Source organism: Rhinatrema bivittatum, chromosome 2 (assembly GCF_901001135.1).
Source record: "Rhinatrema bivittatum chromosome 2, aRhiBiv1.1, whole genome shotgun sequence".
NCBI lineage: Eukaryota > Metazoa > Chordata > Amphibia > Gymnophiona > Rhinatrematidae > Rhinatrema > Rhinatrema bivittatum.
Window position 1 is genome coordinate 775,355,259 of NC_042616.1, and position 1,153,433 is coordinate 776,508,691.

The 1,153,433-nt window shown below is 42.6% G+C and overlaps 2 protein-coding genes across 3 annotated transcripts; one reads left to right on the forward strand and one right to left on the reverse strand.

The window, feature by feature from the left end:
- Positions 1-35,734: 35,734 nt before the first annotated feature.
- EFR3A (EFR3 homolog A) lies at positions 35,735-684,560 on the forward strand. Of its 2 annotated transcripts, XM_029592042.1 has the most exons (24): positions 35,736-36,045; positions 36,208-36,266; positions 194,252-194,328; positions 226,052-226,179; positions 246,203-246,353; positions 278,316-278,437; positions 337,439-337,588; positions 412,103-412,240; positions 468,413-468,491; positions 503,998-504,133; positions 514,772-514,936; positions 522,412-522,526; positions 554,499-554,550; positions 578,562-578,734; positions 599,193-599,268; positions 604,540-604,701; positions 606,807-606,938; positions 622,359-622,426; positions 627,140-627,267; positions 652,394-652,482; positions 671,258-671,306; positions 673,167-673,270; positions 682,652-682,701; positions 683,776-684,560. In XM_029592042.1, the coding sequence occupies exons 2-24, from the start codon at positions 36,257-36,259 to the stop codon at positions 683,879-683,881; spliced, it is 2,460 nt and encodes an 819-aa protein (XP_029447902.1). In that variant the 5' UTR covers positions 35,736-36,045; positions 36,208-36,256; the 3' UTR covers positions 683,882-684,560. The 2 variants fall into 2 exon arrangements, with proteins under 2 accessions (XP_029447904.1, XP_029447902.1); XM_029592044.1 differs by lacking the exon at positions 194,252-194,328 and having other exon boundaries at positions 35,735-36,045.
- A 28,786-nt stretch (positions 684,561-713,346) lies between these two features.
- OC90 (otoconin 90) lies at positions 713,347-874,937 on the reverse strand. Its single transcript, XM_029587207.1, has 11 exons — positions 874,914-874,937; positions 872,066-872,096; positions 868,998-869,178; positions 847,221-847,333; positions 826,507-826,635; positions 818,502-818,552; positions 802,279-802,329; positions 750,089-750,175; positions 733,379-733,553; positions 730,025-730,131; positions 713,347-713,681 (listed from the first exon to the last, which is right to left on the reverse strand). The coding sequence occupies exons 1-11, from the start codon at positions 874,935-874,937 to the stop codon at positions 713,347-713,349; spliced, it is 1,284 nt and encodes a 427-aa protein (XP_029443067.1).
- Between the last annotated feature and the right edge of the window lie 278,496 nt (positions 874,938-1,153,433).

The window sequence follows — 1,153,433 nt, forward strand, 5'->3', positions numbered from 1 at the left end:
TCCATCCCCTTTATCATTTTGGTCACCTTTCTCTGTATCTTCTCCAACACAACTATATCTTTTTTGAGAAGCGGCAACCAGAATTGTACACATTATTCAAGGTGCAGTCTCACCATGGAGCGATACAGAGGCATTATGACATTTTCCTTTTTATTTATTATTCCCTTCCTAATAAATCCTAACATTCTGTTTGCATGTATAATAGGTGGGGGTGAGCATGATTCTAGAACCCCAATCCCAAGCATTGCTGGTGGGAGGCCAGATGAAGGGAAGTGGTCCAAGATGAGGGGGGTGTATGTGATGGAGTGACCCTATTTTCCTCTTTAAACCTGTGCAGGACCAGACATTTAGCCTGGTCCACCTTAAATCCCATAGAGGGAGTGTTATGGTGGGGGACCCTTGAACCGAGGGGGAGTTGTAGGGAGGAGCTGATGGAACACATAGGTCCAGCTGGAGTTTCACCACTACCAGCCCACATTCCCCTTAGGTTGAGCCTTTGGGTGCCAGGGTCAGCTGGGCTTAGGTGGGCCCTCTGCTGCAATGGAAGTCCTGATGAAGAAATGAAGTTGGTACTAGGCCAAGGTCAGGAACAGGCCATGAAGCTCGAGGTCAAGGTCCAGGCAACAGTGATACAGGTGGCGACGGTCGTGGTCAATGTCCAGGCAACAGTCAAAGCAGGTGGCAAAGCTTGTGGTCAAGGTCCAGGCAATGGTCGAGGCAGGAAGCAAAGTTCGTAGTCAGGGTCCATGCAATGGTTGAGGCAGGCGGTGAAGCTCATGATCAAGGTCCAGTCCGAAGTCAAAGCCGAAATCAGTCTGAAGGAATGAAGAAGGAAGGTGAGGAACACAGAAGGAACTCAGGAACGACAATCCACTGCTCTGGAAAGAGAAGACCTATTGCCAAGGCACCAGTTGAAGGCAGGGACTTTCCTTACCTAGTCCCTGGGAGATGAATTCATTGAGAAGTGCCGCAGAGCTTTTCCTGCCATAGGCCCTTTAAATCCTACAGAGAGGGGCATGCACACACCTAGGAGGTCAGTTGCACTCAGGGCCGTGAAGATGAGGCGCAGAGTTGGTGGAGGTTCCCTGCTGCTACGAGGGACCCTGGGAGTGCACAGGCTGCGGCGGCACGATGTTGGGTGACAAAAGCCAGCAGCAAAGCTCTGCAGCCGGTAAGCATAACAGGGAGAGAGCTTAAGAGGTGAGACCCTGTTGGGCAGGAAGAGCTCTATTGGTGGACCCTGCTGGGTTGTTAAGAAGCAAAGCCCAGCTAGGATCAAGAGGCCCTGCGTGTCCAGGAGCATCTCTGAAGTTGTTTTGTGTATATACTGTCGTGAGGAAAGGCACTCTACTGTGATACTGTTTTGCTGTTATAGTAATAGAACTTGGAATTGCACTAGAAAATGCTGGAGCCAATGTGGTTTTCTGTTTCAGCCCAGAAGACTTTCTTGGTTGAAACCCCTATGAATTTGATTTCTTTTATGCCCAGATTCATCCTAGGGAATTCAGGCCAATGTTGGTGTTTGGAAGAAGACAGGAAGTACGTGCATCAAGACTTACACACGTAACCCCAAATTTTGCATAACTTTATTGCTGTTCTTGGTGAGGAGCAAGGTTCTGGCTCAGTTGTGGGGCTTACAGGATGAGGAAGCAGAGGGGTCCTGAATGAAGGAGAGAGAGAGAGAAAGAGAGAGAGAGACAATATGACACAATATATCTCCCAGTGTAAGGGGGTACTTTCAACTCAGGGTGGGTATTTTCTTTGGGGGGGAGGTGTTATATTGGTCTGCCTAGGGCGCAGGGGTCTGTAGACCCTAATAACACCACCACTCCCAAAACCCACCCTTAGCTGAAAATGCCCCTCTTACAGTGGAAGATATATATAGTATCATATTGTCTCTCTAACAGAGTCTCTCTCTCTCTAGCAGTTTTGCAAGCATGTTATTAAAATATGCACGTAAAGGCTGCACACATACCCACGGCCAGGATATTTTAAATGATATGCGTGTACTTGCACGCATGAAACAAAATTAAGTGTATCTTTGCATGTGCACTCCTTTTAAAATTTACCTGTAAGTGCACAGAGGCTTGGTTCTTGCTACAAAGCCGACAGATTGTACTTCCAAAATCTACTTAACAACAGATCAGGGCCCCAAACCACCAAACCCCACATCTGTCCCATCGCAAACCACACTCCTAGCCCACCACCAAAGCCATGCCCCTGCCTGCCCCAAATCACGCCCTCTATGATGCCATCAGAAATGGCCCCAGCCACTTTTTATGTCACAATTCATGGCCCCTGATCGCTTTTCATGACATCACTGAAAGCCCAATTGAACCATATCCCCTAACTGTCCCAAACATGACCCTTTACACTATCATCAGAAATGTTGCTTTTGATGACAGCAGAACAGTGGCATAGCAAAAACTGTTTTTTGGGGGTCTCAGGGTTAACATGGGTGGACAATAAGGCATAAAAAATCTCTGCCCTACTAATTGTACTCTTATCAATAAATAATGTCTTAGCATGCACCTGACAATGGATTTCTAAAATGTCTATAGCAGCCATCATGCATCATGACCCATATTAAAAGTGTTTCAATTTTAATTTTATATTTATTGCAGTTTGTTTACTTTGTGTATGATCCTGGGTATTAATAAAGAATACTTAACTGATACATCAGATCCAATCATGTAATAAAACAAATATCAATGTATTATTTTATGAATCCTCTTTCCAAAAATGCAGAGAATAACATAACTATAATAAAACAGCATTGATGAAAATAATCATAAGAACTTAAAATTTGCAACGGGTGCAGAACAGAACAAGGACATTTCACATTACAATCCAACATGCAAAAACATATATTCACGTTCTGGTAAGAGCCAAACATACTCCCTCCACTGCCAAGCACTTTGCGATGTACCACAAACCCCTGCAAAAAAAAAAAAAAAAAAACCCACCTAGAATCTTGCCATACTATAATAACAACACTAATTCTCAGAACTCAAATAGCAGCAACCTTATCTATGAGAAGGCAGTAATGCAAATATTTCACCAGGCCCTAGAATACTAATACACTACCTACAGGGCAAACAACAAATCAGATTGCTATAAATCTCTACAGACTAGCAGACATACTGTACCTCTGTCACTCATGCAGAACACAGACAGACCCTTACCTAATGCAGAATAAAGGACTATAAATTAAAAAAGAAACATGTAGAAAAAACTGAAATGGAAAGCTCGAGAAACCAAACTCTGTGAACAGTGGAATACTGAAGAGAAAGCAAAATACAAGTACATAAGAAATGCACTTTCCAAAAGATGGCATATTCCAATAGCTAAAAGTCAAAATAATTGTTTGGGTTTTTTTAACTTTATTGTCTGATCTTACTTTTCTAAGCAGTTGGTCCTGGTGTCTCTTCCACTTTCTCCTTGTCTGTATTTTCCTAATTCCTTTTTCAGGGTTCCTTTATTCTTTCTATTTCTTCTCTTTCCTCCTGTCTTCTTTCCTTCCTCCCTCAAAAACACACACAGGATCTCTCTCTCACACACACACACGGCTGTCCCACACAAGCTCTCTCACACACAGGCTCCATCTTGCATGCTCTTTCTCTCACATGCAGGCTCTCACTCTCACTGTTGCGTCCGTCGGTCACAGACGGCTGCGACTGCTCTGCCTTACCTCTTTTTCTCCCCTTTCTCTCTCTTTTGGCAAGATGGCTGTCTCCGGTGTCGAGTGCCGAGGGCCTCGGTGTTTTCAGACCAGCGTCCCCATCCGCCATGCTCACTCCCATGGCCTCCTAGGGCGCGAGGGGGAACATCTCCGACGCTCAAATACACATCATGGCGGGAACCTCAGGGGCAGCCCCACTGCATGATGTCAGTACTTTCGGGTATATCTAACCTCCGTTTCCGCTAACATTTTGAGTTAGCAAAGACTTCACTTCGCTACTCTACCTGCTCTAAGCTGTTCACTTAGACGCCACTTTCACGCTAAGGGCCTCGCTCCAGCAGAAACTCTAGACACGAGCTCCTCGGGGGTCTCTAACTTCCAACTTCCCTTCGGGGTCCTCACTAACCAAGACAACCGCTCCTCAGGGGTCTTTTCTCTCTATTCATTTCCAGGATATTGGACCACTCGGTACTCACTCCTCGAGGGCCTATCTACTTCATATCCTGCACCACGGACCTCCAGTCCCTCCATTCTACCATTAGGAAGATGCCTTCACTCTGTGAGTACCTCTACGATCCAGCGCTCCAACTCCACCCACCAGCCGCGGCATTACCTGCACTGCGGACTCCTGCCTATCATGAACATATGGGTGAGATTATACTTCTGAGCCTGTTGAGCGTATTGGCACTTCGTGAATCAGTGCCTTACCTTCCTGCTTCACCACTACAGCAGTACAATAAAGACTCTATCCATTCTGTGTCTGCTATCTGTATCAGCCTATCACAGTGGTTCCCCATGGAGCTCCTCCCTGTGGGAGGAGTCATCTCCATTGTGACCAAGGGTCCACAATGCCTCAAACACAACAGATTGCTAACTCCATGGACTCGTCTCAGCTTGCAGCCCTGCAGGCCATCCCTGGCCTAGCTCAGCGGATTACAGAACAACAAAAGTCTTTGGAGAACCTAGCTACTGCCTTCAATCAGTTACATGCTCAACTGAACTCATCAGCTCCTCCTGTGAAGGAATTTCTGCCTCCAGTGATAACCCTCAATACCACTGTGCCTTTATCTACACCTACCCGATTCACGGGTGAAGCCAAGATGTACAGAGGGTTCAACCTACCCTCTTTCCCACTGAGGCTTCAAAGACCACCTACATCCTGTCATTCCTTGAAGGACGAGCCCTGGCCTGGGCTTTACCGCTAAGGGAACGTGAAGATCCTTTCCTGAATGACCTACCAGGATTTCTACAACTTTTTAAATCTGTGTTTGATGACCCGGCTCGCCAGACCATCGCTGGATCCGCCTTGCTCCACCTTCAGTAAGGTAACAAGCCACTTACAGACTTTGCTATTGAATTTAAGACTAGCATCCGAACTGCATTGGGATACTGGATGTTTACGTGCCATATTCATGGAGGGTCTCAACTCTCGCATAAAGGACGAATTAGTGACTCGTGATTTGTCTGATTCCCTTGAGTCCCTGATGGAACTAACAGGGAGAATTGATCGCTGTATCCGCGATCGTCCACAAAAGTCTACAGTGGGGGCTAACCATCCTAAACCTGTGCCTATTATTTCCAGCTTACTGGCTGTACCCCTAGAGGAGGAAGAGCCTATGCAACTAGGCTGAAGCCACTTGACCTCTAAGGAGAGACGTTATCGCAAGTGCATGGGGTTGTGCATTTACTGTGGCCAATCGGGTCATGCAGTCCAAACCTGTCCCATTTGTCTGGGAAACTGATGGGCCTAGGATCTGTGGGAGGACTTCTCCTGGGCTTCACCTCTCCTACTCCTCCATTATCTTTACCTAGTTTGTGAAGGTCTCGAACTTCAGACTCTCGCTTTCATTGACTCTGGTGCCGGAGGTAATTTTATTCTGAAGCGCTTGGTCGAACATCTGAGGATTCCTACCACAACAATAGCTAAGCCTCTGCTATTGTCATCCATCCATGGAGAACCACTTCCTGGAGAAGTTTCATTGACCACCCAGGCCATTGGCCTGCGCACTGGAGCCCTACACTCAGAATCAATTTCCTTTCTAGTGTTGGAAAAAGCCATGCATCCAGTGGTGTTGGGCCTGCCTTGGCTTCAAGACCATATGCCACAATTTAATTGGGCTACCTTAGAACTGTCCCGGTAGGGACCAGACTGTCATGGTCGGTGTCTTGCTGAAGTTTCACTGCTCATCTGCATGCCTACCACTCCATCATTACCTGGCTTACCTCCACAATACGCTTCCTTTCAGGATTTTTTTCTCTAAGCAAGCAGCTGATGTGCTTCCGCCTCACAGAGAGCTCGATTGTGCCATAAATCTGAAGCCAAATTCTGAACCTCCCAAAGGAAAAGTCTACCCTCTTTCTGTAGCTGAGACCAAAGCTATGTCTACCTACATACAGGAAAATCTACAAAAGGGATTTATCAGACCTTCCAAATCCCCTGCTGGTGCAGGCTTCTTTTTTGTAGGGAAAAAAATGGCACCTTACGCCCCTGCATCGACTACAGGGGTCAGAATGAGATTACCGTCAAGGACAGATACCCCCTAACCTTAATATATGAACTGTTTGATAGACTCCAAGGGGCCAAAATATTCTCCAAATTGGACCTAAAAGGAGCTTGCAACTTGGTGCGTATTCGAGAAGGAGATGAATGGAAGACTGCTTTTAACACCCATGATGGACACTTTGAATACCTCGTCATGCCCTTCAGTTTAAGTAACGCACCTGCAGTTTTTCAAAATATGATGAACGACATCTTACGGGACTCACTGTATCAATGCGTAGTAGTATATCTTGATGATATACTGATCTTTTCTCAGGATCTGCAAAGTCATCCGGAGGATATTTAAAAAGTCCTAAGATGCCTGCATGAGTACCAACTTTATGCAAAGCTTGAGAAGTGTGAATTTCACAAAGAAGCTGTACCCTTCCTGGGATATATCGTTTCGAAGAATGGTTTTCAAATGGACCCCAAGAAACTTGAGAGTATCCAGGACTGGCCTCAACCCACAGGCCTGAAGGCATTGCATCGCTTTTTGGGATTCACCAATTACTACCGATCCTTTATTAAAAACTACTCATCATTGACAGTCCCTCTAACTGCTATGACCAAGAAGGGAGCCAACCCTGCCAATTGGTCTCCTGACGCCATCTCAGCCTTCATGACGCTCAAGGAGGCTTTTCAAAAGAAGCCGTGTCTCCGCTATCCTGACCCACACCATCCTTTCATTGAGGAGGTTGACACATCCGACGTTGGTGTGGGGGCAGTTCTAAGTCAGTACAGTGAATCACAGGGAAGGCTTCATGGTGGTCTTGCGGCAGGGCCACCTCTTCTTGGGACACCACGGGATAGGCTCCATGGTAGTCCTGTGGCAGGGCCTCTTCTTGGACTGCTGTGGAATGAGATCTGTGACAGCTCTGCAGCAGGGCTACTTCTTTTTAGGCCACTGAAGGATGCGCTCTACAGCAGGGCCTCCTCTTCTCGGGCCACCAAGCAATGCTTGTTGGATGGGCCTGAACTCAACATGGGTGAGACACAGCCCACCTAAGCCCAACTGTGGCTATGCCATTGCAACAGAATTAATGGATCCTGTCCGCTTTTTCATGATATTACCAGTAGCCACACAGCTGCTACCGGGTTGCTGTCACAGCCAGAAGCAGAGGTTCTTAGTTACTGCTACAGGGTGATCTGTGATGTAGCAGGAAGCTCTCTCACTCTGTACACGGTGACTAGGAGAAATGTCCCTTTCCCTCCTCCCCCTTTCTCTGATCAGAGGCTTCAGTGAAAAATATGCATGTCTTTCAGGCATTCAAAGTGATATTTGGGCAGATCCATTGTAGTACATAAAAAGAATGATTAATATTTATGGGGGTGGGCCTAAAATACAAACAAGTAAAGTGAATAAAACAAGCCTGGAGTTTTAAAATACAGACCACTGTGTTTACAGCCCGCACATAACAACCATCCATGATGAGCTGTTAAAGAAAATTAATTATGTCCCAGGTGCAATAAGAAGTTTTGGTGGGATAAATCTCTTTTTCGGGCTTCTAAAAAATGTAATGAAAAAGTAAATAGAAAACAAGTAACCAAGATGCTTACTTTTTTCACAAATCTTCTAGGACACATTTTAAAAGTTATAAAATGATCATGTCAGATGTCGATGCACAATGGCAGGCTGATTTAATAAACATGTCTGCCTGGTCCAGTTATAACAGCAGCTACAAATACATATGTAGCACTTACACAATATAAAAAAGATTTTAACATTCAGAGATATAAACAGATTGGGTCGCTGTGTTGACAACAAACCACGTAGCTCATATAGACAACCTGGACAGATACCACCGAATGTAACCTAACACGTGATATCAGTTCTCCGAGAGCACATCCACATAGAAATGCAGTAACTGCTCATGGAGGCTTTAGCTTTGTGATTCTAACAATAATAATGGATTTGTATGAAACCCTAAAAGGAAGGAGCTAGAAAGAAAGCAGCAGCCAGCACTAAAGAGAGACTTTTAAACATTGCTTCTTTCTTGCAGACCTTGATGATGAATCAGACCCCTTTGCTACAAATGCATTGAGTGAACAATAGTAGCAAAAGATAAGCAGAGGAAATGACAGACACAGAGATTGAGGAGTTCCCGCTGGGACACAACTGTTTGATTCACAGGATTCAGCCTTTGACATCAATGTTAGTGATAATGTGGGGGGTTCTCAAGATCTGGAGCTGTGGCAGATAATTTGCTGAAAAAACGAGAAGCAACAAAGGCAAGAAAAAAAACATGTCTTTCATTGAGATTAAGCATTTTAAGGTGGAGGATTGTAATAATAGAGGTTGCATTTAGAAAAGGTTGTTAATTTCCTGTCAACATTTAATAGGTAAGTGATGCATTTTCATGGTTAGGAGAATATAGGGACATACCAGCTATCAACCTACCCTGTCTGTGTTGTTTATGACCATGCATCATGGAACCATCAGACACCGAAGGTAATCAGAAATACAATCAAAAGTCCAGATCAGAAGATGTTCACAATTTCTGCTGGTGGATGGGTACAGGTGTGCCCAAGCCCCCACTGCTACACAGTCTTTTGCGAAAAAGCACATTAATATCAATCATACGTGTGGCCATACACAGCAGTCTTACAAACTACTTGGAGGGCATTCATCATGATGACTGTTTTGGATGTTTTTAGTTGACCAAAGTCAAAAACATCACAAATGTCTCTTGTGGAATCCCCATGACATACAAGAAAAATTTGAAACAGATTTTACTAAGTTGTTCCTGGAAAATGTTTTACATTTTATGTTATTAGTGGAGTATAAAAGAGGTGTATTAAGTCTAAATGATGATTTGAATCTATATAGAGTGTGAAGGCTCACCGCCCGTGCTGCCTTGGGTGCCGCTCCGCTGCCTCCAGCTCAGGCCCCTCGCGAGTCCTGGATATCCCTGGAGTCCCTCAGTCTCACAGGACTCCCTGAGTTCAGGTCTCCGCCGGCCCTGGTTTTGCGGGGCTTCTGGGTTCTCTTTGAATGGAGTGGGGTTGAAGCAGTCCCCCAACCCCCAAAGATAACACAGAGAGAGAGAGAGGTTCCTCAAAGCAATTTTATAAAGCAGAGTAGCTGAATCTGTTACATTGGCTCCGTCCCCTCAGGAGCTGAACAAATGACCCTGCCCCCGCTCTCCAGCAGTCTAACCCCTTGACACAGGTGCTGGAGCAAAGGCACTGTTTGAGCCCCCCCGGCTCTCCAGTTCACCAGCAAACCCCCTTAACACATGTGCTGGATTAAAGGTACTGTTTGAGCCCCCCCGGCTCTCCAGTCCACCCGCAAACACACCTGCCCTAACTTCCCTTAGGGTACAGGTTCTCTGTTTCCCTTTCCAGGCTAGGCTGTGCCCCTGAGACAGCTGGAGGATTCCTCTCCCCCGGAACCTACCTCCATTTCCTTCCCTTTGCTTCCTGGCACTGGCTTTTTCTGGCCACTGCCGCTACCTAGGCACGCCCCCTTCCTCTAGCTCCCCAGGCTCACCTGTGTGACTCATTAGTGTCAGAGTCTGCCACCTGCTTGCCTCCAGGCTCTCCCTACAGGTCAGGTGGTGGTTCTAGGAACCTGGGATTTGTAGTTCTCGCCTTCACCTGCTCCGCCTGCTGGCTGGCTCTAGTATTACCAGCCGCCTTATGGAATCTTATCCATTCCTGCCTCCGGCAGCGCTGCACTCCATCACAAGAGCATAAAAAAAGTACTCAAAATCCTGCAGAAAAACCAGACAGACTGCCTAGGTCTACAGATAAGGTCCTGATGGCGAAGTATATAAATGCCATCATCTCTGGAAGAAAACACCATATAGTGATAAAACTGATGTGTATTTTCTGCATTTTCAGAAATAAGTATTGAACATGAAATGCCATGTGAAGAGGAAAAAAGTAACATAGTAAATTATGGCACAAAAAGACCCAAGTGGTCCATCCAGTCTGCCCAGCAAGCTTTTTTTAATTTTTTTTTTTTTTGAGTAGTGACTGCCACTTAATGCAGTTTACCCCCCATGCTTTCTGTTAAGGATACTAACTGCAGCTCCAAGCAGGTTACCCCATGCCATCATACAGAGCTGTTTACAGTAAAGCATTATTTTTGGATACTAATTCAGTGGCCCCAGTGTTTTTCTTGAGCACACAGTGAATCAGAATTCACCTAACCCGGGGAATTCCAGAGGGAAAATCAGTTACCCTGCCCTGGGACCTGAGAGAACTCCTTTCTCCTCCAGTCAAAAGAATCCACTCCTAGGGAGGTAAGGGAGACAGAAGAGATAGCTAGGGTCCCTGCCCTGAAGAGTTATAAATTCTTTTATCGCTTCACCCATGCTGGACTTGCACACCAGAGTGGGGTTACAGATAGAAGGTAAACTTTGTCTATTTGTGGATGATACTAAGATCTGCAACAGAGTGGACATGCCTGAAGGAGTAGAGAGAAAGAAACTTGATTTAAGAAAGCTTGAAGAGTGGTTGAATATTTAGCAGTTGGAATTCAATACTAAGAAGTACAGAGTCATGCATCTGGGGTGCAAGAATCGAAGAGTTGTATGTTAAGGGGTGAAAGACAAATGTGCATAGACTAGAAAAGGGACCTTGGAGTAATAGTGTCTGGCGATCTGAAGGCAGCGAAGCAATGTGACAAGTTGATAACTAAAGACAGAAGAATGCTGGGCTGCATAGAGAGAGGAATAACCTAACCAGTAAGATAAAGGAGGTGATGACAGGTCCTTCGTGAGGCCTCACCTGGAGTAGTGTGTTCAGTTCTGGAGCCCGTATCTCAAAAGGGACACAGAGGTGGTCCAGAGAAGAACAAAGAAAATGGTGTGAGGTCTATAATAGAAGACTTATGAGGACAAGCTGAAGTATCTGAATATGTACACCCTGGAAGAGAGGAGGTGCAGAGGAGATGTGATACAGACCTTCAGATACCTGAAGGGTTTTAATGATGCACGAACTTTGAATCTTTTCCGTTGGAAAGGAAACAGTAGAACTAGGGGTCATGAAATGAAAATCCAAGGGGGATGACTCAGAACCAACATGGTTTGAGTCTTTTTTGAAGGGACGTAAGCAGAGTTCAGTTGGGTGTTACTTTTTCTGGATGGTGATTGTTATGTTTGGAAGTACCTCAGGGTTCAGCCCTCTCATGAATGTTATTCAACCTGTATTTGGCATCAGTTGAGATTTTATTAAAGTAATTAAGTGGGCCGTACTATATTTTTGCTAATGACATCCAGCTTTTTTTTCCCTAGTGATAAGGATAGTTTTCCGCTTTCTTTTTTGTATCAATCCCTGAGTAGCATTCGTTTATGGTTTGCGGAGAGATATCTCTCGTTGAATGTGGCTAAAACTAAATTTTTGTGGGTAGGAAGAAAACCCCCACCTAATGGTTTAAACATAAGTTATGATGGCATGTAGTATCCCATTCTAACAGAGATTCATGGCTTGGATTCCAAATTAACCATGGTGAATCATGTGAAGATTAAGAATGTAGCTCAAGTGGCATTCTATAAGCTTTGGATGATAAAATCACTCAAACTTTGCTACCCCAGCATCTGTTCAGATCAGTGGTACAGGCCTTAGTTCTGAGCCATGTTGATTATTGTAATGAGCTATTTGTGGTTTTACTGAAGAAGGTCTTTCGAGTTTTGCCTGGAATGCATTTCCGGAACAAGTAGTGAGGATGAAAATAGTAAATAAATTAAAAAAGGCATGGGATAAACACTGTGGATCCCTAAAGGCTAGAAGCTGGAATTGAAGAAAAGGGTACATGGGGGTAACAAGAATGAAGTGGCAGTACCTACCCTTAGCAGAGGGCGAGGGTATTACCATATTTAACCAAATAGCCTTCATTCTTTTGACGCAACTGCAGCATTGCTCTGCGCTTCAGCAAGGTCGGGGGAAAAATGGAAAAAGGGGAATTGGATTCAGTCACCAGGCATCGCTGGGTCCTGACTTTTATGGTCCGGTGTACTGGTACATGGACATTAGGAAAAAATGCAGGACTGCTTCTATGACCAAGTCCATAAACAAAGTGCATTCAAGAAGCATTGTCTGAATTATCAAGAAGGCTGCTCACCCCATAAAATGTTGCCTGCAGTAATTTTATTATGGGTTGACAGTTGCTTGTTTTTAATTGTAAATATTGCTACTCTTAACATAAGACTAGGGATAACCTGCGCAGAGCGGCAGTTAATATTACTACCTTTAACAGAAACATGGGGGTAACCTACATGGGGCAGGAGTTACTACCATAAGAAATTTGCTGGGCAGACTGGATGGACCATTTTTTCTTTTTCTGCCGTCATTACTGATTGCTTATATAAAACATTGTGGAGGTAATTTTCAAAGGAGTTACGCGTGTAAATGTAACTACTATGGTAGCAATTTTCAAAAGACATTTACTCGAGTGAAGTGCACTTATGTGAGTACATCCCAAGGATAATTCAATAGCATATATTGCAGCAATTTTCAAAAGCCCAATTACGTAAGTAATGTACATTTACGCAAGTAAATCACAGATTACATGTGTAAATGCTTTTTTAAAATCAGGCCCCGTGTGAGAAATATGAAGAATATGTGGACGAGGAGCATAAATGAAGGGGGCTGACAATGTAAACTGTGCTGTGAACTCTTAACCAACAGTGACAAACATTTGTGTTTTATGGCTCCCATTGGTCAAACTCAGCCATCTGAAAAATATATCTTTGAACCATTTCTTATGCATGCAGAAAACAGGCTAGCATGTTCCCAATTATATAGGTGCAACAGACTTAAACAAAAGAAAATGGGAATTCAAAAGTCTCAAGTATCTTTTTGTGTTTGTTGAGTCTTCTTGTGACGAAAAGTTCAAAGAATTCATGTTCTTAGCGCACAAATTCTAAAAACTATGAAGGTTCCTTTGTAGTTAGTGAACTGTTGAAGGAAAAGATGAATACTCTATAGGATTCCTGTCTCAGGGTGGTAAACGTTTACAAATCACAATCGAAGCCCTGGGTATACAGTTTATAGACGCTTTAAATTTACCAAGTGCCAGGGAGGCAGTCTTTATTATTGATTTCTTGTAGACAGGTAGTAGATACACCCCCCCCTGGAGGCAGCCACTGACAGAGGAAGGTGCAATGCCGCTGGAGGGGATGTGACTGCACCTGAAACCACAGCAACATGTGTCCCATCAGGTGGTTACATCTGAATGCATCAACTGAAGAAGCAAATGTAAACAGGAAAATGTATTAAGAGGAGCTTTCTTTGTCTCACCACATTCATTAATACTAGTTTTGAAGAACTAAATGTCTTTTAATTAATGAGCTATTGCTTTCTTGGACCAGATTCAGCTTTTATTCTGTCTTTTCCATTAGCTGTTTGGATGATACAATTTCTTTCTTTTTTTTAGTTCAAATATGTTTATTAGTGCATTTTAAACAAACAAGAAAAACCAAAGTAAACAATTAACAGAAAGATACTGAGAATACAAGGCAAAGGAAAACACAAAGAAACATAAAGAAAGCGATTAATACATATTGCATCACAGTGTAAGAGGTTGGCAAGGTCAAACTTATTATGAATAAAACAACATATTCATGTTCTGACAGGTGGAAAAGTTATAGATTCAAAGTAAACATCCAAAGGTTTCCACACCGCAAGCCAAGAAGCCAAATGATTACATTTAGCAGCAACTGCTCTTTCATATTTACAGTTCATGCAAATTGTGGTCTACCAGTAATATTCATTGAATAAATGACTATTCTTCCAGAATGACAAACTTAAATTAAGTGGGACCACAAGGAAAAAATCCAGGAGCTTCCTGTGTGAGATGGGAAAGTAAATAGGGAAGGCTGCCGCTCGAAAGATAACTGTGATATGTAAGCATACAGTCCAAACTTAGAATTCGGGAAATAATTTTTCAGATTGTCATTCAGAAAAACAACATACCGGTATATGTCAAAGTGGCCCTATGTATGAAGCAGCTAAACCCGCTCTAAAGAGTTTCCAAGGGGTCCACACATAGCTAAAAAAGAGGACTGAGTTAGACTGGAAGATAGTGAAATACGCAATGATATATTCCAAAAGTAAACACAATCAACATCAGCCTTGGAACATTTGGTTTTGGCAAGCCACATGTTCTGTAGGTTTTTAAGGATTGGAAATTTCCTTGCCTTAAGGGATTTATAGAGCCTGGATGCTAAATGACCTAATGGACCGCATTATCAGCCAGGGGAGGGATTGAAAATTGAAATGAGAGACGCGATCAGGACCCAGGCATTCATGAAGCTGCAGTCAAGAATAGAACTTGGATTTTGGTAATTGGTAACAAGACATTATATCGTTAAAAAGCAGCATTTTGTTCAAATTTTGTAATGTTGCCAAGAACAAAACACCACAGGTGTTAGAATCCAGCTGTCTTCTCAAAATCCCTGGCTTCAGATGCCTAAGGCTTGTAGATGTGGTCTGAATTTCCAAAAAGGCCTTCCATTTTGCAGCAGTAGTTTTCGCAAGGTCTGCAAAGAATGTCTATTAAATGTATTGGGAGCCTTAGTATGGGCCACAGAGAGAATTTCTAGCATCTGAAGATAGTGGAGCAACTTAAAAATGATTGGTCTTGGGTACAGGGCATTTTTAAGAGGCCACGAAGGAATCTGATGTGCTCTTTCGATCTCTAGTGGCAAGGTAAACTGAATGTTAAGACAAGCTGGGATAATGTCGGTAAGAAAGGTGACCATGTCTGAACCTTCCAGACCATCAGGAACTCCTAATATGTGAATATTATTCTGTTGATTCCAATTTGCAATGTCCTCTAGGTCATGCTGAAGTTGTTCTATCTTGCAGGGCATCTGGGGTATAGATTCTGTCGCCACCGCGAGTGACATAGTTTTTTGTTCAACCGTTTCCAGCTGTTCCTGGTAGGATGTCAGCCACTGCAAAAGCAGTAATACTTCGCTGTGTATGGTAGCTGTATTATCCATGTTGACCTGGAGCTTGCCCTTCATTTGCATAAGCTCCTCCAGCACTAATTCTGTCGATTCCATGTTCTTCAACCGGGGCGATTTCTCTGGGGTCGGGGATCTTGCTTTGATCACTTGGTGCCAGCCACTGCCACAAAAGCAGCTTTTATCTTCCCCAATTTATCCCTGACATCATGAGTTTGCTAGATATCACAAAAAATGAGAGGGGGTGATGAAAGTAGATTCTATAAGGGAGTAGGAGAGCTAAGGATTCAGGCAGCCATCTTGTAACTGCACTAGAGCAACCCCCTGGATGTTATAATTTCTATATCCTGCTTTTTGGAAGATTCCTATAGCTGTTTGGAAAATTGGGCTATCTGGCCAGAAAGCCAAGCTATTGTCGTCCAAATATTTTCCAAATTAATCACTTTAGGTTTAACTAGTACGAACCTGAGAATTTTCTGCTGGTGTTCTTGTAGAGATGTTCTGAGAGTGCTTGCTCAGATGAAAATTCACTTCCTGATGCAGCCAGCAATTCCACAGGACCTCAATCTGAATCCTGACAAATCGACTCCTTTTATCGAAGACTGATGAGTGTGTGTGTCCCCCCCATCTTCATACTTTCCTTGGGGAACTCTGTCAGTATCTCCACCACTAACAGGCTTCCATGGCTTCAGAGATGTTGACATCATCCACCAGCACCTGGAATGATTCAGGTTCCTGCTATCCTCTTTTGGGGGTGGTGGGGTTGGTTATGCACCTCTCAAGGCTGAAGGTCTGCATCAATATATGGGGTTAGGGTCAGTTCACATTTCCCCACTCAAACCCCAATGACTATTCTCTGAGGCAAGGTGAATCCACTGGTGCTGCAACAGAAAGGATGTGAGAGTCCATCAGCCTGACCCTTAATGACTGGGCAGACTTGGCAGGGTTGGCACGACTCTTTCTCTTACATTTCCCCCTATGAAAAAGGTGAAAGAGGGAAACTTCAGTAAAAGAAATGTAACTCCAACTTATATGAATTTCAAGGAATCACTGGGCTCACACTCAATATGGGGGCAAAGTCTCTTTCAATACTGTTCAATTTCTTTTTGCCTCAATTGTTGGATTCTCCAGAGGAGGGACGGATACACCTACAAGGTCCTGGGCTTATGTATAGTCTTTTCTTCTGAGTGCCAATAAATAAGCGAGACACTGTAGTGGTGTTCCATCATAAACTTTACTGAGTAAAATGGTTTCAACATGAAAAACATGGCACTTGATGGAAGTCTCTCAGATAATTTCCAAAAGAAATTGCAAGTGGTAAATCTGTGTTATGAACATTGCCCGCGGGTTCCCCCGCGAGCAGGCTCACTTACCACGCTGTGCTTTTCTTCGCCGATGCGGCAGGACGCCGCCGTCGGCTTGCCCACGTGGCCCAGAGGCCGCCCTGCATCATCCTGTCTTCCGCGGCCGGAGCCGCGGCCTTCTTCGGGGCTGGGACCGCCCCCTATGCTGAATTCTTCTTCGCGGCAGGAGGCCGCAAAAGCCCCGAGCTGGAGTAGCGGCTGGAGCCGCCCCCGGGACCTCCTGCAGCGGCTGGAGCCGCTGCCGACTTCGGGCCTGAGTCCCAGGACAGCCCTGCCTCTTCTGACGTTGTACATCTGTGCAGGCTGCTTTCTGCAGTCCTGCACAGCTTCCTGCTCTCTCCTAGGCCCGCGGCCGCGTCGTCCTTCAACATTTAAAGGGCCAGACACAGGAAGTGTCTTGGCCCCACCTTGGTGACTGTTTCCTGTACCAGCCCTATAAAGGGCTGCTCCGTCAGTTGTTCCTGGCCTTGCATCGTGGTGTCTTCGCTCTGGAGGCTCATGCCTGCCAGAGCCTGTGTAAGGTCTTCTTGTCTTGTGGAGCTCCTCATCTTGTGATTGTTACGCTTGGGCTCCGGTCAGGAGTCGTGAACACCACCCAGCAGGGTGGCTCCAGGTGGAGAGAGACAGGAAGCTAGAAACAGTGTCAGGTTCCAGGCTGGGTCAGGGCAGGCAGCAAGTATCAGAGTCTGGGTTCAGGCTGGGTTAGGGCAGGCGGCAAGTAGCAGTGTCTAAGTACAGGCTGGGTCAGGGCAGGCAGCAGTAGCAGTGTCTAAGTACAGGCTGGGTCAGGGCAGGCGGCAGTCAGCAGTGTCTGGGTCCAGGCTGGGTCAGGGCACAGTAAGCAGGGCAAGGCAGGTCAGAAGGCCTGTAGGCCACACACACACACACACAGAAGGCCCGTAGGCCACACACCAATAGCGGGGCAAGGCAGGTCAGAAGGCCCGTAGGCCACACACACACAGAAGGCCCGTAGGCCACACACCATAAGCGGGGCAAGGCAGGTCAGAAGGCCCGTAGGCCACACACATACACACAGAAGGCCCGTAGGCCACACACCGTAAGCAGAGCAGGCAGGTCAGAAGGCCCGTAGGCCACACATACACAGAAGGCCCGTAGGCCACACACCGTAGTCAGGGCAAGCAGGTCAGAAGGCCCGTAGGCCACACATACACAGAAGGCCCGTAGGCCACACACCGTAGTCAGGGCAAGCAGGTCAGAAGGCCCGTAGGCCACACATACACAGAAGGCCCGTAGGCCACACACCGTAAAGCAGAGCAGGCAGGTCAGAAGGCCCGTAGGCCAGGTAAGAAAAGCGAGGAAGAAGGCCCGAAGGCCACGCAAGGCAAGGAAAGGCCCGAAGGCCGCGCAGGGCAAGGCAAGGAAAGGCCCGAAGGCCGCGCAGGGCTAGAGCAGGGAGCCCAGGTGAGCTCGATGCCGAAGCACCGAGGGAACTGTCAGGCAGGGTTATAAGGGCCAACCCAGAACATAGAGTGGACAGGGGAGATGGCCTGGGCCTGTCAGGAGAGCCAGCACTAGAGGGACCCCTGGTGGTGAGGCGGTTGCACTGCAGCCAAAACTGTAACAGTACCCCCTCCGCAAGGCCTCCCCCTCCTCCTGGGTCCCATCTTAGCAGGGGGTACTCAAAAATGAAATCAGACCCCTCCGAGGGCAGCAACAGCTGGAGCAATTCAACAGGCTCAGATGGCTGAGTCAGAAAGTCTGTTAGTGGTACCGGTTTGAGCCCCTCCGGGGGTGGCAGCAGGACCGGTTTGGCAGGCTCGTCTCGGGGTAGTGCAGCAGGCTCGGGCCCCTCTCGGGATGAAACAGCAGGCTGGAACACCTCTCCGGGCATTGTAGCAGGTTCGGACCCCTCTCGGGGCGATGAAGCAGGCTCGGACCCTTCTCGGGGCGATGAAGCAGGCTCGGACCCCTCTCGGGGTGATGTAGCAGGCTCGGCCCCCTCTTGGGGTGATGCAGCAGGCTTGGATCCTCCTCGGAGCGATGCAGCAGGCTCGGCCCCCTCTTGGGGCGATGCAGCAGCCTCGGCCCCCTCTTGGGGCGATGCAGCAGGCTCGGCCCCCTCTTGGGGCGATGCAGCAGGCTTGGCCCCCTCTTGGGGTGATGTAGCAAGCTCGGCCCCCTCTTGGGGTGATGTAGCAGGCTCGGCCCCCTCTTGGGGTGATGCAGCAGGCTTGGATCCCTCTTGGGGCGATGCAGCAGGCTCAGCCCCCTCTTGGGGCGATGCAGCAGGCTCGGCCCCCTCTTGGGGTGATGCAGCAGGCTTGGATCCTCCCCGGGGCGATGCAGCAGGCTTGGCCCCCTCTTGGGGTGATGCAGCAGGCTTGGCCCCCTCTTGGAGCGACGCAGCAGGCTTGGCCCCCTCTTGGGGTGATGAAACAGGCTCAGATGGCAGAGCAGCAAGGTTAGAAGCAGTGCACATAGAAGACACAGATTGCACTGCTGTGGGCTTGATACCCCGAGCCAAACTCTGAGGCTCCTTATTTTGTTTCTGGAGGAGCAGTTTAGAGAAGGCACAGGCAGTTCTAGGACGTCTAGGGAATGTGCTTGTTAGTGTCTCAACAGCAGCTGTGGGAAGCAGAGCCCTGCTAGAGTTACTCAACTCTCTCCGTTTGAGAGAAACCTGTTCCTGAGGCTCTAGCACTGGTGTCACAGAAACCTTCTTGGCCAGGTAAGTCCTGGGTTTTTCTATCCACAAACTGCCAGCTAAAATGTCTGTTTTAGTGGAGCCAGAAGCAGAATACCGGTTAGGAGAGCTGATTGTTTTTTCTAATGGAACAGCTGATCCTAAAGCAGAACAACAGGGGCAGGGTTTGCCTGGTGGTAACAGACACGGAAGACAGGAGCATTTCCACCACCCTGGTTTAGGATTTAAACAATTTAAACATTCCTGATAGACTGAGACGTTCCTCTTATGACAACCACTGCATACCCAGTGTTCTTGGTCTGAGAGTTGACATGCAAGACAGTTCTTGTAACTGAGATAGTTCAAAGTCTGGCAACAAGCACAGACATAAAAACTTGGAGGCTGAGGCATAATGTGAGTAGAGGTAAAAGAAAAATTGGCTCACCGGTAGTACCAAGACCTATCTCTTCCCCTGGAAAATTGATGGCTTCGGCATACTGTTACGCTTGGGCTCCGGTCAGGAGTCGTGAACACCACCCAGCAGGGTGGCTCCAGGTGGAGAGAGACAGGAAGCTAGAAACAGTGTCAGGTTCCAGGCTGGGTCAGGGCAGGCAGCAAGTATCAGAGTCTGGGTTCAGGCTGGGTTAGGGCAGGCGGCAAGTAGCAGTGTCTAAGTACAGGCTGGGTCAGGGCAGGCAGCAGTAGCAGTGTCTAAGTACAGGCTGGGTCAGGGCAGGCGGCAGTCAGCAGTGTCTGGGTCCAGGCTGGGTCAGGGCACAGTAAGCAGGGCAAGGCAGGTCAGAAGGCCTGTAGGTCACACACACACACACACACAGAAGGCCCGTAGGCCACACACCAATAGCGGGGCAAGGCAGGTCAGAAGGCCCGTAGGCCACACACACACAGAAGGCCAGTAGGCCACACACCATAAGCGGGGCAAGGCAGGTCAGAAGGCCCGTAGGCCACACACATACACACAGAAGGCCCGTAGGCCACACACCGTAAGCAGAGCAGGCAGGTCAGAAGGCCCGTAGGCCACACATACACAGAAGGCCCGTAGACCACACACCGTAGTCAGGGCAAGCAGGTCAGAAGGCCCGTAGGCCACACATACACAGAAGGCCCGTAGGCCACACACCGTAAGCAGAGCAGGCAGGTCAGAAGGCCCGTAGGCCAGGTAAGAAAAGAAAGGAAGAAGGCCCGAAGGCCACGCAAGGCAAGGAAAGGCCCGAAGGCCGCGCAGGGCTAGAGCAGGGAGCCCAGGTGAGCTCGATGCCGAAGCACCGAGGGAACTGTCAGGCAGGGTTATAAGGGCCAACCCAGAACATAGAGTGGACAGGGGAGATGGCCTGGGCCTGTCAGGAGAGCCAGCACTAGAGGGACCCCTGGTGGTGAGGCGGTTGCACTGCAGCCAAAACTGTAACAGTGATGTCTTCTCGTCATGCCATGTCATGTCTTCGTGCCTGAGGTCTTCGTCCAGGTGTCCTAGTGTCTTGATCTTCTACGTCCTGGTGTTCCTGTCTTCCTCAATGTTCATTCCTACGTCCCGTCTTCGCTCTCGAGCCTTCTGGTCCGGTAGGCCGGGGGTCCCTCAGATGAAGTACTCCTGAGTGGACTAGCCTGCTGGTAGACAGTTGTCCTGTGCTCCTGAGCCGTCATGTCCTGATTGTTTGTTCCTGCGCTGTCCCATTCTCCTCGTGGTCCGTGACCAGTCTACAAGAGCTGTGTAGGGCGCGCAGTGGGACAGGGTGGTCTGCGACTCAGTCCCGCGGGTGGCCTGAGTAGGGCGCCCTGAGAGACAGTGCCAATGTCCGCCTTCCTTGCTTCTTGTCTCGTCTGGATTCCAAGTTCCTGGTTGTGTTTGCACTTCAGCGTCATGTTTCTGATGTCGTTGCATCGCCCCTGGTCCGGGATGCCGTCGCATCGACCACTGGTCCGTGATGTCTTCGCATCAGCCTTGGTGTCAAGTCTCGTCTGTGATGCCGTTGCATCGATCCTGGTGTCACGTCTTCATAGTCCTGGTGTCATGTCTTCAGCCCAAGTCTTCGTGCCATGTGATGCCGTCACATCAACCCAAGTCTTCGTGCCATGTGATGCCATTGCATCAATCTTCTTGTCTTCGTGTCAAGATCCGTCTGCCCTCAACCTTAGGCCAGGCCTGCTGCTCCATGCTGCTCGCAGCAGGTCCGAAAGGGCTCGGAATGGTCAGAGGACCATTCAACTTCCAACATCCTCAGATGTTGGCCATGGGAGCTTGCCGGCCTGGCAGAGAGTAGACCGTCAGCCATGCGGAGCCACCGTCAACCCTTGACTCGGCCTGGAAGGTCTGGGTCGGGCTGAGGCCCATCGGCACACTAAACCACCACCGTACAACAGAATGCAAGGCCATGTGCCCAGCGGTGGTGCCCCGCCGATGGATCCACCTTGTTCCTTGAGTCTTGTTTGTGTCCTGGACTGTTATGGGACCGGAAATATATTTTCAGGATTTTATGTGTAACGACCCACTGGAGGCGCCAGTTTTGCCGTAGTCACGACCTGCTGGAGGCGCCAGCTGTCTGGATTTCTTTTGGTGACAACCTGCAGGAGGCGCCTGCATCCAGACCTTTTTTGTCATCTTGTTGCCAGGTTGGGGTTTTACGACCTGCAGGAGGCGCCTGCACCCCTACTGGTTCTGCTGGTTTTCTTTTGCCCTCCCTGGGATCCCTCCCCCAGGTCTTCTTGGTGTTTCTGGGTGCTTCTGGTTGGTTCTTGCCTGTTGCTCGTTTGTCTGTATTGCCTGTGCTGTCTGTTTCGTATTGTCTGGGCTGTGTGTGTTGCTTGTTTGTTTGTTTTCCCTTTGTTTTCTTTCCCGTTTGTTGGGTCCCGTTTGTGTGTTCCCCGTCCTCATTCCCGCATTCCCGTTCCCTCGTGTCCCTTCCTCGCTTTTCGCTCTTTCGCCCCTTCGCTTTCTGCTCTCTCGCTCTTGGCTCCTTCGTTCTTCGAGCTCCTTTGCTCTCCGCTCCCTTGCTCTCTGCTCCTTCGCTCTCTGTTCCCTCGCTCCCTCGCTCTCTGCTCCCTTGCTCTCCGCTCCCTCGCCCTCTGTTCCCTTGTTCTCCGCTCCCTCGCTCTCCGTACCCTTGCTCCCTCTTTTGTGTTTTTTGGTTTGTCGGTCGTGCGGTCACCATTCTCTCGCTCGCTCGGTCGCTGCTCGGCGGTCACCGCTCGCTCTGTCGCTGCTCGCGCGGTCACCGCTCGCTCGGTCACTGCTCCCTCGGTCCCGTGTTCGCTTGGTCCCGTGTTCCCTCGGTCTCGTCTGCTTTCGGTCTCGTGCTCTTGGTCTCTCATCGTGTCTCTTGTGTTTGTGTGGTGTGTTCTGTTTTTTTTGTCTGGTTTCCTGTGGTTTGTCTTTTGTGTTTCTGCTGCTTTGCCTTGTTCTGTTCATGCTGTCCCCGGAGTTACCAGCTTCCATTTTTTGGGTCCCTTGAATACCTCCATCCGGTATGGACTGATACCCTTATCCTTGAGCTGTTGACAGGAGGCTGGAGGAAGGGGGGCTTTGAGGAGGGGGTACTGTTATGAACACTGCCCGCGGGTTCCCCCGCGAGCAGGCTCACTTATCACGCTGTGCTTTTCTTCGCCGACGCAGCAGGATGCCGCTGTCGGTTTGCCCACACGGCCCGGAAGCCGCCCTGCATCGTCCTGTCTTCCGCGGCCGGAGCCGCGGCCTTCTTCAGGGCTGGGACCGCCCCCTACGCTGACTTCTTCTTCACGGCTGGAGGCCGCAAAAGCCCCGGGCTGGAGTAGTGGCTGGAGCCGCCCCCGGGGCCTCCTGCAGTGGCTGGAGCCGCTGCTGACGTCGGGCCTGCGTCCCAGGCCAGCCCTGCCTCTTCTGACGTTGCACGTCTGTGCAGGCCACTGTCCGCGGTCCTGCACAGCTTCCTGCTCTCTCCTAGGCCCGCGGCCGTGTCTTCCTTCAACATTTAAAGGGTCAGACACAGGAAGTGTCTTGGCTCCACCTTGGTGACTGTTTCCTGTACCAGCCCTATAAAGGGCTGCTCCGTCAGTGTTCCTGGCCTTGCATCGTGGTGTCTTCGCTCTGGAGGCTCCTGCCTGCCTGAGCCTGTGTAAGGTCTTCTTGTCTTGTGGAGCTCCTCATCTTGTGATGTCTTCTCGTCATGCCATGTCATGTCTTCGTGCCTGAGGTCCTCGTCCAGGTGTCCTGGTGTCTTGATCTTCTACGTCCTGGTGTTCCTGCCTTCCTCGATGTTCATTCCTACGTCCCGTCTTCACTCTCGAGCCTTCTGGTCCGGTAGGCCAGGGGTCCCTCAGATGAAGTACTCCTGAGTGGACTAGCCTGCTGGTGGACGGTTGTCCTGTGCTCCTGAGCCGTCATGTCCTGGTTGTTTGTTCCTGCGCTGTCCCGTTCTCCTCGTGGTCCGTGACCAGTCTACAAGGGCTGTGTAGGGCGCGCAGTGGGACAGGGTGGCCCGCGACTCAGTCCCGTGGGTGGCCTGAGTAGGGCACCCTGAGAGACAGTGCCAATGTCATAAGAACATAAGAAAATGCCATACTGGGTCAGACCAAGGGTCCATCAACCCCAGCATCCTGTTTCCAACAGTGGCCAATCCAGGCCATAAGAACCTGGCAAGTACCCAAAAACTAAGTCTATTCCATGTTACCATTGCTAATAGCAGTGGCCATTCTCTAAGTGAACTTAATAACATGCTTAATAGCATGTCCTCCTTCCTTGCTTCTTGTCTCGTCTGGATTCCAAGTTCCTCGTTGTGTTTGCACTTCAGCGTCATGTTTCTGATGTCGTTGCATCGACCCTGGTCCAGGATGCCGTCGCATCGACCACTGGTCCGTGATGTCTTCGCATCAGCCTTGGTGTCAAGACTCATCTGCAATGCCGTTGCATCGATCCTGGTGTCACGTCTTCATAGTCCTGGTGTCATGTCTTCAGCCCAAGTCTTCGTGCCATGTGATGTCGTCGCATCAACCCAAGTCTTCGTGGCATGTGATGCCGTCACATCAACCCAAGTCTTCGTGCCATGTGATGCCATTGCATCAATCTTCTTGTCTTCGTATCAAGGTCCATCTGCCCTCAACCTCAGGCCAAGCCTGCTGCTCCATGCTGATCGCAGCAGGTCCGAAAGGGCTCGGAATGGTTGGAGGAACATTCAACTTCCAACATCCTCGGATGTTGGCCATGGGAGCTTGCCGGCCTGGCAGAGGGTAGACCGTCAGCCATGCGGAGCCACCGTCAACCCTTGACTCGGCCTGGAAGGTCCGGGTTGGGCTGAGGCCCATGGGCACACTAAACCACCACAGTACAACAATCTGTGAACTTGTGGTCCTTTAATCTGTCCCTCAAGGTCCATTTGTTCTCCTTAGATGGAATATGAAGCTGCCCTGGGAAATCTGAAAAAAATCTTCTATTGGAATCTTCTATTCGAATTTGATTTCCCCTTCACCATCAGTAGATCCACAAAAACCGGGAAACCACCATTTGATTCTGAAACCTCAAATTTTCTCCCCTCTTTCTCTGTTGTACTCTGTGGGTACCTCCTTATCCTGATCCCTAGGATGCACTGTGGCAACATGCATGGAGAATCAGCTACAATTTAAACAGAAGGTGCAGGGGCAACAGAAAAATCTTGCTGGGCAGACTGGATGGACAATTTGTGTCTTTTTCTGTTATCATTATGTTACTATGTTTGCAGTTTGTGAACACCAGAGTGGTAGCTCTGCTGGACTGGCAAAGGAATCCCTCTGATTGAGAGTCACCTGAATGACTTGAAAATAAAAACATATCTTCACTCCTCTTTCTTGGGTAGGAAGAGTGGATAAAAACTTCCTCCCAACAAAATCACACAAAGAAAACAATTCAAAAAGTGAGATAAACTATCCAACATTGAAAGTGAGGAGGGGGGATGTGATAGAGGTGTTTAAAATCATGAGAGGTCTAGAACGGGTAGATGTGAATCGGTTACTTACTCTTTCGGATAATAGAAGGACTAGGGAGCAATCCATGAAGTTAGCATGTGGAACATTTATAACTAATCGGAGAACGTTCGTTTTTACTCAACACACAATTAAACTCTGGAATTTGTTGCCAGAAGATGTGGTTAGTGCAGTTAGTATAGCTGTGTTTTAAAAAAGGATTGGATAAGTTCTTGGAGGAGAAGTCCATTACCTGCTATTAAGTTGACTTAGAAAATAGCCACTGCTATTACTAGCAACGGTATCATGGAATAGACTTAGTTTTTGGGTACTTGCCAGGTTCTTATGGCCTGGATTGGCCACTGTTGGAAACAGGATGCTGGGCTTGATGGACCCTTGGTCTGACCCAGTATGGCATGTTCTTATGTTCTTATGAAATAAATCAGATTGCTTACTATGACTCATCAACCAAGGGTTTGAGCCTGTACTATAAAAGCTTAAAGTAAAAGGAAACTGGACATGACTTATAACACTCACCACATTATATTTTTTATGAAACTATGTTACAGTAAATTAACGGCACCTGTTTAAGAATTTAGAATTCCAGATACTGGATCTAATACATAGTTTTTGTGCCATATTGTAAACCGTTGTGATGGCACCGCTTAACGACGGTATAGAAAAGACTTTAAATAAATAAATAAATAAATAAATAAATAAATAAAGGGAACAGAAAGAAACTACTTCTACTTTCTCAAATGCAAACTAAAAAATCAACACAGACATTAAGGGTCGCTTATATGCAATTAGGAATAAACCATTGCAGCAGCCTCCAGTGGGGCTGCTGTGGCAAAGATAATGTGATGGCATACTGCTAGAGTTATGACTACATAGAAACATAGAAATGATGGCAGAAAAAGGCCAATCGGCCCATCCAGTCTGCCCAGCAAGCTCCCACACTTATTTTCCCATAATTATCTGTTTCATTATTTTCCCATACTTATCTGTTTCATCAACCACCAAGTTCATGGCCCTTGTTGGTAACTGTTTGATTCAAATTTCCTGCCATTCCCTGTCATTGATGCAGAGAGTAATGTTGGAGTTGCATCAAAAATGAGCATAAGGTTTAATGGTTAAGGATAGTAACCGTCGCATCAAGCAAGTTACCCCGATGCTTGGTTACCCAGACTACACAAATCAATGCCTTGTTGGATGTTGTCTGAATGTAAAACCTGTTTTCCACATTTCCCCCTACCGTTGAAGCAAAGAGCAGTGCTGTATATGTATTCAAAGTGATGTATCAGGCTTAATTGGTTTAGGGTAGTAACCACCGTAATAAGCAAGCTACCCCCAGGCTTATTTGTTTACCCAGATTGTGAAGTTCAGTCCTTGTTGGTGGTTGTCTGAATGCAAATCGTGTTTTCCACATTTGCCCCTGCCGTAGAAGCAGAGAGCGACTCTATATGCATTCAAAGTGATGTATCAGGCCTAATTGGTTTAGGATAGTAACCGCCGTAATAAGCAAGCTACCCCCATGCTTCTTTGTTTACCCAGATTGTGAAGTTCAGTCCTTATTGGTTGTTATCTGAATGCAAATCCTCTTTTCCACATTTCCCCTTGCCGTTGAAGCAGAGAGCAATGTTGGAGTTGCGAAGGCTTATTGAGTAAGGGTAGTAATCATCAGGTAGTAGCCTCCAGTCCAGTACTCCACCCCCATGTCTCTTTTCATTCCCATCCTCTAGCTTTTATGGATCCACAGTGTTTATCCCATGCCCCTTTGAAATCCTTCACAGTTTTAGTCTTCAACATGTCCTCCGGAAGGGCATTCCAGGCATCCACCACCCTCTCCATGAAGAAATACTTCCTGACATTGGTTCTGAGTCTTCCTCCCTGGAGCTTCAAATCGTGTCCCCTTGTTCTACCTATTTTTTTCTAATGGAAAAGGTTTGTTGTTGACCATGGATCATTAAAACCTTTCAAGTATCTGAAAGTCTGCATCATATCACCCCTGCTCCTTCTCTCCTCCAGGGTGTACATATTTAGGTTTTTCAATCTCTCCTCATAAGTCATTTTATGAAGACCATCTACCTTTTTGGTCGCCCTTCTCTGGACTGCCTCCATCCTGTTTCGGTCCCTTTGGAGATACGGTCTCCAGAACTGAACATAGTACTCTAGGTGAGGCCTCACCAAGGCCCTGTACAAGGGGTTCATCACTTCCTTTCTCTTACTAGATATTCCTCTCTCTATGCAGCCCAGCATTCTTCTGGCTTTAGCTATCGCCTTGTCACATTGTTTCGCCGACTTCAGATCATTAGACAATATCACCCCAAGGTCTCTCTCCTGCTCTGTGCACATCAGCCCTTCACCCCTATCAAATACAGTTCTTTTCGATTTCCACATCCCATATGCATGACTCTGCTCTTCTTGGCATTGAATCTCAGCTGCCATATCTTTGCCCACTCTTCCAGCTTCCTTAAATCCCGTCTCATTCTCTCCACTCCTCCCGGGGTGTCCACTTTGTTGCAGATCTTAGTATCATCCGCAAAAATACAGACCTTACCTTCTATCCCGTCCGCAATGTCGCTCACAAAGATATTGAACGGGACCAGTCCCAACACCGATCCTTGCAGCACTCCGCTTAACACCGCTCTCTCTTCAGAGTAAGTTCCATTTACCATCACACATTGTCTTCTGTCCATCAACCAGTTTGCAATCCAGGCCACCACCTCAGCACGCACTCCTAAATTCATTTTATTCACAAGCCTCCTGTGCGGGACCGTATCAAAAGCTTTGCTGAAATCCAAGTAGATGACATCGAGCGCTCTTCCTCGATCTAATTCCCGAGTCACCCAATCAAAAAAGTCAATCAGATTTGTCTAACAGGAACTTACCATGGTGAATCCATGCTGCCTCTGGTCCAGCAATTCTTCCGACTGTAGAAGGTTCACCTTTCTTTCAGCAGCGACTCCATTACTTTTCCTACCACCGAGGTGAGGCTAACAGGCCTATAGTTTCCAGCCTCCTCTCTGATCCCACTCTTGTGAATCGGGACCACCACCGCTCTTCTCCAATCGCTCGGCAACACTCCCGTTTCTAGGGATCTATTGAACAGGTCACGCAGCGGACCCGCCAGCACATCTCTGAGCTCCCTCAGTATCCTGGGATGAACCTCATCAGGCCCCATGGCTTTGTCCACTTTTAGTTTTCTTAGCTCTTCCCATACATTCTCTTCTGTAGACAGAGTTACATCTACTCCCCTCCCCTCCAGTTTCTTGTTAACAAGCGATGGTCCTTCTCCAGGGTCCTCTTTAGTGAACACCAAACTGAAGTATTCATTTAACATTTCTGCCATTTCTTCATCTGTCTCCACCCATTGATCCTTTTCACCTTTCAATTTCACTATACAACTTTGGACTTTTCTCCTTTCTCTGATGTATCTGAAAAATGTTTTGTCACCTCGCTTTACCTCTTTGGCAAGCCTTTCTTCTGCTTGACTTTTTTCCATCTTGATTACTTTCTTTGTCTCCCTCAGATCCACCAGATATTCTTCCTTTGCTCCTCCCTTTGGGATCCTTTATATTTCTTGAACGCTGTTCTTTTAGCTTTTATTTTGTCAGCCACCTCGTTTGAGAGCCAGATAGGTTTCATTTTTCTTTTGTTTTTCTTCACTTTTCTAACATATAGATCAGGGGTCGGGAACCCATGGCTCGCGAGCCAGATATGGCTCTTTTGAGGACTGCATCTGGCTTGCAGACAAGTGTCGCCATACTTCGCGGTTCCCCGCTGACCCAGCTGCTCCCCGGTCCTCCGCCGCCCGGGCTTAAAATGCTGTCAGCCCGGGCGGAACGCGGCAGGACAGCTGGAGTCAGCGGCACCGGCGTGCTCTCTTCTCCTCCCCCCCCCCCGCGGCCCGGAAGAGGAAGTGGAGAGCATCGGGTGCCTGCGCGGGAAGAAGAGACCACACTAGCGTGGTCTCTTCTTCCGCGCAGGCACCCGATGCTCACCACTTCCTCTTCCGGGCCGCGGGGGGGGAGGAGAAGAGAGCACGCCGACTGGAGTCATCCGGGTGCCTGCGCGGGAGTCATCGGGTGCCTGCGCGGGTCTTCCCGCGCAGGCACCCGATGCTCTCCACTTCCTCTTCCGGGCCGCGGGAAGAAGAGAGCACGCCGGTGCTCTCTTCTTCCCGCGGCCCGGAAGAGGAAGTGGAGAGCATCGGGTGCCTGCGCGGGAAGACCCGCGCAGGCACGCTAGTGTCCGACGGGAAGAAGACTGCAGCGCGGCTCGGAGGAAAATGAAAATCTTCAACCGCGGCCGATGGGACTCCGCCTTCGCCTCCGCGAGGGCTGAAAATGAAGGAGGTTAGCGTTGGGAGGTGGCTGCTGCTGCCGCGAGTTCCCGGGGGGGGGGGGGGGGGGGGAGAGAGAGTGAATGAGCGAGCAAGCATGTGTGTTTGAGATCCTGTGTGTGTGAGTGAGAGATTGCATGTATGTGAATGATTGAGAGCCTGTATATGTGAAAGAGAGTATGTCTGTGATTGAGAGCCTGCCTGTGAGAGAGAGAGCATGAATGTAAGTTTACAATTGGGAACCTGTATGTGTAAGTTTGTAATTGAAAACCTGTTTGTTTGAAAGAGTATGTGTGTATGATTGAGATCCTTTGTGTGTGAGAGAGATCATGTGTATGTATGATTAAGAGCCTGTGTGTATAAGTAAGAAAGAGATCATGTGTGTCTGTGTCTGATTGACAGCTGGTTTAGGTGATGGAGCATGTGAGTATGTGATTGAGAGCCTGTGTTTAAATGAGAGAGAGAGACCATGTGTGTCTGTGTGATTGAGAGCTGATTTAGGTGAGGGAGCATGTGAGTATGTGATTGAGAGCCTGTGTTTAAATGAGAGAGAGAGACCATGTGTGTCTGTGTGTGATTGAGAGTTGATTTAGGTGAGGGAGCATGTGAGTATGTGATTGAGAGCCTGTGTGTAAATGAGAGAAAGAGAGGACATGTTTGTAAGCATGTGAATGAGAGTCTGTGTGTGAGAGAAAAAGACAGCATGTATTTATGTGATTGAAAGCCTGTGTGTGTGTAAGCGTGAAAAGATAGACAGCATGTGTGTAAATGTGTAATTAAGAGCCTATATAAGTGAGAGAGAAAAAACATTTGTATATGTGAGTGACTGAGAGCATGTGTGTATAGGTGTGTCATTGAGAGCCAGTGTGAGAGAGAGCGCTGGTATGTGACTGAGAGAGGAGAAAGTTCCAAGCAAACCACCCCACCTCCTGCTAATTCAGAACAATCTCAGGACACCTGGATATCAAACGTTCCCAGGTATGCAGAGCAAAAAATTTTTGTATCCTTATTATTTTTCATTACTGGATCTTTGTGTCTGCTATTTTGAAATATTTTGTTGGTATCTGGAAATGTTTTATATGAGTTTTTAATTATTGGATATTCCACTCATCAGCTGTTTCGAAATATGTTCTTTTTGTTAGTACAGTTTTACTGCTGATGATTTTATATTTCTTGATTTGTTTTATAAGGATGGGTGATGTTTCTTTTTTCCTTTGTTACACTGCATACAGAAACTCTGGCTTGTTGCAGTTTCCAATTCAGTTTTTGTCTGCATGCTTCTTGTTATGCGTTTTGGTCTCTTTATTCTATGTTAGGTGAGGGACAGCACGTGATTCAGGTGAGGTTTTCTGCTGGCGTGTAGTTTCTGTGTAGGACTCTATAGCAGCCTGACTTGGTCCGTTTTCCTAATAGGAGATGTATTGGTGTCTTAAGGCCTGGTGTAATATTTTCAGAGACTTATTGTACTTTAAAAGTGTGATCTTACATAAAATGCACACATTTACTTGTATTTAGTTTTAAACATATTGTATGGCTCTCATGGAATTACATTTTAAAATATGTGGCGTTTATGGCTCTCTCAGCCAAAAAGGTTCCTGACCCCTGATATAGATTAATTGCCTTGGTAATTGCTCCTTTTAGTTTGGTCCATTGTTGTTCCACATCTCTCTTGTTTGCCCAGCCTTTTAATTCTTCCTCCAGATACATCCCCATTTCATCAAAGTCCGTGTTTTTGAACTGCAAAACTCGGGTCTTCGTACTTCTTCTCCATATCCTATTTGTGATATGAAACCATACCGTTTGATGATCACTGGTGCTGAGGTGGGCACCCACCTGGACATTAGAGACATTATCTCCATTGGTGAGCACTAAATCGAGTATAGCTCCCTCCCTCGTGGGTTCCATTATCATTTGTTTGAAAAGAGCCCCTTGCTGGGCATCCACTATCTCTCTACTTTTGTTAGATTCTACAGAAGGGATTCTCCAGTCTACATCCGGCAGATTAAAATCTCCAACAATCACCTCTTCTCCCTTTTTTCCCATCTTTTAGATGTCTTCAACCAGATCTCTGTCAAGCTCTTCCATTTGATTTGGAGGCCTGTAAACCACTCCAAAAGTAGGAGTGGGCTGGAAACAGAAGAGACAGGCTTAAACATGAATAGGAAGAAGGAATCTTTGGCCTGTATCATCTACCTTCTCTTTGAGCCTTTAGGTGCCGGTGGCCAGCCAAACTTGGACAACAGACGGGTGCTGCAGGAACATGAAGTTAGCGAGTAGTACTTTTAAAACAAATTGGAGAAAATGATTTTCCACTCATCGCACAATTAAGCTCTGGAATTAATTGGCAGAGGATTTGGTTAATGCAGTTAGTGTAGATGGGTTTAAAAAAAGTTCAGATAAGTTCCTAGAGGAGAAGACAATAAACTGCTATTAATCAATAGAGAATAACCACTGCTTGTTGCCAGCATTAGTAGCACACATCAACAAAACAACCAAAGACTGCTTCTATAAACTCCAGGTCTTGAAAAGGATAAGACCTCTCTTCCATGCTCAAGACTTCAGAACGATCATCCAGGCAGTCATTTTTTCAAAATTAGACTATTGCAATTCCCTATTGCTAGGTCTGCCTTCTTCCTATTCCAAACCATTACAGATGGTGCAAAATTCAGCAGCCCGACTACTAACAGGCACAAGAAAAAGAGACCACATATCTCCCATCCTGAAAGAGCTACATTGGCTACCCGTATACTTCCGTATCATGTACAAAACCATATGTATCATTTTCAAAACTATACATCAATGCACTTCCCTCGATCTTCAATTTCCTCTCCAAGTATACAACTCGACAAGACCTACCAGAGATGTTTATAGAGGCACACTCCAAGTTCCCCCTGCAAAAACGACTAGACACATTACCCTAAGAGTTCGCGCCACCTCCACAGCTGGCCCCCTTCTGTGGAATTCATTGCCCACAGATCTCAGACTGGAACCTTGCCTCCCAACTTTTAGGAAAAGACTTAAGACTTGGTTATTCAAGCAAGCTTTCCAAGACACAATTTAATGACACAATCCAAGGACACAACCCAAGGACTCCTCAAAACATTCAGCCATTAATCATGCCATTTGTACATAACTTGTAATGTGACTTGTATATCGTTTAACCATTTATTCTTTCCTTTTTCTTCCTCTTCACCAAGTTCTGCCACCCTTGTTAATTGTAACTGTACTTTCGGTCACCTGAGTTCTAGTTTGATGTATTTAATGCACTCCCGTTTCATGTAAACCAGCAAGATATGTTCTCATGATTGCCGGTATATAAAAACCTTAAATAAATAAATAAGATAAATTTAATGTTTGGGTACTTGCCAGGTACTTGTGACTTGGACTGGCTTCTGCTGGAAACAGGATATTAATGGACCCTTGGTCTGATCCAGTATGGCATATCTTATGTTATGTTCTTATGTACAACTTTTCAGAAAAGGCTGTGTTGGACTTTCTTTATTAAACTGAGAAATGTCAATGGTGCTTGGTATATTTAATCTGGCACTGTCACTGCTGATGGTAGCCTGGGAGCTTTCAATGACTCCTGTATAGGTTGCACTTTGACTTTCACGGCCTTTTTTATTATTATCGTCACTCATATTTGGTCACAGATTTCTGATTCACTACCTGATGACTTGCCTTCTCCTGTAGTCCAGCACTGCTTTGATAACCTGTGCAAAATTAATCCTGATTTACTGTACCTTCAACAGTTTTTCCCATTTTTCTTGATTTCTGAAATAAAAATCTAATGGCCTGCTATTGCAAGTTTCTACTTAGGAAATCTTTTGGAGAGTAAATATTAACACAAGCACTGAAGTATAATATACTGTGCTAATCATGAAACTTAACAAGATAGGCTTGGGTGGGTGGGCAGTGCAATACTATGAGAAGTTGAACAGACTGGATAATCAGGCAGCTAGCCAGGGCACATGCGAGAGTTTTCAGCACCCTAGGCAAACCTTTGATCATGCACCACCCTCCCCCAACTTACCTACTGGAAGTAATATCTCTGGCACAGCACCTGTCTGGTCCTTGCACTGGCAGGAATTTTCCATCCTAAAACTTTGGCACTCTAGGCAACTGCTTAGTTTCCCTTCTGGAATAACCAGCCCTGCAGCTAGGCTACTAACTAGACTCTTGCTTTTCTTTTCTATTTCCCAAATACTGCCATAGAAGCTTTCTTGGGCACCATTGAACTATGAGAACAACTGGACAGAGAAAAAGGTGAAGAGCACGCAAGAGCAGGCCCAGTGCAACCAGGTGTGCACATTGTACATTTGCATGGGGTGGCATACCTGGGAGGGCAGCAGCAACAGCTCAGAGTTTTCCGGCTCCCTCTCCCCCTTTGCAGAAAGGCTGGGGGGGGGGGGGGCAAAGGAAAGATTAGCCCATGGGGCTGTGGTGGAGCTCGTCTCACCACGGCCCAAAGTGGAGGACGGAGGTGACCATGGTGGAGTCCATCACACCGTGGCCTGGAAGAAAGAAGCCCTGTGTGTGTGTAAGAACCTGTGTGCATGTGTCTGTGTGAGAGCTTGAGTGTGTATTTGTCAGAGCTTACGTGCATGTGTGTGATTGTGGGAGCTTGTGTGTATGTATCTTGTGAGAGCTTGAGTGTGTGCCTGTGTCAGAGCTTATCTTCATGTAGTTGTGTCTATGTCAGAGCGTGTGTATGCATCAGAGCTTGTGTTCATGTGTATGTTTGTGTGTCTATGTGAGAGCTTGAGTGCATGTCTGTATCAGAGCTTGTGTTCATATGTGTGTCTGTGTAAGAACCTGTGTGCGTCTGTGTGAGCCTGTGTGCAAGTACCTGTGTGCCTGTGATTGCCTACGTGTCACATATAGCTTCTCACAGGCATACTCACTCACACATAATGTGTCTGTGAGGGAGAGAGAGCAAGAATGTGTGAGAGCATAGCCATGTATAATAAGAGATAGAGTGTGAGAATGTGTGTCTGTATCTATGTATGTATTGTGTCTGTATGTGTCTGTATGTGTGTCTGTATCTATGTATGTATTGTGAACATTGTGAACCGAGGTGATGTTTTGCAAACGTGCCTCGGTATATAAAAAACCCGTAAATAAATAAATAAATAAATATGTGTATGTGTGTGTGTGTGTGTGTGTGTGAAGATAAAATTTGTGAGGGCCTACCTCCCCAATCCACAACAATCTCAAGGTGAATGAAAATCAAAAGTTATGGAGAGCAGATTTTTAAAATCCTTATTAGTTGTAATTTTTGGTTGTATTTTGAGGTTTCTACTATTTTGGAATATTTTATTGCTTTTTTGGGAAACATTATAACAAATTTTAATTATTAGATTTTTTTTTTATTCTTCAGATGTTCTGAAATATTTTATTGGTGTTTGGGAAATTTTGGATATTCTATTTGCTAATTGGTTTGTGTTTTCCGCATGCGAAAATGCCATAACGTGAGTTGGAAAATGACCCTAATAGATTGCTGGAGGGAGCTCGGCTTTTTTTTTGATGGGTGCAGGACAGAGACTGAATGAGGGGGAAGGGATGGGGGTGATCACAGTAATTGTTCGCACAGGGCAGCAAAAAACCTAGAACCTGCCCTGTGCAAGAATAAAACTTCCCTGCTCTGCCTAATTGTCACTACCTGTCCAGCTTCAAAACAAATGTGAGCAATTTACCTCCCCCTTCACTAGTGATGGAAGCTATTAGGGCAGTTAATGTGAAGGGGAAGATGAATAGTTCAGGCTTGCTCTGAAGCTGGACCGGTAGAGCAGGAGAAAATTTCAGCTCTTGCATACTCTTCACTTATTTCTCTGTTCTCATAGGGGCCGACGCAATGCAGTGCGCTCAGGCATGGAAGCCTCTCTGGCAGTAGTTGGGAGGTAGGAAAAAAACAATTCACTGATCCCAGATTCTGATTCTGGAAACTTTATTGGCATGTAATACAGAAAATGGTTGAAATAAAAGGAAAACCAGAGAAAAAAAATTGTATCATACTGATAACGGTAAAATAAAATTACAGGGTGCGGAAAGGACAGTAACAAGGCCAGTTTCCAGGTTCTGGTAGACACTGTCAGTTAAACAGACACCTCAGGTCATAGTTGACAAAACATTGCCATGCACAGTGATCACGTCCTTTACACAGCACCCCCAATAGACAGACACATGGTCCACTTGGTATGACAACACAGCCCCGAGTTTTACATCCCCCTGGCTCCGCCCCACTCCTGCCCCTCTGACAAGCACGGGCAGCATCAACATGACTGGAAGTCCTTGCAGCTCTCACGTGCCCCCCCCCGCCCCCTTCCCGCCGTAGCCCACTAGCGCAGAGTGAGTACGCTCATTCCTTCAGCGACGCGCTCGCTCCGCGCCTCCGGCAGGAAGTGGTGACGTGCGCGTGTTGGTGACGAGAGCGTGTGCGACTGCGTCTGTGCGTTCTCACGCCCGTGTTGCGCTGGCCCTGTACCGGCGCAAGTGCGACGCGGCCGAGACCTGCGAAGATTGCGGCGCAGTCAGTGCCAGAGCGGCCGGTCCTGCTGTCTGCGCTCGCAGTGACTGGGCAGACGGGAGTGGAGAAAGAGGAGGGGACGGCGGAGAGGTAGCAGCCGCGGTAAAAGTAAGCTTGATTCTGGCCGGGGTGATAACCAATTTTGCGGGAGGGCAGTTGTTTCCCCTTGCCCCCCCCTCCTGTAAGCATAGTACCGGGCAGAGCAGTGACATCTTTCTGAAGAGAAGGGATTTATTTTTGAGTTTAATATATGGACTTTTTACATTGTAGGTTATCTTCCATTTTTTGCCATATAGAACCCAGGAAGCCATAGTCTATCATGCCTGCTGGTAAGTCTGAAGATATTTCACTAATATGCAGCTCTGCAACATAAGTGAACAGTGCGCACAATATAGAGTACATTTGATACATTTTCAAAGTTGCCCCGTGTGAACGTACATTTTAATGTATCAAGGGCTGGTGAAGAGGTAGAATTGGGGAAACCTGGAAGCAGTGCGGCTCGTTAGCATGTTGTAAATCATTGTTTAGCTCTCCAGCAGCCTTTCCATATCTATACTTTTATACATTTACTGTTGGTTAATTTTAACACAAGTGTTTTTCGTTGGTGTTCTTTGAATGTTCATACTTCCCATTTTCTCTATGTGTTTAGGTGAATTAGTCCTGCAAAAGTTAGGAGTCACTGCTGTTTTTCAATTATAATTTCTGTGGCCTGTTTTGAGCCTTGCAAAGAGTGAGTGTCACTCAAATGAGAAAAGGGCCTGAACTAGGATGCAAGGTCAAGAGGGCAAAGTGGTGGAAGTGAAGTGAGAAGAAATCACTTTTCAATGAATGCTCCAAATAATGCTTTCTAGTTTGCTGAGAGATGCGAGGTTGAGTGTGGTTTTATTTAATATCTTGCTTTGCCACCTTATGCTGTGTAGATTTTCATTATGAAATTTGAGTTTTGTGTATATAAAGCAGTGGTGGACCCCAACATTGACTTGTTGAAATGTTTTAATGAAATTGTCGTATTTATAATTCCAAGAGGTAACGTAGTATAAGTCAGCAGGTAAGGGTAAATTAACCCTTCCAGTCTTCCTGGTTTTTCCCTGTGTACCCTGCTCTAACTAAGGATATTGCTCAGTTGTAATTTGTATGAGCTTAACTGCCCTGTGCTAAGGACATCTGTCAGCTGTACAAGCTTGACCACTGGTGGGATTTTGCATCTTATCTAAGTCAGTTTTGTTGTCTCTTCTCTTTTGGCCTTTACCAGTCTGGTTATATGTTATCTTACACTATACTTCTGTACAGGCCGATGCAATATCCTTGTGAGAAAAATGGGTGCTCACTTTCCTAATACGCACCCACCCACTTCTCTCTGGCGTGCAATGCAGTAGGCTAATGAGCTTCTACTTAAAAAGGAGGTGCTAAGGGAAATTGTGCATCATTAGTGCCGCCTCAGCATCGGGTGCCCATGAGAAGTGGCTGGGCGCAGATTAGGAAAATGGACACTTGTAAATTGAGAGTCCGTTTTCCTAACCTCACCATTGTCAAGATATATTTTTATACTTTAAAAACATTTTTTTTTCATGTTTCTTTCTGTGGTTCCTTTGACTTAATATTGTCATGATATTAAGTCTGAGCTCTTCAAGACTTAACTCTTAAAGACTTAACACCAGCTCTGGGGCTGGCATTAATTTTTGAGAGTTAAAATGCGCACTGTTATTTCTACATTGAGGTACTAGCTAAAAGCGCTCATCAACATGGCATTTATATATGATGAGCGCTATTAGCTATGCCCTGGTTTGGATATGTGATTTGGATGCGCTGATCCCCTTATTGAATCAGAGGTTATGCACAGGTTAACACATGTCCACTAGCCTGAATGCACAGTACTGCATTGGCCTGATAGTGACTTAGTATAAGTTTTCATATTTTTGTTATTTTCTCTGTTCTTGTACTGGCACACACGTAAGTCTGTTCCACTTTTGGCAGTGTTGTGCCATCCTATTACCTACTTGTCAATAGAGGTTTTAAAGTCAGTGTATATTGGCATGTTTACAGAGGTATGTTTTGTTATGTGAATACTCATTTTTTTTTTTTAATATGACTGAATACATTTTTGTTAATGCTATGCGTGCTGCTCCTGTAGTATGAAAGTTTGTCAATTTCCTCTTCAGGTTGCTTTAATGTGGTACATTTTCTGCCTTCTCAATTGCTTGGCTTCCAGTATTGAATGGCTATGGCTCTACCCTTTTCACAAAATACACTGTACTGGGAATGTTACATGACGTTTTGATGGAAATATTTTATTCAGTGTTCATGTTCTTCAGTGATCTCTTGCAGTCAAGGGTGATTCTCTTCCCTGATTATCCTATTTTGTGGGTCTGTAGATAGAGGACCACCACATCTTACACCCAAACCAATTCGGATTCAGAAAAAAAATCACTCTACCGAGACTTTACTCATATCCTTAACGGACCCCATATTACGGGGATTTAACTATGATGAATCTTATTTCCTGGTGTTAATTGACCACGTGACAGCTTTCGACACTGTTGACCATACCCTTCTATGTCACCAGCTGAGAAAAATTGGAATTGATGGCGATGTAATGAAGTGGTTCACCTCCTTCTTATCAAACAGGACATTCCAAGTCAAACTGAGCAACCGTATGTCTGATATCTTCCCCCATAGACGCTGTTGTCCCCCCAGGGTTCTGCACTATCCGCAACTCTATTCAACATCTGCATGCTCCCACTCTGTAAATTACTATCCGATCTAGGAATTGCTTTCTGCCTATACGCCGATGACATTCAGTTCTACATACTATGCATAATTGCTGTTGAAAAGTCAGTACTGACGCTGGCATCACACATGAAGGCTATTAGCATGAACTATCCAATCTCAAAATATCTCTAAACACTAAAAAATTGAAATCATTCTGTTTAAGAAGAAATCCTCCTGCAACATCCCCGCGAACACTTGATCTGGGTATCTTCAATGTTACACCCTCAGACCAAGTGTGGGACTTAGGAATACCGATTGACAAGAACATAACAATGGAAAAACACGTAAACAAATAAATCAGGCTTTGCTAAACTGTGATTGCTACTTAGACTGAAACTATTGCTGACTCGTGTAGACTTCCACATGGTACTACAAACCCTCATTTTATCTATATATATATCTATAAATACAATTACTACAAAATGCCACAGCTAGACTCCTAACAGGAACCATGAAATTCAGTCACATCTCACAATCACTGATAGCTCTGCACTGGCTTCCGATACAATCCCGAAACCATTATAAAGTGTTAACATTAATACATTCCTTCCACCATTCAGACAACACTGGCCTGGTAGGGATGCTGCTGCTACCATACAAGCCACAGAGATCACTAAGATCTCATAATAAAGGATTACTAGCTGTGTCATCATTACAGAATACACATCGGACAAAAATAAGAGGCCCTATATTTTGGAACACCACGTTACTTTCCAGCCCAGTCTAGATAAATATAGCTGAAACATCTCCTCTCAACCCCTAACTTTTTATCCCTCCGGTACCTTACGCTAAAAGTTTTACCTCATCCCTGTATATCTCACTACCTTATTCAATGTATGTGTCTATCGCTAAAATGTATGATGCATGTGTCCATTGGTAAAATATGATATATGAACACATCAAGTGAATGTAATTGGCTACCTGTAATCTTGTCATGATGTAAACCGTTGAGATCTTCTTTTGGAACGACGGTATATAAAATGGCAAAAGAAATAAACAATTCAGGAAGAACTTTCAAAGCAACCTCCCTTGGCTTATGCTTCAGTTTTTGTTGGTTAGTGTGCTGTCAGACACTATTCTGTACCCTCTAGATAACTTTAAAGAAAGCTTTACAATATCAGGCTGGTGAAAAACAGCAGCCATGGGACCAGCAGTAATTGGTTTCCTCTTTCTCCTCCACACTCTATGGTACTGAAGCTGCAGTAGCCAATGGCTATGGGAACTAGTCTCCCTTCTGATTTTTCTGATCACAAGAATGAACACCACCTGCAGAACCTCCAGCTACTCCAGCAGGAGCAGGCTACCAGTAGCAGTAGCTACTGGGGACAGTAGGAGATAACACTCCTCCTCTTTCCCATGCTCTGGGAGTTAGAACTGTCTGTAGCAGCACCAACAGGACTGGCAGGAGCCTTGTTCCCACATTCTTCTCCACTGCTTTGTGAGAGCAAGCATCAAATGCTCTAGCGCAGGGGTCGGGAACCCATGGCTCGCGAGCCAGATATGGCTCTTTTGAGGGCTGCATCTGGCTCGCAGACAAGTGTCACCATACTTCGCGGTTCCCCGCTGACCCAGCTGCTCCCCGGTCCTCCGCCGCCCGGGCTTAAAATGCTGTCAGCCCGGGCGGAACGCGGCAGGACAGCTGGAGTCAGCGGCACCGGCGTGCTCTCTTCTCCCCCCCCCCCCCCCCCGCGGCCCGGAAGAGGAAGTGGAGAGCATCGGGTGCCTGCGCGGGAAGAAGAGACCACACTAGCGTGGTCTCTTCTTCCGCGCAGGCACCCGATGCTCACCACTTCCTCTTCCGGGCCGCGGGGGGGAGGAGAAGAGAGCACGCCGACTGGAGTCATCCGGGTGCCTGCGCGGGAGTCATCGGGTGTCAGCCGGGTGCCAGCGCTGGAGTCATCGGGTGCCTGCGCGGGAAGACCCGCGCAGGCACGCTAGTGTCCGACGGGAAGAAGACTGCAGCGCGGCTCGGAGGAAAATGAAAATCTTCAACCGCGGCCGATGGGACTCCGCCTTCGCCTCCGCGAGGGCTGAAAATGAAGGAGGTTAGCGTTGGGAGGTGGCTGCTGCTGCCGCGAGTTCCCGGGGGGGGGGGGGAAGGGGGAGAGAGAGAGTGAATGAATGAGCGAGCAAGCATGTGTGTTTGAGATCCTGTGTGTGTGAGTGAGAGATTGCATGTATGTGAATGATTGAGAGCCTGTATATGTGAAAGAGAGTATGTCTGTGATTGAGATCCTGCCTGTGAGAGAGAGAGCATGAATGTAAGTTTACCATTGGGAACCTGTATGTGTAAGTTTGTAATTGAAAACCTGTTTGTTTGAAAGAGTATGTGTGTATGATTGAGATCCTTTGTGTGTGAGAGAGATCATGTGTATGTATGATTAAGAGCCTGTGTGTATAAGTAAGAGAGAGATCATGTGTGTCTGTGTCTGATTGACAGCTGGTTTAGGTGATGGAGCATGTGAGTATGTGATTGAGAGCCTGTGTTTAAATGAGAGAGAGAGACCATGTGTGTCTGTGTGATTGAGAGCTGATTTAGGTGAGGGAGCATGTGAGTATGTGATTGAGAGCCTGTGTTTAAATGAGAGAGAGAGACCATGTGTGTATGTGTGTGATTGAGAGCTGATTTAGGTGAGGGAGCATGTGAGTATGTGATTGAGAGCCTGTGTGTAAATGAGAGAAAGAGAGGACATGTTTGTAAGCATGTGAATGAGAGTCTGTGTGTGAGAGAAAAAGACAGCATGTATTTATGTGATTGAAAGCCTGTGTGTGTGTAAGCGTGAAAAGATAGACAGCATGTGTGTAAATGTGTAATTAAGAGCCTATATAAGTGAGAGAGAAAAAACATTTGTATATGTGAGTGACTGAGAGCATGTGTGTATAGGTGTGTCATTGAGAGCCAGTGTGAGAGAGAGTGCTGGTATGTGACTGAGAGAGGAGAAAGTTCCAAGCAAACCACCCCACCTCCTGCTAATTCAGAACAATCTCAGGACACCTGGATATCAAACGTTCCCAGGTATGCAGAGCAAAAAAATTTTTGTATCCTTATTTTTCATTACTGGATCTTTGTGTCTGCTATTTTGAAATATTTTGTTGGTATCTGGAAATGTTTTATATGAGTTTTTAATTATTGGATATTCCACTCATCAGCTGTTTCGAAATATGTTCTTTTTGTTAGTACAGTTTTACTGCTGATGATTTTATATTTCTTGATTTGTTTTATAAGGATGTGTGATGTTTCTTTTTTTCCTTTGTTACACTGCATACAGAGACTCTGGCTTGTTGCAGTTTCCAATTCAGTTTTTGTCTGCATGCTTCTTGTTATGCGTTTTGGTCTCTTTATTCTATGTTAGGTGAGGGACAGCACGTGATTCAGGTGAGGTTTTCTGCTGGCGTGTAGTTTCTGTGTAGGACTCTATAGCAGCCTGACTTGGTCCGTTTTCCTAATAGGAGATGTATTGGTGTCTTAAGGCCTGGTGTAATATTTTCAGAGACTTATTGTACTTTAAAAGTGTGATCTTACATAAAATGCACACATTTACTTGTATTTAGTTTTAAACATATTGTATGGCTCTCATGGAATTACATTTTAAAATATGTGGCGTTTATGGCTCTCTCAGCCAAAAAGGTTCCTGACCCCTGCTCTAGCGGCTATAGGAGTTTGTGGGTTTGAAGATTCCTCAGATTTAGCCCAATTCCATACCTATGCTGAGGGTTGTGGTGTGAGCACTTGCAGTCTCTAATGTGTCTGCTTATGAGACCTGATGATGCATTCATCTACCCTCCCCCCTTTTTCCTTCCTGTTTCTATAAAAATAGCAATAATACTCAGAGAGGGTAATGATATAGAAAAGGTAACTATATTTCTTTTAGCATTAGTAAGATAGATTACAAAAGAACATTACATAAATGGTAAAGTGTATAAAAAGCTAATATGTACAAATGGTGGCAGTTTACTTCCCTGAGGAATCTCTGAATTGACTGTCCGGTCAGGCAGCTAAGAGTCACTGCTCAAGGAATGGGGTTTTGTGGGCAGTGCTGGGGAAGGCTTTCATGAACAAGCCTGTGTTCCGCTTGATGGCTTGCTAGCTCTTTAGTTTGCAGGTCTTTGTCTCAGCCTTTTATGCTGGCTGGGTGTGTTAGTCTGTCCCTAGTATTGCATCCTTCACTTCTCAAAGCTCTTCATGTTCTTTCCCTGCGTCTTACTCTTTCATTGGTGTGACACACAATTACATGCCCTTGTTTTCCTGACTGGTGGTTTCCGTCCCACTTCCTGGTTTCACCATTTTGCCCTTTTCCGGTGTAGTTACTGATCTTTTCTATTTCTAGCAATATAGACAATTATAGAATTATAAAAGATACATTCTTACTCTCCTGCTCATTTGCTCATATTAATGAGAAAGCATTTAAAAGCAGTGCGGTGCCTGTATTTGTTTATGCTGTTTCAAGCCATGTGGTTTTACAGAGTTTCAAAGCAGCAGGAAGTGCTAATCATTGGGAGCAAGCACAATGATTCACAGCTTCAAACATGGAGAGGCTTAGATAGTCAGCAGTAAACTGGCAACACAGGGAAACTGGCAGAAGTTAGCACTCCTTAATCTTCCTGTGTTCTGCAAGAAGCAGAAACTGCGGTAGCCACCAGCAATATACCATTACAGCCACAGTGGGCTTTCAGGAATCCTCCAGCAATCTGTCAGTTGATTTAGTGACAACAGCAGAAAAAAAGCAAAAGTACAGAGTAGGAGTTGATAGCAAATTCCCTTCATTCTCCTGGTTGAGTGAGAGTTGAGAGTACATAAGAACATGCCATACTGGGTCAGATCAAGGGTCCATCAAGCCCAGCATTCTGTTTCCAACAGTGGCCAATCCAGGCCATAAGAAGCTGACAAGTACCCAAAAACTAAGTCTATTCCATGTTACCGTTGCTAGTAATAGCAGTGGCTATTTTCTAAGTCAACTTAATAGCAGGTAATGGACTTCTCCAAGAACTTATCCAATCCTTTTTTAAACACAGCTATACTAACTGAACTAACCACGTCCTCTGGCAACAAATTTCAGAGTTTAATTGTGCATTGAGTGAAGAAGAACTTTCTCCGATTAGTTTTAAATGTGCCACATGCTAACTTCATGGAGTGCCCCCTAGTTTTTCTATTATCTGAAAGACTAAATAACTGATTCACATCTACCCGTTCTAGAACTCTCATGATTTTAAACACCTCTAATATATCCCCCCACAGCCATCTCTTCTCCAAGCTGAAAAGTCCTAACCTCTTTAGTCTTTCCTCATAGGGGAGCTGTTCCATTCCCCTTATCATTTTGGTCGCCCTTCTCTGCACCTTCTCCATCCCAATTATATCTTTTTTGAGATGCAGTGACCAGAATTGTACACAGTATTCAAGGTGCGGTGTCATCATGGAGCGATACAGAGGCATTATGACATTTTCCGTTTTATTCACCATTCCCTTCTTAATAATTCCCAACATTCTGTTTGCTTTTTTGACTGCCGCAGCACACTGAACCGACTATTTCAATGTGTTATCCACTATGACGCCTAGATCTTTCTTGGGTGGTAGCACCTAATATGGAACCTAACATTGTGTAACTATAGCATGGGTTATTTTTCCCTAAATGCATCACTTTGCACTTATCCACATTAAATTTCATCTGCCATTTCGATGCCCAATTTTCCAGCCTCACAAGCAGGCCGATACAGTAAAGTGCGGCAGTGGTTACCCTGCTTCTAACCCGTTTTCTACTCACAATTTAGCCGTGTTAGTCCAACTCGCGATTCACTATCCCTTTTAACCCATCCTTACTGCTTCTTTAAATCAACGGGAAACCCTTTCCGCTTGCGGCATGTATATGAGATGTAAACGATCGGATTAGCTATTCCCTCCCATTCAGTAACGTGCGCTCCGATTATCGCTTTTTTAACCTGCAGTTTTGCCGCGTGTTTAACCTGCTAACTTACCGCCTACCCTTACCCCTGCGTTAGTGTGGAGCGTCAGGTCAGAGAGACGAAATTTCACGGGCAAACGACCCCCTCACCCCCCCCCCCTCCGGGACAAGAGCCAGGATCGGGCAAACTTTCCCCCAGCCCCTGCTCACCTGCCCTGGTCGAGTCCATGGTGCCGGTCTCCCGTGCGGGCGCACTGACAGCTCCAGAGCAGGAAGGAAGGACCTGTTTCCAAGCATAACCTAAACTCTTGCCTGCCCAACCTAAAATCCAATGCGCTGGGAAAGCCAGATCACGACTAATCCCATCCCCCAGCCCCCGCTCACCTGCCCTGGCCGCATCCATGGGTGCCGGTCTCCGGGGCAGCCCCAGTCCTCTCTCCCATCCTCCCGGGGGCAGCCGGCGGCGAGAGCAGCCCGGGGTGGATTGTGAGGCGGCTTCCAGCAGCTCCCGCCGGCGATGGTGCATGAACGCACGCCGTGACCTGTGCGGCCGGCTGGACGTCAGAGGTCACGGCTTGCGCCCATTCACCATCGACTACTTTTCTTATAATTGGAACCTCACTGTCGGGATGCCCTAATTCTAATGCATCATTAGTATCCTTTGAAGATATCTCTCTCCGAACCATGCGCTGCTGAGCGACTGTCTGCTTTCCCCTTTGTTCTAGTTTAAAAGCTGCTCTGTCTCCTTTTTAAAAGTTAGCGCCAGCAGTCTGGTTTCACCCTGGTTAAGGTGGAGCCCATCCCTTCGGAAGAGACTTCTCCCCTTCCCCGGTAGATTCCCCAGTTCCTAACAAAACTGAATCCCTCTTCCTTGCACCGTCTTATCCACGCATTGAGACTCTGGAGCTCTGCCTGTCTCTGGTGACCTGCGCGTGGAACAGGGAGCATTTCAGAGAAAGCTACCCTGGAGGTTCTGGATTTAAGCTTTCTACCTAAGAGCCTAAATTTGGCTTCCAGAACCGCCCTCCCACATTTTCCTATGTTGTTGGTTCCCCCATGTACCACGACAGCTGGCTCCTCCTCAGCACTGTCTAAAATCCTATCTAGGTGACGAGTGAGGTCCGCCACCTTCGCACCAGGTAGGCATGTTACCAGGCGAGCCTCACGCCACCCAGCTGTCTTCATTCCTAATAATCGAATCACCAACTATGATGGCCGATCTAACTCTTCATTCCTGGGCAGTAGGCCTTGGGGGAGATATCCTCGGTGCGAAAGGACAATGCATCACTTGGAGAGCAGGTCCTTGCTACAGGATCCTTTCCTGCTGCATCAGGTTGATGCTCTCCCATCATGAGACCTTCTTCCTCCAAGGCAGCACCAGGGCTGCCAGTCTGAAGTTTGGACTTGGCTACTATGTCCCTGAAGGTCTCAACTATATACCTCTCTGTCTGCCTCAGCTCCTCCAGGTCTGCCACTCTAGCCTCCAGAGATCAGATTCGTTCTCTGAGAGTCAGGAGCTCTTTGCATCGCATGCACATGTACAACTTCTCACCGGTGGGTAAAAAATCGTACATGTGACACTCGATGCAAAAGGCTGGGAAGCCCCCCCCTCTTGCTGCTGGACTGCAGCCTTTCCTGATTCTCCAGACAATTACTAGTTGCCTTTCACTCCTACCCGGTCTGGCAATCATTTGCACGAAATGGACTCTGAGACTTTCAGGTCAAAGCACTGTTTTAAGCTGTTAACTCGTACGCTCTATGGTAACACTACTTATTTATTACCGGCCTTTCTTCTTTCCAGCTTGTTGTAAGCTTCCAAGTTCTCTCTCCCTGTTGATTGTAACTTATTCCTACCATTGTTATCTTTCATTTTACTTGAATTGCTACTCCAGTTATTCCCTTGTTATATTGTAAACCGATCCGATATGGTTATTTACTATGAAGGTCGGTATAAAAACTTAAATAAATAAATAAATAAATCTCAAATTTGTTAAGTTCCTGCTTAAGTTTTAGGTTGCTATGGGAATAAGAATGTGTCTAATGTCTTTTAAATGTATAACAGCCTGAGATTTGGTAAGAAATGAGGAAAACTCTTGCTATACAAGAAGTAATGAATAACCTGATGCCAAGGAGTTGAATCAGCTTGATAGAAGGATGCACATTTCAAATGTTTACAAACTCATGAGGGTTTCCGAGGTGAAATAACGTGGGGACAATTCCTAAGGTAGTTTCTGGAAATAGAAAATGTGTATCATGCTACAAAACATTTCTGAACTGAAGTTTTCCTTAAGATGTTTCTGATGGTGATTAAGCTTTAGTTTCACGTTGTCATATAACAATTGAAATTTTGTGTTGATTGTCTTGTCTTCCATGAAAAGCGGGTACACATTTATTTATTTATTTTTTAAAATGGACTAAAGCCTAGCTTTGTTCAAGTGATAATTCCTGTGTTTTATTACATTTCTTAGTTATATATGATGGGTACTAAGGTATTCCTTCCTATCTGAATAGAATGCGTTTAGTAAGTCCTAGATGTTCAGACTGGTATAGGAGAATAACATGAGAGGGAGAAATGTTGGCTTGCCTTTTGTAATTTCATTTCCATTAGTTCACTATTCCAGTCTAGTGGCACCTACCCAATGTTGTCTTTTAAATCCACCCTCTCCTTTAATTTGCATTGCAGGTAGTGGAGGAGTTAGTAACATCTATTTTCTTTGCTTTTATATCGTAGTAACTGGAGCATTGGGTATCTTGACTGGAGAGTGACCAAGGGAAGGTTGATTTTTTTTTTTTTTTTAAATTTATGCATTTCAATGTTTACATACAAGAATTAACTTGTAAAAAAAAAAATAGGAATGAAATATTTCTACTGTAACAATGTTAACAAAACATTTTATACAATCCTTTAGAGTAGACCATAATCAGGAAAAGGGGGGGGGGGGGGTGGAAACACAACTGTCAACAGGGAGTAAATAAGAAACAGAATAAAAAGAAAAGGTATTAACATGCTGTGTAGTCAAAATACGGCTTTAAATGACACTTTTAAACAGCCTGAATATCGATGAAGAATATTGAATTCTTTTGATGAAGAAAAAGGTTTAACTGTTAGGGGAAAAAAATTGTCTAGTTCCAGCATATGCAATTATACATTTACAGAGATACCTAAATAGAAAACTGCCCCCCCCCCCCTCCCGACCAGTGTCTCCTGACGCATTACAAGAAATAACATCTTTGTTCTCCTGAGTAGATTTCACAACATCTGGATAAATGCACATTCTCTTCCTATAGTACAGGGTCTGAACTTTACAAAAATAAATATCATATTTAAATTCTGTTCAAAAACAGAAGTAACTAGGAGGATAGCTTTTTTTTTTTTCTACCTCTGATAAGGAACTCTGAAGTAAAGCCAAAACCTGTATATTGAGCCGAGGAGCCCAGTAAGGGTCCAGTAGAGTTCCTATTTCTTCTCCATGAAGATAACAAGAAGGCTTTGCCAATGGGAGGGTAACCTTCCGCAGGTAAACCCAAAACCTTAGTAAAATACTTCTTTAAAGAGTCTCTGATCAAAGTTCCAGGTATTTTGGAAAGCTCAGAAATCGTAGGTTCAAATGCTTAGCAAACTTTTTAAGCTGTTCAGTTTTCCTGTATCCTAGGCTTTTATTTTCAATCTGGACTTCTTGGACCTTCTTTTCCATTAAAGTCACCTTATTTTCAAGTTCTTGAAATTTTTGTAATTGTTTCACAAAGATCAGAGCGAACTTAGAAATAGCATTATCAACCCAGCCAATACAGAGTATAAGGTGTGTAACCACCTCCGCTGGTCTAGTCAAACGATCCAGAGGCTTACTCAGGACATATGAAGCAATCTCTCCAGGATTGCTGTCCTGCACAGTAGCATTGCTGGTAGGCTGTTCCTCCTCACCTCCACCGATGGAATCTGGCCACAACATCTTTTTCCGAGCAGCGGTCCCTCCCGCTGGAATCAGATTCACATCATCTGTGACTGATCCCGAGTTGCACTTTCAGGCAGTCCCGGCTGCTTCAGAGGCTGGTGTTCGGGGGGGGGGGGAGGCTTTAAGGTAACATCCAGCAGGTCTGACGCTCCCCCTAACAAACCCACAAAAGAATTTGCACCCCTAGGCAAATCTGATGACCAGCTCAATATGGAATCCAAGTAAGACAGAGAATTTGGAGGGGAATTGCCTCAATCTATGTTTCCTCTTAGAAAAGGAAAAATGCACAGGGAGGTCAGCACACCACCATGTTGACTCCACCCCTAAGGGAAGTCTTTGATTGGTCTGTTAACCAGTGAGCAGAGCCTGCCAGAAACCTGGCAGAGTAAATTATAGGAATCCAGATTGGTGTAGAAAACTAGCAGAAATGGAATTGATGCAGGTAATCAAAAGGAAAAGGTTATCAATTGTTATCAGAGATCCATCATGTAAATAGAATAGTAAATACAAAAATATTTTATTGAACATATACATTTCTTAACTAGATCTTTTACAATGAATTTTGTAAGCACTTGAAAAATCCATCACATACCATTCAACAAATTCTCTCTACACAAACAGTATTTAGAGGACTAAAGTTTTTTTTTGTTTTATTCCTAGAGGAGGGTTGAAAATTTCTTTCATTCTGTCGCATATTTGCTGCTTTCTTTTGCTCCATGTTGGATTTGTCTCAAGGATATTTCCACCATAAATTCACAATTAAGTCAAACATCCATTTAAAAAAAAAATTATTAAAATATTTGATACTTTAAAGAAGTTTTTCAGTTATATATTTACCTTTATACAGTTTACTTGTTTGGGAGAGCTCCAGTCTCTTTTCATATGACATTTTCTAAACAATTTTTTTGAAAAGAATTCGTCAAACTTTCAAAAATTTCTCGGCAAATTAGTCAAAAACATTTTTCAAGATTAACAAGCCACATATAACATATATACGGTAGTTTATTAAAAAGTCCCATAATTGCCTAATTTATAGGTACAAATATTGATGCTTCTGTACAAATCCCAGAAATTGGGCATCCAAGTTGGCGTCAGTGTGAAGCATTAGGGTAGCCTTCAGATATTCTCTGAATCCAGAGCATTGATGGTCACTGGCCCTATTTGATCACTATTTAATTCAGTTGGATAGCCAAGTTGAGCACTTCAGTGAGATGCCATTAGAAATACTGAGGTAGACATGCAGACCCTTGAATTTCCTGGACACTGAGAATTTGAGTCCTGAGGAAAGGCACCTCAGGTGGAGCCAGTGATCTAAATCCTGGCTGTCAGCTATTTCCCTGATGCCTATGGATGGTGGCAGTGAATTCAGCGCAGTCTGAGGGAGTGAGAGAAGTGCTGACATTCAAGGTGCTGATATCTCCTAGCTCCAGTAAGAAATGTTGCTGGCTCCATGGAAGTTTCTCATGGTAGGGGGATCATTTAGGCCACAAGCCACAGTTTCTGGGAACAGAGTACCAATTCTTATGACATTGGGTTTGGTCATGAAGGAGCCTTCCTTTGCAAATGTAACTTTATTACAGCATCCCAGCAAGTAAGTCTGGAGAACATTTGGGAGGCTGTTGTGGCTTTGGGCCAGTCTTTAACTGTTCAACTGCAAGACCTTTCATCCATAATGGAACAAGTATTGGTAACAGTGGAAGGACATGAGTCTGAGACTAAAATGATTACAATTTGACTGGAATAAATTGAGAATAAAATTTTGGAACACAAATATAGATTGCTTTGATAAAAGATAATTTGGTAATATCAAGGAAAATGGAAATATTAGAAAATCATTCTAGGTATTGTAATTTCCTGAAGATGTCTATTCTGTCTCATATTGAAATGTTTAAAAGATTTCTTAGGGAGTATACCCCGTTATTACCTCTGGGACTATATAAGGGCTTCCAATCTCTACCTGAAGTTGGTGGGGTTTTTTTTTTTTTTTTTAATATTTCTTTATTGCTTTTTTAAAGTTACAAACACAAGTGGAACAGAACCAGGGACACAACGTGAACAGTGGTCAAACATATAGCCATACATCATACTAACCAAGATGTGTACAAAGCCTGTTCCACCCAACCTACCAAGTCCCAGAACCCAACAACCCCCCCCTCCCCTCCCCAGGTCAAGCGGTCTCAGTTTATATCCAAAGACTGGTCGCAGTAGGTAGGTAAGTAAACATTAAATGGTGAGCAGTACAAGGATGTGTCTAGTGGAATCACACGGCACCTAGTGGTTTCAGCAACTGGTGGCAGTCCGACGGGATCTGTGGGCTCCAGTATACTTCGTCTCCAATAAGCTCTCGATAGAGTCTCTTAAAGTTGTGGGTAATTGTCGCCAATAATGCTGCCAAATCCTCTGGCAGTTTGCTTGTGCAGTGTCCGATTTACTAGCTGCGGTCATATATTCAAATTGAAGTACCTTGGTCAAACGGTTCCTCCAATGCATAACCTGCGGTTTATCAGCTGATATCCACTCCGCCAGTATGGTCTGGGTGCCCGTCAACAATGCCTTGTCTAGGAACTGTTGGTCAAACTCCGAAAGAGAAGCTACGTCATCCAAAAGTCTGAGAAGACATATCTTAGGATCCTTAGGAATAGGTGTCTTCAATACCTGCTCCAAAGCAGATAAGAGTTCCGACCAGAAATCTTGTATAACTGCACATTCCCATAAACTGTAAAAGAAAGTGCCCCTGTTTCCCCGACACTTTAAACATAAGTCAGAATCACATAGTTTAGCCGCAAACATCCATACTCGGGACATGTACATACAATGTAAGATTTTATAGCCTGCTTCTCGCATGTTAATATTTTCTGATACTTGCTGACACCCTTCCAGAGCTCTAATAATCTCTGCCTTGGTGAGCGAGATGTTCGCCTGTTTAACCCACTTATCTTGTATCATTGTTATAACCCTCACATCGGGTAGAGTGCGCAAGACTTTTGAAAAAGTGGCGCAGGAATTAGCCTTATGTCCCATCTGCTGGAAAAAATCCAGTAAGTGCTCTACCTTCTGGACTTCCAATTTCCCCACCACCACTGATTGGACATAATGTCTGGCCTGTAAGTACCCATAAAAGTCCTTAACATTAATATTATATTGTTCGCTGAGCTCTTGAAAACTTTTAATGGAGTTGGTACCAGCAACTCCATTAAAAGTTGCTGGTACCAACTCCAACAGTATGGACTCTATTCAGCAGTTGCTGAATAGAGTCCATACCTTGCGCCGCCCATCGTTTAAAGATAGGGGTGTGTAAGCCACCCGGGAAATGTGGATTGCCTACCAGGGTCAGCAGAGGGGATAGAGTGGTTCTCATCCCCAGCTTGGTCAAGCATAAATATCTCCACGCCTCCCTCCCCGAGGTTACCAGGATACTATTAAGAAGCTGCCGAGGTAAATGTGACTTTGGAATTTGAATCAGGTTACCGGGGCAGTAAGGCTTAAGCCATTCTCTAATATACGGAGTTGGGGAACAGGCACTGGTGTTATTCACCCAATCGTATATGTGCCGTAAAATACAGGATAGATTATAATCTCTCCAATTGGGGCATGCCCATCCACCCTGCACCCGAGGTTTCATCAGCGTAGTCAGCGGCAATCTAGCTTTATGGGATCCCCAGAGATACCTGCGCACCACCTTATTAATCTCCAAAATTTCTTCTTTAGTTAACCAAATCGGTAGTTGCTGCAAGACATAGACCCAACGGGGCAACTCCATCATTTTTAATAAAAATATCCTCCCCGACAGAGATAGCGGAAGCTTGGACCACATCTGCAGCTTCTGGCTCATATTCCTTAAAAGGGGCACAATGTTAGCTTTATGTAGTTTCGCCACATCATTTGTCAATTTGACCCCTAAATACCGCATATCAGAGTCAACCCATTTCAATGGAAAGGAACCTTCCCAATTTTCCCGGATCCCCGGACCTAACGCCATAGCCTCTGATTTGTCAACGTTAATTTTCAATCCAGCAAACACGCCGAATTGTTGTTGTAACTGCAGCACCCGAGGCAGAGATTCTTGCGGCCGAGTCAGAAAGACAAGGACATCATCTGCAAAAGCAGAGACTTTAAACCCCTGCTGACCCATCTGAAAGCCATGAATTTGTGGATCTTCCTCAATTCTCCGGAGGAGAGGATCAATGGACAAGATATACAATAAAGGGGATAGGGGACATCCCTGCCTCGTTCCTCGAAACAGACTGAAGTCCTCGGAAACCTGCCCATTTGCCAGTATCGCGGACCGGGGATTGTGATATAACATGGCAATGTTCTTAATGATATCTCCCTTCAAGCCATAGCGACCCAGGACGGAGAATAAATAAGGCCAGGACACCCTATCGAATGCCTTTTCTGAGTCAAATCCCACAATCATCGCCCCTTGTTTCCTCCTTTGGCATTCCTCCATAGCAATTAAAAGCTTACTCAGATTAGCGCTAATGGTCCGCCCCTTGACAAAGCCTGCCTGTTGCGCCATGATGAGAGAAGGGAACACCACACTCATTCTGTCAGCCAGAATCTTAGCAAAAAGTTTGGCTTCGAAATTTAACAGAGAGATTGGCCGATATGCTCCTGGAGAGGAGAGGTCCTTGCCTGGTTTTTCTAACACTGTAATGTACGCTTTCGTTACCCCATCTTGGAATTGTCCCCGCTGTTGAGCCTCCTGAAAGTACCTCAAAAGATCCCCTGAGGCTTGGTGTAACAGAATCTTATAATACTCAGCACTCATGCCATCAGGCCCTGGAGTCTTATTACGTTTACTCCCCTTAATAGCCGCCATTAATTCCTCAACCCGGATGGGGGCGTTTAATTGACTCAAATGTGCCTCGGAGACCTGCGGCAGCTGTAGATTTGCAAAGAACTCTCCCGCCTCCTGACTGCCCCCCGTCCTGTCTTCCGTATAAAGCTGCTCATAAAACTGCTTGAACCTGGCACACACTGCTAAACTAGATGTGATAGGAGTGCCTCTGTCATCCGTCAGTTTAGCAATAAACGTCTTCCCCCTATGGAGGCGCACTAAGTTCGCCAATAATTTCCCCGCTTTGTTTCCATATCGGAACAGCTTGTGTGTTCCTGTATTCAGATACCTGAGTGCCCTTTCATGGAGTAGAGTGTTTAAGGAGTGGAGAATCGTATGATACTCTTGCTGGTGACTACTGGTGGGAGTCTGAGCTAGTGTCTGCTTAGCCTGTTTGAGTTTCAGCTCCAACAATAGAATGTTCTTGTGCATTGCCTTTGATTTTGCAATTAGGTAGGATGTGATTTCCCCCCTCATCACCGCTTTACCAGATTCCCAGTATAAACTGGGATTCTCCTTGTGCCCCTGGTTGTGCTGTTCATACACTCTCCACCTTTCCCTAAGATATTCCTGGAACCCACAGTCCTCCGCTAAGTGACTAGGGAAGCGCCACAGCCGTGGTCGGGGCTCACCCCGCCATCTCGTACATCCGCCCAGACAATAGCATGATCAGAAACGGCAATATCTGCAATGTGAGTTTTGGTACACCTAGGAAATACTGACTCTGATATCAGAACATAGTCTATGCGGGATAGGGTACCATGCGCCCGGGAGACATGGATATAATCCCTCTCCGTGGGGTTTAGGGTGCGCCAGATGTCCAAGAGATGCAGTTCACGACACAAGTATGTTATCCCTGTGGTCCTTCCTGGCCTCAAGGTTTGCGCTGGGTGTGACCTATCCAAACTACCATCATGTACACAATTAGTCCCCTAGTACAATCAGAGGACCTTTCTGCACTGGTAACACCATTCCCACTATTTTTTGGAAAAACGGATGGGAGTAGGCATTAGGAGCATAAGCCGCGCAAATAGTAATATCTTGCCCTTGTAACTTCCCTTGAAGAATTAATATCCTGCCGTCCTCATCAGAAATTTGCCTATGCAAATCAAAGTGGAGTCTCTTGTTGATCAAGATCGCCAACCCTGCTTTCCGATTGACCGCAGGAGCATAATAGCACTGTCCGACCCACCCCCTCTTAAGTTTTTTACTTTCTGACTCTGATAAGTGTGTTTCCTGTATCCCCACTATATCTATTTTTTGGCGATTTAAAGCACTCAAGACTTTCTGGCGTTTGATCGGAGTGCCCAACCCCCCCACATTCCAGGAGCTAAAGCGAAAACTACCCATCCTCTATATAATAGATACCCTTGTCTGAAAAGCTCTGAATTCCATTCTCGCTGTAGAGTCCCCCAGCCTGGACTCCCAGCTGCCCTGAAGCCCTGTCGTGATCCCCAACATGAAAAGCATTCACACATCCCACTGAGACCGAATCGGTCCTGAACCCTAAGTCACCACCATACATACCCCGCTTGACCTGACATCCATGCCCCCTCCCTTCCCCCTCCCATGTGTGCTTCAGCACTATTCCTCCCCCCATCAAAACCATATACAGGAATATAACACTGAACTCCATTCTTCCTTAAACACCCAGAAAATAGAAAAGGAAAACCCCCAAAAATGGGGTTAGAGGACCGTTTATAAATGCGCTCGGGCACTACTCCCCCACTCACTCTGAAACTGGAACCCCATAGCTGGGATCCATTTTGTGCAGCTATAGACTGCCATCACCCCGCTACGTACTTTAGAATAACCACAACCTGGTAAGAATTTCAAATGTAAAAACGTAAAACTGTGCTGTGTTCACCAGCAAACCTGCTTCATGTCCCACCGGCTCTGTAGCCACAACCATATACCTCTGAAGAGCACTTCAGAATGTCTATAAGTCAATGTTCAAGTCTGAACCACACTTGTTTTAAGCCACTCCGCTGCCTTGTCCGTATCGTCAAACAAGACTGCGCTGTCATCCTTCCAAATGCGCAACGTTGCAGGGAATTGAAGATTAAATCGGATGTTTTTGTTAACCAGAGTGGTACAAGTTGGAGAAAAACGCTTCCGTTTCGCAGCCACCGCAGCTGAAAAGTCCTGGAAGATGATAATTTTGTTGTCTTTATATTGAAGGTCTTCTCTGCTTCTTAAAGGCTGTCAGCACCATCGTTTTTTGGGTCCAATCCAAGAATCTCGCTATTACCAAACGAGGCTTCCTGTCCGAGTCTCTTTTCGGACCTAGGCTGTGCGCTCTTTCAACAATCAATTTGTTCTCCAACGCAGGCAAGCTGAGCGCTGTCGGCAGCCAGTCCTCCAAGATCATTTTAAGTTCACCATCGCTGATTATTTCTGGCAGCCCGAGGAATTTTAAGTTGTTTCATCGCGCTCTATTTTCCAGCTCTTCCAGTTTGGTTTCTGCTGTTTGTATCGCAGTCTCGAGCGCCGATACCCTCGTGGCCACCGCCGTCGCATCTTCTTCTATCACCGCGATTCGTCCTTCTGCTACATCAATGAGTTTCCCAATGTCCCCTAAAGTGTCTTTTAGAACCTGGAAGTTTTCATTGATACTCAAGAATTTTGACTCAAGCCCCTGCACGACTGATTCGGTAAGTCGGGATACAGTTCTCTCATCTAGGCCCAGGCCCTCTGGCCCGCCGCGCTGGTCGGCCATCTTGGTTTCTGTGCCCGGGCTTTTGAATTTATCTTTCCTAATCGTCCTTGTAGTCATACCTTCTCATAAGTCCCGTCGTTGCAGCGTATAATCTTTGTGCCTATAATAGCAGATGTGGTTAGTGCTCTTCGAGTGGTCAAGTAGCTAGTGAAGTCACTTTTCGGGGGAGCAGTGCCCGGAGCCGATACGAGTGCGACTCGTTTGGCTCACCGCATCACGTGACCTCCTTGGTGGTTTTTTAAGCAATGGATCCAAAGGAGGGATATGGTCCTGTGGCCACCTGATTGAGCATTCCTTAGTGCTGCCGTTTTGAAGACGTACTATTGCAATTTGGCTTATCTTCTTCTGAGCAATTTACATATATACGATTGAAACATTGTTTGCTTAGCCCATATTTATGGAAGCATATATCTTGTGATAGAACTTTTGAAGATATGTGCTTTCAACAAACAATGCCAAGGGTCTGATTTCCAATATTTATATATGGCTCTCACTGAAACAATTATCTCACTTTAAGCATCTGGTGGGCTGGATTAGGGTTATAAATGGTCAGAGACTCAATGACTGGGTTGCTTTAAGTTGTAGAGACTAATTATAAAAGTTTGTATTGATGGTACATTACACCGACCAGTTTGCACAAGATTTTCCCTAAAACAGTCAAATCAATACTGGTGAAAGTGTAACTTGGAAGGTACATTTTATCATGTATGATGGTCTTGTCCGAAAATTGTTTCCTATTGGAGATGGATAGCAACAGCGATCTTGGAGATGACAGATTTAAATATTCCTTTTGTATCCAAGATATTTCTCCTCTCTCAATATCCATATGACTGGTCCAGAGATATAAGATCTTTAATTAATCATATCTTGTGTGGGGCATGACAAGAATTGGCTGCTTATTGGAAAAGTGACCCACTTCCTACAAAAGAATCACCTCTTCGACATCTGTGGCAGGCTCATTAGTGGCCATACTTCACTGCCACTCAGAGAGAGACTGTGGCTGTCCATGTCCGGGTATGGGAACCGTTTTTGTGTTGGTAGAAACTATAAGTTAAAATTGATTAATAATGGCTGTCGCCGAGGATGATATTTTCCCTGGTTTAATCTGGTTATATTCCTCTACATTATCATGGATTCTTGTGTTCAAGTGTTATCACTCCTATTTCTATTCACTCACTCACACCATATCTTAGACCTGAGAGGGGTTTACTTATTGGGGGGCTAGAAGGGAAATAGCTAATGTTAGCACCTTCAGTTATCAGTGTTGTGGTCATACTATGGTTTATGTATGTGATGAAGAACCTATGCTACCCAACGGTTATTGTACTCTGTTTGAATATCCTGCTAACATTAATAAAATGTAAGTACTAAAAAAAAAAAAGATTTCTTAGGGAGTGTGTTAAAATATCAGATAATACACTCTCAAAACAGTTCTTACATGCCTCAATTCAAGCAAGAACCTGTGAAAGATCAACAGTTGGAAATACAACAGAATATGGATTTAAATCTGACTTGCAAATTAGCTGTGGATACAGATAAGGGGATGGTTATTGCAAATTTTCCTTAATATTAAGTGTTTTTCTTCAATTGAAATGTAAGAATGTTTCTGGATGTTGCTAGATGTACTCGGAAGAAAAGTATGCATTTTCTTTTGACAAGACCAGCCGTGTTGCAATGTGGGCTCTTTTTTTTTTTTTTTCCCCCTTAATTAACCATGTAAATGCATAATTGAATATCAGTCTAAATAAGTATGTCTTTTTTGATCCAGCTCTTGGCTTTTGGAGTGCCAAAGAAGAGTTGAAATCTCCTCTGTCTGAATCTGGTTTAGACTTTGATGCTGTAGGCCCTTTTTTAAGAATAGTCTTGGCTAGGGTGCTTCCTTTCTTTTGATTATTGATGTTTGTTTTTGCAGGTTTTTTTTGATATGGATCCTCATAACTGTGGACTAGGAAAAACAGAGTTTAGAAATATTATTTTTGTGTCTTTTATAAGTATTTGGTGTTTGCCTTGCCTGTTTGTTTCTCTTTCATATGTATTTCTTGATATTTACTGGTTGTAAAATGTAAAGATAAAATAATAAAAAAAAGAAGAACAAAGCAAAAAAGGCAGAAAAAGAACACTAAAAAAGGTAAACCATATAAAGTCTTAAATACTAGACTGCTCACAATGATGGTCTCACATCATTGACAATCTGTCGACACAAAATTCCTGCTTTCCATAGGGAGAAACACATTTTTGATCCTTATAGATTGAATGTATATTAAATTTTAAAAATATTTATTTATTAAATTTATATACAGTCTATCAACATTGCTAAGCAGTTTATAGAAAAGTCATTTTTCAATTACGTGGAACAGATGATATAAAAACAAAACTAAATCAGAAAGCAAGCAGACAAAAATAAAAGCAATGAAGACTAAAAAGACCCATATAAATAAAATCAACATAACTAAAAGAAACCAAACAAACCCATTATCACATTGACCTCTACTTAAAAAACACATTGTCACATTATCATAAAATCCCATCACCCTCTGCTTACAATTTAGAATTAAATATTGCTCTAATAAAAAGTTTGCATCTACATTTTAGCTAGGACTTCTAGATATTGCTGTTCAGTTATTGTAGCCTGCCAGACTGACTAGGACTTGTAACATTTCATAACATCCACTTTACCATTTCCTTCTTGCAACCCCTCATTTATTGAATTATTTGGTAGAGCACATTGAGGGTAATTTTCAAACTGATTTACATTCTTAAAACTGGGTTTTACGTGTGTAAATGCACTTTACATATGTAAGTGGGCTTTTGAAAACTGATACAGTATATGCCATTGACTTGTCAATAGGTTTTACACCTTTAAGCACGCAAGTGGGCTTTTGAAAACTGATACTGTGTTACGTTTACATGCGTAACTCCTTTGAAAACTGTTTCCTAAATGCGTGCTGCTGGTTTGCTTCTTCTGCCTCTTACTTTTTATTTTTCATTTTTTGCAACTAAGGGTCCTCTGTGCTAGTTCTATGCATTATTGAAGTCTATTACTTGCTCTAGAAGAGTGCCCCCTACATGCACCGTGTTTTTTTTCCTGAGAAAATATTTCCCGACACTGTTCCTGAGTCTACCATCTTACAGCATCATATCATGACCCCAGCTCTGGTTCTCTAGGACTGCATACTTGTCATGTTTCCAGGATAACCCTAATGCATATGGATAAGATAGTTGCAAGCACATTATCCCATTTGATTTCAGATTTATATCATGCATAGGCATTGGGGTGATCCTGAAAATCAGATTTGTTTGCACTTGAGGACCGAAGTTAGAAAGGGATTTTTTTTGTGCAGTATTAACAGCTTTTCAGATATTAGAATTTATTTCATATCTCCCATATCTCTCCTTTGCTGTACTTTATTTTCTACCCTTATGCCTCTTCTTTCTCTTGAATCTCTTAAAATATTTATTACCTGCCCTTCCTACATTTCAGGGCGCGATAGAAGAAAACACATAATAAAATTACATAAGAATCAATCAACAATGACAAAAATCAAGCAAAATCACAGACATTGACAGCGCTGATAGATCCAAGTATTGTCAGTATAGATTACTTTATAGTGCTGAGATGGAAAATGCCTTTTGAAATAGGTTTTAAGAGCTTTCTGCTATTTTGCTTTGTCATTATGGGATATGTAACAAAATGTGGAAAAAGCGAAGGGGGTCTGAATACTTTCTGAATGCTTTGTATGTAGATTACAACTGAAAGGAACTTAAGGAAAAGGATTTTAAAAAAATCGCATCCCTTAATTTTAATTTTTATAATAAAAACTCTGTCGGTGAAAAGTTGGTTTGAAAACAGCAGTCCCTGCCTACCAACACAAGAACGCAAGTATTGCATATTAGACCAAGCAAGATGTGATGTGATTTCTTAAATGAAAGTGTGCACATTTTATTAAAAAGATCTGTAAAAATATATATAAAATATGCAACAAGAGAGATCTAGAAATGAGAGCCGTAGAGGAAGCGGTGGAGCGGAAAAATGGGAGACTTGATGTGAATATATAAACGATTTTGTAGGCTGTGAGTGGCTATTGCTCACAGCTGTGGCTGGCCCCAGCTTTCAGTGTTGACTACTTCTGGTTTCCCTCTGGTGCTGTTCCAAGAATTTATTATGGAAGACTAATGCCTGTGGAAATGTTCTTGAGGCACTGGTAGTCTTAATTTATAAATCTCATGTAGCTAGTTGATAAATCTCAACTTACATCCTGCTGGTGCCCTAAAGCTCTCAGTTAATTTGAAAATCATTCGTGATTCCATTGCTGTGAACTTAAAATATTCTTAATAGAATTTTGATTTCCTAGATTTGATAAAGAGTTGTAAAAGTGGCACTCCTGTATCATTTCTCTCCCTTGTCATTTGCTCTCTTCTTTTGAAAAGGAGAGCCAAGCTTTTCCCCCTTGAAAATAATTTTATTGGACTGATTCTACAGGCGAGGGATTAAAAACTGGGGGGAGGGGGATGTTTGGGAAGTCTTGTGGCATTTTACTTGCTTGTCTTGCTTTCATGCTGAATTTTTCAAGTTTGTTTACAAGGAGTTTGACATACAAAAACCCTGCTTGCGTTATTAGGCGATTCCCACCTCCCCTGCCTCCATAGAGCATCAGCAGAGAATTAGTCCCTGATGCAATGGGGCAGCTGAGTTCTGTCGGGGGAGGGGGAAGGTCCTTTTTAAATCATTTGGTCTTCCAAATTAAGAGCCTGCTTACCAAAGGGTTTCTCCTATTCTGGGCCTATGGGAAATATGCTTAGTTAATAAAGCCCTAAAATAGATAACTTGTTGTTTTTAAATATACAGGGGCGCAGGATTAGTGCAGTAGATATTTGTTTACAGCAATGTTTCAATAGCAAACATATGCAGATTAAGTCAATACTGAATCAGCGGCAGCTCCTCGTGTATTGGGGCCAAGTCTATTGATTCAGTTGGCAAATCGTTGCACCATAGACTGCAGTGAAATTAGAACTCTGGACTAAATCAGAGGAATAAATCAATGCTTATTTTTGTTGGAAGATACAGAAAAATTGAATTTAACTTTTTCACTGTCGATGGTGTTTGTACCTTAACAGCATAAAACATTTTTACACTGAGTTTTTTTCTTCTTGTGCACTTATATGGTTTTTCTATCATTTTTCAGCTTAAAAAAGTGTTTTAGCTTGATTCCAAGCTTACAAAGAGATGCTTTCTTTAATTTACTGATCATTTCTCTCAAATGGTGAACATTTGTGGAAGTAGTGGTTGTGTTTTCAGTATTCTCCAGTGTAAGGTGGGTTATTGTTAACCTCCCAAAGCAAGCTAAAGAAATCCTTATTTTGCTTAGTTTCAGAAAAAATAAGTTTCTGGCAGGATGCCTGCCTTTGCAGACGTTTTTCCTAGAAAAATTAGGCAGTGGGCAGCCTTGATGCATTTTGTCATCCACATTCTTGTTTATTTGTCAGCAGTGTTTTAAGAAATAAAGTATTCAAGCACAGTTTATAATTTTGAAATTACATAAATTGATTTCCAATGCCATACTCTCACCCCCCCTCCCCCCAACTATAATTTCTTTTAGCTGTGCCTCTAGCTTCCTGCAATTTTGTAACTGTGGGAGAAAAGGCATAATTAGCTTGTTGCTGCATAATTGACAACCTGGCCAGAATCAACATACTCTAATCTTTCCCACCTCTTAATTCAATCTTTAGAAGAAGCTGCAAGGTGTCTGCCTGACTTCAGTGGCTGCTCTCTCTCTCTGCAACTGCTGAGCCTCCTCCCCTGGTGAAACAGCCTGTAGGGAACAGGAGTGGGGATAAGACTGAAGATGGAGCAGATGAAAGCCTCTCCCTCATCTCTAAGCAGTTTCTTGCACTTGCATATATAGCCAGTCCTATACCATTTACAAAAGACCTGCTGTGTTCTTGGAAGTCCTCAACTGCTGGTGTTGCAACTGGCAGAGAGGGCATTCATTTAAATTCATAAAAGGCTTGATTAATTCAATCCGTTTTTGTTTCTGCTTCCATATGCCATGTTATATGTGTGTGTGTGTGTGTGTGTGTGTGTGTGTGTGTATATATATATATATATATATATATATATATATAAAAATAATATACCTTTCTGTGTAACTGACAGTATGACAAACTGAGGGCATTTTTAGTATACTTGGACGACAAGAACTTTTCTCAAGAGAAAACAAAAGTGACATTTCACAGTTAAGTTTGTAACTTACATGCCTGAGCTTGATATGTTTGATTTTTGTATTTGGCAATTTGTTATGTATATGGAGTTTAAATATTGGATGAGTAGTCTAGTAGTTAGAGCGGTAGACCGCGAGCCAGGGAAGCAGGAGTTCAAATCCTGATGCTGCTCCTTTGTGGCCTGTGGCAGCTCACTTCACCCTCCTTTGCCTCAGCTGCAAACTTAGGCCCTGATTTACTAAGGTTTTTCTCCCATTTTGTCTCTATGGGAAGAATGCTTAGTAAATGAGGCTCTCAGATGTAAGCCTTCTGGGGAGAGAGAATTATCTATAATACCTGAATGTAATCCGCTTTGAGGCAGAGTTTAAATAGAAAAATAATAAACCCAGACACAATCTGAATGCATTTCAATAAAAAATTGACTCTTCTTGCATAGTCAGAGGTGTGAATCTATGTATAAAATTATGCAAATTTGCTGCTTGCCGCTGAATTTTGAAAAATCTGACACACAAAACTGCAGGCTCTGCTTTTATTAGGCATAAACAGAAATATAGCTCCTTTTCACTTACTGTTAAAGAGAAAATAATTGTCTGATATTTCTGAAATCCTCTCTTGGTTTAGCTTCAGGAAACCTGGGATGGAGGATGTCTTATTTTGCAAGCACTATTTTCATAGAAGAAAGATTGAAATGGGGGGGGGGTGGGGGTTGGATTGTCACAGAAGACCAGGATCGAGGTTATGAACTAACTTCCCTTTGCTATAGATAAAAGAACAAGCTATTATAGCACAGCTCTCTTGTCCTTGTAGATGGGTAGCTGAGCTTACTGCAGGTTTTTTTTGGTTTTTTCTTTACTCAGAATTTTACCAAGAGGTAGGTCATTTGCATGTTACCATAAATTCACTGGTCAAGGTGGAACCCTCCTCATCTACATCTTTCAGCAGTTGTCTCATTGTCGGTGTTTCTCCCTTGTGCCTTTATTTTTGTCAATGACTGTTAACAAATACTGAGTTATATTAGGGAAACCACTGATTACTGGGAGAGGGGCTGGTGGAAGCTGGGGTGTTACACTCCCCCCCCCCCAATCCCCCAACAGACAGGTTAAGTAGAGAGAGAGAGAGAAAATGTGACTCTGCTAAAGCTACCTGTAAATTATTGTTCATACCTAATATATTGTCTTATCCAAGTAGCACTCCGAGTGGATTATAAAACAAGTACATCAGTACAGTGTATGTAGGGACCTTCAGTTTTTATTTTGTTTTTTCCTGGGAATTTATCAATGTTTTCTTACAACAAGAACAAAAATGTTATTTATCTGGAAAAATTACAACTCATTTTTTTTCCCCCTGCTGAATTCTCCTGTTTTTGTTCTTGTTGTAATAATCGCTGCGATTCCCAGAAAAATAAAATAAAATAAAAACTGAAAATGAAGGACTTTAAGCACACACAATAAATAATTGGGATAATAGGGAAATAGGGTATGAGGATATACAGAGGAGAAAATAAGGGAAGGCATAAATGTGGAAGGCAGTGGGCATAAAATGTTCAGACTTGCCAGCCCTAAAGGCAGAAGCAGATTAAGATAATATTTCTGAAACAGAGATGCAATTCAGTTAATTCCTTGACTGGGATATAGCTGTACTAGGCTACAGCCTTTTCAAGAAGAAAAGGGTAGGCAAAAGAGCAGGAGCACCAGCAACTTATGAAAAAAAAATATTAAGGGGTAGGTTTTAAAAAGCCTACGCAGGCCGGGCTTATTTTAGAAAGGTTCGGCGACGCGCGTATGTCCCGGGGCTTCGAAAAAGGGGAGGGGGTGGGGCGGTCCGTGGGGTGGGGCGGGGCCAGAAGCCTCAAGGCACAGCGGCCATTTGCTGCTGTGTTGGAGGATCGCGTGCCAGCAGGCTGCCGGCGTGCACAACTTGCGCCTGCCCAAAGTCAGGCGTAACAGGTAAAATAAAGGTCAGGGGGTGTTTAGGATAGGGCTAAGGGCGGGAGGATTAGGGGAAGGGAGGTTAGGTTAGGGGGTCGGGAAGTTCCCTCCGAAATTGGAGCGGCCTGGGAGGGAACGGGTGTCGGCGCTCACAAGTTGCACAATTGGGCACCCCCCTTGCGTGCGCCGACCCCCAATTTTATAACATGCGCACGTTATAAAATCGGGCATCCATGTGTGCGCGCGCGTAGCTTCTTAAAATTTACCCCTAAAGCAGCAAATGCAGGGCACGCGGAAAAACGGAAGAACAGTAGGTTGCCTTAGAAAAAAGAAATGGCTCTTTTATTTACCACTATGTAATCTACAGGCCTCTAGCACAGGCAGGAGAGTTGGGGAGAGATTTAATTGAATACATACATAAAACAGCAGTGAAGGAGGAGGTGTTTGGTGCGGGAAGATGTTGATTAGAGCGTTGTATTTGCAGAAAGAGAAGAAGCAACATCCTGTACACCCATAAAGGAGTTCTCAGGCAGGGGGGCAATCTTGGACCTGGTATTTCCAAAAGGGGTAGGTGTCAATAATATCCAAGTAGATGGATCATCCATGCTCCAGCGATGATGTGGTTTAATATAAGAGCAAAAGCAGAGATGGGTCACAGAGGTCCAGGGCCTTGAAATTAGAGTACTAACTTTAAGATATGGGAGTACCTAAAGCACTGGGAGGGTAGGAAGATCTTTGAAGTAGAATCTTTGGGGCCGTTGGCAATACCATGTGCAGCGGCTAGGGCACTGCTTAACATGAGCTTGGGTGCGCGTCTCTAACCCCCGATGCAATATGGGGATTAGTTTGTCTAAAACGCATGTCCAAATCACTGCAAAGCTAATAGCGCTCATCACATGTAAATTCCATGTGGATGAGGCTATTAGCTAATCCCCACGATGCAAAAAATGTCCCACATGACCAATGTGCTCATTGCAACACGGAAAAATTTTACGCCAGCCCGGACACGTTGGGGGGGGGGGGGGGGGGGGGGAAGAAAAATCCTGCTTTCTGTAATTCCTCCTAATAGTATCGTTGTGATACTATTTAGGAGGAACCAAAGAAAGCAGATTTAAGTACATAAGAACATAAGAAAATGCCATACTGGGTCAGACCAAGGGTCCATCAAGCCCAGCATCCTGTTTCCAACAGTGGCCAATCCAGGCCATAAGAACCTGGCAAGTACCCAAAAACTAAGTCTATTCCATGTAACCATTGCTAAATAATTTCTGGATGCCCAATATACAAGTACAAGATACACTGCCCAGGCTGTGCACTGCATCAGTTTTCTCCCGCTACTGGAATATACACACACAAGATACACTGCCCAGGCTGTGCATTTTGTGTGTGTATATGCCAGTAGCGGGAGAAAACCGATGCTTGTCGATAGTGCGGGCTGGGAAAACAGACAGCTCTCCTGTGCACCTGAAACCGAGGAGGCACTAGGTATGCACAGTTTTCCCTAGCACCTCCTTTTTAGTGTGACTCCTGATTTAAATTTTACAGTGCATGCCCAGGAGAGGTGGCTGGGCGCGATAGGAAAATGGGCACTCAACACCGAGCGCCCGTTTAGTGCGCAGAAATATTGCATTGGCCCCTTTGTTAGCAAAGTAAAGAAAAAGAGACCAGTTTGGTTTCAAAGAAGATGGCGGAAAAGGTAGGGGTAAAAAAGATCTGAGGACAGGGAAGCATATCTGGAAAAGGGGAGTAATGAACAATCAATCAAGGTGGGAGCAGAGGAAAAAAATAAGAGAAAGGAGAACCAGGTAGAAACATAAGAACATAAATTGCCATACTGGGTCAGGCCAAGTGTCCATCAAGCCCAGCATCCTGTTTCCAACAGTGGCCAATCCAGGCTGCAAGTACCCAAACACTAAGTATATCCCATGCTTCTGATGCTAGTAATAGTGGCTATTTTCTAAGTCAGCTTGATTAATAGAAAGTAATGTACTTCTCCAAGAACTTATCCAAATATTTGTAAAACCCAGCTTCACTAACTGCTTTACATAGCTTCACTAACTGCTTTACATAGAACTACAGTTCTATGTAAAGCCCCCATCCGCTGTTGGGCAGTTCATCGTTTTATGTAAACCGGAGTGATTTGTAATTCCCACAAGAACTTCGGTATATAAAAATTAAAAATAAATAAATAAATAAATAAATAAACCACATCCCCTGGCAACAAATTCCATTCCCTGTTTACCCTTTCCACTCCACTTGTAATTTTATAAACCTCTATTGTTTCTCCTCTCAGCCATCTCTTCTACGGTCTGAAGGGCCTCGCCTCATAGGGGAGCCATTCCATTGCTGCGATTATATCTCTCTCTTTTTTTTTTTTTTAAGATGAGGTGATCAGAACTGCACACAATGCTCAAGGATTGATATAGTGGCATTATATCCTTTATTTTCCTTTCCTATGATACTTAACATTGTTTGCTTTTTTGATTGCCTCCGTGCATTGGGTTGAGGATTTCAAATTATTATCTACAGTGATTCCTTTTTTTGGATGGTGATACTTGATATGGAACACCCTATTGTGAACCTATAGTTTGGATTATTATTCATTATGTGCATCTTTGTACGTATGCACAGTAAATTTCATCTCTTTAGATTCCCAATCCCCTAGACTCGCAAGGTGATTTTGAAGTTCCTCACAATTGGCTTGTGATCTGCCAACTTTGAACAATTCCGATCATCTCACTCATCATCATTCCCCTTTACAGATCATTTATAAATATATAGAAATGCACCAGGCCCACTCAGATCTCTGGGGTGCTCCGCTGAGAAACATGACCATGCAGTCCTCCTGTTTTCTATCCTTTAGCCAGTTTCTAATCCATAATAGGAGATTGCGTTCTATCCCATGACTCTTTAATACCTAATTAATCTCATGAGAGACTTTGTTAAAAGCCTTCCAAAATACAAAAATAACGGTCAACCCAGTCACCTTTGTCCATATGTTTAACCACTTCAAAAAATCTATGTAATAGCTTTTTAAGACTTCCCTTTGCTAAATCCATGTTGGTTCCGCCCCATTAATCCGTGCCTATCCAAGAGGTTGGTAATGTCTCTTTTGCAGAATAGCATGTATGGTAATGAAGTGAAGCCTGTTCCTCAACATCTAAGGAAGTAGGTTTGAATAATTTGCAGAATCGCCTACCAACAAAACTCTCATATTGAAATTGAAACGTAAGATTAAGCCAGCATCCTAGCCTTTTAGTTTTTAGTTTGGCAAGCAGTGAACCTCAAGAGTCCATTGTTAGTTTATTTTATTATTTTTTTTTTTTTTTGTGGGGGGAAGGGGAAGTTGTTTCTTCATTCTATGCTTATGGACAAAGTAGAGCAGATGCTGTTAGTCCAGTTCCAATATATAGAAATAGTTATAAAGAAAAATTGTAGGCAATACCTTTTTATTGGTCTAACCAAATATATTGCTGATTAATTTTCCAGCAGTGTTTGATAAATAAGTTTTGATAGTGATGTGAATATCTGATTCTAAGTGGGCATAGAATTAAGAATCTTCAGTATATATTTGTTTATTTTTCAGACTTCATTGAAATAAGACTAGAATTTTTCTTTTCTTTCAGAGAAATGTTTAATGGGTATCTTGCAGCAGTGAACATTTTCTGTTGGTGCTTCATAGCAAGAAACTATTCTGTGCTATTTTTGCTACAAAAATTAAGGTTTGCATAGCAGGTTAAAACGACTCAATTCTGTTGCTAGCTAACACACCCAGTTATGTGAGTGAAATATTTTAAGACTAGGGTAGGAAGGGGATCAGTTTGTTTCCTAAGTTAATTTGCCATTAAAGTGATATTTCATGTTAAATTGCGTTTAAGATCCCTGGTATGTCAGTATGTACTATATTGAAAAATGAAATGCAGGTGGCAAAATACATTGCCTTCAGTTGCAGGAAACATGACAATCATTTTTGAATTCAAAATAATTGGAGCCACCAGTGAATGGTTCCTGGATCCTCCTTTCAGCCCTTAAAAAATAAATAAATAACCTGCCCAAGCTAGCTAGCCCAATGAGCAGAAGTGGGAGGAAGCTAGGACTGCATTAGCAGCCGGCAGAGGCATCCCAGGAGATGGCAAGTAGCAGCTGTGCTGTTTGTTGCTTGGGGGAGGGAAGTCTATTGCTGGAAACATTTTTTTCAGCCACAGTGTTGATAATTGAGAACATTCTAAGTTTGCCACAGCACTGCTGAGAGAAGACAGATGCAAGATTTGCTCATTTATTGTGAAGGAGAGGAAGTATACTCACCGCAGGGTTTGTTTTCTCTTCTGTGGGCTCCCTGGGGTTTTGCAGCTATGCATAAATGGAGGACGTGTGCAATGTGTGGGGCCAAGAAGGTCCCAAGTGTTGTAGGCTCCTTCTTCCCAGATAGAAAGATGCAGGAAGATAACAGAAGCTCGGCCCCTCAGCCAAGGGAAGAGTGATTGAGAGCAAATTCCCTGATAGAGCCAGGATAGCTGCATGTGAAGCAAGGCAGCCTTAGTCCTTTAGGGATAGGGTTGGGGTGAACCTTCCTTCCTTTTAAGCCATATTGGGTGGTAGCCCCAGTGTGGGATATTTAGAGGTGGAGGGAGCTTGGCCCTTTGAAGAGCCCAAGGGAGCTTTAGGGACCCCAGCAGCAAACCTTTTTTTCTACAGACTTTATGGCCATGCATAAAGCATATATGATCATGCACAAAGGACACCTTTTGCCCCCTAGCGGCAACGGTACATGCATCTCTGGATGAAGGCCAAGCATCCCCTGTTACTTACAGTGAGGATGAGGAACCCTATGGCCCCTGGGGGAATGATGCTTCAGAGTCCTCCAAGGGCTCTGAGGGTCTCCCTTCTTCTCCAGAGAAGTGAAGGAAGTCTCCACCTGAGGACTTGACCTTTGCAGAGTTTGTGAGGGTGATGGCAGAAGCCATCCCATTTCTGTTAACTGAGAATGCCAGACAAAAAAGGCTTGAGATCCTCCTGTTTGTGGAGCCTCCTAAGGAGGTTGTGGTGGTCCCAGTGCATGAGATCCTTAAGGGGCTGCTGCTGAAGATATGGAACAACCCTCACGGTGCCTTCCATTAATGAGAAGACGGATGGGTCTACCTCGTCCAGAAGGCTGCTGGATTCGATAAGTGTCAGCTGCCCCACCAGTTGTGGTCAAATCCACCCTTAAGAGAGCCAAGTGCTCTCAGACTTATTCTTCGGTGGCCCGGCCCTCCCCCCCCCCCCAGGGAAGGATTCTTGGACGCTTCTTGGGAAGAATGTATTTCAAGGCACCATGCTCATTGCCTGCATTGCTGCCTACCAGCTCTACATGAGCCAGTACTTGCAGGACATCTGGAAGCAGATGCAGGAGGTGGCTGAGCAGCTGCATCAATAGCAGCAGGACATGTTTCTGGTGCATAAGAGCCTGGAGTGTGGAAAACACAAGGTCTGAGTGACCTACAATGTTTTCAAGATGGCATAGAGAGGATCTGCAGCAGGAATCTGAGTCCGCAGAATGGCATGGCTACAGGCCTCTGATCTCCAACCAGAGGTACAGGAATGACTCGTTGAAGTGCCGTGTATTCAGGAAAATCTCTTCGGAGATAGGTGAGGGACCACCATGAAACCGTCCAACAGCTCTCTGACAGCGTTCTAGACTAATCTTCCTCTTTTAGGAGGCCAGTGAGACAGGCGACCAGGAAGTCTTTCTTTCTCCAAAGGAACTACTATCCTCTGCCACCTTGCTCCCATCCACACCTTCAGGGCTCCCATGGCTGTCCCAGGCAACAGAGAGCCCCAAAACCTCACGTGGCTCCTCAGTTAACACCAGGGACAGAATTTTGTCTAGGTCGTAGGAAGCATAGGCCAGTCGCCCATACCCGGGACATTGGACCCTCTGGTCGGGGTCAGGCTGTGGTTCCTTGTGAACCAGTGGCCCAGTATAACTTTGGACCAGTGGGTTCTTCCCATCGTCTGTCAAGGGAACCAATCTATTGGGTGTTCTGCTAAATTGCCCTCTCTGCCTGTTTTGAGGGCTGGTAGCGCATCAGGAGGTACTACTAGCAGTGCTCTCCACCCTCTTAACAGCCAGGGCAGTTGAGCCTGTACCACCAGGCTAAAGAGGGTGGGGATTCTACTCCAGGTGTTTCCTGATTACAAAGAGAACAGGACAACTCCGTCCCATCCTAGACCTGAGGGCCTTGAACAAGTTTCTAAAAAAAAAGAAAAGTTCAAGATGGTTTCCTTGGGCACCTTGATCCTCCTTTTACAAAAAGGGCTCTGGCTGTGCTCCCTTGAACTAAAGGATGCAAGCACTCAGAGCCTCCAGGATTGCATCTGAGTCACCCCATCTCTCCGGGACTCGTTCTGGTGGTGGGTACTTTCAGATCTGAAATACAGGATTTCTTTTTGAAGTCTTCCTTCCTAAATTGTCCTTGCCATGGATGCATCCACCCTGGGGTGGGGAGCTTATGTGGATGGGATCAGGATCCAGGGTCTCTGGTCCGCTCAGAAACACTCTTGTCAAATTAGTTTCCTGGAGCTTCGGGCAATCAGGTACGTGCTATGGGCTTTCAGAGATCAGCTGTCCAACAAATTTGTCCTGATCCAAACTGACAACCAGTTAGCCATGTGGTATGTCGTCAAGCAGGGAGCATGGGATCGCACCTCCTGTGTCAAGAAGCGATCCAGATCTGGTCGTGGGCACTATCTTATAGGATAGTGCTCAGGGCTATGTACCTGACTGGGATGGAGAATGTGGTAGTGGACAGACTGAGTCGAGCCTTCAGATACCATGAGTGGTCCCTAGACCAGGGGTAGCGAATCTGATATTCTGCTTCTGGGGGAGCCCATATGTAGATCTGTTTGCATTCCCTTGTAACAGGAAGGTGCCTCTGTCTGCTCTCTTTACAGGTCAGACAATAAACCAGCCTCAGACACCTTTCCCGTCATTGGGGCAAGGGTCTCCCATACGTGTATCCTCTGATTTCCTTAGTGGCGACTATGCTTTTGAAGCTTTGCGAAGACAGGGGGACTATGATCTTTATAGCCCCTCCATTGGCCAAGACAGGTCTAGTTTCCACTCCTATGAGAGTTGTCCATCTAGAGACCGATCAGTCTGGGGACTTCCCTAGATTTCATCGTGCAATATGAAGGCAGACTGTGGCATCCCAACCTGCAGGCCCTGTCGCTTTATGGCCTGAGTGTTGAGAGGCTAATCTTACAGCCACTTGAACTTTCAGAGGATGTCTTAAGGTCATAGTGGCTTCTGGAAAAGCCCTCCACTTGAAAGTCCTATGGTTCGAAGTGGAGGAGGTTTTCTGTGTGGTGTGAGCAGAAGGCCCTAGATCAGTTCTCATGCCCCCCCCCCCCAAAAAAAAACAAAACTGCTTGATTTCCTTCTACACCTATTAGAGGCTGGCTTAATGACCAATGCCATTAGAGTTCATCTCAGTGCATGTGGCACATACCACCAAGCTGTAAATGGTATGCCCATCTCTGTACAGCCTGTAGTTGGCGATTCATGTGGGGCCTGCTTCAATTGAAGCATCCCCTAAGGCCTGCCACTGTGTCTTGGGACCTCAGTGTGGTGTTATCTCAGCTGATGAACACTCCTTTTGAGCTGCTATGCACCTGTGATGTGAAGTACCTGACTTGGAAGGTCATATTTTTGGTGGCTTTCAGCGAGCTCCAAGCCTTAGTGACTTATCTACCTTACACTAAGTTTTTTATCATGACAGGATGGTCTTACATACACACCCTAAGTGCCTGCCTAAGGTGGTGACAGACTTTCATCTTAAACAGTCCATCGTCCTGCCAACATTCTTTCCCAGGCCCCAATTGCTCCAAGGCAAGCAAGCACTGCACAGTTTGGATTGCAAGTGAGCCTTAGCCTTCTACCTGGAGTAGACAGAAGCCCATAGACAGTCCACCCAACTTTTTATTTCTTTTGATAGGAATAGTTTGGGCGTTGCTTTTGCCAAACACACTATCCATTTGGCTATCAGATTCCATCTCCTTCTGTTATGCCCTGGTGTGACTGCATCTTGGGTGCTATATCAAGGCTGATTCTGTTAGAGCCATGGCAGCGTCAATGGCCCACTTGCAAGTAGTTCTGTGGAGGAGATCTGCAAATCTGTGACATGGCGTTCTTTCCACTCATTCACATATCACTATTGTTTGGATAGGGATGGCCGATGCGACAGTAGGTTCGACCAGTCTGTCTTTTGGAACCTGTTTGAGGTGTACAACCCAACTCTTTCCGCCTAGGATCGTTGTTTGGGATTAGATTATTACTAACAGCACAGTTGTTGTGTCCATTGCCACCTGGTTAGGTGTATGTAGGTCCCCTTTTGTATTAGGGAGCAGCCTGTACCTAGGGATTCACCCATGTTTGAGGACTACCTTCCTGCTTGTCTTTGGAGAAAGCAGAGTTGCTTGCCTGTAACTGGTGTTCTCCAAGGACAGCAGGATGTTAGTCCTCACAAAGCCCACCTGGGTTTTTCCTATTTTTTATTTTGATTATAATTCTGTGATACAAGACTGCATGGACACGTGGTATAGGGTATGCTGAATATACCTAGTGAAAGCTCTAGAAACTTTGACGCAAGTTTTCTGCATTGGGGCACCATTTCATGATGTCACCCACGTATGGGGACTAACAGCCAGCTGTCCTCGGAGAACACCTATTACAGGTATGCAATTCTGCTTTCCTCAGCTGCTATAGCCCCTGGGCCACACAGCAACCCAATATGAGAGAGCCTCGAATGCAGCAGTAAACATTCACACCCTGTTCATGTACCAAAGGGCAAAATGCAGTATTTAATAGCCAGGAAGGCACATAGAAACATAGAAACGACGGCAGAAGAAGACCAATCGGCCCATCCAGTCTGCCCAGCAAGCCCCACACCCCTTTTTTCCTCATACTTATCTGTTTCTCTTGGCTCCTAGTAACCTTTGGTTCCATTTCCCTTTCACCCCCACCATTAATGCAGAGAGCAGTGATGGAGCTGCATCCAAGTGAAATATCAAGCTTGATTAGCCAGGGGTAGCAACCGCCACAACAAGCAAGCCACACCCATGCCCACCTGTTTTACCCAGACTATGTTATTCAGCCCTTATTGGTTGTTTTTCTTCTCCCCTGCCGTTGAAGCAGAGAGCTATGGATATGCGTGACGTATTAGTTTTACTTCTCCCCTGCCGTTGAAGCAGAGAGCTATGCTGGATATGAGTGAAGTATTAGTTTTTCTTCTCCCCTGCCGTTGAAGCAGAGAGCTATGCTGGATATGCGTGAAGTATTAATTTTACTTCTCCCCTGCCGTTGAAGCAGAGAGCTATGCTGGATATGAGTGAAGTATTAGTTTTTCTTCTCCCCTGCCGTTGAAGCAGAGAGCTATGCTGGATATGTGTGAAGTATTAGTTTTTCTTCTCCCCTGCTGTTGAAGCAGAGAGCTATGTTGGATGTGTATTGAAAGTGAAGTAGCCACATTATCTATCAACAAATATTGAATAAGCCTAATAATTGGTAATACCTATAGCTTATGAACTCTTCGTTAATTTTACATACTCTTGCCCACTCCTGGTTTTTTTTTGTTTTTTTTTTAAATATGGAGATGGCAGGCCTCCATCCTTCCGCTCCGTGAAGGTGGAACACCAACCACTGGCCAGTGGCATCCCGCTCCGTGAATGCCTCTGTGGCTACTGCCGCTCCGTGCAGTGTTTTGCTGCCTCCTCTTTATACACTTCCTCTAGACCTGATGGATCCACAGTGTTTATCCCACGCCCCTTTGAAGTCCTTCACAGTTTTGGACTTCACCACTTCCTCCGGAAGGGCATTCCAGGCACCCACCACTCTCTCCGTGAAGAAATATTTCCTGACATTGGTTCTTAGTCTTCCTCCCTGGAGCCTCAGCTCGTGACCTCTGGTTCTGCTGATTTTTTTCTGACGGAAAAGGTTTGTCGTTGTCTTTGGATCGTTAAAGTTTTTCAAGTATCTGAAGGTCTGAATCATATCACCCCTGTTTCTCCTTTCCTCCAGGGTGTACATATTTAGAGTCTTCAATCTCTCTTCGTATGACATCCGATGAAGACCCTCCACCTTTTTGGTCGCTCTTCTCTGTACTGCTTCCATCTTGTCTCTGTCTCTTTGTAGATACGGTCTCCAGAACTGAACACAGCTGTAACATTTAAACATACATATGGTAACATTTAGATGTATACAAAAATTTCCAAAACTTAATTTTATAATGCTAATTGTATTAGGATTTTTCATTTTTAACATTCATAAATATGAATTCAAAGCACCTTACATCAGAGCCGACAAAATTCAATAATCAGTTAATACAGTAACATTGTAAATTTTATATTGGTAATAAAGTGTAGTAATACAGTAAAATGACTTAATGTAAAGAAAGCCCATACCCCCACCCTCACTAGGGTAGAGCCTCAACTGTTTCATGATTTTTAGTAAATTTAATATTCCACCATTTACAACTGGCATCTAGGTGGACTACAATAAAATCAGAAAAAATGTACAGCATTAAAACAATTACCTTATTTTACAAATTAAACATACCAAAACATATATTCTAAAATCTTACATGCATTCCAAATTCTCCCTCCTTGACTCTGGTGACAATTGGGACACTTGAATTCCAAGTCCATTGAAGAGGAAGTCTGTTGATCTACAAAAGAAGTAAATGAATATGAGCACTATATAGTGTGACAGTGCCTTTTAGAACAATACAGCTAGTTTTCTTATTCAAACAAAAATGCTGTTACATTTATTAAACAACTCATTTCCAACTTACTGGTTAATATCTGTAAAACAGTTTTCTATAGATACAAAGAAAAGAGCTGTCTGTTAAAGAAAACAGCCCTGAGTAACATGGATAAAACAATATAGTTGGCACTAGAATCTAGTCAGTACAGAAGAAAGAATAACACAGAATAGTACCTGACATGGCTCCAATTCATTTGCACTATAGCCCTATTCAGTATTTGCAGTGCTGTACAAACACATAAGACATACTTTTCTCAATAGAGCTTATATTCTAATTACGACAAATGTACAGGGTAAAAGAGAATTTGGGATTTTCATTTATTGAGTATGGTTAAAATCATGGAGGCTGTGAGCGGGATGTATATCAGGGGTTAATATTTAAAAGCTGCTTCAAAATGGTGAGTTCTTTTTAACTGTGTTTGAATAAGGCCAGACAGTAAGTATGATTTCAATTCAGGAAGACTATTCCAAGCATACGGTGCAGCAAGGTGGGAAGCAGATTTTGGAGTTGGCAGTGGAGAAGGATATAGATAAGAGTGACTTGCGATGACCAGTGTAGGGATAGAGAGTGAGGTGTTGCTGACTGAAGGCTCATGCAGGTGAGTAAGAGGAACTTGAACTGTGTGCAGAATTTAATCCAGTAAACTGTAACTAAATCCAGTGCTGTTCTTGGTGAGCAAGTAAATATCACCTCCTCGCCAATACATTCTGTTAGTAATAAAATATCAGATATCTTCTGCTTAGAAAACTACATATGGCTGATGAAAAACCATGGGATTCCGGATCCAGGTACAAGTTCCATGATCCTAGTGTTTACGAGCTGTTTAGAATAGTTTGCACGATTTTTCCCTCCACTGAGTCACTCACACACTGCTCTCTAGTTTCCCAGATAACTCCTGGAACCCTTTTTAAATATCTGGGTTACGTTGGCCACATTCCAGTCTACAGGTACAGTGGACGATTTTAATGCTAGGTTACAAATTACTTGTAATAGATATGAAATTTCGCCTGGGATGTATACCATTTGGTCCAAGTGATTTGCTACTCTTCGGTTTGTCAATTTGGCCTACTACATCTTCCAGGTTCACTGATTTTGATTCAGTTCATCTGAATCATCACCCCTTAAACTGTCTCTGGAACTGTCTCCCCAACATCCTTATTAGTAAACAGTGAAGCAAAGAATTGTCTTATCTTCCCTGAATGCCCCGTTAACTTCTCGATCAGCTAAGATTTCAACTGACTCCCTTGCAGGTTTTCTGCTTTGGATATATTTGTAAAGGTTTTTATTATAAGTTTTTGCTTCTACGGCCAACTTCTTTTCAAATTCTCTCTTAGCCTGTCTTATCAGAGTTTCACATTTAACTTGATTATGCTTTTTTCTTATTTTCTTCAGATGAATCCTTTTTCTAGTTTTTGAAGGAAACTATTTTGGCTAAAATAGCCTCTTTCATGTTGCCGTTTGACCATGCTGGCAATCATTTGGCCTTCCTTCCACCTTACTTAATACATGGAATACATATGAATTGCTCTTCTGAGGTGGTATTTTTAAACAGTGGCCATGCCTTTTGTACACTCTTAACTTTTGTAACTGCTCATTCTAGTTTTTTTCTATTTTCCTCATTTTATCAAAGTTTTCCTTTTGAAATTAGATCATGTTATGATCACTATTGGAAAGTGATAAAATCTAAAATAGTTCCCTCTCTTATTGGTTCCTGAACAAATTGCTCCATGAAGCAGTCTATCCAGGAATTTTACCTCTCTAGCATGTCCTGATGCCATATCTACCCAGTCAGTATTAGGGTAATTGAAATCTCCCATTATTACTGCACTGCCAAATTGGTTAGCTTCCCTAATTACTCTTAACATTTTATTGCCCGTCTTATTTTGGCCATTTGGATAGTGCTATCCTCCTATCACTATACTCGTCCCAAACACACAAGGGGAATGCTTAACTGCAGAAACGCTTATGATATGCCAAGATCCCAGCACTCTTAACTGTTTTATAGTTCTAGGCAAAGTATATGAAACCCAAACAATCCCTCATTCTTCTTTTGCTAAATGTTAAGGAGGTAATTCTCAAAAGGTTTTCATGCATAAAAGAAGTTTTGAAAATTTCTACTTTTACACATGTAACTCCTTTGAAAATTCTGGAAGATGTCCTGTAAATTATGGGCCTGATTTAGTAAGCTTTTTTTCTCCCATAGGAGTCAATGCAATTCAGTGTGCTCAGCCGAGTGCACAGTATAACCTGCAGTTGGATGCGGGTTAAATAGGCGCTAATCAACCCCTTAATGCAATAAGGGAATTAGCGTCTATTTAACATGCGTCTGACGCGGAGTGAATGAGTTAGCGCTCATCACATGCAAATGCATGTGAATGAGGCTATTACTCATTCACTCTAAATGCAAAAAAATAAATGTGCATCTCAGACGCACAATTATCACTCAGCTATTAACACCTGCCTGGAACCGGTTTTCATAACCGGCGGACTGCAGTTATGAAAATCGACGCTGAGTTCATCGGCGTCAGTGTTCATAACCGGCAGATCGCCGGTAACCGCGGGGTCGCGTTAGCAAGGAGTCGCTAAGGTCGGGTGACCCCCTAATTTGTTTATTGCATGGCGCCCCCCTTAAGAAAGCGGGCGTTGAAAAGTCAGTGCCCGCTTTCCGCATTTAATAATGCATTGGCCCCATAGACAGAATGGGGGAAAGCCTTATCAATTCAGGCTGTATAGTAGCTACCAATGTTGCTTGTTCACTGAAAGATAAGTCACGAGTCATAGTAACATAGGTTCTCTTCATAGCCTGCCTGACAGATCTGGCTACACGAGTACTTGTGTTGCCAGTAGCAATTCTAGTGGAAACGGAGGCACTTGTGTAGCCAGGTGCACTATTCATTTATCCAAATCTCTTTGAAGGCTGCAACAACAAATACAAATTTGCATTGTGTGCTTTTAAAAAGCTTTTGCAATCTTTGATAGCCTTTCTGAATAAATTAATCTTTAAATTCTGATATGGTGGTACAAAGTTTAGGAAGACATAGACATAGTCTGGTAGGAGCATTCACTTTCACAAGACGGGGATGACAGCTATCATGTCTAAGGAATTCTTATGTGTTTCCTAAAGATTTTTCAAAGCCAATAAACTTTTTTTTTTTTTTTAAGTTAAACTATACAGAAAAGAGATTTGATGAAAATCTGCATAGAATGTAAAACTGAGATTCAAATTTCTGGTGTTTACAATTTAAAGAAAAATTCTTTCAAATTACCATAACAGAATGAAACTGTCAGTAATGAATCTTTTAGCTTTTAATTTGGGGCTAATAAGATGAAGTATAAACTCAGATTTCCTCGAATTGAGCTACAGAAAAGCAAGCTAAATCAGGTACTATTTCAGTTCCCATAATTGTGATATATCCACTAACGTGATTACCAGGGAACATGTATGGGATATAGACACAGGGATCAACCAGTGGTACTCTAATTAAAACCTATGGTAGGGCAAATGAGGTAAAAATTAAGAGAAAAATACTCTCCATTGAGGGAGTCTGCATGGATGCCCATGAGTTCCTGACTGCACTGGGAGCAGTTGCTTGGTTTGGAGCTATGACCTTATTTATTTTTTTAATTAAAGGAAGAAGGGAGCAGGCTGGTAGAAAGCCGTTATTGCCCATAGAAGTAGCAGGACGGCGGTGCTAGGGAGCAGCCTGAGAAAAAGAGCACTGTTGTGCTTCTGTTGAGGAAAGCACTACTGAAGATACAGAATGGGACTGAGAGTGAAGGGGGGGGGGGGTGCTGTTTTTCTGGCTTACTCCCACAATGCCTAAGCAAAAAACAAAAGAGGCCTCTTTATGGGGAGCCATTGCTGGCTGCTGCCTGGCAGCATGAGAAGAGAGCCATGGGGAGCTCCTTCCTCTATAGTTAAACTGAAAAGAGCCTCTGAGGGATTGGAGGCAGCAATGTGAGAGCCTTGGAGAAGCTTTGCTGCAGCTTTTGAATCAGCCCCGGCTAGCGATGACGACGTCACTGATGCAGGGCGCAGATGTAAGCCCTGGGTCTCGTTAATGAAATCTCTGCTGTGGGATGTGAAATAAAGAAGTCAGAGAGCTTTGGGCAAGCCCCTGACATAATTTTAACATCAAAATGAAAGTTCTTAAAGGCTATAAAAAATAGTATCACAAAATGTATGTCTGTGAAAAGGGGGGAACAAGGCACCAGGTAGAGGTTGCACATGCCATTTGGTTCCTTGCACCAGGCTAATTTGCCACGCGGGAGAGCCTCATGCAGCATAAAAGAACGGTTTATTCTATGATGATTTGGAGGATATTAGGGGAGTGAGGTGACCTTCCTTATTTCAATTTTAGAAACTTCCTAAATTTAAATTAATTAGTGGTATTTAATCTGCAGATACCACCCTAGGTTGGGAAGGTTAGTGGGATAATTCCTAGTGGGCTTTAAAAAGGGGGGTTCGAAGGTTCAGAGGAACTGTGTTTATACAGTGATGTTATAGAGCAGTGGCCTTACTGTAAAGGAGCTGGTAGTCCATTGTTGGTAATGGTTGATGAAAAGAGGAGAGAAGAAGCAAGAGGCTTTGGTCTGTCCAATTCGAGAGAGGTGAATAAAACACCTCAAAAACAAAAAAATGAGAACAGAATGAGTGATATTTTGAGAAATTCTTGAAAACTTGAGTAAAGGTAAGAATAAAAAGACAGTTAATAAAATAGAGAACAAGAATGCATAAATATTTACCTATTCTTTGACTGTGACAAGTTTAACTGAAAGTGAATGGGAATTTATTTGGATTTCAGTTGAGGGTTTAACGGTACCAGACCCAGATCCACGCTAAGCAACAGGGAAAAAGTACATCCACGTAGGTAATACATTCCCTATCCATTTTTCTCAGTTCATAAGCAGATTGGCCAGTTACCTTAAGCTAATTTTTAAATCTGTCTAGGTGTACACTAACTCTGAGCCAAAGAATTAAAACCCATTGTTAAAAGGGGAGGGTAATTGTGCAAATCACTTTATCAGTTTTTTAAAAAACTATCAGAGAGAGTAGTAAATGCCAAAGTAATTAGAATGAGTATTACTCCCTATTGGAGAGCAAAACCCCTGAGCATTAGGTTCAGATCAGCCATTTCATGTCTGATGATAAATAACAGGAGATAAAAATACAGCTAACAGCTGAAAAATGATAATGGGAAACACTCCTTCACTGCTGAAGGAGTTTGAAATCCCAGAGCAAACTTATTTTAGAAGTGAAAGCTTCAAGCATAAGAAAAGTGAGAATTCTGTGTTAAAGAATATCTGTTCCCATTTAACTAAAGAGAATTCAGCTAGGTATTATTAATTATCCTTTAATTTCTTAAGATATATAAAAAAAAAACAGTACACTAAAAGGTAGGTTTTAAGACTCATGCGCAGGTATCCATGTGCGCACACGGACACACTGATTTTATATCGGTGCGTGCATTTGCGCGTGAATCCCGTTTCATATAAGGGAGGGGATTTTAGTAGATGCGGCGACGCAATAGGCCCTTTTCTCTGTTCCTCCCCCCCCCAGTCCGCTCCAGTAAAGAAGCGGACTCCCTAAACCCCCTACCTAACCTGCCTCCCTTTTGCCCCGCCCCCTAAAACCCTGCTGACCTCCTTTTTGTTTGTTTTGTGTTTTTACTTACCTGCATGTCGGAGCAGCAGCAAGTTCCGCATGTGTGTCATTGGCAGTGCCACTTCAGCGGGACTGTGCCTTAATTGTGCTGTTTCCCCCCCCCCCCCCCCCCCCCCGGCCTGCTCCTTTTAGCAAAAATCTTTCCAGTGCGCGTGACTGCGGGCCTGTGAACATCCATGTGGCCCAATCAAGCGCGTATCTCCCTGCTTTGGCGTGCGTAGGCCTTTTAAAATCGGCCTCTAAGGTTCCACTAGAACACACACAGAACATATTAGATTTGGAAGATAAATTCTCTTATCAATTATCATTGGAGGAGTAGGTGAGAAGAGAAAAGACAACCAGATCCAAATAGAGGACATCAAACTCCAGGTCCAGGAGATAAGTGCACAGCAACAAACATCAGAGGTAATTTTCCAAAAATACACACATAAAAATAGTATATATCATAGCAATTTTCAGAATCCCATCTTTGTATGTAAAATATTTGGAAAATTACTTCCCAAGCTTCTGGTGAGTACAAGTACACTAGAAAGAAAGAGAGCGAGGACAAAGAAACACACAGAAAAAGAAGAGAGAGAGAGAGAGAATTAAACTCAAAGGAAAAAAAACAAAAGAGAAAGTAAACTTACCAGACACGATTAGCTTCACTGCATTCCTGAGAAACACAAAGTTAACACACACAGCAATTCTTGGAACAAGACACTGAGAAATGGTTCATGTAAATTTCATAGAGAAAAATCTAAAGCCGTGACACTTATCTGATCTGAAGCGGTGTAGCTTTCAATTCCTGCTGAAAGAAGAGAAAATGACATACGAAACGTTAAAAGCATTAAAAGTGGGTTTTAGCTTTTTTAACTTTAAAGTCCACTTTAAAAACGCCAGTTGCAGCAGTTTTTCTGTTAAATTATTTATCAGAAATGCCATCTGAGTTTATTTATTGAAACTCATTTTAAAATATAATAAAGAATCATTCTAGTTCTCTTGTATCATCCTTGATTTTGATGTAATCCCTTCTTTCCTTCCCATTCTCTGGCAGCAACATTGATAGGGTGGATGGTGTAGCCCATTCATATAAATTACTTGATGGGCAAAAAGGGAATCTGATTTTCACTCCTCTTGTGAAACAATTGGGCCTGACTCTCTCTGATTAATATCAGAAGCCCATAACCATGACAGCATAAGCTGGCAAGTAACAGGTTGAAAAGAACATAGTAAGCCAGTTCCACAAAGAAACTTCTTTCTGAGCCTGGGAGTCCTCACATCCAAGCCAGCTGATTCCTTAATTTGGCCAGAAGCAAAGGAAACAGGATGCTGGTGTCCGGTCCAGTCAGACTTCAGTTGCTCGTACTGCTGTACTCTGTGTTGTGTTTCTCATACGCACATCATCACAGCCCTCTGGCTGCACTCTGCATGTATACTAAGCCAGAGTTGTTGTGTTGTTTTTTTTTTCTTCTTTCCATTTAACAGTAAAAAGACCCTTTCATCTGTGAGCTGATGCAGGAATTTATTTTCTTCTGTGGAAAAGTAACTGTGGTCACGATGCCATCCAGAAGGGTTTCTGAGTACTGGCACAAAGATGGAAAGAAACTTACAACCCTTATTCTAACTCGCTAGGTCTAATTGCTAATGCTCGTGTCTGCCCCGGTACTTGTACTAACCCTAACAGTTGTACCTTTAATTTGTTGAAAGAAATCCCCTTCAAAAGAAAAATAAAATTGTAATTCACATCCAAACTCAGATGGAACTGTCAGATTTTATGTTGATCTCTTCTGCAGCATTTCACGTATTGCTTCTCCTTGTGGTAGATTTGAATATAAAGACCCTATATCCATAGCAACAAGAAAACAAATCTCAAGAGAAACTGAGCATCCATTCACTAAGGATGCTGATCATTTCAACAGAATTTTGTACATAAGGAGAGATTTGTGGAATAAATGGTAGGAAAAATGTATCAAAAAATGGATAAAGGTTCTAAGAGAGAATCTGGAACAGGTTCTGTCAGGTGATCCAGAAGATCATAGATTTGTGAATTGTGAGCAATATATGATAAACTGGAAACATCTGTTTCTTGTATAGGAAATCAGATTTCGTTAATGTCAGCAAACTTTAGGTTCTGCCAGATTGCAAAAGCTCCAGAATCATATTTTGGATAATAAGTTAACGCGTCCTGAAGTGTCTTTTTAATAATCTGTATCAGAAGTTATCTTGGTACTGCTGTTTCATATTTAGACTAAGTATACTGCCCCATTTTGTCTGCAGGTTTAATCGCAATATTTGTATCTTAATGTAGTAGGGTTTTTTTTTTTTCAAGTCTAGATAAATATTTAAAGTTTTATTAGGATAAGATTCCATATGAATAGATTTACAGAAACTGGTTTCTGAAAAGTAAAAAATATACTGTATCGTTAGGACCAGTTGCAATCCATGGTGATGAACAAGAAATTACCGATGAGTTCAAATAGCTCTTATGAACTATCAAAACACAATTTAATCCTGAGGAATCTAAAGAATTTATATAATTGAACACAGGTCTGAAGTGGGTTATAAGATATAGTTGGAACAAAGGATAAATCCTTGTTGAATGCATCAATCTCATAAGCTACCTCTCTTTTGGAAATATTCACAATTGAGGTCATGTTATTTCAGACTTTGCCATTGGATAGGACCTGAACTGGCTGCATCCACCATGTTCCCCACAGTTTCTCATATTGCATTGTGTCCTCGAAATTAGTTGTTCCTGGGAAAAAGAAAAAGCCTGATTTTAATGAGTGACTTGCACTTTATTAGTTAATGGCAAGGGTTTAATCTATCACACAAAAAATGTGGGCCATTCTAAACTGGAGAAAAATGTTGGTCTTTCTTTTAACTCTAATTGTTTCCCCTGAATATCATACAGAGTTAATTTGGCTGCTATTGTGTGTGTTTTAATAGTCAAAAAAACTATTTGGGAGGGCTCCAAGAAAGAGATTCAGAGCAAACAGGAGGTGAATTAGCCTCACTAGAACAGATATCAGTCAATTATCTTATTGTTTGTATCTCATAGAAAGAAATTGGCAGAAAAAGGCCACACAGCCTCTGTAGTCTGCCCATCTACACCAACTATGATTTATAATAGAACAAAACTGGAGATGTGAGGTAAAAACATGTTTCCACTGTTTGTTTTCTGTGGAAAAATTTCCATTTCTAGAACTTCATTGTTTTATAAAATTCATTGGTACCAGTGCAATATTAGACAAGCTTGGCAATTTTAAAATTGTAATTGTCTGTGAAGGGTGGGCAGGATAACATGGGTGCCTCAGGGAGGGAGGGGGGGGGGGCTGAGGAATGGTATCCTGTCAGATTTGTGTAGCTGTTAGGGTTTGGATGAATAACAGGAAATGTTATATATCTGGTTAGATTTGGTAGGCTGATTTGGCTAAGGGGCACTAGGATTCAAGGGAAAAAGGAGTTTGGGGGGAGTCGGTGGGCAGGAGGCACAATAGAGTCACTTGCCTGCTTTCTTTCCATCTGTGAGCTGCATCTCTCCCACCTACCCTTGGTTATGTTTGTGGAGTTTTGTTGTTGCAGCAGGGGTGGTGGGTGGTTGCCTGAGCCTGATTAAGGTGTCTGTGATATGCTGAAGGGTTTGCTGACTTAATGGTATGGTCAGGTCAGGAAACTCCTGGGCCGGAGCAATTAGGTTCAGTTGTTCCAGGGATGACTCCTTGCTGAGCTGTGGCGGGGGCTTGGAGCTGCCAGTAGCCTGCAGGCTGAGTGGCCTGGGGGGTGTGTGTTAATCTTGATTGGGGCATTGGCGGATGACCCCCAGGGCTTGCTGTTTGGTGTTGCTATTTGGATCGTGGTGGTTCATATTATGTTGGGTAATAAAGCTGCAGCCTATTTGATTCCCAAGCCAGGTGTCTTGGGTATTTATTGTGTTTTGGGTGATTATCGTAAAAGGGCCAGATGCAGGCAGAGGTCATAGTCCTGGTTATCTGTGTTTTTTAAGTGATTTCCTCTAGGAAGCGTGGGAGTGCATTTTTTTTTAATTGATTTGTAAACGGGAGGGGGATACTCGCATGATAATCCCAAACCAAAATTCAAGTTTAGAAGTCACCTTACTGGCTATATAGCTCAAACCAACTGGGCAAGAAGTTGAGCAGCAGAGTAGTTTTTTTTTTTTTTTTCTTTTTCTGGTAGGGAGTTGAGAAAAGCTCCATAACACTTTTGATGGATGAGGCCAGACAACAAAAGGCTAAAATAGTTTCCTTTTTATTCAGGAACTTGGGTAACTTAAGAGAAAAGCTTGCAAAATATGGCAAATAAAAATATTGAGCTGACAGGTCTGGGGAAAGAAGAAGCAGGATCCTTGCTTTAAAGATCACTGTCACCACAATTCCATCTTGAGTAAAAGATCAAGAAAAGCAGATGATGCAAATATGGCTCAGGCCGATGTAAGTGGTACAACTCTTTTTCATAACTGAAAATCTGTTTTGGAGGGAACATTTTACAAGTTATTTTGCCAAGCCTATCTTACTGTTGCATTATTGCTTATTCATTTTCTCTTAGAGTATGACAGAGTTCAGTGTTTTAGTCAAGCAGAGTCACTGACTCTGATGCTGATATTCAGGGAAATCTTTGGGCATTGCAACACCTGAACCAATATTCCTAAAAGCAATTGCTATCCAATCTTCTCATCACACAAGTGAATACATAGCCAAGTTACTGATTGACAAGATTGAAAGTACAAGTCCCTCAAAGGTATAAGCCTTTGAAACTGATTTATGCAGATGACATGAAAGCTGCATGACAAATATTAAAGGGAAAGTATTCTCTTTTAATAGTTTTTTGCTATCTTGCTTATGGGTTGCATTTTCTGGCAAAGGATTTTGTAAATGCAAACTGCAATTCAATTTTGAAGATATTCAGCAATCATGTTGCTAATAATTAAACTTAAAATAAATTACAGAAAGAGCCTCAGGGACTGGAAAATTTGCTTTTTGCCAGGGGAAAGTAGATGGGACTCAGCTACAAATCGTTAACATAGTTTGCTGTGCACAAAGCACCCTTTGTAGTGTACCTCAGATAACATGGTATACCGGTTATTCCTGTAAATATTTTGATGCAAATTCTTGACAATAATATGTTCTAAGTTTGAGTTAAAGGAACATTCAGTTTACTACTTCATTTCAAGAAACCTGAAGAGGATACACCAGGCTTTTAAAATATTAGAGAGATTCAGACAACTGAATACAAATCTAATTGAGATTTTGCCACTGGAGAATCGGAAGCACAATTAGTGAAGAAGATGCAGTGTGATAAGTTACCATTGCCTATAGATTTGATGGGGAAGCCATTATGCAGTAGAAGAGAATGTGGTTCAGATAGTACTGCCAGTGATTCTGCAGATAGTGACTCTTTTTTTTTTTTTTTTTTTTATATACCGACATTCAGTCTGAGAGATCACCTCGGTTTACATTCAGGTACTGTAGGTATTTCCCTATCCCCAGAGGGCTTACAATCTAAGGTTGTACCTGAGGAAATGGAGGGTAAAGTGACTTGCCTAAGGTCACAAGGAGTGACAGCAGGACTCGAACCCTAGTCTCCTGCTTCGTAGCCCACTGCTTTAACCACTAGGCTATTCCTCCTTCCTCAGGAGGTACCACCTTGACGTATGTGAAGAAGGTAAAACTGTTGAAGTGAGTGAATAGACAATTAAGGCATATCTTTGGATGTGTTCCAAGGAGTGTCAGCAGTATTCTGTACTTTCATTTTTTCCCCCTTAAATTTAAACAATGTTGTTATGTATTTACAATTTACAGTTAAGTGTGAAGAAAAAAAAAAGTCTTGCCATGAAAGATTTTGAACTTGTTTCAGTATCACATTTAAACCACTGAGGGCAATATTCAAAGCCATTTCTGAAGGTAAACAAACATTTTATCTGTGGGAATCGGGGCTTTGAATATTGCTTATCCTGTTTGTGAGTAAAAGTTTGCATGATGTTCAACAGCATACTTTTATCGGTGGACGGGGGAGCGGGAGGTGAAAGGTGAACAGCAAGTGTAGATTTGATTATTCAGACCTACTCAGGTTATTTTGTCTGAAAAACTACTTGCAAAGAAAGCAGGCACAAAACTCTCTGTGGGGAAACTTCATTGGATAATAAAGAATAAATACCAGTGTACTTTTTGATTATGGTGCAAACTCATCAGGTAAAAAGTTCCTGCAAACAAGCTCCCTAGTACTTTGGCTGGATGAGGCCAAACTACAAAAGGCTAAAATAAAGTTTTTCCTTTTTATGCAGGATCTTGGTAACTTAAGAGAAAAGCTTATTTGCAAAATATAGAAAATAAAAATGTTGAACTGCCAGGTCTGGGGAAAGAAGAGGCAGGAGCCTTGCCTTAAAGATCACTGTTACCACAAAGTATCTGCAGAGTTTGCATAAGTGTCTGGTTTTTATATTTTACCTTGTTTGTTTATATATATTTTGGGTTTTCCAGAAGCAGCAAAAACTGTTTTATCAGCGGGCAGTAAGGTTCCCTCCAGCTGGAGGGGGGCACTAGTCTCCTTGCGTAGCTCCTGTGTGTCCCTATCCAAGCAAGAGTGGGGGAGGGGCATCCTAACCCTCCAGCAATGGAGGACTCCACACCAAAGCAAGAGAAACTCTGAACAGGGGAGGTTGAGAGCTAGCTTCCTCTCACATGGGCAGAGCAATGTGTTGCAGCTCCTTGGTCCAAAACCAAAGGTTTTCCCATGGCCACATGACCGAGAAACAGAGACCCACTTTGGTATTACAGATTGAGTAGAAAGAGCCAGCAATGCTGGATATATGGCGGGTGCTGTAAACAACAACCTTGCGGCTGTGGTTCATGTCGGCAAAGAAATTATATGTAGCTACAGTACAGCAAGCCTCTTCCCACCCCTTTCCTTTTGCACTTACTCCATCCATAGCGCCGAAGGAATCTGCACTAAGAATAGACTGCTCTGCCTTCTCAATTTTTTTTTCTTTTTAAGAGCAGGCAAGAAACAGGAAAGATGTGGAGGAGTATGGTTGAGGTTCTTCTCTGATCTATAATATGACCACCCCCGTGGACTCGATCAGACCAAGTCCTGGGAGGTGCCTACTGGGGTGATCCACTAGGATCCTCAGGAAATGTGGGATCAACTGAGGCCTTGCTCCACCAGGGGGAACCCCTGGGAGCCACATTCAGTGTAAGGGAAATCCAGACCCTAGATGGCCTGTTGCCCAAGGAGCAGATCACTGAGCTCAACCAGGTGCAGGCCTAACCAAGGCTTTGGGAGGAGTTCCTACTGCACCGTCCAAAATGTCCAACTGCTGGAGACAGAGGAAATACTGATGAGGGCCTAGACTGCACCTCTAATGTAGCCAGTGATGAAGTCACAGAAAATGATGTCTCTTCTGTTTTCACCAGCTGGTAGAGAAGAAAGCCTGTGTGTCTGGATGATAAGAAATAGGCAATTTCAAATACCCAATACGGAATGCCACATCAGGACAAGCTAGGGAGGTGAAGTTTCTAGGTGAAATAAATTATTGCTTTATGAAGCACCTGGCCCAGGAAGCAACGAGAGCTAATCCTTAGTGGAAAGCAGGCCTTGGTGCAAGAGGTAGTGGTAGGTGGATCCACTTGGCAATAGTGATCATAATGAGATAAAATAGAGGAAAAGGAAAACTACTGCACTAACATTTAACTTTCATAAAGGAGACTATGATAAAATGAGGAAAACAGAAAAAATAACTGATGCAGCTACAAAGGTTAAGAGTTTACATCAGGCATGGACAATGCTTAAAAATATCTTGGAAGCCCAGATGGGATGTTTCCTTACGTTAAAAAAAAGGCAGAAGGAAAACCAAACGACTGCCAGCATGGTTAAAAGTTGAGGTGAAAGAGGCTATTCTAGCCAATAAAACATCTTTCAAAAATGGAAAGAAGATCCAAATGAAGAAAAATCAGAAAAAGTATAAGCCCTGGCAAGTTAGATGCAAAACGCTGATAATGGCAGCAAAATATTTAAAAAGAAGCTATGCATAGAAGTAAAAACTCATTTAAAAAAACTACAACACCCCCCCCAAAAAAAAACCCCCCAACAAAAAACCCTTTTCAAATACATCTGAAACAGTAAACCTGTGAGGGAGTTGGATGGCCCATTAGATGATTGTGGAATAAAAGGGGCATGTAGGGAAAACAAGGCCACAGTGGCAAGACTAAATTAATTTTTAACCAAGAGATACCCATGCTGGAAATGGTATGGAATGATGGTTTGGAAGAACTGAAATTAATCATGATAAACCTAGATGATGTAATAGAGCAGATTTAGTTGGTGAGACTTAGGAAAATTCAAAATACACAAGTTCAGCCTTCTCTTCTGCTGATTATGAATGTATTTTTAGCTGTAAGTCGCCTAGGTTTGCATTTTTGTTTGTTTAGGTGGTACAGAAAAACGTTTAAATAAATAAAATAGAATAATTCTCCATATTCTGTTTTATGATGGAAAAGTTCATTATCTTTAATCAGAAAAGTTACTTTTTTGCAATAATATCTTGCTTCTCAGTTTTCACTATTTTCTCTCCATGATCTTGAATTAATTGAGAATAGGAACTCACCTGCAAATTCAGCACTTACAATGCTGATGATGTCTTATCAGTATCTGATGCTAAATAATTTTCAAGCCTCTTAATGGCTGAACACAGATTCTCTACAACAGTGGTTCTCAAACTTTTTCCCATCGTGACACACCTGACAGACCATGCTCACATGTGTGACATACTGCTCATTACAATTCACGGCGGAAATTAAAAAAAAATAAAAATAAAGGCCCGGTATTATTTTTATTGTTAAGAATGACACAAGGGAAAGATACGTATTCTGTCTGAACAGAAATTGCATAAATAGTAAACAGCCCACACCAAAACAGCACCAATTTCCAGCATTTAAACAGTAACCACCTTACCTAAGAAAAGGCAACACTGAAAATATTACACCAGGCCTTAAGACACTGCTATAGAGCCCTGTACAGAAGACACTGCTATAGAGCCCTGTACAGAAACTACATGCCAGCAAAAAACCTCACTGAATCACATGTGCTGATCCTCACCAACAAAGGGGCCGATGCAATACAATGCACTCATACGAGCACACTGTTTAACCTGCTGTCGGACGCAGGTTAAATAGGCGCTAATCCACCCCAATGCATAGGTGGATTAGTGCCTATTTAACGCACGTCTGACGCGGAGTGAATGAGTTAGCGTCTTAGACGCACATTTATCGCTCAGATATTAACACCTGCCTGGAGCAGGTGTTAATAGCTGAATGCACGTAGAAGTAGTACAGAAAAACAGAAAAAACAGTTTTTTGGTGGTACTTAAATACCCCCCCCCCCCCAAAAAAAAACAACCCAAACCTTGGCAGACCGCCGCGTTATGAAGACCGACGCCGGTAAACTCGGTGTCAGTTTTCATAACCGGCAGCTGCCGTGGGGGTCGCGTTAGTAAGGAGGCACTAAGGTCTTGCAAGCCTCCCTAGCGCCTACTTGCTAGCGCGACCCCCCCCAATTTGCATATTGCATGGCACTCCCCTTGAAAAGTCAGTGCCCGCTTTCCGCAAAATTTATTGCATAGACTCCAAAGAATAAAGACACCAAAACGTATAACTAGAAGCATGCAGACAAAAACTGAATTGAAAACCGCAACAAGCCAGAGTCTCTGTATGCAGTGTAACAAAGGAAAAAAAGAAACATTACCAGTCCGTATAAAACAAATCAAGAAATATAAAATCAATAGCAGTAAAAACCATACTAACAAAAAGAACAGATTATTTCAAAACAGCTGATGAATGGAATATCCAATAATTAAAAACTCATATCAAAAATTTCTAGATACCGATAAAATATTTCAAAATAGCAGACACAAAGACCCAGTAATGAAAAATGATACAAAAAAATGTTTGCATACCTGGAAACGTTTGATATCCAGGTGCCCTGAGATTATTTTGAATTAGCAGGAGGGAGGAATGGTTTGCTTGCAACTTTCTCCTTTCTCTCTCTCACACTGGCTCTCAATCACTCACATATACACATGCTTTTTCTCTCTCACTTATATAGGCTCATCGCACATTTATACACATGCTGTCTGACTTTTCAGGCTTACACACACAGGCTTTAATCACACACAGGAACCGATCCAGTTGGCCGTTCCGGACCCCCAGGAATTAATATATTTCTGTACGTGATTTTGTGACAGTGTACATGTGACAGCAGCCCAGCAGGCATTGTTTAAATCCTGCCAATTGAATTGCCCCTGAGGCAGCTCTACGAGCGAAACTCGGCCAGAGTCGGGCACATAATAAAGGGCTTCGTGTGATCATCCGATTCCTATTGTTTTTACTTTAATCACACACATACATGCTGTCTCTTTCTCTCACACAGACTCTCATTCACATGCCTACAAATATGCTCTCTCTTTCTCTCATTTACACACAGGCTCTCAATCACATACTCACATGCTCCCTCACCTAAACCAGCTCTGTCACACACACACACACACACATGCTTTCTCTTATTTATACACACAGGCTCTTAATCATACATACACATGATCTCTCACATACAAAGGATCTCAATCACACACACATACTTTTTCACACAAACATGTTTTCAATCACAAACTTACATTCATGCTATCTCTCACACACAGGCTGTCAATCACAGACATACTCTTTCACATATACAGACTCTGTCATTCACATACATGCTGTCTCACTCGCGCGCATACACACACACACACACATGATCTGAAATACACATGCTTGCTCATTCACTCACTCCCTCCTCCCCTCCCCCGAACTAGCGGCAGCAGTAACCTCCTTCATGTTCAGCCCTTGCGGAGAAAGGAGTCCCATCGGCCGTGGGGGTTGACATTGTTCTTCGTTTTACTCCGAGCTGCGCTGCTCATTCTTCAGGCTGCGCCTCTTTTTTTTTTTTTTTTCTTCGGGCTGATGCTGCCCGCACTAGCATGGTGTCTTCTTCCCACGCACGCACCTGCTGCTCACCACTTCCTCTTCCGGGGTGTGGGAAGAAGAGAGCATGCTGGTGCCGCTGACTCCAGCTCTCCTGCCGCGTTCCGCCCGGGCTTATCAGTATTTTAAGCCCAGTGGAGGACCTATTTCGCTTGAATAGGGGGAGCAGCTGGGTCAGCGGAGGACTGGGAAGTGTTGCAACACACACTGGTGTGTCGCAACACACTGAGAACCGCTGCTCTACAATTATAAGGGATGGTTTAATCACTTGCCAAGGATCAAAACAGAATGATTTTCATATCCAGCTCTTGCAATCAACACAGAAAAATTTCCAATACCAGGTAAGGGACAAGAACCTTCTTCTAGTGCCAGGCCCTCTTCAGAAAGTTCAGTAGGAGTCCCTGTGAGTGGAAGCCAGGTGTTGGGGGCTAAACAAAACAGAGGCTTCACTAAGGGCTGAAGTCAAAGCTTCAAATCCATTACACCCTGACATATTACCTTAAGCAGATGAAAAATTGAAGGAAGGGGGAGGGCAGCAACCTTGGTTGGGAGAGTTTGAATCCCCTTCCTCTTATTGCCCATATGTCAAGTAGAAAACAAAATACTCTCCTCTTGATGTGTTCATGGTGTCTCTCTGCCAGTCTCCGCAGAAGAAGCAGATGGTGGAGGGTAAATTAGCAAGGCTCCTCAGTTTGAGGGCTGTGGTTCCTGTGGCCATGTCTCAGGAAAATATGGGGCGATATTTCATTTTTTTTGTTATGCCTAAGGAGGAGGGCCCCTTTTGTCCCATCCTGGACCTCAAAAGGGGTCAACTGTCATTTGCGGGTGACTCATTTTCGCATGGAAACTTTATGCTCATTGATAATGGCCGTGCAGTTGGGGGAATTTCTGATCTCTCTGGACCTGTCTGAGGCGTATCTTCTCATTTCCATCCAACTAGAGCATCAACAGTTTATGTGTTTCACAGTTCTGGATCACCATTATCAGGTTTGGGCTCTGCCTTTTGGTCTGGCCACTGCTCCCAGGACCTTTTCCAAGATAATGGTAGTGGTTGTGGCAGAGCTGAGAGAGGATGGAATCCTAGTACACCCATATTTGGACTGGCTGATTCGAGCCAAGTTGCTGAAAGAGAGCTGCCTGGTGACCCGCAATGTGATTTCCCTGTTGCAGGAGCTCGGTTGGGTGGGGAACCTGGCCAAGCGCAGTCTTCGGCCTGCTCAGTCATTGGAATATCACAGCCCTAAAAAATCTCAGGGTTCAGTTTGACACGAACAAGGGCAAGGTTTTCCTGCCGGAAGCTTGTATTCAGAAGTTGATGGCACAGCTCAGTCTGTTGAACACTTTGTGCCCGACTGTATGGCCCTACCTACAAGTGATTGTTTTAATGGCGGTAACCCTGGAAGTGATGCCATGGGTGAGGGCCCATATGTTTCCTCTTCCATACTCCCTGCTGTTTCTGTGGAGTCCGCAGTCTCAGGACTGTTTGGTTTGGCTCCACCTGCTGTTGGAGGTCTCCTCCCAACTGCAGTGGTGGATACAAGCAGATTATCTAAGGCAGGAAGTTTCCCTAGCATCTCCGGACTGGCTAGTACTCATGATATACGCGAGCCTATTTGGTTGGGGAGCCTACTATCAGGAACTGATAGTGCAAGGGCACTGGAATGCAGAAGATTCTCTCTGGAACATCAATTGGCTGAAAGCTAGGGCGGTTTGGTTGGCATATTTACAGTTCGGTGGTAGGTTACAGGGTCGCGTGGTCCGGATAATGTTGGATAATGCGACAATGGTGACTTACTCAATTGTCAGGGAAGGAACCAAGAGCCACTAAGTGTCGCAGGAAGTAGATCAACTTATGGAATGGGCCGAGGTGCATCTCCAGATGATCTCAGCTTCGCACATTGCAGGAAGAGACAATGTAAGAGCAGACTTTCAGCAGGGGAGAGTCTGGACCCAGGAGAATGGGCATTGTCAGACGAAGCATTTCAGCTAATTCTGGATTGTTGAGGTCTTCAGTTTCTAGCCCTGCTGGCGACGTCTCTCAATGCGAAAATTCCTCGATACTTCAGTCACAGGAGAGATCCAAAGTCATTGGGAATCGATATTCTTGTGCAGGAGTGGCTGGAAGGCAAGCTACTTGTATACCTTCCCTCCGTGACCCATGTTGGGCAGGTTGATTCGGAGGGTCAAGTGCCACAGAGGGATGGTGCTCTTGGTTGCTTCAGATTGGTCCAGCAGACTATGGTATGTGGATCTGCGACGACTCCTGATGGACTCGCCCCTTTGACTCCCCTGTACTCAAGAATCTGTTGCAGCAGGGACCTGTTCTTCATGAAGATCCGATTTGATTTTGTTTTACTGTATAGCCCTTGAAAGGGCTAGCTTGTTGAAACATGGATACTCTGGGACAGTGATTTCCACTTTGCTGAGAGCTAGAAAGTTTTCCACTTGCTTAGCTTATGTGCGGATTTGGCGAGTATTTGAGGCCTGGTGTGAAGATAGAGGTGCTCTTCCTTGTGTGGTCAATATCCCGCTCATTTTGGAATTTTTGCAGGATTCCTTGAATAAAGGATTGGCCCTCAATTACTTAAAGGTGCATGTAGCAGCTCTCGCCTGTTTCAGGGGACAGGTGAATGGTGGATCCTTGTTGGCTCATCTAGATATGGCTTGTTTCCTGGAAGGAGTGAAACATCTTTGTCCTCCCTTGTGGTTTCCAATACCCTTGTGGAGTCTTAATCTGGTGTTGGATTTCTTAGCGGGCCATAAGATTTAGACTGATGCGTAGGCTTTCCTTGCAGTTACTGACCTTGAAAACTGTTTCTTGTGGCGATTTGTTCTGTGTGTAGAATTTCCAAGCTGCAGGCCTTGTCTTGCTGGGAGCCATTCCTCCAGGTGTCTTCAGGGGTGGTACAGCTGCGTTCTGTTCTTTCTTTTTTTACTGAAAGTGGTCTCAGATTTTCACTTGAATCAGTCCATCTCCCTGCCGTTTCTGGACAGGGAAAGTGATGTATAGGAGTATTGTCTGTTGGATGTCGAGAGTCATATTGTCAGGTATCTGGAGGTTACTAAGCCTTTATGGAAGATGGATCGCCTGTTTGTCCTTCATGGTGGTAGTAAACAGGGAGAGCCAGTTTCGTGGACTACAATAGTTCGCTGGATTAAGGAGGTAGTCATGGCCGTGTAAGTGGATGCTGAAAAGCAGTTTCCTAGTCAGGTTAGGGTTCAGGCAGTGTCATGGGCGGAAGTTAGATTGTTGTCTCCCATCAACATTTGCCGGGTTGCGACATGGCCCTCCTTACACACCTTTTCCAGGTATTATCATCTGGATGTGCAGGCTCGGGAGGACACAGCCTTTGCACGTGTGGTTTTTATAGCAGCCACAGGCAGTCTCCCGCCCTATTTGGGAGTAGCTTGGGTATATCCCACTCGTCTTGGATTCATCTGACCAGATGCTAAGAAATGAGAAACTATTACTTACCTGATAATTTTCTTTTCTTTAGGATGGTCAGATGAATCCAGCTTCCCGACTTTTGCTCCCGAATGATTGTGTTGTGGTCCTCCTGCAGGTCTATGTGTTACAGGAATTACTGGTAGTCTAGTGTTAATACATTTCTTGTCTGAGCTGAGACTTTCCTGTTGTCTGAGTTTTGAAATGGTTAACTGTTTTTAATCAAGTTTTTTGGTAGTCTGTCCACACTTTGCTTTTGAAGAGAATACTGGCAGGATGATGTCACTGCAGGGGTATATATACTGTGATGTCAGTTTGCTCTGTCTCCATCTGCTGGTAGAGGTGCATAACCCACTGTTCCTTGATTCATCTGACCATCCTAAAGAAATGGAAATTATCAGGTATAAGTAGTTTCTCAATATGAACAAAATAACCTAAGCGGAAAATTTATCACAGGTTCCCAAGGGCCTGAGCAAAGAAAAAAGCCTTAAGGATCTTTGTTTGATTTCACTGATAGCTTGGACCTTAAATTAGATTACAAAGTATTATAAATTGTTGGGCCTGCTACCAAAAAAGTCTATTCATGTGGGTCATGAAGATGTAAAGAACGAAAAGAGGGTACCTCGAGAAAATTCTGCCCTGCAGACCTTGAGGCATGTAGTGGAGCCATATATCTTTTAAATAGCTGCAATGCAAAAAGGGCCATTACCATTCAGAGCTTTAAGTAAGAGTCCAGCTTTTAAATTTAATGCACCAAAGGACAGAAAGCCAATGTAGAGACAACAGTATAAGTGATATATGTTCATAGTGCTGTATGCCAGCATTATCTTCCACATTCTGTAATGCAGCCAAGGTGGAAGCAGATAGATCCATATGTAATACATTGCAATTAGTGGAAAATTTTCTGATCAACAACAAATGTTATCTTTTGCAGCATGCATAATTTTTAAAAGGAATTCTTTACAATAGCTTTTATCTGAGGTTGGAAGGTGAGAGAAGTGTCAAATATCACACCTAAGTTGTGGATATATTTGGAGATGGTAATATTCCAGTCTTCAACCTGCAATGACAAAGAAAATAGCATCCCTTACTGACATGGCCAGAATAATCAACTCAGTTTTCTCAGTGTTCAACATTAATCTATTAGCAATTATTGATTGTTTTATAGCTAGAATACAAATTGCTACATCAGATAAAGAATAGGAGAGGAAGCCATGGGATTGAGCACTGTATATCATTGGCGTAAAGGTGGTATGTATGTTTGAATATGGTAATCAAAAATGGTCTAAGCTATGTGTTTTGGTGATGAATTGTGACAGTAGATATGCTTTCTTTTTATCTTATGCTGTCATATTTTTAATCAGGTTTGCAAAAGGGGAATTAAGAAACCATAGTGAATGAAAACTCACATTCGGGCCAATACAGTAAAATTCTTAGGAGAGCTGGTGCTCAGAGGTGAGCGCCTGCTCTCCCAACGCGCACCCAGGTCACTGTCCTGGGCGCGCAATCGAGTATGCAAATGAGGGCCTGCGGTAAAAGGAGGCGCTAGGGACACTAGCGGGTTTGATAGCCGACGCTCAATTTTACCGGCGTCTGTTCTTAAACCCAATGACATGGGTTCGGAAAATGGACACCAGCATAATTGAGGGTCCGTCTTCTGACCCGCGGGCCGCCGGCAGATTTAAAATTTTTTTTTTTTTAATTTTGGGGCCTCCGACTTAATATCACTATGATATTAAGTCGGAGGGTGTACAGAAAAGCAGTTTTTTCTGCTTTTCTGTACACTTTCCTGGTGCCGGCAGACGTTAATTTCTGAAAGTAAAATGTGCGGCTTGATTGCAGATTTTACTTTCTGTATCGCGCGGGATTAACTAATAGGACCATCAACATGCATTTGTATGTTACGGGTGCTATTAGTTTTGGGGGGTTGGCCATGCGTCTTCAATGCCAAGCCTGGCCATACACTTCCAAACCACCCAGAGAACACTCCACTCAACCAACACCGGACTCATCTCAAATCCATCACCAAAAGCAGCCCACCTAACCTCAACAAGGAACTGAACCCTAACCTTAGCAGGTCCAACACTCTGGAACAGCTTACCACCCCAACTCAGACTCAACCGCACAACCCAATCATTTAAAAAGGATCTAAAAACATGGCTCTTCAAAAAAACATATCCCACATATCTCATTGCGGTCATCCCCAACAATTAAAACCTTCTAATTAGACCGCATACGTAGTTCCATCCACCCCCTACATTTCACAGAACGACACTCCACAGACCAATCATCAGACAACTACAAAGATGCTATCCTAAAGGACATAAAAAGGCACTGTATAAAAGATACTAACGTCTCTGTAAAAAGTTACTATTCTCAATGTAAAAAGCTACTAACTAATCTCAATGTAAGAAGTTACTAACCTCATTGTAAAAAGTCACTTATCTCATTGCAAAAAGCTACCTAACTTACTGTACAGTGTATAACTACATAATGTTGCAAAGCGCAATAAGCTCGCGAAGCTCCAATGTAAAATAGGAAGTCTACATCGATAGAGGGGTCTATCTCCATGTAAACTGGTGTGATATGTATGATGAACATCGGTATAGAAAAACATATAAAAATAAATAAATACATTACCCCTTATTGTATAAGGGGTAAAAATAGCGCGTCAAAAACGCGCGGCCAATCGGCCTGATTGATAGTACCTTCTCTTGTGATAGAACACTGTCTTTGTTTTTATGTGACTCATAATGCCAAATCGCACTGTACATTTTCTAGCATTCCTGGCATTTTCATATGTTGTTTTAAAACCTTTGTGCCCTTTTCTTTTACATAGAATTGCTGTAATCAAGTGATGTCTTTAAATACCACTACCTGTAACCCTGCAGCTAAATCTTAAAATTTAGTGACATTATACACTAACTTCTCTGAAACATCAGCTGGGTCTGCTAGAGAAAGTTTACAATTTTTTAAATTAATTTTCAAACATTACAAGGTTATTTAGTTGTACAGTATTTGTTCTAGACTAATACATGCCAATACATCCTGTCATGTTACAGTTTACAAATATATATATATATATATATATATATATGGATTTATTTTATTTTTTTTTGTTTGGGGGTGTGTGATTGGGATGTTGTGGTGGTTAAAATTTTTATTATTGCTCTGGAATTGGTATAGTGCTATAAGATGGTGCTATAAGATGGATCTTTAGAGAAAATCAGTTTTTGTCTTTAGTCAATAACATGAGAGAGCACTGAAAAGCAAAACAGCTACACAAGGCATTAATGCAATATAGAAAACATATGTATCATAACTGCTCTGTGGTTGTCTATTGGATGTATGGCTTACAAGAGAGGCTCCCATAATAAATTCATGACTTTGCTACTTTTCAAATAGCAATACATTTTCTCTTAAGATGAGTACAAATTAAATGCTTCCTAGCATCCAGACAGATGGATTAAGGACTAGTGGGTTATGCACCTCTACCAGCAGATGGAGACGGAATAAACTGACGTCACAGTATATATACTCCTGCAGTGACTTCAGCCTGTCAGTATTCTTGGTCTCCAGCATATGGTAGACATGCATTTTCCTAATGAGGATTTCTTCAGAATTGAGGAGAATTAATTGAAGATTTGAGTTGGCCCGCTCTCCTGAGGTTCCCAAGGTGATTTCCGTCCAATAGCTGGTTCTTCAGCCGGTTTGTACTTAGCTGAATTAAGCAGCTGAAAGGCAGCGGGTGCAGGAAGCAGAGTGAGGCGGTGACTGTATATGCCCTCTCCCCTCACAGTTGGAGACCTTCTCTGTTCTCGGCTGGGAAGGCTGAGCTCAGGTAAGTGTTAACAACAAAAAGTCAGAATAGTGGGGTTGTTGTAGCACTTCTTCTGGTCTCCGTGCTTGGCATGCCGTTCCAACGTTCATTCCCGCTCCCGTGGGGGTTAAGGGAACTGGGCAGCCTGGTGGGTTGAGCAGCCCGAGTGGGCTAGGCCTTACTGTTAGGTTTCTTTCTGTGCACTGTGTGGTAGCTTGCAGCGGCTTTTTCGCATGCTTTTTTCTGCATGTTTGGCTGCCTTCTACCAGACTGTTAGGGTGCACAAGTGTATCCAGCTGTGCGCCCAATTCCTTTTGGGTGCACTGCATGTGCATACATTCTGGCACATATCAGTTGTGTGCCCAGATTTGGTGTGGTGACAGGGCACTTACTTTTGCGTGCACATGAGTCTTGGGACGCCTAAATTTTGTATGCATAAATTTTGTGCCCCTAAATTTTTTCAGCGTAAACTTGGCAGGACGCATATTTTCAGTCGCCTGTTAAGCGTGCTGATGGACAAATGGTGCCAGTGGCTAAGAAACCTAAGTGCCTTTCCCTCCATGCTGCCTGTCATATTTGGGCATCTCAGCCTGGAGTGCCCTCTAACTTGTTCCAGCGCTACTTGGAGGATTATCTTCCTCTGATTTTTACTAAGCCTGGTTCTTTCCAGCCTGATGATAGCCTGGTTAAGGATATGTCAGGAGGGACGCCTGTCCTTGGAACTCCCATGACTGTTTTCTTAGCAGGGGACGACTGCTCGGTGGGCGCCACATAAGTGCCTTCTGGTTTTGGCATGGATCCTTCTGCCTTTTCTTGAGTAGAATTTTTTCAAGGATTGCAATCCTTTCTTCAGGCACTGTCCTCTGCTTCGTCCAATCCTGTCAGATCCTCAGGCGGTGACCTCTCTCTCTCTTCTGGTACTACGTTTAAGTGCTGAAGTACACCTTGATTAGTTGCAGGTATTCTCTACAGGAATCTGGGTGGCACTGATGATGAGGCAGATCCTGACTCTCTGGAGGAAGGGAAATTGCTCCGGGAATGGAACCATATAGGACTATGTTGCAGTTCCTTCATAGAAATGAACTCCGGCCCTGATTTCCCAGATGTTTAAGATGCTGGGAGTATCTGAGGTAGATTCCATGTCTGAGCCAAAGAAAAATCCCACTGTGGTTTCTTGTTTTTTTCCCTGTTATGGAGGCCTTTCAAGAATTGATTGATCTTGAGAAGGATGACCCGGAGGCAAATTTCAAAAGAGGTCAATCTTGGAAGGCTTGTACCCCCTGGATCCAGAGGTGAGAGAACATCTGCATTCCGAAAGTGGGTGTGTGCTGTCTGTGAAGTCTCTAAATGGATGACTATCTCCATGAAGGGAGGAGTGGCCTTGAAGGTCGTGTATGAGAGGAGGATTGAAGCCATCCTTAAGCAAGCATTTGAAGCAGTGGCAATGACTTTGCAGATAGCTTCCTGTTGTTCCCTGGTGGCTCTCTTTTGTTTGCTTCTCTCCTAGGAGGTTGATGACTCTGGGGTGAATCCTAGGGCAGATATGGAACTTGCCACCGCCTTTTTAGCAGATGTGGGCTGCGATTTGGACCGTACCTTGGCCAGATTGGTGGCTTCGGTAATAAAGGCCAGGCGTCATTTATGGCTGCAAAATTCTTTAGCCGATGTGACATCCAAAGCTGATCTTATGAAATTGTATTTTAAAGGCTCGCTCTTGTTTAGGAGCAATAAATAGAGCAAGTTGGAGAAAACTGGTCAGTAAGAGGGGTGAATCTCTGGTTCCTCGGTTGCTGGAGGATAAGAAGCAGTTGCCGCGCCCCTTTTGGTATGAGGTGTTATCTCAGGGGTTCCAAGTGGTTTCATCCCTACAGAGGCATGACCTTTCAGAGGATTCTGCCTTTCCCCAGGTCTCAGTTCTTTCATCCCAGACAGCCTGAGCGAGGCTCTGGCTCGGATAGTGGAACCTCATGAGTCTCCCAATGAAGGTTTGCCGACCCAGACCTGGGAACAGGAGATGGGGGGCGCCTCTCACTCTTTTATCAGAGGTGGGTCGAGATCACATCAGATCAGTAGTTCTGGTACCCACTTCTCAAGAAAATACAGGTCAATATTCCATTTATTTTGTTGTACTCAAGGAGGGCTCCTTTCGTCCATCCTGGATCTCAAAGGAGTCAACCATCATTTGTGGATGACTCATTTTCGCATGGAAATATTGCGCTCAGTGATAAAGTCCATGTATTCGGGGGAATTTCTGACCTCCTTGGATCTGTGCGAGGCATGGCTCCATGTTACCATCCAATTGGAGCACAGTTTTCTGTGTTTTGCAGTGTTGGGGTGTCATCAGTTTCGGGCGCTGCCTTTTGGTCTGACCTCTATTCCCAGAAATTTTTCCAAGGTTATGGTATGGTGGCAGCAGCGTTGAGAGGAGGGGATCGAAGTACACTTGTATTTGGATGGCTGGCTGATTCGGGTCAAGTCTCTGGAAGAGAGCCCCATGGTGACCCGCAAAGTGCACTCCCTGTTTAGGAGCTCGGTTGGGTGGTGAACCTAGCCAAGAGCAGTCGTCTGCCATCTCAGTCATTGTTTGACACAAGGCAGGGCGATGTTTTTCTGCCAGAAGCTTGCATTCTCTTAGGACCACACTGTCGTGCGTATAGTATACACTATCTACAGGTATTGGGTTTGATGGTGACAACCCTGGAAGTTGCACCATGGGTGAAGGTGCATATTCTTTCCATTCAGCACTCCTTGCTGTCTCACTGCAACCCACAGTCTCAGGATTATTCGATTCGGCTCCACTTGCCAAAGGAAGTCTGCTCTCACCTCCAGTGGTGGTTGCAAGCGGATTATCTGAGAAAGGGTCTTTCACTGACATTGCTGGACTGGTTTGGTATTCAAGACAGATGCGAGCCTCTAGGGTTGGGGAGCTCATTATCAGGAACTAATGGCACAAGGGCACTGGAATACAGAAGAGTCTCTCTGGAGCAACAATCGGCTGGAAGCCAGGGCGGTCCGGTTGGTGTGCTTGCAGTTCAGCGGCAGGCTGCAAGGTTGAGCGGTCCGAGTAATGTCTGACAACGCAACAGCAGTGGCTTACATCAATTGGCAGGGAGGAACCAAGAGCTAGCAAGTGTCGCAGGAGATAGACCAACTTATGGAATGGACAGAAGTGCATTTTCAGGAAATCTCAGCCTTACACATTGCAGGAAAAGACAATGTAAGAGCAGACTGTCACAGCAGAGAGAGTCTGGGCAAGAGAATTTGGTATTGTCAGGTGAGGTGTTTCAGCTGACAGTGGATTGCTGGGGCCTTCCATTTCTAGACCTGCTGGTGACTTCTCGCAGTGCAAAGGTTCCTTGATTCTTCAGTCGCAGAGGAGATCCGAAGTTCTTGGGTATTGATGCTTTCGTGCAGGGCTTGCCGGAAGACTAGCTGCTGTATGCCTTTCTTCCATGGCGTATGTTGGGCGGAATAGTTCGGAGGGTCAAAGTCCACAGGGGGATGGTGCTTTTGTGGCATTGGATTGGCCCAGGAGACCATGCTAATCAGATCTGTAAAGTCTCCTGGTAGACTCCCCCCTCCATCTTCCGGCACACAGGAATCTGTTGCAGCAGGGACCTGTCCTTCATGAAAATCCAATTCTTTTGTCTCATGGTATGGCCCTTGAGAGTGCTCACTTGTTGAAGTGTGGAGATTCTACTGTGGTGATTTTTACCTTGCTATGAGCATGAAAGTTCTCCACTTCCTTAGCCTATGTGCGGGTTTGGTGACTGTTTGAGGCTTGGTGTGAAGATTGAGGAGTGCTTCCTTATTCAGTTAGGATCTTGCTCATTTTGGAATTTTTGCAGAATGGGTTGAATAAAGGGTTGGCTCTTAATTCCTTGAAGGTACAGGTAGTGGCTCTTGCCTGTTTCAGAGGCCAGGTGAATGGTGAATCATTATAGTCTTATCCTGATGTAGCCCGTTTCTTGAGGGGAGAGATACATCTTCATCCTCTCTTACGGTTACCGATACCCTTGTGGAATCTTAATCTGGTGTTGGATTTCTTGGAGGGCCCTACTATTCGACTGTTGCGTAGCCTTTCATTGCAGTTACTGATTTTGAAAATGTTTTTTCTGATTGCGATATGTTCTGCATATCGAATTTCTGAGCTGCAGGCCTTGTCTTGCCGGGAGCTATACCTTCGGGTGACTCCAGGAGTGTTATAGCTGCGTACCATTCCTTCTTTCTTGCCTAAAGTGGTCTCAGATTTTCACTTGAATCATTCCATTTCCTTGCTGTCTCTGGAAAAGGAAAGAGATGTGGAGGAATATCGCCTGTTGCATCCCTTGGATATCAAGAAACATGTCATGAGGTATCTGGAGGTTTCTAAATGGATCATCTGTCTGTCCTTTATGGTGGAGGTAAACAGGGTGAACCAGTTTCACGGGCTACAATAGCTTTCTGGATTAAGGAGGTAGTCACGACCGCGTATGTTGCCACTGAAAAGCTGTTCCTACTCTGTGCTTTGCCATGTGATGTCTACATAGGTTTGTAAGGTGGATTAACAGCGCTGTTCCAGTTTACATTCTTACCATTATAAATCAGTCATAGAAGCTTTTATAAAATCATAAGGGTGGAAGGGAATTGAAAAGGTCATGTAACCAGGATTCAGTGCACTGAAAAGCCATCTCTCGTGCTTGCCTCATCTTTAGCAGGTGACTAGATAATTCCTTAGATGTATGAAGAGGGTTAAAGTGAGAATGGTAAGTTCTCCCATTACTGAGAAGGGACAAAGGTATTGTGTTTTTTTTGTTGCAACAGGAGATGTAGTTTAATTATCAAGGTGGAACTTCCTAATTGTAAAGAGACCCAAGTTATGGGCAAGTTACCTTGATGTAACAATCTTCCTTATTGGAGGATTTTTAGAGCAAGTTGGACAAACATTTGTCTGGGATCCTATCTGGAGGCAAAGGGCTGGACTGAATGACTTCTTGAGGACTCTTCTATGCCCAGCCCTATGGTTCTAATTAGAACAGAATGCCTATATTAACGAACTGAAAAACCTTTGCTGCAATTTACTTCTAACAATCCCCAAAAGTCGGATTTTAGAAGAAAAGCAGTTACTCTTAAATTAACCTCTAATTAACGTATTGGCTGATGGACTTGGTTTCTGTCTTCCCTTCCTCTTTTTGAAATGCTGCCATCTATTAATGTAATGCTTTAGAAGTAGATAAAATGTATAATTTGTGAAGCATGGACTGGTAATTTATAGTACTTTTTTTTTTTTTTTTTTACATCATTTGTTTAAGACAGGCCAGATTTACTGTGAGCATATTGCTTTTAATATTAAAAACATTGTGTTAATATCAAATTTACAAGATATTGCAAAATATGGTTAAGTACTTGTAATGCTGAGTTTGTAGAATGTAAATGGAGCAATGCAACTTTTTCTGAGCTTAGTGAGCGGAGGCATGTGATGTCTTTTGTTGAAAGAGCATTAGTACTTTATCAGTGGTGCTATTTGAAAACATTTCTGAAGTTCCCTTACTAGTATCGATAATCCCCCTAGAAAGACTTGAATGAATGAAAGGTTGGCAAAAAATATTTTCAAAAGAAAGGGTTAAACATTCTATTAATATTAGCTGAATATTTTACCAGTGGAATATTATAATAGATAGGGATTGAAAGGCCTATGTTTAAATAATAAACGTAAGTCATTTTAAGTTTTTTGTAAATATAAGGTGAATAGATTAAGGCAAATTATCATCCAGCTCTTTAATAAATCTAACTTTAGGCAGACTAGATGGCCCTTATGGATCTTAACTGCCTGTCATTTTCTGTTTCTCTGACTTGAATGTTTGCAAAACAGACTTCTGGGCTTATTCTTGTCCTGCTATTTATAAGAAAAAAGAAACGGTTCATATTAGAGATACTTTTATGCCCTCTTCTGGTCTCAGCTTTCCAGGCTGCCTTCTACTTTTTTTTTTTTTTTCTATCTCAGAAGCAGACTGCGTCATAGCTTCCATGTCTCTCAGTGAGAAGAACCAGAGGAAGAAACAGAAAAGCAACAATTTGTAATATGTTGACCTGATAGGCTCATTCTATGCCACCTTCTTGCATTTCTGAGTGATAAAATTTAGAATTTGGTTAGCCACAATGCTTCTAACATGATTCAGCTTTCCAGGTTCAAAGTAGATATCAATATTTACAAAGTTATAAGTATATTCTACAATTTTTTTGTTGACGTTTATTTCTGCGTATCAAGTGAACTAACATGGTCACCATACTATTATTATTCAGGGTGAAAGTGAACTTGAGTGGAATTAAATCTCTAAGCCCCTGTTTTAAATCCATTCTGAAAATGAATTGTGCATTATATTTGGACTAAAAATATTGTTAAAAATACTTAAGCATATTTATTACTAAGCCAGCTCTTTTGTATTATATTTCAGACTAATTCTTGTGTATTTGCTCAACTGGAAAGAAAGGGCCTATGATAAGGGAGCATATATGCTCCCTTTTCATAGGCCAAATGAAAAGGCCTATGAAAAGGGAGCATATATGCTCCCTTTTCATAGGCCAAATGAAAAGGCCTATGAAAAGGGAGCATATATGCTCCCTTTTCATAGGCCAAATAAACATGAACATGATTTTCCTTCCTAGGCTTTTTAAATTTTTCTAACTTTGCCCCATTTTATTTTAGTTTTGTAGAACAAAATTTCCTAGTTCGGTTCAGAAATCCATTAAAAGTAGCCAAGGCAGTCTTATATGAATTAAGATTTGTGGGTGAATTAAGGAGCTGATAATCCTAGTGCTGGCCCTAGTAGTGAAAGATACACTTTTCTTCTAGATTTTTAATTGACAACCAGGTCTACAGTATAGTGTAGCATTTTAGAAGTGGCAAACAGCTTCTCTGGTTCAGAATTTCCTATTCCTCTCCTGGAGCAACACCTATAAAGGTGGGTTTTTCAGGATGTCCAAAAGAATATGCATATAAGAGATTTGCATGCATGCATCAGGAGGGCTGGGAAACACTGCTCTTGTTTGACAGTTGGCTTTCCAGGATGCATAGTAAATAACTTTTCTATGGATGCAGCACAAATTGGTTTCCATTCTTCATTACCAAAACTCTGCTGCAGCAGCAACAACCATTCAGTCAGCATATAGGTTTTCTTTTTTTTCCTGTTGAACCGTAGAGTGGGCTTTCTTGTAGCAAAGTTTATATGAAGAGAAAATAAAAATACCCTCTCAAAATCTCAGTCTTTTGCATTCCCCTGCCTGACTCCCTGCCTGACTCCCATTAAACCCCATGCATGTATAACAACTGGTGACTTCATCAGTGTTTTATACAGTATATTTCGGTATTCTCATTCAAGCAAACTGTTATTTCACTGCCAGCTGAAAAGGCCAGTGATATTGAGGTAGAACCCTTGTCCATAGTCGTCAGTATAGGAGTTAGGCAAGAGCTGCACTTGTAAACTGATAAGGGGAGACACCAGACGTGACAGGGAGAAAGATAGTAAATATCTACTGAAATGTTGTTGATCTTAATACTCGGATTACCTCTCCTGACATGGACATACAGTTTTAAGTTTGAGGAAGACAGAAAAGGCAGAGAGACAGAAAAGTTTTGTTTGCTTTTACACAAATCTAATGTTTCAAGTTTTGGCATGACACAGTCTTTGCACTTATACTGCACTTTTTCAACATCAAATGTTGCTGTTTAATACTGTGTAAACTTACTGTGAACAGCTTTTCTCCTGTTGCATTTTGCAGATTTCGAATGCTTATTTAATGCATTCTTTCTGGTTCCAGAAGATCAAATATCACTTTCTCAATAGCAAAATTAACAATGCTTAAACTCTGGGCTTTTTCATATTAGATGCAATGCTATGCTGGTTTAGTTATTTGCATAGTTTAAAAAGCTAAGTGATGAGCAGCTTTGGTTTTTAAGTGATTTCATTTGAAGTGTTGGTTAACTAATTTGCAGATTTTAAGATGTGTCACTTTCAATTATGGTGGTAATTAGATGCATACCAGATCCAATGATATTTTGCAAGAATTCTGCAGACTGAATGTGTGCAAACCACACCTATCAAAACTGATTAATTTGTTTTACATTTTGCTTTTCAAAACTGATTGCACATGTCTTGTGATTCCACCTTGTTCAATACTTTTTTTGTAATGCTTTCCAAAAATAACAATGTGTAGTGTGTGTATGAGAGAGAGAGCGTTCCTCATTGTTTTTCAGGCAACATGACTGGAAAAAAGTATAACTGCTATCACTTAATTTGCATTATACAGAACCTTAGATCATTAACAAATTGGTCCACAGCACTTCAATATTAACTAATAACTAATGGCAAAAACTGTTTATAAGAGTGTAATGATTTTTATAAGCTTCTATAATTTGTTATACTATATAATGCATTACCTTTACAGAGCATATAGGAGACTAAGGTAACAGTGTTGATATTTCAGAGCAAATCTTATTGGTGCTATGTCAAACATGGTGTTATCATTTTCTGATTGGTGTCTTAAATTCATATAAAACATAGAGCATTTTTCAGTGCACTATTTTACTATAAGAAGGTGACCAAGAAGAATGGTTACAGTTGGAAGACACAGGCAGCATTTTCATTTTTCAAAGTGCTTTCCAGCATGTTTTAATTCCTGCCATTGTAGAAAAGAAAAACAGTAGTCCAGGAGTGGCCAACTCTGGTTCTCTAGAGCCACAAACAAGCCTTTTTTTTCAGGATGTTGATAATGAATATGCATGAAAGAGATTTGCATGAGAGGCCTGTTTTGTGACACTTGAGACTCAGTTGTCCACTCCTGCAATAGTCCTTAACTTCAGGAACTCGGACTTCCTTAGAGAAAAAAGCCAGCCCTCACCCATGCATTAGTAACTACTGAGACGTATGAGATCCCTGTCTTAGCAGGAAATCCTGGTTCAAAGTCATCTGCTTCCAGTGAGCAGTTTTTATCCTTTTCCATGACCAGAGACTATGAAAGTAGCTGAGGGGTATCCTGCATGGAGCGACAATTGATACTATGCAGAAAAGTCTTGCTGGGCAGATGATAGGACTGTATTGGTCTTTATCAGTCATAATTCACTATGTTACTATGTTAAGTATAATCAAACTTGTACCTTCAGCAAGGGTTTAGAAATCAAGCTAATTTTCCTTTTTCAGAAGCACAGTTAGTGGCTTGTGTAGTGAGATGTACAGCATGCAGTCTTTCTTTTACTCTCCCTGAGCAGTGAATTAAAAGCACCTATAAAATATGCCAGGGGAGAGCTCCACCCAGGCTCTTTCTGGAAGTCTTCCTTGGGAAGACATGGTTGACTTCTTTGACTGCATAGATAGTAAATAACTGCTCTACAAGGCTGTTTTCTGTCTGAATCTTCCTTATCTCTGTTTGGCTGCTGTCACTTAACTGCCTGCTGCCATATTGGTGAAGTCACCACATTTTTACTGCTTTGAAGTGCAGTAGTGATTGTATGCCCACTCTGCTACAAGTGCTGTTATGCTAACTTCACTAGGGCAATTGAGCTGGCACGAGGGTTCCTGTTCATATTCATACTTTCACCAGTAGTGATGCTGCCAATCCCAATTTTAGTCCTGTTTTATACATAGCTGCTTGGCTTCATCTTAAGACTTCATCTTAACCTATCCATTGACCTGCCAAAATTTTTTCCCAGGCCCCATTTGCACCAAGGTGAACAAACCCTGCACAGTTCTATAAGAGAGCCTTAGCCTCCACAGTTCTGCCAAGAGAGCCTTAGCCTTGTATCTGGAGTGGAGAGAAGCCAATAGGCAGTCCATGCAGCTTTTTGTTTCTTTTGATAAGAACAGGCCGGGGATTGCCGTTGTCAAGCACACATTTTCTGATCGGCTAGCAGACCACATCTACTTCTGTTAGGCCCAGGCCAGATTGCATCTTGGGGATCATGTCAAGGTTCAGTCTGTTCAAGCTATGACAGCGTCTGTGACCCACTTCGAGCAGTCCCATGGAGGAGTTTTTTTGTTTTTTTTTTAAATTAACATTTTTTATTGCTGTTAATTACAACAAAGAAAATATACATAACAAGTAACCAGAACTAAACAGCACAATGTGTCATGGTTTCCTCCCTCCCCCCCTTTCATACTACACAACATCATGGTGAAGTATGATCAAAAGTCTATCGTGATAAGCAGGAGCCAAAAGAAGTGTCCATGGTTGAATATTCCCTATGTTGTGTTCGTTGATGGAGGTTGAGCATCTCCAAGTGGTATACGGTGCCCAGATTAGGTCAAATTTGCTCAACTTGATGGCCATCAGGCAGAAGAGTGAGCACATCCTATCAATACGAGTCAGCAGCTCAAACGAAGTCGGTGGATGGGGTCTTTTCCAGGTCGCGGCAATTTCCAGCTTGGTAGCAGTGCAGATTTGATGTATAAAGATTTGCATATGCTGCGATAAGGAGTCATCCGGTATATGAAGAAGCGCATGTTCTCTGGTGAGTCGGAGGGGAACCTTCAGAATTTCCTGAAGAATTTCTGAGATATATTACCAGACATTTTGAATATATACACAGTCCCACCACATGTGTAAGTAAGTTCCTGATTGGTTGTAGTTTTGCCAACACAGAGGACTGTTATGAGAATATCTATGCAATCGGGCAGGTGTAATATGCCATCTGAAAAGAACTTTGTAATTAGCTTCCATAAGCCTCGTTGACACACTATCTGAAGCATGCTTAGAAAAAATCAATAGCCATTCATCATCTGAAAAACATTTACCAAGGACTAGTTCCCAAACTTTAACATGAGTGGGTTTATGAGGTAAGCGGACATTTAGTAGTTTATAGATTTTAGATATCAATCCCCTTGGGGTATGGGGGTTAGAACAGTAGCCTTCAAATAGGGAGCACTGCATGGATAATAAATCTTGGTGATTGATCTCATGGAGGAAATGCCTTGTTTGCATATAGGCCATATATTCAGTATAAGGAAGATTATAAGTGATATGTAATGCAGTGAATGTGGGAATAGATCCCTGTGAAATAATGTGAGTTATCTGGGTTATACCCTTTGCTTTCCACATAGTAAAAGCAGACTTGGGAGCACTTGGTGGTAAGGATACATTATAGAATAACGATGTCTGAAGAAAGTAAGAAGTGTCCCCCACCAATGTACGCTTCCAAATCTGCCAGACATTTAAAGTATGTCTAGTATAGGGTGACATAAGGGGACATGGACGCCATGTGTATCTCGGTTGCCACACTAGGGTTGAGATCGGCATCTCTGTTAACCAGACCTGCTCGAGCTGAACCCATTGTTTAACTTCATTAACATTATACCAATCTATAATGGGCTGGAGCTGGGCAGCAGTATAATACCACTGAAGGTTAGGAAGGCTAAAACCTCCATGCTCCTTTGCTTGATAAAGCACTGCCTGTGCCACTCGTGCGGGCCTGTGACGCCACAGAAAGCGGAGCAATTTGCGCTGCCAGATTTTCAATAGTGTGTTGCTAACAAGGATGGGTAGGGTTTGAAAAAGATATAGAAATCGGGGCAATATATTCATTTTAATTGTAGCTAGGCGGCCAAGCCAGGTCAAGGGAAGTCGGTCCCACTTAGCCAGGTCCCTATCATTATTTTGTATCAGAGGGATATATTTCAGTTGGAATAGTTGAGAATTACATTTACCGATATGGACTCCCAAATATTTGAGCTTAGAAGTGGCCCATTTAAAAGTGTGACGCTCCTGAAGGTATGTTGCCTCATCGGGAGAGCACGAGACATTTAGGATCTCCGACTTATCCCAATTAATTTTAAATACGAAGACTGGCAGCTGAGATTCAATACCAAGAAGTGCAAAGTCATGCATATGGGGAGTGGAAATCCGAATGAACTGTATTCAATGGGGGGGAGGGGGGGAAGGCTGATGTGCACGGAGCAGGAGAGAGACCTTGGGGTTATAGTGTCTAATGATATGAAGTCTGCGAAACAATGCGACAAGGCGATAGCTGTCATTTCTATGTTTCTATATGTTTCTATGACTGCACTAAATTTAGCAAGTTCCAGTTTGATCTCTGTTAGGGAAGTAGTAGGGTGGCTCACAGTAAATAGGATGTCATCTGCGAATAATGACATTTTGTACTGTTGCGAATTTAGGGAAAAACCCTCAATGCTGGCATTGGATCGTATTTGAATAGCCAATGGTTCTGAAAAGATGGCAAAAAGAATAGGATTAAGCGGGCAGCCCTGTCTCGTGTCTTGCCGTACAGGGAAGGGATCAGAGTATTTACCGTTCATTTTTAGGCGTGCCGTAGGAGAATTGTAAAGGGCCTGAAGCCAATTGTGAAAAAAACTGCCAAACTTCATAGCTGCGAGCATTTGAAAAAGAAAAGGCCGGTGGACGATATCGAAGGCCTTTTCTGCGTCAATGGCCAAAAGGAGATCGGAAGATTGCTGTTAGTTCCCCATAGAATATTAATAATCTTCCGCATATATCTTCTTGGGATAAATTCAGCTTGATCCAAATGAATAAGCTTTGCTTTGAAAGAGTTTAGTCTATCTGCTAAAATTTTGGCTAATAGTTTATGATCAAGATTGATGAGAGATATGGGTCTGTAGGAGGCACAGAGCACAGGATCTCTACCCAGTTTAGCTATGATGGTGATACCAGCCATATTGGAGTCAGATAGCAAGGTGTCCCCCAGTCGTAGAAAATTAAAATGGGCTTGCAGGTGGGTCACTAAATAGGGTCCGAATGTCTTATAAAATTTGGCTGTAAGACCGGGTCCCGGAGCTTTACCTGCCTTGAGATTTTTTATCAAGAACAGAGGAGCAACTGTATAATATATGATGTATATAATAATATTCAATACAAACAGAACATCATACCTAATCGCTGTTGGATAGATTGTGATACCTCATAACGTACAGAGCCTCTCTATGTTTGTCAGAGGGTGCTCTCTTAAAGAACAAGTCACATTTCAAGCGTTCACCACAATACAGGGAGTTGGTTTTACGCTAAAGAGACTTATATTATTGTTGTAATCATAGGTATCAACAATCCTAATAACTTTAAAGAATGCTTAACATTTTTTAGATTTTTCAATTTTTAAATGTTTCAAATTTTAGTAAAATAGGATGTGAACAGATTACTTATCATTGTACGCTTAGCGTGCAGTGGTGACAGCTTTTCTGAAACACCGGACACGTCCGTGTTTCGTGGACTTCTTCAGGGGTTTTAATTTTTACCACGGTGTATTATTCGAAGCCTGTCCCATCACATAAACGCCATTCTGCGTGATCACAGCTTAAAAAAGCAGGATGTGATCACAGCTTAAAAAAGCAGTATTGAGATTTTTTATAGCATTTAATATCTCAGGAGTGGTGATTTCGGAATTAAGAAGATCACGCATATCTTGGGAAAGATGTGGGAGCGCAGGTATTCATATATAGCCGAATTTTGGATGTGAAATTAAGCCGCATAGAGGGTTTGGTAAAATTTGAGAAATTGGCGAGTGATTGCGGAGTTTGTCGATTCAGTTTGGCCCTGGTTGTTTTTAATTTTAAGAATATGATTTTGATATGTGGCTTTTTTTAACTGATGAGCCAGTAGTTTTCCGGCTTTGTTTCCCCCTTCAAAGTATGCTTGACGGGTGATAGCTAAAGAGTGAGCTATATGATCCAACTCCAGCTTGTGTAAGTCCTCTCGTGCCTTGACTAAACGGGATAGTGTATGCTGGGAACCCGTACTAGTATGCTGCCTAGTCAATGAGGAGATTTGATCTTTAAGGAGAGAGCAGGCTGTTTCCCTTTGCTTTTTTAAATAAGAGGCTCGGGAGATAAAATGCTCTCTGATAAAAGATTTAAAGCTATCCCAGACCACTATTGGTGAGGTCACAGAGTCCGTGTTGATAGAAAAGAAATCCATAATGGGCCTGTGTGGTAGTTTTGATGTAGGGGATATTGTGTAGGAGAGAGTCACTGAGCCTCCAAAATCTGCAACCATGCTCTCCTCCTTTGAATTGGAGGTCCAGAATTATGGTTGCATGGTCTGACCAAGTGATTTTCCCTATCTCCGACCTTTGCATCAGGTGATATAGGTCTTTCTCTATCAGTAAGTAGTCAATCCTGGAGTAAGAGTCATGTGTGCTTTATAATAGGAGTAGGAACATGAATGTGGGTAGCGAACCCGCCAGGCATCAACTAAGTGAAACTCCATCATCAGTTCCTTAAGGGCTCGAGTATGGGACGAAGTAACTGAAGACTGGCCTTTAGACGTATCCAAGGTCGGGGAGATAGTGATGTTTAGATCACCTCCCATAATGATCTTACCGACCTGGTGGTGTTCTAGAATTGAGTGAAGCTCCTTATAGAAAGCAGCCTGCTCTCTTTTGGGAGCATAAAGATTTAGGAGCTTATACTCTGTCTCATTAATCGTAACACACAGTAGGAGGTAGCGTCCCTTAATATCCTTGAGACATTTAGTACATTCAAATATAAGAGTGGAAGCAAATAAGATTCCAACACGCACATACTTGGCTGTTTTGTTATTAGCTGAGTAAAATTGATGGGTGTATTTAAAGGATTTCATGAGGGATTCATTTCTCTCTGAGAGATGAGTTTCCTGTAGGAAAGTGATGTCTGGTGCGGACGCTGCTAATTAATTATACAAGAGTAACTGCTTTTGCGGGGAGTTCAGCCCCTTGGTATTTATAGAGAGGATCCTTAAATTTGCCATATATTTAGAAATAAGATTGAAACCCTCATAAAACGTTGAAGCACAACTTTCAAAATGAGATGGACAGGATAGACATGAACACACTAAGTGAATAAGAACCATAGTCACATCAGTAAAACAGGAGTTAGTGCTGAAATATTGGGTGAGAAACTAAAATGGAGAAAAAGAGCCAGAAACACCCAAGACATCCTGAAAGAGATTATGATCATAAAAGCATAATATACAGTATGAGTAGCATGAACCCTCTGAGGGCACCTTGTACCCCCGACCCTTTTTAATGCCTTTTTTAACCTCCAAGCAGGCTGTCTTCATCTTGTGTTCCGGGGGGAGTATGCGTCACCAACAGAGGGGAGGTCCTGTCCCCCGTCTCCCAAACTGACCAATCAGGACATATGAGAACGCAACAAAACATGCAATCCGCAATTGAGTCTAGAAATGAGAAAAGAGAATGAAGTAGATCACACTTATAAACAGTTGGATCTCTCCCAGGGCCCAAAAATACAACTAGAAGGCTTAGTCAATGGGTAATCATGTACAGGAGCAGAAGAGTGTTCAAGATGGCGCTTGGTTGTTCGAAAGGCCCCCAGATTGGTGACGTAGCCTGCTAAGCTTGCTAGTTCTCTGCCAAGCCGGGTATGGCATTCGCGGTGCTTGAGAGCTATTTGCTTTGGTAGTCTGCTGAGTGCTGATGAAGCCCTGCAGAGTTTAAATCGGGGATGCATCATCAGGAGCTATAATTTTATGTGAAATCCCGTCTTGTGAGAAAAGCAGTCCAAACGGGTGTAGCTAGTGGTATTTTATATTTTTGCCCCCGAAAAATGTGGTGATTTCTCTCAGCAATTGCCTATTTTGAAAGGTGGCTGCAGACATGTCAGGATAGTCAGAGACTTCATGGCCTACCCAGGGCCAGGAGGTTTGTGATCTGGCAGCATTAGCAATTTGCTCCTTGAACAAGAAATCCTTAAAGCAAACTATGATGTCCCTGCTTTTATTTGATTGGGGGGCTCGGAGTGCTCTATGAGCATGATCTAGCTTAATTTCTGGAGGAGAAATATCAGGAGCAGAAGTGTCGCAGCGAGCAAATGAAGGCAGAACTTAGAAAGGAGACCGTGGCAGTCCTCAGGGCCTGCAGACTCAGATATGCCGTGGAATCTCAGGTTACTTCTTTGTTTTCCAGGTCTGCAACTTTGTCCTTTAATTGCTGGGCTTGTGAGAAATTGTAAAATTTCACAGTCAACTTTATTTTTTGAGAGTTCCTGTTGACAGTCAAGACGCACATCTAATTCGTTGATGCGGTGCCCCATTGATGTTATCTCCTCCCTCATTTCCTCTACGTGATCTAAAAGCTCCTGCTGGTATGTTTTAATGTTGGCCCTGAAACTAGCGAACCAGTCCCAGAACTCTGCGCGGGTAGGGTGGTCGGACTCAGGCAGGCAGTCGGATACGTCGGGTTGAGAGACAGATTCGGGGCTTCGAGAGCGCGAAGGGGCACCATCTTGGGTCTCAGGCTCACCTTCATGCAGACCCTTGATCGTGCATCTGCCATCCTTGCTGAAGGAAAAACACTGGAAATCCAAATTTTTCTTTTTGGCTGCCATGTCTGTGTTCTCTGCTTCACCTCCGGACCGTTGAGAAACGTGATTGTGGCGCGGAAGACACGGATGCGATCAGATAAATTGAGAGATGATGGGAGCTCTGGAGTTATGTCTGTAACATCACTCCCCCCCCCCCCCCCCCCATGGAGGAGTTCTATCCACTCATTCACATCTCATTACTGTTTGGATAGGGATGGCTGACGCGACAGCAGGTTTGGCCAGTCTGTCTTTTGGAACTTGTTTGAGGTTTAGAACCCAACTCTGTTCCAGCCTAGTGCCCATTCTTTCTGTTCAGGCTACCCCCTCCTGTTACCAACAAAACATTGTTGCTGTTGTGCTTGTTGGTCCCCTTTTTTGTTGGGGGGTGGGGGGGCTGCCTGTAGCTAGGGATTCACCTATGTGTGAAGACTGCCATCCTGTATGTCCTCGGAGAAAGCAGAGTTACTTACCTATAACAGCTGTTCTCTGAGGACAGCAAGAATGTTGGTCCTCACAAGACCTGCCCGCCTCCCTGTGGAGTTGGGTCTTAAATTTATAGGTTTTATTCTTTTATTTTCTTCTTGAATTCTATATTATAAGACTAAGTGGACCCAGCATAGATGTATGGTATATTGCATACCAGAGCAGCTCAGAAAGGCTCAGTTCTAGAAACTTTGACACAAGTTTTCTGTGCTGGGCTCCATCGGATGATGTCACCTATGTGTGAGAACTGACATCCTGCTGTCCTTGGAGAATACCTGTTACAGGTAAGCAACTCTGTTTTTTGTTTGCTAAGAATTTAATATGTTTAATTACAGTCCTTCATACGTTTCTTAGAAAAAACCCCGTTGTCAGATGGCAGATGATTGACAAAAAATATTTATTCTAGAACAGTGGGGGAGGAAGTAAAATATGACTTGTAAATTCATGTTCTGACAGCTGTGAGATCCACACACTGATCTGTGATACATATGGTGGTTTCTGTCTGGTCAAATACATAAAGCAGTATCTTTTTGCCTACATATGATAAATTATTTCAAGCTGATTCAGTTGAAGGTGAGAACATCAGGTCTTTGAAGTTCATTTACCTTTTTTGGTTGGAATATTTATTAATTTTTTAAATCCTGAAGATAATAATCTTTAACTTCAGTTTAACTTCAAGGCTCCTGTAAATGGCAAAACTATAAGCAGGAGTGGAGAAATATTTAGAAAACTCATGCACAGGCTAACATTTTAGAAGCAAAGGAAAAAAATGTCCCATTTTAATACTTTACCTTCTTTTCTCTTCCCCTCAGCCTCTTCCCTCACCAGCATATGGGTATTTTGGAACTTTAACCTGAAATTTGTGCGTAAATATTTGCACGATCCAGCATGCACCAAGCCCCCCCTGCTGAATAACTTTACTTCTGCTTTGGATGGCGTGCAAGTCAAAAAAAAAAAAAAAGCCATTTCAGAGGGGTTTAAAGGGTCTGGAGTAATTGGGCTATCAAAATGGTGGGGTTGGAGGATCTATTTGGTAATTGTGCAAACTCTGAACGAATCGGTAAAACTGGCAAATCTGTCGGCACGCTTCTCTTTTAAAATTCCTCTACATACGCAGTAGAAGTGGGATGAAGGCAGCTATAAATATTGGGCATTTATATTAGTCTGGTTATAAACGCAGCCATGGAAAGAAGATTAATGGCTAGTGAAAGGTGCACGGGAGCCCGAAGAAAATGTTTACTAATGGAAAATCAGAGGTTTCCTAGAGAAACCTCTATATAAATGGACAAAGAGAAATGGCAAAGACAGAAGGTGGTGATATTCACCACCTAGTGTTTAATTATTCAATTGGAATTTTAAAATTGATTGCCTAAATTATAAACTTAGTTAAGAAAAACTCTATAGGTCAGGTCTTGTAAGATTATAAAACTGCGGTTGCCCAGTAGCAGCAAACTATTATTAAACATTTCTATCCAGTGTTCAGAGAAAAGCCATAAATCCCCAAAGGGAAGAATAGCAGAGCAAAATTGTTTTTACATAGCAACATAGTAATGACGGCAGAAAAACACTAAAGATCCAGCCAGTCTGCCCAGCAAGTTTCTTATGGTAGTAATTGCCGCTTCATGCAGGTTCCCCCCATGTTTCTGTTAAGGATAATATGCTGCTGTGTGCGGGTTATCCGCAAGCCTTATGGTAAAGATAGTAATAAACTCATAACAAAATTACTGTTAGCAACTGTTTTACAGGGTGAGCAGCCTTTTAGATAATTGACAATGCTGCTTGCTTTGTTATGGTCTTGGCCATAGAAGCAGTCCTGTGCTTTTTCCCTAATGTCTATATATTATTACCCTAGAGTGTAAACGTCAGGACCCAGCGTTGGCGGTCATGTGAATCTGATTCCCCTTTATTCCCTCCATTCACACCCCACCGTCGAAGTGGAAAGAGATGTTGTAGTTGCATCAAAATCATGAAAGCTAACTGGTTAAGGGTGGTAATCCCTGTGCCTTCTGTTACTCTTTTCTTCATTTCTACCCTTTGGGATCCACAGTTTTTACCCCATGCCCTCTCCATGAAGAAATATTTCCTGATGTTGGTTATGAGTCATTGTTCCTGGAGGTTGATTTTGTTACGTTTAGTTCTACTGTTTGCGTTCCAGTGAAAAAGGTTTTGAGGATCGTGCATCGTTAAAACCTTTCGGGTATCTGAAGGTCTGAATCATATCTCTCCTGCACTTTCTCTCTTCCAGGGTGTACATATTTAGATCCTTGAGCCTCTCCTCACAACACTTCCAATACAAACCCCGCACTATTTTGGTTGCCCTTCTCTTGATTGCCTTTGTCCTGCCTTTATCCCTTTTTGAGTTATGGTCTCAAGAACTGAATACAGTACTCTTAGGGGCCAATGCAATACCGTGCGCTGTGGCAAGTGCACGGCTTAACTTGATTGGATGAGCGTTTTGAATGTGCATCCATAACCCCCGATACAATACGGGGATTAGCGCATCCAAAGCGTGCGTCCACACTGCCGAGTAGCTAATAGCTCTCATCACATGTAAATTCCATGTAGAAAGGCTATTAGCTAATTAATACCCACGATGCAAAAACTTTCCCGCACAGCCAATGCGCCTTTTGCAATGCGGCAAATTTTACTTCCGCCTGGGGCTGGCGTAAAAGTGTGCTGCACTCAAGGGCTCATTGGTAAAAACAAAAAATCCTGCTTTTTGTGATTTCTCCTATTAGTATCATTGTGGTACTAACTAGGAGGAACCACAGAAAGATTCCGGTAAAAACAAGAAAAAAGTCTCTGGCAAAAAAAAAAAAAAAGAATTCTGGGTGCCCAGTATAAAGGCACAAGCTACTACCTCCTTTTTAGCGTGACCCCTCATTTAAAAATTGCATCATTTGCCCAGGAGAGATGGCTGGGTGCGCATTAGGAAAAACGGGCACTCAACATTGAGCGCCTGTTTTCTATACACAAATTTCGCATTCCATGAGGTCTTTTCAAAGACCTTTTCAAGGGCATTAACACCTTCTTTTTCTTACTGGCAGCTGGTGCCAAATTTATTCTGCTTGCTGCATCGTCCATAAACACAAAGCAATGCTGTTTGATATGTAATCTATCTTGGGCTTTATTGGAAAGGGTAAAAATTAGAGCAAAATAAATATGTAATCCATAAATTTTAGATTTTTTGAAAATGAAAGCAATATGGGTGAGTTTTATATTTGGAGGTGTCTACTTTATAGTGCTATTGAAAGCTATAATCTATAGTACGTTTAAATACATTTTACTGTTACACCCATGAGTTCGTACCCATGTACGCATTTTGCATATCTCTACGTATGATTTTCCTTTTTTAGGATAATGAATTCTGATTTGCCATCCAGACACAAGATGCTGTGGTAGGTTTACTTAAAGCCATTATCGCGTTTGTGGTTCAGTAATTGTTTTGCAGCATGATTCTTTAAGCTAGTAGTAATTAGCGATGATATACAGTTTTACATGAATTTGATAAATACATTTTTAGTAAACCTAAAACTTCATCTATCCCAAAATACTCTGGGGTGGGGAAGTGTTATGAAATTAAGGATTGCACTTTTCACTGTTTTTTAGATCTGAAAGACACTGAAATCTGCCTCTTCATATCCTAAAACACATTTCTCTGTGGTGTGATCCCAGTTCAAATCTGTTGGGTCAAAGCACATTTCTCATCAGCTGTATCATCATGTTAGGGTTATGTCTTGATTTGTATGTCAAACTGCAAACGCCACATCATAGACATGTTCTTAGAATACCTCATCTTCTGATTCCTGTCTGACAGGACCTTTTCTCTTAGGCTTCTGCTGATCACGATTTAATTAAAATCCCACCCTTTCAACTTCATCTGTCTCGCAAAATGTCAGTTGCTGCAGTCTTTTTAAAATTAAATGGCTATATTGCCTTTGAATACAACTGATGATGCTTAAAATCTCAAAAATGTTTGCTTTTCTTCCCTATTTTCTTAGGCTGTATAGCATGGCATCATTTACTCATTTTACACAGTAGCTATCACATTTTATTTAGCTAATTCACCTCACAAAGCAAGTAGAAGCAATATTATTCTTCAGGTTTGCTTAGATTCATTTTCCATTCTTGAGGAAATACTTTTTATACTTTCTTTTTCTTACTTGGTAGTTTTCTCCTGCTTTTTGAGCTTCTAGCTCAGTGAAAACTACCCAGGGTGGTTTCCCATTTTATACGTCATTTCTTTTTCTCTAGCCCAGCCATCTCAGTGATCAGCCTTTAATCGGAGGCAACATAGTTCAACTCTTTTTTTCAAGTTAAGGGATCTTATATGCTAATTATTAATCATTTGCATAGTAGCTACCAGATGTATGCAGCACTGTCCAGAATGATAGACCTCAGAGGATAGAAATGATGTAATTAGCCTGTAGGTGATTAATTTGTACCACTGACAGCTGGGATATATCCATAGCTTGAGCAGTTGAGATGGGAACAACTGGGCAGCAGGTTAGGTCACTTGGTTCTTATTTGCCTTCATCTGCTATGTTACTATAGTACAGTAGTGTACCTCTAATCTAGATTCCCGTTATTTGTAAACTGCATGTATGTTTAAAAATCTGTGTCTCAATTCTTTTTTTAATCTGCTGTTCACAGTGTCAGATCTGTTTGCATTGCATGATTCTGCACAATTCAAAGAGCTGATCTGATACTGTGAACTCCTTTGGTGACAGGAGAACGAAGTTACACAAGAGTTGGGATGGGGAGTGTTACATAGTAACATAGTAATGATGACAGAAAGACCAAATGGTCCAACCAGTCTACCCAGCGAGTTTCTTATGATAGTAACTGCCACCTCATGCAAACTACCTCCATGTTTCCACTGAGGGTAGCAATTTAGACAGTGCTGCTTGAATGTGCTTTACATTTGGACTTGGCTGTGGAAGCAGTACTGTGTTTTATCTCTGTCTGTATATCAGTATCCTGAACTGTAAAAGTCGGGGTCCAGTGTTGGCTATTGTCTGAATCCAGTTCCCTTTTTCTTGCTTTTTTTCTGCCATCGAAGCAGAGAGCGATGTTGCTGTTGCTTCACAAATATCAAAGCTAAATGGTTAAGGGTAGTAATCCCCATTCCTTCTGTTAAGAGTAGTAATTGGCAGGCTACACCGCATGAACCTTTTTCTTCACTTCCAGTCTCTAGACTTTAGGGATCCACAGTGTTTATCTCATGCCCTTTTGATTTTGTTCACTGGAATGCCCTTCCAGAAGAGTGTTCCGGGTCCACCACCCTCTCAATGAAGAAATATTTCCTGATGTTGGTTCTGAGTTGTCCCTCCTGGAGTTCATTTCATGACCACCTAGTTCTACAGTTTCATTTCCAATGGAAAAGATTTGAAGATCGTGTATCATTAAAATCGTTCAGATATCTAAAGTCTGTATCTTATTTCCCCTGCACCACCTCTCTTCTAGGTATATACATATAAATCCTTCAGCCTCTCCTCATAAGTCTTCTGATACAGACCCCTCACACCATTTTTGTCGCCTTTCTCTGGACTGCCTCCGTCTTGTCTTTATCCTTTTTTGACATATGGGCTCCAGAATTGAACTCCAGATTTGAACTCTAGGTGAGGCCTCACCAAGGACTTGTACAAGGGCATTATCAACTCCTTTTTGCTGCTAGTTATTCCTCTCTCTATGCAGCCCAGCATTCTTCTGGCTTTAGCTATCGCCTTGTCACATTGCTTTGCCTTCGGATCGCCAGACACTATTAGCCCAAGGTCTCTATCCCAGTCCCAGCACATTAGCTGTTCACCTCCCATCGCATGCAGCTCTTTTGGATTACTGAACCCCAGATGTATGACTGCACTTTTTGGCATTGAATTCCAGCTGCCAAATCTTCAACCATGCTTCAGGCTTTCTTAAATCAGTTTTCATTCTCTCTGCACCTTCAGGAGTGTCTGCTCTTTTACAGATCTTAGTATCATCCGCAAATATTTACAAATGAGCCAATCTCGCCCACTTCTGCTCCTTCCTGTACACCCATCCCATGGTCAGATCACTCAATGATAGAAGCTGAACTATCCTTAAAGAAAAAACCGACCACCAACATCCCTATATCCTCAATCCAATTCAGAAAACCATGTTCCATGGAAGTCCTCAACAACACCCTTACCAAGGACCTATCTAACCTGGACCTCACAAATCCGGACAATGCTCTGAACTCTTGGCTAACTATCACCCGTGCAGCAGCGGATAAATCTTCCAAAGAGATCAACCCTGCCCATACCAACAAAAAACCCTGGTTTTCCACAGAATTAAGAAAACTCAAGCAAGACCTTCAACACAAAGAACAATGCTGGATGAAGGACCCCTCGCCCACCACACAGGCCTCCTACAGAATGGCAATGACATATTATATTATAGAGCCACCATTCCGCACAAAAAGGGACTTCTACGCCAAAAAAATACACTGATTTCTATACGACCCTAAAATATTCTCATATGTGGCAACACTCACCACCTCTATTCCTCCTACCATCCCAGAAGAAGAGGCCCAAAACAAATCTACTGAGCTGGCAATTTTCTTTAATAACAAAATCAAAAATTTACTTATCCCATCATCAACCTCCAATTCCACTTTAAACTACCAGCCGCCACCTTACCAAAACCACTCCTCAATGATGCACAAACAGCCCCTAGAATCTTTTGATCCTACATCACCCTTGGAAATTTTATTTATTTATTTATTTAACAGTTTTTTATACCGACCTTCATGGTAAATAACCATATCGGATCGGTTTACATTTAACAAGGGTAAACTGAGGTAACAATTCTGGTAAACAATAGATAACAATGGGAAAAGGAATAAGTCAAAGTTACAATCAACAAGGAATAGAATAAACTTGGAAGCTTAAAACAAGCTGGAAGGAAGATGAAGGCAGGTAGAATAAATATAAAGTGATAGATTAATTTAACGGGTTAAAGCTTATGCTTTAACCTGGAAATGCTAGTGTCCATTTTCAGGAGGAAGAGTGCCAAGGACCTTGTAAGAAGTGAGGCTCAAACTAGTGATTGTCTGGTGGATCCGGGAAGGCTTGGTGAAAGAGCCACGTCTTGAGTCTTTTTCTGAAAGTTAAGAGGCAGGGTTCCAATCTGAGATTTGATGGGATGTTATTCCAGATAGATGGGCCTGCTATTGAAAAAGCTCTGTCTTTGGTCATAGAGAGGCATGTGGCTTTAGTAGGGGGAAATTTCAGAGTGCCTTTGTGAATATCTCTAGTTGGTCTGTTAGAGGAGTGGAGTTTGAATGGGATTTCCAGGTCGAGTTGGAGTTGCTGATGGATGGTTTTGTGTATTAGGGTAATAGATTTGTACAGGATTCTAAAATTCACTGGTAACCAATGTAGGTTTCTGAGGATGGGGGAGATGTGTTCACCGCGGCTGGTGCTAGTCAACAGTCTCGCTGCCGCATTTTGTAACATCTGCAGTGGTTTGGTGGTAGATTTGGGGAGGCCTAGGAAGAGGGCACTGCAGTAGTCTATTTTGGCGAACAGTAGCGCTTGGAGGACTGTCCTGAAGTCTTGGAAAAATAAGAGTGGTCTAAGTCGTTTCAAAACCTGTAGTCTGTAGAAGCAGTCTTTAGCAGTTGTGTTGACCATTTTTTTAAGGTTTAGTCGATTGTCTAATATTGCCCCAAGGTCTCTAACGTGCGTACAGGTGATGTGAGAATTGTGTGGTGAAGGTGGAGGAAAATTGTTTTCATTTGAGGAGATGAGGAGAAGCTCCGTCTTTGAGGCAGTGAGGACCAAGTTTAAGCTGTTGAGAAGATTAGTAATGGATAGGAGGCAGTTATTCCAATAGGTGAGAGCTTTTGAGATGGATTCTGTTATAGGGATTAAAATCTGTACGTCGTCTGCGTACAGATAGTGGATTAGGTTGAGGTCTGTAAGCAGTTGGCAGAGGGGGAGGAGGTATATATTAAAGAGGGTTGGAGATTAGGAGGATCCTTGTGGTACGCCAAGGGTAGATTTTGTTAGAGGTGACTCCTTGTTATTGATTTTGACTTTGAAAGTCCTATTGCTGAGGAAGGACTTGAACCAGTTGTGGACTGATCCGGAGATGCCGATATCCTCTAGGCGATCCAGAAGGATGGCGTGGTTGACGGTGTCAAAAGCCGCCGAAATGTCTAACAAAACTAATAAAAAGGAGTGTCCTTTGTCTAACCCCATTATAATATGGTCTGTAAGCGAAATGAGAAGGGTTTCCGTGTTGCGTGATTTCCGGAAACCATATTGCGAAGGGTATAGGATCTTATGGTCCTCTAGATATTCTGTCAGCTGGGTGTTTACCAGTTTCTCTGTAAGTTTGGCAACGAATGGTAGATTGGAGATGGGTCTGAAGTTGGCTTGTACATTTGGGTCTAGATTGTGTTTCTTGAGGAGGGGCTTGAGTGAGGCAGTTTTTAGGCTGTCTGGGTAGCTTCCTTGAGTTAGAAGGCTGATAATACTTGTTAGAGGTCCTGAGATCGTGTTTGGGATGAGAAGCAGGAGTTTCGATGGGATATTATCAGCCGGATGGCTATATGGTTTCTGTCTTTTTAGAAGGGATTCAATCTCTTTGGTGGAGATTGATTCGAAGCCGTCAAACTTGGGTTTAAAGGAATTGAAATTCTCGCCTGACTTGAGAGGTGTTGTATTTGGAGGAAGGAGGGCGAGAGTATTTAGAATCTTCAGTTGAAAAAATGAGGCGAGCTCATTAGCCTTGGATAGAGCTTGTTCATTTGGAATAGGTGGCGGGGTTGATTTAGTGATTTGTGTGAAATTGAATCTATCATCAAGAAAATGAAGCCCTCGTCGCACCCAATAGTCCAAATCCCGACCAAACTCCTTCTCACAATCCCAAACACCATCGCCAAACCACTGGCCGACAACATAAACTGCTCGCTCACCCATGGAACAGTCCCGAACGCTTTAAAAACAGCCTCCCTGATACCACTACTAAAAAAAAAACCCAACTTGGACCCATCCAACCCTATAAACTTCCGCCCAATTGCCAACGTACCTTTTATAGCCAAGATAATGGAAAAACTGGTCAACTCTAGTCTCACAGACTTCCTGGACTCACACAACATTCTACACCCATCACAATTCGGATTCAGGAAATACAGAAACACAGAATCTCTCCTTCTCTCATTAACGGACAACATCCTGATGGGCCTCGACAAAGGTCAATCATACCTGCTAGCCCTTCTAGACATCTCCGCTGCGTTTGACACAATTAACCACACAATCCTCATCAACCACTTGATAGAAATAGGCATCTCAGGATCTGCACTCCGCTGGTTAAAATGTTTTCTAAGCGACAGGTATTTCAAAGTAAAAATAATCAACAAAGAATCTTCCCCCATAGCGTCCAAGCAAGGAGTACCCCAGGGTTCCTTGCTCTCCCCGACCCTATTCAACATCTATCTTCTCCCTTTATGCCAACTACTCAAAAACCTCAATCTCACCTACTTTATTTATGCGGACGACGTGCGGATCATTATCCCCATCAAGGATCGCATCTCCGACACTTTAAACTATTGGAACAGCTGCCTCCACGCTATTAACATCCTTCTCACGAGCCTCAGCCTGTTCTCAATACATCCAAAACCGAACTTCTGGTCATCTCCTCCAACGATAGTAACCCACCTGCCAGCACCACAAACATACCATCAGTAAGTCCAGTGAGAGACCTTGGAGCCACCCTAGACTCCAGAATGAACCTTAAAAAATTCATTAACACCACAAAAGAGGGCTTTTATAAACTTCAGGTCCTAAAACAATAAGACCTCTCCTTCACTTCCATGACTACAGATCTGTCCTTCAAGCCATACTATTCTCAAAAATTGACTATTGCAATGCTCTCCTGCTTGGTCTCCCGGCCTCCTCCCGGCCTTCAGATGCTGCAAAACGCAGCAGCCAGGATCCTTACTAACAAACGCAGGATGGACCACATCACACCGATACTAAAAATACTACATTGGCTTCCCATATACTTCAGAATACTCTTCAAAATTCTGACCATCATTCACAAATCCATATATCATCAATCCTATCCGCAACTCACCATACCCCTCAAATTACACTCCTCATCAAGGCCAACCAGATCTGCATACAGAGGCTCCCTCCAGGTTCCTCCTAGCAGATCCACGAAACATAACTCCATCAAAAAACGAGTGCTATCCACTGCAGGACCACATCACTGGAACTCTCTCCCACCAGACCTACGCCAGGAACATTGCCATCTCACATTCAGAAAAAAATTGAAAACTTGGCTCTTCGCCCGAGCTTATCGCTGTAGAAACCCATGGTATCCGCAAGGACCGCCACCCCTCGGTTACGTCCTCTTCCAACTTCACTAAGGATCTGCTATTCTAGAACCGCTCGCGTATATTAACTTTTCAATTGAATCTCCACTATGTAAATTTGTATTTAAGTTTACCAGAGAAGCAACCGCTCCTTGCTTAGCGGCTCTTCCATACATTTAGAATAGAAATTGTTAATCTATCCCTTTTTCTTCAAACAACCATATTCGACTTCCCTGTTTTAATGTAACTTTCGCTTCCTGTGTTAACTGGTTTCCCCCTCTTGTTTATTGTAAACCGGTACGATAAGACTTCGTCTTGAGCATCGGTATATTAAAAGAACTTAAATAAATAAATAAACAAGTGGAGTATGACACGGGATCTGTTCTGTTTAATATCTTTATGAGCGTCATTGCGGAAGGGCTAGAAGGTAAAATTTAACATTTTCTCTCCAGAATAGGATCCACACTGTCTCCTGTCAATCAACTAGTTTGTAATCCACTCCATCATCTTGGTGCCACTCCCTAGCTTCTCATTTTATTCCTGAGCCTCCTATGTGGGACTATATCAAAGAGCTTGCTGAAATTGAAGTAAATTACATCGAGCGCTTTGCCTCAATCCATTTCTCTATTTGCCTAATTAAAAAATATTAATCAGATTTGTCTGACAGGACCTTCCTGTGGTGAATCCATGCTGCCTCAGGTCCAGTAACCCACTGGATTGTAGATGATTCACTATCATTCCCTACAGCAGAGTCTACATTTTAAGGTGAGGCTATTCCAATCTGTAGTTCCCAGCCTCTCCTCTGCTACCACTCTTGTGAATCAGTGTCACTCCTGTTTCCAGGGATCTATTGAACAGGTCTTTCAACGAACTTACAAGCACATCTCTGAGCTTCCTCATATTCTGGGATGTACCTCATCTGACCCCCATGGCCTTGTTCACTTTGTTTTCCTAGTTCTTCTCATGCATTCTCTTTTGTAGACGGGATCACATCTACCCCAATATCATCCATGGTTTTGTCAACCAGCAATGGTTCATCTCCAGAGTCGTTGCAGTAACACAAACTTCGAATTTTTCTGAAATTTCAGAACAATTCCGTTCATTTTTTGGCACCCCGAACCATGATGAATTAGACAATTTTATTGAAATTATCTAATTCATTAAAAACGAATGCACATCTCTAGTCTTTAGTGATCATGGAACTGAAGTATTTGTGTAGTATTCTGCTATTTCATAATCTTTCTCCACACATTGCTCTTGGTCAACTTTCAATGTCACTATACCACCTTGTACTGTCCTCCTTCCTTTGATATATCTAAAAATGTTTTGTCATCTTGCTTTATCTCTTTAACAGTCCTTTCTTCCACCTGACTTTTTGCTTTCTTTTCGTCTTTTCCTTTACTAAGTATTCTTCCCTATCTTCCTGTTTTTGGGATCCTTTCTCCTTGAATGCTGTTCTTTTTTTCCTTTATTTTTTAAGCTACTTTGAGAACCAGATCGCTTTATTTTTCCTCTTACTCTTGTTTACTTTTCCAACATAGAGATGTATGGGCTTTGTAAGAGCTCCTTTTAATTTGGACCATTGTTGTTCCACCTCAGCCATTTTCTCCCGGACATTTTGTTGTTCTTCCAGGTATGCTCCAATTGTGATATATTTTTGAAATTCAAAACTCGGATCTTCGTGCAACTTCTCTGTATCCTGTTAACTATATTAAACCATACTGTCTGACCTTACTGTCCTACCTGGACATTAGAAACATTCCCATTTGTGAGCACCAGGTCAAGTATCACACCTTCCCTCGTGGGTTCCATTACCATTTGTTTGCGCAGAGCCCTTTGAAGAGCATCCATGTTCTCTCTCTTTCTTGTAGATTCCTCAGAAGGGACACTCCAATCCACATCTGGTCGATTAAAATCACCAACAAGCAACACTTCATCCTTCTTTTTCACTTTTTTGATGTCTTCAGTCAGATTACTGTCCAGTTCATCTATTTGTTTGATCCTAGTCTTTTATGTTGTAATGTGGTGTATTAGGTTTAGATTGACTTGTCATCCCTCCTCCAGCCATTACATTTTATGTATTGTAACTGCTACAAATGAAAAACTATTGTAACATGTTTTGTCCTCCTTTAAATCAATTGGTACCCTTGTCAGTAACTACTGTTTGTTGTAGTCTGTATTGCCTGATTATTTTGACATTTTGTGATCTCTGTAACCTAATTGTTGTAGCAATTACATTACACAGAACAACTTTAGAACATATTGTTACACACTTTGAACTCTCTAGTTGGAAAAGTGTCTCATAAATAAATAATGATGAAGTATAAACTTGGCTAGGTATTTTTAAAAAGCATGTGTGCAATTATATTATGGTACTCTGATTGTACAAGATGTTAAAAACAGAGATATATATATATGCACATGAGAGCCTCTGGTTAGAAAGTTCTAGTACAATTTTTTAACCAATATTATCTCCGATAAAGTGATCTCTAACCAGAAAAAGTTCTTTGATTTAGGCCTCTTTAATAGGTGCTAGCAGCATATTATTAAGGTCTACATCTTTTGGGGCATTCTGGTGATATGATGGAAGTATCTTTTTTTTTTTCATAATTACAATTATGGCATTATGTGGAATTATTGAGCAAATAGGGATTGAATCAGAATTTGATTATTGAACTGAAGTGATTTCTTAGATTGGAGGAGAGAAGAGATGGACTGTTTCTGACTTGCATAAGGCTCTTCAGGAGCAGACTGCCAATATCTCCTATGCAGATTTAGCAATAAAGTGGAATAGAGAATTGGATATTAATTTAATAAAAAATAAACTGGAGGAAAGCTTTATTAAAAAAACAAATAAACAAAAAACTTAGGGAGAATATGGCCATACTGGAGATGCAATAAAATTTAATTTGTAGGGCTTATATTTCTCAGGATAGGGCCTATAAAGATGTTGAATTTGGAAAGATGTGTTTGTGTTAGTCAAAATGCATGAGCTGTTTATATCTTGTTCTTCAGTGTGGATCTTTAGGCTGAAGATAACTACATTTTAGACTAAGGTCATGGGCCAAAATGCCCAAAATGACTAAAGCTAGTTTGTATCACAACATAAGAAATTGCCATGCTGGGTCAGACCAAGGGTCCATCAAGCCCAGCATCCTGCTTCCAACAGGGGCCAAACCAGGCCACAAGAACCTGGCAAGTACCCAAACACTAAGAAGATTCCATGCTACTGATGCCAGTAATAGCAGAAGCCATTCCCTAATTCAACTTGAATTCACAACGTATTTAATTTAATACCCTCGTAAGGCTTCTCTTTTTCCAGCTGATCCAGCTTCCAAGTTCAAGGTCCTTGTTATTATGTAACTTTTGGCTTCTCTGCTTTGTCTCCGCTAATTATAAAAAAGTTGTTCTTTATGTTACGTTATGTTATACTGATCTACCCCTGTTCGATGTAAACCGACCTGATAGGGTATTCAACCTTGAAGGCCGGTATAGAAAATGTTAAATAAATAAAATAAATAATAGCAGTTAATGGACTTCTCCTCCAAGAACTTATCCAAACCTTTTTTTAAACCCAGCTACACTAACTGCACTAACCACATCCTCTGGCAACAAATTCCAGACCTTAATTGTGCGTTGAGTGAAAAAGAATTTTCTCCAGTTAGTCTTAAATGTGCTACTTGCTAACTTCATGGATTGCCCCTAGTCCTTTTATTATCCGAAAGTGTAAATAATCGATTCACATCTACTTATTCAAGACCTTTCATTATTTTGAAGACCTCTATCATATCCCCCCCTCAGCCATCTCTTCTCAAGCTGAACAGCCCTAACCTCTTCATTCTTTCCTCATAGGGGATTTGTTCCATCCCCTTTATCATTTTGGTTGCCCTTCTCTATACCTTCTCTATCGCAGCTATATTTTTTTTGAAATGCGGCGTCCAGAATTGTACACAGTATTCAAGGTGTGGTCTCACCATGGAGCGATACAGAGACATTATGACATTTTTCATTTTGTTAACCATTCCCTTCTTAATAATTCCTAACATTGTGTTTGCTTTTTTTGACTGCTGCAGCACACTGAGCCATCGATTTTAAAGTATTATCCACTATGATGCCTAGATCTTTTTACTGGGTGGTAGGTCCTAATATGGAACCTAACATCGTGTAACTACAGCAAGGGTTATTTTTCCCTATATGCAACACCTTGCACTTGTCCACAGTCAGCCCAGCAAGTTTCTTATGGGTAGTAATTGCTGCTCCTTGCAGGTTATCCCCATGCTTGCTAATGATGTGCAGATATTTACGAGGAAGGCTTTCTTGATAGGGAAGAAGGTAATCTCTGCAGTGTACAAGGGATGTGGTCATGCCATCTTATTGGCATTTGCAAAATATTTATATCTGCATCATAATATGCAGATGGAAAAAATTTGCAGCCAGGGATGTTTTTGTTCAGGAAGTAACTTCTAGAAGCTTGGGAACCAAAGGCACAAAATGTTTTCAGCTACTCATAATAGAAATGATAAAAGAGGATATAGAATATGGGAAAGGAACTGGGAGAGTACTGTGTTAGAGAAGTTTGATTGTGCATTCTGGGAGAACATGGAAAATTATAGCTATTTGTGTGCTTTGTGCTTGGTGTGAATAAGAATCCAATGTATGCCATGTTTGTACTTTATTCAATACAAAGCTTAAAAATTAAAAAGATGTTGAGACTGGTTTTGGAATTTGACTAAAATATCATTCCTTCTTTGCAGATAGAATAGTCTGAATGTAGGCTTACAAATGTTCCATACAAGCTAGCATATTTAATTCATTCATCTTTCTGCCATGTACTTTCTAACCTCCTGTTCTGTCTTTTCACCTCTCTAAGATGGTCCACAAATCCCTTTTGGCTATGAAACATAAGAAACATCTAGTCTTGGAAGAGACTGCTTGAACCAAAGCCTTGGCTAATTCTTGGTGTCCTGCTTCTGCTAGACTAGCTAAACAGGATTTAAGATAGTTTGCGGTGATTTGCAGATTATTTGATGGTTTTAGTTGCTGGTATAAATATTTTATAAGAAAAAATGGAGATTAAAATCATTATGGGTGTAATCTTGTAACTGCCTGCAGTGGTATAAGTCTGCAAGTATGTTTTACCTGAAAGCTTTACACTGGGTTTGAAAGGAAAAGTACATGTGCACTTTGCTTTTTGAAAATGATCCCACCAAATCTATCTGGAATTTGTTGCCAGAGGATGTGGTTAGTGCAGTTAGTGTAGCTGGGTTCAAAAAAGGTTTGGATAAGTTCTTGGAGGAGAAGTCCATTAACGGCTATTAATCAAGTTTACTTAGGGAATACCCATTGCTATTAATTGCATCAGTAGCATGGTTTCTTCTTAGTGTTTGGGTAATTGTCAGGTTCTTGTGGCCTGGTTTTGGCCTCTGTTGGAAACAGGATGCTGGGCTTGATGGACCCTTGGTCTGACCCAGCATGGCAATTTCTTATGTTCTTATGTTCTTATCTGCATGCATTTACACTTGCTAATTTGTACATTATAGATTTTCTGGGGGACAATGCATATAGTTGTAAAAAATTCAAAAGCTTGTGTGTAAGTGCAAACCCCTTCAAAGCCCCCGACCCCAGGAATGCCTCCATCACTGTGAGTAAAAGTACATGCATACAGGTCATACGGGCTTACTTTTACCTATGTATTGGGCGGGCAAATTTGTAAAAGCTCATTTCCTTGGGTAAAGCACTGTTTTATCAGCAAAAATGGCTTTGAAAATTACCTTTCCTGTGGTCAGTCTATGAGACTGATTTAATGTGCAAATCATTTGTTTCTAATATCAAAAGTTCTGTTGATGAAAAGAAAATCAGATTAAGGATATGCCCTGCCTGATAGGAATGTGTATTAAGAACATAAGAAGTTGCCTTACTGGGTCAGACCAAGGGTCCTTCAAGCCCAGCATCCTGTTTCCAACAGTGACCAGTCCAGGTTTCAAGTACCTGGAAGTGCCCAAACAATAAATAGATCTCATGCTACTGATGCCGGTAATAAGCAGTGGCTATTCCTTAAGTCAACTTGATTAATAGCAGTTTATGGACTTATTTTCCAGGATCTTATCCAAACCTTTTTTAAACCCACTTGTACTATCTACCTTAACCATATCCTCTGGCAATGAATTCCTCAGCTTAATTGTATGTTGAGTGAAAAAGAATTTTCTCCGATTTGTTTTAGATGTGCTACTTGCTAACTTGCCCCCTAGTCCTTCTGTTATCTGAAAGAGTAAATAATCAATTCACATTTACCCATTCAAGTCCTTACATGATTTTATAGACCTCTATCATATCCCCCCTCAGCCGTCTCTTCTCCAAGCTGGTCAGCCCTAGCCTTTCCACATAGGGGAGCCATTCCACGCTGTTTATCATTTTAGGTTGCCCTTCTCTGTAACTCCTCTATATCTTTTTTGAGATGCGGCGACCAGAATTCATGGTGTGGTCTTACATGGAGCGATACAAAGGCATTATGACAATCTCCATTTTATTCACCATTCCCTTCCTAATAATTTCTTACATTCTGTTTGTTTTTTTTGACCGCACTGGCACACTGAGCCAATGATTTCAATGTATTTTCCACTATGATGCCTAGATCTCTTTCCTTAGTGGTAACTCCTAACATGGAACCTAACTGGTAGATTTAAAAAATGTGCGCGTAAAAAACGGGGGTTACACGTGTGGCTGGGCCTTGTGTGTGCCGCACGCATTTTCAAAGCGGCGGTCCGAGGGGCGGGGCTGGAGGCGGCTGGTACAGCCGCCATTTGCTGCTGTGCCGGGGAAGAGCATGCCGGCATGTGGCCAGCTTGCACAAGTTGCTTCTGCACCAACGGAGCAGTAAGCAACAAGACAACAACAAAAAGAAAGGTATGAGACAGGGTTTAGGGGGCTGGGGAGGAGAGGGGAAGAGGGAGGGAGTATGGGTGGGGGGGGGGGGGGTAGGTAAGTTCCCTTGCAGTTCGCTCCTTAATTGGAGTGGACTGGGAGAGGCCTGATCTCATCGGCGAATGTACTTTTATAAAATTAGGCCCCCCTGCGAGCCCCACCCGCACAAGCATGGCCCACGGATTTTATAATATGTGCGTGCTGGCGCGAGTGTTACAAAATCAGTGTGTCCATGTGCGTGCGCCGGGAAGTGCGTTCACCTTTTAAAATCTACCTCTATTTATGTAACTACAGCATGGATTATTTTTCCCCATATGTATCACCTTGCATTTGTCTACATTAAATTTCATATGCCATGTAGACACCTAATCTTCCAGGCTTGCAAGGTCCTCCTGCAATTTATCACAATCCACTTGTGATTTAACAACTCTAAATAATTGTGTGCCATCTGCAAATTTGATCATCTCATTGTCATACCCCTTTCCAGATCATTTATAAATATATTTAAAAGTACCAGTCCAAATACAGATCCCAGAGGCACCAGTTTACCTTTTTACACTGAGAAAATTGACCATTTAATCCTACTCTCTGTTTCCTGTCTTTTAACCAGTTTGCAATCCACAAAAGGACATCTCTTCCTATCCAACTAATTTTGTTTTCTTAGAAGCCTTTCATGAGGGACTTAGTCAAACGCCTTCTGACAATCCAGTTACCCCACAGCTATCTGTTCACCTTTATCCACATATTTATTAACCCCTTCAAAAAAAAAAATGAAGCAGATCTATGAGGCAAGACTTTCCTTCAGTAAATCCATACTGGCTGGATCCCGCTAAACCATGTCTGGCTGTCCTGTGATTTTTTTTTTTTTTAAGAATAGTTTCCATGATGTTTCCCGGCATTGAAGTCACCCCTGGAGTGCTTTTTAAATACTGAGGTTATATGAAAAAATGCAGGTTAAAATCATCCATTGTACCTTTTAGTCTTTGGGTACAATGGATGATTTTAATGATAGGTTACATATTACTAGTAACAGGTCTAAAATTTCATTTTGAGCTCTTTCAGAACCCTGGTGTGTTTACCATCCTGTCCAGGTAATTTCCTACAGTTTGTCCATCTGGTCTTCTATATGTTAGAACATAAGAAATTGCCATGCTGGGTCAGACCAAGGGTCCATCAAGCCCAGCATCCTGTTTCCAACAGAGGCCAAACCAGACCACAAGAACCTGGCAATTACCCAAACACTAAGAAGATCCCATGCTACTGATGCAATTAATAGCAGTGGCTATTCCTTAAGTAAACTTGATTAAATAGCCGTTAATGGACTTCTCCTCCAAGAACTTATCCAAACCTTTTTTGAACCCAGCTACACTAACTGCACTAACCACATCCTCCGAACTTTATTGTGCGTTGAGTGAAAAAGAATTGTCTCCAATTAGTCTTAAAGTGCTACTTGCTAACTTCATGAAATGCCCCCGAGTCCTTCTATTATTCGAAAGTATAAATAACCGAGTCACATCTACTCGTTCAAGACCTCTCCTGATCTTAAAGACCTCTATCATATACCCCCTTAGCTGTCTCTTCTCCAAGCTGAACAGCCCTAACCTCTTCACTTTCAACCCATATCCAGCATAGCTCTCTGCTTCAACGGCAGGTGAGAAGAAAAACGGATACTTCACTCATATCCAGCATAGCGCTCTGCTTCAACGGCAGGGGAGAAGAAAAACTGATACTTCACGCATATCCAGCATAGCTCCCTGCTTCAACGGCAGGGGAGAAGAAAAACTGATACTTCATGCATATCCAGCATAGCTCCCTGCTTCAACGGCAGGGGAGAAGAAAAACGGATACTTCACGCATATCCAGCATAGCTCCCTGCTTCAACGGCAGGGGAGAAGAAAAACTGATACTTCTCACATATCCAGCATAGCTCTCTGCTTCAACAGCAGGGGAGAAGAAAAAAGGATTCACACTCACAAAGCGGGGGAGTAGCTGGCTTGTTACGGCGGTTCCTACCCCAAACCAAATAAGCCTGATACTTCACTTTCAATGCATTTCCAGCATAGCTCTCTGCTTTAACGGCAGGGGAGAAGAAAAACTGATACTACACGCATATCCAGCATAGCTCCCTGCTTCAACGGCAGGGGAGAAGAAAAACAACCAATAAGGGCTGCATAACATAGTCTGGGTAAAACAAATAAGCATGGGTGTAGCTTGCTTATTGCGGCAGTTACTTCCCCTACTACCCCTAACTAATCAAACTTGATATTTCACTTGGATGCAGCTCCATCACTGCTCTCTACATTAATGGTGGGGGTGGAAGGGAAATAGAACCAAAGAGCTAAGAGAAACAGATAAGTATGAGAAAAAATGTGTGAAGCTTGCTGGGCAGACTGGATGGGCCGTTTGGTCGTCTTCTGCCGTCATTTCTATGTTTCTATGTTTCATAGGGGAGCTGTTCCATCCCCGTTATCATTTTGGTTGCCCTTCTCTGTACCTTCTCCATCGCAACTATATCTTTTTTGAGATGCGGCAACCAGAATTGTACACAGTATTCAAGGTGCAGTCTCACCATGGAGCAATAAGGAGGCATTATGACATTTTCAGTTTTATTAACCATTCCCTTTATAATAATTCCTAACATTCTGTTTGCTTTTTTGACTGCTGCAGCACACTGAGCCAACGATTTTAAAGTATTATCCACTATGATGCCTAGATCTTTTTCCTGGGTGGTAGCTCCTAATATAGAACCTAACATCGGGTAACTACAGCAAGGGTTATTTTTCCCTATATGCAACCCCTTGCACTTGTCCACATTAAATTTCATCTGCCATTTGGATGCCCAATCTTCCAGTCTTGCAAGGTCCTCCTGTAATATATCACAATTCGCTTGTGATTTAACTACTCTGAATAATTTTGTATCATCCGCAAATTTGATAACCTCACTCATCGTATTTCTTTCCAGATCATTTATATATATATATATTGAAAAGCACCGGTCCTGAGGCATTCTATTGTTTACCCTTTTCCAATTGACCATTTAATCCTACTCGCTGTTTCCTGTCTTTTAATCAGTTTGTAATCCACGAAAGGATTGTTCACCGTGATTTGTTTCAGTTTATCTGAATCATCACCCTTGAAAGCAATTTCCAGAAGGGTTATCTCCCTAACATCCTCAAAAATAAACACCGAAATGAAGAATTAATTTAGCAGTTCCGCAATGGCATTATTTTCTCTTTAACCCCTTGTTTATCTAACCGATCCTACTGACTTCCTCGTGGGCTTCCTGCTTCTGATAGAGTTTAAAAAGTTGAATTTTTGCTTCTACAGCCAACTTCTTTTCAAATTTTCTTAACCTGTCTTATCAATATTTTACATTTAACTTGCCAATGCTCTTGCTTTTTCTTATTTTCTTCAGATGCAATTTATGAAGGATAATCTTTTTGCTAAAATAGCCTCTTTCACCCTGCCTTTTAACTATGGTGGCTATCGTTTGGAAGGCCTTATAGCTTTTTTAATGCATGGACTACATCTGGACTGTGCTTCTAAGATTGTTATTTTTAAACAATGTCCACGCCCATTATACACTCTTAACCTTTGTAGCCACACTTTTTCATTTTTTCTATTTTCTTCATTTTATCAGTTTCCCTTCTGAAAGTTTAGTACTAGATTTGTAAATTATAGTCCCCCTTCCAGTCATTAATTTAAATTTGATCTTATTATGATCACTATTACCAAGTCGCCCCATCACCTTTACCTCTCACCAAATCATATGATCCACTAAGAATTAGATCTAAAATAGCTCCCTCTCTGATCACTTGCTGAACAAATTGCTCCATGAAGCAGTCATTTATTCCATCCAGTAACTTGATCTCTCTAGCATGTCCTGATGTTTCACTTACCCAGTCAATATTGGGGTAACTGAAAGATCCCATTATTAGTAAACTGCCAAATTGGTTAGTTTCTCTATCAGCATTTCATCATCCTTCTTATCTGATTGGCCAGTTGGACAGTAGTATACTCCTATTGCTATACTCTTCCCCAACACACATGGAATTTTTGTTTGTAGAAATCCCATTGTGCATTTAGGGGCAGATTTTCAAAGGGGTACGCGCGTACCCCCTGAAAACCTGCCCCAACCCCCCCCTGCGCGCGCCGAGCCTATGTTGAATAGGCTCGCGGTATGCGCAAGCCCCTGGGATTTGCTAGGGGGCGTATTGGGGGGGAGGGTGCGATGTTCGGGGGTATTCTGCCGGCCCAGGGGTGTGGCCGCGGCCTCTGGACCAGCCCCCGGATGGGAAAATGGTGCGCCGGCAGCCGGCCCGGTGTGCGCAAGTTACGCCTGCCTTGGGCAGGCATAACTTTATCAACAAAGGTGTGTGTGTGTGTGGGGGGGGGTTAGGTAGGGGAAGGGAGGGGAAGGTGCGGGGGGGTTGGAAGGAAAGTTCCCTCCGAGGCTTCTCCGATTTCGGAGCGGCCTCGGAGGGAACGAAGGCAGGCTGCGCAGCTCGGCGCGTGTAGACTGCCGATTTTGCACAGCCTTGTGCGCGCTGACCCCGGATTTTAAAGGATACGTGCGGCTACGTGCGTATCTATTAAAATCCGGTGTACTCTTGTTTGCGCGGGCGTACTTTATTAAAATCTACCCCTTAGTCTCTTGTAGGATCTTTATCCTGTTGGACTGTATGCCATCCTAGACATTCAGCACTATTGCCCCCCCCCCCCCCCCACTAAGTTGATTCTCCCTGTTCTTGTGATATAATGTTTACCCTGGGATAGCAGGGTATAGCAGTGTCCCATTGATTGTTCTCCTCCTATCAGGTCTCAGAGATGCTAATTAAGTATTTCATCATTCACTGCTATACACTCTGACTGTACCATCTTACTTCTTAGACTTCTGATATTGGCATGTAGACATTTCACAGTGTGTGTTTCTTTGTGTTAACCTGCTTTTCAGTTGACAGGGATAGTATTGAACCTTTTAGCTCAAGTAATTATTTACACTTAGGCTCATGGATTACTTTTGCTTTTCTTGGAATCTCTCTGTTGGGATGCCCTAACTCTTCTGTTTCACTAGTATCCTTCGAAGATACCTCCTTCTGAGCTATGTGCTGCTGAGCGAGTATCTGTTTTCTTCCTTATTCTCAATTAAAATCGGCTCTACCTCCTTTTTAAAGAATAGCACCAGCAGCCTGAGTCTACCCTGGTTAAGGGGACGTTAGTAAAAGACTCCTCTTTCTCCAAAGGTTTGCCAAGTTCCTTACAAAACTGAATCCCTCTTCCCTGCACCATTGTCTCATCCACACATTGAAACTCTGGAGCTCAGCCTCTCTTGTGATCTGCGCGTAGAATGGGGAACATTTCAGAGAATGGTATCCTGAAGGTTCTGGATTTCAACTTTCTTAAAAGCCTAAATATAGCTTTCAGAACCTTCTTCACACATTGTCCTATGTTGTTGGTGTTCAAATATACCACGACAGCCAGCTCCTTCCCAGCACTATCTAAAATCCTAAGTAGGTGCAGCGTGAAATCTGCCACCTTCGTACCAGGCAGGCAAGTTACCAGGCAATCCTCATGTCCAGCAGCCATTCAGCTACCTACATTCCTAATAATGAAATCATCAACTATGATGGTTGACCTAACCCTTCCCTCCTGGAAGATTCATCCACTTTGCAGGAGGATAATGCATCACCTGGAGAGCAGGTCCTTGCTATAAGATCACTTCCTGCTACACCAGGTTGATGCTCTCCAAGGCAGCACGAGGCCTGCCAGATTGGCGTTAGGACTTGCCTACTATGTCCCTGAAGATCTCCTCTATATACCTCCTCATTCTGAATCTGCTCCTCAAGGACTGCCATTCTGGCCTCCAGAAATCGGACTTGTTCTCTGAGAGCTGGGAGCTCTTGCCCCGGGTGCATACATACTACGTCTCACTGGCAGGTAAAAAATGCAGAAGACTGGAAGGGTCTCCTCTTATTGCTGTATAGTTGCCTTTTTCTTAATTTTGTTGTGTTCTTAGTTAAGTTTAGGTTGCTAAAGGAGTAGGAATGCTTAAATTAGAGTCCTTTAAATTTATTGGTGTATTCGCTATTAATTTGGTAGTGACCTGCAAGGGGATAATTGAACTCTTGATATGGGCTGGGGCAATCCTGTGTTGTAGATAAAAACCTGTTTGAGTTTTACTGTTAGTGTCTCTTGCCTATAAAGCAAAGGATGAGCTAGGGGTTGGGGGACTGAGGGAAAGACACACACTAGCTATGTTTTGGCTTGCTTATGTTATCAGATATACACACAAACTCTAAACTATTACTCACTTTATCTGATTTAGACCCATTCCATGTATTGATTATTTAAAAAAAAAAAAAAAAAAAAAAAAAAAAAGGCAAAATAAAATGTACTTCCTGACCTGGGCATTCTGATTCTATATGCCAATTGAAATTTCTAAGAATTATCAAATTGGGACATTTCAGGGCAATGGTAGCAATAATCTTCAATAATTCTGTAAGTGGTATACTCTTCTCCCTGGAAGCACTATAGTAGTCTAAAGTGATTTTAAACAAGAGGCGTTTTTGAGTTTTGTACTTGAAATACAAGTTTTGAGACCACCAGGCTTTCTTGGAAGATAACAAATACTCCTCCACCCATACCTTTCAGTCTTGGGAACATGACACACAAACCTTGAAGACCACAGGAGTTAGACAATCCTCATTTCAGTATTCAGCCAAGACTCAGTTATACAAGGGAAATCAGTCTATCTGCTACTAGATCAATCAACTATAGCAGCTTACCTTTGTGCTCATTAATCTTGCTTGCTTAGAATTTCATATAGAGAGATGCTTGTCAAGCATATCAGGTAAATAGATCAAATTTGATTTCTTGCTACCTATTTTGACTCTCCAGTTAGCAGCAGCAAAGTCTGATGCACTTATACATATTCTCATGCTTAAATTTGCTCCTGCCCATTACTAGTTGTATTTGTTGTCCTAGGCAAAAGATTTATTGTATGCTACAAACTGAAGATAGAAACTAACATACAAAAATTTGACTGCTGAGTGCTGTTTGTCATAGGACACAGTTGCTTATTTGAAACAAATGTTCTCAGTGAGCAACAAGATAATCAGCTACAAATGCCCATTCACCTCCCCATTTTTAGACCTGGCTTGCTTTAATGAGTGGGGCTTGGATGGGATGGAAGGTCCTGTGTGACAGCAGCTGGGTGAAAGGTCCTGCACATTCCTGAAAAAATGTAGGCTTTTCCAGAGTTCTCTACAAAATGCCTTGCATTGGATGACATCCTGAATTGTGTTGCTATGATCCTGATGATATAGAGAACACATTGCAGGTAAGCAACTTTGTTATATTGAGGACTATAAAACTATTTTTGCAGGTTGTTTAATTTTAGTACAACCATTTTTCCAACCAATGGGTATGTGTTAAGTTTTATTTGTTTCATCATCGTTTTTTTTCTTATATGTATTGACATTTTTAAATTACATTACAAGAAACAAATCTTGATTGGAAAAGGTTCAACATTTACAATTATAACAAATGAATACACAAATTGTAGATAGGGATCTTCATTTTCAGTCCCCCCCCCCCCCCCCCACCATGGAATTTCAATGTATTAGCCAAAAAATTTTTTTTGGTTATAGCATTGAAGTAAAATAAAAAAACCTAAAAACTACTTAATTATTGAAAACTAAACTTCAGTCCACAAAAAAGATGAAATCTAATTTACCATATCCGCAAGAGACAGAAATAAGGAAAATATGTACAGAAAAAAAACAAAACAAAATGCAGGCTATCTACTAGATAAATGAAGCTTGACAGATGTGCCGCAAATGTGCAGTAGAGAGCAACTCTACCGCCCATGCGCGGGCAGCACGTCTGTCAGAGCTTGTAACTTTAGAGGAATTGACAAATATTCATATTTCAATGAAAGATCAGTATTGGAGATAAAGTTTCCAAAAATGACCACTTTAATAAATCACAAGGTCCGCTTCTGAACCAAGTTTTCTCCCAGGACAAGCAGGATGGTAGTCCTCATATATGAGTGACATCATCAGATGGAGCCCTGTCACGGAACACTTTTGTCAACGTTTCTAGAAATTTGACTGACACACTGAGCATTACCGGCATGCCACTAATCCTGCAGCCACCAGCGGTCCCGTGCAGCAGTTGCCTCATGGTTTAGGAGCTCTGAGAAATTTCTCACAACTTTCCTCACGGAACTATTTGAAGAATATCTTCTCAAAAAATCCCTCACCGGAGTCCCCCATTGCGCTCCGTTCCCTTTGACGCTCGGTAAGTGTTTTTTCTGGTACTTACGGTCTGTTCCCGGCGGCTTACCGCTTCGGTGCCTGACAGGCCCCGACCATGCGCCCACCAAATTTTAACATGGCGACCGGGTTTAGGAAATGCTTCGAGTGTCCAAGAACCATGTCCATAATGGACCCGCATGAAGTATGTGTTTTGTGCTTAGACCCTTCACACAATGTTCGTCGATGCTCTAGTTATGCACAAATGACCCCCAAAGGCTGTCGCGCTCGCCTGGACAAAATAGAGCAGTTGTTTGCTTCAAAACATACTGCTCCATTGATGCCAGTTCAAGCTCCATTGACCTCGGAGATGATTCGCCAGAAGCATCGTGGACAGGGTGACCATCTTTCACAGACTCCATCGAGGACATCGGCGTCATCGTCCTCGGTGCCGGGGAAAGACTGGACCGAGCACCTAGGGAAACATAGAACCGGCACCTGTCGTCCCCGACTTGTACTGGCACCGATACTGCAGCGGCATAGACTTCCATTGAGCCACCTGCAAAGAGGGCCCAGGGAGAGGAGCCCCCATCCTCTTCTGGACATGGGACCCTTAGGCGTTCCATACCAGTGCCAGGCACCCGAGCCTCCATGGGCCCCTGTGGAGGCTCCGGTTATGCCTAGCCTGCCTCCTACCCCAATCGCTGAGTCACCCATGCCGGCTTCCCATGAGGAATTGAACCGTATGGTCCAAGAGGCAGTGCTAAAAGCCTTATGAGGCTTCCAGTTGCCGCCGGCGCCGGCTCACATACTGGTCCCGGAACTGGCTTCCTCTGATGGCACCGCTCCTCGAGCACCTCAATACGCTCATTGGTGCCTTATCGACTCCTCTTCCACAGGACACGTTGGCATCGAGTCGTCTATCGAGGCCTCCGTAGGTCCCGATTCCAGTACCGGGTTCCTCAGGAGGAAGGATCGATTCCCGGCCATGTCCCTCAATGGGAACAGTCGATGCTGGAGCTCATGCCAGGGCCATCAGGGCTACCGGTACCCAAGCGCACCTTATCTGCCCCGATGCCCTTGATGCTGGCACAGATTCCATTGATGCCTTCCCACTCTCTCAGCTTTGGCATGCTTCCTTCATCGGGAGCTCCACTGGGAGAAGTAGAAAGTCCTTATAATCCATGGGACGAAGCATCCTCAGATGATTCATCACGGACATCCGAGGACTTGCTCTCAGAGCCTTCACCACCGGAGGAAAGGGGAAGATCTTCTGCAGAAGACCTCTCCTTTACCAGTTTTGTCAAAGAGATGTTTGATACTATACCTTTTTCATTGTTTACAGAGGAAGATGCTCACCCTAAGATGTTGGAGGTCTTACAATTTGTAGATGCTCCAAAAGAAATAATGGCAATACCGGTGCATGAAGTTCTTTTGGACCTCATGCAACGCCTGTGGGAACATCCAGGTATGGTACCCCCAGTCAATAGAAAGACAGATGCTACTTACCTGGTCCAACAAACCTCAGGTTTTCAAAAAAGTCAGCTGCCCCACCACTCTGTAGTCATGGAATTAGTCAGAAAAAGGCTAAACGATCGTGTCCATATTCCTCTGCTCTTCCCGGTAAGGAACAGAAGGCGTTGGAGCATTGGGTCAAAGAATTTTCCAAGGGTCCATGTTGATATCGCGAATTGCAGCATATTAATTATACATGACCCAATATACCAGAAATCTCTGGAAACAAGTCCAGGAAGTTGCGGAGATGTTGACCCAACAACAAAAAGCTTTATCCTCCATCCTACAAAAAGGAATGGAAGCAGGTAAACATGAAGTCAGAACTGCCTACGATTCTTTTGAAACAGTATCCAGAGTCTCTGCAGCGGGCACCAGTGCTAGACGCTGGGCCTGGCTTAAGGCCTCAGACCTACGCCCGGAAGTGCAGGACAAACTGGCAGATCTACCCTGTTCTGGAGATAAACTGTTCGGGGATAAGATCCAGGACACAGTGGTCCCAGTTAAAGGACCATTATGAGATCCTGCGCCAGTTGTCAACTGTCTCCCTTGATGTTCCCTCCATAGCCCGCAGGGTCATGTGTAGAGAACCCAAGAAACAATTCTACAGGCCATGCAGATATTACCCTCCTGCATCCCGTGCACGACCGGCTCGGGCACCTCAGAGGGGACATGTGCGCCAAGCTAGAACATCTAGACCACAGCCAGCTCCAAAAGCTGGCCCCGCATCTGGATTTTGACTTTTTCCCAGAGAGCAGCAGCCATATTCCATTGGGGGAGGCTGCCTGTACCACTTTGCAACAAATTGGCGTCCAATCACTACAGACCAGTGGGCATTCTCCATCGTAACCCACGGTTGCCGTCTAAAGTTTTCAAAAATACCCCTGGTCTTCCCACCCAATTCATCCTGGAGTTGGGACGACCACACGGGAAAACTCGAGTCAGAGCTCTCAACCCTTCTGATGATCAGAGCCGTGGAACCAGTTCCACCGAATCAGCGGGGAAAAGGGTTCTACTCCAGATATGTCCTAATTCCAAAAAAGACCGGCGGCCTCCGGCCTATTTTGGACGTCCATGCCTTGAATACATTTCTTTGCAAGGAACAGTTCAGGATGGTATCCCTGGGCACCATGCTTCCTCTACTTCAACAAGGGGATTGGCTCTGCTCTCTGTACCTTCAAGACGCATACGCCCTTATTGCAATCTCCCTGCCTCATCGCAAATATCCGTGATTCGTGGTGGGTCATAATCACTACCAATACAAGGTACTGCCATTTGGCCTAGCCTCGGCGCCTCGAGTCTTTACGAAGTGCCTGGCAGTCGTGGCTACGCAGTTCCATTGCAGTGTGGCGTATACATTTTTCCATACCTGGACGACTGGCTCATAAAAAGCCAGTCAAAACAAGGAGCTCTCGACTATCTGTCTCACCATAAGGCTTCTAAACTCATTGGGATTTCTAATAAATTACCCCAAATCCCAGTTGACACAGTCTCATCTTTTCCTTTATAGGAGCAGACCTAGACATGACACTGTCCAGAGCATTCTTACCCAACGATCGTGCAATTACATTGTCCAACCTTGCCAGCTTTATCCGCCGTTGGGAAAAAAGCCTCAGCTGGCCAGCTACTCAGGTTGCTTGGCCACATGGCATCAACAGTTTGTCACCCCTATGGCACGCCTTGCCATGAGAGTGACCCATTGGACTCTAAAACCCCAGTGGCGACAAGTTACTCAACTACTGTCATCCTTTGTACACATAACCAGCCAGCTTCGTCTGTTCCTTGCCTGGTAGACACACAAAGCCAACTTACAAGTGGGTCTTCCTTTCCAGCAACTGGCTCCTCAGGTGACCTTAACTATGGACGCCTTCAACCTTGGACGTGGGCTCCCCAACCAGGTTGGGGAGCCCACGTCCAAGGCCTTCAAACTCAAGGGACTTGGCCAACAGCCGAAGCAACCCATCAAATCAACTTTCTGGAGCTTCGAGCGTTGCGGTATGCTCTTTATGTATTTCCAACATTTATGCCTCTCCAACAAAGTTGTCCTGATTCAAACAAACAACCAAGTTGCAGTGTGATACCTGAACAAACAAGGGGGCACAGGCTCTTATCTGCTCTGCCAGGAGGTGGCTCAGATTTGGGCCTGGGCCCTGTTGTATTCCATTCTTCTGCGAGCCACTTATCTAGAGGGCACTCAAAATGCACTGGCAGACAGCCTCAGACGACATTTCCAGCCCCACGAATGGTCTCTGCATCCCTCTGTTGTGAGCAGAATCTTCCACCTGTGGGGTCATCCGACCATCGACCTCTTTGCGTCCAGTCAGAACCACAAAGTGGAATGCTTCTGCTCCCTGGCAAGGGACCAGCATGCACCAGCCAGGGATGCCTTCGCCCGTCCCTGGAACAAAGGCCTGCTTTATGCGTATCCTCTAATTCCGCTAATAAGCAAGACTCTCATGAAGCTACAACAGGACTGGGGCTTAATGATTCTCATAGGCCCGTATTGACCGCGCCAAATTTGGTTTCCCATAATTCTCGACTTTTCTGTCCAGGACCCCATTTGCTGGACACGTTGCCCAACCTCATAACATAGACTCACGGCAAGTTACGTCACCCGAACCTCCAGGCCCTCTCTCTGATGGCCTGGATGTTGAAAGGATGATACGTCTCTTGAAAGTTTGAGTGGTTGTAGTATCTCAAGTCCTAGTAGCTTCATTGAAGCCTTCCACACAGAAATACTACCGCTCTAAATGGAAGAGATTTACCTTGTGGTGCATACAGAAGGGCTTGGATCCCTTTTCTTGCCCCACATCGAGTCTGTTAGATTAACTCTGGCACCTCTCGGAATCTGGTCTCCAGACATCATCTATCTGAGTGCACCTTAGTGCCATCTCTGCTTACCATCAAGTGATAGGGGATGCCCCGATAATGGCTCAACCCCTGGTGAGTCGCTTCATGAGAGGCTTATTACAGCTTAAGCCTCTTCTACGGCCACCGGTTGTGGCTTGGGACCTCAATGTCGTACTTGCACGGCTCATGCACACTCCTTTTGAGCCCTTGCACTCCTGCAAACTCAGATACCTTACATGGAAAGTACTTTTGCTAGTAGCCATCTGCTTGCAGGGTAAGTGAGTTACAGGCCCTTGTGACTTATTCACCTTACAACAAGGTTCCTCCATGACCAGGTGGTTATATGCACTCACCCTAAATTCCTTCCTAAGATTTCCATTTAAATCAATCCATAGTCTTGCCCACTTTCTTTCCAAGACCTTGCGCTCACCCGGATGAGCGAGCTCTGCACACCTTGGACTGTAAGCGCGCTCTTGCATTTTACTTAGACCGCACTACAGCCCACAGGAAGTCCACCCAACTCTTTGTATCTTTTGATAAGAAAAAACTTGGGAATGTGGTGGGCAAACTAATGCTGTCAAACTGGTTGACAGACTGCATTGCATTCTGTTACCAGCAAGCAAGCCTTCCATTACAGGGACGAGTGAAGGCACACTCAGTCAGAGCAATGGCAACGTCAGTAGCACACTACCGTTCAGTACCGATTGCCGACATCTACAGGGCTGCGGAATGGAGCTCTCTCCACACCTTCGTAGCTCACTACTGCCTGGACAAGGCTGGATTATAGGATTCCGTCTTTGGCCAGTCTGTCTTAAGAAATTTGTTTCCAGTGTAGGAACCCAACATGTCCTACCTCGACCCACTGTGAATTTCAGGCCGCCTCATCCTTGCCAACCTCACCCCAGTTGTTGTGCCTGTTGCACATGTTCGGTGCTGCTTGGCCTCATATGTATGACTCAGCCTGTAGCTTGCTATTCACCCATATGTGAGGACTATAGCATCCTGCTTTTCCTGGGAGAAAGCAGAGTTGCTTACCTGTAACAGGTGTTCTCCCAGGACAGCAGGGTGTTAGTCCTCATGAAACCCGTCTGCCACCCCACAGAGTTGGGTTCGCTTACGTTTTATTTTATTTTTCGCTCATACCTTTGCTACAGAAGAGACTGAAGGGGGACCCCTGGTGGCTGCAGAGTAAGTGGCATGCCGGGCATGCTCAGTGTGCCAGTCAAAGTTCTAGAAACTTTGACAAAAGTGTTCCGTGACAGGGCTCCATCTGATGATGTGACCCATATGTAAGGACTAATATCCCGCTGTCCTGGGAGAACACCTGTTACAGGTAAGCAACTCTGCTTTCCAAACTTTCCAATGTTCTGTGAAGAATGACATTGTCTTTCATAATAGCACTTCTGGAATCTTCCATCTTTTTGCAACTTAATTCAGTTTTGCCAGTTTGAGGCTTAAGTTCTTTTATGTCCTTTTGAAAACCATCTTCTTTGATCTTAATATCTTGTATCTGATCTTTCAGTTGAGCAATCTGAAAAGAAAGTTGTTTCCCCATATTAGAAATAGCCATCCTGGGTATCCCCTGATGGCTGCTCCAACTCAAGTTTACCATTTAAAAAACAAATTTGGAAATGTACATAGATTGTAGTGTTCATACTCCCCACCCCACTCACTCCAAAGTTCTGTGTGACTTGTAGAATACTAGTCTTGAATCCCACCAACACATTATTCCACTGGAAGCACCCAGTTGCCATCGCTGTCCTGCCCTTTACCGATCCTGGGACATCAAGCTAAGTACCATCACTGTGAAATCTTTCGACTCGCTTAATCACTGGTTGAAGGGTGAGTGTTGTGACACCCTACCCCCTCCCCTCCCTCTGGAGACCAGCAAAGCCTCAAACTCCAATGATGAACTGTCTTCAGGTGTTCCGAATAATCCTCTCATCTTGGCAACACAACTACAGATACCTGGGGAGCAGATGCCTGCATCCTTGCTGAAGGCAGGAAGGTGTCAGTCAGATGAGAGATTGCTGCTGGCACAGGTCCAAATGAGGAAACCTGCAACTCCCACTTTCCTTTTTGCATCCCATAAAGATCAGGAATACCAATGAAAAAAAATGTAAGGTATTTAATAGGAGCAGCAGCCATGGTGGACTACTGTGCGTGCTTATCTTGGATTTCTTCAGAGACATGTTTTTAATATCCTGGGGCATTTTATCATTCTTACAACCTGCCTTTGTAGCCCATTTGTAATGCCTCTGGCTGCCTCAACCTATGTCTGGTATTCGACTCAGCATGCACGCCACCTGCCCTGACTTCGGCCTGGTATCTGACTTCACCTATTCACTATCTGTCCTGACCATTAGCTTGTACCTGGACTTCCTTTGCTCATTGAGACCTTTCCTAAGTCCTGCCGGCCCCCTAACCCAAGGATTTAACCTGTGTTGAAAGGTGTTGATAAAGGTAAAACTCAGACCTGGGCCCTGAGCATGTCTGCCTGCTGACAGGGTGGGCCTAGTGAGTTTGCCTGCTAGGCTGCATCAATCATGCCTCAGTCTCAAGGGCTCACCGGCCATGACACCATTAAGGCTGTCCAAAGCAATGAACAATAAAATTTTATTATGTCATCAACATAAAAACAATGTCTCTATCAATATGTTTCCCCTATCTTTCCTTTCCATAGAGCAGAGGTTCCCAAACCTGTCCTGGAGGACTCCCAGCCAGTCAGTTTGGAAACCTCTGCCCTAGAGCAAAGGCGAGATGGAGAGATGATAGAGACATTTAAATATCTCTGAGGTTTTCATGCATAGAAGGTGGCCTCTTTCAACAGAAAGGAGACTAGAACGAGAGGTCATGGGATGAGCGTGAAAGAAGATAAACACGGGTGTAATCTTAGGAAATATTTTTTACAGAGAGGGTAATGGATGCACGCACCAGTTTCACAGTAAAGATGGTGTAGGCAAAAATGGTATCAAATCAATAAAGCATGGGATAAATAAAGGATCTCTGAGAGAGCGATGATATTTGTAAAGCTAAATTAGTTGGTGGCTGGGCAGACTAAATAGGTCATACAGTCTTTTTCTGCTGTCATGTTTCTATATAAATAATACAACTCAAACATGGACAACAAAAGAAAAAAAATTAAAATTGAAAAAAATGTACCTCACAATACAATAAGAGCTGTTCTATTTGATCTTAAATTTTAAAATTATTATAAAAATTTTACTCTGTCATAGATTTGTATAAATTTTGTCCATGTAAGAAGCCAGTAATATCAGATGAATCTTGTTTAGCATAGATTTAGTTTTGTACCTCAAAGATCCATTCTTATCTTTATGCAAAGCCACTTTGTACGGTGCTGTGAAGCTTAATTTCAATGTGCGACTCAGATAAGGGGGTGTTTGGGATTGTCTCTAGATTAATAAGCATTAAAATAGATTAACACTTGATTTTATTTCACTTATTTGGGGATGTGATTACTTGTCATAACATTATGACATTATCCTCTTCAGGCAAGTGAAAATAAACTTCATATACACAGCTCATCAAATGCATGTTGGAATAATATTGCAGTACTTTGTTAGTCCTTAATTTTCATTTCTTGGTTAAACTCTAGAATACTGTTTTCAGTGCTCTGTGTATATCTTTAAACTCAGATTTTAATAATGGCAATGTATAGTAAAAGCAATATAAAAGACTTTTTCAATATCTGTATTAACCGAAGTAAAAAACTTCTACCTATTCATTGTGTGGATTGGTGCAATGAACATTTTTTTAGGGGAAAATTGTATCATGGGAGATTCATAACATTTTGCACATTATATATCCACCTGAATTACAGAATCTTCTTTTCATCTTTTGGATGTTATAAAAGCTAGACCTTGTGGGAGTCCTCCAGGGCCAATTTTAGTTTCATTGCTGTAAAACATTAAGGGGTCGATTTTCAAAGGTGAACGGTTGCGTCCACGCACATGCAGATCCCAGCACATGCCGATTTTATAAAATGCGTGCATGTTATAAAATACGTTTACTACACACACATGCGTGCTGGATTTTCATGTCCATTCGGGCAGGTGGCCTGCTCCACGCGCATGTGGGGGGGGGGGGGGGGAGATTTTAGAATAATACAAGTTGCGATGCGAGTAGGACTTCCCCAGTTCCCTCCCAGTCCGCTCCAAGAAAGCGGACTGGGAGGGAACTTTCTTACCTCTAACCCTATCCTTCCTCCCTCATCCCCTCTCTTCCTCAACCCCTAAACTAACCCTATCTACACCCATTTTTTTTATTTTTGTACTTGCTGCTCTTCTGGAGCAGAACTAAACTCTGTGCACCATCTGGCTGCCGGCGTGTGCTTCCACAGGACTGTGGCTAATGGCGCTGTCCCCAGCCCACCTCCTGACCCACTCCTTTCAGCAGGCCTGGCACTTGTGCGCAATTTGGGGGTATGTGCGTGGTCGAGCCAGTTCTAAAATGTGTGCAGTGTGCGCAAGGCCCGGCCATACTTGTAACTCCCGATTTTTACACGCGTGGGCCTTTTAAAATTTGGGCGCAACTGAAAAGCAGTTCCATAAAAGAGAACTGTTCCACTTGATGAGCCCTAGATAGCATAAGAACGTAAGAAATTGCCATGCTGGGTCAGAACAAGGATCCATCAAGCTCAGCATCGTGTTTCCAATAGAGGCCAAACCAGGCCACAAGAACCTGGCAAGTACCCATACACCAAGAAGATCTCATGGTACTGATGCCAATAATAGCAGAGGCCATTCCCTAAGTCTACTTGATTAATAGCAGTTAATGGACTTCTCCTCCAAGAACTTATCCAAACCTTTTTTGAACCCAGCTATACTAACTGCCCTAACCACATCCTCTGGCAACAAATTCCAGAGCTTAATTGTGCATTGAGTGAAAAAGAATTTTCTCCGATTAGTCTTAAATGTGCTACTTGCTAACTTCATGGAGTGCTCCCTAGTCCTTCTATTTTCCGAAAGTGTAAATAACCGATTCACATCTACTCGTTCAAGATCTTTCATTATTTTAAAGACCTCTATCATATCCCCCCTCAACCGTCTCTTCTCCAAGCTGAACAGCCCTAACCTCTTCAGCCTTTCCTCATAGGGGAATTGTTCCATCCCCTTTATCATTTTGGTTGCCCTTCTCTATACCTTCTCCATCGCAACTATATTTTTTTTTAGATGCGGCGACCAGAATTATACACAGTATTCAAGGTGCGGTCTCACTATGGATGATACAGAGGCATTATGACATTTTCCATTTTATTAACCATTCCCTTCCTAATAATTCCTAACATTATTTGTTTTTTTGACTGCTGCAGCACACTGAGCTGACTATGTCAAAGTATTATCCATAATTTCAAAATATTATCCACTATGATGCCTAGATATTTTTCCTGGGTGGTAGCTCCTAATATAGTCACTATATCTCAAGAAGGAATAAGCAGAATTGTTTGTTTGTTTATTTATTTGTTTTTATATATACCGTTGTTCGATCTGGCATATCACAACGGTTTACAGTGTAACGCAGTTCCAGTAAGAATAATACTACTTACTTTACATTGTAACTTTGTATCAATTTTTAACATTTTAACATGGAGTAATTGGTAACATATTACTAACATATTTTCACTAACATGAGTAACATTTACTGATATTTAACTAGCTGTTTCATTTGGTGTCATTAGTAACATTTAACATTCTGACTTAGTGTCGTTAGTAACGTTTTACATTCTAACGTTTTGTATTCTGACATGTTAACTTGGGGTTGTTAATAGCATTTTACATTGAGATTTCAAGTCATTTAACGTTGTAACTTCGAGTCATTTGTAACAATGTAAATTAGGAGGACTTATGAGAGACTATGAGATGGGGTCAAACTGTGTAACAATGTGACATTTATTTAGTAAAATAGAGTATAATGATATAACTAAGTAGTGCAGAGTACAATAGGATGGTATCGAGAAGGGTGACCAAGATGATAAAGGGGATGGAATGATTCCCCTATGAAGAAAGACTAAAGAGGTGTTAGGACTCTTCAGCATGGAGAAGAGACGGCTCAGGGGAAATATGATAGAGATCTATAAAATGAGTGGAATGGAACGAGTAAACGTTAAATCAGTTGTTTACTCTTTCAAAAAATACAAAGACTCAATGAAGTTACTGGGTAATACATTTAAAACTAAGAGAAAATATTTTTTTACTCAACGCATAATTAAGCTCTGGAATTCTTTGTCAGAGGATCTGGTGAAAGATATTAGTATAGCTGCATTGCATTTAAAAAATGTTTTGGACAAGTTCCTGGAGGAAAGTCCATTAAGAATTATTGAGAGTGTTGCAGAAATCCACTGCTTATTCTTGGGATAAGAATCTACCCCGTGGGATCCTGCCAGGTACTTGTGACCTGGCTTGGCCACTGTTGGAAACAGGATACTGGGCTTGATGGACCCTTGGTCTTTCCCAGTATGGCAAGCCTTATATTCTTATGGCTCTGCACCCAGGGACTGTAGTCGGCTCAGGAAGAATATATCAGATATATTTCCTAGAACTTATGTCAATTCAGTATACTCTAGAGGCTTTCAGAGATCGTATCTCCTGTGTCAGGAGGCCATCCAGCTATATGGCTGGGCCATATCTAAGGGGTTCTGTTCAAGATAATGAACCTGGTAGGCATAATCTCCTCGTGGACTGAGTTGAATTGGTCCTTGAAACCTCCTGAGTAGTCCCTGGGGGTCCAGCGGGGGTCCGGGAGCGATCTCCTGCACTCATGACGTCGGGTGACAGGAACCAAAATGGCGCCGGCGCTACCTTTGCCCTGTCATATGGTAAGGGCAAAGGGCCACCGGCGCCATTTCTATTAACACAGCCGTGGCCCGAGAGCGGGAGATCGCGCCGGGACCCCCCCACTGGACCCCAGGTAATTTAAAACATTTTGGGGGGGTTCGGGAGGGTGGGGGATTTGTTTTAAAGGGTCGGGGTGGGTTTTAGGGTTGTTTTGGTGTGCCGGTTTTCCCGCCCTCCCCCGATTTATGATTTTTTTACAAAAAAAACCAATGACTATCAGATTTCCCTCCCCCTCCAGCCAAAATCGATCGTTAAGACGATCGATCACACGATTCACATCCCTACTCCTTAGTATAGCTGGTGCCTACCATCATCATGTAGAAGGTAAGCCCATCTCTGTGCAGCCTTTAGTTGTCTTGTTTATGCGGGGCTTGTTCCATTTGAAGCCTCTTATCAGGCCTTCTGCTGTGTTTTGGAATCTCAATATTGTTCTGTCCCAGATGAAGAAAGCTCCCTTTTAAGCCACTTCATTCCTGCGGCCCAAAGTACTTGACCTGGAAGGTCATGTTTTTGGTGGCTGTCACTTTGGCACACAGGGTCAGTGAGCTCCAGGATCTAAAAACATATCTACCTCATACCAGATTTTATCATGATAGGGTGGCCTTGCATGCCCATCCTAAGTTTCTGCCTAAGATGTTGTTGGTGGTGGTCTATTCTATCCAGTCACTCATTCTTCCACCATTTATTCCCAGGGTGAACAAGCACTGCATAGTTTGGACTGCAAGAGAGTCTTGGCTTTCTACCTGTTGCGGTAGAAAGCCCACCTAGCTTTTTGTTTCTTTTGATACAAACTGGGGATTGTTGTTGCAAAACAGACTATATTTATTTGGCTAGCATATTGCATCCCCTGTTATGCCCAGGTGGGGTTGAATCTGGCGGGACATCTGAAGTCTCACTGTTCGAGCCACAGTAGCATCGGTGGCTCTTCTTTGATTAGTCTCCATGGAGGAGATCTGCAAGGTTGCAAAGAGGAATTCTCGCCACTCGTTCACATCTCAATACTGTTTGGATAGGAATGGGCCATCATGATAGTTGGTTTAGCAAGTATATCCTCTGGAAGTTGTTTGAGGTGTAGAACCCAACATGTTTTCCTCCTAGGGCCTATTATTTTTCTTCCAGGCTGCCCCTCATAGGTTAAGTATAAAAATGGAAAAAAGGCTGCTTGCTGTAAAAAATATTGTGCTAATTGGTACTACTTGTTGTTTTCCCCATTTTTCATTGGGGGCAGCTTATAACTTGGAGATTTCCAATGTGTGAGGACTGTCGTTATCCTTGTCTTTTCAGAAAGCAGTGTTGCTTACCTATAATAGGTGTTCTCAGAGGACAGTAGGATGTCAGACCTCACAAATTCCATCTACTTCCCCTTGGAGTTGGTTTCATTGGTTTTTTTTTTGTTTTAATTGCTAAAAACAAGATTCAAGGGACCCCCGCATGGGCATGTCTGGTAGTCTCCATGCCGGGCTCCATTGGACAACGTTGTCATAATACATTTGAGGACTGACATCCTGCTGTCCGTGGAGAATACCTGTTACAGGTAAGCAATTCTGATATTGTTGGGCATTAAAGTATAAACAGTGAAGGTACCATTTTACATTTTAAATCCCTTCCCCCCTCCTAAAAAAAAATTCTCCCAGGAGGCACAGTGTAGTTGCAGATCAAATCAGACCTCTACCTCAAGAAAATAGTGACCCTGTTTTCAGCCAATGCAGTAGAGCCTGTTCCAATACAGGAAAGGAACATAGGTTTCTACTTTATGGCCTTTCTCATATGCCATCTGTTTGCATGTAAATATCTAAAAGTAAAAAAAAAATAAAAAATTTTAGTACATATTGGTAAAATGTTTATATAATTTTGAGGAAAAAAATTGAACTTGGAAAAACTACTGTTACTCTTCAGGGAATATTTTACTGGAAAACTGTGTATAGAAGTCACTGCTTCACAAAGAATTTTGCATAGCAATGAATCAAAACGTGTGTAGCAAATTCTACATTAAAACAATTTCTAACCTTTTTCTTAGTTTTCTTTTTTACTCCTTATATTCCAGTGCCTCTTTCTTCATCAGTTTTGCATTTTCATTCTTTTTATCAGAAGGTATTGGATCTCGTTTATCTGTGTATGCTCACCCCTTTCTTCTGCTATCTTTCCTGTCATAACTTTGGAAATGGCTAGAGGTAGGTGAATTAAATTTTGTTTATCTTTCTGCTAGACCAGTCTCTACTAATAGGATATCTCTGCTCCACAGGCTGCCCAAGACAGAGGGGACACCCTCATTCTTTTCCTTCCCTTGATGTCACCCTTGGGTATAAAAGTTATGTGTCTTGAGGCTGTTGCCAGTAGTTGTTGTCTTCAGTAGTCATAAACATGAGAATGACATCCATTTCCAGACCCAGGGCAGGTAAAGCTAAAAAGATTTTGGCTCCTGGAGAACAGCTTTGTGGAGCTGATTTATCCAGGACCAGCCTGCCTCACAGGTAAAAAAAAAATCTATCTATATAGCTAGCTGGCTAGCTAGATATACATAAACCTGGTTGAACATTACTGGGAGCCTGGATCCTTGTGCACTGATGAGGCGGGTTCACCCAGGTCCAGGGGGGTGGGGTTGAGGGGTCTTTTGGCTTAAAGCCCTAATTTAGCCAATTCAGAGCAACCTGTGTTCTGCCTCACAGCATGCTCTAGTGTCGTCCTCTCCCTAGTCTTCCCTCCCTTCCTGCATGTTTTTCCCTATCTCAAAGAGAAGGCTGCACAGCAGCATTGTGAGCTGACAGCAGGCCGGTGGTAATCTTCCCAGAGGTAGCGAGTCATTTGTGGGACTTGGAGGGAGGTTGTCTGCAAGGGTAAGTTGATCCATGGGTGGGGGAGAAATGAGGGCAGCAGCCACTGCATAGATTTTCTTGGTTTCCTCTTCCTCTGTTTTTCTTTCAGTTGACTAATATATATAAAAAAAAATAAATGGAGAGAAAAGCAGCATCATGTGGGGTTGCAGATATGCTGCCTGCAGCACTAAATACCGACCTAGTGTCGTGGGCTCTTTCTACTCAGTGTGACTGCTATCTTGGGCTATGGATGCTAGGGAGCTTTAAGGCCTCCCCTCACCCTGACCATATGGAGCAAAGGGGAGCCTGCTGTCAGATGCCAGAGAACTTGCACTGGCTGAGAAACAGGAAAGCATAAGGAACTGTCCTGAATGTTCAGGCAGGCCCCCAGAATAATGGGGGAGGAGGCCCAGTCCCCAAAAATAGAGATGCCCATGGGCCCTCAAGGTTTTCTTTGGAGTTTGTGGTGCTAATGCACAAACCTTTCTGCACAATGCAGAAATCAGAACCCCATGTTTTTATCAGTGCCCACAACTTTCTATGTAAATTAGGGGAGCCAGCCCTAAAGAAGGCAAGAACTACCCCTAGGGCCTCAGATTGTTTGGAGTTATTGGCCTCCCCTGAATCCAGAGAGGCCTCCTTATCAGCAGAGGATTCTGTCCGTAACAGGCTAAGTCCCAGGAAGAAGGTAAATATTCTTCAGATGAAAAGGTCTGTTGTCATCAGGTTGTTTAGAAAGGCCCTCATTTCAGAGATTTTGGGCTCAATAAAAATCTCAAGGTGGAGAACTTGGTAGAGGGTGACCCCATTTTTTCTGGGGGTTTGCAGACCGCACACAGCTTTTCCTCTTTATCAGGCACTTAATGGTCCTTGGAGTGGAATTCTCCTCTAGATGGCCTTAAAGGGGGGAGATTTCTTGGCAAAGTATATCCCCTACCATCAGAGGATACAAAGAATATATTTGCTATCTGTGTCCTAGTCTCGGCGGTTGCCAACAAGACAACTATACTGGTGAAAGTGGTTCGTCTCTCAAGGACTCCCAAGATAGGAAAACTGAGGCTAGTTTGAAGCAAGCCTTCACCACCAGTATGTTGTCAATTCAAGCCTTGATCTGTGATGAGCATGTGGCTTGGGTAGTGATATATTGGTTACAGCAGTTGCCAGAGTGCCTGGCGATGGAATGCCTGAAGTCAGGCATAGTGTTCTTTGCTGATACTTTATATGACCTGTCAAGATGTTCTCCAGGGCAGTGGCATCAGAGGAGGCAGCCAGGAGACTGCTTTGGCTCAGTAATTAGTCGATGGATTCCACTTCCAAAGCCTGTATCTCTGACCCCCTTCTAAAGAGGCTTATTACTTGGGGATACTTGATCCTCCCCAAGTATTTTATTAAGAAGATAAGAAATTGCCATACTGGGTCAAGCCCAGCATCCTGTTTCCAACAGTGGCCAATCCAGGCTACAAGTACCTGGCAAGTACCCAAACACTATGGGGTAGATTTTAAAAAGCATTTACTCGAGCAAAACTGGTTTTTGCTCGAGTAAATACACTTTACTCAAGTAAGTGGGCTTTTCAAAATTGCTACAATATATGCCATTGAATTGTCCATAGGATTTACTCAAGTAAGTGCACTTTACTCGAGTAAATAGCTTTTGAAAATTGCTACGATAGTATGTCACATTTACATGCGTAACTCCTTTGAAAATGACCCCCTAAGTAGATCCCATGCTACTGATCCTAAGTCAACTTGATTAATAGCAGTTAATGGACTTCTCCTCCAAGAACTTATCCAAACCTTTTTTAAACCCGGCTACGCTAACTGCAGTAACCACATCCTTTGGCAACAAATTCCAGAACTTAATTGTGCGTTGTGAAAAAGAATTTTCTCCAATTAGTTTTAAATGAGTTAAAAAAAAATTTCCTCCATTTATGTGTCCTGGGCAAGCACTTTCAATTCCAGGCATTACCATTTGGACTGGTGACCACACCAAGAATTTTCATCAAAGTTATGGTGGTAGTTGTGGCAGCAATATGCAAGAAGGGGGTGAATGGCACATTCTCATTTAGGTTAGTCGCTCATCAGAGCCAAGTCCCTTCATGAGAGTCAGCGGGCAACAGCCACAGTGCTATGCTTTCTCGAGTACTTAGGCTGGGTAGTATAGTACACCGAGCAATCTATCTCCCTTGTAAGCTCTAGAGTTTCTGGGAGCCTTATTCAATACCAAAAAAGGCTTAGTAATCCTAACCCTTGAGTCTTAACTTATAGAGTACATTCAGGCCTTCTAAGGAAATTTGTCCCCAGAAATTGAGAATACCTGTAGCTTTTAGGTTTCATGACGTCCACTCTGGACTTAGTCCCCTGGGTAAGAGTACACATGCACCCATTGCAACAGCTCCTCCTGTTCTTATGGTCCCCCAGGAGGAGCCTGAGTTGGTGAGAAAATCTGAGATATCTCCTGAAAAGATTTGAACTTGAGCGATCCAACTGGATTACTGTGACCACAGATGCAAGTATGGTTGGATGAGGCACCCATTCTTAGGAGCAGGCAACTCAAGATTGGTGAATGAAGGAGGAGGTCCTTAAACGCTTTGGAGTTGAGGGCCATCAGACTAGCGCTGCTACACTTCTTCCCTCGTGTGGAAAGTTGATGAGGGTGCTAACGAACAATGCAACTGCAGTGGCCTATGTGAACAAACAAGAGGGCATTTGCATCCCCATGTTGGCAAAGGAGGCCAGCAGCCTTTTCAAATGAGTGGAACAAAATATCCAGAACCTATTGGCAGCTCATATTGCAGGAAGTGAAAACACTTGAGTGGCCTTCTTCAGCAGGCATAGATTGCACCTAGGGGAGTGATAACTCAGCAGTGAAGCATTGCAAAAGATAGTAGACTAGTTGAATCTTCCAGTGCTGGATCTGATGGTACCCAGGTCAAAAGCCAAAGCAGAAAATATTTTCAGCAGGTGAAAGGAAATAGATTTTAGTGGGATAGACCATCTCAAGCCCTGGCCAAAGGGCGGACTGCTATGTGCCTTTCCCCAACGGCCTTTGATAGCCATCTAACGATAGTGACTTTAGTGGCACCAGATTGGCCAAGTGTCCTTGGTATGCGGACCTGCTAAGACTCATCTCAGTGTTCCCTCTGTCTCCACAAAGAAGAAGGTCTCCTGCAGGGCCTAGTGGCAATAGAAGACCTGTCTATTTTGTCTTATGGCCTGGGCCTTGAAAAGTCATGACTAAAAAGGAAGGGCTGCACTCCAGAAGTCATATCAATTGTGTTGAAGGTATGGAAGGTATCTGCTTCCTTAGCCTATGTACAGTTGATGCCTATTAGAGAGGTTCTCCATGGAACAAGAGACCTTGCCCTTGAAAGCAGAAGTTTCATCTATTTTAGATTTTCTATAGACAAGGACTTAGCTCTTAACTCTTTGAAGGTGCAGATAGCCATGTGTCTGCTATAGGGGTACAGTTAAGGGGTGTCACGTCTCTTCTCACCCAGATGTACTATTTTACTTGAGAGGGATTAAGTGAGTCTGTCTTCCATTCAGGTTGCTTGTTCCTCAGTGGAACCTTAATTTGGTCCTTAATGCCCTAGCAAGGGTCACCATTTGAGCCTCTGAAGAAATCCTTGAAGGTCCTCTCCCTCAAGGTGGTCTTCCTTGTGGCAATCTGCTTGGCCCAATATATTTTGGGGCTGTAATCACTGTCCTGTAGAGATCTGTATGTCCCTGGACTTAGTTACCTCCGTTCCCTCCTTCATTGCAAAGGTAGTGTTTCCCCTGCCACCTAAATCAAATGATTTCTCTCCCGGCATTTTGACACATGGAAAATGTTGAGGGAGACAGGAAGCTTCACCTCTTGGATGTGAGACGTGTTGTTAAAATATGCGAATATCACCAGCCCCTTTTGAAAGATGGATATGCTATTTGTTTTGAAGAAAAAGAGAAACAACTTCCCAAGGCCTCATTAGCCAGATGGATTAGGGAGCCTGTTGCATTGGCCTATCTCCTTAAGGGAGGCAGCATCATGGACAGTGGCATCAGCAATGTCTCCGGATGAGATTTGTAGAGCAACCATCTAGTTATTCTTGCACTCATCTACAAAGTCCTATAGATTGAATTTCAGAGCCAAGACACTTAGCCTTTGGCATGGGATTCCTGAAGGCAGCTCTGTCGTCTTCCTGCCTGTTACAGGTACAGCTTTTGTACCTCCCATTGGTAGGTCTTACCTGATAATTTCCTTTCCTTGACTCCTGCTAGAGAAGTTCACATTTTGCCCAGGAAGACAGCAGCAGATAGGCAATATATTGCTTTTCTTTTCATTTGTTATTCTTCCTCCTTTTTTCTGATTTCCCTTCTCCCTTATATATCAGGGAGAGTTTCAGTACCCCCTAAAAAACCCCCCAAAAAACCAAAAACATAGCCCGAGGAGGCAGCAGGGCAAATATAATGGGGAGTTTCTTTCCCTATTTCTGTTGCAGCAAAAAAAAAAAAAAAAGGATAGATAGAAAGTAAATTTGATTGAGTTAAGTGAATAGGAAGCTAATCTTTTGTTAAAGTCCTGCTGCTAGGCTCAGTGCTAAGATAGGGTACTTGCCACTGCCTCAGGACACACCTCTCTTCTACCCAAGGGTGACATCAGGGGAAGCAAAAGCTCTGGTAGTTGTGGAACGGAGATATCCCATTGGTAGAGACTAGTCTAGCAGAACTCAAGGAAAGGAAATTATGTAAGACCTAATTTCACATTTATGACAGCTAAGTACTAGGAAGAGGGTATCTGACTTCTGCAGTTTTCAAACTTTGGAAGTAATTAGTAGAGATTAGTAGTGAAGAAATGCACTGAATTAGTAAACACGAGTCAAAAGGGGGAAGATGAAGAGAGGATTTGATCAGTTGCATAAATATAAGTGCTCACAGTATAGGCACCTAATTTAGGGTGAGATTCATTAAGGCTTTTCTCCCATTTTGTGTCTGTGGGAAAAACCCTTAGTGAATCGGTTACTTAGCTACAAGTGAATTGAAATAGAATTGAGGTTCTTTGAATGTGTTAACTTTTACTAGTTTTCTTTTTCAAAGGTTTTCTTTGTCCTTGTTCTCTTTCCTACCATCTCAGCCTTTTTACACTCTTCGTCCCTAAATCACCCATCCTCTGTTTCCCTGATTCTCATATCTTTCCTCCCGCTCAAGCAAGTTTCCTAGTTTCCTTCATCACCCCGCCCAACATTCTCATTCACTCTTTGCAGCTTTCTTAAATTGTCAGTGAAAATCTGCAAGAAGAGAAACAGTGTATGAATGGCATGATAGTTAATTCAAGAACTATTGCATCTACATTCTAAAATTACTGTGTAAGCAAATATATATATATATATATATATATATATATATGAGTAGATTAACAATTTAATTTGAGAAGGTAAAATATTGCATGAAGAATTTATTAAATATTACTTTGAAGCCAGATTACATAAACCATTCACCTGTGATATACCAAACTAAGTGACATTTTAGCTGCCTTTGTTAAATCATAGAAATGAGAATACAGACATTGTACACAGACCACACCTACTTAAATACACCTCTACTGTTAGGAAGTGATAAAGTTATTTCCTTGTAAAGAAGGGACCTGTATATTTCTCAAAAAGCTTATAAACTGCATTATATTTGTTGGGTCTTTTAAAAGGTATTGCAGCTTGCTAAGACTCTAGTGTCATCAAAATACAAGATGTGCCTGTTCATGCACACCATACTGCAGTGCTATTCGCTATAGAAGAGTTGATTTATTTTTTCAGGCAGTGTTTTTTCAGCACAAGTGAATAGAGCCTGATTAGGGAAGAGAAAATTGATACTGTTGGCACTACCCTGTAGCCTTACTTAATAGAGAGATTCTTCTACAGTCCAATTATCTCTTAGGAGACATCTTGTTATTTCTTTCATTTTGTCTATTAAAAGAGAGCTCCTGTATCAAAATAAATGTTAATTGTCTAGATAGATGAAAGTGTTTGCCTGGCTGGACAGAGTTTTACAATTAGTTGGGGGGTTCCCATTGTTTCTAGTATTCATTTTGTGCCAGTAGCAGCAGAGTAATACTGTTGAATTAATCCCATTGCTTGGGAGGAGTAGGTGATGCACTAACTGGCAGCACAAGTTGCTCTACTGTTAATATAGAATGATGAATATCAGATACCTTGAATTATAGTTTCTTAGCGTCCAGTCAGATGAATCCAGAACAAGTGGGTTATGCACCTCAACCAGCAGATGGAGACGGAGCAAACTGGCGTCACAGTATAAATAATCCTGTGGTGACAGCCTGCTAGTATTCTCTGTTTCCAGCAGATGGTGGACGTGCATCTCCCTACTGGGGATTGCTTCAATTTGAAAAAAGGAGAAATAAATTCACCCTGCTTTCCTGCGGAGATACCAGAAAATCTCCCCCAGTTGAGAATTCCTGAGGTGATTTCCGTGGACCCTCAGATGAGTGCCTTGGTCCGGTTGCTGGTTTTTCAGCTGAGCATTGCGGTGTTGGCATGCGCCAAACATCAATTGTTTGGAAGCCAAGGCTGTCCAGCTGGCAGGTTTGCAGTTTGGCAACAGGCTGCAGTGTTGAGCGGTCTGGATAATGTTGGACGACGCAACAACTGTGGCTTACATAAATCAGCAGGGAGGAACCAAGAACCAACAAATGTTGCAAGAGCTAGATCAACTTATGGAATGGACCAAACAACATCTCCAGATGATCTCAGCCTTGCATATAGCAGGAAAAGACAATATAAATGCAGATGTTCTCAGCAGGGAAAGTCTGGACCCAGGAGCATGGACGCTATTAACAAAGCATTTCAGATTCTAGATCACTGGGGTCTCCCATTTCTAGATCTGCTGGAAACTTCTCGCAATTAGAATGTTCTGTGATTCTTCATTCGCAGGAGGGATCCGAAGTCGTAGAGGATAGTTGCCTTGGTGCAGGAGTGGCCAGAAGACAAGTTGCTCTATGCCTTTGCTTCATGGCCCATGTTGGGCATATTAATCCGAGGGATCGTGCGCCACAGAGTGATGGTGCTCTTGGATGCTCTAGATTGGTCCAGGAGACCATGGTATGCGGATCTGTGACGGCTTCTGGAGGAATCGCCAACGGACAGGACCAGCAACTGCAAATGCGCATTCATGAGTCATGTGTAGACATGCGGCTTTAGGAGAATGAACATCTAGCAAGTCGTGCTGGGAAGAACGTAAAGTTCTAGAAGGTTGGTAAAACTTTAATGTGGCGTTGGCCGATGGACAGGTCTGGCTGCTGTTTAGTTTAAAGATTGTTATTCCAAGAAGGGGTGGAGTCAAGATGGCGAACTAAGCAGACGCACTGCGCTTCTGATCCGGCGTTTTTTTCCTTTTTGAAATAATTTTCTAACAACCAATGCCTCCAAAACGTAAGGGGAGACTCAGGGCTTTCCCTTCTACCTTGGCAATCCCATCTGTACAGAGGACGATTGCGCAATGTGTCGCTAATTCCGGGGCAATGGTGCTCAGTGGTCCAGCTGTCGGGTCACAGAGGGGAGCTTGTGACCTGACCTCAGAAGAGGTTTGCCTCAGCCCACTGGACAACAGATATCCACCGGCTGAGCGAGCAACTTCGACGCTGCGACTGCCTGAGAGCCCTGAAGTGTTAGCTCTCGAAGGGCAGCTTGAAGGGGTGACGTCGGTGGGAGCGCAAACGCGGATCTCCATGGAATATGGAGAGACCTTCTTGGGTGAGGATGAACTGGGAAGGAGAGGAGAACAGCAGAACCCTGGAGGTGAGATTTGGGGGCAAAGCTCCCTTCCCCACACCATAAGAGATTTAACTTTGGAAAAACCATAAGTAGCCACGTTAGACTGCTTATAGAATTTGTATCTGCAATGGCAAAGTCTATACCAGAGTGCTCGGCTAAAATCAACTCTGTTTCCTGCCAGCTAGATACTTTGAATAATAACTTTGGATATAAATTGGAAGCTTCTGAGAAAATTTCTAATTTGGAGACAGGACTGAAACAAATTAAAGTAGTACAGTAAAGAAGTGATTTTGCCCCTGTATAAGGCCCTGGTGAGACTTCATTTGGAATATGGTTCTAGAAACAGCACCTTTAAAAGGATATAAACTGGTTGGAATCGATCCAGAGTGGCTACTAAAATGGTCAGTGGTCTTTTTGTTCTTAAGCATATGGGGATAGACGTAAAGTTCTAAATGTGGATACACTAGAGGAAAGGCGGGTTAGGGTAGTTATGATAAACACATTTAAAAACCTCCAAATTTTCCATGTACAGGAGATGGGCCTCTTTCAGCAGAAAGCATGGGTTGAGGGTGAAAATGGGTAGACTCAGAAGTAATTGAAGGACATATTTCTTTACAGAGAGGGTAGAGAATGCATGGAACAGCTTCCCCATGGTAGAGACAAGGACAGTATCAGTTCAAGAAAGTGTGGGATAGTCACAGAGGATCTTTGAGGGAATGGCAGGGATTGTATAGCTGAATAGTTGATGTAGATGGGCAGACTAGATAGGCCCTATGGTGTTTTTCTTCTGCCAAGTTTCTATAAGATCTTTAGCGGTCTCTTATCTCAAAAACTAGTTTGCAGGTGTATCTCAGTAAGAGACTTATCAATTGTCATACCGGTGAGGATCCTTATGAAGCACTAGGTTTTACTGTGTAGGTGCTATATTTTCATAACCCAGATTTAAAAAAAAAAAAAAAAAAAGATTTCAGTGCAAGAAAATGACCTACAGCACTCCACAAAATAAAAAATAGAAAAATAGAAATGAATGCTCATGACAATGGCTATACATTCAAATATGTTCTGTCCATCTAATGTATCACATACAAATACAGGAATTTCAGCCTTACATAAAGAATTTATCCATGAAGAATAATCTCATACCAAATTTAGCATGTTGGTTTATATCATGATATGCACTGGGGCATTTCTCAAATGTGGAAAGGAATTTTATTTATATAAAATAGCCATACAGCCCCTTGCTATCCTGTCAAGTCTGATCCTGTGGTATCTGTTGGAATGTAGATGTGTTGACATAGTGTCACCACATTGAAGTTTTCTATCCCTATAATTTCTCACTAAAAATTTTACCTTAAATATTCTCTTTAAAGTGGTTTTTATGCTATAAAGATTTCTGCTATATGCTTCTCAACACCCTAAGGCAGTGGTGCTCAACCTTTTTTTCTATTGGGACACACCTGTCAGATAATGCTTACAGGCGAGACAATGAACACTTGACCATCACCGGGCTAAATGTAAACATATACTCTACATTCACAGGAACTTTCCCCAGTCTCCAAAATGCAGAGCAGAACTTGGATATTTCAAATACAATTCACTTTATAAAAAATAAATTCTGATTCTGGTGCTACCTCATAACAGAAACACAAACTCCCTTACTACTAGGAGCATTGTAAAATATAAAACCTGGAAAAAAAAACAAAAAACCAAACAAGTCAGCACATGTGTAGCAAACCTTCTATACCATTGCAAAACTAATTCCAAGAACTCAAACAGCAATAGCCCTTCCTATGAAAAGGCAACAGTGCAGCACCAATGCTGGCCTACTGAGAATGAAAAAACGCAACAAAGAAGATTGATACAAAACCCTACCTACTAGTAAAATACCTCACCTCATTTAAACATACAGATCCGACGTTCACCAAATACAGAATAAAAGACCACAAATTACAAATGTGGAGACAAAAACTGGAATGGAAACATCAAAAAGCCACTCTGCATGCAGTGCAAAACCAGAGAGCTAGAAACAAATACATATCCTCCTACACTAAGCAAAGTACAAAGATAGAAGAAATGCACATTCTCAAAACTGACATCATATGGCTCTTGCACGCACTCCCCTTCCACACCTCCATCCTTCACTTTTCCCAATTACTCCCTTTGAAACATCCACTCACACTCACATCCCTGCCTAGCATTCCTGACCTCCCACATCCTCTTCCTACTTGACTCTCCCTACTTCCTTTATCCCATCTCTCTGCCTGTCCAGCAATCTTCCCTCTAATTTCTGACATGCTATGTGCACAAAATGTTTGTTGTGTGCAACTTTTCTGAAACTTAATTTAATGTTGTGCGTCCAAACTTAAAACTCAGCCTACTGGAGTTAAAAAAAGAAGTGAAGACCAAGTGAAATGTTAACATGATTATATACTTCTTAACTAAAGAGGCTACTAAGGTATAGCAAGTAGAAAGCATAACAGTTTGTTTTATACCATATATACTGGGCGACTGCACCTCCTAACCCAATTCACAACTTCATAGTCCATAAAATTTACATTTTTTCCCTGCGGTCTTTGACATTTGTCCATTCATTATAGATTCTGTCAAGATCTATATTTCTGCCATCTAGTTGATTTTTCTTCATACGCATGATCATATCCAAATGCTCCGTCTGTAACCGATTCCGCGATTTGGTTTTTGTAGCATTCATTAAACTGAAGCCACGCTTACAGTCTACACTGGATGCCATGAATGTTCCTCAATATCCATCAACACAGCGAGGTCTTTGAATTGTTCATTTTGAGTTACAAACGACAATGTAGATGACAAATTTGAAACAACTTTGTCTTTGATTTTCTCAGCAACAACGAATTTGAAGTCATTGTATTGATCAACTACTGTTAACTCCTCAGGCAGAAACTCTTTATATTGAGTACAAAGTGATTTTATGTTATCAATTCCGAAATCGAAGTCACAATTGACAAGTGACCCAATATCAAATGCAGCCCATGCCTGTACTTCCTCTTCTGGAAACCTTTCATCCAGATGGACACACAAGAGATTGATAAATATGATCAGCGAGCTTGTGTTGACTGCACAATTGGTTGGTACCTGTAATAGTACTTTAACACTTTGACTCCACTGAAGTGAGCTTGTTAGATATTGATTTCTGATCTTGTTCTGTTTGCCTCGAGCTAGATAGTGAGCTGCTAGAGATGTTAAACACTTCTTCTGAAGAAGAGACAATGAAGCCAAATCTGATAGAACATTCTTCAAAATTTCCAGAGCTACTCTAAACTCAGAAGTGCTCAGCTTCTTGAAACAGATTTGGCAATTGGGTCTTTTCCCCGCTCTTCCTCGAAATATTGTAACAAAACAGCATAGTTTCGAACTATAGCTTGCACAGCAAAATGCCTCGATAGACATCGCACTTCATTTAAAGGTCTGAATGCCACTGAATCATGCTCTGAGGCGTCAGCGATTTCTTGAAATTTAACTCTTTTTGAAATAGATCTACTAAACATCGAGTACACAGTTCTGATAAGAGTTTCAATGTCTTGCATCAGTTTGACTTATTTCCATGTATCAGTTATTCCTAAATCTTCACGATGTGCTACACAGTGTTGCTGAGTTAGGTGTGGGATTTCTTTTTTCAACTGTGCTGCTACTCCATTTTTTCTTCCTAACATAACAGAGGCTCCGTCCGATGTAAACATAACCATCTTCTTTAAATCAAGCTAGTTTGATGGCAGATATGATTAAAGCAGCATTGCAATGTTCTAATCGCAAAATGCCACAAAATGATACTTTGTAATCCAAAGCATTTCTAGGCTGATACTTAAAAGTAAAGTATTAAGCATTTGGTCAAAGATGTCAGTGCTTTCATCAACGGTTAAAGTGTGGAACAATGCCAAATAAATTTCTTGCATTATATCATTTTGAACAACGCTGTTGATGACTTCAAGAAATTCAAATGTGCAATTTTTACTTCTCCAACTATCTGGCAGCTTTACAAATTTGGCCATGTGTTCCTTTATATCTGTAACAGCTAGCATAGAGGAGTTCAATTTGATGCCTAGCAAGATGCTGTCAATCAGGACCTTTATCTCATCTGGATTCGAACGCTTCTGTTCTACAATGATTTGCCTCCTTTGCTTTTCTTCTGGAGTTTCTAGTAACAGGTTCTTCAACCCACTGCGAAATAGTGGATTCATATTTTTCAATTTTGTTACACTGTCAATGTGAGATTTACTTACTAGATGTCTTTTGAGGAAATACAGTTTCCAGACCTCGTTCCTACTTTTACCCATAGAAAACTCTCCTACAGCTTTCGCTTCAGCGCAGATCAGACAAATGACTCCTTTATTTTCATCATATGAAAAAATTTTCAGTGGGGCTACACAAGTTAGGCCATGTGACTTCGCGGTATTAGTTTCAAGAGTCTCATCTAGCCATTCAGATTTAAGTGATGTAGCTGTTCTCTTGCATTTAACACCTTTACTCATTTCTGTTTTTATGCGTTCAAATCTTATTATCTTAATTGTAATTAACTTAAATATTATCAACTTATTTAAACTTAACCAGTTGACACTATCTTTTTTTAAGTGTTATTTATAAATGATTTATATTACCACATGGCGTCGTATACACAGTCATCTGGCTGATGATGCAGAGCATAGATTCTTATACGCGTGTGTATTGTGTTGCCTAGCAATGCTAGCATCCCTCCCATCCACACTGTGTCGCTGTACCCTGAACCGCTGCAGCTATGCCATTGGAAGTTGGTAGTATGAACTCTCCCTGACCTCATCCCATTAATGACCTAGCAGACCAGCAGTCAGTTCTAAGTAACAGGTGGCATCCTGGCCTCTGTCAGAGAGCTGCATCAGTGTGTGCACTTAGGCCTAAATTCACTGGGGTTACAGAAACTTTGGAGCAAGTGTTTAAACCAATACTATGGACTGTGTAGAGATGAGGCAGAGATCTCTTAATCTACAGCGTGGCACAGATATTATGTATCACACGTTAGGTGTCTCCCATCATTGCTGTGCAAGTATAATGATTTTATGCCTAATAATTTGCCGAGTTTTTGGAAAAACTCTAGGATTAAAACTCTGTGCGCTAAACTTTTTACCATGTACGTGGCCTTCAAGGGCCGTGTGCACGCGCACAGCTTAGAGGGAACACTGCTGTCCAGCTACCCCGACTCTCCCTCCTCCCCCGTTTCCCTCTCTTCCTTGCTTAGCAGCCCCCACACTCCCTCTCCATTCCACCTTCATCTTCCCAGCATCCCCATCCTTCTTTCCCCCACCCCCACAGGGTGAAGAGATCATCAGCAGCATCAATCCCAGACTCAGTAGGGGAAGATAAAGTTTGCAACCCATCAGGCCCAGAACAGGAGGAGCTGGCAATGTCTCACTCTGATCTGGGTGAAGGAAGAAACAGCCTCCTACTGGGCCAGAAAGAAGAGAAGGAAGTGAGAGTAACCTCCCCATCAGGCCCAATGTAAAAAGTGAACCAACTCCCACCCGGGCTGATAAGGAGGCAGCCGTCCACTGGCCTCACGACACACCAGGGTTTCCCGACACACCTGTTGAGAACCACTGCCTTAAGGCAACCTTGTAAGTCTGGCTGAGATATGGAAGGTTTTTTAGTAATAAGTGATCTTATTGTGAAGCGGAAAGACACCTTTCAGTGGACCAAACTTTTAAATGTTAATAGCACTTGGTAAAACTCATTCTGTACAATGCCTGTAAATTATGCTTAGGTTATACTTCTTCATCTAATTAGTCTTTTCCATGATCCTGAGCAAAAATGAATGTACCCATTATCTGTGGGGTAGTAATTTCTTGTTTTCTTAGTGTAGACAGTCTCATTTTTACGTTTTCTGCATCTTTCAGTTATATTTAATAACTTCTAATTCATTTGATTCCTTCAAATTTCAGGGTATCAGAAGTAGGGTCACAATTCTAGAATTCTACTTTTTATTTTGGAAAAAAAATACGAATGCTAGGAATGTGTAAACAGGTTTTAAATTTTATACTCATAAATGACCCTGTGTAACTTGATAGTAGTCTCTTGTATGTGCATAGAATTTGTTTTAGAATGTTTTGATAGAGACCAAGATGGCTGCCGAGCAGTAAGGGCGTGAAGGCTGGTCTCTCCTGGTTGCGTTTGAAATTTCTTTCGAGCTTACTATTTTCCTTTGAGACTTCCCTGGAGAAAAGAACATGCCACACACTAAAAGAAAAGCTCGCATACGGGAAATTACCTCTACCCCGGAGTGGGATTCTAGTCAACCAAGGATCGACGAAGCCCAGATGCTGACATCGCTGGAGCCGGTAAGGAGCAGCTACCGAGCTCCCTGACCCTGGAAATATCATTAAGCCCGGGCGCATCAATAATACTGGAACCACCGCGGGGATACACCGAGGATATGCCTAACGTGGACAGACCGCGAGAGTCGTGGGAAATTCTTGTCGACAACTTCTTAACGACAGCGGGTGACCAGAGAAGAACTGAAAGTTGTTCCGATTCTTCGAAGAACCATGGGAAACCAGGTTCCAGGAGCCTAGATAACCGGGAGAAACAACCAACCCCAGAACAACATAGAAGTGGTGAAGGCCTTATTGAGTCAGGAACTGTGAGTAATAACAATATTACATTATTTACCACTGCTCCAGCTCTCACGCCCTCCTTAGAAGAAATAAGAAATATCTTGATATCAATGCAGAAGTCGATTAATACCTTAACTGTTACGGTTCAAGAAGCCATTACCAAAGTGCAGGTAATGGATGGAAAAGTAGTAACAATGGGAAAACAACTAAAAATGACTGATGGGAAGTAAGAGATTGAAGATATCCAATTTAATTTGATAAAATCTGAAAAAATGATGGAAAATAAGATGGAAATTCTTGAAAACCAGTCTAAGAGGGCAAATTTGAGGATTCTAAATTTTCCTAAAACCAAGTTATCTCCAATGGAGTTATTTAAAAGTTATCTTTTGAATATCTTGAAATTTTCATCAAGCTCACTACCAGTAATAACCATGATGTATTATTTACCTGTGAGACAGCCCTTGGAGAATGGTACATCGCAACAGGAAAAGAAAGAAGACACAGATTTGGACTTGACTGAGTTTTTGGAAAAATCTTTTGAGGCGGATATAAAATCAAGAGCTACACTATTGGTGCAATTTCCGTATATATCTGAAAGGGATAATGTGTTAAGACATTTCAGGTTTCAAAAGTTAAAATTTCATGGGCAAGCAATCCAAATTTTCCCTGATATTGCGAGGATAACCCAAATAAAGAGGAAGAAATTCTTGGCGATGAGAGGGGAGGTGGTAGATAGAGGGGTAAAATATGTTTTACCTTTTCCGTGTCGCTGCATTTTGTTTTGCGGAGATACCAAATATATATTTTAATGACCCAGAACAACTTAGGTCATATTTAAATGATAAATCTAGTTCTTGAATTTCTCTTTAAGGTATTGGTAATAAGGAGAGTAAGACATGCCCTTATAGCTACAACATATTTAGTAACTGTATTTCCTTTAAGTATCTGCTTATGTTTCTATTCTTGGTCTCCACCTTTTCCTTACTTAAATTCAATGTGTATCACAATCAGATTATATATTTTGAAGTGGGATTCTTAAGAAATGTATGTTTCTGAAATGTTATTTTTCCAATCTGTATTGTGTACATTTCACATTTTAACATTACCATTATAAATGAAAAAATGCAATAAAATATAAATTAAAAAAAAAAAAAAAGAATGTTTGGAGAGAGCACTGTTTTATGAGAAGGATGTTTTGTAAATAAGCTAAAAATATTTTCCTCTGGATAGTATTTTGTTCCAGGGAAATTGCTAAGTCATAGGCATTCATGTTGACTGTCAGCACATATTGTATCATATTTATTTATGGCACTTGATATTGTTGTGAGGATCTGACACTTTTGCATTTCCAGGTGTTCAATAGCTTTGTCTAGATGTCACATGCTAATTAGATCAGTTACAGTCATTCAGTACTGTCACTGCTAGCATTTTAATTAGCCTCTGATAAACTGATCTGGAAGGCATCCTACAAAAACTATTGTAAAGAGTCAAATAAGACAGAAAGATACCGCCTGAATAGCATCATGAGACTGTATGCCCAGGTACCAACAGAGGAGACTGAAAGAAGCTATGACTTTAATCCTGCTTGGGAACCTAGTCCTTTTATGTGTTTAGGTAGGTCAAAATATTTTATTTCCTGTTGTAAGCAGTTGTATGTTCAAGCAACATCTTTTGCCTTGATATGCTTAATTTTGTTTTGACCTGATGAAAGGACTATAACTCCAAAAAACTAGTCAAGAACTGTATTAAGTTAATTCAGGGATAAAGGGATCATCTGCTATTTTTTTTTTAAACTTTTATTTCCATGCATTTCCTTTTGTTTAAATGCAATAAGTATAACTGGTCTAAAGTTTCTCATTAAGCCCTGGCTGAAATATTTCCACTCACCTGGTTGTAAATGTGTGTTCTCTTCCCTTGTTCTGCGCGTGCAGAGCACAATGTAAAACATCTGTGTGAATAAACAGTATTCTCTTTGTATGATCTTTGGATGAAAATAGCAAATGGTATTTATAAATGAAGCACAAGTCAGTCTGTTTCTGTGTTCAATCCTCTTTCCTTTGCTGAGCTAGAAAACAGTTCCATAACAAGTCAAGGTACTGCAGGATGGGGCAAACTAGCAAAACAAGTTCCATTTTAACTCTTGGTCTAAGGCGGTCTTCCTGCATTTATAATCCATTTGTTGTGCTCTTTACCTCAGATATTTTACCAAAATTGCCACTAATTTGTTTTGCTGTCCGGTAATATTCTTCCGCTGAGTTTGCATTATGTTTTTCCTCTCTTGGTATGCTTTAGGATCTAAAGATTTCCATTAATTCAAGAGACACACTGACAACTTTATGGAAATTACATGGTTCACGTCTTAAATTTTAATTCTTTGTTTTCCTATGATATGCTTCAGAATGGTTTGGTAGTTTGTCTACTGAAAGTAACAAGATGTCTTGGTAGACTCATGGGAACGAGGTCTGTCCTAGAGGGAAGAACTGTCACTGAATGGAGGATGGAAAAAATATGACCAGACAGATTGTAACTTGTTTATGATCACAGTGAAATAAACAAGTGTGACTAAATTACAGAAAATGTATGTATGAAAGAACATGTACAATGTTTGAACTCTAGATATACAAAAGAACATTTTATGTATTGTGATATGCATAAAGTACTAAAACATTAAATGAATAAATTGCAGTTGAATAATATTCTCTGAAAGTAGAGGCCAAGGGTTCAGCAGCACCCTTTACCTTTCCCATATACAAAGTATGCAATTGGCTAATCTGCCTAATCATTTTGTTTTCATCATTGGACAGACTGTGCTTCTAGCCTTAGGACATGTTCTGCTTCTGTTAATTTGTTTTGCTAGCATAATTGTAGAGTGAAATCAGTTTTTACTCTTATTGATTCTTGTACCTTGTCTTTTTAACTCTCTATATTGTACAGAAAACAGAATTGAGCAACATCATAATAGCTATTGACAATCTTAACTGGCTGGTATTTCAGATGTTCTGGTCTAAATTCTATCTAATTCTATCACAAATATGCTAATAGAATTTTACATACATTTGAGTAAAATTCTAATTTTAAAATATGGTATTTTCAGTAAGGCTAAACTAAGCTAGGGCATACAATTAAAGTGCAGACTTCTGAATTCCAAAGGAAGGGGAAGATATTGACTAAAGTATGCTGACAAAGCCTAGTAAATCCACAGTTCACAATTTCTGTGCTAGACTTATATTAAAAATGTATATCTCTGAAACCATAATTTTCCAAACAATTTTTCTTCTTAACTCATTAAAGAGAAACATGAGAAATATTTAATTCTTATATATTTTTTAATTCTTTATTTATTGCTTTCACATTATTACAGTAAACATAATATACTGAAACATCATCTAGACAGCTGTTAATTATAAACTAACCAAGAATTGCCATCATTGATTACATTTTTCTTATTAAACCTCTGCCGTAAATGATTGAAAAAGGAAATATTAGCAAATCCTCACATTACAAACGGAAAGATAAAGGTAATAATAAACTTTAGGTATATTATACATTCCCTGTACATACCAGGATCATTCCAGACTGTGGGTTATGTTCCATGTCCAGCAGATGGAGTCAGAACACAAAATTCCCAGGGGAGGACCCATATAACCACGCCTCCCCTGTAACAGCTCTCAGTAACGTTCTGACTCCAGCAGATGTGAGCAGGGGACTTGTGGTCCCCAGCTTGTTAGCTTAGGGCTACCTCCTCAGGGGGATCAAGTTTAAAAAAAAAAAAAAAAAAGGAAGTTTTAAATTTACAGTTTAGGTCACTTTGCTAAGGCTCCTCTTACAGCAGGGGGAAAGCTCTCCGCTGGTGCTGGCTCATCGCTCTCTAGCCTGGTGACTTGCTGACAGGCTGTTGCCTGTTTTCTTTCTTTCTTTTCTCATTTTCCTCACTGAGGGCTCAGTTGGGGTAAGTGTATTTTTGTTTCATCTTCTTTTTCAGCAGAAGACTGCAATTTTTTGGACTCCATTCGGCTCTCTGATGTAAAAGTCTGTAGCGCCGGCCTCTCCCTCCTGACCCAGGTTTTCCCCCCTCCCTTTTGCGGAGCGACCGACATCCCGACCTGCGGCCCCGTGAAGCACCATTCCCCGGGGCCGCCTGCTGTTGGGAGGGTAATTCCCCGTCAGTTCTTCTTCGGGTCGGTGGGGAACCGCGGCAAGCGTCCGTTGCCGGGTCGGTGCTCATTTTAGGCGCGAGCCACCTGTAGAGCCTCCCCCCCCTCTCTCTCTCCCTGCAGCGATGCAGTCCGCGGCGCCTGTGAGGGCTCCGACAGGGCCAGATTATTTTCTGAAGAGGGTCTGTGCTCAGGCTGTTTCCCCGAAGGGGAATGTGCGCCAGCTACTAACAAGGACGTTCGAGCTGCAGACCGCGTGGGAAGGAAGCGCCAGGCCCCGTTCCCTCTCAACGCGGGAACGGCGGCCATTTTGTTGCAAGATTCTGATGCCGCGCTTTCTGAGGAGGACATGGATAATCCGTTCCCCACTTCTAGGCCCGTTTTGGACCCTTACTCCGAGTCTAATCCTGGTAGGCAGAGGGGGGATCCCCCGGGGGGTGACCCCTCAGGATGCCAGGCCTTTTCTCCTGAATTCATAGTCCTGATGCACAGGGCTTTTCTTCAGAGCAGAGACATGACCTTCGGGACCTGGGGACCCTCTCCCCCCAAGATACCATGTCCTACCCCCCTCCTGGGTGGGACCCTCCCTCAGGCTCGCCCCCCTTTAGTAGGCGGGGGAGCGGGGACATCTCGTGGCCCTACCGGGACACCATCGAAATTACAGACTTCGGGGGAAGGACAATCCCAGGACCCTGACGTGGACGACCCCACCTTGGCGGCCCAAGTGAAGGGCGACGACCCTAGGGTCCTCCGCATCTTCCAAGCGGCGGAGTTAGATGACCTCATTCCTTACATCCTTCAGGAAATGGATATTGATCCTCCTCCGGAACCGGTGGGGCCTGACCCGGCTCTCAAGAAGGGGGACCCCCTCCTAGCAGGACTGCGGCCTCTAGCCAAGTCTTTTCCCATTCATTACAAGATCTTGCAGTTGATCACCCGGGAATGGGATTCCCCGGAGGCCAACCTTAGGGTCGGTAGAGCCATGGAAAAATTGTATCCCTTGCCGGCCGATTTTTTTGGAAATTCTCAAAGTTCCCACCGTAGATTCTGCGGTATCAGCGGTCACAAAGCATACCACTATTCCTGTCACTGGAGGGACGGCTTTGAAGGATATGCAGGATCGGAAGCTGGAGGTTTACCTCAAGTGTATCTTTGAGGTCTCGGCCTTAGGGATGCGGGCGGCTATCTGCAGTTCCCTCGCACAGCGAGCGGGTCTTCGGTGGGTGCAGCAGCTTCTCACCTCCCAGGCCTTACCAGACGCTGAGGCTCACCAGGCGGACAGACTGGAAGCCGTGGTTGCCTATGGAGCGGATGCTTTATATGATCTTTTAAGGGTCCTAGCCCGAACCATGGTGGCGGTGGTCTCAGCGCATCTGCTCCTTTAGCTTCGCAATTGGTCGGCTGATGTCTCTTCCAAGACACGTTTGGGGTCCCTTCCTTTTAAGGGTAGGTATCTTTTTGGTGAAGACTTGGATCAGATCATCAAGTCCCTTAATGAGAACGCGGTGCACAAGTTGCCCGAAGATCGATCCCGTTCGTCAAGATCATATAATTACTCCAGAAACCGTTATCGTAACCAGCGGAGAGCGCATCCTCAGAGGCAACAGCCACCTCGGGCTCCCTCTTCTCGTTCGCACTCCTGGAACCGGCCCTTTCGTGGGCGCTGCCAGGGTAAGGAAGCGCAGGGTGCTGGTACATCCGCTAAATCTACCCAATGATGCCAAACGGACCCGCGAGGTGGTCCCTTGACTGGGGAGTCGCCTTGCTCTCTTCTACGAAGAATGGGTCCAAATCACGTCGGATCAATGGGTTCTGGATATTCTAAGACGCAGTTACGCTTTGGATTTTGTTTGCGCTCCTTGGGACCGGTTCCTGTTTTCCCCTTGCGAGTCCTTAATCAAACAGGGAGCCGTGCGGCAGACCCTCGATCGTCTCCTTCAATTGGGGGCCATAGTGCCGGTGCCAGCCGCCGAACTGGGCCGGGGGCATTATTCAATTTACTTTATGGTTCCCAAGAAGGAAGGTACTTTTCGTCCTATCCTGGACCTCAAGCAGGTCAACCGGTCCCTCAGAGTCCCTTGTTTCCGCATGGAGACACTCCTTTCAGTGTTAGCGGCAGTTCATCCGGGAGAATTCTTGGCTGCTTTGGATCTCACGGAGGCGTATCTCCACATACCAATTTGTCAAGCTCATCAGCATTACCTACGCTTCAAAATTTTGGGTCAACACTTCCAATTTCGCGCTCTTCCCTTTGGCCTGGCCACAGCTCCACGGGTTTTCACGAAGATCATGGTGGTAGTGGCGGCAACCTTGCGCAAGGAAGGCATCCTTGTGCATCCTTACCTAGACGATTGGCTCATTCGTGCAAAGTCACGAGCGCAATGTATCCTCGCAGTCGACAAAGTGGTACAATTTCTCCAGTCTCTGGGATGGATTGTCAACTTCACCAAGAGCAGCCTGGTCCCGTCCCAGTCGTTGGATTTTCTGGGAGCTCACTTCGACACCAAGAATGCCAGGGGTTTTCTGCATCCGGACAGAGCTCATTCTCTGCGTCAGCAGATTCAAGGATTTATGGCGCTCGAGACGCCCACTGCCTGGGACTACCTGCAGGTACTGGGGACCATGGCCTCGACCATCAATCTGGTTCCTTGGGCATTTGCGCATCTGAGGCCTCTGCAGAGATCCCTACTCTCCCGGTGGCAGCCAGTGTCGAGATTTCCAGGCAATCCTTCCGATTCCGAGAGGAACCTTCATCAGTCTCTCTTGGTGGCTGGAACCGCGGCACCTAGCTCAGGGGGTGTCGCTGGAGGACCCGGATTGGGTGATTATCACCACGGACGCCAGCCTCACAGGCTGGGGAGCGGTCTGTCGGGACAGCTCAATCCAGGGTCGATGGACGGAGGAACAGTCGAAGTGGCCCATCAACCACTTGGAGACCAGGGCGGTCCGTCTGGCATTACAGGGTTTCTTCCCCATAGTACGCCATCAAGCAGACAGGGTGCTATCGGACAATGCGACTACAGTGGCGTACATCAATCACCAGGGAGGCACAAGAAGTCGGTTGGTCTCTCTGGAAACCGACAAATTGATGGTGTGGGCAGAGCTTCACCTCCAATGACTAGCGGCCTCACATATAGCGGGAGTGGACAACGTACAGGCGGACTTTCTCAGCCGACAAAACTTGTGGGAGCTCTCGCAGCAGGCGATGCGGATAATAGTACGGCGATGGGGGACACCGCACATAGACCTAATGGCAACCGCCGGAAATGCAAAGGCCGCCCGCTTCTTCAGTCGCAGGCGGGAGCGCGGCGCCGAGGGCGTGGACGCGCTGGTCCTGCCCTGGCCGCGCCACTGTCTCCTATATGTTTTCCCACTGTGGCCCCTCGTGTGCAAGGTCATCCGCAGGATAGAGGCACACTAAGGGCCGGTGATCCTTGTGGCGCCAGAGTGGCCCTGATGACCATGGTTCGCGGATCTGCGCAATTTGACGGTGGAGGGTCCCCTTCGTCTCGGTCAGCTGCTACGTCTTCTATGCCAGGGACCAATATTTTTCAAGAAGGCAGATTGCTTCTGTCTTGCGGCCTGGCTTTTGAGAGGCGTCAGTTGAGGAGGCACGGTTATCCGGAGCCGGTTACATCAACGCTACTGAAAGCACGTAAGATGTCCACCTCTGTTACCTATGTTCGAGTCTGGAAGGTCTTTGAGGATTGGTGTGGAGCGAATGACATTCTTCCCATGCAGGCCTCAGTGCCTCATGCAAATTATATACATCGCTGCTCAACATCCTCCTGATTCCTCCCCCTACCTTGCCTTTCCCTTCCCCCTCTTGATTCCCCCGTTTCCCTACCCGTATTATTCCCATTTGCATGTTATGAGCACTAATAGTTTTGAGGTGTATTTGACGCACGTTGTGGAGGCTCTAATCCCCTTTTAGCAGTAGGGGCTATGGACGCGCCTATAAAACGCACATTCAACCACAGGTTAAACAATGTGCGTGGCTGCGTGCATTGTTTTGTATCGGCCCCTCTATATATTAGGTTTTTTTAAAAAATAGATTGTATAATGGTGTTTTTATGTTGATATATTTATAATTGCTATATTGAGGTGGTATATATTTTTTTAATCGTCTGGGATTTGCCTTGCACAGGTGTGTACTAAAAAAGATAGTGTAAACCTGTAGATTAAACTTCAAAACCTATTAAAGTTGAGTTACATTTTCAGTTTCATTAAGGGAGGAATACCTACCATGTACCAAGTGGTTTGGCAGGGAAACTGGATCTTCCTTTAGTAGTATATTGATGAATTTTGCAAACAATTGCAATCTGACCTAGTGATTTAAATAACACATCTATGTTTTGTGATGGAAATTCTTAATTATGCTGCTATAGGACTGTCTAATTTATGGTATTCCTTTTCTAATCAAGTTTAGTAAGAGACGTCTTATAGCTAGGTAGTTATCTTATAGCTAGGTAGTTATCTTATACTTTGTCTACATAGTACTATTGCTTTAACTAGATATCTATCTACCTTGCTTAAAGTGTTTGCATTTATTTGTCTTTTTACTTCCTCTTTGTGTCTTATACAAATATGAGCTAATAATCCATTAGCTAAGGTGCTGTTATACTGATCCTTGTCAGACACACACATAAGCTTTTCAATGATGCACACAAACTGTAGAACATGAATATAGAGCAAACAGTTGGAGAGGGGGGGGTCTCATTTAAAAAAAAAAAAAAAAAAAGGAAGTTTAGCCATAATACAAAAAGTATAAAACAAAATATTCCTATATTTCCTTTTATCCCAGGACAAGCAGGATGCTAGTCCTCACATATGGGTGACATCAGTAATGGAGCCCTATGTACGGAAAACTTCTTTAAAAGTTTCTATGAAACTTTTGACTGGCACCAGAGTGCCTACTGAGCATGCCCAGCATGGCATGATAGTCCCTGCCACAGGGGTCTCCCTTCAGTCTTCTTTTTTCCGCAAAGCAGTTAGCCTCGCGGTCCCTAGGAGTCCTGTGGAAAATCTCCACAACTTTAACTTTAACAAAAAGTTTAGAAAACTTCAGCCGCAAAGGGTCTCCCCTTAGTACACCATACGCGGTAAGTTTTTTGAATTTTCTCACGGTTCCGTTCCATTTTGACAACTTTTGTTGTCTCTGGTCATTGGTCGTCGACGGCTGTCCGGCCCAAAATGGCTTCAGGTTTCAAAAAGTGCCCCAAGTGCACCAGGAACATGTCCATTACCGACCCTCACCAGGATTGTGTCCTCTGTCTTGGTGAAACCCACGATGTTAGGGCTTGTCCCTTATGTGCCACCATGACATCGAAGGGCCGGCGTCTCCGGCTGGAGAAAATGGAACAATTGTTTAAAATACAGCTTTTGTCAGCACCGTCTACTTCAACACAATCGTCTCCAGCTGGGTCGATTCGAAAAGTCATGTTGAAAAAGCGTCTACCAGGTGAGTCGGGGGATGCTCCTCTTTCCTCCCCCTCTCCATCGTCCAGGGCATCGACATCGGGTAGTGAAAAAGCCCGCGAAAAGGAGAAGCATCGCCATCGCAGGCCGTATCCGGCGTCTACTGTCTCGATTCCCGGCGAGCCATCGACGGAAAGCGGTGTAACATCTAAGAAACCTCGGCTTCAGGATCAGGCTTCGGAGCCGTCGACAGGGCGATCCCCGCTGATTCTGGCGCAGGGAACCGTGCCTCCTCAGGGCTCTGAGGAGGTACCGGCATCGCCATTACCGCCTCCCCCCATGGGTGCTCTGTTTTCACCATCCATGCGGGCGGAACTTGATCTATATATACGTCAAGCGGTCAAAGACGCATTCATCGAGGCGATGCCGCGACCTCGGCCTTCTATGCCAGCGATGCCATCGACACCGCTTCAGGTACCGACATGCATATCGTCCCCAATACTCATGACATCGACCGTTCCGGCACCGGTGCCTTCGATGCCGATTCCAGCTATTCCACCGCCATCGCCAGCGATGCAGTCTATGCCGATTCCGGCTATTCCAGTGCATGGACCGCCAATGCCGTTGATGCCAATCCCGGTACCGTCACCGATAAAACCATCGATGCCAGGCCAAGAAACCTCCATTTTCCAACCATTAATGGATAAATTAGGCACCTTAATCCAGGTTTTCTCCACCTCATGGTTTGGATCCAGATACAATTCCAGAACCGGTACCTGGTCCATCTGGTGTTATCCCACCTATGAGACCACATACACCACAATCTGAGGTTCCTTTCAAGCCTCTTAGACCGTCAGGTCACCCACTGGACACTGGTAATGACTCGGGGGAAGATATCTCATCTGATGAAGATATTTTATCTCAACCTTCACCACCAGAAGACAGAAGGAAATCACCCCCTGAAGATCTTTCCTTCTCTAACTTCATTAAAGAGATGTCAGACACTATACCATTCTCTCTTCTTTCTGAACTAGATACTAGGCAGAAGACCTTGGAGGTGCTTCAGTTTGTTGATCCTCCTAAAGAGATATTAGCTATTCCAGTACACGAAGTCCTGCAAGAGCTTATGTACCGGATGTGGAACACCCTGGCTCAGTGGCTGCAGTTAACAAACGAGCAGATGCCACATATCTCGTCCAACCCATACCCGGTTTTCAAAAATCTCAGCTGCCACACCAGTCTGTAGTGGTTGAATCAGCCCAGAAAAAAGCTAAACACATGCTTCTACGCCTCCAGGCAAGGACAGTCGTTTCTTAGACAGTTTAGGAAGAAAGATTTTTCAAGGAGCAATGCTGGTCTCAAGGATAAACTCCTATCAATTATTCATGAACCAGTATCAGCGTGACCTGTGGAAACAGATAGAAGGTCTTGCTCAGGAACTTCCAGACCAATTTCAAGAGGGTTTCTTCCGTCTCGTGCATAAGGGCCTAGAAGCAGGCAAGCACGAGGTGAGAGCCACGTATGATAGCTTCGCGACGGCTTCCCGTTTATCAGCCTCCGGTATTACGGCTCGGAGATGGGCCTGGCTAAAATCCTCTGAACTAAGGCCAGAAGTGCAAGAAAGGTTGGCAGACATACCTTGTCTAGGTGAAAACCTTTTTGGAGACAAGGTCAGAGGCAGTGGCGACCATAAAAGACCACACAGAAACCCTGAAACAACTGTCTCAACTTCCTCAGGAGACACATCAAACTTCTAGGAGGCCTCCTAGAAGAGACGTAAGGAAACCTTACTATCGTCCTCGATGTTACTACCCTCCTGTTAGCCGACCGAGACAACCACGCCCCACTCAGCGTTCTCAGGTTTGACAGAGGCCTACTAGGCCCCAGCCGCCTGTTCCAACTACATCCACATCAGGCTTTTGAAAACCAGCCAGAGAGCAGAAGCCATTATCAAAATCCTCTTCCACACTTACCGGTCGGAGGTCGAATAACGTATTATCATCACACTTGGACCTCCATCACAACAGACCAATGGGTACTCTCAATTACAGCTCAAGGGTACCAAACGAAAATCCTCCTCTTTCATCGTGGACAGTGAATCATCACTCCACAATACTACAAGCAGAATTATCCACCCTTCTGAGAGCCAGGGCCATAGAACCAGTTCCCAGGCCCCAGAGGAGCAGAGGATTCTACTTCCGATATTTCCTCATTCCAAAGAAAACCGGGGGCCTACGTCCTATCCTGGATCTCAGGAATCTCAACAAATTTCTAAAAAAAGAAAAATTCAGGATGGTATCGTTAGACACCATGCTACCTCTTCTTCAAAAAGGGGATTGGCTCTGCTCTCTGGATCTTCAAGACGCCTACACTCACATTCCCATCTTTCCTCCTCATCGACAGTACCTGCGATTTCTGCTCGAAGGGCAACACTTTCAGTGCCGAGTGCTACCATTCGGTCTAGCCTTAGCACCTCGAGTGTTCACAAAGTGCCTTGCAGTAGCGGTGGTACATCTTCACAAACAAAGAGTGCATGTATTTCCTTACTTGGACGACTGGCTCATCAGGAGTCAAACGCAAAGCGGAGCTCTCAATTCCCTCCATCTCACAATAAATTTGCTTCACTCCTTGGGATTTCTCATCAATTACGAAAAATCCCATCTTACACCATCTCACCAGTTGCAGTTCATAGGTGCAGATCTCAACACCATCACAGCAAAAGCTTTTCTTCCAAGAAACCGTGCTCAGACACTCGTTCTCCTGACGCACTCTATTCGCAGTCAGTCTCGAGTTGCAGCTCATCAGTGCCTCACCCTACTCGGACACATGGCCTCAACAGTTCACGTCACTCCCATGGCCAGACTGACCATGCGATTAATGCAATGGACACTCAAAAATCAGTGGATTCAAGCCATTCAACCATTGTCCACTCCCATTCAGATAACACAAGATCTGAGTTCTTCCCTTCTCTGGTGGACATCAACGATCAACTTGCTCAAAGGCCTACCTTTCCAGCAACCAGTTCCACAAGTGACTTTAACTACAGATGCATCCACCTTAGGTTGGGGAGCACACATTGGTCATCTAAAGACACAAGGCACGTGGACAAAACACGAAGCCTCCTTTCAAATAAACTTCCTGGAGCTTCGAGCTATATGCTATGCGCTGCATGCGTTCAAGGACTGCCTTTCACACAAGACTGTTCTGATCCAAACGGACAACACAGTAGCCATGTGGTACATCAACAAACAAGGGGGAACAGGTTCCTACCTCCTTTGCCAAGAAGCAGCTCAGATTTGGGACTGGGCCCTAGCACACTCAATTCTTCTATGGGCCACCTACCTAGCAGGCATCCACAACACAGTAGCAGATCGCCTAAGTCGTCAGTTCCAACCACACGAGTGGTCTTTGGATCCAACGATAGCAACCAAGATCTTCCAACGCTGGGGTCAGCCAACACTAGATCTTTTTGCATCCCCTCTGAACTACAAAGTGGACAATTACTGCTCTCTGCTTCCGCAGCTGAACAGCCTACCGAGGGACGCCTTTGCTTGCCATTGGAATTCAGGCCTGTTATATGCGTATCCACCGATACCTCTCATAACCAAAACTCTAGTGAAACTGCAACAGGACAAGGGGTCCATGATACTCATAGCCCCATACTGGCCTCGACAAGTATGGTTTCCCACACTTCTAGATCTCTCAGTCAGGGATCCAATTCGCCTGGGAATAGCTCCCAATCTCATAACTCAGGAACAGAGTCAGTTGCGCCATCCCAACCTTCAATCCCTGTCCCTGACAGCATGGATGTTGAAAGCTTGATCATACAACCGCTCAACCTTCCAACCACCTTATCTCAAGTGCTGATAGCATCACGTAAACCTTCCACTAGAAAGAATTATTCCTACAAATGGAAACTGTTTACTTTGTGGTGCACTCAGAAAGCATTAGATCCTTTCACTTGCCCCACTACCTCACTACTAGATTACCTATACCATCTCTCAGACTCTGGTCTTAAGACTTCATCTGTAAGAGTACACTTGAGTTCAATCTCAGCTTATAACAAGCTGGGAGACACACCTATCTCTACACAGCCTCTCGTCAGTAAATTCATGAGAGGCCTAACTCACATTAAACCTTCAGTTCATTCCCCAAGCATACAATGGGAGCTGAACGTAGACTTAACCAGGCTTATGCGTTCTCCATTTGAACCCATAGATACCTGTGACCTTAAATATCTTACATGGAAAACTGTATTCCTCATAGCCATTACATCAGCTAGAAGGGTCAGTGAACTACAAGCTCTAGTCACATACGAACCTTTTACAAAGTTCCTACCTGACAGGGTGGTCCTCCATACTCATCCTAAATGCCTTCCAAAAGTAGTCACGGAATTCCACCTCAATCTATAGTTTTACCAACATTCTTTCCAAGGCCTCACTCTCTCACCAGGGAGAAAGAGCCTTACATACCTTGGACTGTAAACGTGCGCTATCTTCTACTTAAACCCCACTACAGTCCAAAGGAAATCCAGTCAACTATTTGTATCCTATGATCCAAACAAACCAGGAAAACCAGTGGGTAAACCTACTTTGTCAAATTGGCTAGCAGATTGCATACAATTTTGTTATGACAAAGCAGGCCTTACTCTTCAAGGGCGAGTAAAAGCTCATTCAGTCAGAGCGATGCCAACCTCAGTCGCGCACCTTCACTCTGTACCTATTCTGGACATTTGTAAAGCAGCAACATGGAGTTCTCTTCATACTTTTGCAGCTCACTACTGTTTAGACAAAGAAGGAAGACACGATTCAGCCTATGGACAATCTGTCTTAAAGAACTTGTTTCCAGTTTAAACCCAACTCCTTCTACATCCAACCTGCTGTGATCTTCGGCTGATTCATTTCCACAACAATACTTCACTGTTGCCTCAATCCCAAATGACTCAGCCTCTAGCTTGCTAATCACCCATATGTGAGGACTAGCATCCTGCTTGTCCTGGGATAAAGCAAAATTGCTTACCTTGTAATAGGTGTTATCCCAGGACAGCAGGTTGTAGTCCTCACGAAACCCACCCGCCACCCCGCGGAATTGGGTCCGATATGTTTTATTTTATTTTTGGCTAACGCTACTTGCTACAAAACAAGACTGAAGGGAGACCCCTGTGGCAGGGAATATCATGGCATGCTGGGCATGCTCAGTAGGCACTCTGGTGCCAGTCAAAAGTTTCAGAGAAACTTTTAAAGAAGTTTTCCGTACATAGGGTTCCATTACTGATGTCACCCATATGTGAGGACTACATCCTGCTGTCCTGGGATAACACCTATTACAAGGTAAGCAATTTTGCTTTATTTATGTTTTATGGGTTCACACTTGTTTGTATTGTGCCCAAACTTCCCATTTAAAAAAAAAAAAAAAAAGCACCCTCCCCACCCCCCCCCCCCCCCACCACACACACTTCAACTGTTTGCTCTACCTTCATGTTCTACAATCATTGAGAAGCCCATACATGGGTCTAGTAAGGATCATACAAACCACCTTAGTTAACTTGGAATCATGGTGAGAATAAGTTGGAAAAGTTTTTATAAACTTTAAAGACTTACCTTTTCACGGTGAAATGAAAAGCTAAACAGAAAGAGGGATCTTAATTCACCTGACATTTAGAAGAAACTTGTCTGTTTTATTTATTTTTACTAGCATTTCTGCTTTAATGAGCTCTTCCACGGTTGACAGCTTAGTTGGCAAGCTGTATTGCTGAATAATTAATTGGCTATTAGGTCTCATACCACTCTTATTACTTACTAGAGTTAAGGATGTGAAAAGATAGAAGTAGAGAGGTAGCTGCCTTGTTTGACTAAAACAAGTTAACGGAGGAATCCAGTATAAATGTATGGTCTTATTTCTTTGGACACTTATTTTCATTTTTTACAGCTACATACAAATTTTATGGTACATTTTATTTCTAATTGTTTTGAGATTTTTTTAAATTTTGGAACAAGCGAAATAATTTTTCCTGCATATTCTGTATACATTTTCTTTAGCAAAAAAAAAAAAAAAATGGTGCTGTTCTTACAGTTTGCACCATAGCCTTCTCCCCAGCAGATGGGGGACAAACTACCTTTTTAATAGTTTTACACTACTTCATGATTTGATCCTCAATTCTTAGTTTGTCTCTTGCAACCTCTGATTCCGTCGAGTGAAGGATCTCAAATATCCTTGGGAGAACAGCACTAAGACTCAGAGGAGGATGTGACCAAGGAAAGACCTTAGTTATTCACAGATGCAAAGATGGCATCGGTTTTTGTTTTTGGAAGCTAAGTAGCCTGAGGACAGAAGACCGGTCCCATTCTTTGGATGGCTTTTAGATCCAAGATGCTATCTGTTCAGTGTTTGGTATTACTGTTTGAATGTAAGCATTTGTTTCATATCTGGATCGGATTGCAAAAGATTTGGTGTAGAATAAAGACAGTTCTTGTTATAGGAAAGACAGCCTCTACACTCCTTTCCAAATATGCTCTTTGAGTGGGACAGAATAATTTTCCTTCCTGCCCAAGTCAGTTTTTTGCTTTAAAGTCCCAAGAGACCAAAGGAAGCCCTAAGGGAAACAAAGCAACTCTTAGTCATAGGAGCAGTGATTCTTGTACTAGTAGTAGAGTGGTTGCCATATATCTTTCCAGCATATTTCATGGTAGCAAAGAAGTCAGGGAAGAGGGCTTACAATCTAAGTTTATACCTTAAGAGACTGAAATAATTTGTAGTACGGAAGCCTTTTCATATGGATTCCCTGTGTTCCATCATTCAAGCAAACAGATAAAATAGCCTTGCCTCTACAGGACATAGATTTCCACATTTCTTTTGCTGAATGTCACCAGAAGTATCTTTGCTTTGTGGTAAATGATCAGCATTTTCAGGTCAGCATCCTTCCATTTAACCTGGTATTAGCTGTAGGGTTGTCCATAATGGTGCTAGGTACCGTAATAGTAATGGTTCTGGAAGAAGGATTTTTTTTGTGTATCTTACCTACCTGATAATAGCCATAGGTATGTTTTTTTTTTTTTGTTATGTTCTTCCCATTATGGAAGTAGCAAGTTAATATTTTGATCCAGATTGCAGAACAGTGCAAACATTGCCCGATTCAAAATAAAGTTTGAAAGTACAAAGAAAAGGATTTTTTTTTTCTTAGATTCTACCAACCAGTTCTAAGCTCTATGCAACATTTTCACTAATGCTGTAGTTCACTTGGGTAATCAAAATTGTTCTCCTGGATAGTTTACCTTCACCCTGCTTAATCTTCATTTCTTGAAAGGAAATAATGGCTACTTTGTAGTCAGGCAATAGAAATATGTAAGATTTTCAGTGGCAGTGATACCGGGGAGACTTGGGTTTAATTTCTAAGCCCAGCTTCTGTTTCTTGGGCTGGCAATGCTGCTTTTCAAGAAAATACGGAGGTTCTCAGGAGAGACAGCTTAATTAAAAAGAAAATTTGTTAAAAGAACCTGTGTAGCTCTCTGCTGATTCTCATACTATGTAACATTATTTCCATAAAGAAGCTTGTTTGTTGATGCCATGTATATATTCTTTGCACAAGTACTTTTGGAATGTTATACAATATGATCGTGATATAGTGTTTCTTTAAATGATAGTAAAATGTATTCTCCATGGACAAGCAGGAGGAATAAGCCAGTCATGGGTGACGACATCTGATGGCATCAGATGGAGTGCTTACTAGCTAGAAAGAACTAAGTTATTTTTTTTTGGTCATGTTCAGCTGACACCATAGAGCCTTGTGTTTCAAGGCCCTCATGTTTATCCACGGAATGAGATGGATGAGTTTTCATGGTGAGAAACTTTTTTTTTTTCTTTACTGCAGTTGCAAGACTCCCTCAGCAGTTTTTCTATTTTTTTTTCTTTTAACTTTTCTATTTCCAGTACCTCAGCCTTGACTACAAGAGTTCTGAAATCATTTGATGTTGAAACCTCCACAATTGTACTTTTAACTAGCTGGCTCTGTTCTCCCCACAATGGCTAACCAAAAATATAAGAGTAAAATGTATAACAGAAAAGAGGATAAAAGTATTATACCGTCCAGAAAACAAATGTGTAAAACTGTATCATTCAATGACACACAATATAAGCCATAGCATCAGACTTCAGGTGCATGAAATGCAATAACCTGTCTCCTGCCTCGTAATGGGCTGTAGACAGTGTCAGAACCGCACCAATGAATCAATCATCTGCTAATTGGCTCTACCTGTGTTTATTCTATTAGAAAAATATTTTTACTTATCTGAATGTGGGTAACTTCTCATCAATTTAGAAAAAATCCTTCACATCCGACTAAAACTCAAAAAAAGTCCGCGCTATGTGCTCCATTCACTGCTTTTACAAACCAGGACCCAAAATACGACACAGGCCAGTGTTTCAGCAGCTACCATTGCCTGTTTCAGGGTGAGACATATGCATTGAGAGTTGAGTCACATTCAGATAAATATAGGTAGAGCTGATTAGCAGGCAGGAGATGGGCTCTTTTAAGCTATATATTGGATAACCATAGACGACAGCTCTGCTTTCTTGATTTAGAGTAAAATTAACATCCCACACCATGGTACATATGACAAAATGCAACAAAATTCAAAACCTCAATCACAAAATCATGTTGTCAAAATATCTAAAATATACTGTAACTAACTAATAAAAACATCAGATAAAATAGCTTCTTATCACACAAACATAATTATATAATAGAAATAAAATGCAGAAATCAGAGTAAATAGTAACTAACACTGTCTATCACAGATTGCTATACAATGTGTATGCATTGTCTAGAACAGTGCTTCTCAACCTAGTCCTCGAGGCACACCTAACCAGTCATGTTTTCAGGCTATCCACAAGGAGTATGCATGAGATACGTTTGCTATATGCTTATCAGAAGATTACTACAAGCCAAATAAGTGCTATTTTTAATTGCATAGAATATTTTAAAAATGGCTTATTTGGACAATATTTTGATCTGACCTATGATTAAACATACGCCTTCATTTGCTTATCTGCTGGTAGTGCCTAGTATGATGGTCATATTTTTTTCTCTGCATATTCAGGTTTAAGTTTAAACAAGATATAGTTCTAATAGAGGATCTTTTTCTTATGAAGTACATTTATTCCTCTGATTCTGACACTATTTGGAGGGGGTTGATGCACAAAATTCTGCCATAAGTAGTTTTGCATGCACTTTCTGAAATTTCTCCCCAAAATAATCTCTGCTTTCCCTTTGAATGAGTCTGAGGTTCCAACCTTCTTTCCCAAACTTGCATAACTTAGATCAGTGGTTCTCAACCTTTTTTCTGTCAGGACACACCTGACAGATGGTTCTCACATGCGTGAAACACTGAACATGTGACCATCACGGGGCTAAATGTAAACAAACACTCTGCATTCCACAGGACCCCCCTTGACCCCCAACAATGGGTTCAGAGCAGAACTAAGACATTCCCCGTTCAATTTACCATACAAAAAAAGATATTTCTGGTGACATCTCAATAACAGCAACATAAGCACTCTCTCCTACCAGGTGCAATAGCCCTCCTTATGAAAAAACAGTAATTTACCACCAATGCATTTTCTGTTGAGAAAACACAACAAACAATATTGATACAAATGCCTATTTGCTAGTAAAATATTTCATCTCGGTCACACACATAGAATCAACCATCGCCAAGTACAGAAAGACCATAAATTACAAATATGGAAACAGAAACTGGAATGGAAATCCAAAAAAGCCACTCTGCATTCTGTGCAAAACAAAAATATAGCACTTGTCAGACTTCCAGTGTCTGCAATAATGTACACAAACTAATGTGCACAAAGTTACACCTGCATTATGGAACTCATGAAAAGGCAGCACTGCAAAAATTACACCGGCCCTAAACACCAATACACTTCCTATTAGGAAAACAGAACAAGCCAAGCTGCTGTAGATCCCTACCAAGAAACGACAAGCTTGCAGAACACCCTTAGCTGGGTCACACACGCAGAACACAGACAGACACTCACCAAAAACAGAATAAAGTGACCATAAAGCTAATGTTTTTGTTTCTGCATTTTTACTGCATACAGAGTTTGGCTTCTTGCTGTTTCCAGTTCAGTTTTTGTCTCCACATTTCTATTTATACATTCCCCGAGAAATATAAAATAATTCTAAACTAGAATATAATAAAGTTTCAAAACAACTGATAAATGGAACATCCAATCATTAAAAAATTTCAAAATTATTAAAAATTCTCCAAACACCAATAAAATATTTCTAACAGCAGACACATCACATATTACCTAATAATTAAAATGGCAGTTAATCAAGAAAGTTAAACTTAAAAAGCCACCTTTACTTACCCTCTCCAGTAACTCTCCTACTGCTTTCCCTTTAGGCCAATAGAACTCACCAGAAGCAGCAAGGGCTGCTGAAGCTCTGTCCTCACGCTCTTCTTCCATAAGGCCCATGAGGAGTCTATTTCACACACACGCACCAGTCACCTGCCTGGCCAATCTCTCTCTCTCACACACACGCACCAGTCACCTGCCTGGCCAATCTCTCTCTCTCACACACTCGCACCAGTCACCTGCCTGGCCAATCTCTCTCACATTTCTCTTACTTACACACACATTCTCTCATACACTTGCACACATGCTGGCCCAATCTGTCTCACTCACCCCCACCCACAGCACACATAGCAGCTATAGCACAAGGTAGCCGTTATGCCTCTATTAAAAGCAGAGTTCTGACAGACTGGAAACTGCAGCAGGAGCGACCTCCCCAGCCCCACAGCGCTATGAAGGCAGCACTCAGCTGTTTGCTTGTGCTGCGATCGATCGTGGCACAGAGCAAACAGCTGAGAATATAATTCTATGCTTTTCTCCCCACCCCAGCCTTCTTTTTTTTTTTTTGCAGTTTGATGATTATTATTCATTTTATATTTTCTTGCTGGTGTTGTGCTGTTGAGAGAAGGGAAGGTCGGGGGGGGGGGGGGGGGGGGGCGCAGTGGCGCAGAACTCCTGCAGGCCCTGGCAAAGTGACCAGCTAGCATCAAATGTGATTTCTGCAGCAGCAGCATGTATGCATGGACTTTTCTTCTTCCCGCGTGCCCGGTAAACATCAACGGGCGACAGGTGGGAAGAAGAAAAGGTCACGTTCCTGTTGCCGGCTTCCACAAACACTGCTGCTATTTCCCTCGGGGCTTGAATGTGCTGATAGCCCGGGCAGGAACGGCAGCTGTATTCGTCTTGCTAAGGTGAAAGCGGGGGAAGAGCAGCGGGTGCGCGACACACCTGCCGGTGCGTCGCAACACACCGGTTGAGAACCACTGCCTTAGATAAGCCCTTTAGGGCTGCCAGCAGTTTGGGTTTTCAGGATATCCCTAATGAATATGGATGCAATAGATTTGTATGCATACTGCCTCCATTATATGAAAACCTATCTCGTTCATATTTATTAGGGATGGCCTGAAAACCCAACCTGTTGGCAGCCCTTGAGGGCTGGGAGTGAATATCTTAGTGAATAAATACTATTTTTCAACATTGACAGAACTATGAGGTTAGAAAATCCACCCAGCTCTTAGTCTGTTATGACCACGACTGACTTTAGAAGGGTGCAGGACCCGAGGCAAATCAACCACAGTGGTGCCCTGGAACGCTGTTCTACATGGCTGCACCCTCAAAATGACAGGAAATCATAATGTTAGGGATAGGCTAACATGGCATTATGGGTCCCAGATTCCCTATTCATCTCTCTTCCCCAGAACAGCCCTGCTTATGACTGTAACAGACTTAGACTATTAATCATGAAAAGTACAGTTGCAAAGTGGATCTCTCATTAGAGAGCCATATAAAAGTACACACTGTAAGAACAATGGCTGCTTCAATAACATACCTTTGCTTAGCTTTCATTCAAGAAATAAGTAAAGCTGCTACATGCAGTTCAGTGCATACATTTACCTCTTACTACTGGTTAAACACTGACTCTTTGCAAGACAATAATTGTGTGTTGTCAGTTATGAGAAGTCTTTTTAATAATTGACTGAAAATTTTGTCCATCTCCCTAGTGCCATGTACCCATTTGTCTGAGTTATTTTAGATTTGGAATTGCTACATGTACATTGTCTATTGAGCAAGCAAAGTTGCCTACCTGTAATTGGTCTTCTCCATGGTCAACGGGATAAATCAGTCACACTACTTCTGTTTTGGATTTCACACCACATATTTGAAGAAAGGACCTGTGTACTCTTGAAAGTTCATATATTACCTCATCTTTTTTTTTTTTTGTCATAAGCTCTGATATGACTAGGTGGGCCTTGCAGTGCATAACTAGGCAGAAAACCTCTAGTTTTTTTCTGGTTCTAGCTTGTAAACATTCCATCCTTAGTGCTGTTGACATTGCCTATATGTGTGACTGATATATCCTGCTATCCACAGAGATCACCAGTTAGTAAAATAAAACTCTGAAGCTTCCACTTTTCAGTGCAGAGTCCTTTTTGTTAACTTTGATTGGTGACCTGCGAATAAGTTCAGATAGAGATTCAGACTCCATGTTTGTTTCATTAGATCTATCAACCACCTTCAACTCCATGGACCTTGACAAGCTTATTCATCAGTTGAGGGTCGTGGGAGTTGAGGGCCCTTTCTGAATCAAAGATCCCAGCAGGTGGAAATTGATCACGATTTCAGAATCCTGGGACTTGAAAGTGACTGGCTCCCAAGGTTCAATATTTGCCCATTGTTTAATGTGTATATTCAGCTAAGAGGAGGAATAAGAAGTAGCATGGGTTCCAGATTGCTATCCTATGCTGAGGACATTCAGAACTGGGTGCAGATCATAATAGGAGGTTATCTGATCTTGAAGAGTGGTTAGAAGCAATTTCCCTTTGGATACATCAGAACTGGCTTTTGCTTAATCCTTAAAACTGGGGTGCTTTATCAAGAAGCTTGCAATGAAGTTTATGCCACCACAGTTATTTTGAAAGGGACAACTATCCTGGTTAATTCAGTGGATAATATTCTGGGGAGATAATCATTGGTTGAGAGTTAAGAATGCAACCACATATTAACAATGTTTGCCCAGTTATGTTTTCTAGGGAAAATTTACCAACAGTGATCCATCAGGGTGATGGGATTGCTGTAATTCTCTCTACATAGGCTTAGATTTAAAGAAAAAAAAAAAGTACGCAGATTACAATGTATACAAAATATAGCTGTACATGTTCTACTGGGCTTAAAGTACATAATCATGTTTTTCTTATTCTTGACCAATTGTATTGGCTACTTGTTGCTTGCACTTTTTGGTTGATCTTCAAAGCCTTATTTAAACCTGGACCAAAGTACTTCTAGACTGGCTTGAATAGCATACTCCTTCTCCAGGGCACAGGATGCCCTGTTTGTGTTCTGATCCATCTGAAATGAAAACCACAAGAAGGGCTAGTTCCTGGTTTGGCTTCATATCATGGAACTCAATTCTTAGGTAATTAAGATCTTCAGAGCCTTAGGTAATTAAAGTTCTGTAGAGATTCATGTTTTTAGGGAACTTGCTAAAAGCCGACTTCATAGCTCATCTGAAAATGCATCTGATTTAGGAAAGATTTTTTTTCTGAAATTGTTTATTAAACTAAATATACTGTCTAAATTAATTAGGTTGTACACAAATATTTAAAAACTTAGAGAAACTAATGTGCAAGAGAAATATCCCCCAAAACCTACCCACATCAATATACAACGCATAAAATAAGTCCCCCAGGCATCCAACCCATATCACTTTATCAGTTGTATACAATGTGGAAATTCAGTAGAATTGTTTGAAATTTATTAGTTACATTTTACGTTTGTGAAACAGATGAAGAAATATTCAAAACTTTGCCTACTGTGATACAGGATCAGCCTGTTGTGCATGGGATTCATCCATTTGAAGGCAAGAAAGTTTATTAATAAATTAGCGTGAAAGCTTTATCTTACGTTTCACGGTTTCCTTGGTTTTCAGTTCTTATTATGTTTTATATAATATGATTATGCAACTGTCTTATACTGCATTGTTGCATATTTTTATGTATAATTTAGATGTTCTATTTGCACTGTTGTGCGCTGCTTAGCATCCCCTCAAATTAGGCAACTTATAATATAGGTTAAAAAACTTAGAAGTAAAATTTAAGACCTGCGTGTGAGTGTTTGCCGGTGCATGCACATGGACGTATCAATTTTATAACATGCGTATATGCGCGCGTGTTATAAAATTCGCTATCTGCGAGTACGCGCATGCACGGTTTCATATTAACACGAATGCCATCTTGAGCGCATAAGTGGGAGGAATTTTAGTAGGTATGCTATGGCGACGCAATAGGCCTTTTTCCTAGTTAGCTCCTAGTTCGCCCCAGTAAAGGAGAGGCCTTCCTGAGCCCCCTAGCTAACTTGCCTCCCTTTCACCCTATTACCCCGACCCTTAAAACCCCGCTAACTGTATTTTTTTTGTTACATGACTTACACGCCGTCCACAACAGAAGTAAGGTAATGCGATAGGGGACCCCGGTGTGCGCTTGTGCACTTAAATACTTATGTGTTGGATTCATGCTACAGACCTGGCCCACCCATGTCTCGCCCAGACCACGCCCACATCCCCATCCCTTTTGGTGAGAATTTTTATGTGCATGCTGGGAGTTATGTGCGTGCTCATGCTGGTTTTAAAATTTGTGCGGCGTGCACCAGGCCGAGTCACTTGCGTATCTCCTGGTTTTGCCACGCGCAAGCCTTTGAAAATCGACCATTTAGCTTTTCATGTATCATCTTTTTGGGTATTTGGATTCGTATGTTTTTTCACTTGGTTGGGCCAATAACCGTTGAAGAAATTTTCAGTGCCTTTGAAGTATTCTAAAAGAATGAAAAGTTTACTTTTTTAAAATTCTGTCCTTTAGTTCAGATATTGTTACATTGTATTTTCCAGGAGTATGTGGTTGCTGTGGTGCTTTGCGACCCCGTTACAAACGTTTGGTGGATAACATATTTCCTGAAGATCCCAAGGTAAGTAGATTATTCATTCATTCTAATGTGAGTAAAATGATTATGTGAAACGGAGTACTTTATCATAAGTCCTCAAAGATTATCGTGCCTGATGTCCACAATGGTGGGTCATGCGAACTATTACACTTCAAGCTGAAGCGTTTCTCCCAAGTTCTGCATCTCTTCTTGGACATTCCATCTAGGAAAGCACAGACCTATGAAATATTGTCCTCCCAGTGATAAAGTCAAAATTAGGCACTGGTGCCCCTTTATCTCTATTTCCATCCAGCTGCTGTGTAAAGGAATGTATATCAGGACCTCCTTAAGACCATGATCAGGTATTTAGCCTGGTCCACTTAAGGTATAGTCCAGAAGGGAATTCTGGTCACCCCTGAGCAGGGGAATGAGAGAGAAGGCCCAGGAGGGAACAGGAAGGTGCTGTGGATGAGAAGGCAGCTCCTATGACAAGACTATCTATTACTGTAACCTTTTTGATTTAGAACTGAAATAAGCAGACCTTTTTGCCTGTTTTCTGTTATGCTGTAAATAATAAAGCTAATTCTGTGGAGAACCAGCCAGAGTCCAGACTATTTTGTCTTCCAGCACTCTTATAAAGCCAAAGACTGCTCTCATGTTATCACAGATGGTAGGAGTGAAATGTCTGTTTGGGCGATTTCAGGTCTTTCTACTCCCAGCCGTCTGAGCAGAGAATCATGTTAAAAAGAAACTTTTCTCTGGGAACTGGCTGCAGCGGGCCTAGGGTCTAGCTCTGCTTGGATAGTGAGGGACATAGTGAGTCAGAGCCAGCCAAGCTAGGGTCTTTTATTATTCTTCTCTCCCTTTTTTTTTCCTTGTTTTGTGCTTTGCTCTTGAGCAGGGCGGTGGTTCTTTCAGAGCCGAAAAGCCTAGGATACAGCAGAGCACATGCTAAATCAGCATGGAAGGTTTACTGCAGGCCCTTGCAGAGGATTAAAACAAGTACCAGGCTTTTTTGGTACAGATTACAGAAGTCTTATAAACTGTATAGCCTGCAGTTACTCCTCTTACTCCTATATTACCTAAGATGGGCCTGAGAAGACCTAGATAAGGAGGTGTATGACAACGATGAGGTTGAGGAGAATAATGCTAGAAATGACAAGACATCATGAGAGGATTACTGTGAATGTTACACGAGAAAGAAAGCAAATTGTGCACACTGAAGTCATAAGACCCAGAGAAAAAATGGCCACAGAACTTAGGGCCACAAGCATGCTTTTATTGTGGAGAGGCCATGTTGCCAAAGTAGTCCTGGGATTTAAGAAGAAGCTATGAGTGCCAGCCTCATGACATACCATTGTTATAGCTTTGAGGATACTTCTTACCCTGGCCCTTGGTGCTTTTGTGGTCCTGGTTGAGCCAAATAGGGTCCCTTCATGGGTTCTATTTGATTCTGGAAGTGGAAAAACCCTCATTCGGAGGAAGCTAGTTAAGTGATTCTACATTGATTGTGAATCTCAAGTGACTGTAGTATACACTTATGAAGACAGGGCCTTGCTACACAGCTCTCACTGGGAACATCATCTAGACAGGACAGCTTTGAGGTTGTCCCAGAATGCGATTTCCTGGATTTTGAGATTTTGTGCCCACTTTAATATGGGGTCAACCAGTTAGAAAGAAGAGTCCCTACTAGAGATCTTTCCCTTGGGAAAGTCCAGAATAATTCTCCTGAAAAATTGACCCTTAAGAGTATCTAACAGCTCTACAAAAATGTGAAGAGAGACTCCAACTCAGATACATTTTGCGACTTGTATACGACAACCCATGTACGGGTGGTTGTTCTCCTAAATACAAGGGGAAAATTGAGTGCTTAACTGGTAAGATGTATGCCAGGGAACAATATATGAAGAATGCGAAGACAAAGGAGTAAATAACCCTTAAATGATTCCTCAGAAAGGATCGGGGAGGGTAACCTTGGAAAAGTTAAATGAGCCCCACTCGAAATTGGTTCCCTTGAGTTTGGTCAGGGCACATTCAGGTGGTAGAGGAGAAGGTACTCTCGGGCTTTTGGATCCCCACCTTGATCCTACCCTTTGTTGGAAAAAGAAATGGACAGTCCCAGTTCAGGGCAGGAAAGGAAAATAAGAATGGCAATTCACTTTCCCGGGAGGTAGCCCAGGATGGAGCAGGCACTCAACCTGGGAAGTTCAACCTGAGAGGGAGGGTATGTAAAGGAGTGTATATCAGGATCATCCTTAAAAGACCTAGGACTAGGTAATTAGCCTGGTCTACCTTAAGGCACAGCCCAGAAGGAAATTCTGTTCCCAGGGTGAATAAGAGAATAGGCTCAGGAGAGAATGGGAAGGCCCTGGGGATAAGGAGAAGGCAGTTCCTGTGAAAAGACTGTCTATTGCTGTAACTTTTGATTTAGAACTGCTGACATCAGCAGACCTTTCTACCTGTTTTCTGTTATGCTGTAAATAAAGCTGACTTCTGTGGAGAACAGACTGCTCTAGACTATTCTGTCCTCCGGCACTCTTACACAGTCAAAGACTGCTTTCCCGTTATCACATGCTGTTTTTTCTTATGTCTCTAGCAAGCGTTATTTGCATTATGGTTTGCTTGAAAGCTTGCCTGTTTCAAAGCTTATATATTTCTCATTTAGCACAAGTTGAAATGCTTATTTAATCTATGTAAAAGGCAGAGTATAAATATGTAGAGCACCTGGCACAGAATTGTTAGTTTTGCATAGGGTCAGGTATAAGTAGCCAAGCAGTTAAGATCGTTTTCCCTCTTTTAAGTGAATTACCAAATCAATTCTTGTACCAGGGAGAGAAAAAAAGAAAGGATTGTCTAAAACAAATCTATAGAGAACATGCAGCTTATTAATTCCAATATGACTCCAAAGATAAGAGAAATTAGATATAATTCCACAATAACAATTTGTTTCACATAACAGCAATACAGATTATTTACAGTAAAGGGCAATTAATTATCACACATTAGTCATATATCATTAAATATACCAAGCATATATGTACCATATCATGACATATGAAATGAATAATATACTCTACATTTAAGTATCATATATCTATATCTATGTGATATAGGTATGCTATCATACTATTAAATCAATGTAGCATTTACTTTGGTACCAGGTTAATATTATACCTCTGTAGTAAATGTCTCATATTTTGAGTGACAATGTATATATTGAACTTAGCTCTGTTCTTCGAGGCTAGTGGCAGTGGCTGGCTATCGATAGTAACTCTAGAAATGGCTGGAGCTCTCTCTACATTTACAAATTGTTTCTGTTCTCTCTTGTCTCGTGGTTTTATTTTACCTACTATCCTCACTTAATAATAAATCAATAAGAGAAACCTATCTCCCTACTTAAATTCTTCGTCTCAGTTTACTATGTCTTGCTACGTGTATGTAATCAGGAACTTAGTGTGCTGAGATCCTATCTATTATAAAATAAAAAGCTAAATTGTGTTGTTGTTGAAGATCTTCTTATCGAACAGGATCATCAGAATACCTGGAACCCACTCACTCAAAACACATACATGACATCCCTACTATTATAAAGGGTATCATATATTTACTGGTACTCCAAGGACACAAATTAAAAACTCCAGTTGTTGGACAAAGGTACAAATTTATGTACATTAGATTTATCCTTTCCCTTGACATCTGAGAAACTGATTTATCTACACCAGAATTATTTCTCAAAATTATGAATTATCATTTAACATTTTTCTCAATCTTTGTGTTTCATTTTAAAATTATTCTTATATTCATTCATTCAGCCAGCAAACATCCTCTATCAAGACTCTCAAAAGTCACCCACGGGTCAGTCAATTTAAAATTTTGTTTCACTCAATCTTCCTACCTTCCAGGTGTTAAATATATCTCACACTCACACAAACATTCTTTGTTTTCCTAACTATCTTTTCCTAAATTGTGTTTTACTAGGCCTCAAAATAAACAGCAGCCGCTGCGCAGGTCCTCTCTTGGGCTGTCCGGTCAGGAATCCCCCCACTGTTCTAAACTGTAATTACTATATTGAGTTTAAAAGATAATTACTCTTAATGAGATTATCAAATAAAATAGTTCCTAACTCTCCATTTAGAATAAATAACATGTAACTACTAGTCAACCATTCTATTAATAAACAGTAAAGCCAAGAAAATTTTCAATTTACTTTTTCTCTCGTTTATCTTTACAAATAAAAATATTTTAAAAGTGCTTGGACTTAAGAATAGTAACATTACTCTGCATCCATCTCCTCTGCCTTAGCTGTTCCAAGATTTGAGTTAATGGAATCCAACCTCCCCAAGTAATAGAGTTCAAATTTATAAATAAAATTAAAATCTGTAGTCTCCAAATTTTTATCTTCCCCAAAACACAAGACAAACACATAAGAAGAACACAAGAACATGCCATACTGGATCAGACCAAGGGTCCATCAAGCCCAGCATCCTGTTTCCAACAGTGGCCAATCCAGGCCATAAGAACCTAGCAAGTACCCAAAAACTGTCTATTCCATATTACTGTTGCTAGTAATAGCAGTGGCTATTTTCTAAGTCAATTAATAGCAGGTAATGAACTTCTCCTCCAAGAACTTATCCAATCCTTTTTTAAACACAGCTACACTAACTGCACTAAACACGTCCTTTGGCAACCAATTCCAGAGTTTAATTGTGCGTTGAGTGAAAAAGAACTTTATCCGATTAATTTTAAATGTGCCACATGCTAACTTCATGGCGTGCCCCCTAGTCTTTCTATTATCTGAAAGAGTAAATAACCGATTCACATTTACCCGTTCTAAACCTCTCATGATTTTAAACACCTCTATCATATCCCTCCTCAACCATCTCTTTTCCAAGCTGAAACGTCCTAACCTCTTTAGTCTTTCCTCATAGGGGAGCTGTTCCATCCCTTTTATCATTTTGGTCGCCCTTCTCTGTACCTTCTCCATCGCAACTACATCATTTTTGAGATGCGGCGACCAGAATTGTACACAGTATTCAAGGTGCGGTCTCACCATGGAGGGATACTGAAGCAATATGACATTTTCCATTTTATTCACCATTCCCTTTCTATTAATTCCCAACATTGTTTGCTTTTTTGACTCCTCAGCACACTGAACCGATGATTTCAATGTGTTATCCACTATGACGCCTAGATCTCTTTCTTGGGTGGTAACTCCTAATATGGAACCTAACATTGTGTAACTATAGCATGGATTATTTTTCCCTATATGCATCACCTTGCACTTATGCACATTAAATTTCATCTGCCATTTGGATGCCCAATTTTCCAGTCTCACAAGATCTTCCTGCAATTTATCACAATCTGCTTGTGATTTAACTACTCTGAACAATTTTGTATCATTTGCAAATTTGATTACCTCACTCGTATTTCTTTCCAGATCATTTATAAATATATTGAAAATTACAGGTCCCAATACAGATCCCTGAGGCACTCCACTGCCCACTCCCTTCCACTGAGAAAAAATTGTCTATTTAATCCTACTCTCTGTTTCCTGTCTTTTAGCTAGTTTCTAATTCATGAAAGGACATCGCCACCTATCCCATGACCTTTTACTTTTCCTTGAAGCCTCTCATGAGGAACTTTGTCAAACGCTTTCTGAAATTGTCATTCAGGCCTACCACATCTTCTAGGTTCACCGAGATTTGGTTCAGTCCATCTGAATCATTACCCATGAAAACCTTCTCCGGTATGGGTATCTCCCCAACATCCACTTCAGTAAACAGCGAAACAAAGAAATCGTTTAATCTTTCCGCAATGGCCTTATCTTCTCTAAGTGTCCCTTTAATCCCTCTATCATCTAACGGTCCAACTGACTCCCTCACAAGCTTCCTGCTTTGGATATATTTTAAAAAGTTTTTACTGTGAGTTTTTGCCTCTACGGCCAACTTCTTTTCAAATTCTCTCTTAGCCTGTCTTATCAATGTCTTACAATTAAATTGTCAACGCTTATGCATTATCCTATTTTCTTCTGTTGGATCCTTCTTCCAATTTTTGAATGAAGATCTTTTGGCTAAAATAGCTTCTTTCACCTTCCCTTTTAACCATGCAGGTAATTGTTTTGCCTTCCTTCTACCTTTCTTAATGTGTGGAGTTCATATGGACTGTGCTTCTAAGATGGTATTTTTTAACAATGACCACACCTCTTGCACACTTTTTACCTTTGTAGCTTCTCCTTTCAGTTTTTTTCTAACTATTTCTCATTTTTTTTTTTCAAAAGTTTTCTTTTTGGATGTTTAGCACGAGAGCCGTGGATTTCCTTACTGTCCCCCTTCCAGTCATAAATTCAAATTTGATTATATCATGATCACTATTGCCAAGCGGCCCCATCACTGTTACCTCTCACCAAATCCTGTGCTCCACTGAGAGTTAGATCTAAAATTGCTCCTCTCTCATCGGTTCCTGAACCAATTGCTCCATGAAACTGACATTTATTCAATGCAGGAACTTTATCCCTGGGTAAATGTATCCCGATGATACATTTACCCAGTCAATATTGGGGTAATTGAGATCTACAAAAACACTGGTGCGGGATAAAGTTATTGCTTCCACACAAATAAGTATAAGTCAATGAATATTTATTCGATAACAGAAGTTCATTTATGGCAACTCCATCAGTTGTACCAAAATACTCTTGAAGTCCCCTGACACGGTCCCGTGTTTCGCACTCGCTGCATCGGGAGGGACCAGTATATAGTGACAAATCTAGAATATGAACAATACAAACTAAATCAATGGTGGAAGCAGAGAAACTACGGTACATTTTACTACGCAAGCTAACACATACCTTGTACATTGGAATCTGGAGCGCAAGCGTCCTCAAGCGTTTGACAGCCATTTAAACATTAAAAAAACACAGAAAAGGCGCGAAAACTAACTTCTCGCGGGAGTAGGTGGAGCTCTACTCTCAATAGAACAGGTGCCATTCTATGTCCCTATTTAGACCTTTCGGAGCAACAGTGTCGAGGGTGAAGATCCATCGCTGCTCCCTCCGTCCCAAAATGCTAGAGTAGTCCCCACCCCGGGTGGGGCGGGGAACCACATCCAGCACTAGAAAGGAGAGAGCAGAGATAGAATGGCCAAGTGATGTCCAGTGGGTAACTAAGGGTTCATCCATTCTGAGAGACCGAATATTTGAACAATGTTCGATCATTCGGGTCTTAAGCATCCGGGAGGTTTTTCCTACGTAGAGAAGATCACAGGGGCATCTGATAACATAAATGACCCCTCTTGTGGTACAGTCAGACGAGGAAAAAAGTTTAAACACACGTCCAGTAGTTGGGTGTATGAATTCTGACGCAGTCTCAGTGTGGCTGCACATTGTACAGCGTCCGCAGGGTCTATGTGTCCCGCGTGCATGATGGCTATCAGCTGAGCTACAGACAGTCGTATGGACAAGACGGTCTCGCAGATTTTTACCCCTTTTAAAGGTGAAACGCAATGGCCCTTGAAGTAGATCTGATAAGGAGAGGGCAGACCAATGGCGCCTGATCATTTTTATAAGTGTACTACCTGCCACCGAAAATGGGAGGATACAATTGTTCACTGCCTCATCTGAAACAGAGGGAGCCGTGAACAACCAGTCACGGTGTGAATACAGGGCGCGTTTAAAGGCTTTTTTGATAACACGAGCCGGATATCCCCGGTCTAGAAAGCGAACAGACATAGTCTGTGCTTGTAGAATAAAATCAGCTGACCTAACCCTTCCCTCCTGGGTAGTAGGCCTTGGAGACACATCCTCGGTGCGAAAGGACATTGCACCACCTGGAGAGCAGGTCCTTGCTACAGGATCCTTTCCTGCTGCATCAGGTTGATGCTCTCCGATCATGAGACCTTCTTCCTCCAAGGCAGCACCAGGGCTGCCAGTCTGAAGCTGGGACTTGACTACTATGTTCCTGAAGGTTTCATCTATATACCTCTCATTGCTTACAACATAATTATAATATTCATTCACCCAAAATCCCATGAAATGCCCTCAGTGTAACATCTGAGCTAAAATTGCTTTTTAAAACAATTTTAAAAGCAGACAAAAACTTTCCTTGAACATTTCTTAGGTGATATCAATACAGAACCAATTTTCATCAAAAATATTGTATTTTAAATAGCTGCCTGCTCCAGTCCCGACGTGAACCCAGTCCTTCACACACACACGCCACTTCTACTTCAAAGAACACAGCCACTGCCGCCTCCACTTTAAATGTGGCTCAGGCCGCTGAAATTCTTCTCACTCGCAGCTCCCCTGCGCTCACAAAAACAACGCGGCCTTTCACACCATTCACAAGATCTGCTCATCTGGCGGCTCCTGCCCCCTCTAAAATGCGGCGCCTCAGCTATTGAAACACATTTCTGTCTCTTTCTTTCAATCTGTGGCCACACATTTTTTCATGGGGCTCTTCCCTTAAAAAAAAAAAAATCAGGACAGAGCACCCTCACAGCATGGATCAACCCTAGCCCTGCAAACAGATATTTTTTATTAAATTTTTATTTCTTTCACTTATCTACAAATATACTTCCATTCACTTAATATGCGTGGATCAGAAATGGCTGAGCAGTATGCAGGCTGAAACATGTTAGAAATTGATATATGAATGGATGAACAGGTTTGAGGTGGAGTGATTGTCTAGGGATAGAGGCTGGTATAGAAGCACTTTAAGTGGGTGGGAGGATTATTTATTTATTTATTTATTTATTTAACATTTCTTTTATACCGATGACCGTTCGCACATCGCATCGGTTTACAGCGAACACAAACCATTGGGCAGAGCCCTTACATAAAACAGAATATAGTGAGCTAGGTAACATATAACTAATGTTTGAGAGGAGCCCTTACATAAAACACACATCCACGGTTAGAAGCCATGGGTATATGCTAAGTACTTGAACTATAACAATAACTATATACACAGTTGGTGCGCAGTACCAACTGTGTATATAGTTATAACTGTGTGGATTAGAGGCTAAACTCAAATAGAAGGTAGGAAGAATCATATATTGCTACTGATTCTGCCGCAGTCCTCCATGCGTTACTGTCGGCTAATGTTTCTATTACAGCAGACTAGTACCTGAGCCAGTCACTAGTCTCTTCAGATTTTCTTGATTGTACATTATTATACTATAACTTATTCTCAATCACTATTCTGTATTTGATGTACCTTTATTGCATATTGTGATGATGCAGTCCTGCACAATGAAAAATTATTTTTAAAAAATTGCTGCAGGAAACCAGGGGCTCATATAAAATACCCAGTGTAATATAAAGACAAAAATGATGGGAAGAATTTTTATGAGTCTCTTAAGAAAAATCTACCGCCCCCGGTAATCAGGAACAACTCCAATTTTGAGTGCTGATGGTACAGTACTTCTCACTGACAAAAGATACTTCAGAGGTGGGCAGAGTATTTTAACAACATCCTTATTTAACAAACAGTTATTAGTGAGGAGGCAACTGATTGCGACAAGGAGATTTCACTATGTTACTTGCTGATTTTTAACCTTGACTGAATCTGTGAAAGCTTTTGACCTGCTGGCAGGTGGCAAAGCTCCTGGGATAGACAGAAGACATACATGTATGACAATGAAATTTGATATTGAGTTATTATAATCAGTATGGACTTGAGGAAAGGTACCTCAAAAATAGAAAAGATGTATCCATTATTAACTAACTTGTACAATTGGAAAGGCAACAGACAATCTTGTAGTAATTATTGGATCATTTCTTTAATGTCAACAACTGAAAAACTCTTTATCAGGTTCCTGCTAAATCATCCCATATAACGCAATGAACACTGAGCACACTGCCTGAGTATCCATGGAGCTTCTGGAAAGGACTTGTGACCATAAGCATGGTGTTTTCTGCTCGTTTACTTCAGAAGACATGTAGGGAAAAGATTTCCAATCTGTATATGACTTTTATTGACCCAACCAAAGTATTTGATGCAATCAGTTGTGAGGGTCTTTGATCAAGAGAAAACTTTGACTGTGCCTTATATGTGAAGTTTGTATGAATGAGCTATTAATCTTTTGTTTGTTTTTCCTGTGGAATGGAGAGGGGGCATGTGTACATAATGCAGCTTCTTATTTTTACTAAAGGAGGATGCAGCACTTGACACCTAACTTGGGCTTTGGGGTTTTTTTTCTTCCCCCTTTTCAGGTAAAAAAAAAAAAAAAAATAGGGATCTTATTCACAGGCATCTGGGTTAATAGGGAGAATGAATGGACTTCTTAAACATCAACTCAGAATTGTAACTCATTCCTTAACCTTACAGGCAGAAGTGTTAGGCATATAAGAAAATGGGCTTTCATACACTTTTGCTCTGTAGAGAGAGTCCTGATAAAGAAACTTCTTTTTAAAAATGTACTTACAGGTAATAATTTAGAAACTTCCATGTAAATAATAATTATACTTGATTCCCAAGATTTCAGTGCTTTCCCAGAATAAATGAATGACAAATTGCACGTACTTGCTAAACAATTTGGATACAAAACAGCAGAGGGATTAGGTCTGCAGTTTCATGATGGAATGCTTGGGTCTGATGTGGATATTGGTGCATTACCAGTGCCAAGCAAGACTGTGTGTGTGTTGCAACTCTCTTTAGTGTAATGTTCTTCGCCATTTTTACAAATGTCTTTTTTTTGGCTGTGATATTGAGATTGCATCTCATATTGGGACTGATGGTAAAAACAGTTACAGGATTGATTTTCTGTTTGCTGAAGTGACTATTCTCTAAATGCCAAACTGTGTACAGTATAGATCTTTTCTCTTGAAATAGTTTTGGTATCAGAGTCAACATCAAGAAAACAGAAATGTTGCACCATCCTGAAATTCTTAAGGCTGTGGGCAAGTTTAGCTATCTCAGAGGTACACAGTCACATGGAGTACATATTAATGATGAACTCCAATGCCAGAATTGCTAAAGTGAGTATGGCCTTTGCCAGACTGTGCAAATATGTGGCAAAACAGAGGTGTATCGGTCAAGAAACAAAATTGAAGATGTACAAAGCATTTGTTTTTCCAATCCTGCTGTATATATCTTATATCTGGATTGTTTTTAAATGCCATATTATGAAGTTGAACCACTTTAACTAGAGTTGTCTAAGGAAAGTGATGAGGGTAAGGATGGCAAATTACAATCTGATTCTGAGATTTTCATTTAGACTGCCATTCCAAAAATCCCCACTCTGATAATGTTACAGCTAAAATGGGCAGGTCATGTCACCAGTATCTTAGATGAGTGATTGCCAAAGAAAATCTATAATGAGCTAAAGGATGGGAAGTGCTGTCAGAGTGGCCAGAAACATTTTAAGCTCAACAGCTCAGGCTCCTCTCTAGCAAGTATGAAAATGAAGATTCCACAATGAGTAACCAAATCTTATTATAGAGTCTCCACAAGCCCCCCCACAGCTGTCATTACCCTGTGATGCTGGTTATGTATTTCTTAACAATGCTCTTATCCCTGTCTGTGATTTATGCCACCTGAAGTTGAATTGCCTGAAATGACTCTGTGCCATTGCAAAACTAGGGCCGGGGTGGGTCTCTGTTTATCAGACACCCCAGAAGGGCCCTATATGCCACTGATATTCCCCATCTAGGAATATTCTTGTGGAGGTACACTTTCTCCAAAGGGGTTAAAGCTCAGGGGTTCCAACTTCTGCCCCAATGTCCTTGAATAGTTTGATACGCTACAGAGTCTTCCCTGATCATGAAAGGATTTGAAGGCAAAGCCATCATCATATAGGAGCTGACCAACAAATTTTAGGCCCTGTTTCCACCAGAGAAAGAGAGGAGAGTGAGCTCAAGGGAATCCCTGCCCCCCTCCAACCCAGCTTCCAAATCTTCATCATGTGAGAGATGATGAGACGAGTATGTCATGCCCTTTGGGCCTGCATAACAAGTTCAACTCTAACAAAAATTGAAATAGCTCAGTGTCTTTAGCCAGAGCTTTGTCCAAGAAATACCAGGGAGCTGCTATGTCTCTATATAACCAGACCAGCGTTTCCTGCAGCCAAGCTGCCCAATAGTAAGCCTGTAAATTAGGTAGAGCTATGCCTCCCATTTCCTTGGGCTTCCATAAAGTATGCAGTTTGATATGGGGCTGCTTACTTTACCAAATATACCTGGATATTATCCCATTAATATTAATGAAAGACTTATCAGGCAGGAAACACAGGACATGCATGAATAAGTACAATAACTGAGGTAAGATTATTCATTTTTAAAGCCCCTATCCTGCCTGCCCAGGACAGAAAATGTCCATCCCAATCTGACATGTCGTGCTAGAATTTTCTAACAACTGTGTCAAAGTTGAGACTGTAGAGATCTATAATTCTTCTAGAACAAGCAGGATGGTAGTCCTCACACACAGGTGACATCATCCGATGGAACCCAGCATGGAAAATGTATGTCAAAGTTTCTAGAACTTTGACTAGGCACACTGAGCATGCCCAGCATGTCCTAATCCATGCGGCCATTCACGGTTCTTCTTCAGTCTCTTTTTTTTTTCCCATGGAGCTTTCGCATGTGAACTCTGGTTTTACTAAAAAAGTGACAGTGAAAAAACTCTGCACCAATTCCTAGTTCTTTTTCATGGGTTTCTCGATTCGAGTCCCTCTTCGGTTCCCCTTGCTTCCCAGTCAGGTTTTTCACCAGTTCGGTAAGCTTCTTTTTGCTATGTTCCCCTGTGTTGGTGATGCCTCAATGTCGTTTTTTGCCCCTCTTGGTTCGTATCATCATGACCTATTCGGATTTCGACGATGCCCCCAGTGCCGAGGACTGCCCATCACGGACCTGTGCAAAGTGTGCGCACTCTGCCTAGGGGCTGCTGCGTTCGTGGCTGCTCTATGCCCTCACTCCACCCTCTCTACCTCTGTGGCGACTCCCTCCGGGTCTGATGGATGGCTTGCTGCCGCGGTGTCTCCATGCCGCCTCTCTCCGGCGTACCCGGACTGGCTCGACGCTGCGGATCCGCCATGTTCATGATGATGTAGGGCGCGTGCTCCGAAGTATGTACCAGCAAGGGCGCGAACCTCAGGGGCGTCCCCCTGTATTGACGTCATCCGCTTCCAACATAAAAGGTCTTCACTTTCGCTTACGATTTGAGTTAGCAAGGATGGATGTACGGACTACGAATTGGATACAGATTCATCCAAGCTACTCTGCCTCCTCAGACTTACCAGAGGTACCCGTTCCTTGGGGGCCTCGCTCTCTTTTCTCTATTCCAGATTGCAGATAGGAACTGGTACTCGCTCCTCGAGGGCCCATGTTCCTGAATACTCTGAAGATTCTCTACTGCCTGAAGCTATCGCAGGTACAGACATTTGTGAGTTACCATCGCTCTCTTAGAGCTTTCCCTGGAACCAGGTACTCGCTCCTCGAGGGCCTAACTTTCCAGCTACTGAGCCTCCTTAAAGAACCTATTTGAGATTGTCATCTATTACTGGCTATGAATACAGCATACCCTGTCTACTCACTATCTATAGTCTTTCTACAGCTCAGCAACCCTGGGATCGCAGTTCCAGTATCTGAGGGTTTTCAGCCCTCCTGGGCATATCGGCTCACTACTGCCACCTCTGGTGGTTCTACTAACCTGTCTAATAAAAGAACTATCTGTGTCTGTCTCCATACCCAAGCCTAGCCGGTGGTCCCTCTCAGGATATTCTCCTGGGGGTGCTGTCGTCTGCCTTCGGCCCAAGGATTCACCTATTTACATTCCTTTCCAGCTGAGTACCCTCTCTAGCACTCCGCTGGTACAGATTGCCAACTCAGCAGTCTATATCTTAACAAGATTACTAGTTCCGCCTACGGAGCATATCAGATTGCTAAACTCCTCCTTCCACGGGAGCCAGTTCCTAACAGATTGCAACTCTGCACGGTGACTCATAACAGATTGCTAACTCTTCTCACTACAGGAATATCCAGCAGCAGATTTCAATAGATTGCTAACTCCTCCCCTCTGGAGGAGCAAAACCTAACAGGGGCATAGTTCGTGAGTGCCGCTTCTGTGCCCAAATGACTCCAAAGGGACATTGAGTTTGCCTCGATAAGGTGGAGAAGCTGGCAGAGAAGCTCTTCGCAGTAAGTCCGAGCCATTGGCATCGGTGGCATTGACTCTGAAAGACCGAGGAGCCGCACCGATGGACACCGAGCCCTCAACACAGGTGGGGCTCTCCGTTCTGTCAGTGCTGCTGGTGGATAGGGGCACTGGGGACAGACCGTTGTCAGTCTCCTTCAGGTTGAGGACATCAGGTTTGTCGTCATCGACCTCAGCACCGGGGAAAGCCAAGGAAGCATTGGCACCGGTTACCTTCAGTGTATGGTGCCAGGCTCAGGTTGGCGCCGGGGGCTTGCCGTGATGCCCCCGAACTGACCCCCATTGCGAGAAGTGCCAATCCTCCATTGATGCCGGGGGTCTGCGATGGTCTCCGCCAATCCACCTTGAGGCTTCTAGGAAGATCTGGCTGAATCTCCTACCTCCCAGTCCGTTTTGGCATCGGCAACCTTCAAGGAGGTGTTAGAGCGCTTAGTCCAGCTAGCGGTTGATTGAGTGCTCCAGGGCATCGAGCTGGTGGCGCAGGCGGTATTGGTGCCTGGGCTCTCTTTGCTGGAACTGCTGCTGGAACGCCTTAATTTTTCTTATTGGTGTCTTACTAACCTAGCTGGTGTCTGTTCCCAGGCAGCCATTGGGACCCGGTAGGGCACCGCTGCTTTCACCAACCGATGCAGTGGTCATTTCCAGTTCCTCCTGTGAGGAGGCCCCATCTATGCCAGTGGCGTTAAGGGGGCCTGCAGCTCCCTATCCAGCTTTTCCGGAGCCGGCACCGATAAACTCAGTGCCCATGCTCCTGGGCAAAGGCCGAGCACCTAGGGCCCCATCTCCTGTAGAATACAGTGAGGACGAGGCCCCTTATGATCCCTGGGGAGATGACACTACGGATTCCTCCTCTGAAGACTCTGAGGGTCTCCCCTCAGAACTTTCTTCTCCAAAAGAGCAAAGAAAATCTCCCCTCTGAGGATCTGACCTTCGCAAGTTTTGTGCAGGCGATGTCGGAAGCCACCCATTTTAGTTAATGACTAAGGAGCATGCCTGGCACAAGCTGCTGGATAATCCTCCAGTTTGTGGAGGCTCCTAAAGAGATTGTGGCGATCCCAGTACACAAAATCTGTGAGATGCTGTTGAGGATTTTAGAGCACCCCTTCATGGTTCCTTCTGTTAACAGGAAGGTGGGCGGAGTTTACCTCATCCAACAGGCTACCAGATTTGAGAAGCATCAGCTGGCACACCAATTGGTGGTCGATTCCACTCTCAGATACATGCCTCGGCACCTCTGGGATAAGATCATGGAGCGCTGGATGCCCTTGGGAGGAAAGCTTTTCAGGGGGCTATACTCATTGCCTGCATTGCCTCCTACCAGCTCTACACGAGCCAATACTCTCGCAACCTCTGGAAGCAGGTGCAGGAGGTGGCTGAGCGACTGCCTCAAAAGCAGCAAGACATCTTTATGTTGCTGGTGTATCATGGCCTGGAGTGCAGGAAATACAAGGTGTGCTCCACCTACGATGTTTTCAAGGGGGCAGCGGCATTGCAGGCATTAAAAATGATATCAAAGGATAAGGCACACTTCTTAGCTGTCTGCAGTCTGAAGTTTCTGCCTCAGTATTTGCAATGAAGAAATTGTTGCCGTTATGCAGGATAGAGTAAGGTATATGGAATGCGGTGATGGCAAAGTTCCTTTTCAGCATCATCAAAACTGTTGCTGCTTTTGGAGGTTGGTGGAGAAATCTTGAAAAAAATAGATCCGCTTATTTTGAAAAAGAATCTCCTTTTTTCGACTAGCCTCTAGGATTTTGTTTTTGTCAACGTGATCAAGCTAGAGGGAGAGGCAAGATGGCTGCATAGTGAGGCTGTGTAGTGTCTGCTGCCTTATTTTTACATTGTTTCCTGCTTGAGATGCCTTCCAAACATAAGGGGAAGGTTAGGGTCTTCCCTCCGGACCCTCCTCCCCCATCTGGCCAACAATGGTCTGTCACTTGCTTTATGTCCTCGCCAGTGGTCGTGTGCGGCATGGTGTGGGAGAACCGCGACCGCCTTCTGAAGAGGCATCCTTTAGCCCAGATTTTTGCCAGCCTCTGGCACATAGAATCCTTCAGGAGTGCGCCTCCATGGTGCTTTGCAATGATTTGCTGTCTGCGCCCGCGGTGGAGGGGGCGTCCCTCCGAGATTCGCCGCCTGGATCGGTTCCATCTCTCCTGCCCAATTGCAATGGGGCTTCCTTTGAGCGTGCTGTTAAAGCAATCCCGATGTTGGGAGCGCCCGGGCTTGGGACCATCCCTGCTCTCTTCTCCCTGGGAAGCTGCGATCATTAAAGGCGGTGAGCTCTTTGTTCCATCTCACCCCGAGGTGGTGACCTTTGAGGCTTTGTGGGACTTAGTAGCTGGCTTCAGGAGTTCTCTTAAGCAACTTAATACTAAGATGGATATTTTCTCTTCTAATTATCACCAAAAAATATCTGACTTGCAGGACCAAGTTAATTCCACAGTTTCTAGAGTTTCCAAAGTTGAAGATACTTTAAATTCTATACTGATTTAATGTAGCTACTGTGAAAGATCGTATGGCTCTTTCGAAACGTATTGAATTTTTTGAAAATAATGCGAAACATTTTAATTTGAGTTTTCTAAATTTCCCCAAAGTTGTCGGGGAGATTCCTTTTTCAACGCTGAAGAGGTTTCTTCAGGATATTTTGGGTTTTTCGTCTAAGAATATAGCATCTATTAATTCATGCTATTTTCTTCCTGAAAAGAAAATTCCTGGACTGGCAGCTAATACTGAATTTCATGATAACTTGTCTATCTTTCTTGAAAATTCCTCTTTGAAAGTTTTGGTTCAGAACTCTTTATTAGTTTCCTTTATTTTGTCTCTGGAGCTAAACAGTGTTATGTGAAAATATTTTAGGAAATTTCATGTTTTATGTTTTGCTCAACCTGTAAGGTTTTTTCTGATCTTGCCTCTGCAACTCAGGTTGAAAGAAAGGGTTTCCTATCTTTTCAGCAGGAAGTTATTTCCCTTGGGTTTTCTTTTGTTCTTCGTTTTCCTTGTAAATGTGTTATTAATAAAAGCGGATTAATGTTTTATTTTTTTTCCTGCTTGAGCATTTTAAATCCTTTATAGAGTACCCATAGCCCGCTTACTTCTTCCCCTGTATCTGTCTTTTTGAGCTATATATATATTATACCACTGGCTAATACTATGCTTATGCACTTTTTGATAATGGTTACTTTCAATATACTCCCTTAGATATTTCTTCTCTCTCCTCTAAATTTTCTGCTTTGAAGTGGATATTTTCATTGTAATTTGCAATATTTTATTGAATTTTGATTTCTATTGTTAGAATTCTCATATTTCTATCAAGCAATTTGTTTTGTTTGTAACTTAAACAATCACAAAACGCGGGTGGCCATTTTCCATGAGGCTGGGGCTAAGGCTTTTGTGCCCTGTCAATTTAAACACCCCATTCTTGCCATCCAAATTCAACTTTTCAGGTATCCATTTAGACAAGAACCCTTTGGAGTCTCACCCTTCTGATTTCTTTGGCAGTCCCATACTTTGAAGGCTACAGCACCTACTTATATTTTCTAGATCCTCGCTTATCGGCCATCTGTTTGTGCACCTTCTCCAGCACTTAAAGCCTGTGTCTGGTGGAGGTCAGTGACATTTCCAGCTCCTCCACTCACTCAGTAACATTGTCTATACAATCGTTCGCTTCTCCTATGGTGGAGACTAGCTGAGCAACTCTTTCTATCACAGATTCTAGTTTTGCATCATATAGTTGTTGCATCACTGCTTTGACCGCATTCACCATCTCTGCTGGCCATGAGGTTTCTGGGAGACCTTCAAACTCCGATGCTTTATCTTTGGGCAATGCTTTTTCTGCTGCATGCTTATGGCTAGATCTCTTTGGTCAAACCGCCTAATCCCCCCCAAAATATTGGAATCTATTTCTTGACATCTTTATCTGCCATGTCAAGCTTCAGGTAAGCTGTGTGTGTTGGGTTTAAAATGTAGTTAAATCAACAAAGGGGAGTGGGAACCATCTGACCAGGCAACCCCAGCTATAGTGACATAATGTGACTCCCTGCCTCCAGAAAAACTCTTAAGACTCCAAGTTCTTGGACAAGCTGGTCAAGGCAATAGAAGCCAATGTTTATAAGAATAAAGACCCCAATGCTGAGGTCTTTGGGCTACTTTGGATTCTGTAAAAGACTTCAAAACTGCCATGATCCCAGTTCATTCAATTCTGCTGGATTTTCAGACAAGAAAGTGGATTATTGTGGACTCCTCTTCCCAAGTAGCCAGGAAATTGGACCTGAAATAATGGAACAAGTTATGGAGTTTAGAGTAGTCCAGCTATCACATGCTGAGCCAACTGTGACACATTGGGGGTTTTGCTATCCAGGTATCCAAGGATAAAACAAAACAGACACAAATGAAGGCACCAATCCAATCCACCCCACCTGTATTTTTTAAAAATTTTATATCATTCATAGTGCAAACTTGTTGAGGCAGAGTGTTCCAAAGGGTGAAGCCAGCAAGAGAGAATTCTCTCTCACTTGTCACTGAGAATCTAGCGGAACGGAGAGAAGGAACTTCTTGGAGAGATTGAGAAGCAGATCTAAATGTTTGAACAGGTGTGAGAATGTAAGGGAGCTACAAACCCAAGGGGAAGTGAAGATGTACAGCAGATTGTTATGGTGGCTATTGTATAATGAATATGATATTGAATAGGCAGTCAGTGTAAGGATTGCAAAATTGGGTAATATTTTCACATCTGTACCATTACAGAGCCAAGCAGTCATATTCTGAGCAATCTGTAATGGTCTGAGTGTGGTGCAAGGGAATCTAGAATATAATGCGTTATAGAAATCCAATGAAGAAATAATGAGTGATTGCAAGATGATTCTGAAAGTATTTAGATCTAATAGGGGCTTGAGGTGATGGAGGAGGTTTAGTTTGAAAAAATGAGTACTTGATAATGCCTTCATATGATCATGCATTGAAAGAATGGGATCTTTACGAATGGTTTTAACAATTGGTATAAGTTGACCACCAAAGTTTAATGATGATGGAATTGAGGAAATCTCCAATGATTATTAGATCTTTGGTTCTTCTCCTATCTCAGATGAAAAACATCACACCCAAATTAACTGCAATTAATATTACAGTTTATTGGTTATACCAAGAGAATCTCTGACATGAACCAAACGAAAAACATAGGAACAGCATTTCTCTTATACCGAAAAAGTTAGCATGAATTACATATCTCATCATTCTTAGGTTTTCTTGACCTGTAATTTTCATTTCTTCTTTTTTCTTTCTGTAAGTATACATAATTACTTCTGGCATATTTTATTTGCATTGCTAAGCATGTCAGAACATCTTTCCTCTGTAACCTTTAACCTTGGTCTCGCCAGAAGTGAGAGATGATTTGACAGTTTTTCAGACTTTCAGTGAGCCTCCGTGCAATGGTTTTCAGAAGGCCTGCAAAGCATGAATTGAGGGGAAAGTTTGAAGAGTTCATAGAGGAAATGATTTGGAAAACCGCTAGTGAGGAGGTAAATTCAAATTCAGACCAAAGGGTGGGTTGGGGATGATAAGGGCATGGTTGGCAGGAAAATTGGCACATAGGTCTACAATTTTTGTATGAAAATGATGTGGAAAAAATTCTGAAATAGACATACTATGTTGGGCAGAAGGTTAGGCAGTCAGTGTTATGGGGCGGGAAGCAAGACATTTGTTAATAGAAAATAGTTCTTTGGGCTTAATAGATGCTTTGATCTGCTTGGTGAAGTTGGATGTGTTTTGTTCTGTTAGTGGTGGTTCTGTATTGGTCGAGAATAGTATGATAGTTTTGTAGGTCAGTGGTGGTCTGGGTTTCTCGCCATTTGGCTTTGCTCGAGGAAGAGCACATTTCAATTGGAGCAAAGCGTATGAGAATTAAGGTTCATAATTTGAGCGCATAAGGGTTTTGTGGCGTATAAGTAAAACTTGGTTAAGTGCCATGAGTATTGCAGAATGCCAGGAATTTACCATATTCTTTATAGAATCGACCTGAGAGGATGACATGGCAGGGGCCAGTTCATCTAGTAGAGCTGGTAATTCAATGAGGCCTTTTAGAAATTGTCATATTCAGGAGGAGATTTATCAGAAGTGGGTTCAAAGGACAACGATGTGGATATCAAGTAGTGATCTGACCAGGAGATCGGAACAATCTTCATATTATTATAAGAACATAAGAAAATGCCATACTGGGTCAGACCAAGGGTCCATCAAGCCCAGCATCCTGTTTCCAACAGTGGCCAATCCAGGCCATAAGAACCTGGCAAGTACCCAAAAACTAAGTCTATTCCATGTAACCATTGCTAATGGCAGTGGCTATTCTCTAAGTGAACTTAATAGCAGGTAATGGACTTCTCCTCCAAGAACTTATCCAATCCTTTTTTAAACACAGCTATACTAACTGCACGAACCACATTCTCTGGCAACAAATTCCAGAGTTTAATTGTGCGTTGAGTAAAAAAGAACTTTCTCCGATTAGTTTTAAATGTGCCCCATGCTAACTTCATGGAGTGTCCCCTAGTCCTTCTACTATCCGAAAGAGTAAATAACCGATTCACATCTACCCGTTCTAGACCTCTCATGATTTTAAACACCTCTATCATATCCCCCCTCAGTCGTCTCTTCTCCAAGCTGAAAAGTCCTAACCTCTTTAGTCTTTCCTCATAGGGGAGTTGTTCCATTCCCCTTATCATTTTGGTAGCCCTTCTCTGTACCTTTTCCATCGCAATTATATCTTTTTTGAGATGCGGCGACCAGAATTGTACACAGTATTCAAGGTGCGGTCTCACCATGGAGCGATACAGAGGCATTATGACATTTTCCGTTTTATTCATCATTCCTTTTCTAATAATTCCCAACATTCTGTTTGCTTTTTTGACTGCCGCAGCACACTGAACCGACGATTTCAATGTGTTATCCACTATGACACCTAGATCTCTTTCTTGGGTTGTAGCACCTAATATGAAACCCAACATCGTGTAATTATAGCATGGGTTATTTTTCCCTATATGCATCACCTTGCACTTATCCACATTAAATTTCATCTGCCATTTGGATGCCCAATTTTCCAGTCTCACAAGGTCTTCCTGCAATTTATCACAATCTGCTTGTGATTTAACTACTCTGCACAATTTTGTGTCATCTGCAAATTTGATTATCTCACTCGTCGTATTTCTTTCCAGATCATTTATAAATATATTGAACAGTAAGGGTCCCAATACAGATCCCTGAGGCACTCCACTGTCCACTCCCTTCCACTGAGAAAATTGCCCATTTAATCCTACTCTCTGTTTCCTGTCTTTTAGCCAGTTTGCAATCCACGAAAGGACATCGCCACCTATCCCATGACTTTTTACTTTTCCTAGAAGCCTCTCATGAGGAACTTTGTCAAACGCCTTCTGAAAATCCAAGTATATTATATCTACCGGTTCACCTTTATCCACATGTTTATTAACTCCTTCAAAAAAGTGAAGCAGATTTGTGAGGCAAGACTTGCCCTGGGTAAAGCCATGCTGACTTTGTTCCATTAAACCATGTCTTTCTATATGTTCTGTGATTTTGATGTTTAGAACACTTTCCACTATTTTTCCTGGCACTGAAGTCAGGCTAAACCGGTCTGTAGTTTCCCGGATCGCCCCTGGAGCCCTTTTTAAATATTGGGGTTACATTTGCTATCCTCCAGTCTTCAGGTACAATGGATGATTTTAATGATAAGTTACAAATTTTTACTAATAGGTCTGAAATCTCATTTTTTAGTTCCTTCAGAACTCTGGGGTGTATACCATCCGGTCCAGGTGATTTACTTTTCTTCAGTTTGTCAATCAGGCCTACCACATCTTCTAGGTTCACCGTGATTTGATTCAGTCCATCTGAATCATTACCCATGAAAACCTTCTCCATTACGGGTACCTCCCCAACATCCTCTTCAGTAAACACCGAAGCAAAGAAATCATTTAATCTTTCCGCGATGGCCTTATCTTCTCTAAGTGCCCCTTTAACCCCTCGACCATCTAACGGTCCAACTGACTCCCTCACAGGCTTTCTGCTTCGGATATATTTAAAAAAGTTTTTACTGTGAGTTTTTGCCTCTACAGCCAACTTCTTTTCACATTCTCTCTTAGCCTGTCTTATCAATGTCTTACATTTAACTTGCCAATGTTTATGCTTTATCCTATTTTCTTCTGTTGGATCCTTCTTCCAATTTTTGAATGAAGATCTTTTGGCTAAAATAGCTTCTTTCACCTCCCCTTATAACCATGCCGGTAATCGTTTTGCCTTCTTTCCACCTTTCTTAATGTGTGGAATACATCTGGACTGTGCTTCTAGAATGGTATTTTTTAACAATGACCACGCCTCTTGGACATTTTTTACTTTTGTAGCTGCTCCTTTCAGTTTTTTTCTAACAATTTTTCTCATTTTATCAAAGTTTCCCTTTTGAAAGTTTAGCACGAGAGCCTTGGATTTGCACACTGTTCCTTTTCCAGTCATTAAATCAAATTTGATCATATTATGATCACTATTGCCAAGTGGCCCCACCACCGTTACCTCTCTCACCAAGTCCTGTGCTCCACTGAGAATTAGATCTAAAATTGCTCCCTCTCTCGTCGGTTCCTGAACCAATTGCTGCATAAAGCTATCATTTATTCCATCCAGGAACGTTATCTCTCTAGCGTGTCCCGATGATACATTTACCCAGTCAATATTGGGGTAATTGAAGTCTCCCATTATTACTGCACTACCAATTTGGTTAGCTTCCCTAATTTCTCTTAGCATTTCACTGTCCATCTCACCATCTTGACCAGGTGGACGGTAGTATACCCCTATCACTGTAGTCTTCCCTGATACACAAGGGATTTCTACCCATAAAGATTCAATTTTGTATTTAGTCTCATGCAGGATGTTTATCCTGTTGGACTCTATGCCATCCCGGACATAAAGCGCCACACCTCCTCCCGACTGCTCCTCTCTGTCATTGCGATATAATTTGTACCCCGGTATAGCACTGTCCCATTGGTTATCCTCTTTCCACCATGTCTCTGAGATGCCAATTAAGTCTATGTCATCATTTACTGCTATACATTCTAATTCTCCCATCTTACTTCTTAGACTTCTGGCATTAGCATACAAACATTTCAAAGTTTGTTTTTTGATTGTATTTTTATTCTGCTTTTTAATTGATAGGGATAAGTTAGAATTTTTTAGCTCAGGTGAGTTTTTAGTTACAGGCACTTGGACTACTTTTCTAATTATTGGAACCTCACTGTCGGGATGCCCTAATTCTAATGCATCATTAGTATCCTTTAAAGATACATCTCTCCGAACCATGCGCTGCTGAGCGACTGTCGGCTTTCCCCTGGTTATATGAGAAAAAAATTAATGGTTTATGAAAATCAGATCTAGTGTATGACCTGCTCTGTGTGGTGATTGTAACAATTAGTTCAAGGTTACAAGCAGTCAAAATATCAAGGAAGTCTTCACATGAGAATGCCAATGGAATTTGATCTATATGTAAGTTAAAGGCCCCTAAAAGAATTTTGTCAAGTCAAAACTTTGTCTATTGTCAGAAATTTAAAAAATGGAGAACTATGATGGTGTAACAGTCCCGGAGGGCAATACACAAGGCAGATGTTAAACAGTTTGTGTGAGGACCATTGCCTCATAGGGAGACTATAGAATAACTTGCAAAGGAGAAAAGTTCAGATACTACTTGTAAACGTTTTTACCCCCACAAGTTTCCTCTAGACCCAAAGAGTAGCAGGCAGTTTGTTTGACTTATGGGGTCACCTGTCAATCAGCTTGTTTGCGTTGGAGGATGAGATAACTGAAAAATTTTGCTTCATTCTTCAAACCAAGTTTAGATCTGTTCCAGACACTTTTCTGCTCAAGTGGGATGCAGATTTGCTATATTCCTTTCCTTCACTTCTGCTGACAGCGAGTATGGTGCAGAAGGTACTCAGACTAAGTGCGTCTTATCTTCATTGCTCCAGTCTGGCCCAGGCAAGTGTGGTTCTCTTTCCTCATAAGGTTATCCACCCTTTGATCCCCCTGAGATCCGATCCAACTGTTTACTTGTGGAGAGTCCTCTGTTTTCTGAACCTTTTCTCTCAACTTGATAGCATGAATATTGTGCGCTCATTAATCTTATCACTGTCCAAGGAAGTTCAGGATATTATTTTGACCAGGAAGCCATCTACCAGGAGAGCATAAAATTTTAAATAGAAACTGTTTTCACCTTGGTGACATGCAGGCTTCCTGAACCAGTTTGCCTGTGCTCCATAGGATCTACTCAAGTACCCATTCTCTCTCTCCTCATGGGGCCTCAGTACATCAGTTTAAGGTGCATCTCAATGCCAATGCCCATTTATCAAGTGAAAGGTAAGCCAATCTCTATATATCCTCATTAAATGCTTGTCAAGAAATCTCTAGTTGCCAGGCCACCAGTGCCATAACATCTCAATATCATCTTGGCAAAACTGATGAAGCTGCTTTATGAACCATTTAGTCATCTTACTTAAAGTTGGCTAGAATTGTCAGTGAAGTATCATTGGTTCATTGTTCCTTCATGCTTGCAGTTTTTCCAACAGTTTTGGCTTTTCATCTGAAACAGGCCCTCCGTTCACTGGACTGAAAAAGGGCCATGATATATTAGTTAAAAACAACTCATCCACATCTTCAGGCTTCTCAGCTTGTCTCCAACAGTCCTAACAAATTGGAAATAGCTGTTGCCAAGTGCTGTTCAACCGGCTTGTAGAGTGTATTGCGCTTTGCTACGCTCTGTCTGGCCTCCAGATACCAGACTCTTTAAGGTTTGGCAAGTAAGAGTCATGGCTCCCTCAATGGCTTACCTTAGAGTTGTGTCCATTGAAGATATCTGCAAAGCTGCAGTTTGTCGTTGGTTCACACCTTTAGATCCCATTACTGTCCAGACAGTCTCTCCAGAAGTGATAGTAACTTTGGACAAGTAGCCTGTTCACCCTGTAGTCTATACTCCATGGGTGTGTGTGTGTGGGGGGGGTCTGGGTTGCTTTTTTAGTAAAATACTGCATGATGCAACCCTCAGCTTGGGACTCCCCATGTGTCATGGCTAATTCAGCACTACTTGTTGAGGGATAAAACACATTTTCCTAATAGGTTCTAGTTAGCAGGATGAATTGGCTATGCTTAATATCCACATGCCTCCCTAGAGAGTTGTCTGTCTAGCTAAAGCTAAGCTCTAGAATCAGTTGTAGAACAGCAGACGTGGGAACTTACAGGCACGCTCAAGAAAGTAAAAGCTCTAATAAGCTCAGAGAGATGGGTCAATTGAGTGCTGTCAGATGTCACCCACATGTCATGGCTAATTCATTCTCCTGTTTATGAAGAACCTTGTTTATGGTAAGCAAACTTTTCCCTACAGCCGGTTTTCTGGCGTACTGCTCAGCTTACATGTTTGTGTGTGAAACCTAAAATTAATCTTCTACTGTAATGGGCATTATATTCCTTTGGTGAATACAAAAAAGGTGGGCTGTAAGGATATCCAGTATGTAAAAGAAATCAGAATAGGTGGTGAAGGCCCAGGGGCTCAGAAGGGGGAGGAACTACCCAGGCTTTGTCCTGTCGAGAGGACGAGAGAGCCCAAGTGTGGTGGGAGAAGGGAGAGAGCTTATCTGAAGAATGGGCAGGGCAGGAACAGGAAGGAGCTCTGCTATAACCAGATGAAGAGACAAAAGTGATGAAGGTGGAGGTGTTGAGCAGCTCTGAGGACAAGCCAGAGCCAGTGGTTTTGGGAGACAAGTGGTGGAGACCCCTCCAGAAGAGGACATACTCATGGAGACTGCAAGTGAAGAGCTTTAAGTGAACACTACCATGGGGTGGATGTAGTTGCAGCCATAGTGAAAGGGGAAGTGAAAATCCCAGCTGCAGACTACGGTGGGAGGTGGCAGTAGGGCCTGGTTCCCTAGAGGGCAGCCAAGCTTAAGCTGTGCAGGAAGCAACTGTGAGCAGCGTGCAAGAGGATTAAAGTGAGAGTTGCTTTCTTATCTTATGAGTTTGAGACTGATGTGTTTTAATAAAATAAAGCTATAGAGACGTTAAACTGCCGGGATAACCTGGTGCTGTGTAAGCTTAAGCACAGCTAACCAATTGGGGTGCAAGGAGCGGGGTAAAGTATAGGCAGTAGAGACTGAAGTACCTGTCCCTGGGGAGCCTCAGAGGGTGGAACTGGGGAAGCTGCAAGGAGGAGTCAGGTAGCGGGACCGTGGAAAAGCACAACTCAGAGGCTTACCTAGTTTAGTTTTTTATATAACTGGAGAATTCCAGCCAGATTATGACTGGCAGTGTGGCTGGTGGCACGAACCTGTGAAACTACACAAACATCTGTATGTTGGCAAAAGGCAAAAACTGTCTATCAAAAGGTCTAGGGCTAAGAAGCCTATGATCTGCAGTTTCAGGGCCTGCATCTGTGGGAGTTGGATGTCCGTTACAGACGTTACCCTACTGCTCGAGTCTGGTCTATGAATGCTGGAGCTGCTAAAGTTGTAGATGGATGGCCTTACTCTTGGAGGAATTCTGCGCAATAAAACATACAATTCTGCAAACTTTATATTGGTCAAAATGCACAATTTACATGACAGTCCTTAAGTAATTACATTTTAAATTAATACAGAAAAAGTTATTACTTAGAGATGCAGAATTTCCCTAGAAATTCACTTTAAGAATATCCCTTCCTCTTGCTCTCCCTACTCCCCTGGCCACTTTGCCATCTCAGGCCCCAACTCCTCCACCTGCCAGTATTTCTCCCCTCCACCTCTAGGCTCAACCCCTTCCACTCTATCGCCAGTCCTATTCTCAATACTGCCTCTAACACAGGCTCCCTCTCCCTCTCTCACACACATTCTCCCTCTTTTCTGGTGCACATACACACACCCTTATACAGGCTCCCTCACTCTCTCGCACACACACATCCCCTCATACAGGGTCCCTCTCTCTTGCATACACACCCACACAAGCTCCCTTTCTCTCTCACACATATATCCTCACACAGGCTACCTATGTCTCTTATGCACCTCTTCACACAGGCTCTACAATCCCGTCTCACACATATACAATCCCGTCTCACACATACACAATCCCGTCTCACACATACACAATCCCGTCTCACACATACACAATCCCGTCACACAGGCTAGCACCCTCACATATATACACATGATCCCTTTTTCATACACATGAGCTCCCAATCTCTCTCACACACATACACACACTCAATCTCCTCACATAGGGCTCTCCCTCTCTCTGGCACCCACAGTCAAGCATCCTCCCCCCGCTCTCTCACCTCCCATGCTCTGTCTCACCCCCTACTGGCTACCTATATTCTTCCCATGATGACATGTGCTTGGAGGAGAGTGGGCTTTTCACTCCTTGCACTGTAAGAGAACCTTATCATGTTACCTAATGTGGACCTAGCCTCACCATCAAGCTTCTCAACTGTTACTATCCTTTGATTCCAGTTGATTGGGAAGGGCAGTTGCCGAACTCTGTCCAGTTGTTTGATGTACTGTATAGTGCACTTTTATGCAGTGGCTGGCTTAAAAGATTTCAGACTGTCAAAGCTCATCAAGTGAGAGCTGTGGCGATTTCAGTGGTTCATTTCAAAGCCACTTGCATTGAAAATGTATGCACAGTGGCTGCTTGGTTGGTTGTTCACATTTTCCCATCATAGTACATTTTGTCATGCTTACTGAAGTGCTGGCTGTTAAGTCCGAGCATTTACAGGCCTCTTGCAATTGTGCGTTTTCTGTAATTGGTCCTGTTTTGTGGCATGAACTATCTCTTGAGGTTCATTCAGTTTCTGACTGTGTATCATTCTGAAAAAGGTTAAAAGCAAATTTTTTTCTGGATTGCATTTCCTTGATTGATAGTTTTTTTTATTCTAAATTTTGTAAATGTCTGTTTTTATCTCATGCATAATTTTCATTGTTTCACTGAACACCACTTAATATGGCAGTCCTTCATAGGCGGAAAAAAACCCCAGCTTTTAAATAAATAGTGATCTGCCAATTGACATACAGAAAGGACGAAGACCTCTAATTCTTATAAAATTGTTGTTGAAATCAAAATTTGATGTGACTTAGCTTTAGAACTGTTACTACTTTTTTTTTGTGCACATTTTAATATTTCAATTGTAAAATGCTTTTAAAATGAGTAACTGAATTCTTTTCAGATTTCAGAGATACAAAGGCACAGACTGATGTTTTTAAAATATTGTTGAAGGTGTCTTAAAATAAATTCTGATACCTCAACTAACATTAGTGTGCCTTTTAGGAAAGCTGTTTTCTCTAATAGCTTTTTGTTACAGATCTTGAAGCGCTAGCAGAAGGCACAGCAGTAGTGACACAATGTGTGTATTGTGTGCTTCCAGTAGTATACTGATACAGTAGCATAGACTATACTAAATATATCCTTCAATAAATTGCTGCTATACAGGCATCCATTATCACTACTATTGAAAACTCTCAAAAAAACCTCCTTGGTATTAATCTCTGGGGGTGCATCTTGGGTAAGTTCAGAAACATGCTTTGGATGACCTTTAGCTGTGATGGATGCTGTTGATTTCACTCTGCGGGATTGCAACCTGTCAGATTTATAAGGAAGCTCACCTCTGGTTTATTGCATTCACATGCGCTGCTGTGACTTCAAATGAATTTAATATCATAGTGAATGTAATATCAATGGGCTTCACTATTCTTTAAGCAGGGGTCTCTTTGGATTTAATGGGACAACAGCAGCAGCACTGGGGTGGGGGTGAGGGGAGGTGATGGGGAAGAGTCCCTGTCTAGTGTCGAGCTGATCAACCTGCGTTCTTACACAAATCCACATCCTCTCTCCCACTTAGTGGCAGCCTCTCAACTTAACAGCAACCGGGGTAAATTTCTCCCCCCTCGCTTTCCTTATCTTTCCCAGAATTCCCCCTTCCTTGCCCAGTAGCTCCCATTTCTCTCCAACATAAGTGGTTTCTCTGTTCTACCTCCCATCTCACCCCCAAGATACACAGAAACACAGACACATTCTCCCATTTAGAACCCAGTGCTCAAAGCGGCTTCCAGTTCCAGTGCTCTCACATCATTTTCTTCACTTCAGTCTTTCGCCAGCATGTTGTCTTCCATTCCTGACTGACCTCAGTCATCGGCCCCTCAGTACCTACTTGGCAACAATGATTTTTTTTCCTTTTTTCCAAATGGCTGTCAACCGAGATATTTGTCATAACTCCATTTTTTTAAATCATAATCTAGCCTTGCAACAGCGGCAGTGTGGGTGCACCTCAGCACCCCTTTCAGCTTACCATCACCTGGTTAACACTGGATCTGTTTCTGTGCATCTGCTCATTTCCAGGTTCCATGAAAGACCTCTTACAAACACGTCCTCTGGTTTGCCAACTTCTGATACCCTGGGACCTCAACGTAGTTCTCACCTTCCTAATTCAATCTATGTTTGAGACTCTTGAATCAGCACCTCTAAAGTTTCTCACCTGCAAGGTTATTTTCCTGGTAGCAGTCACTTCCACACATCGTTTTAGCAAACTTCAAGCTCTGCTGATTTATCCACCATACATTCAGTTTTTCAATGATAAAGTGGTACTCCTCACACACTCCAACTTCTTGCCAAAGGTAGTGTCTGCTTTCCACATAAACCAGTCAGTTGCATTGCCCACTTTCTTTCCTCAACCTCATGTTCATGAAAGAGAAGGCTCTTACCATGTTGGACTGCAAAATGGCTCTTACTTATTATAAGTGTTGTACTCAACTCCACAGGAAAATGTCACAGCTTTTATATCTTACGATCCAAATAGACTTGGCATAGCTATAACTAAAGGGACCTTGTCTAACTGGATTATGAACTGATTCCAACATTGCTCTGCTGCAGCTGATCTTGATCTCTCCAACCCAGTTCAAGCTCATCAGGTCAGAGCAACTGCTTCCTCCATTGTGCATCTCCGAGAGTTGCCCATTGAAGATATTTGTAAAGCTGCTACCTAGTCCTTTGTGCGTACTTTCACATCACATTATTGTCTAGATAGCATAAGTGCTTCAGACAGTGCAGTTGGGCAGGCAGTTCTGCACCATGTACTCCGCAAATAAGCTGCTCTCTATGGAAAAACCCCATTTATGTTAAATAAACTTGTTATTCCTGGTGGTAGGAAGCAAGCAAAGTTTGTGTTTTGAAACATTAGCCCCAGATAAAATAGCTTGAGTGGTTAAAAAAACCCCAAAAACATCTAACCATCTTTATTGCATATCGTATTAATTTTTAAAATTTCATAACTATAGTGCGCCATGGTGTAAATGTGTGCTCCGTGCTGCTGAAATGTTGTTGGAGTGGGATGGGGCAGGCTGGAGAAACTGATGTCTGTCAGAGATGGAAAGCCCGAGGTGCTGGCGTTGGACTGGAATGCAGAAGATGCTGTGAAAGGAGTGGGATCAGAAGCTGCTCTGAGCACTAGATCCAGGAGTTGCAAGTCGAAAGAGTGTGTCAGAGTGTGTGTGTGAGAAATTCTGGGAGAAGGACAGGAGAGAGAGACTGTTAATGTTGGGGAGAAATTGGGACTTCTGAGCAAGTAAAAGGAGACCATAGGAGAGAAAAGGTGGAGGAGGGAGGGAATGTTGGGGAAACACCAGGAGATACAAAGCTAAACCATGCCATTGCAAAGGGGGACCCACTAGGTATGACATTGAGAGGTAATTCTTTGGTCAGTTGTGATACTGGAGGGGGATTTCCTCCCCCATCATCCCCTTCTCCGACCCGGCTCCATTCCAACCCCATTGAATCTTAAAAAAAAAATATTGAAGACCACGGAGTTAGGAGAATTGGAATCATAGTGATGGATGAAGCCCTCTGATACTTTGTGTGGATTAAATGAAGTCTAGTTTTATGGGCTAGAGTAAAGTATTTATTACCCAGACTTTTTATTTGCAGGTTAATGTACATTTTATTGGACCAACTTAAGATTTATCCACAGATAATATTCAGTGTGTTTCAGATCATAGAAGTTCTTTCTTTAGAAATTTAATTTGGGAGTGATGCTACCTGCTTATTTGAAAAAAAAGGCACGTTAGACTGAAAGTTGGATAAGATTAAGGACTTTTCCTGGATTTTATGAAGTCCTGTTTCAATAAGGCCCTAAGTATGTTTTGATGTTTTTTTTTTTTTAATTCTGTTAACCATGTCAAGTGTTACATAGAGACAAGTGCAGCATAAATGAATACAATTGAACTGTATTTTTTATTTGTAGAAGTTAAGACTGTTCATGTTGACCTGTTAACTAGCACAGCACATTACATTTGTGCTTCTACCAGTGGTGGTCAACTAGTAAGTTGAAAGGTTAAAAGTTGGCTTCACAGTTCAGCAAAGAGATTGGCCTATATGCTGCGGGTAGGGATAAGTCCTTGCCTGGTTTTTCTAATACAGTTATAAAGGCTTTGGTGACCCCATCTGGAAATTTGCGCTTTAGCTGGGCATCATGAAAGAAAGATAGCAAAGCCTCTGAAGCAGAGTCAATTAGTATTGACTGATATTTGATTTCTTTGTTTTGTTAATACCTATATTTTTTATTTTATTTTATTTTTTAGGATGGTCTTGTTAAAGCTGATATGGAAAAGCTGACTTTTTATGCAGTTTCTGCACCAGAAAAACTGGATCGGATTGGTGCTTATCTAGCTGAGAGATTGAGCAGAGATGTTGTTAGACATCGCTATGGGTAAGCAACATTGTGGCAAGAAATAATATTTAGAATTAATAGGACTGAATTATATCTTTTACTTTCTGGTCTCAATAGGTGCCCTTGTAGAAGAATTATTGTGCAGAATGTTTCTGTAGAATTTCAACATACTATGATAGGCATATCTTTTAAGGGGAATACATTTTCATCTCAATTTAGTATTACTTTTTTAGATTGAGTATTTGCAATTTTTTTTTTAATTGCTCATTTCTGGGTTTACATAATAGGGGATGCTCAAATGGGGTATGCCTCCCCAATGGGGGCTTGAATGATACTGAAGGGAGGGGGGAGATGCTCTGACTGGCTGATTGAAGAAGCAAAAATATGGTATGCTCTCCATACTAGGTGCCGCAGAGGCACTGAAACCTCAGGAGGGAGGAAGCATAGTGATGTGACATTTTATTTAAAAGCTTTTGTTTTGATTAGTATGATTTATTGTTGCTTTATTATTTGTTTATTGAGTTGTGTGCTGATTTGTTTAAATTTGTTGTATACCGTACCGACCAGGAATTCCCTGAATGAGTGGTTAATAAGAATGAATAAATAACCCATAGCATGCTATTGCTTAGCACACATCTCTTTGTGTGCCTAGGAAAAGAGCCACTATCACTGTGGTGGGCCTACACATGGGAGGAGCCACTGTAGGTATTCCAGAACCTTGGAAGAGCTGCCACTTTCAGGCCCCAGTGCAGGAGGAGCTCTGCTGTTGGCAAGTCCATATCCAAGGAGCTAAATCGTAGCCCATCCAGGGGAAGAGAAGTGGTGAGAGATGTGAGGGGAATGGGCAGAGAAGCCAGAGAGAGGGAGGAGATGGAGGGGAGAAAAGCATGAGATGAGGAAAAAGTGTTAGAGAAGAAAGGCAAATGTGTGTAAAAAAAATAAAATTAAATAAACAAAACATGACAAAAAAGATGTGCAGATGAAGAAAAAGGTCAAAAATAAGAAACGAGAACTATTAGTGAAAATGATAAAAATACACAAAAAATGTTGGGCAGGATGGGATGGAGTTTTTCCCCCTAAGCATTTTGGCTAGGAAGTGAATTTTTTGAAAATGTTCCGCCCCTTACCATTTGTCTATGGTGTAGTGTGTGTATTTGCCTGGTCTTAGTCTGGTGTGCTATAGTCTGTCTGCCGGTATCTTATCTGGGTGTAGTGTGACTGTCTGCCTCCCTCTTTGCTCATGTTTGTGTTTGTTTGTGCAACTTGAAGAAACAAAATGGGCTTTCAGTCACTGGTTAGTAGCGTGGCTTCCTAGTAACTTGACAACCGGATCAAGAGCTGATTGGTTAGCAAGAGAATTTGACCCCAGCCCAGGAATCCAGGAAACTCTTCGTGTATATCTATATGTATGTGTTGTTGAGACTTTAAAAATCAGCTTCAAGGTGCTGCCCCAAGAACACAGAGGTCCATTTAGTAGGAACAAATTTAAGTTTATTATTTAATATTAAAAGTCAATCATATGAGACCTCTAGGAGATAGAGTAGCAGTTCCATCTTTATTAAACTGCTCCTGTATATCTCCCCGTGCATTAGTACATTTCTCTCTTTTATAGGTAAGTCTTCATTTCCGAAGTGCTTGATTCTATGGGAGGATCACATACCATGCGTCTTGTGTCCCAATAAGACAGGCTAAATCTGAGTTTCCCTGGTCCCCCTCCTACCTTAAGATCCAATTAAGCCTAGATAAGACCCACATGTCTGCTGAGTACTGTCAATCTTCTGTTAGTTCTTTGTCCTGTCAGTCTTTCATTCTCTTGATCAGACTGTTAATCTCAGGGGGAACTCCAGTTACACTGGGCCCCTCAGTCGAGACGGAATTCTTGTAGGAAGTGGCCTAGTCCATATGTACTTTGTGACCTCATGACCCTCCATCATATTGGCAAAGCTCTTAATTCATTCCAGATGTTTTCCCAAAGCCTATTCAAGCTCTGGTCAGTCTGAGTTCCTTCATAACCAGAGTCTGTTTCCCAGAATCCTCTTGGCTTACGCCAAGCTGCAATCTCTGTGTTGATTTCAGACTTCAGGCACTCACAACTCATTTCCCTCTTGTGCAACTTTCAAATGGCAAAAGTGGCACACCAAAGCATCAGAGACTATGACAGGTTTAAGGAGACAGTCTAGGGCAAATAGGCCTGTAGGTGTATTCTAGCAACTAACCTTTGGTTTGTATCGGGTGTGTCAAGCATGTGTCCCTCTAGATCCCTGAATTAGGTACGTGATACTCACAGAAATTCAAGCAGTCTTCAGATAGCAAATAGCAACATTAAGGCTAAAGTTACAATGAAAGTCAGTCAGCTCTGTCTTGAACTGCAAGTATAACTAGATTATCATAACATTAGTCTTAAGCTTTAGTTTATATTACATAAGCAACTAAACAACTGACAGAAGAAAGAAATCATTCTTAAAGGATACATAGAGAATAATAAGAGGCAGTCCGTTGTAGAGGACAAGGAAGAAAAGGAAAAATATAAAAAAAACCCCCATAAGACATGTTCTGGTCATAGGTAGGAATAGGAATAGTTGCATATCCCTATGATAGTAATCCTCATTTAGAATGGGTGAATCTCTGCAAGGAGATCAATCTCATAATAAACACAAAGGCCACACTACCAGGAAACATTTGTGAGAGGGTGTAAACAAACTCTAGGTAAAATCTAATAGGTAGTGTTACAGGAGGAGATGTTCAAAAAGGGTTACAGGGAAATCAGAGTAGGAAGGGAATAGGATATTGAGATATTAAAGACCAGCAAAGTGATTACCATAAGTGCAGGCTGCAGAAGAAAGAATAAGGCAAAAGAAAACTTGTGCAGAGGCACCAACAGTAAGGCAAGCGAGAGAATGCTAGAAATAGCAAATAGAACAGCATGTATTTAACATATGCTGGTGTGGCAGAAATATATATATATATATCCCTCTTGAACCTTGAATTATCACTGAAACTACAAAATTCACAATAAGGAAGGAAAGATCCAGAGAAAAAAAAAAGATAGTCAAAGAATAAGAAATTAAAAAAACCTGTTGATCCACACAGAGACATATCACACTCTAAAAGGGCAAGCAGTGGGACAGGGTAATTAGTGTGATCAAACCAGCTTTCATAGGTAAAGAAAAAACATGTTACATAATCATGTAGCTAATTCAGCAAAGAACTGCATAAAAGTATTAGAAGTTATAAGACTGGAAAATGCTACAAAACTTGGAATGTACAAACTAATAAAAATGGTATCACTTCAGACAATGTCATTAACTTAAGAACCTAAGCAATGGCAGTGGCAGATAAATACATAACCAGATATTAACTAGGCATATCATAAAGAATTTTGTGGCAATCAGTTATCACATGTCAGAAGCCTCGGAGAACAAGATTCTAGGTAAAGCCACTCCCATAGAACAAGAAAAAACATAACAATCAGGTATAAATCATAAGCATTTCAGTCCATATAATGCAGGATGACTTCTGTGGAAAAGGATAATTTCTGAAATCCGTGCGTATACAGTTCTCTCAGTAGGGTTCCGTGCTGACATCGGAGCAGAATCTTTCAACTCCTTATTTGGTTAGATGCATATTTACGAATTAGAGCCTAGATAAGAGTACAACAAATCAAACTAATCAATAAGAAAATTCTATCATTTCATGAACTCCCCGCATCTAATCTGCATAACATTCCCACATTATTTCAAAGCAGCATGAAATGGTCCAAAACCACAAACAACTTTATATACTCAGACATTACATAAAAACATATTTCATAGAACTGACTACATAAATGCATGCATTCATTCATTTTTCATTTGCAATGATCCACAAATAACACATAACAGACAACAGTTGACAGACATTTGCGCTCAAACATTAGACCAAAAAAAGTACTTGGAAAAGTTTAAAAATAATTGGATCGATTCAAAAATAAAACAAAAATCAGAATTAGAATAGATCTATTTAAAGATGATCTTCAAGTTGTACATCTCCCATGGGACAGAGAAGGATTTGCTTTGTTTGTTCACCCTGGAAAGAAATCTAGCATAGACACAATTAATGTAATGATAAAATTAAATTTAAAAGTGTCATTACAGTTTCCTTAAAACTCAGCATTCATTCAGCAAACACTAGTCATACAGCTACTTTCCTGTCTCTATCGTTATGAGCTGCTTCCATTTACAGATCTAAAACCTCCTTTTTTTTTCCCATCCTTGTACTATGAACTCCTAACTCAATTCCTAAAAGTGAAACCTGGAACAGTGATGGTCCTGCCACTGCAGGAAGTGCTAAAGAAGAGGTGGAGAATACAGCTGCAGTGAATTGGGGATGGGGAGGCGTGGAAAATGAAAGTGCCAGGAATTGGAGGCAGTCAGCAGACAACCTACATCATATGGGGTGATGGAGACAGGGAGAGTGAAACCTACAACGGTGTGGTGAGGCATGAAGAGAACAATACAGGGTGGTGGTGAGGGAACAGAAAACTGCATGGATGGGGGTCTGAAGGAGGGAGGAGTTGAGATGTGGTCATAAAGTAAGAGAGAGGATTCAGGAGGAGGAGGATAAGAAGGGAGACACACAGACAGAGGGCCACAGAGAGATGGAGAGAACACTGGGATTAGTACAACAAAGGAAGAGAGGACTACATTTAAGAAGAGGGAAGACAGAGTATACAAGGGATCAGCGATGAAGCAGACCAAATCTGTTCTTGATAGGGACAAGCATAAGCAGCACAAAGTCTTCTCTAAGGGAAAAAAAAATGTTTTCTTGCACCTCCTTGAGCTGGAATAGAAATGGCAGCAGTGAGGGTCTGAAGCATGGCACAGTGGTCATTTGTCAGATCCACCACCTCTAATCTCTCAAAAGATGCTCTTACTTGTGCATGACACATCTGCAAGCCTATCATGTACATCAGGGCTTCCCAAACCTGTTCTAGGGGACCCTACAGCCCAGTCGGGTTTTCAAGATATCAGCAATGAATATGCATGAGATAAATTTGCATATACTGATTCTCCATTATATGCAAATGTATCTAATGCATTTTCATTGTGGAAATCCTGAAAACCCGACTGGGCTGTGGGGTCCCCAGGACAGGTTGAGGAAGCCCTGATCTTCATGAAGGCATGAGGTTCACAACCAAGAAAGTTTGCGAGGCCTAAGATCTATGGCTGATGCTTTCATTGCCCTCTCAAAAGCATCATAGGTCAAAAAAAGACCAAATGCTTTTCATATTTCTCTCCTTTTCCCACCAAGCAAACAAATTTATCATTTACCTCTTAAGGGAGAAATGTGGTGAATTCCAATCTCCTGCAGATTTGAATCATGTAATAAACCATGTAGATTTGGTGAGAAGTTATGCAGAAATCAAGCATAGCATTCTAAAATACTGTCTTGCCAAAGAGGTCCAATGTACTAGGATCACAGATGAGGGATGCCAAGAAATGCGCTTATATTTCTTGGCTTTTTGTTTTTTAGGGCATATTCAACCACCACAAAGTAGTGTACTAGCAAGGATTTCCTGAATCCTGGAACCTCTTGGACAAACTATTTTGGAGCCTCCTCCTTTGAGACAAGAAGTACAGCGAGCATGGACATTCTCACATCTACATCTGCTCTATAAATCTGTTGGACTGGCATTCCCATTAGTTCCTGTGGGGCATCCAGATACTTCAGGAGGCCAAACATGGGTGACCTTGGTTCCTCTTCTGCCTGTAACTTAAATGGAATGATCTCCGCTCTCGCCTTCAAAAAAAGCAGAACTTCTGGAAGGGTTCTGCTCTTAGTCTGTGGCAGGCAAGGATCTAACAGGAAGCAAGAAGAATCTTACTGTTCAGAGTCAAATTCATCAGATTTATATGGCAGATCCCAAGATTACTCAGATTCAAATTCTGATATAACCAGTGTTCCTGAGATAGTCTTAGGGTTTACCTCCCAAAACTATTCTTGCCTCAAAGGTAGTTTCTGTCTCAGATGCCAATCAACAAACTTTGCATAGACCGAATCAGCACCACAGAGAGGCACTCCTGGCACCAAAGGAAACTCCGTGCCACAGTATGGATCTCAAGGACTGGTTTATTAGCACCAACTTTCATTTGATTTTTATGGCTCTTAATATAAAAAAACTTAAGAAACATTGCACAGAAATTGCATATCCAAAATTCTAAAGCTCTAGGGATGTCTCTGAAACCTGGCAATGTAAAGTAATGGGGTATATGAGGAATGTCCCTGATTTTTAGCAATATTTGACTCCACTAAATTGGTACTGCCTAATACTGAATTAAGTATATATTTTGAATTGAATTATAAAACTTTAATAAATGTTCATTATAGCTTTAAAATATACACAGCACCATAAAAACAAACCAGCTATGGTAAGATAGGAAGGCACAATTTTATGTTATTGGTTACTAATTTATATTTATACTCTGTATCGCTCCATGGTGAGATCGCACCTTGAATACTGTGTACAATTCTGGTCGCCGCATCTCAAAAAAGATATAATTGCGATGGAGAAGGTACAGAGAAGGGCTACCAGAATGATAAGGGGAATGGAACAGCTCCCCTATGAGGAAATGGAACAGCTCCCCTATGAGGAAAGACTTAAAGAGGTTAGGACTTTTCAGCTTGGAGAAGAGAAGACTGAGGGGGGATATGATAGAGGTGTTTAAAATCATGAGAGGTCTAGAACGGGTAGATGTGAATCGGTATTTACTCTTTCGGATAGTAGAAAGACTAGGGGGCACTCCATGAAGTTAGCATGGGGCACATTTAAAACTAATCGGAGAAAGTTCTTTTTTACTCAACGTACAATTAAACTCTGGAATTTGTTGCCAGAGGATGTTGTTAGTGCAGTTAGTATAGCTGTGTTTAAAAAAGGATTGGATAAGTTCTTGGAGGAGAAGTCCATTACCTGCTATTAAGTTCACTTAGAGAATAGCCACTGCCATTAGCAATGGTAACATGGAATAGACTTAGTTTTTGGGTACTTGCCAGGTTCTTATGGCCTGGATTGGCCACTGTTGGAAACAGGATGCTGGGCTTGATGGACCCTTGGTCTGACCCAGTATGGCATTTTCTTATGTTCTTATGTTCTTACTATTATGCATAACAATTTTGTTATGCAAAGATCTTCACATTATTGAACAGAGAATAGAATGGAGAGAAATGTGTTGTAATACAACATTTTCCATCTTTGTCTTTGACTACAGATATTGAAATCTTGCGCAAAACACAAAGTCAGAGCAGGAAAAAGGCCCTAATGTCGAACAGTAAGATAAATTATTCAAGTAAATAACTATAGTACTTTCGTCAATCTATTTTTTTTCCCTTCATCTCTCAGTTTCCTCCTGTTGGACCATGGTGCTATGGGCTTTCATTTGCAACCACCCAGTGGGAATTTCCATATTTTATATTCCCAGTTCCCCACCCCATTCTACAAACTCAGCTTGGCCATTGTAGTAATAGTCATGGACAGGGGGGCCTCAAAACATGACTCTCTATAACACTCAGCTAACACAGACCCTAAGTTTGGGCACTAGATGTCACCACCATGAAATAATTAAGGCTTCCTCCTCCCATTCCCAGGGAGTGTGAATGCTACCTCTGCAGCATTGCCGGCTGAACAGATTACCTAACCCTGGAAACAAACCAATGTGCTCCACATGCTCTGCAACACTACCACTGAGTGACTAGGCCAACCCCTCTTCAATGTATCTTAACACCTTGATTTCCAGAAAGCAAGTAGAATGCTATTTAAATTTCTGCTCAAAGTAGTATTCAGATGATTCTTTAAATTCTTCAGAAGTACATGCTGGTTGCCTGTGAATCACATTCTGAATTAACTACAATTTACTACAGCAGAGGCATCTTGATATTCACTACTCCAATACATTATAGACTAAATATCAAAAAGGCAGAAAGGGCAACTCGTTGCACTGGTAGCAAATCATTATCAATTCTGGCAGTCATAGTAAAAACATTAATCATGATGAAGTCTCCTTTTTGTGTTGAGGATCTAATGTGCAATTTTACAGGTATTTCTTCCAATTCTGTATTAATATCCAGTTACTGCAAAAGGTTACCACCTTGTGTAAATCTGCTTAAATTATCAACAAATCCATTTAACAATAAAATTTTGCTTCTAAGGGAAATCACTATAAAAGGAAGCTGAAAAAATAGTATAGCTAAACTGGTTTAACACAGATGCACATACAAATAATTACTATGAGTGTAATCATTGTCAAACATAATGGTTGATTTATGGAATAAACATACTATGAATTAATCTCGACAGTATCCTAGTTTAACATACTCTGTTTTTGAACAACATTAAGTCTATTTCCATCTGAACACTTTTCATAAAATACTATAGCCTCATAGTAGGAACAGGTATATGACGCACAAGATGTCATTGCATTATATGATAATTTGCTATGGGAATCAAAATGTCCTGCTGTCAACTCTTCTGCTCCTTTGAATCCAGCCAGTAAGCTATAAATAAACTCAGGTGTTGGTATTTGCACGAAAAAATAAAAAGTTAATATTTTCAAAGATGTACAATTTTGCTGAATAACAGTCAAGCTATGTTGAAAAGGCTCCCTGTGAGCGCAATTCACTTGAAATCTTTGACATCTGAACAGCAGGGAAAAATAAAAATAGGAACTGTTGTAAAAGCAGAGATGAGGGTGATATAAAAATCAGTCTAAAAAAAAAAAAGATACTTGGAGTGTGGAAGAACTGCCATCATTTATGCTCCTGCTCACAGGCATATATACACAAACATCTATTCACTCCAAATATATGTAACTTTTTATTTATCTTCAGAAGCCCTCAGATACTAACATTTATTCCTGTTTCAGGGTGATGTAAATCCAGAGCAAAGCACCTGACACAGCTCCTATTAGTCCCTATGAGAGCATTTTGACACATTTACAACTTTTATTTGTTAGGAAAAATAGGAACACTAGCATGAACAAATGCTTTTCTTCTTTTCTATCAGTTAATCTAAAAAATAGGCAGCAACTGCCCCCTATTTTAAAAGGCTGGCTGAAGCTTCCCATGCAAAAGCCACTCTTAAAGGGCCAGTGCTGCTTTCTCTGTTAGTGTTCAAGGCAGTCACCGTTTAAAAAACCACTTTGAGTTACCCTATAAGATACACTAACCTTTATAATATGGGTGCCATCTAGGTTAATCTATTTTGAGTCTAATTCTACCTGCATTCAGAGCAGTTTTTAGGCTAGAACAGGACCTAGTATGATAATAAATGCAGACCCAGAGCTTAAATTGTAAATTTAAGCTCTGGGTTGTAAATTATGGGGAGTGGGGATTGTCATAGAAAGGGAAATGATGGAAGAGAGGGGAAGGAATGAAAGAGGAGAGACAGAGTACAGTTTATATATCTGTGTTTAGTTGGGTAGAGACAGAGGAGGACATGATAGAAGATGGTGGCGACCCCACCTAGATCAAACTAAATAGCATGATTCAGTCTGGGTTATGCTCCACCGCATACATAAAAATGTTGTCCTACATTATGGAATTCAGAATTACAACTGTATGCATGTAAAAACAAAACCAGGACTGGCATAGATCATTTGGGTTAAGCTGGAAGAGGTAGCACCCCTAAGGGGGGGGGGGGGGGGAGGGAGACACACAGCCGTGGAATGAACATTTCAAGTTCAAATTAAAAACACACTATCCGACAAGATTACCTTGAAAACTGGAGTCCCACAAGGGTCAGCACTATCTGCTACGCTATTTAACATATATCTTCTGCCACTATGCCATCTCCTCGCTGGACTTGGAATCATACACTACATCTATGCTGATGACATCCAGTTAATCTTACCAATCGATGAAACTATTGAAAAAACAATAGGCCTAGCCATGATGTATCTCGAAATAATAAAACAACTTCTAAACCAAATGGAGCTAATAACATTGATAAAACCGAATTTATACACTTAGAAAGGAAAAGCATGAACATTACACAAACCCCAATATTTCTCAATAACAACCAACAAATTGACTTGGCAAAGAAAGTTCGCAATCTCGGAGTAATAATTGACAATGAACTAAGCCTCAAACAACACATATCAATAAAGGTTAAGGAAGGATATGCTAAACTCATGATACTAAGAAAACTCAAACCATTACTATCATTACCACATTTCCTTACTGTGCTTCAATCGCTGATTTTCGCCAGCACAGACTATTGTAATGCCTTGCTACTAGGCCTACCTAACACTACAGTAAGACCTCTACAGATTTTACAAAATGCTGCTGCAAGAATCCTCACTGGAAAAAACAAAAGAGATCACATAACAGATACGCTCGCCACCCTACATTGGTTTCCCATAGAACAAAGAATACAGTTCAAAGCACTGTGCCTAATACACAAACTTATCCACGACGATAAAGCAGAATGGCTGAACACAGCACTTAGAGTACATGTCCCACACAGAAATCTAAGGTCAGCAATCAGAGCACTCCTTCCCATTCCTTCTGTGAGACTTACCCAAGTAAGGGAGCGAGCTCTGTCTCTAGCCGGTCCCATATTATGGAACCCCATGCCCCTTGACCTTAGACTCCAGAGCAATCACAAACTTTTCAAAACACAGCTCAAAACCTGGCTTTACATACAAGCCTTCAAGAAAGAAAACTGATGCGGGCAATGAAGTAAAAGTTATGCGGCATAAAGCACCGAATGACTAATTTTATAAATCCTTACTGAATTATTTCAACATTTTTTTTAACTGTAGGCAACCTTCAGGACATATTGCTATGATACACTTAATCCCCCTAATAAACGCCTTATTGTTACCAAATACTATTGACACCACCTATGTAATGTACGACCCATATTTTTTACTGGTGCCCTATTGTAAACCGTTGTGATGGTGAATAACTTAATGACGGTATATAAAAACTCTTAAATAAATAAAGGGAGGGAGAGAGACAATGGACAAGGGGAGAGATCCCCCTTCTTTCTCTCTTACCTTCCACCTTCCCCATTTCTCTCCCTCCCTTCACTCACTACACTGATTTCTCTTGCCACAGTACATGCACTAGGATTGCCAACTCAGGGTCTCCCACCCAAAAGAAAATAGCCAGACAATACCTACCCCTTCCACTTCTTCTTTCATACCACCTAAAGTAATCTACTCCATTCCCCATATGGGTCTTCAGTTCTTCTACCACACTTCACTCACCTCGTCTTTTACATGGAGAAGGTGCTGTGTCCAGATCATTGGTCCAGCTGCTGGGACAGGGTGGCAAAAGTTATAGTAACAGTAGCAAGTTGTGGGTGAGTGTGAAGCTCATGTTTCACCATGTGCTCAGTCTCCACAGTAGCCCTGCCCTCCACTATAGTTTTCTTTACCAAACAGGCAGGATCACCTGAGAAAGGTGTTAGTAGATAATTAACTCACTAGTCTGTTATTTCACCCCAAACTGTACGAGCTGGCCCCTCCAGTTCAAACAGCTCCCTGCCAGTCTGCTCTTCCCGGGGTGCATCTTAATGCGAAAGTTGGCGGCACTCCAGGAACAGCAGACCGGCAGGGAGCTGTTTGAACTGGAGGGGCCTCTGTAGTGCACGCGGTTCAAACAGCTTTGTTTGACCTGCGCCATGCTGACCTTTACTGTAAAATGTACAGCAGACCGGCAGGGAGCTCAAGCTCTGCCGGCAGAAGACGATACATGGCATCAAAGTTTATGGTTAGTACAAGCCATTTTTTTCTCATTTGTTTAGATATATTAGAAAATCATGAGGGTAATATACTGCCTGGGATAGAGGACACATGATACAAACCTTTACTTTTTTAGTTCATGGTATAGTTCAGTGATTTATGTTTCTTGCATATGAAGCAATGTGGATTTTCAGAACTGATTAGCAGTTTTTGACAGCTGAAATTAATGAAAAGCAAATAGAATTACTGCCTGTGCTGATTAAGTGGCTACCTGTTGAAATATTAGGAGCAAATTGCTCTCCTAATCAATGTAATATAGCCCTGACTATTTATTATTGAACTTTGGAGCAGTCATGAAAGTTTAAAATAACTGGTGTGAGAGAGCTGTGTGTATGAGGGAGAGAGTCTGAGTGTGTGATTGTCTGTGGGTATATGTGAGGGAGAGCCAGTGAGTGTGTGGGGGTGGGGGAGAAGAGCTTGTATGTACGAGATCCTGTGGGGGAGAGAGCTAGTGAGTGTGAAAGCCTGTGTGTGAATGTGGGCAGGGGAAAGAGTCTATGTATATATGTGAGGGAGAGAAACCCAGTGAATGTGAGTACCTGTGTGGATGTTCTCTGCCTTACTATAAAAAACAAAACCGAAAAAATATCCCACTGATGGCCAAAAGGAGGAAGCTCCGTACAAAGCCCGTCATGTGAACAGAAATTTTTTTTCTTATTTTCCTCCTCTAAATCCTAGGTGTGTCTTATGGCCAGCTGCGTCTTATAGTGCAAAAAATACGGTAAATAGGGCTGTTTGCATGAGCTAGTGAGGCCTTTATGATGATTCTTTTTATGAAAATTTGATTGTATATTTTGTGTTTCTACTGAATTATTTGTATTTTATCTTCAGGACTAGGATATTTTTATGTTGTATTTATATGAATTTGAAGTTTTTGTTTTATGTGATTTTATTTATATGTATGATGTGAACAGTTATGTTTATCAGAATATCAGTACACAAAATAATATAAATAAATAAATGCTTCTTTGTTTCTCCCAGGACAAGCAGGATGGTAGTTCTCACTTGTGGGTGACGTCACTGGATGGAGCCCTATCACAGAAAACATTTCTGTCAAAGTTTCTAGAACTTTTGACTGGCACACTGAGCATGCCCAGCATGCCATGATCCCTGCAGCCACAGGGGTCTCCCTTCAGTCTCTTTTTTTTCACACTGCAGTTTGCCTTGCGGTTAGGAGCTCTGTGAGAATTCTCACACAAATTTCCTCATGGAAAAATCTTAATGTACTTCAGAAAAAGATTCCCTCATAGAGGTCTCCCATCAGGATATTTTTTCCATTAGTCGGTGAGTAAAAATCACTATTCCGGTCAATTCCCGCTCTCACCTTTTTTGGTGTCCGCAGGCCGTCGACTGTTTTCGGGGCCTCAACCTCTGTCATTATGGCAACAGGTTTCAGAAAATGTCCGGAGTGCCCCTGAACCACGTTGACCACCGACCCATATGATGTCTGTGTTTGCTCATCACACAACGTGTCTAACTGCCCAAGTTGTGCCCAGATGACCCCGAAGGGTGGGCGGGCTCGCCTCGACAAGATGGAGACTCTGTTTAAAATCAAGCTGACTCCATTGACTTCAACCTAATCGTTACTTGCAGGAGTATCGAAAAAATTAGTTATCAAACCTCGTCGTGAGCACCAGGGCAGTGGTGATCATCCGATACCGACTCAGTCTATGGCATCGACATCATCTACTACTGTGCTGGAGAAAGCCCGGACCGAGCACAGAGGAAAACGCCAGCACCTACGGGAGTCGACTCCCGGTGCCGGCACCGACCCCACATCGGCTTCGATGGCTATCAAGCCGATTGCGAAGAGGACACAGGTAGAGGAGCCTTCAACTCCCCCTCTACCCAAGAAACCAAGGCGATCCCCACCGATATCAGTGCCGGGTACTGAGCCCCCACAAGTTCCTGTGGAGGTGCCAGTAAGGCTTAGCCTGCCACCCCCTGTAGTTGCAATATCTACACCAGCTTTCAGGGAGGAACTGGATGGTTTCATCCACCAGGCAGTTCTCAATGCTGTCCGAGACAGCCATCGATGCCGGCCCCCATACCGACACAGACACCAGAACCATCGATATTTGTACCCTTGCTAACCAGACTGGATACGCTCATCTGTGCCCTTCCAACACAACCCAGGCCATCGATGCCAAAGCAACCTGCAAAACCTCTGAAATCCCCGATTCCCATTTCGGGGTCCTCAGACGACGAAGGCATGGATTCCAGTCCTCTGTCACCGATGCCTGGACCATCAGGGCTCTCGGGTCCAAGAGGCCCTCATTTTCCATCGATGCCTCCAGTGCCACCGAAGCCCGCATCGGTGCCACCACTTATTCCATTGAGGCCATCGAAGGATCCATCGGTGCCAACCCATCGTCCTCTACCAGTCTTCTTCCCTCTTTCAGATCTCGACAGGAGACCTTTTCTGACACATGGGAAAATGTTGACACCGACACATCTACGGAGGATATCTTATCAGAACCATCTCCTCCAGAGGAAAGGAGAAAATCTCCTCAAAAGATCTCTCCTTTGCCAGTTTGTTAGGGAAATGTCAGAGACAATTCCCTTTGAACTTATTACAGAGGAGGGCACACGCCAGAAACATTAGAGGTTCTCCAATTTGTGGATGCACCGAAACAAGTAATGGCTGTCCCAGTACACGAAGTGCTAGTAGATAGGCAACATCGTCTCTGGGAGCATCCTTGTGCTGTGCAGCCTGTGAATAAGAGGACAGATTCCACTTATCTTGTCCAACATATTCCTAAATTCCAAAAACCACAACTGCCCCATCAATCGGTGGTAGTTGAATCTGCACAAAAGAAGGCCAGAAGACTGTGACAACACTCTCCAACACCTCCTGACAAGGACCAAAGATTCCTTGATATTACAGTCCAGGGCCGTGCACCGGGACCTCCACTCACCTCGCGGCCCGGCCTGGACGTGGGAATCCCTCTTTGGTCATCCAGGCCCGAAACATGGCCTGCTGTGGCGTTTTCCCTGCGAGGGAGACGCTGTTGATTATCCCCTGCTGGCCCCACCCCCTAGGTGCGCGCACGCGCCGGGGCTCTAGATTTAAAGGGGCTAGCACGGGAAACGGAGGACAGCCTCCTTGCTGACCTCAGACGCCGGGATATTTAAACCCCGCAGCCACAGCTGAGCCTCGCCTTGCAACGAGGTTCACTCTTCAGAGTAGCTAGTTGTGCTTCCTGCTTCCTGGTTCCTGTTTGTTCCCGACGTCTGACTTTTGGCTCCTGACCTTGCTTCGTTCTTCGACTCTGGCTTCAGCTTCCATCCCTGGCTTTGGCTTCTGACATCTGACTTGTGGCTTCTGACCTTGCTTCGTTCTTCAACTCCGGCTTCAGCTTCCATCCCTGGCTTTGGCTTCCGACATCTGACTTGTGGCTCCTGACCTTGCTTCGTTCATCGATTCCGGCTTCAGCTTCCGTTCCTGGTTTTGGCTTAGACTTCTGGCTCCCAACCTTGGCTTTTTCCTGGACTCTGGCTTCATCTCTCTCCGCCTCCGCAGGTATCTGGTTCTTCTCCCGCCCGGAGATTTCTCCTAAGTCCCAGCGGCTCGGGTCCTCAGGGGCTCCTCCTGGGGGAACCGCGGGCTTCCAAGGGTGAAGTCTCTTCCGACCTCCTGGGCACCATCTCACCGTCTGACTACCTCGGCAGGCTGCTCTTCTGATCCTTGGTCGCAGAAGATCCACCTAAGACCAAGAGGCCCGGGTCCCTACGGGCTCCTCCTGGGGGGACCTCGGGCTTCTTCGGAGTACCTCTTCAGCGCCGCCTCCTGGCAGCGACGTCCACTGTGTGTCTCCACGGTGCAACACCATCAGTCTCAGCCAGCCCAAAGGTCCACCTCCCTAACACTTGACATTTTGAGTCGCAAGATGTTTCAAGGTTCTATGCTAGTGTCACGCATAGCTGCATACCAACTTTACATGACACAGTATCAAAGAAATCTCTGGAAGCAGGTTCAAGAAATAACTGATTCTCTTCCCCAACAGCAGCAAGATAGTCTCAATGCCATACTACATAAAGTCCATGAGGCTGATAAACATGAGGTTTGTGCTGCGTATGACTCCTTTGAAACAGCTTCTCGTATGTCAGCGACAGGAGTCTGCGCCAGGAGGTAGGCCTGGCTAAAATCCTCTGATATGAGACCTGAAGTCCAAGACAAACTCGCTGATTTACCATGTGCCGGTGAAAACCTATTCAGCGACAAGATGCAGTAGCTCAATTAAAAGACTATAATGAGACACTGCGGCAATTATCAACAGTGACTACCAAGGCCCCTTCTTCTGTAAGAAGATTCAGTAGAAGGGACCCTAGAAAACAATTTTATCGCCCACGCAGATACTACCCACCTGCATCTCGTGTGAGACCTACTAGGCCGTCTCAGAGAACAAATCCTCGACAGCCCAAACATCCAGGCCTCAGCCACCACCACCACAAACAGGCCAGGCCTCTGATTTTTGAAACGTACTCAGAGAACAGCAGTCAATCTACAAATCTAAAACCAGATATGCCAGTAGGAGGTCGAATTTGCCACTTCATAACCAACTAGCTCAACATTACAACAGACCAATGGGTTATATCCATCATAACCCAGGGATACCATCTAAACTTTCTCATCTAATCGGAGAAAATTCTTTTTCACTCAATACACAATAAAGCTCTGGAATTTGTTGCCAGAGTATGTGGTTAGTGTAGCTAGGTTCATAAAAAGGTTTGGATAAGTTCTTGGAGGGAAAAGTCCATTAACTGCTATTAATCAAGTTTACTTGGGGAATAGCCACTGCTATTAATTGCATCAGTAGCATGGGATCTTCTTAGTGTTTGGGTATTTGCCAGGTTCTTGTGGCCTGGTTTGGCCTCTGTTGGAAACAGGATGCTGGGCTTGATGGACCCTTGGTCTGACCCAGCATGGCAATTTCTTATGTTTTTATGGTAGCCCCGGACTTACCACCCAATCCTCTGTGGATGCAAAGAGATCACACAAGTCTTCTAGTCAGAGCTGTCCACCCTTCTGGGTGCCAGGGCTGTGGAACCTGTTACCCAGGCAGAGCAGGGCAGAGGGTTCTACTCCCGCTATTTCCTCATTCCAAAGAAAACAGACTGCCTCTGCACTCTCAACAAATTTCTATGAAAAAAAAAATTCAGGATGGTGTCCTTGAGCACCATGCTTCCCCTTCTGCAAAAAGGAGATTGGCTCTGTTCTCTGGATCCTCAAGATGCTTACGCTCACATTTCAATATTCCCACCTTACCGCAAGTACTTGCACTTCCTAGTGGGGCATCAACACTTTCAGTACCGGGTCCTGCCTTTCGGACTTGGCTCGGCACCCCGTGTATTTACAAAGTGCCTAGCAATAGCTGCGGCCCATCTACGCAAGAAAAGCATACACGTCTTTCCTTACCTGGATGACTGGCTCATCAAGAGCCAATCCAAGCAAGGAGCTCTCGATGACCTGAAGCTCACTATCAATCTACTGCACTCGTTGGGATTTCTCATCAACTACCAAAAATCCCACCTGACTCCATCTCACCTCCTGACTTTCATCGGAGCAGATCTGGACACCACAGTGGCGAAGGCCTTCCTGCCCAATGACTGCGCAGACATACTCGGCTGACTAGCTGTATCTCTGCGCACAAAGAAAACAACCTCAGCCCATCAGTTCTTAAAATTGCTGGGCCACATGGCTTCCACGGTCCACATCACTCCTATGACCAGGCTGGCCATGAGAATAACTCAATGGACTTTGAAATCTCAGTGGGTTCAAGCCACTCAACCGCTCTCATCCCAGATCCACCAGTTACATTTATCGCTTCTCTGGTGGACGAACAAAGACAACTTGCTAACAGGTCTGCCTTTTCAGCAACCAGTTCCACAGATAACTTTGACCACAGACGCATCCACCTTTGGTTGGGGAGCTCATGTGAACAATCTGAAAACTAAAGGTACTTGGACACAACTCAACACAACGTTTCAGATCAACTTCCTATAGCTTCGAGCTGTACGTTATGCTCTCTAAGCGTTCAAGGAATGCCTTTCACACAAGACTGTTCTCATTCAAACAGACAGCACAGTTGCAATGTGGTACTTGAACAAGCAGGGCGGCACAGGCTCTTATCTCCTCTGCCAAGAAGCCGCGCAGATATGGGACTGGGCCCTTGCACACTCCATGTATATATGGGCTACTTATCTGGCAGGCATGCAGAACATGGTAGCAGATCGCCTCAGCCGACAGTTCCATCCCCACGAGTGGTCTCTGGATCCTATGGTAACGACCAGAATCTTTCAACGCTGGGGTCAACCAACAATAGACCTCTTTGCATCCGAACTGAATCACAAAGTGGACAGATTCTGCTCCCTATACAGACAACCAAACATGTTAGCCATGGATGCCTTCGCTCACCCCTAAAACACAAGCCTCTTATACGCGTATCCCCCGATACCGCTGATAGCCAAAACCCTCGTGAACCCACAACAAGACAAAGGGTCAATGAAACTCATAGCCCCATATTGGCCTCGACAAGTATGGTTTCCCATGTTTCTCGACCTCTCGATCAGACAACCTATTCACCTGGGCACAGCGCCCAATCTCATAACTCAGAACCAAGGCATGTTACACCATCCGAACCTTCAGACCCTATCCCTCACAGCCTGGATGTTGAAAACTTGATCCTGCAACCACTCAACCTTTCAACTGATGTCTCTCAAGTGCTTGTAGCCTCACGAAAGCCTTCCACATGAAAATCCTATCGTTCTAAGTGGAATAGATTTACTATATGGTGCACTCAAAAAGGTATTGACCCTTTTTTTCCTGTCCTACTCCATCTCTATTAGACTATCTTTGGCACCTTTCAGATTCTGGTCTCCAGACTTCTTCGGTGAGAGTACACCTGAGTGCCATCTCAGCATACCACAAAGGAGTTGGGGATGCCCGGTAACAGCGCAACCCCTTGTGAGTAGGTTCATGAGGGGCCTATGACAACTTAAACCCCCTCTATGGCCACCAGTCACTGAATGGGACCTAAATATAGTACTTACAAAGCTCTTGTGCCCCCCGTTTGAGCCTTTGCACTCCTGCAATGTTAAATTTCTTACTTGGAAAGTTATTTTCCTAGTAGGCATTACATCTGCATGAAAGGTTAGTGAGTTACAAGCACTTGTCACATACTCACCCTATACCTTGTTCCTACATGATAGTGTCCTCCATACTCACCCTAAATTCCTTCCCAGGGTGGTTAACGGACTTCCACTTGAATCAGTCTATAGTCTTGCCCACCATTTTCCCAAGGCCTCACTCTCACCAGGGCGAGAGAGTTTTACACACCTTGGATTGTAAACGTGCACTTGCATTTTACCTAGATTGCACTGCAGTCCAGAGGAAATCCACCCAACTCTTTGTTTCTTTTGACAAGAACAAACTGGGAGTCACAGTGGGCAAACAAAGTCTATCCAATTGGCTAGCAGACTATCGAATTCTGCTATGAAAAAGCAGGCCTTCTTCTCCAGGGACGAGTGAAGGCGCACTCAGTAAGAGCCATGGCAACCTCAGTAGCACACTACCGTTCAGTACTGAATCCTGGGATCTGCAAAGCTGCAACATGGAGTTCTCTTCACACATTTGCAGCACATTACTACCTAGACAAGGAAGGACGTCAGGACTCTGCCTTTGGCCAATCCATCTTGAACCTATTTCCAGTATAATCCCAACTCCTTCCACAACCATTTACTGTGATTTTAAGGCTGCCTCATTTTTCCCAACAGTACACCAGTTGTTGTGCCTGTTGCACAAGTTGTACACCGTTGGTCCAAACAAATATGAGTCAGCCTGTAGCTTGCTAATCACCCACATGTGAGGACTGCCATGCTCCTCGTCCTGGGAGAAAGCAGAGTTGCTTACATGTAACAGGTGTTCTCCCAGGACAGCAGGATGTAGTCCTTACGAAACCCACCCGCCACCCCGCGGAGTTGGGTATGAAATGTTTTATTATTTTATTTTTCGCTCGCACCTTTTGCACAAACAAGACCTGAAGGGAGACCCCTGTGGCTGCAGGGATCATGGCATGCTGGGCATGCTCAGTGTGCCAGTCAAAAGTTCTAGAAACTTTGACAGAAATGTTTTCCGTGAAGGGCTCTGTCCAATGACGTCACCCACTTGTGAGAACTACATCCTGTTGTCCTGGGAGAACACTTGTTACAGGTAAGCAACTCTGCTTTCTACTATGTATGTGATAAAATGTGTTTTGACTGGTTACTACTTTGATTTGCAGGAATGTTTTCATTGCTATGGAGGCATTGGATCAACTTCTGATGGCTTGCCATTCTCAGAGCATTAAACCATTTGTGGAAAGCTTTCTTCACATGGTGGCCAAGCTGCTCGAGTCAGGTGAACCAAAGCTGCAAGTTTTTGGAACCAATTCTGTGAGTAAACTCTGTTTTACTATGTTTTTAAATTCTAATGATCATAATGCTTCGAGTCATCATCCTCCTAGATTGATTCTGCAAAGTTTATTTTCAATAAGGCAAAATAACTGTTCTAAATGAGATATAATCATCCCCATGCTGAAAAATGTTTTGAAGTGTGCGCCTTCCCTCAACAGAATGTTGGTTAGATTTGAAGTTAAAACCACAGAATGAGGAAGCCCATAATGCTGAATGATTTTGTATCTTGTTTAATGTTTTTTCCATGGAAGAAAGAAAGAACAGGTATTGTCAGAGGACAAGTAGGATGGCAGTTTTCATATATGGGTGAAATCATCTGATGGAGCTCAGCCTGGAAAATCTATGTCAGTGTTTCTAGAACTTTGACTGTGCCTCACCAAGCATACCACACGTCCACATGGAGACTCTTCAGTTTTTCTTTTTCCACGGAGCTCATAGGTTGCTAGCTTACTCTATGTATGTAGAGTAAGCTAGCCAAGTAAAATTTAGGCTGGAAACATATGCCACGCCAGCCTTCTTTCTTAAAAATTCCAGTTTTATCTTCAGCAGTATTCACAACATTCACTTTAGGACAGGAGATATGGGGCTTGTCTTTTTCCAGCTGGACTTGCACCCTTAGTTCTGCTCAGCAGGGTCCCACTCACAGAACTCCCTCTGGTCTGGTTTTTAAGATGGACCAGGCTAGATGCCTGGTCCCTCACAGGTTAAGGAGGGTTTCCAGGGCCACTCCATCACATACCCTGCCCCTCGTCCCTGTTGGGACAAGTTCTCCTACTTACATTGTATCCCTTCCAGGGAAGTAACTTTTCTTACCCATGTTCCCCTTCCAGCCTCTTGCCAGTTAAACTTAGGGTAGTAGCTGTAGGGTCATGCTCTCCCTCTCTTATTAGAGTTATCCTTAACCAACCCTTGATTACCACAACCACGCACTGCACCCTTTGCCCAGTGCTTTATATGAGTCCATGTACTGCTCTTAGTTCCGATCCTCCTCCACAGGACTTTCTTGTCTCCATTTGGGTGCTCCAGTTATGGCTTCTCTTCCACTTGCATTTCTTTCCACCTGCATTTCTTCAGCTCTCACTGTGAACAGACTTTATCTCTCTTCCAATTTTTTCCAATGTGCTTCTGACTCCTCAGGCCACTCTGCAGCATCTTCATTTGGCTTCTCCATGCTGCCTTCCTTAGGCAGTCTGTGCAGTCTACTTCAGGGCAGTCTGTGCAGTCTACCTCAGGGCAGTCTGTAAAGCTCCACCATGAGGTTCCTTGCACATAAACCATAGTCACTGCAAGTTCATTCACCAAGCTTTCATTCTCTTGTATTCAGCTGTGCCTGTTCTTGCAACTCTGGCCCTTCAGATTTTCATGTAGCACTGTCCACAGGTTCTTCTCTGGCCCCAGCACATTTGTTATTATCTTCATCTGAACTTTTTGTTACTCTGTAGGATAAAGTACCAGTCTGGTGATGCACATAGCTGCTGCACTTCCTCTCCTTCCAGCTGCATTGAGCTCTTCCCTGGCCTTACTTCTGGCAGGCTGGCAGTTTGGAGTTCACAGATTGCTTCCTGTTCTTTCAAGGCACATGCCCAGGCAGTTTGTAACTTTACAAGGTTGTCTTGCATTTGCCTCTGGCCTTCCAAATAGATTTAAAGCCAAACATCTATTTCTTATTTAGTCATGCTTTCCATAGCCAAAGCTGACTTCCTTGAGCTCTATTTATTTATTTACTTAAAAGTATTTATATCCCGCCCCTCCAAAGGTCAGGACAGGTTAGAGGGCAACATACATAATATTATTTAAATAAACACAAAATTAATAGTAAAAACAATTAACATACACAATAATAAGGGATAAAATAATTAAGTTAACTTAAAATCTCCTAACCTAAAAACATGAGATAAATACTGCATGAACTAAAGAGTGAAACTAAGTAAAGTGTTAAGACTTACATAAGTTGGGATATGCTTCAAGGAAGAGATAATGTTTGATGGCTTTGTAAATGTGATTTTATCTTGGATTAATCACATTTTGGATGGAATTGAGTTCCAGAATATGGGTCCGGCAATAGAAAATGCACACGCCCTGGTGGAAACTAATCTGGTAGTTTTTGGCGATGGGACTTGGAGTAATAGTTTGTTTTTGGAACTAAGATTCCTGCATGGGGTGTAAATATGTAATGAAGCAGAGAGCCAGGAAGTGTTGTTGTAAATGAGTGTAGAGGATCAGGAAGCCAGTGAAGCTTGTGAAGGACTGGAGAAATGTGGTCATGGAATTCGACATTGTGTAGAAGCTGCACTGCTGGGTTTTTTAATAATTGTAATGGACGGGTGGAGGTTTGTGGTAGACCTAGAAACAAAGAATTACAGTAATCAATACTGGAAAGAATTAACTATTAGACCACTGTGTGAAAGTGAGCTGGATCGAGAGAGGGCTTGAAGAGAGATTTTTTTTTTTATAAGTGTTTTGATGTGTAAATTTAGGTTTAGCTTTGTATCAAGGATAATTCCTAGATTGCGTACCTGTTTAACTATGTTAATTGTGTAGTTGTCATGTTGAATGGAAGATGGAATGTTCTTGAATCGGGCTGGCTTCTAGAGGCCACACACTCTGTTCAAACACACACTGCACAAACTGTTCCCTTTTTTCTCTCAGACAGGAAAAGGCAACCCCCCCCCCCCCCCCCCCCCCCCCCCCAAAAAAAAAATCCTGCTTATCCAGCAATGATGCACTTTACAGACCATGTCTACCTAGGCAAAGCTATTCTCCTTACCTGCAATAATGCTTTTTAAAGCTACTATGCCTTCAGGCCCCAGGATACAGCTCTTTTTATTAAACAAAAACTTTTTCAGCTGCTTGGCTTCCAAGCTCTCCCTGAGCCACAGTCTTTAATCTTCTCAGTGCTCTGTGCACTGCCAGCAGCACTGCTTCAATGGGCAGGATTCAAACAACAAACTTTTATTTTTCTGCTCTAGTCTTTTTTCCTCATCTGGAGACTTGGGTTTCTATCTGTGCAGTAGTGTAGTGCAGAAATATTTTTGACAACATATGTGGGATAGCCAAGTAAACATTAGGCTGGAGACACATGCCACACTGACTCCAGCCTTTTTTCTTAAATATTCCAGCTTTATTATAACATAAATCAGCATAGACTATGCTTACCTTCAGCACTATTACTCACAGCGTTCACCTGTATCAGAAGCTGCCTTCTCCTGAAGACATGGACCGTGCCTGTTCCCAGTACCCTTATTCATCAGGGCCCTGTCCACAGAGCTCACTAGCTCACTCTCTAGCTTTTAGGGTGGAAAGGCTAGATGCCTGGTCCCGCACTGGTTGAGGGTTTCTAAGGACATGCCTTCACAGTAGGCCTTTGGGATTTTTTGACTGTAGGATTGTTCATTGCGTGGCCCTGCATTTGTCTTTCACAGAAATTCCCTAAATAGGTTTCCAAATGTTTTTGTAAGTTTGTTTCATCTTTGTTCAATGACAGTGTAATTATCTGTACCAGGCAGACATCTGTCTAAGCTATTTAGTTTGATTTTGATTTGTTTCTTTTTTGGTTGAACATGTCATGTGGGTTCCAGTGATGCCCTAATGCGGCAGGACTCTGTCAGAGACCCCTATGATAGATGCACCCTGTGCCTCATGATATTCACGAGTGTCGCAGATTTGCAACCATGACCAAGAAGGGATGCCGGTCCCATTTGAAACTAATTGAAAAACAAATCAGACTTCTGAAGACCAATTATCCGGCATTTGCTTTGGAGGCATTGACATTGAGGGAACTCATAGCTACTTTGGTGGAGGTAGTGTCATTTGCATTAGGGTGACTGTCTTTTCCCTTGGTGTCAGTGGCTGTCAGGGAATCTGGAGACAAGCCATTGTCTGGCTCTTCCCCCTTGAAGAAAAATACAGGTTCTACCACTTGGACAGTGGCATTGGGAGAAGCCAAAGAAGCATTTGTTTCCATCTATGCTTGAAGCGGGGGCAGTCTAGCATCTGCTGAGAAACACCCTCCCCCCACCCAAAGTAGTCCACTGGTGAGGAGAGCTCATCCTCCTAGACATTTCAAGACTGGGAAATTTCAAGACAGTCTTAGTGTGAGCCGCCAATGCCCATCTTGGATCCAAGGAGGATGTGGCCAGCCCTTCTTGCCTCCCTGTTGATGTTGGCATTAGCTGTTTTTGAGGAGGAATTTGAAAAGAAGATCAGCAGGCCTTGGTGAAAGCATTGCAGGGCCTCTGAGCCAGGGCAAGAGGGCATGGCTTTTTTTAGCCACTGCTTGATTCATTTTGGTTGCCCAGTGGCAAGGCACTGGCATCCATACCATTGCCAGTTCCTGAAAGAGAATTGGTGTTGATGGTCTCCGGCTCCTGTAAGTATGAAGCTTTCCCAGGCCATTAACTCTTCAGGATCCAGGCCTGGGCACTTTTCAAGGTGACCTTGGTTGAGGATCGGGCCCTCAGGAGTCCTCTCCTCCAGCAGACCATGGGGAGTTGGTCTCTGAATACTCATGAGGATATGGCTATGATTCCAGGGACCAAGAAGAGAAGTTGACAGATCTCTCCTCCACTAGAGAGAAGGAAGCCCCTGCTGAGGTTCTATCCTTCACAAGATTTTTCCGGAGAATGGTAGCGTTCATTCCATTTACTTTATAGACCGAGGATGAGGCCAGAAACAAAATTCTGGACGTTCTTGGTTTTGTGGAGCTCCATAACGAGGTTGTGGCAGTCCCAATTCACAAAATTCTTCAGGATTTACAGACAAGCATATGGGGATCCTCATCTCTGTGGTTCCTGTCAACAAGGATGTGGGCATGATTCATCTCTTCCAGAAGGCTCCCAGATTTAACAAGAGATAGCTGCCGCATCAATCTGTGGTATTTTAATCCTCTCTTAGGAAGGCCAAGAGGACTAGGATTCATTTCTTTGTACCCCTGGGGAAGGAGTCCAGAGTCCTAGACACTCTTGGGAGGAAGGTATTCCAGGAAGCTATGCTCAGTGCCTGGATAGCACCCCAACCAGCTCTTCATGGGCCAAATACCTGCGGGACCTGCTGAAGCAGATGCACGGGATGGCCAAGCAGCTTCCTCAAAAGCAGCAATATGCCTTCCAATCAGTGGTGGACAAGAGTATGGAGTGTAGAAAACATATGGTCCACTCAACCTTCAATGTTTTTGAGATGACATCGAGAATCTTTGCCATGGGGATGTGAGCCTGAGATCACTGTCCAGAAATCAGGATTAACATGCTGATGGGTTGTGTACATGAGAGAATGTCTTTGGAGATACAGGAGGGAGACGGTCTCTGTCCTAGCCTAGTCTTCACCCCTGTGGGAGAGAGACATCCTTCACTTAATGGCAATTCACATTCTAAAGTATTTTAAATGCAAAAATAAGAAAATGTCTAAAATACATATATGAGACCAATGATTATAAAAGTCAGGTATTTATCATCTTTTGTGGTTAAGAGAAGAAATTTGTGCTTCTCTAGCCATAGGTAAGTGATTTACTTCAAAGCCTTGTTATGAAGGTCTCAGAAAAGATGGCAATCGTTATTACCAAATTGAAATCAGGTTTTTGTGATTGTATAGTCCAGTGTAACTTCAGTCACATGGGTTCTTAGCATTATCAGAAGAAGGTACATATTAAATCTATTAGGTATCTTGCCAAATCATCCACCTGAACCCAGTTGCAGTTTATTTGGCTCATCAGGAACTGCTACAAAAGGAGCTCTTCTCCCTTTTACAGGCCAATACTGTTGAGCCTATTCCAACAGAAGAAAGAGGGTAGAGATTCTACACCAAGTATTTCCTGATTCCAAAGGAAACAGGTGGACTCTGTCCCATCCTACATCTCAGGGTCTTAAACAAGTTTATCAAAAGAGAAAAGTTCAAGATGGTTTCCCTGGATATTGTTATAATGTTGCTGTCATGTATAATGTTTTACTCTATTTTTAAATGTTGATTTTTAGCATATGATGTCTGTACTCTGTTTTCTATCTTTTAACCAGTTGTCAATCCACAAGAGAAAACTGCTCCCTATCCCGTGACTTTTTAATTTCCTAAAAAGTCTCCCATGAGGGACTTTGTCAAATGCTTGCTAGAAATCATATATCAACTGGCTCTCCTTTATCCATATGTTTATTCATGCCCTCAAAAAAAAAAAGTAGCAGATTTGTGAAGCAAGACTGCCCTTGGCTAAATCCATGTTGGCTTTGTCCCATTAAACTATATTTTTCTATGTGTTCAGCAGTTTTGTTCTTTACGATAGTTTCTACCATTTTGCCTGGCACTGATATCAGACTCACTGGTCTTTAGTTTCCCAGATTGCCCCTTGATCCCTTCTAAAAATTGGCATTACATTGGCAACCCTCCAGTCTTCAGGTACTATAGATTATGATATTCATAGTTTACAAATTTCTAAGAGCAGGTCTGCAAATTCCTTTCTCAGTTTTCAGCACTCTGGGACGTATATCATCTGGTCCCAGTGATTTGCTACTCTTTAGTTTGTCAGCTTGTACTAGTACATCTTCCACGTTCAACTGAGATGCTTCAGTTCCTTTGAATATCATTTCTGGCATGGGTATATAGACATAGAAACATAGAAATGACGGCAGAAGAAGACCAAACGGCCCATCCAGTCTGCCCAGCAAGCTTCACGCATTTTTTTCTCATACTTATCTGTTTCTCTTAGCTCTTTGGTTCTATTTCCCTTCCACCCCCACCATCAATGTAGAGAGCAGTGATGGAGCTGCGTCCAAGTGAAATATCAGGCTTGATTAGTTAGGGGTAGTAGGGGTAGTAACCGCCGCAATAAGCAAGCTACACCCATGCTTATTTGTTTTACCCAGACTATGTTATTCAGCCCTTATTGGTTGTTTTTCTTTTATATCTTTTATATATTTTATATCTTCCCGAAGCAAAGAATTCATTTAGTCTCTCTGCTATGACTTTGTCATCCCTAGTTACCCCTTTTACCCCTTGATCATCTAATGGTCCAATTGACTTCCTCACAGTGAATTTACTTCAAATGTATCTGAAAAAGGTTTTTGAATGTTTGCTTCCTCGGCAAGCTTCTTTTCAAATTTCTCTTTGTCTTCCTTATCAAAGCTTTGCATCTGACTTGCCAGTGCTTATGCTGTTTCCTGTTTTCTCCATTCGGATCCCTTTTCCAATTCTTGAAAAATGTTCTTTTAGATTTTATTGCACCTCTCACCTCACCTTTCAACTATGCCATATTTTCTGATGTGTGGAATATCTGGTCTGGGCTTCCAGGATGGTATTTTTAAATAACATCCATGCTTGAGCTAAACTCTTAACCTCTGCAGTTGCTCCTTTCAGTTTTTCCCTAACCATTTTCCTCCTTTTATCATAGGAAAACAAAAACACAATAGATGCCTCAGTCTTATTTCAGTATTTATTAGAACAGAGATGTGCTCAATAAATGCCCGACTCAGGCCGAGTTTCGCAGCTCCTTTTATCATAGCCACCTTTTTGAAAGTAAAATGCTGCTGATGTAGTAGATTTTTTTTTTCCACTCCTTCCAGTTAAGTCATCAAATTTGATAATATTGTAATCACTATTGCCAAGTGGCTCCAAGACTATTACCTCTCCTACCAAATCCTGTGTTCCACTAAGTACTAGGTCTAAAATATTTTCTTCTCTTGTTGGCTCTTGTACTAATTGCCTCATGAAATAGTCAGTTATTTCATCTTGGAACTTTACTTCTCTAGAATGTCCTGATGTAACAGTCACCCAATCAATGTTGGGATAATTGAAACCACCCATTATTACTGTGCTGCTGATTTTGTTGGCTTCCCTAATTTTTTTTAGCATTTCATTGTCTATTAGTTCATTCTGGCTAGGTGGACGGCAATATATCCTAATTAATATTTTGCTGTGTTTGTGGCATTGTGGACCCTTGGTCGCAATGGAGATGACTCCGCCCATGGGGAGGGGCCCATGGCGAACCACTGCGATAGGCTGAACTCAGATAGCAGACACAGTATGGATAGAGGCTTTATTGTACTGCTTGTAGATAGATGGTAAAGCAGGAAGGTAAGGCACTGATCCCAGAAGTGCCAAGTACGTTCAACAGGCTCAGAAGTGAAGTCTCACCCAGATGTCCAACATTGTCCATTTCACCAGGCAGCTTAATCTCTCACTGGCTTGGTGGATCCAAGAGTCCAACCTGCTCAGAGGGCTACCTTTCCAAGCTCCAGAACCTCAAATAATTCTGACAACAGATGCTTCCACTCTATGTTGGGGAGCACATGTCAACAACCTGCAAACTCAGGGAACGTGGTCTGCAGCAGAAGCACAACATCAGATAAATTTTCTGGAGCTCAGGGCGATCAGATATGCCCTTCTAGCATTCAAAGATTGTTTATCCAACAAGACAATCCTAATCCAAATGGACAATCAAGTAGCGATGTGGTATATCAACAAACAGGGTGGAACCAGCTCCTACCTGCTGAGTCCGGAGGTAGCACAAATCTGGGCTCTAGCTCTATTTCATTCCATGCTACTGAGAGCAACTTACCTGGCAGGCGTGGACAATGTACTAGCGGACAAACTCAGTCACACATTTCAGCCCCACAAGTGGTCACTGAGCTCAGCAGTGGTGGAGCGCATATTCCAAAAGTGGGGGTATCAGACGATAGATCTCTTTGCGTCCATCCACAGCCACAAAGTGAAGAACTTCTGCTCCCTACGTCGCAGTTCCAGGACTCCACCGAGGGATGCTTTCGCCCTCTCTTGGACAACAGGTCTCCTGTATGCCTATCCCCCGCTTCCACTTATAAGCAAGACTCTCGTGAAGCTACATTGAGAAAAGGGTCTCATGATTCTCATAGCCCCATACTGGCCGCGACAGGTGTGGTTTCCCATCCTTCGCGACCTCTCAATCTGCCTGCAAATTCACCTGGGCGCAGATCTGTCCCTGATCTTTCAGAACGCCAGGCGCCTGTGGCATCTGAAACTCCAGGCTCTGGCGCTGACAGCTTGGATGTTGAAAGGCTAATTTTACGGCCTCTCAACCTTTCGGACTCTGTATCCCAGGTTCTAGTAGCTTCATGAAAGCCTTCTACTAGAAGATCTTATCATTCTAAATGGAAACAGTTTTCATTATGGTGCACTTCAAAGGACTTAGATCCCTTTACCTGCCCCACAACAAAGTTTCTAGACTACTTCTGGCACCTCTCGGAGTCGGGTCTCCAAACTTCTTCCATTAGAATACATGTCAGTGCAGTAGCTGCCTTCCATAAAGGTATAAGGGATGTTCTATTTCGACACGACCCTTGGTAGTGCGCTTTATGAAAGGCTTGCTGCACCTCAAGCCCCCTCTCCGTGCCCCTGCTTGGGACCTTAATGTGGTATTAGAACATAAGAAGAACATAAGAACATGCCATACTGGGTCAGACCAAGGGTCCATCAAGCCCAGCATCCTGTTTCTAACAGTGGCCAATCCAGGCCATAAGAACCTGGCAAGTACCCAAAAACTAAGTTTATTCCATGTTACCGTTGCTATTAATAGCAGTGGCTATTTTTTAAGTCAACTTAATTAATAGCAGGTAATGGACTTCTCCAAGAACTTATCCAATCCTTTTTTAAACACAGCTATACTAACTGCACTAACCACATCCTCTGGCAACAAATTCCAGAGTTTAATTGTGCGTTGAGTAAAAAAGAACTTTCTCCAATTAGTTTTAAATGTGCCACATGCTAACTTCATGGAGTGCCCCCTAGTCTTTCTATTATCCGAAAAAGTAAATAACTGATTCATATCTACCCATTCTAGATCTCTCATGATTTTAAACACCTCTATCATATCCCCCCTCAGCCGTCTCTTCTCCAAGCTTAAAAGTCCTAACCTCTTTAGTCTTTCCTCATAGGGGAGCTGTTCCATTCCCCTTATCATTTTGGTAGCCCTTCTCTGTACCTTCTCCATCGCAATTATATCTTTTTTGAGATGCGGCGACCAGAATTGTACACAGTATTCAAGGTGTGGTCTCACCATGGAGCGATACAGAGACATGACATTTTCCGTTTTATTCACCATTCCCTTTCTAATAAGTCCCAACATTCTGTTTGCTTTTTTGACTGCCGCAGCACACTGAACTGATGATTTCAATGTGTTATCCACTATGACGCCTAGATCTCTTTCTTGGGTTGTAGCACCTAATATGGAACCTAACATTGTGTACTATAGCATGGGTTATTTTTCCCTATATGCATCACCTTGCACTTTCCACATTAAATTTCATCTGCCATTTTGATGCCCAATTTTCCAGTCTCACAAGGTCTTCCTGCAATTTATCACAATCTGCTTGTGATTTAACTACTCTGAATAGTTTTGTATCATCTGCAAATTTGATTATCTCACTCGTTGTATTTCTTTCCAGATCATTTATAAATATATTGAAAAGTAAGGGTCCCAAAACAGATCCCTGAGGCGCTCCATTGCCCACTCCCTTCCACTGAGAAAATTGTCCATTTAATCCTACTCTCTGTCTCCTGTCTTTTAGACAGTATGCAATCCACGAAAGGACATCACCACCTATCCCATGACTTTTTACTTTTCGTAGAAGCCTCTCATGGGGAACTTTGTCAAACGCCTTCTGAAAATCCAAGTATACTACATCTACCGGTTCACCTTTATCCACATGTTTATTAACTCCTTCAAAAAAGTGAAGCAGATTTGTGAGGCAAGACTTGCCTTGGGTAAAGCCATGCTGACTTTCTATATGTTCTGTGATTTTGATGTTTAGAACACTTTCCACGCAACTCATGAAACCTCCGTTTGGAGACCCGACTCCGAGAGGTGCCAGAGGTAGTCTAGAAACTTCGTTGTGGGGCAGTTAAAGGGATCTAAGTCCTTTGAAGTGCACCATAATGAAAACCGTTTCCATTTAGAATGATAACCTCCGTTTGAGCCTCTGCACTCTTGTGAGTTGCGGCATCTCACTTGGAAGGTGCTCTTCCTTCTTGCCTTGTCATCTGCTCGCAGGATCAGTGAGCTACAGGCGCTGGTTACTTACCCCCCTACACAAAATTCCTTCATGATCGGGTGGTCCTGCGCACTCATCCAAAATTTTTACCAAAAGTAGTCTGAGTTCCATTTAAATCAATCCATAGTTTTGCCTACTTTCTTTCCAAAACCCCACTCACATCCAGGTGAGCGGGCACTGCATTCCTTGGACTGCAAGCTTGCGCTAGCCTTTTATTTGGAACGCACTACAGGCCATAGGAAGTCCACCCAGCTATTTGTCTCTTTTCATGCAATTAAATTGTAAATCCTGGTGGGCAAGCAGACGCTATCCTCCTGTCTGGCGGACTGTATTTCTTTCTGCTACCAGCAAGCAGGCTTTCTGCTCCAGGGAAGCGTTAATGTGCACTCAATTAGAGCAATGGCAACGTCGGTAGCACACCTTCGTTCTGTACCTCTTGCTGACATCTTCTGTACCTCTTGCTGGACAAGGCTGGCAGACAAGATTCTTTCTTGTCACTAAAGAGGACCCTGGAGAAGGACCATCGCTAGTTAACAAGAAACTGGATGGGAGTGGAGTAGATGTAACTCCATTTACAGTAGAGAATGTATGGGAAAAGCTGGGGAAATTGAAAGTGGAGATAGCCATGGGGCCTGATGAGGTTCATCCCAGGATACTGAGGGAGCTCAGAGATGTGCTGGCGGGTCCGCTGTGTGACCTGTTCAATAGATCCCTAGAAACAGGAGCGGTGCCGAGTGATTGGAGAAGAGCGGTGGTGGTCCCGCTTTCCAAGAGTGGGAACAGAGAAGAGGCTGGTAACTACAGACCAGTTGGCCTCACTTCGGTGGTGGGAAAAGTAATGGAGTCACTGTTGAAAGAGAGAATAGTGAACTATCTGCAGTCGGGAGAATTGCTGGACCAGAGGCAGCATGGATTCACCAGGGGAAGATCCTGTCAGACAAACCTGATTGACTTTTTTGACTGGGTAACCAAGGAATTGGATCAAGGAAGAACACTCTATGTCATCTACTTGGATTTCAGCAAAGCTTTTGATACAGTCCCGCATAGGAGACTAGTGAATAAAATGAGAAGCTTAGGAGTGAGTGCCGAGGTGGTGGCCTGGATTGCAAACTGGTTGACGGACAGAAGACAATGTGTGATGGTAAATGGAACTCTCTGTGAAGAGAGAGCAGTTTTAAGTGGTGTACCACAAGGATCAGTGTTGGAACCAGTCCTGTCCAATATCTTTGTGAGCGACATTGCGGATGGGATAGAAGGTAAGGTTTGTCTTTTTATGGATGACACTAAGATCTGCAACAGAGTGGACATGCCGGAAGGAGCGGAGAGAATGAGACGAGATTTAAGGAAGCTGGAAGAGTGGTTGAAGATATGGCAGCTGAGATTCAGTGCCAAGAAGTGCAGAGTCATGCATATGGGGAGTGTAAATCCGAATGAACTGTATTCGATGGGGGGAGAAAGGCTGATGTGCACGGAGCAGGAGAGAGACCTTGGGGTGATAGAGTCTAATGATCTGAAGTCGGCAAAACAATGTGACAAAGCGATAGCTAAAGCCAGAAGAATGCTGGGCTGCATAGAGAGAGGAATATCGAGTAAGAAAAGGGAAGTGATTATCCCCTTGTACAGGTCTTTGGTGAGGCCTCACCTGGAGTACTGTGTTCAGTTCTGGAGATCGTATCTCCAAAGAGACAGAGACCAGATGGAGGCGGTCCAGAGAAGTGCGACCAAAAAGGTGGAGTGCTTCATCAAATGACTTATGAGGAGAGATTGAAGAATCTAAATATGTACACCCTGGAGGAAAGGAGGAGCAGAGGTGATATGATACAGACTTTCAGATACTTGATAGGTATTAATGATCCAAAGACAACGACAAAGGTTTTACGTCGGAAAAAAATCAACAGAACCAGAGGTCACGATTTGAAGCTCAAGGGAGGAAGACTCAGAACCAATGTCAGGAAGTATTTCTTCACGGAGAGGGTGGTGGATGCCTGGAATGCCCTTCCGGAGGAAGTGGTGAAGACCAGAACTATGAAGGACTGTGGATAAACTCTGTGGATCCATAAAGTCTAGAGGACATCAATGAAGAGTGGGTGGCTTATGGGAATGACGGCTACTACCTGGAGATGATACCCTTATTCAATAAACATACACACGGTTAATGCAACTCCAGTATTGCTCTGAATCCAACATTGCTCTAAGCTTCAATGGCAAGAGGAAATGTGGAAAAAAGGATTTGCATTCACAAAAAAGCGGGGAGTAGCTTGCTTGTTACGGCGGTTACTACCCCAAACCAAATAAGCCTAATACTTCACTTTCAATGCATATCCAGCATAGCTCTCTGCTTCAACGGCAGGGGAGAAAGACCGATACTTCACGCATATCCAGCATAGCTCTCTGCTTCAACGGCAGGGGAGAAAGTCCGATACTTCACGCATATCCAGCACAGCTCTCTGCTTCAACGGCAGGGGGAATGAATAAAAGTGGATCTATATACAGACAACAACCAACAAGGACTGAATTACATAGTCTGGGTAAACAAATAAGCATGGGTGTAACTTGCTTATTGCGGCGGTTACTACCCCTAACTAATTAAGCTAGATATTTCACTTAGATGCAGTTCCAACACTGCTCTTTACATTAATGGTGGGGGTGGAAGGGAAATAGAATCAAAAGGTTACTAAGAGCCAAGAGAAACAGATAAGTATGAGAAAAAAAAAAGTGCGAAGCTTGCTGGGCAGACTGGATGGGCCGTTTGGTCTTCTTCTGCCGTCATTTCTATGTTTCTTTCTTTGGCCAGTCTGTCCAGCACAATTTGTTCTCAGCTTAATACCCAACTTCCTTCCAACAGCCTGCTGGAAATTTCAGGCTGCCCTCTTGTCCATAATCACCCCTGTTGTTGTGCCTGTTGTACGTCTTTGGGTGCTTTTGGTACATTGCTCGGGCATCCTCAGCTCGCTGTTCACCCATATGTGAGGATTTCCATCCTGCTTGTCCTGTGAGAAAGCAGAGTTGCTTACCTGTAACAGGTGTTCTAATAGGACAGCAGGATGTTAGTCCTCACGAAACCCACCTGCCCCCTTGCGGAGTTGGTACACTTGCGATTTGTTATTTTATTTTTCACACGTTATGTTTACTATAAACGAGCCTGAAGAGGGACCCCTGCTGGGTATGGTCAGTGGTGCCAGTCAAAGTTCTAGAAACTTTGACAAAAGTGTTCCGTGATTGGGCTCCATCCTGATGATGTCACCCATATGTGAGGACTAACTTCCTGCTGTCCTGTGAGAACACCTGTTACAGGTAAGCAACTCTGCTGTCGTAAAAATTTTGATAATTTCTTGCCTCTAATTCAAAAATGCACAAAATATTTCATAATTCATTGTACATTGCTATCCAGAACTTGCTGCCCATAAGGCAGTACAGATGCAAAATTAAGTACTTTACATTTAAGTTAAATGCAGTTTCCCATTCCTATTAGGGAGAGCAAGAATGTATGATGAATAGGCATGCTCTTAAGTATTAGCATAGTACCTTAATTTTATTTACAATCTGCCCTTTGTGGTAGTTCAAAGGAGATTACATTCAGGTACTGTAGGCTTTCTCCTTATCCCCCAGAGGGCATACAGTCTAAAGTCCTGCTTAACTGAGGCTTTTCTCCCATTCTGTGTCTATGGGAGAAAGGCTTCAAGTTTGTAAACTAAAATAACAGGCTACCACACCAATGTCATAAATAGCAACGGTGTAAAACATGCAATATCATTTCTAATTGCAGGCCAATTGCTGTATTAAACAAGTTTATTTTTAAATAGGCATCAATAATTCAGTATGGGCATGCTCTCTCCTTTGGGGTATTTATTCCCTAGAGTAGCCCACGTTAACCTTTCTTAAAAATCATTTTTTAAGTGTGTTTTTTGAAGAATGAAGGTGGGTATCGTAAGTAAGACTGGAAAAGAAAGGTTGATATAATAGAAATATTACAGTATTTAATAGGCTTCAGTAAAGTATGTGGCTGCATTTTCTATTTAAAAAAAATCTAAATAGGGACAGCATGCAGAGCATGGCTTAGGGAATACTTTCCGATATAGATATGTACAAGTGCTGCCTTAGTGCTCCTAGAATTTGGCAGTCAGTCCATTCCAGAACAGACCCTCCCTCCTTATCTCACAGCCTGATTTGTGACCTCAAGACACATTGGGGGTCAGGGGGATGGGGGAAATGTAAAACTCCATTCAAGTTCCCTAATCCCAGTCTCTTCGGAATGCAGGAGGTGGTCATCCTACATCCTTCTCCTTCTCTCAGAGTTCAGTGCTACACTGAGCCACGGTTTAACTTGGAAAGCATTTCTGCATGTTTTTTCAGTATTTTCATTTAATGTTCCTAGTTGATTACTCAGAAGAAACATTTGAATGCTGACAGGAGATTGCATGGGGAAATCTCATATATTGTATCATGTAATTTCTGTTGCTAACTTATAAATGCCTCTGCATTAGGGATGTGCCTCTCATTATTTAAACAAACACAAGTTAAGGGATATAAAAGACAACTGCAGTGTGAAGGGGTGAGAGATGTGTATAGTGAGGGTTTCGAGGGAGGTGGAGGTAAGGTATGGAGTATTGAGTATGTGTGGGGGTGATTTATGTAAGGATCTGGAAGAATGGAAGAGTGGTAGTGTGTTTATGGGGATATTTGTGGGGGCAAGGGTTTTGGTGGCACCTGAGTAGTGGGTATATAGTGTGTGTGGAGGGCATAGGGTTGTGTGAATGTGTTTATCTAAGTTTGTGTACGCGGTGTGAATGGGGCATGTATGTGAGGTGTATGTAAGGGCTTGCATCTAGGTGATAGCGTGCGTGTGATTATGGGCTTGGGGGTGTATGGTGGAGAGGATTATGTGCGTGTGTGGGATGTTTGCTGTGTGGATGTTTGGGATTGGTGTGTGTGTGATATGTGATATGTGATATTTGGGGGATGTTGATGTGTATATGTGTGTGTGAATGTGTGGCATTCTAAGTGCTACCATTTTCTTTATCTATTTTGCTGTGTGCCAAAGTGCTAGAAAAGCAAGGGGAAGCTGTTTGAGAGGAGCACTCATCAAATTTCTGCATCCTGTACTTGGATATTTGTTTTGAGGCTCAGTTCTCCAAAGATACTGGCCTAATGTTTCTAGTTTTCAATGTTAACTGATATTAATATTTTTTTGCATGATGAATTTGGTGAATTTCCATCTCTTTTTGGCGAGTTATGGTATCTAGAGACACCAATCTTTCTTCTACATAATTCTTTCTTAGTTGGAAAGCATAAAAAGGCAAAGCTTACTTGCACAGAGTTTGACTTGATACAGCTGTGCTGAATGCCCAAGAAAAGAAGTCAAGGTCAACCAACCTGAATGGCGGCAGTTATGTTCTCAAATATAATTGGATGGAGGTAGCAAATTTCCTTGCATCCATTTTATATTCCATTATTTTCATAAGTTCAACATTGATTACATTCTTTACATACACAAAATGGAGAATAAAACAGTATAAAAATCACATAAAAGACAAGATAAAATAAACACTGCTGTATATACAAAAAAATGTTAGAAATAAAATCAATTAGCAAACTAAAATAATGAAACATAAAATTATGCAATTACTCAATTACAGGCATCCTACAGTAACTATCATGAATATGCCTGTCTAAAAAGTGTCAACTTTTTTTTCTAAAACTTAAGAATATAAGAATATAAGAAATTGCCATGCTGGGTCAAACCTCTGAAGGCAATGAATTCCGTAGTTGTCATATGTCCAAGGAGAAAGCACGTTGCCTAGTTATTTGTAATCGGAATTCAGAAGCAGAAGGAAGATTGTCTATGTTGACATGACAAGCGCATACTGCGTGAAGATACATAATTTAATCGATCTGAGAGAGAGTATGCCTCTGAATAAATTGTGTTGTGTGCCATGGGATGCACATTGACCTGATTACAATTCCCAGCTAAGGTCATAAGGAGAAGGAACAATATATTCTGAAGGTTGTCATGACTGGCATCTAGGAGATTTGTTGGTGCAGTGGGTGGGAGGAAGGGTAAGGAAAGGTGATGGCCATAACTAGAGTGGTATTGGGAATCAGGAATGCATGGCTACAGCTGAGCGATATCCTTAGCTAGCGTAATGTAGATAGGGATAACCAGACAGGTTGGGTGGTTCAAAAGGTTTTTTTTCCTGCTGTTATCTATTGTGCTACTGTATTACAAAGAGACATGTGCAGAAAGGAGGCATAATATATCTTGTACTGAAGCATTCAAAGTCTTCAGATTGTAATATGTAAATTGGTTGCTAGCTAATTTCCATTTAAGTATTTCCTTTGAGGGAGCCATGGATATTTAATTTTCTTCTATTCTTTTGATATTGTAACCTTTTTAGAAGGTTGGACTGATGAGCACTTATGCAGCAAGGAGTATATTCAATAATGAAGAAAACATTGATATCCTTGGAATTGTTGCCTGTTGTATTTAGTAGCAGATGCTTCATATGTTACCATAGCAACCAATCTTGCAAATGTGAATGCAGACACATTTTTGCATTATTCTAAATAACAGGAGTTTTGTTTAATTTGATAACAAGCAAACTTTACAACCCATACTAAGATTTAATGAGGTTACATATTTATTAATTGTAGTTTCTCTTATTCAACCTTTAATTTTGGATTACATTTTTCAAATTTTGATCATGTGGAACAAAATTCCTGTACCATTAATACTTGACACAAATCATGGGATTGGAGTTTGCCAGACTTCTTTGAATTAGCTTTCTCCGTCGACAAGCAGGACTAAAGAAGCCATAACACATGGGTAATATCCGATGACACCAAATGGACCCTTCTCTCTTAGCTCACAGAGCTTTTGCTCTGAGCATGTGTGGGAATTGCTTTGGAAGTCCCTTAGTCTTTTTTCGTTTGAGCTTCAGCACAGATGTGTACTTTATCTCTGTTTTTTTCTCTAGTGATATCACTTGATATTTTTTCTAATTCTGTGTTGCGTTGCTTCCTGAGGAACCCCCCTTAATCAGCACTTTTCAGTGTTTTTAAATTAAATAAAAGTTCTTCACAGAAAAGTTCTGGCTTTAAGAAACCCACTATCAGTGACTTCAAGGATTGCATGTGCAGTAACATGTCTATCGCTAATGGCCTCAACATTTGTTACTGATGTCTACGGCCTGACTACGACCAATCTAACTGTAGTCACTGCAGCCGGATGTCACTGTGATCTCAGAAATGCAGGGCCTGGAGAGTGGAGGAGCCATGTAAGTCTCTAAAGAGCCACAGTTGTTCCTCCTCCTAAAGCAGACACTCTTCTAGCTCCCCAGGTGCCGAATTGAGTAGAAGCTCCTTGAGTAGACCTCCACCTTCTTTGGAGCAGGCCTGAGGCCTCTCTCTCTTGTTGGGGGTCAAGTAAACAGTGATAGCATTGTTCTCAAGCATCTGCAAGCCCCTCACAGGCACCATAGAGCTTGGAGTAGGGTAAGAAAAAGAAGCGTCATTCCTTGGAGCCAGTTGTATGATCTGCACCAAAAAGCAGCATTGAGCCTTGGTGGTGTTGACATAGTTGACTCATGAAGCACAACGCCGATGAAGCATTGAGCCCCTGATACTGTCAACACATCAAGCCTCTACTTCGATGATGCTTCCTCTCTTAGCACCATTGTCACATCGTACTCTGAATCCCTTGATGTCTGGGAACACAGATTGGTGCTGTTGACTTACTGAGTCTCTGGTACCAAAACAACTATTCCTCAAATTGCCAGTCCCTTTGACACATTCAGGTAGGATGGGTGGTGTGAAGAGAAATATGCTGCATTTACCACCTCCTATCACAAGGTCTTTTTCTCCATTGAGAGTTCTTGAGCGAAGTCTTGGCTAGAAACACCAGATCCCATCTGTTTGGTGGTGCCCTTATTTTCTAGCCACCCACCGGGACAAATAATGCAAAATTGTCTTTTTCCCACCCTTTTTCTACCATTATTACCAAGCTGCTGTTCCTATTGGCTCCTATGGCACAGCAAAGCAATCCTCGCTTTGCTGTGCCATAAGTTTTTTGTTGACAAGCTGTGATCACTTGTTTTGTGCTTTCAAGTTTTTTGAGAATAAGGTTATGGGTGACATCGTTCACAAATAATGAAATGGACAGCGTTCCCCTGAAAGAAAGCCCAGAAGGCTTTTCCAGATGGATTTCCTTCTTGGCAGGGGCCTTTTCCTTTTTTTGTCTGCAGACTGCATTGTGTGCTATTTTTCTCATGTGAAAGAAAAACTCCTTTAATGTGATTTTACCTCTTCAGTTCCTTTTTTTTTCTTCTACCTTTACCTAACTGCCTGTAAAATTTGGCCGGCCGTGGTATCGGCTGCACTCACCCCAATGCTGCTGCAGCATCTTCGTGACAGGAATGCCCCACCTCTGGCCTGCTTTCATCCACATTAGACATGCATGCTGGCCTATGAAGGCCCCATGACAGGAAACTCCAGCGGTGGCGCTCCATGATGATGTCATGTGACTGAGTATTTAAACTCTAGCCGCACTAAGTTGATGCCTCCCTTGCCATGCAGTATGTGTTGCTCTGTGTTTCTGCTTCCTTTGTCCCTGTTGTTTCTTCTTGCCTGTTCTGGTTCCTGCCTTCCTGATCCCCTTGCCTTGTTCCAGTCCATGCCCCCTTGCCTTGTTCCAGTCTCTGTCTGTGTATTGTTCATCCCCTGCCTGACTCCCAGTTCTGACTTTGCTTCTTGATATCTGCCTGCCGTGACCTTGACCTGGACTTGACCGCCATTTTTTTGCTGCCTGCCCCCACCTTGGCCTGTCACCGGACTCTGCCTGACCTCTCTCTATGGGACCCTCACCTAAGCCTTGCTGGCCTCTGGAACCCAAGAGCTTAACCTGCTTGGAATGGGGCTGGTATAGTTGAAGCTCAGGCTTCCTCCACTTAAGCATGTCGTCCTGCTGTCGTGTGGGCCTAGTGGGTTCATCTACCAGGCTGCGTCAACTACGTCACAGCCCAGAGCTCATACCTCGTGACACTACCTTAGTCCATTTTTGACTGTTGTTGTTTTTTTTTTTTAATCATTTGCTATGTCCAGAGCTTCTTAGTTGACCTCCTACTTTTTGCCATTTTGGACTTTAATTTTACTCCATCTGTTTTTCTCACAATTGTCAAGAAGAAAGCCAGTGTCTTTTTGAAATGCCTTTTCTGTAATCGCAAGATGTCCATTGTAACATCTCATTGACTGCCTGCACTGTTTGGGCTTAGAGCATGATGTCCCTGACTTTGGCATCTTTTCAAAGATTTTGCTCAGAGACATTAAACTTTGGAGATTGTGCTTTTTGGACATCATCGGGAATTTGGTGCACCATCATTGGCATCAAAGGCTTTCATATCGAAGGATTAAGATGCTGTACTGACCGCAGATTATTCTTCAATATTGAGGAAAAAGTTGTTGTTCTCCTTTGATTTAGGGTCTAAAAAAGAGCCCATTCAGCTCATGAGAAGGATTCCTAGAGGCTGAATTCAGATTCGAGGATAGTTGACACTGTGCATTGTATAAAGATATAAAAATCTCATCTTCAATCTCCATCAGTGCAAGGATCCTAGAGCAGTGTAGCTACTGAACTATTTGGTGGCTGGATCCAATGGTCCTTGAGGTAGGTACCCCTCTTTGAATTCTATCTCATCAGATAATGGCAGTGGATGCATCCAACATGGGATGAAGCAGACACACTGAATTTTTCTGAATTCAGGGGAACCTCATGGGCAGTGGAATGTCTATTTCAGATCTTCCTCTTGCTGCTGGGAGCCACTTGATAAACATTGAATATTTTTGCAGTTCCTTCAGGGAAAGAGTATTCTGATCCAAACTGACAACCAAGTGGCAATATTTTGTGTGAACAAACAAAGGGGGCTTAAGGTCCTGTTACCCTCTGCCAGGAATATCTGAAAATTTGGAAGTGGGCTCACAGTCGCAGAGATTTTGTGTAAGCAACTTACTTTTCTGGAATCTTCAGCATGTTAGTGGATTGCCTCTGCAGAGTGATTTTTATCCCCATAAGTGGTCTCTGGACCAGGATGTGGTATATATGTTATTCCACCTTTGGATCGTCCATTATTTGACTTGTCTGAAAAAAAAAAACACAACAGGAAAGTCTTCAAATTCTGCTTCATTCTTCAAAGCAAGTTGAGATTCGATCCAGATGCTTTTCTGCTCAAGTGGGATTCAAATTTGTGTTATGCCTTTCTTTCACTTCTATTGGTGATGAGGATGGTGCAGAAGGTAGCCAGAAGATCATCTTCAGTATCTGTTTTCCCTTTCCTCATTGGGTTTCATTATTTCATTAAAGTGCATCTTAGTGCCATTGCTGCTTACCACCCTCTGGTATCAAAATTCATGAATGGCTTGTGACATACGAAGTCTCTATTTAAGAAGACACCAGCACCATAGGATCTCAATGTTATGTTAGCACAACTGATGAAACCTGTCTGCGAGCTGTTGGAGTCTGCTTCCTTGAAGTTGCTTACATGGAGATTTATTCTTTATCTCCATCACTTTAGCTTGAAGAATTAGTGGGTAAGAGGTAGTTTCAGTGTTTCATTTGAACGAAGCTATTGTGCCCATGTTCTTAACAAGGCCACAAGTACACAAAAGAGAGAGAACCTTCCTTTTGCTTAACTGTAAATGTGCCCTGTGAGGACAACTCACCCTTACTGTCAAGCTTTTCAGCTGTTCATTTGTTGTGTTTTCAACAGATTGGGCACAGCTGTGGCCAAGTATTCTTTGTCCTACTGGCTAGTGAACTGTATTGCACATGGTTATGCATTGACTGGCCTTCAGATCACAGATTCTGTCAAGGCTCATTAAGCTGCTTTTGGTGGGTCATCTAATAGCTGTCTCCATTGAAGACTTATGCAAAACTGTAATTAGGTCATCAGTTCACACCTTCATGTCTCACTACTGTCTGGACACACACTCCAGAAATGACAGTAATTTTGGACCTGCAGCAGTTTTGCGCAGCCTGCTCACCTATTAGTCTTCTCTCCCTGAGGTTGCTTATTCAGTAGGTGCTCTGCTCTGCCGTCCTCAGCTTGGGACTCCCCACTTGTCATGGCTGTTACAGCCTTGTTGATGGGGAAAGCAAGATTGCTTAGCATAAATGGGGCTTTCCGTAGACTTCATGATGAATTCGCTACATTTAACATCCACCCACCAGCCTGGAGTGTCAACCTTTCTGTAGTTAAACTAAACAATTATTAACTGAGGGGCTCATGAGGCAGTATGCACATGGGAACTTCTGTGTATGCTCGGTGGAAAAAGTTTACTGAGCTAGAGAGATGGGTCCATTCGGTATCATCAGATGACGTCACCCACATGTCATGGCTAATTCATCCTTCTGTCTATGGAGAGCCCCATTTGCAGTAAGCAAACTTGTTTTTTCTCAAATGATGAACCAAACAAAATAATAATTTTCTTTGTAAGCACTCCGGCTGATGTATAGGGTGTTAATGCCAAAGAAGTATTCCATTTTTTGTATGGGACATTATTATTCTGCTTTTCAAGATGACATGCAAAATAATTAACCAAATTTGTCTTAAAAAAAAAAAAAAAAAAAAAGAAATCCTTGCTTTTCAGGCATTAATTACTATGGATGATTATTGCTTAATTGTTTGTGCTAATAAAGTCCATGGCTACAGCATTAAGAACTGAAGGATTTTCTTAGTTCTATGAACCATGCTACATGACAGCTTAATTCTTATATTATGCAAGCTGCTGGCAATTAAAAGGGTGTGATACAGTTGATTTTAATGTGCTTTTATTACCCAGGCCACAATAAATTTATCATATATGCTAACTCTTAAGTGCTTATCTGCTAATGCAGGGGAGAACATGTTCTGTAGACCATGTGGGCACTTTACATTTGAACATGCCCCACCTACTGCTAAACATTTAAATAGCATATCAATAACCTTATTCTTCATTATCCTTGCTGAAAACTAAGGTCTCTATGCCTGAAAGTATATTTAATATGCACCTCTAATTTGCAAAGTTTTACTTCTTTCCAGGGCCAGTAGTAAATTATATGCTAGCAGTTTACAAATGGGGAGAAGGCCATGTTCTGGGCCTTCCCCTTTATAATAGAGCAGCTGAACAAGATTAAACTAGCTGTGATGTACCATTGTAATTTTTTTAAATGGTTTAGTTTTGTGGTCCATGCTTGAGAATCCCATTATAATTTTGGATGCTAATCATGTGAGAAAGTGTTGACACAAATTGCATTATAGAAAAATATATAATGGGAAGTTCATTAAATAGTAGTGTCGAGTATGAATCGCTAGGACTGAAAATGTGCACAAGTTTTTAAATCATATTTCTCAAGTCATCAGTCAATTGACTTTTTTCTGTTTCTAATTTTTATGCAAAGAAAATAATCTTTAGATGCTATCACCAAGAGATTTAGTAGTCGGCATTGAATTAATAGTATATGTTCATCATCATGGCATAGGCAACTAGAGAACATGCTATCTTATATTAAATCTCTTAAAAATGTATAACAAAGGGATACTTCTCTGTTTCTCAGCATTAGCATAAAAACAAATCAAGTGACTCAGATGATGGTGGGTCTGGTGCTCAGAAGGTACACAAATACCCGATGCAGGCTAGTATTCTGAAAGTATCTGCACTGGGTAAAAAAATCAAGTTTCTGCTTTCCATTATAAACATCATGCTATGAAGCCTGCGTCGTAATTTGTAATAAACAAAAAAAAAAAAAAGACACCATTTGCAGGAAAACCTAACCCCCCCCCCCCCCTCTCAAAACCCCAAAAAACCACAACAACCAATCAAAAAACAAACACTAAATTGTTTAGGGTGACATCCCTGAGAGATTAACAAGGGTGAATGTACATGGTTATTTTGCTGATGCATCTAGCCATATCTCTTTGGGAAGAGTCCTTTCTTATGCATTCAGAATAACTAAAATGTAACTAAATGTAATTGAATGCTTACCTTCTCCAGTGATTTTTCAATTTTGGATGTTTACATGTGGTCTTAATTTCACACTGTTTTGTTATTAGGTGTCCTCTCTTTTAATATTTATCTTAATTTGTCCAAGGGAAAGAAGAATAAGTTCTCATCAGTGAGTAACTTCATCTGGCAGAGCCTGGAGGAGATTTCCATAAATCTTCTAGAAGAGTTTGCCATACTTGACTTAACATGTGCAGCTCAATTTCCATCAAGCGTGGCCACCTAGTCTTCATTTTTCCATAGAACATCATGGTCATGGTTCTTGTTTATCTGACTTAATATACCGCCCATATAAAGATTTGGGTGGTTTAGAATTAAAAACAAAAAACCAAAAAACATACAAGTTTAATTAAAAAAAAAAAAATGACAGGATAACAGAAGTTATTGCTAAACAGAAAACCATGATATTAAGATTTCCTTCCTTATACAAAATTGCTGGAAGCTAATTTTATGGTTCATAAAATACATAGACTAAAATAATAATTCTAAGAAAAAAATGAATTAAAGTAAAACCTTTTTAATTAACAGAACCCTTCATTAAACATAAAAATACAAATAAAAGTATTATATTCTTCTTTAGAATTGAAGACAGCAATTTTCTAGCCAAATCATCCAGAGTTCATAGTACCGGTAGTAATAGCCATTAAAACAGTTTTCTTGCTGAATGTCTGAGAATATATCCAGGACTTAAAATTTTTTTCTAAATTTCAATTAGGTCACTTCAGATTGAGTATCTAGCATTCCAGAGCTAAGGAGCTTGATAACTAAATGTTAATTGGTGTGTATGTTCCAACCTTATTTCTTCTTTTCTCATTCTTTATTTGAGAAAATGTTCTTGAATCGTGTTTTCTCTCATTGTCCTACTCATTCTTTGTTTTACCCCCCTGAACTGTGAATTTTTAAGCTGGCATAAATGCGTATCCATCCAATTTTATAAAGCAGAAGGATGTGCATATAAGTGCCAATGCGTGAATATCTCGCATTGGAGAAAAAGGGTGTGGTGTGGGTGTGGCGTAGGTATTCCAGGGTGAGGCCAAGAGATGTGCAAACAAGTACCTAAGTGCCTGGGTGCGCACTCAGATCCAATGCCATGTAAGTTTACTTCTGTTATGGAGAAAGTGTAAGTTAAAAAAAAAAGTACAGGCATCTGTGAGGGGTTTGAAGGGTCTGGGGCAACTGGGGAGATGTAGGCTAAAGACCCAGGGCGGGTTGGGAGGACATGGGAGAACACTGGGCAAATTGGTGGGCTACCTGGATCTTCCCAGGATATATAAGAATATAAGTTTTTTGCCATGTTAGGTCAGACCAAAGGTCTATCATGCCCAGCATCCTATTTCCAACAGTGGCCAATCCAGATCACAAGTTCCTGGCATGATTCCAAAGTTCAATAGATTCCATGCTGCATATCCCCGGGACAAACAGTGGATTTCCCCAAGTCCACCTTAATAATGATTTATGGACTTTTTTTTCCAGGAACTTGTCCAAACTTTTTTTAAACCCAGTTACACTAACCACTTTTATCACATCCTCTGGCAACAAAATACAGAGTTTAATTATGTGTTAAAAAATGTATTTTCTCCTATTTGTCTTAAATGTATCACCTAGTAACTTCATTGCAAGTCCTCTAGTTTTTTGTACTTTTTTGAAAGCAGAAACATTTTATAGATCTCTATCATATCTCCTCTGTCATTTCTTCTCTAAGCTAAAGAGCCCTAACTTCTTTAGCCATTCCTCACAGGGGAATCGTTCCATCCTCTTTATCATTTTGGTTGCCTTTCTCCATGTCTTTTCTAATTCTGCTATTTCTTTTATGAGAAGTGGTGAACAGACCTGCATATAGTATTCAAGGAGCAATCACATCATGGAGCGATAGAAACATTATGATATTCTCTGTTTTATGCTCCATTCCTTTCCTAATAATTTCCTAGTATTCTATTTTTTTTCTTGGCCACTGCCACACACTGAACAGAAGATTTCATATTTTCAGGCCAATGCAATATGGACATGCTGAAAATGTGCATCCAAACTGCGTGTTGTTTTTAAAATACAGGCTGTTGTGTGTGTCCGTAAGGCCACTTATGCTGCTGGATAAGAACATAAGAAAATGCCATACTGGGTCAGACCAAGGGTCCATCAAGCCCAGCATCCTGCTTCCAACAGTGGCCAATCCAGGCCACAAGAACCTGGCAAGTACCCAAAAGCTTGTGCAGAAGCTTAAAGTTAGGGGCACAGATACGTGAGCCTAGGCTATTTTAGAACATGTGTGTGCATGTTATAAAATTGCCTCATCTCTGTGCCTGCACGCCAGTTTGAAAGCTACCATCCCTGTCTCACTAGGCATGTTTTTGGATTGATTAAGTTATCTTAATTTTTCATCATTCTCCAGGCACGTTGACACACTGCCATTAGTGCATTTAGTGGCTTTCTTGGGGTTTTGGTTAAAATCAAGCCTTTGATTTTAGCTTCTTACCTTTTGGACCAATGTCCCAGAAAATGATAGCATCAGTAAATGCCTCTGGTGTGAGCGCATCATATCTACTACAGATTGACATGATAATTGTGTGCTTTGCCTGGGGGAGGACTACAATGTCATGGATTTGTTGATATCATGCTTATGCTCTTTGAAACCTTGCAGTGTGTAAGAAGGATGTGATGTCACAATTTTTGATGCTGGATATGAGGGATCTTTAATATACATCACAGTTACTTTTCATTACTGATTGGGTGATATCGTGCTTATGCTCTTGAAAATCTTGCAGACAATTACTGATTTTTTTTCTGCGTAGAATGCTATTGTATACAACATACTGCAGCATTCTCCGTGGCGGATGAAAAGACTGTTTGAGTGCATACTTCCAAAATTACAAATTGTGTCCGAGTATGTACTCTAGTAACTATCCATTTTCAAGTGCACCTGATGCAGCCGTAAGGGCAAAACTTGGCCAGAGTTGGGTGGGTATTGTACTATTGAATAAATCTCCTTTCCAAGAGGTCAGTCTTCTTTCCTGTCATCTTCTGACAATGCATCAACATTGAGAAAGCATCAGTCTCCTTTTATTTTGAACACCACTAACGACCAGGAAGATAGATTATCCGCTCATTTGACCCAAAGAAAGCAAAGGGTTCTGCTGCTTCAGTTATGCATTGAGAAGTTCTGGTGATGTGCATCAAGCGAACGCCAAGAAGCATCAGTCTCTGTTGGTGTAAGATGCAGGGATAGTCTGACTGTGCCCTTGAATCCCTCAGAGTGGTCCCAAAAGAGAGCAACTCATTCTTGCGTTTTTCTTGAGAATTTAACAGCCATCAAGGGTCCAGATGCCAGACACTGGTCTTCCTCAAGTGACTAATAAGATGTGGCCTTTGCTTCTACTTTCCATGTAGTATTGTCAGTTTTTAAGGAGGAACTGGACAGAACAATCCATGAGTCCTTGATCTGAAAGAGGTCTATCCCCTACTGAAGACTTCTTAAGAGAATCAGGTAGAGGTGCCCTGATGTCATTTCCTAAAGAGCCATCAACATTGGATATCACCACACTGATGTTTATTTTTGGTGCAACAAGTAAGGAATTTTCTCTGATTTGCAGAAAGTCATCGGGGTCTAGACATCAATAAACTAATGTTGTCCATACTGGGGCCTTGTCTGCTAATGGGATGCAGGCTCAGGCCACATGCCAATCCGCCATTCTGGCTTGGGCTTTGAGTATTCATGGCAGTATGGTTATGTATCTGGGGACTCTTCTGATCAGGCCTCCCCTTTTGACCCTTTCCTCAACAGGCCAAGGAGAAGATCTCTTTCAGAGGATATCTCCTTTGCCTACTTTCAGGCTGATGCAGTATCGTCGCGTGTTAAATGGGCGCTGGCAATTGAGTGCCTGCTCCCTTAATGCGCCCCAATCTGCCTCTCCCGGATGCCTGATTTAATATTTAAATCGTGTGTCACGGTAGAGGCGCTAGGGGAAATTGTGCGCCCTTAGCGTCTTCTTGGCAGCAGGCGCCTGAGAATACATTTGCATGTGATTAGTGCTATTACCTTCTCAGATGGTTGGATGTGCATTTTGGATGTGCTAATCCCCTTATAGCATAAGGGGGTTGTGGACACGCGTCCAACCACAGGCTAAACAGTGCGCTTGGCTTGCACTGGCCTGTTTGTGAAGAGAATAGTTGAGGTAATTTCATTTGATTTCCAGGAGGAGAAAGTGTCTAGAACAAAAATGCTTGATATCTTCCAGAATATGGATCCCCCAAGGAAATCGCTGAAGAGCCCATCTCCTTTAGGAGACCACACATGTTGTACAAAAATCCCCCCTCTGTTTTTTCCAGTGAATTTGAAGGCCAAAATAATATATCATGTCCAGAAGACTCCCAGATTTGAGAAGAAACTGAGTCGTCTGTGGTCGAATCAGCTTTCAAAAAGGCGAAAAGGTCTAGAACCTACTCTCCTTATTGGGAGAAAGGTTTACCAGAGGGCTATGCTCAATGGCTCATAAAGAATAGATAAGCTATGCAGGCAGTATATGTAAAACACCCTGAAAGGCATAAAGGGTTGTCAGAGTATCTCCCTCATGAGCAACTTGATGCCCTGAAGTCACTAGTTGACAATAGGATGGAGTGTGAAAAACACATGGTCTGGTTGACTTTTGTATTCGAGACAGCATTGACAGCACCTACAGTGGGTACTGGTGCCTGCAGACTTGCATGGCTGTGGCCTCAAAGTTATGGCAGGATTTCCATGATAAGACTCGCTATGCTTCAGGCCCACTCCTCAACTCAGAAGTATTCAGGTGGGGCATTGAGGAGATGTTATTCTTCATTGACTCATCCCTGTGAACTGCAGAGGCTTTCGCTCTCTTCCCAGACAGCAGAGGGTAACCAAGCAATTGTTAGCATCCCTGGTGTTTTGATTGGACTGAGGAAGACAAAGCCAGGATCCCGTTATCTGTGCTGGAGGACCTTCATGTCAGGGGAAGGCTGAAGTTTTTTATATAAACCACTGGCTTAGAGTCTCATTGGATACATGGGTTCTCAGCACAATCAAGAATATAATTGTATTGCGTCTATTGGAAAACCTGTCAAGTTGCCTACCAAGAAGCTCTTTGTCTGTTTATCAGTATTAGGAATTGCTATAGAAGGTACTTTCCTCTCTCTTAAAAGCCATTACCAGGGGAAAGAAGGAGCATTTTTACTCCAAATACTTCTTGATTCCAAAGAGAATATGGGGCTATGTCTCATCTTAGACTTGAGGGCTTTGAACAAATTTCTGCTAAAGGAAAAATTCAGGATGGTTTCCCTGATTGCATTGATCCTTTTTTCTAGTGAAAGAGGTCTGGATATGCTTACTGGATCGCAAAAGGTAAGTTGATGATTTGGGGGGGGGGGGTAGGATAGGGGGAGGGCAGGATAGGGGAAGGGAGGTCAAGCTAGGGGGGTTGGGAAGTTCCTTCCCAGTTCGCTCCTTAATTGGAGTCATGTTTTAAAATCTACCCCTTAATGTACAATTGGCTTATCGAGCACATTTCAGGGGGATGTATCAATGAGCAAACGACCTGGGTGTTGGGAGTTTCCAGGGTTAATCATAAAAGACCCCATTTTTTAAAAATCTTTTTATTTATTGAATTTAAATAATAATCAGATATACACATAGGATAAAAAGAAGTGGATGTATCGGCAACATAGTAGAAAAAAACAAAAGAAAACAGCCCCACATCACAATTAAAGAAAACAAAAACACGATATATAGACTTCATGAAAGACTACAATATGGGGAAGAATCCAGCTTAAGTGGGCTATTTGGACAAAAAACAAAATAAATCCATAATATTAGGCAACCTCATCTAAATCATATTTGCAACTCACTCTTGCTAAAGTTAACTAAAAGTTGGTGTGTTAGAATCTAAGAAATGGTCTCAAAAAAACAATAAGGAAGATGGTTTATCGAAGTCGTTGAGGAAACAAAAAAAGGGATAACACCGAATGTCCTTTAAAATATTTATTAAGAATTTGCCTAACTCAAGGCCTGAGATTTGCCATTTTATAATAGGGCTGCTTCAGGGGCTTCTTAATAAAATACAGATATACTTTATCCCACTTTCGTCTAGTTAAAAATATCAAACATCTGGTGATATGTAGTGATCCATGTTGTTGTTCTCTTTTGTTCAGTGAACAAACTAACTTATTGAATTTCTTATAACATCAGTGCAGTGTAACCACATTTATGACTTCTTGGAAGATATAATCCTATTCTTTATCCATATTTTGCCCATTGATAACGTTTATCTGGTCATTGTCTCTGTTTTTTTGTTGTGGGCAGTTTATAGTTAAATCTTCACCAGTGAGGAATTTATCATCCTGCTTGCCCTTGGAAAAAGCAAGAATTGGTTCCCTGTTACAGGTGCTCTCTGATGACAGGATACAAGTCCTCACAAAATACACCTGCCTTCCTTTTAGAATTGGTTCTTCATGTTCATGTTAACAGCTATGAAAGAACTGATTTGGCCCTGCTGAGCTAGTGATACAGGTTGTGCTACAAATGGTCAGTTGAGCATGCCAAAAGCTTCTTGACACTTTTGTGTAGGTCTTTTGCTCTGGGCTCCTTTGCATGATGGCACCCACTGGTGAGTACTTATATATTCTGTGGTCCTTGGAGAGCCCCTGTTACAGGTAACCAAATCTTGCTTTCTTGTATTTTGCTGTGTGAGAAGCAGCTTGCCATATATGATTCTTGAATCTTTGTTCTGCCCTTGTTCTTTCGATTTTGCATATTTGTTTTTAGAGATCTTTCATTATGGGAACTATTTTTAAAATCCCCATGATGCTTGTAGGCACATGGGTACATTATATGCATGGACTGAAAATATGGAGGCCAGGTGAACTGTGGGTATTTTTGCAGATGTAAAGTCAGTTCTGTAAAGCTTGCAAGGGTATTTCAAAATGAAATCTCTGTGCATTTCTTGCTGTCCTGCCTTCCCCTTGCACCTTTGCAAAATGAGTAAAAGTACCCATATTTTGTAATACCATGGTACTTTTATCCACTGAGGGGAAGGGCAGTTTTTGTGGCCACTTTTAGCTAGATAACTGCTTAGTTACCTGAGTAAAATTGTTCTCTCTGTATCTTATGGTATAGGGAAGCAAAATAAAAAAGTTATAGTGGACGATACTGAAATCCGTGACAAAGGCTACCATTTTCAACAGACAAGTTGTCTCCAAAATGTATGTGAAAGGACTGTAATTGACAGTTGGGTTTCTGATGACTTTTCAAACCATTTGACTGTATTTTTAATCATGTAATCAGCACACTTGAATGTGAATTGTATACCTAAGTGGAGCTGTCCCATTATTATATAGTAATATTTCTCAGTTTCTATAATATGAGTCTTTTTTGAACCTTTAACTCATCACAATCGGTTAAGGAGAGCTGAAAACAGAGAAAACCTTTTTTTTTCTGGTCTGCAAACTTTATTTGTTTTTGTTCCCTTGTGCTTTTATTTAAAATCTTATCAATAGTTTCTTGTGAGCTACTCTTACTAGCTCATAGCACATCTCAGTCCAGCTTTGATGTCATAAAAATATGCAAGACTTGATTTGTGCATTTAACTGAGTCGTCGGTGCACATATTGAGCATTTCAATCAGTGTCTAGCTGGCACACTTACATCTCTTCATGAGTTTTATTGTCCTTGCTTAATAGACTCCATAAGCTTTGATTAATAGGCCTTTAATTTATTTATCTATTTATTTATTTATTTAAGGGAAGTGCATGAATTACAAATGTGTGTTTTTTTTTTTTTAACTTTTTCATTCATTCAATCTGTAGTCTGTTCTACCTTCCACCTCCAGTTTTCGATTAACATGCATTACCTACATTGAAAATGTTAAATGTTTCTAATGCAACTGCTCATCTTTCTTGTTCCATAGTTTGTCAAATTTGCAAATATTGAAGAGGACACGCCTTCATACCACAGACGCTATGACTTTTTTGTTTCCCGATTCAGTGCAATGTGCCATTCCTGCCATAATGATCCAGAAATAAGAACAGAGTAAGTATGTTATTAAATGTACTTTTAACCATTTTCTGTAGTGAAGTGAGGGTTTTGGCGCATATACTGAAAAGAACATCCATAGCCAGTCTAATGAAGTACAGATAGGAAATAAGTAAGCTCAAAATATATATATAGTGTGTGTGATAGATTGCAAAACCCCCTTTTTTTTTCAGATTGTTTTGAGTTCTCTTTTTGGATTGGTTATCTGCTTAATCATTTGACAAGTGGTAGTCATGAAGGGATGGACTGGTGTGGTTATGAATGAATGAGTGCGGTAGTGAACATTACAATGGGAGTTACAATTGTGTAGAAAGGTACTCCTTACTAATAAGGTCTGGTATATTTATTGAGTGCTATATGCTGCAGAGACAGAAGAGAGGGACTGGAGCATGGAGCAGAGGGTTTTCTCTGCTCATTCCTATTCTACTCTCCTCCATCCCCTCACCCCCACCAGCTGCAGAGGAAGACAGGAGGGGAAGGGAAAGGGGGTGAGGCTGGAGCTGACATGGACATTAAAGAGCCAATCAGCTTCCTGTTCCAGCTGCTGCCAAGAATGGAAGGCTCTTCTCTGTACTACTGCAGTCTGGAGGGGAGGCCCAGGAGTTTACTATGCTCCCAAGATTTGAGATTCAGCTGATAACAGAGCAGAGGAAGAAGTCATCAGGCCAGAATAATTTGTGGCAAGAGAAATTATTCAGATCAAACCTCCTTTTTTTGTAAAAATATTATTTTTAGCCTTATTTTGATTTAATTCAAATGTGTTTATTTGCTATTTTAGTGTTTTACTAATGTAACTATTTCAATATTTTATTACCGTTTATGAATTGTATCTTTTAGCACTCTTAAACCTGTAAACCGTTGTGATGGTTCGGTCGAATGATGGGATATAAAATCATTACATAAATAAATAAATAAGGGGGTGAATGTAGTTGATGAATATTTTGGGGAGCACTGCATGAAGTGAATGTTGGGGGAAGAGAGGGGCGTGAATGAATGAAGAAATGGTGCAGGAGCATAGTCAGCTGCTGGGCCTGGGGCTCTGTACCCTCCAGTCCTTCCCCTTCAGGCAGCAGATGGACTGTGTGTGTTTTTTGGGGGGGAGGTGGCTTTTGTAGCTGGAAGCAGAGAATATGTTCTGTGGTAGCAACAAGCGTTTTTATGGTGACAACAGAGATATAAATCTCCAATGAGTATTAATATATGTTGTGGTGTTAACTTACAGCTTTTTACAACTGTGTCAATGAGGCGTTTTTTTTTTTTTTTTTTGAAACATTAATTGTATAACAGATATTTTTGTGAAGATTTTCCTTTGCTTAGACATCTGAGTAGAACAACTCTTTTAGAAAACTACCGAAAACGAAGCTTTTTAAAGAAGCATTTGTTTCACAATTGTGACATGAGCACCTTATTATGAACCAACCCTTGTTCTTGATTACTACATTCAGAAATGAGCCGTACTTGGATATATGTTAAAGCCAGCTAAAGAAACCAAGCTTTATCGCAGATGTATATCCCTTCACTATATATCACCCTATGCGCACAGTTCATGTGTAGCTCTTCTGTATACTTGCTTGCTTAGTGGACTCCTGTATTACACTGTTTATGGACTTTTGTATCGCTGTCCTTTATAGCATTTCTTTCTAATACCTCATAGTATTTACTTGAACTTTTTCTCTAGAATAGTCTTTAACCTATTGCAGCAATATGCTCTGTACTACTCTATTTATATACTGTAATGTTTGTCTGTTTATTTTGTGTATGTTATATTTATTTAAAAATATTTCCTTTGCCCTCCAAGGTCCAAGGGTACAACAAAACATAAAATTTTAACATTAAAAACGTGTTGTAATACACTGTGAATGCTTTTGTTAAAGTGTTAAAGCATGATATAAATGAACAGTGATCATGATGATGATGCCAATAAATGGGAACTCAACTCAGATTTTTGAATTGATTTAGGCCTAGTGGATCCCACCCATTGTGGATCTGATGTCATAAAGCCACACTACAAAATTACCTAGATTCTTTAGTTGCTCACCAAGAACAGGAAAACTATTTCTATGTATTTTTTTCTCAGTGGGTCCCGCAGCTTCAGGTGCTTGCAGAGGTAAGATCTTGCAAGACCAAAGTAATACTAGTAGCACCCCTTAGACTGAGAAAGTAATGGTTTTCAGAGTTCCCTGAAGGTGGAAGAACCTTTTAGATTAGTGTTTAAAAAAAACAAAACAAAAAAGAGATTTGCCCAAGGTCACAAGGAGTGTCAGGGGGATTTGAATCCTGGCTTCCTTGGTTCGTAGCCCACTTCTCTAACCACTGGGCTACAAGAAATACTAGATATCATAAATCAAGGTGCCATGTTTCATCCCAATCTGCAATGTCTGAAAATGGATTGCCTTTCAGAGTGATTTTTAAACAATGAGAGGTAGATTTTTAAAAACCTCTAAATGGATAACTTATCCGGCTAAAATTAGCCAGATAAGTTATCTGGATATTCAATAGTTAAATATCCTGCTGAATATCCCAGACTAATATTATTTGGCTAATTTTCAACCTAACTGGCTATCTTTGAATATCTCTGGTTAGGTGTAAAGTTATGTGGGTATTTATATGTGGATAACTTTAATTTAAGCAGTGATTTTCAGAGAATATTACCATTAAATCAGTTATCTTTTTTAAAAAAAAAAAAAAAAAAAAAGGGAAGAAATAGAAAACCAACAAGTTTGCTTGGCATGTTGATCCCCAACCTCCACACCTACTAGAAGAAGACTGGCTCTGCTGTATCTCCGCAGTTGGGGCAGTGCCACTGGGTCCTCAGGTTGTGTAGCTATAGTTTGTGCTTCTCTTGCACCTCAAGTTTTCTCACTATTCAGTCCTCAATCCTTATTTCACACAGCTCAGCTATGCCTGAAGGTGGAATTTCTGCTTCACCAACGGGCGATAGAGCCAGTCTCACTATAGGTTCCTGGCCAGGAGTTCTCCTGATACTTCCTTAACCCCAAAAAGTCATAAAGCCTGAGGCCAATCTTGGATTTGTGGAAGTTGAACGAGAGCATTCTACAAGAGAAGTTCAAGATGAATGCCCTCCTCTTCATCCAGCAGGAGTAACGGGATTCAGTGTATGCCCTGATCCATCAGAACCATTGAAAGCATCTTCATTTTGTGGTGATGGTTCCTATTAGTTGTACAAAGTTCTCATGTTCGGCCTCTCATGAGCCCCCAAGAGTCTTCACAAAATCCTTAGTGATGATAGCAGCGTTCCTCTGCCACCAAAGGATTTGCGCCTGGACAATTGACTTGTGATGGGCCTCAACTCCTGGGACAAGACCACCAAACTCCACCAGTTTCTCATCAACTACCCCAAATCCAATCTTGTTCCAGCTCAACGGATCAAATTCATAGGAGCATGGATTGATTCCTTGATGGAGACAGCATTCTTGCCATCTGAGAGGGCTTTCATGCTTTGATCTTTGACCTCCAAATTATCACTATATTCGTTAGCCACAGCCTGTGCTGTCCTTGTGATAAGATACACATGGCTGCTGCAGTTTTCTTGGTCCATATTGTTTAGCTCAATATCAGATTTCTACAGTGGGGCCTCCATCTACAGTGGGATGAGTTGACTAAACCCCTCTTGAGGGTGTTCATCATAAACCAAACAATGAAGTTGCATCTCTGGTGGTCGTTGAGTCCAGGTATTCTGGAGATGGGGTACTTGCTAAGTCCTTTTCCATATCAGGTGCAAGTGAGCACCAATGTGGTTCACCAAGGAATGAATAGCACACGCTGGAATGATGTCCACTCAAGGCACGTGGTCCATGGTGAAGAATCAGCTCCATATCAATTTGTTTCAATTGCGAGCCATTGGGAATGCTATCAGGGTATTCTTAAGGTCTCTTCACAGAATGAGAATTCTGATTCAAACAATCAAGTGGTCATGTTTTATATCAATAAGCAAGGGAGCACGGGATCCTGGGCCCTTTTTCAGGAAACCCAGCTGATTGAGTAATGGGCGATCAACCATGGCACTTAGTTACAAACAGCCTACCTTTTGGGGACTGTGAATATGCTCACACATTGCCTCTGTTGCATTTTCCTGCCTCACGAGTGGTCACTGAGCCACTTTGTAGCAAATGAACCTCTGGGGGAATTGACCTTTTCACAACGGAAGGGAACAAAGTAATGGAATTTTGTTCCATTCATCTGTGACCTTCGACTTGTCCAAGGTCACCTTTCTGATTCCTTGGAATATGGGGCTCATCTACACCTTCCTACCTCTTCCGTTGGTGGCAAGAATAGTTTAGAATATGCTCAAAGACCAGGCCCATCTCATCTTCATCGCACTGGCCTGGCCCAGACAGCCATGGCTCTCTTATCTCATCAAGTTATTTCAACCACCTATCCATTTGGGAGCAGAATTGTCATTGCTAACTCAGGAGGGTGGTCACCTGCTCCTCTTGAATCTACTAGCCCTCAACATGATAGCATAGATGTTGAATGCTCCATAGTATCCTCACTGACACTCTCCAGGGAGATATTGAGATGTACTCATCTAAACCATCTACCAGAAAGTCATACAGCTGCAAGTAGAAATTTCTCTTCTTGTGCAGGACATCTTCCCTAGATCCGTTCTCTTGCGAACCCAAGGATCTGCTCAAATATTTATTACACTTGTCATTTTGGGGTCTCAGTTCTTCTAATTGAAAATCAATTTCAGTGATATCATTGTCTTATCTACAGATGGAAAACAGGACTGTTTCTAAATCCATGAAGAACCTGCATATTAAGCCACCTGTTTCAAAACCTGCCATTTCATGGAATCTCATTGTGGTTCTGTTGTAGCTCATGAATTCTTTATTGGGCCTTTGGAGTTGTCCTCATTGAAGTTCCTGACTGGAAGGTGGTTTTCCTGGTAGCCACTACATAGGCGAAATAGGTTAGTGAACATCAGGCACTGATTTCTTATTTTCCATACCTTCCTTTTTTTTTTTTTTTTTACACAGAGTGGTGCTCTGTACCCTTCCTATGTTGCTCTTTACAGTGGTTTCTGCTTTTCATATAAACCAATCAATTATCTTGCCTACCTACTTTTCACGGCCTCATGCACATAAGGGAGAAAAGACCCGTCACATCTTGGACTGCAAAAAGGCCTTGACCTATTATCTGAAGAGGACACAGCATCATTGTCAAGCTTCTTAGTTGTTCGTGTCTTATGATCTTAATAGATTCGGTGTAACCGTTTCTAAGTGTACCATTTCCAACTGGCTGGTGTTGCTATGCACTAGCTGGCTTTCAGATAACTGATACCATCAAGTATTATAAAGTCAGAGCCTCGGCTACTTCAGTTGCTCATTTGAGAGAGTTTCTATCAAACATATCTGCAAAGCTGCAACTGGGTCATCCATTTACTATCTGAACAACCTCCCAAAGGTTTGCAGTAATTTTGGACAAGCAGTTTTGTGTAACCTGTTTGTAGCGTAGTCCGTCTGCTATGGGGGAGCAGAGTTGTTTGTTTCAGCAAGTGCTCTACAGTGCAACACTCAGCTTGGGACTCTCTACATGTCATGGCTATTTCAGCTTTGCTTGTTGATGAAGAAAAGCATGTTTGCTTAACATAAATGTTCTTCTTTGTAGACAGGAGGATGAATTAACTATGCTTAATACCCACCCACATCCCTAGATTTTTGACTACCTGACTAAAGCTAAGCTATTAATGAACTGAGGCGGCTTATAAGGCTGTGCTCATGTATGAACTCCCATATAGAGCCAAAACTCTACTGGGCTAAATCCATTCGGAGTCGTCAGATGACATTACCCAAGTGTCATGGTTAATTCATACTGTTGTCTATGGAGAACATTGTTTACAATATGCAAACATGCTTTTCTCTCTTACGGTCCGATACAGTACAGTGTGCTCCGCTGGAGCGCACTGTTACCCTGCGATTGGACGCGTGTTTTGGATACGCTAGCTTTACTCCTTATTCAGTAAGGGGTAATAGCGCGTCCAAATGCGCGTCCAACCCCCCCCCCCCCAAATCTAATAGCGCCCGCAACATGCAAATGTATATTGATGGCCCTATTAGGTATTTCCGCGCGATACAGAAAGTAAAATGTGCAGCCAAGCCCAAAGGTAGGCGCTAATTTCTACGGGCACCGGGAAAGTGCATAGAAAAGCAGTAAAAACTGCTTTTCTGTGCACCCTCCAACTTAATATCATGGCGATATTAAGTCGGAGGTCCCGAAAGTTAAAAAAAAAAAATTTTGAAATAGGCTCGCGGGTTGAAAACCGGACCCTCAATTTTGCTGGTGTCCGTTTCCAAACCCGTTGCTGTCAGTGGGCTCGAGAACAGACGCCGGCAAAATTGAGTGTTGGCTGTCAAACCCTCCAACTTAATATCATGGCTTCTGTCAAAAAAGAGGCGCTAGGGACGTGCTAGTGTCCCTAGCGCCTCTTTTTACCGCCAGCCCTAATTAAAATAATTTAAAATACTGAATTGTGCGCACAGGAGAGTGGCCCACTTTTTTACTGTATCAGCCCGTTTATTGGGGTACACGTTTTTTTGTATTCATATGCTCCAGTTCCACTGGTCGTGCAAACCTGGATTAAGATCAGAAGATATCAAGGGACACTGAACCTCATAGCCTCTTATTGGCTGACACATTTGACTTGCACTCCTTTGGGGATCTCTAAACCAACTCTTTTAGAGTACACTTCAGTGCAATTGGTACTTATGACCAGTAAGTAGAATGATACCTCATCTCTGTACAGCCCTTAGTTTGCATATTTTTATGGGGCTTGTTTTAATTAAATCCACTGATTAAACTGCCTGCTGTGTCACAAGACCTCAGTGTGCTTTTGACTCATCTGATGAAAGCATCTATTTTGTGTCTGAACTCTTGTGAGACAAATTTTTGATGGTGATCATTTCAGCCGACAGAGTCAATATGCTGTAGTTCTTATGACTTAGCCAACTTACATTAAATTTCATCATAACAAGGTGGGTAGTGTCTGCTTATCCCTAGTTCGTATCTAAGGTTATAGCTGATATCCTCCTTAACCAGTCAATTGTTCCACCAGCATTTCTCTCCAGACCAGTTTATTTATTAAGGTGAATAAGCCCTACATGATTTCAATTGCAAGAGTCCTTAACTTCTACCAGGATTGGCCCATAGAAGCTCTGTTCAACTTTTTGTTTCTTTTGACTGCAACAGGCTTGGGGTTTCTTTAACCAAAGAGATAATTACTGGAAGATTGCATATCCTTTTGTCATGCCCAGGCATGCCAAGGCTCATGATGTTTGAGCCAGGGAAGTGTTGATGGCCCTTCTAACGCTGGCCTTTATTGAGCAAATTTGCAAAGCTGATACAAGGTGTCAAACCCATACATTTTCTTCCTATTACTGGAGTCTCTTCAAGGACCAGAATCTAACTCCATGCTTTATATTTCAGGTTGTCTTTCTGGAAAAAAAAATTAAAGAAATATTAATTATAAGATGGGTTTCGCTGTTGAGTAGCTCTTGAGAGGTCTGGATAAATACGTATTAGGCCTCCCATAAAGTAAACATTTAAATTCTTAAAATAATGTTTCATTAACAGACTCATGTCGTACTCAGAGAAAAAGGTAACAGACTACTGCACGCTCAGTGACCTCTATATTAGAATTTTCAAGATATTCAGTAAGATTAGCAAAATCACCCCGATCACTAGCAACTAATGACTGGGTAGGACTCTTTCTTTGTGGTAGAAACAAAATTTTCTTAACAGCTGGAACTGATTCCATAGGAATTTTAAGTTTCTGTCATAAATCTTTTAAAGGTCAGTAAGGGCAATTCACCCAAAACTTTTGGGAAGTTTAGCATTCTCACATTTAAATGTCTCATATAGTTCTCCATGCACTCCAATCTTCTTAAAGAGGATATTTGATCACTCATGATGGATTTTTTTTTTTTATTTAAAGTTTATTGAATTTCATAACATTTACAATGAAAAGAAATTAGGAATTTAAGGGTTACATATCAATTTGCCAAAGAAAAAATACAAAAGTAAACATATGTTATCCATAATATTTTTAGTCCACTTTATCTGGGAAGCAACATAAGTAATTAATAAAGGTAATATGTCTAATCATAGAACATATGAGTGAGATCCTTATTTGACCAATTAATTAATTAACCCATCATGTAGGCTGTTCATGAACCCCAAGTCCCTCCTTATCTGATGGATTTATTGGAATCTTGTAAGCTTTTAACATCATCAGACAATACTTGTATGGAATTAGAGTGCTCCTGCAATAACAGTAAATGTTCCTTTTTGACTGCGTCTATTTTCTTCTCTGATCCGTCCAGGCATCGGGCTTGCTCTCTGAATATTTGGGTCATACCTGCTATTAAGTCCCATAAGGACTCCAATGTGATCACCGCCGGTTTAATAATCTCCATGGGGGTCACTTTCCTCCTCCAAACGCGCTCCTTCCCCCGTTGCCTCCAGGGGGCTGACTCCTGCACTCAATTCTCCTTTCTCAGGAACCCCCGGTCGAGCTGTTTGGAGGGGAGAGGACGTCCCAGCTGCACTAGCTTTGGCAAGTCCACCCAGCTGGGCTTGCCCTGCGATGTCTCCATCCGGGAACCCTGCCCCGCCAGCTTCACGCAAGGGAGAAGATTGCGGCAGTTCTTGGGGATCAGGTGGGCTCAGCATCAGTTCCCCCAGCAAAAACGGGGCTCCTCTTCCAGTCTTGCTAGCGGGGTTAGAAGCCCTCAATTCGGAGATGGGGACCGCATACTGGGATATAAACCGCTGCCCCACGGGGCTAGCTGACTCCGGTGGATAGACCCGAACTTTCCCCTTCCTTTTATGTGGCATTTTCTTTTGATTAGAAAGAGAAAAAACTTTTTTAGGAAACAAGGAGGCAGAGCAGCGTCAGTAGCGTTTTCTCAAGCAGCCATCTTGGATTTTCAGGTGCAAGCTTCCTTTTACGCTACACGTGCAAACACGTAATAACATTTTCTGGAAATACTTATATTTTTTTTATGCCAGAGCAGTTGAGGATGTTCCTGAATGGGAAGGCATAGATCTGCAATATGGGAAGGGATCTGCAATTATTATGACGGAGTATCAAGCAGTATTGTTAAAATTTGATTTCTTATGTCTCCTCTGATTTCCTTCAGATATTTCCCCCAGATATTTCTTTTGAAATTAAAAAGAGGTAAATTGCTGTTTCTATGTTTAGTAGACATATATAATGATTTATATGTAATGTGTAACACGTATTAGAGATTTCTTCTCTTGGTTACATTGTAAAGAATTTCTTTGTAAATTGTATGAAAAAGCTGATAAATTTAAAAAAAAAAGTCAATTTTTGCGAAATGAAACCCTATCAGTGACCTAGTTGATGTCGTTATCCCCCTTTTGTTGGAAAGCAACTCTTAGCTAAGGATTCCCACTGGCGTGGCTGAAAAATCTTGCTAATCTTCATGGAAAACAAAATTGCTAACCTGGAATGGATGTTTTCTGTGGACAGCAGTAATAATCAGCCACACATACCCTCCTCTCTTTATTAAGTTGGTTTGCTTGGGGGCTCATGCAATGGTGGCTGGACAGCAAGTGTTGAGTTTTCCAGAAGAAGCCTTATAGGCTTTTTTAATGCTTTCTATGAAATGCTCCACATAGGGTACCGTTGGATGATATGACACACCACTTGCGTCTGATTTTCCTATTGCCCATGGAGAACGCTTATTTCATTATTTCTCTGGCATTCTAATAAAATGCTCAGACTGAGTAGGAATAATTATTGTGAGAAGGAGTTGGGTTCAAGGGTTGCATGACAATGGTTACATTTTTTATGTTTGGCTCTGTTATGCTCCCACCCAATAAGAACTCACTGCTCTTGTCTGCTGCAGGAGTTGATACAAGGAAAATTTCCACTGGTTTTATTATGCTTGAAATTTTTTATCAGTGTGATTATAAAGGAGTCTCTGAGGATCCCAATATTTCCATTTGACCTTTCCCAATTGTAAACAGAAAACAGAAATGTAAATTAGGATACATTTATGCATGATGAATTGACTTTCATAGTGTTTAAAATGTATCCCTTCGATTTAATGGCTTTATGCTGTCTGGTGCTTGGAATAGTCATCCAGTCCTTTTAACTTGACCTGAGGATGGTCTGGTAGAAATGTCCCGTTGCCAGGGTTGGGAAATGTGATGATATATTCATGTGTATATTCATACTTGTAGACCTCCTTCCCAGCCCCAGATTTGTCCATGGCGGTTTACAACATAGCATACCATACCACAATCTGATGTAAACAGTTGAGAGTAGGTTCATAATTGTTTCTACTGCTAAGAAGTCATGTGTAAAGCGTATTCCACTAGAATGCTGGGCAGCTTCATTTTTTTCTCTTGTGAGATCTACAGTATATCCAGATGTTTCTGGGCAGCTAAAGGAAAATGTAAATATATTATTGTCACTCTGACCATTAGCTATTCCATCAATAACTGGAGCGTTGGGAGAGTGTAATATTCAAAGACATTTCCAGCATAAAACAGCATTTTACTTCTGTAAATGGGAAGTTTAAAAATTGCCCCGTCCTCCTCACTGTGGGTAAAAGTATCCATGCTGGTTACAGCTCCAGCAGTCTCTTGCTTCATAAAAGTGACAAAGTTGGATGAGGGAGAGTATGCACAGGCTTTGTGTTTAATCTAGCACTTGCTTCAAGGTAGACACCAAAAAAATGTGGCTACAAAGAACTTGTGTCCTGCAGCTGCCTGAATTTTCAAAGGGAAACTCCCAAGGACAGTTTCACTTGAGTTTCCCCTTGAAACATTTCTTGCAGGCTCACAGATACAATGCATCTCCATAGGCAGGTTGATTATTGCCTTCATAATGTTGAAAAGCTGCGTTTCTCAGTCAGTGTGCCTTAGGAAAATCCTTCTTGTGCGGCAGTGCTAGCAGTGAAAACTTGATCGTTATCCTTGAGTTCATGCTCCTACTGTTTTGGACGGCCCCAAATCTTCTGTTTGCTCCCCCAGTCCCTTCCTCATGTTCTGACAGCTAGAGATCAGCACTGTGGAAGAAGAGAGGAAGGACAGGAACCAGGGAATACCAGTTCTTATCAAATTACTTTTTTTTTTTAAACCTAACTTTTAAAACCATGGAGGAAAAGACCTCAGAAAATTGAGCCAGGCTATCAGTAGATCTGTAAAATATTGTCTATTGTCAATCATAGGTCTATATTGTCTATTGTCAATCATAGATCTAAAAAATCTTAAATGTTTCTGTATTTTTAAATGTTATGAGGGTGTATGCCATGGAAAAATCTTTTATGCCGTAGTGCAGGAATTCCAAATATATAAAAAAGCCTTGAAACAGCAAGCATGTGAAACTTTGTTAACATCGGTGTTTCAACATATTTTGCAGTACGAAATTGACACTTTCCTTGTAGCTAAGCAGAAAGCTTATTAAACACATGAGAAAGATAATTTTATTTCATTTTGTGGCATATAATTGATATTCTTGTAGCTAAACAAAACTTGAACACATGGTGCTGTAGAAGAGATACGTTCATTATACTCTGAGGTCAATAGATGCAAAAATAGTTATGCAAAAATTGTTCTGACATTTATATTTTGAAATGTATATTTTTCTAATAGCAGGAAGTTTGTACAAACAGCTTCAGAAGAGTTCTTTATTTCATTTTGCAGTAGAAGACATTCAAATGAGCTTTTGTTGTGCATTTTTATGTATAAAAGTAATGTAGGACAAAATGGTTGTTCACATTTTGCACTTTATTTAGTTCACGTAAACAGTCTCTAAAAATATAGGAAAATGGAAGGTTTTTAAGACCTATGATTGACCTTAGAGTTTTACAAGTTTGACAGCTTGGCTCAATTTTCTGAGATCTTTTCCACCATGATTTAAAAAAATTAAGTAAATAAAAAGGAGTTATTTAGTTAGAATTGTAATTTTTATCACTTGTACCTTCTAGTTAGATTGTGTGGAAGCTAATCATTGTTCCCTGTACGTACCCGGATCAGTCCAGACTCCTGGGTTATGCCCCCCCTCTAGCAGATGGAGACAGAAGTTTACAAACAAAACTCCGCCTTATCTAGGCTGGTGCCACCTACAGTCTGGCAGTCTTCTTCTGTCTCCTAGCAGGTGGAGAGGGTGCAAAACCTGCAGTCTGAGCTGAGGCCTAGTTTTAAAAAAAAAAAAAGGGAAAGAAAAAGGTTTGAGTTTACTTTCTTAGTTGTTTTTTGACTGGTAGAAGATTGTGAGGCTCGGACCGCAGTTGATTGCCTGCAGGTCCGAACTTGTCTCCTCCCGGGGTGGGGTGAGGTCCCGCGGGGGCCATCCCTCCTGGGAGTTGAGCTCGCTGAGGGTGGGCTGAGGGCCCTTGCCAGCGTTCCTAGCCTGGGGGTGAAACCGGGGAGCTCGGGTCACTCTCCCCAGGTGGTCCCGGAGCCGGTGGCAAACGGTTAAAAAAAAAAAAAAAAAAAAAAGAGAATTTATTTACTTGGTTTGTTTCTGTGCTGTCTCTCTTGCTTTCCCTCTTCTCTCCTGCTCGTTGGTTCGCGGGGGGGAACGGGAGCGGCGCCGCGGGTAGCTGTTGTTGTTGTTTTTTGCTCTGCTTTGGGGAGCATGCCGCGGCGGCCGGTCTGCAGGGCCTGCGGGGCGGCCCGTCGCCTATCCCGGGACAGCCTTTGTTCGGGCTGCGGCGAGGACGTTTCGACGGGCACTAGCGCAGAGAGGCAGCGGCAGCCGGAGGCTTCGGGACGTAGATCGGGGGCGGTAGCAGGTCCGTTCCCGCGAAGCATGGGAACGGGCGCCATTTTGGCAGCGGCGATTTCAGCGGCGGGAAAACCCGCCATTTTGGGCTCAGCAGGGCCAGGTTGCGAGGCGCCCCCGTCGCCGGGGGGACCGGAGGACGTTCCTCCCGCTCTGTCCCCACAGCGGAGGGTCTCCCGGGGGGATCAGACTCCTGCTCTTAGCGATCCGGAGGAGGACCCGGATCGTAGCTCCTCTGACTCTTTCTCGTCGGAATTTGTGCTGGTAATGCATAAGGCCTTTAAGGCTAGCAGGCAGGCCAGGAAAAGATCGCGGGGAGCGCCGGATTTGGGTCGGGGGCCGGACCCTAAGAGGCGCGCCCGGTCCCTCCCGGTCTCGGATCCCCCGGGGGGAGCACGCCCGCTCCGTTTGGGGGCTCCGCGGGGGGATGCCGAGACGGAGTCCGAATCCGGGGATCCGGAGGAACTGGATCCGGATCCGCAGTTACAGCCGCGAGGCATTGACGAAGAAGGGGATCAGGGAGCCAATGGGCCGAGTGGTCTCCACGCCACGGAGGGGGATGACCCCAAGGTGGTGCGTCTATTTCGGCGCGATGAATTGGCGCCATTGATTCCGGCGATCCTCGAGGAATTGGCGATAGATTTGCCACGACCGGAATCTCGCTTAGGGCGTACAGACCCCGTGGTGTTGGGGCTGAGGGGACCGCCGACGGCTTTTCCATTACATTTTTCGGTGTCCGACTTACTTTTTAAGGAGTGGGACACTCCTGATCTGGGGTTGAAGGTGGCCAAGGCCATGGATAAGCTTTATCCCCTGACAGAGGACGCGCTTGAGCTGTTTAAGATCCCAAAACTAGATTCGGCGGTGGCGGCGGTCACCAAAAGGACCACCATCCCGGTAACGGGAGGGACAGCTCTCAAGGATTTGCAGGATCGTAAGCTGGAAGTGCAGCTTAAGAAAATTTTTGAAGTCTCCGCGCTCGGTGTAAGGGCGGCGATCTGTAGCGGTTTCTCTCTCCGTGCAGGGCTCAGGTGGGCCCAGCAGCTTTCTGCTAACGAAGGTCTGTCGCCGGAGGAAGCGCGGCAGGCGACTCGTCTGGAGGCGGTGATTGCCTATAGCGCGGATGCCTTTCATGACTTGCTTCGTTCTTCGGCATGGGCGATGGTCTCTGCGGTGTCGGCTCGGCGTTTGTTGTGGCTCCGCCATTGGGCGGCGGACGTTTCGTCGAAGGCTCGGTTAGGTTCGTTGCCATTTAAGGGGAAGTTACTTTTTGGTAAGGAACTGGAGGATTTGATTGAGTCTTTGGGCGAGAACAAGATACATCGGCTGCCGGAGGAAAGGCCGCGATCGCGGGGGACGCCGTCCACGCGAGGTAGATTCCGTGGGGGTCGTCGGCCCCGTAATGCGCGAGGGTTGGTCTCCTCTTTTCGCCACAATGCGGCTAGGCAGCAGTCGTACACGCAGTCCTTTCGTGGCCGCCGGTTTGGCAGACCCGGGACCGGGTCCGGAACCCCGGGCGGGAAGCTGCCACAATGATGGGCGGCCGGCCCACTCTCTGGTGCCGGTGATCGGCGGCAGGTTGATGCAGTTTGCCGGGGAGTGGGCCAAGATCACGTTGGATCAGTGGGTGCTGGATGTGATAAGTCACGGCTACGCGTTAGATTTTGCACAGCGGCCCCTTCCCTGTTTCATGGTGTCGCCATGCGGGTTCTCAGAGAAGCGTCAGACGTTACGGGACACAATCCGGCATCTGTTAGCCCTAGGCGCGATCGTTCCGGTGCCGTTCCGCGAGCTACGCGGCGGCAGGTATTTCATTTACTTCCTGGTGCCAAAGAAAGAGGGCACGTTTCGTCCGATCCTCGACCTCAAGGGCGTCAACAGGTGCTTGCGGGTCCCAAGGTTTCGCATGGAGACGCTAAGATCGGTCATCGCGTCCGTGAGACAAGGAGAGTTTCTCGCGTCTCTGGATCTCACGGAGGGGTATCTGCACGTCGGAATCTGTGCGGATCACCAACGCTACCTTCGGTTCGCAGTGTTGGGGCAGCATTTCCAGTTCCAAGCGCTGTCATTCGGGCTGGCGACAGCCCCGCGAACCTTTACAAAGATCATGGTGGTGGTAGCGGCTCATCTTCGCAAGGAAGGGTGTCTGGTGCATCCGTATCTGGACGATTGGTTGATTCGGGCGAAGTCCGAGCGTCTCTGTCGGTTGGCGGTACAGCGTGTAGTCTATTTGTTGCAGCGCCTCGGCTGGGTAATCAATCGGGCCAAGAGTCAGCTGGAACCGTCGCAATCCCTGGAGTTTTTGGGAGCGTTGTTTGACACTCGGCGGGGCATGGTATATCTGACGCAGGAGCGCAGAGTCAAATTGCAGTGCCAAGCCAGGCAGTTGTTGGCCAAGCCCATGCCGGTCGTCTGGGACTACCTACAAATGGTAGGGTCCATGACGTCCACGCGGGAATTGGTTCCTTGGGCATTCGCGCATATGCGGCCTTTGCAATTGGCCTTACTCTCCCGCTGGAATCCGGTGTCGGAGCAGTTCCATCTTCCGTTGCCGCTGCCGCATTCGGCCCGTTCCAGCATGGCCTGGTGGCTCTGTACCGGCAACTTGACCAAGGGCATATCGCTGACACTGCCCTCGTGGACGGTGGTCACCACGGATGCCAGTCTGTACGGCTGGGGCGCGGTGTGTCTCCGGAGTTCGGTGCAGGGCACCTGGTCCCCGACGGAGGCGACGTGGTTCATCAATCGGTTGGAGACCAGGGCAGTGAGGTTAGCCCTGCGGGAGTTCTTGTCATTGGTACGAGGCCAGGCGGTCAGGATTCTATCGGACAATGCGACCACGGTGGCGTACATCAACCGGCAAGGCGGCACCAGAAGTCTACCAGTGGCCGCCGAGGCGCGACAGTTGATGGCATGGGCCGAACGGCATCTGCAATGCATAGCGGCGTCGCACATTGCGGGCGTGGAAAACGCTCAGGCGGATTTCCTGAGTCGCAATCGGCTAGATCCCGGCGAATGGGAACTTGCGGACGTAGCGTTTCGGAAAATTTGCGCCAGGTGGGGAACACCTGTTCTGGATCTGATGGCGACGTACAAAAATGCCAAAGCTCCACGATTTTTTGCTCGCCGCCGGGAAACGGGGGCGGAGGGGGTCGATGCCCTCGCGTTGCCTTGGCCGACAGGGGTGCTCCTCTATGTCTTCCCTCCGTGGCCCCTCATCGGTCGGACGCTGAGGCGCATAGAACTTCATCCGTCGCCCGTGATTCTAGTCGCTCCCGAATGGCCGCGGCGACCTTGGTTCGCGGATCTTCAGAACTTGGCGCTGGAGCCTCCTCTTCGGTTTCCTTATGTGCCGGACCTGCTACATCAGGGTCCCGTTTGTTTCGACCAGGTCGAATGCTTTTGTCTAGCGGCATGGCTTTTGAGAGGCGTAGGTTGAAGAAGCGGGGTTACTCTGATGCGGTGGTCACAACTTTGCTACGGTCACGCAAGCCTTCCACTTCCCTGGCGTACGTGCGGGTGTGGACGGTCTTTGAGACATGGTGCCTGGCACAGGATATTCGGCCCACGCAGGCTTCGGTGCCGGAGGTGTTGCATTTCCTCCAAGATGGCTTGGCGAAGGGCTTGTCTTCCAGTTCGCTTAGAGTGCAAGTCGCGGCCCTTGCCTTGCTGCGTGGACAGGTCCACGGGATGACATTGTCTGCGCACCCGGACGTCGTGCGTTTCCTCCGAGGGGCTAAGCAATTGCGGCCTCCGTTCCGTTCTCCGTGTCCTTCGTGGAGTTTGAATTTGGTTCTGAAGGCCTTATGCTCCGTTCCCTTCGATCCCATTCGCGCAGCTACTGTGAAGGACTTGACGCTGAAGGTAGTTTTTCTGGTGGCAGTCGCGTCAGCGAGGAGGGTGTCGGAGCTCCAAGCCTTGTCTTGTCGGAAGCCTTTTTTGAGGATTACGGATTCGGGAGTGTCGCTTCGTACGGTGCCTTCCTTCTTGCCTAAGGTGGTGTCTGCTTTTCATCTCAACCAGACGGTGGATTTGCCTTCGTTTTCTGAGTCTGATAAGTCGCTTCCGAATTATCGGGACTTGCGGCGGCTGGACGTGAGGAGAGCCCTGTTATGTTATCTGGAGGTGACGAACCCCTTTCGGAGGTCGGATCATCTTTTTGTCTTGTGGGGCGGTCCTCTGCGTGGGCAGGCGGCTTCCAAGACTACTATTGCCCGTTGGTTGAAGGAAGCCATTGGTTCCGCATATTTGCTGCACGGCAAATCGGTCCCGGTGGGGCTCCAGGCTCATTCTACGCGTTCTCAAGCGGCTTCCTGGGCGGAGTGCAGTCAGGTTTCTGCGGAAGATATTTGTAAGGCGGCGGCCTGGAAGTCGTTGCATACCTTTGCTCGTCATTATCGCCTGGATGTTCATGCACCAGGTAGCGGCGGTTTCGGGGCAGGGGTGCTCAGAGCGGGACTCTCCGGATCCCACCCTAATTAAGGTAGCTCTGGTACATCCCAGGAGTCTGGACTGATCCGGGTACGTACAGGGAAAAGAAAATTAGGTCTTACCTTAGTTAATTTTCATTCCTGTAGTACCACGGATCAGTCCAGAGTCCCGCCCGTCGAGTCTGCTGTTCTGACGGAGAGTCTGGAGGGGACGGTTTGGTTTCTTTCTGTCCATTCTATCTCTGTTTTCTCTTTCTCTGTTATCGATGGCTCTGGTTCTGGTCCCATTTGGGGGATAGTTGAGCCGTTAGTTTGGTTGGTAGGTTCCTGTATATAGTTCATTTGTGTTAATTCTGGAGGGCTTCATCTGCTTTGACATTAAGTAAGACTGCCAGACTGTAGGTGGCACCAGCCTAGATAAGGCGGAGTTTTGTTTGTAAACTTCTGTCTCCATCTGCTAGAGGGGGGGCATAACCCAGGAGTCTGGACTGATCCATGGTGCTACAGGAACGAAAATTAACTAAGGTAAGACCTAATTTTCTTTTTGTGTAGATGTTGTTTAGCTTTATACCCCAGATTTTTGTGAGAACCAGGGAAGCTAGGGCTCAAATCTTGCTGTCACTCCTAGTGACCTTGGGCAAGTCACTTCATCCTCTGTTGCCTCTGGTACAAAATTAGAGCCTGATTTATTAAGGTTGTTCTCCCATTCCTTGTCTATAGGAAAAATACTTAATAAATAAGGACATTAGATTGTAATTTTCCTTGAGCTAGCATTGATGAGGTGTAAGCTAAATAAAAAAAAAAAAGGCAGTGAATGGCAGCAGAGAGCCTCTATTCCCTGCTCCTGCTGCTCCTCTTCTGTCTGCTCCTCATCTGCTGCCTAGAATTAAAGGATTTTTCTCTGCTCTGTTCTGTTTGCTGGGTGAGTTGAAGAGGCTGTACTGCAGGGACGGAGCTCAACTGAGAGTACTGTGAAAGAGGAGAGCATCATCTGAAGTCACTTTACCCTCTGTTGCCTCAGGTACAAACTTAGATTGTGAGCCCTCTGGGGACAGGGAAATAACTACAGTATTTGAAGTGCTGAAAAGCGGAATATAAAAAAAAAATCTAGTCAGGCGAGAATTATTTATGAGGTGGGAAGAAAAGTTAATGCCGTGTGGGGGGATGAAGAGAGAGCAGTGCGAAAGGTGAGGAATGTTTGAAGAGGGGGACAGTGCAAAAGGTAGTGAATGTTGGGAGAAAAGTGAGGAGGGGTATGAATGTTTGGAAGTGGAAGGGGAACACAGGATGCTGCTCCTGCAGGCTGGGGATGGGGAGAGGATTGGGAGGACAAATGGAACCATATTCATGGGAGAGGAATATGTGGGGATTGAACATACAGGAATGTCAGAAGAGGAGACTAAACATAGGGATAGGGAGCAGGGAGGGAGAGAGGTGATTGAGAATGAGGAAGAAGGGGAAAGAAAGCAAGAAGAGGTAGGAGAAGAGAGAGGATTTAAGGGAGTCATGAGTTGCGAGGGAGAGGGAAAAGGGAAAAAGGACACTGGGTAAGGAGCAGGGTGATGGAGAGGAAAAGAGGACCAGTGGTGCAATGGATAATGCACCTGGCTGGTTTGAGTTTTCCTTGTCTTCTACAAGGTTGCTTTTTCAGACATAAAGGAAAAATCACAGGACTGCTTCTATGGCCAAGTCCATAAGCAAAGCATGTCAAGTAGCACTGTCTGAATTTTCAAGAAAGCTCATCACCCAGTAAAAAAATGTTGCTAACAGAAATTTTTATGGGTTATCATAAGGCTTGGGGATAACTGCACAGAGTGGCAGTTACTGCCCTTAATAGAAACATGGGAGTGGCCTGTACTGCCTTAAGAAACTTGCTGGGCAGACTGGATCGACCATTTGGTGTTTTTCTGCTGTCATTACTATGTTAAGACACAGGATAGAGAAAGAGGGGACTGGATATTGGGAAGAGGGAGATGGAGAAATGATTTGGTAATAGGAGGAGAGATCTGGGCATGGGGAAGCAGAGAGAGAGAAAGAAGTGTGGGTTAGAACACTGGAATAGAGGAGATGGGGGAGGAACCAGGATGGAGGGAGAAGGCACAAGGACTTAATATTGGATGTACAGAGGGAGAAAATCTGTGGTGTGTGAGGGAGAGAGAACTGGAGGAGAGGGCCGGTGATGAGAGGATGAGAGAGGGGGAGGACCCTGGAAAAGTGGGAGTTACCTTGGGAGATGGAGAAGAAAAATGGGGCGGAATGGAGAAAGGAGAGCAAGGCAGGAAGAAGAACCAAGGATGAAGAGAAGAAAGAGAATCAAAAGGAAGAGAGCAGAAACAACAAAGGGAGTATCCCCTCTGAAGTAAAGAGACATAGAAAATGTGACAGAGAGAGAGAGGGAAAGAAAAGAAAAGGAACAAAGACCAAAGAACGAGAGGAATATTGAGCTTGAAAAGCAAACCAGGTACACCAAAGGTTGGAAACTGTTATTGCCTGATAGAGAATATTAATGACTTGTCAGTTTAAAATATATTGGACCCAGTTCAAAGTGTCTGACCTGCATGTGTCTCCCACATTTATGAATTTATGAGGGCTATATTCAGAATCAGTCTGGATAGCAAAGTTTGCTGGATAAACTTATCTGGCTAACTTTGGCAGTATATTCAATAGTGCAGCCTCACTATTGAATATAGCCAGTTATCTTTAGGACAGCTGTTTGAATCAAGCAGACTTAGCCAACTAAGTTATCTGGCTAACTCTGAATATTGGAGTTAGCCATTTAATTTGGCTGGCTAACTCAACTCCTCCCAGTTATGCCTCTGGACCACCCCTAACTTATCTAGCTAAATTCTAGCCGCCTAACATTAGCCAGCTAGAATTTAACTGGATAAAGGTTGGATATAGCTGGGTAAGCCATTTAGATGAATAACTATTACATTATCCGTCTAAATGGTTTTGAATATGAACCTCTATATGATGGGAATAGTTGGATTTTGTTGGCTAATTTACTTTCTATAGCATATAACTAAATCTGTTGTATGCAGGACCATACCCACCAGCACTGAGTTTTTTCACGTAGATAAGCAGCTGAATTAGCCATGCTGTCTGGGTACGTCTTCCATGCCACTAGGTGGCGGAGCTTTCTAAGTCTAGTAAAGTCTTTCAGCTAGGTGCTCCCTCTTGTGTCTTCCCTCATTTGCCTGAGGCTCCTCAGTGTGTTTTTTTTTCCGCGCGACTGATCACATGTGGAGCTCTGTCTCTCCAGACCTTTTTTGAGTTTGTGAGGTAAAAGAAGAAAAAAAACTTTTTCACCACAGGAAAGGCTTATTTTTCTAACATGCCTCGCCTAGGACTTAAATTCTGCGCCTGTGGCAAAATAATGTCAGTGACTGATGGCCATCAGTCATGCTACATCTGCCTGGGACCTGATCAGGAAAGTTGCAGGGACTGAGGTCATATGTCTCCAAGAGTGCAATGTCAGCAAGCAGCTCGAATCCAGTAACTTAAGGCAGCACCATCGGGCTCTTATGCCCCTTCAGAGGCCTCTACCAGATCATCTCCGGGCCCAGAACGTAAAAAGAAGACAACATCTCACAGAAGGGCTTCCTCTGTGGACCCCCCCCCCCCCCCCCCGCCCAGGGTAAAATACCCATAGCCGATGCCCCTTCAAGAACCGGTGCACGGCACTCGGGATGCTTTGACGGCGTCGCAGCCGCACGCTCTATCAACGCATCACAGACGCATCTGACACATGTCAACGCAGGATCTCAGAGATCGAAGCAGCCGGGGCCAAAGAAACAAACATCTGGCCATAAAAGACCTGGGGAGCCTTCTCCACTCCTTGTGGTCAACTCTGACCAAGACATATCTCCACCACGTCTCTCAAACAGCCAATCATTCTCTCCTGGATGGAGATTGGATCCATCACCAGGCAAACAGCATCATAGGGTTGTGCCACCTCCACCAATCCCGATACAACCAAAAATCCCATTGACCATGGCACCTCCTACTGCTCCATCGCTGCCTTCCATACCCTCAACCTCTGGGTTAGCTTCGCAAGCTATGACCCAGATAACAAACATCCTATAGCAATTTTTGAAATCGATAGAACAGCATCTAAACCCGCCCCCACCGCTTACTCCAGTGGAGGCTCCATCTATGCCAGAAGACCCCTCTATTCCAAGACCATCACTGAAGGTCCAGCCACAGAGGCCACCAATACCCTTGGAAGAGTTTATACTTACATCATCCTCTGATGATTCATCAATGGGATACCCTTCAGATCCAGCTGAGGTCCCGCCTGAATCAGCATCTCTTCCTGAAGACTTAAACGTATTCATAGTTTCTAGAAAAAGTAGGTCTACTCCTAAATGTAGAGACCAGAAAACTTTACGATCCCCGTCAGGAGATGATGGGCATCTTAAAAGTATTTGACACTCCTAGCGAACCAGTAGCACTGCCTCAACACCAAGTGCTAAATGCCCTCATGGAGAAGGCTTGGGACCACCCCTCAATGCTCTATCCACTTCACGTAAAACTGATATCAAATACCGTATTCTACGGTGCAGCTACACCATCAATCGGTTGTCGTAGAATCTGCAGTGCAAAAAGATACCATCTAGAGACACAAAATTACTGGACAACTTTGCGAAGCGCTCTTATCAGTCGAGCATCTTTAACACAAAAATTCAAAACCATCAGTTTTTTATTGCCCAGTACCTGTTCTAGATCTTGCAGACTCTGAAACCATATCTGACGCAGGGATCCTCAGACTCTACACTGCCTGCGGAATTCCAACACATTGAAGAACAAGACATCTTCTACATTCTATATATGAAGGCTTCGAGGTTTCCTCCAAAACTTCAGCAAATTCTATAGCTGCAAGACGATTGGCATGGCTCTGGTGAAGCGCCATCAGGGACGATGTCCATGATAAGCTGGCTAACCTTCCATGCCAACCGGATAATCTATTTGGTGACAAATTCACCAAAACAGTCACAAAACTAAAGGAACAGAAAACAGCTGTATTGTCCCTGACGTCCCCACATCAGCCTGTATCTTTCAAACGACAATACCCATTATATAAGAAGCCCACTTACCAAAGGACCTACAGGCCATACTCTTATTATAGGCCTGAACCTTACCAGCCGACTTGCAACAACCTTACCAACCACAAGGACAACCTAGGACAAGAGCCCCTCGACAGGCCTGTCCACCAGTGGAATCCCAGCCATCAAAACACAAGGTTTTTTAAGATAATTCAGCCACCGGCTCAGACATAGGCAGTAGGAGGAAGATTACCCAAATTCCTCCCAGCATGGTCCAATATCACATCTGATCAATGGGTCCTCACAATAATAAAAGAAGGTTATTCCCTCCATTTACATCCGTCCCAATCATGCCATGCTTAGTTCCCCAGAAACATCGAGCAGCACACAAGGGCCCTCTCCTTCAGGAAATCAAAACTCTCCTTCAGCAAAATTGCATTCGGGAACTATCTTCCCAGACACCTCACCTCAGTTTCTATTCACAATACTTCCTCATTCCCAAGAAATCCGGAGGCCTACGTCCAATCCTGGACCTACGTGCGTTCAACAAATACATCTACAAGGAGAAATTCAAGATGACTTCTCTCAAGTCCATCCTTCCCTTCCTTCAGCCCAATGATTGGATGTGTTCACTGGACTTGAAGGATGCATATGCCCACATCCAATACATCCCAATTCCTGGTATTACCTCTGCTTCCAGATGGACAATAGACATTTCCAATACAAAGTACTACCATTTAGCCTCTACTCTGCCCCCAGACTTTTCACCAAATGTCTAGCAGTAGCGGTGGCACACCTCTGTCATCAGGGGGTGGACAATTGGCTTCTAGTAGCACTCAACCAGTCTCTCCTACAAAAGAATCTACTTCACACCATTTCTTGTCTCGACAATCTGGATTTTCTGATCAACTACGAGAAATCAAACCTTCAGCCAACACAAACCTTGCAGTTCATCGGGGCCTGTATGGATACCATTCAAGATAAAGCATTCCTACCACACCTGCGAGCACTTGCTATTCACACACTGTCTTCAACCCTTCTACACACCACGACTGTCCCAGCCCGCCAAATCATGAACATCCTGGAACACATGGCAGCATCTGTGTGATCCCACACACTCGTTTACACATATGTCGCCTCCAGTGGGGCCTCAAACATCAGTGGACTCAGTTCCTACATCCACTATCGACCCCTACCACATAACATTCAGCATGAATAAAGACCTAGAATGGTGGCTACTTGCATCCACACTAATGATGGGATCACCTCTGTGACCTCCCCGACATTAGGTAATACCACAGATGCCTCTCCCAAGGGATGGGGAGCTCATCTACACCATCTTCAGACTCAAGGACTATGGTCCCTGTCAGAGCGCAACCAACACATAAACCCTCTAGAACTACGAGCGGTACGAAACGCCCTTTGAGCCTTCGAACAATCCTTGCAAGGGCGAACAGTAATGATTCACACAGAAAACCAGGTCACAATGTTTTACATAAACAAGAAGAGAGGGTCAGGTTCTTGGAACCTCTGCAGGGAAACAATCCAGATCCTAGAATGGGCTCACAGCAGGTCCATCGGCCTACAAACAACGTACTTACCTGGAGTCAACAATTCCAGAGCAGAAATATTTCATCCCCACGAATGGGAACTACATCACGAGACAGCCCATCACATATTCTCCACTTGGGGTCTTCCCAGCATCGATCTGTTCGCGACAGAACGCAACAGGAAAATCGACGCGTTTTGCTCAGTGTACCCAAGTCGGCACCGGTTAGCTCAGTACGCTTTCCTCATAAACTGGTCTTGGGGTCTACTATATGCATTCCCTCCGATACCACTCATCTCTTGCACGGTCCAGATGCATCAAGGAACAAGAGGATTTGATTCTCATAGCACCAGCTTGGAAAGACAACCCTGGTATAGCTATCTTATACAACTATCAATACGCGACCCTGTTCCTCTGGGCAACAGCTTATAGCTGCTTACCCAGGAAAACGGAGCACTACTTCACCCACTACATTCCTCCCTACTCCTCATGGCATGGAGATTGAAAGGCTTGCTTTCCAAAATATGAACATTGCTCCTCCACGCCAAGACATATTAGTCTCCTCTAGGAAGCCATCCATTAGACTCAACTACCAAAGAAATTGGTCACACTACACTTCCTGGTGCTCAACTTCAGGCATGGACCCACTTACCTGTCCACCAGAATGCCTTCTCTCCTACCTTCATCTACTCTATACTGAAGCCTAGCAACGGCTTCTCTATGAGTACATTTAAGTGCCTTAGCAGCTTATCATACGCCTCTAAATGGAGAACCCATATCGTGTCACTCTCGTGTCCAGATTCATGAAAGGGGTTTTGCGCATACGCCCCCCGACAAGAAAACCACCAGTGCCCTGGGACATCAACATAGACCTCGAGCAACTCATGCTACCACCCTTCGAACCATTGGACACTTGTCACCTGAGATACCTTTCCTGGAAAGTACTTTTCTTGACTGCACTAACATCAGCTAGACGGGTTAGTGAGCTTCAAGCCTTGGTTCACTACCCTCCCTACTTAGTTTTACCATGACAAAGTGACACTTCGCACTCACCCAAGTTTTCTACAAAGGTGGTTTCCACTTTTCACGTAAACCAAACCATCACTTTACCCACTTTATATCCAATACCTCACGCCAATGACAATGAGCAGAAACGTCACACTCTTGACCGTAAACGTGCACTTGCCTATTACAAGCAGTGCACCCACTGGCCTAACAGACCATTACAACTCTTCCTCGCCTTTAACCCAAACGCACCGGGATGTCCCGTGACAAAGAGAACTTTATCTTCATGGATATCCAACTGCATACAGTTCTGTTATCAAAAGCGTTCAGAACATCTCTCCACAACACCTAAGGCACATCAAGTTCGTGCAATGGCCGCATCGGTCGCCCACCTCCATGAAGTGCCTCTCATAGATATCTGTAAAGCGGCAACATGGTCATCTTTGCATACTTTCACATCCCATTACTGCTTAGACAAACAAGCTGCAGATGATGCACACATGAGGCGGACTATACTACGGAAGAGCACGTGTTCTGCACATAAAACGCCTTCATAAGAACTGTCCGCCTATAATTCACGTATTGAGCACAATAGTAAACAGACTATACTCACTTCAACCTGCTCAATACAACAGCTGGGGACTCAGACAGCATGGCTATTCAGCTGCTTATCTACCTGAAAAAAGCAAGTTTTGTTTTCCGTAGATAGCAGATGAATTAGCCATGCTGACCCGCCCGCCTCCCCAGACAGTTCCGACATGGCATGCTTACTTGCTTTGATACGGACTGAGGAGCCTCAGGCAAACGCGGGAAGATACAAGAGGGAGCACCTGGCTGAAAGACTTTACTAGACTTAGAGAGCTCTGCCACCTAGTGGCAAGGAAGACGTACCCAGACAGTATGGTTAATTTATCTGCTATCTATGGAAAACACAGTTTACGGTAAGCAAACTTGCTTTTGTGGTAGCACAACTTAAAGAATGTGCTTCTTGGTATATTTTGAGAGTAGATTACAATTTTCTATGAAGACAGTTCACCATACTTCACCCTCCCACCAAAATAAACTGCTCTGTCACTACAGGGAAAAAGTGTCACAGATTTCACCCATCAGTAATCTGGTAACCTTACCCTCTCTCCCCTCCCCCCTCCTTTCCTGCATGTGCAGCCTCTGCTGGCTTTAATCTGATGTTTCATTGTGTGGAGCCTTTTAATCTCGCAGGACTCACTGGTCCTGTGCATTCAGACACCAGACTGAAACCGTTCAGACTGAGGTAAAAGTGGTGGTCCACCCGGTGGGGGCATTGAGAATCAGAGTTTTGTTTGCTACAAGGACCGAGCACGCTTAAAAGTGTGCTACGAAATAATAAAGGTTGAGAAGCATTTTTTTTTAAAGAAGGGGAAGCTCCTAAATTAAGCATTGCAACTTTAGTCAGAATTTCTCAGATGCCTAAGCAATCGAAAGAGGGCAGAATGAGTTAAAAATGCTAGCCTTGTCTATGATTTTAATATCTGTGATGGCACTTACATTGGAGTGACGCAGGCAGTAACCAAGCAAAGCAGAATAGAAAATAGGTTAAGAAAATGTCACCTGCAGCAGAAATAAAAACAATAAAAGAAAATCAAAAAGTAATGACCAGTAAATGATTTTGTTAGAGTGAGGAAACTATAAACATTACTTGCAAAGAGTGCATACATATATGCCAACTGACCCTAGGTAAAATGACTGTCCATAGATTAACATAAGGCACAAAAATGCAAGTCTGTTTTTTGGTTGCAGTGCATCTTTTAGTAAACCTTGGCGTTTTGTTAAATAACTAGCTATCCTTGGTCTGGAAAATATTATTAACCTTGTTTTTCACTGGAGGCTAAAGCTTGAATCTTGCAAGCAGAAATTCATTTTAACAAAAAAAAAAAAAAAAATTGAGCAAGTCCTGATATACTGACACTGAATATAATAGTCTTAAAAGACATCATTTAGATTGTGAAGGGAGGGAAACTAAGATAACTAAGTATGATATGATGTTTTCCTAGATGCAAGTCTCTCACAGAAGAGCTTTAGAGGCTTGTCGTGTATTCCTAGAGTCCTAGCATCTTGCATGAAAAGTATGAGCTTTAAGATTCAAATTACAAAATTATTACCTTTTGGCGAGCAGTGCTGCTGGAATCCTACATAATTCTGGCATTGTATTATTATGATGAATTTTATCATCCCTTTCTTTGTTTCTGGGGATTTCTACTTTTCTCCATGTTTTCCTGCTTCCATTTCAGGAATAGAAAATTCCCATGCATCAAGTTGCACATGTATCTTTGGAGTCTAGCATGGTCCCGGGCCCAGGAGGAACTCCTGTGGTGGACTGGGATCTGATGAGAGTAACTGTGAGATGGGACTTTGTTTTTTCTATCATACAAATATATATACCGTATTTTTCATTCCATAAGACACACCTAGGATTCAGAGCTGGAAAATTAAAAAAAAAAAAAATATATATATAATAATAATAATGGTGTGCTAAACTGGCTCTGTTCCTGGGCGTCTGTGCATCTTATGGAGCAAATTAGGGGAGGGCATAACATTTTTTTTGGTCCCCATTTCATTTTTGGGTCTGGGGAGGGCCATTTCTGTCCACTGCCCGGATCAGAAAACGTTTATCGTTCTCTTTGTTGGGGAAAAACAAAACAAAACAAAAAGCCCCATCCTAACCCTTTAAAGTTAATTAACTACAACTCCCCACCCTCCTGACCCCCCCCTCCCCCCGACGGTCCGAGTGCAGGAGATCACTCCAGCACCCCCGCTGGACCACCAGGGACCTTTGGCAAGTTTTGGGGGGGTCCAGGAGGGTGGGGGGTTGTAGTTAATTAACTTTAAAGGGTTGGGATGGGGGTTTTTGTTGGTTTTTTTTTTTTTTTAATTCGCTCCATAAGACGCACAGACATTTTCCCCCCACTTTTGGGGGAAAAAAAGTGTGTCTTATGGAGCAAAAAATACAGTATGTAAACAAATGACTGTTATTTTAGTACAGTGGATTCTTACTATAGCAAACTGACTAACATCTTAAGGTATTTTATACTATAGTTCTAACTTTTTAGGATATACAGAAAGGTTGGATGTAATATTCTTGGATTTCAGTAAAGCCTTTGATACTGTTTTACGTAGAAGGCTTATAAATAGACCTTTGTTTTCAGTTGCTATTTTATTTTCTCTGGGATTTTGTGTGTTGTTATAACCACAATTTTCTGCCGTCATTTCTGTGTTTCTATAAGTTTCTATATGTTCTGTGCCATCTCAAAGCGAACAACTATTCCCATTGAGGGAGGGGCTGCATTGAAGGATACCCAGGATAGACGATTGAAATCCATTCTTAAGCAGGCCTTCACGGCTGCAATGACACTGCAAATTGCTTCCTGCTGTGCACTGGTGGCACATTCCTGCTTGTTCCTCTCGAGAGAGGGAAATAACTCCGGAATGTATACCGGTGAGATGATGGAACCTGCAGCAGACTTCCTGATGGACACAAGCTCAGAGGAGTAGCCTTGGTAGTGGCAGCCAGAAGACAACTATGGCTGCGGAATTGGTCTGCTAACGCAACCTCTAAAGCGAATCTCACAAGAATGCCCTTTAAAGGATCTCTCTGGTTCGGAAGTGAATTGGAGAAGTTAGCCAGCAAATGGGGTGAATCCCCATTTGCTTGGCTAACTTGGCTACCGGAAGACAGGAGTAAAAGATCTCAGCACCCTTCCCCCAGAAAAACCAAGGGCAGAGGTTCGCAACGCTTTACACCCTACAGGAATTCGCAGTTCCAGGCACCTTATCCCCCGGAAGGTCCCAGCCCTTTCGGAACCGACAGACCAAGAGAGGAACAGGCTTGGGGGCAGGCTCCAGCCGTGCTTCCCAATGAGAATGGGCCGACCCATTCACAGGAAGAGGAGATAGGGTGTCGACTTGCCCTCTTCTACCAAAGATGGGTCGAGATCACGTCGGACAAATGGGTACTAAACATCATTCGAGAAGGTTACTCTCTGGAGTTCCGCAGCATCCTTGAGACAAATTTATGATGTCACCCTGCCACTCCCACACCAAGAGACTGGCAGTGGAAGCCACTCTGACAAGACTACTCAGTCTGAAGGCAATAACTCTGGTCCTTACGCCCCAACAAAATATGGGTGCTATGCCATCTATTTTATCTTTCCCAAGAAGGAAGGATCATTCCGACCCACCTGGGATCTCGAATGTCAACCATCATCTGCGGATACTACATTTCCGCGTCAAGACTCTTCACTCCATAATGTTAGTACAACTAGGAGAGTTTCTAATCTCCCTGGACCTATCCAAAGCCTACCTTCACATTCCAGTCCATCAAGATCACCAGCGTTTTCTACGCTTCACGATAGTGGGTCACCATTACCAGTTCCGATTGCTACCTTTTGGCCTAGCAACCGCCCCCAGAACATTCTCCAAAATTATGGTGGTTGTGGCAGCAACACTGAAGAAGGAAGGGATCCTGGTATACTCTTACCTGGACGACTGGATGATCAGGGCAAAGTCTTCGGAAGAGAGCCGGCAGGTGACCAGCAGAGTCAAGAACCTACTGCAGGAACTCAGCTGGGTCGTGAACAAGGGCAAGAGCAGTCTGCAGCCCTCTCAATCTCTAGAGTCCCTGGGAGCCTGCTTCGGCACCATCAGAACAAAGTCTTCCTCCCTCCCCCGAGGAGAAGGAAACTGATGAAACAATTACGATGATTGATGACCAGTGCATGCCCCAAGGTATGGGACTATCTTCAAGTCCTCGGCTTCATGGCATCAACCCTTGAGGTCGTCCCGAGGGCAAGGGCTCACATGCGACCGCTCCAGCGCTCCTTACTGTCACGATGGAACCCATTGTGCCAGGACTACTCAATTCGCCTCCAAATACCAGCAGAGGTATGTTCTCAGCTTCAGTGGTGCCTACAGGAAGACCACCTAAGCAGAGGGGTAAGGCTAACCCCACCGAACTGGATCTTGGTCACCACAGATGCGAGCCTGTGAGGGTGGGGAGCCCACTGTCACGAACTGACGGCCCAGGGACAATCGAACATGGAAGAGGCAGAATGGAACATAAACTGCCTGGAAGCTTGAGCAGTCAGACTAGTGTGCCTGCGATTCAGCCACAGACTCCGAGGCAAAGTGATTCGAGTAATGTCTGACAACGTTACAACGGTTGCTTAAATCAACCACCAGGGAGGAACCAGGAGCCAGCAGGTGTCTCTGGTGATAGACCCTCTCATGGCATGCGCGGAGATAAGCCCTCAAGGGATCTTGGCCTCCCACATCTCAGGAAAAGACAATGTTTCAGCAGACTTCCTCAGCAGAGAGAGCCTGGACCGCACCTTGAATTCTGTGTGCAATTCTGGTCGCCACATCTCAAAAAAGATATAGTTGCGATAGAGAAAGTTCAGAGAAGGGCAACCAAAATGATAAAGGGGATGGAACAGCTCCCCTATGAGGAACGGCTGAAGAGATTAGGGCTGTTCAGCTTGGAGAAGAGATGGCTGAGGGGGGATATGATAGAGGTCTTTAAGATCATGAGAGGTCTTGAACGAGTAGATGTGAATCAGTTATTTACACTTTAGAATAATAGACTAGGGGGCATTCCATGAAGTTAGCAAGTAGCACATTTAAGACTAATCGGAGAAAATTCTTTTTCACTCAATGCACAATAAAACTCTGGAATTTGTTGCCAGAGGACGTGGTTAGTGCAGTTAGTGTAGCTGGGTTCAAAAAAGGTTTGGATAAGTTCTTGGTGGAGAAGTCCATTAACTGCTATTAATCAAGTTTACTTAGGGAATAGCCATTGCTATTAATTGCATCAGTAGCATAGGATCTTCTTAGTGTTTGGGTAATTGCCAGGTACTTGTGGCCTGGTTTGGCCTCTGTAGGAAACAAGATGCTGGGCTTGTTGGACCCTTGGTCTGACCCAGCATGGCAATTTCTTATGTTTTTTATGTTCTTATAAATACATAATAACATCAGAGAAATACAGTTTTCGTTCCCTTGCACAAACATTATGGTAGCAAACAACCGGAGTAAATACTGTATTTTTATACAATTTAGTATTTCAATTGTATACATTATGTTTATATCCCCTGTATGTACTGCACACATGTTTTATGATTCCCCCGCATGAAGTTGGCCCCCCATTCCTTACCTTCCCCCCTTTCCCCCTGCTATTTCTAGGCTTGTATAGGGTTGGCCTGCGATAATAGTAGACAGAATTTCGTTTTTCGGTTGCCCCTCTATATACAATTTGCAAATTTACTTTGTAGTCTTTTTGACAGTCTCCGCCTATGAAATAATCTTATTTTTCTGAAACTTGTGTATAGTGTTGTGTTTATGAGCTGAGATTTGTGTTGTTAAATATATTGACTCTACCCTTTGTTGTATCTCTTTGGTTCTTGGTGCGGTTGAAGATGTCCATTTTTTAGCTATTTCACATTTCGTAGCAGTGCACACATATCTAATCAGCCTATTGTCACTTTTTGTAACTCTTGGAACTGGGAGACCTAGTAGCGTTTGTTTTGGTGTTAACTGGCTTTGCCCCAACCCAAGTTCTTTAATCCATACCACGATAGTATCCCACAGTTTGTGAATGACTGGACATTCCCACTACATGTGAAGATATGTTCCTATTGCTTCACAATCCTTCCAGCATAGGGGCTATATGTCCGGGCTATTATATGTAATCTTTTTGGGTATAAATGCCAGCGGTAGAGAAGTTTGAAGTCATTTTCCATTAAACTTGCTGCTATAAATCCTCTGCCCATTAATCGGTAAATCGGTAAATCCTCTGCCCATTAATCGGTAAATTGTCTTCCATTCTCTGGGAACTAGCTCCTGCCCTAGATCAGTTTCCCACGCTGTGAGATGTGCAGCCTTAGGTGATGCCTTTTGCCCCAACATGTTATAAATGATGGATACTACTTTAGTGGCCCGATCAGCTTTCGTACAAAGTTTTTCAAAATTGGCTTCCCCTTGCTGTAGGTGCCCGCCTATAAGGGAGTGAGAAGTAAAATGGCTAACTTGACAATAAGGGAATATGGCCGTGTTGGGAAGCTCATACTCTAACTGAAAAGTCGTAATCCCACTCGAACCCCACAATTGTCCCCACATCCTCATCCCTTTTGCCCGCCATATATGAAAAGCTGAGTTCTCGTACCCAGGTGTGAACATCTTATTAGCATAAATGTAAGTATTATGGAAATATTCTCTATCTCCCATAAGACAGACCCCTTTCTGTAGCCATAAATCTTATATGGTTTATGGATGGTGGCAACACTAACCTAGATTCTACTAGCCAAGTCTTCTTGGGTTACCAAATTATGCTGTCAATAGGTACTTGTCCCAAAAGTTCCTGGCTAAACAATACCCAGGGCTTGTGTGTTTGTCGCCTGTGCCAATCGACTATATTTTTAAATTGTGCTGCTATGTAGTATCTGTTCAGTTCAGGAACATTTAATCCTCTATGTCCTCTAGCCAAATATAGTACTCGTCTCGCCACTCTCAGTCAGTTTCCCCCCCAGATATAGCTCATGATCTTTTACTGCCACATCGCTATCTGCTTGGTTGTGATCCTTATCGGTAAGGTTTGAAATAAGTACAATAATTTAGGCAACACTGTCATCTTGATCGCCGCTATATGTCCCCACCAGGATATTTGGTAGCGACCCCATTCCTCGAGATTTTTGGCTAGTTTATGCCAGATTGTACGATAATTCAAGGAATATATATCTTGAGCTGCGCTGATGAATATATTTATTTATTTATTTATTTAGCATTTTTCTATACCGACTTTCCAATAACAGAATTACTGATCAATTCGGTTTACATTTTAAACAATAACAACAATGACAAGTAAATGTCTTACAATGAACAGGTCGAATTAACTTGGATTAAGATATATGGGGGTAATAACATAATTAACATGTACGGAGCCTAATATAGGCTAGAGGTTGGGTTTTGATAATAGACTGCCAAAGATCATGTGATTTCTAGAGAAGATCTATATAGTTCTCTAGCGTGTTACCACTGAGGGGATATTGGCAGGGATATTTCGCAGGTTGATGTTATGGGAAGGCTTGGTTGAATAACCAAGTCTTGGGTCTTTTTTTAAATGTAGTGGAGCATTGCACTGATCTGAGCTCTGATGGGAGAGTGTTCCAGAGTTTAGGCCCAGCTGTGGAGAAAGCTCTTTTACTTAATGCTGACTTCATCGGTGGAATTTGAAGGTTGTTTTTGTAGGCTTGTCTCACTGGTCTGGAAGATGTGTGGAGTTGGAGAGGGAATGTGAGCTCGAGTGGTGCCAGGTTGTGTATTGCCTTGTGGGTTACTGAGAGCACTTTGAATAGTATTCTGAATTTGACGGGAAGCCAGTGTAGGCTTTTTAAGATGGGTGAGATGTGGTCTCGTTTGTTGGACTTGGTTAAGATCCTCGCTGCAGCATTCTGCAGCATCTGTAGCGGTTTTATGGCGTTGGCAGGGAGACCCAGTAGAAGTGAGTTGCAGTAATCTATTTTCGTGAGAATGATTGCTTGTAGAACTAATCGGAAGTCTTTGAAATGTAGGAGTGGTCTCAGTATTTTTAAGACTTGTAATTTGAAGAATCCATCCTTTACGATGTTATTTATGAGTGATCTGTAATTCATTTGATTATCAAGTATAACTCCTAGATTTCTGACTTGTGGGGTTATTGTTAATTGAGTTGACAAGATGGTACTTGGAAGTGTGTAGGTTCCGTTTTGGGAAATGAGAATATACCCAGATACTTGATTTTATTTCTTACCCATTTGAACTGGAGCTCACCCCTTAATTGCCTCTCCCCTGATGCTCTAACACCGATATTAAGAATTTTGGACTTTTCCCAATTTATACGAAACTCCAACACTGCCAAAGTCCTCCATCTCCCTAGTCAGAGCCTGTAGAGAGGTATATGGGTCGGCAATCATAATCCGTATGTCATCCGCAAACAGTGACAACTTCGTAGTATAGTGGCCCACTGATATCCCCCTAATGTCTACATTATGTCTGACCCGTGTAATGAAGGGCTCTAAAAATAGGGGAAATAATAGCAGAGATAGAGGATAGCCCTGCCGCATTCCCCTCCCTAATGTGAATGTAGGCAAGTAACCCCCATTTACCTTAATACATGCCCTAGCTGTGAATTATACAACTGGCCTAGCCATTGGAGAAAATACATTCCAAAGCCCATGCCCTCCAATGTCTGGAACAGATAGGGCCAATGCACCATATCAAAGGCTTTCTCAGCATCCACTGAGAGGGCTAAGGCTGGAATAGCTTGTTTTTTTGACATACCAAATAGTATCTATAATTTTATGGTCATTATCCGCTGCCATGCGGCCAGGTATGAAACCCGCTTGGTCTGGATGGACTAGTTGTGCAATAAAGCAATTCAGTCTGTTTGCCAAGATTTTTGCTAGGAGTTTTATATCTATATTACTTAGGGAAATGGGTCTATAAGACCCACATAGTTTCTGGTCTCTGCCCGGTTTTACCAATATGGTGATGCAGGCGGTATTGGCCTGTGGGGAAAGCGAGTTACCCTCTCTCAGGGAATTGTAAAACCTCCAAAGTAAAGGGTTGAGTTGTGGAGCAAATATCTTATAAAATTGCGATGTATATCCATCTATTCCCGGTGATTTGCCAGCCTTAAGTGACTTTATTACTTCTTCTATTTCCCCCTCTCTTGTTTCTTTATCTAGAAACGATCGTTGTGATGCGGTCAAACCTGGTAGAGGCGTCCTCTGTAATTATTTAGCTATACTCTTTGCCTGAATTTGCAGGTCGGTGCTGTACAAATTAGAGTAAAACTGGTGAAATCTCTGTCTGATTGCTTTGTTATCCGTGAGTATCCCCCCATCATGGCTTTTAACCTTCTCTATTGTTGCCCGCGCCTGTCTTCTCTTCAGTGTGCGGGCCAGAAGTTTCCCTGCCTTATTTCCACCCTCAAAATACTGATGTTTTACCAACTTCATTTGATGAGCAATGACCTCAGAATCTAATTTGATTATTTGATTCCGCACTGCTTGAAGCTGAAGCTTTATTTGGGGAGCCATACCCCTGATGTGTGTTGGCTTTCTAGTTGTTTAAGGGTGGCCAGTAATTTAGTCCATTACCTGCTATTAAGTTCACTTAGAGAATAGCCACTGACATTAGCAATGGTAACATGGAATAGACTTAGTTTTTGGGTATTTGCCAGGTTCTTATGGCCTAGATTGGCCACTGTTGGAAACAGGATGCTAGGCTTGATGGACCCTTGGTCTGACACAGTATGGCATTTTCTTATGTTCTTATGTTCTTATCCCGTTCCCCCTCCCTCATCTTTTTAAGGTAGGAGGTTCTAGCGATAAATGTGCCTCTTAAAACCACCTTGAGGCATTCCCATAGCACCCCTGGCGCATGTCAGCTGCATCATTCCACCTCAAGTATTCTCTAATTTCCTCCTTCACTTGGATCACAACATTTTTTTCACCAAGTAAGGAGTCATTCTCCAGTATCTTTGTCTGTGGTCAAAATCCTCACACTTCAGTTTAAATCATACAGGTGCATGATCCGACCAAACTATGGGTTCAATGTCTGTGACACTCACTGCATTGAGTAGACTCTTGCTGATTATAAACATGTCCAGCCTAGAGTGACTATTATGAGGGTTAGAGAAAATATAGGTTCTTGATTTAGGGTATCTAGCCCTCCAGATATCAACTAACACTTCCTGGTCTAAAAAGTGTTTTAATGCCGCTCTCGTTTGCTTGGAGTAAGCACTATGTCCAGCGGAAGTGTCTAGATATGGGTTCAATGTTAGATTAAAGTCCCCCCCCCTACCACCAAATTGCCATCCGCTCTTTCAGCTGAGGCCCTGCTTAAGAATTTATAGAATTCTTCTAGGTGGGTCGTGGGACCGTAAACATTGAAAAGAGTCCACTTATTCTCCCCCATTTTCACTGTTACCCAAATAAAGTGCCCTTTGTCATCAGCATCCACCTGTATCAACTCAAAGTGGAAATCTTTGTGTAACAAGATTTCCACTGTCGCTGCTGCCCAAAATTGGTGAGGGTATTTGTCAGATCTCATCAGGCTTTCATATCTTTTCCTCACATGGGTTTCTTGCAGAAATACGACATCAGCCTGTAGTCTATCAAGTTCCTTAAAGAGAAGTCTCCTCTTGCGTGGAGAATTTAGGCCTTTCTCATTGAGTGTTACAAATTTGAACTCAGCCATGTAGTCGCTCTGTCAAATATACCAAACCAATCGTCTGGGCCACCGGAACGTTACTTTGGTTTCTTTCCATCCCTGTAACTTCCCCATATGATATTTTCTTTCCCTTGCCCCCCCCCCCCCCCACTCCTAGGATTTTGCCCCTCTTCTGGGATATTGTTCTCTTCTTGGTCTTAATGAATCAGTGGTTCTCCCCAGTGCTGCCTCCTTCCCCCTGTACCTGGGAAATTACCTCCATTTCCCAGTTGATGTGGGAGGATGTCACCATGCCAGCTGACCAGTTTCTCCCCGACACTGGCCCTACATCTTTTTGCATCTTAACATTTAACCTTAAAATGGTAAAAACTTTGTAACCAAACCATATTCTTGTCAGCTATGTCTCTGTCCCAATAGAGCAGTTTATCTGTGCCAATAGAAGCAGTCCCTCCTCAGTTCTTTATGTAGACCTCGCAGCTCGTAGAACCAAAGCCATTCAAGTGAGTATTTGCGGAGGTCCACAGCTTTGCGCTTTCCATCCATGAAGTGGGGGTTTCCCGCGGGTGTTCCTGCCCTGCTCTAGCTTTTTTCACGGTTTAAGCCAGTGTGGCAGAGAGCTCCGGTTTTAGGCTGCTGGCATGGGAAGTGACGTCGCTTCCTCCCCACTGAAATCAGTTTTAATCAAGTTATTTAAGCAAGATATATCCACACTGGCTTTTTGAAGAGAATACTGAAGAGCTGAGGTTACTGCAGAGGTATATCTAGAGTGACATCAGCTTTGAAATCTGACTCCGTATCCCATCTGCTAGCAGAAGAGCACATAACCCACTGGTCCTGAGTCCATCTGTCTACGCTAAGGAAAACGAAATTATCAGGTAAGTAATTTCTTCATTTCTTTTGCTTTTGTCGGTTATAATAAACACACAAATTTGTGGGGGAACGTAACATAAAAACAGAAAAGAAGGTCTTTACTCATAAATAAGCTGAGCAGCCTAGGAATGAGTCTTAATGTAGAAAATTGTTATAAACTGATCAATTGCTAGGAAATAGAGGGTGGTAGTTAATAGCGTTTAAGGTATTCAGTTGCTTGCAATGCTTCAGCTCTATGTAAATCTCTCTCCTGTATGTTTATTGTGGATGTACTGAATACCCGACTGGTTACAGGTCCAATCCCCACTGTCTTAAGGAAAGGGAGGTTATCTGTTGAGTGCCTCAGAGATCTGTCCCGGGTCCATTTTTGTTTGACAAAGAGGTTCTCTGACAACGAGCAGATTCACCGGTTACATGACTGTGTGGCAGCAAGTGGAACCAATTTTATAGAACCTTTGGTCCTTTTCTTTGTCTTTTTTCTGAATTCAGGAGGGCCCATTATATTATTGTGGATTGTCTTTCATGTAATGAAATGTAAAAAAAAAAAAAAAGAACAAATTAAATGGGCTTTGCCCGTAAATAATATTCCCTGTCCATGGATGGTGGTGATGAGTTTTTATCCTCTCTCTACCCCCCCTACCACAATTTTTTTTTTTAGACACAACCATGAGCTAGGGAATCCCATTTCTGTAACTTTGGTGAACTGCTTGTCTTCAAAGAAAGCAAATATGCTTGCTTGTAAAAGAGGTGTTTACCGAAGACAGCAATTCACCTCTTCTTTTGAGTTGTTCTCCTCTAGTCAGAGTTCTGTTGCTGCATCTTAGTGGAGTCTCAGGGCCGTGACTAGCATGGCAACTCCCACGCTTGTGCAGTAAAGGCCATTTAGACTTTTCCAGAAAGTTCTAGATGTATATTTGCTGCCATGTGTCGTCATGTTTACCCAGTTGTGAGTGAACCTCTGTCTTCAAGGATCACTTTTTCTCCTTTATTCCCAAAATACCTTCATTCAACACTACCATATTTGATCCATTGTCAAAAAGATCACCTCCTCTCTGGTGTTCTCTGCTGAGCAAAGGATATGGAGGGTATAGCTTTTTTTTTTTTTTTTTTTTTAAGCATTGGATGGGAGAAAGCTTCCCATTATGTAGCCTATGAGGCTTGTTTTCCCTTTGTGTGGACCCTAAAATGCATAGAAATTAACTATTTATTAGGGCAGAAATATGAAGTTGCCATTAGAATATGCTTTTGCATTTACATCAAATTCTCTTTTAGTATGGAGTGCCCTCTAGTGAAATGCAGGTATAGTCTTCAGCTGTTTAAAAAAAAAAATCTGAAGCAATGCCACTAGATTAGTCTTAACACATGATATTTTGAATATCATCTGCCAGGAACAAAAACAGTGAAAAACAATACTTCATTTTAGGCATTCATTCTGTCAAATCATGAAAACAATTCTTACTATATGTTGCAAATGAGGTATAAAATATTGCAAAAGGAAAAACATTACAATTTTGCGGTACAAGAGCTTTCAAAGTACTAGCTTTAAGAATGCAAAAGGAAAAGAAAATGTTGTAAAGTTTGATTTCAGAATAGAAAATGGCATCTGTAAATGTTGTGTCTGAATACCAATCTGTAGTGTTTCTGTGTTTCACAGGTTTTCTCCTGTCTGATGCCTTGGGGAGAACCTGTGAAAAAGCAGGCTTATTGGATCAGTTTCTTTTGTACCTGAGTCTAAACGTGAATAAAATGTTTACTCTTCTTAAAGGATTTGAATTTTTTAGTGAATTTTATTCTTGATTTAAGGAAAAACAAAATTTGTAGCGCAGTTGCAACTCTGGCCCATTCAAACCCCTAAAGTACTGATCTTGAAAAGCCAGTGTTCTTGTTGGAACATATAGTATTCAGGATGTACAGTGCCATTACTTGGCAATATTAATACAGAAACTAATTAATTACATAAAAAGCAGTTTTGATCCTGTAGAGGAGATGAGATCTTGCTGAGTGCTGCTGGTACTACTGGCATCTATTACTAGCAAATGGGAAATAGCTGAAATTTTCATTTGTTTGACAGTACATCAAAGCTTTTACTGTAGTGTACTTAAATGTATAGACTGTCCTGAGTCTTGCTCAGTGCTCATCTTAATAAGGACTTCTTATCTTCACTCAGCCAAAATTGAATAATAGTAGTAATTGTTCCTTTGTAGGTTTTTACTTTTGGAAGGTGTAGTGCATTCTGGGAGCCAGAAATATGCTGGCAGGTTGTTGTTTTTTTAAATTTTACACCAGAAATGATTGCATAAGTATTTCTGAAGTTTAACATATGGATAGAAGCTATAATAAATACATTTATTGATCTATTTCATTGCCAGTACTTTTGAAAAAAATATTTTGCTCAAAATGATTGGTTTGTGGTAACTACTGGAACAGTCTCCAGTATCTCAATACATAAGGTTTGTAGATTTCCATTTTAAAATGTCCTTGGGAATCTCTTCAAACATGATGTCTTTTTGAGTCTTTAATCCTGAGGATTCTTTGCTTATTCTCGTTATGGAAAATTGTTCTGACCATAAATGTTGAGTTGTAATTTCCACTGTATATTTTTATTTTAATTACTCTGCTCTAATTTAAGATACCTTATTAACAGTAGTGAGCCATTGTTCCAGTACCATGGATGTTATAGCAGTGGCTGCTTTACGTATATATTTCCTCTCCTAGTGTTGTGTAACCTAATACATCTATGTAAAACCATGACATTCCAATTAATTTACATGTGGTGGCAACACAGATCTGCAGAACTACTTGAAAGATGGTGCTTCAGGCTAATTTCACTCCTTGAGAGTCAAATTAAAGACAAAAGAAAATTATACTGCTATAATTTCACGATAATTGCAAACTGAAATGCTTCATCCCTTGTGTCTCTTGTTAGAATAGGAGTAATTTTATTTTCTCCCTTTTAGTAGTTGCTTCTTAAGCTCCCCTTTCTGTTTTCCTTCTAATGTCTACTGTTTTGAACTGGGTGCAATAAAAACTGCAAGCTTTACATATCAGATGTATTCAGGGATTTGGATTTCAGATTTCAGTACTCGTTTTTTCCAAATCTGAGTTGAAGATGAGTTAGAATTCAGACACTGTAGTTACCTCCATGCCCAAAAGGATTTACCATCGACGTTGTACATGAGGAAATGGAGAATGAAGTTGCCCACGGTCACAATGAGCATCTGTTGTACATTTTATTTTTATTTTATTTATTTACGATTTTTATATACTGATGTTCATTTCAAAAAGAGATATCACATCGGTTTACAATAAGGTACAATAGGTAATTCACTATCCCCTAAAAGGGCTTACAATCTAAAATTTTTGTACCTGAGGCTAAGAGATTACAAAAATAAAACCATCAAAATCAAAGTTCTTAACAATTAAGCAAAAGGTATAACAAGGAGCATATACATGATCTGCATAGGCAAAATGTACTCATTTACCATTACAGATTACTTCATGACTGTAGCCAGAGTATTTTGTTTTGGAAGATACTTTGAATAGGCCCAGGTATACATTAGTACTTCAGAAAACCCTTTCACCTCTCCTCCTCGTTTTCCTTGGCTCTGGTTTCAGTTGGTGTCAGCTTAAAAATGTTGCTGCTGCCATGTTATGATTTATGTTTTTCTCCTGAAAGGCCTTGAGTTCTCTGTGATGTTTTTAGAACTTTAGTTCCCATACCTAGTATCTGCACTGGAAACACTGGATAAGAACCAAACAATATTAGAATAAGAGTAATAGATTTGTAAAGGGATGGCTTAAGAAAATGAATGATTATGTTCAGGAAACCTTTAAGAATTTATACCAGGAGAATTGATTTGATGGTGAGTATAACAAAGGTTTGCATATTCTGTTTCCCCCGGATTACATCAGTTATTGCCAAAATGTTTTAAATTACAGTTATGTAAATTAAGATGATAACCGTTATCAGTTACATTTACAGTCAGACCATATTTTTGCTTTTGTTTCACTTTATTGCCAAAATGTATTAAGTTGTATCTGTAAACCGGAATGAAGGCAGCTAGCTAAATTTCTGTATATAAATACAATTAAAAAACAATTAAATAAATAAATAAAATATGACTGGTGAAGGACAAGGTTTAGCAAGATCTGGGTGAGAAGTGCTTAAGAAATAGCAAGTTTTCCTGTTGAAGTAGGTGTAAAGCAAGTGTCAGTCCTGTTTCTGTTCCTCCTCTTATTCATACTGGATATGCTGATGAAGGATATTGAGAAGGAGCCTCTGTGCTGTTTGTTTGATAACATTGGGCTAAGTGCTGTTAGTAGAGAAGTAGAGGAAGTCCTGGAAAAAATGAGGACTGAAGATACAGAATGGTGGCACAATTCAGTGATGAAAACAATAAGATAGAATGCTTACAAATTGGAGAGAAGAAATTGTAGAGAATCTAGGCCTTCAGATACTTACAAACAGCAATAAATACAAGAAGATTGCTTGCTGGAGAGATCAGAAAAAAGATCATGGGTAGATTGCTTAAAGTGGGAAGAAATGAATAGTGCTACCTTGGCCTCTTTAAAAGGAAAGCTGTATAAGGTGATAAGACCAGTGTAGTAATTCATGGAGCAGAATGCTGGAGTATGACAGAGAAGAACAAGAAATGGATGAAACTGAAATGTGGCTGCTTCGTTGGATGCTTTGGGAGGAGGCGGGAGGGCCAAGGGGCAAAGGGTCCGATATTGAAAGTCAGTTTAGTGCTCGATAGCCAGATAATAGTGAAGATGAGAATTGAGAGGGAAGGTTGCCATCGGGATGATATCGCGAGAGAGCGAGAGAGACCACGCCCCCTCCCACGACGTCACTAAGAGGTTCGCCGGCGGTTGAGGGGCGCCTCTCTGCCAGGCGCCGGCGGGCGGGGAGGCCTGTTCCCACCTTGGGCCCCCGCTATAGCCTGATTTCCATCATTAAAAGTGGGCAAAGATGAGAATTGAGAGGGAAGGTGGCCATCGGGATGACATCGTGAGAGAGCGAGAGAGACCACGCCCCCTCCCACGACGTCACTGAGGTTCGCCGGCGGTTCAAAAACACCTCATTGCTGGGCGCCGTGCGACAAAGGGGTTCCCCCCTTTGTGCTCCCCTTCGTGCTAACCTTTGTGCTCCTTTGTAACATAATTTTGTTTATGTTTTATTTGTAAAGGTAATCTTTATCAATGTTGTTTAGCTTTATACATTTTTTAAGTAATTTCATTATAGATGTTCTATGTATTAGACTAAGGAATTCCATTTCCTGCTTATACGGTTTCACTGTAAACCGGTTTGATTTGCATTTGATGCAAGAAAATCATTATATAAAAATTAAAAATAAATAAATAAATAACTTATCCAGCTAAGTAGCGCCTTGACCATGGATATTCAGCCGCATAGCTATGCGGCTGAATATCCCTTGTATCCCTTAGCCAGATATGACTTATCTGGCTAAGTTAGTTACCCGGCCAGTGCTGAATATTAGGTCCAAAGAAACTTGGAAGAGGTTGGCTGTAACTGAGTTCACAGAGAAGATAGGGGAAAAAAGGCTGATGTGGTTTGGACATGGACAAAGAACAGACAAAAGTTACATCAACTTTAAGGTACTAGAAATGCAGATGGAGGAGGGAAAGTTCCAGTGTTTAATTGACATGTGACTTGATACCATTCACCAGAACACTGAGACCTTTAACTCAAGTAAGAGAACTTCGCTTCACAGGGTATCATGTCTGAGGGTAGCTAGGATCATGGATCTCAAGAGTGAGGAACAACGGTAGGAGAAGAAGATTGTCTTGACAGGATTAGGGGATTTAGAATGTACAGAGAAACTATTGGAAGCAATAAAGAGAAGTATTGAAATGGTAGTGCATCTTTATGCCAGACATGTTACCTAGGGTGAAAAGAATAGAGTACTGTGGTTCACCAAAGAAAAGTAAAAGTAAAATAAGTATTCAGAAACCATAGATGAAAGGAAACATGAATCAACAAAATTACCAGAAGAAACATGACATAATCTACGATTCTGTGAATCAGTAGAGAGGAGATGGAAGAATAATTAATATTAAAGTCCATGGAATAGTGAAATCATGGATATAGACTGCACTTATATCTCTCAATGTTATTACTTGTCCAAGTATAATGTATGTTATAATCTGGGATACTAGTGCTTTGGCTATTCATGAATGGACAGTGATTTGAACTATTTTGCCTCCTTGCTGTTTTATTATGGAAAATGTTTGTGGTGTTTGCATTTGTACTTGTTAACTAAACCCATTTCAATAAGCATATTTCTCTTGTAATATTGCTCAGATTGTGTTATATGTTGTCAAGCCATAATGTTATGAGTACTGTCATCCAACAATACGGACACAGACCCAACCCTCTGTGTTCAGTAAAGACTTTACTGAGCATATATGGGAGTTCCCGTGTTTGCACACTGTCTTCTTAGCCTGTCAGTGTTTTTTCATCTCTGTTCAGTTTCAATGATCAGTCTCTCTTCACTTGCTCAGTTTTTTGTTTTTTTGGCCTTAGTGTCCTTTTACTGCCTCGTTGCTTCTTCAAAATATTTTGCTACTGCCTTTGAAGTCCCTTAAAAAAAAAGATGTGTATGAAGAAGGCCAAGACGTCCATGGTCAGCGGCTTCAAGGCCTACATCTTCAGGTGTATGTTGAGTCTGGTCCCAGACTTGTTGCCAAAAGGCAAGATACAAACATCTTGCCTTTTGGTGACCTGGAAGCTGTACTTGGTTTTGGGGTGACCCAACATCCTCACCACTCTGTGGTGGTAGAATCGCATTGAAATGTGCTAAGCACATTCTGAATTTCTCCAATACACCTTCCTGGAAGGGTCTGAAAATGTTGGACGCATTTGAGAAAAAGGTCTTCCATGGCTCCATGCTGAGTGCCCAGGTTGTGGCTCACCAGCTTTACATGATGCAGTATTTGCCTGCAAAATCTAAGGGATGGTCCAAGAAAACAAACCGGTAGCCGATCCAAGATGGCTGTTAGCAATAAAACACGTAGATGGATCGGTGAAATCAAGATTTTATTGAAGCTTGCCCAAAGCTTCAATAAAATCTTGATTTCACCGATCCAACTACGTGTTTTATTGCTGACTGCAAAATCTAAGGCCATTGAGAGAATATCAGAATCAAGGCAGGTAGACTTCTGTTGAGTAGTAGAGGACTCTCAGGAATTCAACATACACCTCCTTCCATTTATGAAACTTTCCAGAACTGCCAGGATTTTTCCCGTTTCCATTGAAGCTTGAAGAATGCATGATTATGAGCGAGTGGCCTCTGAGAAGACATGCATGATCATCTCACAGATTTTTCTGCACAGTGGACAACTTATTCAGCAACAGAGTTTGAGTGTGCAGCTTTGATTATGGTGCATCAATCTAAGTGGCTTCTTCCTGACAGCTGTATTTTTCCTATATGCATCTATTCTTCCAAACATGTCCCTTCCACTCTTTTCAGTGTCATCAAGCTTCTCTAACTCTAACAGCCTGCTTGAGGTTGATAGAGAGAAAGGCATCAGGCAAAGGCTCAGCAGCAGATGCAACAAGTCTGGGACCAGTTTTTGACTACTTTGAGACCCACCTTCTTCGATAGGGTGAGAGAGTACAATCCTTCCTCTTGGAGTTACATTGTATCAACAGGTCTTAAAAATTGTGGAGTATAGCTACTGCTTATGCTTCTCTTTCCCTTTTCACACCCAGTGGATTTCAGTCATAGTAACAGAGTAAATGTCAGCTGAAAAAGACCCAAGTAATGCTTCCAGTCTTCCAAACAATCAAAATATATATATATATATATATATATATATATATATATATATATATATATATATATATATATACACACATATATATATAAAATTAATTATTTTATTCTTAGGGTAATTGTTGCTTTGTGTAGGTTACTCCATTCAACATGGGTTTTCCTTTTTTTCATCTCTATCATTTAGCCACTTGGAATCGTCTGTGTTTGTTCTGTGCTCTTTTAAATTCCATTACCGTCTTTATCCTCACTGCCTCCTCTGGGAGAGCATTCTGTGCCTTTCTGAGAAGAAATACTTTCTGACATTGGTCCATACTCAATCCCCTTGGAGCTTCATATTATGACCCCTTGTCTGCAGTTTGCTATCCATTGAAAAAGGTCTGATTTCTGTGCATTACTACCTTGCAAATATTTAAAAGTCTCTCTCATATCATCCCTGCCTTTCCTTTTCTATAGTATATACACATATCTAGATTCTTCAGTCTTATCTCGTAACTCTTTTGGTACAGACCTCATACCATTTTAGTTGCCTTTTTCTGGACCGCTTCCATTCTCTCTATCCTTTTGGAGATGCAGTCTTCAGAACGGAACCCAGTATTTCAGATGAGGCCTCACCAATGACCTGTACAAGGGCATTATCACATTCTTGTTTTTGTGCTGCTAATACCTCTTTCTCTGTAGTCCAGTATCCCTCTGGCCTTAGTTATCGCCTTGTCACACTTTTTTGCTTCCTTCAGACTGTCAGATACTATCACCCTGAGGTCTCTCAGTCCATGCACATTAGATGTTTGCCCCTCATCATGTACAGTTCCTTTGGATTCCTACATCCCAAATGCATGACTTTGTACTTCTTGGCATTTTATCCTAATTGCCAAACCTTCAATCACTCCTCAGATTTTCTTAGACCATGTTTCATTGTCTCTATTCTTTTAGATATGATAGTGAGTCCTTTGGGGATAGGGACTTACTTACAGTACCTGAATGTAATCCTCTTTGAAGTGTCTGAAAGATGGAATATAAATCGCTTAAATAAATACTCTGTTCTTAGCATCCAGACAGATGAATTCAGAACCAGTGGGTTATGTACCTCTACCAGCAGAGGGAGAAGGAGCAAAGCTCACATAAAAGACAAAAATAGTGCCAAATCTAAATATTTATTAAATACTTCCAAAAACTGAAAAAAGTTTATATGAAAAAACTTCACATCATATCACACTAAAATCAACCCTCCCAATTATCACAAACAAACAAACGCTTCTCCTCCAAATATTACAAGCAATCTCATCCCTACTAGGACCCTAGTTTCGACGACAAATAATAGTCTTCTTCAGAAGTAATGATGTTAGTGTTGTCTATTTGGATGGTGTTGAGTGTGTTAGTTATTGGAGTTTTCCTTTGGAGGAGAATGCATTCTGTTTTGCTCATTTTGAGGCAGAGTTTCAATTGATTTAGAAGATTCTTAATGTTGTTTAGGTATGAGGCTGCGAGGTTGTGTGTTCTCGATTGTCTGTTATTGGTAAGATGAGTTGTATGTCATCGGCAAATATAAACTATGTGATGCCAAAGCTGGATAGGAGTTGGCATAATGGGAGAAGGTAGATGTTGAATAGAATGGCAGATAGTGATGATCCTTGTGATACTCCTGTTTCTAGGGGTGTTAGATCTGATTTGGAATTGTTAATTTTAACCTGGAATGTTCGGTTGTGGAGGAAGGATCTGAACCAGTTTAGAGTTGTCGCGGTTAATCCGATTTCTTCTAGTCTGCATGTTAGGCATTTATGGTTGACTGTGTCGAAGGCCGCCGATAGGTCAAGTAGTATGAGTAGGTAGCTCTGGCAGTTTTCGAAGCCTCTTAAGACTGTGTCGGCCAAGTTAAGCAGTAGTGTCTCTGTGCTGTAGTGCTTCCTGAAGCCGTGTTGGGTTGGGTAGAGAATGTTATTCAATTCCAGGTGTTTGTTGAGTTGTTCTAGTACTGCTTTTTCGGTTAGTTTGGCAATGAGAGATAGATTGGATATTGGTCGGTAGTTATTAGTATCTGTGGGGTCTAAATTCTTTTTCTTTAGTATGGGTTTTATTATGGCGATTTTCAGGCAGTCTGGTAAGGCTCCTACTTCTAATGATTTGTTTATGATGTTGGTGATTACTGGTATGATGGTGTGGGATATTTCTTTAAGGGTGAGTATTCATATTTTATCGAGGTCATGGTTTGCTGGGTTTAGGGATTTAATCACTTTTTCTGTTTCTGTGGTTGATACATATTCGAAGGTGGTCCATGGGGTTATATTTTTTTCTGATTAACAGGCCGATACAGTACAGTGCGCATCGAAAATGCGTGCCCAACCCCAGCAAACCTAATAGCGCCTGCAACATGCAAATGCATGTTGATGGCCCTATTAGGTATTCCCGCGCGATTCAGAAAGCAAAATGTGCAGCCAAGCCGCACATTTTACTTTCCCGGTGCCTGGAGAAATTGCACAGAAAAGCAGTAAAAACTGCTTTTCTGTGCACCCTCTGACTTAATATCATGGCGATATTAAGTCGGAGGTCCCGAAAGTTAAAAAAAATAAATAAATTGAAATCGGCCCGCAGCTCGCGTGTTGAAAACCGGATGCTCAATTTTGCCGGGGTACAGTTTCCGAACCCGTGGCTGTCAGTGGGTTTGAGAACCGACGCCAGCAAAATTGAGAGTTGGCTGTCAAACCCACTGACAGCCGCCGCTCCAGTCCAAAAAGAGGCGCTACGGATGTGCTAGTGTTCCTAGTGCCTCTTTTTGCCATGAGCCCTCATTTGAATACAGAATCGCGTGCAGACTTTTACTGTATCGGCCCATAAGATTGTGTTTTGAGGTGGGATTTTGTTCATGGAGTCTGTTATTTTCTGGATTTTGTTTTTGAAGAATGTGGTTAGATCTTGGCATAGATTTGGGTTTGTGTGGGTGGTTGTTGTGTTCGTGTCAGCGATTAGATTGCTCACAAAGTTGAAGAGGGTCTTTGGGTTGCAGGAGCAGTTTTTGTTTTTTTTGTTTTTTTGCTGTAATATTCTTTTTTGGTTGTGTTAATTAGGTTTTTGTAGTAGGCTAAATGGTTGCGGTAGTATGTTAAGGTTGGTGTGGATTTATCCTTGCGCCAGGCTTTTTCTTTTTTAAGAACATAAGAAAATGCCATACTGGGTCAGACCAAGGGTCCATCAAGCCCAGCATCCTGTCTCCAACAGTGGCCAAACCTGGCAAGTACCCAAAAACCAAGACCATTCCATGTTACCATTGCTAATGGCAGTGGCTATTCTCTAAGTGAACTTAATAGCAGGTAATGGAGTTCTCCTCCAAGAACTTATCCAATCCTTTTTTAAACACAGCTATACTAACTGCACTAACCACATCCTCTGGCACCAAATTCCAGAGTTTAATTGTGCGTTGAGTAAAAAAGAACTTTCTCCGATTAGTTTTAAATGTGCCCCATGCTAACTTCATGGAGTGCTCCCTAGTCTTTCTATTATCCGAAAGAGTAAATAACCGATTCACATCTACCTGTTCTAGACCTCTCATAATTTTAAACATCTCTATCATATCCCCCCTCAGCCGTCTCTTCTCCAAGCTGAAAAGTCCTAACTTCTTTAGTCTTTCCTCATAGGGGAGCTGTTCCATTCCCCTTATCATTTTGGTAGCCCTTCTCTGTACCTTCTCCATCGCAATTATATCTTTTTTGAGATGCGGCGACCAGAATTGTACACAGTATTCAAAGTGCGGTCTCACCATGGAGCTATACAGAGGCATTATTACATTTTCCGTTTTATTCACCATTCCCTTTCTAATAATTCCCAACATTCTCTTTGCTTTTTTGACTGCCACAGCACACTGAACCGACAATTTCAATGTGTTATCCACTATGACGTCTAGATCTCTTTCTTGGGCTGTAGCACCTAATATGGAACCCAACATTGTGTAATTATAGCATAGGTTATTTTTCCCTATATGTATCACCTTGCACTTATCCACATTAAATTTCATCTGCCATTTGGATGCCCAATTTTCCAGTCTCACAAGGTCTTCCTGCAATTTATCACAATCTGCTTGTGATTTAACTACTCTGAACAATTTTGTGTCATCTGCAAATTTGATTATCTCACTCATATTTCTTTCCAGATCATTTATAAATATATTGAAAAGTAAGGGTCCCAATACAGATCCCTGAGGCACTCCACTGTCCACTCCCTTCCACTGAGAAAATTGTCCATTTAATCCTACTCTCTGTTTCCTGTCTTTTAGCCAGTTTGCAATCCACGAAAGGACATCGTTGCCTATCCCATGACTTTTTACTTTTCCTAGAAGCCTCTCATGAGGAACTTTGTCAAACACCTTCTGAAAATCCAAGTATACTACATCTACCGGTTCACCTTTATCCACATGTTTATTAACTCCTTCAAAAAAGTGAAGCAGATTTGTGAGGCAAGACTTGCTCTGGATAAAGCCATGCTGACTTTGTTCCATTAAACCATGTCTTTCTATATGTTCTGTGATTTTGATGTTTAGAACACTTTCCACTATTTTTCCTGACACTGAAGTCAGGCTAAATGCTCTGTAGTTTCCCGGATTGCCCCTGGAGCCCTTTTTAAATATCGGGGTTACATTTGTTATCTTCCAGTCTTCAGGTACAATGGATGATTTTAATGATAGGTTACAAATTTTTACTAATAGGTTTGAAATTTCATTTTTTAGTTCCTTCAGAACTCTGGGGTGTATACCATCCGGTCCAGGTGATTTACTACTCTTCAGTTTGTCAATCAGGCCTACCACATCTTCTAGGTTCACCGTGATTTGATTCAGTCCATCTGAATCATTACCCATGAAAACCTTCTCCATTACGGGTACCTCCCCAACATCCTCTTCAGTAAACACCGAAGCAAAGAAATCATTTAATCTTTCCGCGATGGCCTTATCTTCTCTAAGTGCCCCTTTAACCCCTCAATCATCTAACGGTCCAACTGACTCCCTCACAAGCTTTCTGCTTCAGATATATTTTAAAAAGTTTTTACTGTGAGTTTTTGCCTCTACAGCCAACTTCTTTTCAAATTCTCTCTTAGCCTGTCTTATCAATGTCCTACATTTAACTTGCCAACGTTTATGCTTTATCCCATTTTCTTCTGTTGGTTCCTTCTTCCAATTTTTGAATGAAGATCTTTTGGCTAAAATAGCTTCTTTCACCTCCCCTTTTAACCATGCCGGTAATCGTTTTGCCTTCTTTCCACCTTTCTTAATGTGTGGAATACATCTAGACTGCTTCTAGAATGGTATTTTTTTTTAACAATGACCACGCCTCTTGGACATTTTTTACTTTGTAGCTGCTCCTTTCAGTTTTTTTCTAACAATTTTTCTCATTTTGTCAAAGTTTCCCTTTTGAAAGTTTAGCACGAGAGCCTTGGATTTGCACACTGTTCCTCTTACAGTCATTAAATCAAATTTGATGATATTATGATCACTATTGCCAAGCGGCCCCACCACCTTTACCTCTCTCACCAAGTCCTGTGCTCCACTGAGAATTAGATCTAAAATTGCTCTCTCTCGTCGGTTCCTGAACCAATTGCTTCATAAAGCTTTCATTTATTCCATCCAGGAACGTTATCTCTCCAGCGTGTCTCGATGATACATTTACCTAGTCAATATTGGGGTAATTGAAGTCTTCTCTAAAGAGACGTCATGTAAATATAATTTTACTTAATGTGCTAATTACTTACAGAGCCATCATAACACCTGCAGGCATACCAGCGTTTTTTGCTTTGAGGTCTTGCCACTTCAGGTCACATTTAATCATTGGCTCTAGTCCTTTATTCTATGACGTATTTTTTAAGTTTTTGCATTTTTCATAAAATTCTGTATCGGGGTTGAATCTTCCTTGAAGTGACTCAAAATGTCAAAATCACAAATCAGTCCGAAGCGTGTTTCGCATCGCTGCATCAGGGACTGAAACACACTCCGCTTCAATTTTTTACGAATTGCCCCGTTTTGCTCAAATTACTTGCTTGACTATTAATTTTCTGCGAAGGACAAACAACTTGTAGTTACTTAATGGAGCACATTGTAGTAATGTAAAATAATTTGGCACATACCTTGGGGGTGCTGAATAGAAGCAACAGTAAACTCACCCAACCTTGCCGCCATTTCCTCTTGCCGGCGTCTGAGCAAAGTTGCCGCGAGAAGTCCACTGAATTTAAATGATTTTTCAGCTGTATGAAATCAATCCAATTCAGCTGTGCGTGAAATCAGTACAATTCAGCTGCGGAGATGACGTTTACATAAAATGGACCCACTCAATTTCTTTATTGAGTCCATGAGGATGCACTGTATTTAATATGTAAATCCATCGTTGCTCACATTGGCGAAGACGCTGTTCTCTGTCACCCCGTCTCCTATGTTGAGATATAATTTCCAAAACAGTCCATTTTATCTCTGTGAATACATGTTTATGTTCCAAAAAGTGTGTGACCAGTGGCTCTTCGATTCTTCCCGTTTTTAAACAGCACTTATGTTCTGTTAAGCGAGTACGAACGGGGCGCTTTGTCATGCCCACATAGATTAAAGGACAAGGGCAGAAAATGGCATAGACAACATGTGATGTTCTACACGAAAATTGAGGTAACTGCATGGTACGTCCTGTTGCAGTGCAAATTGTGGTCTGAGATGATTTTAGAGTGCACAACGTGCAACCAGCACAAGTAGTTTCTGTGGTGTGAGAAATTGATGGTTCGCATAGACTTGAATGCACCACTTGATCCTTAATGTTCATGCCTCTGGAGTAGGCTATTCGTATGGGTTCATTAAACATGGGATGAAGATCTTGCAAGATGGACCAATGTGTTCTAATGGCTCTGCTGATAGAGGGAGACGCCAATGAATGCCTCATAACTAAGGTCTGCGGGTTCGAATCTGACAACCTCCTTGGAAGGAACAAATAGTCTCGATTGGAGTACAGAGCGCGTCGATATGCCTTCTTCACGCAAGACACCGGGTACCCCCTTTGCAGAAATCGTTTTGCTAAATGTTCAGCCTGCAATTTGAATTCTTCCTCTTCAGTACATAAACGTCGAATGCGCATAAATTGTCCCACAGGAAGGTTGGATTTGAAGGTATGCGGGTGGAAGCTATCAAATTTTAAGAAATTGTTGCGCTCGTTCTGCTTCCGATAGAGAGTAGTGATAACGGTGTCTGCCCTTCTGGTTATGAGGATATCCAGAAAAGCTATTTGATGTTGGTGATAATTGATGGTGAATTTTAAACATGAATTCAAATTATTTAACCACGAATGAAACTCTAGTAGGGTTTCAACAGAGCCTTGCCAAATTATGAACACATCGTCTATATATCGTTTCCAATGCTTAATCTGAGCGACCCACTGATTCTGGTATATGTGCTGTTTCTCGAATGCAGTGACAAATAAATTAGCCACATCCGGCGCCATGGCTGCACCCATGGCGGTGCCACAAATTTGCAAATAAAATTTATCTTGAAACATAAAGTAGTTCTTGCTTAATGCTAAATGTAACAGCTCAATCGCAAATGATGTGGGAATGCATTGTGGAGGCATACGATTATTCAATACTGTGGAGATTAGTCAACAGCTCATCTTGTGGTATAACTATATAAAGAGATTCTATGTCCATGGTGACGAGGATGCTATCATGTGTCAATATGACTGTGGAAAGAAATTGCAACATTTCAGACGTGTCTTTAATATATGAGTCTGCTTGAGAGACATGAGGCTGTAACAATTTATCTAAAAAAATTGAAATTGGTTCCAACACTGATTGTTTGGCGGAAACAATGGGTCTACCGGGGGGTTTTTCTACATTTTTGTGAATTTTGGGAACGATGTATATTACTGGAATGGTAGGTTGTTTGTTGATAAGGAAGTCTCGCTCACTGCTGGTCAGAAATTTTGAGTCATGTCCCCTGTTGACCACTTGAATAACTTCTGCAAGTATTTCATCAGTGGGATCTGATTGCAACTCCTGATAAAATGATGTATTTGAAAGTTGCCTCTGTATTTCCTCAATATATGAGGTGTGACTCATGATAACCACTGCGCCCCCCCTTGTCCGCCGGTTTAATGACGATGTCCTGTCGGTCACGAAGATGTTGAAGTGCCTGATGTTCTTCTTTGGTCAAATTGTAATAACTATGTTTACTTGTTTTTTCAATTTGTTCTACTTCATGCATGACGAGTTGTTGGAACGTGGTGATGACCGCGTCCCCGGGAGGTGGTGGACTCCACTTTGATTTGTTTTTGACAATGGATGTAATAGATGTAGGGGGGGTCTCGAAGGGACTGATTGACAGGTAGACTTTGCGCTGTAATTGCCTGATGAACTTAAAAAAATCGCAACGGAACTGAAAAGGATCGTGACGTTGAGTTGGTACAAAATTTAGCCCTTTATTTAAGACACTCTCTTCAATGGCTGTAATGGAGCATCCTGATATATTGATGACAGCAGATCTTATTTCCATCCTTTTTGGGTCACCACGGGAGGATTGTTTGATTGGTACTGGGACCTTGTTTTTGGGCGATTCCAATCTGTGTTGTGGTAATTCCGGGACCCCCGTCTTCTGCCTCTGCCCGTTTGTCCACGTTGGGGTGCTTGTTTGTAGCCGTCCCCCGATAATGCCTCTTCTTCACTACCTGAGGACTGGTCAGATGTATTAAAAGTGACTTGTCTTGGCTTTGCGGTACGGTTGAGCCACGGGTAGATGGGACCTTCTTTATAATCGCCCTCATCTCGTTGAAATTTGCTGATCTTGGCTAACTTAGCATCAGATTTAAATTTTTCCATGTTGCGTTTGAACTCCTGATGGGCATTATCAAAAGCCTCTAAGGCTGCATCTTGCTTCAGGGATTCCAACATGGCCGTCGATTGATCTTGCAATTCCTGCATGATCGTATGGGTTTGCTTAACGATTAGCAACATTAAATGTGACCTGAAGTGGCAAGACCTCAAAGCAAAAAACGCTGGTATGCCTGCAGGTGTTATGATGGCTCTGTAAGTAATTAGCACATTAAGTAAAATTATATTTACATGACGTCTCTTTAGAGAAGATTTGTATTCGTTGTGTTTCATCATAACTGTTTCTAGTGTGTGGTAATTGAAGTCTCCCATTATTATTGCACTACCAATTTGGTTAGCTTTCCTAATTTCTCTTACCATTTCACTGTCCGTCTCACCATCTTGACCAGGTGGATGGTAGTATACCCCTATCACTAGAGTCTTCCCCGACACACAAGGGATTTCTACCCATAAAGATTCAGTTTTGCATTTAGTTTCATGCAGGATGTTTATCCTGTTGGACTCTATGCCATCCCGGACATAAAGCGCCACACCTCCTCCCGGGTGCTCATCTCTGTCATTGCGATATAATTTGTACCCCGGTATAGCACTGTCCCATTGGTTATCCTCTTTCCACCATGTCTCTGAGATGCCACTTAAGTCTGTCATCATTCACTGCTATACATTCTAATTCTCCCATCTTACTTCTTAGACTTCTTTCCTGAGGGTGGTTTTGGTTTCTTTCAGTTGTTTGTTGTACCATGGGTTGGCATGTTTTGTTTTTGATTTGTTAATGGTTTTGTTTTTTTCGGGGTTGATGGTGTTGGCAATTTTTTCTCTGATTTGTACCACGACTGGGTTGCGTTATTGATATTGTTAAGGTTTATGTTTGTTAATTGTTGTGTGTGTTCTTGTTGTAGCGATTCTAGGAGAAAAGATGGTCTGAAGTTGAAGCAGGTTTTGATGTTTTTTTTGAAATAGATCTTAATTGAAGAGCTGTTTGACCTTGTAATAGGTAGTGGTCAGACCAGGGAATTGGTAGGCAGGATATGGAGCAGTTCGGGAAATTTTCATTTGTGAAAATCAGGTGCAATGGTTGGCCTGCTTTGTGGGTTGGTTCTTTAACTTTTTGTGAGAAGTTGAGGGCAGTTAGTGCATCTAGGAGGGTTTGTGATGCGTGAGATATGGGAGTCTTGTCAGTGTGGAGATTGAAGTCTCCTAGGATTATTATGGGTTTTTTATGGTTGAGGTTGGTTGTGAAGAATTCTATTAAGGGTGATAAATTCTGGACTAGAAGGCCTGGGGGGCAGTAAACTAGGCAGATCTGGAATCCGGGGAATTCGAATAGGGTCACTTCATATTGTGGTGGGAGAGAGTGAGGAATTAGTTTCATTGCAAAGTTTTTTTTTGTTTTTTTTATGATTAGCATTAAATCTTCTCCCCTGCGTTTTGTCCTGGGGAGAAGAGGTCATATAGGCTGTGTGCGATTTGGTTGGTTATGACCTGATTGGTATTTTTTAACCAGGTTTCTGACACGGCTATAAAGTCTGGTTGTTTTTCTTGTAGGATGTCTGCGATTAACATGAATATTTTTGTGGTTGACTGTACATTGATGAATATGAACACAAGGAAAATCATGTTTTTTACTGTGTCTTTGGTGTGTAGGTTGATCAGTCGTCGGGGTATCTCGGGGTGGGGTTTAGATGTTGTCTTTTGCAGTTTGGGGTGAGGCATGTTGCGAGATCCTGATAGCATTATGAGAGTTGAGTGGTGGTTTTCGTTTTTGTAGTTTGAGGTGCTCAAAGTTGCTGCTCTAAGGGGTGCTCTAAGGGGCAGGCCCCTTTAGCGCTCCTTCAGCGCGCGACACCCACAGTAAGGGATGCTGTTTAAATCCCCTTACCCGGCAGCCTTGATGACATCCTCGGGGGGCGGTCCTCTGGGCGGGCGTTGTGATAGGCCTCGATTGCAGTCTGCGGTGGGTCGCGTCTGGGGCCTCCTCTGACCTTGGAGGGTCCTTGTCGCTCGCGGTGGGGCAGGAGAGGGCCGGTGCTGAACAGGGCTCGCCATGGTAAGGGATGCTGTTTAAATCCCCTTACCTGGCAGCCTTGATGACATCCTCGGGGGGGGGGGGGGGGGGGGGGGGGGCGGGCCTCTGGGTGGTCGTCGTGGTAGAGAACCGTATTGGTTTCCGTTTTCTCTTACTTTTATTTGCCTAACATCAAGATTTGCTGCCTTTGTTATAGCTCCTTTTAATTTAGCCCACTGATATTCCACGTCTCCCATTTCCTCCTAGCCTTCTAACTTCTTCTTAAGGTATGTCCCTATTTTAACAAAGTCTGTATTTCTGAAATCCATGACCTTGATCTTTGTTTGACTTCTCTCTGTCTTAGCTGTTATATGCAACCATACAGTCTGATGATCACTGGTGCTCAGGTGTGCAGCTAAGCGGACATTAGAGAACCTATCTTCATTTGTGAGCACCAGGTTCAGTAATGCTCCTCTTCACCTCTTGTGGATTCTATCACCATTTGTCTAAGCAGCAGGACCCCTGTAAAGGTATCCTTACTCCTTACAGATTCCACAGCAAAGGGGTACTCCAATTAACATCCAGAAGATTAAAATCTCCAACAAGCAACACTTCTCCCTTCTTTCCCACCTTTTGGATGTCTTTGACCAAATCTTTGTCAAGTTCTGTCTCATTTGGAGGCCTATAGACCACACCACTATATATGAAAGTTCCATCATATATTTTCTTAGGACAGCCCATAGCTCTGCTTCCTTTTCTTATATCTCCTACATTTCTGTTACTGAGATAACATTTTTCAGATACAGAGCTGCTACGCCTCCTTTTTTGCCCCTTCTTTCTTTCCTCAACAGGCTATAACCTGGGATAGTCATATCCCATTCATGAGACTCACTTAACCATTTCTTCAGCTCCTTCTCAATCTACCCAACTGCAACTGAGGTAGAGGTACTCCTTTAGCAAGAGGCGGCCAAACCTGTACCATCTCAGGAGCATGGCCAGGATTTCTATTCCTAATATTTCCTAAACCTCAAGAAGACTGTCATAGTCGTTCTGGCCAGTTTGAGGGTACTTCCTAAGCAGTGGTATGTGGGGTTCAAGTGCAGGTAGGTCAGTCATGAGGTCTTTTGCAGGGGTCAGGAGCAATCAGTAGAGGTATAGGTTTTCTGCCTAACCAGCAACCTTCCTTTTGGGTTGGGCCCTCTAGTGCTGGTAGGTATGGAAGGTGGTGCGCAGGGTTTGGGACAGGGCACCCACTAGAACTGGTAGGCAGTGAGAAGCAAGGGATGGGAAGGTTCCCTGGTCACACTGAACACAGGTATAAACACCGACAGGGACTGACAAATAAGCCCAAGGCAGTCAGGTGTAGAGACCAGATAAGGAACCAGACAGAATATGATACAACAACAGATAGCACAAGGGAAACATTTGGATAGGGGGCCACTGGAATGCCTAACACAGGACAGACCAAAGTTAAGAGCACGCAGACAAGAAAGGCCACCAGGAGGCCATATACAGGGTAGAGCAAAGCTAGGAACACAGGCAAGAAAGGCCACTTGAATGCCTAAACAGAACAAGGAAACCCAGAACAGGGACACTAGGCAAGGAATACAAGAGCAAGAGGCCACATGCAGAGAAGACACTCCATGCAGAGATGGGGAGTAGCCTGTGAGGGAAGGTTTTATAAGGAGGACTTTGGATATTGTAGTCTTCAAGGCAGGGGCTAAAACGGGTCCAAGCATGGCCTAGTCAGGGGGCTGCCTAGCAATCAGTATTGTTATAAAGTCAAGGGGGATTGAGGTCTATACTGGACTTGTGGAGATTGAACAAGTTGTTTGTTTGAGAGAGGTTCAAGATGAACTCCATCCAGATAATCCTTTGGCTGAATGAAAGGAAGAATCATGTGCTCTGGATCACATGAAAGCTTATGTACACATCCCCAAATACCTAAAAAGTACCTTAATGTAATCTGCTTTGAACCTCTAGAGTTGGTGGACTTGAAAGTTTCTCACCTGGAGAGTGTTTCTCATGTCTCTCACTTTGGCATAAATAATAAGTGAAGTGCAAGCTCTGGTTTCATATTAATCATACCTTCTTTTCTGTGTGCTCACCCCAAGTTCCTTCCAGAAGTGGTGGTTATATTCCACATTGATCTGGCTATTATGCTACTTAAATTTTTCCAGAACCACATGCGCACAAAGGAGAATGGGCTCTTGACTCCTCATCTACAAAAGAGCTCTGACATATTACCTAAAGAGGACTAAACCTCACTGTTGAGCTTCTCAACTATTCTTGTCTTTGATCCCGAAAGATTGGGAAGGACAGTTAACAACCCAATTCTGTCCAGTTGGCTAGTGGACTGTATAGTGATATACGCTGATTAGGTTACAGATTTCAGATTGTCAAGGACATCAAGTGAAGAGCCATTATGATTTCACTGGCTTATCTCGGGGCCATTCCTATTGAAGAAATTTGCAAAGTTGTTACTTGATCGTCTGCTCACACTTATTTATTCAGCATGTCCCAAGGAGACAGTAACTTTAGACAAGCAGTTCTGCTCAGCCTGTTAACCCAGTAGTCCACTCTCCATCTGGTGTTGCCAATTTGACTTAAGTGTTTGCTCTGCAATTCAGCTCTCATCTTGGGACTCCTCCATGCATGCCTGATTGCCTACTGGGAAAGCTAGTTTGTTTACTTGTAAACAGGATTCCCGAGAGAAGGCACAGTGAATTAGCCATATTTAATTCCTACCTATTTCCCTGAAGAATAGACTACTTCACTAAAGCTTAAGCTCTGAAAGAGACTGAGGGGCTCACAACGCCACATGTATGCACATGGAAACTCCCATACATGCTCAGTAAAATCCTTACTGAGTTGAGAGCTGAGTCCATATCATCACCCATGCATTATGGCTAATTCATGCTGCTGTCTATGGACAATCCAGTTTACGGATAAGCAAGCTTGCTATTACTTTGTGATCATTGCCTAAGAGATATCCTAACTTCTTAATGTCTAGTTCCATTTTTTTCTGACTAGCTTCTGATTTGGCTGTTCATAAATAAAGAATTCAGGTTTTGCAAAAATTCATCTTCGTCACACTCCAGACTTGCAAGTAGTCCCACTCAACTGAGTATGGGGCTTCCACTAAGTGCAGTAAGTCCAATAGTGCAAAATGCATAAGTGACACATGTTGTTTCCACCATTCTCTTAGAACTTGCTTTAAATTGACCTCTTGTATCGGAAGGTCTGCGACTTCCTTGTGAAATTATTGGATACCATATTTCCCATCAATTTTAAATTAAAAAAAAATGTGAACTGCAAATGTATCTGTTATAATATGGAGACTTCTGTCGTGCCACTTTTCATTGCTTCATTGGACTATTTTCTGCTGCATCCCTTTATGTGGCTTATTTCTTTATCTAGAATACATTTTTCCACTCTGTTTTGTAGGATTCGAATTGCAGGAATCCGAGGAATTCAAGGAGTTGTTCGAAAAACAGTCAATGATGAGCTCCGAGCAACCATATGGGAACCACAGCACATGGACAAAATTGTTCCTTCTCTGTTATTTAATATGCAGAAGATAGAAGACTCAGACAGGTTTGTGTCATTGAGTTTTATTGGGTTTTTTTTCTTCCATCAATTGAGAACACATTCTACCTTTGTGTTTAACTTGTCAGCTCCAGTAATATCTGCTGTTACTATGGAAACAGGAAAGTCTTGTTTTATAATTGGAAAAACTGAACAGTATCCGTAGTAGATTTGAAAAGTGAATATCAGACTAAAAGAAAGAAAGAAGAAAAAATAATTTTTCTGAAACTAATTAATCCAAAAGACAGTCTAAAGAAACACATAGCAAAGCCTCATTCTGGCTTAGCAAACAACTTAAATCATAAATACTCATAATTCTGATACACTCCTTGATAGTTGCTTCTAGGATTCAAAACCAGAGTGAAAGTCAAACTTTCAAAAAAAAATATTGTTTTTATTTTTCTTTCCATTCCTTCTGAAGATAAAGCATTTCCCCAAAATATGTAAATTGGATTCTTATGACCTGTGAGGATTCAAAGCTGAACTTTTGTGGGACCCCAGACCAAACAGTAGTGTGCAGGGAGATCTGGGCTTGATATCTTTAGGAACAGGAGACCAGTCTGTCAGGCAAAAGCTAAGGATGCTGTGAAGCTACTACTCAGGGAGTTGAGCCAGCATTCAGTCAAGAGAAGAAGCATGTTGTGGGTGACTCAGGAGCGAATTTGCTTCAATGACTGGTCTAGACAAGAGGGTAAAATTGAGAAAAAGTTGTGAATGTCAGGCTGTGGTGCTACAGCAACCATTAGTGCATTTTCTGATAGAGCTAGAAGGCCCAAAGGGTGAGAGAGAAACCGCCTGGAATTTAAAAAAACAAAAAAAAGCCTGAATAAAAACAAGATATTTTGTGAAAGGCTGAGGTCTGTTGTAGTTTTAAAGCCTGGAAATTGCTGATAAGAATGTGCAGTAGAACTATAAATAAGATTTTTTCTAATTATCCCAATATTTAAATGAGCACTGGAATGCACTACTTAATCTGTTGACTGTTATTTTGTAGTTTGTGTACAAATCCAATGTTAAAAAGCATTCACTATCCCTTTGGGCAGTTTTACGCACTTTGCTGCACTCTATTCCATGATAATTGATTTACTAAAGCCAAAGCAATGTAAATTTGAATTGTAATAAAATAATTTCCAGAATAATTTGCCATAAATTAAATGACTTATCTGCTATCTCTTTGCATGGTACAGCTTTTAATTTAAAACAAGTTAGTGAAACTGAAAATGTATGCCAATACCATGGCTTAATTTTGAACATTCTGTGACATCAGTTGGGAGGCCTAGAATGACTTACCTGCTCAAGATTCTGCTCCTAGGTGCAAAGCAATGCTGCTGAATAGTTCACAGCCTCTAATGGAAGGCAATGCAGATACTGCTTGTATGGTGACACCATTAAAAGTGACTCTAAAGAGGACAATGTCCTACATAGTTGCAGGAGGAGGGATGTGCGAACTGTTTAAGGCTTAACTTGAACCAGATTATCAACCCGATGCAGGTAAATTGGAAAACATAGATTGACCCCATGATCTTTCAGATACTCCCTTGTAGATATCATGGTGATGCAAAGGGAATTTGAGGAACATAAGAAGTTGGCATACTGGGTCAGACTGAGGGTCCATCAAGCCCAGCATCCTGTTTCCAACAGTGGCCAATCCAGGTTGCAAGTACCCAAACATTAAGTAGATCCCATGCTGCTATCCATTTCTAATTTGTTGTGACTATTTTAAGTTTTTGCTGCAAATGAACTTTTGATTTAAAATACTTTTGAGCCAGTTTGACAAGTTTTTTTAATGGATCTGTTGAATCAGGTGGCATGCCCTGTTGTCCATACCCTCCTTAGCAGGAATCCCCCTCCAGTCCAAAGAATCTTTTCAAAGCCTAGAGATGCAACTTGATCCTAATCTCACGATGGAATCCCACATCTCTAAGTTAGTGAGAGCCTCCTTTATGATTTGCCAACTACACAACTACCTCGACCAGCACAACCTTTCATCGGTTAGCATACAGTAATCTAATTGATTAGTGCAACTCTCTACTAAATGGTGTCTTCCTAATCTTCTTGAAATGACTACAACTCATGCAAAACATGGCAGTCAGAATCTTGGTAGGGGCATATATTTCAGCCCACATAAAGCCCATCCTTTACAGACTTCAGTGGCTACTGATTGAAACCAGAATTAAATTCAAAACTATCTGCTTCGTTTTCAAATGTGTGAACAAACAGGCCCCAGAGTTTTTTTTGTTGTTTTTTTTTTTAAGTGAGCTCTGATCCTTACCAAAAGGCCTTTCTTTCCTCTCTACCCTTGACTTCCGCCAAACTGAATTGCACAAGACTGAAGGACTTCAACAGCTATGCCCCCACAATCTGGATGAGGTTCCGCTGTCCATTTGCCTGGAGCCTAGCTATCTCACTTTCTGTAAAATGCAAAGACATGTGGACCTTCCTGCATTAGCAAGAACAAAGCTTTCCTACCCCTGTACTTTATTTTATTAAAATGGCATTCATTGCTAACCAGAATTTCTATTACTGTACTTGTTAATTCTTAACTTGATTGTAATCCACTTTAAGACCATCCCTGGCAAAAAAGCAGACTATCAAACATTTTTAAATAAATAAGCCATATTTAAAAAGATTTGTACATCCTTAAGTACTGCAGGAGTTCACTGTAGAACATGTTTATATCTATAAGAAAGTATGTGAAGTTAAGTAAGAAAATATTAGAGGAGATTCTTGCCCAGAATTGGAAGAGGCCTTGCAGAAAAAGTTGAAACCTCTTTACCCTCACAAGAAAAAAGTCTGAGAATATCATGTCTTAAAAGTTGAATACTTGTGCTTTTTCTCCCAAACTTGATAAAGTGAGAAGGAATGACTAGTCAATTTCCACATAGCATACTACGTCTGTATAATATAAAGTGATTACATCTAATTAGCGTATCCATCTCCGTACACAAACACATGATTTATTGTTCTGTTAGTATTAAATGAAGATGCTGACAGAGACTTTTTCCCTCTTGTTTTATAAAACTTAATATTATGCATTATACCAAATTTAGGAGAAAAGTGGAAAAGAGCATCTTGAAGAGTGGGTGTAAGAAACATATTGCATTGACAGATGGATTCAAACTGCTATGTGGGATAAAGCAGACTCTTTCAAAAAATTGTGTTGAAAAGTACAAGTATAATAACTTAATGAAGAATTATTTTCTCCAAAGACAAGCAGGATGGCAGTGCTCACACACGGATGACATCATCTGATTGAGCCCAGCATGGAAAACTTCTGTCAAAGTTTCTAGAACTTGATTGACCCTCATTGAACATGCCCATGGCATGCATTATACCATGTGTCCACGCAAGGTTCCTTCAGGTTTCCCCCCATGGAGTCTGATGATTGCAGCTGGAGATTCAGTGAAGTTTTGCATTTTTTGGATTTTTTGCAGTTTACAGTTGCTTTTTTTTCTCTTTGCTTCCTGATAATATCCCTAAGTAAGATTTCAAGATTTCTTTACATAGTAACATAGTATTGTTGGAGAAAAAGACCAAATGGTCCATCCAGTCTGCCCAACAAGCATCCCATCACAGCAACTGCCGCTCCGTGCAGGGTATCCCCATGAGTCTGTTAAGGTTAGTAACTGCCGCTCCATGTAGGTTACCCCCGTGCCTTATGTTAAGGATAGTAATATTTACAAGCAAAACCAAACAATTGTCAAACCTATAACAAAATTACTGCAACATTTTTATGTGGTGAGCAGTCTTTTCCCTTTCGGGTGGTGGTGCTGTCAGTGTTCACTGGCCATTGGCTTACTGCCACCATCAAGTTCAACTTTGTGTCTCTCTTGTTTCGTGATGCCATGTCTTCATGATTCTAGTAGAGCCCACGATGCAAGAAGACTTTGTCTGGCATGGATCCTCATGATAGATGTGTCCTCTGCCTGGGGGCATCGCATGATGTCCGGGATTGTCACAAGTGCACAGAAATGACCCTCAAAGGATGCCGGACCCACTTGGGTTTGATAGGGCACTGGAAGTCTGATCCATCAGCATCAGAAGCATTGACTTAGAAGGACCACAGATCCACACCAATGGAAATTGAGTCATCAGCACTGAGCACCACTATGTAGATGAGCATTGCACCCAGGGTTCTTGATCTGCCCAGGATCATCAGTACCAGATAAACATTCTGGAGCTCAGGTGATTCTATATTCTGTATAGGCATTCAGAGATCAGCTGTCCAACAAAGTTGTCCTAGTCCAGACGGACAGCAGGGAGGTATGGGCTTGTACCTGCTGTGTCACGAGGCAGTCCAGTGTGGGCCTGGCCATATCTCGAGGGGGGGTGATGCTCAGGACTACCTCTGGCTGGTATGGAGAACGGATTGGCAGACATAGTCCTTAAGATATCATAAATGGTCCCTGGACCAAGGAATAGCAATTCAGATTTTCTGCCTCTGGGGGATCCTGGAGGTGGTCCTGTTTGAGGCTGCTTGAAACAGAAGGTCCCTCTCTTCTGCTGCATACACAGGGCACACAACAAGCTAGCCTTAGAGGCTTTCACTCTTCAATGGGGCCAAAGACTTCTGTGCATATATCCTCCAATTCAGTTGGTAGCAAAGATTTTGTTGAAGCTGAGGGAGGACAGGAGGACCATGCATCCCCTAGCCCTCCATTGGTCAAGACAGATCTGGTTTCTACTTCTATGGGAGATGTCAGTTCAGGAACTGTTCAGACTAAGGGTTTACTCAGATCTCATCACTGAGGCTTAGGGCAGGTTGCACTATCCCAACCTCCAGTCCCTTTCGCTCACTGCTTGGATGTTGACAGGCTAATTTTTCAACCCCTTGGCCATTCGGAGGATGTCTCTTATTTACTCTTGGCTTCTAGAAAGCCTTCCACGAGAAAGTCCTATAGACTGAAGTGTAGGAGGTTTGTTATATAGTGTAAGTGCAAGGCCCTAGATCCCGTCTCCTGGTCCACACAATTATTGCTTGACTACCTTTTGCATCTCTCTGAAGCTCACCTTAAGACCAATTCTGTCAGGGTGTATCTTAGTGCAATTGGTGCATATTATCACCATGTAGAAGGTAAGTCTTATCTCTGCACTGCCTTTATTTGTACGTTTCATGTGGGGTCTGCTTCATTTGAAACCTCCCATCGGACCACCTGCTGTGGTATGGGCCAGCTGATGAAAGCTCCCTTTGAGCCTTTGCATTCCTGTGACCTGAAGTACCTGTCCTGGAAGGTCGTATTTTTGGTGGCTGTAACTTCAGCATGCAGGGTCAATGAGCTTTAGGCCATAGTGACTTATCCACCTTCGCTAAGTATTTCCATGATAGGTGGTCTTACGTACCCACCCTAAGTTCCTGCCTAAGATGGTGTCAGAATTCCATCTTATCCAATCAGTTGTCCTTCCAGCATTTTTCCCAGGGCCTCATTCTCACCAAGGTGAACAAGCCCTGCACAGTTTGGATTACAAGAGAGCCTTGGCCTTCTATCTGCCCATAGAAAGTTCACCTAGCTTTTTGTTTCCTTTGATCAGAACAAGTTGAGGATTGCCATTGCCAGACGGACACTCTCCAATCAGCTTGCAGATTGCATCTTTTTGTTATGACTGGGCGGGCTGGGCTGTGATGGGCCATGTCAAGGCTCACTCTGTCTGAGCCATAACAGCATCTATAGCTCACTTGTGATCGATCAGTCATAGAAGAGTTCTGCAAGGCTGCTACTTGGAGTTCTCGCCACTGATTCACATCACACTACTGTTTGAACAGAGATGGCCAACAGGATAGGTTTAGCCAGTCTGATTTCTGGAATTTGTGTGAGGTGCAGAACCCAACTCTCTTCCTGCCTAGGGCCCATTTCTGTTTCAGGCTGCCCCCCCCCCTCCCCCTTTAGGGTATATACATACATAAAAGGCCTGTTGCCCGCAAAAATATTTTTCTGGTTGTGCCCATTAGCACTGTTTTTGTTATCCCCCTTTTTTTGTTGGGAGCTGCCTGTAGCTAGAGATTCACCCATGTTTGTGGACTGCCATCCTGCTGGTTTTCAGAGAAAGAGTTGCTTACCTGTAACAGGTGTTCTCCCAAGACAGGAGGATGTCACTCCTCATGAGACCTGCCCACCTCCCCGTGGACTTGGGTCTCCACTTCATGTGTTTTCATTAGCTAAATTATTAGACTGAAGGGACCCCGCATGGACGCATGGTATAATGCATGTTGTGGACATGCTCAATGAGGCTCAGCCAAAGTTCTATAAAATTTGACCCAAGTTTTCTGTGCCAGGCTCCATTGCATGATGTCAGCCATGCTGTCCTCAGAGAGCACCTGTTACAGGTAAGCAACTCTGCTTTCTTCTGACACTGGAAGTAAAAAAGAAGATGCACATCTAAGTATTATAAGTTAACAACTGCCACTCCTTCTTAGGAAACGTTTTGTGGTGATTTTTAAAAAATGGACTGTGTAATCCTAAATTAAATCTAATCAGTTATATACCCACCATGGTGCAAAAAATGATTTTTAGCCAGGTTTTACAGTAGAATACAGCATTGGCAGGGCTCTATACAAGCAAGAATAACCTGTATGGATTATGTATCCAGAATCTTTACTCAAGACTATAGCATCATCACTTGAATTATTAAAAGACTGGAAAATAATAAAAATGTAATTGACTGGAAAATGTATGAATAGTCTGACTAATGTACATTAGATTTGTGAAAAGTAGAAATATAGCAACATAGAACATGACAACAGATAAAGACCATACAGCCTATCCAGTCTGCTAATCCACTTCTCCTGCTCAGCTTTATAGACCCCTCCTCTCCCTCAAAGATTCTTTGTACAGGTTCAGTTCTTGTCTCCATAGGGAGGCTGTGCCAAGAGTTCTCTAACCTTTCTGTAAAGAAATATTTCCATAGATTACTCCTGATCCCTACCCTCTTTCATCCTCATTCCCTGATTCCTTCCTCATTCCAGAGCCACTCTTCTGTTGTGTCCCACTTCTTCATTTATTCCTTGGAGGTATTTAAATGCATCTCTCATATCTTCCCTTTCCTTCTTTTTCTCTCGGGTATACATATTTATATCTTTCTGTCCCTATATGATTTATGATGAAGACTGTTGACCATTTTATTAGCTACCCTATTTTATTTGGTTTTCACCTTTTGATGGTGAGGTTTCCAGAATTGTACACAATATTCCAAATGAGGTCTCACCAGAGATGTATATAGAGGCAGAGAATTGGTGTAAAGCTGAAAATCTGATTTAATTCTCTGTTCAATCTGTGATCATATAGACATAGTCAATACATAGTGTAAGACACAAAGCAATAATGCAAGAAATGGCAAATCAATTGATTCTACTTGTTCTTGAAATGACTTTCTACTCTGAACAGATAATTTTGGCACTTTGTACAATGATTTGGATTTCTCATGAATAATTGCCTGATTTAATCACAATTTCTTGACCTATCAACAGAAAACAGAAGGATCATTATTTCAAAGTAACAGTCCAACATAACTGTCAATATATTCATTTTGTATACAATGGTGCTAAGCACACTTTATATGTTAAACATGATTTTTGTCCCATCCATAACAGATTAATATTTCCTTGTCAATAACTGCAGGTAAAATGGGTGAAGCTAATTAATAACTGTGGTTTTAAGCAAGTCAAAACTATTTGGAAGGATAGAAATACAGGGTGCAATGGCCTGGCTTCACTCTAAAGAATATTGATAGTTTATTAAATGTTTACAGCAAACTGTACCTTTTTACATACAGTATGACATTTCAGAAGTGTACATGTCAATAATAAGACCCATCCTGCATCAGTTAATTATTATTCTAATTTAATTAGTTTATATGGTGCTAGCAACTTTCTAGGGTTCTCTTGAGTTCCTGTTTCTGTGCTGGAAATGACCTTTCAAACCCTGGATCACTGTGGTCCATATACCTTGCACCATCATAAACAGCTTGGGATATACTGCATAGAGAGATCCTGTTCCATTCTGTGTGGATTATAATAGGTTACATTCTTTCAGACATAGCTTCTCTCAGAAATACACAGTAGCAGATGAAAGCATTTCCAAATGAGCAATACAATGTTAATTGGCAAAGGGTAAATATCACTTTATCTATTTATTTATTTATTTATTTATTTAGCTGTTTTATATACCATCGTTCCAAATAAAAGATCACAACGGTTTACATATGGGGCGTACATGATTGACATGTACATTGCCCGGAAAAGTTCAGAAACATATAATTTAAATGACTTTGTCCTTTTCTGACTGTGCTGCAGCAGTCAAAAAAGCAATTTTAGGAATTATTAGGGAGGGAATGGTGAATAAAACAGAAAATGTCATAATGCCTCTGGTATCACCTCATGGTGAGACTGCACCTTGAGTTCTGTGTACAATTCTGGTCGCTGCATCTCAAAGATATAATTGCACTGCGGAAGGTACAGAGAAGGGTGACTAAAATGATAGAGAATGGAACAGCTCCCATATGAGGAAAGACTAAAGAGGTTAGGACTTTTCAGCTTGGAGAAGAGATGGCTGAGGGAGGATATGATAGAGGTGTTTAAAAGTATGAGAGATCTAGAACGGATGAATCAGTTATTTACTCTTTCAGATAATAGAAGGACTAGGGGGCACTCCATGAAGTTAGCAAGTAGCACATTTAAAACTAATTGTAGAAAATTCTTCTTCACTCAATTAGGCTCTGGAATTTGTTGTTAGAGGATGTGGTTAGTGCAGTTAGTATAGCTGTGTTAAAAAAAGGTTTGGAGAAGTTCACTAACTGCTATTAATCAAGTTGACTTAGGGAATAGCCACTGCTACTACTGGCATCAGAAGCATGGGATCTACTTAGTTTTGTGTACTTGCTAGGTACTTGTAGCCTGTGGATTGGCCACTGTTGGAAACAGGATGCTGGGCTTGATGGACCCTTGGTCTGACCAAGTATGCCAATTTCTTATGTTCTTATGAGGGTGCATGCTCTGAGTTCAAATGATTTTAAATTAGGTTATAGGCATTTGAAATGACCATGTTTTTTTTCTTGTGTCTGGAGTCCATCGTAGATATTCAGGCAGAGAGTTCCATAATTTTGGGCCTGCTATTGAGAACACATGGTTTCTTATTTTAGTTACCTCGTAAACTTCTAAAATATTGGCATGCACAGAGGTACAGCTTTCTTTCATGGCTTCCTTTAATTAGAGGTAGAAACAGTGAGCAAAATCAGTTAAGTCCTACATTATTGGAGTACATTTTTTGGTAGTGGTTCTACAGTAATGACTTTTCTGAAAAATAGGACATGAATATTCGTCCTTTAAAAAAGGTGTAGAGTGGTAAGTGTTAGTATTTGTCATTTACTAAAAATATACCAGACAAGTATAGAATTGCAGTGTTGAACTTATGTATTAACTGATGACCAATTTGAATTGAAAGTTTTCAGAGCAGGCAATGATTTATAGGTTAATTGTGTTGCTGTGCTCAACTTGTGAGCATCCTTCCTCTATGGTTGCAGCCAGTTGGTACTGGCATATTGCTGTGGGCATTGATGCTAAATATTTCAGAAAAAAAGAATGGCATAACAAGGAGGTTGTGGCAGTGTAGTGCAAATATACATTTAAAAAATGTCAGCTTTAGTCGAGCATCTCTTCTGATAAATAGTGGTGAGCCTTGTTAGAAAACAGAATCAGGAATACTTGGCATGGAAAATGTCACAATACTTAGCCTTAAACCTCCCTCCCCCCCCCCCTTTTTTTTTTTTTTTTTAGTAATTATAGATTTGTAGTACTGTCTACAGGGTAACTCAAGTTGTAAATATTATGCAGTATATTGGAGACATTTTAATATAGCTGGGAAATGGGATATATATAACAAAAATGTTCAACATTGTTGGGTGTATCCTGAGCTACATTTTCAGCTATACTAAACAGTCAAATATGAGCTCCAGGCTTGGGAGGTCACCTATGGATGCCTTTCGCCACTGCTTCTGCCCTGTCCTGAATATTGATGCTCGTTCCAGCCTGTCGGGTTTCCTACTACTGCTTCTGTTCCAAGCTGTGGTACTGGCACATCCATACCTACACAAACATACGCACTTGTACCCTCAGAGTACATTTAGCAACCCTATAGAAATTAGGAGTAGTACTAGTAAACTAAATGTATCCTTCCTTAGAGTTCGGGCTGGTCAATCCCAACAAGTGGGTTATGCACCTCTGCCTGCAGATGGAGCAGAGCAAAAGCTGACATCACTGCCATATAGTCCAGCCCTGACATCAGCCCACCAATATTCTCCATCTCCAGCAGATGGACTGTGCAGTCTCTCCCTCAGTAGAGTGCCCTCAGTCTAGTAGTTTTGACTGGCATGGGCCAAATATTTCACTAGTGGTTGCAGGCCAAGAGATGCTTGACCGTGAAGGCTTTAGCCATCTCACCTTGTAGCCGGGATCCATTCCTGCTCTCAGCAAGGGAGGACTGAGTTCAGGTAAAAGTTTTTTACTTTGCCAAAAAAAGAGAGGAAAGCTGGAGAAATGAGTCTGTTACCTTGGCATTCGACTGCCCTGCTCACATATCTGGGGAGTTCGGTGAAGTGAGGAGGTAGTGCAGGCATGGCGGGTTGAGCAGCTGTTTGTCTAGGCCCTGCTTCTAGGCTTCTTTCCTTTTGGCATGTGGAAGGCCTCAAGGTGATTTAGCACTTTTTTCGCTGCAGACCATCGGCGCGCTCTTGTGCATCCAGTTGTGTGTCCAACTTCGTCTTTTTTGGAAACATCTACATAGCACCACTTTCCTCCTAAGGTCCCTCCCTCAGTAGAGTGCCGCAGTCTGGTAGCCTTGAGTGGCGTGGACCTAAAATTCTCTTAGTGGTTGCGGGCCAAGAGAGGCTCAATAGTGAAGGCTTTAGCCCTCTCCACCTTTATCTAGGACCTGTTCCTCCTCTCAGCCAGAAAGGGTTGAGCTCAGGTAAAACGTTTTTTTTTTTTTTACTTCAAAAAATATATAAATAAGAGAAAAACAGCACAGAGAAGAATGTAAGCAGGACAAAGGTGTCTGTTACCTCGGCATTTGGCTGTCCTGCTCATGTTTCTGGGGAGTTCCATGAGGTGAGGAGGCAGTGCATGCATGGCAGGTTGAGCAGCCATTTGTCTATAACCCGCTCACAGGCTTCTCACTTTTTGGGCGCATAGTAGACCAAGAGGTGTTTTTGGGCGTTTTGTGCAGTGGGCCATCGACTTGAGCCCATTTGTGTCTCCTGCTTAGACTGGGCACCTAGTTGGATGTGTGTCCTAGGTGTGTATACTTGCATGCCCATTTTTATGTGCGCAGCTTTTGTGTCCATTTTGGATGTGGGTTTAGGCACGCATATTCTAGGCGTGAGCTTTTACCATTCTGCTTGCTTATGACTATGGTGCCCGTGGCAAAAAAGCCCAAGTGGTTATCTATTTTTGTTGCATGCCACATCAGGGCCATTAAGCTGGAGCTTTCTTTAAGCCTGTGTTAGCGCTGCCTGAATGCTCGGGGAGATTTATCCCCTTCTGATTTTGCTGGCAGTTGTCCATCTCTTCAGTCTGAGGGGAATGTGCCGAAGGAGGCACGATTGGAGTGTCCTGTCCCTTGATTGATCCATGGGCCAAGTCATCACGAGCCGCTGGCTCTCAGAACAATAGGTTCGGGCATATGGCACCTGGACTGGACCCGTCCTCCTTTTCCTGAGTTGAATTTTTCCAAGGATTGCAGCTGTTTCTACAGGGCCAGTCTTCTAAATCAGCACTGCCTACTAAGGTTGGTCATGTTGGTCATGTGCTCCAAGTGCTCCTCCATCTGTCTCAGCAGTCAAGCCCCATTTCGCAATGCAGCCTGAATAAGCTCAAATGCAGGTGGATCAGGATGATACCACTGATGGTGGGGAACATTCCCCCAGATTTGGAGCCAATTTACATTCTTCTCCATTTCTTTCATAGAGATGAGTTGTCTGGTTTAATCTCTCAGACCTTGAAGACCTTTGAAGTTTTATCCATAGCTTTGCTTTTCCAGAGAATACTGGAGGGCTGATGTCACAGCCATATGGTTCTTCCCTGACGTCAGTATTTGCTCTGTTTCCATTTGCTGGCAGAGGTGCATAACCCATTCATTCCTTGGGTATGCAGAAGAAGGTTCCTATTTTGATCACCCTATGCAAGGCTTCTTATTTCTTTCACCTCTTGGATGCAATCCAGGAGTTTTTTTTGATCTGGAATGGAGTGTGCCAGAGGTGTCTTTTTAAAGGAGGACACATCTTGGTGGGTTTATACTCCTTGGATCCGCAGGCAGGGGTATAACAGTTGTGTTTCCCTAAGATGGCTACCTTGGTGTGCTCTGACCCGTGAGAGGGAGGGTTCAGCACTAAAGAATGCTCAGTAAAGGAGGATTGAGGCTATCCTGAAGCAAAACCTTTGAGATGTTTTTGACCTTGTAGGGGAGGTTCTTCCCAGAGGTCCTGTTCCTTCTGCAGGTTTCAGTCCTTTTGCCCCCAAGGACCTCAAAAGGATATGGACCAGAGGTGGAGCTCCTCGCTCTTCCCATTGAAGGTTTTCTGGCTCATCTGTTGGTTCAAGAGATAGGTGGTGTCTATCCCGTTTTCATCCCAGGTGGATCTAGATTACTTTGGATCAATGTATTCTCGAAGTTATTTGGGACGGGTGTGCTCTAGAATTTAACATTCCTCTGGATGCCTTCATGGTCTCGCCATATAAATGCCCTCAGAAATGAGAAGAAGTGGAAGTGTCATTACAAGGGCTGTTAAACCTGAAAGCGGTGAGTCCAGTTCCTGAATCGCAGGCTGTTATTCCATTTATTTTGTCATTCCCAAGAAGGAAGGGTTTTTTTTTGGCCTATACTGAATCTCAAGGGTGCCTGTTGAAATTTGAGTCACACATTCCAGGGTGGAAATGGTGCTCTTTGTCATGGTTGGCAGTTCATGCAGGGGAGTACCTCATGTCTTTGGATCTGATGGAGGCATATCCGTTCCTACGACTTGCTCTTCTAGATAGTCATTACCAATTTCAGGCCTTGCCTTTTGTACTAGCTGCGGCGCCCTGGACCTTTTTCCTAGCTCATGGTGGTGATAGCACTAGCTTTCCGCAAGGAGGGCATTATAGTTCACCCCTATCTAGACGACTGGTTGATTTGAGCCAAGATTGTGGAAGAGTCTTTGTTTCCCACAGGGTAGTTTCTTTGCTAAAGGAGCTAGGCTCGGTGTGGTGTATCTGATCTAAGAACAGTTTTCAGCAATTTCTCCTAGGAGTACCTTGAGGTTTGATTTGCTACAAGGTGGGGCAGAGTATTTCTGCTGGAGACTCGGATCCACACATTGCTGCAAATTCGATCCCTGCTGAATTCTGTATGACCATAAGGTCTTATCTGCAGGTCCTGGGGTTGAGGGCTGCCACATTAGAAATGGTTCCCGGGGTGAGGGCACATATGCGCCCTCTTCAGTGCACATGTTGCTCTCCTGATGAAGTCCACAGTCAAAGAACTATGCGGTGAGGCTGTTCCTCCCGTTAGAAGTGAGATCCCAGTTGGACTAGTGGTTACAGGCGGATTATCTCAGGAAAGGAATTTCCCTGATTGGTTGGTGCGGCAGATGTGTGTCTCCGGGACTGGGAAGGGGGCTCACTGTCAGAGTTGGTGGTGCAAGGGTGCCAACAAATAGAAAAAAACAACCATGGTACACACCTGAGCTGAAAACCATGAAAAATAATCTTAGAAAGCTAGAAAAAAAACTGGCATTTAAGGACCCTTCACCCACTCAGTTGGCTAATGTTAGATCCTACCTCCACACCTATCATGAAGCTATTGACAAAACTAAAAGGGATTTCTATGCACAAAGAATCCACCATTTCCAATTCAATGCCTGAGCCCTATTTGAATTTGTAACAAACATAACAAAAACCAACCCCACCACCACACCAGATACAGATGACAAGGCCAAATGTGAGGACCTTGCCCTGTTTTTCCACAAAAAAATAGACAAACTTATGGCACGCTTCCCCTCCCCATCCACTCCTACGAAAACCCAATCCAGCAACACCACTGCTAGACTTAATGCACTCAAGACCATCTCATCATTAGAAATAGAATCTATCCTAAAGAAAATTAAACCCTCTTTACACCCCTCCGACAGCATCCCCACTAAAGCCCTCCTCACCATCCCCAACATCATATCCAAACCCTTATCGAGCATCATTAACAGGTCCATCTCTCTTGGCAATGTCCCAAACCAACTCAAACAAGCCATAGTAAAAACCCATTCTAAAAAAAACCACCCTCGACCCCTCCAATGTGGCCAACTTTCGCCCCATATCAAACCTACCCTTTATTGCTAAAATATTAGAAAAAACAATTAATCGACAACTCAGACTATCTGGAAGAACAGAACATTTTCCTCTCTTCACAATATGGTTTTCGCAAACACCACAGCACTGAAACCCTACTCATATCCCTTACCAACCACATACTTAAAGGCATCGACAAAGGCCAATCACACATCTTGGTTCTTCTAGACATTTCTTCTGCATTCGATACAGTCAACCACAACATTTTAATAGAAAGCCTTAAAGAAATTGGCATTTCCAGCACCGCACTCCGCTGGTTTCAATCTTACCTCTGCGATAGACAATACAGAGTACAAATCGGTAATTGCATATCGAAACCAACTAATCTAACACAAGGAGTACCACAAGGCTCATCTCTGTCCTCTACACTATTCAATATTTACCTCTTCTCTCTATGCCATCTCCTTGCTGAGCTAGGTTTTGCACATTTCATATATGCTGACGACGTTCAGATCCTGATACCTATTACTTACACACTACAAGAAGCCATTAAGACCTGGGAAACCGCCCTCTGTGCTATCAGCACCTTGCTCTCAAACAACATCCTTGCCCTCAACACTGCTAAAACTGAGCTACTCCTCATCTCACCCCACAACATTAACCTTAACCCCCTATTGCTCAACACACCACCCTCTATCACAATTTCACAACATGTTCGTAACCTCGGCATCACCCTCTACAATCAAGTCAACCTCAAAAAAATTCAACAACGCCACATTAAAAAACGGTTTCTTCAAACTACACACCTTAAAAAAACTTAAACCCCTTCTACACCTCAATGACTTTCGCACTATACTCCAAGCCTTCATTCTATCAAAAATTGATTACTGTAATTCCATTCTACCAGGCCTCTCCAAAAATGCAATACAACCCCTACAACTGCTCCAAAATGCTGCTGCCCGCATCCTCACCAATGCCCACAGAAATGATCATATCACCCCCGTCCTCAAGCATTTGCATTGGCTACCTATCACATTCCGGATCATATACAAATCGCTACTCTTATCCAGAAAGCACTTTACAAACCATAATATGCAATGGTTCAGAGAACGCCTAACTTTTCGCACCCCCATCAAACCCACTAGAAACCAATACCTCGCAACAATACTCACACTTTTGCCCAAACTATCTAAACTTACCTCCACCAAATCCCGTGCCTTTTCCATAGCAGGTCCCACTCTATGGAATAAATTGCCATCCTATCTTCGCCAAGAATCATGCCCAAAAAAATTCAAACACAACCTCAAGACATGGCTATTCAAACAGGCCTACACCTGAGCTACCGCGCTGCCCCCCCCCCCCCCTCCCTTCTTTGGGATCTGTAGAAGATATCTCTCTTCTCCTAATATAGACTCCTATTCTCACATTTGCCTTTTCGTCTTCCCCACCGATACCACTGGCAACCTCTTCTCTCTTACCGTAAGCGATACACATTATATGTGTAGCGATACATGTTATATGTTTCCAGATTTTAATTTTAATGTATTTACGCTACTTCTTATATTGATTATTCTTCAGATCTTAAGTTAGTTCTTATATTAATTATTTCTCAGATCTTCCTCTTGCCTTCTTATATTTGTAAATTTTGTATCAAGCTTTAAGAACATAAGAATATGCCATACTGGGTCAGACCAAGGGCCCATCAAGCCCAGCATCCTGTTTCCAACAGTGGCCAATCCAGGCCATAAGAACCTGGCAAGTACCCAAAAACTAAGTCTATTCGATGTTACTGTTGCTAGTAATAGCAGTGGCTATTTTCTAAGTCAACTTAATAGGTAATGGACTTCTCCTCCAAGAACTTATCCAATCCTTTTTTAAACACAGCTATACTAACTGCACTAACCACATCCTCTGGCAACAAATTCCAGAGTTTAATTGTGCGTTGAGTGAAAAAGAGCTTTCTCCGATTAGTTTTAAATGTACCACATGCTAACTTCATGGAGTGCCCCCTAGTCTTTCTATTATTCAAAGAGTAAAAAAATGATTCACATCTACCCGTTCTAGACCTCTCATGATTTTAAACACCTCTATCATATCCCCCCTCAGCCGTCTCTTCTCCAAGCTGAAAATTCCTAACCTCTTTAGTCTTTGCTCATAGGGGAGCTGTTTCCATTCCCTTTATCATTTTGGTAGCCCTTCTCTGTACCTTCTCCATCGCAATTATATCTTTTTTAAGATGCGGCGACCAGAATTGTACACAATATTCAAGGTGCGGTCTCACCATGGAGCGATACAGAGGCATTATGACATTTTCCGTTTTATTCACCATTCCCTTTCTAATAATTCCCAACATTCTGTTTGCTTTTTTGACTGCTGCAGCACACTGAACAGACGCCTATCCACTATGACGCCTAGATCTCTTTCTTGGGTAGTGGCACTTAATATGGAACCTAACATTGTGTAACTATAGCATGGGTTATTTTTTCCTATATGCATCACCTTGCACTTGTCCACATTAAATTTCATCTGCCATTTAGATGCCCAATTTTCCAATCTCAGAAGGTCTTCCTGCAATTTATCACAATCTGCTTGTGATTTAACTACTCTGAACAATTTTGTATCATCTGCAAATCTGATTACCTCACTTGTTGTATTTCTTTCCAGATCATTTATAAATATATTGAAAAGTAAGGGTCCCAGTACAGATCCCTGAGGCACTCCACTGCCCACTCCCTTCCACTGAGAAAATTGTCCATTTAATCCTACTCTCTGTTTCCTGTCTTTAGCCAGCTTGCAATCACGAAAGGACATTGCCACCTATCCCATGACTTTTTACTTTTCCTAGAAGCCTCTCATGAGGAACTTTCTCAAATGCCTTCTGAAAATCCAGTACACTACATCTACCGGTTCATCTTTATCCACATGTTTATTAACTCCTTCAAAAAGTGAAGCAGATTTATGAGGCAAGACTTGCCTTGGGTAAAGCCATGCTGATTTTGTTCCATTAAACCATGTCTTTCTATTTGTTCTGTGATTTTGATGTTTAGAACACTTTCCACTATTTTTCCTGGCACTGAAGTCAGGCTAACTGGTCTGTAATTTCCCGGATCTCCCCTGGAGCCCTTTTTAAATATGGGGGTTATATTAGCTCTCCTCCAGTCTTCAGGTACAATGGATGATTTTAATGAGAGGTTACAAATTTTTACTCATAGGTCTGAAATTTCATTTTTTAGTTCCTTCAGAACTCTGGGGTGTATACCATCTGGTCCAGGTGATTTACTACTCTTCAGTTTATCAATCAGGTCTACCACATCTTCTAGGTTCACCGTGATTTGGTTCAGTCCATCTGAATCATTACCCATGAAAACCTTCTCCATTATGGGTACCTCCCCAACATCTTCTTCAGTAAACACTGAAGAAAAAATATCATTTAATCTTTCTGTGATTGCCTTATCTTCTCTAAGTGCCCCTTTAACCCCTCGATCATCTAACGGTCCAACTGATTCCCTCACAGGCTATCTGCTTCGGATTTATTTACAAACAGTCTAACTTCAGTTAGTCAGCAAGAGTGACTCACTGCTCTCTTGATTAACAAATGTTAGTACCTATTCAAACCAAGTCACACTACCTCAACACCTTTCAAAGGTGAGTAACTGGACTGAACTTTTCAACCTTCTTACTTAGGTATACACTGGCTCCTAGCTACTTTTTTTTTTTTTTTTTTTTTGTTTTTTTTAATTCAGACACTCAGTTCTGCTTACTAGCTGCCTTACAGACTTTTAAAAAACACTACCTACTGCTTTCTAGCTGCCTTATTGACTGACTATTTAAAAATACAGTCTAACTTGTTTATTCACTGTCTTACTGACTATTAAAAGCACAAACACACACACACTAAATAATATTCCCAAATAGTTAACTTTGCCCCAATACTATTAAGAAAGAGAATGTCCCAAGCAAAAACTTACTGATTCCTTTCAGTCACCAGCAAGGTGATCCTCTCCTCTCATTGTTCCCACTATCCATCTGCCCCTTAAACCTTAAGTTTGCTGTATAAGCTTGCTATATTCCCTGCTCAAGCTTGTTATTACCTCTACATAAGCTTTTATACCCTCTGTATAAGCCTGTTATGTTCTCTGTATAAGCTTGTTATGACTGCCCTTATGCTCCCCTCTCCCTCTTGTATTTGCCTCCCATTCCCCCTGTATAAGCTGGTTACATACCCTATATACTCCCTTTTCCCCCTATTTAGCTTTTAGTCCCTTTACACTGTAGTTTCTATTTCACATGTGCAAGTTACTAGTTCATTGTAAAGCCTGTTGCTGCATTCTGTTAACTGATGAGATGTTCACAACGACTGTTGGAATATAAAATTTCTAAATATAATATAAATATATAAATATAAACATGTTGGAGGCATGAACAGTTTGATTGGCATGCCTGCGGTTCACCAAACATCTAGAGCAGCATTACCTAAGCATATCTGCCTTTCACATTCTTGGAAAGGACAATATCAGACCCAGTTTCCTCAGCAGGAGGGAGAAACTTGGACCCAGGAGAATGGTTGCTGGCGGATGAGGCACTTCAGCTCCTGGAGAACCGCTGGAGGCTACTGGATTCTAGACCTGATGATGACCTTCAGCAACGCAGAATTTCCATACTTCTTAAATCGCAGATGGTGGTACATTGATCTCCAGAGCCTTCTGGTGTGTAGTCCCCTCAGGCTACCATCTCAGACAGATCTGTTATGTCAGGGGGGACCATTCGACACGAGAATACAGGTCGTTTCTGTCTTGTGGTGTGGCCGTTGAAGGGGGGGTTTCCCCTGCAATAATTTCCTTTCTTCTTCGGGCCTGGAAATTTTTCTACTTCTCTAGCCTATGTTAGTGATAGGAGGATCTTTGAGGCCTGGTGCTTGCTTAAGGGTTTGGCCCTTATCACCTTGAAGGTTCAAGTTGCAGCCCTGGCTTGTTTTAGGGGAGAAATCAATGGAGGGAACTTGTCTTCCCATCTGGACGTTTCCCCAGTTTCTGGCAGGGAATTAAGAATCTTCCCCCCCCCCCCCCCCCCCCCTCTGTTGCTGCTTCTAGTGCTGTGGTGGACCTTAACTTGGTCCTCGAGTTTTGTCAGGTCCAACTTTTGACTGCTGCATACTCTTTCCTTGCCAAGTCTTACCTTGAATACAGTTTTTTCTGCTAGCAATCTGTTCGGCACGTTGGGTCTCTGAGCTGCAGGCTCCTTCAGCCATAGCTTTTTTTCTCCATTTGTCTGAGTGCGGTTCAAACTTCGGACTGTGCCCTCCTTTTTTGCCCAAAATGATATTGGAGTTTCATTTGAATCAGTCCATTTCTTCCCGCCTTGGACAAGGGACAGAGATGAACCGGATTACTGTCTTCTGTGTTTCTTGGATGTCAGACGCCATTTACTATGGCACTGGAGATGACTAAAGCTGTTTGGAAGTGTGATTGCCTGGTTGTGCTTTATGGTGGAGGTAAGCAGGGCACTGGCGATGCGGGAAACAATTGCCTGTTTGCTTAAGGAAGTCATTACAGTAGCCATTGCAGCTGCTGAGGTAGCCTTACCAAAGCAGGTTGGACTGCATTCCATGAGGGCTCAGGCAGTATTGTGGGGAGAATTTCGTTTGTTGTCACCTGTTGAAATTTGCCAAGCAGCGACATGGTCATCTTTGCATGCATTCTCCAAGCATTATCGCTTGGATTTTAGGGCTAGAGAGGATGCTGCATTTGTGTGGGCGGTATTGACTGGGACTGCTGGCAGCCTCTTGCTCTTTCGAGATTAGATTAGGTACATCCCATTCATTGGGATTGACTTTTCTGAATGTTAAGGAAGGAGAAATTATTTCTTACCTGATAATTTCCTTTCCTTTAGTAAGGGCAGGTCAATCCCAGACCTACCCTTGGCTGCCGGTGTTTGAATTTGTGGCTAGTCTTTCTTCGGGTGAGCTGTACAGAATGAACATAAGATATGCCATACTGGGTCAGACGAAGGGTCCATCAAGCCCACATCCTGTTTCCAACAGTGGCCAATCCAAGTCACAAGTACCTAGCAAATACCCAAATATTAAATAGATCTCAAGCTACTATTGCTTATTAATTAATAGCAGTTTATAGATTTTTCCTCTAGGAACTTACTCAAACCTTTTTTAAACCTACTTATACTAACTTCCATAACCACATCCTCTGGCAATGAATTCCAGAGCTTAACTATGTGCTGAGTGTAAATTAGTTTTCTTTGATTTGTTTTAAATGAGCTATTTGCTAACTTCATGGAATGCCTCTTCGTTCTTCTATTATTTGAGAGAGTAACTGATTTAGATTAACCTGTTCAAGTATTTTCATGATTTTTTAGACCTCTATCTTATCCCTTCCCCCCTCAGTCATCTCTTCTCCAAACTGAACAACTCTAACTTCTTTAACCTTTCCTCATAGGGGTGCTGTTGAATGCCCCTTATCATTTTGGTCGCCCTTCTCTGCACTTTCTCCAGTATAACTATATCGTTTTTGAGATGCGGCAACCAGAATTGCACACAGTATTCAAAGATTGTTCTCACCATGGAGCAATACAGAGGCATTATAACATCCACCGTTTTATTTGCCATTCCCTTCCTAATAATTCCTAACATATAGAAACATAGAAATGACGGCAGAAGAAGACCGAATGGCCCATCCAGTCTGCCCAGCAAGCTACGCACTTTATCCTTTTTTAAAATCTTTTTCTATCACCCACCCGTTACTATTGACTTCCAGTACCCTCCAGCCCCAATTCCCTTCCACCCCACCACCAATGTAGAGAGCAGCGCCGGATCTGCATCCAAGTGAACATCCAGCTCAATTAGGGGTAGCAACCACTGCAACAAGCAGGCCACACCCCTGCCCCATACTCTTACCCACCCCTTGGGTTGGCAGCCCTCCATCCTTCCGCTCCGTGAAGGTGGAACACCAACCACTGGCATCCCGCTCCGTGAATGCCTCTGTGGCTACTGCCGCTCCGTGCAGTGTTTTGCTGCCTTTTTATTCACGTCCTCTAGACTTGATGGATCCACAGTGTTTATCCCACGCCCCTTTGAAGTCCTTCACAGTTTTAGACTTCACCATTTCCGGAAGGGCATTCCAGGCATCCACCACCCTTTCCTTGAAGAAATACTTCCTGACATTGGTTCTTAGTCTTCCCCCCTGGAGCCTCAGCTCGTGACCTCTGGTTCTGCTGATTTTTTTTGATGGAAAAGTTTTGTCGTAGTCTTGGATCATTAAAGTTTTTCAAGTATCTGAAAGCCTGAGTCATATCACCCCTGCTCCTCCTCTTCCTCCAGGGAGTACATATTTAGATTCTTCAATCTCTTCTCATATGTCATCCGATGAAGACCCTCCACCTTCCTGGTCGCTCTTCTCTGTACCCGCTTCCATCTTGTCTTTGTCTCTTTGTAGATACGGTCTCCAGAACTGAACACAGTACTCCAGGTGAGGCCTCACCAAGGACCTGTACAAGGGGGATAATCACTTCCCTTTTCTTACTCGATATTCCTCTCTCTATGCAGCCCAGCATTCTTCTGGCTTTGCTATCGCCTTGTCGCATTGTTTCGCAGACTTCATATCATTAGACACTATCACTCCAAGGTCTCTCTCCTGCTCTGTGCACATCAGCCTTTCTCCCCCCCCCCCCCTCGAATACAGTTCATTCGGATTTCCACTCTCCATATGCATGACTTTGTACTTCTTGGCATTGAATCTCAGCTGCTATATCTTCGACCACTCTTCCAGTTTCCTTAAATCCCGTCTCATTCTCTCCACTCCTTCCGGCGTGTCCACTCTGTTGCAGATCTTAGTGTCGTCCGCAAAAAGACAAACCTTACCTTCTATCCCGTCCGCAATGTCACTCACAAAGATATTGAACAGGACCGGTCCCAACACCGATCCTTGCGGTACACCACTTAAAACCCCTCTCTCTTCAGAGAAAGTTCCATTTACCATCACACATTGTCTTCTGTCTGTCAACCAGTTTGCAATCCAGGTCACCACCTCGGCACTCACTCCTAAGCTTCTCGTTTTATTCACCAGTCTCCTGTGCGGAACCGTATCAAAAGCTTTGCTCAAATCCAAGTAGATGACATCGAGCGCTCTTCCTTGATCCAATTCCTTGATTACCCAGTCAAAAAAGTCAATCAGATTTGTCTGACAGGATCTTCCCCTGGTGAATCCATGTTGCCTCTGGTCCATCAATTCTTCCGACTGTAGATAGTTCACTATTCTCTCTCTCTCAACCATGACTCCATTACTTTTCCCACCACCGAAGTGAGGCTAACCGGTCTGTAGTTACCAGCCTCCTCTCTGTTCCCACTCTTGTGAAGCGGGACCACCACCGCTCTTCTCCAATCACTCTGCACCACTCCCGTTTCTAGGGATCTATTGAACAGGTCACACAGCGGACCCGCAAGCACATCTCTGAGCTCCCTCAGTATCCTTGGATGAATCCCATCAGGTCCCATGGCTTTGTCCACTTTCAGATTCTTTATCTCTTCCCATACATTTTCTACTGTAAAAGGATTTTCATCTATACCACTTCCCTCCAGTTTCTTGTTGTGTAGAGATGGTCCTTCTCCAGGATCTTCTTTAGTGAACACAGAGCTGAAGTATTCGTTTAATATTTCTGCCATTTCTTCGTCTCTCTCCACACATTGATCATTTCCACCTTTCAATTTCACTATACCACTTTGGACTTTTCTCTTTTCGCTGATGTATCTGAAAAATGTTTTGTCACCGTTTTTTATCTCCTTGGCAATCCTCTCTTCCACTTGAATTTTTGCCGACTTGATTAATTTCTTCGTCTCCCTCTGTTGAATCAAATTCTTTTTTGTGTTCCTCCCTTTGGGATCTTTTATATTTCTTGAATGCTGTTCTTTTAGCTTTAATTTTGTCAGCCACCTCCTTTGAGAACCAGATAGGTTTCAATTTTCTTTTGCTTTTCTTTACATTTCTAACATATAGAGTAGTTGCCTTAGTAACTAACAAGTTAGTAACATTGTTTGCTTTTTTGATGCCACAGCATACTAAGCTCCGATGATTTCAATGTATTATCAACTATGAAGCCTAGATCTCTTTCCTGGGTAACTTCTAAGAAGGAGCCTAACATTTTGTAACAAAGCAAGGGTTATTTTTCCCTATATGCATCACCTTGCACTTCTCCACATTAAATTTCATCTGCCATTTCGAAGCACAGTCTTCCAGTCTCACAAGGTCCTCCTGCAATTTATCACAATCTTCCTGAGATTTAACAACTCTGCATATTTTGTGTCATCCACAAATTTGATCACCTCACTTGTCCATACCCCTTTCTAGATCATTTATAAATACATTAAAAAGTACAGGTCCAAATACAGAACCTGAAGTGCTCCTGTTTACCTTTTCCACTATGAAATCAACCATATAATCCTACTCTGTTTCCTGTCTTTTAACCAGTTTGTAATCTACAAAAGGACATCACCTCCTATCCCATGTCTTTTAGTTTTCTTTGAAGCCTCTAATGTGGGACTTTGTTGAACACTTTCTGAAAATCCAAATACACTTCTGGAGCCCTTTTTAAATATCGGGATTAGTTTGGAGCCCTTTAATATCGGGATTACATTGGCCACCTTTCTTTCTTCAGGTTCAACGTGATTTTAATAGAGGTTACAAATGAATTGAAATAGGTCTAAAATTTCATTTTTTCTTTGAGCCCTGGGGTGTATACCACCCGTTCTAGGTGATTGCTACTCTTCATTTTGTCAGTCTGGCCTACTGCATCTTCCAGGTTCACTGTGATTTGGTTTAGTTCTTCCGATTCGTCTCCCTTGAAAACCATCTCCGGAATGGGTATTTCCCCAATATCCTCTTCAGTGAACACCGAAGCAAAGAATTTGTTTAGTCTTTCCACAGTGGCCTTTTCCTCCCTAAGTACCCCTTTAACTCTTCGATTATCTAATGGTCCAACCGACTCTCTCACAGGCTTCTTTCTTCAGATGTATTTTAAAAAGTTTTTATGATTTTTTTCCTCTATGGCAAACTTCTTTTCAAATTCTCTCTTAGACTGTCTTATCAGTGTGTTACATTTAACTTACCAGTTCTTAGCTTTATCTTGTTTTTCTTCTGATTAATCCTTCTTCCAATTTTTGAATGAAGATCTTTTGGCTAAAATAGCCTCTTCCTCTCACTTTTAGCCATACCGGCCATAGTTTAACCTTCCACTTTTCTTAATGCATGGAATACATCTGGACTGCTGTTCCAAGATAGTATTTTTTAACAATGTCCACACCTGTTGCATACTCTTAACCTTTGTAGTTGCACCTTTCAGTTTTTTTGTTTTTTTTTACTATTTTTCTCATTTTATCAAAGTTTCGCTTATGAACGATTCCTGTTCTTCGTTGAAAACTGTTAAGTGGTTTTCTCCAGCCCTTAGTTTGCTAGATATTTCCTCTTTTGGCTAAGTTCAGGGTTCCTGTTGGTTGAGAACATGAATGGTTGACTGTTGATGATGATGTTAAATATAATCAGTTTTATCCACAGTTTGGCTTTTCCCGAGAATACTGGTGGGCTGGTGTGACAGCCATATAGTCCTGCCCTGGCGTCAGCATTTGCTCCTTCTCCATTTGCTGGCAGAGGTGCATGTCCCATTCATTGGGATTGACCTGCCCTTACTAAAGGAAAGGAAATTATCATGTAAGTAGTAATTTCTCTATTCTCTACTCCTCAGTCTCCCCCAAGAAAAGAAAATACATAAAGTTCTGTCATGATCAGTGAAGCAAAGAAAAAGTAACCACAGAATTCACTTTTGAGATGCTTTCATCCTGGTAATGTTCCAAACCTAAGTTGTATTCAAACTATCCACAGTAAAATGACAAGTCTCTGATCCATCAAGTTGTGCTTCTAATCTCCCTGCTGCTGGCAATAAATACAGAGCACACAGAGGGAAAGCTCCTTGGAATTAAGTTCTACAAAATTGCACTGAAGCATGTTCAAAGGCAGAACATTCAGCAGCTTGGAAAATTGGTGAACTTAAATTATTCTTTCTTACAGGATTATCCATCATCTCCATTTTATTATGTAATACAGCTGAATCTTTAAGAAAAGAATTATCAAATGATATCAATGGAGAAACTTGAGATTCCAAAAGTTTAATGCTGGATATAGCGTGCTACAGTGTAATCCCTTAATAACTGAACTGAATTCACTTTTTAGTAATCATATAAGATGAACTATATGGCCTGATAATGAGGATTTCCAGGCTCTGAATTGCATTCCAGACTTCCTACAGGGCTTATCAAACACACTTCTAGGGACCATAGATGTTATATCTCCAAGCCATGTTGGGCTGGGTCCACTCTAACCCATTATCTCTGCACCATCAGTCTCTGAGGACATCCTCACTGCTCTGCTAATCAGCAGCACTTCAAACCTCACACATTTTGCTGAAGTTCCATCTTGGTTACCACCGGCCTTTCTACTGCTGCAGTGTCGACCAATGGTATTTGCAAAGTTTCATACAGTTCTTGTGATACTTTGAACATTACCAAGTGGTTTGTAGTCCAATAATAGAGAAGAAAAAGTTTCCCAAGAGATGCACTGCAGTATTTGTTTGCTCATTGGCATTGCAGAGATCAATGGAAGTAGAAGTATGCATCGGGTTAAAGGTGTTCTGCCTTAGTAGTTCCAGCACATCGTTTAAGTAAAATTTGTGCAATTACTAATTAGTTATGGTGAAGTTCCTGAAAATTGTGCAGTATGCATTTACAATATTATTATCCAAATGTGAGATAGTAGTAACAAATGTTTTGTCCAAAGTATGTTGAAAAAAATGCATTTCCATATTTGAATGTCATCTCACACATGTGTATTGCAAGGTTATTTACATTGCTGTCATTGAGCTCCACTCACCCTTTCCCACCTGAACCTGAGAAGGTTACATATTTCATATTCTGATTGCTATCTTTCCTTTTTATGCTGCTTGCATTATGCTGCTTGTGCTTTTAAGAAAAATGACTATACTATATAAATTTAAGTATAATGTAATATATTGCATTTAGAAAGCTTTTAACATTGCCTTCCATTTGCTGTATATTTTTGCATAGAAAAGGGAGATGAGAAGAAAAAAATAGAAACAGAGTATGAATCAAATGTGTAAATTTATCACATATATATCTACTGTTTCGTTGACTCCCCCCTCCTCCAAGTTGCTGCTCTCCCCATGTATCTGCGGTATGTTCTATGTAAACCGATTATGATGTATCTACGAATACCGGTATATAAAAGCTGTTAAATAAATAAATAAATCTACCGAAGATTTGTCTTGCCTGTACTTCAAAAGGCGGCCAAGACTATTTATTTCTTATAGTGAGACTTTGCTGACAGGAGTGCTATATTATTAGGAGTCATCAACATCTAATTAGTTATTATGATAAACAATATATCCAAGGAATAAAGGAGACTTTATATTTTCAGTCTCAAAATACAAACCAGGAACACTTAATAGGAGAGAGATGTCTCATTTTTAAGAAATCTATAGCACCATGAAATAAATATAATCAGAACTTTGAAATCCTGTAGATTAGCATTACTACAGTTCTCTTGAATGCCCAAGGAGCATTTCTTACTCTATGCTATTTCTTTCATTTATGAGATTTGCTGTTGCGAGTGCAGCCTTCTGGAGCCGATGGCGTGGGCTCAGCACGCATCACTAGCTCATAGGAGAGCAGGAGCCCTTGGGCCACGTAACGATTAGAGACAGGACACAAGCCGCGCCCCATGGTGAAGTGTGTATGCAGGAATGGGCAGAACAGGAACAGAGCTGGATGGAGCGGGAACACAGGGCTTGGAACATAAGCCTCAGATGAGGACTTGGAGCGTGGAACATATGAAAGTCCAAAGAGAGCTTGGAGCATAGAGAGTCAAGGAAGAGCTTGGAACTTGGGGAATCTGGAGACTCCGGCGTGGAGCTTGGGGACTCTGGAGACTTGGGACGTAGACGTGGACACAGAGGGAACGAGCAAGACCCTCAGGCGCCCTGTTCACCCCGGAGGCTAGTCCGGACTACGCTGTCCCCTACTTGCCCTACACAGCTGGGCAGCTGGTCGTGGACCACGAGGGGAGCAGGTCATGCTTAGGATGTCTCACAGCACAGGTGCGAAGTAACCCTTCGGATCCTCCGGAGTCTGAACATGCAAAGATAAAGCTTAGAACTTGGATTAAAAGCAAAGAACCTCCTGAGGCACGGGTTTTTCGGGACCTGGAGCATCAGGACTGGATACATAAGGCTGGGAACCTCTCGTAACTTGGAACATGGAACATTTTGGGACTTGGACTCCTGGAGCATCTCAGGACTTGGACTCACGGAACCTGGAACATCTAGACAAGGAAACCTGGAACACTGGAAGAGGAACCAACGAAGGAATGAGGAACAGGCATCTGGGCTGAAGAGAACTCAGGAACATCCAGGCAGATACGAAGACACTGGAGGAATGGAGCGAGGTCCTTAAATATGGCTGACACAGGAAGTAGGCAGAGACTGGACATCGGTGGGGCCGCGGCCACTTCCTGCTGCTGGCCCTTAAAAAGGGATGAAGAGGCGCAGCCTCGTGCCTAAAGAAGATCAGAAGCAAGTCAAGAACAGCACCCTGCGGCGGCACAGGCCGCAAGGAGGAGAACCCAGAGGAAGGCGTCGTCAGCGGCGTTCCTGCGGGGTCGAAGGGCAGGGCCTGAAGGCAGCACCCAGCCGCGAGGCTGAGTTTTGTCGGCGGCCTTGCAGGGCTGCGAGGGAAGTGGCGTCCAGCAGCGTATCCAACCACAAGAAGAGGGGCAAGACCCTGGCATCCTCCCTGCCATGAAGGCAAGGCAGCAGCGGCTCTGAGCCACGGGGGGGGGGGGCAGCGGCATACGGAAGCAGGACAGGCTCAATGGTAACCCAGGCAGCGGAGGTAAGGCCCTGTCCGCGGGATTCACGGGCAGCAACAGCCCCACCCAAGCCCTTTCCTCAGCCTCCTTTTCATAGGTGAGGATGGAAAGTTAACAGCTGGAAACTTGAGGATCCAAACACCAGATCTTTAAGGCTGGGGCCTGAAATGATAGAAAGAAATAACTTGCTATTAACATGTTGTAGATACAATTTGGGAAGACATGACCCAGATGGAATGGGAGGCACAGATGTATTAAGGAGTAGTTTAATCCAGTTCTAATTGACCCCAGAGATAGATGAGCCAATTCACTGCATCTTCTTATGCAGCCTTTGAGATGGGCTGGCCAGTCTCTGTCGTTCTTGCGGAATAATCTGTATATGGAGCAGTGGTACCAGGTGACTCCTCAGAAAGTTGGAATGGAGTCTACAGTCTACAGTTGGCTATGGATGGTCCAGGATGAGCATCAGGTAAGAAACGTGTACGCTGGATTAAAGCTGGCGAAACAGAGCCGGTCCTGGGGTGCAGGCGCCTCCTGCTGGTCGTTAGACCCAGGACCTGGGAGGCTGGAAGGGACTCAAATTTCAGTTCTTCAAGTTTACGGGCAATAGGTAAGAGCCAGGTCAGGTAGCGATAACATAGAATCCTGGGCGCAGGCGCCTCCTGCAGGTCGATGGAATCCAAGGGGTGAAATCACCTCTCTGTGGAGAGCAGAGAAGGTTTTGGAACAATGCAGGCACCTCCTGTTGGTCAAAAGAAACTCCGGAACTTAAACTGGTTGGTAGCAACAGTAACATGGAATAGACTTAGTTTTTGGGTTCTTCCCAGGTTCTTATGGCCTGGATTGGCCACTGTTGGAAACAGGATGCTGGGCTTGATGGTACCTTGGTCTGACCCAGTATGGCATGTTCTTAGAATTGGATTGCAGGTGCCTCCTGCTGGTCGAAAGAGACTCAGAGTCTTGAACTGGTTGGTGGAGGATCGGATTGCAGATGCCTCCTTCAGGTCATTGGAATATCTGAATCTCTACTACAGATCCAGAGGAGCACCAGAATGGACTAACTTGAAGATTCTAGATGCAGGTCTTAAGGGTTGGAATCTGGACATGCTGAAGAAGGCAAGCGAGCAAAAACCTTTTTGTGGAAAACAGAGTATTTAATGCCAAGGCAGGCCATAGGAAGTCCAGGAACTAGGAACAGGAAATAGACACTTGGAAACATCCAGGAAATTTGAAAGAAAATTTTAGGCCAGACTAGTTAGTCAAAACAAATGTCCAACACTCCGAGCCCGGCACAACACCAAGCTCTGGTCTTGCATTCTGTTGCGAGCACAGCCTTCTGGAGCCGATGGTGTGGGCTTGGCAAGCGTCACTAGCTCATAGGAGAGCAGGAGGCCTTGGGCTATGGAATGGCTCAAGACAGGATATGAGCTGCGCCCCGTGGTGAGTGTGTGTGCAGGAATGGGCAGAACAGGAACAGAGTTGGACGGAGCGGGAACAACAGGTCTTGAACGTAAGCCTCAGACAAGGACTTGGAGCGGGAACATGTGAAAGACCAAAGAGAGTTAGAGCACAGAGAGTCAAGGAAGAGCTTGGAACTTGGGGACTCTGGAGACTCCAGCATGGACACTTGGAGACTTGGAGTAGACGTGGACACAGAGGGAACAAGCAAGACCCTCAGGTAGACCACGACGGGAGCGGGACATGCTCAGGAGCGAAGTAACCCCTCGGATCCTCCGGAGTTGGAACAGGTGAAAATAAAACTTGGAACTTGGATTAAAAGCAAGGGACCTCCGGAGGCATGGGTTATTCAGGACCTGGAGCATCAGGACTGGATACATATGGCTGGGAACCTCTCAGAACATGGAGTATCTCGGGACTTGGACTCACGGAACATCTAGACAAGGATACCTGGAACATAGAGACAACAGAACACTGGAACAGGAACCCAACGAAGGAATCATGACAGGCATCTGAAGGGAACTCCTCAGGAACATCCAGGCAGATACGAAGACACTGGCGGAATGGAGCGAGACCCTTAAATAGGGTATGACCCAGGAAGTAGGCAGAGACTGGAACATCGGTGGGGCCTCAGCCACTTCCTGCCACTGGCCCTTTAAAAGGGATTAAGAGGCGAGGCCTCGCGCCTAGGAAGGCCAGAAGCAAGGCAGGAACAGCACCCTGGAGAGTGGCTTCCTTGCCACGGTGGAAGGCCTGATGGTGGCACAGGCCGCAAGGAGGAGGGCCCAGAGGCAGGCAACGTCAGCAGTTTTCCTGCCGGGTTGAAGTGCAGGGCCTGAAGGCGGCAACCGAACCATGAGGCCGAGTTTCGTCGGCGGCCTTGCAGGGCCTCGAGGAAGCAGCATCCGGCAGCGGTTCCAGCCGCACGAAGAGGGGCAAGACCCCGGCATCCTCCCTGCTGCGAAGGCAAGGCAGCGGCGGCTCCAAGCCGTGGGGGGCGTCGGCATCCAGAAGCAGGACAGGCCCAGAGGGTAACCTGAGCAGTGGAGGTAAGGCCCTGTCCGTGGGATTCGCGGGCAGGGGCGCAACACTTGCCATGTATGACTTTCAGCCTTTTCTCCATTTTTTCCATATGCAGTGGAACACACTAATAAGATAATTGTGTGGCATAAAAAATATGAAATCCATGAAGGGATTTATTGTAATTTTACAAAGCATTTATGCCACCTGATATATTTAAATTTTTTCAATCATGAGATACTGTACATGTGTATATTTTTGTATCACCTTATAACTCAGTGGATTATGAAAAGTGAATTTATGCATTTGCAATAAATAGAATAGAGTGGGGAGGAATATGGAGGTGGATGGCAGGCTAAGGAATGCGGAAAGTAAAACAGATGTGATGTAAGGGATATGTGGTGTTTGGGGGGGGGGTTTGCAAAACAGGAGCTGGGGAAGGTGAAGGTTGCGTGAATGAGGAGATGCTGGCATGAGTGGAAGAGGGACTGGTGAGACGAAGAGGTGTTTGTGTATATTGACATTTTGGGGGGAAAGAGGTATTGGGTATCTGAGATAGAAAGAAGGGAGAAAAAAAAAGGAATTGGAAAAGGTTAAGAGGAGAAAGAAGGGAGAGTTATGAGGGAGAGCAGGCCTAGTGCTTAGGAGGTGGGACCTCCATCTCCCCACTTTGGATTCCCATTCCTCAAAATTTCAGAGCCTCCATTTTTCCCCACTGGATCCTATGTTCTAAGAACCTTCCTTCCTCATCCCCTTCGCTGATCGTTCTTTCTCCTTCCCTCACCACATTTCCTATATTCCTCCTCTTCCTTCTCAATCTTCTCTCCTTCTATTCTCAATCCCATTCCCGATCCTCTTCCCTTGTCCTCTCCTTCCCTTTCCAGATCTCCTTTTCTCTGCCCATCACTGCTCCTTGTTCTTTTCCCCAACCCAGCTCTTCCTTCCTCCTCCTCTGCAGTCCCAATCTTCCCTCTAATATCTTTCCATGAGATTTCATCTTCTGTATCTCTTCCAAGTCAGTACCTGAGAAATTTATATAATGTGCCTCAGAATCGCCAGTTTTGGATAAAGACATTTTCTGTTACTCTACTTGAATGTATGCAGATAAAGGTCAATAAATAATAATAATAAAAAAAAACCCTGATGCCTTTTAATTGAACTAACTTAATGCATTTCTTGACTAATTTGAATGTCCTTTCCTCAGCTCCAAACAGAATGAGCAGGTCAGAGCAAACATGCACCCTGATTGGACAGGCATACTGGAAAAAAATCCGTCAATACTTACGGAATACATTACAAAACACATAGACATCAACTTGCCAGCCATCATACTGGGTGATCTTAACCTCCATTTTGACCGGTCCCTCCTCACACCTGCATGTGATGCCACACTTGCGACACTCAATGCAATCAGATTTAAGCAAAATTGTTTCAACCCCCAACACACAAGGCCGGCCACACGCTAGACGTTATCTTTACGAACTCTCTCATACAACCTGATATTCCACAATGCACACCTATACCTTGGTCAGACCACTACCGAGTAGACACGCACTGCACCATTAACTGCAACCCCCAAACAACACAATCAAAGAAAAGAACTATTGAATTCAGAAAAAAATGCCAAATAGACGATATCATAGAAGCTATAACAGATGATATTAATAAACTAGACCTCACTGATGCCAATACTGCTTGTACCTCTTGGCATCAACTCACCAGCAACATTTCTAATCGACTCTGCCCTCTACAAACAAAAGAAATCAGCTCTGATAAAAATGATAAAAAACCATGGTACAATTTGGATCTTAGAATTATGAAGCGCGAACTCCGCAAACTAGAAAAGAGATGGCGTAGAAATCAAAATCCAACACATCTACAAAAATTCAAATCACTCCTCCATAAGTATCATAAAACAACAGAAGAAGCAAAGAAAAACTACTACACAGCAAAAATTCATCAGTACCAGTTCAACCCGCATGCATTATTTCAATATGTGGTAATATTATTACCCCACCATCAAACAGTAAACCAGAAATTGACAATAAAAACAAATGTGAGAAGCTGGCGACCTATTTTTATAACAAAGTATCGAATATCATGGCGCGATTTTCTACATATTCTCCACCGGCATCCCTACCACCTACAAGCACCATGATCACCTCTTCATCAATCAATAATTTTGAAAACACGTCTACTTCAGAAATTGAAGCAATTCTAAAAAGATAAACCTGCATTGCACCCCATAGATATCATGCCTTCAAAAACTCTCCTCTCCATCCCTACTAGGATTGCTCCACACATCTCCAAAATCATCAACAAATCTATATCGACAGGTGTCTTTCCTATGCAACTAAAGCATGCAATTATAAAGCCTACGCTCAAAAAACCAGACCTGGATCCATCTGAACCAGCTAATTATCGTCCTGTATCGAACCTTCCATTCTTGTCAAAAATCATAGAAAAAGTAATAAACAAACAATTCACTGACTATCTAGACGATAACCGATTACTATTCCAGTCACAATATGGTTTCCGTAAGAACCATAGTACTGAAACCCTGCTAGTTTCCCTTTCAGACTCTATTATAAAGACACTAGACTCTGGCCATTCTTACATTCTTGCCCTTCTTGACATATCTTCGGCATTTGACACGGTCAATCATAATATCCTACTAACCCTCCTCTCTCAAATTGGCATAACTGGCACTGCCTTAAACTGGATCCAATCTTTCCTGAAAGACAGGACATACAGTGTCAAGTTGGGATCACAAATATCAAAACCAAGAAATCTTCTACAAGGTGTACCACAAGGCTCATCGCTTTCATCAACTCTGTTCAACATTTACTTATCTCCACTCTGTCGACTCCTAGCAAAAATGAATCTCCGTCACTTCATATATGCTGATGACGTACAGATTCTCATCCCTATCAATGATTCCCTTTCTAATGCCCTGAAAACCTGGGAATCAGCCCTGGCTGAAATAAGAGAGCTTCTAACTGAAAACTTCCTAGCAATAAACACATCCAAAACTGAACTCATCCTCATAACGCCACACAATAACATCTCATCCAATACCTCCCAGCTCTCTACTTCAGTAATCCCCCAACTACAGCAAATCCGCAGTCTAGGTGTAATAATCGACAACCATTTTTCATTAAAGAAATTCATATCAGCCACAATAAAAAATGGTTTCTTCAAACTTCACACTCTAAAAAGAATTAAACCCCTACTACATCCACAAGATTTTCGGACAGTATTGCAAGCTACTATACTACCAAAAATTGACTACTGTAACGCATTACTAATAGGTCTCCCTAAAAACGCAATTCAACCTTTACAGATGTTACAGAATGCAGCAGCTCGACTAATCACCAATACCCGCTATCATGAGCATATTACACCAGCGCTCATGTACTTACATTGGCTTCCGGTAGCATCTAGAATTAGCTTTAAAGTACTCTCACTTATTCATAAGTTGGTCTATAACCAAGAGATGCAATGGTTCTCAGAGCAGTTTGTTTTCCGCAACTCTAAGAGACCAATAAGAAGTATCCATCAAGCTAAATTTGCAACTGCCCCAACTAAACATTTCAAACACGTGACAACAAGAGACCGCGCATTCTCCATAGCTGGAATAAATTTATGGAACAAGATGCCCACTGATCTGCGAATGGAACCTTGCCATAAGAAATTCAAACATGACCTCAAAACATGGCTATTTGAACTAGCTTTCACACTATGATATACAATTAAACTGATATGACACTCTAGTTACCTCACCAAGATAACTCCCAGCTCCATGTCCCTTCTACCCACATTCTCTCTCCTTATTCTTCCGCCCCCTTACGCCTACCTTTTTCCTTGAACATGATATATTGTATTGTGTTATCTTCAATTCAATTTAGAACTTGTATTATCCCACAGCACCGTTATGGTATTATATTCTAGTTTGTTATATTGTTGTTTCGTAAATGATAATATTACTACAATATCATTATTGTATGTTAAACATTCTCCTTATGGATGGTCCACGATCGATACAGCCTGTTTGCTGTTAATCCTGTTATATGTAATTAATATTTATTAATTCTGTTATTTGTAAAGCCTTGTTGCTAATTTATTGTTAATTGTAAACCGCGGTGATGTATATTATACGTACTGCGGTATATAAAAACCTCTAAATAAATAAATAAATAAATGAAAAGGGATATACCACTCCAATTTACCTCTCTCGCAAACTGGGGCTTCATTTCCCAAAGATAGAAAAGTAAAGCATAGCAACTTGAAATGAGCACACAATTTGATAGGGAATTGATGAAGGAGAGTAAAGCTGTTTATCTTGCATTCCAAAAATTGTTCTGGCTGCTGCATTTTGGACTGGCTGCATGTGGAGTCTCTGAGAGAAGCCCACATACAGGCTGTTTTATGAATTATTTTAATTTATTTTGTTTGTTTTATGTATGTTTTGTTAGCCACCTAGAGCTGTGTATGGGCAGCATATACATTTCTTTCACATAAATACAGTAATCAAGTTGAGAAATACCAATATCACCACCACCACCATGCTAAACAGATGATGATCTGTTTAGTGGTGAGGTGTATATGGGGGCTCTTATGTCATCTTGTATCTTTGAGTTGGTCTCTTGTTGAATTTTCAGTCTGTAAGGTCCCCAAGTTTAGCTAAAGTTTTTTTTGTTTTTTGTTGGGGGGGGGGGGAGGGTGGAGGGGCAAGTGGGGTAAAGAATTTACCTTGCTGTTCAGAAACTAGAAGGGTTTATGCTCTTCCTCCCCCATAAAACTCCTTTCAGTCCTTAGTGGAGAAGGCTACAGAAGCAGACAGAAAAATAAATATATTGACTGACAGTGCCCTAAATGTGCTATAAATCATACATTCAGGAGCAATTTAATGATGAATATGTTCATAGTTTCCAGTTTTATGCACAGTTTAGCTTTGTCTCAGGCTCTACCACTTTAAAAAAATATATGAATAGAATGTTTGCTTTATTTTAAAGAATGGCAGATTCAGTTTTGTTTCATTTTTTTTTCTTTTTAACTGACTGCTGGGAATTATAAACATCCAATTAATTGGACATGCTAGTACATGTTACACATTGTAAACAAGAGAGTTTTCTAAATTGCACCTGCTGTTGTCAACTTTGGGATCTGATTGTTGCATATATTGTACTGGTTGTAAGAAGGAAAAATTGCTGATTGTAATGATGATGTACATGTCTTTAATTTATATATCTACTTTATTTAAAAGATATATATGCCTTACCATCCATTGTTCTAGGTAGCTTTTAATAAGAACATATATAATTGAAATAGGTTACAAACAAACAAAACACAGTATAAGCCTAAGAAGGTTTGTACAGATGATGCATAAACTTTAGATGGCTAAAATCTATACTTAATAAGCAAGAAGAGACACTGTAGTACTTAATGATGAATATGTTCATAGTTTCCAGTGTTATGCACAGTTTAGCTTTGTCTCAGGCTTAACCAGAGTGGAACCAAGTTGCTGGCACTAACTTTCAAAAAGGAGATAGAGCAGCTTTTAAACTAGAACAAGGGGGAAAGCCGACAGTCACTCAGCAGTGCATGGTTCGGAGAAATGTATCCTTGAAGGATACTAATGAAACAGGAGAGTTAGGGGATCCCAACAGAGAGGTTCCATTAAATGCAAACATAGTTCATATGCCTATATGTAAAAAATCACCAAAGCTAATGAGTTTCGAATTATCCCAAACAACTGAAAAGCAGGTTGTTAAAACAAGCAAAAACCACACTTTGAAATGTCTGTATGCCAATGCCAGAAGTCTAAGAAGTAAGATAGGAGAGTTAGAGTGTATAGCAGCAAATGATGAGATTGACATAATTGGCATCACAGAGGCTTGGTGGAAGGAGGATAACCAATAGGACAGTGCTATATCAGGGAACAAATTATATCGCAATGATAGGGAGGAACAACTTGGTGGGGGTGTGGCACTTTATGTCCAGGAGGGTATAGAGTCCAACAGGTTAAAGATCATACAAGAGACTAAATGCTCAGTAGAATCTCTATGGGTAGAAATCCCATGTGTTGGGTAAGAGTATAGTGATAGGAGTTAGGGATGTGAATCGGGCTTCGGACGATTGAAAATATTGTCGATATTTTCAAAATCGTCAGAAATTGGGGGCTTCCCCAAAACAATAGGAAAACCCCACGATATTGATCGTGGCGGTTCTCTTATCATTTTGGGGGGAGGGCGGGAAAAACGGCACACAAAAATAACCCCTAAACCCACCCTGACCCTTTAAAACTAATCCCTTTGCTTCCCCCACCCTCCCGACCCCCCCAAAAAACATTTTACAGGTATCTGGTGGTCCATTGGGGGTCCCGGGAGCGATCTCCCGCTCCCGGGCCGTCTGCTGCCACTAATAAAAATGGCGCCGATGGCCCTTTGCCCTTACCATGTGACAGGGTATCCGTGCCATTGGCCGGCCCCTGTCACATGGTAGGAGTACTGGATGGCCCACGCCATTTTTAAAGATAGTGCCAGCTATCCAGTGCTCCCTCCATGTGACAGGGGCCAGTAAATGGCACAGATACCCTGTCACATGGTAAGGGCAAAGGCCATCGGCGCCATTTTTATTAGTGGCAGCCGACGGCCCGAGAGCGGGAGATCGCTCCCGGGACCCCCACTGGACCACCAGGTACCTGTAAAATGTTTTTGGGGGGTTGGGAGGGTGGAGGACGCAAAGGGATTAGTTTTAAAGGGTCGGGTGGGTTTTTTGTTTATCGGCTCGGGTGCAGCCGATAAAACTGCGATTGAGCCCAATGGAAAAAACCCCACATGTGAATCGGAACCGGAATCCGAACCAATTTCGGTTCCGATTCATATCTCTAATAGGAGTATACTACCGTCCACCTGGACAAAATGGTCAGACAGATGATGAAATGCTAAGAGAAATCAGGGAAGCAAACCAATTTGGCAGTGCAATAATAATGGGAGATTTCAATTACCCAAATATTGACTGGGTAAATGTAACATCAGGACTTGCTAGAGACATAAAGTTCCTGGATGTAATAAATGATTGCTTCATGGAGGAATTGGTTCAGGAACCAACAAGAGAGGGAGCTATTTTAGATTTAATTCTTAGTGGAACGCAAGATTTGGTGAGAGAAGTAACGGTGGTCGGGCCACTTGGCAACAGTGATCATAACATGATCAAATTTTAAACTAATAACTGGAAGGGGGGACAATAAGTAAATCTGCAGCTCTAACACTAAATTTTAAAAAGGGAAACTTTGATAAAATGAGGAAAATAGAAAAAAACTGAAATGTGCAGCTGCAAAGGTTAAAAGTGTTCCACAGGCATGGACATTGTTTAAAAATACAATCCTAGAGGCGCAGTCCATATGTATTCCGCGCATTAAGAAAGGTGGAAGGAAGGCAAAATGGTTACCGTCATGTTTAAAAGGTGAGGTGAAAGAGGCTATTTTAGCCAAAAAAAACATCCTTCAAAAATTGGAAGAAGGATCCATCTGAAGAAAATAGGATAAAACATAAGCACATGGCTATAGAGGCAAAAACTCATAATAAAAACTTTTTTGAATATATCCAAAGCAAGAAACCTGTGAGGGAGTTGGTTGGACCATTAGATGACAGAGGGGTTAAAGGGGCTCTTAGGTAAGATAAGGCCATTGCAGAAAGACTAGAATTCTTTGCCTCCGTGTTTACTAATGAGGATGTTGGGGAGATACCAGTTCCAGAGATGGTTTTCAGGGATGATGAGTCAGACGAACTGAACGAATTCACTGTGAACCTGGAAGATGAAGTAGGCCAGATTGACAAACTAAAGAGTAGCAAATCACCTGGACCAGATGGTATGCATCCTAGGGTTCTGAAGGAACTAAAAAATGAAATTTCTGATCTATTAGTTAAAATTTGTAACTTATCATTAAAATCATCCATTGTACCTGAAGACTGGAGGGTGGCCAATGTAGCCCCAATATTTAAAAAAGGCTCCAGGGGTGATCCGGGTAACTATAGACCAGTGAGCCTGACTTCAGTGCTGGGAAAAATAGTGGAAACTATTTTCAAGATCAAAATCGTACAGCATATAGAAAGACATGATTTAATGGAACATAGTCAATATGAATTTACCCAAGGGAAGTCTTGCCTAACAAATCTGCTTCATATTTTTGAAGGGGTTAATAAACATGTGGATAAAGGTGAACCAGTAGATGTAGTGTATTTGGATTTTCAGAAGGCGTTTGACAAAGTCCCTCATGAGAGGCTTCTACGAAAACTAAAAATGTGGACAAGTGCAAGGTGTTGCATATAGGGAAAAATAACCATTGCTGTAGTTACACAATGTTAGGTTCCATATTAGGAGCTACCACCCAGGAAAACGATCTAGGCATCATAGTGGGTAATACTTTAAAATTGTCGGCTCAGTGTGCTGCAGCAGTCAAAAAAGCAAATAGAATGTTAGGAATTATTAAGGGGGGAATGGTTAATAGAATGGAAAATGTCATAATGCCTCTATATCGCTCCATGGTGAGACCACACTTTGAATACTGTGTACAATTCTGGTCGCCGCATCTCAAAAAAGATATAGTTGCGATGGAGAAGGTACAGAGAAGGGCAACCAAAATGATAAAGGGGATGGAACAGCTTCCCTATGAGGAAAGGCTGAAGAGGTTAGGGCTGTTCAGCTTGGAGAAGAGACTGCTGAGGGGGGGGATATGATAGAGGTCTTTAAGATCATGAGAGATCTTGAACAAGTAGATGTGTCTCGGTTATTTTCACTTTTGAATAATAGAAGGACTAGGGGGCATTCCATGAAGTTAGCAAGTAGCACATTTAAGACTAATCGGAGAAAATTCTTTTTCACTCAACACACAATAAAGCTCTGGAATTTGTTGCCAGAGGATGTGGTTAGTGCAGTTAGTGTAGCTGAATTCAAAAAAGGTATGGATAAGTTCTTGGAGGAGAAGTCCATTTATGGCTATTAATCAAGTTTACTTAGGGAATAGCCACTGCTATTAATTGCATCAGTAGCATGGGATCTTCTTAGTGTTTGGGTATTTGCCAGGTTCTTGTGGCCTGGTTTTGGCCTCTGTTGGAAACAGGATGCTGGGCTTGGTCTGACCCAGCATGGCAATTTCTTATGTTCTTATGTTCTTAAATGATACTCCAGACTGAGGGATAACAGTGAGCAGCAAAACTATTGCATATTAAAAGATTCTTTAAAATTAAATCTTTTCACATGTGTTTTGAAAGTATTAAAGCATACTTTCTTCTGAAGTGCTTCAGGCAAAGCATTCTATGACAAGGAGCTAGTGACTGAAAAAGTATGTTTGCAGACTTCTGAGAACCAAATGGAACATCAGTCAGACAATGGCTAGTGGATCTTAGAGCCAAAGCACAAGACTCTTTGCCAAGCATCAAGTATGATGATTACATTGGCATTATTGTGAGGCGAACTTGTGGTCTTAGTGTAAAACAAAAAAAAAAGAAATCCCAGCTCCTTCCCTCCCATTTGATTCCATGAACAGCAGTTTTTCCATTAATCTTAAAAATTTGGGAAAAAATCAACAGGATTCTTTGCAGATTGGGATACCTTTTATTAGAGTAACATAAAAATGATCCAGGTATGAGAATGTGCATGAACTTTCAAAATGGAGAGTCCCTTTATCAGATGTGGCCTGTCCTCTTATGGTGACATACAAAATGTTTTCTTGGATAAGTCATATGTTCTAATTAAAGGTATTACCAGAGCCCCTGGCTTTCTGCATTCATTTTTCAAGATTCTATGGCAAGAGTAATCAAATTCTGTTGCAAATGTCCTTACTTTTGCAATTATTTGCAATTTAAATATTGCATTTTTTATTTACTTTAGAAAAATAATTTTCTGACATGTCTATGTCCAGTAAATTTATTTGATTCTTTATTAGAGGAAACGGGATCGTATTTATTAGGGTTTCAGAAAAAGTAGTGGAAGTGTTCTGAGAATCAGGAGAGAAGCGATCTCAGAGGGGGGAATGAAGCAAAATTAGTAAGGGTTATGGGTAAGAATTGGAGGAGGATAGAGATGCGGGCGGAGAAGATGGGGAGTCAGGGTGGATGAGAGAATTGATTGGAAGTGGAGAGATGAGAGATGGAGGGGAGCATCGGGGATGGGGAGGTGGGAAGAAGAGCGTGAAAAGTGGAACAGAGAGAGGGAAGATCGGGATAAAGAAAAGGAAGATAAATGGAGAAATAAGGATGTAGTAGAGGGGAGGGAGGGAAGATTGGGGTGCGGGTGAAGGCTTGGTTCTTATAAGTGCCGGTATGAAACTTAGCTTATAACTTGCTGGTTGCTCTCATACTGGCACTTATGGAGGACCAAGCTGGTTTCATTAGGTTGATATCTTTGCGAATGAAATAACCTCTGTGAAAGGACAGTCATACTATTGCTCTAAGAAACCGAAACACTGAAACAGTGCTGGCAGTGTCGGGTGGCTCTCCTTTAAGAACAAGAGGAGTTTTAAGTTAAGTTCTCATACTTTGTATTCTTCTTAAAAGATTGCATACAAAAATTCTTTAAAACAAACACAATTGTATGATCAATGATAATAACTTAAGACAAGGTCTGGAAAAGATGACTTTTCTACTAATAAGTAGATATAACCATCTTTTATATGATCATATTTGATTATTCCCTTCATACTGCTGGGTCTATGAAGTATTGGTGAATTTTGAATTTCGCTGCTATTAAAATTATTCTCAAAGATTACGAGCCAGGCATAATTTTCTGCTTGCCTCTTTATGAATGGCAGCAACGGTCCCTTTGTACTTCTTCACCTGAGGCAGACTCACTGACAACTGAAATAACCAGCATCTTCAACAATTATCACACAAAGTGAAAATATCCAACACTTATCAACTCTCTGACATGGTATTTGGATAATGCAAATCTTCTAAAAGGTTAATTGTTTGTATCGACTACAATTTCAGGAAACTCCACTCCTAAGGAACCTGGTCACTTAGAAAAGTTGTTTTATATAAACCTTTTGGAATTGAGAGCAATATCCAGTGCTCTAAAATTAATTTTATGGTTGAAGAACAATCTGGTGTTAATCCAGACAACCAGATAGCAATATTCTAGATCAGCAAACAAGGAAGAACAGGCTCTTGCAATCTTTGTCTAGAGGCTACAAGGATTTGGTCCTTTATCTCAAGGAATCTTTCTTCTAGCTGTCTTCCATTTGGGAAACTAGAATCAGATAGCATTGTCACCAATTGCAACCATGAACACAGAGTGCAGGATCTTCTACAATTTTGGGGCACTCCACAGCATTCCTGAAAAACACAAATTTCCTGCATACTGCTCCAGAAGACCAAGAAAGTCAGTGGCTCTGCATGCACTCTCATTTCCATGGAATTGAGGGCTGCTTTCTGTGTTTTCCCCTAATTCCACTTGTATCCAGAACAATTCATAAGTTCTTAAGAAGAATGGAGAGACAGATGATTTTGATAGCTTGTTTTTTGGCCGAGTCAAATTTAGGTTTCAGTGGCTTCATCACCTGACAGTTCAACAACTGATAAGATTGTGGGCATTCTCATCACACAATACAATAAGAATTCTTTACATCCCAGACTTCAGTCTTTGGCTTGTCAATGTTCCCTCAAAGGACTGACTAGGTGGGTGCACATTTTTTTCATGTGAGCAACAGTTTTTTTTAAACCAACAATTTTTGAACCCCGGTATTAGCGTTTCGATTCTGTATATAGCACAAAGAAAATTTATATGTGGCCATGTAAAACTTGTGAGCAACACTCTGCTTAGCTTAAAGGGAACTATGGCTGTGAATGTGCATATGTTGAAAGCCAACTGGTATAATCTGTGCAATTAATATCAACTGATGTAAAGCAAGTTACAACTTTACATGAACAAAGGTGTACTATCTTGTGCACACGTTTTGGTCAGGACCTCTTTAACTATCCTGTCCCTTTCAGTATCTACTAAACCTCTGACTTCAGCTTGAAAATTAACTCTAACAGTTTCTTAGTTCTGTATTGATGTACCATGATAGTAACATAGTATTTGTCAGCAGAAAAAGACCACCTGGTCCATCTAGTCTGCCCAGCAAGTTTCTTATGGTAGTAACGTGCTGTGGGACAGTATCAAAAACTTTGCTCGTCTAAGTGAATCACATTCATCTCTTTTCCTTGATTCAATTCTCTAATTACCCAATCAAAAAAAAAAGCAATTAAATTTGTTTGACAGGACCTTCCCCTGGAAAATCCATGCTGCTTCGGGTACAGCAATCTGCTGGATTTTAGATAGCTCACTATCCTTTTCTTCAGCAAAGTCTCCATTAATTTTCCCACCACCGAGGTGAGTCTAACCAGGCTGTAGTTGCAGTCTCTTCTCTGCTACCACTCTTGTGAAGAGAGACCACAACCATTCTTCTCCAAACTTGCAGTACTGCTGCTGTTTCCAGGAATCTATTGAACGGGTTTTTCAGTGGACCCGCCAGCTCATCTCTAAGCACCTCATTCAGCCCTATGACCTTGTCCACTTTGTTTTCCTAGCTCTTCCCTTACATCTACCCCACCTCATCTATGGTCTTGTAGTCCAGCAACGGTCCTTCTCCAGGGTTTTTTTTTTTTTTTTAAATGACTAGACGTATTTGTTTAATATTTCTGCCATTTCTTTGTCTCTCCCTACACATTGCTCCTTGTCACCTTTCAATTTTTCTATACCTCTTTGGGCTTTCCTTTTTTCTCTGATATATCTGAAAAATGTTTTGTTACCTCCCTTCACAACTTTGTCAATCCTTTCTTCTGCTTGACATTTTCCTTTCCTGATTTCTTTCTTAATCTCCCTCACTTTCACCAGGAATTCTTCCCTGTGTGCTTCTTTTTTGGGTTTCTTTATACTTCTTGAATGCTGTTCTTTTTGCCTTTATGTTTTTAGCCACCTCCTATGAGGACCAGGTTCTTTTTGTTCTCTAACTTTTGTTTACTTTTCTAAGATATAGATTTGTTACATTTGTAATATCTCCTTTTAATTTGGCCCACTGTTGTTCTACCTCACCTATTTTCTCCCAGTCTTTTAATTCTTCCTCCAGGTATGTTTCCATTTTGACAGTCTGTATTTTTGAAATTCAAAACTTGGGTCTTCGTGTGATTTGCGATCTCAAACCATACGATATGATGATCACTGGTACTAAGGTGGGCACCTACCCAGACAGAGACATTATCCCATTAGTGATCACTAGGTTGAATATCACACCTTCCCTCATGAGCTCCATTACCATTTGTTTGAGCAGAGCTCTTGAAGGGTATCCACTATCTGCTGTAGCTGATTTTAATTATAGTTTACAGATTACTAAAGGTAGGTGCACGATTTTAGTTTTTAAATTCTTTCAGCAGTTTGATGTATACCATCTTGTCCAGATGAATTGATACTCTTTAGTTTGTCAGTTTGCTCTTTTACATCTTCCAGGGTTACTGAGATTTGTTTCAAATATTCCCCTTATCTTTTATCCCTTGTTAACAATTTCTTCTTTATAATTTTTACATTTCTGACAAAGGTAATGTATGCTTTTTAGTATAATTTGTTGATTGTTCTATGTAACGCTTACAGGCGAAGTTATGTTTTATTGTAAACCGGTGTGATTTGTATTTTGTACAGGAATGTTGGTATACAAAAGTTAAAAATAAATAAATAACCTTTAATATCATTTCTGGCAAGGGTATCTGCCTTACATCATCCTCAGTAAAGTCCAAAGCAAATAATTAATTTAATCTCTCTGCTATGACCTTGTCCTCCCTTAGTGTCACTTTCAACTCTTGATTATCTAATGGACCAAGTAACCACCTCACAGGCTTTTAACTTGGAGTGTACCTGGATGAGGCTTTATTTTGAATTTATTATTCTTTTTTCAAATTTTGTCTTTGCCTTCTTTATTAATGTTTTGCATCTAACTTGCCAGTCTTTATGCTATTTCCTGTTTTCTTCATTCGGATCCCTTTTCCATTTACTGAAAAATATTCTTTTGGTTAGAATAGTCTCTCATGTCATCTTTTAACCATACAAGCAGTCATTTAGCCTTCCTTCCACCTTTTTTAATGTGTGGAATACATCTGTTCTGGGCTTCCATGATGGTATTTTTAAACAGTGACCAACTCTGATGTAAACTTTTAACCTTGCAGTTGTTCCTTTTAGTTTTTTTCTTAACCATTTTCTTCATTTTTATCATAGTCTCCCTTTTGAAAGTTAAATGCTATCACAGTAGATTTCCTTACAGTCCTTCCCCACCTTAGGGATCAAGTCAAATTTGATCATATTATGATCACTATTGACAAGTTTTCCCAACACTGTTATCTCTTGAATCAAATCATGTGTTTCACTATTGTTTTGGTCTAAAATACCTCTCTCTCGTGTTGGTTCTTGTACCAGCTGCTCCATGTAGCAGTCATTTATTTCATCTAGAAACTTTACGTCCTTCGCATATCCTGATGTGACATTTACCAAATCAATATTGGAATAATTGAAATCACCCCTTATTATTGTGTTGCTAATAGATTGCTGTTAGCATTTCATCATCTGTCTGTTCATTCTGGCCGGGTGGATGGTAGTATACCCTCACTGGTATTGTATCCCTCTTTTCACATGGAATTTCTACTCAAAGATATTACAGTGTATTTTGTTTCCTGCAGAACTTTTATTTCATTTGACTCTATGCCCTCTTTAACATATAGTGCCACCTGTCCACCGATTTGATCCTTCCTACCATTGTGATTTAATATATGATTTATATACTATCACACTGTTCCATTGGCTATCCTTCTTTACATGCTGCCTGGAGATGTGTTCAGGCGACATATACATTTCTCTTAAATGGCAATTATATCTACTCTTTATTGATTCCTATACATTCTATCTCCCATCTTATTTTTTAGACTTTTGGCATTTATATGCAGACATTTTGAAATATGTTTTTTGTTTGTATTAACAACCTGCATATCAGTTGACAGGGGAAATTTGGAACCTTTCTGCTCTGTCTGCTCTTTACTTTAAGGCACCTGGTCTACTTTAGCATTTATTGTTTCCTCCATAAATTCCCTGTGTTTTTTAGTATCCTTCAAAGATACATCATTTCGAACCATGTGCTTCTGAGCGACTTTTAGCTGTTTGTATATCGAACTGTAAAATAATTTTACTCTTATATTTGGAAAGAAAAATCTCACATGAAATCCTCATGCTATTCGTTTGTTAACCAAGTTAAGGTTTTTCAGTTACAAAGATGACTCTTTCTATAGATCTCTGATTGCATCTCATATTACTACAGTCAGTCAGGATTGCAGCTTCAAAGTAAGTTGAAACTGAACAGGTTATGGCAACGGCAGCTTCCTTGGCACTTCTTCACTCTGCTTCCATAGAAAATACCTACAAGTCTGCTGCTTGGTCTTCCATCCATATTTTCTGCCTAGAAAATGCTTTGCATCAAGGCAGCTTTGGACAAGCAGTTCTTTGAAGCTTATTTAATTCCTTCAGCTCTTTCCTCCACCTTCACGTAATCAGTATGGGTTGCTATGACCTACTGAAATGCAGAAATAATCTATAATGTGCAGCCCTCAGCTTAGGACTCCCCATTTGTGTGATTGAACTTTATCCTGCTTGTCCAGGGAAGCTATGCTGCTTACCCTTAACATCTATTCTTCATAGTCTGCAGTGTAAATTTGCAATGCTATTCCTCCTACCTCCCCTTTAGAATAGCTTGCTTGTAAGGTCTGAGAAGTTTCACACAACAGGAGGGCACACAGGGAAGTTCTGCGTATGCTTTGGTTTTCTGAGGTCTGTGAGAGCTTTTTGTTTTCTGACGTGTATTAAAGGAGTGCCTTTTTTGTCTTGAATATTGAAGACACATCGTTGAGTGAGGCAAAAGCTAGTTAATGTCCCACAGAAATATTTGAAATTAATATCAAAAGCTTCACAAATATGCAGGATGACAATAAAATGTTGACATATAAATATAGTTTTCATTGTTATAGCCATTGATAAGCACAGACACTTTTGAAGGTCTTATGATTAATTGGGGAAGTTTGTTGCCTGGAGTGAGGGCAAAGCCCTAGATCCTTTTTTTCCTGCCCCACACAACTGCTTGACTACCTTCATTTCTTAAAGATTGGATTTAGGATCAATTTTGTTTGAGTTCACTTAAGTGCAACTGGCACACACCAACATGTAAAAAAAAAAAAAAGCCTATTTCTTTATTAGTTGTAAGGTTTATATTGGACTTGCTTCAGGGAAGCCAATGTGGTATTAACATAGCTGATGAAAAGCCCTTTTGAGCCTCTGGCTCCCTATGGACTAAAGTATCTGATCTATAAGGCCACTTTTTTTGGTGGTGACTTCTTCAGTAAGCTTTCAGTTCTTAGTATTTATTTATTTATACACATGCATTTGTATTCTTATTATTAGTAACTTATTCCCTTCATATTAAATGTTGTCATAACAGTGTGGTACTTTGCACATATCCTAAGTTCCTACCTAGGAATGTGATGGATATCCACCTTAATTTCCTTCCCATATTTTTTTTGAAGTCTACTTTCCTGTAAAGGTGAACAAGCCCTACATGTTTTAGATTGTGTAAGAGCCATTACCGTCAATCTGGAGCATACTAAACACCATAGAATGTCCACCAAACTTTGTGTTTCTTTTTGCACAAAAGGGCCTGGGATTGCAGTAATAAAAAATAATATGATCTGATTGAATAACAGACTGCATAGTCATCTTTTATTCCCAAGCATGTTTGACCTGAGATGGCTATGTCAGAACCATGGCTATCTTTGTAGCCCAGCTAAAGTCAACCTATATAGAAGAGATTTGCAGGTCTGTGACCTGGAGTTCATTCTATGCATTCACATCCCATTACTTCCAGGATAAGGAAGTACCTTATCCTTATGACATTGTTCTTATGACCTTGTTCTTATGACATTATAGTTCACTTGTTGTTTGTTCCTATGCTTCTCTGCTCTCCTTATGGTTTTTTGTACCCCTTACCCTTCCCCTGTTACTTGTAATTTCCGTTGCTTTTGTTCCATGTAAACCGAGGTGATGTTTCGACTAACATCGGTATAAAAGACGTTTAAATAAATAAATAAATACGGAGACTGCAGGTTTATGCAGTCCGTTCTTCAGAGTTTGAGAGTTAGAACTCAACCCCAGCTCCCCCATGGTCCATTATTCTGTTTTAGGGTTATCTTTCTATTTACAACTTAAAGCTTGATTCTGCCAAAAAGTGTTCATCACCCTAACTGGATTTTTTGTCAATCCCCCTCTTTTTATTGAAGACATTAGCTTGGGAGTCCACATATGTGATAAGTGATTCCTTGACTTCATAGAAAGTGAAGTTGCTTGCTTGAGACACGTGTTTACTGAAATCAGAGAATCACCTTTCCTTATGGCATTGACCTTATTAGCTTAATTATGGATGAACAGGAACTGTTTTACATGCCCAGAACTTTCTTTTCAAGAAATTCCTGCAAAGCTCTGGACAAAGTCTCCAAGCAACAATGATACTAATGTATGTATGTGATGGGTGATTTGACTTCAGAGACTTCTTGCTATAAGTACACAATTCTGCTATATTGTGGATGCTGTTGCGAGAGACTCATGTTATAGATCAAACAGATTGTAAACTGCATAAAGAACATGACAATAGGCGTGTGGCTTTGACAGAGGTTTTGGGAAATTGTAGTCTATAACGAAATTAGACTGCCACCCATCCCGGAACAGAGATTGAGATGCAGTTGGACTACCTAGGAGCAGAGGATATTGCAAGAAACGAAAGGAAAAATAGAAAGGAAGTAATGTTATGGTGGTAGCTTGATGGGTAATGTAGTTCTATGGGCATAAGAGCCATGGATACCAGTGTGGTAACAACCTGCTGGTTTGTTTGGATTTAGCTCATACCTTATCATTGGATAAGGAATTGGATCAAGGAAGAGCGCTCGATGGCATCTACTTAGATTTCAGCAAAGCTTTTGATACAGTTCCGCACAGGAGACTGGTGAATAAAACGAGAAGCTTAGGAGTGAGTGCCGAGTTGGTGACCTGGATAGCAAACTGGTTGACGGACAGAAGACAATGTGTGATGGTAAATGGAACTTTCGCTGAAGAGAGAGTGGTCGAAAATATGGCAGCTGAGATTCAATGCCAAGAAGTACAAAGTCATGCATATGGGGAGTGGAAATCCGAATGAACTGTATTCGATGGGGGGGGGGGGGGGGGAGGAAGGCTGTTGTGCCGGAGCAGGAGAGAGACCTTGGGGTTATAGTGTCTAATGATATGAAGTCTGCGAAACAATGCGACAAGGCGATAGCAAAAGCCAGAAGAATGCTGGGCTGCATAGAGAGAGGAATATAGAGTAAGAAAAGGGAAGTGATTATCCCCTTGTACAGGTCCTTTGTGAGGCCTCACTTGGAGTACTGTGTTCAGTTCTGGAGACCGTATCTACAAAGAGATAGAGACAAGATGGAAGCGGTATAGAGAAGGGTGACCAGAAAGGTGGAGGGTTTTCATTGGATGTCATACGAGGAGAGATTGAAGAATCTAAATATGTACACCCTGGAGGAAAGGAGGAGCAGGGGTGATATGATTCAGACCTTCAGATACTTGAAAAACTTTAACGATCCAAAGACAACGGCAAACCTTTTCCGTCAGAAAAAAATCAGCAGAACCAGAGGTCACGAGCTGAGGCTCCAGGGAGGAAGACTAAGAACCAATGTCAGGAAGTATTTCTTCACAGAGAGAGTGGTGGATGCCTAGAATGCCCTTCCGGAGGAAGTGGTGAAATCCAAAACTGTGAAGGACTTCAAAGGGGCATGGGATAAATACTGTGGATCCATCAGGTCTAGCGGACATGTATAAAGAGGAGGCAGCAAAACACTGCACGGAGCAGCAGTAGCCACAGAGGCATTCACGGAGCGGGATGCCAGTGGCCAGCGGTTTGGTGTTCCACCTTCACGGAGCAGAAGGATGGAGGGCTGCCATCTCCAAATTAAAAAAAAAAAAGCCAGGGGTGGGTAAGAGTATGTAAAATTAATGGTGAGTTCATAGGCTATAGGTATTACCAATTATTAGGCTTATTCAATATTTGTTGATAGTTAATGTGGCTTTCAATGCATATCCAGCATAGGTCTCTGCTTCAACGGCAGGGGAGAAGAAAAACTAATACTTCACGCATATCCAGCATAGCTCTCTGCTTCAACGGCAGGGGAGAAGAAAAACAACCAATAAGGGCTGAATAACATAGTCTGGGTAAACAAATAAGTATGGGTGTAGCTTGCTTATTGCGGTGGTTACTACCCCTAACTAATCAAGCTAGATATTTCACTTGGATGCAGCTCCATCACTGCTCTCTACATTAATGGTGGGGGTGAAAGGGAAATAGAACCAAAGGTTACTAAGAGCCAAGAGAAACAGATAAGTATGAGAAAAAAGAAGTGTGAAGCTTGCTGGGCAGACTGGATGGGCCGTTTGGTCTTCTTCTGCCGTCATTTCTATGTTTCATTGGTAGCCTAAAGTGAATTATATTTAGGTACTGTAGCTAGAAGAAAAGTCTTTGGAAATATTTAAAAGGGGCAGCCAACAAGTAGAAGGCTGAGGTACTGCCTGCAAGTGTTTGCTAGAAAAAGACCATGATAAACCAAGGGTCCATCAAGCCCAGCATCCTGTTTCCAACAGTGGCCAATCCAGGCCATAAGAACCTGGCACGTATCCAAAAACTAAGTCTGTTCATATTACTGTTGCTAGTAATAGCAGTGGCTATTTTCTAAGTCAACTTAATTAATAGTTAATGGACTTCTCCTCCAAGAACTTATCCAATCCTTTTTTAAACACAGCTACACTAACTGCACTAACCACATCCTCTGGCAACAAATTCCAGAGTTTAATTGTGCATTGCGTGAAAAAGAACTTGCTTAGATTAGTTTTAAATGTGCCACATGCTAACTTCATGGAGTGCCCCCTAGTCTTTCTATTATCCGAAAGAGTAAATAACCGATTCACATTTATCCATTCTAGACGTCTCATGATTTTAAACATCTGAATTATATCCCCCCTCAGCCAGCTCTTCTCCAAGCTGAAAAGTCCTAACCTCTTTTGTCTTTCCTCTTAGGGGAGTTGTTCCATCCCCTTTATCATTTTGGTTGCCCTTCTCTGTACCTTCTCCATTGAAATTATATCTTTTTTGAGATGCGGCGACCAGAATTGTACACAGTATTCAAGGTGCGGTCTCACCATGGAGCGATACAGAGGCATTATGATATTTTCCGTTTTATTCACCATTCCCTTTTTAATAATTCCCAACAACCTAGAGCTGCCACTCAGTCCAGTAGAGAAGCGTGGGGAGTCTGCAGCTAAAGGCTTGACTTAGAAAGTGTTAGGATACCGATTTAGGGAGTAATTTTCAAAATCATTTACATCAGTAAAATCCAGTTTTTTGTGCATACATGATTGTTGTAATATTGACCAAGGCTCGGTGCATATAAAAGGATATGTGCTACACAGTTTTGTGTGTATAGTGAGGAGAGTAGTTCCAGTGGGGAGTGGTGCAACTTATGCTCAGGGAGGATAACTTTAAAACGCATTTGCATTACTGAATTTGCACATAAATGGACGCACAGAGATTTTTTAAAATGTGCAGCGGGTTCATAGTTCAGCTATGAAAGTACATATGTATGTTTCAGTATGCAGGAACATTTGAAATGCAGTGAAAGCGCTTAGTTTTTCTACCTGTTGTACATGCACACCTATGTGCATATTTTACAGGTAAAATATGCACATAGGTGTGCATATTTTACCTGTAAAAAAAAACCCAAAATATACATGTAAGACCCTGATTTATATGTGGAGGCGGGTATATTTTCAAATATGCAAATGTAATTAGAATGACCAGTTTATCTCCTCTGCCAGTTCACCCAGTCTACCTCCAGTTCATCTAGATTCTCTAGTGCTCCACCCTAAGCTTCCCCCAATTTATCCAGACCTCCCACCCAAAATAGATAATAGACAAGTCCAATATCACCTGGCCAAATTATTTATAAGGAAAAAAATTGTGCAAATAAGTTGGCTAATGATTTACGTAAATCTTATAAAATAGCAACTTTTACATGACCTCCCACCAGACTGCCCGTTTTTTGTGCTGGTAAATGTGCTTGTGAAACCAGAAACATGCGTGTACTTTTGACTTTTATAAAATAAGATATATGCGAATACATATATGCTAGTTTTCCTTGTATAACCCCTTTGGAAATTTACTCATTACTTTTTAATTTTAAAAAGTATGCACCTAGGTTGCCCTGCACAAGTTATGTCCTGCTTTGAACAGTTACTTGACCAGTTACCCGAGGATTTTCTAAGGGAACTTATGCGCATAAATTTGCTATGATTATACTCAATAAAGTCTTTGTTTCCTATGTACATGCTCTCTTTTTACTACCATGTGTACTGTTATCTAATTACCCTCTTAATACAGATTTTAAACTGTTGCAAGAAGCTTTCTGCCTACCTGTGTATTTCATTTCATTATACTTTGTTTTGTTTATCAAAGGTACTCTGGGTAGGTGTAACAAAATACAGTGAAGCAAAAGAATATACTAATCAATTAAACACAAAAATAGGATTAAAATACATACTTCAAAAACATATTGGCACAGATACAATTATGATAGTGCAGAAATTCATACACATAGTGATCTCAAAATAAAGCATTCAATCAACAAACATCAATAAATAAAAGCCCTTGTTTAAAAAAAAAATAAAGTTTACATGAGCTTCCTAAACACCAAATAATCTTGTAAGTCAGCCGCCATCAAGAGCAGATTAAGTCCAAAAGAATCCACACAGCTATATATATGATGCCTAGTGCCAGACCTCCTGAGACATTTTTCACATAAGTTATTTATGTGTATACGGTTCACTGCTTTGTCAACATAGGAACTGTGGTATGATGTTTGAAGAAACCCACTGTGCTTAGAAGAAGAATAAAATATACTGTTTCTGCAATTTCTTTAGTCACTTGGATGTTTTGGGGCTAGCTGGCATGTTTCAGAAATGGATGCAAACCCTGTCTTGAACAGCTGTGTGTTGCTTAAAATCATTGTTAAGCATGACAGAAGTGAATATGAATACTATATTAATTTTATCATATATTCATTATAGAATATTACAGGTTAAATTTGCTTCATGTTTATGGCATCCAGTTGTGATGTAGTTATGTGGGCAGTAATGTTCTAATTAGTTTTCTCAGAGACACTTTTTTTTTTTTACCCACAAGCCATCTGCTCCTTCCAACTTATTGGATATTTAATTTCACTTTCGCCTACTTATTAAGATTTGAACAGTGGGTGCATGATGGAGATCATTAGTCACTCAGTTAAAGGTTTTGCTTACATTTTTCCACAGAAGTTGTTTTTCATTCTACCAGAAAATATTTTTTAGTATTAATACATTATAATTCAACTCTTTACAAAAAATGTTTTAAAAAGTGGTTAATACCAAGTTGAAGGTCTTCATTTAGCGTAAGGTGAGGGGTTGATTGAAGCTGGCACTGTTGAAGTAACCAACAGTTTCACTAGGTTAATTTTTAGCCAAGTACAAATTTTGTTCTTATACCTCTTGATTTAGTCAGAGGGCAACATTGGCCTTGATCCTTGTTTTGTATTACATTCTCCAACAGTTAGTACCAGTAGCTCTCTGATCCTCTTTTCCTGCTACATCTGGTCTTACCTGACAGTCTTTCAGCAGATCTTTGCAGGGAAAAAGTATTGCAGAAGCTGTCTTCTGGCTGAGTCTGGAAAGAACAAGCACTTAACTACAAAATTAAATAAATAAATAATTGCACTTTGCTACTCCTATGGGTGAGCTTAAAGTGATCAGCAGCCTAAAGCTGCCTTGAGTACACTTATGCATCCATTTTTATTAACTGGCAGACTGTGCAGAGCCCCCATAGCTGCATTTTGGTTTATGTAGTCTGTTTGGTCCAAATGATCCACAAAGACATTTTGGATTGGATCAACAACTTTCTTGAGTAAGCAATTATGAATAAAGTGTCAAATCCCCTCAAAAAACAAATCTTTTTAAAGTTGTTCCCCATATGAATCCAGCTCAATAGTGCTTTTTTCCTAGTTGAAGACAAACCCCTTGCTACTCTATCTTCACAACACTGAAGTGAATGTGACCAATCTTTCATTTAGAGACAACTATAGGCTTTTGACCTAGTCCAGTTGGGGGGTTGGGGCTGATTGAATTCAATTGCAATAAGACCATTGTGCTGAAGCAGGGAAAAAAAGTCGTTTTCTCCTCAGGTATTCCTGCACTCAGAAGGCTTCTAAAACAGCTAAGTAAACATTTTGTTTAAATTATCTTAACACCAAGTATAGGCGTTGTCTATAATTGCATTATTGTGTGCTTTGGTTTTTGAAGGGGTCAGATTGAATTTAACAAAAAAAAAAAGTGTGTAATTTTACAAAAATACAAAAGCAAGGAAACTCCCCTAATTTTCAGTGGAGTGATAAATTCACAGTAAATTCTTGTTATAGAAGATTTTGTTTACTCATAATCTCAGCTGTTAAAGCCCACCCACCCCAGAACTTGCTCTTCTTTTATAGTTTTGCTGGGTATATAATTGCAGTAATTGGTAACAAGATACATTTTTTTTAATTTAATTTTTATTTTATATTCTACTTTTCACTGTGCTTCAAAGTGGATTACATTCAGGTACTGTAGTTGCTAATCTTCATCAGATTAAAGAAGTTTTCTATGTTTTGAGCATGAGCCCCTCTTGCCATGGTGCAAATGACACATCCTCGGGAGCAGGGTCCTATGGTTTGCATCGATTGGGGGCGAACAAGTCTTTGCATGGTCCAGTCTAGGAGAAAGTCCAGAAATCTGCAATTATGGAGAAAACTGAAGGGCAGGCTGAAGACAGACAGACTGGCAGAAGATAAAGAAGGCTTTGTCTGAAGGCTGGAGCTGAAGACAGATGTGTAACAAAGCTGAAGCCGAAGACTGTGGTAGGCTGAGGCCAAAGATGAGGACTGTGACAGAGGCTGAGGCCAAGAATAATACTGGGGAGGCCCTTTTATAAGGTGAAGTTTCACAATGTCTTTTAAGGGCGCCATGATCTTTTTCTGCCATGGGCCCTTTAAAAGAATGAACTTCGGGTGCGTGCCTAGGGGAAGTCCAGAGGCAGCAATCCTGGCAGCATTGCGCTGTATCACCCGATGGCATCCTGCTGCAGCGAAGCCCGCTGGTGCCGGGGTGACTACAGCTGCTTGTGGGGCCGTCCCACAAGTATAGGAGTTGTATAGGCCATCCTGCAAATAGTGAAACATAACATTCTATGATATCAAATGATCAAAATGATTATTATTAAATGTAACAATTGTGTAGCTTTTCTCTTGAGGGAAACCATCTGGAAGCTTAGTGTGTGTTCTGCTTGTTCACAACTCTACAATAAAGTAATTAGAAACAACCACGGAAGCCTTACCCACTTTAGAGCATTCAGGAAACTTTCTCCCATTACCACTAAATATTCAAAAATCCAGACAAGTGGTTTACAGTAGGCTCAGGTAGGATAAGACCTGTGACCTAAAGACATCCACTCTTCCCCATTGTGTAGCTCAGATGCTCTCCCCCACTTGTACAGAGCATCCAGAAACCCAAGAATAAATGGATTACAGTGGGCTGTGGTAGGATAAGATCTGTGATGCAGGCACACCCTTTCTCTCAAATGACACAAGTACAAAATGCCTGCTCTGTATTGGAAAATGAAGAAGCTGTAGCAATGGAGACTGAAATTTTTGGAAAGGAAAGAAGAAACCTAATGCACACAAATCACATAACACAACCAAAATCCATCAGCTCCTTTTGCTGGGAGACTGTTATCAGAGGTACTAATTTGAGAATTCTTTTTGAAGGGAACACTATTGTTAAATGCCTTGCAGGATCATCAGCTGGTAGAAATGCAAATCAGATAATCAATTCAATCAAAGAAGAAAGTAAGGACTCAGAAGTTGACATTATCATCCATCAGGGAACCAACAACCTTGCTAGAAATAGCATCCAAGTGTTACAGAAAGATAATCAGGCTTTGGGAAAGCAGATTGGGCACATGGTGAAGACAGTTGCCTTTTCAGAACTGTTACCTGTGCATGGTTCAAAATCTGGTATAAGGAAGAAAGTTTTGGTTATATTGGGCTGGGGCCATGTATGGAACAGTAAAGGGTTCTATGTCAAAGATGGCTTACATCTTTCAGTGGTAGGAAAAAGAATTCTAAGTGAAAAATTCAAAACATATGCATAAGGCATTCAAACTAGAGGATGGAGTGGTAGAAGAAGTAGTGAAAAAAGTAATACAAATCAGTTTAATAGGGCAGAAAAGATGTACAACAAAATCAGCAAGCTGAGGGAGAGAAGCTGGAAAGCTATGAGCATTAATGCTCATAATCTGCAAGCCCAAGTGGTGGAGGCGGATTTGGATATTGTTGCTATTATGGAAATATGGTTTACTTATTCTCCTGATCTGGATATGTCCAACCCGGTCTGTAACTTAAGGAGGGACAGAGAGGACATGAAAGGGGAGGAGTAGCTCTTTATGTCAAAAACAATATCCAAGCAATTGAAAAGTAAAGGACATGGGGTAGGGATGAAGATTTATGGGCTGTCCTAACCCCCCCCCCCCCCAAAAGAAAAAAGAACAACCTAACAAAAATGGTGCTACCATTTATATCAGTGTGGTCTAAAGGCCTCCAATTCAGACAAAAGAGCTGGATAGAGATCTAGTCGGACATCCAGAAGGTGGGAAAGAAGGGAGAAGTGTTGCTTGTTGGATATTTTAATCTGCCAGTTGTTAATTGGAGTATCCCTTTTGTGGATTCTATAGGAAGTGGAGAGAGAGTGGATGTTCTTCAAGGGGCTCTTCTCAAATGGTAAAGGTAATGGTGTTATATTAGACCTAGTGCTCACAAATGAGGATTGCATCGACAGCAGCAGGACGCTTGGATGGAGTTTTATAGCTGTGGATCTCTTTGTTTTAATTGTAATTTACCTTGATCAAGTTCTGTAGAGGCTAGTATAAAAAAATTAATAAATCAAATCTCTGAATAAGCGGGTGGACAGTGTAGTTTATTCCTGAAAACATCTGGGAAGCACAGTGAGTATTTCAACTGGTCTAGAACAACTCTGTAAATTGGAGATGTCCCCAGGGACAATTAAATTGGAGCCTGAGGTAGATTCTCCTACATCTAGGGAATTTCTTATTCCTGAGAGGTTTCTCAGCCATTATGGAGAGGCATTTTGGTGAAGTCTGAAGTGATCAGTTATGGCTAACATGGAACATATATAGACTTTCTCTAGGACAACAACAGACCATAGCTCTAAGTTATAAACTTATCAATTTGTTCCTTTTGAACCTCTCAGTTAAAACAGGTGAATTACTGTAAAAGATGCCATGCCGCTAATGTCTAGAACAGGGGTCAGGAACCTTTTTGGCTGAGAGAGCCATAAACGTCACATATTTTAAAATGTAATTCCATGAGAGCCATACAATATGTTTAAAACTAAATACATGTAAATGTGTGCATTTTATGTAAGATCACACTTTTAAAGTACAATAAGTCTCTGAAAATATTACACCAGGCCTTAAGACACCAATACATCTCCTATTAGGAAAACGGACCAAGTCAGGCTGCTATAGAGTCCTACACAGAAACTACACGCCAGCAGAAAACCTCACCTGAATCACGTGCTGTCCCTCACCTAACATAGAATAAAGAGACCAAAACGCATAACAAGAAGCATGCAGAAAAAACTGAATTGGAAACTGCAACAAGCCAGAGTCTCTGTATGCAGTGTAACAAAGGAAAAAAGAAACATCACCCATCCTTATAAAACAAATCAAGAAATATAAAATCATCAGTAGTAAAACTGTACTAACAAAAAGAACATATTTCAAAACAGCTGATGAGTGGAATATCCAATAATTAAAAACTCATATAAAACATTTCCAGATACCAACAAAATATTTCAAAATAGCAGACACAAAGGCCCAGTAATGAAAAATAATGATACAAACATTTTTTTGCTCTGCATACCTGGGAACGTTTGATATCCAGGTGTCCTGAGATTGTTCTGAATTAGCAGGAAGTGGGGTGGTTTGCTTGGAACTTTCTCCCCTCTCAGTCACATACCAGCGCTCTCTCACACTGGCTCTCAATGACACACCTATACACACATGCTCTCAGTACTCACATATACACATGCTTTTTCTCTTTCACTTATATAGGCTCTTAATTACACATTTACACACATGCTGTCTATCTTTTCACGCTTACACACACACAGGCTTTCAATCACATAAATACATGCTGTCTTTTTCTCTCACACACAGACTCTCATTCACATGCTTACAAACATGTCCTCTCTTTCTCTCATTTACACACAGGCTCTCAATCACATACTCACATGCTCCCTCACCTAAATCAGCTCTCAATCACACACAGACACACATGGTCTCTCTCTCTCATTTAAACACAGGCTCTCAATCACATACTCACATGCTCCATCACCTAAACCAGCTCTCAATCACACACAGACACACATGATCTCTCTCTTACTTATACACACAGGCTCTTAATCATACATACACATGATTTCTCTCACACACAAAGGATCTCAATCATAAACACAAACTCTTTCACACAAACAGGTTTTCAATCACAAACTTACACATGCAGGTTCCCAATGGTAAACTTACATTCATGCTCTCTCTCTCACAGGCAGGCTCTCAATCACAGACATACTCTCTTTCACATGTACAGGCTCTCAATCATTCACATACATGCAATTTCTCACTCACTCACACACACACACAGCCCCCCCGCGGCCCGGAAGAGGAAGTGGAGAGTATCGGGTGCCTGTGCGGCAAGAAGAGGCCGCGTTAGTGCGCTCGGCATCGGCCCGAAGAAAAGAAGACTGCAGCACGGCTCGGAGGAAAATGAAGAGCTTCAACCGCGGCCGATGGGACTCCGCCTCCGCGAGGGCTGAAAATGAAGCGGTTAGCGTTGGGAGGAGGCTGCTGCTGCTGCTGCGAGTTCCCGGGGTGGGGGAGAGAGAGAGTGAATGAGCAAGCAAACACAGCTTGCTCGCTCATTCACTCTCTCTCTCCCCCACCCCCACCCCGGGAACTCGCGGCAGCAGCCGCCTCCCCCCCACGCTAACCCCTTCATTTTCAGCCCTCGCGGAGGCGGAGTCCCATCGGCCGCGGTTGAAGCTCTTCATTTTCCTCCGAGCCGCGCTGCAGTCTTCTTTTCTTTGGGCCGATGCCGAGCGCACTAACGCGGCCTCTTCTTGCCGCGCAGACATCCGATACTCTCCACTTCCTCTTCCGGGCCGCGGGGAGGCGGGAAGAAGAGAGCACGCCGGTGCCGCTGACTCCAGCTGTCCTGCCGTGTTCCACCCGGGCTGACAGCATTTTAAGCCCGGGCGGAGGAGGACCGGGGAGCAGCCGTGTCAGCGGGAAAGTGTGGCGAAACTTGTCTGCGAGCCAGATGCAGCCCTCAAAAGAGCCATATCTGGCTCGCGAGCCATGGGTTCCCGACCCCTGGTCTAGAAGATACCTGCCAACTAAGAGAAATTTAAGGAGGAAAAACCCTTACTAAGATAGCTTAATTGTATCCTTGAGATCAGTAGGGACTGGAGACTTGGACTGTATTTTTGCTAAAGAGAAGAATTGTTTCTCTGTTAGAGGATATGGATTTCTCTGAGGACAAGCATCAGAGTACACCATTCATATGGTGATATAATTTGGCACCAAGTTGGAGCCTGTTCTCTGCAAGCTCAGAAAGAAGAAGAAAACCTTTCAGAGCATGCCAGGTGTTCCTATGCTGCCATTACCATGCACCTCCTTCAGTTCAGTCTGTTTTTGTCTGTTTCATAAACAGTTGCAGTCTTGACTTTCTCCATAGTTGCTGCATATTTATTGGCTATTTTGCCATAAAGCTATACTTTTTGTATGTTTTCTTGTTTTTTTTCCCTCATAGTTTAGCTTTCCTATGTGAGAAGGTATTATTTACTTTTGGATTTCATCTTAGCCAGTGATGTCGTAAAAATTGGAGAAGAGCAGTAAATCTTTTAAATTAAGTGCAAAATGCTTCAACAAAATGGTGAGCCCAAACGTCCGTGACATCTGCATGAGGTACCTGGGCTCCAATCATGACATATCCACCTGTAGCCCTGGTGGAAAGATGTCCCATAGAGCCCACTTATAGAGGGACATGAAATTAAAATAAATGTCATTCTTATGGGAAAAAGAAGAATCAGGCTCAAAAATGCCAACTACGAAGTAAAAAAGAGTGAAAAATGATCTATTCCCTGAAAAAGACAGGCAAAAACATACTGTCAATGGTACAATGACAGTGCTAAAGAGGCAAAAAGATGCCTCTGTGCGAGAAAATATGGGGCTGATAAGCATTATCGTGTCAGAATAACATTGATGCCATGTCTTACGGTATGATTGCATGATGCATTGAAAATAGTGCAGAGAGTTATTGGTACCATATATCAGAAATCACTAAATATTCTGGTGACAGATTCCTTTTTGAGCAACACACAGATTCACATACCACTTCTTCCTCTACCAGAGTGCTACTCCTCTGTGCAGAGATTATAGTCTGACTTTGTAAAGTCCTATATGACTGAAAAAATTCAACATCGCAGGAATATAGTAATTAGACCATACTGGGGAAATTAGCAATGCACCTGCAATTTCCAACTCCTGAAATACCATAGCAAAGATGAAAATCAGTAACATCTCCCATTTCAGTTTTGTTGAACAGCGAAGCTTCTCTAAAGGAAGCACCATTTGTATTTTCTCAGAGGATTCCCAAATCTAAGTGCCATGATTCACTTTCCTGAATTGACATCAGATCCATCACCTGAAACAATAAGTGCTATGCCACCTGAGGACAACATCTATTGTAGAGGATCGCTACCCCGGAGAGCCGGTCCTTCACTCCTCGAACTCCCGGCTACCTCTGTGACTCGCATAAGGCCTCCTTCAAAATGTCCAGCTGCCTTAAGGTCCCAGGCATATCCCCTGGCTTCCACTGCACCAGCCTGGCTTATGCACAGCTTTAAGCGTGGCGGGGAACAAGAACCGCCACGCTCCCAAAAATAACACATACAAAAAGAAGGCAGATTACATAAGCAGTCTGTTCTGAAGTATAATAGTTCATTTGCTTCACCTCTCCCAGTTAACACCTGGGTTTTTTTTCTTTTTCTCAATAAAAACCTCTCCAGCTCTCTGAAGCACAAAAACACTGGTTAAGCTTTTAGCCAGCCACTACCGTTTCCTTCTGGGAGACAATGCACAACTCTCTCCTGTGTTGTGCTACGGACAGCAGCCTTCCCAAATCAAACAAACATATAACTTGCTGCAACTTTAAGAGAAAAACCAGGCTTTCAGCATTTAACACAGCCCTGCCTGCACTCTACCAAGTTACTCACTTTATCTCCATATCTGAGTCAGAGGATTCCTCGATCAGGGAGTCTACCTCCATATCATCCAGCTCCTGTTCTGAGGAGCTGGGTTTTTCAGCTCATTTCCACCAGCCCGGCCATGAACTCAGCTGTGTCAGATTCACTTTCACTTGATTCAAACAGCTGTTCCTCTTTCTTGCAGGCCCTTAGGTCAGTTGTTGCCTCTAAAAACCTGGGAGTTGTAGTTCTCCTTGTCCCTTTCAGCGCCTTCTGCTGTTTATACGGGTTCTAGGTTACCTTTTTTTTTCATATAACCCCACTGTTTCTGCCTCTGGCTAGGTGGTGCTTTGTCACACTATCCAGCCTTTTTATAAAACATGTCTGAATCAGTCCCGTTTAACTTGTAAGAAGATGTTTCACAACAGAATATCAGGGCATGCTAAAATATATTCAACACAGAAGCAAATCAAGGCTATTCTAATTCACAAGGGATTGCTGGAGATCCAAAATAAGATGAGGAAACAACATTTTCAATCAAACTTGTTGCAAAGAACATAGATCTGAAATATAGAGTGCAAAGTTGTTCAGGCCACACTAAGGCACAGTTGCCTAATGATTACTTAATAGTCAAATCTGGAGTGAAAAAAGACAAAAAAAAATCCAAAACGTTTTGAATGGTCCTCTAGGGAAGGATTTCAGATGGTTAGACAGCACAGGTAAAAATGTATTTCAAGCGGCAACATTACAATCCAGAATTAGAGCTCACCAGTTAGAAATGGTACAATACCTATATAATGCGCTGCAAAAGATGAACATTTCCCAGCAATCAGACTTTACAAACCAATCAGATTTCAGCACATTACTTCAAAATGCAAAGCACTGTACAAAACATATAACGAGGTCAATATATGACTCCTTGAGTTATCAAGAACATCAGCCATTACTATTGCAACAAGAAGATTGGCATGGCTCAAAGCATTTAGGTTACAAGAGTATATATATGAAAAATTGGCCAATGCTTCGTGTACCAGAGAAAGTTTATTTTGTGAAAAAGTGAAAGAAGCAGTAAAGAAGAGCAGAATACAGCACTTCAGGCTCTTGCCACATTTCAAATTGATCAGTCTACCTAAAGGTTTTCTCATCAACCCTTTCAAAGGCATTATGAATATTATCCATAAAGAAGTTTCAATCCATATCAATATGACAGACAGCATACATTGTCAATGCAAAAGCAACAAGCAAGGTCTTGTACTAGAGCTAAAACTCAGCAGAGGGAATTACAACAGCCTCCTCAAAGGCCTACTCCTAGTTTTTAATTCAAAATCAAACATCACAAATATCCATCCTGTGGGAGGAAGACTTCAGTTTTTCCAATCCAGTTGTAATCTCATTACCACAGATTAAATGGGTGCTCAAATCATATCCAATTACTGCAGAATCCTCAGTGTTTTCAACACCAAACTTTCCATCTGCTGACTCTACCCAGATGAGCTGGAAGATCTTCTATGATCAGGATTGGTAGAGCAAGTTCCCTGCTCAGAAAGAGGAAAAGGTTTCTACTCAAGATATTTCCTAATCCCAAAGTAAACAGACCTACATCCAATATTGAACCTGAGAGATTTAAACACCTTTCTCAAAACGTATAGTTTCAAAATGTATTCTTTAGGCGCAATCCTTTCTTTCTTAGAGATTGAAGATTGGCTAACAGCATTGGACTTCAAGAATGCTTATGCACATATACCAATAAGTAAAACCCCACAGGAAATGTGTGAGATTCAGGATAGAGGATCAATATTTCGAGTACAAAGTCCTTCCATTTGGATTAGCAGTTACATACAGTGTATTCTCAAAAATGTTCAGTAACGGTGGCTGCGTATTTAAGGAAAAGCAAGATTTTTGTCTCTCCTTATTTAGACTACTGGCTAATATCGAGCATAAATTTAGAAAATTCAGCAACAATTCTCATTTTTAAAATCTTCAAAATCTGGGATTCTTTAGAAATTTTTGAAAAGTCTCAAACAAATCCCACTCATAGATTGGAGTTCATAAAAGAAGTTCTTGACAGCCAAAAAGGAAAAACTTTCCTTCTGGTTTAAAGTCACCACCCTAGCTTTTATTATAAACTCTAGAGTAGATTTTAAAAGGAGTGCACACGCGCGGTTCCTAGCGCGCGCACATGGACCCACCAATTTTATAACCGCGAGCATGTTATAAAATCTGTTGACCATACACGCATATGTGGGCAGCACGCTCAGGGGGATGAATTTTAGTACATTACGTGCGGTAATGCAATCGGGCCTCCCCCAGTTCCCTACCTCCCCCCCCCCACCTAAACTTCCTTCCCTTTCCTCTCTCAACCCCTAACTAGCTACCCGAAAATGTTTTATTTTTCTACTTACTGCTTCTCTCGAGCAGAAGTAGTTCCATGCGCCGGCCAGCTGCTGGCATGCGCTTCCCCTGGACAGCAGCTAATGGCCGCTGTCCTTGCTCACCCCTTTTTCAGGGCCTGGCACTTGTGTGCATATTGGGACTTGCGCATGTGGCCAGTGTCTTTTGAAAATGCACGCAGTGTGTGCAGGGCCCAGCCTTTAAAAATTCATCCTTTACTGTGTAATAAAAAATGAATGTCTGAGAAATCTTTCATGAGGATGCTGGACCACATGGCATCTATGATACATGTCATCCCTTTAATTTGGCTAAATATGAGAAAAGCCCATTGGTATTTCAGACACTGATAGAATCAACACCTTCAACCTTTGACATTCAAGATAAGTATTTCTCATCATCTCATTTCATCCTTACAATGGCAGACAAAAAAGGAAAGCCTTCTGTGTGGTCAGTTTTCATTCTTCTCACATTTGTCAAATTCTGCTGAAGAATGCTTGCTTCAAGATTGGGGGGTAGCACATCTCAGTGCACTATATACACAAGGAGAGTGATCTCCTCAAGAAACTAATCTTTATATCTTCTTTCTGGTGAAAGAGCCATATTCAAAGCTCTTCAAGTATTAGAGCCATGGTTGACCACAGACAATCCAGTAGCAATGTTTTACATAAACCAACAAGGATAGGTTTAGTACAACTTTGCAAAGAAGCATTAAAGATATGGATCTGGGAAGTAATAAGAAAATTCAACTGCCAGCAGTTTATCTATCACGAAAGGACAATGTCTTCGTGGACACTGAGTCGTCATATTCAGCCTCACAAATTGTTCCTGCCCATGACTGCGGTTCAATATCGGTTTCAACAATGGGGGAGCGCCATAGAAATGTAGCTTGTTAAGAAATACTGGAATGCCTAATACATTCAAGACTAATATAAGCCAGAGCCAGAAGATCTTCCTGAGACAAATCTAGTAGCCTTGGTGTTTGATAACTTACCAAAATAATAGTTAAGTACTGCGGCTGACTCCTCTGAAGTGCTTTAAAAACAAGACTTCATATTTTAAATTTACTGTTACATAAAATGGGAAGCATTCTGCAAAGCGACTCTCATGGCTGGCTGTCCTCTGCCCCACATATCAATAAAAGTCAGAAAAACCCCTTTGTCTTCATAGTGACCTATGCTCTTAGGGATGGTAACTTTTAAATAGGCGCACGTGTGTGCGTTTGTCGGCCAATGCCCAGGGACACGGGCATAGTTTAACATATGCGCACATGTGCGTGTAATTTTAAGGTGACACATGCTTGTGCACACAATCCTGCTTCTGCCACATAAGTGGGGGAATTTAAAAAAACCAATTGTGATGTCATTGCCTAGTTAGTTCCCAGTTTGCCCAGTTAAGGGATAGGACTTCCAAACCCCCCTAGTTTAATAACCCTCCTTCCTCTGTTAGCCCTGAGCCTTAACACCTTGCTGATCTGTTTAGTTTTTTTTTGTTTTATGACTTCCACGCCATCCATAAAAGAAGTAAAGTTACGCAGCAGGGGACAATGGTGTGCACCTGTGCAAATAAATATTTATATGCAGAATTCAGTAGGAAATCCAGGACCGCCCAGACTAGGGCCCCACCTGCCCCTTCTTTTGAACTTTGCATTTGTGCATGAAGCGGCAAGTACGCATGTAGGCGGGTGGCTTTTAAAATCTGCTTGGTGCGTCCCTTCCCGACTTGTGTGTGTATCTCCCAGTTTTGGTGTGCGCCAAGCTTTTCAAATTCACCTTTATGCTACTGCATGGCCATGTTAAGAACATAAGAAACATAAGAAAATGCCATACTGGGTCAGACCAAGGGTCCATCAAGCCCAGCATCCTGTTTCCAACAGTGGCCAATCCAGGCCATAAGAACCTGGCAAGTACCCAAAAACTAAGTCTATTCCATGTAACCATTGCTAATGGCAGTGGCTATTCTCTAAGTGAACTTAATAGCAGGTAATGGACTTCTCCTCCAAGAACTTATCCAATCCTTTTTTAAACACAGCTATACTAACTGCACGAACCACATCCTCTGGCAACAAATTCCAGAGTTTAATTGTGCGTTGAGTAAAAAAGAACTTTCTCCAATTAGTTTTAAATGTGCCCCATGCTAACTTCATGGAGTGCCCCCTAGTCTTTCTACTATCCGAAAGAGTAAATAACCGATTCACATCTACCCGTTCTAGACCTCTCATGTTTGCTGGCAGAGGAAACCACATTGTTCATTCGCCATGGGGAGGATTTCTCGGGACATGTGGCGGACTCGCTGGATCATGGAGGAGGCCCGCACAGGAAAGGGTCATGCTGGACACATGGTGAAAATGGCAAACAGAGGGGGGGGGGGGGGCAGGCATGCCATTGGTCAGCCTGTCATGGAACAATCATATAGAATCATACATATGTCTGTGTGACAAAAGGGCTAGGAGGAACACAGGTCTTGACTTGGTCAATTATTTTTTAACCTGAATATATTTAACTGCTATGTCATAGTAACTAAACATCTCATGATGATAATGGAAAGTCCTAATTATAACACATTACAGTTATCAAGTCTCAAGAGAGCAAATATTTACGGTTTCTGCAGTTCATGAGTATATAATGTCTTAACGAATATAACATAGGTAATAAAGTCAATCTTGATTTCCATAGAAGACCAGATTCCTTCAATCCACAGGGCATCTGATTTTTATGGACTAACTTTTAATTTATGATTGAAAAGCCACTTGGCAATTTGGTCCAGCAGATAGCTTATAGCCTTCCCTACTGCCATCTCCATAGAGTATCATTTGGATTTCATCTGCATAAAAAAATATCTATAACCCAGATCCTGAATTAAGGTTGCAAGAGGCGCCAAGTACAATTTAAAAAGCAGTGGAGCTAGCACAGAGCCTTGAGGGACCCCCACACAACAGAGGTCTAAATTCAAAAAGCCTGGTTCCCCGCTTTGAGCAGCTTGTTAAAAGTAATGCAAACTAAGAAAACACTGTATCAGCAAAGTCTAAATCTGGTAAATACTGTAATAGCAGTTTGTAATCTACTACATGAGACCCCCACAGACATATCTGTAAAAACAGCTAAAGCATTGTTGCCAACATCTGAGTCTGATTTCATTAAACAGAGATGTGAGCCCTTTCAGTATTTTGGTTGGATCAAAACTCCAGGTGTCTGCAACTGAATTTGAATAACTTTTCTAACAACCTTTCTAAAAGGGGTAAGTTATAAACAGAATAATAATGTATCATTTCTGATGGATCCAGAGAGGTGTTTATAAGAAGTAGCCTGACCCTTGCTTAAATGGCTCTGGAAGTTTGCTTCTTCAACAGACTAGAATTAACAATCATTCTTGTTTCTTATATGAGACCTAATCCTGGGTAAGAAACTAGAGCTCATCAGAAATAGTTTCTTTTCCAAGCCAATAGATATGATGGGCTTAAAGGAAGAAAATTTACTTAACGGGGTTAGACATGAAGATGAGCCAGAGGGTTCAACAGGAACTACAACTCTGGTTTCCAAATGGAAGGAAATTCCTTCCATGCACTTTGAATGTATCATCAAAAAATATAAGAAATCTCTTGACATTTGTCAGAAAATAGTTGCTTTGGTCAGTTTTTAACTGCTCTTGATAAGAAATGTTTTTTTGTTTTGATTTCTTGTGTGATAACCTGTAAATAAATAATTATGCTAACCTTGCAATGTGATCTAGTTTGCGCACTTGTTACTCTATTTATGCTGTAAGTGTAGCTGCCTATTTAGCATCCTAAGCCAGGCATTGATACCAGGGCAAGGAAGGCATGATTTTCTTAGATCACTGAAATGAAGGAAACAGACATTAAAGGCAGTCTCCAAACAGAATTCAAAGTGGATGTTATACAGATCTGCATGTGAAAAAAAATCATTGTGTCAGCTAACTGAATGATAACTTCTATAGAAAAACATGGTACCTGTCATAATCTTCACTCTCACCTTAATATTCTTTAACCGAGAGATTATAAAAATGATTAGACCAGGTAGAGAGAGGAAATACAATGAAATATTTATCATATCAAGATGTTGAGAGTTGAAAATCAAATCTAACATTTCACCAGCAGAATGGGTAGCCCTTAAACCCCTAATCTACCATAGTCATCATGACATTATCTGAGGATCTTATTAGCTTGTCCCATGGATGTTAAAATCCCAAGTATTAAAAGCTGATCATCGTTAACTCTCTCTCATTAATTGTCTATTTTTTCAGCTAATAAGGGTTTAGAAATATCAGGTGGATTATACATCAATAACATATTCTAACTGCAATGGTTAATAAAATATCAGGGTACAAATACAAGCAAATTTTTAATTCTTTATCTTTAAATTTCTTGGAGATTGATTGCTACTCCACCTCCTGATCTAAATTCCCCTATATTTATAGAAAAAATAAAATTTGGCAGACAGGCTTTTGCTATGCAGAGGAAATTGCCTTCTTTGTGTGAAGCCTCAGTAATTCATTGTATTTGCAAATTATGAGCAAGGATAAGATCATATATCAGAGTATTTCAGTATCATGGAATGGCCATTAAGGAGCAGTTAAGCATACCCTCAGGTAAAGAACTCCTTCCTAATTTAAGACCCGTTGCGGATTTAATCAAGTTGCTAGGACATAATTTGGCATGATGTTTGGACAAACCATAATTCCTACCACATCGTCCTAGTTCCAAGATAATTCCAACTAATTGAATATCGCTGTCCTTAGAGTTTATAATGTACATCTTGTCTTCCAAATAAATCATGTTGGTGAGAATTATGAGAGCACTCAGCTACAAGAAGGAACAAACTAAAGGACAGTCCCTGTTCAAAACATAGGTTCAACTTTTATTGTTCACAAGAACAATTCTGATACTATTTTACGTTACTATTCTTTATTATATATCATTCAAAGCATGTACATGAGCAAATTGAAATGGATTTACAGTAAGCTACAGAAATTACTACATACTTACATAATGGATATAGCTAGCACATCTCTCGCGCAGGAACATCCTTTTTTTCTATCTAACTGGCTTCATATCAGTTCTGCTTATATAGGTTAAAAAACAGTCAGCAAGCCATCTGGTTTCTGCTTGCATGTTTTCACACCACAAATTTTATTGCCTTGTTTTGCTTTGTCTCCCCCTTATCTCTCCCTTGCATTCCTTAAAACAGATTGCCTGCTTCGTACCCTTCAAAGCCGTCTCCTGCTTCATCCTGTGTCTCACTGATTCTTCTGTTATCTATGAAGTCCTGCAAGATTTGTTTATAACTCTTCCTGCAAAGTCTGGCATTCAAGGTTTCTGGTGTTTTTTCCTTTAGCAGAAATACCATCAGTATATTCAGCAATGGTTGAGAAGCCGGGGATGGAACCCGGGCATAATCATCAATCCTCCCTTGAGCCAGAAGGGCTGCTGGCTCACACTGGCATTCAATTCTTCACACAGGGGACTAGCAAAGAGGTGAGGGCCGTTCTTCACAATCTGGGGAAGAATCTTTCCTTGACACCTCCCTTTTAACTACTCTCACTTTCCTCAGCCCTTCTATCTCCTACATGATTTGTGGTATGCACTATGCGAACAGTGTCCAGGTTAATATTGCTATAGGCTATCATATTGTTCTTGATAAACTTAGGTCGAAACCATCTCTGTACAGAAAAAATCAAACTAGGTATACATTGTACAAAACAGCCTACGCTAACCAGAATGATCAGAAAGGTTAAGATATATTGACAAGCTGTTCTAATCCATCCAATCGGGAATATGGACCATATATTGTCCCACATATTGGACCAAGAATGAATTTTGATATCTTGTGCATACTTATGTAATTGGACAATTTGATTTTCAATGGCCCACGAGTTATCAGTAATATTAAAACAACACATGTCAGGCATAATCTCACAACCGAATCGATGCTGCAATAATAAAAAATCAATAGCACCACGATTGCTAATGATAGCGTTTCGGAGGGTAGCTTGCTCTTGGTTTAATAATGCTAGAGCCTTAGATGTATTATTAATAGATTTTGCCAATGTACAGGCGAGTTTTGTGACTTCTATGTCGGCATGCATAGCCAAAGCAGGTACACTAATCAAAGTTAATGCTAATGCTAGTGATTCTTGCTTACTAAATAATGAAACATTTCCATCACATGTGGGTTCTAATGAAGACAAGTCACGTGCCTGACGATGCCTGGAATCCAATTTTTCGGGTTTCTGGGGCAATACAGGTACAAGTCTACTGAGACAACAATCCTCCCTCTATCATATTTGTCTTTACAGATTCTGGTCGTTTCTAAATTTTACAAGTCAAACCACAATTCCACATATTTAATGCAATGCTACTGAATAGAGTTATCAATAATGGATGAGGAAGCCACTTTAAATATTTGCAGCTGAGGGTGATTTTTCAGTGAGAATATCCCACCAATGATGGGATAGGTCATCTTTTCCCAGACCAAATCTCAGTGCTGCAGCTGATGCTGCAGTTTCCCTAATATTCCACCCCTGAATAATCAGGTCCTGCAATCCACAGTAGTGGAAGAGGCTATAGTAGGAGGGTGTGGTCAATTTAATTGGTGAACACAATGGGTCAACACAGGAGACAAATACACATGACAAGTATGATAGGATGTAGGAGCCAATTTAACATAGCGGAGCGACCGGTCATCAATGAATGCGTGACTCAAAGAATGAAGATGTTCAGCTACAAATAACATGTGCTGTAATTAATGAGAGGCAGTGTGCTAATCTATATTTACATAGGTCAAAACAATATGTATAAACATGTATTAAACACTGGTCCTTTTAGGACTAGCAAACATAGAAAAACAAGGGCAAACAATCAGATTGGCAAGAAAAAGCTCCTGATGAGTAATGGGTCAGAATATCCTTATCAATACCTGAGCCCCATCTAAACTGCATGGCCCTGGAGTTTAACTGACACAGAGATCTGCCCAATTTAAAATAGTAGCAAGGCGTGCCTGTGGCCTGCCAGGAGTGTCCACAGTGATTGGTCTCAGTATCTTGAATCTTCGTCATCCATTGCGATCTCCATTCTTCTTGTTGTATGTGGTTGGCCTCTCTGACTTCTGGGGGACACCCAGCTCATCAGGATATATATATATAGGCCACCTTTCATTGATTATCCAGCATCAGGCCTACTGCGCTCAGTATAGCCTGCGTCCACATGTGCAGGTATTTGGGTGCCTCTCCACTCCTCGATGAAATATGGTCTTAGGTCCTTGCTCAACAGCATCTCCCACTGGCAGCATGCAGCCTGCTAGTCTCATTATCCTTTAGGTATCTGGAACAATTAAACTCAGGTGTAATACATACTCCCCCACCCCCTGGTGGTGCCATAAAAACAACAACAAAAATGACTGTTTCAACAATCTAGTCTAGGTCATTCTAAAATAGAAAAAAGTATTGTCTGAACCATTAACACAGAGACGAGCAACTACAGAGCAATAAGACTGCATCAACTCAAACAGTATCATTAATGTGAGAATCAAAATAATAACAATTGCAAGTAACAGTGTGACTAGGTACCTTCATGGCCTTCATGGCCCTTCAGCATAGAACTGCCTGTGGGCCTGACCCCTGTTTAAAGGGGATTGCTATCAGGTCACATGATCACAAAGGAGCATGGCTTTGGAAGCATTGCAGCCCCTGGTATACAGCCTCAGCAACAATAGAAAAGCCAGAGGAGATGGAGGTTATATCACAGAGGATGAAAACAAAACCCTGATCTTCCTTCAGATAGTACGAAGTACGAGCAGCAGGATGTTGACTCCCGGATAAAGGCGCAGAAGCCTGTGGTACTGGGAGATGTCAGGAAAAGCACCTAAATATCATGGGTGATACCCCTCCCCCCCCCCACAATATCCCCATCAAAGCTAAAGAGAAGATCAGCACAGGGCTGAAGATCAGCACCTCATCGACATAGGTATTCTCTTTATTCTTGGCATGCAAGATTCCCATGGCACCGAGCCATCTGTTTTACCCAGATCTGAGAGTGACCGAGGTCTTTTGGCTTTAATTGCCTCTTTCACCTCACTATTAATTCATGCCAGCAATCATTTGGTTTCCTTTTGACCTTTTTAATTCACAGAACGCATTCTGTCTGGGCCTCCGAGATGGTAATTTTAAACAGCTTCCATGTGTCTTACAAGTTTTTAACCTTGTGGATTGTACCTTTCAGTTTTTTTCTAACAAATTTCCTCAGTTTATCATAATTTCCCTTGTTGTAGTTAAATTCTACTGCAGTAGTTTTCCTTAGTATTTTCTCTCCAATGCTTGTCAAAATTTATTACATTATGATCACTATTGCCAAGTGGATCCACCACCTTTATCTGTTGCACCACTGAGAACTAGATCTATTATAGTTCTCCCCCCCCCCCCCCTTAGTCGGTTCCATGACCAACTATTGCATGAAGCAGAAATTGATAGCATTTAGGAACTTTACCTCCCTTGCTTGTCCTGATGTGACATTTTACCAACTCATTTCTCAGGAAACTGAAGTCTCCCGTTATTATTGTGTTGCCCGTTTTGCTAGCCAGTCTAATATCTTTTAGCATTTTGCAGTCTGTTTCCTCAACCTGGCCAGGTGGGCATTAACATATCCCTACTAGTATACACTTCCCTTTTACCCTTGGAATTTCTATCTGTATGAATTCAAGTATAGTTTGTTCCTTTTAGAACTTTTATCCTACTTGATTGTAGGATAAAAGGATCCCTCCACCGATTTTATCTGCCCTGTCATGTTGATATAATTTGTATCCTGGTATGACAGTGTCTCACTGGTAATCCTACTTCCACCAGGTCACTGCCTATTATGTCTATATCGTCCTATAGGGCTAAACATTCTGAGGTTCCAGTCTTATTTTTCAGACTTTGGCATTCACGTACAGATATTATTAAATAGTTTGTTTTATATTTCCATTTTATGTACCCACATTGTGCTGCTTATCAGATGATACAAGCATTTTGGAGTCCTTTATATCTGTGCACGCTGTATTCAAGTACATCAGGATTTTTTTTCAGTTTTTACAACCACCTCTCTATCAGGACATTCTCACTCACATGGATAGCTAGTATCCTTTGAAGATACTTCCGTCACTCATGCGCTGCTGAGTGACTGTCTGCATTCCCCAATGTTCTAGTTTAAAGACTGCTCTATCTTCTTTTTAAAATTTAGTGTCAACAGCTTGGTTCACCTTTGGTTTTTTTTTTTTTTTGTTCATTTCTTTATTGAAATTTTTCCAGTATTCAGCAACCAGAACAATAAACATAAGCCATCATAAGCAGGCAATAACAAGAAATCATAAGACAAGGAAAACACCAACCGCACCCCAGAGAACCCCTCCCCCCCAACCCCCAACTGTTTTCAGCAGGAGGATCAAGGCTTTCCAAGTCCATTTATCCAGACATGGCGCGTTCGGCAGAAGTCCGGTATTTGTAATTTAGTACTCCAAGGAATAAGTCTCTCCGGGAACCCGGGAGGGACCACCAGAATTTGTGCCATAACGCGAGACGATGCAACCGTAGTTCCTGCGGTTAAGGTGGAACCTCTACCATCGAAATAGGTTCCCCCTTCCCCAGAACGTTCCCTAGTTTCCCCACAAACCTAAACTGACTTCCCTGCAGCATCGTCTCATCCATGCATTAAAACTCTGGAGCTCAGTCTGCCTCTAGAGTCCTGCATGTGGAACGGGAAGCATTCTGAGAATGCAACTCTGGAGGTTCTGGATTTCAATTTCCACCTTAAGAGCCTACATTTAGCCTCTCAGAACCACCTCCCACACCTTCCTATATCACAACAGCCCTCTCCTACCCAGCACTCTCTAAAATTTTATCTAGGTAGCCCTGAGATGAATCACTGAAGCTGCTATTTGCAAAGCTGCTTTATGGTCATTTCTGTATAACTTCATATTGCACTGCTGTCTGATCATTCCTGAAGAGACGATAACTTTGGATGAGCAGTTCAGTGCAGCCTGTTATCCAGTAGTCCACTCTCCACTGGGTTTGTTCTGAGTTGTCAAGTATTGCTCTGTAATTCACCCCTCAGCTTGGGACTTGCTACAACGTTCTGTCTAATTCATGCTAAAGCTTAAGATCTGGAAGAGACTGAAGGCTCACAAGGTGTCAAGCAGGAACTCCCACGCTCGAATAGTAATGTCTTTTTGAGTTCTGAGAACTGGGTCCATGTCAGTGCTGTGGGATGATGTTATGCTTAGTTCACCCAACTTTCTACAAAGAATCTGCTTTACAGGAAAGCAAATTTCCTTTTGTTCTATTTGAATAATTGTTTTGAACAATAACAATCAATATGTTTCTATCCTTAAGTGCTTTTTATTTTGTATACTAAAAAAGAAGCAATGATGTCTTTGTAAAGATTGGTGGTGCAATTGTGTTTTTAATTAAATAGGATTTAAAAAATATCAATTTGAGTATATAGCCAAAAACATTTGAACAAGGAAATGTGATATTTTTTTTCCTTGAAAGAAAACAATTGTCAGTTTATTTTTTGTGGGAAAAATTTGAAGCATTCACAATAAAAAGCTCTGAAAAGTCTTGACAGTGCTGTGGTGGGTTCTGTGGTTTTGTGAGCAGTGTTGACCTGGTGAAGGGTGAGAACACTGGCCAACAGGAGAAAAATGAAGAAAACCAAGGGTTTGTTTAATATTGTGCTTAAAAAAAAAATCAGGAATATATTTCTTCCAGTTAGGTTATTCTATATATCTGAAATGCTGAAACGTTTCCAGCAAATAAAATAAGTTGGAATGACAGAAGAAGCAGACATTTGTCATGATATTAAGAAAAGACTAAAACTGAATTCTGTTCCCCTTTCAGTCAAATAGGTCCTCCGTCTTCCCCTTCAGCAGGCGATAAAGAGGAGAACCCATCTGTGTTGGCTGAAAATTGCTTTAGAGAATTACTTGGACGAGCAGCTTACGGAAACATGAACAATGCTGTCAGACCAGTGTTTGCGTAAGTGTGAAACCTAATTTTGTATAATCAAAAAATCAGACGTTTTTAAATATTTATTTTAAATTATTTATCTACCGCATACTACAAAAATCGTGACAATCTACAATATTAAAACATGCATAAAATCCAGGAATCACAATAAAATAGTTGAAGACAGTAGCATTACATGAGAGCTAGTCTCACATTATATCTCTAGGGGACGATGGAACACAAATTTTCCTCTGCTGAGTAATTTAATTGTTCCTACAGTGATTCATTGCTTCCAGAGGCTTGATTGAATAGCCATGTTTTTAAGGCTTTTTAAAAAAAGCTTTGGAATCCAACATGATTGAGCTGCTTGGGCATAGTATTCCACATTATTGGGCAAGCCACAGAGATCGTGTAATCTCTACCTCTCTGAAGTGTGCCCTGATGATTGTTGGGACCACCCAAACACTTTTATTTGCTAACCTCTGAGTTTGTTGGGAGTGTGTATATATATATAGAGTGTTGCCCCCATCCATAATATATTGGTGTTAGTGATTGTTTTATGTATTAAGATAATAGCTGTATATTGCAATCTGAATTGAACAGGCAGCCAATGAAGCATTGACAGAATGGGTATAATATGGTCGTAAACAGCATAATCGGTTAGAACCTAAGCAACCGAATGTTGATAGTATTTGCATTTCTATTGCATAAATATACTGCTGGTAATTCCCTCCTTTTCTGTATTCATTAAAGGGAAACCCTATATTCCAAATAGGGAGGGCAAGTGAAAATACTCTCACTTGTTGAATAATTTAGACCCAACAAATTGTGGTGTTTGTCACTCAAATGGCCAAAGGAATTGTTTTCCTTTCAATAGCATTATGAGAGAAGACATCCATTATTACGTACACATTTTGTGCAGTTTCAGAAAATATATTTCTAATACATTTGAAATATTTTTCTGATCTAAAGATTTCTTGCTTATACACTCTCATGAATAGTGTTGATCTGCAGTGTTCTTAAGTATCTTTTTGGAAGATATTTATGGGTGGGTTAGAAACTCTCAGCAGATGAAAGATTTTTCATCTATTCATTTATTTAAGTAATTTATATTCTATCAATCCCACAGATCTTGGTGGATTACAAGAAAAGGTGCATAATCAATAATTTTCAGGTATTAAAAAAAACAAACCCAAAAAACAATACACAGAACACACACTAAAATGACCCAGGTTTTATATCTAGGGCATAAAACTAAAATAACACATTCAATACCTCAAGCATAAAAACATCCTGCCTGACAATGGTAGGCTTCAAGATTACCCTTCATGTCTCTGGAGTGATTTAAGGGGGGAATGCCATATGGAAAAAATAGGTTTTGTCACAGCCAGCAGCTCATGGGATAGCCCAGTAAGCCCACCTCACTTACCTCCAATGCAGCACCAACAACTCCATGGCTGGCACGCTGCCTCCTGTAACTGAGGCTGCTTTGCATGGCTCGCACGTAGCTGCTGCATCTGGATGCCGCCATCCTACAGCTTCTCCGGGCCCTTCCCTTAGGGGCATGTGCAAGGTGATTCCCTATATTTAAAGGTCCTTTGGTGGGAAAGGCACCACGGAGCCCAGTAATGATGTCAGCAGGACTTCCCTACTTAAGCACTGCCCTCTCTCCTTGTCATTGCCTCAGCAATGGGTCTCCTGCCTAGTAGCAGTGCATGTTGCCACATAGTACCATTGTTCCTGATTCCTTGCCTCATCCAGCCTTGTCTTGTCCACTGTTGTCTCTCCAACCTTGCCTCATCCACCCTTGTCTCTCCACCTTGCTTGTCCTGTCTGTCTTGTCCCGAGTCGTCTTTGTGTCTTCATTCACCCTTGGCCTGATTGTCCAGATCTTGACTTCTTGCTTGGACCTAACCATGATTCCCTGCCACCTGAACCTGACCACTTGCCTGAACCTGACCACTTGAATGAACCTGACCACGATTGTCTGAATTTGATCTCTTGCCTAGATCTGACCATCTATGTTAGCTGCCTTCCCCAATCTTGGCCTGTCTCCAACTCTATTAGTCTGCTGCCTGCCCTGACCTTTGTGTGCCTTTGGACTCTGACTTTCTTCACCAACCTGGGAACCCACCTAAGTCCTGCTGACTGCTAGAACCCAAGGGCTCATCCTGGTATAGGTAGCTGGTATAGGTGAAGCTCCAGACTATCTTACTATCAGGCTGGTTCACAAGCAGCTGGTGTAGGCCTTCTAGGTTCATCTACGCCACATCAACTACACTGCAACACAAAGGGCTCACACCCCTGCTACCCATCACAGGTTTTTAGACTTTTCCCGAAGAGAAGTAGATCTTGCCGCTGTGCCGGGGAATCGCGTGCCTCGGGGCAAGCGCAAAAGGTAAGACAAAAGTCGGGTGGGGGGGGTGTTCTAGGTTAGGGTTAGGGGGCAGGTAGGATGTTAGCGAAGTAGGTTGGGAAATTCCCTCCCAGGCCGTGGCCGGGGTGTCAACAGGGGAAGGCAGTGGGCATCGGCTCATGCCAGTTGCACTAATGTGCAACCGCTTGCATGCGCCGACCCCCGATTTTTTAACATGCGTTCACTTCTTTGAAAATCTTCCCCATTGTGTTTCTAGATGATTTGCAAACACTGCTGTCGGAGTCCCCACCTCTCCCCACCATTTCCTTCCAACACCTCTTTGACATATTTAAGGCTAGTTTATGTTCAGTAAGTCATCTAATTGAAGTTAATAGATGGACTTTCAAAGATGTTGGATCTGTTATTATTATTTAGGATTTTTATATACCGTTATTCCATGTGAGAATCACTAGATCACAACAGTGTATAAGGTTAAACATAATAAACAACGGAAGAGTTAAAAGGAAGGCATATAAACAGGAAGACAATCAAAGGATATATTATGGATTTAAATGGAAAACTTTTAGTTACTGAGCTAACAAGAAGGCATTGTTGAAGAGCTAGGATTTCAGATCGTGTTTAAATTTCTTGGTGTCTGTAGATATTTGAAGGTTTTCTGGTAAGGAGTTCCAGAGCATAGGGCCTGGTGTTGATATAGCTCTGTCTCTTGTTTGTTTTAGGTGGTAGTTTTTTTATAGTTGGGATTTCAAGTAATCCTTTGTTATAAGATCTTAGTGATCGTGTAGGAGTACAAGGATTACTTTTTATTCCTAGATGGGCCACTGCTCCATCCCTGGAAGCCCACCCGATGACATCCTGGTGCTGCTCCACTGAAAAACATCCTCACCATTATGGTAGCCCAGCGCCACCCTTCAATACCTGACCACACACTCAAACAAAGCCGGCAAATGACCTTCACCCCATTTTTTTTTTTTTATTTTGCAAGGCGCCTAAACAAGCCATCCACCCATGCCACAGTGCTCGCGCCGCAACTCCTGGCTGGAAGAAGCATATTACAAGTCCACATCTCTAAGTCCCCGGCACAGAAATCCTCAGTTTACCAAGGGCTTCACTCTGCAGTGGCCACTGGAGGCAACCAGAGCTAGGACAATAGGCCCATAGCACAGTGTGGGGGAAGAGGAGAACAAGCACAGAGCCAAGAGGTAAACAAAAAAAACTACCTAAAGAAGAAGCTGGTGAGCACCCTGGCCCTCACTTATATTGCGGTCACCAGCCTGCCTCCCCAGTCTCTAACCTCTCTCCCTGTGTCACCCCTGGAATCTGGAGGCAGAGCACAGCCCCAGTTGTGACCTAGCCCATCCCATGTGAGAATGAGTCACTCTTCTACTTTTATTAATAAGGTAAAATAGAACTGTAAGCAGCCAGCAACCCATACAGAGCAGTAGAAAAAGTCCAGTAGCTTAAAACAGTTCAGTATTTGTTAACAAGATATAGTCTAGCAAAGGGTTTCTCAAACCAGGCCTCGGGACGTGCCTAGCCGGTCTGGTTTTCACTATATCCAAAATGATAATTAATGAAATAAATTTGCATACAATGCAGGCAGTACATGCACTTCTTTCTAGTGCTTGCTTATCATGGCTATACTGAAAACCTAACTGGCTAGTTGTGTCCCAAGTACTGGATTGAGAACCCCTGATCTAACACAATGACATGACACTTTTGCCACCATTTTGGAAATGTTTTTGTGTTTTTTTTAATATTAAATTGAAATTGTATATTTTTCTCCTCCCCACTCCTAAGTTTGTACCTGAAAAAATAGAGGGTTAAGAGACTTATCCAAGTTGGGACTTGAACCCTGGTCTCCCTGGTTCGTAACCCACTGCTCTAGCCACTAAGTGGCTACTCCACTATGACTTTGGACAGAAACTTATATAGGTTATAAATAAAACTTCATTATGCCTATAAAGTTCTAAAGTGGTGTTCTCTCTCTCTTTCTCTCTTAACCCTCTATTTTCTCAGGTAGAAACTTAGGAGTGGGGAGGAGAAAAATATACAATTTCAATTAATGATTTGTCTAAAGTCATAGTGGAGTAGCCACCTAGTGGTTAGAGCAGTGGGTTACGAACCAGGAGACCAGGGTTCAATCCCCAACTTGGATACGTCTCTTAACCCTCTATTTTCTCAGGTACAAACTTAGGAGTGGGGAGGAGAAAAATATACAATTTCTATTTAATATACCAAAGTAATAATCATGTTAGGTGATATCAGTTTGGGAGGAGTTCATTTTCCTTCAAAAGGAACGCTAGATAGTATTGACAACTATAATTCCACAATTGACTTGTTGCTCAGCTATTGTATTTATTCTGTGTTAGAGTCCTGTTTATTTTATTGTGAATGTTTTATTGTAAGCTGCATAGGATTTTGAATATAATGGCCTTTAGCTTTTTAAATTAAATAGAGGTGTCTGACCTATTATTATATCTGTATTAGGATGCAGTCAGAGAATAACAAAACTGCAGGTACAAAATGATTCCATCTATATGTCTTATCAAACCTAAGTAATTTTACATAACGCATCATTCACAATAATTTATACAGTCCTGATGGGGCCTACTGCAAACATGGTGATGTAGGTCAAGTGTCATTAAATGTGTCCTTGCCTGTGGCAAGAATTCTTTGCCTGTTCATCTACAGTATGATTAATGGCACACTGAATGGTAAATCCTCATTTTTAGTTTTAAAGAAATTAATAAATCAAATTAACTCTGACAGCTGAACGTGTTATGAAAAAAATACTGAGAGGGAAAGAGCTTAACACACAAAATAAGATCTGCTTAAATGTCTTTTCCTATATTGTTTCTGTATTGTTACTCACTATAGTAATAACAGAGCTATATCACATGGTTAATGATGTCTTGAGCTTATATATTTGTTTTCATTAACTGCCCCAGGTGTTTTTCATTTGATATATTGGTTGTGTTGGCTACTCCTTCTGTGTTCAGACTATAAAATCTATTGTTTAATGCACTACTTAAAAATAATTTAAAAAATATTTAAAAGAACATTAGTTAGTTTTTAGAATGGATTAGATTTTCCCAGCCCATGAGAATAGGGCTGTATGTGGGAAAAACATTTTTAGTTTTGGTGGATTATTTCGGTTCATTTTAGCATCCACAATTTTTTTTTTTTTTGCTTCAAAAGAAAGTTATTTTTATTTATTTTTTTGTCATTCTTTCATTTGTTTTTCCATTAAAAGTAAATGAGGGTACAGTGGCATTCTATCTTGGGCTAAAATGATAGGATTTCCTATCAGGTTGGGGGCGCTCTAGTGCAGCTACAAGATGGCCCCCTAATCGCTCAGCTCTCCAAGAACCACTGAAGAATCTGGAAATATCACCTGATTTCTTTGTCTTTTTTATTCACCTTTTGGCAGTTTTATACAGCGCAATGTCTAGGTCTAAAACAGGGAAAATTGAGGCTGCCTTTGCCATCGCTGCGGGTACAAAATGGACTAAGCAGAACCACCTCGATCCTGGAGAAAGTGACGTAAGCCAAAGTTGAGCAGTCTAAGCTCAAAGTTGAGCAGTCTAAGCCAAAGTTGAGCAGTCTAAGCTCAAAGAAATATTCCAATCTAACTTCGACAACATCGCGATGATTCACCCTGAGGGTATAGTCTCTTTCACAGTGCGTCTGTCTTTCAAGACCATTTGGAAGCACTGGAACCAAAAACTGTCACTAACTGACAGTGGAACCTCTCCAAATTTCAACACGTAAAACTGAGCAGTTCTAACAGGACTTAGAAGATATGGCAAATTGGAATCGCCGCACTAATATCCTCATATTTCGGTGTCCTTGAAAGTATGGAAAGCCAAGATATCATCTTGTTTCTTACTTCCATAATACCTGCCTACCTCGCAGTGCAATTTTTGATACCGTTTGAAATTGAAAAGCCCATCGGGTTCCTTCGCAGTCTCCGCAGAACTTGAAATATCCAAAAACAATCATCAAGTTGCTGCAATACCTGCAAGTATTCGAGATTTTGTCAGTAGCCCGTACTAAGGCCTCAGTGACATATAAAGGTCATTACTTGCTTTTTGTTCCAGATCTCGCTAAAATGACTGCGGCAAAGAGGAAGGTCTTTATGGCTTTAAGGCCAAGTCTGCAGACTCTGTGTGCTTGATATAGTCCTCTCTATCTGGCTAGAATGCAGGTCACCTGCCACATTAAGACGCAGCCTTTTGATTCTCCAGCTGACCTGACTACTTTCCTCTCCGACTGGGAATGCTCTCAGGAGATGGTTGCTTGAACTGGCTGGTACTATGGACCATGATCTTGATTTGTGAGCTGATCTTGTGGAGTCCTGTGGGAATTTCTACCTCTTCTCGTTTTTCTTTGTTGGTTGCTTTTTCTATTGCAATGACTGCTGTTCCCTGGTTTATACTGCCACCTGTTCAGATTATTAAGCTGTTTGGGTGGTAGTACTGGGAGCTGGTTCTTGGACAGTTATGCTTCCTGCCTTGAGGCCCATGTTTTGCGGGCTTTGCCTAATCCCACAGTTGTGGGCTTCACTTTATTCTCCTTCCATTTATTTATTTATTTATTTATTTATTTATTTGTTTGTTTGTTTACTTATTTATTAATTTTTTGCGGCGTCTGCCTTATTGCTTTTTTCTTTTTCTACTGGAGGGATGACAAGTTTTTTCTCCTGCCCAAACGGTTTCTGGTCTTTTGATTTTTCCTGCTATTTTTGAATGGACTCATCATGTACTTTGTTGTTACAAATATGCCATCTATTTCTGAAATTGTTTTAGTCTCATTGAATGTTAATTATTTTTCATTCCATCAAGCATAAAAAGGTATTGAGGTATCTAAAGTCTCTGAAATCTGATGTGGTAATGTTGTAGGAGACACACCTCTTTTCCAAGAATCTCTCAAACTCAAGCATGATTGGGGTTGAGGGGGTGGGGGTGATTTATTCCTTGGACATAAAGAAAACAATTATTTTTCTTAAAGTGTGGATGTTCAAATTTTAAATCAGGCTGCAGATGTGGAAGGGAGAGATGAGTCTCTGCTCTAGTTAACTAGGAGGGGCATAGTTTTCACTTTTTAATGTATATGCTCCTAACAACGGATGACCCTGCCTTTTTCAAATACTCTCTTCTCATATCATGGGGGATGTGTCTGCTAAACTAATAATTGGAGGGGACTTTAATCAGATTTAGATCAAATTCTAGATAAACAATCTTGCTCTAGAGTTACTTATTTCAAATAGCAGAAGTTTATTTCTGGCTTCATGAGTTCCCAAGGTCTTCTGATCCTTGTAGGCTGTTGTACCCCATGAACAAGGCTTATACCTTTTTTTTTCTTCTGCTCATTCTTTCTACTCTGGAATAGATTATTTTTTAGTTTACGGGGAGTTATTACTGGATGTCATCTCTGCTAAAATTCATCCTATTTTGGTTTCTGATTATGCGGCAGTGACGCTATTTCTCAAGCATCAGTAAAGGACTATGTAAAAAACTTAATGCAAGCCTTTTAGAGAATCCTGCTTTTTCAAGGGAAGTTGGAAGATAGTATTGATCATAACATCACTCCAGATGTTTTTCCCTATTGTTTGGGTAGCATTCAAGGCTACTATTTGGGGTGAAATAATTTGTTATAGTATTGCATCCTGTAAAAGGCTTAGGAGTGAATTACATTTGGAAACTGATTGTATGGAAAATCACATATCTCTAGCACTTATTATTTGTGCTTCAAAAAGCTAAATACCAATATAATAAACTTGAGTACACAAGCTGGAAAATCCTTGTTTGTCCAAAAAGCTCTATTATTCTGAAGATAGTCAAAAGACAACCACATTTATTATCTCAAGAAAAAGAGGGAAAAGAAGCACATACATGCCATCTGCTCTTCGTATGCTCATTTGATCACTACGGATCTGGATATTTAGCAACAATTCTGAGATTATTATGGTAATTTATATAAAGCAGAAACTCAAGATTCAGTTCCTTCTGCTAATTTTCTGTCTCAGATAATTAACCCATCTCTCACCCCTGACCAAGAGTGTAAGCTGGAAAGACCTCAAATTGTTAATAAGATCTCTACTGATCTTTCATCCCTGCAGGTTGGAAAAGCACCTGGTCCTGTGGAAGTTTCAGTAGAATTCTACAAAACCTGTAGTTAATCTCTTATTCCGAGACTTCAAATTTATTTTGCTAATTTTATATCTTCTGCTTTAGATCCTTTTTTTTTTTCTTTTTTCAGAAGCCATCATAGTATAGTGGTCCTACCCAAACCATGTAGCGATCCTACTTCACTTTCTAATTATAGGCCTATTTCCTTTCTTAACACTGACTATAAAATTTTTGCCGAAACTTTGGCTTTTCGCTTAACGGACGTTTATGGATGATTTGGTCTGTAAGGACCTGTCTGGTTTTATTAAAGGCTGCTATATCTCTAACAATTCCATCTTTTTTTTTTTTTACATTTACTTAATTTTCCTAAGTCTTACCCTTCCCCATTGATTGCTTTCTTTGTGGATGCTGAAAAGGCTTTTGATAGAGTCGAATGGGATTACCTTTTAGCTGTTTTGTGCTGGTTTGGTTTTGGGAATACTTTTATTGCTGGAATATGACTTCTGTACCACAAACTACTAGTAAGGCTTTATGTTAATAATAGACTGTCACCTAAATTTGAACTTTCCCCGTTTATTTTTAATTTGGCATTGGAACTTCTGTTGCTGGCGATCAGGCAACATCCCAACATTCTGGGAATGACCGTAGGAGATAATATCTATAAGCTGTCTGCATATGCAGGCGATGTTCTTTGTATATTAAAGAACCTGCTTATTCTCCCCTTATTCTTTTCATTTATTTACAGATTCCTCTGTGTGTTCAGGATACAGAGTGAATTGGTAAAAGATGAGCTCCTGCCATGAATTTCCTTGGCAGACGTGGACATTACCGATTTACCCTTTTCAAAGGGTGAGGGAAGGGCTTAAATATTAGGGATATATTTTTTTGATTCAGTCCTTCAAACTATTACTCATTGTAAAACATCCCTTTTTTCAAATGCTTTGTGAATCTTTTTACGATGGTTCCCTCTTTATCTTGCATGGTGGGGATGTTTAGACAAAATTAAGATGGTAATTGCCCCTAGATTGTTTTGTGTTCTCCATGATTCTTGGTTTTTTTTTTCTCAGGATTTCTAGAAACAAGTGGATTGTTTTTTGCTAAGGGTTTTATGGCAAAACAAACCGAGAATCACACTCTCTAAATTGAAAGCAGACAAATTGTGGTGGAGTAAATTTTCCTGATTTTTTACTGTTTCCATCAAGCCTATATTTTTCAACAAAGATATTAATTGATATCTGAATTTTGCAGATCCTAGATACTCCTTAATGGTTAAACTTTGAATGACATCTTATCCTCGTTTTCCCATTTGAGGCAGGTCCCTAGCATGACCCTCCCTCTTTTTCGGATAACTATAGACCAGTGAGCCTAACTTCAGTGCCAGGAAAAATAGTGGAAACTATCCTCAAGATCAAAATTGTAGAGCATATAGAAAGACATGATTTAATGGGACAACAGTCAACATGGATTTACCCAAGGGAAGTCTTGCCTAACAAACCTGCTTCATTTTTTGAAGGGGTTAATAAACATGTGGATAAAGGTGAACCGGTAGATGTAGTGTATTTGGATTTTCAGAAGGCATTTGACAAAGTCCTCATGAGAGGCTTCTATGAAAACTAAAAGTCATGGGATAGGAGGCAATGTCCTTTCGTGGATTACAAACTGGTTAAAAGACAGGAAACAGAGAGTAGGACTAAATGGTCAATTTTCTCAGTGGAAAAGGGTAAACAGTGGAGTGCCTCAGGGATCTGTACTTGGACCGGTGCTTTTCAATATATATATCAATGATCTGGAAAGGAATACAACGAGTGACGTTATCAAATTTGCGGATGATACAAAATTGTTCAGAGTAGTTAAATCACAAGCAGACTGTGATACATTACAGGAGGACCTTGCAAGACTGGAAGATTGGGCATCCAAATGGCAGATGAAATTTAATGTGGACAAGTGCAAGGTGTTGCATATAGGGAAAAATAACCCTTGCTGTAGTTACACGATGTTAGGTTCCATATTAGGAGCTACCACCCAAGAAAGAGATCTAGGCGTCATAGTAGATAATACATTGAAATCGTCGGCTCAGTGTGCTGCAGCAGTCAAAAAAGCAAATAGAATGTTAGGAATTATTAGGAAGGGAATGGTTAATAAAACGTAAAATGTCATAATGCCTCTATATCGCTCCATGGTGAGACCACACCTTGAATACTGTGTACAATTCTGGTCGCCGTATCTCAAAAAAGATATAGTTGCAATGGAGAAGGTATAGAGAAGGGCAACCAAAATGATAAAGGGGATGGAACAGCTCCCCTATGAGGAAAGGCTGAAGAGGTTAGGGCTTTTCAGCTTGGAGAAGAGATGGCTGAGAGGGGATATAATAGAGTTCTTTAAGATCATGAGAGGTCTTGAACGAGTAGATGTGACTCGGTTATTTACACTTTCGAATAATAGAAGGACTAGGGCACATTCCATGAAGTTAGCAAGTAGCACATTTAAGACTAATCGGAGAAAATTCTTTTTCACTCAACGCACAATAAATCTCTGGAATTTGTTGCCAGAAGATGTGGTTAGTGCAGTTAGTGTAGCTGGGTTCAAAAAAGGTTTGGATAAGTTCCTGGAAGAGAAGTCCATTAACTGCTATTAATCAAGTTTACTTAGGGAATAGCCACTGCTATTAATTGCATCAGTGCATCAGTAGCATAGGATCTTCTAGGTGTTTGGGTAATTGCCAGGTTCTTGTGGCCTGGTTTGGCCTCTGTTGGAAACAGGATGCTGGGCTTGATGGACCCTTGGTCTGACCCAGCATGGCAATTTCTTATGTTCTTATGTTCTGAATTCTCCATACTCTGAATTTAACTGGATGCAAGCTTCCTTCTCTCCTAAATGGAAATTCCGTTTGCCTCTCCTCCTTGGTACCACGCTCATATTAAAATTGCAGGTAGATGCTTGAACTTGAAAATGTGGCAATCGCATGGGATTTGATCCAGAAAGATGCTAAACTCCTATCTTTTGATAACTTAATTGCTCAGCTTCATTTACCTGTCTTTCAATTTATCCTTGGACACAGATTTGGGACTATATTGGTTTTGACTTCTCCTCAAAATTCTCTCTACATAGTCTTCCAAGATTAGTAAATATCTATCATGATTATGGCCCATTAGGGCATCTTGCTTCTCGGATATATAAACTGCTGAAAATGTCAGCATTTCTATTTTGGAGGGTTTTCAGAATGTGTGGCTTACTGATCTAGATTGTACTGATGATGATGTGACTTGGACTTATTTCTGGAACACATCGTTATGTATTTCACTTTCTTCAGCATAACTCAATCTTTATTTTTTCTTATGCATATTGCAGTTTGGATGCCATGGAAACTGTTCAGGGCTAATTTGATCGCTAATCATTGTTGTTGGTCTTGCTTTTCCCCTAAACTCACTTTATCCAATATTTAATTTTTTTGTCCTATAATTCATCAGTTTTGGACTAAGGTTCAGTTTATTATATCTAAAATATTAGACCTCCATTGTCCAATATCATACTGCATAGTAATACTAAGAGCTGCAGCATTTCCCTCACGTCTTTCCATTCCACATAGGAAGCTCTTAGATTTTCTCTTAGCAGTTACTTTAAAGCTGATATTGTCATTCTGGAAGAATAGTGATTTATTTAATGAACATTTTTGGTGGAATTCAGTTTGTATGTATAGTAAATATGAGCAAACCATTGCTGTTAAATTTTGTCACCTATTCACCTGGGTGGTGGTGTGGAAACCTTTGGATGAATATTTTGTTGCTCTACCCTCTGGCAGCACCTGACAGCAATTTCTGTCTGTAGTAACCATATTGCTCCCTCATGTGTTTTCCCTTTGTTTTTCATTTACTTTGAATATTGATTCTGATAATGCTTCTGTGTATCATATCTTTTGATTAATTCTTTTCTGCAGTTCTTTTGTTGTACTTGTTTTATTTATTTATTTATTTTACTTTTATATACGACATTCTTGCATTAAATGCAAATCATGCTGGTTTACAGTGAAACAGAAAAAGCAGGAAAAAATTCCTTAGTTGAATACAATGAAACAGCTTAGTTAACAAAGGAAACATAAATATAAATTTTTACATATACACAAAGGTTTGCACGAAGGGGTACACAAAGGGGAGAGCCCCTTTGTCGCTCCCCTTCGGTGTGCGACGCCCGGCGGGCGACGCCTGGTGTTGAGGCTGTCTTAACTGTCCGATGTTAGTGACGTCATGGGGGGGCGGGTCTAATGATCGCAACACTTACATCGCTGCTTCTTTCCAGTTCCAGGTGAAGATCAAGCTGTTTCCTTCACTTCCCCTCCCATGACTGTGGGGTGAGAAGCGCTGCAGGGTGCCCCTTGATGTTATCTGGCTTCCCACACGCGACGCCTGGTGTTGAGGCTGTCTTAACTAAACTTCAATAAAAAGATCTGAATTTAAAAAAAAAAAAAAATTCCTGTCCAATTTTAATTGAAACTTACAGGTGAGCAGCAACAGCAGCTGAGGAGCAGCACCCTAAGACACCGAGTGGCATCAATAGCCCAAGGCACCATCGCATAGGAAAAGCAGAATGAACAGGGTCATGAACAGAGCAAGGCACCTTGAAAGGGCAAAGCAGACCAACAGACGAAAACATCCCAGGGTACCAAATAGAGTGGTCAAGGGCACAAACAACATTAGCAAGAACACCCCAAGGCACTAAAAAGGGAAAAAGGCACCAACAACAGTGATATGAGCACCGCATTGCACCAAAAGAGGTGCAGATTGTTACCAATAGTGACATAAATAGCCCAAAGCAAGGTGGGAAATGCTGCAAGTTTGGAAAGTATCAGATATGGTAATTGCTGTAAGAGAACTTGAAAAAAAAAAAAAAAACTTTGACGTCAGCAGGAGCAGATGCAAAAACACCTAAAGGCAACAAGAGAGGCACAAAGCAGCAGTATTAGCATTAAAACCCCAAACTATAGTTCAAAGCAAAACAGCAAGAAGAATGGCATCAATATCCCAAGACAGTGTGCGCAGAACAGCAGGAAGCACAATAGCATCAGCACCCCCTGAGACACTGAGTGAGGCGTAAGGAAGGAGTTGCATCAAGACCCCAAGTTATGTAGTGCACAATGAGGCACCAGTAACGGAGGTATCAACTATCCAAGGCGCAGAGTGAGAGGACAGCAAGGAGAGTGCCACCAACACCCCAGTACTTACAGTGAGGGTTATGGCAGCAAGCTAGGGGTTTTTAGTATTACAATACACCCAGTAGTGTGGACTCGTACACATAGCAGACAAGTCTTTATTTATTTATTTTTTGTCAAGGGAAAAAAGTATATAGTGGTATCAACACACCCAAGATGATGAGAGAGGAATAAGGCAGAATGCACAGTGGTCATAACTCCAAGTTATAACACGATGGCTAAGGCAGTTAAGAGTGGTAGTAACACCTCAAGACATCATAATCTGTACAGGACCCTGTCAACAGTGGTATGAACACCCCAAGGCACCTTGAGAGGAACAGGAGCAGATTGGGCAGTAACAGTGCAAGGTGGTGAATCAGGTGAGAGACAGAGTAGCAGAAGCAGGATGGGCAGCAGCAGAAACAAGGCTTCAGGACCCTAAGACATCCAGAGGGGAATCTGTTTTTTTTAAGGCCAAGAGAGAGGCAGGGAGGAGGAATAAGTCACGTAGCAACTGGTAACAACACAGCAAATGCTGAGGGCAAAAACTGTGGGCATTGGTTCACTATAGTTGTGTACTCATCTCCTGCCATTGAAAATAACCATTCTCTAGGTATGCTGGATGGAGAACAGGAAAGGAAATGTTGGGTCACCTGGGCTTTGTGTGTTCAGTATGTCAATGGGTCTATGGCCATGTCCTCCGTGGACTGTGCAAAATAGTGCATTAATGAAGTTGGTGTAGGGGTCTGTATGCATGGGGTATAAATGGCCTCTGCTGCCAATTGCTGTAGATATGATGTGTTAAGAAATAAATGTTCTGTGGTGGCCTCGGAGGTGATGGAGGAAGTGGCAGCTAACATGCTGCCTTATACTGTATGAGGTACCACCTCCTTTTCTGTGCTGCATACCTAGTAGCCCTCTCCTTCTGACCCTCCCACACTTGCACCTTTACCACCAGTTTCTCCTTCCAGTAAGTCAGTGTTGGACTGTAGTGCAATGCTCCTTTTGAGTCAGCTTAGCTAGAATGGAAAGATCCAGCTGTGTAAAGGGTTTTATCCTTTTTTCCTCTTGCCTCTACAAGGATGCCACAAGCACCAACGCATGTGGTACAAGTCCCAGTTTCTGCCAGAAACCCTCCAACTTCTTTTGCAGGATATTGACTATGAGCATAATGAACTCCAGTTGAACTGAGGTTCTCTGTAGTATTCTTGAATTGCTTCATGACTTACAGCATCTGTATCATGTTTAAATAGTTTTGATGCCCAGGAGAATTGTTATGCATTTGTTGGTTTCCCAAGACAACTCATGATGATCTGTTTGTTGGTTTGCTAACCTCTGGAGCATCAGATAGGTGAAATTCAATGTGATGCCTACATCATGAATTAAGCCAGTGAAAAGGCACCCCTACTGTTTCCTGATTTTCATGGAGCTGCTGCCCAGCATTAACGCTGCAGTGAAAATGCTCTGCTATTTTATGCATTTCTTTATCAGTTTCTTCAGGACTCTACTGCTTTCACATTCCTTGTTCATAACCGTAGGGCATCCCTTACTGTCAATTATTGGTATTAGATAACCCCTATTTTTCACTGCTTTGTCATGTTTTTGCCAACATCTGTAACAAAAAGAAAATAGATCCAAGAGTGCTATCTCTCTAGCCTAGCTACCAGCTCTTCATCATCCTATTTATAGCCACTAAGATATCGTCTGTGGTGCGATTGTTGTACATCATCTGGTTGTGCAGTATAGCCCAACTAGAGCTTCTGCTTGGCCCTGCCTCGTCCAGCAGCTAACAGTGAGTCATGAAGGAGAGATATGTGTAGTATTCTGGCTGCTTTGCATGTCACTTGTGAAATGGATGGTGATACTTTTTATCTTGGCCAGCTGCATTAGAATGTGCAACTGACTGTACAGGGTAGGAATCGCCTGCCTAGTGAATATTGTCTGGGAGGGCTCTTTGTAACTGGGGTCTAAGAGTTGTAGTAGCCATTTAAATCCCACATTCTGTACAATCTGAGGGTACTGGTCATCCAGGGTAATCATTTCCCCAGTGCATTGTGTCAACACCTTAAAAGCTGCCTACCTCTTACCCTGGGCAGTGTTTGGAATGCCACGCCATCTGCTCTATGGTGGACCGCCAGCTCAGTCAGGGAAGAGGCAGTGTGTCAACTTGAGGAATGGACTTCCCCCTTTTCGGTGGCTTTTCTGTTCCTCCTTTCAGTGAAAGATGGGGTTCCCAGACTAGTACTGGCAGCCTCACCTGAAACCAGTGCTAATGGCTGTTGTCTTTCTAAATGATAATGCATCCCTCTGTCTGTAAGATGGTCCAGTGCCTTAGTGCTACTGATGTGATTCTGAGAGTGAGTGTGTTCTGCAAAATGATGGTGCTCCACAACTATAAAGTGCCTCTTGAACTCTATTTTGTGGGATCTCCTCTCCCTCTCTGGAATCTTGGGTGCTTTTCCTTGAGGCTATTGTTAAGGCCACAGATATATCAGGAGATAGAAGGCCAGGAACATCTGTCATACTCGCTGCTCCCTGCTCTTCCTAAGGGGTGTTCTTAGCCCCAGTTTTATCACTTGCCGCCTCCTGCAGTTGCTTATTGGATAGCATACTAGTAATTATACTTTCCAAACTGTCTTCAGTTATTAGCTGTTAAATATCCTCTGACTCTGCAAATCCCTCCCATAATTCATTTGAATCCTAGTTTCTCTCAATACCTCAGCAGAAAACAGGAGATCTTTCTGTATTAGCTTTGGCTTTTGCACTATTACTGAACGATGACATCACTGCTGGTACCGCTCTCCACTGTCTCTACCTTCTGCGCCTGCATCATAGAAGCAGTGAAAATAGGAGCATTCAGTTTTTGTTTCTGTAGCTGTTTTCCCCCTTCCTAAATCAACCGCTGTGTAATTTAGTCAGTGGACTCTTTGTCCTATCACTAAAGTGGTTAAAAGAGAAAAAAAAAAGTAGGGCTTCTAATGGAAAAAGGTGAATAGTGGAGTGCCCCAGGGATCTGTTCTGGGACCACTGCTTTTTAATATATTTATAAATGACCTGGAAATGAAAACAAGTGAGGCGATCATATTTGCAGATGACATAAAATTATTCAAAGTTGTTAAATCACAAAAGGGTTGTGAGAAATTGCAAGAGGACCTTGCAAAACTGGGAGACAGGTATGCAAATGGAAAATGAAATTTAATGTGGACAAGTGCAAAGTGATGCACTTAAGGAAGAGTTACCCAAATTATAGCTACACAATGCAAGGCTCCACATTAGAAGTCACCATTCAGGAAAAGGATCTAGGCGGCATCATTGATAATACGTTGAAATCTTTTGCTCAGTGTGCAGCAGCAGCCAAGAAAGAAAATAGAATGCTAGAGATTATTAGGAAAGGAATGGAGAATAAAGAGAGAATATCATATTTCCTCTGTATCACTCCATGCTGCGACCTCATTTTGAGTCTTGTATGCAGTACTGGTCACCACATGTCAGAAAAGATATATTAGAATTAGAAAAGGTATAGAGAAGGCAACCAAAATGATAAAGGGGGTGGAACGATTCCCCTATGAATAAAGTCTAAAGAGGTTAGGACTCTTCAGCTTGGAGAAAAGACTGTTGAAGGGGAGATAGGATATAGGTTTATAAAATGTGGATTGCAACGAGTAAACAATTAGTTTACGCTTTCAAAAAGAACAAAGACTAGGGGGCACACAATGAAGCTACTAGATAATACATTTAAACATAGGAGAATTTTTTTTTTTTTTTACTCAGTGTATAATGAAGCTCTGGAATACCTTGCCAGAGCTTCATAAGGGGCGGATTTTAAAAGGCCCGAGCGCGTAAATTCCAGGGTTTATGCGTGTGGCTGGGCCTTGCACACGAAGTGCAAATTTTCCAAGGGGCCCTGCCATAGATGTAAACCCTGAAATGCGCACGAGTGCCAGGCCTCATCAAAGGGGCGGGATGGAGGCCGGCTGGGACAACGGCCATTAGCCGCTGTCCCGGGGAAGCGCATGCCGGCAGCCGGCTGGTGCACATAAATTATTTCTGCTCCCGAGGAGCAGCAAATAATAAAATTAAAAAAAAATCTGGCAAGGTAGGTTAGCTATAGGGGAAGGGGAAGGAAGGGTTAAGCAGAGTGTTAGGGAAGTTCCCTTCCAATCTGCTCCTTAAATGGAGTGGACTGGAAGGAACTGGAGAAGCCGGATTGTGTCACCGTGCGGAAATTACAAAAGTTCTCCACCCCCCTTGTGCCAGTGCGCATGTTATAAAATCAGTGCATCCATGTGCATGTGCCAGGAATTGTGCACACATGGACGTGCACTTTTATAAAATCTACCCCTTGGTGTAGCTGTGTTTAAAAACAGTTTTGACAAGTTCCTGGAGGAAAAGCCCATAAACTATTATTAAGGTGGAGTTGCAGATATCCTCTGCTTATTCTTGGGATAAACAGCTTGGAATCTTATCTACCTCTTGGGATCCTGCCAGGTACTTGTAATCTGGATTGGCCATTGATGGAAACAGGATACTGGGTTTGATGGACCCTTGTTCTGACCCAGTATGGCAGATCTTATGTTCTTAAGATGACACCTCCCAATCCTGGATCCTTTTACTGAGTGCAAAATAATGAATAAATAACAATTAATAGTGGCTTATTCTAAAAGGCTTTCACCCCTCTTTGCTCTTACACTAGTGTAGTTAGTTCTATATTCCTAAACACGGATACTGGCTTCTCCTAGGTCTTATCTAAGAGTTCATTTGCCAAGAAAATCTATGGCCAACTGATTTTTAGCAGGGCGGGCCTCTAGAAATACATTTTTCCCCCCTCTCTGGTATCCTTAGCTCTGTGTTTTTTGTCATCCTGATATGATCTGGATCTTTTCATTTTTTGGCATTTCCATCTTATACCCTCAGGCACATAGTCCCACTAAACAATGTGAGAGACTTTGCTTGCTTGCTTATTTATTTTAAAGTATTTATCATCTGCTCTTCCTAAAAGGTTCGGGGTGGGGTACAATAAAACATAGATAATTAATAAAACAAAATAACACAAACATATAAAACTGATCTCTATATAAGATGGCATAATGTAGACATTCCTAATGACACATTCTTGTTGCGGGAGCAGCTAAATTGCGGAAATACATAATGCTGGTGATATACAAAGGTGCACCTGCAAAGAGGTAAGTTATCAGGAAATGCAAACAGACTCGTTGTCAAGCCTTATGATTGGCTGGTGTCTTAGATAAATTTGTTAGGCTGCAGCTGACCAGAGGGACACTCTGCTTATCTCAACAAGTTCATTATCATGAGTCCATTATCACCTTCAGAAAGGTCAATTTTGTTTTCTACTTGTCTGCTTTTTGTGACTCAGGCTTCTGTTCTTGTCACCGTATACCTTTTGATAATTGCTCATATATCTTATGACCAATGATAATCTTTAGCTGGTCTCTGCTACTACCCTTGCTGTGTTAGCTTCTAAAGCTTCTCCCCTCCTTTAGCCTATATAATGCATGCAGTATAATGTAGGTGCTAGGCCAAGAAACAGGAAACATTTCTGGGGAAAGAAGAATATTGGTGCTAAAGAAAACGGAAAGGAAACCCATGAATGTTATAAAAAAAAAAAAAAAAGTATGCTTCTCTAGACTATTATTTTTTTAAGGGGGCTTGCCTTATGCTTGAAAAGAAAATACATGAATAAGATCAATACACTCCATTAAAATCATACTGAATATTTATACAGTGCTTGTACTGGCACTAGATCTCTGTACAGTTGTCGGCTGTAATTAACTATAATGTCTTTACTGTTATGGACAATAGTATTTTAAGAAGATTATAGGAAGGCGTGGATGGAAAAATTTTTGTAGAATCGATGTATTTAAAATATGTATATTCTGCCTATAAATTCAGGTTATTTTTAAGTGGCTCAAATTTCATAACACTGACAATCTTAACAGACAGACAAAACAATAGGCAGTTTAATTTTAGCTAAACAGGCAACACAAAGTTACTAAAATCATTATAAGAATCTACATACAGATAAGAAAACATGATGCTAAACTGATACAAAAAGACTGATACAAAAAGAAAAAATTACACTACTGGAAAGTGTTATGAAAAAATAGGTTTTTACTTTCTTCCTGAAAATTTTCAGATCAACTTCTTCCTTAATGTAATGATTTGGCATGCTGGGTCAGATCAAAGTCCATCGAGCCTAGCATCATTTCTCAGATAGTGGCCAATCCAGGCTGCAAGTACCTGGCAGATCCCAAAGAGTATATCAATTTCTTTGAAGACAAGCAGGATAGCGGTCCTCATGTAGGGACGGGGGCGTGCAGACTTGCCTGCCTGTGGGTTTCAGATTTCCGCTTGGAGGTGGCAGGAAAGGTTTTCTGACATGCTGTGTACTAGAGAGAATCTTTTTGGAAATAGTCAAGGATGTTTTGGCAAAGATTCATGATTGTTGTGCAATGCTGCAGCAGCTCTCTACAGCCACTCCACACCCAGCTTCCTCATCCAAGAAGTACGCAAGAACATAGCAGAGGAGACATTTCTTCCATCTGGGAAGCATTATCCTCTGCTCCCTCATGGTCACAGCAGTTTCCTTATGCCATTCCAAGGCAGCAGAGGGCTCCTAAGCCCCAGACGGTTTGGGATGGGGTTTGGCTGGATTGCAGAGCATGGCTAGGATTCTAGTACTCATGCCACAGGATCTCCTGATTGGGAGAAAGCTGGGGTTTATATAAGCTGCTGGCCCAGTATAACCTCAGACATGAGGATCATCAGCATTATCTGAAAAGAATACAAATAAAACCTATTGGATCTCCTGCCAAATTGGCCCCCAAACCCTCTTGAGATAAATTGCTACAACAGGAAGTGCTGCTTCAGGAGCTCTTCTCCCTCTTCCAGGCCAAATCAGTAAAGCCTGTTCTAGTAAGGCAAAGACAGTAGGGATTCAACTCCAAGCATTGCCCGATTCCAAAGAAAGCAGAGGGATTCTGTCCCATCCTAGACCTAAGGACCTTGAACAAAATAATCAAAAGGGAAAAGTTCAAGATGCTTTCCCTGCACACCTTGATCCCTTTTCTGCAAAAAGAGGACTGGATATGTTTTCTTGATCTAAGGCATGCCTGCACTCACAAGAGGGTTATCCCTTAATTTTCGGACTATATCCCCTCAAGGTCCTTCACTGTCCCAGATCACTTCTCTGCAGTGGTTGAAAATTCTGCAGTCAGAAATGCAAACTCTTCTAGCAGCCAAAGAGATGCAACCAGTACCAGACTTGAGTTTTTATTCCAGATAAATTTCTCATTCCGAAGAAAAGTAAGAGGCCTACATCCTATTTTAGACCTCAGGAAATTAAACAATCTCTTGATAATAGAAAAATTCAGAATGGCCTCACTGGGACCATTTTTATCTTTTGTAGGTCAATGATTGGTTAACTAGTCTAGATCTGAAAACTGCCTACATCTACATCTCCTTTCACGACTTTCAGGTTAAGGGTAGGAGAAGAGCATTGGCAATATTGTATATTCTCCTTTGGCCTGACAGAGTATTCACCAAATGCCTGGACATCCTGGCTGCACACACAAGTAAAAGCAATATTCTAGTATTCCTGTTTTTGGATGCGCGGCTTATCTCAACACTCACAAGAGGTAAGGGCAGCCACTGCTTTCATTCTTCAAACTCTCCAATCAGTATAAACATCCAAAAAACAATCCTTCAACCAACCCAGTAGTTGGAACTTAGGAAGCATCCTTACATATTACGGCAGGGAAAGCTTTCCTTAAAGCTTTCCAGTTTCTTAAGGGAAACTTGGAGATTAAAATGTTCTTCAGTGGATTTTTGGATGTAGACAATTTTGGGGCAGATTCATAAACCTACACGTGTGGCCTACATTTGTGTGCGCTACCCGATGTGCACTAGTGCACATCGGGTAGTGCACCCCCTTGTGCACTAGTGTGCACAAGGGGGTGCACACTAGTGCACCTTGCGGTCGCCGAGCCCTAGGGGTGCCCCGATGGCTTTTCCCGTTCCCTCCGAGGCCACTCTGAAATCGGAGCGGCCTCGGAGGGAACTTTCCTTCGCCCCCCCCCCACCTTCCCCTCCCTTCCCCTATCTAACCCATTCCTCAGCCCTACCTAAATTCCCCCCACCTTTATTTTGTAAATTACACCTGCCTCTGGCAGGCGTAACTTGCGCGTGCTGGCCAGCTGCCGGCACGCGATCCCCCAGCATGGCCGCTGTGCCGGAAGCCTCTGTCCCTCCCCACACTTTTCACAAAGCCCCGGGACATACGTGCATTGCCGGGCCTATGCAAAATAGGCTTGGCGCTCACAAGAGCTGTTACGCGCGTAAATCCTGAGGATTTGTGTGCGTAACCCTTTTAAAATCCGCCCCTTTATGGCAGATTTGTGTCCAGTCTTTTTCTGTAGGGACTGACATGTTTACCTTTTGTACATCGTTGGCAGAACAATATAGGGAGAAGAGCATGTGAATGACCTCTAAATGTTATAATGTAGCACGTGCTTTCATGCAGACCATTCAGCTGCATGTCTCACTCGCACAAACACCAGGCCAGTTGGTAACGTCAGGATTTTATGATCTTTTTATCGGGTCATAAGTCAGAAGAATCTTCACTTAAAAATCTGACTGCAAATTTATAAAATAAAATAAGCAGTAGAATATATAGTGCTCCCCCCCCCCCCTAAATATAGAGTAGCAGCACAATTAGAGAAAAACAAACTGCAATACATTTCTCCTACTAATCAGGGATGAAGAATGCAGCCCGTTAAACTGCAGCATCCTGTGCTGCCTCAGTTATTTCCCATAGAGCCAAAGCTAAATGTGAAGAGGCAGGTTGGAGAAAATCTCCTTTTCTAGAGTTCTTAATACTTAAGAAAACCATAAAAATGTAATCAACATACCTTGCCTGATCAGAAGAAACTTACTTGAAGAGGAAGAGAGGGAGGGGGAAGAAACGGATGGGATGGGGGAGAAAACGTCCCACACAAATTATGCATAATCAAAATTGACTTAAAACAATCAAATAATTTTATGCTACTATTATTACAACCTTCTTAGCATGAAAGAGAAAGTCCAAACTAAGGACTTTGGTTGCTCATGGAAATACAGTCACAATGCCCTAAATCCCCGACAGTTTTTACAGTTGGAAAGGTCTAAGGCAGCTTAAGAGAGCACTCAAAGAAAATTTACTCAGTTAGAAACTAAGAAAAATTCCAGCCTAATGCAGTCAGAGAAATATTTCTTGTATTTAGCGGTTTATGTTATCTAGGCATGTTGTAGAGTCTGGTCCCTGTGTTGTGTTGCTCTTATGTGGTTTGTGATTGCTGCTTAGTATATATTTTAGATGTAAGAGTAGCTGGGAATCTCCAGTTGTATTAACTACAGTGTTTGAATTAATGATTACTCAAACTACAGGTGTTTCAAAAAGATGGACCCATCGTGAAATAGATTGCTTTGAAATTGGGGTCATCATTTTATATTATCAATGCAAATTCATTATAATTAGATCAAAGATACATTAAGGTTTTCTAAAGTTATAAATTTTAATTAGAGTTTTTAATCCATTAAACATAACAGATTAATATAGCATTTGCTTAAAGAGAATATATAGATAGATATATTCATGCGTTTCACAATATTTATCTTTTATATCTCTTATGGAGTGGGCAGGAATATTTGGTCTGTGTCTCTCTGAGATCAATATCTGTTGCATTCAGGAAAACAGGCAGCTTCTCTCTCTGTCTCTCACTTCGAGGTTAGGTGGAAGTTAGGTTCCTCCAGTAAGGTGTGGAGCAGGAATGCAGAAATGGTCAGGAGTTCTTTATTTAGCTAAGAAGGCAGCAGACTTGTGCAGTTCAGCAAGATGGTCAGTCACAGCAAGTAGTTCCAGCCTTAGGACACATCCTCTGGCCCTTGTTTGCCTCATTTTAAAGGCCTTACTTTGCATTATTCAGCTTCATCACTGCAAATTATTGGGCTGATTTCAGATGTATTTGTTTTAGCTCCTTGCGCTATCTGTCCCTCTCAGAGGGGTTGGAACCGATGCATATGAATTACAGGTCTTGGCTATAGGCAGTGGACCTTATGGTAGCTGATAGAAATGTGTTAGTCAATGAGTTTCCAGTGTAAGTTGGATTTTGTGTGTGTACCGGTAGTTGCATCCTGGTTTCCAGAAAATGAACCTGAGAAGACTGTTTTAAGCTTAGTTTAATGGCAGGTTGGAGATTGTTGAAGTTCTGGTGCAGTTTCTCCTAGGATTCATCTCCAGATGATGATGATATGATCAGTCTGTCACAGGTAAAATAGGAGCTTCTGGATGAAGAAGTTGAAGCATATTTCTAAGTCGGCCATGAAAACATTGCCATTCTGTGAGGCCATGTGGTTACCAATGGCAGTGCCATTTACCTGAAGATATATGTATGTTTCTATGTATCTTATTTATACGGAAAGAAAGTTATCTAACTTCCCATTCCAATAGCTTACTGGTATTTTCCTTAAGTCTGTCAAAGCTGTCTCATGGCACAGCCACTACTCTTTTTTTGACTAGCCCGCAAAAAAATGACATCTGCTATAAGGTATCTTTTCTTTTTATTAACTTATATTCCTCCTCCTTCCCCCAGGAGCACATATTCAGTATGCACAAATTTCTTCCTGTAGAGTCTAGTCTGCCTGATAAGCCCCTGGAGATAGCAGTTGACACTGTTAAAATTTTTAACCTGTCTGACAAAATTTGTAAATCACACATTGACCTTTTAAGTGTAATGTTTTCCTTATGCTAATGCCTTAGCAAGTTGAGCTACAGTGTTCCATTTCCTTCTAGATTACAATTTTAAATCCATTTGTCTGTTTTTTGAATATTATTAACCAGTAATAACATGTCTTTCTCTCTTGTTGTTTTTTAGCATTCAAACATATTCCTTTATAATCTGGTGTTTTTCTTTTAATGAAAAAAGGGTGGGAGAGAGAATGGCACTAAAGCTTTATAATAAGGAGGAAGCTATGCGATGCCTGGGGTATACTGTATATTGTCAATGAAGCAAAGATGTAATTAAATATTTTGATTATATTGCAGAATTGGATAGGTTCCAGGTTTTGGCATCAGCAAATTAATGACACAGATGTCAGTTTCCTGCTTCATTATTTTTTTTTATACAGGAAGATAGACCAAAAGCAGTGTGATATGGGATTATGTATTTGTTTTTTGGGGCAATGTTAGCTTTCAAGTACTGCCTTCTGACTATGCACACACATCACAATTACTATCCAATAAAATATGATATTGAATCCAATAAGGACCCTATTCAAATATATATATTGGATGAGTGAGAGTAGACCCTAAGGACAGGCCTGCAAATTTTCTCTTGCTTTGAAAATTAAAACCTTGTGAAACTAGCTGTGGTTGCCTTTAACTAAATATATTTCAGTAATAGTTAAATGATTTTGCAGATTGCTTAGCAGAATGTTTAGGGAAATATATTTTTTTCTGTCTAGAAAAGTTATGTTCTAGGATAGCATGCACACTTGGTGACTGCATAGTTCAGTTGTTAGTATCTCCCTATGTTCTGTTGCTTATTAACAGAAGCGTAGTGGCTGTGATAAAAATTGTGCTTTTTGAATATGCTTGTAGCTTTAATTCTTTTATGACTGGATCCTTGATAATAGCTTTAAGATGGTATTGTAAAAAGTTGGATGAAAGTGGAATGGTATTACCAGAAACACAATAAAATTACTGTAAGTATGGAACTGGCAGTTCAGGATAAAACTGAATTGTTTGCTGCTTTTTGAAATGTGACATTACTAGTTGTTTGCAACTCTACCTTCTGGCCAGCATTATCATGGTTTTATGTTTCTAGTTAATTTTCAGATGAAAAACAGCAACAATGAGACATACCTGTAACTTATATCTGGGATGCCATAGCTTACAGATATGTCTATTGGGAGAAAAGGAAACTGGTTGGATTCCTGTTGCTGTCATTTTTCATCTGTGTTGAGAATGCTGGGCCTTGTAACTGCCACAGTATGTATTACTTCCATGACAAGTTTTCACATGATACAAGCAAACCTTACTCTCAGTAGTCTCAGACCGCTCATAGACTTCAGGATCATATCCACTTTATGGAAGAGCCCGAATTGGTGACTCTCTTTTTTCTAGACTTTAAACTTCCCTTCCAAATTCCCAAACCTCAAATTTGGTGACTACTGATGTATCCAAGCTGGGCTGGATGTGGGAGGGTCCTCATCTATCGTTGCTCCTGACCTGGGGTCTCCTGATTCCGCCAAGAAAAGAGATATCACATCAACCTCTTATATAACAGGGTTGTGCTGCTGGATACTCAGTGCTATTCATGAATTTATGAGGACCACCAATTTCAGGTACCCCCACTGCTCGAAAATTGGCCCTTGAGCAGAATCCAACAGCCAAGCTTTGGCATGGTGCACCTATTGTACCAACTAATTGTTGTGGAATCTGCTATAAAGAAAGCAAACCAGCATTCATTTCAGTTCCCCTCTCTGGGTAAAGATCATTAACTTCTGGACAATTTTAGCAAAATAATTTTTCAGAATGCTGATTTCTGCTGGCATAACTATGCACTACCTCAATCTTTTTGGGATGTAGAAGAAGCTGGCTGACAACTGCTCTGTTTGTATGATGGCTGAGAGGCAGTTCATTCTGTGAGGAAGGCCACATAAATTTGACAGACCTCCCATACTTTGGAAACCATTCTTTGGAGAAAAACCTCGATCAGCAGTCTCCCAGATAAAAAACCAGAATGTGTCAATGTAGTCTGTCTCAAGCCACTGCACCATAGTATCCGTATTATCCATACAAGAGTCCTTATTTTCATAGATTAATTTACCGGGCTTTTCAGCAATAGCAGCTTCCACCACTTCCAGCCCAGTGACGATGGAAGCTTCTGGCCAGATCTAGACATCACAAGTCGTCAGTTGAAAACTGCTGAGCTGGCCCAGCCTAAACCAGGGCCTAGTTTTTTATCCCAACGACCAAACCTCTCTCTTCTCTTCTGGTATCAGGTTGAATCCAATGTTTTATGGAGGAATAGCATCAAATAACCAAGAACTTCTGGATCCTCAAGATTAAGCAGTTATGGGTATGGGCTGCATTTCTCCCAAACCCCATCCCTTCTATTCTGTTTACCTCCCTGCTGGATCCAGTTCAACTCCCTGAGATCTAACTGGTAGTGTGATCGCCTCTCAAACATCAGGCAGTGAAGCTAATCCCTTCAGTGCAATACATGCAGGGTTTCTACCTCCAGATTCTTCCTCATCTCCAAGAAGTCAGAGAGATTGCAACCAATCCTGGACTCTTGAGGCTTCTCAACAAACATTTCCTCTGGGAGAACTTCAAAATAAATTCACGCAGCACAATTCTCCCATTTATTCAACAGAGTGAATGGATGTGTGCCCTTATTTCCAATTTCAACAAGACCATCTTGTTTCCCTCTTGATCCATGGGAGTTTGGTACAACATCAGGAAAGGCTAGGTCCAGTTGCAGAACCTAGTGCATGGTTTGAGGATTCAAAGATCCATGGCGTGGATTTATCTTCAGGTACTGTGTTCCATGGCAGCTGCCTTGGGCTCTGAAACACTTGCAGAGCGACTTGTGCTCAAAGTGGTCTCCTCAGTCTCAAGTGTATTTTATTTATTTTATTTATTTATTAATTTCTATACCGGCTTTCACGACCAAAGGTTGCATCAAGTCGGTATTTCATTAGAATCTCTCTGATGATGCACATCATAGAGAATTTTGCTATGGTAATTAGTATTTAAGACCCTGACAGTGGGAGTGGATCTTGAATCTTCCGTTTCAATAATGTGCCCTTGAATGCTAGTCTCTTGGGCCAGGGTACTCACTCTATAATGACTCCAGGCACTTGCAATCTAGAAGAAGCCACGTGATCCATCAATCATTTGGAATCCAGAGCCATATGGAAGTCACTCCTTTTAGTATTTTAGTGTACTTCAGGGTCAGGCAATCACTGTCTTGTCAGCCAATGGCTACATTGGTGACATATGTGATTCCCCAAAGTGGGATCAGGCATGTGGTTGGTTTGGGCAGAGAAGCATAAAAGGGCTCTCCACCACTCTTACTGTGAGAGCAGAGAGTGTACAAGCAGACTTCTTTGGTTTCAACAGGGTAGACCTTGGAGGATAGAGTTTGCCTGAGGAGGTATTCTCCCAGATTGTGGCCAAATGGGGAGAACCAGTGATGGATTTGCTGGCAGTAAACAGAAATGTATAAGTGTGAAGATTTTTCTAGGCATCAGGGGTTACTGATATTGAAAGCTTCCAATTGGACAAGGTGTCCTTAGTAAATAGATCTAGTGAGGATGCTGGTTGGGATCCACTATTGTTGCTTCAGGACAAGGGCCTACTGTTCAGGGGCCGGTGGTTCACAAGGATTCATCTCTGTTTTGTCTTTCAAGCTTGGCCCTTGAGAGGGCTTATCTGTCAGAGAAGGGATAATCTAAGAAGGTTGTAAACACCCTTTAGTGGTCCAAGAAAGTTTTTACATCCTTGGCGTATGTAAGAGTCTGGAAGCTTGAAGATTGGTGCTTGATTAGGAAGATCTCAGCTAGAGGAGCATTGGTGCCAGTTATTTAAGAATCCCTGCAGGGGGGGATTGGATAAAGGTTGGACCTTAACTCCCTAAGTTGCAGGTAGTGGCTGTTGCCTGTTAAAGGCCAGTTGATGGGCATACCTCTTTCATCCCATCCTAATATGTCTTCTTTTCTTAAGGCAGTGAAGTATATTTGGTCTTTAGTAAGAGAATCAGTACCTGCCTGGAATCAGAATTTGGTGGTGGTGTAGCTGATTGGACATTCATTTGAGCTGCTAAGAGAGGCATCACTTAAGCTGCCTTTTGTTAAGGTGGTGGTTTCTGGTACCAATCTGTACTTCCAGAGGAATTTCAGAGCTGGAACTTTATTGTGTAAAGATCCCTTTTTGCTCCTTCCTAAGATGGTTTTGCATTTTTTCCATCTTAACCAGATGGTGCAGCTAGGTTCAAAAAAGGTTTGGATAAGTTCTTGGAGGACTGCTATTAATCAAATTTACTTAGGGAATAGCCACTGCTATTAATTGCATTAGCAGCATGGGATCTTCTTAGTGTTTGGGTAATTGCCAGGTTATTGTGGCCTGGTTTGGCCTCTGTTGGAAACAGGATGCTGGGCTTGATGGACCCTTGGTCTGACCCAGCATGGCAATTTCTTATGTTCTTATCGTATGTCTCCCTTTCTTTCAAAGGAACTCGGATGGAGAAAATTATACTCAGTTTCATCATTTAGCTTTATCTTTCATCTTAATTTGTGAATCGCCTATACTTAACACATTAGGCAGTGTACAAAGATACATGCATAAAATTCTAAACAGAATTATATAAAACAAAAAGAAAATACTATCAATGCCATGTGAATTGCCTCAAAAAATTGTCACATTACTCAGAAGTAAGCCATTTAGGTGTTAAGAGTGTTCTGCTGTAATTAAAGTTCATTAATAGTTTCATATCCTCAGGATATCATTTGTTTGGTTTAGTGGTTCTAGAAGGCTTAGAACAGCTTTGACGGTGTCGATAGTTTGTTGGAGTAAGGATGTCATACATACTTAAAGCATTGCTGCTTTCAAAGAAATTGAGGACATACTCTGCCAGGGTGCAAGTAGCTTTGTGGGTAGAGCTTTGTCTGGTGACTTGATCTTCCTTGATTACTTATTCGACTTTCAAGCCAAGGCAGAGGTTTCCTTTGATTCAGAAATCTTGAGAATGGGCTTGGCAGCATCTCAGGCAGTAGAGGGATAGCTTGGGTACATCCTGTGTATCTGGACTGATCTGGCTGGATGAAAAGGAAGCAAAAATTAGTTTCCTTTCCTTTAGCTCTGCCAGTCCAGTCCAAGACCCTCCCTGTTCTGCCAAGCGTATTATTCTCCTGATTCGTTCTCAGATTACCGGTAACTGATTGTGTGAACTAATTGGTTCACTGGATGCTAAAGTAATAAACTTTATCAAGTAATGCAGGTTATATTTGTTCCATTTCTTATTTTGTTTTTCTCCCTTGGAAGCATCCTGGTTTCTGCTTGAGGCTAAGGGAAAGTTGAGAATTGAAAATTTGTGTTAGCTTATTACATAGAATAACTAGCCAGGCAGAAGTCAGCAAGGGAGCCCATAAGGGGTAATGTTAGTAAACCTGTTAGTCTGGTTGTGAGTCATGTCTGGACTGGTTTGGCTGAACTCAAGGAAAGGAAGTTATCAGGTAAAAACTAATTTATTCTTAGGTATTAGGAAAGGGATGGAAAATAAAACACAGGATATCATTCCTCTGCACCTTGAGAATTGTGCGCAATTCTGGTTGTCTCATCTCCAAAAAGAGATGGAAGAACTTGAAAAAGTACAGAGAACAGCCAAAATGATAAAGGGGATGAAATGGCTCCCTTATGAGTAAAGGCTAAACAGGGCTATTTAGAATATGTGGATTTAGACAAGTTCCTGGAGTAAAAATCCATATCCATATAGACTGGAGAAAGCCACTACATATCCCTGGTTATGAGCAAGAAGAATTGGATCTATCTTTTGGGACTGTGCCTGGTAAGTGTGACCTGGATTGGCTACAGTCTGACACAGAACCACTGGGCTTGATGGACCTTTGGTCTGACCCAGTATGCCATTTGTTTCTGATTTATTTGGTTTATTATCTTACTGCCTTGGTATCTCATGTCTGTTTCTTAAATTCCTTAGGCACAGCAACAGCTCTAACATATTTAAACCTGAGACTTGCAGGGCTTCTCAACAGAGTGTTTTGCCTCTGTGCTTCAGTTTACACTGTATAACAATGTTCATAACACATGCAATGTAGAAATAAAAAAAAAATGTAGAATTTCTGCTACATGTTTTGAAGGGGTGAATAAACATGTGGACAAAGATGTATTTGGTGGTGTATTTTGATTTTCAGAAAGCATTTGACAGTCATTCATGAGAGGCTTCTAAGAAAACTAAAAAGTCATGGGATAGGAGGTGATGTCCTTTTATGGATTTCAAACTGTTTGAAAGACAGGAAGTAAAGACTAGTAATAAATTTTCTGTTTTCACAGTAGAAAAAGAAACGGTGGAGTGCTCAGAGATCTGTACTTGGACCGGTGCTTTTTAATATATTTTTAAATGATCTGGAAAGAGGTATGATGAGTGAGGTGATCAGATTTGCAGATGACACAAAATTATTCAGAGTAGTTAAATCACAAGCGATTGTGATAAATTACAGGAGGACCTTGCAAGTCTGGAAGATTGGGTGTACATACAGCAGATGAAATATAATGTGGACATGTGCAGGATGACGTATATAGGGAAAAATAACCCATGCTGTAGCTACACGATGTTAGGTTCCATTTTAGGAGTTACCACCCAGAAAAAGGAACTGGGCATCATAGTTGATACTACATTGAAATCTTCTCACTGTACTGTGGCGGTCAAACAAGCAAAGTTAGGAATTATTAGGAAAAGAATGGCAAATAAAACAGAGGATGTCATAATGCCTCTATATCACTCAAATGTTAGACCGCACCTTGCATAGTCTGTGCAATTCTGGTCGACACATCTCAAACAAGATATAGTTGCACTGAAGAAAGTACAGAGAAGGGCGACCAAAATGATAAAGGGCATGAAAAGCCTAAAGAACTTAGGGCTGTTCAGCTCGGAGAAGAGGCAAGTGATATGATAGAATTCTACAAAATCATGAAAGGACTTAAATGGGTAAATTGTTTCTGTTATTTACTCTTTCAGATCATACAAAGACTAGGGGGAAATACATGAAGTTATCAAGTAGCACATTTATAACAAAATGAAGAAAATTCTTTTTCACTCAACGCAAAATTAATTAAGCTCTGGAATTCATTGCCAGAGGATGTGGATAAGGCAGTTAGTGTAGCTGAGTTTAAAAAAAGATTTGGATAAGTTCCTGAGGACAACTGCTATTAATTAATAGATAATAGCCACTGCTTGTTGCTGGCATTAGTAGCATGGGATCTATTTAATATTTGGGCACGTGCCATGTACTTTTGAGTTGGATTGGCGTTGGAGACAGGATACTGGGCTTGATGGACCTTTGGTCTGATCCAGTATGGCATATCTTATGCCATACTGGATCAGTAATTTCAAGTAAACCCAGTAATTTCAAGATTTAACCAAACAAAATCATATAAACTCGATCACACCATAGAGTTATCTACACTAAAATAGATTCTGTGAATCTGTTTCAATATCTAAATATAGATTATGTGAATATTTTATATATCATCTCAAAGTGACCATCATATACCTCAGGTGGTTTATCAATTCTGAATATAACACACCCGATATTAAGCTTGAAGGTTTATAATCATCAGTCACTTATTTGAGATGTACTTTTGTTATTTTTTGTTGGTATTTATATCTTAATCAACAATCATTTAACTTCAAGGTGTTGTATTGTCTGCAACTTCCTCATAACACTGATTTCTTTGCTTCTCCATGCACGTCGTTAAGTTCTAGTATCTTGAACCAGTGTCTCGGAAAATTATTCCTTCATCAAGGATTGACACCTTGAACGTGCTGGTTCTGTACAAAGCTGTCTTAGCTTGAGACTGTATAATGATTCTGCAAAACAATATCACAAACGTTGTATTATTTTGCGATAAACCTCTAAGTCAACGGCTCCACTTTTCAACATATTGCCCACTTACTTTACATGAGATGCCTGCGATGCTTAAAGCCTTCTCTTGCTTCGCTTCACTGTGTTTAGAAAAAACGCTGTCTCGCCTCTTTTTAACAAGCACATATTCACATAATCTATATTTAGATATTGAAACAAAGATTCACAGTCTATTTTAGTGTTGATAACTCTATCGTGTGATCAAGATTATATGATTTTGTGATCTAGACAGTGACACATAAATAACCATGTCCTTGCTAAACACATATCTTTCATGAGTTCCAACACAACATGGTCACTCTTTTGCAGCTTGTATCTTGCTTTGTAGTTATTTCGATGATTTTACTTCTACATCACTCTCAGTGCTTCTTCTCTACTTCATTATTAAGCATTTTTTGCCTTGTGTAATGCAGACACACATTCTGCCATTTTCAATTATTTTTTTCTATTTCTGATTTAAGCTCTTACATGAATTTCAACCCTGATGTCCAGAGACATTCTGTTTTAGGGTTTCTTGTTATGGCTCAGTTGGGGAATATCTCACATGAGATTCTTTGTGCTTTTCAACGTTTTATATTTTCATCGTTTTATATTTACTTTGCTTAAGTAATCCTCCCATTTTTCCCAGAGGTTGTTTTTAGAAACTTCATAATTTCAGAGTGCACAATTCAGTTCTCAGCAGGATCCATTTTGCTTCAAGATATATTTTTTCAAGATTTTTTGCTTTTGTTAGAATCAGCCTTTAAACGCATAATCTTCATCACTGTGAATCCATAAAAATATTAAACCTTGCAGAAGGTGTGTGTACCAAAGATGATGAATTTTCAAAATATTAATGGATGCATAAAACTCACCCACCTGTCCTGTGCGAGCTGTGTACTGTTATCACTAGATATAGCCTTATCTAGGCTCACCCCTAGAAATTATGCTAAGTATTATGTGACTGACAGAGTATCTCTTCTCAGAAGAGCAATTATTTAAACTGAAAACCAATTTTGGCATCATGTATTTTTGTGTAACCATAATTTTTATTTTTTTAGCACATAATTCCCTGGGGTATACCTACGTAGAGAATTAAATGATTAGGGTTGGTTTGAAGTTGGTTTGAAGTAACAAGTTTTAGAACTCTCAACTTGTAAAACTGCTCATGCTAAAACACAAGCCTGCATTACTATCAGTGGTAATGCACACATACTCTTAGGGGAACCCAATTATCGTAAGAAATGACACATTATTTTGCCATAGTGCCATATACACTTGCAGGGTGCTTTAATGAAGCTGAAATTTTGAGGGACTATATTGCATTTTACAGAACATTATTAATTTTATGTGACATCTGGCCCAATCATGAAAGTAATGAATGTTCTTAGGAAAAAAAAGGCTATTATTTGAAGCACATTTTTCTTTATAATACAAGTAAAATTAATATAGCAGCGTCTTTATATCTTAGAGATTTTTTTTTCCTTTTGTCAGTGGAAAACCAAGATCAAAGACCTGCCTTTTATGCCTCTGTTATCCTTATTGAAGTAATTTTATCTCTGTGAAGTGCTAATTCCCTTATTTAAGTTGCTCCCAGATTAAAAACAGGAAATGGTGACATAATTTCTTTTCACTTTAACTCATGACTATTATTGTTCCTCTTCTGCTGAAATAAGATGGTTTTAATTAAAAAAAAAAAAAATCAACTAAAGTTAAATTGTATTGCTTACTGAATAATATCTTTTTTTATTTCTAAATAACCTCAGCATGTCTGGATATATAGAAGAGAAAATGTGGTATTTGAGTTTACTGATCAGATGTTAAGTTATCCAGGGATCTCCAGACTATGAGCTGGATTCCGCCTGCAGAGTTCATTTGCCTGGCCCTTCATGCTTTTCCTTCACTTGGCTGGATTCAGCCCGCAGAGGAATATTTTTTTTATCCCACGTTGGCAGGATCAGCAGAAAGCTTGTAGGGGGTTCCCAGACCCCCCACCAGTGAGACGAGCTGCCCAGATCTGCCACAATAGAAGACACTGCTGGCGGGGAGACCAGACCTCGCCATTAGGAAGAGAGCTGTTGAATACCCCACCCTTTCTCGTCATGGGAAGGCACCACTGGCAGGGAGATTCAGCCTTGCTAGCAGGACAAGAACTTTCCGGACCTTTCATGCTGGAAGATGCCATTGGCAGGAAGACCAGACTTCACTATATAGGAAGATGCCACTGTTAGGGAAACCAGGCATCAGGGCAAGGGCTGCCCACTTCTCCTTGCTCTGGAAAGCACCAATGGCCCTGCCAGCGGGACAAGAGGTGCTCAGATGTGCTGTGATGGAGGCCAGGCTCTGCCAGTGTAAGGGAGGTACCTGTGTGAGAAAGGAAGGGAACGAGAGGTGTGAGAGAGGAGATTGGGGTGCCTGAGAAGGAAATGGGATTAGGATGAGAGGGGTGTGAATGAAATAGGAGGAGAGAGAGAGAGGGTAGGGAATAAATGAGAGGGGGTGAGAGGGAGGGAAGCAAGGGAATAGGTTGAGAGGAGAGTGGACTGGGTGAGAAGAAGTGGGATGAGAGGGAAGGAAGTGAATACGGTGGGAAGGAAAGGATGGGAATAGGGTGAGAGGTGGAGTTAGTGAGAAGAAATCGAATAAATGAGGAAATGAAAGGGAGTAGGGTGAAGAGTGGGTGAGAGGGAAGCCATTGAATGACAGGTGAGGGAAGGGGAGTAGGCTGAGAGAAGGAGAGGGTGAGTGAAAAAGGAAGGAAATGAATGCAAGTGATGAGTGAAGGGGAGTGGATGAAAAAAAAGAGGGAATGAAGAAGAATGAATGAGAAGGAAGTGAAGGGATAGGTGAGAGAGGGATGGGAAAAGTAGAGAGGGAATTGAGTGAATGAAAGGGGTGAGGAAAGAGGGTACACCACATACACACTTTCCTATCCCTCAGAAGGGGAAACCAGGGGAGGGAGCTGGGTTCTTGGGGTTGTGGCAGGGGTGTCATCTTCTGAGAAATCTAGAAATATTAACAGCCTGTTACCTGCTGTACCCCTGGGGAACAGTTTCCTCCCTTTCTCAGCATTTCAAATTCCCCCCACCACCCCTATTCACCAGACTCCGAAGTGGACTGCCTACCCCAACCCCACTCATAAACTCCAAGAGGGACCTTCCCTCCTTGGTTCCCTTGATGATTTGAAATTTCTTATGTGATTCTTCTTATGTGACTCGTATGTATCTTATTTATACGGAAAGAAAGTTATCTAACTTCTCATTCCAATAGCTTACTGGTATTAAGTGTATTTTCCTTCAGTCTGTCAAAGCTGTCTGATGGCACAGCCACTACTCTTTTTTTGACTAGCCCGCAAAAACATGACATCTGCTATAAGGAATCTTTTCTTTTTATTAACTTATATTCCTCTTCCTTCCCCCAGGAGCACATATACAGTATACACAAATTTCTTCATCTGTAGAGTCTAGTCTGCCTGATACGCCCTTGTTGATAGCAGTTGACACTGTTAAAATTAACCTGTCTGACAAAATTTGTAAATCACATATTGACCTTTTAAGTGTAATGTTAAAACGTTTGGAGACTCCTGAGTTAGTCAGCTGAAGACGACATTAGACAATGCGGCGAGTGATGCTTTTGAAGACATGTAGTCCTGCAATATTTTGATGGTATTTCTGTGTGCCTAGGTAAGTGTGACGTTGTCTTTCATAATGCACCGTTATGGATATTACCATGGTGCATAATGACAATATTTTTGGTAGCAATCACTGCTACACAAAGATATTGCGTAGGAAATTTTAAAATGATGGAGAAGGTTCAAATCCATTTTCTCTTAACTTTTCTTTATCATTATTTCCTTTGCACTTTGTCTTCTGTTTCTCTATTTTGTTGTCTTTTCACTCTTGTTTCTATCGAAACCATTATATTTGTCCTTGTTTTACTATTTCTATTTCTTCCTTTACTATTTTTCATCTATTTTTTGCAGACCCCGAAGTCTCCATTTTTCTTCCTTTTTCCACCACCTTTCCCTTCCCAAACCTCTGCCAATCTTTGTGCTCTGTCTCCCACAACATTCTCGTTTCCTTTTGTGCATCTTTCCTTCCCTACCCCTATCTTCCACAGCCCTCTTTCCCCTGGCTCCTCCCTCCATGGGCTTCTTTCCCTCCTGTGAAATATCTCTCCCTTTTCTTAATCTCTCATTTTCATATCATGGCCTCACCTCTTGTTTCCCTCACCCTGTCTATTTTTCCCTCTCTTCATCTTCCTATGGCCTTGATCTCTCACTTCCCTTTCCCTGCAACTTCCTGCCCCTCCCACCAGAGCCCCTTGCTGCCATTCTTACCCTCTCCTCCAGCTGCTAAGTCTGTGCCCTTCTCCTTCAGTGTTTTCCACCCTTCCCATTGTGGCCTCACTGTCTTTTCACTCCCCTCCCAATGTAGCTTCTCATTATTTTCATATCCTCGCTTCCAAGTTGGAGCAGCAGGACCTGCTCTCTAAGCACGTCTTCTGTTTTCTTCCCAGTAAATGGTCTGCCTTAACAGATTTCATTTTTCAAACTGTGCAGGCACTTTTGAGTACTGTGGAAGCTTTGAAAGTGGAAACCAAGAAGCCACAGCACATCTATTAGAATAGCCAGAAGAGAGGGTCAGAGCAGCTCCTGCTGTTCCAACTTGGAATGGAGGCAGAGGTACAATGCAAAGAGAGCTGTCCAGGGTGGGAAAGAAATCAGAGGAGAGGAAAGAGACGGAAGAAAATGATAAAGATGCTGGGAGCTGTGGCATTTAATTCAAACAGGAGGGAGCACAGGTGGTCTTTGGGTGGCTAAGGGTTGTGCAGATGTTTCCTGTGCCATCTATTGCTTTTAGGAAAATTTTGTATCACAATTGTTTGGTATGTCTTCTTCATATTTCATTGTTTATTTTTTGTAAATGGTACTGGGAATTTACATTCAGGACATCACGTACAGTATATATTACTATGATGTATATATTTTTAAAAAGGTTTCCTGCTAATTGATGCTCTTTTGTTCCTTTTTTTTTAATTTTAAAGTAAAATAATATAGAAAAGTCTTCCATATCACACAGTGTGAGAAATTATTTTATTAAATGAGGCAGTAGTTTGTTTCCAGTCTATTTGTATTCTCCTGCTTGAGGCAGCATTATTCACAGTAGAAAGTATTACCCAATGTAGTGATCTCATTGATGGAATACTCCCTGGAGCTTTGCAGTGAAATTTCGCAGTCTAAAAACACATATTAAAACCTTTGAATTTTGTCTGCAGCTTGTTTTACATAAAAGGTGAAGTGGTTTCAATTGCATCTTTGTTCATTATTGGTTCAGGCTGATGCCATACTGAAAAACTTATCTGCTATTCCTTGGGGAGCAGAATTTTACATAGTCTGTGAAACAACACTCTTGTAATTTATGTAAAATTTTCTCTATTTTATTTATAAAATTGTGTTAATCGCTTTCCATTCTTTACAATAATTTCCAAAGCGTTCTACAAACCGTTATAGATGTTAATATATTATTACACCACATATATTTAATGGATACATGCTTGTTTCTTGCGTTTTTGTGCCCATTTTATTTCCTTGCTTATGTTCACATGGATGAGGACAGTAAAAAAAAATGCTCAGACACATGAACATATTAAAAAGTAATCACCAAGAAAAATTAAGTGGGATACAAAAATACATTAAAAATATGAATGAAAAAAGTGATAACATGATTTATAAAGTGGAAATCCATGTTCAAAGAACAGTTTCAGTTTTGACAAAAAATAAATGTAAGCAACAATTAATGAGGAACACAAGATCAATGTATACGGTTATGTGCAAAGGTTTGATCAAATTTGAAAAGCCAGTGAATATATAAGTGAACAGAAGATGATACAACCTCTACACGGTACATAATTAAACACAACAGCTTTTTACAATATTTAATGCTAAATTGCTATCTCCTATTTTTATCAGTTTTTAAATAATAAAAAAAAGAGTAAGGCATGTCCAAAAATTTGGACACCCTTCTAGTTGATTCATTACTGTCTTTTCTTTAAATTGTTAATAAGGCCCAAAACACTGATTAACTTATTAGGCCTTCATTATTCAGGTGAAAACAATTCTTCAGTTGAACAAATACTCTTGACTGTGATTGTTTTGTTTACTTTCAACAGCTATATGCTCCTCTAAGCATCTGTCTGAGCATTTGAAAATGAAGATAATTTATTCATATAAAGCAAGGGAAAGCTTTTAAAATCTGCCTAAATGCTTCCAGCTTGCAATTTCAACTGTCAAAAACATTGTTAAGAAATGGAAGTTACATGGAACTGTTGAGGTTAGGGCAAAATTTGGAAAAACAATAAAAATGTCTGATAGAACTGCTGAAAACTGGCTAAATTTGCAAAACAGAACCCACAAATAACTTCAAACAACCTGCTGAAAATTTTAGCTGTCACTGGAATAGTTGTACATAGTACAGCATTACTTCAATGGTAATGATCTGCATGGGAGATCTGTCAGAAGAAAACCTTTTCTACCACCTTATCACAAAAGTCATCACCTAGGGCCTCATTTTCCAATATCGCATTGGTATCGCATGCGATACCAAAAAGAGGTGTACCTTATGCTAATAAGCATGGGTATCGCAAATTGCGATATCAGCTATGCAAAAGGCTGTTATCGCAAGTTGCACTATTAGTGCAATTTGGGCTACATAGCCAGTATATATCGCGGTTTACGATGTTACCGGACAGGCCTGTAGAGAGAGAGAGAGACTTGCTATAGTGCCTCCTCCCTAGACAGGTATTTGTATCCCTATGGGAGGCCCACCTAGTAACTAGAGGTGAGGGTTAAGTATTAGTGTAGGGGGGTAGGGGCCACTTTGACATTCAACGTGAGACGTACGAACAGAACAGTGGTCTCTTGTGAAGATTTGCTGGGCTTTGGAGTGAGGAAACTCACTCCAAGATGAGATTTGGGCAATGTTCTCTCCACCTAGCTAGGTGGAGAGAACATTGCCCAAATGTTCTCTCCACCCAAGCTAGGTGGAGAGAACATTGCCCAAATCTCATCTTGGAGTGAGTTTCCTCACTCCGAAGCCCAGCAAATCTTCACAAGAGACCACTGTTCTGTTCGTACGTCTCACGTTGAATGTCAAAGTGGCCCCCAAACCCCTACACTCATACCTAAACCCCACCTCGAGTTACTAGGTATCCCATAGGGATACAAATACCTGTCTAGGGAGGAGGCACTATAGCAAGTCTCTCTCTCTCTCTCTCTCTCAACAGGCCTGTCCGGTATCATCGTGAACCGCGATAAACCTTTACTTGCCTCTAGCGCACAACGTAACGCAAATGAAAGAGGTGTAGTTATTGGCCGCATTAGGAGCCGCGCTAACACTGCGGCTGTTTCGCGGCACACGATAACTCCTTCCTACTTTACATTTGCTCCGCCCCAACTCCGCCCCCTGAATACAAAAGTAAACATTTGCATTCGCAAATCTCGTTAACGGCTGTTAGCGCGATTTGCGGAATTATCACCCGCAGTAACTCCTTGGAAAATGACCCCCCTAGTTTGCAAAGCAAAACTTTAATAAGCCCCAATCTTTTTGGAACAAAGTGTTTTAGTCTGGAAAAATTTTAAATTGAACTATCCATCCACAACCACACACAGGGGTATACCTAAAGTATTTAGAACCCCCTCTCCCCAAGGTTCACTTTTCCCTCTCTCCCCCCCCCCCACACACACACACACAGGCTCCCTCTCTCTCTTGCACACACTCTCACACAACCTTGTACAAAGACTCCCTCAATTTGTCTCTCCCTCACACAAACATCTTCCTTCACTACATCAACTCCACTTCACTGTAAAATGTTTTGCAACATTCTAAATAATTTGCTCTTAGTTAATCTCCTTCTTCTTTACTTTCTTCTGCTCCCAGTTGTACACTTCCCTGTTTTATTGTAACTGCAATTTTCTTACCATGCACTTGTTAGAATTCTTTAGTTATATGTTTATATCACATCCTGTTAAATGTAAACCGACATGATGTGACTCCTGTCATGAATGCCGGTATAATAAAAACACTAAATAAATAAATGTATGCTTTCACACAGGCTCCCTCTCACACAAAAACACGCACCCTCATTCCCATACACACAGTCACTCTCTCCCAGTCTTTTACTTGCATACATACATGCACACAGGCTCTCAGTCTCTTACTCACATACATGCATATACACATACCTGCACACCCCTTCCTCTCTTAATCACATTGGCTCACGAGCCGATATTCTGGCCCTTTCCCTTTTCAGCTGCGTGCGGCTATCGGGCCGCTCTTTTCACTATCTTCCACCGCTTGCAGCCTGCCGGCCTTCCTCTTCTGCTCCGAATGGTATGAGTTCCACTCATGACCTCTATTCTACTGCCAGTAGCGGGATGGGCTCCACTCGTGGGCGGCAGCATTCCTCCTCTTCTGCAGTGAGCAGGATGGACTCCATTTGTGGCCCAGCAGCCTTCCTCTTCTTTCGTGAGTGGGATGTGGTCCATTTGCAGCCACCAACCTTCCTCTCGTTGCACCCCCCTGCTGGCTGTCACCAGCTGGCTGAACAAGTTATGATGATGTCTTTTGAACACTCACAGAACTGCCCTGCTGTAATACTAACTGCCAATAGCTAAGATAATGGCTCATGGAAGAGCAACTGGGGGCCTGTCCCAGAACATACCTACAGAGAGAGATGTACGGTCTTGAACAGGTAGAATGCTATTGACAACGAGACAAGAAAGGCTAGTATTTTACTGTCCTCATTCATAGGAGTACCTGCACATCCCTGAGGTATCACATCTTAGAAGATGTGATAAGCAATGTAGCCAATCAGATTTATGTCACTGCAAAAGAGTCATATGGGCACCTGAAAGAACAATGCCCCAGGTACAATAAATAACGTACAGATAAAAGTTGACAGTAATTTCAGAACATTTCAGTGCATTGGGACCTGATATGTATGTGCTGTCTGAGACCGAAAGTGATGAGGGCCTGGATGCCATAATTGACCTGCTAAAAGAAGAGCAAAGAATGGCACTCTGGAAATACTGACAAGCAAGTACTGGGGGTGACAGAGCTGACCACTGCCTTCGGAGGATTGTCTCAGGTCCTTCAAATTATGAAACTGATACACTGCCTACCGTGTTAAAAAATGTTCTGGGACTGCATTACTGGAGTGGAATGGAACAGTAAATATTTCAACGTCTTACCACTTTTGGCTGCCATGTGAGAGTAAGAAAATTGAGTTTGCTGTCCTCTGCTGCCCAGGCACATGTCTGCTCGGGCATGCCTGAGTAGTCTTTATGCAGATGGATGAGACTTATTCAACTACAGCATGCAAATAAAATTGTCCGCAATAGCCTAAATATGACTCATTAAATTTTACAGGCAGTTTTTTTAAGTAGGGAGAGGATGCATATATAATAGAAATGAAGCTACTTAATATGTTTGCAAGCCAATGCCAAAAATATGCAAATCAGGCTATACATGAAATAAGACTACCTACAAATGCAGGAGAAGGTGGGAAGCCATAGTGGTGCTGGTGGATAGTTCTGTTATTACCTTGGCTACTGCATATGGCTGCCATAGCTCAAATACATCTCACACTTCCCCTGCTTACCCTCCCTGGTCTCCCTCACCCCTGCTCTCTCTCACACACCTGCTCCATTCACACACCTCTCTACATACATTCACTCTCATTGGAGCCTTCCTCGTCACCTCAAGCGGAGCACGGCACTCGGGCCTTCCCATTCGCCGTGAATGGCGCGTGCTCAGTTCTCAGCTTGCCAGGGCCTTCCTCTTCACCGTGAGTGTGCATCCCATGGCGGCCTTCCTCTTGGCCGCAAACGTTCATGGTGCAGCAGGGCCTTCCTCTTCGCCGCTAGTGGCATGCCAGGGTCTCCTCTACCATTTTCTGCACAGAATTTGGCACTTCTGCACAGGAGGGGAATTCTGCGCTCCGCAGTAGCGCAGAATTCCCCCAGGACTAATACTTGGGCAGGGCACATACTTTGTTCTTTTCTTTTATTGTCCTGCTTATACTTACCATCTCTCTCCCCTCCACTCTGCCTACCAAGCCATAAAAGTAGCTCATATTCTTTGTGCAAGAATAGTAAAGATCCCTAAATCTCACTGCTGTTTTTTACAAGGCTGCCTGCATTTGCCCCTTTAAATACAATTTTTTTTTTTTTTTAAGAAACCGGAACAGCAAGCAAACATGTTCCACGTGGGAACCAGGCCTTCCAGGAGCCTCAGCACAGGGATTCAAACTCATTTTCCTGTGCAGCAGAGCTGCATAAAACCAACCATTCTTCTTTTATTTGTTTATTGTTTGTTTGTCAGCTGTCCTGCATGCTAAAAAAAACATGCTGCTCTGCTCCAGGCTCCTCACACATACCGATTGCCTTCAACAATGGAGTGAGAACCTACCCCCGGCATCACCTAACAGCAAGATGCTTCAAAACCCTATACCAGCACTAGAACACAGAAAACAGCAAAAAGGAGAGGAAGAGCTTGCTGCTAAGAATACCTGCAGTAGAAGGAGCTAAGCCCGGCCATGCTCCCATGAACTTCATTAGCCCTTCCCCCAAGCTAGCTATCTGCTGACAGGATATCCACCTGCTAAAAGATCACAGTGCACCAGGAAACCAGGTAAAGCCAAAAAGAGCTGCAGCTTAACTGACCTACTAACACACAGTTTATGAATCAGCAAACAGGCACCAGGGCCTGCCTGGCCTACCTCTCAGCTAGAAAACTTCCAAAAGAAGAGGCTGGTGGGAGGTGTGTTCCTGGCTTGAATTGAACTCATCAGCCCTCCCAGCAGCCTCTGTACGTCTCCCTGGAGGTGAAGCACCTCCACTGTTGTGGGCCCCCCCCCCATCCTGGAATGGGGGGTTGGCTTCTTTAGATTTGGCCATGGAAGCTGACCAGCAATATGCAATTTTTATGCCCAAAAAAGCAAGAGACCAGCACCCCCATCCCTTAAAAGTCCGGGGACCATTGTGAAGCATAGTCACTCATATTCCCCCACCATTAAAGTGGTGAGCATTGTACAGTTGTGCCAAACCCTCAGCTGCTCAGGTTGACACTATGCTGCAGTCTCTTAACTGCTTCTCCATAGCTGCTAAACAGCTGGGATGCTCAAAATCTGCCTGCACTAGCCACACCAACATCACAGCCCCCTGATAATACCACTTTATCAGAGAGCTTTCCCCAAACTAGATGCTATGGCATTGCTATGTCAACAACAACTCTAGAACATCTTTCAAATCACTAGAATACATTGAGGCAAACATCTGACAAATGTGCTCCATCTGTATGATGGGCAAAATCTACATATCCATTTATTCAATTTTTTCTAGTTTTCTCCAAGGTCTAATGCAACCATTTACCATGCAGGACCAGACAATGCATGATTTGAGGAGTAGATATGCAATCACAATGCAATCTTTTTGCACTTTATGCACATGTTCCACACTCTGCATTACCGCTATATCATAGCTGCCAAAATGAAGAAATCTCATCCCAGGAGGAGCATGTGCCATATGCATATGCCATATGAAGGGCATTAGCTGTTCTCACTTCATCCTGTGCCATCCCATCCAGGTTAATGAGATCCAGTGAACCTGGAAGATATAGTAAGCCAGATTGACAAACTGAAGAGTAGCAAATCACTTGGACTGGATGGTATTCACCCCACAGTTCTGAAAGAACTAAAAAATGAAATTTCAGACCTATTACAATTAATTTGTAACCTATCATTAAAATCATCTGCTGTACCTGAAGACTAGAAGGTGGCCAATGTAACGCTATCTAAAATAGGGCTCCAGATGTGATCTGGAGCCCAATACTAAAGTCAGGCTCATACCGGTGAGCCTGACTTTAGTATTGGGAAAAATCGTGGAAACTGTTATAAAGAATAAAATCATAAAACATTTAGATAGACATGGTTTAATGGGACACAGCCAGCATGGATTTACCCAAGGGAAGTCTTGCCTCACAAATCTCCTACATTGTTTTGAAGGGATAAATAAACAAATGGACAAAAGTGAACCAGTAGATGTGGTGTATTTGGATTTTCCGAAGGTGTTCGACAAAGTACCTCATGAGAGGCTTCTAAGAAAACTAAAAAGAGGCAATGTCCTTTTGTGGATTGCAAACTGGTTAAAAGATAGGAAACAGAGTATGATTTAATGGTCTGTTTTCACAGTGGAAAAAGGTAAACAATGGAGTGTTTCAGGAATCTGTACTTGAACTAGTGCTTTTTACTATATTTATAAATGATATTTATAAATGATCTGGAAAGGGGTACGATGAATGAGGTGATCATATTTGTGGATGACACAAAATTATGCAGAATAGTTAAATCACAAGTAGATTGTGATAAACTGCAGGAGGACATTGTGAGGCTAAAAGTCTGGGTGTCCAAATGACAAATGAATTTTAATATGGACAAGTGCAAGTTGATACACATAGGAAAAAATAACCCTTGCTATAGTTACATGATGTTAGGTTCCATATTAGGAGTTACCACCCAGTAAAGAGATCTAGGCATTATAGTGGATTACAATGAAATCATTGGCTCAGTGTGCTGTGGTGGTCAGAAAAGCAAACAATGTTAGAAATTATTAGGAAAGGAATGGCGAATAAATCTGTGGATGACAATGCTTCTGTATCGCTCCATGGTGACACTGCATCTTGAATACTGTATGCAATTCTGATCGCTGCATCTCAGAAAAGATATAGTGCACTGGAGAAAGTACAGAGGTTGATCAAAATGATAAAGGACATGGAACGGCTCCCCTATGAAGAAAGGCTAAAGAGGCTATTCAGCTTGCAGAAGAGACTTGAACAGATAAATGAAAATCAGTTATTTAGTTTCTCAGACAATAGAAGGACTAGGAGGCACTCCATGAAGTCAGCAAGTATCTCATTTAAAACAAATCGGAAAAAAAATCTTTTTCACTCAATGTATTTTTAAGCTCTGGAGGCTAGAGTGGCAGACCTGGAGGAGCTGAGGCAGACAGAGAGGTATATAGATGAGACCTTCAGGGACATAGTAGCCAAGTCTCAACTTCAGATTGGCAGCCTTGGAGCAAGAAGGTCTCATGATCGGAGTGCATCAACCTGGTGTGGAGGAAAGGATCCTGTAGCAAGGACCTGCTCTCCAGGTGGTGCATTGTCTTTTTGCACCGAGGATATGACTCCCAGGGCTACTGCCCAGGATGCAAGGGTTAGGTCAGCTGTCATAGTTGGTGATTCGATTATTAGGAATGTAGACAGTGGGTGGCTGGTGGGCGTAAGGATCGCCTGGTAACATGCCTACCTGGTGCGAAGGTAGCGGACCTCATGCATAACCTAGATAGGATTTTACACAGTGCTAGAAAGGAGCCGGCTGTCGTGGTACATATGGGCACCAATGACATAGGAAAATGTGGGAGGGAGGTTCTAAAAGCCAAGTTTAGGCTCTTAGGTAGAAAGCTGAAATCCATAACCCTCCAGGGCAGCATTCTCTGAAATGCTCCCTGTTCAACACACAGGTCCCCAGGGGCAAGCAGAGCTCCGGAGTCTCAAAGCGTGGATGAGACAATGATGCAAGGAAGAGGGATTCAGTTTTGTAAGGAACTGGGGAACCTTTTGGGGAAGGGGGGAATCTTTTCTGAAGGGGTGGGCTCCACCTTATCCAGGGTGGAACCAGACTACTGGCGCTAACCTTTAAAAAGGAGATAGAGCAGCTTTTAAACTAGAACAAAAGGGAAAGCCGACAGTCACTTAGCAGCGCATGCTTCGGAGGGAGGTATCATCAAAGGATGATTCTAATGATACATTAGACTTAGGGCATTCCAACAGTGAGGTTCCAATAAAAAGAAAAGTAGTCCAAGTGCCTGTAATTAAAAACTCACCTGAGCTAAAAAAAAATTCCAATTTATCCCTATCAACTAAAAAGCAGAATGAAAATACAAACAAAAAACACACTTTGAAATGTTTGTATGCTAATGTCAGAATTCTAAAAAGTAAGGTGGGAGAATTAGAATGTATAGCAGTGAATGATTACTTAGACTTAATTGGCATCTCAGAGACTTGGTGGAAGGAGGATAACCAATGGGACAGTGCTATACTGGGGTACAAATTATATTGCAATGACAGAGAGGAGCATCTAGGAGGCAAGGTGGTGCTTTATGTGTGGGATGGCATAGAGTGCAACAGGATAAATATCCTGCATGAGAATAAATGCACAATTGAATCTTTATGGGTAGAAATCCCTTGTGTGTTGGGGAAGAGAATAGTGATAGGAGTATACTACCTCCTCCTGCCAAGATGGTAGACAGTGAAATGCTAAGAGAAATTGGGGAAGCTAAACAATTTGGTTAATGCAATAATAATAGGAGACCTCAATTACCCCAATATTGACTGGGTAAATGTAACATCGGGACATGCTAGAGAGATAAAGTTCCTGGATGGAATAAATGACAGTTTTATGGAACTATTGGTTCAGGAACCGATGAGAGAGGAAGCAATTTTAGATCTAATTCTCAGTGGAGCACAGGATTTGGTGAGATAGGTAACGGTGGTGGGACCACTTGACAATAGTGATCATAATATGATCAAAGTTGAATTAATGACTGGAAGGGGGGACAGTAAGAAAATCCACAGCTCTAGTGCTAAACTTTCAAAAGGGAAACTTTGATTAAAATAGAAAAAAAAAACTGAAAGGAGCAACTACAAAGGTAAAAAGTGTGCAAGATGTGTGGACATTGTTAAAAAAAAAAACAAAAAAAACCCCATCCTATAAAGCACAGTCCAGATGTATTCCACACATTAAGAAAGGTGGAATGAAGGAAAAACGATTACCAGCATGGTTAAAAGGGGAGGTGAAAGACGCTATTTTAGCCAAAAGATCTTCATTCAAAAATTGGAAAAAGGATCCAATAGGATAAAGCATAAGTGTTGGCAAGTTAAATGTAAGACATTGATAAGACAGGCTAAGAGAGAACTTGAAAAGAAGTTGGCCATTGAGGCAAAAATAGTAAAAACTTTTAAAAATATATCCGAAGCGGAAAGCCTGCGAGGGTATCAGTTGGACCGTTAGATGATCGAGAGGTTAAAGTGGCACTTAGAGAAGATAAGGCCATCGCGGAAAGATTAAACAATTTCTTTGCTTTGATGTATTCTGAAGAGGATGTTCTGGAGATACCTGTTCCGGAGAAGGTTTTCATGGGTAATGATTCAGATGTGGACATCTGGAAAACCAGGACCTTCTGCTTTAAGTTCTTTATTCTTAGACCATATCAGCAAAAGATTGTTCCTGGAGCGTTGCTTTCTAATGTCAGCAGTGTTTTGCTCAATATCTGCTTGTTAAAGAAAAATGTTTTAAAAATGGAGTCTATTGACTTGGGGTTTGATTATTTTTTTGTTTGTTTGTTTTATTTTAAGCATTTTCTGATTTTTGACTGGCTCTTCAGTGCCCAGAGTTATGAATCCATAGCATTCTGAGCATGCCGGCTTAGATGTGGCATTGATGGGTTTGCTTTTATTCTTACTGGTATGATTATCCAAGATGAAATGAGAAAAGGGTTCAAGATTAGAAAACTAAAATTCTACTCATGATTCCTTTTGATGTTAGCCCGGTCACTCTACACAGCAGATCCATACTGTTTGCTTAATTTCCCATAGTACCCATATGAATAAGGCTCCACTATTTAAGGATTTTATCATCTCATAGTAGGACATTTCAGTTTGGACTTGTCCGTCTTTTAAATGTATATGTAAAATGCACTTAACCTGATAATAATCAACTTGTCACATTTTTTCTGCATTTTAGTTGCAGATGTTAAAACTAAATGAGAACCAATGTGTGGTTTTCAAAATGCACTCATATTACTAACTTGTAGAGCTGCTGTGGCCAGTGCTCTGTATAGTATAACATTCATATAATTTAGATTAAACATAATATGTAAAAAAAAAAAAAAAAAGTTTTAATGAAAAACACATCAATCTTGGAGATTGAGAGCATTGTAAGTGAGACACATTTGGCCATTTGCTAAGTACTCTCTTGTAAATATCAAGTGCTATATTTTACTAAATTCAGAGCACTTGGATTCTTTTAATTTCCCTGTGGTCATGGTCTGCTGCTTGCATTGAACAGCGCTGTAGTAGCCAGAAAGAACCCACTCAGACAATGACTTTGAAATTTCATGATCATCATCATTATCAATGTTTGTTTATAATATGCCTTTCCAGCAGCAAGAGTTCAAAGCAAGTTGTATAAAATTAGCTCATCAAAGTATAATTCCAATAGAGGAGTCTCGATGGCCTATTTATTTACTTCTACTTCTGTTCTATCACAAGTAAAAGTCTAGTTCAATTCCCCTTTGGCACCAGGGGCTTATTCTTAGAGCAGATTCTATACAATTCTGCCTTCTGCAGCATATTCTTCTCGTCCACAAAGCCTAGCTGTGGTTCACTCTGGCCCCCTCAGGTATAATCTTTACCAGTATATCTGCTCTTGAGTCACAGGTCCTCTGACAACAAACTGGCATCCCTACCTTCATGATGATCTCCAGGCCTCTGCCCCTTGCAGCAACTCCTGGGTCCCCTGAATCAGATCCCTTCCCCCTGACAACTCCTGGGTCCCCTGAATCAGATCCCTTCCCCCTGACAACTCCTGGGTCCCCTGACTCAGATCCCTTCCCCCTGACAACTCCTGGGTCCCCTGAATCAGATCCCTTCCCCCTGACAACTCCTGGGTCCCCTGAATCAGATCCCTTCCCCCTGACAACTCCTGGGTCCCCTGAATCAGATCCCTTCCCCCTGACATTCTCAACTGCTTGGCAGTTTTGGAAGACTGCTTAATTGATAGTTTCTGAAAAAGAGGGGAAGCTATCTGAGATCTTCTGTGTTTAATAAAGCAATGCTTAGTCTCACCTACTCCTGTCAATCAATAGAAAAAAAAAATAAAAAAATAGAATAAATAAAAAAATAGAATGTGCAAAAGAGATCTTTTTTGTTCATCTTTATTTTTGAGCATTCAAGTAGACTAACTTGGCAACCACACTACTTTTTTATTCAGTGTAAAACTGTTGATTGACACAACTGTAATTGCAATGTCTAATTATAAATTGGATTGTAATATGCCTTGAGACTTACCTAGGAAAAGGCAGCATATCAACTGTTTATAAATAAATGCTTTTTACTTCTGTATGATATTGCATTTCCTGCCAGGTATTAGGCCAAAACCTTCTGGCACTATAGCTCCCAGCATTCTCTTCCCTTCAGCGACTTCTCTTTCTTTCTGACTTTGTCTCTATGCTGTGGACTTTGTCACAGCTACTTCTGCCTCTCTGGTGGGTGAAGTCCTCCATCTCTCTATAGATTTCTAGGTGTAACCCCAATGCCATAACATCCATCTTACAAATATGGTTGACAATAATGGCTGGAGCTCAAATCATACAGGCTCTACAGAGGATAAAAACTGCTGCTGACTGATTTATTGCTTTCATTTCTACCGCTGCCATACAGCAAATAAATAAAATGCTCAGAAATCCGTCATTTCATCATGTTCTGCTTGCTTTGCAGCACATTGGTGCATGATAAGCTAAAAAACACTGATTTACCAGAATGCTATCTACCCACTTTTGTTTAGGGCACTGTATTTCACATTTGTAGTTTTTAAATGTCATTTATCTCCAAGCCTAAATATAAGAACATTAAGGTGAATTTTAAGAGCCTGACGTGCGCGTTAATTAGAGGATGCGTGAATATGTCGGGCTTGTGCTCACCCAGCAGATTTTAAAAGCTGTTGAGATACGCGCTTATCTCCCGGAGTTCTCACATCTTGGAAGTTTTCAGAAAGTGGCAGGGTGTGAGCATGGGCGTTTTGGAGCGTGAATCTGAGATGTGCGTAAATATGTATGCGATCCAGCACACGCCGAGGCCCCTTGCATGTAACTTTACTTCTGCTATGAATGATGTGTAGGTTAAAAATAAAGAAAACTAGGCATATCTGCGGGATTTTAAGGATCGGGGATAACCAGAGGGAGTGAAGGCTATTAAACTAGGGGGTTTACAGGACCTATCTCTTAACTGAGTGAACTGGGGATGAGCTGGTAAGATTGGGAATTGCGTTCGCGCACACCCCTTTTAAAATCATCTGATTTACGTGTTAGACGCGGCATTTGCATGGACATGCACGTGCTCACCTAAAATTTGGCGCACATGCCCTCAGCCAGGCTATTTTATAATGTGCATATATATGCCTGCATGCTATAAAATAGCCACATTCCTGGCCACGGGTCAATGCACGTGTGCACATATCGCCTATGTGCTGGTTTGAAAGTTTCTGTTCCTGTCTTCACGTATTTCTTCTAACAAATGATTTGCATTGCCATAGTTCTTACTGCTGCATGATGAATGAAAATAAATCTTAACTCATCAAAGTAAAATTCCAGTAGAGGAGTCTTGATGGACAAGTTATAGTAGCATGTTTCTACTGGAATTTACCTGAACTGCAAGAAGTTTTGGCAGGCTGCATTCAGACAAGTTTTATATGTTTATTTATTTCAGTCTTTAGTAAGTAATAGTTAAAAAAAAGTTGTGGAAGAAAAGGATGCAATACTAATGAATAGTGCTTTGTACAAGTTAAATGCCTTTCCAGACAGGCACAATAATTGATGTAATATTAGCAAGTTGATTAAATATCTTTCATGATGGAGATTTAACAATGTATAAATAAAGTGAAACCATATTAGTCCTTGTACATATTGTAAAATGAAAGATCTTCAAACTATCAGTTTTTGTTCAGTTTTATGAGCTAGTGCAGATGTCTGTCCTGAATGTATATACTGTGTTTCATCAGTTGCTCATAATAATGTTTCTGAGCTAATGGTGCATGTATTGAGACATCCCCAGGTATAGCAAAAATCAAATATCTGAAATAAGTGTTTGACCATGAGGGTCCAAGTTTGAAGAGGTGCAGTATGACTTGAAATTAATTGAATTAATATCTTCATCATTTTGAATTAAATGTTACCTTTTCATGAAAGCAATTATTTTTTATGCAGAATATTCTGAAACAATAGTTTGGACAACCATATGAAATAGGTAATATCTCCTATAGTCATAACAGCCAGCAAGCTGTTTCTCACACTACTAATAATCTTCACTGTAAGTGAAACCTGTAGAACTAAAGCATATGAGGAAATGGTCTTTTGACATTAGTGAACAGAATAAAGAAATTGGACTAGAATAATGACTTTTATCTCAATTTTGGTGACATTGAGTATCCTTGGCAAAGTAGATATAATATGAACATATACAGTTGTATGCAAAATATTAGGCACCCCTGGTCAAATTGTATCTTTCAATAAACAGTTGACTAGAAGCTGATGTGAACTGTACATCATGCAACCTTAGACATGACATCTTTCTGCAAATATTAATGCAAAATTACTATTTATTTGCTGATTTTTAACAAATTGAAATTAAAACAAGTAGGATGGGACAATACTGTGAAGTCTAAGAAGTGCATATTTGAAATGTGTAGTAGTAGAGTGGCAGGCTGAGTTCTAGTGCACTGTGTGATAGTAGAGAGGGGATTGGACAGTTCAGAGGGAAAGAAAGGGGCAGAACTCAATTTCCATAGTAGTAGACAGTGAATTGGACAATACTGAAAAGAGAGAGTGAGGTAGAGCTGTAGAGTACAGGGAGAGAGAGAAGAGCAGAGCTCTGTTTCCGTACAGAGAGAGAGAGTGGGACAGAGCTAGATAGTACAGGGAAAGAGGGAGAAGACAGAGCTCAATTTGCATACCAGTGATGCAGGTGCGGGGCAACTTTCTTCTTTATTATAATTAGAATAATATGACTTGAGCTAAAGTTCAGAAATGCTTCCAGCTGAGATATTACTACTTATCTTAAAAAGGCGATGGTAAGGCACAAAAAATTTGTAGACTCTTTAGGCCTTCAATTAGGTGAAGACAATTCCATGGTTGAACAAATACTCTAACCCTACTAACCTCCCAAGCATTTCAAAATGAAGATAATTTCAAAGCAAGGGAAGGCTATGAAAAAAAAATCTTTGAATGCTTTCTGCTATCAAATTCAGTTGCAGAAACATTAAGAAATGGAAGTTACAAGGAAATGTTGAAGTCAAGACAAGATCTGGAAGACCAAGAAAAATATTTGATAGAATGCCCGAAAACTGGTCAAATCTGCAAAACAGAACCCATAAATCAGTGCAAATGACTGAGGACAATTTTAGCTAACACTGGAGTAAATGTCCAAAGTACAGTATTGCTTAAACAATAATGATCTGCATGGGAGAGTTGTCGGAAGGAAACCTTTATTATGATCTGATCACAAAAATCATTGCCTAAAGTATGCAAAACAAAACCTTGATAGGCTTGAAACTATTTTGGAACAAAGTGCTTTTCTCTGATGAAACGAAAATTGAACTTTTGACCACAACCACACAAGATACTGTAACTTCTGTGAGGACAAGCAAAGATGGCAGTCCTCACCCATGGGAGACGACATCCAATGGCGCCCACCACAGAACTTTGATCTCAAAGATTCTAGAGCTTTTAGCTTGCTCCACTGAACATGTGCAATTGTAATCATCACCTTGCCCCGTAGGCAAAGCCGTGTGGTCACGGTGTTCAGCTTACTCTCTCCCTTACAGCTACTGCTGTGATTTTGTTCTGGTACTGCAGCTGTCTCTTCTAACCGAGCCTTTCTGTTTATGGGGGTTTTTTTCATACCCTTGCCTTACACTATTTTCTCCCTTTTTTTCCCTCTTAGTAAAGCTCTCTGCATGGTGGGCCTAGTGCACTGTGCAACCTGGCAGAGCCTGATTTCTTTTCCTAATAGATAATGCTGCATCTGCAACTTGCTTCTATGCCCTCTCCTTAATCTGCCTGTTTTTGTGCCTTCATCAGGTGTTGGTGGGACTGGCATCATGTGTGTCGTACGTGTAGGCCTCTGGACCTGGGGACTTACCTGAGTTTCTATCAGCAGAAGTTCCATTTAGTTTCATCTGACTGTTGGGCATTGATGGAGGCTCAGGCAGTGAAGGAATCGAGGAATGTACCGTTCCTCTGGGAAGGAGATCTCATCCTCCCCACAAACCTATGAACTGATATTCACGGGACCTCTGGTGCCCTGGTCGATGTAGCCTCCGCTCCTGCTTGTCTGCTCTGGCAGAGAGGGTGAGCATGAACCTGGGCAATCAGCTGCTACACCATGCCCAAAATCAGTTAGACATGCACATCCGTGCCAGAGCACTATTGGTCTGATGTGTTGGGTGCCATGGAAGTTGCTGAGTGCCAGTGGACACTGTCAGTGCCATCAAGGCACCATGGACACTATTGATTACGAGTGCCATTGAGGGCTGTGGGTGCCGACTCAAGACATTAAGACAGTGGAGCATGACAAGCATGGTTGACACCGGTGGGAAATCTATGCCTCCAGGCGCCATGGGCACCACCTGACAGTATCATCGCTGTGCCAGGATGCCATGGATGGCATTATCGTCATCATAGCCACGGATCCTGTCAATATTTTTCCTGTAAGGTAGGTGTCCTCATGTGTCTGGCACCGATGGGAAGGGCGCCATCACACATTTTTTGATAGTTTGCTCTTTTGCAATGCACAGCTGCAAAACCAGTTGTGGCGTGAAGCTATGCTATAGGCACTGCAATGTTGAGTCATACATGCCTCTGTTTGCTTGACAGCATACCGCTGCACAAGGCACTGCAACTACAAGTTGGGGGTTAGGAACAGAGACACTACTCTTGTAGTTGCCCTCCAGTGTGTTTTTCCTCTTGGCCTGTATAACATGTTATGCACCACAGTCACCTATGTGCTGGAATATCTTCGCTGCAAATGTGCTCTTAGTCGCTCCATTTTTGGGGTGCATGCCGGGTAGATAGTGTCAGGATTCTTCCCCCCACGGGTAAGGCCTTTTAGGTCCCCTACCATATTGGCTTATGCTCGAATCCCCTTCATGGAGAAGGTTTGTTGCTTGGGCTGGAGGCTCAATTCTCATGAATTAGTATAATTTCTTGCAGGTCCCTTAGGTGACGTTAGGGGTGGCAGCAGGGGTCGACAGGATCGATTTTGCTGGTGTCCTTTTACTTAGTTTGTGGTGGCCTTCCCTGACTTGCTAGGGGGCCACCAGCGACTGGTTTTGTCATCAATTGAACCTCCTCGGTCAGTGACTGTACCCTTCTTGTACGGAGAGTGAGGGTTTTCAGGATTTATCACATGCTTTCCTACTCCTTCAGGGAGGGGCGATATGGCTGTTGGATTTCCAGAGGTGACCCTTATGGGTTCCCTCTCATGTGCCTTATTTTCAACCTTGGGAAGGAGGAGTTCTTGCTCCGCATTCTCCAGTTGGGTTTTGTTTCTGACTGATAGCAATTCTCTCTAATCCTTCTGGATCTAAAGGGAATCTGCTCCCCAGTGACAAATAGGGATTTTTTCCACATGGGAGTACCTCTTCTGATACCTGCTGTGCGCAACATGCATATTTTTGCTTTGTGACCACTCTTGCCAGTCTGTCTCACATATGAGCCCTATCTCTGGGAGGAGGGGTCTAGCCCATCTGCATCCCAAGCAGCAGGGATGCCTTCAGACAGCTTTTCATATTCGTGGCTGCATGTATTAGGGGATGGAGGATCTCGCAACAGAGGTCCTGCACTCTTGTTGCAGTGACTTGAGGATTGTCATGACCTCTTTCAGTTATAATAACCTTGTCAGTGAGAACGTTCATAGTTGGACAAGGCAGTCCTTGCAAACATTGTTCCACTTCATATGCCGCGAGGTTATTAGGTGGAAGTATGAGTTATCTAAGCAGTAGCTTTTTGACACTTATGCCAGATTGGTGAGCAGTCTGTTCTGCTGATCAGAATGAACCTTATCTGGTACCCTCTGGATTTCCAGGTTGGTGAGGAAGTCCTGTTTCTACATGAGCTGGCTCTTGCAGCATCCCTGTTTTTGTTTCTCAGCAGAGAGGTTCCAGACTTCTTCCTCATGAGGTTCACTCCTTCAGCGCCAGCTCCCTGCTGGGAACAGCAGAGGGTAGTATTGTTGGGATGTTGCCTCACCATTGATATCTACAGCCCAGCGGTTTCTAATCTTTTCCCTGCAACCCGAAGAACCTAAGTTGCCATACTGAGTCAGACTAAAGGTCGTTCGAGCTCAGCATCCTATTTCCAACAGTGGCCAATCCAGGTTACAGGTACCTGCCACATACCCGGACATTATGGCCACTGGGAGGTGATGTTGTAAATTGTTCTTCTATAAAGAAATATTATATTGTTACTCTTAAGAGTATACCGTTTCAGCCTCATTGCCATGATCCCTTTTCCTAGAAAATATTTTCCAATGAAAAATGATTGCTTCTTATAGGTTTGTAACTTACTTATTTCTCCTTTCCACCAATATGTTTTATCTAAAAGCACATCCAATTTTTTTAATGTAAATACAATGTAATAGCCATCTTAATTTGGTTTATTACATTTTATATTTAGTATTCATGTTCTTAATTTACTAAAATTGTACTGTAGGTACTTAGAAGCCAAAAATGAAGTTAATGTTAATAGTGCTGCTTAAGGACAGATGAAAGCATTTTTAGGCTTAGATATAGGGCTTCTGTGCCTAGAGAATGCACTACAATGGGTATTTTTTGTATCATGTGACAAACTATGGTTAATTTAAAAAAAAAAAAAAAAAAAGATTCACATTCTACAAATACAATCCTCCTTTTCATTACAGACATTTGGACCATCACAAGCTATGGGAATCCAATGAATTTGCTGTCTCCTGCTTCAAAATCATAATGTATTCCATACAGGTAGGTTTAATCCCTTGTGAAATGCATTAATTATTGAATTGAATTGGTATGTTTGGGTTACAGCTACCACAAAGAAAAAAAAAAGGTATTTCTAGAATTGCAATCCATCCATAGACAGAACAGTGGTTATTGTAAAATGTATATTCTCTGAAGATAAGCAGTCACCTTAGTTGCATACACACATACAGTGGATTGCAAAAGTATTTGACCCCCTAAAAAGTCAGCAGATTGGTGTGGATTACAAATAACACAGAAAATGTTCCAGACAGTGGGGCTGATGTAATGAGCTGCGGTAGACCTGCTGCCGGTTTGTGCGTATGGTATTACATGGGATTTTCCGTGCTAATCTTGCGCGTGTATGTCGTGTGGTTAGTGCGGAAAAATACGTGCAAAAAGCCACAGCTGGTTTAGTGCGAGTCTATTCTAATGCCATACAAAGGAGGCAATTAACTACGCTGAGAGCCATACTAGCATTAGTGCAAGATTTTTTTAAGTGGGTTTTTTAGCACCTGTGTTGGGGAAGGAGTTACGTTTAAGCGCCTGTGTGGAGATCAAAAAATTAAGTGGCGGAAGCCAGAAGAGAGGTCAGAGGGGGAACAGGCACATGTCAGAAATGCTGAATGCTTTAGTAGACCCTTCCAAATCTCTGCTGCATGTCCCCCACTCACTGGCATCTGCCATTATAACTCCCACATGGCCGGTGACGGATCATGAAGGGGTTAGACATTTCTCTACCCATCTTCAGTCCCACTCTAGGACCACTAGTTTACTGCTGTCTTAGACTTTCAACCCAGAATCAATCACAGGTCACCACATTAATGCAGGTTTATGTGCATTTTATTGCGTAGAGCCTTCCATGCGGATATTTGTTTTCAATGGATTTCCTGTGCATTTCTCATTTGTATGCTGTCCCCTTATTATAACCTGTGGAGGTGCCTGCTTTTGCTGTGCACAGTAAATTAAAAAAAAAAAAAAAAAAGTGTTGACAACTAATGCCGATTTTACTACTGATCTTATTACATCGGCCCCAGTATGTTGATTACAAACCAGTATGCTCGTAAGTAAATTTTCAAAGTCTCAATTCATTATTTATCTGCATATTTTGTAAAATAAAATTAAAAACTGAAACATGCTATAGGCATAAGTATTCAAACCCTGTGTTGAGGAAGCTCAAAGTTTGCATGGATGAAAGGTATTGGCCTAATAACTGGTTTACAATTGGCCTCTACCTGTGAATCATTAAAAAAAAAAAGTAATCTTTTCTGAATAAAAAGAACCTCTAATTCCAGTACCATTGGTCAGTCTGTGAATCTGAAGGAAAGCTGTGAAAATGAAGGCCAGTCAGCATTCTAAGGAAATTAAAGATAAAGCTATAGGCACAAGATAGGAAAAGGCTAAAAATAATATCCAAATGCCTCCTATTCAGCCAGTTTCTAACCCAGTCAGTATTCTAGGATCCATATCAAGGGCGCTCAATTTATTTATAAGTCTTCCGTGCGGAACTATGTCAAAGGCCTTGCTGAAATCCAAGTACACTCTTTCTAGCGCTCTCCATTGATCCATCTCTCTTATCACCCAATCAAAGAAAATGATCAGGTTTGTCTGACAAGATTTATCTGTGGTAAACCATGTTGCCTTGTGTCTTGCAATCCATTGGATTCCAAAAATTGCACTGTCCTCTGTTTTAGGAGAGATTCCATTAGTTCACCACAGAGGTCAGACTAACCAGTCTGTAGTTCCCAGCTTCCTCCTTGATTCCACTTTATGGATAGGAACCACATCCACCCTTTTTCAGTGCACTGGGATTACTCTAAATAAGCATTGAAATGGTCAGCCAGTGAAGCTGCCTAAGTTGAAGGACCTAAATTCCCTTAATAACTTCAGATGAATCACATCCAGTGCCATCGTCTTATCTAATTTTAATTAGCTCCTCACATCCACACCGTTCTGAAAATCGATAGAGGTTTACCGGTCTTATTTGTGTTTGTTTTATGTGGTCCTGCTCTAGGCCCTTCCACAATGACCACTGAACAGAAATATTTAAGCAATTTTGCTTTTTCCTCATCAGCCTCTACATATTCACCTTTGAGTCTCACATTGCCACTTTTGCACTTCTATCACTAACATATCTTTAAAAAAAAAAAGTCATGTCCCTCTGAATTACTATATTTACTATTTTTTCTTCTAATTGAATTTTTGCATTCCTGACTACTTTTCCAGCTTCTTTTAATTTTCTAGTTATTGTCTCCTATGTTCCTCTTTCTGCAATCTCTTGTTTATGAACGATAACCTTTTCTCCCTTATCTTTTCAGCTACTTTTTTTATAAAACCATAATGGCCTCTTTTTTACCTGGAGGTAGAACTAGAAGACTGGAAGAAAATGGGAGAGGTGGAACAACAATGGGCCAAACTAAAAGGAGCAATTACAAAAGCATCAAATCTATAGGTTAGAAAAGTAAATAAAAGTAAGAGAAATAAATCTGGTTCTCAAAGCAGGTGGCTGACATAAAAGTAAAAAAAAAAAGCGTTTAAGAAATTTAAAGGATCCCAAAAAGAGGAGCACAGGGAAGAATATCTGGTGAAATTGAGGGAGACGAAGAAAGTAATCAAAGCAAAATGTCAGATAGAAGAAAGGATTGCCAAAGAGGTAAATCAAGGTGACACACATTTTTCAGATACATCAGAGAAAGGAGACAGGTCCGAAGAGGTATAATGAAATTGAAAGGTGGCAAGGATCAATGTGTGGAGAGAAACAAAGAAATGGTGGAAATATTAAACAAATACTTCAGTTCAGTGTTCACTAAAGAAGAACTGTTGCTAGTTAACAAGACTGTGGATGGGGGTGGAGTAGACAAAACTCCGTTTACAGAAGAGAATGTATGGGAAGAGCTAAGAAAGCTGAAAGTGGACAAAGCCATGGGGCCTGATGAGGTTTATCTCAGGATACTGAGGGAGCACAGAGATGTGCTGGCAGGTTCGCAGCGTGACTTGTTCAATAGATTCCTGGAAACAGGAGTGGTGCCGAGTGATTTGGAGAAGAGCGGTGGTGGTCCTGCTTCACAAGAGTAGGGGCAGAGAGAAGACTGGGAACTACAGGCCGGTTAGCCTCACCTCCGTGGTGGGAAAGGATTGTGAACTATCTACAATCCGGTGGGTTGCTCTATCCGAGGCAGCATGGATTCACTAGGGGAAGGTCCCGTCAGACAAATCTAATTGATTTTGTTTGATTGGTTGACTAGATAATTGGATCAGGGAAGAGTGCTTAATGCGATTTACTTGGATTTTAGTAAAACCTTTGATACGGTCCCACATAAGAAGACTCATGAATAAAATGAGAAGCTTAGGAGTGAGCACCAAGTTGGTGGAGTGGATAAGAAGCTGTTTGGATAGAAGACTGTGCGTGATGGTAAATGGAACCTACTCTGAAGAGAGAACGGTGTTAAGTGGAGTGTCACAGGGATCGGTGTTGGGATCGATTCTGTTCAATATCTTTGTGAGCAACATTGCAGAGGGGATAGAAGGTAAAGTTTTTCTATTTGTGGATGATACTAAGATCTGCAACAGAGTGGACATGCCGGTAGGAGTAGAGAAAATGAGATGTGATTTAAGGAAACTTGGTGGTCGAAGATGTGGCAGCTGGGATTCAGTGCCAGGAAGCTCAGAGTCATGCATCTGCGGTGTGATAATCCTAAAAAGCTGTATGTGATTGGAGGGGGGGGGGGGGGGGGGGAGGGTGAAGGGTTGTTGTACACAGAGCAAGTGAGGGACCTTGGAGTAATAATGTATAGCGATCTGAAGCCAGAGAAGCAAAGTAATAGCTAAACCAGAAGAATGCTGGGCTGCTTAGAGAAATAACCAGTAAGAAAAAGAAGGTTATAATCCCCTTGTACAGATCCTTGGTGAGGCCTCATCTGGAGTACTGTGTTCAGTTATTGAGACCGTATCTCAAAAAGGACAGAGACAGGATGGAAACGCGCCAGAGAAGGGCGACCAAAATGGTGGGTGGTCTCCATCAAATGATTTATGAGGAGAGATTGAAGGACCTAAATAAACTGGAGGAGAGGAGGTGCAGGGGAGATATGATACAGACCTTCAGATATCTGAAAAGTTTTAATGATGCACAATTCACAAACCTTCTCCATTGGAAAGAAATCAGTAGAGCTAGGCGTCACGTAATGAAATGCCAGGGAGGAAGACTCAGAACCAATGTCAGGAAATATTTCTTCACAGAAAGGTGGATGCCTGGAATGCCCTTCTGGATAAGATGGTGAAGACAAAAACAGTAAAGGATTTCTAAGAGGCTTGGTATAAACACTGTGGATCCCTAAAGGCTAGATGATGGGAATGAAGAAAAGAGTGCATGGGGTAACTTGCCGGTGTAGTGGTTATTACCCTTAACCAATAAGGCTTCATACTGTTGATGCAGCACCATCATTGCTTTCTCATTCAACAGAAGGGGGAAAAGGGGAATTAGATTTAGACAGCAACCAACAAGGACATTGAATTGTATAGTCTGGGAAAATAAGCATGGGGGTAACTTGTTGATGCAGCAGTCACTACCCTTAATCAATAAGCATGATATTTTTTATGCAACTCCAACATTGCTCTCTGCTTCAACAGCAAGAGGTAATGGTGAATAGGTATAGGAGTGACTTGAATGGTACAGTAGATACTACCATAAGCTTGCTGGGCAGACTGGATGGACCGTTTGGTCCTTTTCTGCCATCATTTCTATATTTCTGTATTTCTATATTTCCTCTTCCCTTTATTTGCGTTCCTAACAAAAAGATTAGTGGCCCTTATAATATCTCCTTTTTCTTTTACCAACTGCCCTTCTACTTCCCCTAGATTTTCCCATCCCACCTTGAGGTAGTTCCCATTTTAAGATATTTAGTTTTCTTGAAGTCTAGGACCCTCGCCTTAGAATGAAACTTCATCTCTTTGCATACTAATATTGAGCCACACCATCTGGTGGTCACTGGATCCCAGATGATTATCCACTACAACATCAGAAATACTGTGCCAGTTGATAAGCACCATGTTCAGTATCTTTCCCTCCCGTTTCGTTTCCATTACCAGTTCACAGAACAGTTTTCTCCTTGCATAAAATTCAGAATCTCTCTGCTTCAAGAAGGTACTGTAATTATTGGGATGTTCCAAACAATCTCTGGCAGATTGAAATCCCCTAGCAGCAGCATCTCTTCCCCCCCCCCCCCCCCCTCCTGAATATCCTCCATTAAATCTTTATCCATCTCTGGGGACATCTTCCTGCCAATTTGCCCATGTTTCCCGAAGTGCAGTAGGCGCTGAAGAAGCATTGCGCTGGGCATGTATGGATGACATCACTTCCTGGGAAAATCCCTTTAAGAGCGGCTGTGTGCTTGGGGCATTATCTGCTGATGTGCTCACGTTTTCTGGCATGCAGGAGACTCTGAGGAGGCACTCGTGCTGGGCGCTTGTGGACAACATCACTGCCTGGGGACCCACATAAGAACTGTGGCAGTTCAGCGCACTGAAGACGTATGCCTCTTAGGACCTTTTCTCCTGCATATCATGGGAAAAGAAAGGGGAAAGTTTTTTCATCCTTGATGGCATCAGTCCCAGTAAGGGGTTCCTATGGACTCACATTATTCCTTTAAATTCTTCTTCTATCTTGGTCTTACCTGAGTCATCCAAGACCTCTTTAAGCCCAGACTTTTGCCCCCTCCTGGACTCATCCAGTGTTATTTATTAGATGCTGGAAATTTTGGCTCTGAGAGAGGCCCCAGGTTCATCAGTTAGAATCTCCTGGAATTCTGGCTCTTGGAACTATTGATAATGTCACTCCTTCTGGAGTACCCTCTTCTGGCATATCTACAAATGGGGGTCATTTTGCGGCACCTATTTCAGCTGAAGTTCAGGCAACGAATCTGGACTCTCTACCTGTTCCAGTTACCCTTTTTTTTTTTTTTTTTAAGGAGACCCTGCTTAAAGAGCCAGTAGAATGCTCCTCTGGACATCTCCTTATGTGACATATGGAGGGCGATATCTCTCTTTGAATCAACTTTATTGAAACCTGTAGCACAGTTATGTACTTACTTATCTGAGGCTTCTTCTGACTTAGATTTGAGATTAAATAATGTTGAGTCTTTACTTTGTCATATTCAACTGTTATTAATTCAGTGCAATCAATGTGGCTGCAGTGATTAACAACCGTTTCAATTTACATTTCCATCTGGAACTAATTGAAAATAAGCTGAGATTTAAAAACCTGTGCTTTTTGAAATTTCCTCAATCACTGTTTCTGTCTGGAATTGAGTTTTTAAAAATACATATGATTAAGATTTTGCAATGACAATGGTTAAAAAGTAAAGAAAGTTAGCTAACAAAACTAAAAGCAGACAATCAGGCATAAGATTTAAAAGTGGTTTCAAAAAAGTGGGTCTTTAGAAGGGATTTAAACATGGCAAGATAGGGAGCATGATGCACCAGTTCAGGAAGACTATTCCAAATGTGAAGTGTTGTTTTAGGGGAATGAGTGGTTTTTTTTTTCCTTGATCCTTTGCATCTGGAGACCTTTTTAGCAGATATGAATCTTGGTGATTAAGTTTGGGCAGTTATTTGCAGGATTTTTAAAATTTTATCTTTATTTTTCCTTTGTCCCCCATTATATATGGACGTGATGAATTGCTTATTTTATGATAATTTGTAATCATGGTTTACCTTACTTGCATCTTTTCTTTGATATATCTCTATGGCAATGATATAAAACCTTATAAATAATAAAAATAAATAAATAAAACTACCATCTTCTCTGTCTCTGATGGAGGTCTGTATTTACATCTATATAAATAGAAGTTTCACTCCCTCTTTCCAGATTAACCCACAGTGCCGCCTCCTTACCTCGTAAACCCAGCAATGTTGTTGCTTTAATATTGTTCTTTATATATAATGCCATGCCTTCCTTCTTACCTGGTCCTTCCTGAATAAATTGTAGCTGGGTAAAAATATATCACAGTCATGGTTTTCCGTCTACCAGGTTTACATGACAGCTACTGTATATAAATCAGCTTCTTTCGGGACTTTATTCCCCATACTATGAACATTAGTGCACATAGCTTTACTAAGTTGCGTTCTTTTCCTTTATTTCCCATTTCTATCAGATGTATATCATGTTTTACTTGCCTTAGGGTTTTGTTCACGCCATCGCCCTGCTCCATAGGTTTGCCATTCTGTGTTGAAAGACACTGTGCCCCTTCTTCGACAAGTGGATCCCATCTCTGCTCAGTAACCCAGGAAGCCAAAACGCTCACATTGATGCCACCTACACAGCCATTCAGTTATCTCCAGAAAGCGCGCTTCACTGCCTGGGCCCTTATCCTTAACTGGGGATTTTCACCCATAAAGATTCTACTGTGCAGGATCTTTATCCTGTTATATTCTGTACCATCTCTAAGATAAAGCGCCACTCCCCACTAATTTGATTCACCCTATCATTGTGATATTTGTACCATAATATAGCACTGTCTAATTGGTCATCCTCCTTCCACCAGGTCTTTGAGATGCCAATTATATCTCCCTTTTCATTCAGTGCTCTATATTCTAACTCTCTATCTTAATTATTTTACTTCTGGCATTAGCATATAGACATTTCAAAGTATATTTATTTTATTTGTATTAACAATCTGCTTATCTGTTTACAGGAGTAATTTGGACTATTTTAACTCATATGGTTCTTTATTAATAGGCACATGGGCTACTTTTGCTTTTATTGGAACCTCTTCATTGAGGTGCCCTGTCATTTTTGAATCCTTTGACAATACATCCCTCTGAACCATGTGCTACTAGTTTAAAAGTTGTTCTGTATCCTTTGTGAAAGTTAACACTTGCAGCCTTTTTTCACCCTTTCAGAATAGGCTCCCCCCTTCCCCAAAGTGTTGCTCAGTTCCTAACAAAACTAAAGCTCTCTTCCCTACACCATTGTCTCATCCACACATTGAGACTGGAACTCTATCTGCTGCCGGGGCCCTGTGCATGGAGCATTTCAGGGAATGCTCTCCTGGAATTTCTGGATATTAACTTTATACCTAAACCTAAATTTGGCTTTGAGAGCCTCCTTCCTATGTCGGTGCCCACATATGCTATGACAGCTGTCTCTTCCCCAGGACTTTCTAAAATCCTATCTAGCTGACACACAAGGTCTGCCACCTTCACCCAAGCAGGCAAGTTAGTCAGCGATCTTCATGTCTACCAGCCACTCAGCTATCTACATTCCTAATTTTCAAATCACCAGCTATGACTGCCTACCTAACCCTTCCCTCCAGGGCACTAGCCCTTCAAGATTCATCCTCAGTGTGAAGATCCCTTATATCATCAAGGTCTGCTACTCTGGCCTCCAGAGATCGGACTTGTTCTCTGAGGCCCAGGAGCTCTTTGCAACGGGCGCACCAACTAGTAGATAATCATACATGTGCCACTTGGTGCAAAAGGCTGGAAGGCCCCATCTCACTGCTGGACTGCTGTCCACATCTTAATATGGTTGAATTCTTAGTATATTTAGGTTGCTATGGGAGTAGGGATGTGTAAATCGGAGTCCTTTAATCTAACTGTTAAGGGCTAGGTCACTCCCTAGTTTTAGATAAATCCATGATTTATTTTTAATTTGAAAATGTCCTCTTATTTGCAATAATATAAATCATAGAATGATCTTAAGGGGCTAGTGAGAGTTGGGTTGGATGAGGGGGAAGAAAGACACTAAAAGAAATTACCTACCTTTCCTTAATCAAGGCGCACACACAAACCAAAAGACATCACTCACCTTTCCTAGTTTTCCTTCTAATCAAGGTGCATACATAAACCAAAAGAATTTTTTTAAAAAGACTGGGAAAGGCAGGCCACCTCCTCCAGAAGGTGTGTGTACCCCAGTCATAACAAAAACAAAAACCAAAACAGGAAAGGCATGCAGCCTCCTCCAGGCTGTGTGTGCCCTGCCTTTCCTCTATGGTCCCTTTCTAAGTGCTGCACTTCCCCCCTCCTCCATAACCTTTTCCTAAGTGAATTCCAAGCTTAACTCCTCCCACCATTGAGCCTTCCCACCTGTCCTTTTCTGCTAGTAGTCCCTTCCCTAGTCTTCTCTCTCCTACTATGGCCCCATCCCAAATGTTCTTCTTCCGCCCTTTTCCCTCCTGTTAAGGCCCCTATCTGTGTGCTTTCACTCTTGCCCTCTCCTCCCTGTGGCCCCCTTCTGTCCTGCCTTCTTCTCTCCCACTTCACTCCCCACCATGACTCTACTATTCACGCAGTGCAACTCTTTTTCCCTCACTGTTTAGGCCAGCAGGACAGCTAGAACACATGTAGCGGGTGCCAGAAATGTTCATCAGATTATTACCCTGCCTCCTCTGGTCCTGTGGAGCAGAGGCTGTTGAAAATGCTGGTGGTAGTGCACTTCCTTATTCCTCATGATAGCGATCAGCTGCATTCTTCCACACCTCCTCTCCATGCTGGTTTTGGCATTTTGAAGCTGCAATCTTCTCAGTTCAGCACAGAATCAACCAGCAGCAGTATTAGAGGAGAGTTCCTCAGAGGTGAGGTCAGCCTGCTATTTTTCTCAACAGTTGTACTATAGTTTCTTCCCTTCTGATGGTCCCATTGATTCCTTAGAGTCCATGGATCCCAGGTTGGAACTATAGCAGCCAGAAACAGAGAAAATTATGGCAGAAAAAGACCAAACGGTCCATCCAGTCTGCCCAGCAAGCTTATGGTAACCCTACAAGTCACCCCCTTACTTGTTTCCCAAACTGTCAAAGTCAGGGCCCTTGTTGGTTGCTGTCTGAATCAAATTCCCCTTTTCCTCTTTTCCCCCGACGTAAAAGTAGAAAGCAATATGAAGTTGTATCAAGAGTATGAAGGCTTATTTGTTAAGGGTAATAACTGCCACACCAGCAAGTTACCCCCATGCACTCTTTTCATTTCCATCTCTGAGACCTTGGCCTTTAGGGAGCCATAGTGTTTATCCCATGCCCCTTTGAAATCTTTCACTGTTTTTGTATTCATCACCTCCACCAGAAGGGAATTCCAGGCATCCACCACCCTCTCCGTGAAGAAATATTTCCTGACTATTCTGAGTCGTCCTCCCTGGAGTTTCATTACATGACCCCTAGTTCTACTGATTTCTTTCTAGCGGAAACGGTTTGTTGATTGTGCATCATAAAACCTTTCAGGTATCTGAAAGTCTGTATCATATCTCCCCTGCACCTCCTCTCCTCCAGGTTATACATATTTAGGTCCTTCAACCTCCCCTAAGTCATTTGATGGAGACCCCCCAACCATTTTAGTTGCCCTTCTCTGGAGCGCCTCCATCTTGTCTCTGTCCCTTTTGAGATACGGTCTCCAGAACTGAACACAATACTCCAGGTGAAGCCTTCCGAAGGACCATGTACAAGGGGGGGACTATCACTTCCTTTTACTTATTGGTTATTCCTCTCTATGCAGTTCAGCATTCTTCTGGCTTTCACTATCGCCTTGTCACATTGCTTCCCCATCTTTGGGTTGCTAGACACTATCACCCCAAGGTCCCTCTCTTGCTCCCTGCACAACAGCCCTTCATCCCCCAAGTTGGATTATCACTCCAGATGCATGATTCTGCATTTCTTGGCATTAAATCCCAGCAGCATCTCCGTTAATTTTTCCACACCAAGGTGAGGTTAACAGGCCTGTAGTTTCCAGCTACCTCTCTACTCCCATTCTTGTGAAGCAGGACTATCACCGCTCTTCTCCAATCACTTGGCACCTCTCCCGTTTTCAAGGATCTGTTGATTACTTTCTTCGTCTCCCTCAGTTTCACCAGATATTCTTCCTTCTGCCCTTCCCTTTAGGATCCTTTATATTTCTTGAACGCTGTTCTTTTTTATTTTATTTTATCTGCCACCTCCTTTGAGAACCAGATAGGTTTCTTATTTCTCTTGCTTTTGTTTATTTTTCTAACATATAGTTGCCTTTATAATTGCTCCTTTTAGATGGGCCCACTGTTGTTCCACCTCTCTCATTTTCTCCCAATCTTCTAGTTCTCCCTCCAGGTACTACCCCATTTCCAAAAAGTCCGTATTTTTGAAATGCAAAACTCTGTTTGCGTGACTTCTCCATATCCTATTTGCGAATTCAAATCATAACGTTTGATGATCACCAGTGCTGAGGTGGGCACCTTCCTGAACATTAGAGTCATTATCTACTTCTGTTAGATTCTGTAGAAGGGATTCTCCAGTCTACGTACGGCAGATTAAAATCTTCAACAATCACCACTTCTCCCTTCTTTCCTACCTTTTGTATGTCTGGCTAGATATCTGCCTAGTTCTTCCATGTGATTCAGAGGCCTGTAAACCAAGCCAGTAAAAATAGATTCATCAACTTTTTATTTTATTTTTTTTAGGATGGCCTATAATGCTTCTTCTTTTCCCCCATCTTCCTTGCAGCTCAGTTGCTTGGATATTGTTTTTGACATAAAGAGCTTTTTGACACTACACTACTCTACTCTACACTACTCTAGAAGGCCATATATTTTTAATTTTAGAAAGTTTGCTATGTGGTGTGAAGCCAGGGTCTTAAATCCTTTCTCTTGGTCATGTTTTCTGTGCTCTCTTTTATGTCCATGTTCTTATGTATTTTGCTAATCATAGAAAGGAGTCAGGTATTCTCTGTAACTATAAATAAAATGTGAAGAAGTTCTACAAATACGGTTGGAGTTCTTCCATGACCTACTGCAACTGTAGTGCTCAACCTATCACAAGTACAGTACAACAAGAAAGGGAGACATAATAGGAAGTAATAGGGCATAGGTATGCAGCATGTTTTTGCCTAGATCCTATGCAATACTGTATTGGAACACACTTTTTATTAGTACTGCTTTACATTTTCAGTTTGGTTTTTTTATTTGTTTATACTTTTGTCATATTTTCCTTTAAGCTTTTGAGGAGTTTGACCTAGTTACAAGTGATTATCTAATATAGCAACATCTTGATTAAGCATAGTTAACACAAACCATGTAAAAACCATTCACAGCTGACAACAGGACAATAATCATCTAATTAAGTGACAGAGAGAATAGGATAAGGTCACAGGCAAACTTGTCAAAAGAGCAATTAATAAGGACATACTTCATTTTGGTAAACAGTTGAGTACATCTTCATTTTGTCATTTATGAATCTAAGCTTTAATTAAGAAATTCATTACCCATTGCTTTCCACTTGACTTGAAGACAGCTGAATTAGTCTTAGAACAGAAATGATATAGATTTTTATATTTTACATCCATGTTTATGGGGGATAAGTCTTTTTGCATACAGTAGCTACAATCAAATATTATAAATTTCATTCTATATTTCATGTAAGAGTTGCCACAGTATAAGATTCAACACAGCCAAAGGCATTGTATCTTATGAAAGGAATATCAGTTGCAGTTCTTTTGTTAGTGTAGTGCACCAAAGGGAAGTATTTAGCATATTTAGGGTCCTTCATTTACAGTTTAAACCGATGTTCACCAATAAATTCAGACATTTTTCCAAATGTGACAATCAGTTTAAACTGATGTTCACCCTAATTTTAGACTGATTAATAAGCTGCTGCGTCCCAAAGCCCATGCTGTTGCAAGTCCCAACCTCCACCAGTGAAAGCGCTCACCCTCTAGTGCCACCCATCCCATGTTTCAAGTCCTGCCTGCTCACCCCCCAAGCAGTCAAAGTGCCTGCTGTCTGGTGCTATGAATGCATTTCAAGCAGCCCTGTCCACCAGAAGCACTTTACGGCAGACTCTGCTAGCCCTGCAGAAAAGCCACCACTTGTAAGAATGAAGTCTGTTGCAATGTGTGTATGTGTGTGGGAGGGGAACAGATTCTCCATAGGTTGGGAGGAGAGAGAGAGGAGCATGTTAGGCAGGGGTTGGGGGTAGAGATGTGGATGTTGCTGGGTGGAAAATCTGATAATGGCTTCTGTCCACTAAAACAAACTGTATTTACCCAGAAAAATGAGACATTTTTTCAGATGATTTTCTCCTGTTTTGATTATCATAATAAACCCTGATAAATTGATGGGAAAAATAAAGAACGATGAAAACAGAAAATGAAGAGCCATATGCATATTACATTGCAAGTTTATGCAGTATACTACTATAGCTATTTCATAAACCAATCTGAATGTGTGCAGATTGCTTTGCTGTTTGGAGCCAGGACCATATTTTGAAATATTCAATGTATAACTCCAAATTTACTGTTTGTGCCTTCTAAAGTATAAAGGAGAGTAAAAAGATTTGTTGAAACTCCCTAGTGAACATTTCCCAGTTTTTTTCTTACAGTGTTGCTGTGCACATGTCTGAGGATTAAAGAAAAGTATTTCTTATCACGTAGACCTCTTTTAAGTTTCCAGACACAGAACTCCAAGTTTAGAGCAGTAGAAATGTCATTCTGCAAAGCATTGATTCCCTTAGTGAAAGCACACATATGGACATTAAAGTTAGTCTCTAATTAATACATTTTTAAATTAATTCCATGACTACTGTTCTACTGTGCTTCTGTGATTATTATTATTTTTTTTTTACTGGAGGCCCCTTGTTCACTTTGTATTTCTGTTTTTGTTGATTTCTTCCTATGAATATTGTGATATTTTGTGGTTTTTTCATTACTGCCTTGTAGACTTTTCTATTTTTATTTTTATGATGCTTTGTTTTTATGATCATGATCATATACCCCTCCCTGTACTGTTGAAGAGTGGGTAATTAGAATAAATAGTAGCACCTGTTTTCCTGTGATATTGTGGCATGGATTAGAAAATCTGGCCCTTGTAGCAGAATTGACTATTGGAATTGTAGGAAACTGGAGCTGGGGCAGTCATTTTACTGTAACTGAGAGGATATACCCTATCTTTCTCCTCCAGGATCAATTCTACCACTCACCCCACTTCCCCCTCCACCTGCTGATTCACCCACTCATTGGCAGGCAGTAAGAGAAAAACAGTAGGGACAGACTGTGTCACCTTCTTTGCTTCCCAAGGCAAAGCTAACAGTTTGAAACACACAGAACACTATAGAGAAATTTCTAGAGTCCTGTGTGGTTCAAACCTCGTTTGGCTGTTGGCAGCAAAGGAAGACTGTGCAATGAGGTGCAACAATACTCCTCCTACTTTTGTAAAGCTAAGCAGGATGGGGAGGTGGTATGAGAGAGGACTGGCACCCAGGAATGGGGGGAGGGGGTGTTGAGAGAGGGAATTTTGTTTGTGTGAAAGAGAACAAACTAAATTCTCCCAGTTAAAGCAGGATGGTTGTCCTCACATATGGGTGGCATCATCGGATGCAACCCTATCACGGAACACTTTTGTCAAAGTTTCTAGAATTTTGACTGGCACACTGAGCATACCCAGCTTGCCACTAATCCTGCATCCAGCAGGGGTCCCCCTTCAGTCTCTTTTTTTTTCTGTGCAGCAGTTGCCTCGCGGTTCTTAAGAGCTCTGTGAGAATTTCTCACAACTTTTATCTCACAGAACTTTTCTCATATTTTTCAAAATTTTTCTGCGTCCTGGGGTTTCCCATCGACCGCCGTCCTCCGATAATGCTGGTAATTTTTTACCACGTTCTTTGCAGTTGATTCCCGGCGGTGCTTCCATCGGTGCCCGACGACCACCGACTGCGCGCCACCTCCTATTTTCTCAAAATGGCAACCGGTTTTTGGAAGTACCCCGACTGCTCGAGGACTATGTCCATTACGGACCCTCATAACATCTGGGTCTTATGCTTGGGGCCTTCCCACGACGATCAACAGTGCACCAGTTGTGCCCAAATGACCCAAAAGGCCGCAGGGTCCGCTTAGAAAAGATGGAACACCTGTTCAAATCTAAGTGCTTGTCTCCGTCTACTCCGGCCAAGAGTGCACAGAGTCGGAAGCCGTCTTCTTCATGGACTCCGTCTGCATCGACGTTTCAACACCATCGAGACACCGGTGACCGGCTGTCACTTGCATCTTCACGCTCAAAGGCATCAACATCCTCGACGCTGGAGAAGGACTGGGCCGAACATCAAGAAAAGCACCATCATTGACACAGACGTGAGCCTTCATCCGATACCGGCACAGGCAAGCCATAGACATCGACTGAGCCGCCGTCCAAGAAGTCCCGAGGAGAGGAGCCCCCATCCTTCTCTGGACCGGGGACACCAAGGCGTTCCCCCACCTGCACCGGTGCCGGGAGCCGAGACTTCACAAATTCCTGTGGAACCTCCAGCAAAGCATATTCAGCTCCAAACCTAGCTGCTGTGTTGCCAACACCAGCCTTTCGGGAGGAATTGGACCAGATGGTCCAAGAGGCAGTCCAAGCACTTCGTGGATTCCAATCACCACCGGCGCAGACTCCCATGCCGACGCCTAATCCGGTGCCTACTATGCTGGCTCCACTCCTCGAACGATTGGACACCCTGATCGGTGCACTTCCATCAGTGCCCGTTCCTTCCAGACTAGCGGCACCTCCAAGACCATCGATTCCTCCACCGGCTTCGATCCCAATTCCTTTGTCTTCGAACAAGGAAGAACCTCCACCGATGCTGGAGCCGATTCCAGGACCGTCGGGTGCTCTTACTTCCTGACGACGGTTACGGCGGTTACTACCCCAAACCAAATGTGCCTGATACTTCACTTTCGATGCACATCCAGCATAGCTCTCTGCTCCAACGGCAGGGGAGAAGAAAAACTGATACTTCACGCATACCCAGCATAGCTTCAATGGCAGGGGAGAAGAAAAAAGGATTCACACTCACAAAGCGGGGAGTAGCTGGCTTGTTACGGCGGTTACTACCCCAAACCAAATGTGCCTGATACTTCACTTTAGATGCATATCCAGCATAGCTCTCTGCTTCAACGGCAGGGGAGAAGAAAAACAACCAATAAGGGCTGTATAACATAGTCTGGGTTAAAACAAATAAGCATGGGTGTAGCTTGCTTATTGCGGCGGTTACTACCCCTACTACCCCCTAACTAATCAAGCTAGATATTTCACTTGAATGCAGCTCCATCACTGCTCTCTACATTAATGGTGGGGGAGGAAGGGAAATAGAACCAAGAGCTAAAAGAAACAGATAAGTATGAGAGAAAAAATGTGTGAAGCTTGCTGGGCAGACTGGATGGGCCGTTTGGTCTTCTTCTGCCGTCATTTCTATGTTTCTATGTTTCTATGAAAACACCAATAGCATCAGTGCCACCGACGTCCTCTGTGCCGCCTCCCCCTGTCTGTGCCGCCATCTTTTCCATCGGTGCTACCTCCAGATCCGGCTGGATTTGGACCTTTGCCTCCATCTGAAGGCCCGCAGGGTGGAGGAGATCCATCATATGACCCTTGGGGGTGATGATTCCTCTGACTCTCAGGACTCCAAAGACCTTCTGTCAGAGCCTTCACTCCCAGAAGAACGCTGCTGCTCCCCTCCAGAAGACCTCACATTTGCTAACTACATAAAAGAGATTTGAAACCATCCCTTTTAAACTGCAAACTTAGGAGGATGTCAGGCATAAAATGCCAGAGGTACTTCAATTTGTGGATGCCCCAAGGAGGTGATAGCAGTTCTAGTCCACGAAGTCCTGCTTGACCTGTTACACCGTATTTGGGAACATCCTGGTATAGTCCCACCAGTGACCAGGAAAACTGACGCCACATACCTGGTTCAGTCAGTTCCAGTTTTCAAAAAAGCCAGCTACCCCACCACTCTGTGGTGGTTGAGTCCGCCAAGAAGAAGGCTAAGAGGTCCTGGCCTCATTAATCTGCCCCTCCTGGCAAAGAGCAAAAGTCCTTGGACGCCTTCGGCCGAAGAGTGTTCCAGGGATCTATGCTTATGGCACGCACAGCAGCCTATATTCAAGGAATCTCTGGAAACAAGTCCAAGACTTCTCCGAGACCCTGCCAGAAGAATTTCAGGAGGGACTGACTGCTATCCTCTAGAAAGGTGGGATGCTGGGAAACACGAGGTCAGAGCAATGTATGACATCTTCAAGACTGCCTTCAGAGTCTCAGCAGCGGGAATAAGCGCCAGGCGCTGGGCATTGCTCAAATCTTCTGACTTATGCTAAGAAGTCCAGGACAGGTTGGCAGATCTTCCATGCACAGGGGACAATCTGTTTGGCGAGAAAGTTCAGGAGGCAGTGGCGCAACTCAAAGATCACCAGAGACCTTGCGCCAACTGTCCACTGTTCCCTCAGACTTCTTATCTATCGCCAAGCCATTTAAACGAGAACCTAGGAGGCTATCCTATGAACCACATAGGTTTTACCCTCCTCCATCTCACACTCGACCATCCATTCCCTCTCAAAGAGGTCAGCCTCGTCAGCATAGACCCCCGAAAGCCCAACCAGCTCCTCAGACTGGTTCTGATTCGGGGTTTTGACTCCCTTCTAGAGAGCAGTAGTCAACCTCCCTGTCCAACTATCTTTCCTGTGGGAGGCCGCCTGTGCCAATTTGCCAACAAATGGCACACAATCACTACCGACCGCTGGGTCCTTTCCATAGTAACCCACGATTACCATCTAAATTTCCTTACACTACCACTGGACTCTCCACCATGTCCGGCTTGGAGTCTAACAGACCACACTCCACTCCTCGAGGAAAAACTCTCCATCCTCCTGCAGTCCAATGCCTTGCAACCGGTTCCACGATTGCAGCGAGGAAAAGGGTTCTACTCTCGATATTTTCTGATTCCGAAAACGTCTGGTGGCATACATCCTATACTGGACCTTCGTGCCCTAAACAAACATCTCCACAAGGACAAGTTCAGTATGGTTACCTTGGGCCCCATCCTCCCTCTCCTACAAGGAGGAGATTGGCTCTGCTCTCTAGATCTCCAGGAGGCGTATGCCCATATAGCCATATCCCCTCCTCATCGAAAATAGATTCATAGTAGGTCACAGGCATTTTCAATACAGAGTTCTGCTGTTTGGCCTAGCATCAGCACCCTGAGTATTTATGAAATGCCTGGCAGTAGTAGCAGCTTACCTAAGGCAACACAGTATCCACGTCTATCCGTATCTAGACAAGTGGCTGCTCAGAGGTCCATCCTAGGAGGTAGTACTTCAGTCCCTCCGTCTTACCATACAGCTGCTACAGTCCTTGAGGTTTCTCATAAACCATCTCAAATCACATCTGACTCCGTCACGGACCCTCTTGTTCATCGGAGCAGATCTAAACATCATTCAAGCCAGAGCGTTCCTCCCAAATGACCGAGCACACATGCTCACCTGCACTCAACGGATGTAACCTTCCTTAACCCAACCAATTTTGCTGAATTCTGTAAATATGTAATTTTATGCCTCTCGCTGCATTCTGTAAATAGTTGTGTTTCCATTAGTTTTTACCTTTCGTTCCTTTGTACCACTCTTTTAATCTCACTTCTGCCTTTACTTTAATCTCCTTTATTGTTTTGTCCTGTTACCCTTTTCCCCTGTTCATTGTAACTTCCATTTCCATCTCTTTCTTTGTTATAATGTAAACCGATATGATGTGCATTTTAATGTCTGTATAAAAAAAAAAATCTGTTAAATAAATAAATAAATGTTGTCAACCTTAGCCAAAGCAGTACATACTCACCACACTACTACAGCTCGTCACCTGCTAGCCTTACTAGGTCACATGGCTTCTACAGTTCACGTTACCCCAATGGCTTGACTAGCAATGAGAGCAACACAATGAACTTTAAAATTCCAGTGGTCCCAATCACACCAACCCTTGTCCCACATTGTCCATGTCACCAGCCAGCTTCGACTCTCACTAGCTTGGTGGATACAGGAGTCCAATCTTCAGATAGGACTACCTTGTCAACCTCCAGATCCTCAGATTAACCACATGCCTCCATCCTGGGTTGGGGAGCCCATGTCAACAAACTACAAACCCAGGGAACCTGGACCACAGCAGAAGCAAAGCACCAGATAAATTTTCTGGAGCTCAGGGCGATACACTATGCCCTATTCGCATTTCAAGATTGCCTGTCTAACAAGGTAGCCCTAATTCAAACAGCAACCAGGTAGCGATGTGGTACCTCAACAAGCAAGGGAGTAGAGGCTCTTACCTGCAATGCCAGGAGGCGGCGCAGATCTGGGCCTGGGCTTTCTCCCATTCCATGATATTGAGAGCAACCTACTTGGCAGGTGTGGACAATGTGATGGCGGACAATCTCAGCCAGACCTTTCATCCCCACGAATGGTCCCTAGATCCCACTGTAGTGAACACAATTTTCCACCAGTGGGGCGCCCGCAGATAGACCACTTTGCGTCACTTCACAACCACAAAGTAGACCAATTCTACTCTCTATACCACAGCCGCAAGACACCTACAAGGGATGCCTTCGCCCACTCATGAGCAACGGATCTTCTATACATATACCCTCCGATTGCACTCATCAGCAAGAGTCTCGTGAAGTTGACGACAAGACCGGGGCACAAAGAGTCTCATAGCCCCATATTAGCCACGGCAGGTTTGGTTGCCCATCCTAAGCGACCTCTTAGTCCAGTAACCAATTCGCCTGGGCACAGATCCAACTGTAATAACCCAGAACAACGGACTGTTGCATCTTCCGAACCTCCATGCCCTGTCTCTGAAAGGTTGATTCTACAATCCTTTAACCTTTCTACAAACAAGACTGAAGGGGGACCCCTGCTGGTTGCAGGGTTAGTGGCATGCTGGGCATTCTCAGTGTGCCTGTCAAAGTTCTAGAAACTTTGACAAAAGTGTTCGTGATAGGGCTCCATCCGATGATGTCACCCATATGTGAGGACTAACATCCTGCTGTCCTGGGAGAATACCTGTTACAGGTAAGCAATTCTGCTTTATTTTAATACTCATGCAAGACTGGAAAACTACAGTATTTCTATAATGTTTAGCAAAATGTACATTGTATAATATGCAAAGAATTCTAGAACCTTTTCTGCAGAATTTTTTTACTGCAGAATTTACACCAAGCTTTCAGTACATACGTGCATGAAAATGCATAACATATGTTAGTGATTTGCCATTTAAACTTGCTAATTTTGTTTGATATGTAAACATTCTGATTTAGCTTGCTGGATCTTAACATCCATCTTAAATTTCAAAATAAATAATTACCTGAGGCTAACTGCAGCCTTTGAATGTGCCGTCAGTGATTTAAAACAGGAATAGGGATAGCCAACTCCAGTCCTCAAGAGCTACAAACAGGCCAGGTTTTCAGAATATCCACAATAAATATGCATGAGCTAGATTTGCATGTGCTGCTTCTATTCTGTGCATATCTAGCTCATGCATATTCATTGTGGATATCCTGAATACCCAGCCTGTTTGTGGCTCTCAGGGACCTGAGTTGGACACCCCTGATTTTAGAATGTTTGTGAAGACATAAAAGTAACATCCCTAAATGAGGACAGAGTTTTCCATTGTAAAGTTTCAGTAGAACAAAAGAACTAAGGTAAATTTTTAATTACAGGACAAGAGAGTAAGATCTCTAGATGGTTATTAGCATTGTTTCATGACAGAGTAGCAAAGTGCTTACCAAGATGCTTCTATAAATTATAACATAGCAGTAAACTGAATCTACTATGTTGGGTATTAATTACCATGCCTTGCATTTTTATTTTCCTCTACAATCTGCTTCAAAGGAAAATATCTTCTGATTGCAGTATTCATTTATAGTAAGCTATGATAATAATCCTGCACTTTAATATCCATAGAGTCCCTGGGATGATGGCACTAAATGATGAAATACTCTACCCACTCGGCACAACCCCTCGGTTGTCCTGTTGCATAAAGTCTTGAAGCTGCTTGAAAAATATTCTGTAGTATATTGGACTCTCTATTCAGCTGCAGCAGAACAGGCTCCCAGCTTTCTCCTGTAGTGTTACCCAGCCAGTGGCTTTGCTGGGGTTCTGAGTGCATGTAGTTAATTACTAAATTCTTCCTATTGCAGTTTTCCAGATTCTGTAAAATGATTACAGGTCAACAGGCTCCAGAATTCCTTCTTTGACAATACAATGTTTGCAGATCTGGAGGAGTTTCAGCACATCTGGATCAGTTCTCTCTCTTACCTATAGTATCAGCTCAGTTGATCTCAAGGCAATTCCTATTACACTGTATTGTCCCAGCAGTAATTCAGATACAAAAAATGATCAGACTTTTCTACACAGTGAAATCTGGAGTTATTCCCTCCTTTGTGATCTTAGTGTCTACAAAAGATGGTTCCAGTTTTACATCCTCCATTATTATATAGTGCTGTTAGCAATTTTCAGTAGAAAACAGTTGGATGGCCACCAGACCCAAACCACAAGTGAGCCAAAACAGGGAAAACATAAATCTTTAATTAGTGCTGTATCATCCATTGGGATTAGCCTACTGGTCACAGAAAAATCAAATAGTAGTGCTAAAACTGTGGCACCCAAAATTAAACAAACCAAACTATTTTCCATTATTTCAGATATAAACCAAATACAAATCCATCTTTCAAAGTTGGACAGCTAAGTCCTGCCCTGACTCTTCATGTCAAAATGTTTCTCAGACTATGAATTTTTATCTTGAATTCAGATGAAGTCATAAAATTAAGCTTGATTTAAAGTTTATTATTAGGTATCTTGTTTTGCTCTTTGTTTTCCTACCAGAGTGAATACGTTAATACTTTGATCTGTATTTTTCTCTACTATGACTCCGAAACTTCACACTCTGAGCAACACACTTATCAGATTTAAAAAAAAAACAAAACTATAAAGACTGGAAAAAAAAATCAGACAAATTTGTAAATGCTCAACTTCTCTTTACAATGCCCAAGAATATCTTAAGCTACCAATGATGAACCATTCTGAGCTTTTCTTCTGAGGTTAATTAGACTTAACAGAGATTTAAAAAATAAAGCCTACAAAGATATAGCTGAGGTTTCCATACCATCTCAGGTATGCACCACTAAGTTCATGATAAAAGTTGCAATGGTGCTACACACTGAGAATCTTAAAGAATTTTCTTCCTACCAAATGAAAACTGATTGCTGAATGTATGAATGAATGTTTACAATTTTCTCTCTTCACTTTTAAGTGGAACGTCAAAGATTAGAATATATACAGTGTAGATATATATATGCATGCATATATATAAATATATATATTTTCCATTTTATTTTTTCAGAAGCACAAAGCCTGTTTTTCTTCTTCCCAGCTCTCTGTTTGGAAACTGTTGGTGCAGCAGTACACTATAGTAGGGATGTGAATCAGGCTTCGGACGATTGAAAATATCGTCGATATTTTCAAAATTGTCAGAAATCGGGGGCTCTCCCAAAACAATAGGAAAACCCCACGATATTGATCGTGGGGTTCCCCTTATCATTTTGGGGGAGGGCGGGAAAAACGGCACACAAAAATAACCCCTAAACCCACACCGACTCTTTAAAAGTAACCCCTTAGCTTCCCCCACCCTTCCGACCCCCCCCCCCCAAAAACCTTTTTACAGGTACCTGGTGGTCCAGTGGGGGTCCCGGGAGCGATCTCCCGCTCCGGGCCGTCCTCCGGCTACCGGGCCGTCCTTTGCCCTTACCTTGTGACAGGGTATCCGTGCCATTGGCCGGATCCTGTCACATGGTAGGAACACTGGATGGCCGGCGCCATCTTGTGCTCCTACCATGTGACAGGGGCTGACCAATGGCACCTGTAGGCCCTGTGACATAGTAAGGGCAAGGCTATCGGCACCATTTTGGTTCCTGGCACCCGACGGCACGAGTGCAGGAGATCGCTCCCGGACCCCCGCTGGACCCCCAGGGACTTTTGGCCAGCTTGGGGGGGCCTCCTGACCCCCACAAGACTTGCCAAAAGTCCAGCGGGGGTCCGGGAGCGACCTCCTGCACTCGGGCCGTATTGCCAGTATTCAAAATGGCGCCGGTGCTAGCCTTTGCCCTCATATGTCACATAGTGACATATGAGGGCGCCGGCCATCCAGTGCTCCTACCATGTGACAGGATCCGGCCAATGGCACGGATTCCCTGTCACAAGGTAAGGGCAAAGGACGGTCCGGTAGCCGGAGGACGGCCCTGAGTGGGAGATCGCGGAAGATCGCTCCCGGGACCCCCACTGGACCACCAGGTACCTGTAAAAAGGTTTTGGGGGGGTCGGGAGGGTGGGGGAAGCTAAGGGGTTACTTTTAAAGAGTCGGGGTCAGTTTTTTGTTTATCGGCTGGGCAGCCGATAAACAAAACGCGATCGGGCCCGATGGGAAAAAACCCACATGTGAATCTGAACCGGAATCTGAACCGATTCCGGTTCCGATTCACATCTCTACACTATAGTACAGTGTGCAGCCAGTAACACTATAGAAATGATTAGTAGTAGTTCATGAAACAGTTAACTGCATGGCATTCTGGGAAGAGTTCTTTTCTGTTAGTCTTTCCAGCAATTTGTTTGCAAGTTTAAAATGGATTCTATTTTTACCTTTTTTATTTTTAATTCTTGGACATATTTTCCCAGTCTTTTCTCTGTAAAGGTAGAAGTTTCTTTAAGGAGAAGAGAGACATTTTAACAAACGAACAGAGAAACATAGAAGATATCAGCAGAAAAAAAAAATCACTTAAAAACATAAGAAATGTCATACTGGGTCAGATGAGTGGGCCATTGAGGCCAGCCTTCTGTCTTCAACAATGGCCAAACCAGACCTTTTGGAATAAATATTCAGCATATCCATTCACATTTTATCCCCATTTCTTGGTTGTCAGAGGTTGCCTTCCCCAAGATTAATGATTGTTAATGGACCTGTCCTCTAGAAACTTGTTCTACCTTTTTATACCCAGATATTCTATCCACAGCTTAATTATGTGCAGACTGGAAAAAAATAGTTTTAAATCTACTATCAATTATTACCATTCTTTCTTTACTACTTCCATACCATTTGGACAGTGACATTTTATGCCTGCCTGTTGTGCTGTTACAGGTCTTGTTACTATACTTTAGGACAGACTGCATCCTTAGTTCTGCTCAAATGCACTCCCTATTTTTTATTTAATATCAGTCTCTTTCCATAACCTGAACCTGATGTTTATTTATTGGGTTAGTTCCAGTCTCTTTCACACTCAGGGATTTGCAGGGTAATCATTATGAAATTAGATGGGTGATTTCAAGGAGTCATGTGGACATTTTCTTCTGAGGTGAAAAACACACACATTTTTTTTTTTTTTAAATCAGAAAGCTCATTTGGAGAAATGTCATATTTTCCTCTAGGAAGAGCTAGAATACTTCCTATTTGTAGCACAAGTTCATGTATGTCTTTCTTAGATAAGAGGTACTGTGTGTATCCTGACGCTCTTAACCAATTACTCATGAATGCATTTCTTTTAGCCAAATAATGATAGGTTTTTATCATACCTGTACTTCTGTATTAGGTATCCTGTTTATCTGTCTCAGTGTTTTCTAAATTGATGGTCTCTTGGACCATTAAGTTAGGTTTTTTTTTCTATTATGATTGGTCATCTTATTGCACTTTAACAGATTTTGTCGGGGAGAGGGAGCCAAAACATGGCAACAGATGAGTATTGACGGTTCCTCTCGTATCTCTTGATACCTTTGTGCTATGAACAGCGGTGATTTAATGCCTATCATCGATTATTTTGCTTGACATTTTAAGAAAAAAGAAAAAAAGTAAAAAAGAAATAATTGCAAAAATTTAAAGATGTTACAATTAAAGCAAGGTGGCCCCATACCTAATTAGGAGTCTGTATGACTTTGACAGACCCTTTGAGTGAGGGGCCTACATATATTTGGCGAGATTGATTCATATGAATTAATTACCAGCGTTACAATTGTTTTTGGATTTGTGTGTTCACAAGTAAGGTACGCTGGAATACGGTGTGTGAGTGGGTAGAGGTTTGTGACTGCTACAAACAGAACCATTCTGAATAGTACCACTCATGGAAGATCTTGTCTGCCATGTTCTAATCCAAGGGCTAACTGCGTGGGTCTAACAGATGAGAACTGTATCAGGAAGATGGCCCTTCATGTTTTTCCATAAGATATAACCCCATCCCATATTTTGACTGCTTCCTGCTACAGGAGACTGGATTCCATTGCTACTACTTTTTAGGTTCATTGAGGAAGAAACAGGAGTGGGACCACAGAAAATCCACATGGATAAGGATTGGAAGTGAGCTAATCCTCAAACACTTTTTAGAAAAGTGTGTCTGTGAGGAACTATCTAAACTTAAAGTAGGTAAAGCAATGGTGTTGAGGGTTTTAAAAGAACTTAGCAAAGTTCTGGCAACTTCTCTGGCTGAATTTTCAATTCTTCTTTTGAATCAGGAATAGTTCCAGAAGACTAGAGACAGGTGGATATAGTTCCTATTCGCAAAATTGGAAGTCAGGAGGAGTCTGGAAACTATAGGCTGTTAGTCTGATTTCTGTAGGGAGTAAATTAGTGGAATTGCTACAGTGAAGGATTGTGATGCTTCTGGAATCCAGTGGATTACAGGATCGGAGGCAGCATGGTTTTAACAGAGATAATTCTTTCCAGTCAAATTTGATCAATTTCTTTGATTGGGTGACCGGAAAGTTGGATGAGGAGAAAACATTAAGATGTAGTGAATTTGAATTTCAGTAAAGCCTTTGGTATGTTTACAAATAGGTGACTTATAAATAAACTGAGCACCTTTGGTGTAGGTCTTTAAGTGATTGATTGGGTTAAAAACTGATTGAATGGGAGGCAACAAAGGATAGTGGTAAATGGAGCTCACTCCGAGGAAAGAGAATTACCAATGTACTGCAGGGATTTGCTCTTGGACCAGTTTTTTTCAACATTTTAGTAAATGATATTGCAGAAGGACTTTCGAGAGAGGTTTGTCTTTTTGTAGATATCAAAATCTGCAACAGGGTGGACGCCCAGAAAGGTGTGGACAACATGAGAAGGATTCCAGGGAAGCTTAAGGATTGGTCTAGAATCTGGCAGCTAAGATATAATGATAAAAAAAATGCAGTGTCATGCATTTTAGGCTGCAAAACCCAAGGGGGAGATCCAGTCTTGAGGGTTACATTTTTCTATATAAAAAATAAGAGCAGGATCTGGGGGTGATTGTATCTCAAGACCTCAAGGTGGCCAGATGGCTAAAACCAGAAAGATGCTTGGGTGCATTGGAAGAGGACTGGTTAGTAGAGATGTGAATCGTGTCCTCGATCGTCTTAACGATCGATTTCGGCTGGGAGGGGGAGGGAATCGTATTGTTGCCGTTTGGGTTTTAAAAATATCGTGAAAAATCGTTAAAATCGTGAGCCAACCCCCTAAAACCCACCCCCGACCCTTTAAATTAAATCCCCCACCCTCCCGAACCCCCCCCCCCCCAAATGCTTTAAATTACCTGGTGGTCCAGAACGGCGGCGGTCCAGAACGGCCCCCTCAATTGAATCCTTTTCTCTTCAGCCGGCGCCATTTTGCAAAATGGCCGCCGCAAAATGGCGGCGGCCATAGACAAAAACGATTCGACGCAGGAGGTCGTTCCGGACCCCCGCTGGACTTTTGGCAAGTCTTGTGGGGGTCAGGAGGCCCCCCCAAGCTGGCCAGAAGTTTCTGGGAGTCCAGCAGGGTTCAGGAGGCGATTTCTTGCCGCGAATCGTTTTCCGTACGGAAAATGGCGCCGGCAGGAGATCGACTGCAGGAGGTCGTTCAGCGGCGGTCCGGAACCCCCGCTGAACGACCTCCTGCAGTCGATCTCCTGCCGGCGCCATTTTCCGTACGGAAAACGATTTGCGGCAAGAAATCGCTTCCTGAACCCCGCTGGACTCCCAGAAACTTTTGGCCAGCTTGGGGGGGGCCTCCTGACCCCCACAAGACTTGCCAAAAGTCCAGCGGGGGTCCGGAACGACCTCCTGCGTCGAATCGTTTTTGTCTATGGCCGCCGCCATTTTGCGGCAGCCATTTTGCAAAATGGCGCCGGCTGAAGACAAAAGGATTCAATTGAGGGGGCCGTTCCGGACCGCCGCCGTTCTGGACCACCGCTGGATCCCCAGGTAATTTAAAGCATTTGGGGGGGGTTCGGGAGGGTGGGGGATTTAATTTAAAGGGTCGGGGGTGGGTTTTAGGGGGTTTTAGTGTGCAGGTTTTCCTGCCCTCCCCCTTCCCCCGATTTACGATTTTATAACAATAAATCGGGGGAATTGGTGTTGTATCGTGGCCCTAACGATTTTTGACGATTTAAAATATATCGGACGATATTTTAAATCGTCAAAAAACGATTCACATCCCTACTGGTTAGCAGAAACAGGAAGTGATGATGCCTCTGTTTAAGTCCCTGAGATGTCATTTGGAATACTGTGTACAGTTCTGGGGACTCCATCTTCAAAAGAATATAAACAGGATGGTGTCTGTCCAGAGGGTGGCTCCTAAAATGGTCAGTGATCTTCATTGTAAAGCATATGGGGATATGCATACCCTAAAGAAAAAGCGAGATAGGGGAGATAATGATAGAGGCATTTAAATACCTCAGAAGTATGAATGCATAGAAGATGGGTTTCTTTCAATGGAAGGGAGACTGGAGAGGATCATGGGAGAAAAGGGCAAGGGAGTAGACTGAGGCATAATTTAAGGAAGTATTTCTTTACGAAAGTGGTGATGAATGCATAGAACAGCCTCCCAGTGAAGGTGATGGAGGCAAGGTCAATATCTGAATTCAAGAAAGCACGGGGGATCTCTGCGGGAGTGGTAGGGATTATAGAGTTGAGTAGGTGTTCATATGGTCTCTTTCTGCCATCATATATGTTTCTCATCTTCCTAAGACCCATTTTGTTTGTTTTTTAGGTTCTTTTTTATGTCTGCTCATTACATGTTAAATTGCATAGCACAAAAATATATAAAAGTCCCCATCACAAAAAAAAACAAACTCTTGACTGGACAAATTTCTCCCAATATCCATGTATTTTAGAGAATTTTAGACTAATAGCAAATATCCTTTTTTGGGTAAAGTGGTGGAGGAAGGGAATACCAGACAAATTAAATCATTAAATCAAGAAAGTGATTTGCCTGATGCCTTCCAGTCGGGATACATACAGGATTTCTGAATTGAAATAGATGAGATAAAAAGAGATCTAGACAAGGATGTAATGCCACTTACCTCGTGAGCACCTCCAGCATAGCATCTTGCACCGTGCTGCATCCAAACATCCTGGCTAGGACTTCCTATATAGGTTCTGCACCAGGGACCTCCTGGGGCGCCGACTGATATTACATCATGACTAGTATATAAAGGAGCTCTGAGTATCCAGCCGGTGCCTCAGCAACAAGTCCTCCTGCACTAGTTGTCTGTGCTATGTTGCTTCTGGTCCTTCCATGCCTTGTCCAGCCTAGTCTCACTGTGCTCCTCCTCTACACAGCGCTGTCTCTCCACCTAGCCTTGTTTCCTTGTCCTGCTTTGCTTTGCCTTGCCTCCCCGTCAACCTTCCTTGGACTGATCTTTTATTGCTGACCTGAACTGACTTCTGCCTATGCTGTGCCATTTCACTGCCTACCTTGAGCTATGCCTGGACTCAGTCTCTGTTCGATCTCTGCTGCTGAACCCTGCCTGAACACCAACCTTGCTTGTTCTCTGTCTATCCTGACCATCACCTGGATTCTGCATCTTATCTGTGCACTACCAGCCCAGATTCCTGTCTAGTCTCTTTTTCTCTCTCTCCTTGCCCGGAGGTGTATGAGTTGCTGCCTGATATGGTCTGATCCATGCTTGCAATCACCAGGCTGCATCAACCTGGCAGCAGCCCAAGGCTCCAACCCCCAAAGCGTGATAAGGTTATAAAATTGCTTTTAGCAATGCTTACTCTGTCCATGGCCTATGACATAGTCAATCATAGATTCTTTATGAAATGACTATTAGAGAAGTAGGAAGCTCAATATATAGATACTTTACTTCATTTTTAGAGGAAAGAGCTCAGAAAATTGTTACTGGTAATTGTCTGTATTGTCTCCAGTTTAATATTTATTTAAAACCCTTAGGGAAGTTATTTTATGAGCTGGACATATACTGCCTTTTATATGCAGATAATATTTAGCTACAGATGCTGCTACTCCCTAATTGGAATGAGCTGAATCTGAATTTAACAGAGATAGATTGGATGAGAATAAACAAATTGATGTTTAACTTACAAAACTAGAGGTGTTGTGAATTAAGAAAGCTGTGTCTCCCCCACCTACTTGAACTTAGCTCTTAGATCCATAATTTAGGTATAATTATGAACAGTTCTTTAATCATGGACTTTCAGATAGCTGCTGTGACTAAACAGCCTTTTTTTCAATTATAGTGTGTCAGCTTAGGTCTTTTTTTCTTATATGTTAAACTTATCTTCATGTTGTATGCACTAATACTAAACAAACTGGACTACTTCAGTTCTTTTTAATAGGCTTGACCAGTTGTAGCACATGAAAACTGTTGATGGCTCAAAACTCTTATGCTTGGTACATCAGTGGATGTTCGGTAAGAGATTATATATTAAACCCACACCGGAGAAACTGTACTGGTTCCCCAAATATCAAAGGGCCCTTTTAAAAATCTTAATACTGACTTTTAAAGGTGTACCTGACCTTAGAGCAGAATTCCTGTCATGGGCTTGGAAGAGTGGACCTCGGGACTGCTGACTGACAGGGCCAAGGCATGGTACAGAAATCATGAGGCAGAGACATAGGCAGGCAAGGTCAAGGCAAGCGGAGTCCATTCAGAAGCAGGAGATTGCAGAAACCTGAGACCTTGGCTTCTCTATCTGTTGGCCCCATGCAGGCTGCCAGAATTCTGTGTTGAAATTTCACCACACCGTTGCCTATGTTCTTTGTGCAAAGTTTACAGAAGCCATGTGTACCCACATGATTCTGTGTTGGTGTTCATCAGTGTGTTTAATTAATTTTTTATGTGCCATTAGCTGTTTCAATAATACACAGAGGTCCAACTTTAATCCAAACCAATTTAAGTTTATTTACTATTAAAAGCCAATTGTATTAGACCCCTGGGAGACACAGAGTGGGAACCCATTGTTTAAGGGCTCTCCCTGCATGTCTCAACATTTGTTAGTCAGGGCTAAGTTTTTATAGATAAAAAACATCCAGACACTGTATAAAGTATCAGGTACCACTTGTGCCTATCCAATCAGGCAAACTGTATCTATGCTTCCCTGATACCACCTCCCACGTTAAGATCCAATTAGGCCTAAGAAGGGCCCACGTGTCTATTGAGTACTGTCAATCTTCTGTTAGTTCGTCCTGTCAATATATCAATCATTGTAGTAGGTCTGTGTTCTGTCGCTTGTTCCAGGCCTTTGATCAGAGTCTTGACCTCAGGGAATCTTCAGTTTAACTGTCCTCTTTCAGTCGAGATAGGAATCTGTGAGAACAAAGCTTGGAATGTGGCCTCAGCCATTTGCCATCGATAACCTCATGACCTTTCATCATATCTGGTTAGGTCTGAATTCATTCCAGATGGCTCTCAGTAGCCATTCACGCACAGGTCAGCTTAAGTTCAGTTCAGTGTCTGCCAGCAGTTTCAGTTAAGTCCGACAGCAAAGGACTCTGGGATAAGCTGAGTGAGCCGAAGGCCTGAACCAAAGTCTTCATGTTAGCTGCTCATACATCAAGTGCCAGATCCACCTTGGCCCATGGAAAGAAGTAACGGTATGTATGATGCAGGCAGCTGAAGCATAAAAGAAAATGGGCTTTAATGATGCCCATACCTGCACAAAGATGTCCGGCAGTAACACACGGGTTCAGCATGTGCGCATAAAGTATCTCCTTGCAGCCACTGGTACTGTGAGATGTGGTTTCTGGTACTCATTTATTTTATTTATTCACAGGTCTTTTTATACTGCCTATAACAGAAAATTGTGCTAAGCGGTTAACAGTAAAAACACATAAGTGATACAGTATCATGCCACATGTGCAACAACACAATAGGCAAAATAAAATAGAACGCATGTCCATCTAAAAAAATAAAAATGAATTAGACTTCAGGAAAAGCCAATCACCCCTCTGCCTTCTATCAGATTTGAGCAGAGGTCCAGGGAAATTACCCGCAGACAAAGGCATCAGTGATGCCTTTGTCTGCGGGTCTGCATCGGTAGTAGTTGGATGTCTTCCTCCTCTCCACCAACCTGATCTTGTTCAGTATCTTGAGCAGTTTCTCCGCGATGGTGTTCTTTTGGTTAGTAAAGCTTTGGTATCCTGATCCCAAGAAGGCAACCTTCATTGCCAGATGTCTCCTGCGGTGGGCACCAAAGTTGAAGGAATGCTTCTGGTATTTCTGGCCTCTCTTGCCAGCCATGCTAATTCCTTCGGCCATAGGATGCTCCCTCTACCTTCACTTGAGACTCTTCACCTCCCTCTGTATAAGTCTCTCGCTCTTCAGAATCTCATCATTTGCCATTATCTGCAGCACTTGCCTCCACTGATTGAGATCAGTTGTTAATTGGATCTCCAGGGATCTTTTCTGGAATTTGTCACATTTGGGAATTGAGATGCTGAAAGTTGCACTTTCTCCCAGATGCTGTACACATACTGCTTTCACTTGTCTTTTCAAGTTGACTTCATTCAAGGACATGTTTCCTTCTCCTGAGAATTCCTCCTCCTCCTCTCAATGCTGCTAAAGTTACATGTGTTGTGGAACAATACTTTGTCACATTGAGGAAGAACAATTTTCAGACAGTTGATTAATTGGGAAAACATTTGAAAATTGTCCTTCCTGGGGCCAATATCAAAAAATGTAGCACATGAGTTGTCAAGACCATTCAGGTCCTTTCTGCCATGCTAAAAGAAGGAATCTGTTTAGATATATAAACGATTAAAAAAGGGTTAAAAACCATAAGAAGAACATGATAGTGAAGGTGATGAACATAGGGAAAAATAACCCTTGCTGTAGTTCCACGATGTTAGGCTCCACATTTGGAGTTACCACACAGGAAAGAGGGATATAAGCATCATAATGGATAATACATTGAAATTGTCGACTCCGTGTGCTGCAGCAGTCAAAAAGTAAACAGACTGTTAGGAATTATTAGGATGGGAATGGTGAATAAAAAAGATAATGTCATAATATCTCTGTTTCGCTCCATGGTGAGACTGCACCTTCAATACTGTGTACATTTCTGGTCACTGCATCTCAAGAAAGATATAATGGCACTGGAGAAGGTATAGAGAAGCGTGACCAAAATGATAAAGGGGATGGACCATCTCCCCTATGAGAGAGGCTAAAGAGGTTAGGGCTGTTCAGCTTGGAGAAGAGATGGCTGAGGGGGGATATGATAGAGGTCTTTAAAATCTTGAGAGGTCTAGAATGGCTAAATGTGAATCAGTTATTTACTCTTTTGGATAATAGGACTAAAGGGCATTCCATGAAGTTAGCAAGTAGCACAATTAAAACTCATCGGAGAAAATTATTTCACTCAACGTACAATTAAGCTCTGGAATTTGTTGCCAGAGGATGTGGTTAATGCAGTTAGTGTAGCTGGGTTTAAAAAAGGTTTGGATAAGTTCTTGGAGGAGAAGTCCATTATCTGCTATTAAGTTAATTTAGAAAATATAGCCTTTGCTATTACTGGCATCAGTAGCATAGAATCTACTTAGTGTTTGGCTACTTGCCAGGTACTTGTAGCCTAGATTGGCCACTGTGGAAACAGGATGCTGGGCTTAATGGACCCTTGGTGTGAGCCAGTATGGCAATTTATGTTCTTTTGTTGTTAACCAATGCCTGTAAGAATTGGGATCTGTATACTAAAATGTGTTTGCATTAACACATTAAACGTATGATATTATAATTATTAGCAAATCGCCATGTACAATACACAATAACTGTATGCGTGTTAGTTATCGCCAGTTCCCTGGAAGGGAATGCTATTGCACATGAAAATTATCTCAATGCCTATTAGGTAATGTGCTATCAGGTTTTAATACCATGAGACTTAATGTAGCCTACCTAGTGCAGCAAAGTTTACACCTCTGAAGATGTATCTAACATTCTTAGTAAACCACTTTAACTGAGGTTTTTAAGGTTCTGAACTGTCCCTGAAACCAAAATATAGGGCTTCCAACACCTTCCTCCCCAAAAAAACATTTTTGATAAACCTTCCAGGCCATGCATATCCCTCTTCCTCCCCCCACTGCATCTTTGGCACTCGTGTTAAAGTGTCAGCAATGTCATTTTGATTTATGTAATCCTTTTTATATTCCACAATTTCCTTTACTCGTTAAATGATAGAAAAAGACCATCTAACTCATTCTGTCTGGCAAATTATTCTAAACAAATTTGTAGCTATACATTTCAGCTGCCAGCCACAGAACGTGGAAAATTAGCAAGGTTTTTCTAATCCAGGATAAACTTTTTTTTTTGTCCTCCTCCTGTGTATTTCGCTATCTGGGCAGATGAGCATACACGATCACTGTTTAGTAAGGATGTGCATTCATTTGAAACAAATATGCAAACAGCAACAAAATAACCCATCTTTTGATTTGTTTCAAACAATTAAAAAAAACATAAAATTTTCATTTAAATTCACTTTCAGAAATGATTTTGATTTTAAACTTAAAAACAAATTTTGAAAACCCCAAAATGAAAAACTTATTAAAAAAAAAAAAAAGAAAATCTGGCGCCCCTTTACCCTAGTGATTGAACACACACACAGGTTGGGGGCCCGAAGAACTAAAGATTCCAGATCACGGCTTGTTATTGCTCGCTTTCTAAACTACAAACACAAACACAGCCGTTGAAATATAAAAACTTTTCTTTAAAGATCTTTCAAGATTTCTCCACTAAAGTATCAGCAAAACAGAATTTACGTCTGTGTGTTCTCAATTGGTGATTAGGCAGGTACGCTTTGCTCTATTATACCCAGCAAGGCTCCGGATTTAGCATGATGGGAGTCATGTCTGACTCTCCTTCCGATGCAAAACAATTTGTGGAGCAAATGGAGTTCACCTGGGGTGAGGGAAGGTATGGGGGGGGGAGATGGGGGGGGTCATGTGCCAGTATTGTTATTTGGGTTAAGTAGTAAAGCTGTATTGTAAACTGCATTGTGAATTGTGGGTGATTCTTTTTTTTACTACTTTAGTAAACATATTTCAAACAAAGAACTGTCCCATTCTTACAGTGGTGAGTGATTTGTTTGGGGATTTTATACGGCGATGTAGATAGCACCAGTTAAAAATGAGCTTTGTACCCCACGTAACACTTGTATGGTCATTATTTAACCATAAGGCTGATATTCAGCGCTACTTAGTGAGTTAAGTTTGGATTTATTAGGCTAAGTGGCAGCATTTCAAAATTCAGTGGCCAGCATTTAAAAATGTATTAGGATAAGCGAGGAGTATGATGGGACATTCTGGGGCAGAGCTACTTATTCAGCTAACTTGTAGCTAGATTCATCATTCTGCTGTATTTTTAGCAGAATGATGAGCCATGCTAAAAAAAAAAAAAAAAAAAAAAAGGGATGGGGGTGAAATCGTGCAGCCGCCTGCATTGCAGGCAGGCCACACACTTTTCGCACCCATAGTGCCACGGGAAAAGGTGTAGTTATTTCCCACGGTGCTGCCAGCAATAATGTGGAAAACATCGCCCACAGCACTGCCAGGCCATAACCCCGCCCATACTCCTCCCTTCCCCTCATTTAAATAATATTGCCATAATATGGCTGTTATCGCATGCGGTAGGGCATTATCGCATGGAGTAAGGCCACATAGCATTTTGATAAATGAGTCTAATGGCCAGATAAGTGCCGATATTGAGCCGTTTTCGGCTACGTTACCTGGATAAGTTAGACCTGCTAAGGTAAGGCTTACAAAGCCCATCTGATCTAATTTTCTCTGCTCATTTTATATTCCTGTTGCAATACTGCAGATTCCACTTGATCATCATCTTCACCCTCCCTTCTCCAAAAGAAGGAATCCTATGTGCTTGTCCTATAATTTCTTGAAGTTCAATAGTAATTTTGCCTCCACTATCTGTACTGGGAGACTTTTTCATGCATTTCACTCTTTCTATGAAGAAAATGGTAACTTTCCTCTGGATTGTATCTAATTTGTCTTTTTTTTTTTTTAGGGGGTTAATCTCCAGAATAGCACATAATTGCATACTACACGAAGAATTCTCATTAGGTAGACATTATATATATATATATAATTAGGTAGACAATGAGAATAATCTTTGCAAGCATTTTCAGTTTTCATCATCATACTTGTCATACATGCTTTAATATATATATTTACCCTGTTTACTGTCTTTCTATAAGATGACATGGGAGATAGCATGTATGACAAGTATGATGATGAAAACTGAAAATGCTTGCAAAGATTATGGAAGTCTGATAAATTCTGAAATAGGCAGACTGGATAGGCCATATGGTAGTTTTTTGCCATCGTGTTTCTGTTTCTAAATAAGATAAAAGTTGGAAGTAAAATTGTACAGTATTAGTCACTATGTCCAGTAATATCCTGAGGAGGAGGAATAATGAACGTTCAGTATGTCAAAATGTCAAATTTGCAAGTTCATTATATTTACAGTTAAAAAGTAATTTTTTTTGTTTTCAGGCTCAATACTCACATCATGTGATACAGCAGATTCTAGGACATCTAGATGCACACAAAAAAGACTCCCCTCGCCTTCGAGCAGGCATTGTGCAGGTTCTTTTGGAAGCAGTTGCAATTGCTGCTAAAGGATCTATAGGTAAGCTTATATTAACTAATTATACATTTTTTCATTGCAGAATAATGAATATAGAGTATCTAGAATCTTATTGAAAAAAAATCTATAATATCTTGGAAAACTTGAGTGTTGTATACATCATAAAATAATTTGCCTGAAGATTGCTTCTGTGATGAATAGGCTAGAGAATAGGAGAGTTGATAAGAGCACCTAAAAAAAAAAGGAAAGAAAAGAGCAACTATCAAGCTTGATAGTTGCCTACTTAAATTGTAAGCTCTTTGGGGTAGGCTCTATGATCATGGCTCATGACAGCCTGCTTCCTCTTTCTAGCTCTTATTCATAAAAGTGATACAATGTTTGCTCTTCAGTCCCACAGAACTACTTCCATGTCCAGAAGTCTATCAAACATATCTTTCAGTGGACCTGCCATAACCTCTGTGCTCCCTTAATATCTTTGGCTATAGATAAGGTTCCACAAACACATGTTTCTATAAATGGTATGGCACCTATCCCACTGCCATATACTGTTTTCCCTTGCCAGCAAAAGGCAGTCATCATCCAATTCCTTCTTCAGTGAATACTGAGTAGAAATTGTCATTTCCTATTACCAAAATGGGCCCTTTTTAAGGGCAAAGGTCCTCGGTACCAATTCCTCCAGGAGAACGAATAATGGTTATGGGCTATGTCCATTAAAGTAAATTAAAAGAAAAATTTCACATCAGACCACAACCCTTTTTCTTATTTTATCGTGAAAGATATCAAAAGAGAACCAATCCAATCTCCAAAGCTGTTCTAGATCTCCAAGCACGTACAATCAGTTATATAAATCGTATATTTTATTTAATATATATCAAAAACCAATCAACATGCAATTTCTTTATTTCCTTGCATCATATTCTAATGTTGAGTTGCTATGCCCCTAACCATTCCCAACCCAATTATCTATTTATTTTCCAATTTACATCATTAATTCGTAACATGCCTCACTACCAATCACCTTAGATCTTAAGGCCATGTATTATCAGCCATCTTAGGCCTCAAGGTCATGTGTCCCTTATGTCTCCATTTTGTAGAGGGTATCATGTGATGTTTTTCTTCATCTCAACTTAAAAACATGTTTTTCATTCCTCAAAAATAGGAAGCTTTGCAGTTTTGTTCTAGCTAGGCTCCAGATGCAAATCTAAAATTTCCCTAGATTCCAGACAGCATGATTGCAACATTATAATCATACGACAGCATGTACAAAAAGCATTCTTAGCCTAACTTAATCATTTTTTCCACTGTGACACTCATCTAGTTGGCCTAATTAGAGATCCAAGAATCTCTGAGATCCCAAATTCAGGATCTCTTAGATCTCTAATTCCACAAAATAACCATGTAGCATTTATTTCTATTTTCTCAGTGTCCTTTTTCACACATTTCTCCTCATTGCCTCTCAACCTTACAGTCTCCCTTCCAGCCTTCCGCCTTTCACTGACATAATTCAAAAAAAGTCTCATCGCTTCACTTTAGCTATCAGACTGTAAGCTGCCACTATAAATCTTCATTTTGGAAGGATAATTTTTTATTAGATATTGTTGCTTTTGACTTTTTTTCCTTATAGTGTTTCCTTCAATATTGTCTTGATTTGTATATTGTGGAAATCTATAAATCTCCTTTTGAATCACTTTTGAGCTATCATCCAAACCTTCCCCCAAAGATCAAGAGGTCAGGCAAGCAACATTTAGCAATAAAAAGAAGAAGCAAGAGCAGGTACCTCAAACAGAGCATCTTCCTACAGATCGCATATTGCCCCCCTTCATGTTATTTTCTTAAAAATATATTTTTCATTTTCATACAAGAAAACACATGATTCTATATAATTGGGAAGATGTTTCTTAGAGCTTCATCATATGTTCAAACTCGTGGTCCATTTAGGGTCCAAAACAGTACTCTGGAAACCAGTTCATCTCATTTTCTTCAGTTTATCCATTCCTGTTATTACTATGTTTCCACTTCTGAGAATAAATGTCATGTTTATACTCCACTTCCCTTGGGGAATGAATTATCTTCACAAAACATACATGGATAATATATATTTTAGGAGGTCTCTCATTCTGATTCTCCAAGTTGGACATACTTCCCAAGCCAGCATCAGCCTTTTGTAGCCTCTTCATATTATATTATTAAAATTAATGTATTTTTCCACGTGTCATTGTCAACTTATATCTTTGCACCATTGCTCAGCACTTATGTAATTAATTCATCAAGGTCATGTGACATATTGGGCCTTCTTTTGCTGGAAAATTCTGAATCAGCAAATCAGAATGACTTATAAACAGCTATGTAAAATGTTGAAATGAAGTCCATATTTTTCTATAAAAGAGCAAAGTTTTGTTAATCCTAAAATGCTTTTACATAATAATTGCTTTCATTACAGTTTTTCAAAGCTTAAGTAATTTTCCTTAAGAGAAGTTGGCTCTTATCTAAATATTTATCAACTTTTGGTAATCAAGAAGTTAGCTGTGTCAAATTAATAAACATCTGCTTGAAAGAGGATAAAATAAGAACTCTGTGATTTAATCATTGTTTTCTTTCTGTTGCCACAGTTCCCATCTTAGTTTTAATTTTGAGCCCCTCTAGAAGGATTACAATGAGCATTGCTGATAGCTCAGTTGCTTACCTGTAACAGGTTTTCTCCTAGGTCAGCAGGATGTTAATCCTCACATCTGGGTGACATCAACTGATGGACCCCGGCATGGAAAATTTTTGTCAATGTTTCTAGAAGCTTTGACCAGCACACTGAGCATGCCCAGCATGCCGCTATCCACGCATCCACTCCAGGTCCCCCTTCAGTCTCGTAACATAGATAAAAATGAGTGAAAATAAAACAACGAACCGGAAGGAGAACCCAACTTCGTGGGGAGGCGGGCAGGATTCCTGAGGTCTAAAATCCTGCTGCTCTAGAAGAACACCTGTTACAGTTAAGCAACTGTATTTTCCCCTAGGACAAGCAGGATGGTAGTCCTCACATGTGGGTGAGTACCAAGTTCCAGACTGTTCTTGTCAGCAGGGGAGACTAAAAGCAACCGAACAAAGCACCAATAGGCACAACAATAACTGTGCACTGTTGGTCAATTGAGTGCTGTCTGGTTCCCAAAAGAGGTACAAACAGGAGAGTCTGGTTCAGGTCTGAAACAGGTTGCGTAGGATGGACTGACCGAGAGCGCTGTCCTGATGCCCATCCTTGACTGGCCAGTAATTTATTTATTTATTTAATGCTTTTATATACTGAAGTTCTTATGTACATCATATCGGTTTACATAGAATGGATAGAGAGGAGGCAAAGAGAAAGGGTAGAAGTTACATTAAACAAAATAACTGGTTGAACAGAATGGCAATAAGTTGAAGGTTGTCATCATAGAGATTAAAGGATAGTGGAGGAAGGATAGGCAAAGAAGGGGGAGAACAGTAGTAACAATGTAACTGAATAAACATAATGAAAATAACTCAGAAAGGAATTATATACAGGTGATTTGGGTTGCATGTTAGCAAAAGGGAGTGGGGAGGAGTTAAGTAAAGGCCTGCTGAAAAAGCCAAGTCTTTAATTTTTTTTTTAATGTCTGAGTGCAGGGCTCAAGTCGTATGTCAGGCGGCACTGAGTTCCAGTGGAGGGGCCAGCAATGGATAATGCTCTGTCTTTGGTGGAGATGAGGTATGTGAGTTTAGTAGGGGGAATATATAAGGTGCCAGTGTAAGCTGAGCTGGTATGTCTGGTGGAGTATGGAAGTATAGAGAATTGTTTAGCCAATGCATGCTTGGATTGTGAAGGGTTTTGTGAATTATAGTGAGGGTCTTAAATAGTATTCTGAAGGAGATGGGGAGCCAATGGAGGTCTTTTAAGATGGGGGTGATGTGATCGCATTTGCGGGAGTTTGTGTGAATTCTGGCTGTGGTATTTTGAAGCATTTGAAAGGGTTTGAGGGAAGCAGTAGGGAGGCCAAGGAGAAGGGAGTTGCAGTAATCAAATTTGGAGAAGATTACTGCTTGGAGGACAGTGCGGAAATCATTAAGGTGAAGGAGAGGTTGGCGTTTTTTTGAGGACATGTAACAATCTTTCATAGTTGTGCTAATAAATTTTTTGAAGTTAAGATTGCAGTCGAGAGTTATGCCACGGTCTCTTACCTGATGTAGGATATGGAGAGATGGGGAATTGGGGATGGGATCAGTGGGAGGACCGGAGGGTTGGTTATGAGAGATGAGAAGGAGTTCAGTTTTAGAGGTGTGGAAGGCAAGGTTTAAATTTGATAGGAGAAGATTAATTGAGGAGAGGCAGTTTTGACAGGTTTGGAGGGATTTGGGGATGAATTTGATGATGGGAATGATAATTTGGACGTTGCCCGCGTAAATGAAGTGGGTGAGACCAAAATCAAATAGGAGTCGGCAGAGAGGCAACATATAGTTATTGAAAAGGGTAGATGAGAGGGAGGAACCTTGGGGGACACCACAGGTTAGTTTGGTGGGAAGGGATTAGTTGTTTCCGATTTTAACTTTGTAGAATCTATTGTCAAGGTAAGATATGAACCAATTGAGAGCAGAGCCAGTAAAGCCAATTTCGGTTAGCCTGCTTAGGAGGATTTTGTGGCTAATGGTATCAAACGCTGAGGAAATGTCAAGTAAGGCAAGGATGTAATGAGCTGCAAACGTGTGAAGAGAACTCCAGGTTGCAATTCGACAAATTTCGGCAACAGGGACTTGCACCCAAATTGTTTCTTCATACCCAATCAGCCACTGGCTGAGAAATGTATCGTCCAGCATGAATGACATCGAGCAGCGATTTCCCAAGATACCAGAAAAGGCGAGACGCAAAGGCAGGCCTTTGCCAAAGGGCCCACCAAAGGGTCTGACCCTTTTGGGCTCCTGAGAGGGCATGAAATTCTGACCAACATTTGTCTGCTTGATTATAGTTCAGGTTGTATGCCAGTTTAAGAATGATTTGTTGTGGTGCTTGTTTGATGATTTGGTTTTTTTTAAATCAGCGTATGTCTCCCCATGGCTAGTGCAAGCACTGATTTATCATATAACAACACTATCTGTCTTATCATGGGGAATGGTGTATATGGTCATCTGTGGAAAGTTGTACACAAAACACAGGTGTGCAGCAATGTTTGCTTGTATCAAATTTGTGCAAAAATTTAAGTACCTAAAATTCTGACATGATGTATTCTCTGCAGCTCTCATTTGCTTGTATTAATGCCCAATCCTTAAAGAAAAAGGACATAGAGCTTGCAGATGAATCCAGAACCAAGTGGGTTATGCATCTACCAGCAGATGGAGATGGAGCAAACAGACGTCACAGTATATATATACCCTTGCAGTGACATCAGCCTGCCAGTATTCTCCGTCTCCATTTTAAGAAAGGAGAATTAAGGGAATAATTTTGCCCTGCTCTCTAGCGGTGATACTAAATGGTCCCTCTCCAATTTGAGAATTCCCGAGGTGACTTCTGTGATCCCTCATCTTTGATCCGACGTGGACTTACTTGCTTAAGCAGCTGAAAGGCAGCAGGTGCTGGAAGCAGAGCATACCAGTGACGGCACTTGCCCTCTCTCCCCCGCAGCCGGAGACCATCTCTGTACTCGGCCAGGTAAGGCTGAGCTCCGGTAAGTTTAAAAAAAAAATAATAATAATATACAAAGACTTAGGAGGCTTTTGTTGCAAAGAGCTTCCTACTTCCCCTGCTCTCCATGCTTGATGCTCCGTTCTGACATTCTTCCCTCTCTCTAAGTTCAAGGGACGTGGGCAGCCTGGTGGGTTGAGCAGCTTCCTTAGGCTAGGCCCTGCTCCGAGGCTTTTTCGCTCCATGCCACGTGGTAGACTGCAACGGCATTTCATGTGCTTTCTCAGGCTGCTCTCTACAGGATTGTCGGTTCGGTGTGTGCAACTAGCAGTGTGTCCAGGTTGTGCGCTCAGTTTTTGGACCCACAGTTGGGCCTTATAGTCTGTGCGTCCAAGTTATATGGCGCCTTCGTGGTTGCACGCTTACCTGTGCGCACAAGTTGTACTGTGTGCTTAAGTTTTTTAGGACGCTTATCTTTGGGACGCCGAGTTAGAAGTGAGGGTGTGGGTCGCCCAAGTGTTGGATGCCAAATTTTTGGGTGCCTAAGTTGGAAGTATATATTTAAAAAAATTTAAGAAAAACCTGCTAGACGCATGCCTTCTGCCGCTGCTAGGCGCACTGTTAGCCATAGTGGTGCCTATGCCTAAGAAGTCTAAGCGCCTTTCTCTGCACTGCCTGAAATATTAGGGCATCTCAGCCAGGATTGCCCATTAACTTGTGCCAGCACTGTTTGGAGGCTGAGGGAGAATTATCTTCCTCTGATTTCATTAAACCTGCTTCTTCCATCTGGATGTAGGTCTAGGAAAAGACTCAGTTGGGGCACCTGAAGTTGGACCCTCCGCTAACTGACAGTGAGCCCTCCAACCAAGGAGACTCAACCATTGTCAGTACTAGCCAGTCCGGTGGGGTTAAGGAAATTCCCTTCCACTGATTACTGAAGCTGAGATATATTGTGAGATTTCTGGCAGATACTTTGGCGCAGACATTAATTAGGATACAGGGTACTCTGATTCAAACTAGTACACTTATTTTTAAACATTCTTTGGCACATGGTGCATTACATAGTTGGTCTGAATTTAAACTCATGAAAGATAATGATGTTTCTAAAACAGCATAATTAGTCACCGGGTTTTCCAATGGATCCTGAACCATTTTGGCTGCTTACTAAAATAGCTCCTGATATGTATTTGATTATTGCACAAATATAAATAAATCTTTGACTTCACGCTATGTGCTAGAGATGTTTAAAATGGCTATTATTCGGCTCATTATTCGGCTCATTATGAAAGACCATAAGCTTTATTGAATTATCGTCCAGCTTCTAATTTGTTTGCTTTCTCTAAAATTTTAGAAAATTGTTTTATGGCAGTTGGAACAGCTTTTGGAGGAAAATAATTTATTGGACCCAAATCATAAGAGGTTTAGATGGTATTGCGGTACAGAAAACATTTTCTGTATTTGATTTATTGCTTCAATTGGATAAAGGCAACTCAGTATTACTGCAACTGGATATAGCAGGTGTTTTTGATTCTGTGGATCATCAATTACTTTTAGCCCGGTTGCAAGCATTTCATTTTACTTTCTTGGAATCATCCTGGTTTGCACCTATTTTTTTTAAATCAGGACACAAGCAACAAATTGCCATGGGTAATAAGTCTTCCACATGCATAATATGTCTTCAAGTGTCCTTCAAGGGAGTTTACTTCTCCTTTATTGGGCCTGTTTCCTCCTTCAGATGAGAGTGAGATATTTCCAACTCCTGCTCTCCTGGGCCTCACAGGACCCCAACTTTATCTCCCCTCCCCCCACCCCCCCCCCCCCCGGGTCTGGAAGTGATGCTGTTGACGTGGGTGGGGGGGGGGGGTGAGAAAGGAGCTTGGGGATGCAGGGCAAAGAAGAGGTGGAAGAGAGGGAAGTGTGGGTAATTCTAAGAAGGAAGGGATGGGAAAGAGGTGTTTGGGGGTTAACTGAGCAGGGAGGGGGAGGAAGGAGGCAGGGAGAGTCGAGGAGAAGGAAGAGGTTGCAGGGAAATAGAGAATGCTGGGCAGGAGTATAAATGTGAGGGGATGATTAAAAGGGAGTAATTGGGAGACATGAGAAATAATAAGGGTATGAAGGGGGATTGACTGTGTACAAGATCCATAATTAGTCAGTTGTGGGAATGTGCATTTCTTCTATCTTTGTACTTTGCTTAGTGTAGGAGGACATATATTTCTGTTTCTAGTTCTCCAGTTTTACACTGCATGTAGAGCGGCTTTTTGGTGTTTCCATTCTAGTTCTTCTCTCTACATTTGTAATTTGTGGACTTTTGTTCTGTATTTGGTGAAGGTTGGTTCTATGTGTGTGACTTAAGGTGAGAGAGGTATTTTACTAGCATGCAGGCATTTGTATCAGTCTTATTTATTTTGATTTCCCAATAGGACATGCATTGTTGCTTCACTGCTACATTTTCATAGATAGGGCTATTCCTGTTTGAGTCCTCAGAGTTAGTGCTGCTGTGGTATGGTAGGTTTGAACACATGTGAGTATTTTTGTTTTCAGGTTTTATATTTTATAGTGCGCCTAATAGTAGAGGGAGTTTGTGTTTCTGTTACTGAGATGACACCAGAACCAGAGTATCTGTTTTGTATGGTGAGTCGTACGTAAAAATATCCTAGTTCTACGCTGTACCCATTGTTGTGGGGGGAGGGGAGATCCTGTGGATGCAACTTACATTTAGCCCTATGATGGTCATGTGTTCAGTATGTCATGCATGTATGCATCATCTGTCAGGTATGTCCCAACAGAAAACAGTTTGGGAACCATTGCCTTGGAGGAGAGAAAAGACAGAGGATATGATATATAGACATTTAAAAACCTAAAAGGTTTTAATAATGCACAAGAATCAAACCTTTTCCAGTGGAAAAGAAACTGTAGAACTAGGGGTTATGGCATGAAACGCCAAGGATGTAGATTCAGGAACAACATCAGGAAATATTTCTGCACAGGAAGGTGGTAGATGTATGAAATCCTCTCCCGGAAGAAGTGCTAAACACAATAACTATAATGGAATTCATCAAGACAGGGAATAAACACAGAGCATCCCTAGTGACTAAAAGATGGAAATGAAAAAACAGGGTACTGTGGGTACCTAATATTATTGCATGGGGGTAACTTCCATGGAGTAGCAGTTACAACCCTACGCAGAAGTAGATTTTAAAAAGTGTGTGCAAAAAAAGACCGCGCGTACATGTAAAAGATCGTACCCTTGACTAAATTATATTGTAAAATCTACTTTTGTGCATAACAATGTACCGTGAGTAATTTTGCATGTAGAAATAGAGGCAGAGCAAGGAAAGGACATTCCGGGGAGGGGACCAAAATATGCACATGTAAGTTGCTGTGAAGGTAATGCATGTCGGTCTTTTACCTGTGTATATTTTCTGCTCATTTTCAGACGTAAGTGATCGTAAACATCGTAAAAGTAAAAAATAAATGACTAGGTGAGGGATCTAGTTAACTGAGGGGAGTGCAGGCTTAAGAACCAGAGAGGTCTGGATGAACTGGAGAGACTGGGCAAACAGGTGGACAAATTGGTAAAACTCATAATGTCCTTCACTTGTGCATGTTTTGAAATTGTTTTCACTTGCATGTGTAGAAGCTGACAAGTCTTAAAGTAAATTCGCGAGTAATATTTCCTCTTGTAACTACTTAAAATTAGGAACACACATACATGTGCTAGGCATATTTTAAATAATGCGCACAGATCATATAAAATTCAAGTGTATGTGTGCTCGCACCCATATATGCACATCTGTTGGTGCCTGTGCACTTGTTTTTAAAGTTACCATCCCGGGGAGTAACCTGCATGGAGTGTCTGTATACAAGACTAAACACCTTGCTGGGCAGACTGGCTGGACCATTTGGGTCTTTATCTGCTGTTCTTTATTACTACTGTGTTACTAACACTTCCTGCAACTTACTGCAGAACATTAAGAGGGTTTTGAAATAACTCTGTGTTATGTTGGAAACCCAGACTTACGTTGGAATTGGAGGAAATTCAGCATACACTTGTAATGCTATTCCAGGTCACATACATACAGCCACATGCTCTAGTAAACCATGCCACAGCACAAGTTCCCTGATCCATTTCCCATCCAGTGGAAACAACTAAAATAATATACAATCAAACAGTCTTAAACAGGATGGAGGAAAACTCCACTCCCAGTGAATTATTTTTGTTTTGAGAAAACCAGGAAGATCATATGAACATCCTTACCTTATCAGAAGAAACAACAAACTTACATGACTTTCCTCACACAAATACTCTTAACTCAGAATTGACTTAATGAAAAACAAAATATGCCTCCCCATCCTAAGAGAGAACTGCCTACAGAATGTCATTAACCCAGCCCTCCTACATTTTCTACAATGGAAGAGTCTGGAAGCCTTCACAGTTCATGCTAGACTGCAAGTTAATTATATGCAGTGCTTAAAGGGGAAATTCAACCAAATTAAAAACAAGAACATTTTCAGCACAATCCTTCAGTAGTATGCAATTCTTTTCTTTTCTTTTTTTTTTTATCTATCACACTGGCAAAAGTGCAAGTGGAAGAAGAGCTAGATAAAATGAGATGACCTTATTTCAAGTATTTAGTTTAGTATTAAATTTGATGATTCACTTCTGATAAGCATCTCAAAGCAATCAAAATCAATCATAATTCCATATAAACTATATAAAATCTATTAATTAGAAGCAAATGTCATAACAGTGCAGTACAAACCATATAAAATCATAACAATACAATAAAAATACAGAATCTAACAGCCAAGAGTTAAGGAATATGTATTGTACCTTGGCTCCTAATGGATCATTTAAATAGTCTGTAGAGATGTGCTGTTGTAATCAAGGCCATGACTGTGATTGACAGGTCACTTTGTCCTTGAAGTCAGAGTATAATCTAAAATCCAGAATTTCTTATGAGATATGTTTGTTATATAGCTGGATTTTGTATTTTACCAGATGTGTAGCCCTAGAAAATTAGATCCATTATTATATCTGACAGATTTTTTTCTTACAGGTCCCACGGTTCTTGAGGTATTTAATACCCTACTGAAGCATTTGCGCCTAAGTGTGGATTTTGAATTGGGTGACAGACGTGACTCTGTCAACAGTATGAATTTCAATACGTGCTCCAAAGAAAGTGATGAAAGAATTGTCCAGAATGCCATCATCCAGACAATTGGTGAGTAAACTTTTTTTTCGTATTCACCCTAACTTGCTAATGTATATGCTGCATGTATTTGTATGTACAGATAGGTAAGCAGTGATTTCATGAAATCGTAAATGGCTGTCCTGCATGAATCGCAAATCCACAAGTCTGGTTTAGTCATTGATGGTAAAATAAACAAGATCTGTATAATGCTTAAAATAATTTTCAATTATCACATTTAAGAGTTATGGTTTATTAATTAAATAAGGCTTGACCCTTATCACATAAGGATAGTTAAATATGTCTTGTTAAATACCCATAGAAAATGTACTTACTTGAAAAAATGATTAAAATCAGAGGCATGTAAACATGAATTTGAGGGACTGTCCACAGTCCAAAAGGTGCATTAATTGATTTAATACAAACAAAATGTGCTTTAAAAGTTCAACAAAACAAAGTCCCCAGTCTCCCAACATGGATCATGTTTTACTAGGGTTGCATCAGTAGGGCATAGATTTTCAAAATGAAAAATAAATTTATAAAGACAAATCCAAAATACGGGGAGGGCATACTGATGAAAAATATCAGCAATATTCCTCAATTAAAGCACTGTGCAATTAAAGGTGTGCAATGTTCAGTCACGAATAAATGGAGAACCAAAGGAAAATGCTATGTATCCTGCCAGTGTGCAACTAGGGCAGCTTCTAGATGTGATAGGCAAATATAGAGGCAATGTTAATTAAAAGAAAATAAAATAAAGAAGGCTTTGAGGGCATGGATAATCTTGCCCACATATAGCAGTGGACACGGACAAAGAATGTCATAAATTGCCCCCAACAATAGGCATTTCACCCTGTTTATTTGGTCACACTTGATATCAAAGCCTTGTATTCCATGGATTCAGGACCAGTGGATTATGCACCTCTACCAGCAGATGGAGACAGAGCAAACTGACATCATAGTATATATAGTCCTGCAGTGACAGCCTGCCAGTATTCTCCATCTCCAGCAGATGGTGGGACGTGCATCTCCCTACTGGGGATTGCTTCAGATTTTGGAAGGAGAATTTTAAAAAGAAAAGGACCCACTTTCCTGCATTGATACCAAATGGTCCTTCCCCCAGTTGAGAATTCCTGAGGTGATTTCCATGGTCCCTCAGGATGTGTGCCTTGGTCCGGTAGCTGGTTTTTCAGCCGGCGTGGACTTAGCTGATTGTACTGCTTAAAGGCAGCAGGTGCAGGAAGCGAAATGTGGTGGTGACGGCAGATACCCTCTCCCCCACAGCTGGAGACTGTCTCTGTACTCAGCCGGGAAGGGCTGAGCTCAGGTATGCTTAAAAAAATGTACCTTACAGAGACAGTGAAGGAAGGTTATTCGGGGATTCCCCTTTCCTGGTCTCTGAGCTCGGCGTGCCATTCTAACATTCGCCCTGATCCGAGGGAGGTTCAGAGGTAGCTTGGTGGGTTGAGGGGCCTCTTTTGGCTAGGTTGCACTCCGAGGCTTTTTCATTGCATGCCACATGGTAGGCCGGACAGTGTTTTCGCACGCTTTTGCCTACACGTTTGGCTGTCCTCTTTAGGACATCAGTTCAGCCATGCATCTTGGTGTGCATCCAGGTTTTGGATGCTTAGAGAGTCGGCTGGGGCGTCCAGGTTAAGCGGCATCTGGCTTGGATGCATGCTAATCTTGAGTGCACAAATTGAGCATATGTTTGTGTGTGCTTAAGTTGAGATAACTAGCCTTGCGGCGCCTAGTTTGGGACACCTGGCTTTTTGGACACCTAACTCTTGGACGTATTAAAAAAAAAAAAAATATATATATATATATATATATATTATCAATTTATATAAATCTATATATAGATATACAGTCAAAAGAAAAATGGGACTTTGCTCTAAACCGTGGAATGGGACAGAAATAATTTAGATAAGAATGCAAAAAAGCCCCAAAACCCTTCTTACACTAATATACAATTCATACACAAATATAAACAGATTCAAAAAGACATTTTTGTAGTTGCAAAAGCTTTAATTAAACAACATATTTGTTTCTTTAAAATATCATTGAAATCCCAGTTACCTAAAACCAACCCACATAAGCACTCACACACGCACAGATACACCCTCCAAGAACTATTTAGAAACTGAGCCCTACAATACAGCAACAATGTATCTCTTGTACTAGTGAAACAAAGTATCTCATTCTTAATGGCCCAAAATCTATACCTAAAACAAAAACATAGTAACAGTCTATAAACTTAGATACAGTTTGGAAGGCACATAAATAATACAAAATCTTTTGGCTGAAGGAAAAAAATCTTTCTAAAGCTCAGCATGGAGTCTCTGGACTCAGAAGAATGGATATTGTTGGACAAGGCATTCCTGCTGTTTGTGGATTGCTGGAGCCTTTTGTTTGTAGACCTCATAGCGACTTCTCACAGTGCAAAAGTTCCTTGATTCTTCAGTTGCAAGAGAGAGCCGAAGTCCTTGGGTATCGATGCTCTTGTGCAGATCTGGCCAGAAGACAAGCTGCTGTATGCCTTTCCCCCATGGCCCATGTTGGGCAGAATAGTTCAAAGGATTGAAGGCCACAGGGGGATGGTGCTTCTAGTGGCACCAGTTTGGTCTAGAAGACCATGGTATACTGATATGCGAAGGCTCCTGATAGAGACCCACTTTGTCTTCCTCTGCTCAGGAATCTGTTGCTGTAGGGGCCTGTCCTTCATGAAGATCCGAATTCGTTTTCTTTTACAGTGTGGCCTTTGAGAGGGCTTGCATATTGAAGCATGGGTATCCTTCTGCAGTGATTGCCACCTTACTACGAGCTCGGAAGTTCTCCATTTCCTTTAGCCTATGTGCAGGTATGGCGAGTGTTTGAGGCTTTGTGTGAGGATCGAGGTGTTCTACCTTGTTCAGTTAAGATCCAGCTCATTTTGGAATTTTTTGGTTAAATAAAGAATTGGCCCTTAATTCCTTGAAGATACAGGTAGCAGCTCTTCCTTGTTTCAAGGGCCAGGTGAATAGTGAATACTTATTGTCTTATCCTGCTGTGGCCCGCTCCTTCAGGGTAGTGAAACATCTTTGTCCTCCCTTGCAGTTACCGGTTCCTTTGTGGAGTCTTAACCTGGTGTTGGATTTCTTGGCGGATCCTACATTTCGACCTCTACATAGCCTTTCCTTGCAGTTGACTTTGGTAATTTGTCTGCGGATTGAATTTCTGAGTTGATAAAAAAAAAAACATACCTTACTTCACAAACTATCCATATTATGAAGTGATAATGTTTCAAGACTGAGGGCTTAAAAAAGTTTCAGATTTGAACACCAGCAATTTATCTAGGCATGAGCAGATGCACATTCCCCACTGCTACCGGCACTCCTAACAAACTCTTTTGAGCATTCATCCAATTCAGTGCTATGAAAAACATGTTGTACTGGACCGAGAGGTGTTCATATTCACCTTCTGGGAAACACCCTGAACAGCCTTTGTAAAATGGGAACAGAAGTCAAGTGCTCTGTATCCTTAAAGATGAGAAAGATAGCAGGAATAGAACCACAAGGGAAGCTTTTTGAGAGGAACAAGCTCTAATAATTATTGGCGAAGGAACAACTTCCCCTTGAGAAGTGATCACGGCATACAAGTTGGTCCGAATGGGAGACCAAACAATGATGATGCGCTAGAGGATGAAAGAAGTGTTGTCAAGGTTTTCTTTCATTGAGTAGTAAAAGTTTTAAGATTTTGGTTGCAACATTTTCTGCTACGATTTTGGTGAAAAACAGAGACCTTCGGAGAAATTCAATATGAGTGTGGTGCACAATACTTATATAAAAGGGCTGCAGTTGCTGGCTTGTATATTTGAAGTGATTGTGACTAGGACCACCACCTTTTAGGTAAGATACTTCAAGAGGCCAACTCTAACAGCTCGACCAGGAGGTTGCATAAAACGGGAGGTCACAAAACTGGAGGCCAGCAAAACCTTCATAAATTGTGATATCCAAGAATAAATTGAAAGCTTAATTTCCTGTTCTTTGAAGAAATAAGCCACGGTGGCAGTAAGGCGCCAGCCTCACTGATGAAGTAAGTGAAGGGAAACAGAGGACCTGCCTGGTATCTGGATGAAAATATTTGCCCTCTAAATCCATATTTTTCTTTGGGGTATGGCGTTTTCATCAAACAGAAGATACTTTGGACCTCTTTGAGCAGTGAAATTGAGCGCTGAACTCCCATGCTATCAGGTTGAGTGAGGGATGGTTCATAAGGTATAGATGACCTTTTCCCTGCAGTGTTACTTTTTTTGAGCCACATAATGGCAGCAGGGCTTGTAGTCCCCTTATACTGCTAAACTTAAGAGCTCTCCTTTAGCTCTCTCTGAATTTAGTCATGTTACATTTTATATTGATGATGAACATGTCCCTTCAGGCATGGCTAAACATGTTGGTCTAGGGTATTCTCCCCTCTTTGGATTTATCCCATATCTGGTGTCACTGGTTCCTTCCCTTCAGGGACCGTAGTCTGTGTCCATTTTCTCTAAATAAACCTCTTGGAGCTGTGAACCATTCTGGTTTGCCCTAGAGGTACTGTCCCATCTCATAACAGGAATAGGATGGTTGATCCAAACCAATAGTCAAATGATAATCTATGAAAGCAAGTAGAGAGGCACAGGGTCCATGACCCTCTGCCAAGAATCACAGCAGATTAAGTATGAGCTCTTGGTTGTAAGACCTCCCTTTTCAGAACAGACCTTCCCAGAGTCTCCAATTCATTAATGGTTAACCTTCATAGGGTCTTCTAACCTCACAGACCAGCCATCCTTTTGGACCCTGATCCTTAATCCTTTTTGCATTGAAAAACATCAAAAAGACTGAATTGTTGATTCTATCCTACAGAGTGAATACAGATCAACTCCATCCCCCTTTTTGGCAGTTAGTGGCAAGAACCCTTCAAAAGGTTCTTTAGGTTTGGGCTAACTTTTCTGCATTGTCCTAGCATGACCCACTCAGGATATGGTTTTTATCATATCTCATTCAGTAGTCCATCCTTCTGATTCCTCTGAGAGACCACTGCTTTTTAACATATTTATAGATGACCTAGAGATGGGAACAACCAGTGAGGTGATCAGATTTGCTGCTGATACAAAATTATTCAAAATTGTTAAATCTCAAGAGGATTGTAAGAAATTGCAGGAGGATGTTGTGAGACTAGGAGACCAGGCAGATTACATTTAATGTGGACAAGTGCAAAGGGATAAAGAAGAGCATCCCAAATTATAGCTGCACAACGCAAGGTGTCACATTAGGAGTCACCACCCAGTAAAGGATCTAGGCATCATCGTGGATAATATGATAAAATCCTCTGCCCAGTGTGCAGCAGTGACCAAGAAAGCAAATAGAATGCTAGGGATTATTAGGAAAGGAAAAGAGAAGAAAACAGAATATCATCATTCTTCTGTATCACACCATGGTGTGACTACATCTTGAATATTGTATGCAATTTTGGTTACCACATCCCCAAAAAGACAGTGGAATTAGAAACGGTGAATAGAAAGATGACCAAAATGAGAAAGGGGATGGAAAGATTCCCTTATGAAAATAGGGATCTTCAGCTTGGAGAAAAGATGACTGTATAAATTAATGAATGTAGTGGAATGGGTAAATGCAAATTGGTTGTTTACTCTTTTAAACAGTACAAAAACTAGGGGGGACACAATGAAGTTACTAGCTAATATGGTTAAAACAAATAGGAACAAATATTTCTATACTCCACGCATAATTAAACTCTGAAATTCATTGCCAGAGGATGTGATGAAAGCTCTTAGTGTAGCTTGGTTTAAAAAGCACTGGGACAAGATCCTGGAAGAAAAGTTCATAAACCATTATTAAGGTGGACTTGAGAATCCCTGAGATGAGCAGAATGGAATCTATCAATCTTTCAGGATCCTGCCAGCTACTTTTGCCCTGGATTGGCCACTATTGGAAGCTGGATTCTGGGCTTGATGGACCCATGGTCTAATCTAGTATGGCAAACCTTATGTTCTTATGATTCCAATAAGTTGCCAAAGAATTCTAATTGGCTAGCTTGGGCTGACTAACAAATTAAAGACTGTGTCAAAACATATTAAGTGAGAGCTGTGGTGACTTCTCTGGCTAAATTTGGAGCCACTTCCATTGAAGACATTTGCAAAGCTGCTTCCTGGTCATCAATTCACATCTTTATATCCCAGTGCTGTCTAGACAACATGTCTCAAAGACATAGTAACTTTGTATAAGTGGTTCTATACAGCCTATTCTCCAGTAGGCTGCTGTCCACTGGTGGGATTTCAGTTGTCTGTTTATTAGTTGCTCTAGAATGCAACCCTCAGTTTTGGATTCCTAACAATTATGGATCATTCATGCCCAGTTGTCAATAAAGAAAGTTTGCCATAGCAGCAGAATTAATCTGCCATATTAATGGCACAGTGGAGGGTTAACTACCTCTCTAAAGCTTAAGCTCTGGATGAGACTGAGGAGCTTACGGTGCAGCATATGTGCACGGGAACTCTCATGCATATTTAGTAAGACACTGAGTTCTGAGAGCTGGATCCGTGTCAGTGCCGTCAGATGATGTTGCCATGCGTTATGGCTAATTCATCCTTCTGTCTGCAGGTTAGCAATCTTGCTTTCACAGTACATGTTGATTATAAATCTAAAAACTGTTATAGCTGTTGCTGAACATTAGAGGCATATGAATCTACCATTTTTCACGTCTCTATATTCTCTTTTCTACATTTTTATATTTTGTGATAGTGTTAATATTTATTTAGACCAGAGGTTCTCAACCCTGTTCTTGGGCACATCCAGCCAATCAGGTTTTTAGGATGTCTACCATGAATAGGCATGAGATAGATTTGCATACAATGAAGGCAATTCATGTAAATCTATCTCATGCATATTCATTGTGCATATCCTAAAAACCTGATTGGCTAGGTATGCCCTAAGGACTGGGTTGAGAACCACTGATTTAGACTTTTGGTCAAATTCTTTTATGGATTATTGGATAATTATGAGTTTGGACCCTTTTTTTGTGATTATGTCATTACAGTTATATGTTTTGTGTTTCATGACATACATTTTGATACATATTCAGTCATTGCTTAAGAATGGAATAAGGTGTAAGAAATTAATTTCCTTCAAACTGAGAACATTTTCAGTTCTTGAATACTCTTGTTAACTTGTAATTTGAGTCAAATGAGCTGGTTTTAAGTAGTGTAATTACTCAGGAGAAATGAGAATAGAAAGTGTTTACATGGGAAAAAATGAGATAGTCGTGACTAGCATGGGGCAAACTAATGAGCAGAGCTGATGACTGTGACTCAGATATATCCTGCAGCTGTAACCCTGTAATTTTTTTTATAGGAACTCAGGTATTTATAGTTAGCTAAATTGTTAACTTCCAAATTACCTGCATTGAAGAAGAAATAATTTAATATTGTACTTTGCTGTTACGATTTCCTATTTCTTTATTTGTTCTTGCAGGGTTCTTTGGAAGCAATCTCCCAGATTATCAGAGATCAGAAATCATGATGTTCATTATGGGAAAAGTACCTGTTTTTGGAACCTCGTCTCATGTATTGGATACCAGCCAGTTGGGGTTTGTTGCTTTTATGTTAAACCTTTTTCTTTAAAAATTACAGAAAGGTATAAAGAAAACAGTAGCCATGGAGATAAATATTCTGGGTTGCTTCAGGGTGGGTCCAAGGTGGTTAACTGGATTAACACTGTTTGAACTATAAACAAAGGGAAGTGGTAAATGGAGTTCACTCAGAGGAGGGTAATAAGTAGAGTGCCTCAAAGATGTATCCTTAGGTCAGTTCTGTTTAATATCTTTCTGAATTAAAGGTTAGACGGAAAAGTTTCTCTCTCAAGATGACACTAAGACCTGTAATAGAGTGGATACCACTGAGAGAAGTAATCAGAATGTGGAGCAATTTAATGTAACCACTTGGCTAATATTCCATCCCAGGACCCGAAGAACCACATCTCAGGTAGAGCTTAAGCTCTCCTGATGTTAAGCCTCTCTGAAAGTCCGATTTCCTGTTCCCTGTACGTACCGGATCAGTCCAGACTCCTGGGTTATGCCTCCGCACCAGCAGATGGAGACAGAGCAAAACTTGACAGGCTCTGCCATAAATACCAGGGTGCCACTCACAGCCTTCCAGCCTTCCAGTATTACTCTGTCTCCAGCAGATGGTTCGGGTGCATCTCCCACAGTCTGATTTGATTTAAAAAAAAAAAAAAAAAAGGGGAGAAAAGAGGTTTGTTAGTGTGAATCGTTCATTTGATTAAGTTTAAAAAAAAAATCTTCACTTCAGGAGAAGCCGTTGATACAGCCAGTCCTTTGCTCCCAGGGGGTTGTCAGGTCCTGAGGGGACCATCCCCCCTGGTCGAGCAGTTGCTGGGTCTAAGGGCTGAGGACCCTGTGGTAGTGTTTAGCCCAGCCAGGGTGATACCAGGGAGTCCGGCTCACTCACCCCAGCGGACCACTTCAGGACCTGACAAGGGACAGCTCGAGGTACAAAAAAAAAAAAGGACGGAGCGTTTTTTTTATTTTAGTCAGGCAGCGGCTCTCTCTCTCTTCTCAGTGCGGCTGCGGCGATCGTTCTCTGCGTCCCTTTCCCCCCCTCTCCCCTTTGTCGCCATGGTTTAGGTGCGAGCGCTTTTCCTGGTGCCGAGCATGCCACGCGGTGTGGCCTGCTCGGCTTGTGGCGCGGACGGGGCGTGCCTCTCCCAGGACAGGTTCTGCTCAGCCTGCATCCTGGGAGGCGAGGGGACCTCTGTTTCACTTCGGGGGGTGGCCGTGCGGCGGCAGTCGTTTGCGATCGTCGTCGGGGAGCCCCCCCCAGTTTAAAAAAAATCGCGGGAAAGTCGGCCATTATGTCAGCGGCTCCTTTCACGGCCCCGCTGACATCGGATCCCAGGGATTTTCCACCCTCGCTCTCCCCACAGTGACCGCCCCAACGGCCTGTCTCGCCAGCGGGGGCATCGAGAGGAGGGCAGGGGGGGCACTGACACGGAGTCGGACGGATCCGATACTTCCTATTCTTCTGGATTTATACTGGCCATGCATAGGGCTTTTAAGGCCCGCAAGGCCCTCCAGAGACACTCATCCCAGGCGGGGGGGCCCTGAGGGGCCACTCCCCGTGGACAAGCCTCGCCCTCGGTCAGGGAGCTCGGAGGGGCAGTCCAAGTCTAAACGCCTGTTGAGAGTCCTCCCGCCCAGAGTGGACACGGAGTCCTCCCCCAACTCCTCGGATCAGGAACTTCCTGAGGAGCCCTCCCTGCCCCTGAGGGAGGCCGAGGGAGATGGCACGGCACCGCAGGGAACGGCAAGGCAGAGCCAGGCCTCGGAGGGGGATGATCCAAGGGTAATTCGCCTTTTTAGAAGGGATGAGCTGACTCCACTGATCCCAGCCATCCTGGAGGAGTTAGGGATCGCATAGCAGGAAGAAATTAACTCCTCTTCAGTCTGCTTGGACATTGAAGGAGACAGACAAGTCCCTCTCCTTGGGCACAGCTAAGGAATTTAAACTTTATTTCATCCTTATTATAGAAATTTACTGTTTTTGGGTAGTGCTAATATTATCTGTATATTTTTCTAGTTATATTTTTCTAGTTATATGTTATTGCTGTTTTAAAGTGCTGTTTGTCTAATCAAAAAAGAAAACTACAAAGAAAGGGGAGTGGTTAACAGCTATTGGCAACAGACTTAGTGCATAGGAGGAGGAAATTAACCCCTCTTCAGTCTGCTTGGACATTGAAGGAGACAGACAGAAGTCCATCTTCTTAGGGATAACCAGAGGAAGAGCTTACATTAGTTAGCCTTACCTGGGGGAAGGTCTGTTCAAAAGCAGCAGATACAGTGTCCAGGGATCAGCCCTGGCCAAAAGTTAACTGTTTAACTCCCTCCCACCCCTAGGTTTGTATTTCTGATATAGTCTTCCTAATTACATAATTGGCAACAAGATAAATTAGTAAATTGGTATTACCTCAGGTGTTAACTACCAAATTACTAAAATGAGGACTATACAATGTAACTATTGTGGAGCCTTTATTCTGAGGGAAATCATCTGGAAACTTGGGGCTTGCCCCATTTGTTCAGAACTCTCTTCCTTGAAAAAGGAGCTGGCTGAAGTTAAAGCTGAATTAGCTTCAATGAAGAAAGGCTCATCCTCTTTATAATTTTCAGCAATTCCCCATTACCACAGAAAAACCAAAAGTCAAGGATAAAGAGATTTACAGTGGGCTCAGGTAGGATAAGACCTGTGACCCACAGGCACCCATTCTTGATAACTGTGCAGCCCACAAGTCTACTACCCCCACACTCACACAGGGCATTAATGAACTCAAACAACAAGATTACAGTGGGCTCTGGTAGAATTGAACCTGTGATGCAGAGACACACACTGTATCAGGTGCAACAAGTACAAAAATCCCTCTCTGTAGTAAATACTAAAGAAGCTCTTGAGAAAGTGATTGAAGTGATATCTGAAAAGAAAGAAGAAACCCAATGCATAAAGAAATTCCAGATCCGTAACCAAAGGAAAAAGGTCATTGTGCTGGATGAATCTGTCATCAAAGGCACTAATCCTTTCGTTTGCACAAATGCAAAGGGGAAGGGTGAAGAGGACAACAAAACTCAACTAAATTCACAAAAGGAGTCCAGGAACAGCAGTAACCTGAAGAAGGAAAGCTGGAAAGCTATGAGCACAAATGCTCGTAGTTTGGGCAATAAAATCCCAGATCTGCAAGCCCTAATGATAGAGGCAGCCTTAGACATTGTTGCTGTCATGGAGACATGGTTCACAGAATCTCATGATTGGGATATGGCAATACCAGGCTATAATTTGTTAAGGAAGGACAGAGAGGATAAGAAAGGGAGAGGAGTGGCTCTTTATAACAGAAGCAATATCCAAGCAACTAAGCTGCAAGGAAGATGGGGCAATGAAGAAGCACTATGGGCTGACCTAAAAAAAGATGGGACATCCATTTTTATCGGAGTGGTTTACAGGCCTCCAAACAAAAAGGAAGAGCTGGACAGAGATCTGGTTGAAGACATCCAAAAGATAGGAAAGAAGGGAGAAGTGGTGATCGTTGGAGACTTTAATATGCCAGATGTAGACTGGAGAATCCCATCTGCAGAATCTAATAATAGTAGAGAAATAGTGGATGCCCTGCAAGTAGCTTTGTTCAAACAAATGGTAATGGAACCCACAAGAGAAGGAGCTATACTCGACTTAGTGCTCACTAATGGAGATAATGTCTCTGATGTCCAGGTGGGCGCCCACCTCAGCACCAGTGATCATCAAACGGTATGGTTTAATATCACAAAAAGGATACGGAAAAGAAGCACAAAGACCCGAGTTTTGCAGTTCAAAAACACGGACTTTGATGAAATGGGGAAGTACCTGGAGGAAGAATTAAAAGGCTTGGAGAACGAGAGAGATGTGGATCAACAATGGACCAATCTAAAAGGAGCAATTACCAAGGCTATATGTTAGAAAAGTAAAGAAAAGCAAAAGAAAAATGAAACCTATCTGGTTCTCAAAGGAGGTGACTGACAAAATAAAGTCTAAAAGAACAGCGTTCAAGAAATATAAAAGATCCCAAAGGGAGGAGCACAAAGAAGAATATCTGGTAAAACTGAGGGAGACGAAGAAATTAATCAAGACGGCAAAAGGTCAAGCGGAAGAGAGGATTGCCAAGGAGGTAAAGAGGGGTGACAAAACATTTTTCAGATATATCAGTGAAAAGAGAAAAGTTCAAAGTGGTATAGAGAAATTGAAAGATGGAAAGGATCAATGTGTGGAGAGAGACGAAGAAATGGCAGAAATATTAAACAAATACTTCAGTTCTGTGTTCACTAAAGAGGACCCTGGAGAAGGACTGTCGCTAGTTAACAAGAAACTGGAGGGGAGTAGAGTAGATGTAACTCCATTTACAGTAGAAAATGTATGGGAATTGCTGGAGAAACTGAAAGTGGACTAAGCCATGGGGCCTGATGAAGTTCATCCCAGGATACTGAGGGAGCTCAGAGATGTGCTGGCGGGTCCGCTGTGTGACATGTTCAATAGATCCCTAGAAACAGGAGTGGTGCCGAGTGATTGGAGAAGAGCGTTGGTGGTCCCGCTTCACAAGAGTGGGAACAGAGAAGAGGCTGGTAACTACAGACCAGTTAGCCTCACTTCAGTGGTGGGAAAAGTAATGGAGTCAATGTTGAAAGAGAGAATAGTGAACTATCTACAGTCGGGAGAATTGATGGACCAGAGGCAGCATGGATTCACCAGGGGAAGATCCTGTAAGACAAATCTGATAGACTTTTTTGACTGGGTAACCAAGGAATTGGATCAAGGAAGAGCACTTGATGTCATCTACTTGGATTTCAGCAAAGCTTCTGATACGGTCCCGCACAGGAGACTAGTGAATAAAATGAGAAGCTTAGGAATGAGTGCCGAGGTGGTGGCCTGGATTGCAAACTGGTTGACGGACAGAACACAATGTGTGATGGTAAATGGAACTCTCTCTGAAGAGAGAGCGGTTTTAAGCGGTGTACCGCAAGGATCCGTGTTGGGACCGGTCCTATCTTTGTGAGTGACATTACGGACGGGATAGAAGGTAAGGTTTGTCTTTTTGCGGATGACACTAAGATCTGCAACAGAGTGGACACGCCGGAAGGAGTGGAAAGAATGAGATGGGATTTAAGGAAGCTGGAAGAGTGGTCGTAGATATGGCAGCTGAGATTCAATGCCAAGAAGTGCAGAGTCATGCATATGGGGAGTGGAAATCCAAATGAACTGTATTCAATGGGGGGAGAAAGGCTGATGTGCACGGAGCAGGAGAGAGACCTTGGGGTGATGGTGTCTAATGATCTGAAGTCAGCGAAACAATGTGACAAAGCGATAGCTAAAGCCAGAGGAATGCTGGGCTGCATAGAGAGAGGGATATTGAGTAAGAAAAGGGAAGTGATTATCCCCTTGTACAGGTCCTTGATGAGGCCTCACCTGGAGTACTGTGTTCAGTTCTGGAGACTGTATCTCCGAAGAGACAGAGACAAGATGGAGGCGGTCCAGAGAAGGGCGACCAAAAGGGTGAATGGTCTTCATCGAATGACTTATGAGGAGAGATTGAAGAATCTAAATATGTACACCTGGAGGAAAGGAGGAGCAGAGGTGACATGATACATACTTTCAGATACTTGAAAGGTTTTAATGATCCAAAGACAATGACAAACCTTTTCCGTCGGAAAAAAATCAGCAGAACCAGAGGTCAAGATTTGAAGCTCCAGGGAGGAAGACTCAGAACCAATGTCAGGAAGTATTTCGTCATGGAGAGGGTGGTGGATGCCTGGAATGCTCTTCCGGAAGAAGTGGTGAAGACCAGATCTGTGAAGGACTTCAAAGGGGCATGGGAATAAACACTGTGGATCCATAAAGTCTAGAGGACGTGAATGAAGAGTGGGTGGCTCGCGGGAATGACAGCTACTGTCTGGAGATAATACCCTTATTCAATAAACATACACACGGTTAATGCAACTCCAACATTGCTCTAAGCTTCAACAGCAAGAGGAAACGTGGAAAAATATTTGCATTCACAAAAAAAGCGGAGAGTAGCTTGCTTGTTCCGGCGGTTACTACCCCAAACCAAATAAGCCTGGTACTTCACTTTCAATGCATATCCAGCATAGCTCTCTGCTTCAACGGCAGGGGAGAAAGACTGATACATCACGAGTATCCAGCATAGCTCTCTGCTTCAACGGCAGGGGAGAAAGTCTCGTAGTTCACTTTCAATGCATATCCAGCATAACTCTCTGCTTCTTCGGCAGGGGAGAAAGACTGATACTTCACACATATCTAACATAGCTCTCTGCTTCAACGGCAGGGGAGAAAGTCAGATACTTCACGAGTATCCAGCATAGCTCTCTGCTTCAACGGCAGGGGAGAAAGTCTCATAGTTCACTTTCAATGCATATCCAGCATAACTCTCTGCTTCTTCGGCAGGGGAGAAAGACTGATACTTCACACATATCTAACATAGCTCTCTGCTTCAACGGCAGGGGAGAAAGTCAGATACTTCACTTTCAATGCATATTGCTATTAGGTTCACTTAGAGAATAGCCACTGCCATTAGCAATGGTTACATGGAATAGACTTAGTTTTTGGGTACTTGCCAGGTTCTTATGGCCTGGATTGGCCACTGTTGGAAACAGGATGCTGGGCTTGATGGACCCTTGGTCTGACCCAGTATGGCATTTTCTTATGTTCTTATGTTCTTATATCCAGCATAACTCTCTGCTTCAGCGGCAGGGGGAATGAAGAAAAGTAGATCTATCTACAGACAACAACCAACAAGGTCTGAATTATTTAGTCTGGGTAAACAAATAAGCATGGGTATAGCTTGCTTATTGCGGCGGTTACTACCCCTAACTAATTAAACTAGATATTTCACTTAGAGGCAGTTCCAACACTGCTCTCTACATTAATGGTGGGGGTGGAATGGAAATAGAATCAAAAGGTTACTAAGAGCCAAGAGTAACAGATAAGAATGAGAAAAAAAAGTGCAAAACTTGCTGGGCAGACTGGATGGGCAGTTTGGTCTTCTTCTGCCGTCGTTTCTATGTTTCTACGCCACCCGAGGAGTCTCGGCTTGGATACATGGATCCGGTGTTGTTAGGGCTGAGTGGACCTCCCACCACATTCCCTTTTCACTTCTCGGTGACGGATCTTCTCTTTCGAGAATGGGATACTCCAGATCTGGGGCTGAAGGTCACGAAGGCAATGGATAAGCTCTATCCCTTGCCAAAGGATGCTCTGGATGTCCTGCAGGTCCCAAAGGTGGACGCCGCAGTCTCGGCGGTCACAAAAAAGACGACCATCCCGGTCACGGGAACCACGGCCTTGAAGGACCTGCAGGATCGCAAGTTGGAGATTCAGCTGAAGAAGATTTTCGAGGTCTCCGCCCTGGGGGCTCGAGCGGCCATTTGCAGTAATTTTGAGTTACGAGCTGGTCTTCGTTGGGTGCAGCAACTGCTTGCCAACGAGGGTGTGTCCGAAGAAGAAGCTAGGCAGGCGGGTTGCCTCGAGACGGTCGTGGCTTATAGTGCGGATGCACTGTATGACCTTCTTAGGACTTCGGCCCGCTCCATGGTTTCGGCTGTTTCAGCCAAACGGCTCTTGTGGTTACGGAACTGGTCTGTGGACGGGGCCTCCAAGTCGCGTCTAGGTTCCTTGCCCTTTAAGGGTAAGCTGCTCTTTGGGAAGGAATTGGAAGACCTGATACAATTGCTGGGCAAAAATAAAGGGTACAGACTCCTGGAGGACAGGCCGCGTTCCATGGGGGCCTTCTCCTCCAGATCCAGGTTTCAGGGAAACTGTAAGGCTCGTGTTCCTCGGCCGAGTACCCATGCCATCCTCCTTTCGTTCCGGAGGGGGTAGGCAGCAGTCCCAGTCCTTTCGAGGGAGATGTTTTGTAGGTCTGCGTCTAACCCCTCGTCTTCTGGCTGTAAGTTGGCACAATGATGTCCAGCCGGTCCATCCCTCCATACCGAAAGTTGGGGACTGGCTGGCTCTCTTTTACGAGGTATGGACCACAATTACGACAGACGAGTGGGTTCTCTCAGTGATAAAACACGGCTACGCTTTAGATTTTGCTTTCCTTCCCAGTCTGAGATGTTTCCCTTCCCCGTGCAGTCACGTGGAGAAGCGGAAGGTGGTTCAGCAGACTTTGCTCCGATTGTCGCATCTGGGGGCAATTGTTCCAGTTTCCAACTTGGAACAATGAAGAGGACACTACTCCATATACTTAAGCGTTCCAAAGAAAGACGGGGCCTTCCAGCCCATACTAGATCTCAAGGACGTCAACAAATGTCTCCGGATACCGTGCTTTCACATGGAAACCTTGAGGGCTGTGATTGCCTCAGTGAGACCGGGGGAGTTCCTTGCTTCGCTGGATCTCACGGAAGTGTACTTGCACGTCGGAATCCGGGAGGACCATCAGAGGTACCTCAGATTCTATGTGATGGGACAGCACTATCAGTTTCAAGCGTTACTGTTTGGTCTCATGACGGCCCCCAGAACATTCACCAAGATCATGGTGGTGGTCGCAGCGCAGTTACGCCGGGAGGGGCTGTTAGTCCATCTGTATCTGGACGACTGGTTGATACAAGCGAAGTCCGAAGCGCTCTGTCGTTCAGCGATACAGAGGGTGCTGCAACTGTTGCGCTCCCTTGGCTGGGTAGTCAATACAGCCAAGAGTCACCTCGAGCCATCTCAGTCTCTAGAAGTTTTGGGAGCTTTATTCGACACACAACAAGGCAAGGTTTTTCTCTCTGTCGAACGTAGTCACAAGCTACAACACCAGGTCAGGGCTTTACTGCAGAATCAGTCTCCCACGGTTTGGGACTATTTGTAATTGATAGGTTCCATGGCATCAACACTGGAATTGGTACCGTGGGCTTTCGCGCACATGCGGCCAATACAATCGGTGTTGCTTTCCCGTTGGAGCCCGGTTTCCAAGCAGTTCCACCTGCCGTTACCCCTAACGAAGGTGGCTCGGTCCAGTCTGGGATGGTGGTTGCGTTCGGACAATCTCCTCCGGGGGGTCTAGCTTGTGGCACCAGACTGGACAGTAGTCACCACGGATGTGAGCCTTTCCGGCTGGGGAGCAGTCTGTCTGCGGAAGTCCGTACAGGGCCTCTGGTCTCTCGAATCTCGCTGGTCAATCAATCGCTTTTAGACCAGGGCGGTACGTCTGGCACTTCGAGCTTTTCTGCCCCTGATCCAGGGAAAATCAGTCAGAGTATTGTCTGACAATGCAACGACAGTAGCCTATATCAATTGTCAGGGAGAGTCTCTGAGTTGCCCGGTGGCGTTAGAGGCTCGACTCTTGATCCAGTGGGCAGAGCGGCACCTTCTCAGCATTGCCACGTCTCACATAGCAGGGGTAGACAACGTTCACGCAGATTTTTAGAGTCGGCATCAGCTCGATCCCGTAGAATGGGAACTTGCCGACAGGGCGTTCCAACTAAAATGCAACAGGTGGGGACAACCGGCCATGGATCTAATGGTGACCTTTCAGAATGCCAAGGCTCCACGCTTCCTCGCCCGCTGCAGGGAACTGGGGACGGAGAGGGTGGACACCTTGGCGTTACCCTGGCCAAGGTCGGTCCTTCTGTATGTTTTTCCCCCCTGGCCTCTAATTGGCAAGGTCCTTCATCGGATAGAGAGTCACCCCGCGGAGGTGATTCTGGTGGCCCCAGAGTGGCCGCGGCGACCTTGGTTTGCAGACCTTCTCAATCTGGCAGTGGAGGGACCACTGCGTCTTCCGGCGTTACCGAATCTTCTTCATCAGGGGCCTGTATGTTTCGATCAGGTAGATCGCTTCTGTCTAGTGGCCTGGCGTTTGAGAGGCGCCGTTTAAGAGGTAAAGGTTATGCAGTGGTCTCCACCCTCCTGCAGTCGTGCAAGACCTCGACTTCCTTATCATATGTGCGGGTTTGGAAGGTTTTCGAATCTTGGTGTTTACTTTGGGCAATCCGGCCCACTCGGGCATCCATTTCTGAGATTTTAGCTTTTTTTCAAGACGGTTTGGCCAAGGGCTTGTCCTGTAGTTCATTGAGAGTACAAGTGGCTGCCCTAGGCTGCTAACGTGGTTCGGTGGACGGTGGGACACTGGCATCACATCCAGATGTTGCATGATTTCTCAAGGGGGCAAGGCATTTACGTCCTCCACTGCTTGTTCCCTGTCCTTCCTGGAACTTAAACGTGGTGTTAAGGGCTTTGTGTGGACCACCGTTCGAACCACTGAAAAGGGCAAGGCTGAAGGACCTCACGTTGAAGGTCGTTTTTTTGGTGGTGATCACTTCGGCTAGGCGTGTGTCGGAGCTTCAAGCGTTGTCTTTTAGGGAACCTTTCTTGCGGATCTCTGAATCCGGAATTAGTTTCCGGACTGTTCCCTCCTTTCTGCCGAAAGTAGTTTCGTCTTTTCATTTGAACCAGTCGGCGGAGCTTCCAGCGTTTGCGCAGCTCGACAGGTCGGATCCTTCTTCCAAGGTCTTAGTGAAACTGGATGTGTGTAGGGCTCTTCTGCGCTTTCTAGAGGTTATTAATGAGTTCCGGGTTTCGGATCATCTATTTGTCCTCTGGAAGGGTCCCAAAAAGGGTAATATGGCGTCTAAGGCCTCCATTTCGCGTTGGTTGAAGGAGGCCATTAACTCCGCATACCTTTTGACTGGTCGGCCTTTGCCCTTGAGTCTGAAGGCGCATTCTACGTGTTCTCAGGCGGCCTCCTGGGCGGAGTGTCATCAGATTTCTCCACAGGAGATCTGCAGAACAGCGACTTGGAAGTCGTTGCATACATTTGCACGTCATTATTGGCTGGATGTTCAGGCACCCAGGGAGGGAAATTTCTGAGCAGTTGTGCTACGATCGGGCCTCTCCGGGTCCCATCCCAAGTAGTAGGAGCTCTGGTACATCCCAGGAGTCTGGACTGATCCGGTACGTATAGGGAAAAGAAAATTAGGTCTTACCTTCGATAATTTTCGTTCCTGTAGTACCAAGGATCAGTCCAGAGTGCCGCCCACTTCTGCATTGAGTTGGAGAGTCCGCTGTGCCTACATTTTGCCCAAAATTTCCTCTTGGGCCTGGACGATTATTATTCCTGTCTGTTTTCGGGTCAGGTTCCTTGTTGGGGATAGTGATTCGAGGGTTCCCGGTTGAACTTCATGTATATAATTAGTTTGCAGCTGGGGATTAATCTGCTTTGACATTACGTAATACTGGCAGGCTGTGGGTGGCACCCTCGTATTTATGGCAGAACCTGTCAAGTTTTGCTCTATCTCCATCTCCTGGTGCGGAGGCATAACCCAGGAGTCTGAACTGATCTTTGGTACTACAGGAACAAAAATTATCGAAAGTAAGACCTAATTTTCTTTTGGTCAAAGATTAATTCCAAGCCCTGAGCATCATTCAGTATTAAAGTCTCTTGCATAATCATGCTGGAAGCTGAGTTGGTTTCTGACTTAACTTTTACTGATCAAGCATGGAAAGTTGATGAAATGATCCATTTACAGTTCTTGTTATTTACTAATCCTTTTTACAGCTTTAGGTATTTTAATAAATTTGTGACTTTAAGCTTACACTGAATTTATTCTGTTAATGTCAACTGTTTTTCTTATTCAAATAGAATTGTTTTTAGGCTTCCTCCCAGAATTTGATGGATAAGAAAATAATCCAATTTAGATGTACTACTACAAAGTCCCATTTCTCATATCTTTACTCCTGTTATCTTAAGCTTTACTTTTTTCCTCTTTATTCCCTTCTTTGATACCTGGATGGTATCCTCCTTTTTTCAGCATCCTGATGATGTCTATGTGGTCAACTACCGGATGGATGCCACAGATCTTCTTCACTGCTCCTTATCCCCAAACACAAATTCAGATTCATTCTTCCACAGGACTGACAATGATCCACATGTTCTCTCTGCATGAGAGACATCATTCCTTTTAGATGGAACACACTGAGCCCTTGGGCTGTAGAGTACTCATGTGTTGAAAAATAAAAGAAGATAAAAAATGGAGAAAGGAAGGGAGAAAAAAGTTCTTGTCAGCAAAGCAATCAGTACCAAAAGACATCCAAAGGTTAGCTTAAAGGCACCCTTCTCATCTATACCAAAGTACTAAGCATAAAATTGCCAGTTGGCATCAAAAGCATGTGACACAAATAAGGATGATCATACTGCAAACTCACTAAAACCAAATGAGATGTAATGATGGAATAAGCATCTGTCTTCCAGAATCTGGTGGAATCAGGACTCAATGTATCAAGTGAACATTACACAAACAAAGTACAAAGTTTCCACTGAATAGACTGTCTCAGGGGAATGTGAAGACGAAAATATACTAATTGTGATTCTTTATCTACAAATACACACAGTGCCAGATATGTTTCTCCCAGGACAAGGAGGATGGTAGTCCTCACATATGGGTGACATCACTGGACGGAGCCCTATCACGGAAAACTTTCTGCAAAGTTTCTAGAAAGATTTGACTGGCACACTGAGTGCACTGAGCATGCCCAGCATGCCATTATACCTGTGTCTTAGGGGTCTCCCTTCAGTCTTCTTTTTTCCGCGCTGCAGTTAGCATCGCTTTCAGGAGCTCTGAAACACTTGAAGGTTTACTTCACGGAAACACTTGAAGGTTTACTTCACAAATAATTTTTCCCTACACTGGTTTCCCTTCGCGTACATTTAATCAGTGCTCGGTGAGTACTATGCCCTGTTTTTCGGCCGGTTCCTGTCACCTCACTAACTGTTTTCCCTGGCTTACCAACTGAATTGTGGCCTCCCTTCTCCCTATGTTTTCATCCTCAGTTAGCCCCACGAAGCCTGTGAGTGTCCTTCTGCGATCCTCCACCGGGTTATTGGGGCTAGAGGGATAGGGACGTCCACGATTACCGTTGGCGCCAGAGCCACTGTCAAGGCCATCGATGCTCTCATTCCATCCATGTCTCCATCAATTCCCTCGGTGCCTTTGTTGCGGTCGATGCCGCTATCGTTGCCGTCGGTGCATCTATCCATGTTGTCCTGCCTCCATCATTGCCCCCATCGATGCCATCGATGCCGACATCGATGATACTGATCCCTCCATGAATTCCATCGATGTTGTCAGCGCCCGCTTCGACGCCGACGTAGATTCCGCCGATGCCATTGTTGCCACATTGATCCCTTCGATGATACCCTCGATGCCACCTTCAATGCTGCCATTGATACCATCAATACTACTGGAGCACCTAAACGCAATACTCTTGACTAAACAAAACGCTCCATACTTCGGGTTCTTAACCAAAGCCGCATATAATCCTAGTGCACTAGACCAGTGGTTCTCAACCTTTTTCCCATCGTGACACACCTGACAGACCACGCTCACATGTGTGACACACTGCTCATTACAATTTACAACGGAAATAAAAAATAAAGGTCCAGTATTATTTTTATTGTTAAGAATGACACAAGAAAAAGAAACATATTCTGTCTGAACAGAAATTGCATAAACAGTAAACATTAGAGATGTGCATTCGTTTATCACGAATTAGGCAATTTCGACGAAATTGCCTAATTCGGGGGACCTGAACCACGAAACAGATTTTCCCTGAACTTCGGGGAACATTCGTTTTTGGGTTAGTGCGGGGGGGGGGGGAGGGGCACATTTATTAAAAAAACAAAACAAAAAACCACCCCAACCCTTCACATTTACTGTATTACAACCCCATCCCCCCCCCCCCCACCATCCCAATCCCTCCCCAAGACTTAGTAAATGCCCTGGTGGTCCAGCGGAGTCCCGCGAGCGATCTCTCCCTCCGTGCCATCGGGCTGTTGGGCTTGCTACGAATCAAAATGGCGCCAATGGCCCTTTGCCCTTACAACGTCACAGGGGCTACTGGTGCCATTGGTCAGCCCCTGTCACATGGTAGGAGCAATGGACGACCGGCGCCATCTTGTGCTTTTACCATGTGACAAGGGCCGAACAATGGCACCGGTAGCCCCTGTAAAGGGTTATCGGCGCGATTTTGAATACTGGCAGCTGACGGCCCGAGTGCAGAAGATCGCTCCCAGACCCCCGCTGAACCACCAGGGACTTTTGGCAAGTGTCCCCCCCCCCACAAGGGACATCGTAAGGGCAAAGGGCCATCGGCGCCATTTTGATTCGTAGCAGGCCCGACAGCCCGATGGCACGGAGGGAGAGATCGCTTGCGGGACCCCGCTGGATCACCAGGGCTTTTAGTAAGTCTTGGGGAGGGATCGGGATGGTGGGGGGGGGGGGTTGTAAGAAAGTACAATTAAAGGGTTGGGGTGGGTTTTTTTCCCGATTCGTCTTTTTTTTTTAATTTGTTTTTACAGTTTCGGGTTTGGGTTCCAGCTTCGTTTTTTCTGGAAAACGATCCGTGGGAAAACTTGTTTTCCCACGAACCGCCCAAACTGAAACCCGACCCGAACCAGAAAAACAAAGCTCATCTCTAGTAAACATCCCACACCAATTTCCGGCACTTAACAGTAACCACCCTACCTACTAACAAAAAGAACAGCGGATGAGTGAAATAACCAATAATTAAAAACTAATATAAAAAATTTCTAGATACCAATAAAATATTTCAAAGTAGCAGACACAAAGACCCAGTAATGAAAAATGATACAAACAATTTTTTGCTCTGCATACCTGGGAATGTTTGATATCCAGGTGCCCTGAAATTGTTTTGAATTAGCAAGAGGAGGGATGGTTTGCTTGTAACTTTCTCCTCTCTCTCTCTCACACTGGCTCTCAATCGCTCACATATACACGTGCTTTTTCTCTCTCACTTATATAGGCTCTTAATTGCACATTTACACACATGCTGTCTATCTTTTCAGGCTTACACACACAGGCTTTCAATCACACACATACATGCTGTCTTTTTCTCTCACACACAGACTTTCATTCACATGCTTACAAACATGCTCTCTCTGTCTCTCATTTACAGACAGGCTCTCAATCACATACTCACATGCTCCCTCACCTAAACCAGCTCTCATTCACACACATACTCTTTCACATGTACAGGCTCTCTCACTCACATACACACACACAGGATCTCAGACACATGCTTGCTCATTCACTCACTCTCCCCTCTCCCCCAAACTAGCGGCAGCAGCAGCCTCCTCCACTTCTAACCCTAAAGGCAACAGCAACCTACTTCATTTTCAACCCTCACTGAGAAAGGAGTCCCATCGGCCGCAAGGGTTGACGACGTTCTTTGTTTTTTTCCAGGCCGCGCAGCTCATTCCTCAGGCTGCGCCTCTCTTCTTTTCTTCGGGCCGACGCTGCCTGCACTAGCATGGTCTCTTCTTCCCACGCACGCACCCACTGCTCACCACTTCCTCTTCTGGGCCACGGGGGGGGGGTGGAGGCGGGAAGAAGAGAGCATGCTGGTGCCGCTAACTCCAGCTGTGTCCTGACGCGTTCTGTCCAGCATCTTAGCCCAGGCGGAGGACCTATTTTGCTTGGGAGGGGGAGCAGCTGGGTCAGTGGGGGAACAGGGGAAGTGAGGCAACACACCTGCGGTGTTCTTGGCGACACACTGGTTGAGAGCCACTGCACTAGACAGTGCCAGGAGCAGTGCAGGCATGGTGACAGTCTGTCACCACTCGCCATCTGAGACAGCGAAGGTATCCACCTCGGCGGTGGGGAAAGACCAGGCCGAGCACCGTGACAATCATTGTCACCGGCACGATGATTGTCCGCCACCGAGGCAATCCAGGAGATCATTGGCATCTTACTCGGTGCTAGAGCATGACCGGGCTGAGCGCCGAGGGAGACTTCGCTACTGCCACCGACACTGTTCTGCACATCGGTGGCAGTTCCTCAGTGCTGGAGAATGACCGGGCCGAGCTCCGAGGGATACTTATTCCACGCTGGCATCAATGTCCATTGAGCCAGTTGCAAAGTGGGCCCGGGTTCATGAGTCCTGTGCTCCTCTGCGCCAAGGCGTTCCCCACCAACACCGGCGCCGGGTACTGAGCCACCACAAAATAATATGGAAGCGCCAGTAATGCCTAGCCTGTCTCCTCTGTAGCTGCGCAACCATACCAGCTTACAGAGTTCAGCCGGATGTTTGTTTCCCTCAGGCTGTCCTCAATGCTTCCGAAATCCATGGAGCCATCAAGATTCACCGACTCGTCCTTCTGCGATCCACCACGAAGGATGTAATTACTCTAATCCCACTTCAGCAACAATCCCATCGAGACCTGGTCGCTAAATCTGGCCATATGGTTTCGGAAGGTTCTAGGTCGTATTCTCCTCCAAGAACCAAATTCGTGTCACATATCGCTATTGCCAGGTATGTTTGACACAACACCAAGAGAACTTCTCTACCAATAATTTGGGATTGCATCGAGATGTCCTCCCATTGCTAGCAACGGGACTCCATACTCGATAATACTCTGGCTTCTGATTCCTAGTTATGGCCTGAAGTCCCAGATAAATTAGCTGATCTGCCAGACACAAAATCCAGCAGACACTGCCTCAATTGCAAGCCCACCTCAAGACCCGGCGACAGCTCTCGACGTTTGCTTGCACAGCAGTCAGAGATGCATGTAAGACTTTTACAGCTCCCGCGGGAGACCAGCTGATATCCAGATTACATTAGCTCCGCCAGTTGGACAGCCTCCTGGTCTCTCAACCTTGCCAGATATCAGAGCGCCATCCCACTTAGTACCAGGGCTTTGGGGTTCAGTCCCCCGGACGCTACAAAGCGGGGTGGAGGGGGTTAATCCCACTATTCCTTTCTTCAGAAGGGACAGGTAAAATGGGTCTCTCGTCAATCGTGCTTCCCTTACCGCAGTAAGTGGGTTGCCTCTCTCCTCTAGTCTTTCTACGTGCTTCATAGTGAGTCAATAACATTCCAATGCCGTTCTGCCATTCACACTAGCTTCGACAACTTGTGTATTTCACCAAATGCCTAGCTGTTTCTCTACGGAGCAAAACATCATTCACGCTTTTCCTTGCATGGACAACTGCCTGATAGGAGTCAATCCAAGCAAGGAGCTCTAAATTCTCCAAGACTCACTATAAATCTACTACATTTCCCTGGGATTTCTGTTAACTACTATAAATTCCATATGGAGCAGTTCTGGACACTACAGTCACAACGAACTTCCTGCCCTACAACTGTACATACATCCTGTCAAACTCCTACACATCTCTGCATACATGCAACATATCCTCAGCCCCTCAATTCTTTCATTGATGGGCCACGGGTTTTTTTTCACTATCCACTTCACTCATATGCCCAGACTGGCTATGGGTAAGATTCAAATATGGATTTTCAAATATCAGTGGCTCTAAGCTGTTCAACCGCTTTAGTCCCTGATCCATATTATCAATCCAGAACCAAATCCTCAGATGGTCCTGGTCGCGGTCTCATTTACTTAGGGTTGAAGAGTTTGAATCCACATCTTCCCAACCCAATATGCATCTATTCCACTTCATGCAGAGTTTCACATCAACTTCCTGGAGTTTCGAGCCATGAGTTATGCCTTTTATGCCTTAAAATACTGCCTCTGCAACAAACCTTTGTGCATACAGACAGACAGCATATGGTATTCCATATGGTATTCCAACATAGAAGCACACAAAACCTCTTAGCTGCTCTGCCAGGAAGCTGCGCAGTTCTAGCCTTCAGTCCTTGCACACTCCATGCATTCCCGGGCCACTTATCTAACAGACTTACCGAACGCACTAGCAGACCTTCTGCATAGATGTTTCCATCCTCTCGAATGGTCTCTGACTACATGAGTAGCAAGCAAAATTTTCTAGCACTGAGGTCAACCGACCTTGCCGTCTGCGTCCGAATTGAACCATACAATGGACAGGTTCTACTCCCTACACATGTATCGGAATGCATTCCCATGGACGCCTTGGCTCGCTCTGCAACAAAGGACCTTTATATGTGTCTCTTTTGACGCCTCTCATAGCCAAAACTCTCATTATGCTACAACAGGACGGGGTTCACGGTTTCTCAGACCCATGTGCTGACCGCGACAAGTATGCTTTCCCATACTTCTTAACCTGTCTCTCCTGTAACCAATTCGCCTGCTCACAGGTAAGTCTCATATCACAGACTCACTGATGTTCTTAGGTACTGGTAGCGTGGCATCAGCCTTCCACAGGTAAATCTTATCATTTGAAATGGAATGATTAGAACATAAGAAATTACCATGCTGGGTCAGACCAAGGGTCCATCAAGCCCAGCATCCTGTTTCCAACAGAGGCCAAAACCAGGCCACAAGAACCTGGCAATTACCCAAACACTAAGAAGAACCCATGCTACTGATGCAATTAATAGCAGTGGCTATTCCCTAAGTAAACTTGATTAATAGCAGTTAATGGACTTCTCCAAGAACTTATCCAAACCTTTTTTGAACACAGCTACACTAACTGCACTAACTACATCCTCTGGCAACAAATTCCAGAGCTTTATTGTGCGTTGAGTGAAAAAGAATTTTCTCCGATTAGTCTTAAATGTGCTACTTGCTAACTTCATGGAATGCCCCCTAGTCCTTCTATTATCCGAAAGTGCAAATAACCGATTCACATCTACTCGTTCAAGACCTCTCATGATCTTAAAGACCTCTATCATATCCCCCTCAGCCGTCTCTTCTCCAAGCTGAACAGCCCTAACCTCTTCAGCCTTTCCTTATAGAGGAGCTGTTCCATCCCCTTTATCATTTTGTTTGCCCTTCTCTGTACCTTCTCCATCGCAACTATATCTTTTTTGAGATACGGCGACCAGAATTGTACACAGTATTCAAGGTGCGGTCTCACCATGGAGCGATATACAGAGCCATTATGACATTTTCTGTTTTATTAACCATTCCCTTCCTAATAATTCCTAACATACTGTTTGCTTTTTTGACTGCTGCAGCACACTGAGCAGACGATTTTAAAGTGTTATCCTCTATGATGCCTAGATCTTTTTCCTGGGTGGTAGTTCCTAACATGGAACCTAACATCGGGTAACTACAGCAAGGGTTATTTTTCCCTATGTGCAACACCTTGCACTTGTACACATTAAATTTCATCTGCCATTTGGATGCCCAATCTTCCAAGATCCTCCTGTATTGTATCACAATCCGCTTGTGATTTAACTACTCTGAATAATTTTGTATCGTCCTCAAATTTGATAACCTCACTCGTCGTATTCCTTTCCAGTTCATTTATATATATATATATATTGAAAAGCACCGGTCCAAGTACAGATACCTGAGGCACTCCACTGGTTACCCTTTTCCACTGAGAAAATTGACCATTTAATCCTACTCTCTGTTTCCTGTCTTTTAACCAGTTTGTAATCCACGAAAGGACATCACCTCCTATCCCATGACTTTTTTTAGTTTTCTTAGAAGCCTCTCCTGAGGGACTTTGTCAAATGCCTTCTGAAAATCCAAATACACTACATCTACCAGTTCACCTTTATCCACGTTTATTAACCTCTTAAAAAAAATGAAGCAGATTTGTTAGGCAAGACCTCCCTTAGGTAAATCCATGTTGACTGTGTTCCATTAAACCATGTCTTTCTATATGCTCTACAATTTTGATCTTTAGAATAGTTTCCACTATTTTTCCCGGCACTGAAGTCAGGTTCACTGGTCTATAGTTACCCGGATCACCCCTGGTGCCCTTATAAATATTGGGGTTACATCTTTTCCCCAGTTCCTTACAAAACTGAATCCCTCTTCCCTGCACCATCGTCTCATCCACGCAATGAAACTCTTGAGCTCTGCCTGCCTCTGGGGGACCTGCACGTGGAACAGGATGCATTTCAGAGAATGCTACCCTGGAGGTTCTGGATTTCAGCTTTCTACCTAAAATCCTAAATTTGGCTTCCAGAACCTCTCTCCCACATTTTCCTATGTCGTTGGTGCCCACATGTACCACGACTGCTGGCTCCTCCACAGCACTGTCTATAATCCTATCTAGGTGATGCGTGAGGTCTGCCACCTTCGCACTAGGCAGGCAAGTTACTAGGGGTTCCTCATGTCCACCAGCCACCCTGCTATCTACATTTCTAATAATTGAATCACCAACTGTGATGGCCAGCCTAACCCTTCCCTCCTGGGCATGGTTACAAAAGGGTATTAGCCCCTTTTTCTACACCACTCCTATTCTCTTTCGCTTTCTAATATACCCTCGGTTTCTGGACCCCAGACATCCTCCGCATGGGTACACCTCAGTTCCAATTTGGCGTACCACTTGGGAGTGGGGATGCCCGATTAACGGTTCAACCCGTAACCAATGAGCCTCTAGGTTCACTGGTTACGGAATGGGGCCTGCATTTAGTACTTACAAGACTCATACATTCCCCATTCGAGCCTTTACATTCCTATAACTTAACAGTCTGGCATGGGGAACTTCTTTTCCTTGTAGCCATCACTTCTGCCAACAGGGTCTGTGAGTTACACACCCTTGTTGCATACTCACCCGACCCTGCGTTCCTCCATGACCAAGTGGTCCTATGTACTCATCCTCATATTCTTCTTAAGGTAGACGCAGCCTCTCACCTTACTCTGAATATACTCTGCCCACTTTTTCCCAGTGCCTCTCTCTCACCAGGGCAAGAGGGTTTTCCACTCCTTGGACTGTGAGTGCCCTTGCATTCTATCTAGACCGCACTACACTCCATAGGAATTACACCTAAATCTTTCCTTCTTTTACAAAAGACAAGCTGTGAGTTCAAGTGGGCAAACAGACTCTCTCCATCTGACTAGCAGACTGTATTGAATTCTGCTATGACACACCAGGCCTTCCTTTCTAGGCGTGAGTACAGGCACATTCTATAACGGCCATATCAACATCGGTACCACACTATCGTTCAGTACCAATGGCTGCTATTTTCTAGGCTGCAACTTGTAGCTATCTTCACACATTCGAAGCCCCCCTTCTACTTATCAATGAAAGTCTGTCAAGACTCTGACTTTGGCCAACCTGTCTTGAAAAGCTTTCTTCCACGATAATCCCCAACTCCTTCCACAACCACCTGCTGTGATGTCAGGCTGCCTCATCTTCACCAATAGCACCCCAATTATTGTGCCTCCGCATGAGTTGTCTGCTATTGGCCTGTTGTAATTTGAGTCAGCCTGTAGCTTGCTAATCACCCTTATGAGAGGACTACCATCCTGCTTGTCCTGGGATAAAGCAGAGTTGCTTACCTGTAACAGGTGTTCTCCCAGGACAGCAGGATGTAGTCCTCATGGAACCCACCCACCACCCAGTGGAGTTGGGTCTGCTAACATTTATTTATTTTATTTTTCACTCACTCTTTTGCTACAAACGAGACTGAAGTGAGACCTCTGTGGACACAGGGATAATGGCATGCTGGGCATGCTCAGTGCACTCAGTGTGCCAGTAAAAGCTTTCTAGAAACTTCGACAGAAAGTTTTCCATGATAGGGCTCCGTCCAGTGATGTCACCCATATATAAGGACTACATCCTGCTTTATCTTGATTGCAGTGTTTTGCTGTTCTGCTATTGAACCTTGTACTCCATCACTAGAGCTTGCTTTCCTCCCTTCTGCCACTCCCTCTTTAACCCTCTGTTACTCTTCTGTCATCTTCCCTCCCCTCTTACCCCAGTCTCCATCACTACAGCTTTCCTCTTATTATTCCCACCTCTCAGAAATACCTTTCATTCCCACCTTCTAAAAATACCTTATGCTCCTCTTTTTTTTTTCCTGTTGCTCTTGTTCCTTTCTTCCCTATCACACCCATTAACTGCCTGTCTTACGCCTCTATTTACTAACTTTGAGACATATGGCACTGGTAGTACCTAAAACATTCTTGCAGAGTCTGGGATGGGAGTGGATACCACAGTTTTCCAGTGCTATGCTTATTTTTTAGTTTAAATCTGATTTACTAATTTTCACAACACCTCAATTAAGAACATAAGAAATTGTTGTGCTGGGTTAGACCAAGGGTCCATCAAGCCCAGCATCCTCTTTCCAACAGAGGCCAAACCAGGCCACAAGAACTTGATACATTGTACATGTACAATGTATCAGTATAGCAAACATACATACATCTTCCAATGAACAGTAACAAAATTTGACAAAAACAGAACCTACCAATTCCCAGCCCTCTCCTCTCAATCTCATCCCCCCACACACACACACACACCTTTCCCCCTCTGTAAGTTATCCATACCAAAATTATGTAGAGCAATTAAAGGAAAGACCTCTAGTGAAATATAACAAATATAGAGATTATACACTTATTGACCTTTTAAAAATTGTTCAGAATCTAACTCTGAGCTCTATATAGAAGCTTTAAGATATATGGAAGCCATATATCCAGAATCATGTTTTTCTTCCTGGGATGTTCTGATTTACAAGACATCTGCTCCATAATTAATAAATAATGGATTTTATTCCTCCAAAAGATAAATGAAGGAATTACTGGTTGTCTCCAGAAATGCAGTATAGTGTGTGTGTGTCTAATAAGAGGACTTTTCATATCCAAGATCAGTAAGATGAATGAACATCACCAAACAGTGCAGAGGGGGTATCAAAGACCAGAGACTGTAAAGTATCCATTCCATATAAGAGTATACCCTCCTCCAAAAAAGCTTGTATTTTAGAACAGAGCCAGAAATATTGGCCAAGTTGACCCATTTCAACAATACATTTGATACATGTATCTGAATCTGTTTGCACCATAAAAGCTTGTCTCTGTGAAATAAATGCTCTATTTAAAATTTAAATTGTTTCTTGTAACTGTACATTGTTCGAAATGTTAGATTATAGAAGCAAAACAGTTATGAAAACCTTTTGTGAGGAATTGTATTTGTATCTCCTCTGACCATTTATTCTATAATGAGGAGGGGTCCCATTTATCTTCTGAAAGAATTAAGGCATTATAAAGTTAGTGAACCTTCCCAGATCTTCAATATCAAACCATTCTTGTAAAGCTTCCCTTTTATCTTTGGTTAGCTCAGAATGATCTAGGGACCCAACATAATGATGAGACTGGAGATAGTTGAAATGTTTTCCCATAAAAGCAAAAGACTCCTATGATTATGCAAATGGCCTTATTTCCCCATGATCTCCCATTTGTCCCACTAGGATCAATCCCTGACATTTCCAACCAGAAATTATCCAGCAAAAATTTTCCATTGACTTCCAGGGGTACCAGTGAGATTCTTGGGTTTAAGTGTAATTTATGAGTCAGCCAACACTGTCTTTTGCAATGGGACAAGCAAACAATGATTTTTCAAATGTGCAGATAATTGTCCATTGGTAATATGAAGAATATATGATAAAGAAAAAGGAGCTATCAGCGCTGCTTCAAAATTAAGGGATGTATAAAAATTAGTCCCCTGGAGCTAGTCTCCTATGATACGTGATTAGCTGCCATGTTATACGGTTTCAGGTTTGGCAGTTTCAAACCCCCTTTATCCAAGGTTTCATAAGTTTAGAAATTGAGATGCAAGGTTTTGTCTCTCTCCAGATATATTTCCTCACCTCTCTATAGAAAAATGCCAAGGAATGTTTATCCAGATAGAGTAGAAGTAGTCCAAAAGCATAAAGCCATCTGGGTAATACAACCATTTTAAGTAAATATATACATCCAAATGAAAGATTTAGCGGTGACCAGGCTCTCAAGGTGATTTTTGTAGCATCTAACAATCATGTAAGATTTATATCTCACGATAATAATATTCCCAAATATTTTATCATCTGATCAGCCCATTTAAGAGGGAAGTTTCCCACCTAATTATGTGTTTGCCAATCCCCAATTGGAAGCACTTCAGATTTAATTTGAATCTCGCTAAAGATCCATAATGCTGAAATTCCCCAGTCAGTGCTCCTAAAGAAGTCACAGGTTCTGATACATGTACTAGTAGATCTGCAAAAACAGAGTTTTAATGTTTGAAAATGCACATTGATCCATTGTATGTGAGGATTATGCATTATATGTAATAATAAGGGATCCAGGGATATCACAAATAGAAGTGGGGAGAGGGGACATCCCTGTCTTGTTCTTTTGCATAAAATGATTTCAGGGGATAAATTTCCATTAACCAATATTTTGGCTCTTAGATTATTTTATAATATGTTAGGAACTTCAGTAAAGGGCCGTCAAAACCACGAAACTTCAAGGACGTAAATAAAAATGTCCAATCTACTCTATTGAATGCCTTTTCAGTGTCAAAACTGATAAGTAATGGAGTGTAATTTCTGTCTTGGAACTTGATCCATAATGGCTAATATTTTCCATACCTTCCATCACTGAAATCATCCATTTGACAAAATCCACTTGTTCTTTTATTACTAAGGAATCTATAAAAGGAGCTAAATGATCTGCCATTATTTTAGCAAATAGCTTCACATCATAGTTTTTAACAATAAAGTGGGATGGTATGATACAGGAAAGGTGAGGTTCCAACCTGGCTTAGGGAGGACTATAATGGTTGCTTTGTTTGACTCAAATGATCAAATGACTTTTAAAAGGGCCGCAAAAACTTTCTCCAAAGGATTGCTTATTTCATTTATTAGCAGTTTATAAAATTCTCCTGATAGGCCATCCGGGCCGAGAGATTTGAAAAGTGATATTTTGATAGCCCCCCAAATTTCTTGGGGGGCATTTAATGCTGATACTCGATTAAGCAGCAACTTTGGTAAGAAGGAGGCTTCCAAGTATGTATATATATATCCCTGTTTCATCACCTTTCTCAACTCTATAAAGATCTTTATAGTATTGACTAAATATCCTGCTATTTCCTAGCACCCAGACAGATGAATTCAAACCAATGGGTTATGCACCTGTACCAGCAGATGGAGATGGAACAAAGTGATGTCAGAGTATATATACTTCTGCAGTATTCTCCGTCTCCAGCAGATGGTGGACGCGCATCTCCCTTTTGGGGATTGCTTCAAATTTTAGAAGGAGAAATAAAAGCAGATTTAATTCACCCTGCTCTCCTGCAGTGATACCAAATGGTCCATTCCCCAGTTGAGGTGATTTCTGTGGTCTTTCAGATGAGTGCCTTGTTCCAGTAGCTAGTTTTCTCAACCAGCATGGACTTATCTGTTTAAAACAGCTGAAAGAGCAGGTGCAGGAAGCGCAGCGGAGATGGTTTATGCCCAGCCAGAGATCTTCTTTGTACTCAGCTGAGCTCAGGTAAGGTTTAAAAAAAAAAAAAAAACAGAGGAAGACAGAGCAGAGTAGAAGGGTTGTCTGTAAGGCTTTCCCCTTCCTCTGGTCTCTGTGCTCAGTGTGCCGTTCCGACATTCGTTCCCACTCCCGAGGGAGATTAAGGGGCTTGGGCAGCTTGGTGTGTCTTTTGATGTACAATATACACCCGACGGTGTGGTCCTATCTATATGTACTCTGTTTGATGGCAGCAACCCTGGAAATGGTGTCATGGGTGAGAGCACATATGTGTCCTCTTCATCGATCCTTACTGTCTCGTTGGAGTCCACAGGACTATTCGATTTGACTCCACCTGCTGATGGAGTTTGGCTTTCAACTACGGTGGTGGTTATAAGCAGATCATCTAAGAAAGGGAGTTTCCCTGAATTTTCTGAATTGATTAGTACTCATGATGAATGCGAGCCTCCAGGGTTTGGGGGGGCTCACTGTCAGAAACTAACAGCACAAGGGCACAAGAGTGTTGAAGAGTCTCTCTGGAACAATAATCGGCTGGAAGCCTGGGCGGTCCGGTAGGCATGCTTGCAGTTCAGTGGCAGTTGGCAGGTTCGAGCGGTCCAGATAATGTCGGACAATATAACGGCAGGGAGAAGCCAAGAGCCAGCAAGTGTAACAGGAAATAGACCAACATATGTAATGGGCAGAAGTGCATCTTCAGGAAATCTCAGCCTCGCATGTTGCAAGAAAAGACAGAAAGAGCAGACTTTCTCAGCAGGGAGAATCTGGACCCAGGAGAATGGGTATTGTCGGATGAGGCATTTCAGCTGATAGCAGGTCGCTGGGGACATCCTTTTCTAGACCTGTTGGTGACTTATCGCAATGCGTAGGTTCCTCGATTCTTCAGTTGCAGGAGAGATCCGAAGTCCTTGGGTATCACTACTCTCATGCAGGACTGGCTGGAGGACAAAGCTGCAAGGGTCTCAGAGGGCTCATGTTTTTGGTGGCACAAGATTGACTCAGGAGACCATGGTATGCAACGGCTCCTGGTAGACTCCCCCCCCCCCCCCCCCCCCCCCCTCTGGTTTCCAATGCAGAAGAATCTGTTGTGGCAGGGACCTGTTCGTCACAAAGATCCAACTCTTTTATCTTATGGTATGGCCCTTGAGAGGTCTCGCTTGCTGAAGTGTGGCTGTTCTGCTGAAATGATTATACCTTGATATGAGCAAGTAAGTTCTCCACTTCCTTAGCCTATGTGCAGGTTTGGCGAGTGTTTGAGAATTGGTGTGAAGATTGAGGGGTGCTTCCTCTTTCAGTTAAGATTCCGCTCATTTTGGAATTTTTGCAGGATGGATTGAATAAAGGGTTGGCCCTTAATTCCTTGAAGGTACGGGTAGGGGTTCTTGCTTGCTTCAGGGGTCAAGTGAATGGTGAATCCTTATTGTCTCATCCAGATGTGGCTTGTTTCTTGAAAGGAGGTAACCATCTTTGTTCTCTCTTGTGGTTACTAGTACCCTTGTGGAGTCTTAATCTGATCTTAGATTTATTTACGGGCCCTTCGTTTCGACCAATGCGTAGCCTTTCCTTGAGGTTACTGACCTTGAAGACGATGTTTTTTGTGGTGATTTGTTCTGAACATCAAATATCTGAGCTACAGGCCTTGTCTTGCCAGGAGCCATTCCATCTGTGTACTATTCCTTCCTTTTTGCTGATGTTGCTGCAGGAGTATATATACTGTGACATCAGTTTGCTGCATCTCCATCTGCTAAAAGAGGTGCATAACCCATTGGTCCTGAATTCATTGTCTGGTCTAAGGAAAAGGAAATTATCAGGTAAGTAGTAATTTCTCAATCTTTTTAGATGCGTTTACCATGCATTATGCATTCCTGAGAGCTATGATATGAGGGTACCTGTCTATGTCTCATTATGCATTCCTGAGAGCTATGATATTAGGGTACCTGTCTATGTCTCATTAAAGACAATTTTTAGTTCTCTGAAATATGAGTATTCAGCTTCACCTGCATTGCCAAATATTGTTTTATTATCCGTCGTCGAATTTCTATGAATTGATTGCTTGTTCCCCTGCAATTGACATTCCACTCACAAAATCTCCATGATCATCAGTTGTTTTGTACATGCTGTATATGCTATTTTATCTCCTCTAAGCACAGCCTTAGCTGTCTCCCAAAAAAGCAAGGGGTCTCATTGATGCTACTTGTTGAAGTTATCAAAATCTCTCCATTTTTCTATTAAATATTCCCCAAATTGTTTATCTTTATACAAATATATGGGAAACTTCCATAATTAAGAAGAATATTGGGGGTGTAAATCCCTCTAAATCTATCCATGATGGGGTTCGATCTGAATTTTCCAGGGGACAAATTTCTGACCCTAACACTTGTGAGAAACTGGGAATAGATAGCAAAATATAATCAACTTGAGATTGAGAATTATGTGCCTTTGATATGTATGTATGAATAATCACGCTCAATTAGGTATAGACTTCTCCAAATGTCTTGTAAGTTCAGAGAATTATAAAGGTAAGGGATGCCTCTATTCTGAGAGAAAGATACTTGAGAATTTGTTGGGAATTTATTCATTCCTGGATCTTATTCATTTATTCATTCCTGGATCTTATGTAATATTTAAATCTCCCCCAATATAATAGGTATATGAGAATATTGTGCAAGGAAATTGATCAACTTCACAAAAAAAATAGTGTGTGTAAGAGTTTGGGGCAAATATATTCCCCAAAATTTTAGACCTCCCAAATAATTGACCCTCTAAAATAATATATCACCCATCATGATCTCAATATACATATTTCATCTGAAAGGAAATGGAATGAAGTAGCAAAATTGCTATGCCCACTGTCCGATGCCCAGAGGATACAAAGAAAACTTGCCCCACCCAAGCTTGCTGTAATTTGTGTTCTTCCTCAGTTAACTTTGTTTCTTGTAAAAAGGGCTATATCAGTTTTAAAACATTACATAGCCTCAGAAATTTATATCTTTTGATCACAGATCCTATACCTTATACATTCCATGTTAAAATTCTTATCAATTGTATCATGTATTGCTAGAATCGAGATATAGTAAGCAGTTTTATATTTAAATGTATATTTAAATATACATTTAAATATACATTTGAACCCACTACCACCCTGGAGATTCAAACTCTATTAAAGAAAATGAAACCTTCTACCCATCCCTATGACCAAATCCCAACAAAACTACTCCTGCTAGTACTTGACCCCATTTCCAAACCTCTAGCTGATAACATAAACTGCTCGTTATCACAAGGAATCTTCCCAGACGCCCTAAAACTCGCCTCTTAAACCTCTTCTAAAAAAACCGAACTTGGATCCAAAGGAACCCAACAACTACCGACCTATCTCAAATCTACCTTTTGTAGCCAAGATTATTGAAAAACTAGTCAACTCTCAACTTTCAGATTATCTCGAAGATCACAAAATTCTGCACCCAACCCAATACGGGTTCCGTAAGGAACTAAGCACAGAAACCCTACTCATCTCTCTGACTGATCACCTCATCATGGGTTTGGACAAAGGACAATCCTTTTTACTAATTCTCCTTGATCTCTCGGTAGCTTTTGACACCATAAACCACTCCATCCTCCTCAACCGACTATCTGACATCGGAATTACAGGAATTGCCTTTACTTGGTTCAAATCTTTCCTCAGTAACAGAGGCTATAAAGTCAGAACCAACAATAAAGAGTCCCCTCACTTCAGTTCATCACTAGGAGTTCCTCAGGGTTCCTCCCTGACCCCACTTTCTTCAACATATACCTCCTTCCCCTGTGCCAGCTGCTAACTAACCTTAAACTAAAACACTTCCTATACACCGACGATATGCAAATCTTGATCCCCATTACGGAATCCATTACAAAAACACTCAAGCACTGGGAAAATTGTCTCCGAGAGATCAACCTCCTCCTCTCTAACCTAAACCTGATACTCAATTCAGCTAAGACAGAACTCCTCCTCATTTCCTCAGATGACAGTGATACTCCTCAAAGGTCACTCACCAATACCTTTGTCACTCAAGCAAGAGACCTGGGAGTATTAATAGACAACCTTCTGAATTTAAAAACTTTCGTTTAAAAACTTTCGCGCTCAGCTATTAACGCCTGCCTGGAGTAGGCGTTAATAGCTGAGCGGGTTGAAAAGAAGTATAGAAAAGCAGAAAATGTTCTGTACTTGTTTTTTTTAAGGTAAAAAATAAATAAATAACTCAGCAGATCACCGACTTATGAAGACTGACGCCGGTAAGCTCTGCATCAGTTTTCATTACTGGCAGACAGGCAGGTTATGAAAACCGAGGCCGAGTTTACCGGCGTCGGTCTTCATAAGCAGCAGCTGTGGCAGGTCGCGTTAGCAAGGAGGCGCTAAGTTCGTGCAAGCGCCCCTAGCGCCTCCTTCCTAGTGCAACCCCCTAATTTACGTATTGCATGGTGCCCCCCTTGCGGGCGCCATGTGTGCATTAAGAAAGCGGGCACTGAAAAGTCAGCGCCCGCTTTCCACGAAGATTATTGCATTGGCCCCTCTGCCAAGCCAAAGACTGCTCACACCCTGATGGAGAAAGATAAACTTGGGACTTATGCTCACGATGAATTATGTTCAGCCATGGCAGTTATAATAAATCCCCAGGCCCTTTCTTTACTATTTTATTTTATTGCATAGCAGCATTTTTTGTCAGCTTTTCCTTTTAGATTCAATACATTTATTCAAAGAACTTTTTTGAATTTTCTATTCCATGCAGCAAGGTTGAGTGGTGCAAGACCATGCAGCATGAGAGAGCCTAAGGAGAAAAGCTTGTGACAACCATTCTATACCATGAGTATGATTTAGATTTTGCAGGATGCCCATAGAAGTAGAGAGATTCATTTCTATTAAGTACCATAAGTTAGACCTGAGAGAATCTAGTAGTGTGACCTAGCTAGTGAGATAAAGATACCACTGGTGCCCTACCTCTTTTTATTTTGTTTTGTGAACCAAGAGATAGAAAAATAATTCTTAAAGCATGTTGAATGGAAATAAAAGATTCCAAACCTAAAAGAGAGTTTATCCAAGCTGTTCTAGTCATTCAAGAAATTCCAGAGTAGGCTTGTAAAATCAGTTTCAAAAGTAATCACCGTAGAAAGTGATGAGATTGAAAACTGGCCATTTTAAAATCAGTCCTCCATATTTTGTAGTTCATCACATTCTGCTAGTATTTGATTTGAATAGTGCTGCCACAGTTGAAGCACCATATATGGAAGTGCAATGATCTCTGCAGAAATTCCTTGTCAGCAGTACCATTATTCTCCATCAATAAGCAAGATGAAATCAAGAACACAAGCTGCCACCATCATTTGAGATGGATTGGCTCTCCAGAGCCCAGGAAAAACTTAAAAGATTTTTCTGAAAATTCACAGCTTTCACACACATCCGCTCCTTAGGGAATTCCCTTTGTCTTTTTTTTTTATCCCTAATTAATCAGACATGAATCAGGCTTCCTCAACAATTTTTGGCCACTATCTTTCTCTACTTCATTATTTGTTTTCCCTTCTCTAGTTCTTAGTTTTTTTTATTTTTTCCTTATGCAAATTTCCTAAAAAAAATAAAAAAATTGTAGTATAGTGGTACCCTGCCCTCCTTTCCATTTCTTCTTCAGCATTTGAATTTGATTTTGCATCTACTGCCTTCCAAGCAGTGTGCAGGAAGATATTAAGTAGTTTTAAGTGGTGCCTGATATGCAACAAGATGTCTCATCATGGACTATCATGAGATTTGTGTTCATTGCATGGACCCTTCTCACAATATTATAAATACTTGTGCACAGAAAGAAATATGTGGCACCATCCTTATCAAAGGTCCCATAATGCCAAACAGTGCATGGTACCATTCCCTCTTGGTCATGACGCCAAATACACCAGCATCACACCATAAGCACCTTGTCAATGCTACAGTTCGTTGAACTGCCCTGAAAATAGACTAAAAAAATAGAAGTGTTCATCCATCCCTTTCACCAGCTAGAAAATCTGACTTTCTTTCGAAATCAAAGGAAATCTCCAGGGTGTAGATTCTAGTATCAGAGGTTGGTGACTTTTGTCATGCAGTTTACAATGACAATAGTCACCAACCTCATCAAGGATCAGAGCAGGAAAGGGAATATCAGTTCAAGAAAATATGTAAAGAATTAATGAATGGTTATTTCAAGAACTTGCTTAAGGTTGCGCCTCCTCTTCCACAATGAGTTGACAGTTTTGGAGTTCTATAAATTTCCTGAAGCTCTTTCAGCTCTGCAACTAGACTGAGATAATGCAAAAATTAAAGCCTGTCTGTCAGAGTGCTGCCTAAACATTAAGGTTATTTGTTATTTGTTATTTGGTTAAATATTATTATTACTTTCTATGTTCCTTGTAATAATGTTCAATGGTTGATTGTTATTGTTTCAATGTTCTATGTAAAAAAAACCCCGGTCTAACCTCCCAGACCAGGGCAACCTTCTCGTTACATGTAAACCGGATTGATTTGTATTGCATACAAGAATTCCGGTATATAAAAATTAAAAATAAATAAATACATAATCTTTTCTCGCAACTTCTAGGGCCAGTCCTCCATAACCCCCTTTACCTCTAAAGGCTTTGAGGATTGCCATGGTCCTCTCTCTCCTATTTCTTCTGCTGTGAACTATTATTTTTCCTTAGCCTCTTCTGATTGTTTTCCTAAAACTAATGTAGTTCTGTGTGAAAGCTGTCATCAGTATGGTAGTTCTTGCCCCTCCCCAATAAACATATTAACCATTTGGTTTCTGTTGAGGACAGTTTTTGAGATTGCCTTATTAACTCTTTTTGAAACTAATTTTTAGATGATTTGTTTCTTTTTGTAGGGATTTAGGAACCAAAAGGATTCAGATTATGCTGCTACGATCTTTACTTATGGTAAGTCAAGTGTATTTTCCAGTTATCTACTTCAAATAACTTAAATGGAAAGTATTTTAATCTCAAAGTAGAAGCACTCTCTTGTGGTCACAGGATACGTTTGTGATGCAAGGCAGGAACAATGCTGAAAATCCATAATCACATTATTTACAAAATAAATTTATTTTAAAATATGGTTTTAAACCATAAGGGAAATGGAAGTTTTTTCTGAATTTTTCCTGATGAAGTTCATGAAAATTGCATTGAGATTTATCATATTCTGTTGGGGGGGTTTACCCCTCATGATTTTTAAATATTGTAAGCTAAATAATGATTAAAGTAGATTGTAAATGGAATTATATTTTTGAATCATTAATTTAAAATAGCACTTAAAATAGGAACATTTGAATTATCCCAGGACAAGCAGGATGCTAGTCCTCACATATGGGTGACGTCACTGAACGGAGCCCAGGCGGGAAAACCTTCTGTCAAAGTTTCTAGAAACTTTTGACTGGCCCAGTGAGGCCACTGAGCATGCCCAGCATGCCATGATATTCTCTGCCACAGGTGTCTCTCTTCAGTCTTCGTTTTTCCACGCTGCAGTTAGCATCGCGGGTCCGGAGCCGTTGAGTTTCTCAACTGTTTTTCTCTTGACAATAGTCTTGAGTTTGATATTCTCTCTCACAGAAAATCTCTCGGGGTTTTCCTTGCCGGCCGGTAAGTAACCCAGTCTTAAATTTTCTGTTTCGAGGAGTAAAAGATTCTCCTCAGTCGAATCGATGGCCGTCGATTTTTCACAATGTCAACAGGGTTCAAAAAATGCCCTGTATGTACAAGAAAAATGTCTCTTACAGACCCACACACCGAATGTGTGATATGTCTGGGAGATAAACATGATGTTCATAACTGTCCACAATGCACGGAGATGACGCCAAAAACCCGAAAAACCAGGCTCGAAAAAATGGAGCATTTATTCAGCCTGCAACTTATACCTTCTCCATCACAGTCATCAAAGTCGTCTCCGGCTGGAGCGACTAAGCGCATAGTCCTTAAAAAAAACCTCGCCCGGGACCGTCGGGGGATCATTCATCCCTTTCATCATCTTCGACGTCGACAAAATCGACAGAAAAATCGGTCGAAACATCGACACCGGCATCGAAGCCCCTCGTTGTCCGACCCTGCTTCCCAGGAAGCCTCGACAGCGAAGCGGCCTAGACTTCAGGAGACATCGGAGTTGTCAACACCTCGACATCGGAGTTGTCAACACCTCGACTCCATTGCCGACACCAGATCCAACACAAGGTACGTCTCAGGAACTTGTGCTTCAGCCTACGCCACCGCCCTCAACCGCTCTGATCCCAACGGTTGCGCGGCCGGAATTGTCAGATATAATCCGACAAGCGATTTCACAGGCTCTGAAGGAACAACTTGCAGTACCGACTTCGTTGTTGATGCCGATGATTACTACATCAATGCCGGCAAACTTGCCGATGCCGGTGGTAACACCGATGCCGGGGTCATTCTTGACTCCGACGGTACAGAGGGATTCGACGTCGACACCAAAGATTATTACGTCATCGATGTCGATATATGCTCAAATCCCATCTTTTTCATCGATACCGATGACTTTGATGATACTGCCATAGACAGTATCGACACCGGGAGGACCACCCTCGACAACGATGTTGAGGCCACCTATCATTTCATCGATGGCAACAGTCCCAGATGATAGTGACCCTCAGGAGTTAGCACTTTTTCAACGTCTGTTACAGAAATATCAAAAAGTCATCGACACAACTCCTCAGAAAACCATTGAAAACATTCCTCCAATGATTTCTATCGATGAACCTTTACCTGGACCATCAGGTGTTTCCACTAACTTAAGAAAAACCCCAAGAACTCCCTACCAAGAACCAGATGAAGAAGATTCTTGGGATGATCAAAGACCTCTTCTGAGGAGTTCATGTCCGAACCCTCACCTCCTGAAGTAAGGAAAAGATCCCCACCAGAGGACTTATCCTTTTCCAGTTTTGTCCAAGATATGGCAGATAGAATACCGTTCAAGCTTTCATCAGAAGAAGATTCAAGGCAACATACCCTAGAGGTACTACAGTTTGTGGACCCACCAAAACAGGTCTTAGCAATTCCTATCCACGAAGTCCTGTTGGACCTACAACAACGAGTGTGGGAACACCCATGCACGGTTCCAGCAGTTAACAAACGTGTAGATACTACCTACCTAATGCAGCAAGCACCAGGTTTTCAAAAGACACAGCTACCACATCAATCTGTGGTAGTAGAATCTGCCCAGAAAAAATCTAAAAGGGTACGTCCACATTCTTCAGCTCCTCCAGGGAAGGATCATCGTTTTCTAGACTCCCTTGGCAGAAAAGTGTACCAAGGTGCACTTCTATCTTCCAGAATCTCCGCCTATCAACTGTATATGACACAGTATCAATGGGATCTCTGGAAGCAAATGGAACACTTTACGAATTCTCTCCCAGAACAATTCCAAGAATCAGCACAAACCATCATTACCAAGGGCCTGGAGGCTGGGAAACATGAGGTAAGGGCTGCTTATGACAATTTTGACACAGCCTCAAGAACAGCAGCAGCTGGCATTACAGCACGAAGATGGGCCTGGTTGAAAGCATCAGACCTCAGGCCTGAAGTGCAAGACAAGCTTGTAGATCTGCCATGTCGTGGAGATAATTTGTTTGGGGAAAAAGTACAGGATGCTGTCCAACAACTTAAGGATCACACAGAGACCTTAAGACAGCTGTCCCAATTACCACAAGAACCAACAACTCAGGCCCCTAGGTGTTTTCCTCGTCGAGAACCTAGACGACCATACTACAGACCAAGAAGGTACTACAATCAGCCTACCAGGGCTAGACCTTCTAGGCCTACCCAGCACTCTCAAGCCAGGCAACCAAGAACAGCCCGTACCCAGCCTCCTTCACAGACTGGTCCAGCTACGGGTTTTTGAACAACAGTCCAGAGAATAGGCCCTCCCTCCTAAACCCCAAACAACACATACCAGTGGGAGGAAGAATTTCCTATTTCCACTCAAATTGGGAAAAGATAACAACAGACCAATGGGTACTTTCCATTGTAGCTCACGGCTACAAACTAAATTTTCTCTCAATTCCTCCAGAATTCCCACCAACTTCCTACCCACAACACAATTCCCAAATAATTCAATTACAAATAGAATTATCCACCCTCCTGACAGCCAGGGCTATTCAACCAGTGCCCAGGTCTCAGCAGGGCAGGGGATTCTACTCCAGATATTTCCTCATTCCAAAGAAAACTGGAGGCCTACGTCCCATCCTCAACCTCAGAAATCTCAACAAATTTCTAAAGAAAGAAAAGTTCAGGATGGTTTCCCTAGGCACAATGCTCCCACTTCTTCAAGCAGGAGATTGGCTCTGTTCTCTGGATCTTCAAGATGCTTACGCCCATATACCAATATACCCTCCTCATCGCAAGTATCTGCGCTTCATGGTGGGCCTTCAACATTTCCAATACAGAGTGCTACCATTCGGACTAGCTTCTGCTCCCAGAGTGTTCACCAAATGTCTGGCAGTAATAACTGCACAACTACACAAAGAAGGTGTACATGTTTTCCCATATCTGGACGATTGGCTCATCAGAAGCCAATCTCAACAAGGAGCAATACAGTCTCTCAACCAAACTATTGCTCTACTGCACTCCATGGGATTTCTCATCAATTATCCAAAATCACATCTAACTCCAAACCATCTCCTACAATTCATAGGAGCAGATTTGAACACCAACCTCTCAAAGGCATTTCTACCAGAAGATCGAGCAAACACATTGTCTCTACTGGCAAACTCGATTCACTCCAAGAAACAAGCAACAGCTCATCAGTTTCTAACATTACTAGGCCTCATGGCATCCACAGTTCATGTCACTCCTATGGCAAGACTAGCCATGAGGATAACTCAATGGACTTTAAGATCACAATGGATCCAAGCCATTCAACCACTTTATTCTCCAATTCAAGTAACCCACCAACTACGTTCTTCTCTACTGTGGTGGGTGAACAAGGACAATTTGTGCAAAGGCCTACCTTTTCAACAACCAGTCCCACAAATAACTCTGACTACAGATGCATCCACCTTGGGTTGGGGAGCTCACATAGGGAATCTCCAAACACAAGGAACATGGACAAAGCTCGAAGCAACATTTCAAATCAATTTCCTGGAACTTCGAGCTATACGTTATGCTCTGCATGCCTTCAAGGACTGCCTTACAAACAAGACTGTGCTGATCCAAACAGACAACACAGTAGCCATGTGGTACATCAACAAGCAAGGAGGGACAGGTTCATACCTCCTTTGTCAAGAGGCAGCTCAGATATGGGGTTGGGCCTTGAACAACTCCATGTTTCTCAAGGCCACTTACCTAGCAGGCATTCACAATGTAGTGGCGGACAGACTCAGTCGTCAATTCCAACCACACGAATGGTCCCTGGATCCCACAGTAGTGACCAGGATATTTCAACGTTGGGGACAACCAACAGTAGACCTCTTTGCATCACATCTGAATCACAAAGTGGACCATTATTGTTGCCTATACAACCTGAACAACAGGCCATCCAAGGACGCCTTTGCTCGCCCTTGGAACTCAGGCCTGATATATGCGTATCCTCCGATACCACTCATAACTAAAACTCTAGTGAAGCTACAACAGGACAAGGGGACCATGATTCTCATAGCCCCATATTGGCCTCGACAAGTATGGTTTCCCACACTTCTAGACCTCGCAGTCAAGGATCCCATTCGCCTGGGAGTAGCTCCCACTCTCATAACTCAGGATCAGGGTCGGTTGCGACATCCCAACCTTCAATCCCTATCACTGACAGCTTGGATGTTGAAAGCTTGATCTTGCAACCACTCAATCTTTCATCCAATATATCCCAAATTCTTATAGCTTCACGTAAACCTTCCACAAGAAAGAACTATGCTTCCAAATGGAAGAGATACACTTTGTGGTGCAAGCAAAACGACATCAATCCTTTCACTTGCCCTACAAAGTCTTTACTAGACTACTTGTACCACCTTTCAGAATCTGGTCTACAGACTTCATCTGTGAGAGTACATTTAAGTGCAATTTCAGCTTATCATAATCAGATAGCAGATGCACCTATCTCTACACAACCTCTTGTCAGCAGGTTTATGAGAGGTTTAATTCACCTAAAACCACCAATTAGACACCCAGTCACACAATGGGATCTAAATTTGGTTTTAACTAGACTCATGCGTTCTCCTTTTGAACCCATTGATTCCAGTGACCTAAAATTTCTTACATGGAAAACTATCTTCCTCATAGCCATTACATCAGCTAGAAGAGTTAGTGAGTTATAGAAACATAGAACGTAGAAATGACGGCAGAAGAAGACCAAATGGCCCATCCAGTCTGCCCAGCAAGCTTCACACACTTTTTTCTCTCATACTTATCTGTTTCTCTTAGCTCTTGGTTCTATTTCCTTTCCACCCCCACCATTAATGTAGAAAGCAGTGATGGAGCTGCATCCAAGTGAATATCTAGCTGATAAGTTAGGGGTAGTAGGGGTAGTAACCGCCGCAATAAGCAAGCTACACCCATGCTTATTTGTTCTACTCAGACTATGTTATACAGCCCTTATTGGTTGTTTATCTTCTCTCCTGCCGTTGAAGCAGGGAGCTATGCTGGATATGCTTGAGGTATCAGTTTATTCTTCTCCCATGCTGTTGAAGCAGAGAGCCATGCTGGATATGCATCGAAAGTGAAGTATCAGGCACATTTGGTTTGGGGTAGTAACCGCCGTAACAAGCCAGCTACTCCCCGCTTTGTGAGTGTGAACCCTTTTTTCTTCTCCCCTGCCGTTGAAGCAGGGAGCTATGCTGGATATGCGTGAAGTATCAGTTTTTTCTTCTCCCCTGCCGTTGAAGCAGAGAACTATGCTGTATATGCATAGAAATAGAAGTAACAGGCTTATTTGGTTTGGGGTAGTAACCGCCGTAACAAGCCAGCTACTCCCCCCTTTGTGAGCGCAGATCCTTTATTCCACATTTCCTCTTGCTGTTGAAGCTAGAACGATGTTGGAGTCACAGTAAGCATGTGTATGTTTATTGAATAAGGGTATTGTCTCCAGGCAGTAGCCATCATTCTGGTGAGTCACCCACTCTTCATTGGCGGCCTCTTGACTTTATGGATCCACAGTGTTTATCCCACGCCCCTTTGAAGTCCTTCACAGTTCTGGTTACAAGCACTTGTCACATATGAACCCTACACTAAGTTCTTACATGACAGAGTGGTTCTCCGTACTCATCCTAAATTCCTCCCTAAGGTAGTTACGGAATTCCACTTAAACCAATCTATAGTTTTACCCACATTCTTTCCAAGGCCTCACTCTCACCAAGGAGAGAGAGCCTTACACACCTTAGATTGCAAGCGTACTCTGTCTTTCTACTTAAACCGCACTGCAGTCCACAGAAAAACTAATCAACTATTTGTTTCCTATGACCCAAACAAACCAGGCAAAGCAGTGGGTAAACATACTCTATCCAATTGGTTAGCAGATTGTATACAGTTTTGTTACGAACAAGCAGGCCTTCCTCTCCAAGGGCGAGTAAAAGCACATGCAGTAAGAGCAATGTCAACTTCAGTAGCACACTATCGTTCAGTGCCAATACTTGACATATGTAAAGCAGCAACATGGAGTTCACTTCACACTTTTGCAGCTCATTACTGTTTGGACAAGCAAGGAAGACAAGATTCAGCCTATGGACAATCTGTCTTAAAGAACTTGTTTCCAGCTTAAACCCAACTCCTTCTACATCCAATGTTCTGTGATCCTCGGCTGACTCATTTCAACAACAACATTCCATTACAAAATGGCTCAGCCTCTAGCTTGCTAATCACCCATATGTGAGGACTAGCATCCTGCTTGTCCTGGGATAAAGCAAAATTGCTTACCTTGTAATAGGTGTTATCCCAGGACAGCAGGATGTAGTCCTCACAGAACCCACCCGCCACCCTGCGGAGTTGGGCCTTCTATTTTTATTATTCTTTTTTGCTAATGCTTTTGCTACACACTAGACTGAAGAGAGACACCTGTGGCAGAGAATATCATGGCATGCTGGGCATGCTCAGTGGCCTTACTGGGCCAGTCAAAAGTTTCTAGAAACTTTGACAGAAAGTTTTCCCGCCTGGGCTCCGTTCAGTGACGTCACCCATATGTGAGGACTACATCCTGCTGTCCTGGGATAACACCTATTACAAGGTAAGCAATTTTGCTATACTTGATATGTCCTTTGTAAGTAGTTTATTCTTATTATACAAGGGTATGCAATAGTTTATTTTATATATCCTTTCTTGCTTTAAAAAAAAAAAAGGAAGGAAACTACCCAAACTCCATCTGCAATGGTTTCCTGATGAGAACTAAGAATACGATAAAGGCTAAGCCTAGGAGGCCAAACTATATTTATCCATTCAAATTGAGTGGTCCCAGGAACTGGTTGGGTCAGGAGAGGTTACTTGGCTAGTACAAAAAGTTTAGCACTAGCCAGCTAAGTTACCTGGCTGTTAGTGTCCACAGAGAGGTAGCTGGCTGAAATTGAGCCAGCTATGTTTTAGCTGGTTAGTTTAAGCATCATTTTCAGTCATAACCAACCCCACTAGGTTGTGACTGAAAATCTACTCTTGTCAATATGTAGCTGTTTGATGGATATGTATTTGTGAAAAAAAATAAAAATCAAATAGTCCTTTTGTACTTCAGATATGTTAAGACTTCAGTAATGAGGGATCAGAATCGGCAGCAATGCACAGTCAGGTTGTGAGATACCATTTAAACAGTTCTACTGAGCTGTGATAGATGACATCATTGACATTATGTATACGGCAGTGATAGCATAAAAGGTTGGAAAAGGAAAATAAATGTCACTACTTGTCCTGAGAGAAAAGGGAGATAAATTGTTATTCTACATACTAACCTTTAAATTAAGTTAGCCTCTGTCATCTAATCAGGATCTTCACATGCTTTATAATTAGGCTTAAGAAAAATGACTGGTCACTTGACTGGTTGCCCCCTAGACTGTTAAATCTGGTTAGCATTTTGTTGTAAAGGTTTAGAAAATCAAGGAGAAATCTGAGCTGCTAAGCTCTATGGTAAAATGCTTGTTTTAAGTAAGTTTCTCATAGCAAAACAATCTGTTTCCCAGTGGGAGGACATCTATCCACCTTTACAAAAGGCCAAGCACTGAGTCAGAAATGTGATGCTCCTTTTATTAGTGTGAAAAAGTGGTATTATTCATTGCCAAGAAATCCTTTAATAAAAGGAGTTTCACTTTTCCAGTTTTATGAATGACATAGAGAAAAATAAAATGGATGGATTTTTTTCTTTTTACAAGCATGATTGAAGCAAAGATGAGCGAAAATCATCATTAATTAATTCAACATTTTAATGATTTGTGGATGCAGTAATATTAATTTTTTAATGCTTTTATTTAACAGTTTATAGCATTTAGTAACTACCATGAAAATGACTACATTTTTCAGCAAGATTTTTTTTAGGAGAAAAACCATGAATTTTTGTATAATATACATGCTTCCATTTTAAGGCCTTGGACCACATGAAAATAAACTTTTCTGGCTGTAGAAAGCTTATAATAACATGCTATGTTCATAAAAATGGCTTTAAGATAGGTCTATATTTTGATGGATAAATTCATTTTTTCAGATTAATTACAATTCCAAAAATAGTGATCTTTTTATTTGAAATGAGGTCTGTTTCCATATTACTTAGATATTTTAATCTATTGCATTTAACAGATTAAGATATCTAAGTAAGATGGAAAAAAAATATATACACACACAAAACTATACTTATCTGGCATTAATAGTCTCAAAATTGTACTATAATGCCATATATATGAGTTTACCTCAGAAATCTTAAAACAAAAAAAAAAGCCTTGAGTTTATACAAAACAAGGATTTTCACTAACGTTAAATGTAGGGATCAAATTTCTCCAGTCTGATTGCATTTTTGTTAGCTTTCCATATCTTTCGGAATATAATATAAAACTAGCCGTTAAGCCCGTAACAACGGCCTACATTAAAAAAAAAAATTTCGGTCCATTTCCTTCCCCCTCATTCTCCCTCCCCCTCATTCTCCCTTCCACCTCCCCCTCATTCTCCCTTCCACCTCCCCCTCATTCTCCCTCCCCCTCTCCCTCATTCTCCCTTCCACCTCATTCTCCCTCCCCCCTCCTCCTCATTCTCCCTCCCCCTCCTCTCCCTTCCACCCAAAATGCGTCGACTCTGCTCCATGAAAAGTCTCAGATCAACTTCCTGGAACCTCAAGCCATGCGTTATGCCCTTTATGCCTCAAACACTGCCTCTCACACAAACCTTTGTGGATACATACAGACAACATAGTGGCAATGTGGTACTAGAACAAACAGGGATGCACAGGCTCTTATCTGCTCTGCCAGGAAGGCACGCAGTTCTGGGCCTGGGCCCTTGGACATTCCATGCATCTCCAGGCCACTTATTTAACAGGCATACCAAACATACTAACAGACCATCTCAGTCGATGTCTCCATCCCCACAAGTGGTCTCTGAATCCATGTGTAGCGAGCAAAATCTTCTAGCGCTGAGGTCAACCAACCATTGACCCCTTGCGCCCAAATTGAACCACAGAGTGGACAGATTCTGCTCCCTAGACAGGCATCGAAATGCGTTAGCCATGGGCGCCTTTGCTCGCCCCTGCAACAAAGGCCTCCTATGTGCATCTCTTCCAATACCGCTCATAGCCAAAACATCTCTTGAACCTACAGCAGGACAGGTTTTCAATGATTCTCATAACACCGTACTTGCCTCAACAAGTATGCTTCCCCATACTTCTCAACCTATCACTCCAGGAACCAATTTGCCTGCCCATAGGTCAATCTCATAACACAGACTCGCTGATATTCTCAGGTACTTGTACCTTCACGATAATCTTCCACACATAAATCTTACCATGCGAAATGGGCAAGATTTACCAAATGGTTTGCACAAAAAGGTATTGGCCCCTTTTTCCTGCCCCACTCCATCTCTATTAGGCTATCTAGGATACCTTTCGGATTCTGGTCCCCAGACCATCCTCCGCACAGATACACCTCGGTTCCATCTCAGGGAGTAGAGGATGCCCTGTTAACAGCTCAACCCCTTGTGAGTCGGCGTATCATGGGTTTTCTACAACTTAAACCTCCTCTACAATCACAGGTTACGGAATGGGGCCTAAATGGTAGTGCTTACAAGGCTCATGCATTCCCCGTTCGAGCCTTTGCATTCCTATAACATTAAAATTGTAACATGGAAAATTATTTTCCTCGTAGCCATCACCTCTAAAAGGGTCAGTGAGTTACTACAAGCCCTTGTTGCATACTCACCCGACACTAGATTCCTCCGTGTCCGAGTGGTCCTCCGTACTCACCCTAAATTTTTTCTTAAGGTGGACACAGCCTCTCACCTTACTCAGTCTATAGTCTGCCCACTCTTTCCCAAGGCCTCTCTCTCACCAGGGCGAGAGGGTTTTGCATACCTTGGACTGTAAGCGTACACTTGCATTCTATCTAGACCGCACCGCACTCCATAGGAAATCCATCCAACTCTTTGCTTCTTTGACAAAGACAAGCTGCGAGTTCCAGTGGGCAAACAAACTCTCTCCAACTGGGTAGCAAACTGTATCGAATTCTACTATGAGGAAGCAGGCCTTCCTCTCCAGGGGTGAGTTCAGGCACATTTTGTAAGGGCCATGGCAACATCGGTAGCACACTATTCAGTACTAATTGCCGAAATTTGCTAGGCTGCGATATGGAGCACACATTTGCAGCCCTCTACTGCTTAGATAAGTCCGTCAAGACACTGCCTTTGGCCAATCTGTCTTGAAAAACTTTGTTCTAGTATAATCCCCAACTCCTTCCACAACCATCTGCTGTGATTCCAGGCCTCATCATTGCCAATAGCACCCCAGTTATTGTGCCTGCTGCACGTGTTGTCTGCTATTGGCCTGTTGTGTAATATGAGTCAGCCTGTGGCTTGTTAATCACCCACATGTGAGGACTACCATCCTGCTTGTCCTGGGAGAAAGCATAGTTGCTTACCAGGACAGCAGGATCTAGTCCTCATGAAACCCATCCGCCATCCCGTAGAGTTGGGTCTAAACGTTTTATTATTTTATTTTTTCACTCACACTTTTTGCTACAAACGAGACTGAAGGGAGACCCTGTGGACACAGGGATCATGGCATGCTCGGTGTGCTCAGTATGCCAGTCAAAAGTTCTAGAAACTTTGACAGAAAAACTTTCCGTGATAGGGCTCCGTCGAGTGACGTCACCCACATGTGAGGACTACATCCTGCTGTCCTGGAAGAACACCTGTTACAGGTAAGTAACTCTGCTTTCCGTGTGTTCCAGGCTCACCCCCTCCCTTTTCTTCCCTGAAGGCTGCCTGGAGAATAGGGGCTGGAGAACACCATGCTTGCTGTTCTGCCTAAAAATAAATGCCAGAACTGTGTTCCTCGCAAAATCCAAATTCTTGGCAAGCCAGATGGTATGGGCTGCATTGGATGGTTGTGTTAGAGATTTTGGATAGTATTAAATACTTGGGGGTGGGGGGGGGGTCATGTTAGACTCCAACTTATCTTTGGTACTGTACATTTCTCAGATGGTTAGGCATGTCTACTTGCAATTAGGTCTTCAGCTGCCTAACCAATTTTATTTGGAGATTTTGCTTTCCAGACAGTGGTTTCATCTTTAATTGTTAGGATGTTAGATTGTAATATTTTGTTGATAATGATGCTGATTTTTATGTTCAAGAAGCTCCAACTTATTCTAAATAATGTGGCTAGGTTAATTTGCAGTAAGAAGAGAAATGAGAGTGTTACTTCATTGTTAGTTTACCTCCATTAATTGGTGAAAATAGTGTAAATTGCTAACTGTAGTTTTTCACTGTTTGCAGAGTAATGGTCCAAAGTATTTATTTGTATGATAAGTTGGAATGGTATGTTCTAGATCACGCCTTGCGGTTTTAGTGGGACATGGATTTCAGTTTACAGCATTTTCGTAAAAGCTTTTACTAGCATAGCTCCACAATTATGGAATGTATTGCCAATTTCAGTGTGGTCAGAACTAACTATCAGAAATTCCAGAAATATGTTAAGGCTTTCCTCTTCTCTGGTGATTGAGTTGAGGAGGTAAAGGGTTTAGCAGTGAAAATGATGATTGGTTTTTTTTTTTGTTTATTTTTATTTTTTATGATTGTTTTTATTGTAAATTGCTCTAATATTTTTAGTTGTAGGACAGTATATACATTTTTAAATAAATAACTCAACCACCTCCAGTGCAGCCACCTCCTCTCGCCTATCTTATAATTATCCCCGCCCTACTTCCATGCTGTCATATTTGTAAAGAAAGAAATGTTCAGTCCATTATTACGCTATCCACCACAACAACTCTGACTGCCCCGAATCCCTAATCCAAACTCACCAATCCCAACGATGCACTAGATCAACCAACAAATCTCAACTCGAAATCCCACCAATCAGCGCAGCCAAATTAACCACCACCAGAAACAGAGCATTCTCTATAGCCGGACCCCACCTCTGGAACTCCCTCCCATCCAACATCCGGACACAAAACAACACATCTTTGTTCAAAAAATTACTCAAAACATGGCTCTTCAAACGAGCATATAAAGATGGGATTGGATAAACCACAACACCTCCCCCACCGCCCTCTCCTTCTCTCCCTCACCTCCATGTATAACCTTCATTCTCCTCCTCCTGTTCCCTTCCAGCCCACCCCTACACCCCTGCCGACCCTCCGACATCACCTTACTCTCCAACTCAACCCTTTGCATATTAAAATGTCTATACTCGTCTAACTACTCCCGCAGACGCTACCTGTAGATACACCTGATCAATATTATATGTTAATGTTAACATCTGATTGTCTTAGTTAAAGTTATACGTTAAAGTTATCATTTGATTGTTTCTTGTATCTCGTTGTTTAAAATGTAAACCGGAGTGAAGGCCTTCCCCAATACTTCGGTATATAAAAAAAACCTATAAATAAATAAATAAATAAAAATTATTGGAAAGAAGATCTTTATTGGAAGGATATGGCCGCAGCATAGATCATTGCATACAACAATTAAATTACAAAGCAATTACTAATGTTCATTCAATTACAAAACATCAATTACTAATATATTCTCAATCCCCGGGGTGACCACTCCTTCACTTGCTGAATTTTAATTAATTAAATGCTCTATAGGATTCTGCTAGGATCCTGCTACTGCAGTGTAGCACCGTTGTAGATGCAGGGCCATCGAAGCCATGTTCCAATTCTACAAGTGATCTATAGTATCATGCTAAGCAATGTAGCCCTGTTGGTGGGGACACAGCCCTCAAAGCCTTGGTCCCTCAGGTCATCTCTGCAGTGCAATGAAGTCCTGCTCTGTAAAAGAGCAGGTGTCTCTCATTAAGGATGCCAACACAATTTGGGAGATGCACAGGCCAATCCCGGCCGTCAAAGCTGAAGACTTGCCAGAGGATGTGGTTACAGCAGTTAGTGTAACAAGGTTTAAAAAAGGTTTGAATAAGATCCTAATCCATAAACTGCTATGACAGTAATTAATAAGCAATAGTAGCTTGTGATCTATCTAATGTTTGGGTACTTGCCAGATACTTGTCACTTGGATTAGCCACTGTTAGAAACAGGGTACCGGGCTTGATAGACCCTTGGTCTGACCCTGTATGGCATATCTTATGTTCTTATCTTATGACAGTCAGCTCCTCTCGCTGTCACCCACCGATGCAGCATAGGAGCAGAAATACCATGCTATTTGGTATTCTCTACCCAGTTAGCTTTCAAGAATTGCACATGCCATGCACCCTGGATCGTGGTCAACCCCCCACCACAAGCCCATGGTAGTGATACATCATTTGCTGTGGGCACCTCACCAACGCAGCTGTGGCCATATCTTGCAAGCACTGATGCTGCCTAATGCTTTAACAACTCTTAATGCTCTTATTCAGTATCTTGCCCCAAAAATACATACCGCTTGAGGGATAGCATCATCCCTCCAAAATCCACAGAAGGATCCTGCATATTGACCCCCATGCCATATCTTACAATCCATTGATGCCACCTAGAGCTTTAATAACTCTTGATGCTCTTGTTCAATATCATACCTGAAATGTATACTGCTCTGGAGATAACACCATCCCTCCAATATCCATAGGAGGATTCTGCATATTGTCACCTCTATCCTGAAACCTATGGGGTTTATTGTGTGGGATGCGCTGTATGCAGTAATAATTGAATGGGCATATGGTAGTCCTGAATCACCCCAACTGCCAGGGGTCCACTAAGCACATTTTTAGAGCATAGATGAATAGCACTAAATTGTCTAGTGTTTTGGCCTGCAGAACTTGCTGTAATGGTTGTAACTATTGTATAGTGCAAGGTTGCAAGAGATGGAAGATCAAACAGAAGAACTTATAACCAATAAACTTAGCAAATGTATTAGCGAACACTGGACGATTACCAGCCTATAATATTTCAGGGTTACTTTTCCAGGGTCCTACAAACGCTATTGTGCATATGCTAGAGACTAGATTATAGGCATGCATAAATCACCCTTCCATTCAGTTGTAGTAATGAGGAAATTAACTTCGAGTAACTCTAGTGCTGTGCAAGCTATAATGCCACCTCTGAACATTAGATGAAATACCTTACTGTGACTTCTCTGAACTGTGCCTCTTCATCCCGCTCCTCGGGGTGCCTCACAGTATATCTCAGTGCACGTACCTGAGATCACGTGGCAGTGATGCAGGACGTTCTCACATTACTGAACTACAGTCGTGTTCCCTGCTGCAGCTGACCTCCCCTCCCGATATCATTCGCAGGGGCAGCTCCTCCTGGAAGGAAAGAAAACCCGACATGTATGGGCAACTATTGCTATACGTTGTCACAAATTCACCTTATAAAAGTGTGCTAATATGCTCTGATACTGGAAAATGCTTAGAAGGCATTTGGGGATAGTGAGTATCCCTTAAACCAATCTATTCAGATCGAGCCTATATTGATGCAGGGATGCTGAGCAATGTATCTGACTGCAGCAGCATGACTATCCAAATCAAGAAGATGACAGATTATTTATAATCTGTATTAAATTATCGGAGTGACAGTATTATCTGCCATAACTCTGGCCATGGCCCCACCTTTTTAAAGGGAGGGGGGGCCACACGCTGATGACAGCAAACAACTTCCATACTGACATATGTATAAAGATCTTGCTGCATGCAAAAAACCTGCAATGTACTCGCAAAGGCAATGCGATAAGAGCCCCACAACCAAGAGAATGCTGACACAGAAAACAGTATCTGGTTGTCACAAGAGATTTGGAGAACAAGGTAAATGGACAGCCCTAACTATATTGTCCAATTGCGCTGTTAAAAATGGTCAAGCCACAGTTGAACCAATGCCAGGGCCTGCTGTATATAACTTTCCAAGTACATTTCCTGCAGACCCAAGGTTGTTCTGAGGGAGACCAATTAAGCAGCATTGCCAAGCACGCTATGATATGTTTGTACACATTATAACAGAAGGACACATTAATAAGGACATCGGATAGCGGGAAAAGGCGGCCAACAGCTGGATGCTCATACCACCATTAGCATGGTAACTTGCAAGATTGTAGCACAAGCAAAGTCCATAAACAAAGCATGTTCAATCAGCCTTGTCTCACTTATCAGTAAGGCTGCTCACCCCCAAATACTGCTAGCAGTAATTTTGTTTTGAGATTATACAGCTGCTCGGTTTTGAATGTAAAATATTATTTCCCTTAACATGAGGCTTGGAGGGTAAACTGCACGGGGCAGCAGCTACCACCCCTACCGAAGCATGGGCATAACTTGCACAGAGTGGCAGCTACCACCCTAAGAACTTGTTGGGCCAACTGGCTGAACCAGAAGGTCCCCTTTCTGCCATCATTACTATCTGACCCCTCTATTCACCGGAGCTAGCCACCCTAATAGCAAGCAAATGGGGACTGTCCTAACCTGACAATCCTACCTGAAATTGCCCACCAGGACAATAATGGAAGGAGAATGCAACCATCGACCCGGTAGCACTGCCACCACTCGAGCCACTGCACGTTGACGAGCTGAGGCACAAGGTGCAGAAATGTCGAGTCTGGCAGCTGCTGGCTGTAGCCTGAGAGACACAGCTGACCTGTCAACAAGAACTACATTCCGTGATGCAGAAACAATGGCCCATCAGGGTCATTGCTGGGTCTTATCAGGCGAACCAAGCATCATATCTGAGCAAGTCGCCACCTGACCGTGACCCAATGAACAAGACAGAGCCACTGACCATCTCCGCCACCCCAACAGCACAGTTTGAATGGCAGAGCATGACAAGGCAAAAGGATGATCCAGCATTTCATGAAGACGAGAGCACTCCTAGAGCCAGCAGTAAGCCATTGCATTTAATTGCTGCCCAGATGTCCTGAGGATTTGCAGGACAAAAACGAAGATGACCTGCAGCAAAATGTAAATGCCAAGGTGCCATAGAATGACCTGATATGGAAAGAGAAAGGAAGACACAGAGATGACATCCTGCAAGAACTCTAGCGCCAAGACAGTTTACCCCATATAGCCACTGCCGGGTTGTTGAAAGGATGTACAGGATGAAGTTATACCTCAGACAAGCGAAAAGATGCCACATAGAAAATGCTGCTATGCTAGTGCTGGTGGAGTGGCCATTGGCACTACCCGATCCAGATGTCACAAGAGTCCCCTGGATGCAGCTCCAATAGGGATACACACTGAACCCCTCTATGTATTGCTCTAAGTAAGCCAAAAGGTAGGTGACTGGCCTGACTGAGGCACTCCCTGGAGTTGGCAGAACCTAGGATGGCAGCTGACATACTCAGCATAGTGTAAGCATACCTTTTACTATGCTCTCAGCCATTCTTTTCTTGCACATGTCCTATACCCACTCGGTCATTTCTGAGGTGGCCTGATTAAGAAGAATTGTTATGCCTGCTGTGATATGTTTGTACACTTTACCTCATATGAACTAACCTTATGGATTGAAGCAAAAGGAAGTCTAAAGGCAAAGTATGTTCAAGCAGCATTTTCTGAATTATCAAGACATGTCGTTAGCAGTAAATATTTGCTTGTTTGAATGTACCCATTACTACCCATAATTTAAGGCTTATGGGTAACCGGCATAGAGGAGCAACTACTACACTTAATTAAAACATGGAGGGGAAAACTGCATAGAGCAGCAGTGCTACCATAAGAGACTTGCTGGCGAAAGCTCATTCTATTCTCTGGAATACCTCTATTCACTAAATTTATTATAAGTCCTCTTTGAAACACAGTAGAAAAGGTGGGTTATGAAAATGCTCATAAATAATTTGATGTTATTGCTAAATAATAACCTGTAGAAGGGAGGAGAAAGGAGTTAGAGGGCATAAAGCGAAGTAACTGAGCAGCACAAGCTGGGACATCACACATCCACATTGGCCTGCCCTCATGGGAGTGGCACTGGAGAAGGCAGGCACAGCCTTGGCCTTGCAGTTGCCACACCTCGCTGGATCTGCCATGCGCCTATGGCCTAGCTGGGCATTGCCTCCCTGCCTTCGAAACCCCTCCACCAACGCAGCACCTGGGCGATCCCATCCACTAAAGATGCCAACGCTCATTCCCGGCCTATGCAAAGGAAACATCTGCATGCCTGGGTTCTTGTATACCTCAGGGCTTACCGGGCAAAATGCCTGCCACCAGGAGGCCTACTTTTCTTTTAAAACACTGGGAATCTAAGGAGAAGATGCATGCAAACGGTACCTCGGAGACTCGCCAACACTGTGACCCTCATGACCTGAACAAAGCAGACATCAATCCCTCGGTTGCACCAGTGAGACCAATCATAACCTTCCCATATCCCAATTGCTTTTAAAACCTTCATTCAACAACCACCACTCGTAACTCATGAAGGTAGGTGTGTGTGGGGGGGGGGGGGGGGGGAGGGAAGCAGTGGCAGGCACTTGCACTCCATTGCTTCCGTCTCTACTGGATGCCAACCCCCCCAATCACTCATTTCCCTGGAGGCCCTGCAGCAACAAGAAGATGGTACCCCCTTCCTTTCCCTTCCTTAAATTCTATGCCTTAGCATGCAGGGTGCACGAGCTGCCTCAGCCAGGCCGAGTATGTAAACTGCCACCAAGGGCTGCCACCTGGGACCTCCTCCCATTGTAGCTGCAATGAATGCCTCTGGCTGAGTGAGCCTCCCATCCGCAACCTGCCTGATGCACACCTCACCACAGTGCGACACAATCCGAGTCACCTCTACCATTCGGAGGGAGCAAGAGCAGTTCAGAGGGGCCAGTGTCAAGGCAACAAGCCCCTGCTCGCTGCCAAAGGGAACTACACTGCATGAAAATGGCCACAAGGCATCTCGGACAGTGGCACACACTTGATTTTCCCCTTAACACGGTCACCAGGGAAAGAAGGGTCTGACTCATCTCTGCATCCATAAAGCTGCATATAGGGAGGACCCAACCACCGCAAGCTGCATATAGGGCCCAGGGCTGCCCCAGAATGGCCTTTCCAAAAACTTCTGGCATTCGCTTGAGCAAACTCACGTTGCCAGGCAGAATTCCTCCAGTCTGCCTCCATGCCTCCTGGATCTCGATGCGGGAAAAACCAACGCGGCGATAAAAGGAATAACGCAGCCGCCACCGCGCTCAGCACCGGAAGCGCAAAGGACTGCTGTGCGCAACAAAACTACTGCCTGCTTGCCAGAGCTGCACCCCATCCATCTGGCCAGAGCCACCGCCCATGCCGACCATGAAAGGGAAAGCCGGCAAAGCTCCCAGCACGGATCTGGCTCATGCTCACAGCTGGCGAGGAAAAAAGTGTCATTAAGAGTAGTAGCTCCCCCCATGCAAGCCTCAAAGAGACAGAAGCTGGAAAGAAAACGAGGATAGGACGACAGGGCAAGCAGCAGTGCTAGCAGAGGTGAGTACTCTCAAAACCACTGAAAGAAGAGGCTGGAGAGCAGGCCGACTCACCCTTAAATTCTGTTTGCTGGCCCAACCCCCCCAGCCTTCGCTCCCTCCCTTGCTCCAGAGGCAAGGCACTTCACTGGTTATGACCTCCCTGCCTCAACTGGGTGCGGGTTGGCTAAATATATATACCCCTTAGTCTAACTTCAGTAGAGGGCAAATCCATGGAAATGATACAAAAGAAAAATATAGTTTCTGGAAACAAGCATGTCATCCATCTCACATGTATCTGATGATATTGCTGATTGGACATTTCAAGAGCCATCCAGGAATTTCTGGAAAAGTATCTTGAAGATGTATCTCATTCACAGTAGAGATTAGTAATACATGTTGTTCCAATGACCAAAGCTGACAATAAGGAACATATTTCTTTATCAGAAACTGGAACCTTCATCATTAACATTTTTGTGAACATAATTAGCTTAAAATGTATCTTATAAATTATAGGTAACCAAAACAGGCCTTGTAGTATAAGAACATAAGAAAATGCCATACTGGGTCAGACCAAGGGTCCATCAAGCCCAGCATCCTGTTTCCAACAGTGGCCAATCCAGGCCATAAGAACCTGGCAAGTACCCCAAAACTAAGTCTATTCCATGTTACCATTGCTAATGGCAGTGGCTATTCTCTAAGTGAACTTAATAGCAGGTAATGGACTTCTCCTCCAAGAACTTATCCAATCCTTTTTTAAACACAGCTATACTAACTGCACTAACCACATCCTCTGGCAACAAATTCCAGAGTTTAATTGTGCGTTGAGTAAAAAAGAACTTTCTCTGATTAGTTTTAAATGTGCCCCATGCTAACTTCATAGAGTGCCCCCTAGTCTTTCTACTATCCGAAAGAGTAAATAACCGATTCTCATCTACCCGTTCTAGACCTCTCATGATTTTAAACATCTCTATCATATCCCCCCTCAGTCGTCTCTTCTCCAAGCTGAAAAGTCCTAACCTCTTTAGTCTTTCCTCATAGGGGAGTTGTTCCATTCCCCTTATCATTTTGGTAGCCCTTCTCTGTACCTTCTCCATCGCAATTATATCTTTTTTGAGATGCGGCGACCAGAATTGTACACAGTAATTGTACACAGTATGGACAAAATATGTTCTCTATTAAGACAATTAGTTATTAAGTGTGACACAGCATTCTGTAGCAACTTCATGGATAGTAGTATATATTTAGGAAGTCACATATAAATAGATATAAAGCATTACAATAATTTATCTCACCTTAGCTTGATGGTACCCTGTTATAAAGTCCATCAAGGTAGGATGAGAGAACATACCGGTAGTAGAAATTTCATCTTTGTGAGACTTTCCTCACTCCAAATGATGTCATCTCTTCACCAAGGTGTACTCTGCTGTTCGTATGTCTCACTCTACATGCGAAACTGGCCCCTAAACCAACACCTCACCTTGATCAATTAGATGGCCCTCCTATAGAAATATAAATACTTCACTACTATGGTATGAGGGCCTCTCTCTCTCTCTCTCTCTCTCTCCAAATAACCTCTGTTTGTAAGCTTCTGTTTCTAATAGACTCAATAGACCACATATACACACATAGCCCTCCCCCCCCCATTACACAGGTAGCCACAACCCTCTACACACCACATCTCACCTTCATACCCCTACACACACATCTCCTCACACATATAGCCCCTACTCACAACCTCCCAACACACAATGATCCATTGAGCCCTGCATTCTGTCTCTGACAATGCCACGGAACACTTTGTTGAAGATGGAGAGAAGGTACCAGACCTGGGCAGCAGCATATCTTAAAAAGGTTGGATTTCTGGAGCCTGTCTTCTATTTTCTGAAGCAGTCGCCAATCCTTGCAGGTTGGGCTTTTGGGTGCATGTGGCTGTCAGGACTTGCCAGGTAGAGGCTGGAACCGAAACTGGAGCAGGACCAGGAGCGCAACTAAAGATCAAAATTAGAGCCAAGGAACTGAATAGGAGACAGGAACCAGGAACATGCAGGAAAAAGACCAGGCAATAGCAGGATGACTGATCAAACTTTAGGAGGACTATTGGACCAGCAAAGATGTGCCAGTCTAGGGCTCCTTATAGCCAGCTCTAAATCTGGGACACATCTAATACTGGTCCAGTAGGGAGCTCTGGGGTGTGGGTTTCCTTAACGCCATTTTAGCTTCATAGTTTCAACAGGATTCTTGCTGAGCCAGAGTCCCTGTGGCTCTACTACCAGATCCCCTAGCCTTGAACACCTGGGCTGCAGGTTTGATCCCTGCTGCCCCTTAAAATAGTGCCTAATCCGGATCATCTGAAAGCATCTGGCAGATCCCAGATGTAATTGGTAGTGACTCCCATGCCTGCCTGAGTAATAAGTAATGGATCTTCTTTGTGCCATGCTTATGGTATGGCAAAAGAGAAAGTGGAGAAGGGTAGATGGCAAGGAGAAAGGGTAGATTTTGAAATGGAGACCTTACAAACATTCTGTAGTATTTGACTACCTCCCTTAAATTACCACAGTCTTACACATATATTCACAATCCCCTCCCCTATCACACACACTTTCCCCTACATACATTTCCCATGCATATCCCCAGATGTTCAATACCTTCAAACACCAACACCCCTTCACACACTATACTCACACCCTCATACACACCTCTGTCACACCACACACTTACATAAACAATGCACACACTTCCCCACTTACACACACATCCTCCCAACTCATGCACTATGTACACACCCCATATACCCACCTCTCAGACACATACATCTCAAAATCTTTTCAAAAGCAAACCCATGCACAAGCAACACACACCACCTCTCCCCTCACCTATGCATGCACGCAGACACATCTGAAAATTATCACTATTGTGTGTCTACGTGCCTGTTTTTGTCTGTGTATGTTGCCCACTCTTCCTTGCTAGTTTTTAAAGTTTAAATTTATACCAGAATTTTTGGAGATAACTGACATAATTAGGGTACTGCTTCAGTTTTTCTCAGATTCCAGAAAACAGCAAGGAAAACTATCTTTTAAAGCCAGGAAGCAGATGAAACAAAATGTAGTCATCTTAAATGCAGGGATGTTTTTATTGGGGGAACAATAGCTGTACGGGTTAAAACATAGACTGCCCAAAGAGCCCGACTCTGGCCGAGTTTCGGCCAAGATTAGGCCTGCATCAGGGCTACAAAAAACAATTATTATAATCAATATATTAAAACAGATACAGAATCATGTAAATTCCATACATTAGAAAACTGTTGGCATAGGAAACAATTTCTATAAAACCACAAATCAAACAACTAAATTGATTAAACATCAATGATTCTTAAAAAAAATTAACATATGAATCAAAATAGAAAATTAAAACTGATTAAACATAAAGAATATATTGATATTTTTAATAGAAACTAAATAACATAGATATGGACGCGTGTGTGTGTGTATATATATATATATATATATATATATATATATATATATATATATATTCATTCATTTTTATGGCGCAGAATAAATCTGAGGGAAAATAGATATGCAGGAAAATAGGAACCAATTGCATGCATGCATTGTAGAAATAATAAAACAGTGAATATCCTACGCATGATGCACCTGGTTTAATATATTGATTATAATTGTTTATTGTAGCCCCTGATACAGCCCTAATCTTGGGCGAAACTCGGCCAGAGCCCGGACTCTTTGGGCACTCTGTTTTATCCCATGCAACTATTTTTTCCCCAATAAAAACATCCCTGCAACTAAAATGACTGGTCTACATTTTGTTTCAGCTGCTTCCTGGTTCAGAAAAGGCCCACTAAAATAGTGCAAGGCCTGAAATATTAAATCTACAAAAAGAGGCTTAAGACACTCAAAATTGTTTGTTGCAGGAAAGAATGGGAAAAGAGTATATGACATAAATATTTCATATATTTCACAAACAACAAGAAAGTACAGGAAGGTGAATTTTTCTCTGTAATATGAAATTCAGGGACAAGAGTTCATGATCTGCAGGGAAGAAGGTACAGAGGAAATGTGATAAAATACTTCTTTATTGAGATGTTGGTAGACATCTGGAATAATCTACCAGCAGAAGTAGTAGCTACAAAAACGATGACATAATTTAAGCATGCTTTGGACAAGAATAGAAGACCATGGTGGGAATAAGATTAGAAGGATATATTATCTATACTCGAGCAGATTAAAGGGGAGAGAGAAAACAAGGCACAGATAAAGGAAGCGTAAGCTGGTAACGCTGTAGGCCACTGTAGTTGGGAAATAGGCTTCAGTTTATCAGAAACCAACCAAGTGAATGCCAGCAGGTTAGTGATGGTGGCCGCAGCAAAGCCACTAGGGCATTGGCAGTCAGATGTTAGGGCAACCACTTCATTAGTTTTGGTAGCCATTTAAGGGGCCTCATTTACTAAGTGTTTTTCTCATAGAAACAGAATGGGAGAAAAGCCTTAATTAGCTCTAAATTAGTATATAACTTGGTGGTTAGACATTGGAAATGTGAGGGCTAATGTATTGGAATAAGTTTGGGGACTTGTATGCTCATCTACCCAGGATGATAGGGAACCCAAGAGGAAGGCAACAAAAATTGACTTACATAAGGTGCAATGTCGTAAAAGTGGTCAAGCTTCTGCGGCTGCCAGATGAGAAATATCCTCACCAATGTAGACCAGTGAAACTGGGCAGTTTTGCTGAATGGTCTTTATTTGCTGCCATCTACTATCTTACTTTATTAATATGCCTAAAGACAAGAAAAAACAGAGTCTATACTATAGTAGTAATAGTCTTTACAAAATAGATATCCTAATTGTAAAATTTGAAATATAGTGTATATTTTGGAATGAGCTTTACCTTCATGTGAAAAGTATAGTATATATTCAGACATCTAATTTTTCTCTTAAATAAATGCAGGTAACCTCAGGATACAAAGCGAAGACCATTGCTGCGGCTCTTCCTTCACCTTTTCTAGACCCTTTATTATCTCTGTCACTCATGGAAGACTCTGAGCTAAGACAACTGGTTTTGGAAATATTGCACAATCTTATTGATCGCCATGATAACAGAGCAAAACTTAGAGGAATAAGGTGAGATTTTGTTTTACATTTTATTTTACAGTACAAAACCATGGTGCCGCATCTCAAAAAAGATATAGTTGCGATGGAGAAGGTACAGAGAAGGGCAACCAAAATGATAAAGGGGATGGAACAGCTCCCCTATGAGGAAAGGCTGAAGAGGTTAGGGCTGTTCAGCTTGGAGAAGAGGCAGCTGAGGGGGGATATGATAGAGGTCTTTAAGATCATGAGAGGTCTTGAACGAGTAGATGTGACTCGATTATTTACACCTTCGAATAATAGAAGGACTAGGGGGCATTCCATGAAGTTAGCAAGTAGCACATTTAAGACTAATCGGAGAAAATTCTTTTTCACTCAGCGCACAATAAAGCTCTGGAATTTGTTGCCAGAGGATGTGGCAGCTAGTGTAGCTGGGTTCAAAAAAGGTTTGGATAAGTTCTTGGAGGAGAAGTCCATTAACGGCTATTAATCAAGTTTACTTAGGGAATAGCCTCTGCTATTAATTGCATCAGTAGCATGGGATCTTCTTAGTGTTTGGGTAATTGCCAGGTTCTTGTGGCCTGGTTTGGTCTCTGTTGGAAACAGGATGCTGGGCTTGATGGACCCTTGGTCTGACCCAGCATGGCAATTTCTTATGTTCTTAATACAAAACGAAAAAGCAGATGGCTGAACACAGCCCTTCGCGTACATATCCCTCACAGAAACTTGAGGTCAAACAAAAGCACTCCTAACAATTCCCTCAGTCAAACAGCGAGACTAACCCAAGTGAGAGAAAGGGCGCTGTCATTACCAGGACCCATACTTTGGAACACCATGCCTCTAGAAATCAGATTACAAAGAGACATCAAAACCTTTAGAAAAAGTTTAAAAACATGGTTCTTTAAACAGGCTTATCACAAAGAGAATGAAGAGTAGAATCCAGGAAAGTACAGGGTGCGGACACTAGAACAACCACACACTTCTCCTTAATCAATATGTGTGTCTATATTTTTATTGTTTTCTCTCTCCACTAAAGGAAAAGATTCAGTTATTAAGCTATGCTTGTTTTCAGAATGGATATAGATTTGGACATGATTTATCACATTTACCAAATTATAATTATTATAAAACCATGTTACCGAACCTCTATGGCACCTATTTAATGGATATAATTTGATATAATTACTAATAATGTATGTACCCTTTTGTAAACCGTTGTGACGGTACCTACCTTAATGACGGTATAGAAAAGATTTTTAAATTACATTAAATTGTCTTAACGGAAACAGTTATGTTGCTTAACATTTAAATGGCAAAGTAGTGCACGTTCTTTGTTCAGTTTGTCCAAAAACAAATATATCCTGTGTATAAAGCTCTTTTCCCTATTCATCTTTTGTGAGATATGGTTCAGTAAACATGAAATAAAATACCTAAAGTACCGGAAGTGCCAACTCTTCCTCCTGAAATATAAATCAAATAAATAAATACATAAAATAGGTGTGTCAATACATTCTACTAACCTTTCTCACAGGACAAGCAAGGATATTAGTCCTCACATATGGGTGACATCATCAGGATGGAGCCCAATCACGGAAAACTTCTATCAAAGTTTCCAGAACTTTGACTGGCTCCTTCTGGGCATGCCCAGCATGGCACTAACCCTGCAGCCAGCAGGGGTCCCCCCGCGCAGCAGTAGCCTCGCGGTATAGGAGCTCTGAAGAGATTCCTGACAGGAATTTTCCTCACGGAGTTAACTAAACTTAAATTGCCCCACAGGGGTCCCTCCTCGAACTTTTCTCAGGCCGCGGTACTCCGGTAAGTTTTTTGACCGTCTTCAGTCGATTACCGTCAAGTTTGGCCCTTGCGGCCTACTGGCCATCGACCGTACCGCGGCTCGATTTTTTTCTATGGCCATGGCGTCGGGGTTTCATCTGTGCCCGGACTGTACTCACACCATTTCTATCACAGACCCTCATGGAGTCTGTGTAATGTGTTTAGGCCATGAGCATGATGTCCTGACTTGCACCAAATGTGCCCTCATGACACTAAAAGGTCGCAAAGCCAGAATGGAGAAGATGGGACTCCTCTTCCGTGCTCACACCCCGACGCCGTCCATCGCATCGACGTCATCGGAACCGGCACCGTCGAAGTCGCACCAGCATCGACAACCATCCGGTGACCGTCCGCCATTGATGTCTTCACGGCCATCGACTCCTGTTACTCCCCCTCAAGATCGAGGGGATCGTAGGGAGAAACATCGCCATCGGCATCGTAAGTCTCGGACCGTCGAGGGAGCGAAATCATCGACCGAGCCACCGTCCGAGCCACCATCAAAGAAGCCCCGTCCAGGAATGGCACCGACCATTCCTGTGACCGGGACATCGAGACCACCCTCACCCGATCGGGGTTTGGGAGTCGCGATTCCGCCTGTAAAGGTGGTCCCTCCGACTGTGCCTCCACCTCCCTCTTCCGTCACAGAGCCAGGGCTGCTTGCTCCAGGTCTCCGGGAAGAACTGGACCGGCTGGTCCAGGAGGCCATCAACAAGGCGATGCAAGGGCTCCAGGTTCCACCGGCAACGGCACGGACACCGGCACAAACAGTGGAACCGGTCACTGACCCGATTGCAACAGCGCTGGCACCGCTGCTATCCCGGATGGAGGCACTCACGACGGCCCTTCCACCGCTGATTCCCGGGTCTCCGATGGCGCCGGTACACTCCCCGTTGACAGCTTCATCGGGAGGAGAAACACCGTTCCGCATTCCTCCTTCGGGAGTATTGCCTCAGCCATCGATGCTACTTCATCCCTCGCCACTGATTCATTCATCGGGGGCGATACGCACATCGGCGCCTTCAATACCGGCACCGATGCCTTCCAGGCCGTCCACGGTGCCCCCGGCGATTCCTTCAATTTTCTCGGAGCCTCAGCCGGGGCCTTCGGGTATCCAACCCCCTTCTCATCCTATAGTTCAGTCTGCTGATCCTTATGACACCTGGGGTGATGATACTTCCACGGACACTGATGACCTACCTTCACCTCCCTCTCCTACTGAAAGTAGAAAGTGTTCTCCTCCAGAGGACCTTTCTTTCATTAATTTTGTGAAGGAAATGTCTGAGTTGGTCCCTTTTCAGCTTCAGACGGAGCAGGATGATAGGCACCAGATGATGGAGCTACTCCAATTCCTGGATGCCTCTAAAGTGATCACTTCTATTCCCATTCATCAAGTTCTTCTTGACCTCCTCAAAAAGAACTGGGAAAACCCTGGATCCATTGCCCCAGTCCATAGAAAAGCTGACACTACCTATTTAGTACAGTCAGCCCTCGGCTTTCAAAAATCTCAGCTCGACCACCACTCAGTTGTGGTAGAATCGGCTTAAAAGAAAGCAAAAAGGATGAAGCCTCACACATCTACCCCTCCTGTTAAGGAACACAAGTTCCTAGACAATATCCGTCGACAGGTGTTCCAAAGGGCCATGCTCATCTCCAGAATTGCTGCTTACCAGCTGTATATGACCCAATACAATAGGGTCATTTTCAAGCAGATACAGGACTTCTCTGAAACCCTACCTGAACAATTCCAAGAACAGCTTCAAATCCTTGTCAGCAAGGAGTTTGAGGCAGGAAAGCATGAGATAAGAACAGCTTACGATATCTTCGACACCTCTACTAGAGTGTCTGCAGCTGCCATTTTGGCAAGACGATGGGCCTGGCTCAAATCTTCTGACCTTCGCCCAGAAGTACAAGACAGGCTATCTGACCTACCATGTGTAGGAGACAATCTGTTCGGTGAACTGATCCAGCAAATAGTGGCTGAATTAAAGGACCATCATGAGACTCTTAAGCAGCTCTCATCGATACCTTCCGACTTCCCCTCAAGACAGCCCTTTAGGAAGGACTCTAAGAAGTCATTCTTCTGTCCAAGGAAGTACTATCCTCCACCAGCAAGGTCCCGAACTATGAGGCCTTTTCAAAAACCTCAGCCTCGCCAGGCCCGAAAGCAAAAGCCGCAAGTAGCTCCCCAGCCAGGGCCTGCTTCAGGTTTTTGACTTTCACTTGGAGAGCAGCAGCCTGATTCTTCTGCCAAGCATACCAGTGGGAGGTCGATTGTGCCACTTTCACGGCATGTGGCAATCAATCACAACCGATCAATGAGTGCTAGCAATCATTGCTCAGGGTTACCACCTAAACTTTCTTGCTCTTCCACCGGACTCACCACCTCTGCAAGCGTGGAGAGTATCCGACCACTCTGTCCTTCTGGAGCAGGAAGTTTCCCTTCTTCTCCAGCTAAGAGCAATAGAACCTGTCCCACTCTTGCAGCAAGGCCTAGGGTTCTATTCCTGGTACTTTTTGATCCCCAAAAAATCCGGGGGAGTTCGTCCAATTCTGGACCTACGTGCTCTCAACAAGTACCTCCAGCGGGAAAAGTTCAAAATGGTATCCTTGGGCTCGCTTCTACCTCTTCTGCAAAGAGGAGACTGGCTCTGCTCTCTGGACCTTCAGGACTCATACACACACATTGCGATAACTCCAGCTCATCGCAAGTATCTCAGGTTTTTAGTAGGCCCAAAGCACTATCAATACCGCGTGCTTCCGTTTGGCCTAGCATTGGCACCACGAGTCTTTACCAAATGTCTCATGGTTGTTGCAGCTTTTCTCAGTAAAGAAGGTGTTCACGTCTACCCCTATCTGGACGACTGGTTAATCAGGGCTCCAACCCAGCAAGCCGCTCTGTCGTCCCTCGATTTGACCCTACACACTCTTAATTTCTCTAGGATTTCTCGTCAATTACGAGAAATCCTACATAGTCCCATCTCAAACCTTGTCGTTCATTGGGGCAGACTTGGACACCTCGCAGGCAAAAGCCTTTCTACCTCAACAACGAGCGCTAACCCTCATGTCTCTCGCTCACCAGTTGCAGTCTCAGCATACAGCAACAACTCGCCAATTCTTCATCCTTCTAGGACACATGGCGTCCTCAGTCCATGCCATGAGGCTCATGCATTGGACTCTGAGGTCACAATGGATTCAAGCTGATCAGCCTCTGTCGACATCACCAACTCACTCCGTCTGTCTCTCGCCTGGTGGAAAGATCAGAACAATCTCCTCCATGGACTGCCCTTTCAAGTGCCAGATCCTCAACTCATTCTCACCACCGACGCTTCCAACCTTGGGTGGGGAGCCCACGTGGACAATCTACAGACACAAGGGTCTTGGTCTCCAGAGGAAGCCAAACATCAAATAAACTTCCTAGAACTTCGAGCAATGCGATATGCTCTCAGGGCTTTTCAGGAACGCCTATCAAATCACATCATCCTGATTCAGACGGACAACCAGGTGGCCATGTGGTACATCAACAAGCAGGGAGGCACAGGCTCCTTCCTTCTGTGTCAGGAAGCTGTGCAGATTGGGCGGAAGCGCTCTCCCATTCGATGTACCTCAGGGCCACCTACTTGCCGGGAGTGGACAATGTCTTGGCAGACAAACTGAGTCGTGTCTTTCAACCGCACGAGTGGTCTCTCAACACCTCGGTAGTGAACTTCATCTTCCAACAATGGGGTTATCCCCAGACAGACCTCTTTGCGTCCCCTCAGAGCCACAAAGTCGACAATTTCTGCTCCCTCATTCGGAGCGAGCGCTCTTCGCCCAGAGATGCATTCTCCCTCTCGTGGGCAACCGGTCTGCTCTATGCATTCCCTCCACTTTCTCTTCTCTCGAAGACTCTCGTGAAGTTACGTCAGGACAAGGGAACCATGATCCTGATAGCACCTCACTGGCCATGCCAAGTGTGGTTTCCAGTACTTCAGGATCTCTCCATCCGCAGGCACATTCCCTTGGGTACGGACCCGCATCTGATCACTCAAAACAACGGATGCCTACGCCATCCCAATCTTCAGGCCTTGTCTCTAACGGCATGGATGTTGAAAAGTTAATCCTTCAACCACTTAACCTTTCAGATTCGGTTTCTCATGTCCTAATTGCTTCACGGAAGCCTTCCACAAGAAAATCTTATTCCTATAAATGGAAAAGTTACACATCATGGTGCACCTCGCAGTCCCTTGATCCCTTTTCCTGTCCAATCCCAAGGTTTTTGTACTCTCTCTGGCATTTGTCGGAATCAGGTCTAAAGACCTCTTCCATCAGAATGCATGTCAGTGCGGTAGCTGCCTTCCATAAAGGTGTCGGGGATGTTCCTATATCACGCTTTTTAAAGGGCTTACTCCATATCAAGCCACTTTTACGTCTTCCGGCCCCTTCTTGGGACCTTAATCTGGTTCTCGGTCGGCTCATGAAACCACCATTCGAGCCTCTTCACTCCTGTGACCTAAAATATCCCACATGGAAAGTGATTTTCCTTTTGGCTATCACCTCAGCTCGCAGGGTTAGTGAGTCACAGGCCCTAGTTACCTATCCGCCTTACACTAAACTCCTGCAGGACCGGGCGGTGCTCCGCACTCACCCTAAGTTCTTACCTAAGGTAGTTTCGGAGTTTCACATTAATCAATCCATCATACTACCTACCTTCTTTCCCAGGCCCCATTCCAATCCAGGGGAACAGGCTCTGCATACCCTTGACTGTAAACGGGCTCTAGCATTCTACCTAGACCGTACAGTTGCCCACAGGAAGAGCACTCAGTTATTCGTCTCTTTCCATCCCAACAAGTTAGGGCAACCTGTGGGTAAGCAGACTCTCTCCTCCTGGTTGGCGGACTGCATATCTTTTTGCTATCAGCAAGCAGGCATTCCTTTTCAGGACCGTGTTAAAGCACACTCTGTAAGGGCCATGGCGACTTCAGTAGCACACCTACGATCGGTGTCGCTACCTGACATTTGCAGGGCTGCAACCTGGAGCTCTCTCCATACCTTCGCAGCCCACTATTGCTTGGACAAAGCCGGAAGACAAGATTCCATCTTCTGCCAGTCTGTCCTGCGTAACCTGTTTCCAATGTGAAGTACCAACACCCTTCCGCCTGCCCGGTGGGGTTCAGGATGCCCTCTACCAAATTCCACCCCAGTTGTTGTGCCTGTTGCACGCCGTTGGGTACATTTGGTGTATGTTCAGACATCCTTAGCTCGGTACTCACCCATATGTGAGGACTACCATCCTGCTTGTCCTGTGCGAAAGCAAGTGTTGCTTACCTGTATCAGGTGTTCTCACAGGACAGCAGGATGTTAGTCCTCACGAAACCCGCCCGCATCCCCGCGGTGTTGGGTTCGCAACGTTTTGTTGTTTTTTCGGCACTGCCTGTAGCTATCAAATAAGACTGAAGGGGGACCCCTGCTGGCTGCAGGGTTAGTGCCATGCTGGGCATGCCCAGTAGAGGCCAGTCAAATTTCTGGAAACTTTGATAGAAGTTTTCTGTGATTGGGCTCCATCCTGATGATGTCACCCATATGTGAGGACTAACATCCTGCTGTCCTGTGAGAACACCTGTTACAGGTAAGCAACACTTGCTTTCTTTGCTTGAATTTAGGCATAAATGAAAGTTTGTTTGTTAAAGAGAAGATTGCTCAGTATCCAGTTGCCTGCACATTGCTTTGATTTTCAAAGTGCTTTACACACACACACATCCCTGTTTTATTCACAGACATCATGCTTTGAAAATCAGCCAGGAGGAGGAGGAAGAGATGTGCAAGTAAAAGTATACACGAAACCCGATTTTGCACATGCTTGCAAGAGGCATACTGGGAGATAGAATTGGATGGAGAAAAAATGTACATATACAATTCAGATTTTCCAAACTATGTGCCTAAATGTATATGCAGAATGTTATCCCTGATCCAAACAGGGTGTAGCTTTCTGCACATACATGCATACCTAAACCACTTGCAAATTTTCAAAACAGATTTATGCCTTTACAAAGTACCTGCACACGTTAATCCTACATGAGCCATTTGTAAATTACGTTCTAGAAGAAGATCATTCTGAACATTTTTTGATTTTGCTGTGCAATCTAATAAGTTATTCTTCACAAATTGCACTGTTGCAGTTATAATAGATACTTATCCCAGGACAAGCAGGATGATAGTCCTCACATATGGGTGAAGTCACTGGACGGAACCCTAACACGGAAAACTTTCTGTCAAAGTTTCTAAAAAGCTTGGACTGGCTCACTGAGTGCACTGAGCATGCCCAGCATGCCATGATCCCTGTGTCCACAGGGGTCTCCCTTTAGTCTCTTTTTTTTCCGCGCTGCAGTTAGCATCACTTCAGGAGCTCTGTGAGAAATTTCTCACAACTTTTCCACACGGAAACACTTGAAGTTTTACTTCATAAATAATTTTTCCCTTCACGGGTCTCCCTTCACGTACATTTAATCGATCGGTGAGTACTGTGCCCGGTTTTTCGGTCGGTTCCTGTCACCTCACTAACGGTCTCCCCGGCTTTCCAACCAATTGCGGCCTCCCTCCTCCCTATGTTTTCATCCTCAGCCCCACAAAGCCTGCGAGTGTCCTTATGCGATCCTCCACCGGGTTATTGGGGCTAGAGGGATAGGGACAACCACGATTACCGTTGCCGCCAGGGCCGCTGTCGAGGCCATCGATGCTCTCATCCCATCCATGCCTCCATCGATTCCCTCAGTGCCTTCGTTGCAGTCGATGCCGCTATCGATGCCGTCGGTGCCTCTATCCATGTTGTCCTGCCTCCGTCAATGCACCCATCGATGCCGCCATCGATGACACTGATCCCTCCATGAATCCCATCGATGCCCACATCGATTCCGTCGATGCTGTCAGCGCCCGCGTCGACACAGACGTAGATTCCACCGATTCCATCGTTGCCACATTGATGCCTTCGACGATACCCTCGATGCCACCTTCAATGCTGCCATTGATACCATCAATACTACTGGAGCACCTAAACGCAATGCCCTCGACTAAACAAAATGCTCCATACTTCGGGTTCTTAACCAAAGCCCGAATCATCTTTGGGCACTAGACAGTGCCAGGAGCAGTGCAGGCATGCTGACAATCCGTCACCACTCGCCATCCAAGACAATGAGGGCATCCACCTCAGCGCTGGGGAAAGACCAGGCCGAGCACCGTGGCAATCATAGTCACTGGCATGGTGACCGTCCGCCACCGACGCAATCCAGGACATCGGTGCTATCTTACTCGGTGCTGGAGAATGATGGGCCGAGCTCCAAGGGATACCTATTCCGCACCAGTGTCAATGTACATTGAGCCAGTTGCGAAGTGGGCCTGGGGTCATGAGTCATGTGCTCCTCTGCACCCGAGGTGCCGAGGCATTCCCCACCGACACTGGTGCGGGGTTCTGAGCCACCACAAAATAATGTGGAAGCGCCAGACACGCCTAGCCTGTCTCCTCTGTAGCTGTGCTACCATACCAGATTATAGAGTAGAGCCGGATGTTTACATCCCTCAGGCTGTCCTAGATGCTTCCCGAAATCCATGGAACCATCGAGATTCACCAACTTGTCCTTCTGCGATCCACCCCGAAGGACGATAAGTAATCCCACTTCAGCAACAATCCCATCAAGACCTGATCACTAAATCAGGCCACATGGTTTCGGAAGTTTCTAGGTCATGTTATCTTCCAAGAATCGTATTAGTGTCACATATCACTATTGCCAGCTGTGTTTGACACAACGCCAAGAGAACCTCTCTATCAATAATTTAGATTTGCAGAGAGACATCCTCCCATTGTCAGCAATGGGACTCCGTACTCGATAATACTCTGACTTCTGATTCCTAATTAAGGCCCGAAGACCTAGATGCATTAGCTGATCTGCTAGACACAAAATCCAAAGAACACTGCCTCAGTTGCAAGCCCACCTCGAGACCTGGTGACAGCTCTTGACGTTTTCTTGCACAGCAGACAGATGCGGGGAAGACCTTTATCGCTCCCACTCCCGCGGGAGATAGCTGATATCCAGAATACATCAGCTCTGCCAGTTGGACACCTCCTGGTCTCTCAACTTGCCAGTTATCAGAGCGGCCACCCCACTTAGTACCAGGGTTCAGGGTACAGTCCCCCGGACGCTACAAAGCACGGGGGGTGGGGGAGTTTTTAATCTCACTATTCTTTCTTTCAACAGAAAGCAGATGCTCTCCGCCCATCCTGGACCTCAGAAATGTCAACTTTCTTCAAAAGGGACAGGTAAAATGGTGTCTCTCGTCACCATACTTCCCTTACCGGAGTAAGTGGGTTGCCTCTCTCCTCTAGTCTTTCTATGTGCTTCATAGTGAGTCAACAATAATACAATCCCAAGTTCTGCCGGTTGCACTAGCTTCGACAACTTGGGTATTTCACCAAAATCAATAGCAGTGACTACTGTTTCTCTACGGAATAAAATATCATTCATGATTTTCCTTGGATGGACAACTGCCTAACAGTAGTCAATCCAAGCAAGGAGCTCTATCTTCTCCATGATTCATTATAAATCTACTCCCTGGGATTGCTGTTCAACTACCATAAATCCCATATGGAATAGTTCTGGACACTACAGTCGCAACAAACGTCCTGTCCAACAACCGCGCAGGCATTCTGACAAATTCCTACACATCTCTGCGTGCATGCAACATAACCTCAGCCCCTCAATTTTTTCATTGATGGGCCACGGATTTTTTCACTATCCACTTTACTCAAAAGTCCAGATTAGCTATGAGTAATATTCAGTGGAATTTTCAGTTATCAGTGGATCTAAGCTGTTCAACCACTTTCGTCCCTGATCCATATTACCGATCTAGAACCAAATCCTCAGCTGGTCCTGCTCACGGTCGCATTGACTTAGGGTTGAAGAGTTCGAATCCACATCTTCCCAACCAAATATGTATCTATTCCGCTCCAGTCAGAGTTTCACATCAACCTCCTGGAGCTTTGAACCATGAGTTTATGCCTTTTATGCCTTAAATACTACCTCTGCAACAAATCTTTGTGTGCATACAGACAGACAGCATAGTGGCAATGTGGTATTCCAACACACAAGCATAACCTCTTAGCTGCTTGGTTAGGAAGCTGCGCAGCTCTAGCCTTTGGCCCTTGCACACCCCATGTATCCCTGGGCCACTTATCTAACAGACTTACTGAACACACTAGCAGACCTTATTTATTTATTTATTGAATTTTATATACAGTCGTACGGTTTCGCCATCACAACGGTTTACAAAAGGATCGAATTATACAATCATACATTAGATAACATGGCTTTTTTAGTCATTCTGGTATATACTCTTTCATATGGACATTCTGGTATGGTCTGGTCTATCCTGGTATAGGCAGAGAGTCATTAGGCGTTTTAAGTAGGCTTTTGTAAACATCCAAGTTTTTAACTCTTTTTTGAAGGTTTTTAAGTTTTGCTGTGTTCTCAGTTCCGTTGGGAGTGAGTTCCAAAGTTCAGGGTTTCCTAGGGATATGGCTCTCTTCCGAGTTGTGGTGAGTTTGTGACGGGTTGGTGTGATTTTTAGGAGGCCTTTATTCGCTGAATGAAGATTTCTATTTGGTGAGTGGAGTTTTATGGATGCGCTGAGCCAGTATGTTTGTTTTTCATATATCATTTTGTGAATTATGGATAGTATTTTGTAGTCAATTCTGTATTTTATTGGAAGCCAGTGTAGTGAAATGAGGGTTGGAGTGATATGATCAAATTTTCTTGTTCCTGGTGGCTGTATTTTGTAAGATTTAGAGAGGTCGGATGGTGGTAATAGGTAAGTTGAACAGCAGAGAGTTGCAGTAATCTAAGTTGGAGAAGATGAGTAGTTGGAGTACTGTTCTGAAATCATTGGTTGACGGGAATGGTTTTAGGTGTCGTAGTGTTAGGAGTTTGTGATATCCGTCTGATTTTTGCGGAGATGTGGTTCTTGAAGGATAGTTCCTTGTCAATTATGACTCCCAAGGTTGCATGCATGGGTGACTGGGGTGATTGCTATGTTATAATTCATTATGTTGAGAGGTAGCATGTGCGTAGGATTGTTTTTTCTATCCAGTATGATTATTTCGGTCTTATCAATGTTTATTTATTTATTTATTTTAAAGTGTTTACATACCGCTTTATAAAAAATAAATTTTTGTCAAAACGGTTTACATTAATTAAAATAAACATTTTTAAAAAGATCAATCAAGTTAAATTAAATTAAAATATACATAAAATTAATTAATAGCTAGAAAAAGTTCTGGCTTGAAAATAAATCAAATTAATAACTCAAAATAAATAAAGGATTTGTTGCCATGGGACTTACTATTGCAGGGAAATGGGAGGAAGGGGAGGGAGGGGCATGAGAAGAAAATTGATGACGTAACTAATCGAAAAGGAATAAAAAAGTGGTGGAGGGAATGGAGGGGGAGAGAGTGGAATGAGTAAGGTGAGTGAGGCAATAGAATGAGATGAGTATTATGTTTGATCTTGAGTAAGTGTTTGAAATGCGAGTTGGAACAAATGGGTTTTGAGTGATTTTTTGAAATGAGAAGGATTTGTTATTGACCGGAGAGGGTTTGGAAGTGAATTCCATAGGATAGGACCGGCTACCGAGAAAGCTCTCTTTCTGGTAACATCTAGTCTGGCTTGTTTGGGTGAGGGAATATCTAGGAGATTTTGAGTAAGTGATCTTAAATGTCGTGTAGGTTTGTAGATCCGTAATAATGAACAGAGCCAAGTGGAAGTTGGATTGTGAATTAAACCATGGATAATGGAAAGAATTTTGTATTTTATCCTAAACTTTATGGGGAGCCAGTGTAATGAATGGAGAATTGGAGTGATATGGTAGTGTAAAGGAGTCCTAGTTAGTATTCGGGCTGCACTATTTTGGATTAGTTGAAGAGGGTATAGTGAGGAATCTGGAAGTCCTAGATAAAAGAGTATTGCAATAATTGAGTCCGGAAAAGACTAGGGATTGAAGAATAGTTCTGTAATCACGGTAGAAAAGTAATGGTCGAAGATGTTTTAAAAGCCGTAGTTTGTAAAATGATTTTTTAGTGAGGGAGGAGATATGTTGTTTCATGGAAAGAACGGAATTTATGATTATTCCTAGGTTTGTGGCTTGACGTGTTATGGGTATAGTGGTGTTGTTTATAGACAGATGTGGTGGTGGACCTATTGAAGAATCTGAGATAGAGGATAAATGTATAATTTCAGTTTTTGAAGAGTTTAATTTTAGCCGGTTATGGGAAAGCCAGGAGTTTATAGTGGATAAGTAGAGAGAGACCAAGGATAGTGTTGCTGACCAAGATGTTTTATATGGGACGTAGAACTGGATATCGTCTGCGTAGATTTTGAATTGTAGATTGAGAGAAGATAGAATATTACATAACGGAAGGAGGTATATATTAAACAGAATGGCGGATAATGATGAACCTTGAGGGACGCCGGAATTAATGTTTAGGATGAGTCTCATATTATTTAGTAATTGCTTTATTTTTATGAAGTGGTTGGCTGTTTTTTTTGTAGGTTTCTTCCAGAGAGTTTTGTATTGGGATAAGTATTTGGATGTCATCAGCGTATATGAAGTGGTTCAGTTTAAGGTTTGAGAGGCAAATCGGTAGAAGATAAATGTTGAAAAGTGTTGCAGATAGTGTGGATCCTTGGGGAACTCCTGTGTCAAGGTTTATTTTCTTTGATAGGGTGTCGTTGATTGATACTTGATATGTCCGTTGTGAGAGATATGATGAGAACCATTGCAGTGTATTTTCCTTTAATCCAATTTCGGCGAGGCGGTCAATCAGTATTGAATGGTTAACTGTGTCGAAGGCTGCTGATAAGTCTAGTAGAATTAGGAAATAGCTGTGTCCATTATCAAAACCCTTGAGGACGGTGTTATTTAGTGATAGGAGAAATGATTCGGTGTTTAGTTCTTTCCTGAAGCCGAATTGCGTGGGATGTAGGATGTTGTTCATTTCTAGGTGGTCACTGAGCTGTGAGTGGACGATTTTTTCAATGATTTTGGCAGTGAATGCTAGATTTGATATTGGACGGTAGTTTAGTGGGTTTTCAGGATCAAGATTGGTCTTTTTTAAGATGGGTTTGATTATTGCTGATTGTAGGCAGTCTGGGTAGCTTCCTTCTGTGAGAGATAGGTTCACGATGTCTGCTAAAGTTTTGGTAATTGATGGTTCAATTGCTTTGATCGTCTGTATGGGTATGCTGTCAATGAGGTGCTTGGCTGGGTTCATTTTTTTATGATGTTTTGGACTTCCAGTGATGAAGTTGGGTCAAAGTTGGGCCAACTTGATGTTTGATTGATTAGTATTTTTGGGTCTTGTGTGTTGTTGAGGTTGTTGTTAATGAGGTTTTTTATTTTATCATTAAAGAAGTCTGCAAGGGCATTGCTTGATAGTTTGGAGTTTTCTGTTCATTGGAGGATTTGGTTAGGCTATGTAGGATATTGAATAACATTCTTGGGTTATGTTGGAAATCGTTTATTTTTTTTGTGTAGAAATCTTTTTTTGCATTATAGATAATTTTTTGTAGTGTGCTAATTGTGCTCTGTATGCATTCAGTTGTGTAGATGTTTTGTTGATCCTCCAGGTTTTTTCTTTTTTTCTGAGTTCGCGTTTGGCTGATCTGATGTTTTCATTGTACCACTGGTCCTGGTGCTTTGGGTTTCTTATAGTTGTCTTTATTGTGGGGTTTATCTTATCCGCTATTTTTAGTAATGTTGAGCCAAGATGAGGTGGCATTTTCTGCATTAGATAGGTCTATGTTTATTAGTTCTGTTTGTAGATTTTCTTGAAGAGTCTCTATGTTGAACGGTGGTCTGTAGGAGAAAGACTTAGGTGGGTTTTTTCCTGATGTAGATATACAGTTGGAAGACAGGCTGGTGTGTATTAGCGAGTGGTCTGACCATGGTATATTAGTGGTATTTGTGTTGTAGTGGGTCCATATGTCAGTGGTGATGAAAACGAGGTCTAGGGTGTGCCCTGCTTTGTGCTTTGGACCTTTGATGATTTGGTTAAGACCAAGTGTTGATAGAGCATCTATTATCATTTTGCAAGTAGGGGAGTAGGGAATTGTGTCAGCGTGTATGTTAAAGTCTCCTAAGATGATGCTGGGTTTATTGATAGTAAGCTTGGATAAGAAGAATTCTATTACTGGAGAACAATTCCAATCCAGAGAATTGGGGGAGCAGTATACAAGGCATATCTGTAGTTGTGGTGAGTCGAATAATGCAATTTCCAATGGAAGGTTGATGTTGGTTTGGAGTAGTTTTATCTGTAGGTTGTTTTTTTTGTAATTAGCATTAGACCTCCTCCTTTCTTTTTTGGTCAGGGGATTCCGAATGTTCTGTAGTTGGGGTTATTTACTTGGTTGATTAAGACTGTGTCGGTGTTTTTTATCCATGTTTCCGTTATGGCTATGAAATCTGGTTTATGATCGTCAAGTAGGTTGGATATGATTGGTATTTTCTTTACAATGGATTGTGCATTGAATAAAATGAATGATAGTGCTATGTAGCTGCTGTAGGTCTTGGTGTTGATTCGGGTGGTGTTATCTTGTTGGTACTTGAAGTTTTTCTTTTGTTCCTTTTTTTGTGTTTTGTTTTTGTTTTTCGGTAGTTTTTTTCTTGATTCCTTTTGTTGATCATCATTGCTTTGATTCTTTCTGAGAAGCTCGAGTTTGAAATTTTTTGCTGATTGTGTGCTTGCCATTTCTTTTTGCAGTTTGAAATTTTATTTGTTACCTGTTCTTGGGAAGTTGCAACAAGGCCGTAATGAGGTGCACGAAGGGTGTACCAAGGGGCCTGCCCCTTTGGTCGCGCTCCTTTGTGCGCATGACGCCGCAGCGGAGAGCCCTCATTTAAAGGGCTCTCCGGTCGCCTGATGGTGACATCTGTGCACTGTCGGGTCGCAGGTCTCCTTGCGCGATGAGAGGTTTTTGTGCAAGGGGGCTCCTGCCCCGAAAATTGCTGCGAGGCTCCTTCCTTGACTTCCAAATGGGCCCCGGGATTTTCTCCATAGATGTTTCCATCCTCTCGAATGGTCTCTGACTACATGTGTAATGAGCAAACTCTTCTAGCGCTGAGGTCAACCAACCTTGCCCTCTGCATCCGAAACATACTCTAAGATGGACAGATTCTACTCCCTACACATGTCTCGGAATGTGTTCCCATGGATGCCTTTGCTCGTTCTGCAACAAAGGCCTCTTATATCTGTCTCTTTCAACGTCTCTCATAGCCAGGATTCTCATTATGCTGCACCAGGACGGGGTTCACTGTTTCTCAGACCCACGTCCTGACCGCAACAAGTATGTTTTCCCATACTTCTCAATCTCTCACACCAGTAACCAATTCGTCTTCCCACAGGTCAGTCTCATATCATGGTCTCACTGATGTTCTCTGGTACTGGTAGCATCACAACATAAATCTTACCATTCGAAATGGCATGATTTACCACATTTATTTTATTTTATTTATTTATAGATTCTTTTATACCGCGGTACATATAGACATACATCACCTCGGTTTACAGTGAAACAAATTAGCAACAGGCTTTACATGTAACAGTTTAAAAAAAAAAACAGTAAAACATTTAACAGCAACAGGCTTTACAGAAACAAGGGTTTTAAAGATAATATGCGCACATGGCGCATACAAAAGTGTATTAGCCCTTTTTTCTACACCACTCCTTTTCTCTTACTTCCTCGGATTCTGCTCCCCAGACATCCTCCGTTGGTACACCTCGGTTCCAAATTGGCATACCACTTGGGAGTGGGAATGCCTGATTAACGGTTCAACCCCTTCTGAGTCAGCTTACCATGGGTTATTCACTGATTAAGCCGCCTCTATGTTCACTGGTTACGGAATGGGGCCTACATTTAGTACTTACAAGACTCATACGTTCCCCGTTCGAGCCTTTACATTCCTATCGCTTAACAGTCTGGCATAGGAACTTCTTTCACTCGTAGTCATCATGTCTGCCAACAGGGTCAGTGAGTTACACACCTTGTTGCATACTCACCCAACCCTGAGTTCCACCATGACAGACTGGTCCTATATACTCACTCTCATATTCTTCTTACTCAGAATATATTCTGCCAGGGGACAAAATGGCGCCGACAAGAGAGGACGCGTTTAGTTGAGCTCCTGACTAGTCTTTGTTTTTTCATTGCAAAAAAACTTAGATGCCTCATACTAAAAGAAAGGGGAGGTTAAAGGAGGGAACCTCGACCCCACTTAAACCTACCCCAGTGCAAACGAAGATTCGGGAGTTCTTCTCCGCAGCAGATGAGTCGCCAGGAGGGTCGGCTGTAGCACGAGAGGGGGAGCAAACCTCTGTGCTTTACGACGAAACATCTTTAAGTCTTGGAGCACCGGAGACTCCTTCCCCACCAGCCCATGTCAGAATGCACGAGCCGGTGGAACCCCCAGTGCCGATGTTGCACAGTGTGGAGGAAGCAATCAAGGTGGGCTTCGTTGCAGGCGCGACAGGGCAAACCCAAGGTGATGGGTCCTTAATCGCCTTGAGGGAGATGAACATCGGGATAATGAGCGGTGTGGGCAGTTCCCTGCCGGCAGTGACCGCTCGTGAAAGGAGCCAAACGGAGCAGAGAGTCCTGGAAAGTACTTCGCAGAGTATATCGGTAAAATTACCTGATTCAAAACTTTTAAAAACGCCTGAAAAAGTAACTCTAGAAGCCTTATGGAATGGATTATCTACTTTAGAAAATGCAATTATTACCTTGACTGCAGCCATAATGGTCTCTCAAGAACAATTTAATTTGGTAAATCCGGTAGTCCTTGCAAATACTACCAAAATTCAGGAAATGGATACTCAAATACATCAAATTAAAGAAATACAAACGGGCTTGATTCAGGGGGATTCTAGATTGGAAAAGAGAGTGGAAAACCTGGAAAATAATCTCAGATATAACAATCTGAGAATAATTAATTTTCCTAAATGCAAATTGATATCCCCCAAGGAACAGCTTAAAAATATTTCCAGGAGATATTAAACTTTTCCAGTGGTGAACTGCCTACGATTCAGCATGCTTATTTCTTATCCGGGCCAGAATGGAGAAGTGGAGGAGAGATGAGGTTATTGAAAATCAGAGGGAGAATCCAGAATTATTATCCCCACTTGAAAATCTGACTGGATTTCTTGAGACTACCCAAGAGGAGCAAATTGAAAAGAGAGGTGTCCTGCTGGTTAAATTTTTGATATCCGCTGAAAGAGATATGGTGTTAAAGAGTTTCTTTCATAATAGAGTTAAGCTTTACTTAGGGGGAAAAATTTGGATCTACCCGGACATTGTTAGAAGAACGCAACTGCATAGGAAAAAATTTCTCTCTTTATGTACTAGAGCTCGCCAATTAGGAGCTAAAATAATGATAAAGTATCCATGTAAATGTATTCTAAATATGGGTAATGATAGGTTTGTATTTACTGAGCCTGATCAACTTTTATTTTTCCTGAATTCAAGAACTCAAAATCATGATGAAACTGAAACATAGAAACATAGAAATGACGGCAGAAGAAGACCGAATGGCCCATCCAGTCTGCCCAGCAAGCCTCACACATTTTTTCTCTCATTCTTATCTGTTTCTCTTAGCTCCTTGTTCTATTCCCCTTCCACCCCCACCATTAATGTAGAGAGCAGTGATGGAGCTGCATCCAAGTGAAATATCTAGCTTGATTAGTTAGGGGTAGTAGGGGCAGTAACCGCTGCGATAAGCAAGTTACACCCATGCTTATTTGTTTTACCTAGACTATGTTGTACAGCCCTTGTTGGTTTTTTTTTCTTCTCCCCTGCCGTTGAAGCAGAGAGCCATGCTGGATATGCATTGAAAGTGAAGTATCAGGCACATTTGGTTTGGGGTAGTAACCGCCGTAACAAGCCAGCTACTCCTCGCTTTGTGATTGCGAATCCTTTTTTTCTTCACCCCTGTCGTTGAAGCTATGCAGGATATGCGTGAAGCATCAGTTTTTTGTTTTTGTTTTGTTTTTTTTCCCTGCTGTTGAAGCAGAGAGCTATGCTGGAAATGCGTGATGTATCAGTCTTTCTCCCATGCCGATGAAGCAGAGAACCATGCTGGATATGCATGGAAAGTGAAGTATCAGGCACATTTGGTTTGGGGTAGTAACTGCTCCGGTTATTAACACTGGCGTAGTTTAAATATCTTGCTACTCTCTTTTTCTTGTTAATATTTAAGAGTATAGAGAATACCTCCTAACTTTAAGTTTTGTTCCCCCAATTGCATAGTAAATAGGCAAGGAAATCTGAGAATTGTTATTGCTCTTAATGAAGTATGAATAATTTGGTGAATTGTGGTTTGCATATATAATAGTTTGATTTATTGTGGTTTGGGAAAATTTGTAAGTCCTGCCTAATTCAAGGTGTGTAATAATGCTTTGTTTAATTCAAAAATTAATAAAGAGTACATTTTAAAAAAAGAATATATTCTGCCCACTTTTTCCCAATGCCTCTCTCTCACCAGGGCGAGAGGGTTTTCCACTCCTTGCACTGTAAGAGTGCACTTGCATTCTATCTAGACCGCACTACACTCCATAGGAATTACACCTAACTTTTTCCTTCTTTGACAAAAGACAAGCTGCGAGTTCAAGTGGACAAACACACTCTCTACAACTGACTGGTAGACTGTATCAAATTCTTCTATGACACACCAGGCTTTCCTCTCTAGGGGTGAGTGCAGGCACATTCTATAACGGCCATGACCACATCAGTACCTCACTATCGTTTAGTACCAATTGCCGATATCTGCTAGGCTGCGACATGGAGCCCTCTTCACACATTCGCAGCCTCCTACTACGTCTGTCAAGACTCTGCCTTTGGCCAACCTGTCTTGAAAAGCTTTCTTCCACTATAATCCCCAACTCTTTCCACAACCACCTGCTGTGATGTCAGGCTGCCTCATCATTGCCAATGGCACCCCAATTATTGTGCCTCCGCACGAGTTGTCTGCTATTGGCCTGTTGTAATATGAGTCAGCTTGTAGCTTGCTAATCACCTATATGTGAGGATTATCATCCTGCTTGTCCTGGGATAAAGCAAAATTCCTTACTTGTAATAGGTGTTATCCCAGGACAGCAGGATGTAGTCCTCACGAAACCCACCCACCACCTTGCGGAGTTGGGTCTGCAAACATTTCTTATTTTGTTTTATTTTTCGCTTGCACTTTTTGCTACAAATGAGACTGAAGGGATACCCCTGTGAACACAGGTATCATGGCATGCTGGGCATGCTCAGTGCACTCAGTGTGCCAGTCAAAGCTTTCTAGAAACTTTGACAGAAAGTTTTCCATGTTAGGGCTCCATCCACTGACGTCACCCATATGTGAGGACTACATCCCGCTGTCCTGGGATAGCACCTATTACAGGTAAGCAATTTTTCTTTCAATTCCTTCGTTTTGAATTATAAACCAAATGTCATCATTAAACATTATTACAAGTAAAATAGAAATTTATTTAAGAATATTTTTGAGTAGCTAAGGCAGGAATGTCAAGATCTACTTTACTATGTGGTCATAGTAATTGTGACCAAAAGGTATTTAATTTGAGATCTGTTGTCAATTGTCATTGTAGAATTATACCTGAAGTATCTGACTTAAAGATAAAACGAGAAAAAATATCAAAGCAAGATGTCAGTTTCATGAAAAAGGTAAGAGAAAATTCTTGTGGATTTTAGGTTCATAGTTTATGTTTGTAAAGCTTTCTGGCAATGTCCCTGCTGTCTGTTCTGATAAAATCAGTGGAGCTGCAATAGTCATGGAACCACTGTAGATTGCCAGTGCTAGAACTTGGCACCATATGCTTTCTTGTTCATCCAAACTTAACACATTATATAGTATATTTGATAAAGCTTTAGCATTACCAACCTTGTACTCCTTGCACTGGCTGCCAGTCCAGTGGAGAATAGTATATAAAATATTATCCACGATACATAATTTATTTATTTGTTTGTTTTTATATACCGATATTCACCCGAGAGTATCATATCAGTTTACATGAAATTTAGAGAGATATTGTGATTTCAGGTCATACTATCTTTACATTGAGGCATTATAAAACTACAGCGAAGTATACAATGAAGTATAGTTCTGTGAAGGATAGGATTTAAGATTGTAATAAATATTGTAAAGGATAGGATTATAACATTGTGATACAACGGCTTATTTCCATGACACTATAATAGCTTGACAATTGGTTTAATTATTAAGAGTACTCATTGTAGGATGTGTGGGGTTGGAGATCTGTTTGGTATCGGTGGTTGGGGATGTCGTGAAGTTGGCTGGGTAGGCTTTTTGGAATAGCCATGTTTTTAGTGATTTCTTGAATATTTGAGATGAGGGTTCCATTCTGAGATTTGCTAGTAGTTTGTTCCATAGTGTGGGTCCTGCTATTGAAATTGCTCATTGACATGTTGAGGTGCGTTGTGCCTGTTTATTGGAGGGAATGGAAAGTAAATCAGAGTTGTTGGATCGTAGGTTTCTTTGGGAGGAGTATGATGAAGGGTGTCCTTTAGCCAGTCTGTTTTTTTTTTATGTAAAGGGATTTGTGCATTAGGGAAAGGGCTTTGTATTGAATTCTGTGGGTTATGGGGAGCCAGTGGAGGTCTTTTAGTAGGGGGGTATTGTGTGTGGAGCACTTGCTGTTTGTGAGGGATCTGGCTGCCGCATTTTGGAGTAGTTGGAGTGGCTTGAGGGTGGAGGTTGGGAGCCCAAGGAGGATGGAATTACAGTAGTCAAGTTTGGAAAAAATGAAGGCTTGGAGTACAGAACGATAATCTTGACTGAGTAGTAGGGGTTTGATTTTTTTTGTGGACTTGTAATTTGAAATAGCATTCTTTTATTATAGTGTTGATGTATGTTTTCAGGTTGAGTTCGGAGTCTAAGGTGACGCCTAAGTTTCTTGCAGTTGTGACGAGATGGTTTGTGCTTTGTGTGGCTGTGCTGTCTTGAATATTCCATGCTGGTGGTTTGTTAGAGATGTGTAAGATTTCAGTTTTTGTGTGATTGAGGGTGAGTGCTATTTGGGATAGGAGTTTTTATATTTGGGCTAGGATGGAGCTCCATTGTAGCAGGGTGTTCTGTATATTTTCTTTCATGAGGATGAGGATCTGGACATCATCGGCATATATGAAGTATTGGAGGCCCAGTTCAGTAAATAGATTGTAAAGTGGGAGCATGTAGATGTTGAAAAGGGTGGAGGAGAGTGATGAACCTTGAGGGACACCGTGCGAAAGGGGGACTTGATTTGATTCCTTGTTGTTGAAGGTTACTTTGTAGGTTCTGTTCACTAGGTAGGATCTGAACCATTTGATTGTGGTGCCATCTTGTCCAATTTCACTTAGTCTGGTTAGGAGGGAGTTGTGGTTGACGGTGTCAAATGCGGCGGATATGTCCAATAGTATAAGAAGTTAGGATTGTCCGGCATCTAGACCTCTGAGTACTGTGTCGGCAAGGATAAGTAAGAGTGTTTCCGTGCTGAGTGTTTTTCTGAATCAGTGTTGGGATGGGTATAGTCTTTTCTGGTTTCCAGGTGTTCGGAGAGTTGATGGTTTACTGTTTTTTTTAAGGATCTTTGAGATAAAAGAGAGGTTTGATATGGGTCTGAAATTGGTAGGGTCAGTGGCATCAAAGTGTGTCTTTTTTAGTATAGGTTTGATGATGGCGCATTTAAGGTCTTCGGGGAAGTTTCCATATTCTACTGATACGTTAATGAGGTCAGCTATAGGTTTGGCTATGACATCAGGGATTAGTTTCAAGGTTTTGATACATAATATCAGTAGTCCTTGATTACATGCAATTCTTCATTTTAGTTTCCTCTCACAAAGTTTAGAATCAAGAAACCAATTCTTGCTTGAAGTGCCCTCTCCAAGACTCACTAGATTGGCAGTAACTCGTGATCGGTTCTACTTTATGGAATGCCATCCCGCCTCACTTAAGATCCTTACACAATGCTAAAGCTTTGAAATGCCATCTATTCAGTCAGGCATCTCAGTAAGTCCTAAACCACTCCTCAGGCCTATTTAGCGCTTGACAGTCCATTATTTGTTTGAGAACCCTGCCTTGATTAAGCTGCTCCTATAACCAAGGCCTTGCTCAGGTTCTGATGCCTTTCACAGCTGTTTGTTTTATTCTGTTTTGTTTATATATATTTATTGATTTTATTCTGAATGTTTTAACTGTAACCCCCCACCCACATTTTGGAGGCATGGGCAGCAAGTCCTTTTTAAATAGATAAATTACCTAAAAATCTGTTAAAAATTGTCATTCATCAAGGTAAGTTACTTGCATTCGCTACTTTTTGCATCAGTATATTGAAAAAGATGTTTTAATTAAATCATAAAAACTGGGGTTTATTTAATCTTTGTACAATATATGATATATATATGGTATTATTGCTAAGGTGTACTGTTCAGATTTGGGAATTATCTGGATTCCCTAATCTTGCTAATTATAGCATAATTTAAAAGTGCACACAACTGCTCGTGTACATTTTGCTGTGTAGTAAACTATGCTGGTAATAAATAGCACTGTGGGGGGTGCCTGTTGTATATGATGTCATTAATGAGTCACTTGCCAAACTGGAGAATATCAATAGAACTGTTTTAAAAAGTGTCAAAAAATGTTTGATTTAATTCATGTGAATATTACTAGTCCCTGAGGTATAACACAAAACTAGAGGTATATAATAATATATATACAGAAAGGAACTGTGTGTTAAATCAAAATACAATTTATCAACATATTAAATTTTATTATAAACAAATGTACCACTGGTGTACAACATATGAATACTTCAAAAATCCATACAAAATTACATTACAAAAATAATTATATGATTATCAAAAAATTACACATACTCATACATACTATTCATCACATTAACAATAAAAATACCCTAGAAAACCCTATTCATGAGAATAAGAAAAAGCACAGGTGTCCCACTTTAAAGGTACTAATATGAAATGTATCCTTGATGTATCTCCTAATATGAAATATTTCCTCAGTGTCTCCTGTATATAATTAACTAATTTTAACTGACAAGTATGCTTGCCTACCTATTCAAAAATTACATCTACCAATCATTTTGTAAAGAGTGGATATAAAACATCAATGATGTCACAAAAATGGCTCTTCCATATATGTAAACCAACAGTTAGAGTAGCTGGGTTCAAAAAAGGTTTGGATACGTTCTTGGAGGAAAAGTCCATTAACTGCTATTAATCAAGTTGACTTAGGGCCAGATTTTCAAAGGATTACGTGCGTAAGATACCCCAGTGTTAAACCCCCCCCCCCCCCCCCCGAAAACCTGCCAGAAGTTCCCCCTGCGCACGCCGAGCCTATGTTGAGTAGGTTCGGCAGCACGCACAAGCCCCAGGACGCGCGTTGCGGCAGCGCGTCATTTGGGGGCGGGGCCACGGGCGTGGTTCCGGCCCAGGGGCATATCGGGGGTGTAGCCGAGGCCTCAGAAACGGCTCCCGGGCCGGGGAATCACGCAGCCGGCGAGCGTGAGTTACGCCTGATTTGATCTGGCATAACTTCTGGAATAAGGGGAGGGAGGGGTTAGATAGGGCTGGGGGGGTGGGTTAGGTAGGGGAAGGGAGGGGAAGGTGGGGGGAGGCGGAAGGAAAGTTCCCTCCGAGGCCGCTCTGATTTCGGCGCGGCCTCGGAGGAAACGGAGGCCGGCTGTGCGGCTCGGCACGCGCAGGCTGCCAATTTTGCTCAGCCTTGCGCGCCCCGATCCCGGATTTTAACAGATACGCACGGCTGCGTGCATATCTATTAAAATCACGCATACTCTTGTTTGCGCCTGGTGCGCGAACAAAAGTACACGTGTGCGTAACTTTGTAAAATCTACCCCTATGGGAATAGCCATTACTATTAATTGCATCAGTAGCATGGGATCTTCTTAGTGTTTGGGTAATTGCCAGGTTCTTGTGGCCTGGTTTGGCCTCTGTTGGAAACAGGATGCTGGGCTTGATGGACCCTTGGTCTGACCCAGCATGGCAATTTCTTAATTTCTTATTGCAAAAAAACCCCACATAATATATTAACCAAAAATTACAGCTAAACTCCTGTTAAATAATCTAAAAAACATATTGTACCAACCTTACACGGCATAGTTTCCATTTTCTTTATGCTGCTTCATCAACGCGGACTGCCTGCCGGCAATTACACAATCACTAACTTCATGCCCCTTTTTCTGCCCCTCTCCTCCTTCCATCTCTCCATCTGTTTTTCACCCTCCATTTGCCTCATTTTCCCACAGTTCTCTGTGTTTATATCTACCTCTGTTACCCCACCCTTATCCTAACTTGTTCAGACCAGTTTTTCATTATTTAATTTCAACCTGCTGCCTCCCCTCTCTTTCATTCACATATTTAAGCTATTCTGCTTTTGCTTAGCTCAAACTCCTGCCTAGACTCTCCATCTGTCTCCCTCTTCCTTCTTGTCTCATCTCTGTCCCTTCTTCATATCTTTTCCTTCAGCTTGTCCTCCTTTCCTTTCTATTCCTCTTCCACTTTATACTGTTTTGTCCCCCTCTTTCAAAACTTTCCCACTTTTCACATTTCCCATGGCTTTCTTTATCCCCTATCCTTCCACCTCTCACCCTCTATTCCCAATCCTTCATGTGATTAATGTTTATAGCTTTAAACATTTTTATTTGTAATTGTGCTAAAAAGTGATAAATAGGAAAATATCACAATCTGAGGATTGGTACCTGCACAGAGAGAACAAAAAAAGTGTACTTCTAGGTTAATAATATTTCAAATAAGATACTTTGATGAAAGATAAAATTTTTCTTGAAACATTTGCAACATAGTCGCCAAATGTTTCCTACTGCATTATATTTGTCTAGCTGACTGTCAAATATTGTTTAGATAATCTGACAGTAAATAAATTCCCTTTCTCCTTGTTTTAAGCACGGGCAGCAGCTATACAGACATATCTACTTAGGTTGTAAAGAAGAAGACAATGTCCAAAAGAATTTTGAGTTACTCTATACTGCTTTGGCTCTTTTAACCATTGAATTGGCTAATGAAGAAGTGGTTATTGACCTCATTCGGCTTGCCATTGCTTTGCAGGTATGTTACTTTATAATTGCCATGTAAGTTTGTATTGTTAAATTGGAATTCTCTTTGCTTCTTGTGTAATGAAAAATTGTTTTTTTTTTATTTACAATTTTCTTGAATTACAGATATCCCAGTTTCAGAACTGCATTTTCTTTTTGTGTGGCTAAAAGTTAAATTCTACTAATTTTCTCTCTTGTCATTTTAAAATCTTCCATACATTCAGTACTCCCCACTATGTTTCAGTGGGGAGTATGGATGTATTGAACATTTCTTTATGTAAAAAAAATAACATGGAATTCCTAATCTATCTTGAACTGCCTATTTTTCTTATAACTGGGACAGAAATTTTGTGGTATCACATTGCAAAACAAAAAGAGACCAACCTCATATTTTGCAGTCCTGTATAGGATAAATGTCATTAGTTTTTTTTTTTTGTTTTTAATTCTGTCTGAGTGTTCCGCTGACAGAAAGTATAGTCTTCTTGCCTGAAAATGTCATATTTGAGGGAAAAATACCTCTCTCGCCCAACTCACTATCTCCCTTCCTTCTGTACAATTTGTCACACCTTTCCACCTCTCCCTGTAGTGTCACCCAACTTTCTTCTCCCTTGCAGCCTGTTCCCACCCCCAGTCCTGACTTGGACCTGCAGGTTCTGCTGGTGTTACTATTTCAAATGTTCAACTGCGAAGCCAAAAACATCTTGCACAAGAAAAATTGAGTGACATGTCGAGTGCAGCATGGATGGACTCCTGCACTCCAAATGGGGAAGAGTTTGAGGAAAAGGAAAGAAGCTTGAGAGTAAAGGAAAATTGTGGAGGGAAGGTGGTACAGAGAGAGAGAGAAATTATGTATTAGGGAGATGTTGGCAAGACTATAGAGGGAAGGGGTTTCCTTGCAACCTTCTCACCCTCCACAGATTTGTGAAGGGTGAAAAGTTTGCAAGGAAAAGAAAAATAGAAGATCGTGGGGAGGAGTGATGAAGGGATGGGAAAGAGGAGGCACATCGGGCATGATTCATCAAAGTCTTTTCTGGGTGACAGAATGGGAAATGGCCTTAATGAATCGGATCTTTTAAAGGATTGTGGGGGAAATAAAGGTGGTTGCCATCAGAGGGAGAAAGTAGAGGAAGAGTTTAGGTTTGGGGGAAGGAGAGGAAAAACATAGTCAAGGAGATGGACAATATCAGAAGCATAGCAAGGGCAAAGATTGACAAAAAATAAAGAGGAGGAACATGACACACAAGTTTGAAAAACATTCATTTTGTCATTCTCAATTATTTTAAATTTGCTATGCACTTTTGATTCATTACTATGCAAAAATCTAGCTGCAAAATATTCCCAGTTGATGTCAAAATTGAAACCAACTCAAGTATATTAAATATATTATTTATTTATTTATTTATTTATTTAACATTTTTTATATACCGAGGTTCTGGTAACAATGTTACCAATCACCTCAGTTTACATATAACATTAGAATGACTAAACATATGAGTCTTACATAGAACAGGAGAGTGAACCTGGAAAAAATGAATTAAAATAAGGGATAATAATCCAACAAATAAGGCATAATAATACAACAAATGAATAACAACAATCTTATAGACAGGCAATTAGAATGAGTTAATCGAGTATCTAGTATTTGTAACTTGTCTAGATGGATAAGCCATTGGTTATAGTATTATTGAATCATGTGGTATGAAATGAACTTGACCCGGAAAAGGGTCAAGTTCATTTCATATTAGGAAAGTACCAGTGAAAGTACCAGTAAAGTTCATTTCATATTAGGAAAGTACCAGTGAAAAGAGACAAAATGAAATTATTTTTCTAACTATATCCATACCTGTTTAAGTGCTTCAAGTTTTGGATTATGTTCTTTTCCCTAGCCTTTTTTTTTTCTTTTCTTCATTTTGTAATTTAGTTTCTTTTTGTACTTTTCTATAAAACACATTGTCATGGTAAGAAATGTCTGGGATCTGCTCTTTTTGATGTATTTTTGTGTCAATTGCTTATTATAATAAATTCCAAAACAAAATCAGATAAAAAAAAATCAGTATTATCAGTGCAAATCCTTTTAAGTTAATTTTGACTTCTTGTTTTCCTCTCTGACGATTCAAGGACATAGCCATCATTAATGAAGATAACCTGCCAATGTTTAATCGCTGTGGTATAATGGCACTGGTTGCAGCTTACCTAAACTTTCTGAGTCAGATGATTGCAGTTCCTGCCTTCTGCCAGCATGTCAGCAAGGTACAGCATTATAAGTAATTAACTTGCTGCATGTGGTTTTATTCTTGTAAGTAAAATCATTATGTCAGATGGACTCAATAACCCTTGGATCCTGCTTACTAGACAAGTCTGTCAGAAAAAATGCTTATGGACCTGAATGGAAGGAGACTTATAAAATGTACTTGTACCAGATTCTAGAGAACAGGGATCTATATTTCTCAGAGGACAAGCAGGATGTACAATCCTAACATGTGAGTGATATCCAATATGAAGCCCAATGTGGAAGGATTACTTAAAAACATCTAGAAGCTTATGGCACACTCAACTGAGCATTTTTTTATTTTAAAATCTTCCAGGAAAAGTTCCATCCAATATGAATTACAAAGTAGCATTTACAGTAAAATACATATAAAACAAGGAATAAAACAAAATATTATTAAAACCCACAAAACTACAACATAAACAATGTCCAAACTCATTGCACAGGGCCCCCTCAGTTCTTATTTTTCTTTAGAGCCCTACAGTTATGGTCCTCTTTCTTCAGAGATTTTTTTTTTCAGTTTTCTTGAATTTTTCGCATAGGGTATCACGGTTCTGATCTCATGCTCTCATTTTCATTAGATAGTTTTTTTGCAATTGGTTTCGAGTTTTCTTAATGTTTTATTGACCGCCATGTGCACCAGCATCTAGTGGTATCACTTGGGTTTTTGGTAATCTATTTGATTTTGCCTTGTTTATTTTTTGACAAGTGTCCCAGAAAGTGAAGAAGGCTAGCAGCTTCAATAGGTTCCCTTGGTGCAAATGCATAATGTCTGTCATGGATCCCCATGATAGATGCATGCTTTGCCTTACCAGGACCATGATGTTTTGAAGTGTTCCACTTGTGGAAAAATAAGCTGCAGAGAATTGCATTCCTACTGGGAACTGATGGAAATGCTTTTTGGAAGCATTAAGTCCAGTCCATCAGCATCAAAGGATCTGAGAACTGCACCAAATATTGGTAGTGCATTGACACTGAGAGGGCATCGCTCTCCCTCTGCATTGAGCACTCGTAGAGGCCAAGAAGATAGGGCATTGTCCAGCTGCTCCCATTTGCAGAAAATGAAAGGTTCCTCTTTATCAGTTATTTATTTTATTTATTTAAAGTCTCTTCTATACCGATAACCGTTCGCACATCGCATCGGTTTACATCAAACAATTAACTTTTGGGCGTGGCCCTTACAAGTAACAGTCGAATAACTGAGTAAATATAAATACATGGAACTATAACAACATGACTACAATGTACAGTATATATAATAATAAGATAATATACAGTATATATAATACTCTAACAATGTACAGTATATTTACGGCATTCATAATCATATTCGGCGGAAGGGTACAGAATATTTACGGAATTCTTAATCATATTCGGCGGAAGGGTAACAGTTCAGTTTTGCCAAGTTCCAATAAAATGCACAGAGTGAAGGCCAAGTAGTATCAGCAGTGGTCTCCATTGGTGTAGAGTGCTGGAAGTGGGAAAATTCTGGCTGCTGCCATAAATTCTCCAAAGCATTCCCGTAGAGAGGGCAGCTCATCCATGCATCACTCTTGGGATTCACAACAGATGCAAAGAGTCCAGATGCCAGTAATCAATCTTCAAGTAACCCAGGAAGACATGACGTCTCTTCTTGCTATCCATGCTGTATTGGCATTTGCAGATTTTGAGGAAAAGGAGCTGGACAAATGGATACAAGAGGCATTGGACTGTAAGACATTAACCATCTGTGTGCTGGCGTCAAAATCATGAGTGAGCTTGCAAATGTAGGTCCAACCTCTGCTGGAAACTCTGAGCATTCTGTGGAGGGTCCTCAATGTCTTTTCATGAAGGGATATCATTATCAGGTACCAATGCACAAATTTTAATTTCTAGTGCATCAGAAGAGGAAGCTTCTCCAAGGTACAGAAGTTCATAGGGGTCTATAGCCCAACAGACAAGAGCTGCCCTCACTGTGACCTTTTCTGCTAACCAGATGCAAGCTCAGATCACACTGCTCACATAAGATTCTGGTTCAGACTCTTTCCTTGTATTTGAAGACTTCTCTGATCAGGAGGGGTCAACTTCTCTTCTCCCACGGAAAGGAGATGGTCACCTTCCAAAGACCTTTACATTGACTTTTCGAAGAAAATGGCAGATGCCATTCCATTGGCTTTGCAGAAGAAGGAAGAGTCCAGGTTAAAAATGCTTGACATCCTCCAGTTTGTGGATCTTCCCAAGGAAACCATTGATGTGCCTATCCATAATATTCTTCAGGAGACATAGATGATTCTGTGGAAGAGCCTTCTCTGTATGTATCCAGAATAAAGTGGAAACAAAATATCGTGTCCAGAACGCTCTGAGATTTGAGTAGCAGGAGCTGCCTCATCAGTCAGTTGTTTTCAGATCGGTCAAAAAGGCCAAGAGGTTTCTAACCCCACTCTTCAGTGACCCTGGAAAAGGATTGTCTTACTTTAATTTATTGGGAGGAAGGTTTACCAGAGAGCCATCAACTCTTACCCTATCAATTCTTTATGAGCCAGAACATATGTAACATTCTGAAGGATATGAAGGGCTTTTCTGAGCATCTCCCTGAAGAGCAGCATGACGACATAGTCACTAGTGGACAAGAGATACAGTTTGGAAAACACATGCTCCATTCAGCAGCTAGAACCATGCTCTCATCCCGATCAGCAGAGAGTCCCAAAGGCACAGTCAGCAGCCCAGTCATATTGCCCACTGAGGAGCTCTTAGTCTGGTTCTTAACCCATTGTGTACCAGTGTCCTAGTTAGAGCTCAGCTTCTAAAAAATACGGGGCATAATAGGTTAACATTAGGAGTTACTACAAAAGGATTTATCCTCCTCCTTAGAGGTTAATGTGGCTGAACCTGTTCCACTAGGGAAAAAAAGGGCAGAGATTTAATTCCATCCCATCCTACACCTAAGGGCTCTAAACAAATAGCTGGTAAATGAAAAGTTCAAGATTTTTATAGGCACCTTAATCCCATTTCTGGATTTAAAGAATGCTTACACCCACATAGGCACCTTAATCCCATCTCTGGATTTAAAGGATGCTTACACCCACATAGAGAAAGGTCACAGGAAAAATCTTGGATTTGAAGTAATGAAAAATATCTCCAATATTGTGTAAGGCGTTCAGCCTGGTGTCAGCATCATGAGTGTTCACAAAATGCCTTGCTATGATAGCAGTTCAACTTTCTGTACATATTGAGGGTACATGTATTTTTCTACCTGGATGACTGGTTGGTCAACAGCACATCTGAAGAAGGTGCCATAGAATCAGTGAGCAAAACCATTCAGATATTGGAGTTTTCAGGGTTCGTCATAAATTACCCCAAGTTCTTTTTGAGCCAGTTATCTCAATTGTAATTTATAAGAGCTCTGCTAGACATGACTCAGTAAAACCTTTTTTTCTGCAAGAAAAGATAGTCATGTTGATGTCCCCAGTGGAGAAGAGAACAAAATCATAGACATCAGCATGGGACATGTTGAGCTTGAGCTTCATGGCATCAACAGTACACATCCCCTGGCATGTTTTTTTATGAAACAAACTCAGTGGACCCAAATGATTCAGGATCTCCAAGATAGCATCTGCATTATTCAGCAGCTCATGGACTGAGCCTTGGTGGCTGATTCAGTCAAAACTGGCCAAAGGTTTCCCCTTTCAAATTTCCTTAATTCAAATTATCCTAAGCACAAATTAAATCAACCTGGGTTGGGGAACTCATGTAGAGGAGCTTCATACCCAAGGCATCTATTTTTCTCAGGAAAATCTTCATCAGATAAATTTCCTAGAGCTAAGAGCAACACAATACACTCTAAAGGCTTTCAGAATTGGTTGCCCAATAAAGCTGTCCTTATTTAGATAATCAGATAGTGTTGTTCTACGTGAACAAGCAGGAAGGAAAAGTCTCCTGTGTCAAAAAAACTGTTCAAATGTTGGTCTATGCCATTTCTCAAAGAATGGTCATAAGGGCTGCATATCTGGCTGGCAAGGAAAATATTTATTTATTTTTGTTATTTTAAAAGTTTCTTCTATACTGCTGCTCATTACATCATAGTGGTTTGTAAATGCACCATACATATTAAAAATAACTAAGTGTACACAAAATAGCATATAAAATAAAATACAACAAAACATATAAAAAAAAAATCCTTGCAGACAGATTCTTCAGTCCTGGAACCTCACCAATGGTCCCTGGACAGGAGAATAACAAACCAGATATTCCATCAGTGGGGTACATCCATGATAGGTATGTTTATATTTTCTCTGAACAGAAAGTTCCTGAATTTCTGTCCCAGAAGGATAGAAGGCAAACTAGCCTCAGATACCTTTTCTCTAAATTAGGGACATGGTATGCTTATCCTTTAATTCCTCTGGTGACAAAATCCCTACCAATGCTGGAAAAGACAAGAGGACTATGATCCTCATTGCCCCTATTGAACGAGATAATTTTTGTTTCTACTCCAGTCGGTTTGGGGAATTCCCCAACACTCATCACTCAGAATCAAAGAATGCTATGTCATCCCAACATCGGATCCCTAGCATTCACAGCCTAGATATTAAGAGGGTAGTGTTGCATTCCCTTAACCTATTTAACGATGTATCTTGCATTCTTCTGGCTAGGAAGGATTCCACAAGGAGATTTTATAATTTTAAATGGAAGAGGTTTGCCTTATGGTGTGAAAGAAAAGCACAGAACCTTTCTCTTGTTCCACACAAAAACTGTTTGAATAACTTTTATATCTTTTAGGGTTTTGTCTGAACACTAACTTCATTAGCGTTCATCTCAGTACAGTTGGCACTTCTTAGCTGATTGTTTTATGCATGGTTTACTTCAATTGAAGCCTACTATTGTAACATACTAGAGAAGAAACTGTGAATTGTCTTAAATCCATCCCCAAATCTATTACCCTCCGTTAATCTGGTGTAAGACTACCCTAATAAACATCATAATAGTAGACAAGATATATCATTTCACATCTTTATGACAAATTTTCAGTAATTCCAGTGATTTAAAACCTGGCCACAGCAATTCACAATAATAATCTCAGCGACTCCCAGTTTAAAATCAAACATATCCCTGAAAAATACAAGGTAAATTTGGTATTCTGTTACCTGAAACTTGTGACTGCCTTTTAAATGTGTGATCAACTCTGTTTTACAATAGGAAAATAGCATTTACAAATACCACCTTTCATGGAAATTTCTCACCCACAAGCTGGAAACTAGGGATTGCCAGCAGCTGTCTGTGTCTTCCCAAATGTCCTGAACTCCTCTCACGTGGGTCTCTCTCTATCTGCGCTGCTATTCCAGATACTGTAGCATTACTCTTAGTCTTTCATTAATGCTAGTATTACAGTAACTTATTACCTCAGTTATGCATAGCTGGTGGTGTGTAAGTGAATTGGTTAGTAAATAAAACATTCTTTCAGGAATAAGTGTTCAAAGTGAGTTCTGTCAATTATGAGTTCTGCTAGCAACTGTCTCCTAGTTGCTAATACTTTTCCAAATCAATCAGCAGAAATCTTGCCATGACATCTTACCAGTATTGTTCATGCAAGAATAGATTTAGTTAACCTCCAGACGGGGGTTCCTCAGGGATTTTCCTTGTCACCAACACTTTTTAATGTATATATGGCCCCTTTGTGTAGGTTCTTAGCTGGATTAGGGTTGGTACATTTTTTATTCGCAGATGTCTAAATTTTATTACCCATTAACGATTCACTTCAATCTACATTGAAGGTATGGGAAGTATATTTTAAATCTATAAACAACTTCTTTCACATGTGTCCCTATCAGTAAATAACTCAAAAACAGTAATGTTATATATGTGTAATAAAATAACAGAGAAGGTAGAATCAGAAATAAAGTCACTTATGCCATCTTATAGTATTAAATATGATGCAAGAGACTTAAGCCCTATTCTTGACTCAGAGCTGAATATGAAAACATCAATAAAAGCCATAACTAAAGATGGCTTTTATAAACTACAATTATTAAGAAAATTGAAACATTTTTTTACATATAAAGGACTTTCGTACCGTCATGCAGATACTTATTTCACCCAAACTTGACTATTGTAATGCCTTATTATTGGGAGTACCAATTTCAACTGTCCATCCTTTGCAGTTGCCTCAAAATGCGGTGGCCCGCTTACTGATCAACACGAAGAAATATGATCATATTTCCCCTGTTTTAAGAGAATTACATTGGTTACTAATTCAGTCGCAAATCCAATACAAATGTTTACTGTTAATTCATAAAACAGTCTATGGCAAAAACACTGGCTAAATGCCTCCCTCCGTATTCATACGCCAGTACGAAACTTAAGATCTCTGTGAAAAGCATTGTTGACGATACCATCACCGGAAATAGCATATTTGAGTACAGTCAGAGAAAGGACATTATCCCTGGCCGGTCCAAAAATCTGGAATTCTTTGCCTCTTGACATCAGAACAGAACCTAGCATACAGAGATCAAAAAATTGATAAAGACCTGGTTATTTGAACAGGAGTTTAATGAAACAAATGGTACTAGCAACTGACCCCACTCAAAATCAATGGGGTTAACCTTAGAAGAGGACCATCTTAAAAATTTGACGTAAGATTAATTGTGGGAATTATTAATAATTTCAAGAATATGAGTCAGTATAGGAAATAGTGCTTTTGTAGCCTAGATTAAGGATTTTAGGTCAGGAAATTATATATATACATTTAAGCAACTAATTATTACCGAGGATTTAGGAATTTTAGGCTCAAGAAGTTACCTTAGTGCCAGGTTGAGGAGGGACTTATGTTGAATGGAAGAATTGTTCATTTTAGTATTTAAACTCGAGAAATACGAAACGTTTAATGGTTTTATGTATTAATTCTATTGTTCTATGCATATTTTATTGTACTGTTAATTGAGAGGTATTTGTTGCACTGTTAACCGACTTGATATCTTTGAGGAAGGTCGGTATATAAAAACATGAAAAATAAATAAAATATTGAAAAATGTTCCCAATTCTTCAGAGGTTATGTGCCATCTGATTCCAATGTCCAGGATTTGAAACAATGTCCACTTAACAAAAATCATATATTCAGCACTTTGTAAGACCAACAGTTATTTTTGCGGTTTCTAATGTCCATGTCTGAGTTGATGACCACTGAGTGTACTTCTCACAATTTCCCAGCCTTTGGCTAATTAACAGTTCAGCTTGTGATTACTATCACAATCCACCATCTGCCTTAAGCAATCTGGTCTTTCCCTTTATCTTACAGAACAGAAAATTAACAGGAAACTTAAGATAATAGACAAGGTGAAAAGTTAGCTGGAGAGAGGAAACCAGGACTTCTGCTAGAAGTCAGCAGAATTCAAAAAGATTACATAATCTGTCTAAAAAATAATTAACTACACTACTAATGTCTATATAAAAAAAGGAATATATAAAAATTTGGCCACAAGGAAATATATGTGGGCCTTTAACTTACGCCATCATGTCTCCTGCTGTGTCATGATTCAGTGTGGTGTTATCACAGCTGATGAAAGCTCCCTTTCAGCCATTGAACTTTTGTGAGCAGTACCTGACCTGGAAGGTCACATTTTTGGTGGCAGTCTGTGAACTCCAATCCCTAGTGACTTATCCAGTTTATACTGTTTGTTTTATTTTTTATTTTTTTACAACAAGGTGCCTCTGTGCATGCATCCTAATTCCTGTCTACAGTAATGTCGGACTTCCACTTTAACAAGTCTGTTGTCCTTCCAACATTTTTTTCCAGGCCACATGTCATAAGAGCATAACATAAGAAGTTTCCTTACTGGGTCAAACCAAGGATCCATCAGTCCCAGCATCCTGTTTCCAACAGTGGCCAATCCAGGTTTATAGGTACCTGGCAAGTACCCAAAATTTAAATGGATCCCATGCTACTGATGCTGGTAGTAGGCAATGGCTATTCCCTAAGGGTACTTGATTAGTAGTTTATGGACTTCTCCCCCAGGAAACATGACTTCACATGACTTAGGTCTGGTCCCCAGACTTTGCACCATCACATGATGGGGCAAGATCAGACAGATGTCATTTTCAAAAATGACATCGGCCAGGCCCTGAACAAGGGAGCGCTCCAGGTCCCCATTAGCCACCACCGATCTTTTAGAAAGGAAGGGATGGAAGTGAAAGTCAGTCTGCCCCCACCTAGACCACCAGGTATTTTTGTGTGGCTGGGAGATGGGAGGACACTAGACCACTGGAATGGTTGACTATTCAGAACTGGGAGGGAGGGGGAAGGAGCAGGGTGGGTTGCCAGGGTTTTTTGTTTTTTTAAAGGGGGGTTTGAAGTCATTGGTCAGTACTTTATTGGTACCAGAAGAGAGGTTGGAGAATGAGGCGGTTCTTTGCCACGTGGTTTAAACAATATTTTTTATTCTGCTTGGGGTCACCGCTGCTTCTACAGGCGGTGGGAGGTGGGTAAGCATGGATCTCTATAGACCCCTGGCATGATTTGGGAGGGGTAGTGTTTTGGGTTGCTTGGCCATTTATATTTTCCCACTGGGACAATAAGGGACTCTTACTCCCCCAGGAAAATAACTACACCTCAATCAAATGCAGTAAAATAATGGGGCTTTTTTTTTCTAAATCATGTTATTTTATTTACATTGAATTGCCTATGCATAAGTAGCTTTACACACATTAGGCAATTTTATGCATGCAAATGCATGCAAAGCAGCATATTTCCATAGCTGGAAGAATATATTGAAGATATTGTGAAATATGTACAGAGTATTTATTTATTTATATTAATTTATATTACGCATATTTCCAGGGTCTCTTCTAAAAGAATTTCAAATGATATAGACATTAATTCATAACACACAGCGAATAAAATAAACAGAATATAACAGTAAATCAATGAAAAAATGCAATTAAAAATTGCTGATAATTGAAAGTCGTATGCATCGTACTTCCAAGAAAAACAAATCAATCACAGCCTGCAAACGCCTCACTAATTAGATATTTTATTTTATTTTATTTATTTTACATGTTTTGTATACCGTCATTCGTTTTCGCCATCATAACAGTTATGTTTTTAACTGTTTGCTGAAGGCTTTAAGGATAACCTCTTGACACAACACTAAGGGCAGACTGTTCCATAAACTAGGGGCAGTTCTAGAAAAAGCATGAGTACAAATCTCCTTTAATCGAAACGTATTTATTTATTTAGTTTTCTATACCGGTATTTGAAAAACATCATATCAGTTTACACAGAAAACATATAATAAAAACCATCAGTATAAAATAAAATAGAACATATATATCATACATAAAAATATATAAAACAATGTTCATGGAAAATTCAATAAAATACAAATAAAAGACTCAAAATATTAAAAACTATTTAATACTAGGAGTTTCTAATAAAAATAGATTTTCTGATCACAACGCCCTAGAGGGGCAATGCCATTTCAAATAATCTTTCAGATAAAGAGCGTCACCTTCATATAAAACCTTAAAGGTTGTGGTCAAGATCTTAAATTTTATCCTGCGCTTAATAGGAAGCCAATGCAGTGATTTTAGCACTTGCATAATATGATCATGTAGGGCACAATCGGAAATCAAACATGCTGCATTCAAAAGGAGATGTAAAGCTGACAAGTGGCACTTAGGGAAACCTGCATACAAGGCATTAAAGGAATGCACAAAATATTTACAAAATCTGCACACTATTTTAATAATCTACAAAATTCAACAGACTATTTGTTCAAATAAACCAATATAATCGCTGTCTTTAAGTAGTAGTAGTATATTGCAATACAGAAAAGTTAATCAGATGCAGGATTTTTTCTAATCTCACTATCCAGTGACTATGATCTCCATTTATTCTGTGAAGCGTAAAAAGCAGTTTTGAGGGGAGAAATCATTTATTTTGCCAGTTATAAAAAAACAGCAGTTTTTGAAAAGACAAAAGGATTTGTTAGATGAGATGGAAATTATAGAACAGAAACATAAGATGGACTATGCCTCAAACACCTATAAAGCATTACAGCTAGTAAGGAATGAACTTGCAAAATTGCAAACTCAAAAGATTAGGAAGTCACTTTGCTTTAGTAAACAAAAATATTATGAAATTGGAAACAAACCAGGCACACTGTAGCCCATCTGATTAGTGTTCAAAAATCCTCTTTTACCTCAGGAGTCCTTGTTCATTCTACAAATCAAATTTTAGCTAATTTCAGAGAACCTATTGAACATTTGTACAGGGAATATGCACAGGATGAGATCCTTCACTTTTTAAGTTCCATGCAACTTCCTCAAATGGCAAAGGCCAAAGAATCATTAATTTCTCCTACATGAGCTCCCCAAAGCAGAGAGGATGCATCCATCGTTAGGACAATTTGGGTGGGGAGACATTGAAACAAGATCATCCATTCCAGATTTGAAATTACCTGCCACCAGGACAAGGAGTCCTGGAGGGGCGCTGTAATTTGGATGCGATCCTAGAGGCTCTGTGTGGCCTCAAGCCATTGCAACCTCAGGGTCCATTGGGCCCTTTGCATGTAGAAGTGTGCCAAGGGAGTGACGTGAACTGTCGCAGCCATGTGGCCCAACAATGTCAACATGTACCAAGCTGACATCTGCTAGCACTGTTTAACTTCTGCCATGATGGTCATCAGAATGGTGGCCCTTTGTCAAGGCAAAAAGGCCTTGGCCTGAGCCATATCTGGCAGGGATTTTATGAAGTCCAGTTGAGGTAATGGGCTGAGACTTTGGGTATTTGATGACGAACCCTAGTGACTCCAATATCCAAAAGGTCAAGCACATTGACCTGACAGCCCCTGCCCAAGAGGCACTCCTGACCAGCTAATCATCCAGCTGGTAGGAATCTATGTGGTAATGAGCATAGCCCCCTGAAAAACTTTCCTTCCAAGAGCGTCCATCACGCTCTGATCCTTCCCCAGGGGTGCCAAGGAATGGGTCCTGGAATGCTTGGCTCTATTGTGAGCAGATTTGACCTCCACCAATTGTGGGGCAGCTATCGCTTGTCGAACCCGGAAGCCTTCTGGATGAGATAGACCACGTCCGCCTTTTTGTTCATGGGAGGTACTGTGAGGGGCTGTTCCCACATCCTCAACAGTAGATCCTTAAGGATCTTGTGCACTGAGCTGCCACAATTTCCTTAGGAGGCCCACGAAATGAAGGATTTTCAAGCATTTTGTGCCTGGCATCTTCCTCAGTCAACAACTGAAAGGGGATGGCTAAGTCGTCATTCTAACAACCTGTGTAGGGGAGGTCCTCAGGTAGGGACTTCCTTCGTTTTTCTGGATGAAATGGGACTGAGGGGAGACCATCGAAGGCATCATCGGATCCGTCCATTGAGTCATCCTCCCAGGGGTCATAAGTACCCTAATCCTCGCTTCATCCAGCAGCACAGGCCCTGATGGAACTGAATGGGGGGGTAATCTGATACCGCACTCCGGAGCTAATTCATGCACTCAGCAACCAAAGTTCAATGAACATAAATGCAGACAGGTTTTTGCTTGTCCAATTTATAATGATTCTTTTTTATTGTAAAAACGGCAACTCCACATTAACACTGGATTCATAGCCGGTCCCCCGACATGGACCATGTTTCGCCTGTCCGGCTGCCTTGGGGGGGGGGGGGGGCAATTTCAACAAAAGAATATCTGTAATAACACCAAAGTATACAATGACCAAGCTGATATAAGGAAATAGGGCACCTAAGCAAACATTTCTATTATTAATAGTGTCAAAGTCTACACATACCTTTATCAGTCAGGTGAACATTTATACAGGAGCGCCTCAGACATACAAGATACATTGCCATTTAAACCCACCATTTTGGTGCCAAACAGGTGCCCTGAAGTCTGATGGGACCTCTTGGCCAATCACAGTACAGCACCTCCATGACGTATGATCCGTCAAAGAAAGTAATTCCATTCCAGCTCGGCGTTTAAGCAGGCTGGGGAAACAGTGTCTAATGTAAAAATCCATTTTTGTTCCCTTCTAATTAAAACCGTCACTAGATCTCCTCCCCTTACTGTCGGCACAACTACATCGATTACAAAGAACCGTAAATCTGATACTGTATGTGAGAACTGAGTCCAATGCGGTACACTAATGGCGCCTTTTCCTTACCTGTCTTGATAGAAGATTTGTGTTCAATGATGCGGGTTTTAATTTTTCTAGATGTTTTACCCACATATAATTTCTGACATGGACACATAATTATGTACACTACCCTGATGGAATTACAATCTGTATCATTACATAATTTGTACATTTTCTTAGTAGTAGGATGTGTAAATTCACTTATTGTATATGTATGTTCACAAATTGAACATTGACCACATGGTCTATGTGTCCCAGATGTGGATCTAATGGTCAAATCCGAATATACTGAGTGGACTAAAGTGTCTCGTATATTTTTTCCTCTACGATACGTGAACCTAAGTCCACAGTTGAAATAATCTTCCAAAGCTAACACTGTCCAATGTTTCCTAATAATGTTGGATACTATGTGACTCCTAGTAGAGAATGGCAAAATACAATTTACTTGTGTGCTAGTGTCTCTATTTTGTTGCAAAAATAGTAAATCTCTGTTAACATACAAAGCTCTTTTAAAAGCTTGTCTCAAAATCTTTCTGGGGTACCCTCTTGCTTGGAACCGAGCCTGCATCTGCTGAGCTTGATACACATATTCCTGCTTTGTGGTGCACAACCGTCTCAGTCTCAGGAATTGCCCTGTGGGGATATTGACCTTAAGATTTCGTGGTGAAAACTGTCATATGCCAACAGTGTATTGCGATCTGTGGCTTTTCGAAAAATCGAGGTCTGAAAATTCATATCTTTATACATTATAAGTACATCCAAAAATGCTATTTGGTTAATGTGAATCGTATAACTGAATTGCAAATTCGGATTACCCTGATTTAACCATTCAAAAAAATTGTGGAACTGGGATTCCATACCTGTCCAAATCATCAAAATATCATCTATGTATCTCAACCATTGATGTATAAACTGTTGCCATTCTGATACATAAATGTTCCGCTCCTCAAAGTCGTACCTTTTATCTGTTGATAAAATTTCCCTTGAAACAAAAAATAATTGCGAGTTAAGGCTATCCTAGCTAGGTCCATCAAAAAACTTGTAGGTACCCTTCTATGCTCTGTACGTAGTTCTAAAGTATGTTCAATCACTAACAATGCTTCTTCCTGTGGTATACTTGTGTATAATGATGTGATATCTAGCGTAACTAAAAAACATGGCTCACTAGGGGGGGTCACAATCACTTAATATCGTAATCAAATGAGATGAATCCCTTACATATGATCTACTAAGTGCCACAAAAGGTTTCAAAAACAAGTCCACAAATTTTGACAGTGGTTCCAGAACCGAACCTATCCCTGCTACTATAGGTCATCCAGGTGGGTTGTATAAAGTCTTATGTATCTTTGGAACCGTGTAAAAAACTGGAACTATTGGATGTTCAGTTATCAAAAATTGTGATTCCCGCTGAGTAGTGTATTTACGCTCCGCTGCTTCTACTACTATATCTTTAATAAGATTGCTCAATTCCTCAGTAGGATCATACATGAGAGGTTTATATGATGTAGTGTCACTTAATTGTCGCCTGTTTTCAGTTAGATAATTCACACTATCCATTAAGACAATCCCCTCTCCCTTATCTGCAGGTTTTATTACAATACTCACATCCTGTGCCAAGGCTTTTAAAGCTACATTTTCATCCTTACTCAGATTTTTAATGTACATATTGCTTATTGTTGTTTAGCCCTTTAATCTCAGTTCGTACTAATCACTCAAAACACCTGTAATGTAGGATCATGTGGTCCTGGCGGGACCCATCGTGACTTTGGAAAAACTAAAGAGTGATCCTGAATTGAAGGTAACTCCATAAAAAATGCCTTAATTTTTAATGACCTGAAAAATCGATAAAGGTGAACTTGAATATCAAACTGATCCGGCAAAACTATAGGAACAAATGATAAACCTTTTCTAAGAATACTAAATTCCACAGTAGAAAGAGTCCTAGAAGAAAGATTAAATACTGAGTCCTGGTTAATCATTGCCAAGGGTCCCTGTGGATAAGGCAGGGGGGATTGTCTTGGACTATAAACGTGCACTTGCATTCTATCTAGACCGCACTGCAGTCCATAGTAAATCCACCCAACTCTTTGTTTCTTTTGACAAAAACAAGCTGGGAGTTGCAGTGGGCAAACAAACTCTCTCCAACTGGCTAGCAGACTGTATCGAATTCTGCTTTGAGGAAGCAGGCCTTCCTCTCCAGGGGTGAGTGAAAGCACATTTTGTAAGGGCCATGGCAACGTTGCTAGCACGCTATTGTTCAGTACTAATTGCCGACATCTGCTAGGCTGCGACATGGAGCTCTCTTCACACATTCACAGCCCTCTACTGCTTAGATAAGGAAGGCCATCAAGACTCTGCCTTTGGACAATGTCTTGAAAAATTTTTTCCAGTATAATCCCCAACTCCTTCCACAACCAACTGCTGTGATTTCAGGCTTGCCTCATCATTACCAATAGCACCCCAATTATTGTGCCTGTCGCATGAGTTGTTTGCTATTGGCCTGCTGTAATATGAGTCGGCCTGTAGCTTGCTAATCACCCATATGTGAGGACTACCATCCTGCTTGTCCTGGGAGAAAGCAGAGTTGCTTACCTGTAACAAGTGTTCTCCCAGGGCAGCAGGATGGTAGTCCTCACAAAACCTACCCGCCACCCCGCAGAGTTGGGTCCGCTTACGTTTTGTTGTTTTATTTTTCGCTCGCACTTTTTTGCTACAAACGAGACTGAAGGGAGACCCCTGTGGACCAGGGATCATGGCATGCTGGGCATGCTCAGTGTGCCAGTCAAAGTTTCTAGAAACTTTGACAAATGTGTTCCGTAATAGGGCTCTGCCTAATGACATCACCCATATGTGAGGACTGCATCCTGCTGTCCTGGGAGAACACCTGTTACAGGTAAGCAACTCTGCTTTATGCGCAGAAAGCAGGCGCTGAACAGTCAGCACCTGCTTTCTTAACGTGCCTCCAGGTGCGCCTTCTGTGTTTGTTATTCTCTGATGTGACTTTACCAGTAATAACCATTTAATGTAGTAATCTGGTTTTTTTTGTATCTTCTTGGATCTCCCAGGTTATAGGCTTTTCTTTTTATGTATTGAGATGCATTATTTTATGTCTGCTATTGATTTTCCTTTTCTCTATTTTATTTTTGAAAAGCTTAATAAACAGAACTTACAATTCTGTATGTAATGTGGAGTGTGTGCTTATATCAGTTTAAACTAAATGTCAGATAATTTTTACAACCCCTTTTATTTTTCTGCAGAGAATCTGAAGTAAATATTGTTTTGTTCTTTAGGTAATTGAAACTAGAAATGTAGAAGCCCCTTATTTTCTGCCTGAAGTCATTTTCCGAGACAAGTGCAGGTATGTTGCTTAAAATTGCTTTTGTAACCAGAATGTGTGTTTTCCTCTCTTTTTAAAGCAAAGGTCAAACTACCTGCAAATCATACAAATAATAATCTGTAACCCCCTTTGTTTTAGGGGTTGTCAAGTATTTTTATAAATATCTGATATCTTTCAGTAATATTAAAGAGCAAAGAAATGCTGACGAGAGAGTTTATTCTTCTACTAAAAATGTTAAGACACACAGAAAATATGACAGCTACCTACAGGTTCAGAATAAAGTACTAGATGATTACTTTTCATACAAACAAGAAATCAAGGAAAGGAATAGCATTCCAAACAGAAATGAACTAAGCACATCACATATATAACTGGGCTGGTAGGGGAAGGAGCTGTTTTTAGATGAGTTTGTTCGAAAAGATTTTTCATCTCCTGCTTATTTGTCTTCACAAATTAAATTAAAACATTGGGTAGAAAGAAATGACACCTGCATTGAGATTTTGATGAAGATTAACCTAGTAGTTCCTCAAATTTTTTAGATTTTTAATAGTGTAAATAAATAACTAGGAGGAGCTTTTAAAAAAACCTTTAAATGCTTGTCTTCCCAAGAATGAGATAAATTTCAGAACTAGAAAAAGAGGCTGTTAATAGTATTAATAGCCAATTATCTAAAATAGTACTTGTTTTATACTGTCACTTTAAAAAGATTTACAATGTATTCAGCTCAGTGTTTAGATTCATAGAATCAAACAACAGCAAAAGTGAAGTGCTGCACTGCTGTGGTAAGAACATATGAAATTGACATACTGGGTCAGACCAAGGGTCCATCAAGCCCAGCATCCTGTTTCCAACAGTGGCCAATCCAGGCTACAAGTACCTGGCAATTACCCAAACATTACCGTAGATCCCATGCTACTGATGCCAATAATAGCAGTAGCTATTCTCTAAGTCAGCTTGATTAATAGCAGTTAATGGACTTCTCCTCCAAGAACTTATCCAAACCTTTTTTAACCCCAGCTACACTAACTGCACTATCCACATCCTCTGGCAACAAACTCCAAAGCTTAAATATGCATTGAGTGAAAAAGAATTTTCTCCAATTAGTTTTAAATATGCTACTTGCTAACTTCAGGAGTGCTCCCTAGTCCTTCTATTATCTAAAAGAGTTAATAACCAATTCACATTTACCCATTCTAGACCTCTCATGATTTTAACGACTTCCATCATATCCCTCCCCTTCCTCAGTTGTCTCTTCTCCAAGCTGAACAGCCCTATCCTCTTTAGCCTTTCCTCATAGGGGAGAGGTTCATCCCCTTTTATCATTTTGGTCACCCTTCTATGTACCTTCTCTATTGCAACTATATCTTTTTTGAGATGCGGTGACCAAAATTGTACACAGTATTCAAGATGCGGTCTCACCATGAGCGATAGAGACATTATGACATTTTATGTTTTATTCACCATTCCCTTCCTAATAATTACAAAAATTCTGTTTGCTTTTTTTTTTTTTTTTTTTACTGCCGCAGCACACTGAACCAACAATTTCAATATGTTATCCACTATGATGCTTAGATCCCTTTCTTGGGTGGTAGCACCTAATATGGAACCTAACATTGTGTAACTATAGCATGGGTGATTTTTCCCTACATGCATCATCTTGCACTTATCCACATTAAATTTCATCTGCCATTTTGATGCCCAATTTTCCAGTCTCACAAGTTCTTCCTGCAATTTATCACAATCTGCTTGAGATTTAACTACTCTGAACAATTTTGTATCATCTGCAAATTTGATTACCTCACTCGTCGTATTTCTTTCCAGATCATTTATAAATATCTTGAAAAGTAAGGGTCCCAATACAGATCCCTGAGGCACTCCACTGCCCACTTTCTTTCACTGAAAAAATTGTCCATTTAATCCTACTCTCTGTTTCCTGTCTTTTAACCAGTTTGTAATCCACGAAAGGACATCACCACCTATCCCATGACTTTTTACTTTTCCTAGAAGCCTCTCATGAGGAACTTTGTCAAACGCCTTCTGAAAATCCAAGTACACTACATCTACCGGTTCACCTTTATCCACATGTTTATTAACTCCTTAAAAAAGTGAAACAGATTTGTGAGGCAAGACTTGCCTTGGGTAAAGCCATGCTGACTTTGTTCCATTAAACCATGTCTTTCTATATATTCTATGATTTTGATGCTTAGAACACTTTCCACTATTTATCCTGGCACTGAAATCAGGCTAACCGGTCTGTAGTTTCCTGGATTGCCCCTGGAGCCCTTTTTAAATATTGGGGTTACATTATCTATCCTCCAGTCTTCAGGTACAATGGATGATTTTGATTGGTTATAAATTTTTACTAATAGGTCTGAAATTTCATTTTTTAGTTCCTTCAGAACCCTGGTGTGTATACCATCCGGTCCAGGTGATTTACTACTCTTCAGTTTATCAATCAGGCCTACCACTTCTAGGTTCACCGTGATTTGGTTCAGTCCATCTGAATCATGACCCATGAAAACCTTCTCCGGAACGGGTATCTCCCCAACATCCTCTTTAGTAAACACCAAAGCAAAGAAATAATTTAATCTTTCCGCGATGGCCTTATCTTCTCTAAGTGCCCCTTTAACCCCTCGATCATCTAACGGTCCAACTGACTCCCTCACAGGCATTCTGCTTCAGATATATTTAAAAATGTTTTTACTGTGAGTTTTTGCCTCTACGGCCAACTTCTTTTCAAATTCTCTCTTAGCTTGTCTTATCAATGTCTTACATTTAACTTGCCAATGCTTATGCATTATCCTATTTTCTTCTGTTGGATCCTTCTTCCAATTTTTGAATGAAGATCTTTTGGCTAAAATAGCTTCTTTCACCTCCCCTTTTAACCATGCCGGTAATCGTTTTGCCTTCTTTCCACCTTTTTTAATGTGTGGAATACATCTGGACTGTGCTTGTAGGATGGTATTTTTTAACAATGACCACGCCTCTTGCATACTTTTTACCTTTTTAGCTGCTCCTTTCAGTTTTTTTCTAACAATTTTTCTCATTTTATCAAAGTTTCCCTTTTGAAAGTTTAGCACCAGAGCCATGGATTTGCTTACTGTCCCCCTTCCAGTCATTAATTCAAATGCGATCATATTATGATCACTGTTGCCAAGCGGTCCCACCACCGTTATCTCTCTCACCAAATCCTGTGCTCCACTGAGAATTAGATCTAAAATTGCTCCCTTTCTTGTCGGTTCCTGAACACAATTGCTCCATAAAAATGTAATTTATTCCATCCAGGAACTTTATATCTCTAGCATGTACCGATGATACATTTACCCAGTCAATATTGGGGTAATTGAAGTCTCCCATTATTACCGCACTACCAATTTAGTTAGCTTCCCTAATTTCTTTTAGCATTTCACTATCAGTCTCACCATCTTGACCAGGTGGACGGTAATATATTCCTATCACTATAGTCTTCCCCGACACACAAGGGATTTCTACCCATAAAGATTCAATTGTGCATTTAGTCTCATGCAGGATGTTTATCCTGTTGGACTGTATGCCATCCTGGACATAAAGCGCCACACCGCCTCCCGGATGCTCCTCTCTGTCATTGTGATATAATTTGTACCCCGGTATAGCACTGTCCCATTGGTTGTCCTCCTCCTACCATGTCTCTGAGATGCCAATTAAGTCTATGTCATCATTCACTGCTATACACTCTAATTTTCCCATCTTACTTTTTAGACTTCTGGCATTAGCATACAAACATTTCAAAGTTTGTTTTTTGTTTGTATTTTCATTCTGCTTTTTAATTGATAGGGATAAGTTAGAATATTTTAGCTCAGCTGAGTTTTTAGTTACAGGCACTTGGACTACTTTTCTTATGATTGGAACCTCACTGTCGGGATGCCCTAATTCTAATGCATCATTAGTATCCTTTGAAGATACCTCTCTCCGAACCATGCGCTGCTGAGCGACTGTCGGCTTTCCCCTTTGTTCTAGTTTAAAAGCTGCTCTATCTCCTTTTTAAAGGTTAGCGCCAGCAGTCTGGTTCCACCCTGGTTAAGGTGGAGCCCATCCCTTCAGAAGAGACTCCCCCTTCCCCAAAAGGTTCCCCAGTTCCTAACAAAACTGAATCCCTCTTCTTTGCACCATCGTCTCATCCACGCATTGAGACTCCGGAGCTCTGCCTGCCTCTGGTGACCTGCGCGTGGAACAGAGAGCATTTCAGAGAATGCTACCCTGGAGGTTCTGGATTTAAGCTTTCTGTAGTAAGGTAACCCTGGAGTAAGGTAACCCTGTAAGAATTTTTACCAAGCACACAGTTTGGTTTGCACTAGGAGGAGGATGCAAAACATGAGTAACACTAATGTATAGGTGGAGCAAAAACATATAAGAATTAATGCACACATGGATGATGCATTGTATGCAAGGATGCACACTATGCTGAAAGCAAATGATGAAGGCATCTCATTCATAAAGTGTTTTAAACAATTCTAATGTAATGAATTTATGAATATTACTTTTTATCTTTTAATTCAACTGGAGCTTTTATTTTCTACCCTTTCAGTCCTCAGATGGTTGTCTGATATCAGAGTATCACTAGAAAACACTTGTAAAAGTGACAAAGTAACTAAACAGAGAAAATATTGAAGTGATGATTTAAGTAATAATTCTGGGACTGTTTTTTATTTCCCATTATGCAAGTCTTTCTAGAATAAATTTTTGTGTTTTTAACAGTCTCCCAAAATCTTTGGACAAGCATGAAAAAGATTTGTTTTTCTTGACTAACAAGATTGCAGAATCATTGGGCGGCAGTGGATACAGTGTGGAAAGGCTATCAGTGCCATATGTTCCCCAAGTGACAGGTAAGTGTTTGATTGCCCGTATCTGACAGTAGCAACTGTTTCGAATTAAAATTGTTATATTTCACATCTGCCAATAGGAGGTGGAGATGATGAGCAGTATACACTAGTGGTGAATAACCATCAACAGAAATGGTATAGTGCTAGAACTTCACAGATCATTGTGGTGAGTTGATCCAAGAAGTGAAGAAGCAAGCGTCTCCACCTTTTGTTCAAGAATACTTAGAATGAGGTTTTGGTCCCCCGACCCGGACCATGTTCGCCACATGGGCAGCATTGGGAGGGACAGAGGCCCGGAAAAACTGTCAGCAAAAGCAAAGAAATAAATAAATAAAAGTATAACCAAGGATCCACAATACATAACAGGAAAAAAGGACGCTTTTTTCCCAAGCTCCAATGCCTCATCTCCCTACGTTTGGACTCCTAAGGATGCTTCTGCTGCCTCCGCCCACTCCTGAGACCCCCAAAAATGCTCCTGGTGCCTTTCCCTCTCCTGGCCTCCAAGGATGCTTTTACCACCCTCCTGCCTCCACCACTGGGACCCCAGGGACACTTTATCTGTCTCTTAGTGAATGGAATATCTCACTAGCATTAATCTGGGTTTAGTAGGTGAGCAAATTTTTTAAACTTGTATATATCCACATTCTACTTTTTGTTTTTAAATTTTAACCATGATGTCACAAAAATGGAGAGATTTGTGCTTTGAGACATGTCACTCACTGACATTTTTCTTTAGAGGGAGATCTGCGTTAGTTTATAATAATAAAAATGGCACAGAGACTAGTGCCACTTTATAAACTAATAGATTTACTGAGATACAAGCTTTTGAGGACAAAAGTGGCAGAGTGGACTCATGTTCTCAAAAGCTTATGCCTCAGTAAATCTGTAAGGTGCCAACAAGATCTGTATCATTTTAGATATTTTTTTAAACATCTTCACTCCTTAACACAGAATGAAAATTGTCATAGCTGTGGTCGATATGAAAAGATTATTTCTCTCCCAAAAAAGGTGCTTGTAGGAGTTTCATAAATAGAGTTCCATCAAATTATTCAAGAAAGAAAAAAATGATTTTCTGTTTATTTTATATTATATACTATGTTATCCTTTATGATAGTTTCCTTTAGAACAAATGTAAATACATTTTAAATTCAAAATTGACTGCTAGTTCTGTAAGTATCAGTTGAGTGCCGTCTTCACTGTATTATAAAGTTACGATTTTTTGTTAGAGTTTAGCGACTTGAAAAATGTTTGTCCTTTTTTCTGTGCTGTAAAATATATGGTTTTATTGTTCATTTTATCTACATATTACCTTTTTTAAACCAATATTAAACATGTAAGTGCATTGAGGCATAGATTAGAAGATCATCAGATGAGTTAGTTTTAGGTTTGGCACTTGGCATAGTTAAAGATGTCTGAACTTGTAGTCTGGTTGTGGTGGTCCCACTTCAGACTGTAAAACTGTGCATCAAAAATGGAGGTGCCTGTCTTTAAAGTAGCTGTACAAATCCATTTCTGTCAGGTGCATACTACACTTAACAGAAGTTATAGTATTTCTTACTATGCAGAACTTGATTTATGTATCTGCCATATACCAGACCTTAGCTTCTGTTTTTTGTTGAATATCCCCCAAGTTTGAGAGTCAGTCTCATAAAATATATTTTAATTGATTTTTGCATCAGTTTGAGAGTGTGTCAGGAAACATTTCTTGAACATAAGGAGTATATTGGTCATGTGTTTGATTTCTTATTACTCACAACCTGTACTACTGATGTCAACTTGGAGTTTGTACTCACTTTCTCCAGCAAAATAAACAAAAAATTGTTTTTGTATTTAAAAGATTTAATTACTTCCCCTATTACAGGAGCGCCCTTGTTCTAGGAGTCAAAAACTAGAATATGCGCTTTGTCTTGATTTCACCATGTCCTGTCCTGGCCTGCCGTTCCCCCCCCCCCCCCCCCCCTCCCCATACACACACACATATACCCAAAGACCCATAAGATAGGCCAATCTATGACTAGTGCACTGAGAGTGCTGTGGTGCTTTTAAGTTTACTGTTTCGCAAATTTTTCACGGACCCCCAATAATCTGCTCATACCAACTCTCAAATGAACTAAGAACTATAATTTACTATCTAACTCATTTCCCTCCTCTTCCAACATTACATTACTTCCTAGAATTGTTATTCTATGTTTTGCTGTAATGTTCACTAGGTTATAATAATATTTCAAATATTTCCTTGGATATATTTGTTCACCATGTAAACCGTTATGATGACTTTTCCGAATAACGGTATATAAAACTCTTCAAATAAATAAATAAATAAATAAATAAATAAATATCTCCTTTCTCTTTTTTGCACTGTAATAGCTTTGCTAGGGCCATATGAGAAAACTGTAATACCTTGAACTGGTGATCAGTTAATTCTTGCAAGCAAATAACTCCTCCCCACTTTGCTGCTTTGCATGTGTACCTGGTAGCATCTAACTTTATTTGAATAGTCCTTGAGTGTATCATCACATGAGCTCAGTTTAACTTGAACTTGTTTTGAAATGAATACAGTTTCAGCAAAACATATGGTTATATATTTCTCCAAAAGTTCAGTGTCGATAAATTCTAATATAACAATTTTCGGTCTTAACCAGACTACTTATTATGTAAACGTGTTTGGTCTACACCAAAAGCAAGGACTCCATCTGCTGTACTCTGGTGCTACCAGATAACAAAATCCCCAGATGATGATCCTGAAATCTGCAGCTTACCTGCCGCAGTGCTTTCCAGGATCTCTCCCATTCTTGTGGTCTCTAGTTTGAGAAAGCTCTTGCACAGATTAAGACCACAATCCACAACCCCTACAGGGGTAGATGATATTTCTGGAGAAACTTCACCGCCTACACTTGCTTCTAGCTGTTGCAAAGCAGGTATATCTGCAGAGTAGGAAGCTGGCCACAGGGACTTAACAATATCTCTTACATCAGTGGGAGTGAAACAGTTCCCACTCAGGATACTTCTATGGTTTAAGCAGACTGAACCACAGCTGTTCTCTAGTGCCAGTAAGAGGAAGAGAAAGCTTTGAGACTTATATCTCTCCCTTTCCCTTTCTTTTAACTATCTCATAAACCAGAGAACTCATCACAATGAAATTATTGCACCAAGGTAAGAATTCAGAGTTGCAATCCTGAGGCTGCACTTTTGGTTCCCATCCAAGCCATATTTTTCTATAGTAAAGTGTGCACAGCAGTGTAGGGCTTTTATCTTGCTCCATTTTCACACATGTATCAAAGGAAAAGTACTTTTGCATTTTATTAATACAGTTTCCTCTGACATTTTTTGTTTCTCACATTTGTTCTTTATACCTAAAGATTATTTACTTTTTATTTTTATTCCTGTGAATTTGCCTTTCCATCAGGCAAAAGATCTTGTAAATCCAGATACAAGTTAAAAGGTAAACCCTCATAGCTTTACTTATGCCTAGCTCATGTTTGTGTATACCCAAAATATGTGATGTGCTTCTAGAAGAAAACATAGAAAAAGGATACCAATGTTATATATTGTGTTTGCTGTATGTAGTGTTAAGTTGCCTATTTTCTAGATAGAGCTATAGTTGTAGAAAGTTTGTTTTTGGATTTTTATTTTTATAACTTCGGGAGTCTAGATCTGCACTTGCTCTTAACATCCCTCCCAATAAAACATAACATTTTCTTGGCTTTATAAAAGGGCTCAATTTATTAACATACCCGAGCACGAACAATATAAAGATCATGCTGACACCATGTGTTGCGTCAGTCGGTCTCAGACGGCTTCGACCCTTGTGCCTCACCTTTTTCTCTGCTCTCCCCGCTAGCCTTGGGAAGATGGCCACCGCCGCATCTGCAAGCCGCTCTCTCCGGCATCCCCGGAACGGCTATGGCATTGCCTCCCGTCATGTTCCTCCCAAGGGCCTCCTAGGATGCGCGCGCGTTACCCACGTCTTTATTCCAGCTATGGCGCGAACCTCGGGGGCGTCCCCCTCGAGTGACGTCACAACATCCGGGTATTTAGCCTTCGCTTGTTTGCCTACTCGTTGAGTTAGCAAGGATTGGATTCGTCCAGTCTATGCTACTCTGCCGCTTCCTGCTGCCGCTGGAAGCTCTACCTTACCCTTCGGGGAATTCTGTAACCTGGGTACCCGCTCCTCGGGGGCCCTTTGCTTTCCTTTCAGGTGCCTTCCTGGGATCAGGTACTCGCTCCTCGAGGGCCTGCTCTCCCTGCATCTGTGCCTGTTACCATCTATTTCAGCCTGGTGGAATTGCCAACCTTACAGCTACCATCTAGTGAGTAATCTCATTCTCAGTCTATCTCACCCACAGCTTTGCTGTGCTGGGAAACCTACACCAGAATCTCCCTATACCAACTTGGTGAGACGGGTTCCCTCTGCCGAAGGTCCCTGGACTGCGACCTCTGGATCACCTCACTACTGCCACCTCTGGTGGTATACTGCAAGCTGTATAATAAAAGATCTCACTCTGTGTTTGTGCATCCCGAGTCTAGCCCAGTACTGTGGCTCCCCACGGGGATCCTCCCCGTGGGCGCGGTCATCTGCCACAGTACCCAGGAATCCACCCAAACACCGTTAAACAATATACCATGTCAGATGAAGCATTGGTTTCCCCCCCCCCCCCCTCTTTATGCTCTAGCTCCCACCACGTCCCAGTGGTAAGCTAATTACCTCCCTCGTTGTCTTACCCTGCACGTCCCAGCGAGGGTAAGACTTGGCCTTCAGCTTTAGCCCCCTAGCTCATTCCGGCCTTCTCGTGCAGCAGCCCCCCCAGCTGCAGGAGACTCGCCCCTCCCCCCCCCCCCCGTGTCCTTTAAACATTCAATATATTAACAACATTCAACTTGGGCTCGGGTTTCCGCCACAAACAAGAAATCTATGCTTCCTTGTTCCCCCACTGTGGCCCCTTATATACCTTCAATTGCTGCCTCCAATCCTTCTTGCAATGCATTGTTAAATAAGTCTATCCCCATCAGATAAGTGCACCCCGTCTCCTCTTTAAAAAAAAACCCTTCCAAGATTTCCCAAGCCCAGCCGTGCCTAATCCAGAACCCGCCTTTCTGAACTACCCAACGCCCCATCTGCCTATTTACTTTTTTAACTCCTCTCTTCCAAATTGGCTCATCCTTGCATTTAAAACAAACTATAATGTCAGACCACCCCAATTTAATCTCTGGCCATCTCCTCATAATCATCGCGAGGGCCTTCCGCATATCTGCAATCAAGTTTCTGCAAGAATCCCATCCTATGTCATTCCCGCCCAGATGCACCAATAACAGTTGGGGGACCCAAATAAATTAACCTGCTCTTGCAAGAAGGATAACAGCTCATTCCATCTCATGCCCTTCTTCCTTTCCAGCACATCCTCCAATTCATCCTCCAAACATCCTCCAATTCATCTCCAATTGCAGATTCTCTCCATACGGCCATATGGTCTGTTCATTCCTTTCTTTTCCACAGAGCTATCGTCTGGCGGAGGTGGAGTTTGTGCTCTTTGGTCGGAAAACTTGTGTTTTCTTTGCAAAAATTTTTTCTTTTTCACATACTTTTTCTTGCGCTGGGTCTCTCTTTGGTCCCCTTGGATTCTTCTTGGTCGATTAGTACTTTTCGCTTCTCGCATATCCACAGGTTGTCGTGCCCTTGTGGTCTCTGTGCACCTCATGGCTCCTCGGGCTTTCGCCGATGCCCCCAGTGCTCCCGGACTATGTCCCTAATGGTTCAACATGAAGTGTGTATTCTCTGCCTGGGGGCGTTGCATGATGTCCACAGCTGCGATTTTATGTGCCCAGATGACCCCAAAGGGCAGTCAGGCCAAGCTGGACAAAATGGAGATGTTGTTTGACTAGGGAAAATCTGAGCCCTCGACGCCTAGGGACCAAGGGGAACCGATTGCCCTCAATCCCTTGGTCACCACCCCTCCCCTGAAGCTCTCATGGCAGGGGAGCTCTGGAAATCAGCCGGTCTCAGTGTCCTCAAAGTCCCAGATTTCCAGATCATCTTCATCGTCCTTAGCGCTGTGGAAAGACCAGGCCGAGCACCATGGGAGATCCCGCAAACATCGGCACCGGTCCCTGTCTGCACATGTGACTGGACAAGTGAGAACCATGGCGCTTGTCGCCCTGCCACCTAAGTGGCCTCGACACGAGGAGGCCCCATCCTCCCTCGATGTCTGAGGTCCAGGGCCGTCCGGTGCCAGATAGTAACCCTCCTCGGGCCTCCAAGGAGGAGGTTGAGCTCAGCCCTCCCCTCTCAGCCTCCCCTCTCGTCAGAGGCCTTCGAGGCAGAGTTGGCGGGTCGGGTGCGCCTGGTGGTGAAAATTGACGATTTAATCCTACTCACTGTTTCCTGTCTTTTAACCAACTTGCAATCTACAAAAGACATCACCTCCTATCCCTTGACTTTTTAGTTTTTTTAGAAGCCTCTCATGTGGAACTTTGTCGAATGCCTTCTGAAAATCCAAATACACTACATCTACCAGCTCATCTTTGTCCACATGTTTATTAACCCCTTCAAAAAAAGTGTAGATTTGTGAGGCAATACTTTTCTTGGGTAAACCCCTGCTGGGTTGTGTCCCATTATACCATATCTATCTAAATATTTTGTGATTCTTTTCTTTTTTTTTTTTTATTCTTTATTTTCAAAGATTTTTCACTTTACATAGTCAAATCTTGACATTCATGAAATACCGAACATTTAATAAAGAAATAACACAAACAGTAATTACTGTTATACAAGAAGATAATAGAAGCAATAGTTCTAATGAGACCTCTATTAGGGGGGACTGCATAACAATTGAAATTTACAAAAGGAAATATGACCAGAAAAAAAAAAGCATTATGATACCACTATTTCATGAACACTGTTACCAATATTAAGTGGAAATAGATATGGGACCTTCCTTATTTTGCAGAAACTCCTCTAACTGGTCGGGTTCAAAGAAAATATACGTATTGGTGACCATTTTAACTAAACATTTATGTGAAATGTGGCTCCAATATTTAACACTCGCGGTCTTTTTTGCAAAAAAAACTTTCCATCTCATCTGAGTAGTTTTTGCTAAGTCAGGAAACATGGCTAGCTATTGGCCACAGAACCTTTTATCTGGGATTCGAAAAAACATTTTCATAGTCCAAATTCTGTCAGACTCCAAAGCAAATACTACCAAAAGTGTGGCACAGCCCTCAATATCAATCTATAAATCATTAAGTAAAACTGTTAAATTTTCTAATGCATTGGATTGTATAGGAGGATTACATAAGGGTTCATTACCCAAAGGTTCAACAGGTCTAGAGGAAATATAAAATGCCTTGGTAATAAGGGGAATAGTATCCTGTGGGAACAAATACCTCCACATAAAATTTCCTGAGCATCTCCATTGATGAAATAATAGAGGACTTAGGAAAATTTAATATCCTCAAATTGAAACTCCTTGAATTATTCTCTAGCGCTTCTAACCTACACTGATTTAATTCTTGCCCTTTAATCAACGCTATATCACATTTTCCTAATGTATCACATTGCTTTTCCAATTTTATAATACGTTCCATATTATTCTTAATGGGGCAGATTTTTAAAAAATATGCGAGTGCGTACTTTTGTTCGCGCACCAGGCGCGAACAAAAAGTACGCTGGATTTTATAAGATACACGCGTAGCCTATAAAATCCGGGGTCGGCGCACGCAAGAGGGTGCACATTTGTGCAACCTGCGCGCGCCGAGCCCGCGCGGCCTGCCTGTTCCCTTCGAGGCCGCTCCGATTTCGGAGCAGCCTCGGAGGGAACTTTTCTTCGCCCTCCCCCCACCTTCCCCTCCCTTCCCCTACCTAACCCACCCCCCCTACCTTTGTCGGCAAAGTTACGCCTGTCGGCCGGCAGCCCCGCTCCGTCCTCCGGTCCCGGGGGCTGGTCCGGAGGCCTCGACCACGCCCCCGGGCCGGTGCCACGCCGCGGCACGCCCCCAAAACGCCACGTAGTTTCGGGAACACCCCCGGACACGCCCCCTCCCTCCCCTTTTCGAAAGCCCCGGGACTTACGCGCACTGACGGCCTATGCAAAATAGGCGTGCCGGCGTGCGAGGGCCCTGCACGCGTAAATCTGGAAGGATTTGCACGCGAGGGCCTTTTAAAATCTGCCCCAATATTTTCATCATGACCCACAACCTGAGGTTGAACTAACTATTACTAACAGCCTTAGTAATAGTTCAAATTTTAGTCCCAAGAGATATTTCTAAACCCTTTATAGCAGTCCACAATGTTTCCAGAGTAATCTGCGTTGGTGTCTCCGGCAGACTAGAAAGCATTCCAGAGGAGAAGGTATCACTAGAGCGTTGAATATTTGTGTCCTTGCCGAGGATTCCAAAAGAACAGGTTCCACCACCACAGGAAGAGCCTGTGCAACACTATTAGGTTGCATTTGGTTCTCCTATGAACCTGTTGGGTACACAGATTCCATCTTGGGTGGTAACCAAATATCAGGGCTAAGGGAGGTGGAATTCCCTGATATGGAGGGCCCCACGGCCCCCAAGCCTACATGAGGCGTCCCTGTAGGAGTACTGGTCCCCATTGGCTGTAAAAACCCGTCAATCATCGACTGGGATACGGAGGAGGGAGGAACTGTTGGAGGGGAATACTCAAACAGTCCCTTTCCTCTTCTTCCCCATGCGAAAAAAAGGTTAAAGCCCCAAAGAAATAAAGAGGAGAGAGAGGACTTACTTATAGGAGGCACTGAGTCCGCTGCCACAGCAATCAGGTGTTAGTCTTGTTCCAACTCGAACAAAGCTACGCCACCCCTTTAGTGCGTGTGTCTTCGGTGACGTGCCGGCAGTGGCTGCACGCTGCTGCAGGGCCGATTTAAGAAGGCCCCTCTGAGGTCCCCGGCTGATGACGTCAGGGGTGGGTTCAGGCTGCCTGTGGCTGGGGCTCCGTTGGAGCCCGTTCCAATTTGCTCCCGGTTGGGAGTCAAGACCTCCATTCGCCTCTCTCTCTCTCTCCCCCAGCCTCCATGATTTTATTCTTTATAACAGTTTTCACGATTTTTCCCGGCACTGAAGTCAGGCTCACCAGTCTGTAGTTTTGCCAGTCACCCCTGGATCCTTTTTTAAATATAGGGGTTACATTGGATATCTTCCAATCTTTCAGGTACATCGGATGATTTTAATCATAGGTTACAAATTTTTACTAATAGATCTGAATTGTATTTATTTAGTTCTTTCAGAACAGTGGGGTGTATACCATCTGGTCCAGGTGATTTACCACTCTTCAGTTTGACAATCAGGCCTACCACATCTTCCAGGTTCACCGTAATTTGGTTCAGTTGATCTGAATCATCACCCATGAAAACCTTCTACGGAATGGGTCTCTCTCCAATATCATCTTCAGTAAACACTGAAGGAAAGAAAACATGTAATCTTTCTGCGATGGCCTTATCTTCTCTAAGTGCCCCTTTAACTCCTTGATCATCTAACTGTCCAACCGACTCCCTTTTAGGCTTTCTGCTTCAGACATATTTTAAAAAGTTTTTATTGTGAGTTTTTGACTCTATGGCCAACTTCTTTTCAAATTTTCTCTTAGCCTGTCTTATCAATGTCTTACATTTAACTTGCCAATGCTTATGCTTTATCCTATTTTCTTCAGATGGATCCTTCTTCAATTTTTTAATGAAGAACTTTTGGCTAAAATAGCCTCTTTCACCTCACCTTTTAACCATGCTGGTAATCGTTTTGCCTTCCTTCCACCTTTCTTAATGCATGGAATACATCTGGTCTGTGCTTCTAGATTGGTATTTTTTAACAATGTCCACACCTGTTGCACACTTTTTATCCTTGTAGCTGCACTTTTCACTTTTTTTCTAACTATTTTTCTCATTTTGTCAAAGTTTCCCTTTTGAAAGTTTAGCGCTAGAGTTGGGGATTTACATACTGTCCCCCTTCCAGTCATTAATTCAAATTTGATCATATTATGACATCCTCAGTTTTATTTTCCATTCCCCCCTTAATAATTCCTAACATAACGTTAGCAGCCACCACTTGTTCAATCTGTATTGGCGTTCCTTTGTCGCCAACCCCGTTTCCCATCTTGTACTCCCCATTAACACACCCGTGATCGAAGTAAACACGCTACAACTGTTATTTGGTGTAAACAAAAGGCCGCAGCTTTATTCCTTAATACATTTGAATAAAATTTCCTGGTATACCCGAGCCGATGTTCTTCCTCTAACTGCCCGCCGTACCTAGCCGGGCGTCTTTTAGCCAGGTCCGCTGGTGGTCCCGCCATGTGTTCTTTGCGGCCCCACCGCCTTATCCGCGCCTCCCTGGCGCTGACGACTATGACGCCGTCCAATGATGCCTCCGGCATCCCTTACCATATAGCCAACCGGCCCGGGTAACCGCCTTCACCAAAGCTGCGACAATACCCTCCCTTTTCTTCCTTGCCTTATGAAATTGACTAACCTCAATTCTTCATTTAAGCCTCTTGTAGGGTGGGTGGGTGGGCTTTCGCCTGGCTCCCGGCTCTCGTCTGAAAAGGGGTGATCGCCGTTCCGCGATCACCTTTTAAGGGGGCCGTTGCGTCATCATCTGGCGCCGTGGGCGCCCGATGATGACGCCCTATTCTTTCTCCCCTCGTCCCGCCCACCAGCTCCTTCGGACCGCCGCCCGACATGGGGTGGCGCGTCCGTTATTGTTGTGGGCTCGGCGATCCCGCCTGGGCCCACCTATTAACGTTAGCAGCCACCACTTGTTCAATCTGTATTGGCGTTCCTTTGTCGCCAACCCCGTTTCCCATCTTGTACTCCCCATTAACACACCCGTGATCGAAGTAAACACGCTACAACTGTTATTTGGTGTAAACAAAAGGCCGCAGCTTTATTCCTTAATACATTTGAATAAAATTTCCTGGTATACCCGAGCCGATGTTCTTCCTCTAACTGCCCGCCGTACCTAGCCGGGCGTCTTTTAGCCAGGTCCGCTGGTGGTCCCGCCATGTGTTCTTTGCGGCCCCACCGCCTTATCCGCGCCTCCCTGGCGCTGACGACTATGACGCCGTCCAATGATGCCTCCGGCATCCCTTACCATATAGCCAACCGGCCCGGGTAACCGCCATAACATGAGGTAGGTGTAACCTTGCCTCGCGTTCCCCATTTTAATTACTTAGCTGCGGCCTTTTCTAACTGTATGCCCTCTGCTTCTATGGCCCCTTGTAGGCTTCTATGGCCTCTTGTAACATATTGTTAAATATGTCATATCCTATGTCAGATAAGTGTATCCCGTCTTTTCTGTACAAACCCTGGCACCCATCTTCTGCCCATTGGTGCCTAATCTGTTGCCACCCTTTTTTGTGCGTCCACGTTTCCATCTGCTTGTTAACCTTCTTTCGGCCTCTGTTCCATAATTTAGAGTCCCTCCATTTTGGCCTCTGAATGATTTCTGACCAGACCAATGCGGTGTTCGGGAATAATTCCGATATTGTGACCAGGTCTCTCTGTACCATTTGTATCAAAGTTTTGCATGTCGTTGAATTCAGGTCATTGCCCCCCAGGTGCATGATTATCACGTCTGGAGCCGCCTTTTCTTCCTTTAGGCGCCGTAACCAGGGCAATAGTTGCTTCCAATGCATGCCCGACTTTCCTAACCAGATGATGTTCCACCCGTGTGATGCTAAACCGAGATGTCGCCCGTACGGTCTTCTGCTCGCTCTCTTGGCCGCCCATCTCACATATGAGTGGCCAATGATCCAGGCTGACCGCTGTACCCGCTGTTCTGTAAAATAGAATCAAGAGGTTGATTAGTTCAGTGGGATATAACCTTGTCCAGTCGTACATAAGTATCGACGGCGTTCGACCTCCATCTTCCGATCCTTTTAATTGTCTCTTTGTCTAAACCTGCCATCGCCGCACTTGTTGCCGCACCGATTCGGAACGAATGGGAGCTAAACTTCCTGATATCCCACTCCAGTTTGTTAGCCGCTGATTTTAGTACTGCTACCAGCTGGAATCTTGTCAGTGGTGATCCGTCGTGATGTATCAGTAGATGCTTTCCTCGATCTGGGCGGGCGGCTAGATATTCCTGTGAATTAAAGATTGGGCATGTCCTACAACCTGCTATTCTATTGAGATGTAGTATAGCGCCTTTTCCTTGCTGATCGGTCTTTGATCTGTTTATAGTAATGCTGAGGGTTTCCGATGAGCACTGTACGTTCTTCCGCAGTAGCCCGCTCCCTCCCTCGTCTTTCTTGTTGCGGGCTACTAATTCGCTTATTCTGAGCGCACCGAAGAATGCCAAGGTGAAGGCAAGCCTGAATAACTTGATCTCGTACTTAGATGAGCAGATGTCCGCTAGTGCTACCCATAACGCTTTCAGCATGTTGTGTGTAATGGGGTGCCTTCTGTCTTTGTTTGGGCCGATCTTCCTTGCCCAACCTGACAACATTTTTTTTATCAGGAATGATTTCGTGGGGTCGCCCCAACCGAATGCTTTGAAAAAGAATGCTGTTCCGGCGAGGTGCTTGATGACTGTGTCCTGGATACACCGTTGTCTTTTTCATAGGCGATGAATTTAATGAGAAGCTCGTTTTTTGCCGGTCCCTGTCTCCATCCGTTTTTCCGAAGGAAACTGGATACTACTTCGTAGCTCTTGCAGTACGAGGTCCATGTTGTTGATGCTACTGATCTTCGTAGCAGGTCTTTTGTTGTATCCGACCAATTTGCCATAACCGTTCCGGCATTGCTGTTGGTGATTCGTCTGCTGTAGGGACCTGCTTATGAAATAAATTCCATTTAGCCCGGGATAAAGCGTCGGCTGCGCCGTTTAACGCCCCCGGCACGTGTCTAGCTCTTACGGTTATGTTGCATTTTAGCGCCTGCAAGACTATTTCCCTCAGTAGGTTCACCACTATTGCGCATTTTGCGGATTGCGTGTTCAAGACGTGCACTACCGCCTGGTTGTCACACCAGAAGATGATGTGGCGGTTGCTTAGCTTTTCGCTCCACAGCACCAGCGTTACCCATATTGGGAAAAGTTCTAAGAATGTGATGTTTTTTGTTATGCCCCTCTCTTTCCAATCTTCCGGCCAAGGTTCCGCGCACCATTCCCCTTGGCATAGGGCACCGAATCCCCAACTGCCCGATGCATCTGTTTGAATGTCCAGGTCCCGATTGGATAAAGGAGCGTCCTGAACGACTGACACCCCGTTGTAGCTATCGAGAAAAGAGCTCCATACTCTGAAGTCGTCTCTAATTTCTTTTGAAATCCTGAGGAAATGATGCGGCTTCTTTATCCCTATGGTTGCTGCCGCTAGTCTTCTCATAAACGCTCTTCCCATGGGGATCACCCGGCATGCGAAGTTCAGGGTTCCCAATATGGCTTGCGCCTCTCGTAGTGTTATCTTCTTAGCGGATCCCGATTGCCGTATCATGTCGCGCAGCTTTACTACCTTTTCTACGGGTAGCCTCGCTATCATTCTTGTGGAGTCTAATTCTATTCCTAGGAATGATATGGTAGTTGCTGGGCCTTCCGTCTTGTTGTGTGCTAATGGAACGCCTAATTCGGCGGCGATGAACTGAAACTGTGCTAGCAGTCTTCCACAAGCTTTGGAGTCTTGCGGGCCGACGAATAGAAAGTCGTCAAGGTAATGTATGATATTGCTTGAATCCGTTTTCTTTGCTACGACCCAGTGTAGGAAGGTGCTGAAAAGCTCAAAGTATGCGCATGATATGGAGCACCCCATGGGCATACATTTGTCAAAGTAAAATTGATTATTGAAAGTGAAACCAAGTAGTGGGAAGCTATCAGGGTGCACTGGGAGCAGCCTGAAGGCGGATTCTATGTCCGCCTTCGCCATCATGGCTCCTTTTCCACACGTCCGCAGCAGGGCCAGTGCTGAATCGAAGGATGTGTATTGTACCGAACAGTCCTCTTGCGCAAGGTGGTCGTTTACTGACCTTCCCGGCGGGGATGATAAGTTTAAGATGAGTCGGTACTTTCCTTTTTCCTTCTTCGGGATAACGGCTAAAGGCGATAGGAACATGTGGTGGAATGGTTGCCGCTTGAATGGACCTGCGATTCTTCCTAATGCTAATTCCGTTTGAAGCTTCTCTAGTACGATGTCCCTGTGTTTCATTGCCGAAGGAGAGTTGTTGGTGTTTTCTCCTTGTAATTGTCCCTGGAATGGGATCACGAATCCTTCTTTGAATCCTTGCCATATTTTATTTGCCTTGTCCTTGTTTGGGTATAACTGGAGCCAAGGTTTCAATGCTTCCAGTTGTATGGGTGAAGGTGCCTTCTCGTATTGTATCGGTCGTAAGGGTGAAGGTGCATTCTCGCATTGTATCCTCTTATGAATTGACCTTACTCCCCGGCGAAGCTTTCTTGTTGCACTTTATCATGGGGTGTGGAGCGCCGCAGATTGTGCACACATGCTTGAACTTGCAGTCCTGAAATGTACATACGGCTTTGTTGTACTTCCAACATGTGTTATCCTGGGCGTGTAACGGCTTAGTTGCGAATCTGTACGGGGAAGTTCTTCTTGGGCCCCTGGGTCTCGCTCCTTGCTCCGTGGTCTTGCATGTCATATGTTGTATCCAAAGGCTGACGTCTTGAGTTCCCCAGGTCATATATCTGTTCTCCTCCATCTTATCCCGAAACTGTTCATCGTAATTCAGCCATGACCATCCGCCATGCTGCTGATAGGCTCTGGTGATATTGACTGCGTACGCCAGCATCGGTCCGTATTGTGAAGGATCCTTCCTACCGACTACGCTGGCCATGTAATGGAATGCCGTGATCCAGTTAACTATGGTCTTCGGTATTCTCCTCTCCTTTTCTTTGTTGTATGTTGTCTTCGATTTTTTGCGCCCCTCGGCTTTCCTTCTCCCTAACAATATGCTAAATATATTGATGTATTTCTTCTTCTGTATCTTCTTTCTTAATCGCCTGGGCACGTCCTCCCATAGCTCAGATAACGTCGTTAGTGCGGGAGGACCTCTTGAGTCTTTGTTGCCTCCTTTCTTATGTTCCTGTTGGTCGTTGCTAGATTCGGAGGATGATGAACTAAGAGAGCTAGAAGAGCTGGAGGAGTTGCTTGAGCTGGTGCTGTCCCTGCGCTTGCGCTTTACTTTATGGCTCTTTTTCCCCGAACTGGAGCTATTCCGTGACCCTGTACACTCTGCCCCGTCCGGCGGAGCATTGAGCCCCATATCCCCGTCTTTACTCGAACACTCACCCTCTCCGCCTTGCCTTGCTCGACTTGTGGATGGTTGTTCGTCCTGGTCGCGTTTGCTGCCATGCGATCCTCCTTGTTCACCTTGCGATGTTGTACCTCCACTTCTGGCGAGAGTCGCAGTCCTCTGTATCCTGTCGAACTCTTCCAGTGCCGTGTTGTACGTATTTGGTCCTGATTGCATGTCGTGGGAAGTAGGGCGTGTGTACTGCCACGATGCGCTTGGGCCCCACTCTGAGCCCTGATGTTGTTGTGCACGTCGGGGGGTTTGTGCCAGATCCCACTCGTCGGGATGACCTTGTTGTTCGTAGGTGTTTTCTGGAATGTGTTGGTAGTGAGGTCTCGTGATGTGGTTCCTACTTGAGTAGGTCATTTGATTTGTCTCAGTTCGCCAACCTCGTCCTTTGTTCCAATTTGACGCTCCTCCATGGATCTCTCTTGCGCTGCCGCGAAACGTCTGGGGATAACCATCCTGATCGCTGTACGCGCATTGGTTGTGGGACTCGCGTTCCCGGTAATAGTTAAACCGTGGCGAGGTACTCTGCCATTCTTCACCAGTCCATCTGTCGTAGTTCGGGGAGCGGGTACTCTGCCAGTGTTCATCTGTCCTACCGTCGTAGTTCGGAGATCGGTCTCCATGACGTGGTTGAGTGATGTCTGGCTGTCTTGCCGCGTCCTGCTCCCTGTCGTTTACGTATTCTTTCTCCGCTGCCTCTACCGCTACTTCTTCGGTATTAACTTCTATATCTGGTTCGCCCGTTGGGGGTGTCTCGATGATTGGATCTCTGCCGTCACTTCTTCCGCTCCTTCCGCGCTCGGCTCTTGTTCTCTTCCTGCCCCGGGTCTTTTGTGTCCTTGGTGGCTGGGGGGTCTTTGCTCTTCCTGCGTTTTCACCCTTATTTGCCGCCTTGGATCTCGTCACTCTTTGGGGCTGCTCTACGTTCTTAGACCTCGATGGCCGACCTGTATTTTTGCGGGGTGGCATTCTTTGTCTACGAATGCTGTAAGAAATTGCGCTGTGTTAGTATTGATTTAGTAACTATTCATACCTGAGCCCGGCTCTTCTCAATGTTTTACAATCCCCTTTCCTACAATCTTATATATAGGCTGGCATTGATCCTTGCCCTCTCCCTCCACTGTCCTCTGCTCCCCTGCCAGAGTTATCTGCGCCGTCCTTGTTGCCCCTCCCGTGTTTAAAGCCCGTACGCGTCACGTCCGCCCCTTTTGCGGAGTCCTTCATAGCACTACTGTCCCGCCCTGGAATCTGTATTCCTGGCATCAGAATTCCGGGAACGCTCCTCGTTACCCCGTGGGGCCTCAATGCTGCCTCTTCTGCTCCCTTGAATCCTTTGCCGCACTCTGCCCTACTCTACTCTTACATCGATGGTCCCCTGTGCTCCCGGCCTCCTTCCGTCCCCCTGCTATCGCTTCCCGTCCCCCTCATTGCTTTTTTTTTTTTTTTTTTTTGGCGCGTGCATGTGACACTTACCTTCGCCCCCCCCCCATCAGCGCTCGTGTCATCCTCTTCCCTCTGGTTGGGGGGGGGGTGATGGGGCACCACGGAATGCCGTGACAAGCAGGGTCTCGCAACAAATGCAATGCGGGGACCTCGCAAAGTTGTTGGCATATTCACACACAATTCACTCACAATTTATCCATTTATTAGCATTACGCCTCTTCTTCCTTCTTCTGCAAGTCTGCTCGAGTTTCACAAAAAACCCCCATCATCGTTAAATATCATTATTATTATTAATATTTATTTATTTATTTATTTTTTTTTAAAACGCCTGTATCCACCATCACCAAATCTTAATGTAGTATTATTTTTTTTTTATTTATTTATTTTTTTTTTTGCAGGCGTTTGGGGGGGGGGGGCAGTTTCATGGGCACTTCCCGCGTGGTCCTCCTGCCCGGCGCCCCTTGGCTGGGGTATCCCCCGGGGGTCCCCAGGTGCTCTGCTGGGGGGGGGGGGGGGGGCCAGGCACAGCCCCGGGGCTTGCTGGGTGCGGTGCGCGAAAGGCGGTGCGGCGCGAGCATGAGCTGTGTGCGCGCGCTGCCCGGCTCCAGCTGGATGCCGGGAGGGGGGGGGGTTGGGGCCCCGCAGGTCAGCGAAATGCTGCACGTCCGGCGGGGAGCGAGCGGGGGCGGCTGCTCAACAACAGCGGCCAGGCCGGCCGGGGCGCGTGCAGGCCGCGGCCATGCTGGGTCTACGGATGCGGCAGTGCCGGTTCGCCATACTTGCCAGGTGCTGGCGGGGGTCGGCGGCCGCATGGGCCCGGCGCGACCGTCCGGAAAGGGTTGTCTGGCCGGGGGGGGGGGGGGGCATTACGCTTCGGGAGCGGGTTGGGAGCATGGGGCGGGACGCCTGTGTGGCGCTCGGTCGGGTATCGGCGGCTGGCCTGGGGGTCCGACATCGGGGGGGGGGGGGGGGGCGGCCGCGTGGGCCCGGCGAGGGGCGAACGGGGGCGGCTGCTCAACCACAGCGGCCAGGCCGGCCGGGGCGCGTGCAGGCCGCCGCCATGCTGGGTATGCGAATGCGGCGGTGCCGGTTCGCCATGCTTGCCAGGTGCTAGCGGGGGTCGGCGGCCGCGTGGACCCGGCGCGTCCGTCCAAAAGGAGGCTGTCTGGCCGGGGAGGGGGGGGGCATTACGCTTCGGAGGCGAGTTAGGGGCGTGGGACAGGGCGCCTGTGTGGCGCTCGGTCGGGTATCGGCGGCTGGCCTGGGAAGTCCGACATCGAAGGGGGAAGCGGCGTCCGTCGCGGAGGGTGCGCAGGGATATGATTTTGCGGAGGGGGATAAGCCAGCGGCCCTTGCAGCCGGATCAGGGCGGGAGGAGCCCTCTCCGCCGTTTTGGGGCCTTATATCTACGGGTGGAATCGTTTATTTTTTTTTTTGGCATCCGTATCTGGCTTACCCTTCTGTTGTGTCGCTAGCCTGCTGCACGCTGTTTGCTGCTCTCAGCTCGCCTTTCGCCTGGCTCCCGGCTCTCGTCTGAAAAGGGGTGATCGCCGTTCCGCGATCACCTTTTAAGGGGGCCGTTGCGTCATCATCTGGCGCCGTGGGCGCCCGATGATGACGCCCTATTCTTTCTCCCCTCGTCCCGCCCACCAGCTCCTTCGGACCGCCGCCCGACATGGGGTGGCGCGTCCGTTATTGTTGTGGGCTCGGCGATCCCGCCTGGGCCCACCTATTTCTGTTTGCTTTTTTGATCACCACAGCACACTGGGCTGATGATTTCAATATATTATCCACTATGATGTCTAGATCTCTTTCCTGGGTGATAACTCCTAAGATAACCCTTGCTGTAGTTACACAATGTTAGGTTCTATTTTTCTCTATATGCATCACTTTACACTTGTCCATGTTAAATTTCATCTGCCATTTGGATGCCTAGTCTTAGTTCCTCACAAATATACTTTTCTGAAAATTGATTGAGGTTTACCTTACTTCTTCTTTGTTTTTTATTTTGTTTATTTATAAAATTCTTATATTCCGTCGTTCAGATAGGCCATCACAACAGTTTCCAAACATAGAATACAAATAAAAGTACAGTTTAAATTCATATAAAACACATCTACTAAATTATTATAAAAATAAAATAAACACAAACACATGTTTATGTGGACCTTTTCCTGGTTCTTCCATAGTGAACAGAAATATTTGTTAAGCTATTTCACTTTTTCCTTGTCATTCTCTACATATTCCTCCCATTCACCTCCAGGTGTCACAATTCCTCCTATCGCTAACACATCTGAAAAAAGTTTTTCTGTTTTGCCATATTTTATATTTTTAATTCCATTTGATCCTTTGCTTTACTGACTACTTTCCCAGCTTTTCTTAGCTTATCCAAATATTGTCACCTTCCTCTTTCTGCGATCTCTTGTAATTTATGAACAGAAACCTTTTTTCCCTTATCTTTTCAGGTATCTCTTTAGAAAACCTTAGTGGCCTCTTTTTCCTCTTTCTTTTATTTACTTTCCCAACAAAATGGCTTGTTGCCCTTATAATATCAGCTTTTAGTTTTACCCATTGCTCTTCTAATTCCCCTAAATTTTCCCAACCAGCTAGCATCTCCTTGAGGTGTTCCCCCATTTTAACAAAGTTAAGTTTTCCTGAAACCTAGGACTCTCCCCTTTGAATGAAACATCATCTCCTGCACTCTGATACAGAGCTACATAATCCAATGATCACTGGATCATTCACTACTACATCAGAAACACTGTCCCCCATCAAGCATCGGATCCAATATTTCCTCCTGTGTGAGTTCTGTTATTAGTTGACAGAACAGTTCTCCCTGCAGAGAATTCAGGATCTCCCTACATCTAGAACACACCATAGCAGGAATGGTCCCTATCCACATCTGGCATAGCAATTTTGTGAATATCCTCTATTAAATCTTCTGTCTCTCATAGAGACAGGGGTGTAGGGGGACTGCTGAAATTGGAAGTGCATCAGAAAATTTGCTGCTGCCAAGTGCCCTAGAACATAATCCACCCTCCTACAATGCCTTGTGAGCACTACGTTCTTTGCAAAAAGCCTATCAATGTTATGGTCACAGCAACCCATCCTTAGAGGGAAAATGAGCTAAGTCCATCCTTTAAAATAATTGCCTAATCTACTAACTGCAGTTACAAAAAAAAATGTGAATGAAAACAATATTTTCTGCAAGAACATTAAAACCATTTTCTGCATGCAAATGAAATTAATCAAGAGCAAACTTCTGTTTAAAATAGAAATGAGGACGAAAGGACCATAATGCCATACAAGCCAGCGATTAAGTATGATAATTTTCAGAGCAAGAATTTGTTACACAAGAACTGGGCCTTTAAAATACAGACAAACCTTTGCCAAATACAAAATAGAAATGTGCCAGCAAAAACTATATTGGAAACCAGAAGCCCAACTGTATTATTATTCCTCACAAAACATCAAGCAATAAAATCAAGAGATTTAAAACATCATTCATAATATTAAAGCCATGCTAATAAAAAAAAAAAAAAAAAAGGTCAACACAGCCACGAATATACAATAATTTTAAAAAACTTGCACAAATGTATTCTAATATTTCACAAACAACAATAAAATATTTCAAAACATCTGATTAATAAAACATCCAATAATTAAAAAATGTTCTTTATATTTCCTAAAAAAAAAAAAAAAAAAAAGACCAATAAAATGTTTCGAAACAATAGAAACTTCAAATTACACCCAATAATTTTAAAAAAAATCTACTCCTCTCCATACCTGGGACCTTTTGATTTCCACTCACACTGAGATTATCTTAGATCGAGAGAGGTAGATCTCTCTCATTCATGCTCACATATAACACATCGATTTTTTCACACATACTCTCTCATCTATATGCAGTGCTCTCACACACATTCCCTAAAACACTAATTCACGACCTACTGGGCGAACAGAACAAGCCAGACTGCTACAAATCCCTACAGAGAAACTACATGGTAGTCAAAATACTGCACCTTTGTCGCACATGCACATCACAGATAGACCCTTATCTAATAAAGAATAAGAAACTACAAATTAGAAATAGAAAGATGCAGGCAAAACTGAAATGGAAAGCCAGAGAAACCAGACTCTGTGAACTTGAATACTGAAGAAAAGCAAAATACAAATATATAGGAAATGCACATTCCCAAAGATGGCATATTCCAATTGCTGAAAGATAATTTTTTTTTTACCTTTGTTGTCTGATCTTATTTTTCTAATTAATTGGACCCAGTCTTTTTCCCCTTGTCTCTTTTCCTTATTCCTTTTTCAGGGTCTTATTCTTTCTGTTTTTCCTCTCTCCTCCTGTCTTCTTTCCTTCCTTCATATATACACACACTCTCTCTCTCTCTCTCTCTCTCTCTCACATGCGCTCTCTCACATGCAAGTTTTCTCTCACACAGGATCCCACTCTTGCATGCTCTCTCACATACAGGCTCCCACTTTCATAAGCTTACTCTCGCTCTCACATGCTCTCTCTCATACGCAAGCTCCCGTACATGCTCTCATTCTTGCACAAGCTCTTACTCCCACATACACATAGGCTCTCACTCACTTTCAGGTTCCCCCCCCCTCCCCGAGACACACATTCTCACTCAGCTTCATGTTGCCATACAAACACTCAGTCTCTCAATGCTCTCTCACATGCAGACTCCTACTCCCATACATTCGTACACACACAGGCTCTCATTCTCAAACGCAGGCTCCCACTCCTACACACCCATAAATTCCCTCGCACGAGATCTCACTCCCATATGCTCCCTATCTCTCTCACACACACTCAGGCAGGCTCCCATTTACTCACACACTACCAGATAGGGTACCATTCACACTGCACATACCCACACATTCAAGCACTTACCATTCTCTCTCTCTCACACACCTAGGCAATATACCATTCACTCACATACACAAATAGAAAGCAGGCAGTCTTCCAATCAGGTCCAGAAGGCCACCGGCAGACCAATCCTGCCCGTGGCCAAAAATAAAGGGACTCATTCTCCTGCTGCTTCTAGTGTGTCTGCCTACGTTATTCAAAACTGACAGGGCTAGCATGTCCTCTATGCTGATATCGCAATGCACAAGATCAACATAGGGCACATTTTGACCACACATAGATTGAATACCAGCACACAGAGAAGCGGGAGAATGAGCTTCTTCCTCTTCTTGGCCATCGGTAGCCTTCCGGGCCTTTTCTTTCTTCAGCCGCCGGCGAGATGGGGGTATGCTGGCGGCCTCCCGGGCTTGTTTCTCTTCTCAGCCGCCGGCGACATGTGGGCCATCAGCAGCCTCCCATCCTGCTCCTTTTCTCAGCCACCGGTGAGATGGAATCCACCGTTGGCTGCGGGCCTCTTCCTTTCACAGTTGGTGGTATATGGCAGACCCCATTTTAAAGTTGGTTGTGTCTGTACACCACTGTGCACTATGAATGCTACGCCCATGCATAGAGGTCTGTATATTACACCAATATAAATAGATGTTCCATTCCCTCTTTCCAGATTAATCCACAGTTCCTCCACCTTACCCTGTAAGACCTCCAATTCTGTTTCTTTAATATTTTTTATATATATTGACATGCCTTCTCCCTTTCTTCCCACCTGGTCCTGCTTGAATAGATTGTAACCTGGTATAACTATACCCCAGTCATGGTATTCCATATTCCATGTCTCTGTGACAACTTCTTCCATGTCTACCTCTAGATACGGGACTTTATTTTCCATACTACGAGCAGTAGTGTACATAGCTTTCCAGATTTTTCCCATTTCTATACAGATATATAATGTGTTACCCATTCCCGATGATCTTAGTTTGTTTAAATCTATTTTATTAATCATTTGCGGACCTCAGTAGTGCAGTGGATTCTTGAATACATGCAAGTAAGGGTAAAGCCTGAGATCAGATAGGCTCTGTGATATTGTATAAGAAATAGAAAGACTAGATAGGCTTTGAGGTTCTTATCTGTTTCTTTTAAACTATCAGCGAGTGAAAATTGCGGTTTATCATTGAAGTATTGTTAGATTCCAAATTAGATTTGCACTACTGCAGTATCATTCTACTAACTGGCATTTTTTTTGCTTTGTTCCTCAAAAGGACAAAAATATCAGCAAATAAATTGCACAGTCACCTAATTCTTAAAAAATTCAAATTTAAAGTGATGTGCCAAACATTCAATGTAATATACATTTACAAAACACACATTTTACAAATATCTAAAACATAAATTATATATACATAATCAGTTTAACCAATAAAATATGAAAACTCTATATTAGAAAACAATCATTTAAGTCACATGTAACATCACTTAAATCCCCCCCACCTTTAAAAATATTCCCAAATAATGAAAAATTGGGAATCCCAATGTCAGTCCACTGAAGACAGCAACTATAAAACTCAAAAAATAACTCAGAAATAAACCTCTGGAGAGGGGGATTGGTTTCAATTTTTTTCTGAATTATAGTTTGATTATACGTTTACAGTATTGATATGTTTTATTTTAGTTAAAACATGGTGAGAGCCATATTCCTAAAGTAGAATAATTGTGGAAATTTATGGAAGCGAGTGTTCCTTGAGAAAGACCATGAGGGCAGAAATAAGTTCATAGCCAGAATTAGCCCCTTTGGAAGCCTGTGATGGTGAAACATGGGCATAGAATACCAGTTTTTAGGTTTTACAAGCACATCTGTTCCCTACTTATAAGAAAGGCATTATGAGAGTGGACAGACATGATTTCTAGGGATGTGAATCGTGTCCTCGATCGTCTTAACGATCGATTTCGGCTGGGAGGGGGAGGGAATCGTATTGTTGCCGTTTGGGGGGGTAAAATATCGTGAAAAATCGTGAAAAATCGAAAAATCGCAAAACCGGCACATTAAAACCCCCTAAAACCCACCCCCGACCCTTTAAATTAAATCCCCCACCCTCCCGAACCCCCCCCAAATGACTTAAATAACCTGCGGGTCCAGCGGCGGTCCGGAACGGCAGCGGTCCGGAACGGGCTCCTGCTCCTCAATCTTGTTGTCTTCAGCCGGCGCCATTTTCCAAAATGGCGGCGAAAAATGGCGGCGGCCATAGACGAACACGATTGGACGGCAGGAGGTCCTTCCGGACCCCCGCTGGACTTTTGGCAAGTCTCGTGGGGGTCAGGAGGCCCCCCACAAGCTGGCCAAAAGTTCCTGGAGGTCCAGCGGGGGTCAGGGAGCGATTTCCCGCCGCGAATCGTTTTCGTACGGAAAATGGCGCCGGCAGGAGATCGACTGCAGGAGGTCGTTCAGCGAGGGTTCCGGCGCCTCGCTGAACGACCTCCTGCAGTCGATCTCCTGCCGGCGCCATTTTCCGTACGAAAACGATTCGCGGCGGGAAATCGCTCCCTGACCCCCGCTGGACCTCCAGGAACTTTTGGCCAGCTTGTGGGGGGCCTCCTGACCCCCACGAGACTTGCCAAAAGTCCAGCGGGGGTCCAGAAGGACCTCCTGCCGTCCAATCGTGTTCGTCTATGGCCGCCGCCATTTTTCGCCGCCATTTTGGAAAATGGCGCCGGCTGAAGACAACAAGATTGAGGAGCAGGAGCCCGTTCCGGACCGCTGCCGTTCCGGACCGCCGCTGGACCCGCAGGTTATTTAACTCATTTGGGGGGGGGTTCGGGAGGGTGGGGGATTTAATTTAAAGGGTCGGGGGTGGGTTTTAGGGGGTTTTAGTGTGCCGGCTCACGATTCTAACGATTTATAACGATAAATCGTTAGAATCTCTATTGTATTGTGTTCCATAACGGTTTAAGACGATATTAAAATTATCGGACGATAATTTTAATCGTCCTAAAACGATTCACATCCCTAATGATTTCAGTGAACTTTATTTCATGAAAAATACGAGCTTGGATTATATAAAGGTGGACCTATAGTTTGCATATTTACTCTTTTATGATATATATTCTCAATTGACTTTATTTCATGGAAGACACATTGTTATTGAACATATAAAGCTTGATTTAGTTTGTCACATGGTTATTTTCTGTTTGGAAGAAATAGCCTCAAATTAATTTTACAAGAGCTGTATATTTGCTATGCAAATACATTGGGGTTCTCAATTTTTTGCTTATTTGGGATTTTGAATTTTTGGGGAATATTTTTAAAGAGTAGGGTATTGTTTGATGTGATATTTATAGGGACACTTTTAGATGATGATTTTTCTTTTAATGATTATTTTGTAATCACTTTAACCAATAAAATATGTGGATGTAATTTATGTATTTTGTATATTTTTTTTGTTTTATGCCATGACAGCACATGACATATTTGATGATATATTCTTAAAGCAAACACATTGTTATATATTTGGGACATTATTTCTGTTTAAAGTTTCTGATTCTTTTCTGTTAGATGAAGACAGACTTTCCAGAAGGAAGAGCATTGTGGACACAGTATCTATTCAAGTAGATATTTTGACTGGCAGCAACACAGAAGATAAGGTATATAACAAATTTTGGTGTTTCTGTAATCATCCCTTCTGCAGGCAGGAATATAATCTCCAGTCTTCCTTCTCTGCTACATATTAAAAGAGCTGCCATCAATTTATCTGTGGACAAGCAGGACAATAATCAGCCACACAAATGGGGAATGCCATCAAATGGCGCCGCAATAGAAAAGCAGTCTGAGCTCACCAAATTGGAGTTTTTCTAAGCACATATGGTGTTATTGCACAACAGTCTTCATCTTTTTTTTATTCCACTTATGTGTTTTTTGCTGTCTTTCCTTCAGCTGTTCATCAGATTTTTGCCTTCAGGTTTCTTCAATATTTTATTCTTTCCTACTTTGTTCAAAGTATTTTACATTTCTTTACTTTGTGTGAGTTTCCAATAAAAAGTATTTTCAAAATTAAATTCAACCTAGCCTTAATTCTCTTCATGATTGTGGGCAGTAAACCAGGCTTCAAAAGATGCCGCTGCTGGTCCTAAAATATAAAGTGTCTTCAAAGGTTGAATAAAAATAGGCATTTTTTATTTATTTATAATTTTTTCTTACCTGATCAGTGCAACCGTACTGTCACTTGATGTACCTAATTACATAAAAAGTAACATAGTAATGACGGCAGAAAAAGACCAGATGGTCCATCCAGTCTGCCCAGAAAGTTTCTTATAGTAGTATCTGCTGCTCCATGCAGTTAAACCCAAGCTTTATGATAAAGACAGTAATATTTATAATCACAATCAAGCAACTATCAGACCTATAACAAATTACTGTTAACATTTTTACTGGGCATTCAGACAATGCAACCTGACCACCTTTGCTTTGTGTTGCGTGTGCCAGCCACGGCAGGCCCGTGGCCATGCCCTCTTACCCTCTGCTGCCTAATCCAGCGTCTGGCTCCACTTCCCTCCTGGTTGTAGGCCACCAGCTCCATCCCCGGGCCATCCCCGCCGCTCCTGGTTCTACAACGGACTCCTGTGCTCCGCGGAGAGACGCCGCCATCCAGCACCACGCCCCTCCCTAGGCGCGCATGCACATCTCTGCTTCCTTTAAAGGGCCCACAGCGGGAACTTGGCCACGGCCCCAGATGATGACATCGTTGAAGCTCTGGTATATAAGGCCGGGCTCAGCTCATTTTGGTTGCCTTTACAACAGGTCTCCACACTGGTAGTGTACTTCGTTGCCTCCTGGTGATTCCTCCGTGTTCCTGGTTCCTGATCCCTCTGAGTTCCTGTTTCATGGTTTGTCTTCTGCGTTCCTGTGTTCGTGCTACCTAAGCTTTCCTTACAGACTGATCTCCTGGACCCAACCTCTTTTTTGCCTGACTATGCCATTGATCTTCTCCTAGACCCGACCTCTGCTTTGCCTCACTACGCCATTGATCTTCTCCTGGACCAGACTACTGCTTTTCCTGGCTACACTATTGACCTTCTCCTGGACCCACCACTGCTTTACCTAACCATGCTACTGATCATCTCCTAGACCAGACTTCAGCTTCGCCTAACCATGCTACTAATCATCTCCTAGTCCAGACCTCTGCTTCACTTGACCACGCCATTGCTTCTCTCTTGGACTTGACTTCAGCCTTGCCTTGCCACTAGTCCTTGATTGCTTCCTGCCCTGACTTCAGCTTGTTACATAAGAATATGCCATACTGGGTCAGACCAAGGGTCCATCAAGCCCAGTATCCTGTTTCCAATAGTGGCCAATCCAGGCCATAAGAACCTGGCAAGGTCCCAAAAACTAAGTCTATTCCATGTTACCTTTGCTAGTAATAGCAATGGTTATTTTCTAAGTCAACTCAATAGTAGGTAATGGACTTCCCCTCCAAGAACTTATCCAATCCTTTTTTAAACACAGCTATACTAACTGCACTAACCACATCCTCTGGCAACAAATTCCAGAGTTTAATTGTGCATTGAGTGAAAAAGAGCTTTCTCTGATTAGTTTTAAATGTGCCACATGCTAACTTCATGGAGTGCCCCCTAGTCTTTCTATTGTCTGAAAGAGTAAATAACCGATTCACATCTACCTGTTCTAGACCTCTCATGATTTTAAACATCTCTATCATATCCCCCCTCAGCCGTCTCTTCTCCAAGCTGAAAAATCCTAACCTCTTTAGTCTTTCCTCATAGGGGAGCTGTTCCATTCCCCTTATCATTTTGGTCGCCCTTCTCTGTACCTTCTCCATCGCAATTATATCTTTTTTGAGATGCGGCGACCAGAATTGTACGCCGTATTCAAGGTGTGGTCTCACCATGGAGCGATACGGAGACGACATAAAATTTTTTGTTTTATTCACCTTTCCCTTTCTAATAATTCCCAACATTCTGTTTGCTTTTTCGACTGCCGCAGCACACTGAACTGACGATTTCAGTGTGTTATCCACTATGATGCCTAGATCTCTTTCTTGGGTGGTAGCACCCTAATATGGAACCTAACATTGTATAACTATAGCATGGGTTATTTTTCCCTATATGCATCACCTTGCACTTATCCACATTAAATTTCATCTGCTATTTCGATACCCAATTTTCCAGTCTCACAAGGTCTTCCTGCAATTTATCACAGTCTGCTTGTGATTTAAGTACTCTGAACAATTTTGTATCATCTGCAAATTTGATTACTTCACTTGTCGTATTTCTTTCCAGATCATTTATAAATATATTGAAAAGTAATGGTCCCAATACAAATCCCTGAGGCATTCCACTGCCCACTCCCTTCCACTGAGAAAATTGTCCATTTAATCTTACTCTGTTTCCTGTCTTTTAACCAGTTTGTAATCCATGAAAGGACATCGCCACCTAACCCATGACTTTTTACTTTTCCTAGAAGCCTCTCATGAGGAACTTTGTCAAACGCCTTCTGAAAATCCAAGTACACTACATCTCCGGTTCACCTTTATCCACATGTTTATTAACGCCTCCATTGTTTTTGTCCTGGACTTGGCCTCTCAGGCTTCGGCCTATTCTTGCTCGGGTGCTTGTGTCAGAATTTGGTTCCTATTGGCACCCGGGTCTCCGGTACCCTGCCTCGTCCAGTACAGACACTTTTGTTTCGCTGTTGCTGCCTCTGGGCTGACCTCTCCATCTTCTCATCGATGACGACACACGGAGGCCCACCTAACTCCAGCCGACCCCGGTACCCAAAGGCTCAACCCGCGGGGAACGAGGGCTGGTATTGGCGAAGCTCCAGTGGCCTCCGTCAATCAGCCCACTCCACCTGCCGATGGTGGGGATCCATAGAATCCCTCCTACAGATAGTGTCAACCCCATCTCAGTCCAAGGGTCCACCTCCTGCGCAACACTTTGGGACTTGCCCATAGACGCTGTCCTATGTTTTTTCCATTATGTCTGCGTTTCAGTAACCCAGACCATAAAAATCAGGGCCCATGTTAGTTGCTGTCTGTATCCAATTCCACTTTTTATCCCCCTCCCTCCCCCCGCCAAAGCAAGAAATGATATTGCAGTTGCATCAAAAGCATCAAGGCTATTGGTTGAGGATAGTAATCCCCATGCCTTATGTTAAATGTAGTAACTACTGCACCATGCAGGTTACCCCACCTCTTCTTTGTTTCTGTCCTTTAGCAATCCACAGTGTTTATCCCATGCCTCTTTGAATTCATCAATTGTTTTCTTCTACATCACCTCCTCTAGAAGGCAATCCAAGCATCCACCACTCTGAAGAAATAATTCCTGATGCTGGTTCTGAGTCGTGCATCATTTAAATCTTTCAAATATCTGAAGGCCTGTATCATATCTCCCCTGCACCTCCTCTTTTCCAGGATATACATATTTAGATCCTTCATCCTTTCCTCATAAGTCTTCCAATACAGATTAGTTGCCTGTCTCCCAGGGCCAGACTATCAGGAAGCTATATTGTGAGAAAATTGTTTTTTTGAAGCTTCTGTTTCAGTATAGAGGGGACCATCACTTAAACCAAAAAAGACAGAGCTTCTCATACTAGGCCCCATGACCAAGAGAGTTCTTGCCACGGTGCCATTTCCCCCTCCAACAAAGAGGGAGCAAAATTGCGCTCTCTTGGCACTGGAATATAAATGAGCCAAGGCAGACCTGTTAGTGCCAATAGCACATAGGATGACATCTTAGGCACCATCACTGTTCAGGGCAAATATTTTGCTCATGCTGTCAACAAGTAAAGGCATCACGTCCTTTTCTGGTCCGAGATACAAAAGTTAGCATCTGACAAAAAGGTAGTTCATTCTAATTCTACTACTGCAAAACAATCTTTACCGATTCTACTTCCAGAATCTGATAGTTATACTGGGATTACACCACTCCAACTGAAGCATCATTCTTTCATGAGAAAAATGTGACTTGATTTCATCAAAAGACTATTTTACTAATATACTAGATTTCTTACTTCCTCCATCCCAACTAGAACAAATATCTCCATTTCTGGCATCCATGACCCCTATATCTGAAACTCAATCTACTATGCTGCCTTATCAATCTAGGGAAGAAATTATGCAACTGAGTCACAATCCGATCTCATGGTTCTCCTTCATCTAAAGAAAGGGCAACCTTAGAAGATTTACCTATAGTATTATCTGACTCACAACCAGGATCACAATCAGCATTAACCTCTATCATAAATTCTGATGCTGACAAGTCCTTATCTTGCTACTGACCCCTCTCTACAGCCCTTAAGTAGTACACCTCCACCAAAGGGTATTTCATATCCTGCTTTTGTCCAAAAAATAACAAAAAGCAATTCAATTTACTTTACAGGAGGAATCAGAACCAAGGGAAGATTTATTTGGTGTACTTGTATTCAAGCCCCAAAACAAGTAGTAGCTGTTACGGTTCAGAGAGTACTACAGGAACTCCAAACAAGAATGTGGCAGACACCCTTGTCTACATTAGCAGTAGCAAGGAAGTTAAATCTGAAATACAAAGTTCAACCTTTTCTCCCAGGACAAGTAGGATGGTAGTCCTCACATATGGGTGACATCATCAGGATGGAGCTCAATCACGGAACACTTTTGTCAAAGTTTCTAGAACTTTGGCACACTGAGCATGCCCAGCATGCCACTAACCCTGCATCCAGCAGGGGTCCCCCTTCAGTCTCGTTTTTTCCGCGCAGCAGTTAACATTGCGGTTCTCAGGAGTTCTGTGAGAATTCCTCACAATTTTTCCTCACAGAACTTTTCTAAAAATTTCAAAACTTTTTCCCGTCCCAGGGTCCCCCATCGACCAACGACCTCCACCGATGTTGGTAAGATTTTACCTCATTCTTCTCGGTCTGTTCCCAGCAGTGCTTCCATCGGTGCCCAACGACCACCAACCGCGAGCCACCCTTCTTTTTGAAAAATGGTAATCTGTTTTTGAAAGTGCCCTGAGTGTCCGAGGACTATGTCCATTATGAACCCTCATGACGTTTGTGTCTTATGCTTGGGGCCTTCCCACAACATCCAACAATGCACTAGTTGTGCTCAGATGACGCCGAAAGGCTGCCAGGCCCACTTAGATAAGTTGGAACACCTATTCAAATTGAAGCGTGTGTCCCCGTCCACTCCAACCAAGAGTACACCGGGTTGAAAACCCTCATCTTCATCGACTCAGTCACCATCGACGTCTCAATGCCATCGAGACACCGGTGACCGGCCATCACCGGCATCTTCACGCTCGAAGGCATCAACATCTTCTTCCTCTGTGCCGGAGAAGAACTAGACCGAGCATCGAGAAAAGCACCGTCATCGGCATCAACGTGAGCCTTCTTCCAATGTCGGCACTGACAAGCCATCGGCATCGACAGAGCCACTGGCCAAGAAGTCCCGGGGAGAGGAGCCCCCATCCTCCTCTGCACCTGGGACACTGAGGTGTTCCCCCACCTGCACCGCTGCCAGGAGCCGAGACTCCACAAATTCATGTGGACCCTCCGGCGATGCCTACTCAGCCTCCAACCCCAGCCGCTGTGTTACCAACACCAGCCTTCCGGGAGGAATTGGTCTGGATGGTCCAAGAGGCAGTACTTCAGGCACTTCAAGGATTCCAATAACCACCGGCGCTGACTCCCATAATGATGCCTGATCCGGTGCCTACCATGCTGGCTCCACTCCTCGAGTGATTGATTAACCTGATCGTGCACTTCCATCAGTGCCCGTTCCATCGATGCCATTGGCTCCTCCGAAGCCACCGATTCCAATTCCCTTGTCCTCGGACGAGGAACAACTTTTACCGATGCTGGAGCCGGTTCCAGGACCATCGGGTTTGCTACCACCTCGATGTCCATTGAAAATGCCGATGCCATTGATGCCATCACCATCCTCGATGCCGGTTCTTCCTGTTTCTGTGGCTCCATCCTTCCCATTGGGTGCCACCTCCAGATCCTGCTGGAGGTGGCATCTGAAGGCTCGCAGGGTGAAGGAGATCCACCTTATGATCTCTGAGGTGATGATTTCTCTGACACTCAGGACGAGAACCTTCTGTCAGAGCCTTCACCCCCACAAGAAGGCCGCCGCTCCCCTCCTGAAGACATTTGCCGACTTCATTAAAGAGATGTCTGAATCCATCCCTTTTAAGTTACAAATGGAGGAGGATGCCAGGCAAATAATGCCTGGCATCCTCTAAGGAAGTGATGGCAATTCCAGTGCACGAAGTGTTCCTTGACTTGTTACATCGTACCTGGGAACACCCTGGTACACTTCCACCAGTGAACAAGAAAACTGACGCAATGTACCTTGTTCAGTCAGCTCCAGGGTTTCAGAAAAGCTGGCTGCCACACCACTCTGTAGTTGTTGTCCACCAGAAGAAAGCCAAGCGATCCCGGCCTCATTCTTCTGCCCCTCCAGGTAAAGAGCAGAAGTCCTTGGATGCCTTCGGCCAAAGAGTATTCCAGGGATCTATGCTAATGGAATGTATAGCAGCCTTCACAACCATTAAGAGAAAAGTGCAAAACTTTATTATTACAACTTTCAAAAGTGTTTTAGAAATGTGTCCATACAATATAAAATCACACATACACTCATTCACACCTTAAAAACAACAGAATATACACAAGTGCCAGTATATAAGGCTCCACTGAGCCTATATAATTATACAATACCTTTTTGATGTAACATGTGTTTAAATGCCCTGTGGATATATCCACTTACAATCTTTATATTTCTAACTTCCACCTCTGTTATCCAATTCTAATAAACATGATATATCAAATTAACACATTAATAATATATATTATTGACAATACTGGCCACTGGTGTGAAATTCTGATTCTTGGAATGTCAGTTTTCAACTTCGGATATAAATTCTCATGGTCTGACCCCAACAAGCGGCCCCTGTTTCACATGCATTTGCTTCCTCAGGGGGACTGCAACCACTGAGAAAACCAAATTTAAATTTTAAGAACAGGATCATAGGACACATTTACTACCCAACTTATTAAACCAATTTTTTACCTCAAAGTCGTTTAAATTCAAAATTTTTTCACCAGGCTGCATAGATATGCATTTTTTCCAACCTTCCTCAGAACTTGAATACTCGACACTCTCAAGAACTATTCTTATCAGCTCGCTGCGAGCTGATAAGAGGTCCATCCAAGTAGGTAGTTCTTCACTCCCTCCATTTTACCATCAGCCTACTTCAATCCTTGGGTTTACTCATAAACTATCCCAAGTCACGTCTGACTCCATCACACACCCTCTTGTTCATCAGAGCAGATCTAAACACCATTCAAGCCAAGGCGTTCCACCCAAAGGACCGAGCACGCACATTGTCAACCTTAGCCAAAGCAGTACAGACTCACTGAACCACCACAGCTCGTCACCTGTTAACCCTGCTAGGCCACATGGCGTCCACAGTTCACCCCCAATGGCTCGACTAGCCATGAGAGTGACTCAGTGGACTTTAAAGTCCCAGTGGTTCCAATCACATCAAGATCTATCCCACATTGTTCACGTCACCAACCAGCTCCAACTCTCACTAGCTTTATGGATACAGGAGTCCAATCTTCTGATAGGACTACTTTTTCAATCTCCAGAACCTCAGATTACCCTAACAGATGCCTCTAACCTGGGTTGGGGAGCCCATGTCAATGACCTGCAAATCCAGGGAACTTGGACCACAGCGGAAGCACAGCACCAAATAAATTTTCTGGAGATCAGGACGATACGATACGCCCTCTTCGCTTTTCAGGATTGCCTATCCAACAAGGTAATCCTAGTCCAAACAGATAACCAGGTAGCAATGTGGTACCTAAACAAACAAGGCGGCACAGGCTCTTACCTGCTATGCCAGGAGTCGGCGCAGATATGGGCCTGGGCTCTCTCCCATTCCATGCTACTGAGAGCAACCTACCTGGCAGGTGTGGACAATGTGATGGCGGATAATCTCAGCCGGACCTTTCATCCCTATGAATGGTCCCTAAATCCCACTGTAGCAAACCAAATTTTCCACCAATGGGGCCACCCGCACAAAGACCTCTTTGCGTCAGTCCACAACCGCAAAGTAGACAATTTCTACCCTCTACACCGCAGCCACAATACACAACCACGAGATGCCTTCACCCACTCTTGGATAACGGGTCTTCTATATGCCTACCCTCCACTTCCACTCATCAGCAAGGCTCTTGTGAAGTTACGGCAGGACCGGGGCACAATGATCCTTGTAGCCCCTCACTGGCCGCGACAGGTTTGGTTTCCCATCCTATGCGACCTCTCAGTCCAGCAACCAATTCTCCTGGTCACAAATCCAACTCTAATAATGCAGAACAGCGGGCTGTTATGTGATCCGAACCTTCACTCCCTGTCTCTGACAGATTGGATGTTGAAAGGTTGATACTACAATCCCTTAACCTTTCTGACAATGTGTATCCCAGGTCCTCGTAGCTTCACGAAAGCCTTCTACTAGGAAATCTTATCGTTCCAAATGGAAAAGATTTTCCTTATGCTGCATGACAAAGAAAATAGATCCCTTTTCCTGCCCCACACAAGGTTCCTGGACTACCTCTGGTACCTTTCGGAGTCTGGTCTAAAAAGTTCTCCATCCAAGTGCATCTCAGCACCATAGCCACTTACCACAAAGGCATAGGAGATGCCCCGATCTTGGTGCAACCCCTTGTAGGGTGCTTTATGAGAGGCTTATTACAACTTAAGCCTCCACTGCATCCTCTGGCATGGAACCTCAATGTGGTACTAGCACAGCTCATGTGACCTCTGTTCGAGTCCCTGCACTCCTGCGAGCTACATCATCTCACTTGGAAAGTGCTCTTTCTACTTGCTTTGACATCAGCTCGCAGAATCAGTGAGTTACAGGCTTTGGTAACATACCCACCGTACACAAAATTACTCCACGATCGTGTGGTACTCCACACTCACCCTAAACCTTTGCCAAAGGTAGTGTTTGATTTCCACAAATCAATCCATAATCCTACCCACATTTTTTCCGAAACCTCACTCACACTCAGGTGAGCGGACCCTGCGTTCCTTGGACTGTAAACGTGCGCTCGCCTTTTATTTGGACTGCACTGCGGCCCATAGGAAGTCCACCCAACTGTTTATCTCCTTCGACAAAACCAAACTGGGAGTTCCGGTGGGCAAGCAGACCCTATCCACCTGGCTGGCGGACTATATTACCTTCTGCTACTAACAAGCAGACCTTCCACTACAGGGATGCGTGAAAGCGCATTCAGTAAGTAGCGCACCTCCGTTCTGTACTTCTTGCGGATATCTGCAGAGCTGCCACTTGGAGCTCTCTCCACACCTTTGCAGCTCATTATTGTCTTGACAAGGCTGGCAGGCAAGATTCCATCTTTGGCCAGTCTGTCTTGCGTAATTTGTTTACAGTTTAATAACCCAACGTCCTTCCTGCGACCCACTGTGAAACTCAGGCTGCCCTCCTACCCAAAACCACACCTGTTGTTGTGCCTGTTGTACTTCATTGGGTGCTTTTGGTTCACTTACTCAGGCATCCTGTAGCTTGCTATTCACACACATGTGAGGACTACCATCCTGCTTGTCCTGGGAGAAAGCAGAGTTGCTTACCTATAACAGGTGTTCTCCCAGGACAGCAGGATGTTAGTCCTCACGAAACCCGCCCGCCACCCTGCAGAGTTGGGTTCGCTTACGTTTTATTGTTTTATTTTTCGCTCATTCTTTTTGCTACAAACAAGACTTAAGGGGGGGGGGACCCCTGCTGGATGTAGGGTTAGTGGCATGCTGGGCATTCTCAGTGTGCCCGTCAAAGTTCTAGAAACTTTGACAAAAGTGTTCCGTGATTGGGCTCCATCCTGATAATGTCACCCATATGTGAGGACTAACATCCTGGTCTCCTGGGAGAACACCTGTTACAGGTAAGCAACTCTGCTTTTCCTGTCATCAAAATGTGCAATTCTCTCATGAATCTGTAGCAGTGAAATCGACTTTGAAAAGAGCAAAGCATTCCAAAATTATACATATATAACTCTTTACTAAAGCTTCCTTCAGACTCTGTTGTTCGTTTCACTGCTATACTCCAAGAAGCAGAAGACTGCTTGGGAAACATAAAATTAATCAGCTTATGATGCATAAAATACCTGTTCCATGACATCTGCAGTAGCCATTGGAGCCAGAAAGTTTACATGGCTGTGGGCTTCAGATCTTTGTCCTGATGTGCACAAAAAAACTTCTTGATGCCCCATGCACAGGGTATAATCTCTGTGGAGACAAATAAACAGTGGTTCTGATTAAAGACCACTGTTCCACTCTCCTTACCCTTTCGGCAGCTACAACTGAGCTGCTATCTACATCCAGGAAAAGTCAACCTCGGCATTGCAAGAAACAGTACTACTATTCAAGAAGAGAGTACCAGACTTACTCTTTTCAGTGGCTTTGCCCTCTACAACAGCAGGAGAGTAGGCCATATGCTAAGGCATAGGATCACCCAAATCTTTCCAGCAAGCACAATAAAATCAAATCCTATTAACTACTATATTAAAAATTATTCCCCATTAGATTTAAATAATCTTCCAGTGAGAGAAAGGCCCAAAATTTCAGCCCACTGTGATGTTTAATAACATACCATTGAATATTAAAGATCAAACCCTAGATATGCCTTATGAATTTTGAATTTTCTCCTCTGAACAATTGTTCAAAGAATCATTTCATAAATGTAGAGCATCTCCTATTCCTCCAACAAGATTTATCAGTCTATTCCACTGCAAATATGTTAGAAAATGTCCTAATGCCATAACACAACACAGAGCTGTACTACAAATATTTCCTCAATCCAAAGAAAAAAAGATGGTCTCCATCCCATCTTGGACCTAAGAGATCTCAACCAACACTGAAGAAAGAAACGTTCTGAATGAACATTCTAGGGACCATCCTCCCTGAATTAGAGATCAAAGACTGGCTAACCACGCTAGATCTCCAAGATTCCTACACATTCCTTTTCACAAAGCTCACAGGAAATTTCTATGATTCACTATAGTCATCGATTACAGTTGTGCTCATAAGTTTACATACCCCTGGTGGAATTTATAAGATGGTGTAGCATTTTAAGAAAACGATTGATCAAACATGTCTGTTATTTGTAATGTTTTTCATATTAAACTATGATGCATCACAGAATAGACAATCATTAAACAATAGTAATAAGGGAAATAAGAAAATGATCCTGTTCAAAAGTTTGCATACCCTTCATTCTTAATATCGTGTATTGACCCCTTTTTGCATCAATGACAGCTTGCAGGCTTTTGTGATAGCTGTGAATTGAGCCCCTTTATTGTCTCATGTGATAAAGCTGCCCATTCCTCTTGGCAAAAAGCCTCCAGATCCTGTAAATTCTTTGGTTATCTAACATGAACTGCATGTTTGAGTTCTCCCCAAAGTGGCTTAATGATGTTGCGGTTAGAAAATTGTGATGGCCACTGCAGAACTTCTGCTGCAGCCACTGAAGGGTCAACTTGGCCTTATATATTGGCTCATTGTCATATTGGAAAGTCCAAGTGCGCCCCATGTGCAGCTTCCTGATTGATTAATGCAAATTCTCCTCCAATATTTTCTGATAAGATGCTGCATTCATCCTGCCATCAGATTTGACTAAATTCCCTGTGTTGCACTAGCGCGCACCCCTCCAAAACTTTCACCTCCATGCTTCACGGAAGGGATGGTGTGGTTCTCCTCATAACGTTATTCGTTTTGATCATTAAGTTCAATTTTGGTCTCATCAAATTATTTTGTTCCAGAGGTTTTGAGGCTTCTCTAGGTGCTGTTTGGCATATTGTAAGCAAGCTGTTTTGTTGTGTTGGTGCAACAATGGCTTTTTTTCTGGCAACTCTACCATGTGGCCCATTTTTGTTCAAGTATTTCCTTATTGTGCATGCTGAATTACCCACACCACTTTGTTTCAGAGAAGCCTTTATTTCAGTAGAAGTTGGTTGTGGGTTTTTCTTTGCATCTTGACAAACTTTCATGGCAGTTGTGTCTGAAATCTTTCTTGGTGTACCTTGGTATTAATAGAACCCTTAATTTTCCACTTCTTGACCAGAGTTTGAACAGTACTGATTGGCATTTTCAAATCTTTGGATACCTTTTTATATCCTTTTCCTGATTTATAAAGGTGAACTACTTTGTCTCGCAGATTGTTTGACAGTCTTTTGCTTTCCACATGCTTCAGTAACCATCAAAGTCAGTGCATGCCTGGATGAAATGCACAAGGGTTTCTCAAGAGCTAAGAAACTCTGTGATCATATATATAGACACACTAATTACACTAATTACAATCAAATTACAATCAAACAAGGCACAGGTATGATACCTACCCTTCATTGCCATCTCAACTTGAATGTATATTATCAGCCCAAACATTTAAGAGTATGTAAACTTTTGAACAAGACCATTTTATTATTTCCATTATTGTTATGGTTTAATACTTATGCTATTCTGTGATGCATAATGGTTTTCATTTGAAACGCATTAAAAATATTAGACATGTTTTGTCTGATCACTCATGTTTTCTTAAAATGCTACATATCTTACAAATTCTGCTATGAGCACAATTGTATTACCAGCTTGATTTTCTCCTTTTTGGCCTTTCCATGGAACCTAGGGTATTCACAAAATCTCTCTGTTGTTGCTGCTTAACTAAGAAAGACCAGTATATTTGTGTTTCCATATTTAGATGATTGGCTAATATTGATTCATACCCTTCAAGAAGCTCATTCCTCCACTGTCCATACAATGAACACCCTTCAATCCTTGGGATTCATCATCCGTTCCCAAACATCCAACTCATATAATAGACTTCTTAGGATCCTGCCTGGATACTACACAAGGGAGAGTACTCCTCCCTCAGCAGAAGATACATGAATTCACCAAAATAATACTAACTATCAACAGGTCCTTGGTGAAGCCTCACCTGGAATACTGTGTTCAGTTCTGGAGACCGTATCTCCGAAGAGACAGAGACAAGATGGAGGCGGTCCAGAGAAGGACGACCAAAAAGGGGGAAGGTCTTCATCGAATGACTTATGAGGAGCGATTGAAGAATCTAAATATGTACACCCTGGAGGAAAGGAGGAGCAGAGGTGATATGATACAGACTTTCAGATACTTGAAAGGCTTTAATGATCCAAAGACAACGACAAACCTTTTCTGTCGGAAAAAAATCAGCAGAACCAGGGGTCACGATTTGAAGCTCCAGGGAAGAAGACTCAGAACCAATGTCAGGAAGTATTTCTTCACGGAGAGGGTGGTGGATGCCTGGGATGCCCTTCCGGAGGAAGTGGTGAAGACCAGAAGTGTGAAAGACTTCAAAGGGGTGTGGGATAAACACTGTGGATCCATAAAGTCTAGAAGACGTGAATGAATGTGGGAAAAAAAGATTTGCATTCACAAAAAAGCGGGGAGTAGCTTGCTTTTTACGGCAGTTACTACCCCAAACCAAATAAGCCTGATACTTCACTTTCAATGCATATCCAGCATAGCTCTCTGCTTCAACGGCAGGGGAGAAAGACTGATACTTCTCGCATATCCAGCATAGCTGTCTGCTTCAACGGCAGGGGAGAAAGTCTGATATTTCACGCATATCCAGCATAGCTGTCTGCTTCAATGGCAGGGGAGAAAGACTGATACTTCACTTTCAATGCATATCCAGCATAACTCTCTGATTCAACGGCAGGGGGAATGAAGAAAAGTGGATCTATATACAGACAACCAACAAGGACTGAATTACATAATCTGGGTAAACAAATAAGCATGGGTGTAGCTTGCTTATTGCGGCGGTTACTACCCCTAACTAATTAGGCTAGATATTTCACTTAGATGCAGCTCCAACACTGCTCTCTACATTAATGGTGGGGGTGGAAGGGAAATAGAACCAAAAGTTTACTAAGAGCCAAGAGTAACAGATAAGTATGAGAAATAAAGTGTGAAACTTGCTGGGCAGACTGGATGGGCCATTTGATCTTCTTCTGCCTTCATTTCTATGTTTCTATGAAACAAGTTTATGCCCGTTTCGTCAAGGAAATTTTGGGCCACATTGCAATATTCCATGTTACCCCCCTATGCATATCACAACATGAAAAAGGCTTAGTGGCAATGTTTCAATGCAATCAGCACCTACAACCACTATTGTCCAAAGTGAATGTATCCAACACTTTCATCCATTCTCTGGCTGGTTCCTTCAGATCTGTTGAGGGGTCAGTTTTTTCACCAATCGCAGTTTCAAATTATGATATTCTCAAATGGAGATATCATCTGAACAGTCTGTGTTTTCAAGGAGCTTGATTTCTACTCCACATAAATCATCTAGAGCTAACAGTGATCTTCAGTGTACTAGACGTATTCAATCCTTGTATAATCCTCAGACTGGGGTCCCTTCTAGAAGTCCACAGGTCACACACTCATATTCCAACTTTTCATCTCCTCTCCCTCCTTGTTGTACCATTTAGGTACCTTCTTGATTCTCCTCTGCACACTGAATAAATATATTCTGTGGTTAAACACAGGCTAGATACCACTTCTCCTCTCTCCTTCTCCCTCTTATACACTGGATACTAGATGAATGTCCTACATCTCCAATCTGCCTATCTACTGCCTATCTAGCAATCTGATTGCTAGATAGGCAGTAGAGTCCCTCAGAGAGAGAGAGATACCAAGATCTCTTAGGAACTCTTGTTCCGCTCTGCCCTTGGTGGGGGCAAGAAGAATGGCTGAATCTTCCTCCCAAATAAAAATCTTTCATGACAGTTAATAGCAAAATTCATTAGAGATACTTCCAACAACCACTAGATGTGAATTGGAAGTTTCTTTCTTATTTTCTAAGGCTCCTCCAGGCCTACACTCTGGAAAAAATTGAGAACTGAAAGGAAACATTCCTTCTCATGAGGCAAACTAAAAATCCACAATCACTAGAGAACACTTGTTTTTAAGAAAGCAGGAACAAACCAGCATTGCAGTCTCTGAAAGGGGGGGTCGATGTGACAGTTAGTACAATCTTCTACGCCACACTTCCCTGACTAATAGGCCATGCTCCTTTAGTAGGCATCTCAATGGGACTGTACACTTGGTTAAAGGAAAAGTGGTGTTGATTGAAACAAATAACCAAATAATGATGTTCTGTATCAACAAACAAGGAGGAACAGACTTTAAATCTGTCAAGAGACCTGCAAGATATGGAAATGGACAATTGCCCCAAAAATATATCTGATAGCTATCTTCCTGGAAATTAAACTCACACAGCAGTTGCGTTAAGTTGCCAACTATAACCACACAAGTTAATCACTGGATAATCATATAGCAGGGGAGTTTTTTTTCAGTGTAGGGGCACTTTGCAAATAGATTTCTTTGCAATGCCATTCAGTAAAAAAAAATCTCTACCTACTGCTCTAGGAGACCAGAAAGGAACAGTCTAGTGACAGATACTTTTCAAGACCATGGAATTAAGGGCTTCTCTATATGTTCCCCTGATTCCATTTATATGCAAGACAATTCAAAAATTAAAAAGAGAAAAAAGTCTAATGATTTTGATAGCCCCTTTTTGTCCACATCAAATTTGGTTTCTATAGGTTCAACACCTATTACAGAATCCAATAAGATTGTGAATCTTCCTATCCCTGATCACTCCACGCAATGGGAATCTTCTTAATCCCAACCTTCAGTCTTTGGCTCTGAATGTTGAAAGTCAACTAGTCTATACATTTGCCTACTGAAGTAAATAAGGTTATTCTAGCATCAAGAAAATTCTCTACCAGAAAATCTTTCAAACTTAAAAAGAAGAGATTTTCTGTGTGATGTTCACTGGTTAGTCAGGACCCCTTTGTTTCCTTTCCCTCTGTTGCTTCAGTACCTTCTTAGCCCATATGACTCAGTGTGGATTCGTTGTAGTGCTATAGTAGCATACCATGAGAATAACCTATAATTGACAGATTCTTGAAAGGCCAACTCATCTTAAATGTCCAGTTAATATTCTCCTTTAGAATCTGGCTCAGTTCAAGAAATCACCATTTGAGCCTCTAGCAATAGCAGAACTAAATTTGCTTTCTTGAAGATTTTCTTTTTAATAAATGCAACTTCTGTTCAGAGAGTGAGTTATAAACCCTATGCTCATACTCTCCTTATACCCACATTTTCCACAACATACTAGTCTTAAAAATTCATCCTAAATTTCAACCAAAAATGGACTTTCAGTTGTCTTGCCAACATTTTTTCCATGACCATACTCCAGGGCAAGCAAGAGCTTTATTCTCTTTAGAGAGAACAAAGTCATACAGAAAGTCTTCTGAATTATTCTCCTCCTTCATCCCAATTGAGATTTGTGAGTTACAAAAAGAACTGTCCATATGGATTTCTGATTGCATCTCTTATTGTATGTAATCAGGGAAAACAGCTTTAAAGTAAGGTGAAAGCCCATCATGTCAGAGCTATAGCATCTTCCTTAGCCCATCTCTGATCTGCTTCCATCAAAGATATTTGCAAAGTTGCCATCTAGTCTTCTGTCCATACTTTCACTGCTCATTACAGCCTAGGAAATGCTTCATGTCAGACAGCAAGTTTAACCAAAAAGTTCTCAAAAGCTTATTTAATTAATTCCTTTAACTCTCCCTCCGACCTCTAGCAACATATGGGTATCATGTTCTATTAATGAATTAAAAACACAACCAATATTTCCATGCAGCCCTCAGCTTGGGAGTCCCTACTTGGGTGGCAGATTATGGTCCTGCTTGTGCACTGAGAAAGTTACGTTGCTTACCTGTAACAGGTGTTCTCTGTAGACAGCTGGACAAATCAGCCACACAGTCCCACCCTTTTCACTTACGGGTAGATTTTATAAAATTGCGCGAGCGCGTACTTTTGTTCGCGCACCAGGCGCGAACAAAAGTACGCTGGAATTTATGATACGCGCGTAGCCGCGCGTATCTTATAAAATCCGGGGTCGGCACGCGCAAGCGGGTGCACATTTGCGCAACTTGCGCGTGCCGAGCCCAGCGCGCGCTGCCCGTTCCCTCCGAGGCCGCTCCGAAATCGGAGCGGCCTCGGAGGGAACTTTCTTTCCACCCCCCCCACCCCCCCCCCACCCCGGCACCTTCCCCTCCCTTCCCCTACCTAACCCACCCCCTTGGCCCTATCTAAACCCCCCCCCCTACCTTTGTTGGCAGCGCGCCATCACCAGACCCGGGGGCTGGTCCGGAGGCCTCGACCACGCCCCCAGTCCCACCCTGAACCGCCCCTGACCCCGGACAAGCCCCAGACACTCCCCCTCCCCGCCCCTTTTACGAAGCCCCGTGACTTACGCGCCTCCCGGCGCTGTGTGCGTGCCGGCGGCCTATGCAAAATAGGCGCGCGTAAATCCAGCTGGATTTACGCGCGCAGGGCTTTTAAAATCCGGCCCTTACAGTTGTAGGCTAGCTTCCTATAAAGACAGAAGAGACTTGCACAGCAACAGTTACACAAGAACCCCTGCACATTGTCAGAAAAATATCTTCTGTGCCATCGGGTGACATCACCTACTTGGGTGTCTGATTTGTCCTACTGTCTGTGGAGAACACCTGTGTGTTCATCTAAACCCAAAAGGTTTTAGATGAGCTAGCATTTAAGGGATCAAATTATTATTTATATCCATATGTAGCTTTTTAACCAATCGGCTATACTGTAGAAATAGGTAAATACTGTATTTATTGGTCCATAAAACAAATTTTAAAATACAAAATGGCCTAAAATTGGCTCGTGGCTTATCATTTGATAGTTCTTCCTCCTCCCACAGTGCAGCTGTTGGAGCCCATCCTGCCAGATATTGAAAGGTAGAAGAGAGAGCCCCAGGAAACAAACAATGAAGGGGAAAGGGAGCATATGGGAGATGGGTTGGAAGGGAAAACAAATAATTGAATGGAGTGAGGAGAATATGAGAGGGAATAATTATGGGAGAAACACAACTCTGGAGGCTGTAAGATGCACCAAGAGAAATGGCTCCTTAGTGCCATTCAATATTCAAGGAAATATTCTTTTGTTTTTTGGGTTTTTTTATATCATGATAGTCACTATGGAATGTTGGTCATTGCTAGTTTTTCAGTGCAAAGATACCTGAAATATTAAATTACACTGTTAAGTTCTTGTTTAGATGAAAGGTACTCGGTGAAATCCAATTTAGTGTGCTGATTACTTTTATTGTTATTTGCTAAGGCTAAGAACTTTGTAACTAATCAGTTGAGAAAATGAAGGAGAAGCCTTGCAGATATAGCGTGAAAAAAAAAAAAAATAAAGCTGAAATTCACATGTCCCATGAAAACATATTATATTGTCTTCATTTTCAAATGTGTTAATTGTCCTAATTTTTTCAGATCAATAGTGCTGAAGAAATCACCTTTGAAGCACTGAAGAAAGCCATTGGTGAGATTACTGCAGTTTTGTTTCTTAGGCCTCCACAAGTACTCTTGCAGTTCCACTTCAGAACATTCCTTGTGTATTAATGTTTCCCAAGACTGATCAGAGGCAGAATGGCTCACCGTTACTTCAGAAAATGTATTCATACTTTCAGTATGACACTACTTCCACTCATGTGCTCTTTCTTCCAGCATATCATAGTGAACCAGCATTTCTTTTACCTAAACCTGTGTGTAGAGCACTGAAAAAGAGACATCAGCAAATCTAATTACTTGTGTTATAACTTAGATACATTGAGCAGTTTTGTTAACTACTCAATATCCTAACTTTTAAGTTTTAAACTATAAGTAAGCTGGGTACAACGCTGAATGCATTTTAAGGCTCATTTCATAACATGTAAAAGGCCCTTAGCTGTGAGTAGTTTGACTGTCTCTGTATCAGTCCACAGCCATATTTATGCCACTGGGCCGGATTTTAAAAGGGGTACGAGCGTAACCCTTTTAAGACGCCCCTGCGCGCACCGAGCCTATATTGCATAGGCTTCCGGCGTGCGCAAAGCCCCGGGACGCGCGTAAGTCCCAGGGCTTTCTTGGGATGGGCGTGTCGGGGGGCGTGACGCGGTCGGCGCGTCATCCGGGGGCAGTGTTGGGGGCGTGGTTTCGGCCCGTGGGTGTTCGGGGGGCATGGCCACGGCCTCTGGACCAGCCCCCGGACCAACTTGTGCGACAGAGGTGGGGGGGGGGGGTTTAGATAGGGCCGGGGGGGAGGGTTAGGTCGGGGAAGGTGGGGGGAGGCGGAAGGAAAGTTCCCTCCGAGGCCGCTCCGATTTCGGAGCGGCCTCGGAGGGAACGGGCAGCGCGTTCAGGGCTTGGCGCACACAAGTTGCACAAATGTGCACCCCTTTGCGCGCACGACCCCGGATTTTATAAAATACGCGCGGCTACGCACGTATCTTATAAAATCCATCATACTTTTGTTCGCGCGAGCGCTGTGTTTTAAAATGTACCCCCTGTGTTCTTCAATGGATTTGCACCAGTTTTTGTAAGATAAACTGTTAAGAACATGAGAAACCAAAATGAGCCCATTCATGTTTGGAAAATAGATGTTAAAAGATTACTTTCCTGTTTCTGTTTTGCTTACATACAGTGGTAGTGCATATAGTGGTCCTTGTAGTCTCACTGCTGCTCAGGACTGCTGATGTTCTGCTAATGTCACAATACTATCCCCTCTCATCAGGCCAAGGTCCCCATCCATACCATATGCTCAGTTGTTTGAGTTTTCTGAAGGATCAGTATAACTGAAACATAAGAAGACTAGGAAATGCGCCTATTTTGAGTTATGCTTGAAGCATATAAACCTGCAAATTGTTTCAGGACAGAAATGAGTTTTGTGAAATGATTATAACATTTCTGCATTTATGTTATTGGTAGGAAACCTCCATTTTTCTGAGTGCGTGAAGGCATCCACAACACATCCATGGCATTCAGTTATTACTTTATGTATCCTATGATATTACTGTATTAATCACTTTGATTTAAAACTTTTAAAAAGCTATCACATTTTTCCTGCATAACACTGTCCAGATAAGTAATGTTTCAAATGTGTATGAATATTTATAACTAGTTTCTATTTAAAAGCATAACAATATGTTTATTGCATTTGTTCTACGCCTTCAAATGGCTCCTTGAAGTTAAGTAAAGGAGCAGTGTATTTCTGAGGGCATAATAATTAAGATAAATTATATATAAACTCATAATATCTGAAACTCATGTGTCCTTGAATTACATCCACTATTCACAGTGAATATTTTTAGGTCACGTCTTGCTAGCCAAACCAACTATTTTTCAATTTTTCATTTTTCAAAAGATAATACTGGCCTAGAAGAACAGGAAAAGGAAAAGAGGCGCCTTGTGATTGAAAAGTTCCAGAAAGCTCCGTTTGAAGAAATTGCTGCGCAGTGTGAATCCAAAGTGAGTGTTTCTTAAAAATGCTGTTGGAAGTTGTATAGTGTTTCAGTGGAACATTCCAAAAAAAATTGTTTCCCTACCTTAATTAAACTGTCCTCAGTTTTCGTCAAATTTGAGAAACTCGTGCAGTAATCTTCTGTCCCTCTATCAAGTGGGTCATTAAGAAGACCCCAGCAGTTCCTAATGGGAATGTCCATTCCCTATTCCTCATTCCCAGAGGTATGAAATGGAGACACCCAAGTTTGTCTGGCTAATATTTGTTTATGAACCTGGCCTAACAAATTTCATAGTTTAATTGTTCATTGACCTTTTAAATTTGGTTTTAAATATGCTACTAGTTTCATGGAATGTCCTCTGTCCCAGTATTGTTTGGTAGAATAAATATTGATTATGTCTTAACTTGTTCTACAATGTCAAAAAAGGAAATCACAACAGAATGTCTTCTCCACAAATGCCCAGCATTGCATTATTTGTACTGTCGTTTCTTGTATGTTTATAGCAATATTAATTTTATATACTTTTTGTATTGTTTAATTTTTAATTTTAAATTAATACCGCATCAGCAAGCTTGTCAGCATGTCTCAATCAATATTTAGAGACCGCCTGGACTAAGCAATCATTTGTGGTATTTTTTGCTGTCAAAATGCCTCCCCAGATGGGTGTCTCTTCAGGATCTCACTTGCTCATATATCCCAACAGTTCATTTATCAAAAGGTGGCTCACTTGCTCATATATCCCGACAAAAAAAAGTACCGTATTTTTTGCTCCATAAGACGCACCTAGGATTCAGAGGGGGAATATAAAAAAAAAAAAAATTTGTGCTAAACCGGCTCTGCGTCAGGGCGTCTTATGGAGCAAATTAGGGGAGTGCATAGCTTTTTTTTTTTTCTCCCCATTTTGTTTTCGGGTCTGGGGAAGGGCCATTTCGGTCCACTCCCCAGATCAGAAAACTTTTCTTTCTCTGGGAACCCCTCCCCCCCCCAAAAAAAAAACCCCATCCCAACCCTTTAAATTAATTAACAACCCCCACCCTCCTGACCCACCTCCAAGACCTGCCGACTTAATTTACTACAACCCCCCACCCTCCCCCAAGACCTGCCAAACGTCCCTGGTGGTCCTGCGGGGGTCCAGGAGCGGTCCGGGAACGATCTCCTCGGCTTCGGCCGTCGGCTGCCAGTAAACAAAATGGCGCTGATGGCCCTTTGCCCTCTCCATGTCACTGAGACCGACCAATAGCAGCGGTCGGTCCCAGTGACATAGTGAGGGCAAAGGGCCGTCGGCGCCATTTTGATTACTGGCAGCCGACGGCCCTTTGCCCTTACTATGTCACAGGGACTACCGCTGCCATTGGTCGGTCCCAGTGACATAGTGAGGGCAAAGGACCATCGGTGCCATTTTGATTATTGGCAGCCGACAGCCCAAGCCCAGGAGATCGCTCCCGGACCGCTCCTGGACCCCCGCTGGACCACCAGGGACGTTTGGCAGGTCTTGGGGGAGTCAGGAGGGTGGGGGGGATTTGTTAGATTTTTAGTTTTTTTTTTTATATTCGCTCCATCAGACGCACATACATTTTCCCCCCACTTTTGGGGGAAAAAAAGTGCGTCTTATGGAGCGAAAAATACGGTAAATGCACTATTTACGTGGATAGCAGATTGCATATCCTTCACTTATGCCTATGTTGGTCTGACCTTGGAGAAACATGTCAAGGCCCATAATTTCAGGGCCATGGCTGCAACATTAGCTCTTCTTTTGATCTCTATAAAAGAGATAAGTAAGGCTGAAAAGACATAGAAACATAGAAATGACGGCAGAAGAAGACCAAACGGCCCATCCAGTCTGCCCAGCAAGCTACGCACTTTATCCATTTTTATTTCCCTTTTTCTCTCTCCCACCTGTTACTATTGGCTTCCAGTACCCTCCAGCCCTAATTCCCCTCCACCCCACCACCAATTTATAGAGCAGCGCCACATCTGCATCCAAGTGACATCCAGCTCAATTAGGGGTAGCAACTGCTGTAACAAGCAGGCCACACCCTTGCCCCATACTCTTACCCACCCCTGTTATTTTTTGTTTGTTTTTTTTATTTTTTTGGAGATAGCAGCCCTCCATCCTTCCGCTCCGTGAAGGTGGAACAATAACTACTGGCCACTGGCATCCCGCTCCGTGAATGCCTCTGTGGCTACTGCCGCTCCGTGCAGTGTTTGAATGCCTCTGTGGCTACTGCCGCTCCGTGCAGTGTTTTGCTTCCTCCACTTTATTCACGCCCTCTAGACTTGATGGATCCACAGTGTTTATCCCACGCCCCTTTGAAGTCCGGTTAATCTGTAAGGTGCCGTCAACGGCACCTTACAGATTAACCAGTTTTATTGAGGCATGAGCTTTTGAGGACAAGAGTCCACTTCATCAGATGCATGAAGTGTAGTAGTGGAGCTGGGTATATGCATGTGGAGAGGATACAAAGAAGACATTAAGGAGTACAGAGTAGACTGTGAAAAGGAGAGTTTAGTTAAGCTAATAAAAAATATTGACTTGATAATCTGAGCATAGTTAGATGAATTCACACCTGTACTAGGCCATGAAACCATCATCCCTGTTAAGACCTAGGTTGATGCTTCTTGAGTTTCAAGTTGGAATGTCCCTTTGAAATTTCTTTAGAGGAGTATGGCAAGCTCAAGGTCAGTTAGGGAGTTTTCTGGAAGATTTGATTTTTGAATATTGCGATTTCTAATATCAGTTTTGTGCCCATATATTCTTTTTCATAGGGCGTGACCATTTCTTCTATGTAGACAGCAGAAAGACATTGCTGGCAGATATTGGCATATATTGTGTTAGAAGAAGAGAAGGTGAATGAGCTCTGAAAGTTGTCATCTATGTTGAGTCCTTAAATAGTATTGCCTGGTCTATATGTGGACAGAGTTGGTATGTGGTAAGGTCTGGTTCAAAAATTGGTGTTGCCATGTGATTTGTGGTAGTTTGTGAGTATCCATTTGAGGTTTGGGGACTGTCGGTAAGCCAGAACAGGGCTACTGCCCCAGGCCTGAGAGAGGGAAGCGGCATTATCCATGATGGTTTGTAGATCCTTGATGACACATTTTAGTAGATTTAGCTGGGAGCTATAGATAAAAAACAGAGGTGTTCTGTTAATATGCTTTTTGGGATGATCTGCAGTAGGTTGTTCCTAGGTATTTGTCTGGTCCAGTCATCCGTTTTCTTACCTTTGCTGAGTAGGTATTATAGTCTCAGGAATTTTTGTTGAACCTACCTTAAAATGAAAGTCCTTTTTTGGAAAGATTGGAACAAATATGGTTGTATCACAGGGCTTGGTTGTAGGCAATAGGCCTTGTGATAAGTGAGACTGAGATATGTTCTTCTGTCCACACTTTCACATTCTTTTATTATTTAGATATAAACTTTCAATGCAGGTATGGGCAGTCCTTTATTCAGGTTTTGTTGAAGGTTAGAGCCCAATTCCAACACCTAGGACCCATTTTCTTTATTTAGGATAGTTTTCACACAAAAAAAATAATTAAAACACTGTGGTGAATAGAGGCATCCCCTTGTAAAAGAAAATAAAAGGATACTAGCAATTACCATTAGCGTTAACTAAAAAAAACAGTATACCTGATCCAGGTTAGTGTCTGTTCTCAGTGCATATGAGTACTCATATGTAGATGTCTCCTGAAAGAGATCACTGCTCACTGACACAGAGTAGGTAGCAAATGGGACTGCAACCCCACCACACTTAGCCACTGTAAGAAATGACCACAACAGATTGCTTTCAGAAAATAGTAGTTGATTTATTAAGAAACTCGTTTATTCTTCTGAAAGTAATATCAGAGAATAATGGTAACAATACCCCAATAAGCAGTAGTTACAATGATTCATGCATATAGCAAAGCTTACATTCCTTACTGTTGTAGAAAGGAATCCATATAGCACTGTCACTTCTGAAAATACAGGATAGCAATTCTTTTGACAAGTGCAACTCTAATCGTTTTATATAGTTCTGTGATGCTCTTGAAGTTAGTAATAACCCATCAGTAGGTTGGGTGCTGTTCCCTCGAAGCTTGGCTCAGCTGTACCACTACTGGCCTAATTTTGTTGGCTGTTGTAGGCCAAGATGCATCTGTTGGTACTTCCTCTTTCCTTGGAGCTGCTGATTCCCCTAGAAGTTCCTCTGTCTGTTTTTGCGAGCATTAGTAAATAAATCTTCTGATCTGGGGTCAGACCGTTTCTGCTGAGGCCTGCCAGCATAGATTATTCAATTTATCTGAGTTTGGCCAGAACTCAGGTCAACCCATTACTATATCATATTCCAAATATCACAAGGAATTTTTTGATTTACAGTCATGTCATTTGGATTGTATTGGGCCACACCTATGTTCACCAGTTAGTCAACATGATACTCTGTGTATATGAAAGTTTTACCATGGCCTACAACAGTCATATTGTCATTTATAGCCTTTTCTGGGAGGAACACTTTCAAGCCATGTTTCAACAATTAAATTTAGCTGGGCTAGCAATAAAAATGACAAAATGTGTGTAGGCTTGAACTGAAGTAGCCTATTTAAAATATGTGGTGGGAAATACTATCAAACCACAAATAAGACAAATTGATGCCAGTTTAAAATTAATCCAACCTCATACCATGAAAGATGTATCAAATTTCCTGGGAGTCGTAGGTTTGTATTTATTTCTCTCAGAATTTTGAGAAATCATATTGCCCCAAAGAAAAATCTAAGAGAATGGAAAAACTATTGAAAAAAAGCATTTCAGATATTGAAACAAAAGCTCATTCAAGCACTAATTTTAGTTAGTGCTTGAATGAGTTAGTAATACCTTTCTTTCTGGAAATCAGCACTAACACTTGTGCCACACAGATTAATTGTAATGATGGAAAAGATGATTGAACCACTGTTAATTTATTCATCCAACAATAATTACTAATCCAATCTTAACACCTAGATTACAAACTGACTTCCAAATTGGAATCTGAGCCCAGTCCAAAAGTCTTACATAGAAACATAGAAATGACAGCAGACAAAAACTAATCGGCCCATCCAATCTGCCCAGCAAGCTCCCACACTTATTTTCCCATACGTATCTGTTTCACCAACCACCAAGTTCAGGGCCCTTGTTGATAACTGTTTGATTCAAATTTCCTGCCACCCCCTGCCAATTGATGCAGAGAGTAATGTTGGAATTGCATCAAAGGTGAGCTTAAGGCTTAATGGTTACGGGTAGTAGTCTGGGTAAACAAGCAAGTTATACCGATGCTTGTTTACCCAGACTGCACAGATCCATGCCTTGTTGGTTGTTGTCTAAATGCAAATCCTCTTTTCCACATTTCCCCCTGCCGTTGAAGCAGAGAGCAACGCTGTATATGCATTCAAAGTGATGTATCAGGCTTAATTGGTTTAGGGTAGTAACTACTGCAATAAGCAAACTACCCTCACACTTATTTGTTTACCCAGACTGTAGTTCAGTCTTTGTTGGTTGTTGTCTGAATGCATATCCTCTTTTCCACATTTCCCCTTGCTGTTGAAGCAGAGAGCAATGCTGGAGTTGCATTAACCATATGAAGGCTTATTGAGTAAGGGTAGTAATCACCGGGTAGTAATCACCAGGTAGTAGCCTCCATTCCAGCAAGCCACCCCCATGGCTCTTCTCTTCATTCCCATCTTCTAGCCTTTAAGGATCCACAGTGTTTATCCCATGCCCCTTTGAAATCCTTCACTATTTTAGTCTTCAACCCTTCCTCCGGAAGGGCAACCCAGGCATCCACCACCCTCTCCGTGAAGAAATACTTCCTAACATTGGTTCTGAGTCTTCCTCCCTGGAGTTTCAAATGGTGACCCCTAGTTCTACTGATTTTTTTCCAATGGAAAAGGTTTGCTGTTGACCATGGATCATTAAAACCTTTCAAGTATTTGAAAGTCTGTATCATATCAACCCTGCTCCTCCTCTCCTCCAGGGTGTACATATTTAGGTTCTTCATTCTCTCCTCATAAGTCATTTTATGAAGACCATCCTCCTTTTTGGTTGCCCTTCTCTGGACTGCCTCCATCCTGTCTCTGTCCCTTGGGAGATACGGTCTCCAGAACTGAACATAGTACTCCAGGAGAAGCCTCACTAAGGCCCTGTATGTTTCTATGTTCTATGTTTGTCTTTATGTGGTTCCAAATTTCCTGGCTTAATAGCCTTCAGATTTTTTTATTGTATTTTTTTTTTACATTTAATTTTTGTCTGTTCTGTAAAAACTACTATGCTATTGACTGTAGTGTCAAATGTATCTTGGGCATCTCATCCAAACCATTATTTCTCATAGGAAAATACATTTTCATGTTCGCTTAGCTCGATCCTCCCTCCTTAATCATACCATATACTGGTGTCAAATAGTAAAGAAATAAGAAGACAGGACTGAGCCCTTCAGCAAGCTACAACTCATGCCCAAAGAGGGACTAAGCTGTTTGAGAGGATAAGGGGAAGTCCTGGGGATCGGGAGCGAAATTGTTTTATTTTAATAATCCTGGGGAAATCTGTCCCCTTCCTTTCTTTTTTTCATTTTGTGGTAGATAAAAGATCCAAAGTAAATATCAAATGAAAAATGAATAAAAAAACAAACAAAAAATATTTACATGTAATGACTAGTTCCTTATGGGACCCTGCAATCATGGGCCTTAAAATTAGCAACTATATGCCACTGCAGCCTAGTGACTGTTACTTCTTCAGTCCAGGAGCTCTGAATACTGCCTCTGCAGCATCCTAGCAGAAGAGCTCGCCAAGGTCCTCTGCATGACAGCATACGTCACTGCCACTGAGACATTGGGCAGGCTGCACGCTAACCTGTTTGAGTTTTAATTCTGCTATTATTTTATAGGAAACAATTTTGTGTTTTGGTTTTTTTTAAACCATTATAAAAAAAAAAAAAGTAAAGTATAAAAGTGGAAAGAAAAGTATATAAAATAAACAGTTCTGCAGACAATGGCTTACAATTTTTAGGCACTTTGAGTCAACTGGAAATACTCTGAGAATAACTATCAAAAAAACTGTTTTCGTGTGCCCATATACACAAGGTAATTTACTACTACAAATGATATGCATAAGTAATAAAATACAAGTACATATGCATGCACATATGCTCGTGTATATAAAAACATTCTGACTTATCCAGTAGTGGTACTTATCTGGATAAGTTCCAATTTATGCAGCTAAGTAGTGACACTTAGCTGGATAAGTCTGAAAAGCACTACGTGTCCATCTAAATAGCACTTTTCAGACTTATCTGGACATGTAAGGTAGCCAGATAATAGTTTAAACAAACAAAAAAAAAGGCTATTTAAACAGATAAGTTCAAATTTGTCCAACTAAGTCTTTATTTAGCTGGCTAACATGATCATTGATCAAAATGCATTATGGCATTATTGCCCGTGATAACACCATAACCTACACGAAGGTCACAGTAGCGCATGGCGCAAATGTACATTTTTCAAAGGAGCAGGCTTGGGGAGGGTTTTCAGTGGGACAAATGAAAATGAGGGGTATTATTGCACATTTTTAATGCCAGAAATAACTACACCTTTTTTCTTGGCGTTAAGCTGTGCGATATGCCTGAAACGGCCATAAAGCAATTCGCAATAAAGATTGCAACTTGCATTTCGGCCATTTCTGGGATTAGGGAGAGGGAGAGGAATGGGATGGGGTGAAGTGTAGAGAGAGAGAGAGCACCTCTGGGTAGGCCGTCACAGTATTCAACTATTTATATCACTTTAGGAGGGCCAGCTAATAACTTGAGGTGAGGTTTTGGTGGTTTAGGGTTGTGGGGCCAGTTTTACATGCAGAGTGAGAGGTACAAACAATACAGTATATATCAATGAAGATTTGATGTCATTTGGAGTGAGGAAAGTCTCACAAAGATGAGATTTCTACCATGTTCTCACACCCTAGCTTGATAGTACCCTGGTATAGAGTCCATCAAGCTAACATGCACATGGCAATGAAATAACCAGTTTTACCAATTAGTCTTCTTTGCCCACGCCATTTCCATTTCCATCTCCTGGCCCTTTAGTCTGAAGTCCCTCCATGTCACCCAGACCTTCCACCTAGTCATTTCTTTCACCAGATATTGAGCAGGAATAAATATATGCAAGTAAAAGATTTAGCTGCTTCACTTTGGCAGGTTGTGAAATAGACTACTTGTGTAACTGTTGGCCCCTCCCCAGAATAACCCTGGCCAGCCTCTTTTTCACATGTGCAAATTTACCCAGTCTCCAATGTACACACATGGGGGCGGATTTTAAGAGCCCTGCTCGCGTAAATCCGCCTGGATTTACGCGAGCAGGGCCCTGCGCGCCGGTGCGCCTATTTTACATAGGCCTACCGGCGCGCGCAGAGCCCCGGGACTCGCGTAAGTCCCGGGGTTCTCCGAGGGGGGCGTGTCAGGGGGCGGTCCCGGTCGTCGCGGCGTTTTCGGGGCGTGTCGGCAGCGTTTTGGGGGCGGGTACAGGGGCGTGGCTACGGCCCAGGGCGGTCCAGGGGCGTAGCCACGCCCTCCGTACCCACCCCCAGGTCGCGGCCCGGCGTGCAAGAGGCCCGCTGGCGCGCGGGGATTTACGCCTCCCTCCGGGAGGCGTAAATCCCCCGAGAAAGGTAAGGTGGGGGCTTAGACAGGGCCGGGTGGGTGGGTTAGGTAGGGGAAGGGAGGGGAAGGTGAGGGGAGGGCAAAAGGAAGTTCCCTCCGAGGCCGCTCCGATTTCGGAGCGGCCTCTGAGGGAACGGGGGTAGGCTGCGCGGCTCGGCGCGCGCCGGCTATACAAAATCGATAGCCTTGCACGCGCCGATCCAGCGTACTTTTGTTTGCGCCTGGAGCGCAAACAAAAGTAGGCCTATTCGCGGAGTATGAAAATCCGACCCATGGTTTCTAAAGTAGCATATACTCATCTATATGCCATTTTAAGCATGCACATGCTTTTTTTTTTTTTTTTTACATGCGCATCTTTTGAAAATTGACCTCTAAGAGTTTTACATTAGTCAGAGGTTCTAGGTAAATAGTAACATCTTTGTATAAAAGAACCAGCTCATTAATCTATAAGTAACACTTTCAGTGAACATCAGTACCAACAAAAGGATGTTTGCTTCATCAGCCAACCCTTTAAAATGTTCCTCTTTTCCAGAAAGCCCCACTTTTTAGCCTAGGCCTAAACTCAGCATGAGAAAGTTGGGGCATTTAAAAAAATAGTCTTAAAGAATAAAAAGAAAAATGTTTGGATGAATGTTGACATTATAATGCTGTATTTTCATTAGAAGGGTGACTTTTCATGTCCTTTTGAACTGCAACTTCACTTTATTGTCCCTAACATTAATTAATATTATTTATTTGCACAGGCAAACATGCTTCATGATAAGCTGGCACAGATTCTGGAGCTTACTATAAGGTATGGCATTTCTTTTTTTTATTTTGTGATGTGGTGTCACTCTTTAGATTTTTATTTTTTTCTGTTTCTTAGTATTCACAGTTGTCTTGTTTAGCATGACTTGTGTTTTTAAGAAACATCATTGTTCCGATCTGCTGTGCATGCATTGAATTTCTCTGTATTTTCTTTCACTTCTCAGCCTTCAATCATTCATACTAAATGAATGAATAATAAAATCACACTTCTGAATTTCTTTACCAAATAAAAGGGAAATTCTTTATAATTCTTCACAGTAGGAAAAAAAAAACACTGACCACGAAAAGTTATATTAAATAAAATAGTATTCTTCTGCAAAGAGCTGCTTGGGAATGTTATTTTACAGCGACCTAGGAATGTTCGTTTATTTCTGCTAAATATTCAGGCTTTCCCTATTACTTTTAACAGCCAAAAATCATTTACTACCTCCAGAAACTCTCTATTTCACTCATCATTTTCAGAAATCTAGGATGGGGGGAGGGGATTGTTAAAATAATTCTTAAACAGAAGTACAGTGTACATTTTAAAATTCACTGGATAGTTGGGAACAGTTGTTTATTGCCTTAACCAGCTGTTTTGTGCGGAGAACTTGCTTTTATTTTTGTGTCTTATCTTGTTGAATTCCAGTCTGAGGAAAAGAAAAATCTAATACGGTGTCAAGATTAAAGTCGGATCATTCCCTGTCAGCACTTTTATTCTAAAACCTCATTTTGTTTTGAGACCAAAGTTAACTTCAAAAGCCTGTCCTCCAGCAAAAAAGCAAATCCTTTCAAATGTTCCTCTTTTCCAGAAAAGCCCCCCTTTTTCCTGGAAAACAAAGGCTAAAGGTGCTCACAAAGACAACTAAAAGGACTATAGAAAATGACTTCATAACACACTTGTTGTTTCTGGCATTATACAAACACAGTGGGAGGCAGAGCTCTTCACTGAATGCACACCAGGCCTTTGTCTCACCTTCATTTTTTTAAAGAAAACAAGTACACCTTTGTGGGAGAGAAGTACTTGAAAAATACTTACAAATATTCATCTGATTTTACTTCTTCACGTTTTCATTTACAGACCACCTCCCAGCCCCTCGGGAACAATGGCCTTCACAGCTGGACATACCCAGTACCAATCTGTTCCAGTCTACGAAATGAAGTTTCCTGATCTGTGTGTGTATTAAGTGTTAGGGGTTTTACAGGACAGAATCTAAAGCAGGGAGTGCATCAAGGGCATGCTGGTTTCACTGAGTTATTTTTAAATGATTTTATTTTTCTTATCTGATTAACTCAGAATAAAATATTTTACAACAGCAATGATGGACTTTAGCCAAGTGTCTGCTGACTTATGTGGCCCAAATAACTAATGATATAGATGCATTGCATTATGCTGTTAAAATATTTGAAGAGACAACTTAAAATTCATGCCTCCTGTTATATTCCCATTTTCTTGTTTCATTTAAATTGCCTTTTTTTTTATTAGTAACCTAGAACTGCCACTATATGATTACTATTCTTTTGAAGCTCTTTTTCAGAAATATTAGGTATCCTATGATAATCATTGCCACCATTTCAACAAAGAAAAAGAAGCAAAGCAATTATCTTAGTGTCTGAAAGAAGATGCCCTGAATTACTTGACTTATTTCCATACCTATAGATCCCCACAGTGGGACTGAATGTTTTATAGCTTGTGCATTCTTCCCTTATTTTACAGCAGAGCAATAGCTGAACTGCTTACCACCTATATAAAACTGATCATAGTGCATATTCTAGTATTTCTAAGCAAGTTGACAAATGTACTTTTACTTGGTTGACTGCAGTAAAAAAAAAAAAAAAAGGTAAATCCTGCTACACAATTTACACTTTTGAAATCTGCATATTAATGTTTTCTGCTGAAAGCTAAATTTCTTTGCTTTCAAGAGCTTATGGAAGAGTGCAATATTTTTTATGGCCTATATATTTAATAAATACATATATATTTGGAAATGTACTTTTTTGATGTGGGAAAGAAGGGCTGGGAAGACATGATAGAAACCTTTAAATATTTGACAGGCTTCATTAAGTATGGGGCGGTGAAGTTTTCCTTAGAAAAGGAAATTCAGGGACAAAGGGGCTCTAGCATGAAATTGCAGGAAAGAAGGTATCCAAAGATATGGAGATGGCGGTGGATGCCTTGAATAGCCTACCCACAGAGGTAGAGGCACTCAAAATTATGACAATTTAAATATGACGGAGACAGACTCAGAGCACAGTGGTAAGTGTAGGTGGGGGCAACAGATAGAAGACATGGAGGAGGGGCTTGGATATTTTCTCAGGCATCTGGAATTTCAGGTTACCAAAGAAGGTAAAATATAAGCCAATGAGCTGAGACTGAAGGTATGACTGCATCAGGCCTAGTAATAACTCTAAAAGCAACAGTATGGCTGCATTAGGCAGCCATGGTTAAAACACCAACAGCCCCGTAGTTACCTGCAAGGAACGGCAGTCATAAGGAGGCTGCTCAGAGCAGTGTTTACAACCCTAACAGCAGTGGTACAGCTGCATCAGGCTTCCAAGAAGGTTGGGGTAATGCATGTTTAAATCCAAACATCAATAATTATGCACAATAGACTTGCATACTTTGATGATTGTGTGAATTGTTATACAACTTTGAGATGAAACGAAGGAGAATCTGGATGTTCAATTAGGTATTGACCTTGTAAAAAGAAAAGGATAATGCCTGAAATAGTCTACCAGTTGAGGTGGTGCAGGCTAACACTGTAACTGAATTTGAGTATACTGGGAACAGATATGGAAGGCTGTGTTAGAAACCTGGTTGGGAGGTAAAGTAAAAGAAGTGGGGGTGAGCTAGTGTTGGTTTATCTACCAAAAATAATAAAGAGATAGAAGGAATATACACTGGGCAGACTGGTGGACAACTGGTCTTTATCTGCCATCATTTATTGTGCTACTGACTTCATTAACCGCCGAATTTTAAATTGGCCACGCGCACGCCGTGTGCATTTTCAAAAGGACCATGCGCGTAAGTGATGATATGCGCACAATTGCCCAGCCCTGAAAAGGGGGCAGGCGGGGAGCATGGTCTGGGCGGGACGAAGGCTAATGGTCACTGTCCCAGGGAAGGGCGCACCAGCAGTCAGCTGGCATGCGCAAACTACTTCTGCTCCAGGGGAGCAGTAAGTAGTGAAACAAAAAAAATGTAAGTTTCTGGGACGGGTTAAGGGGTTGGGGAAGAGAGGGGACGAGTGAGGGGGTTTGAGTAGGGAAGTTCCTTCCCAGTCTACTCCTTAATTGGAACAGACTGGGAGGGAACCGGGGGAAGGCCCAATTTTGTCGTCGTTCATAATCTACTAAAATCCCCCCATCTGCACGTGGTTTTTAAAATCTGGCGCGCACATGTTATAAAATCGGTTTATCCATGTCCACATGCTGGGAACAGCACGCACATGAATGCATGCACACAACCTTTTAAAATCTATCCCTATGCTAATTACACCATTACATTTATTTGATAAAGCAGCTAAGAAATAAAGTTTTACATACATATCTAAATGAATTTTAAATGCAAATATTAGGATTAATGGTATGCACTGTTTTCCATGTAGATTACCAAACTAATATTAGGCAATACCCCTAAAGAGCATCAGAAAGTGCTTTTTAAACGTTTTTGTGCATTGATAAACCCATTAATAGTAGGATTAGGTGTTCTGCTGAAAAACATTTTTTAAATGTACCCTGGTTTCCTACTGTTGGGTCCTAAAATCTATTTACAGCTAAGTAGTTAAACAAGAAGCCAAATTGTCACGCACCAGATTACAGGTTATAGAGCAAATTATGCCATGATAGAACTGTGATTAATACTCTACTTGCCAAAGTGCTTTGATAAAGTGATCATTTAATGTACATCTCACACTGTTTCTAGAGGACTGAAGATGTCAAAATGCAGGGACAGATCATAGTGCTCCAGCATTAAAGCATTCTGGATATTATATGTCTGTTTTATCATGAATTTAAGACACTTCAGTTTATCTGTTTTGTGACCTATCAGTATGCAGTCTTGTCACTAGTACTAAAGATTTGCTTAGGGGTGGGGTGAGGAGGGCCATTCACTTATTACAGGGAGAATTTACAAACTGTGAAGATAATTTTCAAAGGGGTTTTGCACGTAAAAATAGCATATACATGTGTTAGTAGCATGTCCAAGTATATATTCTATTTTATATATGGTGTAAGTGCATGTGTATTTTCAGTTTCATGCAAACATTTTACAAGGGGGAGAAAAAGGGCGGTCTTGGGCTGATCCAGGACAAGGTTCTGAAATATACTGCTATTTTGTAAGACAGATACATATATATACATTACCAAACTTGATGGTACACTTTTATGCCTTCTAATTGGCTCACAGAAGTGAAATTGTGTCTGCTGTTTTGGGTGGGAATTCAGGGTGAAGTGGAGAAGGTCTGGGTGTACCGGTGGAGGTATCTGAACTGATGTTTCCAAGTACTCACGCACACTTTATAAAATACCTGCCTCCACATTTAATTCTGGGTGTTTATTCACACAGTGTCACAATTATTTTGCACGTAAAATATATGCGAGTATGTTTATAAAATGGGTAGAGAAGGTATGTTTTCTTGCATTGAAATATGCATGCCTACTGAAGCATACCCGTGTATTTTTTTTTTTAGCAGAAATATGCTGTGTTCTCCCAGGACAAGAAGGATGATAGTCCTCACATGTGGGTGACATCATCAGGATGGAGCCCAATCACGGAACACTTTTGTCAAAGTTTTTCTAGAACTTTGACTGGCACACTGAGCATGCCCTGCATGCCACCAACCCTGCATCCAGCAAGGGTCCCCTTCAGTCTCTTTTTTTTTTTTTTTTTCCATGCAGCAGTAGCCTCGCGGATTTCTGGAGCTCTGTGAATTCCTCACGGAAACTTATTTCAAAAATTAAAAATGTTTCCCCATCCCGGGGTCCCCCTTCGACCTCCGTTAATGCCAGCAAGTTTACCTCACCCTTTGCGGTCAGTTCCCGGCAGTGCTTTCTTCGGTTCTCGAAGGCCACCGACCGTGCGCCGCCTTTATTTTTTTTTAAAAATGGCAACCGGGTTCCGAAACTGCCCCGAGTGCTCGAGGACCATGTCCATTACGGACCCTCATGATGTATGTGTCTTGTGCTTGGGGCCCGCTCACAACATCCAACAGTGCATTAGCTGTGCCCAGATGACGCCAAAAGGCTGCACGGCCCACTTGGTAAAGATAAAACACCTTTTTAAGAGAGTGTCTCTGTCTACCCCAACCAAGGCCACACCGAGTCGAAAGCCTTCCTATTCAATGACTCCGTTGCCATCGAAGTCTCAACGCCATCGTGACACTGGTGTGACTATCCTTCACCAGCCTCTTCACATTTGAAGGCATCGACATCTTCCTCCTCTGTGCCGGAGAAGGACTGGACCGAGCAACGGGAGAAACACAGTCACAGTCATCGACGTGACCTGTTTTTCGATGCTGCCATCGGCATCGACAGAACCACCGGCCAAGAAGTCCCAGGGGAAGAAGGGCCCCCATCCCCCTCTGGACCCGGGACACCGAGGCATTCCCCACTGGTGCTGGGAGCCGAGACTCGACTAATACATGTGGACCCTCCGGCAACGCCTTCTGAGCCTCCAACCTCGGTGGCTGTGCTGCCAATGCCAGCCTTAAGGGAGAAATTGGACTAGATGGTCCAAGAGGCAGTACTCAAGGCACTTTGGGGATTCCAATCTCCACCGGCACGGCTCCCATGCCGATACCCGACCCGGTGCCTACTATGCTGACTCCGCTTCTCAAACGCCTGGATACCTTAATCGGTGCATTGCCATCGGTGCCTGTTCCTTCCATACCATCGGCACCTCCAAAACAACAGACACCGATACCTATTCCATAGTCCTCGGATGAGGAACAAAATTTAGCCGGTTCCAGGCCCATCAAGTCTGTTGCCACCCCGATGTCCATAAAAAGCACCGATTCCATCGATGCCATCACTGTCCTCGGTGCCCGCATCAGTGCCACCTCCAGATCCAGCTGGATTTGGACCCTTACCTCCAGCTGAAGGCCCATATGGTGCTGGAGATGCACCATATTATCCTTGGGGTGATGATTCTTCTGACACTCAGGACTCTGATGAATTCCTGTCAGAGCCTTCACCCCCAGAAGAATGCCGCCGCTCCCCTCCTGAAGACCACATTTGCCAACTTCATTAAAGAGATGTCTGAAACCATCCCTTTTAAGCTACAGACGAAGGAGGATGCCAGGCATAAAATGCTTAAGGTATTAAAATTCGTTGATGCCCCTGATGGCAGTTCCAGTACATGAAGTGCTCCTTGATTTGTTACAACGCACCTGGGAGCACCCTGGTACAGTTCCACCAGTGAACAGAAAAACTGATGCCACCTATCTGGTCCAGTCAGCTCCGGGGTTTCAAAAAAGCCAACTGCCCCATCAGTCTGGTCATTGAGTCTGCCCAGAAGAAAGCCAAGAGATCCTGGCCTCATTCTTCTGCCCCTCCAGGTAAAGAACATAAATCCTTGGACGCCTTCAGACGGAGAGTCTTCCACGGTTCTATGCCGATGGCACGTATAGCAGCTTATCAGCTATACATGTTTCAGTACTCAAGAAATCTTTGGAAGAAGGTCCAAGAATTCTCTGAAACATTACCAGATGAATATCAAGAATAACTTACCACAATTCTTCATAAAGGACTAGATGCTGGAAAGCACGAAGGGAGGGGCAGCATATGACATCTTTGAAACTGCCCAAGAGTATCGGCAGCAGGAATAAGTGTAAAATGCTGGGCATCGTTCAAGTCTTCTGACCTGCGCCAGGAAGTCCAAGAAAGATTGGCAGACCTTCCATGTACAGGGGACAGCTTATTTGGCGACAAAATTCATAAAACAGTAGCACAACTAAAAGATCATCATGACACCTTGCGCCAGCTGTCCACTCTCCCCCTCAGACTTCCCATCTACCACCAAGAGGTCTTTTTGACGGGATCCTAGGAGGCTATCCTACAAGCCACGTAAGTATTACCCACCTACATCCCATACTCGACAACCTAGACCTTCCCAAAGAGGCCAACCTCGACAACCTAGGGCCCCAAAAGCCCAACCAGCCTCGCAGACTAGTCCAGCATCAGGGTTTTGACTCCTTACTAGAGGGTAGAAATCAACCCCTGCCTACCACACTGATTCCAGTAGGAGGCCGCTTGTGCCACTTTGCCAACATATGGCACACAATTACAACAGACCAATGGGTCATTTCTGTGGTCACCCACGGTTGCCATCTGAACTTCCTCACGCTACCACCGAAACTTTCACCATGTTCAGCATAGGGTCTAACCAAACACACTTCACTTCTCGAGACAGAGCTCTCGACTCTCCTGCAGTCCAATGTCATTGAACCGGTACCTCGGCTGCAGTCGGGTCAAGGGTTCTACTCCTGGTATTTTCTAATTCTAAAAGAATCAGGCGGCATTCGTCCTATTTTGGACCTACGCGCCCTAAGCAAACATCTCCACAGAGAAAACTTCAGAAAGGTAACCTTGGGCACCATGCTCCCTCTACTGCAGCAGGGAGATTGGCTCTGCTCTCTAGATCTTCAGGAGGCTTATGCCCACATTGCCATATACCCTCCTTATTGAAAATACCTCAGGTTTGTAGTACGCCACAATCATTTCCAATACCAAGTATTGCCATTCGGCCTAGTATCAGCACCCCGTGTATTCACGAAATGCCTGGCAGTAGTCGCAGCTCACTTGTGACACAACAACATCCACGTTTTTTGGGGGGTTTTTATTTGTATTTTTAAATTTTCACAAATATTCAATCTTACAATTGAATCAATTAACAGAAAAGAAGGTGAATAACCATCTGGTCATTTTTAACATTTTAACTTAAGAAAAGAAAAACAAGATAATAAACCTTCTGATCTGACATTACCAAACTACTATAGTAAGGGAGTCCGGTATATGAGCAGTAAAATGAAATATAACAACATAGTTGCATTAATTTGTCACTGGTGAGGATAGGCAGAAGAAAAACATTTTACTTATGCCATGTATAAGAAATAGATTCTATTTTACACCCTGGTTTCGTTGTGCTTCCAAGAATCTCTCCAATTGTTCAGGCTCATAGTATACATATCTTTCACCCCCAGTATACATTATGCATTTGCAAGGGAATCTAAATTTAATTTGTATCCCAAACGTCCTGGCCTGATTTACTAAAGTCAAAAATTTTTTCCTTCTTAATTGGGTATCTTTGGATAAATCTGGGTATATCCACACTTTCTGTCCCAAGTATAGAGAAGCTCTCTTTACTAAAAACATTTTCAGAATTTTATCTCTATCAGACATCTGTTTAAATTTAACCAACAGAGTGCCTCTCTTCTGTACTTGGGAACTGAAAGAAGTTTCTATTAGTTCTGTAACATTAAGTGATGTTTCTGCTCCATTAGATTTTCGTTTTTCCAACTGATAAAGTAGGCATTATAAATCGAAGGAAAATCTTCCACTGACATTGATAATGTTTCTAAACAATAATTTTTTAATTGCTCACAAGGAGAAATTAATTTACACTTTGGGAAAGTTACAATTCTCAGGTTGGTATACTTAATAGAATTCTCTATACCCTCAATTCTCTTCAATAACTGATTTTCACCTTGAATGATTGCTGTTTGTACTGATCTTATCTGTTTTATTTCTTCTTCTATTTTGTTCGTTTTCTCAGCCTGACTTGTCACTGTTGGATTTATATTAAGTAAAACAGTTTGCATGTCTTTAATATTACTGCTTAAACTTATAATATTCTTTTGCAAAACAATTATGGCATGCCAAATTGTATCCATTGTTATATTTGATGGACTACCTGCAAACACACCTGGTACTGGGTTATCCAATTTGAATATGGGTGATTCTGGTCTATCACTACCCTCCTTGGGTAGATTAGAATCTTTCCTGCTAGTAGGTGTACTAACTCTACTAGGACCCTCCCCCGGAGTAGGGAGTATAGAATCTCCCTGCTCAACATGCTCTGACTCTCCTACGACCACGAACTCCCTAATCGGACTCTGTCCCCCTAGCGGATCTCGCAAGGAGGGTGAGCCAAGTTCATGGTCGGATGCAGAGCTACGGGGGGGGAAAGGTGGTAATGGCGCCCCGGGACTTAGGCTTACTTCTCCCGGAAGGAGAGATGGCTGCTCACCACCTCCCCCTTCAATGGGATACTCCGAGGCTATCATTTCTGTCATTGGGTAATATCCTGTAATTGCTGTTTGAATAGAGGTTGGTCTTACAGGGTTTAAGGCTTCCTGTCTGACCTTTCCTTTACGTTTAGAATGAGGCATATCGTAACAAGGTAATAAGACAAACAAACAGCTTATACAAGATAAAACTTATCCTCACTTTACCCCAAGAAAATTTATACCAAAGAAGAGTTTCCAGCTGAAGAGAGTCCTCCTCGTGCCCCACTTCAAAGGGACCCGGCAACCTTCAGCCTTCGCCGGCCTAAGCCGGACCAAGCCACGCGCCCCTTACGGAGCACGCAGCTTAGGTAGCGCGCCGACGGCGGTAGTGCGCCGTCTGTCGCCCGAACTTATAGCTCCAGGCACTTCCTGATGATGTCACTCAGGCTCCGCCTCTCCGCTACGCCCGCGGCAGGCTCGTGGGATGTTCCGGGGTCTCTCACCTCCTAGAAGCGCCGAGGTAGGCCTCTCAGAGTGTTGGTACGAGTTTGGAAAGTCTCTCCCTCTTTCTCCTCTCCTCGGACTCCCCACAACATCCACGTTTATCCATATCTAGACGATTGGCTCCTCGGAGATCCATCCCAAGAGAAAAAGTGCTCCACTCACTCCATTTCACCATCAGCCTACTGCAATCCTTGGAGTTTCTAATAAACTATCCCAAGTCACATCTGACTCCATCACGCACTCTCACTTTTATCGGAGCAGATCTAAACACTGCCCAAGCCAAAGCAGTGCAGACTCGTTATCAACCCTGGCCAAAGCAGTGCAGACTCACCAAACCACTACAGCTCATCTACTTACCTTGTTAGGTCACATGGCGTTCATGGTTCATGTAACCCCAATGGCTCAACTAGCCATGAAAATAACACAATGGACTTTAAAGTCCCAGAGGTCCCAATCAAATCAACACATGTCCCACATTGTCTATATTGTCTCTCACTAGCTTGGTGGATACAGGATTCCATTCTTCAGATAGGACTTCCCTTCCAGCCTCCACAACCTCAAATTACTCTGACAACAGATGCATCCAACCTGGCTTGGGGGGCCCATGTCAACAACCTCCAAACCCAGGGATCCTGGACCATAGTGGAATCAAGGCACCAGATAAATTTCCTGGAGCTCCGGGCAATCCAGTAAGGCCTCTTTGCTTTTCGAGACTGCCTCTCCAGCAAGGTAATCCTAATTCAAACAGACAACCAAGTAGCAATGTGCTACCTCAACCAGCAAGGGGGCACAGCCTTTTATCTGCTATGCCAGGAGGCGGCGCAGATTTGGACCTGGGCTCTCTCCCATTCCATGCTACTGAGAGCGACCTACCTGGCAGGTGTGGACAATGTGATGGCGGACAACCTCAGCCAGACCTTTCATCCCCACGAATGATCCCTAGATCCCACTGTAGCGAAAAACAAATGTCACCATTGGGGCTGCCCACACATAGACTTCTTTGCATCAATTCACAACTGCAAAGTGTACAACTTCTGCTCTCTACACTGCAGCCACGACACACCGCCATGAGATGCCTTTGCCCACTCATGGGCAAGGGGTCTTCTATATGCCTACCCTCCACTTCCACTCATCAGCAAGACTCTTGTGAAGTTACGGCAGGACAGGGGCACAATGATCCTCATAGCCCCTCACTGGCTGTGTCAGGCTTGGTTTCCCATCCTTTGTGACCTCTCAGTCCAGCAACCAATTCACCTGGGCACGGATCCAACTCTGATAATGCAGAACAATGGACTGTTGCGTCATTCGAACCTTCACTCCCTGTCTCTGACAGCTTGGATATTGAAAGGGTTCATACTACAATCCCTTAATCTCTCTGACAGCGTGTCCCAGGTCCTCATAGCTTCACGAAAGCCTTCTACTAAAAGATCTTATCGTTCCAAATGGAAAAGATTCTCCTCATGGTGCACCACAAAAGAAATAGATCCATTTTCCTGTCCCACAACAAGGTTCCTGGACTATCTGTAGTACCTTTCCGAGTCTGGTCTGCAGACTTCTTACATTCGAGACCATGTCAGCACCATAAGGTATAGGAGATGCCCCGATCTCGGTGCAACCCCTGGTAGGATGCTTTATGAGAGACTTGCTCCAGCTAAAGCCTCCACTGTGTCCTCCGGTCCCGGCATGGAACCTCAATTTTGTCTAGCATGGCTCATGCGACCTCCGTTTGAACCTCTACACACCTGCGAGCTTCGACATCACACTTGTAAAATGATCTTTCTAGTTGCTATAATATCAGCTCGCAGAGTCAGTGAGCTACAGGCACTGGTAACATACCCACCATACACCAAATTTCTGCATGATCATGTGGTACTACGCACTCACCCTAAATTCTTGCCAAAGGTAGTCTCTGATTTCCATTTAAATCAGTCCATAATACTTCCTACCTTTTTTCCAAGGCCTCACTCACAACCAGGTGAGCGGGCTCTGCATTCCTTGGACTGTAAACGTGCGCTTGTCTTTTATCTGGACCGCATTGCAGCCCATAGGAAGTCCACACAACTGTTTGTCTCCTTTGATAAAACCAAATTGGCTGGCAGACTGCATTCCGTTCTGCTACCGACAAGCAGGCCTTCACTACAGGGATGTGTAAAAGCACATTCATTAAGAGCCATGGCAACGTCAGTAGCGCACCTCCATTCTGTACCTGTGGCTGACATGTGCAGAGCTGCCACATGGAGCTCTCTCTATACATTTGCAGCTCATTATTTTCTTGACAAGGCTGGCCGGCAAGATTCCATCTTTGGCCAGTCTGTCCTTCGTAATTTCTTTCCAGTTTAAATAACCCAACTCCCTCCTACGACCCACTGAGAAACTCCGGCTGCCCTCATACCCAAAACCACCCCAGTTGTTGTGCCTGTTGCATGTTGTTGGGTGTTTTTGGTTCATTCTATTCGGGCATCCTGTAGCTCGCTATTCACCCACATGTGAGGACTACCATCCTGCTTGTCCTGGGAGAAAGCAGAGTTGCTTACCTGTAACAGTGTTCTCCCAGGACAGCAGGATGTTAGTCCTCACAAAACCCACCCGTAACCCCGCAGAGTTGGGTTTGCTTACGTTTTATTATTTTATTTTTCACTCATACTTTTGCTACAAACGAGACTGTAGGGGGACCCCTGCTGAATGCAGGGTTGGTGGCATGCTGGGCATGCTCAGTGTGCCAGTCAAAGTTCTAGAAACTTTGACAAAAGTATTCCGTGATTGGGCTCCATCCTGATGATTTCACCCACATGGGAGGTCTAACATCCTGCTGTCCTGGGAGAACACCTGTTACAGGTAAGCAACTCTGCTTTTTATAAACTGCACAGCTCCTACTGCGCAGTTTATAAAATACCAGCCTTAATCCCTGCAAATCTACTTAGTCACGTAAATATTGTACCGCAGATAGCTTTGAAAGTTGGGCTCCCTGTACCTTTAAAAGTATTTGTCAGCAAATATATAATGGGTTTTGTTTTCAAAATATTTTTCTATATACCCAGGCTGTATGAGAAGTTTCTGATAAGTGTTCTCTATTTCTACAAACAATTACAAACAACTACAAGGTAGTTAGTGGTATTCCTGTTCTACCACTACAAAATAAAATTTAAAAATATGCTGCTGTTGATCTACATAAATATGTACGTTAATAGGTGGAGCTATGTATGATGTCTTCTGAAAACCTGCCCTTGGATCCTGCAATCCTTCTGCAGGCAGTTTGTTGGCATTTGGTAGTAATTAAAAAGTAGTTTCTGACCTCCGTAATAAATTTCTGTCTAGTCTGAAAGCCAAGAGGGGCCAGCCCTACTAGGAGCTGAACTTTGTAGCTCATTATCATTGTCAATCTCTCTTGGTGGCAACATGATCATAAAAATGTAAAGGTATATCATCTGATTTTTATCACTGGAATGGAAAATAAGCAAATATTAATTCTAGTACTGCTGAACTTTAACTTATTCTATAAAGAAATATTTTATGACCAAAGGTTGACACTTCCATACCCATGGTACTACCTGATTGCTATTGGAGCCTGCAGCTAGCATCTACCTTGGTTTCAAAAATAGTTAAGCAGATTAGCTGCTAAGGTTGTGAAAGCTTCACATTCCAACATAAGAGAAGCAAATATTGGCATAAAATATTTTTAATCCAGAAAATAAATTCTCTGGGCCAAATTTTAAGAGGTGCGTGCGGGCGTAGATTTGTTCGCACAACCCAGTGTGAACAAATCTACGCCCTATTTTATAAAATATGTGCGCGCTGCCGCGCACACATTTTATAAAATCCAGGGTCGGCGCGCGAAGGGGGGTGCACAATTGTGCAACTTGCGTGCGCCAGGCCACGCAGCCTTCCTCCCTTCCCTCGGAGGGAACTTTCCTTCCGCCTCCCCCCACCTTCCCCTCCCTTCCCCTACCTAACCCGCCCCCCAGCCCTACCTAGAACCCCCCCTCCCCTTATCTTTGTCAGATAAGTTGCGCCGTCCGACTGGCCCGCGATCCCGGCCATGCCCCCGCCCTGCCCCCTGGACCGCCCGTGCCCCACCCCTTTTTGTAAGCCCTGGGATGTACGCGCGTCCCGGGGCTTGCGAGCATCACTGAGCCTATGCAAAATAGGCTCGGCATGCGCAGAAAGGGTTTTAAAGGGTTACACGTGTAACCCTTTTAAAATCTGCCCCTATGGGAATCAACTTCTTATTAGATTTGTAAAACTGTTAGGGCAGTTGGATGTGTTAATGGTCATGCTGCCTGTGAGTTTATTTTTATTTTTGTGGTGAAGTGAGATTGATTGGTGTTAAATCTCCTTTGCTGTTTCCAAGCCTGATGAAAAGTTAGACTTTTTAAAAGTTTAAGCTAAGCCATTTGATTTAAAATGAAAAAGAATCAAGCAGCATTAAGATGGCACATCAAATATTTTTCAGAAACATAAAAAGAGGAAGGTAGGTCTTTGATAGCCTGACATTGCTATCAAAATTCTTGGTACTGTACATTGAGACATCTGTTTACAGCATATTTACTTTTGATGTTGCCTCAGCAGCATAGCATCCTGATTAAACTGAAGCCAGTGCTCTTAACGAGGAGCCAGTTATATTCCTGTACTTTTCAAACATGTACCATGAAACTAGCACTGAGGCAGGGAAGGCATTTGTCTTGGCAATAATTGATTGATCCCAATCTTGATCAAGTTAAAGATTCCACCACTAAACTCATGCATGCCTGAAAACTAGTCTCTAATTAGGCACACGGATGTGCTCTAGTAAAAGTAGAATTTTAGTGTCAAAAGAAATAAAGAATGTACTTTCATTTGCACTCATGCTATACAGTCTAGCTTATAACCCTGTTTTTTTCAGTATAATTAAATTCTGGTGCATGTATTTCAGGTAGAAGAAAATAAAAGCTCTCAACATTTATTAGTTGGATCAATAGATCCTCTCTGTTAATCTGTGTGGTTACTGACATATTTTGGTGTAGAAAAATGTACTATGGATACAGTTTTAATGTTCATTGTCATTTTATATCCTATGCTGCTGTTTGTACTTGAAAAAAGAATATAGAGTTCAAAGTGTGTGCATTATACCAACGTAGGTCAGCTTCAGTAATGTCTGACTGTTTGTGCTTCAATATTCAGACAGCTTTTGTCTTCCAGCTCTTTGCTCATAAGATATATATTTTTGTTTTGTTTTGTTTTACGATGGTGTGTGTTTTAAAGATTAGAATGTGCTGGTGACAGTTCTTTTAAAGAGAATGAGAGAATTTGTGATAGCAGAGGTTATACTGGTTTGTCTTTTTCAATTTTATCGATGGTTTATGTAGTATCTGTTTACAATATGCTATTGGAACCAATTTCATCACACTTAAAAACACTGTGCAATCAACATTTAAGCAATAAAATAAACCAAAATGTGAAAGCTACAAGATTTGTTTTATTTTTATAACACTGAAGATATGCACAGTTCTGTACTGCAGCATTTACAGTGTAGGCATTAGTATTAAACAGAGAACAAAAAAAATATCCTATGCAAGACCAGAATGCCAAACAGGGTACGAAAAGGTCAGGATGTTACCTCCAGAAATAAAGGTGGAGGAATGGTGGTTAATTATGGGACATGGAAATCACAAGGTGTCACATAGAAAAATGGAGGCTCGGAGCATAATGAGAGAGAACATTTAATGGCGTATGTGTGTTTTGAGACCAGCTCATGAAAAAACAATGTCCCAGGACCTTGTGAATTGTGAGGGTAAGAGAGATAGTTTTGAGCACGAGGAAAGGATGTGGATAGAGCCAAGTCCAAGCAATATAGGTGAGCAATGAGAGAGGAGTGTTGAGCAGAGGGAAAAAATAAAAATTAAGATGTAATTTAGGATGAGACCAGACATGTGGGGAAAGCTAAAGAGAGAAGTTCTTTGTATATGTGAACAACTTGTCTTCCAGGTCTACCAAAACCTATATCTGCCCACATTAAAGCATGTTTAGCCGTATATTTTATATTGTTTTTAGCAATCGCTTCCACCATTTTACTAGGAACTAATGACGGGGTCATCACTCTTTAGTTAAGTCACCCCACAGCCTTTTTTTTTTTTTTTTTACTTAATGTTATATTGGCTGCCCTCTAGTCCTCAGGTGCAGAGGCAATTTGGAAAGATAAGTTACAGATTACTGCCAGCAGCTCTGCAATTTTGAATTTAAGTTCCTTTACATCACAGGGGTGAAAACAATCAGGTCCTATTAATTTGTTACTAGTTGCCAACTTCCTCTAGCACCTCTTCACATTGATTTGTTTAGGTTCTTCCATATTATCACTTACAAGGAATGGTTCTGGTGTGGGTAGTTCCCCCAACAATCTCCGCAGTAGAGGCTGAAGCGAAGAATTAATTTAAAGGTGAATTTTAAAAGTTCAGCATGCACAGTAACTGGGAGATCCACGCACACATTGGGCCAGTGCACGCCGAGCAGATTTTAAAAGCCGCTCAGATATGCGCATACTTGCGCGCATTAATGAATAAAAAAAAAAAGATGTAGGGCGTGGGCTGGGCAGGGCATGGGTATTCCTGTATTTTGACTTGAAATTAGTGCATAAATACTTATACGCATAGCTGCACACCGGGGTCCCCGGCTGTATAACTTTACTTCTAGTACGGATGATGAATAAGTTGTAAAAGAAATAAAATTCTAGTTAGATCAGTGGAGTTTTAAAGATTGGGCCTAACAGGAGAGAAGGGAGGATAGTAAACTAAGGGGGTTTGAAAGTCCTATTCTTTACCTGGGCAAACTGGGAATGGCATCGGCGTGCATGATTTTTAAAATCATCCCACTTAAGCAGTTGAAGAAACATTTGTGTGCATAGACGTGCATCCTCTTAAAATTGCGAGCACATTTTATTTATTTATTTATTTATTTATTGGGGCTTTTATATACCGACTTTCTTGATACAAATCAAATCAACTCGGTTTACAATGAACTAAGCAGAATATAAAATTAACCAATCAACAAGAGATACGGAGCATACAGTGACAGTATAACAAGGAAGCCTTAACTTGGAGTAGGAAAATAAAGAAGGGGTGAACGGAGCAATAAATATATAAAGTGAAATAAATAGAATAAATACTATATACAGAAGAGGGGGCAAGAGGGCCAACCTCTTTAATGGATATTATGCATGAAAAAAAACATGTGCATGCGGTCAGGCTATTTTATAACATACAAGCATGTATGTTAAACTTGCCATGGCCCTGGGTGCAGGCTTATGAACTCGCACACGTGCACCTGTGCACCAGTGTAAAAGCTACCATCATCTTTTTTTTTTTTGTACTATGGCCTTCTCCTCCTCCATTTCCCTTTTTTACACTTGGTTATCTAATAGCCCAACTGATTCCCCCTCAGGTTTCATATTTTTAATGTACTTGGAAAAGTTTTAATGATCTGTTTTTACCTCTAAGGCAAATCTCTCCTCAAATTTTCTCATGGCCTGTTTTATTATTTATTTATTTATTTAATTATTTTTCTATACCGACATTCCTGTACAAAAATACAAATCATATCGGTTAACAATGAAACTTCAATTTCGCTCGAAGGTGGTACATGGAACAATGTTGCCAGTTAAACAGTTGAAAACATGTCAGAACTCGTCTAAACCTAACCTGAAAACTCATGAAACTCATCTCAACATGAGAGAATTAAATACAACAAATAGATCATATCGGGAAACGGAATAAACTGGAGGGATGGTCGGAGGGGCAGAGAATGGAAGTGAGGAGTGGAATTGGGTTGACTGGTTGGAAAGTTCGTTTGGGGGGAGTTAGGTTAAAGGAAAACAGCGATTAGGTGTCCTGAAAGGCTTGGTTAAAAAGCCATGTTGTTAGTCTCTTTTTGAAGACAGAAGGGCAAGATTCTCGTCTGAGGTCGGGGGGGTAAGGCATTCCATTGGTGTGGACCAGCAGTCAAAATGGCCCGTTTTCTGATTGGGGAGCGTACAAGGTGTCTTGGTAGGCACCTTGTACGCTCCCCAAGCCAAAACCTCTTGGTTTTGGCTTGGGGAGCGTACAAGGCACTTATTAGTGTTTTATATCTAACTTGCCAGTGCTTATATACTTTCCTATTTTCCTTATGTCCTCCTTTCTATTTTCTAAAGGATGCCTTTTTGTTTTTAATAGCCTCTTTTACAGCTCCAGTTAGCTATTGTGGGAGACTCTTTTTCTTCTTTTGATATTTTTAATTTTTTAATTACATGAAATTCAATTCATCTGGGCTTCCAAGATGTTAAGAACATAAGAAATTGCCATGCTGGGACAGACCAAAGGTCCATCAAGCCCAGCATCCTGTTTCCAACAGAGGCCAAAAACCAGGCCACAAGAATGTTACTTTTATATAGTCCCTTTGCCTCACACAGACTTAATTCTTGTAACTGCTTTTAACTTGTAACTAGTCTCCTTATTTGATAGTAGTCACCATTATTAAAGTTAAATGTTACTGCAGTTTTATTTGTTATTTCCCCTTCAGTGATTATCTCAAATTTAATCGCATTATGGTCATTAATTCAAGTGGCTCCATCACCTTCAACCTTTGCACCGAATTCTGCATGCCACTGAGAACTACATCTAAAGTCGCACTCTTTCTCATTGGTTCTAGGAAGCAGTCATTTATGGCATCTATGAACATAGCATTCTCTGAAATGACCCAATGAGCGTTTCACCCAATCTATATTAAAATAATTGAAATCTCCCATTATTGTGTTTCCACATTTGTTAACTTATCTAATATTTAATAGTGTTTCATAATATATTTCACCATCCTGGTCAGAGGACAATGGTAAACACCCCTGCTATATTCCTCTCCACCACGCATGGAATTTTTATCCATAGAGATTTCAGGGAGCAATTTTTTTTCCTGCAGAACTTGTATGCTCTCAACTCTATGGAATCCTTAACAGAGAAATCCATGTCACCACCATCAAATAATTTAAAGATGATGCCACAAGTTTCAGCCATAGCGATACTTAACGAATCCAACGAATATATATATGTTTGAAATTTTCATTTACACTTGAAAGCAGGCTCACTATCACTTTTTGCTTAAAAAAAGAAAAAATCCAGGCAAATGAGGAGATGGGGTAGAGTTTTTACTAAAAAAAAAAAAAAAAAATAGCTTGTTGCAGTGAAGCTCCATGTTTGATGCCATCTAAAAAAATTTTTTTTAAATTTTTCAAATATTTATTTACTTTATTTCCACATTTGATTCTTTTGTATAATCAATATGTGGTGCATTGGCTCCTTATCATACAGACACCAAAGTAATATATACATATCTTTCTATATATAGTGAGCAGTAAAATAAATATACATATGTATGTGTGTGTGTATATATATATATATATATACACACACACATAATGGGGTAGATTTTCAAAAATATGCACGGGTGTACATGTGCGCGTGCTACCCAGTGCGGACACGCGTATGCCCGATTTTATAACATGCATGGGCAAGTGTGCGCATGTTATAAAGTTGGGGGTCGGCACACGCAAAGGGGTGCACAATTGTGCACCCTGTGCGCGCCGACACCCACAGGCTTCACCTGTTCCCTTCCCCCTAATCTGACCTTCCCACCCCTTCCCCTAACCTATCCCCCCATCCCTATCCTAAACTCCCCCCCCCCCCCAAATTTTTATTTTACCTGCTGGCACGCGATCCTCCGACACAGCGGCAAATGGCCGCTGTGCCAGAGACCTCTGGTTCTGCCCCTGCCCCCGGACCTCCCCTTTTGTAAAGCCCCGGGATTTAGACGCATCCCTGGGCTTTACGCGCGTTGCCAGGCCTTTATAAAATAGGCCCAGCACAAGTAACCCCCCCCCCCCTATGCGCGGAAGGCTTTTAAAATCAGCCCCAATATGCACACAATATAGAGACTGTAATTGTCTTTGTAATCTTTTAAAAAGAAAATTCCTTTATTTAAGATGTATATTAATATAATAAAGCATTTTGAAAGATAAGGAGAACAGTAATATTTTTAAATAGTACTTTAACTGCTTTTTTTCAGAGGACACATTTTAGTTAACCTTTTCAAAATTTCCATCCTGGCTTCATTTAAAAAAACAAACTTTTTATAAACCATCACATCACAGACTCACATACACACACTATAGCAAGATATGAGAGAAAACTACACAATGCTGATCGCTTTTGCCCTCTGAGTTACATGGGTTATGCAGGGCCATTGCTGTATACTAGAAGGAAAAAATAGGTTTAACATAAATAGCTGCTCTATAAAGTCTGCACTCCACAATGCACATCATGGGCCTAACTTACTAAATCGTTTTACTCATAGTCACTTAAGTCAAACCCTGTGTTCACCAAGCAAAGATCAATGGAGTTCAAATGGCAATCAGGAAATGGATAAAAAAAATGTATGTCCTGTTAGCATAGGAGTCCCAGTGTATTCAATAAGGTAATGGGTAATAAACTTTAACCTTAATCATTAAAGTCCAACTGGTTTGTATGTATCTTGAAATTAGGTGTCTTCTAGTATTTTAAGGATTAAATGATCAATAGGTTGGGGTGGTCCACATTGGTAAATACTGAAAGTGCCATCCAGACATACAAATCATGTAAACTCCTGGTCAGGTGCTATTAGGTGGGTAGCAAATCAGAATGCAGACACCTGCCAATGAAACCAAGGGTGGAGCAGTACAGAGAGGAGTTCAACAATCAACAGTTGACTGTAACTGAATGAAATTCTCATGAATCATTTTCAGATTTAGTCAAACCCCTTCTATAACTCTTCAGTAGAAATTTCAACTTGAGTGCTTGTCAAGATAAAAATATAAAAAAAAAAAAAAAAATCCCCCAAAAAAGACAGGAAACAGAGAGTAGGATTAGTCAATTTTCTCAGTGGAAAAGGGTAAAAAGTGGAGTGCCTCAGGGACCTGTACTTGGACCAGTGCTTTTCAATATATTTATAAATGGTCTGGAAAGGAATACGATGAGTGAGGTTATCAAATTTGCAGATGATACAAAATTATTCAGAGTAGTTAAATCACAAGCGGATTGTGATACATTGCAGGAGGACTTTGTGAGACTGGAAGATCGGGCATCCAAATGGCAGATGAAATTTAATATGGACAAGTGCAAGGTGTTGCATATAGGGAAAAATAACCTTTGCTGTAGTTACACAATGTTATTTTCCATATTAGGAGCTACCACCTAGGAAAAAGATCTAGGCATCATAGTTGCTAATACTTTTAAATCATTGGCTCAGTGTGCTGCAGCAGTCAAAAAAGCAAACAATGTTAAGCATTATTAGAAGGGGAGTGGTTAACAAAACGGAAAATGTCATAATGCCTCTGCATCACTCCATGGTGAGACTGTACCTTGAATACTGTGTACAATTCTGGTCACCGCATCTCAATGGAGAAGGTACAGAGAAGGCAACCAAAATGATAAAGGGGATGGAACAGCTCCCCTATGAGGAAAGGCTGAAGATGTTAAGCTTGGAGAAGAGATGGCTGAGGGGGGTTATGATAGAGGTCTTTAAAATCATGAGAGGTCTTGAATGAGTAGATGTGAAATGGTTATTTACACTTTCGGATAATAGAAGGACTAGGGGGCACTCGAAGAAGTTAGCAAGTAGCACATTTAAAACTACTCAGAGAAACTTATTTTTCACTCAAGGCACAATTAAGCTCTGGAATTTGCTGCCAGAAGATGTGGTTAGTGCAGTTAATATAGCTGGGTTTAAAAAAGGTTTGGATAAGTTCTTGGAGGAGAAGTCCATTAACTGCTATTAATTGCATCAGTAGCATGGGATCTTCTTAGTGTTTGGGTAATTGCCAGGTTCTTGTGGCCTGGATTGGCCTCTGTTGGAAACAGGATGCTGGGCTTGATGGACCCTTGGTCTGACCCAGCATGGCAATTTCTTATGTACTTAAGCTCCTCTTTCTTACCTACAAATGCCCTCATTCTGCAGCCCTCATTACCTCTTATCTCTCTACATCCCTCCTCATGAACTCCGCTCATTGGACAAGTCACTCTTATCTGTGCCCTCCTCTATCAATAATTCCCCGACTCTGTGCTGCACAGTGCTCTTGGAATAGTCTTCCTGAACTGATGCATCAAGTTCCCTCTCACCGTGTTTTAATCCTATCAGAAGACCCACCTTTTATTAAGCTGCTTTTAAATCTTAGGCCTGTGGTGATTCCCACAGGCTTGGAGGTAAGAACATAAGAAAATGCCATACTGGGTCAGACCAAGGGTCCATCAAGCCCAGCATCCTGTTTCCAACAGTGGCCAATCCAGGCCATAAGAACCTGGCAAGTACCCAAAAACAAAGTCTATTCCATGTAACCATTGCTAATGGCAGTGGCTATTCTCTAAGTGAACTTAATAGCAGGTAATGGACTTCTCCTCCAAGAACTTATCCAATCCTTTTTTAAACACAGCTATACTAACTGCACGAACCACATTCTCTGGCAACAAATTCCAGAGTTTAATTGTGCGTTGAGTAAAAAAGAACTTTCTCCGATTAGTTTTAAATGTGCCCCATGCTAACTTCATGGAGTGTCCCCTAGTCTTTCTACTATCCGAAAGAGTAAATAACCGATTCACATCTACCTGTTCTAGACCTCTCATGATTTTAAACACCTCTATCATATCCCCCCTCATTCGTCTCTTCTCCAAGCTAAAAAGTCCTAACCTCTTTAGTCTTTCCTCATAGGGGAGTTGTTCCATTCCCCTTATCATTTTGGTAGCCCTTCTCTGTACCTTCTCCATCGCAATTATATCTTTTTTGAGATGCGGCGACCAGAATTGTACACAGTATTCAAGGTGCGGTCTCACCATGGAGCGATACAGAGGCATTATGACATTTTGCGTTTTATTCATCATTCCTTTTCTAATAATTCCCAACATTCTGTTTGCTTTTTGACTGCCGCAGCACACTGAACCGACGATTTCAATGTGTTATCCACTATGACACCTAGATCTCTTTCTTGGGTTGTAGCACCTAATATGGAACCCAACATCGTGTAATTATAGCATGGGTTATTTTTCCCTATATGCATCACCTTGCACTTATCCACATTAAATTTCATCTGCCATTTGGATGCCCAATTTTCCAGTCTCACAAGGTCTTCCTGCAATTTATCACAATCTGCTTGTGATTTAACTACTCTGAACAATTTTGTGTCATCTGCAAATTTGATTATCTCACTCGTCGTATTTCTTTCCAGATCATTTATAAATATATTGAACAGTAAGGGTCCCAATACAGATCCCTGAGGCACTCCACTGTCCACTCCCTTCCACTGAGAAAATTGCCCATTTAATCCTACTCTCTGTTTCCTGTCTTTTAGCCAGTTTGCAATCCACGAAAGGACATCGCCACCTATCCCATGACTTTTTACTTTTCCTAGAAGCCTCTCATGAGGAACTTTGTCAAACGCCTTCTGAAAATCCAAGTATACTATATCTACCGGTTCACCTTTATCCACATGTTTATTAACTCCTTCAAAAAAGTGAAGCAGATTTGTGAGGCAAGACTTGCCCTGGGTAAAGCCATGCTGACTTTGCTCCATTAAACCATGTCTTTCTATATGTTCTGTGATTTTGATGTTTAGAACACTTTCCACTATTTTTCCTGGCACTGAAGTCAGGCTAACCGGTCTGTAGTTTCCCGGATCGCCCCTGGAGCCCTTTTTAAATATTGGGGTTACATTTGCTATCCTCCAGTCTTCAGGTACAATGGATGATTTTAATGATAAGTTACAAATTTTTACTAATAGGTCTGAAATTTCATTTTTTAGTTCCTTCAGAACTCTGGGGTGTATACCATCCGGTCCAGGTGATTTACTACTCTTCAGTTTGTCAATCAGGCCTACCACATCTTCTAGTTCGACTCCAGCCTTTCTTAAAACATATTCTTTATTCACAGCTTCATTCATATAGCAACAGCAGACTGACTTTACCTTCAGACAGTGTACTCTCTCTCTCTACTCTCAGTTGTGCTGCTTTGTCTTAGTTCAATGCTTGGACAGTGTTATGCACAGGAGCTGCCTTCCTCCCGGAGACCTGGGTCTGGTCTGGTTATCCCTACCTGGATCCCAGCTCTTATTTCCCAGTTTCTGGTTATGCCCTCTGAGCCCCACCTTCCCCTGCAGGATCCTGCCCATACAGCATACTCTCCTTAAGGCATTTAAGGTGGATCCTGTACAGATAAATAGGGGAACACTAGGGGCACAGCCGGATTGTCTGCTTTTAGGCTTATTAACTAACTTTCTTTTCTTTCTTTCTTTTTTAACCATCGTCTTGCTTTATGCAATAACCCAAGTCTCTTGGCCTGTAAGTTTGTCTTATTAGATTGTAAGCTCTGTCATGTAAAGTTTAGTAGTATGGGTGATGAGACTTTTATCAGCTGCATCAGTGAAAAAAGGAAGGCCAGAGGTGGAATTCTAAGGTTGAGATGAAACAAGAAATGATAGGTGGAGAGAGAAAAGGAAAAAGCTGTACTGCTTAAAAAAAAAAAAAAACATTCTGTTCAGTATTCACTGAAGAATAGTTTTGAAAATGCCCATTGATTGTTGGCAAGAGTATTGGCACTATCGCTTATTTATATAAGACAACAAATGTCAGACCTTTTTTGGGATCCGAAGCTCCTTGCTCCTTCCCATCATTTTGGGTCTCCTGCAGTGCCAAAAACTGTTTTGATTTTATCATTACAAGTCTCTCAGTTGAGCCAAGTGACTCAGTGATCAGAGACCCTACTAACGACCTGGGAGGATTCCCAGCTGTGAGTCTTTAAAAATGCTATTGCACCAACATGAGAAAAGCGTACAGAGCCAGAAATGAAGCACACTTGTGTTTGAGGTTGCTGCTCCTATATTCTGTGGCCTATTGGCTCTTCTGCATTCCTGCTGAGTATGCAGAGCCAACCAATTACAGGAGGTGAGGGCTTCCTACTTGACCCTACTGGAACTCTCTCAGATCCGCTGGTGCTCGAGCCTTATTGATCTTGCTTCTTAGCTTGCACGAACAGAAGAAAAAGCTGACAGAGTAATATGAGAGAGCAAAGGCTAGAATAAGAACAAGGGGAAAAGGGCAGAGAGAGAGATATCTAATAGGGGAGAAGCAAAAGTGAAGAAAGAATGGACAAGAAGGAATAGAGAGTGGGAAAGAAGCAGAGAGGAAGGTGAAACAGCAAATTGTGATGAAGAGAGCAAAGCAGGATTAGAAGGTTAGAGAACAAAAATGGGGAGGAGTACAAATGGGGAAGGGGTACAGTTAATGGCCTCTACCTCTCTATAATGAGGAGAGAGTAGCAGGTGAGAGATCATTGTGTGTGTGTGTGTGAGAGGATAGTGGCTGCCAAGAGCATGAGGTATGGTTAGGAGTGTATTAGTGGAACATGCTTGAATGTGAGTAAGGGAGATGTGATAGCTGAGAACAAGAGAGACTTGTATATGATTGTAGGGAATAGGTTTGAATGTGAAAGGAGAAGAAAGACAGCACTGATTTAACAGGAGAAGGTCCTGTCAGCCATGACTAAGAATTGAATCGAGGAAGAGCACTCGATGTGATCTACTTGGATTTCAGCAAAACTTTTGATATAGTCTGGCTTAGGAGGCTTGTGAATAAAATAAGAAGCTTGGAGCACCAAGATGGTGCCATGGATTACAAACTAGTTGACCAATAGGTACCTACGCTGAAGAGATAACCTTGTTAACAGAAGTGCCAAAGTGATTGGTATTGGGACCAGTTCTGTTCAATATCTTTGTGAGCAACATTGCGGAAGGGATAGAAGGTAAAGTTAGTCTATTTGCAGATGCTACTAAAATCAACAACAGATTGGACATGCCTGAAGAGAAGAGAAAATAAAAAGTGATTTAAAAAAGCTTGAAGAGTGGTCAAAGATTTGGCAGCTGGGATTCAGTGCCAAAACGTGAGTAGTCATGCATCTGGGATGCAGTAATCTAAAAAAGCTGTGTGTGATGGGGGTGAAAGATTGATGTGCACGGACCAAAAGAGGGATCGTGGGGTAAAAGTGTCTGGCGATCTGAAGATAGTGAAGCAATGTGACAAGATGACTGTAAAAGAGAAGAATGCTTGGCTCCATAGAGAGGAATAATCAGTAAGAACTAGGGGTCATGAAATGAAACTCCAGAGAGGACGACTCAGAACCAACGTCAGGAAATATTTCTTCACAAGTGAGGGTGGTGGATGCCTGGAATGCCTTTCCAAAGGAGGTGGTGAAGACAAAAGAGTCAGAATTCAAAGGGGCATGGGATAAACACTATAAATCCCCTAAAGGCTAGAGTATGGAAATGAAGAAAAGGGTGCATGGGGATAACTTGCTGGTGTGGCAGTTACTACCCTTAATCGATAAGCCTTGAAGCTTTTGCTGTAATTGCAACATTGTTCTCAGCTTCAATGGCAGAGGAAAAAGGGGAGTTGGATTTAGACAACAACCAATGAGAGCCTCGACTTTTATGGTCTGGGGAACTGATAAGTATGGGGATAATCTGCATGGAGCCGCAGTTACTACCCATAACAGAAAGCATGGGATTACTACTCTTAACCAATAAGCCTTGATGCTTTCAACACAATTGCAACATCACTCTATGCTATGACAGTGCTGAGGAGGTGGACCTCTGACTTTTGTGGATTGGAGTACTGATACGCAGACAGGATTGCTGCTGTGGCCAAATCTATAAGCAAAGAATGTTTCAGCAGCACTGTCTGAATTTTCAAAAAGGCTCATCACTCAGGAAAAATATTGCTAGTAGTAAATTTTTTTAAGGGTTATCATATGGCTTGGTGATTGCACAGCGTGGCAGTCGCTACCCTTAAGAGAAACATGGGGGTAACCTGCATGGAGCAGCACATGCTGCCATAAGATGCTTGCTGGGCAGACTGGATGGAGCATTTAGTCCTTTTCTGCCATCATTACTATATTAGATGGGTGGTAATTCATGAGTAAATACATGGGGTGAGTTTTATTTACCTCCTTAACCAAGGAAAGTGAAGCGTTCCAGGGTGGGCTGAAGATGAAGGAATTAGAGCAGAAGAAATAGAAAGGTAATAAAAAAAAGGAACTGAGATGAAAAGATGAGAAAAATGGGAAAGGTAAAATAAATTGTGAAGAGAGAGAAGAGGTATGGCTTTTTATTTAGCTAAATGTCAATCTTTTGTTAAAAATCATATTTGTATCCATTTGTCATGGGTTAGGAAGGGTGGATGGATGTTTCCTCTTTTTTCTGCTTCCCTACATATTGAATGTTGGAAAGAATTATGTGTACTGGCCTAGGCATTTGCTGTCTGGTTTGAAAATACAGCCTGTACCCCAGCTGTGTAGGTATCAGATCAACTCAGTTCTTAGCAAACCATTTATTTGAATGAAGAACAGTTCAGCACTCACAGTAGATGAGAAATCTAAGAGTAGCTGAACAGGTTGGTAAGACTGATACAGCTGTAATTTTCTCTGAATGTTGACCGTGGCTGTAATAGTAAATAAGAATAATAAGAGATAAAAAATATGATGCCTCTCAAGTTTTTAGTCTGCCAAGAGCCCATTTCCAACTGAACATCTCTGCAGGTAATAAACTCTCCCTAAGATTCCTTGGGTGACAGGACCAATAGGAAGAGGAGAAAGCATAGAGGGAGAAAATACAGCAAACAGGAATAGACCCAATGTAAAGTTCAGAAATACTCAAACATCAAACAATCGGGGTAGGGAGCTTTAAACCCCGCAGAGAATCTAAGCTGTGCAATATCATAAGATGACACTGGGTGGCAGCATTATAAACAAACATATACGTACACTGCAGAGGCCGAATATTACGTAAGAGGGATCTGGTTGTAAGTTGAGCTACTCTCCAAAAAAAAAAAAAAAAAGGCATTGTAATTCACCAAATTTGGTATACAGGAAGAAAATGGAAATACCTTGACAGGTTTGAAAACTAGAAACATTGGGTCTGTCTTGTTAAATGACTGAACCTCCAAAGAACAATCCCCATTACTTTCTATGGGAAATTGTCAAAATGCTGACTCGCACTGCATTCCTAAATTCCTTGTTGCACTTGGGCACCCAGCATTACCAGCAGACAACCCCCAATGTCCCCACACATCCACATACCCATTTACACCACACACACTCTCCTTATCCTGTAGTATTACAACCCCTTCTCATACACATACCTGCACCACCCACATTCAACACACTTTTCCATCTCCATGCATGCCTACACACTGCCACCCACCCCCTCACATAACAGATCAATACGGCCATCCTGACTTCCCATACACCCCCACTCATACTCTCCATGCAACCCACCTGCCCCCTCTTTCCCACACACCCATGAATGCTCAAAAGCCCTACACCTCACACATTCCTACAGCCACATGTATCATGCATACAACCATACACTTCAATCTCAATCTGACACTTTCAGCTCCACTTATATCTCCTGCAAACCTTTACACACCCTAACCCTTCCCTCCCTTCCCTGCACCTCCAGATCCTTTCTAAATATCTGTTGGAAAGCATTCCCAAAGCCATGAGACTGCGTATTTAACCTACTTGTTATGCTTTCCAACATATACAGACTGTTGGAAATAATTACATAAAAAGGGATCAATTTCTGTAGACAAAATAACGCTCCAAAACAGGGACAGAAATTCACTAAATTGGTATGCAGGAAGAAAGTGTGAATATCACAGATATATTTGAAAATCAGAAACATAATTATTTTCAGAGAATCGAGCTTCCAAAAAGTATATTGCCATTGTTTTGTATGGTAAGCTGTTAGAAATTTAGAATCTTGAACACGTCTTCCCATCCCCTTTCCCAGTATCTTGCTCCATCGCAACATAGACAGAAATAGGGAAAAATTACTGGTGAAGGATCACACCAAAGGTGTATTCAAATAAACTTGTACAACCACACACACACCCAATGCATATAGCTCCTCGTGCATACAAACATGACATCTACCCCCAGCACACACACACACTCACCCCTAAGCCTAAGCCATTCTCTGACAGGGAGAATAACTGATACCCCTATAGATGTGAATCAGTTATTTACTCTTTCGGATAATAGAAAGACTAGGGGGCACTCCATGAAGTTAGCATGGGGCACATTTAAAACTAATTGGAGAAAGTTCTTTTTTACTCAACGCACAATTAAACTCTGGAATTTGTTGCCAGAGGATGTGGTTAGTGTGGTTAGTACAGCTGTGTGTAAAAAAGAATTGGATAGTTCTTGGAGGAGAAGTCCATTACTTGCTATTAAGTTCACTTAGAGAATAGCCATTGCCATTAGCAATGGTTACATGGAATAGACTTAGTTTTTGGGTACTTGCCAGGTTCTTATAGCCTGGATTGGCCACTGTTGGAAGCAGGATGCTGGGCTTGATGGACCCTTGGTCTGACCCAGTGTGGCATTTTCTTATGTTCTTATATGCAACAGGAACCTGCCCCAACTACTCATCCGCAACCCTGTAATTACACCCTCACCTCCACACATATACATATCCCCTAAAACACCCCCTTACACATACAATCCTATCACACGTTATCCCTCAAAATACATATAAGCCCACAACACCACTTGTATCTTCCTAACATATACACACGGACACACACACAACCCCATATAGACGACACCTGCAGCCAGCACTCCACATATACCCTCTCATGACCACCCACTATCTACCTAAAAACGCACCTCAAATCCATCCTGCCCAGATAACACCCTCACAGTCCACACAACCCTATAACCCTTGTATGCACACCCTTTAACTTCAAATATGCCACCACATTCACCTAACCCACAAACAGTCCTGCCATAGACCCCACCTATGTGAACCTATACTCTACAGTTTCCCCAAAGACAGCCCCCAACCATATCCCCTCTCCTCCTCTTCATCTCCACACACATATGCCATACCCGTGCATGCATGCTTTCTCTGTTTTGCTGGATTTTCCAAAGTTGCCTGGTATGCTGTTTAAATGATGGTACTTGTTGTCTGTGGAGAGGGAGTAGAAACCGAGGAGCTTTTGCTGTGTCCAATAGTGGCACATTCTCTAAGTGCCTAGAAGTAGCCTCATCCATGAAACAGCAGCTTCTGTGTCCTCATGTCTTAACAAAGATCACAGGACTTGCCACTGAAAGGAAACAGTATCCAACGTAAGACATAAAAGCACATGATATGAAGAACGGTAAGTTAGGAATGGAAGTCAAGAGAAGATGGTTAATGAGATAGAGGGAGGAGAAGAGAAAAGGGGAGTATAGAGGAAACTAATGATGTGAGGGAGTAGAAGGAATTAATGAGGGAGGCTAATGAATGACAGGAAATCACAAAAGGGATCCAGAGAGCGAAGGAGAGTTAATTCAAATAGAAAGAGAAGAATGTAAGAAAGGCCAAGGAAGAGATCCCCAGTGAAGATTTGTTGCATGCTCACACAACGTGAGTTGAGACTCCAGCCCTGCCAGTTCTATAGTTCACAATCTGGATGATACTTATTCTTTAGGTGCACAGAATTTCATGCAAAATGTCTCCTAGCAAATACGAATTATAGCAATACAATAAAGTTGACTGATCATATCATAGATGGTGTCACTACCAGCTGAGTCATACAAAAGAAAGAATTCTAGTTTAATTACGAGGGGAGCCTATGGACTTATTGGATTAAGCATTTTTTGTATAGAAAATGGGGAAAAATAGTTTTAGTGCATCTGACTCTATGACTCCTAATATTTCTTTTCTGCTGCCTAGGTTTCCTATTTTTTGCAAAAACAAATGACACATTCCTAACACGACTTTAAAACAGAAACAACCTAAAAGCACTGGAAATCATTGCGTTCTAAGATACAGGCTGAGAACCACGATGTGGGGACTTTTCCTGTTACTTTCCAAGCGAAGGTGACCCCGCCTGCCGCCGCCTCTGCACTGCTGATCCAGGGCTGATCAGCAGGTGCGCCTCAGCTCCTGTCTCGGCATCCCTTAGGGGGCTTGGCTCTTCACTGCTTTCTTCAGAGCTAGAGCTCTCGGGGCCTGCAGCGATGGATCCGAAGGGCCTTTGTGGCAGCCCCCCGAGTCTGCACAGGGCCTTTTCCACTTGTTGGCAGTGCCGCCTGCTCTGCAAGCGAACCGTCTCATTGAAAGGGGCCGCGGCCATGCATTCAGCTGCTGCCTTATTGCAGGAGCACAGCAACTTGTCACAAATAGTCACTCCCGTGCCTGCAGGAAAAGAAAAAGATTTACAATATTAAAAAAGGTCTTTTAAAAAAAAAAATGCCCCTTAACATGTGGAGTGTGTCTGAACTATAACTGTTTTTAAATATTCATGCAGTGTGACTGAGGACCACCAAAGCTAATGTTTCACTTATATTTGTCCAGAAGTTCCTGGGAAATTCATGTTTTTTCTTGCTTTTGAGAGCCATTTTCTTACACATAGAAATGAAATGCAGAGAAAGCACATCCAGTCTGCCCCTTTTCCCAACTTACTGCAGACCCTACTCGATCTCTGGATTTACTTTGCTTTCCCTAGCACTAGAGAGGGCCATTTGTTCTGGTGGTTAATATTATTTAATCCACGTTACTTCTTCCAGGAGACTATTTCAACATCTACAATCTTTCTCTGTGAAGAAATTCTTCGCCACCTTGTGTCTCTATCCACTTCCTGCTTCAGCTCAGGACCATTTGTTCTAGAAACTTCCTTTCCACTCAAAAAAAAAATAGTTTGCTTCTTGTGCATCAGTTTTAATTTATATTTGAACATCTTTATTATATCATCTCTCTTCTCTCTGGTCCCCTGCTACCATTAAACACACATCCACACTTTCCTCCAAATAAGGTTGACAACTTTTTCCACAGACCATAACTGGATTACCTTCCCTCCAAACTCTGTGCCTGAAGGAAAGGGGGTTTTGTTTCCTGCCAGTGCCCCAAGTACTTTCTGACTGCTGTGGATGAAGTCTTGCACCTTTAAGGTTCAGCACGGCTGAAAATTTGCAGTAAACCGTATAACAGAATTGGGCACAGGCCCTATGGGTTTCTGTCTAACAACACATCTGCTTTTCTCTCTTGAAATCTTTCTAGAGCTAGCGGAAGCACTAGCCAAAAAAAAGGCGGCTGCCTAGAGTGCCACCATTTTGGGGGAAGCAATAGCAGGACATTGTCCCTGGAGCAGGAAACTAGAAGCAGCCAAGGATTTCTGCATGATTGATGCTAACCTATCTCTGTGGCCACCCCTCCCCCCCCACTATGTCAAGACTGTGCTTAAGTGCACAGATGTAGGAAAAGAGACATAGGAGAGGACCATAAGCTTTGTGCTGCTTGTGCACGTGGCAGGACAGGAGAGACACAGGGCAGTGAAGTGCAAGGAGGAAGCCTGCTGCAGCCCGGGTGGAACAGATTGGTTCACTCACTCTGCCCATATGCTAGAAACCCTGCGGTAGCTTTCTTGGTCCAGACCTGGGCCGTCTGGCTGAGTACTGCAGTTTTGTTGGCTTTGCCCTCTTCAGCCTCCACGTGCCTTACTGGTTCCGGAGAAGGACACAAAACTAGACTGGTATAGGTTGCAGATTGTCCATCCCAGCGCTTCTCTTCCTTGCTTGTTGCTGCAAGTTGTGGGCCGAGTGTGCGTGTGCATGGTTAATAGCCTTCAATTAACCTTGAGTCTTTCTTACCCATTCCAGGATCTCTTTCCCTTCCTCCTCTGTGCCTACCAGATAATGCACAGTCCCCCTCTTCCTCCTCATCCCTGATCCTATTTTACCTCTCCATTCTCCTATTCTACCCTTTCCACTCCAGCCCTGTTCCCCCTCTCCTCTTGTTTTGTTTTTTTTTTATCTTGATCTCATCATTCCTTTTGATCTTTCTATTGGATTTTAGATTTAATTTCTCACATTTCCAAACCTGAGCTCAAGGTGAATTAGAAATTCAGGTGCAGTTGGTAGGTCTCTTCTTCAGAGGACTTACAATCCTAAGGTTCCTATTTACTAAACATTTTCCCATAGCACAAAGAGAAGAAAACATCTAGTAAATAATCCCCTAAATCTATACCCAATTATCCTGCCCATGGTCACAGTAAGTATCTGTGGAAGAGGCTGGATTTAAACTCTGGATTCCCTGCTGCTTTAACCACTAAGCAATTCCTCCACTTCTTCCCTACCACTTTTCTGACATCTGTTTCTCTCCTACAGTGATCCTTGTCTCCATCCCTTTCACCTCTGACATTGTTCTATCATTCCCCAATCCCATCTTGTCCTCACTTGCCTGCTTGTCTCTCCCCCCTCCCCACACACACACTCACACCCACACACATGTTCTGAGTCTACACTTCCTCGCCCAGTATTCCTTATCATGGGGATCTGCCCCTACCCGCACATGAGTCACTGAGTCCATGATTCTCCCCCAACACAATCTTCTTCTCTCTCTCTCACGCGATAGATTGAATACCAGCAAGTCTCTCTCGCTCTCTCTCTAGTCTCTCCCTCCTCCATCCAAATTACGTAGTCACATTGTAAATGACAGCAGTGAAAAGACACAAGTAGTCCATTCAATCTGCATAGCAATTTTTCTTTTAATGTTTAGGGTACTAGCTGCTACTTCATGCAGGTTATCCCCATGCCTTCTGTTAAGGATAGTAACTACTGCTCTATCCAGATTACACCCAAAAGAAGGTGACTGAAATGGTGTGGGGTCTGCATCAAAAGTCAAATGAGATGTGGCTTGAAGGAACTGAATATGTATACCCTGTAGGAAAAGAGAGACACGATACAGACCTTCAAATACTTGAAAAGAATTAATGATGCACACCAATAACTAAAGCAATGTCCTCATCACGAATTTCCAGCCATTCTTGGGGCCATCATAATAGGCACTTCCAGCAGAAAACCACCTTCATTTGTCTTACATTTAATCATAGGCCAATCACTCCTTTTTTTTAAAAATTTTTATAATGCAGATCTGTTTTCCATTTTTAAAGAAGAAGCAGGCTCCCTTACACAGGACCATGTTTCGAGCATCTGCATCAGGGAGATTGTTTCATGTTGACCTTTGCTATCTATTATGTAAAAGAAGCAGCTCTTTACTGCTATCACAGTTATATTTTTTTCGGCACCAAAGTGAAACTCCAGGAGAGATGACTCAGAACCAACATCAGGAAATATTTCTTCACAGAAAGGATGATGGAGGCATGGAATGCCCTCCTGGAATAGTTGGTGAAGATGAGAACGGTAAAGGAATTCAAAAAGCCTTGGGCTAAACATTGAGGATCCTTACAGGCTAGAGGGTGGAAATGAAAAATGGGATAAATTATGTCAGTTTCTACGTGAGGGTAACCTGCATAGAGTAGCAGTTACTATCATTAAAAGAATGTGAAGGGGGTAATCTGCATAGAGCAGCAACTCCTACTACCCTTAACAGAAGGCAATGGGTAACCTGGACAAAGCACCAGTTCTACCCTTAACAAAAAGCAAGGGGGTAACCTGCAGGGAGCAGCAGTTACTAGGGATGTGAATCGTTTTTGAACGATTAAAATTATCATCAGATAATTTTAAAATCGTCCAAAATAGTTAGAGTGCACGATACAATACAAATGCCCCCGATTTATCGTCAGGGGCATTTGTATTGTATCGTTAAATAGGGCGCAGGAAAACCGGCACACCAAAACAACCCTAAAACCCACCCCGAACCTTTAAAACAAATCCCCCACCCTCCCGAACCCCCCCCCCCCCCCAAAAAATGTTTTCAATTACCTGGGGTCCAGTGGGGGGGGTCCCGGCGCGATCTCCAGCTCTCTGGCCACGGCTGAGAAATGGCGCCGGTGGCCCTTTGCCCTTATCATGTGACAGGGCAAAGGTAGCGCTGGCGCCATTTTGGTTCCTGGCTCCCGACGTCACGTGTGCAGGAGATCGCTCCCGGACCCCCATGGACTTTTGGCCAGCTTGGGGGGGCCTCCTGACCCCCACAAGACTTGCCAAAAGTCCAGCAGGGGTCCGGGAGCGACCTCCTGCACGCGGGCTGTATTGCCAATATTCAAAATGGTACCGGCGCTACCTTTGCCCTGTCACATGATAAGGGCAAAGGGCCACCGGCGCCATTTCTCAACGCAGCCGTGGCCAGAGAGCTGGAGATTGCGCCGGGACCCCCCCCCCCCCAACTGGACCCCAGGTAATTTAAAACATTTTGGGGGGGGGGGGTTCGGGAGGGTGGGGGATTTGTTTTAAAGGTTCGGGGTGGGTTTTAGGGTTGTTTTGGTGTGCCGGTTTTCCTGCCCTCCCCCGATTTACGATTTTTAACGATTTAAAAAAAAAAAAACAAAACATGACGATCAGATTCCCTCCCCCCCCCCCCCCCAGCCAAAATCGATCGTTAAGACGATCGATCACACGATTCACACCCCTAGCAGTTACTATCAAAAGCAACTTGCTGAGCAGACTGGATGGGCGTTTGGTCTTTATCCACAGTCCTTTACTATGTTCGGGCACTTGCCAGGTACTTGTAACCTGGTTTTGGCCTCTGTTAGAAACAGGATGCTGGGCTTGATGGACCCTTGGTCTGACCCAGTATGGCAACTTTTATGTTTTTATTATGCTTCTGTTAATGGTGGTAATGGCTGCTTCATGCAGGTTTCCCCAGTTAACACAGAGTATCCCTTTTCTTCATTTCTATCCTTTAGCCACTAGGAATTCTCTGTTTTTTCCCTCACCCCTTTAAATTCCATTACTGTTCTTGTCTTCTAGAGGGCATTTCCATGCATCTACCATCCTTTCTATAAAGAAATATTTCCTGACGTTCCTGAGTTTACCCCCCTTGGAATTTCATATCATGACCCCCAGTTCTATAGCTTCCTTTCCATTGGAAAAATGTGATTCTGGTGAATCATTAAATAAATTTTAGATATCTGTCTGTACCATATCTCCCCTATTGCTCCTCTCCTCCACATATTTAGGTTTTCGGTCTAATTGTGCAAGTCTTCCGATGGGAAAAGCCGACAGTTGTTCTGGAGCACATGGTTTGGAATGATGTATCTTTGAAGGATACTCAAATAAACAAAGGTGAAATAAGGACAAGCTGACTAAGGAATGAACAACAAAAGTCCATTTTATAAATATTAAGCCATCAACAGTGGCCAATCATAATAGACACTTCCGGTAACAATTATACCTTATTTTTGCCTTTTGCTGACAGAACATTTGTATATATTTTTTTCTTTTTAGAATGCAAGTAAAATGCACTTATCTTATCTTGTGCATTTCCAGAAAGCAATTGACATGAGAGACTTCTGAAGAAGTTAAAAAGGCTAAATGGTCAGTTTCTTCAATGGAAAAAGGTGAATAGTTCAGTACTCTAGTGATCTGATTTGGAACTACTTCTTTCTAATATATTTATAAATGACATGGAAATGGGAACAGGTGATCAAATTTGCCGAAGACACAAAATTATTGAAAGTTGTTAATTTGAAAGATGATTGTGAGAAATTGCAAGAGGACCTTGCAAGACTGGGAGATTGGGTACACAAATGACAGAAGACATTTAATGTGGATAAGGGCAAAGTGATGCACTTAGGGAAGAGCAAGCTAAAATATAGCCACACAATACATGGTTCCACATTAGAAGTCATCACTCAGGAAAACGTTCTAGGTGTCATTGTCAATATGTTGAAATCTTCTGCTTCAGCAACAGCCAAGAAATCAAATCGAATGCTAAGAATTGTTAGGAAGGAAATGGAGCGTAAAACAGAGAATATCATAATGCCTCTGTGTCGCTCCATGGTGCAACCACATCCTGAGCATTGTCTGCAATTTTGGTTACTGCATCTCAAAAATGATTTGGCAGAAATAGAAAAGATTCAAAGTAGGGTGAACAAAATGATAAAAGGGATGGAATGTGGGGAGTAGCTTGTTGGTTACGGCGGTTACTACTCCTAACCAAATAAGCCTGATACTTCACTTTCAATGCCTATCCAGCATAGCTCTCTGCTTCAACGGCAAGGGAGAAAGTCTGATACTTCATGCATATCCAGCACAGCTCTGCTTTGATGGCAAGGGATAAAGTCTGATACTTCACGCATATCCAGCACAGCTCTGCTTCAACAGCAAGGGAGAAAGTCTGATACTTCACGCATATCCAGCACAGCTCTGCTTCGACGGCAGGGGAGAAAGTCTGATACTTCACTTTCAATGCAAGTTAGCTCTCTGCTTCAACGGCAAGGGAGGAAGACTGATACTTCATGCATATCCAGCATAGCTCTCTGCTTCAATGGCAGGGGGGAAATGAAGTAAAGTCTTGAGGATGTGAATGAAATGAAGAGAAGAGGCAATGGGGGTTGCTTGCGGGAATGATGGCTACTACCCTTAAAAAACATACACATGGTTAATGTGACTCCAACATCGCTCTATGCTTCAACGGCAAGAGGAAATGTGGGGAAAAGGATCTGCATTCACAAATAAGCATGGGAGTAGCTTGCTTGTTGCGGCAGTTACTACCCCAACCCAAATTAGCCTGATACTTCACTTTCAATGCATATCCAAGCAGCTCTCTGCTTCAATGGCAGAGGGGAATAAAGAAAAGAGGATTTATTTTCAAACAACCAACAAGGGCTAAACTGCCCAGGCTGGAAAAACAAATAAGCAAGGGAGTAGCTTGCTTGTTGCGGTAGCTACTACCCTGAACCAATCATGCCTGACACTTCACTTTGAATACATATACAGAGTAGCTCACTGCATCAATGGCAGGAGGGAATGAAGAAAAGAGGATTTATATTCAGACAACAACCAACAAGGACTGAATTGCAAAGGCTGGGTAAACAAGCGTGGGAGTAGCTTACTTATTGTGGTGGTTACTACTACCACCCCTAACCAATTAGGCTTGATACTTCACATTGTTGCAGCTCCAGCACTGCTCTCTACATCAATGGTGGGGGTGGAAGGAAATTAGAACCTAAAAATTACCAATAAGGGCCCTGACCTCAGTAGTCAGAGTAACAGATAAGTATAAGAAAAATAAGTATGAACCTTGCTGGGCAGACTAGATGGGTCATTGGTCTTCTGCTGTCATTTCTATGTTTCTATGAATGATCTCCCTATCAGGAAACATTAATGCATTTAGGGCTATTCAGCTTGGAGAATAGATAGATGCTAGAGGTCTATAAAATAATGAGCGGAATGGAACGGGTGAACACAAATCAGTTGTTTACTCTTTCAAAAAGTACAAAGACTAGGTGACATGCAATGAAATTACTAAGTAGTATATTTAATACAAATAGGAGAAAATATTGTTTTACTCAATGCATAATTAAGCTCTGGAATTCATTGCCAGAGGGCATGGTGAAAGCTGTTAGTATAGCTGGGTAAAAAAGGTTTGGATGAGTTCATGGAGTAATTTTCCTAAGTTCACCATTAAAGTGAACTTGGGAAAATCCATTGCTTATCCCTCGGTTAAGCCCATGGAGTCTATTTACCTTTTGGGATCCTACCAGCTACTTGTGACCTGAATTGGGTATTGGAAACAGGATACTGGACTTGATGGACCTTTGTTCTGACTCAATATGGCAAATCTTATGTTCTTATGGTATCAGTGTGGTTGCCTTTCTCTGGACCACTTCCATCTGGTCTCTATTCTTTCTGAGATATGGTCTCCAGAACTGAACACTGGTGATGCCTCACCACAGACCTGTACATAATCATCTCTTCTTTTTCCTGCTGGTTATGCTTCTTTCTATGCAGTCCAGCATCCCTCTGGTGTTAGTCACTGCCTTGCTATATTGCTTTGCTGCCTTCAGATCATCAGATACCTTTCAAGGTCTGTCAGGCTGGAATCAAGGAGCACCCCCACAGAAGAGGTACAGGATCGCAGGACTGGAGCTGATCTTCTGCCTAACCATCCCCTTCCCCTGCAGGTTGAGGCCTTGGGTTCTGAGGGCTGGAAGGACTTGTCTTTTACAGAACATCATAGCTGGAGACAGGCACAGGTAGGGAGCTCGGTCCAGATACTGGCTGGAAACTGGTTATAGGTACTGATTGGGAGCTAGATTCAGGCACTGGCATTAAGGCTGGTAAAGAGGACAGGCAAGGAATAGATACAGGCAGGGCTGAACCAAGGGCAAGGCCTAGGAAATAGAAAGGGACTGAACTGGACTGGGCAGGGCAAGGACTAGAGAGGAAATAAAGTCCAACAGGGCACAAGACTGGACAAGGTAATCCTAGTAGGTCCAGAGGCTGCACGGCAGGAAAGGTGGGCCCAGAAGTAAGGAAGGGGAGCCTAGAAGGCCACAGAATAAGACAAGGAAGTCTGAAAGGCTAAAGAGCAAACAGGGAGCCAAGGTAGCCTACAGAACACAACAGGAGCCCAGGTAGGCCACAAGGCAAAAGAGGAGGCCTGGATAGGCCACTAGACAAGGCAGAAGGCCTGGATAGGCCACAAGGCAAGGTGTATAGCAAGACCTGGCTGGCCAGCTCAAAGAGCAGAGGTGACTCAGTGAAGAGGTACTGAGGGACTGGACAGGCTGACTTAAGTAGGGCTGGGGCTGAGGCATCGGGTGATCAGTAAGGAAGTAACTTGCACAGCTGGGAGCAGTGCTTACTGAGAACACCTGGTGGAGAGAAGGCTGTGCGTCAGGTGAAACTGTAACACCATCACCCCGAAATCTCTTTCCTAGCCCATACACATCAGTCTTTCACCTTCCATCACATCCAGTTCCTTTGGATTTTTACACCCAAATGCCATGACTCTGTACTTTCTCTCATTGAATCCCAGCTGTCATCCCTTCAACCACTTCTCAAGCTTTCTTAGATTTGTTTTTCTTAAGTTTACTTACATCTTCTTATGAAAATGGGCTTTAGGGGTAGCACTTAAGCAAGTTAGTTTGGGATTTAAAGTTCACTTACTATTTAAGCCCTCCCACCCTACTCCTGACCTTATTTTGCTTATAAAGTCCTAGGGCACATGTACAAGACTAATCAAACTTGACTGGTAAACAAGGTATTGAGAAACTCCTTATTACAATGCAGGTCTTCTATATTAAAACAAATTAACACAATGACTTATTCTTCAGTTTAACAACTGTTGTGCCTTAGTCTTCAGGTAAACCATCTGAAAGCTCAGGGATTGTACCATTTGCCTTCAACCGTCTGCAATAAATAAGGAGCTGACAGGGAATGAAAGAGGAATTGTCTGTGATTAAAGAAAGCTCCCTAACTGTGCAGGATCCCAAAATATCCACCCCCATTCTCACGGAGACTTGGTAGCAGGACTAAATGGATTACAGTCAGCTCTGGAAGGGAATACCTGTGAAACATCTTCCTCTCTTTCAAACGATACTGTGCAAAAAGCCTTTTCTGCATTGGAAAATAAGTCTGCTCAAGGAAGGAAATCTGAAAGGAAAAATACCCAGTACACACACAAACCCCCCAAATAAAAAAAAAAAAAAAAAAAACCCAGCGGCTTTCGATACTGTGAACCACGCCATCCTTCTAAACCACCTTTCAGACATCGGATTATCTGGACTCGCCCTCAGATGGTTCGAATCCTTCCTCAACAACAGAAGCTGCAAGGTCAGAGTCAATAACAAAGAATCCCCAAGTTTCAAGTCAATGCTAGGCATCCCCCAAGGCTCTTCTTTATCCCCCACCCTCTTCAACATCTACTTACTGCCCCTCTGTCAACTACTCACAAACCTAGATTTAATACACTACCCCTATGCCGATGATATCCAGATCTTGATCCCCATAAAAGAATCTCTTCCAAAAACGCTTACCTTCTGAGAAAATTGCCTTAAGTCCATCAACAGCCTCCTCTCCAGCCTGAACCTGTGTTCTTAATGCAGCCAAGACAGAAATCCTTCTTATCTCACCTGACCACACTGTCAACACAGAGCAAACAGTCCCTGACACACAGATATCTCAAGCAAGAGATTTAGGAGTTATCCTAGATAACCATCTGAATTTAAAGAAATCGATCAACAATATCACTAAGGACTGTTTCTATAAGCTTCAAATTCTGAAAAGAATCAAACCCCTTCTTCACTTCCAGGACTACAGAACCGTCCTTCAGTCAACATTATTCTCTAAAACTGACTACTGTAATGCTTTACTCCTGGGGCTCCCCATCTCCGCCACCAAACCACTACAGATGCTCCAGAATGCAGCAGCCAGAATCTTAACCAACACCAACTGGCGAGCTCATATCACCCCTATTCTCCGAAACCTGCACTGGCTGCCAATAAAATACAGAATCCTACATAAAGCACTCACTATAATCCACAAAACCATCCACAATCAATTGACACTAGACCTTCAGATCCCTTTCAAACTCTACTCATCCGCAAGACCCATCAGAGAAGCTTATAAAGGAACTCTATTAGTCCCACCTAACAAATCCGCCCGCCTAACTTCCACTAAAGAACGTGCATTCTCCACAGCGGGCCCAGTACTCTGGAACAAGTTGCCGACTGACCTAAGACTGGAACCCTGCCTTCTAACCTTCTGACTAAAACTTAAGACTTGGCTTTTCCTCTAAGCCTTCCCCTAATTTCTAAAGTGTTCAATCCAGACTCTGCCCTACTGATGGGACGTTCGCACTAGTTTCATTACTATTCATAAGTATTTTTACCCCTAGTTATTTTTGTCTTACTTCTTCCTGGCTACTCTAGCCCCCAAGTTCAATCTCCTTGTTATATGTAACTTTGCTTCGGCTCTCTTGTTTGGTTAATTAGTTATTCCCCTAAGTTCCATGTAAACCGGCCTGATATGAATCCCTTCATGAAGACCGGTATAGAAATATGTTAAATAAAATAAATAAATACTTTCAAACATAACACAAAGCCCTTTTTACTGAGCAGAGCTGTAGCCAGGCAATTTGGCACCTATGGATTAGTGAAAAATTGTGCCCTCCCCCATTACAGAACACATGACACCAGAGTGGGGAGACTGTTAGATGTCAGAACAGCAATGCTGAAGGCTGATCCAAGGGTATTAGGCACCCCAGGCAAACCTTACAGCCTTGCACCTGCTTTCCACCCTGGCACACCCTCCATATACACAATTAAACATGTATGCATTTATAATAGATTTTATGTGAAAAAGCATATTCCAAGTACAGTCTTCTGAGGTAAAATATCACTTACAATATGTATATTATATTTACATGTACTGCTGTAGTGCCAACCCGAAAACTCTATGAAAAAACAAAACAGACACCTGGAACTCATATGGTATTAGACATACTGTAAAACGCCATGGGCATTGGCCTGGCCTTCAGAAATCCAGGAGAAAATAGAATTACAATACTATAAACTTTGCATATCCAAACAGTACTAACTGCCAGCATTCAAACAGCAGGAACCTCAAATGAAAAGGCAACACTGCAAATATTACTCCAGGCTCTAAAACACAAATAAACCCCCTATTAGGAAAACAGAACAAGCCAAGCTACTATAGATCTCTACACAGAAATTACACTCTAGCAGAATACCTCACCTCAGTCACACATGCAGAACATAAGACAGTCCTTCAAAAACAGAAGATAAAATATAAAACAGAAGATAAAATATAAATAAGACGTGCAGGCAAAAATTGTACAGGAAAGTGCAACAAATCAAATTCGGTAACCAGTGCAACAATTGAAAAAAAACCCCAAACATTACCATTCCTCATAAAACAATAAAAACAAGAAATATAAATTTCATCAATAGTAGTAAAACCTCATCAATAATAAGTATAATTCAAAGCAGCTAACAAATAAAATAACATCCATTAATTAAAAACCCATATAAACATTTTTTGAACACCAATAAAATAATTCAGAAAAGACACATCAAATAACACCCAATAATTAAATCTAATAAGGAATTTAAAAAAATTCCTGTTTTCCATAACTGGAAACTTTTGATTTTTAGATGCCCCGAGATTATCAAGCATTAGCAGGCATATTGAAAGGGGGCTGTTGCATACAAACTTTCTCCACATACAATAATACACACTCTTGGTCTCTAACACAAACACACACGTGCCTACTCTGTCTCACCCATATACACACTCTCTCTCACATATTCATATGCTTTCCCTCAGTTTCTCACACACACACATGCTGTCCTTTACTTATACACACATAGAAGCTCTCTCTCACTTTCACACACCATACATATGCACTTTTCTCTCACTTCTTGAAGCAGCAGCAGTCTCCTTCTTCAGTCCATGAGGCCAACAGGATGACTTCTTCTTGGGGCCAACCCAGCTCTGGCTTAGTGCTCTTCCTGCAGAGTAGGCCGCTCCAATCCTCATCCTGTAAAAGCCCCACCAGAATCACCAGCGAGGCTGCAGCGTTTCTCTTCCTAAGGCCTCTCCGATGTTTCCAGTGGGGCTGCAGCATTCCTCCTCGACCTCCTAAGGCCCTGTGGGTGATTCCAGTGGGGCCGCGGTGCTTCTCCTCAGGTTCCACCAGTGATTTTGGCGGCATTCCTCTTCCTACTTAAGCCGTGCTGACAATCTTGATGAGGCTATGGTGCTCTTTCTCCTCCTCAGGGCAGCCCTGCCATTGAGTCCAGAGGGGCTGTAGTGCTCTTCCTCCTTTTAAGGCTCTTCCAGCTATTCTGGCAGGGCTGCGTCACTCTGACAATGGTGATAGGTGACATCACCAATGGCACTAATGCACCCTTCGGATAGCAGTACCTATGGCTGAATTTATGCCCATAGGTACGTTACGGCTCTTCTACTGAGATACAATGTCAGCAGAAGCCCTCAGAAACCCCAAGTACTATCAAATAGGAATGGGCATTCAGGAGAAACAAAACAAGGAAATGAGAAGAAATTTCCTATTTCTTTTCATTTCTTTTTCAAAGCAAAACAATTAAAAATGAGACAAAATTTTGTTGATTTCCTATGCTTGAATGTGACAACAGGGCATCTGCCTAGGCCTGAGGCCAGGGCCTCACCTAGGCATAGGCCACGGCCCAACACAGAAGCCGCTGACTAGGCTCGAGCGTGATGCTGGAGCCTTAGCTAAAATCACAAAAAAAGAAAAAAAAATCCTCACCTGTTCCACGGGGGATCCAGCGTCAGGGCCTGGACTGGAGACCAGGTCCCAAAGCCTGTGCTTCAGCCTAGGCCAATTCCCGGTAACCTACCATGGTCTAGGCCTATGCAAGGTCAAGGCTTCAGTCTGGGCCTAGGTGTCAGGACTAGGCATCAAATCTTGGTCCCAAAAAGTAGAGACTCCCTGGCTGGGAACATCCACAAAATTACGAAAATGTGAAGCCATGAATTTAACGTACATTGGCTTGTTTTCCCTGTGAGGGCAAAATCACCCCTTTCTTCACAACTGAAACATGGTGGTTCAGTTGGGTTTTGTGGTTGAGGAGAAGATATCAGCCAGTATTACTTCTCCACCCTTAGGACTCCAGTGGCCTCTATCTCCTGGGACCATGATGTAAGTGGGAAAGAAAATTGGCAGAAGGATCTGCTTTCAAAGCTCTTCACCAGCAAAGGATGCAGAGAGGGGGGAAGGTAAGGAGGTCAGGGATCAAGGAGCCCTGCATGTGAAACATACAAGGGTTGGGAGTGGAGACCATGCTGTAGGAGGTGAGAAAAAGAAACCTCCTTTGGCCAGCCCTCTACCATCCCCAAGTCTTTGCACAATGGGCAGCTGGTAGTGCTTCCAGTATCTCTCTACTTACCTCCTCTATTAGGAAGGGCCCCAAATATGGCTTTTCTTGCCCCACTATAACTCCTGTCTGTGGAGATCTTCCATTTTCCCTCCCTCTTATAGCTCTAATGGGCCATAAATCTCTTGAGGGTGGGAGAGATGGATGCTCTGCCAGAGAGATTGGGCATCATCATTTGAACTGGAAGTTTACATTGTCTTGTTATTGATGTAACTGGACACTGTACAAATTGTCCAAAAAGTGGTCTTTCCAGTCCTCAACTAGACAGATGGCAACCAGGGTATACATAAGTCTGTGTTTAAGAAATTGTTTGTATTCCTCTGAAAGTAAAATGTGTTGTTTAAAGAAACCTATCAAGAAAAATCTGGAGCCCAAACTCTCTGAATTTTATTCCTAACAGACTGGTTTTGGCCTTAGTGTTTTTGCAGACCTAAGAAAATATTTTATTTTTCTGTCCTTCTGCTTAAAAATCTTCAGTCAAACTATTTTAATACTTTTTATTTTCCAAGTCTCCATATTAAGAACAAAAGAACATACGATTTGCCATGCTGGGTCAGAACAAAGGTCCATCAAGCTCAGTATCCTTCTTCCAAGAGTTGGCCAATCCAGGTCACAAGAACCTGGCAGGATCCCAAAAGGTCAATAGATTCCATACTGCTTATCCCAGGGATTCCCCAAGTCCACCTTAATAATGGTTTATGGACTTTTCCTCCAGTAGCTTGTCCATACTTTTTAAAAATGTAGCTACACTAACAGCTTTCACCACATCCTCTGAAAACAAATTCCAGAGCTTAAAAATGGGTTGTGTAAAAAAATATTTTCTCCTATTTGTTTTAAATGTACTATTTAGTCATTTCATTGCATGTCCCCTAGTCTTTGTACTTTTTGAAAGAGTAAACGACCAATTTGTGTTTACCCGTTTCATTACAGTCATTATTTTACAGACCTCTATCATTTCTCCCCTCAGCCAATTCTACTCCAAGTTGAAGAGCCCTAACCTCTTTAGCCTTTTCTCATACAGGAATCGTTGCATCCCTTTTATCTTTTGATTGCCTTTTCTATGCCTTTTCCAATTTTGCTATATCTTTTTTGAGATAAGGTGATCAGAATTGCACACAATACTGAAGATGAGGTCACACCATGCAGCAATACAGAGGCATTACGATATTCTGTTTTATTCTCCATTCCTTTCCTAATAATTGCCAGCATTCTGTTTGATTTCTTGGCTGCCACAACATACTGAGCAGAAGATTTCAAGATATTATTCATGATGACGTGTAGATCCTTTTCCTGAGTGGTGACTTCCAATATGGAACCTTTGCATTGTGTAGGTATAGTTTAATCTGCTCTTCCCTAAGTGCATCACTTTGCACTTGTCTACATAATATGTCGTCTTCCATTTGTATGACCGGTCTTCTTGCAATTTCTCACAGTCCTCTGAAGTCCTTCTTATCATAATCCAAAAAACGTTTCTTTGGGCTCCATTCACACAAAATCAAGTATTTGAAAAATTCTCAACAAAAAGATATTTGGTGAGTAAAAATATTCAGATCATGTGTTGTGAAAGCAAAGCAATTCATAGGTTCTGCATATGTTGGGAAAATCATACAAAACTCTCTTCCTATGAGTAACATAGTACCATAGCAGAAAAAGGTCCACTAACCCATCCTATCTACACATTTACTCTGACTCACATTGCTAAGGGCAGGTATGGAAAACTTGGATGCCCATCATTTTTTTTTTTTAAAGACAAGGTAAAAATGCATCTTTCCTTATAAATTTTGTTTTCTTTGCACTACAGCATCTTCCCCTTCTTTCTTACCCTCTCACATCCTGCCCTGCAACATCTCTTCCTTTTTCCCATCTCTCCACCTCATCTCATTTCTTGCCTGCAACATTCCTAAAATTCACTTTTTATGTTATTTTTTTCTGGAATTTGGAGAGCTCGGATTGTTTCATTTATATTTATTTTAAAGTTTTATAATATCACCTATTGCTATAGCCACTCATCAGCCTCCAAGATCATAGAATCATAGAAATGATGGCAGAAAAGGACCAAATGGTCCATCCAGTCTGCCCAGTAAGCTTTTGGTAGTAACTGCTGGCCATACAAGTCACCTTTATAATTATCAGTTTCCCAGACTGTCAAAGTCAGGGCCTTTGTTGGTTTCTGTGTGAGTCCAATTCCCCATTACCTCTTGCCACTGAAGCAGAGAGCAATGTTGGAGTTGCATCAACAGCATAAAGGCTTATTGGTTAAGGGTAGTAATGCAAGTTACCCCATGCACTCTTTTCTTCATTCCCATCCTCTAGCCTTAAGGGGATCCACAGTGGTTATACCATGCCCCTTTGAAATCTTTTACTGTTTTTGTCTTCACCACCTCCTCTGGAAGGGCCTTCCAGGCATCCACCACCCTTTCTGTGAAGAAATATTTCCTGATGTTGGTTCTGAGTTGTCCTCCCTGTAGTTTCATTTCGTGACCTCTAGTTCTACTGATTTCTTTCCAATGGAAAAGGTTTGTTGATGATTATGCATCATTCAAACCTTTCAGATTTCTGAAGGTTTGTATCATATCTTCCCTGCACCTCCTCTCCTGCAGGGTTATACATATTTAGAGCCTTCATATTATAGAGTGCTTTTATTATAAAATAAATCTTTATTTTATGGATGTTTGTCTTATCTTTTTCATTCATTTTAGAATGTTGGGATTTTCTATGGTTAAAAAAGCCACCTGGTCATATTAAATCAATCACATTTGTTTGAATTCTCAAAGCAATTAAAACCCGATAGCTTCAAAGAAATATTCAAAAGCATGCAAGAGTAGGACCTTATTTATCAGGCTGAAATTAGGATGATGGGAGGAAGTGGGGGAACATGCTGCCATGTGCATCTTATTTTCAAGAGCAAACCTACACTTTGGTTTGTGATCCAGGCAGGTAACCTCTGACCTTGAGTTCTTCTCTGGCAGGCAGCCAAGTTTCGTAAGCTGCTTCATGCAGCACTGGTGCGAGAAGCAGCACCTAAAATAAAGAGCAAAGGACCTGATGTACTAAAGGATTTTTCCCTTGTATTGTGTTTATGGGAGAAAATGTTTGGTAGTAGTACAACCAGCCCAGTGTTTGAAAAGTCAGGCATTTTCTAAAAATACTAGTTGCCCACAGGCCATGTGGGCAATGGCTTCGGGGTTAGGCCAAAGTGCATAGGCCGAGGCCCAAAGTATGGACCATGGTCTAAGCCCGAGCACAATGCTGGGGTCTCGGCGGAAGTACAGGCCAATACTCGGGCCTCAGCCGAGACCCCCCAAAAAACAAAAAATAATGGGATGAAAAGAAAGAAAAATGCCTTTTTTTCAAAGGGCTGATGAAAAGCCAGAGGCCACTTGAGTCAAAAGGAAATCAGTGTTCTTTGACAGATACAATAATCAATCGTTCACCTTTTTCTTCTTTAAACTGTATAATTAGAAAGAGGCCACTTCATCCTCCACTCACCCTCCCATCTTCCCGAAAATGTTTAGTTTCTTTCTGTTTCTTTGGGCTTGCAGTTCATCTGGAGTCGGCCTCTGGTGTCATGGATCTTCCTTTATAACTACCCAGGTTTCTTTCTCCCGAATTTGTATCCTGCCTTCAACTCCCTTTGTCCAGTCATTGCAGCTAAAGGCCTGGACTAAGTGCCACACAGCAGGGCTCCTCCCGGGATGTAGTAAACGATGACAGGGAAAACAATAAATTGGTCCATCTAGTCTGCCCTCAACCCTACAAGAGCAAACCACTCTCCATATCTTTTACCTGTACTTTCATCCCCTTTCCTACTACAGCCCTCTATTTCAGCCTCAAGAGTACCCGAACCTGTACTGGTCTCCACCACTTTTACTGGTAGGACTTGACATCTTTCCCCATAATTCTTACAAGACCAGCCCTAAATTCAACACCCAGGTCCTCTTCCATTGCTTGTTACCAAGTTTTCTTTTTTTCTTTTCTCTTTATTACGTTTTTCATAATAATATACAAAGCATTAACTTTGTTAATGAAAAATGGTGTAGTACATTCAAAGCCAAGAAATAATATATATAAAGAAACAATACATTAAACATATCTTACTCTTTAATTAACTACACCCGTTAGACCCCAAGCTATAGGTGTGGGGGGGGGGGGGGGGGGGGGGGGTAACTGCAAAACCAAGGGAGAATCTTCAAATACACATATCAGGAAACAGGACCCTGCATTACGGATTTTAATTCATAGGACTTTTAACTGCCTCCCATTTGCTTTTCCACATTTCTAGCATTGACAAAACTTTTAAGTTGGTCCGGGTGAAAAAAGATATAATTTTCTCTTCCATATTTTAAAACACATTTACATGGGAACCTCAACACAAAAGAGGCCCCCACTGCTAAAGCATCCTGTTTTAAAGCCAAAAAGTTTTTTCTTTTTTGTTGCGTCTCTTTAGTTATATCTGGGAAAATTCTGATGGTGCATCCCATGAAAGGGACATTGATTTTCTTAAAATAAGCACGCATAACTTCTCCCAAATCTTTTTCATTATGGAAAGATATTAATAATGTAGCTTTTTCAGCAATCTCATATGTCGAAGATGCCAAAAAGTCTGTTAAATTCTCTAATACATTAATAGCTGGTTGTATCTGCAGATTTTTCTTTGGGAGGAAATACACTTTTTCTAGGGGTGGAGTCATTTCAGGTGAAATCTCTAAAATTTCGTGGAAATACCGTTTTACTCTCATTCGCGGAAACTCTCCAACTACCCTTGGAAAATGTATTATTCTCAAATTGAGATGTCTCAGTAGGTTTTCAATATTTTCAATCCTTCTCTTTGCAGCTCCACAATCTTGTATCAGTGTAGACTGGACTTCTTTGACATATTTCACATCATTTTCCAAATTTGCAATTTTCTCAGTCATTTCCAGTTTATGGCCCTCAAAGTTCTTATTCAAGTCATTCATTTGACTTGAAACAGTGTTTATCTTTATGGAACAGTCCATTATTAGTTTTGCCATAGCTGATGACATCTTCCATAAACAGTCTAAGGTGACTATTTCTGGTTTCTTAAATATAATCTCACCTTCAATGGGGGGCGAGGGGTCCTGCCTTGGGATTTCACCTCCTAGGCTCCGCTGTTCTTCACCTCTCCCACCTTCTCCCCTGTCTAGTGAGGTCTCTCCACTCTCAATGGAGGTCTGCGGCAGACCTTCCAACGATATCGCCCCTCAAGCTGCTGCACGAGGAGTTCCACTTCGGGAATCTCGGAGAGCTGCGGTGTCAAGGTGCTGCATGCAGCCGGAGGCAGCCTCGTTTCCGGTGGCCTGAGGGAGATTTCTTCCGAGGTCGGGTCACATTCTCCCCTCTGTGACCCAACAGCCGGACTCCTCAGTACCTTTTCCTCCTCTTGCTGGACGCATTGGTCGATCGTTTTCTGCCCTGACGGGATTGCTGAGACAGAGGGGTACGTTCTCAGTATCCCTTTACGCTTAGAAGGCATTTTAAATGAAGAAACAGATTTTTCAAAATGAAAAAATGCCGGAGCAGTTTTCAGTGCGTCCGCTCAGGGCCGTTACCAAGTTTTCTAATAATCCACACAGCCATCCAAAAAAAAACCCCAAAACCTATGGAAGCAATTGTCCAAAATATCCAGCCTTCCCATGCTTACTGAAGTTTGGGTATTAACCAATCTAACAGTGCTGCTGTTGAGCGATATCCGGGACTGGGATGCAGGGGGCTGTGAATGCTGCCTCCGTGTCATCTGCAGCCCCAGCCAGCCTGGAGAATGGAAGGCCTGACTGAGGTGTTGAATCCTGGCCATTTGCATTGGAAGCTCACAGCGCTGCCCCACATAACAGACCATAGTACATGAGATTCTGTGTGATTCATCTGACAGTCATTAACAGCTCTGGAAACTGATCGGAAGGGTGCTGTGACATCATCAGTTTGTCCTGTATTTTACAGCACTACATATATTTATTCATTTACACATTTTATACCCGCTCAATCAACCCTTCTTGAAAAAAGCAGGGGTTATATACCATAAGGAAATGCATCTGAAGGTAAAAAAAACAATCTTCAGAGCAACAGATGTCTCAGGACTCCTAACAATACAAATATTGCAAAATTACAGAAATAAAAATGCATAAAATATCAAGGGAAATAATAATAAAAAAATAAAGGTGAAAATCAGGAAAAAGCATAATAACTTATGAGAAACAGTAAAGCCCTCAAGCCATATGACAACCATGACCAGCAAGGCCATAATCCATACCTGTCCAGCATGTCTGCAGGATAGCCTCTCCCTTCTTGCCCACAGTAGCAGCCATAAGATTCAAACTCTTGAGGGCATCGCCCAGTTAGGCAAAAGAGCATTTCTCCAAGCTGTGGCAGCTCTCGCTTGACAATACCATCTTCTCTTAATTGCAAAAAAGTGAATCTGTCGCAAGCTGTAAAAGAAAAAAGCACTGACGTGTAATCTAGGCATATGATTCCCTCTGCTATATATATTTTTTTTATATTGCGAGCTGTGTTCATCGCTTTGTATTAGGATCCAGTCAGTGCCGGGTGTGATGCCTTTTATTGACCCCTGAGGGCTTTTCTGGAAATTACCACATCCCGCATGACTGTGCATGAACTTTCAAGAGCACTTAGGTGACTTTATGCTTATACCTAAAGAAGGTGCCTATATGGTCCAAAACTCATCTTCAACATCATCTTTGGATAGTTAAGATTGGTTAAAAAAAAAAAGTATTACAACTTGCAAACGATCTATTGTTTTTTTCCAGCCTGGCAACTAGAACTCTATACAAGCTTTACATTTGAAAGGAATTCATTATTCAAGCATACAAAGTGACTTTTTTATGCTGCCAGGTGAAAATACCTCCATGGCTAAAGGTACATGTTACACATAAAGAGGGGACTGGATGGCATAGTGCATTTGAATCCAATTCAGGTCAGCAAGAATTTAAAACTGTGGCCTAAGTAAAATGAACAAGTGAGCTTAATCCACTTCCTAATAGGTGTCTACATCACTGAAACTACCATTACAATTTGACGCTAAGTGGCATCATTGCTGACAGTCTCCGTGATCCGGAGAATGAATTACCTTCTCACCCACAGAGGTGGTTCCTTCACAGCAGGACTGAAGCATATTGGCAGGACAATGAGGGGAGGCTTCCACTGCCCCCTGCTGATGTTGCACCTGTTTTATGGTTACTTGAAGGATTTTGGATTCCAGAGTTGTCAATTTCTTTTCACAAGAACTAAAATTCACCAAATTTGAAGAAAATAAGCTTCTCCCATTGCCAATCTTAGTATTTGTCTTTTGACAGTAGCCCAATGTCATAGTAATCATAAACTGAAATTTAACCCCTCCAAATCCGAACAACTCTGGCTAAGCCACCGAGGTCACCATCTGCAAATCTCTACCTTCCCTATCGGCAACCCCCTTCCTGCCCAAAGAATCTGTGCAAAGCATAGGAGTTCAAGTCGACCCAAATCTCATGATGGAATACCATATCTCTAAGGTAGTAACAGTTTCCTTTTATGTACCTCCATCAGTTTGGCCATTATGCAACTACCTCAATCAATATAACCTTGCTTCTGTTATTCGTGCACTAATCACCAGCAAATTAGATTATTGTAATTCTCGATTGAACTGTGTCTCCCTGACCAGCTTGAAATGCCTACAACTCAAGCAAAACATGCCAGACATACTCTTAGTAGGGGCTAAAGCATCAGACCACATAAGACCCATCCCACACAGACTGCAATGGTTCCCGGTTGAAACCAGGTTTAAATTGAAAACCCTCTGCTTCCTCTTCAAATGTGAAAACAAATGGGCTCCAGAGTATCTCTCCTGTCTCCTTGCCTCCTATGCCCCCCCCCCCTAAAGAGTTCTAATTCTCACAAAATGTCCTTCTCTCCACCCACCCCCCCTTTGAGTTCCATGAAACTGACTTGCACAAGACTGAGAACCTTCAGCTGCTATGCTCCCAAGATCTGCAACAAGGTTCCACTACCCATTCACTTGGAATCTTGCAACCTCGTTTTCTAGTAAAAAGCAAATGCATGGCTGTTCAACGAGGCCTATCAATCTCTTCAATACGAAAAAACTAAGTTCCCCTACCCCTGGACATTATACTATTATAATGGCACACAATGCTATGGTTATTGTAATATAGTAACATAAGTAATGACAACAGATAAAGACTAAATGGTCCATCCAGTCTGCCCAGCAAGTTGCTCATGATAGTAACTGCTACTCTGTGAGGTTACTCCCATGCTTTAGGTTAAGGGTAGTAACTACTAGGGATGTGAATCGTTTTAGGACGATTAAAATTATCGTCCGATAATTTTAATATCGTCTTAAACCGTTATGGAACACAATACAATAGAGATTCTAACGATTTATCGTTATAAATTGTTAGAATCGTGAGCCGGCACACTAAAACCCCCTAAAACCCACCCCCGACCCTTTAAATTAAATCCCCCACCCTCCCGAACCCCCCCCAAATGAGTTAAATAACCTGCGGGTCCAGCGGCGGTCCGGAACGGCAGCGGTCCGGAACGGGCTCCTGCTCCTCAATCTTGTTGTCTTCAGCCGGCGCCATTTTCCAAAATGGCGGCGAAAATGGCGGCGGCCATAGACGAACACGATTGGACGGCAGGAGGTCCTTCCGGACCCCCGCTGGACTTTTGGCAAGTCTCGTGGGGGTCAGGAGGCCCCCCACAAGCTGGCCAAAAGTTCCTGGAGGTCCAGCGGGGGTCAGGGAGTGATTTCCCGCCGCGAATCGTTTCCGTACGGAAAATGGCGCCGGCAGGAGATCGACTGCAGGAGGTCGTTCAGCGAGGGTTCCGGCGCCTCGCTGAACGACCTCCTGCAGTCGATCTCCTGCCGGCGCCATTTTCCGTACGAAAACGATTCGCGGCGGGAAATCGCTCCCTGACCCCCGCTGGACCTCCAGGAACTTTTGGCCAGCTTGTGGGGGGCCTCCTGACCCCCACGAGACTTGCCAAAAGTCCAGCGGGGGTCCGGAAGGACCTCCTGCCGTCCAATCGTGTTCGTCTATGGCCGCCGCCATTTTTCGCCGCCATTTTGGAAAATGGCGCCGGCTGAAGACAACAAGATTGAGGAGCAGGAGCCCGTTCCGGACCGCTGCCGTTCCGGACCGCCGCTGGATCCGCAGGTTATTTAAGTCATTTGGGGGGGGTTCGGGAGGGTGGGGGATTTAATTTAAAGGGTCGGGGGTGGGTTTTAGGGGGTTTTAATGTGCCGGTTTTGCGATTTTTCGATTTTTCGATTTTTCACGATTTTTCACGATATTTTACCCCCCCAAAACGGCAACAATATGATTCCCTCCCCCTCCCAGCCGAAATCGATCGTTAAGACGATCGAGGACACGATTCACATCCCTAGTAACTACCATGCTGTGCAGGTTACCCCCATGCACCACATTTTTTTATTTCCTATCATGTAGGGATCCGCAATGCCCTTTTGAATTCATTTAAGGGTAGATTTTATAAAGTTGCGCACATGCGTACTTTTGTTTGCGCGATTTCAATAGATACGCGCGTATCCATTAAAATCCGGGGTCGGCGCGTGCAAGGCTGCCCAAAATCGGCAGCCTGTGCGCGCCGAGCCGAGCAGCCTGCCTACGTTCCCTCCGAGGCCCCTCCAAAATCGGAGCGGCCTCGGAGGGAACTTTCCTTCGGCCTCCCCCCCACCTTCCCCTCCCTTCCCCTCCCTAACCCCCCCCCCCGGCCCTATCTACACCCCCCCCCCACCTTTGTCGCAAAAGTTACGCCTGCTCGAGGCAGGCGTAAATTGCACGTGCCGGGCCGGCCGCCGGCGCACCATGGTCCGGTCCAGGAAAGCCCCGGGACTTACGCGTGTCCCGAGGCTTGCGTGCGCAGGGGGAGTTTGGGCCAGGTGTTCGGGGGGTACGCGCGTACTCCTTTGAAAATCTGGCCCCTACTGTTTTTGACTTCACCACCTCTTCTGGGAGGGCATTCCAGGCATCCACCACCCTACTCTCTCTGTGAAGAAATATTTCTTGGTGTTGGTACTGCTAATTTACTTGTTAGTCTATTTTAATTGATTGCAATCTACTTTGAGACCATTCCTGGAAAAAAAGTGAAATATCAAATGTTTGTAAGTAAATCAATATTAAAAAAGAAATGATACACATGCCGAAAATGAGCTAGTTTTTCTTTAAAGAAACTAATAGCTGCTCCTGCAAGGTTTATTTTGTGAAATCAGTGGATTATGTGTTATCGAGATAAAGTAACTCACCACCCACCTGAGGCTAAAATGTATTGCTCAGTTAGTGGGTAAGTTTACTTAGCTTCGACATAAGAACATAAGAAAATGCCATACTGGGTCAGACCAAGGGTCCATTAAGCCCAGCATCCTGTTTCTAACAGTGGCCAATCCAGGCCATAAGAACCTGGCAAGTACCCAAAAACTAAGTCTATTCCATGTTACTGTTGCTAATAATAGCAGTGGCTATTTTAAGTCAACTTAATTAATAGCAGGTAATGGACTTCTCCTCCAAGAACATCCAATCCTTTTTTAAACACAGCTATACTAACTGCACTAACCACATCCTCTGGCAACAAATTTAACAGTTATCTATCTTCAATTTTGAATGTTTATTTCACTTTAGACATATCTTCAAATATAAGTGGGTTGAATTCATTTCAAATCGAATATCTTATTACCTGTATGTTGCTGAAACTGCATTGTCATTAGCTGAAACTTTCATTACTTTTGGTCTTTTATCAGCACATGTCTTCAGATTTCATTTTATTTGGCTTTTCTTTCAAACCCAATTTTCTATTGTTTTTAGTCTGCGTTCCAAAAAGAAGAAGCCTTATGAAATTGCTGTGTGTGTGTATGTTGGGCTGGTACGAGTATTAGCTGCCCTAGGTGCAGTGCCAGTGCCAGTGCGAGGGTATCCAGCCGCCTAAGGCGGTGACATTATGATGACCTCATATTCCTTCATATTCTCCCTCCAAGTCACAGTGCCCACATCACCAGGACTCACCAACTGACGCATCCCAATGCATGAGTCCTGCAATTTCAAACTTGCCGCCTGACTCCTTCACATTTAAAAGAATACTACTCTCACGTCCAGCGACGGCACCCTGCCCACTTCCAGCACCCTAGATGACTGCCTAGTCCACCTAATGCCTCACGCCGGCCCTGCCTAGGTGAATCTTACAGCTCCACACACAGATATAAAAATTATGCATTTACATGAAAAGAAACATTAAAAGTACAGTCTTCTGAGGTAAAAACATCACAAACATGTAATTATATTTCCATGCATTACTGTAGTGCCAACCAGGAAACTCTGCAAAAAACAACTTGGAACTGATATGGCAGGTGTGGTCAACTCCAGTCTTCAAGAGTCATAAACAGGCCTGGGTTTCAGGATATCCTCAATGAATATGCATGAGATAGATTTGCATGCACTGCCTCTATGGTATGCATATCTATCTCATACATATTCATTGTAATTATCCTGGAAAACTGGCCTGTTTGTGGCTCTTGAGAACCAAAGTTGGTCACCCCTGCCATATGACATTGGGTCTATTTCAATGTATGTTGGGTGTGGGCTAGGTCCTCACAAAGTCATGATTAAACTGAATTACAATTACCCTAGCTGTGAAAAGGCAACACTGCAAATATTACACTAGACCCTAAAACTCTTATACACTACCTATTAGAAAAACAGAATAAGCCAAGCTGCTATAAATCCCTACACAAAAGCCACACAAAAGTAGAATTCTTCACCTTATTCACAAATGCAGCTGACAGACCCTCATCAATTAAAATGTGTCCATAAAGTATAAATAGAATCCTGCAGACAAAAACTGGACTAGAAATTAGAACCAGCCTGACTTTGTATGCGGTACATCAATGGAAAAATGGAAACATCACCATTCCTCCTAAAAAAAAAATTCTATCAAAACATCAAACAAGAAGAATACAGCAGTCATAATAGTAAAACCATACTTGTAAAAAGAATAAATATTTTAAACCAGCTAATGAAAAGAACATCTAAGAATTAAAAATTCATTAAAAATTCTCAAACACCAATAAAATATTTTTAAAAATCAGACACATTAAATAGCACCTAATAAATAAAAACAAGCACAAATTTAAAAATCCCCTACATTCCATTCTTGGGAACTTTTGATTTCTAGTCATTCTGAGAATTCTATGGATTTGTGTGTGAATGGGAGTGGGCAAGGTGTGAAAGGGTGAGCCCATACGGATGTGTCTTCTCTCTCTCACACACATGCTCTCATACTCTCTCACTGTCACTCTCATACACACACATGCACGTGTTCACTCGTTCACACTTTCACACAAACATGCATATCCAGATTCTCTATTACACACATGCTTATTCATTCTTCTCCTCCTCCGGAAGCGGCTAATCTTAAATGTTCTTCCTTGCATCATTTATAGTTTATATAAAACACTGCTGCAAGAATATTAGGTAAAATTTTCCATTTTGACCATATTTCATCTTCTTTGAACTCCCCTGTTGGTTGTAGAGTACAATTCAAAATGTTATCTTGAGTATTTAAATCTCTGTATAATTCTTGTCCTAATTATCTGAGTGATCAGGTTTCCCATTATAGTTCAAAGAGGTGCTTATGTTTGCTCCAAGAAATGCTCTTGGAATTGCCAATGGTGAAAGAGGCTCATTTGAGGAATATCAGAAAGAAAGTTTTTTCATTTCTGGTCTCATTGTTTTGGAATTTGTTATCAAATAAACTTTGGTCTATCAAAGATTATTTGAGCTTTTGGAAAGTCGGTAAGATCTGACTATTTTCTAGTGCATTTAGCTAAATGCTCTAAGATATGTCAATGACCTTTTTTTTATTTAGTACTGCTTTAGATTTATTTTTATTATTTAAAAAAAAAAATTTAAACATTGTAATGTTTGTATTTGTTCAGATGTTTGTTTATAATTATATTTGTTTTAAAGTGCTTTCTGCATTGTATTTTTGATGTTGTGTGTTCTGTATTCCCCCAGAGCCCTGGTGGTAGTGATGGTTTTCACATGGATATAATAAGCTAATAAATACTACAATATATTTTGTTAACACTTTAAAGAGCACTGCAGCCTACAAAGAATAAAGGATGTTTCACTTTACTTGGCTTTACTATGGCTGCATTCTGATCACCACTTCAACCTATGAAATATTGGTACAATACGTCAGCTGTACAAGTGAAATATTTTCTACCACTGCAGCCTTATAGGAAATAATACATGCAAGCAGGTATAGCAATTTGCAATATTGATGCATGCATGATTTTCTGTCAAGAACTAGGCTGGACAAAGCAGTTGTTGATGGTACCGTTGTCATGGGGAATGTTTCTTCCTATAAATAGCAAAGTACCACAGACAATGCACTGCAACTGGCCTAGAACCATTAGGTGTTCTGCTGAAATAGGAAAAGCTTTAAATAGCATTATATTTAAGCATAAAATGGTTTATATTTTGTCTGTGTTTATGGGGGTGTGTGAGATTCTATCTGTTCTGTACTACAAAGGAAGTCCTATTTTAGAAAAACACTGATACAATTTAAAAGGAAAAATGTAAACTGATGCAAAAAAGATTGTTCAGATTGCTCCATTATTAGTATAATGTTGGTAAAGACAGGTTATTTAAAAAAGTGTCCATACAAAATCTTAGTTTCGTCAGACTCTGGGCTATATTATTCACAGGTACCAATTATTGACTTTGACTCTGTCAACAGATAGGTCAGCAATGCATGGCACATCCTCCTGCTCAGTGCTCATACATTTTCTGGACAGCTGCTTTCCAGGCCAATGTACTAAAGAGTAAAGCAATTTCGCAAAAGGGTGTTTTGTTTGAAAAACCATCCAAAATGTTGCAAACCATGTAGTGGAGGAGTAGCCTAGTGTTTAGAGCAGTGGGCTATGACCCCAAAAAATATAAAAATCTTACCTGCTCCGGGTTTCCCTGTTGTAGCCCAGGCCCGACACTTGGGTCTGGGCCTGAACCCAGGTCTGACACTGGGACCTGACCCAGGCCTGACTCCACAACCCAGTCCAGAGACTGGAAACTGACACCGGAGGCTTGTCCTTGACCCTTAAAGCCTTTGCCTTGCATATGGCATAGGTCAAGGTTGCAGTGACCTACTGCTGTCTCAGCCATGCATAGGCCTAGGTGGTAAGTCTCAGCAATCTCAGCCTATGCCCTACGCAAGGCCCAAGCTGAAGCCTCGGTGTCTGATCCCTTCCCCCAGACTGGGTAAGTGGAGGCTGGGGAGGATCCTGGCACTGGCATTTTTTTGGGTGGGAGGCTCTATTTATTTATTTTTTTTGTTTTGTTTTAGGGTTGTTTTTTTGTTTAAATGTTTATTTCAACATTTGATGAAACGGAATTCATAGAAAATCAAACCCCTGAAAATGAAATGAAATAAAATGAAATGAAAATGTTTTTTCTTTCCACCCCTAGCTTCTAAGGCTTGGAAACTGGGGATCCGAATGGCAAATTAAATTTAATATGGAAAAGTGCAATGTAACACACATAGGAAAAAATAATACTAGCTTTAGGTCCATACCTTGAAGTCCTTATGAGCAATATATTGAAATCCAGCAAAGAGAATTTCGGGATTGATACGAAAAGGAATGAAAAATACAGAAAAACGTATTGCTTCTGTAATGATCCATGGTGTGACCAGCGACCCCACCTTAACTACTCTGCAGTTCTGGTTATCCTTCCTCAAAAAAGACATAGTTGAACCAGAAGAGGTACTGAGGAGGATAAGATAAATGATAGAATGGCTCTTTTATGAAGAAAGGCTAATCATGTCAAGGCTCTTCAACTTAGAGAAGAGACAACAGAAAGAGGATAGAATAGTGGTTTATAATATGAATGGGGTGGAAGAGATAAATAGGGAACGGTTATTTACTCTTTCGTAGAGTTGCATGTGTGTGTCTCCTAGTCCTTATACTAATGAGTAGCAAATTGACAACAAATTAGAGAAACTGTTTTTTTCTCTCAACATACAATGAAGCTGTGGAATTGGTTTCCACATGTCATGGTCAAGGTATCTAGCATAGCGGGCTGTAAAAGAAGTTTGGACAAGTTCATGGAGGGTGAGGGCAACAACAATGATAAAGGGAATAGAGCAGCTCCCTAATGATGAGAAGCTGCTCAAGTTAGGAAAAGAGTTGGCCCAGAGAAGACAATAGACATTGATAAAAGCATGAATGGAATGGGTATATAAAGCATGGTTATTTATCCTTTCAAATAATATTAAAACAAGGGGGAACTCAATGAAAATAACAACCAGCAGATGTAAAACAATTCATAGAAAGTAATGACTCTCTCAATGTACAATCAAGCTGTAGAATCTGTTGCCTGAGGATGTGGTCAGCACGATGAGTGTAGTGTGGAGTTTGAAACAACATTCTGTGAGACCCTGTGACAGAGTTGCCCCTATTTCCCACTTTAAACCTGTGTAGGACAAGGCTGGATGCCTGATTTACCTTAAATTCCACAGAGGGAGAGAGCTCTGTGGGTGGGACCAGCTGGGGCAGGGTAAATTTTTGAGCCCAGCTGGGATCAGGAGGCCCCTGCATCTCCAGGAAAGGCAGCTCCTGTAAAACTATTCTAACCGAACCAGAAGTTTGTAAGGACACTGTCCTGAGGTAAGGCAGTCTACCATTGCATTCCAGAACTGTGATATTAATAAAGCTTAAGTTTGCATTAGAAAGGGCTGGAGTCAGCCTGGTTTTCTGCTCCAGCTCAGAAGATTCACTCTGTCGCCCTCGCAGACTCTCTGAAGAATCCTTTGACCTTTCTGCCTGCAGCAACAGGACTGACGTAAAGGAGAAGGTGACATCTGCAATAGTTTTCTCACCACTGAGATCAGGCTAACACCACCCTTCTATTTTCAATTTTATGAAGAGTGAAAGCATCTCTGCCCTTCTCTAGTCCTCCTGAAAAAGTCCCATCTCCAAAGATCTATTGAACCGATCCTTCAACGGTCCTTCTCCAGTTCACAAAAGTATTTGCTTAGTATTTCCACCTTGTACTTGTCACCCTGTACACTGTCCTCTTTTTCTTGTCCAAGGTTTACATTACCACCTCCTCACTTCCTCCTGTCACTTGCATACCTGAAAAAAATCTTGTCCCCTGCCTTTACCATATTAGCAATCTTTTCTTCTGCTCACACATTTCCTATCCTGACTACTTTTCTTGCTTCAGCTTTACCAGATGTTCTTCCCTGGGCTCCTTTTCATGAGACACCCCTCATCCTTTCTGAGTATAGGGACGGTAACTTTCAAACTAGTGCGCATGCGCATATTTGCACGCATACACTGGCCCGCGCTTAGATACATGGTCATATGCGCATGTTAAAAAATAGCCTGGCCGTGCATACGTGCCAAATTTTAAATGGGCGTGCGCAAAGCCCGCTTCTACTGCATAAATCGGGAAATTTTAAAGGGGGCGCACGCCAACACCATTCCCAGTTTCACCAGTTCATCCCCAGTTTGCTCCCCTGGTTTGACAGCCTTCAGTCCCCCCTGTTAGTCCCAACCCTTAAAACTCCGCAGATCTGCCTAATTTTCTTTAAATTTTAACTTACACGGCATCCCTAGCAGAAGTTAAGTTATAGAGCAGGGGGCCTCAGTGGGCACCAGGTCACGTCAGTATTTACAGGCACATCTTTAGTTCATGCCATGAATTACCCATACTCCACTCCTTTTTGAAAACTTTTGAGATGTGCGTGCTGCGGAAGATGGGTGCGTATCTCAGCGGCTTTTAAAATCTATTCGGCACACGTAAGCCCGACTTCATCACGCATCGCCTAAATAATGCACTTCAGGCTTTTATAATTCACTGCTAATCTTTTTGGCCGTTACTTTTCATCCATATCTTTTGAAAACCATGCCCAATCTCTTTCTCCTGTTCCTATCCTTTTTCATTTTTTTTTACTTTCCTAAGAAAAATATTTGCTGCTTTCAGTACAATTCCTTTTAGTTTAGCCCACTCTTCTTGTAGTTCTCAAAGAACTTCCCACCTTGCCAGTTAGGGTTTAACTTGTGGGGGAATGGGGTAGAACACAGCTCCTGCAGGTCTTTTCAGGTTTAAGAGGCAGAGCAGCAGGGGTGTTCTGCTCTAGCCCTTCCTCTCCAGGCAGCCTGCAGGGAGGAGAAGAGGAGGGGCTGAGCCTGAAGCACACAGAGAAAGGAACAGCCATTTCTCTCTTGTTCCCCCTTCACTTCTCCTACTGTATTGCAGGGAACAAGAAGGGAAAGGGGAAGCAGGCATTGCAGAGCAAAGACAGACACAAAAAAGTTTTAAATTAGTACAAGTTTGAAAATTGTGAGCTGTAATGCCAATTGTCAAAACTTCAACCACTGGATGAATGGCACTAATTGCTCACAACTTCCAAACTTCTGCTAATTCAATCCCTTTTTATGTTCATTATGAGGGCTTCATTTCTAGCAGAATGATGTTCTGTCATCTTTTTACCTGGACCTGAGAGAGCAGAACAGAGCCGGCAGTGTATATCGGTTCTTGCTCCCCTAAGGAAACAGAACACAGCCAATCATTGCATGGATCGTGTATGCCCCCTCCCAGCCATTGGAGGAACAGAGAAGAGCAGAGAGTGTTGGAGCTACTAATCCTGAGATAAGGGCAGGCACATGTGTGAGTGTGAGTGAGTGAGTGAGAGTTCACACCTAGCCCTGGTCCTGCCTCTTTGCACAAGTCAAACCTGACCCTGACTCCACCCATCTCACTCTCTCCACAATTCTAGTTCCTCTTTGTCTACAAATTAAGGCCAGTTGCCAGGGCATCCTTAAGTTACGCTTCTCTTATGAAAAATGTGACACTCGCGAGTCCAGGATTCTGACCTTTGAGTGAAGCCTTTCAGCCTTTGCTCTTCAATGAAACTGCACTGTCTGGTGATCACTGGAGTTCAGGTAACCTCCTACCTGGCCATTAGAAGTACTTTCTAAGTCCAAGCATTCATGCTTACAGCAGTTTAAAATGCAATGTTATTTTTGTTGTTTCTGCACTGAGTGGCAAAGTAAAACGCAATTGATAACTGAACCTAACCGCATAGCTTTCTACAACTAAATCGGAGTTTTTTTCCAAAAGGGTCAATCATCTGTTTAAAGGCAACTAGCAGCATGATGCCTGGTGGGAATTATTAGCAAATTAAAGAAAAATTGATGAATGAGTTTAGAAGTAATCTGTGCTCTTGAAAAATCAGTATTGCTACAGCAGAATCAAAGGGAGTGCTGCAATGAAATTAACAAAAGAAAATGATTCAACAAAGAACGTCTCACCAAGCAGAAAGCTCTCATTAAGTCACATACACCTGAGAAAATTGACATAAGATTGACTGGTCCCAGTAACCATAATGAATTGCTGAAAAGGAGGGAGAAAAAACTGAAATATTGAGCAGTAATTGCTCTGTATTGATCTGTGCAAATAAAATGCTGAGAACTGCCTACAAAGCTGAGAAAACACTGCAAAGAACATGAAAGCAATACCTTATATGAAATGTGCAATGATAATGCTATAGTTTACAATGAAAGATTGCGGTTCTAAGTGGGTGGGAAGGGATATAGCCTTCACTGGTGATAGGACTACAGAGTATAAAATTACAGGGCCCGTGTGCTAATTCTCCTTAAGGTTGTTTAGTTTTTCAATTTCTTTTTTGGGAGCTTTTTCCCCCCATGAATTTTGTTAAATGTTTAATTCATTTAAATAAAACAAATTTACTCCGGTTCATACCCAGTGGATCCCATCATTTGCAAAATAGGAAGACAAGAAGAGGACCTACCGGCCAGCGCTCTGGCCTCACAGCCTAGGCTGGGTCCCATAGTCAGGACCCAGGCTCTGGCCTAGGTTGAGGCCCTGGATTTTGGTATTGGGCCCCAGCTTTGGGCCTGGGCTGAGGCCTAGGTGTTGGGACCGGGCCTCTGGCCTGGGCTCTGGCCCAGGCATTGGCTCCTGCTCTGTGGGTCAGGCACTGGCATCAAGACCTGCCCTCTGGGTATGGGCCTGGACCAATGTCCAGGCCTTGGGACCAAGCCTAGCTGAATCTTCATATACCCAACAGGTCAGGTAAATATTTTTTGGAAGGGTCTGGGTTTTTCCTTGGATCTTGGCTGAGGCACCAGAAACAGCCTGTCCCTAGGCCCAAGGCTCAGCATTGCGCTCAGGCCTAGGCCATTTCCCCTGCTTTGGGTCTTTGGGCCTTGGCCTAGGCTTGAAACACTTGCAATGCACTTGGGCCTAGGCTACGACCCCTGCTTTGGGTCTTGGCCTAGGCGTAAGCCTGAGCCAAATCTTTTTAATTTGGGAGGTTCCTCAATTTATATTGGGGCCTCTCAAATGAAATTAATTGGTCCTTATTTGTTGTGTTTTGCAAATTCATTTAAAATGAATGCACAACCCTACAGCTCTTTGAATGGTAGCAGGATAGTCATAACAAGGTGCTTCATTACAAATAACGCTGCTGACCTACGACTTTTTCTACTACTTGTCTACCCAGACACCTACTGGGATTCTGGTGATTACCCCCAAAAGATCTTTCTGCCAACCCTGAAAACATACATATATTTTCCCATATCACTGCCTACATGCTTAGGGTTTTCACAAATTATTGATGGGTCCAATGTGTGCTGCAAGGGTAAAAGTGAGCTGTAAGAGTTACTTGCTAGCTTCGTATGATCTTTCTAAATCATGACCTAAATGGAATTTTATCTTCTGGGTTTTTCAGACTGAGCCGGCCAATATCACCATCATGATCCTGTTCAGGGGTGGCAGCAGGGCGCCCTTCCACCTGGCCTGTAGAAATTAAGTTTAGTTGACCCCGCTTATGTGCTCCTATGACTCCTACAGAGCCTGGATGGATACAAAAATCTGGGAGGGCAAATGTGGTAGTCCTATATGGCCCCCTCCCCCCTGAGAATATTTAGCCTGGCAGCTTGAGAATGACTGAAAGTGAGACGTTATGTGGAATATCAGTCAGGCATGCTGAAATGATAGGTGCCGTGTTCAATGTGTTGTGTTGTTCCTCTGTGTGAAATGCACTTCAAGCTTTTATACGCTGCATGCTTGCTGCTCACATTTATATGCTTTGCACTTCTATTATGTAGTTTCATTTTGTGCTTTGAATACGGTTCATGCTTGCAAAGGAAGACTACATTATTTTTGTGCACTGAGCGAGTATCACTCCCGATGTTGCTAAACCTGCCCTTTGTTAGATTCTCTTTCTTTTCTCTTCTGTGGATTTTAGCTTTCTGGTATGGCCATATGTGTATTGTTTTCCACCTCATGTGGCATTATTTTTCCAATTTGCTTTTTGTTTTATTTTTCCCTGAGTGTAAACAGACTATACAGCTGCATTTCTACAGCACCTGACTCTGCCATTCCAAGTTTTTCATTAGTAGATGCATGTATACATGCACTGCGGTTTACATTGTATTGGAACTCATAGGCCTTTTAGATGTTTGGTTACCTAAAGTCTTAATTTCCATTTCCCGGGTTCTGTTTTGTCTGTGGGACATCCTTTCTTTTTCTGCCCACTAGGGATATAAAGCGATTAAATAAAATAAATAAACAAATAAATAAATAAAAAGACTGGTTGCAAAAGGGACTGGCATTAAGGGAGGTGAAGAGGAATTTTCCTCACCTCCTTATGAGACACTGAGAGGGACCCAGTAGAACCAGATGAAATGTACAGCATGGTGAGGTAGAAGAATTTAAATCTTAATTTTTTTCAGTAAAGATGTTATGTAATGCATTGTCATTTCCTGCAGGTATAACTGTGTGAGCATGAATGAAGGGTATGAGTGAAAGCATATGTATGTATGTGTACAGTGTGGGTATAGGTGGTATGTGTATGTGAGAGAGGATGCGAGGATGAGGTAAGATTGAAAGGAAGAGGCAAGTGTATTAAAAGAGTGTTAGGATCTGGCAAAATGCTTTTATACAGATAAGTGCCATAGTTTGTTTTGGGGATAATGGACCTGTCACTTGAGAAGTGGCTTTTGCTGGATCCAGCCTGCCAGACAGTAGATCCAAGTTCAAACTCTGGACCTGAATTCCTGATGCGTAGACAGGCTGGGCTTGGGGATGCTCCAGAGGTGATGACCACAGCTTCCAGTATGGGAGTGTGTCTGGTTGCCAGTTTACAGTGGCACCTACTGGTGGACAGCAGAGTGTACTTGTACCATGTCTGGGCCTCTTGATCATTCATTGCAACAACCAGGCTAGAAGGAATGGGGGTTATTTAGAGTGGAAAATGTAATTAACCTGCGTATGATGGCTTGCAGGAGCCAAGAGGGCTGTGAAGTTGGATGCCCACTCTAAGCAGAAGAAAGATGGCAGGCAGAAAATCTGATAACAATGTAGCTTTTATCATAAGAAATTGCAACTAATTTTCTTGCCAGAGCTGAATGCTTTACCACTTTTCCCTCCCATGGCAAGAGACGAGATGGCAGCGAGAAGGCATTGGGACGCTATTATGACCCTGGCCCCTGACACAGACACAACGCGTCGAAACACTGCCAGTGTTGGGCGGGCATGTGTTCTGATATGGATTGTTTTGGAATACTATGACAGCTACAAGCGGACAAGCAAGCAAGATAAGTTTTTGATACATGAGTAGAGCTGCCGGATTTGAAATTCACATCGGAAGGGCTATGTATGCCACACCCAGTACATCCATGGCACCCCCAGTACGCTATGTGTTCACCTTATAATTTTGTTAAACCTCTGTTTTATACTCTCTCAGTCCCAAGTTCCCATGATACCTTGTTTTTTGTAACTTTTTGCTTTTTTGCTCTTCTCGTTATCGTTAATGTTATAATACCCCTGTTCTTTGTAAACCGATATGATATGAAATTTTTTTCATGAATGTTGGTATATAAAAGAGTTAAATAAATATATACAGGACAAGTACTTCAAAAGATTTCTAAAGAATAATTAGTTGTGGATTTTATTTGCATAAGAAAACAAAAATAAAAAAAGAGCTATTGGTTGCTTCACATAGAGCAAAGCGGTACATGTCTTTTATTTGATTTTTAACCAAAATCAGTTATTACCCATTACAAGCATTTCGGCACAAATTTGTGTATCCCTAGTTGTTGTTTTTTTTTTATTACAGTGGGATTCACTATAGAGGCTTTGGTCTTGTAAAGTGACTGAATAAAACAAAATGACTTCATTCAGCCAGATTTACTGATTTGGCCGTAAGAGGGAAAGAAAAGAAAAGTAATAAACATCACACCCATGGAATATAACGGGAGCTGTGTGGGTGAGGGTTCTGGAAGGCAGCTTAACCGGGAGAGTCAGCAGCGACGGTAGTGCAACTGAATATACCAGGCCATGTTAAAGTTAGTCAGATATGTATAGCCCAGCCCTACAAGGAGGCCAGAGTTAGCCGGATAGCTTAACCGGCTAACTAGAAATATCAGAGTTAGTCAGTTAACCTATCCGGGTTAGCTCTGTTTCTCCCAAAAATGCCTACCTCCCATCCCAGGAATACCCCGACTTATCTGGCTAAATTCATCTAATATCCACAAGTTTAGCCTAAGGCATGAAACAAAAAAATAAAACTGCACATACTAAAAATATACAAACATCATTGTAGAGCTTTTGCCAAATATTTAAAGCCACTAGGATTTAAGAAACAGTAACAGCAATAAAACTCTTGCTGCTCAGTCCTCTCAGCTTCAACCTCACAACATGGGAAATAGCTGGCTAGAGGTCGTAAGATGTTACTGTCCTCTCAAACCCCTTATTGAACCTTGGTGAGTGTAGTCGATTGCAGTGGACCAGGGAAATCAAATTTCAGACTGAGCTACATTAAAAAAAACAACAGTTTGGAAAATCAAATTGAAGCAAGATGACATGATTAATAGCAAAAACGTGACTGTGTGTTCATTCATACCCACCTTCCTCCGTTATTGCAGGTACTTCTTCGGTGGAAACCAGTCCAGTAGAAGGAAGTGCGCTCATGCCCTCTTCTGTAAATTCATCATCTGATAAGCATAATAATACAATATATTTTTAAATGCTGCAAAATATACAGTATCCTTTCTTATAGAAAAAAAATAGAGAAAGGCTATTATCCTTGGGGTGAAGAAGACTGCAACAAAAATGCATGTTCTCATCCAACATATTGCAAAGTATTGAGAGAATTGATTATAAAGAGGCGGATATCCTTTAGAGAGGTAAGTATGGACTTATCTGTCTAAATGGAGGCAGCTGAATATCTGGTCCCATTCAGCAGCTGCCAGATAAGTAGTTAGCGGATAAATGGTGGGATATGGGCATTCCGGGGAGGAGCTACTTATGCAGCTCTCTTAAGATTACTGGATAAGTTAGACCCGCTCTATAGCAGGTCTAAAGTTAGCTGGATAAGACTTATCTGGCTAACTAGTGCATTTTGTGCGTGAGTTGATCATGTTATGAAGGATTTCTCTAATAGAGACTGTCTCTGTATTTTATTTTGTTTTTGCTTTTCTTTGGTCCACTATAATGATAGGTGCATCACTATTGGTATGGATTCTGTTTTCGCTTGGGTCATCAGCGTCTTGCTTTCAGAGTTGGTTGGCCCCCATCCCCCTGTAATTACATTGTCATTAGAAGGAGAAGCGCGGCTTTTTCGGAAGGCTGGGCAGCCAGCGGGTTCGCCGGCCGCAGGCTGCCGGTGAAAGGTTAGTGCTGGATGGTCTGGATGGTCTGTTCTTTTATTAGTCCCTTTGCAGGTATTTTGCAATCCCAGTGTATTTTTTTCCTTTTTGCTCAGGTGCTACGTTTTGTTAATCCTTGTAGGCCCCGTTAGCATTTCTAATTCCATCTCTGTTGTGTGGGGGAAGGGGGCATTACCACTATGCAGCTGGCACTAGAGTTGCAAGAATATGATGTGACCGTTCTGCATTACTTCAGGTGGTCACCCTCTTACAGCTTTATACTCAGTTAGCTATGGACATTTTTAATGTTAGATATGACAAATCTTGCTCAGTGGGTAGTAAATTTGATTTCATTTTTACTTTGATTTTAGAAGAGAGGGTTGATATATTTTTTATTACTGAATCCTTGCATTCTGAGGTTGATGTTTTACTTTTACACCAACTGTGACCCCCTGGTTTCTTATTTTATCATCCTACCAGGAGCAAACGGAAAGGAGGAGGGGAGGTGATTGCTTATCCATCATCATTGTCTCTTAAATATACTTCACATAACCTGGGATGGGGAAATGAAATCTTGTGGTTACACATGTTAGTTGGGCCATAGGGCTGATTTACCATCCACCCAGTAAAATAAGGTAGTTTCTTGGTGAGTTCTGCTCTGCTCTGGCCCTTTAATATTGTTCCCTTTTGTTAATCAGTGATTTTAATATTCAAGTTGAAAATGCTTCACGCTTTAGATTTATCACAGATGGTAACTTGTCCAAATCATCATGCTGGACATATTTTAGATATTTTAATAATTACTTCTCTGTTAGCAAAAAGTGAGATTATGTCTCAGTTATGCTTACTAGAAATACCATGGTTTAACCATGTTTTTATATCTTTTTGATTTAGCTCAGTTGTGTTTTCTAGGATGAAGTCTATGTTTCTTTGTTAATCTCGAGGAGAGATCGATATGTCTAAATTTGCTTCAAAATGGGAAGAAATGAAAGGTCAGTTGAAGGATTACTCCTTGATGGCATTGGCTGATTCCTTGCCGGGGTAGTTGAGGAGGTAGCCCCTTTAAAACTGTAACCCAGCATCTCATAAGACACTATTAGATTAATTCAGTTGAAAAGGTCAATGAGGGTTGCAGAACGAGCTTGGAGGAAACAGCAATCATCTGAGTCTGAGGTTATACAAAAGTTGTAGAGATATTTATAGGTCTGAATTTGTGACAGCTAAAAAAAATTCATACTTTATATCAAAGTTATAGGCTTCTTTAAACTGCCCCCCCAAATTATTTATGCTTATTTGATGGAGTTTCTTGATAAGTACGTGGAAAATAAATTTCTTCTGCTGACAGATCTCTTTTTGGGAGGAAAAAGTGGAAAAAATTGTATCTGCTACATCAGCAGAGGTTTCTAATAATCCCACACCTGCGTGTATAAGACCTATGCAGACTACTGGGGCTTCTTTTAAATTTGTAGCATCAACAGAAATTTCAGTTGTATTAAATGAGTTGAAGAGGTAGCCCCTTAGATGCATGGCCTTTTTGAGTGCTAAATATTCTTAATGACTCTCTTATTGAGGTCTGTTCCGAATTGGTGAACCTTTTCTCAAGTGAGGGTCTTTTTTCCTGAATGATTTAAACAGTTCATCTGATACTAAAAGGTTCAATTAAACTGCTGGCACTTGGGGACAATAACTTTTAAACAGTCACGTGGGCGCACATGGATGCATGTAGGCCCGCTCGTGCCAATGGACATAGCCATTTTATAACATATGGATGCAAAAGCGTGCATGGTATAAAATAGGCTGTATGTGTATACATGTGTGCGCAATTTATATAGACATGTATGTGCATGTAAATACCACCTCTGTTGCATAAATGGGGAGATTTTAGTAGACATGCGTGCCAATGCAGTTACCAGTTTCACCAGTTTGCACAGGGAAAGGATAGGACTTCCTAACCACCTAGATAACTAGCTTACTTTTTAACCTGTTAGCCCCAACCCTTTAAACCCCACCAACCTCTTTAGTTTTTTTTGTTTCAGGACTTACATAGCAGAAGTAAAGTTATGCGGTGGGGGGACCCTGGTGCATGCTTGTGCATGTAAATACGTACATGTGGATTTCTTTGAGAAATGTAGGAATGCCCATGCCCCGTCCAAACTATGCCCATGCCTCATCCCTTTTTTGAAAAAACATTTTGTGCAAGTACCAGGAGATACGTGTTGTACTGGGTCAGGACGAGCACTAGGGGGTGAGAGGTGTGTGCCCCTGTGGCAAGACATACCTTTTCTGGGAGTGGAGACGGCCAGACCCTTGCCGATCTGCACGCCTTGGTGAGACCAACCATGCAAGGTTGGCCTCTGAGTGGTCCTCCAACTACTCCAAGCCCTTTTGGACCTGCCACAGGGAGCAGCAGAGGTGACAGGCCGGACATGAGGCAGGACACAAGGTAGATGAAGGCCAAAGGCACTGGAGCTTGGATCTTGGAATGAAGACGAGGATTAGGAACTCACACATGGAGGAGGCAGAGGCAAGTACAAGGAGCTCCAAAGACCTGGACACAGTTCCAGGAAGAAGCTTGGAGATGGGACTCTGAGCCGGAGTTCTGAGGCAGGACTCAGTGGAAGGGAAGTTAAAAGCCGGGATCAACAGGAGACTTGCACAGCCAAGGAGACAAGGATGTCAGGAACACTTGGAAGACAGAACATCGGGACCACTTGGAAGATGAAGCATAGGACCACTTGGAAAATGAAGCATCAGGATCTCTTGGAAGACGAGACATGGAATCCAAGAACAGGAACACCAGGCAGGAACAGGGAGCGGAGGAGTCCTAGGGAGCACTAGTCCTAGATGACTAGCTCTTTGCAAGTCCCTGAAGGAATGGCTGAAGGGCCCCTGGGAGGAGCTACCAGGTGGACCACACCTCCCTGTCCCTTTAAGAAGGGGAGAGAGGCACGGCCTTGGCCCCTAGAAGGAGCAGGAACAGGAAGTTCAGGAACCTGGACAGCAGCATCCCTGCCACTGCCATGCAGGAGAAGAGGGCTGGGCCACAGGCAGGCCCCGACGCTGAAAGCGATCTCCCTACCGCTGAAGAGAGAGGCATCGGCGGCACTCCTGCCACGAGAGAGTCCCGGGGAGGACAGCTCCATGCCGCGGGAGAGACCCCAGCTTCGGCGGCCTTTGGGCTGCGCCCACGAGGGAGCAGTGGCACGGCCTGCACCCACAGGAATGTGGCTTCAGGGCAGCCTCCGTGCCACGAGGGAGCAGTGGCAGCCCAGGCCGTGAAGGTAAGCGCCTCCTGTGGCTCCAGCCGCGGGAGGAGCGCAACAATATGTGCATACTCACGTGCTTTTTAAAATCCATGCAGCATGTGGGGGCCCGACGTCTGCACGTATCTCTCGGTTCCGGCATGCATAGCACTTTTAAAATTCACCTTAACCTGCAAACTACTATCTCGGTTTTGCCCTCAGTAGGGAAAATAATAGAGAAAATTGTTTTAAAACATTTTAACACTTATTTGGAAGACTGTAATATTCTCAATAGATTCCAGAGTGCTTTCTGTCATGGACACAATACTGAGCCCATTCTAATTTCAGTTTCAGGCTTTGTCCTTCAAGAGTTGGATAAAAATCACCAAGTAGTAATGATTCTTCCCAATGTCTCTGCAGCCTTTGATTTGGTATCTCATTCCATACTATCTTCTAGGCTTGCTGAAAGTAGACATAAAGTAGCAGAATGGTTATCTTCCTTTCTGATAGATCAGTCCTATCAAGTAAGAGTGGTGCAAGATGGATCTTGCTGGCTCCTGCAGCATCATGGCATGCACAGGGGTAACCTGCACGGAGCGGCAGTTACTACCTTGGGAAGCTTGCTGGGCAGACTAGACGGACCATTTTGTCTTTTTCTGCCATCATTACTATATTACTATGTAACTATGTTACTATGTCCCACAAGGCTCTTGTTTATCTGCAATGCTCTTCAATATTTATCTGTAACCCCACACCAGTGTACCTATCCTGCATGGGTAGGGCCATAAAAGATTTATTTCTCTTCAGGGCTGGAGCTACTCACCAGCTAGCTCTTTTACAATCTCTCTTGCTTCCAGGGCCGGATCTTTTATAGGTGAGGGGGAGGGGGGAAGATTTACTTCCAGGGCCCAATGCAACGGGGGTAACCCTTTTACCCATTTCCTTTTCCATTTGTGTTCATTTGGGAGAGGGGACTTGTCCTCCTGGTATGTGCAGTGAGTGCGAAAGAAATACTCTGGAGTCAATGAGGGGTCAATTTTAAAAGCCCTAAGAGCGCCGAAGCTGAGAGATTCGTGCAGAATCCACACCACCCGGATTTTAAAAAGCGCGCGAGTATGCGTGTATCTCCCGGTATGCACACAACATTTCATGGGCATGCCTAGATTTCACAAGGAAATCTGTGCGTAAGTATTTATGAGCACAAGCATGCGGCGGTGGCCCCTACTGCATAACTTTACTTGTGCTATGGATGTGGCAGTAAGTCCAGGAATAAAGAAAATAGGTGAATCAGCGGCATGTTAAGGAAAGGGGCTAGCAGGGTAAAAGAGAGGCTAATTAACTAGGGGATTAGAAAGTCCTATTCTTAATCTGGGCCAGCTGGGAAAGAACTGGGGAAACTGGTAATTGCATCAGTGCGTGTCTACTAAGATCCTCCCACTTACGCGGTAGAGGCGGCTTTTGCACGCATATGCGCCCCTCCTTGTAAAATTGTACACACGTACACACATACAGTCGTTTTATACCATGCACGCTACAACGTGGCTGTGTTCTTTGTTGCGAGCCTGCATATGTGGGTATGAGTGCGCCTGCGTAGCTGTTTCAAATTACTTTCTAAGTTAGTTTCCAAAATGAAAGTCTTTACTATCAAAGAACAGTGCTGAATGGCACAGTAACTCATACTCCAGCACCACCGAATTCTCTTGCTTTCTTTCCTTACAATCTCGTTCCCTCTGTCTGCGCAGGACTCACAGATCAGGGCCAGGGAAACAGCCACTCCTTTTTGTAAATTCTAACATTATGAGGAGATGCTGAAAAGGTCCCATTGACATAGAAATATGACCATGCTGGGATAAATGGACTGGTTTACCCTTATCTTTTCATTATTTGGACTTTTGAGATAAAATGATAAAGTGCAAGGGTAGCACACTGGCGGATATTATATTTTAAACCTAAATATATTTCTTATGATACCTGTAATTCATTAAAAAAGCCCAAATATCTCATGATGATCACTTTCTAGAGATCAAATTGAATTTGAGTAAATTGAGCCCATATGAATTATCTCCCTCAGCACTACGCATTTGTGCAGAGATACATATAAAATAAATATTACCATCAATGAGATTTAATATTCTCTTACTTTCTGAAAAGTTTCCAGACATTTCCATGATAAAAATTTGATAAAGTCTGCCTTGCCATTGGTTATAATACAAATAGAGCAGATGTATCATATCTCTCTGTTAATGCACTATACAATGATTGGCTCTAGCAATTCTAGAAATATAGTGCAAAATATTGAATAGAATAATGCTTTAAATGGCCAGTAATGTCTACTTCAATTATAGAATATTTATCAATGTAACACTCTGTGACAAACTTTGTATACGATTGAAAAACATTATGTAAAAACAAAGCAAACCTTTTTGTCTGAATTTTGTAGACCTAATGATTCTTATTCATTCCTGTTAATAGTAATATTTAGCATGGCCTTAAAAGAAAATTAAAAGTTGAGGCCAGAGGAGATTCAGAGAAGTTAAGAAGAAGAAGATTGTGTGTGGACTGGAGTGGAGAATCATGCCTGCTCCTTTTGGACTATGGGTAGGAAGAAATCATATCTTAATTCCAATAAAGCTGTAAGCATCACTTGTAACGGTCCAAAATCCAAATTCAGAGGAAGCCCAAAATAGATATAGATCAATGCAATTTACCAGAATCTAAAGGGCTGTGGCCGAAGTGTTTGACAGGATCCCACATGAATGTGAAATGTGTACAGGAGAAGAAGATTAACAAGAAATAAGTAATTGATGGTTCAACACTTACTTTCAAGAGTAGATGTTGGTGGGATTGTGCCTTTGCTAGCAGTTACTGTCGAAGTTAAAGAAAACAAAAATCCTTGTCAGCAGGCTCTGCCTTATTTTGATGCTAGATGCTTTGCATTTGGCTTAGGGCAGGTCAATACGTTTTCTGTACTGGCAGTTCTATAGTGGTAGAGATTAACCCCCATAAAAAAAAAAACAAATTCTATTTGGCATAGAAGGCCATATTCAAAAGATCTATGTAGGTAAAATAGACATTTACCTGCATAAATCTAGCTCTTTAATAATATCTCTTTTTGCTTGGGTAACTTTGGACAATAGAGGGTAGGGCTGGAGGTGTGGTGAGGGTCGGCTAATATATCTATCTGGATTGTGTTATACTGAGTGTTCAGTTAAATTTGTGCATAAAAGTAGGTCCTACTGGAGAGCCAGCCTAGCTATCAGGGCCCTTCTACAATGAGAATGAGAGAGAGAGAGAGAGGCCATAATGCCATCATACTAGGTAGGTATTTATACCTCTATATGAGGCCCACCTAGTCACTCGAGGTGAGGTTTAGGTATTAGTGAAGGGGTTAGGGGCCACTTTGACATTCAAATTGAGACGTACGAACAGAACAGTGCTCTCTTGAGAAGATTTGATGACCTTCGGAGTGAGGAAACTCACCCAAAGATGAGATTTGTGCAGTGTTCTCTCAACCTAGCTTGATGGACTCTCTACCTAGGTAAACGCCTTAACGCATGCAAAAACGCCATATAGCAGTTTGATAAATGACCCCCTTAGTTAGATAACTTATTCGGCTACCTTACTTTATGCAGGTAAAGATCTGCACTCTGAAACGGCCTCAGAATGTTTCTAAGTTATCAGCTAAGTTGTATCCAGTTAACTGGTTAGCCAGATAACTTGGAGACAGTCAGCCAAGCAGAGCTTTTCAGATCTCACCATTTCTCCAGCTAAATGCAAACCTGACCGGTCAAATGGTGCTGAATATGGACAACTATGAGGCCAGTACTCAAAAACCTTGAGCAGCTAATTTTTCTGGCTAAAATTAACCAGATACGTTTTCCTGAATATATGCAGCTGGATAACATCTCACTGAATATCCCTGAATAAAGTTATTTGGCCACCGTTAGCCAGATAACTTCAAAGCTAGCCGGTTATCTTTGAATATCTCCAGTTAGGTTTAAAGCTATCCAACCAAAATTAGCTGGAAAACCTAAGACTTGCCCAGCTATATTCAAAAGAATATAGAGGGTTAACAATCTTAAAAAAAAAAAAAAAAAAAGAAGAGGTGTGCAGGACTGATTCCCAGCTCTCCAACGGGATTTGGAGCTGTTTGAACGGAGGGAGAGAGGGGTGAGATATCAACCTGGCAGGGCATGCTTTTTGTATATTGAGTGGAGGGCTGAAGAATCGGCTGAGGAACCCATATGCTTCATTTTAAAAATAAATACATAAATAAATAAAAGACTGCTGCCACTTATCTGGCTCTATTATTTTGAACATAGCTGTTTAAGCCTTAAGTATAGCTGGACAGCTTTAGGACCGCATTGAGCATGCCTAATGTTGTTCAGTTTAAAATAAGGCCTGATTTTTCAAAAGCATTTCCACACATAAAATGGGGTTTTACATGTTTAAATGCACATTACTTGTGATATTGGGCTTTTAAAAAATGATACGATATGACATTGAATTGTCCATAGGATTTACTCATGGAAGTGCACTTTATGCTTGTAAATGGCTTTTGAAAATTGCTACAATAGTATGTTACATTTACATGCATAACTCCTTTGAAAATTCACCTGTTAGCAGATTTTCAGCTGTATCTGACTGAGTTAACTGGATAAATTAGCTCCACTCTGGAATGCCTCTGGATCACCTCTGTTTTTATTTGGGCTAAAATGTAGCTGGATAAGTAGCCTAGATATTCAGAAGTAGGCATTCAGCCAAATAAACTCACAAGTTACCCAGCTAAATGCCTTTGAGTATGGACCTTTAATTTTTCTGAAAATCTGTACATAGCTGCTTCAGTATCCTTTTTTGAAATATCCTTGAAATATCAATACAGTAATTATTTAAGAGTGTGTGAATAGATGACTTACGGTTTTCTACAGGAGCTGAATCTTTGTCAATGGTTCTTTCAAGAGTGACTGAATATAGAACAAAAAGATTAGTTCGGAGGATCATTTGAATTCTGTGCCAAAAAAAAATGTGATTCTGTTTTCTGCACAAGCTAAAGTCTAGTATTTGATTACTGTTCTTTTCTGTCTCACAAATCGCAGAGCTTAAAATGAAAAGCTTGTGCTCGCTATTTTATGCCTCCTGTTTATTTGATAATGTTCTGATGTCCCATTTGATCAAAACTTTCAAGTGTCAGGAGGGTGGCCCCCTCCATTTCTGAGAGTCTCAGAATCCTATTCCATGATGGATGATGATGTCATCCATACATAACACCATGATGGATGATGATGATGATGTCATCCATATATAACATCAGTAAGGTTATCAGATATCCCTGATTTTTGGCATTATCCCTGATTTAGGACCAATGTTATAGGAATATAAGAACATGCCATTCTGGGTCAGAACAAGGGTCCATCAAGCCCAGTATCCTGTGTCCAACAGTGGCCAATCCAAGTCACAAGTACCTGGCAAGTACCGAAACATTAGAAAGATCCCATGCTACTAATGCCGGCAAGAAGCAGTGGCTATTCCCTATTAACAGCAGTTTATGGACTTCTCCTCCAGGAACTTACCCAAACCTTGTTTAAACCCAGCTACACTAACTTCCTTAACCACATCCTGGTAACTTCCTGTTCCTGATTCTATTGCCATTTCCTGTGGGGTCAGACATGCAGGAGATCTCTTCCTGCTCTCCCTCTCTTTGATCCCCTATACAACAATCTTCCTTCCCCCGATCTACTCTGCCTCCTGCACCGTATTTCTCCCCACTTCCCTGTATGCCCTAGACTGTGCTTCTGATCCTCTCCCATTGTAGCTGGCAGGGGGAGCATCTCTTAATAGCACCTCAGCATCCTCTGCTGCACAGGTCCAATCTGACAGAAATACAGAACATAATGACAGATAAAGACCATACAGCTCATCCAGGCTTCTGTTCAGCTTTATAGCCCTAACTTTCCCTTTCAATATAAGTATAAGCCATAATCTATATGTTTTCAAATAACTCATACTGCAACACTGACCTAAGGTGGCAGAGAATGCTGTCGTGATATTAAGTTCTGCATTTCCTCCTGACAGAGCTGGCATGGAGGATTGGAAGGCAAACCATGTCATCATCCTGGGGGGGGGGTCAGGTAAAGCACAGAGTAGAGTGGATTGGAGGGAGGGGAGACCAGAATTTACCAAGGATCAGGGACTGGGCAGACAGAGATGATGGGGCAGTAGATTTCTGAACTCAGGGAAGGCAAGGGGTATCAGAGTTTGGGGGAATGTGGAGTGGAGGGTATGTCAATTATTGAGGAGAGGAGAGATATCGAGTGTGTGAGTGAGAGAGAGAAAGAGAGGACAGGAGATGAAGGGGTGAGAGGATCAGGTATTATAGAAAAAGAGAGAGCACCCAGGAGGGCAGAGGCAAGAAGAAGGGGAAAGAGACAGAGGGAGGACCAGTGGCCTGGGATGGGGAAGGGTAATGGAGAAGGATGGATGAGGAAGAAAGGACCAAGTATTCTGTGGAGGGAGAGAGAGAGGCAAGGGATAGAGGGAGAAGGGCAGAGGACTAGGGATGAGGGAGGAAGAAACAGCTTGGGATGGTGGGAAATAGAAAGAGAGCAGGCTGGGGATGGAGATGAGAGAGAAAGGACCCTGGATTGTGCAGTGGGACAAAGGGAGCCTTTAGTTTTTCTGTGCCATTTTGAAAGATGAAGCCAGTTAGGAGTGAGTAGGGATCATTCTTGTCCCCTTTGCACCGATGGTGGTGGTGGTGGGGCAGGGTCTATGGGATAAGCTTGAGAAGTTCTGAGTGAGGAAGGAATCCCCAAGATGAGAAGGATGGCATTGGGGATAATAATTTCAGTGGTGTCAGGGTTTGAAAAATGGGTGTGGGGTTAGTCATGGGGGAGTGGCTTATTCACAGGGCTCTTTTATAAATACTGATGTGGTGGGTGGGGGGGGGGGAGCTGAGGGAGCTTTAACATTGTCCCAAGTGCCAGCAGAGTTATTTATAGGGGGAGGGGCATTCTACAAGTTTGCAGACGTTTTAAAATTGAAACCCGCGACGATGTCTAAGTCCTTCCCAGGCCTCGATTGTGCATTCTTTGCCAGTCGCAACAACATGGGATTATGGTCTGAAGCAATGTGGAATTCACTAAACTATGGTACTCAGGATGGAATAGTAAATCCTGCAGGAATTTTATTTATATTAAAACTGCGCTTACAGCACAGTTTTTATTCAGCTTAGTAAACAACAGAGTCCTAAGTTACGTCCCCAACAAATTACTAATTCTGGGAATGCCCATAGTTTGAATCTAGCCACCGAACGGGAGGAAATTTTGGACCCCAACATATCTAGCCAGCAATCTCCTTCATTAGCTGGCTAAATCCATTCAAAAAATGATTGCAAACCTACAGGGTCATTCATCAAAGTGCGTTATGGCATTAACACACGCGATAACATGTTAATGAATGCATTAACATAAGAACATGCCATACTGGGTCAGACCAAGAGTCCATCAAGCCCAGCATCCTGTTTCCAACAGTGGCCAATCCAGGCAAATTTCGGGAAGGGGTGGGATTAGGGAGGAGTTTGGGTGGGAATTATTAAAATGAAGGGCAATATCGTACTGTGTGATAGCATAATGCATGCTATCGCAGGGTTTTAACACTGGAAATAACTACACCTTTTTTCCTGGCTTTAAACTGTGAGATATGCTCGAAATGGCCATAAAGTAATTCACGATAAAGTTTTAGAATTGCATTTCATCCATTTTTTGGCTTGGGAGGGAAGAAAGGAGAGGAGTGGAGTAGAGAGAGAGAGTGCCTTTGTGGAGGCCCTCACAGTATGCAAATATTTATATGCCTATAGGAGGGCCATCTAATAGCTCGAGGTGAGGTGTTGGTGGTAGTTTAGAGGCCAGTTTATCATGCAGACTGAGATGTACTAACAGAACAGTACACCTAGGTGAAGATTTGACTTTATTTGGAGTGAGGAAAGTCTCACAAAAAGGAAATTTTGTACTATGTTATCTCATCCTAGAAACATAGAAATGATGGCAGAAGAAGACGAAACAGCCCATCCAGTCTGCCCAGCAAGCTTTCACACTTTTTTTTTCTCATACTTATCTGTTACTCTTGGCCCTTATTAGTAACTTTTTGGTTCTAGTTACCTTCCACCCACGCCATTGATGTAGCGAGCAGTGATGGAACTGCATCTAAGTGAAGTATCTAGCTTAATTGGTTAGGGGTAGTAACCGCCGCAATAAGCAAGCTACTCCCACACTTATTTGTTTACCCAGTCTGTGCAATTCAGTCCTTGTTGGTTGTTGTCTGAATATAAATTCTCTTTTCTTTATTCCCCCCTGCCGTTGAAGCAGTGAGCTGCACTGGATATGTATTCCAAGTGAAGTATCAGGCTTAATTGATTCAGGGTAATAACTGCCCTAACAAACAAGCTACACCCATGCTTATTTGTTTACCCAGACTATGTAATTCAGTCCTTGTTGGTTGTTGCCTGAAAATAAATCCTCTTTTCCTCTTCCCCCCCTGCCGTTGAAGCAGATAGCTATCCTGGATATGCATTGAAAGTGAAGTATCAGTCTTATTTGATTTGGGGTAGTAACCGCCGCAACAAGCAAGCTACTCCCTCACTTTTTTGTGAATGCAAATCCTTTTATCCATATTTCCTCTTGCCGTTGAAGCATAGAGCAATGTTGAAGTCACATTAACAGTGAGTATGTTTATTGAATAAGGATATTAATCTCCAAGTAGTAGCTATCATTCCTACAAGCCACCCCCATGCCTCTTCTCTTCATTCACATTCTCTAGACTTTATGGATCCACAGTATTTATCCCACGCCCTTTTGAAATCCTTCACAATTTTGGTCTTCACCACTTTGTCCGGAAGGGCGTTCCAGGCATCCACCAACCTCTCCGAGAAGAAATACTTTCTGACATTTGGTTCTGAGTCTTCCTCCCTGGAGCTTCAAATCGTGACCCCTGGTTCTGCTGATTTTTTTCCAACAGAAAAGGTTTGTCATTGTCTTTGGATCATTAAAACCTTTCAAGTATCTGAAAGTCTGTATTATATCACCTCTTTTCCTCCTTTCCTCCAGGGTGTACATATTTAGATTCTTCAATCTCTCCTCATAAGTCATTCGATGAAGACCCTCCACCTTTTTGGTTGCCCTTCTCTGGCCCGCCTCCATCTTGTCTCTGTCCATTCGGAGATGCGGTCTCCAGAACTGAGCACAGTACTCCAGGTGAGGCCTCACCATGGACCTGTACAAGGGGATAATCACTTCCCTTTTCTTACTCAATATTCCTCTCTCTATGCAGCCCAGCATTCTTCTGGCTTTAGCTAATGCCTTGACACATTGTTTTGCCGACTTCAGATCATTAGACACTATCACCCCAAGGTCTCTCTCCTGCTCCGTGCACATCAGCCCTTCACCCCCCATCAAATATAGTTCTTTTGAATTTCCACACCCCATATGCATGATTCTGCACTTCTTGGCATTGAATCTCAGCTGCCATATCTTCGACCACTCTTCCAGCTTCCTTAAATCCTGTCTCATTCTCTCCACTCCTTCCGGCGTGTCATCTTAGTGATCTTAGTGTCATCTGCAAAAAGACAAACCTTACCTTCTATCCCGTCCGCAATGTCGCTCACAAAGATATTGAACAGGACCGGACCCAACACCGATCCTTGCGGCATTTCCCTTAACACCGCTCTCTCTTCAGAGTAAGTTCCATTTACCATCACACATTGTCTTCTGTCCCTCAACCAGTTTGCAATCCAGGCCACCACCTCGGCACTCACGCCTAAGCTTCTTATTTTATTCACCAGCCTCCTGTGCAGGACCATATCAAAAGCTTTTCTAAAATCCAAGTAGATGACATTGAGTGCTCTTCCTCGATCCAATTCCTTAGTCACCCAATCGAAAAAGTTGATCAGATTTGTCTGACAGGACCTTCCCTTGGTGAAACCATGCTGCCTCTGGTCCATCAATTCTGCTGCTTGTAGATAGTTCACAATTCTTTCCTTCAGCAGCAACTCCAATACCTTTCCCACCACCGAGGTGAGGCTACCCGGCTTGTAGTTTCCAGCCTCCTCTCTGCTCCCGCTCTTGTGAAGCGGGACCACTGTTGCTCTTCTCCAGTCACGGCACCATTCCCGTTTCCAGGGAGCTATTGAACAGGTCACACAGCGGAGCCACCAGCACATCTCTGAGCTCCCTCAGTATCCTGGGATGAACCTCATCAGGCCCCATGGCTTTGTCCACCTTCAGTTTTCCTAGCTCTTCCCATATATTCTCTTCCATAAACGGAGTTTCATCCATTCCGCTTCCCTCAAGGTTCTTGTTAACAGCATCGGTCCTTCTCCGGGGTCTTCTTTAGTGAATACCAAACTGAAGTATTCATTTAATATTTCTGCCATTTCTTCATCTGTCTCCACCCATTGATCCTTTTCACCTTTCAATTTCAGTATACCACTTTGGACTTTTCTCCTTTCACTGATGTATCTGAAAAAGGTTTTGTCATCTTGCGTTACCTCTTTGGCAATCCTTTCTTCTGCTTGAATTTTCACTTTCTTGATTGCTTTCTTTGTCTCCCTCTGTTCCACTAGATATTCTTCCTTGTGTTCTTCTCTTTGGGATTCTTTATATTTCTTGAACGCTGTTCTTTTAGCTTTTATTTTGTCAGCCACCTCCTTTGAGAACCAGATAGGTCTCATTTTTCTCTTGCTTTTCTTTACTTTTCTAACATATAGATTAGTTGCCTTGGTGATTGCTCCTTTTAGCTTGGTCCACTGTTGTTCCACATCTCTCTCGTTCTCCCAGCCTTCTAGTTCTTCCTCCAGGTAGTTCCCCATTTTATCAAAGTCCATGTTTTTGAACTGCAAAACTCGGGTCTTCGTGCTACTTCTCTGTATCCTATTTGTGATATGAAACCATACTGTTTGATGATCACTGGTGCTTAAGTGGGCACCCACCTGGACATTAGAGACATTATCTCCATTAGTGAGCACTAAATCGAGTATAGCTCCCTCCCTCATGAGTTCCATTACCATTTGTTTGGACAGAGCCGCTTGCAGGGCATCCACTATCTCTCTACTACTGTTAGATTCTCCAGTTTAAATGCCTTATGACTAGAGATGTGAATTGGAACTGGAATCGGTTCCGATTCACAGCGTGAATTATTTTTTGTGTGGCCCGATCGGTTTTTTTTTAATCGGCTGCACCTGAGCCGATAAAAAAAAAAACCCACCCGACACTTCAAAACAGCTTCCTTAGCTTCCCCCACCCTCCTGACCCCCCCCCCCAAAAAAAACCATTTTAAATTACCTGATGGTCCAGTGGTAGTCCCGGGAGCGATCTCCCGCTCTCGGGCCGTCGGTTGCCACTAATAAAAATGGCACTGATGGCCCCTTTGCCCTTACCATGTGACAGGGTATCCATGCCATTGGCCGGCCCCTGTCACATGGTAGGAGTAATGGACGGCCGACAGCCCGAGAGAGCGGGAGATCGCTCCTGGGACCACCACTGGACCACCAGGTAATTTAAAATGTTTTGGGGGGGGGGGTCGGGAGGGTGGGGGAAGCTAAGGGAAGATGTTTTAAAGGGTCGGGGTGGGTTTAGGGATTGTTTTTGTGTGCCATTTTTCCCACCCTCCCCCAAAACGATATATTTCGTGGGGTTTTCCTATCGGTTTCGGGGAGCCCCCGATTTCTGAGGACTTTGAAAATATTGTACGATATTTTCAATCATCAGAAATACGATTCACATCCCTACTTATGACATAGGATTTGAATTTATCTCTTAGGATCCTTTTTCCTGCCACAGAGAGATGTAAGCCATCTTTGACATATAGCTTTTTGTTGTTCCACACATGGTCCCAGCCCCCAATAAATCCAAAACTTTGTTCCTTACAGCAGGATTTGAGTCATACATTGAAGTTATCAATATGGCTTAGTCTTTCCTTTCCCTTTCTCTGAACAGGTAACAGTTCTGAAAAGGTGATGGTTGTGGCCATGTGACTAATCTGTTTCGCTAGAGACTGGAAATCTCTCTATACCGCTTGGATGCTGTTACTAGCAAGGTCGTTGGTTCCCAGATGGATGATAATATCAGCTTTAGAGTCTTTGCTTTCTTCTTGGATCGTTCTGACTATCTGAAAGGCATTTCTGCCAGCCGATGATCCTGGAAGGCATTTAACTGTAGTGTTTCCCTCTAGAAGAGTTCCAAATTAGTGCCTCTGATGATAGTCACCCAGCACAATGAGCTTTCTTCTTTGGTTATTGATTGTATTTTGGAATTTCTGTATGCATTGGGTTTCTTCTTTCTTTTCAGATACCACCTCAATCTCTTTCAGTAGAGCTTTATACTTATGTGATACTGATAAGGCGTTTTGTATTTGTGTCACTTGAGAGAGTGTGTGCTCCTGCATCACCGGTCTTACTCTACCAGAGCCCACTGTAATCATGTTGATTTTTGGGTTTCTTGTCGCCCTGTATAAGTGGGGGGGGGGGGGGGGGCGGAAGACATGTGAGCTGCACAATTGTGTAGAATGGGTGTCTGTGGGTCACAGGTTTTATCCTACCTGAGCCCACTGTAAACTTCTTTTTCCTTGAGTTGTTTTTTTTTTTTTTGTGGTAATGAGGACTTAATTTTGGAATACTGTGAAGTGGGTGAAACTTTCTTTATTGCAGCTAATTCTGCTTTAGCTTTAGCCAGCTCCTTTTTGAGGGAAGAGAGTTCCAAACAAATGGGGCAAGCCCTAAGTTTCCATATGATTTCCCTCAAAATAAAGGCTCCACAATAGCTACACTGGATAAACCTCATTTTGGTAGATTTATTTGATAGACAACACCTGAGGAAAGACTAATTTTTCAAATTATCTATTTACCAATTATGTATTCAGGCAGCCTATATCAGAAAGACAACCCCAGGGGTGGATGGGTAGAGGGGCAGGGTGGCAGGGAGTTAAACAGTTAACACTAGGCAAGGGCTGTTCACTGGACACTGATTCTGCTATGGATTTATTACAGACCCTCCCCCAGAAATAAGTTAAGCTTTTTCCTTAGCTTTCCCCAAGAAGCTGTAGTTGTGCTGTCTCCTTGAAGATCAAAGCAGACTGAATACTTGATTGACCCCCTACAATGCACTGTGACTCACCTGCCCAGAGCTGAAGTCTCCTCTTTTTTTTTTTTTTTTTAGTTTTTTCTGTTTAAACAAACCCACAACAGTTTAATACAGTATTATCAATATCTAGAACAATATAGATAATATAAGTCTAGCACTACACCAAACACAGAAAAATATATGCAAGAAGCTTTCTGAAATAAGGATAAAATAGACTTTTTTGTCTCCTTAGCTTTCCCCAAGAAGCTGTAGTTGTGCTGTCTCCTTGAAGATCAAAGCAAACTTGATGGTATCCTGTTATAAAATCGATCAAGCTAGGGTGAGAGAACATAATAGAAATGTCCTCTCTGTGAGACTTTCCTCACTCCAAATAGAGTCAAATCTTCACCTAGGTATATTGTGCTGTTCATATATCTCACTCTGCATAATAAACTGGCCCCTAAACCAGCACGAAAACCTTACCTCGAGCTATTAGATGACTCTCCTATAGGCATATAAATACTTGACTACTATGAAGGCCTTGTAGATAGTGTCTCTCTCTCTCTCACTCTCTCTCTCACAGAAGGGGAACCTCACATGTACTCTGCAGACTCGCACCGCAGAGCCCCTCAGTGCTGGCAGCATGAGGTCGACACCATCTTGGAGCAGCAAGCGGAAAGACAAGGGGGCCGATTATGGACCCCCTCCCAAGCAGATTTGTGCAGCAGGGGCAGCTGCCACACAGGTGCAGTGGGTGCCCAGTTATTTGCGGCACCTGCACATCCATGACTTCGCAGGCTGTAATTCAGTCGGCTTGGCCATGCTGTAATTTGTCAGCTTGGCCATGCTGGGGGGGGAGCACAGCATGTGGCGGCCGCCTTTGGGGGGATTCTCCATCTGTTTCGCGCTGCATCCTCTGTGTCTTAATCCACTTCGGTAGCCCTGCTCTCCCCATCATCTCCCATTTTACCTCTATGACCGCGTTCTGCTGCTGCATTCTCACCATCGGGAGACTGCTGCAAAAAACACTGCATCCAACACGGCTGACAATCCCTAGAGCCAGCCATCATGAAATGCAGCTTTGCCTGTGCTGTTGCAACACTTTGGCTCCTTCATGACTTCGAGGAATCGGTCAGCTGGTCCAGGCCTGCTCTTAAATGTGAATGGCCCAATTTCCACCGCAACAAGTCCAACATAAAAAAAAGGTTCTCCGGTGCCTGCGCTTTGTGTTCTGTCTCGTCGGCGTACCCGTCAGTTTTGCGAAATGTGTAGCGGACTACATCCGAGGCCAGTCCCAAAGTTGAAGCCATTTGTTAAAGCCATTTGTTTTATGCAAGGGGGGAGATTCTTTCATTCAGATGTGCATGGCCCCCTATTCCCTTCCCGCCATCTCGCTGTGCGCCCTCCGGGGCTCTTGCCTAGCATTGCCTCTCATGCATTCCTTGCAAATCTGTGATCCCTCGCTTCTATCTGTGGAATGCGATCACTGAAGACTTGAGCTGCCTTGTCTCATCATGGCTGTCCTTGCCTCATCGTGGCCATCTTAAAAATCTGCTTGCCAGAAATCATACCCTGACTTAGCGTGATGTGCCCTGGATGATGGGGAAATTACCATGCCAAGTTCAATCGCAGGTAGCCAAAGCCATACATCACCAGGGTGATGTCATTTGCGACATGAATGGTTTGACGGACATTGTACACTTGCTGAACTGGGGAAATGATCTGTTCCTGCACGCTATGCAGGGCCGGCGGAAGCACTAGGCGAACTAGGCGATCGCCTAGGGCGCTGAGCATTAGGGGGCGCCGAGCCGCTGACGGCCAATGGCCGCCGGTGGACGTCATCCCAATGGCAGATACACACAGCAAGAAGATCGCAGGGCCGTGGTACAGTCGCGTCTAAACATGCTGGTGCTCCTCCTCCTTCCTGCCCGCGCGGCCCCGGAAGAAAAATGTTGCCGGAGCCGCGCGGGCAGGAAGGAGGAGGAGGAGCATCAGCCAATGCAGGAACTTCTCCTCCTTCCTGCCCGCGCGGCCCCGGAAGAAAAATGTTGCCGGAGCCGCGCGGGCAAGAAAGAGGAGGAGCATCAGCCGCGTGCCGGAAGGAGGAGGAGCATCTGCCACGTTCAGAAGAGGATCAGCGCGGCTCGAGAAGACCGGGGCCGCTGCAGAGCCCATCCTGCAGTGGCCCGTGAAGAGGAGGCCCAGAGGTGAGAGAGAGAGACTGAGGGTTTGTACAGTGTGTATGTGTGCGTGTATGAGATGAGTTGAGAGACTGTGTGTGTGTGTGGGAGTGAAGACCTGAATGTTTGCAGAGACAGCATGGGAGAGCCTTTGTGTGTGTGAGAGACAGCATGTGGTAGTGAGAGCCTGTGCTTGAGCAAGACAGCATGTGGGAGTGAGAGAGAGCCTGTGTGTGTGTGTGTGTGTGTGTGTCAGTCAGCATGTGACAGTGAGAGCCCGTGTGTAGGAATGATTGTATGAGAGAGAGCATGTGACAGTGAGAGCCTGTGCTTGAGCAGGACAGCATGTGGGAGTGAGAGAGAGCCTGTGTGTGTGAGTCAGCATGTGACAGTGAGAGCCTGTGTGTAGGAATGATTGTATGAGAGAGAGCATGTGACAGTGAGAACCTGTGCTTGAGCAAGACAGCATGTGGGAGTGAGAGTTAGACAGCATGTGCAAGAGAGAGACTGTGTATAAATGATTGTATGAGGGACAGCATGTGAGAATGAGTGCCTGTGTATGTGAGAGAGAGAAAGCATGTGAGAATGAGAACCTGACCGTGTGTTTGAGGGAAGCAGACAGATGGAGAGAAAATAAATATGTTATAAAAGGAATTGGCAAAAAAATAAGAAAGGGAAGGTGGAAAAAAAAAAGCCTGTGACCAACCGATTAGAAAACTAAGATCAGACAGCAAATGTAAAAAGAAATAAATTACTTTTTACTGATTGGAACATGTAATCTTTGGGAATGTGCAAGAGTAGCACTTTCTCTATGCGGATCTCACAATGTACGAGATCAGCATAGAGGAACTGGAAGCCCATGGGGCCTGCACAGAGGAGGCAGCAGAATGGGCTTCAGTGCCAATAGCAGCAATCAGCACCTCCGCAATAGCCATACAGCGGCAGTGACAGTGGCAGCAGAAGAATGAGAGAGGCTCTGAGGTTGCTGGCAAAAGAAAGAGAGGGGGTCTCTGCCTTTAGTGTGTGCATGTGTATGAATGGGAGTCTGCCTGGGGGTGTATGTGTGTGAATGCATGGGTGCCTGCCTGAGGGTGTGTCTGTGAATGAGAATGTATGGGTGTCTTCCTGGGGTTTGTATGTGTGAGAATAGGTGCCTGCCTGTTTGTGGTGTATGGGTGTGTGTGAGAATAAATTGGTGCCTGCCTGGGGGTCTGTGTGAGTGAGAATGAATGTGTGCATGCCTGGGGGATGGGGAGGGAGTGGTGTGAAAATGAATGGGAGCCTGCCTGGGGTTCAGTGTGAGAATGACTAGGAGCTTGCCTGTGTGTGTGTGTGTGTGTGTGAGAACGAGTGGGAGCTTGCCTGGGAGTGTGTGTTTGTGTGTATGTGAGGGAGCCAGTGAGAGTGAGAGCATGAGTGTGTATGAGAAAATCCAGGGGAGTAAGAGTTTGTGTGGGGGTGTGTGTGGAGGGGGAGAGAGTGCCTTAGAGCCTGAGTGTGTCAGTGTCTGTGAGAGCGAGAGGTTATGGTTGGGTATAAGAGCATGAATGTGTATGTATGTGACAGTGTATGTGTGAGAGAGAATGGACATGTGAGTATGTGTGAGAGAGAGAGGATAACCTCCTAATCCTCGACAATATCAGGGTGACTGGAAATCAAGAGCTCCCATGTATGGACAGCAGGGGCTTTTTAAAATCCTTATTAATTTTAATTATTGTGTGTTATTTGATATATGTACTGTTTTGAAATATTTTATTGGTGTTTGGGAAATTGTAAAAAATGTATATGATTTTAATTAATAGAAATTCTATTTATCAGTAGTTTTAAAATATTTTATTAGTATGGTTTTACTATTATAACTGATGCTTTGTTTCTTGATTTTATTTGTTTTATGAGGAATGGTGGTTCTGTTTTTCCATTATTAATACACAGAGTCTGGCTTCTTGGGGTTTCCATTCCAGTTTTTGTCTAATTTGTGCTCCTTTATTTTGTATTCTGTATTTGGTGAGGGTCTGTCTCTGCTCTGTGTGTGTGACCACGATGAGAGATTCTGCTAGCATGTAGTGTCTGTATAGGGATCTATAACAATCAGGTTTGTTTTGTTTCCTCAGTAGGTGGTGTATTGTTATCCCAGGACCCAGTGTAATATTTACCCTTGCTTTTTCACAGGTAGGGTTATTGTTGTTTGAGTCCTTGGTGTTATTACTGTTATGTTATGATGGGATTGCAGTATAGATTTTGGGTGTCTCTTTTGCGGTGCTTTATATTAGTTCACAATGTGTCTGGCAGTGGAAGGTGTTTGTGCTGCTGTTACTGTGAGGTGACACCAGAATTTGAAAATATCTTTTAGTATGATGAGCTGTAAGGGAAACATCCAAGCTCCATTGTTTGGGGGAATTTCAGTGGATGCACAGAGATACAGAAGTGGAGGTGCAGGATTTGTATTGACATTCTGTCCCTTCCTATATATTCCAGACTTCATTCTCATAATCATATAGAATTAGTTGAATGAGGCTATCAAATAATTTTATAGTAGTTTTACTAGAAGTGTGAAACTGGCCAGCTTTTTAAAATAATGCAGAGGACCCTTTGGACTTTTTTTAACAACACTTTTTTTTATAACCAATTTTAAAGCAGGATCCATGCTATAGAGGTGGGTGTGATGAAGAAATGTCATTTTGGCTCCCCCCCCACCCAAAACAAATTCTTCTGTCTAGAGATGCCACTGATTTTCTGTGGCACACAAATGCATTGGCCCCTGGGCGCTGGAGACCCTTGGTGCGCCACTGGGTGAGAGCCATATGGGGCCGCAAGTGGTGGCAAAGAGGAGTGGAGATTTGGCGGGCCGCAAGCAGTGCCCAATCTGCTCGCGACCCAGAAAACCCCAGTCAGCGGGCGTGATTGAGAATGAGGTAGGAGTCGGGGCCGAGACCGGGGGGGGGGGGGGGGGGCGCAAGGAAGAAGGCTCGCCTAGGGCGCCAAATCCCCTTGCACCGGCCCTGACGCTATGCAGAGGTTATTCACGGTTCGGAAGCAGGAGCCGTAGCAGTGCCTGTCACGCATGAATGGAAGGTTACTTCCATGCCCGCATGTGCTGTGCTGTGCCCCTGTTGCGGCGGCAATCGAGTCCAGGAGAAGCATTTGTAAATTCAGAGGCATTAGAAGGAAGCTGGGAAGTGCCAATATGTGTGATAGAGGCCTAAGGGCCATCACTCATTTTCCACGGATGATCAATGTTGGGCCCGGTCTTGGGGCCTTGACGATCGATGGCTAGGTACGTGGGGAGGGGCTCTGGTAGAGCTTGCTTTGTGGCGGCCGGGCTGTGACCCTCTCCAGTGGATGGGCTCCGGCAGGGGCTTGCTTTGTGGTGGCCTGGACCGAAATGCCATCCAGTTTGTGGCGGTCATGATGCCTGTTTTTGGGGCTCACTGAGCGCGAGACACTGTGGTTCCTCTTGGGGTAGAAATTGAAGTAGTTTGCACCAGCCCAGCGGCATTTTTATAAACATTATTGTCCGGACTCGGTGCCTACATTAGGCTCCCCTGTCAATGACTAACAAATGGCTGCGGCCTTTGCATCCAAATGGTGTGTAGCATTTTCTTGTGGGTAATTGGTGGGGTCCAGCTAGGCTGGGGTGGGGGCGGATGAGAGCCAGGGGGTCCGGGTGCCTAGTTTATAAGGCTGCTGAAAAGTGCAAGAGCACATTCCTGCCAGTGGTGTTTGAGTGCCAGCCAGTAGAATAAAAACCTCAACATCTAAGGGGATACCATCCTGCCTGGGAAAGCCCACAGTCAGAGAACAGTGAAAAAGAGAGATTTGGGTAACTGTTTCTTTAATGGGGATTTTGAGGTGGATAGAAGACCCAGAGTACGTGCTGGAAAAGAGACCTTGGGCTTAGAAAAATGAAAGAACTGTGAATAAATTTTGAACACCTTAGAAACTGCTAAAGGATTGTTCTTGTGACTCTTCTGTAATCTGCCTGCTATTTGCTGAGACTTTATTTTAACCAATGTAATAAATTCTCTCTCAGTTTTGGAACAGACAGGTATGGGCTCCTGTTTTATCTGATTGAGTGCAAGCTTTGCTCTCCCACACTGGACTGAATCCTGATTCTGAGGCTGACAGAGAGATGCTGGCAGCTACCCATAGTTTGTTTCCAGCAGCGTAAACTGTGTCCAGCACTGCTTCTGAGAGAGCAGCCGGGAGCAGGCAAGTGCCTGCTTCACTCCCAGCTGGAGATTATACGATTGAGAGGGGTTTGGGGAGATTCTGGGATGAGGGGACAGCCCAGGACATAGGAATAGTGAGTGGGTAAAGGGGGGACAGCCTGAAATCAATTTTCAAACAGAACCACGGAAGGGTGTGTGAGTGTGTATGTGTGTAGAGGGCACAACCTGTGGACCCTGCAACATTACTTTCACTTTTAGGAGGGCACAGGGAGCACAAGGCACAGCAGGGCCATTTATGAAATCTGGGTGGGAGGGAGGAAATCATGCCGCAGGTCTAAAGTTATCGGGCTAATTTAACAGGTTACAACTGAAAATCAACTAAGTTACCCAGATAACTTAGGCCTGCCCAGAATGTTTCTTTTTTTTTTTATCCCGCTAAATTATAGCCAAATAATGACTTACTGCCTATAATTTATCTGGCTAAGAGACCAAATATTCAAAAAGTTGCCATTTAGCTGATAACTTGTGTTATCCAGCTTAAATGGCTTTGAATATTGACCTCTTGAATTTTCGTGGTAAGGATTTTAAATTATAAGAAATAATGTGTATCCATTTCATAAAAGATTTTGAATCGGGTATTATTAATTTATTAGAATATAATTCGGCACAGATTTAAGGAAAATGGCTGTCCGCTTGTTCCTTGTAAACCGGTACGATATGCAAACGGTTATCGGTATATAAAAAAGTGTAAAATAAATAAATAAATAAATAAAATAATACATGCCTCCTAATCTGGGAGTTCTTGCCACTGCTTTGCCAGGCTCACTAGAAGTAACTTTAGGAAACAGAGAAGTAGATATAATTAAAACATGGTCAGGCTATAACATGTCATATTCCAAAATTGATTACATCTTGATGGTGTTCATCATACATTAATGATCCGATAAGACAGATAGACGAAAGCAACTTACATCCTACTTCGGAAGTTCTCAGACCTGGATATTTGGACTCATCAGAAGTCACTTAAAAACAGAAAGAAAAGTGAAATTATTGCTCTCTCAGAACATATATTTCGATAGGAGCAGCTAGTCTTACATAAGAACATAAGATATTCTATGCTGGGTCAGACCAAAGGTTCATCAACATCAGCATCCTGTCTCTGACATTGGCCAGTCTGGTCACAAGTACCCAGCATATCTACCTGGCTAATAATGGGATTGCCTCTAAGTATTGTCTAAACCCTTTTTAAGCCCAACAATGCCAGATGCCTTGACCACATCTTTCAGCAATAAATTCCATAGCTTCGTTGTGCGTTGAGTGAGAAAAACACTTTCTCTGATTTGTTTTAAAACTGCTCTTAGTTACATGGAATGTGCTCCTAGTCTTAGTTCTATTTGAAAGGGTAAATAACCATCCTCTGTTTTCCTCTCCCACCTCATTCATGATTTTATAAACCTCTATTATTTTCCCTCTCAGCTGTCTCTTCTCTCAGATGAAGAGCCCTAACCTGCTTATCCTCTGTTCATAATTGAACAATTCCATCTTCTTTATCCCCTTTGTTTCCTTTCTCTATACCTTTTCTTATTCCGCTCTACCCTTTTTGAAATGAGGTGCCCAGAGCGGCACACAGCACTCAAAATGCAGTTGCACAGTAGATCGATACAAAGACATTATGATATTCTCTGTTCCTTTCTGAATCATTCCTAATGGGATACGCATTTGTTTCACGGCAGGGGGAAAAGTGGAAAAGAGGATTTACATTTAGACAACATCCAACAAGGCATTGATCTGTGCAGACTGGGTAAACAAGCATTGGGGTAACTTGCTTGGGGGCTGATGCAACACAGCCAAGCGCACGTATAACCCGCAGTCGGATGCAGGTTAAATAGGCGCTAATCCACCCCCTAATGCAATAGGGGGATTAGCACATATTTAACGTGCGTCCGACGCGGAGTGAATGAGATAGCGCTCATCACGTGCAAATGCATGTGAATGAGGCTATTACTAATTCACTCCAATGCAAAAAATTAAATGTGCGTTTCAGATGCACATTTATTGCTCAGCTATTAACACCTGCCTGGAGCAGGCGTTAATAGCTGAGCGCATTGAAAAGAAGTACAGAAAAGCAGAAATAAACTGCTTTTCTGTACTTCTTTAAAAGTTTAAAACAAAAACCCTTAGCCGGCCACATTGAAGACAGACGCCGATATGCTCGGTGTCGGTTTTCATAACCGGCGGACAGCAGTTATGAAAACTGATGCTGAGTTTATCGGCGTCTGTGTTCATAACCGGCAGACCGCCGGTAACCACAGGATCACGTTAGCAGGGAGGTGCTAAGGTCGCGCAAGCGACCCTAGCGCCTTCTTGTTAGCACAACCCCCTAATTTGTTTATAGCATGTGCACGTTAAGAAAGCAGGTGCTGAAAAGTCACCGCCCGCTTTCCGCGTTTATTATAGCATCGGCCCCTTGATGCGGCGGTTACTACCCTTATCCATTAAGCCTTATGATTTGCCTTTGATGCAACTCCAACATTACTCTCTGCATCAATGGCAGGGGGTAGCAGGATATTCGAATCAAACAGTTACCAAGGGCCCTGAACTTGGTGATCGGTGAAACAGATAAGTGTGGGAGCTTGCTAGGCAGACTGGATGGGCCGTTTGGTCCTTTTCTGCTGTCATTTCTATGTTTCATTTCTATGGATAAAATGCAACAAATGTGTCCATTTTAATTTCATTTGTGGCCCCTGAAATGAATGGAAGAGTCCAATCAATTAGAATGCAAATTTTCATCTCATTTGTTTATATTTTCCCATTCAAGTCTATGGCTGTGCACTGCTGAGCAAATAAACAACTGGTAACTATAGCAACCAACTGTTGCCTTTGTGACATAACAGCAACCTGGGGACTGAGGATAGGACAAATTGTCAAAGAGACCAGATGCAGGATAAATCATGGTGAAGCATCTTTTTAACCAGCTTATAGCTGCCATCTGGTGATGCTGATGATTTCCCATTGAAAGTTATGAGCATGTACAAGAAACTCTTTATTTCCTCTCTAGCAGTTGGTAGAGGAGGAACTGCTTTTGAGAAGCTCTTTCAGAACTGAAAATAGCTTTAGAAAATGTTGGTTTTGGCCCTGATTAAGGGCTGTTTTTAATCTGCTGTAGTGATCTTACTGCAAAAAGAAAGAGGCAGTGTGGTACTGTTTGCTTTCTCTGTTCACTGGGGAAGGGCAGGAGTGGAGCAGAGATTGAAGTAGTGCTAATGATTTGTTTTTCTCTGAGGGGTAGATTTTTAAAAAAAGCGCGTTTGCGTACTTTTGTTTGCGCACCAGGCGCAAACAAAAGTACGCTGGATTTTACAAGATACGCGCGTATCTTCTAAAATCCTGGATCGGTGCGCGCAAGGCTGCCGCCTTGGAGGGAACTCTCTTTCGCCCTCCCCTCACCTTCCCCTCCCTTCCTCTACCTAACCCACCCCCCCGGCCCTATCTAAAACCCCCCCTTACCTCTGTCCGTAGATTTACGCCTGCGAGAAGCAGACGTAAATCTACGCATGCCAGCGGACTGCTGGCGTGCCGTGCTCCGACCCGGGGGCTGGTCCGAAGGCCTGGACCACGCCCCCGGTCCCGCCCCCGAAATGCCCCGCCCCGCCCCCAAAACGCTGCGTCATCGGGTCCCGCCCCCAACACGCCCCCGACACGCCCCCTTCCAAAAACCCAGGGACCTACGCACGTCCCGGGGCTCTGCGCGCACCGGCGGCCTATGGAAAATAGGCGCGCCGGCGCGCAAGGCCCTGCTCGGGTAAATCCGGGCGGAATTACGCGAGCAGGGCTTTTAAAATCCGCCCGTGAGTGTCTGACATAGCACAATGCAGTATAGTTAGGTTAGTAGAGACATTGAAGTGAAGAATGTCTTGCAAAGCTGTCAGCCTTCTTTGGTTGTTTACAACATTTTTCAGTTCAGAAAAGAAATCAGTGAGCATGTAAACTACTGAAGAAGAACATGTGAACTTGTACCCTTTTACCCCTTTAAGGTACCTTAGGCTATTCATGCTGCAATCCTGGTGCCTTGGAGTTCTTTCCCCCTTTCTGATGTTGTCTACCCACAAGTTTCATTAGAATTCTTCCGCAAACTCCAATTCTGAAACTCAAATTTGGGTGCATTGCTTCCCCCATTGACTTTAATGGGAAACAAAAAAACAAATGAAATGAAGAAATGAAAAAATGTTTTTCATGTGAAACTAATAAAATGAATGGAGGTGACCTACAAAACAAATAAATGAGCCAAAATGAAAATGTTGTTTCTGCACATACCTAATTCCAAATATTCCGTTTGCTTTTTTGGCTACTGCTACACACTGAGTTAAGGATTTCAACGTATTGTCCACAATGACTCCAAGATTTGTTTCTAGTGTGGAGACCCCTTTAGGTATGAGCACTGTGTACCTGTAGTTGGGATTCTTTTTCTCTATGTGCCATGCAGATGCCCATTCCCCCAATTTTGCAATTGTAATTCTTCTCAGTTCACTAGGTTATAACGGTCTTTGAATAATGTTGTGCCATTCACAAATGTGATCACCTCAGTCGTTGCTCACTTTTCAAGATCATTGATGATTTCTTTTAAACAGCTCTGGTGCTTGCACAGAATCTCTGGGGCACTTCACTATTTTCCACTGGGAAAATTAAACATTTAGCCCTACTCCTTGTTTTCTGTCTTTAAAGCAGTTACCAGGCCATAACAGAATATTGTGTCCTAGCCCTTGATTTTTTAATTTCCTGAGGAGTCTTTCATGAGGGACTTTGTCAAATGCCTTCAGAACATCCATGCACTAAATTGATCTGCTCACTACTAGTACGTACATGTTTATGAACACTAATGCATTGTAGTGCATTTCCTACTATTATTTGTTACAAGTGAATAGTTGTTGCATGTTTGGAAGTTGTCAGGATAAACCTCTAACCCTACCCATAAGAGTTAGCTGAAATGCTCCTTCTTTACTACAAAGAAATCTATCCTTATGCCACTATATTTTAAAGCTAATTAGACTCGGTAAACAAATACGTATATTCTAGTGGTTCCCAAGCCCGTCCTGAAGGACCCCCCAGATAGTCGGGTTTTCAGGATATCCACAACAGTTATGTATGAGATAAATTTGCGTGCATTGCCTCCACAGCAGGCAAATGTTATCTCATGCATATTCATTGTGGATATCTTGCAAACCTGACTGGCTGGGGGTCACCCAGGAAAGATTTGGGAACCTCTGTGGTATACTATGGATTACAAACTGATGGGCATGGTTAATCAAAGTACCACAGTATAAAATGAGAATTTGTTTGAAACAGAACTTACTTTTTCTGGTGGAAGTTGTCAGCCCTTCACCTGGAGTAACTGCCAAAACAAAGTTGCTATGTTTTTGACATCTGAACAAGAACAACAAGATTTTTAGCATGCAGCATATTGTGTCCTAGAAGGAAAGTGATTTATACAGTGCTTGTAACTGGTTGGGGTTTTTTTTTCATGCAAAAGTACTTCACAGATCAGTAACTTATGACTGTGATGCAACACATGCCATATGTCTGTTAGGGCAAGATTTTTCTCTGGCTTTATAAAAAGATATATCATTGTCCACAGGTTCATTGCCTTCGCTTGCCTGTGCTGAAACAGTGTACAGAGTAGACTTTGCTGTTCACCATGTGCTCATCTTTGTGCACTGTTTTCAAGCTCCACAGTGAAAATTTTTATAACATACAAACTCATTTACATACTTTGTGTGCGGCTGAGGTATGTATTTTACACTGTCAAGCTGAATTTTCTTAATTATGTTATTAATGTTAATTGAACTAATTAGCCTTTTAATCCTAGAACTTTAACTATATAGCTGAAGTGCCTTCTGCCTATTCTTATTCTCTTATTAAGCTTCTGCAGTCTTTCAGTCTTAATATTAACAGATCGTTAAATTCATTTCAAAACATAATACTTTAGTTAATACAAAATTATTTTCTTAATTTCTTAATATTGATGTATGCCGCACTCTGCCTTGAGCAAATAGAAAGGTGAATTTACACAATAAATGAGATAAATAAAAAACTACAGGAAATTACTTTAAGGACAAATTGGAGCCAAATCTTCTTCCCTTCTTCAAAACCAATTTGCAAACCTTTAAAGAAACTGGGATGATAGCAAAATCTGCTGATGGATTCCCGCAAAGTCTAGCATGCATTTTGTTGAATTGGTAGATCTCTATAGATTTCCTGAGCTCTGCAGCAAAAAAAAATATGTATTTTCAGGTGGATTTTTCTTATGGGTTTTGGGCAAATCTGCAGAATTGTTTTGTTTTCACCTCAAACCAGCAATCAAAACATGTTGCACATCCCTAGACCTTAGAGTAAATGAAGGAGGCTGTTGAAGATAATTCCCCCTTTCTGAAAAGCAAGGACAGAACGTGATTGGAGACTAAGTAAGGGGAGTCTAAAGGTAGAGCAAGCCTTGTGAGAGACCGATATGAGAAATAGAAAAGGAAATAAAACATGAACTTGCCTACCAAATACTGAGAGGGACAGACAGAGAACAAGATGGAACATGAAAGATCTTCTCATGGGTTAGAGAGAGAAAATTAATTCATAGAACTACTACTTAAAGACGTAAACTGCAATAGCAAAATATGGACTGCTTCTCTGCAATCCAAATGTCATAAAACTGCAGCAGACAGTTTGGAGTATCGAATACTGTATATCAAATGACTGACACCTGTCTGGCTTTCCATCAACAGATGGGATTACTCAAGCAATATAACAAGCCAATTCTTTTCCTAGCTAACTCTTGCAGGCTATATGTTACAAGAGTTAGCTTCTCTGCTTAATAATGACATCAACATGAGAAGGATCTTTAGGATACATTGGTCCCTTGAACATGAAGGATTAAATGCTTTTTTTAGGGAAGCTTAGCTTCCAACCTGTAATGCTACTAAGAGGGATTACTGCACTGTAAATCCTCCTGTAAGACCTCCTTCAGCTCGTTCAACAAACACAGCTGATTGTATCTTTCTGCTGTAGACGTGCCTAGGCTGAAACCTAGTCTTGCTGAAGATTTTTTTGAGTTGGGGGAGAAGGAGGAGCCATAGGTAGAGGAGAGGGGAAGAGGACGGCTGAGAAGGGGAAATGGATGTCTGATGTGATAGGGAGGAGGAAGTAAGTGAAGATGAGGGAATATTAAGGAGAGGAGAGACCAAGAGAAAAAAAGGTTATTCCATCCTTTCTTCTTCCCCTGCTCACCCTCCTCTTCCTCACTTCTTTAGTCTTTCTTCCCTTACTTCTTGTCAGATGGCCTTATCTGATCCTCAATCAGAGAGTCAGCATCAGGTATTGCTGGCACCCACACCTCTCTCAGGATACTCTTTAGAGACCTCACATTTATGGGATTCCTCTTTAGGGTATGTCTGCTGTGGCAGGGCACAATCCATGCCCCAGATGAGATATTTCTCACAGCAGTGATTTCTCTCCTGACAATTCTCTTACATGCTCACTTGCATAGAAGTCTCTGCTGCTGTTCTCCTTGGGTGCAGAACATCATCACAGCTAGAAGACATACTCTATGGAGCTAGGGCTAATCTACGATGTAGTGGGTATCGCGCATGCATGATATAAAAATCCGATGGCCGCGAGCACACACATGCTGGATTTTAAAATCTTAGTACAAATTAGAAAAACCCGTGATGACAGCTGAAAACCAGAATCAATTCACAACACAAATATTCAGCCGAAAGGGAACTCTAGTTGAGGAGCGTTGAGCAACCTTCATAAATGGCCTCAGTACATTTGTGGCTTATTAGGTGAAGCCTGTAATATTCTGGGCTAGTATAATCATGGGTTGCATAAACGCTTCTATGGCACCAATAGGTGCTGAAAAAGTGACACAACCAGTCACAACCAGTCACAACCAGTTCAGTTCTTGAACGGTAAGCTGGCAGGTGTCATCTCTACAGTGCACCGCACAGACAATCGCCGCTTCAAAATATATATACTGACCGAGAAACCGCGGAAAAAACAGAAGGCTCGTCCTTTCCTGAAGGTCCCTGATGAAGGAGTAACAGACTCCGAAACACCAAGGTGTCGGAGGCAACACTTCAGGATTTCTTTGCCCTTCTCCTGCGTTCAAACAAGATAAGTGTACACACTAGGGATGTGAATCGTTTTTTGACGATTTAAAATATCGTCCGATATATTTTAAATCGTCAAAAATCGTTAGGGCCACGATACAATACCAATTCCCCCGATTTATCGTCAAAAAATCGTAAATCGGGGAAGGGGGAGGGTAGGAAAACCGGCACACTAAAACCCCCTAAAACCCACCCCCGACCCTTTAAATTAAATCCCCCACCCTCCCGAACCCCCCCCAAATGCTTTAAATTACCTGGGGATCCAGCGGCGGTGCGGAACGGCGGTGGTCCGGAACGGCCCCCTCAATTGAATCGTGTTGTCTTCAGCCGGCGCCATTTTCCAAAATGGCGGCGCAAAATGGCGGCGGCCATAGACCAACACGATTCGACTGCAGGACCCCCGCTGAACGACCTCCTGCAGTCGATCTCCTGCCGGCGCCATTTTCCGTACGGAAAACGATTCGCGGCAGGAAATAGCTCCCGGACCCCCGCTGGACCCCCAGGAACTTTTGGCCAGCTTGAGGGGGGGGCCTCCTGACCCCTACAAGACTTGCCAAAAGTCCAGCGGGGGTCCGGAACGACCTCCTGCAGTCGAATCGTGTTGGTCTATGGCCGCCGCCATTTTGCGCCGCCATTTTGGAAAATGGCGCCGGCTGAAGACAACACGATTCAATTGCAGGAGGCTGTTCTGGACCGCCGCCGTTCCGGACCGTCGCTGGATCCCCAGGTAATTTAAAGCACAGATGCAGCTTTGATTTCCTTAAGAGAAGCGGGACACGGGAGTTGGATAAACCTGTCTTACACAAACAGTGCAGTTAGCCACCTTTGGGCAAACTCAGCTGGAGCTAAGCTAATGAAATATATTAGGGAAAAAATTAAGTAGAGCAAGAAATAAGACCGCCGCCGTTCCAGACCGCCGCTGGATCCCCAGGTAATTTAAAGCATTTGGGGGGGGTGGGTTCGGGAGGGGGGGGATTTAATTTAAAGGGTCGGGGGTGGGTTTTAGGGGGTTTTAGTGTGCCGGCTCACGATTTTAACGATTTTCACGATACTTTACACACCCAAACGGCAACAATACGATTCCCTCCCCCTCCCAGCCGAAATCGATCGTTAAGACGATCGAGGACACGATTCACATCTCTAGTACACACACTAGTGTTTTTAAAGTCACACAGTGGTTGTGTCACTTTTTCAGCAGCTATTGGTGCCATAGAAGCGTTTATGCAACCCATGATTATACTAGCCCAGAATATTACAGGCTTCACCTAATAAGCCACAAATGTACTGAGGCCATTTATGAAGGTTGTTCAACGCTCCTCAACTGGATTTTAAAATCTGGCATGCATGTGTGGGAGGCCCATGACTCGACTGCAGGGGGGAGGGGATTTTGGCAAAATACGTGCAGCGATGCAATCGGGCATCCCCCAGTTCCCTCCCAGTCTGCTCCAATTAAGGAGTGGCCTGGGAAGGAACTTTCCTATCCCTAACTCTACCCTTCCTACCTCTTCCCCTATCCTCCCAGATCCCTAACCTAACCCTACCTATCCCTAATTTTTTTTATTTTAATACTTACTGCTCCCCAGGAGCAGAAGTAATCTCCAGCTGGCACACGCTTTCCCAGGACAGTAGCTAATGGTGCTGTCTCAGCCCACCTTCCTCCCCTCCCAGATCACGCCCCCGGCCTGCCCTTTTTGCAGGGCCAGACACTTTGGTGCATAACGGGGATTACATGCGTGGCCAGGCCCATACTAAAATGTGTGCAGCGCACACATGGCCCTTTTAAAATCAGGCCAAAAATTTAGTTGGTGTGCCGACTATTAGCTTGCAAAACGGTTTTAAAACAAGCAGGGTAACAGCTTTTTTTCTACTTTTTGCTGAATTTTCAATAACTTTTCGGTATTCTTTAGACAGTTTTAGTGGTTGACTATCACCAAATTCCATAAAACACTCATCGGTATTCTTACCCCATGTCATCTGAACCCATCTTTCGCTTCAACCTAATTTTTCGGCAATCCACTTTTTCATAATAAAGGTTGCTCTAACATCACACACCTTATGAAATACAGCATCAGGTTAACTATATTAAGTTTATTGTATTTCGCTATTATACATTCCAGCCAAAAATAATACATCTAACATTGTATACCAGCCTCACAAATCTGCTTCACTTTTTTGAAGAAGTTAATAAACATGTGGATAAAGGTGAAACAGTATTTATTTTATTTATTTATTTATGTATTTATTTATTTATTTATTTATTTAAGGATTTTTATATACCGCGGCTCGTTAGCAAACATCACCTTGGTTTACAATGAACATTAAATTAGCAACAAGCTTTACAATCCAAAATATTATATAATGAAACATAGCTGATAACATTAAAACTATAAATAATTAAAATGTAGATGTAGTGTATTTGGATTTTCAGAGGCTTCTAGGAAAAGTAAAAAGTCATGGGATAGATGGCGATGCCCTTTTGTGGATTACAAACTGGCTAAAAGACAGGAAACAGAGAGTAGGATTAAATGGACATTTTTCTCAGTGGAGGGGAGTGGGCAGTGGAGTGCCTCAGGGATCTGTATTGGGACCTGTGCTTTTCAATATATTTATAAATGATCTGGAAAGGAATACGACAAGTGAGGTAATCAAATTTGCAGATGATACAAAATTATTCAGAGTAGTTAAATCACAAGTGGATTGTGATAAATTGCAGGAAGACCTTGTGAGACTGGAAAATTGGGCATCCAAACGGCAGATGAAATTTAATGTGGATATTTGCAATGTGGATATGGTTCCATATTAGGAGCTTCCACCCAAGACAGAGATCTAGGTGTCATAGTGGATAACACATTGAAATCGTCGGTTCAGTGTGCTGCGGCAGTCAAAAAAGCAAACAGAATGTTGGGAAGTATTAGAAAGGGAATGGTGAATAAAACGAAAATGTCATAATGCCTCTGTATCACTCCATGGTGAGACTGCACCTTGAATACTGTGTACAATTCTGGTCACTGCATCTCAAAAAAGATATACTGTACTTTTCGCTCCATAAGATGCACCTGACCATAAGACGCACCTAGGATTCAGGGGGAAATAAAAAAAAAATGGTGTGCTCAACCAGCTCTGTTCCCGGGCATCTGTGCATCTTATGGAGTAAATTAGGGGTGTGCATACAATTGTTTTTGTCCCCGTTTCGTTTTTTTGAAAAAAAACTTTTATCGTTCTCTTTTGTGAAAAAAAAGCACATCCCAATACTTCAAATTTAATTAACTACAACCACTCACCCTCCTGACTCCCCAAGGCTTGCCAGAAGTCCCTGGTGGTCCAGCGAGGGTCTGGGAGCGATCTCCTGCTCTTGGGCCGTCAGCTGCCGGTAATCAAAACGACCATCCATTGCTCCTACCATGTGACAGGGGCCAACCCATGGCACCGGTAGCCCCTGTCACATAGTAAGGGCAAAGGGCCACTGGTGCCATTTTGATTACTGGCAGCTGACGGCCCAAGAGCAGGAGATTGCTCCTGAGACCCCCGCTGGACCACCAGGCACTTTTGGCAAGTCTTGGGGGGAGGGGGGGGGTTCTGGTTAATTTTTTTTTATATTCACTCCATAAGATGCACAGACATTTTCCCCTCACTATTGGGGGAAAAAAAGTATGTCTTATGGAGCAAAAAATACGGTTGTTGCAATGGAGAAGGTACAGGGAAGGGTGACCAAAATGATAAAGGGGATGTAACAGCTCCTCTATGAGGAAAGAATAAAGAGGTTAGGACTGTTCAGCTTGGAGAAGAGATGACTGAGGGGGGGGGGGATATGTGATAGAGGTGTTTAAAATCATGAGAGGTCTAGAATGGGTAAATATACTTAAAGGAGAAATCATCAAACCAATTATAAAGGAAAAAAATAGTGATCCTAATATCCTGAGTAACTACAGACCGGTTTCAAACTTACCATTAATGGCAAAACTCATACAAAAAAACAATACAAAAACAGCAGGCTGAACATTTAGACAACAACGTACTATATCCATCACAGCATGGCCTCCATAAACATTATAGCACAGAAACATTACTAATCCCACTAACAGACAATGGGGCCGATTTTAAATTTTGCGCATGCGGGGTACATTTGTGCGCACTACCTGGCGCACACAAATGTACACCCAATTTTATAACATGCGCGCGCTGCCGCCCTACCTAAATCCCCCCTACCTTGTTTCGTAGAGTTACACCTGCCACTGGCAGGCGTAACTTGCGCGCACCGACTCGCTGCCAGTGCGCCAGGCCCTGACACAGGCCGTTGTGTCAGGGCACTCGGCCACGCCCCCGGACCGCTGCCATGCCCCCGGACACACCCCGGGATGTGGCCACACCCACGGCCCTGCCCCTGGACCACCCATTTTTCGAAGCCCCAGGCCATACGTGTGGCCTGGGGCTTGCGCGCCACCAAGCCTATGCAAAATAGGCTCAGCGCGCGCAGGGGTAGGTTTTCGGGGGTTACGCGCATAACCCTTTGAAAATCTACCCCAATATTATAAGAGGATTTGACAATGGAAAACACTATATTCTTGTGCTGTTAGACCTGTCGTCAGCTTTTGACACAGTAAATCATGTTATACTATTACAAAGACTAGAAGAAATAGGACTACAAAACAACACAATTGCCTGGTTCAGATGTTATCCAAATAACAGATTTTTTCAGGTACAGATCAAAAACTGCTAAACCAAATGGAGCTAGTTATTAACATCGAAAAAAGTGAATTCCTACATCTACGTCTACATCAGAATGAAAAAACATTGAGATTATTCAAAATCCAATTATACTAAAAATAATCAGAAAATTGAATTAGCAGAGAAAGTACGGAATCTCGGCGTAATAATTGACACGGAGCTCAGCCTTAAACAACACATTTCACTAAAAATAAAAGAAGGATATGCTAAACTTATGGTCCTCAGAAGGCTAAAACCTCTACTAACGCCAACAAATTTTCAAACAGTTCTACAAGTAATAATTTTCGCAAGTACTGACTATTGCAATGCACTGTTTTTGGGATAGCCATATACAACCATAAGACCACTCCAAATTTTACATAACGCTGCCGCAAGAATACTTACTGGTAAGAGAAAAAGAGATCACATTACTGAAACACTAGCAGAATTACACTGGCTACCCATAGAACAGAGGGTACAATACAAAACACTATGCACAGCACAATACACAAATTAATTAATGACGAAAAAGCTGATTGGCTAAACACAGCGCTGCATGTGCATGTCCCACAGAGAAATCTTAGATCGGCCAATAAAGCACTCCTAACCATCCCTTTTGTTAGGACAGCAAGACTGACTCAAGTTAGAGAACGGGCACTATCCTTAGCATGGCCAATACTTTGGAACACCATGTCCCTCGAAATCAGATTACAGAGAAACTTCAAACTCTTTAAAAAAAAAGTTTAAAAACCTGGCTTTTCAAACAAGCATTTTATAAAGAGAACAAAGATTTGGATAACTAAATAAAGAAGGCAGCGGAACATCAACACACATCCCAGAATTAAAAGGGGTGTGCATTGTTTATTTTTTATTTTATTATTTTTAGCACCTCACAATTAGTATTAGATAAAATATACAGTGAAAGTACTATACATGTAAGTTAATCTATTACATGTACAAATGGAGAAGAATTATGACATTTATAAAGTAATCTTTATTTTTGAAACTATGTAACCGAAACCTTTTTGGCACATTGATAGAAATTATTACACAACTTTGATATTGCTTTTCGTGCCTATCTGTAAACCGTTGTGATGGTATATAACTTAACAACGGTATAGAAAAGTCTTTAAATAAATAAATAAATGTGAATCAGTTATTTACTCTTTCGGATAATAGAAAGACTAGGGGGCACTCCATGAAGTTAGCATGTGGCACATTTAAAACTAATCGGCGAAAGTTCTTTTTCACTCAACGCACAATTAAACTCTGGAATTTGTTGCCAGGGGATGTGGTTAATGCAGTTAGTGTAGCCGGGTTTAAAAAAGGATTGGATAATTTCTTGGAGGAGAAGTCCATTACCTGCTATTAATTAAGTTGACTTAGAAAACAGCACTGCTATTACTAGCAACAATAACATAGGATAGACTTAGTTTTTGGGTACTTGCCAGGTTCTTATGGCCTGGATTGGCCACTGTTGGAGACAGGATGCTGGGCTTGATGGACTCTTGGTCTGACCCAGTATGGGGTTACTGAATATGAGGAAGTTGCTTTTCCAACTTACTATTCGGCATCCAGTTTTGTTCACCGAGTGTTATATGTATGGATATTTGCCTGTTGGTGAGGGGTTGTATGTGCATACCCAGAGCAAAGAGCTCCTGGTTTTCAGAGAATGAGCCTGATCTTTGGAGGCCACAGTGGCAGACCTACAGGGACATAGTGGAGCTGCTGTGCAGAAACAAGATCACCAGGAAGGTGGCCATCCCCTTGGGGGTTTCAAAAAGCGATCTCATACATAGGGCTTGCCTGCTAATTGATGCCTTATTTTCTCATACTAAGGATGTATCTCAGGAGTGTGTGACCAGGAGTGAAGAATATAGTAGTTGGCAATTTAATAATTAGGAATATAGATAGCCTGGTTCCTGCTGGGCATGAGGATTGTTTGGTAACTTGCCTGGCTGGTACAAAGGTGCTAGACCTCATGCACCACCTAGATAATATATTAGAAGTGCTGGGTAGGAGTCAGCTAAAGTGCTATATGTGGGTGCCAACATCATAGGAAAGTGCAAGAGAGAGAATGAGGAAGCTCAATCTAGATTTTAGGTAGGAAATTGAAATCCAGAGCCTCCAGGGTTATATTCTCAGAAATACTTCCTATTCCACTCACAGAACTCTAGAAATAAGCTGAGTTTGAGTCGCAATATATGGGTGAAATGAAGATAATAGATGACAGCTGTAGATTGTTTAGGAACTTGGGAACATTGTGGGGAAGGGGGAGCCTATTCCTTAACCAGGGTGGAACCCGGCTGCTGGCGCTAACATTTAAAAAGGAGACAGAGCAGTTTTTAAACTAAACATAGCAGGAAGTTGATAATTGCTCATAAGCGCATGGTTTGGAGGGAGCTATCTTCCAAGGATAGTGGCAAAACAGGGCAATAATAATATCCTGATAGGGAGGCTGAGACAGAGCACCAAGATATGAATGACTCTAAACTGCCTGTATCATCTGCTAATTAGCGAAAATAGTTACAATTAGAAGTAGAAACAAAAAACATACTTTAAAATGTGTGTATGATAATGCCAGAATTCTGAAAAATAAGACTGGAGCGTTAGAATGAATGGCATTATACAAGGATATAGATTTAATAGGCATATCAGAAATGTGGTGTAAGAAGGATAATCAACAGGAAACTGTGATACCAGGGTATAAATTATATCAATACATGGCAGATCAAAATGGTGGGACTGTGTGTTAAAAATGGCATAGAGTCAAAAATGAGAGAGGTTCTGCAGGAACTAATTCAAGTGGAATCCTTATGGATTGAAATTTCATGTGCAAGTGATAAGAACAGGGCTTCCCAAACCTGACCTGGGGACCCCACAACTAGTCAAGTTTTCAGGATATCCACAATGAATATGTATGAGAGAAATTTGCATATACTGTGTCTCCATGCATGCATCTTTTTTATTTTATTTTATTTGTTAACCTTCTTTTCTGAGCATGTCTAGATAGGCCATACAGTGACTAGGAAGGCCATAAGGGCTTTTTCCTCCATCATGGTTTTATGTTTCTATAAAAAGGGAGGTGATATTGTTCCTGTATAGGTCCCTGATAAGACCTCATTTAGAATACTATGGACACCGCACCTCAAAAGGAGATAAACTGGTGGAAGTCGATCCAGAGGATGGCTACTAAAATGGTCAGTGGTCTTCATGCTAAAGCAGATGGGGATAGACTTAAAGATCTAACTATGTATACCCTACAGGGAAGGTGAGATAGAGAAGACTGATAGAGACTTTTTAAAAATCTCAAAGTTTTCCATGCACAGGAGGCAAGCTTCTTTCAATGGAAAGAAGGATTTAGAATGAAGGGTCATGGGATGAGGGTGAAATAATCTTAATACAATATATTTGCTTTAGGCATAATATATAATCTTATAAATAAATAAAATAATTATTTTAAGAGAGGATAGTGGATGCATGGAATGGCCTCCCAGTGGGAATGATGGGAATTGTAAAGCTAAATTAGTTTGTTAAATAGTCAGACTAAATGAGCCATATGATCTTTTTCTGCTATCATATTTCTATGTCCTGATGAGACATTGACCCAATCAATACAAGGGCAATTGAAATCTCCCATTCTTATTATGTTGGCATTTTTATTTTCCTTTCTAATTTCTGCTAGCATTTCATTGTCTATTTCTTCATTTTGGTCAGATAAACAGTAGTATACACTCACTGATACACTCTTAGCAAGGGCTTCCCACACCTATCCTGGGGACCCCGCAACCAGTCAGGTTTTCAGGATATCCACAATGAATATGCATGAGATAAATTTGCATATACGGTGTCTCCAGTATTCCTCTTAGATTCATCAAATGCTATGGTAATCCCACAATATATATGAGAGAGAGAGAGAGAGAACCTCTTTATAAGGCCTTCATAGTAGCCAACTTGAAGCTAGGGTGAGAGAACATAGTAGAAATCTCATTTTTGTGAGACTTTCCTTACTCCAAATGATGTCAAATCTTCACTGAGGTGTACTGTGCTGTTCATACGTCTCACTCTGCATGTAAAACTGGCCCCTAAACCCTCACTAACACCTCAACTTGAATTATTAGCTGGCTCTCCTATAGTGTTATAAATAGTTAAATACTGTGAAGGCCTCCCCAGACCCTCGAGCTCTCTCTTTCTCTCTCTCTCTCTCTATCCCTTCTACACTCCACTCCCTCTTCCCCTCCCCTCACCCAGAAATGGCCGAAATGCAATTTGCAATATTTATCGCAAATTGCATTATGGCTGTTTTGGGCATATTGCACAGCTTAGCACCAGGAAAAAATATGTAGTTATTTCTGGCACTAAAAACATGGTTTGATATTGCCCCTTATTTTAATTAATTCCATCCACACCCCTCCCCTTCAAAAAAATTTGCATTCGCACCATAAAATGCATTATGGCATTAACACCATAATGCATTTTGATGAATGACCCTATAAATTTGTACCTGAGGAAGGGAGGGTGAAGTAACTTGCCCAAGGTTACAAGGAGCAGCAGTGGGATTTGAATCCTGCTCTCACTGGTTTGAAGCCTGCTGCTCTAACCACTAGGCTACTTCTCCCTAGAGCACCTGGTCAAGCAACGAGAGAGAGATCTACTATAGAGCTAATCCTTAGCAATAAGAAGGATCTGGTTCAAGGGGATACTATGGTGGGGCCATTTATCAATAATTATCATAATACAAGCACATATGACATAATCAGTGGAAGGAGGCCATTAAATAAAATTAATATAGTGCTACTATAGAAAAGAGACTATGATTGAATGAGGAAAATAGAAAAAAACTAAAAGGAGCTTTTGCAAAGGTTAAAATTCTTCAGGAATTGTGGCCATTATTTAAATATACCATCTTGGAAGCCCAGATAAAATGTATTCCATGTAGTAAAAAAGATTGAAGGAAGACCAAATGACTGCTAGTGTGGTTTAATGGTGAGGTGAAAGAGGCAAAAAAGCCAAAAAGATATCTTTCCAAAAATGGAAAGCAGACCCAAAATGTGGAAAATTGGCAAGAGCACAAGCACTGGAAAGTTAGATATAAAATAGTAGTAAGACAGGCCAAGGGAAAATTTGAGAATAACTTTGCCTTAGAGGCAAAAACTAATATTTTTTCAAGTACATTCAGTGTATAAAGACTGTGAAAAAGTCAGTTGGGCTACTAGATGATCAAGAGGTAAAGCAGATTCTTGGGGAGAACAAGGAAATATTAGAAAACAAAAATTAATTCTTTGCCTTGGTCTTTACTGAGGAGATTATTAACATACTCACATTAGAAACATTCTTTGATGGTGATGATTCTGATCAACTAATGCAAATAGTTGTGATAACAAAATATGTAATAGAGCACATTGACAAACTGCAAGGTGCTCTGTTCAAACAAATGGTAATGGAACCCACAAGGGAGGAAGTTATATTCGACCTAGTGCTCATTAACGGAGATAACATCTCTAATGTCTGGGTGGGTCCCCATCTCAGCACCAGTGATCATCAAACAGTATGGTTTGATATCGCAAATAGGATACAGAGAACTCACACAAAGACCTGAAGACTGGGAGAAAATGAGAAAGATGGAACAACAGTAGGCAAAAATAAAAGGAGCAATTACAAAGGCAACAAATCTATATTTAGAAAAGTAAACAAAAGTAAGAGAAATAAGAAACCAATCTGGTTCTCAAAGGAGGTGGCAAAAAGAATTGTGTTCAATAAATATAAAGGATCCCAAAAAGAGGAACAAAGGGAAGAATATCTGGTGTAACTGAGGGAGAAGAAGAAAGAAAGCAAAATATCAGATGGAAGAAAGAATTGCCAAAGAGGTAAAATGAGGTGACAAAACATTTTTCAGCAATATCAGAGAAGTGGTATAGTGAAATTGAAAGATGACAAAGATCAATGTGTGGAGAGATGAAGAAATGGCTGAAATATTAATACTTTAGTTCGGTGTTCACTAAAGAAGACCCTGGAGAAGGACCATCCCTAGTTAACAAGACTATGGATGGGAATGGAGTAGGCGAAACACTAGTTACAGAAGAGAATGTATGGGAAGAGCTAGGAAAACTGCAAGTGGACAAGGCCATGGGGCTGGATGAGGTACATCCCAGAATACTGAGGGAGCTGAGAGATGTGCTAGTGAGTCCGCTGAAGGACCTGTTCAGTAGATCCCTGGAAATGTGAGTGGTATCACAAGATTGGAAAGAGTGTGGTGGTCCCACTTCACAAGAGTGGGAGCAGAGAGGAGGCTGGGAACTACAGGCCGGTTAGCCTCACCTCAGGGTGGGAAAATTAATGGAGACTCTACTGAAGGAAAGGATAGTGAACTACCTACAATCCAGTGTGTTACTCGACCTGAGGCAGCATGGATTCACCAGGGGAAGGTCCTGTCAGACAAATATGATTGATTGTTTTGATTGGTTGACTAAAGAAATGGATTAGGGAAGAGCGCTCAATGTCATTTACTTGGCTTTTAGTAAAGCTTTTGATATGGTCCCATATAGAAGACTCGTGAACAAAATGAGAAGCTTGGGAGTAGGTGCCAAAGTAGTAGCATGGATTGCAAACTGGTTGACTGACAGGAGACAGTATGTAATGGTAAATGGAACCTATCTGAAGAAAGAAAGGTGTTAAGTGGAGTGCCACAGGGATTGGCTTTGGGACCGATTCTGTTCAGTATCTTTGTGAGTGACCTGGCGGAAGGGATAGAAGGTAAAGTTTGTCTGTTTACAGATGATACTAAGATCTGCAACAGAGTGGACACATCTGAAGGCGTAAATAGAATGAAAAGTGATTTAAGAAAACTTGAAGAGAGGTCAAAGATTTGGCAGCTGGAATTAAATGCCAAGAAGTGCAGAGTCATGAAACTGGGGTACGGCAATCCAAAAGAGCTTTATGTGATGGGCAGTGAAAGATTAATGTGCATGGACTGGAAGAGGGACCTTGTTATGATAGTGCCTGAAGTTCTGAAGGTGGCGAAGCAATGTGACAAGGTGATATCTAAAGCCAGAAGAAAGCTGGACTGCTTAGACAAAGGAATAACCAGTAAGAAAAAAGAGGTGATAATACCTTGTACAGATCCTTGGTGAGGCCTCACCTGGAGTACTGCATTCAATACTGATGCCCGTATCTCAAAAAGGATAAAGTCAGGATAGAGCCGGACCAAAGAAGAGCGACGAAAATGGTGAGGAGTCAGCATTGGAAGACTTATGAGGAGAGGCTGAAGGATCAGAATATGTATACCCTAGAAGAAAGGAGGTGCAGAGAAGATATGATACAGACCTTTAGATATCTGAAAGGTTTTAATGATGCAAAATCATCAAACCTTTTCTGTTGAAAAGAAATCAATAGAACTAGGGGTCATGAAATGAAACTTCAGGGAGGACGACTCAGAACCAATGTCAGGAAATATTTCTTCACGGAGAGGGTGGTGAATGCCTGGAATGCCCTTCTGGAAGAGGTGGTGAAGATGAAAACAGTCAAGGAATTCAAAGGGGCATGGAGTCAACACTGTGGATCCCTAAAGGCTAGAGGTTGGAAATAAAGAAAAGAGTGCATGGGGGTAACTGGGGGTAACTTGCTGGTGTGGCAGTTGCTACCCTTAACAAATAAGCCTTGATACTGTTAATGCAACTCCAACATTGCTCTTTGCTTCAAATGCAGTGAGAAAAAGATATTTGGATTCAGAGAGCAACCAATAAGGGCCCTGATTTTTACAATTTGGGGAACAAATAAACATGGGGGTAACTAGCTGATGTGGCACTTACTACCCTTAATCACTAAGCCTGATACTTTTGATGTAACTCCAACATTGCTCTCTGCTTTCATGGCAATGGTTAAGGGAAATTGGATTCAAACAGCATCCAAGGGCCCTGACGTTTACAATCTAGTAAATTGATAAGCATGGGGGTAATCTACACAGTGCAGCAGATATTGACATAAGCTTGCTGGGCAGACTGGGTGGATCATTTGTTCTTTTCTGCTGTCATTTCTATGTTTCTAGAGAGTAACAAATCACCAGGACTGGATGGAATCACTCCAGAGTTCTGGAAGATCTCAAACATGAAATTGCAAAACTATTACTAGTAATCTGTAAAACAGCCATGGTTTTTGAAGATTGGAGGGAGTCCAATGAAATGCTGATTTTTCAAAAGAGCTCTGCTATAATCTGGGAAACTATTGACCACCAAGTCTGATGTTGATGCTGGGCAAAATGGTGAAAGCTATTCTTAAAGACAAAATTACTGGAAAAATGGATAGACTTGGCTTAATGGAGAAAAGCCAACATGGATTTATCACAGGAAAGTTTTGTCTTACCAATATAGATTTTTTTTGATGATGCTATTAAACATATGAATTAGAGTTAACTAGTGTGAGGATGACTGAGCGATATCTTGTGGTCTGGAGCAGTAACCACGCTGACGCCAGTCTTTCTCATTGCAATTTCAATCTTTATTAATATAACAGCAAAAAATATCAACAATAACTGCCTACTTTTACACTACTCTTATAACACAACTGAGAGAGGAGGTCAGTCGCTCCTTCTCCTGCAGACATGGGGTCCTCCGGATCCCAACTGGGCTCTGCTTCTTAAACATTCCAGCAGGGTCCCACCCTCAGAACTCTTCCTGCCTAGCAAGGTCCCACCCATAGATCTCTCTCCCCCTCTATGGGATTTAAGGTGGACCAGGCATCTAGCTGTTCCCACACAGGTCACTCTATCACAGCCAGTCAATGTGACAGGAGCAGCCCAATGACAATGGTAGCCCATGTCACATGGTAGGGGCAAAGGGAGGCTCGTGCCATTTTGAATAATGGCTGCTGCCAGCCCTGGAGCAGGAGGTCACTTCTGGGCCCCCTGCTAGTACACCAGGGATTTTTGGTGAGTCCTGGGGGTGTGGGGGAGCCTCCATATTTTAATAAATAGGAAGGGTTGTGGAGGGCTCTAGGTTTGTTTTCTTAAGTTGTTTTTTTTGGATCCCCCACCCCCTCCCAAAAAATAGGAAAAACACAAAACTTCATTTTTCTTATTCTTTCTCTTCATACTGCAGAATTTCCCTAAAATATTTCTTAAGCATTTCACTTGGTGACAAAAGTCTGGTTTGTGGGAAATTAATCAATCGTAAGTTTTTACTTCTCATCATGTTCTCCACATTTTCTGATTCTCTATGGATAGATAAACTATCCTTAATTTGGGCAATCCCAGTATTATCCAACAATTTAATTTTAGATGTCATTTTCCCATATCTTCTTTCAAGTTAAGCATTACCTTCCTTTGCTTTTCTATTTGTAATTTATTACAATTTACTACACCAGATAAAGACATATTCATTTGTGAAACATTATTATTAAGACTAGTCATCAATTTCCAGATATCTTTCAAAGTAATGTTGTCAGGAGATTCTATTGGCTACTGTTGTGAGCTACAAGAATCTCCTACAGTAAGTACTGTATCCGATAATTCTAAATGTTTACTTATCTGGTTCTCTCCAGAATCTAAGCAGATTCTTCCTTTAGGTAGGCCGCCTGATTCTAGCTGCAGAAATCCTTCTGGAAAAGATGTCATAGGTTGTGGAAGAAGTGAAGGCCCTTCACCAGGACTAAGAGAGCCCGAAAACTGCTCCCCTGAAATGTCCTCTTTTGGTGTTTCGATTTGTCTTACGACATGATTGTCCATCGGCCCCCTCGATGTTATAGGTGAAATTGGGAAGGATTTTACTTTCCTTTTTCTCCCCATGTTTATAGAGAAGATATTCAGGAAGATTCACCAATTATTATCACAACTTAGACTGAGGTGAAAGATAATAGATTGTAGTCTTCTCCGTCTTCTCCGGACTAAGCCAGACCAAGCCGCACGTCCCTTCAGAGAGCACGGCTTAGGCAGTCCACGGCGTGGGCAGTGTGCCCATGACAGTGGTGCACCATCTACTGCTTGAATTTTATGCAGTAGATGCCGACTGATTATGTTAGGGACATGCCTCTTTCCCCATTGTTCCCTCTCAGCCAGGGGCATCTCTCTCCACTCCACAATGCTCCCCGACTTTCACAGGTCTGCTGCTTGAATTTTATGCAGTAGATGCTGATTGATGACGTTAGGGACACGCCTCTTTCCCGGGTCTCGGTTTCTCACCAGCTCTTTCTCCGGGTCTCAGCGGTTAGGCAAGGTAAAGTCTTTCCCTGTCGTTCCCTCTCAGCCAGGGGCATCTCTCTCCACTCCACAACACTCCCCCTTCTTATTCATTTTTTAAATTTCCAAAATACAACAAAATAGGAAATATTGTTGGTCTTTCCTATTTCATTGCAAATGCTGATTCCTAATTTCTTCTAACATTCACAATACAAAGAAAATAAAAACGATAAAAAGAGACAAATTTCATGACATTTATGGCAGTACCTTCTGCAATGTGTACGCTTCTGTTGCGCTGCACTGTGAACAAAGAGAGAGAGAGAGTCATCAGAAGTGCAGATGCAACAAGAAGAAAACTGCAACTTTGCCAGATTTAATCTCCATAGGGACATACATCCTACACTGGAGCCTATTTACTAAAAGCTTTCCAAACCAAAAACAGTCCAAAAATGGATGAAACTTTGTAACAACATCCTCAGTGAAAATTCATCCTTTTGCTCACTACTTTGATATTTCACCAGCACATTAAAACCTTCGGACAGGTGAGGTAAGAGAGGCAGTCCTTGCTATGCAGTAATTGATCTCTAAACCTCTTGTGGTGATTCACCAGTGTTTGCCTGAGCCCCTACGTAGAAATTTGTTAGCCCAATAGAAGGTAAGAGCTGGTTATATGCCACAAATAAGGGAGAAAAACAAGATGGCCACGCAGGGAGCTACATTTCCTACTGGTGCTTTGCTAAGTGCTGGCAGAGAGTCATTAGGCATGAGTCGGCAGCAGGTGGAGCCATGTGTCAACAGCACAGCATTAGTAGCTTACCCAGTTGTATAAAGGGGAACGTTGCTGCTGCTGGGAGTGGGGAACCTGGGGACGCACATGGAGAATGTTGAGGAGAAGCTCCTTAACAAGGGACAGCCTTTACATTGTTGGTGATTTGGGGGAAAAAGGACTTGTCAAGCAGAGAAGCTTTTGTGGACATTATTTCAGAAACCAGCAGTGTAGTTTAGAATATTGGAATGAGTGCTGCTGCGCCTTATATATAGAGTGCTATGTTTGTTTCAAATGTTGAAGAGCACAAAACCGATGCAAGGACACAAGTGGGCACTGATTTCCTGGGGAAGCAAGGCAGGGCGAGAACTTGCAGAGGAGTAAATCTTTTCCTGAATTAGCAAGCCAGAGTGGGAACAGGGGTTTGGGCTAGGAGTTCTGATTAAGCCCCAGCTTTACCTGATAACTGCATGGTAAGAGAATGGGAACAGATACGAAGGCAGAGAGATGGATTTTTTTGTAAACTGCATTCGGAAGAGCTTCACAAAGGTGAGGATTATTTCCAAGCAGCCTGCTGAAACCTCCACGTGCATGGCAGTAAAGCTTCATTGGTTCCGCAGGCACTGCAATTTAAACTATAAGGAGGAAAGGATTCATACTGAACTACAGGATAACTAGAAGCTGAAAAGCTGACATTTCAACTGACAAAGTGAAAGCTTTAAGGTTCAGGGAAGGATAATCCCAGGTGACCAGCCAGCAAGGTGTGGTGTAAGCAATTGAAATCATAAACCCACCCTTATTCACTATTTAAGAATCCAGGCTTCATAGATGAGGATTTATTTTCTTGGTTAGGTGGAGGGAAGCTGTAGCTGCAGGACTGAGCTGTTATAATTGTCAGAGAAGAAGGTTTTGCCAATCAAAGAGGATGATCTTACATGTTGTGGCTCAGGTATTACCTGAGGAGAGCATGAAGGCAGAATGAGATGGGCTGATTTCATGAATGGAACCCTGGTGCAGAAGAGAAGCACTGGCTAGGAAAGGAATTTATATTTCCAAACCGGGGAATGCTAATAATAGCAAAGAAGCTTTCTTAGTAGGGCTCACCAACCCATATCTTATAGCCCGGAGTTGGGAAAAGGGCAATTGTTTTTCTTTGAGAATGGATTATGATTAACTTGTGAAGGAACATGTTTCTGAGTGAAGAATCCATCAGTTATCTTGTTGCATGAAAACTTGTACACCTAAAACTTTGAAAATAAAATCCATTGTATGAAATACATCTTTTTTTTTTTTTTTGGCCACTGGGGAATTTGTGGGACTGCGAACTGGCCTAGGCGTTAAGAGACTGGTTTAATCTGAGAGTGTTAGAAGGAGATAGCTGCTGCTACTGACTACTCTGAAACATTAACCAGAATCCAACAAGAGAAGGGTCTATTGAGGCAAACCTAGAGTCCTTGGTAGCAAAGGTGTCTGCGGTAACAAGTGAATACACCCTCAGCCTTCTGGACTACAAGGGGACACTATGGACATTGAGCATGAGTGATATGGATAGAGGTCTCTCCTCATATAAAGAGGGTCTAGGGAGGTTGGAATAGCTCCCCCAGACAAAGGTAAGGTGCAATGGCCACATGCCGTCCAAGTCACTCCTCTGATTCTTGTTGATTTATATTGTTGTAGGTTAACAATAATTGATAGATAGATGAGATACTAGATAGTGGTCTTGTACTCACTCCAAGGCTGCCGCCTCATCACCCCCCTGTAAGGGAGTATATATTAGGGATGTGAATCATTTTTTGATGATTTAAAAAATCGTCCGATATTTTTTAAATCGTCAAAAATCGTGAGAGTGCGCGATACAATATAAATTTTCCCGATTTATCGTGAAAAATCGTTACTCCCATATCCATTCGCAGTCAACAATCATCTGCTTTCACATATTACACTCACTCATGATGGCCCCATGCGGGTAAGGTTAATTGAACATTAAAGCCATATATCCATGGCTCACAAGTTTTCAGATTTGAGATGTACAGGGATAGATCATGTCCGGCCCTCATATTGTGATGGCAATAGGAAGAGCAGGTTGAATATGAGGGAAAAGTACTGGATTTACCTTCAAGGGATGAACCATAAAGAGCAGTCCGGGCTCTGTTGGTAATAAGGGTGTGCAAAACTTAAGAATAACCAGTCATTTACTGTAAAGAGAGGAGAATCATTTGCATCCACCTATCAGTGAGCTCCCAGTGACTGATCAGATGCATAGATATTGGAAATAGGACTGGATGTTGAGGGCGGTAGAGAATCTGCAAACACATGCATTTTGCCTGCACAGAACACTATTAAAATTGAGAGCCACCACCACAAATTTCTTTGTATTCACCTTAAAGAGATCAGAACTTGAAATGTGGATCTATGTCAGGAGCTATGATGATGAGACTATATACATATGTATTCTTGTTGTATTTTTACTGCACAATATGAAAATAAAAAAGAAACAACTGGGGCCTTTGATTATAACATGCAACAGTTATAGGCAGAATCGGTAACTAGAACCAAACTCTTCCTTATGTGAAGGTTCCTTATAGCAATTGTAATATGAAGGTGAAATGTGGAAAAAGCAAGCATAAGATTGGTATGGATTATCATTGAATACTAAAGGTTTTCTCCCATGTTTTACCTGTGTAAAAAATGCTTAGCAAACAGTATGCATTGTCCTGAAAGATTTCTATTCGTGCTTACATAATGGAAACCAAAGAAATGAAATTAAAAAATGATCAAACAATACAAAACTAATGCTAATTTCTTTTTTTTTTCTTTTCTTTTTCATGTCTCTAAAAATGTTTCATACATCAAAGCAGCTAGAATAGACTTTAAGAAACATAGGGGCAAATTTTCAATAGGACTCGTAAATGAAAAACATACTTGTGTTGCTTTCACCCTGCAGAAACCCATCTGAGTTTTATACAGGGTGCCTGCATACATTGTCCTCGAAGATTGGCTTGTTGTGTACTGCCGCTGATGGAGTATGTGTGTGAATGCTCTTCAGTGTACTGTCCGAGATATAGTATACTGTGGGATACACTTTCAGAAAACCTCTCAGCCTGCACAAACCCCATCAATTTTCAGAGGCAATATATTTGCACACCCCACCCCAAAATAGTAAAGAAACAAAAAAAAAAAAAGGTCCCTAACTCTCCATCCCGATTCCTCCTTCCGGCCCTCAAATAGTAAGAAAGATAGCTCCCTGACCCACCATCTTCCCTTCCCACCCACCCACTGGAAGAATAAATCTCCCGATTTCCTTTTCCCTCATCAACTATTGAGGTAGAAAAACACTGATCTCTCCTCTCCCCCACCCCCCCCCCCCCCCCCCCCCCCCCCGATCTTCCACCCTGAGAGAGTAAATTGCCAACTTTCCCCTGATCCTCCTCACAAATAATGAATTTAAAAACAAAAACGCTGTCTCCTCCCACCGCCTTAAAGGTTTCTAATGCCAAGCTAGAAGGAGGAGGCAGTCTTACTAGGAGTGTGGCCTGGCATCTAGCTATGTTCTAACCTTGCCTACTAAGGGCCTCATGGTCTAGGCCCCTAGCAGGCTGGAGTAGAGCATCGCTGGCTGCAGAGCTGGTAGCGAAAGGGTTATCTCCTCCTGCCAGCTCAACATCAGAACTATCTGATGGGCTCCTGGGGATGGCAAGAGGGGATCGGGGATAGGATGTTACTGCTTTACTGCCTCAGAAGTGGGAGCGGAGGGAAGGGGAATCAGGGGGTTTGGGGTGTGATTTTATTTTTTTTCCAAATTGAGGGGGGAGGGGAGATTCATGTGGCAAATATTTTCTCCCATGCTTCAAAAAATTCAATATTTATTTTACATTATATATATATATTTTTTAGTGTTCCTGGATTACAGCAGCCCCACAATGTGCAGGAGCCAAAGGAAGTCAGGGCTGCCACTGTGTGCTGAGCCTTGTGAAATTATTCCCAAGATCACCAGTCCCAAAAATATGAGGAGTAAAATGACAGTCAAATAACTTTAACCTCACACACTGAAAGGTCTTTTGTAATAGTCAATAAATGAGTTTACAGGAGCAGCAGGCTAAACCTTATGCCTTACAGTATGCAACTTTTCAGCAATCAACACCATTTTATCCCACAGCAGCAGCAGCGTTAAAGCAAAATATGCCAGCGTTTATTTTCCTGGCCTTCTAGAAAAGAAAAAAAGCACCATGAAAAGAAGAAGTAAATAAGAAAAACCCACTCATCTGCACTATTTTTGTAACTCTAGTCGGTGGAAGGCTGGCAAAGAAAAAAAAAAAAAAGCCACAATCACAGCAATAGCTCGCGTATTTTCTGCAAAGCAGAGCAGCAATGAAAAAGCGATTTTTGTTCTCCTTAAAATAAACCTGTTTTTAGTGTGTCTGTTAGCTTATATATTGGGGCACTTTTTATAAAGCCACTGAGCAGCCAAGATATCCAGCTGCTTTTAGCCAGGCTGTCTTTAAAGTAGTAATTTTCAGCCACACGCTAACCAGTCAGACGATGGCTGAAAAGTAGCCTGAGATGGGTAAAATGTAGGCTGCCCAGAGGCTTACTGAAGACTTAAGGAGGACAAATCCATGCTGAAAGGAAAACCCTAACCTCCACCTCAGTTGTTTCCCTACCACAGGAAGCACCTCTTCTTCAAAAGGCACAAAGTACCCTCCCCCTCCAGCCCCTGATATCACCCAAAGCTCAACGGCCCCCCTGGACCTCCTTTCCCCCATCCCTTTGGACTCAATACTTACGATTATGGAGGGCCCCCTCTTTATCAGCAGGAGGGAGGCGAGAGTTTTATAGGTAGCATCAACATTTTTATTATGCAAGTCACTGCCCCGGTTGCAAGCTTTCTGTAATCTTGTGTTATTTAAGAAAGCTGAAGAAATTACAGAAGAAAGAGGATCTAAACAAGGACTTACTTTCCCCTTCATGGTCTGTCAGACTTTTCCCGCCAGTTGTTACTGGATAAACTAAAAGAAAAGCACAAGGACAGTGATCCTTTAAATAAAACTCCATTTGGAAAATTGGAAGTATTTTTCATACGATACCTTTTTTTTTTTAATTTATAAATTTTTGATCTAGAACATCCTCTGGCATCAAGTTTCACAGTTTAATAATCATCAACAAAGAGCATTTCTTGGGTGTGGGTCTCTCTCCAACATCCTCAATAGGGACTGAAGGAAAGAAATAATTCAACTTTTCTGCTAAGGCCTTGTCCTTCCCGGTTCTCTCTTTCATCCCTTGGTCATCTAATGGTCCTCCTGACTCATAGGCTACTTGCTTCAAATGTAAGTGTTTTGTCATCTGCATCAGGATAACAAAACAGCAAATATGACCATAATGGAGCACAAGACTAAACATTAAGTTGGCGATGTATCAAAAATGTAAAATCATGCGAAATTATACATTATGAATTCATAGTCATTCTGAATCTCATTACTTATCTGGGGCAATGCATTCAAGAGAAATTCTGGATATTAAATGTAAAGTAACATCATACGGTACTTAGCGTTAGCGTCCACCGTGCTTGTCAGTGTCTCTGCGTGAAAGGAATAGTGTGAGCACAATGTCACCATCTTTAAAAGACTGAAGGCAGGAACAGCACAGCTGATGTAATCAAACTGAACAAAAGTCTAAGTCGAAAAATGAAATGTTATTGTAATGAAATGTATACCAGTCTATGTCCTCATTGAGGCCTTTTGGTGCAATTGCATTAAGTTTGAAAATGAGTCTCTGTTCATTATTTAAAATAGCCACAATATCCCTGCCCCTTTGAGATGGAAGAATGACTTCCAGAACTGTCCATTCTAGCTCTGAAAAAGAATGATGATATTCTATGCAATGTTTTACTGGGGGGGGGGTGTCACTAGCTGTCAGGTTATTAATGTGGCTGTGATGCTCCCTCAGACGAATGTGGACCCTGTGACTCATGCAGTTCTTGGAATGGAGTAGGAAGTGCCAGAACTCCTCAATGGCTTCTAATAATAAATGCAACCTCATGGGCATGATGGTGAATTTCAGCTCACACGTCATGCGGTCTAAAGAGGCTGATCTAGATTTGTAGTCAAGCAGTTGTGACTTCTCAAAGTACTTATCATGTAAGCATGCTTGCTTGTTTGTCTTCTTAGAATATCCTCTTTCCAGGAAACGGAAGATGTCTCAAGGCTGTTGTTTAAATTGGGATAAGTTTGTGCAGATACAGCATGCTCTGAAGAACTGACTTACTGATAGACCCCAATTAAAGTGCTTGACCATTTTCCTCCCCAGAGTAAACCAACACCTTTTTAGCAAAATTAGTGTTATGTGAGAACTATTTTGCATTTGGCATTCAATTGTATCACCAATGACATGGTGTTGCCAAGGGTGCTCCAGTAGCCCCAGATGAGGCAAACATCTATGTTGCAAGTTTAGAAGAAATGTTTGTTTATAATTCATACATGTTTTGCTGGATACCAATTTGCACAAGATATATTGATTACTTTTTTTTTTTTTTTTTTTATCTGGGAAGGTGATGAAGGTAAACTATTGTCATTTCATTCATGGCTGAACAATTTGGACCCTAATCTACAACTTACTCAAGGACATGTACATTCACAAATGTGATGTTAGCACGTGGATTGATTTATATTGCAAGCCATGTGAAAGAAATAACCTTTTATACTTTCAAAACTGCATCCTAGAGCATTTAAATGGGGTCAAACAGTGCATCAATTCTTCAGAGTATGCTGTATCTGCACAGACTTATGCCAATTTAAATTAAACTTCTTCCAATGTTTTCTGGAAAGAGGATATCCTAGAAAGGCAATCAAGCAAGCTTTCTTATGTACTAAATACTCTTACAGGACACAACTGCCTGACTACAAATCTAGTCCAGCCTTTTCAGACAACATGACATGTGCTGATGAGGTTGCATCTAAAATTAGACCAATTGGAGAATTCTGGCATTTCATTCTTGAATTGCCACATTTCTCATCCAGGTGCGGCTGTAATCTGAAGGACAGTGTGGTTAGAGTGGTACTTCATCTAATATACCTATATCTAATCCTCAAGGTCATTTCTGATGTGAACATTGTAAAATGTGTGACAGGACAATTACGGGTCAATATTGGGAGCAACCATTCACTCATGAAAAAGTTTAGCAAAGTTTTTTCAGATTGTATAGCATGATAACATTACTTGTCTTGAAATGTATTGCAAATGTGGACCATTGCACCAAGGTGAGGTTAGTGCTACCTGCAGGGAGGAGCCCTGCAGGTCCTCACCATTGGCAGGCGGATGCAGAGGCCCAACTAGAACTTCACTAATACTAGCCCACATTCCCTGCAGGTTGAGCCCTTGGGTACTGGGACTGGCTGGACTTAAGTGTGGGCTTCTGGATGCTGGAGGATCCATTGTGAAAGTAGAATGCCAGTGAGAAGAAGGCAAGTCAGTTCAGGCAGGGGTCAAGGCAGGCAGCAAAAATGAAGACAAACCGAGGTCAGGTAAGGCAGCTATCCAGTGAAGTCCAGGGGGTCCAAGTTCAGCTGAGAATCCAATACCGAAGAAGAATTCAGGGTCCAAGCCAAGGTCAAAAAGCTGTAGAGACAATCCGCAGGGAGGCAGACAAGAAGGGAGAAGACAGACTGGGAATCACCAGACGAGGAGGCAGAATCAATGAAGACACAGGAAAGGAACCAAGGATCAGGAACTGAAGTCAGGGTGCAGGAACAGCGTGGCAAACAGCTACTCATGGAGTACAACCTATTGCCGAGGTGTCTTATGCTGGGCAGAGCAGGCCTTAAGTAAGAAAGGCCTGAGACATTATCTCAGGGTGCCATGGGGGATTTCCCATCTCGGGCACTTTAAAGGTGCACAAGTCGTGCACATGCAGGCATATAGGGACACCCTGCTGAGCTGCAGCACGTCTTGCCTTCAACGGCTAACTGCATCTTCATCCTGTCAGCATTGGGAGTCCCTCTGAGGCCCGGATGGGCCAGGCAAAAGCAGCCGGTTACAGGACGGGCCTGCGACCGACTGAACGCAACATAATGCCCCTGTGCCTTCGTTTACATAGGTTGCACAAGTCGCAATGTCCACATTTGTCTGAGAGAGCATTGCAGTCGCATTAATAACCTGACAGCTAATGCCCTCATAGTGAAAAGCATGGAATATCATCATTCTTTTTCATAGTTAGAATGGAAGGTTTTGGAAGTCATTCTTCCATCTCAAAGGGGAGAGGATATTTATTTATTTATCGAGTTTTATATACCGTCGTTCGGTTTCGCCATCACAACGGTTTACAAAGTTTCGATGTTTAATAGAGTGTCCAAAAATATTGTGGCTATTTTGAATTATAATGAAACAGCAACTCATTTTCAAATTTAATACAATTGCACCAAATGGCCTTAACGAGGACATAGACTGGTAAACATTACACTAAAACAGCATCTCATCGATTAGTTATCAAACTGAACAACATTTTATCAGCTGTGCTGTTCCCCCTTCAGTCTTTCAAAGATTACGACGTTGCGCTCGCGCTATTCCTTTCACGCAGAGTCCCTGACAAGTATAGTGGATGCGTTACTTTGTTTTCAATATCCAGAATTTCTCTTGAATGCATTATTCCAGATGAGTAATGAGATTCAGAGCAACTACAGATTCATAATGTATAATTTAGTAAAATTTTAAATTTGTGGTACATCGCCAACTTAATGTTTCTTCTTGAGCTCCATTTTGATGATATTTGCTTTCTTGTGCCCCTGATGTGGATGATGAAACACTGAAGCAGGCAACCTGTTAGACAAATATTCACCCAAAAGATAAGTGATTTTATTTGCAAACAAGAAAATGTTTTCAAATGTACTTAAAAGCATATTTATTTATTAGTTTTAGTCTTTATGACCAGTTTCTTTTCTAATTCTGTCTTGGCCTGGCTTATTAATGTTTAACATGTAACTTGACAGTGCTCTTATCTTCTTTCTTACTCTATTTTCTTCCTGTAGATCTGCTTTCCGTCATTTGAAAGATGTCCTTTTGGCCTTAACAAGCTCTTCCACCTTACCACTTAACCATGCTGGCAGTCATTTGGTCTTCCTTTCCTCTTTTTAAGAGGTCTAATAGAACTCTGAGCTGCCCTCATGCCACACATTAAATAACATTTTACCCTGACCCCAGCAAGCTGATTCAAAAGGAAATGAGCTCCTAAGTGGAAAAGTGCCTGTTAATGCAAAGAAAAATGAACAGGAAAAAAGTCCTGTACAGGATGCACTGTGCCCACTGCGTAACTGCTGCTGAAGATCATTTTTGCTTAATTAAGAACATTAAACTAAGAAGACAGTCTTTTTGCATAGTAAATGTACTGTAAAGTGCTCTCTTTGACACTTCCTTAGATTATTTGCAGTTGCATACTGCCGTTAATGAGTTCTTTGTTTTAATGTTATACATTTCGGTGAGGCTTTAAATGAAACACTATTTATTTGCATTTACTCAAGTAGGGTAACCTTAAAAAAGAAAAGACGTTAAAATTGCACAAAGAGCTCCTTTTAGCAATCAGCATAGTCATCCAAAACCCTGAGAAAGTCACTCTGAGATCTGTGTAATAACAATCTTTCAGGCTGATGCAGAAAGGTATGCTCAGCCGAGCGCAGCGTTTTCGACGCGTCTATGAACCCTTATACCATAAGGGGTTTAGCACATCGAAAACATGCAGCCAACCCCCCCCCCCCCCCCCCGAAAACTAATAGCGCTCATCACATGCAAATGCATGTTGATGAGGCTATTAGTTAGTCGCCTGGGATACTGAAAGTAAAATGTGCAGCCAAGCTGTACATTTACTCTCAGAAATTAATGCCTGAGCAACCCGGAAAAGTGTACAGAAAAGCAGAAAAAAATGCTTTTCTGTACACCCTCCAACGTAATATCCTAGCGATATTAAGTAGGAGGAGCCAAAAATTAAAAAAAAAATTAGAAGAAATCAGCCCGCCAATCAGCAGGTTAGAAATGGGACCCTCTGACAGCCACCTCTTCACTAATAAGGAGGCACTAGGGATGCGCTATTGTCCCTAGCACCTCCTTATTAGTGCGACCCCCTCAATTAGATAAATAATCTCGTGCCTAGGCGAGGTGGCTGGGCAAGCACTCGTTCTCCCGCGATTCTTATTGTATTGGGCTGTATGGAAATAACTATGAAATGGAGAGGGATATGCAGGGAGAAAGTTTGTGTTTTGGTTCATTTTATCATTTTTTTAAAAATATATTTGGGCTTTGGTTCATTTCTTGTTTGGTTAGATTAATGTTTGTTTTGTTTTAGTTTTATTTATTTAAAAAATGTGTAGTTTGCTAAACCAATAATCTTAGTGGATAACATTAGACAAACATAATAAAATCGGTCAAATACATACAATCGATAGAGTATCTGGGAGTACAAAACACAACCACATAAAACAGTACGAGAAATTATAAAGACAGATACCAAACATTAGGTAAAGCAACATAGTAACCAACAATAAATTTGCAGAAGGTGTAACAGAAGGTGTAGCACCTGGTGCCCAGCCCTTGCTAGTTCCTAGCCCTTACTGACCTGGGAAAGCCTGGGAGAAAGGATAAGTCTTGGGTAGGGTTGTGCATTCGTTTTGAACTTAAATGTAAAACGCAACTTATTTTTTTTTTTAACTTAAAAAAGTGATGAGGCGAAAACAATCGGATTTCCAACTTATTCAACATAGCTATGTTGAATAAGTTGGAAATCGCGATTGTTGATCCTAAATAAAAATTTAAACCCCTCACCCTCCTTAATCCCCCCCCAAGACTTATCAAAACTCCCTGGTGGTACAGCAGGGAGTCAGGACGCCATTTCTGAACTCCCTTGCGAGGAGCACGTGAACTTTTGGCCAGCTTGGGGGGGCCTCCTGACCCCCCCAAGCTGGCCAAAAGTTCCTTTTGGGTGCAACGAGGGTCCCCAAGAGCGATCGCGCGGGGAATCACGTGACGCCGCGTCAGTCCGACGTGACGCTGACGTCACGTGCTCCTCGCAAAGGAGTTCAGAAATGGCGTCCTGACTCCCTGCTGTACCACCAGGGAGTTTTGGTAAGTCTTGGGGGGGGGGGATTAAGGAGGGTGAGGGGTTTAAATTTTTATTTGCACGTATGGACATAGACTCAACTTATGGAATTCTCCATATGTCCATATTGACCGAAATTGACCCCCCCCCCTTTCGACTTATGGACTTATGAACATAAACTTTTGCTCTGCACATCCCTAGTCTTGGGCTGCTTCTGAAAACAAAGCAGTTCATTTTCTGATCTGATTGTCATGGGTAACTCACTCCATTCTTTTGGACCAGCTATACCTAAGAGTGATCAATGTACTTGTTTTGGGGTAGGAATAGTTAATGGAATCAAAACAGAACCTCCTTGATCTCGCTACTACCTCAAGCACAGCTCTACAACACTTTAAATCTGTTCTGATATATTATACTGTGATCTGCAGCTGAATGGCTATTCATAGGGATGTGAATTGGGCTTCGGACGATTGAAAATATCATCGATATTTTCAAAATCGTCAGAAATCGGGGGCTCCCCCAAAAAGATAGGAAAACCCCACAATATTGATCGTGGGGGTTCTCTTATCGTTTTGGGGGAGGGCGGGAAAATCGGCACACAAAAATAACCCCTGAACCCACCCTGACCCTTTTTAAACTAATCCCTTAGCTTCCCCCACCCTCCCGACCCCCCCCCAAAAACTTTTTACAGGTACCTGGTGGTCCAGTGGGGGTCCCGGGAGCGATCTCCTGCTCCCGGGCCGTCCTCCCGCTCCCGGGCCATCGGCTGCCACTAATCAAAATGGCGCCAATGGCCCTTTGCCCTTACCATGTGACAGGGTATCCGTGCCATTGGCCGGCCCCTGTCACATGGTAGGAGCACTGGATGGCACGCGCCATTTTTAAAGATGGCGCCGGCCATTCCAATGGCATGGATACCCTGTCACATGGTAAGGGCAAAGGGCCATCGGCGCCATTTTGATTAGTGGCAGCCGATGGCCCGGGAGAGGGAGGACGGCCCGGGAGCGGGAGATCGCTCCCGGGACCCCCACTGGACCACCAGGTACCTGTAAAATGTTTTTGGGGGGTCGGGAGGGTGGGGGAAGCTAAGGGGTTAGTTTTAAAGGGTCGGGGTGGGTTTTTTGTTTATCGGCTCGGGCGCAGCCGATAAACAAAACCGCGATCGGGCCGGACGAAAAAAAACCCACGATGTGAATCGGAACCGGAATCCGAGCCGATTCCGGTTCCGATTCACATCTCTAGCTATTAACAGATCCATCTTTTAAAATCTAACAGAAACCAGATCATGATATTCTCAGCAGAGATGTACATTCGTTTTAGAGCACCCCAAAATGAACAATAATTTGCCAAAATTCGGGGAGAATTGTAATTTTGTGTTAGTGCGCACTAACAAAATTAGTGAAAAATGAATCTCCCCTCTCCCCCAAGAAAAAACATGGAAAAAACTAAGTTAACCACCGGAAAAACAAAGTATAAACTAATATGACATATAAAAACGATACACATCTCTGTTCAGTAGCTGCTCCATCGATTTAGAGCACGCTGCCACAGGACTTGTGAGAGGAAAGCACTGGCAGTTATCTTACCTTTCGTAAGAAACTAAAAACTGTGTTATTCAACTCTGCTCAATCCTGTTAGAAAGGGCTTTCATCTGTTGGTATTGTGTAACTATTTTATTTTAATTGGTGCATTGTTTTATTATGTTGTGCTCCACTGGATTGGTGAAATATAAATAGCAAAAAAAAAAAAATTTAAAAAGGTCCCAGGGCCTCCTCGGGCCCCTCTGCTTCACCCACTGCCACCAGTAACAAGGGGCTGGAGATTCCCTAGGCTAGACTGAGCTAAGCTCAGCTGGGGTCTCCCTGAGCCCCTCTGGCCCTCTACCACCTGCAAATAAACCAGAGCGAGAGACTCCCTGGCCCCCACTTACCCATTATGTGGGGGGTCTTGAGAACAGAAAGGGATGGGAGCTCCTGCCCTGCTGGCTTCCTTTGCAAAAAATAAGAACATAAGAGATTGCCATACTGGGTCAGACTGAAGGTCCATCAAGCCCAGTATTCTTTTTCCAACCGTGGCCAATCCAGGCTACAAGTGCTGCGTGCCTTTGAAATTAACTGCAATGGTTGATGTCAAATACAAAGGTGCCAGTCTCAGGGCCGGCTGGCACCATTTTGAGGTACAGCCATATGCTTGAACAGATGTACAACAAAATGGCGCCAGCTGCTGCCATTTTTAAAGGTAAGCTGGAGGGGCAGGAGTGACTGTTGATCATTCCTGCCCATTTCTCCACTCAAAACCTGCACGGAAGGGACAAGTGGGATCTGGGGAGGTCCCAGTTCTGGCTTATTTTTTGGAGTCAGGGGCAATAGAGGGGCCTGGAGAGGCCTTGGCTCAATCCAGTGAGGTGCAGGCTCCAGTCATGGGTTATTGATAGGGAAGGAGGGAGTAGACAGGCCTGGGACCTGAGGCAGTGTTTTGTGTGTGTGTTGATTGGGGGGGGGGGGGGGGGGCAGCAGCACCCACAGAGGCCAATATTTAATTTTTTTTTCTAATTTTCAGGCAAGTCTTCATTTCATTTGGAATGAAACAAAAATAGACCTTTTTTTGGAACCAATGTATTAGGGATGTGCAGAGCAAAAGTTTAAGTTCATATGTCCATAAGTCGAAAGGGGGTCCCATTTGCAGTCAATATGGACATATGGAGAATTCCATAAGTTGAGTCTATGTCCATATGTGCAAATAAAATTTAAACCCCTCACCCTCCTTAATCCCCCCCCCCAAGACTTACCAAAACTCCCTGGTGGTCCAGCGGGGTCAGGAAGCCCCCCGGAGCGATCGCGCAGAAAATGTCAAGTTTGGTCATATGATCAGCACTCCAAACATTGCATCATTTCCACATTTTGTCTTTGGCAATTTTTTTTTATAAAGGTTTTTGTGCCTCGCTTTTTCTTTTCCTTCAGTATATCTAAAGGCTACAGGTAGTTTTGTTGATGGTTTGATTCACTTTCCCACTTGCAGCAATTTAAATAGTATTGTGTTCCATATTCAGCCTAGAGAAAAGAATCACGTGACGCCGCGTCGGAGTGACGCGGCGTCACGTGATTCCCCGCGCGATCGCTCCGGGACCCTCCGTTCGACCCAAAAGGAACTTTTGGCCAGCTTGGGGGGGCCTCCTGACACCCCCAAGCTGGCCAAAAGTTCCTTTTGGGTCGAACGGAGGGTCCCGGAGCGATCGCGCGGAGAATCACGTGACGCCGCGTCTCGTGCTCCTCGCAAAGGAGTTCAGAAATGGCAGAAATGGTGTCCTGATTCCTCGCTGGACCACCAGGGAGTTGTGGTAAGTCTTTGGGGGAGGGGGGGGGATTAAGGAAGGTGAGGAGTTTAAATTTTTATTTTGGATCAACAATCGCGATTTCCAACGTATTCAACATAGCTATGTTGAATAAGTTGGAAATCCGATCGTTTACGTCTTATCACTTTTTTAAGTTAAAAAAAAAAAAGTAGCGTTTTACATTTAAGTTCAAAACGAATGCACACCCCTACAATGTATATCCCTACCCTTTACAGATAACACTGTAGCCTAATACTGTCAACTCTCAGCCATTTAACTTTATGAACAGATACAGTGAACCATTTCCTTAGCTGCTTGGCTGAAAAAGAGGGAAAGACATCGCTACATGTAGAGATTATGAGCAACTAAAATTAAATTATAGCCCATAGACTACCATAATAACATGTAACTCTAATCTACAATTTCAACTATTCATAATCTCTTCTTACAGAAAAGGAAAGTCAGGGAGGATTCCTTCTATACTGGGAGCTGAAATCCCTTTAAAAGACATTGTTACCAGATTGGAAGTGAAATTGGACTACCAGCTTTCCTCATCAGCTTAGGTATCTGTCACAAAGTGGGGTTTGTGAGCCCTTGGGCCACTTTTAAGTTAATAAACCTTATCTTTGTGTGAGCACAAGATAGGTCTTAACAGGCGGCAGCTGAAGAAACTCAAGACTATAAATCTTCTGCCTGAGTTGAGCCTGCAGCTTCTGGTGGCCAGCATGGTTTTCCAGGCTGGGTACAAGGAAGGTAGCAATAAGCAAGGTTGGTGGCTGGGCTGAGGTCAGGGCAAGTTGAGAACAAAGCAGAGTCAAGGTCCAGGCTGAGGTCCAGGCAGGCAGAAAGCAAGGCAAAGCCAAGATCCAGGCTGAGGTCAAGGCAACAAGAAATCAGGCCAAGGGGAAAAGATACAACAGGACAGAGAGCAGCAGGCAAGAGTGGAGCAAGGCAAGGGCACAGAAACAGAACCAAGATTAAGGCAGGACCACGCTGTAGCAGCTAGCACTACAGAATAAGCAGGACACCTGTGGCAAAGGCACCGGAAGGTGGCTCTGAGCTTCCTTTTATACGATGCAGGATGTGAATGCACCTCTGCTTGTCACAGGAAACCCAGCCAGCAAGCCCTATAAAAGGGGTTGGAACTGCAGGAAGTTCAGCCATGTTCCTGGGATGCAACCTGATGCCTGAGGTGCTTCAAACTAGAGGTGAGGGGTGTTGCAGTATCATCTGTTGTGAGTGGGACCTTTTTATCCTTTAGACAAATCTGCTAATTTAAAATTTTTCTGGGAAAAAGGGATTTGGCAATCATTATCCACGTGTTAATAGCAAATAGACTTTATTACTGTAATACGTTACACTAGGGGCTTCCCAGCTATAGTCTTAAGTGACTCCAGCTTTGGCAGAATACTGCAGCCAGGTGTTGGCTGGAACTCACTGGCTTCCCAATATGAGGAGAACTGGGTTTGAGGTTTTGAACCAGATCTATAAATGTCTTAAGTTGTTTAGAGCAAATTTCTTTGTAGATCTACAATAGTTTGAATCTATGAACCATCTAGGACCTTGTGGCTGTCACAGCAATGACTTCTTATAACACTATCCTGCACTAGATGCATAGTTTTCCCTCTGGAATGTATCACCAGATCTCAGGATAGAAACACATTTTCCAGGATTTGTAAAATGCCTGAAGGTCTGCCGCTTTGAGCAGGTGTTTAATTAAAGATGCTAATTTTTTGAGCCAAACCAATCCTCTTGACAAGGGAACTCAATATTTGAGCACTGATGCTAGAGTTTGAGTATTTTTAATTTCTGGATTTTATAAGGCTTAGGAGGAACTGCAGTCATCTGCTGCCAATAGGATATTTAGAAACATAGAAACATGATGGAAGAAAAAGACCTTATCTCCTGTCTAATCTGCCTCTCCACACCAGCTTTTCAGCTAAAATTCCTTCCGCTCCTTCCAAGATCCCGTGTTTGTCTTACGCTTTCTCAAATTTATTTATTTATTTATGTGTTTATGTGTTTATTTATTGTCTTTTCTATACCGTCGCTAAGTTATATACCATCGCAATGGTTTACATGTAGGCACATAATTAATGTAGGTAAAACGTACTATAGTACATTCTAACAGATGCCTCCAAAGGTTTGGTTACAATATATCATCAAAGACAATCAATTGTTTAGTGAAGTAGGTCATGACCGAGTGTACCAATAAGGTACTGTTCACAGGTAAAATTCATTATACTCAGTGTTACAATTATGTTTATAGTGATGTAGAGTTCATAGACTACTCTACTGCACATTCCTAAGTGCTGTGCATCAGAGCTCTTCTGCCTATTCCTGAATATTTCCTATTCTCCCGTCTCTTTATAAAATGCTTGTTTAAAAAGCCATGTTTTTAAACTTTTCTTAAATGTTTTGAGATCTCTTTGTAATCTGATCTCTAGAGGCATTGTGTTCCAAATTGTGGGGCCTGCTAATGATAAGGCCCTTTCTCTCACTTAGATTAGTCTTGCTGTTTTTACTGAAGGAATGGTTAAGAGTGATCGAAGGTTTCTGTGTGGGACGTGTACCCATAATGCTGTGTTTAGCCAGTCGGATTTCTCATCATGTATTAGTTTGTGTATGGTAGATAGGGTTTTGTATTTAATTCTGTGTTCAATAGGTAATCAATGTAGTTCCGCCAGGGTTTCAGTTATATGGTCCCTCCTCTTTTTTCCGGTTAATATTCTAGCTGCTGTGTTTTGAAGTATTTGAAGTGGTCTTATTGTTGTATTCGGGAGTCCTAGTAGAAGGGCATTACAATAGTCCGTGCTGGAGAAAGCCAGTGCCTGTAGAACTGTTCGGAAATCAGTTAGTGTTAGTAATGGTTTTAGTTTTCTGAGTACCATGAGTTTTGCATAGCCTTCCTTTACTTTTAGTGATATGTGCTGTTTTAGATTGATTTCAGGGTCCATTATTATTCCAAGGTTTCGTACTTTTTCAGGTAGTTCAATTTTCTGGGTGTCTTTGAGGATTATTGGAGGTTGGCTGATTTCAGTATTTTTCTGTTCTAAGTGTAGAAATTCTGTTTTATCAAAATTAATCACAAGTTCCATTTGGTTTAGTAGTTGTCATAATGTTTAGGTACATGTTAGCTAGGTTTAACGTTTTCTCTAATGTGTCTTCTATAAGTAGAATTAGTTGAATATCGTCAGCATAAATGTAATGTATGATTCCTAGTCCTGCAAGCAGATGACATAAGGGAAGTATGTATATGTTAAAGAGGGTTGCAGACAGGGTTGATCCCTGCGGTACTCCTGTTTTGAGATTGATTTTTTCTGATAGTGTTATTGATCTGAACTTGGAAAAACCTATTATTTAGATATGAACTGAACCAGTTTATTGTTTTGCCGTGTAATCCAATTTCTTCTAGTCTATTTAGTAGTATTTTATGGTTTACTGTGTCGAAGGCTGCTGATAAGTCGAGCATTATTAGAATGTAGTATTTACCACTATCAAAACCTCTTAGAATATTATCTGTTAGAGAGAGAAGTAGTGTCTCAGTGCTGTAGTGCTTTCGAAATCCGTGTTGGGATGGATACAATATGTTATTGTTATATAGGTGTTTCTGTACTGTTTTTTCTATTAGTTTAGCTACTAAGGGAAGATTTGATACTGGGCGGTAGTTGTTCAGGATATGGGGGTCACTATTTTTTTCTTTATGATTGGTTTTATAATTGCTCCTTTCAGTATATCTGGCATATATCCTTCTTTTAGGGATAGGTTTATGATCTTAGCTAATGTATGGGAGACTGTATTAGCTGATTTCTTAAGTTCAAATGTTAATATTGTCGATTTTGTGTGGGGCTGGGTTTATATTTTTTAGCATTTGTTCCACTTCCATCTCAGATATCTCAGTAAATGATGTCTCTACCAACTCTACTGGGAGGCTGTTCCAGCACCCTTTCTGTAAAAAATATTTTCTCTGATTACTCCTGAGTGCATTAGATAATTAGATAATTATTTACCTTTGGCTATATCCAATTGGTTTATTCTATCTTGTATACAATAATTTAATATTACTATGTAGTACAAAATTACTCGTGTTAGCTAGAGGTAAAGAAATGCAGCATGCCTACCTCCTTACTCTAGTGTCTGATGGCAGCATTCAGGTATTTATGAGGACGGATATAGGACTGACCTGATTTTGCCAGCCTTTTCCCTGTTTATCTGGTTTGACTGTTTTGTATTATCCTGTTTTCTTCTAATCACTAATTATTCAGGTAGAAGTGCATTTCCTGTGAGGTCACGGTACAATTGCACTTATAAGGTTAAATTTACTTACAGACTAATGCAGGAAGATTATGGATTGCGCGTAACAAAAGGCGAAACAGAGATGCTGACTTGGAGTCTGCAGGGGAGCTGGAGAGGAAGTAGAGAGGATTTCTCTGCCATTCCCTGGCTGGCAAAGTGAACTGCAGCAGCTCAGGAGAAAAGAGAGCTGTGATTTTCTCTTAAAATAGGAGCTGAGATCAAGCTGAGCAAATCGCTAAAAGGCAGGACCTGTCAGCAGGCACCACAGACAATCTGGAAACTGAGGAAAAAGTGGAGGCAAATTGCCTGCTATATTTAATTCCTAAGCATGTTGCACCTGAAACGTTCATAGAGCAGCAAGCTGCTGTGAACTCTCTTCATTGTGAGTCAGGAGTCAGAAGCTAGCGCTGCAGATGGGCCAGAAATAATTTCCAGGCGTGAGGTCAGCCATCCCTCGCACACACATTTAGTCAGACATTTCGCTTTTACACCTTCATTTCCACCAGTCATTTGGAACCCAGGTTTGGCCACACTCCAGCTTTGCTACATTCTTATTTCCGGATTACAGTTTAAACTGAGAAAATGGCAGGCCCCAGAGAACTGAAAGTATTTATCGCTCTAATTTTTCCCCTCAATTTTCTTGTCAATAGTTTACCTGCTACTGCCTGCCCCTTTCCCCCCTCTATTGTTTGTTATAAGCATGCCAGTTATGTTTTTTTTAAATTTAGTTTACTATTACATTATTGTTGCTTTGAAACATAGAAATGACGGCAGAAGAAGACCAAACAGCCCATCTAATCTGCCCAGCAAGCTTTCACACCTGTTTTTTTTCTCATACTTAACTGTTACTCTTTGGCCCTTAGTAACCTTTTGGTTCCAATTCCCTTCCATCCCCGCCATTAATGTAGAGAGCAGTGCTGGAGCTGCATCTAAGTGAAGTATCTAGCTTGATTGGTCAGGGGTAGTAACTGCCTCAATAAGCATGCTATTCCTATGCTTATTTGTTTACCCAGCCTGTGCAATTCAGTCATTGCTGGTTGTTGTCTGAATATAAATCCACTTTTCTTCATTCCCCCTGCCGTTGAAGCAGAGAGCTAGGATGAATATGCATTGAAGTGAAGTATCAGGCTTAATTGATTTGGGGTAGTAACCGCCGTAACAAGCAAGCTACACCCATGCTTATTTGTTTACCCAGACTATGTAATTCAGTCCTTGTTGGTTGTTATCTGAATGTAAATCATCTTTTCATTCATTCCCCCCTGCAGTTGAAGCAGAGAGCTACGCTGGATAAGCAGAGAGCTACTTTGGATATGCATTGAAAGTGAAGTGTCAAGCTTATTTGGTTTGGGGTAGTAACCGCCGTAATAAGCAAACTACTCCCCACTTTTTTGTGAATGCAAATCCATTTTTTTTCCACATTTCGTCTTGCCATTGAAGCATAGAGCAATGTTGGAGTCGCATTAACCGTGTGTATGTTTATTGAATAAGGGTATTATCTCCAGGTAGTAGCCGTCATTCCCGCAAGCCACCCTCTATTCACTCACATCCTCTAGACTTTATGGATCCACAGTGTGGCTGTATTGATTATAGTGCACTCACACTGACCAGGGTTCCTGAGGAGGGACCCAAGGAGAACTGGTCAGAACAAGGAATTTATTCTGCTGCCTGCATAGCTTGCTTTGCTGGAATGAAGGGCCTCTGAAAGATATATATTTTTCCCTTTATGGTAAGAATTCATTTTCAACATTGTATTATGAAGACTATTGCTTTTTTTTATTGGGACCTGACTATTCCTGGCTAAAGCACCTGATGCAACATGAGTGAAAAAGTAAAATATGATGGTTTGAGATTGCTCTCACTGAGAAAGGAGTGCTGTTCAAAGGCTGAGTCCCACCATCGTGGAGGAGAGCATAGATTGATCCCAAATTTATTTTTTAATTCTATTTCTGGCCTAGCATTTTCCTCCTCCCCCTCCTCCTTTTGGGCTACCATCTGCAGGTGGTATCTAGTGGCTAACAGCAGCATGAGCATTCATCCCTCAGGGCATTTGCTCAATTTTTATAACCCTCACCAGCCTGGACTATGCAATGATGGGAGCCACAGATTCTGATTCCCTCTAAAACACGTTATTAGGGTTCTCCGTTGATTGATGACCGAGACAACCCCTCCCCCTCCCTGCAACCCCTGCCCTCAGAGGCTTTGAATACTCCCTGCACAGACTTTCTAGCTCCGGGAGCAAAAAACAGGGCTAATTGAATTGAACCTGGGTTCTTCTACTTGACGAAGCTTAGCACTGCCACTGGGCAGTCCAAGACTGTCTTGTAAAAAGTTTGCTGCTTTGCTGTATATGCAGCAGGTTATGCAAGCCACTGCAGCGGCTAGAACGATTTTGTTTAGCCGGTAAAGCATTCTAAAAAAAAAAAAAAAAACCACCTTGCAGAAATGACAGGAAAGAGATGTTCTAAACCAGGACTTACTTTCCCTTTCGTGGGCTGTCAGGCTTTCCTCGTAGGTTGTTTCGGGGTAATCTAAAAACAAAACCACAGTTAAAGAGGCCCTTTAAATACAACTTCACTGAGACAAGTAGTAGCATTTTATCAAATGCTTATTTATTTTTTCTGACATAGAGGAGTGGAAGACCTTTTGGCTGCCCTAATTCCTTCAATGAAATTATATTATGCCTTGAGCTTGACATCCTAATCCAAAAGAAGATTAGCTGGACATTTAAGCAGAAAAGTGCCTGTGAATACGCAGATAAAAATAAGTCAAATATACGATGCACTGTTTCCCTGGAGATGCGGCTGCTCAACATCAAATCTTTTTCATTTAAATTAAGAAACTGGTCAGTCTATATAGTAAATATTAGGGATCCCCACAGACATTTTATTTGATTCTCTGTTTTTCATGTAATTTGGTTTTCATCTCTTTTTTTTTTTTTTTAAATGAAGAAAGATGGAACAAAAAAAAATTGAAGAAAATAAAAAACGAAACCAAAGCACAAAAATGTCAGTCTGCAGCAAAAAATAATACCTAATACCTCCCCACACACACACACACCCTTACAGATCCTTCCCAGATCCTCCTCCCTGGCTGCTGGATCCCCTTGATCTTTTGCCGAATCTTTTTCATGGAGCAGAAGTGATTCAGAGTTGCTCCTGTCCCAGCGATGGCACTGACCAGTCTCAGACCCAGGCTGGCACATTTTGTGTAGCGAAATTTACCAATGGCGCCAACCTTGGTCTTCTGGCATTATTTACCAGTTTGGCATCGATGGGGCAGGCGTGGCCCAGGATCTCTGCTGACAGTAGAAAAAGACCAACTAGTTCATCCATTATGCCCAGCAAGTTCTTTTTTTGTATTATATTTTTTATGGGTATTAACTGCCGCTCCATGCACATTGTTCCCATGCAGGTTAGCCCTTATCTTCATTTCCATGTCTTAGACATGAGGGATTCTCTGTGTTTATCGCAAGCCCTTTTGATTCCATTACTGTTCTCGTCTTCATCACGTCTTCTGGAAGAGCATTCCAAGCATTTACCACCCTTTCTGTGAAGAAATATTTCCTGACAATGTTCTTGAGTCTTCCTCTCTTGCAGTATGTTATTATCTGAGCCCGAGTTCTACAGCTTCATTTCCATTGGAAAAGGTTTGATTCTTGTGCATCATTAATAGCTTTCAGATATTTGTCTATATCATATCTCCCCTATTCCTCTCTCTCCTCTAGGGTACATTGTTGTAAATCTGATGCCTGGTGGGTGAAGCAATCAGATAGGAATAGCAATCTGTTATGGACTTGCTAGGGAGTTAGCAGTCTGATGTGGAACTCCTCCTGTAGAAGGGAGGAGTTAACGCAGTCTGTTAGGATTAAGACTGTGGAGTAGCAATTTATTATGAATCTGTTGCTGAAGACTCCTGATGGAGAGAGTAGCAATCTGTTACCAGCGGAGTGCTTGGAGATGGCACTCAGCTGTAGAGGAATGTAGATAGGTGGGTCCTTTGGCCGATGGCAGATGGCAGATGACTGCGCCCCCAGGAGGATATCCTGAGAGGGACCACCGGCTAGGCTGGTGTATGGAGACAGACACAGATAGTTCTTTTATTAGACAGGTTAGTAGAACCACCAGAGGTGGCAGTAGTGAGCTGATATGCCCGGCAGGGCTGAAGTCCCTCAGGTACTGGAACAGCGATCCTAGGGTTGCTGAGCTGTACAGAATCTATAGATAGTGAGTAGACAAGGTATGCTGTGTTCATAGCCAGAACTAGAAGAGAAACTCACACAAGGTCTTTAGAAAGCTCAGTAGCTGGAAAGGGTTAGGCCCTCGAGGAGCAAGTGCCTGGTTCCAGGGAAAGCTCTGAGAGAGCGGTGGTAACTCACAAATGTCTGTATCTGCGATAGCTTCCAGGCAGTAGAGAATCTTCAGAGTGTTCAGGAACATGGGCCCTCGAGGAGCGAGTACCAGTTCCTATAGGCAATCTGAAATAAAGAAAAGAGAATGAGGCCTCCGAGAAGTGGGTACCCCTGGTAAGTACGAGGAGGCAGAGTAGCTTGGACGAATCCCTTGCTAACTCGATCTGTTAGCAAAATCTGAGACCTTATATATTGGAAGCAGATGACTTCATCTCAGAGGGATGCCCCCGTGTTTCGCTCCCTTGCTGGTACATCAATCAGAGCGTGCGCACCCTACGTCATCAGGAACATGGTGGATCCACAGTGTCATGCCGGTCCGGGGATGCCGGAGAGAGACGGCAAGAAGAGGCCGCGGCAGCTAACCGTCCATCAGACCCAGAGGGAGTCGCCACAGTAGTAAAGAGGGTGGAATGAGGGCGTCGAGCAGCGAAGGATGCAACATACATATAGTTAGGTCCTTCACTCTCATCTCATAAGTCTTCTGGTGCAGACCCCACATTAGTTAGGTTGTCATTTTTTAGTATGCAAAAACCACACCAATATTAATAAGTACACCATATGTAATAATATTATTAATTTTTGGTTTTTATAATTAATAAACAAATTTTATTTTATATTAATTTTTTTGTTATTAGGATTTATTATGAGCTTTATTGATGACATCTTTTTGTTGTGGTTGGGGAATATAGCCGAATTAAATTGTTTTTTTAAATGGCTAAATTCATGTAATGATAACATTCAGTTCACTATGAACTATAGTTATCGAGAAATAACATATTTGGATGTGAAAATCATTATGGATGATAATGGAAAGTTCTATACCACACTTCATCGAAAGAATACTGACTGAAATACATATCTGCACTCAGTAGTTTCCATCCACAATCATTGAGAGAGAATCTACTATTTTCTCAATTTTTGAGAGTCAAGAGGATTTGCACAACTCTACAAAACTTTAAAATATATCTAGAGTCATGTCGAATGATTTTCTTGAAAGAGGATACCCTGTTGGAGTCATTAAGAAAGCCTATAGAAGGGCATATTTTTCATCTAGGGAGAGTTTATTATCATCATCAATCAATAAAACCACACAACCACAGGATTCTAATGTATTGACATGTGTCATGAGACATAGCAGTAGATCAAAAGTAATTAAAAATCTTTTTTTCAAGAATCTGTCTATATTAAGATTGCATGATCAATTGAAAAACACTGAGATCAGATTTGCGTTCACAAGAAGTAAAAATTTAAAAGAGCTTTTATGTCCATCATATTACAAGGATAAGGTCCACACTGGTAGTGCAGTACATTTGGGGCAATATAAGTGCAGACATGGTTTAGCCGGTAAAGTAACTCTTGAGCTTCAGACATTTAGTCATCCAGTAACTGGAAAAGAATACAAATTCAAACAATTTTCTACTTGTGCTACCAAAGATGTTGTTTATATAGTTTTGTGTCCTTGTATGAGGATTTATGTTGGAAAAACCAGCAGAATGTTAAGAACACGCATTTCTGAATATCGCAGTTGCTTTAAAAATAAAAGGACTGAGGCTCTCATGGTTTTTCATTGTTTTGAAAACAATCATACTTTTGAAGAACTATGTTTCTTTGTAATTGAGTTAGTAAAATCACATCCGCGGGGAGGAAACAAAGATACGTATTTACTACAGAGAGAACAAAGGTGGATTTTTGAACTGCAGAGTTTAGTACCACATGGTTTAAATACGAGCGTTGAATGGGTACATTTCCTATAAAGGATCAACATTGTCATAGCCATCCAATTAATCCAAGAGTCCACATAGAAGGTTTCAGTAATGGACCAATCAAGTGTGCTCTTTAGCTCTTACGTGGTTTGGGTGTGATTGGTCAAGTTTTTTTGATTGACAACGAGTTTCCACAATAGTAAACGTGTGTTCACAACCAAGCACTACTATATAAGCTGCTACCTTTTGATTTGATTCAAAATGAGGTAGGCTGCAGTCACATTTGAATACCAGGAGAATTCTATGAGAGCAGTACATCATTTTCAAGGCTGGTTAAATGGAGGTTTTTGTGTTTTAAAGATGTTAATTTCTTTTAAAATTGTGAATTTTTTGCCGTAGGAATAATTATCGAGTTCTCCCTGACCCAGCCATCCAGGCGAAACATTGGCCAATTGTCAGAGACACCAAGCAGTATTTTGGAGATTTAAAATTCTTAAGCAGCGCACCAATTCAATGCAACGAACGCATCGTTGTGAGATAAGTAACGTTTTTAACAAAGTAATATGCTATGAAGTATTGAAGCCCAGCATCAAACAATGAAGAGCTCATTGTTACTTTAAAGTCAACAACTTTAAAGATACATCAGTTTTGAAATGATGCAGTAAATCAATGAACATTGAATCTTGAGCAAGGAAAGTATAATTTCACTGCTTGTCATTCCTGAATAAGAAATAATTAATTTGCATAGAAGATTTAAATTTCATGCAAGAAAAATAAAAAATTTATAAAAGAAAAAGGAGGTTTTTTTTAAGACTAATGATTAAACATCACCAGGAAGACTATTTGGTTAACCATCTTGGCATCTGAAGTATTTTCCTCCTAATAATAAAAACATTAATATAAAATAAAAATTGTTTACTAATTATAAAATAAAAAATTAATGATATTATTACATATTTTATTTAAAAAAATGTACTTAATAAGTACATATGGTGTACTTATTAAGAAATATTGGTGTGGTTTTTCATATTGATACTGAACACACTTGATAAGCCCTATTAAACATTGTCATTTTTTGGACCACTCTATCCTATCTCTCTCCCTTTTGAGATCCAGTCTCCAGAACAGAGCACAGTGCTCCAAATGAGGCCTCACCAAGGTCCTGTGCAAGGGCATCATCATCTCCTTTTTCTTGCTGCTCATGCCTCTCTCTGTGCAGCACAACATCCTTCTGGCCTTAATCCCCTTGTCACATTGCTTCCCTTCTTTCCCTATCACCCCGAGGTCTCATTCCTGGTCCGTGCATATTAATTTTTCACTCCCCCATCATATAGATCTCCTTTGGATTTCTGCACCCCAAATGCATCCTGCACTTCTTGGCACTGAATTCCAGCTAATAAACACAGCTGTAAAATTACAGTTCATCAATAAAATAGAATAACTATCCACAAAATTTAAGAGACAATTGTATTAATGTCAATAAAATGAGATAAATATATAAACTGACAGAAAAGGCTAAAGATCCCAAAATTTTGCAAACAAAATAAGTCACCGTGAATCACGATATTTTTGTCTCATTTGAAAGACCTCATATGTGGGCATAGGTATCAATGCTCAATGGCAAGGACTTTTTACACCAGTAGTATAATCATAGGTCCAGAATGAATTTTTTATGCTCACTGAAAACAAAGGCCATTTATAGCATGGAGTTCAAATCAATTCATAGCAATTTCATTGCATTTCATTGCACATTCATTGCACATCACATTATTATGAATGATATGATTACTTAGCTTGGTATATATAGAGAAACACCCGTAATATACTCAATCTCCATGAACAACAATGGATTTTTTATCTGAATAGTATGCAGCCAAATGGTCTGAATGCCTCTATTGAATGGTACACTATCATCTAACCTTCTCTAAGACTATAGCAACCACTGACATGATCCCTGTGTTCCTACGTGCTACTTGTCCATTGGTTTAATGTCTCTTTAAAAATAGCACATGTGCGGCACCTCTGGTAGAGGAAATGCATTACTGGTCGGTAAGAATGCCGCTGAAGCTACTAAACATTAGTACCACTTTGCTGAGTGTTTTTGAAGTTGAGTGAACATTTCTCTTGCAACAGTACTCATTTTTCAACATTTGCAGATACATTCGGCCCCTTGAAGATGGCAGTCGCCGAAACACGGTCCATGTCGGGCTGGTACATCTCAAGCCTCTCCTGATTCTGGATTTATGGGTGCTTCTCTATATATACCAAACTAAGTAATCATATCATTCATAACAATGCGATATAGTGATGTGCAATGAAGTGACCTAGAAAAGCTCGAGAAGAGATTGAAGGTTTGGAGGTTGGTATTCAATGAGCAAATATTAAGAATAAGTGATAGTCCAACCATCAGAGATGAATCACCAATAAGAGAAGGGACATCAAATACTCTACAATGTCTAGAAAGTTCCAATAATGGTTTTTATTATATATAAGCAAGCAGCAAATTTCAAATTGTCAGCATCAAGCCAATAGTTTACATCAGCAAATCAACGGTCCCTCAACTCAGGTCGTGCATCGGGAAGGAGCCTAACAAAACAATAGAAAATAGAGCCAAAAAGAGCAATTGTACATATGGATGAATACATCTGGGAATACATTCATAAGAAGAGGATACAGACCAATGTGTGTGTGTTTTTTTAACAGAGAAAGCCTTCTTAGCTTTCCCATAAATTGTAAGTAACTCAGGTCTAAGTAAAGGTTGTAGTCAGACAGCATTAAATCTGAAAAATCATACAGGGTTATATAAAAACCTTACAAATGTACATTCATATAAGGCAGGTTAAATGAAGGTTAAATAAAGGGTATTCAGATAACTTACCCCCAAAAAGCCCAAAGGGGCAAGATAATCAATAAATTAATAGATAACTACTGGGTCTAAAAAGAAAAAGGTCAAAGAAGCTCTAAAAGAACATATTGAGGTGTATTATAGAGCATATGGAGATGTTCAAAATTAAACAACTAATAAAGCTATTTATGTAAAATAATCAAGGAAAGAAAAAGCAAAAAACATAAAACAAAAACAACACAAGTTGTCGTTAGCCTGAAAAAAACTGAAAAAAGGGGGAAGAGAAAAAGCAGCACCTTGGATATCAAATTAGTAAAAGTAATGTGATATCAAATAAAGTTAAAGGCAAGTAAAGGGGGAAAAACATAAAAGGACAGACAGATGTAAAACATCCCTATAAGGATGTAACAGAAAACTGTAGAATGCACTAAGGGGCAGAGAAAAACGGATGAGCTGGAGAGGGCAGATGAGCCAAAACAAAGGACTTTCTCTGTTAAACAGTGCATTTTTTGTAACAAACACATACACATTGGTCTGGCTAAGACCAGAGAGATGCTGGGCTGGATAGAGAGAGTCATAACCATCGAGAAAAGGGAAGTGCTAATGCCACTGTGCAGATCCTTGGTGAGGCCTCATCTGGAAAACTGTGTTCGGTTCTGAAGAACTCATCTTAAAAAGGATAAGGATAGAATGGAAGCAGTCCAGAGAAATGTGCCCAGAATGGTGTGGGACTATACAGAAAGACTTATGGAGATAAGACTGAAGGACCTTAATATATATACTCTGGAAGAGAGGGGAGACATTAATGATGCATACAAATCAAATCTCTTCTAATGGAAAAGAAGCTGGAAACTCCAAGGACAAAGATTTAAGAACAATATAGGGAAATATTTCTTGACAGAAAGGGTGGGAGATGCATAGAATACCCGCCCAGAAGAGGTGGTAATGGAATTCAAAAGGGCGTGGGGCAAACATGGAAGGTGCCAGCCGGCTGGAGAATGGAAAGGAAGACATATGGTAACTCCTCTATTGCACCTAAAATTAACATTTTTACTTGGTGGTAGCGTGCACTGAGTGGCAGCTGCTACCACCCTAAAACATGTGCTGGGCAGACTGGATGGACTATTTTGGTCTTTACCTACAATCATTCACTATGTTACTAAGTTCTCACTACTGAATGTTCTGAGTAAGCAACACCTGTGCTTTTTTTTAATCTGAGCTACTCATGTTGTTGTACTCCTGTGCATATCAATTTTAGAAAGCCCTCTGGACTTTGCAAAACAAATTGCAAATACTCTTGTACTAAACCTCTCACTTTCTTGGAAATACAAAAAAGGTTTCCTGCTTTTAACTTCACCTAAACTTGATTAATTCTGTGCAGCTGGTAAAAGGACAGTAATCCAAGCTCCTTTCTTCCCCATTAACCAAGAAGAGGAAAAGACGCTAAGTATTAGTTTCAGTGCGCTGAAGACCAGATGCATTGTAAATGAAAGGCCCCCAAATGCTTACACTACCGCGTTGGTTACCTGTTACTGGAGATGGGCAGAATGAGGTATCCAGGCCTTTCAGAGAAAAGTTAATGTGGGCATGAACAAAGCACTCAATGGCGGCTTTGTCACAGCTGCAGAGAAGCTTCTCACAAGGGTCCTTAGACTCTAGAAAAAAAAAAATACAGAGAGGCATTTAAATATCTGTTTCCATCTGCAGTTGTTGTATCCTCTTTCACAAGGTTTAAATTCAGACAGCTTCATCTCTCAGCTTCTGCTCTTCGCTGTCAGGGAAATTATAGCAAACCCAGCTTTCCTGGCTGGAATATTTTATTTCAGGATTTTTTTTTTCTTGGTAAATCTATAATTACATTCAGTTCAGTCTTAGTTTAAAATGTGCTTACTAAAGGGAAAAGGGGAGGATAAGATGCACATATCTGACAGGCTTCAACAAAGTACAGAAAGTGACATTTTACGTAGAAAAGGGAATTCAAGGGGCAGGGATCATGATCTGAAATTATAGGGAGGAAGGTTCAGAGGAAACTTGACAAAATGATTCTTTAGCAAGTGGGTGGCCTTCCAGCAGAAGTAATGGCATTGGCAACCAAAACCCAGAGAGATTTCATTCAAGGATGCATGGGACAGATCTAGAGGACAGTGGTAGGAACGAGGTAGAAAAACATTGCAAAACAATATACCCTTCACTCCCTCAAGAGCAAAAGCAAGGGAAGAGGTGATATGGAGAAAATAAGAGGTACATAATGGAAGCACTTGGCTAGCGACACTTAGGTCATGGGGTAGCTGGGGAGGGAGAGTGGTGGAACAAATGGGCCTACAGCTTCCCAGAAACTAACCTGAGTCACTGTCAGTGACACAGGGACATAAGTGAATGTTTGGGCAATAGCCTTGCTAGTTATGGTAGTTGTTTATATTACAGAGCTTGGTGATCAGACTTGCTTGCTAGCTAGCACTGGTGGCTATTTAAATTATTATAGAGCTCTGTGCTTAGTCATGGGGTGCTGGAAGGAATTAAGTAGGGATCTTAGGGGTCTCCTAGATAATTAGCTTCAATTACCTCATCCCCACTTACTTAGTAGTAACTTACAGCCTAGATATAACTTATACTGTCATTTTGCTTGTTAATTTGGTTTGCACACTCTGCCTATTAATATTTACTGCATAACACATACTTTTAGTTCAAATACCTATTAAAAATCGTTGCTAGGGACTATATCCATACCTTACCTTATCTTTAGGATTTTAATTAATCAGAGAGAATGGCTTTAATTCAATGCAACAATTGAGGTGCTATTATGTCCCAAGGCCTATCATTTGGAGAACCAAGGACTGTCACTTTTGCCTTCAGCTGTCTAAAATTAAAATGGAGCTGATCCATCTAAGGGAGCAATTGGCCAGGATTCAATTAACCTCCCCTTCCTTGAAACATCCATCTGTCACCCATCTCCCACAGTGGTTACGGAATCCCAGGAAAAAAATATTTTACAGTGGGCTCAGGTAGAACTAGACATGTGACAATCAGGCACCCACCTTCCCAAGTTTACAGCAATCTGTACCTCAACCCCTACCCCCACTCCCACAGAGTTATTAGATATCCAGGATTAAAAACCCCAGAATCAATAGGATAGCAGTAGGTTCTGGCAGAAAAAGACCTGTGACGGTCATGCAAAGGGAAAATAATATAATCAATCAGCTTAAAAAAACAGAAAAGGTTCTTAGGAAGTGCAACATAGCAAGGGAGAAAAATTGGAAAGCTATGACTACAAATGCTCGCAGTTTGGGCAATAAAATCCCATACCTGCAGGCCTTAATGGTTGAGGCAGACTTGTGTTGTTGCTGTCACGGAGACATGGTTCACAGATTCTCATGACTGGGATATGGCCTTACCGGGCTATAACTTGTCAAGGAATGATAGAAAGGACAAAAAAGGGGGAGGAGTAGCACTTTATGTCAAAAATAATATCCAAGCAACTGAACTGCAAGGAAAGTGGGGTAGAGAAGAACCATTATGGGCTGTCCTAAAAAAAGATGAGGGTGCATCCATTTTTACTGGACCGGTGTTCAGGCCTCCGACTCAAACGGAAGAACTAGACAGAGATCTGATCAAAGACATTATAAAGGTGGGAAAGAAGGGGGAAGTGTTGATTGTTGGTGATTTTAATCTGCCGGATGTGGACTAGAGAATCCCTTCTGCAGAATCTAACAGAAGTAGAGAGATAGTGGATGTCCTGCAAGGGGCTCTGTTCAAACAAATAGTAATGGAACCCACGAGGGAGGGAGTTTTACTTGACCTAGTGCTCACTAATGGGGATAATGTCTCTAATGTCCGGGTGGGTGCCCACCTCAGCACCAGTGATCATCAAACAGTATGGTTTGATATTGCAAATAGGATCCAGAGAAGTGTCACAAAGATCCGAGTTTTGAACTTCAAAAAAACAGACTTTGTCGAAATGGGGAAATATCTGGAGGCAGAACTTGAAGACTGGGAGAAAATGGGAGAGGTGGAACAACAGTGGGCCAAACTAAAAGGAGCAATTAGAAAAGCAACAAATCTATATGTTAGAAAAGTAAACAAAGTAAGAAAAATAAGAATCCAATCTGGTTCACAAAGGAGGTGGCTGATGTAATAAAAGCAAAAAAAGCAGCTTTTAAGAAATATAAAAAATCCCAAAAAGTGGAACATAGGGAGGATTATCTGGCAAAACTGAGGGAGACAAAAAAAAGTAATCAAGAAAGCAAAAAGTCAGGCAGAGGAAAGGATTGCCAAGGAGTTAAAGCGAGGTGACAAAACATTTTTCAGATATATCAGAGAAAGGAGACAGGTACATAGTGGTGAAGTGAAATTGAAAGGGGATAAGGATCAGTGGGTGGAGAGAGATGATGAATTAGCAGAAATATTAAACAAATACTTCAGTGCTCACAAAAGAAGAACCTGGAGAAGGACCTTTGTTTGTTATCAAGACTGTAGAAGGGGGTGGAGTACACAAAACTCCATTTATCAAAGAGAATGTATGGGAAGAGCTAAGAAAACTGAAAGTGGACAAAGCCATGGGGCCTGATGAGGTTCACCCCAGAATACTGAGGGAACTCAGAGATGTGCTGGCGGGTCCACTGTGTGACCTGTTCAATAGATCTTTGGAAAAGGGTGTAGAGCCTAGTGACTGGAGAAGAGCGGTGGTGATCCCGCTTCAAAAGAGTGGGAGCAGAAAAAAGGCTGGAAACTACAGGCCGGTTAGCATCACCTCGGAAGTGGGAAAATTAATGGAGACTCTTCTGAAAGAAAGGATAGTGAACTATCTACAATCTGGTGGGTTGCTCGATCAGAAGCAGCATGGATTCACCAGGGGAAGGTCCTGTCAGATGAATATAATTGATTTATTTGATGGGGTGACTAGGATTAGGGAAGAGTGATTGATGTAATTTACTTGGATTTTAGTAAAGCTTTTGATACGGTCCTACACCGAAGACTCATCAACAAAATGAGAAGCTTGGGAGTCAACTCCAAGGTATTGGTGTGGATTACAAACTGGTTGACAGATAGAAGACAACAGGTGATGGTAAATGGAATCTACTCTGAAGACAGAATGGTGTTAAGTGGAATGCCACAAGGATTGGTGTTGGGACCAGTTCTGGTCAACATCTTCATGAGCAACATTGCAGAAGGGTTAGAAGGTAAAGTTTGCCTATTTGCGGATGATACTAAGATCTACGACAGAGTGGACACTCTGGAAGGAGTACAGAGAATGAGACGGGATTTAAGGAAGCTGAAAGAGTGGTTGAACATATGGCAGCTGGGATTCAATGCCAAGAAATGCAGAGTCATGCATCTGGGGCAAGGTAATCCAAAAGAACTATATGCATTAGGGGGTGAAGGGCTGATGTGCACGGAACAGGGGTGATAGTGTCTAATGACCTGAAGTCGATGAAGCAGTGTGACATGGTGACATGGCGATAGCCAAAGCCATGATCTGGAAATAAATATGACGAGTGAGATAATCAAATTTGCAGATGATACAAAATTGTTCAGAGTAGTTAAATCACAAGCAGATTATGATAAATTGCAGGAAGACCTTGTGAGACTGGAAAATTGGGCATCAAAATGGCAGATGAAATTTAATGTGGATAAGTGCAAGGTGATGCATATAGGGAAAAATAACCCATGCTATAGTTACACAAATGTTGGGTTCCATATTAAGTGCTACAACCCAAGAAAGAGATCTAGGCATCATAGTGGATAACACATTGAAATCGTCGGTTCAGTGTGCTGCGGCAGTCAAAAAAGCAAACAGAATGTTGGGAATTATTAGAAAGGGAATGGTGAATAAAACGGAAAATGTCATAATGCCTCTGTATCGCTCCATGGTGAGACCGCACCTTGAATATTGTGTACAATTCTGGTCGCCGCATCTCAAAAAAGATATAATTGCGATGGAGAAGGTACAGAGAAGGGCTACCAAAATGATAAGGGGAATGGAACAGCTCCCCATTGAGGAAAGACTAAAGAGGTTAGGACTTTTCAGCTTGGAGAAGAGATGGCTGAGGGGGGATATGATAGAGGTGTTTAAAATCATGAGAGGTCTAGAATGGGTAGATGTGAATCGGTTATTTACTCTTTCAGATAATAGAAAGACTAGGGGGCACTCCATGAAGTTAGCATGTGGCACATTTAAAACAAATTAGAGAGTTCTTTTTTACTCAACGCACAATTAAACTCTGGAATTTGTTGCCAGAGGATGTGTTTAGTGCAGTTAGTATAGCTGTGTTTAAAAAAGGATTGGATAAGTTCTTGGAGGAGAAGTCCATTACCTGCTATTAATTAAGTTGACTTAGAAAATAGCCACTGCTATTACTAGCAATGGTAACATAGAATAGGCTTAGTTTTTGGGTACTTGCTAGGTTCTTGTGGCCCGGATTGGCCACCGTTGGAAACAGGATGCTAGGCTTGATGGACCCTTGGTCTGACCCAGTATGGCATGTTCTTATGTTCTTAATGCTGGGCTGCATAGAGAGAGGAATACCTAGGAAGAAAAGGGAAATGATAATCCCCATGTTCAGGTCCTTGGTGAGGCCTCACCTGGAGTACTGTGTTCAATTCTGGAGACCGTATCTCAAAGGAGACAGAGACAGAATGGAGGTGATTCAGAGAAGGATGACCAAAATGGTGGGTGGTCTCCATTGAATGACTTATGAGGAGAGGTTGAAGAACCTGAATATGTATACCCTAGAGGAGAGGAGAAGCAGGGGTGATATGATACAGACCTTCAAATACTTGAAAGATTTTAATGATCCATGGTCATCAACAAGAGTCAACAAACCTTTTCCATTGGAAACAATTTAGTAGAACTAGGGGTCATGATTTGAAGCTCCAGGGAGGAAGACTCAGAACCAGTGTCAGGAAATATTTCTTCACGGAGAGGGTGGTGGATGTCTGGAATGCCCTTCTGGAGGAAGTGGTGAAGACTAAAACTGTGAAGGATTTCAAAGGGGCATGGGATAAACACTGTGGATTCCTAAAAGGCTAGAGGATGGGAATAAATAAAAAAGCTAAACCAGCACAGAGCAGCAGTTACTACCCTTAAGAGAAACATGGAGGTAACCTGCACGGAGGCAGTTACTACCTTGGGAAGCTTGCTGGGCAGACTAGATGGACCATTTTGGTCTTTTTCTGCCATCATTACTATGTTACTCTGTCGTATGCTGATGTAGCCATCCAATTCTTCTCTTGTACCCCCGCTCCACATTCCACTCCTGCCCATTTTTGGCTGGCTAAATTTTGCTTGTTAGTGAATATAGGAGAATAGTTTTAGCTGCTACATTATGGTGGTGGTTTATGGGGGGGGGGAGGGGCATGGGGAAGCGAAAGAGATGTTACTTTTTTAACAGTTCAGATTTACTTGGCTAATTCCCACTTAGCTTTGCCTCTCAGTGACTTATTGAAAAATGAGCCACTACTGTCTCAACATGAACTGAATGAATTAAAGTAACAAAGAGAACAAAGCATTTACATTCATGGTGACATTCAAAGTAACATAGTATTTATGGAAGAAAAAGACCAAGTGCTCCATCTAGTCTGCCCAGCAAGTTTCTTATGGAAGTAACATGCAGGGTACCCCCATGTTTCAGTTAAGGGTAGTAATATTAATAATCAAAACCAAGCACTGGCTTATCAATAAGTTTTGCCACCAGTCAAGTCCCCCTTAAGAAGCTAATGCAGTCCTAGTTCGCTAAGGCTATGTTAAAGTGCATTCTGGAATTTTTAGCAATTCCCCCTCCACCCTTGTCCTTCAGAAGAACTGGCATGGATGTCAGTGTGTGGCTCAGGTGCTCTTGCTGACCCCAAGGCCTGCAGGGAGGTTTCAGCATTCACTCTAAGGCTGGCAGGGCCATCACATTAATAGCAGCTGGCGTTTCTCCCTCTTGGGCTCAAGTGCATCACCTCAGTTGTAGTGTTAAAATATCGCTGAAATATTTAAATCTGTATTCACTCTAGGTGTATATGCAACACTCTCAAGGTATTTAACTATCTTGCATTGCCATACGATTCTATGTAAAAAAATATGTTTTTGTAACATATGCTGTATGCAATTATTTTCACTGTTACTCTTTCCCTTGTTTGTTACAATTATTGTATTTTGAATATTACATTTCCATAATCAAAAGAAAATATCCTTGTGGGATGGTAACTGGTAAACATTCATAAAACTCTTGGATCATCTAGGATGACAATTCAGCATTAGTCCTGGGATTCACCAGTTACCCATATTTTGGACTTACACACTACATAAATGTGAAACAATTCAAGGAATTTTCATCAGCTTTGTTTATTGTCTGCTTATCTTTTATTTTTATATTTATATAGACTGAACATATTATTCATGTTCTTAGTTTTAACCCCTGATGCAGGCATAACTTGCCAAAACATGGCCATGACAGGTTTTTAAAGCTCTTTTATCATTTTTTTTCCACTTATGAGCATATTTTTATGTTGGGCTTTAATTCACCATTATTAATTATTTTGTGGGTATCTCTAGTGTTCACTTATTATTCTGGTGCTGCCACTCTTCTTCAGCAGCATTTTACACCGATTTACTCTAGTAAATTGGTATTTACCCAGTTAAATGACTTTGAAAATTGCTTTCCCCATCAGCAGTCCTAGCAAAGTAAAACAAATCCCCCCTCAATCAAAAAGAAATAAATTAATGATAATAAGTATGATTTTATTGAATACCCAAGGCGATATTAGTAGTTAAAGTTTCTGACTGAGGCATCCTGCTTATAGTTTCCAGCCACTCTGAATCTTAAGCACATTTGGGAAACATGTTGGTCCTTTTTGAGAAACCTATGTTGGCATCATACAAATACATGGAAAACATGACCATAACATATATAGGGGGCAATGATCAAGAGATTGTATGTAGGTACAACAATAAGAACAAAACTTGGAATAAGGCTAAAACAGAAATTAAGAAAGATAGACCAGAAACAGGAAACCTGACATTTTGAAGAGTTTGACTGATGCTGCTGCTTTCAATTGATCAGTTCATGAAAATTCACATATGATAATGCCAGCAATTTTATTTTATGGAATTCTCAGCTCTGATATACCAAGAATAATTAGCTTTTGTGTTCTCTTTTTTTTTTTTTTTAAGTCTTTTCAACCTTTCAGCTCACGTCATATTATCTATGCTTCAACCCATGTATTCCCTTCTAACCTTCTCTCATCTGGTCTAGCACTGCTTCTCTCCTTTTCCCAATTCATCTTTCTTTCTTTGTCTGTGTGTGGGGGTGTCTCTCTCTCTCACCTAAGTTTCCAGTTTCCCCTTCCTTGGTATTTTTCTTCTTTTATTACAAAAATTATTACTGAAAGGGTCCTATCAATAGGGACACAAGATCCATGCACAGGTGTTATTGGTAGACAAGTACCTCAAAGAATTCAGGATGTCAAAAATAATGTAAAAAAAAAAATCCTAAACCTCAAACTGAAACATGCTGCAGTAACAGAAGATATCAAATCCATGTATGTATTTATTTATTTCTAAAATCTTCTATCTTCTAGCCCAATAATAAGCTGAAAATAGCAGCAGAAGCACAAACTGTGGAGATTTAAAGAAAACAGAATTGGGAAACATCATAAAAGATTTAGACAAAACACAAAGCAATTCTATCAGGAATGGGGAAAGAACATTTGCATAATTAAAACACCACCAACCAAAGCTAAAGCAGAAGAATTATGGAGAAATTTACATGAGGATCCCATAGAATATAAAGGGGAAGCCAATAGCTACCCAGTATACAGTAGAATATGTGAACGGCAAACACCAAACTTATGGAATGGCCTAAAATAATAACTAAAGAGGTAGAAACTAGGTTACAAGGAAGAGCTCTGGTCCTGATGGAGTGCCCAGCTTTTTATTCAACTATTTAGCATTTCCACATTTCTAACATTTCTATTGTTTTCTTAGCGAAGGAAATTCCCCTGGCAAATCCATGCTGCCTTTGGAGGATTGCTGGACCTGAGGCAACACGGATTCACCAAGGGAAGGTCCTGTCAGACAACCTGATTGATTTTTTTAGATTGGGTGATTAGAGAATAGGATTGAGGAAGTGTGCTCAATGTGATCTATTTGGATTTCAGCAAATCTTTTTGATACAGTCCCGCATAAATGGCTTGTGAATAAAATAAGAAGCATGGGAGTGAGCACCAAGGTGGTACCATGGATTCCAAACTGGTTGAGTAATGAGAGACAGTATGTAATGGTAAACGGAACCTACTCTGAAGAGAGAGCCATGTTAAGAAGAGTGCCACAGGGATCGGTCCTATTCAATATCTTTGTGAGGGACCTGGCAGAAAAGATAGAAACATAGAAATGACGGCAGAAAAAGACCAAACGACCCATCCAGTCTGCCCAGCAAGCTCCTACACTTATTTTCCCATCTATTTCACCAACCACCAAGTTCAGGGCCCTTATTGGTAACTGTTTGATTCGAATTTCCTGCCATCCCATGCCATTAATGCAGAGAATAATGTTGGAGTTGCATCAAAGATAATTCATAAGGCTTAATGGTTAAGGGTAGTAACCACCGCATCAAGCAAGTTACCCCGATGCTTGTTTACCCAGACTGCCCAGATCAATGTCTTGTAGGATGTTGTCTGAAGGTAAATCCTCTTTTCCACATTTCCCCCTGCCGTTGAAGCAGAAAGCAGCGCTGTATATGCATTCAAAGTGAAGCATCAGGCTTAATTGGTTTAGGGTAGTAACCACCTCAATAAGCAAGCTACCTCCATGCTTATTTGTTTACCCAGACTGTGTGGTTCAGTCCTTATTGGTTGTTGTCTGAATGCAAATCCTGTTTCCCACATTTCCCCTTGCTGTTGAAGCAGAGAGCAATGCTAGAATTGCATTAACCGTGTGAAAGCTTATTGAGTAAGGGTAGTAATCGCCAGGTAGTAGCCAGCAAGCAATCCCCATGGCTCTTCTCTTCATTCCCATCCTCTAGCCTTTATGGATCCACAGTGTTTATACTTTGAATTCCTTCACAGTTTTAGTCTTCACCACTTCATGTCTATTTGCACATGATACTAAGATCCGCAACACATTAGATATACCTGAAGGAGTAGAGAGAATGAAAAGTGATTTAAGAAAGCTTGAAGAGTGCTTGAAGATTTGGCAGTTGAGATTCAATGCCAAAAAGTACAAAATCATGCATCTGAGATACAGTAATCCAAAAGAGCTGTATGTGATGGGGAGAAAGACTGATGTGCACGGACCAAGAGAGGGATCTTGGGGTAATGATGTCTGAGGATCTGAAGATGGAGAAGCAATGTAACAAGGTGATAGCTAAAGCCATAAGAATGCTGGGCTGGATAGAGAGAGAAATAACCAGTAAGAAAAAGGAGGTGATTCTGCCCTTGTACAGATCCTTGATGAGGCCTCACTTAGAGAACTATGTTCAGTTCTGGAGTCAGTATCTCAAAAAGGATGGAGATGGTCCAGAGAAAGGCAATGAAAATGGTGTGGGGTCTGTATCGAAAGACCTATGAGAAGAGGCTGAAGGATCTGGAAGAGAAAGGAGGTGCAGGGGAGATATGATACAGACCTTCAGATACCTAAAAGGTTTTGATGATGTTTGGACTTTGAACCCTTTCTGTTGGAAAGAAAACAATAGAAGTAGGGGTCCCAAAATGATACTCGGGGGGGGGGTATGACTTAGAATCAACGTCCAGAAATATTTTTTCATGCAGAGGGTGGTGAAGGCCTGGAATGCCCTTCTGGAGGAAATAGTGAATAAGAAAACAGTCAATTCAAAGGGACATGGGATAAACACTGTGGATCTCTAAAGGCTAGAGGATGTAAATGAGATAAGTGTACAGGGGCATAACTTACTTGCTGGTATGGTGGTTACTACCCTTAGCAGAAGGCAAGGAGATTACTACCCTTAACCAATATGCTTTGATGTTTTTAATGTAACTGAAACATTACTCCCTGTTTAGACGACATGGGGAAAAGATGAATTGGATTCAGATAATAATCAGATAATAATCAAGGGCCCCACTTCCATGGTCTGGGATACTGATACTCAGACATAAGCAAAACAGCACAGGACTGCTTCTACGACCAATTCCTAAAAGAAACGAAGAAAGCGTGCATGGGGGTAACTTGCTGGTACGGTGGCTACTACCCTTAATCAATAAGCCTTGATATTTTCTATGCAACTCCAACATTGCCCTCTGCTTTAACGGCAGATGAAAAGGGGAATTGGATTCAGACAGCAACCAATGAGAGCCCCAACATTTACGGTCTGGGGACATGATAAGCATGGGGGTAACCTGCCCAGAGCAGCAGTTACTACCCTTAACAAAAGGCATGGGATTACTACCCTTAGCCAATAAAACTTGATGCTTTTGATGTAATTGCAACATTGCTCTTTGCTTTGAAAAAGGGGGTGGGGTGGAGGGAAAGAGGAATTTCGATTCAGAGACAACCAACATGAGACATGACCTTTTTTTTACAGTCTGTGGTACTGATGCTCAGACATTAAGGAAAAAACACAGGACTGCTTCTACGACCAAGACCATAAGCAAAGCATGACAAGCAGCACTGACTAATAAATGGGGGTAACCTGCATGGCAGATACTACCATGGGAAGCTGGCTGGGGAGACTGGATTGACCATTTGTTCCTTTTCTGCTGTCATGTCTATGTTTCTATGTTTACATCAAGATCTGGCAAATTGCAAAAATCAATTGATCAGAGAGCCAGGACAAACATCACCATGGCTAATAAGCTGAGTGTTGACACTCATCACTTTATGCTGCCTAAACTAAGAAATGCTTCGTTCCAGGGTTTAGATTTTACCGCCTGATTGCTCTCTCTACCAATGCTGCAGGCCTCACCATGGGACTCATCCTCATCAGTGGAGGATGCCATCTTTAGTCAGCACCTTCCCACTACATAGGGAAAGCCCACCATCAGTCCTTTGCCAGAAAGGCGGCCTCTTTGTGGGCACTTAGAGGGCCTTATATTCTTTGGTAGAAAAAGGAAGCTTGTGAAGCTTAAATATTGAAGAACTTGTTCAGTCTATGCTGTTCTTTAGGTTGGTGTGCTTTTGTTTTGTTCGGGTGAAGTAATGTGGTTTTACTGTTAAATGGTTTGGACCCTTGATTTAATGATTTTGTGTTAATTTTCTGGGATGGATAGTGAAAATAGATTCCCCTCAATTTTTGGAAACCTAAGGGATCAGATAATAGGTTTAGTTTGGCTAATCAATGTTTGACTGAAAATCCACTTGATAACATTGAGTGCCCTAACTGCACTATCTTTACTTAGATGCAGTCTCCTCAATGTGCAATCTTTGGGATTAAAATATGTCTTTTTTAGATTAGATTTTGCTATACAACTTTCCTACTATGTGCATTACTGAAACTTGACCCATGCTTGCCCCTCCAGTTCTACTTTTCATGATAAATGTAGGCCTTGAAGGCTGGGGGGGGGGGGGGGTGTGACGGAAGCTAGGAGTTATTTATTCGAAGGCAATTAAACCAAAATAATTGGTTTTGAGGCTCCTACAGTACATTAATGTGCTTTGTATTCAATTAAATGTTGGTTACGCTTGGACTATTTTACTTTTTTATGATCCTCCAGGTGCATCACATGAGTCAGTAACAGAAACTATAGCAGTCATTAATGAATATATGGTAAGAAAAAAACAACATTTTATTACTGGGGATTTTATTTTATTTGCCAATGTGAAAGACCCAATAAGTGGGTCTTGGGACCAACTCATTTGGTAAGCCACACTCTAATTTAAGTTTTCCAGAGGTAAACTTAAATTAGAGACATGGTCTGTCTTTTTATGGACAGACCATGCTTTAGTAGCTTCTTCTGAAGATTTCTCAGTTTTACATTATTCAAAATGTTAAAGTTGGTCTTGTAAGAAATCTTAAGGATATCAACATGGAAGCTTAATAAGCAAGTTTGTCATAAATATATTGGGGCAGATATTAAAAGCTACGCATGGGCGTAGATTTGTGCGTGCAACCCGGTGTGCACAAATCTATGCCGGATTTAATAACATGCGCGCGCAGCCAGGGGTGCACCGAGCTGCGCAGCCTTCCTCCATTCCCTCTATCCCCCCCACCTTCCCCTCCCTTCCCCTACCTAACCCGCCCCCTAGCCTACCTAAACCCCTCCTTACCTTTAACTTAGAAGTTGCACCCGCCTCCGGGCAGGCGTAGGTTGCGCACGCCGGACGACAGCCAGCCTGTGATCCTGGGCACAGCGGCAAATGGCCACTATGCCTGGAGGCTCCAGCCCCGCCCATGCCACACTTCCTTTTTCAGCCCCGGGGTATACGCGTGTCCTGGGGCTTGCGCGCGTCGCCAGGCCTATGCAAAATAGGCTCGGCACGCGCAGGAGGGGTTTTAAAGGGTTACGCGTATAATCCTTTTAAAATCCACCCCATTGAATTCTATCTAACAAAGCAACTGAATTTGGTAGTGAATTTTCCTTGATTGTTTCAGTTAAATCAACCATTTTCTGATAAGAACTCTGAACCTATGATGGTAAGCAGTGTTAACATTCAGACAGAACTGGGGCCTGTCATGATTATGTCAGATGCATCAACGATTAGCTATGAAGAGAAGAAAGAGTAGCTGCCAAATTCAAATTATTCAGTCAAACCTGAGTAGTGAAGATTAGTAAGATTTTGGGCTCTATCAGAGCAACCGCATCTCGCTTGGATGGACCTATGCCGTCCAAAGAAATCAAAGCTTAGTATAATGTTTAGCTATTATAACACCTTTTTTAGCTCAAGTGTCTATTTCTGCTAACTTGACACATGCAATTATTAAAAAGTATTTCTTTTGGTACTACAGATATAAATATTTTTTTGTCCAGATTTGAATTTATCTTTTTGTCAAAGATTATTGAAAAGAAGGTAGTAGCACAGTTGTCGAAGTTTCTTGACGTGCTGGCCTTTCAGCTAAGATAATCAGGATTCAGCCAGGGCTGCAATACAGAAAGAGCTGTAGTGGCCTTATTGAACAAAAGCAAAGCTAGAATAGCTAGGGACAGAAAAAGAGATACATGTGGCATTTGCTATAATTGCATCTTTAAGACCGGCAAAAGTTGTTCTAACAGGAGTCCCTCTAAAATGGTTTGAATCTTATTTAGCCAACGGAACATTTCACGTTTCTTGGAATTCTGACTTTTTGGAATGTAAATCATTATTCTATGGTGTCCCGCAGGGATCTGTTTTAGCACCTATTCTTTTTGAGGAATATTTGGTCTCTGGCAACAATTATTCAAGAGCTGAGTTTTACTGACTGGAACTCCAAGGACTGAACATATTAACCAACTCTCTGCTCATGACATTGGCTTCCAGTCCACTACAGAAATCAATATAAAATTCTATCTATCTTACACATTCTAATACATAACAACTCAACAACAACTCAACAACCTGGCGTTGCACTGTTCTCCGCATTTACCAACCCAGCAGACAACTATGGTACCTACATAAAAACCTTCTAGAAATTCCGTCAGTACAGCTGGCATGATTAGACATCACCGGAAGATACGCTTTTTCAGTTGTGGACCCCACACTCTGGAACTCTATTCCAGACCACCTAAGACAAATAACTTTACGCAAAGAATTCAAACACAGCTTAAAGACATCTATTTTCAATGGCATTTAGTTCACTCAGTAAAACCTAGCAGGCTGCCTCAAAAGTGCATTTCCCTGACATACTTCCCCCTACCTCTTACTCCTAGCCCATCTAAGTTCTTTTATCTTCTAAATTTGTTTTATTATACATTTTAAACGTAGTTTATCATGTACTATATTTACTGTTTTAATGCTTATTATGATTATTATTTTGTAAACTGTTTTGATGAACTTTATGTTGTAAAATGGTGTATAAACTCTTTTTAAATAAATAAACTGTTTCTTTTATGCAGCTAAGTTATTGCTTACCTAGACCTTAGAATGCAGGATGGATTGGAGAGCTTAAACAAATGTTTAGACCAAATGGCTTCATGGTTAAGTGTTCATAAACTCAAACTCTCAGAAATCCAAAGCTCTATGGATAACTAGTAAAGGTAATTCGTGTCAGAAATCCCCTCAATTGGCAAAAAAATGAAATTACTCTGAAAGAAGGGGTTGAAATTTGTGGGGTCAAAACTGATGCTGGACTAACCATGTATGATCATGAAGATGGTCTTAGTTCACTCTTCTTTTTATGATCTATAGTATATATGAAGATTTTGTCCTTTTGTGGGCAAGAAAGAGCTGCAAATTACAGTATTACACATGCATTCATAAATAAATTATTGTAATGTTTTATTACAGGATCTTCAAATTGCAGCCTCAAAAAAACAGCAATTAGTGCAAAGTGCTACAACAAAGAAACTTTTTATTCTTAAGTTTGACCACGCCTTGTATTGAAATGTTGCATTGACTCCCAATAACTTCTAGGATCAGATTTAAAATTGTATGTTGAGGTTTTAAAGCACTTCAGAAAGGACAGCCAAAATACCTTGCTGACTTTTTGATCTCATACTATTTCTCCAGAGTGTTATGATACTCTCAACAGAAGGTGTTATGATCACCGGTCCCAGTAGAAATTAGATTGGAGTGTACAATACAGGCAGCATTTAATTATCCTGGCCCTTTAACATGGAATGTCTTGCCTCTGAATCTTCATAAGGAATCTAATTATATTAAGTTTGGGAAAGTGGTAACTGTTAGTTAGTCAGTGTGTGGGCCCTGGGCTGAGGTGAGAGATGGCACCGCCCACAGAGAGGAGCCCCGTGAGCCTCACCATCGGGAGGCCTCAGCTGACGTCAGACACAGTATCAGTCTAGAGTCTTTATTAAAGAAATAGAGTGGCACCACCCGTGGAGCAGTGGGTGCCAGAGAGGAGGTCTCACAGACCCAGAGACACATGGTAGGTGGAATGGGGTATACCCAGAGAGGATACCTCTGGAGAGTTGGTAATGGTCCACGGAGCGGGGTACACTGGTGAGGGTCCTCAGTAGAGATGGTAGTGGCCCGTGGAGTGGGGTACACTGAAGAAGGTCGTCAGCAGATACGGTAGTGGTCCATAGAGCATGGTACGCCAGTGAGGTCCTTAGTAGAGATGGTAGTGGTCCGTGGATTGGGGAACACCGATGAGATCCTCAGTAGAGTTGGTAAAGGCCCACAGAGCAGGATACACCCGAGGAGAATCCTCCGTAGAGATGTTAATGGTCCGCGAAGCGGGGTACACCAGAGAGGTCCTTGGTAGAATAGGAAGTAGTTCGCAGAGCGGGGTACTCATGAAAAGAGTAGCGATGGTTCCAGGGAAGCCCCGGGGAATGGGGCAGGCAGAAATTCCAAGTGATAGGCCCTCTGAGGAGCGGATAGCCAAGACTTGAAGAGGATCCCCAAGGAGCTGGTTCCTGAGACATCTTATGCCAGGAAGCAGGAACTGGAACGTAGGGTCCTCTGAGAGCAAGGCGGATTTAACAAGGAGGGATCTCTGCCAAGTCGTTAGTAGGCAGGGCCAGCTGGTTTAAATGTTCTGGAGGGATGATGTCATCTGGAGGGGGACGCCCCCGAGGTTCCCGCTATGACGTGCTTAAGATTGGCCCATTCGCATGCGCGCTTAAGGGATTCTGATGGCAAGATGGCGGTTGGCAGCATCCTTGCTGCCCCGGGAGGCCTGGGAGCGGTAGGCAGGCCATATGCAGCTGGCGGAGGCTGCCAGTCTACCCTATGGAGTCAGGGAAGTGAAGAAAGAGGTGAGCTGCAGCAGTCGCAGCCATCTGTGACCAACAGGCGTAACAGTACCTCCCTTCTTCCTAATAATTCCTAACATTCTCTTTGTTTTTTTGACTGCTGCAGCACACTGAACTGACTATTTTAAAGTATTATCCACTATGATGCCTAGATCTTTTTCTTGGGTGGTAGTTCCAAATATGGAACCTAACATAGTGTAACTACAGCAAGGGTTATTTTTCTCTATATGCAACACCTTGCACTTGTCCACATTACATTTCATCTGCCATTTGATTGCCCAATCTTCAAGTCTTGCAAGGTCCTCCTGTAATGTATCAGAATCCACTTGCGATTTAACTACTCTGAATAATTTTGTATCATCCGCAAATTTGATAACCTCACTCGTCATATTCCTTTCCAGATCATTTATATATATATATATATATATATATATATATATATATATATATATATATATATTGAAAAGCACCGGTCCAAGTACAGATCCCTGAGGCACTCCACTGTTTACCCTTTTCCACTGATAAAATTGACCATTTAATCCTACTCTCTGTTTCCTGTCTTTTAACCAGTTTGTAATCCACGAAAGGACATCGCCTTCTATCCCATCACTTTTTAGTTTTCTTAGAAGCCTCTCATGAGGGACATTGTCAAACGCCTTCTTAAAATCCAAATACACTACATCTACTGGTTCACCTTTATCCACATGTTTATTAACCCTTTCAAAAAAATGAAGCTGGTGTGTTAGACAAGACTTCCCTTGAGTAAATCCATGTTGACTGTGTTCCATTAAAGCATGTCTTTCTATGTGCTCTACGATTTTCATCTTGAGAATAGTTTCCACTATTTTTCCCAGCACTAAAGTCAGACTCACTGGTCTATAGTTACCCGGATCGCCCCTGGTACATTTTTTAAATAGTGGGGTTACATTAGCCACCCTCCAGTCTTCAGGTACAATGGAACACATCCTGGAATGAGGAATATTGTGGTGGAAGCCCCGGAATGGATGGCAGTGTGGCTAGACAGGGCATCGGGGACACGGTCTCCAAACATTTTTAATGGAAGTAATCACCCCAATGAGACAACTGGAGAGTATTCCAATCAAATTGTGGAGTATGTATTTTCAGTCATGGCAATCCTAGGACCACAGCCTTGACCAAAATCAGGAAAATAGTCTCTGTATGTAGAGAACCTGTGCAAAGTCGAATGGGGATCATGGAAAAGGTAACTTTGCCAGGTAATGGCTCGCCATGGATAGAAGAGAGTAACAATGGCATTGGTATACGGACGGGGGGAATCTATAGATGTTCTATGAGTTGCCGGAGGAAAATGTTCCCACCGGCTCCGGAGTTTACTATTGCCAGGGTGTGAAACTCCTGGGTGTCCAAAGTAATGGTGATAGGCAGGGTTAATGGAGGAGAGGGTGTGGTCAGGCCTAGGAGGAGTCTTCCAGCAGTTTCTAGGCCTGGGAGTTTCCTGGATGGAGTGGGCAGGAGGGTACCGCATGACCCGATTGGCCACAATACATGCAAAGGCCGGCCTTCTGGAAATGATGTTTTTCAGAAGATAGGTGACTACGACCCATTGCATCGGTTCCTAATTCTCATCCTTGGTGCTTGGTGTAGTGACAACTTGGGTAGAAGACGTTGGGTGAATGCATGGAGCACTAGAATCCATTCTCTTGGCTCCTCTGACCTCTTGGGAACGTTCATGCAGACGACAGTCTATGTGACCAGCAAGGTTTATAAGGGAGTCCAAGGCCTCAGGGAGTTCTCATGCTGCCAACTCATCTTTGATACGTGGACTAAGACCCTCGAGGAATATGGCACGCAGGCAGCCCAGGTCCCTGTGCAATTCAGACGAGAGAGTCCAAAACTCAATAACAAAGTCAGTCAGAACTCTGGAACCTTGTTGCAGATGTAAGAGCATAGATCTGGAGATGGCCTTTCGACCTAGGTCGTCAAATACAGTGCGAAAAAGGGTGAGGAAGCCTGATAGGTCATTAAGGATTGTATCTGTGCATTCCCAAAGAGGCGACACCCAGGCCAATGCTTTTCCATCCAGAAGGGATAAGATATATGTAGTTTTGGAAACTACATCAGGAAAATATGCAGGTTGCAAGGAAAAGTGCATGTTGCAGTGGTTCAAGAAGCCCCTACATAACAAGAGGCCACCTGCAAAATGAGGAGGTGCTGGCAAGGGCACTGGAGGCCAGAAGGGTGGCGCATAAGTAGCTGAGTTAGGCTTGGCAGGCGTTGGGATGGAGTCCAGCCGATTATTCAGTTGATTGATGGCTCTAGCCAAAGTCTCTAGGATCTTCTGTTGTTCTGTGATTCGCTGGGCCAGGCCAGGGATGGCCTGAATGGCTGAGACCTGTGCCAGGTCCATGGACTTGGAAATCTGTTAGGGTTAGTTAGTGTGTTGGCCCTGGGCCGAGGTGAGAGATGGTACTGCCCACAGGGAGGTGCCCCGTGAGCCTCACCGTTGGGAGGCGAGGTCTCAGCTGATGTCAGACACAGTATCAATCTAGAGTCTTTATTAAAGAAATAGAGTGGCACCACCCATGGAGCAGGGGGTGCCAGAGAGGAGGTCTTACAGACCCAGAGACACAGGGTCGGTAGAATGGGAGATACCCAGAGAGGATACCTCTGGAGAGTTGGTAATGGTTCGCAAAGCGGGGTACACTGATGAGGTCTTCAGTAGAGATGGTAGTGGCCCGTGGAGTGGGGTACACTGAAGAAGGTACTCAGCAGAGACGGTAGTAGTCCGCAGAGCAGGGTACACCAGTGAGGTCCTTAGTAGAGATGGTAGTGGTCCGTGGAGCGGGGAACACTGATGAGGTCGTCAGTAGAGTTGGTAAAGGCCCGCAGAGTGGGATGCCGCTGCCTTCCCCCATTCCCTCCCAGACCGCTCTGAAACTGGATCGGCCTCAGAGGGAGCTACCCTTACCCCCACCCCCCCCTTCCCTTCCCCTACCTCCCCCGCCCTTCCCCCCTACCCTTTTCTTGTTTTTGCTTCTATTTAAAAACTTACTTCAGCCCTGGGGCTGTAGTAAGTTGTGCGTGCTGGCCAACTGCCGGCATGAGATCCCCAGCACAGTGGCAAATGGCTGCTGTGCCTGGAGCCTCTGGCTCCGCCCCCAAACCAACCCATTGTGCGTAACCTTTTGAAAATCCAGCCCTTTATGTATCGATTAATGTGGTCAGTGACAGTTTCAATGACCTTGTCCAGACAGTGTGAGAATGTGCTTTGGGACATTCCCCCTACAACCCCTACTGTGGTTTGGAAGGAGCCGCTTGCTGTGAAATGGGGGGTGGCCAAGTGTTTGGTGAGGCCGGGGATGGTGTGGATGGTGAGCACGGCCCTGAACCCGCAGCTGTGGACCCTCTGCCTGCGCTGCTGGTACTTCCCTTGGATGTCTTGGAAGTGGCCTTGGCTGTTGTTCTTGTTGTCCTTCTTAAATATCTTGTTGTCTGCAATGAGCCTGGCATGGCATGGTGTGCCTGTCCAAGTAGACTTGACAGTGACAAAATGGTATTAGGAAGATAGACCTGGTTAAATCAGGTATTTTTATTGGTCCGGGGATCTTGTAGTGACAGGATCCAGATCCCCTTGGATGTCTTCATATAAATCCAGAATTGCCCGAGAGCTGAGACAATACCTGCTGACCACAAAGTCCTCAGGCATTCCCAGCAATGATGCTCGTGGAGGAAAGATATGCTTCCTGTATCTCCTGGCCCGTTGCCAGCTGCATGTTCGCCGCTGAGCAGGGCCCTGAACCCGCAGCTGTGGACCCTCTGCCTGCGCTGCTGGTACTTCCCTTGGATGTCTTGGAAGTAGCCTTGGCTGTTGTTCTGGTTCTCCTTCTTAAATATCTTGTTGTCTGCAACGAGCCTGGCAAGGCATGGTGTGCCTGTCCAAGTAGACTTGACAGTGACAAAATGATGTTAGGAAGATAGACCTGGTAAAATCAGGTATTTTTATTGGTCTGGGGATCGTTTGCAGTGTTTATCATGCACAATACGCACCATGATACCACCCGCGATTGGACCATACCGTCAAAAAAAAGGTGAAGCTATGACCTGCGTTACTGACCCGCAATAACTTGCAATACATATCGCATGCCATGCTACCTCCCCCTAATTTATATTTATCCTGCCCTAATGCCTCTCACTTGAATATCAATTTTGACATTTGCATACACAATTTGTGATAGTCCGTTTTAGCGCACGGAGCGGTAGTATTGCGTGCTATACCGCTGTAACGCGCTTGATAATGGCCTATCGCAATTTGATAAATGACCCTGAAAGTTTCAGAAACTTAATGAAAATTACTACTTCCAGATCTGAAATTAAAATTCAATATAGCCTTTCTGTGGGTTTGTTTTATAAACTGTGGCTTACCTTGAAATTATGTGATAGCAAAACTGAAATAAAAATAAGTGTTATAAAAACATACCGCATGTAAGATTTTTGGTGAGACAGCTGGCATCTGCTGAAATCTTTGCTGGATCCCAGATGCATTCCTGTTCCACGGCTTCTTCATAACATTTGCGATGATGAAAACAGCAGCTGAAAGGAGACATGAATGAAAAGAAGGACGATAACATTGTACAGACTAGATGCTGCATGCAGGGGCAGTACTGACTGTAGTAACCTGACTGATTAGGAATGAAAAGTTACACGTGAATTGCAAACAGTGCATCTCATTTGCTGGGTGAAACACGCAGGACATATCTGCAGCAGCTGAAGGGTAAATTCTAATGCCAAAGATGGTAAATTCTGCCACTAAATTTTCAAGATTGCATGGAAGTTTGGTGGCGCATCTCTGTAAATTTACACATGGAAAATGGGGCGAAATAGAAAATGAGATAAATACAATATATAAATTCAATATATCTTCAACATCCATCATTTATTTACTGGGATATTGGAAGGATGCATACATATCTGCAAGGTGCATGAAGCTTATTAATCATTTAATTCATGCAGCTAGATATACTATTCCAGTGATGTATTACAGGAACTTGAAATCACATTAATGGAGAAATTAACTTTCACCTTTAATAGAAAAATTGATACATACAATAAGATCTGGTCTTGTCTTATTTTTAACTATTGTTCTCTGCAGTTTGGAGGATCAGCTGCTTAAGGTGGGTTGACGCTTGTGTATTTCAGTGCAAATATAGGGGTAGATTTTAAAAAACTGTGCCAAGCGTACTTTTGTTCATGCGACCGGCGCAAACAAAAGTACGCCGGATTTTAATAGATACGCGCGTAGCCACGCGTATCTTTTAAAATCCGGGGTCGGCGCGCGCAAGGCTGCACAAAATCAGCAGCCTGCGTGCGCCGAGCCGCGCAGCCTGCCTCTGTTCCCTCTGAGGCTCGCACTTTCCCCTCCCTTCCCCTACCTAACCCACCCCCCCAGCCCTATCTAACCCCCCCACCTTTGTTGGCAAAGTTATGCCTGCCCGAGGCAGGCGTAACTTGCGCGCGCCGGGCCGGCCGCCGGCGAGCAATTCCCCTGCCCAGGAGCAGTTTCAGAGGCCTCGGCCACGCCCCAAAACGCCCCCGGGCTGGAACCACGCCCATGGACCCACCCCTGGATGACATGCCGCCGTGACACGCCCCCTGACATGCCCTCCCAGGAAAGCCCCGGGACTTACACTCATTCCGGGGCTTGCGCGCGCCACCGAGCCTATTCAACATAGGTTCGGCGTGTGCAGGGGGAGCTTGGGGTAGGTTTTCGGGGGTACGCGCGTATCCCTTTGAAAATCTGCCCCATATTGCATTAGTGTGTGTATCTATCTTGTCTGCATGTGCGATACATTGCATTGCCTGTCATGTAAAATAAACAATTGAAAAAATACAGTTTTTCAATTTATGTTGGATTAGATTATTTTCTTTGCTTTTAAGAACATAAGAAGACATAGGGGTAGATTTTACAAATTTGCGCACACGTGTACTTTTGTTCGCGCACCAGGCGCAAACAAGAGTATGAGGGATTTTAATAGATACGCGCGTAGCCACACATATCTGTAAAAATCCGGGATCGGCGCGCGCAATGCTGTGCAAAATTGGCAGCCTGCGTGTGCCGAGCCGCGCAGCCTGCCTCCATTCCCTCCGCCTCCCCCACTTTCCCGTCCCTTCCCCTACCTAACCCACCCCCCCAGCCCTATCTAAACCCCCCTACCTTTGTTGTACAAGTTACGCCTGCCGGCCGCAATTCCCAGGCCCGGGAGCCGTTTCGGAGGCCTCAGCCATGCCCCCAAAATGCCCCCAGGCCGGAACCACACCTGCAGCCCCACTCCCAAATGACCCGCAGCCGCGACATGCACCCCCCAGGAAAGCCCCGGGACTTACGTGTGTCCCGGGGCTTGTGCGCGCCGCCGAGCCTACTCAACATAGGCTCAGCGCGCGCAGGGGGTACTTCGGCCAGGTTTTCAGGGGGTACGCGCATATCCCTTTGAAAATCTGGCCCATATTGGGTTAGCCCAGCATCCAACAGTGGCCAATCCCATGCTAATAATGCCAGTAATAAACAGTGGCTATTCCCTAAGTCAGTTTGATTAATAGCCGTTTATGGACTTCTTCTCCAAGAACTTGGCTAAATCTTTTTTTAAACCCAGCTCTGCTGCCTTAATCATATCCTCTGGCAATGAATTCAAGAGCTTAATTGTGCATTGAGTGAAATAGAATTTTCTGATTTGTTTTAAATGTGCTCCTTGCTTACTTTATGGAATGCCCCTAGTCCTTTTATTATCTGAAAGAGTAAATAACCAATTCACATTTACATATTCAATTCCTCTATTAATAGACTCAATTTATAGACCCCTATTTTATCCTCCAGCAGCCATATTTTCTTCAAGGTGAACAGCCCTAACCTCTTTAGCCTTTCTTCATAAGGTAGCCATTCCATCCCCTTTACCAATTTGGTTGCCCTTCTCTGAAATTTTTCCAGTGCAACTATCTTTTCTGAAATGTGGTGACCAAAATAGCACACAGTACTCAAGGTATGGTCTCGACATTATTTTCCATCTCAATTTGAGTTCTTTCTACCTTTATTTCTCTTGATATTCCTTTATCTCATTTTCCTTCTTCTGTCCTTGTGTTTTTCCTTTCATACCCCATTCTCTATGGTTAAAGCTTATCTATACTTCTTCTAAAGATGTCTCTTCTCCTCTCACTTGCCTTCACTCACCCAGTTTATTCTTTACTCCTTTCTAATTACTTTTCTCCTCTCCAGTCTCTTCTTCATTCCTTTCATCTCCCTTTTCTTGCATCCTTCCCTCCAGCCTTTCACTGGAAGTGTGCATCCATTTTCAAACGAAATGAAAACACGTGATGAAAAACTTGCATTTCATTTGAAAAGAAAACAAAAACAGCTGACATTTTTTTTTTCTGATGACTTTCCTTTGGGAAAGTCAGTGAATAAAATCTCTTAAGAGTCACCATAATTGTTAAATTTAACCCTGACTTTCTCCCTTCCGATGAGTCATAGTGGCTCAAATGGGGCAGAAGCAAATCTGCTCAACCTACCCCACTGGATTCCATTTGCAAAATAGCATTAGCTGGCCCTGAGGCAGGTGCCATTTTGTTTTACAGCTGCATGTTGTATGCTATAAAACCAGATGCACAGGCCTCAGGGCCATGGGTCCAGAGCCATTTTGAAATCCGGACCTGGTGTGGGGCAGGAGCAACTTGTGATGATTCTAGGGCCCATTTTGTGTGTTATGACCCCATGAATGGAGTACGCCTCCACCTATAGCAAGGGTGAAGGGATGGGAAAGGTTCAAGGTTTTATTTCAATGGCTCTTTTTTCTGGGTGGGGGCAGGAACTGTTTAATTTTCTTGTTTTCTATTTCTTGGTTTTTTTTTCCAGTTTTGTTTAGTTGAAACAAAAATATATAAAATGAAATGATGAAAAACACAATTTCTACCTCGTCCCTTCCCTCTAGTGCAAGACTTTCTAACCAATTTGCCAAAATGACCCCATTTTAACACTTGAAAAATGAGAATTACAGGATCATCCCAATACCTAGCACAAATATTAGAAAATAAGGTGGAAAAGAATTCAGATAGCCAACAGTGAATATGAGTCATCCATTAGGCTTATATCAATCATTAGTCTGAAAAACTTCCCATTTATCAATAAATATTTTGAAAAATCAACTTATCTGAAATTTTAGATTTTTAATGTGCTGGCAGTTCCCAAAAGTGATCCCATATAGTCTGACTTGGCCAACATTTCACCCCCAGGGGCTGTGTCAGGGAGCCAAAAAACTATGCCAGGTTGACAATTTAAAGAATCATCATTTAAACTTTAAATAAAGGACCAAAAGTCTACAACTTCACTTTCAAAAAGCAGCACACAACTACAGCGCAGCATCTTAAGTACAAACAAAGTCGTGTTGAATGGCCAATCACAGACTAGCTGAAAATCACATGGTCATAGGTATCCAATCAACCAGTCCTCAGACGTTCTATGATATTCATTCAGAGAAGTGTATGCCATTCAAATTCAGACCTGCCGGTTCCATTGAATTTAAATTTTAAAAAATCCATTTTTGTTCTCTTCTCTGAAGATGCAGATCACAATTCCCTGCCTCTTTGATTGATCTAAGCTTAATAGGTGAATCATATTCACTGTTGGCTATCTGTAGTCTCTTCCTCCTTATTTTCTAATATTTGTGCTAGGTGTTGGGATTATTGTCTGGCATGGTGATTTAACTCTTTTATCATTTCGTGTACACTCCATTGCCTCTTTATTTTCCTTTTTAGCACTTGAAAATTCATATGACTAGGTGACAGTAGCGGTGAGTCCTCAACTCAAGCCCTGATAGGTTCTGGAAACGTAAAGACCCTCATCCGGAGGGAACTAGTCAAGAGAACATACAGAGCATCAATTATGGGCAAATAGTGCAGAAAATGGAGAATCAGTAGCAAAGCAGGTGATATCCTGTCATCAGATGAGAAATGAAACCTGACCAGGGACAATATGGACCAGCACAAAAACCTGAGATTGGTCCTTGTTTTTGTACTTTCTGTAGCCTGTAATTTTACTTTGCTGTTCTTATTTCTTAATTTTTTACTTCCTTTTTAGTTTAATAATTAGTTAGATATATTACTTTGGCAACACATGTAAAATTGTCATGCTAATAAAGTTATCCAGATCTGAATCTGTCTCTAGCCTGCATCTATCGAGAGCAATTGTAATACTCCACCACCCAGGTTTCATTGAAGACAGCTTACACTTTCAGTGCTGTGGCTGGCAGAGGAGTGCGGAAATTATTGGGATCGGGTAAGAGAATACCTTACTCCCGGCTGGCATTTTTAGGGCCTAGTGGGGAGGGGTGGCCTAGTGACAGAGGGTGCAGGTAGGTAGAGGGTGGAAAGCAGGAGAGATCAAGATTTATAATTTAAAAATCAGGGAAGGGGTAGGGGGACCTGAGGCCCCTGTATCATCTTTCTGCATATTGGAGGGGTTTGGGGGGAATGGGGGGGAGGGGGGGACGGCAGGCTGGCATTGCTATTTGTGACAGATTGGGAAGGGGGCTTGGAAATCGGGCCAAAGGCCCACACGGCAGGTTTTGTTTTGTTTTGTTTTTTTTAATTATCAGTCACAGTTTGAAGATATCCAGTTAAGGGCAAGTTATCTAAAGTTTTTCAGATAATTTAGCCAGATTCAACTGAAAATTGGCTAAGTTAGCCAGATAACAGACCCACCCCGATTGCCCCAAGTACACCTGTTTTTTTATTCAGGCTAGATTTTTAGATGATTACTTATCTGGCAAAAATCTAGCTGGATAAGTGGCCCAATATTAAAAACATTGCCATTTTGCGAGATAACTTGTGAGTTAACCAGCTAAATGACTTTGAATATGGACCTCTATAGGACCAGCTTAGTACAGAGCCAAGTGTCTCCACAACAGAAGGATCCAGACTTATATGGTAGAGAACCCAAGATAACCAAACCCAAGTTGATATCAGTGCTGCAGGGAGAAGGCTAGATATGCCCCAGACATCTGGGGACTGCCATGGATAACGGCCCTAGGACAGTTGAGGAGCCAGGAGATCCCCAGGAAACCTTAGTTGTTCCCCCAGAATGCTTCAGGGAGAGTAGACCTGGGAACTTTAAGCAGGTTCAAAGTAAAGATAACTCCCTGACATTTGACTAGGAGCATGTACAAATGGTAAGCTAGAGGCCCAGAACCCTACTCCACCCTTCTTCATAATATGGAAAGATGAAGTATGTTGGTAGCTTGAGGAAATGTGTGACCAATTCCTAGTTCCCTGGCCCTATTGCTGAGAAGTGCATCAACTGGTTCATAGCCACCTCCTGGGGGGGGCCACTTAGGGGAAGAAAAGAGGCAACTCTTAAAAGCCTACAGGAAGTGGGGCTGATAGCCATTATGAAGATTTGCCTACCAATGGGCCTAGAGGGTACAGACCTTGGGGTATTTCTTGGGAAAGGGGTAAGACCACCCACATACAGGGATGTTAGAAGCAATTACACAGGTACCTACTTCCCAAAGAGATAAATGAGAGCCTTTTTAGGGCTCCTGGGATATTACAGACTGTTCATTCTGACCTTTGCAGAAAGGGCTGAACCATGACCTGCCTGCTGCTAAAGGAGGTTCCAGAAAAGGTTACCTGGTCTGTGGAGTCTGAAGAGGCCTTCCAAGAACTAAAGGGGGGTCCTCTGCTCAGAACTGATTTTAATCAGCCCCAACTTTATCAGTTCTTTCATTGTTCAAACAGATGCCTTGGAGGCAAGCTTAGGAGCAATCTGTGCACAAGGAGGGCTAAGAGCATCCAATTGCATTCATAAGCAGGAAGTTATTCCCCAGGGAGAAATGTTATTCAGTGGTTGAAAAGGAGGCATTGGTCGCAAAGTGGGTCTTGGAGACATTCCACTATCATTTGTTGGAATGCAAGTTTGCCCTGGTGACTGACCACGAGTATCTAGTCTGGATAGCCAGGAATAAAAAGGCAAATGGGTGGGTAATGAGGTGGTTTTGGCCCGCCAACCCTTCACCTTCCAAGTGTGACATAGGGCAGGAAAGAAAAATCTAAAGGCTGATTTTCTTTCCTGAGAGATTTTGCTGGCAAATGCAAGCACTCACCCACAGTGGGAGAGGTAATGTGAAAGGGTGTTTAGGTCAGCCCAGCAGAACACATTAAAAGACAGAGTCCAGCTATCTAGCCCAGTCCACCTTTAGATACACAAGATGAGAAATCAAGTCAGACAGCAGTTCCCTAGGGAGGAAAATAAAAACCCAAGCCCAAGACTGGGAGGAAAATGCTTCAGGGATTACGCTAAATCGTATGTGTTAGTACATATGATTTTGTTTAAATAGTTGAGGTAAGCTGGTTTTGTGGCCATTGAATCCCAAGGTCATGTACCACACTATCTCACAAATCTGTGAGCCCTCTGGGGACAGGGAAATACTTAAGGGTACTTGAACGTAATCTGCTTTGAAAGTGCCTGAAAATTGGAATATAAATAAGTATTCGACCACTCATCCAGCTTTCTTAGAATATTTCTCATTCTGTCTACTCCTTCAGGAGTGTCCATTCTGTTGCAGATCTTTGTGTCATCTGCAAAATGGCAAACTTTCCCTCTGACTCCTCTGCGATATTGCTCACAAAGATATTGAACAGAACTGACCCCGGGCCTTCTAAGACACTCCACTAATCATCATCAATCTCTCTTTTAAATGAGTTCAATTTACTCTACCCTTTGTCTTCTATCACTCAACCAGTTTCTAATCTGTTCCACCGCTACCTTGGGACCCACCCCTAGGCTGCGTAATTTGTTAGTAAGCCTCCTAAGCAGAACAATATTAAAGGTTTTGCTGAAATCCAAGAAAAATCACATCCGGTGCATGTCCTTGATCTAATTCTCATTGTATAACCTCACCCCAGTGTGCAAGCTTAGCACGGGTGAGGGCATAAACTAATTTGTAACTCTTCAGGGCAGGGACCTTGACTAGCTCTTTGATCTCCCTCCCTTCCCCGGGTATGAATTCTATGACTAGGGGTAGAAAGTCCTCTCAGGTCCCAATGTGGATAACTAATTTCCTTGGCTGAATTCCCTGCGTTAGGTGAATTCTGTTCAGTGTGCCGGATGCTGTGAGCGGAGTGCCATAGAATACACGAGGACCACAGAGTTAGTGCCCCAAATAATACTTTACTGTACACGTTTGATGGCATAAATAAATATGACTTTTTCCAGCTCTACAGTTCTCTTCTTTTCTCTCTCTCTTTATTTTACAATCCTGTGTCCTCTACCTGGGTCAGAGTCCTTGGTAAGGCCAGGAATGCAATCACTCTCCAGGGTGAGGTGGAGCAGCAGTCCCCTTTGGTTAGGGCCCCTTTTATGAACATAAGAATATAAGAAACATAAAATGCCATACTGGGTCAGACCAAGGGTCCATCAAGCCCAGCATCCCGCCCCCAACAGTGGCCAATCCAGGCCATAAGAACCTGGCAAATACCCAAAAACTAAGTCCATTCCATGTTACCATTGCTAATGGCAGTGGCTATTCTCTAAGTGAACTTAATAGCAGGTAATGGACTTCTCCTCCAAGAACTTATCTAATCCTTTTTTAAACCCAGCTACACTAACTGCACTAACCACATCCTCTGGTAACAAATTCCAGAGTTTAATTGTGCGTTGAGTAAAAAAGAACTTTCTCCGATTAGTGTTAAATGTGCCCCATGCTAACTTCATGGAGTGCCCCCTAGTCTTTCTACTATCCGAAAGAGTAAATAACCGATTCACATCTACCCATTCTACACCTCTCATGATTTTAAACATCTCTATCATATCCCCCCTCAGCCGTCTCTTCTCCAAGCTGAAATGTCCTAACCTCTTTAGTCTTTCCTCATAGGGGAGTTGTTCCATTCCCCTTATCATTTTGGTAGCCCTTCTCTGTACCTTCTCCATCGCAATTATATCTTTTTTGAGATGCGGCGACCAGAATTGTACACAGTATTCAAGGTGCGGTCTCACCATGGAGCGATACGGAGACATTATGATATTTTACGTTTTATTCACCATTCCCTGTTTAATAATTCCCAACATTCTGTTTGTTTTTTTGACTGCCGCAGCACACTGAACCGACGATTTCAATGTATTATCCACTATGACACCTAGATCTCTTTCTTGGGTTGTAGCATCTAATATGGAACCTAACATTGTGTAACTATAGCATGGGTTATTTTTCCCTATATGCATCACCTTGCACTTATCCACATTAAATTTCATCTGCCATTTGGATGCCCAATTTTCCAGTCTCACAATTTTTACTGTCTCACAAGTTGAAACCCTTCTCAGATGGCAACAAAAATCTGGCACAGAGAGTTGACGTCTCTATCTCGCCAGAGTGTGTGAAGACTCTAATTGGGTGGATGATTTTCTTACTCACAGTTAAATGTCCTCTTTTTCTGGATGTGAATCCCGGGTAGAAGGTATCCTGGAAGGACTGCAGGTCCACCGATGGGTAGGAAGAGGGGCAGAAAATCACTTCCTCCCAGGTCTTAGGAAAGACTTCTTCTGTCCCCCCAAACAAATACCATCTGAGTTCCTCTGCAAAACCACCACTTCAGGGGCAGGTCTTCCCTAAACCCGGGCGTCCTTGAATCTTGGAAAGGCCCAGGCCTGCAGCAGGGCTCCTACCAACTAAAAGTCAAAATCCAAAATAGTCCAAGACAACCACTCTGAACCTGGGGTGGAGAGCCTTAACCTGCACAGGAGTAGTCTCAGAGGGTTTCTGAGCTCCAGGTAAGACCAAAAATTCACTCTGGAAAAACTCCAACCTTACCCTCTAACTTCCAACTTAGACTGCCCCCAGAGCCCTTTGAAGAGCTCTGCTATAAAACCTCCTGGCAGGAATATCCATTAGAGCCTTGCCATTGGGAAAGCTGCCACTGAATGGATCCTCTCCCTAATTATTTTCTCTCTTGCACTAGTACATAAGGTCCCAGGGCTTACTGGTAACCCGAAAAGATGCCCAGGTTACAATTGAAATTAGTTTGCCATGATCTGTCTGTGGTAAGACCATCTGCCTTGGATTCTCCTTCTTCAGAATACCTCTTCTTCAAACCCACAACCTGGGATTCACAAAATAATTCTGATGCATTAGTTTATGGTTCCAACTTGTACATTTTATTTTATCTTCTGGGGTATCAGCAGTAAAATCACAAATGAGATGAGTCGCAGGAACCAAACTGCAAAAATCTTAAAAGGCAGATCCCAAACTATAGTAACAAAGTATCATAACATAGTAATGTTGGCAGATAAAGTCCAGATGATCCATTTAGTCTGCCCAGCAATTTGTTTAAGGTACTAGGCCACTCCGTGCAGGTTACCCCATGCAGAAATGTTTCACCATTGCTTTATGCCATTAGGGATCTGCAGTGTTTGTCTTGTGCCTTTTTGAATTCATTAACTGTTCTCATCATCACCACCTCTTCTGGGAGAGCATGCCAGGCATTTACTACCCTCTCCATGAAGGATTATTTCCTGATATTGATTCTAAGTCTTCCCCCGAGGAGTTTCCTATCATGACACCGAGTTCTACTGTTTTCTTTCCAACAGAAAAGGTTTGAAGTTTGTGCAAGGTATCTGAAGGTCCGTATCATATCTGCCCTGTACTTCCTATCCTCCCTGGGTATAATATTTAGATCCTTCAGACTCTCCTTGTAGGTCTTCTGAAACAGACTCCACACCATTTTGGTTGCCTTCCTCTGGACTGTTTCCATTCTATTTCTATCCTTTTTGAGATACAGCCTCCAGAACTGAAAATAGTACTCCAGGTGAGGCCTCACCAAGGATCTGTACAAGGGCATTATCACTTTCCTTTTACTGCTAGATTTTCTTCTCTCTATGCAGCCCAGCATTTTTAGGGTTTTAGCTACTGCCTTGTCACAGTGCTTTGTCACCTTCAGATCACACCAAGGTCCCTCCTTCTGCTCCATGCTCGATAGTCTTCCCCCCCCCCCCACACACACCCATCTCATACAACTCTTGGATTACCGCACCCCAGATACATGACTGAGCACTTCTTGGCATTGAATCATAGCTGCTAAATCTTTGATCACTCTTCACATTTTCTTAGATCACTTTTCATTCTCTCTATTCCTTCAGGCATATTGTCCACTCAGTTGCAGATCTTAGTATCATCCACAAAAAGGCAAACCTTCCTTCTAACCCCTCTGCAGTATTGCTCATTAATATATTGAATAGACCGGTTCCAAAACTGAGCCTTGAGGTACTCCACTTAGCACCATACTCTCATCACACTGGGTTCCATTTATCATTACACATTGTTTCCTGTCAGTCAACTACTTAGTAATCTACTCCATCATTTTGGCGCCCACTCCCAAGCTTTACATTTTATTCACAAGCCTCCTATGCAGAACCGTATCAAAAGCTTTGCTGAAATCCAAGTAAATCACATCAAGCGCTCTTCTTTGATCCAGTTCTCTAGTCACAAACAAAAAATTAAATCCGATTTGTCTGGCAGAACCTTCCCCTGGTGAATCCATGCTGCCTCGGTTCCTGGAACCCACCAGACTGTTATCCTTTCCTTCAGCAGAGTCTCCATTAATTTTCCCTCCTCAGAAGTGAGGTTAACTGGCCTGTAGTTAGTTTCCAGCCTACTCTCTGCTACCACTCTTGTGAAACAAGACCAAAACCACTTTTTTCAAATCACTCGGCACCACTCCTATTTCCAGGGATCTATTGAACAGGTCTGTCAGTGGACCCACCAACACATCTCTGAGCTCTCCCAGTATCCTAGGATGTACCTCATCTGGTCCCATTGCCTTGTCCAGTTTCAGGTGTCCCAGTTCTTCCCATACATTCTCTTCTGTAAACAGGATTGCACCCACTTCACTTTTATCATAGTCTTGTTAATCAATAAAGGTCCTTCCCCAGGGTCGTCTTTAGTAAACACCGAACTGAAGTATTTGTTTAATATCTCTACTATTTCTTCATCTTTCTCCACACATTACTTCCTGTCACCTTTCAATTTCACTTTACCACTATGGGCCTCCTTTCTTTCTTTGATATATCTGAAAAGTGTTTTGTCACCTCACTTTACCTCTTTGGCAATCCTTTCTTCCGCTTGACTTTTTTCTTTTCTGATTTCTTTCTTCATCTTCCTCAGTTTCACCAGCTATTCTTCCTTGTGTTCCTCTTTTTAGGATCTTTATACTTCCTAAATGCTGTTCTTTTTGCCTTTATTTTTCAGCCACTTCCTTTGAGAACCAGTTTGGTTTCTTTTTTCTCTAACTTTAGTTTACTTTTCTAACATATAGATTTGTTGCCTTTGTAATAGCTCCTTTTAATTTGGCCAACTATTGTTCCATCTCACCCATTTTCTCCCCGTCTTTTAGTTCTTCCTCCAGGAACATTCCCATTTCAACAAAGTCCGTATTTCTGAAATTCAAACCTTGGATATTTGGGCAGCTTCTACGTATCTTATTTGTGATATCAAACCATACTGTCTGATAATCACTGGTGATCAGATGGGCACCTACTCGGACATTAGAGACATGATCCCCATTTGCAAGCACCAGGTCAAATAACACACCCTCTCTTTTGGGTTCCATTTCTATTTGTTTAAGCAGAGCCTCTTGAAGTGCATCCACTATTTCTCTATTTCTTGTAGATTCTGCAGAAGGCATACCCAATCTACATCTGGCAGATTAAAATTTCCAACGAGCAACACTTCTCCTTTCTTTCCCACTTTTTGGATGATTTCGATCACATCTCTGTCCAGCTCTTCTGACTGGATTGGAAATTTGTAGACCATGCCAATATAAATGGAAGCACCAACTTCTTTTTTTTTTTTTTTAAAGGACAGCCCATAATGTTTCTTACCTACCCCATGTCCCTTACATTTCAGTTGCTTGGATATTGTTTTTGATATAAAGTGCTACTCCTCCCCCTTTCCTGTCCCCTCTGTCCTTCCTTAATAAGTTATAGCCCAGGATGGACTTATCCCAATTATCCTGGGCTAAACTTAATAAGGAATGACAGAGAGGACAGGAAACCATTAGAGTTCCAGCATTTCTAGTAATCAAAGCAAAGGAAACTTCCAGCTTGATCCCAGTTTATGTTTACCAGCATAAGATTATCTCTGGCAAGACATTGTTCTGGTAGATAGATGTGTCCATTGTCCCTTTGAGGGCTCTTGATAAGAGACTAGGCATCAGTACATAGAAACATAGAAGTGACGGCAGAAGAAGACCAACGGCCCATCCAGTCTGCCCAGTAAGCTATGTAGTTTATCCATTTTTCCCCCCTTTTTTCTCCCTCCCACCCGTCTCTATTGGCTTCCAGCACCCTCCGGCCCCAATTCCCTTCCACCCCTCCACCAATGCAGAGAGCAGCGCCATCCTAGTGAACATCCAGCTCAATCAGGGGTAGCAACCGCCGCAACCAGAAGGCCACACCCCTGCCCCTTACCCACCCCTGTTTTGTTTGCTTGTTTGGTTTTTTTTTATTTTTTTGTGATGGCAGCCCTCCATCCTTCCGCACACTTGCATCCATGGTAAAAGGAAACTAGAAGTCCTTAAGGATGTTTCACAGAAGTCAGGAACAGGTCCTGCTCCCTTGCATTCCTCTTTAGACTCTTGCCTCCTACCACCATATGATTCTCTTTTAATACAAATGCAAATATATGTCAGGGCTATAGTCCTTCTAGAGGCCTCTCACCATATTCATTTAAAGAAACAATGAAATAGGTGCTGCATAGATGGTAACTTTCAAATCGGCATGCAGGAGCACATTTGTGTGCGCGAGTTAGCCTGCACCATTTTATAACATACGCTTGCATGGCCATACGCTAACATAGCCATTTTATAACATACACTTGCATATGTGCACATGTATTAAAATAGTCTGGCTGTGTACACATGTGCAGCAAATTTCAAATTGGTACGAGCATGTGCACGCAAATCCCACATAAGAACATAAGAAAATGCCATACTGGGTCAGACCAAGGGTCCATCAAGCCCAGCATCCTGTTTTCAACAGTGGCCAATCCAGGCTACAAGTACCTGGCAAGTACCCAAAAACTAAGTCTATTCCATGTTACCATTGCTAATGGCAGTGGCTATTCTCTAAGTGAACTTAATAGCAGTTAATGGACTTCTCCTCCAAGAACTTATCCAATCCTTTTTTAAACACTGCTATACTAACTGCACTAACCACATCCTCTGGCAACAAATTCCAGAGTTTAATTGTGCGTTGAGTAAAAAAGAACTTTCTCCGATTAGTTTTAAATGTGCCCCATGCTAACTTCATGGAGTGCCCCCTAGTCTTTCTACTATCCGAAAGAGTAAATAACCGATTCACATCTACCCGTTCTAGACCTCTCATTTTAAACATCTCTATCATATCCCCCCTCAGCCATCTCTTCTCCAAGCTGAAAAGTCCTAACCTCTTTAGTCTTTCCTCATAGGGGAGCCTTTCCATTCCCCTTATCATTTTGGTAGCCCTTCTCTGTACCTTCTCCATTGCAATTATATCTTTTTTGAGATGCGGCGACCAGAATTGTACACAGTATTCAAGGTGCGGTCTCACCATGGAGCGATACAGAGGCATTATGACATTTTCCGTTTTATTCACCATTCCCTTTCTAATAATTCCCAACATTCTGTTTGCTGTTTTGACTGCCGCAGCACACTGAATCGACGATTTCAATGTGTTATCCACTATGACGCCTAGATCTCTTTCTTGGGTTGTAGCACCTAATATGGAACCCAACATTTGTGTAATTATAGCAAGGGTTATTTTTCCCTATATGCATCACCTTGCACTTATCCACATTAAATTTCATCTGCCATTTGGATGCCCAATTTTCCAGTCTCACAAGGTCTTCCTGCAATTTATCACAATCTGCTTGTGATTTAACTACTCTGAACAGTTTTGTGTCATCTGCAATTTTGATTATCTCACTCGTTGTATTACTTTCCAGATCATTTATAAATATATTGAAAAGTAAGGGTCCCAATACAGATCCCTGAGGCACTCCACTGTCCACTCCCTTCCACTGAGAAAATTGTCCATTTAATCCTACTCTCTGTTTCCTGTCTTTTAGCCAGTTTGCAATCCATGAAAGGACATCGCCACCTATCCCATGACTTTTTCCTTTTCCTAGAAGCCTCTCATGAGGAACTTTGTCAAACGCCTTCTGAAAATCCAAGTATACTACATCTACCGGTTCACCTTTATCCACGTGTTTATTAACTCCTTCAAAAAAGTGAAGCACATTTGTGAGGCAAGACTTGCCTTGGGTAAAGCCATGCTGACTTTGTTCCATTAAACCATGTCTTTCTATATGTTCTGTGATTTTGATGTTTAGAACACTTTCCACTATTTTTCCTGGCACTGAAGTCAGGCTAAACGGTCTGTAGTTTCCCGGATCGCCCCTGGAGCCCTTTTTAAATATTGGGGTTACATTTGCTATCCTCCAATCTTCAGGTACAATGGATGATTTTAATGATAGGTTACACATTTTTACTAATAGGTCTGACATTTCATTTTTTAGTTCCTTCAGAACTCTGGGGTGTATACCATCCGGTTCAGGTGATTTACTACTCTTCAGTTTGTCAATCAGGCCTACCACATCTTCTAGGTTCACCGTGATTTGATTCAGTCCATCTGAATCATTATCCATGAAAACCTTCTCCATTACGGGTACCTCCCCAACAACTTCTTCAGTAAACACCAAAGCAAAGAAATCATTTAATCTTTCTGCGATGGCCTTATCTTCTCTAAGTGCCCCATTAACCCCTCGATCATCTAACGGTCCAACTGATTCCCTCACAGGCTTTCTGCTTCGGATATATTTTAAAAAGTTTTTACTGTGAGTTTTTGCCTCTACAGCCAACTTCTTTTCAAATTCTCTCTTAGCCTGTCTTATCAATGTCTTACATTTAGCTTGCCAACGTTTATGCTTTATCCTATTTTCTTCTGTTGGATCCTTCTTCCAATTTTTGAATGAAGATCTTTTGGCTAAAATAGCTTCTTTCACCTCCCCTTTTAACCATGCCGGTAATTGTTTTGCCTTCTTTCCACCTTTCTTAATGTGACCGTGTAAGTCAGGGGATTTTAAAAGTGGTGCATATCAACACCATTGCAGTTAAACCAGTTTGTCCTAGTTCACCCAGTGAAGGGGTATGTCCTCCATATCCTCCTAGTTTAATAGTCTTCACTCCCCCCAGTTAGCCCCAAGCCTTAAAATCCTGCATTTCTGCGTATTCTTTATTTTATAACTTACACCTCATAAGAAGATAAGATATGCCATACTGGATCAGACCAAGGGTCCATCAAGCCCAGAATCCTGTTTCCAACAGTGGCGAATCCAAGTCACAAGTACCTGGCAAGTATCCTATCATTAAATAAATCACAAACTGCTATTGCTTATTAATTACTGTCATAGCAGTTTATGGATTTATCCTCTAGGAACTTATCCAAACTTTTTTTAAACCCAGTTACATTAACTGCTGTAACCAAATCCTCTGGCAATGAATTCTATGCACTGAGTGAAAAATAATTTTCTTCGATTTGTTTTAAATGAGCGACTTGCTAAATTCATGGAGTGTCCCCTGGTCCTTCTATTATCTGAAAGAGTAAATAACCGATTTACATTAACTTGTTCAAGTCCTTTCATAATTTTGTAGACTTCTATCATTTCCCCCCTCAGCCTTCTCTTCTCCAAGCTGAACAGCCCTAACCTCTTCAGCCTTTCCTCATAGGGAAGCTGTTCCATCCCCTTTATCATTTTGGTTGCCCTTCTATGTACCTTCTCCATCACAACTATATCTTTTTTGAGATGTGGTGACCAGAACTGCACACAGTATTCAAGGTGTGGTCTCACCATGGTGCAATACAAAGGCATTATGATATCCACCGTTTTATTTGCCATTCCATTCTTAATAATTCCTAACATTCTGTTTGCTTTTTTGATCACCACAGCACACTGGGTTGACGATTTCAATGTATTATCCACTATGACGTCTAAATCTCTTTCCTGGGTGGTAATTCCTAAGATAGAACTTAACATTGTGTAACTACAGCAAGGGTTATTTTTCCTACTCCATAACAGAAGTAAACCTTTGATGCAGGAGATCTAGGTGCGTGCCCAGGATGTTGCGTGTCCCGGCCGGCCCTGCTCACCTCATTCTCCCGTCCACGAGCTCCGGGCTCTCCTCCTCCACAGCTGCAGCCAGTTCGCGGTGTCCCTAGTTTCCCCGCTCACAGTCTCCCATGCAGGCCTCACAGCGGAGCTCCCTTTAGGGCTCCGTGTTGTTGACATCCTCGGCCTCACCCCTAGGCACGCGTGCAGCTGACCTGCAGCCCTTTAAAGGGCTAGCGGCAGGAAAACCCACAGGGGCACCTCCTGATGATGTCACCTAGTCCGGTTATTTAAGGCGAGGCCCTGCTTCCTGTCACTTGCCTTGGCAATCGGGTCGTACACTCCGGTGTCTCTAGTTTGCCTCTTCCTGTGTCTCCTGTTCCTGTGTCTCCTGTTCCTGCGTCTCCTGTTCCTTCGTCTCTCCATTCCTGGTAGTACCCTTCGGATTGATCTCACGGTACTGATCTTTGCATGCTCCTGACCTCATCTGAACTTTGACCTCTGCCTGTCCACTGACCACATCTGATCGCTGCCTGGAACTTGACCACTGCCTGTTTACCAACCACGTCTGACCACTGCCTGGAACTTGACCTTTGCCTGATCTGACTACTCCCAGACTGACTACAGGTACTGACCCCTGCTTTGGCTGACTATTCTGGACTGATACTCTGGCCTTGATCCTCGCTATCCACTCGGACACTCTATTTTGGCCTCCTGCGACCTCTGGACATTCTTGCTTGGACATCGACCACGCACCTTTGTTCATGGTGGGCACTCCCCTGCGCTTCCTCTCTAGAAGACCCTGCGAGGCCCACCTAAAACAGGCGGCCCGGGTACCCAAGGGCTCAACCTGCAGAAACACCGGTTTTCTATTGGTAAAGCTCCTGCAAGCCTCTGTCTCCTCCTGTGCTCTGCCTCCTGGTAGCAGGCGCTCTCTGGGTCCAACCAGACGGCCGTACCAATCCTGCACCAGGCCAAGGGTCCACCTCCAGCACAACACAGGCATGTAAATATTTAAGCACACATCTCTATTTCGTGCCCTAAAATGCCCGTGCCCCACCCAGACTGTATCTACGCCCTGCCCCTTTTTGAAAACTTTTGAGATGTGCACGCTGCAGGATATAGGGACGGATCTGGGTGGCTTTTAAAATCCGCTCGGCATGCACGAGCCCAACTCATGCGTGCATCCCCTAATTAATGCACACGCTGGGCTTTTAAAATTCACTTTTTATAGAGCAGAACTTTCCACCCACAATGAATAGTGGTAGAGGTTGAGCAGTAGAGATTAAGAGCAAATAAAGGAATACTTACAGCTTGCACATTTAGACCAGGGCTACATAGAAATCCATCATTTATTTGTGAAAAACATAGTCATTGTAAAAGTAACTGATAGAATATAATGCAAGAAATATAGAAGGCTGACATCCAGGGGCAAAAGGTTTTCAAAAAGAGCCATCTTTGTATACTTTGCTTTGCCCTAATTACTTTATCAACTGTGGTGTGCATGAATGAAGAACATTTTATTCATGATCATGGCTTCCCAGCTTTTCTCAGCTTAGAAGCTTCAGTCTCTCCTCCATTTATTTTATTTATTTATTTAGAACTTTTCTATACCGACTTTCCAGTAACAGAATTACTGATCAATTCGGTTTACAATTTGAACAATAACAACAGTGACAAGTAAATGTCTTACAAGGAACAGGAAGAAAATAACTTGGAAATAAATATGTGGGTTGATTACATAAAAAGTACTATATACAAATAGTACTATATACAAATATATACAAAGCCTAAAGGTGGGTAGAGGCACTAAACAATGGCGTTGGACTGTCAAGAGGGTGGGTATTGGGATTTGGACTGCCAAGGAGTTGGAGTTGGTTAGACAAATTCTTTTGGTATTCCTTGTGGTATTTTGGGGGTATTCTTTGGGGTTTCAAAGAAGTTCCAGAGCTGAACTTGGATAGTTCTTGTGTAATTCTCTTGTTGGTTGTTTAAAATAAATTGAAGTTCTTATATAGCTTTCTTGTAGGTTGAATGAAAATAACCTTGAGGGGTCCTTGGCCGATATTATTCTCCATCCATCTCTTTAAGCACAGAGCTGGAGGAGAGAGCATAGGACTGGCCCAGTAAAGCAAGGCCCTGTTCAGTCCTCAAATCAAATCTTCCACACCGCAGGTCAACTGGGGCAGAGGATGCTGCTCAGTCCGGTGTCCAAGATATCCTCAATGAAAATGCTTGAACTGTATTTGCATACAATGGCGGCAGCACATGAAAATGTTGTCTAATGGATATTGATTAGACTGATTGGGGCTGAGAGCCACTGTTCTAGATGCTTGTAGAGGGAGATTTGGTTAATGATGCTTTCTGTGTGCTTTTGTTGTGTGGCCTGAAGGTTTCAGTAAATAAATATTGAACACATTCTTTTCATTACTGATTTTATAATGTTTGATTTCCCTCCACGATTCAGATCAGAAGTTGGGGCTGAGGGGGAACGTGGTGGGGAGAGAGGACATTTTAAAGTTTGTTTTTTTGACTGCAAGTTATAGGCTGCACAGTTTTTCTTTTGTTCCCCTACCGCTCCCGAAGTCTGCAAATGTTTTTCTAATTCTCTGTAGGTGTCAAGTTTACTGTATCCTCTCAAGAGATTTAAGACCAGGGTTAAGCTCTTGCAGGCTGATAATGTGTGGCTTCCTTTGCAGCCATGGTATGTCCTGCTCCTGCTGTGGCTGCTGGAGCAGGAGAAGAATGAGGAGCTGAAGGAGGGACAAAGGCCCCCAGTCTGGCAGGAGGCCAGGAGAGGCCACTGTTCGGCTTTCAGCAAAGCAACCTGGCCTACCCACCACATCCTGTGAATTCAGGTAAGCTGTTTCTTCTGAGGTGGGCTTCAAAGTCATTTAGTTTTTCCTTTAGCATTTTATTTTCCTCAAGCAGCTTGCCAATTACATTTTTGCAGTAGCAGCAGCAGCAGTGCTCATCCTTCTGACTCACTGATGCATCTCTCTGCTTATTGTGTTCTGAGCGGGCATTTAATTCATTCTCGGTATAGTTTCGGAATGAACCCTCTGTTTCTGGAAACAATGCCCTGAAATCACTGCTTAGGTGCTGATACAGCATTCTCAAGGCTGAAAAGATTAGTTTAGAACCCTTGGGGAAGCACTCTCCGATGTCTTGATTTGTGTTACAAACTGTAGAAAAACCCCGGCCTCAGCTGTGTTTTACGCTGCACACTGGTGTGGTAACAGTTCCTTACCAAGGGCTTCTCCCCAGCTCTGCTCCTCTGGGCGAAACACTCTGTGTTCTCATAAAATAAATGTAAAAAGTGGTTCCCATGGGCCCACTGAGAACCTTCTCTGGCACACAGTGCTGCTGCTCGGCCATTAAACGTCTCGATGAAAGAAATGTTCCAGAGTATATGCTTGCCCAGGTTTACGGCTTGAACTCCTGTGAATCTGAGAGCCCAGTGCTATCTTTCAGCACTTGGGTAGGGACAGATAAGGATCTCTAGTTCCATTTGGGCAATGTCTGCCTGCTGGCTTTCCATTACATAACTTACACACAGTTCACATACTATGCACCCTATAATAATTGCCATGCTATATATTGTGGTATGTGTGCAAGCCATTGCTGTTTCTTAAATCTGTAAAGGATGTTGACTTGTATAATAGACACTACATACATTATTCTTCTTGTATATCATGTTTGATGAATAGAAAATTATTAGTACCTAGTTTTTATATTGTCAACTAAAGCCTTATTTATGAATTAACATAAATATTTCATACAGACAATAAAGAGAAAGCAGAAAAAAGGAGTAAGAAACCAGGCATAAACATACTTGTAGAGTCATTATTTTAAGACCTAAAACATCATAGTAAAATAATTTATGCTGGAAAAAAAAGATCTATACAGATAACCAGACTAACACATACTTTATTAGAAATAATAATTATCTTAATTATAATACTAATGTGGATTTATATAGTAGATTTCTTTTAAAGAGGATCCCTGAGGGGCAGATTTTATAAATCTGCGCACACGCCTACTTTTGTTTGCGCACCAGGGGCGAACAAGAGTACGCGGGATTTCAATAGATACGCACGTAGCCATTAAAATCCGGGGTCGGCGCGCGCAAGGCTGCCCAAAATTGGCAGCCTACATGCGCCGAGCCGCGCAGCCTGCCTCCATTCCCTCCGAGGCCGCTCCAAAATCGGAGTGGCCTCGTAAGGAACTTTCCTTCGCCCTCCCCCCACCTTCCCCTCCCTTCCCTCCCTTCCCCTACCTAACCCACCCCCCCGGCCCTATCTAAACCTCTCCCCTACCTCTATCACGAAAGTTACGCCTGCACGAAGCAGACGTAACTTTGCGCGTGCCGGGCTGGCTGCCCCGCTCCTTGTTCCGGTCCAGGGGCCACTGTCACGCCCCCGGTCACGCCCCCGAAACGCCGCGTCACTCCCGACACGCCCCCGAAACGCCCCTCCATGCAAGCCCCGGGACTTACGCATGTCCCGGGGCTTGCGCGCACCGCCGAGCCTATGCAAAATAGGCTCGGCGCGCAGGGGGGTTTGGGATAGGTTTTCAGGGGGTACACGCGTATCTCTTTGAAAATCTACCCCTGTGTGTATATAACAGGGAACAAATTTAATGGTGGCAAATAACTAAATGACAGCTGAAATTCAACCTTTTCTACTTAAAATTCTTCTGTGATTGTTGGTTGCTACAGATGCAGGAAAGTGCTATGCATACTTTATAGAGCCATATTCTCTAGCATGAGCTAGAAACCGTACTCATCATAGGAAGTTGAACGACACCTCTTGGGTGTTTAAAAAAATATCCAGTTGGAGGTGCAATGGAAGCCAGGATAAAAATGAATGAGGAGCAACCAGATGTGGTTAACAATCAGTTCATCCTGTGTTTTTCCTTGGTATTTGGACTCAGAATACTGAGTTATTCCAATTATTCTGGTAGCCATATCCATTATTCTGAAATAATCTGTATGCTATTTCAGTGATCTTCATATCTGCAGTTATGAGATATTAAACTCTACTACTTCATCTTAAAGCCTACCACAACTTTCTTACCTGTCCATTGGATCAACAGGAAGCCCTTCCATTTCAAATCTGCAGGAGCAGCCGTAGTCTTCAAAATCCTTGGGGCAAAGTCCAGTGACGCATTTCAATTTATTCACAAAGTTAAATAACGCTGGGAAATTTGTGAGTATTGACTGCAACCAAGTAAAGTGAGATCCCAGGCAATCTAAAAGGAGAGGGTGGTGGAAAGGTATAAATGTATTCATTTTTTTATAAAGGTAAATAAAAAGCATTCTTAAAACATTTAAAAATTGATTTGAGAAGAGGAATAGCATTTGCTTAGAACTTACAAGAATGATGTTTCATCATGTTTGCACCGTTCATAGTAATACAACATACTGTAATAACAGTTATAGTTTGGGCTATAATTTGAGTAGATCATGCATAGGTTTATTTTATTGCTAGGTTAACATGGTTTATTATTGGTTGGTGGCTAGCCTTGCTTTGTGCTTTTAAATTTCAGTAGATGGCATAGTTTTGTCTTTGATAATATCATCACAGTACTATAAGGTTTCTTTTATTATTTTCATGCATTGCAACCTGCTTTGAAGAGGCCTGTAGAGTCTGCAAAGGAAGAATATATTTATATTTTTTATAACTTTTTATTTAATAACACAAGGCACAACATATCAAGAGCCATACAAAGAAGAGCGATATGCAAGATATAAACATAAACACACACATGTGCACACACAATAAACAGGCACCAGGCTGATCAAACTAAGTAGCGTACTACTAACCATATATGTCTTGTTTAGGGCCTATTAATATTCCAGTATTCCCCAAAAGTCCCCCATATCTTACCATAAACTAAAAGGTTATGTTTCAGCATTATGTCAACCTTTCAATGCTGGCAATATCAAGTAAATGTTTGCACCACATTTCAGTGGAGGGTGTCAATTTCTACATATGTTCAACTGTAAATCTACCTTCATGTATCAAATGATTGTCTGATATATTTAAAAAAAAACCACAAAATCTAGGTCTTTCCCCCCATCTACCCAATAAACACAACAAGAGTGTAAATACAACATCCACCCCACCACCCTAGAGAAAGGCATATGGATACTCTCCCAGAAGGCAACTACCAGGGGACAGTCCTGCCAAATGTGGAGGTAAGAACCTTCCATCCCCCATCCCCTCCAGCATAATCTGGAGGAGCTGGGTGGAAATTTGGTATAATAGAGGGGGCATCTCTGATCTTCTCTTAGAGATTAAGGTCTTGTGGCTGCCTTTCATATGGTCTTCCAGTCTGAGTCATCCCGGTTCCAAGCCCTAATTACTAAAAGTAAAGACTTATCCTGAGATCTCATGCACCCTGCAATTGCTGGGCAGGATATGCAACATAGAACTGCCTTAGCAACTGGTACCTTGCCTTTGCCTATGCCGTTCCTTTGTCCAAGCCTTGTTTTCAGCCTGCCTTGGTCTTCAGGCTCGCCTGCCTTGATTTGCAGCCTCAGCCTGCCTTGGACTTCAGCCTGAGCCTACTTCACCTGCCTTGCCTTCAGCTGCAGCTTCAGCCACAGCCCTCAGTCTGTCTCTGTCTTCAGCCTCAGTCACAGCCCTCAGTCTGTCTCCGTCTTCAGCCTTCAGTCTGTCTTTGTCTTCAACCACTGACTGCAGCCTCAGACTTGCTGCGTCTTCAGCCACAGCTTCAGCCCTGCCTGCTCATTGGATCTGAACATAGTTACAGACTCCTGGCCCATGCAAAGACTCATTTGATGCCGATGGCACAAACCTTGGGGCTCAGCCCACTTGATTGCGTCAATTGTGCCATGGCAAAAGTGGCTTCTGCTCACATCATTCACAACAGCCATATCCCTATGAAGTTAAGCGCAGTCGAGTGGCCCAATAATAGGCCTGTAAATTAGAGTGTTCGATACCCCCTTCCTACTTCTGCTTCTACAAGATGGGTAACCTGATATATGTGGATGCTTGTTATCTATATAAATAAAAATGTAAATATTCATTTGTTCAAAATCTTAAATCTCCGAAAGTTCTTCACTGATTGCTTTGAAATTTTGACACAACGTTGCATTCAAATACGTGCGTGTTTTTATATACCTATATTATATAGATGTCACACCTGTGACAGGTAAAACATGCTTTTTGGGAAAAACAGCGCCATCTGTTGGACGTAAAAGCAACACACGCTATCTACAATATAAATGGGCTCTGACCAAAGGACCGCAAATGCGCAGTAGAGAGTAGCTCTACCGCTCATGTGCGGACCATAGAGCTCTGCGCTACGTGATGGGTGTCACAGAGGGGAGGAGGAAAGGGCAGATGAGTCACCGCTCCGAGAAACGGCTCAGCCCGTTCCTCCACTGCTGGGGAAGGGGGGAAGGAGGAAGGGGGGAGGGACTGCTGGACAGTTACACACAGGAGGAGGAAAGTGTAAAAGAGCTGCTGAGCCAGTCCATCCACCACCGGGGGAGGGAGTTGGGATGGCCAGAGCAGAGCTAATGCGCATTGTGAAATTAAATCAGACTGAGCCACGGCAATGCGTGGCCGGGTACAGCTAGTTGCAAATAAATTTGGAGATTAGGCTATTGAGATGGACAAAAAAAAAATGAGACAGATCATATGGAAGATGCTGAAACATATACATTAAGTGGGGAAGGATATTCATCTTCATTCAAAGCAATGAGTCCTGATATTGAACACCCCATTCCCTAACATTTTTTGAATTTTATCAAAAACGTGCGACAATTGCTTTATATAAATCACTGAGATTTTTAGGGACAAAAATACTCAGATAACTTATGCCATCATCTGCATTTTTAAAACTCTGAAGACAACTTGGAATGTCACCAGCCCCAGACTACCCCTATGGTAGATAATTACCCTGACGATCTACCTTATTTGGTCAAAGGTTTCAGGAACGTAGGTCCCAAAAGCCTTGGATTGCAAGAAAACAGGAATACATCATCTGTGTATATTGAAATTACATGTTCAGAAACTCCTGCATGAAACCTCGCAATTGCTGGACAGGATATGCAAAGAATTGTCTCCTTCTCAAGCAGGTGCATTTTCTGCCTCCCGGAGCTGATGAAGAAATGCAGTGGCTGCTTTCACATTGGTGAAAATCTGAGTAGCAACATTGTGTTGAACCCTGAGTCTCACAGGGTAAAGTATTGCATATGAAATTTGCTTTTTCTGCAGCTCTTTCTTAATCTCGTGGGAAAAGTCTTGGGAAAAAATAAATTCTGTGGTCTTGGTAATGTTTTTCCTTCTTTCTCCGGCTGGCCTCCAAAAATGTGGCTTTTAGTGCTATAATGACGCTGCCTCAGGATTGTCGCTCGTGGCCTCCCTCCAGCCACTGGAGCAGGAGCTAAGGCCTGATGAGCACAGTCAATTTTAAGAAATCCATTTTTGCAATCCAGCTCCAGTACTGTGGAGATCCAAGTCACCAAAAAAAACGATGGCATCTCCTCCTCCTGCCTTTTCTGGGACTCCTACAATTCTTAAGTTGTTCCCTCGTCCTCTATTTTCTAAGTCTTTTAATTTCTCCTCCATGGGTTTATTAGTTCTTTCCAGCATGTCTAGTCATCTCCCAGCAGACATCTTGTGCTCCCCCATGTTATCGTCGAGCATTTGTTTTACCTCCTGTGGAGACTAGCTGGCTGACTCTATCCACAATAGGCTCCAGCTTAGCTTCCAGATCAGAGTGTAGTTTGCCTCACATAACGGCCTTCATGGCCTCAATCATAACCAATGGTGGAGCTTTTTCTAAAAAAGCTTTGTTTTACAACACCATATCTTCGACGCTGAGGCCATTTTGTCTCCAAAAGGTTTCAACAAGAATGTTTGGCTTGTTCTCCCCACATTATAGGTAGATATTTTTCTTTCCCTTTTCAGCCATCATCTGCTAATTTCAGAGATGTGTAGGGGGATGTAAAACGCTAAAATTGGATAAGGGAGCTGGAGCTAGTCAGGAACTCAGCCACTCGCCGCTATTACATCACGTGACACCCCCCCCCCCCCCCCGGAATAAAAATTTTTAATGGCATTAAATTAAATTGTAAATATAGTATTTTTCTGTATTTTTATTTGCAGTCAGAAAACAAATTTTAGTTCACCAAAGAATTGAATTTGCCCTGCAGTAAACTGTAGCAAGTTTTATTTAAAGCTACGCATCACAGGAGAATCAATAAAAGTGTTTAAAACAAAAAAGGGAGATATGAAGCATATTTCAAATCATAAAAGTTACAGTCAGAAAAGTCCTAAAATATGTAGATTTCACAAATCTGTGACAAAATATATAGCACTAGGTATGGCACAGTATATAATGGAGAAGGGCCAGGACAAGATTCTTTCTTCTCAGTTATGTATTCTTGAATGCCAAGTCTAGTTGTTGCATTCGGTGGTTCGAGGGCTCCTCCCGTGAACTGCTTCACTTACCTCACTACCCAGAATCCTGATGCTTCACTCTGCTGGACTGCCCTTCCTCTAAATGTGGCAGGAAACTGCACCACAATGCCACTGGTGTCCAGTTCAGCAGGATGCCACTGACACTACTGGGCTCCGCACCTCCAAGGGCGTGTATGCGCCTGACCTTGAATAATTGGTGGGAGAAGTTAGAAGGCACCCTCTGATGGCATCGTTCTTCAGGCCTATAAAAAGTCCCTACAGATGCCTAACTTGGTTAGCAGCAAGTTGCCTCAGAGTATTCCTGGTCTTCGTTCCTGCTTTCCTGGTCTTTGTTCCTGTGTTTCTAATGTTTGTCTTGTCAGTTCCTGGTCTGTGATCCCAAGTTCCTTTGTCTTGTTTTTGTGGTAAGTCTTCAGTTCTTGTCTTCATAATCAGTCTATGGTTCTTCGGTGTTCTCCTCCACCTGTGCTGTTCCTTGCCTCCCTTTCTGCCTACCTGTCCTGCTTGCCCTTGGACGGATCTCTGGCTTTGACCTCAGCTTACCTGACATCAGCTCTGTTGAACTCTGCCTGCCACTGAACACTGCCTGCTTCTCATCTAGGATTAAACTCCGCCTGCCACTGACCACTGCCTGCTTCTCGTCTATGATTGAACTCCACCTGCCTGACCACTGCCTAACTCTGGTCAACCTGAATGCTGCCTGCCCTGACCACTGTCTGACTCTGACAGTGCCTGCATTCAGCCTGCCCCGGACCCTGGCCTGTGACTTGACTACTGATCTTCACCTCACTACCAGAGGAAAAGAGATGCTTAGTTTATGAGCATCCATTTTCCTAACCCGTGGCTGTGCATGGGTTATAGGAAAACAGATGCTCATAAAATCGAGCCTCCATTTTCCTAACCTGCACACAGCCACATCCTCCTGGGCGCTCGATGCCATGAGCGCACTAAGGATGCACAATTTATTCCTAGCTCATCCTTTTTAGCGTTATTTTATTTACTTAGGAGAGTCAATAGTATGCTAGAGTGCAAAGAGAGAGAGGGATACACAACAGAAAAAAGGGTTACTAATTTCTTTTGAAGCCTCACCAATGATTTATATAAAAGGGATTAATAACCCCTTTTTTCTGCTGTTTATATATTTCTCTGTGCTCCCTTGCGTACTATTGGCTCTCCTCATTGATTTGTCTTGCTGATTGGCTATCCTGAGGTCAAACAATCTTCCTCAAATTATTCTCTTTTTTGATGGTGATCAACATCTAACATAGTAACGACAGCACAAAAAGACCAAATGGTCCATCCAATCTACTCAGCAAGTTTCTTATGGTAGTAACTGACTGCCGCTCCTTGCAGGTTACCCCCAAGCCTTATGTTAAGGTGGTTCATGATAAGTATAGTCATTTATCTTCTAAGATTTTGTTATATGGCTTCAATCGTGCCTTATGCTCTGATTTCACAACATTTTTTAACATACCTTCCAGTCAGGATTTTGTATTCCATGATACCAGATCTAAAGCATTTTCGATTGTAGGCCCCGTGAAAGGAATAATTTGCCATTACGTTCAGAATCTTTTGTAAAAAATGAAAGGCTTATTTATTTACATAGACATACTCAGATTAACTTCTATGGATTGAATGCAGTTCCAATTGTTTGAAATAGTGATGTATGTTGCATTTTAGTGTTTTAATTTATTGTTATGTGATTTTTAATGTGTTTATTATGTATTTGATAGAGATGTGAATCGTGTGATCGATCGTCTTAACGATCGATTTCGGCTGCCATTTTATACGGCAAAACGATTCGAGGGCAGGAGGTCGCTCCCGGACCTCCGCTGGACTTTTGGCAAGTCTTGTGGGGGTCAGGAGGCCTCCCCAAGCTGGCCAAAAGTCCCTGGGGGTCCAGCGGGGGTCCGGGAGCGATCTCCTTCGCTCCTGACGTCGGGGGACAAAAAACAAAATGGCGCCGCTGCTACCTTTGCCCTGTCATATGACAGGGCAAAGGTAGCGCCGGCGCCATTTCTACAACGCACCGGAGGCCCGAGAGTAAAAGATCACACCGGGACCCTCCCACTGGACCCCAGGTAATTTAAGGCATTTGGGGGGGGGGTCGGGAGGGTGGGGGATTTATTTTAAAGGGTCGGGGTGGGTTTTAGGGTTGTTTTAGTGTGCCGGTTTTCCCGCCCTCCCCCTTCCCCTCCCCCTTCCCCCGATTTATGATTTTTGTCGATAAATCGGGGGAATTCCTATTAAATATCGCCTCTAACGATTTTTGACGATTTAAAATATATCGGATGATATTTTAAATCGTCAAAAAACGATTCACATCCCTAGTATTTGATGATTGTAATCCGCACTGGACTGTTTGGATTTGCAGAATATAAGAAATTTCAAATAAATAAAAGTACTAGTATTAACATTCAAAACCAAGCAGCTGTCAAACCCATAACAAAACTACTGCAATCAATATTTTTACTGGGTGAGCTGCTTTCTTGATAATTCAGACAATGCTACTTGCTTTGCTTTTGGATTTGGCTCTGTGCTTTTTTCCTAATATATGTATATAATTACCTTGAACCGTAAAAGTCAGGCCCAGCATGGCTGTAGTCTGAATCCAATTCTTGTTTTTTTTCTCCTGGCCTTTGAACTGGAGAACAATGTTGCAGCTCTATCAAAATCATGAAAGCTAATTGATTAGGGGTAGTAATCTCTATGCCTTCTTTTAGGGGTAATAGCTTCTGCTCCTTGAAGGTTTCTCCCATGCACTCTTGTCTTAATTTTCACCTCTGGCCTTTAGGGATCCACAGTGTTTATCCCATGCCTTTTTGAATTTGTTTACTGTTTTTGTCTTCACCACCTCTTCTGGAAGGGCATTCCAGGCATCCACCACTCTCTCCATGAAGAAACATTTCTTGATATTGATTTTGAGCAGTTCCCCCTGGAGTTTCATTTTGTGACCCCAAGTTCTACTGTTTGCTTTCCAGTGGAAAAGGTTCATTGATTGTGCATCATTAAACCTTTCAGTTACCTGAAGTTCTATATCATAGCTCCCCTATACCTCCTCTCTTTCAGGGAATACATACTTAAATCCTTCAGCCTCTCCTCATAAGTCTTCTAATAAGAACCACACACCATTTCGGTTGCCCTGCTCGTGACCATCTCTGTCCCTTCTCTATAGCTAAACACAATACTCCAGGTTTGGCCACATCAAGGACCTGTACAAGGGCACTATCACCTCCTTTTTCTTACTGGTTATTACTCTTTCTATGCAGCCCAGCATTCTTCTGGCTTTAGCAATTATCTTGCATTATTGCTTTGCTACCTTCAGATTGCCAGACACTATTACCCCAAAGTCCCTCTCCCAGTCTGTGCACATTAGTTTTTCACCTCCATCACATACAGCTTTTTTGGACTACTGCTCCCCAGATGCATTACTCAGCTACAAAATCTTCAACCACTCTTTAAGCTTTCTTAAATCACTTTTCATTCTTTGTACTCCTTCAGGCATGTCCACTCCATTGCAGATCTTAGTATCATTTATTTATTTAAAAAATTTATATACCGGAGGTTCCTGTATAATATACATATCACCCCGGTTTACAAGGAACAGTAACTATCACTTCATTTAGCGGTTTACATAGAACAGAATTAAACGAAGTAAACAAGTTTTTACATTGAACAAATTAATCGAAGTAAACAAAATAGTATATAATACTAAACCGTTAATAAACATGCAGTTAATAAATAAATAAATAACATGGTAATATGTTAGTCAACATGAATATATGTATATCTGATTGTATAAAGGATGAATATATGTGATCTGATTATATCATCGTGGAAAATTATCTCTACATGAATATATGTATATCTGATTATAAAATGAAGTGACTTTTCTTCCTGTTCTTAGCTCTAGGGGAATGCTTGTTTGAACAACCAAATAGACAAATTTTTCCTTCAATCTCTTCCACAATGTCACTCATAAAGATATTGAACAGAACCGGTCCAAAAACTGATGCTTGTGTCATTCCACTTAACACTGTTTTCTCTTTAGAGTAGGTTCCCATTATAACCTGTCTGTTGTCAGTCAACCAATTTGTAATCTGCTCCACCACTCTCAAGCTTCTCACTTTATTCACAAGCCGCCTATTCGGGATGTCTCAAAGCTTTGCTGAAATCTAATTAAATCACATCAAGCGCTGTTCCTTGATTCAATTCTCTAGTCAATCAATCAAAAAAATCAATCAGATTTGTTTGACAGGACTGTTCCCTGGTGAATCCATGCTGCATTGGGTCCAGCAACCCACCAGCTTGTAGATAGTTCACTATTCTTTCCTTCAACAGAATCTCCATTAATTTTCCCACCACTGAAGTAAGGCTAACTTGCCTGCAGTTTCTAGCATCCTCTCTGCTACCTCTCTTGTGAAGCGGGACCACAGCTGTTCTTCTCCAATCATGTGGAACCACTCCTGTTTCCAGGGATCTATTAAATAGGTCTTTCAGTAGACACACAAGCACATTTCTAAGCTCCCTTAGTATCCTGGGGTGTACTTCATCTGACCCCCATGGTCTTAGCGACTTTGTTTTCCTAGCTCTTTCCATACATTCCCTTCTGTAAATGGAGTTTCATCTACCCCAACCCCATCTATATTCTTCTCAACCACCAACGGCCCTTCTGTAGCATTCTTTTTAGTGAACACAGAATTAAAATATTTGTTTAATATGTCTGCCATTTCTTCATTTCTTTCAATACATTGCTCTTTGTCACCTTTTAATCTGACTATACCACTTCAGGCCTCTCTTCTTTCTCTGACATATCTGAATAATATTTTGTCACCTCACTTTAACTCTTTTGCAATTCTTTCTTCCACTTGACCTTTTGCTTTCCTGATTTCTTTCTTCATCTCCCTCAGTTTCATCAAGTATTCTTCCCTGTGATCCTCTTTTTGGGATTCTTTATACTTTTTGAACACTATTCCTTTTGCCTTTATTTTTTCAGCCACCTCTTTTGAGAACAAGATTGGTTTCTTTTTCCTCTTACTTTTGTTTTCTTTTCTAACATTTAATTTTGCTCACTGTTGTTCCACCTCACCCATTTTCTCCCATTCTTCTAGTTCTTTCTCCAGGAAAATCCCCATTTTGATAATCAAACTACTGGTGCTCAGGTGGGCACCTAAACGGACATTAGAGACATTATCCCAATTTGTGAGCACTAGGTCGAGTATCACACCTTCCCTCGTGGGATCCTTTACCATTTCTTTAAGCAGAGCCACTGGATGGCCATCCACCATCTCTCTACTTCTTGTAGATTTCACAGAAGGGATGCTCCAATCCACATTTGGCAGATTAAAATCTCCAGTGAGCAACACTTCTCCCTTTTTTCCCACACTTTGGATGTTCTTGACCAGATCTCTGTCCAACTCTCCTGCTGGAATTGGAGGCCTGTAGACCACACTGATTTAAATGGAAATACCATCTTCTCTTTTTATGCATCTTTCCTACTCCACATCCCTTGCATTTCAGTTGTTTGAATATTGTTTTTACAGAAAACATATGGTGACATATATTATATTATAATCTTTATTAATTTCACAAGAAATTTCCAAAAGACCTTGCTTTCAAAATTTCATAACATTACCCCAAGGAATACCCATCTAAAAATCCCAACCAATACTCTCACACCATTCATACCTCCTTACACACACACATTCTCTGAAACACCTCCCAACATTCTTTCATATATATTAAAATTTCTCAAATTTTTCTCTCTTTCACAAGCAGAAAAAGATTCTCATTACAATGCAAATTGTTCTCTCGTTTTCAAAATGAATTTGTTCACAAGCAGAAAAAGATTCTATTTCTCAGATTTTTCTCTCATTTTCAAAACAAATTTCCTTCAATATCTTCTTCAACCTCTCAACATGTTTCGCCTTTCCACAGGCTTCTTCAGGAGAGCCTGTGGAAAGGCCTGTGAGAAATAGAATCTTTTTCTGCTTGTGAACAAATTCGTTTTGAAAGAATGTTGGGAGGTGTTTCAGAGAAATGTGTGTGTGTAAGGAGGTATGAATGGTGTATGAGTATTGGTTGGGATTTTTAGATGGGTATTCCTTGGGGTAATGTTATGAAATTTTGAAAGCAAGGTCTTTTGGAAATTTCTTGTGAAATTAATAAAGATTATAATATAATATATGTCACCATATGTTTTCTGTATTAGTAGTTTTGTGATATATGATTGAATTGCCAGTGTAGTTGTATCTTTGAATATTGTTTTTGACATAAAGAGCTACTCTTCCCCCTTTCTTTTCCTCTGTATCCTTCTTTAATAAGTTATAGCCTGGGATTGCTGTATCCCAATCTGAAGACTCCATGAATCATGTCTCTATAACACCAATGATACCCAAGTCCACTTCTACCATTAAAGTCTGCAAATCTTGGATTTTATTACCCAGACTATGAGTATTTGTTGTTGTAGCTTTCCAACTTTTCTCCCTTGGTTTATTGCTCTTCCTAGTCAACTTTTCAGATTTTTCAAGCTAATTGATTTTGTTAATTTCTCCTCCCACTTTCTGTATTGCTTGGGAGTGACATGACAGTCTCATTGGCCACCTCTTGCCACCCCTGCCCTCTAGTTTAAATGCCTGATAATGTATGATTTGAATTTCTCACTTAGCATCCTCTTTCCTACCAAAGACAAATGCAGACAGGCCTTACCATCTAACATTTTCCTGCTCCATGCATGGCGCTAAACATCAATGTATCCAAAACCACTTTCTTTACACAGAGTTTTGAGCCAGAAATTGAATTTATCTATGGCATAACCTTTTCTTCCCCTTTCCAGGAACATGAAATACTTCCAAAATGGCAATGGTCTTTGCCTTGTGTCTAATCTTCTTCCCTAGATTTTGGAAATCTTTCTATACTTCAAGGATATAATTTCTGGAAAGGTCATCGGTTCCCAGATTTATGATAACATTGATATCAGAGTCTTTACTTTCTTTTGTAATTGCATTGACTATCTGGTTGGTATTTCTACTGTCCGAGGATCCTGGAAGGCATTTAATTGTTGCATCCCCATCAAAATGATTTCCTAAATTGGTTCCTCTGATGACCATGTATTCCAGGAGAAGAAGTTTCCTTTTATGGTATTTGAAAATGTTTAAGGGTTTCTGGGTACATTGGATGACTACATCACTTTTTAGATATCACTTCATTTTCTTTTGCTTGAGCTTCTTTGTTATCCAATGCAGAAAATGTATTATATAAAGGTAATGGCACGGAGAGTGGTGGCTCTTTATCACAGACCTTATTCTGCTAGTGCCCACTGTAATCCATTTATTCCTGTGTTTCTGAATCCTGGATGTCTGGCTTCTTTGTGGGAATGGAGATGGGTATTGAAGATGCTGCACAGTTGGGAAAATTGAGTATTGTGTATAGTCACATGTCTTATTCTAACATAGCCCACTGTAAACCATTTATTCTTGGGTTTCTGAATTTTCTGTGAGAGTTGGGGAAGATATTCTGAATGTTGCAAGAAAGGGAAGGTATTTTAAAATCTGAACAATTCCTCTTTAAAATGAGTCACCTGCTTTATTGCAGACAGCTGAAAGAAAATTGAACAATCCTTAAGTCTCCAAATAAGCACCAAAATAGATACAGAATAAAAGACATTCTGCTAATAGTGCCTAATATACAAGTTGTTAGATTGTTACTTAGGTCTTATCTGTTACGTCAGAGATGGACCCTTGGGCCGAGGTGGGGTTGACGTAACCCATAGGTAAGGACCTAAGGGTCCCCACCATCAGCAGGTGGAGTTTCACCTATACCAGCCCTCGTTCCCTGGGGGTTGAGCCTTTGGGTGCCGGGGCTGGCAGGACTTAGGTGGGCCTCTTGTGTGTAGTTGCATTAGGAGTTGCTTCAGCCCAGAGACAGCAGGTGAGAGATGGTACAGTCTTAATCTGGACAGGGTAGTGTCCTGGAAACTCGGGCACCAATGGAACGGAGGCAGAAAGGGGGTGCTCGAGCTAGAGTAGGCCGAAGCCTGAGTAAACCATGTCCAGGGAGTAAGCGGAGAGGCGTCGAAGAATAGGCTTGAGTCAGGGCTGGCGGCAATCTAGAGGCAGTGGCAAGCAAGGCTGAAGTCTGATCACGAAGATAGTCAAGCGTAGTCAGATGAAGCTGAGGTCTGGGTTTGGAGATAGGCAATAGCATTGTCAGGCGAAGCAGAGTGTTGCATCCGTCAGTCGCAGACGGCTGCGACTGCTCTACCTCACCTCTTTTTTGCCCTTCTCCTCCTCCATGGGTAAGATGGCTTCCTCTGGTGCCGAGTGCTGAAACCCTCGGCGTCTCCAACTCAGCATGGGCGTCCCCATCCACCATGCTCCTTCCCGTGGCCTCCTAGGGCGCGCGCGCACATGCTGCCTATGCTTATCTACACGTCATGGCGGGAACCTCGGGGGCGTCCCCATTGCATGACGTCAATATCTCCGGGTATTTAAGCCTTCACTCCGCTCCTAACAAACTAGTTAGCAAGGACTTCAGTATAGCTACTCTGACCGCTTCTAAGCTGCATGCTTAGACTCCTCACTACCCTCTGGGGTATCTCACTCCAGAAGAAGCTCTGGGCACCCGCTCCTCGGGGGCCTCTTGCTTCCTCTTGCTTCCTCTTGCTTCGGGGTTTCTACTACGTACTCAAACAACCACTCCTCAGGGGTCTCTCTTTTCATTTCAGGATTATCTATGCTTCCAGGTACTTGCTCCTCGAGGGCCTACCAGCTCAGAGGATCCTGCACCATGGACCTCGGGTCCCACCTATATCATCTACCAGGAGGATTCCTGCACTACTCTTCAGTGAGTTCTTATGTTCTTACCTCTCTGATCCAGCTCTCAATTTCTACCCATCAGGTTCGGCTTATCCCACTCTGCGGAACACTACCAACCTTGAACATCTGGGTGAGACTTCTACATTTAAGACTGTTGAACGTATTGGCACCTGCTTGGACTTCAGGGCCATTGCTTCCTGCACAAGTACAATCTATCTACAGCAATACAATAAAGCTTTTCCATCTCCTGTGTCTGCTCTCTGAGTCTAGCCTATCACTGTGGTTCCCCACGGGGCCCTTCCCCATGGGAGGAGTCATCGCCACAGCGACTAAGAGTCCACACCATGCCACAAACCCAACATAGAGGTCTAGGTCTGGAGATAGGCAATAGCATTGTCAGGCGAAGCAGAGGTCTGGGTCTGGAGATAGGCAATAGCATTGTCAAGCGAAGCAGAGGTCTGGGTCTGGAGATAGGCAATAGCGTTGTCAGGCGAAGCAGGGTCAAGTCCGAGAAGGCAGTCTAAAAGTAGCAGGAATCAGGAACTTGAAGGGAGGCCATGAGGCAACTTGAAGCGAGGGAACCTGTTGCAAATGCAAGCTCTGACTGTCAAAGCTTGCCTTAAATAGGTCCTGGCACGTGACGCTTGCAGGAAGGGTCAGCAGCCTTAGCGTGCCATGGGCCCTTTAACTTGATCAAAGAGGCACACACGCATGCCTGGAAACCCGTATAGGAAGAGGCTGATGGCGGCGTCCCTGCCGCTGTGTGGCCCATCAGCGGCGTCTCGCCCACGTCTTGGGCCCGAAGGAGAAGTGGAGAGGCCAGAGCCCGCCCCCAACAGGGCGATAGGCTAGGTGAAGAGGGCTGGTCGTGAGTTCCGCAGCTGGCCGAAGTAACAGTACCTCCTCCTCTAAGACACCCCCTCCGAGGGTCAGAATAGTTCGCGCAGCCATTGTTTCCGATACCTGCGGAATTGTGGGCTGGGATCCCGCGAGGCACTGGGGAAGAACCATTCTGGAACTGCTTCAAGGAACAACTGAGGCCCTTGATGTAAGGGCTGCTGTCTGTGCCTGCACAGTGTTCGTGTGCCTGATCTGAGTCCTCAACTATACCAGCCCATAGCTCCTCTCAATGCGGTCAAGTGTATTGTGGACAGTCCACTCCAATGCTGCTGGTGACGATGCCATTGGTGGTTGCTGAGGTGCTGTCTGTGACTCCAATGCTGGCTTGTCCAGGCTGGTGGGCTGAGCTGGCTGGCTCTCAAGTGCCTCCTGCTGGTGATGTGGCTTGCTGGAAGCAGGTGGGGACTGGCCATCTTCCTCCCATGACAGGGATGTCACCTCCATGAAGCTGGGGAGGTTAAGGTGTGTGTCAAGCTGTAGGAATGAGCCGACGGCTTGTTGTAGCTGGTGTTGTTCTGGTGGCTGCTGCTGCTGCTCCTTCTCTTTCTCGCTCCACTGGATCTGAGCATCTAGTTATAAGACTTCACCAATAGATGGGGCTGTGCTGCTGATCCCTGGGGCTTCATGGTTGGGATCGGGGGTTTCCTGGATGAGAGCTGTGGAAACAAAGAAGATATAAGTATAACTGTTAAGAAGTGCACATGTACTGCTTGTCATAAAATGTGCAGTTTGCAACAATAAATGTGAGCATCTTATGTCAAAACAGATGGACATCTGTAACAGACTTGACATTTACAAGTGACGTGAACTTACCATCTTAGGCTTGCATGGTGTCCAGGGCCTCATCCATCTCCTCAAAGGCATCCAGTACCAGCTGTTGAATGAGGCATTCTCCATGGTCATGAGGACCATCGGGTAAGGGGCTCCTCCTCCTGTTTGGTGCTATTGCAGCAAGCCACCGTGTTTTCCAGCTGGGCGTTTACATCGCAGTAGCAGTGGGCCACCTTCTCTCCAGTCCTTTTTATTCCGCTGCGCCGGGATATGGCCTTGGCGATGGTGCACCATATCTGGACATCTTCGCTGCATGGTTCCCAAACAGCATGTTGTAATTCTCGAGGATTCTCACTATGACCATCTTTTTGTCCTTGATGCTGATCTTGTATGCGAGTCTGACCTGCTGCCTGCAGATGAGCGTGTTGCCATTTCTACTTTTGGAGATGTGGTGTCACTCTCTGGACTCTTGCTCCCACATCCTGCTCCCCTCCATCCTCACCCCCCCCTCTCCTTTTGCACCTGTCCTGCCAACTCCCCGGCTCTCTTTGTCTGGCTCTACCCTGCTGTCCTCCTCCTGCTACACTTGCCTGCCTATCCCATTCTCCCTCCCACCTTCTCCTATGCCTTCCCTGCTCCTTATCTCTATTCCTGTCCCTACTCCTAATCCCGTCTCCTCTCCTCCCTCCTCATCTCCCTCTTCTCTTCACACCTCTCCTCTCATTTCTCCCCATGCCTTCCATGCTCCATCCTCTCCAGCTCCTCACTTCTCCACCACTCCTCACTACTCCACCACCACACAAAGACAAACAGGACAAACTAACAAAAACTTCCACACACAGATAAAGACATGAGACAAAGGTAAAGTTAAACAGATGAGAAGAGAAAACAGGACAACTCACTCAGAAATCACAAAGAACCTCCACTAAACTCCAACCAACTAAGAACTCAGCTCCTCTTCTCTCTCTCCATTGCCTGACATGCTCTCAAAGAGGCAGCTGCAGGAGGCCGGAGAGTGAGCGAGCAACTCTTTTAGAGAGACAATCTGACCCTCTATATACCGTCTAATGTAAGAGGGGCACTTTCAACTCAGGGTAGGTTGGGGGGGGGGGCAGTGTTACAACGATCTACAGACCTTTGTGTCCTAGGCAAACCAATGTAACACTGCCCCCCCCCCAAAAAAAAAGTGCTCCTTTTACAGTGGGAGTTATATAAAGTGTCAGATTGTCTCTGTTCTGTCTCTCTTTCTCCTCTCCCCCCCCCCCCCTTCCCCCAATGTTCAGGATCCCTCTGGCCCAAAATCTGCAGACTTGTGCCTCATCAGGACCAGTAGTAAAACTCCAAAGTAACATGACATGCGTTGCCATGGTCATCCTTGCAAAATGTGGGGGCTATGCACATAAGGCTTGACCCCCATACCCTGCCTCTTATCTGCCTTCTTATTCTTGACACACGAGTACTTCCCGGGCTTCTTAAAATTAGCGTTGCTTACGCAGCCCATATATGCATGTATAGGGCCAATTTTGCACGAGCAGCCCTTTTGAAATCTACCTGTAAATAGCTAGGAAAAATACATAGAGAATTCAAACCATGCAAATACACAGAAAATGCAGAAGAAAAAAATAAAAATGTCAGCAAGAAATCAATCTGCTGTAAATTAAAATTCACCTTCAGGCTGATTCAGTAAAGTCCGCGGGAGAGCAGTATTCAAATTAGGTGGTGCGGTAGAAATAGGCAAAAGGAGGCGCTAGGGACACTAGCGCGTCCCTAGCACCTCCTTTTAGCCCGGAGCGGCGGCTGTCAGCGGGTTTGACAGCCGACGCTCAATTTTGCCGGCGTTGGTTCTCGAGCCCGCTGACAGCCACAGACTCGGAAACCAGATGCCGGCAAAATTGAGCGTCCAGTTTTCGGCCCGACAGCTGCCGGCCCATTTTAAATTTTTTTTCTTTTTCTTTTTTTTACTTTTTTTACCCTTCAGGACCTCCAACTTAATATCGCCATGATATTAAGTCGGAGGGTGCACAGAAAAGCAGTTTTTACTGCATTTCTGTGCACTTTCCCGGTGCCGGCAGAAACTCGCGCCTACCTTTGGGTAGGCGCTAATTTCTGAAAGTAAAATGTGTGGCTTGGCTGCACATTTTACTTACTGAATCGCGCGGGCATACCTAATAGGGCCATCAACATGCATTTGCATGTTGAGGGCGCTATTAGGTGCCGCGGGTTGGACGTGCGTTTTCCGCCCCTTACTGAATAAGGGGTAAGGGAAAACGCTTATCTGGCCACCAGCTCAGGTAGCTTTCTGTGTCTCTGTATTGCTCTCCAGGGATTTTTATAACTCAAATGTATGACTGTGAACATTTTTCTGTTTATATACTACACATTCCACAATGAAACAATCCAGACATGTATATTTTGTATCTTAAACTCTCTGAGGCATACCTACAACAATGAGGCCAACCCTTGTGTGGCTGTGAAAATAAGTTTTAACACTGTAAATGCATGAAGTAAGATGACCCAAGCGTTAATATCTTCTCCAAGCATGAACCTTCTTTTTTCATTTTTATGATCCTTAAAATTGTTTACCTAGGAGTCTCTGGTGGTGTATAAGCTCTTACTGGTATATAAGTCTCACTAGGAACCAGCACTCGAGTGCATGGCATCTCATGAGTCACAGCACAGCAGAGAGCACATAAGAAATGGGCTACGGAAGTTTCTAAGAAGCTTAAAGTTTGATTATCAATTCTGAGAAATGCTCGCCTGACTGGAAAGCTCCACATATCTTGTTACATGATCACACATCTGCTTGCCAAAAATTTCTTTTCACACTTTAAATCTTTGTTGGCATACAACTGAGTAGGCGTAACAGCTTTGGATGAATTTTCAAAACATTTCTTGCATTAAAATTAGCATATGTGCACGTAAGTAGCATCTAGTAGTGTATTCCATATTTTATAAAAGTAAAAAAATGCATGTATATTTTTACTTTCATATCACATATGTGCACATAAAAAAGGGTGGTATAGGACATTCCCAGATGTGGTCAACTCTTGCCAATCTACTCATGCAGTTTTACACCTGTTAATTATCTGGTGAAAGTGATATTAAATGTGTTTATTGTGGAGTACTGAGTCAGTACTGACTGAGTGGGAGGTGTGGATGAACTGAGGGGATTTCAGGCTGAAGAACCAGGAAGCCTTTAATAGCTTGGCAAAGGAATGGGCAAACTGGTGGGCTAATTGGTAAACTGGTTACTTATATGGACACACACACGTTTTAAAATTGGCTGACTTATGCATGTAAAACAGGACTTTCATCACCAAGTTCTACTTTGCTTTCAAGTGTAAAATATATGAGCATATATATTTAAAATAGGTAGGAAACTATGGACATTTAATTCATCAATATACTTGGTTTCAATGCATTGCATGAATTCACGCGCATCTTGCAGGGTAGAGATACCCAAATTTATAAAACATGCATTTTATCATACACACATGCTCTAAAATACTTGCGTAGTTTCACGCTTGTTGCCATACTCGCACATATATACCAGCATGTGCATTTGTTTGAAAGTTATTCTCTCTGTGTTCCCATAATTGTTATTACAACTCTACCTATTACCTTAGAAGCTACAATTAGCAAGGGAAAGAAAGATTCAGAGACAGAACTTAACAAATCCATGTTCTTCTAAAATAAATGAATGAAGGGGGTGCTATGGACTCACAGCATTTATGGAAGATTGGAGTTATTTTAGTTTTATGAATACCGCACTTAGTGGTACGGAAAAGATCATATATATAAGAAAAAAAAATCATACTTACCAAAAAACATTGTAACACTTTCAAGATTTTTAAAAACATCATTGAAGAACGTTAAATTATCTAAATGAAACAAAGAAACCTGAATAAACATAATTGCAAAAATAATATTAATAAAGGCTAAAAAAAGAAGGAAATAATGCATGGGTAATGACCATGGGGCAATTTCAAAACTATTTCTGTAAATTTCCTGGTCCCTTTTGTCTCAGTGAATATTGAAGCCAATTTTCAAAGGGAAATAATGTGGGCAGTAACTAGTTTCCTTTTGAAAATTTTATGCGAGGAACACATAGACGCAAAAGAGACCATGTACTTTGCACCCACTCTCTATGGGGAAAAACACTGCAGAGACATTTGAAAATTCATATCTGCATGCCAATATTCAGTGCGTTTGTCCTGCTAAGTTCTGGACTTAAGCCATAATAATATGAACATAAGAACATGCCATACTGGGTCAGACCAAGAGTCCATCAAGCCCAGCATCCTGTTTCCAACAGAGGCCAAAACCAGGCCACAAGAACCTGGCAATTACCCAAACACTAAGAAGATCCCATGCTACTGATGCAATTAATAGCAGTGGCTATTCCCTAAGTAAACTTGATTAATAGCCGTTAATGGACTGATAATGAAATAGCAAACATGCGATTTCATTTTAGCATGTGTGATTTTGAAATTTAGTATGTGGTATTTTGAAATAACGCATTCTAAAATAAAACAAAAACTCACCATAACAAAAATGCATATCCTTATTAATTAAAATGATGAGCAAAAGGCACTCAATTAGTCATTTTAAATCTAGGGCCGGATTTTAAAAGGGTTAAGCGCATCGGGCCTATTTTCAAAAGGCCCGGCGACGCGTGTAAATCCCGGGGCTTGCCAAAAGGAGCGGGTCCTGGGAGGTCCAGGGGCAGGGGCAGGGCCAGAGGCCTCTGACACAGCGGGCATTTTCCGCTTTGTCAAAGGATCGCGTGCCGGCAGGCTGCCTCCAGGCAGGCGCAAAAGGTGAAATAAAGATTTTTTAGTGGGGTTAGAGTAGGGTTAGGGGGAAGGGGTGGGAAGGTTAGGTTAGGGGGAGGGAACGGAGGAAGGCAGAGTGGCTCAGTGTGCGCAATTGTGCACCCCCTTGCCCGCGCCGATCCCGGATATTATAACTTGCGCGAGCAAGTTATAAACTCTACCCCAAAGTGTATCGATTTTACTTTTTAAACAATTTTTCCTTTATTGAAAATTTGTTTTAGATGCAAAAAGTCAGCAGAATATTTGAGATACAGTAATGAGCTTTCATGAAAGCATAAGAAAGCAGAAAAACAATAAAATACAAGAAGAAGAACGGCATTGTTAGTACAAACAATATAATCCAAATGTGCTGGTAAAGGACATGAATATTTTAACAATTTACACTCATTGCTTTGTCTTATGGCATTTCTGTGATCAAAGATTTAACCCTTTTATTTACAAGTTTTGAGCTTCAAATGGAGATCTGTCATCAGCTCAGGCTGCAATCAAGTAAATGTTGGAGGGGAAATGCAGCATTTCTGTACAATCAAATTCAACTATTCTTCTTCCAACATGTTACATTACATAACACTTTAATGTACAATTCACCTAAGGAAAGAGTTCCTACTGCTCATGCCAGCAGGGCTAGGATCAGAGGTCAAAGATCTGAATTAAATGTTAAAAGGCCATTTTTAAACATTTTAGTATTCACAGAATACCTCAAATTTTATAGGATCCAGTTCAAACATTTTGCCAGGCTTTTGGAGTAAAGTTGATCATTCATTCAATAACTGGAAATCAGTCTAACAACTGAACCTTACACTTCTCAGTCTTTGTAAGGAAGCATTTTTTTTTAAACAACTTATATCACCATATTTTTCCTTTAAGCCTTCCGCTGAGCTGCACTTCAAAATTCACTGGAGCAGGGTTTAACATCCAACAGCTGCAGGTCTATGTACAATATATGTATAGATCAGTACTGAGCAGCATTCAGGAGGAACTCGCACTGTTCATGCACTTACTAAAAATGCTTCATGAAACTACTGAGTTATACCATTATCACACAACTTACAGGGGGACATGGACTGTACCATTAAATTGTTAATGTGCAAATTTTCATGCTTGAATATGTAATTCGGATTTCCCTATATAAAAAAAAATTAGGACTATATCTCCTGTTATGATGATCTTTTATTATCCGTATAATCATGCTGTGCATTGCCTAGAGCCCTGTATGGGCAATCGACACATTTTATTAAATAATTAAAATGCATGCTGTGCCGCTACAAAAGGATTGGATCAGCCTCTTCAGGTTGAACTTGGTAAGCTGACAATCCTAAAGATAACTTAAGTTATATAAAAACTTGCTGTCTAATAACGATGCATATAATGATATATCTTCTGATTTGACTGTTATTATGTACATTGTAGAGTTTCCCTATTTTCAAGTCTCTATTTTTTACATAATTGCACTAAATTGCAAATCAGTCCTGGAGGTACACCTAACCGGTCTGGTTTGTTTTGCACATCCTGGGTCTGTAATGGGTACAATTCTCTCTCATGCATATTCCCTATGGATACCCTAAAAATAAGATTGGTTAGGTGTGCCTCCAGGACAGGCTTGAGAACTGCTGCTTTATTACACAGGCACAGAGGAATTTTGTTTTCTGGTGATGACTAGCAACATGTCTTTAATTTTGTACTTACCAGTTAGTTTAAATTTATTTCTAGGTAAAATAAAAAAAAAAAAAAAAGAAAGAAAAACAACTTACTGATATTTCTCAAAGGTATATTGGCATACTCAGAAACACTGGGCAAGGATCCAGATTCTTGGCCATTTATCATTCCTAATAGAGTTGATTAAAAAGAGATTAAATGTGTTACAAAAAATCTAGGCATTATAAAACAACTTAATATTGGGTTTATTTAATAAAGTGCTTTAAAACCTGGAGTTTTAATGTACTTTACTTTGATATTCACTAAACTGTGGTATCGCTTGAGATCCACAGGTTAGTGAATACGGTGGTATTGAAGTAGTGGATAGAAATGTACAGATGTTACCAGTAGCATTAAAAAAACCTCTCCAGCAAAGGTACCACAGTTCGGGGCATCCTTCCTCCAAGTGAAGTCCTAAAGGAGCCTAAAGCTCTGATATACAGCTAAGCCTCCTTCTGGGGTGCAGGAATAAGGGGACCTACATTACAAGCATGGTGGGGAGGATATGATTTTGGAATGAGGGTGGGGCAGAATTTTGTAAGTGGATGAGGTGTACACATTTTTCCAATTTTTTATTTTGTGGGGGGGATCCATGAGGGATCTTATAAGGAGACAAAGTTGTATTTGGGGTGTGGAGGAGCATTGGTGCTATATTGGGGCTTCGGGCCCCTTTAGGACTTCACTTGAGGGGAGAGGCCTGAGCATCAGCATGCATAGGGGCCTGCCAATTATCTTGCCACCTTTTGTGGTGTTCTGAATTACTACAGTTTAATACAGATCAGTACATTTATCATAATCTGTGGTAAGCCTTTTGTATGCTCTTGAGATGATTTGCATGCATTTCCATGCAATGCAGCTCATTAAAATTTCTAGCATTGTATTAGATTTATTGGCTAAAAATAGTATGAATTAATTTCAACTATTTCATAATAATGCATTTTATTATAAGCTAAACACTGATTTTGGCATTTTAGCATGCAATAATGCATTATTGTAGCATAGTTAATAAGCATATAAGTTGTGATGGCCTAGTCAGCCAGAGGTGTGACCTTTAGGCCAAAAGTGGCCGGCACACAGGCAAAACAATTCTGATGGATTCCAACTAGAGTAGTGGCAGAACATCTTCTGCTTGTGATTGTCACCTTCCTCTGGGGTTTCAGCCCTTGGGTGCTAGAGGCTGGCAGGGCTTAGGTATGAGGCCAGTAATCAGGACTAAGCAGGAACACACTTAGAAGCACAAGTGAACACTCAATGAGATGAATCAGCAGATCCAAAGAAGCAAAAAATATGCTGGCGTCAACACAGCAATATGAATTGAAGAAGCAGAGTTCCAACGAAAGGGAAAGAGAATCAAACTGTGTCAACCTGCTGACTGGAAGCCTGGAATTATATGTGTCCAGACAGGAAACAAGATGGCAGCCAGTAGGAATTGTAGGCCAAAAAGTGCTAGGACTGACCAGATAGTCCCTGAAATCCACAAAGCACTCTGTTGGGGAGAGGTGAGAATTGCCTATTGGGATTTCACATATGATTTTATAGTTTCAAAATTCTGCTATATACTCTATACTGTAGCATTCTCCCTTTCCTTTGTTTTACTCTATTTGTTCTTTTCAGTTATCTACTTTTCTATTGTTCCTTTCTTTCTTTATATTTATAGTTTTACACACACAGTCAGAGGTACAAACAACACAGCACACATCAGTGAAGATTTGATGTAATTTGGAGTGATGAAAGGTACACAAACTTGAGATCGTACTCTCAACCTAGCTTAATAGCAGCTAGGTAGAGAGTACATCAAACTAGGTCAAGCGTACATTGAACAAATATCATTCTTTTATACCTTTCATCACTCCAAATTATATCAAATCTTCACTAATGTGTACTGTGCTTGTTTGTACCTCTGACCATGCATGTAAAACTGCCCCCTCAAACCTAGGCCTACACCAAAACCTCACCCCGAGTTACTAGTTGCCCCAGTTAAGGAGTGGACTGGGAGGGAACTTTCCTACCCCCCCCCCCTACCTAATCTCCCCTTCCCCTTCCCCTCTCCTCCCCACCCCCTAAACCCTTTCTCCTACCTTTAGTTTTTTTTTATTTTGTTGCTTACTGCTCCATTGGAACAGTAGCAACTTGCCCACGCCGGCAGACTGGATGAGACAATTGGTCTTTATCTGTCATCATTTATTCAGTTCCTCTATGTTACTATATTAATAATCAAAAATTTCATATTTGGTATTTTTCCCTCTTTGAAAAAAGTCCTTAAGTGAGTATCACCTGGTGATGTGAAACCAAACTATGGATACGCTAATGTTTCGACAAATGTAAAGCACTCAAACAGATATACTGGATTGGCAGAAGAAGTGTTTTCTCAAAATCTGAAGTATGGGTAGATTATAACATATTTTATATAATGCTAATATTCCAGGACCCTTGGCCAAAAGGAAAAGTTTTTGATTAGCATATTGTAGCACATGAAATGATAACACGAAGGTTCTCTTATAACATAGAGGGAGGCAATTTTCAAAACTGTGTGGGCAGTTTTCAGCTGTATGGCCTCCAGAATTGGAGACTCCAAAAACATTAGATCTTAACCATTCAAATGTCTCTATAGCTTCATTATAGTCAGAGCTTATATATAGCTGTCCCTGCCTTTTAGAAGTTAGAAGAGATTGTGATGATCCGTGTTACAAAGAAAACTATGGTTGTTTCGAAAAGGTTCATTTAGATCACTTTGCTCCTGAAGAAGCCTCACTGCCAAACACCGGCTGTTGTTGAGCTTAGATTTTCTTTGACTGGCAATTTACCAAGTTTTCATCTTTGAGACACCATTATCAAGCATAGATCTTCTTTGAGTGCAATAATAAGCCAAGTTTTGATCTTTACTTGAGACTTATTATCAATAAGTGGCATATTTTATTTGCAAGAAAAATAAAAAAATAGCTTATGTGCAAGTGATGTAGTAGTCTGTTTTTTAGGACACGCTGGCTGGCTTGCTGATGCATTACTAAGACAAGTTATATATAAGCTCTGACTATAAAAAAAAGTTATAGAGACATTTGAATGGTTAAGATCTAATGTTTATGGAGTTTCATTTTTTTTTTTGTGAATAAATTTGAAGTGGAGATTCCTAGCTCTGTATTTTAGTTGATTTTCTCCAGGTGAAGTCTCAGCAATGTCATCTAAAAGCACCTCCTTGGAAAGTAGAGATGTGAATCGTGTCCTCGATCGTCTTAACGATCGATTTCGGCTGGGAGGGGGAGGGAATCGTATAGTTGCCGTTTGGGTGTGTAAACTATCGTGAAAAATCGTTAAAATCGTGAGCCGGCACACTAAACCCCCCTAAAACCCACCCGGACCGCCGCTGAACGACCTCCTGCACTCGATCTCCTGCCGGCGCCATTTACCGTATGAAAACGATTCGCGGCGAGAAATCGCTCCCGGAACCCCGCTGGACTCCCAGGAAACTTTTGGCCAGCTTGGGGGGGCCTCCTGACCCCCACAAGACTTGACAAAAGTCCAGCGGGGGTCCGGAATGACCTCCTCCGTCGAATCGTTTTTGTCTATGGCCGCCGCCATTTTGCAGCGGCCATTTTGAAAAATGGCGCCGGCTGAAGACAACACGATTTTATTGAGGGGGCCGTTCCGGACCGCCGCCGTTCTGGACCACCGCCGGATCCCCAGGTAATTTAAAGCATTTGGGGGGGGGTTCGGGAGGGTGGGGGATTTAATTTAAAGGGTCGGGGGTGGGTTTTAGGGGGTTTTAGTGTGCCGGTTTTCCTGCCCTCCCCCTTCCCCCGATTTACGATTTTTTAACGATAAATCGGGGGAATTGGTATTGTATCGTGGCCCTAACGATTTTTTGACGATTTAAAATATATCGGACGATATTTTAAATCGTCAAAAAACGATTCACATCCCTATTGGAAAGTCAATGGGACTGCACGTACCATACCGTGGTATCAGAGTATACATTTCCACCTGCTAGAAAGCAGGCATGAATGTGCATACAAACATTTACAGGCTTGTTTTCGAAAAAGGAGGTTACGCACAAAAAAATGATTTCTCTGCCCAGGGAATGCCTCTCTTCCTCACACAACCCCCCAGGGTAATTTTAAAAAACTTTTTATGCACATAAATGTTTTTTAAAAGTACCCCCTATGATGGTAACTTTTAAATAGGCGCTTGGGCACATATTGTGTGGGCTTTCGTCATCCCACACCCAGGGACGCGGCCATTTTATAACATATGCGCATATATGCATGCATGTTATGAAATAGCCTGAATGCACACACATGTGCATGCTATTTTAAGTGGATGCACGCCTATGCATGTAAATGCCACATCTACTGCATAAGTGGGGAGATTTTAATAGACGTGCGCTGACACCATTACCAGTTTTCCCAGTTGGTTCCCAGTTTGTCCAGGGAAGGGATAGGGCTTCCAAACCTCCCTAGTTTAATAGTCTCCCTTCTCCCCTGACCTCCCCAACCCTTAAAACCCTGCCGATCTATCTATTTATCTTTATTTGATTACTTACACATCCTCCATAGCAGAAGTAAAGGTACGCGGCAGGGGTCCCTCTGCGCACTCAAATTTGAAGTTGAAATCCAGGAATGCCCATGCCCTCCCAGACCACGTCTTGTCCCTTTTTTGGAAGCTTTCATTTGTGCATGCAGAAGAAGATACGTGCATATTTGGATGGCTTTCAAAATCCATTTGATGCTTGCCGGCTCGACATATTCACACATCTCTCGGTTTTGGTGCACTCAGGCCTTTAAAAGTTCTGATAGAGTATAATCCCTCTCATGCAGGGAAATGCCTACTGTATCTGAAATGTAACTGTGAAGGATTTCAAAGGGGCTTGGGATAAACACTGTGGATCCATAAAGTTTAGAAGATGTGAATGAAGAGAAGAGGCATGGGGGTGGCTTGTGGGAATGATGGCTACTACCTGGAGATTAATATCCTTATTCAATAAACATACATATGGTTAATGCGACACCAACATTTCTCTATGCTTCACCGGCAAGAGGAAATGTGGAAAAAAGGATTTGCATCCACAAAAAAGCAGGGGAGTAGCTTGCTTGTTACGGCGGTTACTACCCAGAATCAATTAAGCCTGATACTTCACTTGGATTACATATCCAGCGCAGCTCACTGCTTCAACGGAAGGGGGAATGAAGAAAAGAGGATTTATATTCAGACAACAACCAATAAGGACTGAACTGCACAGGCTGGGTAAACAAGCGTGGGAGTAGCTTGCTTATTACGGTGGTTACTACCCCTAAACAATTAGCAAGATACTTCACTTAGATGCAGCCCCAGCACTGCTATCTATATTGATAGTGGGGGTGGAAGGGAAATAGAACCAAAAAGTTACTTATAAGGGTCAAGAGTAACAGCTAAGTATGAAAAAAATAAGTGCGAAAGCTTGCTGGGCAGACTGAATGGGCCGTTCGGACTTCTTCTGCCGTCATTTCTATGTTTCTATATTTCTATGTTTCTATGTTTGACAAGGCAAGTAATCAAAAAAATAAATAGCAGGCATAAATTGCCCAAATATTTTTTATCACATGTACTCTTCAGCTGCTAATTTTCAAAAGAAAATACCACAAGGAGTTTCCCTATGAAAATCTGCTGCAATGTAGGTAGGGATGGATTTAGGATTTTGCCGCCACTAGGCATATTTGGTGCTTTAAGCCCTTGACCTTCAGTAAGGTCTGTTATGGAGTAGCAGAAGGCATTTCTCTGCTAAATGAGATTCAGCAGAGCTGGAAGGCAGCAAATCTTAGCCAACCTACTGCTTCTAATTGTTTGCTGCCCTAGGTACAGGCATAATGAGTGCCTAATGATATAACAAATCTAGGGCTGAATGTAGGTCGGGAAAAAAAGAGCCGATGCACATTGCATATAATGCAGGCTATTGAAAAATGTCAAATAAAAGTCCACAGATCCAAAATAATGGCCTGAGGAGAGGATGTGCTGCTTTGAGCGCTCCCATTGGTGTTTCTTAAAGTCTGCTTTTAACCTTTGCTTATGGTCAGGAAGCATCACTCAGGACCCTCACTGACGACCCCACAGCCGCTTCCAATCATGGGCTTCATGTCATGCTTAAGCCTGTGCTATCCAGTGCATCCATTATGGGGGAGGGTGAGAAGCAGGCACACCCTGCTGGAGTTGGAGATCTCATAAAGCACCCTCCGGAAGTTAGAGCGACTCCTCCAGCTCCTACTCGGCTGCTATTAGTGATGGTGTGAGCTTTCCTTCCAGGTCTGAAGGTGGCTCCAGCTGGAAGAGATGCTGCAGAAGAGGCTGAGAGTAATGAAGCTTTGATGTTAGTGCAGACCATGACTGGGCCAATGACAATCCAGGATAATGAAAGGTTGACGGAAGGCTCTCCTGAAGAATTATCTAAGGAAACAAGATGGCATTTGGCCCCTAGAGTAGGGGGTAAATGAAGTCAATAGCTCTTTTCTTGAGATTGTTCCAGCAAGCCTGATATCTAGGCATCCTGCTACAGTGATTTTGGAGGCTATTTGTTCCTTTCTGGCAGATCTGAAACAGACTGTTTCCCAGACATAGAAACATAGAAATGAATGATGGCAGAAAAGGTCCAAATGGTCTATCCAGTCTGCCCAGCAAGCTTTTTAAGGTAGTAACTGACACTGTGCAGGTTACTCCCATATTTCTCTTAAGTAACTGTTGCTCTGTGAAGTTATCCCCAAAGCTTACGATATCCATAAAAATTTCAGCTAGCAAAATGTTTACACTGGCTGATGAGTTTTCTTGAAAATTCACAGTGCTGCTTGACGTGCTTGGCTTATGGACTTGGCGGTAGAAGCAGTCTTGTGCTTTTTCCCTTATGTCTGTGGGCCTTCTTGGTTGTTGTCCATATCCTATTCCCCTTTTCCCCTGCTGTTGAAGCAGGGAGCAATGTTGCCAGGGCTGGTTCTATAATGAGGCAGGATGAGGCAGCTGTTTCAGGCGGCAAGATTTTAAGGTGGCAAAATTGCCCCCTGAAACCTTCCTGCCACAGCCGCCTCACCCTTCAATCAGGCAAACTCTTAGTCCTGGGGGAATTCTGCGCTACTGCTGTGCAGAATTCCCCCCCGGGCAGAAATTCCGATTTCTGCACAGAATTAGGAGCAGACACCACCATGCCACAAGCAGACCCCCATCCCATTTGTGGCAAAGTGGAAGGAGGTCCCACTGTGCCATGTCGCAGCGAAGAGAAATGCGCTGCATCGCAGTGAAGGGAAAGGAGGCCCCGGCGTGCTGCATCATGGTGAACAGCATTGAGGTCCCGGCATGCCACGCAGCAGCAAAGAGCAAGGAGGTTCCAGCAAGCCACGTTGTGGCGAAGAGAAAGGAGGCCCCGGCGTGCAGCATCACAGCGAAGAGCAAGGAGGTTCCAGCGTGTTGCGTCACGGCAAAGAGAACAGAGGTCCCGGTGTGCTACGTGGAGTTGAATAGAAAGGAGGCCCCGGCTTGTCACATGACGGCTAAGAGGAAGGAGGCCCCGGCCTGCCGCAAACGGAGCAATCCCCCGTGATTCTATGTGTAGTGGTGGGGCGAGAGACTGAGAGGCTGTGGGTAGAGGTATGTGTTTAAGACTGCAAGCCGGTGTGTGTATGTGTGTGTGTGTGTGTGTGTGTGTGTGTGTGTGTGTGTTTGTGTGTGTGTATGGGAGAGCACGAATGAGGGGGTGTGTTTGTGAGCCATTAAACAATAAGATATGCCATACTGGGTCAGACCAAGTGTCAATGAAGCCCAGCATCCTGTTTCCAACAGTGGCCAATCCAAGTCACAAGTACTTGGCAAGTATCCAAACATTAGATAAGTCACAAACTACTATTGTTAGTTAATTACTGTAGTAGCACATTAAGGATTTTTCCTCTAGGAATTTATCCAAACCTTTATTAAACCCAGTTACACTAACTGCTGTAACCATATCCTCTGGCAGTGAATTTCAGAGCTTAACTATGTGCTGAGTGAAAAAGAATTGCTTCGATTTGTTTTAAACGAGCTACTTGTTAACTTCATGGAGTGCCCCCTGGTCCTTCTATTATCTGAGAGAGTACATAGTAGTCTATCATATCCCCCCTCAGTCATCTCTTCTCCAAATGGAAAAGCCCTAACTTATTTAGCCTTTCCTCATAGGGCAGCCATTCCATGCCCCTTATCATTTTGGTTGCCCTTCTCTGCACTTGCTACTATATCTTTTTTGAGATGTGGTGGCCAGAATTTCACACAGTATTCAAGGTGTGGTCACACCATGGAGCGATACAGAGGCATTATGACATCCTCCATTTTATTTGCTATTCCCTTCCTAATAATTCCTAACATTCTGTTTGCTTTTTTGATCGCCACAGCACACTGAGCCAACGATTTCAATGTATTATCCACTATGATGCCTAGATCTCTTTCCTGGGTGGTAACTCCTAAGATAAAACCTAACATTGTGTAACTACAGCAAGGGTTATATTTCCCTATATGCATCACTTTGCATTTATCCATGTTAAATTGTATCTGCCATTTGCAAGCCCAAGCTTCCAGTCTGGCAAGGTCCTTCTGTAATTCATCACAATCTGCTTGAGATTTAACTACTTTGCATAATTTTGTATCATCCTCAAATTTGATCGTCTCACTCATTGTACCCCATTCCAGATTATTTATAAATATATTAAAAAGCACCGGTCCATGTACAGATCCCTGAGGTATTCCACTGTTTACCTTTTTCACTATGAAAACTGACCATTTAATCCTACTCTCTGGTTCATGTCTTTTAACCAATTTGCAATCTACAAAAGGACATCGCCTACTATCCCATGACTTTTCAGTTTTCTTAGAAGCCTCTCATGTGGGACTTTATCGAACGCTTTCTGAAAATCCAAATACACTACATCTACCGGTTCACCTTTGTCCACATGTTTATTCACCCCTTCAAAAAAAAGTAGGAGATTTGTGAGGCAAGACTTCCTTGGGTAAATCCATGTTGGCTGTATCCCATCAAACCATGTCTATCTAAATGTTTTGTGATTTTATTCTTTATAAAACAATTTCTATGATTTTTCCAAGTACTGAAGTCAGGCTTACTGATCTAAAATTTCCCAGATCACCCTTGGATTCTTTTTTAAACATAAGGGTTATGTTGGCCATCTTCCAATCTCCAGGTACATTGGATGATTTTAATGATATGTTACTAATTAATTGAAATAGGTCTGAAATTTCATTTTTCACTTCTTTCAGAACCCTGGGGTGTATACCATCCGGTCCAGGTGATTTACTACTCTTCAGTTTGTCAGTCAGGGCTACCACATCTTCCAGGTTCACCATGATTTTGTTCAGTTGATCTGAATCTTCACCCATGAAAACCTTCTCCATAACGGTATTTCTACAACATCCTCTTCAGTAAACACCGAAGCAAAGAAATCATTTAATCTTTCCATGATGGCCTTATCTTCTCTAAGTGCCAGAGAGAGGGTGTCTTTGTGAGATTGTGAAGGAATATGAATGTGTGTGAAAGCTTGGGAGCTGGTGTGCTTGAAAAAGGGAATGTGTGTATGTGAGGGAGTGAGAGTGTTTCTGAGAGAAGGAGCCTGTGTGAAGGGATATGTCTGTGTGCATGTGTATGTGTGTGTGTGTAAGAGAGAGAGATAGGTACCCTGTGTGAAGGTATATGCATTAGAGAGAAAGGGAGCCTGGGTGAGGGTGTGTGTGTGTGTATGCAAGAGAGAGGGAGCCTGTATGAGGGGATATGTATGTGCACAAGACAGAGACAGCCTGTGTGTGTGTGAGAAGAGAGAGCGGGAGCCACTGTGCAGGGGTGTGTGTATGAAAGAGAGAGCCTGTGTGAGGATGTTTACATGAGAGAGAAAGGGAGCCTGTATGTATGTGTGTGTGTGTGTGTGGGTGGGTGGGGGGGTGCAAGAGAGGAGATAGCCTGTATGAGGGGGTGCGCATGTGCATGAAAGAGAAGGGAGCCTGTGAGTGTGAGAGAGAGGCACAGAGGGAGCCTGTGTGAGGGGCATTACTGAGAGAGGGGTCAAACTCTGAAAGTGGAATAGAGAGGAAGGGGTTGAGCCTAGCTGGGAAGGGGAGAGATAGTGGAGGGTAAAGGAGTTTGGGGGTCTGAGAAGGAAAAGTGAAAGGAGACTGGTGGACAGCATTTCCTCTGCAGCCGGTGGCAGGAAAGGGTCTGAGGTACTGCCAGCTTTTTCCCCGCAGCCAGCAGCAGAAATGGCCTTGCTGTGCAGCCAGAGAAAAGATCGAACATGTGTGTCTGTGAAAGAGACTTGCCCTGTGAGAATGACTTTGTGAGTGTGTATGAGAGGGTGTGTATATGCATATGAGAGGGTGGAGGTGTGTATGTATATGAAAGGTATGTGTATGAAAAGGAAGGTGAGTCTGGGTGGAAGTCTTTATGAGAGGGTGTGTGGGGGTGAGTGTGGGGGTGTGTATATATGAGAGGGTGGTGGGGGTGATGTGTATGTATGAGAGAATGGTGGTGGTGGGGTCTATATATGAGAGGGTATATATGTATGTGAATATATGAGAAGGGTATTTGTGTATCTATGTATGTGAATGAGAGGGTATATATATGTGTAAATATGAGAGGGTTTTTGTCTGTGTATATGGTATGTGTATGTCTATGAGGGAGAGTGCCTGCGCACATGTGTGAGAATATCTGTATATATGTGTATGTGAGAGAGAGGTTGTGCATCCTCCTCCAATCAATGACAATCTCAGGAGGCCTGGAAATCTAAAGTTCCCAAGTAAGGACAATGGGAGATTTTTTTTTATCCTTGTTATTTTTAATTATTGGATGTGATGTATCTGCTGTTTTGAAATATTTTATTAGTGTTTGACAATATATTTTAAACATTTCTATACATGTTTTTAATTGGCTGAATTTATCAGCAGATTTGACATTCTTGTTATTGGTATGTTTAATGTTTTATATTTCTTGATTGTGTTTGCATTGTTTACAGAGTTTGGCTTCTTGTGATTTCAGTTCAGTTTTTGTCTGCATGCTTCAATTTATATTTTATGATCTCTTTATTCTGTATTTGGTGAGAGTCTGTCTGTGTTCTGCTTGTGTGACTGAGGCTTTTGGTATTCTGCTAGCATGTAGTTTCTGTGCAGGGATTTATAACAACCTGGCTTTAATCTGTTTTCCTAATAGGAGGTGTATTGGTGTTTAGGGCCTGATGTAATTTTTGCAGTATGGCTTTTTCATAGGTCGAGTGCTGGCAGTTATGATAGGGAAGGCTTACTATATTGGAATTGCAGTTCAGGTTATTCCTGGCTTTCAGTGGGCCAAGTCCACACCCAGTGCACTTTACCATAGGCCTAATACATATTTATTTATTTATTTAGACATTTTATATACTGTCGTTCCATGTAAAGATCACAAACGTTTACAAAAGTAACATTCATAGCTATAATCAACAAATAATGATGGGTTACAGAGACCCCATATGGCAGTGGTCCCAAACCCTGTCCTGGGGGCCCCCTGGACAGGGCTATGGGACCACTGCCATATGGGATCCAGTAAACCGACTTGATTAGTATGAGAAAGGTAGTTTATTAAATCTATTAAACTATTATTTTTGAAAGTGTGTATTTTTGCAGTGTATGCTTATATAATATATATGTTGTTGGTGATATTTTTACTTCAGAAGATTGTTCTTTTAATGTCTATTTTCCATATGCAATCTGCCTTTTTAGGTTAGGGAAGTTAATTAAAATGGAAAAGAATGCATAAGTTTTAATTATTTGGGGAGAGGAAGGAAGGGGGAATGAAAGGCTGTAAGGTTTGCCTAAGACATCTAATACCCTTGTATCAGCTCTAAGAGAGAGTGTGTCACACACAGAGAATCCCACCATTCACCAACCTCTCTCACCACCAGGGGGCAGGTCCTGGAGAAGGGTGGGAGGCAGGCAGGCAATAGGGAATGGAGGAGTCCTATTTCTAGACACAGGAGGTGGGGCGACCAAAGGCTGCCCTACCCCATTAAACACTTCTCCAGTGCACTCTAGTGCGGATGCTGAAGACTGAGAACAAAAAAATAACAGGCTCAAAAATTGAGTGGTTAGAGCAGTGGGCTGCAAACAAGGGAAGCCAGGGTTTAAATCCTGTTTCCATTCCTTGTGACCTTGGGCAAGTCACTTCACCCTCCATTACCTTCCCCCTGACCTGGTCCTGAGTGATTTCACTTGCACCGGGCCATGGGAGGGGGGGGGGGGGGGGAGCATTTCATTTTTCACCTAGGACAACAGATTGGCTTCAGTTGCCCCTGAATGTTGCAGTTGCATTACAATCATCAAGGCATATTGGTTAAGGGTAGTGATCTCCATGCCTTCTATTAAGGGTAGAAACTGCCGTACCAGCAAGTTACTCCTCTGCAAACTGAACAAATAGGCCTGAATTCATCCCCTCTGTGGTAAACAGACTGTTTCCTCAATGGCAGAGTTGACAATGGAAAGTTTTTCTCATTCCCAGGTGCAAGAGAGAAGTTGAACAGATCCCCAGGTTCAAATTAAGGATGCTGTGAGCAATGTAACCAAGCAGTTGGATTCAACACTGGCTATGCTGCTCCGGGATACATATTTGGTTCATCAAAAGTTGAAGAACTTGGGAAAATATGTCTAAAATTCAAAATTTAAGGATTTTAAATTTCCTAAAAACATAAGAATATGCCATACTGGGTCAGACCAAGGGTCCATCAAGCCCAGCATCCTGTTTCCAACAGTGGCCAATCCAGGCCATAAGAACCTGGCAAGTACCCAAAAACTAAGTCTATTCCATGTTACCGTTGCTAGTAATAGCAGTGGCTGTTTTCTGTCAACTTAATTAATAGCAAGTAATGGACTTCTCCAAGAACTTATCCAATCCTTTTTTAAACCCAGCTATACTAACTGCACTAACCACATCCTCTGGCAACAAATTCCAGAGCTTTATTGTGTGTTGAGTGAAAAAGAACTTTCTCCGATTAGTTTTAAATGTGCCACATGCTAACTAGTTTTTCCCTTGATATTTCTGGTTGACTTGTTTATGCAATATCTCATGGGGACTGTAGGAATTTCAGAAAAGGCCGTTCCTCCCACTAGTGACGCCTTCTTTTTACCGTCTGGGAGAAGGGGAAAAAATCAAGGTAGAAATCTACAAGGACAAGATTTATGCCTTGATAGCCTGGATTTGACCAATATGTTATAGGGATCAGAGAAAGAAGAGATGGCTGATTGTGCCAGATGCTGGTGTCCTTTGTCTTTCAGGACAGTGATTCTATGTTGTGACTTTTTTTTTTTTAAGGAAATGACGGGTATTATTTTATAGTCAGAGAGTTTGGATATTTCCTAATCTATGTAAGGCTTTTCAGGCACATAGGAAGGTCCCAAAAAACAAAGCGGAAGCCGATCCAAGATGGCTAGCAACAATGGACATGAACAGATGGATCGGTAAAAAGGGCAAGATTCAATAAAAGTCCTTTTTACCGATCCATCTCTTTGTGTCCATTGCTGCCAGGCACAAAGGAAGACATTTCTTGAGATTTGCAGAGAGGCTAACTCCTTAGGTGCTAAAATGTTTATTAGATTTCCCTGCAAATGTATTTTAGTTCTGGGTAATGCATGCTATTTTTTTGAGCTTTCACAACTGTGTTTTTTCATGGATTCCAAAACTCAGCATATGGCAGAGTCTGCTTGCACCAGTGGATGATGGCTTGGATGCTCAGTAGTTTGATTATGCTCTAGGGATTATTGTTACAGGACTCATCCTCTTCTTTAATATTTTTCTTTTATCTATTTCTTTAGTGCTGCTCCTTTTTATTCCCTTCTCTGTGTTTTGATGTAGGTATATGGAGGATATTTACTTTTTCTTGAATTTGTTTTCTTGCTGATGTATAATTGATACACCCCTTTCATTTTCCTTATATCACATTGTCTTCATTTGTGCATATATTGAAATGCAAATTTGAAGAAGGGCTACAGTTTATATGCTTTCCCACAAGCATTTGAAAGAAGTCATACCATTTGGGGACTTCTCCATTGTGAGAGATACAGAATTAAAAAGCTTGGAGCTTTTAAACAAACAATCCGTTCCATCAGTTAATAACATTCCATGAGTCACAACACAGGCGTGCTTATTAATCACAAGTTAGCACAGATAACATTTTTTTTAAAAAGAAGTTTCAGTGCCTCAATATACAAAGAGTTAGTGACTACAGATTCATTTCCAGTTGCTGAACTCTTGCCAAAATTCAAGAAAGGCTGGCGATAGATCTATTCTGAAAATGCACATAAGATTGCTAAATGACCATTTGGCTTGAAGAGCGGCTTTCAGTATTGTTGGCTCTAATGATATTTTCCTGGCCCTGTAAATAGGTGAGCTCATTGGTGCTGCCTTTGTAGATTTAATTAAAGCTTTTTGATCTTGCCCTGCAGAGTTTGCCAATGAACTAATTTACTCTGCTGGAGCTTCACACATGCTCTGCAGTCCAGTTGAGAAATGTTCTGGAGCTGGAAGGTCTCAGACAGTGAACCTAATAATGCGTTACTAAAATTATTTCCAGCTACAGATGATGATTTAATATAATTTTTCTATATAATGCTTCCCACCTCATGATCAGTCTCATACCACTCTTCCTTCCCTCCTTCCACTTGGGAATATTTATATATATTTTTAATTGTATTATTTATAAGTTTAACAACTTACATTTCAAGAAAAAAGACATCTTGATTTGAAAACAGAGAAAGCATTAAGAAAAAACCAAACATAATGCAAATCAGCATAGGAAATAATCTTTCTCTCTAAACCCCAAGTCCTCAATATGGAGAACCAAATATCACTATCCACACATCAAAGGAGATGCAAAATAATAAATAAGGTCCAAAAACATGGGAGGATTTGTAATGCAGAATTATTTCAAATTTATTTTAAACACTCATTTAATTCGGCAACTCCATTGCTTATCCATAAAAAATATACAGTTCTCGACCGGGTCCCCCGACTCGGACTCCGTGTTTCGCCAGAAGGCTGCATCGGGAGGGACATTAGACAGTATATATTTCAACAACTGAAATGTGAACACAAGAAATAAGCTTAACAGAACTCTAAACCAAAAGGACCAAAATAGTACATGGTATACCATAAAAATATTTGACTGATAAACATACCTTAAGTATAGAGTCACATTTCAATAGGCAAGGAGAGTGGGTGGCATAGACAGACACAAAACATTTAAAGGGACTGAAGTTTGGCATGAACAAACTGGCCAATGAGAGAGCAACAGCTTAAGAAAGATGCAACCAATCATAGAGTGAATAAAGCAAAATGACAGAACTAAAGAATTAAATACAGAATTACAGAAAACAAAGGAATTACACAAAGTATTTCCATTCTATTTTGTTGTTTAAGCCCTTGGGGGCCAAACAGTCCAATCTATGAATCCATTTTTGTTCCCGAATGATCAACATTTCAGAGAAGTTGCCACCATGAGGAGGGAGAGGCAACATGTCAATCACAAAAAAGTTTAGGTCCACTTTAGAGTATGCTGAAGCTAACCAATGGGAAACTAAAGGAGCTGTTTCACGACCAGTTCTAATACTTGACCGATGTTCAATGGTACGTGTGCGGACTGGATGGGTAGTTTCCCTACATATAGTTTAGGGCATGAGCAGGTAATTACATAGATCACTCCCTTAGATTGACATGTAGTAGAAAAGATCAACCGATATCGTTCATGAGAGACTAGATGTTGAAATATTACCATAGGTAAAACATGAGGGCAGACAGAACAATGTCCGCACAGTAGGTGACCAGAAAAATGTAAGGAATCATACAATGCAGGATTACTAAGCTGTGAATGAACCAAAATATCCCTGAGGTTTCTATCCCGACTGGTTGGTGGACATGACAGATATCGCTGAGCCACTTTGGCTAGGAGTAGCCAGACAGTGGACTTGTGTGCCTAATATGCCAGCGGATCTGTCTGAATGTCCTCTGTGGGCTCTGAGAGATACTGTGACATTGACAGTTGTGCTGGGGTCTCCTTTGCTTGGGTGGGCTAAGAATCACTCATGCCAGCTGCTTTCTCTCAAGCCCGTAGCAGAACAGATGATTCTTTATGGGCAACATGCCTTTGGCGTACTGAAGTGAAGGAGGAGGAGGTAGTAGCTGTTGCTGACAGAGTGCTGCTCCTGCTTGGGCTAGCACAACTCTCTGAAGTGCTTGCCGCTGTTTCCTCCTCTGCTTCATGCATAATCTGTCTCTGTCTATGGCGCTCCTGATCACGGACTTTTGCTAACAGCAGTTCCTTCACAAATGAGAGACAATTGGACTGTAGAGCGAGTTTCCCTTTCACATGGTGATCACAGACTGTGGCGAGCATGTATGTGTGGTCTTCTGTTAAAGGCCTTAATTAATTAATTAATTAATTAATTAATTATTTTTTTCGAGTTTTATATACCATCGTTCGGTTTCACCATCAATGGTTTACAAAGTTTCGATGTTTAACAGAGTGTTCAAAGATTCACGTTCTTGTTAACATAGTTAAAGGAGACGTTATAAATATAGATCGGTTGTTAAACTGTACAGGTTAATATCTCTTGCACCTGCTTCTGAAAAATGTCCAGGCAATGCAGCACCTCAGCTGTCATTCCTTCTTCCTGTTTAAAGCCTTCCAAATTTTCCTCTAGAGAATTAACTATAGGGCATGATTTTGGAACTTAGCTCCTCCGTGACATCCTTCAAGGGCTACAGGATGTTTACCAGCTGACTCATGACTAAACAATCATGATGCCCTAGGGGATTATGCACACCTATGTCCATTGAGCCAGAAAGTTCATGAAGGGGTGTCTGCAGCTCCACTAACCTCTGCAGCATCTTAAATGTGGAATTCCACTGGGTGGCAATGTCTTGAATGAGACACTTATGAGGCATGTCCAAATCAGTCTGCTTTTGTTGGAGAACCTGCCCCGCCTTCACACTTCTGTGGAAGTACACTGCTATGTTCCTGCACTTGTGTATTAATGTACGCAGGTATTCATTCTCTTGGTGATTGGACTCCAACCCTGACTTCACTACCAGGTGCAGAGTGTGTGCAAAACATTGGATGTTCTGTAATTGCCCGTCGTATATTGCCTTAACCATGTTTGCACTATTGTGTTTATATTTATACTTTATACTTATATTTATACTTGTATTTATACTTTACTCACACTCCATTTACTCTATCTCTTTTATGTATATATATATATTTTTTTTTTCTATATAATATTTATTACTACATTACTATGTTTAATTGGTTATCTATTCTATTTGTTCCATAATTTATTGTTAGTTCTATTGTTACCTGTTTTATTGTTCAACTGTTCTATGTAAAGCCCACTACTCTTTTTGGGCATTTAAAAGTTGTATGTAAACCGGATTGATTTGTAGTTCCTACAAGAACTTCGGTCTATAAAAATTAAAAATAAATAAATAAATAAATTGTCTGTGACAAAGAACCCTGCGTCAGGATTCCTGTCTTGCTGGTATAGCTGCCAGCCCACCAGCATCTGTCTGATGCATGCTAGAATATTGGCTGAGGTATGGGCCTCGTCTGCAAGTGGGTGTGCAGTAAAGTCCACCTCCACCCTGATACTTGTTCACTAATAGAGCTGCTGCCTGCCCCTGCCTTAGCCAGGTCCCACCAGTGTCAGGGAGAGGTAAGAGTGTGCAGCATTCATGGTGGTCCAGATATCACAGGTGAAATGCACACTCCCCTTGCCTTAGCTAGCAGCACTTGGATGTGACTGCGACACTGGTTGTACAGGCTGGGGATGACCTTTCTGCTAAATGTGGTTCTGGAAGGGACTTATTTCCAAATTACAAAGACCTTCAGCAAATGCTTGAAACTCTCATTCTCCACTATCTGCAAGGGCTGCTCATCAAGGGCAATCATTTCCCCAATGCGCCTGGTTACAACTTTTGAGGCTGCCTGCCTCCTACCCCAGGATAGCGTTAACGTACACCACCCCATTTCCTCCATGGTGGGTTGTTGCTTCTGCCACATGGCAGGGGGCTGCTGGCCTGCCACCTGACTGCTAGAAGGGGCCAAGGGCGTGGGGTGACTCTGCTCCTTTTCAACCACTTTACGCTGCCTTGAAAAAGGGATCCCCTGACTGGTACTGCCACCATCCCCAGATAGCAGTACTGTAGTTGGGGGTAGCATCTTCATATGATGCATCATGCCAAAATTAGATAGATGTCCCATTTGCTTGCCTCTGCTAATAGCCCTGGCACAGTAATTACACTGAGCAAAACGTGGGTCCTCCGTCACTTTAAAGTGGCTCCAGATCACAGATTTCTTTTGTGATCCCTTCTCTATAGCCTTCAGGGTGGATGCTGTCACTGGAGCTGAAGTAGTGGGTGCACCCTGAGAAGCAATGCCAGGGGCATCAGTCATACTCTGTGCCTGAGCTGACTGCTCTTCCTCATCATCATCATCAGTTTCATCTCTCCCCTGCTGCACTGAAGTGGAGGCTAAAACAGACTAACTAATCTTCCTAAACCTTCTTCAGCTATTACTTCTTCCATTTCTGATGATGAGAATCCCACACAAGATGATTCTTCATTGGAATCAGAAGCAAACAGTGCCTGTGCTACATTGTCAATGCTAAGTCAAGTCTGCTGTTGCACTGCTGCTTTTGGGTTTCACCATTTTGTCTGGCATGACTCAGCCTCCCCTTCCCTCACCTCCAAAACTCTACAGGGTCAGAAACAGGTGGTGGCGATGCATCATCTTTAAATTTCATTTTTTTCCGGATGGAACTGCCTGCCCCTCCAGAGATTTTAGATTGGAACAGATCCCTTTTTAACTTTAATGGTGGACTGGCACTGCCTTTTGAAGTGCCTCCTATGTCAGTCCCAATCACTCGCCCATGTCTAGATTTCCCTGACATTATGGATTTCATGTCACTGCCTACTAGGGTTTTCAATTAAAAGAATTTGGCTTCAGAGAGCACCGCTGTCCCAATATATGTGAGTCTGTAAAACTGTCTCCAGGCCCACGAGGCTGTGCCTGGATGTACACTAAAAGTGGGACCACTGTATGTGCACGCACCAAGCTTTTAACTACAAAAGAGGCCCACTAGGGATTTGGCTTCAGAGAGCACCACTGTCCCAATATACGTGAGTCTGCAAAACTGTCCCCAGGCCCACGAGGATGTGCCTGGATGTACTCTAAAAGTGGGACCACTGTATGTGCACACACCAAGCTTGTAACTACAATAGAGGCCCACTGGGGATTTGGATTCAGAGAACACCGCTGTCCCAATATACGTGAGTCTGCAAAACTGCCCCCAGTCCCACGAGGCTGTTCCTGGATGTACATTAAAGTGGGACCACTGTATGTGCATGCAGAGCCTTTAAGCCTGATGCGCGGAGAAATCCTACTGCATTCCAGAGACTTCAGTAGGATTTCTCCATGCATCATGTTTAAAGGCTCTTTCACACCGACGCATTGACCACTCAGCATAATATCAAGTTGTTTGCCAGTCGCATCTGCCGGCATTTAGCAAATCCTGTTTCCCTGAAGAAGGATCTTCCGAAACATTGCAATGTCGGATGTCATGCAGATCGCATAAGATGTTCTGTGCAAAAACACACCGGCATGATTTGATTGAAATACTACAGGACTGTAATCTTCTTGCTGCATCAGATGTTATTATTGTGTATCTCAAACACCCCCCCAACCACGACTAAAGCCATGTGCTAGACTGGGCATACGTTATTGCATCGGTCTGTGAGGGAGGTGTATGTGTGTGTGCTAAGAACACACATTTCCATGTTCCAGTTCCATGAGCAGAAATGTATTAGGTTACTGCTCTTAGTAGCATCTATGCATTTCCAGCCATGGGAGTAACCTCAACTGCCCCTTTAACCCCTTGATCATTTAATGATCCAACTGACTCCCTTTACAGGCTTTCTGCTTTGGATATATTTTTAAAAAGTTTTATTGTGAGTTTTTGCCTCTGTGGCCAACTTCTCTTCAAATTCTCTCTTAGTCTGTCTTATCAATGTCTTACATTTAACTTGCCAATGCTTATGCTTAATCCTATTTTCTTCTGTTGGATCCTTTTTCCAATTTTTGAATTAAGATCTTTTAAATAAAATAGCCTTTTTTACCTTACTTTTTAGCCATGCTGGCAATCGTTCGACCTTCCATCCAGCTTTCTTAATGTGAGGAATACATATGGACTGTGCTACACTTTTTAGCTTTGTAGCTGCATCTTTCAATTTTTTTTAAATTATTTTTCTCATTTTATCAAAGTTTCCCTTTTGAAAATTTGGTGCTAGATCCGTGGATTTGCTTATTGTCCTCCTTACAGTCATTAATTCAAACTTGATCATATTATGATCACTATTGTCAAGTGGCCCCACCAAGTGCTCTCACCAAATCCTGCACTCTACTGAGATTTAGATGTAAAATTGCTCCCTCTCTTGTCAGTTCCTCAACCAATCGCTCCATAAAACTGTAATTTATTCCATCCAGGAACTTTCACTCTCTAGCATGTCCTGATGTTCCATTTACCCAGTCAATATTGGAGTAATTGAAATCTCTCATTATTATTGAACTGCCAAATTGGTTAGCTTCCCTGATTTCTCTTAGCATTTCATTATCTGTTAATCACTTTGGCTGGGTGCATGATAGTATACTCCTATCAATACTCTTACTGAACACACTGCCCTACCTCTCCTGTCTCATTAGTATCCTTCAAAGATACCTTCCTCCGAACCTTGCACTGCTGAGTGACTGTCAGCTTTCCCCCTTGTTCAATTTAAAAGCTGCACTATCTCCTTTTTATGTTGAAATTTGTTTATTGTCTCAATCAGCAAGATACAGATACATACATATTTGGTCATATTCCACATCAATAAACAAAGGAAGGTACAGAGAAGGACAACCAAAATGATAAAGGGAATGAAACAGCTCCTCTATGAGGAAAGACTGAAGAGGTTAGGGCTGTTCAGCTTGGAGAAGAGACGGCTATGATAGAGGTCTTTAAGATCATGAGAGGTCTTGAACGAGTAGATGTGAATCGGTTATTTATACTTTTGAATAATAGAAGGACTAAGGGGCATTCCATGAGCAATATACCTCAATATACCTCACATGTCATCCCCACTAGGGAAAATGAAACACCCCCAAGTTTATGCAAGTATTGTTGGACCGCTCTCCAAAACTTTTGGATAGAAGGACAGGTCCAAAAATGGATGGCCCAAGGGTGCTGTCTGCGATTTCACATTTAAGACATCTCCCCGAAGTTGTAACACCCATATGAAGTGCAGCTTTGGAGGAAATATATGATTTGTGCAGAAACTTAAAATAAAGTTCTTGTAAATTAAAATTTATACGTAAGGATTGAGCTTGTAGAAAACAACCGGCGAGGTAAGCTAGAGTTAAATGCGACTCCAATTCCTGGTTCCACCTTTCTGTTAATGTGTTCACCTTAGGTTTAAAGATATGTTTACGTATTAACTTGTACCAAAAAGATATTTAATGCCATTTGGGGTCTTCTATGTCCAAAAAATCAGAAAGCAGCTCCCAAACACAATTGTGCAGTTCTGGCAATGTTAAGGATGCAACGTAATGCCGTAATTGTAAATACGCAAAAAAGTGTTTGGGGTCTAAAGCATATTCATCCTGTAACTCCTTGAAAGAGTGCATGTGGTTATCCTCATCTACCAGATGAACAACTGTTTGAATACCTTTACCATGCCACATTTTAAACACAGAACTATGCATGCCGGGGCTGAAATCCCTGTTTACCAATATAGGCAGATAGTGTGTAACCATATACCTCATCCCCATCCATTAACAAAACCAGTGCCATGCACGAAAGTTGGTTCAAGGCGAACACTATGGTGAAGGTGAATCGGCAAGATGTAAGTTGTTTTGTGTAGCACATAGTGCAACTCTAAAGGATACACCCTACTTGTTCCAAGGAAAGAGGTGTACAGAAACTGGAATTCATTATCCAATCTCAGACGTGTCGCAGATGACAAGTGACATAACATTTTAAATCAGCCAGACCTAGTCCCCCGTATTTCTGAAGCAGTTTTAAATGTGTCAGCGCTATGCAGGGCCTGCGACCCTTCCAAAAAAATGAGCAAATCAGTTTATCGATACCAAGCAATTCCTTTTTGGTCCAATAGACTGGGAGAAACTGCATTGTGGAAGGATCATCATCTGATATAAAGTGACTCTCCCTGCCAAACATAGAGGAAGATCCATCCACTTTCACAAGTGCGCTTCCATGTGGTAGCATAATTCAAAGTTTGCACTCTAGTGGGAAGCTGATGAATCAACACTCCTAAATATGTTAATGATTCATCTAGGAATAGGGAAATCTGTGGTCCACCATGTATGGAGCGTAGGCTCAGTTAAAAGGGCCCTCGATTTGTCTAAGTTCAATTTATAGTCCGCAAGTGCACCATATGTCAAGAACTCCCTTCGCAGGGTCTGCCAAGAATCTGAAGGATCACTTAGATGGACTAATAGATCATTTGAGAAGGCTACTAACTTAAATGGTGCAGCTTGTCCGGCTCGCATGGGAATCCCTTTGATCTGTGCATTATCCCTAATTCAACTTAAGAGGAGCGCTAAGCTGATGAGAAATAGAAGCAAGGATAAGAGGCACCCCTGACTCGTTCCTCTATATAAATGAAAGGGCTCAGAGGGAACCCCATTTATTAAAACAGAGGCCTGAAGTGAGTGGTACAGCATCTTCAGTTTCTGACAGAAAAAGCCTTCAATGTCAATCAGCTCCAAGGCAGCAAACATAAAGGGCCAACTCATCCTATTGAAGGCTTTTTCAGCGTCGAAACTAATTAACATCGAGGGGAGGTTTTGCCATTGGCATGATTCCAGGGAGACCATAATTTTACGAACATTCGTAGATTAGCTTCTTCCTTTGACAAAGCTCACTTGATCATCTCCAATCAGGTGCAGTAAAAGCTTTACCAGGTGATCAGCCATGATTTTAGCAAGTAATTTGTGGTCAAAATTTCAGAGTGAAATTGGGCGATATGAGACTAGAGGAATCGGGTCCTTGCTTACTTTAGGGATAACTGTAATATACACTAAATTGGTAGAGTATGGGGAATATCCAACATCGATGAGTTCTTCATAGGCAGCACAAAAAGGCATTGCCACTTGAGTAGCCAATATCTTGTAAAATTCTGCCGAATAGCTATCTGGGCCAGGGGCTTTAAGTAATGCAGTGTGTTTAATACCAGTTAAGATTTCTTGTGTTTGAAGGGAAGATGGACAGCTCCCCTATGAGGAAAGGCTGAAGAGGTTAGGGCTGTACAGCTTGGAGAAGAGATGGCTGAGGGGGGATATGATAGAGGTCTTTAAGATCATGAGAGATCTTGAATGAGTAGATGTGAATCGATTGTTTACACTTTCGGATAATAGAAGGACTCGGGAGCATTCCATGAAGTTAGCAAGTAGCACATTTAAGACTAATCAGAGAAAATTATTTTTCACTCAATGCACAATTAAGCTCTGGAATTTGTTGCCAGAGGATGTGGTTAGTGCAGTTAGTGTAGCTGGGTTCAAAAAAGGTTTGAATAAGTTCTTGGAGGAGAAGTCCATTAACTGCTATTAATCAAGTTTACTTAGGGAATAGCCACTGCTATTAATTGCATCAGTAGCATGGGATCTTCTTGGTGTTTGGGTAATTGCCAGGTTCTTGTGGCTTGGTTTGGCCTCTGATGGAAACAGGATGCTGGGCTTCATGGATCCTTGGTCTGACCCAGCATGGCAATTTCTTATGTTCTTAATTGAGAGTTGCCAATTGAGAGGCAGTTAAAAGAGGGAGATTTGAGTTCTGTAGGTACTCAGCTATTTGGTTATCCACGCTAGAATCGGCAGAATAAAGCGTAGCATAATAATTGTGGAAAACATCACAAATATCTTTATGGGACTTGACTAATATATTGTGCACTGTTTGCATAGTCAATATATGTCTTTTGCTGCGCCAAATTTTGTCATATTCGCAATAATTTTTCCCGATCTATTCCCATACTGATAGTATTTGCCTTATAGTACCAAAGGGATTTTTGTGACCTTTGGTGTAACAAAGAGTTTAACTCATATTGCACAGTGGCTAGTTTGTCTTTATTCTGCCGATTGGGGCTTCTTTCATAAACCTGTTTAGTCTCCCGAAGTTGCACCTCAAGATTGCGAATTTGGGTGAGCATTGCCTTATTACGTGCTGCCAGGAAGGCAATGATTTCCCTCTGTAGTACTGTCTTTGCGATTTCCCAAAATAATACTGTTGACATTTATGCTCCGAATTAGTAACCACATACTTTTCTCATTTAAGTTGTAAAACATCCCAAAAGCCCTGGTCTCCATATAGGTGTTTGGGAAATCTCCATGGCTGTCGAACATAAAGCTGGGGATATTCTTGCAAGTCAAGAATCACTGGTGCTTGATCTTTGATTTCTAAAGGCCCTATATTCATCTGAAGAACCTGAGTGAGGTCAGTATCTTTAATTAACAAGTAATCCAATCTAGTACCCATGCATTGGACCCGGGAAAAATGAGTATATCCTAGAAATGTGATTTGGCCGAACCTTTTGGTTCAGCCTTCATTATTGGCCCGCCGTGGGAAATTTCGTTTTCCTGCAGTTCGGGCTGATTTTATTTCAGAAGCCCAAGAACCGAAACCTCTGTCACATGGTAGGAGCAATGGACGGCTGGCGCCATCTTAAAAAATGGCGCGGGCCATCCATTGCTCCTATCATGTGACAGGGGCCGAACAATGGCACCGATAGCCCCTGTCACACAGTAAGGGCAAAGGGCCATTGGTCCCATTTTGATTAGTGGCAGCTGATGGCCCAAAAGGGGGAGATCGCTCCCAGGACCCCGCTGGACCATCAGGGACTTTCAGTAAGTCTTATATACCTGTGCACACATCAAAAATAAAAGAGCGGAAAAGAGGCTGGGCCATGGGCATTATGGTGTGGGGCAACAGTTAAAGCTGGTTGTCTGTGTAACTTTACTACTATGCCAGATGGGGAGCAAGTCTGTATATCTAGAGTTTTAGAGCATACAGGATAGTGTAAGAGGTCTGGGTGAACTGAGGGACATGGAGGATGAAGCACCAGAGGGTCTTGAATACTTCAATATTAACTTGGCAAACTGGTAGACTAATTAGAAACACTGGGATGTTCCTCACACAAGTATGCTTTAAAATCTGACTACATACATGCTTAAAAGTCCTAGGAAAGATTTGCAAAGTAATTTCTGTCTAGCAGTCTCTTAAGTTTAGGTGCATACTTACGCATGTGAGGTGTATTTTAAAACATATGGGGTCGATTTTTAAAGGAGCGCACAGGTGTACAAGTTATAAAATCAGGGGTCGGCAAGTGCAAGGGGGTGCACAATTGTGCACCATGCACGTGCCGAGCTGTGCTGCCTTCCCCCATTCCCTTCCCCCAACCTAACCTTCCCACCCTTTCACCTAACCTTTCCCCCCCAGCCCTAGTCTAACCCCCCTGACCTTTGTCAAACCTTTTGCTCTGCCTGACGGCCTCTGGCCCCGCCCATGCCCTGCCCCGGACCGCCCCTTTTTCAAGCCCCAGGATTTACAAGGGTCCTGGGGCTATAGACGCATTACCAGGCCTTTTTAAAATAGGCCCGGCACACGTAAATCCTCTGGATTTAAAGATATGTGCATGTATGGGTGCACACGCACTTGTTTTACAATTAGCCTCAAAACAAATGTCAAAATTTTTTTTGACTGAAACAAACCAAATGATTGTGACCTATGAAATGAATGAAAATGTTTGCCTCTGCACAAAATGTCAACAGTAAAATATGTGTAATAATATAGCACATTGCTTTATGTCAAGCTTCTTTTATATGTGCTGACAATTATTGATGTTTGTTTTGTGAAAATCCAAACAGCAAGATATCATAGAGATGAAATGCTTTTTTGTCATATGATGTGTGGCACTGTATTCAGATTTTACATTAGCAATTTACAGTCTAAAAGATCCTTGTATTAATACTCTATAAATTGGAGGCTCTGAGGCTCTTGAAGATCCATGTTTAGAAGCTCTCACTCAAGCTAAGGGGGTCATTTATCAAAGTGCTATATGGAGTTTTTGCATGCAAAAAATGCCTTTAACGCATGGTGCGATGCAAATTAGGAAAAGGGGAGGATATTTGGCCTAGTCTCACAGTTTTGTGAAGCCATATTGCTTGTCTTTAATGACACCTTTTTCATTTGTGTAAAGCTGTGCAGTAGGGCTTTATTGTGCATTGCAATGTTTTAAGTGCCTGGAGAGCCAGCCTAGCTATCAGAGCCCTCCTACCACCAATGGGGGGGTAGGGAGGGAGGGAGGGAGAGAGAGAGAGAGAGAGATTAGCCATAATGCCCTCACACTAGATAGGTATTTATATCTCTATGGGAGGCCCACCTAGTAACTCGAGGTGAGGTTTAGGTATTAGTGTAGGGGTTAGGGGCCACTATGACTTCAAAGTGAGACTTACGAACAGAACAGTGCTCTCTAGTGAAGATTTGATGACCTTCAGAGTGAGGAAACTCACCCAAAGATGAGATTCGTGCAATGTTCTCTCAAACTAACTTAAGTTTGAGAGAACATTGCACGAATCTCATCTTTGGGTGAGTTTCCTCACTCTGAAGGTCATCAAATCTTCACTAGAGAGCACTGTTCTGTTCGCATATCTCACTTTGAATGTCATAGTGACCCCTAACCCATACACTAATACCTAAACCTCACCTCAAGTTGCTCTGTCAACATTTGTGTTAATTAGATATTTCTCTTGAAAACTAATTTAATTTAAATGCATTTTCTGAAGGTTGAACACTAGCTTCAGGTTAATAAAGAACATAAGAAATTGCCACACTGGGTCAGACCAAGGGACCATCAAGCAGTATCTGGCAAGTACCCAAAACATTAAGTAGATCCCATGCTATTAATGCCAGTAATATGCGGTGGCTATTTCCTAAGTCAATTGGATTAATAGCAGTTTATGAATTTCTCCTCCAGGAACTTGTCCAAACCTTTTTTAAACCCAGCTAAGCTAACTGCCTTAACCACATCCTCTGAATATGAATTCCAGAGCTTACTTGTATGTTAAGTGAAAAAAGATTTACTCTGATTTGTTTTAAATGTGCTACTTGCTAACTTCGTGGAGTGCCCCCTATTATCTGAAAGAGTAAACAACCGATTCACAGTTACCCATACTAGTCTTCTCATGATTTTGTAGACCTCTATCATATTCCCTCTCAACTGTCTCTTCTCCAAGCTCAACTGCCCTAACCTCTTTACCTGTTCCATTCCCTTTATCATTTTGGTCGCCCTTCTCTGTACCTTCTCCAGTGATTTTATATCTTTTTTTGAGATGTGCTGACCAGAATTGAACACAGTACTCAATGTACGGTCTCACCATGGAGTGATACACAGGCATTATAACATTCTCTCTTTTATTCACCATTCCTTTTATAATAATTCCTAATGTTCTGTTTGCTTTTTTTTGGCCACTGCAGCATACTAAGCTGATGATTTCAATGTATTGTCCACTCTGATGCCTAGATCTTTTTCCTGGGTGGTAACTCCTAACATGAATAAATCTGTAGCCATGAAATTAAACAGATCATATTTAGTTTCTAAATGTCTTGCTTTATATTAGGGATGTGAATCAGGTGCCCCATTGTTTCTGCTATCGGGTTTGTGTGGCCACGGGAAAATCTCAGTTTCCTGCGGATCGGCATTTATTTTAGTGAAAAATCGTTTTTTCGGATTAGTGCGCGCTAACTCCCGTTAGTGCGCACTAACAAAAATAGAAAAAATAACAAAAATTAACAAGAATTAACGGTTTTTGTTAGTGCGCACTAACGGGAGTCTGCGCACACTAACTCCCGTTAGCGCGCACTAATCCGAAAAAACGATTTTTCACTAAAAAAAAAAAAATGCCGATTCGCAGGAAACCGAGATTTTCCCATGGCCACACGAACCCGATAGCAGAAACGATGGGGCACCCGATTCACATCCCTAATATAAAGCAAGACATTTAGAAACTAAACATGATCTGTTTAATTTCATGGCTACAGATATATTCATGTTAGGAGTTACCACCCAGGAAAAAGATTTAGGCATCAGAGTGGACAATACATTGAAATCATCAGCTTAGTATGCTGCAGTGGCCAAAAAAAGCAAACAGAACATTAGGAATTATTATAAAGGGAATGGTGAATAAAAGAGAGAATGTTATAATGCCTGTGTATCACTCCATGGTGAGACCGTACATTGAGTACTAGAGATGTGAATCATGTGATCGATCGTCTTAACGATCAATTTCGGCTGGGAGGGGGAGGGAATCGGATTGTCACAGTTTGGGTTTTTTAAATATCGTGTAAATCGTGTAAATCGTGTAAATCGAAAACCGGCACACTAAAACATCCCTAAAACCCACCCCGACCCTTTAAAATAAATCCCCCACCCTCCCGAACCCCCCCAAAATGCCTTAAATTACCTGGGGTCCAGAGGAAGGGTCCCGGTGTGATCTTTTACTCTCAGACCTCCGGTGCGTTGTAGAAATGGTGCCAGCGCTACCTTTGCCTTGTCATATGACAGGTCAAAGGTAGCGCCGGCGCCATTTTGTTTTTTGTCCCCCGACGTCAGGAGCATAGGAGATCGCTCCCGGACCCCCGCTGGACCCCCACACTTTTGGCCAGCTTGGGGGGGCCTCCTGACCCCCACAAGACTTGCCAAAAGTCCAGCGGGGCTCCGGGAATGACTTCCTGCACGCGAATCGTTTTTTCTGTACGGAAAATGGCGCCGGCCGTACGGCTACACGATTCGACTGCAGGAGGTCATTCCGGACCCCCGCTGGACTTTTGGCAAGTCTTGTGGGGGTCAGGAGGCCCCCCCAAGCTGGCCAAAAGTCCCTGGGGGTCCAGCGGGGGTCCGGGAGCAATCTCCTACCGCAAATCGTTTTTCCATACGGAAAATGGTGCCGTATGGCCGGTGCCATTTTCCGTACAGAAAAACGATTCGCGTGCAGGAAGTCGTTCCCGGACCCCCGCTGGACTTTTGGCAAGTCTTGTGGGGGTCAGGAGGCCCCCCCAAGCTGGCCAAAAGTCCCTGGGGGTCCAGCGGGGGTCCGGGAGCGATCTCCTATGCTCCTGACGTCGGGGGACAAAAAACAAAATGGCGCCGGCGCTACCTTTGACCTGTCATATGACAAGGCAAAAGTAGCGCCGGCACCATTTCTACAACGCACCGGAGGTCTGAGAGTAAAAGATCACACCGGGACCTTTCCTCTGGACACCAGGTAATTTAAGGCATTTTGGGGGGGTTCGGGAGGGTGGGGGATTTATTTTAAAGGGTCGGGTGGGTTTTAGGGTTGTTTTAGTGTGCCGGTTTTCCTCCCCTCCCCCTTCCCCTCCCCCTTCCCCTGATTTACAATTTTTTGACGATAAATCGGGGGAATTGTTATTGTATCGCGGCTCTAACGATTTTTAATGATTTAAAATATATCGGACGATATTTTTAATCGTCAAAAAACGATTCACATCCCTATTGAGTACTGTGTTCAATTCTGGTCAGCACATCTCAAAAAAAGATATAAAATCACTGGAGAAGGTACAGAGAAGGGCGACCAAAATGATAAAGGGAATGGAACAGGTAAAGAGGTTAGGGCAGTTGAGCTTGGAGAAGAGACAGTTGAGAGGGAATATGATAGAGGTCTACAAAATCATGAGAAGACTAGTATGGGTAACTGTGAATCGGTTGTTTACTCTTTCAGATAATAGGGGGCACTCCACGAAGTTAGCAAGTAGCACATTTAAAACAAATCAGAGTAAATCTTTTTTCACTTAACATACAAGTAAGCTCTGGAATTCATATTCAGAGGATGTGGTTAAGGCAGTTAGCTTAGCTGGGTTTAAAAAAGGTTTGGACAAGTTCCTGGAGGAGAAATTCATAAACTGCTATTAATCCAATTGACTTAGGGTATAGCCACCGCATATTACTGGCATTAATAGCATGGGATCTACTTAATGTTTTGGGTACTTGCCAGATACTGCGTGATGGTCCCTTGGTCTGACCCAGTATGGCAACTTCTTATGTTCTTTATTAACCTGAAGCTAGTGTTCAACCTTCAGAAAATGCATTTAAATTAAATTAGTTTTCAAGAGAAATATCTAATTACCACAAATGTTGACAGAGCAACTTGAGGTGAGGTTTTTCCGATTAGTGCGCACTAACAAAAATAGCAAAAAATAACAAAAAGTAACAAAAATTAGTGGTTTTCGTTAATGGGAGGCCCACCTAGTAACTCGAGGTGAGGTTTAGGTATTAGTGTAGGGGTTAGGGGCCACTATGACTTCAAAGTGAGACATACGAACAGAACAGTGCTCTCTTGTGAAGATTTGATGACCTTCGGAGTGAGGAAACTCACCCAAAGATGAGATTTGTGCAATGTGCTCTCAACCCAGCTCGATGAACTCTCTACCTGGGTAACATCAAGTTCATTTGAGAGCATATTGCACAAATCTCATCTTTGGATGAGTTTCCTCACTCCGAAGGTCATCAAATCTTCACAAAAAAACGATTTTTGACGAAAATTCGGGGGAAATGCGATCATTTCTCAACATTCACAAATTTTTGACGAATTAAATATCGTACGATATTTTAATTTGTCAGAAAAACGATTCACATCCCTACTTTATATCATTTTTTTCAACGAAGACTATTTTCTCATCTGAAACACTCTTGCCTAGCATAGGACAATGTTATTTTATTTGTTTTTAATTTTCTTGATGACAGTTGAGATATTGAAGGATGCATTTCATTCTTTACTGATTATCTAGGCAAAATGAAGAGAACATTTGTCATCTGACATAGGGAGCCCAACTTTCAAACCTATACGCAGTACAACTTTAGCTTGAAAACGTGATAGTGATAATGTGATATAAACTGTGCACCATATTTTTGCTCTGAAAGTACATGCATGTTTCCTTTTTATTTCCAATGCAAGGAAATGCATACTTTCTCCTTTCATTTTATAAACATATGCATGTATATTTAATGCATGCAATAATTGTGTCACTGCATGAAGAAACACCTAGAAATAAACATGGAGGCAGATATTTTATAAAGTATAGGTGAGCACTTGGAATCACCAGTTTGCCAATATCTCTACCAATTCACCCAGGTCTCCTCAGTTCATCTAGACCCTCTAACACTTCACCCTGAATTCCCCATCAGTTCTCCCAGGCCTCCCATCGAAAAAATGCAAACAGAGACACAAGTGGGATTTCACTTGCCTGAATCACTTAGTGAGAGTCGAAGCATACAAACAAATTAAGTAATGTATATATGTATATCTTTTACAAAGTGGCAATTGCAGGCTTACTTCTGAACTTTGCCAGGAATGCCCTTAAACTGCCTCTCTCCCCCCCCCCCCCCAATAAATTTATGAGCTAAATAAAAAATATGCACATCCTCAATGACTATAAAATAGCATATATGCGCGTACATACTACTTGCATGTATAAATGCTTTTTACATTTTTTTAAATATTTTTATTCCACAGTGATTAGATTGAGTATTGTTCAAACATTGTCATTATATATATATATATATATATATACAAGCCGTTAAGCCCGTTAAAACGGGCGAAATTCCATCAATCAGACTGGCAGGTCGGTCAGAGCCGCTCTGTTCTCCACAACTTCTTAAGCTTCCCACTTACTCACTGATATCCTATTCCCTTTTCCTTCCATTCCCTCTCATCTTCCCCTCTCACCTCATCCACAACCCGTTCCCTCTCCCTCAGCCCTACTCCTCTCTGTTTTTCTCTTCTCCAGAACATCTTACCCTTCCCACTTATGCACTCATATCCTCTTACCTTTTCCATCCATCTCCTCTCATCTTCTCTTTCCTTCCCCTCTCACCTCATCCACAATCCCTTCCCTCTCCCTCAGCCCTCCTTCACTCCCTCTTTCTCTTCTCCACTTCTTACCCTTCCCACTTATGCACTTGTATCTTCTTCCCTTTTCCTTCCCTTCCCTCTCCCTCAGCCACCTTCCACTCCCTCTTGATCTCTTCTACAGGGCCAGCTGTTGTCCCTCTCTCCATACCTCCCTCCCTGTGTATTGTGGCTTCTCACTGCTGTCCCTTTGCATGCTAGTCCTCCCTAACCCATTCCCCGGCAGCGGCACGGGCTCAGGCTGTTGTCAACCCAACTTTTCACTGCTGTCCCTCCCCCCTTCCACGGCTTCGGAGAGACGGGCTCAAGTTGTCGGCCCATTTTCACTGCTGTCCCTCTCCCTTCCCAGCTTCCACCCCCCCTTCCCCGGCAACGGACGGATGGACGTGCTCAAGTTATCGGCCCGACGTGCTCTCCGGGGGTCTCTCTCGCGCGCTTGCCTCACCACCGGGCTCGTTGCTCGCCCGCCCGACGCTGCTCTTCCCCACCGCAAAACGGCGTGTCCGTCGCTGCCCCCGCGCATGCGCGGCACGTCGGGCAGAGCTCTGCTCCGCGGAAGATCTCTGGGGGGGGGGGTCTGTCCTTCTGTCCGTCTCTCCCTCCCTCCCTCCCTCTCGCGCGCGCTGCCACCGCCGCTCCTGCTCTTCGCCCCGCCGCTGCCGCTCCTGCTCCTCCAGCGCCATTTTTAACAGGCACGCTCTGGCACGCTCTGACCGACGTGCTCACATGCGCAGTAGAGCTGCTCTCTACTGCGCATTTGCGGCACGTCGGTCAACCTTCATTTATCTAGTTAGATGGAAAATGTGATTTGTTCTTTCAAGAGAGGGTAGGTAGACTGGAAAATGAGAACACAATTGCCACCATGAACTTTGATTTCCTAAACCCAATGAAGTATGTGTAATGCAGGACCTAAACAAAGTATGAACTAAAAGGCAATGAAACAAGTTACCCAGGGAAGTGGCAGAATCTGTCATAAAAATCTTTTCAAATACAGTTTAAGTAAACATCTGTCTAGGCTGGCATAAGTATAGCATTCCAGAAGACTAAATGATAGACTAGAATACTTCTTGTGGTCCCTTCTAGCCCTCTCCATACATAAGTTCATGGTCAGCAGGGCAGGCGGAACCACTAGGCGAGCTAGGCCTGTGCCTTGCACCGGCCCTGATGGTCAGTCATGTGCCATCATCCCTAGCCATCTTAATGTGGCCACATATGGCTTTGCCCTGTCCCCTTGGATTGCAATATTTGGTTGGTTTGGGGTATTGGTTCACATCAAGTCCTTTGGCTTGATCTATATTGGGCCCCCTGCCTCTTCTCCCCTATCTCTCACTGTTTCCTAGGTCATTGCTTTTTTTTCTCCACCTCCTCTGTGCTCTGCAACTGAACCTCATGGGAGATTTCTTTTGAATTTTGAAAGAACAGACCCTCTATCATATCCCCCCTCAGTCGTCTCTTCTCCAAGCTGAAAAGTCCTAACCTCTTTAGTCTTTCCTCATAGGAGAGTTGTTCCATTCCCCTTATCATTTTGGTAGCCCTTCTCTGTACCTTCTCCATCGCAATTATATCTTTTTTGAGATGCGGCGACCAGAATTGTACACAGTATTTAAGGTGCGGTCACACCATGTAGCGATACAGAGGCATTATGACATTTTCCGTTTTATTCACCATTCCCTTTCTAATAATTCCCAACATTCTGTTTGCTTTTTTGACTGCCGCAGCACACTGTACCGACGATTTCAATGTGTTATCCACTATGACACCTAGATCTCTTTCTTGGGTTGTAGCACCTAATATGGAACCCAACATTGTGTAATTATAGCATGGGTTATTTTTCCCTATATGCATCACCTTGCACTTATCCACATTAAATTTCATCTGCCATTTGGATGCCCAATTTTCCAGTCTCACAAGGTCTTCTTGCAATTTATCACAATCTGCTTGTGATTTAACTACTCTGAACAATTTTGTGTCATCTGCAAATTTGATTATCTCACTCGTCGTATTTCTTTCCAGATCATTTATAAATATATTGAAAAGTAAGGGTCCCAATACAGATCCCTGAGGCACTCCACTGTCCACTCCCTTCCACTGAGAAAATTGCCCATTTAATCCTACTCTCTGTTTCCTGTCTTTTAGCCAGTTTGCAATCCACGAAAGGACATCGCCACCTATCCCATGACTTTTTACTTTTCCTAGAAGCCTCTCATGAGGAACTTTGTCAAACGCCTTCTGAAAATCCAAGTATACTATATCTACCGGTTCACCTTTATCCACATGTTTATTAACTCCTTCAAAAATGTGAAGCAGATTTGTGAGGCAAGACTTGCCCTGGGTAAAGCCATGCTGACTTTGTTCCATTAAACCATGTCTTCTATATGTTCTGTGATTTTGATGTTTAGAACACTTTCCACTATTTTTCCTGGTACTGAAGTCAGGCTAACCGGTCTGTAGTTTCCGGATTGCCCCTGGAGCCCTTTTTAAATATTGGGGTTACATTTGCTATCCTCCAGTCTTCAGGTACAATGGATGATTTTAATGATAAGTTACAAATTTTTACTAATAGGTCTGAAATTTCATTTTTTAGTTCCTTCAGAACTCTGGGGTGTATACCATCCGGTCCAGGTGATTTTACTACTCTTCAGTTTGTCAATCAGGCCTACCACATCTTCTAGTTTCACCGTGATTTGATTCAGTCCACCTGAATCATTATCCATGAAAACCTTCTCCATTACGGGTACCTCCCCAACATCCTCTTCAGTAAACACCGAAGCAAAGAAATCATTTAATCTTTCCGCGATGGCCTTATCTTCTCTAAGTGCCCCTTTAACCCCTCGATCATCTAACGGTCCAACTGACTCCCTCACAGGCTTTCTGCTTCGGATATATTTTAAAAAGATTTTACTGTGAGTTTTTGCCTCTACAGCCAACTTCTTTTCAAATTCTCTCTTAGCCTGTCTTATCAATGTCTTACATTTAACTTGCCAATGTTTATGCTTTACCCTATTTTCTTCTGTTGGATCCTTCTTCCAATTTTTGAATGAAGATCTTTTGGTAAAATAGCTTCTTTCACCTCCCCTTTTAACCATGCTGGTAATTGTTTTGCCTTCTTTCCACCTTTCTTAATGTGTGGAATACATCTGGACTGTGTTTCTAGAATGGTATTTTTTAACAATGACCACGCCTCTTGGACATTTTTTACTTTTGTAGCTGCTCCTTTCAGTTTTTTTCTAACAATTTTTCTCATTTTATCAAAGTTTCCCTTTTGAAAGTTTAGCACGAGAGCCTTGGATTTGCACACTGTTCCTTTTCCAGTCATTAAATCAAATGTGATCATATTATGATCACTATTGCCAAGCGGCCCCACCACCGTTACCTCTCTCACCAAGTCCTGTGCTCCACTGAGAATTAGATCTAAAATTGCTCCCTCTCTCGTCGGTTCCTGAACCAATTGCTCCATAAAGCTATCATTTATTCCATCCAGGAACGTTATCTCTCTAGCGTGACCCGATGATACATTTACCCAGTCTATATTGGGGTAATTGAAGTCTCCAATTATTACTGCACTACCAATTTGTTTAGCTTCCCTAATTTCTGTTAGCATTTCACTGTCCATCTCACCATCTTGACCAGGTGGACGGTAGTATACCTCTATCACAATAGTCTTCCCCGACACACAAGGGATTTCTACCCATAAAGATTCAATTTTGTATTTAGTCTCATGCAGGATGTTTATCCTGTTGGACTCTATGCCATCCCGGACATAAAGTGCCACACCTCCTCCCGAGTGCTCCTCTCTGTCATTGCGATATAATTTGTACCCTGGTATAGCACTGTCCCTTTGGTTATCCTCTTTCCACCATGTCTCTGAGATGCCAATTAAGTCTATGTCATCATTTACTGCTATACATTCTAATTCTCCCATCTTACTTCTTAGACTTCTGGCATTAGCATACAAACATTTCAAAGTTTGTTTTTTGTTTGTATTTTCATTCTGCTTTTTAATTGATAGGGATAAGTTAGAATTTTTTAGCTCAGGTGAGTTTTTAGTTACAGGCACTTGGACTACTTTTCTAATTATTGGAACCTCACTGTCGGGATGCCCTAATTCTAATGCATCATTAGTATCCTTTAAAGATACCTCTCTCCGAACCATGCGCTGCTGAGCGACTGTCGGCTTTCCCCTTTGTTCTAGTTTAAAAGCTGCTCTATCTCCTTTTTAAAGGTTAGCGCCAGCAGTCTGGTTCCACCCTGGTTAAGGTGGAGCCCATCCCTTCGGAAGAGACTCCCCCTTCCCCAAAAGGTTCCCCAGTTCCTAACAAAACTGAATCCCTCTTCCTTGCACCATCGTCTCATCCACGCATTGAGACTCCGGAGCTCTGCCTGCCTCTGGTGACCTGCTCGTGGAACAGGGAGCATTTCAGAGAATGCTACCCTGGAGGGTCTGGATTTAATCTTTCTTCCTAAGAGCCTAAATTTGGCTTCCAGAACCTCCCTCCCAGATTTTCCTATGTCGTTGGTGCCCACATGTACCACGACAGCCGGCTCCTCCCCAGCACTGTCTAAAATCCTATCTAGGTGACGTGTAAGGTCTGCCACCTTCGCACCAGGTAGGCATGTTACCAGGCGATCCTCACGCCCACCAGCCACCCAGCTATCTACATTCCTAATAATTGAATCACCAACTATGACGGCCAACCTAACCCTTCCCTCCTGGGCAGTAGGCCTTGGGGAGATATCCTCAGTGCGAAAGGATAATGCATCACCTAGAGAGCAGGTGTTTAAAATCATGAGAGGTCTAGAACGGGTAGATGTGAATCGGTTATTTACTCTTTCGGATAGTAGAAAGACTAGGGGGCACTCCATGAAGTTAGCATGGGGCACATTTAAAACTAATCGGAGAAAGTTCTTTTTTACTCAACGCACAATTAGACTCTGGAATTTGTTGCCGGAGGATGTGGTTAGTGCAGTTAATATAGCTGTGTTTTAAAAAAGGATTGGATAAGTTCTTGGAGGAGAAGTCCATTACCTGCTATTAAGTTCACTTAGAGAATAGCCACTGCCATTAGCAATGGTTACATGGAATAGACTTAGTTTTTGGGTACTTGCCAGGTTCTTTTGGCCTGGATTGGCCACTGTTGGAAACAGGATGCTGGGCTTGATGGACCCTTGGTCTGACCCAGTATGGCATTTTCTTATGTTCTTATGTTCTTATTGGTGAGATCATGCGTGGATCAGCTGTGGAAGGAGGAGTGAGATCCCCCCCTTTTATAGCAGGGCTGACGTGCACGCTGGACATTTGGTCATTGTGTCTCCCACCCATCCAGCTTCCCTTTGCTTTGTTGTTTCTTCTGTTTTCAGATGTGTTATGTTGCAGTTTAGGTAACCCGACCCTAGTCGGGAAAGAGTCTTATGTTGATGCTTACATGGGGCGGAAAGTCATGTTCAGGTATGGTTGGATTAAATACCTGTATAATCCAATTCCGTGAGTCACTAACCCCCCTGGGGTTATGCTAGTGTTATAAATACCACTAGCACAAACTATTGACACCTGTACTATTCAAAGTCAAATTTGCTACATGCCACCCCTGACCAGCCTCTGCTCTACTGCCATTCATTGAAATTATTGCCTAATTATTGTAAGCTACATTATTTATGTTTTTATGCTATAAAATACTCTGTATGACATATCGCTGTAACCCATCTTAGTTATATCCCAAGCATTGTAGGTAACCTTATTTATGCTGTTAAACTATAAGATGTAAGACACTCTGTAGGACATAATATTGTTCTTGTTTGTTTCCATTTCTGATAAATTTACTGTAAGAATTAATCATGTTATACTATAAGATACTCTGTAGACATATTGTTCTCATTCCAGTTTAAATGTTACTGTAAAAATTATCTCTGAATTTGAATTTAAAATATAAAACAAGAATCAATTTTGAAGTTATAATATAAAATAGGAAGGCCCCACCTTCCTAGAACCAAGTTGCAATGTAAACCGATGTGATATTCCAGATTGAACACCGGTATATAAAAACAAATAAATAAATGGGCTCAGGTTGTTACATTTGTTCTAATTATTTCTCAATAAACTGTGGCTTTTGTTTATTTATCACTCGTGTATTTGTACTTTTATTGAGAATGGAGAGAGGACAGGGAGGGGAAGGGACAGGGGGCAGTAAGTCCATACTTCCATGCTATTCTACACTCATAGCACACTGATTTCCTGGAACCAAAATCCTTATGGCTTTCCCAGATCTTTAAAATCAGTAATCCATACAGTTCTTAATTATTGCTCATAAAGACTGTCTATTCCTAAAATAAATTGTATTTTTACTTTAGAATATAAACTTTATAAGAGAGGGGGTGACAAGACTGCCATATAATACAAATATCATTCACATCCTACGTGAAGTATTCAATATTGCCAACGACAACCTTGAGTGCTTAATGACCTTAATGCAATCTGCTCATGTTAGCACAAAGGTAATCACAGCAATGAGAGAGCTGTGCTTTGTCTAATGACATGATTGCTGCAAGAGCTCCTCTCTTTTATAACCAGTACAACAAGATCTGACAAAGAGGATTAGAAAAAAGATTTATGCTTCATTTTTATGTTTTGAAAATCCTGCTCAAGAATTCTTAAAAACATCTCTTTAAACGCTTACTTTAATATCAAATGTTAAAATGCCAAACCCATTCCTATTTGACTGATTTTTGTTGTTCTTTCAAAATCCAACCATTTGTGTCAAATTGTTGGTACTAGATTGGAACTAGCATGTGAATATAAACATATATAATCACTTACCAATGTGTAATACTATCACCATGCCCATCAGCTGTATTATAAACATTGTTTTAATCCACAGGATGGAAATTAGTCACACCGCATAAATTCCTGCCTGCTGGGTTAAGTAAATTGTTATAGAAAATGTTCCATGATTGGACATAGAAGTAAAAAAAAAAAATCATTATGTATTGTATACATTATGTTTAATGGTTACTTTTTAGCTGAAACAAAATAAAAACGCACAAATCTCTCAAACATTTGAAACCCCAAACTGCAGTTGTGTATAATGTTTAACTGTTAATACAAATTCTTAATTCATTTTCAAAGTTCTAGCTGCTTATAAAGAAGTACACTAAAAAATCCTTTGGTAAAAACGTGCATTTGTGGGATAGAACAAAGAGATGCATTCCATCTGTTCTTTCTTATCAAAGCTGTTAGCTCTGTTTTAGAGAAAAGCAAGTTCATATCACAGTTCTCTATTCTCATGCACAACATGCACTGAGTGGTTTCTGTCCTTCCCGGCCTCCTTTTTTGTGAGTTCAGAGTGGAGGCACAGAGATAATAAAATAAATTGTATAGCTATATACATATAATGTAGTCCTTGCTCCATCCCACAGTAGTTTTTCTCTCTTCTTCAAGCATTCAGGTGATGAACAAAACCAACAAAAAATTATCGACTGCTTCCTTTTATAGCTATCTTTAACATGAGCCAAGTGATATTATTTGCAAACATAGGATCAATTTAAAATTAAAATTCCTCTATTTTCTTTAATAGCTCTTGGCAGACTATTTTTTTTCAAACATAATTGTTAATTTTTCTGCAACTATTATTTATAGTTCTCACCTTGTGGGTTTTTTTTTTTATAATGCCTGATCCACTCTTTGTTTTTAACTCTGTATATACATCTTTTCCAAAGGCATTAACAGAGAAAATAGCTTAGCTTACCTTGAAGAATATTACACGATTGCAGTTGGGCAGAGGGCAAATGGATATTAACAAGATTAGTACTTAGTGATTTATACCTGAGTGTTACCCATGTGATCACTTTCTTTATGAAGCCCACTTCAACATGTATTAATTAATCCCTTTATGGGATGCTTGCAGGTCAGTGTGCTATGTGTAACATATTAGTAGAGGAATAAACATATAAAGGAGCCGTATTAATCAACTATCTTTCCCAGTAAGTGCATTCACTGCACTGCTGTTTGACTTAATGCTGAGTCGACTAATTAAATAACAAATGCTTTATTGTTGTACTCTATCTGCAAAACTCCAGGTGACTATTCCTTTAATAAGGCAATAATGTGAATAAGGTGATGAGGTAGCATTTAATGATGACAGACAAATGAAATCTATTAAGCACCGTGACCCTTGCCGACCTCAGGTGTTCAGAGATTGCTTTTTGTCTGATCTCTCTCGGCATATTATAGCATCGCATGCATTCTTTGGTGGTGCCGCAAGCAGACTCTTTCATTGCTGACTGCCTGGTCGCGGCAGTTTGTTTAATGAATATTCTTTATACAATGCTAGTGAAAGATCTCTTTAAGATTTGACTTTAACCTCTCCCCCTTCCACCCCCAGTACAGACAACATTTAAAAATAATCCCCAGATTGGAAACTACAAATTAATTTTAAAAAGCAAATGTATGGTTGTGAGTTTTAGCTATTTGTGTGACAAAATGCACCATCATGCTAATTCAGTTTGATATGTTGATGTGTGAAATGAGATTAAGCAGTAGCTAATGCATGTCATAAATTCTCATTGAAAGGGAATATTTTACCTTGAGCTTATGCTAGAAGAGCGTGGGTTAATGAACAGGTTAATCATGAGGTTGAGCAATGATTTTTATGGCTATTTGTAGGGCAGCAGAAAAGGAACTTTTTCCACCTAGAATTATCATTCTTTTTCATCCAGTTTTGTCTTGGTAGTAACTGGAAGTATAAAGAGATTAAAACTGGTGATAAAAACAGGCTTTGAAGCAACTAGGCTGATGAATTTCACATGTGAAATGCAAAATTTGCTGCATGATCACATGACAAATGTTTCTGGTAGAACCCGGGACTCATGTTGGAAGACATAGAGAAAAGCACTCTAAATTGCTGAATTTATATTAATTACCTTCATATTAATTAACATTTTGATAATATAAAGACTTAAATGCAAAAAAACCCCCAAAAAGTTTAGGTATCTAAATAAGAACATAAGAACTTGCCATGCTGGGTCAGACCAAGGGTCCATCAAGCCCAGCATCCTGTTTCCAACAGAGGCCAAACCAGGCCACAAGAATCTGGCAATTACCCAAACACTAAGAAGATCCCATGCCACTGATGCAATTAATAGCAGTGGCTATTCCCTAAATAAACTTGATTAATAGCAGTTAATGGACTTCTCCTCCATGAACTTATCCAAACCTTTTTTAAACCCAGCTACACTAACTGCACTAACCACATCCTCTGGCAACAAATTCCAGAGCTTAATTGTGCATTGAGTGAAAAATAATTTTCTCTGATTAGCCTTAAATGTGCTACTTGCTAACTTCATGGAATGCCCCCTAGTCTTCTATTATTTGAAAGTATAAATAACCAATTCACATCTACTCATTCAAGACCTCTCATGATCTTAAAGACCTCTATCATATCCCCCCTCAGCCGTGTCTTCTCCAAGCTGAACAGCCCTAACCTCTTCAGTCTTTCCTCATAGGGAAGCTGTTATATCCCTTTTATCATTTTGGTTGCCCTTCTCTGTACCTTCTCCATCATAACTATATCTTTTTAAAGATGTGGCGACCAGAATTGTACACAGAATTTAAGGTGTGGTCTCACCATGGAGCAATACAGAGGAATAATGGCATTTTCCATTTTATTAACCATTCCCTTCCTAATAATTCCTAACATTCTGTTTGCTTTTTTGACTGCTGCAGCACACTGAGCCAATGATTTTAAAGTATTATCCACTATGATGCCTAGATCTTTTTCTTGGGTGGTAGCTCCTAATATGGAATCTAGCATTGTGTAACTACAGCAAGGGTTATTTTTCCCTCTATGTAACACCTTGCACTTGCCACATTAAATTTCATCTGCCATTTAGAAGCCCAATCTTCCAGTCTTGCAAGGTCCTCCTGTAATGTATCACAATCCACTTGTGATTTAACTACTCGGAATAATTTTGTATCATCTTCAAATTTGATATCCTCACTTGTATTCCTTTCCAGATCATTGATATATATATATATATATATATGTATTGAAAAGCACCGGTCCAAGTTCAGATCCCTGAGGCACTCCACTGTTTACCCTTTTCCAGTGAGAAAATTGACCTGTCTTTTAATCAGTTTGTAATCCATGAAAGGACATCGCCTCCTATCCCATGACTTTTTAGTTTTTGTAGAAGCCTCTCATGAGGGACTTTGTCAAACGCCTTCTGAAAATCCAAATACACTACATCTACTGGTTCACCTTTATCCACATGTTTTTAACCCCTTCAAAAAATGAAGCAGATTTGTTAGGCAAGACTTCCCTTGGGTAAATCCATGTTGACCGTGTTCCATTAAACCATATGCTCTTCGATTTTGATCTTGAAAATAGTTTCCACTATTTTTCCCGGCACTGGAGTCAGGCTTACTGGTCCATAGTTACCTGGATCACCCCTGAAGCCCTTTTTAAATATTGGGGTTACATTGGCCACCCTCCAGTCTTGAGGTACAATGGATGATTTTAATGATAGGTTACAAATTTTAACTAATAGTTCAGAAATTTCATTTTTGAGTTCCTTCAGTACACTAGGATGCATACTATCCAGTCCAGGTGATTTGCTACTCTTTAGTTTGTCAATCTGGCATACTACATCTTCAAGGTTCACAGTGATTTGGTTCAGTTCGTCTGACTCATCACCCCTGAAAATCATCTCTGAAAATGGTATCTCCCCAACATCCTCATTAGTAAACATGGAACCAAAGAATTCATATTGGGGTACATTTTATAAAAAAGCACGAGCGCGTACTTTTGTTCACCTTGCTCGCACCGAGCTCCGCGCATGCTGCCCGTTCCCTCCGAGGCCGATCCGAAATTGGAGCGGCCTCAGAGGGAACTTTCCTTATGCCTCCCCCCACCTTCCCCTCCCTTCCCCTCCCTTCCCCTACCTAACCCACCCCCCCCAGCCCTATCTACACCCCCCCACCTTTATTCCTCGAGCAGGCATAACTCGCGTGGGCCGGCTGCTGGCACGCCAGGTTCCGGTCTGGGGCTGGTTCGGAGTCCGTGGCCATGCCCCCAGGCCAGAGTCATGCCCGTGGCCACTCCCACGGAATGCCCCCGGATGACAAGCCGCCATGACACACCCCCTGACACACCCTCGACACGCCCTCCAGGAAAGTCCTGGGACTTCCGCACATCCCGGGGCTTGCGTGCGCTGCTGAGCCTATGGAAAATAGGCTCGGCGCGCGCAGGGGGGGGTTGGGGTAGGTTTTCGGGGGTTACACGCGTGCCCCTTTGAAAATCTACCCCTTATTCTTTCTGCAATGGCCTTATCTTCCCTAAGAGCCCCTTTAACCCCTCGGTCATCTAATGGTCCAACCGACTCCCTCACAGGTTTCTTGCTTCGGATATATTTTAAAAAGTTTTTACTATGAGTTTTTGCCTCTATTGCCAACTTCATTTCAAATTCTCTCTTTGCCTGTCTTATCAATGTTTTACACTTACCTTGACAATGCTTATGTTTTATTCTATTTTCTTCAGATGGATCCTTCTTCTAATTTTTGAAGGATGTTTTTTTGGCTAAAATAGCCTCTTTCACCTCACCTTTTAACAATGGAGGTAATTGTGTTGCCTTCCTTCCACCTTTCTTATTGCATGGAATACATATGGACTGTGCCTCTAGGATTGTATTTTTAAACAATGTCCATGCCTGTTGAACACCTGCACCTTTCAGTTTTTTTCCTAAATATTTTCTTCATTTTATCAAAGTTTCCCTTTTGAAAGTTTAGTGTTAGAGCTGTAGATTTACTTATTGTCCCCCTTCCAGTTATTAGTTTAAATTTGATCATGTTATGATTAGGGATGTGAATCGGGCTTCGGACGATTGAAAATATCGTCAGAAATCGGGGGCTCCCCCGAAACGATAGGAAAACCCCACAATATTGATCATGGGGGTTCTCTTATCGTTTTGGAGGAGGGCGGGAAAAACGGCACACAAAAATAATCCCTAAACCCACCCCGACCCTTTAAAACTAATCCCTTTGCTTCCCCCACCCTCCCAACCCCCCAAAAACATTTTACAGGTACCTGGTGGTCCAGTGGGGGTCCCAGGAGTGATCTCCCGCTCCCGGGCCGTCGGCTGCCACTAATCAAAATGGCACCGATGGCCCTTTACCCTTACCATGTGACAGGGTATCCGTGCCATTGGCCGGCCCCTGTCACATGGTAGGAGCACTGGATGGCCCGCGCCATTTTAAAAAAATGTTTTTTGGGGGGTCGGGGTGGGTTTTTTGTTTATCGGCTTGGGCGCAGCCGATAAACAAAACCGCGATCGGGCCCGATAGAAAAAAAACCCACATGTGAATCGGAACCGGAATCCGAACCGATTCCGGTTCCGATTCACATCTCTAGTTATGATCACTATTGCTAAGTGGCCCCACCACCGTTACCTCTTTCACCAAATCCTGCATTCTCCTAATAATTAAATCTAAAATAGCTCCCTCTCTTGTTGGTTCCTGAACCAATTGCTCCATGAAGCAGTCATTTATTACATTCAGGAACTTTATATCTCTTGCAAGTCCTGATATTACATTTACCCAGTCAATATTGGGGTAATTGAAATCTCCCATTATTATTGCACTGCCAAATTGGTTAGCTTCCCTGATTTGTCTTAACATTTCATCATCTGTCTGACAAGTTGTCCAGGTGGATGGTAGTATGCTCCTATCACTATACTCTTACCCAACACACATGGGATTCCTACCCATATCGAAGGGCAACATACATAATTTCATTCCTACCTTCCCCCATTCTTCTTTCCCATATATGCATAGCACATTGATAATTTGGATATATGCATTTTTTAAACTCTGCACATAAAGGAGATTCAGGCTGATTAGGAATCTCTGACTCTAGGATGCTCTGCCTATGGCTGGGATTCTCAACTCTGGTCCTACAGACAGGTCTGGTTTTCAGGGTAACCAATCTATGCAAATGAGTCCTGTTTTATTTAGAGCATATGTATGCAGATCTATTTCATACATATTCATTGTGGATATCCTGAAAACTAGACTGGCTAAGGGTTACTCCTGGACTAGCTTGAGATTCACGGGTCTAGAGTAGTCAATGAAAATTAGTGTGGGTATTATTCCACTTTCCTTCTCTTCCCATATCATTTCACTACAGAAACTTTTTGTTATCAACATTAGGGAAAAAGCATTGTGATTGACTGTATTATTTCCTAATCTTTTTTTTATGATGAATATTTGAAACACCATTTTGCAAAAACATTACTTTGTGGTATAAACACTTCTCAGGAACATTCTTTTCCTCCATGTGTATAATTGGCAGTATCAACATCAGTTAACTCAAAAGATAACTTGTATCACATTCTGATGAAAAAAAGGCCATTTAAGAGTTATGATATTTTCTGGCGGCGCTGGGAACAGGAGCTTAATATGCATTTGACAGTATCTTTCTAAGCACAATGCTTTAAGAGAATACGGTCTGCTACAGGTAATATTGTACTTCGTGAAATGCAGTACAAGTTCTTGATGAGATATTACAAAAGTTAGCTTTTGATATGAAAGTTTCCATGTCTGATCTATGTGTTAAAAGTAAAACAGCTCTAGAAATCTTGGGAAATCTGTTTTGGAGTTGTCAATGTATTAATTCTTTTGCCGGCTCTACTTCGCCCGCGGCTCAGCGCATTCGGCGCCCAGACCCACCGGTCCCTGAGCCCGAGTCCCCAATGCCATTGCCGGGGTCCCGAGGACGCATCTCGCTGGTCCTCCCCCACGCGGCCGAAAAACCCGACCCCCCCCCCCCTGACGACGTCAGAGGCAGCAACCAGGAGGGAACAAAAGGCAAGTCCCTACCTGCCTTCCTCCTTCTTTTGCTGGCTTTCCTTTGCCCGCGGCTCAGCGCATTTGGCGCCCAGACCAACCGGGGTCCCTGAGCCCGAGTACCCCGATGCCATTGCCAGGGTCCCAAGGATGCCTCTTGTCGGTCCTCCCCCACGTGGCTGAAGTTGTTGGTCCTCCCCCACGTGGCCGAAGTTGTTGGTCGCTGCCTCTGACGATGTCAGAGGCAGCGACCAACAACTGAGAAACAACTGTCTACCCTTTCACTGTTGTAAGCAACACCCACCGATCATGTCACTACCGTAAAGTAATTCATACAGCACTTCATTAGGGTAGTAGCATAAAGGCGTCGCGCACCTGGCATCGTGCACCTAAGGAGCACAACAAAGGGGCCTGCCCCTTGGTGCGCCCCTTAGTGAGCACCTCTTCAGCACAGAACCAACGACGAACCCCACACCGACAGACCTAACGACTCTTAACTGGACTTCTCCCTCCACCAACCGTAACTACCACTGCGCTTTACGCAGCCTTTCGCTCTTCACCACTCAATTCTAAAGAGCTCCCATGGTGTTTATTTTGCCATACCAGTCTGCATTGTCTCTGCTGTACCACTTATCTGCTGTACCATTTTTGCATACTATCTACAGCCCTCTCATTGTATCTAACTTATCCTTTTCAACCTCCCCCCCCCCCCCCGATACATCCCATACTGTCCATCCCCTCTATGCATTGCCAATAGTCCCCAATGGCATCCTACCCCAACCCTCGTATCCATTATTCCCACTCCAGACTACCCCCCTCCCACGCCATCCATCCACACCCCCCTTCGCAAATCCCTAATCCCCATCCTTATCTCCCCACTGACACAACTCTTAGGCCTCACCACCCTCTCCTTAATACTCTTCAATGCACAATCCCTATCTAAAAAGACACCCATCCTCAATGATATCTTAATCAATTGCAAGCCAGACATCTGTGCTGTCACCAAGATGTGGTTTAAAGACTCAGATACTCATCAACCAACTCCCCACCTCCTCCTATGAAATTTTCTCTATCCACAGGCCCAAAAAAAGAGGCAGAGGTATCCTCTTGGCAGCCAAGAAACATCTAAACATTAAGCCCACCCGCATAACCTCTCCACCCAAGCTTGAAATAGGCCTTTTTAGATCAGCTGCATTGCAAATCTGTTTAATGTACGCCCCCCCCCCCCCCCACCTTCCTCGAGTCCAACCCCTCACCTTTAATTAAATTCATTGTTGACTCGATAAAAACTGATATCCCCTCCATTATCCTCAGAGACTTCAATCTCCATGTAGACTCCTTACCCCTCTCCTCATCATGCGAAACCTTCATTCAGCCCCTCCACGCCATAGATTTCCAGCAAATTATAGCATCCCCCACACACAAAGCTGGTCACACTTTGGACCTGATCTTTATCAACTCTAACGTCCTTGCCCCCTCCACTCCCACTTGCACCCCTGTTCCCTGGTCTGACCATTACCTAATAAAAGGCCTCCTCTCCACCAACGTCCCTCCCCCAAGCAGCAACACTCTCTGCACCACCATAATATCCAGAAAATCCTGCCCTAGCGATGAGCTTGGAGCTGCACTATCAACCTCCTTACCCAGCCTTATCTGCTCCAATCCTGACACAGCACTAGCATCCTGGAATAACCTTACAGAGACATCGCCAACAAGCTTTGCCCAATCTCCAAACGAGTCATAAGTGCCACCTCAAAACCTACAAAGCCATGGTACTCACCAGAGCTAAAGACCCTAAAAAACAATCTTAGGCAAAAGGAGAGAAAATGGCGCAAGGACCCAACCCCACAACACTCCTCCATCTACAAAACTGCACTACACAGCTACAGATTCTTAACCCTAAAACACAAACGAGACTTCTACGCCAAAAACATCCATGATTTCAGATTCAACCCCAAAGTGCTTTTCTCCTACATCTCAAGCCTTACCACACCTATCCCCCCCCCCCCACGATACTTGACTCTGATGGAGCATCCAAATGCGAAGAACTTGCCAACTACTTCCAGAGTAAAATCTCTAACCTCCTCTCAAGATTCCCCCACTCCACCAACTGTACCTCCCCCACCCTACCCACCGTCCCTACACCCTCCCAACCCACAATGGCTGCCCTCGACTTCACCTCCTCCAAAGAAGTTGAAAACATCCTCAGAAAACTCAAACCTTCCTCCCATCCCAACGACACCATCCCCTCTAAAGCCCTACTAGCCATCCCTAACTCCATAGCCAGAGCCAAAGCAGATCTCATTAATTGCTCTCTCGCCCTTGGGACTGTCCCAGACCCACTCAAGCATGCAGTAGTCAAACCCCTCCTAAAGAAACCCTCCTTGAACCCGAAAGACCCTGCTAATTTTCACCCAATCTCTAACCTCCCATTTATTGCCAAGCTAATGGAAAGAGTTGTTAATTCACAACTCATGGACTTCCTCGAAAGTCATGCGATCCTCCATGTCTCACAATTTGGCTTCCAAAAACACTTTAACACTGAATCGTTACTCCTCTCTCTATCTGACCACCTCCTCAGAGGCATGGGCCAAGGCCACAGCTGCCTCCTCGATATTTCGGCAGCCTTCGACACCATCAGCCATCACCACCTCCTGGCCCATTTGGAAAACATTGGCATCACAGGCCTAGCCCTTGCCTGGTTCAAATCCTTCCTATCAAACAGAAAGTTCTCTGTTAAAATCGGCAACACCACATCCACCCCCCACCCCTTACATCAAGGAGTCCCGCAGGGTTCATCACTTTCATCCACCCTCTTTAATGTCTACCTCACCCCTCTCTGCCAACTCCTCTCTGATCTTAAACTAAAGTTCTATCTCTATGCTGATGATGTCCAGATCATCATTCCTATCCACAACTCCATCTCTGATGCCCTAAAGCACTGGAAAAGCTGCCTTGCGGCCATCAACTCCCTGCTCACCAACCTCCACCTTGCTCTCAATACAAATAAAACTGAACTCCTGGTTATCTCCTCCCATTCCTCCCCCTCCACCCCCCTAACTATCGATCCCAAGCTTAACCCCTCTATAGCACAACTATTTGTAAAGGACCAAGGAGTTCTCCTTGATCATCAACTAAACATGAAGAACTACTTTAACTCCATCCTTAAAGCAGGTTTCTTCAAACTCAATGTACTTAAAAAACTCAGACCACTACTATACAACCAAGAATTTCGTACAGTGATCCAAGCCACTATACCTCCCAAACTGGACTACTGTAACGCACTCTTCCTAGGGCTCCCCTACTCCACAATAAAACCTCTACAAATGCTACAAAATGCCACAGCAAGACTTATCGCAAATACCCATAAACATGAACATATCACCCCCATCCTTAGAGATCTACATTGGCTCCCTGTCCTCTCCCGCATTCACTACAAAACATTGACCATAGTACACAAATCTATTCATGCCCACAACTCCAAATAGCTAGACATTCCTTTCAACTCTCCCCTGTCCACCCGACCCACCAGAACTGCCAACAAAGGCACCCTACTTGTACCTTCACTGAAAATAGCCCATCTCTCCTCCACACGCGACCGTGCCCTTTCAATTGCTAGCCCCACCCTCTGGAACTGCCTACCTCCTAACCTGCATCTTGAACCATGTATGATTAAATTTAAGTAGTATCTAAAAACTTGGTTATTTAAACGAGCTTATCCAGAATAGATTTAAAGGAGTCTATCCAGAATAGATTTCCCCCCTCTCTGTCAGCCCATATGCCCCTCACAATGTGATTATACATGCCTTATGTTAAGGTTTCTTGTTGTTTTTGTTTTAATCTATATTTCCATACTGCAACTTGTTATCCCCTTCCCAGTTCCATCTCCCTGTTAATATGTATCTTCCAAGCTTAAATGTTCGAATGTAAACTGGTATGATGTCCCCCACTAATACCGGTATATAGAAGTCTTTAAATAAATAAATAAAAAATAATCAGTTCTGTAAAGATATAGGGGCAGATTTTCAAAGGGGTACACGCGTACTCTCCGATAACCTGCCCCAAGCTCCCCCTGCGCGCGCCGAGCCTATGTTGAATAGGCTCGGTGGTGCACACAAGCCCTGGGTTGTGCGTAAGTCCCGGGGCTTTGCTAGGGGGGCATGTTGGGGGCGGTGCAATGTTTGGGGGCGTTCCAGGGATGTGTCGGGGGGGCATGTTGCCATTCCGGGGGCGTGGCCGAGGCCTCCAGACTAGCCCCCGGGTCGGGTGATGGCGCGCACGAGTTATGCCTGCCTCGGGCAGGCGTAACTTTTCAAACAAAAGTAGGGGGGGTTAGATAGGGCTGGGGGGGGGGGGTGGGTTAGGTAGGGGAAGGGAGGGGAAGGTCTAGGAGGGTGGAAGGTAAGTTCCCTCCAAGGCCGCTCTGATTTCGGAGTGGCCTCGGAGGGAACGGAGGCAGGCTGTGCGGCTCAGCGCACGCAACTGCCGATTTTGCGCAGACTTGCGTGCGCTGACCCTGGATTTTAAAAGTTACGCATAGCTATGCACGTATCTATTAAAATCCAGCGTACTCTTGTTTGCGACAGTCACACAGACAAAAGTACATGCGGGCTCTCTTTTTTAAAATCTGCCCCAATATGAATTATATTTATGAGATCTTACATGTAATGTTGTCCTTTCATGCTCCATTTTAATGATCCTCAAAGAAGTGTCATTGGTCCTAAGTATTTGGAGTTATGGATCCACAAAGCACTTCTGCTAGCAAAAAAGTGCATCTTGTGGTGTTGGCAAGCTGATGATCCACAGACTCTGATTCAAAGGCGAAATCAGCTCTACCAAATGTGTCTGTTTGAAAAGTATGTGGAAAATACCAATTTAGAGAGGAAGCCAAAAGTCTTTTTACTTATTTGGAATTGATATATACAATCCTTGCCACATAGGATAATATTTAATGATTATTGCCCCTAAGGGGGCAATCCTATAAGTGTATTAGAGTTTATTGCACTGGGATGTGGGTAGAGGGCTGTGGGGTTTCTCTAAGTTGGGGTTATGTTACACAATGTAATCGGATACTGGGAAGAAACAACCATGTGTCCATAATTGTTCATGAATTCATTCACTATGCTTATAGGGCCAGATATTAAGAGTTATGCCCGATTTTATAACATGCGCGCGCAGCCGCGCGTATGTTATAAAATCCAGGGTCGGTGCGCGCAAGGGGGTGCACAATTGTGCAACTTGCACATGCCGAGCCGCCCAGCCTTCCTCCGTTCCCTCCGAGGCCGCTCCGAAATCAGAGCGGCATCGGAGGGAACTTTCCTTCTGCCCCCCACCTTCCCCTACCTAACCCGCCCCCCAGCCCTACCTAAACCCCCCCTTACCTTTAACTTAGAAGTTGCGCCTGCCTCCGGGCAGGCATAGGTTGTGAGCGCCGGCCAATGGCCGGCCCGCAATCCCAGCACAGCAGCAAATGGCCACTGTGGCTGGAGGCTCCAGCCCTACCCCCGCCCTGCCCCGGACCACCCCGCCCACGCCCTGCCCTCTTTTTCAAGCTCCAGGACATACGCACTTCCTGGGGCTTGCGCATGTCGCCGGGCCTATGCAAAATAGGCTCGGCGCGCGCAGGAGTGGATTCTCGGTATTACGCGCGTATCTGCCCCATGTTGTTTAGTGTTGATAATCAATAAAAAGATTGAAACATAAGAACATAGCATAAGAATTGCCATACTGGGTTGGACCAAGGGTCTATCAAGCCCAGTATCCTGTTTTCAACAGTGGCCAAGCCAGATCACAAGTCTTGTGATATCCTGTGAAATACCATAAGATGTTATGTAGTCATCCTGTTTTATTAAACAGATTCAATCATGTCGCTCAGAGCATGGAAGAAGAGAAGCACAAATATTTATTTATATATTTATGTATTTATTATATTTATATACCATCATTCTGTGACCAATCATAACGGTTTACAAAGTAATAAAATGATAATAAACAAGTAGAATCCAATAAAATATAAAATTACATTAAAATTGTTAAATACATTAAAATAGTTAAAACATTAAAAATAACAAAGCAAAACTAAATAATTATTTAAAAAATCAAATAATTCTAAATAAAAGAAAGGTAACAAAACAAAACAAAACAAAATAAGTTCAAGGTTCTTATTGAAAATATTGTTTTTTACGTTACGTTATGCTTTACACTCCTTGTTATTTGTAAACCGGGTTGATGTGATGCCTATCATGAAACTCGGTATAACAAAAACAATAAATAAATAAATAAATAAATAAATAAAACAAAAAAAGCCTTGATTGTTCATAATTCCAGCTCCAACATAGTTCTTAATCTGATAGCATTTAGGATAATGCCTTATTTAAGTTGTTGCTCTCATATGCCTGTTTAAAAAGCCAGGTTTTCAGGTTTTTTTTTATAAATATTGAAAAATCTTTTTGCAATCTTAATTCAGCCAAAAGCGAGTTCCATAATTTAGGTCCAGCAATGGATATAGCTCTTTCTCTCACCTCACTTAAATGTGCTATCTGTACTGAGGTAATAGATAAAAGACCTTTGTTTGTGGACCTCAGGTTTTGTTGAGGGGTATGGAGATGAATAAAGGCATTTAGCCATTCTATTTTTTCATTATCGATGGACTTAATAATAATAACTTTATAATCAATTCTAAATTTAACTGGTAGCCAATGTAAAGAAATTAAAGTCAGAATAATATGGTCATATTTTCTTCTGCCCATTAGGATCCTAGCTGAAGCATTTTGTAATAGTTGGAGTGGTGTTAGTGTACTTGCAGGCAGCCCAAGTAAGAGGGCATTGCAAAAATCTAAATTAGAGAAAATCAAAGTTTGAAGCACAGAATGGAATTTCTCATGATTAAAGAGAGGTTTTAATCATTTTAAAATGTGCAATTATTACAACCATCTCTAATTTTAAGATTAATGTGCTTCTTCATATTAAGGTCGCCATTGATAATGATCCCAAGATCACGTGCATGACTAGTTAAGTCAATTTGCATAGAACTGGCTTTAGATCTAGGAAAGGTAGGAGAAAGAGGCAAAAAAGGTAAGTAAACCAGAAAGAAGGCAGGAAAAATCTAGGCATGAGGGAGAGTGACATTAGTATTTTCTGGTGCATGATACTACCAGAAATTGGTATGTACATTTCTGGTATTATCATGTGTACCAAAAAATGTTAAATGAATACCTCCCTCTCTCTAAATATCATGTACCTCAACTGCTCATGAACTCTGCTATAGTCAGAGTCAGCAAAACCTAAAAGTTCCCAGGGATGGACACATGTTCATAAAAAGGAACAAATCTCATCACACATATTTTCATGGACTTTGTCTTGGACTCACTGCATTATGAGCAGAACATTGTCTGCAGAAAAAGACATCTCTCCATTTTACAGTTAATAAGTAACAATTCACACTCATAGCTTACAAAAGTAGTATTCATTCAAAAGTCTGCAATGTTTGTTTATTTATTCAATTAAATTTATAAACTGCTTTTTGAAACAATGATACATAAGGCAGAATATAGACACCGGAAATACATAGGTCATTCCGAAAGAAACATAGCTTCATAGAAATAAGCCAGTGTTTAAATAAGCTAGTGGAGATAGATAATATAGCTTGAAATCAAGTCTTATATACTGTCAGCACTTCTGTCCCATCAGTATGACCTTATGTTTAATCAGTTGTCCAAATTGGCTGGAAGTTTGAAAAGTTATAAGCATTTTCATTGCCCTTGTGATCACCTACTGACCTATAAAAAGAGAATCATGCTATCTGGCATATTTTCTGCTTCAGTGTTTCTCAAAATCAGTCTTCTCCCCACCAAAAAAAAAAATGCCACAACAAAAATTGATACTAGAGTGATAAAGTCAAATTTTAAAAAAGATGTAGCCCTAGCTCACTTGAAAACATGAGATGGGTCCAGGGGTTCTTTTCTGGGGGAAGGAGAGGAGGTGAAGGGATAAGACAAAATCTATCTAGACTTTCTAGTGGGGGAAAGTGGGAAACTATAATGGAAGTCCTCATTCTCAAAATATATCACCACACACATGCTCGATATTCCTAAATATGTGTCTTTTTTATTTAGAAGCAAGTTTAATTTAGATAGCAAATATTTACAGCAAAATAACCTCTTTTATAAAGGGGCAGACTGATGGGCGACTTCCCTATCCCCCTAACTAACGTTCTTCCCTTTTCCCCTCTTCACCATGATCTCTAAACCCACCCTGACTATCCTATTTTTTTCTTGTTTTAGAACTTACTCCTGCTCGACGGAGCAGGAGTAAGTTCTGCGCGCCGGCTGGCTGTGGTGCGCGCCTCACTGGGACAGTGTCTAATGGCGCTGCCCAGCCCCGACCCTGCCCCACCCATACCCTGCCACCAGCCTGCCCCTGGCCTGACCCTTTTCAAAACACCAGCTCTTCCGCGCGTACCAGGAGATATGCATGCATGCATGCATGCATGCATGCGTGCGTGCGGCCGGGCTGTTTTGAAAATGCGCTCACTGGGGTAGATTTTTAAAAAAAGCGCGTTCGCGTACTTTTGTTTGCGCAGCAGGTGCAAACAAAAGTACGCTGGATTTTATAAGATACGCGCGTATCTTCTAAAATCCTGGATCGGCGCGCGCAAGGCTGCCAATTTTGGGCAGCCGGCGCGCGCCGAGCCGCGCAGCCTGTCTCCGTTCCCTCCGAGGCCGCTCCGAAATCGGAGCGGCCTCGGAGGGAACTTTCTTTCGCCCTCCCCTCACCTTCCCCTCCCTTCCCCTACCTAACCCACCTCCCCGGCCCTATCTAAACCCCACCCTTACCTTTATCCACGGATTTACACCTCCCGAGGGAGACGTAAATCCACGCACGCCAGTGGGCTGCTGGCGCGCCGAGACCCGACCCGGGGGCGGTTCCGGAGGGCGCGGCCACGCCCCCGGAACGCCCCGGGCCGGCACCACGCCCCCGGTCCTGCCCCCGAAAGGCCGCATCCCGCCCCCAAAATGCTGCATCGCTCGGCCCTGCCCCCGACACACCCCCTTCCAAAAACCCCGGGACCTACGCGCGCCGGCGGCCTATGGAAAATAGGCGCGCCGGCGCGCAAGGCCTTGCTTGCGTAAATCCGGGCGGATTTACACGAGCAGGGCTTTTAAAATCCGCCCCAGTATGCGCTTGGCTCAGCCACACGTGTATCTCCCAGGATTTCTGAAAGCAGGATTTTGAAAATTAACATGTAAATGAATATTTGGGCTCTTATCTGGCTAAGTGAATATTTGAGATAAATTTAGCCTCCTAAGGCCTGGATTTTCTAACGTCGCAGGCCTTTCTGAATTGCGTGGTACCGGGGGGCGGGGGGCGGGCCTGCGATAGCCGGCAGCGATCACACCACCGCGGTGCGATTGCTGCGGGTGTTCGCACCCAATAGCGCCACTGTGAAAGGTGATGCTATTGGGCGCGCTACTGGCGGCGATAAGGAGTCTTACCTTTCGCATTCAGCGAAGTCTTCACGGAGTCCGCCCTGACTCTGCCTCGACTCCGCCCCGATCTAGGTGCGATCCCTTTAGATAATGACCTCCTAAGTGAGGGGTGTTCCAGGGCATAATTGGGAGGAGTTGAGTTAGCTGGCTAATAACTAGAGCCACGGTAAAAAAAAAAAAAAAAAGGATCAGGGGGTTGAAATTATGCAGCTCGTGGCGGTGCATTTTCGCCCACTGTGGTTGCAGTCGGGTCGCAAACTTTCACACCCATAGGGCCATGGGAAAAGGTGGTGTTATTTCCTGCTGCCAGCGATAATGTGGAAAACATTATCACCTGCAGCACTGCCAGGCCATAACCCTGCCCAAACCCCACCCACACTCCCCTCCCCCTTCCCCTCATTTCAATAATACCGCCATAACTCCAATATTCAGAGTTAGCCGGATAACTTAGCTGGCTCAAGACTGGTCAGGCCAAAGCTGCGCTATTGAATAAGCCTCCAAAGTTAGCCAGATAAACTTATTCCGCTATCTGGCCTGTCTCTGAATATAGACTTCAAAAAGACAGAACGTAAACTAGAGAGACCTCTAAGGAGGGACCTAAGTATATGAGCAGACAGGAACAAGAGCAAGAGATACAAGAGCATAAGACTAAGAAGAGTGGCCACATTTACGAGGAGCTAACCTCAAGGTGAGGCAGAAAACTATGGGTTAACCAAGCCTGTTGAGGAAGTAGTAGTGCTGTGTCATGAGAGTCTTCAATGTATAAGCCTATGCAGCTCAGACTGTAGCCCACCGAGGAGTCCTGCAGGCAGGAGGTCCACACTATGGCCTGTTTAAGTTGAATGTATGAAGCCCTATGATCCATTTCTTTATCTGCCTTATTGAATCTTTTCTGATGAGAAAATGATTGTGCTTTGTTGTATTGATAAACTGAAGTTCAAATTCTGTATTTATTTACTTTTTGCTAGCCATGGAATTTCCTATCTTGGTTCTTTTCTGTTACTACGTAGATGTAGATGGCATGCATGAATATTTTATAGGAAGGGTAATTAAGCATTGACCTAGACCTTAACATTTGCTACTTAAACTTTCAATGGTGAAAGTTAGCATGTTGCTGAATTTTCAGTTTTTCAGGATGTCATAGTTTCCTTTTAGTCCATCCATTTTATATTATACTGTAGGTCTTGAAACTATTCTCCATATTATAATCACTGGAGGCTACTGTTTGTAGAGGAGGGGGAATTCATGTACCATGCTAATGGCTATAGATTTTCAGAATAGGCTGATACTGTCCAGGTTTTATGTTTTTCTTAAGGAATGCAAGAGGAAAATCAGAACTACAAGTCCCAGCATGCACTGGGGTAAACCCAGGAGCGGATCAACCTGTTTTTAAAATCTGGAGCCAGTTGGCCACCCTATTCTAATAACTGGATTAGTCTTTTCTCATATATAGAATGGCATCAGTTTGCTCAAGAGGGAGGAAAGAAGAGGACCAGAAGTTCAAGGAAACAATTTGACAGATGATATGCTGGAACCTCTCTTTCTTTTACCCATGCTGAGTCACAAAACCAAAACCAAATTGTTATACATTTTTGTTTCATTTGCTCTGTTTATTTTCCTGGAATGGACAGTGAATCTATGACTACTGTCACTTAATTGAATTTCAAATTTGTGTTCCACCTTTATGATACTAGGCCAACCAAGGCAGATAACAATGTTTTAAAAGAGACTAAATTAATGATTGCACAGAAAAAATAGCATCATAAATTATAAATGCATATATATAAAATGCAAAATAAACATTAGCCAATCCCATAACATAGACAGAAAAATCCTTGCAATGACCCCCAATCCAATACCTCTCCACCTGCAAGAAACACGGGGCCTGATATTCAAAGCGTGTTCAGCATTCGATAGCCGGTTAAGTAGGACTTATCTAGCTATTTAACAGTTACTGAATATCCAGTTACATTCAGCAGCTGCTAGATAGCCAGATAAGTCGCTTATTTGGACTCTCTTAGCCAAAGAACTTTGTGGGCAGGCAGTAGGCAAATTGGGGCAGTGCTATGTATCTGGTTAACTTAACCGGATAAGTGTGCGATATTTGCTCTTATCTGATTAAGTTAATTAGGTAAGTTAGACTTGCCATAGACCAGGTCTAACTTAGCTGGATATAACTTATCTGGCTAAGTAGAGAATTGTATGTGGATATTCGGCGGCATAACTGAATAAGTTATACATGTTAAGTTACTTATCCGGGCAGCTCTGAATATTGAGCCTCTACTCTAATAATCTACAACTTCAAATGTATTAATAGCTACACTGGCATGCAACTCATTCATTCCAATTAACATTCTCCCTCATTAACAAACAATAAAACCACCCTTTCAGCAACCCTGTCCACAACAGAAAATCTAATTACTTATCATTAGTCCTCTTTTCACCCATAATCCCTGGCAATTTATTTATTTATTTATTTATTTATTTATTTGATTTTTGGGTTTTATATACCGATCTTCTTGCATTGGATGCAAATCAAACCGGTTTACAGTGAAACAATTGAACTTGCCTAGGAGCATTACATGGAACAAAGAACATCGAACAAATAAGAGTGCTTATGAGCATTACATAGAAAAACAAGGAACACTGAAACATTTCCAATTTAAAAACTTTTGAGCTCCATCTTTTTCCAGCCTTCCATTCCCACAAGCTTCTATCCATATCCTTAATCTATCCATATCTCCCACTTATCCAATCCTCCATAAAATACATGGCAACCAGTACAAAAACCATCAGAATCATAACTACTTTTCCCATTTTAAATACCACAATACTGATCAAACCCTTCAAAATACGCCACTGTCCCAGGGAAGCGCCTGCCGGTAGCCGGCCGACCTGCGTGAATTACTTCTGCTCCCATGAGCACTAAGTAATAAAATATAATAATTGAGGAAAGGTAGGTTAGTAGGGGTGTGCATTCGTATTGACCGCATATGTAAAACGCTACTTATATATTTTTTTTAACTTAAAAAAGTGATGAGACATAAACGATCGGATTTCCCACATTTCCCCGCGGCGTCACGTGATACCCCGCGGGGAATCACGTGACGCCGCGTCACTCGACGTGGCGCCGATGTCACGTGCTCCTCGCAAAGGATTGCAGAAATGGCGTCCTCACGCCTCGCTGGATCACCAGGGAGTTGTGGTAAGTCTTGGGGGGGGGGGATTAAGGAGGGTGAGGGGTTTAAATTTTTATTTGCACATATGGACATATACTCAACTCATTGAATTCTGTTTATGTCCATATTGACCGCAAATGGGACCCCCTTTGGACATATGGACATAAACTTTTGCTCTGCACATCCCTATAGGTTAGGTTCAGGGGGTGGGGAGGAGAGGAGAAGGGGAAGGAAGGTTAGGCAGGGGGTTAGGGAAGTTCCCTCCCAGTCCGCTTCTTAATTGGAGTGGACTGGGAGGGAACTAGGGAAGACACAATTGCATCGCTGCGTGTAATTGCAAAAATTTCCCCCCTCCCCCCGTGTGCTCTGACATGCACGTGTGTGCGGCCAATGGATTTTATAACAAGCGCATGCATGTTATAAAATTGGTGCATCCATGTGTGTGCACGCGCATCTTTTAAAATCTACCCCAATGTGTTTTATGGCTTATTATATCAATGTTTGAAGTTTGCTACATGATTACTTTGCTGCTTTAATAAAAAGTATTTTGCAAAAAAACAAACCTGAGTCTTTGATTACTTGCAGAATTTATTTTTTTTTACCATACTTTGAGAGGACATACCATTTTCTTTATTGATCTAGTCACAACCCAGTTCGGCATCTTAGACAATCCAATCCACAGTACCTCATTTTTTTCTGTGTTCAGTTTCTATCTACTCTTCTTCATTCAACTCACATATGCTAGACATAAATTAAGGACCTGGACTGAGGTAGCTAGATCATTTCCCAGTGGATAAAAAATCTAGATGACATCTGCTTAGTCATAAAATAACAATCCAGATTTGAAAATCACACTGCAAAGTGGCTGCAGGAAATATTAAATAAGATGGGTGAAAGTGAGAAAAGCTGTGGAATACCACACACAATTTTCATCCCAAATTCACTCTCCAGTAAAAATGAGGTAAGATATTTCTTCATGGTCTGAAAGATCCTTAATTCCTCTGCCTGACCCAATATGGTTATGTGATTTATTAGATGGAAAGCAAAGGCAATGTCTAAAAGGACCAAAGCTGTGATGCCTTGATCCAATACTTTCTGTATTTAATTGGTCAGTGACACCAAGAGAATATTGGTGCTATAAACCCCCTCTGAAGCCCGAAAAAATATGGTGAAGACTTCTTGAGTTGCCCAGAAAGATCTGAATATGAGATGCTATAAGTTTTTCAGAGAGTGGAGGTTCAACAGCAGTCTATAATGCTTATAGCAAACAGGCTTCAAGGTGGGTTTCTTCAAAATAGCCTGAAGGACTATTTTAGACCAACCAGTAAATAAGCCCTTGGACAAGGAGCTATTGACTATCTGTTTCAGCCACTTAAGTATACATTCCTTTCCTTTTTTTTGTGACCCAAAACAGACACAGGTCTAACAAACAGAGCTATCCTTAAAATTATTTAATAAAGACTTCATCTTTTCAGTGGCAATTGATACTGCAGTAAGAGCTTTGGAAGTGTTCATGATGGTTGAGGGAAAGTATGGTTGAAAGTCAAACTAGCCTATGATTGAGTATAATTCATGAACATAGAAGATGTTGGCAGATAAGGACCATTTGATCCTCCCAACTTCACATATGTGCCTGCCTACTACTGAGTAAATTTTCAAGGGGATTTCGTGTAGAAAAAAAATGCGTATATGCACATAAGTAGTATGTATTCACCTTTATGTATTTTGTAAACATCAAAAGTCTATGTGTATTTTGGGATTCATACACACATTTACCTGTGCAAAAAAGGGCAGTCTAGGGATGATTTTTGGCGTGACCAAGAGGTATGGGTGTAAGTTGCTATTTTACAAGTGATTTACATGAATACATTAGGCAACTTATTTGTGCATTTTAATGCCTGTTAATTAACTAGTGCTATTGATATCTGTTGTCTGCTTTGGGTGGGAGGTCTGGGTGAGTTGGAGGGAGTTCAGGGTGAAATGCTAGGAGGGTATCTGTGAACTAGAGGCTGACTTGATGAACTGGTGAAGGTATTAGCAAACTGGTGATTTCAAGTATGCATGTATATTTTAAAATATATCTACTTCCACATATAAGTCTGTGTTTTACATGCACATTATATTTTTTTCATGCATAAAATATATGCATGTATGTTTATAAAATAGGTAGATAAAGTACATGCTTTCAATGCATTTCAAATATTTGCGCATACTGAAACGTATATGTATATATTGGGGTGGATTTATGCATATTTTATAATCTATGTGCGCCAGATACGTGCAGATTATATAATACTATAGTAAATTTCCGTATGCAACATATGCACATATATTGGACTATGTGGAGATCTTTGAAAGTTAATTTCTAAGCTTTCACAGGTCTTACCTGACCTTGGGTCTATTTCTTCCCTCCCTGCCACTAAGGTCCTTTTATGTCTATCCCATGCATGCTTGAATTCTGCCACTGTTTTGGATCCTAATGCTTCCTCTGGAAGTCTATTCCTGTAATTGACAAGGTCTTTGGATGAATTGTATAACAGTACTGTAAATTCAGATTGTGGGGTTTGTGTTAGGTGTAACAAAAAGGACAGATATATTCCCTTAGATTCTGCTGTATGTATTAGTATTTGCTTTGTCCATGGTAAGAGTTTGCAGTCTAAGGAGCACAATTATGAGTTTTATAAGGTTTGATATAATGAATGTGGGCGATGACCTGAATAATAAAGATCGGAATAAAATATTAGTTTTAATCTCAGAATCCATGATGCAAGGGCATTAAGCCCAAGCAGTTTAGGAAATGTGGGTATCACAATCCCCTGTGAGAAAGGCGCTCTAAAAGTGACTTAGGCAGGGAAAAAACAGAGCATGTGGTAAAGCAAATCAGCAGTGGTTGTTTTAGGTAAATTTCATTTTTCCCATGCCAGGAAAAAAAACTGGTCCCTTTGACTCAAGGAGGATCTATCATAGAAGATGACCGCAGATTAAGACATAATATGACCTATCTAGCAAGCCCATCCATACCTCTTGCTCAGATTTACAATTCCTACCACTCTCTCAGAGAGCCCTTGTGCTTGCTCCATGCTTTCTTGAATTCTGAGTACCTAACACATGCAAAACTTTTGTGAGAGAAAGAGTAGTTGCATAGAAACCTCCTCATACCCCACCCCAGGCCTCCCTCACCACTGGGTGGTTTTCTCCCCATTACTGCTGCAATGGCTTGGCTACTGTGTCCCTTCTCTGGTCCATGTAGACCAAAGCAGGCAACACGGCCATTTGCAGCATCCGCCCCCCTGTGCTGATTTGCTGACTTATGGTGCCAACGTCTTGCTATGACTCCTTCTAGCCTAGGTGTTTAGGGCCCTCCAAGAGGCATCTGTTATTGTAGCCATGTGGGTGCAGGCATCAGTGGTTGTGCACTGGCACACACCACTGGTCCAAATAGACAGATGCCACTTGTGGGGACCTAAATGTATCAGGAGGGTAATTTTCACAGTAGTTTGCAGAAGGTTAACATCTGCAAATACACAATGCCCAGAGATTTTGTTCTGAATTTTCAAAGAACACTTGTTTGCATAAGTTTGAAAATTGGTGATTACTGCCAGTAGACATAGGGACATATGTTGCACCTGCCCTTGAATAGATGTAATTTATCACGCATACATTTACACGCATCCTCAAGGACCTAGCAAGTGTCCCCTGAAATGCTTCTCAGTAGGCTATGGAAAAGTAAATTAAAAATCTACTTCTGTGTGTACTTTTCCCAGGACCAACTACAGGATAATTTTCAAAGGCTAATTTATGCTTATAAACCAGGGTTTATAAGCATAAATTTATATATCCTTTTGAAAACTACCCCTATACTGTAATATAGATACTGTCTGTCTCTATCACCTCCGTTGGGAGGCTGTTCCATGTGTCCAGCACCCTCTCTGTAAAGAAATATTTCCTTACATTACTCCTGAGTCTCCCTTTCACCCTCATCCCATGGCCTCTTGTTCTCGATCCTCTTTTCTGTTGAAAGAGGCCTGCCTCCTGTGCATTGACTCCTTGGAAATATGTACATATCTCTTTCATATCTTATTCTTAGGCTTATATTCTACCTTATTTCCCCAAAAGGGGACCCAGTGTGGTGTACACCATATGAAAAATGTATATCATATACAAAATAAAGTAAACAATCCCAAATACAGTCTTTCTGTCATTTGGACACAATCTTCTTCCCTATGAAATGGGAAGGTATGTTCTCTGAGTAGTGTGTCATAATGCTTATCTTTATCTTTCTTGTTTACATTGTATGTGTTCTCTTTGAGACAGCCTCTCTTCCTTCCTCATCTGGACATGCCCATGCTTCTCCTCTGGGATCAGGAGGTGTGGACATCCCCTGGAGGCAGAGGAAGGATCCTCACTCCCATTCCACTCACAGGCAATGGTAGCCTGGCAACCACCCTCCTGTTCACTTACCTCCCCCCTGGGAAAGGAGAAGAATGTTTAATGTTTAACAACATTAGGTACAAAGTTATTGGAAGGTGCTGATGCCTCCCCAGCCCTGATGGAGTCAGAAGGAGGGATATCTGGATTCCTGCAGCAGAACCTGCTGTACTGTCAAAGGTGGCTGAGAGTGTTCCTGAAAAGGACGCCGCTGACCTGACTGGTTTGAGTGGTTACAGTGCTGGTGGCTCGACTGGGGAAGATGTTACTCTCGCCATCTGCGGCAGCCCTGTGGTGCGGCCCTCTCACCTCTCTACACAAGCTTCGGGCTCCAGCCCCTTGTCGCTGGTGGCGGTAGGCCGCCAGTCCCAACCTTGGACTTCAGCCAGCACCTCCAGCCCTGCTCCACTTCCCAGGACCTCCAGCCAGGATGCCTCCATCCGTCGGGCCTCTCCGCAGGGTTCGCGGAGAGATGCTGGCAGAGGCGCAGTGCCCCTGCCTAGGCACGCGCGTGCACACCAGTGAAACCTTTAAAGGGCCCGTGGCGTGAACCTGGTCATGGACGCAGATGATGTTGTCAGTTCCCTCAGTGCTTAAATGCTCAGGCCATGCACTAAACCATTGCCTTTGCAACAAGTCTCCTTGGTCTCCTGTTCCAGGTTTCCTCGTACTTATTGCTTCTCCATGAGCCTTGCTTCGTATTCCTGTTTCTCCTGGTTCCTGTTCCATGTTTGTCTCATCTGTGTGCTGATTGACTTCTTAGTTCTGACCATCGCTATGCCTGACCTTACCTGCCTTCTCCAAGCCTGACCACTGCTACATCTGACCTTGCCTACCTTCTACAAGCCTGACCACTGCTTTGCCTGACCTTGCCTGCCTTCTCCAAGCCTGACCACTGCTACGCCTGACCTTGCCTGCCTTCTCCAAGCCTGACCACTGCTATGCCTGACCACGCCTGCCTTCTCTGTGCCTTGACCATTGCTACGTCTGTGCCTTGACCATTGCTACATCTGACCACGCCTTCCCTCTCCATGCCTTGACCATTGCTATGAATGACCACTCCTGCCTTCTCCATGCATTGACCATTGCTATGAATGAATTCGCCTCAGACTTTCTTGAGTCCAGAGTTCCATGTTGCTTGCTACACCTTCCTAGTGCCACCAGATTCCACTCAAGCTTGATAGTGACGCCTCCGTCTCTATCCTCTGGACATGGACTATTAAGGCTTCGGCCTCCCTTTGCTCAGGCACCTTATTTCCTTCTTGTTCCTTGGTGCTTGATTTCCTGTTCCATATCCCGTCCAGGATAGGACCACACCATCTGCTGTCTCTGGGCTGAACCATCTACTACCTGTACTTAACTTTGAGGCCCGCCTAAGTCCTGCTGGTCCCGGCACCCAAAGGCTCAACCCGAGGGAACATGGGCTTTTATAGGTGAAGCTTCAGTTGCCTCCAGCTTCAGCCCACTCCACCTGCTGACTGTGAGGACCCGTGGGCCCCTCGCCTGCGGGTTGCATCAACACCACCTCAGCCTAAGGATCCACCTCCTACGCAACAGAAGAGACTCAAGTTGAGGGTAAGAATGTGGATTAAGTGAAATATTCCTGTAGGATAGCATTTCAAGTTAGTCCTCCTCACACCCAAGACTATTAGGTTAGAAGAGATTTGCAAGCTATAGTTTTTCTCTCAGGTCATATTATGGATTTAACTATCTAGCAGAAGGAATTTCCTTCAAAATCTAATCTCTTAGAGCAAGAAATCCAAGGTCACATTGAACATCTTGCTAGTCTGGAAAAAAAGGAGTGGAAAAAATTCAAGGGGACAAACTTTCTTTGTTTAAAGATAAACTTGACTTGCACAATAAACTTGAGGGTTTAGAAAAAATTATTAGAAAACAAAATCTGCACTTCTCTACTTTCCCCAAAATTTATGCTTGAAAGATATCTTATTGAAATTCTTAACATACCTCTTGAATCCCTGCTTTCAGTCTTCAGAGTATACAATCTACCTCCTCCCATTCAGGAAATGGCCTGTGCAAGATGAAAGAGCTCACGAATCTCATCTGTTCTTTAACTCTAGCTTGATTTTCTTTGATTTTGATTATATATACATTAAACCAATGTCATCCCTGTTTTAAGAATGTCTCTTGGATATATTACTCTAAATTTCAAAATCATAAAAAGATTTAAAATTGTTTGATGTTGCATAAAAATTATTTTTTGGTTGAGATTTGGTGTTCTTTGTACTTTTTTTTTTTCTAGGCTTAGGGATAGATTTGTGTGTGTGCCCGAAATGCCTAAAGATTAAGAGGTCATTATTGAAAAGAATTTGTCCAGCTAAGTCCCAAACTTGGGGTTTAAATGTGTCCCCTCACTGACCAGCCAAGTTTATCCAGATAAATTATTATCTCACTAAAACTTAGCCAGATAAAAAAAGAGGTGATGTGAGGGCATTCTTGGTGGAGCAATGTTATCCAGATAACTTAACCGATATTCAGAGCCATTCAACTAAGTTAGAGGGTTATTTTCTAACCCTATCGCAGGCGATACCTAGATCGGGGCGGAGACGGGGTAGCGTCGGCACCAGAAAAGGAGGAGTCGGGGTGGCACCGGGGCAGATGTGGTGGAAACATCGCTGACGGCGAAAAGGTAAGAACCCTTATCGCTGCCAGTAGCGCGCCCAATAGCACCACCTTTTACGATGGCGCTATTGGGTGCGAAAGCCAGCAGCGATAACACTGTGGAGGTGCGATCGCTGCTGGCTTTCGCAGGCCTGCCCCCCGCTTTGCCCCCCCCCACCCCCCGTTACCGCGCGATTCAAAGAGCTCTGCATCGTAGGATAATCCAGGCCTTAGCTTGATAACTCTTGGACTGTCTCAGAGCAGTTTTAAAATTATTTAGGTGCTTGTACCTGAATAACCTAGTACTTAACTGGCTGTATTCAGAATACAGCTGGTTTTATATATAAACATGTGATTGCTTTAATAAATTTTGTTAATATGGTAAAGAAGTAATCTCTATAAAAAATAAAACTTTGTTAATGTTCATTTATAGAGGACATTCAAAATGATTGGCTAAGCGGCGCATGTGTGCAGTAGAAGAAAATCAATCAATCCACAGAAGCTGAAGATCCTCACTCACGAATTTACTCAATACAAAAAAAAGGAGGATGTATGAAGTTCTCTTTTATAATTGTTTAAAATACTAAATTGAAAAACCTTATCAACTATTTATATAGGAACAAATACCATCAGTAGTAGTGCAAATGGACTATAATCCATCGCCTCTCGCCACGCAATGGGCCCCAGGCGAATTCAGCATTTATTTCAAGCACTTAGTATACAATCATTTGGTATTGTTCCTAATATTTATTCCACAATATTCAATATTTATCTACTAAAAATTTTTTAAATTTTTATTTAAAGTTTATCCCAAAAACCCAAAAAAACTTATTCATTTATGTAGTTCTAAAATATAGATCAATTATTTCCTAGCATAAATTAACTGTCCACCGTCATTCAGTTTGTTCAATCATTGACATCCTGGAACAAAATCCTAGGATCAAATATACTTAGCCCCACTGTTGATGTATTTTTTCTCAAATTGTCCCGACATGGGTCATGTTTCGACTGTTTCCAGTCTTCCTCAGGGGATACTTAGCATGTTGTAATCACGATTTCAAAACCAGTTTCTGTTATTCTGCCTTGCCAGCGCTAGTCAGTTAATTTGACCTAGGACATACAAAAATGTATTGTTAAAAAATGCTGTCTAAAAAATCTCATCAACGATACAAATTTATCTAACCTTCCCAGAACGGTTTTGCCAACTCCCTTATAACAAATTTTTGTAACAATCTTCTTTCAAACTCTACAACAATCTTTTACTCACAGTATTACTAATGCCCATTCCTTTTCAAGCATTAATGGCGCCTCGGCGTTCTTAGACTCCTCCACTTCCTGTCCACTTTTTTATACCTGTCATACCCGGAACTTGATGCTGTCAATCACATTCAAACATCACTTAACTCAATACGAAATTCCTGTTTAACCTGTGTAACCTCCACTTCCTGCCCACTTCTTTTTACCAATCCGGAACTTGATGATGTCAATCATCCTCAAAAGTCACTGCTTCCAATGACATCCTTCTAAAATACGCCGAGGCGCCATTAATGCTTGAAAAGGAATGGGCATTAGTAATACTGTGAGTAAAAGATTGTTGTAGAGTTTGAAAGAAGATTGTTACAAAAATTTGTTATAAGGGAGTTGGCAAAACCGTTCTGGGAAGGTTAGATAAATTTGTATCGTTGATGAGATTTTTTAGACAGCATTTTTTAACAATACATTTTTGTATGTCCTAGGTCAAATTAACTGACTAGCGCTGGCAAGGCAGAATAACAGAAACTGGTTTTGAAATCGTGATTACAACATGCTAAGTATCCCCTGAGGAAGACTGGAAACAGTCGAAACATGGCCCATGTCGGGACAATTTGAGAAAAAATACATCAACAGTGGGGCTAAGTATATTTGATCCTAGGATTTTGTTCCAGGATGTCAATGATTGAACAAACTGAATGACGGTGGACAGTTAATTTATGCTAGGAAATAATTGATCTATATTTTAGAACTACATAAATGAATACGTTTTTTGGGGTTTTTGGGATAAACTTTAAATAAAAATTTAAAAATTTTTTAGTAGATAAATATTGAATATTGTGGAATAAATATTAGGAACAATACCAAATGATTGTATACTAAGTGCTTGAAATAAATGCTGAATTCGCCTGGGGCCCATAGCGTGGAGAGAGGCGATGGATTATAGTCCATTTGCACTACTACTGATGGTATTTGTTCCTATATAAATAGTTGATAAGGTTTTTCAATTTAGTATTTTAAACAATTATAAAAGAGAACTTCATACATCCTCCTTTTTTTTGTATGCAGTAGAAGAAAACCATTAACAGCAGTTTATAATAAGGAAAACCCTAAAGAATTCCGGAAGAAGCCTGTTTAGACGAAACAAAGGACCTTTGTTGGGTTCCTGTGCTGATTATCTTCGTGGTTTTCTGAATTTCTTTGTGGTTCTCTGATACACATTCAACTTGAAGAAACATGGTGGTTTGCATTTAAGTATTCTTGGGTGCGCCTTCAGAGACACAAGTAGTTTAGGTGGAGATGGAGTCAACCCTTCACATGTTGGATGGTTTGAAGACTTTTTAATATATACAAATAAGACTCTATTACAATTGTTTTAAGTTAATTTTTTAAGTTTCATTCAATGAATCTGAATAATAATAATAGATAGCGTGTATGTGTCTCGTTAGACATTTGGATGTTGTTATAAATGGATGTTTAAATAAATAGATATTCTTAGGAATAGTATATTAAGATATTAGTAGTTCAGCCTGTTTATATTTGTAGACACAATGTAGTTGGTTGAACATTATTGGATATGTGCAACTGGTAGTGCCATTTTTTATACTGTCTATCTATGTTTATATATATACACACTAGGGATGTGAATCGTTTTTTGACGATTTAAAATATCGTCCGATATATTTTAAATCGTCAAAAATCATTAGGGCCACGATACAATACCAATTCCCCCGATTTATCGTCAAAAAATCGTAAATCGGGGGAAGAGGGAGGGCAGGAAAACCGGCACACTAAAACGCCCTAAAACCCACCCCCGACCCTTTAAATTAAATCCCCCACCCTCCCGAACCCCCGAGGTTCGGGAGGGTGGGGGATTTAATTTAATTTTGTTCAGTGGCGGTCGTTCCAGACCGCCACTGAATGACCTCCTGCAGTCGATCTCCTGCCGGCGCCATTTTCCGTATGGAAACGATTCGCGGCAGGAGATTGCTCCAGGGGCCCCCACTGGACCCCCAGGAACCTTTGGCCAGCTTGGGGGGCCTCCTGACCCCCACAAGACTTGCCAAAAGTCCAGCGGGAGTCCGGAACGACCTCCTGCGTCGAATCGTATTGGTCTATGGCCGCCGCCATTTTGCAGCGGCCATTTTGCAAAATGGCGCCGGCTGAAGACACCACGATTTACTGTGCCGGATTTCCTGCTCTCCCCCTTTCCCCGATTTAGCTACGGACCCGGGGGTAATTTAAGCTACGGACCGCCGCTACGGACCCCCAGGTAATTTAAGGCATTTGGGGTGGGGGATTTAATTTAAAGGGTCGGGGTGGGTTTTAGTGTGCCGGGGGTGGGTTTTAGGGGGTTTTAGTGTGCCGCTGGACCCCCAGGTAATTTAAGGCATTTGGGGGGGGGTTCGGGAGGTGGGGGATTTAATTTAAAGGGTCGGGGGTAGGTTTTAGGGTGTTTTAGTGTGTGTTCACGATTTTAACGATTTTTCACGATAATCTAAACACCCAAACGGCGACGATACGATTCCCTCCCCCTCCCAGCCGAAATCGATCGTTAAGACGATCGAGGACACGATTCACATCTCTAATACACACACACACGCACGCGGCCATCGGATTTTATATCATGCGCGTGCCGGGAACTGTGCGCACATGGATGTGTGCACACGCTCCTTTTAAAATCGACCCCATTGTGAATACCACCAAATAGTGAATGCTTCATTAAATAATTTAGCATTACAACTGCTGGTAATGCAAGCTTGATACCCCCACCTCCCAGAGTTTTCGAGGGACTCCAAGCCCTTTCTTCCCTTCCCCTTCTTTCTGAGAGACTCTCTGAGTCCTCAAATCCTACCCTGGACCCTCCTCCCTCCACTAGATCCTTCCCTACCACATCTAAAGTAGTCCAATGCTTTTTGGGACAGAAACAACCTCCATTCATTGTAGCCTCTCTTGCTCTGAGGCATCAAATGACATGTTTCAGGTCAACTGGTGCCATGTGATGTCTCAGAGCAAGTGTGGGTTATTTTTGCTCCAAAGAGCCTTCAATAATTTGGGATTGAGTAGGGGGGACCAAGGAAGCCAATGTCATGGCTTTATAAAGTGTGACGTCAGATTATTTTATTTTTTTATAACAAAAGTCAGACAACCTGTTTGCACATTTTAATGGTATTTATCTAGATCTTTTAAAGTACATTTATAAATGTTTTAATCTTTATTACAGATAATATTAAAGGTTCAATGATTTTATGCATCTCTTTTACAATTTCTTAAGACTGGTTTTAACTTAAGTTGCATGAAATAGTCAAAGACTGTTAATGGTCTCACACAAATTACTAGTAATTAACATAGAAACCATACTATAGAAAGGAAAACTAGGACAACTACTGCAAAAGGTTCAAATTGCTTCTTTCAGATATTTCCTCTGGAGGTTAGATAGATTTGCAGATGTTTGCAAGACATTTTTGCTTTAAAGCTGCAGAAACAAAAGAAAAAAATTGCACTCAGAAGCGATCACATATTTAGAAAGAAAAATTACATTCAGCATGTTCATGTTATTATAGTAAAAGGCCTTAAATTCTGTTTGCTACATCTGCAGAACAGAAACCTTAAACTAAGTTTCGCATTTGATTCTAATCATCTTGCAATTAAAAGGTAGTAACATAAAGCTTAAATTTATGACACAGGCATTTCAGAACAACTATAATCAGCCTACCAAAGCTACTGAACTAAAAAGTTGAGTTGGCCAACCCCACCTGTATTTTACTGGCTAGGCTTTTAGTCCAAGAACGGATAGTGCCAAGAAAGCCAATGTAGAGTCTATATTTAGCTATTAAAGCTTTGATTGATTTGGGGGGGGGGGGGGGGGGGAAGGGAGGAAACATGATCCAACAACACTTGATACGAGCAGTATAAAATATCCTAAAAATTACAAGAGCTGCAAAAATACTGTTTTGCCTAAGAACCAAAGATATACCTTATGGATCTTATAAGTTTTCTTTCAGGTTCAGTAGGCTGTCTGAAGGCTAGAACTGGGGGGGGGGGGGGGGGGGGCAGGGAATATTTCTTTTAGTAATCTGTCCTCCAGTAGTAGTGGTTGTAGATCTACTGGAGGATGCATTGCTGAAAACATAACTTCCTGCCCCTACCCCCCAATTCTAGCCTTCCAACAGCCACTGAACCTAATATAAAAACTTATAAGGCGTAAGCTCCAAATGGAAACCCAAAGAGAAGAAAATAGCACAAAGCTCTGCAAGACACCATGAAGGCAATTTATGCCAGCACATATCACTGGACCCTATAGCTACCCACACGGGGAAAACATTCAAAATAAGAGGTCACATTCATGCTTCTCTATGACTGTTGTGTACATGATCCAAATGCCAAAAATTAAGGACAAGAATCAATCTTCAAAGACATAACATAAAACATTACAGAGGAAAAGTGAATGACAGCTCAGTAGGTGAGCACTTCCTAGAAGAAGACCATTTCTTTAATGGCCGTACAATTATGGGGGGGATTTTAATTCAGCCCCCGTGTGCGCCGCACACATTTTGAAAGGGGCCTGGCCACATGCGTAACCCCCGTTACGTGTAGGACTGCCGGGCCTCTTTGAAGGGGCGGACCTGGGAGCAGGGAGGGGGCGGGTCAGGTCAGTGCCATTCATTGCTGACCCAGAGCCTCGTGCCCTGAAATAAGTTGGAAAGCAAGGAAAAAAAAATAAAAGGTAGGATTTAGGGTTTGGAGAGGGGAAGGGAGGTTAGGGTAGTGGGTAGGGAAGTTCCCTCCCAGTCCGCTCCTTAATTGGGGCGGACTGGGAGGGAATTGGGGAAGTTCGGGATGCGTCGCTGTGCGAAATTTGCATATGTCTACTCCCCTCCCCCCCCCCTTGCACGTGCCGCCCGGACATACGCGCATGGATTACAAAATCCAATGCGTATCTGTGCATGGCCCAATGATTTTATATGCACCGGAGTGCGCATGTTATAAAATCGGCGTATCCATGTATCCGGGAAGCATGCACACGCTTCTTTAAACATCTACCCCTTAGTGTACTTAAAAAGAACTTTAGAAGTACACAAGAATGGGAAACATTTGAAATTAGGATGATCAAACACTCTGAAGCAAACACAAAAGGGCATAATAAGAACATTGGCTTTCTCAACCATTATCGAATATAGGCCCTTTCAGCTGCAAAGTTCAACTGTCTCATCAGTTCAGATCTGGCATTCTTTCTCCCCCAACCCTTCCCTTTATTGAACTGTAATGATGCCTGCAGCAAGACCTAGATGACTCTGTACTATTTAAACCCAGTGTAACTGAGCTACTTCTTCACTGACCCGATGAAGAGAGTGTAATTCTCAAAAGCTTCTCACAGATCTGTTATGTTAGTCCAATAAAAAGGTATCACCTACAAGTTGTTTTTAACATTCTGTTTACTTTTTAGACTGCTGCCATGCCCTGAGCTGAGGATTTCAATGTATCGTCCACAATGACGCTGAGATCTCTTTCCTGGGTGGTGACTCGTAACAGGGAATCTAACCTATGTGCATCACTTTGTACTTGTTCACATTAAATTTCTTGTCTACCATTTGAATGCTCAGTCTCACAAAGTCCTCCTACATTTACTCACAATCTGCTTCTAATTTAACAACTTGGAATAATTTTGTGCCATCTCCAAATTTGTTCACCTCACTCCCTTCCCTTCCCTTTTCCAGATCATTTTAAATAAGTTAAAAAGCACCAGACCCAGTTCAGATCCCTGGCGCACTCCACTATTTACCGTACCCCATTGAGAACATTGACCATTCAGTCCTACTCTCTTTCTCCTAACCTTTTGCCAGTTTGCAAACCATAAGACACTGGTTCCTATCCTATGAATTTTTAATTTTCTGAGGAATATCTCATGAGGCATTTTGTCAAATGTCTTCTGAAAATTCAGATGTTATTTTAATATCAGTGAATAAGGTAAGGAAATACTGAAAGAAAGAATAGAATGGTACCTTAAAGCTAGTGGGTTAATGGATTATAGGCAACATGGTTTCACAAATCTGATAGATTCCTTCAGAGAAGTGACCAGAATAGTAGAGTAGTGTGGTGCAGTAGAAGTGACCTATCCAGATTGCGCAGACTCTATAAACCTTCTTTTTAACTAAAATGATTTATTTAGATATTTTCAGCAATGTAAATTAGTTTGTTCTTTGTTTTTAAAATTTATTTATAGGTTTTAATTTTAAATTGCTTCGATTTTCATAAAATGTGGTATATAAGAAATGTTAAATAAATAAATAAAACTACAATGATAACAGACACCATGTCTATCTTTCGCCATAATTTCACCAAAAGTCATCAATGCACTAAACAGTTCAGAATTCGATTTCACACCCAAAAACTCTACGCTGCGTGTTAATTTGTAACCTGCCACTGTCTTCCAAAATCAGCTGGATTTCTCCATGGGTAGGCTTGGATGCACCTTCCTTCCCAATCCCTTCACTCTTCATGATCTCATGTGACTCCAAAATAAAACCATGAGATTCACGCCAATGAGTCCAAGCATCTCATTTATTTTTGGCACATATATATGTTGCGCGTCCCATCCTCGCTCGTCCTGCGCACGGGCCTGCTCACATTCCCAACTCCTCGGCAGGTCCCGGGTCGGCCTCTCCCACGACTGCAGCGAGCTCCTCTAGGCCTCGGCGTCCTGCGGCAGCGGTCGCCGGGCCTTCCTCAACATACCCGGCCTCACGATGGAGCTCGTTGTCCTCTGTGGCATCGGCCCCGACCCTAGGCACACACGCGTGGACCGCCCAGCCTCTTAAAGGGCCAGGGGTGGGACCAGGCTCCGCGGTGTGCCCTTATTGAGCACAGTATATCAGGAAGTTCCTGCCTGCACTTCCTTGTCTTGGCAATTGGGTTGACACCGTGTGTGTACTTGTTTGCCTCAATGTCTCATCGCTTGTTCCAGTCTTGTTCCAGTCCTGTTTCAGTCTGTTCCAGTGTCCTTCTGCTCCAGCATCCTTCCATTCCAGCATCTGTCGTTTCCTGCATCCCTTCAGGTAGTACCTCTTGGACTGACTCTCTGGTACTGACCTCTGCCTGTTCCTTGACTACACTGATCGCTGCCCGGATACTGACCTCTGCCTGTTCCTTGACTACACTGACCTCTGCCTGTTCCTAGACCATGCCTGACCTCTGGAATCTGACCCCTGCTTTGGTTGACTATTCTCAGACTGACCTTTGGAACTTGACCTCTGCTTTGTCTCACCACTCTTGGACTGACCTTTGGAACTTGACCCTCGCTATCACTGACCACGTTTCCTTGAGTCTGGCCCTGCTTCTAGCCTTGTCATCGCAGACACTGTTCTGGTCTTCCTTGATTCCCCAAGTCTCAAGTCTTGACATCGACCACACTCACTTGATCTTGGTGGGCACACTCCTTCACTTCCATTCCAGGAGACTCTGTGAGGCCCATCTAAGCGGCCCTGGTCCCCAAGGGCTCCATCCGGTGGGACCTCGGGCTTCCAGTGGTGAAGCACCAGCTAGCCTCTGTCTCCTCCTGTGCTCTGCCCCCTCGGGCAGGTGCTTCCTGGGCCCATCCAGGGAGCCGCTCCTTACTGCCTCAGGACAAGGGTCCACCTCCAGGCACAAAAGATTGCCAAGACCATGGACTCCGCTGAGTCCTCATGTCCTGGGCCCTACCAGGTTTGGAGGCAACTGTCCAAGAACATCAACGAGCCTTGGAATCATTGGCCTCTTTGATTGAAGAACTTCATTCCCAGCTACAAGATACAGCCCTGGCCAATCCCATGGGCCTATCGGCTTCTCTGTTACCCAAAGCATCATTGGCTCTTCCAGCACCTCCTCGGTTTAACGGGGACCCATGCCTCTGTCGAGGCTTCCTGAATCAGTGCTTCATGCAATTCGCACTGCAACCCTCCTTGTTCCTGAAGGAAACCATGAACGTAACCTTCATCCTTTCCCACTTGGAGGGAAAAGCTCTAGCATGGGCCTCTCTGTTGTGGAAACGCTCTGATCCCATGCTTTCCCAGTTATCAGAGTTTGTCACTGTCTTCAAGCAGACCTTCAGAGACCCGGGCCATCAAGCCATAGCCAGTCATAATCTCCTCCACCTTCATCTGCGAGTACACGGTGGAGTTCAGGACCCTGGCTACTGAGCTCGGGTGGCAAAAGGATTGTCTGCGAGCCATCTTCCTAGATGGTCTCTCCAATGCTCTCAAAGATGAACTTGCCATCCGTGAGACTCCCACGTCTCTAGAGGACCTGATCTCCCTCGCTGGGAGGATTGACCATCGACTCCGGCAGACACGCCTAGCGGTAAAGGCCTCCCAATCTCCTACTCCATGCCCAAGGTGTACCGAAAGCCCGCCTTCCAAGGCACCATCGGTATCATCCCCTCATGCTGAGGAACCTATGCAGGTTAACCGTGAGCTATCTCCAACAGAACATCTACGTCGGAGGAAGGAAGGTCTCTGCCTTTACTGTGGAGCTTCTGGACATCTTCAGCAGTTTTGCCCAGTCTGACCGGGAAACTGCAACGTCTGAGCCCGGCAGGGGTCCCGTGCTTGGACGTTACTGTCACCAGCCCCCAACTTCTACTTCCAGTCTCGCTTGTCACTGAGACTCAATCCTTCACCAACACTGCCCTTGTCAACACAGGGGCGAGTGGCAGTTTCATTATGGACGACAATATCAAGTAACTGAATATTCCTCTACAACCCCTAGAGATAGCACTTTACATCTCATCCATTCAAGGGGAACACCTTCCCATACTCATCACCCACCGAACGGTGGCCGTCCATCTCACCGTGGGCACTCTCCATGAAGAGGAGTTGTCTTTCTACATACTAAAATGTGCTACCCATCCAATCATCCTGGGGCTGCCCTGGCTCCAGATCCATGGACTTCAATTCGATTGGCATGCATTGCAGTTGGTGCAACAGGTTCCTAAATGCCAGAAGACCTGTCTATGACAAGTATCTCCAGCAGTAATCGTCCTGAAAACCACCACCCTTACTGAGCTGCCAGCCCAGTATTCCAAGTTTGAGGATGTCTTCTTGAAGCAGAAAGCCGGCACATTACCTCCACTCCGCAAATTGAATTGCCCCATAGAACTTCTGCCAGGAACCATGCCTCCCAAGGGCAGAACCTACCCTTTGTCTCATCCAGAAACCCCGCCGAAGTGGGGTTTTTCTTTGTCAAAAAAAAGGACAGAGGATTACGCCGTTGTATTGATTATAGAGGGCTTAATGCCATAACCAGCAAAGATGGATATCCATTGCCCCTCATCAGCGAACTGTTTGACCGCCTTCAAGGGGCTCCAATATTTCCCAGGCTAGACCTGAGAGGCGCGTACAACCTTGTACATATCCAACCCGAAGATATTTGGAAAACAGCATTCAACATGAGGGATAGTCACTATGAGTACATTATGATGCCCTTCAGCCTATGTAATGTCCCTTCAGTTTTTCAATGCCTCATAAACGAGATTCTACGAGATGATCTGTACTCCTATGTCGTCGTCTTGATATTCTCTAAAGGTCTGAAATCACATCGTGATCACGTCAAGACCATACTTCAATTCCTAAGAGAGAATCATCTCTACGCCAAGTTAGAGAAATGCATCTTTGATCAGAACCGCTTACCCTTCCTAGGGTATATCATATCTGACTGAGGATTTTCCAGGGATCCAGAGAAACATCAAGGCATTCAAGACTGGCCTCAGCCAGTTGGCCTCCGTGCATTGCAACGCTTCCTTGGCTTCATGAACTATAATAGAAGCTTTATTGCAAATTACTCTACACTAGCTGCTCCACTCACCGCCATGACAAAGAAAGGGGGTTAACACCCATGTTTGGACCCCCAAAGCCCAAGCTGCCTTCCAAACTCTAAAAGAAGCCTTCTGTTCTGGCCCATGCTTGCAACATCCTGACCCAAGATGCCCATTTGTCATAGAAGTCGACGCATCCACTATCGGGGCTGGGGCGGTCTTAAACCAATTCTCTCCCAAGGGTAGACTGGTACCATGCTCATTCTATTTGCATAAGTTGTTACCCACTGAACAGAACTACACCATTGGAGAACGGGAACTCCTAACGGTCAAACTGGCCCTCCAAGAGTGGCGCCCCTCGTTGGAAGGGGCGCAACATAAATTTACTATCTTCACCGACCATAAAAACCTGCAGCATCTGAAAGAAGCACAACTCTTGAACCTGAGGCAAGCTCGATGGGCGCTGTTCTTTGAAAGGTTCAACTTTGAATTGTGCTATTGTCTGGGCTTGAAAAACCTCTGTGCAGATGCGCTCTCCAAATCATTCAAACCAGAAGATGTTCCTGATGTCCCAAGACATATCATTGTCCCTGCCTGTGTAACTCTTGCAGTGACCAATACCATCCCTGCTGGAAAGACGGTCATTCCATGGAGGTTATATGAGCGGGTTCTCAAATGGGCCAACGACTCCAAGTTAGCGGGTAATCCAGGCTGCACAAGAACTCTCGAGATGCTGCGGAGACATTATTGGTGGCCCAATATGGTATAAGACTCCCTCAACTATGTAGACTCATGTCCCATCTGTGCCCAACAAAAAAACCCCTACAGGGCGACCATGGAGTCTCCTCCAACTGCTTCCAGCTCCTACGGAACCTTGGTCAAGCATATCAATGGACTTCATCACAGATCTACCATCATCACAGAATAATACAGTGATCTGGGTCATCATTGACTGGTTTTCCAAGATGGGTCACTTTATTCCCCTGCCTGGCCTTCCTTCCGTGCCAGAATTGGCCAAATTGTTCCTCCAGCATATCTTTCGTCTCCATGGCCTTCCCAAGGAAATCATATTGGACAGAGGACCACAATTTGCCGCAAGATACTGGCAGTCCTTGTCTAAGAAATTCAATATAACCTTGAACCCTATCACCCTCAGGCCAACGGCCAAGCCGAGCGAATGAATCGGACCCTGAAAGCCTTCCTTCGCTCGTATGTAAACGATCAGCAGGACAACTGGTCCAACCTACTACCCTGGGCTGAACTCTCACATAATACCCACATTGCCGCTGCCACCGATGTATCCCCATTCTCCGTGGTATTTGGTCGACAACCACATTTATCACTACCAGTACCTCTCTCCGTTCCATCACCAGCCGCCCAGGTTATGGCTCACACCATACGTCAGGTGTGGAATCAAGTTAAAGAACGCCTCAACCAAGCTGCTGAACGTTCTAAACATACCTCCGATGCTCACAGATGCCCCGCTCCACTCTTCCGCTCTGGACAAAAGGTGTGGCTAAGCACCCGACACATAAAATTACACCTTCCCTCACATCGCTTAGCACCAAAGTATATTAGTCCATTTTCTGTCCTCAGACATACCAGCTACAGTTACCTCCTGCAATGGGTATCCATAACACTTTTCATGTCTCCGTTGAAACCACTCGTGCTCTCCTGGCCTTCCCGCAGAGATCATCCAACTCAGATCTCCACCGAAACTGATGACATACTTCAGGTAAGAGAGGTCCTCGACGTCTCAGAGCTCACCCTGAGAAACCTCGCCCGCATAGGGGGAGGCCTAGAAGGGGGGTACTGTTGCGCATCTCATCCAAGCTTGGCCCACGCATGGGCCTGCTCACCTTCCCAACTCCTCAGCAGGTCCCGGGTCGGCTTCTCCTGCGACTGCAGCAAGCTCCTCTAGGTCTCGGCTTCCTGCAGCGGCGGTCGCCGGGCCTTCCTCAATATACCAGGCCTCACGACGGAGCTCGATGTTTTCTGTGGTGTTGGCCCTGCCCCTAGGCACACGCGCATGGATTGTCCAGCCTCTTAAAGGGCTAGGGGCGGGACCAGGCTCCGTGGCGTGCCCTGATTGAGCACAGTATATCAGGAAGTTACTGCCTTCACTTCCTTGCCTTGGCAATCGGATCGACACCGTGTGAGTACTAGTTTGCCTCAGTGTCTCATTGCTTGTTTCAGTCTTGTTCCAGTCTGTTCTAGTGTCCTTGAGTTCCAGCGTCTGTCTGTTCCTGCATCCTTTCAGGTAGTACCTCTTGGTCTGACTCTCTGGTACTGACCTCTGTCTGTTTCTCGACTATGCTGATTGCTGACCAGATACTGACCTCTGCCTGTTCCTTGACTACGCTGACCACTGCCTGGATACTGCCTTTTCCTTGACCATGCCTGACCTCTGGAACTTGATCCATGCTTTGGCTGGCTACTCTCGGACTGACCTTTGGAACTTGACCTCTGCTTTGGCTCACTACTTTGGCTCTTGACCCTCGTAATCACTGACCACGCTTCCTTGAGTCTGGCCCTGCTCCTAGCCTTGTCATTGCAGACACTGTTCTGGCCTTCCTTGATTCCCCAAGTCTCCAGTCTCGATATCGACCATGCACTCTTGATCTTGGTGGGCATACTTCTCCACTTCCTTTCTGGGAGACCCTGCGAGGCCCACCTAAGTCCAAGTGGCCCGGGTCCCCAAGGGCTCCACCCGGAGGGACCTCGGGCTTCCAGTGGTGAAGCTCCAGCTAGCCTCTGTCTCCTCCTGTGTTCTGCCCCCTGGTGGCAGGGGCTTCCTGGGCCTTTCCAGGGAGCCGTTCCTCAGGACAAGGGTCCACCTCCAGGCGGAGGTTCTAATTCAGAAGTAGCTCAATGAAATCCCAAAAGTGCCATTATATCAATGGATACTAATGCTATCCAATGCAATTTGATGATCCATATCAGGCAATGCTGCTCATATATTTGAGATCTCACTAAATAGTGGACTGATGCAACTCCATGGTACTTACATTGCCCCATGCCTTAGCATAAATATTACAGTTGGCATTTCCCTCCCTGAAGCTTACAAATGCTCTACAAGGAGTTGGGAGTCTTTAGAGCTGCATGCTGAAGAAGATGTTTCCGGTTCTAGTGCTCTCTAAGAGGTGCTTCACTAAAAACTGAAGCATGCCCAGATAAAACAACTCAAAAATATTAAGTCCACAAGGGGTACGAGTAACATTTTAGATAGTAAACATGGGTTACACATGCATGGCATAGATACAAAGAGAACTTTTTGCTGGATGGTGAGAGATACCCACAGATCAAGTAAGGCCTGTGAAAGTAGGCAGGTATGAATGAGTAGACATAGTCCTTTTCTGTTGATATATTCTATGAGGGTAACTTTCAAAACTGCTCTCATCCACCCATCTACGCATGTATATGGGCACACGCAAAGTTACAACTGTATTTTTTAACAAGTGTGGAAAAGTAATAAAATATGAGTATATATGTACAATGCTTGCATACATCTAAATCATGAGCTGCTAAGTTGCAGCACAAAGCTGGACAAGCACATAGCTGGACAAGCCTGAAAAGTGATACTTAGACGGACTAATAGCACTTTTCAGACTTATCTGGCTATGTAGGCCTGCAGCTGGATAAGTGCTGCTTCTTCTCCGAATAAGTTCATATTTTTTCTTCTAAGTACTGGGAAAGGAGCTACTTATCTGAATAAGTTAGAAATTATACAGATAAGTGTGTGCAACTCATATACCCATGTATTTGTACTTCCAATTTTACAAAGATATGCATGTAGACTTTTATTGCATTAATTTCATACTTTTACCCCCATAATTTGGAATTTATACATAAATCAGGGTATTTTATAAGTGATGCACTGATGCTGTCTACCAGTTCACCCAGTCTACCTGCAGCTCATAAAGACCCCCATCTCTTTAGTCTGAAGTCCCCTCATTGCACCCAGACTCTCTACCCAGTCATTTTTTCACTTTATCTTTATTTAAGATCACTTACACCAGATATCGAGCGTCTGTCTCAGCATCAGTGCATCACTTTGGCAGGTTTTAAAATAGCAACTTATTTTTTTATATATGATGGTCCCAGAATGCTCCTCGCATGCCCCTTTCTTACACATGCAAAGCTACTTATGGTCACCGATTTACTAGCATAAATTGCAATTTTGAAAATAGCATATATTCATGTATTGTTAAGGAGGTGGACCTCTGAGTCGAGACGAGGTTGACGCTACCTACATGTACCTACCTTCAAGTCCTCATCATCATGAGGCGGATGCAGGAGGAGTGGTAACCCAATTGGACTTTCACCTATACCAGCCCACGTTCCCTGTAGGTTGAGCCCTTGGGTGCTGGGGCTGGCAGGACTTAGGTGCTGGTCTCAGATGAAGACAATCCCACGAAGGCAGAAGTGGCTTTAGATGTACCAGAGGTTGGGGCCAGCAGCAGGCAAGGAAGTTCAGGGACAGGCCAGAGGTCAGGGTAGGCAGCTAGCATGAAGAGGCAGAGAGCAGTCAGGACAGGCAAGGCAGAATCCAGGGGTGTACCGAGATAAAACCAGGAGAGCAATCCGAGGGGTTGAGGAGCAGGAGCAGGATCACAGAACCAGGAACGAAAGCAGGATCATGCAATCAGGCAGCAGGTACACTGAGCAACTCATACTCTGGACAGAGCAGGACCTGTTGCTGAGGCAAGAAAGGGGTAACATCATCATCCCGGGCCGCGGGAAACGTTCCCACCACTGGCCCTTTAAATTAGAGAAGATGGCACACACGCTTAGGGGAACCATGGGGAGCATTATTGTCGGTGTCTGGAGCCATAGTGGACACTGGAGCAGGCCACGTGAGCAGCGACCAGTGTCATGGCAAGAGCTGGCCGTGGACAGGGCAGGAGTGGGCCTCCTGCCCCTGAAGGTGAGGGGGACCGGCTGTGCAGGCCCGCGGTTGGGGTGCCTAACAGTACCCTCTACTTCTCCTTCCAGAAGGTCGGGGTTTTGTGGGATGAGTGCTGCGGTAGTGTTGAAACAGAGTCTTATTTAAGATATTTAAGGCGGGCTCCCATGGATTTTAATTGGGACCATAGCCCTTCCATTAGATCAGGTATTCCCATCTCTTTTGGCGATATCTTATGTCCAGAACCTCCTTCACCTGGTAGGTTTGGTCCTCCTCTGATGCCAGATCCTGGGGTTCAGGGAGATTCTGACGTGGCCAGGATAGAACTAGAGGTTTAAGGAAGGACATGTGAAAGGTATTGTGATTCTTCAGGGACAATGGTAGTTGCAGGAAATAAGAAACCGGTCCTAACTGTTCATTGGTTGAGAAGGGACCGATGTAGCGAGGAGCCAACCTCATAGAAGGCACCCTAAGGTGGATGTGGCGAGTGCTGAACCACACTCTATCTCCAGGGTTAAAGAGGGGTGCTGCTCGCTGGTGCTTGTTGGCCATCTTCCTTGCTTTTTCTGCTGCTTCCTGGAGGCTCCTTTGTGTGCGGTTCCATAGACCCTGAAGTTCCTGGGCAGTCAGCTGAGCTGCCAGGAAGGCACTGAAAGAGGTATTGGAAGTGGCGGGGGTTCAGGAGCTGGGCATAGCAGAGGTCCTCTAGATTCTTGTGATCCGTGTACACTGTGATGGGATGTTGTGCGCCCTCCAACCATTGCCACCACTCCTCGAATGCCATCTTGATGGCAAGCAGTTCGTTGTCTCCTATACTGTAATTCCTCTCGGCCGAGGAAAACCTCTGCGAGAAGAAGAATTACGCTCGTAAGGTCCCTTTATCCAAACACTGACTCAGCACCGCTCCTACGGCTGTAGAGGAGGCATCCACTTCCACGATGAAGGGATGAGAGGGGTCCGGATGTCGCAAGCAAGTGTCTTGAAGGAAAGCTTGCTTTAGTTCGTGGAAGGTTGTAACAGCCTCAGGTGGCCACTGCTTGGGATTGACCTTTTTCCTGGTGAGGGCAGTGAATGGGGCAACTATTCAGGAATAATGTTGAATAAAGTGTCTGTTAAAGGTGGCAAATCCAAAAAGCGTTGCAAGGCCCAAAGCCCGGAAGGTTGTGGCCACTTCCGGATGCAGGCGATTTTCTCAGGATTCATATATAATCAGATATTGAAAACTATATACCCCAAGAAGGGGAGAGACTCTTGCTCAAATAAGCAATTTTCAAGTTTAGCGTACAGCTTGTGAGTCCGCAGACGCTTGAGAACTTGCCTGACCTCTTGTCGATGGGACTAGAGATCCCTGGAATAAAAAGGATGTTGTCAAGGAATACTATGATGCTAATGTGTAGCAGATCACAGAAGACCTTGTCCATTAAGTGCTGGAAGATCGCAGGGGCATTGCAGAAGCCAAAGGGCATCACTAAATACTCATAGTGGCCATCCCTGGTATTGAAGGCGGTATTCCATTCATCACCCGGCATAATGCGGACTAGGTTATATGCTATCCCCAAAGGTCCAGCTTCATGAACAACTTGGCTCTTTGCAGCTGATCCAACAACTCTGGGATAAGTGGTAATGGATATCGGTATCTCCTGGTGATGGCATTCAAACCCCAGTAGTTGATGCAGGGCTGGAACGACCTGTCTTTCTTGGCCACGAAGAAAAAGCCAGCCCCGGCAGGAGAGGTGGAGGACTGAATAAACCCTCTTTCCAGGTTCTTCTGAATGTACCCTGACATGGCCTTAGTTTCAGGGAATGACAGATGTATCACTCATCTGCAGGGAGGCATGGTGCCCAGGAGCAGGTCTATGGTGCAGTCGAATGGACGGTGTTCTGGAAGGGTCTGCACTTTCTCCTTGGAGAATACATCTGCGTTCTCAGATAACTGAGGAGGCAAATCCAGGGGGGCGGTTGCCAAGGATAGCTTGGGCAAAGACAAGTAGCATGGCAGCGAGGTCCCCAGGAGGATAGCTGCAAAGTCTCCCAGTGGAGTTTGCTTGTAGCCATGGCAGGCCCAGCACTATCGGGTGTATTGCCTTCTGAAGGACAAAGAAGAAGAGCTCCTCTTCATGAAGGATACTGGTATGCAGCTGCACCGGGGGTGGTAACCTGAGTAATCCGGCTGGGCAATGGTTCCCTGTGAATAGAGAAAATTATCAGTGGTGGGTCCCTAGACAAGGTGGGCAAGGCTAGCTGCTTGACCAGATCCATCAAGATGAAATGTTCCCCCGTGCCAGAATCGATCAGCACCAAGGTAGAGAAGGTACCGTGGGGTAGGAGGAGCATCACAGGTACCATGCATTGGGGAGCGGGATTGGCATAGCCCAGAGTCATCTCCCCACTGAAAGCTAGATTCTGGAGTTTCCTGGCCTCTCTGGACATTGTACCAACATGTGGCCTTTGCTCGCGCAGGAGAGGCAGAGCCCCAGCAGACATCGCTGCTGCCTTTCTTCTGGCGACCTAGCTGCATGGGTTCTTCAGTCCGGGTTTGGCCAGCCTCTGCTGTGGAAGGCGGCACCATTGGGCATGAGAAGGATAGAGCCAGAACTACCAGCTTGTGGGGTGTCCTGACCTCACGGATACCTGCTGGAGGTGCTGGTCAATCTGATCGGAGAGGTCAATGAGGGCCTCCAAGTCCTCCGGAGGTTCCTGGGCAGCCAGCTCATCTTTGATCCTTGAAGATAACCCCCTCCAAGAAAACACTTCTGAGACTATCCTCTCATCAGCCTAGCTCAGAAGCTAGAGTGTGGAATTCGACTGCAAACTCTGCCAGTGACCGGGAACCCTGGCAAAGGTGGAGGATGTCCGAAGCAGCGGTAGCTTGCCATCAGGGTTCGTCAAACACCTGTTTAAATGTCTGCATGAAGCGCTGTAGGTCCTGCAGCAGAGGGTCTCCAAGCTGCCAGATGAGAGAGGCTCAGGCCATGGCATTGCCGACCAGGAGTGAGAGGATGAATGTAGTTTTAATAGTGTCACTGGAGAATTGAGCTGGCCGCAAGGAAAAAAGTTTGAAGCAGTGATTTAAAAACCTTGGCACTGCCGGGAGTCTCTGGCATAACGAGGCGGCACTGGTAGATGAAGAGCCACAGTCGAGGTTGGAGGAGTCGATGCCGGTGGAGGATTGGAGCTGTAGCTGGAGAGGCATCCAGCCAGTTCACCAACCATTCCACCTTAGCCGCTAGCATATCTATCTAGGCATTGTTGCTGCTGTTGCAACCTCTGGGCCAGGCCGGGAGTGGCCTGTAGGCCAGACAAGTTCGCCGGGTCCATGGCCTCAGCAAACTGTTAAGGAGGTGGACCTCTGAGCCGAGATGAGGTTGATGCTACCTACAAGTCCTCGTTGGGAGGCGGATGCAGGAAGAATGGAGACCCAACTGTACCTTCACTTATACCAACCCGCGTTCCTTGCAGGTTGAGCCCTTGGGTACAGGGGCCAGCAGGACTTAGGTGTGGGTCTCCAGATGAAGAAAATCCCATGAAAGCAGAAGGCAGAGACGGCGTCCAGCATACCAGAGTTCAGGCTGGCAGCAGGCGAGGAGGTTCAGAGACAGGCCAGAGGTCAGGGAAGGTGGCTAGCGAGAAGAGACGGAGAGCAGGCAGGCAGTCAGTGCAGACAGCAGACGAGGCAGAATCAGGGAAGTACCGAGTCAAAACCAGGAGAGCAATCCGAGGGATAGAGGGGCTGGAGCAGGAACAGGATCCAGGAACCAGAAATGGACGCAGGATCATGGAATCAGGTGGCAGGAATGCTGAGCAACTCACACTCTGGACAGAGCAGGACCTGTTGTTGAGGCAAAAAAGGAGTGGCAAGGCAGGGTATTTATACCTGCCTTGCCTGATGTCATCATCCTGGGCTGCGGAGAACTTTCCCGTCACTGGCCCTTTAAATTTGAGAAGATGGCTCGCGTGCATGCCTAGGGGACCCGCAGGGAGCGCCTGCATTGGCATCTGGAGCAACGGTGGACACTGGAGCAGGCCGTGTGAGCGGCGACCGGTGTTGGTGGCAAGAACTGACCGTGGATAGGGCAGGTACGGGCCTCCTGGCCCTGAAGGTGAGAGGGACCAGCCGTGCAGGCCTGCGGCCGGGGCGCCTAACACATATGTATTATGTTATGCATAAATGCTAATTTTTACACATGCAATGTTTGAAAATTCACCTGTCTATATGTCTATGTTCTGTGAAGGATTTTTCATATTTCTCTTTCATGGCATATGGCAGAGGTTTTAGGTAAGTTTCCCATTTTTGTAATGTAAGGATGAAAAAAAAGTTTCAGAATTTCTCCAGTAGACAATAGTGAAAATTAAATAACTGGAGCAACAGACCTTATATTCAGCCCCAGGTACAGTTTGAGGATTCCAGGAAGTGAACAGAAGACATCACATTCCTAGGTGATGAACCTTTTGTGGGCTGAATGCAGGGCATTAATTGAGATTCTATGATGGTTCCACTTCCTCTTCAAGCTGAATATCCTTTTTGAGCTATGATTACTATCATTTTACAATAGCTGCTATTGAAGAAAACCCAAATAGCCTGAGATATTTGGCCTTTCAATCCATAAAGGCTATGGAGGTGAATTAAGACCAGACTGTTCTCGAGTTTACTGCAACTTTAAGCTGTCTGCTTTGCACATGTCACAAGATATCTCTGCATGGACAGATGTTTCACAGCTAAGCAACAAGCAAAATGCTAAGTGTGACTCAAAAGTGAAGCAAATTCAGTCCTATATACCTAATTAATCCTTAGTAGATAGCTGGTCACATCAGAAAACTCAATCCATGATTTTCAAGGGCTCAGAAGGGGTGGCTGAACTGACATGGCAGGGTTAACTGGTTAAGATGCATGGGGAGAGCTATGCTGAAAACTAAAGTGGGTCATCTCAGCTTGGCACAGTCACGTACACTATTTCCCACTACATCTGAGATGCTTTCCATGCATATTTCAAACACATTTACTCAAATACAATTGAAATTTACATGGAATACATTTCAATCTCATTTTTCAGAAAGTTAAATAAGGACTGTACTGTTGTGCCAGTGTGTATGAGCACCAGAATTTGATGCAATACTTCTAATAGCTTCTAAAGTAAAATAAGGAGGTATGATTCACATTGTGTCAAAATCACCAATTCATGCTCACTAGGGACTGTAATAATACAATTCAGCTTGTATTTCTAGCATTTAACACATGGTAACATTATTTATCATTTAGCTTCAAGAAGTAATCAGAAAATGTACTTACTGCGTGTAAAAGAAACCCTTTTGACCCTCTGACAGATGTAAGCTGCATGGTGCAAATACCAGGAATAATACTGAACACAGTACCTAAAGATTTAGTGAAAATTAGGGAGCAATATCCTGTTAAGCATTTTAAGTTTATGCATACATTTTATCATAGTAGTTATGAACATGTCTGTTGTATAGATTCATCAATGTTTGCAAAGGATGTGTATGCTTGCATAGATCTGATATACTTATGTTATTAAAAAAATGTAAAATATTAATTTGAAAACACATTAGATTTCTTCCCTATATTGAAGACAGAAAATAGTTGATATGAAATGAATAGGAAAACAGTTTTAGAGAAAGCAAAGTTGCTTACCCGTAACAGAAGCTCTTTGAAGCCACCCCTTCAAGTCTGATAATAGAGCTTTGGCTGGAGAACAATTTCTAAAGGAGAGGTGGGAGGGTTTGTGTGACTATTGAGCTGTTGTCTTCAGAGATCACATATTATATAGGTAGGCAATTTTATTTACTCTGAAGACAAAGCAGTTCACTATAGTCACAAAATTGGGATCCTTCAACTAAGGGTTGTCTTCAACAAAAAATGGGAGAGGAGGAACTGCCAACAATACCACTAACAAGAGCACATGTTTTTGTTGGATGAAAAAACCCTTTGTTTAATTTTCATTTCGTTTTACATGCTATAATAAGGAAGATAACCCAAACTCATATATGGGTCCCTGGGGAGGGGATGGAGTCGGGCACTATCCCTCAAAGAAGTCATGAAGAACTGACAGTCCCGACCTACCATCATGAGGCTGCTACTAAACAGTAAGGGTTTGTAAATCTGTGCACTGACTCCATCTCCATGTCATAGCCTTGCAAATCTCCTCAGTGGTGGGCAACTGATGTCGTCATAGTTCTAACATTATGGGCCTTGATGTGCAGATCTAAGATTAGTCCTGCCTGCGCATAGCAAAAAGGAGATGTAGGTTACCATCTAATATCTAATTCAAAATGGTATATTTTGTCATTACAATCCCAAATCCATTTGAGTGAAAGGAAAGAAAGCTGAGTGGACTTTCTAAGGGTTGTAGTTTGTTCCAGATAGAAAGCAATGACTTTCTTGCAGTGCAAAGAGTGAAGGGTCTGTTCAACCTTGTAGTGATGTGCTCTGGGAAAAATATTGATGTTTGACTAGTTAAAGTGGAAACTGATATTACATCAGGCAAGAACTTGGAACGTATGTGGAGCAATGTGATGAAATCTGGTGTAAAAAGTGGACAAGTCAGTAGGATCTGAAGCGCACCTGCTTTATGGGGTGGAAGTAACCACCACTAAAAAGAATGGCCTTTTAGGTCAGGAATTTGAGCTCACAAGATTTCAGAGGTATAATAGCGGCTTTCATAATCTGGATAAGAATCACACCAATGTCCTATGACACTGCAGGAAGCTCAATGGAAGGCTTTAATTGAAGAAAACCCTCACATGAATGTGACAACTATAGGTTATACAGAGATGCAGTTTCCTTCTACATGCTGGTGCTAAGTGCAGTCATACTAAGCAAATTCTAACAGAACTGTTTTTAATGCAGGACTGAAAGATGTAGAAGGTATTCAAGAAGTTTATATTTGGGACAAGAGAAGGGGGTCTAGCTAGGGTCTTGCCCTTTAAGCACTGGAATCCTCCTCCTTTTAAAACAATAAGAACCTCCTAGTGGATACCTTTCTAAGAGCCAGAAGGATTATGGATACATTTACAGAGCTTGTATTATATCCCTCTCATCATCCAGGCTGTGAGAGTCAGGGTCTGAAAGTAGAGGTGAAACAATGTTCCTGCAATCTCTGTGATTAGGGTTCGGCAAGATCCCAACTTGATCAGTTTCCTTCAGGGGCAAGACTTACCAGAGTAGAAACCAGGCCTGTCTTGGTCAAAAAGGAGCTATGAGATCATAGTTCCCTTCTACTATGAGATCATAGTTCCCTTCTTTCTTCTTAGTTTTATCAAGGAGGAGATACATACAAAAGACCTGTCCTCAAATGAAAGTGTCTACCATTAGCCTACTTTCTGATTTCTTCCTGGAGCAGAAACATTTATATTGCTGTTCAAGGCTGTCACAAATAGATCTTGGGTGTGCGCCACTTGAGATAGATCTTTTTGCCAAAGTCTGATCCAGAGATCACTTGTGAGGGTCCAGGTGATGACTGAGACTGTCTGCCAGATGTTTTCTTTTTTTTTTTCCAGGTATGTGAATTTTAATGACTGGATCTCTGGAGATTAGCACAACAATACTTTAGCATGGGAAGCTGATCTCACTTCCAGGCATAGATACTCCAGGTAGAATCCCCTGCATCTCCATGTTCTCAAAGCCAAACTCTCAACAGTTTGGAGCCTCGACTCGCTGCTGGCCCTTTCAGGCTTCATGCTTAAATGTCAACAGCAATTCTCTTGGTTTGAGAGGTGGTAGCCAGACCTGGCTGGATCTAGCCTCTAACTGAGGATCTGAAAAGATCAAAGCCCTTTAGACAGCTTGACACCAGTACTCAGTGAGACTCTTTGGGTTGAGCACTTCAGCATCAGTGTCATGGAGCGGAATTTCTCTTTCTCGGCAAGATAGGTGAGGAGCCTGACTTACAAGATCTGAACTGCTCGGGTGACACCCTTGCACAGATACTGTAGCTTGAGGCTTTGTGTTCTTGCCTCAGACATTTGTAGCAAATCATATGATGGCTGGTGGTGAACAGCTTCTGTTTGCACTTCAGGCAGAGCTTGAAGACACAAAAAAAAAATCAAATGAAGAGGAAATATTAAAGATAAAGATGACTGGAAAACATGAAAAACTGGCCAATGGCGTTTACTGTGCACTATGTGCTGAAATGAAACAAAATGGGAAAAAAAAACAAAACAAAATGAAATGAAACAAGCATTATTTGGTTGCATGTCCCTAGAATGAAGAATATAAAAAGTGAAGCCATTGAAACTGACAGGCCTGATGGATGAAAAATGAACTGAGATGAACACTGGGAACTCCAATGTATGTTTGATAAAGGCCTTTACTGAAACTCTGGGACAGATGTCTCTTCTGTACTGAATGTGGTCATGTGACCAAGCTTTTGTTACTGTGGTGAACTGCTTGTATTCAAAATAAGACATAAGATATTCACCAATAATTAAAATTGATTTCAAAAGTGGGGTAAGCCATCAATTGCACAAACAATAGATAGAAGGGCAAAATGGTGCAACGTGTCAACAGTTGTATTTCAGTTTTAGTTCTACTCCAGTTTTCTAGCAATAATTCCACATATACTATGCAGTGGAAACATAAAGAATATTTCTGATCTGCAGTATAATGAAAGACATTGTATTTAAATTATATATTCTTCCATTATGCAATTTATTAGCAATTGTTTAATGTGGATTATTGCACCCTATATAATGAATGGGAAGAAAATATCTTTCAAATTGACTTACATCATTTTCTGATTGTGCATATAAATCTGTGTATCATGTCTGCAGGCATGAAAGGGTAAAATCTGAATATTCTTGCTGTGAAAGCTACAGTAGTTTTGATCTATAGCTTATTCAGAATGGGCCTGATTTTAAAAAAGCATTTACATGCTTAAATTTTGATTTTACACATGCAAATGCACTTACCCATGTAAATGGGCTTTTGAAAATTGCTACAACACATGCCATTGAATTGTCCATAGGGTATTTACGTGTAAGTGTATTTTGCACAGAAATGGCTTTTTAAAGTTGCTTCAATAGTATGTTACATTTGCACGTGCAACTCCTTTTAAAATTATCTCCTATGTAAATTGCTAAGCAATTGTAGCTTGAAGAAGGACTGTGGATGCTGTGTGGTGCAGATGTAGGATGGTAGCTTTCAGATGAGAAGTATTTCTTGTGAAAGGGGATGAAATAAAATCCACTGACCATGGGCACAGGAATTCCTATGAGCTGTCTGCCCTGAACAGATTTCTAAAGGATGAGAGAGCAAACAGTGTGACTGAAATAACAGATACCATTAACATTCTTATTCATAAAGGGCCTATGTCTTAATCAGAATTACAGATGGCATGGTGATATGAATTATCTGACAGTTTTATTGACATTTGTATATCAATGCACCAAACCAGTGATATGCAGAAATGTAACAATGGGCTTGTTAAAGATACTGAGGCTATGCTAATGCTGCCGTACTCTGCATATTAGGTCTCCCTAGGCTAAATGTGCCACAGTTAAAGGCCTGAATGAGGGAACCTCCCTCTACCCTATAGAAATAAAATTGGGCCTCTAGGCAATTCCCCCATCCCCTAATCTCCAAACTGGGCATCTGAGACCCATGATCCCCCACAGCCATCTGCCCAAGAGCAATCAACAAATGGGTATTTGAACACGCAAAACATCCACCTACCTCCAAACTGCTCTTATCACCCAAAGGGTGCCCTGAATCTTTGCACACAATTAAAAAAGATTGCACCAAATCCAAATCTTCATGCCAAAGTGCCTCCTAAGTGTACATAACATTTCTGCTTTAAGTAGTCCTATTTAATCTGTTTGGGTCTGAATGCTGCATAGTACATCTAGCATGAATAACCTAACAGCTCTTTTTTAACCATTTGTATGTAGGTTAGTGTTATGGCTTTGATAGTGGAACCAATGTAGAGAACCGCCTTTCCTTATTCTGTGAGATGATCAGGGTTGTCCAAGAGGCAGTCTGGTCAGGGCAGGCAGCCGGCAAGAGTTCCAGAGCAAACAGATCCAAAGGCAGGCAGCAAGGCAAGGCAGGTCCAAGAGGCAGCCCGGGTCGGGGCAGGCAGCAGACAAAGTTCCAAAGTAAACAGATCTGAAGGCAGGCAGTGAGACAAGGCAGGTCCGAGGAGCAATCCGGGTCAAGACAAACAGCAGACAAGAATGCAGGCAGGAACCACCGAAGCTTCAGCACAAGCAAGCCTGGAGCCGAGGCAACGCTTTGCTGGAAAGCTCCCTTTAAATACAGTATTTTCCCACGCTACTGTAGGAACTTCCGGCCGGGCTGCTGACGACAAAGAGGGGGCGGAATTATGCTGCGAGGTGCACTGAGCCATCGAGCTGCATACAGCGGGAGCCTGCTGGAGCCTTGCTGAATGGTAACAGTACCTCCCCCGCAAGGCCCCCTTCTTTTTTCTTTAGGTCTGGACTTAAGGGGGACGCGTTGATGGAATTCTTTGAGCAGAGGGGGAGCCTGTATATTGTGGGCTGGCTCCCACGTGTTCTCCTCCGGCCCATAGTGTTTCCAGGAGACCAGATATTGTAGAGTTCCTTTATTTCTTCTTCTTTTGCTTTCAACAATCGAGGTATTAGGTTTTTTTCTTTTTAGAGGGCCATGACAGAATTGCTGGTTTGAGAAGTGAGATGTAGAACACATCATGGATACGTAGTGATGATGGTAGATTAAGTTTAAACGTGACTTTGTTGATTTGCTTGTCAATAGGAAAAGGTCCAACAAATCTGAGTGCAAATTTCAAAGATGGTATGCACAAACGAAGATTTTGAGTGCTTAACCAAACCAGATCTCCAGATTGAAGTTGAGGAGTTGGTCTCTTTTTATTGGCTTGAGTCTTCATTTTTAAAACAGTCTTTTGTAAGAGGCATTGTGTCTCCTCCCAAAGCTTAGCCATAGAATGGATGGTTTGATTAACTGCAGGACATGCTGATGGTGTAGTGATGGGTAGGGGGTGTCTTCCAAATTCGACAAAAAAGGGCGTCTTTCCAGTGGCCTGAGCCACATGATTGTTGTGACACATCTCTGCCCACATCAATAAGGATGCCCAATTATCTTGACGTTGATTAACATATGATCGAAGGAAGGTCTTAAGGGATTGATTAGTCCATTCGGTAAGATCGTTGTATTGGGGGTGGTAGGCTGAAGAAAAATCAAGTTCAATTTTTAATTTCTTACAGAGTTCTCTCCAGAATCGGGCTGTGAATTGAACTCCTCTATCAGAAACGATGCTTACCGGCAGTCCATGAAAATGAAAGATGTGTTGTAGGAATAGTTGGGCTAGTTCTGCGGCGGAAGGTAGTCCTGGGAGGGGAATAAAGTGGGCCATTCTGGAGAAATGGTCTACTACAACCCAAATGACCGTGTTCTTTTCTGAAGGAGGGAGATCAGTGATAAAATCAGTGGCTATGTGAGTCTATTTTTTTTTAGAAATAGGCAGAGGCTATAATAACCCTGAGATCTGCTGACGGGGAGTTTTCTGAGCGGTGCCGATGTGACAAGACTCCACGTTTCTCTTAACATCCATTCTCCACCCAATGGGCCACCAATAATGTCTTGAGACAAGATCTCTGGTTCGTGGTACTCCAGGGTGTCCAGCTAGATAAGAAGCATGGGCCCAATGGAGAACCTTCTGCCTCAGACATTTGGGTACCACCGTCTTACCTATGGGCACCATGAAGGTGGCGGCAAGTATTATTTGAGCTGGGTCAATGATATGTCGAGGTGAATCAGAAACATCATCAGGACTAAGCTTCTAGAAAGAGCGTCTGCCCGCAGATTGTTTTGTGCGGGTCGGAACTGGAGGTTGAAATCAAACCTGCTGAAAAACAGTGCCCAGCAAGCCTGCTGAGGGTTTAAATGTTGAGCCTGTGACAGGTATGCTAAATTTTTATGGTCGGTGTAAATAGTAATTGTATTTCTGGCTCCTTCTAAAAGGTGTTGCCATTCTTCAAGAGTTGACTTTATTGCCAAGAGCTCCCAATCTCCAATAGTGTATTTTTTTTCTGCAGGGGAAAATGTTTTAGAAAAGAATGCACAAGTGAGTAATTTTCCAGAATCCAATGGTTGTAGAAGAATGGCTCCTACTCCCACAATGGTTTGGTCGGGGTGTCGTAAACAGGGGTCTTTTATAAATTCCTCCTTTAGATGTTGGAAGGCATGGATGGCCTCGGGCGGCCAATTGTGAATAGGAGCTCCCTTCTAGGTCAAGGCGGTGAGTGGAGCCACTAGGGTAGAAAATGCTGGAATGAATTGTCGATAATAATTGGAGAAACCTAAAAATCGTTGTAAAGCTTTGAGTCCCACTGGTTGAGGCCATTCTAGGATAGCTCTGAGTTTCTTTGGGTCCATAGATAAGCCTCTTCTGGAGACACTGTATCCTAAGAATGGTAATTGTTCTTTATGGAATAAGCATTTCTCTAGTTTGGCATATAATTTATTCTCTCGGAGACATTGGAGAACTTGTCGTACATGATCCTGGTGGTGTTCCTCTGATCTTGAAAAAATTAGTATATCGTCCAGATAAACAAGTACATGGGAGTACAGGAGATCTCTGAAGATTTCGTTAATCATAGCTTGAAATACAGCTGGAGCTTTGCAAAGCCCGAATGGCATTACCCTATATTCATAATTTCCATCACGTGTATTAAAAGCTATTTTCCATTTGTCCCCTTCTCGTATTCAGATTAAGTTGTAGGCCCCTCTTAAATCAAGTTTAGTAAAATTCTGAGGCCCTTTGATTTGATTAAATAGTTCGGAAATAAGTGGAATCGGATATCAGTTCTTCTTGGAAATGTTATTTAACCCTCTGTAATCAATGCATGGTCGCAGAGTCCCATCTTTTTTCTTTACGAAAAAGACCCTGGCTCCAGCTGGAGAGGAGGATGGTCTGATGAATCCCCGAGCCAGATTCTCCTGGATATACTGCATCATTGCTTCAGACTCAGGTTCAGAGAGAGTGTAAACTCTCCCTTTCGGGGGAGCCTGACTGGGAAGTAAATTTATCCCACAATCATAGGGCCGATGTGGTGGTAATCTTTCTGCTTGCTGCTGACTAAAGATGTCCGCAAACTCCATGTACTGAGGTGGTATGCCTGAGCACTTGGTCATGGAACTGACTTGACGAGGTTTGACTTGAATTAAACAATTCTTATGACAATATGGACTCCAACTAGCTAACTGTAGGGATGCCCAATCCAGGCGGGGTTGATGTAATCTTAGCCAAGGTAGGCCTGGGATCACTTGATTAACAGAGGAAGGAAGTACATAGAACTAAATGGACTTCTGTTGTAACACTCCAGAATTCATTTTAACTGGTTTAGTGATGTGGGAGATTCGGACCCCCAAGGGTTGACTTGAAACTGGAGACTGGTGGGAATGTGATGAAGCTAGACTAGATTTTCCTCAATGAAATTGCCGGCCTCCCCTGAATCTATGAAGGCTTGGAGATGAACAAACTATTTTTCCAGGGAAATGGTAACAGGAATTAATATTTGTGGAGAGGGAACGATGGGACCCAGGGAGGCCTCTCCTACCTGGCCTAGGTCCGAGAGTTTCCCAACTTCCTAGGGCATTTGTTCACAAAATGTCCTGTTCCGGCGCAGTATAGGCAGAGATTATTTAATCTTCTACGTCATCGTTCCTCAAGTGAAAGTCGACACCAGTCAATTTTCATGGGTTCTTCAAGTGTGGGTTGAGGTTCCGCAGACCTGGGTATCTCAAGTAGAGATGTGAATTGGTTCCGGAATCGTTTCCGGTATCGGGTTCGTAGAACCGAGGCAAATCTTCATTTTCCGCGGTTCTGAATGCTTTTTTCTTTTGACTGTCCCGAGCTGAAACCCTCCACCCCAACCCTTTAAATCAAATTATTTAGAATCCCCCACCCTCCTGACCCCCCCAAAAAAAACTTCCATTGCTCCTACCATGTGATAGAGGCTATCGGTGCCATTGGCCGGCCCCTGTCACAAGGTAGGAGCAATGGACGGCCGGCACCATTTTGTTTACTGGCAGCCGATGGCTCGAGATTTATGAGGAGAGGTTGAAGAACCTAAATATGTACACCATGGAGGAGAGGAGGAGCAGGTGTGATATGATACAGACTTTCAGATACTTGAAAGGTTTTAATGATCCATGGTCAACAACAAACCTTTTACGTTGGAAAAAAATCAGTAGAACTAGGGGGCCACGATTTGAAGCTCCAGGGAGGAAGACTCAGAACCAATGTGACGAAGTTTCTTTTTCATGGAAAGGGTGGTGGATGCCTGGAATGCCCTTCCGGAGGAAGTGATGAAGACAAAAACTGTGAAGGATTTCAAAGGGGCATGGGATAAACATTGTGGATCCATAAAGGCTAGAGGATGGGAATGAAGAGAAGAGCCATGTGGGTGGATTACTGGAGTGGAGGCTGGTACCTGGTGATTACTACTACCCTTACTCAATAAGCCTTTGCATGGTTAATGCAACTCCAACATTGCTCTCTGCTTCAACGTCAAGGGGAAATGTGGAAAAGAGGATTTGCATTCATATAACAACCAACAAGGACCAAACTTCACAACCTGGGTAAACAAATAAGCATGGGCGTAGCTTGCTTATTACGGCAGTTACTACCCTAAACCAATTAAGCCTGATATATCACTTTGAATGCATATGCAGCGTTGCTCTCTGCTTCAATGACAGGGGAAAATGTGGAAAAGAAGATTTGCATTCAGACAACAACCAACAAGGACTGAACTTCACAATCTGGGTAAACAAATAAGCATGGGCGTAGCTCGCTTATTACGGCAGTTACTACCCTAAACCAATTAAGCCTGATACATCACTTTGAATGCATATACAGCATTGCTCTCTGCTTCTACAGCAGGGGGAAATGTGTAAAAGAGGATTTGCATTCAGTCAACAACCAGCAAGGACTGAACTTCACAATCTGGGTAAACAAATAAACTTGGGGGTAGCGTGCTTATTATGGCGGTTTCTTCCCTAAACCAATTAAACCTGATACATCTCTTTGAATCCATATGCAGCATTGCACTCTGCTTCAATGACAGAGAGAAATGTGGAAAACAGGATTTACATTCAGACAACATCCAATAAGGCATTGATCTGTGCAGTCTGGGTAAACAAGCATCGGGGTAACTTGCTTGATGCGGCGATTACTACCCTTAACCATTAAGCCTTATGCTCACCTTTGATGCAACTCCAACATTACTCTCTGCATCAATGACAGGGGATGGCAGGAAATTTGAATCAAACAGTTACCAACAAGGGCCCTGAACTTGATGGTTGATGAAACAGATAAGTATGGGAAAATAAGTGTGGAAGCTTGCTGGGCAGACTAGATGTGCCGATTGGTCTTTTTTCTGCCGTCATTTCTATGTTTCTATGTTTCATATGCCAGCTCGTGTCCAGAGACACATCCATTTTATAATATACATATGTGTGTGGTAAACAAAATACCCTGGCTGTGCATACACGTACATACAAAATTATATGGATGCATGCATGTGCGTGTAAATACTTAGCACACATTTTTTTTAAATTGAAATTTTTAAAGTTACATACCAAGAAAATAATCTTGACAAAGAACAATGAAGTAACATCATTATCATATTATAAGATATAAGACATACTATTTCCATCTATATCATTTTACTATACTTCAATATTTGAGATCCTCTATTCTTTACAAACTATTTAGGACCCTTTATTACGTTATCTTCATAATTTATACATACAATAAGATAAAGAAATATTGCCAATTAAACTGCAGAAGGAGGAGACATTTCCAAATGAGAGAAGGTCACAGCCTTTTACTTAGCACACATCTAAGGTAAAGTCCTGGAATGGCCATGTCCAGCCTTTGCCCCCGGTGCTATTGGGCAGCCCCTATCACATGGTAGGAACAAAAGGCTGCCGATGCCATTTTGAAAAATGGCGTGGCCCGTTCATTGTCCCTACCATGGGACAGGGGCTACCCCAATAGCACCGGTAGCCCTGGTCACAAGTTAAGGGCAATGAGTGGCCGGCATCATGTTGAATGATGGCAGCCACCAACACGGGAATGGGAAAATGCTCCTGGGCCTCCACTAGACCACCGGATGTTTGTGGTGAGTACCGGAGGAGGGTTGGGAGGGGATCCACTGGTGGGGGGGGGGGGGGGGGGGCCCAGAGTGTCTTGGCCTTAATCATCTCAGTCCTACAGGTCTACGGGATAACAGGGGGGATTATACAGTTCATTTCTTTACTATACCAGGCTCCATCGTCCTTGATTCTGGCTAATGGAGACATATCCCACAGTTTTGATATTCAGCGGGGCACCTGACAAGCTTGCCCACTATCTCCCCTGCTTTACATCCTATCGTTAGACCCCCCTGCTGAGGAGAATTGCAGCAGACCCAGGGATAGAGGGCTTTGAGACCCAAGGAGAGACTTTTAAAATTGCTGCGTTTGCAGATGATGTGCTAGTGCTTTTAACAAACCCCGCACGATCTCTGCCAAGGGTCATGGAGCTTCAGCAACAATTCGGCATCTTCTCGAGCCTAAAAATCAACCTAGATAAGTCAGAGGCATTGGATGTCATGGGTCTTAAACTGCAGAGGTTTGGCCACTTTCCACTGCGGTGAGTAGACCGGGAAATGAAGTATCTGGGCATTAAGATCCCTACCCACATTGATCATGTCTACCGTTGCAACATAGTCCCACTTCTTTGTAAAACTAGGGAACGTTTAGAGCAGAGGAGATAGGAGATGGGATACAACAATACCAGGCTACAACTTGTTAAGGAAGGACAGAGAGGATAGAAAAGGGGGAGGTGTGGCTCTTTATGTCAGAAACAACATCCAACAAACAAAGATTTGGCTGAAGAGAGAACTCTATTTTTGTTCTCTAGCAACCATCATACATACACCATATGTATGATGGTTGCTAGAGAACAAAAATAGAGTTCTCTCTTCAGCCAAATCTTTGTTTGTTGCTTGTTGTGGACTTTTGGCTTTTATAAGAGTATTCTAATTCTATAGAAACAACATCCAAGCATCTGAGCTACAAGGAAGTTGGGGTAAAGAAGAAGCTCTATGGGTCGACCTAAAAAATGATGACGGAGTGTCCATTTATATTGGAGTGGTTTACAGGCCTCCAAACCAAAAGGAAGAGCTGGACAGAGATCTGATTGAAGACATCCATAAGATAGGCAGGAAGGGAGAAGTGGTGATCGTGGGTGACTTTAATATGCCAGATGTAGACTGGAAAATCCCATCTGCAGAAACTAAAAATAGTAGAGCAATAATGGATGCCATGCAAGTATCTTTGTTCAAACAAATGGTGTTGGAACCCACGAGAGAAGGTGCTATACTCGACTTATTGCTCAATAATGCAGATAATGTCTCAGATGTCCAGGTGGGCGCCCACCTCAGCAGCAGTGATCATTGAACGGTATGGTTTAATATCACTAATAGAATAGGGAAAAGAACCACAAAGACCCGAGTTTTACAGTTCGAAAACACAGACTTTGAGGAAATGGGAAAGTACCTGGAGGAAGAACTTAAAGGATGGGAGAACGAGAGAGATGTGGATCAGCAGTGGACCAATCTAAAAGGAGCAATCACCAAGGCAACTGCTCTATATGTTAGAAACATAAAGAAAAGCAAAAGAAAATTGAAACCTATCTGGTTCTCAAAGGAGGTGGCTGACAAAATTAAAGCTAAAAGAACAGCATTCAAGAAATATAAAGGATCCCAAAGGGAGGAGCACAAAGAAGAATATTTGTATCAACTGAGGGAGACGAAGAAAACAATCAAGTTGGCAAAAAATCAAGCAGATTTCTTGATTGCCAAGGAGATAAAAAATGGTGAAAAATCATTTTTCAGATACATCAGCGAAAAGAGAAAGGTCCAAAGTGGTATAGTGAAATTGAAAGGTGGTAATGATCAATGTGTGGAGACAGACGAAGAAATGGCAGAAATATTAAACGAATACTTCAGCTCTGTGTTCACTAAAGAAGACCCTGGAGAAGGACCATCTCTACAGAACAAGAAACTGGAGGGAAGTGGAATAGATGAAAATCCTTTTACAGTAGAAAATGTGTGGGAAGAGCTAAAGAACCTGAAAGTGGACAAAGCCATGGGGCCTGATGGGATTCATCCAAGGATATTGAGGGAGCTCAGAGATGTTCTGGCGGGTCCGCTGTGTGACCTGTTCAATAGATCCCTAGAAATGGGAGTGGTGCCGAGAGATTGGAGAAGAGCGGTGGTGGTCCCGCTTCACAAGAGTGGGAACAGGGAGGAGGCTGGCAACTACAGGCCGGTTAGCCTCACTTCGGTGGTGGGAAAAGTAATGGAGTCTCTGCGAAAGAGAGAATAGTGAACTATCTACAGTCCTGAGAATTGATGGACCAGAGGCAACATGGATTCACCAGGGGAAGATCCTGTCAGACAAATCTGATTGACTTTTTTGACTGGGTAACCAAGGAATTGGATCAAGGAAGAGCGCTCGATGTCATATACTTGGATTTCAGCAAAGCTTTTGATACGGTTCCGCACAGGAGACTGGTGAATAAAACGAGAAGCTTGGGAGTGAGTGCCGAGGTGGTGACCTGGATTGCAAATTGGTTGACGGACAGAAGACAATGTGTGATGGTAAACGGAACCTTCTCTGAAGAGAGAGCGGTTTTAAGTGGTGTACCGCAAGGATCGGTGTTGGGACCGGTCCTGTTCAATATCTTTGTGAGCGACATTGCGGACGGGATAGAAGGATATGATACAGACTTTCAGATACTTGAAAGGTTTTAATGATCCATGGTCAACAACAAACCTTTTACGTTGGAAAAAAATCAGTAGAACTAGGGGGCCACGATTTGAAGCTCCAGGGAGGAAGACTCAGAACCAATGTGACGAAGTTTCTTTTTCATGGAAAGGGTGGTGGATGCCTGGAATGCCCTTCCGGAGGAAGTGGTGAAGACCAGAACTGTGAAGGACTTCAAAGGGGCGTGGGATAAACACTGTGGATCCATAAAGTCAAGAGGCCGCCAATGAAGAGTAGGTGACTCGCCAGAATGATGGCTACTGCCTGGAGACAATACCCTTATTCAATAAACATACACATGGTTACTGTGACTCCAACATCACTCTAAGCTTCAACAGCAAGAGGAAATGTGGAAAAAAGGATTTGCACTCACAAAGACGGGAGTAGCTGGCTTGTTATGGCGGTTACTACCCCAAACCAAATAACCAAATTACTACCTCCACCTTTCTCTATTCCTGATGCCTTTCAACTAGCTTGATCACTCCATTCTTATACTTCACTTTCAATGCATATCCAGCATAGTTCTCTGCTTCAACAGCAGGGGAGAAGAAAAACTGTTACTTCACACATCCAGCAGAGCTCTCTGCTTAAACGGCAGGAGAGAAGAAAAAAGGGTTCGCACTCACAAAGCGGGGAGTAGCTGGCTTGTTACGGCGGTTACTACCCCAAACCAAATGTACCTGATACTTCACTCTCGACACATATCCAGCATGGCTCTCTGCTTCAACGGCATGGGAGAAAGACTGATACATCACGAATTTCCAGCATAGCTCTCTGCTTCAACGGCAGGGGAAAAGAAAAACTGATACTTCACGCATATCCAGCATAACTTCAACGGCAGGGGAGAAGAAAAAAGGATTCACACTCACAAAGCGGGGAGTAGCTGGCTTGTTACGGCGGTTACTACCCCAAACCAAATGTGCCTGATACTTCACTTTCAATGCATATCCAGCATAGCTCTCTGCTTCAACGGCAGGGGAGAAGAAAAAAACTGATACCTCACGCATATCCAGCATAGCTCCCTGCTTCAACGGCAGGGGAGAAGATAAACAACCAATAAGGGCTGTATAACATAATCTGGGTAAAAACAAATAAGCATGGGTGTAGCTTGCTTATTGCAGCGGTTACTACCCCTCCTACCTCTAACTAATCAAGCTAGATATTTCACTTGGATGCAGCTCCATCACCGCTCTCTACATTAATGGTGGGGGTGGAAGGGAATTAGAACCAAGAGCTAAGAGAAACAGATAAGTATGAGAAAAAAAATGAGGGAAGCTTGCTGGGCAGACTGGATGGGCCATTTGGTCTTCTTCTGCCGTCATTTCTATGTTTCTATGTTTCTATGAGATCACTGACTTTGTCCCTAAGTGGCCGGATTCAGCTATTTAAAGTGGTAGAGCTCCCGCACTGGCTCTATGTCCTGCAAATTCTCCCTGTGTGATTATTAAAGAAGCATGTGAAAGAGTTTGACCGATGTCTGAGTGTTTTCCTGTAGCGGCGGAAGCGAGCGAGGACATCATTAGCGACACTACAGCTCCCCTGGGAAAAGGGGGGAATGGATTGCCCAAACATGCATGTATATAATTTAGCATGCCTCCTTCATCATGTCCAGGACTGTTTATTGGGCTCTGAGACTTTTACACCTATTAGCCTGCTCCAGGCATATTGTGGACGCATTAAGCTCCAGAATTATCTACATGTCCCTGAGGTGGACTCATCCACTGTAATCCCTTGCAATCCATTCTTACGGGCCAATACAGAAAACTTCGCGGGAGAGTCGGCGAGCTCCGACTCTCCCGACGCGCACCCAGGCCACTCTCCTTGGTGCGAGATTCAGGAAGCCCAGATATGCAAATTAGGGCCCATGGTAAAAAGGAGGCGCTAGAGACACTAGCGCGTCCCTAGTGGCTCCTTTTTGTCAGAAGTGGCGGCTGTCAGCGCATTTGACAGCCGACACTTAATTTTAACAGCGCCGGTTGTCGAACCCATGGACAGCCACGGGTTCGGAAAACAGACACCGGCAAAATTGAGCATCCGTTTTCCAACCCGCAGGCAGATTTTTTTTTTTTTTTTTTTAAATCTTTGGGGCCTCTGACTTAATATCGCTATGATATTAAGTCAGACGGTGTACAGAAAAGCAGTTTTTTCTGCTTTTCTATACACTTTCTCGGTGCCAGCCTAAATTAACTCCTGCCTTTGGCAGGCGTTACTTTTTATATCGCGCAGGACTAACTAATAGGCTCATCAACATGCATTTGCATGTTGCGGGCGCTATTAGTTTCGGGGGGGATGGATGCGCGTTTTCCATGCACTATTACCCCTTACTGTATAAGGGGTAAAAACAGCGCATCAAAAACGTGCATCCAAATGGGGGCTAACTGTGTGCTCAGCCTGAGCGCACTTTACTGCATCGGCCCGGTTGCAGGAAAGCCTGGCGCAGTCTATGCCACAAACTTGGAGTATCTTGGGAACTATCGCCTTTTCTCACGCTGTGGGGGCACCCCAAATTTCCTCCAGGATGTGGGCGCTCGGTATTAGACATCTGGGAGGCTAAGGGACTGGAATATCTCCCCCAATTTCTGCAGAAAGATACGGGTAGGGTGTTTCCATTTGATACTTTATGGCGAGAATACGATCTTTCCCACAAAGAGTTCTACATGTACCTCCAGACTAGACAGTTTATTGAACACGACTTACTAATGAAATCCCACACACTCAATGATCCCATTTTTATTCACTTCTTTTCCACCCCAGCAGGCCAACCAACGATATGCGCCAACCTGAAAAATGCGTTAAGGGGCATTAAAGGCTCTGATCAGCTACTAGAGCTCATGGGGTGTTGGAACCAGGAACTGGGCACCACTCTCAACCCGTAAACTTTGAAAAGGTGCTTTGGGAGCTTTAGGCAGGTATCTGACAATGTATTATTGAGGGAAACACAATATAAGTTTCTTAGATGGATGTATGTCGCACATACTTAGGCTCATAAAGCCAAAATGATTAATAGTAATATTTGTATTAAATGTCATACTTATGTGGGAACCCTTACGCATCAATTTTGGATGTGCAGTAAGATTCATAGGTTTTGATGTTTGATCCTTCCAGACAGCCCAGAGTTATGTCTCTTCGGAGTGATGCATGATCATGGTTTGAGCCTTTGAAACTGCTGGGGCAGCCTGAAATGGAGTCTTTGAATTTGCTGGCATAACATGGAATGGAGTCTTCGAGTTTGTTGGTGTAGCCTAGAGCAGACTCACCAGAGGAGCTTGCTGTGGTGGGTTGAAAGACCAGTATATAAAAGGCAACAAAGGCCATAGTGCTCTCAGGTATGGGCTGGTACAAATATTTTTGGCTCACTCCACTGGGGATGAAGAGGAAATACAGTGTCTGGGTAGGGGTGTTCCACGGAGCATCTGGGTATCTGAATGTGACTGTTTTTCTGCGCTGAAGAAGAGTAGGATCCAGGAATGGAAACAAAGACCAAGACTGGAACCAAGGAACCAAGAGAGTAGCCAAGGACCAGAACCAGAACAAACTCTATGGGATCCATTAGATTAGTGAAGATGTGTCAGGCTAGGGCTTCTTATAAAAATGCCCTCAATTAATGCTGGTCCAATAGGGAGCCTCTGGACGTGGATCTCCCTATCTTTTAATCACTTAGTATTTTCTACAAGAGTCTTGGTGATTCAGAATCTCTGTGGTTCCACTGCAAAGTCCCCTAACCTTGAACACCTGGGGCTGCAGTTTCAATCCCTACTGGTTCAATAACCTGCCTCTGCATATACATTTGGGGTTTTACACATACATTAAGTAGAGAAAGTAAGCACTTTCATTGTATTGAAAATGTTTGTGCAAATTTCTAAAGCAGAACTATGCTGTATTATTACACTTTTGCATTCTTCTCCCCTTCCTGAGGTCATGGGTTTGGTGGTGGCATGTAATAAAGGAGAGTCATGCAGGAAGAGTCCTACACAATTTAACAACCTTAGCAAATGGCAGGTCCCCTCAGGCATTTGTAGAGACAGTTCACCATCTTGGCACTGCTCCACCCATACGTCTGGGTCTTGCATGCAAATAGTACTAGAAAAGATTCCCAATCTTTCTTGAGATCAAAATTGGCCATTTTAGGTCTCTGGCCCTCAAACTGATGGGTTTGATGAGTGCTTAATCATGTCCAGTTTGCTATACCCTTTACTAGTGTGTATTCTCCGTTCTGTACCGGCAGACATGGTGTACTGGGTGCTCCAGAGAAAGCTGGATAGCTGACAGAGTAGCTATTGGTGGGTTAAAATCCAATAGCTTCATAGTACGGTGCAGGTGAGGAGAAGGATAGAGTCAAAGATAGGTATTTATATGGTCTTTGTCACAAGGATTTGTAATGTTTTTGCAGTAATAGGTCTTTGTTCACTTTTTCGAGTTTTAACACGTTATTTTTCTATGTGCTAATAGATGTACTGTTTTGCATACTTATTCATCTCATCACCTCATTACATAGGATTTTGGTTTACAGTTCTCACAAGCTCATTAATGCATCTTAAAAGCGCTGTTAACACGCGTACACCAGCCTGCATACACTAACAGCACTTTTAAAGCTTGCTAACACTTATGATTGCTGTAGTGTATATTGGTTCGTTGGCCCCATAGAAAGAATCAGGCTCTAAAAAGAAAGTCTACCAAGCATAGAAGGCTAGTGTTAATTTATACATGCTGTAACCATTTCCTGTCTATCAGAATGCCATGAGATTGATAGTCAAAGGGTTTGCCCTGCTAACTTTTGGAGCTAGGTGGACAAACCCTGGCATTTAAAAATGTCCCCCTGCTTACCGGCTACATTTTTTTGGCCAGGCAAACCATTGCTGCACAAAACTTTACCTAGGTAAAAAGGAAGTTGTGCAGGGAATGTTTCTGAGTTGCAGTTTCACTTTGGGCAGTGCTGAAAATATTCTTAACAAATATTTCTGTTCAATGTTCATGGTTGGAAGGGCTTGGAATAGGACCACAGACAACTGCCACAAATAGGAATGGAAGTGATATAGCCAAGGAAATTAAGGGAAGTTCTGGCAGCTCTGTTGTCTGACCCTTCAATGCTTTTTTAGGGTGGGGAATGGCTTCAAAGAACTGAAGACAGGCAGGTCTTGAGAACTATAGGCTACTTAGCTTGACCTTTGTGGTAAATTAACAAAATTACTGCAAAAACAGAGAGCAGTGCAGTTTCTGGAATCCATTTGGATTACAAGATTGAGGAAGCATTGTTCTTTACCAAAGTTAGGTCTTGCTCTTACCAGAAGAATCTAATTTCTTTGACCAGGTGACCAGAGTTAAATCAGGGGAGAGCACAAGATGTAGTGGACTTGGATTTCACTAAGGCCTTTAACATGGTTCCGCATAGACGACATACATAAAGAGCACCCTAGGTATAGGCCCTACATTTACTGAGTTAAAAACTGGTGGAGTGGAAGGTGACACAGGGTAGTGGTAAACGGAGTTCACTCTAGGAAAAGGACTATAACCAGTGGTCTGCTGTAGGGATTGTTCCTTGGTCTAGTTCAATATTTTTTGTAAGCAACATTGCAAAAGGACAATTGGGAAAGGTTTGCCATTTTGCAGATGATGCAAAAATCTGTAACAGATTAGACACCAAAGAAGGTATGGAAAATATGAGGATCTAGTGAAGCTTGAGTTGGGAACTAGATCTGACAGTTAAGATTTAATGCTAAATAATGCAGGGTCATGCATTTGTTTTGCAAAATCTCAAGGAAGAAGTAAAGTGTTACGTGTGCCAGCTGCGGCAAACCCATGGCCCGGCCCCCTCACCTCTCTCAGATGAATCCAGTGCCTGGTCCCTCGTCCCTGGCAGCGGTGGGCCAACGGCTCCATCCTCAGGCTGCCCCTGGAACCTCCGGCTCAGCTGCAGTTCCCTGTGCCCCGCGTCGGGCCTCTCCGCGTGGCCCACAGAGAGGCGCCACCATTCAGCGCCGCACCCATCCCTAGGTGTGCGCGCGCATCATTGTCTCTTAAGTAGGGCCCGTGGCGGGAACCTAGCCACGGCCCCGGATGATGGCGTCAGCGGAGCTCCGGTACTTAAGGCCGGGTGATTCTCCTCGTTCCTGGTTCCTGATCCTTGCCGACTCCCATTCCAGGTTTCCTCGTTCCTGTGTTCCTGATTCCTAACATACCCTCGGATTGCCTCCTCAGATTTCGACTTCTGCTTTGCCTGACCCACGTCATTGACTCTCTCCAAACCTGGACCTCTGTTTTGCCTGACCACACCATTGACTCTCTCCAAGCCCGGACCTCTGCTTTGCCAGACCACGCTGTTGCCTCTCTCCAAGCCCGGACCTCTGCATCACCTGATCACACTGTTGCCTCTCTCCAAGCTCGGACCTCTGCATTGCTTGACTACTCTATTGCCTCTCTCCAAGCCCGGACCTCTACTTTGCCTGACCACGCCGTTGACTCTCTCCAAGCCCAGACCTCTGCATTGCTTGATTACTCTATTGCCTCTCTCCAAGCCTGGACCTCTGCTTTGCCTGACCATGCCATTGACTCTCTCCAAGTCCGGACCTCTGCATCACCTGATCATGCTGTTGCCTCTCTCCAAGCCCGGACCTCTGCATTGCTTGACTACTGTATTGCCTCTCTCCAAGCCCAGACCTCTGCATTGCCTGACTACGCTCTTGACTCTCTCCTCGTTCAGACTTCAGCCTTGCTTGCCACTACTTCCAAGATTGCCGCCGGCCCTGACTCCAGCTTGCCCTATGATGCCGCTTCAGTCTACGTCCTGGACTTGGCTTATTCAGGCTTCGGCCTGTTCTTGCTTGGGTGCCCCCTGTCTGACTTTGGTTCTGTTGGTGCCCGGGTCTCCGGGACTCCACCTCGTCCAGTACAGACTTCTTCTCTCTCCTGATGCTGCCTCTGGGCTGACTTCTTGATCCTTCCATCGACGACGACATACGGAGGCCCACCTAACTCCAGCCGGCCCCGTCACCCAAAGCCTCAACCCGCGGGGAATGAGGGCTGGTATTGGTGAAGCGCCAGTTGGCCTTCGTCCTTCAGCCCACTCCGCCTGCTGATGGTGGGGACCTGTAGGATCCTTCCTATGGGTAGCGTCAACCCCACCTCGGCCCAAGGGTCCACCTCTCGCGCAACATAAAGTATAGAGGGTTGAGTTCTTCTGTACAAAAAACAAGAGTGGATTTCGGGGGTGATTGTTTCTGATGATCTTAAGGTGGCCAAATAGATAGACATGACAATGACAAAAGCAAGAAGGATGCTTAGATGCACAGGGAGAGGAATAGCGAACAGGAAAAAAAGAGGTGGTATTGCCTCTTATGCAGGTATATTCATTTAAAACAAATTGTACATCTACACTGAAAAAGGTCATTTTTTTACTTGTTCCTAATAAAACAAATAAAAATGACTCTGACTAAAAATATACAAAAGCTTTTGGGTACTTTTATTCATTTTTTAAAAATAACCTTCCTGGCTCCCTGGGCCATTGATGCTCCTTACTGGGGCACCTACCAGTAATCCAGGGCCTAGGCCTACCCTGGTTGGGCTTGGATTCCCTGATTCTCTCACACCCCTGAAAAATCCACAGAGGCTGGGGAACTTCCTTGCCTCCACTTACCCCTTCCATGGGGGTCCTGAACAGACAAAGGGGCAGAAGTGATGCCTGCTCGGTCCTTCCCTCCCTACATCCTTTTAAAAATTGCACTGCTCAGTCCTGAGACCGGTGCCAAGGCTTCATCAAAATGTTGATGTTCTCAGGGCTGGCCAGCACCATTTTGTTATACGGCTGTATGTTTTTACAGCCATATAATAAAAGGGCACTGGCCAACCCTGAGGCTGTTGCCATTTTGATGTCACTATGGTACCAGGACAATTGGTGTCGTTTTTCAAAGAACACCGGTGATGCAGGAGTGAGTGGGAAGTATTCCTGTCCCTTTCTCTATCCAGGACATCATGGAAGGGGTAAGTGAGGGCCAAGTAGGTTTCTAGCCCCAGGAGATTTTTCAGGGGGCAGGAAGAGAGTCAGAGGGGCACATGTTTTAGCTCATGCTTTTTTTTTTTCCAAATGTGTAATTTGATTTGACAAATGAAGCAATGCAAAATAAACATTAACAGACGTATTTTAAAAGCCTTACACTCACTAAAGCTGGGAGATATGCGAGTATCTCGTGCCAGCTTGCACGGCATGGATTTTAAGAGGTGCCCAAGTACATGTGTATCTCTGATTTGCACACAAATCGGGAAGTCTAAAAAGGGGCAGGGTGTGGGCAGAATCTGGGCAGAGCAAGAGTGGGACATGGGCATTATGGGTCTATAACACGAAATATGTGCATAAGTGTTTATGCACACAAGTGCACTGGCGTCCCCTACCATGTAACTTTCCTTCTGCTATTGATGACATGTAAGTTTTAAAATAAATCAGGGCTAGTCATCAGGGTTTGAAGAGTCAGAGGCTATCTAGTTAGGGGGGGTTAGGAAGTCCTATCCTTTATGGGGGTGAACTGGAATGAACTGGGAAATGGGTATTTGTGTTGGCGCCCGTGCCTAGCAAAATCCCCTCGCTTAGTCGTAGAAGTAGCATTTACGTGCGTCCATATAAAATGGCACGCACATGTATGTGGCACAGCCGATTTTATAACATATGCACATATACACGTGTATGTTATTAAATAACTGTGTCCATTTGTGTGAGCTGGCATATGCATGTACACCCACATGGTGTTCCCCAAGAACAGAAATCTGAAACACTCTCCCCCATACTGCTACTGGGTTATGTTTTTCAAATTGAAGGGTCAAAAAAAGGGAGCAAGTGAAGGGGTCCTGCTGATTGGGCTAGTTATTGGCTAGTATTTTTATGTTTGGTTTTTAATGAAGACTTAGTTAATTAGTGCACAATTCTTAGCAGTAGCTGGCTAAGTTTAGAACTTAGCTTCACTAAATAAGAACATAAGTACATAAGAACATAAGAAATTGCCATACTGGGTCAGACTAAGGGTCCATCAAGCCCAGCATCCTGTTTCCAACAGTGGCCAATCCAGGCCATAAGAACCTGGCAAGTACCCAAAAACTAAGTCGATCCCATGCTACTGATGCTAATAATAGCAGTGGCTATTCTCTAAGGGGGGGATTTTAAAATATATGCGCGTAACCCTTTTAAAACCTTCCTGCACGCGCCGAGCCTATTTTGCATAGGCTTGGTGACACGCGCAAGCCCCGGGATGCGCGTATGTCCTGGGGCTTGAAAAAATGGGCGGGGAGTGGGCGGGGTGGGGGCGGGACCGAGGCCTCCGGCACAGCGGTCGGACTCAGCCGGCACGCACAACCTATGCCTGCCCAGAGGCAGGCGTAAATAAATAAAGGTAAGGGGGGATTTAGATAGTGCAAGGGGGCGGGTTAGATAGGGGAAGGGAGGGGAAGGTAGGGGAGGCAGAAGCAAAGATCCCTCCGAGGCCACTCCGATTTCGGAGCGGCCTCGGAGGAACGGGGAAAGCCATCGGGGCTCCCCTAGGGCTCGGTGCACGCAAGGTGCAGAAGTGTGCACCCTCTTGTGCGTGCCGACCCTAGATTTTATAAGATGTGTGCGGCTTCCGGGTTGCGCGCACAAATCTACGCCCGTGCATAGATTACAAAATCTGGCCCTAAATCAGATTTAATTAATAGCAGGTAATGGACTTCTCCTCCAAGAACTTATCCAATCCTTTTTAAACACAGCTACACTAAGGGGTAGATTTTCAAACTATGCGAATAGGCCTACTTTTGCTGGCGCATCAGGCGCAAGCAAAAGTACGCTGGATTTTAGTAGATACGCGCGGAGCCGCGCGTATCCACTAAAATCCTGGATCGGCGCGCGCAAGGCTATCAATTCTGTATAGCCGGCGCGCGCCGAGCCGCGCAGCCTACCCCCGTTCCCTCCAAGGCCGCTCCGAAATCGGAGCGGCCTCGGAGGGAACTTCCTTTTGCCCTCCCCTCACCTTCCCCTCCCTTCCCCAACCTAACCCACCCACCCGGCCCTGTCTAAGCCCCCCCCTTACCTTTGTCGTCCCGGTGCGTCAGCGGGCCTCCTGTGCGCCGGGACGCGACCTGGGGCGGGTCCGGAGGGAGCGGCCACGCCCCCGGGCCGTAACCACGCCTCCGGGTCCGCCCCCGAAACGCTCCCGGCACGCCCCCTAAATGCTACGCGGTTCGGGCCCGCCCCCGACACGCCCCCCTCGGAGAACCCTGGGACTTACGCGAGTCCCGGGGTCTGCGCGCGCCGGTGAGCCTATGTAAAATAGGCTCACCGGCGCGCAGGGCCCTGCTCGCCTAAATCTGCCCGGATTTGGGCGGATTTAGGCGAGCAGGGCTCTTAAAATCCGCCCCTAACTGCACTAACTACATCCTCTGGCAACAAATTCCAGAGTTTAATTCTGCATTGAGTGAAAAAGAATTTTCTCCGATTAGTTTTAAATATGCTACTTGCTAACTTCATGTGGAGCAAGTCACATTTTGACTGGTTAGATTTAAGCAAAGATTCAGCCAGTTAGGTTCAACTGAATAGTCATCTAAAGATAATTGGCTAAAATTAGTCACCTGCTCAGTGAGTCTTTGAATACTGATCTGTATGTGCCTTTGTAGGTTTCTGATAATAGTATTTTATCCCGTGTGTGTCTGTGTGTATTTCAGGCTTTTAGGAAGTGGCTTAGTAAAAGAAGAGGAGATATGAGATGCACAGCAGTTCAGAAAGTTTCATTCATTTTATTGGGGCTGATTTTCAAAGAGTTTAGACTCCTAACATTTGGCATTAAACATCTAAATTGGACCTTTGCAAAATTTCCTAGCGCTATCTAAATTTAGGCTCCTAGGAAGAAATTTTCAAAAAGTTACAAGATTAAAAGTTAGCATATGTGCACATAAGTAGCCTGTACTCATGCAATCCATATTTTATAAAAGTCAGATGTATGTGTGTACTTTACATTTCCTGCAGGCAAATAAAAATGGGTGGTCTGGGGGCATTCCAGGATAGGATCAACAATTAGGAACATAAGTTTCTATTTTAAACGACACCCGCATCTATTTGGCAACTTACTCGCATACTTATCTGGTTCCTTATTGCGTATTGCTGGCTAGCTGTGAGGTCTAGGCAAACTGGGGGCAGCTCCTGCTGAATGATCAGGAGGGTCTCAATGGGGAAGGGCGGTAAAAGCAGAGTGTTACCTTTCATAGGATTACTACTCATATTCCTTTGGATTTAACAGAACATGGAGTCCTTTTCCTGATTAACTCCAGGGTAGACTTTGTCAGCCCGCACTTTTCTCCTGTAATAGCTAAGTCCCTGAAAGTACGTTGTTAACATCCTTCCTCAACTGGGAATACACATAAAATGCTTTCTGGTTATAGCTTTGATTGCTAGATCCTAGATGTGAAACTGAAGAACTGCTAAGGATGAAAAATGTACCACTTTACATTTATGATTCAATGCTACTGTAGCCATGAAAACTCTTTAACCAGTGTGCAACCCAGCAAAATCAGAGAGAAAACAAAAATGAAAGGAGTCTTTATTAAACTGCATCTATCCAAATGGACAGACCCAGACTTGTTAGTAAATGTAAATGTCCTCAATGTTATTTTCCACTAAATGAAACATGTGCAAGGTATTGCCATCCCTTTGCAATCCTTCCATTAGATACATAAAAATAAAAATGTAATTTATTGATGTCACATTTCAAAACACATAGCTTTATAATTCCAGGGGGCATACCTCAAAGTAATTAACAGGCTATAATGTCATATAATTTGTAAATGTTTTATACTAAATAGAGACAAAAATGAAAACAAATTTTCAATAAATATCTATTCTGTATTATTTGTTTTTAATTTTATTATTGCTATTATTTCCTGTGGAAAACATGGATTTAAATTTAACACTGTATTTATTTAATTTAATTTTATTTTAATCCAGTTTTATATCGGAATCCCTGACAAAGTCATCCAAAGTGTTGTGGGATAAAATTCAATGCAATTTCAGTATGAACTATTTTAGATGACAAAACAAACCTAAAATAGAATAGGATACAAAACCCACAATCTATTTATCAAATATACCTTTAAAAAGGAAGAAAGGAATCATAAAAATTTCTGGGGCATGCCATCCATAGTCACAAGAACAATTACATTCGCCCATGACTCAACCACCAAACTAACTCCACAAACCATCAGCCCTAAGTCTACATCTAAACAGGATAAATTATAAGGAGTAAACAACTTGTGAATCAGATCCCGAGATGGTACAATCAATTGATAAGTATTTCCAGACTTCCATTCATTACAGCACCATCCTACCAGTGGAGAATCTGTTAATGCTTAGAGACAAGTCATTTCTTTAGTATCATTTGAAAAGATAGGTAATTGCATTCAGTTCTTACATTTATTTGGAAGTCATTCCATAAGAGGGGCACTGGAGCAGACAGTAGGGGTGTGCATTCGTTTTGAACTTATAGGTAAAACGCAACTTTTTTTTTTTTTTAACTTAAAAAAGTGATGAGGCGAAAACGATCGGATTTCCAACTTATTCAACATAGCTATGTTGAATACGTTGGAAATCGCGATTGTTGATCCTAAATAAAAATTTAAACCCCTCACCCTCCTTAATCCACCCCCCCCAAGACTTACCAAAACTCCCTGGTGGTCTAGCGGGGAGTCAGGACGCCATTTCTGTACTCCTTTGCGAGGAGCACGTGACGTCGGCATCACGTCGGAGTGACGCGGACGTCACGTGATTCCCCACGGGTTCACTCCGGGACCCTCGTTGGACCCAAAAGGAACTTTTGGCCAGCTTGGGGGGGCCTCCTGACCCCCCCAAGCTGGCCGACGTCACGTGCTCCTCACAAAGGAGTACAGAAATGGCGTCCTGACTCCCCGCTAGACCACCAAGGAGTTTTGGTAAGTCTTGGGGGGGGATTAAGAAGGGTGAGGGGTTTAAATTTTTATTTAGGGAATCGGTGCACATATGGACATAGACTCAACTTATGGAATTCTCCATATGTCCATATTGACCGAAATTGACCCCCCCCCCCCTTTCGACTTATGGACTTATGAACATAAACTTTTGGTCTGCACATCCCTAGCAGACAGAGCGCAATCACTCAGGCAAACTCTCTGCATGAGTTTCACCGAAGGGATCTCTAGCAGCACCCTCTCAGGACTAGCTCTCAGTGCTAGTCCTGTAGATATAAAGACAGCAACTGCAACATTTCAGGGGTAGTTTATTCCATAGGGTGGGAAAATCGGTAGCAGTCCTTAACCCTGGCAAGACAGGAGTTGTTGCAAAAGTCTAACCCAATCCTCTAGATATTCCAAATTTTTGTCTGAAAAGATTTGCAAGGCTGTATCTTTAGTCATGCAGCCCCATCTTCTTGAGCAATCTCAGTGCAGAGCAGGGTGTATGAAAAGCAGTAGTACCTTCAGCACCTCTTGGGCCTCAGATACTGCCACAAAAAACATGTAACAATCCCACTTAGCATCTCTGTCAGTCCTGAGCAGCCAAAAACTTTTCTGAGATTCCCAGGCCCCAAAATTAGGGGAATCCAATCACCTGGCTTAGCCAGCTGCTAGGGGATGGCAAAGGCCTGAGCTTGAAGGAAATTGGAAGACAGATCTTTTTTTCCCTAGTAATGGAATATTATTTTCTTGTTCGGTCACCCAGCACTTAATTTAACATTGGTGTTGTGTGGCACTAAAAGAGATCAGAGATTGGGGGGCCAAAATTGGTTTAGGTGATCTTTTGGCACTTCCCACTTACTTTAAAATAATGGCTGAATTCTTCAGTCTAGTCAGAGATCCTTCTGTCTGATCAGTATAAGCTGTTTTTCATTGTTCGAATTTTCCACTGCAAATTTGTAAACCCTTGTTGCGTAGTGTGAACCAGGACTGGAATACCAGGAAAAAAGGCTATAGTCTGCTGTAAAGGCCTTTCCCCTATCACCAGGATGTCTCAGACAGATCAACCAGAAGGCTGTTTTAGTAAACTATAGGTATTTTTTAAATGCCCTGCACATGCCAAAACTGGAGATATGTGCACAAATCGGGCTGTCTTTTTAAAAGCCACCCACGTACACGCATATTTGCTGCTATGCATGTAGAGAATATCCCAATTCTTGCTAACAGGACACGCAGCTAAGATAGACTCTCTGACATCAGTAAAAATGGAAACTGGCCTGTTTAGTTATGTGCAGCCAAAGGCAGATATGAGAGGAAAACTTTGCAGTTCCTGTGTACATGACCAGCCTGAAAGATTTACATGCCTTTCCAGCCTAGCTGGCACCTAGGGAGGCCAAGAGAAATGTAGGACAATTGATGTTTTGTGAATCTGTGCAGCCATAACACTAGGGGCCTCTTTTTATGGCTCTGGGGCCAATCCAAGAGCAGGACTTATCAGTGCACTGTCAGATGTGAACAATTGGCAGGTGTCAGGATGACCGCTTGCTGAAGCTGGAGAAAGAAACAAAGGACATGGAAAAAACTGTGAAAATCAGTCTATCAAAGCCTTAATTGTGTATTCTCCTGACTATGCATGAAGCTGCTAAATTATGCATAGGTAAGCCCTTAAAAGCAGTGGGAAGCAAGCACTCAGGGTCATTTGATCGCTACCCATCCAAAGAAGAAGAATATGACCCATCCAAATGCTGCTACATCTCCCCTGTCTTGCCTCTCTGCACCCTGGGCAGAAGCAGCTGGCTGAGACAAGGGCATAGCAGAGCAGATCCTGTACGCTATAAGAATATGAGATTGGAGAGCTGAACAGCCCCAGTTGCCTCAGTGATAGATGTTGTCTTCTCTAGCCCTGTGCCAGAGACTTGAGAAGGGCCGAGACTGCCAGATCAAGGACCCAGAGGGAGTAAGCCACTGCAAGTCCCATATTGGTGAGAAACTGTGGGTTCCAATCTCTGTTTAGTGGGTTATGAAGTTGAGGATCTTTAGCCCTTTACATATGCAAGTCTAGGCAAGAGGAATGTGATGCTAGCATTAATTCTGTAATCTGATAACAATCAGATTTCAAGCATGTTTTTGTAACTATTCTTTTCTTATTTTTGCTTTCCTAATGATGTGTTGTCCCTGTGTCATTACGTTAGCCCCTGAAGAAATAAAGCATTACTCAGAAAACAGTTTGAAGAATTCTCTAAGCAGATGGACAAGAGAGATTGCTGTTAAATAAAGGAGGTACACAAAGGGGGTGGAGTAGGAAATCCTAACTCTTCTCCCTACATGCACACAAATGAAAAGTTCTAAAAAAGGAGCAGGGTCATGAGTGTGGTCTGGGCAGGGCATGGGCATTCCTGGATTTCACCTTGAAATTTGCACATAAATACTTACATGCACAGGTGCATGCTGGGGGCCTCCTGCTGAGTAACTTTACTTTTGCTATGAAAGATGTGTAAGTTGTAAAACAAAAAAAACTAAACATGTCAATGGAGTTTTAAGGATTGGAGCTAACAGGGGAGAAGGGAAGCTATTAAACTGGGGGGTGGGGGGGGGGTGGGGGGTTGGAAGTCCTAATCCTTACCTGGGCAAACCGGGGAACGAACTGGTAAAACTGGTAATGGTGTTGGCATGTGAATCTTTTAAAATCCCCCAACTTACAGGGTAGAAGAGGCATTTGCATGCATAGGTACATGTCCACTTAAAATTGTGTACATGTGTGCACATTCAGGCTATTTTATAACATGCACGCATATACGCATGTATGTTATAAAATGGCTGCATCCCTGGGCATGGGCCAACGAACGCATGCAAATGCGAGCCCATATGAAAGTTACCATCTAATCTAGGAAAACTATCCCATACATATTCATTATGGATATCCTGAAACCCAGGCCTGTTTGTGGCTCTTGAGGACTGGAGTTGGCCAACCCTGGTCTAGCCAGTTTGGATGCTGGTGACATGTGCCTTAGGCCACTGGTAGGCACTGTGGAGTGCGGCAGATATAACTAAAAGAGTTATGGTATGGAACCTGCTAGCAGAGGCAGCATCCTGTCCCTGAGGAACCAGATTGGTACTCAGGTCTACAAAAATGGGTTGCTGGGAACCAGGAAGTTGTTCTTTCATAGCTTGAGAGCTAGAAGCCAGGTGGGAGGAACCTGGGTCAGGAGATCTGTAAGTCTCAAAGGGAAGACATTCTCTTTATATGTTATGCAGGTAAAGTAAACACTTGTTTAGTCTGCTAAACCAGCAGAGTATAAATAAAACTCTTTCTTGAGATGTTTGAATTTTCTTTGGGCCCCCAACATAACAATAGTGGAGGAGAATGTAGAATGAAGAGATGTATGGATGGAAGAGAGTTAGAAAGGTCAATAATGACCCCCAGGCATGCATTCGTTGGCCCAAGAAGAATTGTGAGGCTATAATCAAATGAGTTATAGAAAACAGTAGAAATATGAGATCAATTTAAAATTACTTTCCATTTACCAAGATTTTATGTAACACCAATACACATACAGACATTCTGTTTTTTTATGATTTTATTAACAATATACATTATTGCTTGCTTTAATATAAGTGCTTTAAAATAATAGCATTTTATTAGCAGCTTGCATTAAAGAAAGCAATAGTAGTGTCTTCTATCATATCCTTATTTGTTATGAGATTAAGCCTAGTGAAATTGTAGTGTTTTAATTTTCATTCTTGTTCATGTTGCCTTCTTTGAATTCTAAATGTCACAAACATGCATACTAGTAAACCAGCTAATAAAAATGCTATTATTTTAAAGCACTCTGAATAACCGAAGTTAGCCAATTAACTTATGTGGCTAACTCTGCTCCTTCCCGGAACGCCTCCAGTTTGTCCCGGAATGCCCCTAGCCTGGTAACTAGAATTTAGCTAGATAAGAGATCAATATACCAGGGTAAGCCATTTAGACAGCTTACTATTATGTTATCCGTCTAAATGGTGTTTGAATATTGGACCCCTATGAATTTTACATTGTTTGTTCATTTTTTCTTGGGGGGGCATCATGTTTGGCCAATGGATTCATATGGATCATACATGTTGAATCAAGCATAAGGGAAACAATTTAGATTTAGTGGTGGTCAATCTCATGTCTTAGTTAAAAGTCTGAGGCCTATGTTGAAATCCCATGGCTGGTTCGTTGATTACGGGTCTCTATTTATGGTACATTTATGTTTTCCTTTGAATTTGTTTTCAAGAAGCATCAGAGTAAATGAAGTAGGGAGAATGTCAACACATGTCTGTCATGTTTAGTCTTCAACGTGCCCTAGACTCCCATTATTACTCGTCCCAGTCCCAGTTGGTAGAGGGTTTTTTTGCAACTAGCTGCACATCTAATTTTGTCAGTTTCAAAAATAAATCATCCATATAGTTTGTAAAATTACCATACAGCACAATAGAAAATGAAAGAAGTAAAATACATTTTGGATTTACCTGATTGTTTCATTTCTTGCATATCTTCTTTGGCTAACACAAAGGCACTGCTGAAAAAATCTACAGAGTTCCATCACACAAGGGTTTATGTTTTGAATAATGACCGTAAGAGGTGGGGCAGTCACTGCTATTTCTTTAAAGTTTGCCTGTGAACATCCTAGAAGAAACATATACAGGATACATCCACTGAGACACAGCATCTATTTGCAGGGTTGATCTATGCCGACTTGCCGAGTAATGGGATGGGGCAGTAAAGATGTGCCATAATTAATTGTATTTTTAACAGAGGCATTAAAGTGCACCAGATGGTGCAAATTGCATTGGTATTCTACCAGGTTACTTTGTTCCTAATATTCATATGTTGGTGAAGCATATGCAGTGAGAACTTTGGGTTCAGTGGGATAAAGAGGATCTTGACCCTAACATTGCATGAAAAACAGCATCTTCTGCACTATAGTGCCTCTCCCACTTACCCCCACCAACATTGATTCCGTATACTAAGGGAGATCCCCAGCAATGCCACTTCTGTCAGAATTATTATTCCCAAGAGGTCTCCAGTTCATGTATATGGTGGGCTCAATCAAGGGTTCTGGTCAAAATGCAGGGTCAAAACAAATTTGCAAATGCCTGAGACTATGAGAAAAATAATCTAAAATGTAAAAATAGCATACAATATCCATAATTTAGTAACATGCACTGTACATCACAACACAAAGAGACCAATTGGCCCATTCAGTCTGACCAATTATTCCTTTCCAGTTATATCTGAGCTGCCAGTCTTAGAAGCTCGACTGCTTGAGGATATCATACCTTATGCAAGTTAGTTTTTGTTTTCTCTCTCATTGGTTCTGTACCAACCGGAGCAGATAAGCATACAACATCCCATATCTAATCCAACACCCAGCAACCCCCTTCCCTCCAAGTCTTATCACCAAGGTTTGTATTAGCCTAAACAGCTACCAAAACTACTGAGGCTTTTACTCGAATATCTGGCTTCCTGGATCCCCATGGTCTTGCTGGACAGTACATGGCCACCACCAATCTGCTGGCATTAACCTGAAGAGTTTCTGGGGAATAATAGCCTGCTGGTTCATACCCATCCTATCCCGTCTGTTACTGGTTTATTTTATTTTATTTTGTTTTGCATTCTTTAGGTACGTATGCATTTTTACACATCCAGAGTTGTGGATCAAGCGGGATATAAATTCTTAAATAAATAAATAAATAGTTGTGTTTTATTTATCCCTCTGTCTCATATGATTGTACGTACAGAAGCTTCCATCTTCTAGTTCTTCTACCTGCTATTCCCAAACACATACACATGCCTACCCTTACCACAGTGCGCTCTGCATTATTACCTGCCCTTCCTATGTTCAGAGCAGGGTACAAAACTTAACAAAATGATGTTCGGGGCAGGGTACAATATAAAACATATGCAGCCACTGAAAAAATGGGAAGGGCAATACAAAAATCTTAGGGGAGGGGGGAAGAAAGGTAAGCATGAAAGGCATGAGATTGGTTGAGCTGAGGAGTCAGAGGGGAGGGGGTAGAAGATTAAATGGCATCATCTGAAGGGGGACGAGTTGAGGGTAGTCAGTTGTCATCTAAGTTGGGGAAGAATGCTCTCTTGAAGAGTAACATTTTAAGAGCTTTTTTGAAGAAAGATCTTTCTTGAAGACATCTTATTGCCTTTGGTAGGCTATTCTACAGTAGTGGTCTGATAGAGAAGAATACAAGTTTCCTGGTTTCTTCGATATAGATGAACTTTATAGGCAGAGAGACTAGTAGCATCTGTTTGGACGATCTGAGTTGTCGGGAGGGGAGCGTGGATTTTTATTCCTGACGAGAGCCATGGGGAGTTTAATTTATGCATCACGGAGTAGATGATCATTGCAAGCTTACATTGTATTCGGTAGGAGATGGGGAGCCAGTGGAGAGATTTGAGAACAGGAGAGATGTGATTGCACATGGAAGTGCCAGAAAAGAGTCTTGCTGCTGAGTTTGTATGATCTGTAGCGGGCGAGTGGCAAATAAAAGTAGGCCTGTCAGAAGGGAGCTACAGTAATCAATCCCTGAGAATAGAAGGGATTGAAGGACTGCTCTGAAATCTGCATATTCCAGTAGGGGCTTGAGGTGATGTAGCAGGTGTAGTTTATAGAATATTTCTTATATGGTTGCGCATGGAGAGAGAGAGAGGGGTTGATAGTGACTCCCAAGTTTTGTACAGTTTGTGAGATAGAGATGGAATATGCCTCCTCCTATTTTTATGAAGCCTGCTATCATATCCCACCTTTGCCTTCTGTCGTTCACTAAGCACATTTTGAGTTCTTTAAGCCTAGCTTTGTAGGCCTCACATCAGTTTGTGAGCCCTCTGGGGACAGTAAAATAACTACAATACTGAATGTAATCTGCTTTGAAGTACCAAAGAGTGGAATATAAAAATCAGATTCAAAAATCAGTTTGATTCATACTTAAAAGCCTGGTTTCAGTTTGAAAATTATAGGGAGTTGCTTGACATCCAAATCCATAGTGGTAAGTAAAAAGAAGTAGGTGTCCTGACTCAGAGAGAGAGAGATAATTAAAAACTGTTCAGTTTTACAGAATCAAGAGTAGTGAGTAGGCAGAATGGGAAAAGTGGTAATGGATATTTTAAGTTAAGTCTCTTCTTACTCAAACAAAAAAGCTTTGTGGGAGTTTCACCTAAAAATATTACTTTTAAGAATCATGCAAAAGCGCAATAGCTTTTTTAAAATATGTTTTTGTTTGCATGAATTTTTCTGTTTTTGGAATTGCATGAAATTAAATCCTCAGGCAAAATATGGTCATGCAAATTTGTACTTGCTTTGAACTTTTTTATGCTTTCTAACATATGGAGAGCATACATCTATACTCTCCACATTAGCCATGCCCCCAAACATCTCCCAACACACAGACACCTGCATAGCAACAAACTTATAAACACCCCCCCCACACACACACACATATACACAAACATATACCTGAGATTTATCACTGTTCTTGTCACTTTGTGTATGACTATATATGTCTGTGTATGAAGTTCATTCTTCCTTACTTGCTCTCTAAAGCAAAGTTGCTCTATAGAACTGAGCAAATTGGGATACTGCTGGATTAATCTGCTGGGGGAAGGGGGCTTTTGCAATGGTGCACTTGCCAAATTTTGCAGCCTGTGTCTCCCATAAGCAACATATATACATACAAACTTCATGGGCCGTTATTGTTGACTTTGATATACTTTGCCTTTCAAGCATAAAAAGTTGGTTATCTCATAACTAGCTAGTGCTAAACTTGAAAAAATGGAAATTCTTATTTTAGATCGCTGCATTTAATATGAGATCCCAGACTCCTGTTATAATAACCAAATTTTCCATAAATCTAAGATAGTACAAAACCTAAGGGTCATATTAGATCTCTGTCAATGAAGCCACATATTTCATACATTATAAAACCTTGTTTCTAAAATTAAAGATGCTTTGACACATTACATCATATATAGATTAGAATGATTTTCAAACTGTTCTCCAGTCCTTCATTTTTTCATCAAGAGATTACTGTAACTCACTTTTCATTGGTTTACCACAAAACACTCTTCGTGCTTTGCAGATTACTCAAAATGCAACAGCACGACTATTGACTGGTTCCAATATATGCGACCGTATTACACCAGTACTGTTCTCTCTCCACTGGCTACCAGTGACATGAAGAATTCAATATAAACTGGCTACGACATTATGTCGTCTTGGACACAGGCAACATTCAAGTTATACAGCCCCAGCAGAACACTACCCTCATCACAACAACCGTTACTCAATATCCCCCCCACCATGACACACCTGTCTTGACTGCACTAGAGAACAAGCGTTTTCAATTGCTGGTACAACATTGTGGAACTCCCTACATCCCCAACTTCCCAATAGTTAGTAACTCAAAGGAATTCAAGAAAGCCCTAAAAACTCATTTTTTCAATCAAGCCTTCAAAGATTTAATGCCAACAGATTCCCGCAGTTCATCGGTTAATATGTTCTTTTTCAATAAGTCTCTATCACTTTTTTTTATGTTTTATTTGTTTAAATATGTTTATTAGTTTTATTATGAATTTTTATGGATTTTGTTTGGGATGTTTCGATGTTACCCGCCCCCAGCTTTAGAGGGCATGGGGATACAAATGATTTTGAACAAAAAAATTAATAGATGCAAACACAAACGCACAAACAGAGGCACCTTCTGAGCTCCTTTTCCTTTTTCCTACCCTGTTATCCTGTGGTTGCAAAAAGTGGAAAAACCATACCGAGAAAAGCCATGCACTTACTACGTAATGTAAGAGCCCCATTGCCCCCTTCTCGAAATGAGTCTTGGAAAGCATTTCCAAGCCATACCTCTTCACGTGTTCCCCATTTGTTTGACATAGAATTAACTGAAACAGGAAGCTGCCTCCAAAATATGTATTTGTAATGGGATTTCAACAGAGTGAAGCATATATCAGGAAGCTTTTCCCAAGGGGAGGAATGAAATTGACATGCAATTTCTTTAACTGCATATCCATTTCCTTCACAACCAGAGCCCTAAATTTTAACTTTCACATTCTATTTACTTCATAATAGAGAACAATTTGTGTTGCTTTCGAAGCAAAGATAAATAAATCTCAGAGGTTTATGAGGTTTGTCTATACCAGTTCACATTTCTTAGTAGTTTTCACCTTTTCTTTGTTTTCTAGTCAAGTTTCAAATTATCAGAATTGATTATTTCACTAAAGTCCACTCTGCAATAGCTCTGCATGGAATAAATTAATTTTTTTCTGACTTACTGCTGTCCATACTTCATGTTTACTGTGCTTTTATGTTATATGATAGGGGAAGTTCCAAAGGTTGTCATTGGATTAATAATGCTCTGTTGAAATATGGCAGATTTGTCAGATGCTGACATATAACTAATATTCAAGGACATGCTTATAGCAGTGACAAAAAATGAAAGCACTGTCCCCAAGAAAACTGTGCAATGCTTCATGACTTCTGTACCAATTAACCTACTATGAAGAATGGAATTTAGCACAGAAAAAGCAAACAGCATTGGTAATGACATCTGATTTACTATACATCTTTACAAAGGTGAAATAAAGAGCAAAGTAATACCAAAATAGTTACTTAAGCTAGGCAAAAGAGAATGCAGGTATATCTCGGAATCTCCTATAATACCTCTGGACAGGATGGCCCCTTTTTTTTCCTGACTCATTATATCTTCCTGACTCTCTTCCAAATATACACATCTACATTTTTTTTATCTATCTATTTATTTATTTATTTATTTAGCGTTTTTCTATACCGGCATTTGAGATAAGAATCACATCATGCTGGTTTACATTTAACAGGGGGTGTAAAGTAAAATAAAAACTGAAAAACTGCGAACAAGTGAAAAGAGAAATCTGAAGTTACAATAAAACAAGGATGTTCAAACTGGGTGGAAGAAAGTCTAAAGGAATTTAACATTAAGATCAATTATTTACAATGTTCTAAAAATGTCTGACTGTGGTTGTCGTTGAATTGAGATTTAATTAGGGTCTGGAAAGGCTTGTTTAAACAACCACATCTTAAGCCTTTTTTTGAATGTTCGAAGGCATGGTTCTTGACGAAGTTCCGGTGGAATGGAGTTCCATAAAGATGGTCCTGCTGTAGAGAAAGCCCAGTCTCTAAATGTTATATGTTGAGAGTTTTTGGCATGAGGTACATGTAGTGAGTTTCTGTAAGCTTCTCTAATAGGTCTGGAGGAGGTATGTTTTCTGAGTGGGATTTGAAGGTTGAGTGGAGTGTGGTGTTGGATGGCTTTGTAGATAGTGGTAATGGACTTATGTATGATTCTGTAGTGGATTGGCAGCCAGTATAGGTCTTTAAGGATGGAAGAGATGTGGTCTCTTTTCGTGTTTGTCAGTATTCTGGCTGCCACATTTTGGACCATCTGAAGAGGTTTGGTGTGAGATGCGGAGAGACCTAGTAAGATAGAGTTACAGTAGTCTATTTTAGAGAAGATTATAGCTTGCAGAACCATTCTGTAATCTTGGAAGTGAAGGAGTGGTTTTATTCTTTTCATGACATGTAATTTATGGAAACAGTCCTTAGTTGTTTGGTTGATAAAGGATTTCAGATTTAGCCGATTATCGATGATAACCCCTACGTCTCTTGCTTGGGTGATGTGAAGGTTTGCTGGTGTGTTTGTGGTGATGGTGCTGTTTTCTGGGGAGATGAGAAGGAGTTCGGTCTTAGAAGAATTTAGAATTAAGTTTAAGTTGGTGAGGAGGCCGTTGATTTCTTGAAGGCAGTTTTCCCAAAATTCAAGTGTTTTTGTGATAGATTCTTTAAGGGGGATCATGATCTGGACATCGTTGGCATATAAGAAGTGTTTTAGGTTCATTTTGGTTAACAGCTTGCATAGAGGAAGAAGGTAAATATTGAAGAGGGTGGGGGATAGGGAAGAATCCTGAGGAACTCCTAGGGAGGAATGATGATGGAGAGATTCTTTATTGTGTATTTTAACCTTGTAGCCTCTGGTATCAAGAAATGTTTTGAACCAGGCCAATGCCATTCCTGTTATTCTGATGTATGACAGGTGGTTTAGGAGGATGGAGTGGTTAACAGTGTCAAAAGCTGCCGAGAGGTCCAGGAGAACCAGAAGGAAGGAGTGGCCTTTGTCTAGGCCCATGATGAGGTAGTCTGTCAGGGATATGAGAAGGGATTCTGTGCTAGCTGCTTTTTGGAATCCATATTGGGTGGGGAACAGAATTTTGTGGTCTTCGATGCAATCCAATAGTTGTGTATTGACTAGTTTTTCCATGACCTTGGCTATAAATGGAAGGTTGGAAATTTGGCGGAAGCTATTAGGATCTTTAGGATCCAGATTTGGTTTCTTTAAGAGTGGTTTGATGGAGGCCAGTTTAAGATAGTCTGGATAGATTCTCTGGGATAGCGAACAGTTAATGATGTCCGCCAGTGCTTTGGAGATGGAGTCAGGGATTAGTAGTAGTAGTTTAGAGGGGATTCGGTCGAAGGGATGTGAGGATGGTTTCATTTTCTTCAAAACTGCTTGGATCTCTGAGGCTGTGATGAGATCGAAAGATTTGAGAGATATGTTTTTATTGGGGTGGTGATATGTACTAGAAGGCGAGGTGGTGTTGGAGGGAAGCTGTGATAGGAGGTTAGCGATTTTATTTCGGAAGGCCAACTCTTCTGCTTTTGATTGAGCTTGGTTGAGTGGAATGTCAGGAGCGTTGATTTGGGTTAACTTGGAAACGTATGCAAAAAGGGCTTTAGCGTCAAAGATGAGGTCATGGATTTTAAGAGAATAGAAGTCCCTTTTTGCTTTTAGGGTGGAGCTCTTGTAGTAGTGCAGCGCGAGCTTGTAGGCCGAGAGGGTGTTGAGGCAAGGTGCTTTACGCCATTTACTCTCTTTCTGTCATAGGCTCTGTTTGAGTTTTCGTTAGTGAACCATGGTTGTCTTTTGGAAGAAGAGTTGGGGTTAAATTTTTTTGTTGATAGCGGGCATAGTTTATTTGCTATTGCTTCTGTTATGTTGGTCCAGGAATAGAGGGCTAAATTGGGAGAGGAGACATCAATGCGTGGGAGTTCTAAGGCCAGCTGTTTGCTGAGTTCATCTGATGAGCAGGATTTTCTGTAGAGAAATGAAGGTTGAGGGAGGTGGATGTTATTGGTTTCCACCAGCGTGATGGTAGTGGAGATTAATGTGTGGTCTGACCAGGGGACCTGCTTACATACTGGTTGGGATGAGTGTGTGATACCAGAGTTTACAAAGATAAGGTCCAAAGTGTGACATAGAAGTTCAGCTGTTGTTACCTCCTGTGGAATTATGTGCCAAAAAAAAAAATGAAAATTATGCACCAAAAAGAATTAAAATAATCCTTTTAAAAACTCAAAAGTATGCAAAAGTAAATACTTTTATTTTTTGCACAGTAGATAGGGACTTTAATTTTTTGTTTGTATTTTTTTTTCCCCCGGTATTTTTCAGAGTTTATTACAACGAGAACAAAAATGATATTTCCCTTGAAAAACGATGAGATTTTTTTTTTACTGATTTCTCCTGTTTATGCTATTGTTGTAATAAACATTGACAAATTCCTGGATAAAATAAAATAAAAACTGAAACAAAGGTCCTTAACAATAGATTAAACGGAACAATATATAATGCTATTAAAACATTCTTTCTTACAAATATATGCAGGTACTTTTGCATTGTGCAATATTAGAACATATATTTCTGGAAACAGAAACACCCAGTCACTTTGGCTGTTCACCTCTTACATGCACATGCAAAAAACTGTGAAAGCATCCTCTCATTGGCCTCCTCCCTCTCCCATCAGGTCCCCTTCCTCTGATCACCCTCCTCTCCCCCATCAAGTCTCTCCTTCTTCCCTACCACGGCACTCTCCTCTTCCCTTAAGGCATGCTTCTCCCCTATTTGCTCCCCTTTGCCTCTTCAATTAAGTCCCCTCCTCCAGCCACCCTCCTCATCCCCATCAAGTCCCCTCTTTCTCCTTCAGGCACCATCCTGTCCCCTGAGGTTTTCCATTGCTCCTCACCCCTGTTAAGGCAAATTCTCTCCTATCAGGCCTCTCTCTTCTAACCACTGTCCTTCCCAATATCAGGTCCCCTCTTTCAATCCCCAGGAACCTCTTCTCCCATGTGGTTCCCCCCTTTTCCCCCTTTAGGCATCCTCCTGTGAGAACCCTCCTTTACTCCATTAAGTTCCACTAGTTCCTCTTCTTAGGTATCCTCCTCTCCCATTAGGCACCACCCCTCCCAGATTCAGTTTGCCCTCCTTCAAGAATCCTCCTATCCCCCATCATTCTGACTACCCTCCACTTCCCCGTTTAGATACCTTACTCTTCCAATGTGTCCCCCCCCCCCCCCATTCTTCTCTCCATCAGGTTCCTCATCCTCCGCACCAAGCAATCAAGCTGCAGCAACAAGATCAGCTGTGGTAAAAAGCAATCAGACCACACCAATATACTTCACTGGGCTTGAACAAATTTTTATGAGAATCCTCAACTTACTATTTTAAAGAGGTTCCCTACGTCTTCAGTTAAGGAACTATCATTCCCCATTACCCAAATATGATTGCCTGGCTTGTCCCCCAGGCTTACCTGATACCAGATATTTTCTCCATTGCCCTCAGGATTTTGGGGGGTTTAGGGATACTGTGAAAAGCTCTGGTTGATCCAAAGGAATATCTCTTGTACAAGAATTGGGTCTTCCTGGATCTCTATTTAGCATTCTCCAATAGGTAGTTTTGAGTCACCAGTAGATGGTCAAACTGCAGGAAGTCATGGTAGGATGGCCATCTTTAGAGGGAATGTCACAATCGCAATCTGGATGCTGAGGCTATGGTTGGTTATTGCTGGGTATTAATATGGACACAGTAGCTAGGGTTACAGTATTCCTAGATTGGATCTCCATCTAGTTCATAAGGTACTGATGGAATAGTGTCTTCATGAACCCAGAATCTAGTAAGGTTGGGGCATCCATTCTCCCCACCTTGATTCAAGAGTCCCAGCAAGGGATGTCGTGCTGCTAGAGGAGGCCGCAGATGAAAGAAGAAAAAATCAGGACTAAGGGAAGTCTATTTCAAAATGACCCAGTTGTCCACAGTATAACGTGGGGTTAGCCTGGGCTTTGGTGAAGGGATGAATAATCTTGTCCCAGGTTGAAAAAGCCCATTTCCTGTCATGGTCCTCACATGGTCGAACAAGGCCAAATAACACAAAGAAGGCCACATCCCTGCAGAAACTATATAATTAATCATGTGACTCAAAAGGGCCAGTGAGAATCCAGGAAACTTTAAAGTCAACCATGTGACCTTTTTGGTGGACCTATTGAACATTTCTCAGCATTCTTTTAATTTCATGACTGAATGTGTATTCCTGGTGTGATATTTGATAAGTATATGTTTTAGAGTGACCTATATTATTATTATTATGAACATTGTATATAATTCTTTTTTGAAGTGTGTATATGGTTCTAATTATAAGAATGATTTTTACAGCATTGTTGGGAAAATACCTGTTATCTTTTGAGATTATGCCAGGACTAATGTGAGAGTATGCAAGGTTGATAAGAAATTCTGGGATGAAATATGCTGCATATTGGCTTTCAGCCAGTACTTTTGATTTCACCACTGCCTGGCCATTAATTTTATTTATTTCTATATTTATTTATTTACTTATTTATTTAAAAACTCTTCTATACCGTCGTTAAGTTGGAAAACCATCACAATGGTTTACATATAGGCACGATAAAAATTATGAGTGGTATAGATGACAAATTAATCATGTGCCATCATAGTACGGTAACAGTAAAATACAATAAGCTATTTGTTTAAGTTAAGCTAATCAGTTTGGTATGACATTTTATCAGCAGTACAAAATTAACATTAACGTGTGTTTGTTCGGTGCATCCATGTTAATCAATTGTTTTTCTCCTTGATGAGTGATGTGGATTGCCCTTTGTTATACCTTAGATATATAGGGATGTGCATTTGTTTGAAACAATGAGACCAAATTTTTCTTTCATGGACTCCTGAAATGAATGGAGGGAATACAATACCGGGATCTCAGCCTAGGCCCGATACCAGTGCCTTGGACGAGACCTGAGCAAAGGCCCAGGCCCGGGAAATTTCACAAACCCCAGTTACCTTAGCTATTGGGAATCCGGCGCTGCATTCAGACCCAGGCCCAATGCCTGCATTTTGGCCTGACACAGAAGCCTGCTCCCAATGCCTGGGCCTTGGCCTAAGCCCAGGTCCAATGCTGGGGCCCGGCCCGGGATACAGGCCCATGCCCAGCCTCTCAATCCCAGGCCTTCAGGAATTCTTCGTCTTCTTTCTTAAGTCTTCTTTCTTCAGTCAATGGCATCTGTTGGGAACATGCCAGAGTAAATTAACTCCAGTGCATTCACATCAGTGAAGGGTGCCATTTTGTTTTACAACAGTTTGTCATACAATAACATGACACCCTCTGTTGAGGAGGATGCATCAGAGCTACTTCACTCTGGTGCATCCCCAATGGACACTGTCATTTGAAAAAAGAAGATGAAAAGGATCTTTGAGGCCTGGGCTCCAGTGCCTGGGCCTGGGCCTGGGCCTGACCATGTAACAAGGCCCAGGCATCAGGATTGGGCTCTAGGCTGGGCCAGGACATTGGGAGTGGGCCAGGCCTTGGTTTAAGCCAAGGCCCAGGTGCCAGAACCCAGTCTCCAGGCTAGGCCCCAGCATTGGGCCAGGGCTTGTGATGAGGCCCAGGTGTCATCCATCCTCTAGACCAGGCCCTAGCGTTAGGCCTGAGCCCAGGTGGAGGCCCAGGCATTGAGACCCTGTTTCTGGACCATATCCTAGCATTAGGCCTGCAACTGGGCCATGGCCTATGCCTAGACCCTGGCATTGGGACCATGCTTCCAAGCATGGGCCTTGCATAGGGCTAGGCCGAGGTTGTACAGACCTCGTATGGCCTAGGCCAATTCAAGGCCATGCCTTTGGCCTGTACCTAGGCCTAGTCGGCAGAAATCCATGGACCAGTTAAGGGCATCGGGGAGGTTTCAGGCCCAGCATTTTTTCAGGTGGATGGGATGGTATGTGGGTACGGGAGGCCTCATGTCTTTATTTTTTCCATTTTCTTTTTTTTTATTTCCTTTTTTTTTTTAAAGTAAGAAATGAAATAAAACTTAAATGAAACAAAATTGAAATGAAGAATGAAATGAAATGTTTACTCCCTAATAGCAATGAACCCCTGAGGAAGCCAAAGTGCAGTAGACAAAATAAGTACCTTATCAGGGTTTTAAACTGCAGCGAAAAATATATCTGATCGTTTATGGTAAACAAGCCATTAAGCCCGTTAAAACGGGCTACATTAACATTTTTTTTGGATCATTTCCTTCCCCCTCATTCTCCCTCCCACCTCCCCCACTCTCTCCCCTCAGTCACTTCTCTCTCTCCCTCCTCCCCTCAGTCACTCCTCCCTCCCCCTCCCCTCAGTCACTCCCCCTCCCCTCAGTCACTCCCCCTCCCCTCAGTCACTCCTCCCCCTCCCCCTCCATCCCGTCACTCTCCCCCTCCCCTCCCCTCAGTCACTCCCTCTCCCCCCTCCCTCAGTCACTCCCTCCTCCCCTCCTCCCCCTCCCCCTCCCCCAGTCACTCCTCCCTCCCCCTCCCCTCAGTCACTCCTCCCTCCCCTCAGTCACTCCCCTCTCCCCCTCCCCTCAGTCACCTCCTCCCTCCCCAGTCCTCCCCCTCAGTCACTCCTCCCTCCCCCAGTCACTCCTCTCCCTCCCATCCACTCCTCCCTCCCCCCAGTCACTCCTCCCCCCCCCCCCCAGTCACTCTCCTCCTCAGTCACTCCTCCCCCCCACCCTCCTCCCCCCCACCCTCCCCCCTCATCACTCCTCCCCGTCACTCCTCCCCCCATCTCCTCCCCTCCTCCCCTCTCCTCCCCTCCTCCCCTCTGTCACTCCTCCCTCCCCCCAGTCGATCTCCGCCGAAGACCCAGAGCAGCGGCGGCCCGAAGACCCGGAGCGGCGGCGGCATGCGCGAGGGAGGGACAGACTTCCTTCCGTCCGTCTGTCCCTCCCTCGCGCGCATGCCGCCGCCGCTCCGGGTCTTCGGGCCGGTGCTGCTGCTGCCGCCGCTCCGGGTCTTCGGGCCACCGCGGCCGCCGCTCCTGCCCGGGTCTTCGGGCCGGTGCCGCCGCCGCCGCTCTTCGGGCCGCCGCTGCCGCTCCTGCCGCTCCGGGTCTTCGGGCCGCCGCTCCGGGTCTTCGGGCCGCCGCTGCCGCCGCCGCTCCGGGTCTTCGGGCCGCCGCTCCGGGTCTTCGGGCCGGTGCCGCCGCCGCTCCGGGTCTTCGGGCCGGTGCCGCCGCTGCCGCTCCGGGTCTTCGGGCCGCCGCTGCCGCCGCTCCTACAGTGCCATTTTTATTTTCAAGAGGCACACTGTGACCGATGTGCTCGCTTGCGCGGTAGAGCTGCTCTCTACTGCGCATTTGCGGCACGTCGGTCAAGCTTCGTTTATTAGGTAGGATGGTATGAGCCATCTTAAACATTGAGAGACTATGAAATCAACATTTTTTGGGGCTTTCTAGTTTGAGATAAGATCTTCATAATTCTAAAATATGTATTGAAGGTTTATTCATTTATTGTAAAGGTTTACAGCATTTTTGGCTTATGTAAATATATGTAATTGTGGTAAGCTGTGCTCAATTCATGTGTATGTTTGTGAGAATTATATTTTTAGCAGTATTTGTGTTTTTAAAATAAATGTACTTTTTTGTAATATAAATAAATAGATATAAAAATATTATCTAATTTGTTTCTATTGGATTGTATTTTAGTCTTAAGAAAAAAGACACATTGTTTAGTTGTATGTTTTATTATTATATATATAAATTGTATGGAGATGTTTTGATACCTTGTGATATCTTTTAGGTTTATTTACAGCGAATATCTTATTTGCCATAGTTTTTATACCATTAGAAAAAATGTAGTGATGCTATTTTATTGCATTTCAGGGAGGTATAGTTAATGGTTCTTAGGGAAATCTGGATTCTAACCAACATCCCAATGTCCTCAGTAGACCTGTTAAAGAGACAGACCGCCAAATATTAACACCCCAAAATACTCAAATGTCCCCCAGGGGTCTTGGTAAAACCAGGCCCATCCCAGGGTAGCCTGTTGAGGCAGCAGCAAAATAAAAATGTTAAAAAAATTTTTTTTTAGAAATTGCTTGTAATGCCCCATTCCACCCCTACCCAAAACCCTCCCCTTAGCATAAACCCCCTCTCTTCTCTAACCAAAGACCCTCCCAATTGTAGTATGCTCCTCTACTTCCAAAATACTCTCCCTTCTTCTGGATCCCCCTTTCCAAAAAATAAGTACCTGGTGATTTTGGGTTAGCCCCCCTCCCCCTCCCTTACCACAAAATAATTTTCTGATGATCTAGGGTACCTCAGATCCCATCCCCCACCCCTTGGAATCCCATACCTTAAAATTAATGATTAATGTTGCAGTGAGGGCCCGGATCACCCCCTAGCTCTGTGCCCAGTTGACACCATTTTTCAAAATGGTGTCAACCTGCCTTTGCTCCATCATAGTTCCATACTGCCTTTGCTTCTATCATATGCCTGAATCTAATCCACTTTGAGGTGTCAAAAAGCAGAATATAAAAATCAGATTAAAAAAAGTAAGTGGGCTTTTCAAAGTTGCCTCAATATATGCCATTGAATTGTCCATAGGATATTCATGTGTAAGTGCACTTCAAGTGCGTAAATGCTTTTTAAAATCGCTACAATAATATGTTACATTTACATGTGTAACGCCTTATAAATTACTTCCTTTATGTTTTTATTTGTCTGTGAGTGAGGGCATTAAAATTAAAACAGTGAATAAACTGATAAACGGAGGAAGGGATGACAGGCTGTAGTTAGGAGACAGAGGAAGGCAGTTCTCTGCCTTCCCTTCAAACAAACAAACCAAATAAAATTCTAAATAAATGAAATGAACTGTAAACAAAAGTGAGAAGAGAGTCCTTAAAACAATCTCAACTGAAGTATGTCAAAATAATGTCTAGGAAAATAAAAATAGAGGTTTTTAAACAGAAGCTCGGGAGCTGATGAGAACACAGCCTTTCCTGTCATGCATGAAATGAGATAAAAAGAGATCTCCTCAGTCAGTACCTTATGGCAGTATTTCCCAACCTTTTCATACCAAAGACTCAATTAAATTAACACCAGCCTCCACAGAGCAGGTACTGAGGGCATGAAGAGGACTCATATGGCCAAGAGAAGAGCTAGGGAATCACTGAAAGCCCCACCAGTTTCTCTTCCAAATTTTAAAATAAAATGAGAGGGGGGTGAAGACACATACAAATTTGTCACAATGGACCAACTGCTGCTATATGCAAGTGTAGAAGAAAGGAGAAGACCATGTAGTGCAGGCAGTCAGCATTAGTGATGTGCATTCTTTTAAAACAAATGTGACATCCAAAACAAATGGGTCTCATTTGTTTCATCATGGGTCAGTGAAATGAATGGGGACATCCTAGAAATGAAACATGTCATATTAGTTCCATTTATTTCATTCTCAATCATTCCTATGGGCAATTGATGTCAATGAGGATTGGAGAAACAGGTGCAGTGCAGGTTAGTAATTGTAAGTAAGCATCTAAAGCAGCTAGCCAGCACTTCTCTATAGACATAGAAACCAATCATTTCCTGTGTGATCTCATAGCCTTGACATAGACTGGTGGGCATTGGGAAAGACTTGTTTGGCAAGAAGACTACAGAGGCAACATAACAGAGTGAAGCATTTTTTCTATTCAAGTCTATTGCTGCTCTTTGGATCCAGTAACACTGATCCTGGAGTCTGGGCATGGGTGAGGAGTACTGTACATTTCTTCTGAGACTTTGTTCTGGTAGGAGGCTGTATATTGAGCTCTGCTTTCATAGAACATTTGTTCAAAACTTTAAAATTCACTTGTTCTTCAACTTTACAAAAAATCTTTTTGGCTGCCAGCTTCTACTGTACTGCCGCACTGGTCTCATCCATTGAGAAAGGAAAGCAGTGTCAGGCAGCCAGCAGTGGCAGTTTGCTGCTGATTTTTTCTCCCCTGGAGCAGATGCAGAAGGGTCTGGGAGTTGATGGGAGACAGTGTAGAGAGTAGCTGTGTACCAGCAGTGTCAATAGAGAATGTGCTTATTTATTTTCTGATTGAGCAGTTCTGCACCAGTGTCAGTCCAGTAAAGTGAGCACTACAATGCACAGTGAGACAGCAGCAAGCAGCACACCAGGCAGGCTGACCTGACAAACACTTGCTGCCTCATGCCATACTCCAGAAAATCAAGAAATGGAACAGCCAGAGTTCAGCTACAGAATATAGCAAAAGCTTTCTTAATAAAGCAATCCTCACAACTTACTAGGAAATTGTTATTGGGACCCTCTTATGGAGCCTTGGGTTATTCTTCCCACACTAGCTTCCTTCATAGTTTGCTGGGATGTTTTGTCCCCAGAACAAAAATATTAAAAAAAAGACAAAACATACAGATTTTTATTACTACATCACTTGTTCTATAGTTCTTCTGTTTTTTCTACCCATCCATAGTTCCAGCCTGGTTCTAAAACCCTGTTTGATGGTTAATTATACAGGGGTTGTTTGTCCATAAAAGCCCTCATTCAGATGAAAGAAATACAGACATAAGAGAAAAGATGCTTAAGAAACCATTTTGATTTTCTGGATGTGTTAAAAGTTGCAGTAGTGAGACAGAAATGCAAAATCAGAAAATGTAACAGCTACAGAATATGGGAAAAGTTTTCTAAATAAAGTAACTCTCAAAACTTACTAGGAAAAATCAAACCACACTCATTAGAAATCATTTACATGTTCTGCATATAACAACAGTTTCATTTGGAAAGCCTATCTCACAAGAAAATCACAATTAAACCCAGTAGTTAGATCAAGTTCAAGCAGGAAATGTAATACAATTATGTTAAGAAAATGATACTTATCACAATTTATTTTCTTGTACTAAATATGACAATTGGCAAGTGCTTCAACTAATGTCTCATATTGCCATTGCCCTCTGCCTTGCTGCTATACCCTTCATACTACACCTTGGGAATGTTTGTAGCACTCCACCTTTGGTGGCTGTCCCAGACTCTACACCTTGGGGTTCTTTCTGCTACTATGCCATGCTGCCTTACCCCAGACCTTACACTTGAAGTGTTCCTGCCATTTTGTGTGGCTGCATTGTACTCTCTTGATGCTTTGGTGTCTTGATACCACTCTTTGTGCTGCTTAGTCCTTTTATCAGTGCCTAGGGGCTTTTACTACCACCTTTTCTGCTTCATTCCCCTTTTATGGTGAAGAAGCTGATGCCACTTTTGGTGCCACTTAGCCTCTTCTTCTGACATTAAGAGTTCATGCCACTGTTGCTGGTGTCCTCTTTTGGAGCCTTGTGGTGTTCTTCCCACATTTCTTCCTTTGATTATGTCGTGGAGAAATCCTACCAATGCTGGTACCTCTTTGCCCATTTGTGGAGCCTTAGGCTATTCATACCAGTTTAGGTTCCTTAGAGTTCTTTTCCCCTTCTGATAATTTCTTCCCACAAGTTTCATGAGAATTAATGAGAAAACCTCAATTAAGGAACCCAAAATAGGCTGCAATGCTTCACCCATTGACTCTAATGGCAAACAATAAAAACAAATAAATGAATATTTTTTTCTTTCATTTTTAAATTAATGAAACTAGTTTAGGCCCCCATGAAATGAAAGAATGACATGAAACACTTTTTTTCTTCTGCACATCCCTAGCCAGCATAGTTAGTTTCTTTGCTGCATGCATGCTGTCAGAGTTCCTGCACTGCTACTACTCCCAGCATTCAAAGTGGGTCACATCCAGTGCTCAGTGTATGCTCTCTTTGTCTCACTCTGCCTGGGGGAAAGATAGAGCCTGGAGGGACTCAAAGACAGGGAAGATGAGGAGGTGTAATGTGTCACACAAAGTGGGTTCTAGCTGTCCATATTCTGAATGTTGCCCATTAATTAATTACCACACTCTGGTGCTCAAACAGTAGGTAGAAAGAAGAGGCATGCATGATTACATATGTCTACAAGTTAATGCAAGGTGCGGAGAGCACAGCCTAGCTGCTGGCCTGAATCTGAGGATCAGGCAGTGGTAATATTTCTGCAGTGCACTTGATCAGGTCTGAAGGCACACCAGCTGGGAACATTGCCTTATGCATGCAGCTATCAACTATCAGGATTCCAAGCATTTGATCAACAGCTTCAGACAGCCAGCAAAGCAAGAAATGAATCATTACTTCATTACCAACAAAATAGAAAGAAAATTCTAAAGGTGATGGATGGAGAATGAGGGATGTCCATTAAAAGATGGTGGCAATGAGAAAGATAGAGAGAGATAGAGACAGAACATGATTTACTCAATCAGCTAATCCTTAACTCATGATTGCTGACTTTATTAATGTGGGCATATTTTTCATAATTATATGTTTCTTTTGTATGATCCATAATCCCTAGTGGCATGTAGAGGCTGTTGTCATGAGTTTTGATAGTGAATTGACAGTTTTGGATATGTCCAAGTTTATGTCACATGGACCTACACAACAAGCTAAACTCTTGTTACACAGTGATTATTTAGGTTTACAGTTCCCTCTAGAAAGGCAGCTCCATTTTTCTCTGGTGTCCTTTTCTTATGTACTCCTGAGACAGTCTACATTTAAAGTTACATCTTAAAACATGCAGGTGTATTTTCTGTTCTGGCCCAGTGAAAGGTACTTTGTGTTTTTCACACCAGTGGTCTGACCTGGTATTTCTTTGATTTGACCTTGAGGCTGATTATAAATCATCAGGAAGATCACCTAGCAAATGATCTATAGAAATGTAACTTGACCTCGGAGCCTCCAGCACGTTTTGTTTTGCAATTTATCTGCAGGTGGATACATTAAAATGCCAGCTGTCCTAGCCATCATAATAACACTAACTTCATCTGTTGTGTAGGAGGGAGGAATGGAAGGAGATGGGAGATATTTCTGAAGCACAGTTGCTCGCTGCGTACATTCTGCTCTATAAATTAGTCAGCATAGTCCATATGTTTGGCTTCTGCTTTCCGCTGCAAACAATTTAATGTGGAGAATCTCACCATGCTCTAGCCTTTGGACTTAATAGTATGACAGTGATGTCTTCTGTATGGACCTGCTTATGGATGTGCAAAGGACTGTGTGATTATTATACTACAGATGCAGAAGTAAAGGTAGGGGCACGATGCCAGTGGGCGAGCAAGGCTGAGGAGTGTTGTACTGTATCTAGCAGGGTAAAGGAGGTAAATATTCTAGTGGCATATTTTTTTCCCTCATATCAATGAAAGTGCCTAAATGATGTGCAAAGCGAACAGTTCCATGTCACTAAAATGATTTCCGGATTAGGGAATCTATTAAACAGACTTTTCCCCACTCCACTTTGTCTCCCGGAAACCTGTGCCTGGGCTCCCTTCTCTCCCCTCTCCACCAGCCTGTGACTGCTCTGCTGCCCCCTCAACTAAGCCAACGTTTTCCTCTCCCATCCCTTGTTCGTTTGCTCAGCTCTTCTCCTCCTCCTCCTCACCCTCAGCTTCTGCTGGCAAGCCCCGGCATTCAATGCAGCCCTCCACTGCTTCCTGCTTCCGGGGCCTCACTCTGAATGAGGGGATGTCTGCCCTTCTAGTGCCAGTCCCAGGACGTCTGCTGACGCTGCTCAGTCCAACGGGAGGTGATGGGGACCAGTCAAGGGTGGAAAGCCCCGTGTTACAGCAACCCTTTGCTCCTTGTGGAGGGAAGTCACGAAAAGAAGAGACACACAAAAAAAGGGGGAAATAAGAAGAGATTTGAGGGAGGGGAAAAAGGGAGCCAGACTGAAGGGGAGAGAGGGAAAGTGAAGAGAGAAGTCCAGGCTTGAGGTGAGCCTGGCTCATATTCACAATCATGATAGGCGCGTGTGCTGCCAGGCATTCCTAGTAGCGCCTGAGTCCTGCCTCGTCCTGAGATTAGTGGAGGCGGGACAGGGGAGGCTACCTGGACTTTCTTTCTTCCTTCAACAACCTCTCCCTGGGGAAATATTTTCTAAATTAATATTAATTGTCTTTCTCTGGTGTCCCCCTTCCTTTTTTTTTTTTTTATCTCTGAGTTCTATCACTTAGTTCTTTTTCTGCCCCATCTCCTACTTTTCCTTGTTTTTCTTTCTCCTCCTATTCTTCCCACATGCTCTCCTTTCACTGTCCCTTCTTTTTCTCCTGCACGCTTCGATCCATTCCTCATCCCTTTCACCCTACGTTATCATTCTGGATTGATTCCTTCCACCCATGTCCCCCCATCCCAGTGTCTTCTCCTCCATCTCCTTACATCCCTGGTCTTCTTTCTCTCCCATCTCTCTTCCTTCTCTCCCACCCCCTTCTCCCCATCTCCCACCTTTTCTCTCCTCTCCTCTTTGCTCTCATCTTCCCCTTATTCAACCCTCGTTCCCCTTGCTATCCCTTCTCCATACCCCAAATCTTTCTTTCCCCTCATCTTATCAATCCTTCCTTTCTCTGCCCATTCTTACTCTCTCCGCTCTCCCCCACCCACTCTTGTTCTTCCCAGGCAATCCTGACCAGCCTCTCACGCTTTCCTACTCCCACATGCTCTTGTACTCCTCTCTTGCTTCCTCCCCTCTCACAACTCTTGCTCCCATCTCTCACTGTCCCCTCTCACTCCCCCTAGGCTCTCTCCCCTTGCTTTTTTCTTTCCATCCTTACTATCTCCTCTTGTCTTCCCCTGCACATTCTTACTCCCTCCTGTCCCCCTCACTCTCACACATTTTCTCTCTCCTCTCACTGCTCCCCACCCATATACATTATTGCTCTCTCCCCTTCTCACTGCCCCACACATTCTCTTGCCCTCTCATTTTACTACTTTCCCACATATTCTCTAAATCTCTTGTCTCATTGAATGTCCACACACTCTCTTGCTTTCTCTCTCTCTCTCTACACACACACACACACACACACACACACACACACACACACATGCACAGTCTCTCTCTATCTCTCCCTCTTGTCCTCTCCTCTTTCAGCCACCTTTCACTTTTGATCTCCCTCTCATACACACACACAAATACACACACAGAAAGACTTGGATACTATACATGACACTCTCTTTTACTCTCAACTCTGCTCCCTCCCTCACCCAGTCACTGACTCAGTTACTTTCTTTTCTTTTCCTTTCCTCTCCCTTCCCTTTATCTATTGACTTTGCAGGAGCTGGAGAAAGTACTTCACATCTTGCTGCTGATTGGTCCTCTCCAGTAGAATGAGTCAAACAGAGGTGGAAGGCAGGGAATTAGAAGGAGCAGCTACAGTAAGCTGGCTCCTCTGTTCTAATGCCCACTGGGAGCACAGTGTACATGGAGGAAAGAGGCAACTAGGCAGGAAAGGGGAGACGATATTTAGGACCTGGAGATCGTGGGTGCTTTTCTTGAGACCTGGAATCGGGACTCAAAACCCAGAGACTCTGGGTCAAACCCAGAGATTGATCAGCTATGTTTCCAGGTGGTAGTACAGGCCACAACAAATTGGCCCTTTACTACACAATATGCAGCAGGCAGGCATGATATCTTCAGAAATACTGTGGAACAGTATTATGCCCCTATTCTGTACAATTTCCAGATTTGCCAAAGCCCAGCTAGATAACATTTGTGGAAAGAAGGTTAGAACAAGAGGCATGATTTTACATTGGGACAGTTTTCAAGCAATTTTCTGCAAGGGGGAGCCAGATAGGGCATGGGAAAGGGTCAACAGCTGGTGCGGTTACAGGGCAATTGCTGAACTTTGGCAGTTTTAAATCTGACAAGAGTTCAAGGCTGCTTGCAGGTATTGACTCTCCTCTGTACAGATAGATCTCACAAGAACAGTGCCAGACCCTACCTGTAGCACATGGACCAAACGGAATCAGTAGAGTCATCAGCTTTGAGCAGCCCTACTTTCTTGCTGACTTGAGGAGAAGGAAGGGGGTGAGGGAGATGGAATCATGAGGGGGCTAGGGAAAAGGAAGAGGGGCTGCAGCATGGACAAGAAAAAGGGATGAGGGAAGTGGGCAAGGGAAGAAAATCTGCAAAGGCCGGACAGCTAGGAAGGTATGGAAAATATGAGGAGGGATCTAGCAAACCATGAGGAATGGTCTAAGGTCCGGTAGATGAGATGTAATGCTGAAAGATGCAGAGTAATTCATTGAAGGCCAGATTTTAAAAACCCGGCTCACATGAAAACTGGGAGATACGAGCGTGGCTGGGCCGCACACACTGCAGGGATTTTCAAATGCCTGCAGCCACTTACATATTTCCCGGTATGCGCAGAAGTACGGGTTTGGGAAAAAGGGGCAGGCTGGAGCGGGGGCTGAGCGTGGGTGGGCCGGGGCAGCGCCATTAGGCGCTATCCCGCTGAAGCGCGTGCCAGCAGCTGACCGTCCCGCGCAATCTGCCACTGCTCCGGAGAGCAAGTAAATTATAAAACAACAACAAAAAAAAATAGGTTAGTTAGCGAGGTTTTAGGGATCGGGGTTAATCGGGGAAAAGGGAGGCAGGTTAGGTAGGGGGTTTAGGAAGTTCCCTCCCTGTCCGTTCCCTCCTGCGATTTGGCACTCGCGCGCACGTGTGCGCCGATATAGAATCGTGCGTGCATGTGCGCGCAGTTAGCCAGATTTTATCACATGCGCACGTCGACGCATGCAGGTTATAAAATCAGCACGTCTCATGCACTTTGGCATAGTGCCTGCTCATTTGGCATCATTTAGACAAGGAGCGATTGTTTTTTCCACCCTCAAAGACAACTTATTAGAGTCAAGTCCTAGTTCTTGATAAAAGGTTAAAAAATAATAATCCTGCAGCAATACATAATGCAATCTTTTCTTCATTAAGAGGCAGGTTCTTTTGCAGCTAATACAAACGTATATTCTGTAAACACAGAAGATGTGGGCTAAAAACTTGAAATCCAAAACTCTGCCTTTTTTCTATTGGATAGGTATTTTTCACATGATCTTCCTCTTAGCTTGCTAAACTATGATCTGAGAAAAATCGCCCAATATTTTGTAAATCCTCCTAAAATATTAATCTGAAAATTTCTTGTAAGGTACTTCTGGCTTTGATTTTTGCAGTCCAAGACTGTGATCACAAAAGGTTCATGTTTCCAGTACAACACAAATAATAGGCAGGGATCTGAATCGTGATCCTGGTTTGCAATTTTTCAGTTCATCTCCAGCTTATACTAATGTATTAATAGGGATCTTTGTTTTCAGTTCTTGTTTTGTTTTACTGGGAGTTTAGCAGTGTTTATAATAATGAACAAAAAAGAGGAAGAAAATCAGTGGAAAAAAATGATTCACTTTTTCACAGATGTCCCGCCCCATTTTTGTTCTTTACTATAAATGCTGATAAATTCCCAGAAAAATAAAATAAAAACTAAAAAAAAAGGTCCCTATGTACAAAACAAAAGCAGTTGCAGTTGGTGATGGCGGAAGCAGAGCTCTCCTGGGTCTCAGCAGATCAGTCTCTGTGATTTAGCAGCTGAACAAATCTGTGCAAAATGTTTGCATGGTACGAGCTGACGATAAAACTATAAAATGTTTTGTTTTCATTTCAAAGAGTAAAGCAACACCCCATTGGATCTCACCCGAACTTAAACAAAGAAATGTGAAAGGACGGAAATGTACTGTTAACTCTTCATATTCTTTTATCATTTCCAAAATGATACTTTTTATTTTATTTGGATCTAAAAAAAAATACGCTATGGCCCCTAATATTATTAGAGATAGAGAACTGGGAGAAGAAGAAAGGAGGACGTGTTGAGAAAAAGAAAAGCTGATTTTGTGATAATTAAGCTATTTTCTCTTTTATGCTTCTAATGTCTTAAGTATTGATTCCACTGGAGTTCTCTTAAATGCAGATACCTGATGCAGAAATAATATTCTCTTAGGGGTGTGATTACTAAGCCAATTTATTGCCAAGTGCATGCATTAATCCATATTAAAAAATGTTTAACACATGTTTGTATTGTGGAGCACTAATGCTGCTAACATAGCTTTAAAACCATAAACTAAGAGTGGACAATTCTGGTCATCGAGGACCGCAATTCAGTCAGTTTTCAGGATATCTCTAATGAATATGAATGAGAGAGATTTGCATATACTCTGCCTTAGATTCATGCAAATCTATTTTATGCATAATCATCAGGAATCTTCTGAAAACCCTACTGGTTTGCAGCCCTCAAAGACTGGAATTGCCCTCCCCTGCCTTAAACATAGCTGCATTAAAAAAGCAATATGATCCAGCTAAGTTTTAACATGACCACCTATTTTAAATATGCAAATACTATTGAAATGAGCTCCACCCCGACTCCACCCCCATTTAGTGATCGCATGGCTGTGGCAGGCCGCGACTGGGTCCCCTTTCCTCCAGTAGGCAACCAGGTCCACCCTTCCTCCGTCGCTGCTCACCACAGCTGACACCGACCACCGCTACAGCAGCCTGCCCTCACAGCCCTGCATGCCGCCACACCGACTTCCACATCCGGCTCCCTAGGCACGTGCGTTCCGGCGTTGCAGATTTAAAGGCCTGTGGCGGGAAAGTTCCCCGCGGCCTGTGAAGCTGACATCAGGCAGGTCGGGTATATATACCCTGCCCTGCCTCTAGCACTTTGCCTCAGCAATGGGTCCTGCTCTGTATTGAGTGCGAGTTCTGCATTACAGCTCCTGATTCCTGTTCCAGCATTCCTGCCTTGCTCCTTGACTCCGGATTCAGCAGTCCTGCCTTGCTCCTTGATTCCTAATCCTAGTGTTCCTGCTCCTCGTCCCTCTGGATTGACCTCCTGGTTTTGACTCTGCCTGCCTGTCTCAGCTTGACCTCCGCCTGCCTGACCTCTGCCTGGTAACCTGACTCTGCTTGACCTCTGCCTGCCCTGACCTCCAGCCTGTTTCTCCATCTACGCCTGTTCACTGCCTGTCCTGACCCTTGGCCTGATCCTGGTTCCGTCTGTCTGACGCCTGCCTCAACTTCTGCCTGCCCAATGCCGCTTCCTCTGGTTCCATGCTTTGAGCGATCCCTGCCTAAGTCCTGCCAGCCCTGGTACTCAAGGGCTCAACCTGTGGGGAACGAGGGCTGGAAAAGGTGAAGCTCCAGTTGGATCTTCTCTGCCTGTTCCGCCTCCCGATGACGAGGACCAACAGGTTCCACCCTCTTCTGGTGGTAGCGCCAACCTTGACTCGGCTCAAGGGTCTACATTCCCAACAATTAACATCATATATACATACCCTAGCAATGTGGCCAAGTTAGTTAAATTTAGCTTGGCCACATTGCAATGGTAAATTCAACTATATTTGTTGAAGTGTAGTTAACAGATAGAATGTACTAGAACAAAGGGAAGACAGAGTCTTGGGCCTCACCTCTATTTTGGTAGACCAAGTCTCCTGAACCTCCCCTCACCCCAGAAAACAAAGCAGTTCCCCTGCACAAGTCCTTCTCCCAGGATCAAGAAAGTAGTAGGAGGGAAGTGACTGGCCTACATCCATTGTGGTACTTCGCTAGTCCCATATTAAGTGATGGCTTTGTCACCTCACACTTTTACACATGGGGTTCAGAGTGTGAGGCAACAAAGCTTCCATTTGCCCTTCCCTTGTCTTGGGAGTTAGAACACTTGTTGGAGAGCACTTGGAGAGGAAGTGATGTGGGCCTTGACTTTCTGAAGTGGGTGGGGGATCATGGACTTTAATCAGCAAGGGTTGGAAGAGGGGTGGGACTGGCCTGCCAGTGAAGGGGGAGGTTAGAGAGATTTGATGTTTTGGAATATTGGTTGGCCACATCAAATGGGATCCTTGGGGTTGGAGGAGGTTGTCTGTGTGCTTGTGTGTGGGGGAGCATTTTCTCCATGCTAGCTGGCTATTTAACTTTGGACCAATTAGTGTAGACAATCCATGCTTGGAAATGGCAAGTAGAGTGCTGCTGAGTTACAATATCTGCGCTCAGTTTAGCATGGCCATTATAAACAGCATTCAACACATCAACTACGTACATGCCGTATTAATGAACTATTTTATATGGATATGAAAATCAGTTTTATATTGTGTTATGCTTAGGCCCCTTAATGTACTACATCTTTAAAAGAATGCTGTATACACAGTGATATGTGAAATATTCCAAACATGCCGACAGCGGGACCATATCCTCTATAAACTGATTTTACTTTTTAGTCCTTATACTGAATCACACCATCCAATGATTACTGGATCCCAGGTATCCATCCATTAGAACATCAAAGAGACTTGATCAGTTTCTAAATATCAGGTGCAATATCATGCTATTGCATGCAAGTTCTGCTACTAGTTGGAGAGGAGAAATAAACAATATGAAAGATATTATCTTTGGAAGAAAGGAAATTCTAGAAAAAGAAGTCATAACAGGCTGAAGTTGATAGACTCAGAAGTAACATTATCAATTATTACTTAAAAAAAAGTGATGAATGTATGGAATAACCTTCCAATTTACATGGTGAGGCAAAAAATGCAAGAAGGAATGGAACGAGTACAGAGAATCCTTAGCCATGGGGAAGTAAGGATAAGGTCAGAGGTTGAGTAGGGTATGTAATAAAGATGTGAATCGGAACCGGAATCGGTTCGGATTCCGGTTCCGATTCACATCGTGTTTTTTTTTCGTCCGGCCCGATCGCGGTTTTGTTTATCAGCTGCACCCTAGCCGATAAACAAAAAACCCACTCCGACCCTTTAAAACTAATCCCTTAGCTTCCCCCACCCTCCCGACCCCCCCAAAAATTTTTTTACAGGTATCTGGTGGTCCAGTGGGGGTCCCGGGAGCGATCTCCCGCTCTCGGGCCATCGGCTGCCACTAATAAAAATGGCGCCGATGGCCTTTGCCCTTACCATGTGACAGGGTATCCGTGCCATTGGCCGGCCCCTGTCACATGGAGGGAGCACTGGATGGCCGGCGCCATCTTTAAAAATAGCGCGGGCCATCCAGTTCTCCTACCAAGTGACAGGAGCCGGCCAATGGCACGGATACCCTGTCACATGGTAAGGGCAAAGGGCCTTCGGCGCCATTTTGATTAGTGGCAGCCAACGGCCCAGGAATGGGAGATCGCTCCCGGGACCCCCACTGGACCTACAGGTACCTGTAAAAAGTTTCGGGGGGGTCGGGAAGGTGGGGGAAGCTAAGGTATTAGTTTTAAAGGGTCGGGGTGGGTTTAGGGTTTTTTTTGTGTGCCGTTTTTTCCGCCCTCCCCCAAAACAATAAGAGAACCCCCACGAACAATATCATGGATTTTTCCTATCGTTTTGGGGGAGCCCCCGATTTCTGGCGATTTTGAAAATATCAACGATATTTTCAATCGTCCGAAGCCTGATTCACATCCCTAGTATGTAATACTGATGCAGGCATGGAAAATGGGTAGCCTAGATGGACCTTCCAGGATTATCTACCATTTGGCAAACTGGATGGACCATTTTGAACTTTTAACTGTTGTCATTTGCTTTGTAAAGATATATTCCATGTTTCCAAGTCATTATTTTCTAAATTCTGTTAGTTGCTCTCTTGCAGTTCCCCTGCACTCCTGGGCACAAACATGATTACAACAGTGTCACAAATTACTTCACATGAAATTGGATCCAGTTGTTTCATAAATGTTGATTTGTGTGATACTATGGTCAGTGTACACCATTAGGCTCCACCGTGCAAGATAATTTCTGACTTTATTGCTAATAAGTGTTTCCAAGGGTAGAGTAGAATTTCAGCAGAGAAACTTTAAAAATCTTACAAAATAATGGCTTAAAAGATTTGAATTGACAGTACTATTACTTTACAACAGAGGAAATAGATAGAACAATCTTATTTTAAGAGCTCCTCCAGGAAATTGAGGTTCAGATCCTGCTTTGCCACCAGCTGTCTGTGTGCTTCAGTTTAATGGTCTGTAATTAAATAATACTAATATTGAAATTACTCCATATCCCCTTTGGAAGTTTTCATAAGAGTACAAGACAGAAATCTGCTTCAAGGTTTTTCCACCACAGACATTACTTATTATTATAATGAAATTGGGATCCTGCTTGGTTTATAAAAGCTGTCCTATATCATCTGAGTTCAAGATTATTATATTTTTTTTAAATCCACTTTAAAGGGCTCCTTTTTAGATGTTTGACTTAGCCTATTGATAAGTTATCAATTAGATCTTTTGCTTTAGTGCAGGGAGAGCCTACTCTGGTCCTCGAGAACCACAAACAGGCCAGGTTTTCAGGATATCCACAATGAATATGCATGAGAGAGATTTGCATGCACTGCCTCCATTGTATGCAAATCTATATCATGCCTTTTCATTTGCATGCAAATCTCTCTCATGCATATTCACTGTGGATATCCTGAAAACCTGGCCTGTTTGTGTCTCTGGAGGACTGGAGTAGGTCACCCCTGCTTTAGTAGATTAAGGACCTGATTTGCTAAGGCCTTTCTGCTATTCTGTGTTTATGGGTGAAAAGCCCAGTAAATCAGGCCCTAAATGTTTTATTGTTATTTGCCTTCTGATAGTTTGGATGTTTACCTTATAAGATAACAGGTAATAAACGTGTGGGGGGTTGAACATGAAGCACTCATGCTGTATTCTATTAACTAACTACTGCCCTCTTGCTATTTATTGGCAAAGTAACAAATTATACCAAATAAATGTAAGGGACTTTACATTAGATTAAGCATTCCTACTCCCTTAGCAACTTTAAATAACTAACACCACAATAACATTACAATGCAGACAGAAGTCCAGCAGCAAGAAGGGGGGCAAATATTTCTGAAAAAATCATTTGCAGGGGAAATTCACTGCTAGTGTTACCACGCAGCGAGGAGAACAAAGGACTCATGGGTGTGCACAGCCTTGCTCAGGTTGGCTGTTTGACCAGAGTTGGCTAAGAAACTGGCACAAAGCAGGACTCTTCACTTTAACTTGGTTTATGAGCTGCAGAGCTGGAGCCGGGGGAGGGGGGTGGGGGTTCTGAGGCATTCTGCTGCTTTGCATTTCTGCTGAATTTATCTTGTTATCCATTTTTTCCCTGAGTTAATCATTCTCCCCCCCCCCCCCCCCACACCTTTTCTTTCCTGTTTTCATTGTAAAATACAAGAATAAACCTACAAGTTTTCGAAGTTCTCATCCTGCCACCTTTTGGTGACAATGTGCAACTGCTGCTGAATGCAGAATTCAGGCTGGCTTTTGCTGAAGGACTGAATGCTGGAAAAAAAAAAAAAGAAAACTGTGGGGTGTCTTATTGCTGGATCACAATTTTGTATTGATTTGTTCCTACTAGTTTGTAAGCCACCCTGCACCTTCCTTGCTCGAAAAAAAAAAAAGCACCAGATCTGGTAGAAAATCTCTGTCCAGTTTAAAAACGTGCAATTTTTTTTCAGCAGGTGACTTTTTCTGGTTTCCCCTCTGCTGATTTATGACTCTCCCCTCCCTCCCAACATCTGCATCCAGTGCACAAGAGCAGCTAACGGTATTTAGAACGCATTGCCAGTCAGATCCCACACACTGCGAGAGGTCCCATTCTGATATATGGCTAGGTAGGATCTGAATGGAAGGATCATTACTCTCACAAGAATTCAAGGAAAGATGATTTTTTTTTTTTTTTCGGTTTACACAGCAGTGGCCAATGCTACTCACGTAAATGGAGAAACAGAATCTCAAAACTACTGGCATAGACAAGCAATTATGTTATAGCAGCTCCTTGCCAATTTCTGTCAGCAGCTTTACCATACCTAAGTCCCCTTTCTATGAAATATTATTTTTATTCTTACTACTACCATCCAATGCCAGGTGAGGAAAATACGGCATAGGGAAGAAACAGGAAGAGGGTATGCTTTTGAACTGAAGAATCAAAGCCACTTTAGAGACCCTAGAGCTTGCTGTTCCGGCCGCCAGACTTCACTTTCTCCTCAAGACTGGGCAGTGGCTTTATTATTGCGTTCAGCCATATTCTCAGTGCAAAGTATTTTTCTTTGGCTCTGAATAAAGAATACCCCATGACCTCCACTCAGTGGATTTCAAGCCTATCAGTACATCTTTGGCTGCTTTAAAAGACCCAAGATTTTACCAATGTGAACTAGAATGTATTAAATTCTGTTTCATGCAAGAGCCACAAGGATGCAGTATTTGTCAACAAAAGAAGATGTTGTATTGGTTTTCAAAATGCTATGCTATTGTGTATTTCATCATTCTCAATTACAAAAATGCAAAGTCCTAATCGTACCTGATATTTTCTGCATCTCCTATAGTTATGGGAGAAGAAGTACTGAAAACCCAATAATTTTGCAATAATGATCAAGATTCAAGTAGCCCATAGGGATTAGTGGTGAGTGGCTTATTTAATCCTTAGCCTTTTAAGCCATCATTCGTTTTCAAACTGATGCTCTCAACTATGAATGGTAAGATGAAAATATGCATGCATTATCCCTTTTTTGATAGTAATTTTAAAAACTGCTGTTTGAGAAATGTATACATAAAATATCTTTGGGGTAACCTCTGAAAACAAAACATCCAGTTTTTTAAACGTGCTTCATCAGTGCAAAGCGCGTCTGTCTACCTGACTGTATGTGTGTATCTGGGAGCCTTCTCTGCAGATGGATTTGTAGGGTAGTCTCACTGAAGTGCTATCACTCCAGCCAAATTTCAGTCAGATGTGCTTGGAGAGCGTGGCTATTTGTGATTTGTCAGAGATGAGGGGACTGGAGCCTGAAACTCATGAGGATGAGGAAATGTGCCTTCTTTGTGTTACGCTAAGAGTGTGCACGTCTCCAACTTGTCTAGCGCACAAGGATACATTTTACTATAGTATGCACAAATGTTCACAGAGATTTTTGTTTAATTTCTCAAATTTTGGCAGAAATTTGGCAGAAATTTTGTCATTCTTCCAAATTCCAGGGGAAAAAAAAATCAGTATGGTGGGTTCTGCGATAGATGAGACAAAATATAGAAAAGCAGCTGTAAAAATGTTTCATAATTTTTTTGTGGCATATTCTGGCTTAAAAATAGATATGAATTTTAAACAAACATTGTCACACCATATTAGAGCTTCACCCCAAACCAGTATATTTAGAATTTCAATTGTAATCCCTAGGCTCAGGTCCTCACCGAAAAATCCATGGGCCACCTTCAATTCCAAAGGCTTAAGATAGCCAAACTTCCCATACAGTTCTTAAGGTCTTCTATTTTTCAGGTTTCCCTAGTAGGAATGGCGGTGGAGACTGATCTGACTGGTCCTGAGCATTAAGATCATCTTTTCAAAAAGCAATAAGAGTCACACTGGAAGCTGAACATGGATTCCAACTTAACTTTACTGACAATTGATGGTGGACCAATAAAAATGACTATTTACAATAATAAGGGGAGCCGAGAGCATTCGGCCCAATCACACTTACTTCTTCTCTCACAATCTTGCTACAAAAACACTGATAACATTTTTTGGGGGGTAAATCATACCGTAGCTTTTGGGTAGCATTTGATCCAAGCCTGTTCCACCCCTATCCTGAAGCCTAGGTGACCCACCCCCACATCTCAGAGGGGGGCCATCTATGACCCACCGAGGCCTCAGGCTCCTTCCAGCAGACACCACAGCTATCAGTTAAGATCATCCTCTACCACAACCCAACAGTGAAGGCTCCCTGGGAAATAGCCACCAATAGCCACCCCCCTGCCACCAATCCAACGTACAGCCCCCCAGCATGACAGCAGCATCCTCCAATCCCAAAATCACAGGGCTAACTTCAAACTTAAGCAATGCCTCCACAGAAACTAATAAATTGGCTCAGGTCTCCCAACCGCAAACTGCAACACAATCACATAATCAAAAGGGAGGAAGGGAGGGTTGCCGTGTGCCTGATGAACCTGGAGAAGGGAAAATCCCAATGAGCTACCTACTTTTAAAGCCAGCAAATCCAAACTTGGGACCTGCCTCCCCATGTCTCTCAGCCAACCTGCAGTGTCCACTAATTTTGGGCCATAGCCCAGTCCCACAGGAGGCACGCACAACTCTTCTTTCATTCCCCTCCCCTGTACATTGCCGTCAAGTCGTGGATGGGTGGTGAAAGGTCCGGGCTCGGCACCATGTTAATTGCAAAGGCAGAGACTGTGATCAACAACATCCCAGATCCTCATGCAATCCAATCCCTTTACGTTTGGCTCTCCAATAAATCTCTGACTTTGCAACATGAACTGCATCTTTTCTTTCATTCCTGATCCTTGTCAATTGTAAAGGTAATTTAGAAATTCCCTCCCAAATTTAAGAAAGCAGGTAGATGTAACTCAATTAATATGACACCCAGTGAAGTACGATATTGCAAACCTTTCTCCAGATGCACAGAATTCGTATTTCCCAGTCCAATCTCTTCTCATCACTATGCAGGTGACAGTGTAGTCGTTCACATCTGAAAGGGGCCACTGTTCTTTTTCTAAGATCCACATCTCCTCTCCAGATTGATTGTAAATTCAATCCTACAGTAATCTCTAAAGGATTATTGAGTCTCTTTGGATGAGAAAATCCTGCATTCTCTAAATATGATATTCGCTGAGTTCCTGGATCCAAAAGGAACTTGGATGAAAGATAAAAAATAAAGTTTCAAAAGGTAACCCAAAATAAGGAAAAGATAGATGGCTAAACTTCTTCCCCAAAATCAAAAGTGTCAGAAGTTGAAATCATTAAAATGGGAGAAAGGAATCTTTTCTTCTAATCCACACCTCAAGTCTCCTTCCAGGAAACCAAAGCATTCTTTTCCCCAACAACAAAACGGAAGACAGGAACAAGCAATTCAAAATCCATACCTACAAAATGATGCCTTGGATTTTTATAGGCTAGGGTTCAACCAATAGATCCTCTCACATGGGGGAGCTATAACCCAACTAAACTTAATTCTTTCTCTAGCCACTAAATCTATTGGTAGATTCCTTTATTAGATATTCAGTAGGGCTCTCGACACAACATTTTGAGCTTTTGAAAGATTTAAGTTTAAAATATCATGAAAGTTCACCATATCAGTGGGGATATAAGCAATAAATGTAGTTGTTTTAATGCTACAATAATAAGACAGAAGTCAATGTATAAAGTGTCTTTATCAATTTATATATCAATGGACCCTGCTTATTGATCTACAGGCAGTTAGTGAATTTTTGTGCCAATAAACATTGCAGTATGGCATCCTTCATATTCAAAAGCATTTAAACTGCTAACTCAGAAGTTAGCCAGGTAAATGATTATTTGGACACATATCCAGTTAAATCCTAGCTGGCTAATAAGTTAGGATAAGTTCTAGGCATTCAGGGGGCATAACTGGGAGGAGTTAGCTGGGCAAGTTAACCAGCTAACTCTGATATTCAGGTCCAGCTGGATGACTTAGCTGGCTAAGTCTGGTTGGGCCAAATAGCTATCTAAAAGTTAGCCGGCTAACTTTTAGATAGTCAGCTATATTCAACAGTGTGGTTGAATAAACTTCCAAAGATAGCCAGATAAGTTTATCCGGCTAAGACCCTGGTTTACTAAGGCTTTTCTCCCATTCTGTGTCTATGGGAAAATTGCTTAGTGAATTGGGCCCTAACTTTGCTATCTGGACTGTGTCTGAATATGGACCTTTACATAAACAACTAATGGTAAATGTGCTTTGTTGTAAAGCATATGGGGACAGACTTAAAAATCTAAACATGCATACTCTAAAGGAAAGGTGAGATTGGGAAGCTATGATAGATACATTTAAGTATTTCAGAGCAGAACCGTAGGGGGTTTGGAAGGTGGGAGCAGGGGCAGATTGTAAGAAAATAACATCCCGGGGTATCTGTCTGATTTTCTCCTGTGCTTTCTTTGCAGCATGTGCGTCAAAAGTTTACAAATGCATGCCAAGCTGGCTTTTGAGAGGTACATCATGTGACCTGGAGCTTGACAGTATTGAGCCGAAAAATCTCCAACATTAATTTCATAATTTCCTAAATAACTAAGAAGTAGAGCACATCTTAGACCAAGGACAAACAAAATGAGCAGCAGTGCCTCTTGTATTCATGTAATTGGTTGCCCCCTTCCACCACCACCTTTGGTTAGATCTCACTGCCCCTATTTCTGTGTACTATTTGCAATATTATTGTTAGTGTTTTATGAATCTTACTTGTAAACCACTTAGAATACAGAATAATAATGTGGCATTAAAATATTTTACATAAATAAATCTCTCATATATATATCTATAGGATTCAAGTCTGGTGATAAAGTCTTTTGCCAACTAATTAGCTCCTGAACCATTTGCCAAGAAATGAGATAACCACACTGCCAGCCAGCATCAGGCACACATTCTCTGCTGTTGTGCTGCTGCTCATGTGCTCATACAATAAGTTCCCCCACTCCAGCACTACCGCATCATTACATAAAGTTCTTGCTTGGTGCCAGTCTTTCCCCTGCCTTTCCCATTCCCAACTCTTTTCAGAATCCCTGCACTCCATCAGATTCCCTGGTTCCACAGCCAGCTGCCCGTCAGAGTTGGAGCTCAACCCATCCACCTCAGACAGAAACCACACAGGCATTTCTTCCTGGCTCACCACTGCGACTGCCATCACTTCTCCAGCCTCTACTCCATCACATTACCACTGACTATGTGCTACACGGTCTGCTGCTTTTTTGGGTTTCCTAGGATTTGCTCTGCCTACCACTCCAGGGGAGAGGGCGAGGATCAGAAGTGATCCATGCTGCCAGTTTCTTCTAGGGCTTACAAAAGAAAATTAAGCTCTGACCAATTCTGAATGCATTTAGTGGCTCTCATGCTCCCCTAGACTGGGGAGCATGAGAGCCACTGAACCAAATCAGTACTGCTCCAGATGGGATCCTACTCCCCCCACATGGAGCCAGTGCAGCCAGGGTTGGTGCAAGATGAAACTTACAGTCTTGCACCACCTATACAAACTTAAAAATTATACGTTGATAATAATATATTTTACATGAAAAAAGGACAATGAGGAACGATTATCACTAACAACAACATGTGTATTATATTTAATCAGAAAACCCTGCAAAAAAAAGACACTTGAAACCCATAAAGTTTTAGGCCGTTTATAATACTTGTTGAGTGTTGGCTTGGCCCTCAGAAAGTCATGAATAAACTGAATTACAATTACTTATAATAAACCTCCCATACCAAACAGCACTAACTGAATAAAGAGGAGGCATTCAAACACTGCACGGAGCGGCAGTTGCCACAGAGGCATTCAAACACTGCACGGAGCGGCAGTAGCCACAGAGGCATTCACGGAGCGGGATGCCAGTGGCCAGTAGTTGGTGTTCCACCTTCACGGAGCGGAAGGATGGAGGGCTGCTATCTCCAAAAAAACAAAAAAACAAAAAAACAAAAAAAAAACCAAAAAATAAAAACAGGGGTGGGTAAGAGTATGGGGTAAGGGTGTGGCCTGCTTGTTACAGCAGTTGCTACCCCTAATTGAGCTGGACGTTCACTTGGATGCAGATACGGCGCTGCTCTCTAAATTGGTGGTGGGGTGGAGGGGAATTAGGGCTGGAGGGTACTGGAAGCCAATAGTAACAGGTGGGAGAGAAAAAAAGGGGAAAAAAATGGATAAAGTGCGTAGCTTGCTGGGCAGACTAGATGGGCCATTTGGTCTTCTTCTGCCGTCATTTCTGTTTCTATGTTTCTATGAAAAGTCAACAAAGCAAATATTATACCAGGCCTTAAAACTTAAATACACCTCCTATTAGGAAACTGAACTAGCCAAGCTGCTTTAGATGCCTACACAGAAACTACACACTGGCCTCACCTCGGTCACACATGCAAAACACAGGTAGATTCTCACCAAATACAGAATAAAGAGATGATTAAGTATGAATAGATACACGCAGATAAAAAGTGAACCGGAAATCATGAGCCTGATTCTGTATGCATTAGAACAGTGGAAAAATTAAAACATTACCATCAAATCATGAAATATAAAACATCAGCAAAGTGAAACCATACTAACAAAAAGAATAAATATTTTAAAACAGCTGATGAATAAACATCCAATAATTAAAACCTCATATAAACATTTTAAACATTTCCCAAATACAAATAAAATATTCCAAAAGAGTAGACACATCAGATAACATCCAATAATTAAAACTAATAAGGATACAAATTTCTCCTGCTTTGCATACCTGGGAATTGTTGATTCCAGTCACCCTGAAATTGTCTTGGATTAGTTGGAGGTGAGAGGAGTGCATAAACCTTCTCCACACTCTCTCTGATATACGCAAGCTTTGTAACAATCATATGTTCATTCCTACACACATTCTGTTGCACAAACTCTTACACTGACTTGCATATTGTTTCATGCACATACTCACTGACTCACTCACATCCTGTCCCTCTCACACATACACTCACTGATTCTCACCCCCTTTCTTTCTCTCACACACACACTCACTGACTCACATCCTCTCTCTCACTCACACAAACTTGCTCACCGACACACATGCTTCATTATGTGGGAGGCCAGGAGCAGAGGAGTGGGAGGCATTGAGCCAGTGGTGAGGCAAAGTGGCACAGCACAGTTAGGGGTCGGTGTGACTGTTACAAGGAGGAATAAACTAATGCTATCTCAGCAATATTTATTGCACTGCTACAATAGAGAAATCGATGCCTCTTTTCCCTATCTCTCTTTCACATGCACATCAACATGTCCAGTTGCAGGAAACACAGGACTAAATACATCAAGTACTAGGAAAAGTTTGATGGCTGGAACTGGACAGTTCCATCTGTCAAAGAGCCAGAGAAGGCCCAGCTTCTTCCCAGTCCCTGTAGTATCAGCTCCAAATTGTGATTGGCAGCTGACAGTGCACAATCATCCATTCTATAAGTCACTCTACTTTCTTCTCTACAGTAGTGTCTATCTGCAGGATCAAGTTTCCAAGTTCTTCTGAGCTTTTTTCTCCCCCTAAAGACACAGCGCTGCACTGACTGACCATTACTGACACCTGATTGGGAACTGCTAACAGTGTTTCTTACTATAGGCGTATCACCAGGCACACGTTTGATATAAAACCAGAGGGGCCATGTTTTGGTTGACAGAGGCTAGTCTGCTAATGTGGCCCACACCTGGTTTTGTGGCTCTACTGAAGCCTGACTTGCTGACTCACTCAGGAACAGGCAGGTAGCACCAGTGGGTGTTTTTCCCTCCATCAGTCTGAGGCAGCTACACAGTTAGGGGCCAGCCGAACTCTAGAGATGCTGTTTGTGGATAGGCCACTCCATCCATGGTAGTAGGCTTTTAGTGTAGCCTCACTTTCCCACCTTCTTCCAATGCCATTGCGTCTCTCTAAGACAGAGTGTCATAGCTGTCATGTACCTGGAGAAGGGTCTATATCCACAGCAAAGATCCAGGTAACAAGACAACCCCTAACAGAGTTAGATAGGCCCTCAAAGGTAGTACTTGTGGTTTGGACCTGAGGTACTATGTTGTAGTAGGTTGTAGTAGGAGGAGGAAGTGTGGTTAGGCAGGCTGAGATGGGGGCAGGCAGCATTCATACACAGGAGATAGTCAATCTGAGGTCAGGGCAAGCAGCATTCAGACATAAGCAAGAGTCAATCTGAGATCAAGGAGGCAGTGTTCTGTATGAAGTCAGGAACAAGGCCAGGTCACATGGAGTAATCAGAGCAGGAACAGTGAACAGACTCAGGAGCAGGAAGCAAGACCTGCTGTTAAGGCACCCAGTGAGTGGAATGAGCTTATAAATATATTATATATAAGTAGTGCTGATATCATCAGCCAGTGCTACAAGAAGTTCAGGAAGTCATGCCTATAAAAACCCAGAAGTAGAAATGTGCCCCAGACAGAGTGGGATGTAGAGCAGAAGCCAGATGCCAGTAGCCATGCTAGAGGACCTTAATAGGCTGCAGATTTCAGCAGCAGGACCTAGATTTCAAGGCAGAAGCGCGGGGCCGACAATATGCTACGCAGAGTCAGCTGTCACTGAAGAAGGTGATCGGTCCACCTGGACATGCCCAAATGCCTTATAGGCTAATCCACCCTTGTGTGGGGGATGCAAAAGGTGAGAGACAGGAGGGGCAATGATTGAAGGTGAAGAAGAATTGGAAGATGAGATGAAGAAAGGAAGATGGGGGATTGTGAAAGGTGAGAAGTGAGAGGGTTAGAAGGTAATAAAGATGAGGAGGAGGTTTAGAAGATGGGGGAGGTTGGAAGGTAAAAGAGAGGAGGAAGGATCAAAAGTAAGGAGTTGAAAGGTAAGGGAGAGGAGGGGAAGAATTGTGAGAGAACAGAAGGCAGAGGGAAGGAAGGAAGTTGTAAGTTGAGGGAAGGAAGGGGAGAATAGAAAGTGAGATGAGTAGGGAAGAACAGGGAGGGGAGGTGAAAAATGACTTTGAAGAAGAGAAGGGTTTCAGAGAGCAAGAATAGAGGTAGCTGTAGAGAGAAAGGACAAGGGGCACAGTAAAGGGAATAAACAATGAAAAGAGACGTAAGGGGCTGAGAAGGGGCAATAGATTTGGGGAGGTGTAGGATTGGGATAGGCAGAACTGTAGGAGGAGAAAGAGATGAAGTCTAGTCATGAGTTTATAGTGAGGCAGAGATGGAAAGAAAAATCGAGAAAAATGAGATCACAGAGCAAGAGCAATGTTGGAGACATAGGGGAGGAACTGAAGAACACAGGAGGAGAGACAACAAACATGAAATGGATTGGAGTTCCTGGAAAAGATGAGATTCAGAAAAATGTCCAGACAGCAAAGATAGAAAGAAGCATTTTATTTTAAGTTTAGTGAATGGAATATGACAAACTGGGAATGCGTATCTCATGATATCTTTTTATTTTGCACAGTACTTCTATCTTTACTTCTCTAGTGTTGCATTACATGCAAAGACTGGAGTCTTGAGGTTTTCATTTCAATGTTTGTTTAAATCTTTCTATTTATAATTGGTGGATTCCTTTTGTACTGTTTCCATTTTGCATGCAGGATCAATTAGGCTCTTTTTGTATTGTTAGATTATTAGCCCAACATATTTTGCCACAAAGACTTCTTCAGGGGCACCCCCATGGTGGAATCACTAAAAATACAAGATCGATGTTAAAACCACATACATATGTTACTAATAACCAAGAATATCCCATTCACTTCCTTGATTTAATAGCTCATCACTTTTATATTTTTTATCTTTTTGTTATTTTTTATTAATATTTTTGTTTTATATTATACTTTATTTCTTCATTGGTAGTAGCCACATCAGCAAGCCTGACAACGTGCCTTGTCAAAACCAAAGCCATCTGGACTGCTCAATCATCTGTGGTTATATTAGTCAACAAGTGCTCTCAATTATCTTTTATCAAAAATAGTATTTTCAAAAAAAATCTGTCTGATCCCGATAAAGCAACATAGTTGCGAAACACCGGCTGCTGTCAAGCCATTAATGGGATCAGACAGATTTTTCACTCCCTCCAGTTAAATCAAATTTGATAAGTTGTGATCACTATTGCCAAGTGACTCCACCATTGTTATCTTTCACACTAAATCCTGTGTTCCACTAAGGACTAGGTCTAAAATAGTTTCCTCTCTTGTTGGTTCTTGTACCAGCTGCTCCATGAAGCAGTCATTTATTTCATCTAGGAACTTTACTTCGGTAGAATGTCCTGATGAAATCTTCACCAACTCAATACTGGGTTAATTAAAATTGCCCATTATTACTGTGCTGCTGATTTTGTTAGTTTCCCTAATTTATTTTAGCATTTCATTATCGGTTACTTTATTCTGGCCAGGTAGACTGTAATACACCCCCATTACTACTTTATTCCTTTTTACACCTAGAATTTCTATCTATAAATATTCAACATTGCATTTTGTTTCCTGAGGAACCTTAATCCTGTTTGACTCAATGTTCTCTTTAACATATAGTGCTACTCCGCCACCAATTTGATCCATCCTATCATTATGATATAATTTGTACCCTGGTATCACAGTGTCCCATTGGTTATTAGGGATGTGCAGAAGGAAAAAAATTGTTTTGATTCAGTTTTCGTTTCGCTGGGACCCAAATTCATTGAATTAGTTTCATAGGGGGGAAACCAATTCGTTGATTAGTTTTATTCATTGTCCGTTTTCCCATTAAAGTCAATGGGGGAAGTATTTGCAGCCTATTTTTGGCTGCAGAATTGGGGTTTTCTTATCAATTCTGATGAAACTTCTGGGGAGCAATCATCAGAATGAGAAAAGAGCTCCAAGGTACTTAGACTGTGGCAAAGTGGCACCAAGGTGGCATGAATAGCCTAAGGCACTGTAAAGGGGCAAAGGGGTACCAGGAGTGGGAAGAGTGCTTTAACAGAAGTGCAAAGCAGTAGCAACAGTGTAAAAAATACACCACAGCTTCAAGAGCACCGATAACAGTTGCATGAATACTCGAAGGCAGCACTACAGGCAAAGTGGCAAGACAAGTGGCATCAACATCTATAGCACAATGAAGGGGGAATATAGCAAGCAGAAAGAGTGTCAGAGAAAACCACAAGGCGCCGATAAAGGGACAAAGCAGCAGAAAGACTAGCACCAACATACTGAGGAACCATGATAGTGGCAAGAACACCACAAGGAGTAGAGTGAGTCATCTGGTGTATGGCAGCAAGGCAGAGTGGCAGAAAGTTGACAGGGGCAAGACAGGCTGGCAGAGCAGAGGTAGACTGGTCCCTGTGGTTCTGATAGGGGCAAGACAGGCTGGAAGTGCTGAGATAGTGAGGTCTCTGTGGTTTTGATAGGGACAAGACAGGCTGGCCCCAGGGAGAGTTCCCATTCCTTTGCACAGGAAAGGGCTCCCTAGAATGGGTTCACCCCTAGAGTGGGGTGTTTCTGTTGGCATCTAGTGAGCTCTCACTGGTCTTTTAAAATCTGGTGGACATAGCAGATATACAAATGAGCAATTTGAAGGCGGAGGAGGTTTCCATGTGAACAGCGGTTCAGTATGGGTCAGCGGGAATTAAGAGATAGGCTGGCTACACCCGGGGAGAGTTCCCTTTCCTTTGCGCAGGAAAGGGCTCCCTAGAATGGGTTGGCCCCTAGAGTGGATCACGAACCTTCAAGCATGGCGAGTTGACATGGAGGAGGTTTCCATGTGAAGAGCGGTTCAACATGGGTCAGAGGGTGCTAAGAGATATGCTAGCTACACCCGGGAAGAGTTCCCTTTCCTTTGCACAAGAAAGGGCTCCCTGAAATGGGTTGGCCCCTACAGTGTGGTGGTTCCATTGGCATCTAGTGAATACCCAGAAGCTATTAACTGTACTTATGCACTTCATCTGTTGACAAAGGAATTTGAAGAGCTCTCAGAAACAAGAAAACTGCTACTCAAGCCCAAATCTACAATATCAACCTATGTTGACTTTGTATCCTACAGTGCCTCTATAAACTATGGGAACACAGAGGATGAACTAGAGTACAACTATCACCAGTTTTCTAGAGTACTAGAAACATTAATGTTGGCACCTAAGAAAGATTTAGGGAAAATGGCCCATATTATGAAGGTCATGAAAACTATTGAGCATATGAAATATCGAAGCTCCAAGCTGGACAGATAGGCACAGCGTTTGAGGTCAAGCCCTTGTAGGGATGTAAGGCCTGGACAGTGGACGGACTGGCACAGCATTTCAGGTCAGGCCCTTGTAGGGAAGTAAGACCTGGACAGTGGACAGATAGGCACATCGTTAGAGGTCAAACCCTTGTAGGGACGTAGGCCTGGATAGACAAGCACAGCAATAGAGGTCAGGCCCTTGTAGGGATGTAAGGCGTGGACAGTGGACAGAGAGGAACAGCGTTAGAGGTCAAACCCTTGTAGGGACGTAAGGCCTGGATGGACAGGCACAGAGTTTGTGGTCAAGCCCTTGTAAATACCTAGAAGCTATTGACTGTACTTATGCACTTCAGCTGATGACAAAGGAACTTGAAGAGCTCTCAGAAATAAGAAAACTGCAACTCTCCAAATCTACAATATCAATGTATGTTGACTTTGTAGTTTACACAGTGCCTCTGTAAACTCTGGGAACACAGAAGATAAACTAGTGTGCAACTACCACCAGTTTTCTATAGTACTAGAAAAATTAGTGTTGGCACCTAAGAAAGATTTAAGGAAAATGGCCCATTTTATGAAGGTCATGAAAACTATTGAGCATATGAAATATGCAAGCTCCAAACATCTTAAGTCAGCTTTTTATGTTCTTACATTCCAAACATTGCAAAACAGGAAAAAGAATATTCTGGAAAGAAGTGATGCACAAATACACGAATCTGAAATTAGAAATACTAGAACTAAACTCAGACAGGCACAGCATTTTTTTTATGATATCTAGGTGTTTGATGGATTCTCAGGGGCAGCAGTGATAGTGTTTCCCACGAAGAGGAGCCTCGTAGGGAACTGTACCACCAGGCTAGACTCAGATGCACAAACACAGAGAATATATCTTTATTATGCAGCTTGTATGGTTCCCCAGAGGTAGCAGTAGAGAGTGGATTAGATAGCACCAGTCTGTGATCCTCAGCGGAGGAGACCCGTCCCACAATAGTGGTATAAGGCCCCAATGCAGATATCCAGTGAGGCGCTGTAGGAGAGACAGACTGGCAAATGTCATTACACACTCCCTTGTAGCTGAATAGATAGAGTTCCCAATAAGCAATAGAGAGAGGATAGGTGGCAACAGTCTGTGAAAATCAGCAGAGGAGACCCGTTCCACAATGGTGGTGTACAGCCCGATGCAGATAGACAATGAGGAGCTGTAAATGAACAGACTGGGAGAAGTAGTACTCACTCTCTGTAGCTGATAGGTAGTGTTCCAGCAGTTTGAAGAATTGGTAGCAGGCACCAGGATAGACACACAGGCCCTCAAGGAGTGAGAACCTGGATTCTGAATAGGCACCTGGAAATAAGCAAAGGACCCCCGAGGAGTGGGTACCCAAGTTAGTAGAACCCCAGAGGGTGTAGATAGCTTCCAGCAGCAGCAGATGTGGCAGAGCAGCTTCAGACTGGAATGAATCCAATCAATTGCTAACTCAGCGAGAGTCAGCAAATGGGCAACCGTTGTAGTCAGAAGCAGTGACGTCACTCAAGGGGGCACCCCTGAGGTTCGCGCCAACACTGCTACAAGACATGAGGCATGCGCGCACGCCCTAGGAGGCCTCAGGTACAATATGGCGGGACGCCGCACCAAAGCCACTCCGGGGATGCCCGAGGGTGCGGCAAGGAGACGCTATGGGCACCATTCTCCCAAGGCTGGTGGAGAAGGCTGAAATAGAGGTGAGGCATGTTGGACGAAGCCATCTGAGACCGTGTGATGCAACATGTTTGAGGTCAGGCCCTTGTAGGGACGTAGGGCCTGGATAGTGGACGGACAGGCACAGCATTAGAGGTCAAGCCCTTGTAGGGAAGTAAGGCCTAGACGGACAGGCACAGCATTAGTGGTCAGGGCCTTGTAGGGACATAAGGCCTGGACAGTGGATGGACAGGCACAGCATTAGAGGTCAAGCCCTTGTAGGGACATAAGGCCTGAACGGATAGGCACAGCATTAGAGGTCAGACCCTTGAAGGGATGTATGGTCTGGACAGTGGACAGAATGGCACATAATTTCAGGTCAGGTACATGTGCTGATATTATCTGGAGCATAGGAGGTTGTTGGAGCTGCTGTAAGGCTTTCAATTGCTTTTATTCATCTTGCCATTCACAAGGAAAATTTGGAAACCCAAGCAAAGGCATGTTTATTTAAAAAAACACTAGCATTTCCATCAACTCTGTTGCCAGCCTTGAGCGGTGAGGGCTCATGATATCCCCTGTCATTGAAAATACACATTCACTGGGCACACTGGTTGGTGGACATGACGGATATCTCTGAGCCACTTTGGCTAGGTGTGGCCAGACAGTGGACCTGTGTGCCCAATAGGCCAGTGGATCTGTCTGCATGTCCTCTGTAGGCTCTGAGAGATGCCGTGTCACTGACATTTGTGCTGGTGTCACCTTTGTTTGGGTGGGCTGAGAGTCACTCATGCCAGTTGCTTTCTCTCTAGCCCATTCCAAAACAGATGATATTTTATGGGCAACATGGCTTTGGCGTACTGAAGTGGAGGAGGAATTACTAGCAGTCGCTGACAGAGTGCTGCTCCTTCTTGGGCTAGCACTACTCTCTGAAGTGCCTGCTGTTTCCTCCTCTGCTTCATGCCTAATCTGTCTGCCTATGGCGATTCTGTTCACTGCTGCTTTTGGGTCTCGCCCTTTTGTCTTGCATGACTCAGCCTCCCCTTCCCTCACCTCCAAAACTACAGGGTCAGAAATAGGTGGTGACAATGCATCATCTTTAAATTTCAGTTTTTTTCTGCATGGAACTTCCTACCCCTCCAGAGATTTTAGATTGGAAAAGGTCCCTTTTTAACTTTAATGGGGGACTGGCACTGCCTTTTGAAGTGCCTCCTCTGCCAGTGCCAATCACTCGACCACATCTAGCTTTCCCTGACATCATGGATTTAATGCCTCTGCCTACTAGGGATTTCAATTAAAAGAATTATTTCCAAAAGAGGCCTACTGGGGATTTGGCTTCAAAGAACACCACTGTCCCAATATATGTGAGTCTGCAAAACTGCCCACAGGCCCACAAGGCAGTGCCTCGATGTACTCTACTACTGGAACTGCTGTATGTGCACACACCAAACTTGTAACTACTAAAGAGGCCTACTGGGGATTTGGCTTCAAAGAACACCACTGTCCCAATATATTTGAGTCTGCAAAACTGCCCACAGGCCCACGAGGCAGTGCCTGGATGTACACTACTACTGGGACCACTGTATTTGCACACAACAAACTTGTATCTACAAAAGAGGCCTACTGGGGATTTGGTTTCAAAGACCACAGCTGTCTCAATATGTGTAAGTCTGCAAACCTGCCCACTGAAGCCCAGTGCACTGCCTTGTTGGCTTAAAAGAGCACAGAGAGACATCTGAATTCAATAAAAAAAACTGCAGTTAAAAAAAAAAGCCTGGATTGCACAGCAGCAAAAACAAAGAAATATCTTTTTCAATGGAAAATTCTATCAAACTAGCTAAAAATTGAATATATCTCCCACCCACAACACCCAAATCCTGCTTGCAACCTACGCCAGGGGGTAAAATAAGTAGCAAAATGCCACTGCTAGCAGCTTGTTTCAGTGGGACAGACAGATCAATAAAAAAATAAAGTGCGGTCAAAAAAAGCCTGGCTAGCTGGCACTGCAGCAAAATCAAACAAATATATTTTTCAATGGAAAATTCTATCAAAGTAGCTAGCAATTGAATACAGATTTGAGACACTCAGACTAGCTCTGAGTACAGCCACCTCCCCGGACCACCCCGGCAAAGAAAGAGCATGGCACGCCACGTGCTTAAGGTATAAATAGTATAGCGTTATCAGGAACAGCATCACAGAGCACTGGCTGAGAGCGGTGATTGGCTGCATTAGAAAAATGCTTTGCTCTGATAGGTTGCATTCTCGTTTCCTTGCCAACCTGTCTGACAGGGCTGTGAGGTCACTTATGACTCACAGGAAAGGGCTGGTTTTTGCTATGGATACTCCCACATGGCCTTCTCCTATTTCAAATGACCACTAAGAAATCACTGCGAACCAAAAGAATGAAACTAATATCATATGTTTTAATTGTGCGGGATTGCGATGCGTTTCGCAAACCCAAGAATACAACAAATAGGGACTTAGGCGTTGAGGACTGCACATTCATTGAAAACAAATGCACATGCCTATTGGTTATCAGCCTTCCTCCAGGTCTCTGAGATACCAGTTATATCTACCTCTTCATCCACTGCTATACACTCTAACTTTGATTACCAACTAATAAAGACAGATATAACCTTCCTCAACCCAACTCATAAAAGTATAGACAATAATCAAACTTTTACCTTCCGGAAAAGATAGACACAGAGGTACTAGTGGAATCAATAGAAAATAAGCTCCTTGAACTAAATCAAACCAATGCCTCCTTGACATTTGATTCCTGGGATCAGATTGTCAATGACATAGCTGAAAAACTCAGTCCTGTCCAGAAAAAAATTGTTAACAAAGAAAGGAATACCTCTAAAAATAAGAAGCCCTGGTACAATGATAATTTAAGATGCACGAAACAGAACCTCATAGGGATGTGAATCGTTTTAGGATGATTAAAATTATCGTCCGATAATTTTAATATCGTCTTAAACCGTTATGGAACACAATACAATACAGATTCTAACGATTTATCGTTATAAATCGTTAGAATCGTGAGCCGGCACACTAAAACCCCCTAAAAACCCACCCCCGACCCTTTAAATTAAATCCCCCACCCTCCCGAACCCCCCCCAAATAACTTAAATAACCTGCGGGTCCAGCAGCGGTCCGGAACGGCAGCGGTCCGGAACGGGCTCCTGCTCTGAATCTTGTCGTCTTCAGCCGGCGCCATTTTCCAAAATGGCGCCGAAAAATGGCGGCGGCCATAGACGAAAAAGATTGGACGGCAGGAGGTCCTTCCGGACCCCCGCTGGACTTTTGGCAAGTCTCGTGGGGGTCAGGAGGCCCCCCACAAGCTGGCCAAAAGTTCCTGGAGGTCCAGCGGGGGTCAGGGAGCGATTTCCCGCCGCGAATCGTTTTCGTACGGAAAATGGCGCCGGCAGGAGATCGACTGCAGGAGGTCGTTCAGCGAGGGTTCCGGCGCCTCGCTGAACGACCTCCTGCAGTCGATCTCCTGCCGGCGCCATTTTCCGTACGAAAACGATTTGCGGCGGGAAATCGCTCCCTGACCCCCGCTGGACCTCCAGGAACTTTTGGCCAGCTTGTGGGGGGCCTCCTGACCCCCACGAGACTTGCCAAAAGTCCAGCGGGGGTCCGGAAGGACCTCCTGCCGTCCAATCTTTTTCGTCTATGGCCGCCGCCATTTTTCGGCGCCATTTTGGAAAATGGCGCCGGCTGAAGACGACAAGATTCAGAGCAGGAGCCCGTTCCGGACCGCTGCCGTTCCGGACCGCCGCTGGACCCGCAGGTTATTTAAGTTATTTGGGGGGGGGGTTCGGGAGGGTGGGGGATTTAATTTAAAGGGTCGGGGGTGGGTTTTAGGGGGTTTTAATGTGCCGGTTTTTCGATTTTTCGATTTTTTGATTTTTAACGATTTTTCACGATATTTTACCCCCCCAAACGGCAACAATACGATTCCCTCCCCCTCCCAGCTGAAATCGATCGTTAAGACAATCGAGGACACGATTCACATCCCTAGAACCTCAGAAAATTAGAGAAACAGTGGCGTAAATGCCCATCTTCTGAATCCCTAGGATAATTTAAACCTCTCCTAACAAAATACCATGCACTAACCAATACAGAAAACAAATATTACTATACTAAACAGATTCATGGGATAATATATAATTCTAAATTGCTCTTTGATGTGTTTAAACATTTAATTAAGGATCTGTCATCTTTCATCTTGAGAAACTACAACTACTCAATGGCTGCTTGCACTGAATATGCCAGGTTCTTCCTAGACAAAATCAATAGGCTAAAAACTCAAATTCCCATCAGTTCTCCCACAAAGGCACCTGAGGATACTCATAGCCTGGTTAACTGTTCAACGTTCAACAGAGTAACTAAATTTGAAAACAATCAAATCATTGCTAAAATAAATCTTGCTATTCACCCACATGACCCAATGCCAGCTAGTTCCTTGAAGCAAGTATACTGTGTTATCACTCTGACAATCACATCCTTAATTAATCATTCTCTCTCAAAGGAATTGTTCCACATAGGTTAAAACAAGCTGTAATAAAGCTGAATATAAAAAAATAAAAATAGTGGAATCGATGATTAGGACAACTATTGTCCAATATCCAACTTGCCTTTTCTCTCAAAAGTACTTGAAAAAGCAGTGTAATCCCAATTAGTAAATTATTTGGAAAACCAAGATAGTTTCTTCCCAAATAAATTTGGATTTGGGAAACATCAGTCAACTGAGACATTACTTCTCTCGCTAATGACTGTGTTTTATGAGGGTTTGATGCTGATGAATCTTATTTTCTAATGCTAATCGACTTAAAGCCACCTTTGATGCTGTGGACCATACCATGCTGTGCCATCAGCTGAGCAACATTGGGATCAATGGTTGTATTCTTGATTGGTTCTTATCCTTTCTATCTACTAGAACATTTCAAGTCAAATTACATATCTGATTCTTTCCAAATTGACACAGGTGTCCCCCAAGGCTCTGCCTCTCAACAACATTGTTCAATATCTACATGCTCCACTGTGAAATTGCTGGCAGAATTAGGAATTACCTTCTTCTTGGATGCTGATGACATACAGTTTTACATCCCATTCTCCAAATCAGTTGAAAATACAGTATCGACACTTTCAACCTATATGAAAGTAATAAGGCAGGAACTAACATTAAACCCTAAATAGACTGAAATCATTTGGTTAAGTAGAAACTCTTTGATAGTTAAACCAGTGGCTCTAGACCTGGGTAATTTCCAAATTACTCCCTCAAATCAAGTACGGGATCTAGGTATCCAGCTAGATGAGAACCTTACTATGAAAAAGCACATCAATAAATGAATTAGCACAGGTCACGCCAAGTTGCGTATGTTACATCGGTTGAAACCTTTATTAACGTTCGAGGACTTCCAAACTGTATTACAAACTCTAATTTTCTCAAACCTAAACAACTGTAACTCCTTATTACTCAGTCTTCCCACATGTCTTTTAAAACTATTATAATTATTACAAAATGCCTCAGCAAGACTTTTATTAGGAATTAGGACACATGATGACATTACACCCTCACTGATCTTATTGTACTGGCTGCCAGTACAAGCCTGAATCTTTTTTAAAGTGTTAACACTAATATTCAAAATCATTCATTCCAGTAACACTGGTATGATAGGCGTGACATTACAACTATACACACCTCAGCGGGCACTAAGATCCCAAATAAAGGACTATTGACTGTTCCTATAATATGGAGCACATATCTCATGCAAGTAAGCGATCACGTCTTTTCAATAGCGGGTCCAAAGCTATGGAACTCTCTACCTGAGATGTTACTTTTGATACCGGATAGAAAGAGATTTAAATGTGAGCTAAAAGCATGGCTATTCAAAAATATTTATAACCTAATTTTAAAACATCAGAATGGAGAGAGCTACAATAACAAGAAAGACAAGAGATACTAATTGAAACATGAGGAATAAACTTAATGAGGGAAATAATGTAAGAATCAATACAACATACCAATTAAAAAGAGAAATCTGTTATATTATTTTATTTTATTGTCTGTATTCCTCGCCCATGTCCCAGATCTTTAGTCAAATATAATGGAACATTACATTTGATAGATGTTAATGCCTGTTTATGAATACTACCTCTGTAACCCATCCTTATTGTTGATTTATTGCTCTGAATGTTACTTTTGTAAACCTTTGTATGGAACGACAGTATATAAAATTTCTAAATAAATAAAAGAAATAAACTTTCCCATCTTATTTTTTTAGACTTTGTATATAGACATTTCAAAGTATGTTTCTTGTTTGTGTTAAGAACCTGCTCATCAGTTGACAGGGATAATTTAGAATCTTTCTGCACTTTACTTAAAGGTACCTGATTCCCTTTGACATTTATTGCAACCTCTTTACTTGGATGCCCTATTTTTCCTGTTCTCTTAGTATCCTTCAATAATAATAATACATCATCCTAAACCATATGCTTCTGAGTGACTATTGGCTTTCCCCCATCATTAAGTTTAAAAACTGTGCTATCTCCTTTTTAAAGGTTAGAGCTAGCAGCCTGGTTCCACTCTGGTAAAGGTGGAGCCCATCCTTTTGGAAAAGGCCCCCCCCCACCCTAAAATAAAGCCGAGTTCCTAACAAATCTAAAACCCTCTTCCTTGTACCATCGTCTCACCCATGCATTGAAACTTTGAAACTCTGCCTACCTCTGGGGACCTGCATGTGGAACAGGGAGAATTTCTGAGAATGCACCCTGCTGGTTCTGAATTTCAGCTTACTACCTAAACCCCTAAATTTGGCTTCCAGAACCTCCCTACTTATCTTTCCTACGTCATTGGTACCCACATATACCAATACAGCTGGCTCCTCTCCAGCACTATCTAAAATCCTATCTATGTGATGCTTGAAGCCCACCACCTTCTCACCAGGCAGGCAAGATACCGAGCGATCCTCACAACCACCAGCCACCTAGCTATCAACCTTCCGAATAATTGAATCACCAACTATAATGGCTGTCCTAACCCTTCCCCTCCTGGGCACTTGATCCTGGAGACCTATCCGCTGTGCATCATCTTGAGGGCATGTCCTAGCAACAGGATTGCTTCTTGCCTCATCAAACTGATGCTCTCCTTCCAGGTGACCTTCTTCCTCCAAAGCAGCACAGGGGCTGCCAGATTGGAGGTGGGACTTCTCTACTATGTTCCTGATGTTAATAGTGGTTTCCAGCATGGAATAAGATTAGTGAGGATTAGTATTAGGAAGCATCGATGTAGTGTAGCCATGGGAAATAAAGAAGGGAAAAATAAACAGATCTAAGGTAATGCTATGGAATGTACCTCCTGGCCAGCTGGTAGAAACCTGTGAGTTATGATATTCTCTGGACTTCACTGAAGCATCTAGGAGAAGCTTGAGAAAAGCAGGATGGAAGAAGCCATTGAGGCAGCTAAGAAAGGTATACAGATGTGCTAAAACCTCTTCAGTACCTGACCAGTTGCTCAAGGAACACAAAGTGGCAGCAACCTGAAGCAGGTTATGTTGACTTCCAAAGTCAACCACCAAGGAAGCTAAGACAAGTATGCAGTTATATTGCAAATTCCCCTGTACCTGACAGTTTGCTCAAGGATTATAGAGAGGCAACAGCTAATGCCTAATGCAGGTTGTAGTGACTTCTGAAGTCAACACCAAAGAATCTGATATGCAGATGTACTGTAACCTCTCTAGTACCTGAGGCCTGTGTATATTAACTGAAAAATATCCTCCATCTTTCTCTTTCACCCAGTAAACAATAGGGATGGGCATTCAGGAGAAATGAAATAGAAAATTAGATGAAATGTCCTATTTCATTTCATTTTGTTATCAAAGCGAAATGATTGAAAATCCAACAAAATGTCATTAGTTTACACATTTCGTTTTAAAAACAAAATTGATCCATCAGGCCTAGGCTTAGATCTGAAGCAGGGACCTTGCCTATGGAGTAGGCTGAGACCCAATGCAAAGGCTTCAGCCTAGGCCAGAGCATAACATCAGAGCCAGGACCTCGCCTGGGCATAGGGCGCATCCCAACAAAGAACAATGGCCTAGGCTTGAGCACGATACCAGAGTCTCAGTTGAGGCCTATAACCATGGCCCTTGACTGAGACCCCAAGTGATCCCTTGTCACGGTCCAGGCCCAGGCCCGACGCTGGATCCCAGTACATCAAAATGGCACTATCCACTGGGGTGAATCACGAGTAGACCATGTCCTTTGGCTTTGAAATGCCAAAGAAAGAAGATGGAGAATACAAACTGCCAGGTCTGGGCTCCAAAGCCTGGGCCTTACCCTGGGCTGAGGCCCATGCGTTGGGACCTGGCCACCTGGCCTCTGGGTCAGGTTGCACGTTGGGCCTGGGTCCAGGACAAGGCCCAAGCATCAGGACCTGGCCTGGGTCTGGGCCGAGGTTCCAGAGTCAAGATCCAGTCTCCAGACTGGGTTGTGGCATTAATGGGTCTTGGCCTAGGTGTTGGGTAAATGGACCGGGTAAGTGGGGACTGGAAGGATCCTGGCCCTGGCTATTTTTCAGGTGGGAGGAATAGGTGGAGAGCTTTGGAAGATTCAGCAGGCTCTGGTTTTTTGTTTGTTTTTTGGTAGGGGGAGTTGTTTAAATGTGAATTTCATTATTTTTAACTAAATAAAATAAATGACGAAAAAAAATTTGTGGAAAATCAAACTCCCAGAAATGAAATGAAAAATGAAACAAACATTTTTCTTCTTTCCATCCCTAGTAAACAGTGATACCAAACAGGTTAAGTTGTTTCCAGTTTATATTTCTGATCATGTGCTTGATCCCCACTGGTCAAAGTGTTGGTTAATAGGCCTGGGTGAAAAACAAATTTGTCTGACAACCAGCTTCTAAATTTGGTGTAGTTCCTGGGTAACATAGCATAATTCATGGGATTCCTATGTGTGACACCCCCTACATTCACAGCTCAGTAATTTACACATCTGTAGCTGGTAAATGAAATGCCCCAAATCAAAAAGTAGTAGCTTCTCGACCTACTCTCTATGCATTTCTTGAATGAATAAAAATATATTTGTAGCGGAAATATAAAGGCCGATATTCAAGAAAAGCTGAGCTCATAAATATAGACCCCTAAGTTAGGCCAAGGGTGCTCAAACTGGTTATTGAGGCCCTCTCCCAGCCTAGCCAGTCAGGTTTTCAAGATATCTCTAATGAAAATGCATGAGATTTATTTGCATGCACTACCTCCTTTGTATGTAAATATTTCTCAAGCATACTCATTAGGGATATCCTGAAAACCCGGCTGCCTGGGCTCCCCCCCCCCCCCAGGACTGGATTCATCACCCCTGAGTTAGGCACCCAAGTTAAGAACACCTAACCTTTCAGCTTAAAAATGACAGGTTTCTAAATTTAGGCCTGCTGGTCATTTCCCAAGATTTGGGTCCTAAATTAGGTGCCTAGTTCTGAAAATCAATGATAAACCCTTATCTTTGACTCCCCCTTCCAATTCTGCCCCTGTAGCCACACACTTTTAGGCTCCCAAATTTAAGATCTAAATGAAACTATCCTAAATTTAGGCACTCAAAATTTGTACATTTTCAAACAGGCTAATTTAGGAGCTTAACTCCAAAAGTTAAGAACCTAATTTTTTTGAAAATTGGTCCCATATTGTCCATAATGAATTTTTTTTTCTTTTCTATTATGAGCCATAAGTTTAAAACTTACCTCAGCTATACTTAAACAATATATTCACAATATTGCACTGTATAAGGTGTTAATTATGCATGGGCCCTCTAAACTGATTTTCTCTGAATGTGATTTATAGTATGCTGTGCATACAGACTGCCAGCAATACATCAAACAACAATTAGTATACTATAATTTAAACAAGCTTGCAGTAAAGCAGTTAATGCATTGATTTTGTTTTAAAGTGTGCACTTTTCTCATTTTATCTGCCAAGTTGCACTTTAACAAAAGAAAGAACAAGTATTGCATGCTTTTTCATAAAGGATGAAATACCTTCCTTTCCTTTCAAGAGACTTGAAACTTATGTAACATTGAGATCATTGGATTAAGAAGCTTTTTTGAAAGAACCAGAAAACCATGGTACATTTACAAACTAGGTTAAGAAATTGAGAAAGATGAAAATGGGAGCTATGCTTTAGTGACATAAAGTCATACCAGATGGCTCATTTTGAAATTAAATCAATTTTATGTACCTAGAGAAAATTATGATAATTACTACTACATCAGCATAAATTACTGGCAGATCTTACACATTCAAGACTCCCCCTCGGTGACTTATTGGCAGGTTTTGTGGCTGCCAGTAAATTTGGCAACAAAAAGTCGGTTTCCTGTATTTCTTCTCTCCCCCTTCCCTCCCAAAGCAAAAGCATCATACAACAATAAAAGAAAGAACAGCGCCATTGCTCAAAATGATATATTGCAATATATAACTCATTAGTTTCAGGCTCAGCTCCTCAGGTGGAAAAATAAATAACTTGCTTGACTGGGAATAAGCAAAAAGTGATGCTTTAGCTTCTCTTTTAACTACAGAGTGGGTTCTTGCTATAGCATATTAACAAAGTAAAAATAGAAGAATATAACACATTTCAGCACAGAGATGAGAGTCTCTTCTGCCATTAAAGAATGCAACTCATCAAGACTAATGTTAACCTTGTCTAGGTGGTCGAGGTGTTTGCACCCTTTGGACACGTTTGTCACTGTGACTCATTTGACAAATGACTTTTTGGAGAATGCCGTGACTTTCACCTAGAAAAGACTTTAAGCCAATTATGTGACTGTGATGTCATTTTTAGTGAAGTCTGTGGAAATGTGTGTGAAAAGTCATAAAGCTTCTAGATGGTAAGCCTGACAAAATGACATGTAGAGGACTTCAAGTTCAAACAAGCACATTGTCATGACAACCAAAGAAAGATGACTTTTGCTCCCTTGTTCCAGCTGTCCATTCTAAGACTCTATTAGAAATTCCAAGGACAGATTCGTGCCCCTTTTCCTGACTTGTTGCGATGGACGTGCTTTTCATTTCTAGCTATTTCCATAGTGCGTTATGTCATGTACGTAATGACATATTTAAAATAGGCCACCACAACATAGGCAGGGTGGCCACTACTGCTACGGCAATCATTTTATCATGCTGAGAACAACTCTAAACATGTGCTGAATTTGAATGAAAAAAGCATGTCCTGGCACGCTTCCTAAGGTCTTCAGGTTTTGATCTCATATTGCAGAAATCCCATCAAAGCCTGTGAACGTCACTGAACTTTCTTACTGACTTCCATAGTGTTTGCTGTGGAGCAGTGTCATAAATAAATAGTAGATTGTAGTTAATTACTCTCAGGTATGGCAGCTAATTACATCACAATAAAGATAATTAGTACAATTTCTGGAAACCCACTGTGTCCCATAGGTTTGTCCAGGGTTGCTGCAGCAGCCATGATTGGAACAACTGCAGGACTATGATGGACTGAAGGAAGTTGTAAGGCATCAGTGTGATAACTGAATCAATTATAGATTATTCTTTGTTACACAGTTAAGACAGGTACCACATTGTGTGCCAAACATATGATGCAATTCGTTAAAAAAAACAAAACAAAACAAAAAACCGAATGAAGTAACTGGGTGGAAGTGATACTTTAACTTGGTTAATCAATGTTTAAGATCAAAGATTTTGGAATTATTAAAATCTCTCCCTAGGCAATGTTGTAAATGCTGAATGTAGATTAATTGCACTTTAGTTATACATTAGTAAAGGGATTTTGAAAATCAAGATGAAGATAATCCAACATATTAAAATATTGTTAGTTATGAGTTATTCAGAATATAGCTAGGACACAAACAATTTATATTTTCTTAGAGACAACTACTCACAGCCAACTTAGCACCTTCATTCAGTTGAGTATATGTTTATATATAAACTAAAAGAAGAAAACCAAATTCAGAGGAAGAAATACCTCTAATTATAACAAGATTACTTTTAGCTAATTAGCTTGGCCTTTGAGTAACTTATTAACTGTAACAAATTAAGTTTATATGAAAGTAACTTTAATATGTTCCAGTCACTAGTTCACTGAGACTCAAGGAAGTGTGATCAGCATTGATTTGTCCATCTTGTGATCTGTTTACACAATATCGGAGGAAGAGCTTGGGCCAGGTCCAGGCTGCCCATTTATAACATGGGCTCCTGGCTCGACCTCACTCTGTACCCTATCCTTCTCCCCACACCTTGGGGTCTGAAGCCCATTGGGCAGTGTGGAGAGGGAGAAGTGAGTGAAGGGTGGGAAGGAAGCCCTTACACCTCATACACCATTTGACTCATGCAGCTGGAACTTGCAGGGAGCCAGGGAGTGGGTGGGTCCGTTTTGGTGACTGTAAAGGAGGGGGATGAAAGGCTCTATCCTTCCTCTTTTTGCCACTCCAAGGGTTCCTCCATCCCACCTGCCTTCTCTTTGGAAATTTGTTATTGTATTGTTTATTGTTCACATTATTTGTTACTTGGTTCATTGCAGCTTGTGCTGGGTGGAATACCCAGACTTGGAGTGATGGAAGTGTTGGAGCTGTTCCCTCCAGGATGATGGATAACTTGGATTTGATTGGCTGCAGTCACGTTTGCATGGGCATCTTGCTAGGGCTGTGGCGAGAACCCTTTATAGAATGATGGGCCATCCTATGCCTATATTTCTGGTGGTCTGGGGATAGGATATCTTGCTGGGTCATGGCAGACAGACAACTGGGGTCAGTGTGGTGGTGGTGAGTAGGGATGTGAATCGTTTTAGGACGATTAAAATTATCGTCCGATAATTTTAATATCGTCTTAAACCGTTATGGAACACAATACAATAGAGATTCTAACGATTTATCGTTATAAATCATTAGAATCGTGAGCCGGCACACTAAAACCCCCTAAAACCCCACCCCCGACCATTTAAATTAAATCCCCCCACCCTCCCGAACCCCCCCCAAATGACTTAAATAACCTGCGGGTCCAGCGGCGGTCCGGAACGGCAGCGGTCCGGAACGGGCTCCTGCTCCTGAATCTTGTTGTCTTCAGCCGGCGCCATTTTCCAAAATGGCGCCGAAAAATGGCGGCGGCCATAGACGAACACGATTGGACGGCAGGAGGTCCTTCCGGACCCCCGCTGGACTTTTGGCAAGTCTCGTGGGGGTCAGGAGGCCCCCCACAAGCTGGCCAAAAGTTCCTGGAGGTCCAGCGGGGGTCAGGGAGCGATTTCCCGCCGCGAATCGTTTTCGTACGGAAAATGGCGCCGGCAGGAGATCGACTGCAGGAGGTTGTTCAGCGAGGCGCCGGAACCCTCGCTGAACGACCTCCTGCAGTCGATCTCCTGCCGGCGCCATTTTCCGTACGAAAACGATTCGCGGCGGGAAATCGCTCCCTGACCCCCGCTGGACCTCCAGGAACTTTTGGCCAGCTTGTGGGGGGCCTCCTGACCCCCACGAGACTTGCCAAAAGTCCAGCGGGGGTCCGGAAGGACCTCCTGCCGTCCAATCGTGTTCGTCTATGGCCGCCGCCATTTTTCGGCGCCATTTTGGAAAATGGCGCCGGCTGAAGACAACAAGATTCAGGAGCAGGAGCCCGTTCCGGACCGCTGCCGTTCCGGACCGCCGCTGGACCCGCAGGTTATTTAAGTCATTTGGGGGGGGTTCGGGAGGGTGGGGGATTTAATTTAAAGGGTCGGGGGTGGGTTTTAGGGGGTTTTAATGTGCCGGTTTTGCGATTTTTCGATTTTTCGATTTTTTTACGATTTTTTCACGATATTTTACCCCCCCAAACGGCAACAATACGATTCCCTCCCCCTCCCAGCCGAAATCGATCGTTAAGACGATCGAGGACACGATTCACATCCCTAGTGGTGAGTAGGGGGGGGAGAGCTTGTTATGATGATGTTGACTTGAGTACACTCACATTAGGTTAATATCTGACATATGAGGAGGTGAGTATGAGGTAGGGGTCAACTGGGTCTAGATATGCATGTTCTTTAGTTTGAAAGCACATACAATGCAATATATAGGTAGTAAAGAAAACACTGAGATTTCAATATTTTTTACACTTGTTAACAGCTGTCAGGGAAGATTAAAACAACTTACTTGACAAAAAATGATCTTTTGGTGAATCATCTGTTTGCTCTGGTGCAGCAGATGGCACAGATGAGGGAACTGGGATAGCTGGAAAAAACACAAAAACCAAGTATTTGCAACATGTTTGCATGTAGATAAGTGGGAACCAGATAGGTGAGAAATTACTAATTAAAATACCTGGTAAGACCTGCAGGGAAGATTAGTTGTTTATTTTTCTCTCTGTGCTATGCATTGGAACTGAGATCCTAGCATACGATTATTTCTATTGGTCTGATTTTATTATAGACCTTCTGTTTACAGAGCTACAGATCTTGCATGAAGGGTTTTATTTACCCCAAATATGTTTGGCCTTTGGAGGGAAACGGAGCCAAAATCCCAAACAGTAAATATTCAAAATAAATGCCACAAAAAAAAGAGAAAAGAAAATATTTGTTATGGCATGAATAAAAAGATATTTTTAATCTGGCAAGAAGGGTATCAAATACTAGAGGATCTACGACACAGTTACAATAACACCAGTTTCTCTAGTGGTGGATATCAGTGAAGATATGGATTCTTCAACTTGTGTATCTCATATATAAAAATGAACATTATATTAGGCACTACCAGTCCAGAGGCTTTCAATTGCCTTACATCTAATCATCGGTCATAATATATTCATTTGTTTTCTTTTAATGCAAATAAAGCAAAGACTTATCTGTGCCACCGCTTGCATATCACTAATTGAATACCCTTAAAGTGAACTCCATTGATATCCTCAGGTGTCTTGGCTGAGATTTGAAATTAGCATGCACTATCGTAAAGCTTCTTGTTGGGGGGTGTTTGTGTAGAGAGACTGAATGACCCACACTAAACTGGGACTTAATGCAAACATTTTTTAACAAGGACAAAGTAAAATGTGTCCTCAGTACTGTTGCCCTGTACAGATGTGGTCATTAACACACAAAAAAAATGTTTAACATCCATGTTAGCTAGAGCCCAAAATCTCCAGTGCTAATCAGCTCTTTCATGCTGGTTATTACAGGGTATTTCCTTTCCCTATGAATCCCAGCAAAGAGAGAGTGTCCCCCTCCAAAAACCTCCTCCCCCAGCAGTCAGAAACACCCCTCACTCCCAGCAAACTCCCAACCCCACATGGGTATCCCCCTCATAGGCATACCTCTCACCCAGGTAAGCATTAATCCTTCTCTCCAGCCCCTCTTGGCAGATCAATGTAACACCGCCCCCACCCCCAAAAGCCACCCTGAGTTGAAAGTGCCCCTCTTACAATGGGAAATATATAGAGTGTCATATTCTCTCTCTCTCTCTCTCTCAAAATCTCCAGACTTGTGCCTCAACAGCACCAATAGTAAGGTTATGTAGATAATATGGTGCATGTTGCCATGTTCAGTGTTGCTCACACTTGGCCCACATACACGTGTATGGGGCTGTTTTTGTGAAAGCAATGCTTTTAAAATCTACCTACAAGTGTACAATTTTTCTTCTCTCTGTCTGTGTAAGGCCAATAATCCAACCACCCTCTAGGCATCTTCACTCCTGGGCCACCCAGAATACTTTAAGATCTACTTAAATTTGATAATTGAAACTCCCATACTTTCTCAAGCATGGTATTGAGGCTCCACCAAGTTAGTAAATTGGAGAAATAGGACAACACTTCTGTACACTTAGGAAAAGAAGGTGTGAATGGAAGGAAAGCTCAGATGAACCAATATAAAACTAAAACACTGTAAAATTATCATCACTGTTTGGCTGCACAATCTCTCTGTTGGTGTCTATTTGATTGGCCTCTCAGTTTTGGTGTCAAGAACGTGAAACAAAATCTTGGAATGGAAAACATCCACTAGGGTTGTTAACTTGGTTACCTACCATACTTCTGGAAGGAAGGCAACGTGTAATGAATGAGTAAGCCGATGCTTAAAATTAATAACATTTTTCACTAACTATTTTATAACACTGAAAAAATAACTACTTACTAGAAGATGTGTGTGTTTCTGATGAATTGTCATGTTTTTTCTCAACAGAGAATGTCCAGGGAGGCTTCATTTTAAAGGATGTTTCAGGCTCTTTCAAAGCAGAACTCTGTGCCAAAGGAGGCATTTTTGAAGATGAGATTTCAAATCCTTCTGTATGCACTGTCTTAGTCCATGAAGGCACTTTAGTAGAAGAAACTTTGTACTCTTCCAATCCCATGCCTTGTGTCCATGATGGCGCTCCAGGGGAGTCAGTTTTAAGTCCTTCTAAGGCCCAAGGGGTAATTGTTGTATACAGGCCATAATCTCCTTTTGGTGCACCTGTGTCAGTCCATGAAGGTGAGCTAGAAGAGGGCATTTCAGTCCCCTCAGAAGCCATACCCTGTGCCCATAAAGGCAGTTTGGTAAAGGAAGCTCCTTGTCCTTTTGAAGCAACACCCTTTGCCCATGGTGGTCTGCCAGTGGAAGGAACACCATTGCCTTGTGCCCACAGAATTATGCTAGAAGTGCTAGCATGCTCTTTTGAAGCTACAGCCTGTCCCCCTGGATGTCTATCAGTTGAGGAAATGCCATGTCCATCAGAAGCAAACGGCTTGGTCCTTGAAGGTGCTCTTGTAGCTTTGTGCAAAGAAATAGAAATAATATTGTTATTCCTGAATATAATTGATTCATATTTATTACTGTTAGTTACAATGATGTTCAAAATAGAGCACATTTAGCTTTAAACATAAAAATGTTTTTAATATAGATGCTTGCCTTGAGCAAGAGACTGATTTACTGTCAGTCATCAGGGTTCAAAATAAACAGAAATAGATAGTGAACACGAGCATTTATCAGGCTAAGAGGCTCATGTACTAAACTGTGAAGTTTATTTGCAAATGGGAGGCTATGCATGTTAAAATGTGAAAAATGATTGAAACACACAAAAACCCTGCTGTTTTGGGCTTTGAGGTGTTTTAACATGCATAGGGTCATGTGTGGAAAAAATTGCACATTTCCCCTTTCACAGATAGCAATCCTTCATGTTTATTCTGCTACACATGAAATTTTACTAAAATTCTGCATTAATGAGCTGCTGCAAAGCAGTATCATGTAAAGCAAAAATCAGTGAAAACTGGCACGCAAAGGCATCTATGCAGATCAGTTTTCGCAAAAACGATAACTACACCTCAATGCGGTGTAATTATCTTTTTCAGCCCAGCCCGGTAGCAAAATGCCCCGTGAAAGTTTGCTACAGAGCTCATTTGCTTCCGTAGCAAATTTTTGTGGAAACGGGTACACAGGATATTTTGCGGGTTAATACATCAATCCCTCAGTATTGGCAGTGCTACTGAAATTCTGCCTTCACTGAAGTAGTTTGGAAGGCACTTGTAAGGACTGAGGGACAATAGTTCCACCTCCACAACCTATTATGGGTAAGCTGAGTTGTTTGATGTCAGTCAGTCATCTATCCTACATATTTAAAGTGTATCAAAAATTACTGCATGCTAAATAATTTCAGGTTGCTTGTGATTCTCGTTTTTTAAAAAATATTATTTCTTCACCAATAAGATTACAAGGAAAAGTCTTAGCAAGTCTACATTCTGCAACTGCTTCTTCCTATATTACACCAACTCTTGAAAAGTAGCTTAAAGCCATTAATGAGAATAAGGAAGGGCAGCATTAAAAGCTTATATAACAAATGAGACACAATCACCATTTTGAGCACATTGATTTTACATTTTAAAGTTAGAAAATAAATTTAAAGTTGAGATTAATGAGCTGCTACCCTCCCTTTCATGAACCCCTTTCAGTTGTAAGCCCATGTCAAAGCTCCCTTGCTTGAGTAAAATCTCAGAAAAAGAGTAAGCAACTTCATAATTTGATAGATGACAACAATATCCTTGATGCTTATCAATGTGGATTCCATTGTGCACACGGTACTGAAAACTTATTGGTCTCTCTACCAGACTTTGTTCTCGCCAAACTTGGAAGAAGGGAGCTATGATTTTGTTAGAATCGGGGTTGCGGGCTCCTGAAGGAGGGAGGAGTTGGCAGTCTGTAGAATCTCCGTGAGGAGTTAGCAATCTGTTATATCTGCTGTTATCTGGACTGCAGAGTAGCAACCTTGTTAGAATCGGTGTTGCGAGCTCCTGAAGGAGGGAGGAGCTAGCAATCTTGTAATGTCTCAGATATCGTTTTGCTATAGACTAGCAATCTGTAATGAATCTGATATAGTAGTGGGTGGATCCCTGGGCCGGTGGCAGATGACCACGCCCCCGAGAGGATATCCCAAGAGGGACCACCAGCTAGGCTTGAGTATGGAGACAGACACACATTAGTTCTTTTATTAAACAGTTTTTGAAACCACCAGAGGTGGCAGTAGTGAGCTGATATGCCTGGCAGGGCTGTAGTCCCACAGGTACTGGAACAGTGATCCAGGATGACTGAGCTGTTGAGAAACTGTAGAAAGTGAGTAGGCAGAGTAGGCAGAGTTCATGAACAGAACTAGAGCTCAACCTACGGGGAACGAGGGCTGGTATTGGTGAAGCTCCGTCACTCAGCCAGCTCCGCCTCCTGATGGTGGGGACCCATAGGGCTTGCCATGTGGGTAGTGTCAACCCTACCTCAGCCAAGGATCCACCTCTGGCGCAACAACAGGTACCGGGCAATTCAAGTTGGGGGCTCTTTGGGAGGAAGCGAGTCATCTGAATGCCTCCGAAGATGTCTGCCTCCCCTATCCACTCACTGCAATCTTGGGGTCTCATTCTATGATCGTCCTCCTCTGACAGCTATCTCACTGGTGGTAGAAGATGAGAATGCCATCCTCGCTTCCTGTAGAATATCCATCAGATATTCCTCGGAAACTGTGGAAACCTGAGATGTCACTCTGGCCAAGCTGAAACTCAGTCCAAAAAGGAACTGCCACCGATACTTAATGTTGTTCGCACATAGTGTGGACAATACCTCTCTGAACTCTCTGCGCTTACGTATTGTTAAATCGCTAAGACCTGCTAGAGTTCCACCTTATGGCCCTTCCACAAGATAAATCCAGACTTCCTGGCCCCAGCAGTGACTTCATATTTCACTGAGAAACTGTGGAAACATGCTACAATATCATATGGGCAATTGTTATGCATGCCCCCTAGGGCACAATGTGCTCTTTCCAGATTCACCACCAGACTTCCTGGATCCCCCGCTCATGAAGCCAAAACATGTTCACAGATACCGATGACAATTTTCTTGTAATTCACAAAGTCAGGTCCCTCTGGTTTCCCACGAAACCTTAGTTTCGTGGGAAACAGCTCTTCTGGATCTGTTTTCCAGATCCTCAATGCGGTTCTGTAACTCTATAACTGCCAACTTTATCCTGGGCAAACTTTCAACTAACCAGCTCTGAGGCCTGGTCTTCTAGGCGTGCCTCTGTGTCATCCACCTGCCGTCCCAGTTGGATAATATCAGCTTTCATATCTGAAATAATCCCCTGTATCTCTGCTTTTAAGCTTGACATGTTCAAGCGCAGAGCTCCAAACCAGCTCAGAAAGTCAGACCTGGTGGCGGGGAGGAGTCAAGATGGAGTCTTGAGGAGGGAGGTCGGCTTTTGAGCTCTCTTCGTTCAAGCTAATTTTCCTGAATATGCCACATAATAAATGAAAGGGTCGCCTAAGGGAGGTTTCCTCTACCCCTTCCGAAGCTGGCCCTGTGCAACAACAAATTGAGCGTTTTTTTCGCTGTTCAGGACACTGAATCTCTGGGATCGTCTGCTGCAGGAGTTGGAGAAATGCGCAGCCTTCTCTCGCTAGACATGCTAGTTTCACTCAGCCCTGGAGCTCCTTCAACTCCCCCTCCCCCAGCCCACGAACGTGTCGAAGATCTGAATGTATCGGCAAACTTGGGAAGCCCGTATGAACTGGCATTAGTGAGGACAGAGACCTGACCCGACGTGGCGACTATTGGGGAAATGCTAAATGGATTACTCCAGGAAGCTGAGTGGCCCAACTTCCAAGTAAGTGTAATCCAAGCGTCTACCCTGAATGGGGTAAGGGATCCTGTGAGGCACCAGGAATTGGGTAAGTCCCACAGAGCATTTTTGGCTACTTCTGCTTCTGTACTATGTTTTAAAACCTGGCATAATTACCATAGAGTTGGTCTGGGAAGCTCTTAACACAATTCAAAAGTCTATTACTTCATTAACTGTGATCAATCCAGAAAGCAAACAGTCGGTACAAGCATTGGAGGGAACAATATCTGTTAATAACGATAAGATTTCAATGTTGTAACAACAAATGGAATCTATGCAATCGATCCAGAATGAGTTGATGCCATCAGATCTAATCCATGTTAAAAAGATGGAAAATATGGAAAATGCTATCAGAGCTTTAAATTTAAGAGCTTTGAATTTCCCCTGTATTAAATTCACAATTCCTCGTGATGTTTTTAAGAGGTATTTACAGGAGGTCCTGCAGTTTCCAGAAGAATCTTTCCCTCCACTAGCCAGGATATATTTTATAGCTCTGGTAAAGAAGAAAGATGAACTTACTAATATGATACAGGAAAATGGAGACACAGGTGTTCATATAAGCAATTTATCAGAAGTATTAGAATCTTCAGATACAGAGAATGTGGAATATTGTAGAACTTTGCTCATGACATTTATTTTTCCCTCCGACCGAGAGTCTTTGTTGTGAAAAAGGTGAAAAGTATAGAAGTAGTCCCTTTTCCCCACTAAATTTGTTTTCCACTTAGTCCATTCTCATAGCGTGCTGTGCAGAGTGAAGGGCAAGTCTCTATATGGACACCAGGTGTCTCGTGGTTACCACGGTAAGCCAGCTAAGGGCATTCCCCCCACTATATGTTGCTCAAACCAAACCCACTGTTTTGTGGAAGTTTTCCTATGTATGTCCAGTATCGCCTGAAGTTGAACAGCTGCATAATCCCAGGCCAAATTAGGTACTCCCAGACCTCCCTTATCCTTAAGAAGAAGATGTGAAACTCTTGGTGGGCATCTCCTCCAAATAAAATAAAAAACTTTCTTTTTCAAGGATTGAAGGATAGCAGAAGAAATAAAGACTGTGATGAACAGCTACAAAAAGCATAGTAGAATATTCATTTTGATGATGGCAATACGATCTAGCCAAGAAAATTGTTCTCTATCCCATCTGAGTAGGTCTTTCTCCAAGGCTTTTATTAAGGGAAAGTATTTAAGGAGACAAGGTCCCACACACGAGGCCTGATCTGTATCCCTAGATATTTAATTGAATGTGAAGCCCATTTAAAGGGGAAAGCAGCCTTTATGTTACAAGCCTTGCTTTCTGATAGAGTGATGTTTAAAATTTCTGATTTGTCAAAGTTGACTCCAAATCCTGAAACTGCACTGAAGAGGTTAAATTCAGTTATGATGACCCTCAGAGATGACAAGGGATTGTTAAAGTAAACAAAATGTCATAACTTGAGATGTAAGTCCCCCAACTGAACCCCTGTGATCTCATTAGCTATGGGAATTCTGGAGGCAAAAGATTCAAGAAATAAACAAAAAGGAGTGGAGGGGGGGGGGGGGCAACCATGTCTCGTTCCTCTCTCCACTGTGAAACTGACCTTAACACAGATTGAGGTTCAAGGTTTTAATCCAAGTCATAAAGAAAGGGCCAAACCACATTTTCCCAAGCATTTGAAAGAGGAAGGGCCAGTGTACCATATCAAATGTTTTTTCTACATCGACTGATAGCAATAAGAAAGGAATATTTTCCTTCATAACCCACCATAGTATGTCAGTAACCTTTTGGACAATATCGGCTGCCATATGCTGGGGGATGAAGTCTACCTGATCCATGGATAATCCCATTCAGACGTCCTGCCAACACTCTAGCTAGAATTTCAAGGTCTACATTAATAAGGGATATTGGATGATAAGAGCCACATAGGATGGGATCGCGGCCTGACTTGGCAATAATTGAAATGCCAGCTGTATTAGAGTAAATCGGGAGGGTGGCCCCATCCCTAATACTGTTAAAGAAATTAGTTAAGTGACACGCCAGTAAGGAGGAGGACTGCTTTTAGTAATTGCAAGTAAACCCATCTGGACCAGGATATTTACCTGATTTAAGCAACTTAATTTCCTGTAGGACTTCCAGGGTGCTTATAGGTGTGTCTAAGTATTGCATCTGGTGCTCTGATAGGGAGGGGAGTGACACAGATGCCAGGTACCCTGAGATATCTGTGTTAGCAATGGGGTGATCCGGGAAACTACAGACTGGTTAGCCTGACTTCAGTGCCAGGAAAAATAGTGGAAAGTGTTCTAAACATCAAAATCACAGAACATATAGAAAGATGTGGTTTAATGGAACAAAGTCAGCATGGCTTTACCCAAGGCAAGTCTTGCCTCACAAATCTGCTTCACTTTTTTGAAGGAGTTAATAAACATGTAGATAAAGGTGAACCGGTAGATGTAGTACACTTGGATTTTCAGAAAGCATTTGACAAAGTTCCTCATGAGAGGCTTCTAGGAAAAGTAAAAAGTCATGGGATAAGTGGCGATGTCCTATTGTGGATTGCAAACTGGCTAAAAGACAGGAAACAGAGAGTAGGATTAAATGGACAATTTTCTCAGTGGAAGGGAGTGGGCAGTGGAGTGCCTCAGGGATCTGTATTGGGACCCTTACTTTTCAATATATTTATAAATGATCTGGAAAGAAATATGATGTGAGATAATCAAATTTGCAGATGACACAAAATTGTTCAGAGTGGTTAAATCACAAGCAGATTGTGATAAATTGCAGGAAGATCTTGTGAGATTGGAAAATTGGGCATCCAAATGGAAGATGAAATTTAATGTGGATAAGTACAAGGTGATGCATATAGGGAAAAATAACCCATGTTATAATTACACAATGTTGGGTTCCATATTAGGTGCTACAACCCAAGAAAGAGATCTAGGTGTCATAGTGGATAATACATTGAAATTGTCAGTTCAGTGTGCTGCGGCAGTCAAAAAAGCAAACAGAATGTTGAGAATTATTAGAAAGGGAATGGTGAATAAAACGGAAAATATCATAATGCCTCTGTATCGCTCCATGGTGAGATCGCACCTTGAATACTGTGTACAATTCTGGTCGCAGCATCTCAAAAAAGATATAATTGCGATGGAGAAGGTACAGAGAAGGGCTACCAAAATGATAAGGGGAATGGAACAACTCCCCTATGAGGAAAGACTAAAGAGGTTAGGACTTTTCAGCTTGGAGAAGAGACGGCTGAGGGGGGATATGATAGAGATGTTTAAAATCATGAGAGGTCTAGAATGGGTAGATGTGAATCGGTTATTGACTCTTTCAGATATTAGAAAGACTAGGGGGCACTCCATGAAGCTAGCATGGGGCACATTTAAAACTAATCGGAGAAAGTTCTTTTTTACTCAACGCACAATTAAACTCTGGAATTTGTTGCCAGAGGATGTGGTTAGTGCAGTTAGTATAGCTGTGTTTAAAAAAGGATTGGATAAGTTCTTGGAGGAAAAGTCCATTACCTGCTATTAAGTTCACTTAGAGAATAGCCACTGCCATTAGCAATGGTTACATGGAATAGAATTAGTCTTTGGGTACTTGCCAGGTTTTTATGGCCTGGATTGGCCACTGTTGGAAACAGGATGTTGGGCTTGATGGACCCTTGGTCTGACCCAGTATGGCATGTTCTTATGTATCTTTACTATATAAAGAAGTATAGAAGGTTGAGAAGCACTCCCTTATAGAGGCTGATGAGGTCACTGTTTTGCTAGTGGTATATTTAATTTTGGCTATTGTATTCTGGGCGGAAAGATCTTTCAATTTCCTGGCCAAGAGTCTTGCAGCCTTGTTATCCCCCTCAGACTAGATCTATTTGGTTAACTCAAACTTGTGCACTATTTGGTCAGAGTCCAAAATAGTTAGCTCATTGCAAACAGCGGATAACCTTTTAAACACAGAAGCAGACTGCGACTTCATATGTAATTGTGGTAGAGCAGTGATTCTGCTAATTAATTTGAGCCTACACTTCTCATTCTCCCTCTTGTGATAGGATGCGTGTGCAATCAATAAACCCATCATGACAGCTTTGGAGGATTTCCAAAGAGTTACTTCTGGCATGGTGGGAGAAGCGTTTAATTTAAAGTATTCTTTAAACCTAGAAGTTTTGCACAGCTCTTCATCTTGTAATAAGCTATCATTTAGGTGCCAGACTCTCTGCCCAGTGTCGAGATCTCTAAGGCATATTGTAAGCCATAGGGGGCATGGATACCTCCCAAATTCTATTCTGTAAGAGTATAGGATCTATAAAAGTACAAGATCTACAGATAAGACAGTGTTGCTGCCATATGTCCATGAGTCCCCAGTGTGTCAACTCCTTCCTGGCTCTGGAGCTGGAAGTCATATTGATGTGGGAGGTATCCAGTCTAGGGCTCCTAAAAAAGTTAAAGTCCCCACCCCATATTATTAGCCCTCTGCATATTTCTCTAGCACTTTATCCAGCAGTCTCAAAACGTTGTACTGGTCTGAATTAGAGAAACTTGCATATCATGGAGACTCAGTATGTGCAAACTTATCTCATGCACATTGTTGCGCTGGAGGTGGACCCTTGGCCTGGCGCAGGATTGGTACGGCCCTCTGAGGGATCCCAGAGGGCGCCTGTCCCCAGGAGGCGGAGCACACAAGGAGACAGAGGCTGACAGGAACTTCACCAATAACGGTCCAGGGGCTCTACGGATTGAGCCCTTGGATTCCCGGACTGCCTGGGCTTAGGTGGGCCTCTGGGGGTCTCCTGGAGAGATGATGGAAAGGTTTTCCCACCAAGAGGAAAGGTGCGCGGCTGTCGGTGAACAGGCGAGCTAGACCAGAACCGAGAGTACTGGAGACCACGGTAACAAGGCAGGAACCGAAGGTCCTCCGGATAGGATAGGCAGTGCCTAGAGGTCCAGCTCAAAGAAGGCCGCGGGCAGTGTCAAAGTAGGCGGGCCTGATGGTCATAGGAGAAGCAAAGAGAGTGTCTGAATGGAGCGCAATGGTCAAAGCCAGGGTATCCGTCTGAGGATGGTCAGCCAAAGCGAGAGTCGGTTCCAGGTATCAATCCAAGCATAGTCAAAGGCAAGCAGAGGTCAGTTCTGGGTATCAGTCCGAGCGTAGTCAAAGGCAAGCAGAGGTCAGTTCCAAATATCAGTCCAAGCGAGGTCAGAGACAGGCCGAGGTCAGTACCGGGTATCAGTCCGAGAAGGTACAACCTGGGTAGTGGAACGTGGAACAGGACTCAGGAACAAAGGAACACAGGAAGGACCACGGGAACACAGGAGCAAATGCAGGAACACTGGAACAAGCATAGGAACAAGGAATGCAGGAACACTGGAACAAGCACAGGAACAAGGACGGAAACCAGCTTCACACTTAGGTGACGACCAGATTGCCAAGGCGAGGTTCTGGGGAAAGGGCCTTACTTATATACTGAGGTTAGGTGATGTCATCACTGTGCACCACAGAGCAGTTTCCTGCACTGAGCCCTTTAAAGGGATGGGTGGTCCGTGCACGCATGCCTAGGAGAGGACCTGACGCAGAGGAGGATGCCAAGCCACGCCGAGAGGAGCGCTGGGAGGTTGAACGCCCCGAAGAGCCTGGGGACGCTACCACGAGATGTCGCGGGTGCAAGGAGCTGGCTGCAGCCGCGGGAGAGGTTGGACCCAGACCCGCTGGAGCGAGGGCGAGGTGAGCAGGCCCAGGCACAGGCCTAGTGCGGCTGGGACGCGCAATACACATTTATTGTGGATATCCTGAAAATCCGACAGGCTCTGGGGTCCCCAGGACAGGTTTGGGAAGTCCTGTTCTAGAAGAAATAAAAGACTGCTTCAAGGAGAGAAGGAGTTATTTTAGATTTATTCCTGAGTGGAACACAGGATTTGGTGCAAGATGTAATGGTAGTGTGAGGCCAGTTGGCAACAGTAATAACACAATCAATTTTGACATAATTAAGGAAAAACTACTACTCTAACATTTCAAAAGGGAGAAAATGAGAAAAAACTGTTATAAAAAAAAACAAAACTAAAAGATGTAGCTGCAAAGGTTAAGAGTTTACACCATGTGGAGATATTGTTTAAAAATTACCATCTTGGAAGCCTGGACCATTAGAAAAGGCAGAAGAAAGACCAAAACTAGGGAGGGGTCGAGTTATCTGGCTAACCGAGCCAAATATCAGGTATATCTGGCTAGATTAGCCAGATAACACCTGTTTACAGGTAAGTAACTTTGCTAAGTAGCACATTTGGTTTGCAGTACTTACCCGGATATCTTCTTGAAGATATCTGGATAAGTAGCAAGTTGTTCAGTCACACAAGGCTAGATAACTTTAGTTCTCTGAGGACAGCAGGATGTTACTTCTCACACATGGGTGTCATCATCAATGGAGCCCCGATGTGGAAACTTATGTCAAAATCCTGAGCATCCATTTTCCCCATGCCATATTGCATCAGCCTAACAGTTTTTAATAACTTCAGCTCCTTCCCGCTTGAAAAGGGATAGGACTCCATTTCTTAGATGAAAAAAACTTTCACTCCTCGTGCTCTTCCAATAGAATAGGAAACTGATTCCCTGATACCAAGGGCACTCGGTTCCTGGTGGAAAAATCAATAGTCTTTCACTCCAAAATAGGGAAAAATAAACAACAAACAGGAAGGGTGGAAAAACTTCCTTGTCTCCAAAACGAGGAGATAGTTACTGATAGAAAAAATAAACAACTGAAGGTTGATACTCCTCTGCATCGGGTCATCAACAGAGGGAGTGATAGCACACTGCCAGAGTCCTAACCTATCCTAACCTTACACAGGGATGCCCCAATTCTCTGTAAAGGGGTACCAAGGCTCTCACAGAGAAAAATCTCAAAACTTGGGTCAAAAAAGGTAAAGTCTGTCTGAGTGACTGGCTTCAAGGGAAAACACCCACTGGCTTCTCTCTTCATTAAGTTACAAACATTAACAGACAGAAGGAGATAGAGAGTTCCTGCCCCAACAAAATCCAAACTAAAATCCATGAGGACTGATGGTACTTGACGATGATAAACAGCTAGGACACACCATCTAAAGCTCCCGTATGGGGGAGTTTAAACCAAACCTCGCTTATTTTCTGAATAGCTTGGATCCTCCCTGGCTAGTTATTACATTCCTTTTAGTGAGGGGAACCAAAGGTTCCATTCTGTTGTTTCTGATCATCATGACTCAAATAAAAATAGAAAAATCCAAAGCAAACTTATATACATAAATCCGTTTTGAAACTTTTGGCTGAAGTCCGCTTATACAAAGTCCATGCGGACTTCAGCCTTAAGGGCTATGTTATAAAACTGAGCTCCCTGTGAATACCCTAGTATTTAATATGCTTACAATGTGAGTTGTGTTTGAAAGATATCACAGGGAGCCATTCAAACCTAAGGCAGTTGTAGTGAACCAGCCGCTTTGGGTTAATAACTGACTGTTAGTTTACAACAGGTTCACCGAGTCTTGATTTTATGCGACTGATTCCACTGAATCAGTCGCATCAGTTGCAATTTTGTTATTCTTATGGAAATCTGAGCTATAAGTCTATGTGTGCAATGAGGCAAAACCAAGTCTAGAGAGGCCTGTCATGAGAGAACTGAACTACATTGTAACCCTATTTAATGATAACTGATTTTTTTTAGGCTCGAATTTAACAAAACTCACTTACCCACAGTAGTGGAGACATTACCGGGAAATGTGTAATTGATAACAGGAGACTTCTTTGTCAATTCCCATAAGTCAGACAGATTTCTTCCTGAAAAAAATATGTGCAAAGAATAACAGCAGCAGCAAAGAAAAAAACAAAACAAAACCCAAAAGGGAACCAAATGTTGGTTTCAATAATGCTCATGAGACTTTGGCTTTTTCTTTACCTGTTCTGCCTGTCAAAACACAGAAATAGATGCAGTCTGTCTCATTGCTCTGACTCACTGCAAGAGAAATCAAATTGGACACACTGTTTACTTTGTGTATGTCAAGATTCATTTGCTTTACTGGTGTAATTGTATGCTAACACGGAATACAGAAAATAATGGAATTAGGAAAGTATAATTGTACAAGCAAGGAAGACTCTCTCTTTGTGGATAAAAATGAGCATGAAGGAGTGTACAATAAGGGCCTGATTTTCAAAAGCTTTTACACACTTAAAACTGGGTTTTACACATATAAATGCACTTTACCCGCATAAGTGGGATTTTGAAAATTGCTACAATATAGGCCATTGAATTGTCAATAGCTTTTACTCGTGTTAATTGCACTTAACAAAGGTAAATGGCTTTTGAAAATTGCTAGAATAATGTTATATTTGATGCATAACTCCTTTGAAAATATGTATACATTTCAGGCGAGCCCTGTATTATAGATTTCAACATCAAAACCTGTCTTAGCAAAAATTGATGAACTAAATAGGGCAAGGCTAGGCAAATTTCCAATCTGCTGCATAGACAATTTCTGAGAGGGAGAGAGAGAGGGAACACTTCTGAATAGAAATCAATATGTCACTCTATTTATACCGCTGGAAGAGGGGGCTGGTAGTTTTATATACATAGAGGTACAAACAGCAAAGTTGACAGCACTGAAGATTTTTGGTTGTTTGAATCGATGAAAAGTACAAGAGGAGTTGATTTGTACGATGCACTCTCTACCTTGCAGTTATTTCTCCCGTTAAAACCTGCGTTACTGTGCATTACTCTATCCCATGTCATGTTAGGAGCTGCTCATTACCATTAACTCTGCCCAAACTCCTCCCACTTACATAGCAAATGTGAAGATGGCGGCTGCCATCTTTAAAGATGGCCGCCGCCAGGTTCTTTATGATGGTGGCGGCCATCTTTAAAGATGGCGCCGGCCAGCCAGTGCTCCTACCATGTGACAGGGGCCGGCCAATGGCACGGATACCCTGTCACCTGGTAAGGGCAAAGGGCCATGGGCGCCATCTTTATGAGTGGCAGCCGACGGCCCGAGAACGGGAGATCACTCCCAGGACCACCAGGTAATTTTAAAATGTTTTGGGGAGATTGGGAGGGTGGGGGAAGCTAAGGGGTGATTTTTAAAGGGTCGGGTGGGTTTTTTTTTTTATCGGGCCATCGGTGCCATTTTTGAGTGGCAGCCAAAATGGCGCCGATGGCCCAAGAGCGGGAAATCGGTCCCCGCGCCCCCATTGGACCACCAGGTACTCGTAAAATGTTTTGGGGGGTTCGGGAGGGTGGGGGAAGGTAAGGGGTCAATTTTAAAGGGTCGGGCCTCACTAAAAAAAAATTAACGATGTGAATCGGAACCGATTTCGATTCACATCTCCACCGATCAGATTTTTTTCTCCCTCCAGCCGAACCCGATCGTTAAGACGATCGGGCACACGATTCACATCCTATCTGCCAATGCATGTGCTGCCTATTTTCAGCATGCTCGATATACTCTAGACATCATCAGACTGTGTGTACTTCCACACCACAAAGACTAAAGACAGCTTATCCTAGTTAATATGATGGGTGGATTAGTGATGTGTTTGCTGGTTCAGTGTTTTGCAGGGATGCACTGTCCTTTATTTCATTCAATGCCCTATAATTTATTTATTACTCCCTAAATCAGTTTGGTGCATATCAATTAATGGGTTTTAACATGCACTAAAAAAGTTCAGTGCATGTTAAAATAAAATAACATAAAAAACAAAACAAAGCAAATGTTTGCAACTACACACACCTAGTGTTTTGTTTGTTCCCACATGAGTTTGTCTCATCTATGGCTTCTGATCCACAACAGGGAGAGGAAGAGAAGGTACCTTAAAGAAAAGCTCAACAGGCTCAGAATCAGGATTTTGGGGTTGTATGAGGAGCAAGTTTTAATCAGATAATAGATTTTATAAACTATTTTACATCTCTGCCAGGAGATAAAGGGAGATTCAGAGAGTTCAATCCAGAAACTCTACCCTGTCCATGGATTCTTAACTACTGGCAACTTTCAGACCTCTCTGAGAAACATGAAATGTATAAGCTAGGTGGCCACTTCTATTGCCCAGTTTATTGATGCTAGCCTCAGGCGAACTGATCACTGTGTCTGACTCTACCTGCAGGGAGGAGCCCCGCAGGTTCTCACCATCAGCAGCCAGACCCAGGTGAAGCAGAGACTGATCAGGATCTTCACCTATACCAGCCCACGTTCCCCCTCAGGTTAAGCTTTTGGGTGCTGGGGTCTCTGATGATGACAGAAGAGAAAGTCCGAGGCCAGATAGAGTTGTAGGCAGGCAGCAATCAGGCTTATCCGAAGTCCAAGCAGGGGTCGGAGGCGGTCAGCAGTCAGACATATCCGAAGTCCAGGCAGAGGTCAAACCAGGTATCTATCCTTGGGAGAGGGGCAGTCAGGCAAGCAAGGGCTAGAACCAGTGGGCAATGAAGAATGGAACAGACTAGAACAAAGATTGAGGACAGGCTGCATTCTAGACTGGAGATAAACTGGAACGATGGCAGGAACGCACTAATATGGAGTAGCTACTACTGTGGAGTAGCTGGACCTGTTGCTGAGGCAAATTGTGACTGGAATGCTTCTCATTTATAGGGCCATGGCACTGACGTCATCAGTAAGGGCCGTGAGGACTTTCCCGCTGCAGTCCCTTTAAATGTGGGGAGATTGTGTGTGCGCTCGCCTAAGGAGGGGCGCGGCGCGTTTTAGCTGGTGACGTCCTGCTGTGTGGTTTTGGGAGCTGTGCTAACAGTGTTTCTCCATGCTGAGGAGCAGTGTAACCAGCCTGGCGTATGAGGTGAGAGTGGCGGTTCATGGGGACAATCCATGGACTGCAGAGCGCAACACAATGTATTTCTTTTCCTTTGGAAACACTGCACTAAGAACAAACCATGAAAGAGTTTTGAAACTAGATAAGTGCATGCTTTTGTAACCTGCCACCACTACACCATCTTTCACAATCTGGTAGAGTTTCTCAAAAGGGGTAGGCTTTGGGTGGACCTTCTTTGCCGGCCACTCCACCCTCCATCCTCCATCCTCTCGTGCGACTCCAAAATAACACCACAGGATTCACTCCAATTGATTCCATCCTTCTCATTTATTTTCTCGCACACACACACACACACACACACACACACAAGCGAAGGTTCCAGGTCAGAGGTAATTGTTACAGTTCAATAGAATCCAGAAACATCTATGGATATTAATGTTGTCTGATGCAATCTGATAATCCACATCAGGCAAATACTGCTGATATCTCTGAGAGTTCACTAACACTGGACTCACATATGGACGGTTTGCCCCATGCCTCAAACAAGAGGAGTCCCAAGAGAACAGGAGTTTAACGAATGACCATGCATATTCCACAGGGAGCTGGGTCCTCTAGGGTTGCATTTCCTGTTACAGTGCTCTCCAAGAGGTGACTCAACAAAAACTGGAGCAGTCTTCGAAAAAGCATCCTAACAAATAAAAAAAAACTCCACGAGGGGCTCTTGAGTATCATTTTAGCTGGTAACCATGGATTTATGCTTTATTTTCAGTTTTTTGCTATTGCTTACAGCTTGGCATTCACAATCTAGTTCAGGGGTCTGCAAACCAGTTCAATTGTCAGGATCTCCACAATGAATATGCATGAGATCTATTTGCATGCACAGTCTCCACTGTATGCAGATATTCATTGTGCAAATCAGGAAAACCCAACTGTGCTGTAGTCCTCAAGGACTGAGCTCAGGGACCCCTGATCTAGATGCATTATCCCTTCTTCACCAGCCTTCTCCCACTTAAGGTCTGAGTGGGATTCCTAATGTGGAAAATTGCCATCCCCTCATTAACCCACCTACTCCATTTGAAGTCTGTACATCTGCTTCCCTTCCTACCACGCATGGGATCCATTTGCTTCTCCACAGATAATTGAGCTTATCCCCCTCAAGACCTGGCTAATGAATTCTACCTCTTGTCCTTCAACTCCTGCAGAGGAACAATATAATGAAGCCCACCGGCACACCAGATCCATCATTAAAAGGATGTTAAGTATCTTAAAATCCCATTTTAGATGTGTCAACAAATTAAGTGGTTCATTACTATATAACAATGTGCAGTTACCAATGAGATCTAAAATCCCAATATAAATCAAAAACATTCACCACAGACTTCCACTTTTATACTGTTAAAATGTATAAATTATATGGGACCATCATACAAAAAAATGGGTCTAACATAATATTTTCATGAAGTCACATTATTTTAATCATAGGTTTCTTCTCTGAAAGATATGTATGTTTTCAATTTTTGTTTGCAAATCGAAAGGGCCAAAAAAAAATCACAAAATCAATATTGTACAGGCACACATTAATTTACTTAGTGGCTGATACAAAAAAAAATACAAATAGCAATGCTGTGTGTAGCTTAATTTCAGTGACCCGCTGAAAGAGGCCCAACACGGTCCATGTTTTGAAAAATTATCTTCACCACACAAGGGTCCCAGGTAAGGTATAGGCACTGATTATGTTGTGTGTGTTTCAACCTGCTTTAGCTAGCAATAGCCTCAATAGTCAGAGGGGGGTCTTGCCATGCAGATGATCTGGGGATGGGGTCTCATTGCCATTACTTGTATCCTGCTGAAATGAGATGCTTATGGTTTGAAAAAGCTTATAGATCTTTCTTATCCCATATGACCCCACAGCTGGCACATAGCTTTAGACTGCCAAATGAATAGGGATCATCCTTTGCAGTGCAGTACCCAAATACGTTAATGCTAGCATTAAGGCTTCAGAGGACATGTAGAAGGCTAGGAGTGTGGGGAAGGGGCAATTTTGTTGGTATTGCGTGCTACAAGACAAATTTGTAGACATCTTTTAGCACTCTGCGTGTCATGGAAGTTCTAATTCTGCAGTTCTGAAAACTAGAGGCTGCTTGTTTTATTATTATTTATTGCATGCCACGTCAAACTGGTGTTATGTGCCATTTACACCGTGCATAAATCAATGCAGCATACATAAATCAAAATTGTTTGCTTTGTGCAGCTTGTAGCTTATAATAGGCATAAATGAAACAAGGTACATAAAGCAGTAAATCTAATATTTTCAAATGTTCTTATATAAATTATATATAATGATTTCTATTCATCCATTGATATGTGTATTGCTTGAATCAATAAGTAAGGTGAGCAGTAGGCGGTAGAGACTGATGCTAGACAGGGGGCAGGTACGTGTGGCTGGTGGACCATCTGGTATGGGGTAGGGATCAGTGTGAAGGAGGGTCATTAGTTTTTAGGAATAATATGTAGAAGATGGGTCTGAATAACCAGATCAGGCAGGGTTTCCTGAAGCTTAGGTAGTCCTTGATGGCTCCTATGCCTTTTGGGCTTCTGATCCACAAGTTGGGGCCCAGGCAGGAGAAGGTCTTCCTAGTACTTTTGGTTAATTTTTGCCTCAGCTGTGGGTGCCATGCACAAGCAGTTCTCTTGTAATGAACGGAGAGTTTTGTCTGTGGTATGTAGGGACCATCAGTCTTTAACAATATTTTGGGCTCTTGTTAAATATCTTGTGGACAATGGAGAGACTTTTGAATTCAACCTTGCTGGTCACAGGTAGCTAATGTAGATTTTGCAGGCTGGGAGCAGGGCTGGTGCAACCCATTAGGCGAACTAGGAGGTCACCTAGGGCGCCAGCCATTAGGAGGTGGCAAAGAGCAGCCATGTGGGGCCACGAGTGGAGCCCATCCTGCTTGCAGCTGAGAGGAGAAAAGACTCGGAAGCCATGAGTGGCGCCCATCCTGCTCACAGCCAAGAAATGCAGACACTCGGCAGGCCATGAGTGGCACCTCTATTTGTGTGTGTGTATGTGTGAGAGGGATTGTGTGTGTATGAGAGAGCAATGGTGTTAGTGAGAGAGAGGGAGGGAGCCTGTATAAGGATGCGTGTGTGAATGAGACGAGAAACCTCATTGTGTTTAAGAGAGGGGGCCTGTCTGAGTGAAAGAGGTCGAGGCTGGAGCTGGGGCCTGGACCGGGAGGGGGGGACAGGCACAAGGTAGAAGGTTCGCCTAGGGCCCTGGTTGGGGGTAATGTGATCAGATAGTTTCAGTCCTAGCAGCAAGGCTTATTTGATTTGCTCAGTGGTCCCTCATAATATAAACAAACATGCATCATGCATGTTTTAATTTTACCAGCACCATTTTCCCCAGAAAACCAGCACTGCCTCATAGTATGTAAACTGCTGTGATTTGAACCAGCTGGAATGATAGACTTATGATTTTTTTAAGCCTATGTATAGTGAGTTACAGAAGCCTAGTGTTAAAGTGACCATATAATCATTGCTGCTAGTTCATCTCTTGTTGTTACAGTTTTTCCTGTGCAGACTCGGAGCTGAAATAGGTTACAACTAGTACAGGTCTGACAGTGGATGATAGCTGACAAAGTTCTCCCCCCCCCCCCCCCCCCCCAGTAACATCTCCCAAAAAACAACAATAAAGTCAACTTCATCACATTTATCTGAATAAAAAACAAAACAATACCTATTTGCAACACATGATGAAAACTACATGGGACTTTGAGATTCTCATGAAAACACCCAAGTGCTGATTGACTTTCTATTTTAAAGAATAGGAGTTGCTCTGGGAATAGGCCTTTGGGGCATGCAGGTATAGTTTTTGTTTTGGTATACTTTTAGTTAGTCTTGTGTGATCCTCCTGAGAAGACAACTGAAATCTCTCCATGCTCTGTTATCCCTGCCCAGAGGGATAGCAGATAAGGTAAATGATTTTTTGTCACTGCACACTAGATGCTATCCCACCATGCTATCCTGTTCCTTGAGCTGGGGGAATGTGTCTTAGTGTAAGCTGCAGACAACATGTCTAGGGTCAGAGAAAGGGAGCAGGCAACAGGTAAGCTTCCTGAGAGTGCTTTCCACTACTTGCTGCAATACCCTTGTTCCTCAGGAGACCGAGCTGGCAAGGGAGGCAGGTGAAAGTGGAGGAAGAGAGACCAACACAGACTGCTGGTGCAGCCTCCCAGGATCTTATGGTCCATTGGAATTCACCCGCTACCGCTAACTGCTCATGAGAGGGCGGTCTTAATGTCAGCAGAGATCTGAGCTGATTCTGGAAAGTGGAAAAGGTAGGCATTGTGGTAAAACAGCGGCACATGCAGGAACACTTAGCTGATTGTGCACATGGAGGCGGCCCTGGAGACAGGGCTCTCCTTTTCTCCACTTGGTTAGCTTGATATGTAGACGTAGCATATAGACCTTGGAGATGGAAAGACCCTTTATGGGGGGGGGGGGGGGGCAGAGTACTGTTTACTAAACCATTGCAAATTCACATCTAATAATCCCTAGTTGGCATGTTGAACATCAAAAAGCATGGAATGTTCACCTATAGAGACAGTGTGGCATAATAAAAGCACCTATGGGGGGAAATTGGATAAAATGACAGAGCGCAAGAAGGTCTTTTTTCATTCTTTCCTCAGAAAACTACAACTGGTAAGATTTAGACTCTTCAGTGATTATCCAGTTTGCATGCATGTGCATGTATATGCGTTCTTGCACGTTTGCATGTGCGTGCATATGTGTGTATATATGTGTGAGTGCATGCAATTTGATACTTAGCAGGTTGATTTTCAAAGGAAGTGGAGTGCCTGTCCTAGATGGAGTTAATTCAAATTTCAACCAAAATTAGGCACCTTGATTTAAGACTGAAAATTTGTGTAACTGATGCTTGCTATTCACTCACCTACATGCATGGATACCAGTGTAGAATTCTCCTAGGTCTTCATTAGATGGCCCTAGATCCCTGTCCATGGGTTAGTCAGCTTTAGAGGGACAAACCATTGCCAACAGCACCTCCCCTAGAGGATGGCTGAGGTGCTTAGCTTCCAAGCCAGAACTGGGGGCTAGGTCAGTATAGAGTATGGTCATTTTGGTTTGGATTGTGGAGCGTAAGGAGCTGTTTCTGTTATCTCTGATTTGAGTTAGATTCTCCTGGCCTTACTTTCTGTTTTTGGAAGTGAGAATTCTTTCAGTGCTCCCTGGCCTGTTAGGGTCTACTTCCAAAGTTTTTGGTAATGAGACTTTTAAGTGAAGCTTTTGGATTTGTTTTACCTGAGTTGAGAACCTGGCTTCTGAAGTAAGGATACCTCTGGATCTGGTGGCCAGGGGAATGACAATCTGCTGGGCCCCTCTCACTGCCAGTGAGGGAACAGCTGTAACCCATCACCTCAGAGGAAGCTTCTGAACTTTGAAAGTGTTTTTTCTTTGGTTTGTGAGGAGGTTTAGTACCATCTTCCTTCACACTGAAGCTGGGCTATAATGGTCCTGTTTTTTCCCCCAGAGAGGTCACATTAGGAGGACCAGAGTACATAGGACAGAGACAAATGACAAGATCTTTGGTGATCCATCCCTGGGATCTCCAGCCTCATGGACCTCAGGTATGAATTTTTTGGGTTTAAGGGGATCACAATCACACTTAGGAGTTCCCTGTCCTTCTTGTACCACTTACTCACTCACTTCAGGAGGGGTAAGTTCTATCCCAGGAGCCTGAGAAAAGGACGCATACTCAGAGAGAGAAAAGGAGTTCAGTGTAAAAAGTAAGAGCACAGATGCAACTTGGAACAGCTTATCTACTTGACTGAAGAAATCACAGTAAATTTTAATTTTGAACACCAAATCTGCATCCTACCTGGTCCCTGCAGCACCATCAGTGGTGACAAGGCATAGTAACCCAAAGAAAGGAGGGGATTCCACTAAACTGTCTGGGCCTTGATGGTCATCCTTTCCCCCAATAGAAAATAACCCACTCCTTGGGACAAGAAGATTTATGAAAGTGACATTTGGAATTATCCCCAATAGTTATAAATTCTTTTATGGCCCTGTTAGGATTCAGCCCATCCACTGAAATGGGGTTATACCCCTGCTAAACACCTAACTTACTTTCCCTGTCCCTAGACCCACCTACTTTTTAGGGTCCTAAATTTTGGGTGCTCAATCCTCATCAATTTTCAAATGGCAAAATTAGGCACCTAACTCTCAAGGTTAGGTGCCTAACTCTCAAGGTTAGGTGCCTAAACTCTTTTAAAATTGACCTCTTTGTAAATTTGTAGATTATATAAATCTTAAAATGTGGAACTAACCTGAGACAATCGAGGTAGATTTAAAAATCTCCTTTAAGTAGCTAGTAGAATTTCCAATGATATCAAGAAGTAAAGCTGTGAAATCTAGGAAATAAAGAAAGGTACTGTTACTGCATGAACAAGGAATACATCTGCATAACAATAAGACACAATATTTAATGCACAAAAAACAGTATTGACCTCCCTGAAGGAAGAGAGGCTTGAAGAAGTTTCTTTACTGAGATGGTGGTGGATATTTGGGATAAACCATCAGCGGAAGTGGTAGTAATCCAACCTGTGAGAGAATTCAAGCATGCTTGGTGAAATATATAGAGATAAATGCTAAGGGGCAGATTTTCAAAGGGTTATGGGCATAACATACGCGTGTAGCCCCCGAAAAGCTGTCCCTGCGTGCCGAGCCTATCTTGCATAGGCCGGCGCGCGCAAGTTACGCCTGCCCGGAAGTAAAATTGATGGCTTTGACTGTCTAAGAGCTGGCGTTTATTTGGCTGAGATCCTGTCTGAAGTGGAATTGGCCGCTGAAGTGCTTGTGCCGGCATTCGAGTGGTGGTGTATTCCCCACTGTTTGCCCTGAAGGCAATTGCTTAAACTTTTCTGAAGAGACTGAACTGCTGCATGGAGACAAACCACCAACATTACACATAATAGCCCCTGAAGCAGCTCAAACAGCGAAACTCGGCCTGAATCGGGCTTTTTATGATGTTTTGTGCAAAATAAAGAACTCCTAGTGTTCACTGATCCTTTTGTCTTGGTCGCAATTGCTATATTGAATCAGTTTCCGGTTTGCTTTTTTGGACTATTCTCCTTTCTCCACTAGTAAAACCGATCATTAAGTCCTACTCTTTGTTTCCTGTCTTTTAACCAGTTACCAGTCCTTAATCAGACAATGTCTCCTTTCCCTTGGCTTTTTAGTTTTCTGAGGAGTCTGTCCTTAAGGATTTTATCAAATGCCTTCTGGAAACCCAAATCTATATCGATCAGCAAACCTTTATCTACATGCTTGGTGACATCTTCAAAGAAGTCTAATAGATTAGTAAGGCACAATTTCCCTGACCTAAATCCATACTGTCTCTTTCTCATTTAGCCACGTTTATCCATACAACCAGTCATTTTGTTTTTAATTTTAGTTTCTATCATTTTAACAGGCACAGATGTCAGACTCATTGGTCTTTAGTTGCTTGGGTCACCCTGAACCCCCTTTGAAAATTGATGTTACATTTACTGTTCTCCAGATTGGAATGACCGATTACAGATTACAATAATAGGTCTGCTATTATTTATTTGAGCTCCTTTAGAACTCTGGGGTGAATATCATCAGGTCCCAGTGATTTGCTATTATTTAATTTATCAGTTTGCTCTTATACTTCTTTCAGTTTTGCACTGATTTGATTCAATTCCTCTGAGTCATCAACTAGAAAAAACAGTCCAGGTGTGGGTATCTTCCCATCCTCCTTTGTAAAGAATGAAAAAAAAAACAAAAAACCCAAATTTAATTTTTCGGTTATGGCTTAATCCATGCTAAAGTCCCCTTTTATCCCCAGTCACCTAATGGCCCAACTGACTACCTCGGAAATGTTTTGCTTTTAATATGCTTGACAAAGATTTTATGATTAGTTTTTGCCTCTTTGGCAAGTCGTTCCTAAACTGGCCACTGTCACGAGATAACTGGTCTCGATGGACTCAGCATAGCAAATCTTATGTTCTTATGATCAGTCATAATTTCACCTCTCTGCTGTGGAATTTTTTTTTATTTTATTTTTTTTTTTAGCTCAAGTATGTGTTGGTTACTCTCCTCTTGCCATCTCCTCTCTCTCCTGCTCCTCTATCTCTCTCCTGTCCGCCTCTTCACACCTTTTTTCTAAATGTCAAGTGTACATGTATATTTTCCACTTTGCGCATGGTTATTTTACTGATGTAAAAAAGAGGTAGGTTGCGGGTGTTCCAGGGCGTGGCTCAGAAGTAGGCATGGTAGATGCTATTTTTAAGCTTTTATTCCATTCTTACACTATTCCATTCTTACAATTTATTTGAGATTATTCCTAGTTTAACTTTCTGTACACCATTCTGACTGACTCTTAAAAAGGCAGGTGATAAATCATAATAAAAATATATTGAATACATTTTAAAAGGATTGTGCATGCACTCATAAACATGTCTAATTTTATAAAGCATGTGCACAGCATTATAGTACTGTTGTCATGTGTACTTCTACAGCCTTTATATGGGGAGAGAGAGAGAGAGACTTTGAGGCAGATTTTATAAATTTGCGCGAGCACGTACTTTTGTTTGCGCACCAGGCGCGAACAAAAGTACGCGCGTATCTTATAAAATCCGGGGTTGGCAGGCGCAAGGGGGTGCACATTTGTGCAACCTGCGCGCACCGAGCCCGGAGCACGCTGCCTGTTCCCTCTGAGGCCGCTCCGAAATCAGAGCGGCTCGGAGGGAACTTTCTTTCCACCCCCCCGCACCTTCCCCTCCCTTCCCCTCCCTAACCCACCCGCCCGGCCCTGTCTAAACCCCCACCCTTACCTTTTGTTGGCAGATTTATGCCTGCTGAAAGCAGATGTAAATCTGCGCGCGCCAGCGGGCTGCTGGCGCGCCATCACCCGACCCAGGGGCTGGTCCGGAGGCCTCGACCACGTCCCCGGGCCAGCACCATGCCCCCCGGTCCCACCCCGGACACACCCCCGGACACGCCCCCTCCCCGCCCCTTTTACGAAGCCCCGGGACTTACGCGCGTCCCGGGGCTGTGCGCGCACCGGCGGCCTATGCAAAATAGGCGCGCCGGCACGCAAGGGCCCTGCGAGCGTAAATCCGGCCAGATTTACGTGCCCAGGGCATTTAAAATCCGACCCTTTGTATAAAGTCAGTCTGATAATCTATAAATAGGTACCACTGTAGAGGGGCACTTTGAATCAGGGTGAGTGGTTGGAGGGGCTGTTGTTACATTCAGAGATATTCATAGTAAAATTGACATCAGTAAAGAATTATAACCCTTATAAGTGATGTAAGGGAGTAAATTTGTACAATGCAGCTAGCACTGCAGTCTACAAATCAACTCCTTTTGTTAGACTTTTCATCATTTGTTGTGAATATTATAAAAACCAAACTGGTTGGGCGTACCTCAAGGAATAGGCTGCAAACCACTGCCCTAATGCATAGCATACTACTCTACATGCATGCAAAACAGCCTTTTAAGGTGAATTTTAAGAGTTGTGTGTGCATGAAGATGAGCACATGTGCACACAAACAGGTGAATTTCAAAAGCTCAATGTGCACATAGCAGATTTTAAAAGCTGCCCGGATATGTGCATAGATGCTGCAGCACGCACATCTCTGTAGTTTTTTTTTTAAAAAGGCATGGGCCTTTCGGGGCATGAACATAAGATGTGTGCGTAAATACTTACGCAATCCTGTGTGCACCATTGCCCCCTGCTGCAAAACTATTAAGTTCACTTAGACTGCTATTAAGTTCACTTAGACTGCTATTAAGTTCACTTAGAGAATAGCCACTGCCATTAGCAATGGTTACATGGAATAGACTTAGTTTTTGGGTACTTGCCAGGTTCTTATGGCCTGGATTGGCCACTGTTGGAAACAGGATGCTGGGCTTGATGGACCCTTGGTCTGACCCAGTATGGCATGTTCTTATGTTCTTCTGTTCTTATTACTTTTACTATGGATGCTGTGTGAGTTAAAAAAATAAAGATAAATGGGCGGGATAAATGGGGGCGTAAAGGCTATTAAACCAGGAGGGTTTGAAGACCTAACTCTTAACTGGGTGAACTGGGGATGAACCGGGAAAACTGGAAATGGCATCGGTGTATTTCCCTTTTAAAATCCCCCGATTTACGTGGTAGAGGAGGCATTGGCGCGCACTTGCGCACACTCACTTAAAATTTGGCGCACGTGTGCAAGCGGCCAGGCTATTTTCTATCATGCCGGCATATACGCATGCAGGTTTTATAAAATAGCCACGTCCCTGGGCATGGGCCGATGAATGCTTGCACATGTGTGCCTGCGTGCTGGTTTGAAAGTTACCGTCAGATGGCGCATATTTGCACAAGTGCTATTTTATTGACCCCAAATATAGGCACGCAAGTAATTGTGCACGAATACATTTTGCTTGTATAAAAAAGGGGCAGGTTGAGGCAGGTCAGGGGCGTCCCGGGGCAAGACTAACATTTATGTGTTTAAGGTGCTATTTTATAGCAAGTGAATGTGATGCACATATGGCTGTTACCTGCACATATTGACACCTGCTAATCACCTGGCGAAGGTCAGAATCAAATTCTTTTTAGCCAAACACTGATGGAGTGTGGGCTCCGGGTAAACTGGAGGCAGCATAGGCTGAAGAACCAGGGGTCTGTCTTGATGATGTAGAGATAGACTGGGCAAACTGCTGGATTGATTGGTAAAATTGAGAATTTCCTTCAAGCGTGCATGTTATAAAATTTCAGAATTTATATATGCGTAAATGCTGACAAGTGCTAAGGAAAATATGTGAGCTACATTTCCTCATGTAAAGATTAAAATTAGGATCACAAATGAATGCACATAGCAGATGTCCACTTCTTATCCGGATACGTCTTCAAACGCTAGTTATTTGTCTATCTTACTTATTCTGCTAAGTAGCACTCTTCTTGTACTTATCCAGCTATTTTACTTGGCCTGATACGTCGACACAGTGCTACTTAGACTGTTGTTGAAACTTATCCAACTATGTTTAAAACAAATGCTGCATATTTTTTTTTGATACATGAACATGTTCTTGGGTTGATTTATGTGTATTTTATTTAGTGTGTGTGCATTTGCACACAGATATAAATAAAACCCCTGTGCGTGCGTATGTCCATATGGTTGCATATGCATACATAGACGCGCTCGTGCATGTTTTAAAGTTATTTTCCCTGTATTTACACTAAGTTCTAGGGAATAGGTGTTTCAAATTGGGTTTACAACTGCTCAGTTTACATTGGCTACACAACTTAAACATGCTTAGTTTGAAGAATGGATGAGTAGGCTGGAGCAGTGCTTCTCAATCCAGTTCTCAGAGCACACCTGGCCAGTCAGGTTTTCAGAATATCCACAATGAACATGCATGAGAGAGATCGGCACGCACTGCTTCTGTTGCATGCAAATCTATCTCAGGCACATTCATTGCGGACATTCTGAAATTCGGACTGGTTAGGGGTGCCCCGAGGACCGAGTTGCGAAGCACTAAGCTAGAGATTAGAGCAGTGGGCTGACAAGCAAGAGTTTAAATCCCGCTTCTCTCACTGGTGCTCCTTTTGACCTGGGGGAAGTCATTTGTCTTTCTATTGCCCTAGATAGCAACCTAGATGGTAACTCCTCTGGGGCAAGGAATTACCTATTCTAACTGACTTCAGATTTGGAAAGGCAAGTAATTACATCCGCTCAATGAAAGGGCTATTTGTTGTTGAGCTCTATGGGATAGCAATATCACTACTAGGATCTGTATTATTTTGTGTGTGCGTTTAAAATCATTTTGCTGTGTTAATGCTCTTGGTCTTTGTTCCACCTTTTAAAGATCAGTATCTCACAATCTTGGCAGGTTGAGAGTTACAGTATATTGTGTGCCTGTTGTGAGAATCCTGGCCATTACCCCTCAGCCAAGTCTCAAAATGCCTATTCATGGAGTGCCGTTGAATCTACAGACACTTAAAACGGGAAGGAAGAAATACAAGGCTATGGCTATACCAAAGGACTTAATTTCATTCTGTTTCTCTCTCGCTCTCTTTCTTTTTGGGCCTTATTCAATACAGATCTTTTTTTTATAGGAAGAGAATGAGGAAAAATCCTTTTGAATAAAAGTCCTCTCTCTATCCCTCTCTTCTCCCTGCCTTTGTAGTCTCTTGACTGGCTCTCTCCTTTTTCTATTATAGTATCTGTTGGTGTTCAGTCCAATAAATGGTCTACCATGTCAAATTTCTTAGTGCTTGTATTGTTTTTTATATTTTTAATTATAAATTAGATTCCCAGTCAATATAGTCTTGCAAAAATGCAGAGTTTACTTGATACTAAGTCAAATATTCCTAGAATGAGAAATAAAGCTTGGAGTACTGGTGTGAAACTGATAGTAGCCTGTCTTATGATTATATAGATTGCTGTTAGGATTGCTAAGCAGCTATCCATTATTCCAGGCAATTTTATAATGTTGTTTTCAACAGAAATTCGGTTTGTTTTTTTGCAGTAAGCTATTGCATATCTTCCAGCATGCGGTTTTTTTCTTCAATATATTCAAACATATGTATTTTACTCATTTTACTTTTTGCTTTTCCTCAAATACTTCCGTAATAATCACGAAGCACGGTCAACTTTTTAAGCTTTGCCGTAACTGAGTTGGAAATGAATGCATTTCAATAAATGTGTTTTAAGATGGAATGGCATGCACATCAAGCGCAGCTGTGGAAAGGTATATTGAAGATTTCCCTCTATATCTGAGATATTTGGGTACAGTTTATAAGTACATGTTTTTAACTTTTTAAGTCAGTATTGAAATTATAGATGGCCAGTCCAGCTACCTTTTCTGGCTGTGGGGTAGCCTTCACGCACCCTTTTCTATTTTTTACTATTACGAGTATTGGCAAGATGGGGCAAAAGAAAGCTTTCAGTTTCAGGGGCCGCAGCTCCTTTGACCAGCACCTCACACATGCTGGTGAAAGTTTGCACTACCTGGGACCTTATTCTGTTTTTTTTACAAGCTTTTTCCTAACCCTGCTCTCCAAGGCAACTGTTTGAATGATTTGAAGTCCAGGGCCAGAAGGGCAGGACTGAGTGCTGCTTACATACCTGGAAGAGTTGCCCTTGCAGTGACAATCATGGATGTGCATTTACTTGTAACAAATGGGATGAATGAGCCCATTTTTTTAAGTTTCCTTCAAACAATCTGAAAATGACTTTAAAAGCATGAACAGTTTTGTGGTTAGTTTTTTTTTGTTTGTTTTTTTTCCCATTTTTGGCCAATAGTGTGTGTTATTTGCAAATAGTGCATACTATTTGCCAAAAACAAAAAAACAAATCCACCAAAAAATTAAAAAAACTCAAAATAAAATCAAAAAGAAAATCCTGCAAAATTAATAAACAAAACAGAAATGAAAAAATGGAGTGTGTACCTCCCCATCACCAAGGCATCACCTCTGTGAAACAACTACTAGGGTTGTGCAGGGGAAAAATTAATTTTTGTTTTTAGTTCATTTTGGGGAGATTTTTTTTCAAATAATTTCAATTTGTGGATTGCTTGATTTGTTTCATTTGTATGAAAAAAAAAATGAATCAAACACCCTCCTGGAAAAATGCCAGGGCCAGGATCTCCCCGGACCCCACTTACCCGGTCCAGGACTAGGACTAGGACTAGGACTAAGCCGAAGCCTTACACTTGCATAGGCCGAGGCTGCAGAAGATTGCTGCGGACTCGCCCTACTCAGGGTCAAAGCCTCGGCCTGGGCTGGAGACTGGATCCAAGCCCAACACCACGACCCAACACGGAGGCCATGTCCCAACACTTGGGCCTTCGCCCAGACCCAGGCCCGAAGCCATAACTCAACTTGGAGGGTGGGTCCTAATGCAGGTTTGTCCTAGTGCGAGTTTGTTTCTGAAATACAACCTCCAGGACACAGTACTCCAGGTGAGGACTCACTAATGACCTGTACAAAGGCATTATTACCTCTATTTTGCTATTGGTTTTGCCTCTCTTTATGAATCTAAGCATCCTCCTGGTTCTGGCCACCACCTTGCCATTCTGTTTTGCTGTCTTGAGATCATGTGACACTATCACACCAAGGTCCTTCTCTTGATCGGTGCACATCAGCTCTTCATCATCTACTGCATATCTCTCCTATTGATTTTTGCACCCCAAGCTCATGATTCTGCACTTTTTGGCATTGAATCTTAATAAAACATCAAATAATGCCCTCCCCGACCTCACAAACTTGATACCCACCTGTTAGGTCATTTGTTCTGTTGTTTAAGCAGTAGCAATACCTCATTGGAAATTTGCTGTGATCCACATTTTTCAGGTTAGAAACTATAAACAGGAGGAACAAAAGCTTTAATATCACTGCCTTTCCCAACAAGAAAATACCGTCAGGGTATGAATGAAAGAGAAACAATAGCACATACTGTTATAAATAAGAATGGAAACCTTATGGAATGCAAAGGAACTGTATGAGGTGATACTCAGAAAGGAGAAGAATTTCTTTGTACCTGCAGAAAGAAAAATAACATATTACCTTAATAGAAAAACTAAGGAACCAAAGAACAAAAGTGAAGACAAACCACTAGTCAACTTTGACTCTAGTGAACATGATCTCAAGTCAGCTACAGCCCATTCAACCCACTGAGAGATTATCCTGCCTCTTGATGGACAGGTAGATTGATTTAACCAGCCCACAAATGCTTTCTAGCCTTAGTGGACAAGCACCAAAAATTAGGTCAGATTTATTTTTGAGGTTTAGTTGCACTGCTTCTTTTCATCACTCTGTCTATTATAGATATGTAAATACATTACATGCACATCCATGAATGAATAAAACTTCATTGAGTTTGTATTATAACACTGGGGAACAATTTTTAACATAATTCCTGTTGAGCTCGATTTTTCCGCTATTTTAGACTTAAATAGGCACGCTGATTTCAAAACTGCAGTTAGTTTTCTTCTATCACATCAAGTTTTTTTCGTTATCATAGGCCTGGATTTATCAAAATGCACTAAATATTGCATGCAATAGGAAAAGGGGCGTGTTTTATGGTGATATCTTAGCGCTTCGCAAGCTGCGATAACTTTTTAGCATTTTGTGGTAAGTGCTAGAATTGTTGTAACTCCAAAAGAATGCTTGGTTGTCATTCAAAAACCTTGTCAAGGACTTTCTTGGAAATACACAAGCACAGAATTACACCAAAATTGTCCAGAAACTCTTGGAGAGCTTCAAAATGCTTTGTTGCAACATGAGCATCAAGGTACATTTTTGGCATAGCCATCTTGCTGACTTCCCGAAAAACCTTGGTGCAGTCAGTGATGAGCAAGGTGAACGATTCCACCAAGATTTGAAGGTCATGGAGGCACAGTATCAGGGTAGATGGGATATACATATGATGGCTGACTATTGTTGGAGCATCAGGCGAGATTGTCCACAGATTGAACACTGCCGGAAAAGCTATGGGGTAGATTTTCAAAAAGCGCGATTTGGCGTACTTTTGTTGGCGCATCAGGCGCAAACAAAAGTACGCTGGATTTTAGTAGATACGCGCGTAGCCGCTAAAATCCTGGATCGGCGCGTGCAAGGCTACCGATTCCGTATAGCCGGCGCGCGCCGAGCCGCACAACCTACCTCCGTTCCCTCCCTCGGAGGGAACTTTCTTTTGCCCCCCCCTCACCTTCCCCTCCCTTCCCCTACCTAACCCCCCCCCCCCCCCCGGCCCTGTCTAAACCCCCCCTTACCTTTGTTGGGGGATTTACGCCTCCCGGAGGGAGACGTAAATCCCCGCGCGCCAGCGGGCCGCTAGCGCGCCGGGACGCGACCTGGGGGCGGGTCCGGAGGGCACGGCCATGCCCCCGGACTGCCCCGGGCCGTAACCACGCCCCCGGACCCGCCCCCGAAACGCTACGTCCCGCCCTGAAAACGCCGCGTGGATCGGGCCCGCCCCCGACATGCCCCCCTCGGAAAACCCCGGGACTTACGCGAGTCCCGGGGCTCTGCGCGCGCCTGTAGGCCTATGTAAAATAGGCGCACCGGCGCGCAGGGCTCTTAAAATCCGCCCCTATAAGCGTAAATTTTTACCTTAATATGTATGCTTGGTAGCAGAACTTTACTACTTGTACACAATTTGACTTACAGTAACAATATATAGCCTTTCTATGAATAAAATAACTCTAAATAAACAGTATATTCAGGTCATTTTTTCTTTTATTTCCTTTGTATGTACATTTTGTATGATTTTTGGGACAAACGGAAAGTATCCTGTACCTTAAAAAGTTGAAGTGATAGAGAAAAACTGGTGTCAATTTTTGATTCAGATGTCAAAGGTTAGTCAAAAACAAATGCCAGATCTAACTCAACAAAAATTGTGTTCCCCAGTGTAATTATTAATATTTTAATTTTGGTTTTATAAAATGTAGGTAGTGGAGGGAGGGAGTTCCAAAGAGTGGGGCCGGCGAGGGAAAAGGCTCTATTCATTGTGGAGATCAGTTTGTAGGGTTTGATAGAGGGAGTGCGGAGTATTCCTTGAAGGGCAGGACGGGTGGGTCTTGTGGAGGAGCAAGGAAGGGGGGAGGGCAGAGCCAGTGGAGGTTTTCATTATTAATGCTCTTGTGGATGAGGGATAGTGTTTTGAAAAGGATATGTGATTGAATTGGTAGCCAGTGGAGCTCGATGAGGGTTGGTGTGATGTGGTCTCTTTTTTTAGTGTTAGAAAGAATACGTGCTGCGGTGTTCTGTAGGAGTTGCAAAGGTTTGGTGTGGTTGGAAGGGAGGCTGAGGAGGAGAGCATTACAGTAATCGATTTTGGAAAATATGATAGACTGAAGCACTGTGCGAAAATCAGAGAAATGCAGAAGGGGTCTTAGTTTTTTGATTGTTTGAAGTTTGAAATAGCAGTCACTTAAGATAGATTTGATGTAGGGTTTGAAGGAGAGTTGGTTGTCAAGAAGAACACCCAGGTTACGGGTGTGTGAGTGGAAGGTAGTGGAAGAGTGAGATAGGGGAACTGATGGAAAAGGGAGTTTAGTGGAAATGATAAGGAGTTCTGTTTTTTGAGGGTTGAGGGCAAGATGCATGTCTGTGAGGAGTTTGTTCATGGCGGTAAGGCATGATTCCCAGTTTTGGAGAGCGGATTAGAGAGAGTCAGAGAAGGGGAAGAGAATTTGCACATCATCTGCATAGATGAAGTGTTTGATGCCAAGGCTGGTGAGGAGGGTGGTGAGGGGAAGCATGTAAATGTTAAATAAGGTAGAGGATAGAGAGGAGCCCTGGGGAACGCCCTGATCCAAACTAATAGCGTCAGATTCATTGTTATCAGAGAGGACTGTGAATTGGCGAATTTGTAGGTAAGATTTGAGCCAGGAGAGTGCGGTTCCAGTAATACCAATACTACTGAGGATATTGATAAGGATGGTGTGGTTAACAGTGTCGAACGCTGCAGTCATTTTGTTATGGATTTGACAGGTGCTTGGTTTTGCTTCTAAATATTACTAACCTTATCATAAGGCTTGTAGGTAACCGGCACGGAGTAGTAGTTACTATCCTTAACAGAAATAAGGGGGTAACCTGAAGTTACTACCATAAGAAAATTGTTGCGTAGACTAGATGGACCATTTGATCTTTTTCAGTCATCATTACTATGTTATAATACTACATTAATGCAAAAGTTTACCTGGTGGTGTGTGTGTGTGCATGTGGGAGGCTTCTGCGCTGTGTCTCTTCATCAAGGAGGGACAGGGTCTCTCTTTCTTATGAAGGTGCTCTTAATCTAGGGCAGGGGGTAGTATTGGGATGTCTATCCTTGGCAGGGCAGGGGAGCTGCCCTTCAAGAATACACAGCTTAAGGGAGCCTAGCCTCAAGGGCAACAATTTTTGGGGAAGTGAGGTCCAACCTCAAAGTGCAAACTTTGGGAGTGGGCTAGTTTGGGTTACCCCCCCTGGGGTGCCTGCACACCTGCACACCTGAGGGCTGGGAGGTGGCTGCATCATTGGAGGCGGACTTCCTGCCCTGGACTTCCCCGGGGTGCGGGTTGGCCTGGCGCTGGTCCCTGATCCATATCTCTGCATGCCCGTGAGATAAAACATTGGGAAGTAAAATACTGCACTCCGGTTGAATCAATGATCCCCATGGTCTCTGTTTCAGGATGTTCACAATTAATATTCATAAGAAGCATTTGGGCTAAGGATGAGATTAATTTACATATTTTGGTTACGCTGAAAACCAGGCCTGTGTAAGGGCCGTGAAGGCTTGTGCTGAGAAGACCTGGCTATGCTGATCTTAGTTTAATTAATACGCTTGCCTAAGGTACAATTTGACTTAATAACTTTAACGATTTTACTGCATGGCACTGCTTGTAATGTTTTAAAGATACTGAATAAGTGCAATCAGTGCATTATTTAGACACCGAGTCTGCCTTTAAAGATCCTCATTTGGTAGCACCTGCTGCTATTTTTTGCCCTGTTTTCAGCATTGCTAGGGTTTTTGCATTTTTGGGGTACATTCCTTGTTTTTAACTTGTGGATATAAATTGCCCTTGGAGCACATGCAAAGGGGCTCATCTCTGCACTGGAGGACATCAACAGGAGGGGGGTCTTTCCGCATCCCTGGCAGATTGATCAAGGAGGGGCCTTTGCTGCTTCTCAGCGCAGTTTTGGAGGAGCTTAGATTTTTGAAAAAAAGTTTGGCGTTACAACTGAATTTTTTATATTAAGACCCTGATATCCCGATCCTGAAGGGCTGGGTTTCTTATAGAAATAGAATGTTAGGAATTATTAGGAAGGGAATGGTTAATAGTACGGAAAATGTCATAATACCTCTGTATCGCTCCATGGTGAGACCGCACCCTGAATACTGTGTACAATTCTGGTCACTGCATCTCAAAAAAGATATAGTTGCGATGGAGAAGGTACAGAGAAGGGCAACCAAAATGATAAAGGGGATGGAACAGCTCCCCTATGAGGAAAGGCTGAAGAGGTTAGGGCTGTTCAGCTTGGAGAAGAGACAGCTGAGGGGGGATATGATAGAGGTGTTTAAAATCATGAGAGGTCTTGAACGAGTAGATGTGACTCGGTTATTTACACTTTCGAATAATAGAAGGACTAGGGGGCATTCCATGAAGTTAGCAAGTAACACATTTAAGACTAATCGGAGAAAATTCTTTTTCAATCAACGCACAATAAAGCTCTGGAATTTGTTGCCAGAGGAGGTGGTTAGTGCAGTTAGTGTAGCTGGGTTCAAAAAAGGTTTGGATAAGTTCTTGGAGGAGAAGTCCATTAATGGCTATTAATCAATTATACTTAGGGAATAGCCACTGCTATTAATTGCATCAGTAGCATGGGAGCTTCTTGGTGATTGGGTAATTGCCAGGTTCTTGTGGCCTGGTTTTGGCCTCTGTTGGAAACAGGATGCTGGGCTTGATGGACCCTTGGTCTGACCCAGCATTGCAATTTCTTATTTCTTATGTTCTTAACAGAAAGGGAACTGCAAAGAAGATTGGGGGCTTATTGGCCCCTTCTATTATGCAGGAAATATGTGGAAGGGTTTGAGGTTCTCATTGGGGTTTGAGTTAGCCTCCATAATGCAAAAATAATTGGCTGCCAGTACAATGCAGAATCATTTATAAGATTCTCAGTTCTCACTTACAGAGAGGTCTAGAAAGGGAAGCCTGATTATTTGGCCAATCTTTTGGATCCTTATAAGCCTGTGCAAACTTTGAGATCCTCTCAATCAGAATTATTAAGACTTCCATCCCCACTGGAAATTAGATTGGGAAATGCTAGACAAACCACCTTCCAATATCAAGCATCTTTAATCTGTAATACTCTATCACTAAATTTACAAATTGAGCAAAGTTATCTGAAATTTAGGGAGCTTCTGAAATCCTGTCTGTTTAACAGATTTTTAGTTAATTTATTTTCACTGATCCTATAGTTTAAACTTTGATTAAGGGAAGTTTTTTGTTTTATTGAGTTATTTAAGTGTTTTGTGTCTGTTAATTTTGCAATGCACTATTTATTGCTGTTTTGTATTATTTTGTGTTGTATCATTTTGACTATATTTGAACATCAGTATATAGTAATAAAATTACCATTGCCATGGCCATTAACCACACATCTGGAAAGTGTAGCTAACTTTTTGCATTAGGGGCACTGCCACCTCCGTTAATACCCGATTTACAAAAACTCTATACCTTTTAGTAAAATGGACTTTAGATGAGCCATTAGCATGTGTGTTAAAATTGGTGCATTAAGCCAAATTAACACCAGATTTTAAAACATCTTAGTTAATGGATCTCATAGATATAGAAACACAGAAATAGAGTGAATAATTAGCACAAGTCACAAACATACAATAGGCATAGGAGGTTTCTTCCCCATAGAGCTTGCAAAGGACTGCGTGTGGTCAGCCAGGGTCAATTTATATGGCAGAGCCAGTGAGGCTGAGGTCCTCTCTTCTGCCCCCTTCAGACTGTGGACAGTGGCCAATGGGGTATGTATAGGAGAGGCTCAGCCTGGAGGACAGGTTTGGCTGAAGCGGGTGGTGGGCTGGAGGTGTTTGACTCTGCCCTGGGGGGAGGATCTTCCTGCAGGAGCCTTGGTGTCACAGAGGGTGGGAGTATAATTGCAGCCCACATTGCGTAATGCCAATAAATGCCACAAGCAGTGCATCAGCTCCTACAAAATACCAAGTTTAATGTCTCTTAGTATATTGAGCATATAATGTGGTGTTGTGTGGGAGCTAATGCCTGTATTAAAACTGATAAATGAAAAAATACAAAATACATACTAATCAACAAGAAACAATCACAAACCAATAATGATATTTAGTATATAATAATAAATCACTTCTAATTTTTTTTTACATATTCACCATATTCATACATCATCATATCAAAAACCATATAATTATCTCTAAATTTACAAATGATAAAAAGAACACACTCACAGTTCATTCAGCTAGCATACTACATACATACTGATTCAAAATCTTCATATATACAACATTCATACATAATTCCTAAAACCACTTCCCAACATGTTTCGCTTATTAAAGCTCCTTCAGGGAAAATCTCTTATAAACAAACAGATCAAAAGGTATCACTACAAAACACTGTGAATGTGAATTTAATTAATCACATTTAACATAGACTTCAGAAAGGTGTCTATGTTAAATGTGAACTTTGATGTATAAGGATGTCTATGAGAGAGGAACCTTTATTCACATTATTTTGATTACTAGCACTATTACAAATGAGCATTACTGCTTGGATACAAAGGAATCAGCGATAGCATTCTGCTGAATGCCGTCCTGTACTCAGAGAGCTGTTTGGAGGATATTTTTCATATATTCATAGTCAAGGGGTGTAAATATTTCCTTTTGAGTTAAGGAATCTTTACGATGAAGATTTCCTTCTAAAGGGAGAATTTCTTCTATGGGGTTTTTAATAACAACAGATGATGAAGCTCATTATAAGGATTGACAATTGAAATCCTCATCTGAGGTTTTAGAGGCTACTATACAAGTAAAGACAGAGAAGCCTTTTCATGTTTTGAGGAGGAATTTGAGAATTGTGATTGTATTCTCCTTTCTGGAGTTTATGTTAAATTAGATTATTTCATTAATGTAATCCAACCTGATATGTGTACATGAATGCCAGTATACAAAAGATCAATAAATAAATAAATAATCATTTAAATTCACATTCACAGTGTTTTGTAGTGATACCTTCTGATCTATTTGTTTAAAAGAGATTTTCCCTGAAGAAACTTTAATAAGTGAAACAATTTGGGAAGTGTGTTTTAGAATTTTGTATTAACAGGGCTGTGCAAGGCTAGTAGCTACCCTAAGCGACTTCTGCCTTGCGATCTCTCGCCCCCCCCCCCCCTTCTAGTCGGGTCACGCCGCCCTCGCCTTGCACCTGACTCCTATCTCTTAAGCGAGATTCTCAGGGCCGTGAGCAGCGTGCACTGCTCATGGCCTGATGAATCTCTACTCTCTGCTCCTCTTTGCTGTGTGCAGTAACCTGCTCATGGCATCACATGGCTGCTCTTCGGCGCCCCCTAAGGATTGGCACCATAGGTGACTGCCTAGTTCGCCTTATGGACATGTTGGCCTGTGTATGAATGTTGTATGTATGAAGATTTTGATTATGTATGTGGTATGTTAGTTGTATGAAATATGAATGTGTTCTTTTTATCATTATTAAATTTGGAAATAATGATATGGTTTTTGATATGTTGATATATGGATTTGGTGAATATGAAGATATGTAACAGTTTTTGTAAACACATTTTTTGAAGTGATTTATTATTATATATTATATATCATTATTGGTTTGTGATTATATTAAAGCTGGCCATTAAAGCATATTAATGGCTGGGTTTAACACAGATTAGCACATTGGCCCCAACCTGATCAAACTTCCATATACTTAACATTTCCTTATGTTTTTTACTGCTTTTCACAGTTTTTGGCAAGATAGTATCATGGGCAATGGGGATCAAACATACAGCGTTAGGAGAAAAATGGCAGTGAGCTGCAGGGACATAGGGTCAGACCAAAGGTTCATCAAACCCAAAATCCTGTTTCAACAGTGGCCAAACCAGGTCACAAGTACCTAGCAGGACTCCTGTTCAAAAAGAATTATGAAGGAAGCATGTGATGGAGTGACCCTATTTTCCCCCTTTAAACCTATGCAGGACCAGGCATTTAGCCTGCTCCACCTTAAATCCCATAGAGAGATTTAAGGTGGGGGGGGGGAGGGGACTCTGCTGAACAGGAAGCGCTCTGTGGGCAGGACCCTCCGGCCATTAAGAAGCAGAGCCCAGCTGGGATCAGGAGGCCCCATGTCTCCAGGAGCAAGGCATTTCTGACACCTCTCTGAAGATTTGTGAGTAAACTGTTCTGAGGTAAGGCAGTCGAGGTAAGGCAGTCTACTATTGTGTTAAAAGTCTGTGTATAGTAATGAAACTGTATTAGAAAAGACTGGAATCAGTGTGGTTTTCTGCTCCAGCCCAGAAGATTTGCTCGGTCATCCTCACATATGGTGTCAGTTCAGGGAATTTTTTAAGCATGGCACAGAAAAAAACTCCCAAGGTTTCCAGGGAGAACTTTGAAAGAAAGTTAATGTGGTGCCTGCCAAAGAAGAATTTAGGAGGCAAAGCAGTGCTCTTAGAATGTGCACAAGAACAGAGAAGGAAAGTAGAAAATAAAACAAAGGATTGTGTAACCCTGTCTAGGAAGGGGGCTGGGACAGAAGAAAAGTGCTGCCAGGGCAGCAGAGCACTACAAATTTAAAGCATGCTGGCTGAACGAAGATCACTCAAGGAAAAAAAAAAGTGAAACTGCATTTAAAGCAGAGAGTGGTCTGTGGGGCCAGGAGGGAAGCATGTTTAGGCTTGTAGCAGACAAAGGAGGCAAGTTCTGTTTGGAGACAGGGCTTGTGCTCAATGAAGTCAGTGCCAGAAAGGCAGGTTTTTTTAAAAAATCTATTTCTTTTGAAGAAAAAAGAAGAAATAAAGAGAAAAAAACAGTGTGCATTGAACTGGAACAGGGTATGATCCCAGCAAAAAGTTAAATTGCCACTAGCACATGAGAGTGACTGATGCAGGCCGAATATCATATATATATATATATATATATATATATATATATATATATATATATATATATATATATATATATATATATATATATATATATATATATATATATATATCATGTAAAAATGGGAATCCCCAAAATATCCCAGCATATAGCACTCATAAACCTGGTTCCTGTTTCATGTTTGATTCATTTTTCCTACCTGATTCCTGCTATGCACTGATTCCTGCTTTCTGCCTGGTTCTTGCTTTACACTTGTTCCCACTCTGCACCTGGATCCTGAGCATACCTGGGTTCTGGTCCTTACCTGGTAAGCCATCACAGGTAAGGGGTCATCCCATGGGGAGCAGCAGCTGCTACAGGCCAAAGATTGCTTGCTCTAGCTTTGGTACTACTTGGCCTCTCGAAGCCATTCCTCTTGTCAAGGCACAGTACCTCCTTCTATCTTCGTTAGAGTGAGCCAGACAATTGGTGGACCTCACTATATCCAGTTATCTTTCATTTAGTATATTCTTTGCAGAATGCTATTAAATGCAGAATTATGAAGCATAGTCTGATCCCTTTCTTGCTTTAGAGGCATCCAGGAAGGTAACCTTTCATGTACACTTGCTGTCCTCTTGTCCATAATTCTGTATTCTACTATAAAGAACTATGGAATTTTATACTTTGAATACAGTTATAATATACTTCTGTGTCTGTCATGAAAGGCTGAGCCCCGGCTGGATTTAATCTTATTGCATGCATGGGATTGTACTTCCAGCCTCTCCCTACAGACATGGAGCTATAGGGTTACCCTAACTGCAGGTCGCTTTTAGAACAACAAGTACCAAATGTCATCATCCATAGTTAGATATGAAATGTAAGACAGAGCGAGTGTTCCTGCAGGTTAGTCTACAGCATGAGGATTCCTGCAGCCACCTGGACATTCTGTTTGAGAAGGGTTATTTTTATGGGTTGGGGGTTGGCAGCTTCAGAATCAAAGATGGAGAGATATAAAGGAAAGAAAAATGTTTTTTTTAAGTAAGACTGAAGTGCAGTTTTTTTTATTTCTCATATTTCCAGGGCAAAGTAATAGAGAAATTACTCCATAATGGTCAGTGAGGTGCAAAAGGCCTCTTGTGTTTTTATGAAAACAAAGATTGGAGCAAAAATGGCCAGAGCCCCCTTATAAGAAACTGGAAGTAAATCACTGCTCATAATAAGAGCAATTTTTTAAAGTGATTTATGAGGGTAAGAAGCAATTTACCCACGTTAAACGGTCATCCGAACATTGCTCACCTACAATAATGTTAAACGTTTGTTCTTGGTTCTACAATGTCCCATTGAGAGGAGGCATTCATGGGGGGGGGGGGGGGGATTGGGGAAGGAAAAAAACACAGAGAGATGACATTCATGCACTTTCACAGAACAAAAATCTACTCATACAAAAAGCAGATGCAAGAGTCCACACATAAGTCCTATCCACAGCAATTTTCAAAGTGAAAGCCTTTGGGCCTCATTTTCTAAAGTATTGCAGGCCTGCGATACTTTAGGTAATGAGGGGTGGGGGACCAAAACGGGGGTTGGTCCTGCGCTAGCCGGCAGCGATCGCACCACCGCAGTGCGATCACTGCCGGTTTCGCACCCAATAGCACCACCATAGAAGGTGTCGCTATTGGGTGTGAACTAGGACGCGAAAAGGCACCTACCTTTTCACCGTCCGCGTGTCTTCACGGAGTCGGCCCCGGTGACGCCCCGACTCCTCCCCCATCCAGGTATCACACGCGATAAGGGATTTTTCGCGTGCGAAGCGTCCCTTATCGGATGCGAGCCACTTGGAAAATGACCCTCTTTGTTTACTTTCCATTTGAAAACTGGTAAAACAATTGCTGGTAAAAAAGTACCCACAGACTTTGCACCAATGCGATCAGTCTCAAAATTGCCCCAACATGGTGAAACTCCATGAAAGTTTTGTTTTAATGAAAAAAATGCTTAAAAAAACAGGTATTTATTATTACTGGTTTCTGCCATATCTACTTCTAAATCTACCGAAAATCTTTTTCTCAGTATTCCAGTTGAGCAAGAATGTTACCGTTCAGGGCTTTATTGAACATTCCATTTACCAGCTCGGTGAGGTTCAATTCAGAGAGATCAATGGAGGCAGCCGGCAGTTCTGAAAGAGAATCGACAAAGTCACTCCCAGTAAAAGCATTCCTGGTGCAATGTCTACTACTAACTTATCTGGCTTGAATTTTCATTCATGGGCTCACTACGGTTCTCACCAGAGGCTTGAGGTGATATTGCCCCTGGATAAGGCTCTAGTGAGTTTTCATTTGGAGAACTGTGTACAGTTCTGGAGACCATATCTTCAAAAGGATAGAAGCCTGTTAGAGTTGGTCCAGAGGGTGGCCACTAAAATGGTCAGGTAGGTGGTCTTCATCATAAAGCATATATATCAGACTTAAAGATCTAAGCATGTATATCCCAAAGGAAAGAAGGGAAAGGGAAGGTTTGTTAGAGATAAATGGAAGGTACTTTTATAACTCTGCATGCCTGCATAAAGTTTCTATGCACCTTTTATGTGCAAACTTTAAGGTAGATTTTCAAAGGTACGCGTGGGCGTACATGTGTGCGCGCTACCCAGCATGCACACCTGGACGCCCAATTTTATAACATGCACGTGCATTTGCGCGCATGTTATAAAATTGGGGGTCGGCGCGCGCAAGGGGGTGCACGATTGTGCACCCTGCGTGCGCCGACGCCCACGGCTTTCACCTGTCCCACCCAGGCCACTCCGATTTTGGAGTGGCCTGAGAAGGAACTTCCCTTCCCCCTAATCTAACCTTCCCACCCCTTCCCTTAACCTATCCCCCCAGAGCCCTATCCTAACCCCCCCCCCCCAAAAAAAAATTTTTATTTTATCTTCTGCGCCTGCCCCAGCCTGCCGGTAAGCAATCCACCGGCACAGCTCGTATCCCCCTCTACGCGTGAAAAGCTTTTAATATCCGGCCCTTTGTGCGCATAGGTTTACTTTGAAAATTCTCATAGAATTAGTCTGCACAGATTAACATGCACAAAGTTACACATCCTCTTCAGAAGACATAACATGAAAGAGCTAATTTACATCATTCTTGTTAAAATTAAAAAGGATGAGTGTAAGCATTGTTGTACTAAGGGGAGGGGGGTCGAGGGGGAGGGGAGTTGAGGGGGCGGTCTGCCCCGGTTGACAGCCAGGAGGTGTGTGCCATCCAGAGGCTCCGACCTGAGGCCACCAGTATGCAGAGCCTAACATGTGATAGCCAATAAGTGATGAATCTCCAATCTGAACCAACAGCGAGGATATTTGGCAGGGTGCGAGCGGATCCCATCCCGCTTGTAGCCAAGGAATGGTGTCATCTGGTGGGCTACGAGTGGAACCCACCCCACTTGTGGCCAAGAAGCAGCGACACCAGGCGAGTCATGAGCAGAGCCTATCCCACGCAGGAGCGGGAAGCAGAACATCGTCAAGCCCCTATAGCCCATAAGACTTCTTTTATTTCCTGGCAGGGGGAGGCTAGAGGAGGAGATTGTTGTTGCCTTAAGGGCTTCCCGGGGAGGGAGTAGGGAGATGAATGAGTGAAAGAATGTGTGTGTGTGTGTGTGTGTGTGTGTGTGTGTGTGTGTGTGTGTGAGTGAGTGACTGTAGCATTGTGGAGAGAGCATGTATATGTATGACTGAGGAAAACAAAGGAGAAAGATGCCTTGGTCTTTTCTTCAAATATTTATTGGAGTAGAGACGTTTTTTTTAAAAGAATTGCCCGACTCAGGCCGAGTTTCGTGGTGGATGAAGATCCGGGGGCCCATAGTGACTGCCCCAAGCAGCGGCGCGAGCCAGCCTAACTGTACGAATTGCATGGTGCGGCAATATTACGAATTTGTGTGAGAAGAACCAGGTGCAATGAGATGACTTACTTAAATTACCACAGATTTAAATAAGACAAGATTCATTCCTACTGTGAATCACCCACTATTAGAAATAGGTCCTTTGGTGTGATCCACATCGTCCAAACTTTAGCCAAGTCCAAAGAGTGTTTAAGCCCCTGAGGCAGCGGCTGTGTAAGCTGCGAAACTTGGCCTGAGTCAGGCAATTCTTTTTAAACAAAAGTCTCTGCTCCAATAAATATTTGAAAAAAGACCAAGGCATCTATCTCCTTTGTTTTCCTAACGGCTATTTTAGATCGCCTACCTCTTTGCTTTATTTATGATTGAGAGCATATATGTGGTGTGTGGTGTGCATAAGCATATGTCTGTGAATATGTGATTGAGAGCATGTGTGTGTGTGTGTGTGCGTGTGTGTGTGTGTGTGTGTGCATGCGACCAAAAGAGAACCTTTTGGGGGAATTTTAAAACCCCTGAGCACGCCAATACTGGGAGATACGCACGTGACTGGGCCATGCGTGCGCCAAGCACACTTTCAGAGTGGCCAGGCCACACTCGTATCTCCCGGTACACACACAAGTGCCGGGATTTTAAAAAGGGGATGGGCGAGGCCAGCGGGACAATGCCATTAGGAGCTGTCCTGGTGAACCATGCGCCGACGTGCAGAACTTACTGCTGCTCCTGGGAGCATAAGAACATAAGAAAATGCCATACTGGGTCAGACCAAGGGTCCATCAAGCCCAGCATCCTGTTTCCAACAGTGGACAATCCAGGCCACAAGAACCTGGCAAGTACCCAAAAACTAAGTCTATTCCATGTTACCATTGCTAATGGCAGTGGCTATTCTCTAAGGGGGTAATTTTCAAAAGGAGTTACATGCGTAAATGTAGCTACTATTGTAGCAATTTTCAAAAGCCATTTACTCAAGTAAAGTGCACTTATGTGAGTAAATCCTATAGACAAGTCAATGGCATATATTGTAGCAATTTTCAAAAACCCACTTACTCAAGTAAAGTGAATTTACCCCAGTAAACCTGGTTTTTACTCGAGTAAATGCTTTTTAAAATCAGGCCCATAGTGAACTTAATAGCAGGTAATGGACTTCTCCTCCAAGAACTTATCCAATCCTTTTTTAAACACAGCTATACTAACTGCACTAAAAAAAATGTGGGTAGACAGGGGGGCTTTAGGGCTCAGGGAGGAGAGGGGAAAAGGGAGGATAGAAAGGTAGGGGGTTAGGGAAGTTCCCTCCCAGTTCACTCCTTTATTGCAGTGAACTGGGAGGGACCGGAGGATGGCCCGATTGTGACGCCGCACGTTTATTTAAAAAAAATCCCCCCTTCCATGTGCAGGTCAGCTCCCGCCCACACATGCCTGCTGTTATAAAATCCGCGCATCCATGTGTGCGTGCTGGGAACTGTGCACACACGGATGCCCGCACGGCCCTTTTAAAATTTACCCCTTTGCGTCTGTGACAGACAGCATGTGAGTGTGACAGCAAGCCAGTGCTTGTATGTGTGTGTGAGAGAGAAAGCCTGTGTGCAGCAACACATCCCTCCTTCCCTCCCTCCCAATTTCTACTCCCTCCTCCCCACTAATTTATGACCATCTCAGGGCATCTGGAAATCAAAAGTTCCAAGGCATGGAGACCGGTGATTTTTTAATCCTTTTTCGTTTTAATTATTGGATGTTATTGTATTTGTCAGCTTGTTGGTAATATTTTTATGATTAGTATGGTTTTACTAGTTTTGAAGTGAGACGAGCCATGAATGAGGGGGATGCAGTGAACCAGAGATCACTGGGGGGGAGTGGTGTGCCAAAGGAAGTACCCACCCCAGGTGACAAATACTTTAGGTGCCACTTTGGTTTCCCTTTGATCAACGCATACAGTTCAAAATTTGCACAGTAGTCTTTAAGCTAGTCATGGTTTAATGCTCTGTTACCTATATATTTTCCAACACATGTCTTGAGATCTTCTCAGTGAGGCTTGCTTGATATACCATCCATCCAGCAAGCCCACCTTATGGACACCAGAGTCCATGCCTTTTCAATAGCAGGTCCAACAAAATGGATTTCTTTACTTGAAGCCCTGCATCTATCGGATTGTAGTAAGTCTTTTAAAACTTTACTGAAAACTCATTTTTAAACAGGTGTATTCTCTTCTAATTGCTAGCAGACTGGAATACTTGTTGCCAGGTTTGGCTTCTGTCTTGAAGATTTTTTAGTGGCTATGGATTTTTGTCTTTTGCTTTGATTTTTTTTTTCATGTTGTACTGTTTTATTGTCTTATTTTAGTATTTGATCTTGTATTTATTATTTTAATTATAATTTATGAATGTATTTTGCACATTGCTTAGGGTATCAGGAATTAGCAATAAGCACATTTTTAATACAGGTAAAGATATTTTTTTTTTTTTACTGAGAAGGGTGGTAGACGTATGGAACACCCTCCCAATGAAGGTGATGGATATAAAGACATTATCGAGTCAAGAAAGCATGGGACATGCACAGAGGATCTCTGAGGGACAGGAAGGGATTGTAAAACTGAGCAGGAGGTGTGGATAGATAGACTGGATCAACTATATGGTCTTTATTTGCTGTCCTGGTCTAGATTCGTCTGGTTGTATATCCATGAACCACTTTGAACAGTTTTGTGATTGGTTTTCAGCAATCAAAATTGCTAGTCACAGTGAATGAAATGTTCAGGAACTGTATCATATAAATGTATAAAATCAAATTGTTATTAGATGGCACCAATTTGTAAAATATCAACATGACAGAAATACAAACTTTTTATTGGTAATATTCCAAATTCTTGAAAACACTCTCTAAATGTTCTTACCTGTAGCAGCTAGAATGGCTATTCTTTTTTCTCTGTTTTTCACTTCTTTTATGCTTGATGCTGTGAATAAAGTTAGTATTGTTAGAGAACATCTTTCTTGACATTTTATTATTAGGAACATATGCTATTGGCTTGGAAATAGTGTACCATGGATAATAAACGTATTAAAAGTTCAGAAATAAGCCAATCCAATGGCCTTGATCTGTGCAGCAGCTGATCTGGAAACATGGTTTTGAGTCTCTTTACTCCATGGCCTGGTGATGTGAGTAGTTGAAAAATACACCTGTATTGCAAATTTCTATTATTTAAGCACTCGGTGTCTACTATTATAATTTTTAAAAATTTTAAAGGACCGTCATACCTCCTGTTGGTTACTTTGTCTTACGATGTTTCTACCACTTTGCTGGTCATCTATAATCATTGGTCCAAATCATGATTCTTTTTTAAATTATTTGCATATTTTCAATGCTTATTTTTGCATAATTTCATAAGCATTGAAAATGCTCAAAAAAGTTTAAAAAGACATTATTTGGACCGATGTTTACAGCTGACCGACAAAGCAGTAGAGATGTTTTGAGACAAAATAACTGCCTGGTGGTATGATGGTCCTTTAAAAGAAACTCATAATAGTAGATGCTCAGTGCTAAAATAATAGAAATTTGCTTTACAGGTGTATTTTTTCAGCTATAGTGATTGTATACACTGTTGAGTTTAGGACCCTTTTTTTGTATGATTGGCTGATGTGAGTGCCAGAGAAGGGACACCAGAAAACACTGAGAAACAAAAGCTTTTCTTTCACTGACACTAGTGTGCTTTCCTTTTTCATTTTGTTTTAATTTGTTTTGTTCTAAAGCACAGGGAGCTTCATTTTCAGACATACCCGCAGTAAAGCATTTATGCACATTTAAATGGACATGTGGAAATTAATGCTAGTATTTCACACACTGTGAAGCAAGAACTTCACAAATACTGCATATTTCTGCTCTGAAAGTATGCACATATGTTTCAGGTGAGCATATATTTCCAATGCAAGAAAACACATACTTTCTCTTCCTATTTTATAAACATTCGCACTTAAATTTTATGTATGAAATAATTGTGACACTGCATGAATAAAACTCCAAGAATTAAGCACCGAGGCAGTTGTTTTTTATGTATGTGCCTATATTTGCCTGGTTATTTAGAATCACTTGTTCACTGATACCTCTGCAAGTTTACCCAGTCCTTCTCCAGTTCATCTAAACCCTTTAGTACTTAATCATTAATCCCACCAGTTCATCCAAACCTTTCTCTCAAAAACTGCAAACAGACAAGACTGATTTCACTTGTGCTAGTCCATTAGCAGGTGCAAAAGTGTATGAATACATTCAGCAATGTATACCTCTTACAAAATAGCAACTACTGCACATACTTCAGGACCCCATCCTGGGGTGCCCCTAGACTGCCCCTTTTTTTTTCCTATAAAATATAGAAGCAAAACAGAAAATACATGCATACTCTCGATGTTTATAAAGTAGCATCTATGCATGTACATGCTACTTATGCTAATTTTACGCTCAGAACCCCTTTGAAACCTATGGGTGTAATTTTCAAAGGAGTTACGCGCATAAATGTAACTACTATTGTAGCAATTTTCAAAAGCCATTTACTCACGTAAAGTGCACTTATGCGAATAAATCCTATGGACGATTCAATGGCATATATTATAGCAATTTTCAAAAGCCCACTTACTCGAGTAAAGTGCATTTACATGCGTAAAACCCAGATTTACGCATGTAAATGCTTTTTAAAATCCGCCCCTTAGTGCGCATTAAATCAAATTAATGTATTCTAAATGGGATTCAGTGCTTATTAAATTACAACAAAATAAAAAAAGACAATACAAATAAAAAAATAAAGCAAAATGAAAAAAAAAAAATTTGGTGCAAACCCCTAATGCTGGATATCATTGTTAAAAAAATGCAGTACATAGCAAAGGCTGGGTCTTATAAAGACCGAAAGGATCCTCATGTGTGGTAGCACTTGTCTGTAAAGAACAGTGAAAGCAAGGAAAACAGAACAAATCAGAGGCAGTGATGGAACAACCTCGATAACAGCAAACAGTGAGGCCTTGCATTTGCTGCTATTTTATTTTGAGTGATGTTACTTTTTATTTATTCAACTTGCTATGATGGTAATTTTCAAACAGGAGAATGGGTGCACATGCATGCGCAAGTGTCTGCCTGCGCCTAGGGATGTGGTTATTTTATTACTTGTGCGCATAAATGCTTTTTTTTTTACTGTATTCTCTGCCTGCTGTTGGTTTTATTATTTCACATTGTTTTGTTTATATATGTACTTTGCTTGTTATTCATTGTGGGGTAGATTTTAAAAAGCATTTACTCGAGCAAAACTGGTTTTTGCTCGAGTAAATACACTTTACTCAAGTAAGTGGGCTTTTCAAAATTGCTACAATATATGCCATTGAATTGTCCATAGGATTTACTCAAGTAAGTGCACTTTACTCGAGTAAATAGCTTATGAAAATTGCTACGATAGTATGTCACATTTACATGCGTAACTCCTTTGAAAATGACCCCCTGTGCTTTTTATGCTTTTTTTCATAATTTCCCACCTTGAGCTTTGAAATAGTACTTTAAAAATAAAAGAATAAAGCAATAAGACATTCATATTATACAAATGAACAAGATTAACATTATGCAGCCTTCAAATTAGAGAAAATATCACTGCAACATTCAACTGTCAGACATATAGAGCAGGATTAAATTAACATAAAATTTACACTTAACTTGATCAACTATTTTGAATTATAATCACAAACCATAATTCAGTGACCAATTAATAATCCATTTATATAAAATGCACTTAAGAGGAAGTGGGTTCTGTCTGTTTGCAGCAGAGCATTGGAAAGCTCATTTATATACTTTTCCTGCAGTCCCAGCAGCGGACTCCAGAGGGCACTGTGAGCCATCCAGGTTTCAACTTTCATAGCAAGTATACTGTTTCTAACTTTTCCCAGTAGCTCCAGCAGAGGACGCCATGGACTGTTTAGGTTTTAGCTTCCACACTGTTTTCAGAAGCAGAGAACCTAATGCCTCATTTGCATACTTTTCCCATCAGTCTCAGCAGAGGACTTTGAAGGACATTGCCTGCCAACTAGGTTTAATTTTTCACAGCCCCCACATTATTTCCAGCAACATACCCTCAAATTTTTGAAAGATTGCTTGCATACAAAGGGGCAGATTTTCAAAGCCTATGTGCATCGGGCTTATTTTTAAAAGGCATCATCATTGAAAATACTTTGAAATCTTCTACTTATTGTACAACAGTAGCTAAGAAAGCCAATAGAATGCTAGGAATTATTAGGAAAAGAATGGAGAATAAAACAAAGAATATCATAATGCCTCTGTATCTCTGCATGATGAGACCTCATCTCAAGTATTGTGTGCAGTACTGGTCACCATATCTCAAAAAACATAGGCAGAATTAGAAAAGGTACAGAGAATGGCAACAACATGAAAAAGGTGATGGAATGATTCCCCTATGAGGAAAGATTAAAGAGGTTAGGACTCTTCAGCTTGGAGAAGAGATGGCTGAGGAAAGAGATGACAGAGGTTTAGAAAATAATGAGTGGATTGAATGAGTATACATTTATCTGTTGTTTACGCTTTAAAAAAATTACAAAGACTTGTGGACACAAACTGAAGTTGTTATATAGTACATTTAAAGCTAATACAAGAAAATATTTTTTATTCAATGTATAGTTAAGCTCTGGAGTTCATTGCCAGAGGATGAGGTGAAAGCTATTAGTTTAGTTGTGTTTAAGATCTTGGAGGAAAAGTCCATAAACCATTATTAAGGAGAAGTTGCAGGAATCCATTGCTTATCCCTGGGATAAGCAGCTTGGAAACTATCTAAACCTTGGGTACTTGCAATCTGGTTTGGCCACTGTTGGAAACAGGATACTGGGCTTGATGGACCCTTGGTCTGATCCAATACGGCAAATCTTATGTTCTTATATTTTCATGAGTCCAAGAACTGCCTCATCTTCAGGTATATTTACAGACTGATACATGCTTGAATAACATGCCTCTTTATTTTTTCTTCTCCTGTTTTCTAGAAAATGATCCAGGCTAACAAAGTGATTTTCATAACATTACTACTGTTATTGCAGCCCAGACTAGAACTGCAAGTCGTTCGCAATTGTATAAAATGCTCCAGACTAGAAAAACTCAGTTTTTTCTAGGAACTGTTTCTCCACTATTCAGATCTTTGAAAAATTTACAGTCATAAATTATTCACTGGCTTATGTAAAGAAATGTAATCATATTTATTTATTTACTTTACTTCTTAGACTTCTGGCATTGGCAGACAGACATTTCAAAGTGAGCTTTTTGTTTGTACTAACAACCTGCTTTTCAATTGATAGGGATAATTTGGAATTCTTTAGCTCAAGTGATTCTTTACTTGTGCCTATAAATAAAGAATCACATGAGCAAAGGAATTCAAAATTATCCCTAACAACTGAAAAGCAGGTTGTTAGTACAAACAAAAAGCTACTTTGAAATGTCTGTCTGGCTATGCTAGAAGTCTAAGAAGTAAGATGGGAGAGTTAGAGTGTGATACAGTGAATGATGAGATCGACATAATTGGCATCTCAGAGACGGTGGAAAAGGGATAACCAAGGGGATAGTGCTATATCAGGGTACAAATTATATCGCAATGATAGGGAGGATCAACTTGGTGGGGGTGTGGCACTTTATGTCTGGGAGGATATAGAGTCCAACAGAATAAAGATCCTATAACAGACTAAAAGTTCAGTAGAATCTATATGGTTAGAAATTCCATGTGTGTTGGATAGGAGTATAGTGATAGGCGTATTCTACCGTCCACCTGGCCAAAATGCTCAGACAGATGATGACATTCTAAGAGAAATCAGGGAAGGTAACCAATTTGGCAGTGCAGTAATAATGAGAGATTTCAATTACCCCAATATTGACTGGGCAAATGTAACATCAGGACATGCTAGAGACATAAAGTTCGTAGATGGAGTAAATGACTGCTTCATGGAGCAATTGGTTCAGGAACCAACAAGAGAGGGAGCTGTAGCAACTCCAAAATGAAATTTCAGATCTGTTATCTAAAATGTGTAACCTATCATTAAAATCATCCATTGTACCTCAAGATTGGAGGGTGGCCAATGTAACCCCAATATTTAAAAAGGGCTCCAGGGGCAATCCAGGAAACTATAGACCAGTGCGCCTGACTTCAGTGCCGGGAAAAATAGTGGAAACTATTCTAAAGATTAAAATCACAGAACATATAGAAAGATATAGTTTAATGGAACACAGTCAGCATGGATTTACCCAAGGGAAGTCTTGCCTCACCAATCTGCTTCATTTTTTGAAGGGGTTAATAAACATATGGATAAAGGTGAACTGCTGGATGGCCCGTGCCATTTTTAAAGATGGCACCGGCCGTCCATTATTCCTACCATGTGACAGGGGCCGGCCATTTGTGTTGTCACATGGTAAGGGCAAAGGGCCATCGGCGCCATTTTTATTAGTGGCAGCCAACGGCCCAAGAGCGGGAGATCGCTCCCGGGACCTCCACTGGACCACAAGGTAATTTTAAAAAGTTTTTTTGGGGGCGGTCGGAAGGGTGGGGGAAGCTAAGGGATATGTTTGAAAGGGTCGGGTGGGTTTTTTGTTTATCGGCTCGGGCGCAGCCGATAAAAAAAACCCAATCGGACCGCACGAAAAGAAATTTATGATGTGAATCGGAACTGGATTCGGAACCAATTCCGGTTCTGATTCACATTTCTAATAACCAGTAAGAAAAAGGAGGTGGTGATGCTCTTATACAGGTCCTTGGTAAGGTCTCAACTGGAGTACTGCTTTCAGTAATGGAGCCCGTATCTGAAAAAGGATAAAGACAGAATGGAGGCAGTCCAAAGAAGAGTGATCAAAATGGTTTGGGGTTACCATCAGAAGACTTATGAGGAGAGGCTGAAGCATTTGAATATGTTCATCCTGGAAGAAAGGAGGTACAGGGGGAGATATGATACAAACCTTCAGATATCTGAAAGGTTTTAATGATGCACAATTTTCAAACCTTTTCCATTGGAAAAAAATCAGTAGAACTAGGGGTCACAAACTGAAACTCCAAGGAGGATGACTCAGAACTAATGTCTTGAAATGTTTCTTCATAGAGAGGGTGGTGAATGCCTGGAATGCCCTTCCAGAGGAGGTGGTAAAGATGAAAACATATTAAAGAATTCAAAGGGACATGGGATAAACACTGTAGATCCCTAAAGGCTAGAGGGTGGAAATAAAGAAAAGAGTGCATGGGGGTAACTGTCTGGTGTGGCAGTTACTACCCTTAAACAATAAGCTCTGAAACTGTTGATGCAACTCCATCGTTGCTCTCTGTTTCAATGGCAGTGGGAAAAGGGAATTGGATTCAGACAGCAACCAATGAGGGCTTCAACTTTTATGGTTTGGTGAACAAATAAAGATTTATTTTATTTATTTATTTTTAATTTTTATATACCAGGGTTCTTGTAAGAATTACAAATCACTCTAGTTTACATAAAACTGTTAATTAGCCAGAGGCTGTGCATGCAACTGTACAAAAGCCAAAGGCAGTAAAAAAAACAGATTGAAAAAGGTTCATATTAACAAATGAATGAATAAATACATACAGTACATACAACAAGTGAAAGAACATGGAGCAAAAAGCAAGAGATTAAATGTGAAACATATAACCGATGGGTAAAAGAACTTGTAAAAATAAACTCACACTGAATATTCTAGCATAGAATTGTTCCTGGAGACTGCCTAAGTGAAAATACAATGGGTGAGAGGGCAAATCGTAATGTGGTAACGGGAATAGTGTGTGCAATAGGTGAGGTAACCATGTCTTTTGTCTTGAGTGATGTAGCCTTGTAACCTTGACTTCTGGCGTGAGAATGAGCATTGAGTGAGAACTGAGTGAAAAATGGCCCAAGGGCCGCAAAGCTGAGCAAGTGAAGCAATGTTAGAAGTCCGACTAGATCGAAAATTGATTAAGTCAGTCCTAGCATCAAGGCCGCTTTAAGTGTTGGGATAAACTTGGATGAAGAGCCAAGTTTTTAGCTTTTTTTTTTTACTCCGAATGGCTTGGTTCTAGTCATAGATCAGGGGGGATCGCATTCCATTGATGGGGGCCTGCTGTAGATGTTTTGGCTGGTGGGGGCATACAGTGTGCCTTTGTATGCACTTCTGATGGGTCTAGACGAAGTATGTGGTTGGAGTTGTGTGCTTAACATATAGGAGCGAGGTTGTGTGTCGCTTTGTGAATAATTGTGAGAGCTTTAAAGAGGATCCTGTATTTGACAGGCAGCCAGTGTAAGTTACAGAGGATGGGAGTGATGTGTTGTCTTTTGTTGGTGTTTGTGAGGATTGATGGGAGTGATGTGTTGTCTTTTGTTGGTGTTTGTGAGGATTCTGGCAGCAGCGTTCTGAACCATCTGAAAAGGTTTAATAGTACTAGTAGGGAGTCCGAGTAGAAGGGAGTTGCAATAGTTGATCTTCGCTAGGATGATGGATTGTAGCACTAGGCGGAAGTCATTAAAGTGAAGAAGTGGTTTTAGCTTTTTGAGGACCTGCAATTTGTAAAAGCAATCCTTTGTGGTGTTGTTTATGAATTTTTTTAGGTTTAGTTGGTTGTCCAGCCAGGCTCCTAAATCTCTGACGTCAGGTGTGAGATTAATGTTTAGGCTTGTAGGTTGAGAAAAGCTTGATTGGTTGATAAGGGAAAACTTGTCATCATGGGAGATAATGAGCATCTCCGTTTTGTTGGCAATAAGAACTAGGTTGAGGCTAGAGAGTAGGTCCTTGATTGGCTGAAGGCAATCATTCCAGTAGGTAATAGTTTGGGAATAGTTTAGGTAATAACATGGGAGTAACTTGCTGATGTGGCTTTTTCTATCCTTAACCAAAAGGCATGATACTTTTGATGCAACTCCATTGCTGTCTGCTTCCATGGCAAGGGGTAAAAGGAAATTGGATTCAAAAAGCAACCAAGGCCTGACGTTTACAGTCTGGGAAACTGATATGCATGGTGGTAACCTGCATGGCATGGCAGATACTACCATATGCTTGTTGGGAAGACCGGATGGATCATTTGGTACTTTTCTGCAGTCATTTCTATCTATTTAGATAGGGGAAGGTGGGGTGAAATAAAACCATGAGTGGATAAAACAGAAAAAAAAGAGAAATGAAGAAAACAGAGTGAAAGGGAAAGATCAATGTTAGAGACAGATGTAGGAGAGGAAGTGGAGAAGATAAAATGGAAAATGGAAAGGAAACCCTGGAAAAGGAGTAAGGAGAAGATAGTAAAAGAGAAATGTGATAAAGAAAAACTGAGTCCAATGTGATTATAATAAAAAATGTCAAGACAATAAAAGTAGTTAAATATATTTTATTTTTTGGTTGTGTTCTTATGAATATGTTAGCGTTCGGAATATGTATCTCTTATATCTTTGTATTTTGTTTGGTATAGAAGGAAATTAATTTCTGTTTCTATTTCTACATTGTTGCACAGTGTTGTGCTGTGTGCCCTTGCGATGAGACGATCCTAGTCTGGGAACTAGGAAACCGGGAACCTCTACCGGACCTACACGCCTCCGGGAGATGACTAACACAATGGTGGTCTCTAAATGGTCCTCCAATCATTCCCAGCTCTTTTGGACTCGCTGCAGGGAGCAGCAGAGGCGGCAGGATGGGCAAGGCAGAGGTAGACAAGGAAGCTGATGAACATAAGAACATAAGAAAATGCCATACTGGGTCAGACCAAGGGTCCATCAAGCCCAGCATCCTGTTTCCAAAAGTGGCCAATCCAGGCCATAAGAACCTGGCAAGTACCAAAAAACTAAGTCTATTCCATGTTACCATTGCTAATGGCAGTGGCTATTCTCTAAGTGAACTTAATAGCAGGTAATGGACTTCTCTTCCAAGAACTTATCCAATCCTTTTTTAAACACAGCTATACTAACTGCACTAACCATATCCTCTGGCAACAAATTCCAGAGTTTAATTGTACGTTGAGTAAAAAAGAACTCTCAGATTAGTTTTAAATGTGCCCCATGCTAACTTCATGGAGTGCCCCCTAGTCTTTCTACTATCCGAAAGAGTAAATAACCGATTCACATCTACCCGTTCTAGACCTCTCATGATTTTAAACACCTCTATCATATCCCCCCTCAGTCGTCTCTTCTCCAAGCTGAAAAGTCCTAACCTCTTTAGTCTTTCCTCATAGGGGAGCTGTTCCATTCCCCTTATCATTTTGGTAGCCCTTCTCTGTACCTTCTCCATCGCAATTATATCTTTTTTGAGATGCGGCACCAGAATTGTACACAGTATTCAAGGTGCGGTCTCACCATGGAGCGATACAGAGGCATTATGACATTTTCCGTTTTATTCACCATTCCCTTTCTAATAATTCCCAACATTCTGTTTGCTTTTTTGACTGCTGCAGCACACTGAACCGACAATTTCAATTTGTTATCCACTATGACACCTAGATCTCTTTCTTGGGTTGTAGCCCCTAATATGGAACCCAACATTGTGTAATTATAGCATGGGTTATTTTTCCCTATATGCATCACCTTGCACTTATCCACATTAAATTTCATCTGCCATTTGGATGCCCAATTTTCCAGTCTCACAAGGTCTTCCTGCAATTTATCACAATCTGTCTGCCTGAAGACCAGGTTATAGACGAAGACCAGGATGTAAACAAAGACCAGGATGCAAAGACTAGGATGCAGACAAAGACCAGGTTACAGACGAGGATCAGGTTCAGATGCTGGAACATTCGAAGACTCTAAAACCTGTACCGAGCGTGCCCTCCACAGCCAGCTAAGGCTAGGCGCGGACCACATCACGGGCAGGCTATAATAAGAGTTCATTCGTGGAGACGAGGGCAAGTATAAGGAGCTCCAGACCAGGAGCAGGTTCAGGTTCAGATGAGGTCTGGGAGACTTGCACTGCGAAGAACATCAGGGACCAATGACTCCATAAAGACAACAGCTGAATCCCAACAAGCGCCCTACCCACCCCAGGCGGGGTGGTCACGGACCACTAGGCCACTGTGTGCGGACAGCGGTCCTACTGAAGATGCTGAAGCAGAGCGGGAGCTGGAGAAGGGCCACAGGCAGGCCCCGACATGGGAGACGGCTCCTTGCTGCTGAATAGCAGCTGATGGCGGCTCCTACCGCCGGGAGACACTGGGGACTGTGGCCTCTAGGCCATGTCGAATAAGTTAATGGCAGCGGCCTCCTGCCGCATGAGGAACCCCGGTATGGCTTCTGCCATGCTGGCAAGATGGTGGCCCCTGCTGCACCAGCAAGATGGCGACCCTGGGCCACGGGAACCAGGGCTCCTACCACAAGGTAAGAGGACTCCCGTGGCACCAGCCATGGGAGGAATCGCAACACACTGCATGTAAAGTCTACCTTCTCAGGGTTTCCAGTTCAGTTTTCATTTGTTCCTTGCAAATTTCTAGTCCCTTTTTCTGTATATTGTGAGGATCTGTATGTGTTCTGTGTTTCTGATTGAGGTGATATATTCTGCTAGCATGCAGTTTTTGTATAGGGATCTATAGCAGTTCAGTTTGTTCTGTTTTCCTAATAAGACCTGTTTTGGTGTTCTAGGGACCAAGGTGTGTGAATGTAAATAATAATAAAAAAAGAAATATATATATATATATACACACACACACACACACACATGTCAGCGAACCTTAACATAGGGTAATACATCTTCTCTTTTAAATGGTTTGAAAGATGCTTAATTGTTGCAAGCTTTTTTCATAATGGCAAAAAATATAAAAACTATTCAAAAAATAAAATTGGCACAATAACGCACACATATATTTATCAATTGTCCTAGTCAATCATTCCTCCTTCACACCACTTCTAAACTCTCTGTAGTTTCATTCATAACATATATAGATATCGAAATAAAATTTTGTCAAAATATATTCAAAATTTTGTATGATGCAACTCCATTGTATGAAACAATGACACACTTGCAATAAAGCTGGACTTCAAGAAAGATACTTTGTGAATTGCAAATGAATCACATGGAAGATACCTTCATTAAAAAGGGGATACAGTTTAATCACAGTCCACAAGAAAGGATACTTTGTAATTGTTTCATAGGCATGTTATTCCAATTAGGGATGTGAATCGGGCTTCGGACGATTGAAAATATTGTCGATATTTTCAAAATCGTCAGAAATCGGGGGCTCCCCCAAAACAATAGGAAAACTCCACGATATTGATCGTGGGGGTTCTCTTATCGTTTTGGGGGAGGGCGGGAAAAATGGCACACAAAAATAACCCCTAAACCCACCCCAACCCTTTAAAACTAATCCCTAAGCTTCCCCCACCCTCCTGACCCCCCAAAAAAACTTTTTACAGGTACCTGGTGGTCCAGTGGGGGTCCCGGGAGCGATCTCCCACTCCCGGGCCATCGGCTGCCACTAATCAAAATGGCGCCGATGGCCCTTTGCCCTTACCATGTGACAGAGTATCCGTGCCATTGGCCGGCCCCTGTCACATGGTAGGAGTACTGGATGGCCCGCACCATTTTTAAAGATGGCGCCAGCCATAATGGACGGCCGGCGCCATCTTTAAAAATGGCATGTGCCATCCAGTGCTCCTACCATGTGACAGGGCCGGCCAATGGCACGGATACCCTGTCACATGTAAGGGCAAAGGGCCATCGGCACCATTTTGATTAGTGGCAGCCGACGGCCCGGGAGCGGGAGGACGGCCCGGGAGTGGGAGATCGCTCCCGGAACCCCCACTGGACCACCAGGTACCTGTAAAATGTTTTTTGGGGGGTCGGGAGGGTGGGGGAAGCTAAGGGGTTAGTTTTAAAGGGTCGGGGTGGGTTTTTTGTTTATCGGCTCGTGCGCAGCCGATAAACAAAACTGCGATTGGCCCGGACGAAAAAGAAAAACACGATGTGAATCAGAACCGGAATCCGAGCCAATTCCGGTTCCAATTCACATCTCTAATTCCAGTGATGTTGCGGTAGTCTATGTTCTATTTCTGCTATATCCTGTATACTCTCTGACCCTACAAATGCCTCTGTTTCGCCATCCAAGCGAAGTCTGCTCCAGATACAGTTCCAGCAAAGAGACTTGAAAAGGTTCCCAACATGCTAAGAAGACATTGGAAATTCACAGATGATTATGCTGCATTTAGCAAGCTGTTAATTAACAGCAGTTGAAGTCACTGAATTGGCAAATTGACAAATAAAGTAGAATCAACAATAAGAGATGGAGTCCTCTTCACTAAATACAGTCTATGGTATCAACGCAGGAATAGTTATGAACAATATTTTCCCTTGAGGAAGCCTAGACAGCGAAACAGAGACCTTCCTTTTTTGTGGACTATGGCACACAGCAAGTTTTGCATTGTTCCAAGTATAGCATGAACTTACCTATGCTCCAGAACAGAAGAAGACATAGACAAGCAGTATAAGCCTTTGCAGGAAAATGCAAGTAAGCCCATGACATTTTGAAATCTTATTCCCGGTAGCTTCAGTTTTCTATGATAAAAGAAAAAATTCTGATGAGCACAAGTCAATTATTTTAATACACTTGCCAGACTTTTAGTGAGGGAAGATGCATACAATTGTCTTAAGATGTAAAGAACAGATAAGTTTATTGGTGATGGGGGAGAGAGAATATTTAAAGCACAGATTTCTTCTAATCAAAATAAAATTATTTTAGGAACAGAGGGGGCAATTTTCAAAGGCTAAACTGACCAGCTTGCATGCATTCAATTTTAAAATGCAAACACACCATTCCCCCCACCCCCAAACTCGGCCAGTCACACACAGGCCGATACAGTAAGGAGCGGTAGGAAGAGGTGCATTACGGCCGGGTGCACCCGCGTTTGCTGCACGCACAGTTCGGATCACCTACCGCTCGATACTGTATTGAAATAGCATGCAAATTTATTTTATTTTATTTATTTAAATCTTTTTCTATACCGTCGTTAAGGTGGGTACCATCACAATGGTTTACAGTAAGGCACAAAAGTAATGCTATTAAAATCTATCAGTTTGCAAGCCGCGTCCGAGAAGCGTCCGTGAAGCGTTAGGCCCACGCAATCCATTTTACTGTATAGAGCGCTATACAGCGCCTATACAGTAACCTGGGTGCGCTGGTACCTGTCATTTCAAATGTCATTCCGAATGACGTTTGAAATGACAGGTACCAGGGGGGATTGCGAGTCCTCTTCCCCCCCCCCCCCCCTCCTGAAGCAAGGCAGGGCGAAAATTAAAACAAAAGTGAATAAAGTGTAATAAAAGTAAACTTACTGCATGTGACTTTTCTTTGAACAGTCCTCTCTCTCTCTCCTCCTCCCGAGACGCGTACTGCTGCTCCCCTGCCTCCCGGGGGGAGCCAGCGTGAAAGCGGCTTCCAGCAGCCCCCGCCTGCGGTGAATGAATGCACGCCTGTGTACGCCTGTGCGTGCAATTTGGGAGCTCAAGGCGTGACGTCACAGCGTGTGATGTCGGCGTTCGCTAATGCACTGCCTTGAGCGCCCAAATTGCATTCATTCACCTTCGCCGGCGGTGGCTGCTGGAAGCCGCTTTGGCTCCCCTGCCCCTGCCGGTGAAGGTGAATGAATGCTCGCCTGTGTGTGCAATTTGGGCGCTCAAGGCAGTGCATTAGCGAACGCCGACGTCACACGCCGTGACGTCACGCCTTGAGCTCCCAAATTGCACGCACAGGCGTGCATTCATTCACCGCCGGCGGGGGCTGCTGGAAGCCGCTTTCGCTGCCGGCTCCCTCTGCCTGGATGAATGCACGCCCGCCGGCTCCCGCCGCGTACAGGCGTGCATTCATTCACTTTCGCCCGTACGCTTTCGCCCGCCGCTTTTGCCCGTACACTTTCGCTCGCCCGCCCGTATGCTTTCGCCCGCTGCTTTCACCGCCGGCTGCCCCCGGGAGGCAGGGGAGCCGCAGTGCGCGCCTCGGGAGGAGGGGAGAGAGGACTGTTCAAAGAAAATTCACATGCAGTAAGTTTACTTTTATTGCACTTTATTTACTTTTGTTTTAATGACATGTCGAGCCGATTTTCGCCCTGCGCCTTGCTTCAGGAGGGGGGGATTTTGACCGGAGCCTGCCTATTGCTGTCACACCACACTAACACCAGGGTAAGGGTCCCGGGGGGTGAGGGGGTCGTTTGCCCATGAAATTTCATTTCTATGACCTGACGCTCCACACTAACGCAGGGGTAAGGGTAGGCGGTAAGTTAGCAGGTTAAACGGGCGGCAAAACTACAGGTTAAAAAGGAGATAATCGGGGCGCACATTGCTATATGGGAGGGAATAGCTAATAGGAGCGTTTACATCTCATATACATGCCGCGGGCGGAAAGGGTTACCGGTTGATTTAAAGAAATGGTAAGGATGAGTTAAAAGGGATAGTGAATCGCGGGTTGGACTTACGCGGCCAAATTGTGAGTTAGAAGCGGGTTAGAAGCAGGGTAACTGCGGCCGCGCTTTACTGTATCGGTCTGTCAGATTGCAAATAACATGGGCTATTCAAAATCGCCCCTAAGGAAACCAGCAGATGATGCATGAATAAAAAATATCTAAAGATATTTAAGGCAGGCAAAGTAACTTGAAATAGTCACTTTTAATTTGATTACTTTCCTCAGTACTGGAGTATGGTAGAATAAAGCTATTTTAAAAGAGTATCTTCCTATTTATCCTGCTTAGCTGTGGGCTGGCTTCTGTCTGTCCAGTCCCAGGCTGTTTCACTGGTGGCATGGGGGTGGGAAGGTGAGGAAAGATTGCCGGGTTGGGCTGGGCAGAGGAGGGGAGAACAGGAAGAGCAGGTGAGAGGTTAAATATCTTTTGTTGAATTCCCAGTGATTGACAGTTTGGATTATAATTTGTAGCAATGCAAGTTGATTATTTTAACATTATTTTTTCCAGTATTTTCAGCAGCTGTTTTAACTCTCTCTCCTCCTGCCCTGCAAGCAGAGGAAATTCAGTAAGACCCGACTATCCAAAGGGCTTTGCTGTTTCCTGTTCACTTTGAGGGCTTTCTGTGTCAGCAGATTTTTGTTATCACCGTCAACAATTATACTTTTTATGGCGCTAACATAATCTAAAGTCACTCGTTAATGATTTTACTTCACAGAAAAAGTCACTAATGATAATGGAAATGATTTATTTCAAATGGAGTCTTGTGGAAAACCAATATTTCACAGCAGTTAATTTCTTGTTACCCGCATAGAAGACTTATTATAAAATTTGTGGGCTATAATTATTTTAAATGCATAAAAAAATAAATATTCAAAACAAACCCGTTTTCAAATATTTCAGTTCTATATACAGCATACAGTGTCTGTATATATATATATATATATATATATATATATATATATATATATAATTCTCTGGTCTCAAAAGTGTTGAAACCACAGGAATTCTAACATTTTATAATATTTAAATCAGTGGCAGTCTTACACTTAGAATAGAATAGAGCAGATTTTAACAGCCCCCACAGTTAATGACAAGCAATAACACAAAGAAATTCAGTCTCTTTCCCCAATATGTATTGATTATTTTATTTATTTATTTATTTATTTAAGTGTTTTTATATACCGGGATACGTTGGGAACATCATCTCGGTTCACAGAAAACTGAAACTGCAACAGGCTTTACAGAGAACAAATAACAAAGTGAAAGTAAATAAAGTAAACCGTGATAAGTTTGAACAAGTAACACAACATGCTATATAGCTAACTGGTTGTAATGAGAACGATAATTCAAAATAAGCATGAATATTTGGAATAGATGGCAGGGAGAACTTTTACAGGGATTATGTTGAGGCGGTTAAGTTAAATGAGGTTAATTAATGATTAGTTTTGCCAAAGTCTTACAAAGAACCAAAGTGTATCTGACAGGCACCTCATCAATCCTCTTACTTGGCCAAAGTTGGGATCTGAAAGTCAGTGGGCACTACAGTTGTTTAAAATGTTCTTCCGGACTGTGCTAATGAATTAGGAATCAAGTATTGAAATCTTCCCCAAGTTGGGCTAGTCTGAGGGTAACTAAACTTTGCATAACTTTGCATAATGATCCAAAGACAACGACAAACCTTTTCAGTCGGAAAAAAATCAGCAGAACCAGAGGTCACGAGCTGAGGCTCCAGGGAGGAAGACTAAGAACCAATGTCAGGAAGTATTTCTTCACGGAAAGGGTGGTGGATGCCTGGAATGCCCTTCCGGAGGAAGTGGTGAAGTCTAAAACTGTGAAGGACTTCAAAGGGGCGTGGGATAAACACTGTGGATCCATCAAGTCTAGTGGGCGTAAATAAAGAGGAGGCAGCAAAACACTGCAGGGAGCGGCAGTAGCCACAGAGGCATTCACGGAGCGGGATGCCAGTGGCCAGTAGTCGGTGTTCCACCTTCAGGCAGCAAAACACTGCACGGAGCGGCAGTAGCCACAGAGGCATTCACGGAGCGGGATGCCAGTGGCCAGTAGTTGGGGTTCCACCTTCAGGCAGCAAAACACTGCACGGAGCAGCAGTAGCCACAGAGGCGTTCACAGAGCGGGATGCCAGTGGCCAGTGGTTGGTGTTCCGCCTTCACGGAGGGCTGCCATCTCCAAAAAAAAAAAAACAATAACAAGAAACAAACAAACAAAGCAGGGGTGGGTAAGAGTATGGGGCAGGGGTGTGGCCTGCTTGTTGCGGCGGTTGCTACCCCTGATTGAGCTGGATGTTCACTGGGATGCAGATACGGCGCTGCTCTCTGCATGGTGGAGGGGTAGAAGGGAGTTGGGGCCGGAGGGTGCTGGAAGCCAATAGTGATGGGTGGGAGGGAGAAAAAGGGTGGGGGGAAAAAATAAATAAATAAATGGATGAACCGCGTGGCGTGCTGGGCAGATTGGATGGGCCGTTTGGTCTTCTTCTGCCGTCATTTCTATGTTTCTATGTTTCTATAACAGTAAGAACATAAGTCACTTCAGACCATTCTGAACCTGGATTAAGCCTCTGGATGACAGGAAAGCTCCTTTAGCGGCGGTTGCTGTTGCTGTATCAGCGCCTCATATGACATCTTATATCCTCCATTCTTCTAGAAGATTTCCCACCAGGGTAGGATGGAGGAGCAGGGTCAGGGCAAGGAGTGGAACTATCTTCCTCCCTTTCTACCTCTTTCTTTCCTTGCCTTACCCAATAACTTTTAGTATTTATTTATTTAAACAGTTTTCCATACCATTGCACAGAATAAAATTCCATCTCGACAGTTTACAATGTTAAACTTAGCAGGAAAATAAATGAAACTAAATAACAATTATACATAATAAAATAATCCAATCTCATCTAAACATAATTAGCTAAAACTAATAAAAACTTCATTAATACAACATTAAAAGAATAGAATCATAAAAGATAAAGATAAGATCATAAAAAGATAAGTGGGATTCTGCTTAGGGCTTAGCTGTCACTCATGTATGCCTGTTGGAAAAGACACGTTTTTAGTTCTTGTCTAATTTTTTTCTTATTTGGTTGTAGCCTCAGTTCAGTTGGTAATTTATTCCAGAGTTTTGGGCCTGCAATTGAGATAGAACGATTTCACACTTCACATAAGTGGGCAGATCTTATAGTGGTTATTGACAGCAGGCCTTTATTTGCCGATCTCAAATAGCGTTGTGGTACATGCAGTCTGATTGCGGTATTTAACCAGTCTGTCATACTATCTTGTGAATAATACATAGAGTTTTATGCATTATTCTTTGTTCTACAGGCAACCAATGTAAGTCTTTCAGTACTGGGGTAATATGATCTTTCTTTCTTGTATTAGTTAGAATATGGGCCGTGGTATTTTGTAATATTTGCAGAGGACATAGTGTTGCTTTTGGAAGGCCTAACAGCATTGAATTAGTAGTCATAGTAGACCCACCATGCTCCTCAGAGGAGAGAAAATTGCAGAGCAACCACTCTCTATTGGGCAGCAGGGATATATACATGCCACCTTTTGGAAGAATTTCTTGCACAAAGATATTTGATGAGTTTGGCAAACACAAATAATAAGCGCCTATGTTTTTTTTAAAAAAACGTGGTTCAGAGTTCATGCACATGTCTGAAAAATCAGCTGGGCTTTTTGACTGGTCCCTACTCTGCGTCACATTGTGCAAGACCTTCCCAGTCTGGCCACCAGATGTCACTGCCCCTGTAATTTAACACACTCTAGTGTGAAGCCATCCAAAGCCCTCAGTTCCTCCCACTTGGTGAGTCTGGATTGCATGCCTGAAGATTATTTAACCCAGCCATTTTAAGACACTGGGGGATTCAGTTAGAGAGAGGTAAGAGAGCAAGATGTATTTTTTTCCACAGTCTGATGGAGCCACCCAGCTTCACCCAAAGTGACACATCCCAGTGCTTGAGGGTTACAGAGTGATAGATTTTAAGCCTGATACCCCTTTGGGGCAAAGGGGCTCTCTACAGGGGACCAAGACTTGTGAGACTACTCTAGAACCTAGGTAGGCAAACACCAGTGATGGATCCAGCTGCAAAAGACATTGATGGCAGAGAAGATATACATTTTAACTTTTGAAAATATTATTTGGACTTAAAAAGAGTAGAGATGTGCTTCGTTTTTTTCTACCGGGTCGTTTTTTGACTTGGATACTTCGTGGTAAAATTCGGGTTTTATCGTTTAGTTTTTTTGAAAAATGAAACGAGGAAACCCGAAACCGGCCCGAAAAACAAAGCGGGAAAATGAAGCTAAAAAAAACCCCACCCCAAGCATTTAAATTCATTTTAATACATTACATACAATCCCCCCCACCATCCCGATCCCTCCCCAAGACTTACTAACATCCCTGGGGGTCCAGCAGGGTCCCGGGTTCCATTTGTCCCTCCGTGCCCGGTGTGCCACTGCAAGCCGTGCTCAAAATGGTGCCGAATAGCCTCTGAACTACTATGTCACAGGGGCTACCGGCGCCATTGGTCAGCCCCTGTCACATGGCCATCAGCCCCTGTCACATGGCCATCAGCACCATCTTGTGCTCATACCATGTGACAGGGGCTGACCAATGGCGCCGGTAGCCCCTGTGACATAGTATGGGCAAAGGCTAGGGGCGCCATTTTGATTACTGGCAGTCGACAACGAAATCGCTCCCGGACCCCTGCTGGACCCCCAGGGATTATTGGCAAGCCTTGGGGGGGGGGGGGGGGTGTCAGGAGGCCCCCCCAAGGCTTGCCATATTCTATGGCTTGCCCATATTCTAACTAATACAAGTTGCCATCGGATGCCAGGAATCAAAATGGCACCGATAGCCTTTGCCCATACTATGTCACGGGGCTACCGGCACCATTGGTCAGCCCCTGTCACATGGTATGAGCATAAGATGGCGCCAATGGCCATGTGACAGGGGCTGACCAATGGCGCCGGTAGCCCCTGTGACATAGTAGTTCAAAGGCTATTCGGCACCATTTTGAGCATGGCTGGCAGTGGCACACCGGGCACGGAGGGACAAATGGAACCCGGGACCCCGCTGGACCCCCAGGGATGTTAGTAAGTCTTGGGGAAGGATCGGGATGGGGGGAGGGTGGTTGTATTATAGTTAATCTTAATGTTTGGGGTGGTTTTTAATTAAAAAAAAAAATCAATGTGCCCCTCTCCCCATACAAACCCGAAAAATGAATTTTCCCCGAAGTTCGGTGAAAATCCTTTTAGGGTTTCGGGGCCCCCGAACCACAATGAATTAGGCAATTTCATTGCAATTGCCTAATTCGTGATAAACGATTGCACATCTCTAAAAAAGAGTGGGGAGGTTTTGGATCCCCCTTCCCCACTGGGATCGCAAAGCTGAGAACTAGCCTGATGTCAAGGACTTTCCCCAAGAGAAATCCCCTGAAGTAACAACTAAAGTATGAAAGAAGATCAAGAGCAGGAGACACAAATGGATCTCCACCAGCACCAAGGGACCAGGACAGGCTGGGCGTCTGAGTAAGAAGATGACCAAAGGTAGGCTTTTTAGAGTGACATGGGGGACCCCTTTAATAGGATTCTTGGACTGGAAGAGTTTGTACAAGTAAAATCACTATGGGCTCTTCCTAAGGGTCTAGACAAAGGACACCTATCTACCAAGGAAAATCATTAATGTATCATCAGTCAAATGTAAACTCACACTTCTGAATAATGGACTTTAATTTATTATTATTTTAATTTATTTAATTATTTATGGATTTTTTTATATACCGCGGCACATGAAGCACATCACCTCGGTTTACAGCAAACAGTAATTCAGCCAAAGGCTTTACAATAAACATATTAAATAGAGCAAAACACATAGCATGTTTACCAGTTAACTTGAAAAATAAATATCATAAATGTAATAGTAACAAGGATAACCAATAAATGAATCTACATAAAGAAATATCCAGTAGGGAGCTTTTCTAGGGGAAGAGAGGGGTAAAGGGGGAGGGAATCAGGAGAGAGGTGAAACAGCGACGTATGCGGCTTGAATGTGTCTCAGTTGGTGAAGGGTAGGCTTTTTTGAACAGCCAGGTTTTTAGGTTTTGTTTAAATTTTCTGTGGCAAGGTTCCTGGTGCAGTTCAGAGGGCATACTGTTCCATATTGTGGTTCCGACTATGATGAGCGAGCGTTCTTTTGTAGCTGCATGTTTGGTAAGTTTAGGAGATGGGGTCGGCAGTCTGGCCTGATGTTGGGATCTGGTTGGTCGGTTTGTTTTTTTGAAATACAGGTGTTTAGAGAACCATTGCATGTTTCGGTTATGGATGGCCTTGTGTATTAGCGTAATGGATTTGTATATGATCCTGGATGAGACGGGTAGCCAGTGAAGAGACTGAAGCATGGGAGTGATGTGATCAATGCGGTGTGTGTCGGTGAGTATGCAGGCAGCTGCATTTTGTAGCATTTGTAATGGTTGTAGAGTATTTTTGGTAAGCCTAATAGTAATGCGTTGCAGTAGTCAAGCTTTGACAGAATTGTAGCTTGTAGTACTGTGCGGAAGTCATAGGGGTGTAAGAGAGGTTTGATACGCTTTAGAGTATGGAACTTGAAAAATCCATTTTTAACAGTGTCAGAGATGAATTTTTTAAACGTAAGATTGTTGTCAATGATGATGCCAAGGCTGCGGACTTGTTGTGCAGTGCGAGGGCATACTTGGGATAGGAAAGTTGTGTTCAATGTCGAGTTGTTTGGAGGTGAGATGATGAGCAGCTCAGTTTTGTTGGTGTTAATAGCCAAATAGTTGTCAGTAAGTAGTTTTTTTATTTCTGTGAGGGCCGCGTTCCATGTGTTCAGGGCATTTGAGAGAGAACTGTTAATTGGTATGAGGATCTGCACATCATCTGCGTAAATGAAGTGTTGAAAACCCAGTTTTGAGAGTAGACGGCAGAGTGGTGTGAGATAAATATTAAACAGGGTTGAAGAAAGTGAGGATCCTTGGGTACTCCTTGTGTGAGGCTTCTTGGCTTGGATTCACATCGTCCACGTTTAACACTGTAGATCCTATTGCTCGGGTATGATTGGAACCAGAGTAGTGCTGTGCCGGTGATGCTTATTTCAGAGAGGCGGGTGATGAGGGTGTTGTGATTTACAGTTTCAAATGCAGCAGATATATCTAGGAGGGTGAGAATTTGAGTGGCCAGAGTCTAGGGCTTTTAGGAGAGACTCTGATAGGGATAGGAGAAGCATTTCTGTGTGGTGGTACTTTCTGAATCCATATTGGGATGGGAAGAGTCTAGGTAATCAGTGAGTTGTTTATTGATGATTCTCTCCATTATTTTGGATAGGAATGGGAGGTTCGAAACTGGACGATAGTTTGCTGGGTCAGAGGTATCTAGGTTTGATTTTTTAAGGGTAGGTTTTATGATGACATGTTAGTCTATTATTTTAACACCCAGACTTGTCCTGCCTGAGTTCTTACAGCCTCTCACCTCCTAGGAAGCACCAAATGACTACACAGACACTGGTGACCTTTTCTCATTGTCTGGACCATAAACGAGAGTTTCCCCCCCATAAAAAGAGTCCCTCCCAGGGACTAAGACTCGGCGTGGGATAGAAGAATTAGATGAAGCAGCTCCTGATGATACAAATTAGTTATGGACCCTAAAGAACTACAAGCCTCCAAGAAAAGGGTTACAACATTATCAGCGTCTCCCTCGTTATCTTTTCACAGTTGCTCTCCTAATGTCATCAAAATATATAAAATTAGACCCAGCAAGTAGGGATGTGAATCGTGTCCTCGATCGTCTTAACGATCGATTTCGGCTGGGAGGGGGAGGGAATCGTATTGTTGCCGTTTGGGGGGGTAAAATATCGTGAAAAATCGTGAAAAATCGTTAAAAAATCGAAAAAATCGAAAAACCGGCACATTAAAACCCCCTAAAACCCACCCCCGACCCTTTAAATTAAACCCCCCACCCTCCCGAACCCCCCCCCCCAAATAACTTAAATAACCTGCGGGTCCAGCGGCGGTCCGGAACGGCAGCGGTCCGGAACGGGCTCCTGCTCCTGCATCTTGTCGTCTTCGGCCGGCGCCATTTTCCAAAATGGCGCCGAAAAATGGCGGCGGCCATAGACGAAAAAGATTGGACGGCAGGAGGTCCTTCCGGACCCCCGCTGGACTTTTGGCAAGTCTCGTGGGGGTCAGGAGGCCCCCCACAAGCTGGCCAAAAGTTCCTGGAGGTCCAGCGGGGGTCAGGGAGCGATTTCCCGCCGCGAATCGTTTTCGTACGGAAAATGGCACCGGCAGGAGATCGACTGCAGGAGGTCGTTCAGCGAGGCGCCGGAACCCTCTCTGAACGACCTCCTGCAGTCGATCTCCTGCCGGCGCCATTTTCCGTACGAAAACGATTCGCGGCGGGAAATCGCTCCCTGACCCCCGCTGGACCTCCAGGAACTTTTGGCCAGCTTGTGGGGGGCCTCCTGACCCCCACGAGACTTGCCAAAAGTCCAGCGGGGGTCCGGAAGGACCTCCTGCCGTCCAATCTTTTTCGTCTATGGCCGCCGCCATTTTTCGGCGCCATTTTGGAAAATGGCGCCGGCCGAAGACGACAAGATGCAGGAGCAGGAGCCCGTTCCGGACCGCTGCCGTTCCGGACCGCCGCTGGACCCGCAGGTTATTTAAGTTATTTGGGGGGGTTCGGGAGGGTGGGGGATTTAATTTAAAGGGTCGGGGGTGGGTTTTAGGGGGTTTTAGTGTGCCGGCTCACGATTCTAACGATTTATAACGATAAATCGTTAGAATCTGTATTGTATTGTGTTCCATAACGGTTTAAGACGATATTAAAATTATCGGACGATAATTTTAATCGTCCTAAAACGATTCACATCCCTACCAGCAAATGCTGTGAGCATATTTCAAAACCATTATGTCAGCTCCTTCAAGAAGCTAAAATCTGAGTAATACGTTGCTTAAGAAGTACAATCAGATGAAAGAAAACGAAGGGGACTGTGTATAATGTGCTTTGCTGATCTCTTTTTTTTTTTTTGCATTTTACAGGTCAGCATTCTTACCTTCCTGTATATTGTGCTAAACACCTGCATCTGTTCAATCATTGTTTGCTTAATGCTGTGCTGTATACTAAAATTACTTGTATAATCCCTTTAGTGCCCAATGCCCACATTTGGGAGCATTGAAATTTCACATTAATTTTTTTGTGATAAGTAAGATATTCCCATATTGACTCTAATTCTTTGTTTTTAAATAGTTTTTGCATCCGTTGGTATCATTTGAGGTATATTTATTCACTCTGGGCCTGATTTTAAAAAGCATTTACTCACTTAAAAATGGATTTTACTCGAATAAATGCACTTTACTCGTATAAATGGGCTTTTGAAAATTGCTACAATATATGCCATGAATTGTCCATAGGATTTGCTCGCATAAGTGTCCTTTACTCAAGTAAATGGCTTTTGAAAATTGCTACAGTAGCAGTTACATTTACATGTATAAATCCTTATGAAAATTACCCCCTCTGTGTTTGCGGCAGCCATCTTGAAAGTTGACCTTTTACAACAGCAACGTGTGTTTTTGGTTAAAAAGTTCCTCTGCAGGTAAGAATAAAATATTTTTTACAAATTTTGCTGGAAAACTATAAAAAAGTGTTTAGTTATCATTTTGATTTTATTTATTTTAAAATTGAAAATGTTTATAGATATGTAAATTGCATTGATTCAGTGATGTTCCCAAATGTGAACAATGGGCACAACTGTGACTATGTTCCCATTTGGGAACATCCTTATATTTAAGTGATTTAATATTCAATATGCTGTTATATCTTTACAGAATGTCTAAGAAACGACTTTCCAGTGCAGAAACATTAACATTCATTTTAGATGAGTATCAAAGTTGTGAAGATGGTGAATCCTGAGAAGAATATGAACGTTTAGCCGACGTTATTGACGAAGCCGTAGAAAGTGATGACATAAGAGACATAGGGGCGGATTTTAAAAGGAGCGCGAATAGCCTACTTTTGTTTGCGCTCCAGGCGCAAACAAAAGTACGCTGGATTTTAGTAGATACGCGCGGAGCCGCGCGTATCTGCTAAAAACCTGGATCGGCGCGCGCAAGGCTATGGATTTTGTATAGCCGGCGCGCGCCGAGCCGCGCAGCCTACCCCCGTTCCCTCCAAGGCCGCTCCGAAATCGGAGCGGCCTTGGAGGGAATCCTCTAACGCCCTCCCCTCACCTTCCCCTCACTTCCTCTACCTAACCCACCCGCCCGGCCCTGTCTACACCTCCCCCTTACCTTTCTCCGGGGATTTACGCCTCCCAGAGGGAGGCGTAAATCCCCGCGCGCGAGCGGGCCTCCTGCACGCCGGGCAGCGACCTGGGGGCGGGTACGGAGGGCGCGGCCACACCCCCGGACCGCACCGGGCCGTAGCCACGCCCCCGTACCCGCCCCCAAAACGCTGCCGACACGCCCTCGAAACGCTGCGACGACCGGGCCCGCCCCGACACGCCCCCGACACGCCCCCCTCGGAGAACCCCGGGACTTACGCGAGTCCCGGGGCTCTGCGCGCGCCGGTAGGCCTATGTAAAATAGGCTTCCCGGCGCTCAGGGCCCTGCTCGCCTAAATCCGCCTGGTTTTGGGCGGATTTAGGCGAGCAGGGCTCTTAAAATCTGCCCCATAGTGTTGCTACCTCCAAATAAAGTTGATAATGTGTCTGATGAAGAAGTGATTGACGAAGATGATCTACTGCCTTCGGCTCTGCCAAATGAAGTGCCTGGAACTGTAGCTATACTAAAGGATGCGGCAGCCATTGGTTCCTCTGATAACTTCTTCACCTCATATGATCTTCTTCTGGCACTGCAAAAGCAAAACATCAAGGCCACTGGAACTGTTTGTGAAAATAGGTTGAAGCAGTGCTCATTGATGGAGACAAGCCAAATGAAAAAGAAGGAGAGAGGCTGCTTTGATGCCATATACGATGGACATGTCTTGGCTGTGAAATGGCACGACAACCTGTGTGTTATTGTAGCTTCAAACTACAACAACATAGAACCACTGGGAAAAGCAAGAAGGTGGAGCAAAGCCAGAAAGTGTCCAGTTGACCTTCCACAGCCAGCGGTAATTGGCTTATACAATACCCATATGGGAGGAGTGGACATACTGGACAGATTTATGGCAATCTACCGTCCAGTGTTTCGTTCAAAGAAATGGTGGTGGCCTCTATTTGTCAACGGCATCAACATGGCAGTTGTTGCAGCTTGGCTGCAACAACTGCCATGTTGAATTTACCTCCTACTTCATGTTGAAGTAGGAGGTAAATTTGATCACCTGGAGTTTCGTCGGCACATTGTTCGCACCCTGCTTCAGCGTTCAGAACATCGCACACCATCGAAATCTGGATCTTCCAGTAGACCAGTCAGCGATGTGGGGTTTGATGGTTATAATCATCACCTTACTCCATCAGAGAAACAAGGAAGATGCAGGATGTGCAAGAAAAACTCCCACCTGGTGTGCACCAAGGGTTCCGCTTCATCTTCATTGCGAACAGCAGTATCATACCCAATGATCATTGGATCAAACAAACTCTGCTAATTAAATGGTTTTCTGTAGTTACTAGATAGTTTTCCGTCAAAACTGCTTAAAATACTTGAGACTATGATTTTAATGTCATTAGTTCATAATTAAAACAGTGTTGTTCCCAAATGGGAACATAGTACCATATGCGCCCATTGTCACCAAATGGGAACGAAGCGCCATCTTGTGGACGTGATAAATATTTTAAAAAATTGTTCAGTCAAGTGATCCTCTCATGTCATGTGTTTCAAACTTTAAGCTAAACCAATATTGCTTCACTACGTAAGATTTGGGCATTAATGGGATAAGGCTAGAAGGATTGATCTGTCTAAAGCATCAGAATAGAACATCTGCATAATGCATAAGTTCATAGGGGCAAAACATGTCAGACTGACCCAGGCTTGTATACTTCTTTTTTTTTTTTAATCTTTATTTATATATGAGAATGAACAGTACAGGATAATCTCAAACACAAACATTAGATAACTTAATACAAAATGATAATCAGGCAAAGTTATCAGAAAAAGATACTAGTACACAATTATCTGCCTGAAACTACAATTACGATATTATATACCAAAAATATAAGTTGTACAGGTTGCAAATGGGTGCTTGAAGCATCCCCATAATTTTCTACTGTATAAAATAATCATCAGTCCCTTATCTCTCCTAACCTCACATACAACATTCACCCCCATTCACCCCATCCATTCATACCAAGAGGATCAATCCCAGAATAGACAGGAAATAAAGAAGTGAACCATACATTTCCACCCTACAGCAGTTGTTTATTACATCCAAGAATTTTATGTCTCTAGCATGGCCTGATATTACATTTACCCAGGTAATATTAGGGTAACTGAAATCTCCCATTATTACTGCACTGCCAAATTGGTTAGCTTCTCTGCTTTCTCTTAGCATTTCATCATCTGTATGACCATTTTGTCCAAGTGGACGGTAGTATACTTCTCACTTCTGTCACTATACTCTTACCCATCACACATGGGTTTTCTACCCAATAGATTCTACTGAGCATTTAGTCTCTTATATGATTTTTATCCTTTTAGACTCTATACCCTCCTGGACATAAAGTGCCATACCCCCCACCAAGTTGATCCTCCCTATCATTGCGATATAATTTGTACCCTGATATAGCACTGTCCCATTAGTTATCTTCCTAACACTATGTCTCTGAGATGCCAATTATGTCTATCTCATTATTCACTACTATATACTCTAACTCTCCCATCTTACTTCTTAGACTTCTTGCATTGGCATACAGACATTTCAAAGTATGTATTTTTGTTTGTATTAACAACCTGCTTTTCAGTTGATAGGGATAATTTGGAATTATTTAGCTCAGGTGATTCTTTACTTATAGGCACATGAACTACTTTTGTTTTTATTGGAACCTCTCTGTTGGGATGCCCTAAATTTCCTGTTACATTAGCATCCTTCTAAGATACATTTCTCCAAACCATGCACTGCGGAGTGACTGTCGGCTTTCCTCCTAGTTCTGGTTTAAAAACTGCTGTATCTTCTTTTAAAAATTAGTGCCAGCAGCCTGGTTCCACTCTGGTTAAGATGGAGTTCATCCTTTCAGAAAAGTCTCCCCCTTCCCCAAAAGGTTGTTCAGTTCCTTACCAAATTAAATCCCTCTTCCCTGCACCATCATCTCATCCACACATAAGGCTCTGGAGCTCTGCCTACCTCTGGGGACCTGCATGTAGAACAGGGAGCATTTCAGAGAATGCCACCCTGGAGATTCTAGATTTCAGCTTTCTACCTAAAATCCTAAATTTGGCTTCCAGAACCTCCCTGCAACATTGTCCAATGCCATTGGTGCCCACATGTTCCATGACAGCCGGCTCCTCCCCAACACTGTCTATAATGCTATCTAGGAGACATGTGAGGTCCATCAACTTTGCACCTGGCAAGCAAGTTACCAGGTGGTTCTCATGTCCACCAGCCACCCAGCTATCTGCATTTAAATAATCGAATCACCAACTATGATGGCTGACCTATCACTTCCTTCCTGGGCAATAGCCCTGGGAGAATTGTCCTCAGTGCGAGAGGACAACGCATCACCTGGAGAACGGTTCATTACTACGGGATGCTTTCCAACCAGGAGACCTTTCTGATCCAAGGCAGCACTGGGGCTGCCAGACTGGATTTGGGATTTGGCTACTATGTCCCTGAAGGTCTCATCAATGAACTTTTCTGTCTGCCTCAGTGCCTCCAGTTCTGCCACTGTAGCCTCCAGAGGTCAAACTCATTCTCTGAGAGCCAGGAGCTCTTTGTATTGGGTGCATACATACAATCTCTCACCGGTGGATAAAAAATCATACATGTGATATTTGATGCAAAAGAATAGAAGTCCCCTTTTTCTGCTGGACTGCTGCCTTCATCTTAATTTTGTTGAGTTTCTAGTTAAATTTAGGTTGCTAAGGGAGTTGGAATTAGAGTACTTTAAATTTATAGGGGTATTCACTAATTAATCTACTAGTCACCTGCAAGGTGATGATTAAACTCTCAATAAGGGCTGGTGCAATGGTATGATTTAGATAAGAGCCTGATTGATTTTTAATGAGAAAGTGTCTCTTAACTGAAAATCAAGGGTTGAGCTAGGGGTGGGTGGAAGGGAAAGACAGACAATAGATTTAACTCCCTCTGGCTTGCTTATTATTTCAGACACATACAAACTCTAAAGAATATATCCCACTATTTCACCTCTCTCCAAACTTTTTTAAGTCCTAAGATTTCCCAAAGCTATACTTACCAATCCTCTTCAACCACCATTAAGTTGATCTTCAAAGGACTGAAAGGTTTGAGATTCACACTTCTAATGGCACACGCTTCCAGCCCTCTTCTACTACAGAGGATGCAGTTATTCTGGAAGCTAGGGCTTTGGAGTTCAAAGCCTGGATCACTCACTGTGACCTCTAAAGTCCTCTCACGGGGGATGCTTGAGGATGGGAATGAAGAAAAGAGCTATGGGGGTGGCTTGCTGAAATGGTGGCTACTACCTGGTGATTACTACCCTTTCTCAATAAGCCTTCACACGGTTAATGCAACTCCAATATTGCTCTCTGCTTCAACGGAAAAGAGGATTTGCATTCATACAACCAACAAGGACTGAATTACACAGTCTGGGTAAACAAATAAGAGTGGGGGTAGCTTGCTTATTGCGGCGGTTACTACCCTTAACCATTAAGTCTTACGATTCACCTTTGATACAACTCCAACATTACTCTCTGCATCAATGGCAGGTGATGGCAGGAAATTTGAATCAAACAATTACCAACAAGGGCCCTGAACTTGGTGGTCGGTGAAACAGATAAGTATTAGGGATGTGAATCGTTTTTCAACGATTAAAATTATCGTCGATAATGTTAATATCGTCTTAAATCATTATAGAACACAATACAATAGAAATTCTAATGATTAATCGTTAAAAATCGTTAAATCGTGTTAGTGCGCACTAACTCCTGTTAGTGCGCACTAACAGAAAATGATACAAATTGACACTTTCCTGGTCACTGAAGGTCAGTTAGGAATGAATATGTATTACTATTGGCTGGCTGCCCTCTTATCTATTGATGTTACCAAGGTTCACACTGAGGTGATGGTTGGGGGGATGGGAAATGGAACTGGAAACTCACGAACACCAACAGAAAATAATACAAATTGTTGACACTTCCCAGGTCAGTAAAGGTCACTTAGGAATGATATGTATTCCTATTGGCTGGCTGTGCTCTTATCTATTGATGTTACCAAGGTTCCCACTGAGGTAATGGTTGGGGGGATGTGAAATGGAAACAGTTGGAAGCTTGACAAAAAAAGTAACGTGATGATCATCACTCATGTACTAGAACTTGTTTGTTTATTATTTTTGTTAGCAGGCATGTGAAATGCTAGTGCATGTTGAATTTGCCAATCACTGTGCATTTTAGAAAGGTGGTCCTGGCTGGAACTACACAGTTCAAATATATGTGGTAATTGATTGTTGGTAAGTGTATTTTTTAAGTAGCCACACTGGCCACCAGATCACGGATCATGGAGAGCTGCTTCCCTGCTCCCATCCAGTCTGGGGCTGCCTGTCCCAGTCATCCATGCAGAGCTGTATCCCTGCTCCCAGCCAGTCTGGGGCTGCCTGTTCCTGTAATCCATGCAGAGCTGCATCCCTGCTCCCAGCAAGTCTGGGGCTGCCTGTCCCAGTAATCCATGCAGAGCTGCTTCCCTGCTCCCATCCAGTCTGGGGCTGCCTGTCCCAGTCATCCATGCAGAGCTGTATCCCTGCTCCCAGCCAGTCTGGGGCTGTCTGTCCCTGTAATCCATGCAGAGCTGCATCCCTGCTCCCAGCCAGTCTGGGGCTGCCTGTCCCAGTAATCCATGAAGAGCTGCATCCCTGCTCCCAGCCAGTCTGGGCTGCCTGTCCCTGTAATCCATGCAGAGCTGCATCCCTGCTCCCAGCCAGTCTGGGGCTGTCTGTCCCTGTAATCCATGCAGAGCTGCATCCCTGCTCCCAGCCAGTCTGGGGCTGCCTGTCCCAGTAATCCATGAAGAGCTGCATCCCTGCTCCCAGCCAGTCTGGGGCTGCCTGTCCCTGTAATCCATGCAGAGCTGCATCCCTGCTCCCAGCCAGTCTGGGGCTGCCTGTCCCTGTAATCCATGCAGAGCTGCTTCCCTGCTCCCATCCAGTCTGGGGCTGCCTGTCCCAGTCATCCATGCAGAGCTGTATCCCTGCTCCCAGCCAGTCTGGGGCTGCCTGTTCCTGTAATCCATGCAGAGCTGCATCCCTGCTCCCAGCAAGTCTGGGGCTGCCTGTCCCAGTAATCCATGCAGAGCTGCTTCCCTGCTCCCATCCAGTCTGGGGCTGCCTGTCCCAGTCATCCATGCAGAGCTGTATCCCTGCTCCCAGCCAGTCTGGGGCTGTCTGTCCCTGTAATCCATGCAGAGCTGCATCCCTGCTCCCAGCCAGTCTGGGGCTGCCTGTCCCAGTAATCCATGAAGAGCTGCATCCCTGCTCCCAGCCAGTCTGGGGCTGCCTGTCCCTGTAATCCATGCAGAGCTGCATCCCTGCTCCCAGCCAGTCTGGGGCTGTCTGTCCCTGTAATCCATGCAGAGCTGCATCCCTGCTCCCAGCCAGTCTGGGGCTGCCTGTCCCAGTAATCCATGAAGAGCTGCATCCCTGCTCCCAGCCAGTCTGGGGCTGCCTGTCCCTGTAATCCATGCAGAGCTGCATCCCTGCTCCCAGCCAGTCTGGGGCTGCCTGTCCCAGTAATCCATGAAGAGCTGCATCCCTGCTCCCAGCAGGTCTGGGGCTGCCTGTCCCTGTAATCCATGCAGAGCTGCATCCCTGCTCCCAGCCAGTCTGGGGCTGCCTGTCCCAGTAATCCATGCAGAGCTGCATCCCTGCTCCCAGCCAGTCTGGAGATCACAACACTCCTGGTATTAATAGGGATAGGGCACTGTGTGCAGAAAGATCACAACACCCCTGGTATCAGGGTTAGGGCACTGTGTGCAGGAAGATCACAACACTCCTGGTATTGATAGGGATAGGGCACTGTGTGCAGGAAGATCACAACACCCCTGGTATCAGGGTTAGGGCACTGTGTGCAGGAAGATCACAACACTCCTGGTATTAATAGGGATAGGGCACTGTGTGTACATGAAGATCACAACACCCATGGTGCCAGGGTTAGGACACTGTGTGCAGGAAGATCACAACACCACTGGTATCAGGGTTAGGGCACTGTGTGCAGGAAGATCACAACACCCCTGGTATCAGGGTTAGGGCACTGTGTGCAGGAAGATCACAACACTCCTGGTATTAATAGGGATAGGACACTGTGTGCAGGAAGATCACAACACCCCTGGTGCCAGGGTTAGGGCACTGTGTGCAGGAAGATCACAACACTCCTGGTATTAATAGGGATAGGGCACTGTGTGTACATGAAGATCACAACACCCATGGTGCCAGGGTTAGGGCACTGTGTGCAGGAAGATCACAACACCACTGGTATCAGGGTTAGGGCACTGTGTGCAGGAAGATCACAACACCCCTGGTATCAGGGTTAGGGCACTGTGTGCAGGAAGATCACAACACTCCTGGTATTAATAGGCATAGGACACTGTGTGCAGGAAGATCACAACACCCCTGGTGCCAGGGTTAGGGCACTGTGTGCAGGAAGATCACAACACCCCTGGTGCCAGGGTTAGGGCACTGTGTGCAGGAAGATCACAACACTCCTGGTATTAATAGGGATAGGGCACTGTGTGTACATGATGATCACAACACCCCTGGTGCCAGGGTTAGGGCACTGTGTGCAGGAAGATCACAACACCACTGGTATCAGGGTTAGGGCACTGTGTGCAGGAAGATCACAACACTCCTGGTATTAATAGGGATAGGGCACTGTGTGTACATGAAGATCACAATACCCCTGGTGCCAGGGTTAGGGCACTGTGTGCAGGAAGATCACAACACCACTGGTATCAGAGTTAGGGCACTGTGTGCAGGAAGATCACAACACCCCTGGTATCAGGGTTAGGGCATTGTGTGCAGGAAGATCACAACACCCCTGGTGCCAGGGTTAGGGCACTGTGTGCAGGAAGATCACAACACTCCTGGTATTAATAGGGATAGGGCACTGTGTGTACATGAAGATCACAACACCCCTGGTGCCAGGGTTAGGGCATTGTGTGCAGGAAGATCACAACACCCCTGGTATCAGGGTTAGGGCACTGTGTGCAGGAAGATCACAACACTCCTGGTATTAATAGGGATAGGGCACTGTGTGCAGGAAGATCACAACACCCCTGGTGCCAGGGTTAGGGCACTGTGTGCAGGAAGATCACAACACTCCTGGTATTAATAGGGATAGGGCACTGTGTGTACATGGAGATCACAACACCCCTGGTGCCAGGGTTAGGGCACTGTGTGCAGGAAGATCACAACACCCCTGGTATCAGGGTTAGGGCACAATTTCTAGTCACATTGACTGATCACATTACTTTTTTTGTCAAGCTACCAACTGTTTCCATTTCCCATCCCCCATATACTGTCAGTGGGAACCTTGGTAACATGAATAAATAAGAGGGCAGCCAATAGGAATACATATTCATTCCTAAACTGACCTTAACTGACCTGAAAAGTGTCAAATTGTATCAATTTCTGTTAGTGCGCACTAACTCCCGTTAGTGCGCACTAATCAGAAAAACAATTTTTAACGATTTTTCAACAAAATAATCGTGCCAAACACGATTTTCTTCTCCTGCCACACGATTTCAATCGTTAAGACGATATGGCACACGATTCACATCCCTAATAAGTATGGGAAAATAAGTGTGGGAGCTTGCTGGGCAGACTAGATGGGCCGTTTGGTCTTTTTCTGCCATCATTTCTATGTATCTATGCTGGGAACAGTATGCAGATGAGCCTTCCGGTCTTCTACTGCGAGTGCTTAAACTAAAACTGAAAACACTTCCAGAATTCTTTAGCCTTTCATACTTTTTAAACAAATGCCAAGAAAATATAACGCAGGCTTTGTTAAAATGTATGTTTATGTGATCCTGTCATGTCTCTTACCTGGGCAAACAGATTTGTATTTAACCATTGTAAAGTTCACATACACACATCTCATTCAGTCTTAAATGTTCTTATACCTTATACCTTAAACAGACTCTGTGAAAGAGCAGCATAGATAAAATGTGTTAGACCGAGGCCTGCTAGAATTCTGCATAATGGCAGCATATAAATATTAAAAAGGATTGAGGATAGAGAGGATCCCTGAGGTACTCCATAGTTGAGATCTATTGGAAGTGATTCATTATCAAGAAATTTTACTTTGAAGGTTATATTTTTTAAGTAGGAGTTAAACCATTTCAGTGCAGAGTCTTTAATGCCTATTTCATTTAGTCTATCAAGGAGGATTATATGATTAACTGTATCAAAGGCAGCTGAAATATCTAGCATGATTAGGAAGTAAGTTTGGCTGTTATCGGCTCCTCTGAGGATAATATCCTACAAGATATTATATGATTAACTGTATCAAAGGCAGCTGAAATATTATATGATTAACTGTATCAAAGGCAGCCTAGCTGATAACAGCCAAACTTACTTCCTAATCATGCTAGATATTTCAGCTGCCTTTGATACAGTTAATCATATAATCCTCCTTGATAGACTAAATGAAATAGGCATTAAAGACTCTGCACTGAAATGGTTTAACTCCTACTTAAAAAATATAACCTTCAAAGTAAAATTTCTTGATAATGAATCACTTCCAATAGATCTCAACTATGGAGTACCTCAGGGATCCTCTCTATCCTCAATCCTTTTTAATATTTATATGCTGCCATTATGCAGAATTCTAGCAGGCCTCGGTCTAACACATTTTATCTATGCTGACGACGTTCAGATCACGTTCACATCGTGATTTTTTTTTCGTGCAGCCCATTCGGGTTTTTTTTTATTGGCTGCACCCGAACCGATAAACAAAAAACCCACCCGACCCTTTAAAACAGATCCCTTAGCTTCCCCTACCCTCCCGACCCCCCCCCCCCCCCACAAGTGAATTGGATTGTGTATTTTTTGTGTATGGTTTTACTATTGAGGATTTTAAAATGTGTGTGACATTAGCTTCAATAATGGATAGGTTAATTATATTGGCAATACGTTTGGAGACTATATTGGTGACTTTTTAATAGTTTTATTTATTTATTTATTTATTTATTTAAGGTCTCTTTTATACCGACATCCGTTGACACATCGCATCGGTTTACAAAAAACAAAAACATTTGGGCAGAGCCCTTACATATAACAGCGGAACAAGATTAACTTTTGGGCGGGGCCCTTACATATAACCAACTGGGTGAGTAGCTGGGTTCATTTTTTTAATTATACCTTCAATTTCAAGAGATGAAACTGTGTCAAAGGAGGTTAAATGGTCCTTAGGGTTACTTGGTAGTACGATTTGGTTAGAATTCAGGGGAGATGTGTTTTTTAGTATGTTTAAAGTTTTTTCCTTAATATATTGTGCAATTGTATTACAATTAACAGAGTTGTTTGATGTGGGAGTTTCAATGGGGTTGGTCAGGTCTTTTACATATGAAAACAGTACTCTAGGGTTATATTGAAATTTATTTATTTTGTTGGAATAAAATTCTTTTTTTGCTTTATTGGTGGATTAATTGTATTTAAGTAATAGAGTTTCAGTGGAGGGAGTTAATGTTTCAGTGGAGGGAGATGCTCTCCAATGTCTCTCAGCTTTTCTTATTGGCCGATACAATACAGTGCGCTCTGACGGAGCGCACTGATAACCCGCCATTGGACGCGCATCCAACCCGCCGAACCTAATAACGCCCTCAACATGCAAATGCATGTTGATGGCCCTATTAGCTATTCCCGCATGATTCAGAAAACAAAATGTGCAGCCAAGCCACACATTTTGCTTTCAGAAATTAGCGCCTACCCAAAGGTAGGCGCTAATTTCTTCGGGCACTTCCAACTTAATATCATGGCGATATTAAGTCGAAGGTCCTGAAGGATAAAAAGAGTAAAAAAAAAATAAAATTTGAAGTCGGCCCGCGGCTGTCAGGTCGAAAACCAGACGCTCAATTTTGCCGGCTTCCGGTTTCCGAGCCCGTGGCTGTCAGTGGGCTTGAGAACCGATGTCGGCAAAATTGAGCGTCGGCTGTCAAACCCGCTGACAGCCGCCACTCCGGACAAAAGGAGGCGCTAGGGATGCGCTAGTGTCCCTAGTGCCTCCTTTTGCCCGTTTCTACCACTGGACCTCATTTAAATACTGAATCGCGCGCACAGGCGAGTGGCCTGTGCGTGCGCCGGGATAGCAGGCATTCACCCGCTCTCCTGCTGACTTTACTGAATCGGCCCGTTAGTGTTGATGAGTGCTATTAGTTTCATGGGGGGTTGGACAAGAGTTTTGGATGTGCTAATCTCCTTATGGTTAACAGGTTGTGGACGTGCATCCAAAACCTATATCCAACTGCTTGTTAATCAGTGCGCTTAGCTGAGCACGTGTATTGCATTGGCCTGAAAGAGGGAATGGGAGGATGTGTAAAAAATGAGAAAAAGATTTGGCCCAGCAGAAGCTCCTCTCCCTTGCGATTTCCTAGCTTCATGGCATCATGGGAAGACCCAGCCTTGTATCCCACTGAAGTAGATGAAGTGAGTAGCAATCACAATTGGTTATTGCAATTGCGCAGTATGTCAATATGAAGAGCTTCAGCTAAAAGTATAATATTATACATGCATTCAGTATAATAATAAACAATGTTCATAAGAACATAAGAACATGCCATACTGGGTCAGACCAAGGGTCTATCAAGCCCAAAATCCTGTTTCCAACAGTGGCCAATCCAGGTTATAAGAACCTGGCAAGTACCCAAAAACTAAAAGGTAGATTTTATAACATGCATGCACATGTGCATGCATGTTATAAAATGTGCATGTACATGTGCACGCACTAACCAGTGTGCGTACATGTACACCCGATTTTATAACTTGCGCGTGCAAATTATAAAATCAGGGGTCGGCTCGTGCATGCACCGAGCTGCGCTGCCTTTCCTCGTTCCCTCACCCTAACCTGACCTTCCCACCCCTTCCCCTAACCTTTCCCCCCAGTCTTACTCTAACCACCAAAAATTGTATTTTACCTTTTGCACCTGCTGGCCGACTGCCGGCATGCGTTCCTCGGCACAGTGGCAAATGGCCTCTGTGCCAGGGTGCCCTGACCCCGCCCCTTGACCACCCATCCCGCCCCTTGCCTGCCCCTTTTTGCAAGCCTCGGGACTTACACTCGTCCCGGGGCTTTACGCGAGTCGCTGGGCCTTTTAAAAATAGGCCCGGCGCACATAACCTTTTTAAAATCTGGCCCTAAGTCTATCCCATGCTACTGATGCTATTAATAGCAGTGGCTATTTTCTAAGTTAACTTGATTAATAGCAGGTAATGGACTTTTCCTCCAAGAACTTATCCAAACCTTTTTTAAACCCAGCTACACTAACTGCACTAACCACATCCCCTGACAACAAATTCCAGAGTTTAATTGTGCATTGAGTGAAAAAGAACTCTCTCCTATTAGTTTTAAATGTGCTATATGCTAACTTCATGGAATGTCCCCTAGTTCTTCTATTATCCAAAAGAGTAAATAACCCATTCACATTTACTCATGATTTTAAAGACCTCTAGCATTTATTTATTTATTTATTTATTTATTTAAAAACTTTTCTATACCGTCGCTAAGTTAAATAACATCACAATGGTTTACATGTAGGCACATAAATTAAGGTTGGTGAATGATACTATCGTACATTCTAACAGGTGCCAAAAGGTTTGGTTACAAATTATCATAATTCAAAAACAATCGATTTATTAGTAATGAAGTTCATGACCAAGTGTACCTGTCAGGCACTATTTACAGGTAAAAAATCATATTCTCTGTGTTATATAATTACGTAGGTTGTGTGTGTTGGTGCTCTTCTGCCTTTCCTGTATATTTTCTATTCTCTGTTCTCTTTAGAAAATGCTTGTTTGAAAAGCCATGTTTTTAAACTTTTATTAAAGGTTTTGAGATCTCTTTGCAATCTGATCTCTAGGGGCATTGTGTTCCAAAGTGTGGGGCCTGCTAAATATAGGGCCCTTTCTCTGACTTGTGTTAGACTCGCTGTCTTTACTGAAGGAATGGTTAAGAGAGCTTTGTTTGCTGAACGAAGGTTTCTATGTGGGACGTGCACTCGTAGTGCTGTGTTTAGCCAGTCCGATTTTTCAACATGTATTAGTTTATGATTGGTACATAAGGCTTTGTATTTTATTCTGTGTTCAATAGGTAGCCAATGCAATTCAGCTAGAGTTTCAGTTATATGGTCCCTCCTTCTTTTTCCAGTTAGTATTCTAGCTGCTGTGTTTTGTAGTATTTGAAGTGGTCTTAGTGTTGTATTTGGGAGTCCTAGTAAAAGAGCATTACAGTAGTCAGTGCTGGAGAAAACCAGTGCCTGAAGTACTGTTCTGAAATCAGCTGGTGTTAGTAGTGGTTTTAGTTTTCTGAGGGTCATGAGTTTTGCATAGCCTTCTTTTACTTTTAGCGATTTGTGTTGTTTTAGATTGATTTCTGGATCCATTACTTTTCCAAGGTTCTGTACTTTTTCAGCTAGTTTGATTTTCTGGTTGTTTTTGAGTATTATTGGAGTTTGGATGATTTTGATATTTTTTCGTTCTAAGTGTAGAAATTCTGTTTTTTCAATATTAATCACAAGTTCCATTTGGTTTAGCAGTTGTTTTATAATGTCTAGGTACATGTTCGCTAGGTTTAATATTTTCTCTAATGTGTCCTCGATTGGTAGAATTAATTGAATATCGTCTGCATAGATATAATGTATGTATGATTCCCAGACCTGCTAGTAGATGGCAAAAGGGTAGCCTGTAAATGTTAAAAAGTGTTGTGGACAGGGCTGATCCCTGCGGTACTCCTGTTTCAAGTTTGATTTTTTTCTGATAATACGTTGTTGATCTGGACTTGAAAGAACCTATTGTTTAGGTATGAACTAAACCAGTTTATTGTTTTGCTGTGTAGTCCAATTTCTTTTAGTCTTTTTAGTAGTATTTTATGGTTTACTGTGTCGAATGCTGCTGATAAGTCCAGCATTAATAGAATATAATGTTTACCACTATCAAAACCTCTTAGAATGTTATCTGTTAGGGAGAGTAGTAGTATCTCAGTGCTGAATTGCTTGTGAAATCCATGTTGTGATGGATATAGTATGTTATTATTGTCTAGGTGTTCAGCTAGCTGTTTCTGTACTGTTTTTTCTATTAATTTAGCTATTAAGGGAAGATTCGAGACTGGGCGGTAGTTGTTCAGGATCATGGGGGTCACTGTTTTTTTTCTTTATGATTGGTTTTATAATTGCCCCTTTTAGTATATCTGGCATTTTTCCTTCTAGGGATAGGTTTATGATCCTAGCTAGTGTTGGGGAGACTGTGTTAACTGTTTTTTTTAAGTCAAGTGTTGGTATTGAGTCGATTTTGTGTGGAGCTGGGTTTAGGTTTTTTAGCATGGATTCTACTTCTAGCTCTGATATTTTGATGAATGATGACCATTGGTTAACATCTCTTTTTTTGCATTTTGATTTCTTATTTGGTGGTGTTTGGCAATTTGGATCTTAGGTTTGCAATTTTGTCACTGAAAATTTTTTTAAGTCAAGTCATATCCCCCCTCAGCCATCTCTTCTCCAAGCTGAACAGTCCTAACCTCTTTAGTCTTTCCTCATAGGGGAGCTGTTTTATCTCCTTTATCATTTTGGTTGCCCTTCTCTGTACCTTCTCCATTGCAACTATATCATTTTTGAGATGCAGCGACCAGAATTGTACACAGTATTCAAGGTGCGGTCTCACCATGGAGGGATACTGAAGCAATATGACATTTTCCATTTTATTCACCATTCCCACAATTTAAAAGGCATGATTAAGGGATAACTCAGCATGGAGTATTTTTGCCATTGGACCCTCCTTAAGGAATTCTTTGCCTGATTCACTCCGGATTTTAATTATATAAAAATATTTCATAAGCAGCTGAAGGCATCATTGTTTCAGACAACATTTTAATAATTGAAATTTTATGAATGTTTTATTATTTTTATTTGTGTTTTATTGTATTAAATTTTGTTAATGATTGTAATCTGCTCAGAATTGGTTTTCATTATAAACAGAATATAAATGTTTTTAAATAAATAAATAAATGATTTTTGCTTTTGGAAATTATATTGTATGATTCATTTTGTTTCGCTCTCTAGCTAATGTCCACATTTTCTTAATAAAATCAAAACAATTATTTGAAACCCCCTGACTGGGTACATAAAACAATGGAATGGGACTTCAAGTGTTAATAGTGGTCGTCCTTTCCAAATTTATTGTGCGAATTCCTAATATGGTCACAACTCTATTTTGTTTGTGCTGTTAAGATAAGGAAGAAACCCCCTCGCTCCCCTTCATGATCTCTAAGTCCATGCATAGAGATAGGCTCTTATGATAATGGAGACTAACACATTGCATCAAATTCCAATCCAACAGCAACTTTATTTTCTGCAATATCCAGCCAGCCAAAAATATGTACATGGATAAGAAGGTATTACACATACATAGTTACTGAACAAGTCAGAATATCATGGGCTTCCATACCAGTAAATATGACAGTACTGCTGACCAGATTGGTCAACCTGTTATTCTATCCACTATCTTTCTACCATCTTTTCTGTCATTTTCATTGATTTAATTTATAAAATTTTATGTACTGCCTGTCAAATGGTTACCCAGGTGGTTTACAAAATAAACATGCATAATAATGAAATATATAACACATTAACAAACATCTAATGATAAGCCTAAAATAACAATTTGCATACAATAAAATAAAGACAACACATCACTGACTTTCTAGAGGTAGAACCAAAGCTAACTTCATGCTCTTAAAAGTCCATATGCATGTGTCAACAGTTAAAAGTTTGTGAGAATAGCCAGATCTTTATTGCTTTTTGAAGTTTCAGATAATTAGTTTCTGCCCTTATGTTCTCCGTAAGGGAGGGTTGAGTTGTTCAAACCTACCCAAATCAAAACTCTCATACAATGGGTATCAAATACATAATCACATTTCCCATAGCCTCCTGTGGTCTTGGATCTTTTCCCTGATCTCCACATCCCTATCCTCTTAGTGAAGACTTCGCTGGACACTGCGCATCAAGGACATCTTGGGATACCGTCACATGAGCTCACCTCACTCATGCTCCTATGCTGAACCTCTCTTGGGTGGTACTTCAGGAGGAGGAAAACACTGCTCTAGGCTCAGGTCTATGGCCTCTCCATTTCACCACCCCGATAAGTTCCTCGGGTAGAAGGAGAAAACTGCTTTTCTCTCTCTGTGCTGGTCCCTTGGACCGCCGCACATCAAAGGACACCCTGGGACATTCCCAATTTTATGAACTCACCTCACTCCTGCACTTCTCCTTTTTGCTGCATGCTAGCTCCACTGGATGA

What these genes read in the sequence shown, in the direction of transcription:
- OC90 (XM_029587207.1), bottom strand. Translation starts at nt 874,937, where the DNA reads ATGGCAAATTATTCCTTTCACGGG. An exon ending in TGTGAAAGCAGCCACTGCAT is followed by an intron (nt 869,179 to 872,065) that starts TTCTTCATCAGC and finishes ACCACCCTCTCC; the next exon opens with TTTTAGATTGCCTGGGATCT. An exon ending in GACAGACCATGAAGGGGAAA is followed by an intron (nt 750,176 to 802,278) that starts GTAAGTCCTTGT and finishes TATGCTTATCAG; the next exon opens with ATGATGAATTTACAGAAGAG.
- EFR3A (XM_029592042.1), top strand. An exon ending in TTGGATACCAGCCAGTTGGG is followed by an intron (nt 522,527 to 554,498) that starts GTTTGTTGCTTT and finishes TTCTTTTTGTAG; the next exon opens with GGATTTAGGAACCAAAAGGA. An exon ending in GGCTTGCCATTGCTTTGCAG is followed by an intron (nt 604,702 to 606,806) that starts GTATGTTACTTT and finishes TGACGATTCAAG; the next exon opens with GACATAGCCATCATTAATGA.